The following is a 1,128,255-nucleotide window of genomic DNA, read 5'->3' as shown; positions in this document are numbered from 1 at the left end:
ACTCTACAGGGTATTGGTGAGGCCACACCTAGAGTACTGCGTACAGTTTTGGAAGGATAGACTTGCACTGAAGGCTGTTCAGAGAAGGTTCACTGGGTTGATTCCAGAGATGAGGGGGTTGACTTATGAAGATAGTTTGAGTAGGTTGGGCCTATACTAATTAGAATTCAGAAGAATGAGAGGTGATCTTTTCAAAACATATAAGATAATGAGGGGGCTTGACAAGGTGGATGCAGAGAGGATATTTCCACTCATAGGGGAAATTAAAACTAGGGGGCATAGTCTCAGAATAAGGGGCCGCCCATTTAAAACAGATGAGAAGGAATTTCTTCTCTGAGGGTTGTAAATCTGTGGAAGTCTCTGCCCCAGAGAGCTTTGGAGGCTGGGTCATTGAATATATTTAAGGCGGAGATAGACAGATTTTTGAGCGATAAGGAGTGAAGAGTTATGGGGAGTGGGCAGGGAAGTGGAGCTGAGTCCATGATCAGATTAGCCATTATCTTATTAAATGGCGGAGCAGGTTCGAGGGGCCAAATGGCCTACTCCTGTTCCTATTTCTTATATTCTTATGAGGGAGGGAGAGGGAGGGGGGGTGGGAGGGAGAGGGAGGGGGGGTGGGAGGGAGAGGGAGGGGGGGTGGGAGGGAGAGGGAGGGGGGTGGGAGGGAGAGGGAGGGGGGTGGGAGGGAGAGGGAGGGGGGGTGGGAGGGAGGGGGGGTGGGAGGGAGGGGGTGGGGGGTGGGAGGGAGGGGGTGGGGGGGTGGGAGGGAGGGGGTGGGGGGGGTGGGAGGGTGGGTGGGGGGGGGTGGGAGGGTGGGAGGGAGGGGGTGGGGGGGGTGGGAGGGTGGGAGGGAGGGGGTGGGGGGGGTGGGAGGGTGGGAGGGAGGGGGTGGGGGGGGGTGGGGGGGTGGGAGGGAGGGGGTGGGGGGGTGGGAGGGAGGGGGTGGGGGGGTGGGAGGGAGGGAAGGAGGGGGTGGGAGGGAGGGTGGGAGGGAGGGTGGGAGGGGGTGGGAAGGAGGGGGTGGGAAGGAGGGGGTGGGAAGGAGGGGGTGGGAAGGAGGGGTGGGAGGGTGGGGGGGGGGTGGGAGGGTGGGGGGGGGGTGGGAGGGTGGGAGGGTGGGGGGGGGTGGGAGGGGGTGGGAGGGAGGGAGGGGGTGGGAGGGAGGGAGGGAGGGAGGGGGTGGGAGGGAGGGAGGGGGTGGGGGGGTGGGAGGGAGGGAGGGGGTGGGGGGGTGGGAGGGAGGGAGGGGGTGGGGGGGTGGGAGGGAGGGAGGGGGTGGGGGGTGGGAGGGAGGGAGGGGGTGGGGGGGTGGGAGGGAAGGAGGGGGTGGGAGGGAAGGAGGGGGTGGGAGGGAAGGAGGGGGTGGGAGGGAAGGAGGGGGTGGGAGGGAAGGAGGGGGTGGGAGGGAAGGAGGGAGGGGGAGGGAAGGAGGGAGGGGAGGGAAGGAGGGAAGGGGAGAGGGAAAGGGGAGAGGGAAAGAGGGAGAGAGGGAGGGAGGGAAGGAGGGAAGGAGGGAGAAGGAGGGAGGGGGAGGGAAGGAGGGAAGGAGGGAGGGGGAGGGAAGGAGGGAGGGGGAGGGAAGGAGGGAGGGGAGGGAAGGAGGGAGGGGGAGGGAAGGAGGGAGGGGAGGGAAGGAGGGAAGGGGAGAGGAAAGGGGAGAGGGAAAGAGGGAGGGAGGGAGAGAGGGAGGGAGGGAGAGAGGGAGGGAGGGAGGGAGGGAGGGGGAGGGGAGGGAAGGAGGAGAAGGAGGGAGGGGGAGGGAAGGAGGGAGAAGGAGGGAGGGGAGGGAAGGAGGGAGAAGGAGGGAGGGAGGGAAGGAGGGAAGGAGGAGGGGGAGGGAAGGAGGGGGGGGAGGGAAGGAGGGGGGGGAGGGAAGGAGGGAGGGGGAGGGAAGGAGGGAAGGGGAGAGAGGAAAGGGGAGAGGGAAAGAGGGAGGGAGAGAGAGGGAGGGAGGGAGAGAGGGAGGGAGGGGAGGGAGGGAGAGGGAGGGAAGGAGGGAGAAGGAGGGAGGGGGAGGGAAGGAGGGAGAAGGAGGGAGGGGGAGGGAAGGAGGGAGGAAGGAGGGAGGGAGGGAAGGGGAGAGGAGGGGGGGGAAGGAGGGTGGGGAGGGAAGGAGGGAGGGGGAGGGAAGGAGGGAGGGGGAGGGAAGGAGGGAGGGGGAGGGAAGGAGGGAGGGGAGGGAGGGGAGAGGGAGGGGGGAGGGGGCCCTGAGTTGCACAGTGGCCGGTACCTGTGCGCTGGTTTTACCTGCTGTACCGTGTGGTTATGGGATTCATTCATCTCTTTCACCACAAACTTGTCCCCATCCGCAGAGAGGCGGACTTTAATAACGCAGGGACATTTCATCTTGTTGGTTCTGAAAAACACAACAAGCAGCATGGTGTAAGCAGAGTGAGGCGAGAGCTGCTGCGATCTCGCGCGCCATCCCAGAGAGAGGTTGTTACATTCGCGTTTACGGTCAGCATACAGTGTAAAACCGGGTTACAACACACAGCGCGCAGGGACTGTTGGGGTGATTGTTTGCAACTCAAGCATGCTCACACACGCAAGTTTATTCTGTGGTTTATTCCCCACCGCCCCCATCTCTCCTAAAGGTGCCACGACTCTCGCTGGAGCACGGGGCATGGGGTCCACAAGTGCCCAGGGCCCTGCAAAGTGCCCATGTCGCATGTAATCCAGGACAACACGTGTCGGCAGCCTATGGGGAGGGCACCATGGACAAATCCCAACGTGCGTGTGCACGTTTCGCGTGCTAGCCAGCAGGAGTGAAAGAAGACTTGCATTTATATAGCGCCTTTCACCGCCTCAGGGTGTCCCAAAGCGCTTTGCGACCAACTCCTTTTTTTTTTGGAAGTGTGGTCACTGTTGTAATGTAGGAAACAAAGCAGCCAATTTGTACACAGAAAGCTCCCACAAACAGCAATGTGACAGCGACCGGATTATCTGTTTTCACTGAGGGTGATTGAGGTTTAAATAGTGGCCAGGACACCGGGGATGCATCCTCAGCTCATTTAAAGAGTGCCATGGGATCTTTTACAGCCAGCCGAGAGCGCAGACAGGGCCTGGGATTTATCCCAAAGACGGCACCTCCGACAGTGCAGCGCTCCCCTCAGTATTGCCCTGGGGTATCAGCCTGGATTTTCTGCTCATGTCTCTGGAGTGGGACTTAACACACCGAGGCGTATGCCCTGCCCACTGAGACAGGGCTAACCTGGCATGGAACTTTTATTCGGTGTCCTCCTCCTCCTCCATGGCTGGGGAGGGGGTGGGGGCGGGATTACAGCGCCTCTTCCTGGGAATAAAACAGCACAAAAGGAGGCCTTTCGGCCCCTCGCACCTGTGCCGGCTCTTGGGTAGAGTTTATCCAGTTGATCCCACCTCCCCCTGCTCGTTCCCCATAGCCCTGCAAATTTTTTCCCCTTCTTGATCCAATTCACTTCGGAATGTCCCTATTGAATCTGCTTCCATTGCCCTTCCAGGCAAGGCAGGCACATCCTCACCTCTGGATCGGCCTCCTCCCGGCCCCTTTGGTCCGGAACAACTTGCCGCCGTGAATGCAGGCGTAGTCGATCTCGGCGAACTTCAGCGCGTCGTTCATGGGGCGTTTGGGCGCCCGCCGCCTCTGCGCGTCAATCGTCCGCGAGTGCCTGGTCCACATCTGCACCGCAAAGTCCCGCTGGTACCGCCGGTACTCCCGGTGCAGCTCGCTGTACGACGAGAACTCGGCACCCACTCGAAACCCCGTCGCCTGGGACATGACCGCCCCGGCCCTCGGGAGGACACGTCAGACTGCGGCTGACCGCAGAGCCGGCAACTGCGGATAACCAGACCAAGCACCGGGTCAGACAAGGTATAGGGAGCCGGGGGGCATCTTAAACACTTTCTCAAGGTCGTGGTATCAGGGCACTTAGAAAACCATCATACGATTAGGCAGGATCAACATGGCTTTACGAAAGGGAAATCGTGTTTATAGAATCATAGAAATTTGCAGCACGGAAGGAGCCCATTTCGGCCCATCGTGTCCACGCCGTCCGACCAACAGCCATCCAGCCTAATCCCACTTTCCAGCTCTAGGTCCGTAGCCCTTTATGTTATGGCACTTTAAGTGCACATCCAAGTACTTCTTAAATGTGGTGAGGGTTCCTGCTTCTACCACCCTTTCAGGCAGTGACTTTCAGACCCCCATCACCCTCTGAAGACATTTCCCCTCATATCTCCTCTAAACCTCCCCCCAATTACTTTAAATCTATGCGCCCTGGTTGTTGACCCCTCTGCCAAGGGAAACAGGTCCTTCCGATCCACTCTATCCAGGTCCTTGTACACCTCAATCAGGTCTCCCTTCAGCCTCCTCTGTTCCAAAGAAAACAGACCGAGCCTATCCAATCTTTCCTCATCGCCAAAATTCTCCAGTCCAGGCAACATTCTTGTAAATCTCCTCTGCACCCTTTCCAGTGCAATCACATCTTTCCTGTAATGTGGTGACCAGAACTGCACGCAGTACTCCAGCTGCGGCCTAACCAGTGTTTTATACAGTTCAAGCATAACCTCCTTGCTCTTGTATTCCACGCATCGACTATTAAAGACAAGTATTCCATATGCCTTTTTTAGCACCTTATCTACCTGGCCTGCTACCTTCAGGGATCTGTGGACCTGCACTTCAAGGTCCCTTTGTTCCTCTACACTTTTCAGAGTCCTACCATTTAATGTATATTCCCTTGCCTTGTTAGCCCTCCACAAATGCATTGCCTCACACTTCTCTGGATTGAATTCCATTTGCCACTGTTCTGCCCACCTGACCAGTTGATTGATATCTTCCTGCAGTCCGCAGCTTTCTTCTTCATTGTCAACCACACAACCGATTTTAGTGTCATCTGCAAACTTCTTAATCATACCCCCAACATTGTGGTATATATCAAGTCATTGATATCTACCATAAAAGCAAGGGACAAAGCACTGAGCCCTGCGGAACCCCACTGGAAACAGTCTTCCAGTCATAAAAACACCCATCAACCATTACCCTTTGCTTCCTGCCTTCGAGCCAATTTTGGATTCAAATTGCCACTTTGCCCTGGGTCCCATGGGCTATTACTTTTGCGACCAGTCTGCCATGTGGGGCCTTATCAAAAGCTTTGCTAAAATCCCTATACACTACATCATACACCCTTATTGACCCTCCTGGTTATCTCCTCGAAAAATTCAATCAAGTTAATCAGACACAACCTTCTCTTGACAAATCCATGCCGACTGTCCTTGATTAATCCGTGGCCCTGAAATCCCGGCCTCGCTGGGTCCGTACAGAATGCGTACGGTCCCAGCGAGGCCTTGCAAAAGCCTGTTTTCGGCATGCAATGCGCATGTGCCGAAAACCAGCTTTTCCGATCTATCATGATATCTCTTGACAGATCTTCTGCATTCCCACAGGAAGGACATTTGCCCATCTCCTGCCCAGCGAATGTCCTTCAGACTCTTACTCCTGGTAAAAGCAGGCACATAGCCTACTTTTACCAGCATAAGAGTTTTAAAACATATAAAAATAAAAGTTAAGTACACATTTCTATGTTAAAAACCCTGTTCACTAAGGTAAGTTTATTTTAAACCCTATTAAAACACTTTTTTAAAAAAAAATCCAAAAAATCTTATTTTTTTCTAAAACTTTTAATTAACTTTAATTTCAATTAATTTTAAACATGTGAGATGTTGTTTTTATTTATTATGTTGTGTTTAGGTGTTTTAGGGTTTTTTCTCATTGATAGTAATGGGAACTCGTAAAATCGGAGTTCCCAATACTAGCAATGAGAATACTGTACTGTGATTGGTGGTCCAGTCCCACGTGACTCCAGCTTCTCTGTCCGTATCTCCAAGACGTGACGCGCTGTGAAGCGCGGATAAGGAAGGTCTCCGACCGGAATCCAAGGCGTCTCCGGGACCACCAGGTACTTTCGCAAAAAAAATTCGGGTCGGAGGTGTTCGTCCGAAGGAAGCCCCCAACTGGAATTTTAGCCCCCATATCTTTCCAAATGAAGATTTCTCCTGTTCCTCAGGATTTTTTCCAAAATTTTCCCACCACCGAGGTTAGCCTGACTGGCCTGTAATTACTCGGTCTATCCCTTTCTCCCTTTTTAAACAAAGGTACAACATTAGCAGTCCTCCAGTCGTCTGACACCACGCCTGTAGCCAGAGTGGATTGGAAAATGATGATCCTCTGCTATTTCCTCTTTTGCTTCTCTTAACAGATTTCCTTTATGGTCTCTAATAGGCCCCACTCTTTCTCTAGTTGTCCTCTTGCTCTTAATGTATTTATGAAACATCTTTGGGTTTTCCCTGATTTTACTTGCCAACATTCTTTCATGCTCTCTCTTTGCTTTCCTGATATCTTTTTTAATTGCAACCCTGCACTTCTTATACTCCTCGAGAGTTTCTGCAGTGTTGAGTTCTCGGTATCTGTCATAAGCTTCCTTTTTTTCTTTATCTTACCCTGTATGTCCCTTGACATCCAGGGGCCTCTAGATTTGTTCAACAAATGTATTAAGAGTTTTTCTGTGGATGTAACTAGCAGGGTAGATAGAGGGGAACCAGTGGATGTGGTATATTTGGATTTCCAAAAGGCATTCGATAAGGTGCCACATAAAAGGTTATTACACAAGATAAGGGCTCATGGGATTGGAGATAAAGTATTAGCATGGATAGTGGATTGGTTAATGGTCAGCAAGCAGAGAGTAGGGAAAAACGGGTCTTTTTCAGGTTGGCAGGCTGTAACTAATGGGATGCCGCAAAGATCAGTACTGGGGCCTCAGCTATTTACAATATATATTAATGACCTAGATGAAGGGACTGAGTGTAATGTATCCAAGTTTGCTGATGATACAAACATAGGTGGGACAATCAGCTGTGAGGAGAACACAAAACGTCTGCAAAGGGATATAGATAGACTAAGTGATTCAGCAGTAAAGTGTCAAATGGAGTATAATGTAGGGAAATGTGAGGTTATTCACTTTGATAGGAAGAATAAAAAAAATACTTTTTTTTTTTAAATGGTGAGAAACTTTTAAATGTTGGTGTAGAGAGAGATGTGGATGTCCTTGTGCAAGAAACATAGAAAGCTAACATGCAGGTACAGCAAGCAATAAGGAAGACAAATGGCATGTTGTCCTTTATTGCAAGGGGGTTGGAGTATAAGAGAAAGGACAATTGTATAGGGCCTTGGCGAGACCACACCTGGAGTACTATGCACAGTTTTGGTCTCCTTATCTTGCCTTGGAGGCGGTTCACCAGATTAATTCCTGGGATGAGAGGGCTGTCTTATGATGAGAGATTGCGTAGATTGGGCCTATGCTCTCTGGAGTTTAGAAGAATGAGAGGTGATCTCATTGAAACATACAAGATTCTGAAGACAGGGTAGATGCTGGAGTGTCTAAAACTAGGGGGCACAGTTTCAGGATAAGGGGTCGGCCATAGATGAGGAGGAATTTCTTCACTCAGACGGTTGTGAATCTTTGGAATTCTCTGACCCATAGGGCTGTGGATGCTGAGTCTCTGAATATATTCAAGGCCGAGATGGATAGATTTTTGGGAGTCTAGTGGAATCAAGGGATATGGAGATCGGGCGGGAAAGTGGAGTTGAGGTCAATGACGGATTGAATGGCGGAGCAGGCTCGAGGGGCCGTATGGCCTACTCCTGCTCCTATTTCTTATGTTCTTAAATACAAGGAGCGGGACATGAGGGTATGGATCAGAACGTGGCTGGAGGTCAGACAAGGGTGGCAGGTTTGGAGTCCCAGCCCAAACTGACCATGATCCAACATTGTTCGCTGTTCCCAGCAGGACAGTTTGTGTATATTTGCTCCTGGACGTGTTCGTGCCTCCGTTTATTGGCCCATCCCCATCACCCCGAGGTCATTCAGAGTCAACTCCGCAGTGTGGGACATTTCGGCCAGACCGGGTATGGGCTGCTAGTGTCGCCCCCTCCCTGAAAGAATGCGGTGAACCAGTTGGGTGGTTACGACAATCTGGCAACTATCACACGAGTAGCACTGCGGGATTCAACTTGTCGTGGTGGCATGTGAACTCCTGGTCTGTGGATGGCTCATCCAGCCCCATCACCATGAGGCTGTCAATCCCAGCTGACCAGAGGTGGGTTTCCTGCCTGATCTTTATGCCCTGCCCAGCTAAGAGATGCTGACCCCCGCCCCCACACCACACCTCGGGCACAGACTTAGGGTGGTCAACCCTCCAGAATTGGTCTGGTGTCTCTTTGAATTGAGCAAAACCCCGGGAGAAAAATTATTGGGGCATTTAAAAATGGTGCATTTTTAGGAGGGGGGGTCTAAATCAAGTTACCTTATCGAAGCAGCAGCTGAAAGCAGGTAAGGATGGTTGAGGCGGGGTCTGGTCAGGTACTCGGTGTCCTCACCAGGACTTCGCAGGAGCTGTTAACACCAAGGAACGTTAGGAGTGAGACTTCTGGTCAAAAAGAGTGAGAGTTATCACAGATGCATTTACATACATTCATCTGGGCAACATTTATGTCAAATTACAGAGTTTACAACACAGGAACAGGCCTTTCAGCCCAACTGGTCTACGCCACTGTTTATGCTCCTCACGAGCCTCCTCTCACCCCTCTTCATCTACCCCTATCCGCATAACCCTCTATTGCTTTCTCTTCCCCCATGTGTTTATCTAGCCTCCCCTTAAATCAATCCATACTAGTCGCCTTAACCACTCCCCGCGGTAGCGAGTTACACACCCTCACTACTCTCTGGGTAAAGACATTTTTCCTGAATTCCCCAATGGATTTATTGGTGACTATCTTATATTGATGGGCCCTAGTTTTGGTCTCCCCACCACAGCGCCCCCCCCCACCTCCCAACAAGTGGGCACATCTTTTGATTGAAGAGTGAGGTACATCCAAACAAGTGGCATTATTACAGCAAAATGACCGAGTGAGGCTGCAAAGGCCAGAGATTGCAATGTCAGGTTGGGGCCTGAGAAAGTTCCATTCTTAGCCCAGTTGTGAAAGGCACTAGTAGTCTATATATAGATTCTATCTTTGGGAGACTTCGAGATATTTTAAGCCAGGCAACACTGGAGTGCAGTACGGGTAGAATTAGATTGAATTTACAATGCAGAAACAGGCCATTCTAGCCAACTGGTCTGTGCCAGTGCTTATACTTCACACAGGCCGCCTCCCACTTACTTCATCGGACCTCATCAGCATATCCTTCTATTCCTTTCCCCCTCTCATGTTCACTTAGCTTCCCCTGCTAGGTGCAGGACTGCAACTGGTGATGTTAGTAGTTGGGGCAATCTGAGATGATTAATTTGAGTGCCATGTAAAGAAGCAGGTTGGTTCAGTTGGAAGTGTTCGTCTGGTATAGAATCATCGAATCTCGGAACACAGAAAAGGGCCATTCGGCCCATCATGCCTGTGCCAGCTCTGTGAAAGAGCTGTCCAATTAATCTCACTCCCCAGAACCCTGCAGACAAGTCCTCTTCAAGTACATGTCCAATTGCCTTTTGAAAGTTCCTATGGAATCAGATTCCACCACCCATTCAGGTAGTGCGTTCCAGCAACCCTGTGTGAAATCATTTCTCCTCATTTTCCCTCTAGTTCTTTTGTCAGTGACTTTAAGTCAATGACCTGTGGTTACCGAGCCACTTGCCAGAGCAAGGCGTTTCATCCTACTTGCTCTCTCAAAACCCCTCATCATTTAAAATATGCCGACTAGGTCTCCCATTAACCTTCTGTGCTCGGAGCAGAACAACCTCAATTTCTCCAATCTCGCCATACAACTGAAGTCCCTCCTCCCTGATATCATCCTGCAAACCTCCTCTGTACCCTCTCCAAGCCTTGCCATCTTTCCTGAAGTGCAGTGCCCAGAAATGGACACAATACTCCAGTTGAGGTCTAACGTACATTGGCACGAATTTGCTAAATAAGAACTAGTTACGACACTGGACCCCGGCACTTACAGATAAAACAATACTGGAGCTGATCAGCCTAAGTGCAGCTTACTCAACAATTTACATTTATATAGTGCCTTTATCGTAGTAAAACGACCCAAGATGCTTCACAAGAGCCATTCTCAAACAAAATTTGACACCGAGCCACATAAGGAGATATCAGGCCAGCGACCAAAAGCTTGGACAAAGAGGCAGGTTTTAAGGAGCATCTTAAAGGTGGAAAGAGAGACAGAGAGGTTTAGGGAGGGAATTCCAACACTTAGAGCTTTGGCGTCTAAAGGCATGGTGGGGCCACGTGGAGATGCACAAGAGGCTAGAATTGGAGGAGCGCAGATATCTCGGAGGGTTGTAGGGCTGGCTTAGATATTGACATTTGAATTGTTTTGCTACGACCATAACGAAAAAAGTAGGGCTAGTTTAGGTTACAGAGATAGGGAGGGGCAAGGTCATGAACACAAGGATGAGAATTTTAAAATCGAGCTGTTGTCAATACAGCTGAGAGAGCACAGGGATGATGGGTGTAGGACTTGGTGCGAGTTACGACATGGGCAGCAGAGTTTTGGATGAGCTGAAGTTTATGGAAGAAGGAATGTGGGACGCCAGGCAGGAGAACATTGGAATCGGATCATAGAAGGATACAACACAGGAAGCCTTTCGACCCAGTGTGCCGGCTCTTTGATGGAGCTTTTCTATTAGTTCCACTCCCCTGCTCTATCCCCATAGCCTCTTCAATATTTTCCCTTCAAGTTTTTATCCAATACTCTTTTGAATGTTATTACTGAATCTGTTCCCACTACCATTTCAGGCCGAAAATTCCCGATCACAACTCACTGCGTAACATTTTTCAGCTCATGTTGCCTCTGGTTCTTTTGCTAATCACCTTAAATCTGTGTCCTCTGGTTACCGACCCTTCTGCCACTGGGAACAGTTTCTCCTTATTTGCACTGTCAAAACCCATCATGATTTCAAACACCTCAATCAAATCTCCTTTTAACCCTCTCTGCTCTAAGTACAACAACCCCAGCTTCTCCAGTCTATCCACATAACTTAAGACCCTAGTTCCTGGTAACCATTCCAGTAAATCTCTTCTGCACCCTCTCTAAGGCCTTGATAACCTAAAGTGTGGTGCCCAGAGCTGAACACAATAATCCCACTGAGGCCCAACCAGTATTCTGTAAAGATTTTGCACAACTTCCTCGCTGTTGTACTCTATTCTTCAATGAATAAAGCCAAGGACCCGATGTTTTTTTTTAAACTTTTCAACTTGTCCTGCTACCTTCAAAGATTTGTGTGCACACATACTAGCCGAGACTAGAGGCAACAATGGCATAGGTGAGGCTTTCAGCAGCAGATAAGCTAAGGTAGGGGTGGAGACGGGCGATGTTACGGAGGTGGAAATAGGCTGTCTTGGGATTGGGGTGGGGTGGGGGGAATTCTGCTGGATTGGGAGGAAAAGATCCTGGAGCAACCCGCTTGTTCCAATGCTCTTGGTCTCCGCAATGCTCTAATTCTGATCTCTTGCGCATCCCCAATTTAATAGCACCAACATTGGCGGCCGTGCCTTCAGCTGCCTAGGTCCCAAGTTCTGGAATTCCCTCCCTAAACCTGTCCATCTCTCTCTCCTCCTTTAAGACACTCCTTGGAACCTGCATCTTTGAGCAAGCTTTTGGTCCCACGTCCTAATTCTTAGCTCGGTGTCACATTTTGTTTGATAACGCCTTGGGACGTTTTACTATGGTAAAGGCGTGATAAAGAATGCAAACCGATGTCAGATTGCAGGGGATGGTGGATCACTGCGTTTTCCTGGATGGCGGCGGAATGTCTTGGGCTGGGGGTGGTATGAGGTCTCTGGGGACGGGGGGAAGGAGACACTGTCTGGGACTAGTGGGGGTGGGGGGTGGGGTTGGTCAGTCTAGGGGGCTGAGGGGAAATCTCTGGGACATGGCGCAGGGGGTGACGAATCTCCGGGACTGGGAGAGGGGGTAATCTCCGGGATCTGGGGGAGCGGGGAATCTCCGGGATCGGGGGGAGGGGATAATCTCCGGTATCGGGGGGAGGGGATAATTTCCCAGACGGTGAGAGGGGGTTAATCTCCAGGATCTGGGGGAGCGGGGAATCCCCAGGATCTGGGGGAGCGGGGAATCTCCGGGATCGGGGGGAGGGAGGGGATAATCTCCGGGATCGGGGGGAGGGAGGGGATAATCTCCGGGATCGGGGGGAGGGACGGGATAATCTCCGGGATCGGGGGGGGGAGGGAGGGGATAATCTCCGGGATCGGGAAGAGGGGATAATCTCCGGGATCGGGGATAATCTCCGGGATCGGGGGGGAGGGGATAATCTCCGGGACGGTGAGAGGGGGTTAATCTCCAAGATCTGGAGGAGCGGGGAATCTCCAGGATCTGGGGGAGCGGGGAATCTCCAGGATCTGGGGGAGCGGGGAATCTGCGGGATCGGGGGAGACGGGTTAATTTCCCGGACCGGGGGAGGGGGGAATCTCTTAGATCGGGGGAAATCTGCGAGATTGGGGGGAATCTCCGGGATCGGGAAGTCTCTGGGATCGGGCGAAATCTCCGGGATCGCGGGGGAAATGTCAGGGAATCTCCGGGATGGCGGGAGCGGGCCCAGCGCTTTGTGTGAGTTGCGGGCCCGGGCCCGTGAGATGATGGCGGGCGGGCATGGCCCGGATGTGCGCGGCCACCTACCGTGCGACTCTATCTGTCTGTCGCTGCTGTGTGCCGGCCGGAATGCCGGGGTGCCGGGCGGCCTGGCGGGGCGGCCCAGGACCGGGGCAGGGACAAGAGCAGGCGCGCAGGCCGGGCTCGGGGGACGGGACTGACCAGCCGCGCTCTCGCGCTCTCCGACGACAGCCTCGCCCGCGCGGCCGGATCCGCACATGCGCACTGATGCCGTCCGCCCGCCCGACCACAGGGCCTATTCCCCGGCCGCACGGCATGCTGGGCGATCCGATCGCCATTGCTCCCCTCCGCGGTTCGGTAGCGTCATCACCCGCATGCGCAGAGCTACAGCACGCATTGACACGCAGCCACAGCGCTACCTTCATCATCTATTGACACCCGGCCAGACCAAACATAGCTGACCAAACGCTTGCTCAAAGACTTGAGTTTCAAGGCGTGTGTTAAAGGAGGAAAGAATTGCAGTTGCATTTTTAGAAATATAAATTGCGCCTATCACGACCACCGGACATTCCTGAGCGCTTTGCAGCCAATTAAGTGCTTTTTTTTTGAAGTGCAGTCACTGTTGTGATATAGGGAATGCGGCAGTCAATTTGCGTACAGCAAACTCCCACAAGCAGCAATGTGATAAGAAATAGGAGCAGGAATAGACCATTCGGCCCTTCGAACCTGAACTGCACCTCTGTCAGTGATAATGGCCAGATAATCTGTTTTAATGATGTTGATTGAGGGATAATTGTTGGCAAAGACACTAGGGTTAACTCACCTGCTCTTCAAAATATTGCCATGGATCTTTTATACCCACCTGAGAGGGCAGACGGTGTCTCGGTTTAACAGCTCAACCAAAAGCCGGCACCTCCCATAGTGCAGCACTCCCTCAGCACTGCACTGGAGTGTCTAGATTTATGTGCTCAAGCACCTGGAGTGGGATTTGAGTACAAAAGGCAGAAAGGTTTAGGGATAGAATTCCAGAGCTTAGAACATAAGACTTACATGTCTTTCACAACCACCGGACGTCTCAAAGCACATTACAGCCAATGAAGTACTTTTGGAGTGTAGTCACTGTTGTAATGTGAGAAGTGGGGCAGCCAATTTATGCACAGCAATATGATAATGACCAGATAATGTTTTTGTTATGTTGATCGAGGGATAAATATTGTCCAGGACACTGGGGATAACTTCCCTCCTCTTCTTCAATAGAGTGCCATGGTATCTTTTACGTCCACCTGAGAGGGCAGATGGTGTCTCGGTTTAACGTCACATCCAAAAGATGGCACCTCCGACAGTGCAGCACCCCTTCAGCACTGCACTGGAGTGTCAGCCTGGATTTATGTGCTCACGTCTCTGGAGTGGGACTTGAACCCACAATCTTCTGACTTAGGGACGAGTGTGCCTACCAACTGGGCCACAGCTGACAAGTATTTATCCAATTCCTATTTTGAAAGTTACTATTGAATCTGCTTCCACCACTCTTTCAGGACGTGCAATCCAGATCACTAAAAACTCGTGCCGTAAAAAAATTCTCCTCATCTCCCCCCTGTTTCATATGTCAATTATCTTAAATCTGTGTGCTCTGGTTACTGATGCACCTGCCACTGGAACAGATTCTCCTTATTTACTCTGACAAAATCCCTTATGATTTTGAACACCTCTATTAAATCTCCCCTTAACCTTCTCTGCTCTAAGGAAAAGAAGCCCAGCTTCTCCAGTCTCTCCACAAAACTGAAGTCCCTCATAACTTGATGTCCCTGTAGGCTATCTTTAAGTTTAAATTTAGATAGAAATTACTTTTAGATTTATTAAAATGGGGAACTACAGGCCAGTTAGCCAGACATCAGTCATCGGGAAAATGCTGGAATCAGGGCACTTAGATAATCATAATATGATTACGCAGAGTTAACATGGTTTTATGAAAGGAAAATCGTCTTTCACAAATTTATTAGAGTTTTTGAGAATGTAACTAGCAGGGTAGATAAAAGGGAACCAGTAGATGTCGTATATTTGTATTTCCAAAAGGCATTCGATAAGGTGCCACATAACAGGTTATTGCACAAGATTGGGGATCATGGGATTGGAGATAATGTATTAGAATGGTTAGAGGATTGGTTAATGGACAGAAAACAGAGAGTAGGGATAAATGGGCCATTTCAGGTTGGCAGGCTGTAACTCGTGGGTGCCGCAAGAATCAGTGCTGGGGTTTCAGCAATATTAATGACCTAGATGAAAGGACTGAGTGTAATGTATCCAAAGCTAGGTGAGGAGAGAACAAAGCGTCTGCAAAGGGATATAGATAGACTAAGTGAGTGGGCAGTAAGATGGCAGATGAAATATAATGTAGGGAAATGTGAGGTTATTCACTTTGGTAGGAAGACTAGAAGAACAGAATATTTTTTAAATGGTGAGAAACTTTTAAATATTGGTGTTCAGAGAGATTTGGGTGTCCCTGTACAAAAAACACTGAAAGCTAGCATGCAGGTACAGCAAGCATTAAGGAAGGCAAATGGCACATTGTCCTTTATTGCAATGGGGTTGGAATATAAGAGTAAGGAAGCCTTGCTACAGTTGTACAGGACCTTGGTGAGACCACACCTGGAGTACTGTGCGCAGTTTTAATCTCCTTATCTAAGGAAGGATATACTTGCCTTGGAGTCGGTGCAACAAAGGTTCACTAGATTGATTCCTGGGATAAGAGGGCTGTTTTATAATGAGAATTTGTGTAGAATGGGCCAATACTCTCTGGAGTTCAGAAGAATGAGAGGTGATCTCATTGAAACATACAAGATTCTGAAGGGAATTGACAGGGTAGATGCTGAGAGGTTGTTTCCCCTGGCTGGAGTGTCGAGAACTAGGGGGTACAGTCTCAGGATAAGCAGTCAGCCATTTAAGTCAGAGTTGAGGAGGAATTTCTTCACTCAGAGGGTAGTGAATCTTTAGAATTCTCTGCCCCAGAGGGCTGTGGATGCTGAGTCTCTGAGTATATTCAAGGCTGAGATAGATACATTTTTTGGAGTCTGGGGTATTCAAGGGATATGATCGGGTGGGAAAGTGGCGTTGAGGTCGATGATCAGCCATGATCTTATTGAATAGCGGAGCAGGCTCGAGAGGCCATATGGCCTACTCCTGCTCCTATTTATGTTTCTTATGTTCTTATACCCCTTCTGACCTTCCCCTCTTTGACCCAGAACAATCAGTCCTCAGCAAAGGCCTGAGCTTCATCCCCTTACGCCTCCACCTGAATGAATTTCGAGCTCGGCATGATGCTGAGCTCCTTTTCCGCCGCCTTTGCCCCCATGCCCATTTCTTCAGCCAGGAGTCTTCGCCCCGCACAGCTGAACCTTCCTCCCATTTTCAGAATTTTTGCACTACATGGACCCCTCCCTCTGGCCTCTTACCCTCTCTAGATCTTTTCATTGCAAACTGCCGGCATGACTTCGGCCATCATAATTTCTCTGCTCCCCTCACTCACTCCAACCTACCTCCCACTGAACATGCAACACTCCGCTCGCTCAGATCCAACCCCAACATTGTCATTAAACCTAATGACAAGGGTGGTGCTGTTGTTGTTTGGCGATCTGAGCTCTGCTTTGCGGAGGCTGATCGGCAACTTTCTGATACTAGCTCCTACCTCCCACGGACCGTGACCCCACTACCGAACATCAAGCCATCATTTCCGAGACCGTCACTGACCTCATCTCCTCTGGAAATCTTCCCTCCACGGCCTCCAATCTCATAATTCCCCAACTCCGCACAGCCTGCTTCTACCTCCTTTGCAAGATCCACAAACAGGCTTTGCCCTGGTAGACCCATCGCTTCAACCTGTTCTTGCCCCACAGAACTTATTTCTTCCTATCTCGACTATTTTTCTCCCCTTGTCCACTCTCTTTCCACCGACATACTCGACTCTCCGATGCCCTCTGTCACTTTAACAGTTTCCATTTACCTGGCTCCAACCATCTCCTTGGACGTCCAATCCCTCTACACTTCTATCCCCCACCACGACAGCCTGAGGGCACTCCACTTCTTCCTTGAGGAGAGGCCCAACCAGTCCCCATCAATCACCACCCTTCTCTGCCTGGCTGAAATTGTTCTCACATTGAACACACCCCACTTCTCCTTTAACTCCACTCACTTTCTCCAAATTAAAGGTGTTGCTAAGGGAACCCGCATGGGCCCTAGCTATGCCTGCCTTTTCGTGGGATATGTGGAACATTATTTGTTCCAGTCCTACGCAGGTCCCCTCCCTCACCTCTTTTTCTGGTACATTGATGACTGTATCAGTGTCATTTCCTGCTCTTGCCCTGAACTTGAAAATTTCATTCACTTTGCATCTAATTTCTACCCTTCCCTCACATTCACATGGTCCATCTCTGACTCTTCCCTTCCCTTCCTTGACTTCTCTGTCTCCGTTTCTGGGAATAAGCTGTTGACCAATATCTAGTATAAGCCCACTGACTCCCACAGCTACCTGACCTATATTTCTCCCACCCCACTTTCTGAAAGGACTCCATTCCATTCTTCCAGTTTCTCCATTACATCTGCTCTGACGATGCCACCTTCTACTTCCGATATGTCTTCATTTATTCTCCATCAAGGATTCCCCTCCACCATGGTTGACATGGCACTCGACCGTTCCCGTCCCATTTCCCACACCTCTGCTCTCAACCCTTCCCCTCCCTCCCAGAACCATGGCAGGGTTCCCCTTGTCCTCATCTTTCGCCCCACCAGCCTCCACATTAAACGGATCATCCTCCGCCATCTCTAGCGTGATGCCACCACTAAACACATCTTCCCCTCCCCTCTTTGCATTCCAAGTTCCCTTCGGGACATCCTGGTCCACTCTTCAATCTCCCCCAGAACCCTCTCCCCTTCCTACGGCACCTTCCCAGCAAGCACAAGGGATGCAACACCTGCCCTTTTACCTCCTCCCTTCCCGCTGTCCAGGGCCCCAAACACTCCTTCCAGGTGAAACAGCAATTTACTTGTACTTCTTTCAATTTAGTATATTGTATTCACTGCTCATGATGCAGTCTCCTCTACATTGGGGAGACTAAACTCAGATTGGGCGACCGCTTTGCGAAGCACCTCCGTTCAGTCTGTAAGCATGACCCCGAGCTTCCGGTCACCTGTCACTTTAATTCCTCGCTCCACTCTGACCTCAACCTTCTACACTGTTCCAATGAAGCTCAACGCAAGCTCGAGGAACAGTACCTCATCTTTATATTAGGCACCTTACAGCCTTCCAGACTCAACATTGTATTCAACAATTTCAGACCATAACCATTGTTCCCATCTTTTCGAACGGCAGCTGTTGCTGATGATTCTGCTATCCCATTTACATCTCCTCTAGACCTGTCTTTTGTTTTTTAACTTGTCCCATTACCATCTCCTTTTGCCTTGCCCCATCATCCCTTTTGTCATTTAATCTCTCCTGCCTCCCACCCTATCACAGACCTTCCCTTTTGTTCTTTCCTCCCCTCCCTGCTTTCCCTGCCTCTGTACTTGTTTATAAACTATTACATCTCTAACTTTTTCCAGTTCTGACGAGGGTCGAGCTGAAATGTTAACTCTGTTTCTCTGTCCACAGATGCTGCCTGACCTGCTGAGTGTTTCCAGCATTTTCTGTTCTTATACTGAACCATTTGCAAGTTTCATTAGTGTACAGTTTATGAGTAATGCAAATATTATTTTCGTGTTAAAAACTTTTTGTGCCCGCGAAAAGCTCCATTCGAAGACCCGCCTCTGACGGACGCAATCGGCAGAAACTCGCCAGGCTCATTATTCCTATCTGGGGGCGTGACCAGTTTTGTGGGCGGAGCCGACTTCGGGCAAAATCACTTTTAAATTAGCGTTACGGATCGAGGAAACTTATTTACGTTTGACATAACTCACCGTGAGTTTTCACAAGCTTTTGCGCTGGTTCGGCTAATTTCGGCACGAGTGCATTGCTAAAACAAGCAGAAACTATTCCTTTCAATTTGTTTTCTCTAACAAAAAACTACAGGCAGAACCCTTGACTTTATAAACCAAAAAGTGATTTATTAAAGAGCAGAAAAATATCGCATTAGAATTAAACAATATCTGCAATTGATGCACGATTTAGATTTGTTTTAACACAAAGAAATCCGTTTGACTCCCAAAACGTGTTCCCTTATCTGAAAACAAAGGCCTATCCCAGACTCATCCCTAATGGCTCAGACTTGCTGAGACCTTGTAAATATCTCGGTGGCCCCGGGTTATGGAGATCTTCAGCTGGTCTGGGGGCCAGGTTATGGAAGTTCCTGTGGTGATCTGATCTTGTTACAACCACGAGGTGTAACTCAGCGACCCCGCGTTGCTTCAGCCTGTCTGGAGCCAGTTTTACCCATTGATATAACACTGTTGTATATTTTATGTATTTTTGTACTGCTAGCCCCTGGGTGTATGTGAACAGTGCAGTGTGACTCCAGGATCTCGTTACTCCAGTTTGCTGATGGTGAACAGCACTGCTGGAATGTGTAACACGGACCCCGGATTCACAAAGAGCAGCAAGGCCTCTCCCGGGGGAATGACCAGGAGTGAAGAGTTCCAGATTGGAGAACTAGTGCGAGCGGCCAGGAGCTCACGTTGGGATCGCTTCACCCTGCACGTTAACACACTTCCCAGTCCCTGATCACAGCCCAAGATCTCGGCGCAAGGAACACTTACAATTCACCAGCCCAACACTCAACCCCACCATTTACTGCCAAGCCCCTTTCCCAGTGCTGGTTACTGCTGTGTCTCACAGTTACTGTGTGAGATGGGCAATATTCGCCCAGCAGTGGGCACATTGGGGGGAACTTAAGCCCCAAAATGGATGGGCTTGAAACGGGTGAGATGTGAAAATTTAAAGAACTCAAAGCTGCCCACGCTGTTTTAAAGGAGGCAGGAATGGTGGGCGGGCAAACCACCCTCTCCCAGGCGGCTAAAGGGAGATGAGGGCAGCTTGGTGGGAGTGCCTTTTCAGCATTGCTGGTAGAGCAGGAGGGGGGGAATGCTTCGCTGCATCCAATCACAGCACGCACCGCGCCCCCTTCCCCCCCCCCCCATGATCAGATTCTCTGGGGTCCGAGATCAGACCCCCCCTCCCCCCTACCGCGATCATGCCCCCCTCCCTCCCCATGCTCCCACTAACCCAGTACAGGCACCCACCCCCCCCCGCAATGCTGCCACTAACCCAGTACAGCTCCTCCCCCATGCTCCCACTAACCCAGTACAGTCCCAGCCCCCCCATGCTCCCACTAACCCAGTACAGGCTCCCCCACCCCCCATGCTCCCACTAACCCAGTATAGGCTCCCCCACATGCTCCACTAACCCAGTAGAGGCTCCCCCACGGCCCCTCCCCCCATGCTCCCACTAACCAAGTACAGGCCCTCCCTCCTCCCACCCCCACTAACCCAGTACAGCTTCCCCCACCCTTTCCCGTTCCGGAGGGGGCCACAACCCAGGAACGCTCCCCGCCCGACAGGGGGCCAAGCCTGTCTGTCAGACCTGCTCCCAGGCGGGGAACCTGCTGGAAATAAAAGACCGGCTGTGAATTTAAATCTGCACAGTGACCAGTGCTCCTCCCCCGACCCCCGTTCACAAAACCAGCTCCAGTCACCACCGGTCCATTCTCTCCGCTCACACATCAGATTAGGAATCTACAGCTCGAAATGCCGCAGTTTAAGAGGAGCAACATTTTTATCCTCATCGCACAATGCAGGATGGAAATAAGGAAGGACTTTCTCAGTGAATGTGTCAGTGAAAGTGTAGAGATTGGACATATCATCAGCATTGTAAAAGCTCACCTGTCCTCCCTCATAGTCCAGGTAAACTCCGATGGTCCTGGGCTTCACACTCGGGGTCAGTGGGACACCTGGGCTGTCAGCAGCTTCATATTCATTCCCATTTCTCAGACGCACAGCCCAGTATCCATCTTCAGGCCTCAGTGTTATCGCTCCCTTCCTATTGGCTGACTCTCTGGCCACACCCAAACTCCATCCAGACTTGTCCCTGACCCCCACCTCCCAGTAGTGTTTCCCTGATGTAAATCCCTGTGACCCCAGGACACTAACAACAACATCAAATCTCTCCGGGTTATCAGGAAGCTGTAATCCTCTGCCACCATGTGTTACACTGGTCCGGTCCTCAGACAGGATGAGCCCACAATGCGCTGTGTTTGGGTCCAGGGTCAGTGAGGCTGGGACTGGGGAAATAAAAACAACATCATGTTCAATATTTTAGACAGGAAGGTGGATGGACACACGATAATATCTGATGTCTGTATAACTGGACTCTGCAGCCAGTCCATAATTTCTGTGTAAGTAAATACTGCAGACTGGGTACAGTGTACAGTGAGATATATTCCCAGAATGCAGTATGTACAGTGAACAGTTATTACAGGGGCCCAGTCTGATCACTGTCCAGTGAGTCCTGGGTCAGAGAGGAACACAATCAGCCCAGGGTCCCAGTCTGATCACTGCCCAATCTAAGGTCCCACATAAAGAACGGCCCCTTGAGTGAGGTCCCAGAGGCTGCTGCCCCAGTGACCTGTACACAGCAACAGGCAGCACCTTCAGGAGAGGAGACAGAGAGCAGGAAACTACAGAAAGTAGACACAAAGCTGGAGTTTCTTACCTGGAGAGATGATCTGTTTCATTTCCTTCCACACTGCGTAGAGTAACGGGCCTCGAAATGCTGCGTATTTCAGACTAGCCGACACCAGTATCTCCTCATCCTCACCTCTCTCTGCACCTTCACCGTCCTCACCTTTGTCCAGGTATCTGTTTGAATGGGATTGATTTATTCACTCACTGCTGGATACAAACTGATCACAGTGTCAGACCGTGTGTGGGTTTAGATACATAGAAACATAGAAACATAGAAAATAGGTGCAGGAGTCAGCCATCCCGCCCTTCGAGCCTGCACCACCATTCAATAAGATCATGGCTGATCATTCACCTCAGTACCCTTTTCCTGCTTTCTCTCTATACCATTTGATCCCTTTAGCCATAAGGGCCATATCTAACTCCCTCTTGAATATATCCAACGAACTGGCATCAACAACTCTCTGCGGTAGGGAATTCCACAGGTTAACAACTCTCTGAGTGAAGAAGTTTCTCCTCATCTCAGTCTTAAATGGCTTACCACTTATCCTTAGACTGTGACGCCTGGTTCTGGACTTCCCCAACATCGGGAACATTCTTCCTGCATCTAACATGTCAAGTCCCGTTAGAATTTTATATGTTTCTATGAGAACCCCTCTCATCCTTCTAAACTTCAGTGAATAAAGGACAGTTGATCCAGTCTCTCCTCATATGTCAGTCCTGCCATCCCGGGAATCAGTCTGGTGAACCTTCGCTGCACTCCCTCAATAGCAAGAATGTCCTTCCTCAGATTAGGAGACCAAAAATGAACACAATATTCCAGGTGAGGCCTCACCAAGGCCCTGTACAACTACAGTAAGACCTCCCTGCTCCTATACTCAAATCCCCTAGCTATGAAGGCCAACATACCATTTGCCTTCTTCACCGCCTGCTGTACCTGCATGCCGACTTTCAATGACTGATGTACCATGACACCCAGGTCTCATTGCGCCTCCCCTTTTCCTAATTTGCCATCATTCAGATTATCTTCTGCCTTCGTGTTTCTGCCCCCAAAGTGGATAACCTCACATTTATCCACATGACACTGCATCTGCCATGCATTTGCCCACTCACCTCACCTGTCCCAGTCACCCTGCAGCCTCTTAGTGTCCTCCTCACAGCTCACACCGCCACCCAGTTTAGTGTCATTTGCAAACTTGGAGATATTACACTCAATTCCTTCATCCAAATCATTAGTGTATATTGTAAATAACTGGGGACCCAGCACTAAGCCCTGCGGCACCCCACTAGTCACTGCCTGCCATTCTGAAAAGGACCTGTTTATCCAGACTCTCTGCTTCCTGTCTGCCAACCAGTTCTCTATCCACGTTAGTACATTATCCCCAATACCATGTGCTTTAATTTTGCACACCAATCTCCTATGAAGGACCTTGTCAAAATCTTTTTGAAAGTCCAAAATACACCACATCTACTGGTTCTCCCTTGTCCACTCTACTAGTTACATCCTCAAAAAATTCCACAAGATTTGTCAAACATGATTTCCCTTTCATAAATCCATGCTGACTTGGACCGATCCTGTCACTGCTTTCCAAATGCGCTGTTATTTCATCTTTAATAATTGATTCCAACATTTTCCCCACTACTGATGTCAGGCTATAATTCCCCATTTTCTCTCTCTCTCCTTTTTTAAAAAGTGGTGTTACATTAGCTACCCTCCAGTCCATAGGAACTGATCCAGAGTCAATAGACTGTTGGAAAATGATCACCAATGCATCCACTATTTCTAGGGCCACTTCCTTAAGTACTCCGGGATGCAGACGATCAGGCCCCGGGGATTTATCGGCCTTCAATCCCATCAATTTCCCTAACACAATTTCTCGCCTAATAAGGATATCCTTCAGTTCCTCCTTCTCACTAGACCCTCGGTCCCCTAGTACTTCCGGAAGGTTATTTGTGTCTTCCTTCCGAAAGACAGATCCAAAGTATTTGTTCAACTGGTCTGCCATTTCTTTGTTCCCCATTATAAATTCATCTGAATCTGACTGCAAGGGACCTACGTTTGTCTTCACTAATCTTTTTCTCTTCACATATATATAGAAGCTTTTGCAGTCAGTTTTTATGTTCCCGGCAAGCTTCTTCTCGTACTCTATTTTCCCCCTCTTTATCCTCCTCTGCTGAATTCTAAATTTCTCCCAATCCTCAGGTTTGCTGCTTCTTCTGGCCAATTGATATGCCTCTTCCTTGGATGTAATACTATCTTTAATTTCCCTTGTTAGCCACAGTTGAGCCACCTTCCCCATTTTATTTTTACTCCAGACAGGGATGTACAATTGTTGAACTTCATCCATGTGATCTTTAAATGTTTGCCATTGTCTATCCACTGTCACCCTTTAAGTATCATTTTCCAGTCTATTCTAGCCAATTTACATCTCATACCATCGAAGTTACTTTTCCTTAAGTTCAGGACTGTAGTCTCTGAATTAACCGCATCACTCTCCATCTTTATAAAGACTTCTACCATATTATGGTCACTCTTCTCCAATGGGCCTCGCACAACAAGATTGCTAATTAGTCCTTTCTCATTACACATCACCCAGTCGAGGATAGCCAGCCCTCAAATTGGTTCCTCGACATATTGGTCTAGAAAACCATCCCTAATACACTCCAGGAAATCCTCCTCCATTGTATTGCTACCAGTTTGGTTAGCCCAATCTATATGTAGATTCAAGTCGCCCACAATAACTGCTGTCCCTTTATTGCACGCTCCCTAATTTCTTGTTTGATGCTGTCCCCAACCTCACTACTACTGTTTGGTGGTCCGGGCACAAATCCCACTAGCTTTTTCTGCCTTTTGGTATTCCGCAGCTCCACCCATACAGATGCCACATCATCCAAGCTAATGTCCTTCCTTACTATTGCGTTAATTTCTTCTTTAACCAGCAACGCTACCCACCTCCTTTTCCTTTCTGTCTATCCTTCCTGAATGTTGAATACCCCTAAATGTTGAGTTCCCAGCCTTGGTCACCCTGGAGCCATGTCTCTGTGATGCCAATTATATCATATTCATTAATTGCTGCCTGTGCAATTAATTCGTCCACCTTATTATGAGTACTCCTCGCATTGAGGCACAGAGCCTTCAGGCTTGTCTTTTTAACACACTTTGCTGTAATGTGGCCCTTTTTGATTTTTGTTCTGGGTTTCTCTGCCCTCCACTTTTACTTTTCTTCTTTCTATCTTTTGCTTCTGCCTATATTTTACTTCCCTCTGTCTCCCTACATAGGTTCCCATCCCCCTGCCATATTAGTTTAACTCCTCCCCAACAGCACAAGCAAACACTCCCCCTCGGACATTGGTTCCGATCCTGCCCAGGTGCAGACCGTCTGGTTTGTACTGGTCCCACCTCCCCCAGAACCGGATTCAATGTCCCAGAAATTTGAATCCCTCCCTTCTGCACCACTGCTCAAGCCACGTATTCATTTGGATTGAATACTCACCTTTCTCTCAATCCTTTCAGCTCCTGCAGGACAGAGAATCAGAAACATTTTAATAAATACAGGGTGCTGTTTAGATTGTCCTGTTTAATGATGTGTAATCAGTGGTTTCAGTAAAATGTGAAGGGATCTGGGTGGAGTCTTCACTGATGGGCCCCAGTGATGTGATACCACGTCAATTACCCTCGGAATACACTCCACAGGGTTTCCTCTGCTGCTGATCACTGTGAAGGTTCACTGATCCTGTCCAACATGTCACTGCTCCCAGGACCAGCATCCATAGACTGAACCCCAACATGCCACTGCTCTCAGGGCCAGCACCCATGGACTGAACCCCAACATGCCACTGCTCCCAGAACCAGCACCTATGGACTGAACCCCAACATGTCACTGCTCTCAGGGCCAGCACCCATGGACTGAACCCCAACATGTCACTGCTCTCAGGGCCAGCACCCATGGACTGAACCCCACCCCAACATTTCACTGTTCTCAGGGCCAGCACCCATGGACTGAACCCCAACAAGTCACTGCTCCCAGGGTCAGCACCCATGAATTGAACCCAGGCCTGTCACTCATTTAAGGACAGGAGGGAAGGGAAGAAATCTGAGCGGAGAAAACGTTTAACCCGAACAAAGAAACTTCAGTAACCTTTCGGAGATATTCAGATGGTGAGTCATTTGATGATACATTGCTAGGTGCTGGTAGGCACTGTTTGGTGGCCTGTAATAACAGTGTAAGGGTTAGATTGACAGGACAAGGACAAGATCAATATCTCTCCCTCACTCAGGCTTTCAGCACCAGGTCCTGGGAAACACAGAGGGATTTCCGGCAGTGATGGTCTGTAACCCTGGCAACATCAGTAAACACAGCTCTGAGTTATACAGCACAGTCAAACTGGGGGAAGCCGAGGCTGGGAACCTGTATTTAAAGACATTGGTCGAGTTCTCAGTGTCAGTGAAGTATCTATTTCAGTGACGAGTGGACTGTCCTCTCTGCTCTTTACTAACATTGAAAACATGAAGGGAACCAGCAAGAGGTTTAATAAGTTTTCCTCACTCGGGTTCCAGTTATACTGCAGCCAGTGTGAGGGCCTGACAGTGTGGGGCAGTCTCCTTGACACTCAGAGCTCAATCCTGACTGATACCTGTTAATCCTCAGTTATACCGCACATTGTGCACTGTTGTGGTGGGGTTTGAGCCCTATTATAAAGTGCTGTTTACACTTACATCAACAGTTTGGGGATTGGGTTATAAAGGGTCACCTTGAGAAAAGAGATACTGTCTTGCTGCTCGATGTCTGCACAAAGGTTCAGTATGTTCTCCTCAAGTGATGTCAGTTCCTCTTCAATTCTTTCCAAGCTCTTCTCCATTGGGCACAGATCTTCCTCCTTTTGTCTCCTCAGCTCTTCGATTAAATGTTTCTCTTTGTCTTCAAGTTATCGATGGATTTTGGCAAATTGTGTGGAGATGTCTTGCTCCAGGGATCCTGTGAGTTCCTAAGATGGCGAGAGAGATTATTTAACCAGCGTGTTGTTAAAGGGTGACAGTGTTTAAAGGTAAAAGGTAATACTCACATCCAGCTCTGAAATCTTCCCCTCTTGCTGCCGTTTTAATTCACTTTTACTTTTCCTTTCACCCTCCATGGAATCCAAGGCCGATTTCAGCTGGTCCTAAAAATGGAATCAGATCTCACCATAACCTATTGCAATGTCTGCTGTTTATTCCCAAACTGTGAGGAGAGGTGTCAGGGAACGTTGCCTGTGTCACTAGTGTGTAACTCTGTGTTTACAAAAGGCAGAGTGAAAAGTACTCAATCAGATAAGGCACAGCTTCAAACCAACAACTGGTTTATGGTACATTAAATATATTAATGGGAATGATCGGGTCGACAGAGAGAAGATGTTTCCACCTGTGGGGGAGTCCAAAACTTGGGGCCATCAATATAAGACAATTACTAATAAATCCTATAGGGAATTCAGGAGAACCTTCTTTACCCAGAGACTGGTTATGTTCCTGTGAAACCTGTTTATCCAGAGTCTGGTTATGTTCCTGTGAAACCTGTTTACCCAGAGACTGGTTATGTTCCTGTGAAACCTGTTTACCCAGAGACTGGTTATGTTCCTGTGAAACCTATTTACCCAGAGACTGGTTATGTTCCTGTGAAACCTGTTTACCCAGAGTCTGGTTATGTTCCTGTGAAACCTGTTTACCCAGAGACTGGTTATGTTCCTGTGAAACCTGTTTACCCAGAGACTGGTTATGTTCCTGTGGAACCTGTTTACCCAGAGACTGGTTATGTTACAGTCGAATGGCCTGTTCCTGTGTTGTAGAATCTGTGCAATTCTATACAGATTTCATAGAAACATAGAAAATAGTGCAGGAGTAGGCCATTCGGCCCTTCGAGCCTGCACCGCCATTCAATATGATCATAGCTGATCATGCATTTCAGTACCCCATTCCTGCCTTATCTCTATATCGTTTGATCCCTTCAGCCGTGAGGGCCACATCTAACTCTCTTTTGAATATATCTAACGAACTGGCAACAACAACTTTCTGTGGTAGAGAATTCCACATGCCTACAACTTTGAGTGAAGTTTCTCCTCATCTCGGTCCTAAATGGCTTACTCCTTACCCTTAGACTGTGACCCCTGGTTCTGGAATTTCCCCAACATCAGAACATTCTTACTGCATCCAACCTGTCCAATCCCGTCAGAATTTTACATGTTTCTATGAGATCCCCTCTCATTCTTCGAAATTCCATTGAATACAAGCCTAGTTGATTCAGTCTTTCTTCATATGTCAGTCCTGTCATCCTGAGAATCAGTCTGGTGAACCTTCGCTGCACTCCCTCAATAACAGGAATGTCCTTCCTCAGATTAGGAGACCAAAACCGTACACAATATTCAAGGTGTGGCCTTACCAAGGCCCTGTACAACGGTAGTAAGACCTCCCTGCTCCTATACTCTAATCCTCTTGCTATGCAGGCCCAACACGCCATTTGCCTTCTTCACCGCCTGCTGCACCTGTATGCCAACCTTCAATGACTGATGTATCATGACATCCAGGTCTCGTTGCACCTCCCCCTTTACCAATCTGTCACCAATAATCAGCTCTCCTGTTTTTACCACCAAGGTGGATAACTTCACATTTATCCACATTATACCGCATCTGCCAAGTATTTGCCCACTCACCTAACCTGTCCAAGTCACCCTGCAGCCTCTTAGCATCCTCCTCACAGCTCACACTGCCACCCAGCTTAGTGTCATCTGTAAACATGGAGATATTACATTCAATTTGTTCATCTAAAATCATTAATGTATATCGTAAATAGCTGAGGTCCCAGCACTGAACCTTGCGGTACCCCACTAGTAACTGCCTGTCATTTTGAAAAGGACCCATTTATTCCTACTCTCGGCTTTCTGTCTGCCAACCAGTTCTCTATCCACATCAGTACATTACCCCCAATACCACATGCTTTAATTTTGCACACTAATCTCTTATGTGGGACCTTGTCAAAAGCCTTTTGAAAGTCTAAATACACCACAGCCACTGGCTCCCCTTTGTCCACTCTACTAGTTACATCCTCAAAAAATTCTAGAAGATTTGTCAAGCATGATTTCCTTTTCATAAATCCATGCTGACTTGGACCGATCCGGTCACTGCTTTCCAAATGCGCTGCTATTACATCTTTAATAATTGATTCCAACATTTTCCCCACTACCGATGGCAGGCTGACCGGTCTATAATTCCATGTTTGCTCTCTCCCTCCTTTTTGCAAAAGTGAGGTTACATTAGCTACCCTCCAGTCCATAGAAACTGATCCAGACTCTATAGAATGTTGGAAAAAGACCACCAATGCATCCACTATTTCTAGGGCCACTTCCTTAAGTACTTTGGGATGCAGATTATCAGGCCCTGGGGATTTATTGGCCTTAAATTTCCCTAACACAATTTGCTGACTAATAAGGATTTCCTTTAGCTCCACCTTCTCGCTAGACCCTCATTCCCCTACTATTTCCGGAAAGTTATTTGTGGCTTCCTTAGTGAAGACAGATCGAAGTATTTGTTCAATTGGTCTGCCTTTTCTTTGTTCCCTATTAAAAATTCATCTGATTCTGAATGGAAGGGACACACATTTGTCTTCACTAATCTTTTTCTTTTCACGTATCTGTAGAAACTTTTGCAGTCAGTTTTTATGTTCCCTGCAAGCTTACTCTCATATTCTATTTTCTCCCTCCTAATTAAACCCTTTGTCCTCCTCTGCTGAATTCTAAATTTCTCCCAGTCCTCAGATTTGCTGCTTTTTTTGGCCAATTTATATGCCTCTTCCTTGGATTTAACACAATCCCTAATTTCCCTTCTAAGCCATGGTTGAGCCACCTTCCCCATTTTATTTTTACACCAGACAGGGATGTACAATTGTTGAAGTTCATCCATGTGATCTTTAAATGTCTGCCATTGCCTATCCACCGTCAACCCCTACCCTTTAAGTATCATTCGCCAGTCTTTCCTAGCCAATTCACGTCTCATACCGTCGAAGTTAGCTTTCTTTAAGTTCAGGACTCTAGTCTTACATTGAGAACATTCTGTTTCCTCGCTCCTCAGTTATTAAATATCAATATGGAACATTCTTTGAACACTGGCTCACTCTCTCTAGCTAAGCTCTTGAAACTAGCCGATCCAGAATTTTAATCCATGGACAGCTTCTCACTGCTGATTATTTTTCCCCAAAAATATACTTTATTCATATAAAATTTTCACAATACATTGGAAAATAGTTCACTACCTTGCAGTCAGCAATTCCATACACTACATTTGGATGCTGACAGCAGTTCCATACAATGCACTAGCGTGCATTTCATTTCAAGGTACAGTTTAATACAATCCGTAAATCATGTTACATGCAGGACTGTGCAAATAAGGGTATTACATGGAGCAGATGAGAACAGGTTTACATTACATTCCAGGATACATTTCAATACCGATCACGAATCACGTGTGAGAACACAGCTCACTCTCTGTGTCTGTGAGAGAGAGAGAGAGAGAGAGAGAGAGAGAGAGAGAGAGAGACTTATTTGTCACCAGCCTTAAGTCTATGAGATGGGGAGTTCTGCCCACTGAACTACCAATCAACTATGACCCTGAGTGGAACCTGACCCTATGATGCAGCATCAGCAGGCTTTTATGTGTCGGTTTTAGCTAAGCCTCCTGCAAGGCCAATGGAATGGGATGGCACCTGAACCCTCAGGTATTGCAAGAACTGATCTTCTCACAATGGCACGCAATGTTTCACATTGTACATAGTGACCATCCCATTGAACAGTTAATTATCATTTTAAGTGAATGTGGTTGCAAATAATTCATGGCTGTTGATTTGTTGTGAAGAAAAACAAAGTGTTGCAACCATGGAAGTTAATCCCTTATAAACTGAATCAAACATGGTAGTAGAAATATCTGTTCAAAAGTTAGTTGATGCAACATCAGCACAAAGCAAATGAAGAAGTGTCACTGTGGGAGTACCTTCACCACACGGACTGCAGTGGTTCAAGGTGGTGTCCCACTACCATCTTCTCAAGGGCAATTAGGGATGGGCATTAAATGATGGCCTTGCCAATGATGCCCAAATCCCATGAATGAATGAAAACAAAATAAAATAAAAAGGAGTGACATTTCTGATTGCAACAGAACAAGCAGACCGAAAATGATCTCCCGCATCCAATTTCAGGAGGTAGCTTTACCGTCTCCAGATCTAGTACAGACACTGTTCCCGATCCAACTCCCCACCCTTTCACACACACTGTACCCCATTCAACTCACCACGCTTTCACACACACACTGTTCGTCATTATTCGTACTCTCTCTTTTCTGTCCTTTAACCAATCCTCAATCCATCCTCGTATATTACCCCCAATCCCGTAAGACCTAATTTTGTTTAATAACCTCTTGTGTGGCACCTTATTGAATTCCTTCTGAAAATCCAAATACGTCACATCCACTGGTTCCCTCTTTTCAATTCTAATAGTTACAAACTCAAAAATCATGATTTCCCTTTCAATTTCTTCTTCTTAGACAGTCCCTTGTATCAAGGATGACTTGATTCCACACTAAAAAGGGATGAGTTCACAGGTGTTTCAATGAAGTACCTGATATTCCAGGTCCCGAACCAGATATTGCAGGGTGGAAGATGCCTGTGTGTGGATTTTTTTTAACATGTGGATGGCTGTTGCACACCAGCCACCACATGGGCTTGGTCCCGTGGCAAGGATTAACCAAGATGACTGGAAACCTGCTCTGTTGCACGGACCTAATGTGCACACATATTGCAGTGTGGGCTGGCCCGTGCTGCCCCAGGGCCCTTGCCTCTGCTGGGCCCCGAACTCACGCCTCTCTTGGGCCCCGATCACGTTGCTCCACGATCACTCGCCGCCCCTGCGCCCCGACCTCACCGCGCCTGCTGTATCTGTTCACGCTCCAAACACTTTCATAAATCCGTGTTGCCACATCCTTAATAATAGATTCTGGCATTTTCACTACAACTGATGCCAGGCTAACTGGTCTGTAGTTCACTGTTTTCTCTCTCCCTCCTTTCTTAAATAGCGGGGCTCCATTAGCTGCCTTCCAATCTGCGGGAACCGTTCTAGAATCTGTGGAATTTTGTGAGATGACAACCAATGCATCCACTATCTCTATAGCCACCTATTCCAAAACCCTAGGATGTAGGCCATCAGGTCCAGGGGTGTATGTGCAACTGTTACAATATAGGCTAACATTCTTGCTGCGCAACCTACATTATCCCTCCAGGCCACTTTGCTGTACTCCCTTCCTGTGTGTCCCTGCATTTGGTTTAGAAAATATGGTCACCCGACTCTAAAAGCGCTATTTAAATACAAGTTATTGTTGTGACCTGTCTCTCTCTGCGACAGATTTTCAACTTGCTACTCGGGTGTAAAACTGATGTTACGGTGTGACCTCTCTGTAGAACCCTATCAGCATATCCTTCTACTCCTTTCACCCTCACACTCTCACCTCCAGCTCCTCCTAAAACCAGCTGCTGCCACAGGTGAAAGGTCAATGTGGGGTCACTCTGCCACCATTCACCTCCCGATCACAACACTGAGATCTGGAATTCAGTGGGCATTAGTCTGAACCCACATCGCTCGCTGTGTGACACTGCATTTTGGTATAACAGAGAAAGAGGGGGTAGCTTTCCAACGTGCCACCGGGCATGAAGCTGACATTACAGATTTTCATTTCCAATTGATCTGAATGGAATGAACATCGGCCAGGTTCTACAAAGGTGTCAAAGAGTAACATCAGTTTTACACCCGAGCAGCAAGTTGAAAATCTATTGCAGAGAGAGATGAGTTACAACAACTTGCATTTAAATAGCGCCTTTGGCGTACGATGACCATATTTTCTAAAGCGAATTCAGGGACATACAGGGTTAGAGCACAGCAAAGTGGACAGGATGGAAAATGTAGGTTACGCAGCAAGAATGTTTAACAGCCTATATTTTAACAGTTACACACACACACAAACAAATACAAAACGGTGCATACAATTACCGCGGATGTGAGGTCAGGCTATTGAAGCACAGTCAGAGCCCATGTATCAATAACACAATCACTGTTCAGGAAGGTCAGTTTTTGTACCACTGTCTACACTACTGCAGACTCCTGCTGACACCTGTCCTTCCGTCTCTGCCGCTCCCGAGCATCACCCACCTTTGTTCTCAAAATTAAACACGTCCGATATTACTGGAATCATTGGATGACCAATCAGCTTTCGGGGGGTCGGGGCAGTGGGGTGATGACGAAATCAGCCCCCGGACCAATCGTCTCGCGACTGCCTGCGATTCAAACTGGTTCATTCCATCGCGAATGAAGAGTGGGAGGGGTAAACCTGACACTGAGCCACATAAGGAGACATTAGGAAAGGTGGCCAAAAGCTTGGTCATAGAGGTAGGTTTTGAGGAGCATCTTAAAGGAGGAGAGAGAGGTAACGAGACCGGAGAGATTTAGGGAGGGAAGTCCAGAACTAAGGGTCTCGGCAGTTGAAGGGCCGACTGGCAATGATGGAGCGATTGAAATTGGGGATGGTCAAGCGGCCAGAATTGGAGAAATGTAGAGACATGGAAGGGTTGTAGCCTGGGGATCGAGAACCTCACCGCCTTCTTAGGAACTTTAACCACTTTATTAATTTTCTTATTTGAGCTCTGTTTGGAATTAGTTTATTTATGTTGTTGTATGTTTAACAACAGCATTGAAGAGGGAAAGAGATACTTGGAGCATCTTCTTCTGTCAAAGCTGCAATGAGACTTGAAAGTATTTAACGATTTTTAATGAACGTTTCACAAAAAATGAGTGTTAAAAACAGTTTTATTCCCCCCAAGCTTCGAATATGATTTTGGAAGACATAGAAACACAAATCAATGTTCCCCTCATCTAAACAAGTTTTGAAGTCTAAACACTTTTAAAGCAGGTCTGAAATGCTTAAAACACTTTAAAATTGAAATGTCTCTATCTGATTTTGAACGATTGAGTGAAGTGAACAGCTTTACACAAACATTCAATCATTGTGGTGGGGGGTGGGGGAGGATTTGTAGGAGTTATTATTTTTTAAATCAATAAAAAGTATGTATCATTAAGACATTTAGTAAGAGAATGAAAAGAGAAAAACAGAAACCACAACCTGCAAATGAGCGATGTTTGTGACGTGTTAACACATTATTATGTAGTTCTTTTACATCCCTGTCATTTCTGACAAGTAATTTTTTAGTTAAGAGTCTGTACAAGACAACAACAACAAATTGTATTTATATGGTACCTTTTAACGTAGTAAAATGTTCCAGGGTGCTTCACAGGAGTGTTTTAAGATAAAACAAATACATTTGACAGTGAGCCACATAAGAAGAAATTACAGCAGATGAACAAAAGCTTGGTGAAAGAGGTAGGTTTTAAGGTACATCTTAAAAGAGGATAGAGAGGTGGAGAGGTGTTGGCAGGTTGTTCCAGAGCTTGGGGCCCAGACAGCTGAAGGCACAGGCACCAATGGTTGAGCAGTTATATAAATCAGGGATGCTCAAGAGGGCAGAATTTGAGGAGCGCAGATATCTCATGGGGTTGTGAGGCTGAAGGAGATTACAGAGATAGGGAGGGGCAAAGCTATGAGGGATTTATAAACAAGGATGAGAATTTTGAAATTGAGGCATTGCTTAACTGGGAGTCAATGTAGGTGGGTGAGCACAAGGGTGATTGGGACTTGGTGAGAGTTAGGACAGGGGCTGCTGAGTTTTGAATGACCTTAAGTTTATGTATGGTAGAATGTGGGAGGCCAGCCAGGAGTCCATTGGAGTAGTCAAGTCTATAGATAACAAAGGCATGGATGAGGGTTTCAGCAGTAGATATGCTGAGGCAGGGGCGGAGACGGACAATGTTACGGAGGTGGAAATTGGTGGTTTTAGTTATGCCGCGGATGTGTGATTGGAAGCTCATTTCAGGGTCAAATAAGACACCAAGGTTGCGAACAGTCTGGTTCATCCTCAGACAGAAGTTGGGGAGAGGGATGAAGTCGGTGGCTAGGGAATGCAGCTTGTGGCGGGGACCAAAGACAATGGCTTCAGTCTTCCCAATATTTAATTGGAGAAAAATTCTGCTCACTCAGTACTGAATGTTGGACAAGCAGTCTGACAATGTAGAGGCCATGGAGGGGTCGAGAGATGTGGTAGTGAGGTAGAGCTGGGTGTCATCAGCGTACATGTGGAAACTGACGCCATGTTTGCAGATGACGAACGAAAAGCTTTTAATTAATTCTACCTTAAACAAACTTGCAGAATGGGCATGTAAATGACAAATTAAATTCAATATTGAACAGTGTGAGGTGGTGCACTTTGGTAAGACGAATAAGGAGGCTACCTAATCCCTGGAAAATCAGAGTCTAAATAGAGTAAAAGTGCAAAGGGATCGAGGAGCACACATTCACAAATCATTAAAAGTAGCAATGCAGGTTAGACAAACCATAAAAGCACTGGTGTTCATTTCTAGAGGAATACAATTCAACAGCAGAGTAGTTATGTTAAACGTGTGTAGAATCTTGTCTGTGTCATGATGTGAGACAGTGGGGTGGCAATATGGCATTACTGTAAATATGCTTTTAAGTGGATGCTGTTGTTGTTATAAAATTTGCTCACGGACAAAAAGGTCGCGCTCAAGGAGTTCGTGGCCCGCTCAGTACAAAAAAAAGTTAGAGGGAATATTGGTTGTCGGGCTGTCGGGAGTTTCAGAGATGGTGGTGGTAGGGGGGCGGTGAAGCCATGGAGGGATTTGAACACACGGATGAGAATTTAAAGTTCGAGGTGTTGCCGGACCAGTCAATGTAGTCAAGGACTGAGCATCCCTCAGCTCTCTGTCAGTGTGGGGCTATAGGCTGTGCTGTGTCCCACCTATAATGAAGGACACCTCACTGAAAGCTACATTACAATACAGCCAGAGTGGCCAAAACTCCAGGAATTGATACATCTCCAGGACAGGACTGCGAGCAAACCCGGGAGAAAAATCATTGGGGCATTAAAAATGGTGCGTTTGTTTCATTTTCTCTGAACACTTGTTCATTAGTTATAAAAATATTGGCGATGGGGAAAAGGCTATTTGACTGAGACAAGATTCATCGAACCAGGTAATGAAGAGTCTGTTCACTTTCCCATTGGTTCGGAAGGCGGTGCGTGTGAGGATGGACATGTCCGGCGACCAATGGCGGGAGCCTGGGGGCGGGGCGGTTACAGATGAGAAGTCATGTGATGAAACCTCCAGGAATTGTCCAACCAGAGTTGGCAACTATAACAGTAGTGCAAATACAGTCTGTAATGGGGAAAGTGTTACTGGGAGCTGCATTATACAGCAGTGTAAATACAGCCTGTAACACACTAGTCCACACACTATTAACTGGTCTTATCTCAGATTCTTCGTTGTCAAATGTCGGTGTTGAGCTGAAAGGGAGCAAACAGGAAGTCTGACCAAAAGTTGTTCATTAACTTCAAACAGCCCAATAAACACGGTGAGCGATGGAGACGGGGAACTCACTGTGTCTCCTTACCTTGTACTTTAGAACTGCCTTCCGGAGCGGCAGGAACCTGTGGTCTGAATGTGCAGGAGATTCTGCACAACTGCCGCACATCAGAATCTCATCCTCTTCACAGAACAGCACCAGCTTCTCCCCGTGTCCCTCACAGTCAGACCGCTCCTTCTCCAGCTTCAGCTCCAGCTGCCGAGCTTTCTCGGAGAGATTGGCCAACACCCTGTTACTGGTGTAGCTTCTCTGCGAGCGAATCACCCGACATTCTGGGCAGGATACGGCCTGAGCCCGGTGTTCCCAATACTTCTGGATACAGGATTTACAGAAGTTGTGCTCACAGTCCAGGCGCACCGGCTCCACAAACAGAGACAGGCAGATGGAGCAGGTTAAATCCTCCGACAGGGTGAAGACCTGTTTACTGACGGCCATCTCAGTCGCTGTTCCTTATTCTGTGCCTCACTTTACTTTCAGTTTCATTTCCCTCGGGTTATTGTGAACTCATTTCATAATCTGCCCTCTTAAACGGTCACTGTTATCAGGCACACTGACTGGCAAATCTTCATTTCTTTGAATGTCAAACATATAAAACACAAAGGCACCAACATTCTTGGGCCTGGGGATTGAGGATTGAGGATCGAAGTCTGGGGGGAGGGCTGCAATTTGGACTGGGACCCCGGCTGTGACATAACCTTAAAATCAGAGCCAGGCCATTCAGGAGAGAAGTTAGAAAACACTTCTTCACACAAATGATGGGAGAAGTGTGGAACTCTCTCCCACAAACAGCAGTAGATGCTAGCTCAATTGGTAATGAATAATTTTAATTGCAAGATTGATAGATTATTGCTAGACAAGGGTATAGAAACATAGAAAATAGGTGCAGGAGTAGGTCACTCAGCCCTTCTAGCCTGCACCGCCATTCAATGAGTTCATGGCTGAACATGAAACTTCAGTACCCCCTTCCTGCTTTCTCGCCATAACCCTTGATCCCCCGAGTAGTAAGGACTTCATCTAACTCCCTTTTGAATATATTTAGTGAATTGGCCTCAACTACTTTCTGTGGTAGAGAATTCCACAGGTTCACCACTCTCTGGGTGAAGAAGTTTCTCCTCATCTCGGTCCTAAATGGCTTACCCCTTATCCTCAGACTGTGACCCCTGGTTCTGGACTTCCCCAACATTGGGAACATTCTTTCTGCATCTAACCTGTCTAAACCCGTCAGAATTTTAAACGTTTCTATGAGGTCCCCTCTCATTCTTCTGAACTCCAGTGAATACAAGCCCAGTTGATCCAATCTTTCTTGATAGGTCAGTCCCGCCATCCCGGGAATCAGTCTGGTGAACCTTCGCTGCACTCCCTCAATAGCAAGAATGTCCTTCCTCAAGTTAGGAGACCAAAACTGTACACAATACTCCAGGTGTGGCCTCACCAAGGCCCTGTACAACTGTAGCAACACCTCCCTGCCCCTGTATTCAAATCCCCTCGCTATGAAGGCCAACATGCCATTTGCTTTCTTAACCGCCTGCTGTACCTGCATGCTAACCTTCAATGACTGATGTACCATGACACCCAGGTCTCGTTGCACCTTCCCTTTTCCTAATCTGTCACCATTCAGATAATAGTCTGTCTCTCTGTTTTTACCACCAAAGTGGATAACCTCACATTTATCCACATTATACTTCATCTGCCATGCATTTGCCCACTCACCTAACCTATCCAAGTCACTCTGCAGCCTAATAGCATCCTCCTCGCAGCTCACACTGCCACCCAACTTAGTATCATCCGCAAATTTGGAGATACTGCATTTAATCCCCTCGTATGAAAGGATATGGAGCCAATGCAAGTGGATTGAGTTAAGATACAGATCAGCCATGATCTGAATGAATGACGGAGCAGGCTCGAGGGGTTGAATGGCCGACTCCTATTCCTATCTCCCTCAAAGACTTGGGGAATGACATCTGCCCACTCCCCTGCCAGAAATCCCACCAGTTCCACCTTTACTGCAGCCCGGGGAAAGTACACCTGCAGGGAGTGGGCGGACATTGTTATACTCTTCACTCCCAGGATATGGGCCTCGCTGGCATTTATTGCTAATCCAGAATTGACCGTGAGAACATAGAATGGTTACAGCACAGTACGTGCCGGCTCTCTGCAAGAACACTTCAGCCTGCAGCGCGTTCCACTCTTCCGACCTTTCTCCGTAGCCTACTATTTTTTTTCCTCCAGATATTTATCCAATTCTCTTTTGAAAGCCATGATCGATTCTCCTTCCACCACCCTTTCAGGTAGTGCATTCAGATCTGAATAACTTGCTGCAAAAAGGTGGTTTTTCTCAATCGCCTTTGGTTCTTCTGCCAAACACCTTAACCCTGTGACCTCTGGTGCTCGAACCTTCCGCCAATGGGAACAGTTTCTCTCTACCGACCCTGTCTACACCCCTCATGATATTTAACACCTCTATCACATCTTCACCCAACCTTCTCTGGTTGTGGTGGTGATGGACCTTCTTGATCTGTTACTGTCTGGGTGGTAAACCTGCTCCCACAATGCAGAAATTTCCTCCAACTAAATATTGGGAAGACCGATGCCACTGTCTTCGGTCCCCACCACAAACTCCGTTCCCTAGTCAGCAACTCCATCCCTCTCCCTGCCAACGTTCTGAGGCTGAACCAGATTGTTCGCAACCTTCAGGTCATATTTCACCCTCAGATGAGCTTTCAACTACATATCTACACCATCACTAAGACCGCTATTTCCACCTCCATTCGTGCCTCAGCTTATCTGCTGCTGAAACCCTCATCTATGCCCCTAGACTTCACTATTCCAACACATATCTGGCTGGCCTCCCACTTTCTACCCTCCGTAAACTTGAGGTCATCCAAAACTCTGCTGCCCCATGTCCTAACTCGCACCAAGTCCCACCCACCCATCATCCCTGTGCTCGCTGACTTACATTGTTGAAACTACTTAATTAAAAAATTCTGATCCTTGTCTCCATATCCCTCCATGGCCTCGCCCCTCCCTCTCTGTAAACTCTTTCAGCCCCACAACCCCCCGAGATCTCTACGCTCCACTAATTCTGCCCTCTTGAGCATCCCTGATTATAATCGCTGAAACACTGGTGACCATGCCTTCTGTTGCCTGGGCCCGAAGGCTCTGGAACTCCCTGCCTAAACCACTCGGCCTCTCTACCTCTCTTTCCTTCTTCAAGACACTCCTTAAAACCTACCTCTTTGATCAAGCTTTTGGTCACCTGTGCTAATTTCTCCGAATGCGAGCTCAGTGTCAAATTTTTAAAATGTCATAATACTCCTGTGAAGCGCCTCGGGACGTTTGACTACATTATAGGTGCTATATAAATACAAGTTGCTGTTGTTGTAAACGATGGCACTGTTGCTAGGGGCTGCATTAAACTCCGACAGTGAGTCATCCTGACACAGCGCCACCTGGTGGGGGGAGGGAGGGAGAAGTGAGTGATAAGCGCACTGAGCCCCCGGGGACCCCCTCACGGTGACAACCGTCCCCACACGGGAAGCCCCCGCTGCAGGGTGGCGAGCAGACCGGGAAACAGAGTGGGCGGGTATCCACCTTTACCGGGAGACAGAGCGGGCGAGTATCCACCTTTACCGGGAGACAGAGCGGGTGAATGCCCACCTTTACCGGGAGACAGAGCGAGCGAGTGCCCACCTTTACCGGGAGACAGAGCGAGCGAGTGCCCACCTTTACCGGGAGACAGGGCAGGCAAGTGCCCATCTTTACCAGGAGACAGGGCGGGTGAGTATCCACCTTTACCGGGAGACAGGGCGGGCGAGTATCCACCTTTACCGGGAGAAAGGGCGGGCGAGTATCCACCTTTACCGGGAGATAGGGCGGGTGAGTATCCACCTTTACCGGGAGACAGGGCGGGCGAGTATCCACCTTTACCGGGAGACAGGGCGGGTGAGTATCCACCTTTACCGGGAGACAGGGCGGGCGAGTATCCACCTTTACCGGGAGACAGGGCGGGCGAGTATCCACCTTTACCGGAAGACAGAGTGGGCGGGTGTCCACCTTTACCGGGAGACAGGACGGGCGAGTGTCCACCTTTACCGGGAGACAGGGCGGGCGAGTATCCACCTTTACCGGGAGACAGGGCGGGCGAGTGTCCACCTTTACCGGGAGACAGAGTGGGCGAATGCCCACCTTTACCGGGAGACAGGGCGGGCGAATGCCCACCTTTACTGGGAGACAGAGTGGGCGAGTATCCACCTTTACCAGGAGACAGGGCGGGCGGGTGCCCACCTTTACCGGGAGACAGGACGGGCGAGTGTCCACCTTTACCGGGAGACAGGACGGGCGAGTGTCCACCTTTACCGGGAGACAGGGCGGGCGAGTATCCACCTTTACCGGGAGACAGAGCGGGCGAGTATCCACCTTTACCGGGAGACAGGACGGGCGAGTGTCCACCTTTACCGGAAGACAGGGCGGGTGAGTATCCACCTTTACCGGGAGACAGAGCGGGCGAGTATCCACCTTTACTGGGAGACAGGGCGGGTGAGTATCCACCTTTACCGGGAGACAGGGCGGGCGAGTATCCACCTTTACCGGGAGACAGGGCGGGCGAGTATCCACCTTTACCGGGAGACAGAGCGGGCGAGTGTCCACCTTTACCGGGACCCTGCGTCCCACCTACTCCATGTATAATGGGATTATCACTGGCACCCTGTGTCCCACCTAGTCCGTGTATAATGGGATTAACACTGGACCCTGTTTCACACCCCTACTCTCTGTATAATGGGATTATCACTGGGACCCTGTGTCCCAACTACTCCGTGTATAATGGGATTATCACTGGGACCGTGTGTCCCACCTACTCCGTGTATAATGGGATTATCACTGGGGCCCTGTGTCCCAGCTACTGCTTGTATAATGGGATTATCACTGGGACCCTGTGTCCCACCTACTGCATGTATAACGGGATTATCACTGGGATCGTGTGTCCCACCTACTCCGTGTATAATGGGATCATCACTGGAATTGTGTGTCCCACCTACTGCTTGTATAATGGGATTATCACTGGGACCCTGTGTCCCACCTACTCCGTGTATAATGGGATTATCACTGGGATCGTGTGTCCCACCTCATCCGTGTATAATGGAATTATCACTGGGACCCTGTGTCCCACCTACTCCATATATAATGGGATTATCACTAGGAACCTGTGTCCCACCTACTCCATGTATAATGGTATTAACACTGGGAACTTTTGTCCCACATACTCCATGTATAATGGGATTATCACTTGGGCCGTGTGTCCCATCTACTCTGTATACAGTGGGATTAACACTGGGACCCTGTGTCGTACCTACTCCATGTATAATAGGGTTATCACTGGGACACTGTGTCCCACCTACTCGGTGTATAATGGGATTATCACTGGGACTCTTTGTCCCACCTACTCCGTGTATAATGGGATTATCACTGGGACCCTGTGTCCCCCCTACTCCATGTATAATGGGATTAGCACTGGGACCCTGTGTCCCACCTATGCCGTGCATAATTGGATTAACACTGGGACTCACTGTCCCACCTATTCCGTGTATAATGGGAATAACACTGGGACCCTGTGTCCCCCCTACTCTGTGTATAATGGAATTATCACTGGGGCGCTTTGTCCCACCGACTCCGTGTGTAATTGGATTAACACTGGGACTCACTGTCCCACCTATTCCGTGTATAATGGGAATAACACTGGGACCCTGTGTCCCCCCTACTCTGTGTATAATGGAATTATCACTGGGGCGCTTTGTCCCACCGACTCCGTGTGTAATGGGATTAAAACTGGGACACTCTGTCCCACCTATTCCGTGTATAAGGGGATTAATATTGGTACCCTGTGTCCCACCTACTCCATGTATAATGAGATTAACACTGGGCCCCTGTGTCCCAACTATTACGTGTATATGGGATTATCGCAAGGACCCTGTGTAACACATACTCCGTGTATAATGGGATTAACACTGGGCCCCTGTGTCCCAACTATTACGTGTATAATGGGATTATCGCTAGGACCCTGTATAACACATACTCCGTGTATAATGGGATTAACACTGGGACCGTAAGTCCCACCCCTACTCTGTGTATAATGGGATTATCACTGGAATTGTGTGTCCCACCTACTCCGTGTATAATGGAGTTATCACAGGGACCCTGTGTCCCACCTAGTCCGTGTAAAATGGGATTATCACTGGGACACTGTGTCCCACCTACTCTGTGTATAATGGGATTATCACTGGGATCGTGTGTCCCACATACATCGTGCATAATGGGATTAACACTGGGATACCTGTGTCCCAAATACTCAGTGTATAATGGGATTATCACTGGGACCATGTGTACCACATCCTCCATGTATAATGGGATTAACAATGGGACCATGTGTCCCACCTACTCCGTGTATCATGGGATTAACACTGGGACCCTGCTTCCCACCTACTCTGTGTAAAATGGAATTATCACTGGGACCGTGTGTCACCCCTAGTCCATGTATAATGGGATCATCACTGGGATTGTGTGTCCCAGCTACTCTGTGTATAATGGGATTGTCACTGGGATTGTGTGTCCAGCTACTCTGTGTACCGTGGGATTAACACTGGGACCGTGTGTCCCACCTACTCCATGTATAATGGGATTATCACTGGGAATGTGTGTACCACCTACGCCGTGTATACTGGGAGTAACACTGCACCCTGAGTCCAACCTACTCGGTGTATAATGGGATTATCACTGGGACTCTGTGTCCCACCTACTCCATGTATACTGGGAATAACACTGGACCCTATGTCCCAGCTACTCCATGTATAATGGGATTATCACTGGGACCCTGTGTCCCACATACACCGTGCATAATGGGATTAACACTGGGACCCTGTGTCCCAACTACTCCATGGATAATGGGATTAACACTGGGACCCAGTGTCCCACATATTCCATGTAGAATGGCATTAGCACTGGGTCTCTGTGTCCCACCTACGCCGTGTATAATGGGATTATCACTGGGGCCGCGTGTCCCATCTACTCTGTATACAGTGTAATTAACACTGGGACCCTGTGTCCCACCTACTCCATGTATAATGGGATTATCACTGGGACCCTGTGTGCCACCTACTCCATGTACAATGGGATTATCACTGGGACCCTGTGTCCCACCTACTCCATGTATAATGGGATTATCACTGGGACCCTGTGTGCCACCTACTCCATGTATAATGGAATTATCACTGGGACCCTGTGTCCCAACTACTCCATGGATAATGGGATTATCACTGGGACCCAGTGTCGCACATACTCCATGTATAATGGGATTAACACTGGGACTCTGTGTCCCACCTACTCCGTGTATAATGGGATTATCACTGGGACCCTGTGTCCCACATACTCCGTGTATCATGGGATTAACACTGGGACCCTGCTTCCCACCTACTCTGCGTAAAATGGAATTATCACTGGGACCGTGTGTCATACCTAGTCCGTGTATAATGGGATCATCACTGGGATTGTGTGTCCAGCTACTCTGTGTACCGTGGGATTAACACTGGGACCGTGTGTCCCACGTACTCCATGTATAATGGGATTATCACTGGGAACGTGTGTACCACCTACGCCGTGTATACTGGGAGTAACACTGCACCCTGAGTCCCACCTACTCCGTGTATAATGGGATTATCACTGGGACTCTGTGTCCCACCCACTCCATGTATACTGGGAATAACACTGGACCCTATGTCCCAGCTACTCCATGTATAATGGGATTATCACTGGGACCCTGTGTCCCACATACACCGTGCATAATGGGATTAACATTGGGACCCTGTGTCCCAACTACTCCATGGATAATAGGATAAACACTGGGATCCAGTGTCCCACATACTCCATGTAGAATGGGATTAACACTGGGACTCTGTGTCCCACCTACTCCGTGTATAATGGGATTATCACTGGGGCCGTGTGTCCCATCTACTCTGTATACAGTGTAATTAACACTGGGACCCTGTGTCCCACCTACTCCATGTATAATGGAATTATCACTGGGACCGTGTGTACCACCTACTCTATGTATACTGGGAATAACACTGGGACCCTGTGTCCCAGCTATTCCATGTATAATGGGATTAACACTGGGACCCAGAGTCCCACATACTCCATGTATAATGGGATTAACACTGGCAAACTGTGTCCCACCAACTCCGTGTATAATGGGATTATCACTGGGACGCTGTGTCCCACCTACTCCTTGTATAATGGGATTATCACTGGGACCCTGTGTCCCAGCTACTCCGTGTAAAATGGCATTAATACTGGGACCCTGTGTCCCAACTACTCCGTGTATAATAGGATTAACACATGCGACCCTGTGTCCCAACTACTCCCTGTATAATGAGGTTATCAGTGGGACAGTGTGTCCCACCTACTTAGTGTACAATGGGATTAACATTGGGACCCTGTGTTCCATCTACTCCGAATATAATGGGATTATCACTGGGACCCTGTGTCCCACCTACTCCGTGTATAATGGGATTATCACTGGGACCCAGTGTCCCACATACTCCATGTATAATGGGATGAATATTGGGACCCTGTGTCCCAGCTACTCCATTTATAATGGGATTATCACTGGGACCCTGTGTCTCACATACACCGTGCATAATAGGATTAACACTGGGACCCTGTGTCCCAACTACTCCATGTATAATGGGATTAACACTGGAACCCTGTGTCACACTTACTCTGTGTATAATGGGATTATCACTGGGACCGTGTGTCCCATCTGCTCCATGTATAATGGGATTATCACTGTGACTGTGTGTCCCAACTACTCCATGTATAATGGGATTAACACTGGGAAGCTGGGTCGCACCTACTCCATGTATAATGGGATTATCACTGGGACCGTGTGTTCCACCTTGTCCGTGTATAATGGGATTAACACTGGAGACTGTGTCGCAACACTACTCTGTATAGAATGGGAATAACACTGGGACCCTGTGTCCCACCTACTCCGTGTATAATTGGATTAACACTGGGAACCTGTGTCCCACATACTCTGTGTATAATGGGATTATTACTGGGAGGCTGTGTCCCACATACTCCATGTATAGTGGGATTAACACTGGACCCTGTGTACCACCTACGCTGTGTACAATGGGTTATTACTGGGCTCATTTTTCCCACCTAGTCTGTGCATAATGGGATTAACACTGGAGCCTGTGTCCCAACACGACTCTGTGTATAAGGGGAATAACACTGGGACCCTGTGTCCTACCTACTCCGTGTATAATGGGATTAACACTGGGACCATATGTCACATCTACGCCGTGTATAATGGGATTATCACTGGGGCCATATGTCCCACCTACTCCATGTAGAATGAGATTAACACAGGGACGCTGTGTCGCATATACTACATGTAAAATGGGATTAACATTGGGATGCTGTGTCCCACATACTCCATGTAGAGTGGGATTAACACTGTACCCCGTGTCCCACCTACGCTGTGTACAATGTGATTATCTCTGGGCTCATGTTTCCCACCTAGTCTGTGCATAATGGGATTAACACTGGAGCCTGTGTCCCAACACGACTCTGTGTAGAATGGAATTATCACTGGGACCGTGTGTCCCACCTACTCCGTGTATAATGGGATTATCACTGGTACGCTGTGTCGCACATGCTACATGTATAATGGGATTAACACTGGACCCTGTGTCCCACCTACTCCTTCTTTAATGGGATTAACACTGGGACCGTGTGTCCCAACTACTCCTTGTATAATGGGATTAACACTGGGACCGTATGTCACATCTACTCCGTGTATAATGGGATTAACACTGGAGCCTGTGTCCCAACCCTACTCTGTGTATAAGGGGAATAACACTGGGACCCTGTGTCCCACCTACTCCGTGTATAATTGGAATACCACTGGGACCCTGTGTCCCACCTACTCCGTGCATAATGGGATTATCACTGGGACCGTATGTCCCACCTACTCCATGTATAATGAGATTAACACAGGGACGCTGTGTCGCATATACTACATGTAAAATGGGATTAACATTGGGACGCTGTGTCCCACATACTCCATGTTGAGTGGGATTAACACTGTACCCCGTGTCCCACCTACGCTGTGTACAATGTGATTATCTCTGGGCTCATGATTCCCACCTAGTCTGTGCATGATGGGATTAACATTGGAGCCTGTGTCCTAACACTACTCTGTGAAGAATGGAATTATCACTGGGACCGTGTGTCCCACCTACTCCGTGTATAATGGGAATAACACTGGGACCCTGAGTCCCACCTACTCCTTGTTTAATGGGATTATCACTGGGACTCTGTGTCCCACCTACTCCATGTATAATGGGATTAACACTGGGCGCTTTGTCGCACATACTACATGTATAATGGAATTAACATTGGACCCTGTGTCCCACCTACTCTGTGTATAATGGGATCAACACTGCGACCCTGTGTCCCACCTACTCCGTGTATAATGGGATTATCACTGGGACCCTGTGTCCCACCTACTCCATGTATAATGGGATCAACACTGCGACCCTGTGTCCCACCTACTCCGTGTATAAGGGGATTATCACTGGGACCCTGTGTCCCACCTACTCCATGTATAATGGGATTATCACTGGGAACCTGTGTCCCACCTACTCCATGTATAATGGGATTATCACTGGGACCGTGCGTCCCACCTACTCCGTGGATAATGGGATTAACACTGGAGCCTGTGTCCCAACCCTACTCTGTGTATAAGGGGAATAACACTGGGACCCTGTGTCCCACCTACTCCGTGTATAATGGGGTTATCACTGGGACCGTGCGTCCCACCTACTCCATGTATAATGGGATTAACACTGGAGCCTGTATCCCAACCCTACTCTGTGTATAAGGGGAATAACACTGGGACCTTGTGTCCCACCTACTCCGTGTATAATGGGATTATCACTGGGACCCTGTGTCCCACCTACTCCATGAATAATGGGATCAACACTGCGACCCTGTGTCCCACCTACTCCGTGTATAAGGGGATTATCACTGGGACCCTGTGTCCCACCTACTCCATGTATAATGGGATTATCACTGGGACCCTGTGTCCCACCTACTCCATGTATAATGGGATTAACACTGCGACCCTGTGTCCCACCTACTCCGTGTATAATGGGATTATCACTGGGACCCTGTGTCCCACCTACTCCATGTATAATGGGATTAAGACTGGGACCCTGTGTCCCACCTACTCTGTGTATAATGGGATTATCACTGGGACCCTGTGTCCCACCTACTCCATGTATAATGGGGTTATCACTGGGAGCCTGTGTCCCACCTATTCCGTGTATAATGGGAAAACAGGGACGCTGTGTCGCACATACGACATGTAAAATGGAATTAACATTGGGACGCTGTGTCCCACATACTTCATGTAGAGTGGGATTAACACTGGACCCTGTGCCCTACCTACTCTGTGTATAATGGGATTAACACTGGGAACCTGTGTCCCACATACTCCATGTAAAATGGGATTATCACTTGGGCCGTGTGTCCCATCTACTCTGTATGCAGTGGGATTAACACTGGGACCCTGTGTCCCAACTACTCCATGTATAATGGGATTATCACTGGGACCATGTGTCCCATCCACTCTGTGCATAATGGGATTATCAATAGGACCCTGTGTCCCAACTACTCCATGTATAATTGGTTTATCACTGCGACCGTTTGTCCCACCTACTCCGTGTATAATGGGATTATCACTGGGATCGTGTGTCCCACGTGCACTTTGTATAATGGGATTATCACTGGGATTGTGTGTCCAACATACTCTGTGTATAATGGGATTATCACTGGGACCCTGTTTCCCATCTACTCCGTGTATAATGGGATTAACACTGGGACCCTGTGTCCCACTTACTCCGCGTATAATGAGATTATCACTGGGACCGTGAGTCCCACCTACTCTGTATACAATCGATTTACACTGGCATCCTGTGTCCCGAAACTCCGTGTATAATGAGATTATCACTGGGATGCTGTGTCCCACCTTTAACATGTATAATGGGATTAACAATGGGACCCTGTGTCCCAACTATTCCGTGTATAATGTGATTATCACTGGAACTCTCTGTCCCGCCTGCTCTGTGTATAATAGGATTATCACTGGGAGCCTGTGCCCCACCTACTGCGTGTATAACGGGATTATCACTGGGACCCTGTGACACACATACTCCATGTATAATGGGATGAACATTGGACTCTGTGTCCCACCTACTCTGTGTACAATGGAATTATCACTGGGACTCTGTGCCCCACCTACTCCATGTATAATGGGATTATCACTGGGACCCTGTGTCCCACCTATTCCGTGTATAATGGGATAACAGGGACGCTGTGTCGCACATACGACATGTAAAATGGAATTAACATTGGGACGCTGTGTCCCACATACTTCATGTGGAGTGGGATTAACACTGGACCCTGTGCCCTACCTACTCTGTGTATAATGGGATTAACACTGGGAACCTGTGTCCCACATACTCCATGTAAAATGGGATTATCACTTGGGCTGTGTGTCCCATCTACCCTGTATGCAGTGGGATTAACACTGGGACCCTGTGTCCCAACTACTCCATGTATATGGGATTATCACTGGGACCATGTGTCCCATCCACTCCGTGCATAATGGGATTATCACTAGGACCCTGTGTCCCAACTACTCCATGTATAATTGGTTTATCACTGCGACCGTTTGTCCCACCTACTCCGTGTATAATGGGATTATCACTGGGATCGTGTGTCCCACGTGCACTTTGTATAATGGGATTATCACTGGGATTGTGTGTCCAACCTACTCTGTGTATAATGGGATTATCACTGGGACCCTGTTTCCCATCTACTCCGTGTATAATGGGATTAACACTGGGACCCTGTGTCCCACTTACTCCGCGTATAATGAGATTATCACTGGGACCGTGAGTCCCACCTACTCTGTATACAATCGATTTACACTGGCATCCTGTGTCCCGAAACTCCGTGTATAATGAGATTATCACTGGGATGTTGTGTCCCACCTTTAACATGTATAATGGGATTAACAATGGGACCCTGTGTCCCAACTATTCCGTGTATAATGGGATTATCACTGGGACCCTCTGTCCCGCCTGCTCCGTGTATAATAGGATTATCACTGGGTCTCTGTGCCCCACCTACTCCATGTATAATGGGATTATCACTGGGACCCTGTGTCCCACCTACTCCATGTATAATGGGATTAACACTGCGACCCTGTGTCCCACCTACTCCGTGTATAATAGGATTATCACTGGGACACTGTGTCCCACCTACTCTGTGTATAATTGGGTTATCAATGGGACCCTGTGTCCCACCTATTGCTTGTATAATGGGATTATCACTGGGATCCTGTGTCCCACCTACTCCGTGTATAATTGGATTATCACTGGGACTCTGTGTCCCACTTACTCCATGTATAATGGGATTATCACTGGGACCCTGTGTCTCACCGACTTCGTGTATAATGGGATTAACACTGCGGCACTCTGTCCCACCTACTCCGTGTATAATGGGATTATTACTGGGACACTGTATTCCACCTACTCCGTATATAATGGGATTATCGTGGCAACCGTGAGTCCCATCTACTCTGTATATAATGGGATTAACACTGGGACCCTGTGTCCCATCTACTCCGTGTTTTATGGGATTAACACTGGGACCCTGTGTCCCATCTATACCGTGTTTTATGGGATTAACACTGGGACCCTGTGTCCCAACTGCTCCTTGTATAATGGGATTAACACTGGGACACTCTGTCCCACCTATTCCGTGTATAATGGGATATCACTGGGCCTGTGTGTCCCACCTACTCCGTGTATAATGGGATTAACATTGGGACCCCGCATCCCACCTACTCCGTGTATAATGGGATCATCACTTGGACACTCTGTCCCACCTACTCCATGTATAATAGAATTATCACTAGGACCCTGTGTCCCACCTACTCGGTATATAATGGGATTAACACTGGGACTCTGTGTCCCACATACTCCATGTATAATGGGATTAACACTGGAACCCTGTGTCTCACCTACTCTGTGTTTGATGGGATTATCACTGGGACCGTGTGTCCCATCTACACCGTGTGAAATGGGATTATCACTGCTATCGTGTGTCCCATCTACTCCATGTATAATGCGATCATCACTGGGACTGTGTGTCCCACCTACTCCGTGTAGAATGGGATTATCACTGGGATCGTGTGTCCCACCTACTCTATGTATAATGGGATTAAAACTGGGACCCTGTGCCCCACCTACTCCGTGTATAATGGGATTATCACTGGGACAGTGTGTCACACCTACTCCATGTATAATGGGATTAACACTGGGACCTTGTCTCCCATCTACTCCGTTTATAATGGGGTTATCACTGGGACAGTGTGTCACACCTACTGCGTGTATAATGGGATTATCACTGGTACCCTGTGTCCCACCTGCTCCGTGTATAATGCGATTATCACTGGGACCCTGTGTCCCAAATACTCCATGTTTAATGTGATTATCACTGGGATCGTGTGTCCCACCTACTCCGTGTAAAATGGGATCATCACTGGGATTGCGTGTCCCACCTACTCCGTATATAATGGGATTAATACTGGAACCCTGTGTCCCACCTACTCTGTGTATAATGTGATTATCACTGGGACACTCTGTCCCACCTACTCCGTGTATAATGGGATTATCGCTGGGACCCTGTGTAACACATACTCTGTGTATAATGGGATTAACACTGGGACCCTGTTTCCCACCTACTCTGTGTATAATGGGATTATCATTGGGAATGTGTGTCCCACCTACTCCGTGTATTATGGGATTAACACTGAAACCCTGTGTCCCACCTACTCTGTGTATAATGTGATTATCACTGGCACACTCTGTCCCACCTACTCCGTGTATAATGGGATCATCACTGGGATAGTGTGTCGCAGCTATTTTGTGTATAATAGGATTAACAATGGGACCCTGCGTCCCACCTACTCCGTGTGTAATGGGATAATCACCGGGACTCTGTGTCCCACCTACTCCATGTATAATGTGATTAACACTGGGACCCCGTGTCCCTACTTCTCCGTGTTTAATGGGATTGTCACTGGGACCGTGTGTCCCATCTACTATGTGTATACTGGGAGTAACACTGGACCCTGTGTCCCAGCTGCTCCATGTATAATGGGATTATCACTGAGACCCTGTGTCCCACCGATTCTGTGTATAATGGGATTAACACTGGGACCCAGTGTCCCACATACTCCATGTATAATGGGATGAATACTGGGACACTTTGTCCCACCTACTCGATGTATAATGGGATTATCACTGGGAATCTGTGTCCCACCTACTCTGTGTATAATAGCATTATCACTGGGATCCTGTGTGCCACCTACTCCGTGAATAATGGGATTATCACTGGAACCCTGTGTCCCTCCTACTCCGTGTATAATGAGATTATCACTGGGACACTATGTTCCATTTACTCCATATATAATGGGAATATCACCGCGACCATGAGTCCCACCTACTCTGTGTATAATGGGATTATCACTGGGATCGTATGTCCCACCTACTCTGTGTATAATGGGATTAACAATGGGACGCTGTGTCCCACATACTCCACGTATAATGGGATTAACACTGGACTCTGTGTTCCACCTACGCTGTGTACAATGGGATTATCACTGGGCTCATGTTTCCCACCTAGTCCGTGTATAATTGGATTAACACTGGAGCTTGTGTCCCAACACGACTGTGTATAATGTAATTATCACTGGGATCGTGTGTCCCACCTCATCCGTGTATAATGGAATTATCACTGGGACCCTGTGTCCCACCTACTCCATGTATAATGGTATTAACACTGGGAACCTTTGTCCCACATACTCCATGTATAATGGGATTATCACTTGGGCCGTGTGTCCCATCTACTCTGTATACAGTGGGATTAACACTGGGACCCTGTGTCGTACCTACTCCATGTATAATAGGGTTATCACTGGGACACTGTGTCCCACCTACTCGGTGTATAATGGGATTATCACTGGGACCCTGTGTCCCGCATACACCGTATATAATGGGATTAACACTGGGACCCTGTGTCCCACCTATTCCATGTATAATGGGATTATCACTTGGGCCGTGTGTCCCATCTACTCTGTATACAGTGGGATTAACACTGGGACTCTGTGTCCCACCTACTCCGTGTATAATGGAATTATCACTGGGACTGTGTGTCCCACCTACTCCGTCTATCATGGGATTATTACTGGGACCCTGTGAACCATCTACTCCATGTATAATGGGATTAACACTGGGACCCTGTGTCCCACCTACGCCGTGTATAATGGGATTAACACTGGGACCCTGTGTCCCACCTACTCCATGTATAATGGGATTAACACTGGGACCCTGTGTCCCACCTACTCCGTGTATAATGGGATTAACACTGGGACCCTGTGTCCCACCTACTCCATGTATAATGGGATTATCACTGGGACCCTTTGTCACACCGATGCCATGTAGAATGGGATTAACACTGGGATCCTCTGTCCCACTTACTCCGTGTATAATGGAATTATCCCTGGGACCCTGTGTCCCACCTACTCCGTGTATAATGGGATTATCACTGGGACCCTGTGTCCCACCTACTCGGTATATAATGGGATTAACACTGGGACTCTCTGTCCCACCTATTCCGTGTGTATTGGGATTAACACTGGGACCCTCTGTCCCCGCTACTCCATGTATAATGGAATTATCACTGCGACCTTTGTCCCACCTACTCCGTGTAAAATGGGATTAAAACTGGGACACTATGTCCCACCTATTCCGTCAATAAGGGGATTAAGACTGGTACCCTGTGTCCCACCTACTCGGTGTATGATGGGATTATCACGAGAACTCTGTTTCCCATCTACTCCATATATAATGGGATTAACACTGGGCCCCTGTGTCCCAACTATTCCGTGTATAATGGGTTTATCGCTGGGACCCTGTTTTCCACCTACTCCGAATATAATGGGATTATCACTGGACCCGATGTCACACCCCTACTCTCTGTATAATGGGATTATCTCTGGGACCCTGTCTCCCAACTACTCCATGTATAATGGGATTATCACTGGGACCGTGTATCCCACCTACATCGTGTATAATGGGATTATCACTGAAACCCTGTGTCCCACCTACTGCTTGTATAATGGGATTATCACTGGGACCCTGCGTCCCACCTACTCCATGTATAATGGGATTATCACTGGCACCCTGTGTCCCACCTAGTCCGTGTATAATGGGATTAACACTGGACCCTGTTTCACACCCCTACTCTCTGTATAATGGGATTATCACTGGGACCCTGTGTCCCAACTACTCCGTGTATAATGGGATTATCACTGGGACCGTGTGTCCCACCTACTCCGTGTATAATGGGATTATCACTGGGGCCCTGTGTCCCAGCTACTGCTTGTATAATGGGATTATCACTGGGACCCTGTGTCCCACCTACTGCATGTATAACGGGATTATCACTGGGATCGTGTGTCCCACCTACTCCGTGTATAATGGGATCATCACTGGAATTGTGTGTCCCACCTACTGCTTGTATAATGGGATTATCACTGGGACCCTGTGTCCCACCTACTCCGTGTATAATGGGATTATCACTGGGATCGTGTGTCCCACCTCATCCGTGTATAATGGAATTATCACTGGGACCCTGTGTCCCACCTACTCCATATATAATGGGATTATCACTAGGAACCTGTGTCCCACCTACTCCATGTATAATGGTATTAACACTGGGAACCTTTGTCCCACATACTCCATGTATAATGGGATTATCACTTGGGCCGTGTGTCCCATCTACTCTGTATACAGTGGGATTAACACTGGGACCCTGTGTCGTACCTACTCCATGTATAATAGGGTTATCACTGGGACACTGTGTCCCACCTACTCGGTGTATAATGGGATTATCACTGGGACTCTTTGTCCCACCTACTCCGTGTATAATGGGATTATCACTGGGACCCTGTGTCCCCCCTACTCCATGTATAATGGGATTAGCACTGGGACCCTGTGTCCCACCTATGCCGTGCATAATTGGATTAACACTGGGACTCACTGTCCCACCTATTCCGTGTATAATGGGAATAACACTGGGACCCTGTGTCCCCCCTACTCTGTGTATAATGGAATTATCACTGGGGCGCTTTGTCCCACCGACTCCGTGTGTAATTGGATTAACACTGGGACTCACTGTCCCACCTATTCCGTGTATAATGGGAATAACACTGGGACCCTGTGTCCCCCCTACTCTGTGTATAATGGAATTATCACTGGGGCGCTTTGTCCCACCGACTCCGTGTGTAATGGGATTAAAACTGGGACACTCTGTCCCACCTATTCCGTGTATAAGGGGATTAATATTGGTACCCTGTGTCCCACCTACTCCATGTATAATGAGATTAACACTGGGCCCCTGTGTCCCAACTATTACGTGTATATGGGATTATCGCAAGGACCCTGTGTAACACATACTCCGTGTATAATGGGATTAACACTGGGCCCCTGTGTCCCAACTATTACGTGTATAATGGGATTATCGCTAGGACCCTGTATAACACATACTCCGTGTATAATGGGATAAACACTGGGACCGTAAGTCCCACCCCTACTCTGTGTATAATGGGATTATCACTGGAATTGTGTGTCCCACCTACTCCGTGTATAATGGAGTTATCACAGGGACCCTATGTCCCACCTAGTCCGTGTAAAATGGGATTATCACTGGGACACTGTGTCCCACCTACTCTGTGTATAATGGGATTATCACTGGGATCGTGTGTCCCACATACATCGTGCATAATGGGATTAACACTGGGATACCTGTGTCCCAAATACTCAGTGTATAATGGGATTATCACTGGGACCATGTGTACCACATCCTCCATGTATAATGGGATTAACAATGGGACCATGTGTCCCACCTACTCCGTGTATCATGGGATTAACACTGGGACCCTGCTTCCCACCTACTCTGTGTAAAATGGAATTATCACTGGGACCGTGTGTCATACCTAGTCCATGTATAATGGGATCATCACTGGGATTGTGTGTCCCAGCTACTCTGTGTATAATGGGATTGTCACTGGGATTGTGTGTCCAGCTACTCTGTGTACCGTGGGATTAACACTGGGACCGTGTGTCCCACCTACTCCATGTATAATGGGATTATCACTGGGAATGTGTGTACCACCTACGCCGTGTATACTGGGAGTAACACTGCACCCTGAGTCCAACCTACTCGGTGTATAATGGGATTATCACTGGGACCCTGTGTGCCACCTACTCCATGTACAATGGGATTATCACTGGGACCCTGTGTCCCACCTACTCCATGTATAATGGGATTATCACTGGGACCCTGTGTGCCACCTACTCCATGTATAATGGAATTATCACTGGGACCCTGTGTCCCAACTACTCCATGGATAATGGGATTATCACTGGGACCCAGTGTCGCACATACTCCATGTATAATGGGATTAACACTGGGACTCTGTGTCCCACCTACTCCGTGTATAATGGGATTATCACTGGGACCCTGTGTCCCACATACTCCGTGTATCATGGGATTAACACTGGGACCCTGCTTCCCACCTACTCTGCGTAAAATGGAATTATCACTGGGACCGTGTGTCATACCTAGTCCGTGTATAATGGGATCATCACTGGGATTGTGTGTCCAGCTACTCTGTGTACCGTGGGATTAACACTGGGACCGTGTGTCCCACGTACTCCATGTATAATGGGATTATCACTGGGAACGTGTGTACCACCTACGCCGTGTATACTGGGAGTAACACTGCACCCTGAGTCCCACCTACTCCGTGTATAATGGGATTATCACTGGGACTCTGTGTCCCACCCACTCCATGTATACTGGGAATAACACTGGACCCTATGTCCCAGCTACTCCATGTATAATGGGATTATCACTGGGACCCTGTGTCCCACATACACCGTGCATAATGGGATTAACATTGGGACCCTGTGTCCCAACTACTCCATGGATAATAGGATAAACACTGGGACCCAGTGTCCCACATACTCCATGTAGAATGGGATTAACACTGGGACTCTGTGTCCCACCTACTCCGTGTATAATGGGATTATCACTGGGGCCGTGTGTCCCATCTACTCTGTATACAGTGTAATTAACACTGGGACCCTGTGTCCCACCTACTCCATGTATAATGGAATTATCACTGGGACCGTGTGTACCACCTACTCTATGTATACTGGGAATAACACTGGGACCCTGTGTCGCAGCTATTCCATGTATAATGGGATTAACACTGGGACCCAGAGTCCCACATACTCCATGTATAATGGGATTAACACTGGCAAACTGTGTCCCACCAACTCCGTGTATAATGGGATTATCACTGGGACGCTGTGTCCCACCTACTCCTTGTATAATGGGATTATCACTGGGACCCTGTGTCCCAGCTACTCCGTGTAAAATGGCATTAATACTGGGACCCTGTGTCCCAACTACTCCGTGTATAATAGGATTAACACATGCGACCCTGTGTCCCAACTACTCCCTGTATAATGAGGTTATCAGTGGGACAGTGTGTCCCACCTACTTAGTGTACAATGGGATTAACATTGGGACCCTGTGTTCCATCTACTCCGAATATAATGGGATTATCACTGGGACCCTGTGTCCCACCTACTCCGTGTATAATGGGTTTATCACTGGGACCCAGTGTCCCACATACTCCATGTATAATGGGATGAATACTGGGACCCTGTGTCCCAGCTACTCCATTTATAATGGGATTATCACTGGGACCCTGTGTCTCACATACACCGTGCATAATAGGATTAACACTGGGACCCTGTGTCCCAACTACTCCATGTATAATGGGATTAACACTGGAACCCTGTGTCACACTTACTCTGTGTATAATGGGATTATCACTGGGACCGTGTGTCCCATCTGCTCCATGTATAATGGGATTATCACTGTGACTGTGTGTCCCAACTACTCCATGTATAATGGGATTAACACTGGGAAGCTGGGTCGCACCTACTCCATGTATAATGGGATTATCACTGGGACCGTGTGTTCCACCTTCTCCGTGTATAATGGGATTAACACTGGAGACTGTGTCGCAACACTACTCTGTATAGAATGGGAATAACACTGGGACCCTGTGTCCCACCTACTCCGTGTATAATTGGATTAACACTGGGAACCTGTGTCCCACATACTCTGTGTATAATGGGATTATTACTGGGAGGCTGTGTCCCACATACTCCATGTATAGTGGGATTAACACTGGACCCTGTGTACCACCTACGCTGTGTACAATGGGATTATTACTGGGCTCATTTTTCCCACCTAGTCTGTGCATAATGGGATTAACACTGGAGCCTGTGTCCCAACACGACTCTGTGTATAAGGGGAATAACACTGGGACCCTGTGTCCCACCTACTCCGTGTATAATGGGATTAACACTGGGACCGTATGTCACATCTACTCCGTGTATAATGGGATTAACACTGGAGCCTGTGTCCCAACCCTACTCTGTGTATAAGGGGAATAACACTGGGACCCTGTGTCCCACCTACTCCGTGTATAATTGGAATACCACTGGGACCCTGTGTCCCACCTACTCCGTGCTTAATGGGATTATCACTGGGACCATATGTCCCACCTACTCCATGTATAATGAGATTAACACAGGGACGCTGTGTCGCATATACTACATGTAAAATGGGATTAACATTGGGATGCTGTGTCCCACATACTCCATGTAGAGTGGGATTAACACTGTACCCCGTGTCCCACCTACGCTGTGTACAATGTGATTATCTCTGGGCTCATGTTTCCCACCTAGTCTGTGCATAATGGGATTAACACTGGAGCCTGTGTCCCAACACGACTCTGTGTAGAATGGAATTATCACTGGGACCGTGTGTCCCACCTACTCCGTGTATAATGGGATTATCACTGGTACGCTGTGTCGCACATGCTACATGTATAATGGGATTAACACTGGACCCTGTGTCCCACCTACTCCTTGTATAATGGGATTAACACTGGGACCGTGTGTCCCAACTACTCCTTGTATAATGGGATTAACACTGGGACCGTATGTCACATCTACTCCGTGTATAATGGGATTAACACTGGAGCCTGTGTCCCAACCCTACTCTGTGTATAAGGGGAATAACACTGGGACCCTGTGTCCCACCTACTCCGTGTATAATTGGAATACCACTGGGACCCTGTGTCCCACCTACTCCGTGCATAATGGGATTATCACTGGGACCGTATGTCCCACCTACTCCATGTATAATGAGATTAACACAGGGACGCTGTGTCGCATATACTACATGTAAAATGGGATTAACATTGGGACGCTGTGTCCCACATACTCCATGTTGAGTGGGATTAACACTGTACCCCGTGTCCCACCTACGCTGTGTACAATGTGATTATCTCTGGGCTCATGATTCCCACCTAGTCTGTGCATGATGGGATTAACACTGGAGCCTGTGTCCTAACACTACTCTGTGAAGAATGGAATTATCACTGGGACCGTGTGTCCCACCTACTCCGTGTATAATGGGAATAACACTGGGACCCTGAGTCCCACCTACTCCTTGTTTAATGGGATTATCACTGGGACTCTGTGTCCCACCTACTCCATGTATAATGGGATTAACACTGGGCGCTTTGTCGCACATACTACATGTATAATGGAATTAACATTGGACCCTGTGTCCCACCTACTCTGTGTATAATGGGATTATCACTGGGACCGTGCGTCCCACCTACTCCATGTATAATGGGATTAACACTGGAGCCTGTTTCCCAACCCTACTCTGTGTATAAGGGGAATAACACTGGGACCCTGTGTCCCACCTACTCCGTGTATAATGGGATTATCACTGGGACCCTGTGTCCCACCTACTCCATGTATAATGGGATCAACACTGCGACCCTGTGTCCCACCTACTCCGTGTATAAGGGGATTATCACTGGGACTCTGTGTCCCACCTACTCCATGTATAATGGGATTATCACTGGGAACCTGTGTCCCACCTACTCCATGTATAATGGGATTATCACTGGGACCGTGCGTCCCACCTACTCCGTGGATAATGGGATTAACACTGGAGCCTGTGTCCCAACCCTACTCTGTGTATAAGGGGAATAACACTGGGACCCTGTGTCCCACCTACTCCGTGTATAATGGGATTATCACTGGGACCGTGCGTCCCACCTACTCCATGTATAATGGGATTAACACTGGAGCCTGTATCCCAACCCTACTCTGTGTATAAGGGGAATAACACTGGGACCTTGTGTCCCACCTACTCCGTGTATAATGGGATTATCACTGGGACCCTGTGTCCCACCTACTCCATGAATAATGGGATCAACACTGCGACCCTGTGTCCCACCTACTCCGTGTATAAGGGGATTATCACTGGGACCCTGTGTCCCACCTACTCCATGTATAATGGGATTATCACTGGGACCCTGTGTCCCACCTACTCCATGTATAATGGGATTAACACTGCGACCCTGTGTCCCACCTACTCCGTGTATAATGGGATTATCACTGGGACCCTGTGTCCCACCTACTCCATGTATAATGGGATTAAGACTGGGACCCTCTGTCCCACCTACTCTGTGTATAATGGGATTATCACTGGGACCCTGTGTCCCACCTACTCCATGTATAATGGGGTTATCACTGGGAGCCTGTGTCCCACCTATTCCGTGTATAATGGGAAAACAGGGACGCTGTGTCGCACATACGACATGTAAAATGGAATTAACATTGGGACGCTGTGTCCCACATACTTCATGTAGAGTGGGATTAACACTGGACCCTGTGCCCTACCTACTCTGTGTATAATGGGATTAACACTGGGAACCTGTGTCCCACATACTCCATGTAAAATGGGATTATCACTTGGGCCGTGTGTCCCATCTACTCTGTATGCAGTGGGATTAACACTGGGACCCTGTGTCCCAACTACTCCATGTATAATGGGATTATCACTGGGACCATGTGTCCCATCCACTCTGTGCATAATGGGATTATCAATAGGACCCTGTGTCCCAACTACTCCATGTATAATTGGTTTATCACTGCGACCGTTTGTCCCACCTACTCCGTGTATAATGGGATTATCACTGGGATCGTGTGTCCCACGTGCACTTTGTATAATGGGATTATCACTGGGATTGTGTGTCCAACATACTCTGTGTATAATGGGATTATCACTGGGACCCTGTTTCCCATCTACTCCGTGTATAATGGGATTAACACTGGGACCCTGTGTCCCACTTACTCCGCGTATAATGAGATTATCACTGGGACCGTGAGTCCCACCTACTCTGTATACAATCGATTTACACTGGCATCCTGTGTCCCGAAACTCCGTGTATAATGAGATTATCACTGGGATGCTGTGTCCCACCTTTAACATGTATAATGGGATTAACAATGGGACCCTGTGTCCCAACTATTCCGTGTATATGTGATTATCACTGGGACTCTCTGTCCCGCCTGCTCTGTGTATAATAGGATTATCACTGGGAGCCTGTGCCCCACCTACTGCGTGTATAACGGGATTATCACTGGGACCCTGTGACACACATACTCCATGTATAATGGGATGAACATTGGACTCTGTGTCCCACCTACTCTGTGTACAATGGAATTATCACTGGGACTCTGTGCCCCACCTACTCCATGTATAATGGGATTATCACTGGGACCCTGTGTCCCACCTATTCCGTGTATAATGGGATAACAGGGACGCTGTGTCGCACATACGACATGTAAAATGGAATTAACATTGGGACGCTGTGTCCCACATACTTCATGTGGAGTGGGATTAACACTGGACCCTGTGCCCTACCTACTCTGTGTATAATGGGATTAACACTGGGAACCTGTGTCCCACATACTCCATGTAAAATGGGATTATCACTTGGGCTGTGTGTCCCATCTACTCTGTATGCAGTGGGATTAACACTGGGACCCTGTGTCCCAACTACTCCATGTATATGGGATTATCACTGGGACCATGTGTCCCATCCACTCCGTGCATAATGGGATTATCACTAGGACCCTGTGTCCCAACTACTCCATGTATAATTGGTTTATCACTGCGACCGTTTGTCCCACCTACTCCGTGTATAATGGGATTATCACTGGGATCGTGTGTCCCACGTGCACTTTGTATAATGGGATTATCACTGGGATTGTGTGTCCAACCTACTCTGTGTATAATGGGATTATCACTGGGACCCTGTTTCCCATCCACTCCGTGTATAATGGGATTAACACTGGGACCCTGTGTCCCACTTACTCCGCGTATAATGAGATTATCACTGGGACCGTGAGTCCCACCTACTCTGGAAACAATCGATTTACACTGGCATCCTGTGTCCCGAAACTCCGTGTATAATGAGATTATCACTGGGATGTTGTGTCCCACCTTTAACATGTATAATGGGATTAACAATGGGACCCTGTGTCCCAACTATTCCGTGTATAATGGGATTATCACTGGGACCCTCTGTCCCGCCTGCTCCGTGTATAATAGGATTATCACTGGGTCTCTGTGCCCCACCTACTCCATGTATAATGGGATTATCACTGGGACCCTGTGTCCCACCTACTCCATGTATAATGGGATTAACACTGCGACCCTGTGTCCCACCTACTCCGTGTATAATGGGATTATCACTGGGACCCTGTGTCCCACCTACTCCATGTATAATGGGGTTATCACTGGGACCCTGTGTCCCACCTACTCCATGTATAATGGGATTAACACTGGGACCCTGTGTCCCACCTACTCCATGTATAATGGGGTTATCACTGGGAGCCTGTGTCCCACCTATTCCGTGTATAATGGGATAACAGGGACGCTGTGTCGCACATACGACATGTAAAATGGAATTAACATTGGGACGCTGTGTCCCACATACTTCATGTAGAGTGGGATTAACACTGGACCCTGTGCCCTACCTACTCTGTGTATAATGGGATTAACACTGGGAACCTGTGTCCCACATACTCCATGTAAAATGGGATTATCACTTGGGCTGTGTGTCCCATCTACTCTGTATGCAGTGGGATTAACACTGGGACCCTGTGTCCCAACTACTCCATGTATATGGGATTATCACTGGGACCATGTGTCCCATCCACTCCGTGCATAATGGGATTATCACTAGGACCCTGTGTCCCAACTACTCCATGTATAATTGGTTTATCACTGCGACCGTTTGTCCCACCTACTCCGTGTATAATGGGATTATCACTGGGATCGTGTGTCCCACGTGCACTTTGTATAATGGGATTATCACTGGGATTGTGTGTCCAACCTACTCTGTGTATAATGGGATTAACACTGGGACCCTGTGTCCCACTTACTCCGCGTATAATGAGATTATCACTGGGACCGTGAGTCCCACCTACTCTGTATACAATCGATTTACACTGGCATCCTGTGTCCCGAAACTCCGTGTATAATGAGATTATCACTGGGATGCTGTGTCCCACCTTTAACATGTATAATGGGATTAACAATGGGACCCTGTGTCCCAACTATTCCGTGTATAATGGGATTATCACTGGGACCCTCTGTCCCGCCTGCACCGTGTATAATAGGATTATCACTGGGTCTCTGTGCCCCACCTACTCCATGTATAATGGGATTAACACTGCGGCCCTGTGTCCCACCTACTCCGTGTATAATGGGATTATCACTGGGACCCTGTGTCCCACCTACTCCATGTATAATGGGGTTATCACTGGGACCCTATGTCCCACCTACTCCATGTATAATGGGATTAACACTGGGACCCTGTGTCCCACCTACTCTATGTATAATGGGATTATCACTGGGACCCTGTGTCCCACCTACTCCATGTATAATGGGATTAACACTGCGACCCTGTGTCCCACCTTCTCCGTGTATAATGGGATTATCACTGGGACCCTGTGTCCCACCTACTCCATGTATAATGGGATTATCACTGGGACCCTATGTCCCACCTACTCCATGTAAAATGGGATTAACACTGGGACCCTGTGTCCCACCTACTCTGTGTATAATGGGATTATCACTGGGACCCTGTGTCCCACCTACTCCATGTATAATGGGGTTATCACTGGGAGCCTGTGTCCCACCTATTCCGTGTATAATGGGATAACAGGGACGCTGTGTCGCACATACGACATGTAAAATGGAATTAACATTGGGACGCTGTGTCCCACATACTTCATGTAGAGTGGGATTAACACTGGACCCTGTGCCCTACCTACTCTGTGTATAATGGGATTAACACTGGGAAACTGTGTCCCACATACTCCATGTAAAATGGGATTATCACTTGGGCCGTGTGTCCCATCTACTCTGTATGCAGTGGGTTTAACACTGGGACCCTGTGTCCCAACTACTCCATGTATAATGGGATTATCACTGGGACCATGTGTCCCATCCACTCTGTGCATAATGGGATTATCACTAGGACCCTGTGTCCCAACTACTCCATGTATAATTGGTTTATCACTGCGACCGTTTGTCCCACCTACTCCGTGTATAATGGGATTATCACTGGGATCGTGTGTCCCACGTGCACTTTGTATAATGGGATTATCACTGGGATTGTGTGTCCAACCTACTCTGTGTATAATGGGATTAACACTGGGACCCTGTGTCCCACTTACTCCGCGTATAATGAGATTATCACTGGGATCGTGAGTCCCACCTACTCTGCATACAATCGATTTACACTGGCATCCTGTGTCCCGAAACTCCGTGTAAATGAGATTATCACTGGGATGCTGTGTCCCACCTTTAACATGTATAATGGGATTAACAATGGGACCCTGTGTCCCAACTATTCCGTGTATAATGTGATTATCACTGGGACCCTCTGTCCCGCCTGCTCCGTGTATAATAGGATTATCACTGGGAGCCTGTGCCCCACCTACTGCGTGTATAACGAGATTATCACTGGGACCCTGTGTCCCACATACTCCATGTATAATGGGATTAACATTGGACTCTGTGTCCCACCTACTCTGTGTACAATGGAATTATCACTGGGACTCTGTGCCACACCTGCTCCATGTATAATGGGATTATCACTGGTACCCTGTGGCCCACCTACTCCGTGTATAATGGGATTATCACTGGGGCTGTGTGTCCCATCTACTCTGTATACAGTGGGATTAACACTGGGAACCTGTGTCCCACCTACTCCATGTATAATGGAATTATCACTGGGACCGTGTGTACCACCTACTCTACGTATACTGGGAATAATACTGGACCCTGTGTCCCAGCTATTCCATGTATAATGGGATTAATACTGGGACCCAGAGTCCCACATACTCCATGTATAATGGGATTAACACTGGCAAACTGTGTCCCACCAACTCCGTGTATAATGGGATTATCACTGGGACGCTGTGTCCCACCTACTCCTTGTATAATGGGATTATCACTGGGACCCTGTGTCCCAGCTACCCGTGTAAAATGGCATTAATACTGGGACCCTGTGTCCCAACTACTCCGTGTATAATAGGATTAACACATGCGACCCTGTGTCCCAACTACTCCCTGTATAATGAGGTTATCAGTGGGACAGTGTGTCCCACCTACTGTGTGTACAATGGGATTAACAATGGGACCCTGTGTTCCATCGACTCCGAATATAATGGGATTATCACTGGGACCCTGTGTCCCACCTACTCCTTATATAATGGGATTATGACTGGGACCCTGTGTCCCACCTACTCCATGTATAATGGGATTATCACTGGGACCGTGTCTCCCACCTACTCTGTGTATAATGGGATTATCACTGGGACCCAGTGTCCCACATACTCCATGTATAATGGGATGAATACTGGGACCCTGTGTCCCAGCTACTCCATTTATAATGGGATTATCACTGGGACCCTGTGTCCCACATACACCGTGCATAATAGGATTAACACTGGGACCCTGTGTCCCAACTACTCCATGTATAATGGGATTAACACTGGAACCCTGTGTCACACCTACTCTGTGTATAATAGGATTATCACTGGGACCGTGTGTCCCATCTGCTCCATGTATAATGGGATTATCACTGGGACCATGTGTCCCACCTACTCCGTGTATAATGGCATTAACACTGGGACACTGTGTCTCACCTACTCCGTGTATAATGGGATTAACACTGGGACACTGTGTCCCACCTACTCTGTGTATAATGGGATTATCACTGGGATCCTGTGTCCCACCTACTCCATGTATAATGGGATTAACACTGTGACTGTGTGTCCCAACTACTCCATGTATAATGGGATTAACACTGGGAAGCTGGGTCGCACCTACTCCATGTATAATGGGATTATCACTGGGACCGTGTGTTCCACCTTGTCCGTGTATAATGGGATTAACACTGGAGACTGTGTCGCAACACTACTCTGTATAGAATGGGAATAACAGTGGGACCCTGTGTCCCACCTACTCCGTGTATAATTGGATTAACACTGGGAACCTGTGTCCCACATACTCTGTGTATAATGGGATTATTACTGGGAGGCTGTGTCCCACATACTCCATGTATAGTGGGATTAACACTGGACCCTGTGTACCACCTACGCTGTGTACAATGGGATTATTACTGGGCTCATTTTTCCCACCTAGTCTGTGCATAATGGGATTAACACTGGAGCCTGTGTCCCAACACGACTCTGTGTATAAGGGGAATTACACTGGGACCCTGTGTCCCACCTACTCCGTGTATAATGGGATTAACACTGGGACCTTTTGTCACATCTACTCCGTGTATAATGGGATTAACACTGGAGCCTGTGTCCCAACCCTACTCTGTGTATAAGGGGAATAACACTGGGACCCTGTGTCCCACCTACTCCGTGTATAATTGGAATACCACTGGGACCCTGTGTCCCACCTACTCCGTGCTTAATGGGATTATCACTGGGACCATATGTCCCACCTACTCCATGTATAATGAGATTAACACAGGGACGCTGTGTCGCATATACTACATGTAAAATGGGATTAACATTGGGATGCTGTGTCCCACATACTCCATGTAGAGTGGGATTAACACTGTATCCCGTGTCCCACCTACGCTGTGTACAATGTGATTATCTCTGGGCTCATGTTTCCCACCTAGTCTGTGCATAATGGGATTAACACTGGAGCCTGTGTCACAACACGACTCTGTGTAGAATGGAATTATCACTGGGAACGTGTGTCCCACCTACTCCGTGTATAATGGGATTATCACTGGTACGCTGTGTCGCACATGCTACATGTATAATGGGATTAACACTGGACCCTGTGTCCCACCTGCTCCTTGTATAATGGGATTAACACTGGAGCCTGTGTCCCAACCCTACTCTGTGTATAAGGGGAATAACACTGGGACCCTGTGTCCCACCTACTCCGTGTATAATTGGAATACCACTGGGACCCTGTGTCCCACCTACTCCGTGCATAATGGGATTAACACAGGGACGCTGTGTCGCATATACTACATGTAAAATGGGATTAACATTGGGACGCTGTGTCCCACATACTCCATGTTGAGTGGGATTAACACTGTACCCCGTGTCCCACCTACGCTGTGTACAATGTGATTATCTCTGGGCTCATGATTCCCAGCTAGTCTGTGCATGATGGGATTAACACTGGAGCCTGTGTCCTAACACTACTCTGTGAAGAATGGAATTATCACTGGGACCGTGCGTCCCACCTACTCCGTGTATAATGGGAATAACACTGGGACCCTGAGTCCCACCTACTCCTTGTTTAATGGGATTATCACTGGGACTCTGTGTCCCACCTACTCCATGTATAATGGGATTAACACTGGGCGCTTTGTCGCACATACTACATGTATAATGGAATTAACATTGAACCCTGTGTCCCACCTACTCTGTGTATAATGGGATTATCACTGGGACCGTGCGTCCCACCTACTCCATGTATAATGGGATTAACACTGGAGCCTGTATCCCACCTACTCCATGTATAATGGGATTATCACTGGGAACCTGTGTCCCACCTACTCCATGTATAATGGGATCAACACTGCGACCCTGTGTCCCACCTACTCCGTGTATAAGGGGATTATCACTGGGACCCTGTGTCCCACCTACTCCATGTATAATGGGATTATCACTGGGAACCTGTGTCCCACCTACTCCATGTATAATGGGATTATCACTGGGACCGTGCGTCCCACCTACTCCGTGGATAATGGGATTAACACTGGAGCCTGTGTCCCAACCCTACTCTGTGTATAAGGGGAATAACACTGGACCCTGTGTCCCACCTACTCCGTGCATAATGGGGTTATCACTGGGACCGTGCGTCCCACCTACTCCATGTATAATGGGATTAACACTGGAGCCTGTATCCCAACCCTACTCTGTGTATAAGGGGAATAACACTGGGACCTTGTGTCCCACCTACTCCGTGTATAATGGGATTATCACTGGGACCCTGTGTCCCACCTACTCCATGAATAATGGGATCAACACTGCGACCCTGTGTCCCACCTACTCCGTGTATAAGGGGATTATCACTGGGACTCTGTGTCCCACCTACTCCATGTATAATGGGATTATCACTGGGACCCTGTGTCCCACCTACTCCATGTATAATGGGATTAACACTGCGACCCTGTGTCCCACCTACTCCGTGTATAATGGGATTATCACTGGGACCCTGTGTCCCACCTACTCCATGTATAATGGGATTAAGACTGGGACCCTGTGTCCCACCTACTCCGTGTATAATGGGATTATCACTGGGACCCTGTGTCCCACCTACTCCATGTATAATGGGATTATCACTGGGAACCTGTGTCCCACCTACTCCATGTATAATGGGATTATCACTGGGACCGTGCGTCCCACCTACTCCGTGGATAATGGGATTAACACTGGAGCCTGTGTCCCAACCCTACTCTGTGTATAAGGGGAATAACACTGGGACCCTGTGTCCCACCTACTCCGTGTATAATGGGGTTATCACTGGGACCGTGCGTCCCACCTACTCCATGTATAATGGGATTAACACTGGAGCCTGTATCCCAACCCTACTCTGTGTATAAGGGGAATAACACTGGGACCTTGTGTCCCACCTACTCCGTGTATAATGGGATTATCACTGGGACCCTGTGTCCCACCTACTCCATGAATAATGGGATCAACACTGCGACCCTGTGTCCCACCTACTCCGTGTATAAGGGGATTATCACTGGGACCCTGTGTCCCACCTACTCCATGTATAATGGGATTATCACTGGGACCCTGTGTCCCACCTACTCCATGTATAATGGGATTAACACTGCGACCCTGTGTCCCACCTACTCCGTGTATAATGGGATTATCACTGGGACCCTGTGTCCCACCTACTCCATGTATAATGGGATTAAGACTGGGACCCTGTGTCCCACCTACTCCGTGTATAATGGGATTATCACTGGGACCCTGTGTCCCACCTACTCCATGTATAATGGGATTAAGACTGGGACCCTGTGTCCCACCTACTCTGTGTATAATGGGATTATCACTGGGACCCTGTGTCCCACCTACTCCATGTATAATGGGGTTATCACTGGGAGCCTGTGTCCCACCTATTCCGTGTATAATGGGAAAACAGGGACGCTGTGTCGCACATACGACATGTAAAATGGAATTAACATTGGGACGCTGTGTCCCACATACTTCATGTAGAGTGGGATTAACACTGGACCCTGTGCCCTACCTACTCTGTGTATAATGGGATTAACACTGGGAACCTGTGTCCCACATACTCCATGTAAAATGGGATTATCACTTGGGCCGTGTGTCCCATCTACTCTGTATGCAGTGGGATTAACACTGGGACCCTGTGTCCCAACTACTCCATGTATAATGGGATTATCACTGGGACCATGTGTCCCATCCACTCTGTGCATAATGGGATTATCAATAGGACCCTGTGTCCCAACTACTCCATGTATAATTGGTTTATCACTGCGACCGTTTGTCCCACCTACTCCGTGTATAATGGGATTATCACTGGGATCGTGTGTCCCACGTGCACTTTGTATAATGGGATTATCACTGGGATTGTGTGTCCAACATACTCTGTGTATAATGGGATTATCACTGGGACCCTGTTTCCCATCTACTCCGTGTATAATGGGATTAACACTGGGACCCTGTGTCCCACTTACTCCGCGTATAATGAGATTATCACTGGGACCGTGAGTCCCACCTACTCTGTATACAATCGATTTACACTGGCATCCTGTGTCCCGAAACTCCGTGTATAATGAGATTATCACTGGGATGCTGTGTCCCACCTTTAACATGTATAATGGGATTAACAATGGGACCCTGTGTCCCAACTATTCCGTGTATAATGTGATTATCACTGGGACTCTCTGTCCCGCCTGCTCTGTGTATAATAGGATTATCACTGGGAGCCTGTGCCCCACCTACTGCGTGTATAACGGGATTATCACTGGGACCCTGTGACACACATACTCCATGTATAATGGGATGAACATTGGACTCTGTGTCCCACCTACTCTGTGTACAATGGAATTATCACTGGGACTCTGTGCCCCACCTACTCCATGTATAATGGGATTATCACTGGGACCCTGTGTCCCACCTATTCCGTGTATAATGGGATAACAGGGACGCTGTGTCGCACATACGACATGTAAAATGGAATTAACATTGGGACGCTGTGTCCCACATACTTCATGTGGAGTGGGATTAACACTGGACCCTGTGCCCTACCTACTCTGTGTATAATGGGATTAACACTGGGAACCTGTGTCCCACATACTCCATGTAAAATGGGATTATCACTTGGGCTGTGTGTCCCATCTACTCTGTATGCAGTGGGATTAACACTGGGACCCTGTGTCCCAACTACTCCATGTATATGGGATTATCACTGGGACCATGTGTCCCATCCACTCCGTGCATAATGGGATTATCACTAGGACCCTGTGTCCCAACTACTCCATGTATAATTGGTTTATCACTGCGACCGTTTGTCCCACCTACTCCGTGTATAATGGGATTATCACTGGGATCGTGTGTCCCACGTGCACTTTGTATAATGGGATTATCACTGGGATTGTGTGTCCAACCTACTCTGTGTATAATGGGATTATCACTGGGACCCTGTTTCCCATCCACTCCGTGTATAATGGGATTAACACTGGGACCCTGTGTCCCACTTACTCCGCGTATAATGAGATTATCACTGGGACCGTGAGTCCCACCTACTCTGTATACAATCGATTTACACTGGCATCCTGTGTCCCGAAACTCCGTGTATAATGAGATTATCACTGGGATGTTGTGTCCCACCTTTAACATGTATAATGGAATTAACAATGGGACCCTGTGTCCCAACTATTCCGTGTATAATGGGATTATCACTGGGACCCTCTGTCCCGCCTGCTCCGTGTATAATAGGATTATCACTGGGTCTCTGTGCCCCACCTACTCCATGTATAATGGGATTATCACTGGGACCCTGTGTCCCACCTACTCCATGTATAATGGGATTAACACTGCGACCCTGTGTCCCACCTACTCCGTGTATAATGGGATTATCACTGGGACCCTGTGTCCCACCTACTCCATGTATAATGGGGTTATCACTGGGACCCTGTGTCCCACCTACTCCATGTATAATGGGATTAACACTGGGACCCTGTGTCCCACCTACTCCATGTATAATGGGGTTATCACTGGGAGCCTGTGTCCCACCTATTCCGTGTATAATGGGATAACAGGGACGCTGTGTCGCACATACGACATGTAAAATGGAATTAACATTGGGACGCTGTGTCCCACATACTTCATGTAGAGTGGGATTAACACTGGACCCTGTGCCCTACCTACTCTGTGTATAATGGGATTAACACTGGGAACCTGTGTCCCACATACTCCATGTAAAATGGGATTATCACTTGGGCTGTGTGTCCCATCTACTCTGTATGCAGTGGGATTAACACTGGGACCCTGTGTCCCAACTACTCCATGTATATGGGATTATCACTGGGACCATGTGTCCCATCCACTCCGTGCATAATGGGATTATCACTAGGACCCTGTGTCCCAACTACTCCATGTATAATTGGTTTATCACTGCGACCGTTTGTCCCACCTACTCCGTGTATAATGGGATTATCACTGGGATCGTGTGTCCCACGTGCACTTTGTATAATGGGATTATCACTGGGATTGTGTGTCCAACCTACTCTGTGTATAATGGGATTAACACTGGGACCCTGTGTCCCACTTACTCCGCGTATAATGAGATTATCACTGGGACCGTGAGTCCCACCTACTCTGTATACAATCGATTTACACTGGCATCCTGTGTCCCGAAACTCCGTGTATAATGAGATTATCACTGGGATGCTGTGTCCCACCTTTAACATGTATAATGGGATTAACAATGGGACCCTGTGTCCCAACTATTCCGTGTATAATGGGATTATCACTGGGACCCTCTGTCCCGCCTGCTCCGTGTATAATAGGATTATCACTGGGTCTCTGTGCCCCACCGACTCCATGTATAATGGGATTAACACTGCGGCCCTGTGTCCCACCTACTCCGTGTATAATGGGATTATCACTGGGACCCTGTGTCCCACCTACTCCATGTATAATGGGGTTATCACTGGGACCCTATGTCCCACCTACTCCATGTATAATGGGATTAACACTGGGACCCTGTGTCCCACCTACTCTGTGTATAATGGGATTATCACTGGGACCCTGTGTCCCACCTACTCCATGTATAATGGGATTAACACTGCGACCCTGTGTCCCACCTTCTCCGTGTATAATGGGATTATCACTGGGACCCTGTGTCCCACCTACTCCATGTATAATGGGGTTATCACTGGGACCCTATGTCCCACCTACTCCATGTATAATGGGATTAACACTGGGACCCTGTGTCCCACCTACTCTGTGTATAATGGGATTATCACTGGGACCCTGTGTCCCACCTACTCCATGTATAATGGGGTTATCACTGGGAGCCTGTGTCCCACCTATTCCGTGTATAATGGGATAACAGGGACGCTGTGTCGCACATACGACATGTAAAATGGAATTAACATTGGGACGCTGTGTCCCACATACTTCATGTAGAGTGGGATTAACACTGGACCCTGTGCCCTACCTACTCTGTGTATAATGGGATTAACACTGGGAACCTGTGTCCCACATACTCCATGTAAAATGGGATTATCACTTGGGCCGTGTGTCCCATCTACTCTGTATGCAGTGGGTTTAACACTGGGACCCTGTGTCCCAACTACTCCATGTATAATGGGATTATCACTGGGACCATGTGTCCCATCCACTCTGTGCATAATGGGATTATCACTAGGACGCTGTGTCCCAACTACTCCATGTATAATTGGTTTATCACTGCGACCGTTTGTCCCACCTACTCCGTGTATAATGGGATTATCACTGGGATCGTGTGTCCCACGTGCACTTTGTATAATGGGATTATCACTGGGATTGTGTGTCCAACCTACTCTGTGTATAATGGGATTAACACTGGGACCCTGTGTCCCACTTACTCCGCGTATAATGAGATTATCACTGGGATCGTGAGTCCCACCTACTCTGCATACAATCGATTTACACTGGCATCCTGTGTCCCGAAACTCCGTGTATAATGAGATTATCACTGGGATGCTGTGTCCCACCTTTAACATGTATAATGGGATTAACAATGGGACCCTGTGTCCCAACTATTCCGTGTATAATGTGATTATCACTGGGACCCTCTGTCCCGCCTGCTCCGTGTATAATAGGATTATCACTGGGAGCCTGTGCCCCACCTACTGCGTGTATAACGAGATTATCACTGGGACCCTGTGTCCCACATACTCCATGTATAATGGGATTAACATTGGACTCTGTGTCCCACCTACTCTGTGCACAATGGAATTATCACTGGGACTCTGTGCCACACCTGCTCCATGTATAATGGGATTATCACTGGTACCCTGTGGCCCACCTACTCCGTGTATAATGGGATTATCACTGGGGCTGTGTGTCCCATCTACTCTGTATACAGTGGGATTAACACTGGGAACCTGTGTCCCACCTACTCCATGTATAATGGAATTATCACTGGGACCGTGTGTACCACCTACTCTACGTATACTGGGAATAATACTGGACCCTGTGTCCCAGCTATTCCATGTATAATGGGATTAATACTGGGACCCAGAGTCCCACATACTCCATGTATAATGGGATTAACACTGGCAAACTGTGTCCCACCAACTCCGTGTATAATGGGATTATCACTGGGACGCTGTGTCCCACCTACTCCTTGTATAATGGGATTATCACTGGGACCCTGTGTCCCAGCTACCCGTGTAAAATGGCATTAATACTGGGACCCTGTGTCCCAACTACTCCGTGTATAATAGGATTAACACATGCGACCCTGTGTCCCAACTACTCCCTGTATAATGAGGTTATCAGTGGGACAGTGTGTCCCACCTACTGTGTGTACAATGGGATTAACAATGGGACCCTGTGTTCCATCGACTCCGAATATAATGGGATTATCACTGGGACCCTGTGTCCCACCTACTCCTTATATAATGGGATTATGACTGGGACCCTGTGTCCCACCTACTCCATGTATAATGGGATTATCACTGGGACCGTGTCTCCCACCTACTCTGTGTATAATGGGATTATCACTGGGACCCAGTGTCCCACATACTCCATGTATAATGGGATGAATACTGGGACCCTGTGTCCCAGCTACTCCATTTATAATGGGATTATCACTGGGACCCTGTGTCCCACATACACCGTGCATAATAGGATTAACACTGGGACCCTGTGTCCCAACTACTCCATGTATAATGGGATTAACACTGGAACCCTGTGTCACACCTACTCTGTGTATAATAGGATTATCACTGGGACCGTGTGTCCCATCTGCTCCATGTATAATGGGATTATCACTGGGACCATGTGTCCCACCTACTCCGTGTATAATGGCATTAACACTGGGACACTGTGTCTCACCTACTCCGTGTATAATGGGATTAACACTGGGACACTGTGTCCCACCTACTCTGTGTATAATGGGATTATCACTGGGATCCTGTGTCCCACCTACTCCATGTATAATGGGATTAACACTGTGACTGTGTGTCCCAACTACTCCATGTATAATGGGATTAACACTGGGAAGCTGGGTCGCACCTACTCCATGTATAATGGGATTATCACTGGGACCGTGTGTTCCACCTTGTCCGTGTATAATGGGATTAACACTGGAGACTGTGTCGCAACACTACTCTGTATAGAATGGGAATAACAGTGGGACCCTGTGTCCCACCTACTCCGTGTATAATTGGATTAACACTGGGAACCTGTGTCCCACATACTCTGTGTATAATGGGATTATTACTGGGAGGCTGTGTCCCACATACTCCATGTATAGTGGGATTAACACTGGACCCTGTGTACCACCTACGCTGTGTACAATGGGATTATTACTGGGCTCATTTTTCCCACCTAGTCTGTGCATAATGGGATTAACACTGGAGCCTGTGTCCCAACACGACTCTGTGTATAAGGGGAATTACACTGGGACCCTGTGTCCCACCTACTCCGTGTATAATGGGATTAACACTGGGACCTTTTGTCACATCTACTCCGTGTATAATGGGATTAACACTGGAGCCTGTGTCCCAACCCTACTCTGTGTATAAGGGGAATAACACTGGGACCCTGTGTCCCACCTACTCCGTGTATAATTGGAATACCACTGGGACCCTGTGTCCCACCTACTCCGTGCTTAATGGGATTATCACTGGGACCATATGTCCCACCTACTCCATGTATAATGAGATTAACACAGGGACGCTGTGTCGCATATACTACATGTAAAATGGGATTAACATTGGGATGCTGTGTCCCACATACTCCATGTAGAGTGGGATTAACACTGTACCCCGTGTCCCACCTACGCTGTGTACAATGTGATTATCTCTGGGCTCATGTTTCCCACCTAGTCTGTGCATAATGGGATTAACACTGGAGCCTGTGTCACAACACGACTCTGTGTAGAATGGAATTATCACTGGGAACGTGTGTCCCACCTACTCCGTGTATAATGGGATTATCACTGGTACGCTGTGTCGCACATGCTACATGTATAATGGGATTAACACTGGACCCTGTGTCCCACCTGCTCCTTGTATAATGGGATTAACACTGGAGCCTGTGTCCCAACCCTACTCTGTGTATAAGGGGAATAACACTGGGACCCTGTGTCCCACCTACTCCGTGTATAATTGGAATACCACTGGGACCCTGTGTCCCACCTACTCCGTGCATAATGGGATTATCACTGGGACCGTATGTCCCACCTACTCCATGTATAATGAGATTAACACAGGGACGCTGTGTCGCATATACTACATGTAAAATGGGATTAACATTGGGACGCTGTGTCCCACATACTCCATGTTGAGTGGGATTAACACTGTACCCCGTGTCCCACCTACGCTGTGTACAATGTGATTATCTCTGGGCTCATGATTCCCAGCTAGTCTGTGCATGATGGGATTAACACTGGAGCCTGTGTCCTAACACTACTCTGTGAAGAATGGAATTATCACTGGGACCGTGTGTCCCACCTACTCCGTGTATAATGGGAATAACACTGGGACCCTGAGTCCCACCTACTCCTTGTTTAATGGGATTATCACTGGGACTCTGTGTCCCACCTACTCCATGTATAATGGGATTAACACTGGGCGCTTTGTCGCACATACTACATGTATAATGGAATTAACATTGGACCCTGTGTCCCACCTACTCTGTGTATAATGGGATTATCACTGGGACCGTGCGTCCCACCTACTCCATGTATAATGGGATTAACACTGGAGCCTGTATCCCAACCCTACTCTGTGTATAAGGGGAATAACACTGGGACCCTGTGTCCCACCTACTCCGTGTATAATGGGATTATCACTGGGACCCTGTGTCCCACCTACTCCATGTATAATGGGATCAACACTGCGACCCTGTGTCCCACCTACTCCGTGTATAAGGGGATTATCACTGGGACCCTGTGTCCCACCTACTCCATGTATAATGGGATTATCACTGGGAACCTGTGTCCCACCTACTCCATGTATAATGGGATTATCACTGGGACCGTGCGTCCCACCTACTCCGTGGATAATGGGATTAACACTGGAGCCTGTGTCCCAACCCTACTCTGTGTATAAGGGGAATAACACTGGGACCCTGTGTCCCACCTACTCCGTGTATAATGGGGTTATCACTGGGACCGTGCGTCCCACCTACTCCATGTATAATGGGATTAACACTGGAGCCTGTATCCCAACCCTACTCTGTGTATAAGGGGAATAACACTGGGACCTTGTGTCCCACCTACTCCGTGTATAATGGGATTATCACTGGGACCCTGTGTCCCACCTACTCCATGAATAATGGGATCAACACTGCGACCCTGTGTCCCACCTACTCCGTGTATAAGGGGATTATCACTGGGACCCTGTGTCCCACCTACTCCATGTATAATGGGATTATCACTGGGACCCTGTGTCCCACCTACTCCATGTATAATGGGATTAACACTGCGACCCTGTGTCCCACCTACTCCGTGCATAATAGGATTAACACTGGGACCCTGTGTCCCAACTACTCCATGTATAATGGGATTAACACTGGAACCCTGTGTCACACCTACTCCATGAATAATGGGATCAACACTGCGACCCTGTGTCCCACCTACTCCGTGTATAAGGGGATTATCACTGGGACCCTGTGTCCCACCTACTCCATGTATAATGGGATTATCACTGGGACCCTGTGTCCCACCTACTCCATGTATAATGGGATTAACACTGCGACCCTGTGTCCCACCTACTCCGTGCATAATAGGATTAACACTGGGACCCTGTGTCCCAACTACTCCATGTATAATGGGATTAACACTGGAACCCTGTGTCACACCTACTCTGTGTATAATGGGATTATCACTGGGACCGTGTGTCCCACCTACTCCGTGCATAATGGGATTATCACTGGGACCGTATGTCCCACCTACTCCATGTATAATGAGATTAACACAGGGACGCTGTGTCGCATATACTACATGTAAAATGGGATTAACATTGGGACGCTGTGTCCCACATACTCCATGTTGAGTGGGATTAACACTTTACCCCGTGTCCCACCTACGCTGTGTACAATGTGATTATCTCTGGGCTCATGTTTCCCACCTCGTCTGTGCATGATGGGATTAACACTGGAGCCTGTGTCCTAACACTACTCTGTGTAGAATGGAATTACCACTGGGACCGTGTGTCCCACCTACTCCGTGTATAATGGGAATAACACTGGGACCCTGAGTCCCACCTACTCCTTGTTTAATGGGATTATCACTGGGACTCTGTGTCCCACCTACTCCATGTATAATGGGATTAACACAGGGCGCTTTGTCGCACATACTACATGTATAATGGGATTAACATTGGAACCTGTGTCCCACCTACTCTGTGTATAATGGGATTATCACTGGGACCGTGCGTCCGACCTACTCCATGTATAATGGGATTAACACTGGAGCCTGTATCCCAACCCTACTCTGTGTATAAGGGGAATAACACTGGGACCCTGTGTCCCACCTACTCCGTGTATAATGGGATTATCACTGGGACCCTGTGTCCCACCTACTCCATGTATAATGGGATCAACACAGCGACCCTGTGTCCCACCTACAATGTGTATAAGGGGATTATCACTGGGACCCTGTGTCCCACCTACTCCATGTATAATGGGATTATCACTGGGACCCTGTGTCCCACCTACTCCATGTATAATGGGATTAACACTGGGACCCTGTGTGTCCCACCTACTCTGTGTATAATGGGATTATCACTGGGACCCTGTGTCCCACCTACTCCATGTATAATGAGATTATCACTGGGACCGTGCGTCCCACCTACTCCGTGGATAATGGGATTAACACTGGAGCCTGTGTCCCAACCCTACTCTGTGTATAAGGGGAATAACACTGGGACCCTGTGTCCCACCTACTCCGTGTATAATGGGATTATCACTGGGACCCTGTGTCCCACCTACTCCATGTATAATGGGATTAACACTGCGACCCTGTGTCCCACCTACTCTGTGTATAAGGGGATTAACACTGGGACCCTGTGTCCCAACTACTCCATGTATAATGGGATTATCACTGGGACCATGTGTCCCATCCACTCCGTGCATAATGGGATTATCACTAGGACCCTGTGTCCCAACTACTCCATGTATAATTGGTTTATCACTGCGACCGTTTATCCCACCTACTCCGTGTATAATGGGATTATCACTGGGATCGTGTGTCCCACGTGCACTTTGTATAATGGGATTAACACTGGGACCCTGTTTCCCATCTACTCCGTGTATAATGGGATTAACACTGGGACCCTGTGTCCCACTTACTCCGCGTATAATGAGATTATCACTGGGATCGTGAGTCCCACCTACTCTGCATACAATCGATTTACACTGGCATCCTGTGTCCCGAAACTCCGTGTATAATGAGATTATCACTGGGATGCTGTGTCCCACCTTTAACATGTATAATGGGATTAACAATGGGACCCTGTGTCCCAACTATTCCGTGTATAATGGGATTATCACTGGGACCCTCTGTCCCGCCTGCTCCGTGTATAATAGGATTATCACTGGGAGCCTGTGCCCCACCTACTGCGTGTATAACGGGATTATCACTGGGACCCTGTGTCCCACCTACTCTGTGTACAATGGAATTATCACTGGGACTCTGTGCCCCACATACTCCATGTATAATGGGATTAACATTGGACTCTGTGTCCCACCTACTCTGTGTACAATGGAATTATCACTGGGACTCTGTGCCCCACCTACTCCATGTATAATGGGATTATCACTGGTACCCTGTGGCCCACCTACTCCATGCATAAAGAGATTATCACTGGGACCCAATGCCCCACCTACTCCGTGTATAATGGGATTATCACTGGGATGCTATGTCCCACCTTTAACATGTATAATGGGATTAACAATGGGACCCTGTGTCCCAACTATTCCGTGTATAACGGGATTATCACTGGGACCCTCTGTCCCGCCTACTCCGTGTATAATAGGATTATCACTGGGAGCCTGTGCCCCACCTACTGCGTGTATAACGGGATTATCTCTGGGACCCTGTGTCCCACATACTCCATGTATAATGGGATTAACATTGGACTCTTTGTCCCACCTACTCTGTGTACAATGGAATTATCACTGGGACTCTGTGCCCCACCTACTCCATGTATAATGTGATTATCACTGGTACCCTGTGGCCCACCTACTCCGTGTATAATGGGATTATCACTGAGGCTGTGTGTCCCATCTACTCTGTATACAGTGGGATTAACACTGGGAACCTGTGTCCCACCTACTCCATGTATAATGGAATTATCACTGGGACCGTGTGTACCACCTACTCTATGTATACTGGGAATAACACTGGACCCTGTGTCCCAGCTATTCCATGTATAATGGGATTAACACTGGGACCCAGAGTCCCACATACTCCATGTATAATGGGATTAACACTGGCAAACTGTGTCCCACCAACTCCGTGTATAATGGGATTATCACTGGGACGCTGTGTCCCACCTACTCCTTGTATAATGGGATTATCACTGGGACCCTGTGTCCCAGCTACTCCGTGTAAAATTGCATTAATACTGGGACCCTGTGTCCCAACTACTCCGTGTATAATAGGATTAACACATGCGACCCTGTGTCCCAACTACTCCCTGTATAATGAGGTTATCAGTGGGACAGTGTGTCCCACCTACTGTGTGTACAATGGGATTAACAATGGGACCCTGTGTCCCACCTACTCCTTATATAATGGGATTATGACTGGGACCCTGTGTCCCACCTACTCCTTATATAATGGGATTATGACTGGGACCCTGAGTCCCACCTACTCCTTGTTTAATGGGATTATCACTGGGACTCTGTGTCCCACCTACTCCATGTATAATGGGATTAACACAGGGCGCTTTGTCGCACATACTACATGTATAATGGGATTAACATTGGACCCTGTGTCCCACCTACTCTGTGTACAATGGGATTATCACTGGGACCGTGCGTCCCACCTACTCCATGTATAATGGGATTAACACTGGAGCCTGTATCCCAACCCTACTCTGTGTATAAGGGGAATAACACTGGGACCCTGTGTCCCACCTACTCCGTGTATAATGGGATTATCACTGGGACCCTGTGTCCCACCTACTCCATGTATAATGGGATCAACACTGCGACCCTGTGTCCCACCTACAATGTGTATAAGGGGATTATCACTGGGACCCTGTGTCCCACCTACTCCATGTATAATGGGATTATCACTGGGACCCTGTGTCCCACCTACTCCATGTATAATGGGATTAACACTGGGACCCTGTGTGTCCCACCTACTCTGTGTATAATGGGATTATCACTGCGACCCTGTGTCCCACCTACTCCGTGTATAAGGGGATTATCACTGGGACCCTGTGTCCCACCTACTCCATGTATAATGGGATTATCACTGGGAACCTGTGTCCCACCTACTCCATGTATAATGGGATTATCACTGGGACCGTGCGTCCCACCTACTCCGTGGATAATGGGATTAACACTGGAGCCTGTGTCCCAACCCTACTCTGTGTATAAGGGGAATAACACTGGGACCCTGTGTCCCACCTACTCCGTGTATAATGGGGTTATCACTGGGACCGTGCGTCCCACCTACTCCATGTATAATGGGATTAACACTGGAGCCTGTATCCCAACCCTACTCTGTGTATAAGGGGAATAACACTGGGACCTTGTGTCCCACCTACTCCGTGTATAATGGGATTATCACTGGGACCCTGTGTCCCACCTACTCCATGAATAATGGGATCAACACTGCGACCCTGTGTCCCACCTACTCCGTGTATAAGGGGATTATCACTGGGACCCTGTGTCCCACCTACTCCATGTATAATGGGATTATCACTGGGACCCTGTGTCCCACCTACTCCATGTATAATGGGATTAACACTGCGACCCTGTGTCCCACCTACTCCGTGTATAATGGGATTATCACTGGGACCCTGTGTCCCACCTACTCCATGTATAATGGGATTAAGACTGGGACCCTGTGTCCCACCTACTCCGTGTATAATGGGATTATCACTGGGACCCTGTGTCCCACCTACTCCATGTATAATGGGATTAAGACTGGGACCCTGTGTCCCACCTACTCTGTGTATAATGGGATTATCACTGGGACCCTGTGTCCCACCTACTCCATGTATAATGGGGTTATCACTGGGAGCCTGTGTCCCACCTATTCCGTGTATAATGGGAAAACAGGGACGCTGTGTCGCACATACGACATGTAAAATGGAATTAACATTGGGACGCTGTGTCCCACATACTTCATGTAGAGTGGGATTAACACTGGACCCTGTGCCCTACCTACTCTGTGTATAATGGGATTAACACTGGGAACCTGTGTCCCACATACTCCATGTAAAATGGGATTATCACTTGGGCCGTGTGTCCCATCTACTCTGTATGCAGTGGGATTAACACTGGGACCCTGTGTCCCAACTACTCCATGTATAATGGGATTATCACTGGGACCATGTGTCCCATCCACTCTGTGCATAATGGGATTATCAATAGGACCCTGTGTCCCAACTACTCCATGTATAATTGGTTTATCACTGCGACCGTTTGTCCCACCTACTCCGTGTATAATGGGATTATCACTGGGATCGTGTGTCCCACGTGCACTTTGTATAATGGGATTATCACTGGGATTGTGTGTCCAACATACTCTGTGTATAATGGGATTATCACTGGGACCCTGTTTCCCATCTACTCCGTGTATAATGGGATTAACACTGGGACCCTGTGTCCCACTTACTCCGCGTATAATGAGATTATCACTGGGACCGTGAGTCCCACCTACTCTGTATACAATCGATTTACACTGGCATCCTGTGTCCCGAAACTCCGTGTATAATGAGATTATCACTGGGATGCTGTGTCCCACCTTTAACATGTATAATGGGATTAACAATGGGACCCTGTGTCCCAACTATTCCGTGTATAATGTGATTATCACTGGGACTCTCTGTCCCGCCTGTTCTGTGTATAATAGGATTATCACTGGGAGCCTGTGCCCCACCTACTGCGTGTATAACGGGATTATCACTGGGACCCTGTGACACACATACTCCATGTATAATGGGATGAACATTGGACTCTGTGTCCCACCTACTCTGTGTACAATGGAATTATCACTGGGACTCTGTGCCCCACCTACTCCATGTATAATGGGATTATCACTGGGACCCTGTGTCCCACCTATTCCGTGTATAATGGGATAACAGGGACGCTGTGTCGCACATACGACATGTAAAATGGAATTAACATTGGGACGCTGTGTCCCACATACTTCATGTGGAGTGGGATTAACACTGGACCCTGTGCCCTACCTACTCTGTGTATAATGGGATTAACACTGGGAACCTGTGTCCCACATACTCCATGTAAAATGGGATTATCACTTGGGCCGTGTGTCCCATCTACTCTGTATGCAGTGGGTTTAACACTGGGACCCTGTGTCCCACTTACTCCGCGTATAATGAGATTATCACTGGGACCGTGAGTCCCACCTACTCTGTATACAATCGATTTACACTGGCATCCTGTGTCCCGAAACTCCGTGTATAATGAGATTATCACTGGGATGCTGTGTCCCACCTTTAACATGTATAATGGGATTAACAATGGGACCCTGTGTCCCAACTATTCCGTGTATAATGTGATTATCACTGGGACTCTCTGTCCCGCCTGCTCTGTGTATAATAGGATTATCACTGGGAGCCTGTGCCCCACCTACTGCGTGTATAACGGGATTATCACTGGGACCCTGTGACACACATACTCCATGTATAATGGGATGAACATTGGACTCTGTGTCCCACCTACTCTGTGTACAATGGAATTATCACTGGGACTCTGTGCCCCACCTACTCCATGTATAATGGGATTATCACTGGGACCCTGTGTCCCACCTATTCCGTGTATAATGGGATAACAGGGACGCTGTGTCGCACATACGACATGTAAAATGGAATTAACATTGGGACGCTGTGTCCCACATACTTCATGTGGAGTGGGATTAACACTGGACCCTGTGCCCTACCTACTCTGTGTATAATGGGATTAACACTGGGAACCTGTGTCCCACATACTCCATGTAAAATGGGATTATCACTTGGGCTGTGTGTCCCATCTACTCTGTATGCAGTGGGATTAACACTGGGACCCTGTGTCCCAACTACTCCATGTATATGGGATTATCACTGGGACCATGTGTCCCATCCACTCCGTGCATAATGGGATTATCACTAGGACCCTGTGTCCCAACTACTCCATGTATAATTGGTTTATCACTGCGACCGTTTGTCCCACCTACTCCGTGTATAATGGGATTATCACTGGGATCGTGTGTCCCACGTGCACTTTGTATAATGGGATTATCACTGGGATTGTGTGTCCAACCTACTCTGTGTATAATGGGATTATCACTGGGACCCTGTTTCCCATCTACTCCGTGTATAATGGGATTAACACTGGGACCCTGTGTCCCACTTACTCCGCGTATAATGAGATTATCACTGGGACCGTGAGTCCCACCTACTCTGTATACAATCGATTTACACTGGCATCCTGTGTCCCGAAACTCCGTGTATAATGAGATTATCACTGGGATGTTGTGTCCCACCTTTAACATGTATAATGGGATTAACAATGGGACCCTGTGTCCCAACTATTCCGTGTATAATGGGATTATCACTGGGACCCTCTGTCCCGCCTGCTCCGTGTATAATAGGATTATCACTGGGTCTCTGTGCCCCACCTACTCCATGTATAATGGGATTAACACTGCGACCCTGTGTCCCACCTACTCCGTGTATAATGGGATTATCACTGGGACCCTGTGTCCCACCTACTCCATGTATAATGGGGTTATCACTGGGACCCTGTGTCCCACCTACTCCATGTATAATGGGATTAACACTGGGACCCTGTGTCCCACCTACTCCATGTATAATGGGGTTATCACTGGGAGCCTGTGTCCCACCTATTCCGTGTATAATGGGATAACAGGGACGCTGTGTCGCACATACGACATGTAAAATGGAATTAACATTGGGACGCTGTGTCCCACATACTTCATGTAGAGTGGGATTAACACTGGACCCTGTGCCCTACCTACTCTGTGTATAATGGGATTAACACTGGGAACCTGTGTCCCACATACTCCATGTAAAATGGGATTATCACTTGGGCTGTGTGTCCCATCTACTCTGTATGCAGTGGGATTAACACTGGGACCCTGTGTCCCAACTACTCCATGTATATGGGATTATCACTGGGACCATGTGTCCCATCCACTCCGTGCATAATGGGATTATCACTAGGACCCTGTGTCCCAACTACTCCATGTATAATTGGTTTATCACTGCGACCGTTTGTCCCACCTACTCCGTGTATAATGGGATTATCACTGGGATCGTGTGTCCCACGTGCACTTTGTATAATGGGATTATCACTGGGATTGTGTGTCCAACCTACTCTGTGTATAATGGGATTAACACTGGGACCCTGTGTCCCACTTACTCCGCGTATAATGAGATTATCACTGGGACCGTGAGTCCCACCTACTCTGTATACAATCGATTTACACTGGCATCCTGTGTCCCGAAACTCCGTGTATAATGAGATTATCACTGGGATGCTGTGTCCCACCTTTAACATGTATAATGGGATTAACAATGGGACCCTGTGTCCCAACTATTCCGTGTATAATGGGATTATCACTGGGACCCTCTGTCCCGCCTGCTCCGTGTATAATGGGGTTATCACTGGGACCCTATGTCCCACCTACTCCATGTATAATGGGATTAACACTGGGACCCTGTGTCCCACCTACTCTGTGTATAATGGGATTATCACTGGGACCCTGTGTCCCACCTACTCCATGTATAATGGGATTAACACTGCGACCCTGTGTCCCACCTTCTCCGTGTATAATGGGATTATCACTGGGACCCTGTGTCCCACCTACTCCATGTATAATGGGGTTATCACTGGGACCCTATGTCCCACCTACTCCATGTATAATGGGATTAACACTGGGACCCTGTGTCCCACCTACTCTGTGTATAATGGGATTATCACTGGGACCCTGTGTCCCACCTACTCCATGTATAATGGGGTTATCACTGGGAGCCTGTGTCCCACCTATTCCGTGTATAATGGGATAACAGGGACGCTGTGTCGCACATACGACATGTAAAATGGAATTAACATTGGGACGCTGTGTCCCACATACTTCATGTAGAGTGGGATTAACACTGGACCCTGTGCCCTACCTACTCTGTGTATAATGGGATTAACACTGGGAACCTGTGTCCCACATACTCCATGTAAAATGGGATTATCACTTGGGCCGTGTGTCCCATCTACTCTGTATGCAGTGGGTTTAACACTGGGACCCTGTGTCCCAACTACTCCATGTATAATGGGATTATCACTGGGACTATGTGTCCCATCCACTCTGTGCATAATGGGATTATCACTAGGACCCTGTGTCCCAACTACTCCATGTATAATTGGTTTATCACTGCGACCGTTTGTCCCACCTACTCCGTGTATAATGGGATTATCACTGGGATCGTGTGTCCCACGTGCACTTTGTATAATGAGATTATCACTGGGATCGTGAGTCCCACCTACTCTGCATACAATCGATTTACACTGGCATCCTGTGTCCCGAAACTCCGTGTATAATGAGATTATCACTGGGATGCTGTGTCCCACCTTTAACATGTATAATGGGATTAACAATGGGACCCTGTGTCCCAACTATTCCGTGTATAATGTGATTATCACTGGGACCCTCTGTCCCGCCTGCTCCGTGTATAATAGGATTATCACTGGGAGCCTGTGCCCCACCTACTGCGTGTATAACGAGATTATCACTGGGACCCTGTGTCCCACATACTCCATGTATAATGGGATTAACATTGGACTCTGTGTCCCACCTACTCTGTGTACAATGGAATTATCACTGGGACTCTGTGCCACACCTGCTCCATGTATAATGGGATTATCACTGGTACCCTGTGGCCCACCTACTCCGTGTATAATGGGATTATCACTGGGGCTGTGTGTCCCATCTACTCTGTATACAGTGGGATTAACACTGGGAACCTGTGTCCCACCTACTCCATGTATAATGGAATTATCACTGGGACCGTGTGTACCACCTACTCTACGTATACTGGGAATAATACTGGACCCTGTGTCCCAGCTATTCCATGTATAATGGGATTAATACTGGGACCCAGAGTCCCACATACTCCATGTATAATGGGATTAACACTGGCAAACTGTGTCCCACCAACTCCGTGTATAATGGGATTATCACTGGGACGCTGTGTCCCACCTACTCCTTGTATAATGGGATTATCACTGGGACCCTGTGTCCCAGCTACCCGTGTAAAATGGCATTAATACTGGGACCCTGTGTCCCAACTACTCCGTGTATAATAGGATTAACACATGCGACCCTGTGTCCCAACTACTCCCTGTTATCAGTGGGACAGTGTGTCCCACCTACTGTGTGTACAATGGGATTAACAATGGGACCCTGTGTTCCATCGACTCCGAATATAATGGGATTATCACTGGGACCCTGTGTCCCACCTACTCCTTATATAATGGGATTATGACTGGGACCCTGTGTCCCACCTACTCCATGTATAATGGGATTATCACTGGGACCGTGTCTCGCACCTACTCTGTGTATAATGGGATGAATACTGGGACCCTGTGTCCCAGCTACTCCATTTATAATGGGATTATCACTGGGACCCTGTGTCCCACATACACCGTGCATAATAGGATTAACACTGGGACCCTGTGTCCCAACTACTCCATGTATAATGGGATTAACACTGGAACCCTGTGTCACACCTACTCTGTGTATAATAGGATTATCACTGGGACCGTGTGTCCCATCTGCTCCATGTATAATGGGATTATCACTGGGACCATGTGTCCCACCTACTCCGTGTATAATGGCATTAACACTGGGACACTGTGTCTCACCTACTCCGTGTATAATGGGATTAACACTGGGACACTGTGTCCCACCTACTCTGTGTATAATGGGATTATCACTGGGATCCTGTGTCCCACCTACTCCATGTATAATGGGATTAACACTGTGACTGTGTGTCCCAACTACTCCATGTATAATGGGATTAACACTGGGAAGCTGGGTCGCACCTACTCCATGTATAATGGGATTATCACTGGGACCGTGTGTTCCACCTTGTCCGTGTATAATGGGATTAACACTGGAGACTGTGTCGCAACACTACTCTGTATAGAATGGGAATAACAGTGGGACCCTGTGTCCCACCTACTCCGTGTATAATTGGATTAACACTGGGAACCTGTGTCCCACATACTCTGTGTATAATGGGATTATTACTGGGAGGCTGTGTCCCACATACTCCATGTATAGTGGGATTAACACTGGACCCTGTGTACCACCTACGCTGTGTACAATGGGATTATTACTGGGCTCATTTTTCCCACCTAGTCTGTGCATAATGGGATTAACACTGGAGCCTGTGTCCCAACACGACTCTGTGTATAAGGGGAATTACACTGGGACCCTGTGTCCCACCTACTCCGTGTATAATGGGATTAACACTGGGACCTTTTGTCACATCTACTCCGTGTATAATGGGATTAACACTGGAGCCTGTGTCCCAACCCTACTCTGTGTATAAGGGGAATAACACTGGGACCCTGTGTCCCACCTACTCCGTGTATAATTGGAATACCACTGGGACCCTGTGTCCCACCTACTCCGTGCTTAATGGGATTATCACTGGGACCATATGTCCCACCTACTCCATGTATAATGAGATTAACACAGGGACGCTGTGTCGCATATACTACATGTAAAATGGGATTAACATTGGGATGCTGTGTCCCACATACTCCATGTAGAGTGGGATTAACACTGTATCCCGTGTCCCACCTACGCTGTGTACAATGTGATTATCTCTGGGCTCATGTTTCCCACCTAGTCTGTGCATAATGGGATTAACACTGGAGCCTGTGTCACAACACGACTCTGTGTAGAATGGAATTATCACTGGGAACGTGTGTCCCACCTACTCCGTGTATAATGGGATTATCACTGGTACGCTGTGTCGCACATGCTACATGTATAATGGGATTAACACTGGACCCTGTGTCCCACCTGCTCCTTGTATAATGGGATTAACACTGGAGCCTGTGTCCCAACCCTACTCTGTGTATAAGGGGAATAACACTGGGACCCTGTGTCCCACCTACTCCGTGTATAATTGGAATACCACTGGGACCCTGTGTCCCACCTACTCCGTGCATAATGGGATTATCACTGGGACCGTATGTCCCACCTACTCCATGTATAATGAGATTAACACAGGGACGCTGTGTCGCATATACTACATGTAAAATGGGATTAACATTGGGACGCTGTGTCCCACATACTCCATGTTGAGTGGGATTAACACTGTACCCCGTGTCCCACCTACGCTGTGTACAATGTGATTATCTCTGGGCTCATGATTCCCAGCTAGTCTGTGCATGATGGGATTAACACTGGAGCCTGTGTCCTAACACTACTCTGTGAAGAATGGAATTATCACTGGGACCGTGTGTCCCACCTACTCCGTGTATAATGGGAATAACACTGGGACCCTGAGTCCCACCTACTCCTTGTTTAATGGGATTATCACTGGGACTCTGTGTCCCACCTACTCCATGTATAATGGGATTAACACTGGGCGCTTTGTCGCACATACTACATGTATAATGGAATTAACATTGGACCCTGTGTCCCACCTACTCTGTGTATAATGGGATTATCACTGGGACCGTGCGTCCCACCTACTCCATGTATAATGGGATTAACACTGGAGCCTGTATCCCAACCCTACTCTGTGTATAAGGGGAATAACACTGGGACCCTGTGTCCCACCTACTCCGTGTATAATGGGATTATCACTGGGACCCTGTGTCCCACCTACTCCATGTATAATGGGATCAACACTGCGACCCTGTGTCCCACCTACTCCGTGTATAAGGGGATTATCACTGGGACCCTGTGTCCCACCTACTCCATGTATAATGGGATTATCACTGGGAACCTGTGTCCCACCTACTCCATGTATAATGGGATTATCACTGGGACCGTGCGTCCCACCTACTCCGTGGATAATGGGATTAACACTGGAGCCTGTGTCCCAACCCTACTCTGTGTATAAGGGGAATAACACTGGGACCCTGTGTCCCACCTACTCCGTGTATAATGGGGTTATCACTGGGACCGTGCGTCCCACCTACTCCATGTATAATGGGATTAACACTGGAGCCTGTATCCCAACCCTACTCTGTGTATAAGGGGAATAACACTGGGACCTTGTGTCCCACCTACTCCGTGTATAATGGGATTATCACTGGGACCCTGTGTCCCACCTACTCCATGAATAATGGGATCAACACTGCGACCCTGTGTCCCACCTACTCCGTGTATAAGGGGATTATCACTGGGACCCTGTGTCCCACCTACTCCATGTATAATGGGATTATCACTGGGACCCTGTGTCCCACCTACTCCATGTATAATGGGATTAACACTGCGACCCTGTGTCCCACCTACTCCGTGTATAATGGGATTATCACTGGGACCCTGTGTCCCACCTACTCCATGTATAATGGGATTAAGACTGGGACCCTGTGTCCCACCTACTCTGTGTATAATGGGATTATCACTGGGACCCTGTGTCCCACCTACTCCATGTATAATGGGGTTATCACTGGGAGCCTGTGTCCCACCTATTCCGTGTATAATGGGAAAACAGGGACGCTGTGTCGCACATACGACATGTAAAATGGAATTAACATTGGGACGCTGTGTCCCACATACTTCATGTAGAGTGGGATTAACACTGGACCCTGTGCCCTACCTACTCTGTGTAGAATGGGATTAACACTGGGAACCTGTGTCCCACATACTCCATGTAAAATGGGATTATCACTTGGGCCGTGTGTCCCATCTACTCTGTATGCAGTGGGATTAACACTGGGACCCTGTGTCCCAACTACTCCATGTATAATGGGATTATCACTGGGACCATGTGTCCCATCCACTCTGTGCATAATGGGATTATCAATAGGACCCTGTGTCCCAACTACTCCATGTATAATTGGTTTATCACTGCGACCGTTTGTCCCACCTACTCCGTGTATAATGGGATTATCACTGGGATCGTGTGTCCCACGTGCACTTTGTATAATGGGATTATCACTGGGATTGTGTGTCCAACATACTCTGTGTATAATGGGATTATCACTGGGACCCTGTTTCCCATCTACTCCGTGTATAATGGGATTAACACTGGGACCCTGTGTCCCACTTACTCCGCGTATAATGAGATTATCACTGGGACCGTGAGTCCCACCTACTCTGTATACAATCGATTTACACTGGCATCCTGTGTCCCGAAACTCCGTGTATAATGAGATTATCACTGGGATGCTGTGTCCCACCTTTAACATGTATAATGGGATTAACAATGGGACCCTGTGTCCCAACTATTCCGTGTATAATGTGATTATCACTGGGACTCTCTGTCCCGCCTGCTCTGTGTATAATAGGATTATCACTGGGAGCCTGTGCCCCACCTACTGCGTGTATAACGGGATTATCACTGGGACCCTGTGACACACATACTCCATGTATAATGGGATGAACATTGGACTCTGTGTCCCACCTACTCTGTGTACAATGGAATTATCACTGGGACTCTGTGCCCCACCTACTCCATGTATAATGGGATTATCACTGGGACCCTGTGTCCCACCTATTCCGTGTATAATGGGATAACAGGGACGCTGTGTCGCACATACGACATGTAAAATGGAATTAACATTGGGACGCTGTGTCCCACATACTTCATGTGGAGTGGGATTAACACTGGACCCTGTGCCCTACCTACTCTGTGTATAATGGGATTAACACTGGGAACCTGTGTCCCACATACTCCATGTAAAATGGGATTATCACTTGGGCCGTGTGTCCCATCTACTCTGTATGCAGTGGGTTTAACACTGGGACCCTGTGTCCCACTTACTCCGCGTATAATGAGATTATCACTGGGACCGTGAGTCCCACCTACTCTGTATACAATCGATTTACACTGGCATCCTGTGTCCCGAAACTCCGTGTATAATGAGATTATCACTGGGATGCTGTGTCCCACCTTTAACATGTATAATGGGATTAACAATGGGACCCTGTGTCCCAACTATTCCGTGTATAATGTGATTATCACTGGGACTCTCTGTCCCGCCTGCTCTGTGTATAATAGGATTATCACTGGGAGCCTGTGCCCCACCTACTGCGTGTATAACGGGATTATCACTGGGACCCTGTGACACACATACTCCATGTATAATGGGATGAACATTGGACTCTGTGTCCCACCTACTCTGTGTACAATGGAATTATCACTGGGACTCTGTGCCCCACCTACTCCATGTATAATGGGATTATCACTGGGACCCTGTGTCCCACCTATTCCGTGTATAATGGGATAACAGGGACGCTGTGTCGCACATACGACATGTAAAATGGAATTAACATTGGGACGCTGTGTCCCACATACTTCATGTGGAGTGGGATTAACACTGGACCCTGTGCCCTACCTACTCTGTGTATAATGGGATTAACACTGGGAACCTGTGTCCCACATACTCCATGTAAAATGGGATTATCACTTGGGCTGTGTGTCCCATCTACTCTGTATGCAGTGGGATTAACACTGGGACCCTGTGTCCCAACTACTCCATGTATATGGGATTATCACTGGGACCATGTGTCCCATCCACTCCGTGCATAATGGGATTATCACTAGGACCCTGTGTCCCAACTACTCCATGTATAATTGGTTTATCACTGCGACCGTTTGTCCCACCTACTCCGTGTATAATGGGATTATCACTGGGATCGTGTGTCCCACGTGCACTTTGTATAATGGGATTATCACTGGGATTGTGTGTCCAACCTACTCTGTGTATAATGGGATTATCACTGGGACCCTGTTTCCCATCTACTCCGTGTATAATGGGATTAACACTGGGACCCTGTGTCCCACTTACTCCGCGTATAATGAGATTATCACTGGGACCGTGAGTCCCACCTACTCTGTATACAATCGATTTACACTGGCATCCTGTGTCCCGAAACTCCGTGTATAATGAGATTATCACTGGGATGTTGTGTCCCACCTTTAACATGTATAATGGGATTAACAATGGGACCCTGTGTCCCAACTATTCCGTGTATAATGGGATTATCACTGGGACCCTCTGTCCCGCCTGCTCCGTGTATAATAGGATTATCACTGGGTCTCTGTGCCCCACCTACTCCATGTATAATGGGATTAACACTGCGACCCTGTGTCCCACCTACTCCGTGCATAATAGGATTAACACTGGGACCCTGTGTCCCAACTACTCCATGTATAATGGGATTAACACTGGAACCCTGTGTCACACCTACTCTGTGTATAATGGGATTATCACTGGGACCGTGTGTCCCACCTACTCCGTGCATAATGGGATTATCACTGGGACCGTATGTCCCACCTACTCCATGTATAATGAGATTAACACAGGGACGCTGTGTCGCATATACTACATGTAAAATGGGATTAACATTGGGACGCTGTGTCCCACATACTCCATGTTGAGTGGGATTAACACTTTACCCCGTGTCCCACCTACGCTGTGTACAATGTGATTATCTCTGGGCTCATGTTTCCCACCTCGTCTGTGCATGATGGGATTAACACTGGAGCCTGTGTCCTAACACTACTCTGTGTAGAATGGAATTACCACTGGGACCGTGTGTCCCACCTACTCCGTGTATAATGGGAATAACACTGGGACCCTGAGTCCCACCTACTCCTTGTTTAATGGGATTATCACTGGGACTCTGTGTCCCACCTACTCCATGTATAATGGGATTAACACAGGGCGCTTTGTCGCACATACTACATGTATAATGGGATTAACATTGGAACCTGTGTCCCACCTACTCTGTGTATAATGGGATTATCACTGGGACCGTGCGTCCGACCTACTCCATGTATAATGGGATTAACACTGGAGCCTGTATCCCAACCCTACTCTGTGTATAAGGGGAATAACACTGGGACCCTGTGTCCCACCTACTCCGTGTATAATGGGATTATCACTGGGACCCTGTGTCCCACCTACTCCATGTATAATGGGATCAACACAGCGACCCTGTGTCCCACCTACAATGTGTATAAGGGGATTATCACTGGGACCCTGTGTCCCACCTACTCCATGTATAATGGGATTATCACTGGGACCCTGTGTCCCACCTACTCCATGTATAATGGGATTAACACTGGGACCCTGTGTGTCCCACCTACTCTGTGTATAATGGGATTATCACTGGGACCCTGTGTCCCACCTACTCCATGTATAATGAGATTATCACTGGGACCGTGCGTCCCACCTACTCCGTGGATAATGGGATTAACACTGGAGCCTGTGTCCCAACCCTACTCTGTGTATAAGGGGAATAACACTGGGACCCTGTGTCCCACCTACTCCGTGTATAATGGGATTATCACTGGGACCCTGTGTCCCACCTACTCCATGTATAATGGGATTAACACTGCGACCCTGTGTCCCACCTACTCTGTGTATAAGGGGATTAACACTGGGACCCTGTGTCCCAACTACTCCATGTATAATGGGATTATCACTGGGACCATGTGTCCCATCCACTCCGTGCATAATGGGATTATCACTAGGACCCTGTGTCCCAACTACTCCATGTATAATTGGTTTATCACTGCGACCGTTTATCCCACCTACTCCGTGTATAATGGGATTATCACTGGGATCGTGTGTCCCACGTGCACTTTGTATAATGGGATTAACACTGGGACCCTGTTTCCCATCTACTCCGTGTATAATGGGATTAACACTGGGACCCTGTGTCCCACTTACTCCGCGTATAATGAGATTATCACTGGGATCGTGAGTCCCACCTACTCTGCATACAATCGATTTACACTGGCATCCTGTGTCCCGAAACTCCGTGTATAATGAGATTATCACTGGGATGCTGTGTCCCACCTTTAACATGTATAATGGGATTAACAATGGGACCCTGTGTCCCAACTATTCCGTGTATAATGGGATTATCACTGGGACCCTCTGTCCCGCCTGCTCCGTGTATAATAGGATTATCACTGGGAGCCTGTGCCCCACCTACTGCGTGTATAACGGGATTATCACTGGGACCCTGTGTCCCACCTACTCTGTGTACAATGGAATTATCACTGGGACTCTGTGCCCCACATACTCCATGTATAATGGGATTAACATTGGACTCTGTGTCCCACCTACTCTGTGTACAATGGAATTATCACTGGGACTCTGTGCCCCACCTACTCCATGTATAATGGGATTATCACTGGTACCCTGTGGCCCACCTACTCCATGCATAAAGAGATTATCACTGGGACCCAATGCCCCACCTACTCCGTGTATAATGGGATTATCACTGGGATGCTATGTCCCACCTTTAACATGTATAATGGGATTAACAATGGGACCCTGTGTCCCAACTATTCCGTGTATAACGGGATTATCACTGGGACCCTCTGTCCCGCCTACTCCGTGTATAATAGGATTATCACTGGGAGCCTGTGCCCCACCTACTGCGTGTATAACGGGATTATCTCTGGGACCCTGTGTCCCACATACTCCATGTATAATGGGATTAACATTGGACTCTTTGTCCCACCTACTCTGTGTACAATGGAATTATCACTGGGACTCTGTGCCCCACCTACTCCATGTATAATGTGATTATCACTGGTACCCTGTGGCCCACCTACTCCGTGTATAATGGGATTATCACTGAGGCTGTGTGTCCCATCTACTCTGTATACAGTGGGATTAACACTGGGAACCTGTGTCCCACCTACTCCATGTATAATGGAATTATCACTGGGACCGTGTGTACCACCTACTCTATGTATACTGGGAATAACACTGGACCCTGTGTCCCAGCTATTCCATGTATAATGGGATTAACACTGGGACCCAGAGTCCCACATACTCCATGTATAATGGGATTAACACTGGCAAACTGTGTCCCACCAACTCCGTGTATAATGGGATTATCACTGGGACGCTGTGTCCCACCTACTCCTTGTATAATGGGATTATCACTGGGACCCTGTGTCCCAGCTACTCCGTGTAAAATTGCATTAATACTGGGACCCTGTGTCCCAACTACTCCGTGTATAATAGGATTAACACATGCGACCCTGTGTCCCAACTACTCCCTGTATAATGAGGTTATCAGTGGGACAGTGTGTCCCACCTACTGTGTGTACAATGGGATTAACAATGGGACCCTGTGTCCCACCTACTCCTTATATAATGGGATTATGACTGGGACCCTGTGTCCCACCTACTCCTTATATAATGGGATTATGACTGGGACCCTGAGTCCCACCTACTCCTTGTTTAATGGGATTATCACTGGGACTCTGTGTCCCACCTACTCCATGTATAATGGGATTAACACAGGGCGCTTTGTCGCACATACTACATGTATAATGGGATTAACATTGGACCCTGTGTCCCACCTACTCTGTGTACAATGGGATTATCACTGGGACCGTGCGTCCCACCTACTCCATGTATAATGGGATTAACACTGGAGCCTGTATCCCAACCCTACTCTGTGTATAAGGGGAATAACACTGGGACCCTGTGTCCCACCTACTCCGTGTATAATGGGATTATCACTGGGACCCTGTGTCCCACCTACTCCATGTATAATGGGATCAACACTGCGACCCTGTGTCCCACCTACAATGTGTATAAGGGGATTATCACTGGGACCCTGTGTCCCACCTACTCCATGTATAATGGGATTATCACTGGGACCCTGTGTCCCACCTACTCCATGTATAATGGGATTAACACTGGGACCCTGTGTGTCCCACCTACTCTGTGTATAATGGGATTATCACTGGGACCCTGTGTCCCACCTACTCCATGTATAATGGGATTATCACTGGGACCGTGCGTCCCACCTACTCCGTGGATAATGGGATTAACACTGGAGCCTGTGTCCCAACCCTACTCTGTGTATAAGGGGAATAACACTGGGACCCTGTGTCCCACCTACTCCGTGTATAATGGGATTATCACTGGGACCCTGTGTCCCACCTACTCCATGTATAATGGGATTAACACTGCGACCCTGTGTCCCACCTACTCTGTGTATAAGGGGATTAACACTGGGACCCTGTGTCCCAACTACTCCATGTATAATGGGATTATCACTGGGACCATGTGTCCCATCCACTCCGTGCATAATGGGATTATCACTAGGACCCTGTGTCCCAACTACTCCATGTATAATTGGTTTATCACTGCGACCGTTTGTCCCACCTACTCCGTGTATAATGGGATTATCACTGGGATCATGTGTCCCACGTGCACTTTGTATAATGGGATTAACACTGGGACCCTGTTTCCCATCTACTCCGTGTATAATGGGATTAACACTGGGACCCTGTGTCCCACTTACTCCGCGTATAATGAGATTATCACTGGGATCGTGAGTCCCACCTACTCTGCATACAATCGATTTACACTGGCATCCTGTGTCCCGAAACTCCGTGTATAATGAGATTATCACTGGGATGCTGTGTCCCACCTTTAACATGTATAATGGGATTAACAATGGGACCCTGTGTCCCAACTATTCCGTGTATAATGGGATTATCACTGGGACCCTCTGTCCCGCCTGCTCCGTGTATAATAGGTTTATCACTGGGAGCCTGTGCCCCACCTACTGCGTGTATAACGGGATTATCACTGGGACCCTGTGTCCCAACTACTCCATGTATAATTGGTTTATCACTGCGACCGTTTGTCCCACCTACTCCGTGTATAATGGGATTATCACTGGGATCGTGTGTCCCACGTGCACTTTGTATAATGGGATTAACACTGGGACCCTGTTTCCCATCTACTCCGTGTATAATGGGATTAACACTGGGACCCTGTGTCCCACTTACTCCGCGTATAATGAGATTATCACTGGGATCGTGAGTCCCACCTACTCTGCATACAATCGATTTACACTGGCATCCTGTGTCCCGAAACTCCGTGTATAATGAGATTATCACTGGGATGCTGTGTCCCACCTTTAACATGTATAATGGGATTAACAATGGGACCCTGTGTCCCAACTATTCCGTGTATAATGGGATTATCACTGGGACCCTCTGTCCCGCCTGCTCCGTGTATAATAGGATTATCACTGGGAGCCTGTGCCCCACCTACTGCGTGTATAACGGGATTATCACTGGGACCCTGTGTCCCACATACTGCATGTATAATGGGATTAACATTGGACTCTGTGTCCCACCTACTCTGTGTACAATGGAATTATCACTGGGACTCTGTGCCCCACCTACTCCATGTATAATGGGATTATCACTGGTACCCTGTGGCCCACCTACTCCATGCATAAAGAGATTATCACTGGGACCCAATGCCCCACCTACTCCGTGTATAATGGGATTATCACTGGGATGCTATGTCCCACCTTTAACATGTATAATGGGATTAACAATGGGACCCTGTGTCCCAACTATTCCGTGTATAACGGGATTATCACTGGGACCCTCTGTCCCGCCTACTCCGTGTATAATAGGATTATCACTGGGAGCCTGTGCCCCACCTACTGCGTGTATAACGGGATTATCTCTGGGACCCTGTGTCCCACATACTCCATGTATAATGGGATTAACATTGGACTCTTTGTCCCACCTACTCTGTGTACAATGGAATTATCACTGGGACTCTGTGCCCCACCTACTCCATGTATAATGTGATTATCACTGGTACCCTGTGGCCCACCTACTCCGTGTATAATGAGATTATCACTGAGGCTGTGTGTCCCATCTACTCTGTATACAGTGGGATTAACACTGGGAACCTGTGTCCCACCTACTCCATGTATAATGGAATTATCACTGGGACCGTGTGTACCACCTACTCTATGTATACTGGGAATAACACTGGACCCTGTGTCCCAGCTATTCCATGTATAATGGGATTAACACTGGGACCCAGAGTCCCACATACTCCATGTATAATGGGATTAACACTGGCAAACTGTGTCCCACCAACTCCGTGTATAATGGGATTATCACTGGGACGCTGTGTCCCACCTACTCCTTGTATAATGTGATTATCACTGGTACCCTGTGGCCCACCTACTCCGTGTATAATGGGATTATCACTGAGGCTGTGTGTCCCATCTACTCTGTATACAGTGGGATTAACACTGGGAACCTGTGTCCCACCTACTCCATGTATAATGGAATTATCACTGGGTCCGTGTGTACCACCTACTCTATGTATACTGGGAATAACACTGGACCCTGTGTCCCAGCTATTCCATGTATAATGGGATTAACACTGGGACCCAGAGTTCCACATACTCCATGTATAATGGGATTAACACTGGCAAACTGTGTCCCACCAACTCCGTGTATAATGGGATTATCACTGGGACCGTGTCTCCCACCTACTCCGTGTATAATGGGATTATCACTGGGACCCAGTGTCTCACATACTCCATGTATAATGGGATGAATACTGGGACCCTGTGTCCCAGCTACTCCATTTATAATGGGATTATCACTGGGACCCTGTGTCCCACATACACCGTGCATAATAGGATTAACACTGGGACCCTGTGTCCCAACTACTCCATGTATAATGGGATTAACACTGGAACCCTGTGTCACACCTACTCTGTGTATAATGGGATTATCACTGGGACCGTGTGTCCCATCTGCTCCATGTATAATGGGATTATCACTGGGACCATGTGTCCCACCTACTCCGTGTATAATGGCATTAGCACTGGGACACTGTGTCTCAACTACTCCGTGTATAATGGGATTAACACTGGGACACTGTGTCCCACCTACTCTGTGTATAATGGGATTATCACTGGGACCCTGTGTCCCACCTACTCCATGTATAATGGGATTAACACTGTGACTGTGTGTCCCAACTACTCCATGTATAATGGGATTAACACTGGGAATCTGGGTCGCACCTACTCCATGTATAATGGGATTATCACTGGAACTGTGTGTCCCACCTACTCCGTGTATAATGGGATTATCACTGGTACGCTGTGTCGCACATGCTACATGTATAATGGGATTAACACTGGACCCTGTGTCCCACCTACTCCTTGTATAATGGGATTAACACTGGGACCGTGTGTCCCACCTACTCCTTGTATAATGGGATTAACACTGGGACCGTATGTCACATCTACTCCGTGTATAATGGGATTAACACTGGAGCCTGTGTCCCAACCCTACTCTGTGTATAAGGGGAATAACACTGGGACCCTGTGTCTCACCTACTCCGTGTATAATGGGATTATCACTGGGACCGTATGTCCCACCTACTCCATGTATAATGAGATTAACACAGGGATGCTGTGTCGCATATACTACATGTAAAATGGGATTAACATTGGGACGCTGTGTCCCACATACTCCATGTTGAGTGGGATTAACACTGTACCCCGTGTCCCACATACGCTGTGTACAATGGGATTATCTCTGGGCTCATGATTCCCACCTAGTCTGTGCATGATGGGATTAACACTGGAGCCTGTGTCCTAACACTACTCTGTGAAGAATGGAATTATCACTGGGACCGTGTGTCCCACCTACTCCGTGTATAATGGGAATAACACTGGGACCCTGAGTCCCACCTACTCCTTGTTTAATGGGATTATCACTGGGACTCTGTGTCCCACCTACTCCATGTATAATGGGATTAACACTGGGCGCTTTGTCGCACATACTACATGTATAATGGGATTAACATTGGACCCTGTGTCCCACCTACTCTGTGTATAATGGGATTATCACTGGGACCGTGCGTCCCACCTACTCCATGTATAATGGGATTAACACTGGAGCCTGTATCCCAACCCTACTCTGTGTATAAGGGGAATAACACTGGGACCCTGTGTCCCACCTACTCCGTGTATAATGGGATTATCACTGGGACCCTGTGTCCCACCTACTCCATGTATAATGGGATTAACACTGCGACCCTGTGTCCCACCTACTCCGTGTATAATGGGATTATCACTTGGACCCTGTGTCCCACCTACTCCGTGTATAATGGGATTATCACTGGGATCGTGTGTCCCACGTGCACTTTGTATAATGGGATTATCACTGGGATTGTGTGTCCAACCTACTCTGTGTATAATGGGATTATCACTGGGACCCTGTTTCCCATCTACTCCGTGTATAATGGGATTAACACTGGGACCCTGTGTCCCACTTACTCCGCGTATAATGAGATTATCACTGGGACCGTGAGTCCCACCTACTCTGCATACAATCGATTTACACTGGCATCCTGTGTCCCGAAACTCCGTGTATAATGAGATTATCACTGGGATGCTGTGTCCCACCTTTAACATGTATAATGGGATTAACAATGGGACCCTGTGTCCCAACTATTCCGTGTATAATGTGATTATCACTGGGACCCTCTGTCCCGCCTGCTCCGTGTATAATAGGATTATCACTGGGAGCCTGTGCCCCACCTACTGCGTGTATAACGGGATTATCACTGGGACCCTGTGCCCCACATACTCCATGTATAATGGGATTAACATTGGACTCTGTGTCCCACCTACTCTGTGTACAATGGAATTATCACTGGGACTCTGTGCCCCACCTACTCCATGTATAATGGGATTATCACTGGGACCCTGTGTCCCACCTACTCCATGTATAATGGGATTAACACTGGGACCCTGTGTCCCACCTACTCTGTGTATAATGGGATTATCACTGGGACCCTGTGTCCCACCTACTCCATGTATAATGGGGTTATCACTGGGAGCCTGTGTCCCACCTATTCCGTGTATAATGGGATAACAGGGACGCTGTGTCGCACATACGACATGTAAAATGGAATTAACATTGGGACGCTGTGTCCCACATACTTCATGTAGAGTGGGATTAACACTGGACCCTGTGCCCTACCTACTCTGTGTATAATGGGATTAACACTGGGAACCTGTGTCCCACATACTCCATGTAAAATGGGATTATCACTTGGGCCGTGTGTCCCATCTACTCTGTATGCAGTGGGATTAACACTGGGACCCTGTGTCCCAACGACTCCATGTATAATGGGATTATCACTGGGACCATGTGTCCCATCCACTCCGTGCATAATGGGATTATCACTAGGACCCTGTGTCCCAACTACTCCATGTATAATTGGTTTATCACTGCGACCGTTTTGTCCCACCTACTCCGTGTATAATGGGATTATCACTGGGATCGTGTGTCCCACGTGCACTTTGTATAATGGGATTATCACTGGGATTGTGTGTCCAACCTACTCTGTGTATAATGGGATTATCACTGGGACCCTGTTTCCCATCTACTCCATGTATAATGGGATTAACACTGGGACCCTGTGTCCCACTTACTCCGCTTATAATGAGATTATCACTGGGACCGTGAGTCCCACCTACTCTGTATACAATCGATTTACACTGGCATCCTGTGTCCCGAAACTCCGTGTATAATGAGATTATCACTGGGATGCTGTGTCCCACCTTTAACATGTATAATGGGATTAACAATGGGACCCTGTGTCCCAACTATTCCGTGTATAATGTGATTATCACTGGGACCCTCTGTCCCGCCTGCTCCGTGTATAATAGGATTATCACTGGGACTCTGTGCCCCACATACTCCATGTATAATGGGATTATCACTGGGACCCTGTGTCCCACCTACTCCATGTACAATGGGATTAACACTGCGACCCTGTGTCCCACCTACTCCGTGTATAATGGGATTATCACTCGGACCCTGTGTCCCACCTACTCCATGTATAATGGGATTAACACTGGGACCCTGTGTCCCACCTACTCTGTGTATAATGGGATTATCATTGGGACCCTGTGTCCCACCTACTCCATGTATAATGGGGTTATCACTGGGAGCCTGTGTCCTACCTATTCCGTGTATAATGGGATAACAGGGACGCTGTGTCGCACATACGACATGTAAAATGGAATTAACATTGGGACGCTGTGTCCCACATACTTCATGTAGAGTGGGATTAACACTGGACCCTGTGCCCTACCTACTCTGTGTATAATGGGATTAACACTGGGAACCTGTGTCCCACATACTCCATGTAAAATGGGATTATCACTTGGGCCGTGTGTCCCATCTACTCTGTATGCAGTGGGATTAACACTGGGACCCTGTGTCCCAACTACTCCATGTATAATGGGATTATCACTGGGACCATGAGTCCCATCCACTCCGTGCATAATGGGATTATCACTAGGACCCTGTGTCCCAACTACTCCATGTATAATTGGTTTATCACTGCGACCGTTTGTCCCACCTACTCCGTGTATAATGGGATTATCACTGGGATCGTGTGTCCCACGTGCACTTTGTATAATGGGATTATCACTGGGATTGTGTGTCCAACCTACTCTGTGTATAATGGGATTATCACTGGGACCCTGTTTCCCATCTACTCCGTGTATAATGGGATTAACACTGGGACCCTGTGTCCCACTTACTCCGCGTATAATGAGATTACCACTGGGACCGTGAGTCCCACCTAGTCTGCATACAATCGATTTACACTGGCATCCTGTGTCCCGAAACTCCGTGTATAATGAGATTATCACTGGGATGCTGTGTCCCACCTTTAACATGTATAATGGGATTAACAATGGGACCCTGTGTCCCAACTATTCCGTGTATAATGGGATTATCACTGGGACCCTCTGTCCCGCCTGCTCTGTGTATAATAGGATTATCACTGGGAGCCTGTGCCCCACCTACTGCGTGTATAACGGGATTATCACTGGGACCCTGTGTCCCACATACTCCATGTATAATGGGATTAACATTGGACTCTGTGTCCCACCTACTCTGTGTACAATGGAATTATCACTGGGACTCTGTGCCCCACCTACTCCATGTATAATGGGATTATCACTGGTACCCTGTGGCCCACCTACTCCATGCATAAAGAGATTATCACTGGGACCCAATGCCCCACCTACTCCGTGTATAATGGGATTATCACTGGGATGCTATGTCCCACCTTTAACATGTATAATGGGATTAACAATGGGACCCTGTGTCCCAACTATTCCGTGTATAATGGGATTATCACTGGGACCCTCTGTCCCGCCTACTCCGTGTATAATAGGATTATCACTGGGAGTCTGTGCCCCACCTACTGCGTGTATAACGGGATTATCTCTGGGACCCTGTGTCCCACATACTCCATGTATAATGGGATTAACATTGGACTCTTTGTCCCACCTACTCTGTGTACAATGGAATTATCACTGGGACTCTGTGCCCCACCTACTCCATGTATAATGGGATTATCACTGGTACCCTGTGGCCCACCTACTCCGTGTATAATGGGATTATCACTGGGACCGTGTGTCCCACCTACACCGTCTATAATGGGATTATCACTCGGACCCTCTGTCCCACCTACTCTGTGTATAATGGGATTAACACTGGGACCCTGTGTCCCACATAGTCCGTGTATAATGGGATTAACACTGGAGCCTGTGTCCCACTCCAACTCTGCGTATAATGTGATTATCACTGGGACCATGTGTCCCACCTACTCCGTGTATAATGGGATTATCACTGGGACCCTGTGAACCACCTACTCCGTGTATAATGGGATTATCACTGGGAACCTGTGACCCACGTAATCCATGTATAATGGGTTTATCACTGGGGCCCCATATCCTCTCCATCACCAATACTGCATATTTCCACCTCTAACATCGCTCTTCTCCACCCTGCCATAACCCTCTGCTGGTGAAACAGTCATTTTTGCTTTGTTCCCTCAAAACTCTCCTGGATACCCTACCATCCTCAACCCTCCATCCAATACTGTCCCTATTCTAACCTACACCAACTCCCATTCACCAATCACCCCTGTGTTCGCTGACCTATATTGCCTGCCGGTCCATTAACATCTCGATTTTAAAATTCTGATTCTCGTATTCAAATCCTTCCAAGACCTCGCCCCTCCCTATCCCTGTGAACTGCTCCAGCCCTACAACCCTCCAAGTTCTCAGCACTCCTCCAATTGTGGCCTCTTGCAAGTATGCCATTTTGTTCAACCCACCATTGGTGGCCGTGCCTTTAGCTGCCGAGGCCCAAGCTCTGGAATTCCCTCCCTAAACCTTTGCATCTCACTCGTCTCTACCTTGCTCTGCTCCTTTAAGACACTCCTTAAAAACAAGCTTAGTCATCTGTCCTAATATCCTTATATGGCTCTGTGCCAAATTCTGTCTGATAATGCCCTTTGAAGTGCCTTGCGACGTTTTACCGCATTAAAGATGCTTTATAAATACAAGTTTGTTTTTGCACCCTGCTCACTCTCCTTTGCGTTAACTAGCCTCTTGTCCTCCCTTAATCTCTCCCTCCCTGTAAACTCCCCGACCCATATCCCATCAACCTTACCATCTCTCCTGGCCTCACTACTCCCATCGTGTCAATCGCAGATAATGCCATCGCTGATCACTTCCTCGTGTCGCTCTCCTCCCACACCGTCTTTCCAACCCCCAATCCCTATCTCCTTCTGGGTCCGCCTCTGGAAAAAACTCTCTCCCGACTCTCTTACAACCGCACACATCAGCTCCCAACTATCCAGCCTTTGGCCCTCCAATCACCATGACATCTCTGCAGCTATCGATCTGCTCAATCACACCCTCAACACCACTGTTGATGCCCTCGTCACTGTTAGAACAATTACACTTTCTCAATCTGGCTGTTCCCCCTGTTACAGCCTTGATCTTCGCTCCATCAAGACCAAGGGATATAGGCTTGAACGGATATGGCGCACAACTGGTTTAGCCATTCACTGCCAGATCTGGGTGGACCACATAAAGCACTATCCGGGTCCTGCTCTCATCTGGGAAAATTGCTCACTATTCCAGAATGTAAAGATAAACACCGGCTTCTATTCTCCACTGCTAACTGTCTTTTTAAACCCCTCTCCCCAGTCTCCACCCTCACCTCCGATAATAATTATGAGGAGCTCATGGACTTCCTTGTCTCTAAGATTCGTTCGGCTGCCTCTGCCTCTTCCCTTCTTTCCCTTAGCCCACCGGGACAAACTTCCTCGCAGGAAGCCCCCTGCCCTAACCCTGACCTCACATCTTTCTCCAGTTTCTCTCCAATCTCCGTTCATGACCTTTCCAAGCTCATCCTGTCCATGACACCCACTTCCTGCTCCCTTGACTCTGTTCCTACCAAACTGCTGACCACCAAGCTTCCTTTTCTGACTTCCATGTTAGCTGAAATTGTTAACAGTTCACTCTCCTCAGGTACTGTCCCCCTCTCATCACCCCTCGTCTCGAAAAACCAAACCCCCATCCTTCCAACCTCCCTGTTCTCTCCCAAATCCGTGCCCATCTTTCCCGCAATTCCACAGTGTCAGCTGTGGCTCCATGGGTAGCACACTCACCTCTGACTCAGAAGGTTGTGGGTTCAAGTCCTACTCCAGGAACTTGAGCACATAAATCTAGGCTGACACTCCAGTGCAATGTTGAGGGAGCGCTGCACTGTCAGAGGTGCCGTCTTTCAGCTGAGACGTTAAACCGAGGCACCATCTGCCCTCTCAGGTGGATGTAAAAGATCCCACGGCAAAATTGCGAAGAAGAGCAGGGGAATTATCCCGGGTGTCCTAGCCAATATTTATTTATCAACATAACCAAAAACAACAGATGATCTGGTCATTATCACATTGCTGTTTGTGGGAGCTTGCTGTGCGCAAGTTGGCTGCCGCATTTCCCACATTACACCAGTGATTACACTCCAAAAGTATTTCATTGGCTGTGTTTTGAGACGTCCGGTGATGGTGAAAGGCGCTAAATAAATGAGTCTTTCTCCTTTCATGTTTGAATCCCTCCAAGCCGGTATCCGCGCCTGCCACAGGACCGAAACGGCTCTCATCAAGGTCACAAATGACATCATTTGTGAATGTGACAGAGATAAACTATCCCTCCTCGTCCTTTTTGACTTGTCTGCAGCTTTAACACGGTTGACCAGTCTATTCATCTCCAACGCCTCTCCACTGTCGTCCAGCTTGGTGGGTTCTCATCTACATGTTGTCCTTTGGCGACATCATCTGGAAATACAGCGTTAGTTTCTACATTTTTGCAGATGACCCCCATCTCCACCTCACAACCACTTCTCTCGACCTCTCCATGGTCTCTAAATTGTTAGACTGCATGTCCAACATCCAGTTCTGGATGAGCAGAAATTTTCTTCAATTGAATATTGGAAAGACTGAAGCCATTGTTTTCAGTCCCTGTCACAATCTCCGTTTTCTAGACGCTGACACCATCCCTCTCCTCAAATCCTACGTGAGGCTGAACCAGACTGTTCTCAACCTTGGTGTCATATTTGATCCTGAAATTAGCTTTCGGCCACATATCCCCATCATAACTAAGACCGCCTATTTCCACCTCTGTAACATCGCCTGTCTCCGCCCTGCCTCAGCTCATCCACTACTGAAACCCTCATCCATGCCTTTGTTACCTCTAGACTTGACTTTTCCAACGCACTCCTGGCTGGCCTACCACATTCTACCCTATGCAAACTAGAGGTGATCCAAAACTCGCCGGCCCGTGTCCTAACTTGCACCAAGTCCTGCTCACCCATCACCCCTGTGCTCGCTGACCTACCATGGTCCATGGCACCGTGAGTGGCTCTGTTGTACAGGAGGGCAGGAAAAGGAGTGGGAGAGCTATAGTGGTAGGGGATTCTATTGTAAGGGGAATAGATAGACGTTTCTGCGGTGGCAATCGAGATTCCAGGATGGTATGTTGCCTTCCTGGTGCAAGGGTCAAGGATGTCTCTGAGCGGTTGCAGGACACTTTGAAGGGGGAGGGTGAATAGCCAGTTGTCATGGTGCATATAGGTACCAACGATATAGGTAAAAAAACAGGATGCGGTCTCACAAGCTGAATTTAGGGAGCTAGGAGTTAAATTAAAAATTAGGACCTCAAAGGTTGTAATCTCAAGACTGCTACCAGTGCCACGTGCTAGTCAGAGGAAATTAACGCAATAGTAAGGAAGGACATTAGCTTGGATGATGTGGAATCTGTATGGGTGGAGCTGTGGAATACCAAAGGGCAGAAAACGCTAGTGGGAGTTGTGTACAGACCACCAAACAGTAGTAGTGAGGTTGGGGACAGCATCAAAGAAGAAATTAGGGATGCGTGCAATAAAGGTACAGCACTTATCATGGGTGACTTTAATCTGCATATAGATTGGGCTAACCAAACTGGTAACAATACGGTGGAGGAGGATTTCTTGGAATGTATTAGGGATGGTTTTCTGGACCAATATGTCAAGGAACCAACGAGAGGGCTGGCCATCCTAGACTGGGTGATGTGTAATGGAAAAGGACTAATTAGCAATCTTGTTGTGCGAGGCCCCTTGGGGAAGAGTGACCATAATATGGTAGAATTTTTTTATTAAGATGGAGAGTGACACAGTTAATTCTGAGACTAGGGTCCTGAACTTGAGGAAAGGTAACTTCGATGGTATGAGACATGAATTTGTTAGAATAGACTGACAAATGATACTTAAAAGGTTGACGGTGAATAGGCAATGGCAGACATTTAAAGATCACATGGATGAACTTCAACAATTGTAGATCCCTGTCTCGAGTAAAAATAAAACAGCTCAACCGTGGCTAACAAGTGAAATTAAGGATGGTGTTAAATGCAAGGAAGAGGCATATCAATTGGCCAGAAAAAGCAGCAAACCGGAGGACTGGGAGAAATTTAGAATTCAGCAGAGGACAAGGGGGTTAATTAAGAGGGGGAAAATAGAGTATGAGAGGAAGCTTGCCCGGAACATAAAAACTGACTGCAAAAGCTTCTATATATATGTGAAGAGAAAAAGATTAGTGAAGACAAATGTCCCTTGCAGTCAGATTCAGGTGAATTTATAATGGGGAACAAAGAAATGGCAGACCAGTTGAACAAATACTTTGGTTCTGTCTTCACAAAGGAAGACACAAATAACCTTCTGGAAGTACTAGGGGACCGAGGGTCTAGTGAGAAGGAGGAACTGAAGGAAATCCTTATTAGGCAGGAAATTGTGTAAGGGAAATTGATGGGATTGAAGGCGCATAAATCCCCGGGGCCTGATAGTCTGCATCCCAGAGTACTTAAGGAAGTGGCCCTGGAAATAGCAGATGTATTGGTGATCATTTTCCAACAGTCTATCGAATCTGGATCAGTTCCTATGGACTGGAGAGTAGCTAATGTAACACCACTTTTTTAAAAAGGAGGAAGAAAACAGGTAACTATAGACCAGTTAGCCTGACATCGGTAGTGGGGAAAATTTTGGAATCAATTATTAAAGATGAAACAACAGCGCATTTGGAAAGCAGTGACAGGTTTGGTCCAAGTCAGCATAGATTTATGAAAGGGAAATCATGCTTGACAAATCTTCTGGAATGTTTTGAGGGTGTAACTAGTAGAGTGGACAAGGAAGAACCAGTGGATGTGGTGTATTTGGACTTTCAAAAGGCTTTTGATAAGGTCCCACACAAGAGATTGGTGTGCAAAATTAAAGCACATGGTATTGGGGGTAATATATTGACGTGGATAGAGAACTGGTTGGCAGACAGGAAGCAGAGATTCGGAATAAACGGGTCCTTTTCAGAATGGTAGGCAGTGACCAGTGGGGTGCCGCAGGGTTCAGTGCTGGGACCCCAGCTATTTAAAATATACATAAATGATTTGGATGAAGGAATTGAGTGTAATATCTCCAAGTTTGCAGATGACACTAAACTGGCTGGCTGTGTGAACTATGAGGAGGACGCTAAAAAGCTGCAGGGTGACTTGGACAGGTTAGGTGAGTGGGCAAATGCATGGCAGATGCAGTATAATGAGGATAAATGTGAGGTTATCCACTTTGGGGGAAAAAACACGAAGGCAGAGTATTATCTGAATGGCGGCAGATTAGGAAAAGGGGAGGTGCAACGAGACCTGGGTGTCATGGTTCATCAGTCATTGAAAGCTGGCATGCAGGTACAGCAGGCAGTGAAGCAGACAAATGGTATGTTGGCCTTCATAGCTAGGGGATTTGAGTGTAGGAGCAGGGAGGTCTTACTGCAGTTGTACAGGGCCTTGGTGAGGTCTCACTGGAATATTGTGTTCAGTGTTAGTCTCCTAATCTGAGGAAGGACGTTCTTGCTATTGAGGGCGTGCAGCGAAGGTTCACCAAACTGATTCCCGGGATGGCTGGATTGACATATGAGGAGAGACTGGATCAACTGGGCCTTTATTCACTGGAGTTTAGAAGGATGAGAGGGGATCTCATAGAAATATATCAAATTCTGACGGGACTGGACAGAAGTTGGGGAAGTCCAGAACTAGGGAACACAGTCTAAGGATAAGGGGTAAACCATTTAGCATAGAGATGAGGAGAAACTTAGTTGGTAACTTGTGGAATTCCCTACTGCAGAGAGTTGTTGATGCCAGTTCGTTAGATATATTCAAGAGGGAATTAGATATGGCCCTTACAGCTAAAGGGATCAAGGGGTATGGAGAGAAAGCAGCAAAAGGGTACTGAGGTGAATGATCAGCCATGATCATATTCAATGCAGGCTCGAAGGGCTGAATGCACCTATTTTCTATGTTTCTATGTTACACTGACTTCCAGTTCAGCAACGCCTCGATTTCTAAATGCTCATCCTTATTTTCAAATCCCTCCCTATCTCTGTAATCTCCGCCGGCCCAATAATCTCTCTGGATCTTGGTGCTCCTCCAATTCTGGACTTTTAAGCATCCCCGATTCTAAATGCGCCACCATTGGTGGTTATGCCTTCAGCTGCTTGGATCCGAAGCTCTGGAATTCCCTCCCTAAATCTCTCTGCCTCTCTACTTCTCGTTCCTCCTTTTAGACTCTCCTTAAAACCTACCTCTTCGACCAAGCTTTTCATCATCTGCCCTAATATCTTCTTATCCGGCTTGGTGTCAATTTATTTTTATAAAAGCTCATGTGAAGTGCCTTGAGCTGTTTTACTATATTAAAAGGTGCTAAATGACTATAAGTTGCTGTTGTCTAGATTTTATAAATTTGTTTAAATTGCTACTTATAGGCAGGACAGAATTGATAGTGCAGTTTAATAAAAATGGAGCTTTCTATTTGGGTTCATCCTGGTATTGCGCCACCTAGCGGTGGGAGGAGTGAGGTTGCAATCAGTGCAATCGAGTGGAAACTCCAAGCCTTTATATAAAACTTAGTGCATCTTTTCGCTGATAAGAAAGCCCAGGCATAAACCATGACTTTATAAGGAAGAGAGTAATTTATTATATAGCAGAAAAATACATTTAATTCTAACAATATCTACAATTGTTGCATGATTTAGAATTGCTTCAACGGCACGAAGAAAACCTTCAAACTCCCAAAATGCATTCGCCGATCTGAAATCAAAGGTCTATCCCAGACTAATCCCTAATGGAATTTTTACGTGTACTCCTGGTTGGCTCAGACTTGCTAAATATCTCTGTGTCCCTGGGTTGTGGTGTGGTACCTAGTCTGGGGCCAGGTTATGGAGATCTTCAGCTGGTCTGGAGCCAGGTTATGCAAGTTCCTGTGGAGATTTGTTCTTGTTACAACCACGAAGTGTAACTCAGCAACCCCGCGTTGCTTCAGCCCTTCTGGAGCCAGTTTTACACATTGATATAACACTGTTGTATATTTTATGTATTTTTGTACTGCTAGCCCCTGGGTGTGTGTGAACAGTGCAGTGTGACTCCGGGATCCCATTACTCTGGTTTGCTGACGGTGAACGGCACTGCTGGAATGTGTAACATGGACCCCGGATTCATAAAGCAGCAAGGCCTCTCCCGGGGGAATGACCAGGAGTGAAGAGTTCCAAATTGGAGAACTGGTGCGAGCGGCCAGGAGCTCACGTTGGGACCTCTTCACCCTGCACAGTAACAGCCCAAGAGCTGTGAGATGTGAACATTTAAAGAACTCAAAGCTGCCCACGCTGTTTTAAATGAGGCGGGAATGGTGGCCGGGCAAACCACCCTCTCCCAGGTGGCTGCAAACCTGGCGGCTAAAGGGAGGTGAGGGCAGCTTGGTGGGAACACCTTTCCAGCACTGCTGGTGGAGCAGGAGGGGCGGGAATGCTTCGCTGCACCCGATCACAGCACACACAGCGCCCCCCCCCACCACCAAGATCAGACCCCCACCCTACCGCAATCACCGCCCCCCATGTTCCATGCTCCCTCCCAGTGACCACCACCCACCCCCATGCTCCCACTAACCCAGTACAGGCCCTCCCCCCCCCATGCTCCCACTAACCCAGTACAGGCCCTCCCTCCTCCCACCCCCACTAAAGCTCCCCCCGCCCTTTCCCATTCCGGAGGGGGCCACAACCCAGGAACGCTCCCCGCCCGACAGGGGGCCAAGCCTGTCCGTCAGACCTGCTCCCAGGCAGGGAACCTGCTGGAAATAAAAGACACGCTGTGAATTTAAATCTGCACAGTGACCAGTGCTCCTCCCCCGACCCCCGCTCACAAAACCAGCTCCAGTCACCACCGGCCCATTCTCTCCGCTCACACATCAGATTAGGAACTTATGGCTCGAAATGCCGCAGTTTAAGAGGAGCAGCATTTTTACCCTCATTATACGATCCAAGATATAAAACAGGAAAGAGTTTCTCAGTGAATGTGTCAGTAAAAGTGTAGAGATTGGACATATCATCAGCGTTGTAAAAGGTCACCTGTCCTCCCTCATAGTCCAGGTAAACTCCGATGGTCCTGGGCTTCACACTCGGGGTCAGTGGGACACATGGGCTGTCAGCGGCTCTATATTGATTCCCATTTTTCAGACACAAAGTCCAGTATCCATGTTCAGGCCTTGCTGTTATACTTCCCTTCCTATTGGCTGACTCTCTGACCACACCCAAACTCGACTCAGTCTTGTCCCCGACCTCCACCTCCCAGTAGTGCTTCCCTGATGTGAATCCCTCAGACCCCAGGACACAATAACACCCATCGAATCTCTCCAGGTTATTAGGAAGCTGTAATTTTCTGTTACTGATTCTCACACTGGTCCGGTCCCCAGACAGGATGAGCGAACAATGTGCTGTGTTTGGGTCCAGGGTCAGTGAGGCTGGGACTGGGGAAATAAAAACAACAAGATGTTCAATATTTTAGACAGAGGAAGGTGGACGGACACAGGTTAATATCTGGTGTCTGTATAACTGGACTCGGCAACCAGACCATAATTTCTGTATCAGTAAATACTGCAGACTGGGTACAGTGTACAGTGAGATATATTCCCAGACTGCAGTATGTACAGTGAACAGATATTACAGACTGGGTACAGTGTACAGTCAGATATATTCCCACTGCAGTATGAACAGATATTACAGGGTCCCAGTCTGATCACTGTCCAGTGAGTCCTGGGTCAGAGAGGAACACAATCAGCCCAGGGTCCCAGTCTAATCACTGCCCAATCTAAGGTCCCACATAAAGAACGGCCCCTTGAGTGAGGCCCCAGAGGCTGCTGCCCCAGTGACCTGTACCCAGCAACAGGCAGCACCTTCAGGAGAGGGGGCAGAGAGCAGGAAACTACAGAAAGTGGACACAAAGCTGGGGAGTTTCTGACCTGGCGAGATGATCTGTTTCATTTCCTTCCACACTGCGTAGAGTAATGGGCCTCGAAATGCTGCGTATTTCAGACTAGCCGACACCAGTATCTCCTCATCTTCACCTTTCTCTGCACCTTCACCATCCTCACCTTTGTCCAGGTACCTGTTTGAATGAGATTGATTTATTCACTCACTGCTGGATACAAACTGATCACAGTGTCAGACCGTGTGTGGGTTTGGATTGGATACTCACCTTTCTCTCAATCCTTTCAGTTCCTGCAGGACAGAGAATCAGAAACATTTTAATAAATACAGGGTGCTGTTTAGATTGTCCTGTTTAATGATGTGTAATCAGTGGTTTCAGTAAAATATGAAGGGATCTGGGGGGAGTTTTCACTGACGGGCCCCAGTGATGTGATACGACATCAGTTAACCCCGGAATACACTCCACAGGGTTTCCTCTGCTGCTGAAGACTTTGAAGTTTCATTGATCCTGTCCAACATGTCACTGCTCCCAGGGCCAGCACCCACGGACTGAACCCCAACATGTCACTGTTCTCAAGAGAGCACCAATGGGCCTGTCACTCATTAAGGACAGGAGGGGAGGGGAGGGGAGAAATCTGAGAGGAGACAACCTTTAACTTGAACAAAGAAACTTCTGTAACCTATAGGGGATATTCAGATGGCGAGTCGATTGATATATTGCTCGATGCTGTTCGGCCTGTAATAACAGTGTAATGGTTAGATTGACAGGGCAAGAACAAGATCAATATCTCTCACTCACTCAGGTTCTCAGAACCAGGGCCCGGGAAACAGAGGGATTTCCGGCAGCGATGGTCTGTAAGCCTGGTAGCTCTGAGTTATACTGCTGACTGCACAACACAGTCAAACTAGGTGAAGCCGAGCACCTCTATTTAGGTACATTGGTTGAATTCTCAGTGTCAGTGAAGTATCTATTTCAGTGAAGAGTGGACTGTCCTCTCCACTCTTTACTAACATTGAAAACATGAAGGGGACCAGCAAGAGGTTTAATAAATTTTCCTCACTCGGGTTCCAGTTATACTGCAGCCAGTGTGAGGGCCTGACAGTGTGGGACAGTCTCCTCGACACTCAGAGCTCAATCCTGACTGATACCTGTTGGTCCTCAGTTATACCGCATATTGTGCACTGTTGTGGTGTGGTTTTGAGCCCTATTATAAAGTGCTGTTTACACTTACACCAACAGCTTGGGGATTGGGTTACAAAGGGTCACCTTGAGAAAAGAGATACTGTCTTGCTGCTCGATGTCTGCACAAAGGTTCAGTATGTTCTCCTCAAGTGATGTCAGTTCCTCTTCAATTCTTTCCAAGCTCTTCTCCATTGGGCGCAGATCTTCCTCCTTTTGTCTCCTCAGCTCTTCGATTAAATGTTTCTCTTTGTCTTCAAGATATCGATGGATTTTGGCAAATTGTGTGGCGATGTCTTGCTCCAGGGATTCTGTGAGTTCCTAAGATGGAGAGAGAGATCATTTAACCAGCGTGTTTTTAAAGGGTGACAGTGTTTAAAGGTAACAGCAGTAATACTCACATCCAGCTCTGAAATCTTCTCCTCCTACTGCCGTTTTAATTCACTTTTACTTTTCCTTTCACCCTCCATGGAATCCAAGGCCGATTTCAGCTGGTCCTAAAAATGGAATCAGATCTCACCATAACCCATTGCAATGTCTGCTGTTTATTCCCAAACTGTGAGGAGAGGTGTCAGGGATCGTTGTCTGTGTCACTAGTGTGTAACTCTGTTTACAAAAGGCAGAGTGAAAAGTACTCAATCAGACTAGGCACAGCTTCAAACCAACAACTGGTTTATGGTACATTAAATATATCAATGGGAATGATCGGGTCGACATAGAGAAGATGTTTTCACCTGTGGGGGAGTCCAAAACTAGGGGCCATCAATATAAGACAGTTACTAATAAATTCAATAGGGAATTCAGGAGAAACCTGTTTACCCAGAGACTGGTTGTGTTCCTGTGAAACCTGTTTACCCAGAGCCTGGTTATGTTACAGTCGAATGGCATGTTCTGTGCTGTAGACTCTAATTCTATACAGATTTCTCAGTGAGTACAATCAGTTTCCTTGCTCCTCAGTTATGAAATACAATCAATATGGAACACGCTTTGAACACTGGCTCACCTTCTCTAGCTAAGCTCTTGAAACTAGCTGATCCAGAATTTTAATCCATGGACAGTTTCTCACTGCTGATGTGAGAACACAGCTCACTCACTGTGTTTGGGAGAGTGAGAGAGACTTATTTGTCACCAGCCTTAAGTCTACGAGATGGGGAGTTCCAGCTACTGAACTATCAATGTTATGACCCTGAGTGGAACCTGACCCTTTGATGCAGCATCAGCAGGCTTTTATATGTCGGTTTTAGCTAAGTCCCCTGCTGGGCCAATGGAATGGGATGGCACCTGAACCCTTGGGTATTGCACAAACTGATCTTCTCGCAATGGCATGCAATGTGTTTTACGTTGTACCTAGTGACCCTCCCACTGAACAGTTAATTATCATTTTAAGTGACTGGTTGCAAATAATTCATGGTTGTTGGCTTATTGTGAAGAAAAACAAAGTGTTTGCAACCATGGAAGTTAATCCCTTATGAACTGAATCAAACATGGTAGTAGAAATATCTGTTCAAAAGTTAGTTGAAGCAACATCAGCACAAAGCAAATGAAGAAGTGTCACTGTGGGAGTACCTTCACGACACGGACTGCAGTGGTTCAAGGTGGTGTCCCACTACCATCTTCTCAAGGGCAATTAGGGATGGGCATTGAATGCTGGCCCACATCACATGAATGAATGAATACAAAATAAAAAGGTGTGACATTTCTGATTTTAACAGACCAACCAGACTGAAAATTTCTTGAACATTCTCCCACATCCAAGTTCAGGAGGTAGCTTTACTGTCTCCAGATCTAGTGCAGAGACACTGTTCCTGATCCAACTCCCCACCCTTTCACACACACTGTACCCCATTCAACTCCCCACCCTTTCAGACACACACTGTACCCCATTCAACTCACCACGCTTTCACACACACACTGTATGCCATTATTCATACTCTCTATTTTCTGTCCGTTAGCCAATCCTCAATCCATCCTAGTATATTTCCCTCAATCCAGTAAGCCCTAATTTTGTTTAATAACCTCTTGTGTGGCACCTTATCGAATGCCTTCTGAAAATCCAAATACGCCACATCCACTGGTTCCTCCTTTTCAATTCTAATAGTTACAACCTCAAAAAACATGATCTCCCTTTCAATTTATTTTTCTTAGACGGTCTCTCGTATTGAGAATGACTTGCTTCTACACTAAAAAGGGATGAGTTCACAGGTGTTTCAATGAGGGACCTGTTATTCCAGGTCCCGAACCAGATATTGCAGGGTGGAAGATGTCTGTGCGTGGATTATTTTAACGTGTGGTGGCCGTTGCACACCAGCCACCACATGGGCTTGACAGAGCTAGGTCTTGGTCCAGCGGCAAGGATTACCCAAGAGGACTGGAGACCAGCTCACATTTGCACACACACACACAAACAAACAAATACAAAACAACAGTGCATACAATTACCGCAGATGTGAGGTCAGGCTATTGAAACGCAGTCAGAGCCCATGTATAAATAACACAATCACTGTTCAGGAAGGTCAGTTTTTGTACCCACTGTCTACACTACTGCAGACTCCTGCTGACACCTGTCCTTCCGTTTCTGCCGCTCCCGAGCATCACCCACCTTTGTTCTCAAAATTAAACACGTCCTATATTACTGGAATCATTGGATGACCAATCAGCTTCCGGGGGGTGGGGGGGTGGGGGCAGTGGGGTGATGACGAAATCAGCCCCCTGACTAATCGGCTCGCGACTGCCTGTGATTCAAACTGGTTCATTCCATCGCGAAGGAAGAGTGGGAAGGGTAAACCTGACACTGAGCCACATAAGGAGATATTAGGAAAGGCGAGCAAAATCTTGGTCATAGAGGTAGGTTTTGAAGAGCATCTTTAAAGGAGAGAGAGAGGTAGCGAGGCCGGACAGGTTGAGGGAGGGAAGTCCAGAGCTAAGGGCCTCGGCAGTTGAAGGGCCGACTAGCAATGATGGTGCGATTGAAATCGGGGATGGTCAAGAAGCCAGAATTGGAGGAATGTAGAGTCTGGGGATAGAGAACCTCACCGCCTTCTTAGGAACTTTAACCACTTTATTCACTTTCTTATTTGAGCTCTGTTTTGAATTAGTTTATTTTTTTGTTGTATGTTCAACAACAGCATTGAAGAGGGAAAGTGATACTTGGAGCAACTTCTTCTGTCAAAGCTGCAACGATCGTTTCACAATAAATGAGCATTCAAAACTTAGGGGAACAAAAATGTTTTTAACATGATCTTGGAAGAAACAGAAACTCAAATCAATCTTCCCCTCATCTAAACAAGTTTCAACCAGGTCTTGAAGGCCAAACGCTTTTAAAGAGGTTCTGAAATACTTAAAACATTTGAAAATTGAAATACCTCAAAATCTGATTTTGAATGTATTGTGTTCCTAACACAGATGAGGCCGCACACAGGGAGGTTAAAGTAACAGTGACCTCAGTCTTTAATAAAAACACTCCAGAGTGAGGAACAGGCCTTAGGGGGGCCGGCTTATATACACAGTTCCCAAGGTATGCTGGGATCCCTTGGGACTTCAGGGGATGAGCTCCCTGGTGGCGGAACATGCTTTACAGATACACAACATCACTCCACCTGCCAAAGTCAAAGTGAAAACTATTTACAAGGTGAGGCAGTCGGGAGCCTTTCTTTCCCTGGTGGACCGCCTCGGTACAAATGTCTGTTCTGGTGTGTTGGCTGTGCCCTCGCTGGGCTGGCGTGTTGTTGGCCCTGCAGGGCCGCTAGGTGAGCCTGGCCTTGCTGGGCTGTTGGGCGTGATGGGTTTGATTTCCTGGTCCGGCGTGGTGTCGTTGATCCTTTGGGTGTGTGTTGTGGGCTCGAAAAAGGTGGTGTCTGCTGTGGGTTGTTCAGGGCAGTCTGTGAACCGCAGCCTCGTTTGGTCCAGGTGCTTTCTGCAAATTTGTCCATTGTCTAGTTTGACTACAAACACCCTGCTCCCTTCTTTAGCTATCATCGTGCCCGCGATTCACTTGGGACCATGTCCATAGTTTAGCACATAGACAGGGTCATTCAGATCAATTTCCCGTGACACAGTGGCGCCATCATCGTTTAAATTTTGTTGCTGCCGCCTGTTCTCTACCTGATCGTGCAGGTTGGGATGAACCAGCGAGAGTCTGGTTTTAAGTGTCCTTTTCATGAGTAGCTCAGCTGGGGGCACCCGTGAGTGAGTGGGGTCTCGTGCGGTAGCTGAACAGTACTCGGGACAGGCGGGTTTGGAGTGAGCCTTCTGTGACTCGTTTAAGGCTCTGTTTGATGGTTTGTACTGCCCGCTCTGCCAGCCCATTGGAGGCTGGTTTAAACGGGGCTGAGGTGACATGTTTAATCCTATTGTGGGTCATGAATTCTTTAAATTCGGCACTGGTGAAACAAAACATGGCCCGTTGTCACTGACCATTATGTCAGGCAGGCTGTAGGTGGCAAACATGGCCCTCAGGCTTTCAGTGGTGGCAGTGGTGCTGCTTCCCGACATTATTTCACATTCAATTCATTTTGAAAAACCATCCACCACCACCAGGAACATTTTACCGAGAAATAGGCCCGCATAGTCGACATGGATCCTCGACCATGGTCTGGAGGGCCAGGACCACAAACTTAGTGGTGCCTCTCTGGGCACGTTGCTCAACTGAGCACATACGCTGCATTGCCGTACACAGGACTCGAAGTCAGAGTCAATACCGGGCCACCACACGTGGGATCTGGCTATCGCTTTCATCATTACTATACCCGTTTGTGTGCTGTGGAGATCCAAGATGAACGTCTCCCTGCCCTTTTTTGGTAGCACTACGCAGTTACCCCACAACAGGCAGTCTGCCTGAATGGACAGCACGTCCTTTCGCCGCTGGAACGGCTGGATAGGCTCTTGCATTTCAACGGGGATGCTGGCCCAGCTCCCATGCAGTACATAGTTTTTTTACTCGGGACAGCAGAGGATCTTGGCTGGTCCAAGTCCTAATCTGGCAGGCCGTGACAGGTGATTTATCATTTTCAAACGCTTCCATGACCATCAACAAGTCTGCGGGCTGCGCCACCATCAACAAGTTTGCAGGCTGCGCCATTTCCACCCCCATGGTGGGCAATGGTAGCCAACTGAGAGCATCCGCACAGTTCTCAGTGCCTGACCTGTGGTGGATGGTGTAGTTATACGCTGATAGCGCGAGTGCCCATCTTTGTACGCGGGCTGAGGCATTAGTATTTATCCCCTTGTTTTCAGCCAACAGAGATATGAGAGGCCTATGATCGGTTTCCAGCTCAAATTTGAGGCCAAACAGGTACTGATGCAGTTTCTTTACCCCGAACACACACGCTAATGCCTCTTTCTCAATCATGCTATCAGCCCTTTGGGCCTTAGACAAGCTCCTGGAAGCAGAGGCAACAGGTTGCAACTTCCCCGCAACGTTAGCTTGTTGTAATACACACCTGACTCCATATGACGACGCATCACATGCTAGCACAAGTCTTTTACACGGGTTATACAATACAAGCAGCTTGTTGGAGCATAAAATGTTTCTGGCTTTCTCAAAAGCAATTACTTGCCATTTTCCCCATACCCAGTTCTCACCTTTGCGCAATAACACATGTAGGGGCTCTAAAAGGGTGCTTAACCCCGGTAGGAAGTTACCAAAATAGTTGGAGTCCCAGGAACGACCGCAGCTCCATGACGTTCTGTGGCCTGGGCGCGTTCCCGATAGCCTCTGTCTTGGCGTCTATGGGCCGAATGCCGTCCGCCGCGATCTTTCTCCCCAAAAACTCCACTTCTGTTGCCATGCAGACGCCCTTCGACCTCTTCAGCCGCAGCCCTACGCGATCGAGTCCTCCAGGGTTTGTAGGTGCTCGGCGGTATCCCAACCCGTGACCAATATGTCGTCCTGAAAGACCACCGTGTGTGGTACCGACTTGAGTAGGCTCTCCATGTTTCTCTGGAAGATCGCTGCAGCCGACCGAATTCCAAACGGGCATCTGTTGTATATGAACAGTCCCTTGTGCGTGTTGATGCAGGTGAGGCCCTTCAAAGACTCCTCCAGCTCCTGCGTCATGTAGGCCGAAGTCAGGTCGAGTTTGGTGAGCGTCTTGCCTCCTGCCAGCGTCGCAAATAGGTCGTCTGCCTTAGGTAACGGGTATTGGTCCTGTAGCGAGAAACGATTAATAGTTACTTTATAATCGCCACAAACCCTGACCGTGCCATCACTTTTGAGTACTGGAACAATCGGGCTGGCCCACTCATTGAATTCCACTGGGGAGATGATGCCCTCGCGTTGCAGCCTGTCCAGCTCGATTTCCACTCTCTCCCTCATCATGTGAGGTACCGCTCGTGCCTTGTGGTGAATGGATCATGCCTCTGGGACCAAGTGGATCCGCACCTTCGCCCTGGAAAAGTTTCCAATGCCTGGCTCAAAATGGGAAGGAAAGTTGTTAAGAACCTGGGTACATGAGGTGTCATCAACATGTGATAGCACTCGGATGTCGTCCCAGTTCCAGCGGATTTTGCCCAGCCAGCTCCTTCCAAGCAGTGTGGGGCCATCGCCTGGGACAATCCAGAGTGGCAGTTCGTGCATCGTGCCCTCGTAGGTGACCTTGACCATAGCGCTGCCTAGGACAGCGATAAGCTCTTTGGTGTACGTTCTCAGTTTTGTGTGGATGGGGCTCAGGGCTGGTCTGAATGCCTTGTTGCACCACAGTCTCTCAAACATCTTTTTACTCATGATGGATTGGCTAGCGCCAGTGTCCAGTTCCATGGCTACAGGTAAGTCATTCAATTTTACGTTTAGCATTATAAGTGGACATTTCGTTGAAAATGTGTGCACCCAATGTACTTCAGCATCTGCCTCCTCTCTCTGAGGCTCGAAATTGCTTTGATCCACCATGGACTGATCTTCCCTACCACGTGGTGGTTAGCAGGTTTTGCAGAGCTTGCAGCTCGTTTGCATGCTTGTTGGAGGTGCCCCATTGTTCCACAGTTCTTGCAAACATACCCTTTGAAGCGGCATGAATAGGCTGAATGGAAGCCTCCACAACGCCAACAAGGTGTGAATTGCCTTGCATTCATCCTTTGTTGGGGACTCAGTCATCTGGGTCACCTGAGGCCTGCTGGCAGTTGCAGACTCGTGGATTCTGGCCTGTATATTTCTGCTCGCAAACACAGTTCCAGTTAATTTATGAACATTGCTAGCACTTGTGTGCTGAGAGATTTATTTGGTGTTATCACTGGTGGACATAAACGCCTGTGCTATCGCAATGGTCAATGTTTCTACAGTCAAAAGTTTTCATAGGATGGTCTCATAGCCAGTGCCCAGTACAAAAAAGTCTCTGAGCATTTGCTCCAGGTAGCCATCAAACTCACATTGTCTTGCAAGTCGCCTTAGCTCAGCGAAGTAGCTCGCCACTTCCTGACCTTTAGATCACTGGCACGTGTAGAATCGATACCTCACCATCAGCATGCTCTCCCTCGGGTTAAGATGCTCCCGAACCAGTGTACACAGCTCCTCGTACGACTTATCTGTGTGCTTCACCGGAGCCAGAAGATTCTTCATGAGGCTGTAGGTCGATGCCTCGCAGACCGTGTGGAGGACCGCTCTCCTTTTTGCAGCGCTTCCTTCTCCGTCCAGCTCGTTGGCTACAAAGTACTGGTCTAGCCATTCGACATAGGCTTCCCAGTCCTCACCTTCCGAGAAGTTCTCTAGGATGCCCACAGTTTGCTGCATCTTTGCGTTGGATTCATATTCTCGTCGCCAGTTATTGTGTTCCTAACACAGGGATGTTAAAGTAACAGTGACCTCAGTCTTTAATAAGACACTCCAGAATGAGGAACAGGCCTTAGCGGCCGGCTTATATACACTGCTCCCAAGGGCTGCTGGGATACCTTGGGACTTAAGAGGATGAGCTCCCTGGTGGTGGAACATGGGAGTGCATGCTTTACAGATACACAACAGAATGATTGAGTGAAGTGAGCAGCTTTACACAAACATGCAACCATTGTGTTGAGGAGGATTGGGGGGGGGGGGGCGGGAGGATTTGTACAAGTTACCTTGTACTTTTTAAATATATATCATTAAGACGTTTAGGAAGGGAACCAAAAAAGGGGAAAAGCACAAAGCATAACCCTGCAACTGAGTGATGTTGGTGAAATGTTAATGCATTATGTAGTTCTTTTATATCCGTAATTTCTGACAAGTAATTTATTAAATAGAGTTTGAGACGACGAACTAAAAGCTTTTAATTAATTCTACCATAAACAAACTTGCAGAATGGGCATGTAATTAAATGACGAATTAATTTCAATATAGATAAGTGTGAGATGTGCATTTTGGTAAGACGATTAAAGAGGCTACCTAATCCTTGGAAAATTAGAGTCTAAATGGAGTAGAGGTGCAAAGGGATCTAGGAGCACACATTCACAAATCATTAAAAGTAGCAACGCAGGTTAAACAAGCCATAAAAGCACTGGTGTTCATTTCTAGAGGAATACAATTCAACAGCAGAGTAGTTATGTTAAACGTGTGTAGAATCTTGTCTGTGTCATGATGTGAGACAGTGGGGTGGCAATATGGCATTACTGTAAATATGCTTTTAAGTGGATGCTGTTGTTATAAAATTTGCTCACGGACAAAAAGGTCGCGCTCAAGGAGTTCGTGGCCCGCTCAGTACAAAAAAAAGTTAGAGGGAATATTGGTTGTCGGGCTGTCGGGAGTTTCAGAGATGGTAGGGGGGCGGTGAAGCCATGGAGGGATTTGAACACAGGGATGAGAATTTAAAGTTCGAGGTGTTGCCGGACCAGTCAATGTAGTCAAGGACTGAGCATCCCTCAGCTCTCTGTCAGTGTGGGGCTACAGGCTGTGCTGTGTCCCACCTATAATGAAGGACACCTCACTGAAAGCTACATTACACTACAGCCAGAGTGGCCAAAACTCCAGGAATTGATACATCTCCAGGACAGGACTGCGAGCAAACCCGGGAGAAAAATCATTGGGGCATTAAAAATGGTGCGTTTGTTTCATTTTCTCTGAACACTTTTGTTCATTAGTTATAAAAATATTGTCGATGGGGGAAAAGGCTGTTTGACTTAGACAAGATTCATCCAACCAGGTAATGAAGAGTCTGTTCACTTTCCCATTGACTCGGAAGGCGGTGTGAGGATGGACATGTCCGGCGACCAATGGCGGGAGCCTGGGGGCGGGGCGTTTACAGGTGGGAGGTCATGTGATGAAACCTCCAGGAAACTCTTTTTGGAGTTCACCTGCAAAAACATAAAACATGTATCCGTGCCACCCGACCTGGATGACACACACAAGACATTTACAAGGCCCCTTTTTTATTTATTTTTTTTGTGTTTTTTTTTTTGGGGCACTAAAATCAAATTTTTCCTTTTTCCAGTGCCCCCTATAAAAGGAGAGGGGGACACTAAAAGCACCGGCAATTAAAACAAATTAAACTTTAAAACGTAAAATCAAATTAAAATTTGGTTGCCGGGCGTGATGATGCACTCCAATCCCTCCGGTGCCCACCTCTCGCGGAAGGCCGCGAGCGTACCGGTGGACACCGCGTGCTCCATCTCCAAGGACACCCTGGATCGGATGTAAGAGCGGAAGAGAGGCAGGCAGTCAGGTTGAACGACCCCCTCGACCGCCCGCTGCCTGGACCGGCTGATGGCACCCTTGGCCGTGCCCAGGAGCAGTCCTACGAGGAGGCCCTCGGACCTACCCGCTCCCCTCCGCACAGGGTGCCCAAAGATCAGGAGAGTGGGACTGAAGTGCAGCCAGAATTTCAGGAGCAGCCCCTTCAAATAGTGGAACAGGGGCTGCAACCTTGTGCATTCAATAAAAACATGGAACACGGACTCCTCCAGACCGCAGAAATTGCAGGCGGCCTGGGAGTCCGTGAACCGGCTTAAAAATTTGTTGCACGGCACTGCTCCGTGCACCACCCTCCAGGCCAAGTCCCCGATGAATAGTGGGAGGACCCCTGCGTAGAGTGCCCTCCATCGGGGACCCCCGCCTCCTCCGGACGGCAAGATGGTACGCCATGGCGTGTCCGGACGGCCGGCGAGGATGGCAAAGTTGAGGGTGTGCAGGAGCAGCCCGTACAGGAAACCCCTCCGCGCGGAACTGAAAGGCACGGAGGGGATTTCCCCGAGGCGGCTCAAGTTGTGAGGCGCCGGCCCCCGAGGGAGGTTCCGGGGTTTGGCGCCGATGAGGAATTCCGTCCGGACGGGGGTCAGTTCGGACGGGATCTCCCCACGTGCTTGAGCCTCCTCGATACACCTAACGGAGTCAGGGCCCAGAGCTGTTTTTAGCGACTCGATGGCATCGGCCGCGCGGCGGACGTTGGCAGAATTTAGGCGCCGCGCCAGCGTGACTGGCGCCATCCAGCCCGCTCCTCCGCCATCGAGCAGGTCCCTGACCCTGGTCACCTCACCAGCCACAGCCCTCTCTTCCGACCGCCACATGAAGCCTCGGCCGTGGAGGTACGGATTCCCGAGCAGCGGCTCCTGCAGGACGGCCGCCACTCCAGCCGGCGGAGAGCTGCGCTTGGTGGAGACTTTGTTCCAGACCCTGATGAGTTCCCTGTAAAAGACAGGCAGCTCCCGGAGGGCGGTCCTGGCACCCCCCAAGTTCACAAACAGGAGCTGCGTGTCATAATTGAGGTCGAGCTGCTGGCGGAAGAAATACCTCGCCAGAGCACACCACCTAGGAGGGGGCTCGACGTAAAGGTATCTCTGCAGGGTCTGAAGACGGAAAGTCGCGAGCTGGGCGCTGACGCACACCAACGACTGACCGCCCTCCTCAAGCGGGAGACTCAAGACCGCGACAGAGACCCAGTGCTTCCTGTTGTTCCAGAAGAAGTCCACCAGCTTCTTCTGTATCTTGGCGACAAACGCAGGGGGAGGGGTCAAAGTGACCAGCCGGTACCACAGCATTGCGGCCACCAGCTGGTTTATGACTAGCGCTCGACCCCTGTAGGACAGCACTCGGAGCAGTCCTGTCCAGCGCCCTAGGCGAGCGGCGACCTTGGCCTCCAGCTCCTGCCAGTTCGCCGGCCAGGCTTCCTCGTCGGGGCTAAGGTAGACTCCCAGATAGAGGAGATGGGTCGTGCTCCAGGCAAAAGGCCTGAGCTCCTCCGGCAGGGAGTCCACCCGCCACTGACCCACCAGGAGTCCGGAACATTTCTCCCAGTTGATCCTGGCGGAGGACGCGGCCGAGTAAATCTCCTGGCACTCACGCATCCTCCGCAGGTCAGCGGGATCCTCTACCGCGAGGAGCACGTCATCGGCGTAAGCCGAGAGGCCATGGAGGGATTTGAACACAGGGATGAGAATTTAAAGTTCGAGGTGTTGCCGGACCAGTCAATGTAGTCAAGGACTGAGCATCCCTCAGCTCTCTGTCAGTGTGGGGCTACAGGCTGTGCTGTGTCCCACCTATAATGAAGGACACCTCACTGAAAGCTACATTACACTACAGCCAGAGTGGCCAAAACTCCAGGAATTGATACATCTCCAGGACAGGACTGCGAGCAAACCCGGGAGAAAAATCATTGGGGCATTAAAAATGGTGCGTTTGTTTCATTTTCTCTGAACACTTTTGTTCATTAGTTATAAAAATATTGTCGATGGGGGAAAAGGCTGTTTGACTTAGACAAGATTCATCCAACCAGGTAATGAAGAGTCTGTTCACTTTCCCATTGACTCGGAAGGCGGTGTGAGGATGGACATGTCCGGCGACCAATGGCGGGAGCCTGGGGGCGGGGCGTTTACAGGTGGGAGGTCATGTGATGAAACCTCCAGGAATTGTCCAACCAGAGTTGGCAGCTGTAACTACAGCAGCAGTGTAAATACAGTCTGTAATGGAGAAAGTGTTACTGGGAGCTGCATTATACAGCAGTGCAAATACAGTCTGTAATGGGGAAAGTGTTACTGGGCGCTGCATTATACAGCAGTGTAAATACAGTCTGTAATGGAGAAAGTGTTACTGGGAGCTGCATTATACAGCAGTGTAAATACAGTCTGTAATGGGGAAAGTGTTACTGGAAGCTGCATTATACAGCAGTGTAAATACAGTCTGTAATGGGGAAAGTATTACTGGAAGCTGCATTATACAGCAGTGTAAATACAGTCTGTAATGGGGAAAGTATTACTGGAAGCTGCATTATACAGCAGTGTAACACACTAGTCCACACACCAACACTATTAACTGGTCTTATCTCAGATTCTTCGCTGTCAAATTTCAGTGTTGAGCTGAAAGTGAGCAAACAGAAGGTCTGACCAAAAGTTTTTCATTAACTTCAAACGGCCCAATAAACACGGTGAGCGATGGAGACGGGTAACTCACTGTGTCTCCTTACCTTGTACTTCAGAACTGCCTTCCGGAGCGGCAGGAACCTGTGGTCTGAATGTGCAGGAGATTCTGCACAACTGCCGCACATCAGAATCTCATCCTCCTCACAGAACATTACCAGCTTCTCCCCGTGTCCCTCACAGTCAGACCGCTCCTTCTCCCCGTGTCCCTCACAGTCAGACCGCTCCTTCTCCGTGTCCCGGTTCACCTCCCCGTGTCCCTCACAGTCAGACCGCTCCTTCTCCGTGTCCCGGTTCACCTCCCCGTGTCCCTCACAGTCAGACCGCTCCTTCTCCAGCTTCAGGTCCAGCTCCAGCTGCCGAGCTTTCTCGGAGAGATTGGCCAACACCCTGTTACTGATGTAGCTTCTCTGCGAGCGAATCTCTCGACATTCTGGGCAGGACACGGCCTGATCCCGGTGTTCCCAATACTTCTGGATACAGGATTTACAGAAATTGTGCTCACAGTCCAGGCGCACCGGCTCCACAAACAGAGACAGGCAGATGGAGCAGGTTAAATCCTCCGACAGGGTGAAGACCTGTTTACTGACGGCCATCTCAGTCGCTGTTCCTTATTCTGCGCCTCACTTTACTTTCAGTTTCATTTCCCTCGGGTTATTGTGAACTCATTTCACAATCTGTCCTCTTAAACGGTCACTGTTATCAGGCACACTGACTGGCAAATCTTCATTTCTTTGAATGTCAAACATATAAAACACAAAGGCACCAACATTCTTGGGCCTGGGGATGGTGGATTGAGGATCGAAGTCTGGGGGTAGGGCTGGAATTTGGACTGGGACCCCGGCTGTGACATAACCTTAAAATCAGAGCCAGGCCATTCAGGAGAGAAGTTAGAAAACACTTCTTCACACAAAGGATGGGAGAAGTGTGGAACTCTCTCCCACAAACAGCATTAGATGCTAGCTCAATTGGTAATGAATAATTTTAATTGTGAGATTGATAGATTATTGCTAGACAAGGGTATGAAAGGATATGGAGCCAAGACAAGTGGATTGAGTTAAGATACAGATCAGCCAAGATCTCACTGAATGTCGGAACTGGCTCGAGGGGTTGAATGGCCGACTCCTATTCCTATCTCCCTCAAAGACTTGAGGAATGACATCTGCCCACTCCCCTGCCAGAATCCCACCAGTTCCACCTTTACTGCAGCCCGGGGAAAGTACACCTGCAGGGAGTGGGCAGACATTGTTATACTCTTCATTCCCAGGATATGAGCCACGCTGGCATTTATTGCTGATCCAGAATTGACCGTGAGAATCATAGAATGGTTACAGCACAGTACGTGCCGACTCTCTGCAAGAACACTTCAGCCTGCAGCTGGTTCCTTTCTCCGTAGCCCTGCAAATGTTTTTCTTTCAGGTATTTATCCAATTCTCTTTTGAAAGGCATCACCACCCTTTCAGGTAGTGCGTTCCAGATCTGAATAACTTGCTGCAAAAAGGTTTTTCTCAAGTCGCCTTTGGTTCTTCTGCCAAACACCTTCAACCTGTGTCCTCTGGTTCTTGACACGTCCGCCAATGGGAACAGTTTCTCTCTACCTACCCTGTCTACACCCCTCATGATTTTGAACACCTCTATCAAATCTTATCTTAACCTTCTCTGATTGTGATCATGGTGGGCCTTGTTCTTGTCTGTGTCACAAATGTGCTCCCACAATGCAGAAATTTCCTCCAACTAAATATTGGGAAGATCGAAGCCAAAGTCTTCGGTCCCTGCCACAAACTCCGTTTCCTAGCTAGCTACTCCATCCCTCTCCCTGGCAATGATCTGAGGCTGAACCAGATTGTTCGCAACCTTCGGGTCATATTTCACCCTCAGATGAACTTCTGACTCCATATCTGCACCATCACCGTCATGTTTGTAGTCACCAGATAGCGTCATTGTTGAAGGCCACTGAGCAGCATGCACATGGTGCTGCTCAGGTATAAAAGGCCAGCCATTTTGAGAGTCAGGCACTTTGGGCCTAAATAAAGCAGAGCCAAGGTTGTATCTTGCTTATTAAACAGTACTCAGTTTGAACCTTTATTGCAGACATAACATTTGGTGATGAGAATACAAGAACCTTTGTTTGCAAAATGAGCACGATTAGATTTTTAGAGCGATTCGTGGAGGGAGAAGATTGGGCAGACTTTGTGAGCCGTTTGAACCAGCACTTCGTGGCCAACAAAATGAAGGGGGTCGACGATGCAGATCGGCACCGGGCCGTGTTCCTCACTGTGTGCGGTTCAAAGATCTACTGTCTGATAAAGAATCTACTCCTGCCTAGTGATCCAACAGAGAAAACGTACGAGGAGTTGTATACATTGGTACGGGAGCACCTCAAGCCAGACGATGGCATCATCATCTCGAGATACAGGTTTTATACACACGTTCAATCGGAGGGCCAGAGAGCAGCAGAATTCGTTGCTGACCTAAGACGTCTAGCGGGACCGTGCTGGCAGACATGCTGTGGGACTTCTTTGTTATCGGTATCAAGTGATCCTGCGCAAACTTCTGGTGGTGGAGGAGTTGGATTTAAAAAGGGCCATCCAGATCGCTCAATCATGTATGATGACGGACAGGAGTCTAAAGCAAATAGCGTGAAGAACCGAACCTCGGCAAGTACTGTAAATGCGATTGGTTCGGCAGAGTGGCACATGGCAGGGCCTATCCGGCTGCGTTCGTAAAACCTGTGGCTGCCCAAAGTCCGCCAGCGGGAATGTATCCGACTTCTCCGTCTTGGCGTTGTGGGGAAATCATCGGCATCAACTGTGCCGATTTAAGCAATATAGTTGCAAAGACTGTCTGAGAGTGCGGCATCTCCAGCGCAAGTGTCCGCAGATGAGCAAGTGAGCTGCGACACACCACGTGGAGGATGAGAGTCAGACTAGCGCGGATCCGGATACACAATCCGATTTGCCAGAGATTGAGTAGACTGAGATAGATTGAGTAGACTGGGTCTTTACTCGGAGTTCAGAAGGATGAGGGGTGATCTTATAAAAACATTTAAAATAATGAAAGGGATAGACAAGATAGAGGCAGAGAGGTTGTTTCCACTGGTCGGGGAGACTAGAACTAGGGGGCACAGCCTCAAAATACGTGTGAGCCAATTTAAAACTGAGTTGAGAAGGAATTTCTTCTCCCAGAGGGTTGTGAATCTGTGGAATTCTCTGCCCAAGGAAGCAGTTGAGGCTAGCTCATTGAATGTATTCAAGTCACAGATAGATAGATTTTTAACCAATAAGCGAATTAAGGGTTACGGGGAGCGGGCGGGTAAGTGGAGCTGAGTCCACGGCCAGATCAGCCATGATCTTGTTGAATGGCGGAGCAGGCTCGAGGGGCTAGATGGCCTACTCCTGTTCCTAATTCTTATGTTCTTATAGGAGGAAGTGTATGGACCGTACTCCTTCATAACCAAGAGTAAACCAATTTTGATTAATGTGAAGTTTAACAGGATACTGGTATCGATGGAACTGGACATGGGAGCGAGTCAATCGATCATGAAGGAGAGGGCATTTTATAAGCTGTGGGATACTAAGACTGTGAGGCCCAGGCTGAGCCCTGTTAACGCCAAGCTGCGCACGTACACCAAAGAACTGATAAAGGTGATTGGCAGTGCACAAATTAATGTGTTGTACAACGGTGCAGTTCATGAGTTACCGCTGTGGATTGTTCCAGGCAATGGCCCAATGTTGCTCGGCAGGAGCGGGTTGGAGAAAATCAGATGCGACTAGAACAACATAAAGGCATTGTCATCGGAGGGAGATACATGTGCCCAAGTATTGAGCAAGTTCCCCTCACTGTTCGAACCGGGTATCGGCAATTTCACGGGAGCCAAGGTGCAGATCCACGTGGACTCAGATGCAAGACCTGTCCATCATAAAGCTCAGGCAGTTCCGTATATGATGAGGGAGAAAGTCGAAATTGAACTTGACAGACTCCAGCGTGAAGGGATCATATCACCGGTCGAATTTAACGAATGGGTCAGCTCCATTGTTCCTGTGCTGAAAAGTGATGGCACAGTCAGAATCTGTGGAGACTACAAGGCTACGATCAACAGGGTTTCGAAACAAGATCAGTACCCATTACCGAAAGCTGATGACTTGTTTGTGATGCTAACCAGAGGGAAGTCATTCACAAAACCGGACTTGACATCGGCCTACATGACATAGGAGTTGGTTGAGATGTTGAAGAGACTTACGTGTATTAACACACACAAAGGACTGTTTATTTACCACAAGTTCCCTTTCGGAATTCGCTCGGCTGCAGTAATATTCCAGAGAAATATAGAAAGTCTACTAAAGTACATTCCCAGAACCGTCGTGTTCCAAGATGATATCCTGATCACCGGTCGTGACTCCAAGGAACATCTGAACAACCTGGAAGAGGGTCTACTGCATTTGGATAGAGTGGTCTCGGACTGACACGCTCGAAGTGCGTCTTCATGGCACTGGAGGTCGAATTCCTCGGGAGGAAAATCGCCGCTGATGGCATCAGATCTATTGATGTGAAAACCAAGGCCATCAGGAATGTACCCAAGCTGCAGAACATAACGGAGCTGCGTTCGTTCCTGGATCTACTCAACTACTTTGGTAACGTCCTACCTAAATTGAGCACCTGACTAGAACCACTACACATGCTATTGAGAAAAGGCAACAACTGGGTGTGGGACGCATTGCAAGACAGAGCCTTCGAGAAAGCCACCAATCTGCTTTGCTCGAACAAGCTGCTGGTACATTATGACCCATGTAAACGTTTAGCTTTGGCCTGTGACGCATCGTCATATGGAATTGGTTGCGTACTCCAACAAGCCAATGAGTCGGGGAAACTTCAACCTGTCGCGTATGCATCCAAAAGTTTGTCTAAAGTGGAAAGAGCCTACAGCATGGTAGAAAAAGAAGCTTTTGCGTGTGTGTACAGTGTTAAAAAGATGCATCAGTACATGTTCGGTCTGAGGTTCGAATTAGAGACTGATCACAAGCTGCTCATTTCATTGTTTTCTGAGAGCAAAGGTATCAATACCAACGCTTCATCCCGCATCCAAAGGTGGGCGCTGACATTATCTGCCTGTGATTATGTCACTCACCACAGACCTGGCACTGAGAATTGTGTTGATGCTTTGAGCCGGTTGCTGTTGCCTACACCGGAGGTGGAAACGCCACAACTGGCAGATCTAATGTTAATCATGGATGCTTTTGAGATTGAAGGAACCCCAGTCACGGCTCAACAAGTTAAGACCTGGACCAGCCAGGACCCGATTTTATCGTTTATCGGTGGTAAAGGGTTGCATTCTCAAAGGGGATTGGTCTGCCATACCTAAGCAACTGTGCGAGGAGGCCAAACCGTACATTCGTCGCAAGGACAAACTGTCTATTCAAGCAGATTGCATATTGTGGGGCAATCGTGTTGTAATGCCCAAGAAAGAGAGAGAGAAGTTTGTGCGTGAGTTAAACAGCACATATCCAGGTATAGTGATGATGAAGGCCATCGCTAGGTCCCATGTATGGTGGGCAGGGATTGATTCTGAGCTGGAAGCATGCGTGCATCAGTGCAGCACTTGCATGCAGCTCAGCAAAGCACTAACGGTATCGCCGCTGAGTCTGTGGTCATGGCCATCCAAACCTTGGTCCAGGATCCATGTAGATTTTGCAGGTCCCTTTCTGGGCAAGATGTTTTTAGTGGTGGTGGACGCTTATTTGAAGTGGATAGAATGCATGTCATGTCATCCAGCATGTCCACGGCAACCATAGAGAATCTCAATGTCATGTTCGCGACACATGGTCTGCCTGACAGTGGTGAGCGACAATGGGTCGTGCTTCACCAGTCAGGAGTTTCAGGAGTTTGTAAAACTTAATGGCAGAAAATATGTAAGGTCAGCACCGTTCAAGCCTGCGTCCAATGGGCAAGCAGAATGTGCAGTACAAATTATCAAGTAAAGCGAGAGTGACCCAAGAGTCACTGCAGACTCACTTGTCTTGCATACTGCTGAGTTACAGGACAAGCCCCCACACACTCACAGGGGCCTCGCCTGCTGAACTCATGATGAAAAGGAGTCTTAAGACCAAGCTATCTCTGGTACACCCGGATTTAAATAATCATGTTGAATACAAAAGACAAAGTCAACAAGGGTACCACGATCGCGCAACTGTGTCACGCGAGATTTCTGTTAATGATCCTGTATATGTGTTGAATTATAGTCAGGGTCCCAAATGGAATTGCTGGTACGGTCATGGCCAAGGAGGGCAACAGAGTATTTGTTATTAAGCTCAAGAATGGGATAACTTGCAGGAAACACATGGATCAGACAAAGCTGAGTTACATAGATGAGCCAGAGCAGTCGGATGAAGAAACCGTCGGCGACCAACCAACCCAGCAGCAGTCTTCAGAGGGCTCAAGGGTCATCAGTGAACCCGGAATTTCCATCACGGACTTGTTCAATAAAAATGGACTTGCAATTCCTGACATGGCCACTGCCACCCCCAACAAGTCAGCCATCCAGCCACCAGCCACAACAGACCCCGTACGCTCACCCAAGGCTGGAACCGAACTGAGACGGTCAACCCGGGAGCGCAAAGCACCGGACCATCTCAACCTGTGAAAGACAGTGATAAGATCTCAGAGGGGGGTATTGTCATGTATGTACATGCTGTTTGTACCCACCAGATGGCGTCATTGTTGGAGGCCACTGAGCAGCACGCACATGATGCTGCTGAGGTATAAAAGGCCAGCCATTTTGAGAGTCAGGCACTTTGGGCCTAAATAAAGCAGAGCCAAGTTTGTACCTTGCTTAGTTAAACAGTACTCAGTTTGAACCTTTATTGTATACTTAACAATCACTATGACCGCCTATTTCCATCTCCGTTCCTAGCTCAGTTCATCTGCTGCTGAAACCCTCATCCATGCCTCAAGACTTGACTATTCCAACGTACTCATGGCCAGTCACCCACGTTCTATGCACCGTAAACTTGAGGTTATCCGAAACTCTGCTGCCTGTTCCTAGCTCGCACCGTCCCGTTTACCCATCACCCCTTGGCTGACTGAACCACACTGGCGCCTGGTTAAAACTTCTTGATTTTAAAATTCTTGTTTTCAAATCCCTTCATGGCCTCACCCCTCCCTATCTCTGTAATCTTCTCCTGCCCCATAACCCCCCAAGATATCTGCACTCGTCTAATTCTGCCCTCTTAAGCATCCCTGATTATAATCGTTCAACCAGGCCCCATGCTCTGGAATACTCTGCCTAGAATCATAGAAGTTTACAGCATGGAAGGAGGCCATTTCGGCCCATCGTGTCCTTGCCGGCCATCAAGAGGCTATCCAGCCTAATCCCACTTTCCAGGTCTAGGTCTGTAACCCTGCAGTTTACGGCACTTCAGGTGCACATTCAAATACGTTTTAAATGGGGTGAGGGTTTCTGCCTCTACCACTCTTTCAAGCAGTGAGTTTCAAACCCCCATAACCCTCTGGGTGAAGAAACGTCCCCTCAAATCCCCTTGAAACCTTCTACCAATTACTTTAAATTTATACCCCTTGGTTGTTGACCCCTCTGCTAAGGGAAATAGACACTTTCAATCGCTATATCTAGGCCCCTGATAATAATATACATCTCAATGAGGTCTCCCCCAGCCTTCTCTGTTCCAATGAAAACAAATCCAGTCTATTTAATCTGTCCTTATAGCTTAGATTCTCCACTCCCGGCAACATCCTCCTAAATCTCCACTGTACCCTCTCCATGCAATCATGTCCTTCCTGTAATGCGGTGACCAGAGCTGCATGCAGCACTCCAGCTGTGGCCTAACCAGTGTTTTATACAGTTCAAGCATAACCCCGCTGCTCTTGTATTCTGTGCCTCGGCTAATAAAGGCAAGCATTCCGTATGCCTTCTTAACCACCTTATCTACCTGGCCTGCTACTTTCAGGGATCTGTGGACATGCACTCCCTTTGTTCCTCTACATTTCTCAGTATCATTTAATGTTTACTCCCTATCCTTGTTGGCCCTCCCCAAATGCATTACCTCACACTTCTCTGCATTAAATTCCATTTGCCACTGTTCTGCTCACCTGACCAGTTGTTTGATATCTTCCTGCAATCCGGAGCTTTCTTCTTCATTATCAACCACACAGCTGATTTTAGTATTATCTGCAAGCTTCTTAATCATACCCCCTATATTCAAGTCTAGATCATTGATGTATATCACAAAAAGCAAGGGACCTAGTACTGAGCCCTGCGGAACCCCACTGGAAACATCCTTCCAGTCGCAAAAACACCCATCAACCATTACCCTTCGCTTCCTGCCTCTGACTCAATTTTGGATCCAACTTGCCACTTTGCCCTCGATCCCATGGGCTTTTACTTTTGTGACCAGCCTGCCATGTGGGGCCTTATCAAAAGCTTTGCTAAAATCTACATACACTACATCATATGCACTGCCCTCTTCGAAAAATTGAATCAAGTTAGTCAGACACGACCTACCCTTAACAAATCCATGCTGACTGCCCTTGATTAATCCGTGTCTTTCTTAGTGAAGATTTATCCTGTCTTTTAGGATTTTTTCGAATAATTTTGCCACCACTGAGGTTAGGCTGATTGGCCTTTAATTAATCGGTCTATCCCTTTCTCCCTTCTTAATCAATACCACATTGGCCTAAACCTCTCTTCCTCTTTTTCCTCCTTTGAGACGCTCCTTAAAATCTACCACTTTGACCAAGCTTTTGTCCTCATTTCTCCTTATGTGGCTCGGTGTCAATTTTCTGTCTCAGAGCACTCCTGTGAAGCGCATTGGGACATTTTACTACGTTAAAGGCACTATATAAATTCCAGCTATTGCTATAATTGTTGCTCGCTCCACATTGGCGGCAATGACTTCAGCTGCCGAGGCCCCAAGCTCTGGAATTCCCTCCCTAAACATCTCGGCCTCTCTAGTCTCTAACTCGCTCTGCTCCTTTCAAACACTCCTTTGGTCATCTGTCCTAATAGCTCCTTCTGTAGCTCTGAGCCACATTCTGTCTGTTAACGCTCCTGTGAAGCGCCTTGGGACGTTTACTGTGTTAAAGGTGTTTTATAAATACAATGCTGTTGTGTGTATTGTTGGTAACATGGTGAGAGGATAAGCAGAGTGCAAGTGTTTTCTGATGGGTGAGTGCTTTCCTCCCTTGGTTACTGACTGATGGTAAATGTGTGCTCAGTAAATATCCATGTGTGAACTGCAAATATCCATGTGTGAACTGCATTCCCCTGGATTGTGCCTCAGGCGATGTCTAATACAATTAGTGCCTGGGGACAAACCAGTGTGGCCGGAGTAACACCGGGTCAGTAATTTCTATTGGCCGACACTGTCCCACCTGAGCCCACAGAGTGAGTGTCTGTGATTGGACCATCCAGGCACAGCGCCACCGAGCGGCGGGAGGGTGCTTTGCAGCTCGCAGAATTATAACGGGAGTCATCCTGACACAGCGCCACCGAGCGGGGGGAGGGCGCCTTGCAGCTCGCAGCTTTATAATGGGAGTTCCTCCAATGGTCCTGGCCTGCAGCGTACGGTGGCCCGGAAATCGGCGTAATCCCGGCCTGCAAGACTATCAGCAGGCTGGGGCCACTGCAGGGAGCAGCGCGTGCTGTTGCAGGAGGGCGACGGCTGCCATGCCAGGTCGCTGATTGCAGTGCGGGCAGGCACAGCAGGAGGGGCGAAGGAGTGACAAGGGTTTGTAGAGGGAAGTGACCGGGACCCAGGAGAGGCGCGGGCCCTGGGGCAGCACGGGCCAGCCCACACTGCGATATGTGTGTGCGCTCGGTCTGTGCAGCAGAGCTGGTCTCCAGTTAGTCTTGGGTAATCCTTGCCACTGGACCAAGACCTCGCTCTGTCAAGCCCGTGTAGTGGCTGATATGGAGGTATAGCAAGTGATCAGGAAGGCCAATGGAATCTTGGCCTTTATTGCAAAGGGGATGGAGTATAAAAGCAGGGAAGTCTTGCTACAGTTATACAGAGTATTGGTGAGGCCACAGCTGGAATACTGTGTGCAGTTTTGGTTTCCATATTTACGAAAGGATATACTTGCTTTGTGAGGCAGTTCAGAGAAGGTTCACTAGGTTGATTCCGGAGATGAGGGGTTTGACTCATTGGAATTCAGAAGAATGAGATGATCAAATTGAACCATATAAGATTATGAAGGGCTTTACAAGGTGGATGTAGAGAGGATGTTTCCACTGATGGGGGAGACTAGAACTAGAGGGCATAATCTTAGTGATACGTCCTTACTACACAGTATAAATGCACACGAGGCCCATGCTTGAGAGAAGGTCAGTCTGTGACCTGTCCTTTATTCCTTAGCACTCAAGTGATGAAGGTGTAAAGCTTCCCCTTTTATACCTGAAGGTCCAGGTTAGGAGTGTCTCCCACCTAGTGGTCAGTGTTCTCACGGTGTACAACTTAGGTCAGTTTATATATGGATTACAATGCTGGTTGAATACATGACATCACCTCCCCCCCCCAAAGTCTTATTGGGATCACAGGTTGAGTCTCTGGTGATTTACGCTCTCTTGTAGAGCGCCTGAGTTGGGGCTCCGGTTGTTGGGCGCTGGCCTGGGTGTCTGCTGTTTGCAGTGCCTCAGGCCTGTCTGGACTGCCCACAGTGACTGGGCTCTCCTCCCTTTGGTTCTGGTGTTCGGTCACCTGTGGTGGAGCGAACTCTATATCGTATTCTTCCTCTGCTTCTTCTATGGGGTTGCTGAACCTCCTTTTTGTTTGATCCACATGTTTGCAGCAGATTTGTCCATTGGTAAGTTTAACTACCAGAATCCTATTTCCCTCTTTGGCAACCACAGTGCCTGTGAGCCATTTGGGCCCTGCAGCGTAGTTGAGGACAAAAACAGGATCATTTACATCAATACATCACGCCCTCACATTCCTGTCATGGTAGTGATATTGTGACGGGCACCTGCTCTCGACAATTTCTTTCATGGTGGGGTGTATAAGGGATAATCGGGTTTTGAGTGTCCTTTTCATTAGTAGCTCTGGGGGTGGAACCCCTGTGAGCGAGTGTGGTCGGGATCTATAGGCCAACAGGAGGCGTGATAAGCGGGTTTGTAGGGAACCCCCTTGGAATCTGAGCATCCCCTGTTTGATTATCTGCATTGCTCGTTCTGCCTGGCCGTTTGAGGCCGGCTTGAACGGTGCCGTTCTAACATGGTTAATTCCATTGCCTGCCACGAAGTCCTGGAATTCAGTGCTTGTGAAGCACGGGCCATTGTCGCTGACCAAGATGTCCGGTAGACCGTGGGCGGCGAACATTGCCCGTAGACTTTCTACCGTGGCAGAGGATGTGCTTGAATTTAAAATGTCACACTCGATCCATTTGGAGTAGGCGTCTACTACAACCAAAAACATTTTCCCCATGAAAGGACCTGCGTAGTCCACATGGATGCGTGACCAAGGCTTGGCGGGCCATGGCCAGGGGCTAAGGGGGGCTTCCCTGGGCGCATGGCCCAGCTGGGCACACGTGGTGCACCTGCGAACACAAAGTTCCAGATCTGCGTCTATCCCTGGCCACCAAACGTGTGACCTGGCAATTGCCTTCATCATGACAATGCCCGGGTGCCCATTGTGGAGTTCTCTGATGAACACCTCTCTGCTCATCTGGGGCATGACTACGTGGTTTCCCCACAGTAGGCAATCAGCCTGAATCGAGAGCTCATCCTTGCGCCTGTGAAATGGTTTAAATTTCTCAGGGCATGCCCTGTATGTGGCTGCCCAGTCCCCATTCAGGACACATTTCTTGACTAGAGAAAATAGCGGGTCTCTATTTGTCCAGACTTTAATCTGACGGGCTGTCACGGGTGAGCCTTCGCTTCCGAAAGCTTCAACAGCCATGACCATCTCAGCACCATGCTCGGTAGCCCCCTCAGTGGTGGCTAGTGGGAGCCTGCTGAGTGCATCGGCGCAGTTTTCGGTGCCCGGTCTGTGCCGAATTGCGTAGTCATAGGCAGCTAATGTGAGTGCCCACCTCTGCATGCGGGCCGATGCGTTTGCATTTATGGCCTTGTTGTCGGCCAAAAGGGACGTTAGGGGTTTATGATCTGTCTCCAGCTCAAATTTCCTGCCAAACAGGTACTGGTGCATTTTCTTTACCGCATATATACATGCGAGCGCCTCCTTTTCTACCATCCCGTAGCCCCTTTCTGCCTGGGACAGACTCCTGGAGGCATAAACTACCAGCTGTAACTGACCCTTGGCATTGACATGCTGCAACACACACCCGACACCATAGGACGACGCATTGCACGTTAACACAAGTTTCTTACATGGGTCATATAGCGTTAACAAATTGTTGGAACATAAAAAATTGCATGCTCTATTAAAAGCCCTTTCCTGGCTGTCCCCCCCAGACCCATTCGCGACCTTTGCGTAGGAGCACGTGTAGCGGCTCTAGCAGCGTGCTCAATTTGGGAAGAAAGTTACCAAAATAGTTCAGGAGCCCCAGGAACGAACGCAGCTCCGTCGTGTTACGGGGTCTGGGTGCTCTCTGGATCGCTTCCGTCTTGGATGCAGTAGGGCTGATCCCGTCTGCTGCTACCCTCATCCCCAGGAATTCTACCTCTGGAGCTAGGAAGACACACTTCGCCTTTTTCAGTCGCAGACCTACCCGGTCCAGTCTGCGTAGCACCTCCTCCAGGTTGTGGAGGTGTTCTTCAGTATCGTAACCCGTAATGAGGATGTCGTCCTGAAAAACCACTGTCCCTGGAATCGACTTGAGGAGGCTTTCCATATTTCGTTGGAAGATCGCGGCGGCCGAGCGAATCCCGAACGGACATCTGTTGTACTCAAACAACACCTTGTGTGTCGTGATGGTGGTCAGCTTCTTCGACTCACTCGCCAGCTCCTGGGTCATGTAAGCTGAGGTCAGGTCCAATTTTGAAAAAAGTTTGCCACCGGATAGCGTCGCAAAGAGGTCCTCCGCTCTCGGTAGCGGGTACTGGTCTTGGAGTGACACCCGATGGATGGTGGCCTTGTAATCGCCACATATCCTGACCGACCCATCTGCCTTGAGCACCGGCACAATCGGGCTCGCCCAGTCACTGAATTCGACTGGCGAGATGATGCCTTCCCTCAACAAGCGGTCCAATTCGCTTTCTATCTTTTCCCGCATCACGTACGGCACCGCTCTGGCCTTGTGGTGTACTGGTCTGGCATCCGGGTTTATGTGAATCACTACCTTGGCCCCCAATGAAAGTGCCAATGCCAGGTTGAAATAATGAGTCAAATTTGTCCAGGACCTGTGAGCATGATACTCGCTCCACAGAGGAAATTGCATTGATATCGCCCCATTTCCAGTTCATGACAGCAAGCCAACTCCTCCCCAGTAGTGCGGGACCGTCCCCTGGGACAATCCAGAGTGGCAACCTGTTCTCCGAATCTTTGTGGGTCACGACTACCGTGGCGCTGCCTAGCACCGGAATGATCTGCTTTGTGTAAGTCTGTAGCTGTACGTCAATCGGCGATAATTTTGATCTCCTGGCCTTGGATGCCCACAACTTTTCGAACTGTTTGATACCCATCAGGGACTGGCTGGCACCTGTGTCTAACTCCATTGATATTGGGATGCCATTGAGGAGCACTTTCATCATTATCGGTGGTGTCCTGGTGTATGAACTGTATACGTGCTCCACATGAACTCGCTGAACTTCAGCTTCCAGCGATTTCCCCCAGTGTCCATTTCTGCAATTTCTGCAGGTATTTTGCTCATCTCTGCAAACTCTGGCTGAATGTATGCCTCCACGCCTCCAGCATGAGCTGCTGTTTGAAACAAAAGGTCCCTTGCCAGTCGATTGTCCCTGACTGCCTCTGTTATTGTCCTTGAGTGCACCATTAACAGGTGTTGATGGCCCTATTACTGGCCGCATTGTCCCTTGCAATGGCGTGAATCGCTGTTCAGCTTGCCATTGTCTCTGTCGAACTCCCCCTCTGGGTTCGACTACATGTTGGGGCATGCCTGACTGCCCTTGTCTGCCTGGAGAACTGTGTGCTGCTTTAACAATGTTGAATCTCTGTCCCAACCATTCCTTAACACAGTACCTCTTGTCTGTTCTGCTAGTGGCCATGCTCGCGTGGTTTAAATCCCAGTTTCTTGTCGCCATTGATACGTCCTTACTACACAGTATAAATGCACACGAGGCCCATGCTTGAGAGAAGGTCAGTCTGTGACCTGTCCTTTATTCCTTAGCACTCAAGTGATGAACGTGGGTGGAGCTTCCCCTTTTATACCTGAAGGTCCAGGTTAGGAGTGTCTCCCACCTAGTGGTCAGTGTTCTCACGGTGTACAACTTCGGTCAGTTTATACATGGATTACAATGCTAGTTGAATACATGACACTTAGAATAAGGGGCCGCCCATTTAAAACAGAGATGAGGAGAAATTTCTTCTCTCAGAGGGTTGTACATCTGTGGAATTTGCTGCCTCAGAGAGCTGTGGAAGCTGGGACATTCAGTTTCTTAAACGGTAAGGAAATAAGGGGTTATGGGGAACGGGCAGGGAAGTGGACCTGAGTCCATGATCAGATCAGCCATGATCTTATAAAATGGCGGAGCAGGCTCGAGGGGCCGTATGGACTTCTCCTGCTCCTATTTCTTATGTTCTTAAGGTCTGAAATTGGTGAACTTGATGTTGAGTCCAGAAGGCTGTAAAGTGCCTATTGGAAAGATGAGGTGCTGTTCCTTGAGCTTCAGTGGAACAGTGAAGGACGTCAAGGACAGAGAGATCAGAGTGGGAGTGGAGCGGAGAATTAAAGTGACAGGTGACCGGAAGCTCAGGGTCACGCTTACGGACTGAACGAAGGTGCTCAGCAAAGCAGTCTCCCAATGTGCTTGTGGCCTCCACAGTGTAGAGGAGACCACATCGTGAGCAGCGAATACAGTCTACTAAATTGACAGAAGTACAAGTAAATCACTGTTTCACCTGGAAGGAGTATTTGGAGCCCTGGACAGTAGGAATGGAGTAGGTAAAAGGGCAGGTGTTGCATCAGGAAGGTGCCATGGGGAAGGAAGGGGCTGTTAGGGGTGATTGAGGAGTAGACCAGGGTGTCTCTGAGGGAGCAGTCCCTTTGAAATGCTGAAAGGGGAGGGGAAAGGAACATGTGTTCGGTGATGGGATCACGCTGGAGGTGACAGAAATGGCAGAGGACGATCTCTTGAACGAGGAGGCTGCTGGGGTGAAAGGTGAAGACCAGGGGAACCCTATCGTAGTTCTGGGAAGGATGGGATGGAGTGAGAGCAGTAGTGCGGGAAACAGAACAGACACGGTCGAAGGCCATGTCAACCACGGTTGAAGCGAATCCTCTGTTGGGAAAAATGGAGGACATATCGGCAGCACTAGTATGGAAGGTGACATCATCTGAACAGATGCGATGGAGATGGAGAAACTGGGAGAATGGAATGGAGTCCTTACAGGAAGCGGGGTGGGAGAAAATGTAGTCCAGATAGCTGCGGGAGTTAGTGGGCTTATAGTGAATACCCGCCCTCCTATATGGCTCATAGATGTGGGCCATATGCAGTAGACACCTCAAATCACTGGAGAAATACCACCAAGATGTCTCCGCAAGATCCTGCAAATCCCCAGGGAGGATGGACGCACCTACGTCAGTGTTCTCGATCAGGCCAACATCCCCAGCATCAAAGCACTGACCACACTCGAGAAGCTCCGTTGGGCGGGCCACATCGTCCACATGCCCGACACAAGACTCCCAAAGCAAGTGCTCTACTTGGAACTCCTACACGGCAAGCGATCCCCAGATGGGCAGAAGAAATATTTCAAGGACACCCTGAAAGCCTCCTTGATACCAACACCTAGGAATCCCTGGCCCAAGCCCGCCCTAAGTGGAGGAAGAGCATCCGGGAGGGCGCTGAGCACCTCAAGTCTCGTCACCGAGAGCATGCAGAAAACAAGCGCAGGCAGCGGAAGGAGCGTGTGGCAAACCAGACTCTCTGCCCACGCTTTCCTTCAACGACTGCCTGACCCATCTGCGACAGAGATTGTAATTCCCGTATTGGACTGTACAGTCACCTGAGAACTCACTTTTAGATTGGAAGCAAGTCTTCCTCGATTTTGAGGGACTACCTATGATGATGATGAGTGAATGTTTGTCAATAGCCTATCCACAGAAATGGAATGATAAGGAGAAGTTGTTTAATGTGAGAATAAGTTCAACCAGGCAGAGGAGGATGGTGGTGGATGGGGATTGGTTAGGCCTCTGTTCAAAGAAGAAGCCAAGCGCCCTCAGGCCGTCCTGATGGGGTATGGAAGTGTAGAGGGATTGGACATCCAGTGAAAAGGAGACGGGCCAGCAAACTGGAAACTGTCAAATTGGCGGAGGGCATCGGAAGAGTCGCGGATGTGGGTGGGAAGAGACTGGACAAGTGGAAAAAATAAAGTTGAGATAGGAAGAAATCAGATCCGTGGAGCAATAACAGGCTGAAATGATGAGTCTACCAGGGCAGTCCTGTTTGTGGATCTTGGGAAGGAGGTAGAAGCGGGCTGTGCAGGGCTGGGGATCTATAAGGTTGGCAGGCATGGAGGGAAGATCTGCAGAGGAGATGAGGTCAGTGACGGTCTGGGAAATGATGGCCTGATGTTCGGTAGTGGGGTCAGGGGGAGATAGGAGCTGGTGTCAGAAAGTTGGCGTTCAGTCTCCGCAAGGCAGAGCTTGGTTCGCCAAACAACAACAGCACCACCCTTGTCAGTAGGTTTAATGACAATGTTAGGATTGGATCTGAATGAGTGGAGTGCTGCAAGTTCAGAGGGAGGTTGGAGTGAGTGAGGGGAGCAGAGAAATTGAGACAGCCGATGTCATGCCGGCAGTTTGCAATGAAATGATCTAGAGAGGGTAAGAGGACAGAAGGAGGGGTCCAGGTAGAGCGAGAATTCTGGAAATGGGAGGAAGGTTCAGCTGTGCAGGGCGAAGATTCCTGGCTGAAGAAGTGGGCACGGAGAAGGCGACGCAAAAACAGCTCAGTGTTGTGCCGACAAATTATAAATTTATTTAAATTGCTACTTAAAAGCCAACTCAAAATTGATAGTGCAGTTTAATAAAAATGCAGCTTTCTAGTTGGGTTCATCCTGGTATAGCGCCACCTAGCGGTGGGAGGAGTGAGGTTGCAATCGAGCGGAAACTCCAGGCCTTTATATAAAACCTAATGGCTCTTTTCACTAATAAGAAAGTCCAGGCATAAACTATGACTTTATAAGGAAAAGAGTAATTTATTATCCAGCAGAAAAATACCACGTTAGAATTAAACAATATCTACAATCGCTGCACGACTTCGAATTGCTTCAACGACATGAAGAAAACCTTCAAACTCCCAAAATGCATTCGCCGATCTGAAAACAAAGGCCAATCCCAGACTAGTCTCTAACGGAAGTTTTACGTGTACTCCTGGTTGGCTCAGATTTACTGAGACCTTCAAAATATTTTGGTGGCGGCGGGTTGTGGTGTAGCACCTGGTCTGGGGCCAGGTTATGGAGATCTTCAGCTGGTCTGGGGCCAGGTTATGGAGACCTTCAGCTGGTCTGGGGCCAGGTTATGGAGATCTTCAGCTGGTCGGAGGCCAGGTTATGGAGATCGTCAGCTGGTCTGGAGCCAGGTTATGGAGATCGTCAGCTGGTCTGGGGCCAGGTTATGGAGATCGTCAGCTGGTCCAGAGCCAGTTTTATCCATTGAAATAAAACTGTTGTATATTTTATGTATTTTTGTACTGCTAGCCCCTGGGTGTGTGTGAACAGTGCAGTGTGACTCCGGGATCCCGTTACTCTGGTTTGCTGATGGTGAACAGCACTGCTGGAATGTGTAATACAGACCCCGGATTCACAAAGAGCAGCAGGGCCTCTCCCAGGGGAATGACCAGGAGTGAAGAATTCCAGATTGGAGAGCTGGTGCGAGTGGCCAGGAGCTTATGTTGGGATCTTTCCACCCTGCACAGTAACACATGTCCCAGTCCCTGATCACAGCCCAAGAGCTCAGCACAAGGAACACTTACAATTCACCAGCCCAACACTCAACCCCACCATTTATTGCCAAGCCCCTTTCCCAGTGCTGGTTACTGCTGTGTCTCGAAGTTACTGTGTGAGATGGGCAATATTCACCCAGCAGTGGGCACATTGGCCCTGATAGTCATTGGGGCAGGGTTTAGGACTGGGGGCAAGTAGTTATGGTCGGGAAGCCCAGATAGAGTTTTATCGCCAATGCATGCATGTTGTTTTTTAACAGATTCCCCACTGGGAAGCCAGGCTGATTGACAGGTTTGTCTCCTTGTTGGACAAGGAAGTTCTCCAGAAAAGGCCGCAGAAAGGATCAGGTAGGTTTGGTGGTTGTTGGAGGCAGAGACGGCGGTGGGGGAGGGGGTTGTTGGTAGTGTGGTTTTGGCGTGTCGGGGAGATCGCGGGTGGCGGTCAGATCGGAGGGAGGTTGGAGATTGGTGGGAGATCGGTGATTGGGAAAGATTGGGAATCGGTGATCGGGGGGGGGGGGGGCGGTCGGTGATGGGGAGAGATTGTGGGTCGGTTATGGGGAGAGATTGTGGGTCGGTGATTGCAATGGATTGGGGGTCGGTGATGGGGAGAGATTGGGGGTCGGTGATGGGAAGGGATTGGGGGTCGGTGATGGGAAGAGATTGGGGGTCGGTGATGGGGAGAGATTGTGGGTCGGTGATTGCAATGGATTGGGGGTCGGTGATGGGGAGAGATTGGGGGTCGGTGATGGGAAGGGATTGGGGGTCGGTGATGGGAAGGGATTGGGGGTCGGTGATGGGAAGAGATTGGGGGTCGGTGATGGGGAGAGATTGGGGGTCGGTGATGGGGAGGGATTGGGGGTCGGTGATGGGGAGAGATTGGGGGTCGGTGATGGGGAGAGATTGTGGGTCGGTGATTGCAATGGATTGGGGGTCGGTGATGGGGAGAGATTGGGGGTCGGTGATGGGAAGGGATTGGGGGTCGGTGATGGGAAGAGATTGGGGGTCGGTGATGGGGAGAGATTGTGGGTCGGTGATTGCAATGGATTGGGGGTCGGTGATGGGGAGAGATTGGGGGTCGGTGATGGGAAGGGATTGGGGGTCGGTGATGGGAAGGGATTGGGGGTCGGTGATGGGAAGAGATTGGGGGTCGGTGATGGGGAGAGATTGGGGGTCGGTGATGGGGAGGGATTGGGGGTTGGTGATGGGGAGAGATTGGGGGTCGGTGATGGGGAGAGATTGGGGGTCGGTGAACGGGGGAGGGTGATGGGGGGTGAAGTCGGGGGAGATTGTGTGTCGGGGGGGCTGCTGTTTACAGGTTAGCTTGCTGGGCCTGGATGAAACATTCCTGCTCCTCATGGCCCACAAGCAGTGCTGTAGAGGCACGTCCCTGATGGGACCGGCCCCTCTCATCTGTTTTTACCTGGCGGGTTATCCGAGGCCTGAAAACCTGGCCAACGTGGGTTCAAAGTAAAAACACCATAAAATATAAGCTCGCAGCAGCCTTAAAAAGTTTAATCGACCGACCTGCCTCCTGGGTACGGATTGGTCGATCGCTCCTCGACCTGCCTCCTGGGAGCGGGCTGGGTTCCTGTTTCACATTTTTAACATTTTAACTTAGCGCCCGAACAAACTGATCACATTGATGTTCACTGACTTAACAGAGAAATTGGTCAACGGCTTTAAAATGGGTGTCCTCCCGGCACAGCGCCACCTAGCGGTGGGAGGGCGCACTGCAGACCGGCGGTCCTGGCAGCTTTCTAATGGGAGTCATCCCGACACAGCGCCACCGAGCGGTGGGAGGAGTGAAGTTGCCGATTGATGAGCGCATCAGCTGCCTCCGAAAGGTGTGGCCACTCCGGAGAGCTTTGTGAACACAGGTTCACTCCACAGTACAAAGGACCTTCACAGTGTAAAGCAGCACATTCTATGATAGTCTGTACCAGGGGAAACAAGACTGTCCAGACCGGCGGGGGATCCCAAGGTGACGCTTGTCTAAGGGTTAGAACTGTAGAAGCCTTGGTGAGACCACACTGGGAGTACAATGTGCAGTTTTGGTCTCGTCTTCCAGGGAGTGCAACTAAAGCTCACTCGACTGATTCCTGGGATGTGGAGATTGTCTTTTGAGGAGAGATTGGATATATTCGCTGGAGTTTTGAAGAATGAGAGGTAATCTCATTGGAACATATAAAATTCTTAAGGGCATAACAAGGTAGATGCTCAGAGGATGTTTCCCCTGGCTGGGGAGCCTAGAACGAGGGTGAAATTTAGGTACGTTGTGCCTTGTGTTAGCGCCCACAGGGGATGCAAATGAGTTTTTGCCCGGCCGTGGCAAAAACAGTGCCTCCCACTAAATTGGGCAGGGGCTTTGCTGTGGCGCTAACAGGTAGTGCCTGCTTGGCTGCGCACGGCGATCATGACGTTATCACAGTGTGCAGCGCCCTGTTAACGCCGCGGAAGCTAAACTTGGTTATGCTCCGTCTTGCTGCCTGGCACTGACAACGATCGCTTCAGCTATTGAGTTTCGGTCAGGAGTTGGCTGGTAGAGTGCTATTAAAGGCGCCATCTTTCCAAACATTTTTAGACCGCCATTACTGTTTGCAGCTCACTACCACATAGACAGACAGGCTGTTTGACAGATTTCAGTGATTTCCAGTTGAAGTAATATTTTGGCTGTTAAACATTCCTGTCTTTCATTGAGGACGGATTTGAAATCACATTTATATCGTTTCATGGGGGCTGTGTTGGCACTTGTCATCGTCGGAGGCAACCTGGGTAGAGAGAAAGTCAGCAAAATGCAGCCAAAGGAAGGAGGCCCAACAGGGCTGTCAACAGGAGCCTTACCCTCTGGGTATTCCGGCAGCAGTTCTCCTGCATCAATTTCACTGAGAAACAGTGTGATTGGAGGCTGCGTTCTGTAAGGATGTGGTCACAGAGCTCTGCCATCTCCTGCAACCAGACCTGGAGCCTCATGTTGAGGACGGCTCTCTCAGTGGCAGTCAAGGTCAACATCACACTCAATTTCTATGCCAACGGATCCTTCCAGTGTGCAACAGGAGGCATCTCCAACATCTCCCAGTTTGCAATCCATTGCTTCATCCGTGAGGTCACAAATGCTCTGTACAGAAGGCGAAGGGACTAAATACATTTCCTCCCCATGACCAGAGAGAAGCAGGTGGAGTGTGCATGTGGCTTTATCAGGATAGCCCATGGTGCGGGGTGCGATTGACTGCACCCACGTCGCTTTGCGGGCACTGCATCACAAGCTTGAGGTATTCTGTAACTCCAAAGTTCCCAATCACAATGTGCAGTTGGTGTGCGAACAGATACACACAGAATCCTCTCTGTCAATGCCCACAGCCACGATACATTCGTCCTGCGCCAGACCAGCGTGCCACCTCTCTTCCAGTCACAACATCAAGTTGGCGACTGGCTGGTCAGAGACAAGGGTTATCTGTTTTCCACTTGGCTCATGACTCCCCACCGCAACCCCAACACTCCTGCTGGAGCACACTGCTGTGACACCGTGAGATCCCCGGTCGACTGTGGTGGACCCAGCAGTGATGGCAGCGGTTAGAACACGCGTGGCGTCCAGCTGAGATTGCATGAGCGCAGTTTGAGACTTGATGCTAGCAGTCATTGATTGTGGCATCGAGCTGAGACTGCACGAGAGCATTGTCTGCATTACAGCACAAATATGTTGTGTTGCTTCTGCCTGTGCTGCAATGGAAGCTGTCACATCGCCCATGACACGCGTCATGAGATCTGGATCCACATGGTCTCTCTGGGAGTGTACCATTGGCTGCACACTGGAAATGATGGGCTCCATAGTTTGCACAGAGCTCTGTGCAATGATGGATGTGGACTCCTCCATGCTCCTTACCGTAGTGGAGAGGCTCTCTGACACCCTTGCCATTGCACCTATCATGTCGGTGTGCATGGCCATCACCCTTCTTACGAATGCCTTGCCATCGAGATCCTCATCTGAGTCCTGTGCAGCAGAACTCGCACGCAAACTCTCCCTCCAGAGAGCTGGCTGCCGAGGTACCCTTTTCCCTTGACCTTGCTGCAGCCCGCTAGACCCCAGTGCATCATCCAGTGCAGACCCGTGTGCTAAGCTAAGCTCGAAGGGCCGCATAGTGGCAGTATCTGAGCTGGTGCCTGCGGGTGAAAGATGCAATGACACAGTGCTTGGGTCCTCCTCTTCTCCCTCCGCAGTTTCTTGGAGGTGCTCAGGTACAGGCTGCAGATCTGCTTGCTGATTATCTGAAATGGCACAAGATTCACGTTAAGGTGAGGGAAGGGGGACAGGAATGGAGCAAGAAGGGCTGACAGGATCAGGAGCTGGAAAGTGATAAAGCATTTTGGTGTGACAGGGAAGTGAGATTAGAAAAGGAGAGGGCATAAAGATACTGTTGTTGCCCCCAGCGGGTTTGACATCACCACAGGTCACGCGCCCACGACCTGCGGGCCAATGAGCCGCAGAACTTGCTCCTTCAGGTCAGACAGCTCCTGCAGTTGAGGTTCACCCCCGCCAGTCCTCTGCTGCTCCCTCCTGTGTTGTGCCATCTTGACCTGCAAAAGAAATAAACTTGTAAGAGTCAGAGTCCAGCTATGTATGTGGGAGATATGCCTGCTGTCACTAAATAGCTGTGATTGTAGGTAAGGTGTGAGATGAGGATGTGAGTCTGAATAGCTGTATATGTTTGGTGGGTGGGTGGGTGGGGGAAGTGGTGGTTTGTTCAGCGTGGACAGAGGTTCAGAGGTTGATAGGTGTGGAAGCATATACTCACCCTGTCCAACTGACTGAGGTCATTGAACTTCTTCCGTCACTGTGTCAGGGTTTGATCGAGTACAGTGCTGGCCGACTCCTCCTCAGCCACTTATCTCCACATCGCCCTGAATACCTGTGACAATGGCCTCCTTCCAGATGCGGGGAACAGCGTATCCCTCCTTTCATCCACTGGCCCCACCAATGCCTCCAATACCACATCATTGAATCACCTTGCCCTCTCCCTTGCAGCAGGATTTCTGGCAGCCATCCCAGAAAGATGGTTCATTAGCTCACAGCTCACCCTCAAATGTAGCACTGCTGAAAATGAGCAGGTGCAGCTTGATATAACCTTCCCTTTTAAGAGCTGGAATCAGCCAATGTGAAGGATTGAAGGATGAGTGCTGAATACAAGTCTCCTGAAATTGGGTAGGGCTCTGCAATTAGCGCCCCAGAGGTCATTAACGTCTCATTTACTGCCCCACTTCCTTCCTGGGGCGCAAGAGCCCAGTTTAGCAGAAATAAGCAATCATTTGCATCTGGCTTGAACTTTTCAAACTTCTAAAAGTTATCGCCCCAAACTAAATTTCGCTCCCAGTCAGAATAAAGGGTCAGCCATTTAGGACTGAGATGAGGAGAAATGTATTCACTTTAAGCGTTATGAATCTTTGGAATTCTCGGAACGTGGAGTTGAGATCGATGATCAACCCTGAGCTCATTGAATGGTGGAGCAGGCTCGAAGGGCTGAACAGCCTATTCCTGCTCCTAATTTTGATGTTCTTATGCTCTGATCACTGTGCACTATTTAAGGGCAAAAGGCACAATGTGATGTTATTCTTTAATTTGAGGGAAAAGCTCTTGATCCCCATACAATTGAAATGTTATATTTAACTTAGTGGCTCATCTTGCTAATTAGAAACTCCAGGCATAAATCATAGGCTTGTAAAGGACAGTGTAATTTATTATATAGCAGAAAAATACTGCATTAGAATTAAACAATTTGATGCACAATTTAGAATTGCTTTGATGACACTAATAATACTTCTGACTCCCAAAATGAGTTCCCTTATGTGAAAACAAAGGTCTATCCCAGACTAATCCCTTAACTAATCTGCACATGGTTGGTGAAGTCTTGCTGAGCCCTCTAAATATCTCGGTGCCTATGGGTAGTGGTGATGTAAACATAGAAACATAGAAAATAGGTGCAGGAGTCGGCCCTTCGAGCCTTCACCGCCATTCAATAAGATCATGGCTGATCAATCCCTCAGTACCCTTTTCCTGCTTTCTCTCCATACCCTTTGATCTCTTTAGCTTTAAGGGCCATATCTAATGCCCTCTTGAATATATCCAATGAACTGGCATCAACAACTCTCTGCGGCAGGGAATTCCTCAGGTAAAAAACTCTTGAGTGAAGAAGTTTCTCCTCGTCTCAGTCCTAAATGGCCTACCCCCTATCGTAAGACTATGTCCCTTGGTTCTGGACTTCTCCAACATCGGGAACATTCTTCCCGCATCTAACCTGTCCAATACCATCAGAATCTTATACGTTTCTATGAGATCCCCTCTCATCCTTCTAAACTCCAGTCAATAAAGGCCCAGTTGATCCAGTCTCTCCTCCATATGTCAGTCCAGCCATCCCTGGAATCAGTCTGGTGAACCTTCGCTGCACTCCCTCAATAGCAAGAACGTCCTTCCTCAGATTGGGAGACCAACACTGAACACACTATTATTCCAGGTGAGGCCTCACCAAAGCCCTGTACAACTGCAGTAAGACCTCCTTGCTCCTATACTCAAATCCCCTAGCTATTAAGGCCAACATACCATTTGCCTTTTTCACCACCTGCTGTACCTGCAATGCCAACTTTCAATGACTGATGAACCATGACACCCAGGTCTCGTTGCACCTCCCCTTTTCCTAATCTGCCGCCATTCAGATAATATTCTGCCTTCATTTTGCCCCCAAAATGGATAACCTCACATTTATCTACATTATACTGCATCTGCCATGCATTTGCCCACTCGCCTAACCTGTCCAAGTTACCCTGCAGCGCCTCAGCGCTTTCCTCACAGCTCACACTGCCACCCAGTTTAGTGTCATCTGCAAACCTGGAGATATTACACTCAATTCCTGCATCTAAATCGTTAATGTATATTGTAAAGAGCTGGGGTCCCAGCACTGAGCCCTGCGGCACTCCACTAGTGACGGCCTGCCATTCTGAAAAGGACTTGTTAATCCAGACTCTCTGCTTCCTGTCTGCCAACGAGTTCTCTATCCACGTCAATACATTACCCCCAATACCATGTGCTTTGATTTTGCATACCAATCTCTTGTGTGGAACCTTGTCAAAAGCCTTTTGAAAGTCCAAATACACCACATCCACTGGTTCTCCCTTGTCCACTCTACTAGTTACATCCTCAAAAAATTTCAGAAGATTCGTCAAGCATGACTTCCCTTTCATAAATCCATGCTGACTTGGACCGGTCCTGTCACTGCTTTCCAAATGAGCTGCTATTTCATCCTTAATGATTGATTCCAACATTTTTCCCACTACTGATGTCAGAATAACCGGTCTATAATTACCCGTTTTCTCTCTCCCTCCTTTTTTAAAAAGTGGTGTTACATTAGCTACCTTCCAGTCCATAGGAACTGATCCAGAGTCGATAGACTGTTGGAAAATGATCACCAATGCATCCACTTTTTCTATGGCCACTTCCTTAAGTACTCTGGGATGCAGACTATCAGGCCCTGGGGATTTATCGGCCTTCAATCCTATCAATTTCCCTAACACAATTTCCCGCCTAATAAGGATATCCTTCAGTTCCTCCTTCTCGCTAGACCCACTATCCCCTAATATATTCAGAAGGTTATTTGTGTCTTTTGTGAAGACAGAACCGAAATAGTTGTTCAATTGGTCTGCCATTTCTTTGTTCCCCATTATAAATTCGCCTGAATCTGATTGCAAGGGACCTACGTTTGTCTTTACTAATCTTTTTCTCTTCACATATTTATAGAAGCTTTTGCAGTCAGTTTTTATGTTCCCTGCAAGCTTCCTCTCGTACTCTATTTTCCCCCTCATAATTAAACCCTTGGTCCTCCTCTGTTTAATTCTAAATTTCTCCCAGTCCTCAGGTTTGTTGCTTTTTCTAGCCAATTTATATACCTTGGTTTTAACACTATCTTTAATTTCCCTTGTTAGCCACGGTTGAGCCCGTTTTATTTTTACTCCAGATAGGGATGTACAATTGCTGAAGTTCATCCATGTGATCTTTAAATGTTTGCCATTGCTTATCCAGCGTCAACCCTTTAAGTGTCTTTTGCCAGTCTATTCTAGCCAATTCACGCTTCATACCGTCGAAGTTACCTTTCCTTAAGTTCAGGACCCTAGTTTCCGAATTAACTGTCACTCTCCATCTTAATAAAGAATTCTACCATATTATGTTCACTCTTCCCCAAGGTGCCTCGCACAAGATTGCTAATTAATCCCTTCTCATTACACATCACCCAGTCTACGATGGCCAGCTCTCTGGTTGGTTCCTCGACATATTGGTCTCGAAAACCATCCTTAATACACTCCAGGAAATCCTCCTCCACCGCATTGCTACCAGTTTGGTTAGCCCAATCAATATGTAGATTAAAGTCGCCCATGATAACTGCTGTACCTTTATTGCACACATCCCTTATTTCTTCTTTGATGCTGTCCCCAACCTCACTACTACTGTTTGATGGCCTGTACACATCACCCACTAGCGTTTTCTGCCCTTTGGTATTCCGCAGCTCCACCCATACCTATTCCACATCATCCAAGCTAATGTCCCTCCTTACTACTGCATTAATTTCCTCTTTAACCAGGATATTGAGTTCCCAGCCTTGGTCACCCTGGAGCCATGTCTCCGTGATGCCAATTACATCATATCCGTAAACTGCTATCTGCGCAGTTAATTCGTCCACCTTATTCCGAATAATCCTCGCATTGAGGCACAGAGCCTTCAGACTGGTCTTTTTAACACACTTTGCCCCTTTAGAGTTTTGCTGTAATGTGGCCTTTTTTGTTCTTTGCCTTGGATTTCTCTGCCCTCCACTTTTACTATTCTCCTTTCTAGCTTTTGCTTCTGCCTCCATTTTATTTCCCTCTGTCTCCCTGCATAGGTTCCCATCCCCCGCCATGTTAGTTTAGCTCCTCCGCAATAGCACTAGCAAACACTCCCCCTAGGACATTGGTTTCGGTCCTGCCCAGGTGCAGACCTTCCGGTTTGTACTGGTCCCACCTCCCCCAGAACAGGTTCTAATGTCCCAGGAATTTGAATTCCTCCCTGCTGCACCATTCCTCAAGCCACGTATTCATCTGAGCTATCCTGCGATTCCTACTCTGACTAGCACGTGGCACTGGTAGCAATCCCGAGATTACTACTTTTGAGGTCCTACCTTTTAATTTAACTCCTAGCTCCCTAAATTTGTCTCGTAGGACCTCTTCCCATTTTTTACCTATATCGTTGGTACCTATGTGTACCACAACTGGCTGTTCACCCTCCCTTTTCAGAATGTCCTGCACCCGCTCCGAGACATCCTTGACCCTTGCACCAGGGAGGCAACATACCATCCTGGAGTCTCGGTTGCGGCCACAGAAACGCCTATCTATTCCCCTTACAATCGAATCCCCTATCACTATAGCTCTCCCACTCTTTTTCCCGCCCTCCTGTGCAGCAGAGCCACCCACGGTACCATGAACTTGGTTGCTGCTGCTCTTCCCTGATGAGTCATCCCCTCAACAGTACCCAAAGTGGTGTATCTGTTTTGCAGGGGGATGACTGCAGGGCACCCCTGCACTAACTTCTTTGCACTGCTCTTCCTGTTGGTCACCCATCCCCTATCCTGGCTGTGTACCTTTAACCTGCGGTAAGACCAACACTCTACATGTGCTAGTCACATCATTCTCAGCATCGTGAATGCTCCAGAGTGAATTCACCTGCAGCTCCAGTGCCGCAATGCAGTCCGTCAGGAGCTGGAGGCGGATACACTTCCCACACACGTCGTAGTCAAGGACACTGGAAGCGTCCCTGACTTCCCACATTGTACAGGAGGAGCATAACACGTGTCCGAGCTCTCCTGCCATGTCTTAACCGTTAGATTAACTTAATTTGGCAACAACAATGCTAAAGGTTACTTACTGATAAAGAAAAGAGAAAGAAAAGCTACTTACCTATCACTTACCCCCTTGGCTGTGACGTCACCTTTCGATTTCTTTCTACTTTTTTGCCTTCTCTCCCTGCTGCAGCTGCACCCGCTGCCTCTCCAAATCCCGCCGCTCCGACGCACCTCGAACTCTCCGAACTGCTGGGCCTTTTATAGGCCGCCGCCGCTCCGAATCCCGCTGCTCTGACCCACTGATCGTGATTGTATATATATTTTTACTAATTCTAGGCACTGGGTGTGTGTGACTCTGGGATCCCGTTACTCCGGTTTGCTGATGGTGAACAGCACTGCTGGAATGTGTAACATGGACCCCGGATTCACAAAGGGCAGCAGGGCCTCTCCCGGGGGAATGGCCAGGAGTGAAGAGTTCCAGATTGGAGAGCTGGTGCAAGTGACCAGGAGCTCACATTGGGACCTCTTCACCCTGCAGAGTAACACACATCCCAGTCCCTGATCACAGCCCAAGAGCTCAGCGCAAGGAACACTTACAATTCACCAGCCCAATACTCTCAACCCCACCATTTATTGCCAAGCCCCTTTCCCAGTGCTGGTTCCTGCTGTGGCTTGAAGTTACTGTGTGAGATGGGCAATATTTGCCCAGCAGTGGGCACATTTGCCCTGATAGTTACTGGGGTAGGGTTTAGGACTTGGGGGCAAGGAGTTATTGTCGGGAAGCTCGGATAGAGTTTTATCTCCAATGCACGCGTGTTGTTTTTTAACAGATTCTCCGCCGGGAAGCCAGGCTGATTGACAGGTTTGTCTTCTTGTTGGACAGGAAAATTGTCCAGAAAAGGATCAGGTAAGTTTGATGGTTGTTGGTCGTGATCGCGGTGGGGGAGGGGGTGTTGGGGGCAGAGATCGCGGTGGGGGAGGGGGTGTTGGGGGCAGAGTCGGTGGGGGAGGGAGTGTTGGGGGCAGAGATCGCGGTGGGGGAGGGGGTGTTGCAGGCAGTGATCGCGGTGGGGGAGGGGGTTTGTTGGCAGAGATCGCGGTGGGGGAGGGGGTGTTGGAGGCAGAGATCGCGGTGGGGGAGGGGGTGTTGGGGGTATTGCTCACGGTGGGAGAGGGTCTGTTGGTGTTGGTATGTTCAGAATAAATCCACAGGACTATATCACAAGCTCAAACTGTTATGACCTTGGTCTCTTTATTCAGACTCGAGTGGAGAAGCAGCATGGTGAATCACCTTTTATACCTGCTTGCCCCAGGGTGCACAGGTGATCCTTAGGTCTCCCACAGGTGTGCCCCCTAGTGGCAAGTCTTACATTTTGGTGAGGTTTACATACATACATAACATAACTCCTCCCCCCCCACCCCCGCAAAGTCTTATATGCAAGTTATTTGCAAGTTGAGGCGATTTGGCGCCCACGTCCTTGGGTCAATCACCTGGGTTGAACTGACGTGGTTGACTGCGAGGTTGATCGTGTTAGTGGGTCGCTGGGGCCAGGTCCTTTCACAGTGGTTCCTGGTTATCTGTAGTTCGCAGTTTGGTCTTGTCCAACTGCTTCACTCGTTAGCCTGGTACATGGTTTTACAATCAACCACTCCGTTTTCATCACATACACTCCATTCCCCCGCCTTAGCTAATGCGGTGGTAGTGGTCCAACTGGGGCCCTGAACTTGGTCGACATCACTTATTCTGATATCGCATGGAGGGCCGTGCGATCTTGGTGCATTCTCTGCTGATGGCACGCGGAAGGCTCGGTTCTGAGTGATCATTGCCCCACAGCCTCTCGAATGCCTTCTGGCTCATAACTGATTGACTCCCCCGTGTCTGGTTCCATGGAGACTGGGGGGCTGTTAAGTTCAACTTTTAACATTATCGGAGGGCTTTTGGTGGTGAAGGTGTGTATCCCATATACTTCCTCTTCATCCTCAGGTTGAGTTGCCTCTCCTGCCCGTTCATCGTCGTCCTCTCCTGACTGCCACGTGGTGAGTCAGAGATTGTTTGCACATTTGCTGGAGGTGCCCCATTGTTCCACAGCCCTTGCACACATAAGGCTTAAATCGACATTGATGAGCTCTATGGCTGACCCGCAGCGCCAACATAGTGCTAATGGATATGCATTCACGCCCCACAGCAGACTCTGAGTCATTCTAGGCCTAGGTCTGGCCTCTGCAGTCGTGTGGGCCCTGCCCTGCACTGTTCTACCTGCTGAAAACATTATTTTATGCACAGTATTTGTCGATGAGCTTCGATTCTGTGAAGATATCTGTTTCGTGTTATCGCTCGTGGATATGAAGGCTTTGGCTATCGTGATGGTCTTGCTCAGATCTAGGGATTCTGCAGACAGCAGTTTGCGAAGAATGACCTCGTGGCCAATTCCAAGCAGGAAAATGTCCCGCAACATTTCCCCCAAGGATCCTGCAAATTCGCACTGTCCCGCAAAGCGTCTTAGGTCGGCGACAAAACTCGCCATGTTCTGGCCCTTGAAGCGATGGTGTGTGTAAAAGCGATACCTGGCCATCAAGATGCTCTCCTTTGGCTTGAGGTGTTCCCTAACCAGCGGACACAGCTCTGTGGAAGACTTATCTGTTGGTTTGACCGGTGCCAGCAAATTTTTGAGGACGTCATATATCGAAGACCCACACACGGTTAGCAGAATCGCCCTGCGCTTGATCGCTGTCTCAGCCTTGTCCAATTCGTTGGCCACGAAGTACTGGTCGAGGCGCTCAACGAAGGCTTCCCAATCATCACCCTCAACAAATCTCTCAAGAATACTAACGGCAGCCATTACTGCGTGAAAGTTCGTGATCCGTTACTCGTCGCCAATTTGTTAATGTTCAGAATAAATCCACAGGACTGTGTTGCAAGCTCAACCTGTTGTGACCTTGGTCGTCTCTTTATTCAGACTCCAGAGTGGAGAAGCAGCATGGTGAATCACCCTTTATACCTGCTTGCCCCAGGGTGCACAGGAGAGATTGGGGGTTCGGTGATGGGGGAGAGATTGGGGGTTCGGTGATCACAGGGCAGGGGGTCGGTGATGGGGAGAGGTTGGGGGTCGGTGAATGGGAGAGGGTGATGGGGGGGCGAAGTCGGGGGAGATTGTGTGTCGGAGGGGGCTACTGTTTACAGGTTAGCTTGCTGGACCTGGATGAAACACTCCTGCTCCTCCTGGCCCACAAGCAGTGCTGTAAAGGCACACCCCTGATGGGACCGGCCCCTCTCACCTCCTTTTACCTGCCGGGTTACCCGAGGCCTGGAAACCCGGCCAGCATGGGTTCAAAATAGAAACACCATAAAATAGAAACTCGCAGCCTCCTTAAAAAGTTTAATCGACCGACCTGCCTCCTGGGTGTGGATTGGTCGCTCGCCCCTTGTCCCACCTGCTGACAGCGGATTGGTCGATCGCCCCTCGACCTTCCTCCTGGGAGCGGGCTAGGTTCCTGTTTCACATTTTTAACATTTTAACTTCCCGCCCGAACCAACTGGTCACATTGATGTTTACTGATTTAACAGAGAAATTGTTCAATGGCTTTAAAAAGGAAGTCCTCCTGGCACAGCGGCACAGCAGCAGAGCAGCAGCAGCAGCAGCATCATCATCATCATCATAGGCAGTCCCTCGGGATGGAGGAAGACTTGTTTCCACTCTTAGCATGAGTTCTTAGGTGGATGTACAGTCCAATACGAGAATCACAGTTTCTGTCACAGGTGGGATAGATAGTCCTTGAGGGAAAGGGTGGGCAGGGAGCCTGGTTTGCCGCACGCTCCTTCCGCTGTCTGCGCTAGATTTCTGCATGCTCTCGGCGACGATACTCGAGGAGCTCAGCGCCCTCCCGAATGCACTTCCTCCACTTAGGGTGGTCTATGGCCAAGGACTCCCAGCTGTCAGTGGGGATGTCGCACTTTATCAGGGAGACTTTGAGGGTGTCCTTGTAACGTTTCCTCTGCCCGCCTTTGGCTCGTTTGCCAAAGAACATGGCCTCGCTTTTGCTGCGATTAACCTTCGCCCCCGAGGCTAATTCAAACTGGTCGCAGATTGTGAGCCCTCTAATGCCCGAGCGGTGGGAGGGCACACTGCAGCCCAGCGGTCGCGGAAGCTTTAAAATGGGAGTCATCCTGGCACATCGCCACCAAGCAGCCGGGAGGTAATCAACGGGTGGGAAACTGAAAGCTTTCCGATCAGTACTGGAGTCAGGCAAGGCTGTCCTCTCTCCTCTGTCTTGTTTGTGTGTTGTCTCGAACCCTTTGCTGAGTCCATCAGGAAGGATGCGGGCATTAGAGGGGTGACAATCCCAGGCGCTCAGGTCAGGACCTCTCTGTACATGGATGACGTCACCGTCTTTTGCTCGGATCCGCAGTCGGTACGTGGATTGCTCACAATCTGCGACCAGTTTGAACTGGCCTCGGGGGCGATGGTTAATCGCAGCAAAAGCGAGGCCATGTTCTTTGGAAGCTGGGCCGACCGATCCTTTATTCCCTTCACCATTAAGTCAGGTTACCTGAAGGTGTTGGGAATATGGTTCGGAGTGGATGGGGCATGTGCCAAAAACTGGAAGGAGCGTATCGCTAAAGCCAAACACAAACTGGGATGGTGGAAGCTGCGCTCACTCTCCATTGCAGGAAAGAACCTGGTCATCAGGAGTGAGGTGCTCTCGGTGCTGTTTTACCTGGCACAGGTCTGGCCCATACTCCTGTGCCAATGCAGTCACCTGAGCCGTCTTCCATTTCGCCTGGAGATTGAAAATGGACCATGTCCGCAGAGACACGATGTACAAATCTCTGGACAAGGGAGGAAAGGACATTCCAAACGTGGCCCTCATCCTGACGGCCACTTTTGAGTGCGGCTGCATCAAGCTGTGCATCGACCCTTCATATGCAAACACCAAGCGTCACTACGTGCTGAGTTTCTACCTGTCCCCGGTGTTGCGAAGGATGGGTCTGGCCATGCTGCCGCGGAACACTCCAACCAGTTGGACCATGCCTGTCCACCTGTCCTTCGTGGAAAAGTTTTTCCAAGAAAAACCCCTTCGACCACAAGGCCATAAAGCAGTGGTCAGCACGTAAGGTCCTGGGCGCCCTACGAAAGAAGGAGAGGGTGGACCCTGTCGGGTGGTTCCCCGAGCAGACTGTCGAACTCGTTTGGCAGAACGTCTCATCGCCAGAGCTTTCACACAAGCACCAAGACGTAGCTTGGTTGGCGGTGAGAAGGGCTCTATCCTTCAGATCCTTCATGCACAGCCGGGGTTTCAGAGACACGGCACTCTGCCCCCGAGTCGGCTGTGGTGCGGACGAGACCGTCATCCATCTCCTTCGGGATTGCCCCTTTGCAAGGCAGGTCTGGATGGAGATGCAGTGGTTGCTGACAAGGTTCATCCCAAGCAGCTCCGTAACACTACTCTGTGCTCTGCGGACTGTTCCCAGGGACACACACAGAGACAGACATCACCTGCTGCTGGAGGGCCATCAACTCTGGTCTTCCTGAAACTTGCTGGTCGTCCAGAGCAAGGAGATGTCCATGGCTGAGTGTTGCAGACTGGCGGAATCCCAGGTCCAGGAATACGTGCTGAGGGACGCACTAAAGATTAGTGCAGTCGCCGCAAAGGCACGGTGGGGAAGAGCCACAGTTTAAGGCCTTCCACCACGGTAAACCCAGGGGATGGAATCAGACCCTCCCTCGGGCTGTACTTGTTAATCTGCTTGTATACATAGAGCACCATGTACTAAAAAACACCTGTGTTGTGCCATGTATAATGAAAGTCTCTGCACTGTTTAGTAACTTGTAAAGAAATGTAAATGTATTCTCATCCGTTCCGTGCACTGCATTCATCTGCATAGTGCTCCATGTAACGTGATTTGTGATCGGTATTGAAATCTATCCTGGAATGTAATGTAAACCTGTTCTTATTTGCTCCATGTAATACCCTTATTTACACAGTACTACATGTAACGTGATTTACGGATTGTACTAAACTGTACTTGAAATGAAATGCATGCTAGTGCATTGTATGGAACTGCTGTCAGCATCCAAATGAGTTGTATGCAATTGCTGGCCGCAAGGTACTGAACTATTTTCCAATGTATTGTGAAAATTTAATGTGAATAAAGTATATTTTGGAAAAAAAAAGGAGTGAGGTTGCCGAGCAATGAACGTACCAGTTGCCTCAGACAGGTATGACCATTCCGGAGAGCTTTGTGAACACCGGCTCCCTCCACAGTATAAAGGACCCTCACAGTGTAAAGCAGCACATTCTATGATAGTCTGTACCAGGATAAACAAGATTGTCCAGACCAATGGGGGATCCCAAGGTGACGCTTGTCTAAGGGTTAGAACTGTAGAAGCCTTGGTGAGACCACACCAGGAGTACAATGTGTAGTTTTGGTCTCGCCTTCGAGGGAGTGCAACTAAAGCTCACTCGACTGATTCCTGGGATGTGGAAATTGTCCTCTGAGGAGAGATTGACTATATTCGCTGCAGTTTTGAAGAATGAGAGGTAATCTCACTGGAAGATATAACATTTTTAAGGGGCATAACAAGGTAGATGCTCAGAGGATGGTTCCCCTGGCTGGGGAGCCTAGAACGAGGGTGAAATTCAGGTATGTTGTGCCTTGTGTTAGCGCCCACAGGAGACGCAAATGAATTTTTGCCCAGCCATGGCAAAAACAGCGCCTCCCACTAAATTGGGCGGGAACTTTGCTGCGGCGCTAACAGGTAGTGCCTGCTTGGCTGCGCACGGTGATCATGACGTCATCGCTGTGTGCAGTGTCCTGTTACCGTCACGGAAGCTAAACTTGTCGCGCTCCGTCTTACCGCCTGGCACTGACGACGACCACTTCAGCTATTGAGTTTCAGTCAGGAGTCGGCTGGTAGAGCGCTATCTTTCCAAAAAATTTTAGACCGCCATTACTGTTTGCAGCTCACTACCACATAGACAGACAGGCTGTTTGACAGATTTCAGCAATTTCCAGTTGAAGTAATATTCTGGCTGTTAAACATTCCTGTCTTTCATTGAGGACAGATTTGAAATTACATTTATATAGTTTCATGGGGGCTGTGTTGGCACTTGTCATCGTCTGAGGCAACTTCGGTAGAAAGGCAGCAAAATGCAGCCAAAGGAAGGAGGCCCAACAGGGCTGTCAACAGGAGCCTTACCCTCTGGGTATTCCGGTAGCAGTTCTCCTGCATCAATTTCACTGAGAAACAGTGTGATTGGAGGCTGCATTCCGAAAGGATGTGGTTACAGAGCTCTGCCATCTCCTGCAACCAGACCTGGAGCCTCATGTTGAGGACGGCTCTCTCAGTGGCAGTCAAGGTCACCATCACACTCAATTTCTATGCCAACGGATCCTTCCAGTGTGCAACAGGAGGCATCTCCAACATCTCTCAGTTTGCAATCCATTGCTTCATCCACCAGGTCACAGATGCTCTGTACAGAAGGAGAAGGACTAAATACATTTCCTCCCCATGACCAGAGAGAAGCAGCTGGAGCATGCATGTAACTTTATCAGGATAGCCCATGGTGTGGGATGCGATTGACTAACTGCAACCACGTCGCTTTGCGGGCACCGCATCACAATCCTGAAATATTCTGTAACCCCAAAGGTTCCCAATCACAATGTGCAGTTGGTGTGTGAACAGACACACACAGAATCCTCACTGTCAATGCTCACAGCCACGATACATTTGTCCTGTGCCAGACCGGTGTGCCACCTCTCCTCCAGCCACCACATCAAGTTGGCGACTGGCTGGTCAGAGACAAGAGCTATCCATTTTCCACTTAGCTCATGACTCCCCTCCGCAACCCCAACACTCCTGCTGGAGCACAGATTGGTGGCCTGCTGTGACACCGTGAGATCCCCGGTCGACTGTGGTGGACCCAGCAGTGATGGAGCGGTTAGAGCACGCGTGGCGTCCAGTTAAGATTGCATGAGCGCAGTTTGAGACTTGATGCCAGCAGTCATTGATTGTGGCATTGAGCTGAGACTGCATGAGAACAGTCTGAGCTTCGATGACACCAACCATTGTCTGCATTACAGCACGAATATGTTGTGTTGCTTCCGCCTGTGCTGCAATGGAAGCTGCCACATCGCCTATGACACGCGTCATGAGATCTGGATCCACACGGTCTCTCTGGGAGTGTACCATTGGCTGCACACTGGAAATGATGGGCTTCATAGTATGCACAGAGCTCTGTGTAATGATGGATGTGGACTCCTCTATGCTCCTTACCATAGTGGAGAGGCTCTCGGACACCCTTGCCATTGCACCTATCATGTCGGAGTGCATAGCCATCACCCTTGTGAACACCTTGCCATCGAGATCCTGATCTGAGTCCTGTGCAGCAGAACTCGCACGCAAACTCTCCCTCCAGAGAACTGGCTGCCGAGGTACCCTTTCCCCTTGACCTTGCTGCAGCCCGCTAGACCCCAGTGCATCATCCAGTGCAGACCCGTGTGCTAAGCTAAGCTCGAAGGGCTGCGTAGTGGCAGTATCTGAGCTGGTGCCTGCGGGTGAAAGATGCAATGACACAGTGCTTGGGTCCTCCTCTTCTCCCTCCGCAGTTTCTTGGAGGTGCTCAGGTACAGGCTGCAGATCTGCTTGCTGATTATCTGAAATGGCACAAGATTCGCGTTAAGGTGAGGGAAGGGGGACAGGAATGGAGCAAGGAAGGACTGACAGGATCAGGAGCTGGAAAGTGATAAAGCATTTTGGTGTGACAGGGAAGTAAGATTAGAAACAGAGAGGGCATAAAGATACTGTTGTTGCCCCCAGCAGGTTCGACATCACCACAGGTCACGCGCCCACTACCTGCGGGCCAATGAGCCGCAGAACTTGCTCCTCCAGGTCAGACAGCTCCTGCAGTTGAGGTTCACCTCCGCCAGTCCTCTGCTGCTCCCTCCTGTGTTGTGCCATCATGATCTGCAAAAGAAACCAACTTGTAAGAGTCCGAGTCCAGCTATGTATGTGGGAGATATGCCTGCTGTCACTAAATAGCTGTGATTGTAGGTAAGGTGTGAGATGAGGATGTGAGTCTGAGTAGCTGTATATGTTTGGTGGATGTGGGAAGTGGTGGTTTGCTCAGCGTGGACAGTGGTTCAGAGGTTGGTATGTAGGAGGTGTGGAAGCATATACTCACCTTGTCCAACTGACTGAGGTCGTTGAACTTCTTCTGTCACTGTGTCATGGTTCGATCGAGTACAGTGCTGGCCGACTCCTCCTCAGCCACTTATCTCCACATCGCCCTGCAGTCCTGTGGCAATGGCCTCCTTCCAGATGCGGGGAACAGCGTATCCCTCCTTTCATCCACTGCCCTCACCAATGCCTCCAATACCACATCATTGAATCGCCTTGCTCTCTCCCTTGCAGCAGGATTTCTGGCAGCCATCCCAGAAAGATGGTTCATTAGCTCACAGCTCACCCTCAAGTGCAGCACTGCTGAAAATGAGCAGGTGCAGCTTGATATAACCTTCCCTTTTAAGAGCTGGAATCAGCCAATGTGAAGGATTGAAGGATGAGTGCTGAATACAAGTCTCCTGAAATTGGGTAAGGCTCTGCAATTAGTGGCCCACTAACACCTCATTTACTGCACCCCCCCGCCCCTGCTTCCTTCCTGGGGCGCTAAAGCCCAATTTAGCAGAAGTAAACAATCATTTGCATGTGGCTTGAACTTTTCAAACTTTTAAAAGTTACCGCTCCAAACTGAATTTTGCTCCTAGTCTCAGAATAAGGGGTCAGCCATTTAGGACTGAGATGAGGAGAAATGTATTCACTTAAAGCGTTATGAATCTTTGGAATTCCCGGGGAACGTGGAGTTGAGATCGATGATCAGCCCTGAGCTTATTGAATGGTGGAGCAGGTTCGAAGGTCTGAACGGTCTATTCCTGCTCCGAATTCTTATGTACTTATGCTCTGATCACTGTGCACTATTTAAGGGTAAAAGGCACAATGTGATGTTATTCTTTAATTTGAGGGAAAAGCTCTTGATCCCCACACACTTGAAATGTTATATTTAACAATGGTTCTTCTTGCTAATTAGAAACTCCAGGAATAAACCATAGGCTTGTAAAGAAAAGAGTAATTTATTATATAGCAGAAAAATCTGCATTAGAATTAAACAATATCTACAATTGATGCACAATTTAGAATTGTTTAACGATAAAAATACTTCTGACTCCCAAAATGAGTTCCCTTATGTGAAAAAAAGATGTAGCCCAGACTAATCCCAGACGAAAGTTTATGTCTACACATGGTTGGCGAAGTCTTGCTGAGCCCTCTAAATATCTCAGTACCTACGGGTCGTGGTGATGTAGATCTTCAACTGATCGTGATTGTATATATTTTTACTAATTCTAGCCGCTGCGTGTGTGTGTGAACAGTGCAGTGTGACTCCAGGATACTGTTAGTCCGGTTTGCTGATGGAGAACAGCACTGCTGGAATGTGTAACACGGACCCTGGATTCACAAAGAGCAGCAGGGTCTCTCCCGGGGGAATGGCCAGGAGTGAAGAGTTCCAGATTGGAGAGCTGGTGTGAGCGGCCAGGAGCTCACATTGGGACCTCTTCACCCTGCTCAGTAATACAGGTCCCAATCCCTGATCACAGCCCAAGAGCTCTGTGCAAGGAACACTTACAATTCACCAGCCCAACACTCTCAGCCCCACCATTTATTGCCAAGCCCCTTTCCCAGTGCTGGTTCCTGCTGTATCTCAAAGTTACTGTGTGAGATGGGCAATATTTGCCCAGCAGTGGACACATTCTCTCTGCACTCTGACAGATCAGTTTAGGAACCTATGGCTCGAAATACCGCAGTTTAAGAGGAGCAGCATTTTTACCCTCATCGCACAATCCAGGAGAGAAATAAGGAAAGAGTTTCTCCATGAATGTGTCAGTGAAAGTGTAGAGGTTGGACATAGCATCAGCGTTGTAAATGGCCACCTGTCCAAGTAAACTGCGATGGTCCTGGGCTTCAAGCTCGGGGTCAGGGGGACAAATCGGCTGTCAGCATTAATGTATTAACTCCAATTGCTCAGATACACAATCCAGTATTGACGTTTGGACCCCAATATTACCGGTGCCTTCCTATTGGCTGACACTCTGACCACACCCAATGCCCACTCAGTCTTGTCCCTGACCCCCACCTCCCAGTAGTGTTTCCCTCATGTCAATCCCTGTGATCCCAGGACACAATAACACGTATCGAATCTCTCCGGGTTATCAGGAAGCTGTAATTCTCTGTCACTGAGCCTCACACTGGTCCGATCTTCAGACAGGATGAGCTCACAATGTGCTGTGTTTGGGTCCAGGGTCAGTGAGGCTGGGACTGGGGAAATAAAAATAACAATGTTAAATATTTTAGACGGAGGAAGGTGGACGGACACAGGTTAGTATCTGGTGTCTATAAAACTGGACTCGGCAACCAGTCCATAATTTCTGTATCAGTAAATACTACAGACTGTTTACAGTGTACAGTCAGATATATTCTCAGACTGCAGTATGTACCGTGAACAGATATTACAGACTGGTTACAGTGTACAGTGAGATATATTCCCAGACTGCAGTATGTACAGTGAACAGATATTACAGACTGGGTACAGTGTACAGTGAGATATATTCCCAGACTGCAGTATGTACAGTGAACAGATATTACAGACTGGGTACAGTGTACAGTCAGATATATTCCCACTGCAGTATGTACAGTGAACAGATATTACAGGGGCCCAGTCTGATCACTGTCCAGTGAGTCCTGGGTCAGAGAGGAATACAATCAGCCCAGGGTCCCAGTCTGATCACTGCCCAATCTACGGTCCCACATAAAGAACGGCCCCTTGAGTGAGGTCCCAGAGGCTGCTGTGCCAGTGACCTGTACCCAGCAACAGGCAGCACCTTCAGGAGAAGGGACAGAGAGCAGGAAACTACAGAAAGTGGACACAAAGCTGGGGAGTTTCTTACCTGGAGAGATGATCTGTTTCATTTCCTTCCACACTGTGTAGAGTAACGGGCCTCGAAATGCTGTGTATTTCAGACTAGCCGACACCAGTATCTCCTCATCTTCTCCTCTCTCGGCACTTTCACCGTCCTCACCTTTGTCTAGGTACCTGTTTGAATGGGATTGATTTATTCACTCACTGCTGGATACAAACTGTGATCACAGTGTCAGACCGTGTGTGGGTTTGGATTGGATACTCACCTTTCAATCCTTTCAGTTCCTGCAGGACAGAGAATCAAAAACATTTGAATAAGTACAGGGTGCTGTTTAGATTGTCTTGTTTAATGATGTGTAATCAGTGGTTTCAGTAAAATGTGAAGGGATCTGGGTGGAGTTTTCACCGACGGGCCCCACTGATGTGATACCACGTCAGTTATACCCGGAATACACTTCACAGGGTTTCCTCTGCTGCTGAAGACTTTGAAGATTCACTGATCAGTTCTTGTTATTTCCGGTCTGTATTTACCCAGTAACTCAGAGCTTGTCTGGTCTGTGCGGCCCTGAGCTGGGGGCAGTGATGTTACACCTAACCTCAGTATCCCCTCGACAGGGGAACAACAGCCAGGTACCGGCTACTGGACACTTCCAGGCAGCTCTGGGCCAACATACACCTGTGTACACATCAGACGAGAACAGGATTAGGCTCATTGTGATGCCTACACAGTCAAATAGCCTCCTTCTGCTCACTGGAAAGAACATGGGTGGTATACATGGGACTGAACCCCAACATGTCACTGCTCCCAGGGCCAGCACCCATGGACCGAACCCCAACATGTTGCTGCTCTCAGGGCCAGCACCCATGGACTGAACCCCAACATGTCACTGCTCCCAGGGCCAGCGCCCATGGACCGAACCCCAACATGTTACTGCTCTCAGGGCCAGCACCCATGGACTGAACCCCAACATCTCACTGCTCCTAGGATGGAAGTGAAGGGGAGAAAACGAAGGGGCCAACAGCACAAACCCTCAATGAGGAAATCTCAGTAAGCTGTAGGAGATATTCAGATGATGAGTTCACAGGATATTTACAGGCGAGGGAAGCCATTCGGCCCGTCATTTCCTCCATCTAGACAGACTAACGGTGCCCCACCCCCACACTGCGGCATCGAATCGGTTCCTGTCCTACTGCTGCCCATTAGCTCATTCCATGTGTTTATCACTGTTGTGTGAGATAAACTTCCTGATATCACTTGTAAAATGGCATTTCCTAGTTTTCCTTGTCCCACTGCAACTATTAAAGTATGATTTGGATTTGCCTTCTCCATACTGTTTACTCTCCCTTCTACCTTATACAGGTTTAACATAACTTCCCTGCTTCTCAATCCTTCCCTCTATTCAAGGTGGGTTCTGACCAGAACAACTGTGCGGTGTGATCACAACTTCCTCTGCCCTCTATGTGTGTGTGTGTGTGAATCCATTAACGGAAGAGAAAATTGTGCGAATGTAAAGTGAGCTGCCGATTGTCTCGCCCGTTTCACACTGCCGCCCGAGAGGAATTTCTCCCCTTGTGTGTGTGGAACGGCCTGACAACCTTCTGCCCTACGGTCTGTCTCCGCTCTGCTCCGCTCTGCCCTACGGTCTGTCTCCGCTCTGCTTTCCTCCCAGCCCTCCCCCCACCTCTCTAGTCTGAATGGTTTCCCATTGCTGCCTCAATGTTCCTCCAAAATCTCTTTGCCCCTCCTTGGTTTGGGTGGAGCCCATTACTTCTCTCCCACTCCTTTTCTGGACCTTTCACTCGGGTTCCAGTTATACTGCGGCCAGTGTGAGGGCCTGACAGTGTGGGACAGTCTCCTCGACACTCAGAGCTCAATCCTGACTGATACCTGTTGGTCCTCAGTTATACTGCACATTGTGCATTGTTGTTGTGGGTTTGAGCCCTATTATAAAGTGTGGTTTACACTTACATCAACAGTTTGGGGATTGGGTTATAAAAGGTGACCTTGAGAAAAGAGATACTGTCTTGCTGCTCGATGTCTGCACAAAGGTTCAGTATGTTCTCCTCAAGTGATGTCAGTTCCTCTTCAATTCTTTCCAAGTTCTTCTCCATTGGGCGCAGATCTTCCTCCTTTTGTCTCCTCAGCTCTTCGATCAAATGTTTCGCTTTGTCTTCAAGATATCGATGGATTTTGGCAAATTGTGTGGAGATGTCTTGCTCCAGGGATCCTGTTTGTTCCTAAGATGGAGAGAGAGATCATTTAACCAGCGTGTTGTTAAAGGGTGACAGTGTTTAAAGGTAACAGCAGTAATACTCACATTCAGCTCTGAAATCTTCCCCTCCTGCTGCCGTTTTAATTCACTTTTACTTTTCCTTTCACTCTCCATGGAATCCAAGGCCGATTTCAGCTGGTCCTAAAAATGGAATCAGATCTCACCATAACCCATTGCAATGTCTGCTGTTTATTCCCAAACTGTGAGGAGAGGTGTCAGGGAACGTTGCCTGTGTCACTAGTGTGTAACTCTGTGTTTACAAAAAGGCAGAGTGAAAAGTACTTAATCAGACCAGGCACAGCTTCAAACCAACAGCTGGTTTATGGTACATTAAATAGATCAATGGGAATGATCGGGTCGACAGAGAGAAGATGTTTCCACCTGTGGGGGATTCCAAAACTAGGGGCCATCAATATAAGACAATTACTAATAAATCCTATAGGGAATTCAGGAGAAACTTCTTTACCCAGAGACTGGTTATGTTCCTGTGAAATCTGTTTACCCAGAGACTGGTTATATTTCACATTCCTGTGAAACCTGTTTACCCAGAGACTGGTTATGTTCCTGTGAAACCTGTTTACCCAGAGACTGGTTATGTTCCTGTGAAACCTGTTTACCCAGAGACTGGTTATGTTCCTGTGACACCTGTTTACCCAAAGACTGGTTATGTTCCTGTGAAACCTGTTTACCCAGATACTGATTATGTTCTTGTTAAACCTGTTTACCCAGAGACTGGTTGTGTTCCTGTGAAACCTATTTACCCAGAGACTGGTTATGTTCCTGTGAAACCTGTTTACCCAGAGGATGGTTATGTTCCTGTGAAACCTGTTTACCCAGAGGATGGTTATGTTCCTGTGAAACCTGTTTACCCAGAGGATGGTTATGTTCCTGTTAAACCTGTTTACCCAGAGCCTGGTTATGTTACAGTTGAATGGCCTGTTCCTATGCTGTAGACTCTGTGTAATTCTATACAGATTTCTCAGTGAGTACAATCAGTTTCCTCGCTCCTCAGTTATGAAATCCAATCAATATGGAACACGCTTTGAACACTGGCTCACCTTCTCTAGCTAAGCTCTTGAAACTAGCCGATCCAGAATTTTAATCCATGGACAGTTTCTCACTGCTGATGTGAGAACACAGCTCACTCACTGTGTTGGGGAGAGTGAGAGAGACTTATTTGTCACCAGCCTTAAGTCTATGAGATGGGGAGTTCTAGCTACTGAACTATCAATCAACGTTATGACCCTGAGTGGAAGCTGACCCTTTGATGCAGCATCAGCAGGCTTTTATATGTCGGTTTTAGCTAAGCCTCCTGCTGGGCCAATGGAATGGGTTGGCACTTGAACCCTCAGGTATTGCACAAACTGATCTTCTCAGAATGGCATGCAATGTTTTACATTGTACAAAGTGACCGTCCCATTGAACAGTTAATTATCATTTTAATTGACTATGGTTGTGAATAATGCACGTATACTGGCTTATTGTTAAAAATATCTTGGGAGTTGGTCCCTTGTAAACAGATTCTAACATTGCAGAAATATATGTTCAAAAACAGATCAAACCACATCAGCACAAACCAAATAGCTGTAATGGCATTTGTATTTTCAACAGACCAACAACCACAACAACAACTCATAATTATATCAGTGTAACTATTTGTATTGCACTTTTTTTGACAGACATGACAACACTGTATCCCATCTAACGCCCCACCCTTTCACACACACACTGTACCCCATCCAACTCCCCACCCTTTCACACACACACTGTACCCCATTCAACTCCTCACCCTTTCACAAACACACTGTACCCCATCCAACTCCCCACCCTTTCATACACACACTGTGCCCCATCCAACTCCCCACCCTTTCATACACACACTGTACCCCATCCAACTCCCCACCCTTTCATACACATACTGTACCCCATCCAACTCCCCACCCTTTCATACACACACAGTGTCCCATCCAACTCCTCAGCCTTTCACACACACACTGTGCCCCATGCAACTCCCCACCCTTTCATACATACACTGTACCCCATCCAACTCCTCACCCTTTCATACACACACTATACCCCATCCAACTCCCCACCCTTTCATACACACACTATACCCCATCCAACTCCTAATCCTACCACACACATTGTACCCCATCCAACTCCCCACCCTTTCACACACACACTGTACCCATCCAACTCCCCACCCTTTCATACACACACTGTGTCCCATGCAACTCCCCACCCTTTCACACACACACTATACCCCATCCAACTCCTAATCCTTCCACATGCATTGTACCCCATCCAACTCCTAATCCTTTCACACACACTGTACCCCATCCAACTCCACAATCTTTCACACAGATACTGTTCCCCATTCAACTTCCCACCCTTTCACACAAACACTGTACCCCATTCAACTCCTCACCCTTTCACACACACACTGTACTCTATCCAACCCCCCACCCTTTCACACAAACACTGTACCCCATCCAACTCCCCACCCTTTCACACAAATACTGTACCCCATCCAACTCCCCACCCTTTCATACACACACACTATACCCCATCCAACTCCCCACCCTTTCACACAAACACTATACCCCATCCAACTCCCCACCCTTTCACACACACACTGTATCCATCCAACTCCCCAACCTTTCACACACACACTGTATCCATCCAACTCCCCATCCTTTCATACACACACACTGTATCCCATCCAACTCCCCACCCTTTCACACACACACTGTACCCATCCAACTCCCCACCCTTTCATACACACACTATACCCCATCCAACTCCTAATCCTTCCACACGCACTGTACCCCATCCAACTCCCCACCCTTTCACACACACACTGTACCCATCCAACTCCCCACCCTTTCATACACACACTATACCCCATCCAACTCCTAATCCTTCCACACGCACTGTACCCCATCCAACTCCCCACCCTTTCACACACACACTGTACCCATCCAACTCCCCACCCTTTCATACACACACTGTGTCCCATGCAACTCCCCATCCTTTCACACACACACTGTACCCCATCAAACTCCCCACCCTTTCACACACACTGTATCCCATCCAACTCCTAATCCTTCCACACGCACTGTACCCCATCCAACTCCCCACCCTATCAAACTCCACACCCTTTCATGCACACACTATACCCTATCAAACTCCACATCCTTTCATACACACACTGTACCCCATCCAACCCCCCACCCTTTCACACACACACTGTACCCCATCCAACTCCCCAACCTTTCACACAGATATTTTTCCCCATTCAACTCCCCAACCTTTCACACACACTGTATCCATCCAACTCCCCACCCTTTCATACACACACACTGTATCCCATCCAACTCCCCACCCTTTCACAGACACTGTACCCATCCAACTCCTCACTCTTTCATACATACACTGTACCCCATCCAACTCCTAATCCTTCCACACGCACTGTACCCCATCCAACTCCTCACCCTTTCATACACACAGTGTCCCATCCAACTCCTCACCCTTTCATACACACAGTGTCCCATCCAACTCCTCAGCCTTTCACACACACACACTGTGCCCCATGCAACTCCCCACCCTTTCACACACACACTGTACCCCATCCAACTCCCCACCCTTTCACACACACACTATACCCCATCCAACTTCCCACCCTTTCACACAAACACTGTACCCATCCAACTCCCCACCCTTTCATACACACACACTATACCCCATCCAACTCCCCACCCTTTCATACACAGATACTGTTCCCCATTCAACTTCCCACCCTTTCACACAAACACTATACCCCATCCAACTCCCCACCCTTTCACACACACACTATACCCCATCCAACTTCCCACCCTTTCACACAAACACTGTACCCCATCCAACTCCCCACCCTTTCATACACACACACTATACCCCATCCAACTCCCCACCCTTTCATACACAGATACTGTTCCCCATTCAACTTCCCACCCTTTCACACACACACTGTACCCTATCCAACTCCTCACCCTTTAACAGAAACACTCTCTCCCTTCCAACCTTTGCATGCACTCTTCCTCTCTCCCACCATCAGTCCATGCTGGTTCTCATTGAGGATTGTCCAGGATACGGCTGCGTGCAAACCCGGGAGAAAAATCATTGGGGCATTAAAAAATTGTGTTTGTTTTTCATTTTCTCTGAACACTCTTGTTTTTTGTGATAAAAATATTGGCGATGGAGAAAAGGCTGTTTGAATGATCTTGACGGTCAATCAATCAGGTAATGAAGAGTTGTTTGCTTTCCAATTGGCTGGGAAGGTGGTGCTTCACGGTAGAAGACACTAAAAGCATCCCAATAATAATAGATAATCAAGCTGCTCTATGGAGGGAGGAATTTAAAACAATCATTATCATTAGAGGAAAAGTACTGGGTAAACTAATGGGGCTGAAGGCGGATAAGTCACCTGGACCTGATGGACTGCATCCTAGAGTCTTAAAAGAAGTGGCTGCAGAGATAGTGGTTACGGGGAGCAGGCGGGTAAGTGGAGCTGAGTCCACGGCCAGATCAGCCATGATCTTGTTGAATGGCGGAGCAGGCTCGAGGGGCTAGATGGCCTACTCCTGTTCCTAATTCTTATGTTCTTATATGCATTGGTTGAATCTTCCAAAATTCTCTGGATTCTGGAGAGGTCCCAGCGGATTGGAAAACCGCAGATGTAACACCCCTATTTAAGACAGGACGGAGACAGAAAGCAGGAAACTATAGACCAGTTAGCCTAACATCTAGAATCCATTAGTAAGGAAGTAGTAGCGGGACATTTAGAAAATTAAAATACAATCAAGCAGAGTCAGTATGGTTTTATGAAAGGGAAATCATGTTTGACAAATTTACCAGAGTTTTTTTGAGGATGTAATGAGCAGGGTGGATAAAGGGGAACCAGTAGATGTGGTGTATTCGGATTTTCAGAAGGCATTCGATAAGGTGCCACATAAAAGGTTCCTGCATAAGATAAGAGCTCACAGGGTTGGGGGTAATATATTAGCATGGATAGAGGATTGGCTAACTAACAGAAAGCAGAGAGTCGGGATAAATGGGTCAATTTCAGGTTGGCAAACTGTAACTAGTGGGTTGCCACAGGGATCAGTGTTGGGGCTTCAATTATTTACAATCTATATTAATGACGTGGATGACAGGAGTGAGGGTACAGTAGCCAAATTTGCTGATGATACAAACATAGGTCAGAAAGCAAGTTGGGCAGAGGAAACAGAGAAGCTGCAAAGGGATAAGAACATAAGAAATAGAAGCACAAGTAGGCCATACGGCCCCTCGAGCCTACTCCGCCATTTAATACGATCATGGCTGGTCCGATCATGGACTTAGGTCCACTTCCCTGCCCGCTCCCCATAATCCCTTATTCCCTTATCGTTTAAGAAACTGTCTATTTCTGTCTTAAACTTATTCAATGTCCCAGCTTCCAAGCTCTCCGAGGCAGCGAATTCCACACATTTACAACCCTCTGAGAGAAGAAATTTCTCCTCATCTCAGTTTTAAATGGACAGCCCCTTATTTTAAGATTATGCCCTCAGTTCTAGTCTCCCCTATCAGTGGAAACATCCTCTCTGCATCCACCTTGTCAAGCCCCCTCATAATCTTATACGTTTTGATAAGATCACCTCTCATTTTTCTGAATTCCAATGAGTAGAGACCCAACCTACTCAACCTTTCCTCATAAGTCAACCCCCTCATCCCCGGAATCAACCTAGTGAATCTTCTCTGAACTGCCTCCAAAGCAAGTATATCCTTTCATAAATATGGAAACCAAAACTGCACGCAGTATTCCAGATGTGGCCTCACCAATACCCTGTATAACTGTAGCTAGACTTCCCTGCTTTTATACTCCATCCCCTTTGCAATAAAGGCTAAGATTCCATTGGCCTTGCTGATCACTTGCTGTACCTGCATACTACCCGTTAGGCTAAGTGAGTGGGCAAAAATTTGGCAGATGGAGTATAATTTGGGAAAATGTGAGGTTATCCACTTTGGTAGAAAGAATAATAAAGCAAATTATTACTTAAATGGAGAGAGACTACAAATGCTGAGTACATAGAGATCTGGGGGTCCTTGTACATATGGAATATTGGCCTTTATTGCAATGAGGATGGAATATAAAAGTGGGGAATTCATGCTACAGCTGTACAGGGTATTGGTGAGACCACACCTGGAGTACTGCGTACAGTCTTGGTCTCCTTATTTAAGGAGGGATATAGTTGCATTGGAGCTAGTTCAGAGAAGGTTCACTAAGTAGATTCCTGAGATGAAGGGGTTCTCTTATGAAGAAAGGTTGGGCCTATACTCATTAGAGTTTAGAAGAATGAGAGATGATCTTATTGAAACATATAAGATTCTGAGGGGCTTGACAGGGTAGATGCAGAGAGGATGTTTCCCCTCGTGGGGAATCTAGAACTAGGGGACATAGTTTCAGAATAAGGGGTCGCCCAATTAAGATGGAGCTGAGGAGGAATTTATTCTCTGAGGGTCGTGCATCTTTGGAATTCTCTACCCCAGAGATGTGTGGAGGCTGAGTCAGTGAATATATTCAAGGCTGACATAGACAGATTCTTGAACTATCAATTATAGCCTGTAATGGGGAAAGTGTTACTGGGAGCTGCATTATACAGCAGTGTAAATACAGTCTGTAATGGGGAAAGTGTTACTGGGAGCTGCATTATACAGCAGTGTAAATACAGTCTGTAATGGGAAAAGTGTTACTGGGAGCTGCATTATACAGCAGTGTAAATACAGTCTGTAATGGGGAAAGTGTTACTGGGAGCTGCATTATACAGCAGTGTAAATACAGTCTGTAATGGGGAAAGTGTTACTGGGAGCTGCATTATACAGCAGTGTAAATACAGTCTGTAATAGGGAAAGTGTTACTGGGAGCTGCATTATACAACAGTGTAAATAGTCTGTAATGGGGAAAGTGTTACTGGGAGCTGCATTATAGAGCAGTGTAAATACAACCTGTAATGGGGAAAGTGTTACTGGGAACTGCATTATACAGCAGTGTAAATACAGCCTGTAATGGGGAAAGTGTTACTGGGAGCTGCATTATACAGCAGTGTAAATACAGCCTGTAACACACTAATCCACACACTATTAACTGGTCTTAACACAGATGCTTCACTATTAAATGTCAGTGTTTAGCTGAAAGTGAGCAAACAGGTCAACTGCTTGGAAGGCTACCAAGCTTACCATTGCACCACCACCACACAACTGAAAGTAGCTCTTGATCAACAGCACAGTAATCCTGCAGACTGATCTGAAGCAGTTTTTTTTCCTTCTGATGCAACTCTTCAGATTTGATGAAATGTAACATCACATGTAAAGCAAGATGGACAGATAAAAGAAAGCATCGAAGGAACCAGATACAAATTTCAATCATATGTTCACAATTAAATCAATTCCAGCTTCACACAATGTATGTAAAGTGTCAATTGAGGATTCCATTAACACTCTTCCCATTTTGACTGCCTCTGCCCTCACAGGGAGTAATTCTCCAGAACTGAAGTGGAAAAGACTCACTGATTTTGTTAAAGCCTTTGAAACTTTGCTGCTTGACGTCCAGGGCTGTTGTGTATGTATAACATAAGTATATACCCTGTACATTCAATGTGCAGTCATATAAGACTACTGGATGTATCTTCACACTGCATACACTATGCTTGTACCACTGTATACACTATGCTTGCAACTGGTGGAGACCTAGGGGTCACCTGTATACTACAGGTAACCAGGTATAAAAGGGAGCTCACCTCACGCAACAGCTGCAATAAATAGACTAAGGTCATCACTGTTCAAGTATAATACCTTACCCCGTAGAGTCATAACTAAAGTGCTTACAGACACAATAACTGGCGACGAGATTATGAATTTCCACGTGAAAAATGGCTAACCTTGGCAACTTTCAACAATTTGCCAATGGGGGAAGATTGGGAGGCCTTTGTGGAACACTTTTTCATTGTGAGCGACCTGGCGGGAGGCACACTGACCTCGCTGGCTGATAAGCACAGAGCTATCCTGCTCAGCAGTTGTGGGCCCACCTATGGCCTCGTCAAGGACTTGCTAGCCCCAGAGAAGACAACAACCAAAACATATGCGAGCTCGTAACGATGATACAGGAATAGCTCAAACCTAAAGAGAGCATCCTCACAGCCAGACACTGGTTCTACACACACACCGGCGGCCCGAAGGCCAAGAAATCGCAAAATATGCTGCAGACCTCAGACGATTGGCTGCAGCATGTGATTTTGGCGACCATCTCACCGAAGCGCTGCGGGACATGTTCGTTACTGGAATCGGCCACGAGGGCCTTCTCCACAGGCTGCTTTATGCGGACACCACGGTCACCCTGCAGAAGGCAATTAACATGAGCTAGGCGTTCATGGCCTCGGCCTGCGATTCCAAGCGGATGACTCACCCCCAGGACCCTAACCCGGCAAGTACTGTGAACCGACTGGGGCCTTTTAGAGGCAAGGCTGCTGCAAGCAGTCTCTCTCAGGGTAGAGAGAACAGAACCCAGAGTCCCGCAACCCTGAGTCCGCCACATGGGGCCAACCAGCTAACCCCATGTTGGTGCTGTGGAGGAAATCACAGGGCCCACCAGTGCTACAAAGACTATAGTTGCAAAGCTGTAACACAAAGGGCCACCTCCAGCGAATGTACAAGAGAAATTTTACTCACCGAGTCACTGAAGAGTTGGACGATCATCCGGACTCCAGCGATGATGAAGAGAGCAGCTGAGCCCCACAAAGAAGTGTACGAAGTGTTTACCTGCTCCACTGAGAGCTCTCTGTTGAAAATGGAAGTTGAAATCAACGGTGTTCCAGTCACGATGGAGGGGGACATAGGGGCGAGCCAATCGCTGATGAATCAGGTGGCCTTTGAGAAACTCTGGGACAATCCAATCGAATGACCTAAAATTATCCCGATCCAGGTGATGCTGCTCATCGACACAAACGACACCATCCCAGTCATTGGCAGCGTGGATGTACAAATGTTCCATGGCGGTGCGATGCACAAGTTACCTTTGTGGATTGTTGCTGGTGATGGTCCAATGCTGCTAGGAAGAAGATGGATGAAACAAATCCGTTGGAGCTGGGAAAACCTCCAGGCCCCGGCGATCAACGTCCTACGCGGCCCCAAATTTGAATCCAGCACAACACCTGAAAAACGAACCGCACAACTCGACTGCGTGGAGACGACAGACTGCCAACGGAGAGATGGCTGCAGCTAATGTTGGAACTGGGGACTTTGGATGGAGGATTGCTGTTGCAGGCTGTAACGATGGTAAACTTACGACCATACAAGTATTTGTGAAACTTCTTGACCCAAAAATTAATGCCAAAGCTTCCCTTTCAATTTGCGTATAATTTCTCTCACTGGCACTGAGAGTGCGTGAAGCAAAAGCAATTGGTCTCTCCTCCCCACTACTCAATACATGAGAGATTACTGCCCCAACTCCATACGGAGAGGCATCACATGCTAGTTTAATCTCCTTAGATATGTCATCGTGGACTAACATGGTGCTCTCTACCAATTTGTTTTTACACTCCTTGAATGCTGTATCGCATTCTTTTGACCACTTCCACTGGACCTGTTTTTTCAAAAGTTCATTCAGTGGATGTAATACTGTAGCCAAATTTGGTAGGAACTTCCCATAATAGTTCAAAAGACCCAAGAATGAACGACGTTCAGTGACATTCCTGGGAGTGGGTACATTTCTAATTGCATCCAATTTTTCCTTGGTCGGATGTAAACCATCTTTGTCTACTCTGTACCCCAAGTACTCCACTGAGTTTTTAAATAACTCACACTTATGAGCAGACACTCGTACTCTGTGCTTCTCTAGCTGTTTGAGGACTTCATTCAATATCTTATTCTGAAGTTGCCTATTTGGTGCTGAAATTAGTATGTCATCTAAATAACATACTACCCCTTCAATACCTTGCAAAATCTGGTTCATCACCCCTTGGAATATGGCAGGGGCGGAAGACACTCCAAACGGTAGCCTATTAAATTGATAAAAACCTAGATGAATGTTTATAGTCAAACATGACTTGGACTCCTCATCTAGTTCAAGCTGTAAGTAGGCATTCGTAAGTTCCAGTTTTGAGAAGATCTGACCACCGCTCAGTGTTGTGAACAAATCTTCTATATTAGGCAATGTATTGGGGACATTACCCTCTGGAACCTGGTTTATGGTTACCTTATAATCACCACACAATCTTGCTTTACCATCAGACTTAGGTACAACAACAATGGGTGTAGCCCGATTACATCGATCTATCTTACAAATAATGTTCAGTTTCTAGTCTTTTGAGTTCTTGCTCAACTTTCTCTTTGAGTGCATATGGTACGGAACGTGGCTTGTAGTAAACCGATCTAGCGTCCTTCTGTACCCTAACACTCGCCTTGAATTGGACTGCCCGTTTTGCAGAACACCTTCGAATACTGCTTGATAACCTCATCCGTTGATGAAAATCTCGCTTCCACAGAGAAGATCTTATTCCAATCCAGCCTCAGTGAGCTTAACCAATTTCTTCCTAGTAAAGCAGTCTTGTCTCCTTTCACTATTATTAGAGGCAAGTTCTGAAATTGATCTTTATATTTCACCGGTACGGTGATACAGCCTACTACAGGAATTTTCTCTCCCGAGTAGCCTCGCAGCTCTATCTTGGATTTCTCCAGTTCGAAATCACGCAATTTGTCGCGGTGCAGTGACTCCGGTACTACACTCATGGAGGCACCCGTGTCAATTTCCATTGGTATCTTGAATCCCGCAACATCGATGTGGATTTTAATACTTTCCGAATCGCTGTCCGTTAACCTCGTGCTCCTGATGACGTGAAATTCTAATATCTCCTCATCCTGTTGTTGTTCTTCCAAGCCATACAGTCTCTTTGGATTACTACTCATAGCTTTGAATGCTGGACTCATAGCTTTAAAAGCTGGTTTATCCTTCAGTCGGCATGCCTTTGCAATATGCCCAGTCTTTCTGCAGAAGAAACACTCTGCCTTCACGTATGGACAACTTTTAGCAATGTGTTGTCCCAGGCACCTATAGCACGACTTCGACGCTCTGGTAGAATTTCCAGTTTCTGAGACTTTCGGCCCTGGCCGTCTTTTACTTTGAACCTGCAAGTGATTTACCTCGGTTGACTAATGACCGTAATCATTATTTAATTCTCGTGAATATTATTCGGCCATGCTGATTGACCTCGCTGTCTGACAAGCAATCTCAAAAGTCAAGTCATCCGTCGTCAATAACTTCCTTCTGATCGCATCATTTTTCACCCCACAAACAAAACAATCCTGTAATGCTCCGTTTTGAAAGTTCCCAAAATTACAGTGCGTCGATAGCTTTTTTAATGCTATGATGTAATCACTGATACTTCCATCAGTCTTTTGATTCCGTATCCCGAAACGATAGCTTTCAGCAATTTCTAATGTTTGGGGTTATAGTGCTGCTCCAGCTTCATTAAAATCTCTTTAAGCGTTATGTCCTTTGGTTCGTCAGGCGCAAGCAGATTTACAAGGGTTTCGTACAATGTCAGACCTGCCACGGATAAGAAAATCGCTTTCTTCCGTTCCAACACAGCCTGGTTCTGGACTGCATTGTCTGGAACTTCGATTATGTTATTTGCAGTGAAATACATTTCTAGCCGATCCACTTATGCTTTAAAATGTTCCTGGTCATGTCTATATTCACCCAAATCGACGATTACACCTGCCATATTTAAACTCGAGCTGTTCTCACCGAGTGCTGTCGTTTACCTCGGATTTTGTAGCTTTGTTTTCCAAAGACAGAAACTTCCAAAGTATTCTGTCGGCTGGCTGAATCCTTCACCAACAAAATTTAAGCTTTATACATCCGAAAAATCTCCATCCTCAGTCGCCAACTGTGATATCTTCACAGAGCACACACACACAGCTCTTAACATGGAGGCTGCTTGGTCCGGAAGCTGCCTATCTGTTTATTATTACTCTTCAGATGCAGTACACAATACGTCACATCCACAGTATGGAGCTACAAGCATTACAAGCTTACAGCACTTACAGACATCACACCAGCCATCCTTGGAATCAGTCTGGTGAACCTTCGCTGCACTCCCTCAATAGCAAGAACGTCCTTCCTCAGACTAGGAGACCAAAACTGAACACAATATTCCAGGTGAGGCCTCACTAAGGCCCTGTACAACTGCAGTAAGACCTCCCTGCTCTATTCAAATCCCCTGGCTATGAAGGCCAACATACCATTTGCCTTCTTCACCGCCTGCTGTACCTGCGTGCCCAATTTCAGCGACTGATGAACCATGACACACAGGTCTCGTTGCACCTCCCCTTTTCCTAATCTGCCGCCATTCATGTTCCGCTCTGCTCAAATTTAACCTTAGCAGTAGGTTAGATGCCGGGAGGTACATCTTTTCAGAGTCATCGATCTCAGGAACATGTTGCCAGGACCTGCACTGAGTGGGAATAGGCTGCAAGTGTTGCAAAGGGAGCTGGCCGATATCTTGAGTTATAGAAGGTGGCTGGGGTTAACAGGCCACAGGTGTCTCCTGCGCCTTCCTCGATTCCCTGCGGGGGACGGAGCGGAATTTCCCAGAGATTTTGTTTCCTTACCTAAGAAAGGATATACTTGCCATAGAGGGAGTGCAGCGAAGGTTCACCAGACTGATTCCTGGGATGGCAGGACTGTCGTATGAGGAGAGATTGGGTCGACTAGGCCTGTATTCACTAGAGTTTAGAAGAATGAGAGGGGATTTCATTGAAACGTATAAAATTCGACTGGGTTGGATAGACTGGATGTGGGGAGGATGTTTCCCCTGGCTGGGAAGTTTAGAGCAAGGGGTCACAGTCTCAGGATACGGGGTAAGAAATTTAGGATCGAGATGAGGAGAAATGTTTTCACTCAGAGGGTGGTGAACCTGTGGAATTCTCTACCACAGAAGGCTGTGGAGGCCAAGTCAGTGAATATATTTAAGAGGGAGATAGATAGATTTCTAGAAACAAAAGGCATCAAGGAGTATGGGGAAAAAGCAGGAATATGGTGTTGAGATAGAGGATCAGCCATGATTATATTGAATGGAGGTGCAGACTCAAATGACTGAATGGCCTACTACTGCTCCTATTTTCTATGTTTCTATGTTTCCTAATTGGCCGACAGTTTTTTCCTCTTTTTACTTTGCCTCTCCCAGGAGATTGTTCGATTATCGGAGGGAAAGGGAGCTGATGGATTCACCGTGCCAAGACGGTATTTCTGTCTGACAGTACTGAGGGGGCGCTGCACTGCTGGAGGGGCAGTACTGAGGGAGCGCTGCACTATCGGAGGGGCAGCACTGAGGGAGCGCTACACTGTTGGAGGGCCAGTACTGAGGCAGCGCTGCACTGCAGGAGGGGCAGTACTGAGGGAGCGCTGCACTGTCGGAGGGACAGTACTGAGGGAGCGCCACATGGTCGGAGGGGCAGTACTGAGGGAGCGCCACATGGTCGGAGGGGCAGTACTGAGGGAGCGCCACATGGTCGGAGGGGCAGTACTGAGGGAGCGCCACATGGTCGGAGGGGCAGTACTGAGGGAGTGCTGGAGTGTCGAAGATGCCTTCTTTTAGATGCAACATTAATTCGAGGCCCCGTCGAACGTACCAAGGATTGCTCCCAGTTTCATGACACAGTTCAATGCACACCAACAAAAGCAGATGAACAAATCATTCATCTCATTGCTATTTGCTGTGCACTAAATGCCTGCCGTGCTGCTCCCAGGAAGGGACAATCGCCAGCTAATTCCAAGTCAGTTATTGGGTGTGAGGTGATGCGGGCCGTTTCTGAGAGACACACAAAGCTCCGTATCGATACAAATCCCTTCCTACTGTCACAGGGTCGCTGCACCGTCTGTCAGGTCACTTACTCGAGGCACCCTGGCGCTGGCGGTAAAATATCTCGGCGTTTCCTTTGACCAGGCCGTGGAAGCCCGCCATTGTGATAGCCATGGCGTCCCAGTGATCCCTCTGGAAGGAGTTGGCCATCCACCGCTGTCTGGGCACAGTCCGCTGCAACGTGCTGTCGAAATACGCGATCTGATAGTCATCCAGCATCACCACCAAACTGTACTCGGGCAGCTCGGCCCAGCCATGGTTCAGGAGGTAGTAAAATGCCAGGATGTGATAATCTGCTAGATCACAAACAGAAACCTGTCTCAAAAATGCCGCAGATTGTAAAGTAACTCAAAGTGGAATTAGCAGTGGTTGATGCTAAAACTGATTCGAACATAAGAATTAGGAGCAGGAGTAGGTCATACGGCCCTCGAGCCTGCTCCGCCATTCAATAAGATCATGGTTGATCTTCGACCTCAACTCAACTGTCCCTCCCACGTCCCTTGATTCTCCGAGTGCCCAAGAATCTATCGATCTCTGTCTTGAATATACTCATCGACTGACCATCCACAACCCTCTAGGGTAGAGAATTACAAAGATCACAGTTGGAACATTGTGTCCAATGTTGGACACCGTTTGTTCAGAGGGATGTCAGGGTCATGGAGAAGGTGTGGAAGAGATTTTCTCGGGTGATCCCCAGGTGTGAGCGGGTTATGTTATGACGACAGACTGGGATTATTTTCACTGGAACAGAGAAGGTCGAGGGGAGCTGATAGAGGGCTCCAAACTCTCAGGGTTTGGTCAAGTAAAGAGAATCAACACTTCTCACTGTTTGGTGAGTCAGTAACCGGAGGGCATAAATTTATCATCATCACCACAGGAGCAAAGGGAGTGATTTGGAGCAGTTATTTATAATGGAGAGGGATGTTGGGATATGGAACCCCTTCCTAGCCTTCCCTTTCCCTTTTCCCTCTCCCCTTTAGCCTTCCCTCCCCCCCCTTACCCCTTTTCCCTGTTCCGTCCCCTTTCTCCTTTCCCTTCCACCTGTCGCCTTCCCCTTCCCCTTCTATTCCCCTGCCCTGTCCCATTCCTTCATTACCCCTCCCGTTCCCATTCCTCTCCCTTTCCTTTCCCTTCCCTGTCCCATTCCCATTCCTTCATTTCCCTTTCCTTTCCCATTCCTCTCCCTTTCCCTTCCCTTCTGAGGTACAGCTCTAATACTTCACACCGAAATGCCTATTCTTTGTGTGCGCGCCTTGACAATAATTGTCAGTCCATTAAAAAAACTGCTCTGATCAAAGACTTTACAAACATATCTGTAACATAACTTCTGACAGTGACCCCTCCCCTGTACAGGGATTATCCTTACCATGAATCGCTCACACACACCCAAGGCAATGAAGTACTCCAGGCCCAGTGATCGTTCAACATTATCTTGTGATACTCCCAGTCTCGGGGGTCCCCTCAAATACTGTCAACAGATAGAAGCCGTTTGAATTGCTTACCAGAGGAGACTGTGGGCACACAGTAAACATTCAGTAAAGTAACGGGACACTGATTAACCAGGAGAGAAGCTGCTGTAACAGGAATTTAATCTCTTGTGCTTTTCAACACCACTCTGCCTGAAGCTACTTATTGGTGCTCAGCTGCAGCAGATCTGGTAACCCGATCCAGTGAGACTGAAAGGACTTGTTCTGGTCACTGGTTACCAGGGAGCGGAGTCTGCAGTCTGCCTATAACAGCAGGGGGTCACACTGAGGCCCAGCCCTTTATTAACACTAAACCATCGCCCCTATTTACACCTTCAGTATTTCAATGGGATATTTTAGTGGAGTAACTATTTATACTAAGTCTCCCGAAGCATGCCCAGAAGCGAGTGTTGGGAAAAATATAACCAACTCCGCTCCCCACACAACCCAACGCAATTCCCATGAACCCTTTTCTGCGCATGCGTCCTCCGCTCCCATTCCCCCACCGCACCCCTCTCCCGGACGCCCGATTTGACATCAGGACTTGCCCCGATCCAACACCACGTTGCCTCTGATCCATCCCGCAGCAGCCCCAGTCCGGAGCAGCCGAACACATCCTCCACGCATCCGCCAAGACCCCGAGCCCCCTGCAGCCCAAGCCCCCCGCCCCGAGACCCCCGCAGCCCCGGGACCTCCGCAGCCCCGAGCCTCCCGCAGCCCCGGGACCCCCGAGCCCTCCGCTGAGCCCACCGCAGCCCCGGGACCCCCGAGCCCCCCGCAGCCCCGGGACCCCCGCAGCCCCGAGCTCTGATGCCCCCCACAGCCCCGGGACCCCCGCAGCTCCGAGCCCCCCGCAGCCCCGGGATCCCCGAGCCCCCCGCAGCCCCGGGACCCCCTGAGCCCCGGGACCCCTGGGACCCCCGAGCCCCCCGGGACCCCGGGACCCCCGCAGCCCCGAGCTCTGAGCCCCGGAACCCCCGCAGCCCCGAGCCCCCCCCACAGCCCCGTGTTCTGAGCCCCCCTCAGCCCCGAGCTCTGAGCCCCGAGCCCCCCGCAGCCCCGCAGCCCCCCACAGCCCCGAGCTCTGAGCCCCGGAACCCCCGCAGCCCCGAGTCCCCCACAGCCCTGAGTTCTGAGCCCCCGCAGCCCCGAGCTCTGAGCCCCGGAACCCCCGCAGCCCCGAGCCCCCCTCAGCCCCGAGCTCTGAGCCCCCCGCAGCCCCGGGACCTCCGCTGCCCCGACCCTCCAACCGTGCCCCGAGCTCCTGGCTGGGCTGTTTTGGGGCGGCTGGGGGGGGGCGGACAGAGAGCCTGTTTGGGGTGCAGGGGAGTGAGAGAGCCTGCTGGTGTTGGGGGGGGCGGTAGTGGGGGGAGTAGTGGGGGGAGAGAGAGAGCCTGTTTTCGAGGGAGGGGGCGGCGGGGGGAGAGAGAGCCTGTTTGGGGGGGTGGGGAGAGAGAGCGAGCCTGGTTGGGGGAGGAGAGAGAAAGGGAGCCTGTTTGCTGGGGTGGTGGGGGTGAGGGGGGTGAGAGAGAGAGAGAGAGAGAGAGAGAGAACCTGTTTGGGGCGGGGGTAGAGAGAGAGAGCCTGTTGTGGCGGGGGTAGAGAGAGAGAGAGAGAGAGCCTGTTTGGGGGGGGTAGAGAGAGAGAGAGAACCTGTTTCGGGGGGGGGGGGGCGGAAGTGCCTGTTTGGGGGGGTGAGAAGAGAGAGAGAGAGAGAGAGCCTGTTTGGCGGGGTGGGGGATGGAGAGAGCTGTTTGGGGGTGGGGTGTTGGAGAGAGCTTGTTTGACCGGGGTGGGGGGGGCGGGGAGAGAGAGAGAGAGAGAGAGAGCGCCTGTTTGAGGGGGGTTTAGAGAGAACCTGTTTGAGGGGGGTGTAGAGAGAGCCTGGTTTGGGGGGGCGGGGGCGGAGAGAGAGAGAGAGAGAGAGAGAGAGAGCATGGTTTGGGGTGGGGGGGTGCGAGAGAGAGCCTGATTGGGGTCGGGGGGGAAGTGAGAGAGAGCCTGTTTGGCGTGGGGGCCGGGGGTGAGACAAGGGGGGGGTTGGAGAGAGAGAGAGAGAGCTTGTTTTGGGGGGGGGGGTGGAGAGAGAGAGAGCCTGTTTGGGGGGGGGTCAGAGAGAGAGGAGAGAGAGAGAGCTAGAGAGAGAGCTTGTTTTGGTGGGGTGGGGTTGGAGAGAGAGAGAGAACCTGTTTTGGGGGGGCGGGGGAAGAGAGAGAGAGAGAGCCTGTTTGGGAGGGGATGGAGAGAGCTGTTGGGGGGGGCGGGGAGATAGAGCCTGTTGCGGGGGGGGGTGGAGAGAAGATGGAGAGAGCCTGTTTGCGGGGAGAGAGAGAGAGAGAGAGAGAGAGACTGTTTGGGGCGAGGGGGGAGGGAAAGAACCTGTTTGAAGGGGGAGAGAGAGAGAGAGAGAGAGAGAGAGCCTGGTTGGAGGGGTGGGAGAGGGGGGCGACGCAAGAGAGAGAGCCTGGTTGTGGGAAAAGCGAGAGAGAGTGAGATACTGTTTGCGGGGGGCGGGGGGAGGGAGAGAACATGTTGGGGGGGTAGAGAGAGCCTGGTTGCGGGGGGGGAGGTGCGGGGGGATGGAGACAGCCTGTTTGCGGGAGCGGGGAGCGGGGGGAGAAAGAGAGAGAGAGACAGAGTCTGTTTTGGGCGGGGGGGGGGGGGGAAGCGAGAACCTGAAGGGGGAGAGAGAGAGAAAGAGAGAGAGCCTGGTTGGAGGGGTGGGGGAGTGGGGTGACGGGAGAGAGAGAGAGCCTGGTTGGAGGGGTGGGGGAAGTGGAGTGACGGGAGAGAGAGAGAGCCTGGTTGCGGGAAGAGCGAGAGAGAGAGCGTGTTTGGGGTGGGGGGTTGGTGGAGATAGACGGGGTGTGGGTGTAAAGGGGGTTGGAAGAGTGTGATTTGTCTTTCCTGAGTTCCTTCTCATCCACCGCCCCCCCCCCGCACCCACACCCCGTCTATCACCACTCCCCCCGCTAACTGACCCCGCTCAAACAGGCTCTCTCTCACCCCCCCACCCAAGAGGCTCTCTCTCGCTCCCCCCCGAAACAGGCTCTCACTCTTTCCCCCCCCCCGCCCCCCAAACAGGCTCTCTCTCTCCGCGCCCCCCCCCCGCCTCAAACAGGCTCTCTTTCTAACTCCCCGCCCCCCCTCCCCACCAAACAGGCTCTCTCTCACCCCCCCACCCAAGAGGCTCTCTCTCGCTCCCCCCCGAAACAGGCTCTCACTCTGTCCCCCCCCCCGCCCCCCAAACAGGCTCTCTCTCTCCGCGCCCCCCTCCCCCGCCTCAAACAGGCTCTCTTTCTAACTCCCCGCCCCCCTCCCCACCAAACAGGCTCTCTCTCTCCCTGCAACCAGGCTCATTCTCCCCGCACTCCCGCCCCCCCAAACCAGGCTCTCTCTCTCTCCCTCTCTCTCTCTACCCCCCCCCCCCAAACCAGGCGCTCTCTCTCTCTCTCTCTCTCTGCACCCCTCCCCCCCCAAACCAGGCTCTCTCTCTCTCCCTCTCTCTCTCTCTGCCACCCCCCCCCAAACCAGGCTCTCTCTCTCTCTCTCTCTCTCTCTCTCTCTCTGCACCCCCCCCCCCAAACCAGGCTCTCTCTCCCCCACCCTCCCTCAAGCAGGCTCTCTCTCCCCCCACCTCCAAACAGTCTCTCTCTCTCTCTCTCTCCCTTGCAAACAGGCTCTCTCCATCTCATCCACCCCCCCCAAACAGGCTCTATCTCGCCGCCCCCCCTAAACAGCTCTCTCCATCCCCCCCCCCAAACAGGCTCTCTCTCTTCTCCACCCCCCCCAAACAGACTCTCTCGTCCACCTTCCCCCCCCCTCCACAACAGTCTCTCTCTCTCTCTCTCTCTCTCTCTTCCCCCCTCCCCCCCCCCAAACCAGGCTCTCTCTCTCTCTCTCTCTCTCTCTCTCTACCCCACCCTCCCTCGGGTGATCCCCAGGTGTGAGCGGGTTGTGTTATGAGGACAGACTGGGATTATTTTCACTGGAACAGAGAAGGTCGAGGGGAGCTGATAGAGGGCTCCAAACTCTCAGGGTTTGGTCAAGTAGAGAATCAACACTTCTCATTGTTTGGTGAGTCAGTAACCGGAGGGCATAAATTTATCATCCACAGGAGCAAAGGGAGCGATTTGGAGCAGTTATTTATAATGGAGAGGGATGTTGGGATATGGAAGCTGGGAAGCAGCCCACATTGGAAAATTCCTCATCCTGATTCTCCTAGCACAGCTTGATGCAGTGGCATCTTCCGATATACCAATTTATTCTAATTCAGTCACACCAACAACACAGTCAGTATTATTGCCTGTGGCACCAGCTGAAGTATTGAAGAGTCAGCAGCTAATTCTCCCCAATAATGGGACACAGAGTTCACTCCGGCCTTGCCTCACTCAGAGACTGTAATTAACGGGCAGTGTTTGCTCAGAAATAAAAGTCATTCTTGGGCCTGAGCAGCACATTGGACAGTGCCAAAGTCCACGGTGTTTCTGTGAGGTGAAGGTGGGGCCGGGGGGCAGGGTTAGAATCTGCTTCCACCTCAGTGTCACCCTGCTGAAGTAGCACAATACGGTTTGGAAACAATTTACATTCATATAGCGCCTTTCACGACCTCAGGACGTCCCAAAGCTTCGCAGTCAATGAAGTACTTTTGAAGTTTAGTCACTGGCCTAATGTAGGAAACATCATTCATTATGTGAAGTACTGGAGCTGAAAGGGTTAACATATGAGGACAAGTTGCATAGACTGGGTTTGTTTTCCCTTAAGTATCGTAGATTAAGGGGCGCTGACATTCAGATTATTGAAGGATTTGATTGGGTGGATGGAGAGAAAGTATTTCCTCTGGTGGGTGGAGTCCACAACAAGGGGACATCCTCTTAAAATTAGAGTCAGGCTGTGTAATGTATTTGCTTCATGTGTTCTTTGCTTAAGAATTCATGGCAACACATAGCTATTAAGAACTAGTTGGTTTATTAGCAAAGGTTTAACAATCACACTACACATTACCAGTTCAACTATTTTAGTTGTGCACTTTAAAAGGCCTGAGCTCCTCCGGCAGGGAGTCCATCTGCCACTGACCCACCAGGAGTCCGAAACATTTCTCCCAGTTGATCCTGGCGGAGGATGCAGCCGAGTAAATCTCCTGGCACTCACGCATCCTCCGCACGTCAACGGGATCCTCAACCATGAGGAGCACGTCATCGGCGTAAGCCGAGAGGACGACCTCCACGCCCGGCCCTTGCAGAGCCAGTCCCGTCAACCTCGTCCGCAAGAGGCACAGGAAAGGCTCCACGGAGACGGCATATAACTGGCCGGACATGGGGCATTCCTGGCGCACCTCCAAAGACCCGTTAAACTTAATCAGACACTCCATGGCAACGTACAAAAATCGGATCCAGGAGATGAAATGCGTCCCGAACCCGAAAGCGCACACAGAGTACCGAACAGATATTTGTGACCACTCTGTTGAACGCTTTCTCCTGGTCTCGGGAAAGGAAGGCGATCGACAGACCAGCCTCCTGGGAATGGTGGACCAGGTCCCGGACCAGATGGATGTTGTCGTGGATTGTCCGGCCCTGGGCCGTGTAGGACTGGTCGGGGTGGATCATGCGGTCCAGCATGGTGCCAAGGTGAGCAGACATCACCCTGGCAAAAACGTTGTAATCCGTGCTGAGGAGGGAGGCCGGGCGCCAGTTCTTAAGTAGGCGGAGATTGCCCTTCTTAGCAGAAGGATGATGACTGCCCTGCGCCAAGAGAGGGGCATCTCCCCGGTCACCAGACTTTCCTCCAGGACCCGCACGTAGTCGCCCCACAAGACGTCCCAGAATGCCCTGTGGAACTCCACGGTCAGCCCGTCCAGCCCCAGGGGCTTTTCCCTCGAGAGCTGGTTGAGGGCACCGGGCAGCTCCGCCGGGCTTAGCCGAACATCAAGATTTTCGGCGCCCTCCGGACCGACCTTTGGCAAGTCCTCCCACAAAACTCTACGCGCTTCCTCGCTGGAATGATCTGGAGAGAACAGAGCCCCGTAATAGTCTCGGGCTCTGTTACTGATGCCCTCCGGATCCGAGACCAGTGATCCGTCATCAGCCAGCAGCGTCAAGAACTGCTTACGGACCCCCCGTCTGTTTTCCAGCGAGAAGAAGACCCCGAGGACAATGCAGTCGCCGACATCGACGGAGCCTAGAAGAGTGGACACTTCTTCGAAGAAGCGCACTTGCTGCGGGCCGGGCTGGGGGGCGTACATGTTCACTAAATAGAGGGGCACGTCCCCCAGGTGAACCTTGACATGGAGCAAGCAGCCTGGTACAGGCTTCTCGACCCGCAAGATCTCCAGCTGAAAATGTGAGGCCAGCAAGAAGTGCAATGAGGTGGTTCATGTGGACTTATCCTTGCCATTCCAAGAGCCACATGGCCTCGTCTCCTGGAATGGTGTGAGTTTCTTGCAGGAAGCACGCCACATATTTCCCCTCCCACAGGAGCGAAAAATTGTTACATTTACGGCGTGTCTCTCTGCTGTCATTGATGTTGAGGCTGGCTATGGTTATCTTCATGTCAAGAGCATAGTGCAACCTCGAACTTAAACTATCTGTCAGGGGGTGGGCGGAGTCGTTTGATGACCTCCACTCCCTCAGCAGCCCAGCGAGGAACGTTCTGAGCCAGCGCAGCTCAAGGGTTTCTGGTTTTGATAGAGTCCTGCCTGCGCCCATGGTTTTGACGGCGACGCGGACGGACCTGATGAGCAGCGCCAACTCGGATCATTTGTCCAGGGCCAGATGGGCTCTATTGTGGCAACCCGGGCATTGCGCCAAAAAGTCCCGGGAGTTCCTTGGCAGGAATGAGGGGGGACTTAGCGGCGGGCATGAGGAGGTCCACCACCTCACTGGTGATGGACTCCAGATCTTCTCCCATGCCCTCCACTGAGTCTCTGTTCCCCTCCAGGAGGTCGCCACCAGCAGCCGGTTCGTCGACCACATGGGGCACAGCAAACGGCCCGGCCGCACCATCCGGCCCTACTTCTGCCCCGATCCCACCCCAGGATCGTCGGCAGACGAACCCTCTCCCCGGGCTCTTTTTCTTGGGATGCCGGGTCGGGAAGCGGCAGTGGACGGGGGTCCCCCTTCGCCCCAGGCACCAGGGAACATGGAGAAACCTGGCCGAAAAATAGCTCCAGTTCCTCCAAGTCCCCCGGCTCCAAAGTTAGGGATGAAGATTGGGATTCCTCACCCTCCCAGCCACCACCCTCCAGCCCAGCAGGTCGATGTTCATGAAATTTATTATGTTGTTCTTTTTGTTTTTCTGCCAGGTCGAGCAGATCCCGGGGATGTTGGTTATTGGCTGGGCGGGCTCAGGTTCGGCCTTTTCGGCCTCACCCACCTCAGTCCCTGGGACGCTCGACCCGGCGGCGACACATTCTTCTGGTGGCTCCGCGCCCCGTGCAACAGGCAGATCTTCTTCCCTATCCCCGGGAGGCAGAGGCTGGGCAGCCTCGGCTGTCTCACCCTCCCCAGAGACAGATTACCCTCCTCGCCTTCGGCGCGGTTTGGGAGCGCTGGTGGGGGGACGCAGGACATGGCGCGGGCACTGACTCATCCACGGAGGTATGTTGTTCCTCCTCTGCTTCATTGGAGTGGTGCCTCCTTTTTTGTCTGTGGGGGCGTGGAGGCAGGAAGACCTCCATGTCTGCCGAGGCCCCCGGCTCCGTTCCCCCCTTTGATTTGTCTTTCCCGCGCCCAATCCCGACCGCGGGTGGTAAGCTCTCCGAGGTAGTGGTCAAGGGCTCAGGATACCCCGCGCTCGCAGGTGAAAGGGATTGGCTGAGTACAGTGATGGGGCTGTCTGGCCCACTGAGGCGACACGCCTGAAGGGGTCTCGTTTTGCGCCGCACCTTCTTTCCAACCGGACGCACTCACTCCGCCCCGCCAGAGGCCGCGAAGACAAAGGCCTCCGACACTGCCCGTGCACCTACGGCTCCCGGCACGCGGATGGGACTAGGGGGAGGAGTGGCAGCGGTGCCAACCTTGGCCGCTTTGGCTGTTTTAGCGGCCTTGGAGGCGGAGCAGTTCTTACGAACATGCCCCACCTCCCTACAGGCGTGGCACTGCACGCCGTCCGACGTCCAGAAGACGCAGTAGGCAGTCCCCTCGTGGACCACACTAAAACTTCTCTCCGTTATCTCCTCCCGTGCCAGCTGAACAAAAAGCTGGCTGCTGAAGGAGAACACATGATGGAGGCTGGCCTCCCCTAGGCCGAGCGATATGGGGTTTATCGCCGACCTTACCTCCCCCAGTTGATGTAGGTGGTGGAGGAAGAGCTCACCGGGAACAAAGGGCGGGACGTTGGAGAGGATAACCCTCTGCACGGTGGCCTCAAGAGGGTCCACTGGCAGGAATGTCCCGCCCACCGTGAGCCCCTTTACAAGGGCCAGGGATACCGCCCACTCCGACCCCAGGAGGAACACAGCCTTGCCGGACATCTTGGAGGCGGCGACAATGGCCAAGGGGCCGACTACCCCAGCCATTGCCCTCACGCACTCCTCAATGCTCATGTTGGGGTGAGTGTCGCTCTTGACCCCATGTTTTCTAGTTATTAATTTAAATGGTGGCCGGGCAGCAGGGGACGCCGTGGCTGCGGACACCATGCGCGCATAAGTTTTTGCTGGTCCTGCCACCGGCGGAGATGGACTCGCCACTACATGGTCCCTTTAAGGGCGACACTCACCCCAGAGTCACAGGCCTGAAAGATCTTGATTGGCCTCGTTAATGAGCAGAGGGAGCTCTTAATGAGGCACATCTCTGCCTAACTTTTGACAATTGGGGAGGGGCCCATTTCCCTCTGCTCAGTAGTTGCTTTTTTAAATACATATATTTTAAAAGAGGCTCTCAGAGAGAGAGAGAGAGAGACAGAGAGACAGAGAGTAGGGAGATAGAGAAGGGGGGGGTGGGAAAGAGGGAAGCTGTGGTCAGCACTCCTCACAGCATTGGGTGGCTGCTTGCAGGGGGTGCACTCCCCGGATCACAAACAAAGTCTCTATAATCTTCTGGCGGGGGGAGAAGATGTCTTCACCCGGGATGACTGGAACCACCCAGGCACAGTCATTCCAAACAATGTGAAGTAGGTAATTGGGAAAGACACTGCATCCGGGTAGTTCCAGCCAACCCGGGCCAGGCAGTGGGGGAGGGGTGTTTCCAGTGGTGAGTGGGGCCTAGATGTTCGCTAGAAACCCACACATTTGCACGCACAGCCACCCCCTGCCACAATGTTCTTATTAATCTTCTTTCCTCCCCCCACCGATTAAGCAAAGTCTTTTTTGGGGAGTGCACCAAAATACACCCACCTGTTGATGTTGGCAATGACTCTCCCTCCTTCCACACAGCCGGTGAGTAGTCAAATGGCAGCTGTTCCTTCCCCCTCTCAAACTCTGCAGCAGTAACAGGAGTTTGGCAGCTCTCCCTCCTCTCCCCGCTCCAGGCAGCAGGCCTCCTCCTTCTCCTCCCAGACGCTGACAGTCTCTCTGTAGATGTACCTAGAAGGCTGCTTTTATTCCTCCTCCTCCTCTCACAGGGTCCTGGGTTCACTCTCACTCTCACTGTAGTTGTAGCAGTATTAGCAAAGGTTTGCACTGCACATTACCAGTTCATCCAGCAGGCTCACGACCACCTGCCTCATCATGGATCCCCTGTACCCAACTGGCTGGGGTTTTATTGAGTCTTGTGAACATCACGTGACGGGCTAACCTGTGAGCATACTCCCAGGTGCATACATTACAGGCTGTTCAGGGGTGTAGCCAGGAAGCATATCTTCACACAAAGGGTCGTGGAATTCTGGAACTCTCTCCCACAAAATGCTTTTGGGGCTGGGGGTCAACTGAAAATTTCAAAACTTAAAAAAAATATTCATTCATGGGATTTGGGCATCATCGGCAAGACCAGCATTTATTGCACATCCTTAATAGCCCTTGAGTAAGTGGCAGTGAGCCGTCTTCTGGACCCGTTCCAGTCCGTGAGGTGAAGATACTACCACAGTGCTGTTGGGGAGGGAGTTCCAGGATTTTCACCCAGGGACGATGAAGGAATGGCGATATATTTCCAAGTCAGGATGGTGTGTGACCCGGAGGGGAACTTGCAGGTGGTGGTGTTCCCATGCACCTGCTGTCCTTCTCATTCTAGTCATTCTAGGTGGTAGAGGTCACGTGTTTGGGAGGTGCTGTCGAAGAAACCTTGGTGAATTGCTGCAATGCATCTTGTAGATGGTACACACTGCAGCTATGGTACATCGGTGGTGAAGGGAGAGAATGTTTAGGGTAGTTTATGGGGTGCCAATCAAGTGGGTTGCTTTGTCCTTAATGGTACCGAGCTTCTTGATTGTTTTCGGAGCTGCGCTCATACAGGCAAATGGAGAATATTGCATCACACTCCTGACTTGTGGAAAGACTTTGGGGAGTCAGCATGTGAGTCACTCACCACAGAATGCCCAGCCTCTGACCCGCTCTTGTAGCCACAGTATTTATGTGGCTGGTCCAGTTAAGTTTCTGGTCAATGGTGACTGCCGGACAGAAGAGGAGGACGAGACAAGTTGTGCAGGAGTCTCCTGAGTCCATCTCACTCCCCAATTGGTACTCTGTTCTGAGTACCGGTGAGGGCGATGGTGCCTCTGGGGAGTGCAGCCAGAGCCAAATCCACGGCACCACGGGTGGCTCAGCTGCACAGGGCGGGGAGGTAGAAGAATGAAAGAGCTATAGAGGTAGGGGATTCAATAGTCAGGGGAGCAGGCAGGCGTTTCTGCGGCTGCAGACAGACTCCAGGATGATATGTTGCCTCCCTGGTGCCAGGGTCAAGGATGTCACCGAGCAGCTGCAGGGCATTCTGGGGGGAGAGGGTGAACCAAGAAATAGCAGGGGTTTGTAAAAAGGGAACAGCAATTTTAACCTCCATATTGATTGGATAAATTAAATTGGTCATGGTAGCCTTGAGGAAGAGTTCATAAAGTGCATAAGGGACGGGTTCCTTGAGCAGTATGTAACGGAACCAACCAGGGGGCAGGCTATCTTAGCTCTGGTCCTGCGTAATGAGACAGGATTAATAACCAATCTCCAAGTAAAGGATCCCCTTTGAATCATAGCATAGTTGAATTTCAAATCCAGATGTAGGGTGAGAAAGTTGAATCTCAAACCAGCGAATTAAGCTTAAATATAGGAGACTACAAAGGTATGAGGGGAGAATTGTCTAAAGTGGACTGGGAAAATAGATTAAAGTGTAGGACGGTTGATGAACAGTGGCGTACATTTAAGGAGATATTTCATAACTTTCAAGAAAAATTTATTCCAGTGAGGTGAAAAAAGTGTAAAAGAAAAGATAGCCATCCAAGGCTAACTAAAGAAATAAAGGATGGTATCTAATTAAAAACAAGGGCATACAATGTGCACAAAACTAGTGGGAGGACAGAAGATTGGGAAGCTTTTAAAAGCCAGCAAAGAATGACTAAAAAAATGATTAAGAAAATGAAGTTAGACTCTGAAAGTAAACTAGCACAAAATATAAAAACAGATAGCAAGAGTTTCTCCAGGAACATGGAGATGGCAGAAACTCTGAACAAATATTTTGTATCAGTCTTTACAGTAGAGGATCGTCAAGGGCCGAAAGGGGGGGAGGAACTTAACACAATCACAATCACGAAGCAAGTAGAACTCAGTAAGATAATGGAACTAAAGGCAGATAAATCCCCTGGACCTGATGGCTTGCATTCTAGGGTGTTAAGAAAAGTAGAGGCAGGGATAGTAGATGCATTGGCTGTAATTTACCAAAGTTCCCTGGATTCTGGGGTGGTCCCAGCAGATTGGAAAGCTGCAAATGTAACGCCCCTATTTAAAAAAGGAGGCAGACAAAAAGCAGGAAACTATAGACCAGTTAGCCTAACATCTGTGGTTGGGAAAATGTTGGAGTCCATTATTAAAGAAGTAGTAGCAGGACATTTGGAAAAGCATAATTCGGTCAGGCAGAGTCAGCATGGATTTATGAAGGGGAAGTCATGTTTGACAAATTTGCTGGAATTCTTTGAGGATGTAACGGACAGGGTGGATAAAGGGGAATCAGTGGATGTGGTGTATTTGGACTTCCAGAAGGCATTTGACAAGGTGTCACATAAAATGTTACTGCACAAGATAAAAGTTCACGGGGTTGGGGGTAATATATTAGCATGGATAGAGGATTGGCTAAATAACGGAGAACAGGGAGTCGAGATAAATGGTTCATTCTCGGGTTGGCAATCAGTAACTAGTGGGGTGCCGCAGGGATCAATGCTGGGAACCCAACTATTTACAATCTATATTAACGAATTGGATAAAAGGGACTGAGTGTAACGTAACCAAGTTTGCTGATGATACAAAGATAGGAGGAAGAGCAATGTGTGAGGAGGACACAAAAAACATGCAAGAGGCTAAGTGAGCAGGGAAAAATTTGGCAGATGGAGTCAAATGTTGTGAAGTGTGAGGTTATGCACTTTGGCAGAAAAAAATCAAAGAGCAAGTTATGATTTAAATGGAGAAAAATTGCAAAGTGCTGCAGTACAGCAGGACCTGGGGGTCTTGATGCATGAAACACAAAAGGTTGGTATGCAGGTACAGCAAGTGACCAGAAAAGCCAATGGAATCTTCAGCTTTATTGCAAAGGGGATGGAGTATAAAAGCAGGGAAGTCTTGCTACAGTTATACAGGGTATTGGTGAGGCCACACCTGGAATACTGTGTACAGTTTTGCTTTCCATATTTAAGAAAGGATATACTTGCTTTGGAAGCAGTTCAGAGAAGGTTCACGAGGTTGATTCCGGAGATGAAGGGGCTGACTTCTGAGGAAAGGTTGAGTAGGTTGGGCCTATACTCATTGGAATTCAGAAGTATGAGAGGTGATCTTATCGAAACATAGAAGATTATGAGAGGGTTTGACAAGATGGATGAGAGAGGATGTTTCCACTGATAGGGGAGACTAGAATTAGGGAGCATAATCTTAGAATAAGGGGCCGCCCATTTAAAACTGAGAGGAGGAGGAATTTCTTCTCTCAAAGTGTTGTAAATCTGTGGAATTCGCTGCCTCAGAGAACTGTGGAAGCTGGGTCATTGAATAAATTTAAGACAGAGATAGACAGTTTCTTAACCGATAAGGGAATAAGGGGTTATGGGGAGCGGACAGGGAAAGGGAAGTGGACCTGAGTCGATGATTGGATCAGCCATGACCGTATTAAATGGCAGAGCAGGCTCGAGGTGCTGTATGGCCTACTCCTGCTCCTATTTCTTACGTTCTAATGTTAATCGTGGAGTATTCGGCGATGGTAATGCCTTTGAATGTCAAGGGCAGGTGGCTAAATTCTCTCTTGTTTGAGATGGTTATTGCCTGACACTTGCATGCTGTGAATATTACTTACCACTTATCAGTCCAAGCCTGAATGTTGTCCAGTTCTTGCTGCATGCGGGTATGGACTGTTTTGTTATCTGAGGAGTTGCGAATGGAACTGAACACTGCAATCATCAGCGAACATCCCCATTTCTGACCTTATGATGGAGAGTAGGTCATTGGTGAAGCAGCTGAAGATGGTTTGACCTAGGACAGTGCCCTGAGGAACTCCTGCAGCAAGGTGCTGGGGCTGAGATGATTGGCCTCCAACAACCACAACCATCTTCACTTGTGCTAACTCCAGCCAGCGAATAGTTTCCCCCTGATTCCCATTGACGTCAATTTTACTAAAGCTCCTTGGTGCCACACTCGGTCAAATGTTGCTTGTTGTCGAAGGCAGTGTCTTTCACCTCGCCATTAGAATCCAGCTCTTTTGTCCATGTTTGGACCAAGGCAGTAATGAGATCTGGAGCCAAGTGGCTCTGGCGGAACCCAAACTAAGCATTGGTGAGCAGGTTATTGGTGAGTAAGTACCGCTTAATAGCACTGTTGATGACACCTTCCATCACTTTGCTGATGATTGAGAGTAGGCTGATGGGGCGGTAATTGGACGGATTGGATTTGTTCTGGTTTTGGTGAACAGGCAATACTTGGGCTATTTTCCATTTTGTTGGGTAGATGCCAGTATTGTAGCTGTACTGGAACAGCTTGACTAGTGGTGTCATGGTACATCAGTCATTGAAGGTTGGCATGCAGGTACAGCAGGCGGTTAAGAAAGCAAATGGCATGCTGGCCTTCATAGCGAGGGCATTTGAGTACAGGGGCAGGGAGGTGTTACTACAGTTGTACAGTGCCTTGGTGAGGCCACACCTGGAGTATTGTGTATAGTTTTGGTCTCCTAACTTGAGGACGGACATTCTTGCTATTGAGGGAGTGCAATGAAGGTTCACCAGACTGATTCCCGGGATGGCAGGACTGTCCTATCAAGAAAGACTGGATCAACTGGGCTTGTATTCACTGGAGTTCAGAAGAATGAGAGGGGATCTCATAGAAACATTTAAAATTCTGACAGGTTTAGACAGGTTAGATGCAGGAAGAATGTTCCCAATGTTGGGGAAGTCCAGAACCATGGGTCACAGTCTAAGGATAAGGGGTAAGCCATTTAGGACCGAGATGAGGAGAAACTTCTTCACCCAGAGAGTGGTGAACCTGTGGAATTCTCTACCACAGAAAGTTGTTGAGGCCAATTCACTAAATATATTCAAAAAGGAGTTAGATGTAGTCCTTACTACTGGGGGGATCAAGGGGTATGGCGAGAAAGCAGGAATGGGGTACTGAAGTTGCATGTTCAGCCATGAACCCATTGAATGGCGGTGCAGGCTCGAAGGGCCGAATGGCCTGCTCCTGCACCTATTTTCTATGTTTCTATTCAGCTAGTTCTGGAACACAAGTCTTCAGCACTACAGCCGGGATGTTGTCAGTGCCCAAAGCCTTTGCTGTATCCAATGCGCTAAGCCGTTTCTTGATATCACATGGAATAAACCGAATTGGATGAAGACTGATTTCTGTTTTGATCTGCTAGATCTTTTCTGAATCTATCCCATTTAGCATGGTGGTAGTGCCACATACCGCAATGGAGGGTGATCTCAGTGTGAAGATGGGACTTCATCTCCAAAAAGACTGCAGTGGTCACTCTTGTCAATACTGTCATGGGCAAATTCATCTGCGACAGGTAGATTGCTGAGGACGAGGTTTTTCCCTCGTGTTGGTTCTCTCACCACCTGCTTCAGGCCCAGTCTGGCAGCTATATAACTTCAGGACTCAGCCAGCTCGGTCAGCAGTGGTGCTCTTTGTGATGGACATTGAAGTCCCCCACCCAGAGTACAATCTGTGCCCTTGCTACCCTCAGTGCTTCTTCCAAGTGGTGTTCAACATGGAGAAATACTGATTCATCATCTGAGGACAGGTGGTAGGTGGTAACCAGCAGGAGATTTCCTTGCCCATGTTTGACCTGATGCCATGAGACTTCAAGGGGTCTGGAGCCGATGATAAGCATTCCCAGGGCTACTCCCTCCCGACTGTATATCATTGTGCCGCCATCTCTGGTGGGTCTGTCCTGCCAGTGGGACAGGACATACCCAGGGATGGGGATGTAAGAGTTTGTGAAATTGGCTGAAAGATTTGATTCTGTGAGTATGACTATGTCAGATTGTTGCTTGAGTGTCAGCTAGTGGCTCAGTGGGTAACAATCTCACTCTGAGTCAAAAGGTGGGTTCAAGTCCAACTCCAGGGACTTGAGCACACAAATATAGGTTGCACAGGAGGGCAGGAAAAAGAGTGGGAGAGCAATAGTGATAGGGGATTCAATTGTAAGGGGAATAGATAGGCGTTTCTGCGGCCGCAACCGAGACTCCAGGATGGTATGTTGCCTCCCTGGTGCAAGGGTCAAGGATGTCTCGGAGCGGGTGCAGGACATTCTGAAAAGGGAGGGAGAACAGCCATTTATTGTGGTGCACATTGGTACCAACGACATAGGTAAAAAAAAGGGATGAGGTCCTATGAGACGAATTTAAGGAGCTAAAAGCTAAATTAAAAAGTAGGACCTCAAAAGTAGTAATCTCGGGATTGCTACCAGTGTCACGTGCTAGTCAGAGTAGGAACCACAGAATAGCGCAGATGAATACGTGGCTTGAGCAGTGGTGCAGCAGGGAGGGATTCAAATTCCTGGGGCATTGGAACTGGTTCTGGGGGAGGTGGGACCAGTACAAACCGGACGGTCTGCACCTAGGCAGGATCGGAATCAATGTCCTAGGGGGAGTGTTTGCTCGTGCTGTTAGGGAGGAGTTAAACTAATATGGCAGGGGGATGGGAACCAATGCAGGGAGACAGAAGGAAACAAAATGGAGACAGAAGCAAAAGAAAGAAAGGAGATGAGTAAAAGTGGATGGCAGCGAAACCCAAGGCAAAAAACAAAAAGGGCCACTGTACAGCAAAATTCTAAAGAGTCAAAGTGTAATAAAAAGGCAAGCCTGAAAGCTCGGTGCCTCAATGCGAGGAGTATTCGGAGCCCAGGAGAGGGCTCTGAGCGAGTTATAGTAGGTGAGAGCACAGATGAACAGGACCCCAAGAAAGAATGCAAAAGGCAGGAGGCAACAGAGCAGAGTAGCACTGGGGTAAGTGTAAACTACAAGGTGATAGGAAGGGACAATATGTATGAATATAAAGGGGCTGCAGGAGGGGTCAAAACTAAAAATTATGGTTTAAAAACTAGTATTAAAACACTCAACCAAAACGCACGCAGCATTCGAAATAAAGTAAATGAGTTGATGGCAAAAATCATTACAAATGGGTATGATTTGGTGGCCATTACAGAAACGTGGTTGCAGGGTGGCCAAGACTGGGAATTAAACATACAGAGGTATCTGACAATTCGGAAGGATAGACAAGAAGGGAAAGGAGGTGGGGTAGCTCTGTTAATAAAGGATGATATCAGGGAAGTTATGAGAGGTGACATTGGCTCTAATGAACAAAATGTTGAATCATTGTGGGTGGAGATTAGAGATAGTAAGGGGAAAAAGTCACTGGTTGGCGTAGTTTATAGGCCCCCAAATAATAACTTCATGGTGGGGCAGACAATAATCAAGGGAATAATGGAGGCATGTAAAAAAGGAACGGCAGTAATCATGGGGGATTTTAACCTACATAACGATTGGTCAAATCATATCGCACGGGGTAGCCTGGAAGAGGAATTCATAGAATGCATACGGGATTGTTTCTTAGAACAGTATGTTACAGAACCTTCAAGGGAGCAAGCTATCTTAGATCTGGTCCTGTGTAATGAGACAGGAATAATAAACGATCTCCTAGTAAAAGATCCTCTCGGAATGAGTGATCACAGTATGGTTGAATTTGTAATGCAGATTGAGGGTGAGGAAGTAGTGTCTCAAACGAGCGTACTATGCTTAAACAAAGGGGACTACAGTGGGATGAGGGCAGAGTTGGCTGAAGTAGACTGGGAACACAGACTAAACAGTGGCACAATTGAGGAACAGTGGAGGACTTTTAAGGAGCTCTTTCATAGCGCTCAACAAAAATATATTCCAGTGAAAAAAAAGGGCGGTAAGAGAAGGAATAACCAGCCGTGGATAACCAAGGAAATAAAGGAGAGTATCAAATTAAAAACCAATGCGTATAAGGTGGCCAAGGTTAGTGGGAAACTAGAAGATTGGGAAAATTTTAAATGACAGCAAAGAATGACTAAGAAAGCAATAAAGAAAGGAAAGATAGATTACGAAAGTAAACTTGCGCAAAACATAAAAACAAATAATAAAAGCTTTTACCGATATATAAAACGGAAGAGAGTGACTGAAGTAAATGTTGGTCCCTTAGAAGATGAGAAGGGGGATTTAATAATGGGAAATGTGGAAATGGCTGAGACCTTAACAATTATTTTGCTTCGGTCTTCACAGTGGAAGACACAAAAACCATGCCAAAAATTGCTGGTCACGGGAATGTGAGAAGGGAGGACCTTGAGACAATCACTATCACTAGGGAGGTAGTGCTGGACAGGCTAATGGGACTCAAGGTAGACAAGTCCCCTGGTCCTGATGAAATGCATCCCAGGGTATTAAAAAAGATGTCGGAAGTTATAGCAGATGCATTCGTTCTAATCTACCAAAATTCTCTGGATTCTGGTGAGGTATCAGTGGATTGGAAAGCAGCTAATGTAACGCCTCTGTTTAAAAAAGGGGGCAGACAAAAGGCAGGTAACTATAGGCCGGTTAGTTTAACATCTGCAGTGGGGAAAATGCTTGAAGCTATCAGTAAGGAAGAAATAGCGGGACATCTAGATAGGAATAGTGCGATCAAGCAGACGCAACATGGATTCATGAAGGGGAAATCATGTTTAACTAATTTACTGGAATTCTTTGAGGATATAATAAGCATGGTGGATAGAGGTGTACCGATGGATGTGATGTTTTTAGATTTCTAAAAGACATTCGATAAGATGCCACACAAAAGTTTACTGCAGAAGATAAAGGTACGCGGAGTCAGAGGAAATGTATTAGCATGGATCGAGAATTGGCTGGCTAACAGAAAGCAGAGAGTCGGGATAAATGGGTCCTTTTCGGGTTGGAAATCGGTGGTTAGTGGTGTGCCACAGGGATCGGCGCTGGGACCACAACTGTTTACAATATACATAGATGACCTGGAAGAGGGGACAGAGTGTAGTGCAACCAAATTTGCAGATGACACAAAAATTAGTGGGAAAGCGGGTTGTGTAGAGGACACAGAGAGGCTGCAAAGAGATTTAGATAGGTTAAGCGAATGGGCTAAGGTTTGGCAGATGGAATACAATGTCGGAAAGTGTGAGGTCATCCACCTTGGAAAAAAAAACAGTAAAAGGGAATATTATTTGAATGGGGAGAAATTACAACATGCTGCGGTGCAGAGGGACCTGGGGGTCCTTGTGCATGAATCCCAAAAAGTTAGTTTGCAGGTGCAGCAGGTAATCAGGAAGGCGAATGGAATGTTGGCCTTCATTGCGAGAGGGATGGAGTACAAAAGCAGGGAGGTCCTGCTGCAAATGTACAGGGTATTCGTGAGGCCGCACCTGGAGTACTGCGTGCAGTTTTGGTCACCTTACTTAAGGAAGGATATACTAGCTTTGGAGGGGGTACAGAGACGATTCACTTGGCTGATTCCGGAGATGAGGGGGTTACCTTATGATGATAGATTGAGTAGACTGGGTCTTTACTCGGAGTTTAGAAGGATGAGGGGTGATCTTATAGAAACATTTAAAATAATGAAAGGGATAGACAAGATAGAGGCAGAGAGGTTGTTTCCACTGGTCGGGGAGACTAGAACTAGGGGGCACAGCCTCAAAATATGGGGGAGCCAATTTAAAACCGAGTTGAGAAGGAATTTCTTCTCCCAGAGGGTTGTGAATCTGTGGAATTCTCTGCCCAAGGAAGCAGTTGAGGCTAGCTCATTGAATGTATTCAAATCACAGATAGATAGATTTTTAACCAATAAGGGAATTAAGGGTTATGGGGAGTGGGTGGGTAAGTGGAACTGAGTCCACGGCCAGATCAGCCATAATCTTTTTGAATGGCGGAGCAGGCTCGAGGGGCGAGATGGCCAACTCCTGTTCCTAATTCTTATGTTCTTATGTTCTTACGTATGTTCTGACAGTCAAGTCCAGTGCAGTGCTGAGGGAGTGGCTGCACTATTGGAGGTGCTGTCTTTTGGATCAGTCGTAAACCTGCCCTCTCAGGTGGACGTAAAAGATCCTATGGCACTATTTCGAAGAAGAGCAGGGGAGGTATCCTCAGTGTTCTGGTCAATATTTATTGCTCAACATATCAACATAAGAAAAAACAGATTATTTGGTCATTATCACGTTGCTGTTTATGGGAGCTTGCTGTGTGCAAATTGGCTGCCACGTTTCCCACATTACATCAAAAATTACTTCATTTAGTGTTAAGCGTTGTGAGCCATCCGGCGGTCGTGAAAGGCGCTATATAAATGTAAGTCTTTCTTTCTTAGCCTGTGGGACAGCTCTCCCAATTTTGACACAAGTCCCCAGATGTTGGCGAGGAGACTTTGCAGGGTCGACTGGGCGGGGTGTCCGTTGTCCTGTACGGATCCGGTGCCGAGGTCGATGCTGGGTGGTCCATCCAGTTTTATTATTATTATTGTTTTTCCCAGCGCCATGATACAACTGAGTGGCATTTAGGAGTCAACCACACCTGGCCCGGAGGGTGAGGGGAAAGGAGAGTTAGATCCTTTTGAAAGATCCAAAGAGGTTCAATCTTTTTGAAATTGATAATAATTCAAAATGTTTTTACAAATATAGATCTGGAGATGTTGCATTGCAAACAATACAGGAGGGGAAACTGTTTTGTGAAATAGACATGAAGTCTTGTGTGTGATTTCGCCCCCTGGGCTGTTTCCCTGCGGTAAAGGCGCTGCATCAATGCAAGTTGTTGTTGTTGGTGGGCGGGGCTTCCTCCACTGTCTTTTCTCCCGCGCTCCCAGCGGCTCCTGGCAGTTGATTGGCCGCCCTGGTGAGGTGAGAGGTCAGCAGGCGGTGAGCGCGGGCCGGCGGTTGGTGCTCGCGCCGCCCCCTCCCTGTCCTCGCGGCTCCCGCTCTGTTTCCAGGCTCCCCGGGGCCCGCGAGCGGCTCCCGCTCTGTTTCCAGGCTCCCCCCTCTCTCACCCCGGGACCCGCGAGCGGCTCCCGCTCTGTTTCCAGGCTCCCCCCTCTCTCACGGGTCCCCGGCATTTCACCAGTTTCAGGTAAAGCGGAACATTTTCAGTTTCCATCCGAACAATTGTTTCTTCTCCGCCTGATGTTGCTGCAGACATTCCCACTGGTTGTCTGTCAGTCCTTGCTCACATTGTCGGTCCCCGGCCCCTTGTCCCTCAGTAACTGGTCCATTGACGCTGGGTCTCGGCCCCCGGCCCCTTGACCCTCAGTAACTGGTCCATTGACGCTGGGTCTCAGCCCCCGGCCCCTTGACCCTCAGTAACTGGTCCATTGACGCTGGGTCTCGGCCCCCGGCCCCTTGACCCTCAGTAACTGGTCCATTGACGCTGGGTCTCAGCCCCCGGCCTCCTGACCCTCAGTAACTGGTCCATTGACGCTGGGTCTCAGCCCTCGGCCCCTTGACCCTCAGTAACTGGTCCATTGACGCTGGGTCTCAGCCCTCGGCCCCTTGACCCTCAGTAACTGGTCCATTGACGCTGGGTCTCGGCCCCTGCCCCTTGACCCTCAGTAACTGGTCCATTGACGCTGGGTCTCGGCCCCCGGCCCCTTGACCCTCAGTAACTGGGTCTCAGCCCTCGGCCCCTTGACCCTCAGTAACTGGTCCATTGACGCTGGGTCTCAGCCCTCGGCCCCTTGACCCGCAGTAACTGGTCCATTGACGCTGGGTCTCGGCCCCTGCCCCTTGACCCTCAGTAACTGGTCCATTGACGCTGGGTCTCAGCCCCCGGCCCCCTGACCCTCAGTAACTGGTCCATTGACGCTGGGTCTCGGCCCCTGCCCCTTGACCCTCAGTAACTGGTCCATTGACGCTGGGTCTCAGCCCTCGGCCCCTTGACCCGCAGTAACTGGTCCATTGACGCTGGGTCTCGGCCCCTGCCCCTTGACCCTCAGTAACTGGTCCATTGACGCTGGGTCTCAGCCCCCGGCCCCCTGACCCTCAGTAACTGGTCCATTGACGCTGGGTCTCGGCCCCTGCCCCTTGACCCTCAGTAACTGGTCCATTGACGCTGGGTCTCAGCCCTCGGCCCCTTGACCCGCAGTAACTGGTCCATTGACGCTGGGTCTCGGCCCCTGCCCCTTGACCCTCAGTAACTGGTCCATTGACGCTGGGTGGGTCTCAGCCCTCGGCCCCTTGACCCTCAGTAACTGGTCCATTGACGCTGGGTCTCGGCCCCCGGCCCCTTGACCCTCAGTAACTGGTCCATTGACGCTGGGTCTCAGCCCTCGGCCCCTTGACCCTCAGTAACTGGTCCATTGACGCTGGGTCTCAGCCCTCGGCCCCTTGACCCTCAGTAACTGGTCCATTGACGCTGGGTCTCGGCCCCCGGCGCCTTGACCCTCAGTAACTGGTCCATTGACGCTGGGTCTCAGACCCCGGCCCCCTGACCCTCAGTAACTGGTCCATTGACGCTGGGTCTCGGCCCCTGCCCCTTGACCCTCAGTAACTGGTCCATTGACGCTGGGTGGGTCTCAGCCCTCGGCCCCTTGACCCTCAGTAACTGGTCCATTGACGCTGGGTCTCGGCCCCCGGCCCCTTGACCCTCAGTAACTGGTCCATTGACACTGGGTCTCAGCCCTCGGCCCCCTGACCCTCAGTAACTGGTCCATTGACGCTGGGTCTCGGCCCCTGCCCCTTGACCCTCAGTAACTGGTCCATTGACGCTGGGTCTCGGCCCCCGGCCCCTTGACCCTCAGTAACTGGTCCATTGACGCTGGGTCTCAGCCCCCGGCCCCTTGATCCTCAGTAACTGGTCCATTGACGCTGGGTCTCGGCCCCCGGCTCCTTGACCCTCAGTAACTGGTCCATTGACGCTGGGTCTTGGCCCCGGCCCCTTGACCCTCAGTAACTGGTCCATTGACGCTGGGTCTCGGCCCCCGGCCCCTTGACCCTCAGTAACTGTTCCATTGACACTGGGTCTCAGCCCCCGGCCCCCTGACCCTCAGTAACTGGTCCATTGACGCTGGGTCTCAGCCCCCGGCCCCCGGCCCCTTGACCCTCAGTAACTGGTCCATTGACGCTGGGTCTCGGCCCCCGGCCCCTTGACCCTCAGTAACTGTTCCATTGACACTGGGTCTCAGCCCCCGGCCCCCTGACCCTCAGTAACTGGTCCATTGACGCTGGGTCTCAGCCCCCGGCCCCCGGCCCCTTGACCCTCAGTAACTGGTCCATTGACGCTGGGTCTCGGCCCCTGGCCCCTTGACCCTCAGTAACTGGTCCATTGACGCTGGGTCTCGGCCCCCGGCCCCTTGTCTCTCATTCCCCAGTTGCCCAGGCACTTAATTTATTTCCTTATTTCTCTTGTCTGGGTTTGATGGGATGTGAGAAGCTATTGAGTGAATTGTGTTCGGTTTGGGAGCTGAATCAAAGACCGCTGGAGACCCTCGGACCATCCACCGCCCTCCTCCCTATCACCGCCCACAACTCTGACAGACGGCGGGCTGTCCTTCTCCAGTCTGGGCCATCTTCGAGAAATCCCATCACAGTCAGCAGCAGCCCAGGGAGGGATGGCAGGTTCCCTTCCCTGAGGGACATCAGGTAGTATTTAAGGCAAAGATTCACAAGGCTGATACCAGAACAGCGAGGTAATATCCACCAGAAAACACTGACCAGGCTGGAGCTCTTTTTGATAGAAAAGAGAAGACTGAGGGGTGACCTGATAGAGAGGTATTTAAGATTATGAGAGGGTTCAATACGGCAGACTTAGAGAAAATGTTTCCACATGTGGGGAGAGTCCAAAACTAGAGTCCATAAATATAAAGAAAGAACTGGCATTTATATAGCGCCTTTACCAACCAAACATCCCAAAGCACTTCACAGCTAATAACTTACTTTCTTTTTGAAGTGTTTTCACTGCTGTAATGTAGGAACTAATAATATAAGATAGTCACTTGGGAATTTAGGAGAAATTCCTTTACCCAGAGAGTGGAGAGAATTTGGAACTCGCTCCCACAAGAGTGGTTGAGGAGAATAGCATAGATACATTTAAGGGGAAGCTAGATAAACTCACGAGGGAGAAAGGAATAGAAGGATATGTCAATGGGTTTAGATGTAGACGGGTGGGAGGAGGGTCGTGTGGAGCATAAACACCAACACGGACCAGTTGGGCCGAATGGCCTGTGTTTGTGCCGTACATTGTATGTGAGCCGGCAGATATCTCGAATGTTGTTACTTGTGCAGCCCACCAGATTTATTCAGCTCAATTACACAACTTGTCATGGTGGGATTTGAACTCGTAACCTCTGGGTTACTAGTCCTGGACCAGAACCGGTTCCTTTCTGTACCTTGGGGGGGCGGGGGGGGGTGGACATCGGAGAGGCCTCCACTATCACAACATGCAAATCCTTTCAAACCAGTGCGGTGCTTTCAAATTCTGACCTGTGCCAGATTGATCCAGTGGAGTGTGAAGGATGATCCTTTATTAGAATCATACAGCGTAGAAGGAGGCCTTTGGCCCATCATGCCTCTGCCGGCTCTTTGAGTTATTCAATTAGTCCCACTCCCCCTATTCTGTCCCCAGAGCCCTGCAAATATTTCCTCTTCAAATAGTTATCCAATTTCCTTTTGAAAGTTACTATTGAATCTGCTTCCACCGTCCTTTCAGGCAACGCATTCCAGATCACAGCAACTTGCTGTGTAGAAACATTTTCCTCCATCTCCTCCTCTGGTTCTTTTGTCAATTACCTTAAATCTGTGTCCTTTAGTTACCGACCCTCCTGCCATTGGAAACAGTTTCTCTCGATCTACTCTATCAAAGCCTCCAGAAAGCTGAAGGGCAGCTCTTGATTTATCTGTTCTCCCTTCGCTCCTTGCATTGTGTTCCTTGGAAATATTTCAGAGAACCTAAACTGCGGTGGGCAGTTTTGGAGTGGGTATTGGGCACTGTGTGTCTCCAGTGCCACCAGCCTTCTGCCCCTCTCCCGATGGTGCTGGGGAATGGGTTCCACCAGCGTCAAATGCCATTTGGCTGGTCAACCCAAGAGACCCCTTTGTGGCTCACCCTATTGGCCCAAAGGTTGATCATGGGGACTGGTTGCAGGGCTCCAAGTCAAGGAATCCCATCTCTGGGCGCAAGTTACGAGGGTGGTGGCAAAATTTATTTCCCCAGGTATCCTCCAGAGATCTAGCGAGTATTGAGAAGGAGGGCTGGAATGTTTGTCGGTACTGAACAGGTTGCTGCCTTGATAATCTGTCTCGGTGAACAATCTCTGAATGTAATTGTAGACTGAATCGAGCGGCCTGAGTGGTCCCAGGTTGTTCATGAACAGGTCAGGATTTGCATCAGCTGAACAAAGGCTCGCTGTCTCACACACACAAGGAAACAAATCAACTCCAATCCCAAAACCAAATATTCAAATTCACTCATACCCCTCTGACACATTTCAGTATCATTCCCAGCTCCGCTCACTGGCTCCCCACACTCTCCCCTCGCAGTCAGGAGATTTCACATAATAATCCAGGCCCACACCCCCGGTGCCAATACTGAGGGAGCGCTGCACTGTCGGAGGTAGCTGTGTATACTCTAGGTCTTAAACTCCATAATCCAGGCACCCCCGCACCCCCTTCGGGTGCCAATATTGAGAGAGCGCTGCACTGTCAGAGGTAGTTATGTATACTTGAGGTCTAAAACTCCATAATCCAGCATCCCGCCCCCCGGGTGCCAATGCTGTGGGAGCGCTGTACTGTCGGAGGTAGTTGTATGTACTCTAGGACTTGAGCTCCATATTCCAGGCCCACACACTCCAGTGCCAATGCTGAAGGAGCGCTGCACTGTCAGAGGTAGATGTATATACTCTAGGACTTGAGCTCCATAATTCAGGCTGGCACTCCCAGTGCCAGTAATGAGGGAATGTTGTAATAGAAAGGGGCGTGATGGAGTGTGGCATGATAGAGAGGGCCGTGATGGACCATGACGTGATATAGAACTGCATGATGGAGCTCAGAGTGACGATTAATGGCATGACCAAAAGCGGCGTGAAGGAGTGCGGTGTGAGCATTATTATGCAGAGCAGGGGTTAGTATTATTGGGCAGGGTTTAGTGTTATTGGACAGGGATTAATGTTATTGGGCAGGGATTAGTGTTATCGGACAGAGTTTAGTGTTATCGGGCAGGAGTTAGTATTATTGGGCAGGGTTTAGTGTTATTGGACAGGGTTTAGTATTATCGGGCAGGGGTTAGTATCGGGCAGGGTTTAGTGTTATCGGGCAAGGTTTAGTGTTATTGGACAGGGGTTAGTGTTATTGGGCAGGGTTTAGTGTTATCGGACAGGATTTAGTGTTATTGGACAGGGGTTAGTGTTATCGGGCAAGGTTTAGTGTTATCGGACAGGGTTTAGTGTTATCGGGCAGGAGTTAGTATTATTGGGCAGGGTTTAGTGTTATTGGACAGGGTTTAGTATTATCGGGCAGGGGTTAGTATCGGGCAGGGTTTAGTGTTAACGGGCAAGGTTTAGTGTTATTGGGCAGGGTTTAGTGTTATTGGGCAGGGTTTAGTGTTATCGGGCAGGGTTTCGTAGCATTCTGCAGGGTTAAGTATTATATGTGTTTGATGGGACAATGTAGAGGGAGCGTTACTGTGTATCTAGTCTGTGCTCCATCTACCTTGGTAATACCTGGACTGGGATTGGCTTGGGCAGCTTTGTGACATAATTCCTGGCTGCTCTTGTGATTGGCTTAAGGCCGGCTTTTTCCAACATAATAGTTGAAATTAAAACATTTAAAAAATCTGTATAATAAGGTAAGGTTATTTTTAGCACCTTTAAAACATTTAAATTTATTTTTCAAAAAAATCAAATTTTTGTTTTATTTAATTAAATGGCATTTTAATTAATTTTAAATGAGCAATGTTTTTTTTATTTGATGTGTGCATGTATTTTTGGGGTATTCCCATTCATACTTATGTTGTTTCTGTACATATGGAGTCCCCCTGAGCAGGAATGGGGATCCCTTTCTTTCATTGGTTGGGCCAGCCCACGTGATCCCAGCGGTGCTTGCGAACCACATGGACCCCTGGGATATGTGGGCCTCGACTGGTGTGTACCTGGAGAGGCCCAGGAGCAGAAGTCTCCGTGGATCCAGAACCATCAGGGAGGTCCTAGTTTTTTTGCCGGTCGTAGACATCCGCCCATGGGAAGCCTCCGACCGCAAATTCAGGCCCATTGTATTTACACGAGGGAGAGTGTAATTATAGGAACAAGAGTAGACCACGTAGCCCTCGAGCATGTTGGGCCATTCAGTGAGATCATGGCTGATCTGTGACCTAACTCCATGTACCCACCTTTGCCCCATATCCTTAATACCATTGGTTAACAAAAATCTATCAATCTCAGATTTAAAATTAACAATTGACCTTGCATCAATTACCGTTAGCAGAAGAGAGTTCCAAACTTCTACCACCCTTTGCGTGTCGAAGTGTTTGCTAACTTCGCTCCTTAAAGGCCGGTCTCTAATTTTTAGATTGTTCCCCCAGAACATGATGGATATCCCGATCCTGGAGCGATTGAGCCCAGTTTGATACTTGACCTTCTTGTCGGCGTGAACAATTCACAAACAAAGTGGGTCGGTGTGAAGAGTGCAGGTCAGTTCGGTTATACCCTGTAACATGCGCAAATAAGAGGACTGCCCAGGTTGTGACTAGGATGCAATGCTTATGAAGAGAAAACAATTGTCAGGACAAGGCTAGCATAAGCAACGGGTCAACGGGGTACATGTACCCCATGAGATAAGGCAGTGGATATCACAGTAGAGAAGCATGAGATGTCTTAATGGAATGGGTATGTGGGGTCCGGAGAAAGCAGGCAGGGTGTCTGAGTCAGTGCCTTTTAACAGCGCGAAGGCATCTTGCCTGGCTGCAGTCTACTGTTAGAAATCAGGGATGTCTAAAAATGTATCAAACTGTTATGAATGTAATAAATTGATATGTATGCTTTGTTTAAATAGTTGTTTTGAACTGGAGATGAATTGTCTATTGAAGATGCTTAGAAATGCTAATGTCTTTGTACTCTGCTGTGATGTTATAGTATTGTGCACTATGACAACCATTAACTGTGGTTTTCAGGCATTTTGCTATGTCGTAAAAACTAGTTGAGGTGACAAAGCTCTGGTTTGGGCCTCATAGTTCAAAGGACTAGGCTTTGTATTGAGGGAATAGGGAAAAGACAGATGAAACATTTTCCAGAGGAAGAAATCCTGCTTAGTATCAAGTTGTTTGTGTACACTTGACTTGTGTCCTGAACGCGAAACTAATTAATAATTGTAGGCATAATTTTTTGACACGAAGAACTGGAACTAGCAAGATTTTTACTTGGTAAGTATTCAAGCAGAGTTGAAGATCTGATCTTAAATTCTCAATGACTGGGAAAAGCATTTGAACCATGCTGCCCGCTACTTTTCCTGTGGATTTTAGGATGGTTTAATGCTTCCAGTGGATTGATGAAAACTGCTGCAATCAACTTAATGTAAGGAAAGATCAAGACACAGTTTAAACAATCATGGGCATGATTTGCCCAATCAAGGGCATAGGAGTTCTGCTAAATTTCCACTTCAATAGATCGAGGCTACTCAGCTTTAATTTGAATTAAAGGGCCATTTTTTTAAACCGTTCAGACACTTGGGTGTGGAAATTCGATGGGGGCTAATTAGGGTGCAAATGGTGGCAGGACGGTAAGTTTTGCTGCAGGAAATGGTTTGCGTCTGCAGCCGAAAAATTCATCAGCTGGGCCCTAAGTGTGGAGCGGAGCGTTAAAGGAGGCGTTCCATACCTCTTTTAGGGCGCTGGGAAGGCTGAGCAACTGAAAATCCCCAGCTAAAGAGCCAGCCTCGGAGCGCCTAAAAAGAGGCTTCCCTGGGGAATAAACAAACGGCCAGAAAAACACAAAAACCATTCCCAATACCTTGCTCACCCCACATAAACATAAATCACAACAATTAAAAATAAAACATACAATCGCAGTTACCTCAGGTAGTCATTCCTTCCCTTACTGCCGCCGGTATAGTTGGGACCGTCCGCTTTCCCAGGCAGTCCCACTGTGGCAAGCAACAAGTCGCTACGGGTCCCCCAGAAAACAGATTTAATAACAGTGTCACAACCCGGGACGTTGCACACCGGCTCGCCTCTCCCGGGCGGTACTACTCCGCTACCCTGAAAAACCAGCAGCCAATGTCCCGGCGATTTCAGCTGCTCTGGGGCATGAACAGAAGCGGCAACGGACCGAATTTCCAGCGCAAAGTTTTTTTTAATTGTCTGTTGCTAGTTTCACAAAGGTGAGTACTGGTATCATTACTATCTAAAGCAACCGCAACACAGGTACAATATATAACTATAGGCAACTCTCGATTATCCGGGTCCCTCAGGGATTGGGCTCTGCCGGGTAAACGATTTCTCCGTTAGAGCAAGTTGACATTACAGTTAATGCTTACAGTACTGCAGGTGTGCTCTAACCAATAGCTGTAGCATATCTTCTAATCCTTGAATTCTAGTCCTCTAGATCTAAAGACCATTAGGCTTGTTGATTACTTCCTGTAACTGTTCATGGCATTTTAATGAATTATGAGAGGCAGTGTACCTGTGTGTGAGCAGCAGGAGCTGAGGCAAGGCAGAGCACTTAAAATCAGTGCGGCAAGTGCAGGCTCGACAGAGGCAGTGGACCTGCGTGTGAGCAGCAGCAGGAGCTGAGGCAAGGCAGAGCGCTTAAAAGCGAGGATTAACAGGCAGCATTCGAAAGGAACATCAGAGTTTCAAAGTGACGTCACACACACGGAATTTTAAATGCCGTTACAACAGTTTCCCGTTGCATCCGTGTGCGGATAATCGAGAGTTGCCTGTACAAGTAAAGGAGTTCCAAAATTGGAAGATTTTTAGAGAAAAAGCACCTAAGTTGCATCCTCAAGAAATGCAAATCTGATAAAATATTTTGTATCCTTCATGTAAGACTGTGCAAGGCAATCGTTTTTTTATTTGCTCATTGGATGTGGGCATTGCTAGCAAGGCCAGCATTTATTACCCATCCGTAATTGCCCTTGAGAAGGTGATGATGAGCTGCCTTCTTGAACCGCTGCAGTCCATGTGATGAAACTTCTCCACAGTGCTGTTAGGCCAGGAGTTGAGAAATATAAAATATAAATAAAGAAAAGTCTTGCATTTATACAGCGCCTTTCATGACCTCGGGATGTCCTAAAGTGCTTTACAGCCAATGAAGTACTTTTGAAATGTAGTAACTCTGTTGTAATGTAGGAAACATGGCAGCTCCACAAAGAGTAACGTGATAATGATTGGATAATCTGTTTTTTTAAGTGATTTTGGTTGAGGGATAAACATTGCTGAGAACCCTGGGGATAACTCCCTTGGTTTTCTTTGAATAGTGCCATGGGATCATTTACATCCACCTGAGAGGGCAGACGAGGCCGCGGTTTAACGTCTCATCCGAAAGACGGCATCTCTTGACAGTGGAGGTGAGTGTGCTACCAACTGAACCTCGGCTGACACAATTTGTTTGTGCATCTCAGTAAAATGAAAGTATATTTTATTACATGTACCATGCACATACACAGGATATACCAATGTATTTAATGTGTGTGTATATAAATGTTGCACATTATTTCAGGTTGAATTCCAAAATTATTATTTTTTGATGGGTGTTGGAAGGAAGAAAATAGGAATACAGAAGTTGAGAATCAAGAGCTGTACAAAATAGTAGAAGTACCTTTTGTGCAGAGGGAGCTCATTCTAGCAGCACACAAGCACCCAACACACCAAAGATAGTCTATTTGTTCAAATTATATCCAATCCATGACACACCTGCTGTGCAGCTATTCAATGGGGATCTTGAACATCTGATTCACTTGGATCTTACTTTGAGTATAGAAGGTTGAGGGGTGTTTGTTTCAGATGATTTAAGGAGTTGATAGGGTAGATAGAGATAAACTATTTCCTCTGGTGGGGGAGTCTAGGACAAGAGGGCATTACCTCAAATATAGAGCTCAGCCATTAAGGGGTGAAGTCAGGAAGCACTTCTTCACCCAAAGAGTAGTAGAAATCTGGAACTCTTTCCCTCAAAAAGCTGTTGAGGCTGAGGGTAAATTGAAAATTTCAAAACTGAGATTGACAGATTTGTGTTAGGCAATGTTATTAAAGGTTACAAAACCAAAGGTTAAGGTGCAGATTAGCTATGATCTAATTAAATGGGGCAGAACAGTCTTGAGGGGCTGAATGGCCGACTCTTGTTCATATGTTCAATTCAACCGGTAAGGAAGGATATTGATGGCGAGGGAATAGAGTTAGAACAGGAGTCTAAAAAGATGGTTAAACATAAAGTGAGAGAAAATCCTTTTTAACATTAGTTAAACTGCTTGTACAGCAATGCACACAGTATCCGTAATAAAACAGGGGAGCTGGAGACAATCATGCATTGCGAGGAACTAGATATAATAGGTATTACTGAGACATGGCTATGGAGAAATCAGGACTAGAAATTAAACATTGCAGGGTATAACATGTTTAGAAACAATAAAGAAGAGAAAATGGGAGGTGGAGTAGCTGTACTTATTAGTGATAAAATAATGTCTGTAGAAAAATGTGATGCATCTATCAGCAAGACAAAAATAGAATCCATATGGATAGAGATAAAAGATAATAAAGAATCAATCACACCAATAGATGTAATCGACAGACCACCTAATAGTGGAAGGGAGGTGGAGGAAGAAATATGCAGAAAAATTAGGGAAGTGAGTAAGAAACATAGAATAATAATCATGGGGGATTTCAACTACCCTGATATTAATTGGACAGAAGAGGTAGGTAAAGGGGATAAGGGAATGGAGTTCCTACAATGTGTACAGGAGTCCTTTCTAACACAGTATTTAAAACGCCTAACAAGGGAGGATTCGCTTTTGGATCTCGTAATGGGGAATGAACCAGAGCAGATAAGAGAAGTAAAAGTAGAGGAACTTTTAGGCAATAGTGACCATAATATAATGGACGCGACTGCTGCCAGCGACATTAAATCGTTGCACATGCGCAGTTCCAATGGTCTCTTGGTTGTTCTTGCCGGACTTCGTAGTCAGCAATCATTTTGATAGGATGGAAATTGTGTTCGTTTTGCTGGTCACTAGAATAATTCACAGTTCTGCTTCTCAAATGTGGCCTCAGTCCCCAAAGGTTCAGGAAAGGACAGTTCATAAAATTCTAATGCGTGTAAAATGCTCATGACCATGATTTGATTCGATGTAAATATTTGGACACGAAGACGTTGCAGGTTGAACGGCGAAGTTGAGCATGCACCCTGTTTAGGTGATAGGAAAGATCTTTACAAAAAAGGCTGTAATTATCCTGCTACTTGTGTGTTTATAAATCAAATTGCTAATGGAAAAGTGTTGCGCGTTTTTAATTTTATTTGTATTTCTTGAAAATAAAATGATTTCCAACAAGAGAAAACAATGCTAGCGTTGGCATTCATGCAGACCTCCGTTCATTGTGAAGGTTATTTTTAAAATTTGGGATCTGACAGTTATGCGCAGAATACTTCTGTGCAGCTTCTGGTTAGTTGGCAGGTGTCACTCCGAACTATAATACGCTTTAAGATGATAATTGAGTAGGACATCAGTACGTTGAAAACCAGGGTAATAGATTGGAGAAAAGCTGATTTTGAGGGGCTGAGAATAGAACTTGGGAAAATAAAATGGGTAACAATATTGTAAAACAACGATGTAGAACAGCAATGGGAAACATTGAAATGGTGTTCAGCAGAGTGCAGGAACAATATATTCTATTAAAAGGAAAAAACAAACTAAACACTAAAGAGACTCCATGGATGAATAAAGCCATAAAGCAGCAATTGAGGGTAAGGAAAGAGGCATACATGAAGTATATCATCATCATCATAGGCGGTCCCTCGAACGAGGATGACTTGCTTCCACACCAAAAGGGTTGAGTTCACAGATGTTTCAATGGAGGACCCGATATTCCAGTCCTGAACTCGAGGTATGGAAGATGCCTGTGTGTGGATCTTTTTAACATGTGGTGACCGTTGCGCATCAGCCACCACACGGGCTTCACAGAGCTAAGCCTTTATCCAATGGCAAGGGTAAACCAGGACAACTGGAGACCTGCTCTGCTGCACGGACCTAGTGCGCACATATATCGCAGTGTGGGCTGGCCCGTGCTGCCCTTGGGTCCTCGGCTCTTCTGGACCCCGCACCCTCATTTGCTGCACCTCCGCCACAATCTCTCACCATTCCTCCGCCACGATCTCTCACCGTTCCTCCGCCACAAACATTCGCCGCACCTCCGCCACGATCTCTCACCGTTCCTCCGCCATGATTTCTCGCCACTGATCTCTCACCGTTCCTCTGCCATGATCTCTCGCCGCTCCTCTGCCACGCTCTCTCCCCGCTCCTCCACCACAAAACATTCACTGCACTTTCGCCGCAATCTCTCACCGCACCTCCGCACCAAACATTTGCCGCAACTCCGCCACGATCTCTCACCGCTCATCTCTTGTCACATCTCAGCCACGATCTCTCACTGCTCCTCCACCTCAATCATTCGCCGCACCTCCGCCACGATCTCTTGCCACTCATCTGCCCTGACCTTCCCGCTCCTCCGCTGTTCCTGGGCCTTGATGATGTCACCCAGTCGCCCACCTTGAAGTCGTCGCACACTTGGGACGACTCGCGCTGGAAGCTGTAGTGAGTGGTATGCCCACGATGTTATAGGGCCCGCGCTCCAGCTCTTTTATCCTCCCGACCTGCGGTGGTGTCCTCTCGCAGGTCGGGGTGGCCCACATCCACTGTCTAGCACGGTCACTATATCTCAATCAGGACAGCTGTTGAAGAAACTTTGGCGAGTTGCTGCAGTGCATCCTGTCGATAGGGCGCACTGCAGTCACAGTATGTAGACAGCAGGGGAGCGCATGATAAGAAAGAATATGAAGAGATTAGGAGAGAAGTCAAAAAAACAATTCGGAAGGCAAAGAGCAACAATGTAATTAAATTATCACGGAACATAAAACCAAATAGTAAAATATTTTAAAGGCACATCAATAAAAAAGGAATGTTGGGATGGGAATAGGACCATTAAGGGATAGACAGGATAATACCACGGGTAACGATAGAGAAATGGCAGTAATATTAAATAATGAGTACATTACTAATAAGAATATTAGTAATGAGACAAGTGCATTTAAAATAAAAAGAGGGGTATATTAAATAAACTAATCAAAATTAAAAAGGATAAAATCCCTGGTCCGGATGGATTTCATCCGCGCATTTGAAAAGAATCTAGGCAAGAGATAGCAGAGGCCTCACCACAAATGTAATAATTCGTTCGAAAAAGTTGTGGTGCCAGAGGATTAGCGGATAGCTAACATAATACCGATATTTAAGAAGGGTGATAGAACATGTCCAGGAAGTTATAGACCAGTCAGCTTAGCATTGGTGGTAGGAAAAATAATGGAATCCCTACTAAAGGGAAACCAAAAATATAGTAATAAATAGTCAGCATGGATTTCAAAAGGGAAAGTCCTGCTTGACCAACCTCATTGAATTTTTTGAAGAGGTAACAGAGAAAGCAGACAATGGTAATGCAGTAGATGTAATTTATCTAGATATTTAAAAGGCTTTCGATAAGGTAACCCATAATAGAGAATGCAGAGTCAGGGGACAAGTAACAGAATGGATAACTAGCTGGCTTCAAGACAGAAAGCAGAGAGTCGGGGTATTCACAGTAGCTGAAGTTGGGTAGTGGTGTTCCACAAGGACCAGTGCTGGGTCCACTTGTTCACAATGTATATTAACGATTTAGACTTCGGATTCAAAAACATAATTTCTAAATCTTTGGATGGCACCAAATTGGTGGTGGAAGATAGTCAATACTGAGGAGGATAGCAACAAATTACAGGAGCACGTTAATAAACTTGCAGAATGGGCAAATAATTGGCACATGAAGCAGATAAATGTGAAGTATTACATTTTGGTAGGAAGAATAGGGAGGTCACTTTTTCCAAGGGTATACCTATTAGGAAAGGATGGGTTTGAGGGGTGATCTAAGAGAGGTTTTTAAAATTATGAAAGGTTTTGACAGAGTGGATGGGAAGTGAATGGGCTCAAGTTTCGAGGTGTGCCTAGAACGGCGCAGCCCCGACACCCACGCTTGATTTCCGCGCTCAAAAGTGCGTCAAAAACTTACGGAGGAATTCTCGGCCTCGCAGCAGCTTCCTTGCAGCTCGGTGCGGCGTGCAGAGATCAGCGGGGGACGGGGCCAAAGCGTCGCGCTGATTTTGAGACTGCAGGGGGGCAGGGCTAGCTCAGAGCAGAAGATGTCGTGTCGGCAGCCTTGTGCGTGTGCGTTGGAGCGTGCGCGCACGCGCAGTGAGACAAACATTGACACTCAGCCATTTTTAAAGGTACGTGAGGAAAAGTGCTGATTTGTTTTGTGGAGCTGTGGAAAGGCTTGGTATTGAATCTTGGTGATTTTTTTTTGCCTGAAGGACTGCTTTTAGCAGCACTGTTGAAGAAATCACCTGCTGAAATCAGTGAGTGCTGCTTTTTGCTGCTAAACTTCCAGAACAAGTGCTGCATAGGTGCATGCAAAATAAGGACTGTGTGTTTTGAAAAATCAGTGTCAATTCAATACAGCAATGGAACAACGTCCACCAAGAACAAAGAATTTCTTGCATGAGGAAGCGGAGATATTAGTTAACGTCATTGAGCAGAGTTGGCAGGAGCTGGATATCAGCAACAGAGGTCCCATAAAAGTGCCACCCAAAGAAATGAAGAAACGCTGGAACCAAGTTGCTGAAGATTACTGCACAGTGGTGCATACCATTAGATTTGGAAGCCAGTGTAAAAAGAAATGGCACGACCTTGGTCAAGTGTAAATAATATTTTCATTTTTTAATGGAATCGTAATTGTAAATGTGACTATCTGTATGTCCCACCCTACAGAAAGACGCACTCTGTAAAAAGTTATATTTTAATCTTTGCAGAAGAAATTGGCCCACAACAAAAGGGAAACAACCTGAACAGGAGGAGGCCCGCCAAATCTGCATCCACTGACACCCTTGGAACAGAGGGAAGCTGCCATGATGAGTCATACACAGAGAAAAGCAATCAGTACAGCACAAGCTGGGCCCACACACGAGGAGGACGGTAAGTCCTGAAAATGCATCGTGGCCCTTCAAATCAACCTGCTGCCTGGCCTGCTATGTGCGAGAGTACTCATGCCACCCATCCTGCCCCCTCCTCTGCTGCTAAACATTTGACTGTTCTGTTCTATTTTGCAGAAGATGATGATGATGATGCCAACCCTGAAGATCCAGAACAAGAACCAGAAGAACCAGATGTGGACGATCCAGACTGGCTGCAGGCGGCGATGATTGAGACCTTCCAAATTAATATTTATGAGCCCACATTAATGGGCATCAGAGTTTCAATCCCTTACATAGGTTCTGGTTCCACCTTCCATGGTTTTGATTCCGGCGTTGCAGGTCCCAGTGGTGCTGGTGATATAATGGAGCAGTTTACACCCATTCACCCACCATCCCAGCCCACGGCTCACACTCGAGTGGTGCCGTTTGGAACACCGAGTGTCCCACCGTCCCCGCCCGCGGCTCCCAGTGTAGTGGTGCTGCGAGGCAGACCCAGGCAGAGGAAAAGGAGATTGGAGACACGCTCTCCTGAGATGCAGCGTGCAACAGATGCGGCTCAGGTTGTGGCATTGGGTATGGAGACCAATGAGCTTTCCCAATCACTCGTGGGCAGCATCAGTGCAGTGGGTGAAGAGGTGACGGTCCTGACGGGAGAAATAGCAGTAATGACACGGGAAATGAGGGAGGGAATGTCCGAGGGAGTGCAATCGACGGCACAGGCCGTCAAGGAGGGCATGCAAGCGACGGCACAGGCCCTCATGGAGATAGCTGCTGTAAGGGGTGGTTTGCAGGGGGTCAGCTTTCCCTTCTGACCTTATATGAGCGGTTCCGAATCGCTCCCACACCCTTGGTTCTAGACACTGGAATTATGAAGGGACTGTGACAGACTTGGACAGACAATCGGTTTCAAGGTAGGAAGCAGGTATGGCTTTATTGTGTTTAAAAAGAAGTAAAAGGCACACCATTAATAACACACACACAGACCAATACACACTGAAGGGTACAACACATTGTCAAATTACAGCCTGTGGGGAAAAGAATACAGCTTAAACTCTAAATGGGGTAAAAGGAGAATGCAGATACATTTACACAAGTTATCCCAGCCTCCCCCCTCCCAGTTCCCCTAACTAACTAAGTTATAGCTCTGAGGGTTCAGGGGCCATGCTCACCAATCCCTTTAGACAGTTGCTGGTGAATCACGGTTTCGGGGTTTGCTGCACTTGGCCTTCGGGCCATACCCTGGACGGAGGAGAGGACTTCGGACTGCGTAGACTGCGGTTGGGGTGCGTCCGTTGATGCAGTAAGTTGCGTTTTGGATATATTTGATAAGTACCCACTTTCTTTGGTTTTAGTTAGTCCTTTTAGGTAATTTCTCACCCGTTGGCCGTTCAGAAGTAGATTGTAGAGTGGAAATAAATGTCGATTCTTCGGTTTTTGCTGAGTTGGTTTTGGGTGGTCATTTCGCTGGTTGTGGTAGCCCGTTTTTGTCAATTTGGTTGCTGACAACCTTCCATTTCATGGGCCTCGTGCTCAGTCGGTCCTTGGCGATTTCTTGTAGGTTCCTTCACGATTCCATTTCTTCAATCCTGCTGCTTGTGTCTGTGTCTGTGTTCGAGTCTGTGCGAGTTCCAGTCTCTGTGTTCTGCTAGCCTTGAGTTCTGCTAGTTTTCCTGTGTTCTGCTAGTCTTTCCTTGTAAAACTGGGGGATAGATATATCCCCCAAAAAAGGCTCCGTTATCTCCCATCAAATCTCTTGGGCTCTGTTTAAACTGTCTGTCCATTGATTTTCAAATGTCTCCTTTGTCAGCAGTAACTCGATTAGGGTGTGAGAATGTGCTATCACTGGTTTTGCATTGTTTTACGATTGTCCAGTTTTACTGACCATGATTTCCATTGTGCTTGATTGGGTAATTCGATTATCTCTTAGGGGGCGAATAGTTCCCCCAGACAGTCTGGGATCTTAATACACGAATTTGGCCCCACCTTCTGTATTTGGTAACTCCTTTTCGCAGCCAAAATGTTGTAGAATCTTAAAATTGATATGCTCCTTCCCATAGATGTTTAGGGGATCTCAAGGTTCTGTAATTTAGGTCCATTTTGAATTCCCTTTCCTATGAGTCCAAACACTGGGGGGGGGGGGGGGGGGGGGCGGTCTCCATGAATGCATCCCCTTTTATCCCCCGCAGGATTCGTCTGCCCCTTTAAACTCATTTTAAAAGCCCTGAAAGGGATTCTTCTCCTCTGTAGGGGAAAGGTACCTGGAATGTTTCTGTAGATTAAGTCCTTACTACTAGGGGAATCAAGGGGTATGGTGAGAAAGCAGGAATGGGGTACTGAAGTTGCATGTTCAGCCATGAACTCATTGAATGGTGGTGCAGGCTAGAAGGGCCAAATGGCCTACTCCTGCACCTATTTTCTATGATTCTATGTTTCTAATCTTTGCGAGATATTGGTAAATTCTATATTTCCCCCTGTGATACCATATCACTTATGGTATCATTCTTCGAGGTGAGCAAAGTTCCTGACTCTCAAGAGATAACCTTCCCCGTAAATTAGCTAAACTAATACCCAAAATGCATTACACTTATGCAACATCACCATAGATGCACACTTTTCCCTTTACAGGTACAAACTTTTTACATTTACACCGTCCCAGCTTGGAGGGGGTTCAATCACTACAATTGTATTTCAGCACAGTTACATTTCATTTCAGTTACATTATATCCACTAGCATATAGGCAACGTACAACCACATTACAGAAGGAAAAAAACATAGATTAAAATTAAACAACATCAATTGGTCTCCTGAGGTTTATCCATCACCTGGTAATGTCTGGATCCTGCCCTTGAGAACTGCTCTCAGGCTGGCTGACACACAAGACAAACTCAAAATAATCAGCTAAACATTACTGCAACATTAACCTAAATTCTAAACTAAACCTTAAAATGTAAAATGGTGCCGTCAGCTGCCTTAAACTAAAATTAGAGCTATGTACAACCACCACCTGTCTTCGGGTGGCCTGGTTAGTCCCTGTCAGGCCCATGCCTTGTGCGGCCTGATAGCTGCCTGGATGCTAGGAGACCCTTGTCTCTGGGGCAGCTCATTGCTACTGCTCCTGTGAGACCCTCACTGCTGGAGGCAGCTGGCTGGGGGTCCCTACTCTGAGCGGCCTCTGTGCTTCTGACCTTCGGCCTTTCCTGTCGGGCTGCCCTTCTCCTAGGGTAGAATCGCTGAGGCTCAGATGCCGGTGACCACGGTATCTTTGTCCGTGTTGTACGGAGGGTCCTTCTCAGGGATTGGGTTACTGGGGTTGTGTCCGAATCCCAGAAGATGGGTGGGATAGCCCCTCCAGTACTGCAATTCACTGCCCCTATAGGCACGGTTTCTGAGCCTGCCACATTCCCTGTGGGCCCTCCACCGTCGGGGGCGGCCAACGGAGGGTCCCTGTCCTGAGGACGGTTCACCCCTCCCGGCTGCCCTCTGTGCTTGGCTGACCCTGGGTTGTACAGCTTGCACTGGTTGATGTGGAACCACTTAGTACGGCGGGGCAGCTTTATGGCATAGACCATTGGGCTTGCCTTGTCCACAATGCTGTATGGCCCCATATATAATGCTTCAAAAACCACGACCCGAGCATAGTTTCTCACCATGACCTGGTCCCCTATCTCCCATTCGTGGTGTTTGCTGGGTTCTAGCAGCAATCGGTTACTCTGATGCTGTCTGCCCATGTTACTAGCAGCCTGCCAGTGAACCTGTTTGAGGTGTTCAAGCAGGTTCCTGACAAACCGGTCGGTCCTGGTTCACCTCTCTGAGCTGACCTTCTGTGAGCACCGGGGCTAGGACATGGGTGGGGGTCCGCATGATCCGGCCAGTCATGAGCTCGTATGGGGAATACCCGGTGCTCTTTGACTGGCTGGCTCGGATCCCCATTAGGACTAACGGTCAGACCTCCATCCACTTTTGGGGTGAGTCTCCCGTTTCCTTCCGCAGCCTTTCTTTAATTGTGCGGTTTTAAATGCTCCACAATATCAGATGACTGTGGATTGTGGGCAACGTGCCATTTCCCCTTAATGCCGAGCACCTGCCCGGTGAAATGGCTCCCATGGTCCGACTCCACATACTGTGGGAGTTCCCACCGGGAGAACACTTCCCTCACTAGAATCTTAGCTGTCCCTAGTGCCGTGGCTGTTCAGCAGGGGAAGGATTCAACCCATTTTGAGAACACGTCCACCAGGACTAGGCAGTATTTGTAGCCTCCCTGGGCAGTGGGTAGGGGCCCGATGTAGTCAATTTGAATTGACTGCCATGGTCCCTCTACCCTCCTGACGTGTCCTAGGGACACCTTCCTTTTCTGGGGGTCAGGGTTGTTCGCAGCACACACCAGGCAGTTCGCACAGAACTCGTGGACATCCTCCCTGAGTCCCGGCCACCATCCTGCCTGTTCCACCCGTTGCCAGGTGGTCTCAGGCCCGGGGTGTCCCGCTCCTGTACCCTCATGGGCCAGTTTTAGGAATTCCCTCTGGTGCTGCTGCAGCACGACCTATTGTCCCTCTTTAAACAGCATGCCTTCCTTAATGGTAATGGCTGCTGTGCTGTACGGACCTTCTACTCTCCTCTAGCTAGCGCGTTCAGGACAGCTTTCAGGACTGGGTCCTGTAGCTGAACTGTATTTAAGTCCGGGGCCAAAGCTATCCCTGTACTCTCTGCTGCCCTGTTCTTATTCTTGACCGCTGCTATGCGGCCGGTGTCATAGGGGTCTCAGAACTTTCCCGTGCGGGCACCTTCTTTGGCCAGTTTGTCAGCCTCTTGGTTTCCCTCTGCACGGGGTTCGGTTTTTGAATGGGCCTTCACCTTATGTATGTAGACCTTTCCCTCTTCCCTCACCGCTGTCATGATTTTCTCCAGCAGGGGCTTGATTGCCAGGGGTCTTCCGTCAACGGACATGTATCCGCGATGGGACCAGATAGCCAGGTACTCCGTACATAGAAACATAGAAACATAGAAAATAGGTGCAGGAGTAGGCCATTTAGCCCTTCTCGCCTGCACCGCCATTCAATGAGTTCATGGCTGAACATGCAACTTCAGTTCCCCCTTCCTGCTTTCTCGCCATACCCCTTGATCCCCCTAGTAGTAAGGACTTCATCTAATTCCCTTTTGAATATATTTAGTGAATTGGCCTCAACTACTTTCTGTGGTAGAGAATTCCTCAGGTTCACCACTCTCTGGGTGAAGAAGTTCCTCCTCATCTCGGTCCTAAATGGCTTACCCCTTATCCTTAGACTGTGACCCCTGGTTCTGGACTTCCCCAACATTGGGAACATTCTTCCTGCATCTAACCTGTCTAAACCGTCAGAATTTTAAACGTTTCTATGAGGTCCCCTCTCATTCTTCTGAACTCCAGTGAATACAAGCCCAGTTGATCCAGTCTTTCTTGATAGGTCAGTCCCACCATCCCGGGAATCAGTCTGTTGAATCTTCACTGCACTCCCTCAATAGCAAGAATGTTCTTCCTCAAGTTAGGAGACCAAAACTGTACGCAATACTCCAGGTGTGGCCTCACCAAGGCCCTGTACAACTGTAGCAACACCTCCCTGCCCCTGTACTCAAATCCCCTCGCTATGAAGGCCAACATGCCATTTGCTTTCTTAACCGCCTGCTGTACCTGCATGCCAACCTTCAATGACTGATGTACCATGACACCCAGGTCTCGTTGCACCTCCCCTTTTCCTAATCTGTCACCATTCAGATAATAGTCTGTCTCTCTGTTTTTACCACCAAAATAGATAACCTCACATTTATCCACATTATACTTCATCTGCCATGCATTTGCCCACTCACCTAACCTATCCAAGTCACTCTGCAGCCTCATAGCATCCTCCTCGCAGCTCACACTGCCACCCAACTTAGTGTCATCCGCAAATTTGGAGATCTACATTTAATCCCTTCGTCTAAATCATTAATGTACAATGTAAACAGCTAGGGCCCCAGCACAGAACCTTGCGGTACCCCACTAGTCACTGCCTGCCATTCTGAAAAGTACATGAATTGCAGGTGAACATACTGTCCGAGCAAATCGTGTATGGAGTAGGGAATTCCTCGGGGTGGGTCACCACGTACATTACGGCGGACAGTTCAGCATGCTGGGTGCTCATGGTGCTGGGGAATTTGATTGCCAGGGCAATACCTGCCCTTGGGTCATAGACTCAGCACCCAGTGAGTCGTTCGCCAGCAGATACCGTGCTGGACCCGTCCACGTAGATGTCCCGGCCTGTAGGGTGTAACCCTGCCCGAAGGCCGTTTACCTCCCATACCCCTTCTATGGAGCACCTGTGGGCTTTCCCTGAATAGATTAGGTTGGCTGCGAGCCTTGGCTCGCGGGGGCCTTCTACTCTGAGGTCCATCTGGGAGAGGACCAGGGTCCAGCGAGCAATGCAGGCACTGCTCACTGTCCCGTCCTTAATCCTCCCATCTAGGAGCATCTGAGTAGGTGTGTGGTGGGTTAGGAGTGTTAGAGGAGACCCTCCCGTGAAGATCAAGGATCTTTTCACTGCCCAATGTGTGGCTAGGAGGTGTCTCTCACAGTTGGAGTACCCCTTCTCCACATCTGTGAGGATCCTGGAGGAGTAAACCACCGGTCTCAGCTGGCCGTGCCGTTCTTGAAGCAGCACTGAGCTCAAACTGTCCCCGCTGGCTGCCACCTCCAGGAAAAACTCCTTTCCTACATCTATCGCTCCTAAGGCTGGCGCGGTCTGCAAGTCCTTCTTGAGCTGATTAAATGCTGCCTCGCAACCCTCATCCCAGTCCCACTCTACACTCTTGTGTAGGAGCCTGAGTAGAGGGGCTGCGGTGGCTGCATAATCCTCAATAAAGTCTCTGCAGTACCCGGTGAGCCCTAGAAAGGATCTTACCCCTGTCACTGTGTTGGGGGCTGGTAACTCCTGTACTGCCTCCCTTCTAGCCTTGTCTATGGCCCTTTCCCCAGCGCGCACAGTCAGCCCCAGGAATTTGACTTGCTTCTGGCCGATCTGTGCCTTCTTGGGGTTTACTTTAAACCCTTCTTCTTTTAGCAGCTCCAGCAGCTCAGCCAGCAGTGGGCCATGCTCCTCCCCCTGATCGGTGAACGGGAGCAGGTCATCCACATACTGCACCAACTGCTGGGGTCTGCTAAAGCCCTTTAAACAGTTCGCCAAACATTGGTGAAAAATGCTGGGCCTATTGTGGAAGCCTTGGGGAAGACAGTTCCACGTGCATTGTTGGCCCTTAAAGGTAAAGGCGAACTTGTACTGGTCCTCCCATTTTAAAGGAATGGACCAGAACCCATTTGAAATGTCCAGCACCGTGAAAGTGGTCGCAGATGCTGGAATACTCCCTATGAGATCCGCTACGGCTGCTACAGTGGGTGCACAGGCAGGGATATTCTTATTTAGTACTCGATAGTCCACGGTGGCCCTTCATGCGTTGTTCGGTTTCTTAACCGGCCACAGTGGAGAGTTCACATGGGTTGCTATCCGTCTTAACACCCCTTGCTCTACTAGTGATCCCAGCGCCATTGTCAGGTCTGCCTCTGCCTCCCTGGGGAAGTTATATTGCTTTTGTGGTCTGGTCATGGGTCCCCTTTTATACTAACTTCCACCCCCGTTACCCTACCACAGTCATGTTTGTGGGTGGCAAATGCTGCAAGGTGTGCCCGTACATATGCCTGGTACTCCACTGGGGTGTTACTGACCAGTAATTCCAAGTCATAACCCTCCTTTGGCTTCACGGTACACAATGTTCCCTTTCTGGGATCACCGCCACCTCACCTTCCCTGTCAGTCACTATGGCTCCCCATAGACAGTGGTTCCTGAGATCCACTAGGATATGGTGGCTATTGATAAAAGCAGCTCCCAGGATCCCTTTTCCCTTCTGCTCCCATTTCATCAGGACACACTTCCATTTGGTTTTGAGTGTCCCTAACTGAATGGTGAGCGGGATGGAAAACGAACCAGTTTGCTCATTGCCTGTGAACCCCACTAGACTGTACGGGACCCCGTTCGATAGAGGTGAGGTAGCTGGGTTATCTGCATATACAAGGGTGCTGGAAGCACCAGTATCTAGCAGGTAGGTCCCTTTCACTTTCTTCACCTCCATCGTAACGCACGGTCTCTTCCAGGCATCGTACACAGGCTGCGCTGGCTCTAGTCATGCATCTGGGTGGGTTGGAGCAGAGGGCTTTACCATACCGGCTACTGCACCAGTTGCGATAGCTACTGCTCCCTGTCCGTTTATGAGTGTCTGTAGGGCGGCTACGAGTGTCTCATATGAGCCGGGTGTTCCTGCCCCGGCCTTATGGGCTGGGGCTGAAGTGGCCTTTCCCTTAGTCTCTTTCCATGGGTTCCTATAGTCCTTCCTCAAGTGCCTACTTTTTCCACACCCAAAACACTCGTCCCACCTTCCTGATGCCACCCTCTCTTGCCTTGGCTGGGTTTAATCTCATGGACCCTCCCTTTAGAGGAGGGTTCATCTGTCCCTCTACCGTTCCGGTAAGCCAGTGTCAACTGTCTGACCACTGTCTCCTCGGTGGTTCTGGGATCTCTTGGATCGAACCAGACCTGGGCTTTTGCCTTTACTCCAGGTAAGCTGTTTGCCACCAGGCTGCGGAGCCAGTGAGCCAGCTCGTTAGGGTTCAGGTGGGCCCGGTCAAGAACCGCACTACAGGCCCTTTTGGCGAAAGCCTGTGGAGTCTCCCCATAGAGCTGCACTGTTTTCTCCACTCGGGAGAAAGGACACCCGTCATTTATACCCATGGCCTCTAGAACCTCCTTAACCGCAGCGTACGTGTTTCGCCCCTTGCTGCTGTCTGCAGAGAGGGAATGGCACAGTTTGGTGTCTAGCGAGAAGAGCAACAGCTTAGCCTGCTCTGAATCATCGCACCCGTTAATATCCCCTGTGTGTTCCACTTCCAGGAAGTGTACCGAGGGTTCCCCCTGTTGGATGAGCTTACTTAGGTAGCCTATCATAGCCCTCGGTTTTTGGGTGACGTGGGGGACTACGAAGTTGCTTTCTAGGGGTCCTGCTGCCCCATTGGCATCAGGCGGGCCAAACTTATGCTGCCGGACTGGGTGCATTGGCCCTGGTTCCGGCCCTTCTTGTATTGGCTTGCCCTCTTCCCCCTGCTGCCAAGCCGAGTTAAAACTCGGGGCTGTCGGTGTTGGTAGTTTGCCTGCCCCACACTCTGGCTGACACCTATGCTGCCCCGGGCCATTCCTGGGAGCTGCAGGCGGTGACTGAGGGGTTTCTCCTTGCCCAACCAGGTGTTCCTGGGCTAAACCCGGGCTTAACAGGCACACCATGCCTTTAGCCCGGGATAGAGCAAGGTTCAAGCTTTGGATCTGCTGCTGGCAAGGGCTGTGGTCTCCTGCCTCAAATTCCCTGGTACTGGCTACCTTATAGGCTACCTGAATGTCTCTCACCCTCTTTAACTTGCTTGGCGAGGCAGGAATTCTCTTCCCGCAATGCCAGTTCGCTATTCTTGGCTTCAATAATCTGACACTGTAAAAGGTCCAGTTGGGTTCTGTACCTTTCTTTAGTGAGCTCTCTACTTTCCTTTAATTGTCCCACCTCTGTCCACAGCCTTTCCCCGACTGTGGCCCTTGCGCTGGACCTCTCCTCTGCCTGTCTCAATACTCCCTTTAATTTCTCATTCTCCTCATCTAGAAGCCGGATCTGTTGCTGAAGGCAAATTAGCCAAATGGCCTTCTCTATCGACCTTTTATGGTCCTTGCTGTCGGTCCATTGAGCTGCAGCATCTTCTGGACACTCAGCATACAATAGATCGAGTACCCACTCCTTAGCCACATTTACCCTCTTCAACACATACGAGGAAATCCCCTCTTCCATTTTGCTTTGTTTCCTGAAACCAGTCTCTCTCTTATCATGTCCCTTATACCAGTGTTCCATCTGGGTCGCCATTGTGTAAGGGGTGGTTTGCAGGGGGTCAGCTTTCCCTTCTGACCTTATATGAGCGGTTCCGAATCGCTCCCACAACCTTGGTTCAAGACATTGGAATTATGAAGGGACTGTGACAGACTTGGACAGACAATCGGTTTAAAGGTAGGAAGCAGGTATGGCTTTATTGTGTTTAAAAAGAAGTAAAAGGCACACCTTTAATAACACACACACAGACCAATACACACTGAAGGGTACAACACATTGAATAAATTGTCAAATTACAGCCTGTGGGGAAAAGAATACAGCTTAAATTCTAAATGGGGTAAAAGGAGAATGCAGATACATTTACACAAGTTATCCCAGCCTCCCCCCTCCCAATTCCCCTAACTAACTAAGTTAGAGCTCTGAGGGTTCAGGGGCCATGCTCACCAATCCCTTTAGACAGTTGCCGGTGAATCACGGTTTCGGGGTTCGCTGCACTTGACCTTCTAGGCGAGCCATACCCCGGACGGAGGAGAGGACTTCGGACTGTGTAATCTGCAGTTAGGGTGCGTCCGTTGATGCGCTAAGTTGCGTTTTGGATATATGGGATAAGTACCCACTTTCTTTGGTTTTAGTTAGTCCTTTTAGGTAATTTCTCACCCGTTGGCCGTTCAGAAGTAGATTGTAGAGTGGAAATAAATGTCGATCCTTCGGTTTTTGCTGAGTTGGTTTTGGGTGGTCATTTCGCTGGTTGTGGTGGCCCGGGTTTGTCAATTTGGTTGCTGACAACCTTCCATTTCGTGGGCCTCATGCTCAGTTGGTCCTTGACGATTTCTTGTCGGTTCCTTCACGATTCCATTTCTTCACTCGGCTGCTTGTGTCTGTGTCTGTGTTCGAGTCTGTGCGAGTTCCAGTCTCTGTGTTCTGCTAGCCTTGAGTTCTGCTAGTTTTCCTGTGTTCTGCTAGTCTTTCCTTGTAAAACTGGGGGATAGATATATCCCCAAAAAAAGGCTCCGTTATCTCCCATCAAATCTCTTGGGCTCTGTTTAAACTGTCTGTCCATTGATTTTCAAATGTCTCCTTTGTCAGCAGTAACTCGATTAGGGTGTGAGAATGTGCTATCACTGGTTTTGCATTGTTTTAGGATTGTCCAGTTTCCTGACCATGATTTCCATTGTGCTTGATTGGGTAATTCGATTATCTCTTAGGGGGCGAATAGTTCCCCCAGACAGTCTGGGATCCTTAATACATGAATTTGGCCCCACCTTCTGTATTTGGTAACTCCTTTTCGCAGCCAAAATGTTGTAGAATCTTAAAATTGATATGCTCCTTTCCATAGATGTTTAGGGGATCTCAAGGTTCTATCATTTAGGTCCATTTTGAATTCCCTTTCCTATGAGTCCAAACACTGCGGGGGGGGGTCTCCATGAATGCATCCCCTTTTATCCCCCGCAAGCTTCGTCTGCCCCTTTAAACTCATTTTAAAAGCCCAGAAAGGGATTCTTCTCCTCTGTAGGGGAAAGGTACCTGGAATCTTCAAATGACACCCCCATGAAGAAGTGAACATTCACCGAGATATGGATGAGAGATGGTTGCAGCCTTTCTTTGCTGCTTTTGTTCTTGTTCTTGATGTAACTGTAGTAACGTTTTTCAAATTGAAATTGTTTTGTAAGTTTTGTAACTTTACAACTTTTTAAGTGATCTTTTCATGTAAATGTTCTCACGTAACTTATTTAATGTTGCACCTAAAAAGTGATCTTGAAGTTTAAGTGATCTTAAGAGTGTAAGATTTTTCACATTGAAATTATTTTGTAACTTTTGTAACTTTACAAGTTTATAAGTGATCTTAAAGTTTTTAAGTGATCTTAAAGAGTCATATTAAAAAGTAAAGTTTGATACAACAAATATTTTATTACACTAACGTTAACTTTTCAATAAAATATTTTTTCATTAAAACTGAATCATGTTCCATTAACACAACACAACATAGGAACAACTCCAAAAAATAAACATGTCCATGCGGAACAGTTGTTGCTGAGCCCTCAGGCATCAGTAATTGAAGCGTTCACGGGTGAGTCGCTGGCGCAGGGCTCGAGCAATCATTAAAGGAGCACGATGGACCGCCCTCCTCCGACCTCGTGCTCCAGCATCAGGCACTTGCATGCTTTCCACCCCCCTTCCCTTTCTCCTCCCCCCCTTCCCCTTCTCTTCCCCCCTTCCCCTTCTCCTCCCCCTTCCCCTTCTCCTCCCCTTCCCCGTCTCCTCCCCCCCTTCCCCTTCTCCTCCCCCCCTTCCCCTTCTCCTCCTCCCCACCCCTTCTCCTCCTCCTCCCCCCTTCTCCTCCTCTCCCCCTTCTCCTCCTCCTCCCCCCCTTCTCTCCCCACCTCCCCTTCCCTCCCTCCCCCTCTGCCTTCCTCCCTCCCCTCTCCCTGCCCCCCCTCTCCATCTACTCCCCCTCCCCTCACTGTCAGAAACACAGACACTGACAGACAGAGAGTGAGAGACACACACAGGTAGACAGACAGATAGAAACACTGACACAGACACACAGGTGGGGGGGGGGAGGGGCGGGGGGCGTGGGGGCATCCCAGCACGCTGTTGGAGGGCTCCCGGTGCTGCAGTCAGTAAGTAGAAAATGTTTTATTTATTGATTTAAAAAAAAAAATTTTTCTTACTAATTTTTTTGGATTGATTTATTGGTTGATTTATTGATGTTTTTAATCATTTATTATTGATGATGGCTCTTTATTTGTAAAACTGAAGTGTTTAATGTTTGTAAACTTCCCTTTAAACTCCCCCCCCCCCCCCCCCCGCCCATTCCATACGCCTGATTTTCTAAAGTGCAGACAAGGTTTTTTCGAGCGTACAAAAATCTTCACTTACTCCATTCTAAGTTAGTTTGGAGTAAGTTTTCACTGCCGAAACTTTGAAAACAGGCGTAAGTGGCCGAACACGCCCCCTTTTGAAAAAAAATTCTGTTCCAAAGTGAAACTGTTCTAACTGACTAGAACTGGAGCAAACTAAATGCCGAGAATTTGAATTTCTAAGATACTCCGTTCTACACCAGTTGCTCCAAAAAATCAGGAGCAAATGAGGCCGAAACTTGGGCCCCGTGTAACTACGTCTCTGTAATGGCTATCAGATCATACCCATTTGTATCTATTTGTGTCATCAATTCATCTATTTTGTTATGAATGCTGCGTGCATTCAGATAAAGAGCTTCTAAATTTGTTTTTTTACAATTTTTTCCTGCTTTGACCTCACGTTCTGCTTCACCTTTATGTTTATACATTCTGTCCCTTCCTGTCACGCTCTGGTTTTCATTTCCTCCAGTGCTACCCTGCTCTATTGCCTTCTCCTTATTCTTTAACTTTTTACATTTTTGCTCACCTGGATTCCTGCCCCCTGCCCCCCCGCCCTTGGCAGTAATTAGTTTAAAACCCTCTCTACAGTCTTAGTTATTTGATCCGCCAGGACCCTAGTCCCTGCACGGTCGAAGTGGAGCCCATCCGAACGGAACAGCTCCCTCTTACCCCAGTACTGGTGCCAGTGTCCCACGAACCAAAACCTATTTCTCCCACACCAGTCTTTGAGCCACGTGTTTAACTCTCTGATCTTATTTACCCTATGCAAATTTGCTTGTGGCCCAGGTAGTAATCCAGAGATTATTACCTTTGTGGTTCTGCTTTTTAATTTGGCCCCTAGCTGCTCATAATCCCTCAGCAGAACCTCTTTATTTGTCCTACTTATGTTGTTGGTGTTATGTATTGATGTGTGTATCGTCCTGGTACCTTAAATGCATAATAAGCACAATGGTACACCACAGAGGGCGCTGTGGTGGGAGACCTGAAAGTACCTGCAAGAGGCAGTATAAAAGGCTGACCACCACACCTGGGACTCACTCTGGAGCTGTTCAATAAAGGACCAAGGTCACAGCAGTTAGATCAACACCAGACCTTGTGGAGTCAGTGATTTGTGTGCTACATACATCACATTGGCGACAAGGAAGCGGACAAATTCCACGCAACCATGGCGACTCTGGGCTCGCTAAAGGATTTTACCGTGGGCAATGATTGGGAGGCCTTTACAGAAAGGCTCGAGTACTACTTCACAGCAAACGGTCTGACGGAGGACACGAACGCACTGAGAGAGAAGCGTAAGGCAATATTGCTCTCCAGTTGTGGCGATGAGGTTTACTGTCTCGCCGGGATTTGCTGGCACCCGGGAGCGCCAGGGACAAGTCATACGAGGAGCTGACTGAACTCATTCATGACCAGTTGAAACCGAAGGAGAACATCCTCACGGCCAGATACAAATTTTACCATCACTGCAGACTTGAGGGCCAGGATATCACCAAATATGCTGCGGACTTCACGAGACTCGCGGCGCCGTGTGATTTTGGCGCACACCTTGACGAGGCGTTACGGGACATTTTCGTTATGGGGATTGGCCATGAGGGCCTCCTTCACACGGAACCCACAGTCACTCTGACAAAGGCCATCACCATCAGCCGGGCATATATGACCTCGATATGCAGCACCAAACAAATGATCCACACAGTCTTGAACCCGGCAGGCACTGTCCACAGGATAGTGCCCACCATGGACAAAACTGCAGAACTGCAGAGAGCATGGACCTCAGGGTCCTGGAACTCAGAGTCCGCTGAGCGGAGCCAATCAAGCAGCACCATGCTGGCGCTGTGGAGGAAGCCATGGGGCTCACCGGTGCAGGTTTGCGGGGTATACGTGCAATACCTGCCACACAAAAGGCCACCTTCAGTGTATGTGTAAAAGAAATCGGACTCACCATGTGGCTGAGGAGATGGGGGATGATCCACTGTTCTGCGAGGAGCAGGCAGGAGAAGATGAGGTGTTGGGACTGTACACGTGTACCGATGATTCGCCCCCGGTGATAAGGGAAGTAAAAATCAATGGAGTCCCTGTGAGCATGGAAGTGGATACGGGATCAGGTCCATCGTTGATGAGTCAGAGAACTTTTGATCAACTGTGGATTAACCCAGCTGTACGACCCAAACTGGTCCCGGTCATAGTGAAGCTGCATACCTACACCAGGGAACTGATACCTGTTCTAGGCAGAGCGATGGTGCAGGTATCCCACGGGGACGAGATGCACGGTTTACCTTTGTGGGTCGTTGCAGGCGACGGGCCGACGCTCCTCAGCCGGAGGTGGATGGGGATGGTCCGTGGGAGCTGGGAAGACTTCATCACTCCACAGGCTGCTGCTCCCCGGGGTGCCCCGTGTCCCCAGAGAGCAGCGCCGACCGAGCTGGAGCTGCAGCCTCAATCCACCCACAGGCAAGCCCCAGGCCCGGACCTTACACAGAGATCCTGCAGCCTCAGCCCCCACAGACAAGCCCCAGGCCCGGACCTCACACAGAGATCCTGCAGCCTCAGTCCCCACAGGCAAGCAGCCCTGCAGAGAGGGGCCTAGTGAGGGGGGGGGGGTGAGCCGGCAGGATGCGAGGGGTCCAGGATGGCCGGCGGATCAGAGGGGCCCACGCAGAGGGAGAGTCGGGCGGCGGTAGCAGCTGGAGGTCGGCGGCCACGACGGCCGCAGAGGAGGCCGCTACGGAGGCTGCAGGGGAGGCGGCAAGTCAGGTGGCAGCGGAGAGCAGTGGTGGCTGCAGCGGCGGAGGGCATCCGGAGCGGCGGAGAGCAAGATGGCGGCGACCTCGTGTACAGAGCAGCAGATCATCAAAGATGGCGGCGCCCAAGGAAAAGCCTCGTGGAATCCAAGATGGCGCCTTCAAAAGGAAATGCACCCGGGAGTCTTAAAAGGGCCTTACCATGTGGTGGTCCCCACAAAGTGACTTTTGTAAGGCAAGAGCGAGTCTAAAATGAGCTATGTTAATGTGAGATGACGGATTTATAATAAGAATTAATATTTTAATGCTGAATGGTCACTGTGTTTGTATAAAATAATGGATATGAAGTACAATTAATGATAAGAGCTAATAAGGAAATCGAGGATCCGTTACCATGTCACTGCACCTCACCCAGAGGAGCTGGGATTTAATAACTATTTAATGTAACTGCTCAGTGTACCCGCAACCCGTTGACGCAACATCTGTACCAGATAACATGTACCATACAAACGCACTGTCTATGCATACCTGCCCTCCGTTGGACAAACAAGGCCGAGATCCCCGGCAACGGCTTCGGGACTGGGGGGGGAGTGAGATGTTATGTATCGATGTGCGTATCATCCTGCATCCTGGGGGGGGGGGGGGAAGTGAGATGTTTTGTATTGATGTTTGACAAATCTTCTGGAATTTTTTGAGGATGTTTCCAGTAGAGTGGACAAGGGAGAACCAGTTGATGTGGTATATTTGGACTTTCAGAAGGCTTTCGACAAGGTCCCACACAAGAGATTAATGTGCAAAGTTAAAGCACATGGGATTGGGGGTAGTGTGCTGACGTGGATTGAGAACTGGTTGGCAGACAGGAAGCAAAGAGTAGGAGTAAATGGGTACTTTTCAGAATGGCAGGCAGTGACTAGTGGGGTACCGCAAGGTTCTGTGCTGGGGCCCCAGCTGTTTACATTGTACATTAATGATTTAGACGAGGGGATTAAATGTAGTATCTCCAAATTTGCGGATGACACTAAGTTGGGTGGCAGTGTGAGCTGCGAGGAGGATGCTATGAGGCTGCAGAGTGACTTGGATAGGTTAGGTGAGTGGGCAAATGCATGGCAGATGAAGTATAATGTGGATAAATGTGAGGTTATCCATTTTGGTGGTAAAAACAGAGAGACAGACTATTATCTGAATGGTGACAGATTAGGAAAAGGGGAGGTGCAACGTGACCTGGGTGTCATGGTACATCAGTCATTGAAGGTTGGCATGCAGGTACAGCAGGCGGTTAAGAAAGCAAATGGCATGTTGGCCTTCATAGCAAGGGGATTTGAGTACAGGGGCAGGGAGCTTTTGCTACAGTTGCACAGGGCCTTGGTGAGGCCACACCTGGAGTATTGTGTACAGTTTTGGTCTCCTAACTTGAGGAAGGACATTCTTGATATTGAGGGAGTGCAGCAAAGGTTCACCAGACTGATTCCCGGGATGGCGGGACTAACCTATCAAGAAAGACTGGATCAACTGGGCTTGTATTCACTGGAGTTCAGAAGAATGAGAGGGGACCTCAGAGAAACGTTTACAATTCTGATGGGTTCAGACATGTTAGATGCAGGAAGAATGTTCCCAATGTTGGGGAAGTCCAGAACCAGGGGTCACAGTCTAAGGATAAGGGGTAAGCCATTTAGGACCCAGATGAGGAGGAACTTCTTCACCCAGAGAGTGGTGAACCTGTGGAATTCTCTACCACAGAAAGTTGTTGAGGCCAATTCATTAAATATATTCAAAAAGGAGTTAGATAAAGTCCTTACTACTAGGGGGATCAAGGGGTATGGCGAGAAAGCAGGAATGGGGTACTGAAGTTGCATGTTCAGCCATGAACTCATTGAATGGCGGTGCAGGCTAGAAGGGCCGAATGGCCTACTCCTGCACATATTTTCTATGTTTCTATGTTTCTATGTGTGTATCTTCCTGGTACCTTAAATGTATAATAAGCACAATGGTACACCACAGAGGGCACTGTGGTGGGAGACCTGAAAGAACCTGCAAGAGGCGGTATAAAAGGCTGACCACCACACCTGAGAGTCACTCTGGAGCTGTTCAATAAAGGACCAAGGTCACAGCAGTTCGATCAACACCAGACCGTGTGGAGTCAGTGATTTGTGTGCTACATACATCACAGTTGGTACTCACATGGACCACACAACTGTATCTTCCCCCTCCCACTCCAGGTTCCTCTCCAGCCCAGAGGAGATGTCCTTAACCCTGGCACCAGGTTGGCAACACTGCCTTCCGGACTCATGCTCTCAGCTGCAGAGAACAGTACGTATCCCTCCAATGATACTGTCCCATTCCACTGCAAAGTTTCTTTTTATTCTGTCTAACCTGTGCTATATCTGACCTGGGATTGTTATGTGGGGCAGTGCAGAGGGAGCTTTATTCTTATTCTATCCTGAGCTATTCCTGACCTGGGATTGTTTGACGGGACAGTGTAAGAGCTTTCCTGTGTATCCAACCTGTGCTCTACCGACCCTGGTGATACCTCGACTGGGATTGGCTTAGGCTGCTTTGTGACATCATTCCTGGCTGCTGTTGTGATTGGACTAAGGCCTGCTATTTCCAGCCTAATAGTTGAAATGAACATAAAAACATTTTTTTTCAATCATTAAACATTAAAAAACCTGTACAATAAGGTGAGGTTGTTTTTAGTACCTTTAAAACATTAAAATTTGTTATTCAAAAAAAAAAATCAAATTTTTGTTAAATATATAATTAAATGGCATTTTAACTAATTTTAAATATGTAATGTTTTTTAATTTGATGTGTGCATGTATTTTGGGGGTATTCCCATTCATACTTATGGTGTTTCTGTACATACGGAATCCCCTGAGCAGGAATTAGGATCCATTTCTTTCATTGGTTGTGCCAGCCCACGTGATCCCAGGGGTGCTTGCGAACCACATGCATCCCTGGGATACGTGAGCCTTGACCAGCGTGTAGCCGGAGAGGCGAGACATTTGCCCACTGAAAGCCTCCAACCGCAAATTCAGGCCCATTGTATTTACACAAGTGAGAGTGTAATTATAGGAACACAGGAATAAGAGTAGGCACTTAGAACCCTCGAGCCTTTGAGATCATGGCTGATCTGTGACTTAACTCCATGTACCCACCTTTGCCCCATATTCCTCAATACCATTGGTTAACAAAAATCTATCAATCTCAGATTTAAAATTAACAATTGACCTCGCATCAATTGTCATTTACAGAAGAGAGTTCCAAACTTCTACCACTCTTTGCGTGTAGAAGTGTTTGCTAACTTCGCTCCTTAAAGGCCGGTCTCTCATTTTTAGATTGTTCCCCCAGAACACGAGGGATATCCCGATCCTGGAGCGATTGAGCCCAGTTTGAAACTTGACCTTCTTGTAGGCGTGGACAATCCACAAACAAAGTGGGCCAGTGTGAAGAGTGCAGGTCAGTTCGGTTGTACCCTGTAACATGTGCAATTAAGAGGACTGCCCAGGTTGTGACTAGGACGCAATGCTTACGAGGAGAAAATTCTTGTTCTACTGATGTCAGGGCAAGGCTAGCATAAGCAACAGGTCAACGGGGTACCTGTACCCCATGAGGTAAGGCAGTGTATATCTCAGTAGAGAAGCATAAGACGTCGGAATGGAATGGGCATGTGTAAACAATAAAGAAGGGAAAATGGGAGGTGAAGTAGCTGTACATATTAGTGATAAAATAATGGTAGTAGAAAAAAGTGATGCAGCTATCAGCAAGACAGAAATAGAATCCATATGGATAGAGATAAAAGATAATAAAGGATCAATCACAACAATAGGTGTAGTCTACAGACCACCTAATAGTGGAAGGGAGGTGGAGGAAGGAATATGCAGAAAAATTGGGGAAATGAGTAAAAAACATAGAATAATAATCATGGGGACTTTCAACTACCCCGATATTAATTGGACAGAAGAGGTAGGTAAAGGGGATAAGGGAATGGAGTTCCTACAATGTGTACAGGACTTCTTTCTAACCCAATATGTAAAAAGCCCAGCAAGGGAGGATTCGCTATTGGACCTAGTAATGAGAAATGAACCAGAGCAGATAAGAGAAGTAAAAGTAGGGGAACTTCCAGGCAATAGTGACCATAATATAATGGACGCGATGACTGCCAACAACATATAATCATTGCGCATGCGCAGTTCCAATGGTCTCTTGGTTGTTCTTACCGGATTTCGTAGTCAGCAATTATTTTGATCGGATGGAAATTAGTTTTGCTGGTCATTAGAATAATTCACAGTCCTGTTCCTCAAATGTGGCCACAGTCCCCAAAAGTTTAGGAAAGGACAGTAACTGTTCATAAAATCATAATGCTTGTAAAATGCTAATGACCATGATTCAATGTAAGTATTTGGACACGAAGATGTCGCAGGTTTAATGGCGAAGTTGTGCATGCACCCTGCCTAGATGATAGGAAAGATCTATTAAAAAACGCTGTGAACATTATCCTGCTAGTTGTGTGTTAATAAATCAAATTGCTAATGGGAGAATGTTGTGTGTTTTAAATTTTACTTTCATTTATTTCCAATAAAATTATTTCCAACAAGGGAAAAAAATGCTAGAGTTGGCATTTACGCAGACCTCCGTCTGCTGTGAATGTTACTATTTAAAATTTGTGATCTGACAGTTATGTGCAGAATGCTTCTGTGCAGCTTCCGGTTCACTGGCAGGAGTCACTCCGAACTATAATACGCTTTAAGATGATAATTGAGTAGGACATAAGTATGGTCGAAACCAGGGTAATAGATTGGAGAAAAACTGATTACACGGGACTGAGAATAGAACTTGGGAAAATAAAATGGGTAACGATATTGTCAAACAATGATGTAGAACAGCAATGGGAAACAGGCATTACTGCAGATATTTAAGAATTCATTAGAAAAAGTTGTCCCAGAGGACTAGCGGATAGCTAACGTAATACCTATATATAAGAAGGGGGATAGAACATGTCCAGGGAGTTATGGACCAGTCAGCTTAGCATTGGTGGTAGGAAAAATAATGGAATCCCTACCAAAGGAGAAAATTGAAGAACATCTAGAAACCAAAAATATAGTAATGAATAGTCAGCAGGGATTTCAAAAGGAAACGTTCTGCTGGACCAACCTCATTGAATTTTTTGAAGAGGCAACAGAGAGAGTAGACAATGGTAATGCAGTAGATGTATTTTATCTAGATTTTCAAAAGGCCTTCGATAAGGTACCGCATAATAGACTGGTGAACAAGGTCAGAGAATGCAGAGTCAGGGGACAAGTAGCAGAATGGATAACTAGCTGGCTTCAAGGCCAAAATCAGAGAGTAGGGGTAAAAGGTCACTATTTACAGTAGCTGAAGGTGGGTAGTGGTGGTCCACAAGGATCAGTGCTGGGTCCACTGTTGTTCACAATTTATATTAATGATTTAGACTTAGGATTCAAAACACAATTTCTAAATTTTTGGTGGTGGAAGATAGTCAATGCTGAGGTAGACTGCAACAATTACACTGAGCAGAATGGGCATATAATTGGCAAATGAAGTTGAACACAGATACATGTGAGGTATTACATTTTGGTAGGAAGAATAGGGAGGTCACTTATTACTTGGAGGGTTCAAGTCTAGGTGGGGTAGATGAACAAAGGGATCTTGGAATACAAAAACAAATCACTAAAAGTTGCAACACAGGTTAGCAAGGCCATAAAAAAGCAAACCAAGCACTTGGGTTTATTTCTAGAGCTATCGGTTACAAAAGTAGGGAAGTTGTGCTAAATCTCTGTCAACTCTTCCTTAGACCACACTTAGAGTACTGCGTACAGTTCTGGTCACCATATTATAAAAGATATATAGAGGCACTGGAGAGGGTGCAGGGAAGATTTGCAAGGATGATACCAGAAATGCGAGGGTATACATATCAGGAAAGGATGGGTCTCTTTTCTCTTGGTGGTGGGGGGGGGGGGCGGGGGGGGGGGGGAAGGCTGAGGTGTGAACTACAAGAGGTCTTTAAAATTATGAAAGGTTGTGATGGAGTGGATGCAGAGAGAATGTTTCCGCTTGATGGGAAGGGCTGTCAATATAAGATTGTCATCAAGATATCAAACAGGGAATTCGGAGGAAATTTCTGAACCCAAAGAATGATGTGAATGTGGAACTCGCTACCACAGGGAGTGGTTGAAGCGAATAGTATTTAAGGGGAGGCTAGACATGTATATGAGGGAGAAGGGAATGGAGGGTTATACTGATAGATTTAGATGAGGAAAGACGGGAGGAGGCTCGAGTGGAACATAAATGCCGGCATGGACTGGTTGGGCTGAATGGCCTATTTCTGTGCCATATATCCTGTGTAATCCTATGTAATTCTTCTTTTCTCCCACCAGTTTATTTTTATTCAATTGTGTTTTACTAACATTCAAAGTTTCCCTTTTGCTGTGTGAGATAATTTTGACCTTGTTTCTCACTCCTGGATCTCTGGTTCTCCCTTCCCTATTCTACATCCTCCCGCTCTCCCTCCCCCCCCCACCCACTCCCGACCCCCCCGCCCCCTCCCTCCCCCGCTCTCTGCATCTAAGCCGTGCTATACCTGACTTGGGAGTGTTTGGTGGGAGAATGTAGAGGGAGCTTTGCTCTACATCTAACACATGCTGTACCTGACCTGAGTGTGTTTGGTGTGACAGTGCAGGGGGATATTTACACTATACTTAACCTGTGTGATACCTGACTTGGGAATCTTTGATGGGTCAGTGTAGAGGGAGCTATGCTCTGTATGTAACCCGTGCTATACCTACAATCGAATTGTCTGATGGGAGAGTGTAGAGGGAGCTCTGCTCTGTATCTAACCTGTGCTGTAGCTGTCCTGGGATTGTTTAATGGCTAGCTGCAGAGGGAGCTTTACCCTTTATCTGACCCGTGCTGCAGCTGCCCTGGGACTGTTCGGTACGACAGTGAAGAGGGTTATTTACACTATATCTAAATCATGCGATACAAGACCTGAGAGTGTTTGATGAGTCATTGTAACCCGTGCTTTACCTGCCCTTGGATTGTTTGACGGGACCGTGTAGAGCAGGGTTGGGCAATTATTTGGCCTGGAGGGCCACATAACAAGTTTAGGTGAGCTGTTGAGGGCCGCCCACCAATGTTCCCCCTAAGGTGCATGGCCACACGGTCGTGCACCAATCGCGTGGTCCCACGCAGGCCGCTCCTCAGCTTCTGCCGCTGGAAGAGATATTGCGCGTGTGCAGCTGCATAGTGGCTGGTCTCACAGCAAATTTAAAAGGACCGCGCGTGAAACAAGATTAGAGGGAACATTGCACAAACATAAACATTGCATAAACATAAATTCAGATAGTAGTCAGATGTTATCTTAAATACACAACATGTTACTGGTTAGAAATTAATCCAAGATAAAAGTTGAAAATGTTGTGGTATCTTCTGGTCTCTGCAAATCAGTGCTGTGAAATAGAACTGTGCCCTATTTAGAGCCTGTGTCAGCATCAATTCCCCACCTCAGTCATCCTTATTTCTCTCTGCAAAGATTACTGATGCCATCCCACTTGGTGCCAGATGAGAACTCCCCTGCCGTCGTACTCTGGGGATCGGGAGGGAAAGCGCCGGTCACTTTCTTCAGTAAAAGAGTCATGAAGATGAGCAGCCATGACGCCATTCTAAATCGGATAGGGCATGTTCGACTCCACAGTGCATTCTGGGCATGGGTGTCCACCATTGGGGCCCAGAATCGCGGAAAAGATCCTTTTAAATCTAGCTGGGAAGAATCGCTTTTGCGAATTATTAATTGAATGAAGTATTGCTATGTTATTTCCTCGGCTGCAGTTCTCTGACCCATAAGAAGTGAAAGTGGATAAACGAATGTGCAGCTCGAGCTCCAGGTCACGTTCTATTTCTGTCCTGTCCAGCGGGGTGAATAGAATGACTTGGCGGGCCAGATATGGCCCGTGGGCCGTATTTTGCCCACCACTGGTGTAGAATCTGGCAGTCGGCAGAGATGTTCCCTAGCATGTTCATGAGGCCCTCTCTGTGTTGCGTCGCTTTCGTCGGCTGGTCTTGACATTCGAAGCCCAGTTAAGATGCCCCTACTTGTAGGAATTGTAAAAATAGTTCTTGTTTTCATTATTGGTTGCAATCTATTCGCATAGATTGTCAACATTACCAGCTAGAGCTATTCTGCAAAGATAGTTGTGCTGTGTTGAGGGAAGTGCTTCTTTCTTGTGTAGAAAAATATTCCACTTGCTTATTTGTTTTGCCTGATGTTGTAGCTAAGCTGCATGGACATTTGGCAAAATATTTGTGCAGCTAAGCTTTGGATACTGATTTCAGGTGCAAAATATGCAAATTCAAACAACTTTCATTTGGAAACCACAATCATTCGGCAGATGGTGCAAGTTCTTTTTCGCTGGTGTTTCGCTCATGCAATCACTTGTAATTCCTAAGAGGGAGAAACACATGTCTGAATGGTGATTTGAAAATGAGCATGTTATTCGAGCGCATTGTATATATTGGCCGTGAACTCGGGCGTGTACGAGGTGCGCAAACACCCGTGGGGTCCCTGCAACTTCTGGGTTAAGGTATGCGAAGCGCATGCGCTTAAACCCGGAACTTGCGATCCGTCAAGAATACTCTCGATGGATCGCATGCCTCCGGAAGTAAAGGGCCTCCGCGGAAGGAGAGTTGGGCTATTTGTCCAACTCCTGCCCAGTGAATGTACTTCAAATTCTTATGACTGATAAAGACAGGCGTAGAGCCGGCCTTCATCAGTGTAAGACTTTTAAAGCACAGAATAACACATTTTTTTCAATAATTTAAACATTTAACATCCTGTAGGTAAGTTTACAAATAAGGTAAGTTTACTTTCAGACCCTTTAAAATATGTAAATTTATTTTTCAAAAAATTACATTTTTGTTCTAAATAATTAATTAAACTCCATTCTGATCAATATGTGATGTTTTTCTTCAATTTATCCTAAGTGCTTCTGTGTTTTTGGGGGTATTCCCATTTGTTCATCTGGTGATTGGAACCACCAGAAGTATGAATGGGGATCCCCCTACTCTGATAGGTTGGGCCAGCCCATGTGATCCTTGGGCACTTGTGAAGCGCTTAAGTCCCTGGGATACGACTGTCTGTCCCAGCTGTGACAGAGAATAATTCCCATATTGGACTGTTCAGTCACCTAAGAACTCACTTTTAGGGGCCAAGTTTCGGCCTGAGTTGCTCCTGTTTTTTTGGAGCAACTGGTTTAGAATGGACTATCTTAGAAATTTGAATTCTCGGTATTTAGTTTGCTCCAGTTCTAGTCAGTTAGAATAGTTTCACTTTGGAACAGAATTTTTTTTCAAAAGGGGGCGTGTCCGGCCACTTACGCCTGTTTTCAAAGTTTCGGCAGTGAAAACTTACTCCAAACTAACTTAGAATGGAGTAAGTGAAGATTTTTGTATGTTTGACAAAACCTTGTCTACACTTTAGAAAATCAGGCGTAGGTTACAAATTAGGCGTAGGGAATGGGGGGGGGGGGGGGGTTTAAAGGGAAGTTTACAAACATTAAACACTTCAGTTTTACAAATAAAGAGCCATCATCAATAATAAATGATAAATACATCAATAAATCAACCAATAAATCAATCAAAAAAAATTAATAAAAAAATAATTTAAAAAAAATCAATAAATAAAACATTTTCTACTTACCGACTGCAGCACCGGGAGTCCTCCAACAGCGTGCTGGGACTGCCCCCGCAGTGTGTCTCTGTCAGTGTCTCTATCTCTCTGTCTGTGTGTGTGTCTCTCACTCTCTGTCTGTCAGTGTCTGTGTTTCTGACAGCGAGGGGAGGGGGAGAAGGGGGGTGGGTGGGGAGAAGGGGGGGTGGGTGGGGGGGAGGGGGAAGAAGGGGGTGGGGGAGGGGGAAAAGGGGGTGGAGGAGGGGGGTGGGGGGGAGGAGGAGGGTGGGGTGGAAGGAGGAGAGGAGGGGCGAGGAGAAGGGGGGAGGAGAAGGAGGAGAAGGGGGAGAAGGGGGGGTGGGAGGAGGAGAGGAGGGGCGAGTAGAAGGGAGAATTGGGGGAGGGGGAGAAGGGAGAGAGGAGGGAGGGAGGGAGGGAGGGAAGGAGAGAGAAGGGAGGGAAGGAGAGAGAGGAGGGAGGGAAGGAGAGAGGAGCGAGGGAGGGAGTGAGGAGGGAGGAGGGGGAGAGAGGAGGGAGGAGGGGGAGGGAGGAGGGGGAGAGAGGAGGGAGGGGAGGGGGGGAGAGAGGAGGGAGGGGAGGGAGAGAGGAGGGAGGGGAGGCGGGGGGAGGGAGAGAAGGAGGCTGAACGTCCGGGCCCAAGACTTTGGGCTGGATTTACAGGTAGGTGGCATCGGGTCTCGAGGGGGGGAGAGTCGCGGAGGTCCGGGGGGGGGGGGAGAGAGAGTCAGAGGAGGGAGTTGCGGAGGTCGGGGTGGGGGGGGAGAGAGAGAGTCGCGGAGGTCCGGTGGGGTGGGCGCAGAGGTCGGGTCGGGGGGTGGGGAGCGGAGGTCGGGTCGCCGGGGGGAGGGGGAAAGCAGAGGTTGGGTCGCCGGGGCGGGGGGGAGAGCGGGGGTCCCGTTGGGTCCGGTCGGCTGGGAGGAGCCTTATCCGCGCAGCCCCAGTGAGGCCATTCGGCCAGGGCTAGGGGCTGCGTGCTTCGGGCCCCTCCCACAGTTTTGGGCGCCTGGAGCTGCTGCACATGCGTGCCCACTGTAGAGGACCTGGCTCTGCCCCCGACAGCTCGTGCTGCGCCGCGCCCAGCTCCAGAGGATCTGCAGGGAGCCGGAGAATAGGAGAGTTTTTTTTCGGCGCACTTTGTGGCACGAAAAACGGGCGTCCAGGTCCGGGCTGCACTGTTTTAGACGCGGCCCGAAACCTGGGCCCTTAGAGTGGAAACAAGTCTTCCTCAATTTCGAGGGACTGCCTATGATGGTGGGATATATGGGCCTCTACACAGGGCTTTACATAGAGGCCCAGGACCAGATGTCTCCAAAACTCCGGGAACAACAGGTACCTTCGTAGAAATATTTGCATTCGGAGGCTTTTGACCCCAAATTCTGGACCATTACATCTCATATGCTGCCACTGCATTCTGACCGAAATTTGAAATAATTACCTCTAATGCTTTTTCTTTTACCTTGAACTTGCAAAACGGTGACAATTACAACCCTTAATGTCCATTCAATCTCATCGAACATTTTCTCTGTGTAGTAGGTGTCCAGCTCTTGGTTCGTAGCCCTGTGGATTACGGCACTTTAAGTGCACAACCAAGTACTTTCTAAATATGGTGAGGGTTTCTGCCTCTACCACCCTTTCAGGCAGTGAGTTCCAGACACCACCACCCTCTGGGTGAAAAAAATTCACCTCAAATCCCCTCCAAAACTCCTACCAATTACTTTAAATCTATGCCCCCTGGTTGTTCACCCCTCTGCTGAGGGAAATAGGTCCTTCCTATCCTCTCTGTCCAGGCTCCTCATAATTTTGTACTCCTCAATATGGTCTCCCCTCAGCCTCCTCTATTCCAAGGAAAACAATCCCAGCCTATCCAACCTTTCCTCATCGCTAAAATTCTCCAATCCTGGCAACATCTTGGTAAATCTCCACTGTACCCTCTATAGCGCAATCACTTCCTTCATGTAATGTGGTGACCAGAACTGCATGCAGTACTCTAGCTGTGGTCTAATTGATTCCTATTCATTTCGTACAAATGGAATCCCCATAAGTATGAATGGGGATTCCCTTTTATTGGTTGGGCCGGCCCATGTGTTCCCAGGGGCGCTTGCGAACTGCCTGTTCCTCTGGGATATGTTGGCCTAGGAGCGTGAATCTCGGAATGTGCCAGACCCACCTGGTAAATTTGTGGATTTTTATAATCCGTCTCCGACCACAATTTCTACCCCAATAGGTACTAAAATGCATACTTCATGTAACACGATTGGATACTTACTGTTGGGTGTGAACTGGATGGTGGGTGCATAGGAGTTTCTGAAACAAATTAGTGAATGTCTATAATTAGATTCTTTTTTATGTTGTATCAACATTGAATAAAGCAGAACCTTAGACGGTGTCAGCTGTGGCTCAGTGGGTAGCACCCTCGCCTTTGACTCAGAAGGTTGTGGGTTCAAGTCCCACTCCAGGAACTTGAACACTTGAATCTTGGCTGTCATTCCCAGTGCAGTGCTGAGGGAGTGCTGCAATGCTGAGGGAGCATTGCATTGTCAGAGGGGCAGTGCTGAGGGAGTGCTGCTGTGTCAGAGAGATAGTACTGAGGGAGTGCTGCATTGTCGAAGGTGCCATCTTTCGGATGAGATGTTAAACTGAGGCCCCGTTTTCCCTCTCAGGTGGACATAAAAGATCCCATGGCACTATTTTGAAGAAGAGCAGGGGAGTTCTCCCCGGTGTCCTGGCCAATATTTATTCCTCAATCAACATAATCAAAAAAAATCAGATTATCTGGTCATTATCACATTGCTGTTTGTGGGAGCTCACTGTGCACAAGTTGGCTGCTGCGTTTCCCACATTACAACAGTGACCACACTCCAAAAGTACTTCATGTTCTGAAAAGCACTTTGAGATATCCAGTATTCATGAACGGCGCTATATAAATGGAAGTCTTTCTTTCTTTTTTTATATACTAATTTTAACAAAGTAGGTCCCCTTTAATGTGAAATTGTATCCACAGACAAAGATATTCTATTCATGGCTGGTAAAACAATATGATTTTATATTAAATAGAGCTGTCCCAATAGTCCAAATCCTCTGCTCGTTCCCTATAACGCTGCATTTTCCTTTCATTTTCAACTGAATAACCAATTCCTTTTTGAATGTTACTATCTTGAATCTGCTTGCACAACCCTTTCAGGAAATGCATTACAGATGATAATAACTAGCTGTGTAAAGAAAAACAAATCTCCTCATCTTTATTTGGTTGTTTTGCTAATTATCTTAAATAATTGTTTCATAGGAACATAAGAAATAGGAGCTGGAGCCGGCCATTTGGCCCCTCGAGCCTGCTCCGTCATTCAGTAAGATCATGGCTGATCTGATCTTGGCCGCAACTCCACTTCCCTGCCCGCTCCCCATAACCCTTGATCCCCCTATACTTCAAGAATCTATCTATGTCCACTTTAAATATATTTAATGACTCAGCCTCCACAGCTCTCTGGGGCAGAAAATTCCAAAGATTCACGACCTTCTGTGAGAAGAAATTCCTCCTCATAGAACAGAGACCTAGAAATTTACAGCATTGAAGGAGGCCATTTGGCCCATCGTGGCCATAACTCTGTCTTAAATTGGCGACCCCTTATTCTGAAACTAAGACCTCTAGTTTTAGATTTCCACAGAGGGGGAAATATCCTCTCTGCATCTACCTTGTCGAGCCCCCTCAGAATCTTATATGTTTCAATAAGTTCACCTCTCAGTCTTCTGAACTCCAATGATTACAGGCCCAACCTGCTCAATCTTTCCTCACAAGACAACCTCTTCATCCCAGGAATCAACCTCGTGAACCTTCTCTGAATGGCCTCCAATGCAAGTATATCCCTCTTTAAATAAGTCCAAAACTGTACGCAGTACTCTGGGTGTGGCCTCACCAATACCCTGATCAGCTGTAGTAGGACTTCCCTACTTTTGTACTCCATCCCCCTTGCAATAAAGGTCAACATTCCATTTGCCTTCCTGATTACTTTTATCAGATGCTTTTGTCTAATGGCAGCATTCCAGTTTCCGTGTCAGAAGGTGGTGGGTTGTAACAGCAGTCCGGACCGTCCCACTGAATGGAGAGTGAAGCTCCGGTTTTGACCATTGGCTTGAAGTCCAGTGGGACACACTCGACTGATGTGTGTATCCCCCCCCCGTCCCAAATTGTATGAGCTGTTGAAAGCCATAAACCCTCCCAATCCTGTTGGAATTACAACCCAATCAACTGGTATGAAAACGGTTACAGATCGTTAGAATCATTACAGATATAGAAGTAGCATTGTTAATCAACTTGTGAATCCTTTCTTCCTTCCATTGGGGAGGGGCAACAAGGCAAGGGAATACACAATAAATGGCACGACATTGTAGAGGAACAGTGAGACCTTGGAGTGCATGTCCTGAGATCCTTAAAGGTAGCAGGCCAGGTCGATAAGGTGGTTAAAAAGGCATACGGAATGCTTTCTTTTATTAGTCGAGGCATAGAATACAAGAGCAGGGAGGTTATGTTTGAACTGTATAAAGCACTGGTTAGGCCACAGCTAGAGTACTGCGTACAGTTCTGGTCACCACATTACAGGAAAGTTGTGATTGCACTCGAGAGGGTAAAGAGGAGATTTACGAGGATGTTGCCAGAAATGAAAAACTTTAGCTATGAGGAATGATTGGGTAGGCTGGGGTTGTTTTGTTTGGAACAGAGGAGGCTGAGGGGAGATTTAATTGAAGTGTATAAAATTATGAGGGGCCGAGATAGAATGTATAGGAAGTGCCTATCAACAACCAGGGGACATAGATTTAAAGTAATTGGTAGGAGGTTTAGAGGGGATTTGAGGGGAAATGTCTTCACCCAGAGGGTGGTGGGGGTCTGGAACTCACTGCCTGAAAGGGTGGTAGAGACAGAAACCCTCACCACATTTAAAAAGTACTTGGATATGCACGTGAAGAGCCGTATCCTACAGGGCTATGGACCAAGAGCTGGAAAGTAGGATTAGGCTGGATAGCTTTTGCTCGGCCGGCGTGGACACTATGGGCCGAAATGGCCGCCTTTCGTGCTGTAAATTTCTATGGCTCTATGAAGGCAGGAATGTGAAGTTACAAACACAGCAACAATAATGTACTTAGGGAGGTATTGAAGATTTTTTGGTACTTACTCTTTTTAGACAGACACACGCCCAGTATCGCACTAATCAGGATAAGTAGTATGAACGCTGTACAACTCAAACTTATTGCCAAAACTAGACTGCAAGCTGGAAAAAAGACATTTTATATTTTACCATTTAGAAGAATTAACATAATAATGATAGCAAGCAGCTTTTGAATGTATATGTAGTTGGCTATTTAACATGATTCATTATATTTTAAGGGGAAGCTTGATAAACACATGAGGGAGAACCGAATAGCAGCTCATCCGCTGCTGAAGCCCTCATCCATGTCTTTGTTACCTCTAGACTTGACTCCTGGCCAGCCTCCCACATTCTATCCTACGTGAATTAGAGGTGATCCAAAACTCGGCTGCCCGTGCCCTAACTCACACCAAGTCCTGCTCACCCATCATCCCTGTGCTTGCTGATCGACATTGGCTCCTGGCTAAGCAGCGTCTCAATTTCAAAATTCTCATCTTTGTTTACAAATCCCTCCATGGCCTCCCCCTCCCTATCTCTGTAATCACCTCCAGCCCCACAACCCCCCCCGAGCTGTCTGCGCTCCTCTAATTCTGCCCTCTTGAGCATCCCTGATTATAATTGTGCCTTCTGTTGCCGAGGCCCCTGAACTCTCTCCCTAAACCTCTCCGTCTCTCCACCTCTCTTTCCTCCTTCAAGACCCTCCTTAAAACCTACCTCTTTTGCGCTAATTTCCAATTATGTGGCTCGGTGTCAAATATTTTATCTTATAATACTCCTGTGAAGCACCTTGAGATTTTTCGCTACATTAAATGCGCTATATAAAGAACATAAGAACAAAGCATAAGAATTAGGAGCAAGAGTCGGCCATTTGACCCCTCGAGCCTGCTCTACCATTCAATATCATGGCTGATCTTCTTCCTCAACTCCACTTTCCTGCACTATCCCCATATTCCTTGAATCCCTTAACATCCAAAAATCTATCGATCTCTGTTTTGAATATACTCAACGACTGATCCTCCACAGCTCTCTGGGGTAGAGAATTCGTGAGATTCACCACTCTCTGAGTGAAGAAATTTCTCCTCATCGCAGTCCTAAATGGCCGACCCCTTATTCTGAGACTGTGACCTCTGGTTGTATACTCCTCTGCCAGAGGAAACATCCTCCCTGCACTACCCTGTCAAGTCCTGTAAGAATGTTTCAATGAGATCACCTCTCATTCTTCTAAACACTAGAGAATATAGGCCTAGTCTGCTCACTCTCTCCTCATAGGACTATCCCTCCATTCCAGGAATCAGTCTGGTAACCGTTGTTGCACTCCCTCAATGGAAAGTACATCCTTCCTTAGGTAAGGAGACCAAAACTGTACACAATACTCCAGGTGCAGTCTCACCAGGGCCCTTTTTAATCTTTACTCTTGTACTCAAGTCCTCTTGCAATAAAGACCGACCATCTGCTTTCTTAATTGCTTGCTATATCTGCATGTTAACTTTCAGTGATTCGTGTACAAGGACACCCAGGTCCCTCTGAACATCAACATTTCCCAATCTCTCACCATTTAAAAAATACTCTGCTTTTCTATTTTTCCTCCAAAGTGGATAACTTCACAAGTTGTTGTTGTTGTTGTTATACTGAGGGTGAGATGAAGAGGGGTGGGAGAAGGTTCATGTGGACCACAAACACCAACATGAACCAGTTGAGTCAATGGCCGTTTTCCATGCTGCATATTCTATGTAACTCTATGTAATGTATGTAAATCTGCAGTTTTTATATAAAACCAGAAGTACAATATATGTTAAAAACTCCTCATTGTACTTACTAGAACCCGTTTGAGAAGCTTTAGTCATGGATTCTACACGACCTGTAATAGAAAAGTGAGAATATTTTAAATTATCTTATTGAAAACAAATGGCACACGTTTTTTTCATTTGATCCTGGGATATTGGCGTCGCTGGCAAGGCCAGCATTTATTGCCCATCCCATAATCGCCCTCGAGAAGGTGGTGGTGAGCCGCCTCGTACAACTGAGTGGTTCGCTCGGTCATTTCAGGTGGCAGTTACCAGTCAGCCACATTGCTGTGGGTGTGGAGTCACATATCGGCCAGACCAGGTAAGGGCGGCAGATTTCCTTCCACAAAGGGCATTAGTGAACCAGATGGGTTTTTACTACAATCCGGTATTTACATGCTCACCATTACTGAACCGAACTTTTCATTCCACATTTCTTTAATTAACTGAATTTAAATTCCCCAGCTGCCATGGTGGGATTTGAACTCTTGTCCGATGTAGTCCAGGTCTTTGGATTATTAGTCCAGTAGCACAACCACAAAGCTACCGTTCCAATGTAGGGGACAGTAGCAGTCAGATTGTATACAGAGATATGGAGCACAAAATCAAGGAAGTTTATGATGAACCTTTCTAAAACAATGATTCAGGATCCACTGGAGTATTGTGTCCAATTCTGGGCACCGCACTTTAGGAAGGATGTGAAAGTTTTAGAGCGGCTGCAGAGAATATTTATGATGTCCTGGGGGTAACATTTGTTAATGCAGTTCGGGAGTGTTTAAACTAATATGGCAGGGGGATGGGAACCTATGCAGCGAGGCAGGGCGAAGTAATATGGAGTCAGAAACAGATAGTAGAAAGGTAAAAAGCAACAGTGGAAGGCCGAGTAAACAAAGGCAAGAAACAACAAGGGCCACACTACATCATACATTAAAAAAACAAGCCTGAAGGCTTTGTGTCTTAATGCAAGGAGTATCCGTAATAAGGTGGATGAATTCACTGTGCAAATAGATGTTAACAGATATGTTGTGATTGGGATTACAGAGACGTGGCTCCAGGATGATCAGGGCTGGGAACTCAACATCCAAGGGTATTCAACATTCAGGAAGGATAGAATAAAAGGAAAAGGAGGTGGGGGAGCATTGCTGGTTAAAGAGGAGATTAATGCAATAGTTAGGAAGGACATTAGCTTGGATGATGTGGAATCTATATGGGTAGAGCTGCAGAACACCAAAGGGCAAAAAACGTCAGTGGGAGTTGTGTACAGACCTCCAAACAGTAGCAGTGATGTTAGGGAGGGCATCAAACAGGAAATTAGGGGTGCATGCAGTAAAGATGCAGCAGTTATCATGGGTGACTTTAATATGCATATAGATTGGGCTAACCAAACTGGAAGCAATACGGTGGAGGAGGATTTCCTGGATTGCCTAAGGGATGGTTTTCTAGACCAATATGTCGAGGAACCAACTAGGGGGGGTGTTGTGTAATGAGAGAGGATTAATTAGTAATCTCGTTGTGCGAGGCCTCTTGGGGAAGAGTGACCATAATATGGTGGAATTCCACATTAGGATGGAGAATGAAACAGTTAATTCAGAGACCATGGTCCAGAACTTAAAGAAGGGTAACTTTGAAGGTATGAGGCGTGAATTGGCTAGGATAGATTGGCGAATGATACTTAAGGGGTTGACAGTGGATGGGCAATGGCAGACATTTAGAGACCGCATGGATGAACTACAACAATTGTACATGCCTGTCTGGCGTAAAAATAAAAAAGGGAAGGTGGCTCAACCGTGGCTATCAAGGGAAATCAGGGATAGTATTAAAGCCAAGGAAGTGGCATACAAATTGGCCAGAAATAGCAACGAACCCGGGGACTGGGAGAAATTTAGAACTCAGGGTTTGATTAGGGCAGGGAAAATAGAGTACGAGAGGAAGCTTGCAGGGAACATTAAATGGACTTCAAAAGCTTCTATAGATATGTAAAGAGAAAAAGGTTAGTAATGACAAAGGTAGGTCCCCTGCAGTCAGAATTAGGGGAAGTCATAATGGGGAACAAAGAAATGGCAGACCAATTGAACAAGTACTTTGGTTTGGTATTCACTAAGGAGGACACAAACAACCTTCCAGATATAAAAGGGGTCAGAGTGTCTCGTAAGAAGGAGGAACTGAGGGAAATCCTCATTAGTCGGGAAATTGTGTTGGGGAAATTGATGGGATTGAAGGCCGATAAATCCCCTTGGCCTGATGGACTGCATCCCAGAGTACTTAAGGAGGTGGCCTTGGAAATAGCGGATGCATTGACAGTCATTTTCCAACATTCCATAGACTCTGGAGTGGAGGGTAGCCAATGTTACCCCACTTTTTACAAAAGGAGGGAGAGAGAAAACAGGGAATTATAGACCGGTCAGCCTGACATCGATAGTGGGTAAAATGATGGAATCAATTATTAAGGATGTCATAGCAGCGCATTTAGAAAGAGGTGACATGATAGGTCCAAGTCAGCATGGATTTGTGAAAGGGAGATCATGCTTGACAAATCTTCTGGAATTTTTTGAGGATGTTTCCAGTAGAGTGGACAAGGGAGAACCAGTTGATGTGTATTTGGACTTTCAGAAGACTTTCGACAAGGTCCCACACAAGAGATTAATGTGCAAAGTTAAAGCACACGGGATTGGGGATAGTGTGCTGGTGTGGATTGAGAACTGGTTGTCAGACAGGAAGCAAAGAGTAGGAGTAAATAGGTACTTTTCAGAATGGCAGGCAGTGACTAGTGGGGTACTGCAAGGTTCTGTGCTGGGGCCCCAGCTGTTTACATTGTACATTAATGATTTAGACGAAGGGATTAAATGTAGTATCTCCAAATTTGCGGAGGACACTACGTTGGGTGGCAGTGTGAGCTGCGAGGAGGATGCTATGAGGCTGCAGAGTGACTTGGAGAGGTTCGGTGAGTGGGCAAATGCATGGCAGATGAAGTATAATGTGGATAAATGTGAGGCTCTCCACTTTGGTGGTAAAAACAGAGAGACAGACTATTATCTGAATGGTGACAGATTAGGAAAAGGGGAGGTGCAACGAGACCTGGGTGTCATGGTCTATCAGTCATTGAAGGTTGGCATGCAGCTACAGCATAAGAAAGCAAATGGCATGTTGGCCTTCATAGCGAAGGGATTTGAGTACAGGGGCAGGGAGGTGTTACTACAGTTGTACAGGGCCTTGGTGAGGCCACACCTGGAGTATTGTGTACAGTTTTGGTCTCCTAACTTGAGGAAGGACATTCTTGCTATTGAGGGAGTGCAGCGAAGGTTCACCAGACTGATTCCCGGGATGGCGAGACTGACATATCAAGAAAAACTGGATCAACTGGGCTTGTATTCACTGGAGTTCAGAAAAATGAGAGGGGATCTCATAGAAACGTTTAAAATTCTGACGGGTTTAGACAGGTTAGATGCAGGAAGAATGTTCCCAATGTTGGGGAAGTCCAGAACCAGGGGTCACAGTCTAAGGATAAAGGGTAAGCCATTTAGGACCGAGATGAGGAGAAACTTCTTCAACCAGAGAGTGGTGAATCTGTAGAATTTTTTACCACAGAAAGTTGTTGAGGCTAATTCACTAAATATATGCAAAAAGGAGTTAGATGTAGTCCTTACTACTCGGGGGATCAAGGGGTATGGCGAGAAAGCAGGAATGGGGTACTGAAGTTGCATGTTCAGCCATGAACTCATTGAATGGCGGTGCAGGCTCGAAGGGCCGAATGGCCTACTCCTGCACCTATTTTCTATGTTTCTATGTTTCTATGAGAATAGTTCCAGGTCTGAGAGACTTCCGTTACGTGGAGAGACTGGAGAAGCTGGGGTTGTTCTTCTTGGAGTAGAGAAGGTTGAGAAGCGATTTGATAGAGGTGTACAAAATCCTGAGGGGTGTAGACAGAGTAGATAGAGAGAAACTGTTCCCATTGGCGGAAGGGTGGAGAACCAGAGGACACAGATTTAAGGTGATTGGCAAAAGAACCAAAGGCGACTTGAGGAAAACGATTTTACGCAGCGAGTGGTTAGGATCAGGAAAGCGCTGTCTGAGAGGGTGGTGGAGGCAGACTCAATTGTGGCTTTCAAAAGAGAGTTGGATAAATACCTGAAGGAAAAGAAAAATGCCGGGTTACGGCGAAAGGGGGAGGGGGGAGTGGGACTAGCTGATGTGCTCTTGCAGAGAGCCGGCACAGGCTCGATGGGCCGAATGGTTTCCTTCTGTGCTGTAACCATTCTGTGATTCTATCCATCATCTTCCAAGACAATCACAAATTTTATAAAATACCATAAAATCCTGCTCTACCATTTTGTTTTGAAATATGTTCCATTTTCGCTGCTAGCCAAAGGTAATGCAATTGGTGAGGACTAAGAAGGCAAAGGAATAAACTTTAAATGGTACAACACTGGAGAGAAATGATGAGACCTTGGAGTGCAGGTCCTCAGATCATTGAAGGTGGCAGGCCAGGTAGATAAGGTGGTTAAGATGTCATATGGAATACTTGCCTTTACTCATCGAGGCATAGAATACAAGAGCAGGAATTGAACTGTATAAAACACTGGTTAGGCCGCAGCTAGAGTACAGGTGCAGCACCTAAAATCCAGAACCCTCGGACTGAGGCTGTTCCGGATTCTGGGATTTTCCGGATATTCGATTTGTTTTCTGACGTCACGAATCCGGAAATACCCGAGCCCAAGTCCGGGTCTTTCCAGATTTCGGAACGTCAGAAAGGGGAGGGAGGTGGGAGGACTCCCATCGAAGAGATGTTTGGGCACTCCGGCCATGCCGAGGTTGTTGTCGTCGGGCAGGACCCCGCCGAGGTTGTCAGCGGGCCCCCGCCGAGGAGGTGTTCGGTCGGGCCCCGCCGAGGAGGTGTTCGGGCGGTCTGGCCCCGTCAAGAAGGTGTTCGATCAGGCCCCGCCGAGGAGGTGTTCGGTCGGGCCTTGCCGAGGAGGTGTTCGGTTGGACAGGCCTCGCCGAGGAGGTGTTCGGGCGGTCTGGCCCCGTCAAGAAGGTGTTCGGGCGGACGGGCCCCACCTAGGAGGTGTTCGGTCGGGCACCGCCGAGGAGGTGTTCGGTCGGGCACCGCCGAGGAGGTGTTCGGTCGGGTACCGTCGAGGAGGTGTTCGGTCGGGCACCGCCGAGGAGGTGTTCGGTCGGGTACCGTCGAGGAGGTGTTCGGTCGGGCACCGCCGAGGAGGTGTTCGGTCGGGTACCGTCGAGGAGGTGTTCGGTCGGGCACCACCGAGGAGGTGTTCGGTCGGGTACCGTCGAGGAGGTGTTCGGTCGGACACCACCGAGGAGGTGTTCGGGTGGACTGGCGAGAAGGCCCCAAGGGAAGGGCAGTGGCGGTGAGGTGAGCGGTGGCAGGGTTATTGGGTCCGGATTCCAGAACATTTTATGGATTCCGGACGACCCTGCCACCGATCGGTCCAGATTCTGGAACATTTTGGATTCCGGAACTCCGGATTCTCGATCCTGCACCTGTACTGTGTGCAGTTCTGGTCACCACATTACAGGAAAGATGTGATTGCACTGGAAAGGGTGCAGAGGAGATTTACAAGAATGTTGCCAGGACTGGAGAATGTTGGCTATGAGGAAAGATTGGAGATGCTGGGTCTGTTTACTTTGGTACAGAGGAGGCTGAGGGGAGACCTGATTGAGGTGTATAATGTTATGAGGGGCCTGGATAGAGTGAATAGAAAGGACCTGTTTCCCTTGGCATAGGGGTCAACAACCAGGGGGTATAGAATTAAATTGGTTGGAGCTTTAGAGGGGATTTGAGGGGAAATGTCTTCACTAAGTGGATGGTGGAGGTCTGGAACTCACTGCCTGAAAGGGTGGTAGAGGCAGGAACCCTCAGCACATTTTAAAAAGTACTTGGATGTGCACTTAAAGTGCCGTAACCTACAGGGCAACGGACCAAGAGCTGGAAAGTGGGATTAGGCTGGATGGTTCTTGGTCGGCCAGTGCGGACACGATGGGCCGAAATGGCCTCCTTGCGTGCTGTAAATTTCTATGGTTCTATACATCACCCAGTGAAACACATCACCTCCCATTGAACTCACCAATCACAGTCACTTCCATCAAATTACTTCTGGCTGAGTAGGCCAGTACACCGTTCACTTCTATGAGGCATTGGCATGTGTAGTTCCCCACGTCGCAAACACTAATGTTTACAACAGAAATGGTGACGTTGCTCCGTCCGACTGCCAGGTGGTGGTTCATGTATTGATCGTCACTATTGTCGTAGAAGAAACACTGTTGCTGGGTGGCAGCAGTACATGTCATGCTGAGATTCCCGCCTTCGATAACCTCAGCTGACGATGGATGGAGAGTACTTAAAGGGGCCTTCACGTCTGGTGTAAAACAATGTCAATAAACTCAATTAGAACTTGTTAGGAAAGTATGAATATTTGGTTTCAATGAAAATAAAGATGTACATTTGTATGGCGCCTTTCACAACCACCGGACGCCCCAAAGCACTTTACAGCCAATTAAGTAGTTTTGAAGTGTACCGACTGTTTTATTGTAGGAAACACGGCAGCCAATTTGCGCACAGCAAGCTCCCACAAACCGCAACATGATAATGAAAAGAAAGAAAGACTTGGATTTATATGGCGCCTTTCATGACCACCGGATGCCCCAAAGTGCTTTACAGCCAACAAAATAATTTTTGAACTGAAGTCACTGTTGTAGGAAAAGTGAAAGCCAATTTGCGCACAGCAAGCTCCCAGAACAAGCAATGTGATAATGACCAGATAATCTGTTTCTGTTATGTTTATTGAGGGATAAAAATTGGCCCTTGGACACCGGGGATAACACCCCTGGTCTTCTTCGAAATTATGCCATGGGATCTTTTGCCTAAGAGAGTAGCCAGGGCTTCAGTTTAACGTCTCATCCAAAAGGCAGCTCCTCCAACAGTGCAGCACTCCCTCGGAATGTCAGCCTAGATTTTTGTGCTTAAGTCTCATGGAGTGGGACTTGAACCCACAACCCTTCTGATTCAGAGGCAAGTGTGCTGCCCACTGAGCCACTGGCTGACATTGCAGTTCCTGAGTTATGTAAGGTTAGTGTTAATAGGTGAGGCCATGCAGGGATTTCAAAACAGGGATGAGAATTTTGAAATCGAGGCGTTGCTTAACTGGGAGCCAGTGCAGGTCAGCAAGCACAGGGGTGATGGGTGAGTGGGACTTGGTGCGAGTTAGGACACGGGCAGCTGAGTTTTGGATGACCTCCAGTTTATGTAGGGTAGACTGTGGGAGGCCAGTGAGGTGTGCGTTGGAATAGTCAAGTCTAGAGGTAACAAAGGCATGGATCAATGTTTCAGCAGCGGATGAGCTGAGGCAGGGGCGGAGACGGGTGATGTTACGGAGGTGGAAATAGGCGATCTTAGTAATGTTGCAGATATGTGGTCGAAAGCTAATTTCAGGGTCAAATATGAACAGTCTGGTTCAGCCTCAAACAGAAGTTGGGGAGAGGGATGGAGTCAGTGTCTAGGAAATGGAGTTTGAAAATAATGGCTTTGGTCTTCCCAATATTCAATTGGAGAAAATTTCTGCTCATCCAGAACTGGATGTCGGACAAGCAGTCTGACAATTTAGAGATCTTGGCGGGGTTGAGAGAAGTGGTAGTGAGGTAGAGCTGTGTGTTGTCAGCGTATATGTGGAACCTGATGCTGTGTTTCCAGATGATTCTATTGCAGTTGAACTTCATTGGAGTTTAGAAGAATGAGAGGTGATCTTATTGATCCATATAAGCTTCTGAGGGGGCTCAACAAGGTAGATGCAGAGAGGGTGTTTCCCCTAGTGGGGGAATATAGAACTAGGGGGCATCGTTTCAGAATAAGGGGCCACCCATTTAGAACTGAGATGAGGAGGAATTTCTTCTCTGAGAGTTGTAAATCTATGGAATTCTCTGCCCCAGAGAGCTGTGGAGGCTGGGTCATTGAATATAGTTAAGGTGCAGATTGACAGATTTTTGAACGATAAGGGAGTCTAGGTTATTAGGAGTGGGCAGGGAAGTGGAGCTGAGCCCATGATCATATCTGCCATGGTCTTATTGAATGGCGGAGCAGGCTCGAGGGGCCAGGTGGCCGACTCCTGCTCCTATTTCTTATGAACTGAAAGTAGAATGTTGACGCAGAGTGTCCGCTGTACTGACGGTATCATGCTTGAGTGCGGAGATAACGCAGCACTTTGGGCCTTCCTACTCACCAAGTACCGTTAATCGGATGGCATCACTGGGCTTCGATCTTACCCGCCTGGGTGACAGCTGATCGCAGATACATCGGTAATTTCCACCACTTTCCCGATTCACATTGGCCATGGTGAACACCGCTTTCTCCGTGGACTCGGAGGTAACATTGTAAATCATCCTACGATCCCTGTACAAGTAAATGCACCTGCGACCTTCGACCTGCACTTTGCAGCTGATGCTGACGACCCCGCCTTGGAGCGCCATGCCGGAAACGGGGTCAAAGGTCATAGTGGGCTTCGGAACATGGCCTGAAAATGCAAGGAATTCAATGACTCGGTTATCCTGCGCTGGAGGGAAAAGGGCTTCAAACGCACTTCAGAGCGCGTGTTAAGAATGCCGTCACTTTTGCGGCCGTAAATCATGGCCTCTCGGAGCGCATATGATCTGCACAACGCCCAAAGATGCCCCGGGTTTAGGGACGCGAGGCGCTTACACCTGAACCCAGCACTTGCGATCTTCAACATTTCTTTTGACAGATCCACCGCATACGAATGTGAAGGGCCTCCATGGGCGAAGAGTTGGGCTAAATGTCCTTCAGAATCTTATGCCTGGTAAACCAGGTGTAAGGCCTGCTTCTACAAGCGTAAGGGTTTTAAAAGATAGAAAAATTAAATGTTATCACTAATTTTTATATTAAAAACCTTGTCCACTAAGGTATGTTTATTTTTAACCCTATTAAAGTATATGAAAAAAATAAAAACATTTCTGAAACATTGAATTCAATTTCAATTAATTTTAAACATGAGAAATGTTTTTTAATTGATGAATTGTGTTTCTGTGTTTTGGGGATATTCTCATTGATAGTAATGGGAGCTCTGTACAAACGGAACTCACCATTATTATCAATGAGAATACTGCATGTTCTTTGGTGTTCCAGGCTCACGTGCTCCCAGTGATGCCCATACACTCCCAGGATGCATGGGCCCATACGCTGGGCTGAGCATCTAATCCTCGGACCACAAATCTTCATTGGTCTCCTTATTTAAGGAGGGATATACTTGCATTGGAGGCAGTTCAGAGAAGGTTCACCAGGTTGATACCTGAGATGAGGGGTTGTCTTATGAAGAAAGGTTGAGCAGGTTGGGCCTGTACTCATTGGAGTTTATAAGAATGAGAGGTGATCTTATTGAAATGTATAAGATCTGAGGGGGCTTGACAGGGTAGATGCAGAGAGGATGTTTCCCCTCGTGGGAGATTCTAGAACTAGGGGGCATCATTTTTAGAATAAGGGGTCGTCCATTTAAGACGGAGATGAGGAGGAATTTCTTCTCTGAGGGTTGTAAAATCTTTGGAATTCTCTGCCCCAGAGAGCTGTGGAGGCTGGGTCATTGAATATATTTAAGGTGGAAATAGACAGAATTTTGAATGATAAGGGAGTCAAGGGTTATGGGGAGCGGGCAGGGAAGTGGAGTTGAGGCCAAGATCAGATCAGCCATGATCTTATTGAATGGTGGAACAGGCTCGAGGGGCCAAATGGCCGACTCCTGCTCCTATTTCTTATGTTCTTATGTTCCTCCGGGACCACCAGGTACTTTCGTAAAAATAAATTCAGTCAGAGACCTCCCGTGGGAAGCCTCCAACCACAATTTCTGGCCCATACGTTTGTTGCAGTTTAAATAATTTTTTTAAAAATTTGTAATATTTATTTAAGCTCTTACGCTGTTAAAAGAAGTTCTTACATCTGCTTTTACCAGACATAAGAGTTTCATGGGCATTCGCTGGGCAATATTTGGGCAAATAGCCCAACTCTCCAACAGCCAATATCCCTTTTCTGGGGATGTGGTGCATCTGTCTAGCTGGAACTTGACAGATCGCAGGTTCCGGGTTTTCGTGCATGTGCAGTGCTCGCGGGATTGCCGGAACTTGTGAGGCACTTATAGACAGTTACGCCTAAGGGGTCATAGGACCCGCAAAATTCGAGCCTATAAAATTAGTTTAGGTTATTCTTTGCCCCTTTAAGAAGTTGTAATTTATTTTTCAAAAAGTTACATTTTTGTTTTAAGAGTTTAATTAAATTGTATTCTAATTAATTTTGAACATGTAATGATTTATTTTTATTTAACTGCTGTATAATTGTGATTTATAAAGAAAAATATACTTGCATTTATATAGCGCCTTTTAGAAGATCCCATGGCCACTATTTCGAAGAAGAGCAGGGGAGTTCTCCCCGGTGTCCTGGCCAATATATATCCTTCACATTAAATGGTAGGATACTGAGCTGTGTAGAGGAACAAAGGGACCTTCGAGTGCATATCCACAGATCCCTGAAAGTAGCAGGCCACGTAAATAAGGTGGTTAAGAAGGAATTCGGAATACTAGCCTTTATTAGTCGAGGCATAGAATACAAGAGCAGGGGGGGTTATGTTTGAACTGTATAAAACACTGGTTAGGCCACAGCTGGAGTACTGCGTGCAGTTCTGGTCACCGCATTACAGGAAGGACGTGATTGCATTGGAGAGGGTACAGAGGAGATTTCCAAGGATGTTGCCGGGAGTGGAGAATCTAAGCTATGAGGACAGATTAGATAAGCTGTATTTGTTTTCATTGGAACAGAGGAGGCTGAGGGGAGACCTCATTGAGGTGTATAAAATTATGAGGGGCCTAGATATAGTGGATAGAAAGGGCCTATTTCCCTTAGCAGAGGAGTCAACAACCAGACAGTGTAAATTTAAAGTCATTGGTAGAAAGTTTAGAGGGGATTTGAGGGGAAATTTCTTCACGCAGAGGGTTGTAGGGATCTGGAACTCACTGCTTGAAAGGGTGGTAGAGGCAGGAACCTGAAGTGCCGTAACCGAGAGGATTACGGACCTAGGGCTGGAAAGTGGGATTAGGCTAGATAGCCTCTTATTGACCGGCATGGACACGATGGGCTGAAATGGCCTCCTTCTGTGCTGTAAACTTCTATGATTGTATGATTCAACCACCATCACATAAAAACAGACTGTGTGGTCATTATCACATTGATGTTATAGGAGCTTGCTCTGTGCAATTTGGCTGCTGCTTAGATTACAACAGTGACTACACTCCAAAAGGTACTTCAGTGGCTGTAAAGCGCTTTGTGACATCTGGTAGTCGTAAAAGTTGTGATATAAATGCAAGTCTCTCTTTCTTTCAAAATCCAGGACAATATATTGATAAGCAAAAGCCTTTACAGGTTACAATTGCATTGGAGTCAACAGATTATACTATAAGTTTTTAAGCTGTTAAAACCCAAATTTGTGCCACAGTAATTAGCAGATGCTGAAATGTACTCACCAATTACAGCTACTCTAATGGGATCACTGGGTGGGGATTCACTCCAAGTTCCATTGGGTGCCTTTGTCTGATATCTACACTGATAGATATCTTCATCACTGTACCGCACATTCGTCAGGTAAAAGGTGACTGCATATCTCCCTGGTTTGGCATCTTTTTCTCTAATTAATTCCGTATAACTGGTCCGTAATAAAGAAAATCGAAGGGCTGGGCGCTGTGTACCATCTCTGCAGGTTATAGTTACATTGGCTCCTGGAGAGACTTCGCCAGATGCTGGGACAAGCGAGATCGTTGGCTTCTGTAGCCCTTGAATAAATTGAAACAAAACAAAAAATGTACTTTGCTTTGCGGAATATCTCCGTTCAGTTCGTTAGCGTGACCCCGAGCTTCTGGTCACCTGTCACTTTAATTCCCCGCTCTGCTCCCACTCTGACCTCTCCGTCCTCGGACTCCTACACTGTTCCAAAGAAGCTCAATGCAATCTCATGCACCTCATCTTTCGTTTAGGCTCTTTACAGTCTTCTGGACTCAGCATCGAGTTCAGTAATTTCAGACCAGAACCTCGGCCCCTATTTTTATCAGTTTTTTTTCTATTTCCCACGGCAGCTGGTGATGATTCCGCCATTCACGTCCTTAACTTGTTCCATTACCATCTCATTTTTGCCCATCATCCCTTTTGTCTCTCTAATCTCTCCTGCCTCCCACCCTAGCACCGACCTTCCCTTTTGTTCTTACCACCCCTCCCCCTTTCACTGCCCCTGCACTTCCTTAGGAATCTGCAAAGGGATGTAGATAGATTAAGTGAGTGAGCAGAAATTTGGCTGAGGGAGAATAATGTGGGAGAATGTGAGGTTATCCACTTTGGTAGGAAAAATAAAAAAGCAAATTATTTAAATGGGGAGAGATTATAAAATACTGAGGTACAAAGCGGTCTGGGGGTCCTTGCACAAGAAATACTAAAGGTTAACATGCAGGTACAGCAAGTAATCAGGAAGGCAAATGGAATGTTGGTCCTTATTGCCAGGGGAATAGAGTATAAAAGCAGAGAAGTCCTGAACTGTCGAGGGTGTTGGTGAGACCACACCTGGAGCACTGCATACAGTTTTGGTCTCAGTATTTAAGAAGGGATATATTTGCATTGGAGGCAGTTCAGAGAAGGTTCACAAGGTTGATTCCTGGGATGAAGGGGTTGTCTTATGAAGAAAGGAGTTTAGAAGAATGAACATTGGAGTTTAGAAGAATGAGGGGTGATCTTATCGAAACGTATAAGATTCTGAGGGGGCTTAACAGGGTAGATGCAGAGAGGATGTTTCCTCTCGTGGGAGATTCTGAAACTAGGGGGTATAGTTTCAGAATAAGAGGTCGCCCATTTAAAACGGAAATGAGGAGGAATTTCTTCTCTCGGAGGGTCATGAATCTTTAGAATTCTCTACCCCAGAGAGCTGTGGATGCTGGGTCATTGAATATATTTAAGGTGGAGATAGACAGATTTTTGAATGATAAGGGAGTCAAGGGTTATGGGGAGCGGGCAGGGAAGTGGAGTTGAGGCCAAAATCAGATCAGCCACGATCTTATTGAATGGCGGCGCAGGCTCGAGGGGCCAAATGGCCGACTCCTGCTCCCATTTCTTATGTTTGTTCTTATGTTTTTATTACAACAGTGACTACAATCCAACATTACTTCATTGGCTGTAAAGCGCTTTGAGACATCTGGTGTTTGTGAAAGGCACTATATAAATGCAAGTCTTTTTTTTTCCATATCATCCCCTTTGTCTCTCAATCACTCCTGCCTCCCACCCTATCACAGACCTTCCCTTTTGTTCTATCCTCCCCGTCCCCTTTCACTGCTCCTGCACTTCCTCAAGAATCTATTACATCTCAAACTTTTTCCAGTTCTGATGAAGGGTCACAGACCTGAAACGTTAACTCTGTTTCTCTCTCCACTGATGCTGCCTGACCTGCTGAGTACTTCCTGAACTTTCTGCTTTTATTTCAGATTTCCAGCATCCGCAGTATTTTGCTTTTGTTAAGAAAATGTGTAATTTTGCACATAATGGCTGGAATCTTCCCAGCTTTGCGAGTGCGGCTTTGGAAGCGGGTCCACTGTGAGAATGGCCGTGATTGATCACGGGGCAGAAGTCCGCTCTGAACCCGCCTCCGTGTCAGGTTCTCAACTGTCGGGTCTGCCTGAAAATCGCAGACCCCCACACCAAGCGGCGGGTCAGTCAATTAAGATGCTTAAAAGGTCATTTATAGGTATTTAAAAGGATTTTACCAAGTGCTAACCCTTGTGTGTTGTTAGTTGGTATGACTGGACAAGGATGAAGGTGAGTGTGAGGGGTGGAGAGTGAGATGGGGAGGTGTTAATGTAAATAGAGAGACAGAGGGATGGGTGGAGGTGCAAGGTAAGTTGATGTGATTAATGTTGTGCCGGAGTAGGGTAGGGAAGGCAGAGTGATAGGGGTATGGTGAGTGGCACAGCGCAATGAACAAAAGAACATAAGAAATAGAAGCAGAAGTCGGCCATTTGGCCCCTCGAGCCTGCTCCCCCATTCAATAAGATCATGGCTGATCTGACCTTGGCCTAACTGCACTTCCCTGCCCGCTCCCCATGACCCTTGACTCCTTTATCGTTCAAAAATCTGTGTCTCCAACTTAAATATATTCAATGACCCAGCCTCCACAATATTGGCGAACTTGCGGCCAATTACTCTGAACTTAACAAAATGGGGTCATACCCTTTACCAGTTTAAAGAATTAAGCCGCCCCCTTTGCTAAACTACGGCGCAGAGGAATGATGGTGTGAAATTTCAATTGGAGTTGGGACAATGAGATGCGCTTATCAAAGATGGGTATGTTCTCATTGGAAAAGACAAGGTTTGAGAGAGAATCTGATTGCTAATTTTAGAATTTGAAAAGCACTCGATAATGTAATCCATGACACGGTTTCACTTTGTCCATAATTGAGATGAGGAGAAACTTCTTCACAGAGGGTGGTGAATCTTTAGAATTCTCTACCCCAGAGGGCTGTGGAGGCTCAGTCATTGACTATATTCAAGCCAGAGATCGATAGATTGTTGGATATTTAGGGAATCAAGGGATACGGGGATCGGGCGGGAATGTGCAGTTGAGGTCGAAGATCAGCCATGATCTTATTGAATGGTGGAGTAAGCTCGAGGGGCCGAATGGCCTACTCCTGCGCCTAATTCTTATGTTCTTAAAACTGGATAATGTCATCTACGATTTGGAAAAGGATTTACCCTTCACAATGATTGTCACAGTGTCACTCCAGGACGAATTAAATGAAAATCCATCTTCTGATAGATACTGGCATGCATACATTCCTTCGTCAGTGTGCTGTATGCTCGTAAACGAGAAATCAACAAAATAATATCCATCCGGCGCTCCTTGTCGTTGGGTAGCTTGTGCGTTGCCAATTTTATGTAACAGAAATGTACTTCCTGGATAGTTAATAGGTGCCATACATGTAATGGTTACATCATCACCTATAATGACCTCACCAGAATATGGTTCTAAAATGATATCTGGCTTGTCGATATCTGTAATAATAATAACACAAATTATTAAAACGCACATTCTTATAGGAACATAAGAACAGGAGGAGGCCCATTCAGCCCCTCGAGCCTGTTACACAGGAACAGGAGGAGGCCCATTCAGCCCCTCGAGCCTGTTACACAGGAACAGGAGGAGGCCCATTCAGCCCCTCAAGCCTGTTACACAGGAACAGGAGGAGGCCCATTCAGTCCCTCGAGCCTGTTACACAGGAACAGGAGGAGGCTCATTCAGTCCCTCGAGCCTATTACACAGGAACAGGAGGAGGCCCATTTAACTCCTCAAGCCTGCTCCACACCTTCAATGTAATCATAGATGATCTGCGAACTCCTTTTGCACTATATCCCTTAATCCTCTTGGTTCACAAAAAATTAGCAATCTCCGACTTTAAATTAACAATTGAGCTAGCACCAATTGCCATGTGTGGAAGAGGGTTCCAAGCGTCTACTGCCCTTTGTGTGTCGAAGTGTTTCCTAATTTCACTCCTGAAAGGTCTGGTTCTAATATTTAGACAATAAGAACTTAAGAACATAGGAAGCTATGGCTCAGTGGGTAGCACCTCGCCTGTGTCAGAAGGTTGTGGGTTCAAGTCCCACTCCACGGACTTGAGCCCATAAATCTAGGCTGACACTCCATGCAATACTGGGGGACTACTGCACTGTTGGAGGGGCAGTGCTGAGGAAGTGTTGCACTGTCGGAGGTGCTGTCTTTTGGAGGAGACGTTAAACCAAGGCCCATTTCCTCTCTCATGTGGACGTAAAAGATCCCATGGCATGATTACGAAGACGAGCAGGGGGGTTATCCCCGGTGTCCTGGCTAATATTTATTCCTCAATCAACATAACAAAGACAGATTATCTGATCATTATCACATTGCTGTTTGTGGCAGCTTGCTATGCGTAGATTGGCAGTAAAGCACTTTGAGATGTGGGGTGGTCCTGAAAGGTGCTATATAAATGCACATCCTCACAGCTCCCTATATCTGTAACCTCCTCCAGCCCCAAACCCCACCGAGATGTCTGCGCTCCTTCAATTCTGGCCTCTTGAGCAAGCCCGATATCCATTGCTCCACCATTGGTGGCCGTGCCTTCAGCTGCCTGGGGCCCTAAACCTTGGAATTCCCTCCTTAAACCTCTCTGTCTCTTGCTCCTCCTTTAAGATACTCCTTTAAACCTACCAAGTGTAATATCTCTTTTTGTGGCTCTATGTCAATTATATTTTGTTCTGTAATCGCTCCTGTGAAGCGCCTTGAGGGGTTTTACTGTGTTAAAGGCGCTATATAAATGCAGGTTGTTGATGTTGTAGTAGTAGATTTCACAGCCTTACAACTTTCGTGATTACTTCCCGAAATACAATTCAACTAAGTGATCCACCTGACCCATTACAGACCAACCATGCACTGTCACAACATTCTAAACAGTGCCATATATGTTTGCCGACATGTGATGTATTTCCAATCAAGCTACAAAATATACTGGCATTTCTATAGCATGATTCACAACCACCGGACGTCCGAAAACGCTTTATCGCCAATGATGTACTTTTGGAGTGTAGTCGCTGTTGTAATGTAGGGAAATGCGGCAGCCAACTTGCGCACAGCAAGCTCTCACAAACAGCAATATATTAATGCCCAAATAATCTGTGTTTCTTTGGAAGGTTGAGTGAGGGATACGTATTGATGAGGACACTGCAGAGAATTCCACTGCACTTCTTCAAAACAGTGCCATCAAAGAATATCTACTGAAGTCACTTAATTAAAGAAAGACGTGTGTTTATATAGCGCCTTTCATGACCTCAGGACGTCTCAAAGCACTTTACAGCTACTGAAGTAGTTTTTTTGATGTGTACTCACTGTCATAATACAGGAAACCCGGCAGCCAATTTGCATACAGCAAGCTCCCACAAACCGCAATGTGATAATGACCAGATGATCTGTTTTAGTGATGTCGATTGAGGGATAAATATTGGCCCCTGGACACCGGGGAGAACTCCCCACTTGCCATGGGATCTTTTATGTCCTCTTGAGAGAGCAGATGGGGTCTCGGTTTTAACGTCTCACCTGAAAGAAGGCACCTCCGACAGTGCAGCGCTCCCTCAGTACTGCCCTCCGACAGTGCAGCACTTCCTCAGCACTGCCCCTCCGACAGTGCGTCGCTCCCTCAGTACCGCCCCTCCGACAGTGCAGCACTCCCTCAGCACTGCCCCTCCGACAGTGCGTCGCTCCCTCAGTACCGCCCCTCCGACAGTGCAGCACTCCCTTGGTACTGCCCCTCTGACAGTGCGGCACTTCCTCAGTACTGCCCCTCCGACAGTTCAGCACTCCCTCAGTGCTACCCCTCCGACAGTGCAGTGCTCCCTCAGTACTGCCCCTCCAACAGTGCGGCACTCCCTCAGTACTGCCCTTCCGACAGTTCAGCGCTCCCTCAGCACTGGCTTCCGACAGTGCGGCACTCCCTCAGCACTGCCCTCCCGACAGTTCAGTGCTCCCTCAGCACTGCCTTCCGACAGTGCGGCACTCCCTCAGCACTGCCCTCCCGACAGTGCAGTGCTCCCTCAGTACTGCCCCCCGACAGTACGGCACTCCGAGTGCTGCCCCTCTGACAGTGCGGCGCTTTCTCAGCACTGCCCATCGACAGTGCAGCGGAGCCCAGTACTGCCCCTGCGACAGTGCAGCACTCCCTCAGCACTGCAGTGGAGTGCCAGCCTAGATTTATGTTCTCAAGAGCGTGGAGTGGGAGCTCACTACCTACTGACTCCGAGGCGAGGGTGGTACCCACTGAACCACAGCTGACACTAATATTACTGTACGTTATTATACTTGTAAGCATTAAGCACTGTAATGATTATGGAGACTTACCTTGAGCTGCCTTGTATTCTATGAAAAACCCTGAAATGAATTTTTGGAAAAAGACAAAATCAGGAATAAATTTTAACTACAATAATCAAAACATGCATATAATTAACAAATTTCGCAAACAGCAATCTGTCAGGACCCCTAAAAGTGTCACTCGTGATAACACTTTACTGCTGAGATAGTCGGTTGTGGTTCGTGCCCCACCCAGAGACTTGAGCACTGTGGGCCCAGAATTCCACACAGACGATTTTGTGCGCAGTTGTAGAGGTACGTCTGGATTTTTAATGGCCCGACTGCGTCAAAAAAAAAAGGTTCCTTACTTGGCTCAGTGTCCAATTTTTTTTTGCATTATGATGCTCAGCTGTCAGCTGTGGCTCAGTGGGTAGTACCCTCGCCTCTGAGTCAGATGGTTGTGGGTTCCAGTCCTACTCCAGGCACTTGAGCACATAAATATAGGCTGACACTCCCAGTGCAGTGCTGAGGGAGCACTGCACTGTTGGAGGGGCAGTACTGAGGGAGCACTGCACTGTTGGAAGGGCGTTACTGAGGGAGTGCTACACTGTCGGAGGGGCAGTACTGAGGGAGTGCTGTACTGTTGGAGGGACAGTACTGAGGGAGGTGCTGCATTGTCGGAGGGGCAGTACTGAGGGAGCACCGCACTGTTGGAAGGGCATTACTGAGGGAGTGCTACACTGTCGGAGGGGCTGTACTGAGGGAGCACTGCACAGTCGGAGGGGCAGTACTGAGGGAGCACTGCACTGTCGGAGGGGCAGTAGTGAGGGAGCGCTGCATTGTCGGAGGTGCTGTCTTTTAGATGAGACGTTAAAACGAGGTCCGGTCTGTCCTATCAAGTGGGCGTAAAAGATCCCAAGGCACTATTTCGAAGAAGAGCAGGGGAGTCACCCCTGGTGTCCTGGGGCCAATATTTGTCCCTCAATCAACATAACAAAAACAGTTTATCTGGTTATTATCATATTGCTGTTTGTGGGAGCTTACTGTGCGCAGATTGGCTGCCGTGTTTCCCACATTACAACAGTGACTACATTCCAAAAATACTTCATTGGCTGTAAAGTGCTTTGCGATGTCCGGTAGTTGTGAAAGACGCTACATAAATGCAAGTCTTTATTTTCCTGTGAAGCGCCTTTAGAGGTTTACTACGTTAAAGGCGCTATACTAATAAAAGGTGTTGTTGTTGTTGTCCTATTTCAGTGATTCACGTTAGTATTAAGTCACAGTCATTAAGGTATGGTTCCAAGTATTGGAGGAGGAATGGAAAACAGGAGATATTGTGTCTGCCGCAAGTTATGGCCGCCACTTATAAACACCACTCAATGTGCATTAACAGTGAAATACATTGGGCCTGAATACGCGGTCTTTACATTGGGCCTGAATACGCGGTCTCTACATTGGGCCTGAATACGCGGTCTCTACATTGGGCCTGAATACGCGGTCTCTGCGGGCGCGTACAATGTGCGCACTAACTCGTAAAGGCCCCGCAAGCTCTGGGTTTAGGTATGTGAAGCACAAATGGCCGACTCCTGCTCCTATTTCTTATGTAATCCAATTCATGACATTGGAGCCTAAGTTAAACGTTTCTGCTACAACTGGACAGGGCAGTTCCTTCTCTGAACTGCCTCCGATGCAAGTACATCCTTCCTTAAATAAGGAGACCAAAACTGCATGCAGTACTCCAGATGTGGTATCACCAATACTCTGTAGAGTTGTCACAGGACTTCTCTGCTTTTATACTCTATCCCTCTTGCAATAAAGGCCAACATTCCATTTGCCTTCCTGATTACTTGCTGTACCTGTATACTCACTTTTTGCATTTCATGCACGAGGACCCCCGCTGTACGCACACAGCAGCGGCAAGGCAAGTACTCACCCAGTACAAGTAGGATGACCGCTGACAGCATCTTGCCCACAGAGTGTGAAGGTGGGAAAGTGAGGAGAGCCGAGGTTCAGTGCTTGTCAGTTCAGGAACACAATTAAAGTGTCGCAGCCCTGTGAAACATAACGGAAGCTTGTGGTGAGAAATGTATGGGCGGGACATTCAGATTTGGTCAGCCCTTCGCACAAACAGGATGCCTGTGAGTCAGTCGGTGAGGCAGAAAGAGGAACGATATTGCATGACAAAAGAGTCACATTGTCAGCCAGAATTGAAAACTAAATAAGTACGTGTCACTGACATGGAGTGCAATCCATAATGAACCAACCTGGAGCTATTTTGATTTTATTCATGCACGGGATGTGGGTGGCGCTGGCAAGGCCAGCACTTATTGCCCATCCCTAATCATCCCTCGAGAAGGTGGTGGTGAGCCGCTGTCTTAAACTGCTGCAATCCCGTGTGGTGAAGGTGTTCCCACAGTGCTGTTAGGGAGGGAGTTCCAGGATTATGTCCCAGCCGCTGACTTGAACTGCTGCAGTCCGTGTGGTGAAGGTGTTCCCACAGTGCTGTTAGGGGGGGAGTTCCAGGATTATGTCCCAGCCGCTGACTTGAACCACTGCAGTCCTTGTGGTGAAGGTGTTCCCACAGTGCTGTTAGGGAGGGAGTTCCAGGATTATATCCCAGCTGCCACCTTGAACCACTGCAGTCCAATGTGGCGAAGGTGTTCCCACAGTGCTGTTAGGGAGGGAGTTCCAGGATTATATCCCAGCCGACGTTGCTGTGGGTCTGGAGTCATCTACAGGCCTAGATCGGGTAAGGGCGGCAGATTTCCTTCCCTAAAAGACATAAAGAAAGAATGTCGTACATTTCTACAGCGCCGTTCACGACCACCGGACGTCTCAAAACGCATCACAGTCAATGAAGTAATTGTTGGAGTGTGCTCACTGTTGTAATGTGGGAAACGCGGCAACTAATTTGTGCACAGCAAGCTCCTTCAAACAGCAATGTGATAATTGTCATGTATTTAACCACAATGTAACACCACTGTATTACTGTATAGAGTCAACCTAGATGCACACCTTGACCACGAGGGTTGAACTTGTGGGAGGCACTCCTTACCTGATCACCCAGGTATATAAAGGGAGGTCCCACGCAGGGTCATCATCAGTGGAGTCCTGTAAATAAAGAGTTAAGGTCACAGAGTGACCTTGTCCCCAGAATGTGCCTCGTGTGGTTTCATGCTGGAGAGTAAGGACTTTACATTGGCGATGAGAAATGGGAATTCACCACCCATAAGAATCGCCACCAGTAGCACAGAGGAACGGTACTATGTTGGGGAAGACTGGGACAATTTTGTCGAGAGGCTCCAACAAAGCTTCGTTACGAAAGAATAGCTGGGGGATGGAGCAGCTGACAAGCGAAGGGTTCATCTTTTGACCAGCTGCAGACCAAAGACTTATGTGCTCATGAAGGATTTACTAACATCCGAAAAGCTGGTGGACAAAACCTTTGAAGCACTTAGTAAATTGATCAGGGAGCACCTCAAACCGACGAATAGTATACATATGGCCCGACACAGATTCTACACCCACCGACGGCGTGAAGGACAAAGCATACCGGACTTCGTAGCGGACCTCCAGCGTTTGGCCAGCCTCTAAGTTCACAGTCACCTGCAGGAGGGAGATACTAAGGGACTTCTTTTTCGAGGGCATCAGTCATGCGGGAATTTTCCGCAAATTAATTGAGACCCAGGATCTGACCTTGGAAGCAGCGGCGCTGATGGCTCAAACTTTAATGGCGGGGGAGGAAGAGATGAAAATAATATACGCGCGCAATTCTGCCTCTAACGCGGCGATGGATCAGGGAGTCAACATCATCAATGCGACTCAGAGCCCCGCAGGCAGGCAGGGGCAGTCCCACACCTCCCAGGCAGCAATAGACCCCAGAGTATGACTTCAACAGAGACAATGGCAGGCTGAACGGACATTCACGCTGTTATGTATTGTCCATGTACACTAAATGTACAGTTACAATGGTGCGCCACAAGGGGCACTGTGATGGGAGACCTGAAAGTACCTGCGAGACAGAGTATAAAAGGCTGCCCAGCACACCTGAGGGGCACTCTGGAGTTACACAATAAAGGACCAAGGTCACAGCAGTTACTACAACACCAGACTGTGTGGAGTCAGTGATTTGAGTGCTACATACATCACAAATTGGCGACGAGAATACGGACGAGTTCTTCACGCAACCATGGCTACTTTGGGCACGCTAAAGGATTTCACAGAGGGTAATGACAGGGATGCCTTTATGGAAAGGCTCAACTACTATTTTATAGCAAACGACCTGACAGGGAACACGAACGGACTGATAGAGAAGTGTAAGGCGATATTGCTGTCCAGTTGTGGCGATGAGGTTTACCGTCTCGTCAGGGATTTTCTGGCAGCCACGAGCGCCAAGGACAAGTCATATGAACAGCTGATTGAACTCATTCATAACCAACTGAAACCGAAGGAGAGCATCCTCACGGCCAGGCACAAATTCTACCACCACTGCAGACCTGAGGGCCAGGATGTCACAAAATATGCTGCAGACATCAGGAGACTTGCAGCTCCATGCGATTTTGGCACACACGTTAACGAGGTGTTGCGAGACGTCTCTGTTATGGGGATTGGCCATGAGGGCCTCCTTCACAAGCTGCTAGCTACTGAACTTACCGTCAGACTGCAGCAAGCCATCAACATCAGCCAGGCATTTATGACCTCGACTTGCAGCACCAAGCAGATGATCCACACAGTCTCGAACCCGGCAGGTACTATTCACAGGATAGCGCCCACCACGGACAAAACTGCAGAACGTGGCTCTGCCCAGGGCAGAGAGCACGGACCTCAGGGTCCTGGAACTCAGAATCCGCCAAGGGGGGCTAATCGAGTAGCACCATGCTGCCGCTGCGGAGGAAACCATGGGGCTCACTGGTGCAGGTTTGCGGAGTATACGCGAAATACCTGCCACACGAAAGGCCACCTTCATAGAAACATAGAAACATAGAAAATAGGTGCAGGAACAGGCCATTCGGCCCTTCTAGCCTGCACCACCATTCAATGAGTTCATGGCTGAACATGCAACTTCAGTACCCCATTCCTGCTTTCTCACCATACCCCTTGATCCCCTTAGTAGTAAGGACTACATCTAACTCCTTTTTGAATATATTTAGTGAATTGGCCTCAACAACTTTCTGTGGTAGAGAATTCCACAGGTTCACCACTCTCTGGGTGAAGAAGTTCCTCCTCATCTCGGTCCTAAATGGCTTACCCCTTATCCTTAGACTGTGTCCCCTGGTTCTGGACTTCCCCAACATTGGGAACATTCTTCCTGCATCTAACCTGTCTAAACCCATTAGAATTTTAAACGTTTCTATGAGGTCCCCTCTCATTCTTCTGAACTCCAGTGGATACAAGCCCAGTTGATCCAGTCTTTCTTGATAGGTCCCACCATCCCGGGAATCAGTCTGGTGAACCTTCGCTGCACTCCCTCAATAGCAAGAATATCCTTCCTCAGGTTAGGAGACCAAAACTGTACACAATACTCCAGGTGTGGCCTCACCAATGCCCTGTACAACTGTAGCAACACCTCCCTGCCCCTGTACTCAAATCCCCTCGTTATGAAGGCCAACATGCCATTTGCTTTCTTAACCGCCTGCTGTACCTGCATGCCAACCTTCAATGACTGATGCACCATGACACCCAGGTCTCGTTGCACCTCCCCTTTTCCTAATCTGTCACCATTCAGATAATAGTCTGTCTCTCTGTTTTTACCACCAAAGTGGATAACCTCACATTTATCCACATTATACTTCATCTGCCATGCATTTGCCCACTCACCTAACCTGTTCAAGTCGCTCTGCAGCCTCATAGCATCCTCCTCGCAGCTCACACTGCCACCTAACTTAGTGTCATCCGCAAATTTGGAGATACTACATTTAATCCCCTCGTCTAAATCATTAATGTACAGTGTAGACAGCTGGGGCCCCAGCACAGAACCTTGCGGTACCCCACTAGTCACCGCCTGCCATTCTGAAAAGTACCCATTTACTCCTACTCTTTGCTTTCTGTCTGACAACCAGTTCTCAATCCATGTCGGCACACTACCCCCAATCCCATGTGCTTTAACTTTGTACATTAATCTCTTGTGTGGGACCTTGTCGAAAGCCTTCTGAAAGTCCAAATATACCACATCAACTGGTTCTCCCTTGTCCACTCGACTGGAAACATCCTCAAAAAATTCTAGAAGATTTGTCAAGCATGATTTCCCTTTCACAAATCCATGCTGACTTGGACCTATCATGTCACCTCTTTCCAAATGCGCTGCTATGACATCCTTAATAATTGATTCCATCATCTTACCCACTACCGATGTCAGGCTGGCCGGTCCATAATTCCCTGTTTTCTCTCTCCCTCCTTTTTTAAAAAGTGGGGTTACATTGGCTACCCTCCACTCGATAGGAACTGATCCAGAGTCAATGGAATGTTGGAAAATGACTGTCAATGCATCCGCTATTTCCAAGGCCACCTCCTTAAGTACTCTGGGATGCAGTCCATCAGGCCCTGGGGATTTATCGGCCTTCAATCCCATTAATTTCCCCAACACAATTTCCTGACTAATAAGGATTTCCCTCAGTTCCTCCTCCTTACTAGACCCTCTGACCCCTCTTATATCCGGAAGGTTGTTAATGTCCTCCTTAGTGAATACCGAACCAAAATACTTGTTTAATTGGTCTGCCATTTCTTTGTTCCCCGTTATGACTTCCCCTGATTCTGACTGCAGGGGACCTACATTTGTTTTTACTAACCTTTTTCTCTTTACATATCTATAGAAACTTTTGCAATCCGTCTTAATGTTCCCTGCAAGCTTCTTCTCGTACTCCATTTTCCCTGCCCTAATCAAACCCTTTGTCCTCCTCTGCTGAGTTCTAAATTTCTCCCAGTCTCCGGGTTCACTGCTATTTCTGGCCAATTTGTATGCCACTTCCTTGGCTTTAATACTATCCCTGATTTCCCTTGATAGCCACGGTTGAGCCACCTTCCCTTTTTTATTTTTACGACAGACTGGAATGTACAATTGTTGTAGTTCATCCATGCAGTCTCTAAATGTCTGCCATTGCCCATCCACAGTCAACCCCTTAAGTATCATTCGCCAATCAATCCTTCAGCGTATGTGCAAAAGAAACACGACTCACCGTGTGGCTGAGGAGATGGTAGATAATCTGCTATCCAGCGAGGAGCATTGTGGTTTGGCTCGATGGGTATCCCAGCCCCAGGTAGAAGATGATGATGCGTTTGGACTGTATACGTGTACCGACGATTCGGCCCCAGTGATTATGGAAGTCAAGATGAACAGAGTCCCAGTGAGTATGGAAGTGGACACGGGGTCGGGTCAGTCGCTGATGAGTCAGGAAACTTTTGATAAACTGTGGATCAACCTAGCTGCACGACCCAAGCTGGTCCCGGTCACGGCGAAGCTGCACACCTACACCAAGAAACTGATACTTGTTCTTGGCAGAGCGGATGTGCAGGTATCTCACGGTGGCGAGAGGCACGGTTTACCTTTGTGGATCAGTGCAGGCGATGGGCCGACGCTACTCGGCAGGAGATGGATGGGGAAGGTCTGTGGGAGCTGGGAAGACTTCATTCCTCCACAGACCGCTGTCCCCCATGTTCACAGGCAGAGCAGGCCTCCACCTTCAGATCGGATGGCAGCGAAGGAAGCGTGTGTGGGGTTGGGCAGAGCAGCGGTGGCCGTCGACTCTCCCACAAAGTCTGAGAGTGAGAAAGAGGCGCTGGAACCAGCAGCAGCGCCGACCGAGCTGGAGAAGAGAGAAGGGCTTCGACAGGCTGCTCCAGCAGGCACCGTCGGCCCACAGGCAGAGGCGGCCGTTCGCGGGGCTTGCAGCGGGAGGATCGGTGAATCAGCAGTTTCGGGAGTGGGACTCACTCAGCGACGTCGTGAGGGCCGGTGCTCCGAGGAGTGGGGCTCGTCCAGGATCAGCTGCGGCAGTGAGGAGGTCGGCTCCGGAGGGCGTGTGTGTGCGTGGCGGCTCCCGGGCAAAAGGTCAGCTGCGTGGGGTGCTCCGGAGGATGCGGCGGTGCGGGGGCCGGTGCGTTGCGGCTCCCGGGTGCGTTCAGAGTGTGGCAGCTTTCGAGAGAGAGAGAGGGAGAGCAGGCAGCAGCACCGCGAGTTCAAGATGGCGGCAAGCCTCGTGGCAGCAGAGTTCTGCAGCGAGAGGTAGGCAGGCACCAGCACAGCACCTAAAATGGCGGCGCCCAGTAGAAACCTCGTGGGAAAAACAAAATGGCATCTTAAAAGGGAAATGTACCCGTGAGTCTTAAAGGGGCCTTACACTGTTGGCGGTCCCCACAAAGAAACTTTTGTAAGGACAAGAGTTAATAGTTTGGTGCTAAAATGATCACTGTGATTAAAATTATTGATATGATTGGTGAAAAGAGTTACTATCACAATGCATAGTTAAAAGGGTTAATGGATCTGTGACTAACATGACTAATGGATTAATGTGATTTCTGATTTTATGTGATTTATGCAATTGTTCAGCGGCTGCAGACAACTCGCAAAGGCAACTATTTTCTGAGAACAGAGGCAACACACTAGATGTGATACCCTGTCTCAGCGCAGCCCATTAACTCGGGCAAAAAGGAGCAGTATGCCGCCAACATACCTCACCCAGTGGAGCTTGGATTTAATAACTGTTCAGTGTACCTGCAATCTTTTGATATAACTCTTCAACGCATTTATATGTATCATACAAATGTACTGACTATGTGTACCTGCTTTCTACTGGAGATTATGTTTGTGTACTTGTATCACCCATGTAAGGATTGCAAATACCACATGCTTGCAGCGGATCGCAAGCATAATCTCTACATGGCGGGGAAGAGGGAAGTGGATGGTCATGGTCTCACACTCACAAATCAACCAGGATGAACAAGGCCGAGGTTACCGGCAATTTGCTTTTCGAACTTGGGGGGGGGGGATGCGGGGGTGGGTGTGGGAGGGGAGTGAGATGTTATGTATTGTCCATGTACATTAAATGTATAGTTACAATAGTGCGCCACAAGGGGCACTGTAGTGGGAGACCCGAAAGTACCTGCGAGACAGAGTATAAAAGGCTGCCCACCACACCTGAGGGGCACTCTGGAATTACACAATAAAGGACCAAGGTCACAGCAGTTACTATAACACCAGACTGTGTGGAGTCAGTGATTTGAGTGCTACATACATGACACACACCATCACAGTGGACAATGCGGCCCAGGATGGGGCCATTGACACCCACTAATAGGGTACTTAAGAGCCCTAGGGACAGTCAGCGTGAAATGCCTGGCCATAGTCCCTTTGTCCCCAACAATGGAAACTTTAACCCATACTGCAGGTGTGGGGGGAAACATTCAGCTAAATTTTCCAGACTTCAACAGTTTGTCTGCAGGAACTGCAATCTCAGTGGCCACTTAGCTCGAATGTGCAGAAAGCCTGCAACCAGACTAATATATGAGGTGGATGGACCAGAAGAGGGTTCTTTGAGGCAGGATGACTCTTGGGGCAAATCGATGGACACCGAGGTTCAGCGGGTCCATGCGGTGAATATTCACAGTTCATTCATCAAAACGCCACCAATGATGATGAGGGTTTTATTAAACGGTATCCCAGTACGCATGGAGCTGGATACTGGGGCCAGCCAGTCACTCATGGGCATTCAGCAATTTGAGAAGCTATGGCCACTTAAAGCCAGTAGACCCAAATTAGCTCGTATTGAGACACAATTACAGACCTACACTAAAGAAATCATTCCGGTGCTAGGCAGGGAAATGTTGGCTGTCACACACAATGGGTTAATGAATTAGCTGCTGTTCTGGATTGTCCTGGGCAATGGTCCCGCACTGTTGAGGAGGAGCTGGTTAGCTGAGATGAACTGGAAATGGGGGGATGTTCACGCAATATCATCTGTGGAGCGATGTTCGTGCTCACAAGTCCTACAACAATTCAATTCACTATTCCAACCTGGCATCGGGACTTTCAAAGGTACTAAAGTAGTGATACACATCACCCCGGATGCCAGGCCAGTGCACCACAAAGCCAGAGCGGTGCCGTATGTGATGCGGGAAAAAATCACGAGCAAATTGGACCGGCTGTTGAGAGAGGGCATCATCTCACCTGTTCAATTCAGCGACTGGGCGAGCCCCATTGTTCCCGTCCTAAAAGCAGATGGCTCTGTCAGGATCTGTGGCGACTACAAGGCCACCATCAATCGGGTGTCCCTACAAGATCAATACCCACTCCTAAGAGCAGAGGACCTCTTCGCCAAGCTGGCAGACGGCAAGCTGCTCACCAAGTCGGACCTCACTTCAGCCTATATGACCCAGGAACTGGCCGACGAATCTAAACTACTAACCACCATCACCACGCACAAGGGCCTGTTCGTTTATAACAGGTGCCCGTTTGGCATTCGATCAGCGGCCGCGATTTTTTAACAAAACATGGAAAGTCTGCTTAAATCCATTCCTGGAATGATCATATTCCAGGACGATATCCTCATCACTGGTCGAGACACCGAGGAACACCTCCACAACCTGGGTCGGCCTGCGACTCAAGAAGTCTAAATGTGTGTTCTTAGCTCCTGAGGTTGAGTTTCTGGGCAGGAGGGTTGCTGCAGATGGGATTCGGCCCACCGAATCCAAAACAGAGGCGATTCGACGAGCACCCAGGCCCTGCAACACATCGGAGTTGCGTTCATTCCTGGGACTGTTGAACTATTTTGGGAACTTTCTGCCGAACTTGAGAACGTTGTTGGAGCTGCTACACGTGCTCCTGCGTAAGGGTTGTGATTGATTTTGGGGGGACTGTCAGGAGCGGGCTTTTGATCAGGCGCGAAACCTACTTTGTTCAAACGAGTTGTTGACCCTGTACGACCCCTGTTAAAAATTGCTTCTGACATGTGTTGCATCGTCCTATGGGGTTGGGTGCGTATTGCAGCAGGGCAATGCTGAGGGTCAACTACAACCTGTGGCTTATGCCTCCAGGTCGCTCTCTCAAGCAGAACGGGGATAGGGGATGGTCGAGAAGGAAGTGCTTGCATGTATCTATGGTGTAAAAAAAATGCATCAGTACCTCTTCAGTAGGAAGTTTGAATTAGAGACGGACCACAAGCCATTAACATCCCTGTTGTCAGACAGCAAGGCTGTCAATGCCAACGCTTCAGCTCGCCTACAGCGATGGGCTCTCACGCTGGCTGCTTATGACTACTCCATCCGGCACAGGCCCGACACTGAAAATTGCGCTGATGCGCTCAGCAGACTTCCTCTGGCCACCACTGAGGGGGCAGCGGAGCAAAGCGCTGAGATAGTCATGGCCGTCGATGCCTTTGACAGCGCAGGCTCCCCCATCACAGCCCGCCAGATCAAAATCTGGACAAATAGAGATCCCCTCCTATCCCTGATTAAGAAATGTGTCCTGACTGGGGATTGAGTGCCCACAGACGGAGTATGCCCTGAGGAGGTCACACCGTTCCACAGATGGATGGATGAGCTCTCCATCTAAGCTGACTGCCTACTATGGGGCAGCCGGGTAGTTATGCCCCAGAAGGTCAGGGAGGCATTCATCAGGGAACTCCACAGCGAGCACCCAGGCATTGTGCTGATGAAGGCCATTGCCCGGTCACATATTTGGTGGCCTGGAATTGATTCAGACCTGGAACACTGTGTTCGCAGGTGCACGATGTGTGCCCAGCTGGGTAATGCCCCCAGGGAGGCCCTGCTCAGCCCGTGGCCCTGGCCCACCAGGCCATGGACATGTATTCATGTTGACTACGCGGGCCCGTTCATGGGAACGATGGCAATGGCATCAACCACGTCAGGACTGCACCGTTCAAGCCGGCCTCTAATGGCCAGGCGGAACATGCAGTCCAAATCATTAAGCAAGGTATGCTCAGAATTCAAGGACCCTCCTGACAATGCCGCCTATCGCGCCTCCTGCTGGCCTATAGATCCCGACCGCACTCGCTCACGGGAGTCCCGCCTGCAGAGCTACTAATGAAACGGACACTCAAAACTCGGTTGTCCCTCATTCACCCGGTCCTGACCACCTGAAAGACTAAACATATGATCCTAATAAGACTTTGGGGAAGGAGGTGATGTCATGTATGTAACCACAATGTAACACCACTGTATTACTGTATACACTCAACCTAGATGCACACCTTGACCACCAGGGGTGAACTTGTGGGAGACACTCCTTACCTGATCACCCAGGTATATAAAGGGAGGTCCCACGCAGGGTCATCATCAGTGGAGTCCTGTAAATAAAGAGTTAAGGTCACAGAGTGACCTTGTCCCCAGAATGTGCCTCGTGTGATTTCATGCTGTAGAGTAAGGACTTTACAATAATGACAGCTAATCTGTTTTGTTATGTTGATTCAGCGATAAATATTGGCCAGGACACTGGGGATAACTCCCCTGCTCTTGTTTGAAATAGTGCCATGGGATCATTTACATCCACTTGAGAGAGCAGATAGGGCCTCGGTTTGACATCTCATCTGATAGATAGTAAATGTGACAGTGCAATGCTCTCTTGGTACTGCCCCTCCGATAGTGTAGCACTCCCTCGGCAGTGCCCCTCTGACAGTGCAGCGCTCCCTCAGCACTGGCCCTCCGAAACTGCAGCGCTCCCTCAGTACTGCCCCTCCGCCACTGCAGCGCTCCCTCAGCATTGCCCCTCCGCCACTGCAGCGCTCCCTCAGCACTGCCCCTCCATCACTGCAGCGCTCCCTCAGCACTGCCCCTCCGACAGTGAGGCGCTCCCTCAGCACTGCTCTTCCGACAGTGCAGCGCTCCCTCAGTACTGCCCCTCCGTCAGTGCAACACTCACTCAGCACTGCCCTTCCGACAGTGCAGCGCTCCCTCAGCACTGCCCCTCTGACAGTGCAGCGCTCCCTCAGTACAGCCCTCTGACAGCTCTCTGGGGTGGAGAATTTCCAAAGATTCATGACCCTCTGATCGAAGAAATAGCTCCTCATCTCCGTCTTAAATGGGTGATCCCTTATTCTGAAACTAGGCCCCCCAGTTCTAGATTCCACCACGAGTGGGAAATATCCTCTCTGCATCTACCCTGTCGAGCCCCCTCAGAATCTTACATGTTTCAATAAGATCACCTCTCATTCTTCTAAACTCCAGTGAGTACAGGCCCAACCTGCTCAACCTTTCTTCATAAGAGAACCCCTTCGTCTCAGGAATGAACCTCGTGAACCTTCTCTGAACTGCCTCCAATGCAAGTATATCCCTCCTTAAATAAGGAGACCAAAACTGTACGCAGTATTCCTGGTGTGGTCTCACCAACGCCCTGTACAGTTGTATCAGGACTTCTCTGCTTTTATGCTCCATGCCCCTTGCAATAAAAGCCAACATTCCATATGAAGGTGTCAGGACCCCTGAATATCAGGCGGTGGGTTTAACGTGAGGCCTCTACGACACTGCCTGTTTGGTCCCACGGGCCGAGAGGAATTTCTAGGCCTAAATATCAATGCGGACCGATAGCTCCTTACACTGTGAATAAGGTCATCAGCTCAATGTGGGATAACGTCATGTTTATCAGGCGGAGAGTAATCCGCAATCAATGCGGAGTTCTTTACAGCACAGAAACAGGCCATTCGGCCGGACAGGTCTACGCCGCTGTTTATGCTGCACACGTGCCTCATACCAAGTTAACACATCCCACCCTACCAACATATCCTACTAGTCCTTCCTCTCTCATGTAAAGAAAAACTTGCATTTATATAGCGCCTTTCACAACCACCAGATTTCCCAAAGTGCTTTACAGCCAATGAAGTACTTTTTGGAGTGTAGTCACTGTTGTAATGTAGGAAACGCGGCAGCCAATTTGCGCACAGCAAGCTCCCACAGGCAGCAACATGATAATGACCAGATAAGCTGTTTCTGTACGATAACATAGTGGTTCTGTTGCTGGACCAGTAATCCAGAGGTGTGGACTATTAATCCCGAGACGTGAGTTCAAATTCCACCACGGTAGCTGGGGAATCTAAATTCACGTTAGTTAAATAAATCTGGAATTAAAAAGTTTGTGTGACCATGAAACAACTGGATTGTGGTAAAAACCCAACTGTTCACTAATGTCCTTTCAAGAAGTTAATCTGCCGTCCTTAACCGGTCTGGGCCTTTATGTGACTCCAGACCCACAGCAATGTGGTAGACTCTTAACTTGAAATGGCCCAACAAATCGCTCAGTTGTACCGAACCGCCATATCTTGCTAATCCTTCCTCCCTCATGTACTCATCTAGCGGCCCAGCAAATCCAACTCTGAAATCCGCCTCACGTCCACCATGTGGTAGTGCGTTGTTCCACATACACAACACTCTCTGAGAAAACGGGCCAGAAATTGTGGTCGGAGGCTTCCTGCGGGCGGATGTCTCGAACTGAAATGCTTTTTACGAAAGTACCTGGTGGTCCTGGAGGAACAAAGATTTGCGCTCCGAGGTCTATACACGCAATCCACGCATCCCGGAATCATACGGGCATCCTGGGATCATGTGGACCTGGACCACCAAAGAACATGGAGTATTCACATTGATAGTAATAGTGAGTTCCGTTTGAATAGAGCTCCCATTACTATCAATGGGAATACCCCACAAAAACGCAGAAACACAACACATCAATTAAAAAAACATCTCACCTATGAAAATTAATTTAAATTGAATTAAATTAAATGTGTTAGGAAAATATTTATTATTTTGAAAATGTTTAAGAAATGTTTTAACAGATTTAAACAGATGAGACATTAAACCGAAGCCCCATCTGCTCTCTCAGGTGATGTAAAAGATCCCATGGCACTGTTTCGAAGAAGAGCAGGGGAGTTATTCTCTGTGTCCTGGCCAATAATTATCCCTCAATCAACAACAAAAAAACAGATGATCTGGTCATTATCACATTGCTGTTTGTGGGAGCTTGCTGTGCGCTAATTGATTGCCACATTTCCCACATCACAACAGTGACTGCACTCCAAAAAGTACTTCATTGGCTGGAAAGCGCTGTGAGGTGTCCGGTGGTCATGAAAGGCACTAAGTAAATCCAAGTCTTTCTTTCTTTAAAAATAAACTTGCCTTAATGGACAGCGTCTTTAATATAAAAATTTGTGATAAAATTTGATTCTTCTATCTTTTAAAACTCTTACGCTGGTAAAATCAGGCCCTATACTTGCTATTACCAGGCGTAAAAGTTCGAAGGACATTCACTGGGCAAGAGTTGGGCAAATAGCATTTCTCCTGAGGATGCGTTGGAACTGTCAAAAGAAATTTTGACAGATCGCAAGTGCTGGATTTCGGCACATGCACTTTGCGCGTCGAAACGTGGAATCTGCGAGGGCTCTTCGGGCATGAGGTCACATCGTACGCACCCAGAGAGGCCACAATATCTGGGCCAATAAGCTTCTCCTGAATTCCTTAGTCGATTGATTAACATCTACCTTATATTTGTGATCCCTCAGTTTAGCATAACTTCCTGGATTGTGTACTCTATGCCTCTATTTATAAAGCCCAGGATCCCGTATGCTTTATTAACTGCTTCGTTACCTTGTCCTGCCACCTTTCTCTGTAGTGACAACCAATCCTTTGGAGCTTTCTGCATGGAGTCTGCAAGGGATCCCAGCATCCCTTGGGAGCACTGTATATAATTCGGCCCCTAAGGCCTTTTCCTAACTCTGGAGTGTCTTATTAAAGACTGAGGTCACTGTTACTTTAATCTCCCTGTGTGCAGCCTCATCTGTGTTAGGAACACAATAACTGGCGACGAGAATACGAATCCAATGCAAAGATGCAGCAAACTGTGGGCATCCTGGAGAAGTTCTCGGAGGATGAAGACTGCGAAGCCTATGTCGAACGGCTAGACCAGTACTTTGTAGCCAATGAGCTGGACGGAGAAGGAAGCGCTGCAAAAAGGAGAGTGGTCCTCATCACAGTCTGCGGGGCACCGACCTACAGCCTCATGAAGAATCTTCTGGCTCTGGTGAAACCCACAGATAAGTCGTATCAGTAGCTGTGTACACTGGTTCAGGAGCATCTTAACCTGAGGGAGAGCATGCTGATGGCTAGGTATCGGTTCGATATGTGCCAGCGATCTGTAGGTCTTGAAGTGGCGAGCTACATTGCCGAGCTAAGGCAACTTGCAGGACAATGTGAGTTTGATGGCTACCTGGAGCAAATGCTCAGAGACTTTTTTGTACTGGGCATTGGCCATCCTATGAAAACCTTTGACTGTAGAGACACTGACCCTCAGTAAGGCCATTGTGATAGCACAGGCGTTTATGTCCACCAGTGATAACACCAAACAAATCTCTCAGCACACAATTGCTAGCAATGTTCATAAATTAACTGGAACGGTGTTTGCGAGCAGAAATGTACAGGGCAGAAACCTTGAGTCTGCAACTGCCAGCAGGCCTTTAGTGACCCAGATGACTCAGAGTCCCCAACAAAAGATGAATGCAAGGCATTCACACCTTGTTTGGCGTTGTGGAGGCTTCCATTCAGCCTATTCATGCCGCTTCAAAGGGTATGTTTGCAAGAACTGTGGAACAATGGGGCACCTCCAACAAGCTTGCAAATGAGTTGCAAGCTCTGCAAACCTGCTAACCACCACGTGGCAGAGGAAGATCGGTCCATGGTGGATCAAAGCAATTTCGAGCCTCAGAGAGAGGAGGCAGATGCTGAAGTACATGGGGTGCACATATTTTCGACGAAATGTCCAGCTGTAATGCAAAACGTAAAATTGAATGGCTTACCCGTAGCCATGGAACTGGACACTGGTGCTAGCTAATCTATCATGAGTAAAAAGATGTTTGAGAGACTGTGGTGCAACAAGGCATTCAGACCAGCCCTGAGCCCCATCCACACGAAACTGAGAACATACACCAAAGAGCTTATCACTGTCCTGGGCTGCGCCATGGTCAAGGTCACCTATGATGTGATTGGGATTACGGATACATGGCTCCAGGATGATCAGGGCTGGGAACTCAACATCCAGGGGTATTCAACATTCAGGAAGGATAGAATAAAAGGAAAAGGAGGTGGGGTAGCATTGCTGGTTAAGGAGGAGATTAAGGCAATAGTTAGGAAGGACATTAGCTTGGATGATGTGGAATCTATATGGGTAGAGCTGCAGAACACCAAAGGGCAAAAAACGTTAGTGGGAGTTGTGTATAGACCTCCAAACAGTAGTAGTGATGTTCGGGAGGGCATCAAACAAGAAATTAGGGGTGCATGCAATAAAGGTGCAGCAGTTATAATGGGTGACTTTAATATGCACATAGATTGGGCTAACCAAACTGGAAGCAATACGGTGGAGGAGGATTCCCTGGAGTGCATAAGGGATGGTTTTTTAGACCAATATGTCGAGGAACCAACTAGGGGGGAGGCCATCTTAGACTGGGTGTTATGTAATGAGAGAGGATTAATTAGCAATCTCATTGTGCGAGGCCCCTTGGGGAAGAGTGACCATAATATGGTGGAATTCTGCATTAGGATGGAGAATGAAACAGTTAATTCAGAGACCATGGTCCAGAACTTAAAGAAGGCTAACTTTGAAGGTATGAGGCGTGAATTGGCTGGGATGGATTGGCGAATGATACTTAAGGGGTTGACTGTGGATGGGCAATGGCAGACATTTAGAGACCGCATGGATGAACTACAACAATTGTACATTCCTGTCTGGCATAAAAATAAAAAAGGGAAGGTGGCTCAACCGTGGCTATCAAGGGAAATCAGGGATAGTATTAAAGCCAAGGAAGTGGCATACAAATTGGCCAGAAATAGCAGCGAATCTGGGGACTGGGAGAAATTTAGAACTCAGCAGAGGAGGACAAAGGGTTTGATTAGGGCAGGGAAAATGGAGTATGAGAAGAAGCTTGCAGGGAACATTAAGACGGATTGCAAAACTTTCTATAGATATGTAAAGAGAAAAAGGTTAGTAAAAACAAACGTAGGTACCCTGCAGTCAGAATCAGGGGAAGTCATAACGGGGAACAAAGAAATGGCGGACCAATTGAACAAGTACTTTGGTTCGGTATTCACTAAGGAGGACACAAACAACCTTCCGGTTATAAAAGGGGTCGGGGGGTCTAGTAAGGAGGAGGAACTGAGGGAAATCCTTATTAGCCGGGAAATTGTGTTGGGGAAATTGATGGGATTGAAGGCCGATAAATCCCCAGGGCCTGATGGACTGCATCCCAGAGTACTTAAGGAGGTGGTCTTGGAAATAGTGGATGCATTGATAGTCATTTTCCAACATTCCATTGACTCTGGATCAGTTCCTATAGAGTGGAGGGTAGCCAATGTAACCCCACTTTTTAAAAAAGGAGGGAGAGAGAAAACAGGGAATTATAGACCGGTCAGCCTGACATCGGTAGTGGGTAAAATGATGGAATCAATTATTAAGGATGTCATAGCAGTGCATTTGGAAAGAGGTGACATGATAGGTCCAAGTCAGCATGGATTTGTGAAAGGGAAATCATGCTTGACAAATCTTCTGGAATTTTTTGAGGATGTTTCCAGTAGAGTGGACAAGGGAGAACCAGTTGATGTGGTATATTTGGACTTTCAGAAGGCTTTCGACAAGGTCCCACACAAGAGATTAATGTACAAAGTTAAAGCACATGGGATTGGGGGTAGTGTGCCGACATGGATTGAGAACTGATTGTCAGACAGAAAGCAAAGAGTAGGAGTAAATGGGTACTTTTCAGAATGGCAGGCAGTGACTAGTGGGGTACCGCAAGGTTCTGTGCTGGGGCCCCAGCTGTTTACACTGTACATTAATGATTTAGATGAGGGGATTAAATGTAGTATCTCCAAATTTGCAGATGACACTAAGTTGGGTGGCAGTGTGAGCTGCGAGGAGGATGCTGTTATACTGCAGAGCGACTTGGATAGGTTCGGTGAGTGGGCAAATGCATGGCAGATGAAGTATAATGTGGATAAATGTGAGGTTATCCACTTTGGTGGTAAAAACAGAGAGACAGACTATTATCTGAATGGTGACAGATTAGGAAAAGGGGAGGTGCAAAGAGACCTGGGTGTCATGGTAGATCAGTCATTGAAGGTTGGCATGCAGGTGCAGCAAGCGGTTAAGAAAGCAAATGGCATGTTGGCCTTCATAGCAAGGGGATTTGAGTATAGGGGCAGGGAGGTGTTGCTACAGTTGTACAGGGCATTGGTGAGGCCACACCTGGAGTATTGTGTACAGTTTTGGTCTCCTAACCTGAGGAAGGACATTCTTGCTATTAAGGGAGTGCAGCGAAGGTTCACCAGACTGATTCCCGGGATGGCGGGACTGACCTATCAAGAAAGACTGGATCAACTGGGCTTGTATTCACTGGAGTTCAGAAGAATGAGAGGGGACCTCATAGAAACATTTAAAATTCTGACGGGGTTAGACAGGTTAGATGCAGGAAGAATGTTCCCAATGTTGGGGAAGTCCAGAACCAGAGGTCACAGTCTAAGGATAAGGGGTAAGCCATTTAGGACCGAGATGCGGAGGAACTTCTTCACCCAGAGAGTGGTGAACCTGTGGAATTCTCTACCACAGAAAGTTGTTGAGGCCAATTCACTAAATATATTCAAAAAGGAGTTAGATGAGGTCCTTACTACTAGGGGGATCAAGGGGTATGGCGAGAAAGCAGGAATGGGGTACTGAAGTTGAATGTTCAGCCATGAACTCATTGAATGGCGGTGCAGGCTAGAAGGGCCGAATGGCCTACTCCTGCACCTATTTTCTATGTTTCTATGTTTCTAGGACACGGTGCACGAACTGCCACTCTGGATATCCTGGGCGATGGCCCCACACTGCTTGGAAGTTGCTGGCTGGGCAAAATCCGCTGGAACTGGAATGACATCCGAGCGCTATCACATGTCGATGAGGCCTCATGTACCCAGGTTCTTAAAAAATTTCCTTCCATTTTTGAGCCAGGCATTGGAAACTTTTCCGGGGCGAAGGTGCGGATCCACTTGGTCCCAGAGGCACGACCCATTCATCACAAGGCACGAGCGGTACTTCACATGATGAGGGACAGAGTGGAAATCGAGCTGGACAGGCTGTAACGCGAGGGCATCATCTCCCCAGTGGAATTCAGCGAGTGGGCCAGCCCGATTGTTCCAGTACTCAAAAGTGATGGCACGGTCAGGATTTGCGGTGATTATAAAATGACTATTAATCGTTTCTCGCTACAGGACCAATATCCGCTACCTAAGGCAGACGACCTATTTGCGACGGCAGGAGGCAAGACGTTCACCAAGCTTGACCTGACTTCAGCCTCCATGATGTAGGAGCTGGAGGAGTCTTCAAAGGGCCTCACCTGCATCAACACGCATAAGGGACTATTCATCTACAACAGATGCCCGTTTGGAATTTGGTCGGCTGCAGCGATCTTCCAGAGAAACATGGAGAGCCTACTCAAGTCGGTACCACACACGGTGGTCTTTCAGGACGACATATTGGTCACGGGTCGGGACACCGCCGAGCTGGAGGAGGTCCTCCAGCGACTGGATCACATAGGGCTGCGGCTGAAGAGGTCGAAATGCATCTTCATGACAACAGAAGTGGAGTTTTTGGGGAGAAAGATTGCGGCGGACTGCATTCGGCCCATAGACGCCAAGACAGAGGCTATCAGGAATGCGCCCAGGCCACAGAATGTCACAGAGCTGCGGTCGTTCATGGGACTCCTCAACTATTTTGGTAACTTCCTTCCGGGGTTAAGCACCCTCTTAGAGCCCCTGCATGTGTTATTGCGCAAAGGTGAGAACTGGGTATGGGGAAAAAACCAAGTAATTGCTTTTGAGAAAGCCATAAACATTTTATGCTCCAACAAGCTGCTTGTATTGTATAATCCATGAAAAGACTGTGCTAGCATGTGACGCGTCGTCGTACGGAGTCGGTGCGTATTACAACAAGCTAACATTGCGGGGAAGTTGCAACCTGTCGCCTATGCTTCCAGGAGCTTGTCTTAGGCCGAGAGGGCCAACAGCATGATTGAGAAAGAGGCATTAGCGTGTGTGTTCGGTGTAAAGAAAATGCATCAGTACCTGTTTGGCCTCAAATTTGAGCTGGAAACCGATCACAAGCCCCTCATATCCCTGTTCACTGAAAACAAGAGGATAAATACTAATGCCTCAGCCCGCATACAAAGGTGGGCACTTGCGCTATCAGCGTATAACTATACCATCCACCACAGGCCAGGGACCGAGAAGTATGCGGATGCTCTCAGTCGGCTACCATTGCCCACCAGGTGGTGGAAATGGCGCAGCCTGCAAACTTGTTGATGGTGGCGCAGCCTGCAGAATTATTGATGGTCATGGAAGCGTTTGAAAATGATAAATCACCTGTCACGGCTCGCCAGATTAGGACTTGGACCAGCCAAGATTTTCTGCTATCCCTAGTAAAAAATTGTGCACTGCATGGGAGTTGGGCCAGCATCCCCATTGAAATGCAAGAGCTAATCAAGCCGTTCCAGCGGCGAACCTGTCCATTCAGGCAGACTGCCTGTTGTGGGGTAACTGCGTAATGCTACCAAAAAAGGGCAGGGAGACGTTCATCTCAGATCTCCATAGCACACACCCAGGTATAGTAATGATGAAAGTGATAGCCCGATCCCACGTGTGGTGGCCCGGTATCGATTCTGACTTAGAGTCCTGTGTACGGCAATGCAGCGTATTTGCTCAGTTGAGCAACGCGCCCAGAGAGGCACCACTAAGTTTGTGGTCCTGGCCCTCCAGACCATGGTCGAGGATCCATGTCGACTATGCGGCCCGTTTCTCGGTAAAATATTCCAAGTGGTGATGGATGCTTTTTCAAAATGGATTGAATATGAAATAATGTCGGGAAGCACTGCCACCGCCACCATTGAAAGCCTGAGGGCCATGTTTGCCACCCGCAGCCTGCCTGACATACTGGTCAGTGACAATGGGCCATGTTTCACCAGTGCCAAATTTAAAGAATTCATGACCCGCAATGGGATCAAACATGTCACCTCGGCCCCATTTAAACCAGCCTCCAATGGGCAGGCAGAGCGGGCAGTATAAACCATCAAACAGAGCCTTAAACGAGTTACAGAAGGCTCACTCCAAACCCGCCTGTCCCGAGTACTGCTCAGCTACCGCACGAGACCCCACTCGCTCACAGGGATGCCCCCGGCTGAGCTACTCATGAAAAGGACACTTAAAACCAGACTCACGCTGGTTCACCCCAACCTGCATGATCAGGTAGCGAGCAGGCGGCAGCAACAAAATGTAAATGATGGTCGCGTCACTGTGTCACGGGAAATTGATCTGAATGACCCTGTGTATGTGCTAAACTATGGACATGGTCCCAAGTGGATCGCGGGCAAGGTGATAGCTAAAGAAGGGAGTAGGGTGTTTGTAGTCAAACTAGACAATGGACAAATTTGCAGAAAGCACCTGGACCAAACGAGGCTGTGGTTCACAGACTGCCCTGAACAACCCACAGCAGACACCACCTTTTTCGAGCCCACAACACACATCCAAAGGACACCATGCCGGACCAGGAAATCGAAGCCATCACGCTGAACAGCCCAGCAAGGCCAGGCTCACCCAGCAGCCCTGCAGGGCCAACAACACACCAGCCCAGCGAGGGCACAGCCAACACACCAGAACAGACATTTGTACTAAGGCGGTCCACCAGGGAAAGAAAGGCTCCCAACCGCCTCACCTTGTAAATAGTTTTCACTTTGATTTTGGCGGGGAGTGATGTTGTGTATCTGTAAAGCATGCACTCCCATGTTCTGCCACCAGAGAGCTCATCCCCTGAAGTCCCAAGGGATCCCAGCATCTGCAATTTTTCGAATTGTTGAATTTGACAATATGTTATTACATAGGATTACATCGGTATACGGCACGGAAACAGGCCAATCGGCCCAACCAGTCCATGCCGGCGTCTTTGCTCCACTCGAGCCTTCACCCGTCTTTCCTCATCTAAACCTATCAGCATAACACTCTATTCCCTTCTCTCTCATATGCTTGTCTAGCATCCCTTAAATGAATCTGTACCAGTGTACTAGTTGCTCCAACCACTCCCTGTGGTAGCGAGTTCCACATTCTCACCACTCTCTGAATTCCCTATTGGATTTCTTGGTGACTATCTTATATTGATGGTCTCTAGTTTTGCTCTTCCCCACAAGTCGAAACATTCTCTCTGCATCTTCTGTTATCAAAACCTTTCATAATTTTAAAGACCTATTAAGTCACCCCTCAGACTTCTTTTTTCAATAGTAAAGAGACCCAGCCTGTTCATCCTTTCCTGATATGTATACCCACTTGTCAGCGCGGTGGCCCCGACCTGCGAGGGAACATCTGCGGCAGGTCGGGGCCTTAAAAGGAGTGTACCACTCCAGGCAGCAGCACGAGCTAGTCCGGGGGGACGACGTAGCGAAGAGAGCGACTGGATTGGACGTCACCAAGGTCCAGGTCGCTGATTGGAGCGTGGGCAGGTACAGCAGGAGCAGCGAGGTTGGGGCGAAGGAGCAGCGAGGTCGGGACGAAGGAGAGGTGTGAGTTCGGGGCCCAGAAGTGGCGAGGGCCCAGGAGCAGCACGGGGCAGCCCACATTGCAATATGTGTGCGCACTAGGTCTGTGCAGCAGAACTGGTCTCCAGTCATCTTGGTTAATCCTTGCCACCGGAGCAAGACCTCGCTCTGTCAAGCCCGTGTGGTGGCTGATGTGCAATGGCCGCCACATGTTAAAAAAATCCACACACAGGCATCTTCCACCCTTCAACATGGAGTTCGGGACCTGGAATATTAGGTCCTTTATTGAAACACCTGTGAACTCATCGAACTCTTCCCTTTTTGGCGTGGATGCAAGTCATCCTCGATTCGAGGGACTGCCTAAGACGAAGACTCTTGACAATTGTCATTTGATACGTGTTCCATTCTGCTGTGATACAGAAGCAGTTAGAGATAAAAATAGGAACAGAGGTGGTTTTAATGACGGAAATTTTGTCTGTCTGAGTTGCAGCTATATCCCACCCACATCCTGTCTGTCAGCAAGTAACTGGACACAGTGTCAGTCCAATATAGCTAATGCAGAAACAGAAATTAAACTACTATTTTATATTTTATCAACAACAGCAACTTGTATTTATATAGCGCCTTTAACGTAGTGAAACGTCCCGAGGCCCTTCACAGGAATATTATAAGATTTAAAAAATTTGACACTGAGCCACATAAGGAGAAATTAGGGCAGGTGACCATAGGATTGGTCGAAGAGGTAGGTTTTAACGAGCGTCTTGAAGGAGGAAAGAAAGGTAGAGAGGTGGAGAGGTTTAGGCAGGGAGTTCCAGAGCTTGGGGCCCAAGCAGCGCAAGGTACGGCCACCGATGGTTGAGCGACTATAATCAGGGATGCTCAAGAGGGCAGAATTTGAGGAGTGCAGACATCTCGGGGGTGGGGGGGGCGGCGGTTGTAGGGCTGGAGGAGGTTACAGAGATAAGGAAGGGGCGAGGGGTCATGAAGGGATTTGAACAGGAGGATGAGAATTGTAGGGGCGTGAGGAGGTTACAGAGATAAGGAAGGGGGGAGGGGCTATGGAGGGATTTGAACAGGAGGATGAGAATTGTAGGGGCGTGAGGAGGTTATAGATAGGGAGGGGGCGAGGGGCCATGGAGGGATTTGAACAGGAGAATGAGAATTGTAGGGGCGTGAGGAGGTTATAGATAGGGAGGGGGTGCGGGCCCATGGAGGGATTTGAACAGGAGAATGAGAATTGTAGGGGCGTGAGGAGGTTATAGATAGGGAGGGGGCGAGGGCCCATGGAGGGATTTGAACAGGAGAATGAGAATTGTAGGGGCGTGAGGAGGTTATAGAGATAGGGAGGGGGCGCGGGCCATGGAGGGATTCGAAAACCAGGATGAGAATTTTGAAATCGAGGTGCTGCTTATCGAATTAAAACTAGTAATTTTTTTGCAGGGCATATTTTTCCTTTCAAGACGCGGGCTGGATTTTCGGTCCATTGCCGTCCCTGTTAGCGCCCCGGAGGGTCGGCAATGGCGGTGAAAATCATTCCTGAGCGGGTGGGCAGCTTCCAGCACCCCGCCGGGACATTGAGTGCCGGGTTTAGTGGTGGTGGGGAGCAGTGCTGCCTGGGAGAGGTGAGCCGGTGTGTCGGGTTGAGTGGGAGCGGGGAGCAGCACTGCCCGGGAAAGGTGAGCCGGTGTGCCGGCTTTAGTGGGGGCGGAGAGCAGTACTGCCCGGGAGAGGTGAGCCGGTGTGCCGGGTTTAGTGGAGGCAGGGAGCAGTACTGCCCGGGAGAGGCGAGCCGGTGTGCCGGGTGTGGGGGCGGGGAGCAGTACTGCCCGGGAGAGGTGAGCCGGTGTGTCGGGTTTAGTGGGGGAAGGAGCAGTACTGCCCGGGAGAGGTGAGCCGGTGTGCTGGGTTTAGTGGGGGCGGAGAGCAATATTGCCCGGGAGAGGTGAGCCGGTGTGCCGGGTTTAGTGGGGGAAGGAGCAGTACTGCCCGGGAGAGGTGAGCCGGTGTGCTGGGTTTAGTGGGGGCGGAGAGCAGTAATGCCCGGGAGAGGTGAGCCAGTGTGTCGGGTGCGGGGACAGGGAGCAGTACTGCCTGGGAGAGGTGAGCCGGTGTGCCGGGTGCGGGGACAGGGAGCAGCACTGCCCGGGAGAGGTGAGCCAGGGTACAGCGTCCCAGGTTGTGACACCGGCTCGATATTTGGTCCGTGCCCGATCCATCGCGCCCCGCAGCGCACCCTGCTGGGACCGCCTGTGAAAGCGGGAGGTCCGAGCTGTAGTGGCCGCAGTGAGGGAAGGAATGTCGACCTCTGGTCAGTGTGAGTGTTCTTTATATTTTTATTTTTGGGACTCAGGTGGATGAGGCATCAGTGAGGTATTGGGAATGTTTTTGGTGGGTTTTGCTGATTTTCTTTTGTTCCACCGAAGCCTCTCTGAAGGTGCTCCGAGGCCGGCTCTTTACTTGGGGATTTTCCCATGCTCAGCCGGCCTAGCGCCCTAAGAGAGATGTGGACCGCCTCCCTTCGCGCTCCGCCCCACACTCAGGGCCCACCTGGTGAACTTTGCGGCTGCAAACACAAACCTTTTCCCAGCGCAGAATTTCTCATAAGTTTATGGGGATTCTGTTCATAAATGGAGTCCACATAAGCTTATGAGGAATCCTCCTTTCTAATTGGTTGGCCTGATACACGTGTTAATTCACGCTTCTGAACCTCCTGCGACCCTGGGATCACTGAGCCTTTACACAGACGTTTGTCTATAGGCCCAGGACCCGTTCCGGAGACACCAGGTACTTTCGGATTTTGTTTTCGGGTCGGAGGCGTATTCTTCTGGTGTGCCTCTGACCACAAATAAACGACACCTTTGAAACCAATATTTGCAGAGCTAACAACCAGGCCACTGACATTCAGCACTTGTTATATTACATGCTCTTTCCTCCCCTGTTTAATAAAATAACTTGCCTTCCCTGTGAAACTTTCAAGCACTTGCATTGGAGGCAGTTCAGAGAAGGTCCACTACGTTAATTCCTGGATTGTTGGCCTTTATTGCAAGGGGTGTGGAATATAAAAGTAGGGAAGTCCTGCTACAACTGTACAGGGTGTTGGTGAGACCACACCTGGAGTACTGTGTACAGTTTTGGTCTCCTTATTTAAGGAAGGATATACTTGCATTGGAGGCAGTTCAGAGAAGGTCCATGAGGTTGATTCTGGAGATGAAGGGGTTGTCTTATGAAGAAAGGTTGAGCAGGTTGGGCCTACACTCATTGGAGTTTAGAAGAATGAGAGGTGATCTTTTGAAACATAAGATTCTGAGGGGGCTTGACAGGGTAGATGTAGAGAGGATGTCTCCCCTCGTGGGGGAATCTAGAACTGTGGGGCATAATCTCAGAATAAGGGGCCGCCCAATTAAGACGGAGGTGAGGAGGAATTTCTTCTCTCAGAGGGTCATGAATCTGTGGAATTCTCTGCCCCAGAGAGCTGTGGAGGCTGAGTCATTGAATATATTTAAGGTGGAGATAGACAGATTTTGAATGATAAGAGAGTCAAGTGTTGTGGGCAGTGGGCAGGAAAGTGGAGCTGAGTCCATGATCAGATCGGCCATAATCTTATTGAATGGCGGAGCAGGCTCGAGAAGCCAAATGACCGACTCCTGCTCCTATTTATTTTATTCTTATTGTTCCGCCCGGGATAACGACTGAATTGCACCTCATGAAATATAGTTTTGTTGAACTAAGTGTCAGGGTCACTGCAAAACTTCTTAGCTATTGCCGACTGCATACTTGGCATACTGCCAGTCTCCTTTCTCACACAGCTCAGACATTCAAATCACCAGGGCTGCCTGTGACAGGAGGAAATTTATTCCAGTACCGATGCTGAGTAAAAAATAAATGAAGATTTGCATTAAACGAGGTTCTGGTCATGTTTCTCTGAAACGCCTCAATATACTTTACATCGAGTAGATCTTAAATCGTACTGACACTTGTTGCATTGCGGGTTAGACACGGATGTGGTCGTAGATCTGGCTTGATATCCTTTGTGTTCCGCTTGAATGCATGCAATGAAAGTTGTGTTCCTCTTGATTCAGCAGAGCTTATTCGGAAGTCTTCATCAAAATACTGAACACAGTTCTGGTCTCCTTATCTAAGGAAAGACATACTTGCCTTGGAGGGAGTGCAACGAAGGTTCACTGGACCAGTTCCTGGAATGAGCAGAGATTGAGTAGACTAAATAAGAAAGAAAAACTTGGATTTATATAGCGCCGTTCACGACCACCGGATGTACCAAAGCACTTTACAGCCACTGAAGTACTTTTGGAGTATGGTCACTGTTGTAATATGGGAAACACAACAGCTAATTTTCGCACAGCAAGCTCCCACAAACAGCAATGTGATAATGACCAGATAATCTGTTTTAGTGATGTTGGTTGAGGGATAAATATTGGCCCCAGGACACTGGGAAGAACTGCCCTGCTCTTTTTCCAATAGTGGCCGTGGGATCTTTTACGTCCACCTGACAGAGCAGACGGGGCCTCAGTTTAACGTCTCATCCGAAAGGCGGCACCTCCGACAGTGCAATGCTCCCTCAGTACTGCCCCTCCGACAGTGCAGCGGAGGCTCCCTCAGTACTGCCCCTCTGACAGTGCGGCCGGCGCTCCCTCAGTACTGCCCCTCCGACAGTACAGCGGAGGCTCCCTCAGCACTGCCCCTCCAACAATGCGACACTCCCTCAGTACTGCCCCTCCAACAGTGCGGCCCTCTCTCAGCACTGCCCCTCCAACAGTGCGCACTCCCTCAGCACTGCACTGGGAGTGTCAGCCGAGATTTTTGTGCTCAAGTCCCTGGAGTGGAACTTGAACCCACAACCTTCTGACTCAGGCTTGTTTGCTACCCACTGAGCCATGAGTTGACACTGTGACACTGACATTAAGATGAATAACAAGTGCTGGAGATTGCTCTTTGGGGTAAGTAGTTCCTTGCTTGGTTTGAATCGGCCTGTGAGATTGACTGACACCTTCATTGACCAATTAGTTCATGGACCCAGTGCTGGCCAGATATCAGGGACATTCTGCACACTCACAGAGATCAGCACAAGAGCCCAAAACATCCTCATCAGAGGAGCTGATCCTGGAAAGGTGCAACACTAACTCTGACGGTCCATGAGCACCCCCTAGCTATCAGCCCCTGAATGCTCTCACTGCGCATGGTTTTCCTGTGGTTGCTGCTGGAATAGTTTTCAGTTTCTCTCTGATTTCCCCTCTTGACCTCTCCACGCTCACCTTGTCCATGAGACCCACTTCCTGCTCCATGAACCCTATTCTCACTAAACTGCTGACCACCCAACTAACTTTTCTGGCTCCCATGTTCGCTGACATTGTTAACGGTTCTCTCTCCTCGGGTACTGTTCCCGTCTCCTTCAAATCTGCTGTCATCACCCCTCTCCTCAAAAAAACAACCCTTGGCCGCACTGTGCTTGCTAGCTATCACCCTATCTCCCACCTCCCTTTCCTGTCCAAAGTCCACGAACAAGTTCTCTCCTCCCAAATCCATGATCATCTTTCCCGCAACTCCATGTTTGAATCCCTTCAATCTGGTTTCCGCCCCTGTCACAGTACTGAAACTGCTCTCATCAAAGTCACAACTGACATCCTTTGTGACTGTGACAAAGGCAAACTATCCCTCCTCGTCCTTCTGGACCTGTCTGCAGCCTTTGACACGGTTGACCACTCTATCCTTCTCAACGCCTCTCCACCATCGTCCAGCTCGGTGGGACTGCACTCGCCTGGTTCCATTCTTATCGATCTAATTGTAGCCAGATAATCACCCGCAATGGCTCCTCTTCCCACTCCTACATCGTTACCTCCTTGGCCCCTTCCTATGTCTCATCTATATGCTGCCCCTTGGTGATATCATGCGATATCATGAAGTCAGTTTCCACATGTACGCTGACAACACCCAGCCATAATTTCTTCTAACGTGGTCGGTGTCTAATTTACCTATTTTGGCTCATTACACTGCTGTAAGCACGTTGGGACGTTTTACTATGTTAAAGGCACTATATAAATAAAAGTTGTAGTTGTTGTTGGAATAGTGCGGGTGCGTGACATCAAACTTAAGAAATGTTCCACCTTTGACCTCTTCCAATTTTTTATTTCAGCTCATCAGAGATGATCAGGACTGCCCTTCAGATGACATGTAGTTCCTGACAGCATATTAGCAGGACTATACAAGAGACACGAGAGTGATGCTGAAGAGGTAGGACATGTTCAGCTACAATCTTCAATGTCCATCTTGCTCATGTTTCTAAAGGCACCAACGTTGCCCGTGGTCAATTCTTCCTCCATCAGCATCAGAACGTCTCTTTACAAAATCCTGCTTCAAAAATCAACCACCCAGATCTTTGTATACTGTAGTGTTCTGTATTCGCTGCTCACGATGTGGTCTCCTCTACATTGCGGAGACCAAACACAGATTGGGTGAGCACTTTGCCGAACACCTCCGTTCCATCTGTAAGTGTGACCCTGAGCTTCCGGTCACCTGTCACTTTAATTCCCTGCTCCACTCCCACTCCGACCACTCCGTCCTCGGCCTCTTGCATGGTTCCAATGAAACTTAACGCAATCTCGAGGAACATTACCTCATATTTCGTTTAGGCACTTTACAGCCTTCTGGACTCAACATCAAGTTCACCAATTTCAGACCAGAACCTCTGCCCATGTTTCCCTCCATTTCCTCCCTTTTTTTACAAGCCTCCCTTTTTATTTATTTATTTATTCTCTGTTTCCCATGGCAGCTGGTAATTATTCTGCCATTCACACCCTCTCTAGACTCATCTTTTGTTTCTTAACTTGTGACATTACTATCTCATTTCTGCCCATCATCCCTTTTGTTTCTCAAATCTCTCCTGCCTCCCTCCCTATCACAGACCTTTTGTTCTTTCCTCCCCACTTTCACTGCCCCTGCACTTGCTTAAGAATCTGTTACACCTTTGTACCCTCTCTGGTGCAATCACATCTTTCCTGTAATGTGGTGACCAGAACTGCACGCATTACTCTAGCTGTGGCCGAACTAATGTTTTGAGTTTTGGCCATAGAAATAGGGAGAAGGGCAGAAAAGCACAGTTTAATATTAAAGTAATTTCAGTGAATCTAACTGCCTGAAAGGGTGGTAGAGGCAGAAACTCTCATCACATTTAAAAAGTACTTGGATGTGCACTTAAAGTGCCGTAACCTACAGGGCTATGGACCAAGAGCTGGAAAGTGAGATTAGGCTGGGTAGATCTTTATTGGCCGGCGGGGACACGATGGGCTGAGTGGCCTTCTTCTGTGCCGCAAACATCTCTGATTTTATGAGTGCTGCCTGCCTGCGATCTGCTTTGGCCGAGACAATGGATCATCTCATCCCCATTCAAGAATGGTGGGTGTTCTAAGAGAGTTGCAATCCCAACTTCAAGTGTAACTTGGTATTGAGAAATAACCAGAAACATATCACCACAGGGCATTCTTTTTATTTATTTACAGTCGTGAATATCAGTAACTATACAATACAGCACGTGCTATACTTTGTCCCATTTCTATTTTCATACTAAATTGAAAAAGATACACGTATGAAAATGTTGAGTAGCCTCCAAATTCGTCAAAACCCTCTCATGAAAAATGCACCACACTATACAAGAACATAAGACATAGGAGCAGGAGTAGGCCATACGGCCTCTCGAGCCTGCTCCGCCATTTAATAAGATGAAGGAAGGGAGTGAGGGAGGTCGACTTGCATTTATATAGCGCCTTTCATGACCACCAGACATCTCAAACTGCTTTACAGGCAATGAGGTACTTTTGGACTGTAGGCACTGTTGTAATGTAGGAAAAGCATCAGCCAATTTGCGCACAGCAAGCTCCCACAAACAGCAATGTAATAATGATAATCTGTTTTTCTGTTATGTTTATTCAGGGGTAAATATTGGCCAAGACACTGGGGATAATTTTCCTGCTCTTCTTCGAAATAGTGTTATGGGATCTTTTACGTCCACTTGAGAGAGCAGACGGTGCCTCGGTTTAACGTCTCATCTGAAAGATGACACCTCCAACAGTGCAGCGGTCCCTCAGCACTGCACTGGAGTGTCAGCCTAGATTTATTTTGTGCTCAAGTCCCTGGAGAGGGACTTGAACCCACAACCTTCTGAAAGGGTTGCCCTATGAGGAGAGATTGAGTAGATTAGGCCTATGCTCTCAGGTGTTTAGAAGAATGAGAGGAGATCTCATTGAAACATACAGGGCAGCAGGCGCATGGGAATGTCATAACCTGCAAGTTTTCCTCCAAGTCAGGCACCATCCCAACTTGGAAATATATTGGCCGTTCCTTCATCATCGCTGGATCAAAAATCATGGAACTCACTCCCAAACAGCACTGTGGGAATACCTTCACCACACAGGACTGCAGCGGCTCAAGAAGGCGGCTCACCACCACCTTCTCAAGGGCGATTAGGGATGGGCAATAAATGCTGGCCTTGGCAGTGACGCCCACATCCCGGATTGAATAATAAAAAAGAAAAGATTCTGAGGGTGATTGACAGGGTAGATGCTGAGAGATTGTTTCCCATGGCTGGAAGGTGTAGAACCAGGGGTCGCAGACTCAGAATAAGGGGTCAGCCATTGAGGACTGAGATGAGGAGGAATTTCTTCACTCAGGGTGGCGTATCTTTGGAATTCTCAACCACAGAGGGCTGTGGAGGCTCAGACATTTATATTCAAGGCTGAGATAGATAGATTTTTGGACTCTAGGGGAATTGTGGGATATGGAGATCAGGCAAGGAAAGTGGAGTTGAGGTCGAAGATCAGCCATGATCTTATTGAATGGCGGAGCAGGATGGAGGGACCAAATGGCCGACTCCTGCTCCCATTTCTTACATTGTTATGACAGGAATTTGGCAAACAATAATTAAAAAGAAGACAGCTTTGAATACCATGAAATCTGCAGACCATGGAGAACAGACACAGCCCCGATTCTAACCCCCTCCGCCTGGCGGGAACATGGCAACCTTTCGGTCGTACCCGCGCTTTACATCCCAATCTATTTCAAATGGTGAGTAAAATCGGAGGGAGGGCGTCTGTGGAAATGTATTTTTATCTAAGCTGATACCATACGGTATTTGTGTGCTTTTTGATTAAAATGGAGTCCTGGCCCTTCCAGAACTTTCTGCATTTTAGCAGCCAGCTTGCATAAACAGCTAAACCTGCTGTTAGATGGCTGATGGCCATCAGACAGCTAGGAGACAAGTCATGCTGAGACAAGTAACCCCCCATGGTGCTCTCCTATTGTCTACACTACAGGAGTTCCATGTCACCCCACCCTTATCTTCTAGCCATTATCTCTCTTTCCTTTACCTCATCCATTTGAAGCAAACAGGTAAACTGACCAGGAAATTGGATAATCCTGACACAATACAAGACAGGTGATAGCCCATTACCTATGACTCATGGAGTAATGGCCGTTTGGCTTTCTGATAACCCTGACAAAAGGAAATATCTTGACACCATTAACTCTTTATCTGTATTCACTGACTGTGAGACAGAGCAATACACAGGGAGAGGCCAGAACTTGGGTTTTACTGTATAAATATCTTGTGAAGCTGTACCATTGCGGAGGTGTTCATTTAGCCCTTGACTGAGTGAAACCTACCGCTTGCGAGCAAGTAAATTAAAAGGGAAACTTCCATCGGAGCTGTAAGTGTCGGAGTCATTCTTTTCAGAGGTCGAGATTTCGACAGTTATTGGAGGTTCCACCGAGATGCATACTCTCTGTCCTGTGAGTAAAACGGATACAGGCATAGTGCCTCTCCAGTGAAAGGCTTCGGTGGCCAAACAAGGTGAGCCTTTGCTCACAAGAGGTTTCTTCACTGTTGAATCGCAGATGTAATCTGTTGTCCACAGCTGAGGTACTGCATCTACAAGACTCGGCATTTAAAAGTTAAAGGTATTTTTTTTATAACCATTTCTTTCTCAGCTCGCCAGCAGAAGAGAACAGGTTCTGGAAAAAATCTCGAGACAGCCCGGGGAAGGTTTCAGTAGGTAAGGGAGCGCTAGTCGATCGAAAAGGGTTCCAGGTTCTTATGTGATAAGATTTTTATTGTTTTTAATTCGGAAGGGGTTCTTATGTGATAAGACTATTAAAAAAAAAGCGCTAATCGATCGAAGGTTCTTATGTGATAAGATTTTTATTGTTTTTAATTCGGAAGGGGTTCTTATGTGATAAGACTATTAAAAAAAAGAGCGCAATCGATCAAAGAGTTTGGGTACGGAACCTTAAGTTTTATCAGCTGTTATTAGGATAAGTTAAGGACTCGGTCTGTAGTGGCGTACAACGCAGACTGAGAATTTGTTTAGAGGTTATGATTTGTGTACTCACGGGAATATTTTTTTTTGTCCTTGTATTACTGTTGTGTGCAATACCTTTGTGAGTCATTGCCATTAGAGAAACGGGAAGAGTCACTAGGGAAAATTGTGATTCGGGAAAAAAAAAACACAAGGATTGATTAAGAAAAGAAACAGTAACTGATTGATCAACTACGGTTGGTTCGTGCCAACATATCTCACACACCCAGACTGAGCCCGAATTAAGAGCCTTTTCAGGCCACGTAACGGCCAGGAGAAGTGGGCGTAGAGAACTCGGTTGGCCGAAAGGATTGTGAGATCCGAAACTGTGGAAAATCTTAAATCATCCAGAATAGGTGCCGGAGCAAGTTAAAACACCACAAAAGGCACACCAGCCTATGTCATGCTCCAGAATTGTGGTCAGTCTTCAATTGACCAAAGAAACAAAAACCAGTAAAGTGGACTAAGGGTGAAAACAGGCCATTTCCACCCGATGGTTCATTTAATTTAGAGAGAACAACGTGTCTAGAGGAATGTCTTATAAACAGAGATCCAGGTTAAAAAAAAAAAGGAAAGTAATAGAAAAGGCCTGGGTTCCGATTCTTCAAGCCCATGTAAAATTAACAGAGGAAGTAAATCAAATGAAAATAAAAGAGAACCTGATAGTGACTTATGAAAAAAAAATGAAGCTAGTAAAAGAAAAAGCTTTATTGAATGGAGAGAGACTTGTGAATGTCTTGTCTTTGAATAAGAGTGCGTGAATGTCTTGTCTTTGAATGAGAGTGCTTCTGTCTTTTTTCCTTGTGTCTGGAAACCTGTTTGGAAAAGTTGTGGAGCTGCCTGTTTGTTTTAGCTCCACCCACTTTTTCAAACAAAGTGAAGTTTTTTAACCCTTCATAGTGTTGTCCTGTATGTGGGAAGTTTAAGACATTTTAAGTTAGAAGCGCAGGTGTGGATTTATTCGGATGAGAGGTTACGGAGCTAGGAAATGCACAAAGGATAGGTTTGTTGAGACATGGTCCCGGTGGTTAAAAGTTGTAATGCCTTTTTTTTTTAAAAAGCCTTTGTGGGTCTCTCGAGGTGCAGGCTGGGGGAGTACACTCTCATTGTCCTTGGTGTAAAATCTTGGTACAAAAGCTTCTAACTCAGTAGGAGGATTTTTTTAGATAAAGAGTGGCAGTACAATAATTGAATTGGGATTTTGAGATATTTCAGGTGATCTCCTTGATCAACATTTTGAGTGTATTGGAAAAATCTTGGGTTTGGAGGCCTTTTAATAAGATTAGAAAACAAGTACTTTACATTCTGTGATCTGTGAATCACTATAAGCATAAATGAGAAGTCCGTGTAACACACAGATTTGTCCAGTTCAGAAGCCCACACAAATGGAGGTTTGTCCATGACCTACGAGCTGTGAATGAATCTACTATATTCTCACAATGCTTAAAGGATGTGGAATGAAGTATCCCGGAATGCTTTCCAGAACCTTAAGCAGTCCCTCACTTCAGCACCAGCCTTGGGATTACCAGATTACACTAAGCTATTCAACTTATTTGTGCATCACAAGTCGGGTTTTGCACAATCTGTTTTGACTCAGTTACATGGGGACAGGCAGCGACCGGTAGCATATTTCAGTACCCAACTAGACCCAGTGGCACGCGGACTACCAGGATGTCTTCCTTCGTTGGCAGCAGCTTATTATGCTATACAACAGGCTCAGACAATAACTCTAAATCATCAGACCATTTTGTATATCCCACACTCTGTTGAGATTTTACTTACTAAATGTGCCACCCAACACCTAACCTCCGCAAGAACCACTAAATACGAGGTCGAACTGTTATCAAATCCGAACCTTGTCATCAAAAGATGTACTACCTTAAATCCAGCCACTCTACTCCCCACGGAAGACGACGGCGAACCCCATTCATGTGAAATGGTAACCGAATTAGTGACTAAACCACGTATCAATCTAACAGATGTACCAATGTGTAACCCTGATTTAGTGTACTATGTTGACGGATCAGCCTTACGAAATGATAGGGGCCAACCTAGAGCGGCTTATGCAATTGTAACTCAGTTTAATGTTGTCGAAACAGCCTCTCTTCCAGACTCCTTTTCAGCCCAACAAGCCGAATTGTTTGCGTTAACTCGAGCCTGTATTCTAGCTGAAGGACACACAGTTAATATCTACACTGACTCCAGGTATGCTTTTGGGGTATCACATGACTATGGACAAATTTGGAAGATTCGCGGGTACCTGACTTCTTCAGGAACCCCTATCAAAAATGCAGAACAAGTGGAAAATCTCCTGCGAGCCATTCAATGCCCCTTAAAACTTGCCATTATCAAATGCCAGGCACATACAGGCCAGTCGAATGAGGTGGCACTTGGGAATGCCAGAGCTGATAATGCAGCTAAGTCAGCAGCTCTGTCAAAAGGGGGGATGCAGGTGTCATTGTTCCCACTAAGGAAAAATAATTGCTCAGACCCGCCACCCACTATTAATGACGTGCTGGCCTTTCAGACACAGGCCAGTACGGAGGAGGTGGTGACCTGGACGAAGGATCAATGTTATAAAAATCCAGAAGGAATATGGGTTCACCATGACGGCCGCGTGGTGGCCCCTAGATCCTTACTTCCATGGATTGCCCGATGTGTTCATACATTCACACATGCAGGCAAAGGGGGATTGGCAGATTATATTTTGGCAACTTGGTATGCACCAGGTATTTCGGCAATTGCAAAACAAATCTGTGAAAATTGTGTTACCTGTCAGACAATGAATCCGGGTAAGACGGAAAAAGTAGAATCTGCCTCCCACCCAAATCCAGTCGGGCCTTTTGTACATTTACAAATGGATTTTATTGAATTACCTATGTGTATGGGATTCAAGTATGTATTAGTTATTGTAGATGTGTTCTCTAGATGGATTGAAGCCTTTCCATGTAAAAAGGCCGATGCCACTACTGTTGCTAAATGTTTGTTAAAAGAAATTGTACCGCGCTTCGGAATTCCTGCTAAGCTTTCTAGTGATAACGGGTCACATTTCACGGGAACTGTTATAAGAGAAATGTGTAAAGCTTTACAGATTAATCAACGTTTTCATTGCAGTTATCATCCACAATCAGCTGGACTTGTTGAAAGATATAATGGAATGCTTAAAAATAAGCTGGCAAAACTATGCAATGACACTGGACTGAAATGGACAGAACTGCTGCCCTTAGCTTTGATGGTAATGCGATCTGCAACCAACAGAACAACAGGCCTGTCACCACATGAGATAGTTATGGGACGTCCCCAACGACTACCTTTTACAGCACCATTTACTGCAAAACAGATGGACATCCACAAAATGGAGGAAAATATGTTGAATTATTGTATTGCACTAACCAAATGTATTTCCAGCTTTCATTCACAGGTAAAGGAAGCCCAAGTCAAGCCAGCGGAAGGGAAGTGTCATAACCTGGAGCCAGGAGAATTCGTTTACATCAAGATTTTTAAAAGGAAAAGCAGTCTACAGCCAAGATTCGAAGGACCATACCAGGTCTTGCTGGCGACCAATACTGCAATCAAGGTAAAGGAAAGACCAACATGGATCCACGCATCCCATTGCAAACGGGCACCCGACCAGGAGGAAGGGACGAAGGAATCAGAGGAACAGAAAAAGGAAGACTGAATAAAGAACTGTATGGACTATGGGGACTGATGGTGCTGGGCTTGACAGGGTTTTACTTCACATTATTGATTACACCAGGGGTACAGACCCACCACCGAAGGGAATTGCACGTAAACGTATTTATGGCACTGAGTCATAGGTATGCTCAAGATAGAAACTTGTCGAGTTGTTGGATATGTTCCCATGTACCTGTCCACTCCAAGGGGGTATTCCCCTGAGATCTGTCCCCTTTAATGAATCAGAAATGGTAGAATGGTTGACAGTGCAAAACAGGACAAAACTAACTAAGGGGCCAGAAACGAAGGAGCAAACAGAATGGAGGTCGGCAGGGTATAAACTTACAGTCTTCCAGGGATGGTACCAGCCCAATTATGATAATAACCATCAGCCTCCCTTCCTAAGCATTACTCCCAGAATAAGAAATCCTGAGGGTATAATATGCCTAGTGAGTAATGAGACAAAAGGACCAGAAATGGGACGCAGCAAGTGTTCCCAAATGATTAAATGGCAAGCCACAACTAATCCCACTGAGAGAAAGATAGCAACCGTTGGCTGGACAACGGTCCATAACAAAGCCCCAGGTGAAGGGTGGGAAGGTGAGACCACTCGAGTAGGGACAGTGCGAAAGGACCAGGAGCTGACGTCCTATAATTGCACCTACTTTATTTGTGGCCATAAAGCCTACCCATGGTTACCAGCCAACTGGACAGGGTCCTGTTACTTAGGATATGTGGTACCCCTTATCAGATCAGTAAGGACTCTAAGGGAGGCCTATGGAAGCCACAGATTTAAACGGGATTTAACGTGGCTAAACGGAATATTCAATGTAATGGTGCCACCCTATGGAATAGCATCGACCGAATGGCAGTTACGGGAACTAGCTAACTTAGTAGAATCAGTAGCCAATGCAACTTCCCAAGCCTTTGAAGGGATAAATGACGAAATGGTAGCTATTCGAACAGTGGCTCACCAAAATCGTATGGCCTTAGATTATCTCCTAGCCAAGGAGGGAGGGACATGCGCATTAATAGGTGAAGAATGCTGTACATATATCCCAGATAAATCAGAAGATATCGGCAGTCTAGCTGAAAACATCAGGAAAAAGGTAATAGAGTATAAACAGACAGTTGGCCAGGACGGTATCACCTTGTGGGGTTGGGCATCAGGATGGTTGGGAGCCCTGGGGAAATCTGTGGTACAGGGTTTGATCATATTCCTGCTGATAGTCTTCGCCCTGTATCTATTATTTGTCGTCATTAAGTGTTGCTGTGCCAGGGTTGGAGAAACTATGTTACCTACCGAGACCACGGCTAGAGTTATGGTCGCAACAACTGCTGAAGGCTCTTGTGTAGAAATGGAAATGGAGAGACTGTACAAGATCAGAATGGATTGAGTTGTCCTTGTGAAGGACAAAATGGGGGAATGTGGAAATGTATTTTTATCTAAGCTGATACCATACGGTATTTGTGTGCCTTTTGATTAAAATGGAGTCCTGGCCCTTCCAGAACTTTCTACATTTTAGCAGCCAGCTTGCATAAACAGCTAAACCTGCTGTTAGATGGCTGATGGCCATCAGACAGCTAGGAGACAAGTCATGCTGAGACAAGTAACCCCCCATGGTGCTCTCCTATTGTCTACACTACAGGAGTTCCATGTCACCCCACCCTTATCTTCTAGCCATTATCTCTCTTTCCTTTACCTCATCCATTTGAAGCAAACAGGTAAACTGACCAGGAAATTGGATAATCCTGACACAATACAAGACAGGTGATAGCCCATTACCTATGACTCATGGAGTAATGGCCGTTTGGCTTTCTGATAACCCTGACAAAAGGAAATATCTTGACACCATTAACTCTTTATCTGTATTCACTGACTGTGAGACAGAGCAATACACAGGGAGAGGCCAGAACTTGGGTTTTACTGTATAAATATCTTGTGAAGCTGTACCATTGCGGAGGTGTTCATTTAGCCCTTGACTGAGTGAAACCTACCCCTTGCGAGCAAGTAAATTAAAAGGGAAACTTCCATCGGAGCTGTAAGTGTCGGAGTCATTCTTTTCGGAGGTCGAGATTTCGACACGTCCCAGACACATCCGCCCAGCAGATCGATTAGAATCATGGCCAAGGGGACTTTGTTAATTGTCAACATCAATGGTGCGAGAGAGGAACAACAGGGTTCTGCAGAAAGCTGGGAAATAAGGCATGCTAGGGCCCAGAGTTCTTTCGTGAAAGTGTTCTCCTGACATGAACATACTGGGTGACTTTACCACTCCAGCAAATTGATACGGTAATAAGCTCTATTTTATAGTGGCATAAAGGGATGATTGTTCTCTCGTCAAAGGCCTACTTGACTCTGTGTTTAAATCCGTCAGACTGATCGTTTCATATGTATGTCCAAGCTGGAAGATAAATACAAATTATTTCAGTTAGGTAAAACTATACTATTGCGATGAGTCACCTCGTTCTTTTTGCTGGTTGTGGTTTCTTCACATAAAACCTGTTGTGTCAAGATGAAGAAATTCGCAGATGATACAAAGATTGTCCATGTGGTTGACAGTGAGGAGGAAAGCTGAGGAGGAAAGCTGTAGACTGCAGGAAGATATCGATCAGGTGGGCAGAAAAGTGGCAAATTGAATTGAATCCGGAGAAGTGTGAGGTAATGCATTTGTGTAGGGGCAACAAGGCAAGGGAATACACAATAAATGGGAGGATACTGAGAAGTGTAGAGGAACAAAGGGACCTTGGAGTGCAGGTCCACAGATCCATGAAGGTAGCAGGCCAGGTAGATAAGGTGGTTAAGAAGACATACGGAATACTTGCCTTTATTAGCTGAGGCATGGAATACAAGAGCAGGGAGGTTATGCTTGAACTGAATAAAACACTAGTTAGGTCACAGCTAGAGTACTGCGTGCAGTTCTGCTCACCACATTACTGGAAAGATGTGATTGCATTAGAAAGGGTGCAGAGGAGATTTACGAGGATGTTGCCAGGACTGGAAAACTTTACCTATGAAGAATGATTGGATAGGCTGGGGTTGTTTTCCTTGGAACAAGGAGGCTGAGGGGAGATTTAATTCAGGTATATAAAATTATGAGGGGCCTGGATGGAGTGGATAGGAAGGACCTATTTCCCTTAGCAGAGGGGTCAATAACCAGGAAGCATAGATTTAAAGTAATTGGGGGGAGATTTAGAGGGAATTTGAGGAAACATTTATTCACCCAGAGGGTAGTGGGGGTCTGGAACTCATGGCCTGAAAGGGTGGTAGAGGCAGAAACCCTCACCACATTTAAAAAGTACTTGGATGTGCACTTGAAGAGCCGTAACCTACAGGGCTATGGACATAGTGCTGGAAGGCGGGATCAGGATGGATGGCTCTTTGTCGGCCGGCGCGGACACGATGGGCCAAATGGCCTCCTTGATTGTCTTTTTTCTATGATTCTATGGCGTATCTCTCGCTCGTTCCTGAATGGATTCAAATGAAACAGTCGATGGCCACATGCAGCAAGACCTGGACGACATACAGGCTTGGGCTGATAAGTAGCAAGTAACATTCATGCCACACAAGTGCCAGGCAATATCCATCTCCAAAAAGTGAGAGTCTAACCACCGCCTCTTGACATTCAACGGCATTACCATCGCCGAATCCCCCACCATCAACATTGTGGGGATCAGCATTGACCATAAACTTAACTGGGCCAGCCACATAAATACTTGTGGCTACAAGAGCGGGTCAGAGGCTGGGTATTCTGCGGTGAGTGTCTCTCCTCCTGACTCCCCAAAGCCTTTCCACCATCTACAAGGCACAAGTCAGGAGTGTGATGGAATACTCTCCACTTGCCTGGATGTGTGCAGCTGCAACAACACTCAAGAAGCTCGACACCATCCAGGACAAAGCAGCCGCTTGATCAGCATGTCATCCATCACCTTGAACATTCACTCTCTCCATCACCGATGTACCGTGGCTGCAGTGTGTACCATCTACAAGATGCACTGCAGCAACTCGCCAAGGCTTCTTCGGCATCACCTCCCAAACCCGCGATGTCTACCACCTAGAAGGACAAGGGCAGCAGGCGCATGGGAACACCATCACTTGCAAGTTCCCCTCCAAGTCACACACCATCCTGACTTGAAAATATATCATCGTTCCTTCATTGTCGCTGGTTCAAAATCCTGGAACTCCCTCCCTGACAGCATTGTGAGAGCACCTCAACCACACAGGACTGCAGCAGTTCAAGAAGGCGGATCACCTCCACCTTCTCAAGGGCAATTAGGGATGGGCAATAAATGCCGGCCTTGCCAACGACGCCCACATCCCAGGAATGAATAAAAAAATACACCAGTATAACTTTGAGAAACCCCTTCAAGAACTGTCGGGTGACAATTACTCTCATTGATAATAGAGGGAGGGGATTCCTTTAATTAGCTACCTGACAACAACAACAACAACTTTATTTATATAGCACCTTTAACATAGTGAAACATCCCAAGGTGCTCCACAGGAGTATTATGCGACAAAAAAAATTGACACCGAGACACATAAGGAAAAATTAGGGCAGGTGACCAAAAGCTTGGTCAAAGAGGTAGGTTTTAAGAAGCAGCTTGAAGGAGGAAAGAGAGGCGGAGAGGTTTAGGCAGGGAGTTCAGAGCTTGGGGCCCAGGCAACAGAAGGCACAGCCACCAATGGTCATAGGAATAGCCATTCAGCCCCTCGAGCCTGTTCCCCCATTCAATGAGATTGTGACTGATCTGCGACCTAGCTCCATCTCCCCGCCTTCGGCCCATATAATAAGAACATAAGAACATAAGAAATAGGAGCAGGAGTAGGCTACACGGCCCCTCGAACCTGCTCCGCCATTCAATTAGATCATGGCTGATCTGATCATGGACTCAGCTCCACTTCCCTGCCCGCTCCCCATAAACCCTTATCCCCTTATCGTTTAAGAAACTGTCTATTCCTGCCTTAAATTTAGTCAATGTCCCAGCTTCCACAGCTCTCTGAGGCAGCAAATTCCACAGATTTACAACCCGCTGAGAGAACAAATTTCTCCTCATCTCAGTTTTAAATGGGCGCCCCTTATTCTAAGATCATGTCCTCCAGTTCTAGTCTTCCCCCATCAGTGGAAACATCCTCTCTGCATCCATCTTGTCAAGCCCCCTCATTATCTTATACCTTTCGATAAGACCACCTCTCATTCTTCTGAATTCCAATGAGTAGAGGCCCAACCTACTCAATCTTTCCTCATAAGTCAACTCCCTCATCCCCGGAATCAACCTAGTGAACCTTCCCTGAACTGACTCCAAAGCAAGTATATCCTTTTGTAAATATGGAAACCAAAACTGCACGCAGTATTCCAGGTGTGGCCTCATCAATATCCTGTATAGTTGTAGCAAGACTTCCCTGATTTTATACTCCATCCCCTTTGTAATAAAGGCCAAGATTCCATTGGCCTTCTTGATCACTTGCTGTACCTGCATACTATCCTTTTGTGTTTCATGCACAAGTACCCCCAGGTCCCGCTGTACTGCAGCACTTTGCAATCTTTCTCCATTTAAATACAATCTTGCTCTTTGATTTTTTCTGCCAAAGTGCATGACCTCACACTTCACAACATTATACTCCATCTGCCAAATTTTTGCCCATTCACTTAGCCTGCCTATGTCCTTGTGCAGATTGTTTGTGTCCTCCTCACACATTGCTTTTCCTCCCATCTTTGTATCGTCAATACCCTCAATACCTTTGGTTAACAGGAAGCTATCAATCTCCAATTTAAAATTAACAATTGACTTAGCAAAAATTGCCATTTGCAGAAGAGAGTTCCAAACTTACCACCCGGTGGGCCCAAGTTTCGGGCCGCGCCTAGAACGGCGCAGCCCCGACCTGGACGCCCGTTTTTCGCGCCCGAAAGTGCGCCTAAAAATACCTGCAGATTCTCCGGCTCCCTGCAGGTCCTTTGCAGCTCAGCGCAATGCAGCACGAGCTATGGGGGGCGGAGCCAGGTCCCTGCGCTGAAATCAGTGCTGGGACCTCTGCACAGGCACGCTACAGTGGGCGCACATGTACAGTAGCTCCAGGCACCCGAAACTGTGTGGGAGGGGCCCGAAGCACGCAGCCCCTAGCCCTAGCCGAATGGGCTCACTGGGGCTGCGAGGATCAGGCTGCACCTCCCTCGTCCAGCTCCTGCTCTGGCTCCAGCTGGCTCTCTCAAACCCCACCCCAGCTCCCGCGCCGCTCCCCCCCCCGGACACCCCGCCACAAGCTCCCGCTAGGACCGCCCCCCCAGCTCCCGCTCCGCTCCTCCCCGGACCTTCCCCCCCAGCTCCCATTCCGACCCTCCCCCCAGCTCCCGCTCCGCTCCCCGGCCCCCAGCTCCCGCTCTGACAACCCTCCCAGCTCCCGTTCCGACCACCCCCCCCGCTCCGACGACCCCCCCGCTCCCGCTCCGACGACCCCCCTGACCCCGCTCCCGCTCCGACAAACACCCCCCCCGGCTCCTGCTCCGACGACCCCCCCACCAATCCCACTCCGATGACCGCTCCCGCTCCCGCTCCCGCTCCCGCTCCGACGACCCCCCAACTCCCACGACCCTCCCCCCCGCCAGCTCCCTCGACCCTTCCCCCCCCCCCCCCACCAGCTCCCGCTTCCCCTGGCCACCTACCTTAAACTCCTTCGGCGGGGCCTGCCTGCCCGGCATCTTGCTGGGGGCAGGCCCCGCCCGAAGTCTTGGGCCCGGCTTCTTCACGTCAGCCAGGCCCGTTCAGCCTCCTCCCTCCCTCCCTCCCTCTCCTCTCCCTCCCTCCCTCCTTCTCCCCCTCCCTCTCCTCTCCCCCCTCCCTCCCTCTCCTCTCCTCTCCTCCCCCTCCTCTCCCCCCCTCCCTCTCTCTCCTCTCCCCCCCTCCCTCCCTCTCCTCTCCCCCCCTTCCCTCCCTCTCCTCTCCCTCCCTTCCCTCCCTCTCCTCTCCTCTCCAGCCCCCCCTCCCTCTCCTCTCCCCGCCCCCTCCCTCCATCTCCTCTCCTCCCCCCTCCCTCTCCTCTCCTCTCCTCTCCTCCCCACTCCCTCCCTCTCCTTTCCTCTCCCTCTCCTCCCCCCCCTCCTCCTCCCCCTCCCCTCGCTGGCAGAAACACAGACACTGACGGACAGAGAGTGAGAGAGAGACACACAGACAGACAGAGAGAGAGAGACACACTGGGGTGGCCCCGTCCCAGCACACTGTTGGGGGGCTCCTGGTGCTGCAGTCAGTGAGTAGAACATTTTTTATTTTTGGTTTTTTAAATGTTTTTTATTATTTATTAATTTATTAATAATTGATTTATTGGTTGATTTATTGATGTATTTATCATTTATTATTGATGATGGCTCTTTATTGGTAAAACTGAAGTGTTTAATGTTTGTAAACTTCCCTTTAAACCCCCCGCACCCCCCCCACACCCCGTTCCCGACGCCTGATTTGTAACCTACGCCTGATTTTCTAAGTGTAGGCAAGGTTTTTCTGAGCGTACAAAAGTCTACACTTACTCCGTTCTAAGTTAGTTTGGAGTAAGTTTTTGCTGCCTAAACTTTCAAAACAGGTGTAAGTGGCCGGACACGCCCCGTTTCGAAAAAAATCTGTTCCAAAATGAAACTGTTCTAACTGACTAGAACTGGAGCAAACTAAATGCCGAGAATTGCAATTTCTAAGATACTCCATTCTAAACCAGTTGCTCCAAAAAAACAGGAGCAACTCAGGCCAAAACTTACCACCCTTTGTGTGTAGAAGTGTTTCCTAATTTCACTCCTATACAAATACAAGACGCTATATAAATACAAGTTGTTGTTGTTTTTGAAAGATCTGGCTCTAATTTTTAGACTATGTCCCTTGTCTTAGAATCCTCAACCAGCAGAAATAGTTTCTCTCTATCTACCCTATCTGTTCCCCTTAATATCCTGAAAACTTGCATCAGATCCCCCCTTAATCTTCTAAATTATAGGGAATACAACCCTAATTTGTGTCATCTCTCCTCATAATTTAACCTTTGAAGACTGTGTATCATTCTGGTAGACCCACACTGCACACCCTCCAAGGCCAATATATCCTTCCTAAGGTGGGGTGCCCAGAACTGCTCACAGTGCTCCAGGTGTGGTCTAACCAGGGATTTGTACAGCTGCAGCATAACTTCTATCTCCTTGTACTCTAGTGCTCTAGGTATAAAAGCTAGCATCCCATTAGCCTTTTTCATTATTTTCTGTACCTGTCCATGACATTTTAATGATCTGTGAACCTGAACCCCCAGGTCCCTTTGGACCTCCACCTATCACCATTTAGAAAGTACCATGTTCTATCCTTTTTAGTTCCAAAGTGGATGACCCCACAATTGCCTGCATTGAACTGCATTTGCCACAGTTTTGCCCATTCACTTAATCTTCGCTATCCCTTTGTAATTTTATGCTTTAATGGTAAGATTAGAATTACCCTGAATCTTTTTTCTTTTTTTTTTGCTTCCAAAGTTGAATTTTGGTTAAATGTTCCAAAGAAAATGATGATGCAATTGAATTGATCTGTTGCCCATCAGTGCCCGCACATTTTGCTTACATGATTGGCTCCTGAAATTGCGGCCTCTCTGGGTGCGTACGATGTGTGCCCGAAGAGGTCCTAGACGTGCGATGCACATGCGCCTTGACCTGATGGTTGTGATCTGTTGAAATGTCTTTTGATTGATCGCATGCATCCCCAGGAGAAGGGCCTTCGAAGACAGAGATTTGGGCTATTTGCCCAACACCTGCCCAGCGAATGTACTTTAAACTATGCCTGGTAACAGCAGGCATAAGGCCTGCTTCTACCAGCGGAAGAGTTTTAAAACATAGAGAAAATAAATGTTATGACTTATTTTTATATTAAAAACCCTGTCTATGGACTGAAAATTGGCCATGACTTGTTCCGCTTTTTTTTGAGAAAGTTGGTTGTTCTGGCGTAAGTTAAAAATCCCCACTTTCCCTAATAAACTTGCTCCAGAGTAACTTAGTTCCGATTTTTTTAGTTTAGTTTTGTTTTTTTCAAAAGGGGCGTTACCAGCCACTTACGCCAGTTCTGGCCATTTATGCAACTTTGATCAGCGAAAACTTACTCCAAATCGACTTAGGCCAGCGTATGTGGCCACTTCAGAAAACCCTTGCGGAGAGTTAAGAAATCATGCAGGTAAGTAAGTAAGGACCTGCATCCAAAGCACCAAGCACCAAACCTTGCAAAGAAAAGTTGAAATAATTCTATAACAAATAGAGAACTGAAATAAATAATGCAATAACAAATAAAGAAATCAAGTAAATCCGACCTTAAACTTTAAAGTCAGCCCGGGAAGGCAGCGGGCCGGCCTGTGCAGGAGGCTACTCGGCCTGGGAAAGGGGCGGCTGCAAATCAACCACGGGGTTACTCTCTGAAGATCGGACTCACTATAGCCGAGGTGCTTTTTCAGTGGGACAAGGGCTGAAGGAAGTCTGCACTATGGCGTTTCCAAAAAGGGTCGAATTCTTGCTCACTAACCAATACTGAATCATTAGGAATAAATTCTGTTGCAGACACCACATTGTGCTCAAAATGATCTCCCGTATCGAAGCATTGGGTATCAAATTCTTTATAGAGAAAGAGAAACATAGAAAATAGATGCAGGAGTAGGCCATTCGGCCCTTCGAGCCTGCGCCACCATTCAATATGATCATGGCTGATCATGCAACTTCAGTAGCCCATTCCTGCTTTCTCTTCATACCCCTTGATCCCTTTAGCCGTAAGGGCCACATCTAACTCCCTTTTGAATATATTTAACGAACTGGTCTCAACAACTTTTTATTTACGAGAGAATTCCACAGGTTCACAATTCTCTGAGTGAAGAAGTTTCTCTTCATCTTGGTCCTAAATGGCTTACCCCTTATCCTTTGACTGTGACCCCTGGTTCTGGACTTCCCCAACATCTGGAACATTCTTCCTGCATCTAACCTGTCCAGTCAGAATTTTATATGTTTATATGAGATCCCCTTTCATTCTTCTAATTTCCAGTGAATATAAGCCTAGTCGATCCAGTCTTTCTTCATATGTCAGTCCTGGGAATCAGTTTGGTGAACCTTCGCTGCACTCCCTCAATCGCAAGAATGTCCTTCCTCAGATTAGGAGACCAAAACTGCACACAATATTCCAGGTGTGGCCTCACCAAGGCCCTGTACAAGACCTCCCTGCTCCTATACTCAAATCCCTTAGCTATGAAGGCGAACATGCCATTTGCCTTCTTCACCGCCTGCTGTACCTGCATGCCAACTTTCAATAACTGATGAACCATGACACCCAGGTCTCATTGCACCACCCCTTTTCCTAATTATTTCACCATTCAGATAATATTTTGCCTTCCTGTTTTTGCCACCAAAGTGGATAACCTCACATTTATCTACATTATACTGCATTTGCCCACTCACCTAACCTGTCCAAGTCACGCTGCAGGCTCTTAGCAGCATCCTCACAGCCACCCAGCTTAGTGTCATCTGCAAACTTGGAGATATTATATTCAATTCCTTCATCCAAACCATTCATGTATATTTATCCAATTGAACTATGGACAACTGTGAAACAGTCTTTTCGATTTCTGCTGAAAGATCTGGGATCTCTATACTTTCCTCTGCAAGAAGGCAGTGGGCCGGCCTGTGCGGGTGGACACTCAGCCTGGGATAGCAGCGGGCCGGCCTGTGCGGGTGGACACTCAGCCTGGGATAGCAGTGGGCCGGCCTGTGCGGGAGGCCACTCGGCCTGGGATAGCAGTGGGCTGGCCTGTGCGGGAGGCCACTCGGCCCGGATAGGGGCAGCACGCACGCAGAGATGCTGGGGGCGAGGAGCTACTGCGCATGTGTGCACACTCCAATACGCATGTGGAGAGCTGCCAACACTGTTTTTGGCGCAGGACTGTCGCTCCGTCGCCCCACTTAACTAACCATACTGCGCCAAGACCCTTTGGTTCTGTCTTCACGAAGGACGACACAAATAACCTTCCGGAAGTACTAGGGGACTGAGGGTCTAGTGAGAAGGAGGAACTGAAGGATATCCTTATCAGGCGGGAAATTGTGTTAGGGAAATTGATGGGATTGAAGGCCGATAAATCCCCAGGGCCTGATAGTCTACATCCCAGAGTACTTAAGAAAGTGGTCATAGAAATAGTGGATGCATTGGTGATAATTTTCCAACAGTCTATCGACTCTGGATCAGTTCCTATGAACTGGAGGGTAGCTAATGTAACACCACTTTTTAAAAAAGGAGGGAGAGAGAAAGCGGGTAATTATAGACCGGTTAGCCTGACATCAGTAGTGGCGAAAATGTTGGAATCAATTATTAAGGATAAAATAGCAGCGCATTTGGAAAGCAGTGGCAGGATCGGTCCAAGTCAGCATGGATTTATGAAAGGGAAATCATGCTTGACGAATCTTTTGGAATTTTTTGAGGATGTAACTAGCAGAGTGGACAAGGGAGAACCAGTGGATGTGGTGTATTTGGACTTTGAAAAGGCTTTTGACAAGGTCCCGCACAAGAGATTGGTGTGCAAAATCAAAGCACATGGTATTGGGGGTAATGTACTGACGTGGATAGAGAACTGGTTGGCAGACAGGAAGCAGAGAGTCGAGATAAACGGGTCCTTTTCAGAATGTCAGGCAGTGACTAATGGAGTGCCGCAGGGCTCAGTGCTGGGACCCCAGCTCTTTACAATATACATTAACAATTTAGATGAAGGAATTGAGTGTAATATCTCCAAGTTTGCGGATGACACTAAACTGGGTGGCAATGTGAGCTGTGAGGGTGATGCTAAGAGGCTGCAAGGTGACTTGGACAGGTTAGGTGAGTGGGCAAATGCATGGCAGATGCAGTATAATGTAGATAAATGTGAGGTTATCCACTTTGGGTGCAAAAACATGAAGGCAGAATGTTATCTGAATGGCGGCAGATTAGGAAAAGGGGAGGTGCAACGAGACCTGGGTGTCATGGTTCATCAGTCATTGAAAGTTGGCATGCAGGTACAGCAGGCGATGAAAAAGGTAAATGGTATGTTGGCCTTCTTAGCTGGGGGATTTGAGTATAGGAGCAGGGAGGTCTTACTGCAGTTGTACAGGGCCTTAGTGAGGTCTCACCTGGAATATTGTGTGCTGTTTTGGTCTCCTAATCTGAAGAAGGACGTTCTTGCTGTTGAGGGAGTGCAGCAAAGGTTCACCAGACTGATTCCTGGGATGGACATATGAGGAGAGACTGGACCAACTGGGCCTTTATACACTGGAGTTTAGAAGGATGAGAGGGGATCTCATAGAATCATATAAAATGCTGACGGGACTAGACAGGTTAGATGTAGGAAGAATGTTCCTGATCTTGGGGAAGTCCAGAACCAGGGGGCACAGTCTAAGGATAAGGGGTAAGCCATTTAGGATTGAGATGAGGAGAAACTTCTTCAAATCAGAGAATTATTATCCTGTGGAATTCCCTATCGCAGAGAGTTGTTGATGCCAATTGATTGGATATATTCAAGATATGGCCCTTATGGCTAAAGGGATCAAGGGGTATGGAGAGAAAGCAGGAAAGGGGTACTGAGGGAATGATCAGCCATGATCTTATTGAATGGTGGTGCAGGCTCGAAGGGCCGAATGGCCTATCCCTGCACCTATTTTCTATGTTTTCTATGTTTCTATGACCCGGGACACACAGCAGAGCGGCCAAAGTGGGAGCATATTTTTCCGGAGCCCTTTTCATCCTACAAAAACGGCGCAACGCTGGTGCGTGCGCTGGAAAATGTCGGGGGCTAATTTTGAGCTCTATGAAGGTAAGTTTATTTTTAACGCTATTAAAAGATATTTTTTTAAATTTCAAAATGTTTTTTATCTAAAATATTTAATTTACAACAACAACTTTTATTGATACAGCGCCTTGAATGTAGTAAAATGTCCCAAGGTGCTTCACAGCAGTGTTACATGACAAAAGAGATAAAATTTGACATCGAGCCACATAAGAAGAAGTAACAGCAGATGACCAAAATCTTGGTTAAAGAGGTCGGTTTTAAGGAGTGTCTTAAACAAAGAAAGAGAGGTAGCGAGGTGGAGAGGTTTAGGCAGGGAGTTCCAGAGCTTGGGGCCCAGGCAACAGAAGGCATGGTCACCAATGGTTGAGCGATTATAATTAGGGATGCTCAAGAGGGCAGAATTTGAGGATCACAGACAGCTTGTGGGGTTTTGGTGCTGGAGGAGATTACAGAGATAGGGAGGGGCGAGGGCCATGGAGGGATTTGTAAACAATGATGAGGAGTTTGAAATCGAGGCGTTGTTTAACCGGGAGCCAATATAGGTCAGCGAGCACATGGGTGACGGGTGAGCGGGACGTGGAGCGAGTGAAGTGTTTTTTAAATTTATGTTTGTGTTTTATTTGATTTTAGGGGGATTCCCACTGATAGTAAGTGCAGAGTCTCCCATTACTATGAATGAGAATACTACATTGTGATTGGTGGTCCAGGCCCATGTGATCCCAGGATGCCCGTACGCTCCAAGAATACGTGGGCCTCTGCGCTGGGCTGCGCATCTAGGCCTCGGAGGGCAAGTCTTCGTTCCTTCGGGACCACCAGGTACTTTCATAAAATCTTACTTGGTTGGAGACATCCGCGTGCGGGAAGCATCCGACCGCAATCTTTAGCCCAGTACATGCTAAATAAAGTATTGTGCAGATTTATAATCTTACATTGTTCCGGATTGTGCTGCAATTCCTGCTGACGACTGCATCTGCAAAATACATACAAGTAAAATATATATGTCGAGATACAATTGTAAGAATATTTAAAGGCTCTTAGTGTGTAGTCGGAGGCGTATCCCCGGAGTAATTAGGAAAGCAAATGGTATGTTGGCCTTTATTACAAAAGGATTTGAGTATAATAGTAAAGACGTCTTACTGCAATTATATCGGGCCCTGGTGAGACCGCACCTGGAGTACTGTGTACAGTTTTGGTCTCCTTACCCAACGAAGGATATAGTTGCCATAGAGGGAGTGCAACGAAGATTCACCAGACTGATTCCTGGGATGGGGGGATTGTCCTATGAGGAGAGATTGAACAGACTAGGCCTATATTCTCTAGAGTTTAAAAGAATTGAGAACTGGTTGTCAGACAGGAAACAAAGAGTAGGAGTAAATGGGTACTTTTCAGAATGGCAGGCAGTGACTAGTGGGGTACCGCAAGGTTCTGTGCTGGGGCCCCAGCTGTTTACATGTACATTAATGATTTAGACGAGGGGATTAAATGTAGTATCTCCAAATTTGCAGATGACACTAAGTTGGGTGGCAGTGTGAGCTGCGAGGAGGATGCTATGAGGCTGCAGAATGACTTGGATAGGTTAGGTGAGTGGGCAAATGCATGGCAGATGAAGTATAATGTGGATAAATGTGAGGTTATCCACTTTGGTGGTAAAAACAGAGAGACAGACTATTATCTGAATGGTGACAGATTAGGAAAAGGGGAGGTGCAAAGAGACCTGGGTGTCATGGTACATCAGTCATTGAAGGTTGGCATGCAGGTACAGCAGGCGGTTAAGAAAGCAAATGGCATGTTGGCCTTCATAGCGAGGGGATTTGAGTACAGGGGCAGGGACGTGTTGCTACAGTTGTACAGGGCCTTGGTGAGGCCACACCTGGAGTATTGTGTACAGTTTTGGTCTCCTAACCTGAGGAAGGACATTCTTGCTATTGAGGGAGTGCAGCGTAGGTTCACCAGACTAATTCCCGGGATGGCGGGACTGACCTATCAAGAAAGACTGGATCAACTGGGCTTGTATTCACTGGAGTTCAGAAGAATGAGAGGGGACCTCATAGAAACGTTTAAGATTCTGAAGGGGTTAGACAGGTTGGATGCAGGAAGAATGTTCCCAATGTTGGGGAAGTCCAGAACCAGGGGACACAGTCTAAGGATAAGGGGTAAGCCATTTAGGACCGAGATGAGGAGGAACTTCTTCACCCAGAGAGTGGTGAACCTGTGGAATTCTCTGCCACAGAAAGTTGTTGAGGCCAATTCACTAAATATATTCAAAAAGGAGTTAGATGTAGTCCTTACTAGTAGGGGGATCAAGGGGTATGGCGAGAAAGCAGGAATGTGGTACTGAAGTTGCATGTTCAGTCATGAACTCATTGAATGGCGGTGCAGGCTAGAAGGGCCGAATGGCCTACTCCTGCACCTATTTTCTATGTTTCTATGTCTATGTTTCTAATGAGAGGTGATCTCATTGAAACATACCGGGGTCACAATTTCAGAATCAGGGCTTGGCCATTTAGGACTGAGATGAGGAGAAACTTCTTTACTTGGAGGGTGGTAAATCTTTGGCATTCTCTATCATATGGGGTCGGTTGTGTGCTCCAGCAAGCCAATGTATCAGGCAAACTCCAACCAGTTGCATACGTGTCCAGAATTTTGTCTAAGGCTGAAAGAGCCGATAGTATGGTCGAGAAAGAAGCTTTAGCATGGGAATATGGGGTTAGGAAAATGCACCAATACATGTTTGGGCTTTGGTTTGAGCTTGAAACAGACCACAAGCCACTCATTTAATTGTTTTCTCAGATGGGCACTGACATTATCCGCTTATGATTATGTCATCCGCCACAGACCAGGCACTGAAAATTCTGCTGTTGCGCTTAGCCGGCTACAACCGGAATGGAAATGCCGCAGCTCACAGACTTTCTGCTGGTCATGGATGCCTTCGAGAGTGAGGGGTCACCTGTCACGGCTCGGCAAATTAGGATCTGGACCAGCCAGGATCCTGTACTGTCAAGCGTAAAAAAGGTGTGTCCTAAATGGAAATTGGTCTGCCATTCCTAGGGAAATGCAGGATGAAATTAAGCCTTATATCTGCTGCAAAGATGAATTATCTATTCAGTCTGATTGTCTGTTATGGAGTAATCATGTTATGCCAAAAAAAGGCAGGGAAACTTTTGTGCGAGATTTACACAGTACCCACCCAGGTGTTGTCATGATGAAAGCCATTGCCAGGTCTCACGTTTGGTGGCCCGGTATTGACTCGGACTTGGAGTCATGCATGCATCAGTGCAACACTTGCATGCAACAGAGTAATGCACCTGTGGAGGCTCCGCTGAGTATGTGGTCATGGCCATCCAAACCGTGGTCAAGGATCCACATTAACTTTGCCGGCCCCTTTCTCGGCAAAATATTTTTAGGGGTAGTGGATGCTTACTCCAAATAGATTGAATGTGTAATCATGTCATCCAGCACGTCCACAGCCACCATTGAAAGCCTCCGGGCCATGTTCGCCACCCATGGCCTGCCCGACATCCTTGTCAGCGACAATGGACCGTGTTTCACCAGTTTGGAGTTTCACGAGTTTATGACCCGTAATGGCATCAAGCATGTCAGCTCTGTCCTTTTCAAACCCGCGTCTAACGGTCAAGCGGAGCGGGTTGTCCAAACTATTAAGCAGAACCTAAAACGCGTGACTCACGGCTCCCTACAGACCTGCTTGTCCCGCATTCTGCTCAGTTACCGGACGAGACCCCACTCGCTCTCCGGGGTCCCTCCTGCCGAGCTGTTAATGAAGAGAGGCCTTAAAACCAGGCTCTCCCTTGTACACCCGGATCTCAATGATCACGTTAAAACCAGAAGGCAACGGCAGCAATGGTACCACGATCGCGCAGCCGTATCACGTGACATTGCTGTTCATGACCCTGTGTTTGTCCTGAATTATGGTCATGGTCCAAAGTGGGTTGCTGGCACGGTTTTGGCCAAGGAGGGGAACAGAGTGTTTGTAGTCAAACTGTTAAATGGCCAAACGTGCAAGAGGCACATTGATCAAACCAAATTCACAGACAACCCAGAACAAATTGAAGATGACATCATCATCGACCAACCAACACACATCCAACCATCAGTTGACCCTTGTGTCATTCACAAAGATGAACCTACCATCCCTGACAGTCCTGTCAGACCGACTGCTCCGCAATGCAGCAAGGATCCTACTAACTCACCCAAGCTTGGGTTCGAACTGAGAAGATCAACCAGGGAGCGGAAGGCCCCGGACCATCTCAACTTGTAAATACAACCTGTACCAAGGACTTTGGGGGGAATGATGTTATGTACGTTAACTGGGTTTTACCTGCCACTGGAGGGCACGACTGTCGTAATCCTAATGGTCACTGGCAGACACGTGCAAGCCGTGTATATAATGTTGGCAGCCATGTTGAATCCTCACTTTGAGAATAAATAAACTGGAGTAAGGTCATGCCTGAACTAACTCACCGTACTTAGCCTCGTGGAGTTATTCGATACTTAACAATATGTGCACAAATCATTGAAGGTGGCAGGGCAGGTTGAGAAAGCAGTTAAGAAAGCATATGGGATCCTGGGCTTCATAAATAGAGGCATAGAGAACAAAAGCAAGGATGTTATGATGAAGCTTTATAAAAAACTGGTTTGGCCTCAACTGGTGCACCAGACGTTAGGAAGGATGTGAAGGCCTTAGCGAGGGTGCAGAAATTATTTACAAGAATGGTTTCAGGGATGAGGGACTTCAGTTATGTGGATAGACTGGAGAAGCTGGGGTTGTTCTTCTAAGAGCAGTGAAGGTTAAGGGGAGATTGACCAGAAAGGTACCAGGGATGAGAGCCTTCAGTGACGTGGATAGACTAGAAAAGCTGGGGCTGTTCTTCTAAGAGCAGAGAAGATTGAGAGGAGATTTGATAGAGATGTTCAAAATCATGAGAGGCCTGGACAGAGTAGATAGAGAGAAAGTGTTCCCATTGGCAGAAGGGTCGAGAACCAGCGGATATAGATTTAAGGTGATTGGTCGAAGAACCAAAGGCGACATGAGGAAAAACCTTTTTATGTAGCGAGTGGTTAGGATCTGGAATGCACGGCCTGAAAGGGTGGTGGAGGCAAACTCAATCATGGCTTTCAAAAGGGAATTGGATAAGTATCAGAAGGAAAAAGATTGCAGGGCTACGGGGAAAGGGCGGGGTAGTGGGACTAGCTGAAGTGCTTTTGCAGAGAGCCAGGACGGGCTCGACGGGCTGAATGGCCTCCTTCCGTGCTGTAACTGTTCTATGATTCTATATTAAAACAGTTGAACAGTTACTAACAGATAGGTGTTGTATCCTGGCTATCTTGTTCCAAAGTTAAAGACTGTTCCCTGGAATGGGAAAATATATAATTTTAATTTGAATCGTAAAATGTATTTGTTCTCAGCTCACCTTTAATAACTGTGTATGTACTGCACTTTAGCTTAGGTGAGAGAATGGCACACAAGAACATAAGAACATAAGAATTAGGAGCAGGAGTTGGCCATTGAGCCTGCTCCGCCATTCAATGAGATCATGGCTGATCATCTACCTCAACACCATATTCCCTTATTCCATAATTCCCTTAATATTGAAAAATCTATCAATCTCGGCCTTGAACATACTCAAAGACTGAGCCTCCACAGCCCTTTGGGGCAGAGAATTCCAAAGATTCACAGCCCTCTGAGTGAAGAAATTCCTCCTCATCTCAGCAACTAAATGGCTGACCCCTTATCCTGAGACTGTGCCCCTGGTTCTAGACACTCCAGCCAGGGGAAAACACCCTCTCAGTATCTACCCTGTCAATCCCCCTCAGAATCCTGTATGTTTCAATGAGTTCACCTCTCATTATTCTAAACTCCAGAGAGTATAGGCCCATTCCACACAATCTCACATCATTAGACAGCCCTCTCATCCCAGGAAACAATCTAGTGAACCTTCGTTGCACCGTCTCCAAGGCATGCAGAAACCCGGCACTTGTGGGGAAACTAATGAGTATAATCCATAAAATCTGGGCCCTTATAATGCACACATGGTAACAGTCTTCAAAGAGGTATTTAATATTAAACATTTTAGCTTGAAATTAACATAGATTAGAATTTGCAAAATTACATTTATTGCAACAAATGTGAAATGTGATACATAACTCACCTTCCCCTCACTGCGTTGGTTGGTTCCTACCATAGGAAGAAACAAAAGACAGACGTTAGCAAAGTTTTAAAAAGTATGTTACAAGCACATCTTTTCACATATTGAGAAAGCTAGACTGTCAGAAGGAAATAAAAGAAAGACTTGCATTTATATAGCGCCTTTCACGACTATCGGACATCTCAAAGCACTTCACAGTCAATGAAGTATATTTTGAAGCATAGTCGCTGTTGTAATGTAGGAAACGTGGCAGAAAATTTGCACACAGCAAGCTTCCACAAACAGCAATGTGATAATGACCATATACACTGTTTTTGTTATGATGATTGAGGGATAAATATTGGCCCCAGGAAACCGGGGAGAACTCCTCCTGCTCTTCTTTGAAATAATTCCCATGGGATCTTTTACGTCCACTTGAGAGAGCAGTCGGGGCCTCGGTTTAACATCTCATCTGAAAGACGGCACCTCTGACAGTGCAGCGCTCCCTCAGTACCGCCCCTCCAACTGTGCGGCACTCCCTCAGTACTGCCCCTCCGACAGTGCGGCACTCCCTCAGTACCGCCCCTCCAACTGTGCGGCACTCCCTCAGTACCACCCCTCCGACATTGCGGCGCTCCATCAGTACTGCTCCTCCGACAGTGCGGCACTCCCTCAGTACCGCCCCTCCAACTGTGCGGCACTCCCTCAGTACCACCCCTCCGACATTGCGGCGCTCCATCAGTACTGCTCCTCCGACAGTGCGGCACTCCCTCAGTACTGCCCCTCTGACAGTGCAGCGCTCCCTCAGCACTGCACTCGGAGTGTCAGCTTAGATTTTTGTGCTACAAGTCTCTGTAGTGGGGCTTGGACCCACAGGCTTCTGATTCAGAGGCGAGAGTGCTACCCACTGAGCCACGGCTGACACTGGATCATACAATTTTGTACAATAATGCAATTTAACAACTACATCTTTCTAAATGTGCTTATCAAATAATCTTCTCACTTATTGCCATTAAAAGGTCGATTACCTCTGTTAGTGATCACCGGACCACATGCCAAAAGAACAATAAGCAGAAAGAGAAGCAGCGCCGATATCACAGCAATCATCAATTGCTCGATATGTTGATCTGAAAGATAACAACAGGAACAAATGCAGTCGTATTATGTGCGCTCTTATAGTGCAAATTCAAACCCTTGGCTGAAAATTGTCAAACAAACAGGTACAAACTCAAACGTACACAGGCACACAACCATTAAGATACGTCCATGGTAACCGTTGCAAAATGCTGTGGATTACATTCAAATCAATGTTGGGACCATTGCGTAGAAGAAGTCCTCAACAAATTATGATCGAGATGGAACTAATAATTATAAGCACATTTGTGAATGGAAAAGGGAGGAGAGAGAGAAGGAAGAGAGGAGAGAGAGAGAGAGAGAAGAGACCAGAGAGAGAGAGAGAGAGAGGAGACCAGAGAAAGAGAGGTGAGAGAGAAAGGAGAGAGACAGAGAGAGAGGAGAGGGGAGTGGGGAAGGCGGGAAGAGAGGAGAGCGAATGAGGGAAGACAGAAGACGGAGAGGAGAGAGGGAAGAGAACAGAGAGAGAAGAGAGGGGAAGAGAGGAGAGAGAGGGAAGAGAGGAGAGTGAGTGATGGAACATAGAGAGGAGAGAGAGAGTGCGAAGAGAATAGAGAGAGGGAAGAAGGGAAAGAGAAAGGGATGAGAGGAGAAAGGGAAAAGAGGAGAGCGAGTTAGAGAAGAGAGAAGAGAGGAGAGCAAGTGAGGGAAGATAGACAGGTGAGAAGAGAGGAGAATAGAGAGAGGTAAGAAAGGAAAGAGAAAGGGATGAGAGGAGAGGGAGAAGAGAATAGAGCGAGAGAGGAGAGAGAGAAGCGAATAGGGAGAGAGAGAGAGAGGAGAGCAGCGAGAAGAGAGAGAGAGGAGAGAGAATAGAGGAGAGAGATGGAGGAGAAAAGAGCGAGGAGAGAGAGGGAAGAGAGGATAAAGGAGTGAGAATAGAGGAGCGAGGAGAGAGAGAGGAGAGAGAGAGGGAAGAGAGGAGTGAGAATAGAGGAGGAAGGGAGGAGAGCAAGAGAAGCGAGGAGTGAGAGCAGAGGAAAGAGCGAAGGGAGGAGAGAGAAAGGAGAGGAGTGAGAACAGAAGAGAGAGCAGTGGGGAGAGAGAGCCGAGGGAGAAGTAACAGAGTAGAGAGGGAAGAGAGCAAGGCCCCCATTCTATCCATTGCATTTGGTGTTACGCAAATGGAAGCTGTTACATTCTTCCTGCAAGTTGATGTATCGCTAAAACAAACCATGCTGCAGTAGCAATCGATGTTCACATTCTGACCATTACCATTGTATAAAGGGCCGAAACCCAGGATACTCCAATAAACAATAACATAGCCTCAATAGAAGGAATATTATTGGTCAATAGTTCCTACAATTCATACACAATGGGATTAGTTCTAACACCGGTGAGATCCTCGTTACCTGATGCTCCGAGTCCCTGAGGATCACTTGTGTCTGAATCTATCCATCGCCCGGACATCTCGATTTGGTACCGACATGTATAATACGCTGTGTCGAGTTTTGAATGAGGAACCGTGATACTCATCGTGGCAGAGGTTTGACCCTCTGTAACCTCAGACATATTCTGCTGGTTTTCAGGATGTGTGTACCAATAGAATTTCATGATAGGGTAGGCTTCGGGAGCTGTACAGTTAACAGTGATATTCAGTCCCTTCTCAGTAACGGATCCTTGTGTCTCCACCAAAACTTTGGGTTTTAAGGGACGTTCTAGGGAAAAAAACGTCAAGCAAAATATTAAATTCAATACATAAGCTATATCAGGATGGAAATTCAGTCACGGCTCTGTTGTGGCGTTATCTCGGGAGCCGAGCATCAACAAGGGCAGGCGTCGATGACCAAGACCAACACCGCCTTTAGTGTGCCAGTGCAGCCTTCGGTCACCTGAGGTAGAGGGTGTTTGAAGACCAGGAGCTCAAACCCGGCACCAAGCTCATGGTCTACTGAGCAGTAGTGGTACCCACCCTCCAATATGCTTCAGAGACATGGACTATGTACAACAGGCACCTCAAAACACTGGAGAAATACCACCAACGCCGTCTCTGCAAGATCCTGAAAATCCAGCATCGAAGCACTGACCACGCTCGATCAGCTCCGATGGATGGGCCATATCGTTCGCATGCCTGACACTAGATTCCCAAAACAAGCGCTCTACTCGGAGCTTCAACATAGCAAGCGAGCTCCAGGTGGACAGAGCAAACGTTTCAAGGACACTTTCAAAGCCTCCTTGAAAAAGTGCAACATCCCCACCGGCACATGGGAATCCCTGGATCAAGACCGTTCAAAGTGGAGGAGAAGCATCCGGGAGGGCACCGAACACCTCGAGTCTCTTCACCCTTTCCCCGTAGTTCTGCAAATTTTGTTTCTTTAGGTACTTATCCAATGCCCCTTTGAAAGTCACGATTGAGTCTGTCTACACCACCCTCTCCAGCACTGCATTCCAGATCCTAACCACTCGCTGAGTAAAAAGGTTTTTCCTCATGTCACCTTTGGACCTTCTGCTGATCCACCTTACATCTGTGTCCACTGGTTCTCGACCCTTCCGCAATGGGAACAGTTGCTCTCTATCTACTCTGTCCAGGCCCTCTCGTGATTTTGAAAGCCTTTATCAAATCTCCTCTCAAACTTCTCTGCTCCAAGGAGGACAACCCCAGCTTCTCCAGTCTCTCCACATCACTAAAGTACCTCATCCCTGGTACCATTCTGGTCAATCTTTTCTGCACCGTCTCTAAGGCCTTCACACCCTTCCTGAAGTGCGATGCCCAGAATTGGACACAATACTCCAGTTGGGCTTTGAACCAGACTGAAGTATCGAGACTGAACTAACAAATGCAAGCACATTAGTAAATGTCAAGATTGAACTGTTGTTTGAATTGTTGCCATCAAGAATTATTCAGTTACATATAATGACATTAGTAGCTCGATAGGATGATACTATAAATGAGAAAATCTCTCAGGCAAGATTAATAACCAGTGGTTCCTTGGCTGAGAAAAGAGAAGGCTGAGAGGTGACCTAATAGAGACTTCTTTCAAATTAGGAATGGATTTGATAGGGTGGTTCTAGAGAAGATGTTTCCACCAGTGGGTGAGTTAAAAAACAGGGTCATACATATACAGGGTCATACATATCAGATAGTCATTAATAAATCCAACAGGGAATTCAGGAGAAACTTCTTTACCCAGAGAGTGGTGAGAATGTGGAACTTGCTCCCACAGGAGGTGGTTGAGCGAATAGCACAGATGCATTTAAGGGGAGGCTAGACAAGTAAATAAGAGTAAGGAGTAGAGCTTATGCTGATAGGTTGAGATGAAGTATGGTGAGAGAAGCGTGGGGGAGGAGCATAAACGCCAGCATAGACCAATTGGGACTAAAGGCCTCCTTCTGTGCTGTAATGTCTATGTAGTTGTGTCAGCTGTGGCTCAGAGGTTAGCACACTCACCTCTGAGTCAAGGTTGTGGGTTCAAGTCCCACTCCAGGCACATAAAAAAAAATCTAAGTTAATACTCCCAGTGCAGTACTGAGGGAGCGCGGCACTGTCAGAGGGGGAGTACTGAGGGAGCGCCGCACTGTTGGAGGGGCAGTACTGAGGAAGTGCCACACTGTCGGAGGGGCAGTACTGAGGGAGTGCCACACTGTCGGAGGGGCAGTACTGAGGGAGCGCTACACTGTTGGAGGGGCAGTACTGAGGGAGCGCCGCACTGGCGGAGGGGCAGTACTGAGGGAGTGCTGCACTGTTGGAGGTGCTATCTTTCGGATTGAACGTTAAACCAAGCCTCCGTCTGTTCTCTCAGGTGAACGAAAAAGATCCCAGGGCACTATTTTGAAGAAGAGCAGGGGAGTTATCCTCGAGAGGGTGCCAGGCTGCCTGTTGCAGTTGGCCGACAAAAAACACAAAATATGGCGGCAGCGGCAGTGGGTCCTCCCCTTTAAGGAAAGTCGCACTGCCATTGCAGAAGGCCACAGCCTCACTGGACCACCAGGAAAAAGCTTGTTTTGGCACCCGCCGGGCAGGCGGAAGATTGTCCGAGGGGAATGTCGGGGGGGTAGATCGGCAGTGCGCACGATGAATACGCGCAGACCACGGATCGACAGCAGCGGAGCGGTAAGCGGGGGATCGGGGCACCGCCAGGAAAACTCGCGAGGGCAATTGGGCCAGCAGCGGACATTCCATCAAAAGTTTGCAGCCACTTCACTCCGCAGCGTGGACGCCGATTTACTGTGGTAATAGGCCTGAAGTAGATGGGCAATTTCAGCCCCAAACTGACCCACAGACGAGAGTGCGACTCACTGAGCCACGGCTAACACTGTTGTTATAATTCAACTGGAGAAAAATTACAAAGTGCTACAGTACAGAGGGATTTGGGGACCCTTGTGCATGAAACACAAAAAGTTAATGTACATGTACAGCAAGTAATCAGGAAGGGTATTGGTAAAGCCACACCTGGAGTACTGAGTACAGTTTTGGTCTCCGCATTAGAGGTTGTTCAGAGAAGGTTCACTAGGTTGATTCCGGAGATGAGGGGGCTGACTTATGAAGATAGGTTGAGTAGGTTGGATCTGTACTCATTGGAGTTCAGAAGAATGAGAGGTGATCATATTGAAACATATAAGATAATGAGGGGGTTTGACAAGCTGGAGGCAGAGAGGATATTTCCACTCATCGGGGAAACTAAAACTTGGGGACATAGTCTCAGAATAAGGGGCTGCCCATTTATAACTGAGATGAGGAGGAATTTCTTCTCTCAGGGTTGTAAATCTGTGGAATTCTCTGCCCCAGAGAGCTGTGGAGGCTGGGTCATTGAATATATTTAAGGTGGAGATAGACAGATTTTTGAAAGATAAGGGAATAAAGGGTTATGGGGAGCGGGCAGGGAAGTGGAACTGAGTCCATGACCGGATCAGCCATGATCTTATTAAGTGGCAGAGCAGGCTCAAGGGGCCAGTTGGTCTACCCCTGCTCCGATTTAGAAACATAGAAACATAGAAAATAGGTGCAGGAGTAGGCCATTCAGCCCTTCTAGCCTGCACCGCCATTCAATGAGTTCATGGCTGAACATGCAACTTCAGTAGCCCATTCCTATAGAAACATAGAAAATAGATTTCTGATGTTCTTATGTTCTTATGAAGGATCGGGTTATGAGGCATTGAAAATAAAAATCGCTTATAATTGGTTTTGCAAACAAAATGTGATATACCCGAGGAAAGGAATGAGGTTTGGAAAAGGCCTGTCTTTACCCACAATAAACAGTAACATCCACCCACCTATCACAGTCCGTGTCACAGGATCACTTGTGTCAGAATTGATCAGTCGGGCGGAGACCACAGTATGATACATGCACTGCCAATTTTCCACCGTCGGATTGATTTCCTCTGTGAGAGTAAATGTCACTGAATGATTTCCTTTCACAGTAATGGGTGTTGTCACTGGAGTTGCCTTGTTGCCTTTGTACAGATGAAATGTATTGTGCGAGAATTGAAGCGGGGCTTTGCAAGTCAATAACAACAATTCTCCAAGTACAAATATTGTAAAGTTGGGACTCAGGAAAATCTCCGGCTTTGCTGGACGTTCTGTAACAAGATGCGAGTTACACTTATCATTAATAGACAGACCCATAATAATACATAAGAAATAGGAGCAGGAGTAGGCCATTTGGCCTCTCGAGCCTGCTGCGTCATTCAATAAGATCATGGCTGATCTGATCATGGACTCAGCTCCACTTCCCCGTCCATTCCCCATAACCCTTGACTCTCTTATCATTCAAAAATATGTCTATCTCCCCGTTAAATATATTCAATGACCCAGCCTCCACAGCTCTCTGCGGTAGAGAATTCCATAGATTTACAACCCTCTGAGAGAAGAAATTCTTCCTCATCTCAGTTATAAATGGGCAACCCCTTATTCTGAAACTCTGCTCCCTAGTTCTAGATTCTCCCACAAGGGGAAACATCCTCTCTACATCTACCCTGTCAAGCCCCCTCAGAATCTTATGTTTCAATATGATCACCTCTCAGTCGTCTAAACTCCATTGAGTATCGGCCCAAACTGCTCAACCTTTCTTCATAAGACAATCCCTTCAACCTCGTGAACCTTCTCTGAACTGCCTCTAATGCAAGTATATCTCTCCTTAAATAAGTCGACCAAAACTGTACGCAGTACTCCAGGTGTGGTCTCACCAATACCCTGCACAGTTTTAGCAGGACTTCCCTACTTTTATACTCCATCCCCCTTGCAATAAAGGCCAACATTCCATTTGCCTTCCTAATTAATTGCTGTAACTGCACGCTAACTTTTTGTGTTTCATATAAAAGGATCCCCAAATTCCTCTGTACCTCAGCATTTCGTAATCTCTCCCCATTTAAATAATAATTTGCTTTTTTATTTTTCTTACTAAAATGGATAACCTCACATTTTCCCACATTATACTCCATTTGCCAAATGTTTGCCCAATCACTGAGCCTATCTATATCCCTTTGCAGATTCTTTGCATCCTCCTCACAACTTGCTTTCCCACCTTTCTTTGTATAATCAGCAAACACGGCTACACTACACTCGGTCCCTTCATCCAAGTCATTAATATAGATTGTAAATAGTTGAGGCCCCGGCACTGATCCCTGCGGCAGTTAGTTTGCAAACCTGACCATGAATCTCCTCATCTATATGCAATGTAAATCACTGGATCTGTTTCTTTGGAGCAAATTTCATGTTGAATATTAATTTAATCAAGAACATAGGAACAAGAGTAGGCCATCGAGCCTGTTCCGCCATGCAGTGAGATCATGGCCAATCTGTGACCTAACTCCATATACCCGCCTTTGCCCCATATCCTTCAATACTTTTGGTTAACAGAAATTTATCAGTCTCCAATTTAAAATTAACCATTGATCTAGAATCAATTGCCATTTGCGGAAGAGAGTTCCAAACTTCTACCACCCTTTGTGTGTAGAAGTGTTTCCTAATTTCACTTCTGAGATGCCTGGCTCTAATTTTTAGACTATGCCCCTAGTCCTAGAATCCTCAACCAGCGTAAATATTTTCTCTCTATCTACCCTATCTGTTCCCCTTAACATCTTGTAAACTACGACTAGATCGCCGTTTCACCTTCTAATTTCCAGGGAATACAACCCTCGTTTCTGTAATCTCTGAATTGGACACAATACTCCAGTTGAGGCCGAACCAGTATTTTATAAAGGTTCCTCATAACTTCCTTGCTTTTGTACTCTATGCCTTTTTTCATGAAACCCAGGATCCCGTAAGCTTTTTTAACTGCTTTCTCAAACTTTTCTGTCTTACTTTCTTTCTTTCTTTCTCTCCCTCTTTCTTTCCTTCTCTCTTTCTCTCTTGCCATTTTTCTTTCCTTCTTTCCCTCACTCTCTCTCTCTCTTTCTATTTGTATATGACAGATTATATGATTCGTAGGCTGACAGTTATTTCACTGTATCTTATGACTGATGTCTCAAGACAAAATATCAGAATATTAATTTAACACAGTGTGGGACTTACCGATTACAGACACGTGCACAGTTACACTGTGCTCAGAGTCTAAGACCCGCCCTGATATCTCCGTTTGATAGGCACACCAGTAGTCTTCTGACGCATTGGCTGTAAGTCAGTAACTAACAGAATTGTTCCCAGTGTAATTATTCCTTTGCTCAACCAACGGACTATTCGAGCCTTTGTACAAATAAAACTGACTGGTCAAATACTGAACGCCAGCCACACAGGTGATGTTGAAGTTCTCGTCTCTCAGAAATACATTTACAGACTCATGTAGCCTAATTTCCAGCTGTTTTAGTCGATCTGCTCAAAAAAATAACAACAACTTGCATTTATATAGTGCCTTTAACGTAGTAAAATGACCCAAGACGCTTCGCTGGAGTGTTATAAAACAAAAAATAAATTTGACACTGAGCCACAGGAAGTACTGCGTGCAGTTCAGGTCTACCAATTTACAGGAAAGATGTGATCGCACTTGGAGAGGGTACAGAGGAGATTTACCAGGATGTTGCCTGGACTGGAGAATTTTAGCTCTGAGGAAAGAATGGAGATGCTGGGTTTGTTTTCTTTGGAACAGAGGAGGCTGAGGGGAGACCTGATTGAGGTGTACAAAATGATAAGGGGCCTAGATAGAGTGGATGGGAAGGACCAATTTCCTTTAGTAGCGGGGTCAACAACATAGATTGAAAGTAATTGGTAGGAGGTTTAGAGGGGAGTTGAGGGGAAATGTCTTCACCCAGAGGGTGTTGGGGGTCTGAAATTCACTGCCTGAAAGGGTGGCATTTAAAAAGTACTTGGATGTGCAATTGAAGTGCCGTAACCTACAGGGCTATGGACCAAGAGATGGAAAGTGGGATTAGGCTGGATGGCTCTTTGTCATCCAACGTAACATGATGGGCCGAAATGGCCTCCTTCCGTGCTGTAAGTTTCTATGTGGCTATGATAAGAAGAAATTAAGGCAGTTGACCAAAAGCTTGGTCAAAGAGATAGATTTTGAGGAGTGTCTTAAAGGAGGAGAGGTAGAGAGGCAGAAAGGTTTAGGGAGGGAGTTCCAGAACTTGGGGCCCAGGCAACTGAAGGAATGGCCACTGATGATGATGGGGCCATTATAATGAAGCGGGCGGAATTAGAGGAGTGCAGACATCTCGGGGGGGTGGGGAGAATTGTAGGGGCTTGAGGAGATTACAGAGATAGGGAGGGGGCAAGAGTTCATGGAGGAATTTGAACAGGAGGATGAGAATTGTAGGGTTGGAGGAGGTTACAGAGATAGGAAGGGGGCAAGAGGTCATGGAGGGATTTGAACAGGAGGATGAGAATTGTAGGGTTGGAGGAGGTTACAGAGATAGGGAGGGGGCAAGGGGTCATGGAGGGATTTGAACAGGAGGATGAGAATTGTAGGGCTGGAGGAGGTTACAGAGATAGGGAGGGGGTGAGGGGCCATGGAGGGATTTGAAAACAAGGATGAGAATTTTGAAATCGAGGCACTGTCGGACGGGGAGGCAGTGTCGGTCAGCGAGCACAGGTGTGTTGGGTGAGCGGGATTGGTGCGATTTAGGACTCGGGCAGCTGAGACAAAGAAACAACGAAACACTATAAAACTGAGATGCATTGACCTTGGAAACAAGCAATTTAGGTTGCCAGCAAGTTTCAGGCCAACTATAATTTCATGGAATACAGCAGATGTTTGAATTACCTATTACAGTCACGTTGATTGCTTCACTGTGCTCTGAGTAAGTCCACTGTGCTGAAATATTGATCCCACAGACGCAAGTGTAATAGTCCGTCACATTGACTGCAATTTCGAAGGTGACACGTTGGATGTCCGTCTCGGCGTAAGTGAAGGAACTCAGCATTTCCTCCCCAATGTTGTACAAGTAAAAACCCAGAGATGAAGACTGAAAATCTACGGCACAAGTAACATTCACGAATTCCCCTTTCAATAATAGCTGTTGATTGCCAAAAATGATTGGCTTCCTGGGCTGATCTGTGTGGGTAAAGAAAGACTTGCATTTATATAGCGCCTTTCACGACCATTGCGCGTCTCAAAGCCCTTTACAGCCAATGAAATACTTTTGGAGTGCAGTCACTGTTGTAATGTGGGAAACGCGGCAGCCAATTTGCGCACAGCAAGTTCCCACAAACAGCAATATGACAATGACCAGATAATCTGTTTTTGCTACGTTGATTGAGGGATAAATATTGGCCGCAGGACACCGGTGAGAACTCCCCCGCTCTTCTTCGAAATAATGCCTTGGATCTTTTATGTCCATCTGAGAGGGCAGACGGAGGCATCGGTTTAATGTCTCATCCGAAAGACGGCACCTCCGACAGTGCAGTGCTCCCTCAGTACTGGCACCGGGGTGTGTGGGCCTGGATTATGGGGCTCCAGTCCTAGAGTAAATACATCTACCTCTGACAGTGCAGCACTCTCTCAGTACTGGCACTGGGGAGTGTGAGCCTGGATTATGGGGCTCCAGTCCTAGAGTATATACATCTACCTCTGACAGTGCAGCACTCCCTCAGTTCTGGCACTGGGGAGTGTGAGCCTGGATTATGGGGCTCCAGTCCTGGAGTATATACCTAAACCTCCGACAGTGCAGCACTCCCTCAGTACTGCACTGGAGTGTCAGCCTAGATTTATGTGCTCGAGTCCCTGGAGTGGGATCTGAACCCACAACGTTCTGACTCAGAGGCGAGAGTGCTACCCACTGAGCCACAGCTGACACTGACAGGTGGGTGGGGGGAGAATAAATGCAATTTTGAGATGAATTTACACCGTTGGATGGAAAAAATGCAACTTGAAATGTAAAGAAAACCCGACACAGTGTGAATATTGATTGACTGCTGCCACTTACCTATTACAGTTATATTGATCCTGTCACTGTGCTCTGAGTTCCGCCATTTTCCCAATACTAATATTCCACAAACGCAAGTATAATAACTTGAAGCTCTGGGAGCAATTTCAAATGTGGCAGAACGGTAACGGCCGTTACTGCGAACTGATTGATTGCCAATTTCCTCACCGTTTCTATACAAGTGCAGCCTAACGCAGGAATATTTACAACTCACTGCACAGGTAACCTTGGCACCTTCTCCATTAACAAACACTAGCAAAGGGCTTCTCAGCAAGATTGACGGAGTCTTAGGGTGAGCTGAAAAAATGCAGGCAAAACCCCGTGGAGAAACACACAATAAAATGAGTCAATGTAACAATTGTCGGTTTGTTAGCAGTATTAGTATTGTCTTTTTAGCACTTCTAGGGTTAAACAACAACAACAACTTTTAATTATATAGCACCTTTAACGTAGTAAAACATCCCAAGGCGCTTCACAGCAATGTTATAAGACAAGACAGATAAATTTGACACTGAGCCACGGAAGAAGAAATTAGTGCAGGTGACCAAAAGCTTGGTGAAAGAGGTAGTTTTTAAGGAGCGTCTTGAAGATGGAAAGAGAGGTGGAGAGGTTTCGGGAGATTATTCCAGAGCTTGGGGCCTAGGCAACAGAAGGCACGGCCACGAATGGTTGAGCGATTATAATCAGGTATGCTCAAGAGGGCAGAATTTGAGGAGTGCAGGCATCTCGGGGGGTTGTGGGGCTGGCGGAGATTACGGAGATAGGGAGGGGGCGAGGGAAATGGAGGGATTTGTAAACAAGGATGAAAATTTTGAAATTGAGGCGTTGCTTAACCGGGAGCCAATGTAGGTCAGCGGGCACAGGGGGTGATGGGTGAGCGGGACTTAGTGTGAGTTAGGACATGGGCAGCCGAGTTTTGGGTGACCTCAAGTTTACGTAGGGTAGACTGTGGGTGGCCAGCATGGAGTGTGTTGGAGTCATCAAGACTGGAGGTAACAAAGGCATGGATGAGGGTTTCAGCAGCAGATGAGGTGCAGCAAGGGTGGAGACGGGTGATGTTACGGAGGTGGAAATAGACGGTTTTAGTTATGCTGTGGATATGTGGCCGGAAGCTCATTTCAGGGTCAAATATGACACCGAGGTTGCAAACAGTCTGGTTTAACCTCAGATAAAGGTAATCAGTATTACAGATTGTGGATACAAGAACAGGTAAAATGGAAACAATTTTCAAAGATTTGCAGTTGTTAAAAAGCTGTGAAAATGCAACTATATGAGAGCCTTAACCGATGGTAGAGTGCTTGCAATCAGCAAGTGTATTTGGACGTCTGTGTTAAAAGTGTAGTGGGCAGAGGTGATGTATGGTAGCATTATACTTTCATAGGTACTGAATGATATTGTTATACAGGGGTTGTTGTTTCTGACACACATCCACAAATCACACATACAAAGTCACACACTCCTGCTGCAAAACACAAACATACACACACACAAATACACAAACATATACAAACACACACACGTATTCAAACACACACATACATATAGCAAATCACAAATACACACATATACAAACACACAAACAAACATACCAAACCACATCTATAGCAAACACACACACACACACAGACGCACACACACATATACATACACAAACACACACACACACAAATACACACACATAGAAAAACACACACACACACACACATGGAAACACACAAACAAACATACCAAAACACATCTGCAGCAAACACAAGCACACACCCACACACATAAACACACATACCAAAAGACAAACCAACACACACACGCCAACACAGGCATAGATTTAGTGTGTGTGTGTGTAAGTCTGTCAGAGCACAACCATATTCTTCACAATAACATTCTTTTTTTTTGCTTTTTATTAAAAACCAAAGAGGTGAGAAATGTTGTTCCTGTGATATTGATGGCACTTAAGAAAGAAAGACTTGCATTTATGTAGCTCCTTTCATGACTACCGGACATCTCAAAGCGCTTCTAAAAGGAATTTCATGACAGATTTAAAAACGTGTTTCTTAACACAAAGTGGGACTAGTCATCACACTAGGCGAGTGGGTGTATATAATCTCTGGATTCAATTATGGGATCTGCGGAAGCATGTGCTCAATGGAAAGGCAGGATACCTATATTTGTATTTGTTTTATATATATGACCTCCGCCATGCATCATATAGCGCTTCGTTTTAAAATGACTGTTCGAAATATTGGAGCAGCATTCGAAAATTATATTCATAAGATCATAACATAAGAAATAGGAGCAGGAGTCGGGTATTTGGTCCATGGAGCCTGCTCCACCATTCAGTAAGATCATGGCTGATCATTAACTTCAACTCCACTTTCCCGCCTGCTCACCATATCCCTTTATTCCCCGAGACTCCAAAAATCTATCGATCTCTGGGGCAGAGAATTCCAAAGATTCACCACCCTCTGAGTGAAGAAATTCCTCCTTATCTCAGTCCTAAATGGCTGACTCCTTATCCTGAGACTGTGTCCCCTGGTACTTGACTCTCCAGCCAGGGGAAAAAATCTCTCAGCATCTACCCTGTCAATCACAATCAGAATTTGCATATTTACGAAAGGATATACTTGCTTTGGAGGCAGTTCAGAGAAGGTTCACTAGGTTGATTCCGGGGATGAGGAGGTTGACTTATGAGGAAAGGTTGAGGAGGTTGGGCCTCTACTCATTGGAATTCAGAAGAATGAGAGGTGATCTTATCGAAATGTATAAGATTATGAGTGGGCTTGACAAGCAGAGAGGATGTTTCCACTGATGGGGGGAGACTAGAACTAGAGGGCATGATCTTAGAATAAGGAGCCGCCCATTTAAAACAGAGATGAGGAGAAATTTCTTCTGTCAGAGGGTTGTAAATCTGTGTAATTCGCTGCCTTACAGAGCTGTGGAAGCTGGGACATTGAATAGACAATTTCTTAAATGATAAGGGGATAAGGGGTTATGGGGAGCGGGCAGGGAAGCAGAGCTGAGTCCATGATCAGATCAGCCATGATCTTATTGAATGGCGGAGCAGGCTTGAGGGGCCGTATGGCCCACTCCTGTTCCTATTTCTTATGTTCTTATGTTCTTAATTTTGTATGTTTCAATGAGATCACTTCTCATTGTTCTAAACAGAGTATAGGCCCATTCTACACAATCTCTCATCATAAGACAACCCTCTTATCCCAGGAATCAATCTCCATTGCACCCTCTCCAAGGCAAGTATATCCTTCCTCAGATAAGGAGACCAAAATTGTGCACAGTATTCCAGGTGTGGTCTCACCAAGGCCCTGTACAATTGTAGCAAGACTTCCTTACGCTTCATGTGAAATTCACCTGACCCACTTTTTAAGTGCGACATTAAACCCGTTAAAATTAACACGAATTAGAATATAAAACAGAGGAATCATAGAATCATAGACTGGTACAGCACAGAAGGAGGCCATTTGGCCCATCGAGTCTGCGCCGGCTCTTTCGATGAGCAACCCAGTCAGTCCCACTCCCCCCGCTCTTTCCCCAAAGCACTGCAATGCTTTCTCCCTCAAGTATTTTTAAGATTTCTCTTTGAAGGCTCCTATTGAATCTGTCTCCACCACTGTATCAGGCAGCACGTTTCAAATCCTTACCACTCACTACGTAAAAATGTTTTTCCCCATTGTCGCTTCTGGTTCTTTTGCCAATCAACTTAAATCTGTGCCCTCTGGTTATCGACCCTTCAGCCATTACTCAAACTAAAACCTTCATGATTTTGACTACCTCTATCAAATCTCCTCTTCCCCATCTTTGTTCGAAGGAGAACAACCCCATCTCTAGTCTATCAACATAATTGTAATACATCCTGGAAAATCTCTTCTGTATCCTCTCCAAAGCCTTATGGTCCTTCCTAAAGTGCAGTGCCCAGAATTGGACACAACACTCCAGTTGAGGCCGAGCCAGTGTTTTATACAGGTTTATCATAACTTCCTGCCTTTTGTACTCTATGCCTCTTTTTGTAAAGCCCAGGATCCCGTATGCTTTATCAACTGCGTTGCTAACCTTCAAAGATTTGTGCACAAGCACCCCCTGAGCTCTCTCTGATCTTGAACCCCCTATAAAAACGTACGAGGTTTGTCCTGTTAATGAGTGGGGAGGTGTGGGGAAATAATCCAGGGTTTCTATTCTGAAGTGCCTCAAACTTCAGCGAATTGTTTTATAATTTGAGTCTCAAAAGGATCCCACAATTTCTAAGCAATTTGCCTTTATGCCCTTTACGATTATGCAAAACACACAACCATTCACTTACCCATAACGGTAACATTCACAGGATCACTGAGCTGTGATGTTACCGATTTTCCAGATTCAGATACCGAGTAGTCACAGGTGAAATATTCAGTTACATTCGCTTGAATTTCGAAGGAGGCAGAACATTGTTTACCCAGGGATCCAATCCTTTCGAGATACATTTTTTCACTTTTCTGCACAGATAAATCCATGCACCCGAGCAGGTAGAATTAATGGTGCAGATAACACTGATATTTTCGCCTTGAATGATTCCTTCCAACCAGGGCGATTCTTGGCTTCCTGTGATCTTCAGGGATACATCAAAATGTGTGCTTTAAAGTCATAGATATATCAATGAGGCAATATATTAAATTTAAGTTGGGTTTATTTTTAAACCTCTGCCATTTCCGCCACCTCCAGCGTGATCCCACCACCAATCACATCTTCCCCTCCCCTCCCCTCTCAGCATTCCGAATGGACTGCTCCCTCCACAATACCCTGGTCAATTCCGCAGTCACCCCCAGCACCCCCTCCCCTTCCCACGGCACCTTTCCGTGCAAGCACAGGAGATGCAACACCTGCCCTTTTACCTCTTCCCTTCCCATTATCCAGGGCCCCAAATACTCCTTCCAGGTGTAACAGCGATTTACTTGTACTTCTTTCAATTTATTATACTGTATTTGCTGCTCACAATGTAGTCTCCTCTACATTGGGGAGACCAAGCATGGATTGGGTGACCGCTTTGCGGAGCACCTCCGTTCAGTCCGTAAGTGTGACCCTGAGCTTCCGGTCGCCTGTCACTTTAATTTTCCACTCCATTCTCACTCTGACCTCTCTGTCCTCGGTCTCCTACACTGTCCCAACGAAGCTCAATGTAAGCTTGAGAAACAGCACCTCATCTTTCGTTTAGGCACTTTACAGCCTCTGGACTCAACATCGAGTTCAACAATTTCAGAGCGTAACCACTCCGACCTTTGGTTTTTAGCAGGCCAGGTAGATAAGGTGGTTAAGAAGGCATATGGAATACTTGCCTTTATTAGTCGAGGCATGGAATACAAGAGCAAGGACGTTATGCTTGAACTGTATAAAACACTGGTTAGGCCGCAGCACCGCGTGCAGTTCTGGTAACCACATTACAGGAAAGATGTGATTGCACTGGAAAGGGTGCAGAGGAGGTTTACCAGAATGTTGCCAGGACTGGAGAATGTTGGCTATGAGGAAAGATTGGAGATGCTGGGTCTGTTTACTTTGGAACAGAGAAGGCTGAGGAGAGAGTTGATTGAGGTGTATAACGTTATGAGGGGCCTGGATAGAGTGGATAGGAAGGACCTGTTTCGCTTGACAGAGGGGTCAACAACCAGAGGGTATAGATTTAAAGTAATTGGGGAAGAATTAGAGGGGATATAAGGAGAAATTTCTTCACCCATTGGGTGGTGGGAGTCTGGAACTCACTGCCTGAAAGGGTGGTAGAGGCAGAAACCCTCATCACATTTAAAAAGTACTTGGATGCGCACTTGAAGAGACGTAACCTACAGGGCTATGGACCAAGAGTTGGAAAGTGGGATTAGGCTGAATAGCTCTTGGTCGGCCGGCGTGGACACGATGGGCCGAAATGGCCTGTAAGTTTCTATGATTCTGTGATTCTCTCTCTCTGTTTCCCATGGCAGCTGTTAATCATTCTGCCATTCACACCCTATCTAGACTAACCTTTTTCTAACTTCTGCCATTGCCATCTCAAGTCGGCCCATCATCCCTTTTGTGTCTCAAATCTCTCCTATTACAGACCTTCCCTTTTGTTCTTTCTTCCCCTCCCCCTTTCAGTGCTCCTGAAGAATCTGTTCTTGAGGTCATCTAAAACTCGGCAGCCCATGTCCTCACTGACACCAAGTCCCGCTCACCCATCACTCCTGTGCTCGCTGACCTACATTGGTTCCCAGTTAAACAACGCCTCGATTTCAAAATTCTCATCCTTGTTTACAAATCCCTCCATGACCCTTGACCCTCCCTATCTCTGTAATCTATTTCAGCCTCACAGCCCCATAAGATGTCTGCACTCCTCAAATTCTGCTCTCTTGGGCATCCCTCATTATAACTGCTCAACCATCGGTGGCTGTGCCTTCAGCTGTTTGGGCCCTAAGCTCTGGAACTCCCTGCCTAAATCTCTCTGCCTCTCTACATCTCTTTCCCCCTTCAAGACGCTCTTTAAAACCCACCTCTTTGACCAAGCTTTTGGTCACCTGCCCTAATTTCTTCTCCTGTGGCTCGGTGTTGAATTTTTAACTGTTTGTCTGTAACACTCCTGTGAAGCCCCTTGGGACGTTTTACTACGTTAAAGGCGCTATATAAATAAAAGTTGTTATTGTTTTGTCTTTTCTGGGCAAAAAACGTTCTAACTCGGTGTATCCTGTTCTAAAATTAGAGAAGAGCATTCACCATGTTTCTGGTTACATGAGAACATAAGAATTAACAGCAGGAGTCGGCCATTCGGCTCCTCGAGCCTGCTGCACCATTCAGTGAGACCATGGCTTCGACCTCAACTCCACTTTCCCACCCGATCTCTTGAATCCCCGAGAGTCCAAAAATCTATCTCTCTCAGCCTTGAACATATTCAGAGAATCAGCATCCACAGCTCTCTGGGGCAGAGAACTTCAAAGGTTCACAACCCACTGAGTGAAGAAATTTCTCCTCATCTCGGTCTTAATTGGCCGACCCCCTTATCCTGAGACTGCGATGCCTAGTTCTAGACACTCCATCCGGGGAAACAATCTCTCAGCATCCACCCTGTCAATCCCCTTCAGAATCTTGTAATCCAGAGGTCTGGAGTAATGATTCGGAGACGTGAGTTCAGATCCCACCACGGCAGCTGGGGAATTTAAATTCAGTTAATTAAATAAATCTGGAATAAAAAGTGAGTATCAATAATGGTGACCATGAAACTACCAGATTGTCGTTAAAAACCCATCTGGTTCACTAATGTCCTATAGGGAAGGAAATCTGCTGTCCTTACTCGGTCTGGCCTATATGTGACTCCAGACACACAGCAGTCGGGTTGACTCTTAACTGCCCTTTGCGGTTCAAGAAGGTGTCTCACCACCACCTTCTCAAGTTGCAATTAGGGATGGGCCATAAATGCTGGCCTTGCCAGTGATGCCCACATCCCGGTAATTAATTTTTAAAAATCCAGAAAATCACCATCATAGCAACAGAGTTACTGTGACATGTCTCCACCAGATGAAAAGTTTCCTTACTGACCTTTTGAAAGAACGAGGTAATTCCCAATGAGTAGAGCTAAAATTAAAATAGTTGTAATAATGTTAATGATAGCACCAACCAAAATAGTCATCACAATAATTTCCATGCCAATCATAACAAGTACATATTTACATGTAATAAAATATTATTATTAATAAATAATAATAATTAGAAGAATGTATGACTGTACAAAAATGCAACATTATCATTAAAACTTCGAGAAGGTGCTTATATTAATGGAGATGTTATTGTTACCTCTGGACTTGACGATTCCAATGCACTCCTGGTTGGCCTCCCACATTCTACCCTCGATAAACTAGAGGTGAACCAACACTCGGCTGCCCATGTCCTAACTCGGACCAAGTCCCATTCACCCATCACCTCCTGTGCCCGCTGACCTCAGCAAAGCCTCGATTTCAAAATTCTCATCCCTGTTTTCAAATCCCGCTGTGGCCCTTCAGCCCTCCCGATCTCTGTAATCTCCTCCAGCCCCACAACCCCCCGAGATCTCTGCGCTCCTCTAATTCCACCCTCTTGAGCATCTCTGGTTTTAATGCTCAACCATTGGTGGCCGTGCCTTCTGTTGCCTAGACCCCAGGCTCTGGAACTCCCTGCCTAAACCTCTCCGCCTCTCTACCTCTCCTTCCTCCTTCAAGACGATGCTTAAAACCTACATCTTTGACTGAGCATTTGGTCACCTGCCCTAATTTCTACTTATGTGGTCTGGTGTCAATTTTTTAAATCTCATAACACTGCTGTGAAGCGCCTTGGGCCATTTCGCTACGTTAAAGGCGCGATATAAATATATAATTTGTTGTTGACAGCAATTATTTTAACCACCAGGGAAAATACGAAACCATTGCACAATACAATCAATTGTATGATTGCTGTTACAATTCCTGACTTACATGTTTACTAGAAGCTGTTGTTGCATTGCTTACCAAAAAAGATGTAATATTTGCTTAAATCCATCTTTAGCAGGAATTCCTATTGAAAAACAAGGAAGGAAGGAAGAATGAGGAAAGTCATTATCAACTAAATTATAGAATTTTAAATGTGGGGCAGAAACAATTGAGTACAAGAGTAAAGACGTCTTACTGCAATTATATAGGGCCCTGGTGAGACCGCCCCTGGAGTATTGTGTACAGTTTTGGTCTCCTTACCTAAGGATGGATATACTTGCCATAGGGGGAGTGGAACGAAGATTCACCAGACTGATTCCTGGGATGGAGGGATTGTCCTATGAGGAGAGATTGAGTAGACCAGACCTATATTCTCTAGAGTTTAGAAAAATGAGAGGTGATCGAATTGAAACATATAACATTCTTACAGGGCTTGACAGGATAGCTGCAGGGAGGATGTTTCCTCTGGCCGGGGAGTCGAGAACCAGGAGTCACAGTCTCAGGATAAAGGGTCGCCCATTTCGGACTGAGATGAGGAGAAACTTCTTCACTCAGAGGGTGGTGAATCTTTGCAATGCTCTATCCCAGAGTGCTGTGGAGGCTCAGTCATTGAGCACATTCAAGACAGAGATCGATAGATTTTTGAATATTAATGGAATCAAGGGATATGGGGACAGTGCAGGAAAGTGGAGTTGAGGTAGAAGATCAGCTATGATCTCATTGAATGATGGAGCAGGCTCGAGGGGCCGAATGGCCTACTGATGCTCCTAATTCTTATGTTCCTATGTTCTATGAACAGACAGACCTGGATGTGCACATACAAAGATTGTTGATGGTGGCAGGCGTTGATGAGGCTATTCTAGAAGAATACAAGATCCTTGGCTTTATAAATATAGGCATAGCATACAAAAACGAGCAGGTTATGATAAACATTTATAACTCGCCGGTTAGGCAACAGCTGCAGTATTGTGTCCAGTTCTGGACATCACTGGGAAACGCGGCAGCAAGCTCCCGCAAATAGCAATGTGATAATGACCAGATAATCTGTTTGTGTTATGTTGATTGAGGGATAACTATTGGCCTCAGGACATCGGGGAGAATTCCCCTGCTCTGCTTTGAAATAGTGTTTTCTAGACCAACCTATCAGTACAGATGTGGCCCCGATATAATAATAATCATCTTAACACTAACGATAACACCGATGACCATAATATCAATAACAATTGTACCTATAACTCCTGACTCTATTTCAGCCACAATAAATACATTGTTATTATCATGGTCAAACTATAATCAACACACTGATCTACACCTCCATCTGAAAATGATTCACACTGATTCGAGATTATAGCAGAGCTTTGTTTATATAGCGCTCAATGATTTACTAACTTTGTATTCTCTGGCTGCAAGTCTTCATTCACTGAATGTTCCATGCATACTGCCATCTGCATGTGTTAGCAAAATAAAAGGCATGTAGCTGAACAGGTAAAAACCACCACTTGAGGTGGACTCAAATAATCACCTATCTGACATCAGACACGGAGATTCAGTCAATCTGCACATGGGACCGTTAGGCTCAACAATGTCCAATTAAGGCAATGTGCTGGACTGGGAATTGATGCTTAACTACCAACAAGATAAGAACATAAGAAATAGGAGCAGGAGTCAGCCATTTGGCCACTCGAGCCTGCTCCGCCATTCAATAAGTTCATGGCTGATCTGATCTTGGCCTCAACTCCATTGCCCTGCCCGCTCCCCATAACCCTTGACTCCCTTATCGTTCAGAAATCTGTCCATCTCCACCATAAATATATTCAGTGACCCAGCCTCCACAGCTCTGTAGCGTAGAGAATTCCACAGATTCACGATCCTCTGAGGAGAGAAATTCCTCCTCATTTCCGTTTTAAATGGGCGACCCCTTATTCTGAATCTATGCCCCCTAGTTCTAGATTCCCCCATGAGGGGAAATATCTTCTCTGCATCTACCCTATCAAGCCCCCTCAGAATTTTATATGTTTCAATAAGATCACCTCTCATTCTTCTAAACTCCAATGAGTATCGGTCCAAGCTGCTCAACCTTTTTTCATAAGACAACCCCTTCATCTCAGGAATCAACCTTGTGAACCTTCTTTGAATTGCCTCCAATGCAAGTGTGTCCTTCCTTAAATAAGGAGACCAAAACTGTGCACAGTACTCCAGGTGTGGTCTCACCAATACCCTGTACAATTGTAGCAGGATTTCCCTGATTTTATACTCCATCCCCCTTGCAATAAAGGCCAACATTCCATTTGCCTTCCTAATTATTTGCTGTATCTGCATGCTAACCTTTGATGTATCTATGTACCTATGAAGTTAAACAGCTAAATCAGAAATCCTGAAAAGTCTTGCATATTCAGCAATCTAATCGTATTTGTCTCCTTGAGTTATATACGATGCTCAGAGGGAACTGGGTGTCTCCGTGCATGAATCACTGAAACTTAACATGAACGGTTTATTTCTAGAGGGATTGAATTGAAAAGTATGAAACTTATGCTAAACCTGTATCGAACCTTGGTTAGACCACAGTTGGAGCACTGCGTACAGTTCTGGTCACCATATTATAAAAAGGATATAGAGACACTGGAGAGGGTGCAGAGAAGATTGACAAGGATGACAGCAGAAATGTGAGGGTATACATATCAGGAAAGGATGAACAGGCTGTGTCTCGTTTCTCATGAATAAAGATGGCTGAGGGGTGACCTAATAGAGATCTTTAAAATGATTAAAGGTTTTGATAGAGTGGATACAGAAAGAATGTCTCCACATGTGGGAAAGAGCATAACTAGAGGCCTTCAGCAAGAAATCAAATCGGGAATTTAGAAGAAACTTCTTTACCCAAAGAGTGGTGAGAATGTGGAACTCGTTACCACAGGGAGGGGTTGAGATGAACAGTATAGATGCATTTAAGGGGAGGCTAGATAGGCATATGAGGCAGAAGGGAATAGAGGGTTATGATGATATATTTAGGTGAGGGAAGATGGGAGCAGGCGCAAGTGGAGTATAAACGCTGCCATGGAGTGGTTGGGCTGAATGCTGTATCTCTGATGTAATCCAATGTAAAGTTACTGCAAGCAATTAGGAAAGCAAATGGTATGATGGCCTTTATTACAAGAGGGTTTAAGTATCAGAGTAAAGACATTAACCTGCAATTATATAGGGTCCAGGTAAGACCGCACCTAGAGTATTGTATACAATTTTGGTCTCCTTACCTCAGGAAGGATATACTTGCCATAGAGGGAGTGCAACGAAGGTTCACCAGACTGATTCCTGGTATGGGGGGATTGTCCTATGAGGGGAGATTGAGCAGCCTAGGCCTATATTGTCTCGAGTTTAGAATAATGAGAGGTGATCTCATTGAAACATACAACATTCTTTCAGGGCTTGATGGGCTAGATGCAGGGAGGATGTTTCCCCTGGCTGAGGAGTCTGGAACCAGGGGTCACAGTCTCAGAATAAGGGGTCAGCCATTTAGGACTGAGATGAGGAGAAATTTCTTCACTCAGAGGGTGGTGAATCTTTGGAATCCTCTACCCTAGAGAGCTGTGGAGGCTCTGTCGTTGAGTATATTCAAGACAGAGATCGATAGGTTTTTGAATATTAAGGGAATCAAAAGATATGGGTACAGTGCAGGAAAGTGGAGTTGAGGTCGAAGATCAGCCATGATCTCATTGAATGGCGGAGCGGCTCGAGGGGCCGAATGGCCTACTCCTGCTCCTAATTCTGTCTTATGTTCTTATAAATAAATATGAGACTGAATTAAACACTGAGCCTCGCCATCTTGTCGCCCCTAATTTTATAACGTAGAGCATTCAGAAGATGTTACTTTCCGCATCACACACACAACGGAGTGACCATTTTTATAAGCTTCGGCATTCAGATAAGCACGTAGCAGAAACTAGACTTTATTTGCTGAAAGATTCCATTGGTCGGACATTAGAGAGATGGCCGAGTCCAAACATACACTTGGGACCAGTTCAGATATCACGTAACTGTGTTGGACTGAAATTGTGCAGAATGTCTTTGACAGGTAGTTGTGGTTTCGTGGACTGCAATTATTTCAATCCTCAAATGAGGAGAGGGGGAACCATAGACTCAACAACAACAACAACTTGTATTTATATAGCGCCTTTAACGTAGTGAAACGTCCCAAGGCGCTTCACAGGAGTATTACGAGATAATCCAAATCTCGGCTGCCCCGTCTCCTAACTCGCACCAAGTCCCGATCACCCATCACCCCTTATGCTCGCTGACCTATATTGGCTCCCAGTTAAGCAACACCTCGATTTCAAAATTCTCATCCTTGTTTACAAATCCCTCCATGGCCCTTGCCCCCTCCTTATCTCCCTATCTCTGTAATCTCCTCCAGCCCTACAATTCACATCCTTCTGTCCAAATCCCTCCATGGCCCTTGCCCCTCCCTATCTCTGTAATCTCCTCCAGCCCCTACAATTCACAGCCTTCCGTCCAAATCCCTCCATGGCCCTCGCTCTATCCTATTTCTGTAGCCTCTTCCAACCCTACAATTATCACCCTCCTCTTCAAATCCCTCCATGGCTCTCGCCCCCTCCTGTCTCTGTAACCTCCTCTAGCCCCTACAATTCTCATCCTCTTGTTCAAATCCCTCCATGATCCTCGCCTTCCTCCCTATCTCTGTAAACTCCTCCAGCCCTTCAATTCTCATCTTCCTGTTCAAATCCCTCCATGGCCCTCGCCTCTCCCAATCCCTGTAATTTCCTACAGCCCCACAAAACCCGAGACATCTGCGCTGCTCAAATTCTGCCTTCTTGAACATCCCACATTATAATAGCTCAACCATCGGTGGCCCCAAGCTCTGGAACTCCCTCCCTAAACCTCTCCACCTCTCTACCTCTCTTTCCTCCTTTAAGATGCTTCTTAAAACCTACCTCTTTAACCAAGCTTTTGGTCATCTGTATAATTTCTTTGTGTCTCGTTGTCAAATTTATCTGTTTGGCAGTAACCCTGCAGTGAAGCACTTTGAGACGTTTTACTACATTAAAGGCACTATATAAATAAAAGTTATTATAACAAATTTGACAGCGAGCCGCATAAGTAGAAATTAGCGCAGGCGACCAAAAGCTTGAAAGAGGAAAGAGAGGTAGAAAGGGAGAGAGGTTTAGGGAGGGAATTCCAGAGCTTAGGGCCCAGGCAGCTGAAGGCCACCGATGGATGGGCGATGAAAGTCAGGGATGCTCAAGAGGGATGAATTTGAGAAGCGCAGCTATCTCGGGGTGGGGGGAATTGTGGGGCTGTGGGAGATTACACAGATAGGGAGCGGCAAAGGGCCATGGAGGGATTTGAAAAAAAGGATGAGAATTTTGAAATCGAGGCGTTGTTTAATTGGGAGCTGAAGTAGGCCAGCGAGCACAGAGGTGATGGGTAAGTGGGACTTGGTGCGAGTTAGGACACGGGGCAGCCGAGGTTTGGATCACCTCGAGTTCCCATTGGGTAGAATGTGGAACGATGGAGTATGGGGGAGTAAATCTGCCCCGAGCTGGGTTTGAGCCGGTCAATTCCAATTGTCGATTTCTTTACGCCGGCCTCGGCACCAAGTTGGCTTCTTTGAGTAAAAAAAATGTTTGTTATGGCAATAGAGCGATCGCTCCGACGCTTCACAACATTCCTCCCCTTTACTGGCTCAGTGGGTAGCACACTCACCACTGAGACAGAAGGTTGTGGGTTCACGTCCCACTCCAGGGACTTGAGCACCTAAATCTAGGCTGACTCTCCAAGTGCAGTACTGATGGAGCGCTGCTAGAGGGGCACTACTGAGAGAGTGCTGCACTATCGGAGGGTCAGTACAGAGGGAATGCTGCTGTCGGAGGGGCTGTACTGTGGGAGTGCTGCACTGTCGGAGGGTCAGTACTGAGGAAACATCGCACTGTCGGAAGGGCAGTACAGAGGGAATGCTGCACTGTCAGAGGGGCTGTACTGTGGGAGTGCTGCACTGTCGGAGGGGCAATACTGAGGGAGTGCTGCACTGTCGGAGGGTCAGTACTGAGGAAACATCGCACTGTCGGAGGGGCAGTACTGAGGAAACATCGCACTGTCGGAGGGCCAGTACTGAGGGAGTACTGCACTGTTGGAGGAGCAGTACTGAGGTAGCACTGCAATGTCGGAAGGTCAGTACCGAGGGAGCACTGCTCTATTGGAGGGTCAGTACCGAGGGAGCACTGCACTGTCGGAGGGTCAGTACCGAGGGAGCACTGCACTGTCGAGGCCCCGTCTGCTCTCTCAGGTGGATGTTAAAGATCCCATGGCACTATTTCAAAGAAGAGCAGGGGAGTTATCCCTGGTGTCCTGGGGCCAATATTTATCCCTCAATCAACATCACTAAAACAGATTATCTGGTCATTATCACATTGCTGTTTGTGGGAGCTTGCTGTGCGCAAGTTGGCTGCCACGTTTCCCACATTGCAACAGTAACTACACTCCAAAAGTACTTCATTGGTTGCAAAGCACATTGAGAGTCCCGGTGGTCGTGAAAGGCGTTATCTAAATGCAAGTCTTTCTTTCTTTATAATAATAATCATCATTAAAGAAATAACGTGCCGAAAGAAATAATAGCCTTTCACCACCACTGGATGTCTCAAAGCGCTTTATAGCCAATGAAGTACTTTTGGAGTGCAGTTACTGTTGTAATGTGGGAAACGCGGCAGCCAATTTGCACACAGAAATCTTCCACAAACAAGAATGTGATAATGAGCGGATAATCTCTTTTAGTGATGTTTATTGATGGATAAATATTGGCCCCAGGACACCGGAAATAACTCCCCTGCTCTTCATACAATAGTGCTACAGGGTTTTTATTTAGACCAACCTGAGAGTGCAGACGTGGCTCCGATATAATAATGGTCATCTTAATATTAACAATAATACCGATGACCATAATATCAATAATAATTGTAACCACTGTCTGTTTCAGCCACCATAAAGACATTGTTATTAACATGGTCAAACTATAATCAACACACTGGTCTACAGCTCCATCAGAAAATGATTCACACTGATTCTAGATCGTAGCAGAGCTTAGTTTATATAGCGCTCAATGATTTACTCACTTGGTATTCTCTGGCTGCAAGTCTTCATTCACTGAATGTCCCGTGTACGCTATCGTCTACATGTGTTAGCAAAACAAAAGGCATGTCGCTGAACAGGTAAAAACCGACCACTTGAGGTGGACTCAAATAGTCACCTATCTGACATCAGACACATAGATTCAGTCAATCTGCACATGGGGCCGTTAGGCTCAGCAATGTCCAATTAAGACAATGTGCTGGACTGGGGATTGATGCTTAACCACCAACTAGATAAGAACATAAGAAATAGGAGCAGGAGTCAGCCATTTGGCCATTCGAGCTTGCTGCGACATTTAATAAAATCATGGTTTATCTGATCTTCGCCTCAACTCCTCTTCCCTGCCCGTTCCCCATAACCCTTGACTATCTAATCGTTCAGAAATCTGTCTATCTCCACCTTAAATATATTCAATAACCCAGCTCTCTGGGGCAGAGAATTCCACAGATTCACAACCCTCTGAAAGAAAAAATTCCTCCTCATCTCCGTCTTAAATGGGCGACTCCTTATTCTGAAACTATGCCCGCTAGTTCTAGATTCCCCCACGAGGGAAACATCCTCTCTGCATCTACCCTGTCGAGCCCCCTCAGAATCTTATGTAATTCAATAAGATCACCTCTCATTCTTCTAAACTCCAATGAGTATATGCCCAACCTGCTCAACCTTTCTTCATAAGACAACCCCTTCATCTCAGGGATCTTGTGAACCTTCTCCGAACTGCTTCCAAAGCAAGTATAACCCTCCTTAAATAAGGAGACCAAAACTATACGCAGCACTCCAGGTATGGTCTCACCAACACCCTGTACAGTTGCAGCAGGACTTCCCTGCTTTTATACTCCATCCCCCTTGCAATAAAGACCTTTCTAATTATTTGCTGTATCTGCATGCTATCTTTTTGATGTAACTATGTACCTATAAGGTTAAACAGCTCAATCAGAACTCCAGAAAAGACTTGCATATTCAGCAATCTTGGTCTCTTTGAGTTATATATGATGCTCAGAGGGACCTCGGTGTCCGCGTACACAAATCACTGAAAGTTAACATCAAGGGTTTATTTCTAAAGGGATAGAACTGAAAAGTATGGGAAATTATGCTAAACCTGTATCGAACCTTGATTAGACCACAGTTGTACTGCGCACAGTTCTGATCGTCATATTATAAAAAGGATATAGAGGCACTGGAGAGGGTGCAGAGAAGATTTACAAGGGTGATACCAGAAATGCGAGGGTATACATATCAGGAAAGGATGAACAGGCTGGGTGTCATATTTCTTGAATAAAGAAGGCTGAGGCTTGACCTAATAGAGGTCTTTAAAATGATGAAAGGTTTTGATAGAGTGGATACAGAGAGAGTGTTTCCATATGTGGGGAATAGCATCGCTAGAGGCAATCAATATAAGATAGCTACCAACAAATCCAATAGGGAATTCAGAAGAATTTCTTTACCCAGACAGTGGTGAGAATGTGGAACTCGCTACCACAGGGAGGGGTTGAGGTGAATAGTATCGATGCATTTAAGGGTAGGCTAGACAAGCATATGAGGGAGAAGGGAATTGAGGGTTACACTGATATATTTAGATGAGGAAAGACGGGAGGAGGCTCGAGTGGAGCATAAACTCATGACCCATAACGGGATCAAACATGTCACTTCTGCCCCGTTTAAACCAGCGTCCAATGGTCAGGTTAACGCAAACCATCAAGCAAGGCTTGAAGAGGGTAACTTAAGGCTCACTGCAGACTCGCCTATCCCGAGTCCTGCTTAGCTACCGCATGAGACCCCACTCACTCACTGGGATCCCACCTGCTGAACTGCTCATGAAAAGAGCACTGAAGACAAGGCTCTCGTTTGTTCACCCTGATCTACATGAACAGGGAGAGAGCAGGCGGCTTCAACAAAGTGCACACCATGATAGCGCAAATGTGTCTCGCGAGATTGAAATCAATGATCCTGTATTTGTATTAAATTATGGACAAAGTCCCAAGTGGCTTTCCGGCATTGTCGTGGCCAAAGAGGGGAACAGGGTGTTTCGGGTCAAACTTTCAAATGGACTCATTCACCGGAAACACTTGGACCAAATCAAATTCAGATTTACGGACTATCCGGAGCATCTTGGACCCCATCTTTTTTGATCGCCCAACATACACACCAATGGCAATCGGCATCACGGTTAACCACGAAGCAGAATCGATCATCCACAGCAGCCCTGCAGGGCCCAACACACCAGGCAGCCCAGCAAGGCCAGCTGCACAGCAGCCCAGCGAGGGCCTAACAAATGATTCAACAACACCAGCTTTCACACCGAGCCAATCAGCCAGGGCAAGAAGGGTCCCAGATTTACTCACATTGTAAATAGTTACACTATTGACTTTGGTCGGGGGGGTCGGGGGGGGGGGGGAATGTTGTAATATATGTGGACTTGTATTTACTCTGTATAGCCACCAGAGGGCTCATTCCCCAGAGTCCCAAGGGGTCCCATAATCCCTTGGGAGCACAGGTACTGAAGAAGGCTTCACAGGTTGGAAAGGCACTCTGGAGACCTGCAATAAAAGACTAAGGTCACACTTTACTTTGAGCTCACAGTGTTCAGTCTGACTCTTTCTCCATACACAACAGAAACATAGAAACATAGAAATTAGGTGCAGGATCAGACCATTCGGCCCTTCAAGCCTGCACCGCCATTCAATAAGATCATGGCTGATCATTCAACCTCAGTACCCCTTTCCTGCTTTCTCTCCATACCCCTTGATCCCTTAGGCCGTAAGGGCCATACCTCACTCCGTTTTGAATATATCTAACGAACTGGCCTCAACAACTTTCTGCTGTAGAGAATTCCACAGGTTAACCACTCTCTGAGTGAAGAAGTTTCTCCTCATCTCGGTCCTAAATGGCTTACCCCTTATTCTGAGACTGTGCCCCCTGGTTCTGGAACTCCCCAGCAACGGGAACATTCTTCCTGCATCTAACCTGTCCAATCCCGTCAGAATTTTATATGTTTCCATGAGATCCCCTCTCATTCTTCTAAACTCCAGTGGATACAAGCCAAGTTGATTCAGTCTCTCCTCACATGTCAGTCCTGCCATCCCGGGAATCAATCTGGTGAACCTTTGCTGTACTCCCTCAATAGCAAGAACGTCCTTCCTCAGATTAGGGGACCACAACTGAACATAATATTCCAAGTGTGGCCTCACCAAGGCTCTGTACAACTGCAGTAAGACCTCTCTGCTCTGACACTCAAATCCTCTAGCTATGAAGGCCAACATGCCATTTGACTTTTTCACCACCTGCTGTACCTGCATGCCAAGCTTCAATGACTGATGTACAATGACACCCAGGTCTCTTTGCACCTCCCCTTTTCCTAATCTGTCACCATTCAGATAATATTCTGTCTTCCTGTTTTTGCCACCAAAGTGGATAACCTCACATTTATCCACATTATATTGCATCTGCCATGCATTTGCCCACTCACCTAACCTGTCCAAGTCACCCTGCAGTCTCTTAGCATCCTGCTCACAGCTCATACCGCCACCCAGCTTAGTGCCATCTGCAAACTTGGAGATATTACATTCAATTCCTTCATCTAAATCATTGAAGTATATTGTAAATAACTGGGGTCCCAGCACTGAACCCTGCAGCACAGCACTGGTCACTGCCTGCCATTCTGAAAAGGACCCGTTTATTCCGACTCTCTGCTTCCTGTCTGCCAACCAATTCTCTATCCACATCAATGCATTACCACCAATACCATGTGCTTTAATTTTGCACACTAATCTCTTGTGTGGGACCTTGTCAAAAGCCTTTTGAAATCCAAATACACCACATCCACTGGTTCTCCCTTGTCCACTCTACTAGTTACATCCTCAAAGAATTCTAGAAGATTTGTCAAGCATGATTTCCCTTTCATATATCCATGCTGACTTGGACCGATCCTGTTACTGCTTTCCAAATGCACTGCTATTTCATCTTTAATTATTGATTCCAATATTTTCCCCACCACTGATGTCAGGCTAACCGGTCTTTAATTCCCCATTTTCTCTCTCCCTCCTTTTTTAAAAAGTGGTGCTACATTAGCTACCCTCCAGTCCATAGGAACTGATCCAGAATCAATAGAATGTTGGAAAATGATCACCAATGCATCCACTATTTCTAGGGCCACTTCCTTAAGTACTCTGGGATGCAGCCTATCAGGCCCTGGGGATTTATCGGCTTTCAATCCCATCAATTTCCCCAACACAATTTCCTGACTAATAATGATTTCCTTCAGTTCCTCCTTTTCGCTCGACCCTTGAACCCCTAGTATTTCTGGAAGGCTATTTGTGTCTTCCTTAGTGAAGACAGATCCAATGTATTTGTTCAATTGGTCTGCCATTTCTTTGTTCCCCATTATAAATTCACTTGATTCTGTCTGCAAAGGACCTACGTTGGCCTTCACTAATCTTTTTCTCTTCACATATCTATAGAAGCTTTTGCAGTCAGTTTTTATGTTCTCTGCAAGCTTCCTCTCATACTTTATTTTCCCCCTCCTAATTAGACCCTTTGTCGTCCTCTCTGAATTCCATATTTCTCCCAGTCCTCAGGTTTGCTGCTTTTTCTCGCCAATTTATATGCCTCTTCCTTGGATTTAACACGATCCCTAATTTCCCTTGTTAGCCCCGGTTGAGCTACCTTCACCTTTTTATTTTTACTCCAGACAGGGATGTACAATTGTTGAAGTTCATCCATTTAATCTATAAATGTCTGCCATTGCCTATCCACTGTCAACCCTTTAAGTATCATTTGCCAGTCTATCCTAGCCAATTTAAATCTCATACCATCGAAGTTACCTTTCCTTAAGTTCAGGACCCTAGTCTCTGAATTAACTGTGTCACTCTCCACCTTAATAAAGAATTTTACCATATTATGGTCACTCTTCCCCAGGGGGCCTTGCACAACATGATTGCTAATTAGTCCTCTCTAATTACACAACACCCAGTCTAGGATGGCCAGCTCTCTAGTTGGTTCCTCGACATATTGGTCGAGAAAGCCATCGCTAATACATTCCAGGAAATCCTCCTCCACCACATTGCTACCAACTTGGTTAACCCAATCTATATGTAGATTAAAGTCACCCATGATAACTGCTGTACCTTTATTGCACGCATCCCTAATTTCTTGTTTGATGCCATCCCCAACCTCACTACTACTGTTTGGTGATCTGTACACAACTCCCACTAGCATTTTCTGCCCTTTGGTATTCCGCAGCTCCACCCATACAGATTCCACATCATCCAAGCCTCCTTGGAAAAAATGTAACATCCCCACCGACTCTTGGGAATCCCCGGCCCATGACCGCTCAAAGTCAAGGGGAAGCATCCGGGAAGGCGCCGAACAACTCGAGTCTCTTCTCCAGGAGCGTGTGGGAGACAAGCGTAAACTACAGAAGGAGCGCATGACAACCCAAGCACCCCACCCTCTCGTCCCTCCAGCCACCACATGCCCCACCTGTGACAGAGTCTGTAGGTCCCACATTGGCCACATCAGTCACCTGTGAACTCATGTTAGTGTGGAAGCAAGTCATCTTCGACCCCAAGGGATGCCTAAGAGAAGAGAGAAGTCAGATTGTCTTAGCGAAGAAGCAACACAACGATAATTTTTAAATGCCTCTTGTTGATTCCTTTAACGTGAGACGGGGAATACGACATTGTAATTGATTGCAGTTCGATTAGTTATAAACACAACGTATACAAAATGAATTAGATAAATTAAAAAACAACACCTTTAGTGACTAGTTAAACATCTGCATAGCTTTAGCGGTAATAATTAGGTCGATGGTGATGACGAAATACTGTGGCTTAAAACAAGGCAAGGTACGATACTGAAAAGTGTAGAGGAACAAAGGGACCTTGGAGTGCAGATCCACAGATCCCTGAAGGTAGCAGGCCAGGTGAATAAGGTGGTTAAGAAGGCATATGGAATACTTGACTTTATTAGTCGAGGCATGGAATACAAGAGCAAGGAGGTTATGCTTGAGCTGTATAAAACACTGGTTAGGCCACAGTTGGAGTACTGTGTGCAGTTCTGGTCACCACATTACAGGAAAGATGTGATTGCACTGGAAAGGGTGCAGAGGGGATTTACAAGAATGTTGCCTGGACTGGAGAATGTTGGCTATGAGGAAAGATTGGAGATGCTGGGTCTGTTTACTTTGGAACAGAGAAGGCTGAGAAGAGACCTTATTGAGGTGTATAAAATTATGAGGGGCCTGGACAGAATGGATAGGAAGGACCTATTTCCCTTAGCAGAGTGGTCAACGACCAGGAGACATCGATTTAAAGTAATTGGTAGAAGGTTTAGAGGGGATATGAGGGGAAATGTCTTCACCGAGAGGGTGGTGGGGGTCTGGAACTCACTGTCTGAAAGGATGGTGGCGGCAGAAACACACACCACATTTAAAATGTACTTGTATGTGCACTTGAAGTGCTGTAACCTACATGGCTATGGACCAAGAGCTGGAAAGTGGGATTAGCTCTTTGTCAGCCGAAGCGGACACAATGGACCAAAATGGCATCCTTCCGTGCTGTAAATTTATATGGTTCTATGATACCGTCCATCGTGCATTCCCGGGGGTGATGTGTTTCTTTTGCATCCAACGAGGTTCACCGTGTTAGCGCTCCACACCTCCCCATTGTCACATTCATCCATATTCAGGGGTCTCTCAGTTCAAGGCAACAGGGTTTCCCACAGATTGATTGGCGTTTAATGCATAGTAAATCCAAGGAATATTTTAGCCACTATATATTACACACAAGCAATCTGGGTTTGCAGAAACCCTTTCCTGGGTAAAGAAAGCAAATAGTCTTATTTTTGAAAAGGAAATCTTATCCAAACGTTGCTGGTGAAGATAACGATGCCAATTCTGTTCTTCTTGTCCGCTTGGTTGAAAAGGCACTTGCAAATATTGTCAAGGATCTGAAACCGTTGGCGTCTCCTATAGACGTATCTTCATCCATGCATTCACTCCGGTCTGGGTCCTCCTGATTGGTAATGAGCGGCTGTCGGGTAGGAACTCTGCTCCCTGTCAAACGGCAATATGTTACAAGTACGTCATAGAATTGTGTGAGGGCCAATCTTCAACAGTGATCAATAAACCGAATATATTGAGCTATTTGACATCATGGGCTCCTTTGTACAGGAGTGGTGAGACCACACCTGGAGCACTGCGTACAGTTTTGGTCTCCTTATTTAAGGAGGGATATAGTTGCATTGGAGGCAATTCAAAGAAGGTTCACGAGGTTGCTTCCTGAGATGAAGGGATTGTCTTATGAAGAAAGGTTGAGCAGGTTGGGCCTGTAGTCATTGGAGTTTATAAGAGATAGAGGTGATCTTATTGAAAAGTATAATATTCTGAGGGGTCTTGACAGCGTAGAAGCTGAGAGGATGTTTCCCCTCAGGGGAATCTAGAACTACGGGGCATAGTTTCAGAATAAGGGGTCGCACAGTTAAGATGGAAATTAGGGGAAATTTCTTCTCTCAGAGGGTTGTGTATCTTTGGAATTCTCTACCCCAGAGAGCTGTGGAGGCTGGGTCATTGAATGTATTTAAGGTGGAGACGGACAGATTTTTGAAAGATAAGGGAGTCAAGGTGTTACACTCATAATAAATGGTGAGACTGAGTACTGTGTATAATGAGCAAGTGTGACCTTAGCTCCTTTATTAAGGTTCCAGAGTGCAGGTAACTCGTGGGTGACCTGCTCGTATACCGTGGGCCCTCTGGTGGTCAGGTGTAATGCAAGTTACAAAGGGTTAAATATATAACACAAGGGTTATGGGAGGGGGCGGGGAATTGGAGCTGAGTCCAAGATCAGATCAACCATGATCTTATTGAATGGCGGAGCAGGCTTCAGGGGCAAAATAGCCTACTCCTGCTCCTATTTCTTATGTTCTTTGCTTTTGTCTCGTGCATTTTTCTTGAATGGTTCCATCGAATAACGCGCTAGACGTTGAGACAGTATCAGCTGTGGCTCAGTGGATAACACATTCTGGCCCCTAAGTCAGAATGTTGTGGGTTCAAGTCCCACTCCAGGGAATTGAGCACAAAAGAAATCTAGGTTGTCACTCCAGTGCTGTGCTGAGAAAGTGCTGCACTGTCGGAGGGTCAGTACTGAGGGAGCACTGCAGTGTCGGAGGGGCAACATTGAGGGAGCACCGCACTGTCGGAGGGGCAGTACTGAGGGAGCGCCGCAATGTCAGATGGGCAGCACTGAGGGAGCGCCGCCCATGTTGGAGGGGCAGTACTAAGGGAACGCTGCACGGTCTGAGGGGCAGTACTGAGGGAGCGCTACACTGTCGGAGGTACCTTCTTTCGGATGAGACATTAAGCCGAGGTCCCGTCAGCTCTCTCAAGTGGACCTAAACGATCCCACGGCACTGTTTCAGAGAAGAGCAGGGGAGTTCTCCCTGCTGAATCCTGCGAGAGTTGGTATCAGCGTCACGTGCGGACGAAATGCCGTTAACGCCCAGTTAGCGCTGCCCAGGGGCGCTATCAGGTGGCACAAAAGAGACGAATTTCTCACCCAAGTCTACAAACCCTCCCACTTTGACTACAATACCGCTGATAAGTAACGAGTGCAGGAAACCATCGCCAATACTGGAAAATGTGGTCAGAAATATTTAGGGAATGGCGGAATCGCTTTCCGATTGACATGTACTGAGGTATAACTAGGGAAGTACATATTTGCCATTGAGGGAGTGCAACAAAGATGCACCAGACTGATTCCTAGGATGAGGAGATTGTCCTATGTGGAGAGAGTGAGCAGACTAGGCCTATATTCTCTCGAGTTTAGAAGAATGAGAGGTGGTCTTATTGAAATACACAAAATTGTTACAGGGCTTGACCAGGTAGATGCAGGGAGGATGTTTCCCCCTGGCTGGGGAGTCTAGAACCAGGGGTCACAGTCTCAGAATAAGGGGTCGGCCATTTAGGACTGAGATGAGGAGAAACTTCTTCACTCAGCGGGTGGTGAATCTTTGGAATTCTCTACCCCAGAGAGCTGTGGAGACTCAGTCGTTGAGTATATTCAAGACTGAGATCGATGGATTTTTGGATATTAAGGGAATCAAGGGATATGGGGATCATCCAGGAAAGTGGAGTTGAGTTACAAGATCAGCTATGATCTCATGGGCAGGTACAGCAGGAGCGATGAGGTCGGGGCGAAGCAGCGGTGAGAGATTGTAGAGCGACGTGATCGGGGCCCAGGAGAGGCGTGAGTTCGGAGCCCAGAAGAGGCGAGGGCCCAGGGGCAGCACGGGCCAGCCCACACTGTGATATGTGTGCGCACTGGGTTCGTGCAGCAGAACTGGTCTCTAGTAATCTTGGTTAACCCTTGCAAGATCTAGCTCTGTCAAACCCGTGTGGTGGCTGGAGTGCAACGGCCACCTCACGTTAAAAAAATCCACGCATAGGCATCTTCCACCCTTCACGATGTAATTTGGGACCTGGAATATTAGTTCCTTCATTGAAACACCTGTGAACTCATCCCTTTTTGGCATGGAAGCAAGTCATCCTCGGTACGAGAGACCGCGAAGATGAAGAGAAGAAGAATAAGAATGGCAGAGCAGGCTCGAAGGGCCGAATGGCCTGCTTCTGCTCCTAATTCTTATGTTTTTATGTTCTTATAACTGATGTGCCAACAGCATGTTACTCTGAAAACATTAATGGAGCGGGTGGAGATTTTGAACTTGCCGCACTGGCACAAAACTGGCGTTCCTGATCGTCCGCTCGTTACACAAAGCGCCCGGTTCTCAGGCCCATTAATGCCTAGCCGGATGATCCACACAGTTACTCTTATGCCTGAGGACGGAAGTTAAAAATCCGCCCCTTTCTAACTTGAGTTGGTGGTCACCCATTTCGCTCCTTACCTTTCCTCTCCCAGCAGTATCCGGATTTCCTGTAGTGATTCACGACAAAGAATCGAATCACCAGGAAAAGTAACGCTGCCGCGCAAAGCCCAATAATTCCTTTCCTGTTCAAAGATCCTGGGAAGTAAGGTTGGAGAAACAACAGTTACATTTCCATATTTGAGCTCCATGATATAACTACAGGGACAACACTTCAAATCCGGCAACCTCGGTCCGGGTCCGGGACCGGGACTGTGCCGGTTTTTGGATTTCACCGGATTTCGGACAAGAAAATCAATAAAATTAATCGCCTGTCTTAGCTTTATTTATGTGGTGACCAGAACTGTGTGCAGTTCTGGTCACCACATTACAGAAAAGATGTGATTGCACTGGAGAGGGTACAGAGGAGATTTACGAGGATGTTGCCGGGAGTGGAGAATTTTAGTTATGAGGAAAGATTGGATAGATTGGGGCTGTTCCAGAGGAAGCTGAGAGGAGACCTTATTGAGGTGTATAAAATTATGAGGATCCTGGATAGAGTGGATAGGAAGGACCTGTTTCCCTTGGCAGAGGGGTCAACGACCGAGGGGCATATATTTAAAGTAATTGGTAGGAGGTTTAGAGGGAATTTGAAGGGAAATTTCTTCACCCAGTAGGTAGTGGGGGTCTGGAACTCACTGCCTGAAATGGTGGTAGAGGCAGAAACCCTCATCACATTTAAAAAGAACTTGAAGTGCCATAACCAACAGGGCTACGGACCAAGAGCTGGAAAGTGGGATTAGGCTGGATAGCCTCTTGTTGGCCGGCATGGACATGATGGGCTGAAATGGCCTCCTTCTGTGCTGTAAATTTCTATGATTCTATGATTGTGTTTGAATGGATAAGAGACACAAGGAATACTTGGGCGGTCTGGGTCGAGGGTCATTTGGCAAGGCACGGACTGATCGCACACCAGTTAAAGCACAGCGGCAAAGCCGATATCGAGTCCGGTCCGCCGGTTTTTACACAATAATTCCGGATTTCATTTTACTGAATATCAAATGGGATTTTCTCAAAAATGTCCGGTTTCCGGACAATTCCGAATTTTGGACAGTTGGATTTGAGACGTTGTACCTGTACACTAAAACATATTATGGTGATTCTTATTCCCTAGGGAAAACGGGATTGGTTTGAATAAAAGTAGGCAACTAAGCAAATAAATCAGTGAATAAAGACCGAAGGAACTTCTTTCCTTCACATTTTATTTCGGTGAGTATATGTTAGTATCAAAAGCCAACCTTTTCAACATATCTTGGTTTGGAAATAGGCAAACAACTGGATTGCAAATAGATAGATCAATTGCATGCATAATCGAACGACAGACAGACAGATATTGATTGATTGATATTGATGGAGAGAGAGGGAGAGCGCGAGATAGATAGAGAGTAAAATAGAGAAATGGATAGAGATAGACATAGAGTGTTAGAACATACGAACATAAGAAATAGGAGCAGGAGTAGGCCATACGGCCCCTCGAGCCTGCTCCGCCATTTAATACGATCATGGCTGATACGATCATTGTCTCAGGTCCACTTCCCTGCCCGCTCCCCATAACCCCTTATTTCCTTATCAGTTAAGAAACTGTCTATCTCTGTCTTAAATTTATTCAATGACCTGCTTCCACAGCTGAGGCAGTGAATTCCACAGATTTACAATCCTCTGAGAGAAGAAATTCCTCCTCATCTCAATTTTAAATGGGCAGCCCCTTGTTCTAATATTATGCCCCCTCGCTTCATTCTCCCCTATCAGTGGAAACATCCTCTCTGCATCCACCTTGGCAAGTCCCCTCATAATCTTATACGTTTCGATACGATCACCTCTCATTCTTTGGAATTCCAATGAGTAGAGGCCCAACCTGCTCAACCTTTCCTCAGAAGTCAATCCCCTCATCTCCAGAATCAACCTAGTGAACATTCTCTGAACTGCCTCCAAAGCAAGTATATCCTTTCTTAAATATGGAAACCAAAACTGCACGCAGTATTCTAGGTGTGGCCTCACCAACACCCTGTATAACTGTAGCAAGACTTTCCTGCTTTTATACTCCATCCCCTTTGCAATATAGGCCAAGATTCCATTGGCCTTCCTGGTCACTTGCTGTACCTGCGTACTAACCTTTTATGTTTCATGCACAAGTACTCCCAGGTCCCACTGTACTACAGCACTTTGCAATTTTTCTCCATTTAAATAATAACTTGCTCTTTGATTTTTTCTGCCAAAGTGCATGACCTCATACTTTCCAACATTCTACTCCATCTATCAAATTTTTGTCCACTCACTTAGCCTGTCTATGTCCTTTTGCAGGTTTTTTGTGTGCGCCTCACACATTGCTTTTCCTCCGATCTTTGTATCGTCAGCAAGCTTTGTATGGTCAAATCACGGGGTAGCCTTGAGGAGGAATTCATAGAATGCATATGGGATTGTTTCTTAGAACAGTATGTTACAGAACCTACAAGGGAGCAAGCTATCTTAGATCTGGTGCTGTGTAATGAGACAGGAATAATAAACGATCTCCTTGTAAAAGATCCTCTCGGAATGAGTGATCACAGTATGGTTGAATTTGTAATACAGATTGAGGGTGAGGAAGTAGTGTCTCAAATGAGCGTACTATGCTTAAACAAAGGGGACTACAGTGGGATGAGGGCAGAGTTGGCTAAAGTAGACTGGGAACACAGACTAAACGGTGGCACAATTGAGGAACAGTGGAGGACTTTTAAGGAGCTCTTTCATAGTGCTCAACAAAAATATATTCCAGTGAAAAAGAAGGGCGGTAAGAGAAGGGATAACCAGCCGTGGATAACCAAGGATATAAAGGAGAGTATCAAATTAAAAACCAATGCGTATAAGGTGGCAAAGGTTAGTGGGAAACTAGAAGATTGGGAAAATTTTAAACGACAGCAACGAATGACTAAGAAAGCAATAAAGAAGGGGAAGATATATTACAAATGTAAACTTGCGCAAAACATAAAAACAGATAGTAAAAGCTTTTACCGATATATAAAATGGAAAAGAGTGACTAAAGTAAATGTTGGTCCCTTAGAAGATGAGAAAGGGGATTTAATAATGGGAAATGTGGAAATGACTGAGACCTTAAACAATTATTTTGCTTTGATCTTCACAGTGGAAGACATAAAAACCATGCCAAAAATTGCTGGTCATGGGAATGTGGGAAGGGAGGACCTTGAGACAATCACTATCACTAGGGGGGTAGTCTGGACAGGCTAATGGGACTCAAGGCAGACAAGTCCTCTGGTCCTGATGAAATACATCCCAACGCATTAAAAGAGATGGCGGAAGTTATAGCAGATGCATTCGTTATAATCTACCAAAATTCTCTGGATTCTGGAGAGGTACTAGCGGATTGAAAAGCAGCTAATGTAACGCCTCTGTTTAAAAACGGGGGCAGACAAAAGGCAGGTAACTATAGGCCGGTTAGTTTAACATCTGCAGTGGGGAAAATGCTTGAAGCTATCATTGAGGAAGAAATAGCGGGACATCTAGATAGGAATAGTGCAATCAAACAGACGCAACATGGATTCATGAAGGGGAAATCATGTTTAACTAATTTACTGGAATTCTTTGAGGATACAACGAGCATGGTGGATAGAGGTGTACCGATGGATGTGGTGTATTTATATTTCCAAAAGGCATTCGATAGGTGCCACACAAAAGGTTACTGGAGAATATAAAGGTACGCGGATTCAGAGGAAATGTATTAGCACGGATTGAGAATTGGCTGGCTAACAGAAGGCAGAGAGTCGGGATAAATGGGTACTTTTTGGGTTGGAAATCGGTGGTTGGGGTGCGCCACAGGGATCGGTGCTGGGACCACAACTGTTTACAATATACATAGATGACCTGGAAGAGGGGACAGAGTGTAGTGTAACAAAATTTGCAGATGACACAAAGATTAGTGGGAAAGCGGGTTGTGTAGAGGACACAGAGAGGCTGCAAAGAGATTTAGATAGGTTAAGCGAATGGGCTAAGGTTTGGCAGATGGAATACAATGTCGGAAAATGTGAGGTCATCCACCTTGGGGAAAAAAAACAGTAAAAGGGAATATTATTTGAATAGGGAGAAATTACAACATGCTGCAGTGCAGAGGGACCTGGGGGTCCTTGTGCATGAAACTCTTTTGGAGTTTATCTGCAGAACAAAAACATTAATCGGTGCCACCCGCCCTGGATGACACACCAGACATTTACAAGGCCCTCTTTTTTTTTTTTTTGGGGCACTAAATCCCAAAAAGCTCGTTTGCAGGTGCAGCAGGTAATCAGGAAGGCGAATGGCATATTGGCCTTCTTTGCGAGAGGGATGGAGTACAAAAGCAGGGAGGCCCTGCTGCAACTGTACAGGGTATTGGTGAGGCCGTACCTGGAGTACTGCGTGCAGTTTTGGTCACCTTATTTAAGGAAGGATATACTAGCTTTGGAAGGGGTACAGAGGTGATTCACTAGGCTGATTCCGGAGATGAGGGGGTTACCTTACGATGATAGATTGAGTAGACTGGGTCTTTACTCGTTGGAGTTCAGAAGGATGAGGGGTGATGTTATAGAAACATTTAAAATAATGAAGGAGATAGACAGGATAGGGGCAGAGAGGTTGTTTCCACTGGTTGGAGAGACTAGAACTAGGGGGCACAGCCTCAAAATACGGGGGAGCCAATTTAAAACCGAGTTGAGAAGGAATTTCTTCTCCCAGAGGGTTGTGAATCTGTGGAATTCTCTGCCCAAGGAAGCAGTTGAGGCTAGCTCATTGAATATATTCAAATCACAGATAGATAGATTTTTAACCAATAAGGGAATTAAGAGTTATGGGGAGCGGGCGGGTAAGTGGAGCTGAGTCCACGGCCAGATCAGCCGTGATCTTGTTGGGTGGCGGAGCAGGCTCGAGGGGCTAGATGGCCTACTCCTGTTCCTAATTCTTATGTTCTTATGTTCTTATTAATGTTGGGGAAGTCCAGAACCAGGGGTCATAGTCTAAGGCTAAGGGTTAAGCCATTTAGGACCAAGATGAGGAGAAACTTCTTCACCCAGAGAGTGGTGAACCTGTGGAATTCTCTACCACAGAAAGTTGTTAAGGCCAATTCACTAAATATATTCAAAAAAGAGTTAGATGTCATCCTTACTACTAGGGGGATCAAGAGGTATGGCGAGAAAGCAGGAATGGAGTACTGAAGTTGCATGTTCAGCCATGAACTCATTGAATGGCGGTGCAGGCTCGAAGGACCGAATGGCCTACTCCTGCACCTATTTTTTATGTTTCTATGTTTCTATAAGCTTGGCTACTTACACTCGGTCCATTCTTCCAAGTCATTAATATAGATTGTAAATAGTTGAGATCCCAGCACTGATCCCTGCGGTACCCCACTTGTTACTGATTGCCAACCCGAGAATTAACCATTTAGCCCGACTCTCTGTTTTTTGTTAATTAGCCAATCCTCTATCCATGCTAATATATTACCCCCAACTCCATGTGCTTTTATCTTGTGCAGTAATCTTTTATGTGGCACCTTGTCAAATGCCTTCTGGAAGTCGAAATACACCACATCCACTGGTTCCCCTTTATCCACCTTCTTTGTTACATGCTCAAAGAATTCCAACAAATTTGCCAAACATGACTTCCCCTTAATAAATCCACGCTGACTCTGCCTGACTGATTTATGTTTTTCCAAATGTCCTGCTACTGCTTCTTTAATAATGGACTCCAACATTTTCCCAACCACAGATGTTCGGCTAACTGGTCTATAGCTTTTTGTCTTCCTCATTTTTTAAATAGGGGTATTACATTTGCAGCTTTCCAATCTGCTGGAACCTCCCCAGAATCCAGGAAATGTTGGTAAATTACAACCAATGCATACACTATCCCTATCGCTACTTCTCTTAAGAACCTAGGATGCAAGCCATCAGGTCCAGGGGATTTATCTGCCTTTAGTCCCATTATCTTACTGAGTACTGTTATGTATGCAATAAAGGTTCAAACTGAGTACTGTTTAACTAAGCAAGGTACAACCTTGCTTCTGCTTTATTTTGGCCCAAAGTGCCTGACTCACAAAATGGCTGGCCTTTTATACCAAAGTAGCACCATGTACGTGCTGCTCAGTGGCCTCCAACAATGACACCATCTGGTGGCTACAAACAGCATGTACATATATGACAATACCCTCCTCTGAGAACTTATCACAGTCTTCCACAGGTTGAGATGATCCGGTGCTTTACGCTCCTGGGTTGACCATCTCAGTTCGATTCTGGCCTTGGGTGAATGTGCGGAATCTGTTGTGGCTGGTGGCTGGATGGCTGACTTGTTGGGGGTGGCAGTGGCCTTGTCAGGAATTGCAAGTCCATTTTTATTGAACAAGTCCGTGATGGAAATTCCGGGTTCACTGATGACCATTGAGTCCACTGAAGGCTGCTGCTGGGTTGGTTGGTCGTAGACGGTTTCTTCATCCGACTACTCTGGCTTGTCTATGTGCCTCAGCTTTGTTTGATCCATGTGTTTCCTGCAATTGTGACCATTCTTGAGCTTAATAACAAATACTCTGTTGCCCTCCTTGGCCATGACCCGTGCCAGTGATACATTTGGGACCCTGGCCATAATTCAACACATATACAAGATCATTAACAGAAATCTCACGTGACAAAGTTGCGCGATTGTGGTACCCTTGTTGACTCTGTCTTCTGTATTCAACATGATTACTTAAATCCGGGTGTACAAGAGTTAGCTTGGTCTTAAGACCTCTTTTCATCATGAGTTCAGTAGGCGAGACTCCTGTGAGTGTGTGGGGTCTTGTCCTGTAACTCAGCAGTATGCAAGACAAGCGGGTCTGCAGTGACCCTTGGGTTACTCTCCTCATGCTTGACAACCCAAGCACTTCAACAAAGCGGCACTTAAACCAACGTCCTTTCAACCACGGTCTGTCCAACCTGCGACAGAGACTGGAGCTCCTGCATTGGACTTATCATCTGAGAACTCATTTTTAATGTGGAAGCAAGTCATCTTCGACTGCGAGTATATCCTTCCTTAAATAAGGAGACCAAAACTGTACGCAGTACTCTAGGTGTGGTCTCACCAATGCCCTATACAGTTGTAGCAGGACTAACGTACTTTAATACTCCATTGCCCTGTAGCTGCATGCTAAATTTGTACGGCACAATGGGCCCAAGTTTCCACATGATTTGCGCCTGATTTTTAGGAGCAACTAGTGGAGAACGGATTATCTTAGAATTCGCAATTCTCCACATTTTTTTTTCTGCAGTTCGAGTCAGGTAGAACAGTTCTACTTTGGAACAGAATTTTTTCTTCAAAAGGGGGCATGTCCGGTCACTGACGCCTGATTTGAAAGTTTCCACAGTGAAAACGTACTCCAAACTAAAGTAGAATGGAGCAAGTGAAGATTTTTGTAGAACTGAAAAAACCTGTTCTACACATTAAAAAATCAGGCGCAGGTTACAAATCAGGCGTCCAGAACGAGGTGGGGGGAGCGGGGGGGAAGGGAACTCATTTTTAAATTCGACAATCAATCTTTATTTATACTTATACAAATATTATACAAATAAATCTAACCTGAATAAACATTTATAAGCAAAGAAAAGATTAAATAAACCATCTTCCTAACTGTGTGAAAGTGCTTCAGCCAGGGAGAATGGTGCAGCAAGCCTCACAAACGAGGGAGCCGACCGAACACGGGCGGGGGCGGAGGAGGGAGCCGACCGAACGCGGGGGGGGGGGGGGGGAAGAGGAGGAGGAGGGAGCCAACCGAACGCGGAGGGAGGGAGCCGACCGAACGCGGGCCGGGTGGGGGAGGGAGCCGACTGGACGCGGGCCGGCCGGGGGGGGGGAGGAGGGAGCCTACCGAACGCGGAAGGGGGTGGGGGGAGGGAAGGGAGCCTACCGAACGCGGGGGAGGGAAGGGAGCCGACCGAACGCGGGGAGGGAAGGGAAGGGAGCCGATGAACGGGGGAGGGAAGGGAAGGGAGCCGATGAACGCGGGAGGGAGGGAGCCTACCGAACGCGGGGGAGGGAAGGGAGCCGACCGAACGCGGGTGGGGGGGGGGGGAAAGAGAATGGAGCCGTTCCAGACGGCTGGCGGGAAAGAGAGAAGGCTGCAGGAAGCCTCAGAAATTGAGGAGCCATTTCCTGACGGCAAAAGCGGGAGGTCGTCGGGAAACGGCTGCCTCAACTTTCTGAGGCTTCCTGCAGCCTTCTCACTGCTACAAGAAGCCTCAGTGCTGATGGCAATGTACTTTTATTAAAAAATGTTAAAAAAAACTAAACAGCTACAAAGAACTACAAAAATGGCCGAGTGCCAATGTTTTTTTCACACTGAGCATGCGCGAATGCTCCAACGCGCACGTGCAGCGTTGCCAGCTGGAAAAAAACGAATTTAAATAGTACCCGCCCCCTCCCACTTACAAAATCGGCGCAAGTGTAGGCTCCGCCCCCCTGGGCGCCGCGCCAGGCGGACAAGGAGCTGCAGAACGCTCCAGAATCGCTCGTTTTTTTTTCCGGCGCCGTTTTAGGCGCGAAAAACGGGCGCCCAGCTCGGAGGGGCGCCCGTTTTTTATCATGTGGAAACTTGGGCCCTATGTACCCAGAATAATTGAACATTGTTTCAAAGATGCAGACGGAACTGCGTTTGAGTTTGAAATTTCTGAAATATCGCTGTGGGCCTCAACTGTGACTGTACTTGCATTGGGGCACTTGGCGTTGAATGTATCCATTGGTCTCCCACTAAGTACACGTAGTGACATTTGTAAAATCCTTGATCATTGTCACCAATGTCCTCGATAATCAATGTTGCAGAAACATCTTCGGGATTCAGCTCCTGGCGCGCGATAGGTAAACATCGTTCCTGAGAAATTCCAGCCATTTGCTCGTGTTGTGACTTCAAGGACAGGGACTCCCCTCTTAAAAACACGTCTTAGTCAGGATGCAGACACAGTCTTGGCTTTGGACCTGGGATGAGCAGAAATGGTTTTAATATTTTTTATTAATAATAAATCGTCATAGATTATATATTTGACTTGACTATTCCAACGGACTCCTGGCCCGCCTCCCGCATTCTACCCTACACAAACTAGAGGTCATCCAAAGCCCAGCTGCCCCATGGCCTAACTCGCACCGTCCCGCACACACATCACCCCCTGCACTCGCTGACCTACATTGGCTCCCGGTCCGGCAACACCTTGATTTCAAAATTCTCATCCTCGTTTTCAAATCCCTCCATGGCCCTCGCCCCCTCCCTATCTCTGTAACCTCCTCCAACCCTACAATTCTCATCCTCCTGTTCAAATCCCTCCATGGCCCTCGGCTCCTCACTGTCTTTGTAACCTCCTCCAGCCCCTACAATTCTCATCCTCTTGTTCAAATCCCTCCATGGCCCTCGCCCCCTCCTTACTTCTGTAACCTCCTCCAGTCCCTACAATTCTCATCCTCCTGTTCAAATCCCTCCATGGCCCTCTCCCCCTCCCTATCTCTGTAACCTCCTCCTGCCCCTACAATTCTCATCGTCCTGTTCAAATCCCTCCATGGCCCTCGCCCCCTCCCTATCTCTGTAACCTCCTCCAGCCCTACAATTCTCATTCACCTGTTCAAATCCCTCCATGGCCCTCGGTCCCTCACTGTCTCTGTAACCTCCTCCAGCCCTACAATTCTCATCCTCCTGTTCAAATCCCTCCAAGGCCCTCGGCCCCTCACTGTCTCTGTAACCTCCTCCAGCCCCTACAATTCCTATCCGCCGGTTCAAATCCCTCCATGGCCCTCGCCCCCTCCCTATCTCTGTAACCTCCTCCAGCCCTACAATTCTCATCGTCCTGTTCAAATCCCTCCATGGCCCTCTCCCCCTCCCTATCTCTGTAACCTCCTCCAGCCCTACAATTCTCATCCTTCTGTTCAAATCCCTGCTCGTCCCACTCTATCTTGTAATCTCCAGTGCCACAACCCCTCTGAGATATCTGCACTCTTCTAATTCTGCCATCTTGAGCATCCCTGATTATAATCGCTCAACCATTGGTGGCCATGCCTTTCTTTGCCTAGGCCCGAAGCTCTGGAACTCCCTCTCTAAATCTCTCGGCCTCTCAGCTCAGCTTCTGCCTTTAAGACGATCCTTAAAACCTACCTCTTTGACCAAGCTTTTGATCATCTGCCTTAAGATCGGTGTCAAATTTTGTTTGACACTACTCCTGTGAAGCAGCTTGGAACATTTTACTACGTTAAGGGCGCTATAGAAACACACATTGTTGGTTTGAACTCATGGCTGCTCAAGTTGAACACATTTCCTTTAGGAGTGGGAGTGAATGGGTTCATGACGAGAGTCAAGTCCACAGTGCCAACAGTTACAGTGCTGGACAAACACACGATGTCCCATGTCACGTGTTTGCTCTTTAACCCCATTGTTCTTCGAGATCACGTGACTCTTTTCCTGTAGACTTTCAACTTTCTGCCACGTGGGGTAGTTGATGCAAACAGCAAAGTTACATTTAAGGGAAGGTGAGAGAAGTACATGAGAAAGGATTCGAAGGATATGCTGATAGAGTTAGATGGTGTAGGGTGGGAGGAGGTCCATGTGGATCATGTAAATCCAGTCCCACATTGACTCCGAACTTCCCTCTGAAGTGGCAGATCAAACCACACTGTTGTACCTAAAGCGCTGTAGAGGAAAATAAATAACTGTACATGATGGAACACACAGCTGCGACACGCATCGAAGCAAGACCCAGCCCAGTCAGACCCTGCAAAGGCCTCCTCACTACCTGATGCCAAAGAGCTGTCTCAAAACATAGTCAGGTACCAGTCCGACATAGTGATAATGTGAGAATCACACCTTCAGCCAAAGTCCCAGATTCCCCTGTATGAGCTGGACCATAGGTCACACACAGATTACACTGAAGTGTCTTAGGGTTTATAGGCCGTTTTGTTAAGGAGCTGCAGTTCAAATACATTCAAATACAACACATAACAGGATAGATAAAGTCGACATACAACCATGACATGCATCTGGTACCAGTTCCGATCGGACTGATGGCTGACGAGAGTGAACAGCTCTTTGGCTTACGGTCTTTCTTCCTCTCTTCTAGAGCAGCCAAGAGTGTTAGCGAAGGTCAGCATGGTTCCGCCATGGGAAGAGTGTTAGACCATTCTCACTCTTGGAAGCTCTTCCCTCCACTGCCTGTGTTAAAGGTTCTTGACATCTATATGTTATTCTCTTTTTAGGTGTGGGCCTGGGGTAGAATATGGACAGGAGTATCCAACCTGTAAGGGTTCTTCGTAAACCAAGGTGTTCAGCGGTGTGCAAATTCTTTGTCTCGTCTTTCAGATGGAAACCCTCCCCATGAGATCGTTCTTTTGCTCATCTCTTATTTGTAACATCGGTTACCTTCTCTTGGACACTCTGTTCCTATCAAGCCTCCTTGCTCAATCCTCTTACCAGGCCCAATCATGCCTACATGAAGACCAGTTTCTGCCTTATGTCTCTTTTAAACGACCTCATGTATTTGTGAAACTCCTTATCTGACATGATTAGACATCTTCTGTGTCATCAGCTTATCCTGGTTGCTGAGCTAGGCAGACCCATTTCTTTTATAACATCATTATTTGATTACAAAGTCACAATTTCTTCCAGTTCACAATTTCATAAACTCCCTCACAATCCTTGATTATGCCCTGTCCCAGCAACAGGCAAACATGCCAGAGATGGGGGCCACAGTTGTGGGAAGTGGCCCTGGGAGTCATCAACAATGTCTTCAGCCCCATGGACTTTCATGACTTCAGGTCAAACATAGGAAAGGAAATAATCTGCTGATTGCCCCCGACCGCCCTCCATTTGCTGATGGATCAATACTGCTCCATGTTAAACCCATTTAGAGCAAGCTCTGGGGGGGAGCAAGGACAGTGAAAGTACTCTGGCTGGGGGGGTTTTGATTGTCCATTAGCAAGAGTGGCCCATTGTTACATCACTGACCGAGCTGGCCCAGTCTGTACACAGCTGCCAGTGAGAGAAGCAACACAAGGATAGAGGTGACTTGATCACCTCCTCACCAATATCCCTGACACACATGCACCAATCCATCAGCTTATTAGTGCGGGGAACAACCTCACAGTTCCCGTGGAGATCAATTCCCCCTTCACACTTAGGACACCGTCCAATGTGCCGTGACGCCCTATCACCATTCTGAAGGGGATAGGTTAACAACTGATCTCTCAGCTGGGATGCAGGCATCCATGAGGTGTTTCAGCACAAAGGTTACCTTCTGGCCCGCCATATCCCTCTGTCCTCCAACACCCTCAAACTGGATGATCAAAGCTGGTTTAATAACGAATGTCGAAGTGTGTGCGGCGAGCAGCGTTAGGCGTACCTGAACATGAGGTTACAACCAAGGGAGGCTACCACACAGGACTATATTCACACTAAACAATGGAAGCAGCATGCTTTAAACGGAGCCAAGCAGAGAAGTCCTGCTACAACTGTGCAGGGTATTGGTGAGGCCACACCTGGAGTATTGCGTACAGTTCTAGTCTCCGCATTTAAGGAAGGATTGATATACTTGCATTGGAGGCTGTTCAGAAAAGGTTCACTAGGTTGATTCTGGAGATGAGGGGGTTGACTTATGAGGATAGGTTGAATAGGTTGGGCCAATACACATTGGAGTTCAGAAGAATGAGATGTGATCTTACTGAAACTTATAAGCTAATGAGGGGCTTGACAAGGTGGATGCAGAGAAGATATTTCCACTCATAGGGGAAACTAAAACTCAGGGACATAGTCTCAGAATTGGGGGCCACCCATTTAAAACTGAGATGAGGAGAAATTTTCTTCTCTCAGAGGATTGTACGTCTGTGGAATTCTCTGCCCCAGAGGGCTGTGGAGGCTGGGTCATTGAATATATTTAAGGCAGAGATCGACAGATTTTTGAGTGATAAGGGTTATGGGAAGCAAGCAGGGAAGTGGAGCTGAGTCCATGATCAGATCAGCCATGAATTTATTGAATGTCGGAGCACGCTTGAGGGGCCAAATGGCCTACTCCTGCTCCTATGTCTTATGTTCTTAACCCACATCCAACGGAGCAGGGCAAAGATTTTTAGCCCTCCAGCATCCAGTTCTGAATGGTGAGGGGCCATTGAGGAACTAAGGTAAGAGGAGGCTCCATGAACATTTCATACTCAGTAATGGTGGAGGCCAGCATGTGAATAGAGAAGACAAGGCTGGTGTCCACAATGATCTTCATCTGGAAATACTGAGTGAATGAACCTTGTTGAACCCTCCTGAGGTCCCCACCATTACACTTACCAGTCCACAGCCAATTCGATTCACTCCAAGGGTCAGCAAGGAACAGCTGATTGTACTCGACACATAAAAGGCTCATCCCGACTGTAGTGTTGAATATCCCGACTTTATCGCTAAATACCACGACTTTATCGCTGAATATTCCAACTTTATCGCTGAACACCACAATTTTATCGCTGAATGTCACGACTTTATCGCTAAATACCACGACTTTATCCGACTGCCATGACATCCAGGTTGATAAGTCAGTGCAATGAGTAATATATTAACCGCTCTCATCCCGTTGGCAGCTCGGCTGTTAATGTGACTGGAATAACTTGTCCGAACTGCTATAGATGGGATATCATTTGATTCTTGTGAATTGCATGCACCTTTATTTTGGTAATGACACGGATAGAAGCCAATGGATTAACTCTGTACACTGGGAAGGACATTCTAAATATAATTCGGGAGTGGAAAAGTTAAATTGCAGAAAAAAAACGTTTTTTAAATGGTGGCAAGTCTGCAGTAGCATCATCCAAACTGTTTAACCGCACTGACCACACGATGTCCTTTCTGGAACGATTGAGTGCATGTCTGTGGCCTCACCGGCCGGATAACTCCACCCACAGCAGGATGTTAAACAGAACTGTGATAAGGTTGGAATCTGCAACTGGGGAAGTGGTGAGAGGCCGGTTACCCAGGAGGGAATTTATCAAACTGTGATCTTTACTTTTCATGCTCCTTGTGTCTGGAGATGTAACCCTTCCATGGACCATCCCACCTAACATTGTGAATATTGACGGTTATTACGCTCTGCAAGCAGAAGGTGGCCCTCGAACTGCAGTGTACCACCTCCTGATGTGATTCGCAATGTAACCTCAGCTTAATCATGATCCCTGCTCATTAACCGTGAGCTTTCTAGCAGTTTGCTCAGCCTCAGTTCAGTCTACTGGCAACATTGTGATTCCAGAATGTGTTTCAAGGGGGAATGGAACAGAAAAGCTACAGGAATCGGAGGCGAGAGAATCATTTATTGAGGGGCAGCGGCCTGGAGGGAGGAGAAGGACATTGAAGGACAGGAACGGTAAGCTGTAACTTGATAGAAGATGTTGCATAGGATTACATAGGATATATGGCACAGAAACAGGCCATTCAGTCCAACCAGTCCATGACAGTGTTTATGCTCCACTCGAGCCTCCCGTTTTTCCTCCTCTAAATCTATCTGCATAACCCTCCATTCCCTTCTCCCTCATATACTTATCCAGCTCCCCTTAAATGCAGCTGTACTATTTGCTTCAACCATACCCTGTGGTAGTGAGTTCCACATTTTCACCACTCTCTGGGTAAAGAATTCTCTTTTGCATTTCTTGGTGACTATCTTATATTGATGGCCTCTAGTTATGCTCTTCCCCACAAGTGGAAACGTAGGGGCCAAGTTTCGGCCTGAGTTGCTCCTGTTTTTTTGGAGCAACTGGTTTAGAATGGAGTATCTTAGAAATTGCAATTCTCGGCATTTAGCTTGCTCCAGTTCTAGTCAGTTAGAACAGTTTCAGTTTGGAACAGATTTTTTTTTCCAAAAGTCCGGCCACTTACGCCCATTTTGAAAGTTTAGGCAGTGAAAACATACTCCAAACTAACTTAGAATGGAGTAAGTGTAGATTTTAGTACGCTCAGAAAAACCTTGCCGACACTTAGAAACTCAGATGTAGGTTACAAATCAGGCAAAGGGAATGGCGGGGGGGGGGGGGGCAGGTTTAAAGGGAAGCTTACAAACATTAAACACTTCAGTTTTACAAATAAAGAGCCATCATCAATAATAAATGATAAATACATCAATAAATCAACCAATAAATCAATCAAAAAAATATTAATAAAAAAAAATTTAAAAACCAATAAATAAAACATTTTCTACTTACCGACTGCAGCACCGGGAATCCTCCAACAGCGTGCTGAGACAGCCCCCCCCCCAGTGTGTCTCTGTCAGTGTGTGTCTCTCTCACTCTGTCTGTCAGTGTCTGTGTTTCTGACAGCGAGGGGAGGGGGAGGGGGAGGGGGAGAAGTGGGGGGGGAGCGGAGGTCGGGTTGGGTCGGGGGGGGCGCGGAGGTCGGGGGGGAAAGCGGAGGTCGGCTCAGGTCGGGGGGGAGGGGGAGCGGAGGTCGGGGAGCGGGAGAGCGGAGGTCGGGTCGGGTCGGGGGGTGGAGGGGGGAGCGGAGGTCGGGTCTGGTCGGGGGGAGCGGAGGTCGAGGGGGGAAGAGCGGAGATCGGGTCGGGTCGGGGGGGAGGGGGGAGCGTAGGTCGGGTCTGGGGGGAGTGGAGGTCAGGGGGAGGAGAGCGGAGGTCGGGTCGGGTCGGGGGGGTGAGGAGGGAGCGGAGGTCGGATCGGGTCGGGGGGGTGAGGGGGGAGTGGAGGTCGGGTCTGGTCGGGTGGGGAGCAGAGGTCGGGTCGCTGGGGGGAGCGGAGGTCGGCTTGCCGAGGGGGGTGGGGGGAGCGGAGGTCGGGTCGCTGGGGGGCGGAGCGCGGAGGTCGGGGGGGGGGGAGCGGAGGTCGGGTCGCCGGGGGGGCGGGAAGCGGAGGTTGGGTCGCCGGGGGGGCGGAGGTCGGGTCACCGGTGGGGGCGGGGTGGTGGTGGGGGAGCAGAGGTCGGGTCGCCGGGGGGGCGGGGAGCGGAGGTCGGGTCGCCGGGGGGGGCGGGGAGTGGAGGTCGGGTCGCCAGGGGGGGCGGGGGGGCGGAGGTCGGGTCACCGGTGGGGGGGGGGTGGTGGTGGGGGAGCAGAGGTCGGGTCGCCGGGGGGGCGGGAAGCGGAGGTCGGGTCGCCGGGGGGGCGGAGGTCGGGTCACCGGTGGGGGCGGGGTGGTGGTGGGGGAGCAGAGGTCGGGTCGCCGGGGGGGCGGGGAGCGGAGGTCGGGTCGCCGGGGGGGGCGGGGAGTGGAGGTCGGGTCGCCGGGGGGGGCGGGGGGGCGGAGGTCGGGTCACCGGTGGGGGCGGGGTGGTGGTGGGGGAGCAGAGGTCGGGTCGCCGGGGGGGCGGGGAGCGGAGGTCGGGTCGCCGGGGGGGGGGCGGGGAGTGGAGGTCGGGTCGCCGGGGGGGGCGGAGGTCGGGTCACCGGTGGGGGGGGGGGTGGTGGTGGGGGAGCGGAGGTCGGGTCGCTGGGGGGGCGGAGAGTGGAGGTCGGGTCGCCGGGGGGGGGGCGGGGAGTGGAGGTCGGGTCGCCGGGGGGGGCGGAGGTCGGGTCACCGGTGGGGGGGGTGGTGGTGGTGGGGGAGTGGAGGTCGGGTCGCCGGGGGGGGGGCAGAGGTCGGGTCACCGGTGGGCGGGGGGGAAGCGGAGGTTGGGTCGCCGTGGGGGCGGGGAGTGGAGGTCGGGTCGCCGGGGGGGGCGGGGAGTGGAGGTCGGGTCACCGGTGGGCGGGGGGCGGGGGGGGAAGCGGAGGTTGGGTCGCCGGGGGGGGTGGGGGGGTGGGTGGAGGTCGGGTCACTGGTCGGGGGCGGGAGGCGGTGGGGGAGCGGAGGTCAGGTCGCCGGGGTGGGCGGGGAGCGGAGGTCGGGTCACCGGGGCGGGGGAAGCGGAGGTCGGGTCACCGGTGGGGGGATGGGTGGCGACGGTGGGGGAGCGGAGGTCGGGTCACCTGGTGAGGTGGGGAGGCAGAGGTCGGGTCCGGTCCGGGGGGCGGGAGTCAAGTCAGGTCAGGTGGGAGGTGAGCCTTATCCACGCAGCCCCAGTGAGGCCATTCGGCCAGGGCTAGAGGCTGCGTGCTTCGGGCCCCTCGCACAGTTTTGGGTGCCTGGAGCTACATGCGCACCCACTGTAGCGCGCATGTGCAGAGGTCCCAGCACTGTTTTCAGCGCAGGGACCTGGCTCCGCTCCCCCACAGCTCGTGCTGCACCGCGCCCAGCTCCAGAGGACCTGGAGGGAGCCGGAGAATAGGTGATTTTTTTTTAGGCGCACTTCGTGGCGCGAAAAACGGGCGTCCAGGGCGCGGCCCTAAACTTGGGCCCATCCTCTCTGTGTCCACGCTAACAAAACCTTTCATAATTTAAAAGACCTTTCTTAGGTCCCCCCTCAGCCTTCATTTTTCAAGAGGAAGGAAATCCAGCCTGAACATTTCTGTCATCTTTCAACATGCCAACATGGCTTTTATAGTGAAGCGGATGTTATGAAGTGCTCCAATATCAGTCACTCATATTCTTATTTAAGTTAGTTGTAGTACAAAATCGGCTCACGTGCATTTTAAAAATTACCCATTCATGGAATCTGATTGTGTTTTGTTTGAATAAAGGCTCTGATAGTCTGAACATCTTTCTGACAGTGCGTTTATACAGTCTGTGCCTATCAGAGTTTGACACTGCCGCATACCCCCTCCCGCCAGGCTGCAGCCCCCACACCCCCACCAGTATGGCGCTCTGTTTTTACTTAGCCTAGTGTTTTCTTGAGTACAGTCACATTGAATCTGTTTCAGCTGTTTTCTGTTTCGCTTGAAGTTGCTTCTTTTGAGTTTTCTGCAACTTTCGAAGTGTGCAGCTCCAGAGGACGCCATTCAGATCTGTCTCTCTCTCTCTCTCTCTCTGTCTCTCTCTCTCTGTTGCTCTCTGTCTTTCTGTCTCTCTCTGCCACTTTCTGTCTCTGTCTCCGTATCTCTCTCGGTGTCTGACTCTGTCTCTCTCTCGCTGTCTCTCTCTGAGTCTCAATCTCTTTCTCTCTCTCTCTGTCTCTCTCCTTTTCTGTCCCTCATTTTCTCGGTTTCTCTGTCTCTCTCCCAATCTCTCTCTCTCTCAGTCTCTGTCTCTCTCTTCTGGCTGTTTGCTGCAGAAATCCAGATTCCTGCCCTTTCCCCACAGCCCTGAAACAACGCAAATAAACTGCTTGCGGTTGTTGCTGATGCTGCTACTGTATCCATGTCGATTCGTTACTTGCACAGTTCTGGGCGCTAATGATCCATTTCTCACATTTTACTATGGAGGCAGTGGCAGAGTGGATATGGTCTCAGGGTCAGATAGTAGAGCTGAAGGTTTATTGTTGCACACTGGAGGGAAGTGTGTAGTGATGTTCTCCATGGGTCGGTTATTGAGACCACTGCTCTTTTTGCGATATATTAACCACCCCTCTCCCTACACCCCTCTCCTTACCCCGCTCTCCCTAAAACCCCTCTCCCTACCCCGCTCTCCCTAAAACCCCTTTCCTTACCCCACTCTCCCTAAAACCCCTCTCCCTTAACCCCTCTCCCTTCGCCCTTTCCTTTCCCCCGTCTCCTTTAGCCCTTCTCCGTAACCCTCCCCCACTCCCTACCCCTCTCTCCCTACACCTGTCTCCCTATCCGCCTTTCCCTACCTCCGCTCTCCCTGTCCACGCTCTCCCTGCCCCCGCTCTCCCTGTCCCCGCTCTCCCTGCCCCCGTTCTCCCTGCCCCCGCTCTCCCTGCCCCCGCTCTCCCTACCCCGCTCTCCTTACCCCCTCTCCCTACCCCCATCTCCCTAACCCCATCTCCGTACTCCCCTCTACCTTCCCCTCCCTAACCCCGTCTCCCTCTCCCCCTCTCCCTACCCCTTTCTCTCTACTCCCCTCTCTCCCTTACCCCTTCTGCCTACCCCCCTCTCCTTACAACCACCTTCCTACCCCACTCCCCCTTAACCCCTCTCCCTTCCCCCTCTCCCTTAGCCCTTCTCCCTACCCTCCTCGCTCTAACCCTCCTTGCACTAACCCACTCACTCTACCTCCTCGCTCTACCTCCTCGCTCTACCTCCTCGCACTACCCCCACTCCCTACCCCCTCTCCCTACCCACCCTCTCCCTACCCCTCTCTCCCTACCTCCGCTCTCCCTACCCCCTCTCCCTACCCCCTCTCCCTACACTCCTCTCCCTACCCTCGCTTTCCCTACCCCGCTCTCCGTATCCCCTCTCCCTACACCCCCTCTCCCTACCCCGCCTCCCTACCCCGCTCTCCGTATCCCCTCTCCCTACACCCCCTCTCCCTACCCCGCTCTCCCTACCCTGCTCTCCCTGCCCCCACTCTCCCTATCCCGCTCTCCCTACCCCTGCTCTCTCTACCCCGCTCTCCCTATCCCGCTCTCCCCAGCCCCGCTCTCCCTACCCCGCTCTCCCTATCCCGTTCTCCCTACCCCCGCTCTCCCTACCTCGCTCTCCCGATCCCACTCTCCCTACCCCGCTTTCTTGATCCCGCTCTCCCTATCCCCGCTCTCCCTACCCCGCTCTCCCTATACCCCGCTCTCCCTACCCCGCTCTCCCTACCCCACTCTCCCTACCGCCACTCTCCCTGCCCCCGCTCTCCCTGCCCCCGTTCTCACTACCCCGCTCTCCCTATCCCGCTCTCCCTACCCCGTTTTCTCTACCCCACTCTCCATACTCCGCTCTCCCTACTCACTCTCCCTATCCCCTCTCCCTACCCCCTCTCTGCCTTCTCCCCTCTCCCTTCCCCCCTTTCCCTTTCCCCCCTCTCCCTTTACCCCTCTCCCTTGACTTGACTTACTAATATATACTCCCTTTCATGACCACCGGATGTCTCAAACCACTTTACAGCCAATGAACTTTTGGAGTGTAGTCACTGTTGTAATGTAGGAATCACGGCAGCCAATTTGTGCACAAGCAAGCTCCCACACACAGCAATGTGAGAATAACCAGATAATCTGTTTTTTTTATGTTGATTGAGGGTTACCAGGGATAACTCCCCTGCTCTTCTTCAAAATAGTCGGGATAACTCCCCTGCTCTTCTTCAAAATAGTGCCATGGGATCTTTTACGTCCATTTGATAAAGCAGATGGGACCTCAGTTTAATGTCTCATCCAAAAGACGGCACCTCCGACAGTGCTACGCTCCCTTAGTACTGCACTGGAGTGTCAGCCTAGATTTTTCAGGCTCAATTGGCAAGAAGCTGAGAGAGTGGGGCTTGGCTGGATTAGATTTGTCCTACATTTTGTGAATAGAATATATCTGGGCAAGCAGCCACATTGGCGGACAGTAGAATTGGAACAGATTCATTATGGAAGTGGCTACTTCTGGTTCACAGGTCTTCATTACTGCCGATGGTCGTTGGTCTTTCACCTCTCCCTCACTCTCATGTTCAAATCTTTCTCTTTCACCTCACTGTCTCCTCATTTGTGTCTACGTGCTCTTTCACATCTACCCCTGTCTTTCCCTTCTGTTTTAGTCTTTTTCCATCTACCTATCCCTCTTCCTTCCCTTCTGTATCCTATTTTCTCATTACTCCTCATAGTTGACTTTGTAAACGGCTCCACTGAGTCCCTTACACTTATCCCCTTCTCCTTTTGACTGAGAATTCCTCTCCTTTCAAATCCTGTTTTTCTTTTCCCTTATCATGCTGTGCTCTCTCCACCCTTTTGTCCTGTTTGAGTCTGTGGATAGATTTTCGTTTTCACTTCATGGGGGTAATTGACTTCAGCGGAAGGCAAAACCGGGTGAGGAATATAATCTGCGTAAGATGCGATATTGCTTGTTTTACACCATCGGTGATGTAAAAATTACCCCTCTGGATTGCAGTTTGCATAACAGATAGTCTGACCCGTATACAACCCACCCTATGTCTATTACTTCCCTAAACACTTCCACCACTTGAAGAAGAATGACATGTAAATTGCTTGAAATAAGTAGTGAAAATGAAGGACTAGCTTAAAGGTGGCCACGAAAATGGAATCAATGGTTAAACTGAATGTGGGGAAATCAAAACCACTTTAAGCCATGAAGATGTGTATTTAAACAGAACGTTCCTCAATAGTGATAGAGCCAGCAGCAAGAACATATTTCGAGAGATGGCTTGTTAGTAGGATATCAACATATCATTTCTTGTTTGGTCCTGAGTGGGAGCTTTATTGGAGAACGATTGAGAAGTTAGGGAAGCAGTACTACACTCTGGCTTGCCTAGACTTTCAGGCCTAATTAACTGAGAACTCTTCAAGATCACTTACATGGCTGTTAGAATTGATTGACGGCAAAAAAGTGAACCTTTCGGACATGTGCTCAATTGAATGGAAAGGGTTTTCTTTGAACTAATATAAGAAGGTGTATGTCACACCCCTCAGCAAATTCTCTTTGTTTTCTTTAATCTTTAGTAGTAATCTTCACCTGCCATATGTAGAAGGGACCTTTACAAGCCCAAAGTTATATCCACCACAGAGAGCAGCAGGTTATAGGAGATACATTGTGCGGTTATATAGCCAGCTCGAGGCGGAGGAAAGGGTGTCACTGAAATGTTTATGTTTGCTGTTATCTGGGTGGGTGTGATTTAAGGCAGTGAGCTCAGATACCGTCACGTGTGTAAAGTGGATTCATCTGGGTCAGGAAACCCGAGAGGAATGGAGAGCGACTGTACCGAGAGAGGTTCATCGTTCGACAACCAACAGCCGGTTTGTCGTCTACAGGTGAGCATTATTTCCTGAACACTGTTAGCCGTCTGGGCATAGGGCCAGAAATTGCACAGCGCCAGCTTTCCAGTGTGAACTGATACAGAGAGCTAGATCTTCACTTTGTTCCAACAACAATAACTTTATTTATATAGCGCCTTTAACGTAGTAAACCATCCCAAGGCACTTCACAAGAGCTTTATCAGACAAATTTTGACACTGAGTCACATCAGGCGATTTTAGGACAGATGACTAAAAGCTTGGTCAAATAGACATGTTTTAAGGAATGTCGTAAAGGAGGAAAGAGAGGTAAGGAGGTGGAGAGGTTTAGAGAGAATTACAGAGCTTGGGGCAAAGGCAGCTGAAGGCAAAGCCACCGATGGTGGAGCGATTAAAATCAGGGATGTTCAAAAGGTCAGAATTGGAGGAGTGCAGAGATTTTGGAGGGTTGTAGGGCTGGAGAATGTTACAGAGGTCGGTAGGGGCAAAAGAATTGAGGTGTTGCTGGACCAGGAGCCAATGTAGGTCAACAAGTACAGGGGTATTGGGTGAACGGGACTTGGTTTCAGTTACAAAATGTGCAGCAGATTGTGGATCAGCTCAAGTTTATAGAATGTGGAAAGGGCTGGCTGACCAGGAGAGCATTCGAATATTCAAATCTAGAGGTAACAAAGGCAATGATACAGGTTTAAGCAGCAGATGAGCTGAGGCAGGGGTGGAGTCGAGCGATGTTACAGAAGTGGGAGTAGGTGGTGTCGGTGATGGAGCCGATATGTGGTCGGATGCTCATTGCAGGGTCTGTCGAAATCTCGATTCTCAATTTAACTCTCAATATAAGACTCTGACACAAACAGCTCCGGTACATGTTCCTTTACTTGCTGCAAGGAAAAGCCTCTCTCAGTAAAAGGATGAGCGAAGACTTCTACAGTGGTACAAAATCACAATATCTTTATGCAGAAGAACAAACAAGCTTGGTTCCATCACATGTATCAGTTCTGCCCTTGCGGTCAGCAAATACAGATAAGGAGTTCTTTAATCACTTAATTCACATTACATCCTTGTTTTAGTTCTGTACATATCTATACAACCTTTATCTAGTACTTCTAAGGTTTAGCATAGCAACAGTAGTACAAGGGAGTATAATTCTAACAGGACATTCTTTCTGTTAGGGAGGGTAAATTCAAGGTTCCCTCGCTCACACAGATGGCTCCTGCTTTTCTTAATTTAGTCAGCTATCAGTCAAGGTTAGTATGTTTATGCAGAAGCAGGCTGTCTGCTGCAGGGGCTTCTGGGAGAACCGAGACTCCATTTTGTTTTATTACAAAAGGGTACATTTAACAGGAAATGTAACTTCTAAAAATAAATTTCCACAGGTCAAATATAACACTGAGGTTGCGGATGGTCTCAGATAGTGCCCACAGAAAGGGAGAGGTGGCTAGGGAACAGAGGTTGTGGAGGCGATTGCAGACAATGCCTTCGATCTTCCCAATATTTAGTTGGAGGAAGTTTCTGCTCATCCAGTACTGAATGTCGGACAAGCAGCGTGACGAATGGGAGACAGTGGAGGGGTCAAGTGAGCTGGGTGTGGTCAGTGTACATGTGGAACCTGACGGGCTGCTAACATGTTTTACACTATCACACAAAGTCATAGTTACCCACAGGGAGTGATACCTGCACCAGAGCAGGTGGTGCCGAGGACCGATCCAACTCAGGTATCGGGCCTCAATCAAATTAGGCCGGCGATCTCCAGACTCCTGCTGTACTTCCAGGGGGCTGATCGGCGAAGTAGATATCAATTTCGATTGGCTGAGGGGGCGGGGCGAATGATAACGGCAATGGCCTTAGGGACTGCTCATGTGGAAAGAACAATCCTGCTCCTGGTTCTCCAGGAAGTGTATTTATTAAATTAAAAATATATCACTTACCTCACTGGGACCCCTGGTGGTACCAGGGGCTGCTGGAATATCCAAAATGTGCAGGTCCAATGCCTGCCCCACACATCGCAATCGAATTTGGAAAAGGGGTCCTTTAACAGGGGTTAGACCCCTAACTTGTATATCCAAGGGCTTATGACGGGTGCAAACAGGTACCAATTTCTAGCCCATATAGTGGGCTCAAGTTTGGGCCTGAGTTGCTCCTATTTTTTTAGAGCAACTAGTTTAGAATGGAGCATCTTAGAAATTGCAATTCTTGGCATTTAGTTTGGTCCAGTTCGAGTGAGTTAGAACAGTTTCATTTTGGAACAGTTTTTTTTTTCAAAAGGGGAGCGTGTCCAGCCACTTATGCCTGTTTTCCAAGTTTAGGCAGCGAAAACTTACTCCAAACTAACTTAGAATGGAGTAAGTGTAGATTTTTTTCCGCTCAGAAAAACCTTACCAACACTTTAGAAATGAGGCGAAGGGAACAAGAGATGGGGGGAGAGGGGAAGGGAAGTTTACAAGCATTAAACACTTCACTTTTACAAATAAAGAGCCATCATCAATAATAAATGATAAATAAATCAATAAATAAATAAATCAACCAATAACTCAATCAAAAAAATAAAAAATAAAAATAATAATAAAAAATCAAGCAATAAATAAAAAACTTAGTTTCTACTCACCTACTGCAGTACTGGGAGCCCTCCAACAGCACGCTGGGACGGGCCCCCCCAGGAGATGCCGGTCAGGTGGGCCCCGCCGGCACCACTTTGGGTGGGGCCCGCACCCAGCAGATGATCACCGCCCAAGACTTCGAGTGGGTGCCGCCGACATCACTTTGGGTGGGGCCCGCACCCAGTGAGATGCCGGGTGGACGGGCCCTGCTGCCGCCGACAAGCCGACGCCCGCACCCCGAAGATGCCGGGCCGCCACCGAGGACTTCGGACGGGGCCCGCCCCCAGTGAAATGCCGGACAGGTGGGTCCCGCCGCCAATGGCAACGCCGCCACCAGTTTGGGCAACGCCCGCACCCAGAAGATGCCGGGCTGCCGCCGAGGACTTTGGGCGGGGCCCGCCCCCAGCGAGATGCTGGATGGGTGGGCCCCGCTGCCGACGAGGTAAGGGCTGTCAGGCCACTCGGCCCGGGATAGGGGCCACGTCCCTTCGGCCAGGGATAGGGTCGTCCCCCGGAGACAGGAAGCACTGGGAGGGCCAGGAGCTACTGTGCATGTGCAGCCTCCACTGCGTACGCGTGCAGCTGCCGGCACTGTTTTTGGTGCAGGGCTGCACCACGCTGAGCTGGAAATGGGCCGACAGATATTGGAGAATCGCGAGGTAAGTATTCGGTGCAATTTCTGTTCTACAAATTAGGCGGACCTCTCCGATGTGTGCCGTTCTAGCGGGGGTCTGAAACTTGAGCCCAAGATAACTAATATATTCAACAGACTGTTTATCTATTGCAGGTAGCTTTTTTCCTACCGAAGGAGTTAACCCTGTTCTATTCTCAAAAATTTGCAGTAGTCACTAATCTGAGTCATTATTTGATAAACCGCGGCTCAGTTAATGCTGAATTTCGGTGATACTCTGAATCGCCTTTATAAGCTGCTTTTCATTTCGCTAAGTAACAGTATTAAATTCTCAGACTGAAAGTGCTAGTGACTTAGGGTCCAAGTTTCGGGTGGAGTTGCTCCTAGTTTTTTGGAGCAACTAGTTTAGTTTGGAGTATGTTAGAAATTGCAATTCTCGGATATTAGTTTGCTCCAATTCTAGTGAGTTAGTTTAGGTTGGCTTGAGGTAAGGTACTTTTTTTTCAAAAGGGGGTGTGTCCAGCCACTCAGGCCTGTTTTGCAAGTTTCGGCAGTGAAAACTTACGACAAACTAACTTAGGATGGAGTAAGTGTCCACTTTTGTAAGTTCTGAAAAACCTGACCAAGAGTTAAGTTTAGTGCAGGCACAGCCAGAGACGAGGGGTGGGAAGCATTAAACACAAAGGACACATCAACATCACAACAGCGGGGGGTAAGAGTAGTTAGAGGATTTTCCAAAAACACCTTCACAACAACATTAAAGAAGCAAAGTACATTTAAAGCGCTAAGCACTAAACAAAGCAGTACATTTAAAGCACCAAGCACTAAACGAAGCACAGAAAGTAATAAGCAATTAATTAATAAAAAATAGAAGGAACCCTGCATCGAAAGCACCAAGACCAAAGTAATAAGTAATCAATCAATAAAAAATAGAAGTCCTACCTTTATGCGAAGGGAAGGTGTCTCTGTCAGTGTCTCTCACTGTAGTGTCTCTCTCTCTCTGTATCTGACAGTGAGGGGTGCGGGGGGGGGGGGCGGTGGTGTGTGTCTGTGTGTGTGTATGTGTGGGAGTGGGGGGGGTGTGGCAGGAATGGGGGGTGTGTGTGTGGGGGGGGATGTGGGGGGGTGGGGGAGAGGCTGGAAGGAGGCACCGCTGCTCTCTCTTCCGGCCCTTCGATCATTGAGTGCCCCCCAACGCACGCTCCTCCATCCCTGTTGCCACGCTCCCCCTCCCCCCCCGGTTGCCCCCCCCCCCCATCAGGTTGCCACACTCCCCCCACTCCCCACCCCGGTTGCCACGCTTCCCCCCCCTGGTTGCCACGCTCCCGCCCCCCCCCCGCTCCGGTGCCCACGCCCCCCCCTCCCGGTACACATGCCCCCCCCGGTACCCACGCCCCCCCCCCCCACCGGTACCCACGCCACCCCCCCCCCCCCCGTACCCACGCCCCCCCCCCCCCGGTACACACGCGCACCCCCCCCCCCGGTACCGACGCCCCCCCCTCCCCGGTATCCACGCACCCCCCCTCCGCTACCCACGTCCCCCCCTCCGCTACCCACGTCCCCCCTCTTCCCGGTACCCACGCTCCCCCGAGCCATTACGCAGGCGCAAATGCTCCAACGCGCCTGCGCAACGCTGCCGGCACTGAGAAGAAGGCATGATCCCTTGCCCTGCCCTCCTGCAGGCAGGCTCCTCCCCAGGGAGACTACGCCACACCACGCCATGGTCCAGGAGGACCGGAGAATTGCTGCTGAATATTCCATCGCACCTTCGAGCCCAGGCAGTTCACCTAAGTCTCGGAGGTGCGCCGTTTTCACCAGATGCCGAAATTTGGGCCCAATGTTTCTAACTATTTGTATCTACTATCTATTTGTATAATCAAGGGGTAAGTTTAAATAGTGATCGTTGTTATTTTGAAGTCAATAAAGACTTGTCAGTGGATTTTACTTTCTGGCTCTGCCTTGATGAGTTGGCCCTCAGTAACCTGTGCATATCCTAACTGTGGGTTGGAAAGTTGCACTCGTATTATGTCGAGCAGCACAGAAACAGGCCAACTGGTCTATGCTGGTGTTTGTGCTCCACACGAGCCTCCCCCCAACTTACTTCATCTAATCCTATCAACATATCATTCTCTTACTTTCTCCCTCATGTATTATATAGCTTCCCCTTAAATACCTCGATACTGTTCACCTCAACCAATCCTTGTGGTAATGAGTACCACATTCTCAGCACTCTCCTAATAAAGAATTTCCTCCAGAATTCCTTATTGGATTTACAAGAGGCAACATATTCTCTATGTCTAACCTGTAGAAGCCCTTCCTACTTGTAAAGACTTCTATTAAGTTACCCCTCGGCCTTCTCTTTTATAGAGAATAGAGCCCCAGCCTGTTCAGTCTTCCCTGATAGTTGCACCATCTCAGTTCTGATAGCATCGTCGTAATTATTTTTTGCTCTTTCGGCAATGACTCTACAGCCTTTGTAACATTGTTTATGTGGTCTAACCAAGGTTCTAAATATGTTGATCATAACTTCTCTTTTTTTTCTCGAAAAGTGACCCCAGTCCAATTTTTACAGTTTCTATGGCTTTGTTAACCTGAGTTGCTACTTATAATGATTTGAAAAGCTGTATTTTTAGATCTGTTTGGGCCTCTACCCCAATTAGACTTTTATTCTCCCAGAATATCTGACCTTATTGCTCCGATCAAAATGCACCCACTGACAATTAACTATATTGGAATTAATTGGCCTTTTACAAGCACATTCCGCAATATTGTTAACTTCTTCTTGTATTGTTTCGCAGTCTGGAGGGGCTGTATGGCCTACTCGTGCTCATATTTATTCTTAACGATACATCCCAATATGGTGTCATCCACAGATTTTGCTATTGTACTTCCTATTCCCCAGTCAATCTGATATAGAATGGTCAGCCGTTTCACACTCGGCCTGATTTTCCTTTCCATTGACTTCATATATCTCTATGATCATGTTTATTCTTTGGGTGCCCATTCTTGTTCCCTGCCCCCACTGATCAGTGTTTCAGCAGGCAATTCTCAACCATCTCAGTGCTGCCCCCTGCCGCTAAATGGTGGGTCCATTGTTACATTCCTGCTCCTGGTGAGTTGCTTTTAACATCCTGAGGTAAATGTCCCTCACAGGACGACTTTCCTGTTCTGTACTGTTTGGCCTATTCTCAGCCAAACCCGCTTCCCAACTCCCATCAGTCGATATTTGTGCCCATTATCATCATTTCCGTTTGATTTTCACTGTTGGATACCAAAGATCAGGCGACCCTTGTCTGAAAATTGTTCCATTGTGCAAAATCCACCACTCAGGCAGGAACCGTTGTTGCAGGAATGCACTAAAAGGAGGACACGCAAAAGTGGGTGGTGCTTTTGGGAATTGCCATTTGCATCTTGAAATGGAGACTGATCATTGTAGAGTTTTCCATGAGAAAGGTATGAATTGCAATTCGACCCAATAACTGGGCCTGACTTTTGGCTCTGAGGCTGAAAACTGAGTCTAAAGCTCCTTATAGATGCTGCATCCATCATAATATTCAGCCAACTCCCTTCCATGATCCTTTTCCATCTGTCCCGAATCCCGCTTCCCTATGTCCCCTTCCCACAACACCCTCTGCTTCTCCCTCTTTCCTTCCCCATATCCTCACTTTCCCCAACTCACAAGCTCTGCTCATCAGCCTCGCATTCCTTCATCAGCTTCCCCCAACTCACCCATTACTTCTCTCCATTTTTTGTCTCCCGTTCTGACTGAACTCTGTGATCAGAAAATGCTGATCCTAAAACAGGGATGTTCAAAGGAAGCTCAGGAATTTCAGAAAATTGGTAACCCTTGGTTGACGAGGTCATAATTTGAAGATAGCAGTTGGGTAGCATATTTATCAGGGCTTGTTGAGTTCCTTTGTTGGTGAACATTGAGACAATATGGGAGTAAACCAACCACTTGACGGTTACATAAACTTGCGTCAAAGTTCACATTTATTCATTACAATCCATGAACAATTGTCTGTTTAAAATGACAGACACTAACTAGGTGACCTGCGGCAGTCCGTATCACTCAGATTACTCAAGGCTCAAATGGAGGACATTTATTTCAGACTCACGGTATAAAAGATGATGCTTTGATACAAAAATATGGGTAAATGTGCAGAGAGCAGCAACACATTAAAAGACCCAGTGAACTCAGACTGAGAAATCAGACAAAGGTTAGATACACTGGGGTAAATTTTGTCTCTGGCGTACCTCAAAATGGCGGACAGCGAATATGTAGCCTGTATTACACCTGCCCGATTTTCTTTGGCAGTGAAATTAATTTCAGCACTATGGTTTTAGAAGAAATTAGGGGTAAGTTTAACTAAAATCACTGCACAATATGGTGATAGCAATGCCAATTTTAAACTTAGCCCCTCCTGTCGCAAATGGTTCAGGTTGATCGCCTGTTCTACACCCCATCTAATTTTACGCTCCAAGGTTTCCAATACAAATACAGATATCAGAATTGATAATATAACATAAAAATAAGAGCATAATGCAGGACGTTATAACTGGGATTGAATCATATCTACGTATCTTGGTACATTAAGCCTCCAAAGCTCTGCTTCACTTGTGGAATGCAAATATTAACCCCAGGGGATTCCTTTATTATTCGTTCCTGGGATGTCGGCCTCGATGGTAAGGCCAGCATTTATTACCCATCCCTAATTCCCCTGAGAAGCTGGTGGTGAGCTACCTTCTTGAACCACTGCAGTCCGTGTAATGAATGTACTCCCTCAGTGCTCTTAGGGAGGAGTTCTAGGATTTTGAGCGATGATGTAAGGAACAAGTCAGGATGGAGCGTAACTTGGAGGGGAAATTGTAGGTGGTGGTGTTCCCATGTGCTTCTAGGTGTTAGAGATCATGGTGCTGTTGAAGAAGCCTTGGTGAGTTGCTGCAGTGCATCTTGTAGATGATACACATTGTAGCCACGGTGCACTGGTGGTGGAGAGAGTGAACGATTAAGGTGATGGATAGGGTGCCAATCAAGTGGGCTGCTTTGACCTGGATGGTGTCGAGCTTCTTGTGTGTTGTTGGAGCTGCACTCATCCAGGCAAGAGGAGAGTACTCCTGACTTCTGCCTTGTAGATGGTGGGAAGGCTTTAGAGAATCAGTAGGTGAAACACTAGCGGCAGAATACACAATTTCTGACCTGCTCTTGTAGCTACAGGATTTATGTGGCTGGCCCAGTTCAGTTTCTGGTCAATGGTGATCCCCAGAATGTTGATGGTTGGGGATTCGGCGATGGTAATGCCGTTGAATATCATGGGAAGGTGGTTAGAATTCCCTTTGTTGAAGAATAGTTATTGCCTGGCGCTTGTGTGGCGCATTTGTTACTTGCCACTCATCAGCCCAAGCCTGAATGTTGTCCAGGTCCGGCTGCATGTGGGCATGGACTGCTTCATTATCTGAGGAGTTGCAAATGGCACTGAACATTGTGCAATCATCAGCGAACACTCCTCACTTCTGACTTTAGATGGAGGGAAGATAATTGATGAAGTATCTGAAGCGGGTTGGGCCGAGAACACTGCCACGAGGAACTCCTGCAGTGATGTCCTGAGGCTGAGATGATTGACCTCCAACAACCACATCTTCCTTTGTGCCAGACAGTACTCCAGCCTGTGGAGTCCGATTGAATTCAGTTTTACTTGGCTCCACAATGCCAAACCCGGTTCACGTTTGAAGCAAAGCTGTAATGAAGGAGTGGTTCTCGCCTCCTTGATATTCTAGATTACATTTGTGATCAGCTTTAGCTTTACGTAATGTGTCAAGCTAACAGATTGAGTGTGATCTGATAAGGCGTTCAAAATGATGAATAATTTGGATCAGATATATCAGCTAACTTATTTCCACTTGTAACTAAAGGGCATCAATTTCAGACCATCACCAAGAAAAAAGTGTGCAAGGTTTAGATTTGTTTTATCTATCTTGTAAATTAGTGGCATTCTCCTTGATGTTGTAAAGTGGCCGAGTAAAATTATACCAAGCATTGTTTTAGCTTTAATCCCCAAACAGATTTATTGACCATTCATAGAACAAGAGAACAGCATCAATAATTTAACACATATTTACAACAGCTGCATCATGTATTGGTAAATAATAATTTGCTTCTACATCTTGTTAAAATTTACTGTAATTAATGCTTTTACGCAGTGATACCTTTCATATTTTCTCGTCAAATGTGGTAGTTATCAGTCTCAAAGGAAGATTTTTAAATGCCCTGACAGAGAGAGCTAGATTTCCCTGTCTATGTACTACTGGATTGCCTCAGAACAGTGAGTACAGTGAAACTGGGGAAAAGGAGCACAAGCCCAGAATGAATACTCCCGAATTTCTGCCTATTGAATTAAATGGGCAACAAATTGGTCAGGATCCCTTCTGGGCGTTTACTCTCTCTGTCCATCCTGCTGTATTCATGGTGCCTAGATGATTTTTTATTGAAGCCCAGAGACACAATAGCAGGCTATTCTAGAAACGATCCAGAGCAATTTACTTGGATTTGAAAAGTGCCAACATTAATTCCCGGACACTTCATGAATTAATAAATCTCTGTTAAAATTGAAACACCAGCCAAGCAGCCACAACCCTCAACAAGTCACACAGCATGTATGTATTTGAACTGAGCTCACCAGCGGCAGGTCGGGGTCATAAAAGGTGAGCGGCTCTGGGAGCAGCATGGAGGCCACTGCAAGGTACGGTGCGAGCTGATGCAGGAGGGCGATGGCAACGAAGAGGATGACTGGATTGGACATCACCAAGGTCCAGGTTGGTGATTGGAGGATGGGCAGGCACAATAGGAGCAGCAAGGTTGGGGTGCAGGTGTGGTGAGTGACCATGGAGTGATGTGATCAGGGTCCAGGAGAGATGTGAGTTTGGGGCCCAGAAGAGGCGTGGGCCCAGTGACATCATGGGCCAGCCCACACTGCAATATGTGTGCGCACTAGGTCCATGCAGCAGAGCTGGTGTCCATTTGGCTTGGTTAATCCTTGCCACTGGACCAAGACCTAGCTCTGTCAAGCCCATGTGATGGCCGATGTGCAACGGCCACCACACGTTAAAAAATGCACGCGCAGGCATCTTCCACCCTTCAGGATGTAGTTCAGGTCCTGGAATATTAGGTTCTTCATTGAAACACCTGTGATCTCATCCCTTTTTGGCGTAGAAGCAAGTCATCCTCGATACGAGGAACCACCTATGAAGATGATTTGAACTGATTGAATTTCCTTAAAGAAACTTCCCTGAGAACAACTGAACAATCCTAACAACAGTGTATTCAGAAAAGGTGGGACATGATTTGTGCGAGTGAAGGGGATTTTAAATACTTGTGTAACAGAACAGAATTAAAGAAGTTGACACCAATTTAAGCTTAAATTTTCCTTCCAGGCAATGTTTAAATCTGTCCAAACCTGCACTGGAGGTTTTGTAAATAGCCTGACCATTGGGAATTTGAAGAGCATAATAGCTAAATTTTCATCATTACCACCAGGTCATTAAACATTAATTGAAATAAATCAGGAAGATCAGGTTGCTGGTAAGCAGTTAATGATAATTGCCCCAAAATTGCGGTCGGAGGTTTCCTGCGGGTGGACGCCTCCGACCAAAATATTTTTTTTGAAAGTACCTGGTGGTCGGGGAGGAACGTGTACTTACCGTCCGAGGCCTAGATTCACATATGGGCCCACGCATCACAGGAACGTAAACACAACCAGGGATTACCTGGGCCTGGACCACCAATCAACATGGTGTGTTCTCATTGATAATAATTGATGTTCCTGATTTATTTCAATGAATGTTTAAAAGGCAGGTAGTAAAGATGAACATTTTGCCATTATGTTTCTCAAATTTCCAATGGTCAGCCTATTTCCAAATACAAACATCGGAAGGAGCGTACGACAAATCAAGCATCCCATCCACCCGTTCCTTCAACCACCACCTGCCCCACCTGCGACACAGTCTGTAGATCCCACATTGGTCTCATCAGTTACCTTAGAACTTATATTAGTGTGGAAGCAAGCCATCCTCGACTCTGGGGGACTGCCGAAGAAGAAGAAGAAGGAATGGGAGCTCCGATTGTACAGAGTTCCCGTTACTATTTATGAGAATAGCCCCCGCCCCCGCAAAACATAGGAACACATGCCTATGAATAAAACAAAAACATCTCACATATTTAAAATTAAGTGACATTGAATTTAATTAAATGTTTTAGAAAAAAAGTATTTTTCAGATTTTTTAATAATTTTTCATAGGGCTAAAGATAAACTTACCTTAAGGGACAGGGTATTTAATATAAAAATTCGTGATAACATTTAATTTTTCGATGTTTTAAAACTCTTACGCTGGTAAAAGTAGGCTATACTCCTTCCTCTATCAAGCATCAGAGTTTGAAGGTCATTCGGTGGGCAGGAGTTGGGCAAATAGCCCAAATCTCTACGTACAAATGTCCTTTTCCCGGGGATGCGTGCGATCTGTCAAAAGACATTTTGACTGATCACAAATGCCGGTTCTCGGCACATGCACATTGCGCGCCGAGAACTGGAACTTGCGAGGCCTCTTCGGGTGCCTGCGCACATCGTACGCACCCGGAGAGGCCGTAATTTACGGCCCTACGCCATGAATTTGGTAACCACAGGAACCAGACACTCTAATGGGTGAAAATAACGATTTGAAAACATGTTTCCTCACCCTATCCTTTCACCTTCCTGAATGGGTTCAGGGTCAGTGATTGACGATTACTGTCCCATGTCACACTCTGTTGGCCAATCTTCAGGTTGAGTCTTTCCTGTGAGTGCTGGCCGGCCATTGTAAGGAGGCCTATTGCAACCCCTCTACTGCTGTTCCTACTGAGACCTGATAACTCAGCTCAGACCAGGGATGGAAGCTGGGACCCTCCTGGTCTGTGTAAAGGAGAATTACCACTTTGGTGATCTGAGCACTGCCCAGGAGCACAGATTGTAAAACCACACCATCAACTCATGATTCTCCATCCACTATTTTATGAAAATCACAGCCTGGGAAGCCAAAGCACGAATTTCCAATGTGGCAGCTGAGGTTCTGGGCCCAGTGTGTTGTGTCAGTAAATTAGCCCGGAGGTGTTTGTAAGGTGGTTGGTTGAAAATAAAGTCAGTGAGAAAAATTTATTATTTTTGAAGATGAATCATTTCATTATGTTTCTCGTAAATGTCTCAAATGCATCAAGTACAATTATTTGGACGTAGTGAGTACTGTTTTATAGACGGTTATCCTGTACACTGTGGGACCTCACAAAAAGCCTGGGCAGCTGTAGGGTTGAGTTAATAGACATCAGGTAAAGGGGAGAAAGGAAGGCCAGGTTTCCTGCTCCTACCTTTACAGAGTGTCTCTGTACATCTGATGAGGTGTGATTGACCTGCACTGGCCTCCTGCCTCTTAATATCTAATTGAAACTAAAGTCTATATTTTGCCCTTGTGTAGTTGTGGCCACACTGAATGTTGGCAGATTAGAGAGATGTGGGGTTAGATTACTATATCTGACTGTTCATTGACAGAGCCTGAATCTTCCATCTTTAGTATTGAATGGTATGTGTTGAGGTGGGTATTTTTCTGTGGAGGACAATCACCGACAGGCGGCAGCATTTAAACTGTCATAATTCAGCAGTGCCGGCTTTAAGCCCCACAGACAGTTCTGTTACAGGTACTGAGAACCAGCTCTGGGCAGTTGTTGGGACATGGAGAGACTTGGAAGGAACAACACCCATATTTTTTACAATCAGATTAGGAAAAGGAGGGTGGACAAGAGCAATTTGGGGCACTTGACAAAATTAATGTCAGCAAAATAACAGTAATGAAGAAAATAATGGAACTAAAGAGTGACAAATCCCAAAGACAGATTGTTTCAATCGCAGGGGGTTAAAGGAAATAGGTGAGAACATTGCAGATGTGCTAACTATAATCTTCCAACATTCTCTCCATTTCACAACCACTCCTTTAGATTGGAAAATTGCGCATGTCACTCCGCTCTTTAAGAAAGTTGAGAGAGGGAAACCAAAGAATTAGTCCAACATCTAGAATTGGAAAATTACTAGAATCTCTAATTAAGGATAGAGTGACTGTTAGCGCGAATGTTTTCCTGGAAGAATCACTCGACATTCTGGGTCGGTTCCAACGCCAAAACGCCCTTTATTACGCCAGCGGGGAGAGAGCCTCTGGTCCAACTCCAGGCACTCCACTCCACCGAACAAAGAAATTCATCGATATTTATATGTTTTACAATAGTTCAATACAATTACTCAGCCCATGTCGGCTGGACACAATCCAATCATAACAATTACAAATCGATTCCACTGGGCCAATGGAATTGGCCCCCAGGCACCAGGGGACTGCGTGATCATTTCATGTTTTAGCTGGGGCTTATTCATAGCCTCGTGATATTCTCCAGACCCCCTTATCTCTACTGTCCTTGGGTTCTGCTTGCGCCTAACCTCCTTATCCTTACATAGTCACAGGAATTTCTTTGTTCAGTATTCTGCTAGGACATCTTGTCTGTGGTTTGTTGATTAAGGACGTTCTGCTGAGCTCGCCCTTTCCAGTGTTCCTGAACACGGAACTGCAGTGTCATCAGCTACCCAAAAATGTAGTCAAGCTAACTGTTAGCTGAATTCCCCTAGTGCTTTGCGGAATCCCTGGCAGCCATTTTATATCTGGCTACCATTTTACACATACATACATGCATACATATATTCAGCAGGTGCCTTTGCCTTTGAAAGTGCCCTACAACAATCCCCCCTTTCGGTAAGGGACTAATCCTAGTCCACTTTAACCGACAACATAATTTGTTACTCTATTTATATTTTTATGTACCACCCGGTACTTCCTGCCTCAACGTGCTGGCCAGTCACGTGATTTCAGAAGTCCCGGTTGCTTAGATCAAATTGATATGGTTCAGAATCCCCTGTCCCTCTGCTGGACAAGTCTCTTTATTTACTTAGGCCCTTGTTCTGATACTCCTTTGTCGCGCATAATGCCTGCAGGATCGACAGGCCATGACTCTCCATGTTAGTGCTAACACCAGCTGTATCCCTACCAGTATGTGTGATTATATTCCAATCCAGGGGTGGATGTTTATGTTCATCCCCCAGTCCCAGACCCTCCTCCACCAACTCTGGTTTTGTAGCTCTTGGTCGGTATCCTTCTCCAGTATTTCAATCTTTGTCTGCAGTTGGTGGTAGAGTCTGACAGACTGGCCTACTCTGAGTCTTAGTTCCCTTAATACTTCAACTAAATGTGGGATAGGGGCCTGCTCTGGCTCATCATAATCCTGCAGGTGATCGTGGAGCTGATCGATGGCGTTTATGATTTTGGTACCTCAGCGTCTAACCTGGACAATGTGGGCTTGTCCTATTGTGACGGGTCATAGTGGTGTGAAGCAAAAGCTTGGTTGCGAGATCTGGCATTGTAAGCCATTGTACCGATATGAATGTGCCGTGGTAGAGACACAGTATTTCCCTTTGCCCCTGTAACCTGCTCTGACAAAATGTGTGGGGGCAGGTACTATTTCCAATACACATCCATCGGTTGGATTAAATCCACACTCATCTAGTTCTCCCTGTCCCACCGTGTGAGGGCACATCGTAATGTCACCCGTCTGCTTGCATCCCGTCAGGGGGATCCCATAGCGTGTGTTGTCTCTGTGGATAGCAGAGGCTGCGGTCAGATAGTAATGGAGGGAGGTGTTTTCCCGTATGATCCCGATATTCTCCAGTTGATAGAGGGGAAACGGTCCTGAGTCTTGTGTGACTATAGGTATCATCAGGGCTATTCCCACTTCGGCAGCTTTGCCCATTAGGCAGTTTGGGATCACTGGGTATACTCTGGTTAGTCCCTTCAGAGTGCAATTATCCAGTGTCCCCTTCAGTTTGGCCAACTGAGCCAGATGTGGGCTGTCTATCCAGTCTGGCAACTCCCCCCTTTGGATCTGATCGAGGTTGTGCCGTATCTGTCCCACCATCCATAGGCCATAAGCGTGACAGAGTTGCCCCTGTCTAAGTTTTCCGGTATCTTCTCTCTCTCTCTCGATAAGGTGATTGATTGTTTTTGCGTGAGCTTCCAGGACCGAGATGCCATCCAATTGAATTTCGGTACCCTCTCTTCCTAGTTCGGCTTGATCTTCCTGATTCCACCCTGCCCATTCTAATAATCCCTTCATCACCCTTTTAAGCTGCTCCACCCTTTCATTTAGCCCTTGTATGTCCAGTGAGTTTACTATGGAGGTTCCGGCATTAAAACTGGTTGCAACATCATTAACTATTTCCCTCTTAGTCCTATGAACTGGCTCCTGTCCTCGGAATCTACTGGCACCCATGGCATCGGCAGCCTGTTGCATTACAACATGACTTAATACATTATACATTTTTCTTGTCTGCTCTGTACAATATTCCGGCATCTGTCTACCTGAGATATTGATCAGGACAGGCACAATTTCATGCTTAACATTATCATACAATAGTTCACCCTCGTTGGACAGCACGATCACATTTTCCGGTCCCCTTGTAATTGTTGGACATGGCAATTCCATGAGCAGTGTGGTGGTTCTTATGGGGCGCGGTGTCGGAGGGGGTGAGAAGCATACATACAACGATATTGCGGCAGCCTCTACCTCCTCATAGTATCCACACAACCCCACCTCCTTTTTGTGGGTGACTAACGATTGTGGCTGGGCAGGAGGCGTGCAAATTATTCCAAAGGTACATTCATCGGGCCCCCCGGCCTCCCTTCGTCTAATGCAACTGCTCCTTGTACCCGTGGACCATTGCACACATACTCTATTCTTATCCGGATTCACTTGCAGCCACGCGTTAAAATAAGTTCTGTCCTTGCTCCAGTCCTTGGCTGTTGGAATGCCTATTCAGTCAGTCAAAGTAAACAAAACCCCATAGTTCATGTAGTTGTGTCTTTCCTGCGTGTGCTGTATCTCTCGTCGTCCGTCTGTATTATCCAGTGCTTGCGTGTGCCTTAAGGTTCCCAGTATCATGAGTCTCCAGAGTCGAAGTCACCACTGCGGTCCCACCTCGGTGAGTATTTTATCTGCAAATTTTAAACAGATAGCCTGGTCGTCACCAGGTGTTAGGTTCTAGTCTACTTGTGTCGCGGTCACTCTGTGGAATCAGAGGCAAGGGTTAAGTTAACCATATTCTTTATAGTCGTACCATCTCTAGCACTTCATGTCCCTGTCTGGGCTGCCGTCAATTTTGCATTTGAGCCTGCTGTGCTTGAGCCTGCACGATGACCCATCTAAATATTATCCAAACTGCAATCAACACCAATGCCACCACTATTCCTCCAAACATCGCAGTCTTCTTTACTGTTAGGTTGGGTTTGTGGCCTACACCTACCCACCGTGGGGTACATTGGCTCGATTGCCATAGGTGATGGTGCTATGACTGCGCACTGCACTATCCGTCTGGTCCCGTTTTTAAAAATCTCTTCCAGCCTATTTATCTTTGCTTTTAACTCTTGACCAGCTAGTTTGTTTTATTTTTATTCTGACTACCCCACCATTTCCTCTGTCTGTCAGGTGAGTCTTCTTTATTTTATTAAGAAATTCAAATTAGTAAGGTCCAGTATAAAACAGCTGTCAATGGAAAGGGTTAACTCCTTTACAGGTTTGTAAGAAGGCCTGATGTCATGACGTGACTTTGCATAATCATCCAAATCTTTGTGCCTTCAAAACTTGCTTAGAAATTAGGAATCTGTTAAAACAGCAGAAATCATTAGTAAAGTGGTCATAATAAAACTCTTCTCATTGCGAAAGACAGCATTTTAGATTAAACTCCAATTTTTTCCTTAACTTCTAATTCAAGTACTTGCCAAAGATTTTTTTTTGATTTAAAACGAGACCACACATTTTTAATAGCTATTTTGTTTACTGAAATCCAATTTTCATACATGCCAACATTTCGGGGGGTTTTTATGGCCCCGTTCACTGGGCAAATCTTGTGTTTTATTTCTCTCTTGACACAAAATCTAAACTCCCGTGCCAGTTCCATTTTCTATAAGAATTTTAAAATTCAGTAAGATTTTCTAATTCCCAGTTTTTTCTTTCTGTGCTGAGTTCGCATAGCTTAGATCTTTTCTCCTCATTATTTTCAAAACGCTCCTGCTTGTTTAGACTGTTCGGGACTTTTCTTGATAAACAACGTCCATTTTGGAAATCTTTTCAAACTGCAGTGAAACTTTCTCGTAATTTAAAATCATTATCAATGTAGAGTGTCTTTTACCTCCTCCAATTTTTTTTTTCCAATTCAACCAATATGTTTTTCACAGTCAATATCAACTAGTATTTAGTAAGTTATGTCTTTTTCCATCACAAACACCTTTTTTTTTAAGAGATCAGATTTAACTTTTTGTTTTAAATGTATCGCATTTTGTTTTGCCTTTTCTTAACAGTGGTACTTGAAACCTTCACAACAAAATTAACTCTTCACTGTTCCCATACAAATTTCTGCTCTCCTTTTGTAGAATTTGTATTTATTGTTGGATTACAAAATGTCAAATATGGTAATACTGTTTTTTTTTGCCAAACTTCTATTTAGAAGCTGATCAAAAACTCTAATCTTTTGCTCTGTAATTTCAATTTTGTGGTACTATATCTCATAAATTACATCTTTTTTAAGCTTCAGCTTCTGACACAGTATGTGTACTTTTATTAAAAAGGCTTCCAAACCCAAGATTTTCCAATACAGCCAAAATGTTTATCAATGAGAATCACCTGAAATATCTCAAAATCCCAATTCAAATATTGTACTGCCAATCTGTTATTTAAAAATCTCTTTACTGAGCTAGAAGCTTTTGTGTCAAGGTTTTACACAAAGGAAAAATGGGAGCGTACTTCCCCAGCCTGCAGCCTCGAGACGCCCACACAGGCTTCTTTTTTTTAAAAGGCATTACAGCTTCCCTTCTCTATTCTTTATCTCATTCCTAGACAGACATTCACAAAAGTCTCCTTTCATTCAACAAAGTTTATTGTTTAGCTGGCTCTATTCTTGGACCCATACTTCACTTAAAATAATCACTATCAGGTTTTTTATTTATTTCTTACATATTGATTAACTTCCTCTGTTAATTTTACGTAGGCTCAAAGAATCAAGACCACGGCTTTCTCATCGTTATCTTTCTTTTCCTTCTCCCACCATTCTGGCTGATTTGCTGGCGGGTCCTGGGGGTCCCATCCAGACTTAATCATCTTCTCAACTAGTTTCTTTTGTTTTTCCGCCAGGTGGCAGATAAGGGACCCTTCTGATCCCCACTCGAGGTTACTTGCTTTATTGGCCATTCCTGGGTAGGACTAGAACCGTTAGGAATCTACTCTCAGAGGTCTGCTTTCTACCTAGCGTAAGTTGTAGTAGACCGCCTCCTGGCTACTGTCAGATCACATGTTCTGCTATTACACAAACTTATACAATTCTTAAAATGCGTTTAAGCAATTCCCGCAGTGCCCTACGACTCCTTAATGACTACCTACCACCGTTTTGTCTGTTGGTCCGACCCTGTTCACAGGTTTGGTTCGTTGGTCGTTGTGCACCGCCTGGTCCCCGGGGTATATTTTCAAATCACACTACTGGGTCCGGGAAGTGTCGCTCGGTATCACGATCCCACGGTCTAAGTGTGTTCTCTATGCCTACTTAGTTCCTGGCCGTTATGTGGGACAAAAGTCCTCTTAATTCAGGCTCAGGCTAGGCGTTTGAGATATTAGACCGTCTCCTCGTGTCGATCAACCGGCATCCACCTTCCACACCCTTTATAATTAACATTTTTTTATACTCACCCGGGTTTTTCCAAGGGCGTCCAGCGACTCTGGGAAATCCTGCCGACTACGCCACTGTTAGCGCAAATGTTTTTCTGGAAGAATCACTCGACATTCTGGGTCGGTTCCAATGCCAAAACAGCCTTTATTATGCCGGCGGGGAGAGAGCCTCTGGTCCAACTCCAGGCACTCCACTCCACCGAACAAAGAAATTCATCGATATTTATATGTTTTATAATAGTTCATTACAATTACTCAGCCCATGTTGGCTGGACACAATCCAATCATAACAATTACAAATCGATTCCACTGGGCCAATGGAATTGGCCCCCAGGCACCAGGGGACTGCGTGATCATTTCATGTTTTAGCTGGGGCTTATTCATAGCCTCGTGATATTCTCCAGACCCCCTTATCTCTACTGTCCTTGGGTTCTGCTTGCGCCTAACCTCCTTATCCTTACACAGTCACAGGAATTTCTTTGTTCAGTATTCTGCTAGGACATCTTGTCTGTGGTTTGTTGATTAAGGACGTTCTGCTGAGCTCGCCCTTTCCAGTGTTCCTGAACACGGAACTGCAGTGTCATCAGCTACCCAAAAATGTAGTCAAGCTAACTGTTAGCTGAATTCCCCTAGTGCTTTGCGGAATCGCTGGCAGCCATTTTATATCTGGCTACCATTTTACACATACATACATGCATACATATATTCAGCAGGTGCCATTGCCTTTGAAAGTGCCCTACAACAGTGACTGAACACGTTGAAAATGTTCAGCTGATTAGAGAGCCAACATGGATTTTTATAGGTTAATTCATGCCTGGCCAACTTGATAGAATCTTTTGCAGGATGTTATTTATATGGACTTCTCGAAGGCATTTGATAAAATCCATGATAAGAGACTGTTAGCTAAACTTGAAGATCATGGAATTGAAGGTAAATTATTGACCTGTTTCGGAAATTGGCTGAGCAGTGGGATTGGGATAATGGACAGATACTATAATAGGCAGGATGTGACGAGTGGTGTCCTGAAAGGATCTGTGTTTTAGCCTTATCTTCATGATATTTATTAATGACTGAGATAATGGGACAGGAAGCCACATATCCAAGTTTTCTGATGATACAAAGATAGGTGGCATTGCAAGCAGCATAGATGGAAGCATAAAATTAGAAAGAGATAGTAATACATTAAGTGAATGGGCAGAACTGGCAAATGGATTTCAATGTAGGCAAATGTGAGTTCATTCACTTTAGAATTAAAAAGGATGGACCAGAGTACTTTCTAAATAGTGAAAAGCTAGCAACAGTGGAGGTCCAAACAGACTTGGGGTCTATGTGCATAGAGCATTAACATCATTAAACAGGTGCAGAAAATAATTTCAAAGGCTAATGGAATGTAGGCTTTACATGTAGAGGATTGGAATACACGGGGAGAGAAGTTATGCTGCAGCTGTACACAGCCCTGGTTAGACAACATCTGGAGTACTGTGACAACATTTGGACACCGTTGGAAGGATATATTGGCCTGGATGAGTGCAGCATAAATTTACCAGACTGGTACTTGGACTCCAAGGGTTAATTTACGAGGAGAGATTACACAAACTAAGGTTGTATTCCATGGAATTTACACGGTTAAGAGGTGGTTTGATCGAAGTTTTCAGGATAGTAAGGGAAACTGATAGGGTAGATGGAGTTAATTTCTGCTGGTTTTGGGCATCGAGGACAAGGGGGCATATTAGAAAAATTAAAGCCAGGCCATTCAGGACTGAAGTTAGGAATCACTTCCACACACACACAGTGGTAGATGTTTGGAACTCTCTTCTGCAAAGGGCAATTGATGCTAGATCAATTGTTAATTTTAAATCTAAGATTGATAGCTTTTTGTTAACCAAACGTATTAAGGGATATGTGGCAAAGACGGATATATGGAGTTAGGCCACAGAACTGCCAGGATACGGAAGAACAGGGTCAAGGGGCTAAATGGCCTGCTCCTGTTCCGACGTTCCTATGGGGAGTCATGGTCTAAATTTAGTGCTGTTAATTTGATTTAATTAACTTAATTATCTGAGCAAAGGGATATTTAATCACATTCTTTAACACATCTCTGAACTTAGTCTGGGCCACTGCATAAATAACCGTGTTGATGCAGGAACTCAAACGCTGGAGCATATAACCACTGTGTTCCATGATGGTAAAAGGATCTGCGTAATCTGTTCTGAACAATTGAGTATCTGTAATTTGTACACATATTTCATGGAGGAAAGTTACCATCCATAACAGGATAAAGCTGCCTGATATTGCAAGCAGTAACATGATGGATTTCCGTCGGTTCTCCATCTCTGGATCATTGTGACTCTCACCTGTCTTACTCCCTCGGAGTCCTCTCCTGACTCTACTGGCCTGCACAATGTGCCTGATGGTCAGAGCATTGAGCAGTGCAATCAACACAAATGGGGCGAATGGGGTTAAAATTACGTGAAGCCAGTAGTAAGCCACCCAAATGGGCAAGGTGTAGAAGGTAGATTTTACAACACAGAACCATTGTATGTTACCAATTATTTCACCAAAACCGTTTACAAAGTAATGTGGAATGTTTAGTAAAAGGCTCAGCCCACACACCGTTGTTATAATCACAGCCGCAGTTTTCTCGGTGCAATATTTAACTCTCAGCTTCTGGTAACAAATGGCGATGAATCGATCAAAGGTGAAGGCGACGGTTAACCAGACAGAACAATCAATGGCAGCAAATGCCAGGCTGATACTGAGACTGCAGATGAGAGTATAGTTCAGAAATGAATGTGGGAAATAAATCCCTTTAATTTCGAACAGAAAGACATCAAATATCAGGACCAGTAGATCTGCTGCTGCCATGGCCACCAGGTAACGAGAGATACATATGGAGAGACCACACTTTCCCCGGGAGAGAATCACAATTGTGAATAAATTCGCTGCAATAACAGTGGGATAAATAAATTAATCATTGCAGGCATAACACAATAGCTGGCAGGGTCACTTCATGCTCTCTCTCTGAATCACTATGTATTTCTATACCTGTCACTGATTTTGACCATCCCTCTCTTCACAATCTGTATTTTGACTGCCTCTCTCTCTCTCGCCATGTCTCTGTTTGTTAATGTGATGCCGTAATCATCTGTCTCTGTCTCTCTATCTCTCACTTTAGCCTGGATTTTCCGATTAGGATATTTAAACCAGAATATCTATGGGGGAGGGGTTAATCAACAGGCATTAACCAGAAGCATCGCTTACCACCCAGGTCTCCTCACCAGCAAAGCTTGAGCTGCAGATTGGGACAGGTTTGGGAGCACACTACTAAGGATCGACACGGATATAGTCGCAGCATCATCAGCAACCGCAAGCAGTTTATTTGCCTTCTTTCAGGGCTATGGGGATGAGTGCTGGCATCGGAAAACGGGTATCATTCAAATAAAAGGGATGGGAACATTAAAGGGGAGTGTCATATTATGGGGAGAAACATTCTGAGATACTTTGGAGAGTCTCAGAAGGCATCTCCACCCATTTTCCATCTTGGCCAGGGTGAAGGAGTGGAGGACTCAGAAGAAACAGGCAACTATGTAAATAATGGAAGGCCGAGGTGCAGACATATGTTAGCAAACCTTGAGATGTGGCAATTCGGAGAAAACAGTAAATAAGTTAATAAAGCACAGTTACATTTACTGTACATATTTTAATGGATTCCCAGGATGTGGGCATCACTGGCATTATTGCCCATCCCTAGTTGCCCTTAGTGACTTGCAAGATGGCTTCAGAGGGCATTTGGTGTGGGAATTGAGTCACATATAGGCCAGATGGTTAAGGACGGCAGGCTTCTTACATAAGAACATAAGAAATAGGAGCAGGAGTAGGCCACCGGACCCCTCGAGCCTGTTCCACCATTTAATAAGCTCATGGTTGATCTGATCATGGACTCATCTCCACTTCCCTGCCCACTCACCATAGTACTTTATTCCTTTATTGCTCAAAAATCTGTCCATCTCTACCTTAAATATATTCAGTGACCCAGCCTCCACAGTTCTCTGGGGCAGAGAATTCCATAGATTCACAACCCTCTGAGAGAAGAAATTGATCCTCATCTCAGTTTTAAATGGGCGGCCCCTTATTGTGAGACTCTGTCCCCTAGTTTTAATTTCCCCTATGAGTGGAAATATCCTCTCTGCATCCATCTTGTCGAGCCCCTCTCATTATCTTATATGTTTCGATAAGATCACCTCTCATTCTTCTGAACTCCAATGAGTATAGGCCCAACCTACTCAAACTATCGTCATAAGTCAACCCCCTCATCTCCGGAATCAGCCGAGTGAACCTTCACTGCACAGCCTCCAATGCAAGTATATCCTTCCTTAAATACGGAGACCAAAACTGCACACAGTACTCAAGGTGTGGCCTCACCAAACCTTGTACAGTAGTAGCAGGACTTCTTTGCTTTTATACTCTATTCCCCCTTGTAAAATATATTAGTGAATCAGTTGGCTCTTTATAACAACCCGATAGATACGTGGTCAGTATATTACTGCTAAGTTTATTTTTATTTCCAGGTGTTATTTAAACTGAATTCAAATTCTCAAACAGTCACTGTGGGTTTGAACACACGTTTTGTCAGGGATTATTAGTCCCTGTCTCTGGATTCCTCGTCCAGGAGCAAAACCAAACTCCTTTGAAGCAAGTGAAAAAATAATCCAGCAAAGTTCCACAGAAACTGTCAGTTGGCTAGCACCGGTTTTACAGCTGGTGATCAGAGTGAAGTTTAACCTCTGTCTCTGACTTTCTTTCTCTGCGTCTTTTTAAATCTATTTCTCTAATTCTGACTCTGTCGCTCTCTATCCCTCTCCCTGTCTTGTTTCTCTATTTCTGACTGTCACTCTCTATCTTTCTCCCTGTCTGTTTCTCTATTTCTGACTGTCACTCTCTATCTCTCTACCTGCCTGTTTTTCTATTTTTGACTCTGTCGCTCTCTAACTCTCTCCTTGTCTGTTTCTGTATTTCTGACTCTGTCACTCTCTAACTCTCTCCCTGCCTGTTTCTCTATTTCTGACTGTCGCTCTCTACCCTTCTCTCCCTGCCCGTTTCTCTATTTCTGACTGTCACTCTCTATCTCTCTACCTGCCTGTTTTTCTATTTCTGACTCTGTCACTCTCTAACTCTCTCCCTGCCTGTTTCTCTATTTCTGACTGTGACTCTCTATCTCTCTACCTGACTTTTTGGGTGACATCGGTTTTGGAACCAGTTTTCTATCGCGCCTGATTTTTTAAATTTAATTTCAATGGGAAAGGAAATTGGGCACAGAGTAAAACGGGCTTGGAATCGCGGTGAGCCCATCTCATGCTGCTGCCGAAGTCCAGTTTCACCACCAGTACTGCAACTGTAATGAAAGTTGTTAATATTATCGGTGCTGGAACTCCAGAGACAATTATAATGTCTCAGAAATTTCTGTGAGATTATTGCATTAAGGTTTCAGTAGAAACTGATGACATTTAATTGATCTCAGTAATTATGGGCTGTGCAACAACCTCGTGAAAACAAACAGGTCAGAGAATCCACAAGAGCAGTGATACAGCTAAACACCGAGTGACATTGACAACTGATGGTAATGACTTACCAGGAACACCAAACACTGCGAGGATAGGGTAATAAACCGCTTCAATCTGGGCAAAGATTGGTCGATCCATCTGTTCAGTGACACAGTGCTGTGCTGCAGGCACGAGCTCAGTCTGACAGTAAGGTGAAGCCGCTTCAATCCAACCATTATTTATATCTGAGAGAAATCTCAAGTGAGACCATTAGCTTACACAATGATTGACATTACTTATGATCTTTTAAACAAACAGGCCTTTTACTCTAATGATTCTTGTCCATTGGGAGGGTGGAACTTCAGATCAGTGAAACACTTCGATGAACTTTAACCTATTTGCCCAATATTCCTGTGAATTTACAGAGCTGTTAACTCCTTAACGCACATGGGAATGTCAAGGTAAATCTACTCCTTGTATTGCCTCAAGTAACTCCATTAAATTTGTCAGACAGCACTTGGCTTTTTACAGATTAATGTGTGTCCTTAATTAATCCCGTTTTTTTCAGGGTTGGGTCAATGTTATTCTATTTTATGGCACCAGAATCCGTCACATAGCCCATCTAATCGATCCCTCCCCTCCTCGTGTATCCCTTCAATCCTTCTATCGCATACCTCGATTAAAAAAAACACGGCAGAATATTTGTTTCCCTTTATCTCTATCACTCAATCTTCTTCCAGAATATTATTCCACGTTCTCTCTTTAAGGAACTCCAGCCATTGATTATTCTTTTGTTTTTTTACTGGTTTCTAAATACCCTTACTATTTAACTTGATGTTCCTCGCCAAACTTTCTTCAGATTTCTTGTTACCATTTCTAATCTTTTTCACTTCCTGCCTGTATTTTATAAATTCAATTACATTTCATTTTCCATTAGAATTGTGGCAGGTTATTTTAACTCCCATTGTAATTTTTATTTATTTACACATTCTAGGAATGCCAGTTTATGATGAGCTACCTTTAGTTGTGGGAATATGACGACGCTGTATATTAATATGCCCCTGTTTGAATGATTCCCACTGACTCTGCACTGCCTTTTTTCAAGCAGTATCTAATTGAAACTATTCCCTTACTATTCCCTTAAGGGAAACCCAGTTCTGTATCATTCTCTTTGACTGCTCTCCAGTTGTAACATAGCATTTAGATAAATCTTCCTCTTCTGCATGCACAGCACAGGACCATCTGCACGACTACTTCTTGGAATCTTTAAACCTTGTTATTTACACCTCCTTCACTTCTGCTTTCTTTGAATCTTTACTCTCTTCTCATTAAATGCTATTTTTTCACCCTTCACATCTGTTGCCTCGCTACCAGTATCTATTTCTCCTCGTCATCTATCCCTCTGTGGCCCTTCTCTCAATTATATCTCTCTCTATAGATACAGATATCCAGGCTTACAAATAACAAACCATACTCAACATCTTCTATGAAGGAAATCCTCTCCTGTTAGCCATATATATTGATATGAACAAGTGGAACATTGTGTCCGTGTTGGGAGAATGGGGCAGATGAGGAATATAAATGTGCTCTCCTGCCAACACAATTTTTCTCTGCTAAGTGTCTCCAGAAATGTACCATAACGTCAACTTTCTAAGCAGGGTCAGCCTCCTACAACTCCACCACTGTTTCTCTGAAGGTCAGCTCTGGGGTATTGACGACCGGAGCTGGGCTCTCTGTAAAATTATTGGTTGTGAGTGCTGTGATCCCTTGTTCAATTGCTCTTCCCAAAACACTCCGAACAGAGCACCAACAGCCCTGTCTATATCGTGTCTCTATTTGTCAAGAGCTATGCACCTCACAGTAGGTAAAAGTTGGTGTGGATTGGTCTTCGCATGGTACCATGGACCATGCGCTAGGATCTGTTATTATTATTAGTGACGTGGTATCAGGGGCACTTATAAAATCATAATATGATTGGTCAGACTCAAGATGGAGTTATGAAAGGGAAATCGTGCTTGACAAATCTGTTAGAGTTTTTTTGAGGTTGTTAGAGAGAGAGCACATGGGAAATGTTATTCAGAGGGACATGAGTGTCCTTGTACACGAATTACAGTAGGTTAACATGCAGATACAGCAAGCAATTAGGAAAGCAAGTGGTATGTTGGCCTTTATTTCAAATGGATTGATGTATAAGTGTAAAGAAGATTTAGTAGACTAGGCCTATATTCCCTGGAGTTTAAAAGAATGAGTGTTGATCTCATTGAAACATTTAAAATGTTTAAAGGACTTGACAGGGTTTGACTCCCTGACTGGGGAGTCTAGAATCAGGGGCCACAGGCTCAGAATAAGAGGTCGACCATTTAGGACTGAGATAAGGAGACATTATTTTACTCAAAGGGTTGTGAATTTTTGGAATTCTCTACCACAGAGTGCTGTGGATGCTCAATCGTTGAGTATATTCAAGACAGAGATCGATCATTTTTTGGGAATCAAGGTCAATGGGGAGAGGTTGGGAAAGTAGAGTTGAGGTAGTAGAGCAGCCATGATCTTATTGACTGGCGGAGCAGGAGACCAAGGGCCGAATGCTCTACTCCTGCTCTTATTTCGTATGTTCTTATGATCTTATATCCCACAGGTGGCACTCACTATAAGCAACTATAAGACGAGGTAGAATATGACTTAACCAACATGAACATGGGTGCACAATTCCCATCATGATATTATACCAACGAATTAATATTTGTAACATCGTACAAGATTATTTAATAATCTGTCTCTTCGTGTCATTCGGTTGATAGTGTCAATGTTCTTTTATTTATGTCGCTCTGGTAAGTCCCTTCTCCTTGATTTTTGGTCCTGCTTCCTTCAATTTTGTATCTCTCTTTCCTCCTTCGTCTCCTGCTCCAATCTCTATCTCTGTTCCTTCATCGTCTGTCTCCTTTTTGACTTACGAATGTAAGTACATAAGAAATAGGAGCCTGCGTAAATAAATCTCCTCCTCTCCCCTCCAGATCTTTTGTCAATGATTTTGAATTTATGACCTCTGATTATTGACCCATTCGCCAGAAAGGATATTTTTTTTCTCTATTCTATCAAAATCTCTCATCGTCTGGAAAAAAATTATTTTTACGTCACCTCTTAACCTTCTCTGTTCCAAGGAAAACAGTCCTAACTTTTCCAACTTCTCCTCATAACTGAATTCCTTCTTCCCTGGTAACATCCTGGTAAACCTCCTCTGAACCATTTCTAAGTTCTTTTCATCTTTCTTGAAATACGGTGCCAATAATTATCGACAATAATCCTGCTGAGCAGTAACCAGTGATTTATAACATTCCAGCATGATCTCTTTGCTTTTATATTCTATCCTCTATTTATAAACCCAAGTAACCCACATGCTCATTAACCACGTTATCAACTTGTTCATTAGATTTATTCCCTGGAACAAATCTGTTAGATCTCTTAATTTCCAATGAAATACGAACTCCGATTGTAGTTTTAATGTCTCTTTATTTTTGGCAGCAGTAAGAAGCTCTTGGCTTTAAGCCAGGTCTTTGTCCTTCTGAGACCACATGGTCAAAATGGCTGTACTTATACCTGGATCAATTTACGGAAAAGAACTCGCCTTCTTTGACCTTAATGGCTCAATTAATAGTCTTTTAACCTTTTAATTGGCTCGCTACTCAAAGTCCTAAAATGTCAAGTTGATTGATGACTTAATGTAACATGCTCCCACTCACGTAGCATCTCTGACTTGATGTCTGTGAATTTTCACAGCCTGTCTAAATGCAGCCTGTCTGAATTCTCTATCAAAATTTAATGAACCTTTCTTGTGCCTGCTCTAAAGCAGGTATATCCTTCCTTAGGGTAAGGAGACCAAACTGCGCACAGTAATCCAGGTGTGGTCTCGCCAAAGCTCTATAGAATTGCAGCAAGACCTCCTTACTCTTAAACTGCAACCCCCTTTCAATAAAGGCTAACTACCCAGATGGATGTGTATGCTCAGTGATGAGAATATCCAAGACTTATGGCTTCCTTTTTTCTGATTAATGTTGGTCTCGGTCCCTCATCTCTATTATTTTTCTCTTCACCTCGTATTTAATTGTCTCAGCAAATGGACAAAACTGATCAGGCTGCATTTATTGCCAATGGCTTTTTGCCCTTTTAACATGATGGTAGACAAGGTCCTAAAGAGATCAAGTCCTTGTGGTGATCATTTCTACAATGCCGTTAGGTAGGGAATTTCAAGGGAAATGCCACAGCAGTGATGGAGAAATTGTTAAGTTTGTCCATTTTATGAACGTTTGTGTCCTGGAGGGGGGACTGGGAGGCAACAGTCTTCCAATATAATTGCTACACTGCTCCTTCTCAGCAGTGGAGGACGCAAGGGAAGGAGGGTTGCCATAGTCAAGTAACCTTGGCATTTTGCTAGAGTGCAGAGAATTGTATAGGCTGTATCTGCAATGCATCCCTGATGGAGGAGGTAGACATCGTGTCCAGTGGCATGGGGGCCCATCAAGTGACCGGCTCTGTCCTGAATGTTGGCAAGCTTCTTGAGCACTGTTGCGGTGACACACTTCCAGGTGAGTAATGAGTATTCCACATCACTCTTAACTTGAGGCATGTTAATGATGAAGAGGCGTTGAGGGGTCAGAAACTGAGTGATTTATCGCAATGTTTACAGCTGCTGCCCTGATCTAGTATCCACAGTGATGGAAAGTCTGATTGAGTGCAGTTTCTGGTCGATGGTGACCCCCAAAGTGTAGGTGGTGGGGCACACGACAGTGGTGGTACATTTGATGTTCAGGAGGAGGTGTTTGGGCTTTCTCTTGTTTGAGATGTTGAATAATTGCCACTTTTGTGCTGTGAATTTTACCAGCTACTTTTGAACCCATAGCTGGATGGCATCCAATCTTACTATTGGCAAACCTAGGCGGCACCATTATCAAAGTATATTTACAATGGAGCTAAACACTGTGGAACCAGCACCACAGTGAACAGCACCACACTGACCTTATGATGGAGGGAAGGTCATCAATGAGGTAGCGGTTGAATGGTTGGGCCAAGGACGCTACATTGAGAAACTCGTGCAGTGATGTCCTGCCTTCAACAATGACAGCCATCTTTCTTTATGTCAGATGTTCCCTTTGATTCATGTTGATCACATTCTCTCTCCATCTCCTCAGTTGAATGCTGGGTTGTTTTTGAGAATACCTACCCTCACCTCTCTTCTGGGATTCAGTTCCTGCTTGTATCAAGGCTGCGACAAGGTCTGGAGGCCAATGATACTGGCGTCGAAGATTTGTTATGAGGTGGTCTTTGAAGGCAGCATTGATGGCTCATTCCATTATTTGACTGCTACTTAGGAACAAAGGAAAATAAGAACAGGAGTAGACCATTCACCCCTCAAGCTCATTCTGCCATTCAGTGAGGTAATTGGTGATCCATATTCTAACTTAATTTACCTCTGTATCCATTAATAATCCTGGCTGGCAAAAATCTATCATCTCAGATTTTAGATCATGATTGGGAAAAAGCTGATAGTGTTAATTTGTTGGGTTGTCTTAGGTCTGTCCTGTTATTTGCAGATAGGACATACCTCGGCTATCTTCCACATTAGAAGCTGAATCCTATTTCCATAGTTTGATTGGAACAGCATGACGAGGGGATCAGCTTTTACTAGTGCACAGGCCTTCAGCACTGCTGCTGGGATGTCTCTTCTTCAAGTTCGTCATTACTTCTTGTTTGCACCGAATGAATGTTCTACCACATGTTTGTATACTGATTTTACACTATTACAAATTGTACTCTGTAGTATTTGTACCAAATAACTACTCTACGATGTTGTGCAATCTTCAGCTGGCATGCATTGAAGGTACCTTTACAAGCCCAAAATTCTATCCACACAGAGCAGGAGGTAAAAGCGTCACATTGTGTGGCATTGGTGATCTGGGAAGGTGTGATTTTAGCCAGGGAGCTCCGATACCACCACTCGTACGTAATGTGGATTTAACCCTGGTAGGGAACTGAGAGGAAAGGGTGAGGACTCATCGAGAGAGGTTCATCACGAGGTGATTTATATCCGCCATTTCTGTCCAAGAACAGTTGAGCTTCCAACTCAAACACTTGACTAGAGGATAAGGTTTTATAATTCTGGGACATTGCGAATTCTCGCACAATGGGGCACATGTTCCACAGTGCCGGCTTTCTACCATCGACTGGGGATATGGAGCGATCACTGCTCCAAAGCACGTGGTCCTGAGGCTCGATCGAAATTTGGCCTCGGGCCTCATTTAAATGAGACCAGCGATCTCCAGTCATCTTTTGTGTCCCCCGGCAGCTCACCGGGGAATCGATGATCAATTTCGAGCAGCAGTGACGCCAGCACAGGCCCTCGGGTAGGTTCGGGGAGCGGCGAGAGGACTGGGAGAGGGAAGTGATGGGGAGCGGGGGACAGCAACTGTATTGGGGGCCACTGTGGAGCCGCGAGGAGTACTCTTGCTGCTTCTGGCTCTCCAGGAAGGGATTTTAAAATGAAACTATATTTTTTGCCTCTGCTTGGTTGCCCGGGGCCGCTGAGGAATCCTGGCTCAGTAATTTGTAAAATGTGGCAATTTGACAGGTGTTAGGCCCCTAATTTACATATTTAATGGTGCAAAATGGGGGCAACATATTCCAATTCCTACCCCAGAGATTCTAATTGTTATATATTTAACCCTTTGTAACCTGCATGACACCTGACCACCAGAGGGCCCACCTGTTGGAGTGCCAAAGGATCCCTTGGGAACACAGTATATAAGCAGGTCACCCATGAGGCACCTGCACTCTGGAATCTTATTAAAGGAGCTAAGATCACACTTGCTCATTGTACGTTTTATTATGAGTGTATCAATTGGTGACGACGTAACGAACACCTGCATCCTGGAGAAGTTCTCAGAAGGGGACGATTGGGAGGCCTTCATGGAGAGACTCGACTAATACTTCGTGGTCAGCGAGCTGGAAGGGGACGAGAACGCTACCAAATGAAGGGCAATCCTCCTAACTGTCTGTGGGGCAACAACCTATGACCTCATGAAGAATCTCCTGGCCTCGGCAAAACCAACAGAGAAATCCTACGAAGAATTGTGTACGCTGGTCCGGGAGCACGTAATTCCTCAGGAAAGCATTTTGATGGCGAGATATCGGTTCTACACGTGTCAACAATCGGAGGGCCAGGAAGTGGCGAGCTACGTCGCCGAACTAAGGCGCCTCGCAGGACATTGTGAGTTTGAGGGATTCCTGGAACAAATGCTCAGAGACTTTTTTGGACTGGGCATTGGACATGAGACAATCCTTCGCAAACTGTTGACTGTAGAAGCTCTGAATCTAAGTAAAGCCATAATGATAGCCCAGGCATTTATGTCCACCAGCGACAGCACCAAGCAGATTTCACAGAAGAAATAAATTTCAGCCAGTACTATGCATGAAGTAACGTCGGTCTCGAGCAGAAATATACATGGCAGAATGTACACACCAACTGCTGCGGCCCAACCTCACATAACCCAGAGTCCGCCATCAATTGTTAATCCGAGGCAGTTAACACCTTGTTTGCACTGCGGAGGAGATCATTGGCCCCATCAATGCCGCTTTAAGCACTATGCGTGCAATGGTTGCAGAACAATGGGACACCTCCAACGAATGTACAGGTGAGCTGCAAACCCTGCAAACCACCACGTTGCAGAGGAAGATCGATCTACTGTGGATCAGGCTGAATTGGAGACTCGTACTGAGGAGGCTCGTACGGGGTACACACATTCACTTTGAAATGTCCACCAATAATGTTGAAAGTTGAACTGAACAGTATTCCAGTAGCTATGGAGCTGGATACGGGGGCATATCAGTCTCTAATGAGTAAAAAGGCCTTCGTCAGGCTGTGGGGAAAAAAGGCACACAGGCCCAAGCACAGCCCCATTTACACCAAACTAAGGACTTACATCTAGGAGCTAATCCCTGTAATTGGCAGTGCAGAAGTCAAAGTCTCCTATGACGGATTAGTACACGAACTCCTGCTGTGGATTGTACCAGGGGATGGCCCCATGTTGTTTGGCAGAAGCTAGCTGGGAAAAATCTGCTGGAACTGGGACGACATCCGAGCACTTTCATCCGTAGATGACGCCTCATGTACCCAGGTTCTGAGTACATGAACTCAGCAAGTTCCTATCGCTGTTCGAGCCAGGCATTGGAAGTTTCTCGGGGGTGAAGGTGCAGATCCATTTTGTTCCCGGTACACGACCCATCCACCACAAGGATCGGGCAGTACCGTACATGATGCGTGAAAAAGTGGAAATTGAGCTGGACAGGCTGCAACGTGAAGGCATAATTGCGCCGGTGGAATTCAACGACTGGGCCAGTCCGATTGTCCCGGTACTTAAGGAGGATGGCACGGTTAGAATTTGTGGGGACTATAAAGTAATGATTAACTGTTTTTCGCTGCAGGACCAGTACCCGTTACCCAAGGCAGACGACCTATTTGCGATCCTGGCTGGAGGGAAGACATTCACCAAGCTGGAGGAGTCTTCGAAAGGCCTCACCTGCATCAACACGCACTAAGGTCTGTTTATCTACAACCGTTGCCCTTTCGGGATTTGGTTGGCCGCGGCGATCTTCCAGCGAAACATGGAGCACCTGCTAAAGTCGGTTCCTTGCACAGTGGTCTTCCAGGACGACACATTGGTTACAGGTCGGGACACCATGGAGCACTTGAAGAATCTGGAGGAGGTTCTTAGTCGGTTGGATCGCGTGGGGCTCAGGTTGAAGTGCTCGAAGTGTGTTTTCCTGACGCAGGACGTCGAGTTCTTGGGAAGAAGAATTGCAGCAGACGGCATCAGACCCACCGATGTCAAGATGGAGGCCATCAAGAATGCGCCGAGACCACAGAACATGACAGAGCTGCGGTCGTTCCTGGGACTCCTTAATTATTTCGGTAATTTCCTACCTGGGTTAAGCACCCTGCTAGAACCCCTACATGTGCTGCTGCGCAAGGGAGACGACTGGGTATGGGGGAATTCACAAGAGGATGCCTTTAAGAAAACCAGAAATCTGTTGTTTTCTAACAAACTGCTTGTCCTGTACAGCCCTTGTAAATGATTAGTGTTTGCTTGCGATGCGTCGTCATACGGGGTCGGGTGTGTGTTACAACAGGCAAACGAATCGGGAATTTTGCAACTGATCACTTATGCGTCCAGGAGTTTGTCCAAGGCTGAAAGGGCCTACAGCATGATGGAAAAGAGGCTCTGGCGTGCGTCTATGGGTTAAAAAAAAATGCACCAGTACTTATTTGGCCTCCTGTTTGAGCTAGAAACTGACCACAAGCCGCTCATATCACTGTTCTCTGAGAGCAAAGGGATTAATACCAATGTTTCTGCCCACATCCAAAGATGGGCGCTCCGCTGCCGGCAGACAACTATATAATGCGCCACAGACCAGGCACAGAGAACTGCGCAGATGCTCTCAGTCAGCTCCCACCACCGAGGTGGAAATGGCTCAGCCAGTGGACTTGCTCATGGTTATGGAGGCATTCGAGAATGAGAAGTCCCCCGTTACAGCCTGCCAGATCAGGACCTGGACCAGCCAGGATCCTTTACTGTCCTTGGTAAAAATCTCTGCCCTCCATGGGAGCTGGTCCAGTGTCCCAGTGGAGATGCAGGGGGCGATTAAGCCGTTCCACAGATGTAAAGACGAGTTGTCCTGCAGGCGGACTGTCTATTGTGGGACAATCGCGTGGTCTTGCCCAAGAAAAGCAGTGACTCGTACATATGTGAACTGCACAGCGCCCACCCAGGCATCGTAATGATGAAAGCCATAGCCAGATTCCATGTGTGGTGGCCCGGCATCGACTCAGATTTAGAGTCATGCGTGCACCAGTGCAAAACTTGCTCTCAGCTGAGCAATACACCCAGAGAGGCACCGCTAAGTTTGTGGTCATGGTCCTCAAAACCGTGGTTGAGAATCCATGTAGACTATGCGGGCCCATTTCTAGGCAAAATGTTCTTGGTTGTCGTGGGCGCTTACTCAAAATGGATTGAATGTGCAATAATGTCTGTAAGCACGTCCACGGCCACCATTTAAAGCCTATGAGCCATGTTTGCCATGCACGGCTTGCCTGATGTCCTAGCCAGCGACAATGGGCTGTGCTTCACCAGTGTCAAATTCATGACCCGCAACGGGATCAAACATGTCACATCTGTTCCATTCAAGCCCGCATCCAAAGGCTAGGCAGAACGAGCAGTTCAGACCATCAAGCAAAGATTGAAACATGTGTCAGAAGGCTCCCTGCAGACCCGGTTGTCCCGAGTGCTGCTCAGCTACCGCACCAGACCCCACACACTCACCGGGGTTCCCCCAGCTGAGCTGCTCATGAAAAGGGCGTTTAAAACAAGGTCCATCCTGATCTCCATGATCATGTGGAGGGCAAGTGGTATCAACAAAGTGTGTACTATGACCGCGCACATTTGTCACGCAATATTGAGATCAATGATCCTGGTTTGTGCTCAATTATGGACTTGGTCCCAAATAGCTCACTGGCACGGTCACAGCCAAAGAGGGGAGTAGGGTGTTTCAGGTCAAATTAGCCAATGGACAAACGTACAGAAAACATTTGGACCAAATCAAATTGCGGTTCACCAACAGCGACGAACAACCCGAAGAGGACACCACCAACTTTGACCCTCCAACACACACACACAAGTGGCAACTGACATCATGTGACCACGAAACCGAACTCATCATCCCCAGCAGCCTGTCAAGTCCGGCTGACCAACAGCCCAGTGAAGAACTGACCAACCCAACCACACCCGCATTTGTACCGAGATGATCGACAAGGGAGCGTAAAGCCCCAGATCATCTCACCTTGCAAATAAGTATACTGTTGACTTCATGGGGGAGTGATGTTATGTATTTAACCCTTTGTAATCTGCATGGCACCTGACCACCAGAGAGCCCACCTGTTGGAGTCCCAAGGGATCCCAGCATCCCTTGGGAGCACAGTAGATAAGCAGGCCACCTGCACTCTGGAACCTTATTAAAGGTGCTAAGGTCACACTTGCTCATTGTACAGAGTACTCAGTTTCACGCTTTATTATGAGTGTATCACCAATATATTCAATAGAGTGCATATATAATGCTGTCAGCATTTTTTTAAATCTAAGGGTTAATCCCAAATGTATCTGAGCAATTTGCAGTACTGTCAGTGCTAATCTGAGCTATCATATAATTAGCGATCAATTAATGCTGAATTTCCGATACTGTGAACTGCCTAAGAAACCGTTGTTATTCTTTTGGTAAAGTAGCGCTTTCTATTAAACCTTACGACTCAAATTGCTGGTGACCTTGATTACAACTATTTATATGTACTAATTACGTGTATACTCAATGTTTAAATGTAAGTTTAAGTAGTGATTGTTCGTGACTTTAAAGTCAATAAAGGGGATGATTTAAAATGGCTTCTACTTTGATGTATCCTGTGGGTATCTTAACTGAGGGTTGGGAAGGTGAACTCATATTCAATCTGATAGCGAATAGTCAGACCGTTTTACACTCCACCTAATATACTTTTCCGTTGACTTCATCTGTATATGATCATTGTTCACTTGGGGTCCAATCCTGGTCCATTCCCCCTGCTGATCGGAACCTAGCATTCACTTCTCAGCTGTGCCTGTCGTGTTCAATGCCAGTCCACCATTGGCCCGTTGTCGCAGTCCTGCTGCCAGTTTATTCCATTTCATTGTTAATGCCCGAAGGTAAGTGTCCCTCACAAGTCACCCTTTCTCGGCTGTACAATGTGCCACTTTCCACGCAGATGGGTGAATGGGGCTCGGTGAGAGTTCGGATGCCGGCAGCAGAGTTATGGATGACTTCAAGGTTACAGAGGGTGGAAGATGGGAGGCCGGTCGGGCGTGCATTGGAATATTCAAGTCCTGAGGGAACAAAGGCATGGATGTGGGTTTCAGCAGCAGATGAGTTGAGGCAGGGGCGGAGTCGTATATTGTTATGGAGGTGGAATTAGGTGGTGGTAGTGATGCCGAGGATATGTGGCTGGAAGCTCATCTCAGAGTCATATGTGACCCCTAGGTTTCAAACAGTTTGGTTCAGCCTCAGACAGTTGCCAAGGAGAGGGGTTGAGTTGATGGCTAGGGAACAGGCAAAGTATATACTTCAGTTTCAGTTGAATATTAACTGGCAAGAGGCTTATTCATATCAGTCAGAAATCATGATGTTCACAGATGTTTAGTTCTAGCAGGACACCTAAACTTTAATTGATTAAATAAATAAAACAAGTTTGGGTATGGAAGGTATTGCAGAAGATGTGCCACAACTGCAGCATGTGGGAGTTTGAGGGGAGCACTGCAATCCCAGACAACCACATCTGCTGTAAGTGTCTGCATCTTGAGAAACTCCAGCTCAGAGTTGTTGAGCTGGAATCTGAGGTGCAGACATTGTGGTGCATCATTGTAAGATATCCCAGAAGGACTTTGGTTTCAAATGATTTGAGGGTGACCCGTATTGGAGACTGTAATTTAAATTTATTCAGCACAAGCAAGACTTAATAAAAACTTAAGAAATAGGAGCAGGAATAGGACATTCGGCTTCTTGAGCTGGCTCTGTCATTCATTAAGATCATGGTTGAAATTTTACCTCAACTCCACTTTCCTGCACTATCCCCATATCCCTTGATTCCCTTAATATCCAAAAATCTATCGATCTCTGTCTTGAATGTACTCAACGACTGAGCCTCCACAGCTATCTGGGGTAGAAAATTCCAAATATTCACCAAGTCTCAGTCCTAAATGACTGACCTTTATTCTGAGACTGTGACCCCTGGTTCTGGACTCCCCAGCCAGGGGAAGCATCCTCCCTGCAGTTACCCTGTAAGAATTCTTTATGTTTCAAATGAGAGCACCTCTCATTCTTCTCAATTCTAGAGAATATAGTTAACTCAATCTCTTCTCATAGGACAGTCCCCCATCCCAGAAATCAGTCGATTGAACCTTTGTTGGAATCCCTCTATGGCAAGTATATCCTTCCTTAGGTAAGGAGACCAAATCTATGCACAATACTCCAGATATGGACTCACCAGGGCCCTATATAATTGTAGTATACTCAAAACATCTTGTAATAAAGGCCAACATACCATTTGCTTTCTTAATTTCTTGCTGTACCTGCATGTTAACCTCCAGTGATTTGTATGCAAGGACACCCAGGTCCCTCTGAAGACCAACATTTCCCAATCTCTCACCATTTAAAAAATAATCTGCTTTTCTATTTTTCCTACCAAAGTGGATAACTTCACATTTCTCCGCATTATATTCCATTTTCCATGTTCTTGCCCACTCACTTAGCCTATCTATGTCCTCTTGAAGCCTCTTGGCATCCTCTCTCAACTTACATTCGCACCAGCTTTGAATCATCAGCAAACTTGGATATATTACATTTGGTCCCTCGTCCAAATCACTGATATAGATTGTGAATAGCTGGGACCCAAGCATCGATCTTTGTGGTACCACACTAGTTACAGTCTGCCAATCCGAAAATGATCTGTTTATTGCTACTTTCTGTTTTCTGTCTGTTAACCAATCCTCAACCATGCTTGTACATTACCCCCAATTCCATGAGCCTTAATTTTATTTAATATCTTCTTGTGTGGCACCTTATCAAATGTCTTCTGAAAATCCAAATACATCACATCCACTGGTTCGCCCTTATCGATTCTGCTAGTTACAACCTCTAAAAACTGTAATAGATTTGTCAACATGATTTCCTTTTCATAAATCCATGTTGACTCTGCCCAATCCTATTATTGCTTTCTAAGTGCCCTGTAAGCATGTCCTTAAACATAGATTCTAGTAACACATTACAGTATTCGAGCAGCCGTTGAAAGAGTATAATTGAGACTTATATTACCAGTAATATCTTACATCATCTGTTTTTGCCTACCAAGAATCATCTCTGGGGTAGTTATGGCAATACAAAAATAATATGTCTCCATAGGTTGAGACACAGCCCCTGCAGTGGGCCTTTGTTTCTTTAATGCAATGCCGATGTTAAAAAAATTCCAGCACAATGGTAACTGCATCTAACCTTGGTTCCCAGGTTAACTGCAATCTATTATATGTATAACTTTTATATTTAATTCTTATACAAAATTATAAAATATATTACTGATGATTATATAACTAATGATAGTTATGTTTTTAATAATTTATCTAACATGTAATTCATAGGAATCTTATGGTCCCTGCCTCTTATATCAGTCTCTGAAATTCCATTCATTCTCTCAGCTTTTCTCACTGACTGACCATTGCTTTGCTAACAAGGCTTTTTGGAGTCTGCATTTTTAATGTTTGGTCAAGCAGGACTCTTCCTTACATTTTAAAATCTAACCGGGTCTACCCAAGGCATATTTCATTAGTTTAAAAGCATGATTATTCAAGCATCAGGGTGCATTCTCTTAGTTACATAATACAGTTTAATCTATAACGAATAATGCTTATTTAATTCCCTCTTAGCTAGTGGGAATCTTAAATGGAGAATTCTCAGGATTCTTGCATTACAGAAGGAGAGATTTACCTGGACACTTTGATCTATGAGGCAGTAACACCCCTTAGGTTAGGTAGTGGTACAGATGTGGTTAGTGGTCAGGGACAGAAGCGTGTGATAGCCAGGCAGGCAGGTGCAGTGCAGGAGAAGCCCCAGCCTTTGCCCTTATCCAACAGGTATAAGGTTCTTGCAGTCGGTGTGCATGATAAGCAAACTGAACACAACCCAATGGTACAAGAGAGTATTCAAGCAGGGGAGTGAAACAGAATGTGGTAGTGGTAGGGGTCAGTACATTCAGGGGGATAGATACTATTCTCTGCTGCTGCGAATGGGAGTTCTGATGGTTAGGTTGCCTGCCTAGTGCCAGGGTTAAGGAAGAACTTGGAGTGGGAGGGGAATGATCCAGTTGTCGTGGTCCAGGTATGAACCAATGACATATATAGAACTAGGAATTAGGTTCTTCTGATGGATTTTGAGGAGAAAGGGTCCAAATTAAGCAGCTGGACCTCAAAGGTAATAATCTCTGAATGACTACCTGAGCCACGAGCAAATTGGCATTGGGTCAAACAGATAACAGAGTTGAATGAGTGGCTCAAAGAGTGGTGTGGGGTACAGGAGGGTCTATAGATGGGGCACTGGCACCAGTACTGGGGAAAGAGGGAGCTGTTCTGTTGGAATGGGCTCCACTTAAATAGGGATGGGATCAGTGTCCTGGCGTATCAAATAACTAGGGCTGTAGATTGGATTTAAACAAACAATTGGGGAGGCTTCAGTTGAGGGAAATTTTATGAATCTAAAATAAAACGTCAAAGCCATAGGGCAGTGTAGCAAATTGGGTATAAATAAGCGGAGGGTGACAGGAAGGAACTGAGAGCTTAACAAGCAAGGAAAACCCAAAGATGTTTTATAAATACATTAAAAGCAAGAGGATAAATAGAAAAAAAGTGGGGCCTGTTCGAGACCAAAAGGGTAATGTGTGTGTGTATGGAGGCCGAAGACATGGGTATGGTTCTGACTGAATACTTTGCGTCTGTTTTCATAAAAGAGAGGGGCGATGCAGACAATGCAATCAGGGAGGAGGGGTGTGAAATATTAGATGAAATAAATATAGTGAGAGAGGAAGTATTAATGGGCTTAGCAGCTTTGAAAGTGGATAAATCCCCAGGCCTGGACGAAATGTATCCCAAGCTGTTGAGAGGCAAAGGAGGAAATAGCAGAGGGTCTGACGATCATTTTCCAATCCTCTCTGGCTACAGGTGTGGTGCCAGAGGACTGGAGGACTGCTAATGTTGTACAGTTATTTAAAATGGGAGAAAGGATTAGACCGAGTAATTACAGGCCAGTCAGCCTAACCTCGGTGGTGGGAAAATTATTGGACGAAGTTCTGAGGGACAGGATAAACCTTAATTTAGAAAGACACGGATTAATCAAGGACAGTCATCATGAATTTATTAAGGAAAAATCATGTCTGACTAACTTGATTGAATTTTTTGAAGAGGTAACACGGAGGCTTGATGAGGGTAGTGTGTTTGGTGTAGTGCATATGGATTTTAGCAAGGCTTTTGATAAGGTCCCACATGGCAGACTGGTCACGAAAGTAAAAGCACTTGGGTTCGAGGGCAAAGCAGCAAGTTGGATCCAAAATTGGCTCAGAGGCAGGAAGCAAAGGGTAATGGTTGATGGGTGTTTTTGTGACTGGAAGGATGTTTCCAGCGGGATTCCGCAAGGCTCAGTACTAGGTCCCTTGCTTTTTGTGGTATATATCAATGATCTAGACTTGAATATAGGGGGTATGATTAAGAAGTTTGCAGATGATACTAAAATCGGCTGTGTGGTTGATAATGAAGAAGAAATCTGTGGACTGCAGGAAGATATCAATGTACTGGTCAGGTGGGCAGAATAGTGACAAATTAAATTTAATCAGGAGAAGTGTGAGGTAATGCATTTGGGGAGGGCTAACAAGGAAAGGGAATACACATTAAATGGTGGGATACTGAGAAGTGTTGAGGAACAAAGGGACCTGGGAGTGCAGATCCACAGATCCCTGAAGGTAGCAGGCCAGGTAGATAAGGTGATTAAGGCGGCATGCGAAATGCTTGCCTTTATTAGTCGAGGCATAAAATACAAGAGCAGGGAGGTTATGCTTCAACTCTATAAAACACTAGTAAGACCACAAAAATTGAATAGGCTGGGTTTGTTTTACTTGGAGGCTGAGGTGTGACCATATTGAAGTATATAAAATTATGAGGGGCCAAGATAGAGTGGTTAGGAAGGACCTATTTCCCTTGGCAGATGGGTCAACAACCAGGGGTCATCAATTTAAAGTAATTGGTAAGAGGGTTAGAAGAGATATGAGGGGAAATGTCTTCACCCAGAGGTCTGGAACTCACTGCCTGAAAGGGTGATAGAGTCAGAAACCCTCACCAATTTTAAGGGATGCTGTAATCTGGGATGAGGTTGGATAGCTGTTTGTCAGCTGGCACTGACACGATGGGCCGAAATGGTCTCCTTCCATGCCGTAAATTTCTACGATTCTTTCAATAGTGCATCAGTGGTTAAAGTCAAATAAGGGAAAGATTGTGAAAAGTTAAAATCAAAGGCTCTTTATTTGAATGCACAAAGCATTCATAACTATTTAGATGAATTAATGGCGCAGCTGAAGATAAATGGGGTTGACCCAATAGTCATTAAAGAGATGTGGTTGCATGATGACCAAGATTGGGAAATAAATAATCCAGGGTAATTGACCCTTCGAAAAGACAAACTAAATGAAAAACGAAGAGTTGGTAGCTCTGATAATAAATGATGTCATAAGGACAGTAATGAGGAAGGATCTTGATCCAGAAGGCCAAGAATTAGAATCAGTACAGGTGGAGATAAGAAATAACAAGGGGCAGAAAAGGCTGGTGGGATTTGTTTGTAGGCCCCTTAACAGTAGCTGTACTGCTACGAAAGAGCTTGTAAAAAAGGCAATGCAACAATCGCAGGGGACTTTAGTTTTCATATAAAATGGAAAAATCAAATTGGCAAAAATAGTTTGGAGGACAAGTTCATGGAATGTATTCGAGACAGTTTCCTAGAACAACACATTGTAGATCCAACTAGGCTATTTTAGACCAAGTATTGTGTAATGAGAAGGGGTTAATTAGTAATCTCATTGTACGGGATGCTCTGGGGAAGAGTGATCATAATATGATTAATTTCAAGTTGAATTCGAGAGTGAAGTACTTAAGTTTGAAACTAGATGCTTAAACTTAAATAAAGCCAATTACATAGGCATGAGGGTTAGTTTGCTAAGATACACTCGGAAATTAGATTAAAAGTTATGACGTAAGATAAGCAATGACGAACATTTAAAGAAATGTTTCCTAATTCTCAACGAATATACTTTCGATTGATCAATAATAACATCTCCATGTTAAATGTGATCCATCCGTGGCTAACTAAAGAGATTAAGGATAGTATTAGATAAAAATCAGCGGCTTATAATGTTGTCAAGTGAGTAGTAAGCCTGAGCATTGCGAGAGTTTTAGAAATCCACAAACAATGACCAGTATATTGTTAAAGAGGGAGTGTCGAGGAAATTTCTAAGTTAAATTAGCTCAGGCGGAGGCTTTCAGAGTCGCGCTTCGAGAGAATTTTATTTTACAAACGAGATATCTCGGAGAGCTTGCTCAGTCCGCACCGAGGCAAATACTCTGAGTTTTACAAGCAAACCCGCTCTATCTTTATACAGTCAGAACAGGAACTTTATCTAAAACACACCACACATGAACATTAATCATACATTCTGTGAGTTCAAAGGACATTCCGGGAGGCACACTTTATCTGTCCTTGCATAGTTTCTCCCTATCCGTATCCTGATAAGCAGGGTATCTGGAAACTCATACACATACCAGATAGTCATGTATTTACAACATTCTTTGTTTCAAGGCAGAGAAGTGTGGTTGTTTTTTCTAGCTCCACTAATTCTACAAAATCAGCAAAAAGTGAACTTAACCCTTTCCTTTAAAATAGGACATAGATCGTTTTCTTCCACAATTCCCTCCTTGTTGATCTTCTACTAGATCAACACAGTGTTTTATATTTTCCTTCTATGCGACTTAACCTTCCTTTCACGAACACACTTTTCCTTTCTACTTGGGATACCAGGCCCATTACTTGACTAATTAATTTTTTCAACTTTATCCACATTCCACAAATGATTATTAACAATATAAGCATAACCACATCTAAGATTACTATGGGGTGTATGACAAGCTTCAGTACTGCTGAAGCTTTTGGGGACCATCCGAAAAAGACATCCCACCAGTGGTGTACTGTCAAAGAGGTGACTTCATCTGCGATTCTTACTAGTTGCCCCTTCTTGTAACTCATTTCGACTCTAAATTGGTGGATGTTTCTGCCTCGTTTTGACAGAGCTTCCTCAATTTCCTTGTCATTACGTATCAAATTGTGCAGTCTGGTCAAATTAATTACAGGGGGTAAGGGTTCAATCTTGTGCACAGACAGATATTTTTCTACATTTTGCCATTGCCCAAAGGTATAAGTTCTTTTTTCTTCTGGGTCACACAGGGTGTAGACTCCTCTCACGCATTTATTAATGGGGGGCCTATACAAAATTCCATCTAGATAGACAGGTTTATTTCCGGTCACACAGACCTCATTCTGTCCTATTTCTGTAATATCAGTGTCATTCTGGGTACCAAAAGTTCTGTCCAAACAACTGGGGCATTACTTGGAACTGACACCAAATTTCTTTTCTCGTCTTATTTACTATTTCCATAGTTATGTTACATCCTTTTGAATCACAACTGGTATATCTTTCTTGGGGTTTCATGGTTAAATTAAGAAGCTTATCCTTCTGATTGATTTTCAGCAACCTTTCCCATGTGTCAGCATGGAAGGATAATATTTTCCTTTCTAGCTCGGCTCTCAACAACTGTCTGATCATTTCTTTAAACATACAATGGGTGTACCTGTTTCTTCAAGTAATTCTTCTCCCAGTCTGACTTTCTTTACTGCTAAAATGATCAGAATGCCCAATGTCCGCCTATAGTTTTTCCAAGCGTCCCGCCTCATCTTCCCTTTTCTGTTTACTTCTATAACACTCTTGAACGAATTTGTTACAATAACAACACGCAAGCACGATAGTAACAGTAACCCAAATAATAAAGGCCCAAACTGGCATACAAATGAGTTCTGACATTCGTCCCTGGACTTTTGGTAACTATAGATACTTTTAAGTTCAAAATACACAATGAGTGAACACAAAATAAGAGCAGGTACAGTTCTTCAGCGAGAAGATGGCTGTTTTCTTAGTCGGGCAACCGTAGCTCGTCCTGGATCAATGCCTTTTCTTTCGGCTGTAATTCGCCGGGGAAATAATATTTACAGTGGGTTGCATGCACCCAGTTCGGGTGCTTTTCCAACTTCAAAGTGGTTCATGTTGTGAGAATTATCTTTCCACCTAGGAGAAAAGGATTCTTTATTTAATGTTTTTACTAACACTTGATCTCCAGGCCTGAAAGGGTGCATATTTCCTTCCGACGGGGGCACCTGTGTCTGCTTTATTTGTTCGTGCAGACTCCTCGCTTTTTCACACATGGCTTGAGCATACTTTAGTGATTTTTCATCATTCCAAATTAATGCTATTTTTTCAGCCACCAGTGGTGGTTTTACGCTGGTAGGCATTGGTCTTCCCAACAAGGCTTCATGTGGTGTCAAACCAGTGTTTCGGTTTTTTTGGTTTCTAATTGTATACAGTACCAATGGTAAGGCATCTGGCCACTTTAGTCCTGTCTCCTGACATACCTTGGTGAGGGTAGATTTTATTATCCCATTTACTCTCTCTACCATTCCCGAGGACTGTGGTTGATATGGTATATGTAACTTCCACTGGAAACCTAATGCTTCCGCAAGATTTTGCACTATTTTTCCTGTGAAGTGTGTTCTCCTGTCACTGTTGATTCCCATAGGTATCCCATATCTTGGTACTATTTCTTTAAATAGAATTTTTACTACTGTTCAGGCATCGTCTCTCCTAGTGGCGTATGCTTCTACCCACCTTGTGAACATATCTACCATGACTAATAGGTACTTAAGACCTGATACTGGAGGCATGTGGACAAAATCAATTTTCAAAGGGCATATTTGGTTGGGGTAGATGATCATATTCAGCAGGTGTTTTACCTCTGTTATTTTGTTGACAAATTTGGCATGTTCTAGCAACTTTTTCAATTACTACTGTTATTCCTGGTGCATACCACTGTGCATTAATAGCATGTATCATCCCTCCTTTGCCCATGTGAGCCTGACCGTGTGCTAGGCGAGACAGGGGCAAAAATAGAGACCTAGGGCAAACAGTTCGCCCATCAGGGTGACACCAAATGTTGTTTTTGAGAAAACCACCTTGGTGTTCCCAAGTCCTTCTTTCTTGTACAGTAACTTGTTGTTGGACTGTTTTAAGTTGTTGGATGTCTAGTATATGTGGAGGGGAGACTGCGACTGCCTGAAGGCAATCGACTTGCACCGAAGCGGCCCGTTTGGCTGCTTCTTCAGCCCTCCTATTTCCTACTGATACCTCATCCTCACCGGTTGTGTGAGCTGCACATTTGATAACGGCTACCTTACTTGGCAACTGAATGGCGTCTAATAGAGTAAGCACCAGTTGAGAGTGCTTAATATGCTTTCCACCAGAGGTGATAAAGCCTCTGTTTTTCCACAGTTGTCCAAAATCATGGACCACACCGAATGCATATCTAGAATCAGTATAGATATTAGCAGTTTGATCTTTAGCTATTATACAAGCTCTAGTGAGGGCAAACAATTTAGCAGCCTGAGCTGAGGTTCGGGGAGGCAAGACAAATGCTTCAACAGTTTCGTGGGGATTTACAATAGCATCGCCTGCCAAAAGAAAATCATCCGACGGCCTATGTGATGATCCATCCGTATAGAGAATAAGATCTGGATTGTCCATGGGCTCTGTGAGCAAATCTGGTCTTGGTAAGATGGTTATTTCCACCGTTAACAGACAATCATGCTGATCTGGATCCTCTACTTCTTTAGTAGGAAGAAAGGTGGCTGGGTTTACTACCGGTGCGCGCCGAAAGGTATAGTTAGGGTGTGACAGCAGTAATACTTCATAACCTGTTCTTCGAGACGCTGTAAAGTGTTGTGTGGCAGCTGAATTCAAAAGTAACAACATAGCATGGGCTGTAATGACAGTACATGGATAGTCCAAAACAATAGGTACCGACTTCTCCACCATCACCGCAGTAGCAGCTACAGCACGTAGACATGCTGGCATTCCCCTTACTACTGGAGGCAACAAAACCGAATAATAAGCCACTGGTCTATTTCCCCCACCATGTTCTTGGGTTAGTACTGCTGTTGCAAATCCTTCTTTCTCATTCACATACATCTGAAAAGGTTTTCCATAATTCGGAAGTCCCAACGCATTAGTGATGGCTTTCTTTAACTGTTTAAATGCCTCCTCTCTCTCTGGGGTCCACTTCACCTTGGGTGGGGCATCATTTAGGGCAGCTGATCTTAGGACCGCATCCCATTCTCGATAATCAGGGATCCATTGTCTACAGTACCCAACCATCCCCAAAAATGACAAGATATCCTTCTTTGTCTTCGGTGTGGTGGCACTTTGTATTGTCTGAATTCTTTCTGGTCCTAGCTGCCTCTGCCCTTGAGATATGTGAAAACCCAGGTACTGGACTTGAGTCTGACAAAATTGTAACTTTTGTAACGACACTCGGTGCCCTCTTTCACATAGGTGCTGTAACAGTTTCAGGGAATCTTGCATGCACCTGTATCCATGGCTAGAAGCCACAAGCAAATCGTCCGCATACTGCAACAGCACAGACTGGTCCGATAATGAACAGTCTTCGAGGTCTCTTTTTACTGCTGCTGCATATACTGCGGGGCTTTCGGTGTATCCTTGGGGCAACCTGGTCCATGTGTACTGCTGTTTCTTGTAGGTGAAAGCAAACAGATACTGACTCTCTTGATTTAATGGGATGGAGAAAAAGGCTGAACACAGATCTACCACAGTAAAGACAATTGCTGTTGGTGGGATAGCAGATAGTATAATGTTGGTGTCCGGTACCACAGGGGTGATAGGGACTACTATCTTATTAATAGCTCTCAGATCTTGCACAAATCTGCACTCATTCGGCCTATTAACCTTTGGTATGGGCAATATCGGAGTGTTACACGGGCTCTGTGTCTTTTCTAGAACTCCTTGTTCCAACAATGCAGAAATGACTGGCTCTATCCCATCTTCTGCCTCTGGAGGCAGTCTGAACTGCCTAATGCTTGGTAACACGGCGTTCTTTATCAATTGTACCCGATGGGGTACTGCAGAATGTACTTGCCCAACATGATTCTTATGTTTTGCCCAAAGTTCAGAAGATACTTGATTCAATGCCATTGGAAGCTTAGGGCTTGGCTGTCCAGGGGATTGCTGTTTTTCAAAAGTGGAGGCATGACTTTTACTTTTCCACTGGAGAATCCCCCTGGTGCGGGTGATAAATTCTATCTGAACATTCTGCAATTCTATTACTGCCCAAGGTTGATAGCCTTGTTGCTGTTTTTCCTTTTCTATTTCTACAATCATCGGACCCATATCTTTGGGTTTCGCTGGCGGTTTTACAGCCAATGTCAGATGGGGTGTCGAGTTCTCTTCTCTAAACCGCTGCTGCTGTAAGGGTGTCAAATCCATGGCTACCCCCAATCCTTCTGGTCCAAATTAAATGCGGGCGTAGCTTCTACTATTTCTTCTCTATTTAAAAAGGATTGTACCAAACACTGGTAAGTTTCAGCTTTTTGTCGAGTGTACCAAGCTGTACAGTGAAGCTGAACTGCCTCAAAGCTTGTCAAAATTATATACATCAATTCTTCAGTATTAGAGTCAATTTTAGCTTTTAGATTTTGTATAACTTCATGTATCAAGGGGGAATAGAAGTAGCCATTCAATTGCCAACAATAGAGGGTAGCCTTTTCTTTGTTATCTTCCCTTTTCTCCCCTTCAATCCCATTAAAGAACTGATGGATTTTATTTGGGGGGAGCTCCATGAACATCCCTTCCTTTGTGCAATAAATTGTGGCTCCTAGTTTGCACAAAGTCTGTCTTCCTAATAAAGGGAGAGGTGTTGTTTTAGAGACTATCAAAGTCTCATTATTCACTTGTTGTCTTTATAGGTGAACAGTCCCTCCCTATCCATATTGGCCAGTACTGTAATTGTCGCTTTCCAACCTTTTCCTTGCCAGTCCAAAACCTTTATCTTGTCTGTTCTGGCTTGTTGTGGCAACATATAATTTAACAAGGTTTGCACTGCCAAAGGTTCATTTTGATCCATAGGTATTCCTGCATGTTTGTCCCAACTATTTTTCCATCTGCCTGCAAAATCTATCATTGATTATTCTGCTTTCTGCAAGCAGCGGGTGACTTCCCCTATATCCCCATGCTTTTTAGCCCCTTGCAGAATTGCGTTCTTTCCTCGGTTTTTCAGCCAATGGGTTAATGACTCATTGCTGTCATTCAGCAAGTCATCATTAATTCTCCAGTCTCCATTTTCCCCTGGTGGGATGGGGAACATATCTTTTACTCCCTGCCAGGAAGATCCATTGGCCGCTTGCAATAATAGTTTAACATCTCCTGGGAGCGGATTGTAAATTGTACACGTTTGCTCAAGCCAGTTGTGAAATGCTACCGGTTTCTTTACCAGATTTGGGGCGGCTGAGATCATATCTCTGGCTTCTCCAGGGGACCAAGGTTTCAGAACTGCCGTAGTTCCTATCATTACCCTAGGATTTTGGTGGACGGTAGAGTCGGCTGCTTCTTTTGCCGTTTGTCGCCTTGTTTGGTGAGGACCTCTTTTCCCTGTGTCCTGGTTTGCTACCCCTCCCTCTACTGTTTCGGCTTCCCCTGATCCTGATGCTCCCGGATCTCCTCCACCGGCTCCTCCATTAGATGGCTGATCCGGAGGGGCTGCTAGTTCCCTCGGAACTTGATTTCTATGGGCAGCGATTATTTCTATAATTTCCTGCCAACTATCTTGTTTTTGGGGTTCTATGCGGGGATAGAGTCCTACTGCTGGTGCTGAGGGGATAGGAAGGCCCGGAGGACTGTAAGAGGGAGGTTTTTCATTTTCTCTTCTTTCCTTTTCTTCTGATTTAATCTTAGGGGGTTGGTGCCTCTTAGCAACCTCTGTCCATTTTTTAAAAGTTTTCCATCAAAGATAACTTAAAACTTCCTCCATATGGCCAATCCCCATCAGACCAACCGTACAAATCGCTGCTAAACATTACCGCATATCTGTCATTTCCTGTTTCCTTAATTACAGTGTCCGCCGGCGAGCCGGGTGGCACAATGGGATCTCCTACCTTCTCTCGTTGCTTTACTACCTTACGGATTCTTTTCTCGGTCTTAGGATGTACTTTCATTCTTTCAGTCAAGAGATCGTCTTTCTTTCCTTTTCTAGGAGCTGGGTGCGAGCGCCCTGCTCGACATGAGCCATTTCCCATTCTTCCGGGTGCAACGTCTCGCGATCTTTTCTGAAATGAGAGTTAGGACAATCCTACAAAATATACAGTAATTTACAAAGTGCTCACCGGTGTTCTCTTTTCCGCTCAGCTCGGGGTCTCCTTTTGCCTTTTTGTTATTTTAGCTTCTTTGCGGTAGCTACCTTAAATGCCTCACCCCCCAGGGGATCTCGGCGGCTCGTCCCCCTTTTAGCTGGGACGGCCTAGGCACGTTCCCCCTTTCAGCTAGGAAGGTCCTTAAAATTCCTCTTTTCTCTTTAAAAGTTAAATTTAGTTCTTTTGGATCTCGTTTTTTAGAGATCCTGTCTGACTACGCCAGAATCTGTCGAGGAAATTTCTAAGTTAAATTAACTCAGGCGGAGGCTTTCAGAGTCGCGCTTCGAGAGAATTTTATTTTACAAACGAGATATCTCGGAGAGCTTGCTCAGTCCGCACCGAGGCAAATACTCTGAGTTTTACAAGCAAACCCGCTCTATCTTTATACAGTCAGAACAGGAACTTTATCGAAAACACACCACACATGAACATTAATCATACATTCTGTGAGTTCAAAGGACATTTCGGGAGGCACACTTTATCTGTCCTTGCATAGTTTCTTCCTATCCGTATCCTGATAAGCAGGGTATCTGGAAACTCATACACATACCAGATAGTCATGTATTTACAACATTCTTTGTTTCAAGGCAGAGAAGTGTGGGTGTTTTTTCTAGCTCCACTAATTCTACAAAATCAGCAAAAAGTGAACTTAACCCTTTCCTTTAAAATAGGACATAGATCGTTTTCTTCCACAGGGAGAAAATAGAATATGAGAATAAACTAGCAAGAAATATACAAACCGATTTTAACAGCTTCTAAAAGTATGTAAAAATGAAGAGAATACTTAGAGGCAGGGACAGGAAACAACATAATAGGGAATAATGTTGGCAGGGATGTTAAACACATGTTTGTATCTATCTTAACAGTAGAAGATACAAAAGCATACCAGAGATAGTGAGGAACCAAGGGTCTAATGTGAGTGAGGAACTTAAAGTGATTAATATTAGTGAAGAAAAAGTACTGGAGAAATTAATGGGACTGAGCTCAAAAATGGCTTGGACCTGGTGGCCTACATTATAGAGTGCTAAAAGAGGTGGCTGAAGTGGATGCATTGTCCCATTACCATCAGTTGGTGAGAGGCGGGAGCAGCGTCGGAGCGGCCTATAAAAGGCCCAGCGGGAGCTCGAGAGTCAGCGGCAGTTGGTGAGAGGCGGGAGCAGCGTCGGAGCGGCCTATAAAAGGCGTACCGGTGCAGCTACAGGGGGAGAGAAAGCAAAAAAGAAGTAGAAAGGAATCAAAAGGTGACGTCACAGCCAATGGGGTAAGTGATTGGCTGGTGATTGGTGAGTAGCTTTTCTTTTTATTTTCTTTTTCTTTTTATATCAGTAAGTAAACGGTAACATTGTTATTACCAATTTAAGGGTATCTAAGGGTTAAGGCATGGCAGGAGAGCTCGGTCACGTGATATGCTCCTCCTGTGCCATGTGGGAACTCAGGGACGCTTCCGGTGTCCCTGACGACTACGTGTGTAAGAAGTGTATCTGCCTCCATCTCCTGATGGACCGCGTTGTGGAATTAGAGCTGAGGGTGGATTCACTCTGGAGCATCCACGATGCTGAGAATGACATAAGTTGCATGTGTAGTGAGTTGATCTTACCGCATGAGAAGGATCCACAGCCAGCTAGGAAATGGAAGACCAGCAGGAAGAGTAGTACAAAGAAGGTAGTGCAGGGGTCCCATCTGGTCATCCCCCTGCAAAACAGATACACTGTTTTGAGTGCTGTTGAGGGAGATGACTCATTAGGGGAGAGCAACAGCAGCCAAGTTCATGGCACCATGGCTGGCTCTGTTGTACAGGAGGGCATAAAAAAGAGTGGGAGAGCGTTAGTGATAGGGGATTCAATCATAAGGGGAATAGATAGGCGTTTCTGCGGCCGCAATCGAGACTCCAGGATGGTATGTTGCCTCCCTGGTGCAAGGGTCAAGGATGTCTCTGAGCGAGTGCAGGACATTCTGAAAAGGGAGGGAGAACAGCCAGTTGTCGTGGTGCACATTGGTAACAACGACATAGGTAAAAAAAGGGATAAGGTCCTACGAGACGAATTTAAGGAGCTAGGAGTTAAATTAAAAAGTAGAACCTCAAAAGTAGTAATCTCGGGATTGCTACCAGTGCCACGTGCAAGTCAGAGTAGGAATCGCAGGATAGCACAGATGAATACGTGGCTTGAGCAGTGGTGCAGCAGGGAGGGATTCAAATTCGTGGGACATTGGAACAGGTTCTGGGGGAGGTGGGACCAGTACAAACCGGACGGTCTGCACTTGGGCAGGAACGGAACTAATGTCCTCGGGGGAGTGTTTGCTAGTGCTGTTGGTGAGGAGTTAAACTAATATGGCAGGGGGATGGGAACCAATACAGGGAGACAGAGGGAAACAAAAAGGAGACAAAAACAAAAGACAGAAAAGAGATGAGTAAAAGTGGAGGGCAGAGAAACCAAAGGCAAGTAACAAAAAGGGCCACTGAATATAAAAGGGCTGCAGGAGGGGTAAAAACTAAAAATCATGGTTTAAAAACTAGGATGAAAACACTCTAACTAATTGCACGCAGCATTAGAAATAACGTAAATGAGTTGACGGCGCAAATCATTACAAATGGGTATGATTTGGTGGCCATTACAGAGACATGGTTGCAAGGTGGCCAGGACTGGGAATTAAACGGACAGGGGTATCTGATGATTCGGAAAGATAGGCAGGAAGGGAAGGGAGGCAGGGTAGCTCTGTTAATAAGGGATGATATCAGGGCAGTTGTGAGGGATGATATTGGCTCCAATGAACAAATTGTTGAATCATTGTGGGTGGAGATTAGAGATAGTAAGGGGAAAAAGTCACTGGTCGGCGTAGTTTATAGGCCCCCAAATAATAACTTCAAGGTGGGGCGGGCAATAATCAAGGGAATAATGGAGGCACATGAAAAAGGAACGGCAGTAGTTATGGGGGATTTTAACCGACATATCGATTGGTCAAATCAAATCGCAGGGGGTAGCCTGGAGGAGGAATTCATAGAATGCATACGGGATTGTTTCTTAGAACAGTATGTAACAGAGCCTACAAGGGAGCAAGCCATTTTGGATCTGGTCCTGTGTAACGAGACAGGAAAAATAAACGATCTCCTCGTCAAAGATCCTCTCGGAATGAGTGATCACAATATGGTTGAATTTGTAATACAGATTGAGGATGAGGAAGTTGTGTCAGAAACGAGCGTACTATGCTTAAACAAAGGGGACTACAGTGGGATGAGGGAAGAGTTGGCTAAAGTAGACTGGAAACAAGGACTAAACCGTGGCACAATTGAGGAACAGTGGAGGACTTTTAAGGAGCTCTTTCATAATGCGCAACAAAAATATATTCCAGTGAAAAAGAAGGGCGGCAAGAGAAGAGATAACCAGCCGTGGATAACCAAGGAAATAAAGGAAAGTTTCAAATCAAAGACCAATGCGTATAAGATGGCCAAGGTTAGTGGGAAACTAGAGGATTGGGAAGATTTTAAGCAACAGCAAAGAATGACTAAAAAAGCAATAAAGAAAGGGAAGATAGATTACGAAGGTAAACTTGCGCAAAACATAAAAACAGATAGTAAAAGCTTTTACAGATATATAAAATGGAAAAGAGTGACTAAAGTAAATGTTGGTCCCTTAGACGATGAAAAGGGGGATTTAATAATGGGAAATATGGAAATAGCTGAGACCTTAAACAATTATTTTGCTTCGGTCTTCACAGTGGAAGACACAAAAACCATGCCAAAAATTGCTGGTCAGAGGAATGTGGGAAGGGAGGACCTTGAGATGATCACTATCACTAGGGAGGTAGTGCTGGACAGACTAATGGGACTGAAGGTAGACAAGTCCCCTGGTCCTGATGAAATGCATCCCAGGGTATTAAAAGAGATGGCGGAAGTTATAGCAGATGCATTTGTTATAATTTACCAAAATTCTCTGGACTCTGGGGAGGTACCAGCGGATTGGAGAGCAGCTAATGTAACGCCTCTGTTTATAAAAGGGGGCAGGCAAAAGGCAGGTAACTATAGGCCGGTTAGTTTAACATCTGTAGTGGGAAAAATGCTTGAAACTATCATGAAGGAAGAAATAGCGGGACATCTGGATAGGAATAGTGCAATCAAGCAGACACAGCATGGATTCATGAAAAGAAAGTCATGTTTAACTAACTTACTGGAATTCTTTGAGGATATAACGAGCATGGTGGATAGAGGTGTACCGATGGATGTGGTGTATTTAGATTTCCAAAAGGCATTCGATAAGGTGCCACACAAAAGGTTACTGCAGAAGATAAAGGTACGCGGAGTCAGAGGAAATGTATTAGCATGGATAGAGAATTGGCTGGCGAACCAGAAAGCAGAGAGTCGGGATAAATGGGTCCTTTTCCGGTTGGAAATCAGTGGTTAGCGGTGTGCCACAGGGATCAGTGCTGGGACCACAACTGTTTACAATATACATAGATGACCTAGAAGAGGGGACAGAGTGTAGTGCAACAAAATTTGCAGATGACACTAAGATTAGTGGGAAAGCGGGTTGTGTAGAGGACTCAGAGAGGCTGCAAGGAGATTTGGATAGGTTAAGCGAATGGGCTAAGGTTTGGCAGATGGAATACAATGTCGGAAAGTGTGAGGTCATCCACCTTGGGAAAAAAAACAGTAAAAGGGAATATTATTTGAATGGGGAGAAATTACAACATGCCGTGGTGCAGAGGGACCTGGGGGTCCTTGTGCATGAATCCCAAAAGGTTAGTTTGCAGGTGCAGCAGGTAATCAGGAAGGCAAATGGAATGTTGGCCTTCATTGCGAGAGGGATGGAGTACAAAAGCAGGGAGGTGTTGCTGCAACTGTATCAGGTATTGGTAAGGCTTCATCTGGAGTACTGCGTGCAGTTTTGGTCACCTTACTTAAGGAAGGATATACTAGCTTTGGAAGGGGTACAGAGACGATTCACTAGGCTGATTCGAGAAATGAGGGGGCTACCTTATGATGATAGATTGAGTAGACTGGGTCTTTACTCCTTGGAGTTCAGAAGGATGAGGGGTGATCTTATAGAAACATTTAAAATCATGAAAGGGATAGACAAGATAGAGGCAGAGAGGTTGTTTCCATTGGTGGGGGAGACTGGAACTAGGGGGCACAGCCTCAAAATACGGAGGAGCCAATTTAAAACCGAGTTGAGAAAGAATTTCTTCTCCCAGAGGGTTGTGAATCTGTGGAATTCTCTGCCCAAGGAAGCAGTTGAGGCTGGCTCATTGAATGTTTTCAAGTCAAAGATAGATAGATTTTTAAGCAATAAGGGAATTAAGGGTTACGGGGAGAGGGCGGGTAAGTGGAGCTGAGTCCACGACCAGATCAGCTATGATCTTATTGAATGGCAGAGCAGGCTCGAGGAGCTAGATGGCCTACTCCTGTTCCTAATTCTTATGTTCTTATGTTCTTATCACCTTTTGCCTTGCAGCTTGATTCATTTAATCATTCCTGCCTTCCTCCCTTTCACAGATCTTCTCTTTTGTTCTTTCCTCCCATCCCAATCGCCCTGCCTTTGTACTTGTTACACCTATACTATTTCTAACTCTTCCAGTTCTATCAAAAGGTCATGGACTTGAAGCTTCAACTCTGTTTTGCTCTCTACGGGCATTGCTGAGTGTTTGCAGCATTTCCTGTTTTTATTTCACATTTGCAGCATTTTGTGTTTGTATTCATGAATGCATTGGTTGTGATCTTTCAGGATTCCCTAGTTTCTGGAACGGTCCGAATGGATTGGAAGTTAGCAAATGTAACATTGTTATTCAATAAAGGAGGGAGAAAGAAAACAGGGATTTATGAAAGGGAAATCAAGTTTGACAAATCTTTTGAGCTTTTTGAGGATGTAACTAGCAGGATAGATAAACGAGAACCAATGGATGTAGTGTATTTAGATTTTGATATGGCATTCTATAAGGTGCCACACGAAAGGGTGTTCCTGAAGATACGGACTAATTAGCATATATAGTGGATTGGTTAAATGACAGAAAACAGAAAGTAGGAATAAACAGGTCATTTTCCGGTTGACAGACTGTTACTGGTGGATTGCCGCAAGGATCAGTGCTGGAGCCTCAGCTATTTACAATCGATATGAATGACTTGGATGAAGACACCATATGTAATGTATCCAAGTCTGCTGATGATACAAAGCTAGGTGGGACAGAAAGCTGTGAGGAGAACACAAATAATTTTCAAAAAGATATAGACAGACTAAGAGATATAGACAGATCTAGAAAGCAAATCTGTAAGACAGATGAAACAGGGCTTAGTGTGCAGTAAGCAAGGAGGTCTTTGTTATGTCTTGAGTAAAGAGTCAGACTCGATGTTGCAAGCTCCCAGTAAGGTGTGACCACAGTCCTTTATTACAGATCTCAGAGTGCCTCTCCAGCCTGTGAGGCCTCCTTATATACAGGTGCTCCCAAGGGATTGTGGGCTTCCTTGGGACTCCAGGGGATAAACCCTCTGGTGTTTAGACATGGTATTTACAGGTTTACATACATAACAGTCTTCCTGTGCTGAATGGTATATACTTTAATGCAAGGAGTACAGCGAAAAGACGGATGAGCTAAGAGCACAGGTAGACACTTGGGAGTATGACATTATAGCCATTACAAAAACATGGCTGAAAGAGTGGCAGGTTTGGCAGATCAATATTCCTGGCTACAGGATTTTTAGACAAGATAGGGAGGGGGGTAAAAAGGGGAGAGGGGTTGCGGTAGAAACTATTACAGCGGTGAGGAGGGATGATATATTAGAGGGATCATCAAATGAGGCCATATGGGTCAAATTGAAAAATAAAAAAGGTGCTATCACACTGCTGGACATGTGATATAGACCCCCCAAACAGTGGGAGGGAGATAGAGGATCAAATATGTAGGCAAATTGCTGTGAAGTCTAAAAACCATGGAGATCGGAATGCTCAGGTAGTAATCGTAGGGGATTTTAACTATCCAAATATTGATTGGGACAAATTTAGTGTGAAGGGTATCGAGGGTGTGGAATTCTTGAGATGTATTCAAGAGAATTTTTTTAGTCAGTATGTAGTACGCCCAACACGAGAGGGGGCAGTCTTGGATTTAGTTTTGGGGAATGAAGCTGGGCAGGTTGAAGGGGTATTAGTGGGGGAGCACTTGGGTGCCAGTGACCATAATTCAGTCAGATTCAAGTTGGTTATGGATAATGACAAGAATAGGCCTGGAAAAAAAATTCCGAATTGCGGAAAAGCTAATTTTGCTAAGTTAAGGAATGATTTGGCCATAGTGGACTGGAAACAGCTACTTGTGGGTAAATCAGTGTCGGAACAGTGGGAGGCATTCAAGGAGGAGATCCGGACTGCTCAGGCCAAATATGTGCCCTTAAAGAAAAAGGCTGGGAAAAATAATTCTAGAGCCCCTTGGATGTCTAGGAACTTACAGGGGAGGATTAAGAAAAAAAGGGACGCTTATGTCATATATCAACAGCTAAATACTTTAGAATTTTTAGAGGAATATAGAAAGTTGAGGCAAAATTAAAAAGGATATTAGGACTGCTAAGAGCATGAGAAATTCTTGGTCAGTAAAATTAAAGAAAACCCTAAGATGTTCCATGAATATATTAAGAATAAGAAGGTAACTAAAGAAAGAGTAGGACGTATTAGAGATCATGAGGGTAATCTTTGTGTGGAGGCGGAAGATGTTGGTAGGATCCTTAACGAATACTTTGCATCTGTTTTCACAAAGGAAAGAGGTAATGCAGATACTGTTATAGAGGAGGAGTGTGATATTCTGGATGAAATAAATATAGTGAGAGAGGAAGTATTGAGGGGGTTAGCCGCTTTGAAAGTAGATAAGTCCCCAGGCCCGGATTAAATGCATCCCAGGTTGTTGAGCGAAGTAAAAGAGGAAATAGCAGAGGCCATCAATTTCCAGTCCTCTTTGGATATGGGCATGGTGCCGGAGGATTGGAGGACTGCTAATGTAGTACTTTTGTTTAAGAAGAGAAAAAGGGATAGGCCGAGTAATTACAGGCCTGTCAGCCTAACCTCAATGGTGGGAAAACTATTGGAAAGAATCCTGAAAGACAGGATAAATCTGCATTTGGATAGGCAAGGATTAATTAGGGACAGTCAGCACGGATATGTTAAGGGAAGATCGAGTTTGACTAACCTGATTGAATTTTTTGAGGAGGTAACCAAAAGGGTCGATGAGGATAGTGCGTACGATGTAGTATATATGGACTTTAGCAAGGCTTTTGATCAGGGCCGGCATGGTAGACTGGTCATGAAGGTTAAAGCCCATGGGATCCAGGGCAAAGTGGCAAGTTGGATCCAAAATTGGCTCGGAGGTAGGAAGCAATGGGTAATGATTGATGGATGTTTTTGTGACTGGAAGCATGTTTCCAGTGGGGTACCGTAGGGCTCAGTATTGGGTCCCTTGCTTTTTGTGGTGTATATCAATGATTTAGATTTGAATATATGGAGTATGATTACGAAGTTTGCAGACGACACTAAAATTGGCTGTGTGGTTGACAATGAAAAGGAAAGTCATGGGTTGCTGGGGGATATCAATCTACTGGTCAGGTGGACAGAGCAGTGGCAAATGGAATTTAATTCAGAGAAGTGTGAGGCGATGCATTTTGGAAAGGCTAATAAGGAAAGGGTATACACATTAAGCGGTAGGCCACTTAATAGTGTAGATGAACAAAGGGACCTTGGACTGCTTGTCCACGATCCCTGAAAGTAGCAGGCCAGGTGGATAAGGTGGTTAAGAAGACATACGGAATGCTTGCCTTTATTGGCCGAGGCATAGAATATAAGAGCAGGAAGGTTCTGCTTAAATTGTACAATACTTTGGTTAGGCCACAGCTGGAGTACTGCGTGCAGTTCTAGTCGCCATATTATAGGAAGGAGGTGATTGCACTAGAGAGGGTGCAGAGAAGATTTTCTAGGATGCTGCCTGGAATGAAGAATCTTAGTTATGAGGACAGATTGGGTAGGCTGGGTTTGTTCTCATTGGAACAGAGGAGGTTGAGAGGAGACCTCATTGAGGTGTACAAAATATTGAGGGGCCTGGACATAGTGGATAGTAAGGGTCTATTGCTATTGGTGGAGGGGTCTATTACAAGGGGACATAGTTTTAAGGTGGTTGGTGGAAGATTTAGAGGGGATTTGAGGGGGGCTTCTTTACACAGAGGGTTGTGGGCATCTGGAATTCGCTGCCTGGAAGCGTGGTGGATGCAGAAACCCTCACCACTTTTAAGAGATGGTTGGATGGGCACTTGAAGGCCGTAACCTGCAGGGTTATGGATCTAGAGCTGGTAATTGGGATTAGCATGGATGACCTTTTGTCGGACGGCGCAGCTATAATGGTAAGTACTGCAGGCAATCGAATACAGCCAGGCTGATCTCCTTGACTAGTTTCGATCACCTGGATGGGTCGGAGAGGAATTTTCCCAGATTTCTTTCTCCCTAAATTGACCTGGGTTTTTATCTGGTTTTTGCCTCTCCCAGGTGATCACATGGCTCCGGAGTGTAGATTTTTCAGTATAAGGGGTGTTGCAGTTGTATGAGGCGGACTGGTTCGGCTGGGTGCTCTTTGCCTTTCCGTCATTGTTCATAGATTTATATGGGCTGCTGATCAAGGGCCGTGCGGCTCTTTGTTGGCAGGCGCGGACACAATGGGCCGAAATGGCCTCCTTCTGCGCTGTAAATTTCTATGTTTCTAAGTGAGAGGCCAATAAGTGCCAGATGGAGTACCGTGTGGGGAAATGTGGGGTTATTTACTGTGGTAGGATGAATAGAAAACCACAATATTTTTCAAATGGTGAGAAACTATTAAATGTTTGTGTTCAGAGGATTTGGCTGTCCTTGAACACGAAGCATAGAAATTTAACATGCAGGCGCAACAAGCAATTATGGAGGAAAATGGTATTTTATTCCAAGGGAGTTGGAGTTCAAGTGAAGATTTGCTGCAATTTTACAGTGCTTTGGTGAGACCACACCCAGAGCACTGTGCACAGTTTTCGTCTCCGTATCTAAGGAAGGATCTAGTTGAGGGGATGCAACAAAAGTTCACTAGATTGATTCCTGGGATGAAAGGGCTGTCCTATTAGGCGAGGTTGTGTAGAATGGGGCTATATGCATCGTGGGAAAACAGTATACAAGTGGTACACTTTCCAAAACTGGAGATGAACAGAGAGAACTCGGTGTCCATATGAAAAAAGTCCTGAGAAGTGACACAAGTTGATAAGTTGGTTAAAAAGCAGAAGGTTCACTAGCTTTATTTCAAGGGGGGATGGGGTCATGAGCCACGTCAGCAGCGGATAGCAAGTTTTGCCCAGTGTCCAGCCTTTGACTTGCCATGGTGGGTCAAAACCATCTGGCACAGAGGACTGTCGCAGAATGAAGGAATCATGACTACTCCCAGGATAACGGACATTTATCTGCATGAAGCGAGGCCTACGGTCGCATACCAACTGCACACTGAAGGAGCGGAATCCCGCTCTGTTCAACAAAAGGGCCAAGTTCACATGAGGTGCATGCAAGGCACTGTGCGTGCAGTCAATGGCGCCCTGCACCAGGGAGAATGCTGTAATCAGTGCAAATCCCCGTGCTCTTTCCATCTACAGTAAACTCTCATTTACCCGGATTGTTTGGGGATTCGGCAACTCCGGGTAAACGAATTTTCCGATAGGGCGAGTTTACATTTTAAAGTTAATCTTTGAAGATGATAGAACCACCCACGAAATATTTTATATCTCATATCGTATAGATCTTGATTCGCTCTTTCCGATGAGCTATTCAGATTGAAAATCGATTCATAACTTTTCAAAATATAAAACAAATAGTTGACAAGTGCTAAATTTATAAGATCGAATAAATAAAATTAAGATTTAGTTCGTTATTTGAACGTGAACGTAATAAAATAAATGAAAATTGATTCATCACTTTTCGAAATTAAAAATAAATGTCTAATACATGAAACAAAATATTTTATTCATGTTGTATTTTATTCTGTTAAATTTGCTTATTCTGCCATTGCTGCTTCTTCAATTGCTACTTCTGCCAATGTTTCTTCGTCTGCAGATGCTCCTTTTTCTGCATTGACATTTGAGATTGATTTTTAAAATAGCGATCTTGTATCTGCTTGTTTCAATGAATTCATTTTCTTCTGAATTAAAATGTTGTGGATGATATGAATTTGCAGAACCTTGTGAGAAGTACAATGAGAATTCTCCTAACAATAAACAACATATTTCACTGCTTTTTCAGCACGTGTCCAAGTCTTTTTTTGTTTTTCTTCAATTTCACTGTCTGAATCGCTCATCTCTTCGTCAGATTTGTCTTTATTGGTGACTATGGCGATAAGTTCCTCGTCAGTATAAGTTTGTGTTACATCTGTTTCGATGTCAACATCTATCCATTTAGCAATGTCATCTTCTGCTAAGGATTTAAGTGCGTTTGTTTCATGTGCACTGCTGACAATCTCCATGATTTCTTTTACAGCCTGTTTTTTATTAGCCCGAACATGAAAACCTCCAAATTCGCCCGTCACATCCAGCTGGTGAATGCTGTGGTGATGCTTAAAACGTGTGAGCCAGCCTTATCAAAAAATGCACTCTTCAGTTAAATTCATTTTCATCTTGAAGTCCTTGGCCTTTGCTGTAATCATTGGCCCTGAAATTGCCACATCTTCAGACCGTTTCAAAGAAAACCATTTGTAAAGCACTTGGTCTAGTTTGTCGAGCTTATGATTTTGCAAATTCTTGTGGGTCATCACCTTCGCGGAAGATTCAGAAGCAGCGGTGAAACTTTCTAAATCTTTCTTTTGCTTCTTGATATCATAAATTGTTGATGATTCAACTTCATAATCGTCCATCAAAGTATGCACACTACTGCCAGCTTCAGACTTCTTTATAATTTCGATTTTCTGCTGAATGTTCAATACTTTTCATTTCCTAATGCTGCATTTGCTTTTAGTGCTATCAGAAGGCATTTTAAATTGTTTGATTTCAGGGTGTTTTGAACAAATACACTCGACAGACTGATGCGTTGCAATGAACTGCTTTCAATGTGTGTGACAGTTGAAAAGTGAGCAAGAAGTCCACGTCTGCATCAATTTATGTGTAATTGAGCAACCTGTCCACATTTGCGATAGTTGAAGTGAGCGAGATAGTCACGTGTGTGAATCTCGCAATATTTTAAATTCCATTACGGCAGGTTTTCCGTTATATTCGTATCCGGGTTAATGAGAGTTTACTGTACTTGGCTCTGACAAGAGGGAATTAAATTAATCTGTCTGTTTTTGTATAGAGAACCTCACCGACATCATTTATGCAGCAGTGAACTGCAAACTGCGAGAGTTGTTTATATCAACAGCGGCGGTCTGAAAGGAGCAAAATGCATAAATGTTCAGAATCACAGTCACATTGTCATCACATTGACAGCCACAGGCGATGCGGTCCTTGTCCTGCAAATTCCGTTACAAAGATGCCTGCCAGAACTGCACCACGCATCTCAGATGGTATTTTTATAAAAATTAGTGGAGTGCCTAAAAAACGGTGCTGCAGAGCGGAATGTCTCCCCTATTGTAGGCTGCTTCAGAGAGCTCAGCAATATTGGTCAATCTAAAGTCTGCAGATGAATGGATTTCCTGGTGAACAACACTCCAAATATTAGTTTCTTAATGGCAGGTGTTAATGAAGTCCAGAGTGTTATTGAATGTTGCCCCACATGTTCCTTCCCGCAATGCTAGAGTTTGCACGATGCACAAAGTTATCGATCTGTTAACTTGTCTCAGTAGAATAATTCAGGTTCTGCGGGCATAACAGACAACAAACTGCTCACCGATGCTCAGTTGTGATTCCGTCAGGACCATTCGGTTCCAGACCTCATTACAGCTTTCGTCTAAACATGGACAATAGACTGAATTACAGAGGTGAGGTGCCCACTCCCCATAACCCTTTACTCCCTTATTGCTCAAAAATCTGTCTATCTCCACCTTAAATATATTCACTGACCCAGCCTCCACAGCTCTCTGGGGCAGAGAATTACATAGATTTGCAACACTCAGAGAAAAAATTTCTCCTTATCTCAGTTTTAAATGGATGGCCCCTTATTCTGAGACTATGTCCCCTAGTTTTAGTTTCCCCTATGAGTGGAAGTATCCTCTTTGCATCCACCTTGTCGAGCCCTCTTATTATCTTAAGTTTCAATAATATCACATCTCAATTCTTTCTGAACTCCAATCTGTATAGGCCCAACCTACTCAACCTATTCTCATAAGTCAACCCCTTCATCTCCAGAATCAACCTAGTGAACCTTCTCTGAACAGCCTCCAATGCAAGTATATCCTTCCTTAAATACGGGGACCAAAACTGTACACAGTACTCCAGTGTGGCCTCCCCAATACCCTGTACAGTTGTAGCAGGACTTCTCTGCTTTTATACTCGATCCCCCTTGTAATAAAGGCCAACATTCCAATTGCCTTCCTGATTACTTGCTGTACCTGCACACCAATTTTTTGTGTTTCATGCACAAGGACCCCCAAGTACTGCAGCACTTTACAATGTTTCTCCATTTAAATTATAATTTGCTTTTCTATTTTTTATGCCAGAGTGGAAAACCGAACATTTCCCCACATTATACTCCATCTGCCAAATTTTTGCTCTCTCACTTAGCCAATCTATTTCCCTTTGCAGATTGTTTGTATCATCCTCACAATTTGCTTTCGCACCCATCTTTGTATCATCAGCAAACTTCTCCATATTACTTGCTTTCACCATTGATCAATTTGTGGCCATTTGTTGTCAGAAATTCAGAACAAAATATTGCACCAAAAAAAACTGCGGCTGTGGTGTTAGCAGTGGTGTGTTCCTGGAGTCTTTTAAGCAGTGTTCCAATTTACTTTATATATGAAGCTCGGGAAATAATTGACAATGTACCACGGTGCTGCTATGTAAAATCAAGCTTCTATATCTCACCCGTATGGGTAGCATTTTTGTGGTTGGAAACCATTTTAACCCCATTTGCATCTTTTGTGTTGGTCGTGCTGCTCAATGCCCTGACCATCAGACACATTGTACTGGCCAATAGAGTGAGCAGGGGACTTGGAGCAAACAACAAGATTCAGAATCACACTGATACTGAGACAGAGAAGCAAAGGAAATCGATGATTTTACTACTCACCATATCTGGTAGTTTCATAGTTTTATGGTTGGTAACATTCATATATATATATTATATGTGTACAATTCACAGGTACTCAATTTTTAGAAGCGAACTCTCATGACACCTTCAGCATTATTGAACAAGTATGCACTTAGCAATTTGAGTTGCTGCACAAATACCTTTTTTTATGCAGTGAGCTAGAGGAAATTCAGAGATGAGCTGAAGAATGTGATTAAGCATCTCCTGGCTCCAATAACGGGTTTATTTAATCAATGGCTTCACTGAATGAAAATACAACAGGAATGATTTTAACATTAGGAATTAATACCAGAGGAGCGATATGGAATTGAACATCCATCATGTGTCCGGCCTGATATTATCTTCTATTAAATTAAATGGAACGGGAAATGCGTAAGTGGATATAAGAGGCGGCTAATTGGATAGATTATACCACTGCCCGAAGTTAAAATTACCCTCAGTTACATCTCTCTGACTGCAAACGAATCACTTCAATAGAAATGACATGTCCACACAGGAATCTCCCGTCGATTTGCTCACACTCACTGGAATTATATCGAGCCGAGTTTCTGGTGTCTGCGCTCGCCAGACTGATTTTCTGGTCAATTAAAACGAACGAATGAGGCAGAGGGTTGCTGAAAGTACTCAAACTGCAAACCCCGGCCATGCTATTTTAGAATTACAGAGTGACTATGCTCTGTAAGTTGTAATTGAGTCGTGTCAGGTCTACTGATTGAAGGTAATTGAATAAATGTTTTAATTACATAATATCTTGGTCCTTTGCTGCTGCTTAGGCAAATAATTTACTGATTCTGTCCCTTTTTAGTTGGAAATGGAATAGAAACATAGAAAATAGGTGCAGGAGTAGGCCATTTGGCCCTTTGAGACTGCACCACCATTCAATAAGATCATGGCTGATCATTCACCTCAGTACCCCTTTCCTGCTTTCTCTCCATAATCACTTGATCCCTTTAGCCATAAGGACCATATCTAACTCCAGCCGTAAGGGCCATATCTAACTCCCTCTTCAATATATCCAATGAACTGGCATCAACAACTCTCTGTGGTAGGGAATTCCACAAGTTAACAACTCTCTGAGTGATGAAGTTTCTCCTCATTGCAGTCCTAAATGGCTTACACCTTATCCTTAGACTATGTCCCCTGGTTTTGGACTTCCACAACATCGGGAACATTCTTCTTGCATCTAACCTGTCCAGTCCTGTCAGAATTTTATGTTTCTATGAAATCCCCTCTCATCCTTCTAAACTCCAGTGAATACAGGCCCAGTCGATCCAATCTCTCCTCATATGCCAGTCCTGCCATCCCGAGAATCAGTCTGGTGAACCTTCGTTGCACTCCCTCAATAGCAAGAATGTCCTTCCTCAGATTAGGTGACTAAAACTGAACATAATATTCCAAGTGAGGCCTCACTAAGGCCCTGTACAACTGCAGTAAAACCTCCCTGCTCCTATACTCAAATCCCCTAACTATGAAGGCCAACATACCATTTGCCGCCTTCACTGCCTGCTGTACCTGCATGCCAACTTTCAATGACTGATGTACCATGACACCCAGGTCTCATTGCACCTCCCCTTTTCCTAATCTGCTGTCATTCAGATAATATTCTGCCCTCGTGTTTTTACCACCGAAGTGGATAACCTCACATTTATCCACATTATACTGCATCTGCCATTCGTTTGCCCACTCACCTAACCTGTCCAAATCACCCTTCAGCCTTTTAGTATTCTCCTCACAGCTCACACCACCACCCAGCTTAGTGTCATCTGCAACTTGGAGATATTACATTCTGAAAAGGAACTGTTTATTCCGACTCTCTGCTTCCTGTCTGCCAACCAATTCTCTATCCACGTCAATACATTACCCCCAATACCATGTGCTTTAATTTTGCACACCAATCTCTTGTGTGGGACCTTGTCAAAAGCCTTTTGAAAGTACAGATACACCACATCCACCAGTTCTCCCTTGTCCACTCTACTAGTTATATCCTCAAAAAATTCTAGAAGATTTGTCAAGCAGGATTTCTCTTTCATAAATCCATGCTGACTTGGACCGATCCCGTCACTGCTTTCCAAATGTGCTGCTATTTCATGTTTAATAATTGATTCCAACATTTTCCCCACTACTGATGCCAGGCTAACCGGTCTATAATTACCCGCCTTCTCTCTCCCTCCTTTTTTAAAAAGTGGTGTTACATTAGCTACCCTCCAGTCCATAGGAACTGATCCAGAGTTGATAGACTATCGGAAAATGATCACCAATGCATCCACTATTTCTAGGGCTACTTCCTTAAGTACTCTGGCTTGCAGACTATCGGGCCCCGGGGATTTATTGGCCTTCAATCCCATCAATTTCCCTAACACAATTTCCGCCGAATAAGGATTTCCTTCAGTTCCTCCTTCTCACTAGACCCTTGGTCCTTTAGTATTTCAGGAAGGTTATTTGTGTGTTGCTTCGTGAAGACAGAACCAAAGCATTTGTTTAATTGGTCCGCCATTTCTTTGTTCCCCATTATAAATCTGTTGTCTTACTTCTCATTAAATTTTATTGAGTTTCGATCTTAATTCACCCATATAAAAGCAAAATACTGCCGATGCTGGAATCTAAAATTTAAAAAAAATGCTGGAAATCTTAGCAGGTCAGGCAGCATCTGTGGAGAAAGAAACAGAGTTAATGTTTCAGGGCTGTGACCCTTGGTTAGAACTCTGATGACGAAGGGTCATTGACCTGAAACGTTAGCTCTGTTTCTCTCTACAGATGCTGCCTGACCTGGTGAGATTTCCAGCATTTGCTGTTTTAATTCACCCATACCTGTATATGGCCTGTAGCACAGATTAAAGTGATTGAGAGGAGATAAAGGGTGAAGGATTGTGTCTGCCACTTGGCGATAATGTGGGAGTGGCGTGCGATGAGTGGGGGTGGGAGTTGTGACCTTGTGCTCTATTGGAAGAGAGGAATCCATACGATTACCATTGGTGCCAGTCTCGAATATCCCGGAGCTGGTGTGGGAGTCCTGCGGCTCACCTGCAGACCTATGAGCTTAGATTCTGCCCAGTGGAGGGAGAGTTCTGACATTTCGTAATGATTTTTGATTTAGAAGACTGAGAGTAAGGATCCAGGATTAACTGGCAGCAGTATAGCTGTAGGTGTGCTGAGGTGTTCCAATTGGCTAGTAGAGCTAAAGTTACTGTGTACCTGCAAATTGTACCAGATTTCAGAAAAGCAAACTTCTCCAAAATGGCAGATGACTTGCAACAGATAAATTGGCTAACACTCCTCGGTGGTGATTATAATTGGAAAGTTTTTAAGACTGAGATTAAAAATGTGAAAACAAGCACGTACCCAAAATCAAAAGATGGTAATGTAGTGAGAAAATGTCAAGGTGGCTGACTGGGTAAAAAGACAAATAAGATGTAAACAGAAATGTTTCTATAAATTAAAGAAATTTAACACTCAAATAAATAGGGCTGAATACAAAGAACAACTGAGCAAAACAAAGGCTGCTATTAGATCAGCAAAAAGGCAGATGGAAAAATGATTATAGTTAACTGGCAGTAATGGGAAGAGCTTTTTTAGTTGTGTAAAGAGTCAGAGAACTATCAAAGACTGTATTGGGCCACTGAAGGATGTTCAGGACAGGTGACAAAGCATTCACTAGGTATGGTGGAAATATTAAATGAGTACTTTGCATCAGTCCTCAACCTTGAAGATGATGCTCGAATATTAGAATTTAATAATACTAGTTTTATCTGTAATAATATAAATAAGCATATTGTTTTAGAAAGAATCAAGAATAGATAGAGCAGCAGAGTCGGATGATATCCACCCGAGGGTCCTGCGGGAGATGGGACATGTGCTGAGCGAGCCCCTGGCCTGTGCTCACTGCACTCTGGAATGGTTCCTACAGATTGGAAGGAGGCTAATGTAGTCCCCATTTTTTTAAAAAGATGACAAGGCAGACCCAGGTAAATAAAGGCCCATTGCTTTAACATCAGCAATAGGTAAGATGCTTGAAAGAATCATAAGGGATGCAATATATGAATACGTGGATAGGAGGGACATATCAGGGACACCTAACATGGCTTCATAAAAAAAGAGGTCATGTCTCACCAATCTAAGTGTATGTTTTGAAAAAGTTACAAAGTTGGTGGATGAGTGAAGCCCAGTGGACATTGTCCACTTAGATTTCCAAAAAGCCGTTGACAAGGTACCGCACAAGAGACGTCTCTATAGGATCAGAACCTCTGGTAATAGTGGAAACATATTGAGCTGTGTTCAGAACTGGCTGGCAGGACACAGGCAAAGAGTAGTTATAGATGGATTTGGATTTGTTTGGTGTCTTGCAGGGATCAGTGTTGGGACAGTTGCTTTTTGCTATTTTTATTAATGACATGGATTCAGGGGGTGGCAGCATAATTTGAAAATCTGCAGATGATACCAAGATTTGTGTGAGTGATGGAACTGTAGAAGAGGCTCATCTGATTCAGGCAGATCTTACTGTGTTGGGCTCAAGACTGGGGTATGATGTATAACTTAGATAAGTGCAGTGTTACGCATGTGGGCAGGGAAAATGCTCAACATTCATACACCCTCCAGGGAAAGGTATTAAAGATGCTGGAGATAGAAAGGCTGGCTAACAGAAAGCAGAGAGTCGGGATAAATGGGTCCTTTTTGGGTTGGAAATCGGTGGTTAGTGGTGTGCCACAGGGATCGGTGCTGGGACCACAACTGTTTACAATATACAGAGATGACCTGAAAGAGGGGACAGAGTGTAGTGTAACAAAATTTGCAGATGACACAAAGATTAGTGGGAAAGCGGGTTGTGTAGAGGACACAGAGAGGCTGCAAAGAGATTTAGATAGGTTAAGCGAATGGGCTGAGGTTTGGCAAATGGAATACAGTGTCGGAAAATGTGAGGTCATCCACCTTGGGGGAAAAAAACAGTAAAAGGGAATATTATTTCAATGGTGCGAAGTTACAACATACTGCGGTGCAGAGGGACCTGGGAGTCCTTGTGCATGAATCCTAAAAAGTTAGTTTGCAGATGCAGCAGGTAATCAGGAAGGCGAATGGAATGTTGGCCTTCATTGCGAGAGGGATGGAGTACAGAAGCAGGGAGGTCCTGCTGCAACTGTACAGGGTATTGGTGAGGCCGCACCTGGAGTACTGCGTGCAGTTTTGGTCACCTTACTTAAGAAAGGATATACTAGCTTTGGAGGGGGTACAGAGATGATTCACTAGGCTGATTCTGGAGATGACCTTATGATGATAGATTGAGTAGACTGGGTCTTTACTCGTTGGAGTTCAGAAGGATGAGGGGTGATCTTATAGAAACATTTCAAATAATGAAAGGGATAAACAAGATAGAGGCAGAGAGGTTGTTTCCACTCGTCGGGGAGACCAGAACTCGGGGCACAGCCTCAAAATACGGGGGAGACAATTTAAAACAGAGTTGAGAAGGAATTTCTTCTCCCAGAGGGCTGTGAATCTGTGGAATTCCCTGCCCAAGGAAGCAGTTGAGGCTAGTTCATTAAATGTATTCAAATCACAGATAGATAGATTTTTAACCAATAAGGGAATTAAGGGTTATGGGGAGCGGGCGGGTAAGTGGAGCTGAGTCCATGGCCAGATGAGCCATGATCTTATTGAATGGTGGAGCAGGCTCGAGGGGCTAGATGGCCTACTCCTGTTCCTAATTCTTATGTTCTTATGTTCTAGAAAGAGATTTGGGCATTCTAGTGCGTACATCCTTAAAGGTGCACGTGCAATGCTCTGCAGCGATAGCGAGAGCAAATAGCGTGTTGGGGTATATCCATAAGACAATTGAGTATAAGATGAGGCGTACTGTCTTGTTCTTGTACAAGACCGTAGTCAGGCCACATTTGGAATACAGTTTTGGTCTCCTCACACCGTGCATGATATTGACACTCTGGAAAGGGGGCAGAAGAGGGCCACTAATATAATTCCAAGTCTAAACCATCTTAGTTATCATGTTAGGTTAAAAGAGTTGGGACTCCTTACCTTAGAGCAGCATAGACTTAGAGGGGATATGATTGCAACATAGAAACATAGAAAATAGGTACAGGAGCAGGCCATTCAGCCCTTTGAGTCTGCACCACCATTCAATATGATCATGGCTGATCATGCAACTTCAGTACCCCATTCCTGCTTTCTCTCCATACCCCTTGATCCCTTTAGCCGTAAGGGCCACATCTAACTCCCTCCTTTAGAATATATCTAACGAACTGGCATCAACAACTTTCCGTGGTAGAGAATTCCACAGCTTCACAATTCTCTGAGTGAAGAAGTTTCTGTGACTGTGACCCCTGGTTCAGGAGTTCCCCAACATCGGGAACATTCTTCCTGCATCTAACCTGTCCAATCCCGTCAGAATTTTATATGTTTCTATGAGATCCCCTCTCATTCGTCTAAATTGCAGTGAATATAAGCCGAGTCGATCCAGTCTTTCCTCATATGTCAGTCCTGCCATCCTGGAAATCAGTCTGGTGAACCTTCGCTGCACTCCCTCAATAGAATGTCCTTCCTCAGATTAGGAGACCAAAACTGAACACAATATTCAAGGTGTGGCCTCACAAAGGCCCTGTACAACTGCAGTAAGACCGCTCTGCTCCTACACTCAAATCCTCTCGCTATGAAGGCCAAAATGCCATTTGCCTTCTTCACTGCCTGCTGTATCTGCATGCCAACTTTCAATGACTGATGTATCATGACACCCAGATCTCGTTGCACCTCCCCTTTTCCTAATCTGTCACCATTCAGATAATATTCTGCCTTCCTGTCTTTGCAACCAAAGTGGATAACCTCACATTATCTACATTATACTGCATCTCATGCATTTGCCCACTCACCTAACTTGTCCATGTCACCCTGCAGCCTCTTAGCATCCTCCTCAAGCTCACACAGCCACCCAGCTTAGTGTCACCTGCAAATTTGGAGATATTACGTTCAAATCCTTCGTCCAAATCATTAATGTATATTGTAAATAGCTGGGGTCCCAGCACTGAACCTTGCGGTACCTTATTAGTCACTGCCTGTCATTCTGAAAAGGACCCATTTATTCCTACACTTTGCTTCCTGTCTGCCAACCAGTTCTCTATCCACATCAATACATTACCCCCAATACCATGTGCTTTAATTTTGCACACTAATCTCTTGTGTGGGACCTTGTCAAAAGCCTTTTGAAAGTTCAAATACAACACATCCACTGGTTCTCGCTTGTCCACACTACTAGTTACATCCTCAAAAAATTCTAGAATATTTGGCAAGCATGATTTCCCTTTCATAAATCCATGCTGACTCGGACCGATCCTCTCACTGCTTTCCAAATGCGCTGCTATTACATCTTTAATAATTGATTCCAACATTTTCCCCACTACCGATGTCAGGCTAACAGTCTATAATTCCCTGTTTTCTGTCTTCCTCCTTTTTTAAAAAGTGGTGTTACATTAGCTACCCTCCAATCCATAGGAACTGAACCAGAATCTATAGAATGTTGGAAAATATCTACCAATGCATCCACTGTTTTTAGGGCACTTCCTTAAATACTCTGGGATGCAGACTATCAGGCCATGGAGATTTATCGGCCTTCAATCCCATCAATTTCCCTAACACAATTTCCTGACGAATAAGGATTTCCTTCAGTTCCTCCTTCTCGCTAGACCCTCGCCCCCCCCTAGTATTTCCGGAAGGTTATTTGTGTCTTCCTTAGTGTCATGTATTCAACCAGCATTGTAACCCATGTACAAACTGACCTAAGTTGTACACCGTGTGAACACTGACCACTAGGTGGGAGACACTCCTAACCTGGACCTTCAGGTGTAAAAGGGGAAGCTCCATCCACCTTCATCACTTGAGTGCCAAGGAATAAAGGACAGGTCACAGACTGACCTTCGCTCAAGCATGGGCCTCGTGTGCATTTATACTGTGTAGTAAGGACGTATCAATGGCGACAAGAAACTAGGATTTAAACCACGTGAGCATGGCCACTAGCAGAACAGACGAGAGCTACTGTGTTAAGGAATGGTTGGGACAGAGATTCAACATTGTTAAAGCAGCACACAGTTCTCCAGGCAGACAAGGGCAGTCAGGCATGCCCCAACATGTAGTCGAACCCAGAGGGGGAGTTCGACAGAGACAATGGTAAGCTGAACAGCGATTCACGCCATTGCAAGGGACAATGCGGCCAGTAATGGGGCCATCAACACCTGTTAATGGTGCACTCAAGGACAATAACAGGGGCAGTCAGGAATGATCGACTGGCAAGGGACCTTTTGTTTCAAACCGCAACTCATGCTGGAGCCGTGGAGGCACACATTCAGCCGGAGTTTGCAGAGATGAGCAAAATACCTGCAGAAATTGCAGAAATGGACACTGGGGGAAATCGCTGGAAGCGGAAGTTCAGCGAGTTCATGGGGAGCACGTATACAGTTCATACACCAGGACGCCACCGATAATGATGAAAGTGCTCCTCAATGGCATCCCAGTATCAATGGAGTTAGACATGGGTGCCAGCCAGTCCCTGATGGGTATCAAACAGTTCGAAAAGTTGTGGCCATCCAAGGCCAGGAGGCCAAAATTATCGCCGATTGACGCACAGCTACGGACTTACACAAAGCAGATCATTCCGGTGCTAGGCAGCGCCACGGTAGTCGTGACCCACAAAGATTCGGAGAACAGGTTGCCACTCTGGATTGTCCCAGGGGACGGTCCTGCACTACTGGGGAGGAGTTGGCTTGCTGTCATGAACTGGAAATGGGGCGATGTCAATGCAATTTCCTCTGTGGAGCGAGTATCATGCTCACAGGTCCTGGACAAATTTGACTCATTATTTCAACCCGGCATTGGCACTTTCATGGGAGCCAAGGTAGTGATTCACATAAACCCGGACACCAGACCAGTACACCACAAGGCCAGAGCGGTGCAGTACGTGATGCGGGAAAAAATAGAAGGCAAATTGGACCGCCTGTTGAGGGAAGGCATCATCTCGCCAGTCGAATTCAGTGACTGGGCGAGCCCGATTGTGCTGCTGCTCAAGGCGGATGGGTCGGTCAGGATATGTGGCGATTACAAGGCCACCAGCAATCGAGTGTCACTCCGAGAGCGGAGGACCTCTTTGCGACGCTATCCGGTGGCAAACTTTTTTCAAAATTGGACCTGACCTCAGCTTACATGACCCAGGAGCTGGCGAGTGAGTCGAAGAAGCTGACCACCATCACGACACACAAGGGGTTGTTTGAGTACAACAGATGTCCGTTCGGGATTCGCTCGGCCGCCGCGATCTTCCAACGAAATATGGAAAGCCTCCTCAAGTCGATTCCAGGGACGGTGGTTTTTCAGGACGACATCCTCATTACGGGTTACGATACTGAAGAACACCTCCACAACCTGGAGGAGGTGCTACGCAGACTGGACCGGGTAGGTCTGCGACTGAAAAAGGTGAAGTGCGTCTTCCTAGCTCCAGAGGTAGAATTCCTGGGGATGAGGGTAGCAGCAGACGGGATCAGCCCTACTGCATCCAAGACGGAAGCGATCCAGAGAGCACCCAGACCCCGTAACACGACGGAGCTGCGTTCGTTCCTGGGGCTCCTGAACTATTTTGGTAACTTTCTTCCCAAATTGAGCACGCTGCTAGAGCCGCTACATGTGCTCCTACGCAAAGGTCGTGAATGGGTCTGGGGGGACAGCCAGGAAAGGGCTTTTAATAGGGCATGCAATTTGTTATGTTCCAACAATCTGTTAACGCTATATGACCCATGTAAGAAACTTGTGTTAACGTCAGATCCGTCGTCCTATGCTGTCGGGTGTGTGTTGCAGCATGCCAATGCCAAGGGTCAGTTACAACCGGTAGCTTATGCCTCCAGGAGTCTGTCCCAAGCAGAAAGGGGCTACGGGATGGTAGAAAAGGAGGCGCTCGCATGTGTATATGCGGTAAAGAAAATGCACCAATACCTGTTTGGCAGGAAATTTGAGCTGGAGACAGATCACAAACCCCTAACGTCCCTTTTGGCCGACAACAAGGCCATAAATGCAAACGCATCGGCCCGCATACAGAGGTGGGCACTCACGTTAGCTGCCTATGACTATACAATTCGGCACAGACCGGGCACCGAAAACTGCGCCGATGCACTCAGCAGGCTCCCACTAGCCACCACTGAGGGGGCTACCGAGCATGGTGCTGAGATGGTCATGGCTGTTGAAGCTTTCGGAAGCAAAGGCTCACCCGTGACAGCCCGTCAGATTAAAGTTTGGACAAATAGAGACCCGCTATTGTCTCTAGTCAAGAAATGTGTCCTGAATGGTGACTGGGCAGCCACGTACAGGGCATGCCCTGAGAAATTTAAACCATTTCACAGGTGCAAGGATGAGCTCTCGATTCAGGCTGATTGCCTACTGTGGGGAAACCGCGTAGTCATGCCCCAGATGGGCAGAAAGGTGTTCATCAGAGAACTCCACAATAGGCACCCAGGCATTGTCACGATGAAGGCAATTGCCAGGTCACACGTTTGGTGGCCAGGGATAGACGCAGATCTGTAACTTTTTGTTCACAGGCGCAACACGTGTGCCCAGCTGGGCCATGCGCCCAGGGAAGCCCCCCTCAGCCCCTGGCCATGGCCCGCCAAGCCTTGGTCATGCATCCATGTGGACTACGCAGGTCCTTTCATGGGGAAAATGTTTTTGGTTGTAGTAGACGCCTACTCCAAATGGAGATTGAGTGTGACATTTTAAATTCAAGTACATCCTCTGCCACGATAGAAAGTCTACGGGCAATGTTCGCCGCCCACGGTCTACCGGACATCTTGGTCAGCGACAATGGCCCGTGCTTCACAAGCACTGAATTCCAGGATTTCATGGCAGGCAATGGAGCATGTTAGAACGGCACCATTCAAGCCGGCCTCAAACGGCCAGGCAGAACGAGCAGTGCAGATAATCAAACAGGGGATGCTCAGAATCCAAGGGGGTTCCCTACAAACCCGCTTATCACGCCTCCTGTTGGCCTATAGATCCCGACCACACTCGCTCACATGGGTTCCAGCTGCAGAGCTACTAATGAAAAGGATGCACAAAACCCGCTTATCCCTTATACACCCCACCATGAAAGAAATTGTCGAGAGCAGGCGCCAGTCACTATATCACTACCATGACAGGAATGCGAGGGCGCGATGTATTGATGTAAATGATCCTGTTTTTGTCCTCAACTACTCTGCAGGGCCCAAATGGCTCGCAGGCACTGTGGTTGCCAAAGAGGGAAATAGGATTCTGATAGTTAAACTTACCAATGGACAAATCTGCCGCAAACATGTGGATCAAACAAAAAGGAGGTTCAGCAACCCCATAGAAGAAGCAGAGGAAGAACACGATATAGAGTTCACTCCACCACAGGTGACCGAACACCGGAACCAAACGGAGGAGAGCCCAGTCACTGTGGGCAGTCCGGACAGGCCTGAGGCACTGCAAACAGCAGACACTCAGACCAGCGCCCAACAACCGGAGCCCCAACTCAGGCGCTCTACAAGGGAGTGTAAACCACCAGAGAGACGCAACCTGTGATCCCAATAAGACTTTGGGGGGGGAAGTGATGTCATGTATTCAACCAGCATTGTAACCCATGTATAAACTGACCTAAGTTGTACACCGTGTGAACACTGACCACTACGTGGGAGACACTCCTAACCTGGACCTTCAGGTGTAAAAGGGGAAGCTCCACCCACCTTCATCACTTGAGTGCTAAGGAATAAAGGACAGGTCACAGACTAACCTTCTCTCAAGCATGGGCCTCGTGTGTATTTATACTGTGTAGTAAGGACGTATCACTTAGTGAAGACAGAACCAAAGTATTTGTTCAATTGGTCTGCCATTTCTTTGTTCCCCATTATACTTTCACCTGATTCTGACTGCAAGGGACCTACATTCGTCTTCACTAATCTTTTACTCTTCACATATCTATAGAAGCTTTTGCAGTCAGTTTTTATGAGGTTTATGATAATGAAGCGAATAGACAATGTTCCAGCTGATAGTTTATTTCAATTAAATAGGTTGGACAGGACTAGGGGGCACACATTTAAGTTGTAGAAGGTTAGATTTAGGTTAAATGTCAGGAGGTGGTTCTTTTTACAGAGTATAGTTGGACCTCTGGAACAAGCTGCCGTTTCATGTGTTGGATGCAGACTCACTGAATTCCTTCAAGCAAAAGCTGGATTTGTTTCTGACTGGTGGAGTTCACCTCTTACAGAAGGTAGGTACTGCAGGAAATTTAATGGTCAGAGTGATCTACTGGACTAGTTTTGATTGCTTAGATGGGTCGGAGAGGAATTTCAAGGAATTTTCCCCCAAAATGGGCCTGGGTTTTTTATCTGTTTATTTGCCTCTCCCATGAGATCACATGATTTTGGGTGGGGTGGAGTGTACATGTTGTGATACACAAGATATCGCAATTGTGTGGGACAGGCTCGATGGACCAGATGATCTGACAGCACTTCAGTGGTTGGCCATGAATGAGAAATGAGCTGGAATACTGCGTGCAATTTTGGTTTCCATATTTACAAAAGGATATACTTGCTTTGGAGACAGTTCAGAGAAGGTTCACTAGGTTGATTCCGGGGATGAGAGAGTTGACTTATGAGGAAAGGTTGAAAGGTTGAGTAGGTTGGGCCTCTACTCATTGGAATTCAGAAGAATGAGAGGGGACCTTATCGAAACGTATAAGATTATTAGGGAGCTTGATAAGGTGGATGCAGAGAGGATCTTTCCACTGATGGGGGAGACTAGAACTAGGGCATAATCTTAGAATAAGGAGCCGCCCATTTAAAACAGAGATGAGGAGAAATTTCTTCTGAGGGTTGTAAATCTGTGGAATTCGCTGTCTCAGAGAGCTGTGGAAGCTGGGACATTGAATAAACTTAAGACAGAAATAGACATTTTCTTAAACGATAAGGGGTTATGGGGAGTGGGCGGGGAAGTGGAGCTTTTCCATGATCAGATCAGCCATGATTATTCAATGGTGGAGCAGGCTCGAGGGGCCATATGGCCGACTCCTGTTCCTATTTCTTATGTTCTTATGTTATCGGAAATCTCTCTGTCGATTCTGAAGTCAGGGATTGCTCATTACTTGTTTGATAAGAAAGTAATTTTCCTGACTTGAAGAAAAATGATTGCTTTAAAAGACAAATATTGGATTATTACATAACCGCTCAATGTCCCATTTTAGTTCAAAGATTCTATCGAATAATTTTTAAAATAACATCCTGTTTTCTACAGATGACATATTAATATTGGGCTGTAGAAGGCTGTACTTTCCCAGCAAAAAAATACAACATAAATTAACAAAAGTTTGTTTCGAAAGTTTGTGAAACTTATAAACAAAAGAAATATAAAGAACACACTGAGCAAATGCTTCATTCATAGATTTGATTCTGAGCCAGTTAGTTTTTCTTCCATAATAATAGAAGTTGAAATGAACTTCTTGGTGAATTGATTTCAAAAGAATACTTTGATTAATTTAGTTTCCACGTAATTTAAAAAACAATGAATTTGTTGCATGGGGGGAAATACAATTCAACATATTTAACGAATTATCATCATCATAGACAGTCCCTCGGAATCAAAGAAGACTTGCATCCACTCTTAAAATGAGATCTTAGGTGGTTGAACAGTCCAATACGAGAGCCATACTCCCTGTCACAGGTGGGACAGATAGTCGTTGAGGGTAAGGGAGGATGGGACAGATTTGCCGCACGCTCTTTCCGCTGTCTGCGCTTGATTTCTGCATGCTCTCACCGATGAGATTTGAGGTACTCAGCGCACACCCGAATGCGCTCCCTCCACTTAAGGCGGTCTTTGGTCAAGGACTCCCAGGTGTAGGTAGCGATTTTGCACTTTATCAGGGAGGTTTTGAGAGTGTCCTTGTGATGATTCCTCTGCCCACCTTTGGCTCGTTTGCCGTGAAGGAGTTCTGAGTAGAGCGTTTGTTTTGGGAGTATCATGTGTGGCATGCGGACAATGTGGCCTGCCCAGCGGAACATAAGAAGATAAGAATTAGGAACAGGTGTAGACCATCTAGCTCCTCGAGCCTGCCATGGACTCAGCTCCACTTACCCGCCCGCTCCCCATAACCCTTAATTCCCTTATTGGTTAAAAATCTATCTATCTGTGATTTGAATACATTCAATGAGCTAGCCTCAGCTGCTTCCTTGGGCAGAGAATTCCACAGATTCACAACCATTCTGGGCGAAGAAATTCCTTCTCAACTCGGTTTTAAATTGGCTCCCCCGTATTTTGAGGCTGTGCCCCCTAGTTCTAGTCTCCCCGACCAGTGGAAACAACCTCTCTGCCTCTATCTTGTCTATCCCTTTCATTATTTGAAATGTTTCTATAAGATCACCCCTCATCCTTCTGAACTCCAACGAGTAAAGACCCAGTTAACTCAATCTATCATCATAAGGTAACCCTCTCATCTCTGGCATCAGCCTAGTGAATCGTCTCTGTACCCCCTCCAAAGCTAGTATTTACTTCCTTAAGTAAGGTGACCAAAACTGCATGCAGTACTCCAGGTGCGGCCTCACCAATATCCTGTACAGTTGCAGCAGGACCTCCCTGCTTTTGTACTCCATCCCTCTCGCAATGAAGGCCAACATTCATTTGCCTTCCTGATTACTTGATGCACCTGCAAACTAACTTTTTAGGATTCATGCACAAGGACCCCCAGGTCCCTCTGCACCGCAGTATGTTGTAATTTCTCCCCATTCAAATAATATTCCCTTTTCCTGTTTTTTTTCCCAAGGTGGATCACCTCACATTTTACGACATTGTATTCCATCTGCCAAACCTTAGTCCATTCGCTTAACCTATCTAAATCTCTTTGCAGCCTCTCTGTGTCCTCTACACAACCTGCTTTCCCACTAATCTTTGTGTCATCTGCAAATTTTGTTACACTACACTCTGTCCCCTCTTTCAGGTCATCTCTGTATATTGTAAACAGTTGTGGTCCCAGCACCGATCCCTGTGGCACACCACTAACCACCGATTTCCAACCTGAAAAGGACCCATTTATCCCGACTCTCTGCTTTCTGTTTGCCAGCCAATTCTCGATCCATGCTAATACATTTCCTCTGACTCCGCGTACCTTTATCTTCTGCAGTAACTTTTTGTGTGGCATGTTATCGAATGCCTTTTGGAAATCTAAATACAGCACATCCATCGGTACACCTCTATCCACCATGTTCGTTATATCCTCAAAGAATTCCAGTAAATTAGGTAAACATGATTTCCCCTTCATGAATCCATGTTGCGTCTGCTTGATTCCACTATTCCTATCTAGATGTCTCGCTATTTCTTCCTTAATGATAGCTTCAAGCATTTTCCCCACTACAGATGTTAAACTAACCAGCCTACAGTTACCTGCCTTTTGTCTGCCCCCTTTTTTAAACAGAGGCGTTACATTAGCTGCTTTCCAATCCGCTGGTATCTCCCCAAAGTCGAGAGAATTTTGGTAGATTATAAAGAATGCATCTGCTATAATTTCCGCCATCTCTTTTAATACCATGGGATGCATTTCATCAGGACCAGGGGACTTGTCTACCTTGAGTCCCATTAGCCTGTCCAGCACTATCCCCCTACTGTTAGTGATTGTCTCAAGGTCCTCCCTTCCCACATTCCCGTGACCAGCAATTTTTGGCATGGTTTTTGTGTCTTCCACTGTGAAGACCGAAGCAAAATAATTGTTTAAGGTCTCAGCCATTTCCACATTTCCCATTATTAAATATCCCTTCTCATCTTCGAAGGAACCAACATTTACTTTAGTCACTCTCTCCCATTTTATATATCGGTAAAAGCTTTTACGATCTGTTTTTATGTTTTGCGCAAGTTTACTTTCGTAAACTATCTTTCCTTTCTTTATTGCTTTCTTAGTCATTCTTTGCTGTCGTTTAAAATTTTCCCAATCTTCTAGTTTCCCACTAACCTTGGCCACCTTATACGCATCGGTTTTTAATTTGATACTCTCCTTTATTTCCTTGGTTATCCACGGATGGTTATCCCTTCTCTTACCGCCCTTCTTTTTCACTGGAATATATTTTTGTTGAGCACTATGAAAGAGCTCCTTAAAAGTCCTCCACTGTTCCTCAATTGTGCCACCGTTTAGTCTGTGTTCCTAGTCTACTTTAGCCAACTCTACCCTCAATCCAATGTATTCCCCTTTGTTTAAGCATAGTACGCTCGTTTGAGACACTACTTCCTCACCCTCAATCTGTATTATAAATTCAACCATACTGTGATCACTCATTCCGAGAGGATCTTTTACTAGGAGATCATTTATTATTCCTGACTCATTAAACAGGACCAGATCTAAGATAGCTTGCTCCCTTGTAGGTTCTGTAACATACTGTTCTGAGAAACAATCCCGTATGCATTCTATGAATTCCTCCTCCAGGCTACCCCGTGCGATTTGATTTGACCAATCGATATGTAGGTTAAAATCCCCCATGATTACTACCGTTCCTTTTTCACATGCCTCCATTATTCCCTTGATTATTGTCTGCCCCACCATGAAGTTATTATTTGGGGGCCTATAAACTACGCCCACCAGTGACTTTTTCCTCTTAATATCTCTAATCTCCACCCACAATGATTCAACATTTTGTTCATTAGAGCCAATATCATCTCTCACAACTGCCCTGATATCATCCTTTATTAACAGAGCTACCCCATCTCCTTTCCCTTCTTGTCTATCCTTCCAAATTGTCAGATACCCAGTCACGTTTCTGTAATGGCCACCAAATCATACCCATTGTAATGATTTGTGCCGTCAACTCATTTACTTTATTTCGAATGCTGCATGCGTTTAGGTAGAGTGTTTTAATACTAGTTTTTAAACCATGATTTTTAGTTTTGACCCCTCCTGCAGCCCCCTTATATTCATACATATTGTCCCTTCCTATCACCTTGTGGTTTAACCTTACCCCAGTCCTACTCTACTCTGTTGCCTCCTGCCTTTTGCATTCTTTCTTTAGGTCCTGTTCATCTGAGCTCTCACCCACCCTAACTAGCTCAGAGCCCTCTCCTGGGTTCCGAATACTCCTATCATTGAGGCACAGAGCTTTCAGGCTTGCCTTTTTATTACACTTGGACCCTTTAGAATTTTGCTGTACAGTGGCCCTTTTTGTTTTTTGCCTTGGTTTTCTCTGCCCTCCACTTTTCCTCATCTCCGTTCTGTCTTTTACTTCTGTCTCCATTTTGTTTCCCTCTGTCTCCCTGCATTGGTTCCCATCCCCCTGCCATATTAGGTTAACTCCTCCCCAACAGCACTAGCAAACACTCCCCCTAGGACATTGGTTCCGTTCCTGCCGAGGTGCAGACCGTCCGGTTTGTCCTGGTTCCACCTCCCCCAGAACCGGTTCCAATGCCCCAGGAATTTGAATCCCTCCCTGCTGCACCACTGCTCAAGCCACATATTCATCTGAGCTATCCTGTAATTCCTACTCTGACGAGCATGTGGCGCTGGTAGCAATCCCGTGATTACTACTTTTGAGGTCCTACTTTTTAATTTAGCTCCTAGCTACTTAAATTCGTCTCTTAGGACCTCATCCCGTTTTTTACTTATATCATTGGTACCTATATGCACCACGACAACTGGCTGTTCACCCTCCCTTTTCAGAGTTTCCTGCACCCGCTCCGAGACATCCTTGACCCTTGCACCAGGGAGGCAACATACCATCCTGGAGTCTCGGTTGCGGCCACAGAAATGCCTATCTATTCCCCTTACAATCGAATCTCCTCTCACTATTGCTCTCCCACTCTTTTTCCTGCCCTCCTGTGCAGCAGAGCCCACCACGGTGCCATGAACCTGGCTGCTGCTGCTCTCCCCTGATGAGTCATCCCCCTCAACAGTACCCAAAGCGGTGTATCTGTTTTGCAGGGAGATGACCGCAGGGGATCCCTGCACTACCTTCCTCGCACTGCTCTTCCTGTTGGTCTTCCATTCCTTATCTGGCTGTGTACCCTTTACTTGCGGTTAGACCAACTCGCTAAAAATGCTATTCACGTCATTCTCAGCATCGTGGATGCTCCAGAGTGAATCCACCCTCAGCTCCAGTGCCGCAACGCGGTCCGTCAGGAGCTGGAGGCAGACACACTTCCCGCACACGTAGTTGTCAGGGATACCGGAAGCGTCCCTGAGTTCCCACATAGTACAGGAGGAGCATGTCCGAGCTGTCCTGCCATGACTTAACGCCTAGATTAACTTAATTTGGCAACAACAATGCAAAATGTTACTTACTGAAATAGAAAATAAAAAGAAAGACTACTCATCAATCGCCAGCCAATCACTTACCCGCTTGGCTGTGACGTCACCTTTCGATTTCTTTTAATTTTTTGCCTTCTGTCCCCGCTGCAGCTGCACCGGTATGCCTCTCTCAACTGGTCAAACTGCCCGACTCCCACTGGCCTTTATAGGCCTCTCGACGACCCCGGACTCGCGCTGCTCCAAGCTCCCGCCTCCTCGACCGGAACTGGTCAAGTGTGGTCAGTGCTTCAATGCTGGGCATGTTGGCCTGGTCGAGGATGCTAATGTTGGTGCGCCTGTCCTCCCAGGGAATTTGTAGGATCTTGTGGAGACATCGTTGGTGTTATTTCAACAGCGACTTGAGGTGTCTACTGTACATGGTCCATGTCTCTGAGCCATACAGGAGGGCAGGTATTACAAAAGCCCTGTAGAGCATGAGCTTGGTGGTACATTTGAGGGCCTGGTCTTCGAACACTTTTCCTCAGGCGGCCGAAGGCTGCACTGGCGCACTGGGAGTGGTGTTAAATCTCATCATCAATGTCTGCTCTTGTTGATAAGAGGATCACGAGGTTGGGAAATGGTCCACGTTGTCCAGGGCCACGCCATGGATCTTGATGACTGGGGGGCAGTGCTGTGCAGCGAGGACAGGCTGGTGGAGGACCTTTGTCTTACGGATGTTTAGCGTAAGGCCCATGCTTTCGTATGCCTCAGTAAATACGTTGACTATGTCGTGGAGTTCAGCTTCTGTATGTGCGCAGACGCAGGCATCGTCCGCGTACTGTAGGTTGAGGTTGGGGTGGTCTTGGCCCTGGCCTGACCCGCCAGCGGGTAAACTGACAGATGGGTCAAACTGCCGCTTCACACCCGCTCGATATTATGTTCCATGGGGGGTGAGCACTCACTTTGAGTACCCTGAGGTTGTGAAAGATGCCAGAGAAATTTGAGTTTTGCTGTCTTTCTTTTTTCCTTCTTTCTCTCTTCCATTCCTTATTTCTCTCTTTCTTTATTCTCTCTTACTTTTATCTTGTTACTTCCTCTCTTCCATTCTTTCTTTCTTTTTTCTTTCTTTTTTTCCTGTTGCTGACTGTTAGCTACAAAGTTATCAATGTGACTGACTGAGCCACCAGGCTGCTCTCCCTGTATGTGCCATTAAACACTGAGCAGATGGACCTCACCTTCCAGAGCTGCTGTTCCCAGTGACAACACCCATTGGAATCCCCCGGTCCAGATGACACTGCGTGGTATGTGCCACATACACAATGGCCCAGGTTCCCACATTGAGGGACAGAAATGGGGAGAAAATCCGAGTTAACGTGTCGGGTGCGATCCCTTCATCAGAAAAACAAATGGAAAAAACAACCATTTATAATGCTGCAGCCTCCATTTCATTACACCGTTACCTATAGACTGGAAGAATCTCGAAGGTGAACGAAATTAACTGATGAAAATCACAGCTGAGCGTCAACGCCTGAAAAATAGAGCTAGAAATTCAGTAGTGACCCAATTGGGGGGTTTCATTTCGAAAATGTGAAAAAGTAGCGGCAGGTGCTAATCATTCTCTCCTCCAGCGATATTCCGTTGTAATGCTCCAAGAGGGAATTTGTGCACTAAATCAAGCGCTAACTGTAGTGTATGTCGGCACCTTTATTAATGACTCCACAAGGCGGGGTATGATACTTAAACTGTGTGGACCTGTAGTCCTTTATTTGCAGCTCCTGAGTGAGGACAACAAGCTGTGAGTTCCTTTTTATACTGGGCTACCTGCAGAGTAGGTAACCCTTAGGTCTCCTGCAGCAGCACCCTCTGGTGTACAGGTAAGGTGTGAACAGTGTAAGAGTACATTCAGTGTTGCATAACAGTGTTACAGACATCACACAGTAAACAGGCATGCATACGCAACAACACTTCCCCCCCTAAACATTTTTCATATCCTTTTGTCATGCCCAGGGGAGGTGATCAGTGGTGGGCTATGGGAGATTGTGGTGAGGGTTGTGTGGTTGCCAGGTGTGACCCCTGTGCTTGAGGCTGGCCTTGTACATTTCCCCTCCCTCACACACAGACCATGTGGGTGTCACTGTTGTGGGATCCCTCAGGGGGGGTAGCCACGGCAGCAGTGAGTGGTGTGTACCCCATGTGATGTGGGTAATTATGGGCAGGGCCACAAGACTGGGTGGACTCCTTGTCCACCATTGTTGTGGGGTGGTGGGCAGGTCCACAAGACTGGGTGGGCTCCTTGTCCACCAATTGGAATGAGGGTCAGGTCATCCCAGGGTTCGCCCGGGAAGCTGGAGGGTATTGGCATGTTCCTGGTGTTGGCCCTGGTGGCCAGGGGTTGTAGGGCTGGTCTGGTGCAGATTGCCATTGGTGGTGGCTGGGCTGCCCATTGACCACTGTCCAGTAGTGGCTGTGCTCCTACTGGCTGTGCATTTGTCCTGCAAGGGGCATCACATTCTCTCTCATTATTGTTATGCATAATAAACTTGTTCGTGACCTTACTGACACCTGCATTCATCTCATTGGTCACATTTGTTAAACCAGCATCACAATTCATGGTTACATTGCATACATTTTCATACTTGCACCCTTTAATTGCACCTTTAGCTTTAAAGTCCATATATTCAAATAGTTGAAATTTCCCCTTTAAATTTTTTTGGTTACCGGTCTCCTTTAAGAGGAGCCTTCAAATCCGATTGGCCGTGCAGTGTCACGTGATGCTCCTCCAATGCTCCTCGTGGTTTGGCCGTGGTCACTTTGATTTTAGGTTCTGCTGCTTGTGGTGCGGTAGCCATCTTCTGGCCCTGCTGCAGGTAGGCTATGGTGGTCTTTTCTTCCACAGGTTCGATCCTGGATGTTGGGAATCCATTTCGTTCATCGATGTTCACCTCTTAGAGCCCTGCCTCGGCCTGGAAAGTGGAGTTTGGATCCTCGGTCTCGGAGATTTCGCCGGGGTGCTATGGAGTTGTCGCCGCGCCGTCGAGCTGGACAGTGGAACCTCCGGATGCAGCGATGGATCCATGTTCAAGGTCAATTGGCGGGATTCATCCAAAGTTCTTCAAAGGTCGCTTGGCTCATCACAGACTGGATCGCCCCTGTGTCGCTCTCCATAGAAACTGGGACCCCGTCGACGTCTGCTTTCATCGTCCACGGAGAACTTTCGGTGGAGCAGACATGAGTTCCATACTCTTCTCCCAGGGGTTGAGCAATTGCCCCTTCATCTGTGACGGAGCCCCGGTGATCAGCCAACTCTTCAAAGACGTGGTGAGTAAAGCTTTTTCTGCACATCCTTTGAAGGTGCCTTTTCTCTTTGCATGCATAGTCTTTTTAGCGGCACTGGTGGGCCCTGTGGTTTCCTCCACAGCGCTGGCACAGGGCTAGCTGGTTTGCCCCATCTGGCAGACTCAGGGTTGTGGGACTCGGGGCAGCGTTTCTGCTCTTAGAAGTTTCAGTGCGGTGCACTGCTCTCGTCGGTTTAGAGTCCCTTAGTGCTTCATTTAGGTGGTCGCCAAAGTCACACGGTGCAGCCAGTCTCCTTGAGTGTTCCAATCTTTCTACAAAAGCGTCCCAATCTTTCCCATCGGTAAATTGCTGAAAGATGCTGAGATTCAACATGCTGAGCTTGTGGTTCGTGACCTCGTATTCCTGTCGCCAGTTGTAGTGTATGTAGGCACCTGTAGTAATGATTCCATGAGGCAGGGTATGATACTTAAACTGTGTGGACCTGTAGTCCTTTATTTGCAGCTCCTGAGTGAGGACAACAAGCTGTGAGTTCCTTTTTATACTGGGTTACCTGCAATGTGCAGGTAACACTTAGGTCTCCAGCAGCAGCACCATCTGGTGTACAGGTAAGGTGTGTACAGTGTAAGGGTGCATTCAGTGTAGCATAACAGTGTTACAGACATCACACAGTAAACAGGCATGCATACACAACACTAACCACTTCTCTTAGGGTGCTAAAACCCGAGAGCAGGGCAGCAGTGGCTGAGCGCTGAACAATTTTGAGTGCTTCCCTCACTGAAAGGGAAGAGCCAATCATGCTGCACAAGCTAGTTGTCGGTAGTTTTGTTTTGCAAGGCGACATGTGCGACTGCTATTACAGCCCCAAACACAAAGTGGAGGGCTTGGAAATTTTGCATCAGTGAAACATGAAAAACTTTGCGCAGGCACCAGAGTGGTGCAAATAATAAAGTTTGCGCTAGCTGAAAACCGTTCGCTTTAATTACCACTCCCCAAGTGGCCAGCCGGGTACACAATGCCTCCTCTTGTTAGCGTTGTCGGAGAGAGGCGATACAGCAGGAGGTGAGAGTCAGTTTTATATCTGGGGTGATCACGGGGCGCTGCGCACTTTATGACGTCACGATCTGCGAGGCACGCGAGGCCCAGGTGCTATGAGTTAGCGCCAGTGCTAAACCATCACTGAATTTCACGGGCATCGCAGCATTCACCGCGCCCCTTCGTTAACTCCTTAGCACCCCTTTAGCTCCCCCCCGCCCCCCATTCCCCGCACTTACGGGAGGTACTACCCTACCAAACTTCTAGCTCTAAATAATATTTAAACAGCTAATTAACTCCATGGCCTGCAGAATGCCATCATGCAATGAAAACCCACTAATAGGAAGGCGGCTACTCACAAGTGACGGAGCGTGTGACATCACAGAAACCCATAAAGCATCCAATCAGCAGCATCCATAGTAAAACATGGCGGCTCTGCCCAAACGGTGGTGTCGGCCAGCAAACCGCTATCTTTTACCGGATTTTATTTTTTAAATAACTTTTAACTTCTCAGCCAGTTTGGAATGAATTTCGATCGAAGTTTGAAATTTCACGAAAAATAAATGGTCACCATCGGGATTGAGGAAGCCAGCGCTGTCAATCAGATTGAGCGATTGCTTTGCTGACCACCTCCATTCAGTCTGCAGGATTGACCCTGGGCTTCCAGTCGCTAGCCACCTTAATACTGCATCCCTCTCCCACTCTGACCTCTCTGTCCTCGGCCTCCTAAACCGTTCCAATGAAGCTCAATGGAAGCTCGAGGAACAGCACCTCATCTTTCAATTAGGTTCTATACAGCCTTCCAGACTCAACATTGAGTTCAATAATCTCAGACCATAACCACTGCTCCCATTGTTTGAGACAGCAGGTGCTGGTAATGTTGCTGCTGTTACCATTCACAGCTCTGCGAGTCCCATCTTTTGTTTCTTTACTTGTCCCTTTACCATCCCGTCCTCCGTCATCGAATTACAGTACGCAGACTATGTTTGTGTTTGCACAAACTTAGAGGTCGAACTCCAAACTATTGTCAACACCTTTACTAAAGCCTACAAGTGTATGGGCCTTACACTAGACATCCGTAAGACAAACTTTCTCTAGCAACCTGCCCCTGCTATTTAGTACTGTCCCCCGATGACGGGGGCTTGGACAAGAACATAAGAACATAAGAATTAGGAACAGGAGTAGGCCATCTAGCCCCTCGAGCCTGCTCCGCCATTCAACAACATCATGGCTGATCTGGCCGTGGACTCAGCTCCACTGACCCGCCCGCTCCCCATAATCCTTAATTCCCTTATTGGTTAAAAATCTATCTATCTGTGATTTGAATACATTCAATGAGCTAGCCTCAACTGCTTCCCTGGGCAGAGAATTCCACAAATTCACAACCTTCTGGGAGAAGAAATTCCTTCTCAATTCGGTTTTAAATTGGCTCCCCCGTATTTTGAGGCTGTGCCCCCTAGTTCTAGTCTCCCCGACCAGTGGAAAAAACCTCTCTGCCTCTATCTTGACTATCCCTTTCATTATTTTAAATGTTTCTATAAGATCACCCCTCATCCTTCTGAACTCCAACGAGTAAAGACCCAGTCTACTCAATCTATCATCATAAGGTAAACCCCTCATCTCCGGATTCAGCCTAGTGAATCGTCTCTGTACCCCCTCCAAAGCTAGTATATCCTTCCTTAAATAAGATGACCAAAACTGCACGCAGTACTCCAGGTGCAGCCTCACCAATACCCTATACAGTTGCAGCAGGACCTTCCTGCTTCTATACTGCATCCCTCTCGCAATGAAGGCCAACATTCATTCGCCTTCCTGATTACCTGCTGCAACTGCAAACTAACTTTTTGGGATTCATGCACAAGGACCCCCAGGTCCCTCTGCACCGCAGCATGTTGTAATTTCTCCCCATTCAAATAATATTCCCTTTTACTGGTTTTTATTCCAAAGTGGATGACCTCACATTTTCCGACACTGTATTCCATCTGCCAAACCTTAGCCCATTCGCTTAACTAATCCAAATCTCTTTGCAGCCTCTCTGTGTCCTCTACACAACCCGCTTTCCCACTAATCTTTGTGTCATCTGCAAATTTTGTTACACTACAATCTGTCCCCACTTCCTGGTCATCTATGTATATTGTAAACAGTTGTGGTCTCAGCACCGATCCCTGTGGCACACCACTAACCACCAATTTCCAACCCGAAAAGAACCCATTTATCCCGACTCTCTGCTTTCTGTTAGCCAGCCAATTCTCAATCCATGCTAATACATTTCCTCTGACTCCGCGTACCTTTATCTTCTGCAGTAACCTTTTGTGTGGCACCTTATTGAATGCCTTTTGGAAATCTAAATACAACACATCCACCGGTACACCTCGATCCACCATGCTCGTTATATCCTCAAAGAATTCCAGTAAATTAGTTAAACATGATTTCCCCTTCATGAATCCATAGACAATTTTCCTTACATCGGGAGCCTACTATCAACAAGGGCAGACATCGATGACAAAGACCAACACTGCCTTCAGTGTGCCAGTGCAACCTTCAGTCACCTGAGGAAGAGAGTGTTTGAAGACCAGGACCACCCGATGCCAAGCTCTCATGGTTTACATACCCGCCCTCCTATATGCTTTAGAGACTAGGACTATGTACAGCATGCACCTCAAAGCCCTGGAGAAGAAGCATCGACACTGCCTCCGCAAGCTCCTGCAAATCCATTGGCAGGATAGGCGTACCAACATCAGTGTTCTCGCTCAGGCCAATATCCCCCAGCATTGAACACACTCGATCAGCTCCAATGGACGGGCCACATCATCTGTATGCCCGATACTAGACTTTCAAAACAAGCGCTCTACTCAGAGCACAGACAAGGCAAGCTAGTCCAAGTGGGCAGAGGAAACGCTTAAAGGACACCCTGAAAGGCTCTTGAAAAAGTGCAACTTCCCCACCACATCTGGGAATCCCTGGCCCAAGACCACTCAAAGTGGAGGAGAAGCATCCGGGAAGGCGCCAAACACCTTGAGTCTCTTCACCAGGAGCAAGCTGAAACCAAGCGCAAATAGTGTAAGGAGTACATGACAACCCAAGCACCCCACCCACCCATCCGTCCCTTCAACCACTGTTTGCCCTACCTGTGACAGAGTTGTAGGTCCCACATTAGACTCATCAGTCACCTGAGAACTCATATCGGTGTGGAAGCAAGTCATCCTCGACTCCAAGGGACTGCCTAAGTGACAAAGAGATAATCTGTTTTAGTGATGTTGGTTGAGGGATAAATATTGGCCAGGACACCGGGGATAACTCTCCTGCTCTTCTTCAAAATCTTGCCATGAGATCTTTTACATCCAGCTAAGAGGGCAGACAGGGCCTCGGTTTAACGACTCATATCAGTATCTCTGACAATGCAGCACTTGCTCAGTACTGCACTGCAATGTCACCCTAGGTTTTGTTATGCACAAGTTCCAGGAGTGGGACTTGAACCCACAATCTTTTAACCCAGTGAAGTTGGTGCTACCAACTGAGCCACGGCTAATGCACTATGAAGTGCCACATAATAGGCTTGTCAGAAAGTTGAAGCCCATGCAGTGAGAGGGACAGTGGCAACATGAATATTAAATTTACAAAGTGACAGGAAACAGAGAGTCGTGGTAAATGGTTGTATTTCGGACTGGAGAAAAGGTACATCCTGGTATTCCCCAGTGGTCGGTAGTAGGACCACTGCTTTTCTTGATAAAATTTAAGCGACTTGGACTTGGGTGGACAGGGCACGATTTGAACATTTTCAGAGGAGCCAGAGCTTGGAAGTATAGTTAACAGTGAGGAAGATAGTGGTAGAGATCAAGAGGTCATAGACAGGCTGGTGGAATGAGCAGGCAGGTGGGAGATGAAATTTAATGCAGAAAAGTGCGAAGTGATACATTGTGGTAGGAAGAACGAGGAGAAGCAATGTAACCTACAGGGTATAATTCTAAAGGGGTTCCATGAACAGAGAGACCTGAGGGTATGTTGTTTATGCAATAACTCAATAGACTGAATACTGTAAACTCTGAACAGGTACAAACCTGACTCTACTTTATTAGGGCCCAAAGTGATTACATTACAAGATGGCTGGCCTTTTATACCTGGGTGCCACACTCGTGCGCACAGCCCAATGACCTCCGACAGTGACGCCACCTGGTCATGTATGTAAGCCCAAGCATACATACATGACAATATCCCCCTTTAAGATATTAGTAACGGTCTTTTTACAAATTGAGATAGTCCGGGGCTTTCCACTCCCGAGTTAAATGTCTCAGTTCAACTCCAGCCTTGGGCAAGCATTCTGAGCCTGTTATGACTGGAGGCTGGGTAGCTGAGCTGATGGGAGTGGCAATGACCACGTCAGGGATTGAAAGTCCAGATTCATTGACCATGTCAGTGATTGAAAAGTCCAGATTCATTGATGACAGCGGAGTCCTCTGATGACTGAGGGTAGGTTGATTGTGTCTTCCTCAGACTGTTCCAGTTTACCTGTGTGCTGCAGCTTTATCTGATCGACATGTTTCCTGCATATCTGCCCATTTTTGAGCTTAACGATAAATACTCTGTTACCCTCCTTGGCCATAACAGTACCGGCGATCCATTTTGGACCTTGACCATAATTCAGTACATACACAGGATCATTGATAGAAATGTCGTGTGACACAGTAGCGCGATCATGATATCCTTGCTGACTTTGACGTCTGTATTCGACATGATTATTCAAGTCAGGGTGGACAAGAGAGAGCCTGGTCTTGAGACCTCTATTCATCAATAGGTCAGCAGCGGAGACCCCGGTAAGCATATGGGGTTTTGTCCTGTAACTAAGCAATATGCGTGACAAGCGAGTTTGCAGTGAACCTTGAGTTACATGTTTCATACTCTGCTTGATGGTTTGGACCACATTCTCGGATTGTCCATTGTATGCCGGTTTAAATGGTGCTGACCTCATATGTTTGATACCATTGAGTTTCATGAACTCTAGAAATTCTATACTGGTGAACCAAGATCTGTTGTCGCTTACAACGATGTCAGGCAGACCATGCATAACAAACATGACACAAAGTCTCTCAATGGTAGCTGTGGATGTGCTGGATGACATGATTGTACACTCTATCTACTTGGAATATGCATCCACCACAACTAAGAACGTATTTCACAGGAAGGGACCTGCAAAGCCGATGTGGATCCTGGACCATGGTTTAGATGGCCACGATCACAGACTCAGCGGCGATTCCGCTGGTGCTTTACTAAGCTGCATGCAAGTGTTGCACTGATGCACACATGATTCCAGATCAGAGTCAATTCCAGGCCACCATATATGAGATCTGGCAATGGCTTTCATCATGACAATACCGGGATGCGTGCTATGTAGATCATGCACAAATTTCTCTCTGCCTTTCTTGGGCATAACAACATGAGTATACAATCTGATTGAATGGATAGTTTGTCTTTGCGATGGATGTAAGATTTGGTCGCCTCACACATTTGCTTTGGTATGGCAGACCAATCACCACTAAGGATACAACGTTTCACAACCGATAACATCGGGACCTGGCTGGTCCAGGTCTTAACTTGTTGGGACGTGACAGGGGTTACTTCACTTTCGAAAGCATCCATGACTAACAGTAGGTCTGCCGGTTGTGGCGTTTCCACCTCCAGTGTGGGCAACGGTAGACGGCTCAATGTATCGGCACAATTCTCAGTGCCGGGTCGATGGCGAATGACATAATCATAGGCAGATAATGTCAGCACCCACCTCTGGATGCGGGACGATGCATTGGTACTGATACCTCTGTTTTCCGAAAACAATTAAATGAGTGGCTTGTGATCTGTTACCAGTTCAAACCGAAGATCAAACTGGTACTGATGCATCTTTTTAACCCCATACACACAGGCTAGTGCTTCTTTCTCTATCATGCTGTAGGCTCTTTCCACCTTTGACAAACTTTTTGAAGCATATGCAACAGATTGTAAATTGCCCGACTCATTAGCTTGTTGGAGCAGCAACCAACTCCATATGATGAAGTATCACAGGCCAATAGTAGACACTTACATGGATCATAATGTACCAGCAGCTCGTTAGAGCAAAGTAGATTAGTAGCTTTCTCAAAAGCTCTCTCTTGAGACGCACCCCAAACCCAGTTGTTGCCTTTTCTTAGCAGCATGTGCAGTGGCTTTAATAAGGTGCTCAATCTAGGTAAGAAATTACCGAAGTAGTTGAGTAGACCAAGGAATGAACGCAGCTCCGTCACATTCTGAGGCTTGGGTGCATTGTTGATGGCCTTGGTTTTCGAGTCCGTGTGCCTGATACCGTCAGTAGCAATTTTCCTCCCCAGGAATTCGACCTCTGGTGCCATGAAGACGCACTTCGAGCATTTCAGTCTGAGTCCCACTTTGTCCAGATGATGTAGAACCTCTTCCAGATTGTTCAGATGTTCAGCAGAGTCACGACCTGTGACCAGTTTGTCATCTTGGAGCATGATGGTTCTGGGGATGGACTTCAGTAGACTCTCCATGTTCCTCTGAAATATAGCTGCAGCTGAGCGAATTCCAAATGGGCACCTGTTGCAGATAAACATTAGGATGGAGAATGAAACAGTTAATTCAGAGACCATGGTCCAGAACTTAAAGAAGGGTAACTTTGAAGGTATGAGGCGCGAATTGGCTAGGATCAATTGGCGAATGATACTTAAGGGGTTGACAGTGGATGGGCAATGGCAGATATTTAGAGACCGCATGGATGAACTACAACAATTGTACATCCCTGTCTGGCGTAAAAATAAAAAAAGGGAAGTTGGCTCAACCGTGGCTATCAAGGGAAATCAGGAATAGTATTAAAGCCAAAGAAGTGGCATACAAATTGGCCAGAAATAGCAGCGAAGCCAGGGACTGGGAGAAATTTAGAACTCAGCAGAGGAGGACAAAGGGTTTGATTAGGGCAGGAAAAATAGAGTAAGAGAGGAAGCTTGCAGGGAACATTAAGACGGACTGCAAAAGCTTCTATAGATATGTAAAGAGAAAAAGGTTAGTAAAGACAAATGTAAGTCCCCTGCAGTTAGAATCAGGGGAAGTCATAACTGGGAACAAAGAAATGGCAGACCAATTGAACAAGTACTTTGGTTCGGTGTTCACTAAGGAGGACACAAACAACCTTCCGGATATAAAAGGGGTCAGAGGGTCTAGTAAGAAGAAGGAACTGAGGGAAATCCTTATTAGTCAGGAAATTGTGTTGGGGAAATTGATGGGATTGAAGGCCGATAAATCCTCAGGGCCTGATGGTCTGCATCCCAGAGTACTTAAGGAGGTGGCCTTGGAAATAGCGGATGCATTGACAGTAATTTTCCAACATTCCATAGACTCTGGATCAGTTCCCATGGAGTGGAGGGTAGCCAATGTAACCCCACTTTTTAAAAAAGGAGGGAGAGAGAAAACAGGGAATTATAGACCGGTCAGCCTGACATCGGTAGTGGGTAAAATGATGGAATCAATTATTAAGGATGTCATAGCAGCGCATTTGGAAAGAGGTGACATGATAGGTCCAAGTCAGCATGGATTTGTGAAAGGGAAATCATGCTTGATAAATCTTTTGGAATTTTTTGAGAAATTTTCCAGTGGAGTGGACAAGGGAGAACCAGTTGATGTGGTGTATTTGGACTTTCAGAAGGCTTTCGACAAGGTCCCACACAAGAGATTAATGTGCAAAGTTAAAGCACATGGGAGTGTGCTGATGTGGATTGAGAACTGGTTGGCAGATAGGAAGCAGAGAGTAGGAGTAAATGGGTACTTTTCAGAATGGCAGGCAGTGACTAGTGGGGTACCGCAAGGTTCTGTGCTGAGGCCCCAGCTGTTTACATTGTACATTAATGATTTAGACGAGGGGATTAAATGTAGTATCTCCAAATTTGCGGATGACACTAAGTTGGGTGGCAGTGTGAGCTGCGAGGAGGATGCTATGAGGCTGCAGAGTGATTTGGATAGGTTAGGTGAGTGGGCAAATGCATGGTAGGTGAAGTATAATGTGGATAAATGTGAGGTTATCCACTTTGGTGGTAAAAACAGAGAGACAGAGTATTATCTGAATGATGACAGATTAGGAAAAGGGCAGGTGCAATGAGACCTGGGTGTCATGGTACATCAGTGATTGAAGGTTAGCATGCAGGTACAGCAGGTGGTTAAGAACGCAAATGGCATGTTGACCTTCATAGCGAGGGGATTTGAGTACAGGTGCAGGGAGGTGTTACTACAGTTGTACAGGGCCTTGGTGAGGCCACACCTGGAATATTGTGTACAGTTTTGGTCTCCTAACTTGAGGAAGGACATTCTTGTTATTGAGGGCGTGCAGCGAAGGTTCACCAGACTGATTCCCGGGATGGCGGGACTGACATATCAAGAAAGACTGGATCAACTGGGCTTGTATTCACTGGAGTTCAGAAGAATGAAAGTGGATCTCATAGAAACATTTAAAATTCTGACGGGTTTAGACAGGTTAGATGCAGGAAGAATGTTCCCAATGTTGGGGAAGTCCAGAACCAGGGGTCACAGTCTAAAGATAAGGGGTAAGCCATTTAGGACCAAGATGAGGAGAAACTTCTTCACCCAGAGAGTGGTGAACCTGTGGAATTCTCTACCACAGATGTTGTTGAGGCCAATTCACTAAATATATCAAAAAGGAGTTAGATGTAGTCCTTACTACTAGGGGGATCAAGGGGTATGGTGAGAAAGCAGGAATGGGGTACTGAAGTCGCATGTTCAGCCATGAACTCATTGAATGGCAGTGCAGGCTCGAAGGGCCGAATGGCCGACTCCTGCACCTATTTTCTATGTTTCTATGTTTCTATGTCCTTTGAGTGTTGAGGCACATAAGTTTCTATGATGTGTCGACCAGTTTCTGTGTCATGTAGGCCGACGTTGCATCCAGTTTTGTGAACGACTTCCCTTGGCTAGCGTTGCAAACAGATCATCAGCCTTCAGTAATGTGTATTGATCCTGTTTTGAAACGCGGTTGATCATAACCTTGTCGTCTCCACAAATCCTGACAGTGCCATCACTTTTCAACACAGGAACAATGGGACAGGCCCATTCGTTAAATTTGACCGGTGCTATGATCCCTTCACGCTGGAGTCTGTCCAGTTCGATTTCGACCTTCTCCCTCATCATGTACGGAACTGCCCGAGCTTTATGATGGATGGGTCTTGCATCCAAGTCCACTTGGATATGCACCTTGGCTCCCTTGAAATTGCCGATTTCTGGTTCAATCAGCAATTGAGCACATGGAGTATCCTCCTCCGACGACAACGCTTTGATCTCATTCCAATTCCATTTGTTTTTTTCTAACCGGTATAAGGGATGGTTTTCTACACCAATATGTTGAAGAACCAACTAGAGAACAGGCCATACTTGACTGGGTCTTGTGTAATGAGAGAGGATTAATTAGCAATCTTGTCGTGCGAGGCCCCTTGGGGAAGAGTGACCATAATATGGTAGAATTCTTTATTAAGATGGAGAGTGACACAGTTAATTCAGAGACTAGAGTCCTGAACTTAAAAGAAAGAAAACTTCAATAGTATGAGATGTGAATTGGCTAGGATAGATTGGCGAATGATACTTAAAGGGTTGACAGTAGATAGGCAATGGGAGACATTTAAAGATCACATGGATGAACTACAACAATTGTACATCTCTGGTGTAAAAATAAAATGGGGAAGATGGCTCAACCGTGGCTAACAAAGGGAATTCGGGATAGTGTTAAATCCAAGGAAGAGGTATATAAATTGGTCAGAAAAATCAGCAAACCTGAGGACTGGGAGAAATTTAGAATTTAGCAGAGGAGGACTAAGGGTTTAATTAGGAGGGGAAAATAGAGTATGAATGTAAACTTGCAGGGAACATAAAAACTGACTGCAAAAGCTTTTATAGATATGTGAAGAGAAAAAGATTAGTGAAGACTAATGTAGGTCCCTTGCAGACAGAATCAGGTGAATTCATAATGGGGAACAAGAAACTGGCGGACCAATTAAACAAATATTTTGGTTCTGTCTTCACTGAGGAAGACACGAATAACCACCCAAAAATACTAGGGGACCGAGGGTCTAGCGAGAAGGAGGAACTGAGGGAAATCCTTATTAGTCAATATATGGTGTTAGGGAAATTGATGGGATTGAAGGCCAATAAATCCCCAGGGCCTGATAGTCTGCATCCCAGAAAATTTAAGGGAGTGGCCCCAGAAATAGTAGATGCATTGGTGATCATTTTCCAACACTCCATGCACTTTGGATCAGTTCCTATGGATTGGAGGGTAGCTAATGTAACCCCACTTTTTTAAAAAAAAGGAGGGAGAGAGAAAACCGGGAATTATAGACTGGTTAGCCTGACATCGGTAGTGGGGAAAATGCTGGAATCAATTATTAAAGATGTAATAACAGCGCATTTGGAAAGCAGTGACAGGATCGGTCCAAGTCAGCATGGATTTATGAAAGGGAAATCATGCTTGACAAATCTAGAATTTTTTGAGGATGTAACTAGTAGAGTGGACAAGGGAGAACCAGTGGATGTGGTGTATTTGGACTTTCAAAAGGCTTTTGACAAGGTCCCACACAAGAGATTGGTATGTAAAAATAAGGAACATGGGATTGGGGGTAATGTATTGACGTGGATAGAGAACTGGTTGGCAGGCAGGAAGCAAAGAGTGGGGATAAATGGGTCCTTTTCAGAATGGCAGGCAGTGACTCGTGGTGTACCACAAAGTTCAGTGCTGGTACCCCAGCTATTTACAATATATAGTAATGATTTAGATGAAGGAATTTAGCGTAATATCTCCAAATTTGCAGATGACACTAAACTGGGTGGCAGTGTGAGCTGTGAGGAGGATACTAAGAGGCTGCAGGGTGACTTGGACAGATTAGGTGAATGGGCAAATGCATGGCAGATGCAGTATAATGTGGATAAGTGTGAGGTTATCCACTTTGGTGGCAAAAACAGGAAGGCAGATTATTATCTGAATGGTGACAGATTAGTAAAAGAGGAGCTGCAACGAGACCTGGGTGTCATGGTACATCAGTCATTGAAAGTAGGGATGCAGGTACAGCCGGCAGTAAAGAAAGCAAGTGGCATGTTGACCTTCATAGTAAGATAATTTGAGTATAGGAGCAGGGAGGTCTTGCTGCAGTTGTACGGGGCCTTGGTGAGACCACACCTTGAGTATTGTGTGCAGTTTTGGTCTCCTAATGATAGGAAGGGCATTGTTGCGAATGAGGGAATGCAGAGAAGGTTCACCAGACTGATTCCTGGGCTGGCAGGACAGACATATGAACAAAGACTGGTTCAACTAGGCTTATAGTCACTGGAATTGAGAAGAATGAGAGGAGATCTCACAGAAGCATATAAAATTCTGACGGGATTGGACAGGTTAGATGCAGGAAGAATGTTCCCGATGTTGGGGAAGGCCTGAACCAAAGGTCACAGTCTAAGGATAAAGGGGAAGCCATCGAGGACTGAGATGAGTCGAAACCTTTTCACCCAGAGAATTGTGAACCTATGGAATTCTCTACCATAGAAAGTTGTTGAGTACAGTTTGTTGGATATATTCAAAAGGGAGTTGTATGTGGCCCTTACGGCTAAAGGGATCAGCGGGTATGGGGAGAAGGCAGGAGTGGGGTACTGAAGTTGCATGATCAGCCATGATCATATTGAATGGTGGTTCAGGCTCAAAGGACTGAATGGCCTGCTCCTGCACCTGTTTTCTATGTTGCTATGTTCCTGCCGAACAGTGTTGGACCATTGCCTGGAGTAATCCATAACGGTAAATCGTGAACCGCACCATCATACAGCACCTTGATTACTGCACTGCCAATCACCGTTATGAGTTCTTTAGTGTATGTACGCAACTTGGCATTGACTGGACTCAGCTTAGGCCTCACAGTGTTAGTATCCCACAGCCTGTCGAATGTCCTCTGCCACATTATTGATTGACTCGCACCCATGTCCAATTCCATCGATACCTGAACACCATTAAGTTATACATTAATCATTATCGGTTGGATCTTTGTTAGGAACGGATACAATCCATACACTTCCTCCTCTGGTATCTCGGATTGCATATTCAGATCCGTGCTAGCCTAGTCATCATTCTCCACGCTTGCTCAGTTGCGGACACGTGCGCTGGAGATGCTCCACTCTCAAACAGCCTTTACAAATATACTGTTTAAAACGGCACCGATGATGCCGATCATTTCCCCCACAACACCAACACGGTGATAGCAGATTCATTCCCGTCGGCGGACTTTGAGCAGCCACATGTTTCACATATTCATTCGGGTGGGCCCTGCCATATGCAGCTCTGCCAAACGATGATACTATCTTGTTTGCAGTACTTGCCAAGTTCCGACTTTTCAGTGATATCTGCTTTAAGCTTTTGTCCATCGTTATGCATGATTGGGCTATCATGATGGCCTTGCACAAATCCGGCATCTCTGCCGCCAGTAGCTGATGTCGATTACAAAGATGTCCCGCAGCATGTCTGCAACGCAGTTTCGAAGTTACATGGTCCAGCTAAACGTCTTAGGTTGGCAACAAATTCCGATACATCCTGACCCTGAGAACGAACATACGTGTAGAATCCATATCTTGAGATTATGATGACTTCATCTGGTTTGAGATGGTCACGTACCAGAGCACACAATGTTTCATAGTCCTTGTCCATTGGACTTAAGGGCGAGAGGAGATTCTTTGAGTCCATAGATTTTCGGACCGCAAACCGTGAGGAGGACTGCCCAGCGCCGAACTGCGTCTGCCTCTTTCTCCATTTTGTTGGCCACAACGTACTGGTTCAAGCGGGCTACAAAGTCTGCCCAACCTTCCCCCTCCACGAATCGCTCCATAATTACAATTGTGCTCATTTTTTCATGCGAAGGTTCTTGTTACCTCGTCGCCAAATGATGTGTATACAAAGGCCTTTGACACTGTCAACCGTGAGGGCTTATGGAGTGTCCCTACTCCATTTTGGATGCCCAAAAAAGTTTGTCAACATCCTTTGCCTGCTCCACGACCACATGCAGGCTATGATCCTTACCAGCGGATCCATTACAGACTCATTGCCCATTTGGACCGGGGTCAAAGAGGGCTGCATCATCGCTCCCACCCTCTTGTTAATCTTCCTCGCTGCCATGCTCTACCGCACTGGCAACAAGCTCCCCCCTGGAGTGGAACTAAACTACAGAACCAGTGGGAAGCTGTTTATCCTACGCCATCTCCAGGCCAGGTCCAAGATCACCCCAATCTCTGTGGTTGAACTGCAGTACGTGGACAATGCCTGCATCTGTGCACATTCTGAGGCTGAACTCCAGGATAAAGTCGATGTTTTCACCGGGGCATATGAAAGCATGGGCCTTACGTTTAACATCCGTAAGACAAAGGTCCTGCACCAGCCTGTCCTCGCCGCACAGCACTGCCCCCAGTCATCAAGATCCACAGCGCGGCCCTGGGCAACGTAGCCCACTTCCCATACCTCAGGAGCCTCTTGTCAACAAAGGCAGACATTGATGCGGAAATTCAACATCGCCTCCAGTGCAGCCTTTGGCCCCCTGAGGAAAAGAGTGTTCAAAGATCAGGCCCTCAAACCTACCACCAAGTTCATGGTCGACAGGGCTGTAGTAATACCAACCCTTCTGTATGGATCAGAGGCATGGACAATGTACAGAAGACACATCAAGTCGCTGGAAATATATCACCAATGATGTCTCCGCAAGATCCTGCAAATACCCTGAGAGGACAGACGCACCAACATCAGTGTCCTTGCCCAGGCTAACATCCCCAGCATTGAAGCACTAACCACACTCGATCAACTTAGCTGCGCAGGCCACTTAGTTTGCGTGCCAGACACGAGACTCCCTGAGCAATTGCTCTATGCAGAGCTCCTTCATGGCAAACGAGCCAAAGGTGGGCAGCGGAAACATTACAGGAACACCCTCAAAGACTCCCTGGTGAAGTGCGACATCACCACTGACACCTGGGAGAACCTGGCCGAAGACCGCCCTAGTTGGAGAAAGTGCATCCGGGAGGATGTTGAGCTCTTTGAATCTCAATGCTGCAAGCGTGAAGAGGTCAGGCGCAGGCAGCGGAAGGAGTGTGTGATAAATCAGTGCCACCCCGCCCCCTCTCCCCGACGATATCTGTCCCACCTGTAACAGGGTCTGTGGTTCTCATGTTGGACTGTTCAGTCACCAAAGAACTCACTTTAGGAGGGGAAGCAAGTCTTCCTCGATTCAGAGGGGCTGCCTATGATGATGATGTACGCAATAACTCAATAGACTGAATTCTGTAAACTCAGATCAAGTACAAACCTTGCTACTTTATTCGGGCCCAAAGTGATTACATTCCAAGATGACTGGCCTATTATACCTGGGCTACACACACATGCGCACAGCTCAATGACCGCCGACAGTGGCGCCCCCTGGTGGCTAAAAAAACCAAGCATACGTACATGACAGAGTATATGTGCACAAATCGTTGAAGGTGGCAGGGCAGGTTGAGGAAGTAGTTATGAAAGAGTACGGGATCCTGGGCACATAAATGGAGGCAACGAGTACAAAACCAAGGCAGTAATGATGAACCTTATCAAACACTGGTTTGGTTTCAACTGGATTATTGTGTCAAATTCTGGGCACTGCACTTGAGGAAGGATGTGACGACCTCAGAGGGAGTGCAGAAAAGATATACGAGAATGATTCTAGGGATGAGGAACTTCAGTTAAGTGGATAGACGAGATAAGCTGAGGTTGTTTTCCTTAGAGCAGAGATGGTTGAGAGGAAATTTGACACAGGTGTTCAAAATCATGAGGAGTCAAGACAGAGTTGATAGAGAGAAACGTTTCCATTGGCGCAATGGTCAAGAACCAAAGCACAAAGACTTATGTTTGTCAAAAGAACCAAAGGCGACATGAGGAAAAACTTTATTATGTAGTGAGTATTTAGGATAGGGAATGCACTGACTGAAAGGGTGGTGGAGGCAGACTCAATCATGGCTTTCAAAAGGAAATTGGCTAAGTACCTGAAGGGAAACTAAAATACAAGTTTACAGGGAAAGGGCAGGGGAGTGGAACTTGCTGAAGTGCTCTTGTAGAGAGCCGGAACGGGCTCATCAGGCCGCGTGGCCTCTTTATGTGCTGTAACTATTCTATGATTCTATCCCAAGATCCTGCCATATGTGACATATCTAGAGGCCATTCTGGGCCTTCAGGTGACCTTATCAACAGATCGGGGTGGGGGACGGGAGAGTGGGTCTGGAGATCATTGCTCATCTCCCCCTGCATATGTCCTATATCTCTGGTAATGGCCAGGATATCAAATACTTTGTTCAGTACAGGCAAGGACACAAGAATTTCTAAGATAAAAGTTAGCAGTTAACTATTCTTTACTAAATTGTGCTGAATTTCACTAGAATATACATCAATATCAGATTGTATGAAGGTGATTTATGTTACTCATTGGTGCATTCACATAGCTTTCCCTAACCTCTTTGGATTGATTCCAATTCAGCTATTATCACTTAAGAATAAAAAAAATAAGGGATTGGGAGCTGAAAGGAAGGGAGATTCTTCTAAGACTTGATTCACGTCAAACTTAAAAATTCCAACCCGTAATCCATTTTAAAACCTTTGAATTTATGTTAGTATACAAAGGAAAACACAAGTGAATAGAAGCCAGCTTGGATTCCAGAGACCATGCATAGCCGATTGCACCGTGGACTCTTAGTCACCCATTTAATATCCTGAGGGAAACGTATACATTAAAATATGCAGTCCGTATACAGCCCATTATAAATATCCTGTGAATACGGAAAATATAAAGTAATTGATTTTTAAAAATCCTGACTGAATTACCACACACAGCTCCAGAACCCCTAGCATGGCTCTTTTCCAGCAGTTTTCCTTTTCGGAATGGGAAATTGGTCGGAGTTTGGCGGCAACTGTGAACATCTCAAAAATAAAAGAACCCGGTCAGAGCAGTGAAACTTAATGCTGCAACACCGCTCCTTGCCACCAGAGGGCGCTTTACTAACCATGGCTCACTGAGGGTCTCCTGTGGCAGAAAAGCTGTACTACAGCAACACTCTGCATTCCTTGTTGGAATAATTTCCCAATATAATTGCACTGATCAGATGATGGGTGCAGATGAAGAAAGCACTTGAACCATTTGCTTTCTTTCCTCCAAAATATGAACCTATTGTCTTCCCAATACAGCATCTAGATATGGATTAAATAAGTCCAGTGTCCCGGCCTCAATTCCCTTCCATGGTAACCCATCCCAGATGTTGCTGATCCCACATCCTAAACTTGCCTTTCACAAACTAGCATAATTTAAAAGTTTAATGTTGTGCTGACATGCTCTGTATGTTCAGCGTCTTGTACATTAACATATTTATATATTAACTCACATATTTCCCCCAACCTGTGACATTTGCTGTTTGAAGATCAGGTCTTAAATTCTTAATACCAATGAATCACCGCCTGCACCAACATTTTTCCAATGAACATTATTTGTTAACTCTGTGAAGTCATCTTTATGTCACATAACTAATCTCAGTAATCCTGCACCATCAACACTTGTGTGTCCTGAAAAACATGGTCCCCTGTTTCAAAACAAAAATAAAATGAGATAATCCATTGTGGTTCTTCTTGTGAGCCCAAGAGCTTAATTCTTTAAGTCTTAATTCCTTTCTCAATGTGAGAAACTTAAAAGTTAATAATGCCCAAAATGTGTTTACTTTCAGCAATGCAAGAGTATGTTGCAAGGTGAATTAACAACAGCGGTCAGTGGAAGGGGTTAAATTATTTGCCTTTAAAAGAAAACATACCCAAACATCATCAAGCAGCATCAGATTGCATCACACACATTCACAATAGCATTCAAGTAAATTAAAACAACTTTATGAACTGAAAAAGATCCAAAATCCATGTTAGTTTTTTTTTCAAAATATTTGTACCTTTTAAAATGTGCAAAATATCTTAACAAACGTTTTTCATCCTTAGGAATTGAAAATCTGTTAAAACAGCAGAAATCATTAATACGGTCACGATTAACTCTAATCACTGTTATACAATGCTGCAGTATATTCAGACTCTGAACACACTGTGATACAATGCTCCAATACATTCTAACTCTGTACACTATGTGATACAATGCTCCAGTACGTTCTAACTCTATACACTGTGATACAATGCTCCAGTACATTCTAACTCTAAACACTGTGTGATACAATGCTCCAGTACATTCTAACTCTAAACACTGTGTGATACAATGATCCAGTACATTCTAACTCTATACACTGTGTGATACAATGCTCCAGTACATTGAACTCTGAACACTGTGATACAATGCTCCAGTACATTCTAACTCTATGTACTGTGATACAATGCTCCAGTACATTCTAACTCTATGTACTGTGATACAATGCTCCAGTACATTCTAACTCTATACACTGTGTGATACAATGCTCCAGTACATTCTAACTCTAAACACTGTGTGATACAATGATCCAGTACATTCTAACTCTATACACTGTGTGATACAATGCTCCAGTACATTCTAACTCTGAACACTGTGTGATACAATGCTCCAGTACATTTAACTCTGAACACTGTGTGATACAATGCTCCAGTACATTCTAACTCTATACACTGTGTGATACAATGATCCAGTACATTCTAACTCTATACATTGTGATACAATGCTCCAGTACATTCTAACTCTATACACTGTGTGATGCAATATTCCAGTACATTCGAACAGTATACAATGTGTGATACAATGCTCCAGTACATTCTAACTTTAAACACTGTGTGATGCAATGCTCCAGTACATTCTAACTCTGAACACTGTGTGATACAATGCTCCAGTACATTTAACTCTGAACACTGTGTGATACAATGCTCCAGTACATTCTAACAGAATACACTGTGATACAATGCTCCAGTGCATTCTAACTCTGAACACTGTGTGATACAATGCTCCAGTACATTCTAACTCTGAACACTGTGTGATACAATGCTCCAGTACATTCTAACTCTATGCACTGTGTGATACAATGCTCCAGCACATTCTAACTCTATACACTGTGTGATACAATGCCCCAGTACATTTTAACTCTATACACTGTGTGATACAATGCTCCAGTACATTCTAACAGTATACACTGTGTGATACAATGCTCCAGTACATTCTAACTCTATGCACTGTGTTACAATGCTCCAGTACATTCTAACAGTATACACTGTGTGATACAATGCTCCAGTACATTCGAACTCTGAACACTGTGTATTAAAATGCGCCAGTACATTCTAACAGTATACACTGTATGATACAATGCTCCAGTACATTCTAACTCTGAACACTGTGTGATAAAATGCTCCAGTACATTCTAACAGTATACACTGTGTGATATAATGCTCCAGTACATTCTAACAGTATACAGTGTGTGATACAATGCTCCAGTACATTGAACTCAGAACACTGTGATACAATGCTCCAGTACATTCTAACTCTATGCACTGTGATACAATGCTCCAGTACATTCTAACGCTATACACTGTGTGATACAATGCTTCAGTACATTCTAACTCTATACACTGTGTGATACAATGCTCCAGTACATTCTAACAGTATACACTGTGTGATACAATGCTCCAGTACATTCTAACATCATACACTGTGTGATACAATGATCCAGTACATTCTAACTCTAAACACTGTGTGATACAATGATCCAGTACATTCTAACTCTGAATACTGTGTGATACAATGTTCCAGTACATTCTAACTCTATACACTGTGATACAATGCTCCAGTACATTCTAACAGTATACACTGTGTGATACAATGCTCCAGTACATTCTAACTCTAAACACTGTGTGATACAATGCTCCAGTACATTCTAACTCTGAACACTGTGTGATACAATGCTCCAGTACATTCTAACTCTGAACACTGTGTGATACAATGCTCCAGTACATTCTAACTCTATGCACTGTGTGATACAATGCCTCAGTACATTTTAACTCTATACACTGTGTGATACAAGCTCCAGTACATTCTAACTCTAACCACTGTGATACAATGTTCCATTATATTCTAACTCTATACACTGTGATACAATGCTGCAGTATATTCTAACTCTAAACACTGTGATACACTGCTCCAGTACCTTCTAACTCTATGCACTGTGTTACAATGCTCCAGTACATTCTAACAGTATACACTGTGTGATACAATGCTCCAGTACATTCTAACTCTGAACACTGTGTGATAAAATGCTCCAGTACATTCTAACAGTATACACTGTGACACAATGCTCCAGTACATTCTAACTCTGAACACTGTGTGATAAAATGCACCAGTACATTCTAACAGTATAAACTGTGTGATACAATGCTCCAGTGCATTCTAACTCTAAACACTGTGATACAATGCTCCAGTACATTCTAACTCTGAACACTGTGTGATACAATGCTCCAGTACATTCTAACTCTATGCACTGTGATACAATGCTCCAGTACATTCTAACTCTGAACACTGTGTGATACAATGCTCCAGTACATTCTAACTCTATACACTGTGATACAATGCTCCAGTACATTCTAACTCTATACACTATGTGATACAATGCTTGAGTACATTCTAACTCTAAACACTGTGTGATACAATGCTCCAGTACATTCTAACTCTGAACACTGTGATACAATGCTCCAGTACATTCTAACTCTGAACACTGTCATACAATGCTCCAGTACATTCTAACTCTGAACACTATATGATACAATGCTCCAGTACATTCTAACTCTAAACACTGTGATACAATGCTCCAGTACATTCTAACTCTGAACACTATATGATACAATGCTCTAGTACATTCTAACTCTATGCACTGTGTGATACAATGCTCCAGTACATTCTAACTCGATACACTGTGATACAATGCTGCAGTACATTCTAACTCTAAACACTGTGATACAATGCTCCAGTACATTCTAACTCTGAACACTGTGATACAATGCTCCAGTACATTCTAACTCTGAACACTGTGATACAATGCTCCAGTACATTCTAACTCTGAACACTGTGATACAATGCTCTCGTACATTCTAACTCTATACACTGATACAATGCTCCAGTACATTCTATCTGCCACATGACTCCGGATTGCTGCCACATAGTAGATCGTTTAATAATTTCCTTGTCTTTTTTTTCATCACGTTATCTGACAAGAGTCAATCACAAGACCAATGGGTGCTGTCAGTTTGCTAACAGCTATCACATTACAATGCAACCAAGGTGGTTAAACACGCAGAATCACCTCAATTGACCACATTTGTAGAAAACCCAATGCACATCAATTAAACTTACATTCGCTCCTTATCCACTTCATATAATTAAGCATTTAAGAACTTCAAAACATGCCCTTTTTTTTTAATGTTAGACCCATGTCTGGAATTAGAGATCTCTACATAATTTACAATAACCAGAATTTCACCATGGCCAAAAAAATTGTGGTTTTCACACTTTAATACATTAGTTAACCTCAATAATTTTAATTTAATTCAGACCAATATCTTAAACTAAACAAAATACAGAACAGATAAAATTATCCAAATAGCACGTGTCAGGAGGAATAAATGCCATACATGACACATGCACCATCTTTCATATCCTGGGTTTGCAACAAGTGGTAACTGACCCACCACAGTTTCACACTGCACCAGATGTCCCTGTTCATTGAAGCCAATGGAAAGGGATGCCGAGCTGGGTGTGTAAAGGGTGACCAATAAGCCAGTTCTACACCCCTGAAGATGAATTTCACTCATTTATCTCTCTTGTTTATTCTGTACTTTGCCATTGCATAAATAGAGCAAGGATACAATGGGGATAATTTTTATCTTCACTGCCAGGCAGTATCGTAAACAGACTGCACATGTATTATATGATTAACATGCTTGTATTTTATTCAGTTCAATGTTGTATTTTGATGTGTATTTGTGTAATAATTACCCCGTAGTAACAGTTCACATCAGCACATCTGGGATTGCAAGACATCTCGGGACATGTGTTACAATCACTGCCCGGGTATCACACTGTCAGTCTGGAACGGCTGCCCGTATAGAACCCAAACAATATTCACTGCCATTCAAATGATCTGCATATTTCTGTACTGAATTTACACCTAATGAATGTGTCTCTTGCAGGATTTTATGCTCATTGTATCAAAGGCAGAGATTGACATATTCCCATCAACATAAGCTTGTTATTGTAAAATATTAATATAAAATAAAGAGCACGCTATGCCATCATTTCAGCGGTCATTTTACTTTCGATCTCCTCCCTCCAATATTCCATATTTCCAACTATTTTTCTGCTGCTGAACTCTCTTTAGCTTCAGCAGCTCGCTCTGTTTTAAAAATGTGATCACTGTGTCAGCTTTCTTTGCCAATCTGATTACATCCTCCAAGATCAAAATCCACCAATTTAACGGAGCAACAATCGGTGCTGAGTTAAATCGAAGCGGGTTGTCACAGTAACAATGGATGTGAATGATCACAAGTATGTTTTCAACAGGCTCAATGTAACCACCTGAGAGCAAATTCTATCACAATAACAGCATTTTAACACCACAACCCACGGTCCGTACCCCTCCCCTATAATGGCACGATAGGAAATCATAAAATGTGACATCTAACGAGCAATGCGTTTTGAGCCGTAGTCTTTCCGAGGGACATAACCACAATCATCATAAAGTTAAGAGTACGAATAATTACAGACCAGACTCGCGGCAAAACCATCAGGTTACTGGAGGTTGTGTGAAACAAACAGCTGTATGCTGTCATTCAGAGGTGGAACTTGATACCAGAAACAGCACTTTCAGCTGATAGATTTTATTAAGGATAACCAGATAAAGTAAGGGGTAAAAATAAACAAAAACAACTTTACATGAATAAAATAAAGTGAAAAATATGAACTGCAGCAGTAACAAGCAATGGAAGTAGACTAAGCAGAATGAAATAACCAGGTTCATTTTCAATATTGGAGCTCAAAGGCACACGGAATTTAATCTGGCGAGGACGGTCGAGTAACAGAGAAAGAACATTTATTGACCAGCGCTGATAATCAGATTCAAAATGAAAAAAGAAATAAGGCAGACTTGGATTTATAAAGCGCCTTTCAAAACCACCGGAGGTCTCAAAGCGCTTTACAGCCAATGAAATACTTTTGGAGTGTAGTCCCTGTTGTAATGTAGGAAACGCGGCAGCCAACTAGTGCATAGCAAGCTCCCATAAACAGCAATGTGATAATGACCAGATAATCTGTGTTTTTGTTACGTTGATTGAGGGATAATATTGGCCAGGACAATTGGGTTCCAAACATTTGCCTGTCAACATAGTAGCAATGGGAAAATAACAACAAGAAGAAGCCATTCAGCCCTTGAGCGTGTGCACCATTCAATCAGATCATGGCTGATTTGTATCTTAACTCTACCTCCCCGCCTCAGTTCCATAACTTTTAATAACCTGACCAACATAAATCTATCCATCTCATGTTTGAACTGATTAATTGATCCCCAGCCACAACAGCTTTTTGTGGCGAGCGTTCCAGATTTCCACCACCCTTTTTGTTAAAAAGCGCTTGCTGACATGATCCCTGAATGTCCTTACTCTTTCTCTGTGTGAATTAGCCGCTTTGTTCTGAATTCTCCTGCAAGAGGCAATAGTTTCTCTCTATATTCATTAACTTTGCTTCTAATTTCCACCCCTCCCTCGCTTTCACACGGTCCATGTCTGAATCTTCCCTTCCCTTCCTCGACGTCTCTATCTCCATTTGTATGACCAATATCTACTATAAGCCCACTGACTCCCACAACTAACTTGAGTACAGTTCCTTTCACCGCACTTCCTGTAAGTCCTCTATTTCATTCTCGCTGTTTCTCCATCTCTGTTGCATCTGTTCTGATAATACCATGATCCTTTTTCCTCAGCGGGTGGTGAATCTGTGGAATTTTTTACCACAGAAGGCTGTGGAGGCCGATTCACTGAATATATTTAAGAAGGAGATAGAAAGATTTCTAGACCCAAAGGGCATCAAGGAGCATGGGGAAAAAGCTGAAATATTGCATTGAGATAGAGGATCAGCCATGATCATATTGAATAGTGGTGCAGGCTTGAAGGCCCGAATGGTCGACTCCTGCTCCTATTTTCTATGTTTCTATGACACCTTTCAAGTTCAAGGGGAGGTGTTTGGCCTCTCTCTTATTTGATATGGTGATTGCCTGACACTTTTGTGGTGCGAATGTTACATTCCACTTGTGAACCAATAGCTGGATGTTCTCAACTCCTACTCTATTCTGACGTAGGTTACTTCGTTATCGAAGTATCTTTACAATGGAGCTGGACACAAGAATCATCACAGAACAGCCCCACTCCTGATCTAATATTAGAGGGAAGGTTACTGATGAAGCATCTGATGATATTTGGACCAAGTGCACCTGATTGAGAAACTCCTGCAGTAATGTCTTGCCTTTGACAGAGACAGCTATCTCCCTTTATGTCACATATGAATCCAGCCAGTTTCCTCTTTCCAAAGGCTTTTCCTTTGATTCTAATGGACCTCAGTTTTTCTCAGACTCCTCAGTGTTGTACTCAATTGAATGCTGCCTTGATTGTCAGAACAGTCACTCTCACCTCTTTTCTGGGATTTGCCTCTAAGGTCCATATTCATATCAAGGCTGGGGGAAGATCAGGTGTCCAATGATACTGGCGGAATCCGAATTGACGGATGGTGATGAGATTATTGGTTATTAGCTTTCATGATGGCAGTATTGATGATTCCTCCCATAAACTGATTAATGATTGAAAGAAAGAATGAAAGACTTGGATTTATATCGCACCTCTCATGACCACCGGAGGTCACAAAGGGCTTTACAGCCAATGACCTTTTGGAGTGTTGTCACTGTTGTACTGTTAGCAACATGGCAGCCAATTTTTGCAGAACAAGCTCCCACACACAGCAATGTGATAATGACCAGATAATCTGTTTTTGTTATGTTGATTGAGGGACACCGGGGATAACTCCGCTGCTCTTCTTCAAAATAGTGCCATGAGATCTTTTACATCCATTTGAGAGAGAAGATGGGACCTCGGTTTAATGTCTCTTCCGAAAGGCAGCACCGACGACAGTGACGTATTCACTCAGTACTGCACTGGAGTGTCAGCCTTGATTATTCGTGCTCAATTGGCAAGAAGCTGAGAGAGTGGTGCTGGGCTGGATTAGATTTGTCCTACATTTTGTGAATAGAATATATCTGGGCAAACATCCACATTGGCAGACAGTAGAATTGGAAGAGATTGATTATGGAAGTGGCTACTTCTGGTTCACAGGTCTTCATTACTGCCTCTCCCTCACTCACATGTCCAACTCTTTCTTTCTATCTTTTACCTCATTGCCTCCTCATTTTTGCTTCCGTGCTGTTTCACATCTACCCCTGTCTTTCCCTTCTGTTTTAGTCTTTTTCCATCTACTTATCCCTCTTCCTTCCCTTCTGTCTCCTATTTTCTCATTACTCCTCATAGTTGACTTTGCAAAATGGGCTTCACTTAGTCCCTTACACTTATCCCCTTCTCCTTTTGACTGAGAATTCCTCGTCTATCAAATCCTGTTTTTCTTTTCTCTTATCACGCTGTGTTCTCTCTGACCTTTTGTGACTGGGGTAGATTATCGTTTTCACTGCATGGGGGTAATTGACTTCAGCAGAAAGCAAAACCAGGTGAAGAGTATAATGTGTGGAAGATGCGATATTGCTTGTTTAACACCATCGGCGATGTGAAAATTACTCCTCTGGACTGCAGTTTGTATTGCAGATAGTATGGCCTGTATACAACCCACCACATGTCTATTACCTCCCTAAACCCTTCCACCACTTGATGGAAAATGACATGTAAATTGCCTGAAATATGTAGTAAAGATGGAGGAACAGCTTAAAGGTGGCCATGAAAATGGAATCAGTGGTTAAACTGAATGTGGGGAAATCGAAACCAATTTAAACCATGAAGATGTGTATTTGAACAGAACGTTCCTCAATAGTAATAGAACCAACAGCAAGAACATATTTCAAGCGATGGCTTGTTAGTAGGATATCAACATATCATTTCTTGTCTGGGCCTGAGTGGGAGCTTTATTGGAGAACGATTGAGAAGTTAGGGGACAAGTACTACACTTTGGCTTGCTTAGGTTTTCAGGCCTAATTAACTGAGAAGTCTTCAAGAACACTTACATGGCTGTTAGAATTGATTGGTGGCAAAAGAGTGAACCTTTCGGACACATGTGCTCAATTGAATGGAAAGAGTTTTATTTTAATTAATATAAATAGGATGCATTTCACACCTCTCAACTAATTCTCTTTGTTTCTTTTAATCTTTAGCAGTAATCTTCACTTGCCATATGTACAGGTACCTTCACAAGTCCTAAATTATATCCACCACAGAGAGCAGCAGGTTATAGGAGTTACATTGTGCGGTTATATAGCCAGCTCGAGGCGGAGGTAAGGGTGTCACTGAAATGTTTAAGTTTGCTGCTATCTGGGTGGGTGTGATTTAAGGCAGTGAGCTCAGATACTGTCACTTGTGTAAAGTGGATTCATCTGGGTCAGGGAATCCCAGAGGAATGGATAGCGACTGTACCGAGGGAGGTACATCGTTCGACAATCTACATCCAGTTTGTCATCTGAGAATAGGTGAGCAGTCAGCTTAACCACTCGACTCTAAGAATAAGGTTGTATTATTTCCTGAACGCTGAATGTCTGGGCACAGGGCCAGAAATTGCACAGCGCCAGCTTTCCAGTGTGAACTGATACAGAGGGCTAGATCTTCACTTTGTCCCAACAACAATAAGAACAACAAATTGCATTTATATAGCACCTTTAACGTAGTAAACCATCCCAAGGCACTTCACAAGAGCTTTATCAGACAATTTGACACCGAGTCACATTTTTGTACAGATGACTAAAACTTGATCACATAAATATGCTTTAAGAAGTGTTGTAAAGGAGGGAAGAGAGGTAAGGAGGTGGAAAGGTTTAGGGAGAGTAGTACAAACCTTACGGCACAGTCAGCCGAAGGCACAACCACCTATTGTGCAGCAATTAAAGTCGTGGATGTTGAAGAGGGCAGAATTGGAGGAGTGCAGAGATTTTGGAGGGTTGTAGGGCTGGAGGATGTTACAGAGATAGGGAAGGGCAAAAGCCATGAAGGGATTTGAAAACAAGGATGATAATTTTAGAATTGAGGTGTTGCTGGACCAGGAGCCAATGTAGGTCAGCGAGTACAGGGCTATTGGATGAATGGGACTTGGTGCGAGTTACAAAATGAGCAGTAGATTCTGGATCAGCTCAAGTTTATCGAGGGTGGAAATGGCTGGCCGACTAGGAGAGCATTCAAATATTTAAATCTAGAGGTAACAAAGGCAATGATGCAGGTTTAAGCAGCTGATGAGCTGAGGCAGGGGCGGAGTTGAGCGAAGTTACGGAAGTGGGAGTAGGTGGTGTCGGTGATGGAGACGATTTTTGGACGTATGCTCATCACGGGGTCAAAAATAACACTGAGGTTGTAAATGGTCTCAGATACTGCCCATGGAGAGGGAGAAGGATAGAGTGGGTAGCTACGGAAAAGAGGTGGTAGAGTGGACTGAAGACGAATGGCTTTAATCTTCCCAATATTTAGTTGGAGGAAGTTTCTGCTCATCCAGTACTGGATATCGGACAGCGTGACGAATGGGAGACAGTGGAGGGGTCGAGTGAGGTGGGTGTGGTCAGTGTACATTTGGAACCTGACGGGCTGCTAACATGTTGTACACTATCACACAAAGTCATAGTTACCCACAGGGAGTGATCCTGCACCAGAGCAGGTGGTGCCGAGGACCGATCCAACTCGGGTATCGGGCCTCAATCAAATTAGGCCGGCGATCTCCAGATTCCTGCTGCACATCCAGGGTGCTGATCGGTGAAGTAGATGTCAATTTCGATTGGCTGAGAGGGAGTGGTCATCCGGGGCGGGGCCGAAAATGAATGGCAATGGTCTTGGGGACTGTTCACGTGGGAAGAACAATCCTGCTCCTGGCTCTCCAGGAAGTGTTTTTATTTAATTAAAATATATATTACATACCTCACTGGTGGCCCCAGGGGCTGTTGGAATTTCCAAAATGTGCAGGTCCAATGCCTGCCTTGCAATCGAATTTAGAAAAGGGGTCCTTTAACAGGGGTTAGACCCTTAATTTATATATTCAAGGGCTTAAAACGGGTGTAACACATACCAATTTCTAGCCCATATAATATAACTAATATATTTAACAGATTAGTTATCTATTGCAGTTAGCTTTTTGCCTACCTAAGTAGTTAATCCTATTTTATTCTCACAAATTTGCAGTAGTCATTGATCTGAGTCATTATTTGATAAACCGCGACCCAGTTAATGCTGAATTTCGGTGATACTCTGAATCGCCTTTATAAGCTACTTTTCATTTCGTTAAGTAACATTATTAAATTCTCAGACTGAAAGTGCTGGTGACAATGTTTACAACTATTTCTATCTACTATCTATTTGTATAATAAAGGGTAAGTTTAAAAAGTGATCGTTGATATTTTAAAGTCAATAAAGACTTGTTAGTGGATTTTACTTTCTGGCTTCTGCCTTGATGAGTTGGCCCTCAGTAACCTGTGCATATCCTAACTGTGGGTTGGCAAGTTGCACTGGTATTACGTAGAGCTGCACAGAAACAGGCCAATGAGCATCCCCCCAACTTACTTCATCTAATCCTATCAACATATCATTCTTTTCCTTTCTCCCTCATGTATTATAAAGCGTTTCCTTAAATACCTTGATACTGTTCACCTCAACCACTCCTTGTGGTAGTGAGTACCACATTCTCAGCACTCTCCTAATAAAGAATTTCCTCCAGAATTCCTTATTGGATTTACAAGAGGAAACATATTCTCTATGTCTAACCTGTAGAAGACCTTCCTAATTGTAACGACTTCTATTAAGTTACCCCTCGGCCTTCTCTTTTCTAGAGAACAGAGCCCCAGCCTGTTCAGTCTTCCCTGATAGTTGCACCATCTCAGTTTTGATAGCATCATTGTAATTTTTTTTTGCTCTTTCTGCAGTGACTCTACAGCCTTTGTAACATTGTTTGTGTGGGCTAACCAAGGTTCTAAATATGTTGATCATAACTTCTCTCTTTTTCTCTAAAAGTGATCCCAGTCCATTTATTACAGTTTTTGTGGCTTCGTTAACATGAGTTGCTACTTGTAATGATTTGAAAAGCTTCATCCTTCGATCCGTTTGGGCCTCTTTCCCATTTAGACTATGGGACCTTCTTATTGCTCCAATCCAAATGCACCCACTGACATTTAACTATATTGGAATTAATTGGCCTTTTACAAGCACATTCCGCAAAATTGTTAATGTCTTCTTTTATTGAGTCGCAGTCTGGAGGAGCCGTATGGCCTACTACTGCTCATATTTATTATTAACTATACATACCAATTTGTTATCATCCACAGATTTTGCTATTGTATTTCTTATTCCCCAGTCAATCTGATAGAGAATGGTCAGCCGTTTCACACTCGGTCTGATTTTCTCTATAATGATGTTTATTCTTTGGATGTCCATTCCTGTTCCTTGCCCCCGCTGATCAGTGTTTCAGCAGGAAATTCGCAACCATCTCAGTGCTGCCCCCTGCTGGTAAACAGTGGATCCATTGTTACATTCCTGCTCCTGGTGAGTTTTTAATAACCTGAGGTAAATGTTCCTCACAGGACACCCTTTCTGGACTGTAGTGTTTGGCCTATTCTCAGCCGAACCGCTTCCCAACCTCCATCAGTCGATAATTGTGCCCATTATCATCATTTCCATTTGATCTTCACTGTTGGATACCCACAGATCAGGTGACCCTTGTCTGAAAATTGTCTCATTGAACAAAATCCACCACTCAGGCAGTAACCTCTGCTGCAGCAATGCACTAAAAGGAGGACACGCAGAAGTGGTTGGTGCTGTTGGGAATTGCCATTTGCATCTGGAAATGGAGACTGGTCATGGTAGAGTTTCCCATGAGAAAGGTATGAATTGCAAGTCGACCCAATAACTGGGCCTGATTTTTGGTTCTGAAGCTTAAAACTGAGGCTAAAGCTCCTTATAGATGCTGCATTCATCATAACATCCAGCCAACTCCCTTCCCTGATCCTTTTCCATCTGTCCCGAATCCTGCTTTCCTGTGTCCCCTTCTCGCACCACCCTCTGCTTCTCCCTCTTTCCTTCACCATATCTTCGCTTTCCCCAACTCACAAGCTCTGCTCATCAGCCTCGCATTCCTTCATCAGCGCTTCCCCCAACTCGCCCATTACTTCTCACCCTTTTTTGTCTCCCGTTCTGACTGAACTCTGTGAACAGAAAACTCTGATGTTAAAACAGGGATGTTCAAATGAAGCTCAGGAATTTCAGAGGATTTGTAAAGGAAGACTTAGATTTAAATAGCACCTTTCATGACCACCGGACATCTCAAAGTGCTTTACAGCCAATTAAGTACTTTTGGAATGTAGTCACTGTTGTAATGTAGGTAAAGCTTCGTTGACAAAGTAATAATTTGAACATAGCAGTTGGGTGGTATATTTTTCAGGGCTTGTTGAGTTTCTTTGTTGTTGAACAATATGGGACAAAATCAGCCAGTTGATGGTTAGATAAACTTGCTTCAAAGTTCACATTTATTCATTACAATCCATGAACAATTGTCTGTTCAAAATGACAGACACTAACTAGGTGATCTGCGGCAGTCCGTAACACTCAGATTACTCAAGGATCAAATGGAGGACATTTATTTCGGACTCACAGTATAAAAGATGATGCTTTGACACACAAATGTGGGTAAATGTGCAGAGAGCAGCAGCACAGTAAAACACCCGGAGAATTCAGACTGAGAAATCAGACAAAAGTTGTATACATGGGGGAGAAATTTGACTCTGACGTACCTCAAAATGGGCGATAGCCAATCTGTAGCCTCTATTACACTCGCACAGTTTTCTTTGGCAGTGAAATCAATTTCACCACCGTAGTTCTCAGAATAAACTAGGGGGTAATTTTAACTAAAATCACCAAACAAAACGGTGATAGCAACACTTAGCACCTGTCGTGAATGGAGTGGGTTCGGGCCGATCACCTGTTTTACACTCCAAGGTTTCCAATATAAACATAAATATCAGAATTTATAATAGAATATAAAAATAAGAGCATAAAGCAGGGCTATAAACCTGGCATGGAATCATATCTACGTACCCTGGGTCCATCAATCCTCCGAAGCTCTGCTTCACTTGCAGAATGCTCTTGGTCTTGACTCTGCAAGTATTAGCCTCTGGGGACTTTTTTTTATTAGTTCCTGAGGTGTGGGGGTTGCTGGTGGTGGAGGGAGTGAATATTTAAGGTGGTGGATGAGGTGCCGATCAAGCGGGTTGCTTTGTCCTGGATGGTGTCCAGCTTCTTGTGCTTTTGGAGCTGCACACATCCAGGCATGTGGAGAGTATGCCAGCACACTCTTGAGCCTTGTAGATGGTGGAAAGGCTTTGGGGAGTCAAGAAGTGAGAGACACTTGCCACGTTTCAGGAAGCGGTCACCCCGCAGCTTAAAAATGTGCAGGCAGAGGGGAAGTGGGTGACCACCAGGTGCAGTAAGAATACTGGGCAGGTAGTGCAGAGTCCCCCCGTGAGTCCATTTCGCTTTCCAACCGATATTCTCTTCTGAGTATCGGTGAGGGCGATGGTGCCTCTGGGGACTGCAGCAAGAGCCAATTCCAAGGCACCACGAGTAGCTCAGCTACACAGGGGGGAGGGACAAAAATAAAAGAGCTCTAGTGATAGGGGATTCTATAGTTAGGGGAACAGACAGGGGTTTCTGCGGCCATAGATGTGACTCCAGAATGGTATGGTGCCTCCTTGGTGCCAGGGTCAAGGATGTCACAGAGCGGCCGCAGGGCATTCTGGGGGGAGAGGGTAAACAGCTCGAGGTCGTGCTCTATATCGGGAAAAACGATATAGGTAAAAAGAGGGATGAGGTTCTACAGGCAGAATTCAGGGTACTAGGAAGAAAATTAAAGGGTAGAACCTCAAAGTTAGTAATCTCCGGGTTACTACCGTTGCCACGTGTTAATCAGTACAAGAATAGAAGGATAGAGAGGATGAACACGTGGGTGGTGAGTTGGTGTAGGAGGGAGGGCTTTAAATTCTTGAAGCATTGGGACCGTTTCTGGGGGAGATGGGACCTGTACAAACCAAATGGTTTGCACCTCGACAGTGCTGAGACCAATATCTTCGCGGGCGTTTTGCTAGTGCTGTTGGTGAGAGTTTAAACTAGCTTGGCGGGAGGTTGGGAACCGGATAACGAATTCAATAGGGAAGGAAGTAAAGCAGAAAGTGGATAGCAAGAAATCAGAAAGTGAATCTGCAAGACAGAGGAAACAAGGGTTAGTAAGTAGTAATCAAGGAGGTCTTCATGTGCTAAATGCTATATACTTTAATGCAAGGAGTATAGCGAATAAGGCGGATGAGCTAAGAGCATAGATAGGCACTTGGGTGTATGACGTTATAGCCATTACGGAAACATGGCTGAAAGAGGGGCAGGTTATGCAGATCAATATTCCTGGCTACAGGATTTTTAGACAAGACAGAGAGGGGGGTAAAACGTGGGGGGGGGGGGGCATCGCAGTACTGATTAAAGAAACTATTACAGCGGTGAGTAGGGATGATATGTCAGAGGGATCATCAAATGAGGCCATAAGGGTCGAATTGAAAAATAAAAAAGGGGCGATCACACTGCTGGGCGTGTATTATAGACCCCCAAACAGTGGGAGGGAGATAGAGGAGCAAATATGTAGGCAAATTGCTGTGAAGTCCAAAAACCATAGGATAGTAAGAGTAGGGGATTTTAACCATCCAAATATTGATTGGGACAAATATAGTGTGAAGGGTATAGAGGGTGTGGAATTCTTGTAATGCATTCAAGAGAACTTTTTTAGTCAGTATGTAGTAAGCCCAACACAAGAGGGGCGGTTTTGGATTTAGTTTTGGGGAATGAAGCTGGGCAGGTTGAAGGGGTATTAGTGGAGAGCACTTGGGTGCCAGTGACCATAATTCAGTCAGATTCACGTTGGTTATGGATAAGGACAAGGATAGGCCTGAAATAAAAGTCCCGTATTGGGGAAAAGCTAATTTTGCTAAGTTAAGGAGTGATTTGGCTACACTGGACTGGAAGCAGCTACTTGTGGGTAAATCAGTGACATAACAGTGGGAGGCATTCAAGGAGGAGATCCGGAGGGCTCAGGCTAAACATGTGCCCTGAAAGAAAAATGGTGGGAACAATAATTGTTGAGGCCCCTGTATGTCCAGGGGAGGATAAAGAAAAACAGGGACGCTTATGCCCTATCCCAACGGCTAAATACTATAGACTCCTTAGAGGACTATAAAAAGTTAAGAGGCAAAATTAAAAAGGATATTAGGAATGCTAAAAGAGAGCACGAACAATTGTTGGCTAGTAAAATGAAGAAAAACCCTAAGATGTTTTATAAATATATTAAGAGTAAGAGGGTAACTAAAGAAATGGTAGGACCAATTCGAGACCATGAGGGTAATCTTTGTTTGGAGGCAGAAGATGTTGAGATGGTTCTTAACGAATACTTTGCATCTGTTTTCACAAAGGAAAGGGACGTTGCAGATACTGCTATAGAGGAGGAGCGTCATATTCTGGAATGGGATGCACTTTCCATTAGTAATAAAAGGGAGAAAAAGGAAGCTATCTCCAAAGATGGCATATGTGGTAAACACATTAAGGTAATCAAGATACAGCAGAAGCGGCAAGGTCGGGGCGAAGGAGCGGTGAGAGACTGTAGAGGGACGTGATCGGGGCCCAGGAGAGGTGTGAGTTCGGGGCCAGGGGCCCAGGGACAGCACTGGCCAGCCGACACTGCGATATGTGTGCACACTAGGGCCGTGCAGCAGAGCAGGTTTCCAGTCGTCTTCGATGATTCTTGCCACTGGACCAAGACCTAGCTCTGTCCAGCCCGTGAGGTGGCTGATGTGCAACGGCCACCACACATTAAAAAAATCCATGCACAGGCATCTTCCACCCTTCAGCATGCAGTTCTGGACCTGGAATATTATCCTTTTTTGGCGTGGAAGCAAATCATTCTCGCTTCGAGGGACTGCCTAGGATGATGATGATGATGATGATATTCTGGACGAAATAAATATAGTGAGAGACGAATTATTAAGTAGTTTAGCAGCTTTGAAAGCAGATAAGTCCCCAGGCCGGGATGTGATGCACCCCAGGCTGTTGAACAAAGTAAAAGAGGAAATAGCAGAGGCCTTGACCATCATTGTCCAGTCCTTTTGGATTTGGGCATGGTGCCGGAGGATTGGAGGATTGCTAATGTAGTACCCTTGTTTAGGAAGGGAGAAAGGGATAGGCCGAGTAATTACAGGCCGGTCAGCCTAACCTCAGTGGTGGGAAAATTATTGGAAAAAGTCCTGAAAGACAGGATAAATCTACATTTGGAAAGGCAAAGATTAATTAGCATCAGTCAGCATGGATTTGTTCAGGGCAGATCGAGTTTGACTAATCTGATTGAATTTTTTGAGGAGATAACCAAGAGGGTCAATGAGGGTAGTGCGTATGCTGTAGTATATATGGACTTTAGCAAAGCTTTTGATAAGGTCCCACATGGTAGACTGGTCACCAAGGTTAAAGCCCTGAGGATCCAGTGCAAAGTGGCAACTTGGATCCAAACTTGGCTTCGAGGTAGGAAGCAAAGGGTAATGCTTGATGGATGCTTTTGTTACTGGAAGTGTTATGTATGTAACTCTAGGCAACCTGTATCATATTGCCACCAGAGGGCCTACCTTTTGGAGTCCCAAGGGATCCCAGCATCCCTTGGGAGCATTGTATATAAGCAGGCCTCCCATGCTGTACCAGCACTCTGGAGTTTAAATAAAAGAGCTAAGGTCACACCTACTCACTGTCTACAGTACTCAGTTGCATTACTTTATTATGAGCATAACAATTGGCGACGAGATCATGACCAACCACGTGAAAATGCAAAGAACTGTTGGTATTCTGGAGAAATTCTCAGAAGGGGACGATTCGGAGGCCTTCGTGGAGCGACTCGACCAATACTTCGTGGCCAACGAGCTGGAAGGGGATGAGAACGCTGCCAAACGAAGGGCGATCCTCCTTACCGTCTGTGGGGCAACAACCTATGGCCTCATGAAGAATCTTCTAGCTCCAGTGAAACCAACAACCAAATCCTATGAAGAACTGTGTACGCTGGTTCGAGAGCACCGAAATCCGAAGAAAAACGTTTTGATAGCAAGGTATTGATTCTACACGTGTCAACGGTCTGAAGACCAGGAAGTGGCGAGCTATGTCGCCGAACTGAGGCGCCTTGCAGGACATTGTGAATCGATGGATTCCTGGAGCAAATGCTAAGAGACTTTTTTGTGCTTAGCATTGGCCATGAGGTTATCCTTCGCAAACTATTGACTGTTGAAACACTGAATCTGAGCAAAGCCATAATGATAGCCCAGGCATTTATGTCCACCAGCGATAACACCAAACAAATTTCGCAGCATAAAGAGGTTTCGGCTAGTACTGTACACAAAGTAACATCGTTTTCAGGCAGGAATGCATATGGCAGTATGTACACGCCAGCAGCTGCACGACTTCAGATGACCCAGAGTCCACCATCAATCATTAATGTGAGGCAGGTAACACCTTGTTGGCGCTGCGGAGGTGATCATCAAGCCCATCAATGCCGCTTCAAACACTATTTGTGCAAAGACTGTGGAACAATGAGACACCTCCAGCAAATATGCAAATCTGCAAACCCTGCAAACCACCATGTTGCAGAGGATGATCGATAAATGGTGGATCAGGCTGAACAAGAGTCTCGAACTGAGGAGGCAGGAGTGTACGGGGTACACACCTTCACCACGAAATATCCACCGATCATGTTGAAAGTTGAACTGAACGGAATTACAGGATCCATGGAACTGGACACGTGTGTGAGTCAGTCTATTATGAGCAAAAAGGCCTTCGACAGGCTGTGGTACAACAAGGTACACAGGCCTAAGCTTAGCCCCATTCATACCAAGCTAAGAACTCACACCAAAGAGCTGATTCCTGTTATTGGCAGCGCTGAAGTAAAAGTCTCTTATGATGGAGCAGTGCACAATTTCCCACTATGGATTGCACCAGGAGATGGCCTCACACTGTTCAGCAGAAGCTGGCTCGGAAAAATCCACAGGAATTGGGATGACATCCGAGCGCTCTCGTCCGTCAACGACGCCTCATGTGCCCTGGTTCTGAACAAGTTCCCGCCGCTGTTTGAGCCAGGCATTGGAAGTTTCTCGGGGGCGAAGGTGCAGATCCACTTGGTTCCTGGTACATGACACCAACCACCACAAGGCCCGGGTGGTGCCATATATGATGCAAGAGAAAGTGGAAATTGAGCTGGACAGGCTGCAGCGAGAAGGCATCATCGTGCAGGTAGAGTTCAACGAGTGGGTCAGTCTGATTGTTCCGGTTCTCAAAGGCGACGGCACGGTCAGAATTTGTGGGGACTATAAAGTAACAATTAACCATTTTTCGCTACAGGACCAGTACCTGCTACCCAAGGCAGGCAACCTATTTGTGACCCTGGCTGGAGGAAAGATGTTCACCAAGTTGGACCTGACCTTGGCCTACATGACGCAAGAGCTGGAGGAATTGTTGAAAGGCCTCACCTGCATCAACACACACAAAGATCTGTTCATCTACAATAGATGCCCATTTGGGATTCGATCGGCCACGGCAATTTTCCAAAGGAACATGGAGAGCCTGCTAAAGTCGGTTCCGTGCACCATGGTTTTCCAGTACGACATACTGGTCACAGGTCGGGACACCATCGAACACTTGCAGAAGGTGGAAGAGGTTCTAAGTCAGCTAGATCGCGTGGGACTCAGGTTGAAATGCTCAAAGTGTGTTTTCCTGGCACCAGTGGTTGAGTTCTTAGGGAGAAATATCGCGGCAGATGGCATCAGACCCACCACGCCAAGTCGGAAGCCATCAAGAACACTCCGAGAACACAGAATGTGATGGAGCTGTGGTTGTTTCTGGGACTCCTCAACTATTTTCTTAATTTCCTACCCGGGTTAAGCACCTTGCAAGAACCCCTACACGTGCTACTCTGCAAGGGAGATGACTGGGGGAAATCACAAGAGGCTGCTTTTAAGAAAGCCAGAAATCTGTTATGTTCCAACAAACTGCTTGTTCTGTATAATCCATGTAAATGATTAGTGCTAGCTTATGATGCAACTTCATACAGGGTCTGGTGTGTGTTACAACAAACTAATGAATCGAGAACATTGCAACCGGTCGCCTCTGCATCCAGGAGTTTGTCCAAGACCGAAAGGGCTTACAGCATGATTGAAAAAGAAGCTCTGGCATGCGTTTATCGGGTGAAAAAAATGCACCAGTATCTGTTTGGTCTCAAGTTTGAGCTAGAAACAGATCATAAGCCGCTCAGAATGCTATTCTCAGAGAGAAAAGGGATTAACTGCAATGCCTCTGCCTGCATCCAAAGATAGGTGCTCACGCTGTCTGCATACAACTATGTAATCCACCACAGACCAGGCACAGAGAACTGCGTTGATGCTCGCAGTCGGCTACCATTGCCCACCACCGGGGTGGAAATAGCACAGCCTGCAGACATGCTCTTGGTGATAGATGCATTTGAAAACAAAAAGTCACCATTACGGGCCACCAGATCAGGACCTGGACCAGCCAGGATCCTTTACTGTCCCTGGTAAAAAAAACTGTGTCCTCCATGAGAGCTGGTCCAACATCCCAGCGGAGATGCATGAAGAGATCAAGCCGTTCCAGCGGCGCAAAGACGAAATGTCCATACAGGTGGATTGTCTTTTGTGGGGTAATCACGTGGTTTTGCCGAAGAAAGGCAGGGAAACGTTCATACACGACCAACACAGTACCCACCCAGGCATAGTAATGATGAAAGCTATAGCCAGATCCCATGTGTGGTGGCCTGGCATTGAATCAGACCTAGAGTCATGCATGCACCAATACAATACTTACTCTCAGCTGAGCAATGCACCCAGGGAGGCACCGCTAAGTTTGTGGTCATGGCCCTCCAAACCGTGGTCTAGGATCCACGTTGACTTTGCAGGCCCATTTCTAGCAAAATGTTTTTGGTTGTTGTGGATGCTTATTCAAAATCGATTGAATGTGTAGTAATGTCTGTACACAAGTCCACTGCCACCATCGAAAGCCCACCAGCCATGTTTGCCATGCACGCCCTGCCTGATGTCCTTGTCAGTGACAATGGGCCGTGCTTCACCAGTGCTGAATTCAAGGAATTCATGACCCACAATGAGATCAAGCATGTCACATCTGCCCCGTTCAAACCTGCATCCAACGGCCAGGCAGAACGGCAGTCCAACCATCAAGCAAAGCTTGAAACGTGTGCTGGAAGGCTACTTGCCTGTCCCGGGTCCTGCTCAGCTACCGCACAAGACCCCACTCACTCACCGGGGTTCACCCAGCCAAGCTGCTCATGAAAAGGGCGCTCAAAACAAGGCTCTCTCTTGTCCACCCTGATCTCCATGATTATGTCGAGGGCAGGCGGCATCAACAAAGCATGTACCATGATCGCGCAAACTTGTCACGCGATATTGAAATCGATGACCCTGTATTTGTACTCAACTATGGACATGGTCTCAAATGGCTTGCTGGCACTGTCATAGCCAAAGAAGGGAGTAGGGTGTTTCAGGTCAAATTTGCCAATGGACTAACGTGCAGAAAGCATTTGGAGCAAACAAAATTGCGATTCACAAACAGCCACAAGCAACCGAAGAGGACACCACCAACTTCGACCCTCAAACACACACACAAATGGCAACCGACAGCATGGTTGACCACAAATCTGAACTGACCATCCCCAGCAGACCAGCAAGGCCAGATGCCCAGCAGCCCAGTGAAGAACCAACTAACTCACCCACACCTGCATTTGTCCCGAGACGAAGGACAATGGAGCGAAAGGCCCCAGATTGTCCCACGCTGTAAATAAATGTACTGTTGACTTTGGGAGGGAGTGATGTTATGTATGTAACCCTTGGCAACCTGTACCATACCGCCACCAGAGGGCTTACCTGCTGGAGTCTCAAGGGATCCCAGCATCCCTTGGCAGCATTGTATATAAGCAGGCCTCCCAAGCTGTACCAGCACTCTGGAGTTTAAATAAAGGAGCAAAGATCACACTTACTCACTGTCTTCAGTATTAAGTTGCATTATTTTATTATAAGCATAACAGTAAGAATGTTTCCAGTGGGATTCTGCAGGTCTCAGTTCTGGACCCCTTTGCTTTTTGTGGTATATATCAACGATTTAGATTGGAATATAGAGATTATGATAAAGAAGTTTGCAGGCGACACGAAAGTTGGCTGTGTGGTTGATAATGAAGAGGAATGTCATGGGCTGCAGGAGGATATCAATCGACTGGTTAGGTGGGCAGAGCAGTGGCAAATGGAATTTAATTCAGAGAAGTGTGAGATAATGCACTTTGGGATGGCTAATAAGGAAAGGGTATACACATTAAGCGGTAGGCCACTCAGTGTTGTAGATGAACAAAGGAACCTGTGACTGCTTGTCCACAGAACTCTTTTTGGGAGGAAACTGAAACATTAAATCGTGCCGCCCCCCCCCGATATCTGGGGGAAGCACCAAACATTTACAAGGCCCCTTTTTTTTTGTGTTTTTGTTTTTTTTTAGTTTTTTTTGGGGGCACGAAAATCATATTTTTTTCTCCAAGTGCCCCCTATAAAAGGGGAGGGGGACACTAAAAACACCGGCAATTAAAACAAATTAAACTTTAAAACATAAAATCAAATTAAAATTTGGTTGCCGGGGGTGACGATGCACTCCAGTCCCTCCGGTCCCCACCTCTCGCGGAAGGCCGCGAGCGTACCGGTGGACACCGCGTGCTCCATCTCCAAGGACACCCTGGACCGGATGTACGTGCGGAAGAGAGGCAGGCAGTCAGGCTGAACGACCCCCTCGACCGCCCGCTGCCTGGACCGGCTGATGGCACCCTTGGCCGTGCCCAGGAGCAGTCCTGCGAGGAGGCCCTCGGACCTACCCGCTCCCCTCCATTCCCAAAGATCAGGAGTGTGGGACTGAAGTGCAGCCAGAACTTCAGGAGCAGCCCCTTTAAATAATAAAACAGGGGCTGCAACCTCGTGCGTTCGGTAAAAACATGGAACACGCAATCTTCCAGACCGCAGAAATTGCAGGCGGCCTGGGAGCCCGTGAACCGGCTTAAAAATTTATTGCACGGCACTGCTCCGTGCACCACCCTCCAGGCCAAGTCCCCAATAAATAGTGGGAGGACTCCCGCGTAGAGTGCCCTCCATTGGGGACCCCCACCTCCTCTGGACGGCAAGATGGTACGCCATGGCGTGTCCGGACGGCAGGTGAGGATGGCAAAGTTGAGAGTGTGCAGGAGCAGCCCGTACAGGAAACCCCTCCGCGCGGAACTGAAAGGCACGGAGGGGATTTCCCCGAGGCGGCTCAAGTTGTGATGCGCCGGCTCCCGAGGGAGGTTCCGGGGTTTGGCGCCGATGAGGAATTCCGTCCAGACGGGCGTCAGTTCGGACGGGATCTCCCCACGTGCTTGAGCCTCCTCGATGCACCGAATGAGTCAGGGCCCAGAGCTGTTTTTAGTGACTCGATGGCATCGGCCGCGCGGCGGACGTCAGCCGTATTTAGGCGCCGTGACAGTGTATCTAGCGCCATCCAGCCCGCTCCTCCGCCATCGAGCAGGTCCCTGACCCTGGTCAACTCACCAGCCACGGCCCTCTCATCCGACCGCCACCTAAAACCTCGGTCGTGGAGGTACGGATTCCCGAGCAGCGGCTCCTGCAGGACAGCCGCCACTCCAGCTTTTGGAAAGCTGCGCTTGGTGGAGACTTTGTTCCAGACCCTGATGAGTTCCTTGTAAAAGACAGGCAGCTCCTGGAAGGCAGTCTTGACACCCCCTGAGCTCACAAACAGGAGCTGCATGTCGTAGTTGAGGCCGTGCTGCTGGCGGAAGAAATATGTCGCCAGAGAACGGCACCTCCGAGGGACCTCGACGTAAAGGTATCTCTGCAGGGTCTGAAGACAGGAAGTCGCAAGCTGGGTGCTGATGCACACCAACGACTGACTGCCCTCCCCAAGCGGGAGACTCAAGACCGCGGCAGAGACCAGTGCTTCCTGTTGTTCCAGAAGAAGTCCACCAGCTTCTTCTGTATCTTGGTGACAAACGCAGGGGAAGGGGTCAAAGTGACCAGCCGGTACCACAGCATGGCGGCCACCAGCTGGTTTATGACTAGCACTCGACCCCTGTAGGACAGCACTCAGAGCAGTCCTGTCCAGCGCCCTCTGTGATATTGGTCAAGGGCTCGGGCACAGGCTCAGGGCACCCCATGCTCGCCGGTGACAGGGTTGGGCTGAGCACAGTGATCAGACTGTCTGGTGCACTGAGGGGACCCGCCTCGAGATGTTTCGCCTTCCTCCGTGCCTTCTTTCCGGTCGGACGCTCTCTCTCCCCCCGCCAGAGGCCGTGAATACAAAGGCCTCCGACGATGCCCGCGCACCTACGGCTCCCGGTATGCGGACGCAACTAGGGGGAGGGGTGGCGGCAGCACCAGCCTTGGCCGTCTTCGGTGGATTGGCGGCCTTGGAGGCAGGGCTGTTCTTGCGAACGTGCCCCACCTCCCTACAGGCATGGCACCACACGCCGTCCGATGTCCAGAAGACGCGGTAGGCAGTCCCCTCGTGCACCACATTAAATGATCCCTACGTCATCTCCTCCCGCGCCAGCCGATCAAAGAGCTGGCGGCGGAAGGAGAACATGTGGCGCAGGCTGTTCTCCCTGAGGCCGAGCGGTATGGGGTTAATCCCTGACCTTACCTCCCCCAGTTGGTGTAGGTGAGGGAGGAGGAGCTCAGCGGGAACAAAGGGCTGGACGTTTGAAAGGATGACCCTCTACACGGTGGCCTTGATAGGGTCCACCGGCAGGAACGTCCCGCCCACCATGAGACCCTTTTCAAGGGCCAGGGACACCGCCCGCTCCGACCCCAGGAAGAACACCGCCTTCCCAGACATTTTGGAGGCTGCGACGATGGCCGAGGGGCCGACTACCCTAGCCATCGCCCGCATGCACTCCTCAATGCTCATTGTGGGGTGAGTGTAGCTCTTGACCCCGTGTTTCTTTGTTATTAGTCTGAAAGGTGGCAGGGCAGCAGGAGGCGCAGGAGGCGCCGTGGATGTGCACGCCGCCTGTGCATATGTCTTTGCTGGTCCCGCCACTGGTGTGGATGGGGTCGCCATCATGGGGTCCCTTTAAGAGCTACACCCACCCCAAAGTCACAGGCCTTAATGGTCTTAAATGGCCTCGTTGGTTTTTGAACAGAGGGAGCTCTGAAAGAGGCACACCTCTCTCCTAGTTGATGATTGGGGAGGGGCCTTGCTCCCTCTGCTCAGTTGTCTTAATTGTTTTTTTTCCAATTCAGAGAAAGGGGCTCTCCGAGAGAGAGGGGAGAGACAGAGAGAGTGACAGAGTGAGAGTGAAGGGGTGGGAAAGAGGGAAGCTGCGAGGGCAGGTCTCCCCTCACAGCGATGGGTGGGTGTTTCTTGGGGTGCACCCCCCAGATGGCAGAAAACACAGTCTTTGTAGATGGTCTTCGGGTGTGGGGAGAAGATGTCTTCAACTGGGGTAGCTGGAGCCACCCAGGCACACACTCCCAACGATGTTAAATACGGTAATTAATCAGTCTTCAGCCAGGTAGCTCCAGCTATCCCAGGCTAGGCAATGGGGGAGGGGTGCTTCAGTGGTGTGTGAGGCCTCGTTATTTAGCAAGACCCCCACACACACTTCCACACACACACACCCCCTGCGATGTTCCGTCCCTCAAAATGGTCTTCTTTCCTCCCCCCACCGATACAACAAAGTCTTTCGGGGAATGCACCAAAATACACCCACCTTTGGTTGATGAAGTTTCTCCCTCCTTCCACACTGGATAGTTGTTGTTCTTTCTCCCCCTCTCTCCAACTCTCTGTAGATGTATTAAAGGTGGTTGAATTTTCAGCTCTCCTCCTCTCCCTCTGGATGAATTGGATTGAAGTAAGCCCCTTCCTCCTCTTCCTGGGCTGTTCCACAGGTCTCACAAAAGGCTTTCCAGACAGGAGCAACAGCAGGGAGTTCCTTCTCTCACCACAGCATAGCTCCAACTGAATAGGCCACACCTCCAATTGCTCCACCATTGGTCCACAGAACTCTTTTTGAGAGGAAACTAAAACATTAAATCGTGGCCCCCCGATCTGGGGGATGCACCCAACATTTACAAGGCCCTTCTTTTGTGTGTTTTTGTTTTTTTTAAAGTTTTTTTTTGGGCACTATAATCATATTTTTTTCTCCAAGTGCCCCCTATAAAAGGGGAGGGGGACACTAAAAACAACAGCAATTAAAACAAATTAAACTTTAAAACTTAAAATCAAATTAAAATTTTGTTGCCGGGGGTGATGATGCACTACAGTCCCTCCGGTGCCCACCTATCGCGGAAATCCGCGACCGTACCAGTGGACACCGCGTGCTCCATCTCCAAGGACACCCTGGCGCGGATGTACGCACGGAAGAGAGGCAGGCAGTCAGGCTGAATGACTCCCTCGACCGCCCGCTGCCTGGACCGGCTGATGGCACCCTTGGCCGTGCCCAGGAGCAGTCCTATGAGGAGGCCCTCGGACCTACCCGCTCCCCTCCGCACAGGGTGCCCTAAGATCAGGAGTGTGAGACTGAAGTGCAGCCATAATTTCAGGAGCAGCCCCTTTAAATAATAAATCAGGGGCTGCAACCTTGTGCATTCGACAAAAACATGGAACACGGACACTTCCAGACCGCAGAAATTGCAGGCGGCCTGGGAGCCCGTGAACCGGCTTAAAAATTTATTGCACGGCACTGATCCGTGCACCACCCTCCAGGCCAAGTCCCCGATAAATACTGGATGGACTCCCGTGTAGAGTGCCCTCCATCGGGGACCCCCGCCTCCTCCAGATGGCAAGATGGTACGCCATGGCGTGTCCGGACGGCAGGCGAGGATGGCAAAATTGAGGGTGTGCAGGAGCAGCCCGTACAGGAAACCCCTCCGCGCGGAACTGAAAGGCACGGAAGGGATTTCCCCGAGGTGGCTCAAGTTGTGAGGCGCCGGCTCTCGAGGGAGGTTCCGGGGTTTGGCGATGATGAGGAATTCCGTCCGGATGGGGGTCAGTTCGGACGGGATCTCCCCACGTGCTTGAGCCTCCTCAATGCACCTAACGGAGTCAGGGCCCAGAGCTGTTTTTAGCGACTCAATGGCATCGGCCACACGGCGGACATCAGCCGTATTTAGGCGCCGTGACAGTGTATCTGGCACCATCCAGCCCGCTCCTCAGCCATCAAGCAGGTCCCTGACCCTGGTCACCTCACCAGCCACAGCCCTCTCGTCCGACCGCCACCTACAACCTCGGTCGTGGAGGTACGGATTCCCGAGCAGCGGCTCCTGCAGGACAGCCGCCACTCCAGCCGGTGGAGAGCTGCGCTTGATGGAGACGTTGTTCCAGACCCTGGTGAGTTCCTTGTAAAAGACAGGCAGCTCCCGGAGGGCGGTCCTGACGGCCCCCAAGCTCACAAACAGGAGCTGTGTGTCGTAGTTGAGGCCGTGCTGCTGGCGGAAGAAATACGTCGCCAGAGCACGCCACCTCGGAGGGGGCTCGACGTAAAGGTATCTCTGCAGTGTCTGAAGACGGAAAGTCGCGAGCTCGGTGCTGACGCACACCAACGACTGACCGCCCTCCCCAAGCGGGAGCCTCAAGACCGCGGCAGAGACCCAGTGCTTCCTGTTGTTCCAGAAGAAGTCCACCAGCTTCTTCTGTATCTTGGTGACAAACGCAGGGGGAAGGGTCAAATTGACCAGCCGGTACCACAACATGGCGGCCACCAGCTGGTTTATGACTAGCGCTCGACCCCTGTAGGACAGCACTCGGAGCAGTCCTGTCCAGCGCCCTCTGTGATATTGGTCAAGGGCTCGGGCACAGGCTCAGGCAGGACGATGACTGCCCTGCGCCAAGAGAGGGGCATTATCCCGGTCGCCAGACTTTCCCCCAGGACCCGCGCGTTGTCGCCCCCCAGGACCTCCCAGAACACCCTGTGGAATTCCACGGTCAGCCCGTCCAGCCCCGGGGCTTTTCCCCTCGAGAGCCGGGCGAGGGCGCCGGTCAGCTCCGCCAGGCTTAGCGGAGCTTCCAGATTTTCGGCACCCTCCGGGCTGACCTTCGGCAGGTCCTCCCACAAAACTCTACGCGCTTCCTCGCTGGACGGCTCCGGAGAGAACAGAGCCCCGTAATATTCACGGGCCCTGTTGTTAATGCCCTTCGGATCCGAGACGAGAGAGCCATCATCAGCCAGCAGCGTCAAGAGTTGCTTATGGACACTCTGTCTTTTTTCCAGCGAGTAGAAGACGGGGGAGCCGCGGTCCAGATCCCGCAGGAACCGGATCCGCGACCTCACGAACGCGCCTCGGGACCCGACGAGCTGCAAGTCTTTCAGCACGGCCTTCTTCCCTTCGTACACCATCCGCAGGGCCGGGTCCTCGACGACTTGACCGAGACGGGACTCCAGGTCAAGCACAGCTTTTTCTAGGTGCCCGACCCTGGCCGCCCGCCTCTTGGACGACCCCCTCGCGTACTCTTGACAGAAGACGCGGACGTGAGCCTTGCCCACGTCCCACCATAGCCTCAAGGAGGGGAAGCCCCCCTGCTTCCTTCTTCAGTCGGCCCAGAAATGACGGAACGAGTCCTGGAACCGCACGTCCTCCAGCAGCTGGTTGTTAAAATGCCAGTACGCGGGCCACGTCCTCGTGCGGAGCGAAGCGAGCTCCGCCCACACCAGGTGGTGGTCCGAACACGGCACCGGTCATATGGAGGCCGCCGGGACGCAGGAAACGTACGCCCGAGACACATAAAGGCGGTCGACTCTGGACCATCCTACTCCAGGCCTCACCCAAGTAAAGGCGCTGGAGTCGGGATGGAGATTTCGCCAGACGTCCACCAAGTCGAAGGACCCGACCAGGTCCCTCAACTTCTCCATCGCTGTCATGCTTTGCGGGGCACCGGAGCGGTCCCTCGCCTCGAGGGTGCAGTTAAAATCACCCCCGAGGACAATGCAGTCGCCGACATCGACGGAGCCAAGAAGAGTGGACACCTCTTTGAAGAAGCGCGTTTGCTGCGGGCCGGGCTGAGGGGCGTACACGTTCACGAGATGGAGCGGCACGTCCCCCAGGCAAACCGTTACGTGCAGCAAGCGGCCTGGCACGGGCTCCTCGACCCCCAAGATCTCCGGCTGAAAATGCGGGGCCAACAAGATGGCCACCCCACTAGAAGTGATAGTGAGGTGGCTCATGCGGAGCTCTCCTTGCCATTCCAGGAGCCACGTAGCTTCGTCTCCCGGAACGGTGTGGGTTTCTTGCAGGAAGCACACCGCATATTTCCCCTCCCGCAGGAACGAAAAATTGTTAAATCTACGGTGTGCCTCTCTGCTGCCGTTGATGTTGAGGCTGGCTATGGTTATCTTCATGACAAAAGCATAGTGCAACCTCTACCTAACCTATTGTGGGGGGGGGTGTGGAGTCGTTTGTTGACCTCCACTCCTTCAGCAGCCCAGCGAGGAACCTTTTGAGCCGGCGCAGCTCAAGGCCTTGCGCCTTTGATAAGGTCCCGCCCGCGGCCATGGTTTTAGTGGCGGCGCGGATGGACGCGACGATCAGCCCCGGCTCGGACCATCTTTCGAGGGCCAGATGGGCTCTGTTGCGGCGACCCTGGCTCTGAAACAAAATGTCCCGGAGTTCCTTAGCAGGAATGAGGGGGGACTCAGCGGCGGGCACGAGGAAATCCACCGCCTCACTGGCGATGGACTCGAGATCTTCTCCCTCGTCCCCCACTAAGTCCCCGTCCCCCTCCGGGAGGTCGCCGCCAGCAGCCAGCCCGTCGACCGCACGAGGTACGGCAAACGGCCCGGCCGCTCCATCCGACCCTGGCTCTGCCCCGATCCCACCCCCAGGATCGTCGGCAGAGGAGTCCCCACTGGGCTCTTTTAAAAGTGGTGCTGGATCAGGAAGCGACAGCGGAAGGGGTTCCTCCTCCGCCCCAGGAACCGGGGAACACGGAGAGACCTGGTCAAAGTAATGTTCCAGGTCCTCCAAGTACCTCAGCTCCAAAGTAGGGGGCGAGGGTTGTTGTTCTTCCCCCTCCCCACCGCCACCCCCTGGCCCAGCGTGTACAGAATCGTTACAATTATTCATAATTTCTGTTTCTTCCGGGTCGAGCGACTCCCGGGGGAAGTTGGTTAATAGCTGGGTGGGCTCAGGTTCGGCCTTTTCGGCCCCGCCCGCCTCAGTCCCCGGGACGCTCGACCCGGCGGCAATGCATTCCTCCGCTGGCCCCACGCCCCCCACGACAGGCAGATCTTCCACGCCATCCCTGGGAGGCAGAGGCTGGGCAGCCTCGACTGTCTCACCCTCCCCGGGGACCGATTCCTCCTGCCTACGGCGCAGTTTGGGAGCGCTGGTGGGGGACACGGGACACGTGGCGGGCACTGACTCCTCCGCGGAGTGATGTTGTTCCCCCTCCGCCTCATTGGAGCGGCGCCTCCTTTTGTTCCTGGGGGGGCGCGGAGGCAGGGAGACCTCCATGTCTGCTAAGGCCTCCCGCTCCATCTCCCATTTTTCTTTTCTTGCCCGCGCCTGAGCCCCTCTGTGATATTGGTCAAGGGCTCGGGCACGGGCTCAGGGCATCCCGCGCTCGCCGGTGACAGGGTTGGGCTGAGCGCGGTGTTCAAGCTGTCTGGCGCACTGAGGGGACCCGCCTCGAGATGTTTCGCCTTCCTCCGCGCCTTCCTTCCGATCGGACGCTCTCCCTCCCCCCCGCCGGAGGCCGTGAAAACAAAGGCCCCCAACGATGCCCGCGCACCCACAGCTCCCGGCACGCGGACGCAACTAGGGGGAGGGGCGGCGGCGGCGCCAGCCTTGGCCGCCTTCGGGGTTTGGCGGATTTGGAGACGGGGCAGTTCTTGCGACAAAGAGCTGGCGGCGGAAGGAGAACACATGGCGCAGGCTGTTCTCCCTGAGGCCAAGCGGTATGGGGTTGATCCCCGACCTTACCTCCCCCAGTTGGTGTAGGTGAGGGAGGAGGATCTCAGCGGGAACAAAGGGCGGGAATTTTGAAATGACGACCCTCTGCGCGGTGGCCTCAAGAGGGTCCACCGGCAGGAATGTCCTGCCCACCGTGAGCCACTTTTCGAGGGCCAGGGTCACCGCCCGCTCCGACCCCAGGAAGAACACGACCATCCCAGACATCTTGGAGGCTGCGACAATGGCCGAGGGGCCGACTACCCCAGCCATCGCCCGCACGCACTCCTCAATGCTCATTGTGGGGTGAGTGTAGCTCTTGACCCCGTGTTTTTTTGTTATCAGTCTGAATGGTGGCAGGGCAGCAGGAGGCGCAGGAGGCGCCGTGGATGTGGACGCCGCCTGCGCATATGTCCTAGCTGGCCCTGCCACTGGCGTGGATGGGGTCGCCATCACGGGGTCCCTTTAAGGGCTACACCCACCCCAAAGTCACAGGCCTTAATGGTCTTTAATTGGCCTCGTTGGTGTTTTGAGCAGAGGGAGCTCTAAACGAGGCACACCTCTCCCCTAGTTCACAAATGTGGAGGGGCCTTGCTCCCTCTGCTCAGTTGTCTTAATTGTTTTATAATTAGGAGGAAAGGGCTCTCAGAGAGAGAGGGGAGAGACAGAGAGAGAGAGCGAAAGAGAGCGGGGGGTGGGAAAGAGGGAAGCTGCAAGGGCAGGTCTCCCCTCACAGCGATGGGTGGGTGTTTCTTGGGGTGCACACCCCAGATGGCAAAAAAAACACAGTCTTTGTAGAATAGTCTTCGGGTGGGGGGAGAAGATGTCTTCACCTGGGGTAGCTGGAGCCACCCAGGCACACACTCCCAACGATGTTTAGTAGGGTGATTAGTACGACTTCAGCCAGGTAGCTCCAGGTATCCCAGGCTAGGCAATGGGGGAGGGGTGCTTCAGTGGTGTGTGGGGCCTAGCTGTAAGCAAGACCCCCACACACACTTCCACACACACACACACCCGGTCTTCTTTCCTCCCCCCACCGATACAACAAAGTCTTTCGGGGAATGCACCAAAACACACCCACCTGTCGAAGATTGTCGAAATGGCTCTCCCTCCTTCCACACTGGATGGTGTTTTCTCAGGATGTACTTTTCCCCCTCTCTCCAACTCTCTGTAGCAGTAATAAAGTTGATACATTTTTCTGCTCTCCTCCTCTCCCTCTGGATGTTGAACTGCAGTAAGCCAGCCCTTTCCTCCTCTTCCTGGGCTGGTCTCAGGGCTCACTCTCGGCCTCCCAGACAGGAGCTTCAGCAGGGAGTTCCTTCTCTCACAGCAGCACAGCTCCAACTGAATAGGCCACGCCTCCAAAGCTCCACCATAGGTCCACAGATTCCTGAATGTAGCAGGTCAGGTGGATAAGATGGTTAAGAAGGCACACGGAATGCTCGCCTTTATTGGCCGAGGCATAGAATATAAGAGCAGGGAAGTTACGCTTAAATAGTATAATACTTTGGTTAGGCCACAGTTGAGTACTGCGTGAAGTTCTGCTCGCCGTATTATAGGAAGGACGTGATTGGACTAGAGAGGGTGCAGAGGAGATTTACTAGGATGCTGCCTGGAATGGAGAATCTTAGTTATGAAGACAGATTGGATAGGCTGGGTTTGTTCTCATTGGAACAAAGGAGGTTGAGAGGAGACCTCATTGAGGTGTGCAAAATATTGAGGTGCCTGGACATAGTGTATAGTAAGGGCATTTTTCCTTTGGTGGAGGGGTCTATTTCGAGGGGACAAAGTTTTAAGGTGGTTGCTGGAAGGATTAGAGGGGATTTAAGGGTGGCGGGGGGATTCTTTACACAGAGGGTTGTGGGGATCTTGAACTCACTGCCTGGAAGTGTGGTGGATGCAGAAACACTCACCAATTTTAAGTGATGGTTGGTTGGGCACTTAAAGTGCCGTAACCTACAGGGTTACGGGCCTAGAGCTGGTAATTGGGATTAGAATGGATAACCTCTTGTTGGCCAGCACAGATATAATGGTAAGTACAACAGGGAATCGAATACGACCAGAGTGATCTCCTGGACGAGTTTCGATCACCTGGATGGGTCGGAGAGGAATTTTCCCAGAGATTTTTTTCCCTAAGTTGGCCTGGATTTTTATCAGGTTTGTGCCTCTCCCAGGAGATCGCATGCTTCCCGTTGGGGTGGAGTGTAGAATATTTTAGTTGAAGGGGTGGCGCAGTTGTGTGGGGCAGACTGCTTTGACTGGGTGCTCTTTACATTTCTGCCAGTGTTCATTATTCATCGGTTTATATGTAACCTTCAGGGCTGCTGACCGAGGGCTCTTTGTTGGCTGGCGCGGACATGGTGGGTCAAAATAGCCTCCTTCTGCGCTGAAAATTTGTATGGTTCTATGAATACCCAGCCTCTAACCTGCTCTTGTAGCCACAGTATTTATGTGGTATTCCAGTTATGTTTCTGGTTAATGGTGACCCCCAGGATGTTGATGGTGGGGTATTCGGCGATGCTAGTGCCGTTGAATGTCAAGGTCAGTGGTTAGACTATATCTTATTGGAGATAGTTATTACCTGACAGCTGTGTGGTGCGAATGTTACTTACCACTTATCAACCCAAACCTGAATGTTGTCCAGGTCTTGCTGCATGCGGGCATAGACTGCTCCATTATCTGAGGAGTTGCGAATGGAACTGAACATTGTGCAATCATCAGCAAACACCCCCACTTCTGACCTTATGATGGAGGGACGGTGATTGATGAAGCAGCTGAAGATGTTTGGGCTGTAGAACACTGCCCTGACGAACTCCTGCAGTGATGTCCTGGGACTGAGATGATCGACCTCCAACAACCACAACCATCTTGTTGTGTGCTAGGTATGACTCCAACCAGTGGAGAGTTTTCCCCCTGATTCCCATTGACTGAAGCGTTACAGAGGATCCTTGATGCCACACTTGGTCAAATGCTGCCTTGATGTTAAGGGCAGTCACTCGAACCTCAAGTCTAGGATTCAGCTCCTTTGTCCACGTTTGGACCAAGGCTGTAATGAGGTTTGGAGCCGAAGGGTTCTTGCCGACTTGATATTCTAAATTATATTTGTGATCATCCTTAGATTTACATATAATGTGTTAAGGTAGCAGATTGAGTGGTGATCTGATAAAGGAGTTCAAAATACTGAAGAATTTGGATCAGATATATCAAAAAAACATAATTCCACTTCTTGGCTAACTTAAGACCATCTCCAAAAGAAAAGAGTGCGAGGTTTAGATCTGTTTTATCTATCCTGTAATAGTGGGATCCTTCTTGTTGTTGTAAAGTGACCAAGTAAAACTACACCAAGCACCAGGCATTGTTTTAGCTTTAATCCCCAAACAGATTTAATAACCATTAATTGAACTAGAGAAGAGCAGCAGTAATTTAACACATATTTACAGCATCGTGTTGTAGAAAATAATAATTCACTTGTACGTCCTGTGGTAAAACTGTACTGTAATTCATATTTTTATGCAGTGATACCTTTAATATTTTCTCAAATGTGGTAGTTATCAGTCTCAATGGAACATTTTTAAATGACCAGACAGAGAAAGCTAATTTTCCCTGTCCATGTACCCGAGCTATTGGATTGCTTCAAAACAGTGAGTGCAGGGAAATTGGTGAAGGAGGAGCACAAGCCCCTAATGAACATACTCGAATATCTGACCATTGATTTAAATGGGCACCAAATTGGGCAGGAACCCTCCTGGGCATTTACCCCTCTCTGTCTATCCCCCTGTATTCACGGTTCCCAGGTGATTTAAATAAAAACACAGACACAGGAGTAGGTAATTCTGCCCACCATATTCTCTAGAAACGACCCAGAGTAATTTGCTTTGATTTCAAAAGGGCCGACATTAATTCCCTGAAGCTTCATGAATTAATAAATCTCTTTTAAAATTGAATCACCAGCCAAGCAGCCGCAACCCTGAGCAATTCACACAGCATGTATGTATTTGAACTGATTGGATCTCCTCAAACAAACTTCCCTGAGAAGAACTGAACAACCCTAGCAACAGTGTGTTCAGAAAACGTGGGACATGATTTATGCGAGAGAAGCAGATTTTAAACACATGTGCAACAGGACTGAATGAAAGAAGTTGACAGCAAGGTAAATTGCAGAACATGATGCTTACATTTCCTTACAGGCAACGTTTGAATCTGTCCAAACTGGAGGTTGTGTAAATAGCCTAACCATTGGGAATTTGAGAAACATAATGGCTAAATGTTCGCCTTTACTGCCTGGGCATTCAACATTCATTGAAATAAATTAGGACGATCAGGTGGGTTGTGTAAAGGGAACAGCACTGGGGTAATTTACTGAAACAACAACCAGGCCCAGAATCTCAGCCGCCACATTAGAAATTCGTGCTTTAGCTTCCCAGGCTTAAAATAGTGGATGGAGAATCATGAGTTGATGGTGTGGTTTTACACTCTGTGCTCCTGTGCAGTGCTCAGATCACCAAAGTGGTAATTCTCCTTTAAACAGACCAGGAGTGTCCCAGGTTCTATCCCTGGTCTGAGCTGAATTATCAGGTCTCAGTAGGAACAGCAGTAGAGGGGCTGCAACAGGCCTCCTTACGATGGCCGGCCAGCACTCACAGGAAAGGCTCAACCTGAAGATTGGCCAGCACAGTGTGACATGGGACAGTCATCGTCAATCACTGACCCTGAACCCATTCAGGGAGCTGAAAGGATAGGGTGAGGAAACATGTTTTCAAATCGTTATTTTCACCCATTAGAATGTCTGGTTACTGCGGTGACTAGAATTCATGGCCACAATATCTGACTGCTAATTGACAGACCCTGTAACGATCATCTTTAATATTGAACGGTATGTGATGAGGTGGGTATTTTTCTGTGGAGGACATTTACTGAAAGATGCCAGCATTTAAACTGTCATAATTCACAAGTTACAGCTTTAAGCCCCACAGCCAGTTCTGTTACACATACTGAGAACCAGCTGTGTGCAGTTATTGGGACCGGGGAAATTGGAAGGAACAACACACATATTTTACAATTACATTAGGAAAAGGAGGCTGGTCAGGAGCAATTTGGGGCCCTTGACAACTGATAACAGTGATATTGGGGCTGAATTCACGGCCCCTATGGGTGCGTATGAGGTGCACACACGCCCATAGGGTTCCCGCAAGTTTCGGGTTTAGGCATCCATTGCACATGCACCTAAACCCGGAACTTGTGACCTGTCAACAATCCTCTCCACAGATCATACAGAAACGGGCATTTGCTGGAGGAGATTTGGGATATTTGCCCAACTCCTGTCCATCGAACGCCTGTGAAATTCTTACGCCTGTAAGACTTTTAAAGGAGAGAAAAATACTTTTTTTTCAATAATTTAAACATTTAAAAACCTGTGAGAGAAGGTAAGTTTATTTTTAGACCATTTAAAATATGTACATTTATTTATTAAAAAATTAAATTTATCTTTTAAATAGATAACTAAATTCCAGTTTGATTAATTGTAAATATGTGATATATTAATTTATTGTAAGTGTTTGTGTATTTTTGCAGTATTCTCATTCATACTTGTGGTAATCCCGTACATACTGAACTCACCACAAGTATGAATGGAAACACCCCAACTTTGATTGGTTGGGCAAGCCCACGGGGATGCTTGCAGAACGCCTGTGTCCCTGGGATCCGTGGACCTCTACACAGGCCTATGCCTCGAGGCCCAACACCGCAAATCACTGAATCTCCAGAACCAGCAGTTAAGTTTGTACATTGTTTTCAGATCTGAGGCTGATGCCCACAGAAAACCTCTGACCCCAATTTCTGCACCATTGCAAATGAAAATAAGGAAATAGTGGACATGTTGAATAATTATGTCAGTTTGCTATTTAAGAAAGTTGAGAGAGGGAAACCAAAGAATTAGGCTAACATCCGGTGTTGGAAAATTACAAGAGTCTATAACTAATGATTGAGTGACTGAACACTTTGAAAATCCTTCTGGCGAGTGGGTCAATAACCAGAGGTCATAGATGCTGATCAGAGAGAGCCAGCATGGCTTTGTAAAAGTTAAGTCAGGCCTGACCAACTTGACTGATGTTTTTGCACATGTGGGATTGAACAGAGAAATGTCTATGCATGTTATTTATACGCAGTAACCATTTGTACTACGTCTCCTTTCTGCGCATGCATCACCATCTAGAGTTGGGACATATGTCACCGACTCCGCCACCCGCCACTCCCCAGCGCAGCCCCTACTAATCCTTTTCTGCGCATGCATCAAACACCACATTGCCTCCAATTCATCCAGCAGCAGCCCCGAGGCCCGAGCAGCCGAACATATTGCTGAGCTCCCATAGCACCAAGCCCCGAACGGGCTGCGTTCCCCGAGCCTCCCTGAGCTCCGAGCCGGCACGGAGCGGGCCCGAGCCTCCCGCAGCGCCGAGGAGAGTGAGGGGCAGGCGGGGACAGCGACAAGCAGGGACAGAGAACTATGGGGGGCATGGTGGAGAGAGAGCTTGGCAGGGGAGAGAGAGTGCGACAGCCTGGGGGGTGCGGCCAGACAGAGAGAGAGAGAGCTTGGTGGGGGCGGGGTGGTAAGGAGAGAGAGCGTTGCGGGGGGCAGAGAGGCAGAGCCTGGGGGTGGGGGGGGGTGGAGAGAGGGCCTGGGAGGTGGGAGCAGAGAGAGAGAGAGCTTGGAGGGTGGGGAGAGAGAGCGAGCTTGGGGAGGGGTGTTGAGCAGAGACAGATAGAGAGAGCGTGGGGAGGGGGCAGAGAGAAAGAGAGAGAGAGAGCTTGTGGGGGGCAGACAGACAGAGACTGGGTGGGAGAGAGAGCCTGGAGGTGGGGGCAGAGAGAGAGAGAGAGCGAGAGAGAGAGCTTGGGGAGGTGCGGTGAAAAGAGAGAGCTTGGCGGGGAGCAGAGAGGTAGATCCTGGGGGTGGCCGGGTGGGGGTGGGGTGGGGGGAGAGCCTGGGAGGTGGGAGCCGATAGAGAGAGGGCTTGGACGGTGGGGAGAGAGAGAGAGAGAGAGATTGGGGAGGGGTGTTGGCCAGAGAGAGACAGAGTGAGCATGGAGAGGGGGCGGGGGCGGCAGGGAGAGAGAGACAGAGAGAGAGAGAGCTTGTGGGGTGGGGAGAGCTTGGAGGAAGAGAGAGAGATAGGCTGTGGGGGGAGAAAGAGCTGGAGGGCAGCAAAGCGAGAGAGAGCGAGCTTGGGCGGGGGGCAGGGAGACAGAGCCTGTGTGGGGAGGGAGAGTGTCTGAGAGGCGGTGGTGGGGGGCAGACAGAGAGCCTGCGGGGTGGGGGGAGAGCTTGGGTGGAGGTAAGAGAGTCACAGCCTTGGGAGGGAGAGTGAGCCTGGGGGTGGGGCTAGAGAGGGAGAGAGCTGGGGGAGGGAAGCAGAGAGAGAGAGAGCTTGGGGAGAGGGAGAGAGAGGGCTTGGGGAGGGCAGAAAGAAAGAGGGCTTGCGTGTTGAGGGGGGGGGGGTAGAGGGAGAGAGAGAGAGAGAGCTTGGGAGGAGAAAGCAAAACAGCTTGGGGTGGGAGGCAGAAAGACAGAGAGCTTGGGGAGCGCGTGACACAAGAGAGAGAGAGCCTGAGGGGGGGAGAGAGAGCTTGGGCGTGGGGTGTGGGGTGGGGGGCGGGAAGAGAGAGCTTGGGGAGCGCAGAGAGTGAGAGCTTGGGGGGAGAGAGAGCTTGCGGGATGGGAAGAGAGAGCTTGGGGAGGGCAGAGAGAGAGAGAGTGGGGGGAGAGAGAGCTTTGGGGTGGGGGGTGGAGAGAGACAGAACTTGGGGGTGGGTGGGCTGGTGGATTGGATGGGAGAGAGGGAACTCAGAAAAGATAAATCACGTTCTTCCAAACATCTGGCACGTGCAAGCTCAGTGCATGTGTTTCAAGGGACATCATCGGGATGGATGAAATCCAGAAGTCACGACACTCTCACTATTCACTTCATACGCAATAAGCATCTATGGGGAGTGGCGGTAAGGTTATGCACTTGGGTCAGTGTCTTCAGATGTCTGAGGGATTGCTAGGGTAAGGGTCTTCAGCTGGCGGAGGGATGCACTTATGTTGGGGTAATGGACTTCAGCTGTGGGAGGCAGAACATGTGCTGTGGTAAGGGTCTTCAGCTGGGGGAGGGTTGCCCTTGTGCTGGGGTAAGGGACTTTGGCTGGAACCGGTGGCATTTGGAGAGATTTAGCCTCTGTGGCTTCTGAAGTCAAATGAATTGAATTACAAATTGGAAATTCACTGAGAACTTGTGCTGGGCAGTGCCAGTTACACATTCCAGAGGAACTTCAGGGTGTGGCTTATCCTCCAAGGGGACCAATCAGAGAAACGGCTGCATTTCAGTTCATACAAATAGACACATTCTTATTTATATGGACTTCCAGAAGGCATTTGATGAAGTCCCTGATAAGAGACTGTTAGTTAAACTTGAAGCTCATGGAAATAAATGCAAATTATTGACCTGGTTATGAAATTGGCTGAGCAGTGGAAGAAAGAGTAGGGATAACGGGCAGATAATCTAATAGGCAGGATGTGACTCGTGTTGCCCCGCAAGGATCTGTGTTTGATCCTTATCTATTCATCATATTTATTAACGACTTAGGCAATGGGATAGGAAGCCACATATCCAAGTTAATTGACAATATAATGCCAAAGATAGGTGGCATTATAAGCAGTGTAGATGGAAGCATAAAATTAGAAAGAGATAGTAATACATTAAGTGAATGGGCAAAACTGTGGCAAATGGATTTCAACGTAGGCAAATGTGAGTTAATTCACTTTGGAATTAAAAAGGATGGAACGGAATACATTCTAAATAGAGAAAAGCTAGCAACAGTGAGGTCCAAGCAGACTTGGGGTCCATGTGCATAGTGTTATATATGTAAACTTGTATATACTTTGTACAGCCACCAGAGTGCCCATCCCCTGGAGTACCAAGGCATCCCACAATCCCTTGGGAGCACAGGTACGTAAGGAGGCCTCACATGCTGGAGAGGCACATTGGAGACCTGCAATAAAAGACTAAGGTCACAGTTTACTTTGAGTTCACTATATCCAGTCAGACTCTTTATTCCTCCATAACAACTGGCGATGAGATACTGATGACAAACCCAACAGTGCAGAGAACTGTGGCCATCCTGGAGAAATTCTCGGGGGGAGATGATTGGGAAAACTTCATGGAGCGACTCAACTAATACTTCGTGACCAACGAGCATGAAGGAGAAGTGATCGCTGCCAAATGAAGGGTGATTCTCCTCACCGTCTGCGGGGCACCAATGTATAGCCTCATGAAAAATCTGCTTGCTCCAGTGAAACCCACAGAGAAATCATACAATGATTTGTGCACGCTGGTCCGGGAGCATCTGAACCCAGGAAAGTGTTCTGATGGCAACGTGCCGGTTCTACGCCCTCCTTCTGAAGGCCAGGAAGTGGCGAGCTATGTTGCCAAGCTAAGACACCTTGCAGGACATTGCGAATTTGAAGGACATTTGTAGCACATCCTCAGAGACTTTTTCGTATGTGGCATTGGCCATGAAATGATGCTTTGCAAACCTTTCACTGTAGAGACCCCAACCTTGAGTAAGGCCATAGCGATAGCCCAGGCGTTCATTGCCACCAGTGACAATACTTAGCAAGTCTCTCAGCACATGAGTGCTGCTACAAGTATTGTGAACTAAGTTATGTTGTTTACAAATGACAACATACAGGGCAGGCCCCACATGCCTGCAGCTGCACATCCGCAGATGTCTCAGAGTCCACCATCAAGGGTGATGAATGCAAGGCCATTAACATCTTGTCGGCGCTGCGGGGGTGATCATCGTTTCGATTAATGTCACTTCAAAGGGCGCGTTTTCAAGGGCTGTGGAATAATAGGACACCTCTAATGTATGTGCAGGCAAGCTGCAAATCCTGGTAATCCTGCAAACCACCATGTTGCAGAGGAGGACAGATGCACAGCAGATCACGATGAACCAGAGCCGCAAACCGAGGAGGCAGAGATATATGGGGTGCACACGTTTACCATAAAGTGTCCCCCGATAATGATGAATTTTGAACTAAATGGACTCCTGATGTCAATGGAGCTGGACACGGGTGTGAGCCAGTCCATTATGAGCAAAAAGACTTTCGAAAAATTGTGGTGCAGCAAGGCCTCAAGGCAAGTCTTGAATCCAATTCGCACAAAACTGAGAACTTACACAAAGGAACTGATTCGCGTAATCAGCAGTGCTACTGTAAAGGTCTCCTACTATAGAGCAATGCACAAGCTACCACACTGGGTGGTGCCGGGCGATGGTCCCATACTGCACGGCAGGAGCTGGCTGGGAAAGATACGCTGGAACTGGGACGATGTCCGAGTGCTCTCGTCCGTTGATAACACTTCGTGTGCCCAGGTCTTAAACAATTTCGCTTCACTGTTCGAACCAGACACCGGGAAGTTCCAAGGAGCAAAGGTGCAGATTCACCTAATTCCGGGGGCGCGACCCATCCATCACAAGGTGAGAGCAGTACCATACATGATGAGAGAAAGGGTTGAGATCGAGCTAGATCAGCTGCAACAAGAGGGCACCATTTTGCCGATCGACTTCAATGAGTGGGCCAGTCCGATCGTTTAGTCCTTAAGGGAAATGGCACGGTCAGAATCTGTGGTGATTACAAAGTAACTATCAATCGTTTCTCCCTGCAGGATCAATACTCACTACCAAAGGCCTTTTTGCTATGCTGTCGGGAGGAAAGACGTTCACCAAGCTGGACTTGACCTCGGCCTTAATAACACAGGAGCTGGAGGAATCATCGAAGGCCCTCACCTGCATCAACACGCGCAAAGGTCTCTTCATATATAACAGATGCCCGTTTGGAATTCGATCAGCAGTGGCGATATTCCAGAGAAAGATGGAAAGCTTACTGAAATTGGTCCCACGCATGGTGGTCTTCCATCAAGACGACATCTTGGTTACAGGTCGGAACACAGTCGAGCATCTGCAGAACCTGGAGGAGGCTCTTAGTTGACTCAATCGTGTGCGGCTCAGGTTAAAACGCTCGAAGTGCATTTTCCTGGCACCTGAGGTGGAGTTCCTGGGGAGGAGAATCATTGCGGACGGCATCAGGCCCACCGATTCAAAGACGGAGGCAATCGAGAATGCACTGACGCCGCAGAACATGACGGAACTGCAGTCATTTCTAGGACTCCTGAACTAGTTTGGTAATTTTTACCGCATCTCAGCACACTGTTAGAATCACTGCTTGCTTTATTGCGTAAAGGAGATGAATGGGTATGGGGCAAAAGCCATGAAAATGCCTTTGTAAAAGCGAGAAAATTGTTATGCTCAAACAAATTGCTTGTGTTGTATGATCCATGTAAGCGTTTGGTACTAGCATGTGATGAGTCGTCGTATGGCGTCGGGTGTGTATTGCAACATGCTAATGATTTTGGGAAATCCAGAAATCTGTCTAAGGCTGAGAGAGCCCACAGCATGATTGAAAAAGAAGCGTTAGCGAGTTTCTGTGGGGTAAGGAAAATGCATCAATATCTGTTTGGCCTAAAATTTGAATTGGAAACTGACTATAAGCCACTAATATCCCTGTTTTCCGAGAGTAAGGGAACAAATACTAATGCATCGACCCGCATCCAGAGATGGGTGCTCATGCTGTCCGCATACAACTGTGCCATCTGCCACAGGCCAGGCACAGAAAACTCTCAGTATGCTGCCATTGCCCACCACGGGGGTGGAAATGGTGCAGCCTGCAGATTTAGTCATGGTTATGGAAGCATTTGAGAGTGAGCAATCACCCGTCACAGCCCGACAGATTAGAACCTGGACGAGCCAGGACACCTTACTGTCCCTAGTTAAAAGCTGTGTGCTTGACGGGAGCTGGTCCAGTGTCCCAGTGGAAATGCAGGAAGAGATAAAGTCGTACCAGCGGCGCAAATGTGAAATGTCAATATAGGCAGACTACCTTCTGTGGGGCAATCAACTAATGGTCCCCAAGAAGGGCAGAGAAACCGTCATCAATGACCTCGACAGTACCCGCCCAGGCATTGTAATGATGAAAGCGATAGCCAGATCCCACTGTGGTGGCCCGGTATCGATGCAGACTTAGAGTCCTGCGTGCACAGACGTAACACATGCTCGCAGTTAAGCAATGCACCCAGGGAGGCGCCACTAAGTTTATGGTCTTGGTCCTTCAATCTGTGGTCTCGGGTCCATGTTGACTATGCAGGCCCGTTCTTGGGTAAAATGTTCCTTGTGCTTGTAGATGCTTACTCCGAATGGATTGAATGTGAAATAATGTCGGCAAGCAAGTCTGCTGCCGCCACTGAAAGCCTGCGAGCCATGTTTGCCATGCATGGACTACCCGATGTCCTTGTGAGCGACAGCAGGTGATGTTTTACTATTGCCGAGTTCAAAGAATTCTTGACCGTAACGGGATCAAACATGTCACATCTGCCCCGTTCAAACCAGCATTCAATGGTCAGGCAGAGAGTCATAGTGAAAACTATCAAGCAGGGCTTGAAGAGGGTAACTGAAGGCTCACTGCAGACTCGCCTATCCCGAGCCCTGCTTAGCTACCGCATGAGACCCCACTCACTCAGTGGGATCCCATCTGCTGAACTGCTCATGAAAAGGGCACTTAAGACAAGGCTCTCGTTAGTTCACCCTGATCTACATGGGCAGGTAGAGAGCAGGCGGCTTCATCAAAGTACATATCATGATACTGAAAATGTGCCACAAGAAATTGAAATCAATGATCCTGTATTTGTATTTGAATTATGGGCAAGATCCCAAGTGGCTTCCCGGCTCTATTGTGGCCAAAGCGGGAAGCAGGGTGTTTTGGGTCAAACTTTCAAATGGACTAATTCACCGGAAATACTTGGACCAAATCAAACTCAGATTCACGGACTATCCTGAGCAACCCAATTTGGACCCTACCTTCTTTGACCCCCCAACATACACACCAATGGCAACCGACTCCGCGGTTGGCCACAAAGCAGAACCCATCTTCTGCTGGGCTGCTGCGAGGCCAGCTGCACAGCAGCCCAGCGCGGGCCCAACAGATGATTCACCAATACCAGCATTCGCACCGAGATGATCAACCAAGGAAAGATTGATTCACCTTGTAAATAGTTACACTGTTGACTTGCGGGGGCGGGTGTTGTTAAAGATGTGAATTTGTATATACATTATACAGCCACAAGAGAACTCATCGCCTGGAGTCCCAAGGGATCCCATAATCCCTTGGGAGTACAGGTACTTAAGGAGGCCTCACAGGCAGGAAAGGCACTCTGGAGACCTGAAATAAAAGAATAAGTTCACACTTTACTTTGAGCTCACAGTATCTAGTCAGACTCTTTATTCATACATAACATATAGATCATTAACATCATTAAATAGGTGCAGGAAATAATTTAAAAGTTTAATGCAATGTAAGCCTTTATATGTCAAGGATTGGAATACACGGGAATAGAAGTTATGCTGCAACTGCACATAGCCCTGGTTAGACAACACCTGGACTCCTGTGACAACTTCTGGGCACCACATCGGCGGATATATTGGCCTTGGACTACTGCAGCATAAATTTACCAGAATGTTAGTTGGACTCCAGGGGTTAAATTACGAGGAGAGATCATTCAAACTAAGGTTGTATTCCCCGGAATTTACATGGTAGAGAGGTGGTTTGATCGAAACATAGACACATAGAAAATAGGTGCAGGCGTAGGCCATTCGGCCCTTCGAGCTTGCACCACCATTCAATAAGATCATGGCTGATCATTCCCTCAGTACCCTTTTCCTGCTTTCTCTCCATATCCCTTGATCCCCTTAGCGGTAAGGGCCATATCTAAATCCCTCTTGAATATATTCAATGAACTGGCATCAACAACTCTCTGCGGCAGGGAATTCCATAGGTTAACAACTCTCTGAGTGAAGAAGTTTCTCCTCATCTCAGTCCGAAATGGCCTAGCCATCCTAAGCCTATATCCCCTAGTTCTGGACTTCCCCAACATCGGGAACATTCTTCCCGCATCTAACATGTCCAGTCCCGTCAGAATCTTATACGTTTCTATGAGATCACCTCTCATCCTTCTAAACTCCAGTGAATAAAGGCCCAGTTGATCCAGTCTCTCCTCATATGACAGATCACACATCCCTTGAATCAGTCTGGTGAACCTTTGCTGCACTCCCTCAATAGCAAGAACGTCCTTCCTCAGATTAGGAGACCAAAACTGAACACAATATTCCAGGTGAGGCCTCACTAAGGCCCTGTACAACTGCAGTAAGACCTCCCTGCTCATATACTCAAATCCCCTAGCTATGAAGGCCAACATACCATTTGCCTTCTTCACCATCTGCTGTAACTGCATGCCCACTTTCAGTGACTGACGAACAATGACACCTAGGTCTCATTGCACCTCCCCTTTTCCTAATCTGCCGCCATTCAGATAATATTCTGCCTTCGTGTTTTTGTCCCCAAAATGGCTAACCTCATAGTTATCAACATTATACTGCATCTGCCATTCATTTGGCCACTCACCTAACCTGTCCAAGTCACCCTGCAGCTTCTTAGCGTCCACTTCACAGCTCACACCGCCACCCAGTTTCGTGTCATCCGCAAACTTGGAATATTACAGTCAATTCCTTCATCTAAACCGTTAATGTACATTGTAAAGAGCTGAGGTCCCAGCACTGAGCCCTGTGCCACTCCACTAGTCACTGCCTGCCATTCTGAAAAGGATCCGTTTATCCCGACTCTCTGCTTCCTGTCTGCCAACAGTTCTCTATCCATGTCAGTACATTATCCCCAATACCATGCGCTTTGATTTTGTACACCAATCTCTTGTGCGGGACCTTGTCAAAAGCCTTTTGAAAGTCCAAATACACCATATCCACTGGTTCTCCCTTGTCCACTCTGCTAGTTACATCCTCAAAAAATTCCAGAAGATTCATCAAGCATGATTTCCATTTCAGAAATCCATGCTGACTTGGTCTGATACTGTCACTGCTTTCCAAATGCGCTGCTATTTCATCATTAATGATTGAATCCAACATTTTCCCCACGACTGATGTCAGGCTAACTCGTCTATAATTACCCGTTTTCTCTCTACCTCCTTTTTTAAAAAGTGGTGTTACATTTGCTACTCCCCAGTGCATAGGAACTGATGCAGAGTCGATACACTGTTGAAAAATGATCACCAATGCATCCACTATTTCTAGGGTCACTTCCTTAAATACTCTGGGATGCAGACTATCAGGCCCCGGGGATTTATCGGCCTTCAATCCCATCAATTTCCCGAACACAATTTCCTGCCTAATAAGGATATCCTTCAGTTCCTCCTTCTCACTAGACCCACTGTCCCCTAGTACATTCGGAAGGTTATTTGTCTCTTCCTTCGTGAAGACAGAACCGAAGTATTTGTTCAATTCGTCTGCCATTTCTTTGTTCCCCATTATAAATTCACCTGAATCCGACTGCAAGGGACCTACGTTTGTCTTCACTAATCTTTTTCTCTTCATATATTGAAAGAAACTTTTGCAGTCAGTTTTTATGTTCCCTGCAAGCTTCCTCTCATACTCTATTTTCCCCCTCTTAATTAAAGCCTTGGTCCACCTCTGTTAAATTCTAAATTTCTCCCAGCCCTCAGGTTTGGTGCTTTTTCGAGCCAATTTACATGTCTCTAACTTGGCTTTAACACTATCCTTAATCTCCCTTGTTAGCCATGCTTGAGTCACCTTCCCCGTTTTATTTTTTACTCCAGACAGGGATGTACAATTGCTGAAGTTCATCCATGTGATCTTTAAATGTTTGCCATTGCCTATCCACTGTCAACCCTTTAAGCATCTTTTGCCAGTCTGTTGCAGCCAATTCACGCCTCATACAGTCGAAGTTACTTTTCCTAAAGTTCAGGACCCTAGTTTCCGAATTAACTGTGTCACTCTCCATCTGAATAAAGAATTCCAACATATTATGGTCACTCCTCCCCACGGGGCCTGGCACAACAAGATTGCTAATTAGTCCCTTCTCATTACACATCACCCAGTCTAGGATGGCCAGCTCTCTCGTTGGTTCCTCGACATATTGGTCGAGAAAACCATCCCTAATACACTCCAGGAAATCCTCCTCCACCGCATTGCTACCAGTTTGGTTAGCCCAATCAATATGTAGATTAAAGTCGCCCATGATAACTGCTGTATCTTTAGTGCACACATCCCTTATTTCTTGTTTGATGCTCTCCCAAACCTCACTACTACTGTTGGTGGTCTGTACACAACTCCCACTAAAGTTTTCAGCCCTTTGGAATTCCGCAGCTCCACCCATACCGATTCCACATCATCCAGGCTAATGTCCCTCCTTACTATTGCCTTAATTTCCTCTTTAACCAGCAACGCCACCCCACCTCCTTTTCCTCTCTGCCTATCCTTCCTAAATGTTGAATACCCTTGGATGTTGAGTTCCCAGCCTTGGTCACCCTGGAGTCATGTCTCCTTGATGCCAATTACATCAAATCCGTTAACTGCTGTCTGCGCAGTTATTTCGTCCACCTCATTCCGAATACTCATCGCATTGAGGCACAGAGCCTTCAGACTTGTCTTTTTAACACACTTTTCCCTTTTAGAATTTTTCTGTAAAGTGGCCCTTTTTGTTTTTTTCCTTGGGTTTCTCTGCCCTCCACTTTTACTATTCTCCTTTCTATCTTATGCTTCTGCCTCCATTTTATTTCCCTCTGTCTCCCTGCATAGGTTCCCATCGCCTTGCCATGTTAATTTAACTCCTCCCCAACAGCACTCGCAAACACTCCCCCGAGGATATTGGTTCCGGTCCTACTCAGGTGCAAACCGTCCGGTTTCTATGGTCTCACCTCTCCCGTGACTGGTTCCAATGTCCCTGGAATTTGAATCCCTTGAAGTTTTCAAGATATTAAGGGGAACTAATAGGGTAGATGGAGTTAATTTCCGCTGGTTTGGGCAGTTGAGTTCTCTGGGGCATAGTAGAAAAATGAAATCGAGGCCATTCAGGACTGAAGTTTGGAACCACTTCCACACACTGAGTGGTAGATGTTTGGAACTCTCTTCTGGAAAGGGCAATTGATGCGAGGTCAATTGTTAATTTTAGTTCTGAGATTGATAGCTTTTTGTTACCCAAAGGTATTAAGGGATATATGGCAAAGGTGGGAAGATGGAGTTCGGCCACAAGTCAGCCCGGATATGGCAGAACAGGGTCAAGGGGCTAAATGGCCTGCTCCTGTTCCTATGTTCCTATGGGGAGTCATGGTTTAAATTTCGTGCTAATTTGATTTAATTAACTTAATTATCTGAGCAAAGGGATATTTAATCACATTCTTTAATGCATCTCTGAACTTAGTCTGGGCCACTGCATAAATTATCATGTTGGTGCAGGAACTCAAACTCTGGAGCATGTATCCACTGTGTTCCATGATGGTAAAAGGATCTGCGTAATCTGTTTGTAAAATGTGACTGGCTGTAATTTGAACACAAATTTCATAGAGGGAATTTACCATCCATAACAGGATAAAGCTGCCTGAAATTGTGAGCAGTGAAATAATGGATTTCCTTCGGTTCTCCATCTCTGGATCATTGTGACTCTCACCCTTCTTGCTCCCGCGGAGTCTTCTCCTGATTCTACTGGCCTGTACAATGTGCCTGATGGTCAGAGCATTGAGCAGTGCAATCAACACAAATGGATTGAATGGGGTTAAAATAACACGAAACCAGAAGTAAGCCACCCAAATGGGCAAGGTGTAGGAGGCAGATTTTACAACACAGAACCATTGTATGTCATCAATTATTTCACCAGCTTCATTTGTAAAGTAAATTGGAATGTTTAGTAACAGGCTCAGTCCACACACTGTTGTTATAATCACAGCCGCAGTTTTCTTGGTGCAATATTTGACTCTCAGCTTCTGGTAACAAATGGCGATGAATCGATCAGAGTTAAAGGCGACGGTTAACCAGACAGAAGACTCAATGGCAGCAAATTCCAGGCTGATATTGAGACTGCAGATGAGAGTATAGTTCACGAATGAATGTGGGAAATAAACCCCTTTAATTTCAAACAGAATTACATCAAATATCAGGACCAGTAGATCTGCTGCTGCCATGGCCTCCAAGTAACGAGTGATACATGCGGAGAGACCGCACTTTCCCCGGGAGAGAATCACAATTGTGAATAAATTCGCTGCAATAAAGAATGGGATAAATAAATTAATCATTGCTGTTGTGAGAAGTTTGGCATTCGCGTTACCAGCGGGACAAGGGTTAAAGTGCTGGTTCCTGCACCGACCCATAAGGACGTAAAAGGCCTCTCTTTGGCCTTGCATATTCCAGTACCAAGGCTCTAGAAGTTATTAATTAAATATGTACCAGACATTAGATAATATTCCGACAGGATACGATGAGAGAACCTAAACAGACATTGATAAGACCTTACGAAGAGGCTCGAGGGAGTCTCACGGGCACCAAGGAGAATCAACAAATTCTAACCTAATGAGGTCATCCTAGTTAAGGTCTAAAAGTTGCCTTGAGATCTTGGCCTGTGAATCCAAAATATTACTAGTAAGATAACCCAATTAGAGATCGAGGGTGGTCGTACCGGGGGGGCGAAGGGATCTATGAAATGTATAAATGATGTACAATTTTGCTATTCAGAGAGCATCTCCACTCACAGGCGGATGTGATGAGAGGTGTTCCCGGACGTTCGTAATTAAAGATTGTTATACCTTTCCATCCATCTCTGTCTGCTAACTTCGAGAGTTGCTATTCGGGTTGGGGCGAGCATCGACCCGCTATATCAGGGGGCCACTCGTGGGAGGAGAAGCTTTCCCATTTTCCCCCTACACAGTCAACAAAATGGCCGGCAAGTAATGACAGTTTATCAAATTCCAGCATATATTTTCTACCAGTCAACTCAGTTTCTCTCTTCGACTCTCTATGTATTTTGTCAGCTGTCACTGATTCTGAGCATCCCTCTGTTGTCCTCACATCTGCGTTTCTCCATCTCTCTCTGTATGTCTCAGTTTGTTTCTGTGTCGCTCTATTCATATCTACCCTCTCTCTCTCTCTGTTGCCGGGACTTTTCTGTTAGGTTATTTTCAATGCGAATGTCTATGGGGGAGGGTTTAATGTACAGCATTAACCAGAAGCATGCTATTCACCCCCACGTGCACTCACTAGCATAGTTTGGGCTGCAGATTTGGACGGGTTTGGAGCACATTAGTGCTGGCATCGGAAAACGGGTGTCATTCAAATAAAAAGGATGGGAAGATTAAAGGGGCGTGTCAGAATAAGGGGAGAAATATTCTGAGATTATTTGACGAATCTCAAAAGGCAGCGCTATCCATCTTGGCCAGGCTGCAGGATTGGGAGGACTCAGAAGAAATAGGCAACTATGTAAATAACGCAAGCTCGACGTCCAGACATAAGGTGACAAACCTTGAGAAGTGACAATCGGGAGAAAACAGTAAATAAGTGAATACAGTGAACATTGACGGCACATATTTTAATTGATACCCAAGTTGTGGGTATCACTGGAAATCGGGCATTATTGCCCATGCTAGTTGCCCTTAGTGACTTGCTAGACCACTCCAGAGGGCAGTTGATGTGAGACTTGAGTCATGTATAGACCAGATGGTTAAGGATGGCAGGTTTCTTCTGTGAAAGACATTAGTGAATTAGTTGGCTCTTTATGACAACCCGATAGATACTGCTAAGTTTATTTTTATTTCCAGATATGCATTAACTGAATTCAAATTCTCAAACAGCCAAGGTGGGTTTGAACTCACATCAAACCCAAAGTTCTTTGAAGCAAATGGAAAAATAATCCAGCGAGGTTCCATAGAAGCTGTCAGTTCGCCAGCATTGGTTTTACACCTGGCGATCAAAGTGAAGTTTAACCCTCTGTCTCTCTCACTTTCTATGTCTATCTCTTTTTTAATGTCTTTCTCTATTTCTGACTCTGACTCTCTCCCGGCCCATTTCCCTTTTTCTGACTGTCACTATCTCTCTCCCTTTCTGTTTCTCTATTTCTGACTGTCGCTCTCTAACTCTCTCCCTGCCTGTTTCTCTATTTCTGACTCTGTCACTCTCAATTTCTCTCCCTGCCTGTTTCTCTTTTTCTGATTCTGGGTGAAATCGGATTTGGACGCTCGAGCAAAACTGGCGAATGTAAATTGTCACCAGTTTTCTACCGAGCTTGATATTCTTTTCAATTTATTCAATGGGAAAGGAAATTGGGTGCGGAGTAAAATGGGCTCGGATTCGCTGTGACTCCACAGGCTGCTGCCGAAGACCAGTTTTACCCCCAGTACTGCAACTGCAATGAAAGTTGTTAATATTATCGGTGCTGAATTGCCAGAGACAATTATAATGTCCTGGGAATTTCTGTTAGATTATTGAATTAAGGTTTCAGTAGAAACTGATGACAGTTAATTGATCTCAGTAATTATGGGCTGTGCAAACAACCCCGTGAAAACAAACAGATCAGAGAATCCACAAGAGCAGCGATACAGCTAAACACCGAGTGACATTGGCAACTGATGGTAATGACTCACCAGGAACACCAAACACTGCAAGGATAGGGTAATAAACCGCTTCAATCTGGGCAAGGATAGGTCGATCCATCTGTTCCAGTGACACAGTGCCGTGCTCAGCATAACAACAAGGTGAAGCCACTTCAATCCAACCATTATTTATATCTGGGGAAAATCTCAAGTGAGACCATTAGTTTGCACAATGACTGACATTACTTATGGTCATTTAAACAAACATATATTTTACTCTAATGATTCCTGTCCAATGGGAGGGTGGAACTTCTGATCAGTGAAACACTCCAATGAACCTATTCGCCCAATATTTCTGTCAGCGCTGAATTTACCGAGGTGTTAACCCCTTAACGCACACAGGAATGTCAAGGTAAATCGGATACTTGTATTGCCTGAACCAACTCCATTAAATTTGTCAGACAGCACTTGGCTTTTTACAGATTTTACAGTGTGTCCTTAATTAATCCTCTATTTTCAAGGTTGGGTCAATTTTATTCTGTTTTATGCCACCAGAATCTGTCACATGGCCTATCTAATTGATCCCTCTCCTCCCCGTGTATCCCTTCAATCCCTCTATCGCATTACTTGGTAAAAAAAAAACACGGCAGAATATTTGTTTCTCTTCATCTCTATCGCTAGATCTTCTTCCAGAATATTATTCCACATTCTCTCTTTAATATTCTCTGCCCTTTGATTATTATTTTGCCTTTCATCCATTTCTAAATACATTCACTATTTAATTTGATGTTCCTCACCAGACTTTCTTTAGACTTCTTATTACCATTTCTAATCATTTTCACTTGCTGCCTGTATTTTATAAATTCAGTTACATTTCACTTTCCTTTAGAATTGTGGTGGGCTCTTTTAATTCTCATTGCAATCTTTATTTATCTACGCATTAGAAGAATACCAGTTTATAATGAGCTAGCTTTACTTGTGCGAATATGTCGAGGCTGTACATGAATACACCACTGTTTGAATTATTCCCACTGTCTCTGCATTGCCTTTTTTTTTTACACATTATCTACTTGAAGCTATCCTTCCACAGTTCTGTATTTTTATCTTTGACTGCTCTCCAGTTTTACCATAGCATCAAACTATATCTTCCTATTCTGCATGCACAGCACGAGGACCATCTACATGAGTACTCCTTGCAATTTTTAAACCCTGTTATTTACACTTCCTTGACTTCTGTTTTCTTTGAATCATTCCTCTCTTCTCATTAACAGGTACTTTTTCGCCTTTCACATCTGTTGCCTCACTACCAATAAGCCTTTCTCCTTATCATCTATCCCTCTGTGGTCCTTCTCTCAATTACTACGCCAGCTCTTATACATGGCCTTCTTCGACCTTACAAAGACGTCTGACACTATCAACCACGAGGGTCTATGGACTGTCCTCCTCCATTTTGGATGCCCCCAAAAGTTTTTCACCATCCTCCACCTGCTCCACCACGACATGCAGGCCGTGATCCTTACCAATGGATCCATCAGAGAACCAATCCACATCCGGATCAGAGTCAAACAGGGCTGCATCATCGCTCCAACACTCTTCTCAATCTTTCTCGCCAACATGCTCCACCTCACAGTCAACAAGCTCCCCGCTGGAATGGAACTAAACTATCGAACCAGTGCGAACCTGTTCAACCTGCGCCGTCTCCAGGCCAGATCCAATAACACCCCAACCTCTGTCATCAAGATACAGTACGCAGATACCCTCTGCATCTGCAAACATATAGAGGCTGCACTCCAGGACATAGTCGATGTATTTACTGAGGCATATAAAAGCATAGGCCTTACGCCAGACATCTGTAAGGCAAAGGTCCTCCACCAGCCTGTCCTCACCGCACAGCCCACCAGTCATCAAGATTCATGCCGCGGCCCTGGACAGCATGGGCCACTTCCCGTATCTCGGGAGCCTCCTATCAACAAGAGCAGACATTGACGATGAGATTCAACACCGCCTGCAGTGCGCCAGTGCAACATTCGGCCACTGAGGAAAAGAGTGTTTGAAGACCAGGCCCTCAAAACTGCCATCAAGCTCGGGTCTATTGGGTTATAGTAATACCTGCCCTCCTGTATGGCTCAGAGACATGGACCATGTACAGTAGACACCTCAAATTGCTGGAGAAATATCACCAATGATGTCTCCGCAAGATCCTTCAAATCCCCTGGGAGGACAGGTGCACCAACATCAGCGTCTTCATTCAGGCTAACATCCCCAGTATTGAAGCACTGACCACGCTCGATCAGCTCCGCTGGGCAGGCTACATAGTCTGCATGCCAGACACGAGAATCCCAAAGCAAGTGCTCTACTCGGAGCTCCTTCACAGCAAACAAGCCAAAGGTTGGCAGCAGAAATGCTACAAGGACACTCTCAAAGCCTCCCTGAATTGCAACATCCCCATTGACACCTGGAACTCCCTGGCCCAAGACCGCCCTAAGTGGAGGAAGTGCATCCGAGAGGGTGCTGAGCACCTCGAGTCTCAATGCCGAGAGCATGAAGAAATGAAGCGCAGACAGCGGAAAGAGCTTGCGGCAAACCAGTCCCACCTACCCCTTCCCTCAATGACTATCTGTCCCATCTGTGACAGAGTCTGTGGCTCTCATATTGGACTGTTCAGCCACCAAATAACTCACTTCAGGAGTGGAAGCAAGTCTTCCTCGATTCCGTGGGACTGCCTTTGACGATGATGATGATATATATCTTTCTAGATACAGATATCTAGGCTTACAAATAACAAACTATACTCAACATCTTCTATGAAGAACATAAGAACATAAGAAATAGGAACAGGAGTAGGCCATGCGGCCCCTCGAGCCCACTCCGCCATTCTATAATATCATGGTTGATCTGATCATAGACTCAGCTCCCCATAACCCCTTATCCTCTTATCGTTTAATAAACTGTTTATTTCTGTCTTAAATGTATTCAATGTCCCAGCTTCCACAACTGTCTGAGGCAGCGATTTCCACAGATTTACAACCCTCTGAGAGACAACATTTCTCCTCATCTCTGTTTTGAATGGACGGCCCCCTATTCTAAGATCATGTCCTCTAGTTCTAGTCTCCCCCATCAGTGGAAACATACTCTCTGTATCCACCTTGTCAAGCCCCCTCATAATCTTATACGTTTCAATAAGATCACCTCTCATTCTTCTGAATTCCAATGAGTAGAGACCCAACCTCTCCTTTGTTAGCCACACATATTGAAATTAACAAGTGGAACACTATGTCCGTGTTGAGAATGGGACACAAATGTACTCTCCTGTCGCCTACACAATTTTTGTTTGCTAGTGTCCCCAGAAATGTGCCATAACTTTAACTTTCAAGAACGGTCAGCCTCCTTCAGCTCCAATACTGTTTCTCTGCAGGTCAGCTCTGGGGTATTGACAACTAGAGCTGGGCTCTCTGTAAAATTATTGGTTGTGAGTGTTGTGGTCCCTTGTTTAATTCCTCTTTCCAAAAGATTTTGAACAGAGCACCTCGGGCACTGTCTAGATCTTTACTTTATTTGTCAAAAGCTATGCACCTCACAGTAGATAAAAGATGGTATGGATTTGACTTCCCTAGGTAAAAGGAACCATGTGCTAGGATCTATTATTATTAGTGATGTTGAATAACTGCCACTTTTGTGCTGTGAATTTTACCAGCTACTTTTGAACCCATAGCTGGATGGCATCCAATCTTACTATTGGCTGACCTAGGCGGCATCATTGTCAAAGTATATTTACAATGGAGCTAAACACTGTGGAACCATCAGTGAACAGCACCACACTGACCTTATGATGGAGGGAAGATTATCAATGAGGCAGCGGTGAATGGTTTGGCCAAGGACGTCACACTGAGAAACTGGTGTAGTGATGTCCTGCCTTCAACAACGACAGCCATCTTTCTTTATGTCAGGTATTAAACATCTAGTGAAGGATTTTCCCTTTAATTCATATTGATCACATCCTCTCTCGGTCTCTTCAGTGAAGTACTCCGTTGAATGCTGCGTTGTTTTTGAGTACCCTCACCTCTCTTCTGGGATTTAGTTCCTGCTTGTATCAAGGCTGCGACAAGGTATGGAGGCCAATGATACTGGCGGAACCTGAACTGAGCGTCGATGATCTGTTCTGAGGTGATCTTTGAAGGCAGCATTGATTGGCCATTCCATGATTTGACTGCTACTTAGGAACAAAGGAAAATAAGAACATGAGTAGACCATTTACCCCTCAAGCCCGTTCTGCCATTGACTTAGGTAATCGGTGCTCCATATTCTAACTTAATCTACCCACATTGGCTCCATGTCCCTTATTAAACATGGCTAGCAAAAATGTATCGATCTCAGTTTAAAATCAGGAATGCAGCTAATCATCATCATCATCATAGACAGTCCCTCGGAGTCAAGGATGACTTGCTTCAATACTAAAACTGAGTTTACAGGTGACTGAAGAGTCCAATCCGGGACCTACACTCTGTCACAGGTGGGGCAGACAGCGGTTGATTGTATGGGTGGGTGGATGGGGAGCGTGGGTTGCCGTGCGCTCCTTCCGCTGTTTATGCTTTACTTCTGCTTGCTCTTGGTGAAGAGACTCGAAGTGTTCAGCACCTTCCCTGATGCTTTTCATGCACTTTCGGCAGTCTTGGGCCAGGGATTCCCAGGTATCAGTGGGAATGTTACATTTTTTCAAGGAGGCTTTGCGGGTGCACTTGAAGCGTTTCCTCTGCCTACCTGGGGCTCGATTGCCGTGTCAGAGCTCCGAGTAGATCACCTGTTTTGGGAGTCTCTTGTCAGGCATGCAGACAATGTGGCCCGTCGATAGAGCTGATCTGCGTGGTCAGTGCTTTGATGCTGGGGATGTTGGCCTGAGCAACAACACTGACGTTGGTGCGCCTATCCTGCCATGGATTTGCAGGAGCTTGCCGAGGCAGCGTTGGTTGTATTTCTATTTTGAGTTGTCTGCTGTACATAGTCCATGTCTCTGAGCCATATAGGAGGGTGGGTATCATCACTGCTCTGTCATGAGCTTGGTGCTGGGTTTGAGGTCCTGGTCTTCAAACACTCTCTTCCTCAGGCAACCGAAGGCTGCACTGGCAACTGAAAGTGTTGTTGAACCTCGTCGTTGATGTCTGCGCTTGTTGACAGTAGGCGCCAAGGTATGGAAAATGGTGCATGTTGTACAAGGCCTCGTCGTGGATTTTGATAACCGGGGGGCAATGCAGTGTGGCGGAGACAGACTGGTAGAGGACCTTTATCTTATGGATAGTTAGTGTAAGACCCGTGCTCTCATACGCCTTGGTAAAGGTGTTGATGATGGCTTGGAGTTCAGCCTCCGAGTGTCCGCAGATGGAAGCATCATCTGCATACTGTAATTCGATGATCGAGGATGTGACGACCTCGGATCTGGCCTGGAGGTGGTGGAGGTTGAACAGGTTCCCGTTTGTCCTGTAATTTAGCTCCACTCCAGCAGGGAGCTTGCTGAGGGTGAGATGGATCATTACAGCAATGAAAATCGAGACGACACAGCCTTGCTTGACACTGGTCCGAACATGGAATGGGTCTGTGATGGATCCATTGATCAGGATCATGGCTTGTATGTCATCGTGAAACAGGCGGAGGATGATGACAAACTTTTGAGGGCAGCCGAATCTGAGGAGGATGCTCCATAGTCCATCATGGTTGACAGAGTCGAAGGCCTTTGTGAGGTCAAAGAAGGCCATGTACAAGGGTTGGTGCTGTTCCCTGCATTTCTCTTGTATCTGCCGCGTAGTGAAGATCATGTCCACTGTACCCCTTAGTGGGCAGAAGGTGTTTGCGGAGGATTCTTGCGATGACTTTGCCGGTGGTCGACAGCAGGGAGATTCCTCTGCAGTGATCGTGGTCCAATTTTTCACTTTTCTTGAAGATGGCCATGATTACAGCGTCTCTGAGTTCTCCTGGCATGATCTCCTCCTTCCACCTAAGAGAGATGAGGTCATGGATCCACACCAGTAGTGCTTCTCCGCCATGTTTCAGTGGTTCGGCGAGGATTGCATCTGCTCCTGATGACTTGTTGTTCTTCAGTTGTCTGATGGCCTTTTCAACCTCGTGCGGGGCTGAGGTTGTGCTGAGATAGTGGTGGGTGGCATGCTGTGGCATGGAGTCGAGGACACTCACGTCAAAGACACAGTCTCGGTTATGGAGATCCTTGACATGCTCCTTTCATTGGGCACTGACTGTATCTCTGTCCTTGATGAACACCTCTCCATTCTTGGCCAGCAATGGGGCAGGGCCTTGGGTGCTTGGGCCGTAGGTCGTCTTGACTGCACTGAAGAATCCTCGCCTGTTATGGTTGTTGGCTAGCTGCTGGATTTCTTGAGCTTTCTGCACACACCATCTGTTCTTTAGGTCATGGGTTTTCTGTTGGACCTCGGCCTTCAGACGTCTGTACAGCTGAATTTTTGCCCTCGAGTTGTGTTGCTGCTTCCAGTCCAAGAATGTCTTGTGCTTGTGGCACTTTAGCTGCTGGATTTCCTGTTCGCTGTCGTCAAACCAGTGTTTCCTGGTCCAGTCTCTCTTTGCAGGAGCTATTTCTGAAAGCTTGAGGACAGACCAGACACTGAGGACACTCTGGGTCTCTGGGAGTTGTCAGGTTGGTAGCGAGGCATTGGATAAATAGGACTTGCTTAGTGGGATCCTTGTGTGCTCTGGCTTGATTTTCCTGTAGCATTGTTTTTGTTGCCGTCACTGTTTTGCGGCAATGTTGATGATGATGTCAGAGCGAATTAGGTGGTTGTCTGTCCAGCAGTCATCAACTCCTGTCATGGCACAGATGATGTGCACGTCTTTGTGGTCCCTCACTCAGACGATGACATAGTCTAGCAGATGCCAGTCCTTGGAGCGATGTTTTATATTTATCCTTCTGCCAGAACAGGGTATTGGTTATGATGTGACCGTGTTCTAAACATTTCGCCATGAGGGGGATGCTATTGGAGTCGGCTTTCCCAACCCCCTCTCTGCCAATCACAGAGGTCAGTGTGCTTTCTAACTCTGGTGTTGAAGTCGCGAAGGAGGATCAGCTTGTCGCCCGTAGGGACTTGGGACAGGAATCATCGGAGGCTGGAGTATAATTCGTCTTTGGTCTCGTCTGTCGCTTCTAGTGTTGGGGCGTATGCAATGGTTCTGGGCTGGGGTGGGCTGACGGCTCATGAGGCATTCATTTATCCTGCAAGGGGAGTCTCTGAGACGGCACACCAGCTCTCTTTTTACGGCGCAGCCTACCCCTCAGATGCAGCGTTCTACTTATGGTTTACCTTTCCAGAAGTTGGTGTAGCTACCAGCTTGTTCTTTGAGCTGGCCTGCCCTTGCCCACTGGGTCTTGCTTAGGGCACCAATCTCTATGTTGAAGCACTTGAGTTCCTGGGAAATCATCGCGATGCAGCATCTGTCGCTGTTGGGATTGTCCATAAAGGTCCTGATTTTACAGGTCCCAAACTTTATCTTGTAGTGTGGAGGATACCTCTGCATGAATTCTTTTACGTGGGGTGGCCGTTGCACACCAGCTTCCACACGGGCTTGACAGAGCAAGGTCTTGGACAAGTGGCACGGGGATCCAAAATGACTGGAGACCAGCTCTGCTGCACAGACCGAGTTCACACGCATACTTCTACTGTCCTCCTTGCTCCTTTCCACAGGAACTCTCTCGTTGAGATTCATTGTCGTCCTCGCTGTTGGTCCATGCTGTAACTTTCCTGGGCCACTACTTGGCCTCGAACTCGCCCTTCCTGGGCTTCTGATCTCCGCTCTGGGTCCCCACCTCCGACCTTCGCTCTGAGTCCTGTCCTCCAACACCTCCTGACCCCGATCTCCGTCACCTCCTGGCCCAAACCTCCGTCGCTTCCTGCCCCCGACTTCCGTCACCTCCGGGCCCAAACCTCCATCGCCTCCTGCCCCCGACCTCCATCACCTCCTGGCCCCGACCTCCGACACCTCCTGGCCTCGACCTCCGACACCTCCTGGCCCCCAACCCCTCCGCTGGGCTCTGCCTCATTCCATGACACTCCAGTGAGGTCGCTGTAGTCGCACTTTTCTCTTTTGTCGCCCTCTGTGGAAGGCTCGCGCTGCTCCCTGCAGTGGCTGCTCCTCCTGCTCCTCTGTTCCCACCCAGGTCGGCGCGGGTCAGCACCACTCTGTGTCCTGAGACACTGGTCTTTTACCCCGGTGTTACTGCTACTCCAGCTCTTCTGTTCCCACCCAGGTCGGCTCGGGTCAGTACCACTCTGTGTCCTGGGGCACTGGTCTTTTACCCCCGGGTGTTGGTGCTCCTCTGTTCCCACCCGGGTCGGCTCGGGTCAGCACCGCTCTGTGTCCTGGGGCACTGGTCTTTTACCCCGGTGTTACTGCTACTCCAGCTCTTCTGTTCACACCCGGGTCGGCACGGGTCGGTACCGCTCTGTGTCCTGGGACACTGGTTTTTTACCCCCGCTGTTGGTGCTCTTCTGTTCACACCCGGGTCGGCTCGGGTCAGCACCGATTGATGTAGCTAATGATTGTGAAGAAGCTGATAGAGTTGTAATTTTTTGGGTTGGGTTAGATCTGTCCTGTTGTTTACAGATGGGACATACCTCGGCTATCTTCCACATTGGCAGCTGATTGCTATTTCCATAATTTGATTGGAACAGTTTGACGAGGGGATCAGCTGTTACTGGTGCACAGGCCTTCAGCACTGCTGCTGGGATGTCTTTCACCTTCAATTTATGCGTGTCACTTCTTCAACTTAGTCATTACTTCTTGGTGGCTTGCTCCTACACACCTTTAATTGCATCTAATCAATGTTCTACCTCATGTTTGCATGCTGATTTTACACTATTACAAATTGTACTCTGTAGCATTTGTGCGAATTTGTACCGAATAAGTGCACGCTCTGTACGACTTTATGAAATGGTTGTGCTTGAATTCACCATTTGTGTCACTTGTACTGATTTTACACTTAATGAATGCAACATTTGTATGATTTTTGTGCTGATTTTATGCCTATAACTAAATTCTGCGTTTAATTTTTTGCTGTCTTTACACTTAATGAATGCATTCACTGTATTTTTTCCAACGTAATCTCTATGAATGAACTCCTGAAATGTTTTTTTATTGATTTCACATGTAATGAATTGCCCCGTGCATCATTTAGAAGTAATTCAAATCGAAACTTGTAGACTTTGAATTATTTGATACACAGTTGTAAGATTTGATAAGCACAGTACTTGTGTGGTTTTGTACAGATGTTACACTGAATAGATTAATCACTTGTGTTATTTTGAATTAATTTTTTGCCAAATCAATGAATTCCATGCACGAATTCTGATGTGGTGAACTGGAGGGTCTGCAGCTGGCTTAAGGGGCTAACAGGATAGTAGAATTGTTTAATGTGCTGATGTGACGAGGACCTGTGATTATTCCATCAGTGTATGTCAGAATGACCCTTTAATGGATGCTGTAGCTATGTCAATAACAAGCCATTTTTAAGTTAAAAATGTTAAAACTGCAGGCTTCAGCAGTTTAGAACAAAGGACAATAAGTTGAACTTATGACTTCAGATATGGTGTTTGAAGAACCACAGAAAGTGAGATGTAAAGGCCTTGAAAGTGAAACATTTGAGATAACGGAAAGCATCTTTCAAAGCCTACGTGCTAGACTCTGTTCTAGTTATGGAAGAGACATGGGCGTAGACATTAACCTTTCACATGGGCAGGGCCAATTGTTGAGCAACTGTCAGTCAGAGACATATATGGATGTTTCATATCTTTGTAAATTGTCGAGCTTGTGCTTCCGCCAAATCATGTATAAAATCTGATGTAATTGTTCAATTGGAGAGAGTCTTTGCTTTGCTAAAGTTCTCTCTCCTGCATGCTTGTAATAAAGTTTCTCACATGATAGCCTACCCATGAAGCCAGATGGTTTCTTTCCACAGCAATTGGCATAGTCGGCAGGATCCGCTGATAGTACCGAAAAAAGGGCACCGCTCCAGGACCAACAGTAAATAAGAACATAAGAACATAAGAATTAGGAACAGGAGTGGGCCATCGAGCCCCTCGAGCCTGCTCCGCCATTCAACAAGATCGTGGCTGATCTGACCGTGGACTCAGCTCCACTTACCCGCCCGCTCCCCGTAACCCTTAATTCCCTTATTGGTTAAAAATCTATCTATCTGTGACTTGAATACATTCAATGAGATAGCCTCAACTGCTTCCTTGGGCAGAGAATTCCACAGATTCACAACCCTCTGGGAGAAGAAATTCCTTCCCAACTCGGTTTTAAATTGGCTCCCGCGTATTTTGAGGCTGTGCCCCCTAGTTCTAGTCTCCCTGACCAGTGGAAACAACCTCTCTGCCTCTATCTTGTCTATCCCTTTCATTATTTGAAATGTTTCTACAAGATCCCCCCTCATCCTTCTGAACTCCAATGAGTAAAGACCCAGTCTACTCAATCTATCATCATAAGGTAACCCCCCTCATCTCCGGAATCAGCCTAGTGAATCGTCTCTGTACCCCCTCCAAAGCTAGTATATCCTTCCTTAAGTAAGGTGACCAAAACTGAACGCAGTACTCCAGGTGCGGCCTCACCAATACCCTATATAGTTGCAGAAGGACCTCCCTGCTTTTGTACTCCATCCCTCTCACAATGAAGGCCAACATTCCATTCGCTTCCTGATTACCTGCTGCACCTCCAAACTAACTTTTTGGGATTCATGCACAAGGACCCCCAGGTCCCTCTGCACCGCAGCATGTTGTAATTTCTCCCCACTCAAATAATATTCCCTTTTACTGTTTTTTTTCCCCAAGGTGGATGACCTAGAAACATAGAAACATAGAAACATAGAAAATAGGTGCAGGAGCAGGCCATTCAGCCCTTCTAGCCTGCACCGCCATTCAATGAGTTCATGACTGAACATGAAACTTCAGTACCCCTTACTGCTTTCTCGCCATACCCCTTGATCCCCCGAGTAGTAAGGACTTCATCGAACTCCCTTTTGAATATATTTAGTGAATTGGCCTCAACAACATTCTGTGGTAGAGAATTCCACAGGTTCACCACTCTCTGGGTGAAGAAGTTTCTCCTCATCTCGGTCCTAAATGTCTTACCCCTTATCCTTAGACTGTGACCCCTGGTTCTGGACTTCCCCAATATTGGGAACATTCTTCCTGCATCTAACCTGTCTAAACCCGTCAGAATTTTAAACGTTTCTATGAGGTCCCCTCTCATTCTTCTGAACTCCAGTGAATACAATCCCAGTTGATCCAGTCTTTCTTGATAGGTCAGTCCCACCATCCCGGGAATCAGTCTGGTGAATCTTCGCTGCACTCCCTCAATAGCAAGAATGTCCTTCCTCAAGTTAGGAGACCAAAACTGTGCACAATACTCCAGGTGTGGCCTCACCAAGGCCCTGTACAATTGTAGCAACACCTCCCTGCCCCTGTACTCAAATCCCCTCGCTATGAAGGCCACATGCCATTTGCTTTCTTAACCGCATGCTGTACCTGCATGCCAACCTTCAATGACTGATGTACCATGATACCCAGGTCTCGTTGCACCTTCCCTTTTCCTAATCTGTCACCATTCAGATAATAGTCTGTCTCTCTGTTTTTACCACCAAAGTGGATAACCTCACATTTATCCACATTATACTTCATCTGCCATTCATTTTCCCACTCACCTAACCTATCCAAGTCACTCTGCAGCCTCATAGCATCCTCCTCGCAGCTCACACTGCCACCCAACTTAGTGTCATCCGCAAATTTGGAGATACTACATTTAATCCCCTCGTCTAAATCATTAATGTACAATGTAAACAGCTGGGGCCCCAGCACAGAACCTTGCGGTACCCCACTAGTCACCGCCTGCCATTCTAAAAAGTATCCATTTACTCCTACTCTTTGCTTCCTGTCTGACAACCAGTTCTCAATCCACGTCAGCACACTACCCCCAATCCCATGTGCTTTAACTTTGCACATTAATCTCTTGTGTGGGACCTTGTCGAAAGCCTTCTGACATTGTATTCTATCTGCCAAACCTTAACACATTCGCTTAACCTATCTAAATCTCTTCGCAGCCTCTCTGTGTCCTCTCCACAGCCCGCTGTCCCACTACTCTTTGTTTCATCTGCAAATTTTGTTACACTACACTCTGTCCCCTCTTCCAGGTCATCTATGTATATTGTAAACAGTTGTGGTCCCAGCACCAATCCCTGTGGCACACCAGTAACCACCGATTTCCAACCCGAAAAGGACCCATTTATCCCGACTCTCTGCTTTCTGTTAGCCAGACAATTCTCTATCCATGCTAATACATTTCCTCTGACTCTGCGTATCTTTATCTTCTGCAGTAACCTTTTGTGTGGCACCTTATCGAATGCCTTGTGTGGTCCTGTGTAATGAGACAGGAATAATAAACGACATCCTAGTAAAAGATCCTCTCGGAATGAGTTAGGGCGAGTATATTAATTTATACCAGCCTATAGTTAGGTCTGTGAACACGGAGTGGTCCCTCGTACTGTCAGGGTTTCACAAACTAAACGGAGTCATGGTGACTGTCATAGGAGAAATAAGGAGCAACGTTGTGATACCGATGGTCGGGGGATCGGGGAGGGAGCTCAAAGGGTTTCTCTCTGGGGAGAGGAGATCCTCGTGATTTTTAATCAAGTTTCACTGACAGTGGGGCGGGGGGGAACCGGTCGGTGGGATCTCAAAGCGTGTCTCTCTGGGGATACGAGATCCTACGATTTAACTTTATGTTTCACCGAAGGTTGGGGGGAACCGAGGAAGGGAGCTCAAAGGGTGTCTCTCTGGTGATAGAAGATCCTCACGATTTAAAAGTTTGCAAGTTTTCAGTATGAAAGTGTGTCTTTTTGTGTGGAAATTATCTAGACTGCGTATCTTAAAGAATTTTTCATTTGTCTGAAAGCCTGTCTTTTAAAGAAAAACTGTATATTTGTTTGAGCTCCGTCCACCTTTTCGGACAGAGAGCAGAATTTTTTTTAACCCTTTTGTCATGGATGTGCGAATTTTTGCGCAAGTTTGGATAAATTGAGTTTTAAAATTGTGTACCTAGACTGAATTTCATTTTAATTCAAAAATGCAGGTGTGGATTTATTTTGATTATGAGTTCTGGAGCTAAGAAATTCACAAAGGGCGGTTTGTTTTACAAAAGAATAACGTCAGCCTTGAAGTTACAGTTGAGATATTTGAAACCTTTTCAGGGCTCTTATCTTGAATTGCAGGTTTGAACCAGGTTTTATCAACCCCAGAAATATCCCGATAGCAATATGAAAATGGCCAGGTCTGTTTTCGTGATGTTGGCTGAGGGAAAGTCGGGTCCTCTGGGATCTGTAATGGAGTATATGTTAAATAAATATGACGAAGTAATAACCAGAATGGAAAACAAAGGCTGGGATCCTGAATGGACTCCCGACCAGCAGAAAGAATGGTGGAGTAAGGAAAGTAAAAATAAGGAGGTGAAAGATACAATTGTTGTTTGTCATGTCCACCTGAAAATCAGTAAGATCGGAGCCACACGGGAGATGGAAAAAGAGGAGTTAGTGGGACAGTTAAAAAGGGCAAAGAAGATAGACGTCAAATGTGACGCTGTAATGAAGACAAGGTAATTGCAAAGTGGAAAGAATGATTGGAATGATTTTGAGCGGCAGTCAGCAAAATGGGAGCACCATGATGAAGAACCGCCAGTTTATGAGGCAAATAGAAAATGTTAAGGCTGCCCCAATTGAAAACCGGCGTGGTCAGATCCAAGACTCAAACGAGCAGAACCAATGGATGCTTATAACAACCATTCATAGACCCTTTACATCAGCGGAAAACCAACTAAATTTAGCAAATCTCCCGGTCCTTAGAGTGGCCCATGGCAACCCTGAATTTTGGCGGAGATTGGAGGAAATTATAGACATATACCAAATGCACTTTGTCTTCCCAAGGACATGTATGCCCTTTGGGTGCCCAAGGACTATATGAGAGACTTGTATCCCGAATGTTCGGGGTGGAACTTGGACAGAAGCACAGGATCAAATTAACAAACAAAAATATCACATTTTTAAGGGAGAATTACAGGTACGTTTAGGGGCGGGCCACAGTAATTGGGGAGCATTATGGATGTTATGCAGAACAATGATGAGACCGCTACAGAATATGCAGAAAGGACGTTTAAGGCGTACGACGAATTTTTGGGGTTTGCTAATTCCCAGGAGGGATGGTGTGGTATTCGTCAAAATGTTAAAGGAGGAATTGAGCCCTGCAATCAAGAAATTTTAGAAATGGGAAATCTGATTGGGAATACATATGCTGCAGTGGTGGGTTGGGCCAGCGAGGTAGGTGGAAAGAAAGAGAAAAATCTCTCCAGGAGAGCAGCCACTATAACGGCTGCTACTGGAGGAAGAAAAGGCGATTGTTTTCACTGCAGGAAGCCGGGCCATATGGCACGGGAATGTCCATCTGGAAGAGGTAAAACAGTGCGGAGAAAGAGAAGGTTCACGGTGGAATGTGATAACTGCGGGAAAGTGGGACACACTAAACAATGTTATGCGGGGGAAGCCAAGGACAGGTTCCCTGGCAGCAGACATCTGCACCCTCAATAACTATCTCAGATCAGATCCTGAAGATAATTAAACTGGCCTCTAAGGTCGATAAGTAGGTCGCCTCGGCCCCCTCAGGTGGCTCAGGCGACGCCCAAATGTACACCACAGCATTGTCAGGTGGCCGGCAGTGTGAGATGTTGGTGGATACAGCTGTGGCTGTATTGATAACCGACCAACCTTTACCAATTACTCGTAAGACAAGGTACATAACTGGGGTAGGAGGCAAATCAGTTAAGACAAGGAGTGAATCATAATTGTTGGAATTGGAAGGAATTCTAATACTGGTTCACTTCTGGGTATATCCGACAAACGAGGGAACAATACCGGGGATTGATATACTACGAGAAGTGGGAGCTATAATTGACCCAGGGCGGGGGATGTCTTGTGGCGTACTAGCTGAGAACCAGAAAGCACAGTCACGGACCGAGAGCTGTGGCCCAACATATCGCCTGGGTGGCTTGCGCCACCCCTATCACCCGGTACTGGATGGCTGAGGGCATCTTTGGGCTTGTGTGTTTCCAATTTCCAGAGGTATGGGCTCGGCACAGCAGGATTGAGCCAGCGTCAATATGACACCCGTCGTGGTCGAGCGGGAAACACACAAACCACATAAACAATATCCTATTAAACCAGAGGCAAGATCAGCGGTTCAGGCAATAGGTCAGGAATTACTGAAGGAAGGTATATTAAAAAAGACCACTTCAAGAACAATTTCCCCAGTATGGCTGGTTAGGAAACCAGATGACTCTTGGCATCTTACGATAGATTATACAGCGCTAAATAAATGCATCCCGAGACTGCACCCAATTGTAGCGAGCCGGGCCACAATTTTCAATGGTTTAACCCCAGAACATAATTGTTTTACAGTATTAGATGTCTCCAATGGATGTTGGAGCTTGCGTTCACTGTGGCAGACCAGCAGTATACATAGACTCGGCTGCTGCAGAGATTCCACAGTATTCCTGTTATATTCCATCAAGCAATGGCCCAAGCCTTGGGTCAGTGTGAACTTGACCCTGTACGGGAGCACATTGCTTCAGCACATAACGGCAAAATAATTTGGAGCAGGAATCGGCCACTTGACCCCTCGAGCCTGCTACTCAATTTAATAAGACCATTGCTGATCTGATCTTGGGCTCAGTTCCACTTCCCTGCCCGCTCCCCATAACCCTTCACTCCCTTATCGCTCAAATATTTGCTTATCTCCACCTTAAATATATTCAATGACCGTGCCTCCACTGCTTTCTGGGGCAGAGAATTCCTCAGATTTACGATTCTGAGGGGAAATTCCTCCACATCACAATTACCCCTTATTCTTAGACTATGCCCCGTTTAAGTTCTTAATGATGATACCAGAAGTGCACAAGAATGGGACGTATCCAGGGGGATATAAATTTGAATGTCTGGGAGTGGTCAGAGATAAGTTGGTTTACCGAGTAGGGACACGTGGGTATACATACCAGGCACCAATAATACCCTCCTTATAACATGGGCGAGTGCTGCACCGAATCGCAGCATCACATAGTGTGCAACGGCAATACCCTGAAACCTATCGATAATAACTCTGCAGTGGTGGTAACAGTCGAACCTCTAGAAGGTGTTCCAGGGCAGTTGAAGCATCTCCAACCCAGTGATATCTAATGTCTGACAAAACGAATTACCTCCACGGAGGATTGATATGTGTCAATAATTATACTTTCTCAGATTCTTCACCTTGGGAGACTTCCACCTGGAGGGTAGCGCCCTCACCGGCCCGGTCTTTAGCCCATGGTGGGATGATGAGCTGGATGTGGATGACACACCAGAGAAGGTCACTCGGGCAGCGGTAGAGAAGGCCCTGATCACAACAATGAAATACATCCGTCAAAATCGGCAGATCATCGCTAGGAGACGAGTTCAGCTCCAGTTGGCCAAAGGAATGGCCAAGGCAGTGGAGGACTCCGCAATAGATAGGTTGAAATTGCACCGTCGATCAGGTCGAATTCAGTATAATTGGTGGGAGATATGGAGAATGGCAGCCGCCGTTGCCTCAGTGCTGGTCCTGATTATCAGTCTATGCATCTGTTGCTACCAACGACTGACGGTGTCACGAGCGGTGCAGACGGTAATGATGTCAAACAAGGGGTATACCCCAGTGTCGCAAAGCCCCAAATACTCCTTCCAGGTGAAACACGATTTACTTGTACTTCATTCAATTTAATATACTGTATTCGCGGCTGACGATGTGGTCTCCTCTACATTGGGGATACCAAGTGTAGATTGGGTGACTGCTTTGCGGAACACCTCCATTCAGTCTGCAAGTGTGACCCTGAGCTTCCGGTCACCTGTCACTTTAATTCTTCGCTCCATTCCCACTCTGACAGCTCCTTCCTTGGTCGCCTTAACTGTTCCAACAAAGCTCAACAAAAACTCGAGGAACAGCACCTCATCTTTCGTTTAGGCACTTTACAGCCTTCTCGACTCAACATCGAGTTCAAAAATTTCAGAGCGTAACATTGCGAATTAGTCCCTTCTCATTACACATCACCAAGTCTAGGATGGTCAGCTCTCTCGTTGGTTCCTCGACATATTGGTTAAGAAAACCATCCCTAATACACTCCAGGAAATCCTCCACTGCTACCAGTTTGGTTAGCCCAATCAATATGTAAATTAAAGTCGCCCATGATAACTGCTGTACCTTTATTGCACACATTCCTTATTTCTTGTTTGATGCTGTCCCCAACCTTACTACTACTGTTTGGTGGCCTGTACACAACTCCCACCAGCGTTTTCTGCCCTTTGGTATTCCGTAGCTCCACCCATACCGATTCCACATCATTCAAACCAATGTCCTTCCTTATTATTGCATTAATTTCCTCTTTATCCAGCAACGCCAGCCCGCCTTCTTTTCCTTTCTGTCTATCCTTCCTAAATGTTGAATATCCTTGGAAGTTAAGTTCCCAGCCTTGGTCACCCTGCATCCATGTTTCCGTGATGCCAACTACATCATATCCATTAACTGCTATCCGTGCAGTTAATTCGTCCACCTTATTCCCAATACTCCTCACATTGAGGCACAGAACCTTCAGACCTATCTTTTTAAACGCACTTTTCCCCTTTAGAATTTTGCTGTAATGTGGCCCTTTTTGTTCTTTGCCTTGGGTTTCTCTGCCCTCCACTTTTACGATTCTCCTTTCTATCTTTTGCCTCTGTCTCCCTTTTATTTCCCTCTGCCTCCCTGCATAGGTTCCCATCCCCCTGCCATATTAGTTTAACTTCTCCCCAACAGCACTAGCAAACACTCCCTCTAGGACATTGGTTCCGGTCCTGCCCAGGTGCAGACCGTCCTGTTTGTACTGGTCCCACCTCCCCCAGAACCGGTTCCAATGTCGCAGGAATTTGAATCCTTCCCTTCTGCACCACTCCTCAAGCCACGTATTCACCTGAGCTATCCTGCGATACCTACTCTGACTAACATGTGGCACTGGTAGCAATCCTGAGGTTACTACTTTTGAGGTCCTACTTTTTAATTTAGCTCCTAGCTCCCTAAATTCTCGTAGGGCCTCATCCCGTTTTTTACCTATATCATTGGTACCTACATGCACCACGACAACTGGCTGTTCACCCTCCCTTTTCAGAATGTCCTGCACCGGCTCCAAAACAACCTTCACCATTGCACCAGGGAGGCAACATCCCATCCTGGAGTCTCGGTTGTGGCCGCAGAAACGCCTATCTATTCCCCTTACAATTGAATCCCCTATCACTATCGCTCTCTCACTCTTTTTCCTGCCTTCCTGTGCAGCAGAGCCACTCACGGCGCTATGAACTTGGCTGCTGCTGCCTTCCCCTGATGAGTCATCCCACTCAACAGTACCCAAAGCGGTGTATCTGTTTTGCAGGGGGATGATCGCACTACATTCCTTGCTCTGCTCTTCCTGTTGGTCACCCATTCCCTATCTGGCTGTGTACCCTATACTTGCGGTGTGACCAGATCACTAAACATGCTATTCACATCATTCTCAGCATCGTGGATGCTCCAGAGTTCATCCACCCGCAGCTCCAGTGCCGCAATGCGGTCCGTCAGGATCTGCAAGCGGAAGCACTTCCCGCACACATAGTCACCAGGGACACTGGCAGCGTCCCTGAGTTCCCACATAGTACAGGAGGAGCCTAACACGTGTCCTAGCTCTCCTGCCATAATTTAACCCTTAGATTAACCTAATTGGGCAACAACAATGTTAACAGGTTACTTACTGATAAAGAAAGAAAAAGAAAAACTACTTACCAATCACTTATCCCCTTGGCTGTGACGTAACATTTTGATTTCTTTCTATTTCTTTCTTGCTTTCACACCCTGCTGCAGCTGCACAAGCACGCCTCCTCCGACGTGTTGGGCCATTTTATAGGCCTCAGCGACGCACCTCCCGAGCCTCTCCACGCATCTGGAACTCCCGAGCCTCCTCCAATGCGTTGGGCCATTTTATAGGCCTCAATGACGCACCTCCCGAGCCTCTCCATGCACCTGGAACTCCCGCGCCTCCTCCAACGCGTTGGGCCTTTTTCTAGGCCTCAGTGACGCACCTGCCGAGCCTCTCCATGCACCTGGAACTCATGAGCCTCCTCTGATGCATTGGGCCTTTTTATAGGCCTCAGCGACGCACCTCCCGACTCTCTCCATGCACCTGGAACTTCCGAGCCTCCTCTGATGCATTGGGCCTTTTAAGAGGCCTCAGCGACGCACCTCCCGAGCCTCTCCACGCACCTGGAACTCACGACTCCTTCGATGCGTTGGGCCTTTTTATAGGCCTCAGCGATGCACCTGTAGGAGTTCAGGACTTCTAGAAACGACCACAGCTCTGTTACGTTCTGTGGCCATGGTGAATTCTCGATTGCCTCCGTCTTCAAATCGGTGGGCCTGATATCATCCACCGCGATACTCCTCCCTAGAAACTCCACTTCAGGCACCAGCAAAATGCACTTCGAGCGTTTTAACCTGAGCCCCATGCGGTTGAGTCGACTAAGAACCTCCTCCAGGTTCTGCAGATGCTCGACTGTGTCCCGAGATATCATCCTGGAGGACCACCCTGCACGTGACCAACTTTAGTGAGCTTTCCATGTTTCTCTGGAATATCGCCAAGGCTGATTGAATTCCAAATGGGCATCTGTTATAAATGAAGCGTCCTTTGTGCGTGTTGATGCAGGTGAAGCCCTTCGATGATTCCTCCTGCTCCTGCGTCATGTAGGCCGAGGTCAAGTCCAGCTTCGTGAACGTCTTTCCTCCAGCCAGCATAGCGAAAAGGTCATCGGCCTTTGGTAGTGGGTATTGAGCCCGCAGAGAGAAATGATTGATAGTTACTTTGTAGCACAACAGGTGCAATCTCCCTTGAGGACTGGAAGGATTGGACTGGCCCACTCATTGAATTTGATCGGTGAAATGATGCCCTCTCTTTGCAGCCAGTCTAGCTCGATCTCTACCCTTTCTCTCATCATGTACGGTACTGCTCTTGCGTTGTGATGGATGGGTCGCTCCCCTGGAATTAGATGGATCTGCACTTTTGTTCCTTGGAACTTCCCGATGCCTGGTTCAAACAGCGAAGGAAACTTGTTTAAGACCTGGTCACACGAAGTGTCGTCAGCAGATGAGAGTGCTCGGACGACATCCCATTTCCAGTGTATCTTTCCCAGCCAGCTCCTGCTGAGCAGAATGGGACCATCGCCTGGTACCACCCAGAATGGTAGCTTGTGCACTACTCCATTGTAGGAGACCTTTACAGTAGCACTGCCGATTACGGGAATCAATTCCTTTGTGTAAGTTCTTAGTTTCATTCGAATTGGCGTCAAGTCTGGCCTTGAGGCCTTGCTGCACCACAATTTTTCGAACGTCGTTTTGCTCATAATGTACTTGCTCGTGCCCGTGTCCAGCTCCATTGACATCGGGCATCCAGTTATTTCAACCTTCAGCTTTATTGGGGGACACTTTGTGGTAAATGTGTGCACCCCATATACTTCTGCCTACTCAGTCTGAGGCTTTGGTTCATCGTGATCCGCTGTGGATCTGCCCTCCTCTGCAACATGGTAGTTTGCAGGATTAACATGATTTGCAGCACGCCTGCACATACGTTGTAGGTGTCCCATTGTTCCATAGCCTTTGCAAACGTACCCTTTGAACTGGCATGAATGGAAATGATGATCACCCCCACAGCGCCAACAAGATGTTAATGGCCTTGCATTCATCACACTTGATGGTGGACTCTGAGACATCTGCAGACGTGCAGCTGCAGGCAATTGGCACCTGCCATGTACGTTGCAATTTGAAAACAACATCACTTTGTTCACAGTACTTGTAGCAGCACTCGTGTGCTGAGAGATTTGCTTAGTATTGTTACTGGTGGCAATGGACGCCTGGGCTATCACTATGACCTTACACAAGATTGGGGTCTCGACAGTCAAAAGTTTGTGAAGTATCATTTCATGGCCAATGCCAAGTGCGAAAAAGTCTCTGAGCATGTGCTCCAAATGTCCCTCAAATTCGCAATGTCCTGCAAGGTGTCTTAACTCAGCGACATAACTCACCACTTCCTGGCCTTCAGAGCTTTTGCAGTTGTAGATCCAGTACCTCGGCATCAGAATGCTTTCCTTCGGGTTCACATGCTCCTGGACCAGTGTGCATAAATCATCGTATGATTTCGCTGTGGGTTTCGCTAGAGCAAGCAGATTTTCCATGAGGCCATATGTTGGTGCCCGGCAGTCACCCTTCCTTTGGCAGCGTTCGCTTCTCATTCCAGCTCATTGGCCACGAAGTCTTGGTCGAGTCACTCCACGAAGGTTTTCCAATCATCTCCCTCCGAGAATTTCTCCAGGATGTTCTCTGCATCATTGGGTTCGTCATCTGTATCTCGTCACCAGTTGTTCTGTATGAAGAAAGAGTCTGACTGGATACTGGGAGCTCAAAGTAAAGTGTGACTTTAGTCTTTTATTGCAGGTCTCCGGAGTGCCTCTGCAGCCTGTGAGGCCTCCTTAAGTACCTATGCTCCCAAGGGATTGTGGGATCCCTTGGGATTCCAGGGGATGATCCCTCTGGTGAATGTACAAGGTATATACAGGTCTACATATACAACAGTACCAGTATGTGTGTGGTCACCCAAGCTAGGGCTCACCAAGTCCTGGATGGAGAACAGACCTCCTCGACCACTGGACAAGGCATCAGCCCCCTCAGCCTCAGGCAGTGGTGGGGATTTTGAAGCTTACACATCTGGAACTAGAAGGGGACGACCTCAAGCATGTCCTACTGCATGTGTGCTCCTCAATTAAAACAAAAATGGATTTGGACATTCTGGTGGATGGTGCGATAGAGGATATTGAGGTAATACTATGTCAAACACTATGGCAGGTGGAAATCAACATTCACCACCTCCTAGCTAACACCAATCAGGGCCCTACCAACAGCCTAAATGTCTTCATACATAAACTCCATGACTTCTGCCAGCGCCGCAGGGGTGGTGGAGGGAACTACTTCAACTACGTTCAAACTCTCTTTTTTTAATGGCCCATAATGCATTGGGTATTTACATCTCAAAAAACAACCCCAGTGACAAGTACGCATCCAAGCCAGGACTGCTTGGGACCAGCCCCCTGACAATATTCCCCAGAACACCCACTAAAGTTAAAGTAGCAGCCGCCTGTATTGTATGGGGTTAATCACATAGCGTTAACTATGATATTTAGTCATTCATAGGGTGTCTCTACTCCCATGCCCCGTAGAATGTTGTTGCTATTTCAAGAGAGAGAGAGGGAAGCGACCTTGGGACGCACACCAACTTGTTATGGGATAGTCCGTGGCTCGAGGACTCATGCTTTGTGGACAAGCACCTGGGGCCTTACAGATTAGGAGTTGGCCATAAGCCACATGCACCCATGTTTTGTCAAACAGCTGTTAAGGTTTTGGAAAGTCAAAACTCGACCCTGACTGAAGTGGTCCACACTGCACAAGAGCGGGCGGACAAGGTCAATGAACAATCAGAAGCTTTAATATGCCGCCTGACGACAGGACAAAATAAGAGGAAAGCCAGACGGCGGAAAGTACAGATAGATTGGTCCAAGGTACGTGCATTGGTAGCTGGACCCATTTGGGATCCTGCTCGTTGGGACGGAAACATCTGGTACTCCTCTGGCTCAGAATATGAGTGGACAGATGGAGAGGGCGGGGGGAACGGGAGGAAATTAAAAACCCTCCCCCAACGCTCTGGGCACAGAAGCTAGACCCCTTATGACAAATAAGATGAAACAGTAAGATGGGGAACAGCCGGTAACCACTAGAGGAGTGCGTGACTTCACCACTAGTGAGTTACAAGAAATAAGGTCTGGATTTCACCAAAAACCCGGGGAATCATTGTCAGAACGGCTAACCCGGATTTGGGACCAGGGAGCATCAGGCATAATACTTAACCCCGAAGAGTTAACAAAAATGGGGACACTGACTACGGACCACCATATCACAGCAGTGCTACGGAATGTCCAGAGCACAGGTTCGCTAGGGGACATGGTTACTATAAGGGTCCGACAAAAATATCCCTCTGCCATTGATTGGGAATGGGAGGTAAAACCTTGGAATACTATGGCGGAGGGTGCAATACAGTTGCCAACATGGCAACACAGGGTGGATTATATCACCAACCATATGGGGGGCCAGATCAGGAGCTCTTTATGGCAGGAATGTGGAGCAGGCTGATGAAGAGTGGCCCTCCTATGATGAGGGGTTGCTACTCGCATTATTGGGACCAGCCCAAGGGCAGCGGGTGAGAGACGCTTGCCTATTGTTAGGACAGTTAGAGGATGCAGAAGATAGTGTGCGAGAGTTGAGAACTGCTAATGTAGAGGGGGATCGGGACCAGCGACAAGGTCCAGGGTCAGGAAAGACAAAAAAAAAGAATTACGCGGAGGGACATGTTCGCAGCTTTACTGAAGGCAGAGGTCCCCAAGGGAAAAATTGATGGAATCCCAACAGGAGCGATGTATTCTATGTGGAAGCAACACTGTGTCCCGGGAATAGAGAAGGGTGAAAGGAGGGAGGTAAGGGAGACTAAGTTGGATAGCGATAAGCCTGCGGATGCGGAGAAACCACCTCCCGCTAGCCTATATCCCAATGTCGAAGAGCTGTGGAAGGCTAGTAACCCCCTCGACTAGGGGTGTGGCCGGGATCCGGGAGTACCCCCCGTTAGAACCACATCAACCCAAGCTCCCGGGGACCTAAGGCCAGACATTCCAATTATGATACATTGGCGGGGCGAGGGGGAACATATAAAGAGATGTTGCTTTACTAGATCCAGGGGCAGAAGTTACTATTATCTATGGAAATCCTAGGAAACACACAGGGAAACGTATGATGATTAATGGGTTCGGAGGGGCGGAAACGCCCGCTGTCCGAACAACTATCAGAATGGTGTTGGGAAATGGGCCTCCGCGCTGGGTAACGGTCTTAATATCGGTAGTAAAGGAACATATTATTGGATTGGACCTTTTAAAGGGAACCACACACAACACATCGTTTGGCCGATTCTCATTTGGGATACGGGCGATCACTGTGATTGCAGGGGAAGCAAAGTGGGAACCAGTGGTAATACCATGGCCATCGTGTATAGTGACATTGAAACAGTACCGAATACCTGGGGGACTCAAAGAAATAGGGGAAACCATACAAGGGCTCTTGGACACGGATATCATTAGACATGCGGTGTCCCCCTACAAAAGCCCTGTTTGGCCTGTGCAGAAACCCGACAAAAGTTGGAGGATGACGGTGGACTACCGACAATTGAACAAATTTGCCCCTCCGCTGCCAACCGCTGTCCCAGATGTAGTAACTATAACAAAGCGGCTGTCTGAAGAAGGTGCAGAGTGGTACGCGGTAATCGACCTGGCCAATGCCTTTTTCTCCATTCAAATAGCGGAAGAATCCCAGGACCAGTTTGCATTCACTTGGGAAGGGAGGCAATACACGTTTAAATGCCTCCCTCAGGGTTACCTACATAGCCTTACCCTATGCCACGGATTGGTGGCTCGGGACCTGGATATGTGCACATTGACTCCTAATGTCTCACTGGCACACTACATCGATGATGTACTAATAAGGGGTCCCACCGAGACAGTGGTGTCAGAAGCCCTAGCTACTTAAGTCCAACACATACGAGACAGGGGCTGGGAGATAAATCCGAAGAAGGTGCAGGGCCCTAGCCAGATTGTCCAGTTTCTGAGGATCCAATGGTCTCGGGGAGAGCGCATCATACCCGAGCCTGTGAAGAATAAAATTCAAGAAATGGCACCCCACGAATAAATCTGAGACACAGCGGTTCGTGGGACTATTGGGTCACTGGAGGAGACACATACCTCACCTCACAATGTTATTAACACCACTGTATGCCCGAACACGAAAAAAGGCCCACTTCGAGTGGGAAAAGGAACAACAGGTGGCTTTTGAGCAGCCAAAGAAGCCGTAGCTCAAGTTTTACCCCGAGCCCCGCAAGTGCCTGGACAGCCTTTTGAGCTACAGGTATCCGTTACCAATGATACTGCGGTATGGAGATTGTGGCAGGTGCAACATGGCATTCGGATACCGTGAGGGTTCTGGTCTAGATAATTGACAGATGCTGTTACTCGTTACACTCCATTTGAGAAACAATTATTAGCATGTTATTGGGCCCTAACAGAAACCGAAGGACAGACAGGGGACGACAAAGTCAGCTTAAGACCAGACCGACCCATATTATCCTGGGTTCTCTCAGAAAATGAGACACACATGGTTGGGCGAGCGCAGCAAAGCTCCATAGTGCGCTGGAAATGGTATATAGCAGACAGAGCAAGTAAAGGAAAAGAAGGAATCACCCGACTACATGAGTATGCGGCTGAATACCCACAAACAGCTGAGAGTCAACTTACGCAGTCAGCTGTCAGTTTAACCCAGGAGACACCAATCTCATGGGGCGTGTCTTTTGAACAGTTAACACCTGAAGAACGTAGCCATGCCTGGTTCACAGATGGCTCAGCGGTCTGGCGAAACGGCCTTCGGCGATGGCGTGCCGCTGCCTTCAATCCAAAAACCCAGACAATTGTGCATGATGAGGGCGTGGGAGGCTCCAGCCAGCTAGCAGAACTAGCAGCTGTAGTCCTTGCGTTGGAAGAGGAACAGCAACAGTTCACATATATACTGACTCATGCGCAGTAGACAATGGCATGGCGAGCTGAATACGAAACTGGCAAGAGCATAACTGCCAACTAACTGGGAAAGACTTGTGGGAAAAGCACCTATGGGAACAAATATGCTTCAAAGCCCAGAAGATGAAAATAACTGTATATCATGTGGACGCTCACATGAAAAACACTTCAAAGACCTCTGAATATAATAACACCGTTGATAATATAGCCCGGGTACGGGCTGTCAAAGAGGCGGAAGAGGATGAATATGGCATAGGCAAGTGGGCCCACCACATATCTGGACATTTGGGTATTCAGCGTACGATACAATGGGCACGAAATAAGGGGTTACATTTGACGACGGACGGTGTTAAATAGATCATAAACACCTGTGGAATTTGTCAAAAGGTGAAGCATTTTCCCCTACAACAACCCGGTGCCCATATTAAGAGAGGGACTCAACCAGCACAAATATGGCAAGTTGATTATGTGGGACCTTTACCATTGCAACAACGGTTCCAATATTTGCTCACTGCTGTTGATACCTATTCTGGACTTTTGATAGCTTATCTAGTGACTAAAGCAAATCAACAAAGTACGATTAAAGGACTGGAGAATCTAATCACATACTACGGTGAGCCAGCAGAAGTACAGTCCGATAATGGGTCGCACGCCACAGGTCAAACAATGCAACAGTGGGCGGAAGACAATGGGATCTATTGGATGTTCCACACACCTTACTATCCGCAAGCTGCAGGGTTGATAGAACGCATGAATGGACTACTTAAGCAACAGATTAAAATATTAGCTCCCACTAACACATTGCAAGGGTGGTTAAAGGTCTTACCGCAAGCAGTGTGCAATCTGAATCACTGACCATTGCGGGGGACACACCCATAAGCCACATGTTAGGCAAAGTTAGTGTCCCTACTATTGAAAAAGAAAATCAGACTCAGGACACAGTTTGTGAAGGAGGAAAAGTGTGGGTGCAGTACCCCCAGAAACCCTTACAAGCAGGGGAAATCTTAGCGAAAGGAGAAGGAAACACTTATTGGGTGCTCCTGACTGGTCAAGATATTCCTCTCTGTGTTGACAAGGGTAAATTGACTAAGCGGGGCTGAATTAATATACTTATGTTTCCTCCCACAGGAATTCTACCCAAAATGGCGACTTACCAACTCATGCTGGCCAGTCTCTGTGTCTCGTTGTCTGTGACTGTGCTACTTCCATCCTCAAACACAGCATGGGATGGCCGTATAGGGTGGCGGTTAGCTAACACTGATCGTACGTAAGACAATTTTACCTGTCCTTCCGGGCAAGCCTGCACTATAGGACACTGAAGCGTCACTTGTGACGCATGCGGGTACTGGGGAGGCCCAGGACAGGTGCTATTAACAGTAAGCACGGGGGCCAGCATCACGTTATCAATCAAGTGGCAAAAAGATATGACAATGATATGCAATGTGCACCCCAATGTGTCGTTACTGCACAACGTCACGTGGTTAAGGAGTTGGGCCCGCAGCGTTACATCAAGCAATGACACTATGTCAGGCGAAATTAAGTTAAATGCGTCTCTATGGTATGGATGTACAAATGCCTCCGTAATCAGTGGTAGGGGGATTATGGGCCACTCTCGGTCAATGCGTGTAGTTAAGCATTCGAAGAGTCCCATGGATCATTTGCAACGACTACACTCTACATGTACACCTGTGCTTACATCCCCACCAATATTAAATCTTACACTACAAGTCCGGTATGCAGACAAACTGTCTGACACTTGTAATATAACAACAATTAAAGCAAATCTGAAAACGTTAGTGAGACAAAGGCGTGATATTTTAGCCACAATATTAGGAGGTGTAGGAACAGGAATAGGAACATTAAACTCTATGGATAACGAGAATTTACAAAACAAAATACAAAAGGTAGGGAGACTCACTCGAGATGCAATTCGATTGCGAAATGCATGGGACAGAGGTCTCACAGAACAGATGTTTTTTAGTTGGTTGTCGGATGTAGTGCGGTGGGAACACATAGATAAAGCTACTCAAGAGATAGCGAGTGTCACCGGGCGACAACATGAATTAGGTCATCACACACAATGCATGTTTGAAGAAGTAACCCGGCAACTATTAAAGGCCGAGTTACAACGTATTGCCATGTCAGGGCATGCAGATAGTTGGAGCAAAATATTCCACTTCGGCAGTAGAAATCTAGGGGTAAAACCTGATATGCAACATACACATTGTGATGACCAGGGATGTAACTTTACTATGAGAATAGTCAATATCACAAAAAACAACATTTGGTGCCAGTTTATAGTACTTCCCCACCTGTATGACCAGAATCTGTGGGTACCCGAGTTCAAGGGTGGATGGATTGATAACATAAGAACATAAGAATTAGGAACAGGAGTAGGCCATCTAGCCCCTCGAGCCTGCTCCGCCATTCAATAAGATCATGGCTGATCTGGCCGTGGACTCAGCTCCACTAACCCGCCTGCTCCCCGTAACCCTTAATTCCCTTATTGGATAAAATGCTAGCAGTCGAACTCACCAAGCTCAAGATTGTCAAATCTGGCCTTTCGATATGGTGTGTCCTTTGCACACACCTGTGTTTGAACCATGCTCCCTATAGCATACAGCAGGAACATGTATTTGGACACTTGTACCATACAATGATACAATTTTACATGAAATCGGACAGAATCATATTTGTATTACGAGTGTCTATCCCATTGATCTTGACGGCACCCGTAAAGATCCTCCTCTAAATGCTTGCTTTAAAGATGTGTATAGCATATATGACATTCATTCGAAAAGGTCATATCGATTGGGACAATGGAAAAATATTGTGCGCCATCGCACCGTCCCAGGCATTACTAACCTTCCTCCCACTGTAGACCTAACTCGTTTAGCTCAACTTCTAAAAGATAATCAAAAGGTCACTGACGAATTGAGCAAACGAGGGTGTACTCTTCATACTCTGCAAGTTGCTATGAGTTACAGCGAAGGCGCCTTGGTCAGAGTTGCGACAACGGTCACCGACCTTATGGTACACCATTGGTGGGACATCTTTCACGGATGGTCCCCAAAAACATCTGCCGCTTTGAAGCTGTTAATACATCCCATCGTTGTTTTACTCGTCACGTTATTACTGCAATTACTGCTTGTATGTATTCTTTGGTGTAGATTGCGGGCGTTGCTTGGGCATACTCAACATGTAACTGATGCATTACGCCTTCAACTTGATTATATTACTTAGAATGTCTAAGTATCAAGGGTGGATTGTATTGTATGGGGTTAATCACATAGCGTTAATTATGATATTTAGTCATTCATAGGGTGTCTCTACTCCCATGCCCCGTAGAATGTTGTTGCTATTTCGAGAGAGAGAGAGGGAAGCGACCTTGGGATGCACACCAGCTTGTTATGAGACAGTCCGCGGCTTGAGGTCTCATGCTTTGTGGACAAGCACCTGGGGCCTTATAGATTAGGAGCTGGCCATAAGCCATATGCACCCATGTTTTGTCCAATAGTATGTTTATTTGATAGTATAAAGGTACAGCACTGTCCCATAGCTCTTTGAACTTCACCTTGGACCATGATTCGCGAGCGGTGCCGGGACCAGCAATGCTCCAGATCAGCCTTCGCTTGTGGTGTTCCCGATGTGCGGAAGGCCGTGAGCATTGTTACATCTTATCATACTTTTCTTTTCTTTGTAAACTGTATTATTAATGTTTATTTTCTCTCAGTAAACGGTGTTTTATTCTTTACTTCATTTGTCTTGTCTCTTATTTAACATTCATCCTGATCCCGAACCTGGATCTATTACTTTTGATCCAAAACACCGCCGAAGGCCGGCTGTCTAACCAAAACCCCCGGGCCAGACAAAGGTGTCCCGGTGTGTTGCTATGTCTGTAATCGCCTAGGCCGTTATGCCCGTCAATCCCACAACCTCTCAGGATGAACTGACCCAGACTCAGTTGAACAGCAGCTAGAGAGAATGGAGGCAGCTATAGGGGCCATGCAAATCGGGGTTATGACCGGTTGCCACGGTGCATCAGCAACCCAAGCTGACGGCCTCACTTCCACCTCCACTGTTACTCTTGTCGGCCTCTCAGGGGCAGGTAACTTCTCTCTAATACCGTGATGGTGGTAGTCTGCACTGTTGATCCTGGAGGCCATCATCAATTATTGTTAGTCAACTCCTTCGTCACCATCATTCATGATCCCGACCCTAAAAAGGGCATGCCTCAACTTTTATTAGGTTTTAACAATTCATTGCAGATAACTATCCAAGGATCCCTTCTCTTGCAGCTGAAGCAGGGTATTGTTTGCAAAGGCAAATTTACGATGAACTCCCCAGTTTGGATGATTCGAAAATTGGATCACAACCGGATGCCGATTGACTATCACAAACTCAACTCATTCACCTCCACGTGTGCCCCGTTGGTTCGGGAGACCCCCACCCTATTCTTCCAGATTCCTAGTGGCAGTAATCAGTAAAAAAGCGGCATTCAGTAGAAAACATCAGAAATTGAAAATTGGGTTATGCGGAAAGCAGGAAATAGTTACGATGAAATAAAGGAGAAAAGGAAATACCATGTCTCTTTTCTGCCGTTCCACAGTTTTTTTTGTTTTCCGTATGAATGTTAATGTCTTTTTACAAAGTGTGTCGTTAATTCGTCCACCTTATTCCCAATACTCCTCGCATTGAGGCACAGAACCTTCAGACCTATCTTTTTAAACACACTTTTCCCCTTTAGAATTTTGCTGTAATGTGGCCCTTTTTGTTCTTTGCCTTGGGTTTCTCTGCCCTCCACTTTTACGATTCTCCTTTATATCTTTTGCCTCTGTCTCCCTTTTATTTCCCTCTGCCGCCCTGCATAGGTTCCCATCCCCCTGCCATATTAGTTTAACTTCTCCCCAACAGCACTAGCAAACACTCCCTCTAGGACATTGGTTCTGGTCCTGCCCAGGTGCAGACCGTCCTGTTTGTACTGGTCCCACCTCCCCCAGAACCGGTTCTAATGTCGCAGGAATTTGAATCCTTCCCTTCTGCACCACTCCTCAAGCCACGTATTCACCCGAGCTATCCTGCGATACCTACTCTGACTAACATGTGGCACTGGTAGCAATCCCGAGGTTACTACTTTTGAGGTCCTACTTTTTAATTTAGCTCCTAGCTCCCTAAATTCTCGTAGGGCCTCATCCCGTTTTTTACCTATATCATTGGTACCTATATGCACCACGACAACTGGCTGTTCACCCTCCCTTTTCAGAATGTCCTGCACCCGCTCCAAAACATCCTTCACCATTGCACCAGGGAGGCAACATCCCATCCTGGAGTCTCGGTTGTGGCCGCAGAAACGCCTATCTATTCCCCTTACAATTGAATCCCCTATCACTATCGCTCTCTCACTCTTTTTCCTGCCTTCCTGTGCAGCAGAGCCACTCACGGCGCTATGAACTTGGCTGCTGCTGCCTTCCCCTGATGAGTCATCCAACTCAACATTACCCAAAGCGGTGTATCTGTTTTGCAGGGGGATGATCGCACTACATTCCTTGCTCTGCTCTTCCTGTTGGTCACTCATTCCCTATCTGGCTGTGTACCCTATACTTGCGGTGTGACCAGATCACTAAACATGCTATTCACATCATTCTCAGCATCGTGGATGCTCCAGAGTTCATCCACCCGCAGCTCCAGTGCCGCAATGCGGTCAGTCAGGATCTGCAGGTGGATGCACTTCCCGCACACGTAGTCGCCAGGGACACCGGCAGCGTCCCTGAGTTCCCACATAGTACAGGAGGAGAATAACACGTGTCCTAGCTCTCCTGCCATAACTTAACCCTTAGATTAACCTAATTGGGCAACAACAATGTTAACAGGTTACTTACTGATAAAGAAAGAAAAAGAAAAACTACTTACCAATCACTTATCCCCTTGGCTGTGACTTAACATTTCGATTTCTTTCTTGCTTTCGCACCCTGCTGCAGCTGCACAAGCACGCCTCCTCCGACGTGTTGGGCCATTTTATAGGCCTCAGCGACACACCTCCCGAGCCTCTCCATGCACCTGGAACTCCCGCGCCTCCTGCGACGCGTTGGGCCTTTTTCTAGGCCTCAGTGACGCACCTGCCGAGCCTCTCCACGCATCTGGAACTCCCGCGCCTCCTCCAACGCGTTGGGCCTTTTTCTAGGCCTCAGTGACGCACCTGCCGAGCCTCTCCACGCACCTGGAACTCACGACTCCTTCGATGCGTTGGGCCTTTTTATAGGCCTCAGCGATGCACCTGTAGGAGTTCAGGACTTCTAGAAACGACCACAGCTCTGTTACGTTCTGTGGCCATGGTGAATTCTCGATTGCCTCCGTCTTCAAATCGGTGGGCCTGATATCATCCACCGCGATACTCCTCCCCAGGAACTCCACTTCAGGCACCAACAAAATGCACTTCGAGCGTTCTAACCTGAGCCCCATGCGGTTGAGTCGACTAAGAACCTCCTCCAGGTTCTGCAGATGCTCGACTGTGTCCCGAGATGTCGTCCTGGAGGACCACCCTGCGCGTGACCAACTTCAGTGAGCTTTCCATGTTTCTCTGGAATATCGCCGCGGCTGATTGAATTCCAAATGGGCATCTGTTATAAATGAAGCGTCCTTTGTGCGTGTTGATGCAGGTGAAGCCCTTCGATGATTCCTCCTGCTCCTGCGTCATGTAGGCCGAGGTCAAGTCTAGCTTCGTGAACGTCTTTCCTCCCGCCAGCATAGCGAAAAAGTCATCGGCCTTTGGTAGTGGGTATTGAGCCCGCAGAGAGAAATGATTGATAGTTACTTTGTAAACACAACATATTCTGATTGTGCAATCTCCCTTGAGGACTGGAAGGATTGGACTGGCCCACTCATTGAATTTGATCGGTGAAATGATGCCCTCTCTTTGCAGCCAGTCTAGCTCGATCTCTACCCTTTCTCTCATCATGTACGGTACTGCTCTTGCGTTGTGATGGATGGGTCGCTCCCCTGGAATTAGATGGATCTGCACTTTTGTTCCTTGGAACTTCCCGATGCCTGGTTCAAACAGCGAAGGAAACTTGTTTAAGACCTGGTCACACGAAGTGTCGTCAGCAGACCAGAGTGCTCGGACGACATCCCAGTTCCAGTGTATCTTTCCCAGCCAGCTCCTGCTGAGCAGAATGGGACCATCTGCTGGTACCACCCAGAATGGTAGCTTGTGCACTACTCCATTGTAGGAGACCTTTACAGTAACACTGCCGATTACGGGAATCAATTCCTTTGTGTAAGTTCTTAGTTTCGTTCGAATTGGAGTCAAGTCTGGCCTTGAGGCCTTGCTGCACCACAATTTTTTGAACGTCGTTTTGCTCATAATGTACTGGCTCGTGCCCGTGTCCAGCTCCATTGACATCGGGCGTCCAGTTATTTCAACCTTCAGCTTTATTGGGGGACACTTTGTGGTAAATGTGTGCACCCCATATACCTCTACCTACTCAGTCTGAGGCTCTGGTTCATCGTGATCTGCTGTGGATCTGCCCTCCTCTGCAACATGGTGGTTTGCAGGATTAACATGATTTGCAGCTCACCTGCACATACGTTGTAGGTGTCCCATTGTTCCATAGCCCTTGCAAACGTACCCTTTGAAGTGGCATGAATGGAAATGATGATCACCCCCACAGCGCCAACAAGATGTTAATGGCCTTGCATTCATCACACTTGATGGTGGACTCTGAGACATCTGCAGACGTGCAGCTGCAGGCATTTGGCACCTGCCATGTACGTTGCAATTTGAAAACAACATCACTTTGTTCACAGTACTTGTAGCAGCACTCGTGTGCTGAGAGATTTGCTTAGTATTATTACTGGTGGCAATGGACGCCTGGGCTATCACTATGACCTTACACAAGATTGGGGTCTCGACAGTCAAAAGTTTGTGAAGTATCATTTCATGGCCAATGCCAAGTGCGAAAAAGTCTCTGAGCATGTGCTCCAAATGTCCCTCAAATTCGCAATGTCCTGCAAGGTGTCTTAACTCAGCGACATAACTCACCACTTCCTGGCCTTCAGAGCTTTTGTAGTTGTAGAACCAGTACCTCGGCATCAGAATGCTTTCCTTCGGGTTCACATGCTCCTGGACCAGTGTGCATAAATCATCGTATGATTTCGCTGTGGGTTTCGCTAGAGCAAGCAGATTTTCCATGAGGCCATATGTTGGTGCCCGGCAGTCACCCTTCCTTTGGCAGCGTTCGCTTCTCATTCCAGCTCATTGGCCACGAAGTCTTGGTCGAGTCACTCCACGAAGGTTTTCCAATCATCTCCCTCCGAGAATTTCTCCAGGATGTTCTCTGCATCATTGGGTTCATCATCTGTATCTCGTCACCAGTTGTTCTGTATGAAGAAAGAGTCTGACTGGATACTGGGAGCTCAAAGTAAAGTGTGACTTTAGTCTTTTATTGCAGGTCTCCGGAGTGCCTCTGCAGCCTGTGAGGCCTCCTTAAGTACCTATGCTCCCAAGGGATTGTGGGATCTCTTGGGATTCCAGGGGATGATCCCTCTGGTGGATGTACAAGGTATATACAGGTCTACATATACAACAGTACCAGTATGTGTGTGGTCACCCAAGCTAGGGCTCACCAAGTCCTGGATGGAGAACAGACCTCCTCGACCACTGGACAAGGCATCAGCCCCCTCAGCCTCAGGCAGTGGTGGGGATTTTGAAGCTTACACATCTGGAACTAGAAGGGGACGACCTCAAGCATGTCCTACTGCATGTGTGCTCCTCAATTAAAAAAAAATGGATTTGGACATTCTGGTGGATGATGCGATAGAGGATATTGAGGTAATACTATGTCAAACACTATGGCAGGTGGAAATCAACATTCACCACCTCCTAGCTAACACCAACCAGGGCCCTACCAACAGCCTAAATGTCTTCATACATAAACTCCATGACTTCTGCCAGCGCCGCAGGGGTGGTGGAGGGAACTACTTCAACTACGTTCAATCTCTCTTTTTTAATGGCCAATAATGCATTGGGTATTTACATCTCAAAAAACAACCCCAGGGACAAGTACGCATCCAAGCCAGGACTGCTTTGGACCAGCCCCCTGACAATATTCCCCAGAAAACCCACTAAAGTTAAAGTAGCAGCCGCCTGTATTGTATGGGGTTAATCACATAGCGTTAACTATGATATTTAGTCATTCATAGGGTGTCTCTACTCCCATGCCCCGTAGAATGTTGTTGCTATTTCAAGAGAGAGAGAGGGAAGCGACCTTGGGACGCACACCAACTTGTTATGGGACAGTCCGTGGCTCGAGGACTCATGCTTTGTGGACAAGCACCTGGGGCCTTACAGATTAGGAGTTGGCCATAAGCCACATGCACCCATGTGTTGTCCAATAGTATGTTAATTTGATAGTATAAAGGTACAGCACTGTCCCGTAGCTCTTGGAACTTCACCTTGGACCGTGATTCGCGAGCGGTGCCGGGACCCCCAATGCTCCAGACCAGCCGTCGCTTGTGGATTTCCCGACGGGCAGAAGGCCGTGAGCGTTGTTGCATCTTATCATACTTCCCTTTTCTTTGTAAACTGTATTATTAATGTTTCTTTTCTCTCAGTAAACGGTGTTTTATTTTGTACTTCATTTGTCTTGTCTCTTATTTAACATTCATCCATGGGTCTATTACTTTCGATCGAAAATATTTTGGCGTCACGAACAGGATCTGGTAAAATGTTTAAGAGAAAAGACAAGAAGCAGTCTCCTCCTGCAGGAGAGAATTATAGAATATCAGGGTGGAGCACGAGGGATGAGGGTTTTGGCTCTCTTGCCAAGGTGCTAGCCCGGTTTGGACCCCCGCAACATGGGGATACGCAGTTATCGGAACAGAGCAAAGATCGAACCATACCCCACGCGGTACTGTCTCACCTGGAGGAAGCAGGCTTCCCACAGGAGAAAAATAGTTCTCCACAAATGGGGTGGATTTTGTTGATAGCCTTAAGGGCGATGTGTAAACAACTTAAGGAAAGTGAGGCAGAAAACCGACAGTTAAAAACAGCTGTTAAGGTTTTGAAAAGTCAAAACTCGACCCTGACTGAAGTGGTCCACACTGCACAAGAGCGGGCGGACAAGGTCAATGAACAATCAGAAGCTTTAATATGCCGCCTGACGACAGGACAAAATAAGAGGAAAGCCAGACGGCGGAAAGTACAGATAGATCGGTCCAAGGTACGTGCATTGGTAGCTGGACCCATTTGGGATCCTGCTCGTTGGGACGGAAACATCTGGTACTCCTCTGGCTCAGAATATGAGTGGACAGATGGAGAGGGCGGGGGGAACGGGAGGAAATTAAAAACCCTCCCCCTACGCTCTGGGCACAGAAGCTAGACCCCTTATGACAACTAAGACGAAATAGTAAGATGGGGAACAGCCGGTAACCACTAGAGGAGTGCGTGACTTCACCACTAGTGAGTTACAAGAAATAAGGTCTGGATTTCACCAAAAACCCGGGGAATCATTGTCAGAACGGCTAACCCGGATTTGGGACCAGGGAGCATCAGGCATAATACTTAACCCCGAAGAGTTAACAAAAATGGGGACACTGACTACGGACCACCATATCACAGCAGTGCTACGGAATGTCCAGAGCACAGGTTCGCTAGGGGACATGGTTACTATAGGGGTCCGGCAAAAATATCCCTCTGCCATTGATTGGGAATGGGAGGTAAAACCTTGGAATACTATGGCGGAGGGTGCGATACAGTTGCCAACATGGCAACACAGGGTGGATTATATTACCAACCATATGGGGGGCCAGATCAGGAGCTCTTTATGGCAGGAATGTGGAGCAGGCTGATGAAGAGTGGCCCTCCTATGATGAGGGGTTGCTACTCGCATTATTGGGACCAGCCCAAGGGCAGCGGGTGGGAGACGCTTGCCTATTGTTAGGACAGTTAGAGGATGCAGAAGATAGTGTGCGAGAGTTGAGAACTGCTAATGTAGAGGGGGATCGGGACCAGCAACAAGGTCCAGGGTCAGGAAAGACAAAAAAAAAGAATTACGCGGAGGGACATGTTCGCAGCTTTACTGAAGGCAGAGGTCCCCAAGGGAAAAATTGATGGAATCCCAACAGGAGCGATGTATTCTATGTGGAAGCAACACTGCGTCCCGGGAATAGAGAAGGGTGAAAGGAGGGAGGTAAGGGAGACTAAGTTGGATAGCGATAAGCCTGCGGATGCGGAGAAACCACCTCCCGCTAGCCTATATCCCAATGTCGAAGAGCTGTGGAAGGCTAATAACCCCCTCGACTAGGGGTGTGGCCGGGATCCGGGAGTACCCCCCGTTAGAACCACATCAACCCAAGCTCCCGGGGACCTAAGGCCACACATTCCAATTACGATACATTGGCGGGGCGAGAGGGAACATATAAAGAGATGTTGCTTTACTAGATCCAGGGGCAGAAGTTACTATTATCTATGGAAATCCTCGGAAACACACAGGGAAACGTATGATGATTAATGGGTTCGGAGGGGCGGAAATGCCCGCTGTCCGAACAACTATCAGAATGGTGTTGGGAAATGGGCCTCCGCGCTGGGTAACGGTCTTAATATCGGTAGTAAAGGAACATATTATTGGGATGGACCTTTTAAAGGGAACCACACACAACACATCGTTTGGCCGATTCTCATTTGGGATACGGGCAATCACTGTGATTGCAGGGGAAGCAAAGTGGGAACCAGTGGTAATACCATGGCCATCGTGTATAGTGACATTGAAACAGTACCGAATACCTGGGGGACTCAAAGAAATAGGGGAAACCATACAAGGGCTCTTGGACACGGATATCATTAGACATGCGGTGTCCCCCTACAAAAGCCCTGTTTGGCCTGTGCAGAAACCCGACAAAAGTTGGAGGATGACGGTGGACTACCGACAATTGAACAAATTTGCCCTTCCGCTGGCAACCGCTGTCCCAGATGTAGTAACTATAACAAAGCGGCTGTCTGAAGAAGGTGCAGAGTGGTACGCGGTAATCGACCTGGCCAATGCCTTTTTCTCCATTCCAATAGCGGAAGAATCCCAGGACCAGTTTGCATTCACTTGGGAAGGGAGGCAATACACGTTTAAATGCCTCCCTCAGGGTTACCTACATAGCCTTACCCTATGCCACGGATTGGTGGCTCGGGACCTGGATATGTGCACATTGACTCCGAATGTCTCACTGGCACACTACATCGATGATGTACTAATAAGGGGTCCCACCGAGGCAGTGGTGTCAGAAGCCCTAGCTACTTAAGTCCAACATATGCGAGACAGGGGCTGGGAGATAAATCCGAAGAAGGTGCAGGGCCCTAGCCAGATTGTCCAGTTTCTGGGGATCCAATGGTCTCGGGGAGAGCGCATCATACCCGAGCCTGTGAAGAATAAAATTCAAGAAATGGCACCCCACGAATAAATCTGAGACACAGCGGTTCGTGGGACTATTGGGTTACTGGAGGAGACACATACCTCACCTCACAATGTTATTAACACCACTGTATGCCGTAACACGAAAAAAGGCCCACTTCGAGTGGGGAAAGGAACAGCAGGTGGCTTTTGAGCAGCCAAAGAAGCCGTAGCTCAAGTTTTACCCCTAGCCCCGCGAGTGCCTGGACAGCCTTTTGAGCTACAGGTATCCGTTACCAATGATACTGCGGTATGGAGATTGTGGCAGATGCAACATGGCATTCGGATACCGTGAGGGTTCTGGTCTAGATAATTGACAGATGCTGTTACTCGTTACACTCCATTTGAGAAACAATTATTAGCATGTTATTGGGCCCTAACAGAAACCGAAGGACAGACAGGGGACGACAAAGTCAGCTTAAGACCAGACCGACCCATATTATCCTGGGTTCTCTCAGAAAATGAGACACACAAGGTCGGGCGAGCGCAGCAAAGCTCCATAGTGCGCTGGAAATGGTATATAGCAGACAGAGCAAGTAAAGGAAAAGAAGGAATCACCCGACTACATGGTCATGTGGCTGAATACCCACAAACAGCTGAGAGTCAACTTACGCAGTCAGCTGTCAGTTTAACCCAGGAGTCACCGATCTCATGGGGCGTGTCTTTTGAACAGTTAACACCTGAAGAGTGTAGCCATGCCTGGTTCACAGATGGCTCAGCGGTCTGGCGAAACGGTGTTCGGCGATGGCGTGCCGCTGCCTTCAATCCAAAAACCCAGACAATTGTGCATGATGAGGGCGTGGGAGGCTCCAGCCAGCTAGCAGAACTAGCAGCTGTAGTCCTTGCGTTGGAAGAGGAACAGCAACAAGTACACATATATACTGACTCATGGGCAGTAGACAATGGCATGGCGAGCTGAATACGAAACTGGCAAGAGCATAACTGCCAACTAACTGGGAAAGACTTGTGGGAAAAGCACCTATGGGAACAAATATGCTTCAAAGCCCAGAAGATGAAAATAACTGTATATCATGTGGACGCTCACATGAAAAACACTTCAAAGACCTCTGAATATAATAACACCGTTGATAATATAGCCCGGGTACGGGCTGTCAAAGAGGCGGAAGAGGATGAATATGGCATAGGCAAGTGGGCCCACCACATATCTGGACATTTGGGTATTCAGCGTACGATACAATGGGCACGAAATAAGGGGTTACATTTGACGACGGACGGTGTTAAATAGATCATAAACACCTGTGGAATTTGTCAAAAGGTGAAGCATTTTCCTCTGCAACGACAACCCGGTGCCCATATTAAGAGAGGGACTCAACCAGCACAAATATGGCAAGTTGATTATGTGGGACCTTTACCATTGCAACAACGGTTCCAATATTTGCTCACTGCTGTTGATACCTATTCTGGACTTTTGATAGCTTATCTAGTGACTAAAGCGAATCAACAAAGTACGATTAAAGGACTGGAGAATCTAATCACATACTACGGTGAGCCAGCAGAAGTACAGTCCGATAATGGGTCGCACGCCACAGGTCAAACAATGCAACAGTGGGCGGAAGACAATGGGATCTATTGGATGTTCCACACACCTTACTATCCGCAAGCTGCAGGGTTGATAGAACGCATGAATGGACTACTTAAGCAACAGATTAAAATATTAGCTCCCACTAACACATTGCAAGGGTGGTTAAAGGTCTTACCGCAAGCAGTGTGCAATCTGAATCACTGACCATTGCGGGGGACACACCCATAAGCCACATGTTAGGCAAAGTTAGTGTCCCTACTATTGAAAAAGAAAATCAGACTCAGGACACAGTTTGTGAAGGAGGAAAAGTGTGGGTGTAGTACCCCCAGAAACCCTTACAAGCAGGGGAAATCTTAGCGAAAGGAGAAGGAAACACTTATTGGGTGCTCCTGACTGGTCAAGATATTCCTCTCTGTGTTGACAAGGGTAAATTGACTAAGCGGGGCTGAATTAATATACTTATGTTTCCTCCCACAGGAATTCTACCCAAAATGGCGACTTACCAACTCGTGCTGGACAGTCTCTGTGTCTCGTTGTCTGTGACTGTGCTACTTCCATCCTCAAACACAGCATGGGATGGCCGTATAGGGTGGCGGTTAGCTAACACTGATCGTACGTAAGACAATTTTACCTGTCCTTCCGGGCAAGCCTGCACTATAGGACACTGAAGCGTCACTTGTGACGCATGCGGGTACTGGGGAGGCCCAGGACAGGTGCTATTAACAGTAAGCACGGGGGCCAGCATCACGTTATCAATCAAGTGGCAAAAAGATATGACAATGATATGCAATGTGCACCCCAATGTGTCGTTACTGCACAACGTCACGTGGTTAAAGAGTTGGGCCCGCAGCGTTACATCAAGCAATGACACTATGTCAGGCGAAATTAAGTTAAATGCGTCTCTATGGTATGGATGTACAAATGCCTCCGTAATCAGTGGTAGGGGGATTATGGGCCACTCTCGGTCAATGCGTGTAGTTAAGCATTCGAAGAGTCCCATGGATCATTTGCAACGACTACACTCTACATGTACACCTGTGCTTACATCCCCACCAATATTAAATCTTACACTACAAGTCCGGTATGCAGACAAACTGTCTGACACTTGTAATATAACAACAATTAAAGCAAATCTGAAAACGTTAGTGAGACAAAGGCGTGATATTTTAGCCACAATATTAGGAGGCGTAGGAACAGGAATAGGAACATTAAACTCTATGAATAACGAGAATTTACAAAACAAAATACAAAAGGTAGGGAGACTCACTCGAGATGCAATTCGATTGCGAAATGCATGGGACAGAGGTCTCACAGAACAGATGTTTTTTAGTTGGTTGTCGGACGTAGTGCGGTGGGAACACATAGATAAAACTACTCAAGAGATAGGGAGTGTCACCGGGCGACAACATGAATTAGGTCATCACACACAATGCATGTTTGAAGAAGTAACCCGGCAACTATTAAAGGCCGAGTTACAACGTATTGCCATGTCAGGGCATGCAGATAGTTGGAGCAAAATATTCCACTTCGGCAGTAGAAATCTAGGGGTAAAACCTGATATGCAACATACACATTGTGATGACCAGGGATGTAACTTTACTATAAGAATAGTCAATATCACAAAAAACAACATTTGGTGCCAGTTTATAGTACTTCCCCACCTGTATGACCAGAATCTGTGGGTACCCGAGTTCAAGGGTGGATGGATTGATAACATAAGAACATAAGAATTAGGAACAGGAGTAGGCCATCTAGCCCCTCGAGCCTGCTCTGCCATTCAATAAGATCATGGCTGATCTGGCCGTGGACTCAGCACCACTAACCCGCCCGCTCCCCGTAACCCTTAATTCCCTTATTGGATAAAATGCTAGCAGTCGAACTCACCAAGCTCAAGATTGTCAAATCTGGCCTTTCGATATGGTGTGTCCTTTGCACACACCTGTGTTTGAACCATGCTCCCTATAGCATACAGCAGGAACATGTATTTGGACACTTGTACCATACAATGATACAATTTTACATGAAATCGGACAGAATCATATTTGTATTACTAGTGTCTATCCCATTGATCTTGACGGCGCCCGTAAAGATCCTCCTCTAAATGCTTGCTTTAAAGATGTGTATAGCATATATGACATTCATTCGAAAAGGTCATATCGATTGGGACAATGGAAAAATATTGTGCGCCATCGCACCGTCCTAGGCATTACTAACCTTCCTCCCACTGTAGACCTAACTCGTTTAGCTCAACTTCTAAAAGATAATCAAAAGGTCACTGACGAATTGAGCAAACGAGGGTGTACTCTTCATACTCTGCAAGTTGCTATGAGATACAGCGAAGGCGCCTTGGTCAGAGTTGCGACAACGGTCACCGACCTTATGGTACACCATTGGTGGGACATCTTTCACGGATGGTCCCCAAAAACATCTGCCGCTTTGAAACTGTTAATACATCCCATCGTTGTTTTACTCGTCACGTTATTACTGCAATTACTGCTTGTATGTATTCTTTGGTGTAGATTGCGGGCGTTGCTTGGGCATACTCAACATGTAACTGATGCATTAAGCCTTAAACTTGATTATATTACTTAGAATGTCTAAGTATCAAGGGTGGATTGTATTATATGGGGTTAATCACATAGCGTTAATTATGATATTTAGTCATTCATAGCGTGTCTCTACTCCCATGCCCCGTAGAATGTTGTTGCTATTTCGAGAGAGAGAGAGGGAAGCGACCTTGGGACGCACACCAGCTTGTTATGAGACAGTCCGCGGCTTGAGGTCTCATGCTTTGTGGACAAGCACCTGGGGCCTTACAGATTAGGAGCTGGCCATAAGCCATATGCACCCATGTTTTGTCCAATAGTATGTTTATTTGATAGTATAAAGGTACAGCACTCTCCCATAGCTCTTTGAACTTCACCTTGGACCGTGATTCGCGAGCGGTGCCGGGACCCCCAATGCTCCAGATCAGCCGTCGCTTGTGGTGTTCCCGATGTGCGGAAGGCCATGAGCGTTGTTACATCTTATCATACTTCTCTTTTCTTTGTAAACTGTATTATTAATGTTTATTTTCTCTCAGTAAACGGTGTTTTATTCTTTACTTCATTTGTCTTGTCTCTTATTTAACATTCATCCTGATCCCGAACCTGGGTCTATTACTTTTGATCCAAAACACCGCCGAAGGCCGGCTGTCTAACCAAAACCCCCGGGCCAGACAAAGGTGTCCCGGTGTGTTGCTATGTCTGTAATCGCCTAGGCCGTTATGCCCGTCAATCCCACAACCTCTCAGGACGAACTGACCCAGACTCAGTTGAACAGCAGATAGAGAGAATGGAGGCAGCTATAGGGGCCATGCAAATCGGCCTGGGGTTATGACCGGTTGCCACGGTGCATCAGCAACCCAAGCTGACGGCCTCACTTCCACCTCCACTGTTACTCTTGTCGGCCTCTCAGGGGCAGGTAACTTCTCTCTAATACCGTGATGGTGGTAGTCTGCAATGTTGATCCTGGAGGCCATCATCAATTATTGTTAGTCAACTCCTTCGTCACCATCATTCATGATCCCGACCCTAAAAAGGGCATGCCTCAACTTTTATTGGGTTTTGACAATTCATTGCAGATAACTATCCAAGGATCCCTTCCCTTGGAGCTGAAGCAGGGTATTGTTTGCAAAGGCAAATTTACGATGAACTCCCCAGTTTGGATGATTCGAAAATTGGATCACTACCGGATGACTATTGACTATCACAAACTCAACTCATTCACCTCCACGTGTGCCCCGTTGGTTCGGGAGACCCCCACCCTACTCTTCCAGATTCCTAGTGGCAGTAATCAGTAAAGAAGCGGCATTCAGTAGAAAACATCAGAAATTGAAAATTGGGTTATGCGGAAAGCAGGAAATAGTTACGATGAAATAAAGGAGAAAAGGAAATACCATGTCTCTTTTCTGCCGTTCCACAGTTTTTTCTGTTTTCCGTATGAATGTTAATGTCTTTTTACAAAGTGTGTATGAATGTTTAAAAAGTTACAACATTCCTTTTGACTGAATGTCTCTCTTTAAAAAAATGTGTCTGATAAGTTTGTTTTAGCTTCCCCCAGTTCTCCGTGCACAAAGCTAAACGCCGTTTAACACTTTGTAATTTTGTCTTGGTTTGGAAGTTCTCAGAACGTGTGTAAATATTTAAGTTAAGCTGGTGGAAAAAGTGAGAAAAACAAAAGAAAATGTATGTTTAACAAGAGAGTAAGTTTTAGTCTAAGATTTACCCTTTGCATCGCAGTTGCTATAGCAATTTCCAAAGCAGTTTATCTTGATTTGTTTAAATATGTAAACTAATTTTTCTCCATGTTAGTCCATTTCAAAGGCATCTGAAGAAAGAACAAAGAGAAATATGATGTAATTTACTGGATTTTTGTAATCTAAAACTATTATCTTCCCCGAAGAGAATGTTTTATTTAAAGTTATTAATGATGGGGCAGCAAGTGATCCAGCAGTTTTAAGAATTTAAGAACTTAACAGCAGATATCGGCAGACATAACTTGTTCAAGAAGGACATTTTGATACATGTTTTCTATCTTAAATATTTTATTAGACAATAAAGTTACTGCAGCATTCATGAATGATATGGAATGGTAATTAATTGGATGTCCCACTTACAATGCAGATAGATACAGGAAAATTACATGCAGGAAAATTACATTAACAAATGGAATTGTCCTAGCTTTCTAGTGAAAGTCAGAAAAGTGTAATTATGGATAGTAAATTGATCGTTTTTTATTGGAGACATTTGTGTCCTTGCCTATGTACCTTCTAATAAAACATAATTGATAGCCTGACCATTACTGAAGACATCGGGACCATGCACTGGGAGATCTCCAGATGACTACAATCTTTTGATGATAACCTGAAAGCTCTAGAATAGCTAGTGGCACGTGGTGCATGATAGTGAGATTATAAGTGTGTAATTGTGATTTGTTATATATGAAGCAAGTACCATCCGGAAATGAATGGTGAATTTGCACTGAAGAAAGTTTAATTGTATTCGTTCATAGGATGTGGGCATCACTGTCAAGGCCAGCATTTATTGCCCATCCCTAATTGCCCTTGAGAAGGTGGTGGTGAGCAGCAGTTTTGAACCGCTGCAGTCCGTGTGGTGGCGGTGCTCCCACAGTGCTGTAAGGGAGGGAGTTCCAGGATATTGACTGAACGTCAATGAAGGAATGGCGACATACTTCCAAGTCAGGATTGTGCGTGACTTGCAGGGGAAATTGTAGGCAATTAAATGGCGCCAAACCATCCCCACCCCCGTTACCCTCTCCCACCTTGTCCATTCCCCTTGGTACGGTCCTCATCTCCGCTCACTTAAGTTCAAGTGACGCAAATCTGAATAGATTTGGCGTACATTTGGCTTAGGAATTCACCACCAGATCTGGCTGATAAAGCATTATCGGGTCCTGCTCTCGACTGCCAAAACTGCTCACTATTCCAGCACCATTCTGGAATGGAAAGATAACCCTTGCTTCAATGCTCTACTGCTAACCGTCTTCTTAAACCGTTAACCACTGTTTCCTCCACCCTCACCTCCAACAACAAATGCATGGAGATCATGGACTTCTTGTCTCTAAGACTGAGACCATCCAACCAGCTGACTCAACCACTTCCCTCCCTTCCTTTATCCGACAGGATCAAACCTCTTCTAAGGTTCCCCCTTGCTCTAGCCATGAATTCACATTTTTGTCTGTTTTTTCTCCGTTCTCCACTCATGACCTTGCTGCACTCATCTTGTCCATGAGAGACCTTTCCTGCTTTCGCGACCCTACTTCCACGAAACTGGTGATCACCCAATGTCCTTTTCTGGCTCCCATGTTAGCGGTTCTCTCTCCTCAGGTATTGTCCCCCTCACCTTCAAATCTGCTCTCATCACGCCTCTCCTCAAAAAACAACCCGTGACCCCGCTGTGTTTGCAAACTACCACCCCATCTCCAACCTCCCTTTCCTCTTCAATGTCGTTGAATGTGTTGTCACCTCAAAAGTCCATGTCCATCTTTCTTGGAACTCCATGATTGAATCCCTCCAATCATTTTACCACCCCAACCCCCGTCTTAGTAACTAAAAGGCACAACTTACATCTTTTGTGACTGTGACAAAAATTACGTATCCCTCCTCATCCTTCTTGACTTGTCTGCAGCCTTTGACATGGTTGACCACTCCATCGTCCTCCAACACTTCTCAACCGTCGTCCACCTGGGTGGTACTACACTCGCCTGGTTCCATTTTTATCTGAATAATCATAGCCAGTGAATTTCCTGCAAGGGTGTCTCTTCTCACTCCCTCATTGTTCATCCTGGAGTCCCCCAACGATCGATCCTTGGACCCCTCCTATTTATTATCTCAGTGCTGCCCCTTGGCGACATCTTCAGAAAGCCAATGCCCGGCTCTACCTCACCAACCCGTCGCCCAACCCCTGCACGTTCTCTCAATTGTCAGACTGGTTGTCCGAGATCCAGTACATGATGAGCAGTAATTACCTCCAGTTTAATATTGGGAAGACCGAAGCCATTGTTTTCAGTCCCTGATGAAAACTGCATTTCTGAGTCACTGACACCATTGCTCTACCTGGCAACGGTCTGAAGCTGAACCACACTGTACATTAGAAAACTAAATCGTGCCAGATAACATGCATACAGCTAATGTTATACCTATATTTAAATAGAATAAGTCCAGTGATCAATATACGAGATATCTTGACATCGTTGCGAAAACACATAATTGGAATGATGTGATAGTCTTATTGAATTATTTGAAGAAGTCACAGAATGGTGAACAAGGATATTGTTGCAGATATAATATATTTAGATTTTAAAATGGCCTTCGATAACGTACTGCATACTGGACTCAACATTAAGATCAGAGTTTGTGGAGTCAAGGGACAAGGAGCAGAATGGATATCAAACTTGCTACTGTCCAGAAAACAAAGAGTAAGGGTTCAGGGTAGCTGCTCACACTGGCAAAAGGCGGTAAGTGATGTTCCACAAGGATTGGTTGTGGGACCACTGTTGTTCACAATTTGCTGAAACGATTTCAGACTCGGGAATCAGAAGTATAATTAAAAACTTACAGACGTCACAAAATCGGGGGCTATCACTAATATTATGTATTTCTACCACGAACTACAAAAGGACATCAATAATCCTACAGAATGGATTTATAATTGGACAATGACATGCAATATAGATATGTGTGAGGTTTTACATTTTGGTAAGAGGAATAAGAAACCCAAATACTATTGGAAAAAAAGTCTAAATGGGGAAAAGTTGCAAAGGTACCGAGGGATACAGTTACACAAATCACTAAAAAGAGTGACAAGTTTGGGTAAGGCCATAAAAACATAAACAAAACATTAGGTTTTATTTGAAGAGGAATAAAATGCTAAAACAGAGAATATATGTTAAAATCCATCGATCCTTGGTTAGCCCACACTTAGAATACTGCACACAGTTGTGATCTCCATATTGTAAAAAGAGAATGTATGGAGGCACTGGAGAAGGCAGAATAAATAAGATTTACAAGAATGATGCCAGAACGGAGAAGTTATACTTATCAGGAAAGGCTGAACATTCTGTGATCATATATCGAGAAAAGAGAAGGCTGGGGGGAAATAGTTTGTCTCTATCCACTGTACAGAATCCTTTAACCATCCTAAATCGGTTTAGGCATTCATCCAATATTTCTCTCTTAAAGCGGTCATTTGCTAACTTGCTGTTAAAGTTCAAAACTTTTTGTTTCGCAGTACATATGATAAATCGCTAAACTGCAAAGAGACAACAGGTATAGAATTTTATCTGGTTAGGCAACAGAGGTTAGTTTGTGTGTGACGGCAGAGCAAGGCAGGGAATGGTAGCGCGGGTCAGGTCCAGAATGTCAGCCACTGAAGGTCAGGGAAAGCACCTGCGAACTGCAGTGTGGGTCATGTGGGACACGACTATGGCCTCCCGGCCTCTGATAAAGAAAAGCACCTACAGCCAGATCAGGTATATTGGCGGGATAAGGGCGAATCTGGAGGTGAGGACATGTCAGAATTTCTAGCATGTAAGATTTGGAGCAGAGGTCACACACAGATTACCCAAAGGGTCTTAGACGTTGTACGGCGATTTACTACGGTGCAGCAGTTATAAGCGAATTCAGATACAACACGCGATGAAGATATATAGAATAGACATACAACCCGTGACAGATGAGAATGATCTACGGCCCTGATTCGGAACGGACGGACGTTGAGGCTGAACGGTGGTCTCGGAGCAGATCCCGAGCTGGTGGAGGTGTTAGTCCGAAGCCAGCATGAGGTCTACCTTGAGGAAACTCTCTCCTCAGTCTGCCTGTTCCTCTCTCTCGGTTACCAGTTTTTATAACTTGTTTCGGTGGGATGGTGGAATACTTGCAACAATCATTTTTACCCGTTCCATGGTCCAATTACAGGGGAGTGAGTATCTCTGACAGCTCTCTCCTATCCTCATGAGGTTATGTTTCCTTATCTCTGCTCTAAATATTTTGTTGTTCTTCTGTAGGGAGTTTGTTAATCATACAGCTTCTTGCTACCTCCGTTATCAGTTTAATCATGTCTGCTGGAAGGCCGGTAATTCGTGTCCTGACCTCGTATCGACCTTGGCTCTCTGCTTCTGCTGAGCAGGCATCATTACTTCATTTATATAATCATTATTTATTTCGTAATTCGCAATTTCTTCAGTTTCGTGATTTCTTACAGGCAGTATATTATACTCTACTGCTGAATCCTGCCTGCTGAATGTATTTACATCGCAAACCCATCGTCAGTTGCAGGCCGTTTCTTATTCGCACTGACACAAAGTGATGGTGTAAATCTAAACTGAGAATGCAACTTTCATCTGCAATGATACACAGTCAGATTTACTGGAGGGTGTTGTCTCACCCTGATAACGTTAGATACTCAACCAAGTGTAAAACCAGAATAGTATGAAATCTGTTTTACAAGCTTCAGTGGCGATTACTTGCATCCTTTGAACCTTCCAAACCACAATCCGAACTCCAGCTCCTGAATTCAGACTGCACTCACTGCTCTGCAACATGCACAAGGTGTTTGCAAGGCTTTGGACTATAACGTGTTTTTTGCATTTTTCGGGGCGCAGGCAGCAGATAGGCGTGTGGCCCAAAACCAACAGGATGCCGGCAAATGTCACGTGTGTAGGTGCTCAAATGTTAGTCCCGAGGCCGGGTCAGGAAACAATTGAACCAGCGCGGTTATAAGTTGGCAGGTGCTGTGCAGCCGGGAAGAGCATTCCTTCTCCTCCTGGATCCACAATAATGTTTAAAAGGCACATTTGTGCCGAGGCCCTGAGCTCTGTAATTCGGTCTCTAAACCGAACCACCTCTCCACCTCCCACTCTCCCCTTTAAGACACTCCTTAAAACCTATCTGTTTAAACATGCTTTTGGCCGCCTGTGCTAATGTTTCGTTGTCTGGCTTGGTGTGAAATATTGTAGATAATCGCTCCTGTGTAGCGCCTTGGGACGTTTTACTACGTTTAAAGCGCTATAGACACGCACGTTGTTGTTGTTGTTGTTGCTGACGGTATCTGCGTAGACCGCAGCGGCGGATGAATGAACATTAGCAGAAAAAGCCCAGAGCCTGCTCCTCACATTGCTTCCAATTTAGTGCAGGGGTCTTGAAATAGACGTTAGGCCTGCATTTATATATGTACCGGGCCAAACACCTGTTTTAGGCCGGCGCACTGGGAACCTGCTGAGCAGCTGACTATGAAATTACAGCAGTGCCTCTAATTCTGGCGCTGATTGGACGCAGGACATGGCTCTCTGAAATTGACCTTCCTTGCACATGGAAAACGGACACGAGGACCAATTTCTAGCTCTTGTTGTTTTTTCAACTAATTTGGAGAATGTTTAACTGTTGGCAACAATATTAAACAGGCGATATCGGATCGGCTGCACATCATTCACTCTCCTGATTTTCCATACCATGGAAGTAAATCGACAGGAAACTCGGGCGAGGTGTATAAGTGGGTGTCTGATGTCACATTATTGCAAAAGGGTAAATTATCCCCCTTGTTTTTCTGTCCTATTGTTATGGGAGCAGGACTTATACTGCTCCAAAAGGCTTGAGTAAATGTAATATTGAGACCAGGATTACTCATCCATTTGAATCAAAGATACTTTTATTCGCAGACGAGTTCAAGTGGAAACAATTCTTGAAATAAACTTTAACATCCCAGTGAAGATGTTCTCAGAGCGACCTATAAACTTTCAGTTTCTTCAAGAAATAACAATTTATTGAATCAATCTTCACCTGAAATAAACGAAAAATACCACTGCAGCGAAATTCATTTGTTTTCAAGGGTCTACGGGTAAGGACATTTCTAAAGTGACATTTACATTGGACCATTGGTGTCGATGCGAGTCACTGATGCGAAGCTGGCATTGTCCCTCCGAGTCTGGTCTCAACTGTAATTTTAACCTGACCCGCCCATCAGGAAACTGACCGAATCGGGCGCAGCGCTGGATTTCACCATTCATATTTAGAAACACTCATCAATAAAGTCAGCTGAGAGTAATCTCGAGCAAGTTGTAAAGCCGGTTTTCCACCCGCTGCCGTGGACTACCCACCAACGAGGCAGCTTAAAATTGAACCATTTCTGCAAAAGCCTCCCTCCAAACCCAGTTCCTATGGACAAGGCACGGAGCGCAAATCCTGCACTGTGTCACTTCTGCTCCTCAAGATCCTCTGACGCGTTGAATAAGAGGGAAGGGATACTATGAAGAGATTTACACCACTGATAACGTTCTGTGTAGAGGAATATTTTGCGAACACAACCTTTGGGGAAGAGATTGGACTTTGGCAGTTAACGAAACTGGCCGATCGTGAATGGCAGGTGATACAGGCGCCAAATTTCTGTGAAAGGAAAATCTGGCACAATGTAAAAGGGGGCCAGATTCTTTATCGTCCCTTCTGAGAAGAGCAACATTCTGAACCTACAGTGTAACTGTTCGCGGTATATTTACACTTGCACGGTGTGAATGATGAGTGATGGAGCTGATAAACAGCCCAGTATCGATCCTGACTTCCTGTTGATTGAAAATCTAGCCTTTATTGTGCAATTTGCTCTGTTTTGTGAAGGTACAATTATGAACCAATGTGGGTTCTAGTCAGCTATGTAACAAACTTGTTCACATCAATGTTTCGTTAAATTACTAATTAGAGTGAAGGGACTTTTAACCGTGTTCATTAACTCCTCTCTGTATTTAGTCTGGGCCACTGCGTAAATAAAGGTGTTGGTGCAGGAACTGAGCCGCTGAAGCAGATAGCTTGTTTTGTCCATAATGGTAAAAGGGTCGGTGTAATCTGTCTGAAAAAACTCTGAATCTGTCATTTGTATACACATGTAATATATAAGAGTGAACATCCACAACAATACAAAATTACCAGATATGGCGAGCAGTAAGATGATCGACTTCCTTCGATTCCTCATCTCGGGATCATTGTGATTCTCACCATTGCTGCCTTGCATTCTCCTGCGGATAATATTAGCTGCTAAAATATGTCTGATGGTCAAAGCATTGAGGAGGAAAATCAAAACAAATGGAGCAAATGGGGTTAAAATGCTGTCTAACCAGAGAAAAGCCATCCAGGCGGGAGAGGTATAGAAGCTGTACTGAACAGTACAGAACCACCAGGTATTGCCAATTATTTCCAGGGGTTCATATATAAAATAAATTGGAACATTTTCTAAAAAGCTCAGTCCACAAACTGTCAGTATAACGATAGCTGCAATTCTTTCAGTACAATATTTAGTTCTCAAATTCCGGCAACAAATGGCTACAAAGCGATCAAAGGTGAAAGTCACTGTGAACCAGACTGAGCAATCAATGATACAATAAATCAGGGAGAGATGGAATGTGCAGAGGGAAGTATAGTTCAGGAATGAATATGGGAAATAAATATTGTTGATCGCATACAGTATTACGTCAAATATCATGACCAGGAGATCCGCGATTGCCATGGCGATCAGATAGCGAGTGATGCATTTGGACAGACCGCACTTTCCTCGGGAGAGAATCACAATCGTCAATAAATTAGCTGCAAGAGTGAAAAATAAGCGAAAGTGACTGATTGTAGGTGTAAGACTGGGATGAGCAGCGTGTGTAAAATCGCATTGATTTGCCTAATCCTGTTGCTCTCGCTCAATCCTTGCTTTTTTCCCCCACAGTGTTTAAATGGGAAAATCCTTGCAACACGATGACAGTAATGTCACACACTGTCTAATTTATTCCAGGAATTAGTTCAAGAAAATAAACAAACTGATGTTGGATGAAGTGTCTCCAGATTGCATCAGTTTATATCCACACAATTGCAAAGATCATCACCACCAATTCAGAGAACGAACTTTGGGGTATAATGTTAACTGTGGGGATAGTTTGAAATAGGCGAAAGTGGATCTGTGGTCCGTAATCCAACTCGACGATATTTCATTTCACTGACTTCACGAGTGTTTACTCTATCGCTTTGTCATGGACCAGTTTCCTTTATTACAAATAATCTGATTGATATTGCTCTGTAATCTAATGATGTGAGGAGTCACAGTGTAATAATCAGTCTGCTCAGATTGAAAAGCACATTGGGGTACATTTTACCTTTTCGCCATTATGTAAAATTGATATGAAATGAAGTTATCCACCCTTCATACACTGCTTCCCATTTTCATTCCATTGGAGTCAATGGAATTGGAATCTGGCGAGCACACAATGGGCAGTCAATTGCATATTGCCCATTTTGTTGTCATTGCCCAAAGTTGACATAACCCTCATTGAAACCACTTCCAGCATGCTACTCAATGTACGCTTTTCTTGCAAACTCGGACTGGGTAATCAATGTAGCCTTGCCAGCGTCACCCACATCCCAGCAACAAAATAAACAAATGGGTCTCTCGTTAGATGTTAATGGCCTACCTGACGCACATTTCACAACACTCAGAATTAAACCCGGGTTGGTCTCCTGGCTGGATGATATTGGAGGAGTGAGACTTTGGTGGTAAACACTTTCACTGGCACTCTGAACACAGTGCCTCATGGGCACCCAATGTTGGGGGATTACTGTTGTACCGGGACTGTTCCATACACGGATAGTGCCACAGGTCATGAACGAGCATCTCCTCATTTTATGGATGAGGCTTTGGATTAATGTTAACTTAATTTGCCGAGTGGGAAACTGAACCAACCACTTTTTCACCTCACCCTGTTGTGCTCCCATAAACTTTACTGGGGGTGAATTTTCACTTTTGCTGCCCGGCAGAAACCGCTTGTGGCAATCAGCTGTGTGTTTTACACGGCACTGGACTTTCATTTTCAATGAATTCAACATAAGCAAAGGTCGAGAGAATTGTAAAATCTGCGGCCAATAATCTACTTACTGATTTCCGTTCATAGCTAAAAGCAGAAATCCACCCAATGGAAACTGAAATCAGACAGGGTGTAATATTAACTTTGAGCAATGGTGTAACCCCGGGGATATCCAATTCACCTCCCATTATACACCTCGTCCGATTCCCTATTCCATTGACTTTAATGGAACAATAACTATAATTACTGACTGCGTGAGCACATCGGAACAGAAATAGATATTGGAGCAGATTTGGACTTCGTGCGATGATGTAAAACGGGTGATAGCGAATCGGCAGCGTGATTTGCATCTCCCCGATTATTTATTTAACTGAAGTTAATGGAAATAAAATCCAGGAGAGATGTAAAACAGATGGCTCATTCCCTATCACCCACTTTACACCATAGCACAAAGTCAAGATCGACCCCAATGTTGCTGGACAACAAGAGCATTAATACAATTAATCATCACTAAGGGGAATAATAATTGACCAGAATCACTTACCAGGAACACCAATCGCTGCAAGAATCGGGTAGAAAATTGCTTCTATCTGCACAATTATTGGCCATCCCATTTTCAAGAAGCGGTGATCTTGCCTGCTCCTCTAATTAAGAAGTAGATGAAATGGCTTCATACCAATTACTGTTTTATACCTGACTGAGAGCCCACGGGGTAATCAGGTTACCCAATTATTCACATTCGTCACAGTCATTGAAAAAACAGATTAGGAAGCTGTTCTAAACACCAGAGAGGGCGGGACTGTTTCATATTCACAGGTTACAGCAGCATAGCAAGAATTTTAAAGTCTAGAATTTGACATTGATTTATTTAGAAAGCAAAATATTTTAGTGAGTGTGTTTCTGAAGTATTGGTGTGGATCTTTCCTGGATAGGTCTCACAAGCAAACTATGTCTCACATTTTCAATGATGTACTGAATAGTTTGATAAAATAAATGTGCCTATTGATGCTAGATTATCCCTACCTTCGTTTTATCGAAGTACTTGTCTTTTCTTCTTCTAAAAGGAGGGTAGGAAAAAGAGTGGGAGAGCGATAGTGATAGGGGATTCAATTGTGAGGGTAATAGATAGGCATTTCTGCGGCTGCAACCGAGACTCCAGGATGGTATGTTGCCTCCCTGGTGCAAGGGTCAAGGATGTCTCGGAGCGGGTGCAGGACATTCTAAAAAGGGAGGGAGAACAGACAGTTGTCGTGGTGCACATTGGTACCAAGGACATAGGTAAAAAAAAGGGATGAGGTCCGACAAAACTAATTTAAGGAGCTAGGAGCTAAATTAAAAAGTAGGGCCTCAAACGTAGTAATTGCTACCAGTGCCACGTGCTAGTCAGGGTAGGAATTGCAGGATAGCGCAGATGAATATGTGGCTTGAGCAGTGGTGCAGCAGGGAGGGATTCAAATTCCTGGATCATTGGAACCGGTTCTGGGGGAGGTGGGACCAGTAGAAACTGGACGGTCTGCACCTGGGCAGGACCGGAACCAATGTCCGAGAGGGAGTGTTTGCTAGTGCTGTTGGGGAGGAGTTAAACTAATATGGCAGGGGGATGGGAACCAATGCAGGGAGACAGAGGGAAACAAAAAGGAGACAAAAGCAAAAGACAGAAAGGAGATGAGGAAAAGTGGAGTGCAGAGAAACCCAAGGCAAAGAACAAAAAGGGCCACTGTACAGCAAAATTCTAAAAGGACAAAGGGTGTTAAAAAAACAAGGCTGAAGGCTTTGTGTCTTAATGCAAGGAGTATCCGTAATAAGGTGGATGAATTAACAGTGCAAATAGGTGATAACAAATATGATGTGATCAGGATTACGGAGACGTGGCTCCAGGATGATCAGGGCTGGGAACTCAACATCCAGGGATATTCAACATTCAGGAAGGATAGAATAACAGGAAAAGGAGGTGGGGTAGCATTGCTGGTTAAAGAGGAGATTAACGCAACAGTTAGGAAGGACATTAGCTTGGATGATGTGGAATCTATATGGGTAGTGCTGCAGAACACCAAAGGGCAACAAACGTTAGTGGGAGTTGTGTACAGACCTCCAAACAGTAGTAGTGATGTTGGGGAGGGCATCAAACAGGAAATTAGGGGTGCATGCAATAAAGGTGCAACAGTTATAATGGGTGATTTTAATATTCACATAGATTGGGCTAGCCAAACTGGAAGCAATACGGTGGAGGAGGATTTCCTGGAGTGCATAACGGATGGTTTTCTAGACCAATATGTCGAGGAACCAACTAGGGGGGAGGCCATCTTAGACTGGGCGTTGTGTAATGAGAGAGGATTAATTAGCAATCTCGTTGTGCGAGGCCCCTTGGGGAAGAGTGACCATAATATGGTTGAATTCTGCATTAGGATGGAGAATGAAACAGTTAATTCAGACACCATGGTCCAGAACTTAAAGAAGGGTAATTTTGAAGGTATGAGGCGTGAATTGGCTTGGATAGATTGGCGAATGATACTTAAGGGGTTGACTGTGGATGGGCAATGGCAGACATTTAGGGACCGCATGGATGAAATACAACAATTGTACATTCCTGTCTGGCGTAAAAATAAAAAAGGGAAGGTGGCTCAACCGTGGCTATCAAGGGAAATCAGGGATAGTATTAAAGCCAAGGAAGTGGCATACAAATTGGCCAGAAATAGCAGCGAACTCGGGGACTGGGAGAAATTTAGAACTCAGCAGAGGAGGACAAAGGGTTTGATTAGGGCAGGGAAAATGGAGTACGAGAAGAAGCTTGCAGGGAACATTAAGGCGGATTGCGAAGGTTTCTATAGATACGTAAAGAGAAAAAGGTTAGTAAAGACAAATGTAGGTCCCCTGCAGTCAGAATCAGGGGAAGTCATAACGAGGAACAAAGAAATGGCAGACCAATTGAACAAGTACTTTGGTTCGGTATTCACTAAGGAGGACACAAACAACCTTCCGGATATAAAAGGGGTCAGAGGGTCTAGTAAGGAGGAGGAACTGAGGGAAATCGTTATTAGTCGGGAAATTGTGTTGGGGAAATTAATGGAATTGTAGGCCGATAAATCCCTAGGGCCTGATGGACTGCATCCCAGAGTACTTAAGGAGGTGGCCTTGGAAATAGCGGATGCATTGACAGTCATTTTCCAACATTCCATTGACTCTGGATCAGTTGCTATCGAGTGGAGGATAGCCAATGTAACCCCACTTTTTAAAAAAGGAGGGTGAAAAAAAACAGGGAATTATAGACCAGTCAGCCTGACCTCAATAGTGGGTAAAATGATGGAATCAATTATTAAGGATGTCATAGCAGCGCATTTGGAAAGAGGTGATATGATAGGTCCAAGTCAGCATGGATTTGTGAAAGGGAAATCATGCTTGACAAATCTTCTGGAATTTTTTGAGGATGTTTCCAGTAGAGTGGACAAGGGAGAACCAGTTGATGTGGTATATTTGGACTTTCAGAAGGCTTTCGACAAGGTCCCACACAAGAGATTAATGTGCAAAGTTAAAGCACATGGGAGGGGGTAGTGTGCTGACGTGGATTGAGAACTGGTTGTCAGACAGGAAGCAAAGAGTAGGAGTAAATGGGTATTTTCAGAATGGCAGGCAGTGACTAGTGGGATACCGCAAGGTTCTGTGCTGGGGCCTCAGCTGTTTACACCGTACATTAATGATTTAGACGAGGGGATTAAATGTAGTATCTCCAAATTTGCGGATGACACTAAGTTGGGTGGCAGTGTGAGCTGCGAGGAGGATGCTAGGAGGCTGCAGAGTGACTTGGATAGGTTAGGTGAGTGGGCAAATGCATGGCACTGAAGTATAATGTGGATAAATGTGAGGTTATCCACTTTGATGGTAAAAAGAGAGAGACACAATATTATCTGACTGGTGACAGATTAGGAAAAGGAGTGGTGCAACGAGACCTGGGTGTCATGGTACATCAGTCATTGAAAGTTGGCATGCAGGTACAGCAGGCGGTTAAGAAAGCAAATGGCATGTTGGCCTTCATAGCGAGGGGATTTGAGTACAGAGGCAGGGAGGTGTTGCTACAGTTGTACAGGGCCTTGGTGAAGCCACACCTGGAGTATTGTGTACAGTTTTGGTCTCCTAACTTGAGGAAGGACATTCTTGCTATTGAGGGAGTGCAGCGAAGGTTCACCAGACTGATTTCCGGGATGGTGGGACTGACCTATCAAGAAAGATTGGATCAACTGGGCTTGTATTCACTGGAGTTCAGACGAATGAGAGGGGACCTCATAGAAACGTTTAAAATTCTGACGGGTTTAGACAGGTTAGATGCAGGAAGAATGTTCCCAATGTTGGGGAAGTTCAGAACCAGGGGTCACAGTCTAAGGATAAGGGGCAAGCCATTTAGGACCGAGATGAGGAGAAACTTCTTCACCCAGAGAGTGGTGAACCTGTGGAATTCTCTACCACAGAAAGTTGTTGAGGCCAATTCACTAAATATATTCAAAAGGGAGTTAAATGAAGTCCTTACTACTAGGGGGATTAAAGGGTATGGCGAGAAAGCAGGAAGGGGGTACTAAAGTTGCATGTTCAGCCATGAACTCATTGAATGGTGGTGCACGCTAGAAGGGCCGAATGGCCTACTCCTGCACCTATTTTTCTATGTTTCTATGTTTCTATGTTTCAAATTTGCTCCACAGTGTTTAAGCACCATGGGGTACCATGGACATAATTTTACCAACAGTTCTCCGTCAGAGTTAAGGAGTAGAGTTGTCTGTTGGGAATGGCAAGTGTAAAATCTTGCATGAAACATAGAAACATAGAAAATAGGTGCAGGAGTAGGCCATTCGGCCCTTCTAGCCTGCACCGCCATTCAATGAGTTCATGGCTGAACATTCAACTTCAGTACCCCATTCCTGCTTTCTCGCCATACCCCTTGATCCCCCTAGCAGTAAGGACCTCATCTAACTCCTTTTTGAATATATTTAGTGAATTGGCCTCAACAACTTTCTGTGGTAGAGAATTCCACAGGTTCACCACTCTCTGGGTGAAGAAGTTCCTCCGCATCTCGGTCCTAAATGGCTTACCCCTTATCCTTAGACTGTGAACCCTGGTTCTGGACTTCCCCAACATTGGGAACATTCTTCCTGCATCTAACCTGTCTAACCCCGTCAGAATTTTATATGTTTCTTTGAGGTCCCCTCTCATTCTTCTGAACTCCAGTGAATACAAGCCCAGTTGATCCAGTCTTTCTTGATAGGTCAGTCCCGCCATCCCGGGAATCAGTCTGGTGAACCTTCGCTGCACTCCCTCAATAGCAAGAATGTCCTTCCTCAGGTTAGGAGACCAAAACTGTACACAATACTCCAGGTGTGGCCTCACCAATGCCCTGTACAACTGTAGCAACACCTCCCTGCCCCTGTACTCAAATCCCCTTGCTATGAAGGCCAACATGCCATTTGCTTTCTTAACCGCCTGCTGCACCTGCATGCCAACCTTCAATGACTGATGTACCATGACACCCAGGTCTCTTTGCACCTCCCCTTTTCCTAATCTGTCACCATTCAGATAATAGTCTGTCTCTCTGTTTTTACCACCAAAGTGGATAACCTCACATTTATCCACATTATACTTCATCTGCCATGCATTTGCCCACTCACCTAACCTATCCAAGTCGCTCTGCAGCCTCACAGCATCCTCCTCGCAGCTCACACTGCCACCCAACTTAGTGTCATCCGCAAATTTGGAGATACTACATTTAATCCCCTCATCTCAATCATTAATGTACAGTGTAAACAGCTGGGGCCCCAGCACAGAACCTTGCGGTACCCCACTAGTCACTGCCTGCCATTCTGAAAAGTACCCATTTACTCCTACTCTTTGCTTCCTGTCTGACAACCAGTTCTCAATCCATGTCAGTACACTACCCCCAATCCCATGTGCTCTAACTTTGCACATCAATCTCTTGTGTGGGACCTTGTCGAACGCCTTCTGAAAGTCCAAATATACCACATCAACTGGTTCTCCCTTATCCACTCTACAGGAAACATCCTCAAAAAATTCCAGAAGATTTGTCAAGCATGATTTCCCTTTCACAAATCCATGCTGACTTGGACCTATCATGTCACCTCTTTCCAAATGCACTGCTATGACATCCTTAATAATTGATTCCATCATTTTACCCACTACCGATGTCAGGCTGACCGGTCTATAATTCCCTGTTTTCTCTCTCCCTCCTTTTTTAAAAAGTGGGGTTACATTGGCTACCCTCCACTCCATAGGAACTGATCCAGAGTCAATGGAATGTTGGAAAATGACTGTCAACGCATCCACTATTTCCAAGGCCACCTCCTTAAGTACTCTGGGATGCAGTCCATCAGGCCCTGGGGATTTATCGGCCTTCAATCCCATCAATTTCCCCAACACAATTTCCCGGCTAATAAGGATTTCCCTCAGTTCCTCCTCCTTACTAGACCCCCCGACCCCTTTTATAACCGGAAGGTTGTTCGTGTCCTCCTTCGTGAATACCGAACCAAAGTACTTGTTCAATTGGTCCGCCATTTCTTTGTTCCCCGTTATGACTTCCCCTGATTCTGACTGCAGGGGACCTACGTTTGTCTTTACTAACCTTTTTCTCTTTACATATCTATAGAAACTTTTGCAATCCGTCTTAATGTTCCCTGCAAGCTTCTTCTCATACTCCATTTTCCCTGCCCTAATCAAACCCTTTGTCCTCCTCTGCTGAGTTCTAAATTTCTCCCAGTCCCCAGGTTCGCTGCTATTTCTGGCCAATTTGTATGCCACTTCCTTGGCTTTAATACTATCCCTGATTTCCCTTGATAGCCACGGTTGAGCCACCTTCCCTTTTTTATTTCTATGCCAGACAGGAATGTACAATTGTTGTAGTTCATCCATGCGGTCTCTAAATGTCTGCCATTGCCCATCCACAGTCAACCCCTTAAGTATCATTCGCCAATCCATCTCAGCCAATTCACGCCTCATACCTTCAAAGTTAGCCTTCTTTAAGTTCTGGACCATGGTCTCTGAATTAACTGTTTCATTCTCCATCCTAATGCAGAATTCCACCATATTATGGTCACTCTTCCCCAAGGGGCCTCGCACAACGAGATTGCTAATTAATCCTTTCTCATTACATAACACCCAGTCTAAGATGGCCTCCCCCCTAGTTGGTTCCTCGACATATTGGTCTAAAAAACCATCCCTTATGCACTCCAGAAAATCCTCCTCCACCGTATTGCTTCCAGTTTGGTTAGCCCAATCTATGTGCATATTAAAGTCACCCATTATAACTGCTGCACCTTTATTGCACGCACCCCTAATTTCCTGTTTGATGCCCTCCCCAACATCACTACTACTGTTTGGAGGTCTGTACACAACTCCCACTAACGTTTTTTGCCCTTTGCTGTTCTGCAGCTCTACCCATATAGATTCCACATCATCCAAGCTAATGTCCTTCCTAACTATTGCCTTAATCTCCTCCTTAACCAGCAATGCTACCCCACCTCCTTTTCCTTTTATTCTATCCTTCCTGAATGTTGAATACCCCTGGATGTTGAGTTCCCAGCCCTGCTCATCCTGGAGCCACGTCTCCGTAATCCCAATCACATCATATTTGTTAACATCTATTTGCACAGTTAATTCATCCACCTTATTGCGGATACTCCTTGCATTAAGACACAAAGCCTTTAGGCTTGTTTTTTTAACACCCTCTGTCCTTTTAGAATTTTGCTGTACAATGGCCCTTTTTGTTCTTTGCCTTGGGTTTCTCTGCCCTCCACTTTTCCTCATCTCCTTTCTGTCTTTTGTTTTTGCCTCCTTTTTGTTTCCCTCTATCTCCCTGCATTGGTTCCCATCCTGAACTATGCCTGACTTTATCTCCATTAAAATGAATTATGGAATATTGCGGCAACATTCCCGAATTATCACGAGCGCTGCCTGTGGACGAAATGCCCGTGATCTGAAGACAAGACTATTACACTGATTGGGGTGCAATGCTTCTTGAGCATTAGGGCAATACAGCTGCTAACAATTCAGCAGCGCAATTTATACTCCAGCTGATTTTATTTTCTATTGATTTCGGTGGGAATTCAAATGGAGCCGAGTGTAAACTGGGCTGGCGATTCGTGGTCACCAGTGTTGCATATTACCTCCTACAAATGCTAGCGCCCGTGTTCCACTTGTGGCTGGAAACTGCGAGGGTTAAAGGCGGGAGGTTAAATGCATTAGAAGAACATTTGGATGTTCTATTGCTGTCCATGTAGCTCATGCAACTGAGTGAGCTGTTCTTACACATATCTATAGCACTGAATGGAAGGAGGCTCCAATATTACTACAGCAAGCTACAGAGACCTCTTGGAAGCTGCATCCTGCCCTGAATCATCTTTCGCTGGACAGTCGGCTCAGTACATATAACGCCCCGTACTAGGAACTTGGAATTAGAGACTTGACGGACTATCAACTCGCTCTGGAGCGCAGGAAAGGTGGTATGCCGCTCTGATTTAACATAGAAACATAGAAAATAGGTGCACGATTAGGCCATTCGGCCCTTCGAGCCTGCACCACCATTCAATATGATCACGCTGATCATGCAACTTCAGCATCCCATTCCTGCTTTTGCTCCATACACCTTTATCCCTTTAGCTGTAAGGGCTACGTCTAACCCCCTTTTGAATATATCTAACGAACTGGCCTCAACAACTTAAAGTAGTAACTTTCTGGTGCACTTAAAGTTTCGGCCCCAGAAAGTTACCATCCTCAATCCGGGCACAGGGCAATTTCGCCCCCTTCGGGAGCTAGGCACTCTAGATCACCATTTTTCAGTTCTTGATATGTGAGCAATACGGGTAAAGCTGCAAATAATGACCAGCCCTGGGATTATTGATAATGTGCTAATTCTTGGACCTCTGAAATCCATGGTGGTGTGCCCACACTGGGCTGTAGTCGGGAGATTTGGAATGGCCAGATACGTCCATATCAGTGTAGTGTCTGGCTTGGAGCGGAACATGAGGTTGATGGTTTCAACAACATTAATCTATTAGAACAAAGGAACATGTGTATTAGGAGCAGGAGTTAGACATACGAGCACTCAAACCTGCTCCCCCATGCAATAAGATCATCGTTGATGTTCAACCTCAATTCCACTGTCTAGTCCAATCCCAAGATTCCTTGTTTCCCCTAGAGTTAAAAATGTATCTATCTGAGCCTTGAATATACCCAACTAATCATCATACACAGCAAATTGGGGCAGAGAATTCTAAACAATCACAACCCTCTTAGTGAAGCAATTTCTCATTTCAGTCTTAAATGGCCGACCCCTCATCCTGAGCATGTGCCAATAGTTTTACCTGTCAATCCCACTCAGAATTGTATATGTTTCAATGGGATCAGCTCTCATTCTTCTAAACTCCAGACAGTATATGCACAATCTACTCAATCTCTCATTAAAGGACAATCACCTCATTCCATCATTCAATCTAGTGAACATTTGTTGCACCACCTCTAAGGCACATTGTATCCTTCCTCAGATAAGGCCCCCAAAACTGTGCACCATACTCCAGGTGTGGTCTTATCAAATCCGTGTACAATTGTAGCAAGACATCCTTACTCTTTTACTCCAACCACCTTGCAAGAAAGGGCAACATCCATTTGCCTTCCTGTTAGCTTCCTGTACCTGCATGCTAACTTTATGTGTTTCCTGTACGAGGACCCCTAAATTTCATTGAACACCAACATTTACTAGTTTCTCACCATTTAAAAATTACTCTTTGTTCCTGTTCTTCCCACCAAAGTAAATCATCTCACATTTCCCCACATTGTACTACATATGTCACCGTATTGCCCATTTAACTAACCTGTCTGAATTCCTTTCAAGGCTCATTGTGTCCACTTCACAGCTTACTTCCCCACCGAGCTTTGTATTGTTAACATGGGCGTTGTGAAGTTAGGTTAGGCCAAGGGATATTGTACTTATCTCGTGTCCAACCGAAACATTACAGAGACCTCTTGTCCCAGGGGTTCATATTCAACAGCAGTGCAGTCCAAACTTCCCAAATATTAAAACAAAATAATGCGAATGCGGGAATCTGAAATGGAAACAGATAATGCTGGAAATCTCAGCGGGTCAGGCAGCATCTGTGGAGGGAAAGTAGAGTTAATATTTAGGGTCGACCCGAAACGTTAACTCTGCTTTCTCTCCACAGATGCTGCCTGACTCGCTGATATTTCCAGCATGTTCTATTTTTATTCCCAAATATTAACTTATTTTGGAAATTCAACCATCTTCGATATCTCGGTCTCATCAATATCTGCGGTAACTTAAGATACTACTCCAAATCTGGTTGCGTTGAGCGATATTGGAAGCAGGGGCCAGTGCTGTGACTTCCACTTGCCTTCAGATAATACGAACAAACGAACAATGACGGACAGGTGAAACTCTCTGGTACATTTAGACTTTCCCACGCGATTGTGCTACCTCTTGTATCACAATATATACACTAAACAAACCACGGGATCTCCTGCGACAGGCGAAAAATAACAGATTGAGAACCCAGCCCAATTTGCGAGAAATAATTTGGGCAATTCCTCTCCGACCCATTTACGTGATCGGAGCTAGGTCCGGAGATTTCTCTGACCCTGAATTCCCTGAAGTGCCTGCCTTTTTTAAAGAGGTGATATCCGCTTCAACCAGAAACAGCTCCAGTTCATTTCGGTCCTTATTCTCATTCACAACTGGACAAATTGAATTCACATAATATTATTAGGCAGTAAAAATATACAGCAGCTGACTTGTTGGTTTCAGTGTTAGTTTGCTAATATTGAGAATTATATTTCAGTATTCAATCCATAACGACAATAAAATATAATTAAATCTCCCGTGCAATATGGAGATAACTGAATTGTTTTAGCTTCTATCATTACAGCCCGGTAGCCCAGATTTTAACCTACCCGGTGTGGCAGAAATCGGACGGGCCGCCCGATTTTGCTTTCCAAAGCCTCTGTCCGCCTGCAGCTCACGCCCTGGAATGGCCTCCCACAATCCCTTCATGGTGTCTAATTCACCATTCTCTTTTAGTTCTCCGTAAAATCCACCATATCGATTAAGCTTTTAGACTATCCTCCGAATATCTCGTTCTGTGGCTTCTGGTTGTTATTTTTATTTAGGCCTCTGTAATGTATCTTGGACATTTTATGATGTTACTGCCGCTATGTAAATGCAAGTTGTTTCTGTCCAGAGACATGTTCTCTTTTCTCCAGTGAGGATGCAGTATGGCACACAAATACGCAAATAATAAAGTGTATTAGCGATTTGTACTGCAGCTGAAGGCAATCCTGCTTTGTATGTGTGGTGTGATTGACTCAATTGCAACAAATGCATTATAATGCAGGGAGTAATTTAACTTTAGGTGATGGTGTAAAATGGACGATCTCGAAATGTTCGCCCTTCATAGGTCCGCCCACTTTCCCCTTCCATTGACTTCAATGGAAATTAAAATTGAACGAGATTTATAATTGATGACTAGCTTCATATCATCATTTTTACACCAAGACATTTCTGGATGTCAAGGCATCCAACTCCTCCCAATGTCCATCATTTATTTCCTTATCAGATTTAATGAGGAAGCTAATAGTTGTTGCATTGTTTTAAATTACTTCTGTACTCTTATAGCTATTGCAAAAGTGAGGTAATCAAGCTCCATTCGTTGTGAAGACTGTGGATTTCGTCACATAATGTTATGGAATGCAAGACACGGGGGAGAGAGCTGCAGGATGGAATGTGTGGGTCAAGCCATGGAGCATTGTCACTTGAGGTAACAATGGTTGAGATTGGAAAACATGTGTGCCTTCACAGATAATGTTTGAAAATAGTCCTTATACATTTCCAAGTAAAAATGGTTTTGCCTAGATTCAGTTCAGATGAAATTTAGTTGACAATAATTATTTATTGGATTGGATAAATCCTATCTCTGAGTTTAACTGCATCTTTGTTCGAAATTTATTTTATATTCAATTTATTGCAGCACGTTTTATAAATCTACATGATACATTATAATAAATACACAAGAGTTAAATACAAATTAATGGAGAGTCCTGCCGATTTACAACTTTACAGTTACAGGATGAAGTCTTGCTTTAAACTTATTCGAACACTTTCAAATCACTGCTTCTTTAAAATGTGTTCCAGCAAGTCTGAAGCTGCTGTTGTGAGAGCTGATTCCAAACTGAAGATTCCCTCTCAAAGCTTGCGCAGCCTAGAATGAATTAACCACTTACTTCTATTTTCTCGAGTAATTAAGCTTGAATATTTACAATCGACATTTCGCTTAGTTGCAATACTGAATATAAAGGCAACATACTTTATTGAATGTTTCGTAATTTCAGGACTTAAGCTCAGGCTTTTTAAATGCTAGATTTACTTGTTTTCGGCAGGCATCAGATGAATAGTATCAAAGATCACAGTCTTTTGAGAAGGTGGAGCAAGTATTGACCTATCAAACGAGCGGTAATAACCAATCCAGTTCCCTATCTCAGCTTCCAAGACAGAGTGCTCAAGACGGGAGCCATGAGATATACCTCCAAATATAACTGCATACATTCCTGTCTCTGTTGTAAAACCACCAAGCCTGGGCATCATTTGTTTAAACCAAGCAAAATGGAATGATATGTATTGCTTTCAAGCAACCGGAATGGTACAATTATACATTAAAGGGTTCCTATTTAAGGATGGGATAATCACATTTTTGTATAACAAAACAGTCCAGTCTAGGTAGTTCCTGTACTGTGTCGTACATGAAGCAAGCTTGGAACAGAAGAGGCATTATTTTCCATGCCACGTGAGCTTTGAACGTGTGCACACGATTTATAATGCAGCACCTATGTTCAGCTTTATTGGATATAATTTATTTAATTTTAATGAGTCATTACCTATTTAATTGGCTTAATAATTGAAACCAGGGCAATTTAATCATATGCTTCAATGCATCTCTGAATTTCCACTGGGACACTGATAAACAAACCTGTCTGTACAGGAACTCTAATTCGAATCAGAATATCCAGTTTCTTCCATAATGGTGAGAAGGTCAGAATAATTGTTATCTTAATATAAATTGCACATTTATGTAATATAGGAAAATATACCTCCATAAAAAATTAAAGCTACAAGAGGTGGACAGAAGTAAATGGTAAGATTTTCTTCGGTTCTCCTTCTCTGTATCAATGTGATTCTTACCACTGTTGTTTCCTCTTCCACTCCTCCTCATTTTATTGCCCCGTACAGCGTGTCTAATGGTCAGAACATTGAGCAATACAATCAATACAAATGGAACCAACAAGAATAAAATGGTGATCAACAACAAAAATGCTCCCATGTGGGAACGCTATAGAAGACTGATTTTGCATGGGCAATGCCACCGAACTCATCATAATGGTCTGCTAGCTATCGTTTGCACTTTAAAGGAAATGATTACAAAGATTATCGGAGGTTTTTCCTTGCTGAGCACCTGAAACTATATTCACAGGAAGTAACTCATTAGAAGGAATTACTTTTCATCTTTACCAAGGAGGCAGGTGAAAAAATTTTGTTTCCGGATATCTTTCAGTTCACCAATCGTGCTAAACACAGGAAATACAAAGCCAATGTGTTCTTATTCAGCCTCTACTGGTTACCCTTCAAACAGATGCTCTGGTCATTACAGGAGATAAGCGATACATGAAATGGAGATTTAAACCGCCAACAAATGGCCAATTGGGTGAATGATCATTTACGGACGGAAACAGGACCCGCCACCCTTTTTATACCCACATATTTTAGTTTTCATTGAAGTCGAGGAACAGGAAATGGGACAGAATGTAAACCGGGTAGCCAATTAACTTTTGTCTGTGTTTCATTTCCACCTAAGATAAATTCATCCAAATCAAGTCCTTGGGGTAATTTAACTGCTAGGGACAGAGTAAAATGGGGGACATCGAATTATCGCCCATTACACATGACGCCCGATTTTGAATTTCTGTGAAGTGGATAGAATACAAATCAGCTGTGATGCCTAATAAGATTTCAATTCATTATCGTCCATTTTACACTGACACCAATGGAAACTTAGCTCTTCGGGATAAGCCCGTGTGTCATCAGCTGTAGAATGTTATTCCCGCATTCTCGCATCTTAAAGCCTCCTCGTAGGACTGCTCCTGGGCACGGCCAAGGGTGCCATCAGCCGGTCCAGGCAGCGGGCGGTCGAGGGGGTCGTTCAACCTGACTGCCTGCCTCTCTTCCGCTCTTACATCCGGTCCAGGGTGTCCTTGGAGATGGAGCACGCGGTGTCCACCGGTACGCTCGCGGCCTTCCGCGAGTGGTGGGCACCGGAGGGACTGGAGTGCATCATCACGCCCGGCAACCAAATTTTAATTTGATTTTACGTTTTAAAGTTAATTTGTTTTAATTGCCGGTGCTTTTAGTGTCCCCTTCCCTTTTATAGGGGGCACTGGGGAAAAATTGTGATTTTAGTGCCCCAAAAAAAAAAACAAAAAAAAAAAGAAAAAACACAAAAAAAAAAACAAAAAAGGGGGGAAAAAAAGGGCCTTGTAAATGTCTGGAGTGTCACCCAGGTCGGGTGGCACAGTTTAATGTTTATGTTTTGCAGGTAGACTCTAAAAGAGTTTCTCGCATCTTAATAGAAGTGATAAAATAATTACTAACGTCCAATGAAATTATTGCCGCAACTGTGCCTTTGTTCCCATTTAAATGTGATATTTTAATATTTAATTAATTTTAACCCACCACTCCCTGTGGTGAAGTGACATGGTCGGACCGGCCGCCCCATTATCCTCCATTATACTCAGGTGGGGCGCGAAACAGGCGGTCGGTCAACCCTTCAGTTCCCAAATGGGCAGTTCAGTTTAAAAGCTGTTGAAATGTTTTTGTACCCTGTGTATAATTCATTCATTTATTTCACATTACGTTGAAACAAAATCAATGTAAAAACATTTCTGAAGTTAATTGATCAGAAAGATATTTTGAAGTTATTTTATTAGGTAAGAAAGATAATCTGGCTCAGGGTAAATTCCCTGCCCAAAGCACTCACGCCCTCTCTTGCTTACATTATTCAGTTTATTTATATTACGTCGATTGTCTGCATAATTCTTAAAACATTCTTTAATAAGAACATAAGAAATAGGAACAGGAGTAGGCCATAGGGTCCCTCAAGCCTGCTCCGCCATTTATTACGATCATGGCTGATCCGATCATGGACTCAGGACCACTTCCCTGCCAGCTCCCCATAACCCCTTATTCCCTGTCTATCTCTGTCTTAAATTTATTCAATGGCCCAGCTTCCACAGCTCTCTGAAGCAGCAAAACTGTCGATCTCTGTTAATAAATGTTTTCGATTGAAACTTTCAAATACAATGATATGTTGAGCAATTATATATTTATTCAATATTTGTCTTGTTAAGCAGTCATTTGTTGTTAATGTCATAAAAACTCGCCATTTTCAAATGAGCAATGAGAATCGCTGACTTCAGAATCTATAGAGAGATTTCCCAGTCAGTTAATTTCACAACATGGCCAACAACCGAAGAGCTGCCAGATTCTGGGATCCTCCCACTCCCACCCATGGGCTCAGACACTTCCTCCTCCTTCCCCCCCGCCAGAAATCACATTCCAATCCCTAGTTCTACCAGACTGTATGTTCTGCCTCTGCGGTGCTGCCAAAGGAAAGGATTCCCCAGGGGCTGATTCTCAAAATACCCAATTCCCAGTGCGGTTTAATCCCAAGCCCCTCCCCTACTGCCATCACTCAGTGTTAATTAACCCCAGACCCGCTGCTGCAGTGCTGCATAACCCGCGGCAGGTACTTTGTGCTTCAGAATCTCTGCACAACTGCTGCCATTTAATCCTGGACCCTTGATCTGATTCACTATATCTAAATATCATGTCCCAACATTACTGAACGCCAGAATGCTGCCATCATTGGTCAGAGTATAAGCTCACCCATTGCCCCACGATCTGAATAGCAGGGGAAGCCCAGAATGTCATGCAAAAAAAATAACTTACTCATCTTCAATCAGGGGCCGAGACAGTATTGGATTGCGTCTGATTAAGAATATCCCTTCTGTAGCTCCAAATAGCACGGCCGAGCTTTTCAATTTGAGCGCGCTCGACTTCTCATCTCCATTTATTCAATTTGATTGATAATAAAACCAGATTGGCGAACGCGGAAATACGGAGCTCCGGGGCACATGCTTCCACTGATTGTGAGTAATTCGATGGGAGATTCCTGTGTGAACGTCTTTTCTATTGAAATGCTTCTCTTATAGTTGGGGGATGGAAGTGATTAATTTTAACTTTGGGCGATAGAGTAATATCAATGATCGCGATTTCGCTCCCTTGGTGCACCGCGCCTGATTGTACTTTCTATTGAAGTCAATAGAAGGGGAAATTGGGCGGGGCGCATAATGGACTTGCCAATTCCAGAGGGCCTCTTTTTCACTGTTTCCCAAAGTTAAAATTCCTATTGCTTTTTAAGAATTCGGTGAAGCTATTTAACTTAGTTAATGAATCCATTAATTGAGCCAGGAGGCGATTAATCATCTTCTTCAGATCATCTTTGAACGTACGCAATAACATTGACCAACCAGAACCAGATACTAATATTTGGCACCGAAAGGAAATTACACAATTATCTACAAATAACACAAAGTCACCAGTATACTGTTTAATCTAAAACTTCAGAACAAATTGTGCTGCCCGACCAGGTATACATGAGGAATATGTTGGAAACTTTGATGTTTCTAATTGTTATTTAATTGCTGGTGGTAATTAACGTCTGCACATCACCCACATCAAAACAAGCAAATATTATTACACAGACAACAGGAGTAGTGACACAGTGAAATACTGTTAAAGGTGAATATTAACTAAATATAAGCGCCTTATTCTGAACAACAACTTTGGCAAGAATACGGCATTATATAATTTATATCTGTATGATTATTACTGGCTGTCTTATTTTCAGAGCGAAGCGACACACTCTGTCAGTGTTATAGACGTACAGATAGTCTGCTTTCAAAATGGTATCCGATTAAGACCTGAGAGAAAGCTCAACAGATGAAAGAGCAAGTGCACATTAAGTATCAGTTAAAGTTATTTGGAAAAACTGATTAAGCCGGGCCGTATTTCCTACTATTGATCAGGGAGCAAGACATTTCACATTCAGAAATAAAACTCAAGAATATTACTTTGATCATATTTTAAAATAAAATAGTTTGAAATCTGCACTCCCAAAGTAAAGGTGCAGATTCCTGAAGTTGAGGTCATAAGAACATAAGAAATAGGAGCAGGAGTAGGCCATTTGGTCCCTTGAGCCAATCCTCCATTTAATAAGATCTTGGTGATCTGTATTGGACTCAGCGCCACTTCCCTGCCGCTGCCCATAACCCTTTATTGCCTTATCGCTCAATAATCTGTCTATCTCCGCTTTAATATATTAAGTGACCCAGCCTTCACAGCTCTCTGGGGCAGATAATTCCATAGATTTACAACCCTCTGAGAGAAGAAATCCCTCCTCATCTAAGTTTTAAATGGGCGGCTCCTTATTCTGAGACTGTGACTCCTAGTTTTAATTTCCCCTATGAGTGGAAATATCCTTTTTGCATCCACCTTGTCGAGTCCCCTCATTACCTTTATATGTTTCGAAAAGATCACTTCTCATTCTTCTGAACTCCAATTTGTATAGGCCTTGACTACTCAATTTATCTTCATAAGTCAACTCGCTCATCTCCAGAAACAACCTAGTGAACCTTCTCTGAAAAACCTCCAATTCAAGTATATTCTTCATTAAATACAGAGACCAAAACTGTATGCAGTGCTCTAGGTCTGGCCTCACCAATACCTTGTACAGCTGTAGCAGGACTTCTCTGTTTTTATACTCTATCCCCCTTGTAATAAAGGCCAACATTCCATTTGCCTTCCTGATTATTTGCTGCACCTGCATGCTAGCTTTTTGTGTTTCATACACAAGGACTCCCAGGTTGCTCTGTGCTGCAGCACTTTGCAATTTTTCTCCATTTAAATTACAATGCGTTTTTCTATTATTTCTGCCAACGTGGATAACCGCACATTTTCCCACATTATACTCCATCAGCCAATGTTTTGTCCACTCACTTAGCCTGTCTATATCCCTTTGCAGATTTTTTGTGTCCTCCTCACAATTTGCTTTCCAACTCCATCTTTGTATCATCAAGAAACTTGCTTACATTACACTAGGATCCTTCATCCAAGTCATTAATATACATTATTAATAGCTGAGGCCCCAGCACCAATCCCTGCAGCATCCCACAAGTTACCGTTTGCCACTAATGGTTCATGGAAGGCATTTGATGAAATAACTGTGCATATTAGTGGTAGATAAGCACCACCGACATTTTAGGTGCATCATAATTCTTCTTTGTTAGTTTGCATTCAATATAATATCAGTATAAGGAGGTTTTGTGTTTCAAGTCAAATCAAACAGCCTTCACAGATCAACACAGAAAGTGATGTAGTCTGTTGGATACACCTGAGCAGCCCCGCAAATATGCTGAGATGTTGGATTTCAGCATCAACAGGCGTGGGAGGAGAGGAGGGGATACAGGGTCTGATCTGAGATGCACCGAGTGTGAGAAAGATAAATGTGGCTAACCATCTCAGTAGTCGTTTGGAAGGCGATGAGAATTTATGACCGTCAAATTCTAAGCAGCTGGAGGGAAGAAAGTAGACTTCACGCCGGCTGTATAGCCAGAATTTGGCCCAGACCCCGGTTGCACCCTCGAGTCAATGGCAATTCGTCCTGCCTGAGCCGAGTTATTTTAGAAATATGGCACATTCCCCTAAAGAGCGTCATCATTTTGGATATTTCAACATTTGATCAACTATGAAGAAAGTGATGGGATTACGATTCTCACAGCACCAGTTGGTGGAATTGGAAGGAGGTTTTGTGCGCGGTGGCGGAAAGAGCTCCCAGATTTGAATACGAGAGTTAGATGGTGCACTTTGTGATACTTGACTGCTATTTACATACACTTTCCAAACGTCCTCTCCGAACTTGTTCCCGAAAGCTACATCCCCAGTTGGAACTGAGTTGGCTGATCCCACGTATGGCAGCGATTTCAGCCATTACAATTCGTCTCAGCACGCTTTGATTATTTTGGGAAATCTTCTCTGTTTCTCTCTCTATGAACTAATAATAGCGGTCCCTCATTAAGTGTGCATGTTGTAAAAGATTGGTGGGATGTTTGCTGTGATTCTCTAATAAAACGACATTTCTTTCCGATTTAATTTGCAGGACTTGCAATGGCAAGGAGAATATAACTTATATATAGATTGACCAAAATGCATCATTTTGTCATTTTGAGAATTCCATTGATGACATGCCATTGATGACAGTAACTGTACAATGTGACAGACTGAGCATCACAATGTTTATTTGCTTTTGCTTGTGCCTTTATTATGAAACAAATTAAGGGGGAAATGATGTTTAGTGAAGAGAACAACCTAGTTGTAAAGTGAATGCATATGGACTGAGAATCAACGTAGTTGGAGGATATAAGCTCTCTAATTGTGGGAAAATGAAGGCAACTTTTAGAGGATGGAGTCAATACATTTAACTTTGCCTCACTCGCTAGGGGTCAGTTTACCTCCCATTTTCTTGACTTCACCGTAATTTCTGCAGCTGGAATAATTTCCACTGTAACAGCACATCTCAGTTTTAACTTGTATTTAATGCTGACTGGAGATCTGAAATCTGGAATTACACTGGAGTACATAGAATACTCAGCACAGAAATATGCCATTCGGTTCCACCAGTACATACCAACATTCATGTTTTATTCGCACCACCTCTACTTCCTCATCTACGTCTATCAGCATAGCCCTCTATGCGGTTCTGAAAAATTCTTATTTGTTTTTTTCCGATACCACATCACCTGTCTTAAACTCTCCGGAAAAAATAGAATACCCCGAGCATCTTTTATCTTCTACAAAATTACATCTAACATTAGGAACATATGGCAGCTTCCATTTCCTTTAGAGATTCCTGTGTGTATATATCAATTGAACAACTGCTGCCCACTTTCGATTGATGCAATTATATTTTAGTTCTGTGGATCATTTAACTTGTTTGATTAAATTAATAATGGGAGCCAGGGGATGCATAATCACAATCTTCAATTCCTCTCTGAACTTGCTCTGGGACACTGCATAAATAAACGTGTTTGTGCAAGCACTCAAACAACTCAGCATATACCCAGATTGTTCCGCAATTGTGAAAGAGTTGTTAGCATTTGCTTCCATAAATTGAGTATCTGTAAATTGCACACATATGTAAACTATAAGGTGTACCATCCATAACAGTATAAAATTGCCAGATATAGCGAACAGTAAAATGATGGATTTCCTTCGGTTCTCCATCTCTGGATCAGTGTGATTCTCACCACTGTTGTTTGCTCGGAGACCCCTCCTCACTCTATTGACCAGTACAATGTGCCTGATGGTCAGGGCATTGAGCAGCACGATCAGGAAAAATGGGGCAAATGGTGTTAGAATGGAACCACAAGAATGCTATCCATATGGGTGAGGTGTAGCAGCTTGATTTTACATAGCAGGACCATGGTATGTTGCCTATTATTTTCCGAGGTTCAAATACAAAGTAAACTGGAACATTTTCTAAAACGCTTAAGAAACACACGACTGCTATCACCACAGCTGCAGTTTTTTCAGTGCAATATTTTGTTCGCAAAGTTTGGTAACAAATAGCGACAAATCGATCAAAGGTAAAAACCACCGTTAGCCAGACAGAGCAATCAATGAAAGAATAACACAGGGCAAGATTGAGACTACAAATCGGAGTGTAGTTCAGGAATGAATTTGGGAAATAAGCATAAGTTAATCTCATACAGAATTATATCAAATATCAGGACCATTAGATCAGCCGCTGCCATGGCCACCAGGTAACGGGTGATGCATTTGGAGAGACCACACTTTCCATGGGAGAGAATGACGATTGTTACCAAATTAGCTGCAAAAAAGAGGAAATTAAATTACTAAATCCCCTTAATGTGAGAGGATAAACAGTCGAGATTTCTTTATATGAAATTCATGGGACGTTTTCTTATCACTCAAATTTGTCCCTCTTAATTTCTCCTAATCTATCAGAAGATCCTAATAATCCTGAAAAGATATATATCCTTATGGATACAGGTTGCTAACTTATTCTGAGTTACTTCAGAAGAGAAAAACGCTGCAGAAAAACATGCTTGGATTTTCAACTTTCCACCGGACCTAAAATGGGCTTTTCTTACGGAATCCGCCCGGTTTTCATTTCCATTCACTACTACAGAAAGGAATGTCCCGATAGGTGCACAACGTGTGGCTGATTTGATTACCCCTGTCCCTGCTTACATATCATGGGGTAGTTTTCCATTTATCCTTCCTAATGTAATCCGGCGTTGCGGATTCACTAACAGATAATAGCGAGCAGACAAAACCCTATCGCCAGTTTTAAGCCAAACTTCAGGTGAAAATGTACCCCAGTATCTCCTCATCACTCTAAGTGGAGGGAGAACATCCGGGAGGGTGCTGAGTATCTCGAGTCTCGTCGCTGAGAGTATGCAGAAAACAAGCACAGGCAGTGGATGGAGCGTGCAGCAAACCAGTCCCACCCACCCTTTCCTCCAACCACCGTCTATCTTACCTGCGACAGATACTGCAATTTCCGTATTTGACAGTTCAGCCACCTAAGAACTCACTTTTACAGTGGAAGCAAGTCTTCCTCGATTTCGAGGGACTGCCTATGATGATAATGGTTACAAATATCCTCAATAATCAGGCAATGTATGTTTCAGTGTGATGGCACCATTGTGACTGCAATATTCTATCATTCAGTCTTCTGGAAGTACGTACACATTCCTACCAGTTGTCCTTCCCGTTTTTTTCTTCAGCAAATAACCAGCGAATAAAGATTTCTCAGTGTCCGCTTTATGTGCACATGGATGACATTTCTTCATGGTTTGTGCCGGAACTATGTACCGCCCGAATCGCTTACAGCAAAGTCGGCAGTTAAATGATGGGAGATACATGGGGCCTGAGCATGGACACAGGGAATTTTATGATATATTAGTTACTAGTCGAAACGTGGACGCTGGTTCGCTTCAGATGCAAACATTTAAGGCCAATTTGAAATTTAGTTTATTAATAATATAAAATAGCTATTGATATCAAGCAGGGCTCAGGAAATCATGACTATGCTGTGCAAGTAAGCACAGGATTTCCGGGCAAATGCACAGGCCGCCCGTTATCTGCCCGCTCGATGTCCCAGTTTCGTAGAACAATGGAGCTGAATCTCGGGAGTGGCGTATAACAGGCAGCCCGTACATTCCGCCCAAGAATGTTTACCCACAGATATGTGCTGCTCCTCCTTAAATAATTTCTCAGCATTTCTCCCAGATGTATTTCGAGCTTTTTATTTTAATCAAAGTGTAAATATTGTCCTTATTTTCGATATAAAATCTGTTCTTTGATGTCCAGCCTTAGCCGAAAAATGTAAAAACCAGCAGCTCTTGTCTCAGATCCAAATCACTGCCAGGAGTGGAAATTTAAAGTGTTGATACTGCAGATTGTAGAAACATAGATTTGGAAATCCCCGTGACTATACGGACAACCTATCTAGTTATTATCTCACAATAGATCTATTCCCTGTGTTGCGCTTGATGTATAAAACTTTCCTCCCGTTTTCATAAGTAACAAACTTGAAAATAATCTACCAACAGATGGATAAAGGTTTAGTATTGCGTTGAATTATTTATTTCTTGGGCTATCAAACGGGAAGAAAGAACCAGCAGCAAAGAGGGAACTTTTCACCTTTACCCGATAATATGAAGAACTGGCTACCTGCCCATTCTAAATCCTGCCTGACTTTCATCGCTTGTTGAAGGTGCAAAGGACCCTTGCGTCAGTGGTGCTGTGTCTGCAACTACACTATTGAATACAAGTATTGGGGAGGGATCGGCAGATCTCCTGTGGCAAACTCAACCCTTTACACTGTTCTTCCCGGATTGCAAAGATATTTTGTCGAAGTTGTGGTGGGATTTCAGGAGCAGGCCACTGGAAATTCTATTGGAGTCACAATACTTCGAACATGCATAGGAAACTTGGGACTGATTGTAGTCTTTATTGCCTGGCATTAAACATCAGCCGATCTGTGGGGTAACGATTCATTTTGGGCAATGGCGCTGAACATAAGGTAATGCATCGGCCGCATGTTATATGCCTCACGTGATAGTCAATTTTATTGAAGTCAATGGAACTGAAGATCAGACAATGAGTGAGAGGCAGCCACGATAGTGCTGTTGTACCGCTGTGTGTAGAAAGGAAAATGTGTCAGCTGTGATCGCAGGTGTTATCCGAACCCTCCCGAATTTCTTCCATTGAAAATAATGGAAGACAATCTGCAACAGATCCTCCGCGGATGATTTGGCTTTGTGCTTTGTCCCGGTGATGCAGAACACCCCGGAGGTAAAGACTCAAATGTATCCCACGGTTACCGGAGAAATCACATGCATTTAGAATTACAACAATGCAGCAGCAGTTGGACGCGCTTTATTCGCACTTGTCCCATTTTGCTTTGCAGCCTCAGCACTCTAACTGACTCTAGCTAGAAGCAAGATAATATATCGCACAGGTTCTGAATCAAGCGCCTCAAGTTGCTTTATCAGCTCCATTACCGAATAGTCGCAAGTGATCAATGACCAGGCCTGACACAAACATATAGTGGCCACTGCGCCCACGGTTTTCCATGGCCAGTAGCAGTGACAAAAGCTCATTGCTACTTTCCCAACTCGGAGAATTAGTGGCTGTAGACAGGAACTTGGCCTCTGAGAGTGGTCTAAAACTGGCGATAGCAAATTGGCGGCCTATTTTATAAAAATTACATTTCGATTGAATTCCCCGGCACCACTCCACGCTCCACAAATGTGAGGCAAAATGATGAGGTGTTGAAGACAAAATTGTTACCATACAAAGAAACACAGAAAATAGGTGCAGGAGTAGGCCATTCGGCCCTTCGAGCCTGAACCACCATTCGATAAGATCATGGCTGATCATTCCCTCAGTACCCCTTTCCTGCTTTCTCTCCATATCCCTTGATCCCCTTGGCCGTAAAGGCTATATCTAACTCCCTCTTGAATATATCCAATGAACTGGCATCAACAACTCTCTGCGGCAGGAAATTCCACAGGTTAACAACTCTCTGAGTGAAGATGTTTCTCCTCATCTTAGTCCTACATGGCCTGCCCCTTATCCGAAGACTGTGTCCCCTGGTTCTGGACTTCCCCAACATCGGGAACAATCTACCCACATCTAACCTGTTCCATCATGTCAAATCCTGTATGTTTCTATGAGATCCCCTCCCATCCTTCTAAACTCCAATGTATAAAGGCCCAATTGGTCCAGTCTCTCCTCATATGTCAGTCAAGCCATCCCTGGAATCAGTCTTGTGAACCTTCGCTGCATTCCCTCAATAGCAAGACCATCCTTCCTCAGATTAGGAGAGCAAAACTGAACACAATATTCCAGGTGAGGCCACACCAAGGCCTTGTACAACTGCAGTAAGACCTCCCTGCTCCTATACTCAAATCCCCTAGCTATGAAGGCCAACATACCATTTGCCTTCTTTACAGCCTGTTGTACCTGTATGCCAACTTTCAATGACTGATGAACCATGACACCCAGGTCTCGTTGCACCTCCCCTTTCCTAATCTGCCGCCATTCAGATAATATTCTGTCTTCGCGTTTTTGCCCCCAAAGTGGATAACCTCACATTTATCCACATTATACTGCATCTGTCATGCATTTGCCCACTCACCTAACCTGTTTAATTCACCCTGCAGCCTCTTAGCGTCCCCCTCACAGTTCACACGGTCATCCAGTGTAATGTCATCTGCAATGTTGGAGATATTACACTCAATTCCTTCATCCAAATCATTGATGTATATTGTAAAAAGCTGCGATCCCAGCCCTGAGGCACTCCACTAGTCACTGCCTGCCATTCTGAAAAGGATCCATTTGTCCCGACTCTCTGCTTCCTGTCTGCCAACCAGTTCTCTATCCACATCAGTATATTGCCCCCAATACCATGTGCTTTGATTTTGCACACCAATCTCTTGTGTGGGACCTTGTCAAAAGCCTTTTCAAAGTCCAAATACACCACATTCACTGGTTCTCCCCTGTCCACTCCACTAGTTGCATCCTCAAAAAATTCCAAAAGGTTTTTCAAGCATGATTTCCCTTTCATAAATCCATGCTGACTTGGACCGATCCTGTCTCTGCTTTCCAAATGCGCAGCTATTTCATCCTTAGTAATTGATTCCAACATTTTCCCCACCACTGATGTCAGGCTAACCTGTCTATAATTACCCACTTTCTCTCTCCCTCCCTTTTTAAAAAGTGGTGTTACATTAGCTACCCTCCAGTCCATAGGAACTGATCCCGAGTCGATAGAGTGTTGGAAAATGATCACCAATGCATCCACGATTTCTAGGGCCACTTCCTTAAGTACTCTAGGATGCAGACTATCAGGCCCCGGGGATTTATCGGCCTTCAATCCCATCAATTTCCCTAAGGCAATGTCACGCTTAATATAGATATCCTTCAGGTCCTCCTTCTCACTAGATCCTCGGTCGCCTGGTACTTCCAGAAGGTTTTTTGTGTCTTCCTTAGTGAAGACAGAACCAAAGTATTTGTTCAATTGGTCTGCCATTTCTTTGTTCCCCATTATAAATTCACTTGAATCCGACTGCAAGGGACCTACCTTTGTCTTCACTAATCTTTCTCTCTTCACATAGCTATAGAAGCTTTTGCAGTCAGTTTTTATGTTCCCGGCAAGCTTCTTCTTGTACTCTATTTCCCCCCTCTTAATTAAACTCTTTGTCCTCCTCTGCTGAATTCTAAATTTCTCCCAGTCCTCAGGTTTGCTGCTTTTTCTGGCCAATTTATATGCCTCTTCCTTGGATTTAACACTATCCTTAATTTCCCTTGTTAGCCACGGTTGAGCCACCTTCCCCGTTTTATTTTTACTCCAGACAGGGATGTACAATTGCTGAAGTACATCCATGTGATCTTTAAATATTTGCCATTGCCTATCCACCATCAACCCTTTAAGTATCATTAGTCTATAGATACGTTGTAAATACACCAACAACTTCGAGTTTCATCAAAAGAGGGTTTTGGATGCAAGGCATGCCATATGTAAGTGGTAAAATTGTTCATCGCCGGTTGCTCAAAATAAGCTCAGAGTGAACAGGCAGTTTGCTTCACAATGCGCCTGATTTTTCGTCGGAAACCAATATCAGTCCGGGTGTAAAATGAGCGGGCCATTCCCTCCGAGCCCATCTCATGCAGCTGAGGAAAACCAATTTTTTCGCCTGAGGTTCGGCTTCCAGCCTTGTTTACACGCTGCTGGCCAGCTGCAAGTGCCAGATAGAAGCCAGGAGCAACAACCGACTGGGAAGTGCGGGAAACCATTCGGCTCCGATGCTAATCTGCCAATGGGCATGATACTATCCCAGCAATGCGCCAGAGTGTTTTTGTGGGGCACGGACAGATATCATCAGTTTCTCCTGGGTTCACAAATATGCAACAGAAAATGTCCTTTGTTTTTTCTAGATCAGCCTCCGGAAATGCCTTTAAGATTTGTTGGTTTGGCTACTCGATCCGATACTAATACTTGTCCCAGAAACAAAAATGTAGGACTGTCTATCAAGGCTGAAACATTCCCACTAATTTACTGAACTTAAATAGTCAGATTAAATTGTGATTCTTCTCGGACTGTTACATTAACAATATGACAGAAACTTGGAGCCACTTGATTTACTTCTTTGATGCTGGTAATCAGTCTCCGCAAAGAAAACATGTAACACACAGATAATATCATTACACAGTGACACAGTGAAGCACTGTTAAAGATGAGTGCTAGCTCATTATAAGCGGCTTACCAGGAAGACCAACTATTGCAAGAATAGGATAGTAAATGTTTGCTATCTGTATGATTATCGGCTTTTCCATTTTCTGAAAGAAGCGAAGTTGCCAGTTAGTGTTGCAAACATGCAGACTCCTGCTTTCAAACTCAGGTCTTATTTATACCTGAGAGAAACCTCAAGTGACACATGAACATTACACAATGCCTGGCATTAGTTACAGTCATTTGAACAAACAGATTAAAGCGAGTTTCATGCACTGCTACTAATCAGGGATACTTTGCAACGGTATTGTCAGTTGGAAAAATAAGTAGTCAAAAATATGATTGTCATTATATGTTCTAAACAAAGAAAATCGGCATCTCCATTCCTGGAAAAATGGTATAAGATTCCTGAACCTGAGGATTGGTGCGAGGCAATTGATGGAATAAATAGGCGCAATTGTGATTATTACTTTTCTCGAGATCTTAATTACATCAAAAATGTTCTCTATCTTTTTTAAGTTATGCTATATATAACAAATATTAAGAACTTCAATACTACAGATGTGATCTAAGAGCATTCAGATACAACCAGAAAGTGATATAGTCAGTTGTATACAACTGAGCAACCCCACATATATGTGGAAATGTTGGATTTCTGGAGGGTTGAAGAGTCTTTGCGACTAACTATCTTATTGTTGTAAAAATCAATCTGGTATACGAATGTCCTTCAGGGAAAGAAATCTGCCCACCTTACCTGGCATGGCTGATATCTGACTACAGACCCACAGCAATGTGGTTGACGCTTCGCTGTCCTCTGAAATGGAATGGCAAGCCACCATGTCCTGGTGATGTCCTGTCGCACCAGCAGGATAGACATAAAATAGGTGATGACACAGTGGCATACAACTTGTTCGGAGTGGCCCTTGCAGTACTCAACATTAACTCAGCAGAACATTATAACATAAGAATTAGGAGCAGGAGTAGGCAATTTGGCCACTCGAGGCTGCTCCATTCAATAAGATCATGGCTGATCTTCTACCTCAACTCCACTTTCCTGCACTTTCGCTATATCCCTTGATTCCCTTAATATGCAAACATGTATCGATCTCTGTCTTGAAAATATTCAAAAACTGAGCCACCACAGCCCTCTGGGGTAGATAATTCCAAAGATTCACCATCTTCTGAGTGAAGTAGTTTCTCCTCATCTCAGTCCTAAATGGCCGGTCCCTTATTCTGAGACTATGACCCCTGGTTCTCGACAGTCCAGCCAGAGGAAACATCCTCCCTGTGTCTACCCAGTCAAGCCATGTAAGAACGTTGTATGTGTCAATGAGAGTATCTCTCATACTTCTAAACTCTAGAGTATATAGGATTAGTTAATGCAATCTCTCTTCACGTGATAATCTGCCCATTGCAGGAATTATTCTGGTGATCCTTCACTGCAATCCCTCAATGACAAGTATATCCTTCTTTAGGTAAGTAGATTCCCATGTGGCCTCAAGGTTTCAGGTCAAGCATGGATAAGGAACCGACCTGCTGATTATTACCTCCTGCCCTCCATCAGCTGAAGAATTAATACTTCTTCATGTTAAACACTACTTGGAAGAAGCACTGAGGGTAGCAAGTGCACATTATTCACTTTGGATGGGGAACTTCAATGTCCATCACCAAGAGTGGCTCGGTAGCATCACTACTAACAGAGCTAGCCGAGTACTGAATGTACTGGCTGGCAGACTGGGCTTGCGGCATGTGGTGACTGTACCAACATAAGGGAAAAACCTTCTTCATGTCGTCTTCATCAATCTATGTGTCACAGATGCATTTTTTCATGAGAGTATTGGTAGGAGTGACCACCGCACAGCCCTTGTGGAGACAAAGTTCCATCTTCACACTGGGGGCAACCTCTGTTGTGTTGTGTAGCAATACCAACATCATTGTGATAGATCCAGAAATGATCAAACTTCTAAAAACTGAGCATTGTGGGCCTTCAATAGCAGCATTGTATTCCACGACAATCTGTAACCTCATAGAACAATAGAAACATAGAAAATATGCGCAGGAGCAGGCCATTCGGCCCTTCCATCCTGCACGACCATTCAATATGACCAAGGCTGATCATGCAACTTCAGTACCCCACTCCTACCTTCTCTCCATACCCACTGATCCATTTGGCCATAAGGGCCACAGCTAACTCCCTTTTGAATATATCCAACGAATTAGACTCATCAACTTTCTGTGCTAGAGAATTCCATAGCTTCACAATTCTCTGTGTGAAAACGTTTCTCCTCATCATGGTCCTATATGGCTTATCCTTGGACTGTGACTCCTGGTTCTGGACTTCCACAACATCGGAAATATTCTTCCTGCAAAGAATCTATCCACTCCCATTAGAATTGTATATGCTTCTATGAGATCCCCTGTCATTCTTCTAACTTCCAGTGAATAGAAGCCTAGTCGATCCAGTCTTTCTTCATATGTCAGTCCTGCCTTCCCGGGAATCAGTCTGGTGAATCTTCGCTGCACTCTCTCAATAGCTAGAATGTCCTTCCTCAGATTAGGAGAACAAAACTGAACACAATATGCAAGGTTTGGCCTCAGCAAGGCCCTGTACAACTGCAGTAAGGCCTCCTTGCTCCTATACTCAAATCCTCTCGTTATGAACGGCAACATGCCATTTGCCTTCTACACTGCCTGCTGTACATGCATGCCAACTTTCAATGACTGATTCATTGAAACCCAGGTCTCATTGCACCTACCGTTTTCCTAATCTGTCACTATTCAGATAGTTGTAGAGGCCTACAAAAGACCAGCGGGGAGTCCGGGGACCAGCGTGGTGAGTTGGGAGGCGGAGCAGCATCGGAGAAGCCTACAAAAGACCAGCGTGGAGTCTGGGGACCAGCGTGGTGAGTCGAGAAGCAGAGCAGCATCAGAGAGGCGCGCTGGTGCAGCTGCAGCAGGGAGGCAAAAAAGAACCAGAAAGATATCAAAGGGGGACATCACAGCCAAGGGGGTAAGTGATTGCTGGTGATTGGTGAGTAGTTTTCCTTTTTATTGATCAGTAAGTAACCTTTTAGCATTGTTGTTGCCAAATTAAGTTAATGGCAGGAGAGCTCGGGCACATGTAATGCTCCTCCTGTGCTATGTGGCAAGTCAGGGACACTTCCGGTGTCCCTGACGACTACATGTGCGGGAAATGTAACCATTAGCAGTACCTGACAGACCGCGTTGCGGCACTGGAGCTGCGGGTGGATTACTCTGTAGCATCCACGATGCTAAAAATGACGTGAATAGCACATTTATTGAGTTGGTCTTACCGCAGGTAAAGGTTACATGGACAGATAGGGAATGGGTGACCAACAGGAAGAGCGGTGGAAGGAAGATAATGCAGGGGTTCCCTGCGGTCATCGCCCTGAAAAAACAGATACACAGCTTTGGGTAATGTTGAGGGGGATGACTCATCAGGGGAGAGCAACAGCAGCCAAGTTCATGGCACCGTGGATGGCTCTGCTGGACCGGAGGGCAGTAAAAAGAGTGGGAGAGCTATCGTGGTAGGGGATTCTATTGTAAGGGGAATAGATAGGCGTTTCTGAGGCCGCAACCAAGACTCCAGGATGGTATTTTGCCTCCCTGGTGCAAGGGTCAAAGATGTCTCGGAGCGGGAGCAGGACATTTTGAAGAGGGACGGCGAACAGCCAGTTGTCGTGGTGCATATAGCTACCAACAATATAGGTAAAAACGGGATGAGGTCCGACAAGATGAATTTAGAGAGCTCGGAGCTAAATATAAAAGTAGGACCTCAAAAGTAGTAATCTCAGGATTGCTACCAGTGCCATGTGGTAGTCAGAGTAGGAATCGCAGGAGAGCTCAGATGAATACATGGCTTGAGGAGTGGTGCAGAAGGGAGGGATTCAAATTCCTGGGACATTGGAACTGGTTCTGGAGGAGGTGGGACCAGCACAAACCGGACGGTCTGCACCTGGGCAGGACTGGAACCAATGTCCTAGGGGGAGTGCTTGCTAGTGTTGTCGGGGAGGGGTTAAACTAATATGACAGGGGGATGGGAACCTATGTAGGGAGACAGAGCGAAGTAGAATGGGGGCAGAAGCAAAAGATAGAAAGATGAAAAGTAAAAGTAGAGGGCAGAGAAACCCAAGGAAAAAAGCAAAAAGGGCCACATTAGAGAAAAATTCTAAAGGGGCAAAGTGTGTTAAAAAGACAAGCCTGAAGGCTCTGTGCCTCAATGCGAGAAGTATTCGGAATAAGGTGGAAGAATTAACTGTGCAGATAGCAGTTAACAGATATGATGTAATTGGCATCAAGGAGACATGGCTCCAGGGTGACCAAGGCTGGGAACTTAACATCCAGGTGTATTCAACATTTAGGAAGGATAGGCAGAAAGCAAAAGGAGGTGGGGTGGCGTTGCTGGTTAAAGAGGAAATTAATGCAATAGTAAGGAAGGACATGAGCTTGGATGACGTGGAATCGATATGGGTGGAGCTACGGAATACCAAAGGGCAGAAAACGCTAGTGGGAGTTTTGTACAGACCACCAAACAGAAGTAGTGAGGTTGGGGACAGCATCAAACAAGAAATTAGGGATGCATGCAATATCTGCACATGCACAGCTGTTATCATAGGCGACTAAATCTGCATATTGATTGGGTTAACCAAACTGGTAACAATGCGGTGGAGGAGGATTTCCTGGAACGTATTAGGGATGGTTTTCTATACCAATATGTCGAAGAACCAACTAGAGGGCTGGCCATCCTAGACTGGGTGATGTGTAATGAGAAAGGACTAATTAGCAATCTTGTTGTGCGAGGCCCCTTGGGGAAGAGTGACCATAATATGGTAGAATTGTTTATTAAGATGGAGTGTGGCACAGTTAATTCAGAGACTAGGGTCCTGAATTTAAGGAAAGGTAATTTCTATGGTATGAGACGTGAATTGGCTAGAATAGACTGGCGAATGATACTTAAAGGGTTGACGGTGGATAGGCAATGGCAAACATTTAAAGATTACATAGATGTACTTCAACAATTGTACATCCCTGTCTCGAGTAAAAATAAAATGGGGAAGGTGGCTCAACCATGGCTAACAAGAGAAATTAAGGATAGTGTTAAATCCAAGGAAGAGGCATATTAAATTGGCCAGAAAAAGCAGCAAACCTGAGGACTGGGAGAATTTTGTAATACAGCAGAGGAGGACAAAGTGTTTAATTAGGTTGGGGAAAATAGAGTTTGAGAGGAAGCTTGCTGGGAACATAAAAACTGACTGCAAAAGCTTCTATAGATAAGTGAAGAGAAAAGGATTAGTGAAAACAAACGTAAGCCCCTTGCAGTCAGATTCAGGTGAAATTATAATGGGGAACAAAGAAATGGCGGAGCAGTTAAACAAATACTTTGGTTCTGTCTTCACGAAGGAAGACACAAATAACCTTCCGGAAATACTAGGGAACCGTGGGTCTCGTGAGAAGGAGGAACTGAAGGAAATCCTTATTAGGCGGGAAATTGTGTTAGGCAAATTGATGGGATTGAAGGTCGATAAGTCCCCATGGCCTGATAGTCTGCATCCTCGAGTACTTAAGAACGTCGACCTGGAAATAATGGATGAATTGGTGATCATTTTCCAACAGTCTATCGACTCTGGATCAGTTCCTATGGGCTGGAGGGTAGCTAATGTAACATCAGTTTTTAAGAAAGGAGCGAGAGCGAAACGGGTAATTATAGACTGGTTAGCCTGACATCAGTAGTGGGGAAAATATTGGAATCAATTATTAAAGATGGAATAGCAGCACATTTGTAAAGCAGTGACGGGATTGGTCCAAGTCAGCATGGATTTATGAAATGGAAATCCTGCACGACAAATCTTCTACAATTTTTTGATGATGTAACTGGTAGAGTGCACAAGGGAGAACCAGTGGATGTGGTGTATTTGGATTTTCAAAAGGCTTTTGACAAGGTCCCACACGAGAGATTGGTGTGCAAAATTAAAGCACATGGTGTTGGGGCTAATGTACTGACATAGATAGAGAACTGGTTGGCAGACAGGAAGCAGAGAGTCGGGATAAACGGGTCCTTTTCAGAATGGCAGGCAGTGTCTAGTGGGATACTGCAGGGCTCAGTGCTGGGACCACAGCTATTTACAATATACATTAATGACAAGGATGAGGGAATTGATGTGTAACATCTCCAAATTTGCAGATGACACTAAGCTGGGTGGCAGTGTGAGCTGTGAGGAGGACGCTAAATGGCTGCAGGGTGACTTGGACAGGTTAGGTGAGTGGGCTACGCATGGCAGATGCAGTGTAATGTGGATAAATGTGAGCGTTTCCACTTTTTTGGCAAAAACACAAAGGCAGAATATTATTTGAATGGCGGCAGATTAGGAAAAATGGAGATGCAACGAGAATTTGGTGACATGCTACATCAGTCATTGAAAGTTGGCATGCAGGTTCAGCAGGCGGTGAAGAAGGCAAATGCTCTGTTGGCCTTCATAGCTAGGGGATTTGAGTATAGGAGTAGGGAGGTCTTACTGCAGTTGTACAGGGCCTTAGTTAGGCCTCACCTGGAATATTGTGTCCAGTTTTGGTCTCATAATCTGAGGAAGGACATTCTTGCTATTGAGGGAGTGCAGCGAAGGTTCACCAGATTGATTCCCGGGATGGCAGGACTGACATATGAGGAGAGACTGGATCGACTGGGCCTGTATTCACTGGGGTTTAGAAGGATGAGAGGGGATCTCATAGAAACATATAAAATTCTGACGGGACTGGACAGGTTAGATGCAGGAAGAATGTTCCCGATGTTTGGGAAGTCCAGAACCAGGGGACATAGTCTAAGGATAAGGGGTTAGCCATTTAGGACCGAGATGAGGAGAAACCGCTTCACCCAGAGAGTTGTTAACCTGTGAAATTCCCTACTGCAGAGAGTTGTAGATGACAGTTCATTGGTCATATTCAAGAGGAAGTTAGATATGGCCCTTACGGCTAAAGAGATCAAGGGGCATGGAGAGAAAGCAGGAAAGGGGTACTGTGGTGAATGAACAGCCATAATCTTAGTGAGTGGTGATGCAGGCTCGAAGGGCCGAATGGCCTACTCCTGCACCTATTTTCTATATTTCTATGATTCTATAGTCTGCCTTCCTATTTTTGCCACCAAACTGGATAACCTCACATTTATTTACATTATACTGCATCTGCCAATCATTTGCCCACTCACTTTACCTGTCCAAGTCACCCTGCAGCCTCTGAGCATCCTCCTCATAGTTCCCACTGCCACCCAGCTTAGTGTCATCTGGAAACTTGGAGATATTACATTCAATTCCTTCGTGTAAATCATTAATGTATATTGTAAATAGCTGGGGTCCCAGCACTGAAACTTGCGGTACCCCATTAGTCACTGCCTGCCATTCTGAAAAGAACCCGTTTATTCCTACTCTTTGCTTCCTGTCTGCCAACCAGTTCTCTATCCACATCAATACATTACCCCCAATACCATGTGCTTTAATTTTGCACACTAATCTATCGTGTGGTACCTTGTCAAAAGCCTTTTGAAAGTCCAAATACACCACCTCCACCGGTTCTCCCTTGTCCACTCTACTCTACATCCTTAAGCAATTCTAGAAGATTTGTGAATAATGATTTCCCTTTCATAAATCGATGCCTACTTGGACCGATCCTGTCGCTGCTTCTCAAATGAGCTGCTGTTACATCTTTATTCATTGATTCCAACATTTTACCCACTACCGATGTCAGACTAACTGGTCTATAATTCTGGTTTCTTTCTTCCTTCTTTTTAAAAAGTGGGGTTACATTAGCTACCCTCCAATCCAAAGGTACTCTATGGAATGTTGGAAAATGACCACCAATGCATCCACTATTTCTAGGGCCACTTCTTTAAGTACTCTCGGAGGCAGACTATCAGGCCCTGGGGATTTATCGGCCTTCAATCTGATCAATTTTTCTCACACCATTTCCTGACTAATAAGGATTTCCCTCAGTTCCCTCAGTTCCTCCTTCTCGCTCGACCCTCGGTCCACTATTATTTTTGGGAGGTTATTTGTGTCTTCCTTAGTGAAGACAACCAAATTATTTGTTCAATTGGTCTGCCATGTCCTTGTTCACAATTATGAAGTCACTTGATTCTGACTGCAAGGGACCTACTTCAGTCTTCACTAATCTTTTTCTCTTCACATATCTCTAAAAGCTTTAGCAATCAGTTTTTATGTTTCCTGCAAGCTTAGTCCCATAATTTATTTCCCCCCTCCTAATTAAACCCTTAGTCCTCCTCTGCTGAATTTGAAATTGCTCTCAGTCCTCAGGTTTGCTGCTTTTTCTGGCCAATTTATATGCCTCTTCCTTGGATTTAACACTATCCCTAATTTTCCTTGTTCGCCACGGTTGAGCCACCTTCCCCATTTTATTTTTACACCAGAGCGGGAAGTACAATTGTTGTAGTTCATCCATGTGATCTTTTAATGTCTGCCATTGCCTATTACCTGCAACACTTTAAGTATCATTCGCCAGTCTATCCTAGCCAACTCACGTCTCATACCATCGAAGTTACCTTTCTTTAAGTTCAGGACCCTAGTCTCTGAATTAACTGTCACTCTCCATCTGAATGAAGAATTCTACCATATTATGGTCACTCTTCCCCAAGGGGCCTCGCATGACAAGATTGCGAATCAATCCTCTGATTACACACAGTCTAGGATGGCCTGCTCTCGAGTTGGTTCCTCGAAATATTTTTCCAGAAAATCATCCCTTCTACACGCCAGGAAATCCTCCTCCACAGTATTGCTACCAGTTTGATTAGCCCAATCTCTATGTAGATTAAAGTCACCCATGATAACTGCTGTACCTTTATTGCACGCATCCCTAATGTCCTGCTTGATGCCATCCCCAACCTCACGACTATTGTTTGATGGTCTGTACACAACTCCCACGATCGTTTTCTGCTCTTTGGTGTTTCGCAGCTCTACCCATATAGATTCCACATCATCCAAGCTAATGTCGTTCCTTACTATTGCGTTAATCTCCTCTTTAACCAGAAACGCTACCCCACCTCCTTTTCCTTCCTGTCTATCCTTCCTGAATATTGAATACCACTGGATATTGAGTTCGCAGCCTAGGTCATCCTGCAGCCATGTCTCTGTAATCCTAATTACATCATATCCGTTAACAGCTATCTGCGCAGTTAATTCATCCACTTTATTACGAATGCTCCTCGCCTTGAGACTCAGAGCCTTCAGGCTTGTTTTTTTAACACTTTGTCCTTTTGGAATTATGTTATAATGTGGCCCTTTTTGATGTTTGCCCTTGATTTCTGTGCCCTCCACTATTACTTTTATCCTTCCTACCTTTTGCTTCTGCCCCATTTTTACCTTCCTCTGCCTCCCTGCATAAATTCCCATCACCCTGCCATGCTAGTTGAAAGCCTCCCCGGGCTGGCCTATCCCTCACTCTACAATTAACATCAATCCAGGAGACCAACCCTAGTTTAATGAGGAATATAGGAGAGCATGCCATGAGCAGCACTAAATATTTGATGACAAACTGTGTAAGCTGCAACACTGACTGCATGCCTGCTAAATAGTGGAAGCAAGCATGCTATACACAGAGCTTAGCGATCCCACAATCAATGGATCACATCAATGTGCTGCAGGTGCTGCATGTCCAGTTGTGATTGGTGGTTGGCAGGTAAAGTTAGGTTGAGTAGATTGGGCCTATACACATTGGCGTTCAGAAGAATGAGAGGTTATCGTATCGAAATATATAAAACAGAGGGGGCTCGACAAGGTGGATGTAGAGAGGATATTTTCACTAATAGCAGAAACTAAAACTAGGGGACATAGTCTCAGATTAAGGGGCCGCCCATTTAAAACGGAGATGCGAAAGAATTTCTTCTCTCAGAGGGTTGTAAATCTACAGAAGTCTCTGCCCCAGAGAGCTGCGGAGGCTGGTCATTGAATATATTTAAGGCAGAGATAGACAGATTTTTGAGCGATAAGGGAATGAACGGTTATAGGGAGTGAGCAGGGAAGGGGAGCGGGCAGGGAAGTGGAGCTGAGTCTCTGATCAGATCAGCGATTATCTTGTTAAAATGGCAGAGCAGGCTCGAGGGGCCAAGTGGCCTACTCCTGCTCCTATTACTTATGTTCTTAAACAAATATGGATATCCCCACCCTCACTGATGGTGGAGTCCAGAAAGCCAGTGCAAAGTACAAGGCTCAAGCATTTGGAACCATCTTCAGCCAGAATTGCCTAATGGGTGATCCATATCTGCCTCCTCCTAAGTCCCTACCATTACAGAAGCCATTCTTCAGCCAACTCGATTCACTCCACGTGATATCAAGAAATGACTGAGCGCACTGAATACAGCAAAGTCTACAGGCCCAGACAACATCCCGCTATCCTGCTGAAGATGTGCGCTAGAACTAGCCGTGCCTATAGCCAAGCTGTTCCAGTACAACACTGGCATGTACACGACAAGATGGCAAACTGATCAGGTATGTTTTGTCTTCAAAAAGCAGGACAAATCAATGTAGCCAATTACCACCCCATCAGTCACTCTCAATCATTAGCAAAATGATGGAAGGTTTGTTAGAAAGCACTATCAAGTGGCAATAACTCACCAATAAACAGCTCATCCATGCTCAGTTTGGGTTCCACCGGACCATTTAGCTGCAAACATTATTACAACCTTGGTCCAAACATGGAAAAAAAGCGGAGTTCCAGAGGTGAGGTGAATGACTGCCATTGACATCACGGCAGCATTTGACCGAGTGTGGCTTCAAGGAGTCCCTGGTAAAATTAAAGTCAAAATATATCAGGTGGAAAATCTCCACTGGCTGCAGTCATACCTAACACAAAATGAGATTGTTGTGGTTGTTAGAGGTCAAGCATCCCAACCTAGGACATCTTCAGCTGCCTCAACAATCACCTTCCCTCCATCATAAGGTCGGAAGTGTGGATGTTCGCTGATGGTTGCATAGCGTTCACTTCCATTCACAACTCCTCAGATAAAGAAGCAGTGCATTCCCGCATGCAGCAAGACCTCTACCTCTACAGGGACTTTTACCAAGAGAAGGACAAGGGCATCAGCCGTATGGAGACACCATCACCTCCACGTTCCCTCCAAGTCACACACTATCCTGACTTGGAAATATATTGCCATTCCTTCATCATCGCTAGGTCAAAATCCTTGAACTCCCTCCCTCACAGCACTATGGGAGTACCTTCACCACGTGGAATGAGACGGGTGAAGAAGATGGATCAGCACCACATTCTCCATGGCTATTAGGCATGGACAATAAATGCTGGCCTTGCCAGCGAGGCCCACATCCCAGGACCGAAAACAAATAAGGGCCTGGAATGATTAATCTGTCGCCTGCAGAGTGCAGGACCGAAACGGTCGGGAATGTGATGCAATCAACGGTCAATCTGTTAAAATCGGTGGCTGGAGGTTGCAGCCTGGGACCTTCAAGGAACCGGTTCCTGGCACATAATAAGTGGAAGGACAGAGAATTTGGTCAGAGAAGGCTGAAGACCAGGTTAGGGGAATCCCAACGCTTCCTTGTGAATTTGTTCCCCTATTGATACACAGGTAAGAGAAACTTTTAGATGCCTCGATAGCCTGTCATTAAGAATCTGCTACAACACAGATATTTTCTACATATTACACAATGCAGAAATCACCCCAATGAGTCCAAAGAGGTCATGGATGATGCCCTAAGAAATGAGGATCAGTCGGATGATGACACAGATCCAGAGGGCAAGTAGGAGCCTGGTGAGACGGGTTGGAGGCTGGTCATGCCCAGAGGCCACCTGATCTCAATTGGAACAACTTCAGCTGAATAATGTCTAAACATTAAGCATGAACAGTCCTAACATTACAATGTCCCCTATTACAACAGATTCTTCTCAATCGCATTCACATTGGTGACTTTGTAGCTCAAGCACCATGTCGAAAAACCCATGTTATTTATCCGTAACATTGGATCACTCTTACTAATCAGTCATAATATATCATTTCAGTGATAGCAATACTTTTGTACAACAAATTTAATTTTCTTATTTCCTACGCATCCCATTTTGGTGACCACGCTCTTCATTATTTAATGTCCATCATCCTGCTGTTCTGGAAAGTTTGCTCAGTGGCAGCAAGTTCAGAAGTGAATAGTCGCCATTATGAAAGGCATTTCGGACATTATCTCCCATCCTTCACCCTCCATAAACTGGAACTCACCCAGAACTCTGCTGCCCACATGCCAAACGCAGCAAGTCACGATCGGCCATTACCCTGTACTTGGTGACCAACATTGGCTCCTGGTCCAACAACAAATCAATTTCAACACTCTCATCCTTGTCTTCAAAGCCCTCCGTGGCCTCCCTCTCCCTGACTATCTCTGCACACTCCCCCAGCCATAAAACCCTCCGCGATCTCTGTTCTCCACCAACTCTCGATTCTTGCCCATCCCCAATTTTATTTGCTCCAATTTATCGGCCATCTTGCAGCTGCTGAGGCAGTAAGTTCTGGGCGTCAAACTCTCTCTCCCTCCTTCCGAAAGGCGCTGCTTACCACTTTTCCCTTACATGCCCTGTTGTCTCCTTATGTGGCTCGGTGTCATTCGTTGTCTGATGATCGCTCCTGTGAAGTGCCTTGGGAAGTTTTACTATATTAAACGTTCGATTAAAATGCAAGTTGTTGTAGTTGTTGTACATGTACAGGCTAACATCTCCAGCATGGAAGCACTGACCACACTTGATCAGCTCTGCTGGGCAGGCCACATAGTTTGCATGCCAGACACGAGACTCCCAAAGCAAATGGTCTATTCGGAACTCCTTCACGGCAAACAAGCCAAAGTTCGGCAACAGAAACGTTACAAGGACACCCTCAAAGCCTACCTGATAAAGTGCGGCATCCTCACTGACATCTGGGAGTCCCTGGCCAAAGACCGCCGTAAATGGAGGAAGTGCATTCGGGAGGTTGCTGAGCACCTCGAGTCTCAACGCCAAGAACATGCAGAAATCAAGCACAGGCAGTGGTAAAAGTGTGTGGCAAACCAGTCCCACCCACACCTCAATGACTATCTGTCCCACCTGCGACAGAGTCAGTGGCTCTCATATTGGACTGTTCAGCCACCAAAGAACTCACTTCAGGAGTGGAAGCAAGTTCCTCGATTCCGAGAGACTGCCTATGATGATGACAGGAGTGAACACTGTAACACATAGGGTTCGTACAGTATGAGGCAGGAGTGAATCGTTCTCTTGTAACCCTTGTGTGTTGTAGATATACAGGAACTGAGACTGAGATACTCACAGGCTGCACAGCAAAGAAAGAGAGATACAGAGGGAGGTTTTGTTTAAATGACAGGACAGTGATTTTGACTGAGGTGTGGGCAGCAATTTAGTGCTAACACAGCACAGGGACCTTCATTATTTTCTCACTCAGACATCTGTCTCGGGCGGTGGTGCACCATGGGCCGTATCGGATCATCCACCAGTTATACGCAGCAACTGATGTTTAATTCCATTGACTCTAATAGAATAGTGGCAGATATAACAGGCAGTTGTTGCGAGACAGCCCAATGTGCATTATCGCCCGCGACGAGTTTCTGACGCTCAATATCTCTCACTCACTGAGTGGGGATTTCCATTCTCACTCAGTTAGATTCTCTCTCTCCTTATATATGTGGTTTCATTAATCAATTTCATCTCCAACTTTCTCTTCCACTGGTTGTCCCTCTGTCTCCCTCATTCACCTTCTCTGCCTCTCTTGCTCTCTGTTTCCATTTTTCTCTCCTCTCGTTTCTGTCGACATCTGTCCCTGCCTTCGCTTCTCTTACCCTCACTCTCCTTATGTTGTTTCTTATCTCTCTGTCTCTATGTCTATCGCACTGTCTGTTTCACTTTCTTCGCTCACTCTCGTTCATGTTTCACTCTCTCTCTCATTTTCTGTTACTCATCTCGTAGTTTGTGAGTGGTGCTCAGTTTGGTAGTGTTAGCGTTAGTGTTTTCTTAGAAGAATCACTCAACACTCAGGGTCGGTTCCAATGCTGAAGCAGCTTTTATTACGCTCAGCGGGGAGGAAACAAACAGGACCGTATCCAGGTTTCTCTCCACAGAACAAAGAGTTACATGTACCTTTATATGTTTTACAACAGTTACAAAACAGCTTACTGCAGTAACACAGCTCATCACGGCTGGACACAAGCCAATCACAACGATTATAGATTACATATAGGTTCTTTAATCCAATAGAATTCTCCTAGTAACCAGGGAACCATTGTCAATTTGGGTTGATCGATGACTTTATATGTTCTCTCCCTAGTTCTTTCATCTGGGAGAAATAATTGGTTTGTAGCCTGGTTTACAGCAAATGGTTTCCCTCTTATCTTTCTTCCTGGGGAATTAATTGGTTTATGGCCTTGTTCACAGGAGATGGCTTCCTTCTTATCTCTGCCTTCCCAGGCATTCCTACAGTGGGCCTCACAGGGTTATTGCTTGGTCAGTGAACGTTCAACAGTTCACAGCTTGACTACCTGGTTTCCCATCATGCCTGGGCAGCCATTTTATGTGTGTGTCCATTTAAGCTTATGTGAGTTTTAAATATCCAGCAGGTGCCTAATGCCTAAGTCTATATATATCTACTCTCTACAACAATTCCCCCCTTTCGGTAAAGGGACTAGTCCTAGTCCCCTTTTAACCGACCGTACTGCCTTTATCTGATATTTGTGCACTGCCCGGTACTCCTTGCCTCAACGTGCTGGCCAGTCACGCGGTTTCAGGAGTCCCGGTTGCTTAGATCAAATTAACAAAGGCTAGCTCCTCCCGTCCCCTTATCAAACAGGCTTGTTTAATATCCAGGGAACGGTGATTGGTCCGTTTCCGCCGTTTGTGGCGCCTGCATACCTGGCAGGCCATCACGCCCCATGTTATTGCTAAGATTAATTGTATCCCGACCAGTGTGTGTGAAATAATTCGGATCCATGGGTGGATGTTCACATTTATTCCCCAGTCCCAGACTTTTCTCCACCAACTCTGACTTTGTAAGTCTACCTCGGTATCTTCTTCCAGTTCTTTGATTTTAGTTTGTATCTGGTGATAGAGTTTTACGGATTGCCCCACTCTGAGCCTTAACTCCCGTAATACCTCGGTTAGATGTGGGATAGGGACCTGCTCTGGCTCGTCATAATCCTGCAAATGATCATGGAGCTGATCAGTTACTTCAATAACTTCGGACTTCCGGCGCCTAACCTGGGTGAAATGTGCTTGCCCGATCCCGACAGGTCGTAGTGGTGTGAAGCAAAAGTTGGGCTGCGGTATAGGGCACTGTAGGTCATTATACTGGTATGAACGCTCTGTGGTAGAGACGCAGTATCTTCCCCTCCCTCCGTAGCCCGCCCTCGCGAAGTGCATGTGTGCGGGCACTATTATTAGTACACACCCGTCGGTTCGGTTAAACCCGCACTCGTCTAGTTCCCCTCGGCCCACCGGGTGAGGGCATACTGTGATTTCCCCCCTTTGCTTGCAATCTGCTAGGGAAATCCCGGTAAGTATGTTGTTTCGACGAACGGCAGAGGTGGTGGTTAGGTAGTAGCGTATGGAGACATTTTCCCGTATTACTCCGATATTCTCTAGTTGGTATAAGGGGAACGGCCCTGAGTCCGGCGTTGCTATAGGGATCAACAGGACTATCCCTATCCCGGTAGTCCTACCCATCTGGCAATCTAGAATTGCGGGGTATACTCGGGTCAGTCCCTTCAGAGTACAATTATCCAGTGTCCCCCTTTGGTTCGCCAACTGAGCTAAATGTGAACTGTCTATCCAATCGGGTACTTCCCCGCGTTGGATCTGGTCGAGGTTGTGGCGGATCTGTCCCACCATCCACAGACCATAAGCATGACAGAGTTGCCCCTGTCTTTGCTTTATTGTATCTTCTTGTTCTCTATCAATGAGGTGATTGATGGTTTTAGCGTGAGCTTCCAGGACTGAGATGCCATCCAACTGGATTTCGACACCCTCCTTTCCTAGGTTGGCCTGGTCTTCCTGGTTTTGCTCCACCCTCTCCAATAACCCCTTCATCACCCCTTTAAGCTGTTCTACCCTCTCATTTAGCCCTTGTATGTCTATCGAGTTAACTACGGAGGTTCCTGTATTGAAAACGGTAGCAACATCATTTACTATTTCCCTCTTCACCCTGGGTGCTAACCCCTGTCCCCGGAACTTACTGGCACCCATTGCATCGGCAGCCTGCTGCATTACAACTTTACTTAATACATTGTACATCTTCCTTGACTGTTCGGTACAATATTCCGGCATCTGGATGCCTGAAATATTGATCAGAACAGGCACAAATTCATGTTTAACATTATCATACAACAGTTCCCCCTCGTTGTACATTACAATCCCATTTTCTGGTCCCTTAGTAGTTATTGCTGGGATTGTCCCGGAGGCGCGCAAATTATGCCGAAAGTGCATTCATCGGGCCCTTTGACATCCCTCCGTTTAATGCAGCTGCTCCTTATACCCGTGGAGCACTGTACACATACCCGGTCCTTATTAGGATTCACTTGTAACCATGCATTAAAATAAGTTCTGTCCTTGCTCCAATCCTTAGTCGCTGGAACACATATTCCGTCCGTCAAATTGAACAACACTCCATAGTTCATGTAATTGTTTATTTCCAGCGTGCTCTGCTGTCCGTCGGTGTTGCCCAGGGTACGTGCATGTCGCAGGGCTATCCATATTACGAGTAGCGTCGTCCGTATTCCCATCTCGGTACGTATTATCTGTAATTTTAAACAGACGGCCTGGTCGTCACCAGGGGTTAAAGTTTTTTTTTCCTATGAGTGTCCCGGTCACCCTGCAAAATCAGAAGCACAGGGTTACAATTGAATCATTTCGAATTGAATCTGTGGGGCGTTCGCCCGTGTCTTTACCCACTTAAATATTACCCAAACTCCTATTAACATTAAAGCTAAAGCTATTCCTCCGAACACCCCTTCCGAAAGGGTGTCTAACCACTCCTGGTACTTTACAGCATACCATTCCGTCTCGTCTAGGCGTATCACCCTTGGTTCGGCCATTATTCTTTTGGGTTATACCTTTTTAGTTGTGACCAGTGCTTCCACCGGCCTTTCCCTTTCATGTCGACACATGCACACGTGTCGCTTGTCAAAATGATGTCATACGGTCCGGTCCACCTCGGGGCAAACCCCGTCCTGCCTGGAGTGACCTGTACTAATACTTTGTCGCCTACCTGTGGGAGGGATGCGCGGCCTTCCCGTTGTTTTGGGTCTCCAAGTCCCGTAGGGCCTGTTGCTCTACCACCTCTTTCCTTAGTTCCTTTAGCTGTGAATCTAATTGTTTTACATATTGTTTAATCCGATCTCGTAGAGGCCCCATTTCCTCCCCCCCTGTTATGATCCCTTCAGGAAGTCTCATGGCCCTTCCTGTCATTAATTCAAAGGGGGTCAGTCCTGTGGTTCGGTTAGGGGTAGCCCTAAGTCTCATTAATATGCAGGGCAAAATATCTACCCATCCCTTCCCGGTCTCTGTTATAGCTTTGGCAATTGCTGTCTTAAGGGTACGGTTCATTCGCTCCACCATTCCTGAGCTCTGGGGGTGGTCCGGGATGTGGAACCGTTGTCGGATTCCAAGCAGACCGCATGCCCGCTTCATGACCTGTCCTGTGAAGTGCGTCCCCTGGTCCGAGTCAATTTGAAGGGGCACTTTCCACCGTGGGATTATGTCGAATGCGATAATCTGCGCTACCGTGGATGCTCCGCAATCCCGGGTGGGAAAAACCTCAACCCACCTGGTAAACTGATCTACAATAACCAGGCAGTATTTCTTTCCCCGACTGGTGGGTAGGGGTCCTGTGAAATCAATTTGTAGATTCTCCCACGGGCCCCTGGGACGTGTCTGATGTGCCATTCTGACCTTTACGGGTCTGCCTGGATTATGCTGTGCACATACTATACAGCGCTGGCAATGTTTGGCTACGTCTCGCCCTACCCCGGCCCACCACCAGTCTTTGAGCAGACGGCTCAGCATTCCGTCTCGCCCAGTGTGGTCCGGCTCATGGTGTAGCCGGAGTAGTTCGGTCTGGATTGAAGACGGGGCGACTGCTTGTAATCCCTTCCTCCATACCCCGTCCTCCCCAATGCTGGCCCCCTTGCTTTCCCATTGTGACCGTTCCTCCGAGCTACTTTCTTCCTGTATCTTACGGACACTTAGCTCTCCTGGTCCTATCACGGCCACTTTAATTATCTGGGGCTCATCTTCTTCTGCCGCGCTCCTAGCTGCTTGATCTGCCAGCATGTTTCCCCGTTGTTCCCTGGTCTCTACCTTTTGATGTGCCTTGATCTTTATTACTGCTGCCGTCGTAGGCCTTTTAACGGCTTCGACCAGCTCCCGAACTATATTCTCGTGTTTAATGTGTCCCCCCCCCGAGGTTATATATCCACGTCTACTCCACGCTATCATATAATCGTGTACTACCCCGAATGCATACCGGCTGTCAGTATAAACATTTACACGCTTCCCCTCTGCCCATTTGAGGGCTTCGGTCAGCGCTACCAACTCCGCCACTTGGGCGGACACTGTTCCTTCCAGTGCCCCTCGCAGGAGGGTGACACCATCCTGATCTACCACGCCCCACCCGGTGCGGAATCTTCCGTCGACATATCGTCGGGACCCATCAACGTAAAGGGTTAAATCGGGGTCCCTCAGAGGTTCGTCGGCTATTCCCCCTTCTGTTCCTTCGTCTATCTCAGTCTTGCAGCTATGGGGTTCACCTTCGGTTACTATTCCCTCCGCGGGATTAAAGCCTATATCTCTAATTATTTGTATGGACTGATCTTTGGGTAATAGTACTGCCTCCCAGGTAGCTCGTCGCGCATCTGACACTGTTTTTAACCTCCCGGTATTTAGCAATTCCACTATGGTGTGCTTCGTGTGTAAAATTATCTGCCCCGACATTGTGACTGGTTCGCATATCCTGGCAGCCCAAGCGGCACAATCGAGGGCAGCCACACACCGATGGAGTCCCTTCACTACCGGGGACTCTTGTGTTGAGTAATACGCTACTGGTCTCATTACCCCCCCTTTCTCCTGGGTTATGATGGCGCTATAAAAACCTCCATCGAGATCGTAATGTACATGGAACGGCTTTGTCATATCCGGTAGCTTCAGCGCTGGGGCTGCCACCAATTCGGCTTTTAATTTCCCATAGGCTTCCTCTTGCTCCGATCCCCAGTCTACCTGCTCTGTTCCTGGTTTTCCTCCCTTCACTAGTCGCTGAATGGGTTCGGCTATGTTCGCAAATTGAGGAATGAAATTCCTGCAATAGTTGAACAAACCCATCACCCGCCGCACTGCCCGGACTGTAGTTGGTCGGGGCATATCAACGATGGCTGTCTTTCGGTCTGTCGGAAGAGTCTTTTTTTTTTTTTTTTTTTTTTTTCCCTGACTGATATCGTGTCCCAGATGTCGAACCGTGGCTTGTCCGATCTGCGCCTTTTTTTTTGGATTTATTTTAAACCCTGCCTTATCTAGAGTCCTTAGGACCATGGCTACGGCCCCTAAATGCTCTCGGTCACTTGATGAGGCTATTAGGATGTCGTCCACGTACTGAAGGATTGTACTATTATACGGGGTTAGGTTACATGATTCCAAAGCGTTACTCATGACTCGGTGGAAAATGTTCGGGCTGTTATGGAATCCCTGAGGGAGTCGGGTCCATGTGTATTGTCTATCTCTGGATGTAAATGCGAATCTCTCCTGAGACTCCGGGTCCAGCGGGATTGACCAAAATCCGTTAGCGATATCTAAGACGGTGAAAATCCTATGTTCCGGATTCAGACCGTTGAAGATAGTCGCTGGGCTGGCCACAATCGGGTGTTCCCTGGATGTAACTTTATTCAGGGCTGTGTAATCTATCGTTAGTCGGTAGCTTTCATCCGGCTTTTTAACTGGCCACATCGGGGAGTTTGTGACTGACACGGTCTGTCGTAGTATGCCCTGTTCTACCAGGGCTTGTATTATCCCCTCAGTGGCCCGCATGGCCTCTGGTTTAATAGGGTACTGCTTGTGGGGAGGGTGTACCGGTCCCGTGACCTTCTCCGGTGTCATGTCCACAAGTCCGCAGTCCTGTTTGCTTTTTGCCCAAACTCCCGGGATAGCCTGACACAGTAATCCCAACATCCCGTCCTTAGACCAGTCTCTCTTCAGAGTATCCGTTTTACCTAATGTGGCTATGTTCTTTACTAGTGCCCATTTCCTGGCCACTTTATCCTTATACCCTTTCGTACCTTTCCAGGTTACCCGTTTTCGCTGCGCATCCACTATTGTTCCTAATTCGCGGAGTAGGTCCATCCCTAGTATAGTTCCCTCTGAGTTTTTTTTCTATTAAGAAATCCAAATTAATAATGTTCAGTATAAAACGGCTGTCAATGGAAAGGGTTAACTCCTTTCCAGGTTTGTAAGAAGACCTGATGTCATTACGTGACTTCACGTAATCATCTGAAAAAAAAAAAGTCTTTGTGCCTTCAAAACTGGCTTCGAAATTAGAAATCCGTTAAAAACAGCATAAATCATTAGAGTAAATTCCAATGTTTTCTTAACTTCTAATTCAAGTACTTGCCAAAGAATTATTTTTTTTTTTAATTGTTTTAAAACAAGACCACACATACAATAGCGATTTTGTTTACTGAAATTCAATTCTGTTTTTTTTTTATTTCTCTCTTTCTCCTCGTTATCTTCAAAACCCTCCTGCTTGTTTAGACTGTTCGGGACATTTTTGATAAACACTGTCCATTTTAGAAATCTTTTCAAACTGCATTGAAACTTTTGAAAATTCGAATCCATGTAGAGTGTTTTTTACTTATTCCAATTATTTTTTTTTTCTCTTCTAATTAAACCAATATCTTTTTCACAGCAAACATCAACTAGTATCTTTATTTAAAACTTTTTTTTTAGAAGCTCTTTTTTTTTAAAGCATTCTTTATCTCATTCCGAGACTAAATTTATGTCTTTCAACCCAATCAATCATTGCATGTTTTCTTTCGGCAAGTAAGTGAGCATGTCAAATAAATATTTTGCTCAACAAACCTATTCTTTATTTGTTTATTCTCCTAGCTCCGTAACTTATCATCCGAATAAATCCACACCTGCGTTTCTAACTTAAATGTCTTAAAACTTCCCACATACAGGACAACATTACAAAGGGTTTAAAAAAAAAGACTTTCACTCTGTTTCTAAAATAAACAGACACTTGCATTCCTCTTCCAACCAGGCTTTCGGAACATGAAAACATAAAACAAAAATTCATTCTGCAGTCAAAAATCACACAGACACTTCTCACTCAACGATCAGACATTTACAACAGTCTCTCTTCTTGTTTTGGCCGGCTCTATTTTTGGATCCATGACCTTTCAGGGAATTCGTAGTTTTATCTAAATAATTCCTCACATAACTAATTCCTGAGGATTCCACCCTGCTTTAATCATTTTTTCAATTAGCTTCTTTTGTTTTTCCGCCAGGTGGCGGGTAAGCGACCCTTCTGGTCCCCACTCGAGTTTACTTGTTTTCATGGCCATTCCTGGGTAGGACTGGTATCGTTAGGAATCTACTCTCAGCGGTCCGCTTTCTTTCTAGCGCGACTTGTAGTAAACTGTCTCTTGGCTACTGTCAGGTCACAAGTTCTGCTGTTACACAAACTTATACAATTCTTAAAAACGCGTTTAAGCAATTCCCGCAGTGCTCTACGTATCCTTAACGACTACCTACCACCGCTCAGCCCGTTGGTCCGACCCTGTTCACAGGTTTGGATTCCGTTAGCCGCTGTACACTGCTTGGTTCTATCCCGGGGTATTTCAAATTACACTACTGGGTCCGGAAGATGTCTCTCGGTATCACGATCCCACGGTCTAAGTGTGTTCCCTACGCCTACTTGGTTCCTGGCCGTCACGTGGGACAAAAGTCCTCTTAATTCAGGCTCAGGCTAGGCGTTTGAGATATTAGACCGTCTCCTCATGTCGATCAACCAGCTTCCACCTTCCGCACCCTTTATACTTGTTTTTTATACTCACCCGGGTTTTTTCCAAGGGCGTCCAGCGACTCCGGGAAATCCCGTCGACTACGCCATTGTTAGCGTTAGTGTTTTCTTAGAAGAATCACTCAACACTCAGGGTCGGTTCCAATGCTGAAGCAGCTTTTATTACGCTCAGCGGGGAGGAAACAAACAGGACCGTATCCAGGTTTCTCTCCACAGAACAAAGAGTTACATGTACCTTTATATGTTTTACAACAGTTACAAAACAGCTTACTGCAGTTACACAGCTCATCACGGCTGGACACAAGCCAATCACAACGATTATAGATTACATATAGGTTCTTTAATCCAATAGAATTCTCCTCGTATCCAGGGAACCATTGTCAATTTGGGTTGATCGATGACTTTATATGTTCTCTCCCTAGTTCTTTCATCTGGGAGAAATAATTGGTTTGTAGCCTGGTTTACAGCAAATGGTTTCCCTCTTATCTTTCTTCCTGGGGAATTAATTGGTTTATGGCCTTGTTCACAGGAGATGGCTTCCTTCTTATCTCTGCCTTCCCAGGCATTCCTACAGTGGGCCTCACAGGGTTATTGCTCGGTCAGTGAACGTTCAACAGTTCACAGCTTGACTACCTGGTTTCCCATCATGCCTGGGCAGCCATTTTATGTGTGTGTCCATTTAAGCTTATGTGAGTTTTAAATATCCAGCAGGTGCCTAATGCCTAAGTCTATATATATCTACTCTCTACAACAGTAGTGATGGGCTTGTTCGATGGAGATGGGCCAGTTTGAGTGTGATGTGTCAGTTTCAGGGCGATGTGTCAGGTTTATGGTGATGGGGCTGTTTAAGGCTGATAGGGCAGTTTAGATTTGATGAGACAGTTTGGAGTTTATGGGCTAGTTTCAGGATGTTGTCATTTGGATTAATGGTTCACTTGGAAGGTATTGGGTCAGTTTGAAGTGATGCACTAGTTTGTTGGTGGTTGTCTTGGTTAATCCTTGCCATTGGACCAAGACCTAGCTCTGTCAAGCCCATATCGTGGATGGCAAGCAACGGCCACCACACGTTTACAAAATCCATGCAGTCATCTTCCCCCAGTCGATATGCAGTTCGGGACCTGGAATATTTGGTCCTTCATTGAAAAACCTGTGAACTCATCCCTTTTTGGTGGAAGTAAGTCATCCTCAATACTATGGACCACCTAAGAAGAAGAATAAGGTTGGTCAGTTCAGAATGATGGGCTAATTGATGGTGATGGCCATTTTGTGAGTGATGGTTCAGTTAGGAGTGATTGCTCATTTGGGGTAATCGGTGACTGTCATACTGATTGTTCAGTTTGGGGGTGACGGGTAAGATTCGGCTGAGAGGTCAGTTTGGGGTGATGGGTCAGTTTAGGGTGATGAACAGTTTTGCTTTGTGGGTCAGTTTTGGGCGAAGGGTCAGTTTGGAGTGCTGAAAGAGTTTGGGGTAATGTGTCAGTTTGGGGCGTTGGGTCAGTTTTAGGTGAGAGGCTAGGTTGGGATGAGGGGTTAATTTCGGGGATGTGTCTGTTTGGGGTGAGGGGTCTGTTTATGGTGATCTGTTAGATTCTTGGAGAAGGATCAGCTTGAGTGATGGGTGATTTTGGGGTGATGGGTCAGTTTGGGAGTGATATGTTATTTTTGGCATTATGGTTTAATTTGGGATTGTTGGGCCCATTTGGGAGTGATGGGTCATTTTCAGAATGATGGTATGTTTGTGAATGCTGATCAGTTTGGGATGATGTGTCAGTTTAGGATGATAGGTCACTTTGGGAGTGATGGGTTAGTTTGTGATTGTTGTGTCAGTTTGTGAGTGATGGGTTAGTTTGCAAATGATGAGTCAGTCTCGTTGTGGAGCTCAGTTTCAGAGTGATGGGTCTTTGAGGAATAATGGGTAAGTTTGAGAGTGCTGGTCAGTTTGGGATGATATATCAGTTTGGGATGATAGGTCAGTTTGAATGACTTCTGTTACATTTAGAGGGATGGCATTTGGGAGCAATTATAACTTTGGGCGATTTTGTATAATGCTCCATATCAAATTTGTCACCCTTTATAAACCACACCTGATTTTCTCTCCCATTTAAGTCAATGGAAGGGGAAATCGGGTGGGCGCATCATGGATCTGTTTCAGTATTTGGTTCTTTTTCAGTATTTTCCAAAGTTAAAATTTCCATTTTCTAAATTCACTGGATCTATTTAACTTAATCAATGATACGTTATTCTAGTCAGGGGAAGCTTAATCCTATTCTTCAGCTCATCTCTGAATTTACTCTGGGAAACCGCGTCAATAAAATTGTTTCTGCAGCAAATCAAAGGCATAAGAATATATCCAGATGGTGAATTGGTCGCTTAATTTGCTTCTAAAAGTTGAGTAAAAGTAAATTGGACACATACATACGATTCGAATGTTACCATCGATAAAAGTATAAAATTGACTGTTATGCTGAGGAATAAAAGTCAATTTTCTTTGACTTTCCCTCACTCGACCAATGTGATTCTCACTGTTGTCTTTTGCTCTGAATGCCCTCCTCATTTTGCCTGATGAGCAGAGTATTTGGCAGTAAAATCAAAATCAATGGATCCAATGGGGTTAAAATAGTTTCCAATCACAATGTGCTACCATATTGTTAGGGTATAGAGGCTTGATTTTACGTAGCAAGACCATGTTACTTCATAAAGTATTTCATGAGTTTCATATACAAAATAGATTAGAACAGATTCTAAAACGCACATGCAACACCCTGCTGCTCTAACCACAACCACAGTGTATTCAGTGCAATATATATTTTGCAGATGGAGTATAATGTGGGAAAATGTGAGGTTATCCACTTTGCAGGAAAAATAAAAAAGCAAATTATTATTTAAATGGAAAGATATTGCAAAATGCTGTAATACAAAGGGATCCGGGAGTCCGTGTGCATGAAACACAAAAAGTTAGCATGCAGGTACAGCAATTAATTAGGAAGGTAAATGAAATTGCCTTTATTATAAGGGGGATGGAGTGTAAAAGCATGGATGTCCTGTTACAACTGTACAAAGTATTGCTAAAAACCACACTTAGAATACAGCGTACACTTTTTTTCTCCTTATTTAAGGAAGATTATATTTGCATTGGAGGCAGTTCAGAGAAGGTTCAATAGGTTGATTCCTGAGGTGAAACTGTTGACTTATGAAGAAAGGTTGAGCATGTTGTGCCTATACTCATTGGAGTTTAGAAGAATGAGAGGTGACCTTATTGAAACATACAAGATACTGAGGGGGGCTTGATAACGTAGACGCAGAGAGGATGTTCCCCTCATGGCAGAATCTAGAAATAGGAGGAATAGTTTCAGAATAAGAGTTTGCAATTTAGAACTTAGATGAGGAGGAGTTCCTTCTCTCAGAGTGTCATGAATCTGTGGAATTCTTTGCTCCAGAAAGCTGTGGAGGCTGAGTCATTGAATAAATTTAAGGTGGAGATATACAGCTTTTTGAACGATAAGGGCATGACGGATTATGGGGAGCGGGAAGGGATGTGGAACTGAGCCCAAGAGGAGATCAGCCATGATCTTATTAAATGGCGGAGCAGGCTCGAGGGGCCAAGTGGCCTACTCCTGCTCCTATTTCATATGTTCTTCTGTTCTTATATTGTTGGCAACATTGGGCAAAAATGGACACAACTCGATCAAAGATGAATGTGACAATTAACTAGAGAGAACAAAGGAAATTAGTAAATATTAGGCTGAGACAGCGAATGGGAGCTGAATTAAAGGTTGAATATGGACAACAAACATCTTGAATCTCATATACTATTACATCAGATATCAGGAGCAGTAGATCCACCGCAGCCATTGTCACCAGGTAACGGGTCATGCACTTGGAGAGGGTGTAACCTCTGCAGGATAGAATCACAATAATCCCCAAATTAGCTGCAAAGAGGTGCAATTAAAATGACTAACACTCCTTATCTTCAGATGATGATCAGTGGACAGGTATTTTGATGCAAATTCCTGCAGCATTTAACTTGTCTCTCCAAAGCCTCTGTGGCCTAATTTTAACCTAACTGACAGGGCCAGAATCCCACAGAATTGCTGGAACACTAGTTTTACACCACACCCAATATTACTCTCCAGTGGGATCATCATGTCCTGTTTCAACTATTTAAAACAAATAGGGCTGAAAGTTCCAGCCTTGCCGGGTCGGTGTGAAGTGCGCACGGACCCGCCGATGCCTCACAAAAGCCGGATCTTGGGCACAATGGGCATGCACCAAGAACCATCTTTTCCATTCTGTCAAGATTTCTCCAGACAGATCCTCCACATCCCTGGGAGAAGGACATCCGCGTGGGAGAAATTAGCCTATTTGCGCAACTCATGCCCAGCAAATGCCCTTCAAACTTTTATGCCTGTAAAAGCAGGCACAAATCTTAGTTTTATCAGCATAAGACTTGTAAAACATAGAAAAATTAAATCAAAACACTCATGTTTGCATGAAAAACCATTAAGATAAATTCATTTTTAACCAGATTAAAACATATTAAAAAAATTCGAAAAAATATTTTTTCTCTCTAAAACATTGAATTACATTTAATTTCAATTTATTTTAAAAATGGAAGGTGTTTTATTGCTTTATTATGCTGTGTTTCGGAGTTTTAGGCGATTATTCTCATTGATGTAATGGTGAATTATACAAACGGAGTTGCCATTTTTATCAATGAGAATACTGCATAGGGATTGGTGGTCCAGGCCCACGTGACTCCAGCACGTCCATCCATATCTGAAAGATACCTCCACGTGTGCTGCACAGTGAATCTCGGCCTAGGACAACCAGGTACTTTCGGAAATGGTTCGGTAGCCTCCAACTGCAATTTCCCCCCCCCCCCCCCCTACATATTTCAAACTGCCTTTAAACCCAGAACTGATAAATTAGTTCCAATTTATAATTTGCACAGTCAGGGTTTGATGTGTGATGCAGTATTTTTCTTGCGTTCAGTTTTCTAGAATAACAATAATTAAAAAACGATCTGCCAAAACGTTGACTAAAGTCTATAATTGATTTACATCATTATTGTCATGTCTTACTAAAGCCGAAGAAAACAGAAGCAGCAGAGATTTTATCTCCAGCGATACTTTACTGGGTAGAATTTCGAGGTTAGAGGTTCTTCCAATCAGCGGGCAGTAACTTGGGCCAATTAGACCATCTTTCCCGGCTGATCTGGACAACTTAACCCAAAGGATAGTGCCGACTTTTCAATATATTAACCAACCAGAAACAAGCTGTGATGCGAACATTTGGCTCCAGTTGAAAATTAGACGTCTATCTAAAAAGAGACAAAATCCACACTAAACTGTTTTAATTTAAAACATCAGAACAAATTATGCTGTCCATCTGGTTATTACATGTGGAACATGTTGGAAACTTTGAGTTTTCTCATTGTTACTTATTTGCTGGTGATGATTAATGTTTGCACATCAACCACATCAAAGCAAGCAGATAATTTTATTACACCATCAGCAGAAGCAGTGATACAATGAAATACTGCTAAAGATAAAGATTACCTGAATATAAGCGTCATATTCTGAACACCAATTTTGTCAAGAATAGGATTGTATATGTTTTCTATCTGTGTGAATAGTACTGGTTATCATATTTTTTTGAGCGAAATGATGCTGACTGTCAGTGATATGAACACACAGATATTATTGCTTACAAAATGAGGTCCAATTTGGACCAGAGAGAAACCCCGTGTGATAAAAGGATTATATCATTGGCAACAGTTAAAGGCTTTTGAACAAACAGATTAAGCTTGCTCTCACTTATCACGGAGCAGGACATTTCACATTCAATCAAAAAATAATTGGAGAATATTTGGTAATGTTGTGAAATATATATATTTTACAATAAACGTATGGACTCCTGAAGCTGTGATCATTCAATTATAGGTTCATAGATTGCATTTGATGCAATAAATGTGTGCAGTAGATGTACATTAGCATCATATACAAGTAAAGTGCATCGTCATTTTTCCTTTTTAAATTATATTCTACATGATAAGGTAGCTCCGTGGTTCACGTGAGACCGAAGACTGTTCACAGATCCACACAGAAAGTGATATAGTCAGTTGTATACAGCTGAGCAGTGCCGTGGATATGCTGAGATGTTGGATTTCAGCATCAACATGCGTTGGGTGGAGGGGAAGGAGACAGGGTCTGGATTGACATATACTGAATGTTAGAATGATAAATTTGGATAAACATCTCAGTAGGGTTTGGAAGAGCTATGGGAGTTTATGGATGACTTAATCGAAGGAGTTGGAGGGTATAAGGGAGACCTCACGCCGCCTGTGCAGCAGAAATTTGGAACGGGATCCGGTTACACTCCTCGGGTCAATGGCAAGTGCCCCTGACTCAAACCGAGTTATTTTAGAATTACGACATATTCCGCGAATGACCGTAATATTTTCGGATATTTTACCATTGGTCAAGGATGAATTTTGGTGTGATTTATATTAAATTGATGATGGACATTCAGATTGTTCCCCAAAGAGATTACGATTCTCACAGCACCAGATGATAGGATTGAGGGGGTGTTGGGCGGGTGGTGGGAAGAGCTGCCAGTTTTGTATATGAAAGTTAGATTGTCCAAATTGTGCGACTTGAAAGCTATTTTCATAAACTTTCCAAACGTCCTGTACAAACCAGTTCTGGAAAGTTGCATAACCAGTTGAAACTGATGTCGCTGATCCCAGTCCGGGCAGTGATTTCAGCAACTACAACTCGTCTCAGCTCCATTAGATTATTTTGGGGAATCTTCTCTGCTTTTCTCTGTGAATTGATTTTAGCGCCTCATCATAAAGTGTGCATGTTGAAAAATTTGGTGTGAGTCTGTAACAAAATGTGTGTTTTCTTTTTAATTTGCATGGTTTGATATAGGAAGGAAAATTAAAGTTAAAATGCAGGCACAGCAAGCAATTAATAAAGTAAGTGGTATGTTGGCCTTTATTACAAGAGGATTTGAGTACAAGAGTAAATATGTCTTACTGCAATTATATAGGGCCCGGTGAGACCGCACCTGGAGTTTCATTGATCGCATTGAAAGGCGGAGTAGGCTCGAGGGACCGAAACGCCTACTCCTGCATTTAATTCTTGTGTTCTTATGTTAAATATGGCTTATATATAGATTGACCAAACTGTCATTCTGAGAATTCCATTCTGGCCATGCCAGCGATGGTATTAACTCTGCAGACCTGTCAGGCTGTGCAAAAGAAACATCAAATCTGATGGGGTTTCTTTGCTTTTTTGTGCATTTGTTTTGAAATTAATTAACAGGAAAATTATGTTTTTCTATTCTTTCTACCAAAGTGATTAACCTCACAGTTCCCTACATTATGCTCCATCTGCCACCGTAATTCCCACTCACTTAGTCTATCCCTTTGCAGACATGTTGTGTGCTCCTCACAGCTTACTGCCCCACCTAGCTTTGTATCATCAGCAAATGTGGATACATTACATTCCGTACCTTCATTTTAGTCATTAATATAAATTGTAAATATTTGAGTCCCGAGCACGTATTCTTGCGGCACCCCACTAGTTACAGCCTACCAACCTGAAAAAGGCCCGTTTATTCCCATGCTGTTTTCTGTCCTCTCACCAATCTATTATCCATGTTAAACATTACCTCCAATCCCATGATCCCTCAACTTGTGTAATTATATGGCACTTTATCGAGTTCCTTTTGGAAATCCAAATAGAATATATCTACTGGTTTCCCTTTCTCTACTAGTTACTTCCTCAAAATGCTCTAATAAATTTGTCGAACACGATTTTCCTTTCAGAAAACCATGTTGACTCTGCCAATCATGTTATAATTTTCTCAGTGCCCTGATGCCATTTCCTTAACAATGGAATCCAGCATTTTCCCGACGACTGATGTCAGACTAACTAGCCTATTTTCACTCTCCCTCCTTTCTTGAATAGCGGAGTTACATTTGCCATCATCCAATCTGCTGGGACCATTACAGATTGTAGGGAAGTTTGAAAGATCAATACCAATGCATCCACTATCTCTGCAACCACGCTTTTAGAACCTTAGGATGTAGACTGTCAGGTGCTGGGATTTTGTCGGGTTTTAATCCCATTAGTTTATCTATTACCTTTTCTCTACTAATGTTAATTACGTTAAATTCCTCACCCTCACCCTTGATTCCCCAGCATTTTAGGTATGTTTTTTGTGTCTTATACTGTGAAGACAGATATAAAATATTTGTTCAACGTTTCTGCCATTTCCTTATTCCCCATAAAGATTAGTGGGAAAGCGAGTTGTGTAGAGGACACAGCGAAGCTGTAAAGAGATTTGGATAGGTTAAGCGAATGGGCTAAGGTTTGGCAGATGGAATACAATGTCGGAAAGTGTGAGGTCATCCACCTTGTGAAAAAAAACAGTAAAAGGGAATATTATTTGAATGGGGTGCAGAGGGACCTGGGGGTCCTTGTGCATGAATCCCCAAAAGTTAGTTTGCAGGTGCAGCAGGTAATCAGGAAGGCGAATGGAATGTTGGCCTTCATTGCGAGAGGGATGGAGTAAAAGCAGGGGATCCTGTTGCAACTGTATAGGGTATTGGTAAGGCCGCAGCTGGAGTACTGCATGCAGTTTTGGTCACCTTACTTAAGGAAGGATATACCGGCTTTGGAGGGGGTACAGAGACGATTCACTAGGCTGATTCCGGAGATGAGGGGGTTAACTTATGATGATAGATTGAGTAGACTGGGTCTTTACTCGTTGGAGTTCAGAGGGATTAGGCGTGATCTTATAGAAACATTTAAAATCATGAAAGGGATAGACAAGATAGAGGCAGAGAGGTTGTTTCCACTGGTAAGGAAGACTCGAACTAGGGGGGCACAGCCTCAAAATATGGGGGAGCCAATTTAAAACCGAGTTGAGAAGGAATTTCTTCTCCCAGAGGGTTGTGAATCTGTGGAATTCTCTGCCCAAGGAAGCAGTTGAGGCTAGCTCATTGAATTTATTCAAGTCACAGATAGATAGATTTTTAACCAATAAGGGAATTAATGGTTACGGGGAGAGGGCGGGTAAGTGGAGCTGAGTCCACGGCCAGATCAGCCATGATCTTATTGAATGGCGGAGCAGGCTCGAGGGGCTAGATGGCCTACTCCTGTTCCTAAGTCTTATGTTCTTATGTAATTTCTCATGTCTCAGCCTCTAAAGGACCAATGTTTAGTTTTGCTACTTTCTGCCTTTTTACGTATTTATACAAGCTCCTGCAATTTGTTTTTTATATTCTTGCTAGTTTTCTTTCAGAGTCCAATTTTTCCCTTTGTATCAATTGTTTGGTCATCCTTTGCTGGTTTCTGAAACTCTCCAAATCTCAGGTTTACTACTATTCTTCGCAACATTATCAGCATATTATTTCAATCTAATGCTACCTTTAACTTGTTTAGTTAGCCATGGATGGATTACTTTTCTTCTGGAGTTTTTGTTTCTCAATAGAATATATTTTTGTTGACAATTATGAAATATTTCTTTAAATGCTAGCCACTGCTGCCATACGTTTTAATCTATTTTTCCAATCTACCTTAGCGAACTCGCCATTCATACATATTGGCCTTGAAATCCCAGCCTCCCTGAGTCCGTATGGAGTGCACACGGACCCAAGAGGGCATTGCAAAAGCTGTTTTTCAGTGTACAATGTGCATGCACTGAAAACTGGCTTTTGCGATCTGTCAAGTTTGTGGCTTGACAGATCCTCCACCTCTCAGGGTGAAGGACATTCCCACAGAAGAGGTTTGGCTATTTGCCCATCTCTTGCCCTGTGACTGTCCTCAAAACACTTGTGCCTGGTAAAAGCAGGTGCATAGCCTTTCAGCAGTGTACAAGTTTTAAAACATACAAAAACATATAAAACTAAAATTTAAAAACCACATTTTAATGTTAAAAACCCTGCCCAATAAGGAAAGTTTATTTTAAACCATAATTAAAACTTTTTTAAAAATTCAGCAAATATTCATTTTTACAAAAACATTTCTATCAACTTTAATTTCTATAATGTATTTATGTGAGGTGTTTGGGGGGTGTTTCTCTTCATAGTAATAGGAGTTTCAGAATTACGAAACTCCTCTTACTATGAATGAGAAAATACTTTACCGTGATTGGGTGTACCGGCCCTCGTAACTGCAACGGACTTCCAGATGTGCACGTGCTCTGTTGTGCAAGAAGAGGAGGCTTCAGAATCAGGATCTCTGGTGCACACAGCAGGAAAAGGTTTGTATCTATCTTTTTCGCCATTTTCTGGTGAGCGCCCGCGGGAAGCAGAGGACCGGGATTGAATTGGCTTTATTTAAGTTTAAGACACTAGTTGCGGATTTAGGCAAGTTACTTTTAAACGCAACGTGAAATTCTATCGTATTATGATCACTCTGCCCCAGAAGGTCCTTTGCTATGAGATTGCTAATTAACACTGTCTCATTTTACAATACAAGATCTAAAACAGCCTGTTCCCTACTGGGTTCCATGAAGTATTGCCCTCGGAATCTGTCCCGAGTGCACTGCATGAACTCATCCTCCAGACGACCTTTGCCAATTTGATTTGTCCACTCTATATGAAGATTAAAGCCTCCCACGATTATTGCATTACCTTTGTTACAAGCTCCTACTATTTCCTGTTTAATATTCTGTCCAATGGTAGAGCTACTTTTAGCAGGCCTATATATTACTCCCACCAGTGTTTTTTGCCCCTTGTTATACCTTATCTCCACCCATGCAGATTCAACTTCCCGATCTTCCGACCGAGATCCTTTCTCTCGACTGTCCCTTTGTCATCCTTTGTTATTATGGCTAAACCTTCTCCTTTAACATTTTGCCTGTCTTTTCGAAGCGTCAAGTACCCTGGAACATCGAGGTCAAAACCTTGGACATCTTGCAATTAAGTCTTTGTAATGGCTTTGAGATGAAACCCATTTATGTATACTTGTACTACTCATGAAAGATAGTGCAGGGATCCCCTGTGGTCATCCTCCTGCAAAACAGATACACCGCTTTGAGTACTGTTGGGGGGGTGACTCATCAGGGGAGGGCAGCAGCAGCTAAGTTCATGGCACCGTGGCTGGCTCTGCTGCACAGGAGGGCAGGAAAAAGATTGGGAGCGCGATAGTGATAGGGGATTCGATGGTGAGGGGAATAGATAGGCGTTTCTGCGGCCGCAACCGAGACTCCAGGATGGTATGTTGCCTCCCTGGTGCAAGGGTCAAGGATGTCTCGGAGCGGGTGCAGGACATTCTGAAATGGGAGGGAGAACAGCCAGTTGTCGTGGTGCACATTGGTACCAACGACATAGGTAAAAAAAGGGATGAGGTCCTACGAAAAGAATTTAAGGAGCTAGGAGCTAAATTAAAAAGTAGGACCTCAAAAGTAGAAATCTCAGGATTGCTACCAGTGCCACGTGCTAGTCAGAGTAGGAATCGCAGGATAGAGCAGATGAATACGTGGCTTGAGCAGTGGTGCAGCAGGGAGGGATTCAAATTCCTGGGGCAATGGAACCAGTTCTGGGGGAGGTGGGACCAGTACAAACCGGACGGTCTGCACCTGGGCAGGACCGGAACCAATGTCCTAGGGGGAGTGTTTACTAGTGCTGTTGGGGAGGAGTTAAACTAATATGGCAGGGGGATGGGAACCTATGCAGGGAGACAGAGGGAGACAAAAAGGAGGCAAAAGCAAAAGACAGAAAGGAGATGAAGAAAAGTGGAGGGCAGAGAAACCCAAGGCAAAGAACAAAAAGCGCCATTGTACAGCAAAATTCTAAAAGGACAAAGGGTGTTAAAAAAACAAGCCTGAAAGCTTTGTGTCTTAATGCAAGGAGTATCCGCAATAAGGTGGATGAATTAACCTTGCAAATAGATGTTAACAAATATGATGTGATTGGGATTACGGAGACATGGCTCCAGGATGATCAGGGCTGGGAACTCAACATCCAGGGGCATTCAACATTCAGGAAGGATAGGATAAAAGGAAAAGGTGGTGGGGTAGCATTGCTGGTTAAAGAGGAGATTAATGCAATAGTTTGGAAAGACATTAGCTTGGATGATGTGGAATCTATATGGGTAGAGCTGCAGAACACTAAAGGGCAAAAAACGTTAGTGGGAGTTGTGTACAGACCTCCAAACAGTAGTAGTGATGTTGGGGAGGGCATCAAACAGGAAATTAGGAGTGCATGCAATAAAGGTGCAGCAGTAAAAATGGGTGACTTTAATATGCACATAGATTGGGCTAGCCAAACTGGAAGCAATACGGTGGAGGAGGATTTCCTGGAGTGCATAAGGGATGGTTTTCTAGACCAATATGTCGAGGATCCAACTAGGGGGGAGGCCATTTTAGACTGGGTGTTGTGTAATGAGAGAGGATTAATTAGCAATCTCATTGTGCGAGGCCCCTTGGAGAAGAGTGACCATAATATGGTGGAATTCTGCATTAGGATGGAGAATGAAACAGTTAATTCAGAAACCATGGTCCAGAACTTGAAGAAGGGTAACTTTGAAGTTATGAGGCGTGAATTGGCTGAGATAGATTGGCGAATGATACTTAAGGGGTTGACTGTGGATGGGCAATGGCAGACATTTAGAGACCGCATGGATGAATTACAACAATTGTACATTCCTGTCTGGCGTAAAAATAAAAAAGGGAAGGTGGCTCAACGGTGGTTATCCAGGGAAATCAGGGATAGTATTAAATCCAAGGAAGTGGCATACCAATTGGCCAGAAATAGCAGCGAACCTGGGGACTGGGAGAAATTTAGAACTCAGCAGAGGAGGACAAAGGGTTTGATTAGGGCAGGGAAAATGGAGTACGAGAAGAAGCTTGCAGGGAACATTAAGGCGGATTGCAAAAGTTTCGATAGGTATGTAAAGAGAAAAAGGTTAGGAAAGACAAACGTAGGTCCCCTGCAGTCAGAATCAGGGGAAGTCATAACGGGGAACAAAGAAATGGCGGACCAATTGAACAAGTACTTTGGTTCGGTATTCACGAAGGAGGACACGAACAACCTTCCGGTTATAAAAGGGGTCGGGGGGTCTAGTAAGGAGGAGGAACTGAGGGAAATCCTTATTAGCCGGGAAATTGTGTTGGGGAAATTGATGGGATTGAAGGCCGATGAATCCCCAGGGCCTGATGGACTGCATCCCAGAGTATTTAAGGAGGTGGCCTTGGAAATAGCGGATGCATTGACAGTCATTTTCCAACATTCCATTGACTCTGGATCAGTTCCTATCGAGTGGAGGGTAGCCAATGTAACCCCACTTTTTAAAAAAGGAGGGAGAGAGAAAGCAGGGAATTATAGACCGGTCAGCCTGACCTCAGTAGTGGGTAAAATGATGGAATCAATTATTAAGGATGTCATAGCATTTGGAAAATGGTGACATGATAGGTCCAAGTCAGCATGGATTTGTGAAAGGGAAATCATGCTTGACAAATCTTCTGGAATTTTTTGAGGATGTTTCCAGTAAAGTGGACAAAGGAGAACCAGTTGATGTGGTATATTTGGACTTTCAGAAGACTTTCGACAAGGTCCCACACAGGAGATTAATGTGCAAAGTTAGAGCACATGGGATTGGGGGTAGTGTGCTGACGTGGATTGAGAACTGGTTGTCAGACAGGAAGCAAAGAGTAGGAGTAAATGGGTACTTTTCGGAATGGCAGGCAGTGACTAGTGGGGTACGGCAGGGTTCTGTGCTGGGGCCCCAGCTGTTTACATTGTACATTAATGATTTAGACGAGGGGATTAAACTTAGTATCTCCAAATTTGCGGATGACACTAAGTTGGGTGGCAGTGTGAGCTGCGAGGAGGATGCTTTGAGGTTGCAGAGTGACTTGGATAGGTTAGGTGAGTGGGCAAATGCGTGGCAGATGAAGTATAATGTGGATAAATGTGAGGTTATCCACTTTGGTGGTAAAAACAGAGAGACAGACTATTATCTGAATGGTGACAGATTAGGAAAAGGGGAGGTGCAACGAGACCTGGGTGTCACGGTACATCAGTCACTGAAGGTTGGCATGCAGGTGCAGCAGGCGGTTAAGAAAGCAAATAGCATGTTGGCCTTCATAGCGAGGGGATTTGAGTACAGGGGCAGGGAGGTGTTGCTACAGTTGTACAGGGCCTTGGTGAGGCCACACCTGGAGTATTGTGTACAGTTTTGGTCTCCTAACTTGAGGAAGGACATTCTTGCTATTGAGGGAGTGCAGCAAAGATTCACCAGACTGATTCCCGGGATGGTGGGACTGACCTATCAAGAAAGACTGGATCAACTGGGCTTGTATTCACTGGAGTTCAGAAGAGTGAGAGGGGACCTCATAGAAACGTTTAAAATTTTGACGGGTTTGGACAGGTTGGATGCAGGAAGAATGTTCCCAATGTTGGGGAAGTCCAGAACCAGGGGTCACAGTCTAAGGATAAGGGGTAAGCCATTTAGGACCGAGATGAGGAGAAACTTCTTCACCCAGAGAGTGGTGAACCTGTGGAATTCTCTACCACAGAAAGTAGTTGAGGCCAATTCACTAAATATATTCAAAAGGGAGTTAGATGAAGTCCTTACTACTCTGGGGACCAAGGGGTATGGCGAGAAAGCAGGAAGTGGGTACTGAAGTTTCATGTTCAGCCATGAACTGATTGAATGGCGGTGCAGGCTAGAAGGGCTGAATGGCCTGCTCCTGCACCTATTTTCTATGTTTCTGTGTTTCTAATTCATGTATCTTGTTACGAATCCTTAGCGCATTCAAATAATGAGCCTTTAATTAAATATTTCTACCATCATTCCCTGCTTTGACTTTCTTCTCTGTTGCATTGCTAGCATTAAACTCTCTGTACCTCCCTGTCACATTCTTTGTATTTTTACCCAAATCGCGACACTGCTCTATTGCATTGACCTTTCTCTTTAGATATCTGTATTTCCCCTCACCTAACCCGCTTCCCGGGTCAGCTGAGGCTGCTTCTTCACTGCACCTTGGTCCACATACCTTCGTGACTCGCAGTCACACCCTCCTGTCCCTAATCATTGATTAACTGTAAAGTACTATTGAACCTCAAATGTGTGACTGCCTCCTGGAGCAAAGTGTCCAGGTAACTTTTCACCTCCTGGAAGCATTGCTTTCTCTAAAGCTCGTACTCCAGCTCCACAATGACAAGCAAAATTATACACAGTGCTCGAAGTCTGGTCGAATCAACGTTCTGTACACGTTCAGCATACTTGCTCTATTTTCAATTCTATCCCCTAGATATAACCGCTTGGTTTGCTTTTGGTTTGCTTTCGTTATGGCCTAGTTAACCTGTGTTGCAACTCTTCGTGATTTGTGTATTTATACTCCCTAAGCCCTTTGCTCCTCTACCCCGTTAGATTCGTATTTTACAAGTAATATGTAACCTCCTAATTCTTATAACTAAATGTGATAGCTCACACATATGTGTTGCAATTAATTTGCCAATTCTGCAAATTAATTAATGTCTTCTTCAAAAAAGGAGGCAGACAAAAAGCAGGAAACTATAGACCAGTTCGCCTAACCTCTGTGGTTGGGAAAATGTTGGAGTACATTATTAAAGGAACAATAGCAGGACATTTGGTAAAAGCTAAATTTGGTCAGGCAGAGTCAGCATGGGTTTATGAAGGGGAAGTCATATTTGACAAATTTGCTGGAATTCTTTGAGAATGTAACGAACAGGGTGGATAAACGGGAACCAGTGGATGTGGCGTATTTGGACTTCCAGAAGGCAATTGACAAGGTGCCAAATAAAAGGTTACTGAACAAGATAAAAGTTCATGGGGTTGGGGGTAATATATTAGCATGGATAGAAGATTGGCTAACTAACAGAAAACAGAGAGTAGGAATAAATGGTTCATTCTCTGGTTGTCAATCAGTAACAAGTGGGGTGCCGCAGGGATCAGTGCTGGGACCCCAACTATTTACAGTCTATATTAACGATTTGGTAGAAGGGACTGAGTGTAACGTAGCCAAGTTTGCTGATGATACAAAGATATAAGGAAAAGCAATGTGTGAGGAGGACATAAAAAATCTGCAAAAAGACATGGACTGTCTAAGTTGTTGTTGATAATGTTGAAAAGTGTGAGGTCATGCACTTTGGCAAAAAAAAATCAAAGAGTAAGTTATTATTTAAATGGAGAAAGATTGTAAAGTGCTGCAGTACAGCAGGACCTGGAGGAGCTTGTGCATGAAACACAGAAGTATAGTATGCAGGTATAGCAAGTGATCAGGAAGGCCAATGGAATCTTAGCCTTTATTGCAAAGGGAAAGGAGTATAAAAGCAGGGAAGTCCTGCTGCAGCTGTACAGGGTATTGGTGAGGCCACACCTGGAATACTGCGTGCAGTTTTGGTTTACATATTTACAAAAGGATATACTTGCTGTGGAGGCAGTTCAGAGAAGTTCACTAGGTTGATTCTGGAGATGAGGGGGTTGACCTATGAGGAAAGGTTAAGTAGGTTGGGCCTTTACTCATTGGAATTCAGAAGAATGAGAGGTGATCTTATCGAAACGTATAAGTTTATGAGGGGCTTGACAAGGTGGATGCAGAGAGGATTTTTCCACTGAAAGGGGAGACTAGAACTAGACAGCATGATCTTAAAATAATGGGCCACCTATTTCAAACTGAGATGAGGAGAAATTTCTTCTCTCAGAGGGTTGTAAATCTATGGAATTCGCTGCCTCAGAGAGCTGTGGAAGTTGGGACATTGAATAAATTTAGGTCAGAAATAAAAAGTTTCTTAAACGATAAGGGGTTATGGGGAGCGGACAGGGAAGTGGACTTGAGTCCAGGATCAGATCAGACATGATCTTATTAAATGGTGGAGCAGGCTCGAGGGGCCATATGATCTACTCCTGCTCCTATTTCTGATGTTCTTATGTTTACCTAATTTATTGCACTTCCCCTCAGTATTCCCTAACCTCTCCTCCAACTTGGTGTTCTCCACAAATTTAGAAATTATTTTGATTCCAAAATCTTAATATAAATTTTGAACAAAATTTGTAATTTTTCCACTTGGGAACAAAATGGCAGGTTAGGCAGGACCTATTCAATGAAAGAATGGATCGCCCACGGGAACAATTACAGCATTAATCATGATGGGAATAGATGGCTGCTTAACAGATAACTACATGTGTTACTGACAGGAGTAGGGTTGAGGGATATGATCGGAAACCGGTGTTAGGTTTCGATGAGAAAAATCGTTTATATCCGGGGGTATGTTTGTCCAATCGATTTTATTTAGGATATGCAAAATTGTTATGTGTTTACTCAGTTCAGACATCGCCTGTCTTACAATATCAGCAAAAGTTAATATTAGCCCAAATACCTTTGATTTCCTACAATATGACGTCTAATATGGGGCACAGATGGCAGTTTCGATTTCCTTTAGAGATTCCTGTTTGTAGATGCCAAATGAACAACTTCTGGTCGCTTCCGATGGATGTAGTTCCATTTTTTTTCTGTGAGGCCATTTAACTTATTTAACTAAATTATACATGAGAGCCAGGGGTCGCTCCATTATGTTCTTTAATTCCTCTCTGAATTTGCTCTGGGACACTGCATAAATAAACGTGTTTGCGCAAGCACTCAAACACCTCAGCATATATCCGGAGTGTTCCGCAATGGTGAAAGAGTCATTGTAATCTGCTTCCATTAATTGTGTATCTGTAAATTGCACACAAATCAAAACTATGAAAAATAACATCCATAATGGAATACAATTTCAGATATAGCGAGAAGTAAAATTATGGATTTCCTTCGGTTCTCCATCTCGGGGTCAGTGTGATTCTGAACCTTCTTGTTTCCTTGGAGACCGCTCCTCACTCTACTGGCCAGTACAATGTGCCTGATGGTCAGGGCATTGAGCAGCATGATCAACAGAAATGGTGCAACTGGGGATAAAATGGTTTCGAACCACAAGAATGCTACCCATATGCGTAAGGTGTAGAAGCTGGATTTTACATAGCAGGACCAAGGTCTATTGTCAATTATTTCCCGAGATTCAAATGCAAAGTAGATTGGAGCATTTTCTAAAATGCTTAAGAAACACACCACTGCTATCACCACAGCTGCAGTTTTTTTGTGCAATATTTTGTTCGCAAATTTTGGTAACAAATAGCAACAAATCGGTCAAAGGTGAAAGACACCGTTAGCCAGACAAGGCAATCAATGAAATCAAAAAACAGGGCGAGTTTGAGATTACATATCGGAGTAAAGGTCAGGAATGAATATGGAAAATAAGCATCTTTAATCTCAATCAGAATGACTTCAAATATCAGGACCATTCGATCAGCTACTGCCATGGCCACCAGATAATGTGTGATGCATTTGGAGAGACCACACTTTCCATGTGAGAGAATGATGATTGTCACCAAATTAGCTGCAGAAAAGAGGAAATTAAATGACTAACTCTCCTTACTCTGACAGGATGATCAGTCGACAGTTCTTTGTTTGAAATTCATCGAATATTTTCTTATCACTCAAATCTCTCTTTTTGTTTCTCCCAATCTAGCGGATAAGCCTAGTAGTTCTGAAAAAGATAAATTTCTTTGTGAATACACGCCTCTAACCTATTCTGAGTTGCTTTCGAACAGAAAATGATGCTGCAATGACTGACATGGTTGGATCGTCAACTTTCCATCGGACCGAAAATGGGCATTTCTAACTGACGCGTGTAATCGAATTCGGCAGATTTTCATTTCCATTTAGTTCAGCAGAAAGGAATGTCTGGTTCGGTGCAAAAAAAGCTAACAGGGCGGCTCATTTGCTTATCCCTGTCCATCCATATACATCGTGGGGTAGCTTTCGATCTGTCCTTCCTGGTATAAACCGGCATTGCGGATGCACTATCAGGTAATAGCGGGCGGACGAAATACCGTCGCCAGTTTTATGCCAAACTTCAGATCATCATTTCAGTTATGATCAATTATGATGCATTGTAAGTTTCAATGTGATAACACGTTTCTGAATGCAATATTGCAGCAGAAATCCCGGCCTCCCCGGTTCTCAACGGCGTGTGTACGGACCTGGGAAGGTATCGCAAATGCCGGTTTTCCAATCTGTCACTCTCTGGCTTGACAGATCCAACACATCTCGGCAGCCAGGATATTCGCATGGGCAAGATTGCGGTATTTACCTATCTCTTGCCAACGAATGTCCTGAAATCTCTTGTGCCTGGTAACAGCAGGCACATAGCCTACTTTTTACCAGCATAAGAGTTTTAATACATACAAAAACATGTAAAAATAAAAGTTAAAAAACACATGTTTATGTTAAAAACCCTGCCCACTAAGGTAAGTTTATTTTAAACCTAATTGTAAAACATTTTTAAAAATCGGAAAAATTTATATTTTTCCAACAGTTATTAACTTTAATTTCAATTAATTTCAATTACATGAGGTGTATTTTTTATTTTTTATTATGCTGTTTAGTGTATTTGTTTTTTACTTTTCATGAATAGCAATGAGAACTCGTAGATATGGAGTTCACATTGCTATTAATGAGAAACCTGCGGAATACCTTACCTGATTGGTTGTGCAGTCACACATGCACCTTCGACATTAGCACCTGGAAGATGCCCTGCAGTGAAGCGCCTGCGGGACCACCAGGTAAATTCGTAAAAATTCTCCGGTCAGAGGCTTTCATTTGAAAGTAGCCTCTGATCGGATTTTCGGGGCCATTATATTGTTTAGTCTTGTGAAAATTCTTACCCAATGTTCTCCCCGTGCTTTTCCTCAGCAAATAGCCAGCAAAGGAAGATTTCTTAGTGATACATTGTTTCATGTTCACAATATAAAGAAAATCATTTCATCTTGGATTTCGTCCAAATTACGTGTCGCCCGAATTGCATACATCAAAGTAACCGGTTAAAGCCTGAGTGATACGTGGGACCTGAGAATGGGCAGAGGTAATTTTATGATATGTAAGTTATTATTAGAAATGTGGACGCTGGTTTTCCTCAGAGCAATCATTTCAAGCGTATTTGAGATTTAGTTTATTAATAACGTGCAATAGCGATTAATATCAAACAGAGCTTTGGAAATATTGACTGTGCTTTGCAAACAGGACCAGGATTGTCTTGGGTGGCAATGCGCAGGCCGCCCGTTTTCTGCCCACTTGATGTCCAATTTCTTAGACCAATGGAGCTGAATATCGGGAGGGCGTATAACAGGCATTGCACGCAAGAATTCACCCCTACCCCCGCCACCCCAGATAGCTGCTGCTACATGAGTAGCCGTCATTAAATAATTTTTTAGCATTTCTCCTAGATGTATTTCAATCTGTGCATTTGAATCCAAGTATCAAAATTATCCTCCATTTGACGACATAAAAACGGTTCTTTGGCGTTCTGGCGTAACTGAATAATATAAAAAACAATAGTTGTTGTCTCAGATTGAAATCTCTGTCAGAATTGCAATCTCAAGTTTGGGAAGTGTAGCTTGTAGCAAAATAGAATTAGAAATTCCTATGACTATATAATTACCATATCTCAATTTATTTATTCCCGATTTTGCACTTGATGGATGACTCTATATTTCCCCTTCCTTCAGTTTTCGTAAATAACAATTTATAACATTCTACCAACAGATAGGTTAATGTTTATTATTGATTTGAACTATTTTTCTTTTGGTTTATCAAACGACAAGAAAGGACCAGCAAAGAGGATCATTTCACCTTTACCACATGGATGATATTTGGGCTAGAAATGAAAATCGGAGGCGCAACTCTCGAGTACACCTGCAATCTGTAAAATAATTACCAATGTACTTGCTGGCAACCAGGCTGTGAACACTTGCGGCTTCAGGCCCCGAGGTACAAGGCAGTCTAATTACCTGCGGATCCCAGAGACACAGGCGGTGCAGAACCGTACACTGTCATAAACACCGCAAATTCAGGGACAATTATTCTAGGCACTCTATTTCTACCATGCATAGAAAACTTGGGATAGATTGTGGTCTCTATCACCTAAGCATTAAATATCAGCCGAATCTGTGGTAGAAATTGGTTTTGGGCAGTAGCGCTGAACAGGAGGTAGGCATCGGCCGTCTATTATCTGCCTCGCTTGCGATTGAGTTCTACTGAAGTCAATGAACTTGAACACCAGATGGGGAGTGAGAGGCAGACACGGTGGTGCCATTCTACCCCATTGTGTAGAAAGGAAAATCTGGTAGCTGTGACCACAAGTATCAACGGAACCGCCTGAATTTTTCCACTGATAATAATGGAGGACATCCGCTCTTTTTAAGGAAGCCTATCCTCCACGGAGGATTTGGCTTTTTGTATTTGGCCGAGGTTATGCAGAACACAGCTGTAAAGACTGAAATCTATCCAATGGTTACCAGAAAACTCACCACTTGGATTATAATCACAACCGCGCAGCAATAGCTGGATGCGTTTTAGTAGCACGTGTCTCATTTTGCTTTGTGGCTTCAGAACACCAAATAATTCTAACTAAAAGCAACAGAGTATATCGCACAGTTTCAGAATCAAGCGCTTCAGGTTGCTCTAAAAGTTCTATTACCGAGTAGTTGCCTGAGATTAATGATCTCGCCTGGCAACAACATTTACACCCATGGATTTCCATAGTCTGTGGCAGTGATAGAACTCATTGCTCCAGTCACAACTCGGAAAATTAGGGCGGGAAATTGATATTGGGCAGTGACTTAAAAATGGTGATAGTGAACTGGCGGTCTATTTTACCCAAATTACATTTGCATTGACTTACCTCGCACTACCCTTCGCTCCACCAAGATGCTGCCAAATAACCAGGTGGTGAAGACCAAAATCTACACTCTATGCTAGAATTACAGAATAAATGCACCAAAAACTTCGAATTGCAAAAAAAAAATGGTTCTCTCAACAAGAAATGCCAGTTGAGGCTCGGCTTTCAGACTTGTTGACACGCTGCTGGACAGCTGCATGCACCAGAAGGGCGCCCGGAGCCGCTCCGTGTAGGGAAAGGTGGGGATCTGATGCTAATCTGGCAGCCGGTTAGGTCTGTGGTCAGGTTGCAATCCCATGGAGTCTACAATACTGCAATTGTGATCCAGAGTGTATAAGAAATAGGAACAGGAGTAGGCCATACGGCCCCTCGAGCCTGCTCCGCCATTCAATAGGATCATGGCTGATCTGATCATGGATTCAGCTCCACTTCCCTGCCCGCTCCCCATAACCCCTTATCCCCTTATCTTTTAAGAAACTGTTTATTTCCATCTCTTTCTGTATTTGTGGGCCTGGGGCAACACTTCTGTTAATCCTGGCTTCACAAAAATCTATTTGAAAATTTTCTTTGTCTTTTCTTGAACAGTCTCCAGGAATCGCTTTAAGGACTGTTGGTTTGGCTAATCCATCCGATACTAATACTTGTCCCAGATACAGAACTACAAGAATGATTATCAAGGCCGAGACATATTCAAAAAATTGTTGAAATGAAATAGTCTTTGTAAACAGTATCAGAGAAACTTGGAGATTTTTTCAGTTATTTCTCTGCAAATCAAACACATTAAAACAACTCGGTAATATCATTACAGCGACAGCAGGAACAGTGACACAGTGAAGCAATGTTAAAGATGAGCATTAACTGGTTATTAGCGGCTTACCAGGAAGACCAACTATTGCAAGAATCGGATAGTAAATGTTTTCTATCTGTATGATTACCGACTGTTCCATATTGGGAGAGAAGCGACGTTGCCTGTAACAGTTATGGAGAGGCAGATCTTTGCACTGCAAAGAAGCTCAGTTATAGCTAAGAGGACCCTCAAGTGACACATGAGCATTAAACAATGATTGGCATCAGTTACAGTCAGTTGAACAAACAGATTAAGGTGAGTCATATTCACTGTTACTTATCAGAGATATTTTACAATGAGTTTGCCCATTAAAAGAATTAGGATTTTAGAATATTATTGCCATCATACGTTCCAAAGACAATATTGAAACATCTCCATTACTGCAGTCATGGTACACGGCTCCTGAAGCTTAGGATATTTATTTATAGATTCGTGCAAGGATTTGATGGAACAAATGCGCATATTTTGATAGATTAGCTCTCTCTAGATCTTAGTAACATCAAGAATGTACTCTGCCTTCTTTAACCTGTACTATATATAATTTATATTAAAGGAGCTCACTATCACAGGTAATATCGAAGAGCATTCAGATACAGACATAAGGTGATATAATCTGTGACAGATGATCCGCATCTCTGAAGTGAGGACATTTGCATGGGCAAGCTTGTGGTATTTACTCCGATCTTGCCCAGCAAATGTCCTCAAAATTCTTGCGTGTGAAAAAGCAGGCGCATAGCTGGAGTTTGACAGATCGGAAAAGCCGGTTTCAGCGCATGCGCATTGTGCGCTGAAAAACGGCTTTTCCGATGTCTTCCCGGGTCTGAAACTTCGTACATCCCGGACAGGCAGCAGATCTTGTGCGGATGTAAAAGAGGGATTAGAGTTAGAACAGCAGTATAACCATTCGAATATCATTTGAGTAAACCCTCTAAAATGCTTAGCCTAGTTGGTCGTGAAATTTCATTAAATAATTCCATTGTTCTCATGGCAGTGATGACGTTAACTGTGAATACGTGTCAGTCTGTGTAAAAATAAACATCAGATCATTTTTATGAGTTTTTATTGGTCTTTGTCCACGGCCTTGTTTGGAAATTCACCAAGCAGAAATGTAACCAGTTGTGCTTTGCCGAGGACTATCTATTTGGAGTGTTGATACACATGGATTAACAATCTGTGGATTTCATGTCTCTGATTGGGGAATGATTAATCTATGTTTTATGAGAAGGAGCCAAAATATATAGACATTTAAACAATGCTTCACAAACTGTAATATTTGTCTAAATCCCATATTGTTGATTTGAAAGGATTCACTATATACATCTCGTCTCAGGATTTCTTGCCTTTCGTTCTGACTGGAGATCTGTAATGCTGGTCACAAACACCAGATCAAGTAATGTTCGGGCCAGAGCAGAAGCGGAAACTACAGCTCTTATAGACTTTATTTTTAGTCAAGGAAGGGAGAGTGAGTGGCGCGAGTATTTGGGAGAAACAGTGGGCAAGCTGTGTCGATTTTAATGGCCGGGTATAATTAGTCAGCCGTCCGCCATGTTACGTCCCGCAAACTGCCGGAAAGTCAGTGACAAGCTGCTACCGGGCCGGTAAAACCATGTGGCAGGAGGGGACAGCTTCAGACCTTCAAGGGACCGCTTCCGAGCACAAGGACATCACAGTCTCCTACAGCAAAGAGATCTGTTGCATGTTACACAACGCTGCAAACACCCCAGTGATTCCGAAAAGGTGCTGGATGATGCCCCAAGAAATCAGGGTCAGTAGACTGATGTCACAGAGCCAGAGTAGAAGGCAGAGCTTGGGGAACTATCCTGGGCTCCTGGTCATGTACAGAGGCGACAACAGCTGATTAGGAACAACTTCATTGGCATAATTTCCAAGGCCTAAGCATTAACAGTCCTAACATTATAGTGACCCAATGGCAACAGTTTGATCTGAATCACATTCTCACTGGTGACCCTTTAGCACCAGCACCAAGTTGGAAGCCCATGGTATTTCTCCCTGACATTGGACCAATCTCACTAATCAGCAGCAACAAATCATTTCAGATTCCGTCCTTCTATGGTTCACAACTACACGTTTCCAGTAAGCAAGGGACAGTTGGTGGTAGAGTATACAGAACAGAATTGATTGATGTTCAGCAATGATCAGCCTAACTGTATAGAGAGAGCAGCTTTTCGGTTTCTGTATCTTTCGAGCTCTTCGAAGAACTACTGAAAACCTGCTCCTTTACGCACCATATTTTGCCTACGTCACATTTGCATGTCATAGATAGGACCTCATGATGATTTTATTCTCAAATCCTTCAAAGACAGTCTCTTCATTTAAACAGTTGTAGTGGCTTATTCAAAATCTATTACCCGCAATGAAGACGTCCTGCAATTGTTATTAATCTCATTGAAGTGCAGGCTTTATTAACTGTTATCTTTGTGTACTAGAGCGAATGGATACTTCTGTCAATGTTTACTACCCTAGCCCCTAAAGTTATACTTTAATCATTCATGGCTGACATCATTACTGTCACCTAATTCCTTACACAAGCAATTCACGTAGCAGGGGGCTAACTCTGCATTCCTCAGACGATACATCAAAAGTATCCTGTTTATTTTGAAAGGACTGTTGCTCCAAGATAGAGAGAAGTTCGACTTTAACACTGAACTCCCCAAGATATCCAACATACATCTCGCCAGGATGTCCAGTATTCATAATACTTTTGTAAAACAAATATTTTTTTACTTCCACTGTGCCAGGCTTTGGTAACTACACCGGTCATTTTTTAATGTCCCTCATCTTACTTGTCCGTATAGTTCCTTCAGTGGTGGTAGCTTCAGAGTGGGATGGCTGATGCCTTGCGGCAAGAGCCTCCTGTAACTGAAATGGACTTTGTCTCATCGCAGCTGTGAGCCATGAGAGATCAGCTGGTGATTGGAACTCCAATGTCAAAGCAAAGTCTGGAAAGTGAGGACGAGAATAGGGTAAGATGGGAAAAAGTAGATAAAAAGGTGAGAAACCCGGTGACAATGGTCAAGGTATTGCACCAATAGCCTCTGAATGCGATAGTACATTAGCTAACAGGTTGCTGGCAGGTTGCTGGGAGGGTGTCAAATTGAAAACAAAGGCATAAAATGTGGCCAAGACTAGTGCGAGGTCAGAGGATTGGGAAATTTTTAAAAGCCAGCAGAGAACGACTAAAAGAATGATTAAGAAAACGAAGATGGATTATGAAAGAAAACTAGTACGAAATATAAAAACAGATAGTAAGAGTTTCTACAGGTACATAAAAAAGAAAAGAGTGGCGAAAGTAAATGTTGATCCTCTGGAGGATGAGACTGGGGAATTAATAATGGTGAACAGGGAAATGGCAGAGACATTGAACATATATTTTGTATCAGTCTTCATGGTAGAAAACACTAAAAACATCCCAATAGTGGACAATCAAGGGGCTATAGATAGGGAGGAACTTAATACAATATCTATCAATAATGAAGTAGTACTAGGTAAAATAATGGGACGAAAGGCAGACACGTCCCCTGGACCTGATGCCTTATATCCTAGAGTCTTAAGAGAAGTGGCTGCAGCGATTGTTGATGCATTGGTTGTAATCTACCAAAATTCCCTATATTCTGGGGCAGTCCCAGCAGATTGGAAACATAATGCCCCTATTTGAAAAAGGAGGCAGACAACAAGCAGGAAACTATAGACCAGTTAGCCTAACATCTGTCATTGGGAAAATGTTGTAGTCCATTATTAAGGAAGCAGCAGCAGAACATTGGGAAAAACATGATTCAATCAAGCAGAGTCAGCATGGTTTTCTAAAAGTGAAATCATGTTTGACAAATTTGCTGGAGTTCTTTGAAGATGTAACGAGCAGGGTGGATAAGGGGGACCTAGTGGATGTGGTGGATTCGAATTTCCAAAAGGCATTCGATAAGGTGCAAAATGAGAGATTACTGCACAAGATAAAAGCTCACGGAGCTGGGGGTAACATTTTAGCATGGATAGAGGATTGGCTAACTAACAGAAAACAGAAAGTCGGAATAAATGGGTAAATTTCTGGTTGACAAACAGTGACTACTGGGGTGCCGCAGGGATCAGTGCTGGTTCCTCAACTATTTACCATCTATATTAATGACTTGGATGAAGGGACCGAGTGTAATGTCTCCAGGTTTGCTGAAGATACAAAGATGGGTGGGAAAGCAAATTATGAGGAGGATACAACAAATCTGCAAAGGGTTATAGACAGGCTAAATGAGTGGGCAAAAAATTGGCAGCTGGAGTATAATGTGGGGGAATGTGAATTTATCCACTTTGGCAAAAATAATGGAAAAGAAAATTGTAATTTAAATGGAGAAAAATTGCAAAGTGCAAATTGGGGGTCCTTGGTGCATGAAACACAAAAAGTTACTTTGCAGGTACAGTAAGTAATCAGGAAAGCAAATGGAATGTTGGCCTTTATTGCAAGGGGCATAGGGTATAAAAGCAGAGAAGTCCTGTTACAACTGTACAGGGTATTGGTGAATCCACACCTGGAGTACTGCGTGCAGTTTTGGTCTCCGTATTTAAGGAAGGATATACTTGCATTGGAGACTGTTCAGAGAAGATTCACGAGGTTGATTCCGGAGATGAGGGGGTTGACTTATGAAGGTAGGTTGGGCCTAAACTCATTGGAGTTCAGAAGATGAGAGGTGATCTTATTGAAACATATAAGATAATGACGTGGCTCGACAAGGTGGATGCAGAGAAGATATTTCCACTCATAGGGGAAACTAAAACTCGGGGACATAGTCTTAGAATAAGGGGTTGCCCAATTAAAACTGAGATGAGGATACATTTTTTCTCTCACAGGGTTATAAATCTATGAAATTCTCTGCCCCAGAGAGCTGTGGATGTGTAGGTTCAGCCATCTTAATTACAGAGTTCAAACTTGTGAGACAAAAAAAAAAACAGATACAGACTCAGGATGTTTCTTTTTCTCACCGTTCTCCAGGTGGTTAACGTTACCAAAATAATCAAAGGAACTACGAGCAATTTATGATATCATGAAGTGCACAAATATTCCTTAATTATTAGCCTGCTCCAAACCAATTCCTATTATATTTTTTAACAGTTAAGACGTGCCTCTCCTCTAAATGATTAAAAGAAACAAAGACACTCTCACCAGACCTTGGTCAGTGATTCCATGATTCCCTAAGTAACTGATCAGCTTACCAATCTCTTGACTGCAGCAGCAGCCGAGAGACTTTGCACTGTAATTATATTTAGAAACTTGGCTCTATGCTACTGCATACATGTTCCAAACTATCCAGAATATCAAAATGGTCTGCAGCTTGTCATTCTTTAATGTTATATTCCAGCTCAATGTTACTTCTCAATCAGTGGGACAGTTACTTAGGAAGGGTTTGTTCCCTTAGAGTCTTATCGATCCCTGGGACAGTGAACTCAATTGTCTGTATTTCTTAAAGTTCAAGAAAAAGGTCTCTTGGCCTGCAATATATACTGGGTTACAAGGATTTAGTCAATGTGTAGGTTCAGCCATCTTAAACGCAGAAAATTGTTTATTCTTACAGCCCCTTAAAATTATTTGCAATGTATAATGGGCAGAGTATAAATCAGGAAATTAGAGGCATATATATCATGGGTGACTTTAACCTACAAATAGACTGGTCAAACCAAATTTGCATTAATAGTATGGAGAACGAATTCATGAATGTACACAAGATGGTTTTCTACATCAGTATGTTGAGGAACCAACTAGGGAACAGGTTATTAAAGATCTGGTCTTGTGCAATGAGACAGGGTTAATTAATAATTGTTGTAAAGTGACCATAATATCATAGAATTTTACAATGAGGTTGAAATTGATTTAGTTCAGTACGAATCTAGGGTCTTGAATCTAAACAGACCAAACTATGTCGGTATGAGGGGCGAGTTGTCTAAGGTAGATTGTGAAATTACATTAAACAGTGTGATGACAGAAAAACAATGGCTAGTATTTAAATAATGAATACATAAATTACAACAAAAAATAGTATTAGATTAAATGAAGTGGCCTATAATTTTGCCAAAAAGAGTAGTACGCCTGACGATTGGGTGGAATTTAGAATTCAGGAAAGGAGAACCAAGAAATTGATAAGGAAATAGAAAAAAATAATGAGGGTAAATTGGCACGTGACACGAAAACAGATTGTAGACGTTATATAGTTATGAAATTAAATGTGGGATCAGAAGAGGCCGAGAGAGGAGAAATTATAATGGGCAATAAGGAAATGGCAGAGATATTAAAGAAGCACGTTCTATCTGTCTTTACGGTAAAAGACACAAAACAATTCTGGAAATAATAGGGAACCAAGAGTTTGGAGAGAATGAAGAACTTAAAGAATTCAATATATGTAAAGACGTAGTACTGGAAAAATTAATCGGTCTACGTGGTGACAAATTCCCTGGACCTGACAACCTGCATCCTCGTGTTTTAAAATAACTAGTTGCAGAGCTAGTGGGTGCATCGATATTAATGTTCCAGAATTCCCAATATTTTAGAACAGTCCCCTTTTATTGGAAAGCAGCAAACATAACCCCGCTAGTTAAGAAAGGATGAGGAATAAATGGGGAAATCTAGGCCAGTTAGCCTGATATCAGTAGTAGAAAAAAATAATAGAATCGATTATTAGGGACGTGGCAACAGTATAATTAGAAAATTGTAATATGATGAGGCAGAGTCAACACGGTTTTATGAAAGGGAAATAGTGTTTTACAAATCTGATAGAGATTTTTGAAGATGTAACTTGTAGGGTGGATAAGGGAGACCAGTGGATGTCGTGCATTTGGATTTTGAAAAAGCATTCAGTAAGGTGCCACACAAAAGCTTATTACACAAAAAGTGGATTTTTGGGATGGGGGCTATATATTAGCATGGATTGATGATTGGTTAATGGACAGAAAACAGATAGTATGAATAAACAGGACATTTTCGGGTTGGCAGGCTATAACTAGCTTTTTACAATCTATATTAATGACTTCGAGGTTATTCAAGACCGAGATCAAACTTTTTCCCATAATTTGGAATCATTACGGAGTCTCCCACCTGACACTCAAAGGGACGTACTTACTTGTTAAAAATTCTTTTGACTTGTCTTTTTGACTTCCCCAGTATCGTGCTACAAATCGATTAATTTGATCGGTTTAATCTACCACTTGTTCCAGCCACTTGGAACTACGTGGCGTTATTGTCAGGGGACTCATCCCTGTAAGTGTTCACTGGCCTTGCGTTCTCATGAGCCTCCCCGTCATGACCTGATATGGGGAAACCCCTGTTGTTTCATGAGATGTGGACCTCATTGCCATAAAGCACATTGACAGCATGTTAGCCCATTGAGTGTGGTGGTCCGTGCACAATTTTTACATGTTAACTTGAGGGTCCTGTTCCCCCTTTCGACCCTCTGAACAACTGGGGGTGGTGAGCAATATGTAATTTGTGTTTTATCCCCAACATTTCCTGCAGGTGGGTAAACATTTTACCGGTAAAGTCGAAACCTTGATCAAAGTCCACTTGTACTACAAAGCACATGATTTAATCGTGTTTTGGCTGTCATGATTGCAGTGTTGGAGTGGCTGTGGATTGCTTTGATCATTTGGAGAATTGATCCATCACCACTAGGGCATGCTGAAAATTGTCTTGCGCCTGTGAAATGGCCCCATGAAGTCTATCGGGAGGTGAGTCCATGGCCCTTGATGTGGGGGTGCGCTTTGAAGCAAGGCTCGGTTAGTGCACGCAGAAGGATTGTGCTGTAGGTATGGTAGGCATCGTGCCACATATTGGTCGATTTTTTTCCCTCATGGAAGGCTACCGAGTTGTGAATGCTACATTATAGAAGGTTACCAAGGCCAAATAGTGCTCTGCTGTGGGGTGGGAGTGAAAGAAGGTGAGCAGTTCCTGACCCACCTCTGGTAGAACATACACAACCGGGCAGGTTTTTGGCTTTAATTTAAGCATCAGCAACTGCTCCACTGATTGAGGGGCAGTGACTAGTATGGTATTGGGAGCCCAGGCTGTTGGCTGAGGAAGGGTTCTGCCTTCCTCGTACCAGTCATTTACAATGGCATATAGCCAGTATATCTGCTGTAGAGATGTTAAATCTAGGTGATCTCTTGGGGAGGCCTTGCTGACAGCAATGCGGGGTTCAGCAACTATATCCTCATAGTTTCATAGACTCATAGAAAATCAGAGCAGTAGTAGGCCATTCAGCCCTTCGAGTCTACACCGCCTTTCAATATGATCATATCTGATCCTCTACCTCAACACCATATTCCCGCTTTTTCCCCGTACCCCTTATTGTCTTTTGTTTCTAGAAAACTATCTATCTCCCTCTTAAATATATTCAGTGACTTGGCATCCACAGCCTTCTGTTTATCGATGTTACACTGCATCGGCCATGTGTTTGCCCACTCATTCAACCTATCTAAATCGCCTTGCAGCATCTTTGCATCCTCCTCACAACTCACAACCCCACCTAGTTTTGTGTTGTCAGCAAACTTTGAAATATTACATTTGGTTTCCTCCTCCAAATCATTTGTGAATAGCTGGGGCCCAAGCACTGATCCCTGTGGTACCCCACTAGTCACTGCCTGCCACCCCAAAAAAGACCCGTTTATTCTTACTCTCAGTTTCCTGTCCGTTAACCAATTTTCAATTCATGCCAATACATTACCCCCAATCCTGTGTGTTTAATTTTGCACACTAATCTCCTATGTGGGACTTTATCAAAGGCCTTCTGAAAATCCAAATACACTACATCCACTGGTTCTTCCTTATCTATTCTATCAGTTGCATCCTCAAAAGCTCCAGTAGGTTTGTCAAACATGATTTTCCTTTCATAAATCCATGTTGACTTTGTTTAATCCTGTTGATATTATCTAAGTGTGCCGTTATCACATCCTCTTTAATAGACTCTAGCATTTTTCCTATTACTGACGTTAGGCTAACCATTCTGTAATTCCCTGCTTTCTCTCTCCCTCCTTTTTTAAATAGTGGGGTTACATTTGCCAACTTCCAATCTGCCAATCTCCAATCAATATTCTCCATCTCCCCATCAATCACAGCCTCTTTGGCTGCTCTGTGTGCTCTGGAATTTCCCTCACTATGTGGACCTCCTTTTCTATGGGCTGCTACCTTTCCATTGAAGCAGGGCTGTGATCGCTGTTTTAGTTATGAGCAGAGCAGGTGTAACCAGGTCCCATGGAGCAGGGCCTTACCGTCTATTGTATGACAGTCATTTTTGTGGTATAGGGGCCAGGAGAGCATGGTTTTTATAGCATAGGCACTATCAGACCAAATATTCAAGGGTCTATCTGAGGTTCCATTCACAGCGGTTAGATGTGTGCCGATTTCTGCATATTTTGGAAATTGTCGGTTGCATCTTTGCTGGATATCTCTCTCTGGCAATACCACAGCACACCTGGTGTTGGGGGGATCACTCGATGTGATGTGACGACTAATATATAGACATCTGGGGCTCCCTGTATGGGCATTTTCTGCACAGGATAGGTCTCAAAGTTAATTGAGGGTAACCAGCATTCACGCAGGTCCCACTCTTACATCAGAAATTACAGCAGCAATGTGGTGGGTTTGGAAATGATATCAATGTCTCTTTCCATGAATTCCAATGTCCATTTGCTGAGCCGCTGTGAAGAAACTAACGAATCTCCAGGTTTCATCTGTCGGCTCAGAGGTGTGTGACCTCTGTGCAGGATTATCGGTTGTGGCCCTGCAATAAAGGTAACATAGAAACATAGAAACATGGAAAATAGGTGCAGGAACAGACCATTCGGCCCCTCAAGCCTGCAGCACCATTCAATAAGATCATGGCTGATCATTCAACCTCAGTACCCCTTTCCTGCTTTCTCTCCATACCCCTTGAACCGTTTGGCCGTAAGGGCCATATCTAACTCCCTTTTGAATATATTTAACGAACTGGCATCAACAACTTTCTGCGGTAGAGAATTCCACAGGTTAACCACTCTCTGAGTGAAGAGGTTTCTCCTCATCTCGGTCCTAAATGGCTTATCCCTTATTCTTAGCCTGTGACACTGGTTCTGGAACTCCCGAGCAACGGGAACATTCTTCCTCCTTCTAACCTGTCCAATCCCGTCAGAATTTTATATGTTTCTATGAGATCCCCTCTCATTCTTCTAAAATGATGTACCGCCCAGCAGACGGCCAGCAGGCGGCGTACGCATGCAGTATACGTTGTTTCTGCCCGCTGCAGGATTCGAGCCGCATATGCAATGGGCTGTAGTCGATTAGCTCTCGTTTGGCAATGAGGCTTTGTTCTGTGGCTCCGACCTCCAAACAGGCGGAATCAGATATGCGACCTGTATCACTACAGTTTTTAAGTTAGTCATGGACTGGGTGTGAGCATCAGTCCATACCGGGTGTATGTCATCACGCTGCAGTTTTATCAAATCACGCAGGGGCTTGCGCACTCTGCAAAGCCTGGGATAAAGTTACTTTGGTACCTCATCAAACCCAAGAATGATCGTAGGGATGTTTTGGAAGTGGGTAATGGCAGTCGCTATAATATCTCCATCTTCTGAGAGTCAGGGGATGATCTCTCTGGAGAAGTGAACACTCCTAGAAAGGTGACCCATTCTTTTACCAATTGAGTCTCATGGGGATTCACCTTTCGTCCCGCTTGAGCCAACATTGTCAACAGTTTGTGCAAAATGGACAGATGCTCCTCCATGCTGTCAGTTGGCAGCAGTAGTTTGTCTACATACTGTCGCAAGCAGGTAGCACGGGAAAAGTATTTTATGATTGTAGCCATTCTGTTGTGAAAGATCGTGGGGGCATTGTGGAACACCTGAGGCGGGCATGTCCAGGTGTTTTTCTGGTCCTCAAATCTGAATTTGTACGGGTCTTCCCTTTTAACAGGGATACTCCAGCATCCATTGGTGATGTCGAGGGTGAAGAAGTACTTGAAATGAGCAGGAATTTGAGATAATATGGCGAGAGCTCATCTTACGACCAGTGAGTAGGCTGGCATTACAAAACTTAACTTTCTGATATCAATAGTCAGTCGGCAGCTGCTATCAGGCTTTTTAACTGACCATGTGGGTGAATTGGTCGTGAAAGTGCCTTTCCAAACAACACCCTGCTCGGGATTTTATGGTGTCTCGTATGTAAGGGTGACTCTCTCTTGGGGTGGGGTAACGTATAGTGAATGGGTGGTGAGGGGGGGCGGCAGCCCTCAATAGTTTCTTCATCTGACATTTTTCTACAATCGTGCATTCATGTGACGAACACCGTTAGCTTTGACACAGCTTCATTTTCGCTCCTCGGAGGGTCATATTCAGATGGCTTTTTAATATTAAAACCGAGTGAGCATCAGAAATTTCTATCACTCTTGCATTATTTCTTAATCCCATCCAAACAAAATCCTGATCATAATTTATTACCGTGTCATACTGATCCAGCATATCAGCCCCTAAAATTCCCCCTCCATCGGGGGTGGTCATCAGCATCGGCGCTGGGACCTTACAAGTGAGAACTCCCAACTGAACTTCAGAGGCCTTCCTTACATACGTGGTACTTGTATCACCATTAAACCATTTAAGGACCATACAACCCTTGCCCGCCACTGCATGGCATTCAGGGTATGCGGTGTGGAAGATGGTAATGACTGATCCTGTATTGATAAGCATAATCTGCTGTCTGCCCCCTTTTAAGACATCAAGGACGACTGTTCTCCCGCTACCATCACATCAGAACTGCACTTCCGACCAATCTTTGGGCACCGCACCCCGTCATAAGGAGGTTCCTTGGAGGGGTCCGTCCAATGGGTGTGCTTCGACGATTGCGTGCACCGGTAAATAATTTTGCATCCCCGTGGCTATTTGGACTTTCATGAGAGTTATCAACTTGTCCAATCGTTGGTCCATCCCAGAGGACTTGGATTGGTCCTTCTTTAGAAGGGTAACTAACTGAGCCAATTGTTGTTCCATTCCAGAGGATTTGGGTTCGTCCCTCGGGAGGTACCTATGCGTTGCATCATGGTCCGGTGCCCGTCTGGGTCTGCTCCAGTCTTTTGCTAGACGAAATTGCTTTTTACAATTAAAGCTCTGTCCCCTAAAGAGGTAATCCCTACATCCTTCCACCGCTGGCACTGGTTTCTTTGCAGTAGGTGGCGACTTCACCTTTAACTGATCTTTTACCATCTCCCAGGCTCTTTGAGCGCTGGTCTCTATATCTATCCACTGATTGGCGGGCCTTACGGCTTCGCCCTGGGTAGTTTTACATAAAGAGTGGAGTGGGTCAGGAACATCGATTTAAATTGTACCTGATTCTGGGTTCGTTCATTGATATCGTACAGATGATTACTAAAGGCTCTCGGGGTCACATCTGGGCGCTGTTTGGTCTGACTAAGCATAGCCACTAAGTTTGAGTTTCAGATCCCGAAATGCTTTCGGATCTTGGTCATTTCTGCATTGGTCACTGCGCCATAGAAACAGAAAATAGGAGCAGTAGTAGGCCATTCGGCCCTTCGAGTCTGCACCGCAATTCAATATGATCATGGCTGATCCTCTATCTCAACACCATAGTCCCGCTTTTTCTCCATACCCCTTGTCTTTTGTTTCTAGAAATTATCTATCTCCCTCTTAAATATATTCAGTGACTTGGCCTCCACAGCTTTCTGTGATAGAAAATTCCACTGGTTCACCACCCTCTGAGTGAAAACATTTTTCCTCATTTCGGTCCGAAATTTCCTACCCCGCATCCTGAAACTGTGACCCCTTGTTTTAGACTCCCTAGTCAGGGGAAACATCCTCCCTGCATCCAGTCTATGCAACCCAGTCAGAATTTTATATGTTTCATTGAGATCCCCTCTCATTCTTCTAAACTCTAGTGAATACAGCTCAAGTCGATCCAATCTTTCCTCATACGACAGTCCTGCCATCCAAGGAATCAGTCTGGTGAACCTTCGCTGCACTCCCTCTATGGCAAGTATATCCTTTCTTAGGTAAGGAGACCAAAACTGCAACAGTACTCCAGGTGCAGTCTCACCAAGGCGCTATATAATTGTAGTAAGACATCCTGTACTCAAATCCTCTTGCAATTAAGGCCAACATACCATTTGCCTTCCTAACTGCTTGCTGCACCTGCATGTTTGCTTTCAATGACTAGTGTACAAGGACACCCAGGTCCCTCTGTACAGCGACACTTCCCAAGCTATCACCATTATGCTGAAGGATTGGGTCAGGAAGATTATTTTTTTAGGGAAGTGGAGCAGGCCAACAGGAGGACTTCTGTTAAGTCTCGCTTCTCTAACTCGGGGTGACCCCTCCTGAATTCTACCCACCTCCTATTAACTCCCAGTGGGTCATCCCCATCATTAATGGACCCCAACTCGTGGCTACATGCCGTGGCATCAGCACCAGATATGGGCCGCAAGCCGGTATGGTTACTGGTGATGTGACCATGCACATTATGCCATAAGGAAGTGGTTACTACTGTCTCCAAGGTATCCCATCATTCACCACCATCCTGGGGATTATACTGACTGCCTTCCTCCTCCCAATCCATCACCTGCTTGTCCCCTTCTGTTGTCTCTGTTATGGCTCCCCGTGTTACTGTGGATACTGGGGCCTGCTGCTGCCCTAACTTACTCTTTAGCCTCACTATCTCTACTTGGCACCAGGAGTGGTCTGCCTCCCTATGTGGCCTTTAATTGCTTCACTTAATGCTCCCCTAATATCTTCTAACTCCTGCCAGAGCCTCAAGCTTTCCAATTTAGAGATTGTTTAGCTGCAATCTGCTTTCATTTGACTCAGTGATGGCTGCTCCAGCATTTAAATTTGAGAGGCTTTGTTGCTGTGGCAACGAAGCTGCCTGTTCGGCACCTCTTTCTAATTGCCGAATACTGTGGCTTAATTGATTGATTTCTTGCCTCGACTGTTGGATTTCTCCTTCTTTTAACTTTTCTAACAAGCTGTATGCCTCTTCTCTCTGTTCTTTTATACTTTGAATCTCTTACTTGTAATTCTTTAAAATCTTGTATTTCTTCCCTTAAATTTTGATATATTTTGCATCCTGCCACATGAGTTCCTACTCTCTCTGAGCACAGTAATGTACCCCGAATGGCAAGAGACCGTTTGCCCGTTTGGACCTTAGCTTTCCATCTTCAAGTCTCTCCTGGATGAATTCCACGAGCTTCCCAAAGGACACATGTTGACTCTTACAGATACATGTGCCCATAACTTTTGTAAGTCCCCGAGGGACATCTTTTCATATATTTTCGCATGGTAGGCTGCAGCTACATCTTTGGCTGGCTTTTTGTACATCATTGATCCCTTCATCCTGTGTCTTTGAATTTAACGACTGGTGGTTCCCTCTTAAGCACATCCAACTACCGAAACGATTGCTTCTGACACAAATCTCCAGATCCGTTTAACAGTTTATAGTTTTGAACTTTGCAACACGGGTTAGAATCGCAACTCCTGAGATTTCCGATTGATTAAGAGAATAATTAAAAGCTCCATCGCCAGATCCCGGAGGAGCCTCCAATTTTGTAAAATTTCCAAACCTCTCTGGTATTAAATTTACAGCAAGAACAATTCTTTTAAAACCATTTGGAATAATTTTATTAAACACACACACATGCACGTAGCCTATCAGACAAACAGCAGTCGACGAGTATTCTATGGGCTCTACATAATTATAACAGGTAAGGTAATGAGTTACAGATTTAGAGAGACATATACTTCCATTTGAGTCAAGCAACTAACATGATCTTCTTTCTTGCTTCTGGTTCAGTAGACGGAGGTTTCCTGCTTTGCTGTGTGGTTGTCGAAGAAGAGCAAAAAAGGGAGAGAGAAGCTCTGGGCTTGATTTTCATACGGACCATTGTCTCTCAGAAAGCCCAGGATTGGGTTGTGGATCCAGAGCATTCTTCATTGGCTTTCCTTACACATGTGACTGTAGAAATTGGAGCCATTCCTTGATTAGGTTAATTGTTTTCCAATTAACACCTTTTCTGGTTTGGTGAATTTCGAAGCCACGCTCCTTTTGTTCCTGAAGCTCTGCCCAGCCTGAGAAGACATGAACTTGGAGGTATCCATCTTGTCTCTTCAAAGCACAACTTCTCTGTAATCTGCACTTTTTAAATATCATCATCATCATCATAGGTAGTCCCTCGGAATCAAGGAACACTTATTTCCACTCCTGAAGTGAGTTCTTTGGTGGCTGAATGGTCCAATATGAGAGCCACAGGCTGTCACAGGTGGCACAGATAGTCGTTGTTGAAAGGTTGGGTGGGACCGGTTTGTCGCACACTCTTTCCGCTGCCTGCGCTTGATTTCTGCATGCTCTCAGCATTGAGACTCGAGGTGCTCAGCGCCCTCTCGATGCACTTCCTCCACTTAGGAGTCCCTGGCCAAATATCACCCTAGGTGTCAGTGGGGATGTCACACTTTATCAGGGAGGCTTTGACACCGAGACTACCAAAGCAAGTGTCTACTCGGAGCTCCTTCAGAGCAAACGAGCCAAAGGTGGGCAGCAGAAACGTTACAAGGGCACCCTCAAAGCCTCCCTGATAAATGGCGACATCCCCACTGACACCTGGGAGTCCCTGGCCAAAGACATTTATACATACACACTGAATCAATTTGTGCATTAATATACATTTTTATTCTTATACCTGGGATTGTGCCCCCTAGTTCTAGACACTAGCCAGGGGAAACAATTTCTCAGCATCTACCATGTCAATCCCTGCAGTATCTTGTATGTTTCAATGAGATCATCTCTCATTCTTCTAAACTCCAGAGAATGTAGGCCCAATCTACATAATCTCTCATCATAAGACAGCCCTCTCATCCCAGCAATCAATCTAGTGAACCTCCATTGCACCGCCTCCAAAGCAAGTATATCCTTCCTTAGACAATGAGACCAAAACTTTGCACAGTACTCCAGGTGTGGTCTCACCAATGCCCTGTACAATTGTAGCAAGACTTCCTTACTCTTATACTCCAACCCCCTTGCAATAAAGAACAACATGCCCATTTTCCTTCCTTACTGCTTGCTGTATCTCATGCGAGCTTTCTTTGTTTCTGGCAGAAGGACACTCAAATCACTCTGAACACCAACATTTAAAAGTTTCTCGCCATTTTATAAATATTCTGTTTTTTATTCTTCCTACAAAATGTATAACTTCACATTTCCCTACATTATACTCCATCTACTACTTAACTGCTCAATCACTTAGTCTATGTATATTCATTTGCAGACGCTGTGTTCTCCTCACAGCTTACTGTACTATTCTCGCTTTGTAACATCAGCAAACTTGGATACTTTGCACTCGATCCCCTCGTCTAGATCATCAATATAGGTTGTAAATACTTGTGACCCAGTGCTGAAGCTTGTGGCACCCCACTAGTTACAGCCTGCCAACCTGAAAAAGACCCGTTTATCCCTACTCTCTGTTTTCTGTCCGTTAACTTATCCTCTATCCATGCAAACACATTACCTCCAATCCCATGATCCCTTATCTCATGTAATAACATTTTATGTGGCACCTTATCGATTGCCCTTTGAAATCCAGCCTGTCTGTAATCACACCCACTGGTTCACCTTTATCTACCCTAGTTACATCCTCAAAAAGCTAAGAAATTTGTTAAACACGATTTCCGTTTCATAAAACCAAGTTGACTCTGCCTAATCATGTTATGATTTTCTAAGTGCACTGGTACTACTTCCTTAATGGATTCCTGCATCTTCCTGACGACTGATGTCAGGCTAACTAGCCTGTAGTTACCTCTTTTCTCTCTTTCCTCCTTTCTTGAACAGCAGTGTTATATGTGCTACCTTCCAATCCACTGGGACCGATCTAGATTCTAGGGAATTTTAAATGATTAACAGCAATGCATCCACTATCTCTGTAGCCACCTCTTTTAGAGCCCGAGCAAGTATACCGTCAGCTCCAGGGGATTTGTTGTCTTTTAGTCCCATTAGTTTCACTTGCACTTTTTCTCTACTTATATGAATTACATTAAGTACCTCACCCTCATTAGATACTTGGTTCCCCAGCATTTAGGTATGTTTTTTGCATCTTCTACTTTGATGACAGATACGAAATATTTGTTTAATGTTTCTACCATTTCCTTATTCCCCATAATAATTTCTCCTGCCTCAGCCTCGAAGGGACCAATGTTTACTTTTGCTACTCTCTTCCTTTTTACATATTTGTAGAAGCTCTTACAGTCTGTTTGGATATTTCTTGCTCGTTTTCTTTCATATTCTAATTGTTCCCTTTTTATCAATGTTTTGGTCATCCTTTGCTGGTTTCTGAAACTCTCCTAATCCGCTTTTTACTAGTCTTTGCAACATTGAAGGTTCTTCTTTCAATCTAATGCTATCCCTAACTTATTTAGTTAGCCAAAGATTTATCAACTTTCCCATGTTTCTGAACAGAATGTATTTTTGTTGAGAATTATGAAATATTTATTTAAATACTAGCCATAGCTTTAATTTATGTTTCCAATCTACCTTAGCCAAAACGCCCTTTATAGCTCTGCAATTGGCTTTATTTATGTTTAATACTCTAGTTTCAGACTACAGCACTTTCAGGCAAAAGGACCGGTTGCTAACGGCCAGGGGACCGGTGACTGAGGGCCAGGGGACCGGTGACCGAGGGCCAATGAGACCGGTGACTGAGGGACAACGGGACTGGTGACTGAGGGCCAGGGGACCGGTGACTGAGGGCCAACGGGACCGGTGACTGAGGGCCAACGGGACCGGTGACTGAGGGCCAATGCCAACGGGACCGGTGACTGAGGGCCAACGGGACCGGTGTCTGAGGGTCAGGGGACCGGTGACTGAGGGCCAACGGGACCGGTGACTGACGGTCAGGGGACCGGTGACTTAGGGCCAACAGGACCGGTGATTGAGGGCCAACGGGACCGGTGACTGAGGGCCAACGGGACCGCTGACTGAGGGCCAATGAATCCAGTGACTGAGGGTCAGGGGACCGGTGACTGAGGGCCAACGGGACCGGTGACTGAGGGCAAACGGGACCGGTGACTGAGGGCCAGGGGACCGGTGACTGAGGGCCAACAGGACCGGTGACTGAGGGCCAGGGGACCGGTGACTGAGGGCCAACGGGACTGGTGACTGAGGACCAGGGGACCGGTGACTGAGGGTCAGGGGACCGGTGATTGAGGGTCAGGGTCCGGTGACGGAGGGCCAGGGGACCGGTGACTGAGGGCCAACGGGACCGGTGACTGAGGGTCAACGGGACCGATGACTGAGGGCCAACGGGACCGGTGACTGAGGGTCAGGGGACCGGTGACTGAGGGTCAGGGGACCAGTGACTGAGGGTCAGGGGACCGGTGACTGAGGGCCAGGCGACCGGTGACTGATGGCCAACGGGACCGGTGACTGAGGGCCAACGGGACTGGTGACTGAGGGTCAGGGGACCGGTGACTGAGGGTCAGGGGACCAGTGACTGAGTGTCAGGGGATCGGTGACTGAGGGCCAGGGGACCGGTGACTGAGGGCCAACGGGACCGGTGACTGAGGGCCAACGGGACCGGTGACTGAGGGCCAGGGGACCGGTGACTGAGGGTCAGGGGACGAGTGACTGAGGGTCAAGATACTGCTGGTTGAGCGCCAAGATCTTTTGGCTGAGTGACCCAGGGATTGGTTACTGAGGCCCACGGTAGTGTTGGCTGAATTCAACAGGACCAGTTACTGAGGGCCAAGGGACTCGATTGTCTGGCCTTGTTGTTGTGATGTCACTGGCCTGGCCGAAGGTGATGACCATCCTGAATTTCCAGAACAAGAGCTTCAGATCACTAGGAGCCCCTTCCCCCTCGACCACTTTGGTGAATTTAAAGAATTTAAATAGAAATTTATGAAGTGCCTTAAAGAGAGTAAGTTTAACATTTCTGTGTGGCGAGAGCAATCAAAGGAATACCTGGGATGCAGATTGGACAGGCAGCTGATGACAAAAGACCCTCTGGAGAAACTAGCTGGCAAAGATCAGCTCGCAAAAAGGCAGCAGGAACACAGAATCAGACGAAATAGGGGCACAGGACACTGCATCGACAAACTAAAGACGATATCATTGATGGACATATTTTCATACCGAATCTGTATATATTGTGAAGTAAGTTAAGTTGCTGTCTAATAAATGTGGAATAATTACTTTAAAAACAGACTGGAAGATAAAGGAAAAGGGGCTGGTGGCTGAGAGCCAAGTGTTGATTGTTGAAGGCGAGGGACCGGAGGCTGAGGGCGGAGGGACCATTTGCTCAGTACCAATTGTTGGTTGTTAGGGGCCGAGGGGAGCGGTGGTCGAAGGTCGCGGCAGCGGTGGTCAAGGGCAGCGGGAATGGTGGCTGAGGGCAAAGGAACTGTTTGCTCAGTGCCAGTTGTTGGTTATTAAGGGCCAAAATAACGGTTGCTGAGGGCCGAGGGACCGGTTGCTCAGTGCCAATTGTTGGTTGCTGAGGGCTGAGGGAGCGGTGGCTGAGGGCAAAGTGATGGGATGCTAAGGTCCAAGGGACCAGTTGCTGAGGGATAAGGGATGGTGGCTTGGGGCGAAGGGACCTGTTGCTAAGGCCCAAGTTGCTAAGGGCCAAGGGACCACCGGTTGCTAAAGGCCAAGGGACCACCGGTTGCAAAGGGCTAAGGGACCACTGGTTGCTATGGGCCAAGGAACCACCGGTTGCTAAGGGCCAAGGGACAAGCGGTTGCTTAGGGCCAAGGCAGCGGTTGCTAAGGGGCAAGTGTCCGGTTACTGAGGGCCATGAGACAGGTTGCTGAGTGCCAAGTGTTGCTTTTAAGGGCGTAGAGTTCGTTGCTAAGGGACTGGTTCTTAAAGGCTGAGGGACCGGTTTCTGAGGACCAAGGGCCTGTTGCTGAGGGCCAAGTTGCTACAGGCCAAGTGGTCGGTGTCTAATGGCCAAGGGACCGGTTGCTAAGGGCCAAGCGACCAGTGTGTGAGAGCCAAGGGACTGGTGACTGAGACACAACAACAACTTACATTTATATAGTGCATTTAAAGTAATAAAGTGCCCACAGCACTTCACAGGAACATTATCAAAATAATTTACACTGAGACATATCACATGATGTTATTGCAGATGACTAAAAGTTTGGTAAAATAGGCAGGTTTTAAGGAGCATCTTAAAGGAGGATAGAAAAGTAGAGGTAGAGAGATTTAGAGAAGAACTCCACAGCTGAGGACCCAGAAAGCTGAATGCAAGGCTGCCAACAGTGGAGCAAATAAATCAGGGATGTTCAAGAGGCCAGAATCGGCGGAGAGCAGAGATCTCGGCGATTATAGGGCTGCAGGTGATTACAGGCATAGGTAGGGCTAGCCCATGGAGGAATTTTAGAACAAGGATTTTAAAATTGTGGCATTGCTTAACTGGGCGTCAATGTAAGTCAGCGAGCACAAGGGACTGGTCACTGACAGACAAGAAATTGGCACCGGCAGTGCCGGCCTGGATTATAGGCTCAAGTACTAGCGTGTAGACATCTACCTCCAACAGTGCCGCACTCCTTCAGTTCTGGCACCAGGAGTGTGGACCTCGCTCATTGGGCTCAAGTCCTAGAGTACATATATCTACCTCCAACAGTACTGCCACACCAGGAGTCTCAGCCTGCATTACGAGCTCAACTCCTAGAGTATAGACATCTACCTCCAACAGTATAGCGTTCCCTCCATCGGTAGTGTGGGCCTGGATTATCCAATGGAACCTCCTGAGTCAGAGGGGCAAGACTGGGGAACCAGTGAGTGGAGCTGGGAATGTTACTGAAATGTGTCAGAGGAGTGAGAGTGAATTTGAATATTTAGTTATGGATTTGATTTTTTTTCTTGTGCATGTGGGACAGTGAGCCTTTGTTGAGTTGATGCAAATCTTGACCTGTTGATGAGCAACCTGGGACCATAACCCAGGCCACTTGATTAATTCAGAGATTGTTCAACGGCACAGGTAAACAAGGGAGAAACCATTTCAGTACTGATTGTCATGTATTCAACTCTCATTGTAACCCATGTTTCAACTGACCTACGTTGTACACAGTGAGAACATTGACCACTAGGTGGTGAACTTGTGGGTGACACTCCTAACCTGGACTTTCAGGTATAAAAGGGGAAGCTCCACCCACCTTCATCATTTCAGTGCTGGCTAATAAAGGTAACTGGTCACAGTGACCTTCTCTCAAGTATGGGCCTCGTGTGCATTTATACTGTATAGTAAGGACATATCATTGGCGACGAGAAACTGGGATTTAAACCACGCGAGCATGGCCACTAGCAGCACAGACGAGAGGTACTGTGTTGGTGATGATTGGGACGATTTTATTGAGAGACTACAGCAAAGTTTCGTCACTAAGGAATGGTTGGGACAGGATTCGGCCGACAAACGCAGGGCTCATCTCCTGACGGTTTGTGGATCCAGGATGTACTCCCTGATGAAGGTCCTTCTAGCGCCAGAGAAGCTGGCGGACAAGACTTTGGAAGAGCTCAGTAAGTTGATCGGGGAACACTTTAAACCAGTGAGCAGCATGCACATGGCGAGACACCGGTTTTACATGCACTGGCGGCGAGAAGGGCAAAGCGTTCCAGACTTCGTGGCAGACCTCCGGTGACTGGCGAGCCTATGTAAGTTCCCAGATGCATGCAGAGCGGAGATGCTGTGAGACTTTTTATTGAGGGCATCGACAACGTTGGGGTTTTCAGGAAACTGATTGAGACCAAAAATTTGACCCTGGAAACGGCGGCTTTGATGGCCCAGACATTTATCTCAGGAGAGGAAGAGATCAGCAAGATGTTTGACAACAATCTTGGCTTAAATGCAGCAAATAGACAGATAGTCAATATTGTTAACGTGGCGCACAGTTCTCCTGGCAGACAGGGGCAAGCGGACATGCCCAAGCATGTAGTCAAACCCAAAGGGGGAATTCAACAGAGACAATGGCTAGCTGAATGGCGATTCATGCCATCGCAAGGGACAATGCGGCCAGTAATTGGGGCCATCAACACCTGTCAATGGTGCGCTTAAGGACAGTAACAGAGACAGTCAGAGACGGACCTTTTGTTCCCAACAATGGGTCAAGTTGGAGGTGTGGAGGCAAACACCCAGCCACAGCTTGCAGGTATCAGCAATATATCTGCACAAATTGCAATGTCAGCGGTCACTTGCCGCTTATGTGCAGGAAGCCTGCAGCCAGGTTGATGTACGAGTAGGACGGGCCCGATGTAAGCCCTAGAAGGCCAAATGAACATTGGATGAAATCGCTGGAAGCTGAAGTTCAGCGAGTTCATGTGAAGCACATATACAGTTCATACAGCAGGACGCCACCGATAATGATGAAAGTGCTCCTCAATGGCATCCCAGTATCAATGGAGCTAGACATGGGGGCCAGCCAGTCCCTGATGAGTATCAAATAGTTCGACAAGTTGTGGGCGTCCAAGACCAGGAGGCCAAAATTATTGCCGATTGACGTACAGCTACGGACATATACAAAGGAGATCATTCCGGTGCTAGGCAGCGCCACGATAGTCGTGACCCACAAAGATTCGGAGAACTGATTGCCACTCTGGATTGTCCCAGGGGATAGTCCTGCACTACTAGGGAGGAGTTGGCTTGCTGTCATGAACTGGAAATGGGGTGATGTCAATGCAGTTTCTTCTGTGGAGCGAATATCATGCTCACAGGTCCTGGACAAATTTGACTCATTATTTCAACCCAGCATTGGAACTTTCATGGGGACCAAAGTAGTGATTCACATAAACCCGGACACTAGGCCAGTACACCACAAGGTCAGAGCGGTGCCATACGTGATGCGGGAAAAGATAGAAGGCAAATTGGACCACCTGCTGAGGGAAGGCATCATCTCGCCAGTCGAATTCAGTGATTTGGCGAGCCCGATTGTGTCGGTGCTCAAGGCGGATGGGTCGGTCAGGTTATGTGGTGATTACAAGGCCACCATCAATCGGGTGTCACTCCAAGACCAGTACCCGCTACCGAGAGCGGAGGACCTCTTTGCGACGCTATCCGGTAGCAAACGTTTTTCAAAATTAGGTCTGACGTCAGCTTACATGACATCAACATTCTCAATTCAAGCACATCCTCTGCCACGGTAGAAAGTCTACAGGCAATGTTCGCCGCCCATGGTCTACCGGACGTCTTGGTCAGCGACAATGGCCCGTGCTTTACAAGCATTGAATTCCAGGACTTCATGGCAGGAAATGGTATTAACCATGTCAGAACAGCACCGTTCAAGCCCGCCTCAAACGCCAGGCAGAATAAGCAGTGCAGATAATCAAACAGTGGATGCTCAGAATCTAAGGGGGGTTCCCTACAAAGCCGCTTATCATGCCTCCTGTTGGCGAATAGATCCCGACCACACTCACTCACAGGGGTCCCACCCGCAGAGCTGCTAATGAAAAGGACATTCAAAACCAGATTATCCCTTATACATCCCACCATGAAAGAAATTGTTGAGAGCAGGCGCCAGTCACGATGTGACTACCATGACGGGAATGCGAGGGCGCGATGTATTGATGTCAATGACCCTGTCTTTGTCCTCAACTACGCTGCATAGCCTAAATGGCTCGCAGGCACTGTGATTGCCAAAGAGGGGAATAGGATTCCGGTAGTTAAACTTACCAATGGACAAATCTGCCGCAAACAGTGGATCAAACATAAAGGAGGTTTAGCAACCTCATAGAAGAAGCAGAGGAAGAACACGATGTAGAGTTCACTCCATCACAGGTGACCGAACACCGGAACCACGTGGAGGAGAGCCCAGTCACTGTGGGCAGTTCAGACAGGCCTGAGGCACCACAAACAGCAGACACTCAGGCCAGCGCCCAACAACCGGAGCCCCAACTCAGGCGCTCTACAAGGGAGCATAAACTACTAGAGAGATTTAACCTGTGATCCCAATAATACTTTGGGGGGGGAGGTGATGTCTTGTATTCAACTGTCATTGCAACCCATGTATAAACTGACCTAAGTTGTACACCGTGAGAACATTGACCACAATGGGCGAACTTGTGGGAGACACTCCTAACCTGGACTTTCAGGTATAAAAGGGGAAGCTCCACCCACCTTCATCACTTCAGTGCTGACTAATAAAGGTTACTGGTCACAAAGTGACCTTCTCTCAAGTATGGGCCTCGTGTACATTTATACTGTATAGTAAGGACATATCACTGATATTCATTTTAGCCCTCCTCCTCAATACTCGCTAGATCACGAGAGGATACCTGGGGAACTAAATTCTGCTACCATCCTAATAAGTTGCGCCCTAAAATGTAAATCCATGTCCTGGAGCTCTGCAACAGGTTCCCAGGATCAACCTTTGGACCAATAGCGTGACCAGAAATGGGCCAGATCAATTGACTTGCCAAAGAGCGCTGGACGCTGGTGGAACCCATTCCTCAGCAGCATGGGGCGAGGGGCAGGAGAAGACTGGTGGCATTGGTGCCCAATGCTCACTCCACAACTGCCAACCACAGTTTGGGTTCTCTGAAGCATTACCGAGGAATAGTGCAGCGGATCAAAAGAACGCTGATAAATCAAGAGATTACATTCAGCTTTCTAGAGGTTTTGATAGAGTTGATTGGGAGAAACTGTTTCCAGAGGATGCAGATTTTAGGTCATTTGCAAAAGAAGCAGAGCGGAAGATGAAGAGAACTATTTTCACACAGTGAATTGTTGTATTCTGCAATGCATTCCATGAAAGAACGGTGGAAGAGATTCAATATTAACTTCCAAAAGGAAATTGGATTAATACTTGAAGGGGAATTATTTGCAGGTCTCTGGGGTAAGAGCAGGGGGAGTGGGGTTAGTTGTTTAGCTCCTTCAAAGATCCAGCATAGACCCAATGGGATGAATAGACTCCTCCTGGTCTGTGAGATTCTAATAAAGGATCATCCTTCACAATCCACTGGGTGCATCTAACACCGGGCAGTGTTTGAAGGCACCCCAACCCTGTCTGACAGGATTTGCAGTGTTGTGATAGTGGAGGCCTCTCCGATGGCCCCCGCAAGTACAGGAAGGAACTGACTCTGGTCCAGGACTAGTAACCCAGAAGGTGCGAGCTCAAATCCCACCCTGGCAAGTTGTATAATTGAGCTGAATAAATCTGGTGGGCTGTACAAGCAACAACATTCGAGATATCTGCTCAAATACAATGTACGGCACAAAAACAGGCCATTCGGCTCAACAGGTCCGTGCTGGTGTATATGCTCCTCACAAGTATCCTTCCACTCCTCTTCATCTAAACCCATCAAGATATCCTTCTATTGATTCCGCCTTCGTGTGTTTATCTAGCTTGCCCTTAAGTCCATCTATGCTATTTGACTCAACCACTCCTTGTGGTAATAAGTTCCACATTCTCACCATTCAATGGGTAAAGAAATTTCTCTTGAATTCCCTATTGGCTTAATTAGTGACTATCTTAAATTAATAATTTCTACATTACAACAGTGTCGACACTTCAGAAATAAAGTATGTCATTGGTTGTAAATGGCTTTGGGGTGTTGCGATATTGTGAAGGGTGTTAGATAAATGCAAATCCTTTCTTTATATTTATGGCCTCTAGTTTTGGACTCTCCCCGCTTGTCGAAACACCTTCTCTACGTCTGCCCTATTGAACAACTTCATAATTATAAAAAGCTCTAACAGGTCGACACTGACTCTTCTCTTTTCTAGAGAAAAGCCACAGACTCTTCACGCTTTCCTATTGGATATAACCTTGCAGTTTTGGGATCATCCTTGTGAAACTTTGCCTAAAAACTAACTGAGGTGTTTTCGGGAAGGGAACCTGCCGTCCTCCATGGTCTGTTGCTGACTGTGATGGGATTTCTCGTAGATGGCCCAGACTGGAGAAGGACAGCCCGCTGACTGTCAGAGTTATAGGCGGTGATGGGGAGGAGGGCGGTGCCTGGTCCCTGGATCTCCAACGGTCTTTGATTCGGTTCAGAAGGGACACAATTCACACAACAGGATCCCACTTCCCATCCTGCCTGGGTAAGAGGAATCACAAAGTTAATGAAGCGCCTGGCCATCAGTGGCCAAGGGCCCAGGGAGCGGCTGCCGAGGAAGTGGTTGCTAAAGGCCGAGGGACTCCTCACAGTCAAGTGCCTCAAATCGGCAGCCCGGGAAATGGCGGTGGTTCAGGCACACCAGAAGCCGGTCCGTGGTCGCCCGGCCCTCGGCCCATCATCATCACCTGGCCATCACACACTCACCTGGGGGGAGCCTGGAAAAAGAGCGGGAGCAGCACGCGGACCAGGCACCAATTGAACGCGGGTAGATCCAGCATGCCACGCAACAACATGACGCAGGGAGGATGCTGTACGTGCAACGTTACTGGTAGGGCCGGGAGGACAGGCAGCGGGCGGGATGAGCACCAACTGCCGGCCCGCGCTCACCACCTGCTGACCTCTCACCTCACCAGGGCGGCCAATCAACTGCTGGGAGCGCGGGAGAAAAGACAATGGAGGAAGCCCCGCCCACCAACAACAACAACTTGCATTGATGCAGCGCCTTTACCGCAGGGAAACAGCCCAGGGGGCGAAATCAGACACAGGACTTCATGTCTATTTCCCAAAACAGTTTTCCCCTCCTGTATTGTTTGCAATGCATCATCTCCAGATCTGCTTTTTTTAATTTACATTATCAATTTGAAAAAGATTGAACCTCTTTGGATGTTTCACGAAGATCTAACTCTCCTTTCCCTTCACGCACCGGCACAGGTGACCCCTGTCTGACTCTCAGTTGTATCACGCTGCCGGGAAAAACAACAATAATAATAAATCGGATGGACCACCATTCACGTCTCCACTTTATTGGTTTCCCTCAAAACTTGTCTCCATTTCACAGCCTCCCGGTCCTCGGTTGTCCATCGTCCAGCTCTGATATCAACCCAGCCCGGCCGCTTCACTGACCCCTGACCCTCACTGACCCAGCCCCGCCCTCACTGACCCTCACTGACCCAGCACCCCCCTCACTAAACTCTGACTCTCACTGACCCAGCCCCACCCTCACTGACCCAGCCCTCCCCTCACTGACCGTCACTGACCCAGCACTCCCCCTCACTAAACTCTGACCCTCACTTACCCAGCCCCACCCTCACTGACCCTCACTGACCCAGCCCCAACCGCCCCGAATTGACCCGGCCGCCCACCTCACTGACCCGGCCCCCTGCTCACTGACCCACCCCCCCTCACTGACCCAGACCCCACTCACAGACTCGGCCCCCCCTCACTGACCCGGTCCCCCCCTCATTGACCCAGCCACCCCCTCACTGACTAGGCCGCCCCCTCACTGACCTGCCCCCCCTCACTGATCCAGCAGCGCCCCCCCCTCCCTGACCCGGCCCCCCCCTCGATGACTCAGCTCCCCCCCTCACTGACCCGGCCCAACCCTCACTTACCCGCCCCCCCTCACTGACCCAGCCACCTCTCACAGACTCGGCCACCCCTCACTGACCCAGCGCCCTCACAGACTCAGCCCCCCCTCACTGACCCAGCGCCCCCCTCACTGACCCGGCCCCCCCTCACAGACTTGGCCCCCCCCTCACTGACCCGGCCCCCCTCACTGACCCGGCCCACCCCTCACTGACGCCAGCCCCCCCCCTCACTGACCCGGCCCCCTCCTCACTGACGTCGGCCCCCCCCTCACTGACCCGGCCCCCCCCTAACTGACCCGCCCCCCGCTCGCTGACCCGGCCCCCCCCTCGCTGACACTGCCACCCCCCTCGCTGACTCTCACTGACCCAGCCCGCACCTCCCTCGCTGACCCTCATTGACCCAGCCCCAGAGCCGCCATCTTCCCCGACTCCTTCACACTGGGAGTGGGATTCGTTCTGAAAGGAGATTTCTTGCATGAAATCCCTGGGGAATCTGATGGAAATGCCACAGGTCTCCGTTAACTCCTCATGGAATTCATACATCAATGGCAGGACCTTTCATATTCAGAGGCACACTCCAACCTTCCTTTCCTCTCCAAGGTCCTGGAACATGTTGTCATCTCCCGAATCCATGCCCATCTTTCCCACAACTCCCTCATTGATCCTCTTCAATCAGGCTTCCACGGTTGCCACATATCCAACACATCCCTAAACACTCACAAATAACTTATCGCTGTGACCGTAATACATTATCCCTCCTTGACCTTTCTGGAGCCTTTAACAAGGTCAACCACACCATCCCCCTTCAACGCCTCTCATCATTGTCCATCTCAGCGGGACTGCACTCACTTGGTTCCATTCTTACCTGTACAGTTCACACCAGCGAAACTCCTGCAATGGCTTCTCTATTGGCGCTCACCGATGCCTCTGGAGGCCCCCAAGGATTTATCCATAGACCCGTCTCTTCCTCATTTGCTGCCCCTCAGCGACATCATCCGCTGACATGGAGTCATGTTCCACATGTATGCTGACGATGCCCAGCTCTACCTCGCCACCACCTCCCTCCACCGTCTCTATTGTCAGACTGCTTGTCCCACATCCAGTCCTGGATGACTCACAATTCCTTCCAGTTAAACACTGGGAACATTCAGTCTGTTTGAGACCAATATTCATCAGGCTTCATCCTCTTTGCCTGAAGTATGGCAGGGTGGGACACCCAGCATGACCTGCTATTTGCTCGGTCCAAAATTCCAGGAAGATTGTCATCATTACAAGAGGAGAGAGTGCCCGTGCCATTGATGTCTCTCCCTGTTGTCCACCAATAGTGGCCAGAAATATCGGAATACAATCTTTGTTCTCCTTCGTGGTGGTGGGCGGGTGTGGGGAGGCTGTCCATTTCGGCTGAAGGTTTAACAATTTAACATTGCTGGAATGTTATCTGTGGCCCTTCCCTAACGGCTCTGCCACTCATTACAATTCAGTAACCAGCAGTAGATCCCCAAATCCATCTTAGTCCAGGACAAAGCAGTCCACTTGGTCGATACCTATCCACTACATAAGACATCTACACCGTCCACCACCGTGGCTGCATTGTGTACTATCCACAGGATGCACTGCCGTAACTCACCAAGGATCCTTTCACAGCACCTTCCAAACCCACAACCTCCACCACCAAGAAGGACAAGAGCAGCAGGTGAATGGGAACACCACCACATTCACCTTCCCCTCCCAATCACACACCATCCTGACTTGGACATATATAACTGTTCGTTCATTGTCGCTGGGTCAAAGTCTTGGTACACCTTAACTAACCACACTGTGGGAGCACCTTCACCTCACGGACTGCAGTGGTTCAAGAAGGCAGCTCACTACCATCTTCTCAATGGCAACTAGCAATGGGCAGTAAATGCCAGCCTTGCCAGCGATGCCAGATCCCGGGAATGAATTTTAAAAATGTACACCCGCTTCTGTTAATGTCCAACTGTTAGTCAATCTCCGTTCTTCTCTTGTTCACAACCACACGCTTTGAATAGGCACGAGACACTTGATGGTGTATACGGAACAGACATGATTCATATACAGCACAGGTGATCGGCCTCACAGTCCAGAGAGTGTGGCTTTTGGTTTCTGTATCTTTCGCGCTCTCCCACTAACTGTTGAAACCATTCTCCTTTATCCACCTTAGTTTGCTACCTCAAAAGTTACATGTCACAGATAAGACCTCATGATGTAACTATTCCCGAATCGAGGAAAACAGCCCTTTCATAAACAGTCATAGAGGTTTACCTCAAAGATACTTCCGTCAAACAAGACTTATTGACTCAATTGTTCTCCAATCCTTTGAGGATTATTATTACCCGCTTATCTTTCTATTATCTATGCTGGTGTCAATGGACCCTCTGCATATGTTTAGTACACTAACCATTAAAGTTACACTGTAATCGCTCATGGATGATGTCGTTCCCGTCACTTATTCCCTTTCACAAGCATTTCTCGTCGATAATACTCAGAGACTAAAAGTACAAGATACGCCAGGCTTTTATCTTGTGTATCTTGGAAAGGCAGTAGTTCCAAAATAAAAGGAACTTTGATTATTAACCCTTTAAATCTCCATGATGTCCAACATACAATTCTCCAGGATATTCGCTCAATCCCTGCAGGTGTACTTTCCCGGGCTGCAGTAAAGGTGGAACTGGTTGGATTTCTGGCAGGGGAGGGGTGGAGATGACATTCTATACGTCTTTGAGGGATATCACCATGGAAGGGTTCAAATTCCAACCCTCCCCTCAGAGTTGTACCCTCAATCGAGGGTATGGTAGCATAGTGGTTATGTTACTGGACTAGTAATCCAGAGCCTGGTGTTATAATCTGGGGACATTAAGCACATCCCACCACAACAGCTGGGCAATTTAAATTCAGTTAATTACATTTTAAACATCTGCAATGTAAAGCAATGTTGACCATGAAACTAGCGGATAGTGGTAAAAACACATCTGGCTCACAAATGTCTTGCTGCCCTTACTGGTCTGGCCTACATGTTACTCCAAACCCACAGCAATGTGGTTGATTCTGAACTGACCTCTATGGCCTCGCAAGTCACTCAGTTGCATAAGGTGGCTCACCATCACCTTCTCAAGGGTGATTAGGGATGGGAAATAAATGCTGGTCCTACAAACGACATCCACATCCCATGATCGAATACATTTTTCAAACATCCACCACCCCAGGCCCAAGAATGTTGGAGCCTTTGTGTTTTATGTGTTGGACATGCAAAGAAATGAAGATTTGCAAGACAATTTACCTGATGACAGTGTCCGTTTCAGAGGACAGATTGTGAAATGAGTTCACAATAAACTGAGGGAAATGAAACTGAAAGTAAAGTGTCATGTATCTCACATTACTGTATAAAAATGTATTTTACCATGCTATACATGACTGTAACTAGATATGACCTGTAACCACAAGCATACTTTACCACCAGGGGTGCACTTGCAGGAGACACTGCATACCTGTCCCACACAGGTATATAAAGGCAGGTCTCAGGCAAGTGTGGCACTCGAGAGCTGTGAAATAAAGGTGCAGGTCCAGAGTGACCTTGACTTCAGCATGTGCCTCGTATAAGTCTGTACTGCAGGGTCAGAACTTTACAGTGGCGACGAGTTACGGGATCACAGAATCCACAGAATGGCGACCAAACTCAGATGAGAAATACAATGCTGGAGACAATTGGGAGGACTTTATAGAAAGGCTCCAGCAAAGCTTTGTAACCAAAGACTGGTTGGGCGACGATAAGGCAGACAAGAGAAGAGCCCATCTCTTGACCAGCTGTGGCTCGAAAACATACGCCTTAATGAAGGACCTGCTTCACCCGAGAAACCAGCAAGTACGTCGTTTGAAGAGTTGAGCACACTGGTGAGAGACCACCTGAAACCAGCGAGCAGCCTACACATTGCCAGACACAGGTTCTACAACTACAGACGCTGTGTCGGCCAGAGCATACCCGACTTTGTGGCGGAACTTCGGAGGCTGGCTAGTTTATGTGATTTCTCCGATGAACTAAGGAGAGAAGTACTGAGAGACTTTATTATTGAAGGAATAGGCCACGCAGGCATATTTCGAAAACTGATAGAGATCAAGAACTTAACACTAGAGGCAGCAGCACTGGTCGCACAGACATCCTTGGCAGGAGAAGAAGAAACGAGGTTGATCTACACTGCGGGTACGACAACCATCGAAACATCGGAACAAGGGGTTCAAAGCGTGAAACAAGCCGCTACCCCTACACACATACAAAGGCAGGAGAGCAGGACCTCAACAGCAGGCAGTGGTGCCAGAAGCCATCAAGGGCCACCTGAACGACCGATCACACCTCATCAACCCACAATGCGAGCAATCAACTACAGACTGAGAGAAGCTCAAGAGAGACCAGCCAGACGCAGCTCATCCTTCAGAAACAATGGAAGCGGTCTGTGCTGGAGATGTGGGGGAAGGCACTCAACAAGGGGGTGTCGATTTCAAAATGCTGTTTGCAGAAACTGCAACTATACAGGGCATCTGGCTCGCATGTGCAGAAAAACAGCAGCTCGGCTGGTATACAAATTGGAAGGGTCGGAAAGCGGACCAGAAGACGGTGGGGACAGTGCCCGGGACTCCGAGGTACAGCAGGTCAACACGATCAATGTCCACTGTTCTTAAAACAAGACGCCTCCAATAATGATGAGGGTCCTACTCAACAGGACACCCGTCAACATGGAACTGGACACAGGTGTTAGTCAATCTCTCATGAGCGTCCAACAATTTGATCAGCTGTGACCGCACAAAAGCAACAGACCAAAACTCACAAGGATCGACATCAAACTAAGGACCTACACCAAAGAAATCATCCCAGTCCTTGGCAGCGCCATGCTCTCAGTCACACACAAAGGGACAGTGAACCGACTTCCCCTTTGGATTGTTCCCGGAGATCTCCCAGCACTGTTGGGGAGAAGCTGGCTGGCAAAACTAAATTTGAAATGGGATGGTGTTCATGCCATGTCGTCAGAGGAACAGACCTCCTGCTCAACAGATCTAAGTCATTTTGCACATCTCTTTCAGCCAGGGGTGGGCACCTTCAAAGGGGCTAAAGTTAAAATCTACATCACACAGGATGCCAGACTGGTCCATCACAAGGCTAGAGCTGTGCCTTATGTGGTGACGGAAAAGATTGAACATGAACTGGACCGGCTTCTGCAGGAAGGCATTAGCTCACCCGTGGAATTTAGCGACTGGGCAAGTCCCATCGTCCCCATCATGAAGCCTGATGGATCCGTACGAATCTGTGGGGATTACAGATCTACCATAAACAGAGTCTTCCTATAGGACCAATACCCGCTGTCCAGAGCGGAGGACCTATTTGCCAAGTTAGCTGGAGGAAATCTTTTCTTGAAACTAGATCTCACATCTGCGAATATGACGCAAGAACTGACCGAAGAGTCTAAGCTATTCACCACCATCAACACCCATCGAGGCTTTTTTATGTACAATCGATGACCATTCGGCATCAGGTCGGCAGCTGCTATATTCCAGTGCAACATGGAGAGTCTGCTCAAGTCCATCTCCGGGACGGTTGTGTGTCAAGATGACATACTCATCACGGGCAGGGACACTGACTCCCATCTCCGCAATTTGGAGGATGTACTAAGTCGATTGTATCGGGTAGGCCTAAGATTTAAGAAATCCAAGTGTCTGTTTCTCGCGCCCGATGAAGAATTTTTGGGCAGAAGTATTTCCGCTGATGGAATCCGTCCAACAGAATCCAAAACCGAAGCAATTCGTCTGGCACCCAGGCCCCGGAATGTCTCGGAACTGCGCGCCTTTCTCGGGCTACTCAATTACTTTGGGAACTTTATGCAGAACTTGAGCATGCTGCTGGAGCCTCTCCACATGCTACTCAGAAAGGGGTGCAATTGGTTTTGGGGGGACGCCCAAGAATGCGCCTTCAATAAGGCATGCAAGCTTCTATGTTCCAACAGTGTTTTAGCCTTTTTTGACCCAGGTAAAAAGCTAGTTCTTACACGTGATGCGTCAGCGTACGGGGTCGGGTGCGTTTTACAGCATGTCAATGATGCAGGTAAATTACAACCCATTGCTTATGCCTCCAGGTCACTTTCGCGGGCGGAGCGCTGGTACGGTATGGTTGAGAAGGAGGCGCTCACGTGCGTTTATGGTGTCAAAAAGATGCACCAATACCTTTTCGGGGCCAAGTTCGCGTTAGAAACCAACCACAAACCCCTCACGTCCTTGCTATCCGAGTGCAAGGCAATAAACGCCAACGCCTCAGCGCGCATTCAGCGGTGGGCACTCATGCTGGCATCTTACGACTACACCATAAGGCACAGACCAGGCACAGACAACTGTGCCGACGCACTAAGCAGCCTACCCGTGGTGACCACAGAAGGGTCCGACGAACAGGACTGTGAGATGGTCACGGCAATCGATGCCTTCGAATCCACAGATTCGCCCATGACGGCTCACCAAATCAGAGCCTGGACGACCAGCGACCCCACGTTATCCTTAGTCAAAAGATATGTTTTAACTGGTGACTGGGCAGAGGCTCGCGATGCCTGCCCCGAGGAGATCAAACCTTTCCATAGGCGCATGCATGAACTATCACTACAGGTAGTCATGCCCTTGCGAGGCAGAGAGGCGTTTGTCCGGGAGCTCCACCGCGAGCACCCGGGCATCATCCTTATGAAGGCCATAACCAGATCCCACGTCTGGTGGCTTGGCATTGACGCGGACTGGAACTCTGCATCCGGCAGTGCACCATTTGTGCCCAACTCAGTAATGACCCCAGGATGGCCCCGCTAAGCTCCTGGCCCTGGCCAACCAAACCGTGGTCACAGGTGCATGTCGACTATACGGCCCATTCATGGGCAAAATGCTCCTCGTAGTCATCGATGCATTTTCAAAGTGGATCGAGTGCACCATTTTAAACTCGAGCACCACCTCCATCACTGTGGAGAGCGTTAGAACCATGTTTGCAACGCACGGAATACCTGACATATTGGTCAGTGATAATGCTCCGTGCTTAACCAGCGCAGAATTTCAAGATTTTATAGTTGACCATGGCATAAATCACGTTAAGACGGCACCGTTAAAGCCGACCTCCAATGGCCAGGCGGAGCGAGCAGTGCAAATCGTTAAATAAGGCTCGCTAAAAATCCAAGGTCCCACGCTGCAGAGCCGCCTGTCGTGACTGCTGCTGACATACAGATCTCGTCTGCATTCGTTGACTGGGGTTCCCCCCCCGCGCAACTATTGATGAAATGGACCTTAAAGACTAGGCTCTTGTTAATCCTCCCAGACATGCATGAAATTGTTGAGGCAAAGCGCCAGGAGCTAACTGAGTACCATGAACGAAATTCGAGGGGGAGGTGGAATGAGATAGGGGACAAAGTGTTTGTGCTAAACTATGGCAGGGGTCCCAAATGGCTTGCAGGAATAGTAACAGGCAAGGAAGGAAACAGGCTACTGGTGGTACAAATGGACAATGGCCAAACCTGCCGGAGGCATGTAGACCAAGTCAAAAGTAGATTTACCAACAACACTGCTGAACCAGAAGCAGACTACAATGTAGAACTCAAACCACACTTGGTGGACAGACAGAAGGAACAACCTGAGGAAAGGGCAGTCTCAACAGACAGCCCAGGCGAGATAACAGCAATCATACTGAACGAAACAGACAGCCCTGGCGAGATACCAGCAATCACACCGAAAGAAAAACAGGTACCAAGGCAAACAACTGAACCACAACTAAGACGCTCCACGCGAGAGTGTAGACCACCTGAGAGACTGAATCTATAAAGACAATAAGACCTTGGGGGAGGGTGATGTCATGTATCTCACACTACTGTATATAACTGTATCTCACCATGCTATACATGACTGTAACTGGATATGACCTGTAACCACAAGCATACTTTATCACCAGGGGTGCACTTGCAGGAGACACTGCATACCTGTCCCAAACAGGTATAAAGAGGCAGGTCTCAGGCAGGTGTGGCACTCGAGAGCTGTGTAATAAAGGTGCAGGTCCAGAGTGACCTTGCCTTCAGCATGTGCCTCGTGTAAGTCTGTACTGCAGGGTCAGGACTTTACATAAAGTGAGGCACAGATTAAGGAGCAGCGACTGTGATGGCCGTCAGTAAACAGGTCTTCACCCTGACTGGGGATTTAACCTGCTCCATCTGCCTGTCTCTGTTTATGGAGTCAGTGCACCTGGACTGTGAGCACAACTTCTGTAAATCCTGTATCCAGAAGTGTTGGGAACACCGGGATCAGGCCGTGTCCTGCCCAGAATGTCAGCTGGCTCTCCCCTGGAGAAGCTACACCAGTAACAGAGTGTTGGCCAATCTCTCCGAGAAAGCGCGGCAGCTGGAGCTGGACCCGAAGCTGGAGAAGGAGCGGTCTGAGTGTGAGGGACACGGGGAGAAGCTGGTAATGTTCTGTGAGGAGAATGAGATAGACATGTGCCGGTTGTGTAGTTTCACCTGCACATTCAAACCACAGGTTCCTGCCGGTCCGGGATGCAGAGAGACGTTAAAAGGTGCGGAGACACAGGACGGGATGTTCTCCAACTCTTACCCTGGGGGTGTGGTGGAGTGTGAAGCACGGGATAGAGGGAGTGGAGAGCCGAGAATCAATTTCGTTACATTGTTTAAATAAAACTACAGGGAAAGAGATTCATTACAATCTTTACTTTAAATAACTACAGGGAATCAGTTTTATTGCAATATTTAAGTCATATATAACTATATGGAAATCATATTCCTGGGCGGGTGCTCACACCATTCCCGGTATTCCCAGGGTCCCCTCACCCTTTGGGAGACAGACATTTCCCTCCCAGCCTCAGGAATCTCAGGGATTCCCTCTGTAGCTCACTCTCTCTCTCTCTTTTGTACACACACCCTCGCAGTTTAAAACATACCCAATATAAACTTTACCTGAAAGCTTTTGAAATGTGTTCTCTCGCTATCCTTCAATTTATTTGGAAAAACAGCTGATCAAAAACTGCTAGAAGCTGCAGAAAATATTCCATCCATTTACCTGACTGAGCGGGATTGATGCTCGATATGAAATTGAGTTCACTGATGTTACGTATGGAGAAAGAGTCAGACTCAGCACTGTGAGCTCAAAGTAGAGTGTGACCTTAGTCTTTTATTGCAGGTCTCCAGAGTGCCTCTCCAAACTGTGAAGCCTCCTTAAATATCTGTGCTCCCAAGGGATTATGGGATCCCTTGGGACTCCAGGGGATGAGCCTCTGGTGGCTGTACAGAGTAAATACAAGTATACATATATAACAACTGCATTGCTCAGACCACACAATCTGCGTTCAGCAAACAGAATCAAAGCTCCGGGCAAAAATATCAACTCCAAGCCCAGGCTTCAGGGAGAGGCTGAGGCCTTGAAATAAAAACTTTAATGAAGGCATTTAAAGACAAGATGGATATATTTATTTATGTTATTGCTTTTTTTTAATTGTTTTAAAATTCATTTTGGAAAATAGAAATTTCAATTAGAGGGCAGCTGAACATTTTATCAGCAAGCATTTTGAGTGATTTGCGGGAATAATATATCCAGCAGCATGTAGTGCTTTAACATGAAGCAGTGCCAGGCCACTGTTTAGATTAACATTGGAAGTCCTACTAAAGTGCCACCAAGTGGCACGTTCAGTCATGGCAGTAAGTTTGGACATTTTAAATATTGGAACTATTTTTCTTGGAGTTTTCGATGGTTGCATGTTCAGTAAATGATTCAGGAGAACTTTTTAGCCAGTATGTAACAAGCCCAACATGGGACAGAACGGTTCCGGACTTGGTTTTCGGAAATGAAGCTGGCAGGTGGAAGGGGTATCAGTGGGAGAGCATTTTGGTGCTAGTGATCATAATTCAGTTAGATTTATGGTAGTTATGCAAAAGGACAAAAATAGACTAGGAATAAAAGTTCTCAATTGGGAAAAAGCAAATTTTGCTAAGCTGAGATAGGATTTAGCCAAAGTGGAGTGGACATGGCTACTTCAAGGTAAATCAGTGTTAGAGCAATGGGAGGCATTCAAGGATGAGATCCTGAGTTTTCAGAACAAGTATGTTCCCTTAAAGAAAAAGGGTGGGACTAACAAACATAGAGTCCTCTCGATGTCAAGGGGCATACAGGGTAGGATAAAGAAAACTAGGAAGGCTTATGACAGATACGCAGTCTGCAGAAACTCTAAACGAGAATAGAAATACAGAAGTAAAATTAAAAAGGATATTTGGAAAGCAAAGAGAGAGCAAGGAAAAATGTTGGCAAGTATAATCAAGGAAAACTCAAATATGTTTAATAAAGTCATTAAGAGCAAGAGAATAACTAAAGAACGAGTAGGACCTATTAGAGACCATAAAGGTAATCTGTGTGTAGAGGCAGAAGACATGGATAGGGTTCTTAATGAACATTTTGCGTCTGTTTTCACAAAAGAGAGGGCGATGCAGACATTGCCATCAGGGAGGAGGAGTGTGAAATATTAAATGAAATAAACATAGTTAGAGAGGAAGTATTAGGAAGCTTAGTAGCTTTGAAAGTGAATAAATTCCCAGGCCCCGATGAAATGTATCCCAGGCTGTTAAGCTAAGCAAAACAGGAAATAGCAGAGGCTCTGACTATCATTTTCCAATCCTCTCTGGCTACAGGTGAGGTGCCAGAGAAATTGAGGACTGATAGGTTGTACCTTTTGTTTAAAAAGGTTGAAAGAGATAGACAGAGTAATTGCAGGTCAGTCAGCCTAACCTCAGTGTTGGGAAAATTATTGGAAAAAATTCTGAAGGACAGGTAAATCTTCATTTATAAAGACATGGGAAGGTCGTGTCTAACTAACTTAATTGAAATTTTTGAGGAGGTAACAAGGGGGGTCAATGAGGGGAGTGCCTTTAATGTTGTGTATATGGATTTTAGCAAGGCTTTTGATAAGGTCCCACATAGCAGACTAGTCAAGAAGTAAAAGCCCATGACATCCAGGGAAAAGTGGCCAGTTGGATCCAAAATTGGCTAAGAGGCAGGCAGCAAAGGCTAATTGTTGATGGTGTTTTTGTGACTGGAAGGCTGTTTCCAGTGGGGTTCTGCAGGGCTTAGTACTGGGTCCCTTGCTTTGTCTTCTATATATCAATGATTTAGATTTGAATGTAGGCGTCATGATTAAGAAGTTTGCAGATGATATTAAAATCGGCTGTGTGGTTGATAATGGAGAAGAAAGCTGTAGAATTCAGGGAGATATCAGTGAACTGGTCAGATAGGCAAAACAGTGGCAAATGGAATTAAACCCTGAGAAGTGTGAAGTAATGCATTTGAGGAGGGCTAACAAGGCAAGCGAATATACATTAAAAGGTAGGACAATCGGAAGTGTAGAGGAACAAAGAGACCTAGGAGTGCAGGTCCACAGATACCTGAAGGTAGCAGGCCAGGTAGATAAGGTGGTTAAGAAGGCGTACAGAATACTTGTCTTTAAGAGCCGAGGCATATAATACAAGAGCAGGGAGTTTATGCTTGAAGTGTATGAAACACTAATTAGGTCACAGCTAGAGTACTGCGTGCAGTTGTAGTAACCACATTACAGGAAAGATGTGATTGCACTCGAGAGGGTACAGAGGAGATTTATGAGGATGTTGCCTGGACTGCAGAATTTTAGCTCTGAGAAAAGATTGGATAGGCTGGCTTTGTTTTCTTTGGAAGAGAGGAGGCTGAGGTGAGATCTTATTGACCCGCATAAAATTATGAGGGGCCTAGAGACAGTGGATAGAAAGGACCTATTTCTCTTAGCTGTGGGGTCAATAACCATGGGGCATAGATTTAAAGTAATCGGTAGGAGGTTTAGAGAAGATTTGAGGGGAAATGTCTTCATCCAGAGGGTGGTGGGGGTGTGGAACTCACTGCCTGAAAGGATGGTAGAGGCAGAAACTCTCACCACATTTAAAAAGTGCTTGGATGTGCACTTGAAGGGCCATAACCTAGAGGGCTACAGACCAAATCTGGAAAGTGGGATTAAGCTAGATAGCTCTTTGTCGATCGGCGCAGATACAATGGGCTGAAATGGCCTCCTTCCGTGCTGTAAATTTCTATGATGCTATGGTTCACAGTCCTGGCAGTAAGTGTGGACATTGTAAACATTGGAATTCCCACAGGAACTATTTCTCGAGGAGTTTTCAATGGACTTTGTGACCCACATAAATAATTTAATAGACAATATAAAAACTAGTGTCTGGTTAAAACCTGAACACCTCTCCCCGCAGTTTGGGAATAAACAGCAGACATTGCAATGGGTTATGGTGAGATCTGATTCCATTTTTAGGACCAGCTGAAATCAGCCTTGGTTTCCATGGAGGATGAAAGGAAAAGTAAAAGTGAATTAAAACGGCAGAAGGAGGGGAAGATTTCAGAGCTGGATGTGAGTATTACCTTTTACCTTTAAACACGGCCATCCTTTAACAACATGCTGATTAAATGATCTCTCTCGCCATCTTAGGAACTCACAGGATCCCTGGAGCAAGACATCTCCACACAATTTGCCAAAATCCATCGATATCTTGAAGACAAAGAGAAACATTTGATCGAAGAGCTGAGGAGACAAAAGGAGGAAGACCTGAGCACAATGGAGAAGAACTTGGAAAGAATTGAGGAGGAACTGACTTCACTTGAGGAGAACATACTGAACCCTTGTGCAGACATCGAGCAACAAGACAGTATCTCCTTTCTCAAGGTGACCTTTTATAACCCAATCCCCAAGCTGTTGGTGTAACTGTAAACAGCACTTTATAATAGGGCTCAAACCCACCCCAACAGTGTACAATGTGCGGTATAACTGAGGACCAACAGGTATCAGTCAGGATTGCGCTCTGAGTGTCGAGGAGACTGTCCCACACTGTCTGGCCTTCACACTGGCTGCAGTATAACTGGAACCCGAGTGGGGAAACTTATTAAACCTCTTACTGGTCCCCTTCATGTTTTCAATGTTAGTAAACAGCTGAGCGGAGAGTCCACACTTCACTGAAATAAGCACTTCACTGACACTGAGAACTCGCCCAACATATTTAAATACAGATCCCAGCCCTCGGCTTTCCCCAGTTTGACTGTGCTGTATAACTCAGAGCTGTGTTTACTGATGTTACCAGGGTTACAGACCATCACTACCGGAAATCCCTCTGCGTTTCCCAGGACCTGGTTCTGAGAGCCTGAGTGAGGGAGCGATATTGATCTTGTCCTTGTCTTGTCAATCTAACCCTTACACTGTTATTACAGGCCAACCAGTGCCTACCAGCACCTAGCAATGTATCATCAAATGACTCACCATCCGAATATCTCCTATGGATTACAGAAGTTTCTTTGTTCAAGTTAAAGGTTGTCTCCTCTCAGATCTATTTCCTTCCCTCCTGTCATTAAATGAGTGACAGGATGGGGTTCAGTCCCATGGGTGCTGGCCCTGAGCGCAGTCACATGTTGGGGTTCAGTCCATGGGTTCTAGCCCTGAGAGCAGTGACATGTTGGGGTTCAGTCCATGGGTGCTGGCCCTGAGAGCAATGACATGTTGGGGTTCAGTCCATGGGTGCTGGCCCTGGGAGCAGTGAAATGTTAGGGTTCAGTCCATGGGTGCTGTCCCTGAGAGCAGTGACATGTTAGGGTTCAGACCATGGGTGCTGGCCCTGAGTGCAGTGACATGTTGGGGTTCAGTCCATGGGCGCTCTCCCTGAGAGCAGTGACAGGCTGGAGTTCAGTCCATGGGTGCTGGCCCTGGGAGTAGTGACATGTGGGGGTTCAGTTCCATGGGTGCTCTCCCTGAGAGCAGTGACATGTTGGGGTTCAGTCCATCGGTGTTCTCCCTGAGAGCAGTGAAATGTTGTGGTTCAGTCCATGGGTGCTGGCCCTGAGAGCAGTGACATGTTGCGGTTCAGTCCCATGGATACTACTCGTTCTTTTCGCAAACAATGTGTGATAGGAGGCTATTTGACTGTGTGGGCATCACAATGAGCCTAATCCTGTTCTTGTCTGAAGTGTACATAGGTGCATGTTGGCCCAGAGCTGCCTGGAAGTGTCCAGGAGCAGGTACCTGGCTGTTGTCCCCCTGTCGAGGGGATGCTGAGGTTAGGTGTAACATCACTGCTCCCAGCTCAGGGCCGCACAGACCAGAGACAAGCTCTGAGTTACTGGGTAAATACAGACCGAAAATAACAGAAACTGATCAGTGAACCTTCAAAGTCTTCAGCAGCAGAGGAAACCCTGTGGAGTGTATTCCGGGGGTAACTGACCTGGTATCACGTCACTGGGGCCTGTCAGTGAAAACTCCACTCAGAACCCTTCACATTTTACTAAAAGCAATGATTATACATCATCATATTTGCCAAATTTGCTGGAGATTTTGAGGTTGAAACAAGCAGGGTAGATATAGTGGGAGCCAGAGGATGTCGTTTATTTGGATTTACAAAATGTATTCCATAAGGTTCCACGGAAGAGGTTATTGCACAAAATTAGGGTTCTCTGAATTGGAAATAATATATTAGCATGGATTGACAAACATTGTGGACTGGGTGCCATGTCCAGTTATAGGAAGAAAATCTTACATTTATGTAGCACCGTTTACGACCACCGGATGTCCCACAATGCATTACAGCCAATGAAGTATATTTTGAAGTGTAATCACCGCTGTAATGCAGAAAACATGACAACCAATTTGCACCCAGCAAGCTCCCACAAACATCAATGTGTTAACGATCAGATGATCTGTGTTTAGTGATGTTGATTGAGAGATAAATATTGGTCAGGACACCAGGGATAACATCCATGCTCTTTGAAATAGTGCTATGGGATCTTTAACATGTACCTGAAAGGGAAGACTTTTAATGCCTCATCGGAAAGATGGCACCTCCAACAGTGCAGAACATCCTCAGCACTGCACTGGAGTCAGCCGACATGCTGATGTTGAAGTCTCTGGACTGGGATTTGAACACACAATCTTCTGACTCAAAAGCAAAAGTGCTATTTACTGAGCCACTGGCTGACACAGCTATCAGCTATTAACCTGTGTCCATCTACCTTCCTCTGTTACAATATTTATTGTGATGTCATTTCCCCAGTCCCAGCCACACTGACCCTGGATCCAAACACAGTGCATTGTAATCTCATCCTGTCTGAGGACCGGACCAGTGTGAGAGACAGTGACAGAAAATTATTGCTTCTTGATAACCCGGAGAGATTCGATACTGTTGTCTGTGTCCTGGGGTCACAGGGATTCACATCTGGGAAAGACTTCTGGGAGGTGGAGGTCGGGGACAAGACTGGATGGACTTTGGGTGTGGCCAGAGAGTCAGCCAATAGGAAGGGAAAGTTAACACTGCGGCCGAAACATGGACATTGGGCTGTGCGTTTGAGCAATGGGAATGAATATCGAGTTGTTAAAAGCCCATTTGTCCCACTGACACTGAGTGTGAAGCCCAGGAGTTTACCTGGACTATGAGGGAGGACAGGTGAGCTTTTACAATGCTGATGATATGGCCAATCTCTGCATTTTCACTGACACATTCACAGAGAAACTGTTTCCTTATTTTAACCATGGATTGTGCGATGAGGGTAAAAATGCTGCTCCTCTTAAACTGCGTCATTTCGATCCACAGGTTCCTAAACTGATGTCTGAATGTGGAGAGAATGTGTCCACTGCTGGACGAATATTGCACAACTCACACAGTAATTTCGTGACACAACACGAAACAGCAGTGAGAAAGGGGCTTGGCAATAAATGGGAAGGGTGGGGCGGGTTGTGAGTGTTGGACTGGTGAATTGTAAGTGTATGTCAAACTCTGTGCAGTCCGTAATATCGGTTCACTGTACATACTGGAGTCTGGGAATATATCTAACTGTACACTGTACCCAGTCTGTAATATATGTTCACTGTACATACTAGAGTCTGGGAATATATCTCACTGTACACTGTACCCAGTCGGTAATATCTGTTCACTGTACATACTGCAGTCTGGGAATATATCTAACTGTACACCGTACCCAGTCTGTAATATCTGTTCACTGTGCATACTGGAGTCTGAGAATATATCTATGTACACTGTACCCAGTCTGTAATATCTGTTCACTGTGCATACTGCAGTCTGGGAATATATCTAACTGTACACTGAACCCAGTGTGTAATATCTGTTCACTGTACCTACTAGAGTCTGGGAATATATTTAACTGTACGCTGTACCCAGTCTGTAATATCTGTTCATGTACATACTGCAGTCTGGGTATATATCAAACTTTACACTGTATCCAGTCTGTAATATCTGTTCACTGTACATAATGCAGTCTGGGACTATATCACACTGTACACTGTACCCAGTCTCTAATATCTGTTCACTGTACATACTGCAGTCTGGGAATATATCTAACTGGACACTCTACCCAGTCTGTAATATCTGTTCACTGTACCTACTGGAGTCTGGGAATATATCTAACTGTACACTGTATCCAGTCTGTAATATCTGTTCCCTGTACAAAATGCAGTATGGGAATATATCTAACTGTACACTGTACCCAGTCTATAATATCTGTTCACTGTACATACTGCAGTCTGGGAATATATCTAACTGTACACTGTACCCAGTCTGTAATATCGGTTCACTGTACATACTGGAGTCTGCAAATATATCTAACTGTACACTGTACCCAGTCTGTAATATCTGTTCACTGTACATACTGCAGTCTGGGAATATATCTAACTGTACACTGTACCCAGTCTTTAATATCTGTTCACTGTACCTACTGGAGTCTGGGAATATATCTAACTGTACACTGTATCCAGTCTGTAATATCTGTTCACTGTACATACTGCAGTATGGGAATATATCTAACTATACACTGTACCCAGTCCGTAATATCGGTTCACTGGACATACTGCAGTCTGGGAATATATCTAACTGTACACTGTATCCAGTCTGTAATATCTGTTCACTGTACATACTGGAGTCTGGGAATATATCTAACTGTACACTGTACCCAGTCTGTAATATCTGTTCACTGTGCATACCGGAGTCTGCGAATATATCTAACTGTACACTGTACCCAGTCTGTAATATCTGTTCACTGTACCTACTGGAGTCGAGGAATATATCACACTGTACACTGTAGGCAATCTGTAATATCTGTTCACTGTAGATACTGGACTCATGGAATATATCTAACTGTATACTGTACCCAGTCTGTAATATCTGTTCACTGTACATACTGCAGTCTGGGAATATATCTAACTGTACACGGTACCCAGTCTGTAATATCTGTTCACTGTACATATTGCAGACTGATAATATATCTCACTGTACACTGTAACCAGTCTGTAATATCTGTTCACTGTACATAATGCATTCTGGGAATATATCACACTGTACACTGTACCCAGTCTGTAATATCTGTTCACTGTACCTACTGGAGTCTGTGAATATATCTAACTGTACACTGTACCCAGTCTGTAATATCTGTTCACTGTACATACTGCAGTCTGGGAATATATCTAACTGTACACTGTACTCAGTGTGTAATATCTGTTCAGTGTACATACGGGAGTCTGGGAATGTTGGTTTGACACATGCGTTAAGCTGCCTTATCCCCATTATAACCATTACTCTCTCTCAGCCTGATTGTTCCCCTGGTATGGCCCTCATCTCTGCTCACTTAAGTTTAAGCGATGCACACTCGAATGTCTATGGCGACAATTGGTTGAACAATTCATCACCGGATCTGACTGGACCAGATAAAGCACTATCGGGTCGTGCTCTCCTTTACTAAAGCTGCCCACTATTCCAGGATCATCCTTGAATGCAACATGCGCCCTGGCTTCTCTTCTCCACTGCAATCCATAAACCCTTCTCCCCTGCCCCCTCCATGCTCACCTCCAACAACAAGTGCCATTTGGCACTAAGATTGTGACCATCGAATCCTCTGCTGTTTCCCTCCCTTCCCCTAGCCTACTGGGCCAAACCTCCTATAATCTTCCCCACTGCCCTAGCCCTGGACATGTATCTTTCTCCAGTTTTTCTCCTATTGCCCCTCATGCCCTCTCTGAGCTCATCTTGTCTGTGCCAGCTATTTACAATATACATTAATGATTTAGATGAAGGAATTGAGTGTAATATCTCCAAGTTTGCAGATGACACTAAACTGGGTGGCGGTGTGAGCTGTGAAGAGGAAGCTAAGAGGCTGCAGGGTGACTTGGACAGGTTAGGTGAGGGGCAAACGCATGGCAGATTCAGTATAATGTGGATAAATGTGAGTTTATCCACTTTGGGGGCAAAAACACGAAGGCAGAATATTTTCTGAATGGTGGCAGATTAGGAGAAGTGGAGGTGCAACGAGACCTGGGTATCATGATTCATCAGTCATTGAAAGCTGGCATGCACGTACAGCAGGTGGTGAAGAAGGCAAATGGTATGTTGTCCTTCATAGCTAGGGGTTTTGAGTATAGGAGCAGGGAGGTCTTACTGCAGTTGTACAGGGCCTTGGTGAGGCCTCATCTGGAATATTGTGTTCAGTTTTGGTCTCCTTGTCTGAGGAAGGACATTCTTGCTATTGAGGGAGTGCAGCGAAAGTTCACCAGACTGGTTCCCGGGATGGCTGGACTGACATATAAGGAGAGACTGGGCTTTTATTCACTGGAGTTCAGAAGGATGAGAGGGAATCTAATAGAAATATATAAAATTCTGATGGGACTGGACAGGTTTGATGCAGGAAGAGTGTTCCCGATGTTGGGGAATCCAGAATCAGGTGACACAGTATAAGGATAAGAGGTAAGCCATTTAGGACTGAGATGAGGAGAAACTTCTACACTCAGAGAGTTGTTAAGCTGTGAAATTCTCTACCGCAGAGAGTTGTTGATGCCAGTTCGTTGGATATATTCATGAGGGAGTTAGATATGGCCCTTATGGCTAAAGAGATCAAGGGGTATTGGGAGAAAGCAGGAAAGGGGTACTGAGGTGAATGATCAGCCATGATCTTATTGAATGGTGGTGCCGGCTCGACGGGCCGAATGGCCTGCTCCTGCACCTATTTTCTATGTGAGAGCCACCTCCTGCTCCCTCTACGCTATTCCCAACAAACTGCTGACCACCCAACGTCCATTCCTGGACTCCATGTCAGTTGATGCAATTAAAAGTTCCCTCTCAGATATTGTCCCCCTCTCCCACAAATATGGTATCATCATGGCTTTCCTAAGATCAAAGAACGCTTGACCCCTCTGTCCTTGCAAACTACCGCCCCATCTCATTTCTCTTTTTCCTCTCTAAAGTCATTGAATGTGCTGTCACCTACCAAATCTGTGCCCATCTATTCCACAACTCCCTGTTTGAATCCTTCCAATTTTTTTCTGCACCGCCATAACACCAAAACGGTTCTCATCAAAGTTACAAATTACATCCTATGTGACTGGTAAACAATCTCTCCTCAGCCTTCTCGGCCTGGCTGAGGAGAGAGAGTTTACCACAGTCACAGACACGTTGGATGTTATTTGTGACTTTGATGAGAGCTGTGTTGGTGCTGTGGAGGGGAGGAAACCGGATTGGAGGGATTCAAATAGGTTCCTGCTGGTCGAAGATGCGGTGAGAAAGTACAAGGCAAAGAGGCAGAAGTGTCTTAGACCCCACTGATTGTTTGTGATATTATGGTTCTTTCGAAGTGGTGTCATTTCTAGTTCTATTTACTCTGCTTTTACTCAGGAGAATAGGGGATTGGGACAAATTGCTTAGCTCCACCAAAAGGCCAGCATAAGCACAATGGGCGGAATGGCCTCCTTCTGTGCTGTATTGTTCTATCATTCTATTCTCTGATTCTAAGACTAATTTCCCAGTAGTGACGGGATTTAATATATGGGAACTGAGAGTGTGGCAAGTTGCTGTGATTGCTGTACTTTCGAACTCATTACATAAACGATTTGGACTCTGCAATCATAAGTACAATTTTCAAACTTGCGGAAGTCATTAAATTGGAGGGTTTAATTAAAACTGAGGCAGACAGACAAAATGCAAGAAGAGATTAATACATTTGCAGAATTGCAGATATTTGTCAAATTAACTTCAATATAAGTTTCAATATGACAACATAAAAAGAGGTCATTTCTTATAAATCTAACAGTATTTTTTGAAGAAATTATGAAGATAGTGGGTGAGGGAAGCCCAGATATTTAAAAAAAGTAACTGGTGGTCCCGGAGTTTCGATGACTTGAGGTCCAGGGCTCTATGCATAGGCCAGCCCAGAGGTACAAGTATCCCAGGAGCGTAAGGGCTTCGTAATCATCTCTGGGATCACGTGGGCCGGCGCAACCTATCAGCTTAGGGGATCTCCATTCATGTAGTAATTCCGTCTGTACGGAGCTGCCATATGTATGAATGGGAATATCTAAAAAACACACAGACGCACTAAATAAATAAAAAAACACATTACATATTTTATATTATTTAAAATGCAATTTAAATATTTTGTACAAAACATTTTTTTGAAAATTTTGTTTATATGTTTTAACAGGGCAAAAATTAAACTTACCTTAATTGACAGAGTTTTTAATATATAAATGAGTGACAACATTTTATTTTTCTATTTCTTAAACCTGTTATGCTGGTAAAAGCAGGCCTTATGCCTTCCTATTCGCATAGATAAACCTGGAACTTGTGCGTAAAGTCTTTGATGTTAATGGGCTAGATTGAGAACTGGCTGGCAGGACTGCTTCAGGTGTATCTTAATATGTTGGGAGGTTGGGCTCATTGCTGGCAAATGATGTTTAATTTGGATAAGTGCAGTGTTATAGATGTGGTCAGGGAGAGTGCTCAGCATTCATACACCCTTCAGAGAAAGCATTAAACAAGGTTGAGAAGGAAAGAGATCTGGGCATTCTGGTGCATAGAGCTCTAAAAATACATGAGCAATGCCGCGAAGTGATAGCTGGAGCAAATAAAGTGTTGGGATGCATTCATAGGACAATTGACTATAAGACGAGCCATACTATATTTTGTCCTCATACAAGACTGTGGCCAGGCCTCGCCTGGAACGCTGTATCCATTTTTGGTCTCCTCACACAGTGGGTCAAATTGAAGCTTTGGAAAAGGTGCAGATTAGGGCCACTGGACTAATTCCAAGTCTAAAGCACTTAGTTATCAAGATACGCTAAAGGAGTTGGGACTTTACATTTTACAGGAATGTAGACTTAAAGCTGATCTGATTGAGGTTTCGATGAGGATGAAGGGAATAGACTGTATTCCAGTTGACAGTTTATTTCAATTAAATAGGTGAGAGAGGAGTAGGGTTCACAAATTTAAGTTGTGAAAGGCCAGATCTGGGTTGGATGTCAGGAGATGGGTCTTTCCCAGAGAATAGTGGACCTCTTGAATAGACTCATGCACTGGACGTCGATTCACTAAATTCCTTCAAGTTAAAGCTGGACCTGTTTCTGGTTGGGGCCGACAATATCTCTTGCAAAAGGCAGGTATTTCAGGGAATTGATGACAGTGTGATCTGGACCAGTTTCCATCATTTAGATAGGATGGAGAGCAATTTTCCCAGATTTTCCCCCCAAATCTGCCTGGATTTGTATCTGTTTCTTTGCCTCTCCCAGGATATCACATGGTTTTGGCTGGTGTGGGGCGTGTATACACAAGGTGCTGCAATAGTGTGGGACAGGCGAATGTGGATTTTTGCAAGGCGTTTGATAAGGTCCTACATGGAAGACTGATCATGAAAGTAAAAGCTCATGGGATCCAGGACAAAGTGGCAAGTTGGATCCAAAATTGGCTTGGGGCAGGAAGCAAATGGTAATAGTTGATGGGTGTTTTTGTGACAGGAAGGTTGTTTCCAGTGGGGTTCTGCAGCGCTCATTACTAGATACTTTTTTGTGGTGTATATCAATGATTTAGACTTGAATGTAGGGGATATGATTAAGAAGTTTGCAGATAATGCTAAAATTCGGCTGAATGGTTGATAATGAAGAAGAAAGCTGTAGACTGGAGGAAGATTTCAATGAACAGGTCACGTGGGCAGAACAGTGGCAAATGGAATTCAATGTGGAGAAGTCTGAGGCAATGCATTTTGAGAGGTCTAAAAAGGCAAGGGAATACAAATTAAATGGTAGGACAATGAGAGGTGTAGAGGAACAAAGGGACTTTGGCCTGCCTGTTCACAGATCCCTGAAGATAACAGGCCAGGTGAGATAAGGTGGTTAAGAAGGCATATGGAATACTTGCCTTTATTAGCTGATGCACAGAATACAAAAGCAGGGATGTTATGCTTGAACATTATACAACACTAGTTATGCCACAGCTAGAGTACTGTGTGCAGTTCTGGTCACCACATTACAGGAAACGAGCGATTGCACTCGAGAGGGTACAGAGGAGATTTACAAGGATGTTTGCTGGACTGGATAATTTTAGTCATGCGGAAAGATTGGATTGGATGGGTTTGTTCTCTTTGCGACAGAGGAGGGTAAGGGGAGACCTTATTGAGATGTATAACATTATGAGTAGGCTAGATAAAGTGGATAGGAATGACCCATTTCCCTTAGCAAGGGATCAACAACCAGGGGGCATAGATTTAAAGAAAGTGGTAGGAGATTTAGAAGGAATTTGAGGGGACATTTCTTTACCTAGAGGGTTGTGGGGGTTTGGAACTCACTGCCTGCAAGTGTGGTAGAGGCAGAAACACTCACCACATTTAAAAAGTACTTGGATGTGCATCAGAACTGCCATAACCTACAGGGCTACAGACCAAGAGCTGGACAGTAGGATTAGGCTGGATAGCTCTTTGTTGGCCGGCGCGGACATGATGGCCTCCTTCCATGCTGTAAATTTCTACGATTCTATGATTTCATGGGTGCCGGTTATGCTCCCCTCCAGATATACAGTCTATTGAAGTCAATGGAGCTCAATGTCAGACGCAATGTTTACATTGATGTGATATCCCCCGTGTTGCACTAATGCCCAAGTCGGAGTTCAACCCCATTGTGTTCACAATAATGCAGTGAAGTGATTTTCTCGTACCCACTACATGCGCAGGGTTTGAATGCTCCTGAGGATGATGGGGTGAGATTAGACACTGGGACGGATACAGTACAACTGGTATTGGATTGTTTGCCTGTTATAATTCAATGGAACCGAATATCAGGCGTTTGGTATAATGGGCTGGAAACATTTCATTTGTTTCAGTCCCAAGCCAAGTCTAATTTCACTCCCGCAGGATATAGGGAAAAAGAACACTTAGCATGTCAGACACTGTGGGGTAGAAATTAATCCTATGCGATAGCACAGATCACACGGTAAGGCGTGGTATAGGTGCAGCCCAATATCCTGTCCCATTGCACTCAATGGAATTGACCTTCAGGCAGGAGGTATAATGGTAGGTCGATCCAATGGTGCCTACTGCCCAGAGCCAGTTTCCACCCCAAGGTGAATTGTGAAATAGGGATTCCTCAATTGCTCTCAAAGGGCGGTAACTCAGATTCTGCTGTATCAGGTTGGCTGCCCGTTTTTGGATGTGCCCAATATTCCATTCCATTGACTTAGTTACAACTGAATATTGGACTGGAGTATAATGGCAGTCGTTGTGGCACCGCTCAGTTTGTGCAAAAACCAAGAGGATTTTTTACCCCAATGGAATTGAATACCAGACAGTGGATATAAGTGGTGGCCAATCAGATACCGCCCATTCGGCACTATCCCCACGCATGTGAATGAAAGCGATTTATTTATGACTGATAAGTGGCAGTTATGGTTAAATGAGGATGACCTATGTGTACGATGCAATTATGCAGTGATATTTAATAGCCTCTGTTCATACTAGTTTGTGTGAAGCTTTTAAAATTGTTAGTTTTATTTCTTCCAAGTTCCAGCACCACTGAATTTCGACACAAACACAGCGTCTCCTCGGCTCATCCTGTCTGAGGACCAGGCCAACGTAAAACTCAGTGACAGCTAAGAATGGCTTCTGAATAATAATCCAGGGAGTTTCGGTATAAGTCACAGTGTGCTGGGATCAGAGGGATTCACAGCAGGGAAACACTACTGCGAGATGGAGGTAGATAAGTTTGTGTGGATTGTGGGTGCGGCCACAGAGTCAGCCAATAGGAAGGGAGAGATCAGTCCTCTCGCTGAAAATGGATATTGGACTCTGTCATTGACAAATGGAGGCGAGTGTGATGCCGACGAGATTCTTGCGTTGAGCGTGAAACCCAGGACCATCGGAGTTTACCTGGATTATGAGGATGGTCAGGTGTCATTTTACAATGCTGATGATTTGTCTCATCTCTCTACTTACATTGACACATTCACAGAGAAACTCCTTTCTTATTTCTCTCCTTATGTGAACGATGGTTACACAAATGCTAAGCCTCTTAAATTGCACCATTTAACATTATAAATCCTTAAACTTTTGAAGTGACAGCCAGAGAAGAGCAATAATTTTGATCTCACCATGGTGTACATTATATTGCATGCACCTTCTAACAAACTACAGCAGAAAAACAGAACTGTGAACATGTAGTGAGCGTGCTCTTCTGAGCAAGATTGACACAAATTGAAACCCCATTTAAAGAAAGGGAACGGTATTTGTATCTTTGTCTATCAGTAAGGACAGGGTTAACCATACTGTCCTGCGGTCTGTTAGCATTATACTCCTATTGATTTCTCATTATGTTCTAGTAATAGTTACCTGTAGCTTTTGCCTGTTAAGTGAGGAAGTTAAAATTAATTTATATCCAGTTTAGACTGACCTGTTGGATTGAGACTGATCTTTAATGCAATGATCAGTTTAGGCAATAAACTTTATTAAAAGACATGTATTTCAGAGAGTTTCAATCATTTGATAACATGTTAGTTCTGCAGAAGGAAATATCGTTGAACACATCATTCTTTTTTTAGAAGCGGGAGATTGGTATGGAATGGCAGAGATTTATAATTAGAACTTTCACTTGGTAAAATAGAAACAACAGTGAAACTATTGATAAAAATGTAGGGGAGTTGTACTGGTCTACAGAAAACGAATTTATGAAAACTTCACTGATCAGGGATAACGGAAGAGGCTCATTAACATTCATTTTATATCGAGTTGTATTGGGCAATGCAGAAAGATGTAGGATGTTACGTAGAACAAATAAGTAGAAAAGGTATAAAAAGGTACTTGGATTTCAAACATCTGCAGCCTGTGTACTGGAAGGGTATCGCCTTTGAATCCCCAACTAAAGTCGCAAGGTTCTGTTGTACTGGCTGTAAGTGTCTGTTTAATTACTGTATGCTTAATCATTCTGTGACAGCTGACATTAAATGTTACGAAACCTATTGATTTGAGAATAAATTATAAGTTCGAACACAAACACTTCCCCATCTTCTAACATCAGAATAATCAGTTAAAGATTGTGTCATGTATCTCACACTACTGTACATAGCTGTATCTTACCATGCTATACATGACTGTAACTAGAGATGACCTGTAACCACGAGCTTACCTTACCACCAGGGGTGCACTTGCAGGAGACACTGGATACCTGTCCCTGATAGATATAAAAGGACAGGTCTCAGGCAAGTGTGGCATTCGAGAGCTGTATAATGAAGGTGCAGGTCCTGAGTGACCTTGACTTCAGTATGTGCCTCATGTGAATCTGTACTGCAGGGACAGGACTTTACAGTGGCGACGAGTTATGGGATTACAGAATCCACAGAATGGCGACCAATGGCTCAGATGAAAAATACAATGCTGGAGATAATTGGAAGGACTTTATAGAAAGGCTCCAGCAAAGCTTCGTAACCAAAGACTGGTTAGGCGACGATAAGGCAGACAAGAGAAAAGCCCATCTCTTGACCAGCTGTGGCTCGAAAACATACGCCTTAATGAAGGATCTGCTGGCACCCGAGAAACCAGCAAGCAAGTCGTTTGAAGAGTTAAGCACAATGGTGAGAGACCACCTGAAGCCAGCGAGCAGCCTACACATGGCCAGACACAGGTTCTACAACTGCAGACAGTGTGGGCAAGAGCATACCCGACTTTGTGGCGAAACTTCGGAGGTTGGCTAGCTTATGTGAGTTCTCCAATGAAGTAAGGAGAGAAGTACTGAGAGACTTTTTTATTGAGGGAATAGGCCATGCAGTCATATTCCAAAAGCTCATAGAGACCAAGAACTTGACCCTAGAGGCAGCAGCATTCGTTGCATAGACATTCTTGGCAGGAGAAGAAGAAACGAGGTTGATCTACACTGCTGGTTTGACAACTAACGAAACATCGGAACAAGGGGTTCACAGCGTGAAACAAGCCGCTACCCCCACACACAGACAAAGGCAGGAGAGCAGGCCCTCAACAGCAGGCAGTGGCGACAGAAGCCATCAAGGGCCACATGAACGGCCGTTCACACCTCATCAACCCACAATGCGAGCAATCAACTACAAACTGAGAGAAGCTCAAGAGAGATCAGCTAGACGCAGCTCATCCTTTGAAAACAATGGAAGCGGTCTGTGCTGGAGATGTGGGGGAAGGCAGTCAACAAGGGGGTGTCGATTTCAGCATGCTGTCTGCAGAAACTGCGACTATACAGGGCATCTGGCCCGCATGTGCAGAAAAACGGCAGCTCGGCTGGTATACGAATCGGAAGGGCGGAAAGTGGACCAGAAGACGGTGGGGACAGTACCCGGGACACCGAGGTACAGCAGGTCAACACGATCAATGGCCACTGCTCTTACAACAAGATGCTTCTAATAATGATGACGGTCCTACTCAACGGGATACCCATCAACATGGATCTGGATACGGGAGCGAGTCAATCTCTCATGAGCGCTCAACAATTTGAACAGCTGTGGCCGCACAAAAGAGACAAACCAAAGCTCACAAGGGTCGACACCAAACTAAGGACCTATACTAAAGAAATCGTCCCAGTCCTTGGCAGTGCCATGCTCTCAGTCACACACAAAGGGACAGTGAACCGACTTCCCCTGTGGATTGTCCCCGGAGATCTCCCAGCACTGCTGGGGAGAAGCTGGCTGGAAAAACTAAATTGGAAATGGGATGATGTTCACGCCATGTCGTCAGAGGAATGGACCTCCTGCTCAACAGTTCTAAGTTGATTTGCACATCTCTTTCAGCCAGGTGTGGGCACCTTCAAAGGGGCTAAAGTCAAAATCTGCATCACACAGGATGCTACACTGGTCCATCACAAGGCTAGAGCTGTGCCTTATGTGATGAGGGAAAAGATTGAACATCAACTGGACAGGCTTCTGCGGGAAGGCATTATCTCACCCATGGAATTTAGTGACTGGGCAAGTCCCATCGTCCCAGTCATGAAACCTGATGGATCCGTACGAATCTGTGGGGACTACAAATCTACCATAAACAGAGTCTCCCTACAGGACCAATACCCGCTGCCCAGAGTGGATGATTTATTTGCCACATTGGCTGGAGAAAAACTTTTCTCAAAACTAGAGCTCACATCTGCGTATATGATGCAAAAATTGACCGATGAGTCTCAGCTACTCACCACCATCGATACACATCGAGGCCTTTTCATGTACAATCGATGCCCATTCGGCATCAGGTCGGTAACTGCTATATTCCAGTGCAACATGGAGAGTCTGATCAAGTCCATCCCGGGGACGGTTGTATTTCAATACGACAAACTTATCACGGGCAGGGACACCGACTCCCATCTCTGCAATTTGGAGGAAATACTAAAGCAGTTGGATCAGGAAGGCCGAAGAGTTAAGAAATCCAAGTGCCTGTTTCTCACGCCCGAGGTTGAATTTTTGGGCAGAAGGATTGCCGCTGATGGAATCCACCCAATAGAATCCAAAACCGAAGCAATTCACCTGGCACCCAGGCCCCGGAATGTTTCAGAGCTGCGCGCCTTTCTCGGGCTACTCAATTACTTTGGGAACTTTATAAAGAACTTAAGCACGCTGCTGGAGTCTCTCCACATTCTACTCAGAAAGGGGTGCGATTGGTTTTGGGGGGACGCCCAGGAACGCGACTTCAATAATGCACGCAATCTTCTGTGTTCCAACAGTGTTTTGGCTTTCTTTGATCCAGGTAAAATGTTAGTTCATGATGCATCAGCGTACAGGGTCAGGTACGTTTTACAACATGTCAATAGGGTGGATAAATTACAACCCATAGCTTATGCCTCAAGGTCACTATCGCGGGCGGAGCGTGGGTACGGAATGGTGGAGAAGGAGGTGCTCGCGTGCGTATACGATGTCAAAAAGATGCACCAATACCTGTTCGACGCCAAGTTTGCATTAGAAACCGACCACAGGCCCCTCATGTCCCTACTATCTGAGAGCAAGGCAATAAATACCAACGCCTCGGCACGCATTCAACGCTGGGCACTCATGCTGGACTCTTACGATTACACCATAAGACACAGACCAGGCATAGACAACTGTGCTGACGCACTTAGCAGGCTACTCCTGGTGACCACGGAAGGGTCTGACGAACAGAACTGTGAGATAGTCATGGCAATCAATGCCTTTGACTCCACAGGTTCGCCCATGACGGCTCGCCAAATCAGAGCCTGGACGACCCCACATTATCCCTAGTAAAAAGATGTGTCTTAACTGGTGACTGGGCAGAGACTCGTGATGCCTGCTCCGAGGAAATCAAACCTTTCCATAGGCGCACGCATGAGCTGTCACTACAAGCAGACTGCCTGATGTGGGGCAGCCGAGTAGTTATGCCTCTGCGAGGCAGAGAGGCATTTGTCCGGGAGCTCCACCGTGAGCACCCAGGGGTCGTTCTCATGAAGGCCATAGCCAGATGCCACGTCTGGTGGCCTGGTATTGACATGGACTTGGAGCTCTGTGTCCAACGGTGCACCATTTGTGCCCAACTCAGTAATGCCCCCAGGGAGGTCCCCCTGAGCCCCTGGCCCTGGCCCACCAAACCGTGTTCGCGGGTGCATGTAGACTATGTGGGCCCATTCATGGGCAAAATGTTTCTCATAGTTGTAGATGCATTTTCAAAGTGGATCGAATGCACCATTTTAAACTCGATCATCACCTCCACCACTGTGGAGAGCCTTGGATCCATGTTAGCGATGCATGGCATTCCTGACATATTGGTCAGTGATAATGGTCCGTGCTTCACCAGCGCAGAATTCCAAGATTTTATGAGTGCCCACGGCATAAATCACGTTAGCACGGCACCGTTCAAGCCAGTCTCCACCAGCCAGGCGGAGCGAGCAGTGCAGATCATTAAACAAGGCATGCTCAAAATCCAATGTCCCACGCTGCAGGGCCACCTGTCGCGAATGCTGCTGGCATACAGATCTCGTCCGCATTCATTGACTGGAGTTCCCCCCGCGCAACTATTGATGAAACTGACCTTATGGACAAGGCTCTCATTAATCCTCCCAGACATGCATGAAATCGTTGAGGCAAAGCGCCGTAAACTAACCGAGTACCATGACCTAAATTCGAGGGGGAGGTGGAATGAGATAGGGGACAAAGTGCTTGTGCTAAACTATGGCAGGGGTCTCAAATGGCTTGCAGGGACAGTAACAGGCAAGGAAGGAACAAGGCTACTGGTGGTACAAATGGACAATGGCCAAAGCTGCCGGAGGCATGTAGACCAAGTCAAAAGTAGATTTACCAACAACACCGCTGAACCAGAAGCAGACTACAATGTGGAGCTCGGACCACACCTGATGGACAGACAGAGGGAACAACCTGAGGAAAGTGCAATCCCACAGACAGCCCAGGCAAGACACCAACAATCATACTGAACGAAACAAACAGCCCAGGCAAGATACCAGCAATCACATCGAAAGAACAATAGGCACCAAGGGAAACAACTAAACCACAACTAAGACGCTCCATGCGAGAGCATAGACTACCTGAGAGACTGAACCTATAAAGACAATAAGACCTTGGGGGAGGGTGATGTCATGTATCTCACACTACTGTACGTAACTGTATCTTACCATGCTATACATGACTGTAACTAGAGATGACCTGTAACCACTAGCTTACCTTACCACCAGGGGTGCACTTGCAGGAGACATTGGATACCTGTCCCAGACAGGTATATAAGGACAGGTCTCAGGCAAGTGTGGCATTCGAGAGCTGTGTAATGAAGGTGCAGGTCCTGAGTGACCTTGACTTCAGTCTGTGCCTCGTGTGAATCTGTACTGCAGGGACAGGACTTTACAGATTTTGGCCCACACAATTCCTCTCGGGTGATGGTGCAAACCGGGCAGTAGTGAATTGGCCACCTGTTATAGGCAGCGCCTGATATTCAGTTACAACGCAGTCAATGGGATTGAATATCAGGTACAGCATATAACGGGCGGTCAATCTGATACTAGCCGCTTTTTACCACCGTCCTGATGAATTTCTAGACCAATGTTTGTCATTACACAGTGAAGCTCATAACCTATCAATGATCATTGTAATCCTTATTTTATCCAATCTGTCTGACAATATGACCATCTCTATCAATAATGTGGGGATCATCGTTATCTGTATTTAGTCTATCATCACAAATGGGGGAAATGTTGCTGGATAAGCGACAAATGTTGCTGGACAAGAGACATCTCCGGAACGCAAGGAGCAGAGTTTGTCTCACTTTCCTTGACAGAAGGGTGTGGGAAGAAGTGCCGATGGTATCGTGCTAGCAACCCAAAGTTTGTGGAATTGAATCCCATCAGGGAAAAACGCTACAACTGAATTTAATAATATCTGTCAATTTGTGGCCAATGCCAGAAATTCACTCTGGTAAGGATTAAAGTACAAAAACTCAACTGCTTCATAAATGTCCTCGAGGAAAGGGAACCTACCACTAGAGGGACTGTGCCACATGGAACTCCAGTCCCACGCTACAAACTTTACGTGTTTATGTCCGAAGAACAACTAGGGATTTTGACAGAAACTCCAAAATACTTCCATATCACCAAGGACCTTGACTCGATAAGTCCGGACAAACTCTCACAGATAAACACACTTGCTTCAAATATACAGGTGTGCACGCACAGTCAGACATAAACACGGGTCACACACAGACCCACACTCAGAGAAATGCCCACAAAAAATTAAAAACATACAATATTGCTAAAAGTGCGTATTTTCCAATATCGACACACAAATACCTAAGCACCACATTTCAATCATGCACAATTTAAAGTGCATGCGTTTTCCCTCAGCTGAAACTGGCCCAAGCGTACAAAGCCCCTCTGGTGTGTACACACAAAACCACAATTATAGTATATTCTTGTTCAGAAGAAATTGGACTTTGCATTAACATCATATGTGTTATGTGTGCATGCCTACAATGTTATGATGTACTGTAACACTGAATGTACCTTCACCCTGTATACACCTTACCTGTACACCAGGGGGTGCTGCTGCTGGAGACCTAAGGGTCACCTGTACACTGCAGGTAACCGAGTATAAAAGGGAGCTTACCGCTTAGTGTCCTCACTCTAGGAGCTGCAATAAAGGACTACAGTCTACACAGTTTAATGACCATACCCCTGCCTCGTGGAGTCATTAAAAAGGTGCCGACATACACAATAATATGCAGGCGAGGAGATTCCTGTCAACAATAAATCCCAACAAAGGCTGTGAGAGATACCCACTGGTTGCTAATTTCGTAGGCTGAGCATTTATATTTTTGCTGTAAGTAGCAATGAATCGAAATATTCCTGCTACAAACAGCGTTTTCAACAGGCAGGGGCAATAAGAGAAACTCTCTCCCACCTCTCACCACAGTGATAGGATTCCAAGCTGTTTGGAATCGTTTGTAATGACCATCCGATACAGGCACCACTGATCTTCGAAGCTCCTGCCTTAAGAAGTTCACTTTAAACTTGGAAAACACACACTTGTGTGTATCTGGGTTTGTAGTGATCTCCAAATCAGGTCCTGTGATAATTCTGGATATTCTAGTCCCCGATCTTTCCTTTGCCTCTGCTCAAAAGAACTAATCCAGTGTGTGATCTTGTAAAAGTTATATGGTATAGATGTGCACAGAATGCGGCTCACAACGAGAGATAACATAATGCGGGAGAAAGGAAACATTCACACGATGGAAAGATGCAGAAGGTGTGGACGATGACAGAGATCTAACGGTTCAATAACAGCAATCCCTGAAAGTACAAGTGCCGGTAAATAAAGCCATAAAAATGCAAATAGCATTGTGGATTTTACAAAAAGGACTATCACCCATCTGTCCGTCAATCTCAACTGCAGATACAAGTTGTGAATCGTCTGGTCCATAATGCACAGTATCACTGGGAGTCCCCGGGTCCATAATATGCTGTATCTCTGGGAATCTCCGGGTCCATAATGCACAGTATCACTGGGAATGTCCTGGTCCATAATGCAAAGTATCACTGGGAATATCCTGGTCCGTAATGCACAGTATCACTGGGAATATCCTGGTCCATAAGAACATAAGAAATAGGAGCAGAAGTTGGCCTTATGTCCTCTCGAGCCTGCTCCGCTATTCAATACAATCATGGCTGATCCGATTATGGACTCAGGTCCACTTCCCTGCCCGCTCCCCATAACCCCTTATTCCCTTATCGGTTCAGAAACTGTCTATCTCTGTCTTAAAGTTATTCAATGATCCAGCTTCCACCTCTCTTATTTTTTAAATAGGTGCGTTAGATTTGCAGTTTTTCAATCTGTGGCACCTTTCCAGACTCACGGAAATTTTGGTAGATTGCAACCAGTGCATCCACTATCTCTGAAGCCACTGCTTTTAAGACACTAGGATGTAGGCCATCATTCGATCCCAATCTGGCAATGGCATGATTTTAAAAATTGTATCCTCGTGTTGAAATCCATTGATAGGTTCGCCATTCCCCTATCTATGTAACCTCCGCTCTGCGCTCCTCCAATTCTGGCCTCTCGCAGATCCTGGATTTTAATCACTCCATCAATTGTGGATGTGAATTCTCTGCCCCTCCACATCTCTCTCCTCCTTTATGATAATAATTAAAATCTAACTTTAAACAAGCTTTTGGTCAACTGTCCTAATATCTCTTTTTGTGTCTTGGTGTCAAATGTTGCTTTATAATCTCTCCTGTGAAGCTCCTCAGATGTGTTCCTATGTTAAAGGCGCTATTTAAATGCAAGTTGTTGTTTCTGTTGTTCATTCCCTATTCTGACTTCTCTTGGGGCCATTTACTGAGCTGAATGTGCCGACCTTTGTTTCTGTGACCAGGCAGAAATGTCAGGGCTCAGTGCAGATTTTCACAATCTCCTCTGGCCTCATCGCCAATCTGCATTGTAACATTCTGCACATTCACCCATATTTCTCTTGAGATAACTTTGTCTTAGACAGTGGGATAGAAATTGTAATTGGGCATTTGCACCAAACAGGTGGTAATGTATCGCGCGCCTGTAATACACACCGCCCAATATTCATTTCCATTCACTTTGATTGAAGGGAAAATCAACTGGGGCATATTACAGGGCACCCATTTCGCGCTACAACTGAATAGAGTTTCTAACCCTGAACTCGACATTCACAAATTCAGCAGCGACGCTCTGCTTTATCACATTAATAAGCCCCATATTGGTCTTCACTCATATTTGTTTTTAATATCTGAAGCACATCCCATTGGAGGGAAACTGTGCAGTATGGACTCGGAGATTCCCGGTGATACTGCACATTATGGACCAGGACATTCCAAGTGATTCTGCACATTATGGACCAGGAGATTCCCAGTGATACTGTGCATTATGGACCAGGACATTCCCAGTGATACTGCACATTATGGACACGGAGATTCCCAGTGATACTGTGCACTATAGACCAGGATATTCCCAGTAATCCTGCACATTATGGACCAGGACATTCCCAGTGATACTGCACATTATGGACCCGGAGATTCCCAGTGATACTGTGCATTATGAATCAAGATATTCCCAGTGATGCTGTGCGTTATGCACCAGGATATTCCCAGTGATGCTGCACATTATGGACTCGGAGATTCCCAGTGATACTGTGCATTATGGACCAGGACATTCCCAGTAATCCTGCACATTATGGACCAGGACATTCCCAGTGATACTGTACATTATGGACGAGGATATTCCCAGTGATACTAGACATTATGGACCAGAATATTCCCAGTGATACTGCACATTATGCACCAGGATATTCCCAGTGATACTGCACATTATGGACCAGGAGATTCCCAGTGATACTGCACATTATGGACCCAGAGATTCTCAGTGATACTGTGCATTATGGACTAGGAGATTTCCAGTGATACTGCGCAGTATGGACCATGACATTCCCAGTGACCCTGCACATTACGAACCAGTACATTCCCAGTGATACTGTGCATTATGGACCATGACATTCCCAGTGATACTGCTCATTATGGACTCGGAGATTCCCAATGATACTGTGCATTATGGGCTCGGAGAATCCCAGTGATACTCTGCATTATGGACCAGGACATTCCCAGTGAGACTGTGCATTATGGACCAGGATATTCCAAGTGATACTGTGCATTATGGACCAGGGCATTCCCAGTGATACTGTGCATTATGTATGAGGACATTCCAGTGATACTGTGCATTATGGACCAGGACATTCCCAGTGATACTGCTCATTATGAACCAGAACATTCCCAGTAATCCTGCACATTATGGACCCGGAGATTCCCAGTGATACTGTGCATTAGGGACCCGGATATTCCCAGTTATACTGTGCATTATGGACCAGGACATTCCCAGTCATATTGCACATTAATGGACCCGAAGAATCCCAGTGATACTGTGTATTATAGACCAGGGTATTGCCAGTGATACTATGAATTATGGACCCTGATATTCCCAGTTACACTGTGCATTATGGAAAAGGACATTCCCAGTGATACAGCACATTAATGGACCCGGAAATGCCCAGTGATACTGTGCATTAGGAACAGAACATTCCCAGTGATACTGTACATTATGGACGAGGATATTCCCAGTGATACTACACATTATGGACCAGGACATTCCCACTGAAAACTGCACATTATGGACGAGGATATTCCCAGTGATACTGCACATTATGGTCCAGAATATTCCCAGTGATACTGCACATTATGGACCAGGATATTCCCAGTGATACTACACATTATGGACCAGGACATTCCCAGTGATACTGTGCATTATGGACCAGGAGATTCCCAGTGATACTGCGCATTATGGACCCAGAGATTCTCAGTGAAACTGTGCATTATGGACCAGGATATTCCCAGTGATACTGCACATTATGGACCAGGACATTCCCAGTGATACTGCACATTATGGACCCAGAGATTCCCAGTGATACTGCACATTAATGGACCCGGAGATTCCCAGTGATACTGTGCATTAGGAGAAGGACATTCCCAGTGATACTGTACATTATGGACGAGGATATTCCCAGTGATACTACACATTATGGACCAGAATATTCCCAGTGATACTGCACATTATGCACCAGGATATTCCCAGTGACACTGCACATTATGGACCCAGAGATTCTCAGTGATACTGTGCATTATGGACCAGAACATTCCCAGTAATCCTGCACATTATGGACCCGGAGATTCCCAGTGATACTGTGCATTATAGACCCGGATATTCCCAGTTATACTGTGCATTATAGACCAGGACATTGCCAGTGATACTGTGCATTATGGACCCTGATATTCACAGTTATACTGTGCATTATGGAAAAGGACATCCCAGTGATACTGCACATTAATGGACCCGGAGATTCCCAGTGATACTGTGCATTAGGAGAAGGACATTCCCAGTGATACTGTACATTATGGACGAGGATATTCCCAGTGATACTAGACATTATGGACCAGAATATTCCCAGTGATACTGCACATTATGCACCAGGATATTCCCAGTGATACTGCACATTATGGACCCAGAGATTCTCAGTGATACTGTGAATTATGGAGCAGGAGATTCCCAGTGATACTGCGCAGTATTGACCATGACATTCCCAGTGACCCTGCACATTACGAACCAGGACATTCCCAGTGATACTGTGCATTATGGACAAGGACATTCCCAGTGATACTGCTCATTATGGACTCGGAGATTCCCAATGATACTGTGCATTATGGGCTCGGAGAATCCCAGTGATACTGTGCATTATGGACCAGGACATTCCCAGTGAGACTGTGCATTATGGACCAGGATATTCCAAGTGATACTGTGCATTATGGACCAGGGCATTCCCAGTGATACTGTGCATTATGTATGAGGACATTCCAGTGATACTGTGCATTATGGACCAGGACATTCCCAGTGATACTGCTCATTATGAACCAGAACATTCCCAGTAATCCTGCACATTATGGACCCGGAGATTCCCAGTGATACTGTGCATTAGGGACCCGGATATTCCCAGTTATACTGTGCATTATGGACCAGGACATTCCCAGTCATATTGCACATTAATGGACCCGAAGAATCCCAGTGATACTGTGTATTATAGACCAGGGTATTGCCAGTGATACTATGAATTATGGACCCTGATATTCCCAGTTACACTGTGCATTATGGAAAAGGACATTCCCAGTGATACAGCACATTAATGGACCCGGAAATGCCCAGTGATACTGTGCATTAGGAACAGAACATTCCCAGTGATACTGTACATTATGGACGAGGATATTCCCAGTGATACTACACATTATGGACCAGGACATTCCCACTGAAAACTGCACATTATGGACGAGGATATTCCCAGTGATACTGCACATTATGGTCCAGAATATTCCCAGTGATACTGCACATTATGGACCAGGATATTCCCAGTGATACTACACATTATGGACCAGGACATTCCCAGTGATACTGTGCATTATGGACCAGGAGATTCCCAGTGATACTGCGCATTATGGACCCAGAGATTCTCAGTGAAACTGTGCATTATGGACCAGGATATTCCCAGTGATACTGCACATTATGGACCAGGACATTCCCAGTGATACTGCACATTATGGACCCAGAGATTCTCAGTGATACTGTGCATTATGGACCAGGACATTCCCAGTGATACTGCGCAGTATGGACCATGTCATTCCCAGTGACCCTGCACATTACGAACCAGGACATTCCCAGTGATACTGTGCATTATGGACCAGGACATTCCCAGTGATACTGCTCATTATGGACTCGGAGATTCCCAATGATACTGTGCATTATGGGCTCGGAGAATCCCAGTGATACTGTGCATTATGGACAAGGACATTCCCAGTGAGACTGTGCATTATGGACCAAGATATTCCAAGTGATACTGTGCATTTTGGACCAGGGCATTCCCAGTGATACTGTGCATTATGGATGAGGACATTCCAGTGATACTGTGCATTATGGACCAGGACATTCCCAGTGATACTGCTCATTATGGACAAGAACATTCCCAGTAATGCTGCACATTATGGACCCGGAGATTCCCAGTGATACTGTGCATTATGGACCCGGATATTCCCAGTTATACTGCGCATTATGGACCAGGACATTCCCAGTCATACTGCACATTAATGGACCCGGAGATTCCCAGTGGTACTGTGTATTATACACCTGGGTATTGCCAGTGATACTGTTAATTATGGACCCGGATATTCCCAGTTATACTGTGCTTTATGGAAAAGGACATTCCCAGTGATACTGCACATTAATGGAACCGGAGATTCCCAGTGATACTGTGCATTAGGACCAGGACATTCCCAGTGATACTGTACATTGTGGACCAGGATATTCCCAGTGATACTGCACATTATGGACCAGGACATTCCCAGTGATACTGCACATTATGGACCCAGAGATTCTCAGTGATACTGTGCATTATGGACCAGGAGATTCCCAGTGATACTGCGCAGTATGGAACATGTCATTCCCAGTGACCCTGCACATTACGAACCAGGACATTCCCAGTGATACTGTGCATTATGGACCAGGACATTCCCAGTGATACTGCTCATTATGGACTCGGAGATTCCCAATGATACTGTGCATTATGGGCTCGGAGAATCCCAGTGATACTGTGCATTATGGACAAGGACATTCCCAGTGAGACTGTGCATTATGGACCAAGATATTCCAAGTGATACTGTGCATTTTGGACCAGGGCATTCCCAGTGATACTGTGCATTATGGATGAGGACATTCCAGTGATACTGTGCATTATGGACCAGGACATTCCCAGTGATACTGCTCATTATGGACTAGAACATTCCCAGTAATCCTGCACATTATGGACCCGGAGATTCCCAGTGATACTGTGCATTATGGACCCGGATATTCCCAGTTATACTGTGCATTATGGACCAGGACATTCCCAGTCATATTGCACATTAATGGACCCGGAGAATCCCAATGATACTGTGTATTATAGACCAGGGTATTGCCAGTGATACTGTGCATTATGGACCCTGATATTCCCAGTTATACTGTGCATTATGGAAAAGGACATTCCCAGTGATACTGTACATTATGGACGAGGATATTGCCAGTGATACTACACATTATGGACCAGAATATTCCCAGTGATACTGCACAGTATGGACCAGGATATTCCCAGTGATATTACACATTATGGACCAGGACATTCCCAGTGATACTGCACATTATGGACCCAGACATTCTCAGTGATACTCTGCATTATGGACCAGGAGATTCCCAGTGATACTGCGCATTCTGGATCATGACATTCCCAGTGACCCTGCACATTACGAACCAGGACATTCCCAGAGATACTGTGCATTATGGACCAGGACATTCCCAGTGATACTGATCATTATGGACTCGGAGATTCCCAATGATACTGTGCATTATGGGCTCGGAGAGTCCCAGTGATACTGTGCATTATGGACCAGGACATTCCCAGTGAGACTGTGCATTATGGACCAGGATATTGCAAGTGATACTGTGCATTATGGACCAGGGCATTCCCAGTCATACTGCACATTATGGACCCGGAGATTCCCTGTGATCTTGCACATTATGGACTTGGAGATTCCCAGTAATACTTTGCATTATGGACCTGGACAATCCCAGTGATCCTGCACATTATAGAACAGGACATTCCCAGTGATAATGCACATAATGGACCAGGAGATTCCCAGAGATACTGTGCATTATGGACTCGGAAATTGCCAGTGATACTGTGCATTATGGACCAGGACATTCCCAGTAATACTGTGCATTATGGACGAGGACAACCCAGTAATCCTGCACATTATGGACCAGGACATTCCCAGTGATCCTGCACATTATGGACTCGGAGATTCCCAATGATGCTCTGCATTATGGACTGGGAGATTCCCAGTGATACTGCACATTATGGACCAGGATATTCCCAGTGATGCTGCACATTATGGACCAGGACATTCCCAGTGATGCTGCACATTATGGACCAGGGCATTCCCAGTGATACTATGCATTATGGACCCGGACATTCCCGGTGATACTGTGCATTATAGACGGGAGATTCTCAGTGATACTGTGCATTATGGACCAGCAGATTCCCAGTGAAACTGCACACTATGGACCAGGACATTCCCAGTGACACTGCACATTATGGAAGAGGAGATTCCCAGTGATACTGTGCATTATAGACGGGAGATTCCCAGTAATACTGTGCATTATGGACCAGCAGATTCCCAGTGAAACTGCTAACTATGGACCAAGACATTCCCAGTGATACTGCACATTATGGACCCGGAGTTTCCCAGTGCAACTGTGCATTATAGACGAAGAGATTCCCAGTGATACTGCACATTATGGCCCAGGAAATTCTCAGTGCTTCTGCACATTATAGACCAGGAGATTCGTAGTGATACTGTGCATTATGGACTCGGAGATTCCCAGTGATACTGTGCATTTTAACCAGGATTTTCCCAGTGATACTGCACATTATGGACCAGGACATTCCCAGTGATACTGAACATTATGGACCAGGACATCCCCAGTGATACTGCACATTATGGAGCAGGACATTCACAGTGATACTGCACTTAATGGACCCGGAGATTCCCAGTGATACTGTGCGTTATGGACCAGGATATTCCCAGTGATGCTGCACATTATAGACTCGGAGATTTCCAGTGCAACTGTGCATTATAGACGAAGAGATTCCCAGTGATACTGCACATTATGGACCAGGAAATTCCCAGTGCTTCTGCACATTATGGACCAGGAGATTCGCAGTGATACTGTGCATTATGGACTCGGAGATTCCCAGTGATACTGTGCATTTTGACCAGGATTTTCCCAGTGATACTGCACATTATGGACCAGGACATTCCCAGTGATACTGAACATTATGGACCAGGACATCCCCAGTGATACTGCACATTATGGAGCAGGACATTCACAGTGATACTGCACTTAATGGACCCGGAGATTCCCAGTGATACTGTGCGTTATGGACCAGGATATTCCCAGTGATGCTGCACATTATAGACTCGGAGATTTCCAGTGCAACTGTGCATTATAGACGAAGAGATTCCCAGTGATACTGCACATTATGGACCAGGAAATTCCCAGTGCTTCTGCACATTATGGACCAGGAGATTCGCAGTGATACTGTGCATTATGGACTCGGAGATTCCCAGTGATACTGTGCATTTTGACCAGGATTTTCCCAGTGATACTGCACATTATGGACCAGGACATTCCCAGTGATACTGAACATTATGGACCAGGACATCCCCAGTGATACTGCACATTATGGAGCAGGACATTCACAGTGATACTGCACTTAATGGACCCGGAGATTCCCAGTGATACTGTGCGTTATGGACCAGGATATTCCCAGTGATGCTGCACATTATAGACTCGGAGATTTCCAGTGATTCTGTGCATTATGGACCCGGAGATTCCCAGTGATACTGCACATTATGGACCCGGAGATTCCCTGTGATCTTGCACATTATGGACTTGGAGATTCCCAGTAATACTTTGCATTATGGACCTGGACAATCCCAGTGATCCTGCACATTATAGAACAGGACATTCCCAGTGATAGTGCACATAATGGACCAGGAGATTCCCAGAGATACTGTGCATTATGGACTCGGAAATTGCCAGTGATACTGTGCATTATGGACCAGGACATTCCCAGTAATACTGTGCATTATGGACGAGGACAACCCAGTAATCCTGCACATTATGGACCAGGACATTCCCAGTGATCCTGCACATTATGGACTCGGAGATTCCAAATGATACTGTGCAGTATGGACTGGGAGATTTCCAGTGATACTGCACATTATGGACCAGGATATTCCCAGTGATGCTGCACATTATGGACCAGGACATTCCCAGTGATGCTGCACATTATGGACCAGGGCATTCCCAGTGATACTATGCATTATGGACCCGGACATTCCCAGTGATACTGTGCATTATAGACGCGAGATTCCCAGTGATACTGTGCATTATGGACCAGCAGATTCCCAGTGAAACTGCACACTATGGACCAGGACATTCCCAGTGACACTGCACATTATGGAAGAGGAGATTCCCAGTGATACTGTGCATTATAGACGGGAGATTCCCAGTAATACTGTGCATTATGGACCAGCAGTTTCCCAGTGAAACTGCTAACTATGGACCAAGACATTCCCAGTGATACTGCACATTATGGACCCGGAGTTTCCCAGTGCAACTGTGCATTATAGACGAAGAGATTCCCAGTGATACTGCACATTATGGCCCAGGAAATTCCCAGTGCTTCTGCACATTATAGACCAGGAGATTCGCAGTGGTACTGTGCATTATGGACCAGGACATTCCTAGTGATACTACAAATTATGGACCAGGACATTCCCAGTGATCCTGCACATTATGGACCAGGACATTCCCAGTGATATTATGCATTATGGACCAGGACATTCCCAGTGATGCTGCACATTATGGATCAGGACATTCCCAGTGATACTATGCATTATGGACCCGGACATTCCCAGTGATACTGTGCATTATGGACTCGGAGATTCCCAGTGATACTGTGCGTTATGGACCGGGACATTCCCAATGATACTGTGCATTATAGACGGGAGATGCCAGTGATACTTTGCATTGTGGACCAGGAGATTCCCAGTGATACTGCACACTATGGAGCGGGAGGATCCCAGTGAAACAGCACGTTATGGACCCGGAGATTCGCAGTGATGCTGTGCATTATGTACTGCGACATTCTCAGTGATACTGCACATTATGGTCCATGACATTCCCAGTGATACTGTGCATTATGGACCAGGACATTCCCAGTGATACTGCACATTATGGACTCGGAGATTCCCAGTGATACGGCACATTATGGACTCGGAGATTCCCAGTGATGCTGCACATAATGGACTCGGAGATTCCCAGTGATACTGTGTATTATTCACCAGGACATTCCCAGTGATTCTGTGCATTTTGGCCCAGGACATTCCTACTGATACTGCGCATTATGGACTCGGAGTTTCCCAGTGATACTTTGCGTTATTGACCAGGATATTCCCAGTGATGCTGCACATTATGGACCCGGAGATTCCCAGCGATACTCTGCATTATGGACCAGTATATTCCCAGTGATGCTGCACATTATGGACCAGGACATTCCAAATGATACTGCACATTATGGACCAAGTCATTACCAGTGATACTGTGCATTATGGACCAGGATATTCCCAGTAATGCTGTGCATTATGGACTCGGAGACTCCCAGTGATACTGTGCATTATGGACCAGGACATTCCCAGTGCTACTGTGCATTATGGACCAGGGCATTCCCAGTGATACTGTGCATTATGGACCAGGACATTCCCAGTGATACTGCACACTATGGACCAGGACATTCCCAGTGATACTGTGCATTATGGACCAGGACATTCCCAGTGATACTGTGCATTATGGACCAGGACAATCCCAGTGATCCTGCACATTATGGACCCGGAGATCCCAGTGATACTGTTTATTATGGACCAGGACATTCGCAGTAATACTGTGCATTATAGACCAGGACAATCCCAGTGATCCTGCACATTATGGACCCGGAGATCCCAGTGATACTGTTTATTATGGACCAGGACATTCCCAGTGATACTGTGCATTATGGACCAGGACATTCCCAGTGATACTGTGCAATATTGATCAGGATATTCCCAGTGATTCTGCACATTATGGTCCAGAATAATCCCAGTGATTCTGTGAATTATGGATCAGGACATTCCCAGTGATACTACACATTATGGACCAGGATATTCCATTTATACTGCACATTATGGATTCACAGTTTCCCAGTGATACTGCACATTATGGACCGACCAGGACATTCCCAGTGATACTGCACATTATGGACTCGGAGATTCCCATTGATACTGCACATTATGCACTCGGAGATTCCGAGTAATACTGCACATTATGGACCAGGACATTCCCAGTGATACTGTGCATTATGGATCAGGATACTCCCAGTGATATTGAACATTATGCACCAGGATATTCCCAGTGATACTGCACATTATGGACCAGGATATTCCCAGAGATACTGTGCATTATGGACCAGGATATTCCCAGTGATACTGTACATGATGGAACAGGACATTCCCAGTGATACTGCACATGATGGACTTGGAGATTCCCAGTGATACTGTGCATTATGGACCATGACATTCCCAGTAATACTGCACATTATGGATTCTGAAATTCCCAGTGATAATGTGCATTAAGGACCAGGGCATTCCCAGTGATACTGTGCATTATGGATCAGGATACTCACAGTGATACTGCACATTATGGACCAGGATATTCCCAGTGATACTGCAAATTATGCACCAGGAAATTCCCAGAGCTACTGTGCATTATGGATCCGGATATTCCCAGTGATATTGCACCTTATGGGCCAGGATATTCCCAGTGATCCTGCACATTATGGACCTGGACATTCCCAGTGATACTGCACATTATGGTCCCGGAAATTCCCAGTGATCCTGCACATTATGGACCAGGACATTCCCAGTGATACTATGCATTATTTAACTGGACATTCCCAGCGATACTCTGCATTATGAACCAGGACATTCCCAGTGATCCTGCACATTATGGAGCAGGACATTCCCAGTGATACTGCACATTATGGACCATGACATACCCAGTGATACTGTGCATTATGGACCAGGACAATCCCAGTGATTCTGTGCATTATGGACCCGGAGATTCCGAGTGATACTGCACATTATGGACCAAGACATTCCCAATGATACTGCACATTAAGAACCAGGACATTCCCAGTGATACTGTGCATTATGGACTCGGAGATTCCCAGTGATACTGTGCATTTTGACCAGGACGTTCCCAGTGATACTGCACATTATGAACCAGGACATTCCCAGTGATACTGAACATTATGGACCAGGACATCCCCAGTGATATTGCACATTATGGAGCAGGACATTCCCAGTGATACTGCACTTTATGGACCCGGAGATTCCAGTGATACTGTGCGTTATGGACCAGGATATTCCCAGTGATGCTGCAAATTATGGACTTGGAGATTCCCAGTGATACTCTGCATTATGGACCATGATATTCCCAGTCCTGCTGCACATTATGGACCAGGACATTCCCAGTGATACTGCACATTATGGACGAGGAAATTCCCTGATACTGTACATTATGGACTCGGAGATTTCCAGTGATACTGTGCATTATGGACTCGGAGATTCCCAGTAATACTTTGCATTATGGACCAGGACAATCCCAGTGATCCTGCACATTATGGAACAGGATATTCCCAGTGATACTGCACATAATGGACCCGGAGATTCCCAATAATACTGTGCATTATGGACTCGGAAATTGCCAGTGATACTGTGCATTATTGACCAGGACATTCCCAGTAATACTGTGCATTATGGACGAGGACAACCCAGTAATCCTGCACATTATGGACCAGGACATTTCCAGTTATCCTGCACATTATGGACTCGGAGATTGCCAATGATACTCTGCATTATGGACTGGGAGATTCCCAGTGATACTGCACATTATGGACCAGGATATTCCCAGTGATGCTGCACAGTATGGACCAGGACATTCCCAGTGATGCTGCACATTATGGACCAGGGCATTCCCAGTGATACTATGCATTATGGACTCGGAGATTCCCAGTAATACTTTGCATTATGGACCAGGACAATCCCAGTGATCCTGCACATTATGGAACAGGACATTCCCAGTGATACTGCACATAATGGACCCGGAGATTCCCAATAATACTGTGCATTATGGACTCGGAAATTGCCAGTGATACTGTGCATTATGGACCAGGACATTCCCAGTAATACTGTGCATTATGGACGAGGACAACCCAGTAATCCTGCACATTATGGACCAGGACATTCCCAGTGATCCTGCACATTATGGACTAGGAGATTCCCAATGATACTGCACATTATGGACCAGGATATTCCCAGTGATGCTGCACATTATGGACCAGGACATTTCCAGTGATGCTGCACATTATGGACCAGGGCATTCCCAGTGATACTATGCATTATGGACCCGGACATTCCCAGTGATACTGTGCATTATGGACTCAGAGATTCTCAGTGATACTGTACGTTATGGACCAGGACATTCCAGTGATACTGTGCATTATAGACGGGAGATTCCCAGTGATACTGTGCATTATGGACCAGCAGATTCCCAGTGAAACTGCACACTATGGACCAGGACATTCCCAGTGATGCTGCACATTATGGACCAGGGCATTCCCAGTGATACTATGCATTATGGACCCGGACATTCCCAGTGATACTGTGCATTATAGACGCGAGATTCCCAGTGATACTGTGCATTATGGACCAGCAGATTCCCAGTGAAACTGCACACTATGGACCAGGACATTCCCAGTGACACTGCACATTATGGAAGAGGAGATTCCCAGTGATACTGTGCATTATAGACGGGAGATTCCCAGTGATACTGTGCATTATGGACCAGCAGATTCCCAGTGAAACTGCACACTATGGACCAGGACATTCCCAGTGACACTGCACATTATGGAAGAGGAGATTCCCAGTGATACTGTGCATTATAGACGGAAGATTCCCAGTGATACTGTGCATTATGGACCAGCAGATTCCCAGTGAAACTGCTAACTATGGACCAAGACATTCCCAGTGATACTGCACATTATGGACCCGGAGTTTCCCAGTGCAACTGTGCATTATAGACGAAGAGATCCCCAGTGATACTGCACATTATGGACCAGGAAATTCCCAGTGCTTCTGCACATTATAGACCAGGAGATTCGCAGTGGTACTGTGCATTATGGACCAGGACATTCCTAGTGATACTACAAATTATGGACCAGGACATTCCCAGTGATCCTGCACATTATGGACCAGGACATTCCCAGTTATATTATGCATTATGGACCAGGACATTCCCAGTGATGCTGCACATTATGGATCAGGACATTCCCAGTGATACTATGCATTATGGACCCGGACATTCCCAGTGATACTTTGCATTATGGACTCGGAGATTCCCAGTGATACTGTGCGTTATGGACCGGGACATTCCCAATGATACTGTGCATTATAGACGGGAGATGCCAGTGATACTGTGCATTGTGGACCAGGAGATTCCCAGTGATACTGCACACTATGGAGCGGGAGGATCCCAGTGAAACAGCACATTATGGACCCGGAGATTCGCAGTGATGCTGTGCATTATGTACTGCGACATTCTCAGTGATACTGCACATTATGGTCCATGACATTCCCAGTAATACTGTGCATTATGGACCAGGACATTCCCAGTGATACTGCACATTATGGACTCGGAGATTCCCAGTGATATGGCACATTATGGACTCGGAGATTCCCAGTGATGCTGCACATTATGGACTCGGAGATTCCCAGTGATACTGTGTATTATGCACCAGGACATTCCCAGTGATTCTGTGCATTTTGGTCCAGGACATTCCTACTGATACTGCACATTATGGACTCGGAGATTCCCAGTGATACTTTGCGTTATTGACCAGGATATTCCCAGTGATGCTGCACATTATGGACCTGGAGATTCCCAGTGATACTCTGCATTATGAACCAGGATATTCCCAGTGATGCTGCACATTATGGACCAGGACATTCCGAATGATACTGCACATTATGGACCAAGACATTACCAGTGATACTGTGCATTATGGACCAGGATATTCCCAGTAATGCTGTGCATTATGGACTCGGAGACTCCCAGTGATACTGTGCATTATGGACCAGGACATTCCCAGTGCTACTGTGCATTATGGACCAGGGCATTCCCAGTGATACTGTGCATTATGGACCAGGACAATCCCAGTGATCCTGCACATTATGGACCCGGAGATCCCAGTGATACTGTTTATTATGGACCAAGACATTCGCAGTGATACTGTGCATTACAGACCAGGACAATCCCAGTGATCCTGCACATTATGGACCCCGAGATCCCAGTGATACTGTTTATTATGGACCAGGACATTCCCAGTGATACTGTGCATTATGGACCAGGACATTCCCAGTGATACTGTGCAATATTGATCAGGATATTCCCAGTGATTCTGCACATTATGGTCCAGAATAATCCCAGTGATTCTGTGAATTATGGATCAGGACATTCCCAGTGATACTACACATTATGGACCAGGATATTCCATTTATACTGCACATTATGGATTCACAGTTTCCCAGTGATACTGCACATTATGGACCGACCAGGACATTCCCAGTGATACTGCACATTATGGACTCGGAGATTCCCATTGATACTGCACATTATGCACTTGGAGATTCCGAGTAATACTGCACATTATGGACCAGGACATTCCCAGTGATACTGTGCATTATGGATCAGGATACTCCCAGTGATATTGCACATTATGCACCAGGATATTCCCAGTGATACTGCACATTATGGACCAGGATATTCCCAGAGATACTGTGCATTATGGACCAGGATATTCCCAGTGATACTGTACATGATGGAACAGGACATTCCCAGTGATACTGCACATGATGGACTTGGAGATTCCCAGTGATACTGTGCATTATGGACCATGACATTCCCAGTAATACTGCACATTATGGATTCTGAAATTCCCAGTGATAATGTGCATTAAGGACCAGGGCATTCCCAGTGATACTGTGCATTATGGATCAGGATACTCACAGTGATACTGCACATTATGGCCCAGGATATTCCCAGTGATACTGCAAATTATGCATCAGGAAATTCCCAGAGCTACTGTGCATTATGGATCCGGATATTCCCAGTGATATTGCACCTTATGGGCCAGGATATTCCCAGTGATCCTGCACATTATGGACCTGGACATTCCCAGTGATACTGCACATTATGGTCCCGGAGATTCCCAGTGATCCTGCACATTATGGACCAGGACATTCCCAGTGATACTATGCATTATGTAACTGGACATTCCCAGTGATACTCTGCGTTATGAACCAGGACATTCCCAGTGATCCTGCACATTATGGACCAGGACATTCCCAGTGATACTGCACATTATGGACCAGGAGATTCCCAGTGATACTGTGCATTATAGACGGGAGATTCCCAGTGATACTATGCATTATGGACCAGGAGATTCCCAGTGATACTGCACATTATGGACCTGGACATTCCCAGTGATACTGCACATTATGGTCCCGGAGATTTCCAGTGATCCTGCACATTATGGACCAGGACATTCCCAGTGATACTATGCATTATGGTACTGGACATTCCCAGTGATACTCTGCGTTATGGACCAGGACATTCCCAGTGATCCTGCACATTATGCACCAGGACATTCCCAGTGATACTGCACATTATGGACCAGGAGAGTCCCAGTGATACTGTGCATTATAGTCGGTAGATGCCAGTGATACTGTGCATTGTGGACCAGGAGATTCCCAGTGATACTGCACACTATGGACCCGGAGGATCACAGTGAAACAGCACATTATGGACCCGGAGATTTGCAGTGATGCTGTGCATTATGTACTGCGACATTCTCAGTGATACTGCACATTATGGACCATGACATTCCCAGTGATATTGTGCATTATGGACCAGGACATTCGCAGTGATACTGCACATTATGGACTCGGAGATTCCCAGTGATACGATACATTATGGACTCGGAGATTTCCAGTGATGCTGCACATTATGGACTCGAGATTCCCAGTGATACTGTGTATTATGCACCAGGACATTCCCAGTGATTCTGTGCATTTTGGCCCAGGACATTCCTACTGATACTGCACATTATGGACTCGGAGATTCCCAGTGATACTGTGTATTATGCACCAGGACATTCCCAGTGATACTGTGCATTATGGACCAGGATATTCCCAATGATGCTGTGCATTATGGACTCGGAGACTCCCAGTGATACTGTGCATTATGGACCAGGACATTCCCAGTGATACTGTGCATTATGGACCAGGGCATTCCCAATGATACTGTGCATTATGGACCAGGACATTACCAGTGATACTCCACACTATGGACCAGGACATTCCCAGTGATATTGTGCATTATGGACCAGGACATTCTAAGTGATACTGTGCATTATGGACCAGGACAATCCCAGTGATCCTGCACATTATGGACCCGGAGATCCCAGTGCTACTGTTTCTTATGGACCAGGACATTCGCAGTGATACTGTGCATTACAGACCAGGACAATCCCAGTGATCCTGCACATTATTGACCCGGAGATCCCAGTGATACTGTTTATTATGGACCAGCACATTCCCAGTGATACTGTGCATTCTGGACCAGGAGATTCCCAGTGATACAGTGCAATATTGATCAGGATATTCCCAGTGATACTGCTCATTATGGACCAGAACATTCCCAGTAATCCTGCACATTATGGACCCGGAGATTCCCAGTGATACTGTGCATTAAGGACCCGGATATTCCCAGTTAAACTGTGCATTATGGACCAGGACATTCCCAGTTATATTGCACATTAATGGACCCGGAGAATCCCAGTTATACTGTGTATTATAGACCAGGATATTGCCAGTGATACTGTGCATTATGGACCCTGATATTCCCAGTTATACTGTGCATTATGGAAAAGGACATTCCCAGTGATACAACACATTAATGGACCCGGAAATTCCCAGTGATACTGTGCATTAGGACCAGGACATTCCCAGTGATACTGTACATTATGGACAAGGATATTCCCAGTGATACTACACATTATGGACCGGGACATTCCCAGTGACACTGCACATTATGGACGAGGATATTCCCAGTGATACTGCACATTATGGACCAGAATATTCCCAGTGATACTGTGCATTATGGACCAGGAGATTCCCAGTGATACTGCGCATTATGGACCCAGAGATTCTCAGTGAAACTGTGCATTATGGACCAGGATGTTCCACAGTGATACTGCGCATTATGGACCAGAACATTCCCAGTAATCCTGCACATTATGGACCCGGAGATTCCCAGTGATACTGTGCATTATAGACCCGGATATTCCCAGTTATACTGTGCATTATAGACCAGGACATTCCCAGTCATACTGCACTTTAATGGACCCGGAGAATCCCAGTGACACTGTGTATTATAGACCAGGGTATTGCCAGTGATACTGTGCATTATGGACCCTGATATTCACAGTTATACTGTGCATTATGGAAAAGGACATCCCAGTGATACTGCATATTAATGGACCCGGAGATTCCCAGTGAAACTGTGCATTAGGAGAAGGACATTCCCAGTGATACTGCGCAGTATGGACCATGACATTCCCAGTGACCCTGCACATTACGAACCAGGACATTCCCAGTGATACTGTGCATTATGGACCAGGACATTCCCAGTGATACTGCTCATTAAGGACTCGGAGATTCCCAATGATACTGTGCATTATGGGCTCGGAGAATCCCAGTGATACTGTGCATTATGGACCAGGACATTCCCAGTGAGACTGTGCATTATGGACCAGGATATTCCAAGTGATACTGTGCATTATGGACCAGGGCATTCCCAGTGATACTGTGCATTATGGATGAGGACATTCCAGTGATACTGTGCATTATGGACCAGGACATTCCCACTGATGCTGCTCATTATGGACGAGAACATTTCCAGTAAACCTGCACATTATGGACCCGGAGATTCCCAGTGATACTGTGCATTATGGACCCGGATATTCCCAGTTATACTGTGCATTATAGACCAGGGTATTGCCAGTGATACTGTGCATTATGGACCCTGACATTCCCAGTTATACTGTGCATTATGGAAAAGGACATTCCCAGTGAGACAGCACATTAATGGACCTGGAAATTCCCAGTGATACTGTGCATTAGGACCAGGACATTCCCAGTGATACTGTACATTATGGACGAGGATATTCCCAGTGATACTACACATTATGGACCAGAATATTCCCAGTGATACTGCACATTATGGACCAGGATATTCCCAGTGATATTACACATTATGGAGCAGGAAATTCCCAGTGATACTGCACATGATGGACCCAGAGATTCTCAGTGATACTGTACATTATGGACCAGGAGATTCCCAGTGATACTGCGCATTCTGGATCATGACATTCCCAGTGACCCTGCACATTATGAACCAGGACATTCCCAGAGATACTGTGCATTATGGACCAGGACATTCCCAGTGATACTGCTCATAATGGACTCGGAGATTCCCAATGATACTGTGCATTATGGGCTCGGAGAGTCCTAGTGATACTGTGCATTATGGACCAGGACATTCCCAGTGAGAATGTGCATTATGTACCAGGATATTCCAAGTGATACTGTGCATTATGGACTAGGGCATTTCCAGTGATACTGTGCATTATGGATGAGTAAATTCCAGTGATACTGTGCATTATGGACCAGGACATTCCAAGTGATACTGCTCATTATGGACCAGAACATTCTCAGTAATCCTGCACATTATGGGCCCGGTGATTCCCAGTGATACTGTGCATTATGGACCCGGATATTCCCAGTTATACTGTGCATTATGGACCAGGACATTCCCAGTCATACTGCACATTAATGGACCCGGAGATTCCCAGTGATACTGTGTATTATAGACCAGGGTATTCCCAGTGATACTGTGCATTATGGACCCGGATATTCCCAGTGATACTGTGCATTAGGACCAGGACATTCCCAGTGATACTACACATTATGGACGAGGATATTCCCAGTGATACTGCACATTATGGACCAGAATATTCCCAGTGATACTGCACATTATGGACCAGGATATTCCCAGTGATACTACACATTATGGACCAGGACATTACCAGTGATACTGTGCATTATGGACCAGGAGATTCCCAGTGATACTGCGCATTATGGACCCCGAGATTCTCAGTGAAACTGTGCATTATGGACCAGGATGTTCCCAGTGATACTGCGCATTATGGACCAGAACATTCCCAGTAATCCTGCACATTATGGACCCGGAGATTCCCAGTGATACTGTGCATTATAGACCCGGATATTCCCAGTTATACTGTGCTTTATAGACCAGGACATTGCCAGTGATACTGTGCATTATGGACCCTGATATTCACAGTTATACTGTGCATTATGGAAAAGGACATCCCAGTGATACTGCACATTAATGGACCCGGAGATTCCCAGTGATACTGTGCATTAGGAGAAGGACATTCCCAGTGATACTGTACATTATGGACGAGGATATTCCCAGTGATACTACACATTATGGACCAGAATATTCCCAGTGATACTGCACATTATGCACCAGGATATTCCCAGTGATACTGCACATTATGGACCCAGAGATTCTCAGTGATACTGTGCATTATGGACCAGAACATTCCCAGTAATCCTGCACATTATGGACCCGGAGATTCCCAGTGATACTGTGCATTATAGACCCGGATATTCCCAGTTATACTGTGCATTATAGACCAGGACATTGCCAGTGATACTGTGCATTATGGACCCTGATATTCACAGTTATACTGTGCATTATGGAAAAGGACATCCCAGTGATACTGCACATTAATGGACCCGGAGATTCCCAGTGATACTGTGCATTAGGAGAAGGACATTCCCAGTGATACTGTACATTATGGACGAGGATATTCCCAGTGATACTAGACATTATGGACCAGAATATTCCCAGTGATACTGCACATTATGCACCAGGATATTCCCAGTGATACTGCACATTATGGACCCAGAGATTCTCAGTGATACTGTGAATTATGGAGCAGGAGATTCCCAGTGATACTGCGCAGTATTGACCATGACATTCCCAGTGACCCTGCACATTACGAACCAGGACATTCCCAGTGATACTGTGCATTATGGACAAGGACATTCCCAGTGATACTGCTCATTATGGACTCGGAGATTCCCAATGATACTGTGCATTATGGGCTCGGAGAATCCCAGTGATACTGTGCATTATGGACCAGGACATTCCCAGTGAGACTGTGCATTATGGACCAGGATATTCCAAGTGATACTGTGCATTATGGACCAGGGCATTCCCAGTGATACTGTGCATTATGGATGAGGACATTCCAGTGATACTGTGCATTATGGACCAGGACATTCCCAGTGATACTGCTCATTATGGACCAGAACATTCCCAGTAATCCTGCACATTATGGACCAGATTATTCCCAGTGATACTGTGCATTATGGACCAGGAGATTCCCATTGATACTGCGCATTATGGACCCAGAGATTCTCAGTGAAACTGTGCATTATGGACCAGGATGTTCCACAGTGATACTGCGCATTATGAACCAGAACATTCCCAGTAATCCTAAGGAACAACCATACGTATGAATGGTAATCCCCCTGCCAAAACATATAAACACAAAATAACAAAAAAAATCACATGTCAAAATAATGCAAATTGAATGTAATTAATTATTTAAAACAACATTTTTTTTAACGAAAAATTTTACTTATTTTCAAGGGTCTAAAAATAAACTTACCTTATTCAACAGGATTTGCAATGTTTACATTATGTTTTTAATAACTTTCCCAGTATTTAAAAATTTTACACTGATTAGAGCAGGCTTTAAACCTGCTTTTTTCAGTCATACTACTTTGAAGGACATTCGCTGGGCAGGTGTTCGGCAAATAGCCCAAATCTCTGCCTGCGAAGGTCCTTTAATTTTGCAAGCATGCAATCAGTCAACAGAATTTTTGACAGATCACAAGTGCCGGGTTTAGGGGCCTGTGACCCGCAGGGTCCTAAACCTGGAACTTAAGTGGACACCACGGGCACATGCGTCCCTCCTATGCGCCTGTGGGGAGGGTGACAATCAGTGATTTTAATCTGTCTGATTGGGGAACAATTAAAGCATCTTTTATTGGAAAGAGCAAGTATATATACATATTAAATACAATGCCTCATAAACTCTGAACTCTGCCAACGTTCCACCTTATTGAATCCAAGCGATATGCTATTCCCTGAGGATCTTCCACTACACACATCCTGTGTGAGGTTTTTCATGACTTTTGTTCTGACTACAGATCTGAAATGATGGACACAAATGATAGAGAAAGTAATGGTTGGGCCAAAGCAGAAGTGGAAAATGACATCTCTCGGAGGCTGTATTTTAACTCCAGGGAGGGAAGGTTAGTGGCGCGCATGCCTGGGAGTGTCAGTCGGCAGACTCTACTGGTTTTCACAGTACGGTAGCATCGTAGCTATGTTGGTGGAATAGTAATCAAGATGTGTGGACTAATGATCGGGAGATATCAGGTCAAAACCCATCACGGCAGCTGGGGAATTTAAATTCAGTTAATTAAATAAATCTGGAATAAAAGCTTGTGTCACTAACGGTGACTATTACACTATCTTATTGTCGTACAAACCCATCTGCTATACTAATGTCCTTTCGGGAAGGAAATCTGCTGGCCTTACCTGATAAGGCCTATATGTGACTCCAGACCCACAGCAATGTAATTGACACTTAGCTGCCCTCCGAAATGGACTACTAAGCTCTATATCCTGGTGATGTCCTGTCGAACTGGTAGGACAGACCCAACAGAGGGGCAGCACACTAGTAAATGGCCTGGTGGGAGGGACCCTTTCAATAGTCAACATTGACTCCAGAACCCATGAAGTCTCAGGCATCAGGTTAAGCATGGACAAGGAAAGCTCCTGCTGATTATTACCTCCCACCCTCTATGAGCAAATGAATAAATGTTGAACAGCACTTGGAAGAAGCACTGAGGCTAGCAAGTGCACAGAATGTACTTTGGGTGGGGTACTTCAATGTCCATCATAAGAGTGATTCAGTAGCAGCACTATTGACCAAGCTGTTCGAGTCCTGAAGGTACTTCCTGCCGGTCTGGGCTGCGGCATGTGGTGACTGTACAAACATAAGGTAAAAACCTACTTGACCTCGTCTTCAGCAATCTACCTGTCGTAGGTGCATCTGTTTATAATAACATAGAAACATAAAAAATAGGTGCAGGAGTAGACCATTCGGCCCTTCGAGCCTGCACCGCCATTCAATAAGATCATGGCTGATCATTCCCTCAGTACCCCATTCCTGCTTTCTCTCCATACCCCTTGATTCCCTTAGCCGTAAGGACCTATCTAACTCGCTCTTGAATATATCCAATGAACTGGCATCAACAACTCTCTGCAGCAGGGAATTCCACAGGTTAACAACTCTCTGAGTAAAGAAGTTTCACCTCATCTCAGTCCTAAGTGGCCTACACCTTATCCTAAGGCCATGCGCTTGGTTCTCGACTTCCCCAACATCGGGAACATTCTTCCAGTCCCGTCAGAATATTATACGTTTCTATGAGATCCCCTCTCATCCTTCTAAACGACACTGAATAAAGGCCCAGTTGATCCAGTCTCTCATCAACTGACAGTCCAGCCATCCCTGGAATCAGTCTGGTGAACCTTCGCTGCACTCCATCAATAGCAAGAACGTCCTTCCCGAAATTATGAGACCAAAACTGAACACAATATTCCAGGTGAGGCCTCACGAAGGCCCTGTACAACTGCAGTAAGACCTCCCCGCTCCAATACTCAAATCCCCAAGCTATGAAGGCCAAGATACCATTTGCCTTCTTCACCGCCTGGTGTACCTGCATACCCACTTTCAGTGACTGATGAACCATGCCACCAGGTCTCGCTGCACCTCCCCTTTTCCTAATCTGCCACCATTCAGATAATATTCTGCCTTAGAGTTTTTGCCCCCAAAATGGATAACCTCACAGTTATCCACATTATACTGCATCTGCCATGCATATTCCCACTCACCTAACCTGTCCAAGTCATCCTGCAGCCTCTTAGCGTCCTCCTCACAGCTCACACCGCCACTCAGTTTAGTATCATCCACAAACTTGGAGATATTACACTCAATTCCTTCATCCAAATCATTAATGTATATTGTAAAGAGCTGAAGATCCCAGCACTGAGCCCTACGGCACTCCACTAGTCACTGCCTGCCATTCTGAAAAGGACCCGTTTATCCCGATTTTCTGCTTCCTGTCTGTCAAGCAGTTCTTTATCCACGTCAGTACATTACTCCCAATACCATGCGCTTTGATTTTGCACACTAATCTCTTGTGCGGGACCATTCCTAAAGCCTTTTGAAAGTCCAAATACACCACATCCACTGGTTCTTCCTTGTCCACTCTGCTAGTTACATGCTCAAAAAATTACAGAAGATTCGTCAAGTATGATTTCCCTTTCATAAATCCATGCTGACTTGGTCCGATCCTGTCACTGCTTTCCAATTGAGCTGCTATTTCATCCCTAATTATTGATTCCAACATTTTCCCCACTACTGATGTCAGGCTAACTGGTCTATTTTCTCTCTCCCTCCTTTTTTAAAAAGTGGTGTTACATTAGCTACACTCCGATCCATAGGAACTGCTCCAGAGCCGATAGACTGTTGGAAAATGATTTCTAGGGCCACTTACTTCAGTACTCTGGGATGCAGACTATCAAGCCCCGGGGATTTATCAGCCTTCAATCCCATCATTTCTCTAACACAATTTCCCTCCTAATGAGGATATCATTCAGTTCCTCCTTCTCACTAGACCCATTAAACAGGAAATTAGGGGTGCATGCAATAAAGCTACAGCAGTTATCACGGGTGACTTTAATATGCATATAGATTGGGCTAACCAAACTGGAAGCAATACGGTGGAAGAGGATTTCCTGGAGTGCATAAGGGATGGTTTTCTAGACCAATATGTCGAGGAATCAACTAGGGGGGAGACCATCCTAGACTGGGTGTTGTGTAATGAGAGAGGATTAATTAACAATCTCGTTGTGCGAGGCCCCTTGGGGAAGAGTGACCATAATATGGTGGAATTCAACATTAGGATGGAGAATTAAACAGTTAATTCAGAGACCATGGTCCAGAACTTAAAGATGGGTAACTTTGAAGGTATGAGGTGTGAATTGGCTAGGATAGATTGGCGAATTATACTTAAGGGGTTGACAGTGGAAGGGCAATGGCAGACATTTAGAGACCGCATGGATGAACTACAACAATTGTACATCTCTGTCAGGTGTAAAAATAAAAGAGGGAAGGTGGCTCAACCTTGGCTATAAAGGGAAATCAGGGATAGTATTAAAGGCAAGGAAGTGGCATACAAATTAGCCAGAAATAGCAGCGAACCCGGGGACTGGGAGAAATTTAGAACTCAGCAGAGGAGGACAAAGGGTTTGATCAGGGCAGGGAAAATAGAGTACGAGAGGAAGCTTGCAGGGAACATTAAGACAGACTGCAAAAGCTTCTATAGATATGTAAAGAGAAAAAGGTTAGTAAAGACAAACGTAGGTCCCCTGCAGTCAAAATCAGGAGAAGTCATAACGGGCAACAAAGAAATGGCAGACCAACTGAACAAGTACTTTGGTTCGGTTTTCATTAAGGACGACACAAGCAACTTTTCGGATATAAAAGGGGTCAGAGGGTGTTGTAAGAAGGGGGAACTGAGGGAAATCCTTATAAGTCGGGAAATCGTGTTGGGGAAATTGATGGGATTGAAGGCCGATAAATCTCTAGGACCTGATGGACTACATCCCAGAGTACTTAAGGAGGTGGCCTTGGAAATAGCGGATGCATTGACAAGTCATTTTCCAATATTCCATAGACTCTGGATCAGTTCCTATCGAGTGGAGGGTAGTCAATGTAACCCCACTTTTAAAAAAAGAAGGGTGAGAGAAAAAAGGGAATTATAGACCGGTCAGCCTGTCATCGGTAGTGGGTAAAATGATGGAACCAATTATTAAGGATGTCATAGCAGTGCATCTGGAAAATGGTGACATGATAGGTCCAAGTCAGCATGGATTTGTGAAACAGAAATCATGCTTGACAAATCTTCTGGAATTTTTTCAGGATATTTCCAGTAGAGTGGACAAGGGAGAACCAGTTCATGTGTTGTATTTGGACTTTCAGAAGGCTTTCGACAAGGTTCCACACAAGAGATTAATGTGCAAAGTTAAAGCACATGGGATTGGGGGTAGTGTGCTGACATGGATTGAGAACTGGTTGTCAGACAAGAATCAAAGAGTAGGAGTAAATGAGTACTTTTTAGAATGGCAGGCAGTGACTAGTGGGTTCTGCAAGGTTCTGTGCTGCGGCCCCAGCTGTTTACATTGTGCATTAATGATTTAGACGAGGGGATTAAATGTAGTATCCCTAAATTTGCGGATGACACTAAGTTCGGTGGCAGTGTGAGCTGCGAGGAGGATGCTATGAGGCTACAGAGTGACTTGGATAGGTTAGGTGAGTGGGCAAATGCATGGCAGATGAAGTATAATGTGGATAAATGTGAGGTTATCCACTTTGGTGGTAAACACAGAGAGACAGACTATTATCTGAATGGTGACAGATTATGAAAAGTGGACGTGCAACGAGACCTGGGTGTCATGGTACATCAGTCATTGAAGGCTGGCATGCAGGTACAGCAGGCGATTAAGAAAGCAAATGGCATGTTGGCCTTCATAGCGAGGGGATTTGAGTGCAGGGGCAGGGAGGTGTTACTACAGTTGTACAGGGCCTTGGTGAGGCCACACCTGGAATATTGTGTACAGTTTTGGTCACCTAACTTGAGGAAGGACATTCTTGGTCTTGAGCGAGTGCAGCGAATGTTCACCAGACTGATTCCCGGGATGGCGGGACTGATATATCAAGAAAGACTGGATCAACTGGGCTTGTATTCACTCAAGTTCAGAAGAATGAGAGCGCATCTGATAGAAACGTTACAATTCTGACGGGTTTAGACAGGTTAGATGCAGGAAGAATGTTCCCAATGTTGTGGGAATCTAGAACCATGGGTCACAGTCTCAGGATAAGGGGTAAGCCATTTAGGACCGAGATGCGGAGAAACTTCTTCACCCAGAGAGTGGTGAACCTGTGGAATTCTCTACCACAGAAAGTTGTTGAGGCCGATTCACTAAATATTTTCAAAAAGGAGTTACGTGTAGTCCTTACTACCAGGGGGATCAAGGGGTATGGTGAGAAAGCATGAATGGGGTACTGAAGTTGCATGTTCAGCCATGAACTCATTGAATGGTGGTGCAGGCTCGAATGGCCGAATGGCCTACTCCTGCACCTATTTTCTATGTTTCTATGTTTCTATGACCCACTGTCCCCCAGTACATTTGGAAGGTTATTTGTGTCTTCCTTCGTGAAGTCAAAACTGAAGTATTTGTTCAATTGGTCTGCCATTTCTTTGTTCCCCATTATAAATTCACCTGAATCCGACTGCAAGGGACCTACGTTTGTCTTCACTAATCTTTTTCTCTTCACATACTTATAGAAGCTTTTGCAGTCAGTTTTTATGTTCCCTGCAAGCTTCCACTCGTAATCTATTTTCCCCCTCTTAATTAAACCCTTCGTCCTCCTCTGTTGAGTTCTAAATTTCACCTAATCTTCAGGTCAATTTATATGCCTCTTCCTTGGCTTTAACACTATCCTTAATTTCCCTTGATAGCCATGGTTGAGCGACATTCCCCGTTTTATTTTTACTCCAGACGGGGATGTACAATTGCTGAATTTCCTCCATGTGATCTTTAAATGTTTGCCATTGCTTAGCCACCATCAACCCTTTAAGTATCCTTTGCCAGTCTACTCTAGCCAATTCACGCCTCATACCGTCGAAGTTACCTTTCCTTAAGTTCAAGACCATAGTTTCCGAATTAACTGTGTCACTCTCCATCTTAATAAAGAATTCTACCATATTATGGTCACTCTTCCCTAAGGGGCCTCGGACAACAAGATCGTTAATTACTCCCTTCTCATTATACATCACCCAGTCCAGGTTGGCCAGCTCTCTAGTTGGTTCCTAGATATATTGGTCTAGAAAACCATTCCTAATACACTCCAGGAAATCATCCTCCATCGCATTGCTACCAGTTTGGTTAGCCCAATCAATATGTAGATTAAAGTCGCCCATGATAACTGCTGTACCTTTATTGCACACATCCCTTATTTCTTGCTTGATGCTGTCCCCAACCTCACTACTACTGATTGGTGGTCTGTACACAATTCCCACAAATTGTGTACAGACCTTTGGAATTCTGCCCTTTGGAATTCTGCAGCTCCACCCATACCGATTCCACATCATCCAGGCTAATGTCCCTCATTACTATTGCATTAATTTCCTCTTTAACCAGCAATGCCACCCCGCCTCCTTTTCCTCTCTGGCTATCCTTCCTAAATGTTGAGTACCGCTGGATGTTGAGTTCCAAGCCTGGAGCCTTGTCTCAGTGATGCCAATTACATCATATCCGTTAACTGCTGTCTGCGCAGTCTTTTTAACACACTTTGCTGCTTTAGAATTTTTCTGTAATGTGGCCCTTTTTGTTTTTTGCCAGGTTTCTCTGCCCTCCTCTTTTAATATTCTCCTTTCTATCTTTTGCTTCTTCCTCCATGTTATTTCCCTCTGTCTCCCTGCATAGGTTCCCAATCCGCCTGCCATGTTAGTTTAACTCCTCCCCAACAGCACGAGCAAACACTCCCCCTAGGTCATTGGTTCCAGTCCTGCCCAGGTGCAGACCGTCTGGTTTGTACTGGTCCCACCTCCCCCAGAACTGGTTCCAATGTCCCAGGAATTTGAATCCCTCCCTCTTGCACCACTCCTCAAGCCACGTATTCATCTGAGCTATCCTGCGATTCCTACTCTGACTAGCACGTGGCATTGGTAGCAATCCTGAGATCACTAATTCTGAGGTCCTACTTTTTAATTCAGCTCCTAGCTCCCTCAATTCGTCTCGTAGGACCTCATCCCATTTTTTACCTATATCGTTGGTTCCTATATGCAACAAAACAACTGCCTGTTTACCCTCCCTTTTCAGAATGTCCTGCACCCGCTCCGAGAAATCCTTGACCCTTGCACCAGGGAGGCAACATACCATCCTGGAGTCTCGGTTTGGGCCGCAGAAACGCCTATTTATTCCGCTTACAATCGAATCCCCTGTCACTATAGCTCTCCCACACTTTTTCCTGCCCTCCTGTGCGGCAGAGCCTCCCATGGTGCCATGAACTTGGCTGCTGCTGCTCGCCCCGGATGAGTCATCCCCCTCAACAGTACCCAAAGTGGTGTATCTGTTTTGCAGGGGGATGATCGCAGGGAACCCCTGCACTACCTTCCTTGCACTGATCTTCCTGCTGGTCACCCATTTACTATCTGGCTGTGGACCCTTAACCTGCAGTGAGACCACGTGCTATTCACGTCATTCTCAGCACCGTGGATGTTCCAGAGTTCATCCACCCGCAGTTCCAGGGCCGCAATGCGGTCCGTCAGGAGCTGGAGGCAGATGCACTTCCCACACCCGTAGTCATCAGGGACACCGGATGCGTCTCTGACTTTCCACATGGTGCAGTAGGAGCATAACACGTGTCCATGCTGTCCTGCCATGACTTAACCCTTAGATATACTTAATTTGGCAACAATAATGCTAAATGTTACTTAATATTAGAGAAAAGAAAAAAGAAAAGCTATTTACCAATCATCAGCCAATCACTTACCCCTTTGGCTGTGACGTCACCTTTCGATTTCCTTCTAATTCTTTTTTGCCTTCTCTCCCTGCTGCAGCTGCACAAGTCGCGCCTCTCTCCGAACTCACCAAACTGGGCCTTTTTTTCAGCCTCCCCACGCTGCCTCATCGACGCTGCTCGATCTCCCACTACCTCTCTCCGAACTCACCACACTGAACCTTTTTATAGGCCTCCCCACGCTGCCTCACCAATGCTGCTCGATCTCCCGCTGCCTTTCGCCGAACTCACAATGCTGGGCCTTTTTATAGGCCTCCCCACACTGCCTCATTGACGCTGCTCGATCTCCCACTACGTCTCTCCGAACTCACCACACTGGGCCTTTTTATAGGCCTCCCCACGCTGCCTCATCGACGCTTCTCGATCTCCCACTACCTCTCTCCGAACTCACCATGCTGGGCCTTTTTATCGTCCTCCCCACGCAGCCTCTCCGACGCTGCTCGATCTCCCGCTGCCTTTCTCCGAACTCACCACACTGGGCCTTTTTAGACGCCTTCCCACGCTGCCTCACCAACGCTGCTCGATATCCTGCTGCAAACCTGGCTACGTTATACTCAATCCCTTCTTCCAAGTCATTAATATAGATTGTAAATAGTTGGGGTCCCAGCACTGATCCCTGCGGCAGCCCACTAGTTACTGGTTGCCAACCAAAGAATGAACCACTTATCCCGATTCTCTGTTCTCTGTTAGTTAGCCAATCCTCTATCCATGAGACTATATTACCCACAACCCCGTGAACTTTTATCTTGTGCAAGAACCTTTTATGAGGCACCTTGTCAAATGCCTTCTGGAAGTCCAAATACACCACATCCACTGGTTCCCCTTTATCCACCCTGTTCATCACATCCTCAAAGAACTCCAACAAATTTGTCAAACATGGCTTCCCCTTCATAAATCTGTGATGACTCTGCCTGACCGAATTTTACTTTTCCAAACATCCTGCTATTTCTTCTTTCATAATGGACTCCAACATTTTCGCAAGCACAGATGTGAGGCTAACTAGTCTATAGTTTCCTACTTTTTGTCTGCCTACACTATTGGTAGCACTGATCATTGCACTGTACTTGTGGAGATGAAATCCCGTCTTCATGCTACAGGCACCCTTCTTCTTATTGTGTGGCACCACCATTTTGCTAAATGGGCTAGAACGAGAATAGATTTAGCTGCTAAAACTGGGCACCCATCGCACTGTGGGCCATCAGCAACGGCAGAATTGTATTCTACCACAATCTGCAAACTCATGACCCGGCATATCCCTCACTGTACAATCAAGCCAGGCGACCAACCCTGGTTCAATGAGGAATATAGGCGAGCACACCAGGAGCAGCACTAGGCCCACCAAAAACTAGTTGCCAAACTTTGGAAGCTGCAACACAGATTGCATGGATGCTGAGCAGCGGAAGTAATACGCTACAGACAGGGCTTAGCAATCTTGCAATCAATGGATCAGAGCAAAGTTCTGTAGTACTTCACATCCAGTCGTGAATGGTGGTGCACAGCTAAACAACCATGAATATCCCCCATCTGCCACGGTGGTAGAGTCCAGCTCGTGAGTACAAAGGCCAAGGCTGAAGCATTTGCAACCATCTTCAGCCAGAATTGCTGAGTGGATAATCCATATCGGCCTCCTCCTAAGATCACGGAAGCCTGTGTTCAGCCAATTCGATTCACTCCATGTGATATCAACAAATGGCTGAGCGCATTGCATATAGCAATGTCTACTGGTCCCGACAACATCTCGCTATCCTGCTGAAGACTTAGGCTCTAGAACTAGCTATGCATCTAGCCAAGCTCTTCAGGTACTGCTACAAAACTGGCATCTACCCAGCAATGTGGAAAACTGACCAGGTATATCCTGTTTTCAAAAGGCAGGACAATCCAACCTGGCCAATTATTCCCCATCAGTCTACTCTCAATCATCAGCAAAAAATGGAAGGTTTCGTCGAAAGTACTATCAATTGGCACTAACTCATGAGTAAACAGCTCACCCATGCTCATTTTCGGTTTCACCCGGACCATTCAGCTCCAAAAATTATTACAGCCTTGGACCAAACATGGACAACAGAGCTGAATTCCAGAGGTGAGGTGAGAGTGAATTCCCTTAACATCAAGACAGCATTTTACCGAGTGTGGCATCAAGGATTCCTTGTAATACTAAACTCAATAGGAATCACGTGAAAAATTCCCCACGGGCTGCAGTCACATCTTGCACAAAAGGAATTGGTTGTGTTTGTTGGAAGTCAATCATCTTAACCCCACGAGATCGTCAGCTGCCTCACCAATCACCTTTCCACCATCATAAAGTCAGAAGTATGGATGGTTGCACAGGGTTCCGTTCCATTCGCAACTCCTCAGATAATGACACAGTCCATGCACACAAGCAACAAGACCTGGAGACATTCAGGCTTGGGCTGATAAGTGGATAATTGACAAGTAAATTTCACGCTACACAAGTGCCACACAATGACTATCTCTGACTAGAGAGAGTCTAACCACACCCCTTGACATTCAACAGCATTACCAGCGCCGAATTTTCACTCATACAGGGGGGTCACCATAAAATTTACTGGACCAGCCATGTATATACTGTGGCTACAAGAGCAGGTCAGGGTCTGGGTATTCTGCAGCGAATCACCTCCTGACAACCAAAAGCCCTTCCACCATCTGCAAGGCACAAGTCAGGAATGTGAATGAATACTCTTCACTTGACTGGAAGAGTGCAGCTCCAACAACACTCAAGAAGTGCAACGCCATCCAGATCAAAGCATTCCATTTGATTGGCACCCTATCCACCATCTTCAACATTCATTCCCTCCAATACCGGCACACTGTGGCTGCAGTGTGTACCATCTACAAAATGTAATGCAGCAGCTCGCCAAGGCTTCCTTTACAGCATCTCCACAACCCGGATCTCTACCAACTGGAAGAACAAAGGCAGTAGCCACATGGAAACACCATCACCTCCAAGTTCTACTCCAAGTCACACAGCTTCCTGACATGGAAATACATCACTGTTTCTTCATCATTCGTGCTTCACAATCCTGGAAATCCCTCTCCAAAAGCACTGTATGAGTACCTTCACCATGCGGACTGCAGTGCAACAAGAAGGTGGTTCACCAGAACTTTGTCAAGAGCAATTAGGGATGGGAAATAAACGCCCACATCCCAGCATCCAAACAAATGCCAGCCTGGAAAGATTAGCCTGCCGCACGCTGAGTTCCCGACAGAAACGGCCGGCAAGTCAATGCATGCTGCTGCCAACCCATTTAAATTGGCGGCAGGAGGGTTGCAGCCTGGGACCTTCAAGGAACCGGTTCCTGGTAGAAGGTAGGTGGATGGATGAAGAACGTGCTCAGAGCCGGGGGAAACCAGGCAGGGGAATCCCAAAGCTTCTTTGTGTGACTTAAAGTGAATATGTCCCCTACTGATGCACAGGGAAGAGAAGCTTTCAGATGCCTGGATAGCCTGCCGTGCAGGTCATTCAGAATCTCGTCCAACACAGAGTTTTTCTACATATTACACAATGCAGAAATCACCCAATGTGTCCAACGAGATTATGGATGATGCCCGAAGAAACGAGGATCAATACGCTGATTACACAGAGTCAGAGGGCAAGTTGGAGCCTGATGAGAAAGCCTGGAGGCCCGGTCATGCACAGAGGCGGCAGCATCTCATTAGGAACAACTTCAGCTGAATAATGTCTAAATGAATCGGCACTAACTCACAGCACTAAGCATGAACAGTCCTAATATGACAACGTCCCCCATGACAACAGTTTCTTCTCAATCACATTCTCACTGGTAACTCTGTAGCCAAAGCACCATGTCAGAACCCATGTTATTTCTCCATAACACTGAATCACTCTTACTAATCAGTGACAACAAATAATTTCAGTGATAACCATACTTTTGTACAGCAAATATTATTGTCTTACTACCTCCGCGTCCCCCTCTGGTGACCATATTCTTCATTGTTTCATGTCCATCAGCCTGCTGTTCTGTATAGTTCCCTCTGTGGTTCAGAAGTGGATATTCTCCGTTATGAAAGCCATTAATGACATTGGCCGGCCTCCCATCAACCACCCTGCATAAAGTAGAACTCACCCAGAACTCTTCTGCCCATATGCCGATTCGCACCAAGTCACGGTCACCCATCACCCTGTGCTTGGTGACCTACATTGGCTCCCGGTTTGAGAATGCATCAATCTCAAAACTCTCATCCTTGTTTTCAAAAACCTACATGGCCTCCCTGTCTATTTCTGTGAACACCTCCAGCCCTAAATCCCTCGAAGATCTCTGCATTCCACCAAGTCTGGGCACTTACCAATCCACGATTTTCTTTGCACTATCGGCTATTCTGCAGCAGCCTAGGCCCTAAGTTCTGAAATTCTATCCTAAACCTCTGATGTCAAGTGAAGCCAGATATGAACAAACAAACAAGATTTTTTCAGATCCGCATTGAGGATTCTTCTGACAGACTTCGATGAGGAAGGATGAAAGGATGCGTGATTGGAGCATTAATGATGGCATGGATTGGTTGGACCGAATAGCCTATTCCTGTGCTGAGTATTCTATGTGATTCTATGTCAAACCAGAGTCATATTTTCCCTTCCTATTTCAAATCATGCAAATTATAGCAGAAAAAATATCTCGTTTTGTTACTGAATCAGAGCAAACAAATCCCATCAAATTTTCCCAACATATACATTTTAGGAATAATTGCGAATATCAATTAGGAGAGGGAAGCAGAGAAGATTTCCCAAAATAATCGAAGGGAGCTGAGACAGATTGTTATGCCTGAAATTGCTGCCCTGACTGGGGTCAGCGACCTCAGTTCCATCTGAGGGTGTAGATTTCGGGAACAAGTTTGGAAAGGAATTTTGTAATGTTTATGAAAATAGCATTCAAGTGGCACAAAGTGGACAATCTAACTTTCATATTCAAATCTAGCAGCTCTTCTCTCCATCCGCCCAACACCCTCTCCCAATCCCGGCAACAGCTGCTGTGAGAATCGTAAATCCTTTGGGAACAATCTGAATGTACATCATCATTTTAATATGATCCACACCAAAGTTCATCGTTTTCCAAATGATGCAATATCGAAAAAGGTGACGGTCATTAGGGGACTGTGCCATATTTCTAAAATAACTTGGCTTCAGGCAGGGCTACTTCCCATTGACCGGAGGGGTGTTACGGGGTCCTGCTCCAAATTACAGCTACACAGTCGGCGTGAAGTCGATTGTTTGCCCTCCAACTCCTTGAAATTTGACGAACATGAACTCCCATAGCCCTTCCGAACGGTTACTGAGATGGTTATCCACATTTATCTTCCCCGCACCCGGTATATATCAGGCCAGAACCTGTCTCCTTCCCCTCCACCCACAGCCTTTTGATGCTGAAATCCAATATCTCACCGAACAGCGGGGCAGCTCAGCTTTATACAACTTTCTGTGTGTATCTGTGAATGCTCTTCGATCTAACGTGCACCACCGAGCCTCCTTAAATTGATATTACAAAAAATATAAATTAACAAAGACAAAATATGATGCAGCTAAAATAGAGGTTGGGCTTATCTACTGCTATTTTGCACTTATTTCTAATGCAATCTGTGAACCTATAATGGATTGAACTCAGCTTCCTTTAGGAGTGCAGATTTCAAAATATTTTATTTAAAACTTTGATCATAATGATATTCTTGTTTAATTTTTGAATGTGAAATGTCCTGCTCCATAATTAGTAGGAGCAAATCTGGCTCGTCTGAATCTGTTTGTTCAAATGACTTTAACTGGTACTGAGCTTGAGCTTTTTCTCAGATTTTAATAGGACCTCATTTTGAAAGCAGACTATCTTGTGTCCATAAAACTGAAACACAGTGTTGCTTCGCACCGAAAACAGGACAGCCAGTAATAACAGATAGAAAGCATATACTGTCCTGTTCTTGCAAACGTTGGAGTTCCGAATAAGCCGCTTATGTTCAGTTAATATATATCTTCAGCAGCATTGACTGCCTCACTACCCCTGCTGTTGGTGTAATGATATTATTTGCTTGTTTTGATGTGGTTGATGTTCAGACATTAATTACCACTAACAAATAAATAACAATTAGAAAACTCAAAGTTTCTGATATATTCCTAATGTAATAACCGGACAGGCAGCACAATTTATTCTGAAACTTTAAATTTAACGGTTTAGTGGGGATTTCAATGCATTTGTAGATAGTCTTGTAATTTTATTTCAGAGCCAAATATTAGCATCGCAGCTTGGTTCTGGTTGGGTAATATAATTTAGTAAGTTCAGGGATGATTTGAAGAATACGAATATCCGACCCCTGGCTCAAATAAATGATTCGCCGAATGTCAAAAAAGCACAATGATTAATTTAACTTTGGGAAATAGTACAAAAGACGCCTTATGGAATTGCACGTCCATTATGCGTCCCGCCCAATTTTCCCTTCCATTGATTTCAATGGAAAGAGCAATCAGGCGCGGTATACAAAGGGAGCGAATTCGGTATCGTTCGTTTTACACAATCGCCCAAAGTTAAAATTAATCAATTCCATCCCTCGACTATAAGAGATGTACTTCAATAGAAATGATATGTACACACACGAATCTCCCGTTGAATTGCTCACACTCAGTGGAAGCATGTGCCTGGAGCTTTGTTTTTCCGAATTCGCCAGTCTGGTTTCCTCTTCAATTAAATTGAATAAATGGGGAAGAGAAGTCGGGAGCGCTCACATTGAAAACCCCGGCCGTGCTACTTGGAGCTACAAATGGGGTATTCTCAATAAGAACTAATTCAATACTGTCACGGCCCCTGATTTAAGATGAGTGAGTAAGTTATTTTCTATTACATGATATTCTGGGCTTCCCCTGCTATTCAGATCCGTAGGGCAATGGGTGAGCTTAGACACTGGCCAATGATGGCAGCGATCTGATATTCAGTAATGCTGGGACACGATATTTAGGTATAGTGATTCGGATCTCGGGTCCAGGATTAAATGGCAGCAGTTGTGCAGTAGGTGTGCTGAGATTCTGAAGAACAAAGTACTTGCCGCGGTTCTGCAGCGCTGCAGCAGCGGGTCTGAGGTGAATTAACACTGAGTGATGGGAGGTGGGGGGGTTCGGTTTAGGCTGCACTGGGATTTGGGTATTGCGAGAATCAGCCCATGGTGAAGCCTTTCCTTTGGCAGCACCGCAGAGGCAGAACATACAGTCTGGTAGTAATCTGGACTGGAATGTGATTTCTGGCAGGGGGAGGAGGAGGAAGTATCTGAGCCCATGGGTGGGAGTGGCAGGACCCCATAATCTGGCAGCTCTTCCGTTGTTGGCCATAATGTGAAATGAACTGACTCGGGAATCTCTCTGTATATTCTGAAGTCAGTGATTATCATTGCTTCTTTGAAAATGACGAGTTATTATGATTTTACAACAAATAACTGCTTAAACAGACAAATATTGGATAAATACATCATCGCTCAACGTCTCATTTGATTTCAAAGATTCAATCGAAACCCTTTATTAACATTCGGTAATGTTTTCAGAACTGGACAGACAATCATCATGTAACAATAATAACCTGAACAATGTAAGCAACAGAGGGCGCGAGTGATTTAGACAGGGAGTATTCCCTGAGCCCGCTATCATTCTTACCAAATGGAATAAGCTGAAAATATCTTCCTGATCAATTAACTTAAAAAATGTCTCCAATTGATTTAATTTCAACGTAATGTGAAATAAATGAATTAGTTATACACAGGGTTAAATACACATCAACAGATTTTAAACTGAGCCGCCTGGCTGGAAACTGACGGATTGACCGACCGCCTGTTTCCCGCCCCACCTGAGTATAATGGAATATAATGGGGCGGCCAATCCCACCCGTCACTCCACCACTGGGCGTGTTGGGTTAAAACTAATTAAATAATGAAATATCAAATCTGAATGGGGATAACGGCACAACTGGTGCAAACACTCCATTGGACGTTATTAATTATTTTATCATTTCTACTATTAATGCGAGAATCTGGGAATACAATGCAACAGCTGATGACACACGGGCTTATCCCGAAGAGCTAAGTTGACATTAGTATCAGTGTAAAATGGACGGTATTGAATTGACATCCCATTAGGCGTCACAACTGATTTGTATTCCATCCACTTGAAATAAATTCAAAATCGGCCTTCGTGTGCAATGGCCGACTTATTCAATATCCCCCATTTTACTCTGTCACCAGAAATTAAAATTACCCCAGGTCTTGATTGGGTGAATTTCTCTTAGGTGAAAGTGAAACACAGACAAAAGATAATTGCCTACCCGGGTTACATTCTGCCCCCTCCATTTCCTGTTCCATGACTTCAATGCAAACTAATGTCTGTGGGTATAAAAGGGATCTGTTTCCGCCCATAAATGGTCATTCACCCAATTGACCATTTGTTGGAGGTTTAATTCTCCATTTCATTTATCGCTTATCTCCTATAATAACCAGAGTATCTGTTTGAAGTGTAACCAGTGTTGCCTGAATAAGAACACATTGGCTTTGTTTTTTCAGTGTTCAGCACGATTGGTGAACTGAAAGACATCCGGAAACAAAAATGTTTCACCTGCCTCCTCGGTCAAGATAAGAGGTAATTCCTTAAAAGGAGTCACTGCCTGTGAATGTAATTTCAGGTGTTCAGCAAGGAAAAACCTTCGATAATCTTTGTAACAATTCCCTTTAATGTGCCAAAGATTACTAACAGACCATTATTATGAGTTCGGTGGTACTGCCATGCAAACAAATCTTCTGTGGCGTTCCCACATTGGGAGCATTTTTGCTGTTGGACACCATGTTTTCCTTGTTGGTTCGATTTGTTTTGATTTTATTGCTCAATGTTCTGACCATTAGACGAGCTGTACTGGGCAATAGAATGAGAAGGACTCTCCGTGGGAACAACAATGGTGAGAATCACATTGATACAGTGATGGAGAACCGAAGAAAATCTATCACTTTCCTTTTGTCCACCTCTTGTAGCTTTATATTTTTATGGAGGGACAATTTCCTATATTAAATAAATCTGCAATTTATATTAAGATAACAATTCTGACCTTCTCACCATTATGGAAAACACTGGATATTACGATTCGAATTAGAGTTTCTGCACAGACAGGTTTGTTTAACAGTGTCCCAGTAGAAATTCAGAGACGCATTGAAGACTAAGATTAATTACCCTTGATTGCAATTATTAAGCCAATTAAATAGGTAATGACTTCATAGAATTAAATAAATTATATCCATCCAAGCTGAACATAGGTGGTGCAGTATAAATAGTGTGCACACGCTCAAAGCTCACGTGGCATGGAAAATAATGCTTCCTCTGTTCCAAGCCTGCTTCATGCACGACCTTCCTAGAGTGGATTGTTTTGTAATACAAAAATGTGATTATCCCATCCTTAGATGAAAACCCGATAAAATGTAATTGTACAATTTTGGTTGCTTGACAGCAATACATATCATTCCATTTTACTTTTTGAAACAAATGATGCCCAGGCTTGGTGGTTTTACAACAGAGACAGGAATGTGCGCAGTTATATTTGGAGGCATATCGCATGGCTCCCGTCTCGAGCACTCTATCTTGGAAACTGTGATAGGGAACTGAATTGGTTATTACCGCACCTTTGACAGATCAATACTTGCTCTACCTTCTCAAAAGACTGTGATCTTTGATGCTATTCATCTGATATCTGCCAAAAACAAGTAAATCTAGCATTAAAAATGCCTGAGGCAGTCAGCTTGAGTCCTGAGAATACAAAACATTAAATAAAGTAGGTTGTCTTTATATTCAGTATTGCAACTAAGCAAAATGTCGATTGTAAATCTTCAAGCTTAATTATTTCAGATAATGTAGGTAAGTGGTCAATTCATTCTAGGCTGCGCAAGCTTTGAGAGGGAACTTTCAGGATGGGATCAGCTTTCACAACACCAGCTTCAGGCTTGCTGGAACAAATTTTAAAGAAGTAGTGATTTGAAAGTGTTCGAATAAGTTTAAAGCACGACTTCATCCTGTAACTGTAAAGTTGTAAATCGGCAGGGCTCTCCATTAATTTGTATTTAACTCTTGTGTATTTATTATAACGTACCATGTAGATTTATAAAACGTGCTGCAATAACTTTCTAACAAAGATGCAGTTAAAGTCATAGATATGATTTATCCAATCCAATAAATAATTGTTGTCAATAAATTTCAGCTGAAATGAATCTAGTCTAAACCATTTTTACTGGGAAATATATAAGAACAATTTTCAAACATTTTCTGTGAAGTCACAAACCACAAGTGACAATGCTACGTGGCTTGGCCCACACATTCCATCCTACAGCTCCCTCCCCCGTGCCTTGCATTTCATAACATTATGTGACAAAATCCCCTGAGCCACATTATTCGCAATGAATGGAGTTTGATTTTAAGCAGCTTAGTTGATTACCTCATTTTTGCAATAGCTCTAAGGGAACAGAAATAATTTTAAAGAACTCAACAACTATTCACATGCTTTACATTTAGCTTCCTCATTAAATCTAATAAGGAAATAAATTATGGACATTGGGAGCAGTTGGATGCCTTGACATCCAGAAATGTCTTGTTGTAAAAAGGATGATTATGAAGTTAGTCACCGATTATAAACCTCGCTCAATTTTCTTTTCCATTGAAGTCAATGGAAGGGGAAAGTGGGCGGGCCGATGAAGGGCGAACAATTCTATATCGTCCATTTTACACTATCACCCAGAAGTTAAATGACTCCCTGCATGTTGGCCTTGATAGCGAGGGGATTTGAGTACAGGGGCAGGGAGGTGTTGCTACAATTGTACAGGGCCTTGGTGAGGCCACACCTGGAGTATTGTGTACAGTTTTGGTCTCCTAACTTGAGGAAGGACATTCTTGCTATTGAGGGAGTGCAGCGAAGGTTCACCAGACTGATTCCCGGGATGGCGGGACTGACCTATCAAGAAAGACTGGATCAACTGGGCTTGTATTCACTGGAGTTCAGAAGAATGAGAGGGGACCTCATAGAAACGTTTAAAATTCTGATGGGTTTAGACAGGTTAGATGCAGAAAGAATGTTCCCAATGTTGGGGCAGTCCAGAACCAGGGGTCACAGTCTAGGGATAAGGGGTAAGCCATTTAGGACCGAGATGAGGAGAAACTTCTTCACCCAGAGAGTGGTGAACCTGTGGAATTCTCTACCACAGAAAGCTGTGGAGGCCAATTCACTAAATATATTCAAAAGGGAGTTAGATATAGTCCTTACTGCTAGGGGCATCAAGGGGTATGGCGAGAAAGCAGGAATGGGGTACTGAAGTTCCATGTTCAGCCATGAACTCATTGAATGGCGGTTCAGGCTTGAAGGGCCGAATGGCCTATTCTGCTCCTATTTTCTATGTTTCTTTGTTTCTATAATGCATTTGTTGGCATTTGACTTAATGACACAGCACATATAAAGGAGGCCTTCAGCTGCAGTACAAATTGATAATTCAGTTTATTCTTTGCTTATTTGTGTGCCATTTTGCTTCCTCATTGGAGAAAAGAGAATATTTCTCTGGACAGCAACAACTTTCATTTACATAGCAGCTTTAAAGTAGATAAAATGTCCAAGATACATTACAGAGGCCTAATTAAAAATAATAACCAGGAGCCGCAGAGGGCGATATTCGGAAGATAGTCTAAAAGTTCAGTGATGTGGTGGGTTTTAAGAAGGGTTTTAAAGAAGGAGAGGGAATTACAGAGAATGAAGGGATTGAGGGAGGTCATTCCAGGGCATGGGCTGCAGGTAGTCTGAGGCACTGGGAAATAAAATTGGGCGGGGTGCAAAACGGGTGGCCCATCCGATTTCTGCCGCAGCGGGTAGGTTAAAATCTGGGCTATCAGGCTTTAATGATACAAGCAAAACAATTACTTCCATTTTACACGGGAGCTTTAACTATAATTTATTTTGGTTATAGATTGAATACTGAAATATAATTCTCAATATTGGCAAACTAACACTGAAACCTACAAGTCAGCTGCTGGATATTTTTATAGCCTAATAATAATATTATGTGAACCCACTTTGTCCAGTTGTGAATGAGAATAAGGACTGAAATGAACTGGAGCTGTTTCTGGTTGAAGCGGATATCACCTCTTAAAAAAGGCAGGTACTTCAGGGAATTCAGTGTCAGAGGAATCTCCGGACCTCGTTCCGGTCACGTAAATAGGTCGGAGAGGAATTGCCCAAATTATTGCTTGCAAATTGGCCTGGGACCTCAATCTGTTTTTTTCGCCTGTCGCAGGAGATCACATGTTTTGTCTTGTGTATATATCATCATACAAGAGGCCTCACAATCATGTGGGAAAGTCTAAATGGACCAGAGGGTTTCACTTGCCCGTCATTTTCGTTTGTTCCTATTATCTGAAAGAAAGTGGAAGTCCACTGCTTCCAATATAGCTCAACGCAACCAGATTTGCAGTAGCATCCTTAAGTTACCGGAGACATTGATGAGACCGAAATATCGAAGATGGTAGAATTTACAAAGCAAGGTAATATTTTGGAATAAAAACAGAAAATACTGGAAATCTCAGCGGGTCAGGCAGCATCTGTGGAGAGAAAGCCGAGTTAATGTTTCAGGTCGACCCGAAGTACTAACTCTACTTTCTCTCCACAGGTGCTATCTGATCCGCTGAGATTTCCAGAATTTTCTGTTTTTATACCAGATTACAGCATCCACAATATTTTGCTTAAAAATTTGGGAAGTTTGGACTGCACTGCTATTGAATATGAACCCCTGGGTCAAGAGTTCTCCGTAATGTTTCGGTTGGACATTGAGGCAAGTACAATATCCCTTGGCCTAACCTACCTTCACAGCACCCATGTCACCAATACAATGCTCGCTGGGGAAGTAGTTTGTGAAGAGCCTTTAAAGGGATTTAGACAGGTTAATTAAATGGGCAATAAGATGGAAGATGTAGTACAATGTGGGGAAATGTGAGATGATTTACTTTGGTAGGAAGAACAGTAAAACAGAGTAATTGTTAAATGGTGAGCGACTAGTAAATGTTGGTGTTCAGTGAAATTTAGGGGTCCTCATACAGAAAACACAAAGTTAGGAGGCAGATACAGGAAGCAAACAGGAAGGCAAATGAGATGTTGTCCTTTTTTGCAAGGTGGTTGGAGTAAGGATGCCTTGCTACAATTGTACAGGGATTTGGTAAGACCACACCTGGAGTATGGTGCACAGTTTTGGGGGCCTTATCTGAGGAAGGATACATGTGCCTTAGAGGTGGTGCAACAAAGGTTCACTAGATTGAATGCTGGAATGAGGTGATTGTCCGAAAATGAGAGATTGAGTAGATTGGGCATATAGTCTCTGGGGTTTAGAAGAATGAGAGGTGATCCCATTGAAACATATACAATTCTGAGTGGGATTGACAGTGTAAACTCATGGCACATGATCAGGATGAGGGGTCGGCCATTTAAGACTGAAATGAGAAATTAATCCACTACGAGAGTTGTGATTGTTTGGAATTCTCTGCCCCAATTTGCTGTGTATGATGATTAGTTGAGCATTTTCAAGGCTCAGATAGACATATTTTTAACTCGAGGAGACCCAAGGAATCTTGGGATTCGACTCGAGAGTGGAGTTCAGGTTGAACATCAGTGACGATCTTATTGCATGGGGAAGCAGGTTTGAGTGCTCGTATGTCCTACTTCTGCTCCTAATACATATGTTTTTATGTTCTAATAGATACAATGTTGTTGAAACCATCAACCTCATGTCCCGCTCCAAGCCAGACACTATACTGATATAGATATATCTGACCATTCCAAAACTCCCGACTACACCCCAGTGTGGGCACGCCATCACCATGGATTTCAGAGGTCCAAGAATCAGCATATTACCAATAATCCCAGGGCTGATCATTATTTGCAGCTTTTCCCGTATTGCTCACATATCAAGAACTGAAAAATGATGATCTGGAGCGCCTATCTCTCTAAGTGGGCGAAATTGCCCTACGCCCCGATTGAGGGTGGAAAATTTCTGGGGCCGAGACGTTAAGCGTCCGGCGCAGACGTCCCACCCCCACCACGGAAATGGCCTCAATTGCATTCAACAAGTGGAGCGCAATCTCGCTCGCTCCAATTCCTTTGAGGATGGTAACCGGGGCCTGCAAGGGCGTTGTAGGAAGTGGTACGTGATGCTCCGCGGAGTGATGACGTGTTTCAAAGCCCCTCCCCTTAGATTAAAGCGGGCACACTGCAAGGCCTCTGCTGGCCTCCAGTAAGACACCAGGGCAATGTGTGAACGGGCCTGAAGCCCGACACCCAAGACAGCGTGGCGCTGCACATTGACGGCCCAAATCACACTAAAGCTGCCATTGCTGAGCCGGCTCGAGAGAAGGCCTACAATAAAGGGCGCTGCCGCCATCCCTTTAACTATCGTCCTGAGAGAGGAAATCGGCCAGCTTCGCGATCACCTGCCTCGCCGCCCATGGTGATGATTCCTTGGGAGGTTCCACGGCCGCCCGGGTCAAACCACGGGCCGCGGCTGTGCCATAGCAGCGCCTCCGTCAGCTCCCAGGCAATTTCTCAGTTGGCGGTAGTGCCCCTCCCCCAAGTGAAAAGTGGTTATAAAAAGAGACAATTTCGCCCCCAAACACTTCAGTCTTTCACCTAGCGTTACTAAGCCCCCATCGAAAAGAATACACTGGAACTGTAGAAATCAATGCGGCATAACACCTTTCCTGTGCTCCAGAGCTAGTGATAATCCGTCAGAACTCTAATTCCAAGTTCCTAGCACCGGGCTTTACATGTACTGAGCCGACTGTCCAGTGAAAGATGTTTCAGGGCAGGATGCAGTTTCCAAGAGGTCTCTCTAGCTTGCTGGAGTAATATTGGGGTCTCCCTCCATTCAGTGCAATAGATATGTATAATAACAGCTCACTCAGTTGTATGGGCTGCATGGACAGCAATAAACCATCCAAATATTCTTCTAATGCATTTAACTCTCCACCTTTAACCCCCGCAGTTTCCAACTACAAGTGGAACACGGGCGCTAGCATTTGTAGGAGGCAATATGCTACACTGGTGACCATGAATCGGCAGCCCGTTTTACACTCGGCTCCATTTTAATTCCCACCGAAATCAATGGAAAATAAAATCAGGCGGAGTATAAGTTGCGGTGCTGAATTGCTAGCAGCTGTATTGCCCGACCGCTCAAGAAGTATTGCACCCCAGTCAGTGTAATAGACTTGTCTTCAGATCACGGGCATTTCATTCGCAGGCAGCGCTCGTGAGAATTCGGGCACGTTGCCGCAATATTCGATACATTCATTTTAATGGAGATAAAATCAAGCATCGATCATGCAGGATTTTACACTAGGCATTCCCAACAGAAAGCTCCACTCCTTAATTCTGTTGGTAAAATTATTTCCATCGTACCTCATGGTGCTTAAACACTGTGGAGCAAATTGGAAGAAGAAAAGACAAGTACTTAGATAAAACAAAAATAGCGATGATCCAGCATCAATAAGCACACCTATCTCATCAAATAATTCAGTACATCATTGAAAATGTGAGACATGTTTTGCTTGTGAGTCCGGTCCAGGAAGGATCCACACCAATACTGCAGAAACACACTCACTAAAATATTTTGCTTTCTAATTAAATCAATGTCAAATTCTAGACTTTAAAATTCCTGTTACGCTGCTGGAACCTGTGACTGTGAAGAAGACCCCCACCGGTACCCTCTCTGGTGATTGGAGGAGGGGCAGCTTCCTAACCTGTTTGTACAATGACTGTGACTAATGTCAGTAATTGGGTAACCTGATTGCCCCGTGGGCTCTCAGTCAGGTATAAAACAGTGATTGCTGTGAAGCCATTGCATTGACTTCTCAATCAGATCAACCAGCAAGATCACCGCTCCTTGGAAATGGGATGGCCAATAATTGTGCAGATAGAAGCAATTTTCTACTCAATACTTGCAGCGATTGGTGTTCCTGGTAAGTCATTCTGATCAATTGTTATTCCCCTTACTGATGGTTAACTGTATTAATGTTTTTTGTCGTCCAGCAACATTGGGGTAGATCATGACTTTGTGCTATGGTGTAAAGTGGGTGATAGGGAATGAGCCATCTGCTTTACATCTCTCCAGGATTTTATTTCCACTGACTTTAGTTGAATAAATAATCGGGGGAGGTGCAAATCACGCTGCTGATTCGCTATCACCCGTGTTACATCATCGCACTAAGTCAAAATCTACCTCAATGTCTATTTCTGTTCCGATGTGTTCATGCAGTCAGTAATTACAGCTATCGTTCCATTAAAATCAATGGAATAGGGAATCGGACGAGGTGTATAATGGGAGGTGAATCGGATATCCCCCGGGTTACACCATTGCTCAAATTTAATATTACACCCTGTCTGATTTCAGTTTCCATTGTGTGGATTTCTGCTTTTAGTTATGAACGGAAATCAGTAAGTAGATTATTGGCCGCAGATTTTACAATTCTCTCGACCTTTGCTTACATTGAATTTATTGAAAATGAAAGTCCAGTGCCGTGTAAAACATGCGGCTGATTGCCATAAGCCGGTTTCTGCCGGGCAGCAAAAGTGAAAATTCACCCCCAGTGAAGTTTATTGGAGCAAAATAGGGTGAGGTGCAAAACTGGTCGATTCAGTTTCGCACTCGGCAAATTAATTTAACATTAACCCAAAGCCTCATCCACAAAATGAGGACATGCTGGTTCGTGACCTGTGGCACTATCCGTGGATGGAATAGTCCCGGTACAACAATAAGCCCCCAACACTGGGTGCACATGAGGTACTGTGGTCACAGTGACAGTGAAAGTGTTTACCACCAATGTCTCACTCCTCCAATATTATCCAGGAAGGAGACCATCCCAGGTTTAATGATGAGTGTTGAGAAATGTGCGTCAGATACGCCATTAACAGCTAATGAGAGACACGTTTGTTTACTTTGTTGCTGGCAAGGCTACATTTATTACCCAGTTCGAGTTTGCACGAAAAGCGCCTATTGAGTAGCATGTTGGAAGTGGTTTCAATGAGGGTTATGTCAACTTTGGGCATTAGCAACAAAATGGGCAATATCCAATTGACCGCCCATTTTGTGCTCGCCGGATTCCCCTTCCATTGACTCCAATGGATGAACAATGGAAGCGGTGTATGAAGGGTGGATAACTTCATATCATCAATTTTACATAATGGCCCAAAGGTAAAATGAACCCCAATGTGTTTGTTAATGCGAACAGACTGATTATTACACTGTGAATCCTCACATCATTAGGTTACAGAGCAGTATCAATCAGATTATTTGTCATAAAGGAAACTGGTCCACGACAATTTGATAGAGTAAACACTCGTGAAATTAGTGAAATGAAATATCGTCGAGTTCGATAACGGACCACCGATCCGCTTTCGCCTGTTTCACACTATCACCACAGTGAACATTATCCCCCAATGTCTGTTCTCTCAATCGGTGGTGATGATCTTTGCAACTGTGTGGATATTAACTGATGCAATCTGGAGAAAATCACCTTCATACCACAGTTTATTGTTTCCTTGAACTAATTCCCAGAATAAGTTAGACATAAATTATTGTAATCGCGTTGCAGGATTTTCCCGTTTAAACACTGTGGAAAAAGCAAGTATTGAGCGACAGCAACAGAATTAGACAAATCGGTGTGATTTTACACACGTTGCTCATCCCAGTCTTACACGTACAGTCTGTCACTTTCGCTTCTTTTGATTTGCAGCTAATTTATTGACGACTGTGATTCTCTCCCGGGGAATGTGCGGTCTTTCCAATTGCATCACTCACTATCTGATCGCCATGGCAATCGCGGATCTCCTGGTCATGATGTTTGATGTGATACTGTATGCGATCAATGATATTTATTTCCCATATTCATTCCTGAACTATACTTCCGTCTGCAGAATCAATCTCTCTCTGATTTATTGTGTCATTGATTGGTCAGTCTGGTTCACAGTGACTTTCACCTTTGATCGCTTTGTAGCCATTTGTTGCCGGAATTTGAGAACGAAATATTGTACCGAAAGAACCGCAGCTATCATTATACTGACAGTTTGTGGACTGAGCTTTTTTGAAAATGTTCCAATTTATTTTATATATGAACCCCGGGAAATAATTGACAATACCTGGTGGTTCTGTACCGTTCAGTCCAGCTTCTTTTCCTCTCCCGCCTGGATGGCCCATCTCTGGTTGGACAGCATTTTAACCCCATTTGCTCCATTTGTTTTGATTTTCCTCCTCAATGCTTTGACCGTCTGACATATTTTAGCAGCTAATATTATCCGCAGGAGGATGCAAGGCATCAATGGTGAAAATCACAATGATCCTGAGATGAGGAATCGAAGGAAGTCGATCATCTTACTGCTTGCCATATCTGGTAATTTTGTATTGCTGTGGATGTTAACTCTTATATATTACATGTGTATACAAATGACAGAATCAGAGTTTTTGCAGTCAGATTACACCGGCCCTTTAACCATCATGGAAAAAACAAGCTATCTGCTTCAACGGCTCAGTTCCTGCACCAACACCTTTATTTACGCAGTGGCCCAGACTAAATACAGAGAGGAGTTAATTAACACGGTTAAAAGTCCCTCACTCTAGTAATTAATGTAATGAAAGATTGATGCGAACAAGTTGTTACATAGCTGACTAGAACTCACAATGGTTCACAATTGTACCTTTACAAAACAGAGCAAATTGCACAATAAAGGCTAGATTTTCAATCGAAAGGAAGTCAGGTTCGATACTGGGCGGTTTATCAGCTCCGTCACTCATCACTCACACCATGCAAGTGTAAATATACCGCGAGCAGTTACATTGTAGACTCAGTTGGTGAGAGGGGAGCGGCCCAGCGGGAGATCGAGAGCCAGCGGCAGTTGGTGAGAGGGGAGCGGCCTATAAAAGACCCAGCGGGAGATCGAGAGCCAGTCGCAGTTGGTGAGAGGGGAGCGACCTATAAAAGACGTACCGGTGCAGCTACAGCGGGAGAGAAAGCAAAATAGAAGTAGAAAGTAATCAAAAAGTGACGTCACAGCCAATGGGGTAAGTGATTGGCTGGTGATTGGTGAATAGCTTTTCTTTTCTTTTTTATATCAGTAAGTGAACTGTAACATTGTTATTATCAATTTAAGGGTATCTAAGGTTAAGACATGGCAGGAGAGCTCGGCCATGTGATATGCTCCTCCTGTACCATGTGGGAACTCGGGGACACTTCCGGCGTCCCTGGGCGCTACGTGTGTAGGAAGTGTATCCGCCTCGAGCTCTTGACGGTCCGCGTTGCAGAATTGGAGCTGAGGGTGGATTCACTCTGGAGCATCCACGATGCTGAGAATGACGTGAGTATCACGTGTAGTGAGTTGGTCTTACCGCAGGAGAAGGGTCCACAGCCAGATAGGGAATGGAAGACCAGCAGGAAGAGCAGTGCAAGAAAGATAGTGCAGGGGTCCCCTGTGGTCATCCCCCTGCAAAACAGATACACTGCTTTGAGTACTGTTGGGGAGGATGACTCATCAGGGGAGGGCAGCAGCAGCCAAGTTCATGGCACCGTAGGTGGCTCTGCTGCAAAGGAGGGCAGGAAAAAGAGTGGGAGCGCGACAGTGATAGGGGATTCGATGGTGAGGGGAATAGATAGGCATTTCTGCGGACGCAACCGAGACTCCAGGATGGTATGTTGCCTCCCTGGTGCAAGGGTCAAGGATGTCTCGGAGCGGGTGCAGGACATTCTGAAATGGGAGGGAGAACAGCCAGTTGTCGTGGTGCACATTGGTACCAACGACATAGGTAAAAAAAGGGATGAGGTCCTACGAAAAGAATTTAAGGAGCTAGGAGCTAAATTAAAAAGTAGGACCTCAAAAGTAGTAATCTCGGGATTGCTACCAGTGCCACGTGCTAGTCAGAGTAGGAATCGCAGGATAGCGCAGATGAATACATGGCTTGAACAGTGGTGCAGCAGGGAGGGATTCAAATTCTTGGGGCATTGGAACCGGTTCTGGGGGAGGTGGGACCAGTACAAACCGGACGGTCTGCACCTGGGCAGGTCCGGAACCAATGTCCTAGGGGGAGTGTTTGCTAGTGCTGTTGGGGAGGAGTTAAACTAATATTGCAGGGGGATGGGAACCTATACAGGGAGACAGAGGGAGACAAAAAGGAGGCAAAAGCAAAAGACAGAAAGGAGATGAGGAAAAGTGGAGGGCAGAGAAACCCAAGGCAAAGAACAAAAAGGGCCACTGTACAGCAAAATTCTAAAAGGACAAAGGGCGTTAAAAAAGCAAGCCTGAAGGCTTTGTGTCTTAATGCAAGGAGTATCCGCAATAAGGTGGATGAATTAACTGTGCAAATAGATGTTAACAAATATGATGTGATTGGGATTACGGAGACGTGGCTCCAGGATGATCAGGGCTGGGAACTCAACATCCAGGGGTATTCAACATTCAGGAAGGATAGAATAAAAGGAAAAGGAGGTGGGGTAGCATTGCTGGTTAAAGAGGAGATTAATGCAATAGTTAGGAAAGACATTAGCTTGGATGATGTGGAATCTATATGGGTAGAGCTGCAGAACACTAAAGGGCAAAAATCGTAAGTGGGAGTTGTGTACAGACCTCCAAACAGTAGTAGTGATGTTGGGGAGGGCATCAAACAGGAAATTAGGAGTGCATGCAATAAAGGTGCAGCAGTTATAATGGGTGACTTTAATATGCACATAGATTGGGCTAGCCAAACTGGAAGCAATACGGTGGAGGAGGATTTCCTTGAATGCATAAGGGATGGTTTTCTAGACCAATATGTCGAGGAACCAACTAGGGGGGAGGCCATCTTAGACTGGGTGTTGTGTAATGAGAGAGGATTAATTAGCAATCTCATTGTGCGAGGCCCCTTGGGGAAGAGTGACCATAATATGGTGGAATTCTGCATTAGGATGGAGAATGAAACAGTTAATTCAGAGACCATGGTCCAGAACTTAAAGAAGGGTAACTTTGAAGGTATGAGGCATGAATTGGCTAAGATAGATTGGCTAATGATACTTAAGGGGTTGATTGTGGATGGGCAATGGCAGACATTTAGAGAATGCATGGATGAATTACAACAATTGTACATTCCTGTCTGGCGTAAAAATAAAAAAGGGAAGGTGGCTCAACCGTGGCTATCTAGGGAAATCAGGGATAGTATTAAAGCCAAGGAAATGGCATACAAATTGGCCAGAAATAGCAGCGAACCTGGGGACTGGGAGAAATTTAGAACTCAGCAGAGGAGGACAAAGGGTTTGATTAGGGCAGGGAAAATGGAGTACGAGAAGAAGCTTGCAGGGAACATTAAGGCGGATTGCAAAAGTTTCTATAGGTATGTAAAGAGAAAAAGGTTAGTAAAGACAAACGTAGGTCCCCTGCAGTCAGAATCAGGGGAAGTCATAACGGGGAACAAAGAAATGGCAGACCAATTGAACAAGTACTTTGGTTCAGTATTCACTAAGGAGGACACAAACAACCTTCCGGATATAAAAGTGGTCAGAGGGTCTATTAAGGAGGAGGAACTGAGGGAAATCTTTATTAGTCGGGAAATTGTGTTGGGGAAATTGATGGGATTGAAGGCCGATAAATCCCCAGGGCCTGATGGACTGCATCCCAGAGTACTTAAGGAGGTGGCCTTGGAAATAGCGGATGCATTGACAGTCATTTTCCAACATTCCATTGACTCTGGATCAGTTCCTATCGAGTGGAGGGTAGCCAATGTAACCCCACTTTTTAAAAAAGGAGGGAGAGAGAAAGCAGGGAATTATAGACCGGTCAGCCTGACCTCAGTAGTGGGTAAAATGATGGAATCAATTATTAAGGATGTCATAGCAGCGCATTTGGAAAATGGTGACATGATAGGTTCAAGTCAGCATGGATTTGTGAAAGGGAGATCATGCTTGACAAATCTTCTGGAATTTTTTGAGGATGTTTCCAATAAAGTGGACAAAGGAGTACCAGTTGATGTGGTATATTTGGACTTTCAGAAGGCTTTCGACAAGGTCCCACACAGGAGATTAATGTGCAAAGTTAAAGCACATGGGATTGGGGGTAGTGTGCTGACGTGGATTGAGAACTGGTTGTCAGACAGGAAGCAAAGAGTAGGAGTAAATGGGTACTTTTCGGAATGGCAGGCAGTGACTAGTGGGGTACCGCAGGGTTCTTTGCTGGGGCCCCAGCTGTTTACATTGTACATTAATGATTTAGACGAGGGGATTAAATGTAGTATCTCCAAATTTGCGGATGACACTAAGTTGGGTGGCAGTGTGAGCTGCGAGGAGGATGCTATGAGGCTACAGAGTGCCTTGGATAGGTTAGGTGAGTGGGCAAATGCGTGGCAGATGAAGTATAATGTGGATAAATGTGAGGTTATCCACTTTGGTGGTAAAAACAGAGAGACAGACTATTATCTGAATGGTGACAGATTAGGAAAAGGGAAGGTGCAACGAGACCTGGGTGTCATGGTACATCAGTCATTGAAGGTTGGCATGCAGGTACAGCAGGCGGTTAAGAAAGCAAATGGCATGTTGGCCTTCATAGCGAGGGGATTTGAGTACAGGGGCAGGGAGGTGTTGCTACAGTTGTACAGGGCCTTGGTGAGGCCACACCTGGAGTATTATGTACAGTTTTGGTCTCCTAACTTGAGGAAGGACATACTTGCTATTGAGGGAGTGCAGCGAAGATTCACCAGACTGATTCCCGGGATGGTGGGACTGACCTATCAAGAAAGACTGGATCAACTGGGCTTGTATTCACTGGAGTTCAGAAGAGTGAGAGGGGACCTCATAGAAACGTTTAAAATTCTGACAGGTTTGGACAGGTTGGATGCAGGAAGAATGTTCCCAATGTTGGGGAAGTCCAGAACCAGGGGTCACAGTCTAAGGATAAGGGGTAAGCCATTTAGGACCGAGATAAGGAGAAACTTCTTCACCCAGAGAGTGGTGAACCTGTGGAATTCTCTACCACAGGAAGTAGTTGAGGCCAATTCACTAAATATATTCAAAAGGGAGTTAGATGAAGTCCTTACTACTCGGGGGATCAAGGGGTATGGCGTGAAAGCAGGAAGTGGGTACTGAAGTTTCATGTTCAGCCATGAACTCGTTGAATGGCAGTGCAGGCTAGAAGGGCTGAATGGCCTGCTCCTGCACCTATTTTCTATGTTTCTATGTTTCTAGAATGTTACTCTTCTCAGATAAAAAATCTGCACCTCTTTTACATTGTGCCAGATTTTCCTTTTCACGGAAATTGGGCGCCTGTATCACCTGCCATTCACTTTCGCCTGTTTCCGTTTACTGGCAAAGTCCAATCTCTTCCCCAAAGGTTGTGTTCGCAAAATATTCCTCTGCACATAACTTTATGGCGATGTAAATCTCTTCATAGTATCCCTTTCCTCTCATTCAACACGTCAGAAGCTCTTGAGGAGCAGAAGTGACAGTGCGGGATTTGCACTCTGTGCCTTGTCCAATGGAACTGGGTTGCGACGAAGGCTTTTGCAGAGACGGCTGAAGTTTAACATTCCTCATTGGCGGATAGCCCACGGCATCGGGTGGAACACCGGGTTTACAACCCACTCGAGATTGCTCTCAGCTGACTTTATTGGTGAATGTTTCTAAATATGAGTGGTGAAAACCAGCCTTGCACCCGATTCGGTCAGTTTTCTGACGGGCGGGTCAGTTTAAAATTACATATGAGCCCAGACTCGGAGGGGCAATGCCAGCTTCGCATTAGTGTCTCGCATCGACACCAAAGGTCTAATGTAAATGTTACTTTAGAAATGTCCTTACCCGTAGAACTTTAAGAACAAACGCATTTCCGCGCAGTGGTATTTTTCGTTTATTTCAGCTAAGATTTATTCAGAAAATTGTTATTTCTTTCAGCAGCAATGAAAGTTTAATGGTCGCTCTGGGAACATCTTCACTGGGATATTTCAGCTCATGTCAAGATTTGTTTCCACTTCAACTCATCGGGGAGGAAAAGTAGTTTTCATTCAGATCGATAAGAAATCCTGGTTTCAATATTACATTTACACAAGCCTTTAGGAGCAGTAAATGTCCTGCCCCCATAACAACAGGACAGAAAAGCAAGGGGGATAATTTACCCTTTTGACAATAATGTACAACTGGTGATATCGTACTCCCGCTTATACACCTCGCCCGAGTTTCCTGTCGATTTACTTCCATGGTATGCAAAATCTGACGAGTGAATGGTATGCAGCCGATCCGATATCGCCTGTTTAATATTGTTGACAACAGTTAAACATTCTCCAAATTAGTTGAGAAAATAACAAGAAAGAGCTAGAAATTGGTCCTCCATGTGCAAGGAAGGTCAATTTCAGAGAGCCATGTCCTGCGTCCAATCAGCGCCAGAATTAGAGGCACTGCTGTAATTGCATAGTCAGCTGCTCAGGCGCCCAGTGCGCCGGCCTAAAACAAGCGTTAGGCCCGGTACAGAGATAAATGCAGGCCTAATATCTGTTTCAGGACCCCTGCACTAAATTGGAAGCAATGTGAGGAGCAGGCTCTGGGCTTTCTCTGCCAATGTTCATTCATCAATCGCTGCGGCCTACGCAGATACCGTCAACAACAACAACAACTTGGTTGTCTATAGCGCTTTAAACGTACTAAAATGTCACAAGGCGCTACACAGAAGCAATTATCTACAATATTTCACGCCAAGCCAGATTATGAAATATTAGCACAGGCTGCCAAAAGCATGTTTAAAGAGGTAGGTTTTAAGGAGCCTCTTAAAGGGGAGATCGAGAGGTGGAGAAGTGGTGAGGTTTAAAGAACGAATTCCAGAGATTTGGGCCTCGGCACAAATGTGCCTTTTAAACATTTCCTGAGGATCCTGGAGGAGAAAGAATGCTCTTCCTGGCTGCACAGCACCTGCCAACTTATAATAGCGCTGGTTCAGTTGTTTCCTGACCCGCCCGAGCAGGACGAACATTAGGGCACCTACACACGTGACATATGCCGGCAACTCCTTGGTTTTGGGCCACGCGTCTGTCTGCTGTCTGCGCCCCGAAACATGCAAAAAACAAGTTATAGTCCAAAGCCTTGCAAAGAGCTTGTGCGTGTTGCAGAGCAGTGAGTGCAGTCTGAATTCAGGAGCTGGAGTTCGGATTGTGGGTTTGGAGGTTCAAACGATGCAAGTGATCGCCACTGAAGCTTAAAAACAGATTTCATACTATTCTGGTTCTACACTTGTAGAGTATCTAACGTTATCAGGGTGAGGCAAATCACTCCAGTAAATCTGACTTTGTGTCATTGTAGATGAAAGGTCCACTATCAATCTGGATTTACACCGTCACTTTGTGTCAGTGCGAATCAGGAACGACGTGCAACTGACGATGGGTTTGCGGTGTAAATACATTGAGCAGGCAGGATTCAGCAGGGGGAGAATAGTACACTGCCTGTAAGAAATCATGAATCTGAACAAATTGTGAAATATAAATGAAATAATGATTATATAAATGAAGTAATGATGCCTGCTCAACAGAAACAGAGAACCAAGGTTGATACGAGGTCAGGGCACGAATTACCGGCCTTCCAGCAGACATGATTAAATTGATAACGGAGATAGCAAGAAGCCGAAGGATTAACAAACTCCCTATAGAAGAAAACAAGATATTTAGAACAGAGATAAAGAAAAAATTAACTCATGAGGATGGGAGGGAGCTGTCAGAGATAATCACTCCCTGGAATTGGACCATGGAATGGGTAAAAATGATTTATATACCATTATTCCACCATCCCACCGAAACAAGGTACAATAACTGATAACCGAGAGAGAGGAACAGTCAGACAGAGGAGAGTTTCCTCGAGGTAGACCTCATGCTGGCTTCGGACTAACACCTCCACCAGCTCGGGATCTGCTCCGAGACCACCGTTCTCCCTCAACGTCCGTCCGTTCCGTTCCAGGGCCGGAGATCATTCTCATCTCTCACGGGTTGTATGTCTATTCTATCTATCTTCATCGCGTGTTGCACCTGAATTTGCTTATAACTGCTGCTGCTTAATACAATGCGTTGCAACTTCCAAGCCCCTTTGGGTAATCTGTGTGTGACCTCTGTTCCAAATCTTACATGCTGGAATTTCTGACATATCCTCACTTCCAGATTCGCCCTTATCCCGCCGATATACCTGATCTGGCTGTAGGTGCTTTTCTTTATCAGAGGCCGGGAGGCCATAGTCGTGTCCCACATGACCCACATTGCAGTTCGCAGGTGCTTTCCCTGACCTTAAGTGGCTGACATTCTGGACCTAACCTGCCTTGCCTCGCTGTACCGTCACACACAAACTAACCACTGTTGCCAAACCAAATACAATTCTACACCTATTGTCTCTTTGCAGTTTAGCGATTTATCATATGTACTGCGAAAATAAAAAAACATGGTTTTCCACTTTAAGAGCAAGTTAGCAAATGACTGCTTTAACAGAAATATTGGATGAATGCATGGTTAAAGGATTCTGTACAGTAGATATAGACAAACTATTTCCCCCCAGCCTTCTCTTTTCTCGATATATGATCACAGAATGCTCAGCCTTTCCCGGTAAGTATAACTTCTCCATTCCGGTATTATTCTTGTAAATCTTTATTTGTTGTGCCTTCTCCAGTGCCTCCATACATCCTTTTTTACAATATGGAGACCACAACTGTGTTCAGTATTCTAAGTGTGGTCTAACCAAGGATCAATGGATTTTAAAATATATTCTCTATTTTAGCATTTTATTCCTCTTCAAATAAAACCCAATGTTTGGTTTATGTTTTTATGGCCTTACCCACACTTGTCACTCTTTTTAGTGATTTTTGTATCTTTACCCCTAGGTACCTTTGCACCTTTTCCACATTTAGACTTTTCTTTCAATCAGTATTTGGCCTTCTTATTCCTCTTACCAAAATGTAACACCTGACCCATATCTATATTCAATTTCATTTTCCAATTTTACATCCGTTCTGCGGGATTATTGATGTCCTCTTGTAGTTTGTGGTAGAAATATACAATATTAATGATAGCCCCCGATTTGGTGACGTCCGGAAGTTTTTAATTATACTTCTGATTCCCGAGTCCGAAATCCTTTAAGTAAATTGTGAACAGCAGTGGTCCCACAACCAATCCTTGTAGAACGGAATATCACTTACTGCATTTTGCCAGTGAGCAGTGACCCTGAACCCTTATTTTGTTTTCTGGACAGCAGTCAGCTTGATATCCATTCTGCTCCTTGTCCCTTGACTCCACAAGCTCTGATCATCATGGTGAATCCAGTATGCAGTACGTTATCGAAGGCCATTTTAAATACAAATATATTACATCTACAACAATATCCTTGTTCATCATTCTGTGACTTCTTCAAATAATTCAATAAGGCTATTACATCTTTCCAATTATGTGTCTTAGCATCGATGTCAAGATATCTGGTCTATTGATCCCTGGACTTGTTCTATTTAAATGTAGGTATAATATTAGCTGTATGCATGTTATCTGGCATGATATAGTCTTCTAATGTATACTGTGGTTCAGCCTCAGACCGTTGCCAGGGAGAGCGATGATGTCAGTGACTCAGGAACGCAGTTTCCAGCAGGGACCAAAAAACAAGGTCTCTGGTCTTACCAATATTTAGCTAGAGGGAATTCCTGCTCATCCAGTACTGGATCTCGGACAACCAGTCTGACAATTGAGAGAATGTGCGGGGGTCGAGAGAGGTGGGGCTGAGGTAGAGCCGGGTGTCATCAGCTTACATGTGGAAAATGATGCTTGGATTTCAGATGATGTCGCCAAGGGGCAGCATGTAGATTATAAATAGGAGGGATCCAAGGACAGATCATTGGGGGACTCCAGAAGTAACAATGAGGGAGCGGGAAGACGCGCCCTTGCAGGAAATTAACTGGCTACGGTTAGACAGATAAGCATGGAACCAGGCGAGTGCAGTGGCACCCAGATGGACGGTGGTGGAGAGAGGTGTTGGAGAATGATGGAGTGGTCAACCATGTCAAAGGTTGCAGACAAGCCACGAAGGACGAGGAAGGATACGTTAGCTTTGTCACAGTCACTGTGAGGGGGGTTGGGGTGGTAAAATGATTGGAGGGATTCAATCATGGAGATCCAAGAAAGATGGGCCCGGACTTTTGAGGTGACAACACCGTCAATGACTTTGAAGAGGAAAGGAAGGTTGGAGAAGGGGTGGTAGCTTGCAAGCACCGCGGGATCACGGGTTGTTTTTTGAGGAGAGGCGTGATGAGAGCAGATTTGAAGGTGAGGGGGACAGTACCTGAGGAGAGAGAACCGTTAACAATGTCAGCTAACATGGGAGCCAGAAAAAGACGATGGGTATTCAGCAGTTTCATAGGAATATGGTCGAGAAAGCAGGAAAGGGTTCTCATGGACAAGATGAGTGCAGCGATATCATGAGGGGAGATCGGAGAGAAACCAGAGACAAATGTGAATTCAGGGCCAATGCAAGGGGGATCCTTAGAGGAGGTTTGATCCTGTGGGATAGAGGAAGGAAGGGAAGTCGTTGAGTCAGCTGATTGGTTGGTCTCAGTCTTAGAGACAAAGAAGTCCATGATCTCCATGCATTTGTTGTTGGAGGCGAGGGTAGAGGACACAGTGGAGAGGGGTTTAAGAAGACAGTTAACAGTAGAGCATCGAAGGTAGGGTTATCTTTCCATTCCAGAATGGTGTTGGAATCGTGAGCAGTTTTGGCAGTCGAGAGCAGGACCCGATAATGCTTTATCAGACAGATCTGGTGGTGAATTGCTAAGCCAATTTTCTGCTAAATCTATTCAGTTTGCATCACCTAGACTTAAGTGAGTGGAGATGAGGGCCTTACCGAGGGGAACGGGCAGCGTGGGAGAGGTTAACGGCGGTGGGGATGGTTTGGTGCCATTTAATTGTCTCCAATTTCCCCTGCAAGTCACACACAATCCTGACTTGGAAGTATGTTGCCATTCCTTCATCGATGTTGACTATCCTGGAACTCACTCACTTACAGCACTGTGGGAATACCATGACCACACGGACTGCAGCGGTTCATGACGGCGGCTCACCACTACCATCTCAAAGGCAATTAGGGATGGGAAATAAATGCTGGCCTTGACAGCGACGCCCACACCCTATGAACGAATAAAATTAATCTTTCTTCAGTGCAAATTCACCATGCATTTCCGGATGGTACTTGCTCATATGTAACAAATCACAATTATACACATAACCTGACTATCATGCACCACATGCCACCCAATACTAGCTATTCTTGAGCTTTCAGGTTATCATCAAAAGATTGTAGTCATCTGGAGATCTCCTAGTGCATGGTCCCGATGTTTTGGGTAGTGGTCAGGCTGTCAATTAAGTTTTATTCGAAGGTACATAGGCAAGGACATATATGTCTCCAATAAAAAACTATCCATTTATTATCCATAATTAGATTTTTATGACTTTCACTGGAAAGCTAGGACAATTCCATTTGTTAATGTAATTTTCCAGTATTTATTTACATTGTAAGTGGGGGATCCCATTAATTACCATTCCACCTCATTCATGAACCTTTCAGGAATTTTATTGTCTAATACAATATTTAAGATAGAAAGCATAGATCAATATTTCACGCTTGATCAAGATATGTCAGCCAATGTCTGCTGTTAAGTTCTTAAATTTTTAAAACTGCTGGATCACTTGCTGCGCCATCATTAAGAACTTTAAATAAAACATTCTCATTGGGGAAGATAATAGTTTTAGATGACAAAAATCCACTAAATTACATCATATTCCTCTTTGTTCTTTCTTCAGATGCCTTTGAAATGACTAAAAGAAAATTAGTAAAATGGAGAAAAATTAGTTTACACATTTAAACAAATCAAGACAAACTGCTTTGGAAATTGCTATAGCAACTGCGACGCAAAGGTTAAATCTTAGATTGAAACTTACTCTCTTGTTTTTTTCACTTTTTCCACCAGCTTAACTTAAATATTTACACACATTCTTAGAACCTCCAAACCAAGACAAGATTACAAAGTGTTAAATGGCTTTTAGCTCTGTGCACGGAGAACTGGGGGAAGCTGAAACAAACATGTCAGACATTTTTTCAAAGAGAGACATTCAGACAAAAGGAATGCTGTAACGTTTTAAACATTCATGCATGCTTTGTAAAAATACATTAACATTCATACAGAAAACAAAAAAAACTGTAAAACGGCAGAAAAGAGACATGGTATTTCCTTTTCTCCTTTATTTCATCGTAACTATTTCCTGCTTTCCCCATAACCCAATTTTCAATTTCTGATGTTTTCTGCTGAATCCCACTTTTTTACAGATTACTGCCACTGGGAATCTGGGAGAGTAGGGTGGGGGTCTCCCGAACCAACGGAGCACACGCGGAGGTGACTGAGTATAGTTTGTGATAGTCAATAGCCATTCGGTAGTGATCCAATTTTCTAACATCCAAACTGGGGAGTTCGTGGTAAATTTGCCTTTGTGACCAATACACTGCTTCAGCTCCAAGGGAAGGGATCGTTGTATAGTTATCTGCATTGAAATGTCAAATCACAATAAAAGTTGGGGCATGCCCTTTGTAGGGTCGGGATCGGATTCAGGAATGATGGTGATGAAGGAGCAGGAGTTGACTAACAATAATTGTTGACGGCTTCCAGGATCAGCAGCGCATACTACCACCATCATGGTATTAGAGAGGAGAAGTTATCTCCCCGTGAAAGGCCTGCAGGAGTTACAGGGGAAATGGAAGTAGAGCCGTTGGCTTGGGTTACTGATGCACCGCGGCAACTGGCTGTATCCCCAGGCCGATTTGCATAGCCCCTAAAGCTACCTCCTTTCTCTCTAGCTGCTGTTCGACCGAGTCGGGGTCTGGTCGTCCTGAGGGGTTGTGGCATTGACGGGCATAGCGGCCCAGGTGATTAAAGACATAGCAGCACACCGGGACACCTTTGTCTGGCCCGGGGGCTTTGGTCAGACAGCGGGCCTTCAGCGGCTGCTACTTTAACTTTAGTGGGTGTTCTCGGGAATATTGTTATGGGTCTGGTCCCAAGCAGTTCTGGCACGGATCCGTACTTGTCCCCAGGGTTTGTCTTTTGAGATGTAAACACCCAATGCATTATGGATCAATGGTTGAAGGCCATTCAAAAAGAGAGTTTGAACGTTGGTGAAGTAGTTCCCTCCACCACCGCTGCTGAGCTGGCAGATGTCATGGAGTTGATGTGTGAAGGCATTCGGGCTGTTGGTAGGACCCTGGTTGATGTTATGTCGGAGCTGGTGAATGTTGATTTCCACCTCCCATAGTGTTTGGCATAGTTCAACCTCAATATCCTCTATCGCGCCATCCACCAGAATGTCCAAATCCATTTCTGTTTTAATTGAGGAACACACATGCAGGAGTATAGGCTTGAGGTCGTCCCCTTCAAGTTTCGGATGTGTGAGCTTCTTAATCCCCCAGCACTGCCTGAGGCTGATGCATTGTCCAGTTTAGCTTGAGGCGCACCGACCTCAACCATGGTTATGGTAGTGATTTATACCTCGTTACTCGTGTTCGAGGTTTGTTCCCCGACTATGTCTCGGTCAGCCTTGCTCTTGGGCTCACTCGTTGTCTTAGCTCGGGTGACCATATGTACACCGGTACCACCTCAACTGCCTTACCTTCCTTGTGCGGTGTAGGTGAAGCAGAGGGAGAAGAGGGAGCTGGGTTCTCAGCTATATTGTCCCAGAAAGGGCTGAAATATTTCCGTTTGATTTGGGAGACAGTAGCCACCACTGCCCCCTGTTGCCTGAAGCTGTTCGATTGTTGCTAAGCACACTGGTCTGCTTTTTTGGAGGCAAAGGTTTAATTCCCTTAAAGCGCCCCTTTCATCTTCTAACCTCACCCAACCTGGTATAATCTGCCTGTAGTCCAAAACTTTGTTCCAGTACTTGGTTTAGTTATTTTCATCATGGACCTTTCTTTCCCAGCGTATCTGATTGTGAAGGACAGAAATGATTTCCTGCCAATCGTTGCTACCTTTTTTTCAGCTTGTCCATCTCTTCTTTTAAATCATTGTTTTCTTATTTAATTGAGCATCGCAAAATTGTGCTCCATAAGCTAACATATCTCGACCTTCTTTCAGCTTAAGTTTGCTTTCCTGGATAACCTCAGAGACTCTTTGAAAAATGTAATCATAATTCCCCTAACTATATTCTCGGATTTTTAGATGGTCCTTTGTTGCAGACACGTCAGATTTTTCTGTCAGACTGTATATTAATGTTGCCAGTAATAGGCAAGCGCCACTGTGTTTCTGGTTTTACTTATTTATCATGCTCTCTTTGTCTTTCAGAGAGACCCCTACCCAGGTTTAGCGATGATCACGTGCATGTGACCAGGTCTCACCAGTCCTCGAACCGGAAGCTGACAACTCCCAACTCTGTGATTCCATTTCTGACAGCACTGTAAGATTTGGATCACAGGTCCCACACAGAATATCCAAAGGTCTTAGAAGTTGTAAGGCGTGTTATTAGGGAGTGGCAATTATAATGAAAATCAGATACAACATGTGATGAAGATAGATATAGTAGACATCATCATCTTCGGCAGCCCTTCGGATCGAGGAAGGTTTACTTCCACTCTTAAAATGAGTCCTTAGCTTGCTGAATAATTTTATATGAGAGCCACAGTCCCTGTCACAGGTGGGACAGATAGTCGTTGAGGATAAGGGAGGGTGGGACAGATTTGCCGCATGCTCTTTCCACTGCCTGCGCTTGATTTCTGCATGCTCTCGGTGACGAGACTCGAGGTCTTCAGCACCCTCGCAGATGCACTTCCTCCACTTAAGGCGGTCTTTGGCCAGGAACTCCCAGGTGTCAGTGGGGATGTTGCACTTTATCAGGGAAGCTTTGAGGGTGTCCTTGTTACGTTTCTTCTGCACCTCTTTGGTTCGTTTGCCGTGAAGGCGTTCCAAGTACAGCGCTTGCTTTGGGAGTCTCGTGTCTGGCATGCGGCCAATGTTGCCTGCCCAGCGGAGCTGATCAAGGGTGGTCAATGCTTCAATACTGGGGATATTGGCCTGGTCGAGGATGCTAATGTTGGTGCATCTGTCTTCCCAGGTGATTTGCAGGATCTTGCGGAGACATCGGTGGTGGTATTTCTCCAGCGAATTGAGGTATCTAGTGTACATGGTCAATGCCTCTGGACCATACATGAGAGTGGGTATTATTACAGTCCTGTAGACCATGAGCTTGGTGGCATATTTGAGGGCCTGGTTTTCGAACACCCTTTCCCTCACGTGGCCGAAGGCTGCACTGGTGCAATGTCTGCTCTTGTTGATAAGAAACTCCCCAGTTATGGGAAATGGTCCACGTTGTCCAGGGCCGCACCGTGGATGTTGATGGCTGGGGGGCAGTGCTGTGCGGCGAGGACAGGCTGGTGGAGGACCTTTGTCTTACGGATGTTTAGCATAAGGCCCATGCTTCCCTACACCTCAGTAAATACGTCAACTATGTCCTGGAGTTCAGCTTCTTTATGTGCGCAGACGCAGGTGTCTTCCGAGTACTGTAGATCGGCAACAGAGGTTGGAGTGGTCTTGGACCTAGCCTGGAGTCGGCAAAGGTTGAACAGCTTTCCAGTGGTTCTGTACTTTGGTTCCACTCCAGCGGGGAGATTGTTGACTGTGAGGTGGAGCATGGCAGCGAGGAAGATTGAGAAGAGGATTGGGGCGATGACGCAGCCCTGTTTGACCCCGGTCCGGACGTGGATTGCGTCTGTAATGGATCCGTTGGTAAGGATCACGGCCTGCATATCATCGTGGAGCAGGCAGAGGATGTTGAACGTTTGGGCGCATCCGAAACGGAGGAGGACACTCCATAGACCCTCGCAGTTGACAGTGTCAAAGGCCTTTGTAAGGTCGATGAAGGCCATGTTCCTTGTATTTTTCCTGCAGCTGTTGCATTGCAAAAATCATTTCTGTTGTGCTCCATAGGGGACAAAATCTGCACTATGAATCTGGGAGGTGCTCCTCAGCCACAGGAGAAATCCACAGTCACTCCAGGAGGAGCGTCTCGGCCACAACCCATGACAGACGAAAATGATCTATGTAGCCGGTACAGAACGGACAAATGTTGAGAGGCAGAGCAGTGGTTTTGGAGCAGAACCCGAGCTGGTGGAGGTTCGTACGAAGCCAACAAGAGGTCCCTCTTGAGTAAACTGTTTCATCAGTCTGCCTGTTTCTTGCTCTCGGTTGACAATTTTGATAATTTGTTTCAGAGGGTCCGTTGCTGTCATGCATCAAACATTTTTACCCATACCATGGTCCAATTACAGGGGAGTGACTACCTCTGAAAGTTCCCTCCCATCCTCAAGAAGTCAACATTTTCCTTCTCTCTGTTCTAAATGCCTTGTTGTTCATCTATAGACAGTTTGCATATCCTACAGCTTCTTGCTACCTTCGTTATCAGTCTAGTCATGTCTGCTGGAAAGCCCGTTGTTTGTGTTCTGACCTCGAACGAAACTTTGCTCTCCATGTCTGCTGAGCTGGCAAAATACTTCTTTTATAAATACATTATTTCGTTAATAATTCGCAATTTCTTCAGATACATGCTTTAGTCTACATATAGACTGGGCAAACCAAATATGCAGTAATAGTGTAGAGGACGAATTAATGGAATGCATACACGATGGTTTCCAGATCAGTATGTTGAGCAACCAACAGGCTATTTCAGATTTTGTATTGTGCAATGGCAAAAGGTTAATTAATAACCTTGTAGTAAAGGGGCATTTAGGGATGAATGAACATAATATGATAGAATTTTTTATTGAGTTTGAAAGTGATTTAGTTAAATCCGAAACTAAAGTCTTAAGTCTAAAGAAAGCAAACTACATAGGTATGAGGGGCGAGTAGGCTACAGTAGATTGGGAACTACATTAAAAGGGATACAAGCAATGGCTAGTATTTAAAGAATTAATATATAATTTACAAAAAACATACATTCTTTTAAGGCACCAAAAACCGCACAGGAATGGAGGTCCAACTGTGGCTACCAAGATTAGTTAAAGATAGTATTATATCAAAGGGAGAGGCTTATAATTTTGCCAAAATGAGCAGTAAGCCTGAGGATTGGAGGATGTTAGAATTCAGCAAAGGAGTACCAAGAAATTGATCAAGGAAGGAAAAAGAGAATATGAGAGTAAACTTGCGAGAGACATAAAAACAGATGGTAAAGACTTCTATAGGTATGCAAAAAAAAAGAAAAAATCAACAAAAGTAAATGTAGGTTCCTTACAGGCTCAGACAGAAGAAATTAAAATGAGGAATGAGGAAATGGCAGGGAAATTAAACAAATACTTTGTGTCTGTCTTCATGGAAGAAGACATGAACAACCCCCCAGGAATAGTCGAGAAGCAAGGGTCGAGCGAGAATGAGGAACAGAAAGAAATTAGAATTAGTAAAAAAATAGTACTGGAGAAATAAATGTGACTGAAAGATGATAAATCCCCTGGATCTGAAGGCCTACATCCTCGGGATTTGAAAGAGGCGGCAATACAGATAGGGGATGCAGTGGTTGTCATCTTCCAAAATTCAATACATTCTAGAACGGTCCCCGCAGATTAGAAGTTATCTAATGTTACCCCGCTATTTAAGAAAGGAGGGGGAGAGAAAACGTGGAATTAAAGACCAGTTACATTGACATCAGTCATAGGGAAACTGCTGGAATCTATTATTAAGGACACGGTAACAGGGCACTTAGATTACAATAATAGCATTGGGCAGAGTTAACATGGATTTACGAAAGGGAAATCATGTTTGTCAAATATGTTGGTTGTAACTAGTAGAATAGGTACGGTGGAACCAATGGACGTGGTGTATTTGGATTTTCAGAAGGCATTCAATAATGTGCCAGACAAGAGGTTATTAAACATAATTAGGGCTCGTGGGATTGGGGGTAATATACTAGCATAGTTTGACGATTGGTTAATGGACAGAAAAGAGAGAGTAGGAATAACAGGTAATTTTCAGGATGACATGCTGTAAATAGTGGGGAACCGCAAGCATCGCTGCTTGGGCCCCAGCTATTCGCAATCTGTATCAATGATGTGGATGAAGGGACCAAATGTAATATATTCAAATTTGCTGATTGTACAACGCTGGGTAGGAAATAAGTTGTAAGGATGATGCAAAGAGGCTTCAAGTCGATATATACAGGTTAAGTGAATGGGCACGAACAACACAAATGGAATATAATGTAGAGAAATGTGAAGTCATCGGCTTTGGTCGGAGAAATAGAAAAGCAGAGTCTTTTTTAAATGTTGACAGATTAGGAAATGTTCTGCGGGACCTGGGTGTCCTTGTACAAGAATCACTGAAAGTGAACATGCAGGAACAGCAAGCAATTAAGAAAGCAAATGGTTTGTTAACCTTTATTACAAGAGGATTTCAGTATAATAAGTAAAGACATATTATTGCAATTATATCATCATCATCGGCAGTCCCTCGAAATCGAGGAAGAATTACTTCCACTCTAAAAGTGAGTTCTTAGGTGACTGAACAGTGCAATACGGGAATTACAGTCTCTGTCACAGGTGGGACAGACAGTCATTGTAGGAAAGGATGGGTGAGAAGTCTGGATTGCCGCACGCTCCTTCCGCTGCCTGCGTTCGATTTCCACATGCTCTCGGTGACGAGACTCGAGGTGCTCTGTGCCCTCCCAGTTGCTCCTCCTCCACTTTGGGCGGTCTTTGGCCAAGGACTCCCAGGTGTCGGTGGGGAATTTGTATTTTATCAAGGAGGATATTTGAGGGTGTCCTTGAAATGTTTTTGCTGCCCACCTGGGGTTTGCTTGCCATGTAGGAGCTCCGAGTAGAGCGCTTGCTTGGGGAGTCTTGTGTCAGGAATGCAAACAATGTGGCCCATACAAAGGAGCTGGTCGAGTGTGGTCAGCGCTTCGATGCTGGAGATGTTGGCCTGATCGAGAATGCTAATGTTGGCGTATCTGTCCTGATTTGCAGGGTCTTGCTGAGACATCATTCGTGGTATTTCAACAGCGACTTGACGTGTCTCCTGTATACGGTCCACGTCTCTGAGCCATACAGGAGGGCAGGCATCACTATAGCCTTGTAGACCATGACCTTGGTGCCAGATTTGAGGGCATGATTTCGAACATTCTCTTCCTCAGGCAGCCGAAAGCTTCGCTGGTGCACTGTAGATGGTGTTGAACCTCGCCGTTGATGTTGGCCCTTGCTGATAATGTGCTCCCAAGGTATGGAAAGTGGTCCATCTTGTCCAACCCGTTTATCTTGATGACTGGGGGGGCAGTGCTGTGTGGCAGTATCAGGTTGGTGGAGGACATTTTCTTAGAGATTTTAATTTTAAGGAACAGGCTTTCGTACAGCCCAGTGAAGCTGTTGACAATGATATGGAGTTCAGTCTCTGAATATGTCAGATGCAAGCGGCATCTGCATACTTTAGCTCGACAACCAAGGTTGGGACGGTCTTGGATCTGGCCTGGAGATGCCGAAAGTTGAACAGGTTCCCACTGGTTCTGTAGTTTAGATCCACTCCAGCTCCATTCAATATGATGCCACTCAAGAGATTATTAAACAAAATTAGGGCTCATGGGATTGGGGGTAATAAACGAGCATGATGAGACCGCACCTGAAGTATGATGTACTGTTTTGATACCCTTACCTAATTAAGGATCTACTTACCACAGAGGAGTACAATGGTGGTTCACAAGACTGATTAAAGGGATGCAGGCATTGTCTTATGAGGAGAGATCGAGTATACTCGGCCTGTATTTTCCAGAGTTTAGAAGAATGAGAGGTGATCTCATTGAAACATACATTATTCTTATAGGGCTTCACAGGATTCTGGAAAGAAACCACCCAGAGATATGGGTAGGATTTGATGTGGGAAATTTTTTTAGCTAAAAATGGCCAAGCTTCCCATCATGCCTTGAGATTACAATGGCTTGTTACGAACATAGCTACAGCATCCATTAAAAGGTCATTCTTACTTACACGTGCTGGAATAATCAGTGGTTCTCATCACATCAGCAAATTAAGCAATGCTACTATCCTATTAGCCCCTTAAGCCAGCTCCAGACCCTCGAAGTCGCCATGTCAGCCCCTCCTGTTACCCCCCGCACAGCACCCGCGATCAGACCTTGTCTGATTCAGGTAGGACACACCTAACCCCAAAACTCTACGTGAGATTGTCTCGGGATCCAACTGGACTCCCACGGGTATCGAATTCATAACTTTCAAGTTTTTCTTGCAGCTTCACCGATGCCCTGTTGACATTGACTGGACCTGAAACCATATATTGGACAGAGCTATATGACATACGGATTCATTGGTACCTCCTTCTCTGGGTGCGGTTCTGTGACTATTGGCACTGGGGTAAAAACAGAAAATGCTGGATATCTCAGCCTCTGAGGAGAGGAAGCAATGTTAACATTTCGGGTCGATGACCCTTCGTCAGAACTGGTGAGTGTTCGGAAAGAACATATTCTTAACAAGCACTGAAAGGGCGGAAGGAGGAGGGGTAGGGCGAAGAAAGAACAAAATGGTAGGTCTGTGATAGGTTGGAAGACAGGAGAGATTAGAGAGGCAAAATGGATGATCGTCCAAATCTAATTGGCAATGCCAGGAGTTGGAAAAACATGAGTCAAGATCGGATGTGAATAGCGGGTAATGACTAGCTGCCATTGGAGACTAGGAGAAAAAAAGAAAGAAACAGACCCTGAGGTGAGGGGGGGAGGGGCAGCGGCGGGGGGAGGAAAGGGAGCCAAAGATTGTCAGCAGTTAAGCTCTGACATTTTTGAACTCGATGTTGAGTCCAGAAGCCTGTAAAGTGCCCAAACGAAAGCTGAGATGCTGTTCCTCGAGCTTGCGTTGAGCTTTGTTGGAACAGTGAAAGAGACCGAGTACAGAGAGGTCAGAGTGGGAATGGAGTGGAGAATTAAAGTGACAGGTGACCGGAAGCTCAGGGTCACACTTGCAGACTGAAGGAGGTGATCTACATTCAGTCACCAATCTACATTTGGTCTCCCCAATGTAAAGCCCGCATCGTGAGCAGCGAATACAGTATACTAATTGAATAAATTACAAGTAAATCGCTGTTTCATCTGGAAGGAGTATTTGAGGCCCTGGGACACTGGGCGGACCTTTTGTTTGAAATCATTACCGTCTGCTCTGCTCGTGACACCGTTAGTCGTTGGTAGCAACAGATGCACAGACTGATAACCAGGACAAGCATAGAGGCGGTGGTGGCTGCCATTCTCCATATCTCCCACCAATTATACTGCATTTGGCCTGATTGGTGGTGCAATTTAGACCTGTCGGTGGTGGAGTCCTCCACTGCCTGGGCCGTTCCTTTGGCCAACTGTACCTGAACCTGTCCCCTAGCGATGAGCTACCGACTTTGACGGATGTATCACATTGTTGTGGTCATGGCCTTCTCTACCGCTGCCCGAACGACCTTCTCTGGTGTGTCATCCACATCCAGCTCATCATCCCACCATGGGCTAAAGACAGGGCCTGTGAGGGCTCTATCTGCCAGGTGGAAGTCTCCCAAGGTGAAGGAGTCTGAGATTTGGAGACAGAAAGTCTAATTATTCACACATATCAATCCTCCATGGAGGTAGTTCATTTTGTCAGACAGAAGACACCACTGGATCGGGAATGGTTGTACTGCCCCAGAAGCACCTTCTGGAGGCTTGACTGTTACTACCACTCGCCCGTGGTCATAAGGAGGCTATTAATGCTGCCTGGTACAGTATACCCACGTGTCCCTACTCCGTGATCCTTCTTGTCTCTGACCACTCCCAGAGATTCAAATTTATATCCCCCTGGATACCTCCCATTCTTGTGTGTTTGTGGTATCATCATTAAGAAATTAAACTGAGTATAGTCTAAGAATAACGGTTAACTGTAATGAGGTGGAATTTCTCCTCTCAGAGAGTCCTAAATCTGTGGAATTCTCTGCCTCGGCGAGCTGTGGAGGCTGGGTCATTGAACATATTTAATATGGAGATGGACAAATGTTAGAGTGACAATGGAGTAAAAGGTTATGGGGAGCAGGCAGGAAGTTGGAACAGAGCTCAAGATCAGATCAGCCATGGCGCAGCAGGCTCGAGGGGTCAAATGACCTACTCCTGCTCAATATTATTTTCCTCTTATGTACTGAAGCACTGTACTCCCGTACGGGGTCAAGTTCACGCCGGCCAAGGCTTCGATCATTGCTTGCTGGAAGAGAGCGGGACTATTTGTAATCCCTGTGGCAGCCGAGTCCAAGTATACTGCTGCTCTGCCACGGTGAACACAAACTCACTTTGTGAATCCGGAGCCAAGGGCAGGCTCCAAAATCCATTGGAGACATCCAATACCGTAAAAATGTTATGTTCTGGGGTAAAACCATTGAAAATTGTGGTTCGGTTCGCTACAATTGGGTGCAGTGTCGGGATGCATTTATTTAGCGCTGTATAATCTATCGTAAGGTGCCAAGAGTCATCTGGTGTCGTAACCGGCCATATTGGGGAGTTTGTTGTTGAAGTGGTCTCTTTTAATATACCTTCCTTCAGTAATTCGTGAACTATTGCCTGCACAGCTGATCTTGCCTCTGGTTTAACAGGAAGTTGTTTATGTGGTTTGTGGGTTTCCCACTCGACCACGACGGGTGTTATATTGACCATCCTCCAATGTGCCGAGCCCATACCTCAGGAAATTGGGAACACACAAGCCCAAAGACACCCTGAGCTGTCCAGTACCGGGTCATAGGGGTGGCCACCCAAGAGGGTATGTTCGGCTACAGCTCTCGGTCCGTGACTGTGCTCTCTGGTTCTCGGCCAGCTGGCCACACAACCTCTCCCCGCCTTGGGTCAATTATAGCTCCAGCTTCTCGTAATACATCAATCCCCAATACTGTTCCCTCGTTTGTCGGACATACCCAGAAGTGGACCAGTATTAGCATTCCTTCCAATTCCAACAATTGTAACTCACTCCTTCTTGCCTTAACTGATTTGCCTCCTACCCCAGTTATGTATATTGTCTTATTAGTAGTTGGTAAAGGTTCATCGGTTATCAATACAGCCACAGCTGTATCCACCAATATCTCACACTGTTGGCCACCCAGCAATGCTGTGGTGTATATCCGGGGGCCACCTGAGCCGCCTGTGGGGACCGAGCCGACCTATTTATAGACCATAAAGGTCAGGTTAATTCTCTCCAAGATCTGATCTGCTGTGAGGATAATTATTGAAGATGCAGATGATGCTGTCCCTGTCTGATGCCAGTGAGCCTGTCCTTCGCTCCTCCTGCCCTTCACGTAACATTGTTATTTAGTGTGACCCACTTTCCCGCAGTTATCACATTCCATCGTGGACATTCCCTTTCTCCACATTGTTTTATCTCTTCCATGCGGACATTCCGTTGCCATGTGGCCCGGCTTCCCACAGTTAAAACAATCGCCTTTTGCTCCTCCAGTAGCGGCCGTTATAGTGCCTGATCTCCTAGAGGGCTTTTTTTCTTTCTTTCTATCTCCCTCGCTGGCCCAACCCACCACCGCAGTATACATATCCCCGAACGGAATTCCCATTTCTAAAATTTCTGAATGTGCAGAGCTCAATCCCTCCTTTAACATTTTTAAGAATACCACATCGTCCCTCCCGGGATTTAGCAATCCCTAAAATTCCTCATACGCCTTAAACTTCCGTTCTGCCTATTTTTTGGCGGTCTCATCAATCTTCTGCAAAACACCCATGATGCTCCCCCAATTACTCTGGCCCGCCCCTAAACGTGCCTCTAATTCTCCTTTAAAAACTTGATATTTTTGTTTGTCAATTTGGTCCTGTGATTCTGTCCAAGTTCCACCCCGGACATTCGGGACATAATCTCCCAAACACTCCTAGGGCACTTTGTCTTCCCTCGGACATGTGTGTCCTTTGGATGCATTTGGTACATATCTAAATTTCCTCCAATCTCGCTAAAATTCAGGGTTATCATGGGCCACTCTAAGAACCTGGAGATTTGCTAAAATTAATTGCTTTTCCCCTGGTGTAAAGGGTTTATGAATGGTTGTTATTAGCATCCGTGGGTTTTGCTCATTTGAGTCTTGGATCTGATTCCGGCGGCTTTCAATTGGGGCTGTCTTAACCCGTTCTGTTGTCGTGACAAATTCATCTAATAATGGATGCAGTCCTTCACTTTTTGCCTCATAAACCAGCGGTACGTCGTCATGGTGTTCCAATTTTGCTGACTGCCGCTCTAAATCATTCCAATCAACCTCATCTCTATCATTGTTTCCACTTTGTACTGACCTTGTCTTCATTACAGCGGCACACTTGGCGCCTACCTTTTTAACTATTTCACTATCTCCTCTTTATCCTTCTCCCGTGTAGCTAACTGCACCACTATCTCCTCTTTATCCCTCTCCCGTGTAGCTAACTGTCCCACTATCTCCTCTTTATCCTTCTCCCGTGTAACTAACTGTCCCACTATCTCCTCTTTATCCTTCTCCCGTATAACTAACTGTCCCACTGTCTCCTCTTTATCCTTCTCCCGTGTAGCTAACTGTCCCACCATCTCCTCTTTGTCCTTCTCCCGTGTAGCTAACTGTCCCACTATCTCCTCTTTGTCCTTCACCCGTGTGGCTCCGATCTTACTCATTTTCAGGTGGACATGACAATGAACCGCAATATCTTTTCCCTCCTTATTTTTACTTGCCTTACTCCACCATTCTTTCTGCCGGTCAGGAGTCCATTCAGGATCCCAGCCTTCGTTTTCCATTCTCGTTATTACTTTGTCATGTTTATTGCACAAATATTCCGTTACGGATCTCTGAGGACCTGACTTTCCCTCAGGCAACAGCACTAAAACAGACCCGGCCATTATCATATTGCTATCTGGATATTTCTGAGGTTTGTAAACCTGGTTTAAATCTGCACTTCAAATTAAGAGCCCTGAAAATGGTTTCACTATCTCAACCGTAACTTCAAAGCTGATGTTTATCTTCTGTAAACAAGCTGTCCTTTGTGCTTTTCATAGCTCCATAACTCATCATGAAAATAAATCTACGCCTGCATTTCTAACTTCAAATGTAATTCAATTCTTGGTCTATAATGTACATTTTAAAACTCAATTTATCCAAACTTTCGTAAAAATTCCCACCTCCATGACAATAAGGTTAAAAAAGCTTTCTGCTTTCTGTCCGAAAAGGTGGGCGGAACTAAAACAAGCACACTAAGTCCTTCTTCAAATGACGGACTTCCAGACAAATGAAAAAGTCTTCAAGATAAATAGTCAGGAAAATTACCACCCAAAAAGACAAACTTTGACACAAACTGAAAAATTTCAAACTTTTAAAAGCGAGGATCTCCTATCTCCAGAGAGAAACCCGTATAGATCCCTTCCCCAGTCCAGCCCAACAGTCATGAAATGTAATTATAAATCGCGAGGATCTCCTATCCCCAGAGAGGCACCCTTTCAGCTACCTCCCCCGGTTCCCTGACCTTCGGCGACGCAACATTGCGGCTTATATTTCCGATGACAGTCACCAGGACTCCATTTAGTTCGAGATCCCCGCTAGTCCGAGGGACCACTCAATGCCCACAGACATAACTATTGGGTGGTATAAATTAATGTACTCACCCTATTTGTCTGTTGTTCCCGGAACGGTGCTGTTTTCGGTACTACCAGCAGATCCTGCCGATTACGCCAAGTTATTGTGGAAAGAAACCACCCAGCGTCATGGGTAGCTATAATGTGAGAATCTTTATTACAAGCATGCAGGCAAGTGAACTTTAGTGAAGCAAAGACTCTCTCTGATCGAACAGTTATGTCAGATTTTATACGTGATTGGGCGCAAGCGGAAGTTTGACAATTTACAAAGCTAAGAAACATTCATATATTACTGTGACTGGCAGCTGCTCAAACATTGGTTCTGCCCATGCCATCATAGGTGGTCCTCCGAAGTCGGATGACTTGCTTCCACATGAGTTCACAGATGATTCAATGAAAGACGCAATGTTCCAGTCCTGACCTCCAGTTGAGGGGGTGAAAGATGCCTGTGCGTGGATTTTTTTTAACATGTGGTGACTGTTGCACATCAGCCTCCACACGGGCTTGACAGAGCTAGGACTTTATCCAGTGACAAGGGTTAACCAGGGCGACTGGAGACCTGCTCTGTTGCATGGACCTAGTGCGCACACATGTTTCAGTGTGGGCAGGCCCCTGCTGCCCCTGGGCCCTAGGCTATTCTGTGCCCCGAACCCCGATTTTCTGCATCTCTACCATGATCTCTATTTCATAATGGCAGGCAGTGACTAATGGGGTACCGCAAGTTGCAGTGCTGGGACCCCAGCTATTTACAATATATATTAATGATTTAGACGAAGAAATTGAATGTAATATCTCCAAGTTTGCAGATGACACAAAGCTGGGTGGGAGTGTGAGCTGTGAGGAAGATACTAAGCGGCTGCAGGGGGAATTGAGCAGGATAGGTCAGTGGGCAAATGCATGGCAGATGCAGTATAATGTGATAAATGTGAGATTATCTACTTTGTTTGGCAGCTTATTATCTGAATGGTGTCAGATTAGTAAAAGTGGAGGGGCAACGAGACCTGGGAGTCATGGTACATCAGTCATTGAAAGTAGGCAGGCAGGTACAGCAGGCAGCAAAGAAAGCAAATGGCATATTGGCCTTCCAAGCATGAGGATTTGAGTATAGGAGCAGGGCGGTCTTGCTGCAGTTGTACAGGACATTGGTGAGACCACACCTTGAGTATTGTGTGTAATTTTGGTCTCCTAATCTGAGGAAGGACATTCTTGCTCTTGAGGGAGTGCAGCGAAAGTTCACCAGACTGATTCCTGGGATGGCAGGACTGACATATGAAGAGAGACTGGATCAACTGGGTTTATTTTCACTGGAATTTAGAAGAATGAGAGGGGAACTCATAGTTGCAGATAAAATTCTGACGGTATTGGACAGGTTAGATGCAGGAAGAATGTTCCCGATGTTGGGAAAGTCCAGAACCAGGGGTCACAGTCTAAGGATTAGGGCTAAGCCATACAGGACCGAGATGAGGAGAAAAAAATTTCTCTGAGAATTATGAACCTATGAAATTCTCTACCACAGAAAGTTGTGTCCAGTTCGTTGGATATCTTCAAAAGGGAGTTAGGTGTGGCCCTTACAGCTAAAGGGATCAGGGGGTATGGACAGAAGGCAGGAGTGCGGTACTGAAGTTGCATGATCAGCCATGATGATATTGAATGGTGGTGCAGGCTCGAAGGGCTGAATGGCCTGCTCCTGCACCTATTTTCTATGTTTCTATGTTTCTATGTTACACCTCTCCCTCTCCTCCTTTATGACGCCACTTTAAACCTACCTGTTTGACCATGCTTTTGATGCCCTGTCCCAATATTGTTTTACCTGGCTTGGTGTCAAATGTTGCCTGACAGTCGCTCAGTGTAGCGCCTTGGGATGTTTTACTGATTTAAACTCGCTGTAGAAAAGTAAGTTGTTGTTGTTGTTGATGTCTAGGCCACTGCGACAGATGAAGGATCACCAGCAGAGAAAGTCCAGAGCCTGCTCCTTACTTTGTGTCCAATTTAGTGCAGGGGTCCTGAAACAGACGTTCGGCCTGCATTTACATATATACCAGGCCTCCCGCCTGTTTTAGGCCGGCTCACTGGATGCCTGAGCAGCCGACTATGAAAATACAACAGTGCCGCTAACTCTGGTGCTGATTGGATGCAGGACATGTCTGTCTGAAATTGGCTTTCCTTGTGCTTGTAAAACGGACAAGAGCTCCAAGTTTTACCACATGCTTTTTATTTTCTTCACTAATTTATGGAATTTTCAACTGTTTGCAATAGTATTAAATAGGCGATATCGGATCGGCAGCACATCATTCACAATCCCGCTTTTCCGTTCCACGGAAGACAGTCGACATGAAAATCAGGTGAGGTTTATAATGGGGTGTCTAATATCATCAGTTTTACTTGATTGTCAACAGTGAAAATAATTCGTCTTGCATTTCTGTCCTGCGGGACACATACTGCTACTAAAGGCTTGTCTCAATTTAATATTGAGACGAGGATTACTCATTCGCCTGAATCTAAAATACTTTTACTCCCAGATGAGGTGAAGCGGAAAGAAATCTTGACATAAGCTAAACTATCCCAGAGAAGGTGTTCTCAGAGCGACCATTACATTTTCATTGCTGGTTCAAGAAATAACAATTTACTGAATAAATCTTCACCTGAAAGAAACAAAAAATAAGAATGCGGCGAAATGCCTTTGTTTTTCAGGGTCGACAGGAAAGGGAATTTCTAAAGCGACATTTACCATGGATCTTTGGGGTCGATGCGAGTCACTGATGTGAAATTGGGAGTGTCCCTCAGAGTCTGGGCTTCACCTTGAAACGCCAATTGGGAAACTGCTCTAATTTGGCGCAATGTAGGTTTCACGCCTCATTTAAAACAAACCTCTCCATTAAAGTAAACAGAGAGTAATGCCTAGCGGGTTGTAAACCCGATATTCCACCGATTCCGTGACCTACCCACCAGGCGAGGCACATTAAAATTGACCCGCGTTTGCAAAAGCGTCCGTCCCAACCCAGCTTCGTCAGGCAACGCACGGAGTGCAAACCCCGCACTGTGTCACTCCTGTTCCTCAATAGTTTCTGACGTGTTCAATGAGAGGAAATTGATACTATGAAGAGATTTATACCGCTGATAAAGTTTTGTGTCGAGGAATATTTTGCAAACACAAACTTGGGGAAGAGATTGAACTTTGCCAGTAAACCGAAACGGGCGGAAGTGAATGACAGGTGATACAGGCATCCAATTTCCGTGAAATCTGGCATGGTGCGAAAGACGTACAGATTGTCTATCGCCCCTTCTGAGAAGCACTACATTCTGAGTCTACATTGTGAATCCTCGGGGTAGATTTACACTTCCACCGGGGGGCTGATGTGTGTTGGAGCTCTTCACTCGCCCAGTATCGAACGGGATTTCTTTTCAATTAAAAATCTACTTGTTATTGTGCAATTTGCTCCGTTTTGTGAAGATAAGATTGTGAACCAATGTGGGTTCTAGTCAGCCATGACACTATTCACTGTATCTAGGCCCCTCATAATTTTATTCACCTCAATGAGGTCTCCCCTCAACCTCTGTTGCAAGGAAAACAAATCCAGCCTGTCCAATCAGCCCTCATAGCTAAGATTCTCCATTCCCGGCAACACCCTCGTAAATCTCCTCTGTACCCTCTCACATCAATATTTCCTTAAGTTAATAATTAGAGTGAAAGGACTTTTAACCGAGTTCATTAACTCCTCTCAGTATTTAGTCTGGGGCACTGCATAAATAAAGGTGTTGGTGCAGGTACTGAGCCACTGAAGCAGATATCATGTTTTTTCCATAATGGTGAAAGGATCGGTGTAATCCGTCTGCAAAAACTCCGAGACTGTCATTTGTATACAGATGTAACATATAAGAGCTAGGGTCCACAACATTACAAAAGTACCAGATGTGATGATCAGTTAGTTCATACAATCATTGAAGAGTACAGCATGGAAGCAGGCCATTTCGGCCTATCGTGTCCATGCTGGCGAACAAGAGGCTATCCAGCCTAGGCCCACATTCCAGCTATAGGTCCATAGCCCTGCAGGTTATAGCATTTCAAGTGCCCATCCATGTAATTTTTAAATGTGGTGAGGGTTTCTGCCTCTACGACACTTTCAGGCAGGGAGTTCCAGACCCCAACAATCCTATGCATGAAGAAATTTCCTCCTAACCGCCCCCCCCACCAAACTTCTACCAATTACTTTAAATGTATGCCCCCTTGTTGTTGACCCCTCTGTAAAGGAAATAGGCCCCATCTATTCACTTTATCTAGGCCCCTTATAATTTAATACACCGCAATGAGGTTTCCCCTCAGCCTGCTCTGTTCCAAGGAAAACAAACACAGCCAATTCAATCTGCCCTCATAGCTAAGATTCTCCAGTCTCGACAACATCCTTATAAATCTCGTCTGTACCCTCTCCAGTACAATCACGTCCTTCCTGCAAAGCGGTGACTAGAACTGCATGCAGTTTTGAGCTGTGGCCTAACCAGTGTTTTATACAGTTCAAGCATAGCCCCCCTGCTCTTATATTCTATGCCTCGACTAATAAAGGCAAGCATTCCTCTGCCTTCGTCACCACCTTGGCCTGGAAATTGCGGTCAGAGGCATCCTGCGGGCAATTGCCTGCGACCTGAAACATTTCTACAAACTTACCTGGTGGTCCGGAAGGAGACTGCAATTCCATTGGGGAGGCCTTCTCTTCCCGTGCTGCGAAGCAAGCTCCGGTCCATATCTCATTGTTATTAATGAGAAAAAAACAAATGCACTAATAAAAAATAAAAAACAGAACTCATAATTAAAATTAAGTGAAGTTAAAGTTAATAAATGCCTTAGAAAAAAACAATATTTTTCCGATTTTTAAAAAAGTTTTGTAATTCGGTTTAAAAATAAACTTCCCTTAGTGGGCAGAGTTTTTAACAATAAAATGTGTTTATTTATTTAAATGTTATGTGTATGTTTTTAAACACTTACACCTGTAGGGTATGTGCCTGCTTTTTTAGGCGCAAGGTGTTTGAGGACATTTGCTGAGGAGGATATGAGTAAATACCGCAATCTTGCCCAAGCAAATGTCCTCGCTCCCGAGATGCAGATCATCTGTCAAGCTCCAGCTTGACAGATCGGAAAAGCCAGTTTTCAGCACATGAGCATGGTGCACTGAAAACCGGCTTTTCCGATATCTTCCCAGGTCCTTAGAAACTTTGTACGGGCCCAGGGAGGCCGCAATTTCTGGGCCAGTATCTACCTGGCCTACTACCTTCAGCAATCTATGGACATGCATTCCAATGTTCCTTTGTTTCTCTACACTTCTCAGTGTCCTGCCATTTAATGTTTATTCCCGTTCCTTGTTCGCCCGCCCCAAATGCATTACCTCACACTTCTCTGGATTAAATTCCATTTGCCATTGTCCTGCCCACCTGACCAGTTGAATGATATCTTCCTGCAGTCCGCAGCTTTCTTCTTCAGTATCAATTACACAGCCGATTTTAGTATCAACTGCAAACTTCTTAATATAGCCCCTATATTCATCTAGATCATTGATGTTTACCAAAAAAGCGGAACCCCGCTGGAAACAGCCTTCCAGTCACAAAAACACCCATCAACCATTACTCTTTGCTTCCTGCCTCTGATCCAATGTTGGATCCAACTTATCACTTTGCCCTGGATCCCATGGGCTTATATTTTCGTGACTAGTCTGCCATGTGGGCTTATCCAAAGCTTTGCTGAAATCCATATACACTACATCATATGCACTGCCCATCGACCCTCCTGGTTAGATTTTCAAAAAATTCAATCAAGTTAGTCAGACACGAACTTCCCTGATTAAATCCTTGCTGACTGTCCCTGATTAATCCGTGTCTTTATGAATATTCATCCTATCCTATCTTCAGGATTTTTTCCATTAATTTTCCCACCACACCTGAATCCAGAGAGCATTGGAAAATGATTGCCAAAACCTCTGCTATTTCATATTTTGCTTCGCTTAACAGCCTGGGATACATTTCATCTAGGCCTTGGGACTTATCCGCATTCAAAGCTGCCTAACCCCTTAATATCTCATCTCAAACTGTGTTTATTTCATTTAATATTTCCCATTCCACCTCGATAGCAGTGTCTGCATCACCCCTCTCTTCTGTGAAAACATACGCAATGTATTCATTTAGAACCATACCCACATCTTCTGCCTCCACACACAGATTACACTCATGGTCTCTAATAGGTCCTACCCTTTCTTTAGTTCTCCTCTTTCTCGTAATGTATTTATAAAACATCTTTGGTTTTTCCTTGAGTTTACTTGCCAAGAATTGTTCATGATCTCTCTTTGCTTAACCCCAATATCATTTTTAATTTCATCCCTGGAATTTGTAATGTCCTCTAGAGATTCTGCTATATAAAGCCCTCGGTATAGAAACATAGAAATCTACAGTGCAGAAGGAGGACATTTCGGCCCATCGTGTCCATGCCGCACGAAAAAGAGCCACATGGAGCTCGGTCAGCAGTTCTGAAGGTTACATATCAACCTATGAACAATGAACAATGGCGGACAGGTACAACGCACCCAGCCCAACCATTTACCCTCACACAACTACGACACCGCTTGCACCAAAGCATTCAACACTCCACCCCAACCGGAGCCATGTGATCACCTGGGAGAGGCAAAAAAGATAAAAACCACGCCAATTGCGGAAAAGAAATCTGGGAAAATTCCTCTCTGCCCCATCCAGGCCATGAAAACTAGTCCAGGAGATCACCTTGACCATATTCGATTCCATGCAGAACTTACCATCCTATCTGTGTCAGCCAACAAGAGGTTATCCAGTCCAGTCCCACTTACCAGCTCTAGGTCCATAACCCTGCAAGTTACGACACTTTAAGTGCCCATCCAAGCAGCTTTTAATTGTGGTGAGGCTTTCTGCTTCCACCACCCTCTCAGGTAGTGAGTTCCAGACCTTCACAACCCTCTGCTTGAAGAAGCCTTCCCTCAAATCCCCTCTGAACCCACCATCAATCACCTTAAACTATGCACGCTGGTAATTGACCCCTGCACCAAAGAAAATAGGCCCTGGCTATCCACTATATCCAGGCCCCTTAAAATTATGTACACCTCAATGAGGTCTCCTCTCAATCTCCTCTGTTCCAATGAGAAAAAACCCAGACTATCCAATCTCTCCTCAGCTAAGATTCTCCATTCCAGGCAGCATTCTAGTACATCTCCTCTGCACCATCTCTAGTGCAATCATGTCCTTCCTATAATACGGCGACCAGAACTGCACGCAGTACACCAGTTGTGGCCTAACCAGAATATTATACAATTTAAATATAACCTCCCTGCTCTTGTATTATTTGCCTCAGCCAATAATGGCAAGCATTCCGTGTGCCTTCTTAACTACCTTATACATCTGGTCTGCTACTTTCAGGAATCTGTGGACAAGCACTCAAAGGTCCCTCTGTTCATCTATCCTTCCAAATGCCCTACTGTTTAATGTGTATACCCTTTCCTTGTTAGCCCTCCCAGAGTGCATTACCTCAAACTTCTCTGAATTAAATTCCATTTACCATTACTCTGCCCACCTCACCAGTAGATTGTTATCCTCCTGAATCCAGGACTTTCCTCTTCATTATCAACCACACAGCCAATTTTAGTGTCATCTGCAAACTTCTTAATTCAAATTTAGATAATTGATATATACCACAAAAAGCAAGGGACCCAGTAGTGAGCCCTGCGGAACCCAATTGGAAATTTTCTTGCATTCATAAAAACATCCATCGACCATTACAATTTGCTTCCTACCTCTAAGCCAATTTTGGAACCAACGGTCCACTTTGCCCTGGATTCCATGGGCTTTAAGCTTTGTGACCAATCTACCATGTAGGCCCGTATCAAAAGCTTTGCTAAAGTCCATGTACACTACATTATATGCACGACCCTCATCGACTCTCCTGGTTATCTCCTCAAAAATTTCAATCAGATTAGTCAAACACGACCTTCCTTTTACAAATCCGTGCTGACTGTCCCTAATTAATCAACTTTTCCAAATGTAGATTTATCCTGTCTTTCAGGATTTTTTCCAATACTTTTCCCACCACTGAAGTTAGGCTGACAGACCTGTAATTACTCAGCATATCTATTGCTCCCTTCTTATCAAGGGAACCACGTTAGCAGTCCTCCAGTCCTCTGGCACCATGCCCCTATGCAAAGAGGACTGGTAAATGATGGTCAATGCCTCTGCTATCTGTCATAAGCTTCCCTTTTTTTCTTTATCGTACACTGTATGATCCTAGACATCCAGGGGCTCTAGTATTAGTCCCACCCTTTTTCATTAAGAGCATATATTTGGCCTGAACCCTCCGGATCTCCTCCTTGAGTGCCTTCAACTGCTCTGAGAGATAGATGATCGACTTCCTTCGATTCCTCATCTCCGGAACATTGTGATTCTCACCATTGCTGCCTTGCATTCTCCTGTGGAGAATATTAGCTGCTAAAATATGTCTGATGTTCAAAACATTGAGGAGGAAAATCGAAACAAATGGAGCAAATGGGGTTAAAATGCTGTCCAACCAGTGATATGCCATCCAGGCGGGAGAGGTATAGAAGCTGGACTGAACAGTACAGAACCACCAGGTATTATCAATTATTTCCCGGGGTTCATATCTAAAATAAATGGGAACATTTTCTAAAAAGCTCAGTCCACAAACTGTCAGTGTAACGATAGCTGCGGTTCCTTCGGTACAATATTTAGTTCTCAAATTCCGGCAACAAATGGCTGCAAAGCGATCAAAGGTGAAAGTCACTGTGAACCAGAGTGAGCAATCAATCACACAATACATCAGAGAGAGATTGATTCTGCAGACAGAAGTATAGTTCAGGAATGACTGTGGGAAATAAATATCGTTGATCACATACAGTATCACGTCAAATATCATGACCAGGAGATCCGCGATTGCCATGGCGATCAAATAGCGAATGATGAATTTGGAGAGACCTAACTTTCCCCGGGAGAGAATTACAATCGTTGATAAATTAGTTGCAAGAGAAAAGAAGCGAAAGTGACTGACTGTAGGTGTAAGACTGGGATGAGCAGCGTGTGTAAAATCACACCAATTTTTCTGTTGCTGTCGCTCAATCCTTGCTTTTTTCACAGTGTTTAAACGGGAAAATCCTGGCAACGCGATTACAGTGTCTAATTTATGATGGCAATTAGTTCAAGGAAACAATAAACTGAGGTGGCATGAAGTGATTTTCTCCAGATTGCATCAGTTTATATCCACACAGTTGCAAAGATCGTCACCGCTGATTCAGAGAACACACATAGGTGGTTAATGTTAGTGTGGCGATAGTGTGAAACAGGCCAAAGCGGATCCGTGATCTGTTATACAGCTCTCCCGATATTTCATAAATCTGTCTTCACCACTGTTCACTCTATCACGTTGTAGACTTGATGCCTTTACTACAAATAGTCTGATTGATAAGGCTCTGTAATCTAATCATGTGAGGATTCACAGTGTAATAATCAGTCTGCTCGCATTAACAAGCACATTGGGGTTCATTTTACCTTTGGGCCATTGTGTAAAATGGATGCTATCAAATTATCCATCCTTTATACACCGTTGCCCATTGTCCATCCACTGAAGTCAATGGTCGGGGAATCGGTCGAGCGCAAAATGGGCGGTCAATTCGACTTTGCCCATTTTTTAGCGAATGCCCAAAGTTGAAACAACCCTGATTGAAATCACTGCCCATAGCTGCTTTTTGGGGAAACTAGTACTGGGTAATACATGTGTTCTTGCCAGCGTCACCCACATCCCAGGAACAAAGTAACACATTTGTCTTTCATCAAATGTGGATGGTGTTCCTGATGCACATTTCTCAAAACTCAGCATTAAACACGTGTTGGCCTCCTGGCTGGATGGTGATGGAGGATTGCGGGATATGCCAAACCGTGAGGTTAGAGACTGTGGTGGTAAACAATTTCACTGCTAATTTGATCACAGAGCATCGTGGACACCCAGAGAAGGAATGTTACTGTTGCACCGAACAGGGGTGGTGCCACAGGTCACGATGGAGTATCTCTTCATTTTGTAGACGAGACTTTGGGTTAATATTAATTTGCATTGTTGGAAGTGAACAGACCAGTGTTGCACCCCAGCCGATTGTACTTCTCATAGACTTCACTCGGAGTGAATTTTCAGCTTTACTTCCGGGAAGAAACCGGCTTTTAGTGATCAGCCGCCTGTTTTACACAGCCCTGGACTTTCTTTTCCTTTGATTTCAATGTAAACGAAAATCGCGTGAGTTTTAAAAGATCGCTAGCTACAGTCTGTTTTCATAGCTAAAAGCAAAAATCCACGCAATGTATACTGAAGTCAGACAGGGTGAAATATTAGCTTTGAGCAATGCTGTAAACCAGGGGATATCCAACTCACCTCCCATTATACACCCCGTCCAAACCCCCCTTTTCATTGGCTTTAATGGAACGATAATTGTAATTACTGACTGCGTGAACACATCGGAACAGAAATAGATATTGTTGCAGATTTTGACTTGCTGTGATGGTGTAAAATGGGTGATAGCGAATCGGCAGCAGGTTTTGCATTTCTCCCAATTCTTAATTCAATTGAAGTCAATAGAAATAAAAATGAGGTGAGATGTGAAGCAGACGGCTCATTCCTTATCACCCACTTTCCTCCATCGCACAAATTCTAGAACCACCTCAATGTGCTGGTTCTTGGACTTCTGAAATCCATGGTGATGGTGTGCCCACATTGGGGTGTAGTAGATCCCTTGATTCCTTAAAGGCACAGATACACACAGGAAGTGATCTAGTCAGTTGCATACAGCTGAGTAGCCCCGGGCATATGCTGAGATGTTGGATTTCAGCAACAACAGGTGCTGGGAGGAGAGGATGGAAACCGGGTTTGGCCTGATATATACCAAGTGCGAGGAAGATAAATGTGTATAAACATCTCAGTTGGCGTTGGGAAGGGCTATGGGAAATTATGGGCGTCAAATTCTAAGGATTTGGAAGGCAAAAGGGAATCTTCCCGCCCGCTGTGCAGCCGGAATTTGAAGCGGGACCCGGTAACACCCCTCGGGTCAATGGCAAGTAGCCTTGCCTGAAGCCGAGTGATTTTAGAAATATGGAACATTCCCCTAATGCTCATCACCTTTTTGGATATTTCACCATTTGGTCAACGATGAATGTTGCTGTGATTTATATTAAAATTATGATGTACATTCAGATTGGTTCCCAAAGGGATTGCGATTCTCACAGCAGCAGGCACTGGGGTTGCGAGGGGGTGTTTGGCGAATGGCGGGAAGAGCTCACAGTTTTGAAAAGAAAAGTTAGATTGTCCACTTTTTGTAACTAGAATTCTATTTAAATAAACTTTCCAAACGTGTTCCCGAAATTTACAATGCCAGTTGGAAGTGAGGTAGCTGATCCCAGTGAGGGCAGCGATTTCAGCCATTACAATTCGTCTCAGCTCCCTTCCATTATTTTTGGAAATCTTCTCCGCTTCTCTCTTTGAAATGATATTAGCGGCCCCTCATAAAATGATTTTTACAGTGCGACAGCTGCAGGAAAAATGCAGCGAGCAGCGCCAGCCCTTATACATGGCCTTCTTCGACCTTACAAAGGTCTTTGACATTGGCAACCGCGAGGGTCTATGGAGGTCCTCCTCTATTTCGGATGCCCCTAAAATGTTGTCACCATCCTCTGCCCGCTCCACAACGACATGCAGGCCGTGATCCTTACCAATGGATCCATCACAGTCCCAATCCACGTCCGGACCAGGGTCAAACAGGCTGCGTCATCGCCCCAACCCTCTTCTCAATCTTCCTCGCTGCCATGCTCCACCTCACAGTCCACAAGCTCCCCGGTGGAGTGGAACTAAACTACAGAACCAGTGGGAACTTGTTTAACCTTCTCTGTCTCCAGGCTGGGTCCAAGTCCACCACAGGCTTTGTCATCGAGCTACAATACGTGGACGGTACCTATGTCTGCACCCATAGAGAGGCTGAACTCCAAGTCTTAGTCAACTTATTTACTGAGGCATATGAAAGGTGGGCCCTACACTAAAAATCCATAATACACAAGTCCTCCACCAGCCTGTCCTTGCCGCACCGCACTGCCCCCCAGTCATCAAGATACAGCCCGAGCTGGACAACATGGACCATTTCCCATACCTGCGGAGCCTCTTATCGGCAAGTGCAGACATTGACAACGAGATTCAACACCACCTCCAGTGCGCCAGTGCAGCCTTCGGCCACCTGAGGAAAAGAGTGTTCGAAGACCAGGCCTTCAAATCTGCCACCAAGCTGGTCTACAGGGTTGTAGTAATAACCGTCCTCCTGTATGGCTCAGAGACATGGACCATGTCCAGTAGATACCTCAAGTCGCTGGAGAAATATCGGCAACAATGTCTCTGCAAGATCCTGCAAATCGCCTGGGAGGACAGACACAGCAACGTTAGCGTCCTCGACCAGGCCGACATCCCCAGCATTGAAGCACTGATGACACTTGATTAGCTCCGCTGGGCAGGCCAGGCACGAGACTCCCAAAGCAGAAGCTCGACTTGGAACACCTTCACGGGAAATGAGCCAAAGGTGGGCAGAGGAAATGTTACAAGGATACCCTCAAAGCCTCCCTGCAAAAGTGCAACATCCCCACTGACACCTGGGAGTCCCGAGCCAAAGACTGCCCTAAGTGGAGGAAGTGCATCTGGGAGGGGGCTAAGCACCTCAAGACACATCGCCGAGAGCATGCAGAAACCAAGCACAGGCAGCGGAACGAGCTTGCGGCAAACCAGTCCCACCCACCCTTTCCCTCAACGTCTATCTGTCCCACCTGTGACAGTGACTGTGGATCTCCTGTTGGATTGTTCAGCCAGCTCAGGACTCACTTTTAGAGTGGAAGCACGTCTTCCTCGATTCCGAGGGATTGCCTATGATGATGATAAATTGTACATGTTGGGAAATATTCATGGAATTTGCTTGCTGTGATGCTGTAACAAAATTAAAATGTTTGAGTTTTACGTTGCATGTTTTCAAATAGGAAGGGAAAATATGATTATATATTAACCAAACTGCATCGTTGCTAGAATTCTATTGTTGCTATTATGAAAAATCGCCACGCCAGGGATGATATTTACTGTGCAGACCTGACAGTCTGTGCAAGAAGAATATTGAATCTGATGGGATTGCTTTGCTTTTTTGTGCCTTAGTTGGAAAAAAAATGATGTTTAGTGAAGAGAACAGCCTAGTTTTAAAGCGAATGGATATGGACTAAGACCCGATGTAGTCGGCTAATTTAATCTCTCTAGTTGTTGATCAAAGAAGGCAACTTTAGTGGAAGGAACCCAGATATGTAAACCAATATATTGCCTCACAAGCAATGGAGTCAGTCCACATCTCGTTTTGTTGACTTTAAGTTAATTTCCATTGTGAGTTCACTTCTTAGTTTTGCCTTATCTTTAATGCTGACTTGAGATCTGAACTCCGGGTTTACATAGAATTACATAAAATATACAGCACAGAAATCGTCCATTCGGTCGAAGCAGTCCATGCCGGCGTTTCGGCTCCAGTCAAAACTCCTCTCATCCTTCCTGATATCGGTCTATCAGCAAAACCCTCCATACCTTTCTCCCTCATATGCTTATCTAGATTTCCCTTAAATGCCTCCATATTATTCGCCTCTCACTCTATCAAAACCTTTCCTAATTTCAAAGCCCTCCGTTAGCAAACACAAGTCGAAGGAGACCCAGCCTGTTCATCATTTCCTGATATGAATAACTTCACAGTTCTTGTATCATCCTTGCATTTATTTGCACACTCTCCAGTGCTGCTATATTCTTTTTTAAGATATGATGACCAAAGATGTGCAGAGTACTCCAAGTGTTGTCTAATCAAGGTTCCATACAAGTTTAGCATAACGTTCCCTTGTTTTCAAATCTATCCCGCTAAAAATAAACCAGAGTACTTGGTTTGCTTTTATTATGGCAGTAAGGTCCTGCCTCACAACAGTTAGTGATTTGTGTATTTATACTCCCAGAACCTTTGCTCAACTACCCCATTTAGATTCTTATTTTCCAAGCAATATTTCACTTCCTAATTTTTCTTACCTAAATGTGAAATCTCACACTTATCTGTTAAAATTAATTTGGCAATTAAATGCCCGAAACACATTTATGATGTTTTCTTGTAATTTGTTGCAGTCTCTCTCAGCAGTTACTATCTCCTCCCAGAATGTGTTCTCGTCCGCAAATTTAGAAATTGAGCTTTTGATTCTAAAGTCCAAATCGTTAATATAAATTATGAGCAAACGTTGTATATTCATAGCTTGGGGAAAAAATGGTAGTTCAGTCAGGACCTTATCACTGAAAGAATAAAATGCACAGGGGATTATTTACAGAATTAATCAGTTGCGGGGAACAGTTGGCTGTTTCAACAGATAGCTACATGTGTTACTGACGGGAGTGGGGCTTGAGGGATAACGAAACTGCTGTAGAGTTTAGATCAATTGAAAGCAACAAATATATTTGTAGAATTGATTTTATTTCTGATCTGAAAAATTGTTTTGTATTTGTTCAGGTCCGATATCGCATGTCTTACAATGTCGCAAAAGTTAATAATACCCAAGCATCTTTGATCTTCGACAATATGACATCTAATATGGGGACCCGATGACAACTCATTTGCTTTTGGAGATTCCTGTTTGCTGCTATCAATTGAACAACTTCTCCTCGTTTACGATGGATGTAATTACATTTTAATTCTGTGAAGCAATTTAACTCATTTCAGTAAATTAGCAATGAGAGCCATGGGACGCTTAATCACATTCTTCAATTGCTCTCTGAATTTGCTCTGGGACACTGCATAAATAAACGTGTTAGTGCAAGTACTCAAACATCTCAGCATGTATCCAGATAGTTCTGCAATGGTGAAAGAGTCGCTGTAATCTACTTCTAAAAATTGAGTACTTGTAAATTGCACACATATGAAAACTATCAAAATTACCATCCATAACAATATAAAACTGCCAGATATAGCGAGCAGTAAAATGATCGATTTCCTTCGGTTCTCCATTTCTGGATCACTGTGATTCTGAACCTTGATGTTTCCTCGAAGTCCCGTCCTCACTCTATTGGTCAATACAATGTGCCTGATGGTCAGGGCATTCAGCAGCATGATCAACACAAATGGAGCAAATGGGGTTAAAATTGTATCCAACCACAAAAATGCTACCCATATGGGTAAGGTGTAGAAACTTGATTTTACATAGCAGGACCATGGTACATTGTCAGTTATTTCCCGTGGTTCATATACAAAGTAGATTGGAATATTTTCTAATATGCTTAATGAGCACACCACTGCTATCACCACAACCGCAGTTTTTTAGGTGCAATATTTTGTTCACAACGTTTGGTAGCAAATAGCGACACATCGATCAAATGTGAAAGCCACCTTTAGACAGACAGAGCAATCAATGGAAACAAAAAGTAAGGCGAGATTGAGACTACAAATTGGAGTATAATTCAGGAATGAATATGGAAAATAAGAATCTTTCATCTCATACAGAATCACTTCAAATATTAGGACAATTAGATCAGCCGCTGCCATGGCCACCAGGTAACGGGTGATGCATTTGGAGAGACCGCACTTTCCACGGGAGAGAATGACGATTGTCACCAAATTAGCTGCAAAAAAGAAGAAATCAAATTACTAACATTCCCTAACGTCACAGGATGATCAGTCGAGATAAATGTGTATGAAATTCATGGAAAGGTTTCTTATCACTCAAATCTCTCTCTCTTTATTTCTCCCAATCGATCAGATGATACTAGTAATTCTTCGAAGATACATTTATTCATGCGTACACATCGCTAACTTATTCTGAGTTACTTCAAAGGAACAAAATGTTGCAGTGAATGGTTTGATTTTCAACTTTCTACCGGGCCAACAATGGGCTTTTCCGACTGGCGGCCACAATTGAATCCACCTGAGTTTCATTTCCTTTCACTTCAACATAAAGGAATGTCCAGCTAGGTGCAACACGGGCGGCTGATTTGCTTATCCCTGTCCCTCCAGACACATCATGGTGAAGCTTTCCATCTGTCCTTCCTGGTGTAAACCGGCGTTGCGGAGCGACTGACAGACAATATCGGATGGCCAAACCTTTATCGCCAGTTTTAAGCCAAACTTCAGGTTGAAAATTTACCCAATTTGTGTCTGCTTATTGCAAATATCCTCAATAATCATGCAATGTCGGTTTCAGGGCGATAGCACGATTCTGATTGTAATATTCAATCGTTCAATCTTTGGGGAGCAGGTTCCAATTCCAACCAGGTGTCCTTCCCGTGCTTTTCCTCAGCAAATGACCAGAAAATAAAGCTTTCTCAGTGACACATTGCTTCATATGCACAATATAATAAGAAACATTTTATTATGGATTGTGTCCCAACTATATGTCACCTGAATCTCTTACATCAAAGCAATCAGTTAAATGACGAGCGATATATGAGTCTGAGCATGGGCAGAGGGAATTTTATGATATATCCGATATTATTAGAAATGTGGATACTGGTTTGCCTCAGATGAAAACATTTAAAGCGCATTTGTAATTTAGTTTATTAATATTGTATAATAGCTATTAATACAAATCGCGCTCCGGAAATAATAACTATGCTGTGTAAATAAACGCAGGATCGCCGAGGGGGTAATGCAGGGGCCGCCCATTATCTGCCCGTTCGATGTCCATTTCCTTAGACCAATGGAGCTGAATATTGGGAGGGGTATATAACAGGCCATTCCGCCCAAGGATGTCTACCCCCAGATAGATGCTGCTACTTGAGATGACCGTCTTAAAGAATTTCTCAACATTCCTCCCAGATGTATTTTGAGCTGTGTATTTTAATCAAAGTGTGAATATTGTCCACCATGTACGACGTATAAACTGTTTTTTAGCGTCTCGTCTTAGCCGAATAATGTAAAAGCCAATAGCTCTTGTCTCAGACCCAAATCACTAATAGGAGCGGATATTTAAGCTTTTGGAACTGCACCTTGTAGAAACATAGAGCAGGAAATTTGTCTGACAATAGGGACAACCCATATAATTACCATCTCATAATAGATCGATTCCCTGTTTTGCGCCTGATGTATGAACTAACTTCAGTAACAAACAATGTTTGAAAAAAATCTACCGACAGATGAATTCACGTTTATTATTGCTTTGAATTATTTATTTCTTCGGTTAACAAATGGGGAGAAAGAACAAGCAGCAAAGAGGAAACTTTTCACCTTTAACACACGGATAATAATGTAAAGAACAGGCACCTTGCCCATTGTAAACCCCACGTGACCTTCATTGCATTGTTGGAGGTGGAATTGACCAGGGCATCAGGGATGTAATGTGTGCAGCAACATTATTGAATACAATTACTGGGGAGTGATCAGCAGATCTCCTCTGATAACCTTAACCCTTTACATTGTTTCTCCCGGATTACAATGATATTTTTTCGAGGCTGTGGTGGGATTTTAGAGCAGACCAGTGGACATTCTATTGGAGTCACTCTATTTCTACCATACACAGAAACTTGGGATAGATTGTAGTCTTCATCGCCTGGGCATTAAACATCAGCCCGCTCTGTGGGATAGAAATTGGTTTTGGGCAGTAGCGCTGAACAGGATGGTATCGCATCGACCGCCTGTTATACCCTTCGCTTGATATTGAGTTCTATTAAAATCAATGGAACTCAATATGGAAGGGTGTGAGATGCATACACGATAGATAATGAGGGAGCTCGACAAGGTGGACGCAGAAAGGATATTTGCACTCATAGGGGAAACTAAAACTAGGGGACATAGTCTGAGAATAAGGGGTCACCCATTTAAAACCGAGATGAGGAGACATTTTTTCTCTCAGAGGGTTGTAAATCTATGGAATTCTCTGCCCCAGAGAGCTGTGGAGGCTGGGTCATTGAATATATTTAAGGCGGAGATAGTCAGATTTTTGAGTGATAAGGGAGAAAAGGGTTGTGGCGAGCGGGCAGGGAGGTGGAGCTGAATCCATGATCAGTCATGGTCTTATTGAATGGGGGAGCAGGCTCGAGGGGCCAAATAGCCTACTCATGCTCCTATTTATTATATTATTATGTTCGTATGTTCTGCTAGCACCAGTCTACCCCTGTATATAAGATGGCGAATGTGTTAGCTGTGGCCACAAATTTTATCAGAAATCGCCCGAATTTCATCCATTGGTAGTAATGGAGGACAATCCACTGTTTTTAGGGAAACATGTCCTCCACAGAGGATTTGGCATTTTGTGCTTAGCACAGACAATGCAGAACACCCCGGATGTAAAGACTAAAATCTATCCCATGGTTACCAGAGAAATCACCACTCGCATTTAGAATTACAACAATGCAGCAACAGCTGGACGCGCTTTAGTATCACTTATCTCGTTTTGTTTTGCAGCCTGAGAACTGACTCCAGCTTAAAGTAACACACTATATCACAGTTTCAGAATCAAGCGCTTCAGGTTCTCCATATGCTCTATTACGGAATAGTTGCCAGCAATCAATGACTTCGCCTGACACAAACATATAGTGGCCATTGCACCCACGGGTTTCTATGGCCAGTAGCAGCGATAGAAACTCATTGCTGCCGTCCCAACTCGGAAAATTAGTGGCCATGGACACAAATTATATTTAGATTGATTTCCCCCGCACCAGTCCGCGCTTTGCAATTGTGACTCAAAATGACGAGGTGTTGTCGACCAAAATGTATACCATAGTCTATAGTTATGTTATAAATACACCAACAACTTCGAGTTTCGTCCTAAGAGGTTTCTGCATGCAAGGCATGCCAGATGTAAGTGGTGAAATTGTTCTTCACCAGTAGCGCAAAATAAACTCATAGCGAATAGACGGTGTGCTTCACAATGCGCGGATTTCTCTCAAAGAAAACCAACATCAGACTGGGTGTAAAATGAGCGGCCCATTCCCTCCGAGTCCGTCTCGCGCTGCTGATGAAGACCAATTTCAGCGCCTGAGTTTCAGTTTCCAGCCTTGTTTACCCGCTGCTGGCTAGCTGCATGCGGCAGAAAGGCGCCCTGAGCTGCTGCCGGTTGGGAAGTGCGGGGAACCATTCGGCTCCGATGCTAATCTGCTAATGGGCGGGTTGCAATCCCAAGGAGGCGACAATACGCGAGCAGTGTGACGGAGTGTTTTGTGGGGCACGGAAGGATATCTTCAGTTTCTTCTGGGTTCACAAATATACAACAGAAAATGTCCTTTGTCTTTTCTTGAGCAGCCTCCTGAAATCCCTTTAACAATTGCTGGTTTGGCAACTGGATCTGATACTAATACTTGTCTTAGACACAAAACTACAAGAATGTCCTTTAAGACCGGGACATATCTACTGAATTGCTGAATTTAAGTGGTCAGAGTAAATTGTGCTTCTACTGAGGTTGTTACATTAAAAATATGACAGAAACTTGCAGTCATTTGGTTTACTTCTATGATGCCGATAATCAGTTTCTGCAAATCAAACACATCAAAACAAACAGGTAATATCATTACACGATGGCAGGAACAGTGACACAGTGAAGCACTGTTAAAAATGAGCATTAACTGATTGTAAGAGGCTTACCAGGAAGACCAACTATTGCAAGAATTGGATAGTAAATCTTTTCTATCTGTATGATTATTGTCCTTTCCATTGTGTGAGAAAAACGAAGTTGCCAGTTTGTGTTGAAAAACTTCTGTTTTCAAATTCAGGTCTTATTTCTATCTTAGAGAAACCTCAAGTGACACATGGACATTACACAATAATTTTCATTAGTTACTGTCATTTGAACAAACAAATTAAGGCGAGTCATATTCACCCCTACTCATCAGGGATATTTTGCAATGATATTCTCCATTGACAGAGTAAGGAGTCAAGAATATTAATGTCATCATACGTTCCAAACAAACTATTTCGACATCTGCTTTCCCATAGCAATGGTACAAGACTCTTGAAACTGACGATATTTATTTATAGTTTAATGCGAGGCATTTGATGGAATAAATGTACATCATTATGATGGATTAGCTGTCTCTAGATCCTAGTTACATCAAGAATATTCGCTATCTTCTTTAATTTATGCTATATTTAATTTATATTAAGCACCTCAATGCTACAGGTGAGATCGAAGAGCATTCAGATACACAAAGAAAGTGATATAGTCAGTTGTATACTGCTCAGCAGTCCACAGTTATGCAGAAACTTTTAGTTTCTGAAAGTGTGCAGAGGTAAAAGAGGGATTAACAGTTAGATCGACATGTGTCCCCTCGAATGTCATTTGAATAATCCCTCTGAAATGCTTAGCCACACATGATCATGAAATTTCATTCAATTCCATTGTTCCCATAGTAATGACGACATGAACTGTGCAGACCACAGTCATATAATTGTGGTATATTCTCTGCTACATCACAAGCACACCTGCTGGTACTCTACTTGTAACAAAACGATTTGATGAGTCAGAAATAATCGAATCATTCCAACATTCAACTTCTTCCACATCTGTCGGTAAAATATGATCAATGTGAACAAACCTAACCTGTCCATGGTCAAGCATTTTGACCAAATGTGTGCGAGGACCACATATCTTCACCACTCTTCCTGATAATCACTTTAATCATTTATGGTGACAGTGTAATATATCACTCCACCTAGTGGACGACTGATCCACCTAGTGGACTACTGTGGTAATGCAGCCATTGCTGTAAATAAATAAAGGCATCAGATAGGTTCCTGTGTTAAGAGCTATCTTGAATTCTTTGTGTTTGTGATGTCATAGAGAATATTCCGCATTGGGGACCCTCACTGAAACTTTTGTTGGCAGATGAATCCAGTCAAACAGCAGAGAGACTAGAGAGGTCATTTGTGTTGCAGAACAGCTAAAAATCCGTTTCAACCTGACCGAGAGGCTTGAAATGTTTTTCACTGCAAATAGTACCATCGAAGCCCCCAATGATGAAAACAGTAATCAGGTGATTTTAGAAAGTAAACGGGCTATTTTCCTGACTGAAGCATGCCCAGAGGTGTATGAAACTCTGAAAAATGTGATTGTTCCCATCAAGGCAAAGGACACATCACTTATGGTAATTTTAAGCAAGTTAGAACAGCACGACAGACCTGAGCCTCTGGAAATTGCTGAAAGTTATCATTTTGTAATATGAGATCAGTGAACCAGCGAGAGTATCAGTGAGTACATTGTAGCATTAAAAGAGCTATGCATTCACTATCATTTCCGAAACTTTCAGGACCGAGCTTTGCATGGCCGCTATGTTTTTGGGGTGAAAAATGAAGCAAACAGATGAAAGTTGTTGACAACTTCTAACTTGACTTTTAATTTAGCTTGTCAGACAGCCATGTCAATGGATATGGCTGACCAATATTCCCGAGAATTTTGTACCATTTCCAGTCGTAAGACAACCGAGGTGAATCGCCTGCAGGTTAAAAATAAAATGCAGTTGGACCCCAAGGCCTCAGCACCTGGCCAAGATAAACATACATTGAAATGATGCCATGGTCAACACATTGCTCAAAGTTGTCTGTATGTGAAGGCAGAATGTTTCTTCTGCAGGAAAACTGGGCATCTTGCCAAGACATGCCAACTGACCAACTTTCAAGGCGATAAGAAGAAATCCCCAGAGAGTACATAGCATGAAAGAAAAGCAATACGAGGAGGTGGTTTTGGAGATACACGTCATCAGGACCACGAAGGTATCTCAAAGTGATTCACAAAGTATCATCATCCAAACAGACATTGCAGGAACCAAAATATCCATGGAAATCGACACTGGTGCATCCATGAGTGTAGTACCGGAATCACTATATCTCGACAAATTGCGTGATTTCCCATTGGAACTGAGGCTACTCAGGAAAGAACATTCCTGTGGTAGGACGTGTCACAGTACCGGTGAAATACAAGGATTAATTTCCCAGCTTACCTCTCTTCATGGTGGCAGGAGACAAGCCTGCCTTGCTAAGTAGAAATTGGTTTGGATCACTGAAGCTGGATTGGAATACGATGTTTCATGTTGAGACGAGATTTGCATCGAAGGATGATGTTATCAAGAAGTATCCAAAGGTGTTCTGTGAAACAGGCAATCCGATCCAAGGCTTCAAGGCGAGTGTCAGAGTACAGAAGGATGCTAGACAAGTTTACTGCAAGCCACATCTTGTACCATATACACTCAAGGAGAAAGTTGAGCAAGAACTCAAAAGACTAGTGACTGAGAACCTTATCTCGAAGATAGATCGATGTGATTGGGATACATTCATTGTTGTTGTACCTAAGTCAGAAGGTAAGGTATGGTTGTATGATGATTATAAAGTAACCATAAACCAAGTTCTAGACGGTAATCTCCCCAATACATTGCCAAATGTAGAAGAAGTGTTCACAATGCTAACAGTTGGACAGATTTCTCAAAGTTAGATCTTACAAATGCCTACTATAACTTGAACTAGACGAGGAGTCCAAGTCATGCTTGACGATAAATACTCATCTAGGCCTATAACAATTTAATAGGCTACCATTTGGAGTGTCTTCCGCCCAGCCATATTCCAAGGCACGATGAACAGATTTTGCAAGGCATTGAAGAGGTAGTGTGTTATTTAGATGATATAATCATTTCAGTACCAAACAGGCAAATCCATAATAACATGTTGAATGAAATGTTCAAACAGCTGGAAAAGCACAGAGTGCGATTCACTTGCGAGCAGTGAGAGTTATTTCAAAACTCGGTGGAATACTTAGGGCACACAATAGACAAAGATGGTTTACATCCAACCAAGCGTAGAGGCCCCAACCTGTGAGAGACCATCAGCGGCAAGTCCGGGCCATAACAGGATCGGCGAGCAGCGGCCATGGGCAGCGTGCTCCTTTCAAGGAAATATTGGATCCAAATCCAAAGAAACGGCAGTTGTCGTTGGACCACAAATTGGTTAATTTTCTAATTACTTATTGTAATACTCCTCATCCAACGACTGATAGAACACCAGCAGAGTTGTTTCTCAAATGGCAGCCACGAATTAGGTTCTCGTTGTTTAGCCAGACTTGGCACAGTCCGTGGAAGAGAAACAATTAAGACAGAAAGTGAATCATGATAGAGGTAGAGTAAGAGGGAGAAGTGTGAAATTAAATCAGAAGGTGAGAGTGAAGAATCATCACCATAAATGGTTAAAGTGCTTACCAGGAGGAGTGGTGAAGGTATGTGGCCCTGTCATTTGAATAAATCTTCTAAATGCTTAGTCGCACATGACCATGAAATGTCATTGAATTCCATTATATCCATAGTAATGACGACATTAACTATATAATAGTTATAATATTAATGGGGTTTTCTTTGTATTTGTCCATGCCTTTGTTTGAAAATTAATGCAGCAAAAAAGTAACCAGTTGTGTGTTGAAGAGGACAGCCTGGTTGGAATGTTACTGCACATGGGCCCAGATTTTGAGATTGGGGGCTTCCGACCTGAAAAATTTCTGCAAATCTACCTGGTAGTCCTGGAGGTTTGCATACTTCGAGTCCTAGCGCTCTATGTAAAGGTCTTCATAGAAGCACACGTATCCCAGGATCATAAGGGTTCCGTACTCATCAATGGGATCATGTGGGCCTGCTCAAGCTACCAGAGTAGGGGTATTCCCATTCAGACTTTTGGTGATTCCGTATATAAGGAACAACCATAAGTATGAATGGTAATCCCCCCCCCCACCCCGCAAAACATATAAACACAAAATAACAAAAAAAGATCACATATGTCAAATTAATGCAAATTGAATGCAATTAATTATTTGAAACAACATTTTTTATTTTTTTACGAATAAATTTACTTATTTTCAAGGGTCTAAAAATAAACTTACCTGATTCAACAGGATTTGCAATGTTTACGTTATGTTTTTAATATCTTTCCCAGTATTGAAAAATTTTACACTGATAAGAGCAGGCCTTACACCTGCTTTTTTCAGTCATACAACTTTGAAGGACATTCACTGGGCAGCTGTTCGGCAAATAGCCCAAATCTCTGCCCACGAAGGTCCTTTAATTTCGCAAGCGTGCGATCAGTCAACAGAATTTTTGACAGATCACAAGTGCCGGGTTTAGGGACCTGTGCCCCGCAGGGTCTTAAACCTGGAACTTAAGTGGACACCACGGGCACATGCGTCCCTCCTATGCACCTGTGGGGAGGGTGACAATCAGTGATTTTAATCTGTCTGATTGGGGAACAATTAATGCATCTTTTATTGAAAAGAGCAAGTATATACAGATATTAAATACAATGCCTCATAAACTCTGAACTCTACCAACGTTCCACCTTATTGAATCCAAGAGATTTGCTGTTCCCTGAGGATCTTCCACTACACACATCCTGTGTGAGGTTTTTCATGACTTTTGTTCTGACTACAGATCTGAAATGATGGACACAAACGATAGAGAAAGTAATGGTTGGGCCAAAGCAGAAGTGGAAAATGGCATCTCTCGGAGGCTCTATTTTAACTCCAGATAATTCTGTTCATGGTGCACATGCATGGGAGCGTCAGTCGGCAGGCTTCACTGGTTTTAACAGTACAGTAACATCGTAGCTATGTTGCTGGAATAGTAATCAAGATGTGTGATCGGGAGATGTAAGATCTAAACCCATCACGGCAGCTGCAGAATTTAAATTCAGTTAATTAAATAAATCTGGAATAAAAGCTTGTGTCAGTAATGGTGACCATTACACTATCTTATTGTCATAAAAACCCATCTGCTACACTAATGACCTTTAGGGAAGGAAATCTGCCGGCCTTACCTGGCAAGGCCTATATGTGACTCCAGACCCACAGCAATTGACGCTTAGCCGCCCTCCAAAATGGACAACTAAGCCACGATATCCTGGTGATGTCCGGTCGCACTGTTAGGACAGACCCAACAGAGGCGGCGGCACACTAGTAAACGGCCTGGTGGGAGTGACCCTTGCAATACTCAACATTGACTCCAGAACCCATGAAGTCTCAGGCATTAGATTAAGCATGGGCAAGGAAAGCTCCTGCTGATTATTACCTCCCGCCCCCTATGATCTAATGAATAAATGTTGAACACCACTTGGAAGAAGCACTGAGGCTAGCAAGTGCACAGAATGTACTTTGGGTGGGGTACTTCAATGTCCATCATAAAAGTGATTCAGTAGCAGCACTATTGACCAAGCTGTTCGAGTCCTGAAGGTATTTGCTGCCAGTCTGGGCCTGCGGCATGTGGTGACTGTACAAACATGAGGGAAAAACCTACTTGACCTCGTCTTCATCAATCTACCTGTAGTAAGTGCATCGGTTCATAATAACATAGAACATAAGACATAGGAACATGGGTAGATTATATGGCCCCTCGAGCCTGCTCCGCCATTCAATAATATCATGGCTGATCTGATCATGGACTCAGCTCCCCACCCGCTGCCCATAACCCCTTATCCCCTTATTGTTTAAGAAACTGTCTATTTATGTCTTAAATGTATTCAATGTCCCAGCTTCCACTGCTCTGAGGCAGCGAATTCCACAGATTGACAACCCTCTGAGAGAAGGAATTTCTCCTCATCTCTGTTTTAAATGGGCGGCCCCTTATTCTAAGATTATGCCCCCTAGTTATAGTCTCCCCCATCAGTAGAAACATATTCTCTGCATCCACCTTGTCAAGCCCCCTCACAATCTTATACGTTTCGATAAGATCACCTCTCACTCTTCTGAATTCCAGTGAGTAGAGGCCCAACCTACTCAGCCTTTCCTCATAAGTCAACCCCAGAATCAACCTAGTGAACCTTCTCGGAACTGCCTCCAAAGCAAGTATATCCTTTTGTAAATAGAGAAACCAAAACTGCATGATGTATTCCATGTGTGGCCTCACCAATACCTTGTATAGCTGTAGCAAGACTTCCCTGCTTTTATATCCATTCCCTTTGCAATAAAGGCCAAGATACCATTGGCCTTCCTGATCACTTGCTGTACTTGTTCCTTTTGTGTTTCATGCATAAGTACCCCCAGGTCCTGCTGTACTACAGCACTTTGTAATATTTCTCCATTTAAATAATAACTTGCTCTTTGATTGTTTTCTGCCAAAGTGCATGACTTCACACTTTCCAACATTGTACTCCATCTGCCACATTTTTGCCCACTTAGCTAGCCTGTCTCTATCCTATTGCAGGTATTTTGTGTCCTCCTCACACATTGCTTTTCCTCCCATCTTTGTATCATCAGCAAACTTGGCTACGTTACACTCCGTCCCATCTTACAAGTCGTTAAATAGATTGTAAATAGTTGGGGTCCCAGCACTGATCCCTGTGGCAGCCCACTAGTTACTGGTTGCCAACCAAAGAATGAACCATTTGTCCGATTCTCTGTTCTCTGTTAGTTAGCCAATCCTTCATTCATGCTAATATGTTACCTCCAATCCCGTGAACTTTTATCTTGCGCAGTAACCTTTTATGTGGCACCTTGTCAAATGCCTTCTGGAAGACCAAATACACCACATCCACTGGTTCCCCTTTATCCATCCTGTTCATTACATCCTCAAAGAACTCAAGCAAATTTGTGAAAGATGACTTCCCCTTTTCAATCTGTGCTGACTCTGCCTGACCGAATTTTACTTTTACAAATGTCCTGCTACTGCTTCTTTAATAATGGTGTCAGTAGGGATGCTGAACTTTATCAGGGACACTTTGAGGGTGCCCTTTTAGCATTTCTGCTGCCCACCTTTGGCTCATTTGCCATGAAGGAGCTCCGAGTAGAGTACTTGCTTTGGGAGTCTCGTGTCTGGCATGCGGGCTATGTGGCCTACCCAGCGGAGCTGATCGAGTGTGGTCAGTGCTTCAATGCTGGGGATGTTAGCCTGAATGAGGATGGTGATATTGGTGCGCCTGTCCTCCCAAGCAATTTGTAGGATTTTGCGGAGACATCATTGGTGGTATTTCTCCAGCAACTTGAGATGTCTACTGTACATGGTCCATGTCTCTGAGCCATATAGGAGGGCAGGAATTACTACAGCTCTGTAGACCATGAGCTCGGTGGATGTTTTTAGGGCCTGGCCTTAAGATACTCCTTTCCTCAGGCGACCGAAGGCTGCACTGGTGCACTGGAGGCAGTGTTGGATCTCGTCATCGATGCCTGCTCTTGTTGATAGGAGGCTCCCGAGATATGGGAAGTGGTCCACGGTGTCCAGGGGCACGCCATGGATCTTGATGACTGGCGGGCAGTGCTGTGCGGTGAGGACAGGATGGTGGAGGACCTTTGTCTTACGGATGTTTAGCGTAAGGCCCATGCTTTCGTACGCCTCAGCAAGTATGTCGACTGTGTCCTGTAGTGCAGCTTCTGTATGTCCGCGTACTGTAACTCGACGACAGAGGTTGGGCTGGTATTGGATCTGGCCTGGAGATGTACAATAACATAACAACATTAATAAATATTATCTTCACAAAAGAGAGGGATTCTGCAGCCATTAGAGGACTGTGAAATATTAGATGAGATAAACATGGATAGAGAGGAAGTATTAAGACGTTTAGCTTCTTTGCCGCAATGAAACATATCACAGGCTGTAAGAATAAACGTGTGCATTAATAATAACATTGAATCAGAGTGTATACATAAACGTCGAAAGTACAGGTTACACAGACAGGCTGCAGTTTGAACTCAAAAGCACAAAACATATTATCAAGTTCAAGCCTCTTGTGGACGGTGCTTAAGGAACAAACCGAGCTTGTCTTCAGGGTAAACAAACCTATCAAAACTAAAAGGAGTTCATTGGAAAACTATGAACCTAATCAAGGAACTGCTCAAATTCCTCCAGACAGTCACATGTGTGAGGAAAGCCAATGAGGAATGCTCTGGAACTAAGGACCAATCCTGGGGCTTTACCAACTTATGTCGAGAGACAAGGTACCTTATGTGAATAAAAAGACTAGCACAAAGCCTGCTCTCTCTTTTCGCTCTTTCTGATGATCATCCACGCGGCACTTCTGGCTGAAGATCGCTGCAAATGCTTCAGCCTTGTCTTTTGCACTCACATGCTGGGTCCGCCGTTATTGAGGATTTGGATAATCATGTAGACTGCTCCTCCCGTTAGTTGTTTAATGGTCCACCACCATTCACAACTGGATGTGGCAGGACAGCAGAGCTTTGAGCCGATCCGTTGATTGTGGGATTGTTTAGCTGTGTTTAGAGCATGCAGCTTTTGCTGTTTAGCATGCATGTAGTCTGTGTTGCAGCTGACACAATTTGGCACCTCATTTATAGGTACAACTGGTACTGTTTCTGGCATAGTTTTCTGCACTCTTCTTTGAACCAGAGTTGGCCCATGGCATGGTGGTAATTGTAGAGTGATGGATATGCCGGGCCATGAGGTTACAGTTTGTGGTTGAGCACAATTATGCTGCTGCTGTGAAGCCCACGGTGCCTCATTTGTGCCCAGTTTTTAGCTGGTAGATCTGTTCTGTATCTACCCCATTTATTACATTGGTAGTGCCACACAGCACAAGGAAGGGGGTCCTCAGTGTGAAGATAGGACTTGGTCTCCACAAGTACTGTGTGGTGATCACTCCTTCCAATAATGTCATGAAAAGATGCATCTGTGACAGGTAGATCGGGGAGGATGAAGTCAACTAGGTTTTTCCCTCGTGTTGGTACTCACACCACCTGTCGCCTCCCAGGCTGGCATCTATGTCTCGGCCAGTAATGGTGCTACCCAGCCAGTCTTGGTGATGGGCATTGAAGTCCCCCTAGGCAAAGTACATTCTGTGCATTTACAACCCTCACCGCTTCTTCCATGTGGTGTTCAATATGGAGGAGTACTGATTCATCAGCTAAGGGAGGGCAGGAGCTATTAATCAGCTTGAGGTTTCATCGGTTATGCTTAACATGGGGTCCAGAGTCAATGCTGAGTCCTGCAAGGGCCACTCCCACACGGCTGAGTAACACGTTGCTGCCACTTCTGCTGGGTCTGTTCTGTCGGTACGACAGGACATCACCAGGAAATAATGGCTTGCTAGTACATTTCAGAGTACAGCTAAGCAAAACCATATTGCTGTGGGTGTCGAGCCACATATAGACCATAACAGATAATGTCTGCAGATTTTATTCCTTAAAGTACATTATTGAACCAGATGTGTTTTTCTGACAATAAAGTAGTTTCATGTTGCCATTACTGCTGCAAGCTTTTATTCCAGATTTATTTAATTAACTGCATTTAAATTCCCCAGCTGCCACGGTGGGTTTTGACCTCACGTCCCTCGATCATTACACGAGGGATCTGAATTACTATTCCAGTAACATAACCACAATGCTACCATACCATAAAATTTGCGAAGACTGCCAACTGACGCTGCTCGACAGGCATGCCACTCATGTTCCCTCTCTGGATTTAAAACAGAGTCTACAGGGATGCCATTTTCCGCATTTGCACTGGCCCAACCATTATTTTCTCTTCCATTTGTGTCCAGCATTTCAAATCTACAGTCAGAACGAAAGTCATGAAAAACCTGAGATGTGATGCGTGTAGTGAATCACTTGAATTCAACAATGTGGAAAATTGACGGAGTTCAGAATTGATGAGGCATTGTTTTAATGCTTTTAAATGGTTGCCCCTTCCAATAAGAGATGCTTTAATTCTTCACCAAGCAGACAGATTAAAATCACCGAATGTCAATTCATGTGTATTCACGTTCCAACCAGACTGTCCTCCTCAACACACAAATGGTTACTTTTCCGCTTAATTAATTTTCAAACAAAGGCGACAAATACAAACAATACCCCATAAATATTACATGATGAATATCTCTACACATACTGATGACGGGCAGAGAAGTGGAGCTGAATCCATGACCAGATCAGCCATGATCTTATTGAATGGCGGAGCAGACTCGAAGGGCCCAATGGCCTACTCCTTCTCCTATTTCTTATGTGCTTATGATCAGCACATTTAACGTCATTACTGCTATGGAATAAGGGAATTTAAAATAAATGTCATGATCATGTACAGTTAAGCATTGTAGAAGGTTTATTGATTCGCTGGGGACAAATATCGTTTAGCTCCGCGCAAGGTCTCTTAATACTTCCAAAAATCTTAACCCGCTGTAGGGCTGGTCAGCGGTATACAACTCACTATATCACTTTCTGTGTATATTTGAATGCTCTTCGATCTCACCTGTAGCATTGAGGCCCTTAATATAAGTTATATTTTGTTATATATTACAGGGGCTGACCTGAGGGGAAACAGCAGCAGAGCAGGAGCAGAGCGGGAGCTATAAAGGAGGAGAGCCCCAGGACAAAGCATGCCGTTAGTTGGAGCTGACCTGAGGGGAAACAGCAGCAGAGCAGGAGCTATAAAGGCGGAGAGCCCCAGAGCACCGACCGCAGGAGCCAGCCACTGCAGGGAGCAGTGCGAGCCAGTTTAAGAGTGTTACGAAGGCAAAGCGGTGACAAACCAGACGTCACGGCAACCCAGGATCCCAGGTAGCGGATTGGTTGGCATCTCTTGGTGTGAGATCGAGCCCAGCGGCGGGGTCAGTGCCAAGAACAGATCAGAGGAAAGCGGCAGGTCGGAGTACAGCGAGTGATCAGAGGGCAGTGGGAGCCCAGAGGATTGAGGACAGCGGGAGTTCGGAGGACAGCGGGAGCCCAGATGTCGGAGGTCAGCGGCAGGTCGGAGGACAGCATGAGCCCAGAGGTCAGAAGGAAGCGGGAGGTCTGAAGACAGTGGGAGCCCAGAGGTCGGAGGACAGCGGGAGGTCGGAGGAAAGCGAGAGTTCGGAGGGCAGCAGGAGTCAGAGGACAGCGAAAGCCCGGCGGGCAGTGGGAGGCCCGGAGGTTGGAGACCCAGAGGTTGGAAACGGTGAGCAGTGGGGTCGGCCCAGGAGTGGTGCAGCGCAGACCAGCAGCGGATCGTGGCCCAGGAGCTCAGCTGACAGTAGGAGTATGCGTGTGTGTATGAACTAGGCCTGTACAGCAGAGCCTGGTCTCCAGTCATCTTGGATCACCTTGCCATTGGACCAAGATCATGCTCTGTCAAGCACGTGTGGTAGCTGGTGTACATCGCCCATCCCACAGTAAAATCATTCATGCACTGCCATTTTCCACACGTTATAATGAAGTTCGGAATGTGGAATGTCAGGATCCTCATAGACAATCCTAACAGCAACAGACTGGAAAGCCACACCACTATCATTGCCTGGAACTTGGGCGGTTCGACATTGACATCATTGCCTAAGCGAGACCCGGTGGGCAGGGGAAGGCCAGCACAAAGAACAAGGTGGTGGCTACACCTTCTGGAAAGGCAAATCAGAAGAAGAACGCTGCCTCCATGGGGTTGGCTTCGCCATATAAAACGAGCTAGTGGGCCATCTCAGAGCCTCCCAGAATGCCTCACGACTCCTCAGCTCATCCTAGCCCGGAACCAGTGCACTACAGTCTTCAGCGCATACGCTCCACCACTGGAAGCTGCAGACAAGACCAAAGAGGAATTCTACTCCAGCCTCGAACAATGCCTGTACCGAGTTCCAACAGGCAACATGCTGATCCTCCTTGGCGATGCCAGAGTTGGAAAGGACACTGATCTCTGGGGAGGTGTGATTGGTAGAGAGAGGGTAGGGAAAGCCAACTCCAACGACATCATCCTTCTGAAAAATGCCAAGAATATGGCCTCATCATAATCAATACCCTGTTCCAACAGAACGACAAATACAAAATATCATGACAACACCCTCGCTCTCAGCACTGGCATCAGCTAGATTACATCATCGTCTGTGTGAGGGACCACAAAGACGTACACATCACATGCACCATAACATCAGCTGACGATTCCTGGACAGATCACCGCCTAATTTGCTCTGATGTTACCATCAACTTTGCCCCAAAACAGAGACGGCAACAGAAACAATGCGGCAGGAAAATCTACGTTGGAGCACTCAAAGATCCTGCTAAGAAAGCCATATTCTTCTAGTGCCTCGCTACCAACCTGATGACTCCCAGTGACCCAGAGATGCAGAGTGTCCACAGCGCCGAGTCTAACCTCGACGCTACCAGAATTAGCACCTGCGAAGTGACACTCAGTCATTCGACCAGGAAACACCAAGACTGGTTTGACGAGAACAACCAGATCCAGGACTTAACATGCAGCAAGTGCAAGGCATTCTTGGACTGGAAGCAACAACACAACACGAGGGCAAGAAAGCAGCTCTACAGATGTCTTGAAAACCGAGGTCCAACAGAAAGCCCGTGACCTAATGAACAGATGGTGGGTGGAGAAAGCTCAAGAAATCCAGCAGCTAGCCGAAAGCCATGACATGCGAGGATTCTTCAGCGCAGTCAATACGACCTATGGCCCAAACAGCCAAGGCCCGACCCCACTACTAGCCAAGAATGGAGCGGTGGTGATGAAGGACTGAGAGTCAGTCAGTGCCTGATTGAAGGAGCACTTCAAGGATCTCCTCAACCGAGAATCTGTCTTCGATGTGATTGTCCTCGATTCTATCCCACAGCATTCCACCTGCCACCATCTCAGCACAACCACAAAGTTGAAAAGGCCATCCGACAACTGGAGAACATCAAGTCATCAGTAGCAGACGGAATCCCCACTGAAGCAGTAGAACATGGTGGAAAAGCACCAGTGGCGTGAATCCGTGACCTCATCTCTCTTATCTGGGAGGAGGAGATCATGCTAGGAGATTTCAGAGACGCTGTAATCATGTCCATCTTCAAGAAAGCTGAGAAGTCCGACTGCGGTAACGACAGCAGAATCTCCCTGTTGTCGACCACTGGGATAGTCATCACATGAATCCTCTTGAATCGTCTTCTTCCTGCAGCTGAAGAGCTCTTCCCAGAGTCGCAATGCGGATTCCGCCCACTAAGGGGCACAATGGACATGATCTTCACCACACGGCAGATACAAGAGAAATGCAGGGAACAGCTCCAACCCTTGCACATTGCCTTCTTTGACCTCACAGAAGCCTTTGATACTCAACCGTGAGGTATTATGGAGTGCCCTTCTCGGATTCAGCTGTTCTCAAAGGTTTGTCACCATCCTCCACCTGCTCCACGATGCTCCAGACCAATAAATCCATCACAGACCCATTCACATTCGGACCGGGGTTAAGCAGGGTTGTGTCATCACACCAATGCTTTTCTCGATCTTCCTTGCTGCAATGCTCCATCTCACCCTCAGCAAGCTCCCCGCTGGAGTGGGGCTAAATTACAGGGCAAACAGGAATCTGTACAGCCTCCACTGCCTCCAGGCCACATCCAAAGTCATCCCATCGTCCATCATCGAATTACAGTTTGGAGATGACGTTTCTGCGGCCGCAACCGAGACTCCAGGATAGTGTGTTGCCTCCCTGGTGCAAGGGTCAAGGATGTCTCTGAGCGGGTGCAGGACATTCTGAAATGGGAGGGAGAACAGTCAGTTGTCGTGGTGTACATTGGTACCAACGACATAGGTAAAAAAAGGGATGAGGTCCTACGAAACGAATTTAAGGAGTTAGGAGCTAAATTAAAAAGTAGGACCACAAAAGTAGTAATCTCGGGATTGCTACCAGTGCCACGTGCTAGTCAGAGTAGGAATCGCAGGATAGCGCAGATGAATATGTGGCTTGAGCAGTGGTGCAGCAGGGAGGGATTCAAATTCCTGGGGCATTGGAACCGGTTCTGGGGGAGGTGGGACCAGTACAAACCGGATGGTCTACACCTGGGCAGGACCGGAACCAATGTCCTCGGGGGAGTGTTTGCTAGTGCTGTTGGGGAGGAGTTAAACTAATATGGCAGGGGGATGGGAACCAATGCAGGGAGACAGAGGGAGACAAAAAGGAGGCAAAAGCAAAAGACAGAAAGGAGATGAGGAAAAGTGGAGGGCAGAGAAACCCAAGGCAAAGTACAAAAAGGGCCACTATACAGCAAAATTCTAAAAGGACAAAGGGTGTTAAAAAAACAAGCCTGAAGGCTTTGTGTCTTAATGCAAGGAGTATCCGCAATAAGGTGGATGAATTAACTGTGCAAATAGATGTTAACAAATATGATGTGATTGGGATTACGGAGACGTGGCTCCAGGATGATCAGGGCTGGGAACTCAACATCCAGGTGTATTCAACATTCAGGAAGGATAGAATAAAAGGAAAAGGAGGTGTGGTAGCATTGCTGGTTAAAGAGGAGATCAATGCAATAGTTAGGAAAGACATTAGCTTGGATGATGTGGAATCTATATGGGTAGAGCTGCAGAACACCAAAGGGCAAAAATCGTTAGTCGGAGTTGTGTACAGACCTCCAAACAGTCGTAGTGATGCTGGGGAGGGCATCAAACAGGAAATTAGGGGTGCATGCAATAAAGGTGCAGCAGTTATAATGGGTGACTTTAATATGCACATAGATTGGGCTAGCCAAACTGGAAGCAATACGGTGGAGGAGGATTTCCTGGAGTGCATAAGGGATGGTTTTCTACACCAATATGTCGAGGAACCAACTAGGGGGAGGCCATCTTAGACTGGGTGTTGTGTAATGAGAGAGGATTAATTAGCAATCTCATTGTGCGGGGCCCCTTGGGGAAGAGTGACCATAATATGGTGGAATTCTGCATTAGGATGGAGAATGAAACAGTAAATTCAGAGACCATGGTCCAGAACTTAAAGAAGGGTAACTTTGAAGGTATGAGGCATGAATTGGCTAGGATAGATTGGCGAATGATACTTAAGGGATTGACTGTGGATGGGCAATGGCAGACATTTAGAGACCGCATGGATAAATTACAACAATTGTACATTCCTGTCTGGCGTAAAAATAAAAAAGGGAAGGTGGCTCAACCGTGGCTATCAAGGGAAATCAGGGATAGTATTAAAGCCAAGGAAGTGGCATACAAATTGGCCAGAAATAGCAGCGAACCTGGGGACTGGGAGAAATTTAGAACTCAGCAGAGGAGGACAAAGGGTTTGATTAGGGCAGGGAAAATGGAGTACGAGAAGAAACTTGCAGGGAACATTAAGGCGGATTTCAAAAGTTTCTATAGGTATGTAAAGAGAAAAAGTTTATTAAAGACAAACGTAGGTCCCCTGCAGTCAGAATCAGGGGAAGTCATAACGGGGAACAAAGAAATGGCAGACCAATTGAACAAGTACTTTGGTTCAGTATTCACTAAGGAGGACACAAACAATCTTCCCGATATAAAAGGGGTCAGAGGGTCTAGTAAGGAGGAGGAACTGAGGGAAATCTTTATTAGTCAGGAAATTGTGTTGGGGAAATTGATGGGATTGAAGGCCGATAAATCTCCAGGGCCTGATGGACTGCATCCCAGAGTACTTAAGGAGGTGGCCTTGGAAATAGCGGATGTATTGACAGTCATTTTCCAACATTCCATTGACTCTGGATCAGTTCCTATCGAGTGGAGGGTAGCCAATGTAACCCCACTTTTTAAAAAAGGAGGGAGAGAGAAAACAGGGAATTATAGACCGGTCAGCCTGACCTCAGTAGTGGGTAAAATGATGGAATCAATTATTAAGGATGTCATAGCAGCGCATTTGGAAAATGGTGACATGATAGTTCCAAGTTAGCATGGATTTGTGAAAGGGAAATCATGCTTGACAAATCTTCTGGAATTTTTTGAGGATGTTTCCGGTAATGTGGACAAAGGAGAACCAGTTGATGTGGTATATTTGGACTTTCAGAAGGCTTTCGACAAGATCCCACACAAGAGATTAATGTGCAAAGTTAAAGCACATGAGATTGGGGGTAGTGTGCTGACGTGGATTGAGAACTGGTTGTCAGACAGGAAGCAAAGAGTAGGAGTAAATGGGTACTTTTCAGAATGGCAGGCAGTGACTAGTGAGGTACTGCAAGGTTCTGTGCTGGGGCCCCAGCTGTTTCCATTGTACATTAATGATTTCGACCAGGGGATTAAATGTAGTATCTCCAAATTTGCGGATGACACTAAGTTGGGTGGCAGTGTGAGCTGCGAGGAGGATGCTATGAGACTGCAGAGTGACTTGGATAGGTTAGGTGAGTGGGCAAATGCATGGCAGATGAAATATAATGTGGATAAATGTGAGGTTATCCACTTTGGTGGTAAAAACAGAGAGACAGACTATTATCTGAATGGTGACAGATTAGGAAAAGGGAAGGTGCAACGAGACCTGGGTGCCATGGTACATCAGTCATTGAAGGTTGGCATGCAGGTACAGCAGGCGGTTAAGAAAGCAAATGGCATGTTGGCCTTCATAGCGAGGGGATTTGAGTACAGAGGCAGGGAGGTGTTCCTACCATTGTACAGGGCCTTGGTGAGGCCACACCTGGAGTATTGTGTACAGTTTTGGTCTCCTAACTTGAGGAAGGACATTCTTGCTATTGAGGGAGTGCAGCGAAGATTCACCAGACTGATTCCCGGGATGGTGGGACTGACCTATCAGGAAAGACTGGATCAACTGGGCTTGTATTCACTGGAGTTAGAAGAATGAGAGGGGACCTCATAGAAACGTTTAAAATTCTGATGGGTTTAGACAGATTAGATGCAGGAAGAATGTTCCCAATGTTGGGGAAGTTCAGAACCAGGGGTCACAGTCTAAGGATAAGGGGTAAGCCATTGGGGACCGAGATGAGGAGAAACTTCTTCACCCAGAGAGTGGTGAACCTGTGGAATTCTCTACCACAGAAAGTAGTTGAGGCCAATTCACTAAATATATTCAAAATGGAGTTAGATGAAGTCCTTACTACTCGGGGGATCAAGGGGTATGGCGAGAAAGCAGGAAGGGTGTACTGAAGTTTCATGTTCAGCCATGAACTCATTGAATGGTGGTGCAGGCTAGAAGGACTGAATGGCCTGCTCCTGCACCTATTTTCTATGTTTTCCATGTTTTCTATGACGCTTGCGTCTGCGCACACTCGGAGGCCGAACTCCAAGCCAGTGTCAACAACTTCACTGAGGTGTACGAAAGCATTGGGCCTGACATGAAACATCCGTAAGAGAAAGGTCATTTACCAAGCTGCCCCCACCACACAGCACTGCCACCCGGTTTTGAAAATCCACAATGAGGCCTTGGACAACGTAGACCATTTTCCATACCTTGGGGCCATACTGTCAACAAGGGCAGACATCGACAATGAGGTCCAACACTGCCTTCTGTGTGCCTGTTGAGTCTTTGTCACCTTAGGAAGAGAATGTTTGAAGACCAGGACCTCAAACCCGGCACCAAGCTCATCGTCTACAGAGCAGTGGTGATACCCACCCTCCTATATGGCTCAGACACATGGACTATGTAGAGCAGGCATCTCAAAACACTGGAGAAGTACCACAAATGCTGCCTCTGCAAGATCCTGCAAATCCTGCAGGATAGGCACACCAACGTCAGTGTTCTCACTCAGGCCAACATCCCCAGCATCGAAACACTGACTACATTTGATTAGCTCATTGGACAGGCCAGATAGTCCCCATGCCTGACAAGAGACTCCCAAAACAAGTGCTCTACTCGGAGCTCCAACACCGCAAGCGAGTGCCAGGTGTGCAGCGGAAATGTTTCAAGGACACCCTCAAAGCCTCTCTGAAAAAATGTAACATTCCCACCGACACCTGGGAATCCCTGGCCCAACATCTCCCAAAATGGTGGAAAAGCACCCAAGAAGGCGCTGAACAGGACGAGTCTCTTCGCCGAGAGTAAGCTGAAGCCAAGCATCAACAGCGGAAGGAGTGCACAGCATCACAGGCACCGGACCACTCGTTCCTTTAACCACCATCTGCCCCACCTGTGACAGAGACTGTAGGTCCCACATTGGACTCTTGAGGCACCTGAGAACTCATTTTTAGTGCGGAAGCAAGTCATCCTCGATTCCGAGGGAGTACCTATGATGATATAATATAGATTAAAGATAGAGAAAATTATTGATGTAACTAAGATGTAAATAAAGCTATTCCATCATAATTGAGCCCAATAGTTCCATCAAATACCTCGCATGAATCTATAAATAAATATCCCCAGCTTCAGGAGTCGTGTACCATGACTGTAGGAATGGAGATGTCGCAATATTTTGTTTTGAACGTATGATGAAAGTAATTTTCTCGAATCCTTAATCTTTCAATGGACAATACCATTGCAAAATATCCATGATCAGTATGAGTGAATAAGACTCCTTTTAATCTGTTTGTTCAAGTGACTGTAAACAATCCCAATTATTGTGCAATGCTCATGTGTCACCAGGTTTCCCTTAGGTATAAATACGAGCTTATTTTGAAAGCAGAATTTCTGCCTGTCCACAGCACTAACTGGCAATATCGCTTCTCTCCGAATATGGGACAGCCGGTAATCAATCAAATAGAAAACATTTACTATCCGATTCTTGCAATAGTTGGTCTTCCTGGTAAGCCGCTTATACTCAGTTAATGCTCACCTTTACTGTGCTTCCCTGTGTCACTGCTCCTGCTGGCGGTGTAATGATATGATCTGTTTGTATTTGATGTGTTTTATTTGCAGACTATAATTACCGGCATCAAAGAAACAACTCAAATGGCTCCAAGGTTCTGTCATATTGTTAATGTAACAACCTGAGAGGAAGCTCCATTTGCTCTGACTATTTAAATTCAGCTATTTAGTGGAGATGCCTTGGCTGTGATAGACATTCTTGTAGTTCTGTTGCTAGGTCAATTATTTGTATCGGATGGGGTGGCCAAAACAGCAATTATTAAATGGATTCCCTGAGATTGTTCAAGAAAATGAAAAGGAATGTATTGTTATATATTGTGAATCCAGGAGAAATAGAAGAGATTCTCCCGCACTCACAACATCGAGCTCAACAACTTCAGACTACAGCCTCTTCCCCTACTTTTTCACAAGGGAGCTGTTAATGTGTTTGCCATTGCCATTTATACCTCTTCTAGACTCATCTTTTGTTTCATTACTTGTTCCATTAGCATTTCCTTTTGCTTTGTACCAGCATACCTTTTGTCATTTATACTCCCTTGCCTTGCACACTATCACAAACCTTTCCTTTTATTCTTTCCCGGCCCCTACACTTGTTTAAAATCTGTTACATCTCCAATTTCTCCAGTTGTGACAAAGACCTGAAACGTTCACTCTGTTTATCTGCCCACAGATGCTGCCTGACCTGTTGAGTATTCCCAGAATATTCTGCTTTTATTTCAGATTCCAGCATCTGCCGTATTTTGCGATTGAAAATTAATTTCGTTACTGGTCCTATCGGCCCGTTCGATGAAACAAGAGTTAAATAGTTCAAATCAATAACACACTTTTATCCTCTGTTGGGAGTTTATTTAAACGTTAATTATTTACGAAAACGAGGGCAAAGTGAAGAACGTGTCACACATCAAGCACAGATTGACGGGAGATAAACTGGGATATGATCATTAACTAGGATGTCCGGACCGCCACAGGGATTTCCAATACTATGTTTGTACAAGCTGCAGTGTCCAAAGCTTACGTTTCCAGTCTTGGCAGAGATTTGGATTGAAACAAAAGCCATTCCTTTTTACAATATTCATCTCAGGCTGGACGCCAAAGAACCGTTTTATATAATTAAATGGGGAACAATAATTATTCTCTGGAAGCGTCGTCGACCTGAAACATTAATTCTGTTTCTCTCTCCCCAGAACCTGCCTGACCTGCTGAGTATTTCAAGCATATTCTGCAATTATTTCAGATTTTCTACATCCAGAGTGTTTTGCTTCTGACAACAATTGCACTTGGATTTCAATACACAACCTAAAATATATTCAGGATAATTGTTGAGAGAATATTTAAGAAGGGTTACTCATGCAGCAACAGCTATCTGGGGGTAGACATTCTTGGGCGGAATGTTATCCGCCCCTCCCGACAGTCAGCTCTATTGGTCTAAGTAACTTGACATCGAGTGGGCAGGCAACGGGCATTACCACCCAAGACAATCCTGGTCATGTGAGAAAAGCACAGTCATTCCTTCCAGAGCCCCTCTCCCCGCTTGATGTACATAACCATTGCACGTTATTATTCAACTAAATTTGAAATGCGCTTTAAATGTTTGCATCTGAAGTAAACCAGCGTCCACATTTCCAATAATAACGGATATATCTCCAAAGCTCCCTCTGCCCATGCTCAGGCCTCACGCAACACCGTCATTATGCGTCTACTTTGAAGTAAACAATTCTGGCCGTACATAGTTGTGGCACAATGCAAACAGCATTGTTTGTCATTATATTGTCCACATGAAACAATGTATCACTGAGCAATCTACCTTGATTGGTCATTTGCTGAAGATAAGCATGGCAAGGACACCATGTTGAAATTTTCACCTGCCTCCAGAAGATTAAACGATAGGATATGGCAAGCAGAATACTGTTATCACGCTGAGTCCTACAATGCATCATAATTGGGGATATTTGCAATGAGGGCACACGAGGAAATGAAAAACAGGCGGATTCACTTGCGGCCACCAGTCGGAAAACCCCATTTTTGGTCCGCTGGAAAGTTAAAAATCCAACCATGTCAGTCACTGCAGCATTCTTTTCTTCTGAAATAACTAAAAATAGGTTAGCGATGTGTATCCATAAAGAAATGCAAGTTTTCTGAATTATTAGGCTTCTCCGCCAAATTGGGAAAAATAGAGAGAGATTTGAGTGATAAAAAAACGTCCATGAATTTTATTCAAATAATTATCGACTGATCATCATCTCAGAGTAACGAGAGCTAGTAATTTAATGTTCACTTTTTTGCAGCTAATTTGGTGACAATCGTCATTCTCTCCCGTGGAAAGTGCGGTCTCTCCAAATGCATCACCCGTTACCTAATGGCCATGGCAGCGGCTGATCTAATGGTCCTGATTAATGAAGTGATTCTGTATGAGATTAACGATGCTTATTTCCCAAATTCATTCCTAAACTATACTCCGATTTGAAGTCTCAATCTCACCCTGTGTTATTCTTTCATTGACTGCTCTGTCTGGCTAACGGTGGCTTTCACCTTTGATCGATTTATCGCTATTTGTAACCAAACGTTGCGAACAAAATATTGTACTGAAAAAACTGCAGCTGTGGTCATAGCAGTGGTGTGTTTCTTCAGTGTTTTAGAAAATGCTCCAATCTACTTTGTATTTGAACCTCGGAAAATAATTGACAATGTGCCATGGTCCTGCCATGTAAAATCAAGCTTCTACACCTCACCCTTATGGCTAGCGTATTTGTGGTTTGAAACAATTTTAACCCCATTTGCCCCGTTTCTTTTGATCCTGCTGCTCAATGCCCTGACCAGCAGGCACATTGTACTGGCCAATAGAGTGAGGAGGGGTCTCCAAGCAAACAACAATGTTCAGAATCACACTGATCCAGAGATGGAGAACCGAAGGAAATCCATAATTTTATTGTTCACGTTATCTTACAATTTTATACTATTATGGATGGTAAGTTTTATAGTGTTTATATGTGTGCAATTTACAGATACTCAATTTATGAAAGCAAATTCTAAAGATTCCTTCACCATTGCGGAACAATTCGGGTATATGCTGAGGTGTTTGAGTTCTTGCACAAACACGTTTATTTATGCAGTGTCCCAGAGCAAGTTCAGAGAGGAATTGAAGAACGTGATCAGGCATCCACTGGCTTTCATTACTAATTTAATGAAAAACGTTAAACGATCCACAAACTAAAGTGGAACTACATCCATTGGAAACGGGCAGTAATTGTTCAACTAACATCTACAAATAGGAATCTCTAAAGGAAATGGAAGCTGCCATCTGTTCCCAAAATTAGATATCATATTCTAGGTGATAAAATATGTTTGGGATATTATTAACTTTTGCCGATAGTTTAAGACAAGTGATGCCACATAGGAACAAACAAATAAGATATTTTCAGATCCGCACGGCAGATTCTTCTGATAGACTTAGATGAGGAAGGATGAGAGGAGGCGTGAATGGCGCATTAATGCCAGCGTGGACAGGTTGGAGCTAATAGCCTATTCCTGTGCTGAGTGTTCTATGTGATTCTATGTCAAACCAGAGTCATATTTTCCCTTCCTGTTTCAAATCATGCAAATTATAACACAAAACAATCTCGTTTTGTTACTGAACCACAGCAAACAAATCCCATCAAACGTTCCCAACATACACATTTTAGGAATGGTCGATAATATCAATTCGGAGAGGGAAGCAGAGAACATTTCTCAAAATAATCGAAGGGAGCTGAGACAGATTGTAATGCCTGAAATTGCTGCCCTGACTGGTATCAGCGACCTCAGTTCCATCTGAGGGTGTAGATTTCGGGAACAAGTTTGGAAAGGAATTTTGTAATGTTTATGAAAATGGCATTCAAGTTGTACAAAGTGGACAATCTAACTTTCAGATTCAAAACTGCTAGCTCTTCCCGGGATCAGCCCAACACCCTCTCCCAATCCCAGCAACAGCTACTGTGAGAATCGTAAACACTTTGGGAACAATTTGAATGTACATCATCATTTTAATATGATCCACACCAAAATTCATCTTTGACCAAATGATGAAATGTCCAAAAAGGTGACAGCAATAGGGGACTGTGCCATATTTCTAAAATAACTTGGCTTCAGGCAGGGCTACTTCCCATTGACCGGAGGGGTGTTACAGAGTCCCGCTTCAAATTACGGCTACACAGTCGGCGTGAAGTCTATTGTTTGCCCTCCAACTCCTTAAAATTTGACGACCATGAACTCCCATAGCCCTTCCGAACGTTTCCTGAGATGGTTATCCACATTTATTTTCCCCGCACCCGGTATATATCAGGCCAGAGCCTGTCTCCTTCCCCTCCGCCCACAGCCTGTTGATCTGAAATTCAACGTCTCAGCATAACAGCGGGGCAGCTCAGCTTTATACAACTTTCTGTGTGTATCTGTCAACGCTCTTCGATCTAACGTGCACCACGGAGCCTCCTTATTTTGATATAATAAAAAATATAAATTAACAAAGACAAAGTATGATGCACCTTAAATAGAGGTTGTGCTTATCTGCGGCTAATGTGCAGTTATTTCTAATGCAATCTGTGAACCTATAATGGAACGAACTCAGCTTCCTTTAGGAATGCAGATTTTAAAATATTTTATTTAAAAATTTGATCATAATGATATTCTTAAGTTTAATTTTTGAACGTGAAATGTCCTGCTCCATAATTAGTAGGAGCAAATATGGCTCGTCTTAATCTGTTTGTTCAAATGACTTTAACTGGTACTGAGCTTGAGCTTTTTCTCAGATCTTAACAGGACCTCATCTTGAAAGCAGAATATCTCGTGTCCCTGAAATTGAAACACAGTGTTGCTTCGCTCTGAAAATAGGACAGCCAGTAATAACAGATAGAAAGCATATACTGTCCTGTTCTTGCAAAAGTTGGAGTTCCGAATAAGCCACTTATATTCAGTTAATATATATCTTCAGTAGTATTGACTGCCTCACTACCCCTGCTGTCGGTGTAATAATATTATTTGTTTGTTTTGATGTGGTTGATGTGCAGACATTAATTACCACCAGCAAATAAATAACAATGAGAAAACTAAAAGTTTCCGACATATTCCTAATGTAATAACCGGACAGGCAGCACAATTTATTCTGAACCTTTCAATTAAACGGTTTAGTGGGGATTTCGATGCATTTGTAGACATTCTTGTAATTTTATTTCGGAGCAAAATATTAGCATCGCAGCTTGGTTCTGATTGGTTAATATAATTTAGTAAGTTCAGGGATAATTTGAAGAATACGAATAACCGACCCCTGGCTCAAATAACGGATTCGCCGAATTTTAAAAAAAGCACAATGGTACATTTAACTTTGGGAAATAGTACAAAAGACGCCTGATGGAATTGCACGTCCATTATGCGTCTCGCCCAATTTTCCCTTCCATTGACTTGAATGGAAAGAGCAATCAGGCGCGGTACACAAAGGGAGCGAATACGGTTTCGTTCGTTTTACACAATCGCCCAAAGTTAAAATTAATCAATTCCATCCCCCAACTATAAGAGATGTACTTCGATAGAAATGATATGTACACACAGGAATCTCCCGTCGAATTGCTCACACTCAGTGAAGCATGTGCCCGGAGCTTTGCTTTTCCGAGTTCGCCAGTCTGGTTTCCACTTCACTTATATTGAATAAATGAGCAAGAGAAGTCGGGAGCGCTCACATTGAAAACCCCGGCAGTGCCATTTGGAGCCACAAATGGGGTATTCTCAATAAGAACCAATTCAATACTGTCATGGCCCCTGATTTAAGATGAGTATGTTATTTTCTATTACATGACATTCTGGGCTTCCCTGCTATTCAAATCCGTCGGGCAATGGGTGAGTTTAGACACTGGCCGATGATGGCAGCGCTCTGACGTTCAGTAATGCTGGGACACGATAGTTAGATATAATGAATCGGTTCTCGGGTCCAGGATTAAATGGCAGCAGTTGTGCAGTAGGTGTGCTGAGATTCTGAAGCACAAAGTACTTGGCCGCGGGTTCTGCAGCGTTGCAACAGCGGGTCTGAGGTGAATTAACACTGAGTGATGGGAGGTGGAGGGTTCGGTTTAGGCCGCACTGGGAATTGGGTATTGCGAGAATCAGCCCCTGGTGAAGCTTTTTCTTTGGCAGCACCGCAGAGGCAGAACATACAGTCTGGTAGTAATCGGGACTGGAATGTGATTTCTGGCGGGGGAGAGGAGGAGGAAGTCTCTGAGCCCATGGGTGGGAGTGGGAGGATCCCAGGATCTGGCAGCTCTTCGGTTGTTGGCCATGATGTGAAATGAACTGACTCGGAAATCTCTCTGTAGATTCTGAAGTCAGCGATTATCATTGCTTCTTTGAAAATGACGAGTTGTTATGACTTTAACAACAAATAGCTGCTTAAACAGACAAATATTGGATAATTACATCATCGCTCAACGGCTCATTTGATTTCAAAGATTCAATCGAAACCCTTTATTAACGTTAGATAATGTTTTAAGAAATGTACAGACAATCATCATGTAACAATAATAAACTGAACAATGTAAGTAACAGAGGGCGCGAGTGTTTTCGACAGAGATTATTCCCTGAGCCCGCTGTCATTGTGAACGAATAGAATAAGCTGAAAATATCTCCCTGATCAATTAACTTCAAAAATGTTTCCAATTGATTTCATTTCAATGTAACGTGAAATAAATGAATTAGTTATACACAGGGTTAAATACACTTCAACAGATTTTAAACTGAGCCGCCTGGCTGGAAACTGACGGATTGACCCACCGCCTGGTTTCCCTCCCCACCTGAGTAAAATGGAGTATAATGGGGCGTGTCGTGGAAAAATATTTCCGAGACTGTATAATATATAAAGAGAGGTTTATTAAATCGGAGACAAAGCTTTGGGAGAAGTGTTAAAGACCCCTGTCTTTGAACCAGCTTCTCAAATTGATATCTCCAGTGAGGTTCTTTTATCTTACAAATTACGTTACTTTACATCACATGCTGTAGCACTAGTCCTTAATTCTAATCATCACATTACAAGGTTTGCAAAGCTTTTCATCCAAGGCTGAGTTCTTGATATAAACCAGCCTGCATTGTGACAGGGCATTATATACAAGGGCAGGCCCTTTTGGCACCAGTATAGACAAACATACTCAGCACTTATCTCTCCAGTCATTCATTATCTCATTTTCCTATCTCCATAACTCAAGGCCAGCATACCTTGAAGTCTAACTGTGTTTTTTTTATATAAAGCATAATGCATCAGTATTGTCCCTTACAAAGTTCTTGAAGGGGAAAATAAAAACAAATGTTTGGTCCCATATACTAGTCAAGTATATGTCCAAAAATCCGCTCCAATAATATTCCCCCTTTTTGTCCTGGAGGATGTTCACGAAATCCAGATGACCACAATGATAGTATCATATATTCGTCCTTTGGGATATGTTACTTCCCTGATGTTCCATATGTCCACCTTGCCTGTAGCTCTAGGCTACCCTTCAAAGATAGTGGTCGGTGTCAACGTCGTCTGTTTCTTCATCCTTGGTGTCATCAGGTATTTCCATCAGGTGTGCTTCTTTTTCTTCGGCGTTTACACTGGCTACTGGCATCAGTCGAGCCATCATAACTTTACAGCAGATATTAAAACACCTGTTAATCAGACAGCAAGTAATTATTATTATAACCAGAATAATTACTGCATGCATAAGATAGGACTGCCAGGATCCCCCTAACAGCCAGTCAAACCAGCCAGATCCTCCTGCTGTCGTGGATAACTTCTTTACCTCCCTTCTTATGTGATCAGCGAGGTTGGTTATGTTTTCTGAATTATCGGGAATGTAAGTGCAACATTCAGCTCCAATTCTGGCACATGTGCCCCCACTTTATGCTAGTATCTAGGGCCATTCAGTTCTGGAGTACTATTGTGCGTATGGCTACCATTTCAGCCGTTATGCCTTCTATTGCTTCAGCAGTGTCGTTAACTATCTGTTCCAGTACCCTCTCTAGGTTACGTAATTCATCCATGGTGCGTCCTATCCCGAATGGGAGCATCATGACCCCAAATAGCCTCTCTACCGGGGTAAGATCTCGTCTTAGTCGACCTGGTGTCTGTACTTCTGCTAAAGTACGTACCCGTCTGACAAAAGGGGACCACATATCCCAAATAACAGGACCCCCTCCAGTCCTGTGGAAACCAGGGGTAGGCATTATGCTCGCACACAAAATAAGTGCCATTGTATGCTGTTAGATTCGATCCCAATTTCTCTCTCAGCCCCCGTCGTCACCTAATCTTAGGGTCCCAGTCCTGGCTACTTGTCTGATTCTTCAAACCCTCTATTTCAAAGAACCCCTGGTTTGTTGTTTCGCTGGCTATTATGTTCCACCTGGTGAAGTTAATGATCCTGCTACAAAACCTGTTTCCTCACCAGTCAGGTTTCGAGTGAAACAAATGTCAGCGGTGGGCCTTCCAACTCCTGAGGTGTTGGTCAAAACCAGGAACGGAGGTCATACCGACCTATTGTATTCCGGCTGGTACCATCCGTGAAATGAATCCAAAAGGTAACCCCCCCGATCTCCACGTTTCTTTATCCCCACTCTGGTTCCAAGTATCATTTACTTCCCCTGTACCATTTTGTCACATTACCCACTCTGCTACTTCCGAAATGTTAAGGGAGATTGACCTCAAAGGGATGCCTCATTTGCTATGTATGGCGATGTGCGAACATACCCAGCAACTGGAAAAGTTCTCATTTTGCGCATAAACATAAGACATGTACAAAAAGGTATTCACATGTAACTCTCGTTTCGGTCCAGCTAGCAGGCTGGACCTAACACGAACTATGATAATCGCACCGATCGCAATATATAGTTTAATCATCTTATTACTCTATAATTAACAAATGGTCAAAGGCAAAATGGCTTGCTTGAAGAATCTCTCGCTGTCAATCTGTAAATAGACAAACAACAACAACTAATATGTGTGCTAAACGGCTGGTTCAAAAACCTTAAGCTGGGTCCAATGCTTCCATTGTCCATTCCCTTTAACATCAATGCAGGCACTAGTGTCCCTGCTGATTATAACCTCATACGGTCCTATGCATTTTTGGGGCAAACCCTGGTTTTCCCGGGAGGACCCTTACCATAACGCGACTTCCTGCTAACGGGACTTCAGGGAGCTTTGTAAGCTCTGCTTCTGCGTCTCTTTCTTCCTGATTGTCCCTAACTAATTTACGCATCCCTTTTCATTGAGTACTTAGTTCCAAAACATACCATTTTATTTTGTCTTTTAATGGGTCTACATCGCCCCCCCCCCCCCTGTTATGATGTTCTCTGGTAATTGCATCGCACTTCCTGTCATTAGTTCATAAGGGGTTAATCCAGTTGTCCGTTTTGTCGTGGCTCTTAACTTCATCAATATAATGGGTAATACTTCTGACCACGTTTTTCCTGATGTTTGCATGGCCTTTGCCAGGGCGTTCTTAAGGGTACGGTTCATGCGCTCTAACATCCCAGAACTCTGCGGGTCGTAGGGGATGTGGAATTTTTGTTTTATGCCCATCAGCTGGCATGTTGTTTTTACAATTTTTTTTTCGGTGAAGTGGGTGCGTTGGTCAGAATATCCTTGCCACTGTTGAGGCAGTGCAATCACGTGTGGGGAAAGCTTCCACCCACCGGGTAAATTGATCTATAATCACTCGGCAATATCTTTTCCATAGGATGGGGGCAAAGGACCTGTGAAATCCATTTGTACGTGTTCCCATGGCCCCCGTGGACGGGGCTGGTGTCCCATTTTAATTTTAATGGGCCTGCCTGGATTATATTGTGCGCACGTAATGCATCGATGGCAATATTTGCCAATATCTCTCCCCATCCCTTTCCACCACCAATCTCTCCCAAGACTTCCGGTCATGGCCTCTCATCCTGAATGAGACAGGCCATGATGCAACTCCAATAAGGTATTCTGTATGCATTCAGGTGCCATTACCTTGACGTTTCGTCTCCAAACGTTATCCTTCCCTTGCGTTGCGCCCTGCTTTGTCCACATACCTATTTCCTCCTCAGAAGTGTCCTGGTGTAGTTTCTCAATACTTATCTGTTGGTCTCGGGCCCCAGCGGCACTGACTGAGGCTTCCTCACACTCTTCCTGTTCTAATGCCTTCTGTGCAGCTACATCTGCAGCTTTATTCCCTGGTGACTCAGCCAATCTGGAGTGGTTCGGTCCGGCTCCCTCCTGTGGATTTAATTTTAATAACCGCTACCTGTTTTGGTTTATTACTGGCTGCTAAAAGAGCTTCTATCGTGTACTACCCCGAATGCATATCTACTGTCCGTATAGATATTAACAATCTTATTTTCCGATAATTCCAGTGCCCGGGTGAGGGCTACTAGTTCTGCCACTTGAGCTGACAACCCCCCATTAATGCACCCTGATTCAACTGTCTCTAGATCCTGGTTAACTACGGCCCATCCGGTACGAGGTAGTCCCTCTACGTATTTTCGTGAGCTGTCCACAAACAAGATTTGTTCTGCAGTTTGAAGGGGGGCGTCTTTTATTCTATCCTCTTCCATATCCTCACATACCTCTTCGCAAAAGTGGGATTCCCCCTCACCCATCATACCTTCTGCGGGGTTGTTTCCTACATCCCTAATTATGGTTACCACTTTGTTGGGTGTTAAGAGGACTGCTTCCCACTTTGCCCGTCTCATATTAGATACGGGTTCTCAGTTTTCCTGTGTTTAACATATCTACCAATGTGTGTTTAGTGTGGAGAATGATGTTTCATCACCACATGCTCGCTTAATTTTTACCGCCCAAGCTGCGCAATCTAGCGTGGCTATACATCTGGATACCCCAGTCACCACCGAGCTTTCGGTGGTAGAGTAATAGGCTATAGGTCTCCTTTTATCCCAGTGATCTTGGGTGACCACGGCCATATAGAACCCACCTTCATTGTTACAGTGGATGTGGAAATCCTTACCCATATCAGGCAGTCCCAATCCAGGTGCGGAGACTAGTTCTGACTTGAGTTTACTATACGCCTGTTCTTGTTCAGGGCCCCACTCCCTCACGATTCTTGCATACGTAAAATTTCATGGGTATATATAAATTATCAATTTCCACCAATTGGGTGGTGCTCAGGTAGGCCAGTGTGGGCCATCCATCTATTCCGTTTATCAGAGCCTTCTTGTCGGTGACGGGAAGGGGCATATTGGTAATGGATATTGAGGCTCCCGTGTCTACTAGCATCTCACACTCTCGGCCCCCTACTAGTGCAGACACATATATCCTTCCCTCCTTTTTACTTTGTACAGGGGCCGCCGGACATCACCGGGTGGCTTTTTACACCTGGCACTTCTGGATTTCCTGTTCTGACAGGGTCCTTGCCTTATTAGGATAACCATTTTTACCATTGCATGTCGCCTACAGGTGCCCTTTCTTACCACAATACGTACATTACTTTGCACTGCCTTTCCCTTTGCATTCCCTGGCAAAATGGCCCGGTTTTCCACAATTATGGCAAGTCCCCCTTTTCTGCCCTCCTCCTGTTCCCGTGGCAGATAATTTTTCCTGCTTTATCTTTTTCTTTTCTAAACTGCTAAAGCTTACTGTTTTAGCCTTTTTCAAAAGTCCCTTTTACACCTTCACAGATAGCTCACCACTCGCCCAAGAGTTTGACCTGATCCCTGAAGGTATTTCTAAATTTAAAATTATTTTTTTTTACTGAGCTAGAAGCTTTCATGTCAAGGTTTACACAAAGGAAAATGGGAGCATTTTAAAAGGCATTCTTTATCTCATTCCTAGACTAAATGTGTGTCTTTCAACCCAATTGCATGTTTTCTTTCGACAAGTAAGTGAGCGTGTCAAATAAATTCTTATTTTTTTACTACCGGGACCATGTATTTTTTTTATCTTTTACTCAACAAACCTATCCTTTGTGCATTTCCTAGCTCCGTAACTTATCATCTGAATATATCCACACATTCGTTTCTAACTTAAAATGTAATACCATAAGGTTTACAGTTTCTTAAACTTCCCACATACAGGACAATACTACGAAGGGTTAAAAAAAAATTTCACTCAGTTTGGAAAGAATGGGTGGAGCTAAAACAGGCAGGCAACTCCACACCTTCCCAAGCAGGCTTTCATTCATTCCACAGTCAAAATTACTCGAGTACTCTCTTCATTCAAAATAGACACTCACAAAAGTCTCTCTTCATTCAGCAAAGTTTTTGTATGGATCCATATGTCACTTAAGATAGTCACTATCAGCTTTATTATGGCATTATGTAATTACGCAAGTTACAATTAATGATAGGAATTAATTAATGACCCGGGCAGCCCGCGTTTTACATTCCCTTCCTTACCTTCCATGTTCGCCAGTCTCAAATGTTTCCCTTTGTTTCTGTAATACTCACGGCCACGACTACTCTGTGGAGACCATTTGTCTTCGCAACAAAGCTAGCATGTTTCCTTACCACCGGAGTTTTCGGCTCTTGGTTGGAATGATCAGTTCCCTTCTGCATCGACCTTATTTACTAAAGGGACAACTTCTCAAATTGGTATCTCCAGTGAGGTTCTTTTATCTTACAAATTATGTCACTTTACATCACATGCTGTAGCACTAGTCCTTAAGTCTAATCATCGCATTACAAGTTTTGCAAAGCTTTTCATCCAAGGCTGAGTTCTTGATATAAACCAGCCTCCATTGTGACAGGGCATTATATACAAGGGCAGGCCCTTTTGGCACCAGTATAGACAAACATACTCAGCACTTATCTCTCCAGTCATTCATTATCTCACTTTCCTATCTCCATAACTCAAGGCCAGCATACCTTGAAGTCTAACTGTGTTTTTTTATATAAAGCATAATGCATCAGTATTGTCCCTTACAAAATGCATTAAAGGGGAAAATAAAAACAAATGTTTGGTCCCGTATACTAGTCAAGTATATGTCCAAAAATCCGCTCAAACAGGGCGGCCGGTCCCACCCCTCATTCCACCACTGGGCGTGTTGGGTTAAAACTAATTAAATAATGAAATATCAAATCTGAATGGGACCAAAGGCACAGCTGGTGCAATCACTCCATTGAACGTTATTAATGATTTTATAATTTCAAATCTAATGCGAGAATGTGGGACTACAATGCCACAGCTGATGACACACGGGCTTATCCCAAAGAGCTAAGTTGACATTAGTGTCAGTGTAAAATGGATGGTGTTGAATTGACATCCCATTAGGCGTCACAACTGAGTTGTATTCCATCCACTTGAAATAAATTCAAAATCAGCCGTCGTGTGTAATGGGCGAGTTATTCGATATTCCCCATTTTACTCTGTCACCTGAAGTTAAAATTACCCCCAGATCTTGATTGGGTGAATTTCTCTTCGGTGGAAGTGAAACACAAACAAAAGATAATTGCCTACCCGGGTTACATTCTGCCCCCTCCATTTCTTGTTCCTTGACTTCAGTGAAAACTAATGTCTGTGGGTATAAAAGGGTCCTGTCTCCACCCGTAAATGGTCATTCATTCAATTGACCATTTGTTGGAGATTTAATTCTCCATTTCATTTATCGCTTATCTCCTATAATAACCAGAGTATCTGTTTGAAGTGTAACCAGTGTTGCCTGAATAAGAACACATTGGCTTTGTTTTTTCAGTGTTCAGCACGATTGGTGAACTGAAAGACATCTGGAAACAAAAATGTTTCACCTGCCTCCTAGGTCAAGATAAGAGGTAATTCCTTAAAAGGAGTTACTGCCTGTGAATGTAATTTCAGGTGTTCAGCAAGGAAAAACCTTCGATGACCTTTGTAACAATTCCCTTTAATGTGCCAAAGATTACTAGCAGACCATTATTATGAGTTAGGTGGTACTGCCATGCAAAATCAATCTTCTATGGCGTTCCCACATTGGGAGCATTTTTGTTGTTGGACACCATTTTATCCCTGTTGGTTCCATTTGTTTTGATTTTATTGCTCAATGTTCTGACCATTAGACTAGCTGTACTAGGCAATAGAATGAGAAGGAGTCTCCGTGGGAACAACAATGGTGAGAATCACATTGATACAGAGAAGGAGAACCGAAGAAAATCTATCAGTTTCCTTTGTCCACCTCTTGTAGCTTTATACTTTTATGGAGGGACATTTTCCTATATTACATAAATGTGCAATTTATATTAAGATAACAATTATTCTGACCTTCTCAACATTATGAAAAAAAATGAATATGACGATTCGAATTCAAGTTCCTGCACAGACAGGTTTGTTTATCAGTGTCCCAGTGGAAATTCAGAGACGCATTGAAGGCGATGATTAATTACCCTTGATTGCAATTATTAAGTCAATTACATAGGTAATGACTTCATAGAATTAAATAAATTATATCCATCCAAGCTGAACATAGGTGCTGCAGTATAAATAGTGTGCACACGTTCAAAGCTTATGTGGCATGGAAAATAATGCTTCCTCTCTTCCAAGCTTGCTTCATGCACGACGCAGTACAGGAACTACAAAGACTGGACTCTTTTGTTGTACATAAATGTGTTTATCCCATCCTTAAATGTGAACCCTATAATGTATAATTGTACCATTTCGGTTGCTTGACAGCAATACATATCATTCCATTTTGCTTTTTGAAACAACTGATGCCCAGGCTTGGTGGTTTTACAACAGAGACAGGAATTTGCGCAGTTATATTTGGAGGCATATCGCATGACAGCACTCTGTCTTAGAAGCTGAGATAGGGAACTGAATTGATTATCACCGCGCCTTTGATAGATCAATATTTGCTCTACCTTCTCAAAAAACTGTGATCTTTGATGCTATTCGTCTGACCTCTGCCGGAAACAAATAAATCTAGCATTAAAAATGCCTGAGGCAGTCAGCTTGAGTCCTGAGAATACACAACATTCAATAAAGTATGTTGTCTTTATATTCAATCTTGCAACTAAGCAAAATGTCGATTGTAAATATTCAAGCTTCATTATTTCAGAAAATAGAGGTAAGTGGCCAATTCATTCTAGGCTGCGCAAGCTTTGAGAGGGAACTTTGAGGATGCAATCAGCTTCCACAACAGCGGCTGCAGGCTTGCTGGAACAAATTTTAAATAAGTAGTGATTTGAAAGTGTTCGAATAAGTTTAAAGCAAGACTTCATCCTTTAACTGTAAAGTTGTAAATCGGCAGGACTCTCCATTAATTTGTATTTAACTCTTGTGTATTTATTATAACGTACCATGTAGATTTATAAAACGTGCTGCAATAAATTTCGAACAAAGATGCAGTTAAAGTCATCGATATGATTTATCCAATCCAATAAATAATTGTTATCAATAAATTTCAGCTGAAATGAATCTAGTCTAAACCATTTTTACTGAGAAATGTACAAGGACAATTTCCAAACATTTTCTGTGAAGTCACAAACGTTTCCCAATCTCTACCATTGTTACCTCAAGTGACAATGCTACGTGGCTTGACCCACACGTTACATCCTACAACTCCCTCCCCCGTGCCTTGCATTTCATAACATTATGTGACAAAATCCCCAGTGCCGCATTATTCGCAATTAATGGAGTTTGATTTTAAGCTGCTTAGTTGATTACTTCATTTTTGCAATGGCTGTAAGGGAACAGAAATAATTTTAAAGAACTCAACATCTATTCACATGTTTTACTTTTAGCTTCCTCATTAAATCTAATAAGGAAATAAATGATGGACATTGGGAGCAGTTGGATGCCTTGACATCCAGAAATGTCTTGGTGTAAAAAGGATGATTATGAAGTTAGTCACCGATTATAAACCTCGCTCAATTTTCCTTCCCATTGAAGTCAATGGAAGAGGAAAGTGGGCGGGCTGATGAAGGGCAAACATTCGATATCGTCCATTTTACACTATCACCCAGAAGTTAAATGACTCCCTGCATTGTAATGCATTTGTTGGCATTTGACTTAATGACACAGCACATATAAAGGAGGCCTTCAGCTGCAGTACAAATTGATAATTCAGTTTATTCTTTGCTTATTTGTATGCCATTTTGCTTCCTCATTTGGAGAAAAGAGACTGTGTCTCTGGACAGCAACAACTTTCATTTACATAGCAGCTTTAAATTAGATAAAATGTCCAAGATACATTATGGAGGCCTCATTGAAAATAATACCCAGGAGCCGCAGAGGGCGATATTCGGAAGATAGTCTAAAAGCTTCATCGATGTGTTGGGTTTCACGGACACTTTTAAAGAAGGAGAGGGAATTAGACAGAATGATGGGATTGAGGGAGGCATTCCAGGGCATGGGCTGCAAGTAGTCTGAGGCACTGGAAAGTAAATTTGGGCGGGGTACAAATCGGGCGGACCATCTGATTTCTGCCACACCGGGTAGGTTAAAATCTGGGCTATCAGGCTTTAATGATACAAGCAAAACAATTACTTCCATTTTGCATGGGAGCTTTAACTATCATTTAGTTTGGTTATAGATTGAATACTGAAATATAATTCTCAATATTAGCAAACTAACACTGAAACCTACAAGTCAGCTGCTGGATATTTTTACAGCCTAATAATAATATTATGTGAACTTACTTTGTCCAGTTGTGAATGAGAATAAGGACTGAAATGAACTGGAGCTGTTTCTGGTTGAAGCGGATATCACCTCTTAAAAAAGGCAGGTACTTCAGGGAATTCAGGGTCAGAGAAATCTCCGGACCTAGTTCCGATCACGTAAATGGGTCGGAGAGGAATTGCCCAAATTATTTCTTGCAAATTGGCCTGGGTCCACAATTTGTTTTTTTTCGCCTGTCGCAGGAGATCATATGGTTTGTCTTGTGTATATATTATCATACAAGAGGTATTACAATCGTGTGAGAAAGTCTAAATGGACCAGAGGGTTTCACCTGCCCGTCATTGTTCATTTGTTCGTATTATCTGAAAGAAAGTGGAAGTCCCCTGCTTCCAATATAGCTCAACGCAACCAGATTTGGAGTAGTATCCTTAAGTTACCAGAGACATTGATAACACCGAGATATCGAAGATGGTTGAATTTACAAAGCAAGGTAATATTTTGGAATAAAAACAGAAAATGCTGGAAATCTCAGCGGGTCAGGCAACATCTGTGGAGGGAAAGCAGAGTTAATGTTGAGGGTCGACCCGAAATATTAACTCTACTTTCTCTCCACAAATGCTGTCTGACCCGCTGAGATTTCCAGCATTTTCTGTTTTTATTCCAGATTCCAGCATCCACAATATTTTGCTTTAAAATTTGGGAAGTTTGGACTGCACTGCTATTGAATATCAACCCCTGGGACAAGAGTTCTCCGTAATGTTTCGGTTGCACATTGAGGCAAGTACAATATCCCTTGGCCTAACCTAGCTTCACAGCGCCCATGTCACCAATACAAAGCTCGGTGAGGAAGTAGGTTGTGAAGAGCCTTTAAAGGGATTTAGACAGGTTAATTAAATGGGCAATAAGATGGAAGATGTTGCACAATGTGGGGAAATGTGAGATGATTTACTTTGGTAGGAAGAACAGTAAAACAGGGTAATTGTTAAATGGTGAGCGACTAGTAAATGTTGGTGTTCAGTGAAATTTAGAGGTCCTCGTACAGAAAACACATAAAGTTATCATGCAGGTACAGAAAGCAAACAGGAAGGCAAATGGGATGTTGTCCTTTCTTGCAAGACAGTTGGAGTAAAAGAGTAAGGATGTCTTGCTACAATTGTACACGGATTTGGTAAGACCACACCTGGTGTATGGTGCACAGTTTTGGGGGCCTTATCTGAGGAAAGATACATGTGCCTTAGAGGTGGTGCAACAAAGGTTCACTAGATTGAATGCTGGAAGGAGGTGATTGTCCTATAATGAGAGATTGAGTAGATTGGGCATAGAGTCTCTGGAGTTTACAAGAATGAGAGGTGATCCCATTGAAACATACACAATTCTGAGTGGGATTGACATTGTAAACTCATGGCACATGATCAGGATGAGGGGTCGGCCATTTAAGACTGAAATGAGAAATTGCTTCACTAAGAGGGTTGTGATTGTGTGGAATTCTCTGCCCCAATTTGCTGTGTATGATGATAAGTTGAGTATATTCAAGGCTCAGATAGATACATTTTTAACACGAGGGGAACCAAGGAATCTTGGGATTGGACTAGAGAGTGGAGTTCAGGTTGAACATCAGCGATGATCTTATTGCATCGGGGAGCAGGCTTGAGTGCCCGTATGTCCTAATTCTGCTCCTAATACATATGTTGTTATGTTCTAATAGTTTCAATGTTGTTGAAACCATCAACCTCATGTTCCGCTCCAAGCCAGACACTATACTGATATAGACATATCTGACCATTCCAAATCTCCCGACTACACCCCAGTGTGGGCACACTATCACCATGGATTTCAGAGGTCCAACAATTAGCACATTATCAATAATCCCAGAGCTGATCATTATTTGCAGCTTTACCCGTATTGCTCACATATCAAGAACTGAAAAATGATGATCTGGAGCGCCTATCTCTCTAAGTGGGCGAAATTGCCCTGCGTCCCGATTGAGGGTGGTAACTTTCTGGGACAGAGACATTAAGCGCCCGGCACAGAAGTCCCACCCCCACCGCGGAAATGGCCTCAATTGCATTCAAACAAGCGGAACGCAATCTCGCGTTCCAATTCCTTTGAGGATGGTAACCGGGGCCTGCAGGGACATTGAAGGAAGTGGTACGTGATGTTCCGCGGAGTGATGACGTGTTTCAAAGCCCCTCCCCTTAGATTAAAGGGGCGGGCCTCTGGGCACACTGCAAAGCCACTGCTGGCCTCCAGTAAGACACCAGGGCAATGTGTGAACGGGCCTGAAGCCCGACACCCAAGACAGCGTGGCGCTGCACGTTGACGGCCCAAACCACACTAAAGCCGCCATCGCTGAGCCATCCCAAGAGAAGGCCTACAATAAAGGACGCTGTCGCCCTCCCTTTAACTATCGTCCTGAGAGAGGAAATCGGCCAGCTTCGCGATCGCCTGCCTCGCCGCCCACGGTGATGATTCCTTCGCTGGTTCCACGGCCGCCCGGGTGCAAACCACGGGCCGCGGCTGTGCCATGGCAGCGCCTCCGTCAGCTCCCAGGCAATTTCTCAGTTAGCGGTAGTGCCCCTCCCCCAAGTGAAAAGTGGTTCTAAAAAGAGACAATTTCACCCCCAAACACTTCAGACTTTCACCTAGCATTAGTAAGCCCCCATCGAAAAGAATACACTGGAACTGTAGCAATCAATGCGGCATAACACCTTTCCTGCACTCCAGAGCTAGTGATAGGAACTTGGAATTGGGGACCTGATGGACTAACACTGGGCTTTAGATGTACTGAGCTGACTGTCCAGCGAAAGATGTTTCAGGGCAGTATACAGCTTCCGAGAGGTCTCTGTAGCTTGCTGGAGTAATATTGGGGTCTCCCTCCATTCAGTGCTATAGATATGTATAAGAACAGCTCACTCAGTTGTATGGGCTGCATGGACAGCAATAAACCATCCAAATGTTCTTCTAATGCATTTAACTCTCCACCTTTAACCCCCGCAGTTTCCAACTACAAGTGGAACACGGACGCTAGCAATTGTAGGAGGCAATATGCAACACTGGTGATCATGAATCGCCAGCCCGTTTTGCACTTGGCTCCATTTGAATTCCCACCGAAATCAATGAAAAATAAAATCAGGCGGAGTATAAATTGCGCTGCTGAATTGCTAGCAGCTGCATTGCCCTACCGCTCAAGAAGTATTGCACCCCAGTCAGTGGAATAAACTTGTCTTCAGATCACGGCATTTCGTTCACAGGCAGCGCTCCTGATAATTCGGGAACGTTGCCGCAATATTCTATACATTCATTTTAATGCAGATAAAATCAGGAATCGGTCATGCAGGATTTTACACTAGGCATTCCCAACAGACAGCTCTGCTCCTTAATTCTGATGGAGAACTGTTGGTAAAATCATTTCCATCATACCTCATGGTGCTTAAACACTGTGGAGCAAATTGGAAGAAGAAAAGACAAGTACTTAGATAAAACAAAGATAGTGATAATCCAGCATCAATAAGCACACGTATTTCATCAAATTATTCAGTACATCATTGAAAATGTGAGACATGTTGTGCTTGTGAGTCCTGTCCAGGAAGGATCCACGCCAATACTGCAGAAACACACTCACTAAAATATTTTGCTTTCTAATTAAATCAATGTCAAATTCTAGACTTTAAAATTCTTGTTATGCTGCTGGAACCTGTGACTGTGAAGAAGACCCCCACCCACCATCCTTTCTGGTGATTGGAGGAGGGGCAGCTTCCTAACCTGTTTGTTCAATGACTATGACTAATGTCAGTAATAGGGTAACCTGATTGCCCCGTGGGCTCTCAGTCAGGTGTAAAACAGTGATTGCTGTGAAGCCATTTCATCGACTTCTCAATCAGATCAACCAGCAAGATTATCGCTCCTTGAAAATGGGATGGCCAATAATTGTGCAGATAGAAGCAATTTTCTACTCGATTCTTGCAGCGATTGGTGTTCCTGGTCAGTCATTCTGATCAATTGTTATTCCCCTTACTGATGGTTAACTGTATTAATGCTCTTGTTGTCCAGCAACATTGGGGTAGATCTTGACTTTGTGCAATGATGTAAAGTGGGTGATAGGGTATGAGCCATCTGCTTTACATCTCTCCTGGATTTTATTTCCACTGACTTCAGTTGAATAAATAATCGGGGGAGATGCAAATCACGCTGCCGATTCGCTATCACCCGTTTTACATCATCGCACTAAGTCAAAATCTGCCTCAATCTCTATTTCTGTTCCGATGTGTTCACGCAGTCAGTAATTACAGCTATCATTCCATTAAAGTCAATGGAATAGGGAATCGGACGAGGTGTATAATGGGAGGTGAATTGGATATCCCCCGGGTTACACCATTGCTCAAAGTTAATATTACACCCTGTCTGATTTCAGTTTCCATTGGGTGGATTTATGCTTTTCGTTATGAACGGAAATAAGTAAGTAGATTACTGGCCGCAGATTTTACAATTCTCTCGACCTTTGTTTACATTGAATTCATTGAAAATGAAAGTCCAGTACCGTGTAAAACATGCGGCTGATTGCCACAATCTGGTTTCTGCCGGGCAGCAAAAGTGAAAATTCACCCCCAGTGAAGTTTATGGGAGCACAATAGGGTGAGGTGCAAACGGTCGGTTCAGTTTCCCACTCGGCAAATTAAGTTAACATAGAAACATAGAAAATAGGTACAGGAGTAGGCCATTCGGCCCTTCGAACCTGCACCGCCATTCAATAAGATCATGGCTGATCCTTCCCTCAGTATTCCTTTCTTGCTTTCTCTCCTTACCCCTTGATCCCCTTAGTCATAAGGTCCACATCTAACTCCCTCTTGAATATATCCAATGAACTGACATCAACAACTCTGCAGCAGGAATTCCACAGGTTAACAACTCTCTGAGTGAAGAAGTTTCTCCTCATCTCAGTCCTAAATAGCCTGTCACTTATCCTAAGACTGTGTCCCCTGGTTCTGGACTTCCCCAACATCGGGAACATTCTTCTCACATCTAACCTGTCCAGTCCCATCAGAATCTTACACGTTTCTATGAGATCCCCTCTCATCCTTCTAAACGCCAGTGTATAAAGGCCCAGTTGATCCAGTCTCTCCTCATATGTCAGTCCAGCCATCCCTGGAATCAGTCTGGTGAACCTTCGCTGCACTCCCTCAATAGCAAGAATGTCCTTCCTCAGATTAGGAGACCAAAACTGAACACAATATTCCAGGTGAGGCCTCACCAAGGCCCTGTACAACTGCAGTAAGACTTCCCTGCTCCTATACTCAAATCCCCTTGCTATGAAGGCCAACATACCATTTGCCTTCTTCACCGCCTGCTGTACCTGTATGCCAACTTTCAATAACTAATGAACCATGACACCCAGGTCTCGCTGCGCCACCCCTTTTCCAATCAGATTATATTGTGCCTTCGTGTTTTTTGCTCCCAAAGTGGATAACCTCACATTTATCCACATTATACTGCATCTGCCATGTATTTGCCCACTCACCTAACCTGTCCAAGTCACCCTGCAGCCTCTTAGCGTCCTCCTCACAGCTCGCACCGCAACCCAGTTTCGTGTCATCTGCAAACGTGGAGATATTACACTCAATTCCATCATTTAAATCATTAATATATATTGTAAAGAGCTGGGGTCCCAGCACTGAGCCCTGCGGCACTCCGTTCGTCACTGCCTACCATTCTGAAAAGGATCCGTTTATACTGACTCTCTGCGTCCTGTCTGCCAACCAGTTCTCTATCCATGTCAGTACATTACCCCCAATACCATGTGCTTTGATTTTGTACAGCAATCTCTTGTGCGGGAACTTGTCGAAAGCCTTTTGAAAGTCCAAATACATCACATCCACTGGTTCTCCCTTGTCCACTCTACTAGTTACATCCTCAAATAATTCCAGAAGATTTGTCAAGCATGATTTCCCTTTCATAATTCCATTCTGACTTGGACCAATCCTATCTCTGCTTTCCAAATGCGCTGCTATTTCATCCTTAATGATTGATTCCAACTTTTTCTCCACTACTGATGTCAGGCTAACCTAACTATAATTACCGTTTTCTCACTCCCTCCTTTTTTAAAAAGTGGTGTTACATTAGCAAGCCTCCAGTCCATCGGAACTGATCCAGAGTCGATAGATTGTTGGAAAATGATCACCAACGCATCCACTATTTCTAGGGCCACTTCCTAAGTACTCTTGGATGTAGACTATCAGGCCCTGGGGATTTATCGGCCTTCAATCCTATCAATTTCCTAACACAATTTCCCACCTAATAATGATATCCTTCAGTTCCTCCTTCTCACTAGACCCTCGGTCCCCAAGTTAATCTGGAAGGTTACTTGTGTATTCCTTCATGAAGACAGAACCAAAGAATTGTTCAATTGGTCTGCCATTTCTTTATTTCCCATTATAAATTCACCCGAATTGGACTGCAAGGGGCCTACGTTTGCCTTCACCAATCTTTTTCTTTTCACATATCTATAAAAGCTTTTGCAGTCAGTTTTTATGTTCCCGGTAAGCTTCCTCTCGTACTCTATTTTCCCCCTATTAATTAAACTCTTTGTCCTCCTCTGCTGAATTCTAAATTTCTCCCAGTCCTCAGGTTTGCTGCTTTTTTCCCCTAATTTATGTGCCTCTTCCTTGGATCTAACACTATCCTTAATTTCCATTGTTAGCCACGATTGAGCCACCTTCCCTGTTTTATTTTTACTCCAGACAGGGATGTACGATTGTTACATCGAAACTTGAAACATAGAAAATAGGTGCAGGAGCAGGCCATTCAGCCCTTCGAGCCTGCACCGCCATTCAATGAGTTCATGGCTGAACATGAAACTTCAGTACCCCCTTCCTGCTTTCTCGCCATAACCCTTGATCCCCCGAGTAGTAAGGACTTCATCCAACTCCCTTTTGAATATATTTAGTGAATTGGCCTCAACTACTTTCTGTGGTAGAGAATTCCACAGGTTCACCACTCTCTGGGTGAAGAAGTTTCTCCTCATCTCGGTCCTAAATGGCTTACCCCTTATCCTCAGACTGTGACCCCTGGTTCTAGACTTCCCCAACATTGGGAACATTCTTCCTGCATCTAACCTGTATAAATCTGTCAGAATTTTAAACGTTTCTATGAGGTCCCCTCTCATTCGTCTGAACTCCAGTGAATACAAGCCCAGTTGATCCAGTCTTTCTTGATAGGTCAGTCCCGCCATCCCGGGAATCAGTCTGGTGAATCTTCGCTGCACTCCCTCAATAGCAAGAATGTCCTTCCTCAAGTTAGGAGAACAAAACCATACACAATACTCCAGGTGTGGCCTCACCAAGGCCCTGTACAACTGTAGCAACACCTCCCTGCCCCTGTATTCAAATCCCCTCGCTATGAAGGCCAACATGCCATTTGCTTTCTTAACCGCCTGCTGTACCTGCATGCTAACCTTCAATGACTGATGTACCATGACACCCAGATCTCGTTGCACCTTCCCTTTTCCTAATCTGTCACCATTCAGATAATAGTCTGTCTCTCTGTTTTTACCAGCAAAGTGGATAACCTCACTTTATCCACATTATATTTCATCTGCCATGCATTTGCCCACTCACGTAACCTATCCAAGTCACTCTGCAGCCTAATAGCATCCTCCTCGCAGCTCACACTGCCACCCAACTTAGTGTCATCCGCAAATTTGGAGATACTGCATTTAATCCCCTCGTCTAAATCATTAATGTACAATGTAAACAGCTGGGGCCCCAGCACAGAACCTTGCGGCACCCCACTAGTCACTGCCTGCCATTCTGAAAAGTACCCATTTACTCCTACTCTTTGCTTCCTGTCTGACAACCAGTTCTCAATCCACGTCAGCACACTACCCCCAATCCCATGTGCTTTAACTTTGCACATTAATCTCTTGTGTGGGACCTTGTCGAAAGCCTTCTGAAAGTCCAAATATACCACATCAACTGGTTCTCCTTTGTCCACTTTACTGGAAACATCCTCAAAAAATTCCAGAAGATTTATCAAGCATGATTTCCCTTTCACAAATCCATGCTGACTTGGACCTATCATGTCACCATTTTCCAGATGCACTGCTATGACATCCTTAATAATTGATTCCATCATTTTACCCACTACTGAGGTCAGGCTGACCGGTCTATAATTCCCTGTTTTCTCTCTCCCTCCTTTTTTAAAAAGTGGGGTTACATTGGCTACCCTCCACTCCATAGGAACTGATCCAGAGTCAATGGAATGTTGGAAAATGACTGTCAATGCATCCGCTATTTCCAAGGCCACCTCCTTAAGTACTCTGGGATGCAGTCCATCAGGCCCTGGGGATTTATCGGCCTCCAATCCCATCAATTACACCAACACAATTTCCCGACTAATAAAGATTTCCCTCAGTTCCCCCTCCTTACTAGACCCTCTGACCCCTTTTATATCTGGAAGGTTGTTTGTATCCTCCTTAGTGAATACCGAACCAAAGTACTTGTTCAATTGGTCTGCCATTTCTTTGTTCCCCGTTATGACTTCCCCTGATTCTGACTGCAGGGGACCTACGTTTGTCTTTACTAACCTTTTTCTCTTTACATACCTATAGAAACTTTTGCAATCCGCCTTAATGTTCCCTGCAAGCTTCTTCTCGTACTCCATTTTCCCTGCCCTAATCAAACCCTTTGTCCTCCTCTGCTGAGTTCTAAATTTCTCCCAGTCCCCAGGTTCGCTGCTATATCTGGCCAATTTGTATGCCACTTCCTTGGCTTTAATACTATCCCTGATTTCCCTTGATAGCCACGGTTGAGCCACCTTCCCTTTTTTATTTCTATGCCAGACAGGAATGTACAATTGTTGTAATTCATCCATGCGGTCTCTAAATGTCTGCCATTGCCCATCCACAGTCAACCCCCTAAGTATTATTCGCCAATCTATCCTATCCAATTCACGCCTCATACCTTCAAAGTTACCCTTCTTTAAGTTCTGGACCATGGTCTCTGAATTTACTGTTTCATTCTCCATCCTAATGCAGAATTCCACCATATTATGGTCACTCTTCCCCAAGGGGCCTCGCACAATGAGATTGCTAATTAATCCTCTCTCATTACACAACACCCAGTCTAAGATGGCCTCCCCGCTAGTTGGTTCCTCAACATATTGGTCTAGAAAACCATCCCTTATGCACTCCAGGAAATCCTTCTCCACCGTATTGTTTCCAGTTTGGCTAGCCCAATCTATGTGCATATTAAAGTCACCCATTATAACTGCTACACCTTTATTGCATGCACCCCTAATTTCCTGTTTGATGCCCTCCCCAACATCCCTATTACTGTTTGGAGGTCTGTACACAACTCCTACTAACGTTTTTTGCCCTTTGGTGTTCTGCAGCTCTACCCATATAGATTCCACATCATCCAAGCTAATGTCTTTCCTAACTATTGCATTAATCTCCTCTTTAACCAGCAATGCTACCCCACCTCCTTTTCCTTTTATTCTATCCTTCCTGAATGTTGAATACCCCTGAATGTTGAGTTCCCAGCCCTGATCATCCTGGAGCCACGTCTCCGTAATCCCAATCACATCATATTTGTTAACATCTATTTGCACAATTAATTCATCCACCTTATTGCGGATACTCCTTGCATTAAGACACAAAGCCTTCAGGCTTGTTTTTTAACACCCTTTGTCCTTTTAGAATTTTGCTGTACAGTGGCCCTTTTTGTTCTTTGCCTTGGGTTTCTCTGACCTCCACTTTTCCTCATCTCCTTTCTGTCTTTTGCTTTTGCCTCCTTTTTGTTTCCCTCTGTCTCCTTGCATTGTTGAAGTTCATCCATATGATCTTTAAACGTTTGCCATTGTCTATCCACTGTCCAGCCAATTCGCGCCTCATACCGTCAAAGTTACCTTTCCTTAAGTTCAGGACCATAGTTGCTGAATTAACTTTGTCACTCTCCATCTTAATAAAGAATTCTACCATATTATGGTTACTCTTCTCCAAGGGGCCTCGCACAACAAATTGCTAATTAGTCCCTTCTCATTACACATCACCCAGTCTAGGATGGCCAGCTCTCTGGTTGGTTCCTCGACATATTGGTCTAGAAAACCATCCCGAATGCACTCCAGGAAATCCTCGTCCACCGCATTGCTACCGGTTAGGTTAGCCCAATCAATATGTAGATTAAAGTCGCCCATGATTACTGCTGTACCTTTATTGCACAGATCCCTTATTTCTTGTCCCCAACCTGACTACTACTATTTGGTGGCCTGTACACAACTCCCACTAGCGTTTTCTGCCCTTTGGCATTCAGTAGCTCCACCCATACCAATTCCACATCATCCAAGCTAATGTCCTTCCTTACAATTGCCTTAATTTCCTCTTTAACCAGCAACGGCACCCCACCTCCTTTTCCTTTCTGTCTATCCTTCCTAAATGCTGAATACCCTTGGATGTTGAGCTCCCAGCCTTGGTCACCTTGGAACCATGTTTCCGTCATGCCAATCAAATCGTATCCGTTAACTGTGATCTGCACAGATAATTCGTCCACCTTGTTCCGAATACTCCTCGCATTGAGGCACAGAGCCTTCAGGCCTGTCTTAAAACACTTTGCCCCTTTAGACATTTGCTGTAATGTGGCCCTTTTTGTTTTTTGTCTTGGGTTTCTCTGCCCTCCTATTTTACTATTCTCATTTCTATCTTTTGCTCTTTTGCTTCTGACTGCATTTTACTTCCCTCTGTCTCCCTGCATGGGTTCCCATCCCCCTGCCATATTAGTTTAACTCCTCCCAACAGCACTAGCAAACACTGCCCCTCGGACATTGGTTCTGGTCCTGCTCAGGTGCAGACCATCCGGTTTGTACTGGTCCCACCTCCCCCAGAACCGGTTCCACTGCCACAGGAATTTGAATCCCTCCCTTCTGCACCACTGCTCAAGCCACGTATTCATCTGAGCTATCCTGCGATTCCTACTCTGACTAGCACGTGGCACTGGCAGCAATCCTGAGATTACTACTTTTGAGGTCCTACTTTTTAATTTAACTCCTAGTTCCCTAAATTCGTCTCGTAGGACCTCATCCTATTTTTTACCTATGCCGTTGGTACCTATATGTACAATGACAACTGGCTGTTCACGCTCCCTTTTTAGAATGTCCTGCACCCGCTCCGAGACATCCTTGACCCCTGCACCAGGGAGGCAACATACCATCCTGGAGTCTATGTTGCAGCCGCAGAAATGACTATCTATTCCCCTTACAATCGAACCTCATATCACTATAGCTCTCCCACTCTTTTTCCTGCCCTACTGTGCAGCAGAGCCGTCCATGGTGCCATGAGCTTGGCTGCTGCTGCCCTCCCCTTATGAATCATCCCTATCAACAGTACCCAAAGCGGTCTATCTGTTTCGCAGGGGGATGACAGCAGGGAACCCCTGCACTACTGTCCTTGCACTGCTCTTCCTGTTGGTCTTCCATTACCTATATGGCTGTGTAACCTTTACCTGCGGTAAGACCAACTCGCTAAATGTGCTATTCCCATCATTCTCAGCAAAATGGATGCTCCAGAGTGAATCCACCCGCAGCTCCAGGCCCGCAATGCGGTCCGTCAGGAGCTGGAGGCGGATACACTTCCCGCACACGTAGTCGTCAGGGACACCGGAAACATCCCTGAGTTCCCACATAGTACAGGAGGAAAATTAACCCAAAGCCTCATCTACAAAATGGGAAGATGCTGATTCATGACCTGTGGCACTATCCATGTATGGAACAGTCCCGTTACAACAGTAAGCCCCCAACACTGGGTGCCCATGAGGCACTGTGGTCAGAGTGCCAGTGAAATTGTTTACCACCAATGTCTCACTCCTCCAATATCATCCAGGCAGGAGACCATCCCGGGTAGCCAACCGTGGCTATCTAGGGAAATCAGGGATAGTATTAAAGCCAAGGAAGTGGCATACAAATTGGCCAGAAATAGCAGCGAACCTGGGGACTGGGAGAAATTTAGAACTCAGCAGAGGAGGACAAAGGGTTTGATTAGGACAGGGAAAATGGAGTACGAGAAGAAGCTTGCAGGGAACATTAAGGCGGATTGCAAAAGTTTCTATAGGTATGTAAAGAGAAAAAGGTTGGTGAAGACAAACGTAGGTCCCCTGCAGTCAGAATCAGGGGAAGTCATAACGGGGAACAAAGAAATGGCAGACCAATTGAACAAGTACTTTGGTTCGGTATTCACTAAGGAGGATACAAACAACCTTCCGGATATAAAAGGGGTCAGAGGGTCTAGTAAGGAGGGGGAACTGAGGGAAATCTTTATTAGTCGGGAAATTGTGTTGGGAAAATTGATGGGATTGAAGGCCGATAAATCCCCAGGGCCAGATGGACTGCATCCCAGAGTACTTAAGGAGGTGGCCTTGGAAATAGCGGATGCATTGACAGTCATTTTCCAACATTCCATTGACTCTGGATCAGTTCCTATGGAGTGGAGGGTAGCCAATGTAACCCCACTTTTTAAAAAAGGAGGGAGAGAGAAAACAGGGAATTATAGACCGGTCAGCCTGACCTCAGTAGTGGGTAAAATGATGGAATCAATTATTAAGGATGTCATAGCAGTGCATCTGGAAAATGGTGACATGATAGGTCCAAGTCAGCATGGATTTGTGAAAGGGAAATCATGCTTGACAAATCTTCTGCAATTTTTTGAGGATGTTTCCAGTAAAGTGGACAAAGGAGAACCAGTTGATGTGGTATATTTGGACTTTCAGAAGGCTTTCGACAAGGTCCCACACAAGAGATTAATGTGCAAAGTTAAAGCACATGGGATTGGGGGTAGTGTGCTGACGTGGATTGAGAACTGGTTGTCAGACAGGAAGCAAAGAGTAGGAGTAAACGGGTACTTTTCAGAATGGCAGGCAGTGACTAGTGGAGTGCCGCAAGGTTCTGTGCTGGGGCCCCAGCTGTTTACATTGTACATTAATGATTTAGACGAGGGGATTAAATGCAGTATCTCCAAATTTGCGGATGATACTAAGTTGGGTGGCAGTGTGAGCTGCGAGGAGGATGCTATTAGGCTGCAGAGTGACTTGGATTGGTTAGGTGAGTGGGCAAATGCATGGCAGATGAAGTATAATGTGGATAAATGTGAGGTTATCCACTTTGGTGGTAAAAACAGAGAGACAGACTATTATCTGAATGGTGACAGATTAGGAAAAGGGAAGGTGCAACAAGACCTGGGTGTCATGGTACATCAGTCATTGAAGGTTGGCATGCAGGTACAGCAGGCGGTTAAGAAAGCAAATGGCATGTTGGCCTTCATAGCGAGGGGATTTGAATACAGGGGCAGGGAGGTGTTGCTACAGTTGTACAGGGCCTTGGTGAGGCCACATCTGGAGTATTGTGTACAGTTTTGGTCTCCTAACTTGAGGAAGGACATTCTTGCTATTGAGGGAGTGCAGCGAAGGTTCACCAGACTGATTCCCGGGATGGCGGGACTGACCTATCAAGAAAGATTGGATCAACTGGGCTTGTATTCACTGGAGTTCAGAAGAATGAGAGGGGACCTCATAGAAACGTTTAAAATTCTGACGGGTTTAGACAGGTTAGATGCAGAAAGAATGTTCCCAATGTTGGGGAAGTCCAGAACCAGGGGTCACAGTCTGAGGATAAGGGGTAAGCCATTTAGGACCGAGATGAGGAGAAACTTCTTCAGCCAGAGAGTGGTGAACCTGTGGAATTCTCTACCACAGAAAGTAGTTGAGGCCAATTCACTAAATATATTCAAAAGGGAGTTAGATGAAGTCCTTACTACTCGGGGGATCAAGGGTTATGGTGAGAAAGCAGGAAGGGGGTACTGAAGTTTCATGTTCAGCCATGAACTCATTGAATGGCGGTGCAGGCTAGAAGGGCTGAATGGCCTGCTCCTGCACCTATTTTCTATGTTTCTATGTTTCTATGTTTAATGCTGAGTGTTGAGAAATGTGTATCAGGTACGCCATTAACATCTAACAGAGACCCATTTGTTTACTTTGTTGCTGGGATGTGGGTGACACTTGCAAGGCTACATTTATTACCTAGTCCGAGTTTTCACGAAAAGCGCCTATTGAGTAGCATGCAGGAATTGGTTTCAATGAGGGTTATGTCAACTTTGTGCATGAAAAAAGCAACAAAACGGGCAATACCCAATTGACCGCCCATTGTGTGTTCGCCGGATTCCCCTTCCATTGACTCCAATGGATGGACAATGGGAAGCGGTGTATGAAGGGTGGATAACTTCATATCATCAATTTTACATAATGGCCCAAATGTAAAATGAACCCGAATGTGCTTGTTACTGGGAACAGACTGATTATTACAATGTATCCTCACAGCATTAGATTACAGAGCAGTATCAATCAAATTATTTGTATTAAAGGAAACTGGCCCACGGCAATGCGATAGAGTAAACACTCGTGAAGTCAGTGAAATGAAATATCGTCGAGTTCGATAACGGACCACGGATCCGCTTTTTCCTGTTTCACACTATCACCACAGTTAACATTATCCCCCAATGTGTGTTCTCTCAATCGGTGGAGATGATCTCTGTAACTGTGTGGATGTAAAGTGATGCAATCTGGAAACAATCACTTCATACCACAGTTTATTGTTTCCTTGAACTAATTCCCAGAATAAATTAGATTTAAATTACTATAATCGCGTTGCAGGATTTGCCCGTTTAAACATTGAAAAAAGCAAGGATTGAGCGACAGCAACAGAAATAGACAAATCGGTGTGATTTTACACACGCTGCTCATCCCAGGCTTACACCTACAGTCAGTCACTTTCGCTTCTTTTCTCTTGCAGCTAATTTATTGATGATTGTGATTCTCTCCCGGGGAAAGTGCGGTCTCTACAAATGCATCACTTACTATCTGGTCGCCATGGCAATCGCGGATCTCCTGGTCATGATATTTGACGTGATACTGTATGTGATCAACGATATTTATTTCCCATATTCATTCCTGAACTATACTTCCGTCTGCAGAATCAATCTCTCTCTGATTTATTGTGTCATTGATTGCTCAGTCTGGTTTCAACTTTCATCTTTGATCGCTTTGTAGCCATTTGTTGCCGGAATTTGAGAACTAAATATTGTACCGAAAGAACAGCAGCTATCGTTATACTGACAGTTTGTGGACTGAGCTTTTTAGAAAATGTTCCAATTTATTTTATATATGAACCCCGGGAAATAATTGACAATACCTGGTGGTTCTGTACTGTTCAGTCCAGCTTCTATACCTCTCCCGCCTGGATGGCCCATCTCTGGTTAGACAGATTTAAACCCCATTTGCTCCATTTGTTTTGATTTTCCTCCTCAATGCTTTGACCATCAGACATATTTTAGCAGCTAATATTATCGGCAGGAGAATGCAAGGCATCAATGGTGAGAATCACAATGATCCCGAGATGAGGAATCGAAGGAAGTCGATCATCTTACTGCTCGCCATATCTGGTAATTTTGTATTGCTGTGGATGTTAACTCTTATATATTACATTTGTACACAAATGACAGATTCAGAGTTTTTGCAGTTAGATCACACCGACCCTTTCACCACCATGGAAAAAACAAGCTATCTGCTTCAACGGCTCAGTTCCTGCACCAACACCTTTATTTACGCAGTGACCCAGACTAAATACAGAGAGGAGTTAATTAACACGGTTAAAAGTCCCTTCACTCTAATAATTAATGTAATGAAAGATTGATGCGAACAAGTTGTTACATAGCTGACTAGAACCCACATTGGTTCACAATTGTACCTTTATAAAACAGAGAAAATTGCGCAATAAAGACTAGATTTTCAATCGAAAGGAAGTCAGCTTCGATACTGGGCGGTTTATCAGCTCCATCACTCATCACTCACACCATGCAAGTGTAAATATACCGCGAGCAGTTACACTGCAGGCTCAGAATATTGCTCCTCAGAAAGGATGATAAAGAATCTGCACCTCTATTACATTGTGCCAGATTTTCCTTTTCACGGAAATTGGGCGCCTGTATCACCTGCCATTCACTATCGCACGTTTCCGTTTACTGGCAAAGTCCAAACTCTTCCCCAAAGGTTGTGTTCACAAAATATTCCTCTGCACAGAACTTTATGGCGGTGTAAATCTCTTCATAGTATTCCTTCCCTCTCATTCAACACGTCAGAAGCTCTTGAGGAGCAGAAGTGACAGTGCGGGATTTGCGCTCTGTGCCTTGTCCAATGGAACTCGGTTGGGACGAAGGCTTTTGCAGATACGGCTGAATTTTAATATTCCTCGTTGGCAGATAGCCCACGGCATCGGGTGGAACACCGGGTTTACAACCCACTCGAGATTACTCTCAGCTGAATTTATTGGTGAGTGTTTCTAAATATGAATGGTGAAAACCAGCCTTGCACCCGATTGACCAGTTTCCTGACGGGCGGGTCAGGTTAAAATTACAGTTGAGCCCAGCAGGGTGGTCTTACTGCAGTTGTACAGAGCCTAAGTGAGGCCTCACCTGGAATATTGTGTTCAGTTTTGGTCTCCTAATCTGAGCAAGGACGTTCTTGCTGTTGAGGGAGTGCAGCGAAGGTTCACCATACTGATTCCATGGATTGCTGGACTGTCATATGAGGAGAGACTGGATCAACTGGGCCTTTATTCACTGGAGTTTAGAAGCATGAGAGGGGTTCTCGTAGAAACGTATAAGATTCTGATGGGACTGGACAGGTTAGATGCGGGAAGAATGTTCCCGATGTTGTGGATGTCCAGATACACTGGACATAGTCTTAGGATAAGGGATAGGCCATTTAGGACTGAGAAGAGGTGAAACTTCTTCATTCAGAGAGTTGTTAACCTATGGAATTCCCTGCCGCAGAGAGTTGTTGATGCCAGTTCATTGGATATATTCAAGAGGGAGTTAGATATGGCCCTTACCGCTAAGGGGATCAAGGGATATGGAGAGAAAGCAGGAAAGGGGTACTGAGGGAATGATCAGCCATGATCTTATTGAATGGTGGTGCAGGCTCGAAGGGCCGAATGAGCTACTCCTGCACCTAATTTCTTTGTTTCTATGATACAATGATGAGAGGAAAAGCAATGTTTGAGTAGGACACAAAGCAACTGCCAAACGACAGAGATAGGGTAAGTGATTAGGCAAAAATGTGGCAGATGGAATATAATGTTGGAAAGTGTGAGGTCATGCACTTTGGCAGAAAAAAAATCAAAGAGCAAGTTATTATTTAAATGGAGAAAGATTGCAAAGTGCTGCGGAACAGCAGGACCTGGGTGTACCTGTGCATCAAACACAAAAGGAACAGGTACAGCAAGTGATCAGGAAGGCCAATGGTATCTTGGCCTTTATTGCAAAGGGGATGGAGTATAAAAGCAGGGAAGTCTTGCTACAGCTATACAAGGTATTGGTGAGGCCACACCTGGAATACAGCATGCAGTTTTGGTTTCCATATTTACGAAAGGATATACTTGCTTTGGAAGCAGTTCTGAGAAGGTTCACTAGGTTGATTCTGGGGATGAGGGGGTTGACTTATGAGGAAAGGTTGAGTCGGTTGGGCCTCTGCTCGTTAGAATTCAGAAGAACGAGAGGTGATCTTATCGAAAAGTATAAGATTATGAGGAGGTTTGACAAGGTGGATGCAGAGAATATGTTTCCACTGATGGGGGAGACTAGAACTAGGGGGCATAATCTTAGAATAAAGGGCCGCCCATTTTAACAGTGATGAAGAGATATTTTTTCTCTCAGAGCATTGTAAATCTGTGGAATTTGCTGCCTCAGAGAGCTGTGGAAGCTGGGACATTGAATAAATTTAAGACATAAATAAACAGTTTCTTAAACAATAACGGGATAAGGCGTTATGGGGAGTGGGTGGGGAGCTGAGTCCATGATCAGATCAGCCATGATCTTATTGAATGGCAGAGCAGGCTCGAGGGGCCGTATGGCTCCTGTTCCTATTTCTTATGTTATTATGAACAGATGCACCTACGACAGGTATTTTGATGAAGACGAGGTCAAGTAGGTTTTTCTCTCATGTTTGCACAGTCACCACATGCCGCAGGCCTAGACTGGCAGCAAGTACCTTCAGGACTCGAACAGCTGGGTCAATAGTGCTGCTACTTAATCACTCTTATGGTGGTTATTGAAGTACCCCACTCAAAGTACATTCTGTGCACTTGCTAGCCTCAGTGCTTCTTCCAAGTGGTGTTCAACATTTATTCATTAGCTCATACAGGGCGGGAGGTAATAATCAGCAGGAGCTTTCCTTGCCCATGCTTAACCTGATGCCTGAGATTTCATGGGTTCTGGAGTCAAATGTTGAATATTGCAAGGGTCACTCCCACCAGTCTGTATACTAGTATGCCGCCGCTCTGTTGGGTCTGTCCTACCAGTGCGACAGGACATCACCAGGATATGGTGGCTTCGTAGTCCATTTCGGAGGGCAGCTAAGCGTCATTCACATTGCTGTGGGTCTGGAGTCACATATCGGCCTTGCCAGGTAAGGCCGGCAGATTTCTTTCCCGAAAGGACATTAGTGTAGCAGATGGGTTTGTATGACAATAAGATAGTGTAATGGTCACCGTTACTGACACAAACTTTTATTCCAGATTTATTTAATTAACTGAATTTAAATTCCCCAGCTGCCGTGATGGGTTTTGACCTTACATCTCCCGATCATTAGTCCACACATCTTGATTACTATTCCAGCAACATAGCTACAATGCTACCATACTGTTAAAACCAGTGAAGCCTGCCGACTGACGCTCCCAGGCATGCGCGCCACTAACCTTCCATCCCTGGAGTTAAAATGGAGCCTCCGAGAGATGTCATTTTCCACTTCTGCTCTGGCCCAACCAATACTTTCTCTATCGTTTGTGTCCATCATTTCGGATCTGTAGTCAGAACAAAAGTCATGAAAAACCTCACACAGGATGTCTGTAGTGGAAGATCATCAGGGAACAGCAAATGGCTTGGATTCAATAAGGTGGAACGTTGGTAGAGTTCAGAGTTTATGAGGCATTGTGTTTAATATCTATATATACTTGCTCTTTCCAATAAAATATGCTTTAATTGTTCCCCAATCAGACAGATTAAAATCATTGATTGTCACACTCCCCAAAGGCACATAGGAGGGACGCATGTGCCCGTGGTGTCCACTTAAGTTCCAGGTTTAGGACCCTGCGGGGCACAGGCCCCTAAACCCGGCACTTGTGATCTGTCAAAAATTCTGTTGACTGATCGCATGCTTGCGAAATTAAAGGAACTTCGCGGGCAGAGATTTGGGCTATTTGCCGAACACCTGCCCAGCGAATGTCTTTCAAAGTTGTATGACTGAAAAAAGCAAGTGTAAGTCCTGCTCTTATCAGTGTAAAATTTTTAAATACTGGGAAAGACATTAAAACATAATGTAAACATTGCAAATCCTGTTGAATAAGGTAAGTTTATTTTTAGACCCTTGAAATTAAGTACATTTATTCGTAAAAAAATAAAAATAAAAAATGTTGTTTTAAATATTTAATTACATTCCATTTGCATTAATTTGGCATATGTGATTTATTTTGTTATTTTGTGTTTATATGTTTTGGCAGGGGGATCACCATTCATACTTATGGTTGTTCCTTATATACGGAATCACCAAACGTATGAATGGGAATACCCCTACTCTGGTAGCTTGAGCAGGCCCACGTGATCCCATTGATGAGTACGGAACCCTTATGATCCTGGGATACGTGTGCTTCTATGAAGACCTTTACATGGAGCGCCAGGACCAGAAGTATCCAAACATCCAGGATTACCAGGTAGATTTGCAGAAATGTTTCAGGTCGGAAGCCCCCAATCTCAAAATCTGGGCCCATGTGTAGTAACATTCCAACCAGGCTGTCCTCTTCAACACACAACTGGTTAACTTTCTGCTGCATTAATTTTCAAATAAAGGCATGGACAAATACAAAGAAAACCCCATTGAGATTAAAACTATTATATAGTTAATATCGTCATTACTATGGATATAATGGAATTGAATGAAATTTCATGGTCATGTGGGACTAAGCATTTAGAGGATATATTCAAATGATAGGGACACATATCTTCACCACTCTTCCTGGTAAGCACTTTAACCATTTATGGTGATGGTTCTTCACTCTCACCTTCTGATTTAATTTCACATTTCTCCCTCTTACTCTACCTCTATCATGATTCACTTTCTGTCTGAATTGTTTCTCTTCCACGGACTGTGCCAAGTCTGGCTAAACAACGAGAACCTAATTCGTGGCTGTCATTTGAGAAACAACTCTGCTGGTGTTCCATCAGTAGTTGTATGAGGAGTATTGCGATAAGTAATTAGATAATTAGCCAATTTGTGGTCCAACGACAACTGCTGTTTCTTTGGATTTGGATCCAATATTTCCTTGATAAGAGCACGTTTTACCATTTGTACTATGCGCTCTGCTGCACCATTTAAAGCAGGGTGATACGGTGGAACGTTGATATGTTTCACACCATTTCTGCTCGTGAACTATGCAAATTCTTCTGAACAAAATTGTGCTCCATTATCAGACATAATTTCCTCTGGGAGGCCATATGAAGAAAATAATCTTCACAAATTGTCTAGTGTTTTACTTGTTGTTATCTTCCGCATCAGAAAAACGTCTATTCACTTCGAATGGCTATCAATCACAATGAACAATTGCTGTCCTTCTAGTTCAGCAAACTCGACATGTAACCTTTGCCACACCCGGGGAGGCCCTTTCCAAGGCTGTAATGATAATGGTGGTGGTTTCTTGCTTACCGATTGACATGTTATACACTGACTAACGATGTATTCTATATCTTTATCTAGACCTGGCCATCATAAGTAATTGGGTGCGAAACTCTTGGTCAAGCACATTTCCAGGTGGTGGCCATGAAGATCTCCTTATAAGTTAGACCTGGGATAACTACGCTTATACCCCACATGATGCAATCTTTATCCACGGACAATTTATTTCTACGAGCGAAGTATGGATGAAAATCTTTCTTTGTTACCTAGTTTGGCCAGCCATTTGCTATGTAATTATACACCTTTGACATAACTGGGTCACATTTGGTTGCTCTACTAATCTCTTCAGCTGTGACTGGCAGTTCATCAATGTATAAAGAATAGAACATCTCTTCCCTATTCGGGTAACTTGTGATGGGAATGGCAACCTAGACAGAGGATCAGCATTATTGTGATCAGCTGATGTTGTGTACTCAATGTCATACGTATTTGCTGACAAAATCGAAGCCCATCTCTGCACTTTGGCTGCAGCTAAGGTTGGAACTGGGGGCCTTGGATGGAGGATTGTTGTCACAGGCTTATGGTCTGTAACAATAGTAAACTTACGACCATACAAGTATTTATGGAACATCTTGGCCTCCAAAATTAATGACAAAGCTTCCCTTTTGATCTGCGCATAATTGCACTCGCTGGCACTGAGAGTGCATGAAACAAAAACAATTTGTCTCTCTTCCCCACTGTGTAGTACATGAGAGATCACTGTCCCAACTCCATATAGAGAAGGTATCACATGCTAGCTTGATTTTGTTAGATACGTCATGGTGCTCTCTACCACCTGGCTGCAACACTCCTTGAATGCTGTGTTGCATTCTTATGACCACTTCCACTGGACCTGTTTTTTCAACAGCTCACTGAAGCCAAATTTGGTAGGAATTTCCCATATAAGTTCAAAAGACCCCAAAATGATCGAAGTTCAGTGACATTCTTGGCAGTGGGTGCATTTTTATTGCATCCAGCTTTCCATTGGTTAGATGTCATCATCATTGGTGGTTTCTCGAAACGAGGATGCTTCCATGCCAAAAACAGATGAGTTCACAGGTGTTCCAATGAAGGACCGGAATTACATCCTCAAGGGTGAAAGATGCCTGTTTGTGGATTTTTTTTTAAATGTGGTGACCGTTGCACACCAGCCACCACACGGGCTTGACATAACAAGGTCTTGGTCCAGTGCCAAGGATTACCCAAGATGATTGGAGACCAGCTCTGCTGCACGGACCTTGTGCACACACATATCGCAGTGTGGGCTGGCCCGTGCTGTCCCTGGGCCCTCGCCTCTTTTGGCCCTCGAACACATGCCTCCCCTGGACCCCGATCACGTCCCTCCACAGTCTCTCACTGCTACTTTGCCCCGACCTCGCTGCTCCTGCAGCACCTCCCCACACCCCAATGACCAACCTGGACCTTGATGATGTCACTCCTCACTGCTGTTGCCCTCCTGCACCAGCATGTGATGCTCCCTGGAGTGGTATGTCTCCACGCTGCCCATGGCTGCTGCTCGCCGCTCCTGTTATGGCCCCGACCTGCCGCTGATGGTCTCTCATAGGTCGGGGCCTCCACACTGCCCATGGCCGCCGCTCGCTGCTCCTGTTATGGCCCTGACCTGCCGCTGATGGTCTCTCACAGGTCGGGGCCTCCACGCTTGGTTGGATGTAAACCATCTTTGTCTACTGTGTGACCTGAGTATTCCACTGAGTTTTGAAATAACTCTCACTTGCGAGCAGTGAATTGCACTCTGTGCTTTTCTCGCTGTTTGAACATTTCATTCAACATGTTATTATGGATTTGCCTGTTTGGTACTGAAATGATTATATCATCTAAATAACACACGACCTCTTCAATGCCTTGCAAAATCTGTTCATCACGCCTTGGAATATGGCGGGGCGGAAGACACTCTAAATGGTAGCCCATTAAGTTGTTATATGCCTAGATGAGTATTTATAGTCAAGCATGACTTGGGCTCCTCATCTAGTTCAAGTTGTAAGTAAGCATTTGTAAGATCTAACTTTGAGAAATCTGTCCAACTGTTAGCACTGTAAACAAATCTTTTACATTTGGCAATGTATTGGGGAGATTACCCTCTAGAACTTGGTTTATGGTTACTTTATAATCATCATTCACCTTCTCACTTAGGTACAACAATGGATACAGTCCAATCACATCGATCTATAGAAACATAGAAACATAGAAAATAGGTGCAGGAGAAGGCCATTCGGCACTTCTAGCCTGCACCGCCATTCAATGAGTTCATGGTTGAACATGCAACTTCAGTACCCCCTTCCTGCTTTCTCGCCATACCCCTTGATCCCCCGAGTAGTAAGGACTTCATCTAACTCCCTTTTAAGTATATTTAGTGAATTGGCCTCAACAACTTTCTGTGGTAGAGAATTCCACAGGTTCACCACTCTCTGGGTGAAGACGTTTCTCCTCATCTCGGTCCTAAATGGCTTACCCCTCATCCTTAGACTGTGACCCCTGATTCTGGACTTCCCCAACATTGGGAACATTCTTCCTGCATCTAACCTGTCTAAACCCGTCAGAAATTTAAACATTTCTATGATGTCCCCTCTCATTCTTCTGAACTCCAGTGAATACAAGCCCAGTTGATCCAGTCGTTCTTGATAGGTCAGTCCCACCATCCCAGGAATCAGTCTGGTGAACCTTCGCTGCACTCCCTCAATAGCAAGAATGTCCTTCCTCAGGTTAGGAGACCCAAAACTGTACACAATACTCCAGGTGTGGCCTCACCAAGGCCCTGTACTACTGTAGCAACACCTCCCTGCCCCTGTACTCAAATCCCCTCGCTATGAAGGCCAACATGCCATTTGCTTTCTTAACCGCTTGCTGTATCTGCATGCCAACATTCAAGGACTGATGTACCATGACACCCAGGTCTCATTGCACCTCCCCTTTTCCTAATCTGTCACCATTCAGATAATAGTCTGTCTCTCTGTTTTTACCACCAACGTGGATAACCTCACATTTATCCACATTATACTTCATCTGCCATGCATTTGCCGACTCACCTAACCTATCCAAGTCACTCTGCAGCCTCACAGCATCCTCCTCGCAGCTCACACTGCCACCCAACTTAGTGTCATCCGTAAATGTGGAGATACTACATTTAATCTCCTCGTCTAAATCATTAATGTACAATGTAACCAGCTGGGGCCCCAGCACAGAACCTTGCGGTACCCCACTAGTCACTGCCTGCCATTCTGAAAAGTACCCATTTACTCCTACTCTTTGCTTCCTGTCTGACAATCACGTCAGCATATTACCCCCAATCCCATGTGCTTTAACTTTTCATATTAATCTCTTGTGTGGGACCTTGTCGAAAGCCTTCCGAAAGTCCAAATATACCACATCAACTAGTTCTCCCTTGTCCACTCTACTGGAAGCATCCTCAAAAAATTCCAGAAGATTTGTCAAGCATGATTTCTCTTTCACAAATCCATGCTGACTTGGACCTATCATGTCACCTCTTTCCAAATGCGCTGCTATGACATCCTTAATAATTGATTCCATCATTTTACCCACTACCGATATAATTCCCTGTTTTCTCTCTCCCTCCTTTTTTAAAAAGTGGGGTTACATTGGCTACCCTCCACTCGATAGGAACTGATCCAGAGTCAATGGAATGTTGGAAAATGACTGTCAATGCATCCGCTTTTTCAAAGGCCACCTCCCTAAGTACTCTGGGATGCAGTCTATCAGGCCCTGGGGATTTATTGGCCTTCATTTCCATCAATTTCCCCAACACAATTTCCTGACTAATAAGGATTTCCCTCAGTTCCTCCTCCTTGCTCGACCCTCTTACCCCTTTTATATCCAGAAGGTTGTTTGTGTCCTCCTTCGTGAATACCGAACCAAAGTACTTGTTCAATTGGTCTGCCATTTCTTTGTTCCCCGTTATGACTTCCCCTGATTCTGACTGCAGGGGACCTACGTTTGTCTTTACTAACCTTTTTCTCTTTACATATCTATAGAAACTCTTGCAATCCGTCTTAATGTTCCCTGCAAGCTTCTTCTCGTACTCCATTTTCCCTGCCCTAAACAAACCCTTTGTCCTCCTCTGCTGAGTTCTAAATTTCTCCCAGTCCCCGGGTTCGCTGCTATTTCTGGCCAATTTGTATGCCATTTCCTTGGCTTTAATACTATGCCTGATTTCCCTTGATAGCCACAGTTGAGCCACCTTCCCTTTTTTATTTTTACGCCAGACAGGAATGTACAATTGTTGTAGTTTATCCATGCAGTCTCTAAATGTCTGCCATTGCCCATCCACAGTCAACCCCTTAAGTATCATTCGCCAATCTATCCTAGCCATTATCTTCGAGATAATGTTCTCAGTCACTAATCTTTTGAGTTCTTGCTTAACTTTCTCCTTGAGTGCATATGGTACAAGACGTGGCTTGCAGTAAACTTGTCTAGTGTCCTTCTGTCCTCTGACACTCGCCTTGAAGCCTTGATTGGATTGTCTATTTTGCAGAACACCTTTAGATACTTCTTCATGACATCAGCCATCGATGCAAATCTTGTCTCAAAGTGAAAAATCGTATTCCAATCTAGCTTCAGTGATCCCAACCAATTTCTACCGAGCAAGGCAGGCTTGTTTCCTGCCACAATAAAGAGAAGCAAGCTGGGAAATTAATCCTTGTATTTCACCAGTACTGTGTCACATCCTACCACAGGAATGTTCTTTCCTGCGGAGCCTCGCAGCTCTACCTTGCATTTCTCCAATGGGAAATTACACAATTTGTCGAGATATAATGTTTCCGGTACTATGCTCATGGATGCACCAGTGTCGATTTCCATGGGAATTTCAGTTCCTGCAATGTCTATTTGAATGACGCTAATTCGTGAATCGCTGTGAGATACCTTTGTGGTCCTGATGATGTATATCTCCAAAACCTCCTCCTCGTATTGCTTTTCTTCCATGCTAAGTATTCTCTGGGGATTACTTCTCATAGAAACATAGAAACATAGAAAATAGGTGCAGGAGTAGGCCATTCGGCCCTTCTAGCCTGCACCGCCATTCAATGAGTTCATGGTTGAACATGCAACTTCAGTACCCCATTCCTGCTTTATCGCCATATTCCTTGATCCCCCGAGTAGTAAGGACTTCATCTAACTCCCTTTTGAATATATTTAGTGAATTGGCCTCAACTACTTTCTGAGGTAGAGAAAATTCCACAGGTTCACCACTCTCTGGGTGAAGAAGTTTCTCCTCATCTCGGTCCTAAATGGCTTACCCCTTATCCTTAGACTGTGACCCCTGGTTCTGGACTTCCCCAACATTGGGAACATTCTTCTTGCATCTAACCTGTCTGAACCCGTCAGAATTTTAAACGTTTCTATGAGGTCCCCTCTCATTCTTCTGAACTCTCGTGAATACAAGCCCAGTTGATCCAGTATTTCTTGATAGGTCAGTCCCACCATCCCGGGAATCAGTCTGGTGAATCTTTGCTGCACTCCCTCAATAGCAAGAATGTCCTTCCTCAAGTTAGGAGACCAAAACTGTACACAATACGCCAGGTGTGGCCTCACCAAGGCCCTATACAACTGTAGCAACACCTCCCTGCCCCTGTACTCAAATCCCCTCGCTATGAAGGCCAACATGCCATTTGCTTTCTTAACCGCCTGCTGTACCTGCATGCCAACCTTCAATGACTGATGTACCATGACACCCAGGTATCGTTGCATCTCCCCTTTTCCTAATCTGTCACCATTCAGATAATAGTCTGTCTCTCTGTTTTTACCACCAAAGTGGATAACCTCACATTTATCCACATTATACTTCATCTGCCATGCATTTGCCCACTCACCTAACCTATCCAAGTCACTCTGCAGCCTCATAGCATCCTCCTCGCAGCTCACACTGCCACCCAACTGACATGGCTGTCTGACAAGCTAAATCAAAAGTCAAGTTAGAAGTTGTCAACAACTTTCGTCTGTTTGCTACATTTTTCACCCCAAAAGCAAAGCGGCCATGCAAAGCTCGGTCCTGAAAGTTTCAGAAATGATAGTGAATTCATAGCTCCTTTAATGCTACAACATACTCATTGATGCTCTCGCTGGTTCACTGATCTCATATTACAAAATGATAACTTTGAGCAATTTCCAGGGGCTCAGGACTGTCATGCTGTTCTAACTTGCTTAAAATTACCATAAGTGATGTGTCCTTTGCCTTGACGGGAACAAACACATTTTTCAGAGTTTCATACACCTCTGGGCATGCTTCAGTCAGGAAAATAGCCCGTTTACTTTCTAAAATCACCTGATTACTGTTTTCATCATCGGGGGCTTCGATGGTACTATTTGCAGTGAAAAACATTTCGAGCTTCTCGGTCACGTTGAAACGGATTTTTAGCTGTTCTGCAACACAAATGACCTCTCTAGTCTCTCTGCTGCTTGACTAGATTCATCCGCCAACAAAAATTTCAGTGAGGGTCGCCAATGCGGAATATTCTCTACGACATCACAAACACACAGAATTCAAGATAGCTCTTAACACAGGAACCTATCTGATGCCTTTATTTATTTACAGCAATGGCTGCATTACCACAGTAGTCCACTAGGTGGATCAGTCGTCCAATCGGTGGAGTGATATATTACACTGTCACCATAAATGATTACAGTGGTTATCAGGAAGAGTGGTGAAGATATGTGGTCCTCGCACACATTTGGTCAAAATGCTTGATCATGGACAGGTTAGGTTTGTTCACATTGATCATATTTTACCTACAGATGTGGAAGGAGTTGAATGTTGGAATGTTTCGATTATTTCTGACTCATCAAATCGTTTTGTTACAAGTAGAGTACCAGCAGGTGTGCTTGTGATGTAGCAGAGAATATACCACAATTATATGACTGTGGTCTGCACAGTTCATGTCGTCATTACTATGGGAACAATGGAATTGAATGAAATTTCATGATCATGTGTGGTTAAGCGTTTCAGAGGGATTATTCAATGACATTCGAGGGGAAACATGTCGATCTAACTGTTAATCTCTCTTTTACCTCGGCACACTTTCAGAAACTAACATTTCTGCATATCTGTGGCCTGCTGAGCTGTATACAACTGACTGTATCACTTTCTTTGTGTATCTGAATGCTCTTCGATCTCACCTGCAGCATTGAGGTGCTTAATATAAATTAAATATAGCATAAATTAAAGAAGATAGAGAATATTCTTGATGTAACTAGGATCGAGAGAAAGCTATTCCATCATAATGATGTACATTTATTCTATCAAATGCCTCGCATTAAACTATAAATAAATAGCCTCAGCTTCAAGAGTCTTATACCATTGTTATGGGAAAGCAGATGTCGAAATAGTTTGTTTGGAACGTATGATGACATTAATATTCTTGACTCCTTCCTCTTTCAACGGAGAATAGCATTGCAAAATATCCCTGATGAGTAGGGGTGAATATGACTCGCCTTAATTTGTTTGTTCAAATGACAGTAACTAATGAGAATTATTGTGTAATGTCCATGTGTCACTTGAGGTTTCTCTAAGATATAAATAAGACCTGAATTTGAAAGCAGAAGTTTTTCAACACAAACTGGCAACTTCGTTTTTCTCACACAATGGAAAGGCCGATAATCATACAGATAGAAAACATTTACTATCCGATTCTTGCAATAGTTGGTCTTCCTGGTAAGCCTCTTAGAATCAGTTAATGCTCATCTTTAACAGTGCTTCACTGTGTCACTGTTCCTGCTGTCGTGTAATGATATTACCTGTTTGTTTTGATGTGTTTGATTTGCAGAAACTGATTATCGGGATCAGAGAAGTAAACCAAATGACTCCAAGATTCTGTCATATTTTTAATGTAACAACCTCAGTAGAAGCACAATTTACTCTGACCACTTAAATTCAGCAATTCAGTAGATATGTCTCGGACTTAAAGGACAGTCTTGTAGTTTTGTGTCTGAGACAAGTATTAGAATCGGATCCAGTTGCCAAACCAGCAATTGTTAAAGGGATTTCAGGAGGCTGCTCAAGAAAAGACAAAGGAAATGTTCTGTTGTATATTTGTGAACCGAGAAGAAACTGAAGATATCCTTCCGTGCCCAACAAAACACTCCGGCGCGCTGCAGGCATATTGTCGCCTCCTTGGGATTGCAACCCGCCCATTAGCAGATTAGCATCGGAGCCGAATGGTTCCCCGCACTTCCCAACCGGCAGCAGCTCCGGGCGCCTTTCTGCCGCATGCAGCTAGCAAGCAGCGGGTAAACAAGGCTGGAAACTGAAACTCAGGCGCTGAAATTAGTCTTCATCAGCAGCGCGAGACGGACTCGGAGGGAATGGGCCGCTCATTTTACACCCGGTCTGATGTTGGTTTTCTTTGAGAGAAATCCGCGCATTGTGAAGCACACTGTCTATTCGCTATGAGTTTATTTTGCGTTACTGGCGAAGAACAATTTCACCACTTACATCTGGCATGCCTTGCATGCAGAAACCTCTTAGGACGAAACTCGAAATTGTTGGTGTATTTATAACATAACTATAGACTATGGTATACATTTTGGTCGACAACACCTCGTCATTTTGAGTCACAATTGTAAAGCGCGGACTGGTGCGGGGGAAATCAATCTAAATATAATTTGTGTCCATGGCCACTAATTTTCCGAGTTGGGACAGCAGCAATGAGTTTCTATCGCTGCTACTGGCCATGGAAACCCGTGGGTGCAATGGCCACTATATGTTTGTGTTAGGCGAAGTCATTGATTGCTGGCAACTATTCGGTAATAGAGCTTTATGGAGAACCTGAAGCGCTTGATTCTGAAACTGTGATATATTGTGTTACTTTAAGCTGGAGTCAGTTCTGAGGCTGCAAAACAAAACGAGATAAGTGATACTAAAGCGCGTCCAGCTGTTGCTGCATTGTTGTAATTCTAAATGCGAGTGGTGATTTCTCTGGTAACCATGGGATAGATTTTAGTCTTTACATCCGGGGTGTTCTACATCGTCTGGGCTAAGCACAAAATGCCAAATCCTCTGCGGAGGACATGTTTCCCTAAAAACAGCGAATTGTCCTCCATTACTACCAATGGACGAAATTCGGGCGATTTCTGATAATACTTGTGGCCACAGCTAACACATTTGCCTTCTTATCTACAGGGGTAGAGTGGTGCTAGCAGAAGATAAGAAGATAATGATAAAAGAAATAGGAGCAGGAGTAGGCTATTTGACCCCTCGAGCCTGCTCCGCCATTCAATAAAGTCATGACTGATCATGGATTCAGCTCCACCTCCTGCCCGCTCCCCACAACCCTTTACTCCCTTATCGCTCAAAAATCTGACTATCTCCGCCTTAAATATATTCAATGACCCAACTTCCACAGCTCTCTGGGGCAGAGAATTCCATAGATTTATAACCCTCTGAGAGAAGAAATATCTCCTCATCTCGGTTTTAAATGGGTCACCCCTTATTCTAAGACTATGTCCCCTAGTTTTAGTTTCCCATATGAGTGCAAATATCCTTTCTGCATCCACCTTGTCGAGCCTCCTCATTATCTATCGTGTATGCCTCTCACACCCTTCGATATTCAGTTCCATTGATTTTAATAGAACTCAATATCAAGCGAGGGATATAACAGGCGACCGATGCAATACCATCCTGTTGAACGCTACTGCCCAAAACCAATTTCTATCCCACAGAGCGGGCTGATGTTTAATGCCCAGGCGATGAAGACTACAATCTATCCCACGTTTCTGTGTATGGTAGAAATAGAGTGACTCCAATAGAATGTCCACTGGTCTGCTCTAAAGTCCCACCACAGCCTCGAAAAAATATCATTGTAATCCGGGAGAAACAGTGTAAAGGGTTAAGGTTATCAGAGGAGATCTGCCGATCCCTCCCCAGTAATTGTATTCAATAATGTTGCTGCACACACTACATCCCTGATGCCCTGGTCACTTCCACCTCCAACAATGCGATGAAGGTCATGTGGGGTTTACAATGGGCAAGGCGCCTGTTTCTTACATTATCATCCGTGTGTTAAAGGTGAGAAGTTCCCTCTTTGCTGCTTGTTCTTTCTCCCCGTTTGCTAACCTAAGAAATAAATAATTCAAAGCAATACTAAAAGTTAATTCATCTGTCGGTAGATTTTTTTTTAAACATTGTTTGTTACTGAAGTTAGTTCATACATCAGGCATAAAACAGGAAATAGATCTATTGTGAGATGGTAATTATATGGGTTGTCCATATTGTCAGAGAGATTTCCTGCTCTATGTTTCTACAAGGTGCAGTTCCAAAAGCTTAAATATCCGCTCCTATGAGTGATTTGGGTCTGAGACAAGAGCTTTTGATTTTTACATTATTCGGCTAAGACTTGACGCTAAAGAACAGTTTATTTGCCGTAAATGGTGGACAATATTTACACTTTGATTAAAATACACAGCTCGAAATACATCTGGGAGGAATGTTGAGAAATTCTTTAAGACGGTCATCTCAAGTAGCAGCAGGTATCTGGGGGTAGACATCCTTGGGCGGAATGGCCTGTTATATACCCTTCCCAATATTCAGCTCCATTGGTCTAAGGAAATGGACATCGAGCGGGCAGATAATGGGCGGCCCCCGCATTACCCCCTTGGCGATCCTGCGTTCATTTACACAGCATAGTTATTATTTCCGGAGCGCGATTTGTATTAATAGCTATTGTACAATATTAATAAACTAAATTACAAATGCGCTTTTAAGATTTGCATCTGAGGCAAACCAGTGTCCACATTTCTAATAATATCAGATATATCATCAAATTCCCTCTGTCCATGCTCAGACTCACATATCGCTCGTCATTTAACTGGTTGCTTTGATGTAAGATGTTCGGGTGACATATAGTTGGGACACAATCCATAATAAAACATTTCTTATTATATTGTGCATATGAAGCAATGTGTCACTGAGAAAGCTTTATTTTCTGGTCATTTGCTGAGGAAAAGCACGGGAAGGACACCTGGTAGGAATTGGAACCTGCTCCCCAAAGATTGAACGATTGAATATTACAATCAGAATCGTGCTGTTGCACTGAAACCTACATTGCATGATTATTGAGGATATTTGCAATAAGCAGATACTGGGGTAAAGTTTCAACCTGAAGTTTCGCTTAAAACTGGCGATCAGGGTTTGGCCATCCGATATTGTCTGTCAGTCGCTCCGCAATGCCGGTTTACACCAGGAAGGACAGATGGAAAGCTTCACCATGATGTGTCTGGAGGGACAGGGATAAGCAAATCAGCCGCCCGTGTTGCACCTAGCTGGACATTCCTTTATGTTGAAGTGAAAGAAAATGAAACTCAGGTGGATTCAATTGTGGCCGCCAGTTGGAAAAGCTCATTGTTGGCCCGGTAGAAAGTTGAAAATCAAACCATTCACTGCAGCATTTTGTTCCTTTGAAGCAACTCAGAATATGTTAGCGACGTGTATGCCTGAATAAATGTATCTTCTAAGAATTACTAGTATCATCTGATCGATTGGGAGAAATAAAGAGAGAGAGATTTGAGTGATAAGAAATCTTTCCATGAATTTTATACAGATTTTTCTCGACCGATCATCCTGTCAGGTTAGGGAGCATTAGTAATTTGATTTCCTCTTTTTTGCAGCTAATTTGGTGGCAATCATCATTCTCTCCCGTGGAAAGTGCGGTCTCTCCAAATGCATCATCCGTTACCTGGTGGCCATGGCAGCGGCTGATCTAATGGTCCTAATATTTGAAGTGATTCTGTATGAGATTAAAGATTCTTATTTTCCATATTCATTCCTGAACTATACTCCAATTTGTAGTCTCAATCTCGCCTTACTTTTTGTTTCCATTGATTGCTCTGTCTGGCTAACGGTGGCTTTCACATTTGATCGATGTGTCGCTGTTTGTTACCAAACGTTGCGAACAAAATATTGCACTGAAAAAACTGTGGCTGTGGTGATAGCAGTGGTGTGTTCATTAAGCATATTAGAAAATATTCCAATCTACTTTGTATATGAACCACGGGAAATAATTGACAATGTACCATGGTCCTGCTATGTAAAATCAAGTTTCTACACCTTACCCATATGGGTAGCATTTTTGTGGTTGGAAACCATTTTAACCCCATTTGCTCCATTTGTGTTGATCATGCTGCTGAATGCCCTGACCATCAGGCACATTGTATTGGCCAATAGAGTGAGGACAGGACTCCGAGGAAACATCAAGGTTCAGAATCACAGTGATCCAGAAATGGAGAACCGAAGGAAATCGATCATTTTACTGCTCGCTATATCTGGCAGTTTTATATTGTTATGGATGGTAATTTTTATAGTTTTCATATGTGTGCAATTTACAAGTACTCAATTTTTAGAAGTAGATTACAGTGACTCTTTCACCATTGCAGAACTATCTGGATACATGCTGAGGTGTTTGAGTTCTTGCACTAACACGTTTATTTATGCAGTGTCCCAGAGCAAATTCAGAGAGCAATTGAAGAATGTGATTAAGCGTCCCCTGGCTCTCATTGCTAATTTACTGAAATGAGTTAAATTGCTTCACAGAATTAAAATGTAATTACATCCATCGTAAATGAGGAGAAGTTGTTCAATTGATAGCAGCAAACAGGAATCTCCAAAAGCAAATGGGGCTATCATCAGGTCCCCATATTAGATGTCATATTGTCGAAGATCAAAGATGCTTGGGTATTATTAACTTTTGCGACATTGTAAGACATGCGATATCGGACCTGAACAAATACAAAACAATTTTTCAGATCCGAAATAAAATCAATTCTACAAATATATTTATTGCTTTCAATTGATCTAAACTCTACAGCGGTTTCGTTATCCCTCAAGCTCCACTCCCGTCAGTAACACATGTAGTTATCTGTTGAAACAGCCGGCTGTTCCCCACAACTGATTAGTTCTGTAAATAATCCCCTGTGCATTTTATTCTTTCAGTGTTAAGGTCCTGACTGAACTGCCATTTTTTCCCCAAGCTATGAATATACAACGTTTGCTCATAATTTATATGAACGATTTAGATTTTGGAATCAAAAGCTCAATTTCTAAATTTGCGGACGACAACGCATTCTGTGAGGAGATAGTAACTGCTGAGAGAGACTGCAACAAATTACAAGAACACATCATAAATGTGTAGCGGTCATTTAATTGCCAAATTAATTTTAACAGATAAGTGTGAGATTTCACATTTGGGTAAGAAAAATTAGGAGGTGAAATATTGCTTGGAAAATAAGAATATAAATGGGGTAGTTGAACAAAGGGGTCTGGGAGTATAAATGCACAAATCACTAAAAGTTGTGCGGCAGGACAATACTGCCATAATAAAAGCAAACCAAGCACTCTGGTTTATTTTTAGCGGGATAGAATTGAAAACAAGGGGAAGTTATGCTAAACTTGTATGGAACCTTGATTAGACAAGACTTGGAGTACTCTGCACATCTTTGGTCATCATATCTTAAAAAAGAATATAGCAGCACTGGAGAGTGTGCAAAAAAATACAAGGATAATACAAGAACTGCGAAGTTATTCACATCAGGAAATGATGAACAGGCTGGGTCTCCTTCTACTTGTGTTTGCGAACAGAGGGCTTTGAAATTAGGAAAGGTTTTGATCGAGTGAGAGGCGAATAATATGGAGGCATTTAAGGGAAATCTAGATAAGCATATGAGGGAGAAAGGTATGGAGGGTTTCGCTGATAGACCTATATCAGGAAGAATGAGAGGAGTTTTGACTGGAGCCGAAACGCCAGCATGGATTACTTCGACCGAATGGACGATTTCTGTGCTGTATATTTTATGTAATTCTGTGTAAACCCGGAGTTCAGATCTCAAGTCAGCATTAAAGATAAGGCAAAACTAAGAAGTGAAGTCACAATGGAAATTAACTTAAAGTCAACAAAACGGGATGTGGACTGACTCCATTGCTTGTGAGGCAATATATTGGTCTACATATCTGGGTTCCTTCCACTAAAGTTGCCTTCTTTGATCTGCAACTGGAGAGATGAAATTAGCCGACTACATCGGGTCTCAGTCCATATCCATTCACTTTAAAACTAGGCTGTTCTCTTCACTAAACATCATTTTTTCCAACTAAGGCATAAAAATGCAAAGAAATCCCATCAGATTTGATGTTTCTTCTTGCACAGACTATCAGGTCTGCACAGTAAATATCATCACTGGCGTGGCGATTTTTCATAATAGCAACAATAGAATTCTAGCAATGATGCAGTTTGGTTAATATATAATCATATTTTCCCTTCCTATTTGAAAACATGCAATGTAAAACTCAAAAAAAAAATAATTTTGTTACAGCATCACAGCAAACAAATTACGTGAATCTTTCCCAACATGCACAATTTATCATCATCATAGGCAATCCCTCGGAATCGAGGAAGACGTGCTTCAACTCTAAAAGTGAGTCCTCAGCTGGCTGAACAATCCAACAGGAGATCCACAGTCACTGTCACAGGTGGGACAGATAGACGTTGAGGGAAAGGGTGGGTGGGACTGGTTTGCCGCAAGCTCTTTCCGCTGCCTGCGCTTGGTTTCTGCATGCACTCTGTGATGAGTCTTGAGGTGCTCAGCCCCCTCCCAGCTGCACTTCCTCCACTTAGGGCAGTCTTTGGCCAGGGACTCCTAGGTGTCAGTGGAGATGTTGCACTTTTGCAGGGAGGCTTTGAGGGTGTCCTTGTAATGTTTCCTCTGTCCACCTTTGGCTCATTTGCCATGAAGGAGTTCCGAGTACAGCGTTTGCTTTGGAAGTCTCGTGTCTGGCCTGTCCAGCGGAGCTAATCAAGTGTCGTCAGTGCTTCAATGCTGGGGATGTTGGCCTGGTCGAGGACGCTAACGTTGCTGTGTCTGTCCTCCCAGGGGATTTGCAGAATCTTGCAGAGACATCGCTGGCGATACTTCTCCAGCGACTTGAGGTTTCTACTATACATGGTCCATGTCTCTGAGCCATACAGGTGGACGGTTATTACTACAGCCCTGTAGACCAGCTTGGTGGCAGATTTGAGGGCCTGGTCTTCGAACACTTTTTTCCTCAGTGGCCAAAGGCTGCACTGGCACACTGGAGGCGGTGTTGAATCTCGTTGTCAATGTCTGTACTTGCTGATAAGAGGCTCCGCAGGTATGGGAAATGGGCCATGTTGTCCAGCTCAGGCTGTAGATCTTGATGATTGGGGGGCAGTGCTGTGCGGCAAGGACAGGCTGGTGGAGGACCTGTGTATTACGGATTTTTAGTGTAAGGCCCATCTTTCGTATGCCTCAGTAAATAAGTTGACTGTGACTTGGAGTTCAGCCTCTCTATGTGTGCAGACAGAGGTGCCGTCCACGTACTGTAGCTCGATGACAAAGTCTGGGGTGGACTTGGACCCGACCTGGAGACAGTGAAGGTTAAACATTGTTCCCACTGGTTCTGTAGTTTAGTTTCACTCCACCGGGGAGCTTGTTGACTGTGAGGTGGAGCATGGCAGCGAGGCAAATTGAGAAGAAGGTTGGGGTGATGAGGCAGCCCTGTTTCACCCCGGTCCGGATGTGGATTGGGTCTGCGATGGATCCATTGGTAAGGATCACGGCCTGCATGTCATCGTGGAGCAGGCAGAGGATGGTGACAAAATGTTCGGGGCATCCGAAATGGAGGAGGACCTCCATAGACCCTCGCGGTTGACAATGTCAAAGACCTTTGTAAGGTCGAAGAAGGCCATAAGGGCTGGCGCTGCTCGCTGCATTTTTCCTGCAGCTGTCGCACTGTAAAAATCATTTTATGAGGGGCCGCTAATATCATTTCAAAGAGAGAAGCGGAGAAGATTTCCAAAAATAATGGAAGGGAGCTGAGACAATTGTAATGGCTGAAATCGCTGCCCTCACTGGGATCAGCGATCTCACTTCCAGTTGGCATTGTTAATTTCGGGAACACGTTTGGAAAGTTTATTTAAATAGCATTCTAGTAACACAAAGTGGACAATCTAACTTTTCTCTTCAAAACTGTGAGCTCTTCCCGCCATCCGCCAAACACCCCCTCACAACCCCAGTGTCTGCTGCTGTGAGAATCGCAATCCCTTTGGAAAACAATCTGAATGTACATCATAATTTTAATATAAATCGCAGTAAAATTCATCGTTGACCAAATGGTGAAATATCCAAAAAGGTGATGAGCATTAGGGGCATGTTCCATATTTCTAAAATAACTCGGCTTCAGGCAGGGCGATGTGCCATTGATCCGACGGGTGTTACCGGGTCCCGCTCCAAATTCTGGCAACACAACCGGCAGGAAGATTCCCTTTTGCCTTCCAAATCCTTAGAATTTGATGGCCATAATTTCCCATAGCCCTTCCCAACGCCAACTGAGATGTTTGTACACATTTATCTTCCTCGCACTTGGTATATATCAGGCCAATCCCGTTTTCCATCCTCTCCTTCCAGCGCCTGTTGTTGCTGAAATCCAACATCTCAGCATATGCCCGGGGCTGCTCAGCTGTATACTACTGACTAGATCACTTCCTGTGTGTATCTGTGCCTTTCAGGAATCAAGGGATCTGGGAATTGGACTAGACAGTGGAGTTGAGGTTGAAAATCAGCGTCAGCCCTACTCGTGCTCCTAATACATTTGTTCTTATGTTCTAATAGATTCAATTTTGTTGGAAACCAACAACATCACGTTCTACAGAAAGTCTGACACTATTCTGATGTGGACATATCTGACCATTCCAGAATTCCCTACTATACCCCAGTGTGGGCACACCATCACCATGGATTTCAGAGGTCCAAGAACCAGCACATTGAGGTGGTTCTCAAATTTGTGTGATGGAGGAAAGTGGGTGATAAGGAATGAGCCGTCTGCTTTACATCTCTCCTGGTTTTTATTTCTATTGACTTCAATTGAATTAAGAATTGGGAGAAATGCAAAACCTGCTGCCGATTTGCTATCACCCGTTTTACACCATCACAGCAAGTCAAAATCTGCAACAATATCCATTTCTGTTCCGATGTGTTCACGCAGTCAGTAATTACAATTATCATTCCATTAAAGCCAATGATAAGGGGGAATCGGACGGGGTGTATAATAGGTGAGTTGGATATCCCCCGGTTTACAGCATTGCTCAAAGCTAATATTACACCCAGTCTGACTTCAGTTTACATTGCGTGGATTTTTGCTTTTAGTTATGAAAACAGACCGTAGTATTCTTTTAAAACTCACTTGACTTTCGTTTACATTGAAATCAAAGGAAAAGAAAGTCCAGGGCTGTGTAAACAGGCGGCTGATCACTAAAAGCCGGTTTCTGTCCGGCAGCAAAACTGAAAATTCACTCCCAGTGAAGTCTATGAGAAGTACAATCGCCTGGGGTGCAACACTGGTCTGTTCACTTCCAACAATGCAAATTAATATTTACCCAAAGTCTCGTCTACAAAATGAAGAGATACTCCATCGTGACCTGTGGCACCACCCCTGTTCGGTACATTCCTACTCTGGGTGTCCACGAGGCTCGGTGGTCAAATTAGCAGTGAAGTTGTTTACCACCACAGTATATAACCTCACAGTTCGTCATATCCCGCAATCCTCCATCACCATCCAGCCAGGAGGCCAACACGTGTTTAATGCTGAGTTTTGAGAAATGTGCATCAGGAACACCATCCGCATTTGATGAAAAACAAATGTGTTACTTTGTTCCTGGGATGTGGGTGACGCTGGCAAGAACACATGTATTACCCAGTCCTCGTTTCCCCAAAAAGCAGTTATGGGCAGTGATTTCAATCAGGGTTGTTTCAACTTTGGGCATTCGCTAAAAAATGGGCAAAGTTGAATTGACCGCCCATTTTGCGCTCGCCCGATTCCCCGACCATTGACTCCAGTGGATGGACAATGAGCAACGGTGTATAAAGGATGGATAATTTGACAGCATCCATTTTACACAATGGCCCAAAGTTAAAATGAACCCCAATGTGCGTGTTAATGCGAGCAGACTGATTATTACACTGTGAATCCTCACATGATTAGATTACAGAGCCTTATCAATCAGACTATTTGTAGTAAAGGCATCAAGTCTACGACAACGCGATAGAGTGAACAGTGGTGAAGACAGATTTATGAAATATCGGGAGAGCTGTATAACAGATCACGGATCCGCTTTGGCCTGTTTCACACTATCGGCACACTAACATTAACCACCTATGTGTTCTCTGAATCGGTGGTGACGATCTTTGCAACTGTGTGGATATAAACTGATGCATCTGGAGAAAATCACTTCATGCCACCTCAGTTTATTGTTTCCTTGAACTAAATACCATAAATTAGACAGTGTGTCCCCATACTGTAATCGCGTTGCCAGGATTTTCCCGTTTAAACACTGTGAAAAAAGCGAGGATTGAGCGACAGCAACGGAAATAGACAAATCGGTGTGATTCTACACACGCTGCTCATCCCAGTCTTACATCTACAGTCAGTCACTTTCACTTATTTTCTCTTGCAGCTAATTTATTGACGATTGTGATTCTCTCCCGGGGAAAGTTAGGTCTCTCCAAATTCATCACTCGCTATCTGATCGCCATGGCAATCGCGGATCTCCTGGTCATGATATTTGACGTGATACTGTATGCGATCAATTATATTTATTTCCCATATTCATTCCTGAACTATACTTCCAGCTGCAGAATCAATCTCTCTCTGATTCATTGTGTCATTGACTGCTCTGTCTGGTTCACAGTGACTTTCAACTTTGATCGCTTTGTAGCCATTTGTTGCCGGAATTTGAGAATTAAATATTGGACCGAAATAACTGCAGCTGTCGTTGTACTGACAGTTTGTGGACTGAGCTTTTTAGAAAATGTTCCCATTTATTTTATATATGAACCCCGGGAAATAATTCACAATACCTGGTGGTTCTGTACTTTTCAGTTCAGCTTCTATACCTCTCCTGCCTGGATGGCCTATCACCGGTTGGACAGCATTTTAACCCCATTTGCTCCATTTGTTTTGGTTTTTCTCCTCAATGTTTTGAACATCAGACATGTTTTAGCAGCTGTTATTCTGCGCGGGATAATGCAAGGCAGCAATGGTGAGAATCACAATGTTCCGGAGATGAGGAATGGAAGGAAGTCGATCATCTATCTCTCAGAGCAGCTGAAGGCATTCAAGGAGGAGATCCGGAGGGTTCAGGCCAAATATGTGCCGTTGAAGAAAAAGGGTGGGACTAAGACTAGAGCCCTCTGGATGTCTAGGATCATACAGGGTAACATAAAGAAAAAAAAGGGAAGCTTACGACAGATAACAGAGGCCTTGAACATCATTTACCAGTCCTCTTTGCATATGGGCATGGTGCCAGAGGATTGGAGGACTGCTAACGTGGTACCCTTGATAAGAAGGGAGCAAGGGATATGCCGAGTAATTATAGGCCTGTCAGCCTAACTTCAGTGTGGGAAAAGTATTGGAAAAAATCCTGAAAGACAGGATAAATCCACATTTGGAAAGGTAAGGATTAATTAGGAACAGTTAGCACGGATTTGTTAAAGGAAGATCGTGTTTGACTAATCTGATTGAATTTTTTGAGGAGGTAACCAGGAGAGTCGATGACGGTCGTGCATATAATGTAGTGTACATGGACTTTAGCAAAGCTTTTGATAAGGTCCTGCATGGTAGACTGGTCACAAAGGTTAAAGCCCATGGGATCCAGGGCAAAGTGGATAATTGGTTCCAAAATTGGCTTAGAGGTAGGAAGCAAATTGTAATGGTTGATGGATGCTTTTATGAATGCAAGAATATTTCCAATTGGGTTCCGCAGGGCTCAGTACTGGGTCCCTTGCTTTTTGTGGTACATATCAATTATCTAAATTTGAATATAGGGAGTATGATTAAGAAGTTTGCAGATGACACTGAAATTGGCTGTGTGGTTGATAATGAAGAGGAAAGTCCTGGACTTCAGGAGGATAGTAATCTACTGGTGAGGTGGGCAGAGTAATGGCAAATGGAATTTAATTTGGAGAAGTTTGAGGTAATGCACTCTGGGAGGGCTAACAAGGAAAGGATATACACACTAAACAGTAGGGCATTTGGAAGGATAGATGAATAGAGGGACCTTGGAGTGCTTGTCCACAGATCCCTGAAAGTAGCAGATCAGGTGGATAAGGTAGTTAAAAAGACACATGGAATGCTTGCCATTATTGGCTGAGGCAAATAATACAAGAGCAGGAGGTTATGTTTAAATTGTATAATATTCTGGTTAGGCCACAACTGGTGTACTGTGTGAAGTTCTGGTCGCCGTATTATAGGAAGGACATGATTGCACTAGAGAGGGTGCAGAGGAGATTTACTAGAATGCTGGCCGGAATGGAGAATCTTAGCTATGAGGAGAGATTGGATAGTCTGGGTTTTTTCTCATTGGAACAGAGGAGATTGAGAGGAGACCTCATTGAGGTGTACAAAATTTTAAGGGGCCTGGATATAGTGGATAGCCGCGGCCTATTTCCTTTGGTGCAGGGGTCAATTACGAGCATGCATAGTTTAAGGTGATTGATGGTGGGTTCAGAGGGGATTTGAGGGAAGGCTTCTTCAAGCAGAGGGTTGTGAAGGTCTGGAACTCACTACCTGAGAGGGTGGTGGATGCAGAAAGCCTCACCACAATTAAAAGCTGCTTGGATGGGCACTTAAAGTGCCGTAACATGCAGGGTTATGGACCTGGAGCTGGAAAGTGGGACTGGACTGGATAACCTCTTGTTGGCTGGCACAGATACGATGGTAAGTACTGCATTGAATCGAATATGGTCAAGGTGATTTCCTGGACTAGTTTTCATCGCCTGGATGGGGCGGAGAGGAATTTTCCCAGATTTCTTTCCGCAATTGGCGTGGTTTTAATCTTTTTTGCCTCTCCCAGGTGATCACATGGCTCCGGTTGGGGTGGAGTGTTGAATGCTTTGGTGCAAGCAGTGTCGTAGTTGTGTGGGGCTAACTGGTTGGGCTGGGTGCGTTGTACCTGTCCGCCATTGTTCATTGTTCATAGGTTTATATGTAACCTTCAGAACTGCTGTCCGAGGGCCATGTGGCTCTTTGTCAGGCGGCATGGACATGATGGGCCAAAATGTCCTCCTTCTGCACTGTAGATTTCTATGATTCTATACCGAGGGCTTTATATAGCAGAATCTCTAGAGGACTTTTCACTTTCCAGGGATGAAATAAAAATTGATGTTGGGGTTAAGCAAAGAGAGATCATGAACAATTCTTGGCAAGTAAACTCAAGGAAAACCCAAAGATGTTTTATAAATACATTACGAGCAAGAGGATAACTAAAGAAAGGGTGGGATCTATTAGAGACGATGAGTGTAATCTGTGTGTGGAGGCAGAAGATGTCGGTATGGTTCTCAATGAATACTTTGCGTATGTTTTCACAAAAGAGAGGGGTGATACAGACACTGCTATCGAGGTGGAGTGTGAAATATTAAATGAAATAAACAAAGTTTGAGACGAGATATTAAGGGGTTAGGCAGCTTTGAATGTGGATAACCCAGGCCTAGATGAAATGTATCCCAGGCTGTTAAGCGAAGCAAAATATGAAATAGCAGAGGTTTTGGCAATCATTTTACAATGCTCTTTGGATTCAGGTGTGGTGGGAAAATTAATGGAAAAAATCCTGAAGATAGGATAGGATGAATATTCAAAAAGACACGGATTAGTCACGGACAGTCAGCAAGGATTTGTTCAGTGAAGTTCGTGTCTGACTAACTTGATTGAATTTTTTGAGAAGCTAAACAGGAGGGTCGATGGGCAGTGCATATGATGCAGTGTATATGGATTTCAACAAAGCTTTGGATAAGTTCCCACATGGCAGACAAGTCACGAAAGTATAAGCCCATGGGATCCAGGGCAAAGTGGTAAGTTGGATCCAAAATTGGATCAAAGGCAGGAAGCAAAGAGTAATGGTTGATGGGTGTTTTTGTGACTGGAAGGCTGTTTCCAGCGGGGTTCCGCAAGGTTCAGTACTAGGTCCCTTGCTTTTTTTGGTAAACATCAATGATCTAGATGAATATAGGGGCTCTATTAAGAAGTTTGCAGATGATACTAAAATCGGCTGTGTAATTGATAATGAAGAAGAAAGCGGCAGACTGCAGGAAGATATCAATTAACTGGTCAGGTGGGCAGGACAATGGCAAATGGAATTTAATCCAGAGAAGTGTGAGGTAATGCATTTCGGGCGGGTTAACAAGGAACGGGAATAAACATTAAATGGCAGGATACTGAGAAGTGTAGTGAAACAAAGGACATTGAAATGCATGTCCATAGATCGCTGAAGGTAGTCGGCCAGGTAGATACTGGCCCAGGAATTGCGGCCTCCCTGGGCCCGTACAAAGTTTCTAAGGACCTGGGAAGATATCAGAAAAGCCAGTTTTCAGCACACCATGCTCATGTGCTGACAACTGGCTATGCCGATCTGTCAAGCTGGAGCTTGACAGATGATCTGCATCTCGGGAGCGAGGACATGTGCTCGGGCAAGATTGCGGTATTTACCCATATCTTGCTCAGCAAATGTCCTCAAAAATCTTGCGCCTGAAAAAGCAGGCACATAACCTACAGGTGTAAGTGTTTAAAAACATACACTTAAAATTTAAATAAATAAACACATTTTATTGTTAAAAACTCTGCCCACTAAGGGAAGTTTATTTTTAACCCGAATTTCAAAGCTTTTTTAAAAATCGGAAAAATATTGTTTTGTTCTTAGGCATTTATTAACTTTAATTTCAATTAATTTTAATTATGAGTTCTGTTTTTTATGTTTTATTAGTGTGTTTGTTTTTTTATTAATAGCAATGAGAACTCTTAGATACAGACGGGAGCGCGCTTCACAGCACGGGAAGAGAAGGCATCCCCAATGGAATCGCAGTCTCCTTCCAGACCAGCAGTAAGTTCGTAGAAATGTTTCAGGTCGGAGGCAATAGCTCGCAGGATGCCTCCGACCGCAATTTCCAGGCCAAGGTGGTGACGAAGGTGTACGGAATGCTTGCCTTTATTAGCAGAGGCATAGAATATAAGAGCAGGGGGGTTATGCTTGAACTGTATAAAACACTGGTTACGCCACAGCTGGAGAACTGCGTGCAGTTCTAGTCACTGCATTGCAGGAAGGACGATATTGCACTGGAGAGGGTACAGACGAGATTTACAATTGATGTTAACAAATATAATGTGATTGGGATTACAGAGACGTGGCTCCAGGATGATCAGGACTGGGAACTCAACATCCAGGGGTATTTAACATTCAGGAAGGATAGGATAGACTGGGTGTTGTGTAATGAGAGAGGATTAATTAGCAATCTCATTGTGCGAGGCCCCTTGGGGAAGAGTGACCATAATATGGTGGAATTCTGCATTAGGATGGAGAATGAAACAGTAAATTCAGAGACCATGGTCCAGAACTTAAAGAAGGGTAACTTTGAAGGTATGAGGCATGAATTGGCTAGGATAGATTGGCGAATGATACTTAAGGGGTTGACTGTGGATGGGCAATGGCAGACATTTAGAGACCGCATGGATGAATTACAACAATTGTACATTCCTGTCTGGCGTAAAAATAAAAAAGGGAAGGTGGCTCAACCGTGGCTATCTAGGGAATTCAGGGATAGTATTAAATCCAAGGAAGTGGCATACAAATTGGCCAGAAATAGCAGCGAACCTGGGGATTGGGAGAAATTTAGAACTCAGCAGAGGAGGACAAAGGGTTTGATTAGGGCAGGGAAAATGGAGTACGAGAAGAAGCTTGCAGGGAACATTAAGACGGATTGCAAAAGTTTCCATAGATATGCAAAGAGAAAAAGGTTAGTAAAGACAAACGTAGGTCCCCTGCAGTCAGAATCAGGGGAAGTCATAACGGGGAACAAAGAAATGGCAGACCAATTGAACAAGTAATTTGGTTCGGTATTCACTAAGGAGGACACAAACAACCTTCCGGATATAAAAGGGGTCAGAGTGTCTAGTAAGGAAGAGAAACTGAGGGAAATCCTTATTAGTTGGGAAATTGTGTTGGGGAAATTGATGGAATTGAAGGCCGATAAATCCCCAGGGCCTGATGGACTGCATCCCAGAGTACTTAAGGAGGTGGCCTTGAAAATAGCGGATGCATTGACAGTCATTTTCCAACATTCCATTGACTCTGGATCAGTTCCTATCGAGTGGAGGGTAGCCAATGTAATCCCACTTTTTAAAAAAGGAGGGAGAGAGAAAACAGGGAATTATAGACCGGTCAGCCTGACCTCAGTAGTGGGTAAAATGATGGAATCAATTATTAAGGATGTCATAGCAGCGCATTTGGAAAGAGGTGACATGATCGGTCCAAGTCAGCATGGATTTGTGAAAGGGAAATCATGCTTGACAAATCTTCTGGAATTTTTTGAGGATGTTTCCAGTAGAGTGGACAAGGGAGAACCAGTTGATGTGGTATATTTAGACTTTCAGAAGGCTTTCGACAAAGTCCCACACAAGAGATTAATGTACAAAGTTAAAGGACATGGGATTGGGGGTAGTGTACTGACATAGATTGAGAACTGGTTGTCAGACAGGAAACAAAGAGTAGGAGTAAATGGGTACTTTTCAGAATGGCAGGCAGTGACTAGTGGGGTACCGCAAGGTTCTGTGCTGGGGCCCCAGCTGTTTACACTGTACATTAATGATTTAGACAAGGCGATTAAATGTAGTATCTCCAAATTTGCGGATGACACTAAGTTGGGTGGCAGTGTGAGCTGCGAGGAGGATGCTATGAGGCTGCAGAGTGACTTGGATAGGTTAGGTGAGTGGGCAAATGCATGGCAGATGAAGTATAATATGAATAAATGTGAGGTTATCCACTTTGGTGGTAAAAACAGAGAGACAGACTATTATCTGAATGGTGACAGATTAGGAAAAGGCGAGGTGCAACGAGACCTGGGTGTCATGGTACATCAGTCATTGGAGGTTGGCATACAGGTACAGCAGGCGGTTAAGAAAGAAAAAGGCATGTTGGCCTTCATAGCGAGGGGATTTGAGTACAGGGGCAGGGAGGTGTTACTACAGTTGTACAGGGCCTTGGTGAGGCCATACCTGGAGTATTGCGTACAGTTTTGGTCTCCTAACCTGAGGAAGGACATTCTTGCTATTGAGGGAGTGCAGCGAAGGTTCACCAGAATGATTCCCGGGATGGTGGGATGACCTATCAAGAAAGACTGGATCAACTGCGCTTGTATTCACTGGAGTTCAGAAGAATGAGAGGGGACCTCATAGAAACGTTTAAAATTCTGACGGGTTTAGACAGGTTAGATGCAGGAAGAAAGTTCCCAATGTTGGGAAGTCCAAAACCAGGGGTCACAGTCTAAGGATAAGTGGTAAGCCATTTAGGACCGAGACGAGGAGGAACTTCTTCACCCAGAGAGTGGTGAACCTGTGGAATTCTGTCCCTCAGAAAGTTGTTCAGGCCAATTCACTAAATATATTCAAAAAGGAGTTAGATGAAGTCCTTACTACTAGGGGGATCAAGGGTTATGACGAGAAAGCAGGAATGCGGTACGGGAAGTTGCATGTTCAGCCATGAACTCATTGAATGGCGGTGCAGGCTAGAAGGGCCGAATGGCCTACTCCTGCAAATATTTTCTATGTTTCTATGTTACAAGGATGTTGTCGAGACTGGAGAATCTTAGCTATGAGGGCAGATTGAATAGGCTGTGTTTGTTTTCCTTGGATCAGAGGAGGCTGAGGGGAGACCTCATTGAGGTGTATCAAATTATGAGGGGCCTAGATATAGTGGATAGATGAGACCTATTTCCTTCACAGAGGGGTCAACAACAAGGGGTCATAAATTTAAAATAATTGGTAGAGGTTTGGTGGGGGGGGGGGGCGACGGTTAAGAGGAAATTTTTCATGCACAGGATTGTTGGGGTCTGGAACTCACTGCCTGAAAGTGTCGTAGAGGCAGAAACCCTTACCACATTTAAAAATTACATGGATGGGCACTTGAAATGCTATAACCTGCAGGGCTATGGACCTACAGTTGGAATGTAGGACTAGGCTGGATAGTCTCTTGTTCGCCAGCATGGACACGATAGGCCGAAATGGCCTGCTTCCATGCTGTAAACTTCAATGATTGTATGAACTAACTGATCATCACTCTGGTACTTTTGTAATGTCGTGGACCCTAGCTCTTAAATATTACATCTGTGTACAAATGACCGTCTTGGATTTTTTGCAGACGGATTACACAGATCCTTTCACCATTATGGAAAAAACATGATATCTGCCTCAGCGGCTCAGTACCTGCACCAACACCTTTATTGATGCAGTGCCCCAGACTAAATACAAAGAGGAGTTAATGAACTCGGTTAAAAGTCCCTTCACTCTAATTATTAACTGAATGAAATATTGATGTGAGAGGGTACAGAGGAGATTTACGAGGATGTTGCCGGGTCTGGAGAACCTTAGCTATGCGGACTGATTGGACAGGCTGGATTTGTTTTCCTTGCAACAGAGATTGAGGGGAGACCTCATTGAGGTGTATACAATTATGAGGGGCCTAGATACAGTGAATAGTTTCATGGCTGACTAGAACCCACATTGGTTCACAATCTTATTTTCACAAAAGGGAGCAAATTGCACAATAACGGGTTGATTTTTAATTGAAAAGAAATCCCGTTCGATACTGGGCGAGTGATCAGCTCCAACACACATCAGCCCCCCGGTGGAAGTGTGGATCTACCCCGAGGATTCACAATGTAGACTCAGAATGTCTTGCTTCTCAGAAGGGGCGAAAGACAATCTGTACGTCTTTCGCACCATGCCAGATTTCACGGAAATTGGACGCCTGTATCACCTGTCATTCACTATCGCCCGTTTCGAGTTACTGGCAAAGTTCAATCTCGTCCCCAAGTTTGTGTTCGCAAAATATTCCACGACACAAAACTTTATCAGCGGTGTAAATCTCTTCATAGTATCAATTTCCTCTCATTGAACACGTCAGAAGCTATTGAGGAACAGGAGTGACACAGTGTGGGGTTTGCACTCCGTGCGTTGCCCGACGAAGCTGGGTTGGGACAGACGCTTTTGCAGACACGGGACAATTTTAATGTGCCTCGCCTGGTGGGTAGGTCACGGAATCGGTGGAATATCGGGTTTATAACCCGCTTGGTATTACTCTCAGTTTACTTTAATGGAGAGGTTTGTTTTAAATAAGGCGTGAAACCTACATTGCGCCCGATTAGAGCAGTTTCCCGATGGGCGTGTCAGGGTGAAGCCCAGACTCTGAGGGGCACTCCCAATTTCGCATCAGGGACTCGCATCGACCCCAAAGATCCGTGGTAAATGTCGCTTTAGAAATTCCCTTTCCTGTGGACCCTTAAAAACAAAGGCATTTCGCCGCATTCTTATTTTTTGTTTCTTTCAGGTGAAGTTTTATTCATTAAATTGTTATTTCCTGAACCAGCAATGAAAATGTAATGGTCGCTCTGAGAACACCTTCTCTGGGATAGTTCAGCTTATGTCAAGATTTCTTTCCACTTCACCTCATCTGGGAGTAAAAGTATTTTTGATTCAGGCGAATGATTAATCCTCGTCTCAATATTAAATTGAGACAAGCCTTTAGCAGCAGTATGTGTCCCGCAGGGCAGAAATGCAAAACGAATTATTTTCACTGTTGACAATAATGTAAAACTGATGATATTAGACAGCCCATTATAAACCTCGCCCGATTTTCATGTTGACTGTCTTCCATGGAACGGAAAAGCGCGATTGTGAATAATGTGCTGCCGATCCGATATCGCCTATTTAATACTATTGCAAACAGTTAAAAATTCCACAAATTAGTGAAGAAAATAAAAAGCATGTGGTAAAAATTGGAGCTCGTGTCCGTTTTACAAGCACAAGGAATGCCAATTTCAGAGAGACATGTCCTGCGTCCAATCAGCAACAGAGTTAGCGGCACTGCCGTATTTTCATAGTCAGCTGCTCAGGCATCCAGTGCGCCGGCCTAAAACAGGCGGGAGGCCTGGTACATATGTAGATGCAGGCTGAACGTCTGTTTCAGGACCCCTGCACTAAATTGGACACAATGTCAGGAGCAGGCTCTGGACTTTCTCTGCGGGTGATCCTTCATCGGTCGCAGCGACCTCGGCGTCAACAACAACAACAACAACTTACATTTCTACAGCGAGTTTAAATCAGTAAAACATCCCAAGGCGCTACACAGGAGCGACTGTCAGACAACATTTGACACCAAGCTGGGAAACAAAATATTGGGACAGGGCACCAAAAGCATGGTCAACAGGTAGGTTTTTAGGGGAGTCATAAAGGAGGAGAGGGAGAGGTGTAACATAGAAATATAGAAACATAGAAAATAGGTGCAGGAGCAGGCCATTCGGCCCTTTGAGCCTGCACCACCATTCAATATGATCATGGCTGATCATGCAACTTCAGTACCCCATTCCTGCCTTCTCTCCATACCCCCTGATCCCTTTAGCTGTAAGGGCCACACCTAACTCCCTTTTGAAGATATCCACCGAACTGGACACAACAACTTTCTGTGGTAGAGAATTCCATAGGTTCACAATTCTCAGAGAAAACTTTCTCCTCATCTCTGTCCTGTATGGCTTAGCCCTAATCCTTAGACTGTGTCCCCTGGTTCTGGACTTCCCCAACATCGGGAACATTCTTCCTGCATCTAACCTGTCCAATCCCGTCAGAATTGTACATGCTTCTATGCGATCCCCTCTCATTCTTCTAAATTCCAGTGAATATAAACCTAGTCGATCCAGTCTTTCTTCATATTTCAGTCCTGCCATCCCGGGAATCAGTCTGGTGAACCTGCGTTGCGCTCCCTCAATAGCAAGAATGTCCTTCCTTAGAATAGGAGACCAAAATTGCACACAATACTCAAGGTGTGGTCTCACCAATGCCTTGTACAACTGCAGCAAAACCTCCCTGCTCCTATACTCAAATCCTCACGCTCGGAAGGCCAACATGCCATTTGCTTTCTTTACTACCTGCTGTACCTGCCTGCCTACTTTCAATGACTGATGTACCATGACACCCAGGTCTCGTTGCCCTTCCCTTTTTACTAATCTGTCACCATTCAGATAATAAGCTGCCAAACAAAGTGGATAATCTCATATCTATTCACATTATACTGTATCTGCCATGCATTTGCCCACTGACCTATCCTGTCCAAGTCTCCTGCAGCCTCTTAGCATCCTCCTCACAGCTCACACTCCCACCCAGCTTTGTGTCATCTGCAAACTTGGAGATATTAACCTAAATTCCTTCGTCTAAATCATTAATATATAATGTAAATAGCTGGGGTCCCAGCACTGCACCTTGCGGTACCCCACTAGTCACTGCCTGCTATTCTGAAAAGGAGATCATGGCGGAGATGCGGCGAATGGGGCTTTGGGGCACGGAATAGCCTAGGGCCCAGGGGTAGCACGGGCCTGCCCACACTAAAACGTATGTGCACACTAAGTCCATGCAGCAGAGCAGGTCTCCAGTCATCCTGGTTAACCTTTATCACTGGATAAAGTCCTAGCTCTGTCAAGCCCGTATGGTGGCTGATGTGCAACAGTCACCACACGTTAAAAAAAATCCACGCACAGGCATCTTTCACCCCCTCAACTGGTGTTCAGGACTGGAACATTGCGTCTTTCATTGAATCATCTGTGAACTCATGTGGAAGCAAGTCATCCTACTTCGAGGGACCACCTATGATAGCATGGGCAGAGCCAATGTTTGAGCAGCTGTCAGTCACAGTAATATATGGATGTTTCTTAACTTTGTAAATTGTCGCTTCTGCTTGTGCCCAATCACGTATAAAATCTGATGTAACTGTTCGATCAGAGAGAGTCTTTGCTTCGCTAAAGTTCTCTCGACTGCATGCTTATAATAAAGTTTCTCACATCATAGCCTACCCATGACTCTGGGTGGTTTCTTTCCACAACAACTTGGTGTAATCGGCAGGATCTGCTGGTAGTACCGAAAACAGAGCACCGTTCTGGGACCAACAGACAAATAGGGTGAGTACATTAATTTATACCACCCAATAGTTATGACTGTGGGCACGGAGTGGTCCCTCGGACTAGTGGGGATCTCAAACGAAATGGAGTCCTGGTGACTGTCATAGGAGATATAAGCTGCAATGTTGCATCGCCGAAGGTCGGGCGACTGGGGGAGGAAGTTCAAAGGGTGCCTCTCTGGGGATAGGAGATCCTCGGGATTTATAATTAAATTTCACTGACTGTTGGGCTGGACTGGGGGAGGGAGCTCAAAGGGTTTCTCTCTGGGGATAGGAGATCCTCGCTTTTAAAAGTTTGAAAGTTTTCAGTTTGTATGAAAGTTTGTCTTTTTGGGTGGTGATTTTTCTGACTGTTTATCTTAAAGACTTTTTCATTTGTCTGAAAGTCCGTCTTTTAAACAAAGACTTTGTGTGCTTGTTTTTACTCTGCCCACCTTTTCGGACAAAAAGCAGAAAGCTTTCTTAACATTAGTGTCATGGAGGTGTGAATTTTTACGAAAGTGTGGATAAATTAGTTTTAAAATGTACATTGTGAGCCAAGAAGTGAATTACATTTGAAGTTAGAAATGCAGGTGTGCATTTATTTTCATGATGAGTTATGGAGCTATGAAGTGCACAAAGGACGGCTTGTTTGCAAAAGATAAACGTCAGCCTTGAAGTTATGGTTGATATATTTGAAACCATTTTCAGGGCTCTTAAATTGAAGCGTAGGTTTAAACCAGGTTTACAAACCTCAGAAATGTCCTGATAGCAATATGATAATGGCCAGGTCTGTTTTAGTGGTGTTGCCTGAGGGAAAGTCAAGTCCTCAGGCGTCCGGAACAGAGTATCTGTTAAATAACATGACAAAGTAATAACGAGAATGGAAAACAAAAGCTGGGATCCTGAATGGACTCCCAACCGGCAGAAAGAATGGTGGAGTAAGGAAAGTAAAAATAAGGAGGGAAAAGATATAGTGGTTCATTGTCATGTCCACCTGAAAATGAGTAAGATCAGAGCCACACAGGTGAAGGACAAAGAGGAGATAGTGGGACAGTTAGCTACACTGGAGAAGGATAAAGAGGAGATAGTGGGACAGTTAGTTACACGGGAGAAGGATAAAGAGGAGATAGTGGGACAGTTAGTTACACGGGAGAAGGATAAAGCGGAGATAGTGGGACAGTTAGTTACACGGGAGAACGATAAAGAGGAGATAGTGGGACAGTTAGTTACACGGGAGAAGGATAAAGCGGAGATAGTGGGACAGTTAGTTACACTGGAGAAGGATAAAGAGGAGATAGTGGAACAGTTAGTTACACGGGAGAAGGATAAAGAGGAGATAGTGGGACAGTTAGCTACACGGGAGAAGGATAAAGCGGAGATTGTGGGAGAGTTAGTTACACGGGAGAAGGATAAAGCGGAGATAGTGGGAGAGTTAGCTACACGGGAGAACGATAAAGAGGAGATAGTGGAACAGTTAGTTACACGGGAGAAGGATAAAGAGGAGATAGTGGGACAGTTAGTTACATGGGAGAAGGATAAAGAGGAGATAGTGGGACAGTTAGTTACATGGGAGAAGGATGAAGAGGAGATAGTGGGACAGTTAGTTGCATGGGAGAAGGATAAAGAGGAGATAGTGGGACAGTTAGTTACATGGGAGAAGGATGAAGAGGAGATAGTGGGACAGTTAGTTGCATGGGAGAAGGATAAAGAGGAGATAGTGGGACAGTTAGTTACATGGGAGAAGGATAAAGAGGAGATAGTGGGACAGTTAGTTGCATGGGAGAAGGATAAAGAGGAGATAGTGGGACAGTTAGTTGCATGGGAGAAGGATAAAGAGGAGATAGTGGGACAGTTAGTTACATGGGAGAAGGATGAAGAGGAGATAGTGGGACAGTTAGTTACACAGGAGAAGGATAAAGAGGAGACAGTGAAATAGTTAAAAAGGGTAAAGAAGGTAGGCGCCAAGTGCACCGCTGTAATGAAGACAAGGTCAGTACAAAGTGGAAACAATGATAGAGATGAGGTTGATTGGAATGATTTAGAGCGGCAGGCAGCAAAATTGGAACACCATGACGACGTACCGCTGGTTTATGAGGCAAAAAGTGAAGGTCTGTATCCATCATTAGATGAATTTATCATGACAACAGAAAGGGTTAAGGCTGCCCCAATTGAAACCAGGCGCAGTCAGGTCCAAGACTCAAACGGGCAAAACCCACGGGTGCGTATAACAATCATTCATAGATCCTTTACACCAGGGGAAAAGAAAGTAATTTTAGCAAATCTCCAGGTTCTTAGAGTGGCCCATGGCAACCCTGAATTTTGGTGGAGATTGGAGGAAATTATAGGCATATACCAAATGCATCCAAAGGACATGCATGTCCTAGGGAAGGCGAAGTGCCCGAGGAATGTTTGGGAGACTTATATCCCGAATGTTTGGGGTGGAACTTGGACAGAATCACAGGACCAAATTAACAAACAAAAATATCAAGTTTCTAAGGGAGAATTACAGGCACGTTTAGGGGCGGGCCAGAGTAATTGGGGGAACTTCATGGATGATATGCAGAAGATTGATGAGACCGCTACAGAATAGGCAGAATGGAAGTTTAAGGCGTATGAGGAATTTTCGGGATTGTCAAATCCCGGGAGGGACGATGTGATATTCTTAAAAATGTTAAAGAAGGGATTGAGCCCTGCACATTAAGAAATTTTAGAAATTGGAATTCCCTTCGGGGATATGTATACTGCGGTGGTTTGGTGGGCCAGCGAGGTAGATAGAAAGGCAGAGAAAACGCCCTCAAGGAAACCAGGCATTATAATGGCCGCTACTGGAGGAGGAAAAGGCAATTGTTTTTGTAAGGTCCTGACCCTGCAGTACAGACTCACAGGAGACACATGCTGAAGTCAAGGTCACTCAGGACCTGCACCTTTATTTCACAGCTTTCGAATGACACACTTGCCTGAGACCAGTCTTTATATACCTGTGTGGAACATATATGCAGTGGCTCCTGCAAGTGCACCCCTGGTGGTAAGGTATGCTTGTGGTTACAGGTCATGATTAGTTAGTCATGTATAGCATGGTAAGATACAGTTATGTACAGTGATGTTAGATACATGACATCACCCTCCCCCAAGGTCTTATTGTCTTTATAGATTCAGTCTCTCAGGTGGTCTACACTCTCGAGTGGAGCGTCTTAGTTGTGGTTTAGTTGTTTGCCTTGGTGCCTGTTTTCTTTCGGTGTGATTGTTGGTATCTTGCCTGTGCTGTCTGTTTCGTTCTGTATGATTGTTGGTATCTCGCCTCGGCTGTCTGTTGAGATAGCCCTTTCCTCAGGTTGATCCCTCTGTCTGTCCACTAGGTATGGTGTGAGTTCCACATTGTAGTCTGCCTCTGGTTCTGCAATGTTGTTGGTTAATCTACTTTTTACTTGTTCTACATGTCTCCGGCAGGCTTAGCCATTGTCCATTTGTACCACCAGTAGCTTGCTTCCTTCCTTACCTGTTACTGTCCCTGCAAGCCATTTGGGACCCCTACCATAGATTAGCACAAACACTTTGTCCCCTATCTCATTCCACCTCCCCCTCGAATTTTGGTCACGGTATTCAGTTAGCTTACGGCGCTTTGCCTCAACGATTTCATGCATGTCTGGGAGAATTAACGAGAGCCTTGTCTTTAAGGTCCATTTCATCAATAGTTGTGCGGGGGGGAACCCCAGAAAATGAATGCAGACGAGATCTGCATGCCAGCAGCAGTCACGGCAGGCAGCCCTGCAGCGTGGGACCTTGGATTTTAAGCATGCCTTGTTTAATGATTTGCACTGCTCTCTCCGCCTGGCCATTGGAGGCTGGCTTGAACTGTGCCGTGTTAACATGATTTATGCCGTGGTCAACCGTGGAATTCTGTGCTGGTGAAGCACGGACCATTATCACTGACCAATATGTCAGGAATTCTGTACATTGCAAACATGGTTTCGAGGCTCTCCACAGTGGTGGAGGTGGTGCTCAAGTTTAAAATGGTGCCTTCGATCCACTTTGAAATTGCATCTACGTCTACGAGGGACATTTTGCCCATGAATGGGCCCGCATAGTCTACGTGCACCCGCGACCACGGTTTGGTGGTTCAGGGCCACGGGCTCAGGGGGGCCTCCTTGGGTGTATTACTGAGTTGGGCACAAATGGTGCACCGTCGGACGCAGAGCTCCAAGTCCGCGTCAATGCCAGGCCACCAGACGTGGGATCTGGCTATGGCCTTCATGAGAACAATCCCCGGGTGCTCGTGGTGGAGCTCCCGGACAAATGCCTCTCTGCCTTGCAGAGGCATAACTACTCGGCGGCCCCACATCAGGCAGTCTGCCTGTAGTGATAGTTCATGCATGCGCCTATGGAAAGGTTTGATCTCCTCGGGGTAGGCATCGCGAGCCTCTGCCCAGTCACTGGTTAAGAGACATCGTTTGACTAATGATAACGTGGGGTCGCTGGTTGTCCAGGCTCTGATTTGGCTTGCCATCATGGGTGAACCTGTGGACTCAAAGGCAATGATTGCCATGAATATCTCACAATCCTGTTCGTCAGACCCTTCTGTGGTTGCCAAGGGTTGCCTGCTAAGCGCTTTGGCACAGTTGTCTATGCCTGGTCTATGCCTTATTGTGTAGCTGTAAGTTGCCAGAATGGGTGCCCACCGTTGAATGCGCACCGAGGCGTTGGCATTTATTGTATTGCTCTCAGATAGCAGGGATGTGAGGGGCTTGTGGTCGGTTTCTAATGCAAACCTGGCACGGAAAAGGTATTGGTGCATCTTTTTGACACCATACATGCATGCAAGCGCCTCCTTCTCCACCATACCGTACCCGCGCTCCACCCGCGAAAGTGACCTGGAGACATAAGCTATAGGTTGTAATTTACCTGCACCATTGACATGCTGTAAAACACACCAGACCCCAAAAGCTGATGCATCACATGTAAGAACTAGCTTTTTACCTGAATCAAAAAAAGCCAAAACACTGTTGGAACATAGAAGGTTGCATGCCTTATTGAAGGCGCGTTCCTGGGCGTCCTCACAAAACCAATCGCTCCCTTTTCGGAGTAGCACGTGGAGAGGCTCCAGCAGCATGCTCAAGTTCTGCATAAAGTTCCCAAAGTAATTGAGTAGCCCGAGAAAGGCGCGCAGTTCCGAGACATTCAGGGGCCTGGGTGCCAGACGAGTTGCTTTGGTTTTGGATTCTGTTGGGCGGATTCCATCAGCGGTATCCTTCTGCCCAAAAATTCACCCTCGGGCACGAGAAACAGACACTTGGATTTCTTATATCTTAGGCCTACCCGATCCAACTGCTTTAGTACTTCCTCCAAATTGCGGAGATGGGAGTCGGTATCCCTGCCCGTGATAAGTATGTCGTCTTGAAACACAACCGTCCCCGGGATGGACTTGAGCAGACTCTCCATGTTGCGCTGGAATATAGCAGCTGCTGACCTGATGCTGAAGGGGCATCGATTGTACATGAAAAGGCCTCGATGTGTGTTGATGGTGGTGAGTAGCTTAGACTTTTCGGTCAGTTCTTGCGTCATGTACGCAGATGTGAGGTCTAGTTTCTAGAAAATTTATCCTCCAGCCAATGTGGCAAATAGGTCCTCCACCCTGGGCAGCGGGTATTGGTCCTGTAGGGAGACTCTGTTTATAGTAGATTCATAATCCCGACAGATTCGTACGGATCCATCAGGCTTCATGACTGGGACGATGGGACTTGCCCAGTTGTTAAATTCCACGGTGAGATAATGCCTTCCCGCAGAAGCCTGTCCAGTTGATGTTCAATCTTTTCCCTCATCACATAGGGCACAGCTCTAGCCTTGTGATGGACCGGTCTAGCATCCTGTGTGATGTAGATTTTTACTTCAGCCCCTTTGAAGGTGCCCACACCTGGCTGAAAGAGATGTTCAAATCGACTTAGAACTGTTGAGCAGGAGGTCCGTTCCTCTGATGACATGGTGTGAACATCATCCCATTTCCAATTTAGTTTTGCCAGCCAGCTTCTCCCCAGCAGTGCTGGGAGATCAACGTGAATGATCCACAGGGGAAGTCGGTTCACTGTCCCTTTGTATGCGACTGAGAGCATGGCTCTGCCAAGGACTGGGACGATTTCTTTGGTATAGGTTCTTAGTTAGGTGTCGACCCTTGTGATTTTTGGTCTGTCGCTTTTGTGCGGACACAGCTGTTCAAATTGATGAGCGCTCATGAGAGGTTAACTCGCTCCCGTATCCATATCCATGTTGACGGGTATCCCGTTGAGTAGGACCCTCATCATTATTGGAGGCGTCTTGTTGTAAGAACAGTGTCCATTGATCGTGTTGACCCGCTGTACCTTGGTGTCCCGGGCACTGTCCCCACCGTCTTCTGGTCCGCTTTCCGACCCCTCCGATTCGTATACCAGCCGAGCCGCTGTTTTTCTGCACATGTGGGCCAGATGCCCTCTATAGTTGCAGTTTCTGCAAACGGCATGCTGAAATGAACACCCCCTTGATGAGTGCCTTCCCCTACATCTCCAGTACAAACCACTTCCATTGTTTCCAAAAGATGAGCTGCGTCTGGCTGATCTCTCTTGAGCTTGTCTCAGTTTGTAGTTGATTGCTCGCATTGTGGGTTGATGAGGTGTGAACGGCCATTCATGTGGCCCTTGATGGCTTCTGGCGCCACTGCCTGCTGTTGAGGGCCTGCTCTCCTGCCTTTGTCTGTGTGTGGGGGTAGCGGCTTGTTTCACAGTGTGAACCCCTTGTTCCGATGTTTCGTTAGTTGTCGTACCCGCAGTGTAGATCAACCTCATTTCTTCCTCTCCTGCCAAGAATGTCTGTGCAACCAGTGCTGCTGCCTCTGGGGTCAAGTTCTTGGTCTCTATGAGCTTTCAGAAATTGCCTGCGTGTCCTATTCCTTCAATAAAAAAGTCTCTCAGTACTTCTCTCCTTAGTTCATCAGAGAATTCACATAAACTAGCCAGCCTCCGAAGTTCCGCCACAAAGTCAGGTATGCTCTGGCCCACACAGCGTCTGTAGTTGTAGAACCTGTGTCTGGCCATGTGTAGGCTGCTCGCTGGCTTTAGGTGGTCTCTTACCAGTGTGCTCAACACTTCAAACGACTTGCTTGCTGGTTTCTCGGGTGCCAGTAGGTCGTTAATTAAGGTGTATGTTTTTGAGCTACAGCTGGTCAAGGGATGGGCTCTTCTCTTGTCTGCCTTATTGTTGCCTAACCAGTCTTTGGTTACAAAGCTTTGCTGGAGCCTTTCTCTGAAGTCCTCCCAATTATCTCCAGCATTGTATTTTTCATCTGAGCCGTTGGTCGCCATTCTGTGGATTCTGTGATCCCGTAACTCGTCGCCACTGTAAGCTCCTGACCCTGCAGTACTGACTCACACAAGACACATGCTGAAGTCAAGGTCACTCAGGACCTGCACCTTTATTTCACAACTCTCGAATGCCACACTTGCCTGAGACCTGTCTTTATACACCTGTGTGTAATCGATATGCAGTGTCTCCTGCAAGTGCACCCCTGGTGGTAAGGTATGCTTGTGGTTACAGGTCATGATTAGTTACAGTCATGTATAGCATGGTATGATACAGTTATGTACAGTAATGTGAGATACATGACAGTTTTAACTGTGAGAAGTCGGGCCACATGGCACGGGAATGTCCGCATGGAAGAGGTAAAACAGAGTGGAGTCAGGGAAGGTCCACGGTGGAATGTGATAACTGCGGGAAAGTGGATCACACTAAACAACATTGTTACGTGAAGGTCGAGGGAAGCCACGGACAGGCCCCTCTGGCATCAGACAGGGACAGCATCATCTGTATCTTCAATAATTATCCTCACACCAGATCAGATCTTGGAGAGAATTAACCTGTCCTCTAAGGTCGATAAATAGTTCGCCTCGGTCCCCACAGGCGGCTCAGACGACCCCCGTATCTACACCACAGCATTTCTGGTTGGTCAGCAGTATGAGATATTGGTGGATACAGCTATGGCTGTTTTGATAACCGATGAACCTTTACCAACTACTAATAAGACAATGTACATAATTGTGGTAGGAGGCAAATCAGTTAAGGCAAGAAGGAGTGAGTTATAATTGTTGGAATTGGAAGAAATGCTAATACCCATCCACTTTTGGATATGTCCGACAAACGAGGGAACAATCTCGGGGATTGACCTATTTAGAGAAGCGGGAGCTATAATTGACCCAAGGCGGGGAGAGGTTGTGTGGCGGACTGGCCGAGAACCAGAAAGCACAGTCACAGACCGAGAGCTGTAGCCGAACATACCGCCTGGGTGGCTTCCACCACCCCTATGACCCGGTAGTGGACAGCTCAGGGTGTCTTTGGGCTTGTGTGTTACCAATTTCCAGAGGTATGAGGCTCGGCACAAATAGGATTGGGGGAGGGTCAATGTGACACCTGTCGTGGTCGAGGGGAAACCCCACAAACTATTTAAACAATATCCTATTAAACCAGAGGCAAGATCAGCTGTGCAGGCAATAGTTCAGGAATTACTGAAGGAAGGTATATTAAAAAAGACCACTTCAACAACAAACTCCCCAGTATGGCCGGTTAGGAAACCAGATGACTCTTGGCACCTTACGATAGATTATACAGTGCTAAATAAATGCATCCCGAGACTGCACCCAATTGTAGCGAGCCAGGCCACAATTTGCAATGGTTTAACCCCAGAACATAACATTTTTACGGTATTGGATGTCTCCAATGGATTTTGGAGCCTACCCTTGGCTCCGGAGTCACAAAGTGAGTTTGTGTTCACCATGGCAGAACAGCAGTATACTTGGACTCGGCTGCCACAGGGATTACAAATAGTCCCGCTATATTCCAGCAAGCAATGATCGAAGCCTTGGCCGGCGTGAACTTGACCCCGTACGGGAGTACAGTGCTTCAGTACATAAGAGCAAAATAATTTTGAGCAGCAGTAGGTCATTTGACCCCTCGAGCCTGCTGAGCCATGGCTGATCTGATCTTGGGCTCTGTTCCAATTTCCTGCCTGCTCCCCATAACCTTTTAGTCCCTTGTCACTCTAATATTTGTCCATCTCCATATTAAATATGTTTAATGACCCAGTCTCCACAGCTCGACGAGGCAGAGAATTCCACAGATTTACAACTCTCTGAGAGGGGAAATTCCACCTCATCACAGTTACCCCTTATTCTTAGACTATACTCAGTTTAAGTTCTTAATGATGATACCACAAGAATGGGACGTATCCAGGGGGATATAAATTTGAATCTCTGGGAGTGGTCAGAGACAAGTTGGTTTACCGAGTAGGGACACGTGGGTATACTGCACCAGGCAGCATTAATAGCCTCCTTATGACCACGGGCGAGTGGTGGTAACAGTCAAGCCTCTAGAAGGTGCATCCAGGGCAGTACAACCATCTCCGATCCAGTGGTGTCTTCTGTCTGTGACAAAAATAACTACCTCCACGGAGGATTGATATGTGTGAATAATTATACTTTCTGTCTCCAAATCTCAGACTCCTTCACCTTGGGAGACTTCCAACTGGCAGGTAGAGCTCTCACAGGCCCTGTCTTTAGTCCATGGTGGGATGATGAGCTGGATGTGGATGACACACCAGAGAAGGTCACTCGGGCAGCGGTAGAGAAGGCCCTAATCACAACAATGAGATACATCTGTCAAAGTCGGTAGCTCATCGCTAGGGGACAGATTCAGGGACAGTTGGCCAAAGGAACGGTCAAGGCAGTGGAGGACTCCACCACCGACAGGTCTAAATTGCACCACCAATCAGGCCAAATGCAGTACAATTGGGTGGGAGATATGGAGAATGGCAGCCGCCATCGCCTCTGTGCTCGTCCTGGTTATCAGTCTGTGCATCTGTTGCTATCAAAGACTGAGAGTGTCACGAGTGGTGCAGACGTAATGATTTCAAACAAAAGGTACGCCCAGTGTCCCAGGGCCTCAAATACTCCTTTCAGGTGAAACAGTGATTTACTTGTAATTTATTCAATTTAGTATACTGTATTCGCTGCTCACGATGCGGTCTTTACATTGGGGAGACCAAAAGTAGATTGGTGACTGCATGTAGATCACCTCCTTCAGTCTGCAAGTGTGACCCTGAGCTTCCGGTCACCTGTCACTTTAATTCTCCACTCCACTCCCACTCTGACCTCTCTGTACTCGGTCTCCTTCACTGTTCCAACAAAGCTCAGCGCAAGCTCGAGGAACAGCATCTCAGCTTTCGTTTCGGCACTTCACAGCCTTCTGGACTCAACATCGTGTTCAAAAATGGCAGAGTTTAACTGCTGACAATCTTTTCCTCCCTTTCGTCCCCCCACCCCCCACACCCCCCACCCACCCTCACCTCAGAGCCTGTTTCTTTTTTATCCTCGTCTCTAATGGCAGCTGGTCATTACCTGCTATTCACATCCGATCTTGACTAATGTTTTTCTAACTCCTGGCATTGCAATTGGATTTGGGCCATCATCCATTTTGCCTCTCCAATCTCTGCTGTCTTCCAACCTATCACAGACCTACCATTTAGTTCTTTCTTCGCCCCACCCCTCCCCCTCCCGCCCTTTCAGTGCTTGTTAAGAATATGTTCTTTCCGAACACTCACCAGTTCTGACGAAGGGTCATTGACCCGAAATGTTAACTCTGCTTCCTCTCCACAGAGGCTGAGATATCCAGCATTCTCTGTTTTTACCCCAGTGTCCATAGTCACAAACCGCACCCAGTGAAGGAGGTACCAATTAATCCGTATGTCATATAGCTCTGTCCTATATATGGTTTCAGGCCCAGTAAATGTCACCAGGGCATCGGTAAAGTTGTAAGAAAAACTTGAAAGTTATAAATTCGATACCCGCGGGAGTCCAGTTGGATCCCTGGACAATCTCACGGGTAGAGTTTCGGGGCTACGTGTGTCCTACCTGAATCAGACATGGTCTGATCGCGGGGGCTGGGTGCGGGGTAACAGGAGGGGCTGACGTGGCGACTTCAAGGGTCTGGAGCTGGCTTAAGGGGCTAATAGGATAGTAGTGTTGCTTAATTTGCTGATGTGATGAAAACCACTGATTATTCCAGCACGTGTAAGTAAGAATGACACTTTAATGGATGCTGTAGCTATGTTTGTAACAAGCCATTGTAATCTCAAGGCATGATGGGAAGCTTGGCCATTTGTAGCTAAGAAATGTTCTCACATCACATCCTACCCATATCTCCGGGTGGTTTCTTTCCACAACACCTGTGAAGCCCTGTAAGAATATTGTATGTTTCAATGAGATCACCTCTCATTCTTCTAAACTCTGGAAAATACAGGCCTAGTATACTCAATCTCTCCTCATAAGACAATGCCCTCATCCCCGTAATCAGTATTGTGAACCACCATTGTACTCCTCTATGGTAAGTATATCCTTAAATAGGTAAGGGTATCAAAACAGTACATAATACTTCAGGTGCGGTCTCATCATGCTAGTTTATTGCCCCCAATCCGATGAGCCCTAATTTTGTTTAATAATCTCTTGAGTGGCATCATATTGAATGGAGCTGGAGTGGAACTAAACTGCAAAACCAGTGGGAACCTGTTCAACCTTCGGCGTCTCCAGGCCAGATCCAAGACCGTCCCAACCTCTGTTGTCGAGCTACAGTACGCAGATGACGCTTGCGTCTGACATATTCAGGGACTGAACTCCAAATCATAGTCAACAGCTTCACTGAACTATACGAAAGCCTGGTCCTTACACTAAAGATCTGTAAGACAAAGGTCCTCCACCAACCTGATCCTGCCACACAGTACTGCCCCCCAGTCATCAAGATAAATGGGTTGGACAAGGTGGACCACTTTCTGTACCTTGGGAGCATATTATCAGCAAGGGCCCACATCAACGACGAGGTTCATCATCATCTACAGTGCACCAGCGCAGCTTTCGGCTGCCTGAGGAAGAGAATGTTCGAAATCATGCCCTCAAATCTGGTACCAAGGTCATGGTCTACAGGGCTATAGTGATATCCACCCTCCTGTATGACTCAGAGACATGGACCATATACAGGAGACACCTCAAGTCGCTGGAGAAACACCACGAACGATGTCTCCGCAAGATCCTGAAAATCAGGACAGATATGCCAACGTTAGGATTCTTGATCAAGCCAACATCTCCAGCATCGAAGGACTGACCACACTCGACCAGCTCCTTTGTGTGGGCCACATTGTTTTGCATGCCTGACACAAGACTCCCGAAGCAAGCGCTCTACTCGGAGCTCCTACATGGCAAGCGAGCCCCAGGTGGGCAGCGGAAACATTTCAAGGACACCCTCAAATATCCTCCTTGAAAAAATACAATATCCCCACCGACACCTGGGAGTCCTTGGCCAAAGACCGCCCTAATTGGAGGAGGAGCATCCGGGAGAGCACTGAGCACCTTGAGTCTCGTCACCGAGAGCATGCAGAAATCGAATGCAGGCAGCGGAAGGAGCATGCGGCAATCCAGTCTTCTCACCTACCCTTTCCTTCAATGTCTGTCTGTCCCACCTGTGACAGAGCCTGTAATTCCCGCATTGAACTGTTCAGTTACCCAGGAACTCACTTTTAGAGTGGAAGCAATTCTTCCTCGATTTCGAGGGACTGCCGATGATGATGATATAATTGCAATAATATGTCTTTACTTATTACACTGAAATCCTCTTGTAATAAAGGCTAACATACCATTTGCTTTCTTAATTGCTTGCTGTTCCTGCATGTTCACTTTCAGTGATTCCTGTACAAGGACACCCAGGTCCCGCAGAACAACAACATTTCCCAATCTCTCAACATTTAAAAAAGACTCTGCTTTTCTATTTCTCCTCCAAAGCCGATTACTTCACATTTCTCGACATTATATTCCATTTGCCATGTTCGTGCCCATTCACTTAACCTGTCTATATCGAGTTGAAGCCTCTTTGCATCCTCCTTACAACTTATTTCCTACAGAGCGTTGTACAATCAGCAAATTTGAATATATTACATTTGGTCCCTTCATCCAAAGCATTGATACAGATTGCCAATAGCTGGGGCCCAAGCAGCGATGCTTGCGGTTCCCCACTAGTTACAGCATGTCATCCTGAAAATTACCCGTTATTCCTCCTCTCTGTTTTCTGTCCATTAACCAATCCTCAAACTATGCAAGAATATTACCCGCAATCCCACGAGTCCTAATTATGTTTAATAACCTCTTGTCTGGCACATTATTGAATGCCTTCTGAAAATCCAAATACACCACATCCACTGGTTCCACCGTACCTATTCTACTAGTTACAACCAACATATTTGACAAACATGATTTCCCTTTCGTAAATTCATGTTAACTCTGCCCAATGCTATTATTGTAATCTAAGTGCCCTGTTACCATCTCCTTAATAATAGATTCCAGCAGTTTCCCTATGACTGATGTCAATCTAACTGGTCTTTAATTCCTCGTTTTCTCTCCCCCTTCTTAAATAGCGGGGTAACATTAGATAACTTCTAATCTACGGGAACCGTTCTAGAATGTATTGCATTTTGGAAGATGACAACCACTGCATCCCCTATCTGTATCGCCACCTATTTCAAATCCCGAGGATGTAGGCCTTCAGATCCAGGGGATTTATTATCTTTCAGTCACATTTATTTCTCCAGGACTATTTTTTGACAAATTCTAATTTCTTTCTGTTCCTTATTTTCGCTAGACTCTTGCTTCTCGACTATTCCTGGGAGGTTGTTCATGTCTTCCCTTGTGAAGACAGACACAAAGTATTTGTTTAATTTCCCTGCCATTTCCTCATTCCTCATTTTAATTTCTCCTGTCTGAGCCTGTAAGGGACCTACATTTACTTTCATTGATCTTTTCATTTTTTTTTGCATACCCTTAGAAGCCTTTACCATATGTTTTTATGTCTCTCGCAAGTTTACTCTCATATTCTCTTTTTCCTTCCTTGATCAATTTCTTGGTCCTGCTTTGCTGAATTCTAACATCCTCCGAATCCTCAGGCTTACTGCTCAGTTTGGCAACTTTATAAGTCTCTCCCTTTGATATAATATTATCTTTAACGAATCTTGTTAGCCACGGTTGGACCCCTGTTCCTGTGCGGTTTTTGGTGCCTTAAAAGAACGTATGTTTTTTTAAATTATATATTAATTCTTTAAATACTAGCCATTGCTTGTATCCCTTTTAATGTAGTTCCCAATCTACTGTAGCCTACTCGCCCCTCATACCTATGTAGTTTGCTTTCTTTAGACTTAAGACTTCAGTTTCGGATTTAACTAAATCACTTTCAAACTCAATAAAAAATTCGATCATATTATGGTCGTTCATACCTAAATGCCCCTTTATTACAAGGTTATTAATTAACCCTTTGTCATTGCACAATATGAAATCTGAAATAGCCTGTTCCCTCTTTGGTTGCTCAACATACTGATCTGGAAACCATCGTGTATACATTCCATGAATTCGTCCTCTACACTATTACAGCATATTTGGTTTGCCCAGTCTATATGTAGACTAAATCATGTATCTGAAGAAATTGCAAATTATTAACGAAATAATGTATTTATAAAAAAAGTATTTTGCCAGCTCAGCAGACACAGAGAGCGACGTTTCGTTCGAGGTCAGAACACAAACAACAGGCTTTCCAGCAGACATGACTAGACTGATGACGGAGGTAGCAAGAAGCTGTAGGATATGCAAACTGTATATAGATGAACAACAAGGCATTTAGAACAAAGATAAGGAAATGTTGACTTCTTGAGGATGGGAGGGATCTTTCAGAGGTAGTCACTCCCATGTAATTGGACCATGGAATGGGTAAAAATGATTGATGCACGACATCAACGGACCCTCTGAAACTGTCAACTGAGAGCAAGAAACAGGCAGACTGAGGAAACAGTTTCCTCAAGGTGGACCTCTTGTTGGCTTCGGACTAACCTCCACCAGCTCGGGATCTGCTCCGAAACCACTGCTCTGCCTCAACATCTACCCGTTCTGTGCCGGGTACATAGATCATTCTCGTCTGTCATGGGTTGTGGCCGAGAAGCTCCTCCCAGAGTCACTGAGGATTTCCCCTGTGGCCGAGGAGCTCCTCCCGTATTCACAGTGCAGATTTTGTCCCCTACGGAGCACAACGCAAATGATTTTTGCAGCGTGAGAGCTGCAGGAAAAATGCAGGGAACATGGCCTTCATCGACCTTACAAAGACCTTTGGCACTGTCAACTGCGAGGGTCTATGGAGTCTCCTCCTCCGTTTCGGATGCGCCCAAATGTTCAACATCCTCTGCCTGCTCCACGATGACATGCAGGCCGTGATCCTTACCAACTGATCCATTACAGACCCAATCCACGTCTGGACCGGGGTCAAACAGGGCTGCATCATCACCCCAACCCTCTTATCAATCTTCCTTGCTGCCATACTCCAGCTCACAGTCAACAATCTCCCCGCTGGATTGGAACTAAAGTACAGAATCAGTGGGAGCTGTTCAACCTTTGCCGACTCCAGGCCAGGTCCAAGACCACTCCAATCTCTGTCGTCAAACTACATTACGCGGATGACACCTGCGTCTGCGCACATAAAGTGGCTGAACTACATGATATAGTTGATGTATTTACAGAGGCGTACAAAAGAATGGGCCTTATGCTAAACATCCGTAAGACAAAGGTCCTCCACCAGTCTGTCCTTGCCACACAGCACTGCCCCTCAGCCATCAAGATCCATGGTGCGGCCCTGGACAATGTGGACCATTTACCATACCTGGGGAGCTTCTTATCAACAAGAGCAGACATTGATGACGAGATTCAACACCGCCTCCAGTGCACCAGTGCAGCCTTCGGCCGCCTGAGGGAAAGATTGTTTGAAGACCAGGCCCTCAAATCTGCCACCAAGCTCATGGTCTACAGGACTGTAATAATACCCACCCTCATGTATGGTCCAGAGACATGGACCATGTACACTAGACACCTCAATTCGCTGGAGAGAAATACCACCACTGATGTCTTCGCAAGATCCTGCAAATCACCTGGTAGGACAGATGCACCAACATTAGTGTCCTCGACCAGGCCAATATCCCCAGCATTGAAGCACTGACCACCCTTGATCAGCTCCGCTGGGCAGGCCACATTGGCCACATGCCAGACACAAGACTCCCAAAGCAAGCGCTCCACTTGGAATGCCTTCACGGCAAACAAGCCAAAGATGCACAGAGGACACGTGACAAGGACACCCTCAAAGCCTACCTGATAAAGTGCAACATCTCCACTGACTCCTGGGAGTCCCTGGCCAAAGACCACCCTAAGTGGAGGAAGTGCATCCGGGTGGGCACTGATCTCCTCGAGTCTCGTCGCCAAGAGAATGCAGAAATCAAGTGTAGGCAGTGGAAAGAGCATGCAGCAAATCTGTCCCACCCTCCCTTATCCTCAATGACTATCTGTCCCACCTGTGACAGGGACTGTGGCTCTCATATCGGACTGTTCAGCAACCTGAGGACTCATTTTAAGAGTGGAAGTAAGCCTTCCTTGATCCGATGGACTGCCTAAGATGAAGTTGTCTACTATATCTATCTTCATCGCATGTTGTATCTGATTTTGATCATAACTGCCGCTCCCTAATAAAACGCCTTACAACTTCTAAGACCCTTGTATATTCTGTGTGGGACCTGTGATCCAAATCTTGCAGTGCTGTCAGAAGTGGGGTCACAGAGTTGGGAGTTGTCAGCTTACGATTCGAGGACTGGGGAGACTTGGTCACATGCACGTGATCATCGCCAAGCCTGGGTAGGGGTCTCTCTGAAAGAAGACAAAGAGAGCGTGATAAATAGATAAAACCAGAAACACAATGGCGTTGGCCTATCACTGGGAACATTAATATAGAGTCTGACAGAAAAATCTGCAGCAAAGGACCATCTAAAAATCCGAGAATATAGTTAGGGGAATTATGATTACATTCTTCAAAGAGTCTCTGAGGTTATCCAGGAAAGCAAACTTAAGCTGAAAGAAGGCCGAGACATGTTAGCTTATGGAGCACAATTGTGCGATGCTCAATTAAATAAGAAAACAATGATTTAAAAGAAGAGATGGACAAGCTGAAAAAAAGGTAGCAACGATTGGCACGAAATCATTTCTGTTCTTCACAATCAGATACGCTGGGAAAGAAAGGCCCATTGCGAAAATAACTAAACCAAGTACTGGAACAAAATTTTGGAACTACAGGCAGATTATACCAAGTTGGGTGAGGTTAGAAGATGAAAGGGGCGCTTTAAGGGAATTATACCTTCGCCTCCCCAAAAGCAGACCACTCTCTGTGCTTAGCAAAACCGAACAGCTTCAGGCATAAATCAGTGGTGGCTGCTGTCTCCCAAATCAAACGGAAATATTTCGGCCCTTTCTGGGACAATATAGCTGAGAACCCTGCTCCCTCTTCTCCCCCTGCTCCACCTCCACCACACAAGGAAGGTAAGGCAGGTGAGGTGGTACCAGTGTACGTATGGTCACCCGAGCTAAGGCAGTGAGTGAGCCCAAGAGCCAGGCTGACCGAGACCTGGTCGGGGAACAAACCTCGAACACGAGTAACGAGGTATAAACCACGACCATAACCATGGTTGAGGTCGGTGCACCTCAAGCTAAACTGGACAATGCATCAGCCTCAGGCAGTGGTGGGAGATTTAGAAGCTTACACATCCGGAACTAGAAGGGGATGACCTCAAGCCCATACTCCTGCATATGTGTTCCTCAATTAAAACAGAAATGGATTTGGACATTCTGGTGGATGGCGCAATAGAAGATATTGAGGTAGAACTATGTCAACCACTATGGGAGGTGGAAATCAACATTCACCAGTTCCTAGATAACATCAATCATGGCCCTACCAACAGCCCGAATGCCTTCATACATAAACTCCATGACATCTGCCAGCTCAGCAACGGTGGTGGAGGGAACTACTTCACCTACGTTCAAACTCTCTTTTTGAGTGGCCTCCAACCATTGATCCATAATGCATTGGGCGTTTACATCTCAAAAGACAACCCCTGAGGACAAGTATGGATCCATGCCAGAACTGCTTGTGACCAGACCCATAACAATATTCCCGAGAACACCCACTAAAGTTAAAGTAGCAGCCGCTGAAGGGCCACTGTCGAAACAAAATCACCGGGCCAGACAAAGGTGCCCCGTTGTGCTGCTATGTCTTTAATCACCTAGGCCGCTATGCCCATCAATGCCACAACCCCTCAGGACGACCAGACCACGACTCGGTCGAACAGCGGCTGGAGAGAAAGGAGGCAGCTTTAGGGGCTATGCAAATTGGCCTGGGGATACGACTGGTTGCTGCGGTGCATCAGCAACCCAAGCCGACGGCTCTGCTTCCACTTCTCCTGTAACTCCTGCAGGCCTTTCAGCGGGAGATAACTTCTCCTCTCTAATACCGTGATGGTGGTAGTCTGCACTGTTGATCCTGGAAGCCGCCAACAATTATTGTTGGTCAACTCCTGCTCCTTCGTCACCATCATTCCTGAATCCGACCCTGATCCTACAAAGGGCATGCCCCACCTTTGATTGTGATTTGACATTTCAATGAAGATAACTATGCAAGGATCCCTTCCCTTGGAGCTGAAACAGGGTATTGGTCGCAAAGGCAAATTTACCACGAACTCCCCAGTTGCGATGGTTAGAAAATTGGATCACTACCAGATGGCTATTAACTATTGCAAACTATATTCACTCACCTCCGCGTGTGCCCCGTTGGTCGTGAGACCCCCACCCTACTCTCTCAGATTCCCAGTGGCAGTAATCTGTAAAAAAGTGGGATTCAGCAGAAAACATCAGAAATTGAAAATTGGGTTATGGGGAAAGCAGGAAATAATTACGATGAAATAAAGGAGAAAAGGAAATACTATGTCTCTTTTCTGCCGTTCTACAGTTTTTTTGTTTTCCGTATGAATGTTAATGTATTTTTACAAAGTATGTATGAATGTTTAAAAAGTTACAGCATTCCTTTTGTCTGAATGTCTCTTTAAAAAAATGTGTCTGACATGTTTGTTTCAGCTTCCCCCAGTTCTCCGTGCACAGAGCTAAAAGCCATTTAACACTTTGTAATCTTGTCTTGGTTTGGAGGTTCTGAGAATGTGTGTAAATATTTAAGTTAAGCTGGTGGAAAAAGTGAAAAAAACAAGAGAGTAAGTTTCAATCTAAGATTTAACCTTTGCGTTGCAGTTGCTGTCGCAATTTCCAAAGCAGTTTGTCTTGATTTGTTGAAATGTGTAAACTAATTTTTCTCCATTTTACTCAATATTTTTTTAGTCATTTCAAAGGCATCTGAAGAAAGAACAAAGAGGAATATAATGTAATTGAGTGGATTTTTGTAATCTAAAACTATTATCTTCCCCGATGAGAATGTTTTATTTAAAGTTCTTAATGATGGTGCAGCAAGTGATCCAGCAGTTTTAAGAATTTAAGAACTTAACAGCAATCATTGGCTGACTTATCTTGATCAAGCGGGAAATTTTGATTTATGTTTTCTATCTTAAATATTGTATCAGACAATAAAGTTCCTGAATGAGGTGGAATGGTAATTAATGGGATGCCCCACTTACAATGTAAATAGATACTGGAAAATTACATTAACAAATGGAATTGTCCTAGCTTTCTAGTGAAAGTCAGAAAAGTCTAATTATGGATAGTAAATGGATAGTTTTTTATTGGAGACATTTGTGTCCTTGCCTATGTACCTTCCAATAAAACTTAATTGACAGTCTGAACACGACCCAAGGCATTGGGACATGCACTGGGAGATCTCCAGATGACTCCAATCTTTTGATGATAACCTGAAAGCCCAAGAATAGTTAGTATTGGGTGGCACGTGGTGCATGATAATCAGGTTATGTGTATAATTGTGATTTGTTACATATGAGCAAGTACCATCCGGAAATGCATGGTAAATTTGCACTGAAGAAAGTTTAATTTTATTCGTTCATAGGGTGTGGGCGTCGCTGTCAAGGCCAGCATTTATTGCCCATCCCTAATTGCCTTTGAGAAGGTAGTGGTGAGCCGCCGTCTTGAACCGGTGCAGTCCGTGTGGTGATGGTACTCCCATAGTGCTGTGCTGTAAGTGAGGGAGTTCCAGGATATATAGTCAACGTCGATGAAGGAATGGCGACATACTCCCAAGTCAGGATTGTGTGTCACTTGCAGGGGAAATTGGAGACAATTAAATGGAACCAAACCATCCCCACCGCCGTTAACCTCTCCCACGCTGCCCGTTCCCCTTGGTACGGCTCTCATCTCCGCTCACTGAAGTCCAAGTGACGCAAACCTGAATAGATTTAGCAGAAAATTGGCTTAGCAATTCGCCAGCAGATCTGGCTGATAAAGCATTATCGAGTCCTGCCCTTGACTGCCAAATCTGCTCACTATTCCATCACCATTCTGGATTGGAAAGATAACCCTGGCTTCTATGCTCTACTGCTAACTGTCTTCTTCAACTCCTCTCCACTGTCTCCTCCACCCTCGCCTCCAACAACAAATGCGTAGAGATCATGGACTTCTTTGTCTCTGAGACTGAGGCCATTCAATCAGCTGACTCAACGACTTCCCTTCCTTCCTCTATCCCACAGTGTCAAACCTCCTCTAAGGATTTCCTTTGCCCTAGCCCTGAATTCACATTTGTCTCTGGTTTCTCTCCGACCTCCCCTCATGACCTTGCTAAACTCATCTTGTCTATGAGAGCCCTTTCCTGCTTTCTCGACCCTATTCCCATGAAACTGAAGACCACCCAACATCTTTTTCTGGCTCCCATGTTAGCTGACATTGTTATTTGTTTTCTCTCCTCAAGTACTGTCCCCCTCACCTTCAAATCTGCTCTCATCACGCCTCTCCTCAAAAAACAACCCGTGACCCCGCTGTGCCTGCAAGCTACCGCCCCTTCTCCAACTTCCCTTTCCTCTTCAATGTCATTGACGGTGTTGTCACCTCAAAAGTCCGTGCCCATCTTTCTTGGAACTCCATGATTGAATCCCTCCAATCATTTTACCACCCCAACCCCCCTCAAAGTGGCTGTGATAAAGGTAACATATACCTCCTCGTCCTTCTTGACTTGTCTGCAACCTTTGACTTGGTTGACCACCCCATCATCCTCCAACGCCTCTCTCCACCACCGTCCATCTGGGTGCCACTGCACTCGCCTGGTTCCATGCTTATCTGTCTAATCATAGCCAGTGAATTTCCTGCAATGGCGTCTCTTCCTGCTCCCTCATTGTTACTTCTGGAGTCCCCCAATAATCTATCCTTGGATCCCTCCTATTTATAATCTACATGCTGCCCCTTGGCAACATTTACTACATGTAAGCTGACGACTCCCGGCTCTACCTCAGCCCCACCTCTCTCGACCCCCGCACATTCTCTCAATTGTCAGACTGATTGTCCGAGATCCAGTACTGGATGAGCAGGAATTACCTCCAGCTAAATACTGGTAAGACCGAAGACGTTGTTTTTGGTCCCTGCTGGAAACTGCGTTCCTGAGTCACTGACATCATCGCTCTCCCTGACAGCAGTCTGAGGCTGAACCACAGTGTACATTAGAAGGCTATATCTTGCCAGATAACATGCATACCGATAATATTATACCTACATTTAAATAGAACAAGTCCAGGGATCAATAGACCAGATATCTTGACATCGATGCTAAGACACATAATTGGAAAGATGTAATAGCCTTATTGAATTATTTGAAGCAGTCACAGAATGTTGAACAAGGATATTGTTGTACATGTAATATATTTGGATTTTAAAATGGCCTTCGATAAGATACTGCATACTGGACTCACCATTAAGATCAGAGCTTGTGGAGTCAAGGGACAAGGAGCAGAATGGATATTAAGCTGGCTACTGTCCAGAAAACAAAATAAGGGTTCAGGGTGATTGCTCACTGGCAAAAGGCGGTAAGTGATGTTCCGTTCCACAAGGATTGGTTGTGGGACCACTGTTGTTCACAATTTACTTAAAGGATTTTGGAGTCGGGAATCAGAAGTATAATTAAAACTTCCGGACGCCACCAAATCGGTGGCTATAATTAATATTGTAGATTTCTACCACGAACTGCAAGAGGACATCAATAATCCCACAGAATGGATGTAAAATTGGAAAATGAAATTGAATATAGATATGTGTCAGGTGTTACATTTTGGTAAGAGGAATAAGAAGGCCAAATACTGATTGAAAAAAAAGTCTCAATGGGGAAAAGGTGCAAAGCTACCTCGGGGTACAGATACACAAATCACTAAAAAGAGCGACAAGCGTGGGTAAGGCCATAAAAACATAAACCAAACATTGGGTTTTATTTGAAGAGGAATGAAATGCTGAAACAGAGAATATATGTTAAAATCCATCGAAACTTGTTTAGACCACACTTAGAATACTGCATACATGTTGTGGTCTCCATATTGTAAAAAAGGATGTATAGAGGCACTGGAGAAGGCAGAGAAAATAAAATTTACAAGAATGATACCGGAATGGAGAAGTTATACTTACCAGGAAAAGCTGAGCATTCTGTGATCATATATCGAGAAAAGAGAAGGCTGGGGGGGGAATAGGTTGCCCCTATCTACTGTACCGAATCCTTTAACCATCCTTTATGCATTCATCCAATATTTCTCTCTTAAAGTGGTCATTTGCTAACTTGCTGTTAAAGTTGAAAACTTTTTTTATTTTCGCAATGCATATGATAAATCGCTAAACTGCAAAGAGACAGCATGTGTAGAATTGTATCTGGTTAGGCAACAGAGGTTAGTTTGTGTATGACGGTACAACGAGGCAGGGAATGGCAGCGTGGGTCAGGTCCAGAATGTCAGCCACTTAAGGTCAGGGAAAGCACCTGCGAACTGCAGTGTGGGTTATGTGGGACACGACTACGGTCTCCCGGCCTCTGATAAAGAAAAGCACCGACACTCAGATCAGGTATATTGGCGGGATAAGTGCGAATCTGGAAGTGAGGACATGTCAGAAATTCCAGCATGTAAGATTTGGAACAGAGGTCACACACAGATTACCCAAAGGGTCTTACAAGTTGTAAGGCGTTTTATTAAACAGTAGCAGTTATAAGTAAGTTCAGATACAACATGCGATGAAGATAGATAGACCCGTGACAGATGAAAATGTTCTCCGGCCCTGGAATGGAACGGATGGACATTGAGTACGAACGGTGGTCTCGGAGCAGATCCCGAGCTGGTGGAGGTGTTACTCCGAAGCCAGCATGCGGTCTACCTTGAGGAAACCTCTTCTCAGTCTGCCTGTTTCTCTCTCTCGGTTGCTAGTTTTTATACCTTGTTTCGGTGGGGTGGTGGAATACCGTGCAACAATCATTTTTACGCATTCCATTGTCCAATTACAGGGGACTTAGTATCTCTGACAGCTCTCTCCCACCCTCATGAGGTTAATTTTTTTCCTTATCTCTGTTTCTAAATATCTTGTTGTTCTTCTGTAGAAAGAATGTTAATCCCACAGCTTCTTGCAATCTCTGTTATCAGTTTAATCATGTCTGCTGGAAGGCTGGTAATTCGTGGCCTGACCTCGTATCAACCTTGGCTCTCTGCTTCTGCTGAGCAGGCATCATTACTTCATTTATATAATCATTATTTCATTTATATTTCACAATTTCTTCATATTCATGATTTCTTACAGGCAGTATACTATTCTCTCCCTGCTGAATCCTGCCAGCCGAATGTGTTTACACCGCAAACCCATCGTCAGTTGCAGGCCGTTCCTTATTCGCACTGACACAAAGTGATGGTGTAAATCTAAACTGATAATGGACCTTTCATCTACAGTGACACAATCAGATTTACTGGAGGGAGTTGTCTCACCCTGATAACGTTAGATACCCGACCAAGTGTAAACCAGAATAGTATGAAATCTGTTTTTAAGCTTCAGTGGCGATCACTTGCGTTCTTTGAACATCCCAAACCACAATCCGAACTCCAGCTCCTGAATTAAGACTGCACTCACTGCTCTGCAACATGCACACGTTTTTTGCAAGGCATTGGACTATAATTTGTTTTTTTGTATGTTTCGGGGCGCAGACAGCAGACAGACGCATGGCCCAAAACCAACGAGCTGCCGGCCCATGTCACGTGTGTAGGTGCCCTCATGTTAGTCCTGAGAGGGCAGGTCAGGAAACAACTGAACCAGCGCGGTTATAAGTTGGCAGGTGCTGTGCAGCTGGGAAGAGCATTCCTTTTCCTCCTGGATCCACAGGAAATGTTTAAAAGGCACATTTGTACCAAGGCCCTGAGCTCTGAAATTCACACTCTAAACCTCACCACCTCTCCACCTCTCGCTCGCCCCTTCAAGAGGCTCCTTAAAACTTCTCTCTTAGACATGCTTTTGGCCACCTGTGCTAATATTTCGTTATCTGGCTTGGTGTGAAATATTGTTGATAATTTTTTTAATTTTTTTTTATTTTTATTTATTTATTTTTTTTAAATTTTTCGTTGCCAATCTTTCCAATTCTTTGTCAAATCACAAACGCCAGAGGTCACCTTGCACACATCAAGGATCACTCTGCGCCAATGCTCTTAGCTAAAAGGCCGGGAGCCACTGCACCATTCCTGGAAGTACTGCAATACCAGGTTCGTGCCATGGAGGTGGATGGGTCAGGCCCCCCACACACCTCCGTGGAGGTGGATGGGACAAGCCACACCACCCACCTCCTATTTCCAAAAATATTGTTGATAATTGCTCCTGTGTAGTGCCTTGGGATGTTTTACTACGTTTAAAGCGCTGTAGAAATGCAAGTTGTTGTTGTTGACGATATTTGCGTAGGTCGCGGCGGCCGATGAATGAACATTAGCAGAGAAAGCCCAGAGCCTGCTCCTCACATTGCTTCCAATTTTGTGCAAGGGTCCTGAAACAGACGTTAGGCCTGCATTTATATATGTACCGGGCCTAACGGCCGATGAATGAACATTAGCAGAGAAAGCCCAGAGCCTGCTCCTCACATTGCTTCCAATTTTGTGCAAGGGTCCTGAAACAGACGTTAGGCCTGCATTTATATATGTACCGGGCCTAACGCCTGTTTTAGGCCGGCGCACTGGGCGCCTGAGCAGCTGACTATGCAATTACAGCAGTGCCTCTAATTCTGGCGCTGATAGGACGCAGGACGTGGCTCTCTGAAATTGACCTTCCTTACACATGGAAAACGGTCACGAGGACCAATTTCTAGCTCTTGTTATTTTCTCAACGAATTTGGAGAATGTTTAACTGTTGGCAACAATATTAAACATGCGATATCGGATCGGCTGCATACCATTCACTCGCCCGATTTTCCATAGCATGGAAGTAAATCGACAAGAAACTCTGGCGAGGTGTATACGTGGGTGTCCGATATCAGCAGTTGTACATTATTGTCAAAAGGGTAAATTATCCCCCTTGCTTTTCTGTCCTGTTGTTATGGGAGCAGGACATATCCTGCTCCTAAAGGCTTGCGTAAATGTAGTATTGATACCAGGATTACTTATCGATCTGAATGAAAACTACATTTCCTCCCCGAAGAGTTGAAGTGGAAACAAATCTTGACATGAGCTGAAATATCCCAGTGAAGATGTTCTCAGAGCAACCATGAAACTTTCATTGCTGCTTAAAGAAATAACAATTTTCTGAATAAATCTTAGCTGAAATAAACGAAAAATACCACTGCGCAGAAATGCGTTTGTTTTTAAAGTTCTACGGGTAAGGACATTTCTAAAGTAACATTTACATTGGACCTTTGGTGTCGATGCGAGACACTGATGCGAAGCTGGCATTGCCCCTCCGAGTCTGGGCTCAAATGTAATTTTAACCTGACCCGCCCATCAGGAAACTGACCGAATCGGGTGCAAGGCTGGTCTTCACCATTCACATTTAGAAACACTCAGCAATAAAGTCAGCTGAGAGTAATCTCCAGTGGGTTGTAAACCCGGTGTTCCACCCGATGCCATGGGCTATCCGCCAACGAGGAATATTAAAATTCAGCCGTCTCTGCAAAAGCCTTCGTCCCAACCCAGTTCCATTGGACAAGGCACGGAGCGCAAATCCCACACTGTCACTTCTGCTCCTCAAGAGATTCTGACGTGTTGAACGAGAGGGAATGGATACTATGAAGAGATTTACACTGCAAAAAAGTTATGTATAGAGGAATATTTTGTGAACACAACCTTTGGGGAAGAGATTGGACTTTGCCAGTAAACGGAAACGGGCCGATAGTGAATGGCAGGTGATACAGCGCCCAATTTCCCTGAAAAGGAAAATCTGGCACAGTGTAAAAGAGGTGCAGATTCTTTATCGTCCCTTCTGAGGAGCAACATTCTGAGCCTACAGTGTAACTGCTCGCGGTATATTTACACTTGCATGCTGTGAGTGATGAGTGACGGAACTGATAAACCGCCCAGTATTGAACCTGACTTCCTTTCGATTGAAAATCTAGCCTTATTTTGCAATTTGCTCTGTTTTGCAAAGATACAACTGTGAACCAATGTCGGTTCTAATCAGCTATCTAACCAACTTGTTCGCATCAATGTTTCATTAAATTAATTATGAGAGTGAAGGGACTTTTAACCGTGTCCATTAACTCCTCTCTGTATTTAGTCTGGGCCACTGCATAAATAAAGGTGTTGGTGCAGGAACTGAGCCGTTGAAGCAAATAGCTTGTTTTTTCCATGATGGTGAAAGGGTCGGTGTAATCTGACTGCAAAATCTCTGAATCTGTCATTTGTATACAAATGTAATATATAAGAGTTAACATCCACAGCAATACAAAATTACCAGATATGGCGAGCAGTAAGATGATCGACTTCCTTCGATTCCTCATCTCGGGATCATTGTGATTCTCACCATCGATGCCTTTCATTCTCCTGCGGATAATATTAGCTGCTAAAATATGTCTGATGGTCAAAGCATTGAGAAGGAAAATCAAAACAAATGGAGCAAATGGGGTTAAAATGCTGTCCAACCAGAGATAGGCCATCCAGGCGGGAGAGGTATAGAAGCTGGACTGAACAGTACAGAACCACCAGGGATTGTCAATTATTTCCCGGGGTTCATATATAAAATAAATTGGAACATTTTCTAAAAAGCTCAGTCCACAAACTGTCAGTATAACGATAGCTGCGCTTTTTTCGGTACAATATTTAGTTCTCAAATTCCGGCAACAAATGGCTACAAAGCGATCAAAGGTGAAAGTCACTGTGAACCAGACAGAGCAGTCAATGACACAATAAATCAGGGAGAGATGGATTCTGCAGACGGAAGTATAGTTCAGGAATGAATATGGGAAATAAATATCATTGATCGCATACAGTATCACGTCAAATATCATGACCAGGAGATCCGCGATTGCCATGGCGATCAGATATCGAGTGATGCATTTTGAGAGACCGCACTTTCCCCGGGAGAGAATCACAATCGTCAATAAATTAGCTGCAAGAGAAAAGAAGCGAAAGTGACTGACTGTAGGTGTAAGCCTGGGATGATCAGCGTGTGTAAAATCACACCGATTTGTCTATTTCTGTTGCTATCACTCAATCATTGCTTTTTTTCCCCACAGTGTTTAAACGGGCAAATCCTGGCAACGCGATTACAGTAATTTATGTCTAATTTATTCTGGGAATTAGTTCAAGGAAACAATAAACTGTGGTATGAAGTGATTGTCTCCAAATTCCGACACAGTTATATCGACACAGTTGCAAAGATCATCACCACCGATTGAGAGAACACACATTGGGGGATAATGTTAACTGTGGCGATAGTGTGAAACAGGCGAAAGCGGATCCGTGGTCCGTTATCGAACTCGACGATATTTTATTTCACTGACTTCACGAGTGTTTACTCTATCGCATTGTCGTGGACCAGTTTCCTTTATTACAAATAATCTGATTGATACTGCTCTGTAATCTAATACTGTGTGGATTAAAAGTATAATAATCAGTCTGCTCGCATTAACAAACACATTGGGGTTCATTTTACCATTGGGCCATTATGTAAAATTGATGATATGAAGTTATCCACCCTTCATACACCGCTTCCCATTGTCCATCCATTGGAGTCAATGGAAGGGGAATCCAGCGACACATAATGGGCGGTCAATTGAATATTGCCCATTTTGTTGCTAATGCCCAAAGTTGACATAACCTTCATTGAAACTACTTCCAGCATACTACTCAATAGGCGCTTTCCTGGAAACTCGGACTTGGTATTACATGTAGCCTTGGCAGCGTCGCCCACATCCCAGCAACAAAGTAAACAAACGTGAAACTCATTAGATGTTAATGGCGTATCTGATGCACATTTTTCAACACTCAGCATTAAACCCGGGATGGTCTCCTGGCTGGATGAGTGAGACTTTGGTGGTAAACACTTTCACTGGCAATCTGACCACAGTGCCTCATGGGCACCCAGTGTTGGGGACTTACTTTTGTACCGGGACTGTTCCATGCACAGATAGTGCCACAGTTCACGAACCAGTGTTTCCTTATTTTGTGGATGAGGCTTTGGGTTAATGTTAACTTAATTTGCCGAGTGGGAAACTGAACCGACCAGTTTTGCACCTCACCCTATTGTGCTCCCATAAACATCACTGCGGCTGAATTTTCACTTTTGCTGCGCGGCAGAAACCAGCTTGTGACAATCAGCCACGTGTTTTACACGGCATTGGATTTTCATTTTCAATTAATTCAATGTAAGCAAAGGTCGAGAGAATTGTAAAATCTGCGGCTAATAATCTACTTACTGATTTCCGTTCATAACTAAAAGCAGAAATCCACCCAATGGAAACTGAAATCAGACAGGGTGTAATATTAACTTTGAGCAATGGTGTAACCCGTGGGATATCAAATTCACCTCCAATTGTACACCTCGTCCGATTCCCAATTCCATTGACTTTAATGGAACGATAACTGCAATTACTAACTGCGAACACATTGGACAGAAATAGATATTGAGGCAGATTTTGACTTCGTGCGATGATGTAAAACGGGTGATGACGAATCGGCAGCGTGATTTGCACCTCCCCCGATTATTTATTCAACTGAAGTCAGTGGAAATAAATTCCAGGAGAGATGTAAAGCAGATGGCTCATTCCCTATCACCCACTTTACACCATAGCACAAAGTCATGATCTACCCTAATGTTGCTGGACAACAAGAGAATTAATACAGTTAACCATCAGTAAGGGAATAACAACTGATCAGAATGACTTACCAGGAACACCAATCGCTGCAAGAATCGGGTAGAAAATAGCTTCTATCTGCACAATTATTGGCCATCCCATTTTCAAGGAGCGGTGATCTTGCTGGCTCGTCTAATTAAGAAGTAGATGCAATGGCTTCACAGCAACCACTGTTTTATACCTGACCGAGAGTCCACGGGGTAATCAGGTTGCCCAATTACTGACATTAGTCACAGTCATTGAACAAACAGGTTAGGAAGCGGCCCCTCCTCAAATCACCAGAGAGGGGGTACTGTTTCTCATTCACCAGCAGCATAGCAACAATTTTAAAGTCGAAAATGTAACATTGATTTATTTAGAAAGTAAAATATTTTAGGACGTGTCTTTCTGCAGTAATGGTGTGGATCTTTCCTGCACATGACTCAGTTGTCAGACTGGTTGTCCGCGATCCAGTACTGGTTGAGCAGGAATTACCTCCAGCTATATATTGGGAAAACCGACGGCATTGTTTACAGTCCCTGCTGCAAACTGCGTTCCCGAGTCACTGACTCCATCGCACTCGCCGGCAACTGTCTGAGGCTGAACCACATTGTACAATAGAAAAGTATTTTTTCCAATTTGTTCCACAGTGTTTAAGCACCATGAGGTACATCGGGGATAATTTTACCAACAGTTCTCACTCAGAATTAAAGAGTAGAGCTGTCTGTTGGGAATGCCTAGTGTAAAATCGTGCATGAACTATGCCTGATTTTATCTCCATTAAAATGAATGTGTAGAATATTGCGGCAACGTGCCAGAATTATCAGGAGCGTTGCCTGCGAACGAAATACCCGTGATCTGAAGACAAGTCGGGCAATACAGGTGCTAGCAATTCAGCAGCGCAATTTATACTTCACCTGATTTTATTTTCCATTCATTTCGATGGGAATTAAAATGGAGCCGAGTGTAATACGGGCTGGCGATTCATGGTCACCAGTGTTGCATATTGCCTCCTACAAATGCTAGCGCCCGTGTTCCACTTGTGGTTGGAAACGGCGAATGTTAAAGATGGAGAGTTAAATGCATTAGAAGAACAGTTGTATGATTTATTGCTGTCCATGCAGTCCATACAACTGAGTGAGCTGTTCTTCTACATGTCTATAGCATTGAATGGAGGGAGGCCCCAATATTACTGCAGCAAGCTACAGAGACCTCTTGGAAGCTGCATCCTGCCCTGAAACATCATTCGCTGCACAGTTGGCTCAGTACATATAAAGCCTGGTGCTCAGAACTTGGAACTAGGGACTTGACAGACTATCACTCGCTCTGGAGCACATAAAGGTGCAATGCCGCTCTAATTTCTACAGCTCCAATGTATTCTTTTCGAAGGGTGCTTAGTAACGCTAGTTGAAAGTCTCAAGTGTTTGCGGCTGAAATTGTCTCTTTTTGTAGCACAAGACACTTTTCCCCTGGGGGTGGGGGCACTACCGGCAACTGAGAAATTGCCTGGGAGCTGGCGGAGGTGCCGCCATGGCACAGCCACGCCCCACGGTTTGCACCCGGGCCGCCGTAGAAGCAGCGAAGGAATCATCACCGTGGGCGGCAAGGCAGGCAATAGCGAAGCTGGCCGATTTCCTCTCTCAGGACGATAGTTAAAGAGACGGCGGCAGCGCCCTTTTCTGTAGGCCGTCTCTTGGGCCAGCTCAACGATGGTAGCATTAATGTGATTTGGGCCGTCAACCTGTAGCCCAGCACGCTGTTTTGGGTGTAGGGCTTCAGGCCGTTCTCACATTGCCCTGTTGTCTTACTGGAGGCCAGCAGAGGTCTTGCAGAGTGCCCAGCGGCCCTCCCTTTTAATCTAAGAGGAGGGTCTTTGAAACACGTCATCACTCCGCGGAGCATCCATGTACCACTTCCTACAACGACCTTGGAGCACACCGGTTACCAGCCCCAAAGGAATTGGAGCGCGAGATTGCGCTCCGCTTGTTTGCGTGCAATTGAGGACATTTCCACGGTGGGGGCGAGACATCTACGCCAGGCACTTAAAGTCTTGGCCCCATAAAGTTAACACCCCCGATCGGGGCACAGGCAATTTCGCCCCCTTAGAGAGATAGGCGCTCCAGATCATCATTTTTCAGTTCTTGACATATGAGCAATACGGGTAAAGCTGCAAATAATGATCAGCTCTGGGGTTATTGATAATGTGCTAATTCTTGGACCTCTGAAATCCATGGTGATGGTGTGCCTACACTGGGATGTAGTCGCGAGATTTGGAATGATCAGATATGTCCATATCAGTATAGTGTCTGGCTTGGAGCGGAACATGAGGTTGATGGTTTCAACAACATTGAATCTATTAGAACAGAACAACATATGTATTAGGAGCAGGAGTAGGACACACGACCCTTCAAACCGACTCCACCATGCAATAAGATCATCACTGATGTTCAACCTGAACTCCACTTCCTACTCCAATCCCAAAATTCCTTGCTTCGCTTAGAGTTAAAAATATGTCTATCTGAGCCGTGAATATACCCAACTAATCACCATACAGCTGTGGAATACCAAAGGGCAAAAAACGCTTGAGGGAGTTGTGTACAGACCACCAAAAGGGAGTAGTGAGGTTGGGGATGGCATCGAACAAGAAATTAGGGATGCGTGCAATAAACGTACAGCAGTTATCATGGGCGACTTTAATCTACATATAGATTGGGCTAACCAAGCTGGTAGAAATGAGGTGGCGGAAGATTTCCTGGTGTGTATTAGGGATGGCTTTCTAGACCAATATATCGAGGCACCAACGCGAGAGCTGGCCATCCTAGAATGGCTGTTGTGTAATGAGAGAGGACTAATTAGCAATCTTGTTGCACAAGACCCGCTGGGGAAGAGTGTCCATAATATGGTAGAATTCTTTATTAAGATGGAGAGTGACAGTGTTAATTCAGAGACTAGGGTCGTGAACTTAAGGAAAGGTAACTTCAATGGTATGAGACGAGAATTGGCTAGGATAGACTGTCAAATGATCCTTAAAGGGCTGACAGTGGATCGGCAATGGCAGATATTTATAAATTATATGGGTGAACTTCAACAATTGTATATCCCTGTCTGGAGTAAAAATAAAAAAGGAAAGGTATCTCAACCGTGGCTAACAAGGGAAATTAAGGATCGTGTTAAATGCAAGGAAGAGGCATATAAATTGGCCAGAAAATGCAGCAAAATGAGGACTGGGAGAAATTTCCAATTCAGCATAGGAGGACAAAGCGTCTAATTAGGAGGGGGAAAATAAAGTATGAGCGGAAGTTTGCAGCGAACATACAAACTGACTGCAAAAACATCTATAGATATGTGAAGAGAAAAAGATTATTGAAGACCAATGTAGGTCCTTTGCAGTCAGAATCAGGTGAATTTATAATGGGGAACAAAGAAATGGCAGACCAATTGAACAAGTATTTTGGATCTGTCTTCACTAAGGAAGACACAAATAACCTTCCGGAAATACTAGCGGTTCGAGGGTCTAGCGAAAAGGAGGAACTGAAGGAAATCCTTATTAATCAAGAAATTGTGTTCGGGAAATTGATGGGATTGAAGCCCAATACATCCCCAGGGCCTGATAGGCTGCATCCCAGAGTACTTAAGGAAGTGGCCCTAGAAATAGTGAATGCATTGGTGATCATTTTCCAATATTCTATTGACTCTGGATCAGTTCCTATGTAACACCACTTTTTTTAAAAGTAGGGAGAAGAGAAAACAAGGAATTATAGACTGGTTAGCCTGACATCGGTGGTGGGGAAAATGTTGGAATCAATTATTTAAGATGAAATAGCAGTGCATTTGGAAAGCAGTGACAGGATCGGTCCAAGTCAGCAGGAATTTATGAAAGGGAAATCATGCTTGACAAATCCTCCAGAATTTTTTGATTTTGTAACTAGTAGAGTGCACAAGGGAGAACCAGTGGAGGTGGTGTATTTGGATTTTCAAAAGGCTTTTCACAAGGTCCCACACAAGAGATTAGTGTGCAAAATTAAAGCACATCGTATTGGGGGTAATGTATTGACGTGGATAGAGAACTGGTTGGCAGACAGGAATCAGAGAATCAGAATAAACGGGTCTTTTTCAGAATGGCAGGCAGTGACCAGTGGGGAGCCGCTGGGTTCAGTGCTGCGACTCCAGCTATTTACAATATACATCAATGATTTAGATGAATGAATTGAATGTAATATCTCCAAGTTTGCAGATAACTCTAAGCTGGGTGGAGGTGTGAGCTGTGACAAGGATGCTAAGAGGCTGCAGAGTGAATTGCACAGGTTAGGTGAGTGGGCAAATCATGTCAGATGCAGTATAATGTGGATAAATGTGAGGTTATCCACTTTGGTGGCAAAAACAGGAAGACAGAATATTACCTGAATGGTGACAGATTCGGAAAAGAGGAGGTGCAACGAGATCTGGGTGTCATGGTACATCAGTCATTGAAGTTTGGCACGCAGGTACAGTAGGCGGTGAAGAAGGCAAATGACATGTTGGCCTTCATAGCTAGATGATTTGAATATAGGAGCAGGGAAGTCCTTCTGTAGTTGTACAGAGCCTTGGTGAGGCCACACCTGGAATATTGCGTTCAGTTTTGGTCTCCTAATCTGAGGAAGGACGTTCTTGCTATTGAGGGAGTACAGTGAACGTTCACCAGATTAATTTCCAGGATGGCAGAAATGACATATGAGGAGATCAACTGGGCTTGTATCCACTGGAATTTAGAAGAATAAGAGGGGATCTCATAGAAACATATACAATTCTGATGGGATTGGACAGCTTAGAGGCAGGAAGAATGTTCCCATTGCTGGGGAGTTCCAGAACCAGGGGTCACAGACTAAGAATAAGGGGTGAGCCATTTAGCCCCGAGATGAGGAGAAACTTCTTCACTCAGAGAGTGGTTAACCTGTGGAATTCTCTCCCGCAGAAAGTTGTTGAGGCCAGTTCGTTAGATATATTCAAAAGGGAGTTAGATATGGCCCTTACGGCCAAAGGGATCAAGGGGTATGGAGAGAAAGCAGGAAATCGGTACTGAGGTTGAATGATCAGACATGATATTGAATGGTGGTGCAGGCTCGAAGAGCCGTATGGCCTACTCCTGCATCTAATTTCTATGTTTCTATGTTTCTATGTTTCTATATACAGTAAATTGGGGCGGAGAATTCGAAACAATCACAACCCTCTTAGTGAAGCAATTCTTCATCTCAGTCTTAAATGGCCGACCCCTCATCCTGAGCATGTGCCATGACTTTAACACTGTCAATCCCAATCAGAATTGTATATGTTTCAATGGATTCACCTCTCATTCTTCTAAACTCCAGAGAGTATATGCCCAATCTACTCAATCTCTCATTACAGGACAACCACCTCATTCCAGCAGTCAATCTAATGAACCTTTATTTCACTACGATAAGGCACATGTATCCTTCCTCAGATAAGGCGACCAAAACTGTGCACGATACTCCAGGTGTGGCCTTACCAAACCCCTGTACTATTGGAGCAAGACATTCTTAATCTTTTACTCCAGCCACCTTGCAAGAAAGGTCAACATTCCATTTGCCTTCCTGTATCTGCATGCTAACTTTATGTATTTACATAGAAACATAGAAACATAGATAATAGGTGCAGAAGAAGGCCATTCCACCCTTCGAGCCTGCACCACCATTCAATAAGATCATGGCTGATCATTCTCTCAGTACCCCTTTCCTGCTTTCTCTCAATACCCCTTGATACCTTTAGCCGTAAGGGCTATATCTAACTCCCTCTTGAATATATCCAATAAACTGTCATCAACAACTCTCTGCAGTAGGGAATTCCACAGGTTGGCAACACTCTGAATGAAGAAGTTTCTCCCCATCGCAGTTCTAAATGGCCTACCCCTCATCCAAGACTGTGTCCCCTGGTTCTGGACTTCCCCAACATCAGGAACTTTCTTCCTGCATCTAACCTGTCCAATCCCGTCAGAATCTTATATGGTTCTATGAGATCCCCTCTCATCCTTCTAAACTCCAATGTATAAAGGCCCAGTTGATCCAGTCTCTCCTCATATGTCAGGCCAGCCATCCCGGGAATCAGTCTGCTGAACCATCGCTGCACTCCCTCAATAGCAAGAACGTCCTGACTCAGATTAGCTCGAGGACCCCTAAATTTCACTGAACACCAACGTTTACTAGTTGCGCACCATTTAAAAATTACTCTGTTTTACTGTTCTTCCTACCAAAGTAAATAGTCTCACATTTCCCCACATTTTACTTCATCTGTCACCTTATTGCCCATTTAATTCATCTGTCTAAATCCCTTTAATTGCTCTTCGCACCTCACTTCCCCACCGAGCTTTGTATTGTGGACATGGGCGCTGTGAAGGTAGGTTAGGCCAAGGGATATTGTACTTGGCTCAATGTCCAACAGAAACCTTATGGAGACCTCTTGACCCAGGGGTTCATATTCAATAGCAGTGCAGTTCAAACTTCCCAAATATTAAAGCAAAATATTGTGGATGCTGGAATCTGGAATAAAAACAGGAAATGCTGGAAATCTCAGCGGGTCAGGTAGCATCTGGGGAGAGAAGTACAGTTAGTATTTAGGGTTACCCCGAAACATTAATTCTGCTTTCTCTCCATAGATGCTGCCTGACCCGCTGAGATTTACAGCATTTTCTGTTTTTATTCCCAAATATTACCTTGCTTTGGAAATTCAACCATCTTCGATATCTCGGTCTCATCAATGTCTCCGGTAACTTAAGATACTACTCCAAATCGGGTTGCGTTGAGCGATATTGGAAGCACGGGGCTGTGTGACTTCCACTTTCCTTCAGATAACACGAACAAACGAACAATGACGGGCAGGTGAAACCCTCTGGTACTTTTAGACTTTTCCATACGACTGTGGTACTTCTTGCATGAAAAAAGATACACAAAACAAACCATGTGATCTCCTGCGACAGGCGAAAGAACAGACTGAGAACCCAGACCAATTTTGCGAGAAATAACTTGGGCAATTCCTCTGCGACCCATTTACGTGATCGGAACTCGATCCGGAGATTTCTCTCTGACCCTGAATTCCCTGCAGTACCTGCCTTTTTTAAGAGGTGATATATGCTTCAACTAGAAACAGCCACTGTTCATTGCAGTCCTTATTCTCATTCACAACTGGACAAAGTGAGTTCAGGTAATATTATTATTAGACTGTAAAAATATACAGCAGCAGACTTGTTGGTTTCAGTGTTAGTTTGCTAATATTGAGAATTATATTTCAGTATTCAATCCATAACCATAATAAATGATAGTTAAAGCTCCCGTGTAATATGGAAGTAAATAAATTGTTTTAGCTTGCATCATTAGAGCCCGGTAGTCCAGATTTTAACCTACCCCATGTGGCAGAAATCGGATGGGTCGCCCGATTTGCACCCCGCCCGATGTAATTTTCCAATGCCTGAGACAGCCTGCAGCCCATGCCCTGGAATGGCCTCCCTCAATCCCTTCATTCTTTCTAAATAATTAAGCTTGCATATTTACAATCAACATTTTGCTTAGTTGCAATACTGAATATAAAGACAACATACTTTATTGAATATTTTGTATTTTCAGGACTTAAGCTGACTGCCTCAGGCGTTTTTAATGCTAGATTTACTTGTTTTCGGCAGATATCAGACGAATAGCATCAAAGATCACAGTCTTTTGAGAAGGTAGAGCAAATATTGATCTATCAAAGGCGCGGTAATAACCAATTCAGTTCCCTATCTCAGCTTCCAAGACGGGAGGCATGAGATATACCTTCAAATAGAACTGCGCGTATCCCTGTCTCTGTTGTAATTCCACCAAGCCTGGGCATCATTTGTTAAAAAAGCAAAATGGAATGACATGTATTGCTGTCAAGCAACCAGAATGATACAATTATACGTTATAGGATTCCCATTTAAGGATGGAATAATCACATTTTTGTACAACAAAAGAGTCCAGTCTAGGTAGTTCCTGTACTGCGTCGTGCATGAAGCAAGCTTGGAACAGAGGAAGCATTATTTTCCATGCCACATGAGCTTTGAGCGTGTGCACACTATTTATACTGCAGCATCTATATTCAGCTTGGATGGATATAATTTATTTAATTCTATGAAGTCATTACCTCTTTAATTGGCTTAATAATTGCAACCAAGGATAATTAATCATAGTCTTCAATGCGTCTCTGAATTTCCACTGAGACACTGATAAACAAACCTGTCTGTGCAGGAACTCTAATTCAAATCGTAATATCCCGTTTTTTCCATAATGGTGAGAGGATCAGAATAATTGTTATCTTAATATAAATTGCACATTTATGTAATATAGGAAAATGTCCCTCCATAAATGTGGACAGAAGTAAACGGATAGATTTTCTTCAGTTCTGTATCAATGTGATTCTCACCATTGTTGTTCCCTCGGAAACTCCTTCTCATTCTATTGTCCAGTGCAACGTATCTAATGGTCAGAATATTGAGCAATAAAATCAAAACAAATGGAACCAACAGGGATAAAATGGTGTCCAACAACAAAAATGCTTCCAATGTGGGAATGCCATAGAAGATTGATTTTGCATGGCAGTACCACCTAACTCATAATAATGGTCTGCTAGTAATCTTTGGCACTTTAAAGGGATTGTTACAAAGATTATCGAAGGTTTTTCCTTACTGAACCCCTGAAATTACGTTCACAGGAATTAGTTCCTTTTAAGGAATTACTTCTCATCTTGACCTATGAGGCAGGTGAGGCATTTTAGTTTCCGGATATCTTTCAGTTCACCAATTGTGCAAAACACAGGAAAAACAAAGCCAATGTGTCCTTATTCAGGCAACACTGGTTACAGTTCAAACAGATACTCTGGTTATTTAGGAGATTAGCGAGGAATGAAATGGAGAATTAAACCTCCAACAAATGGTCAATTAGGTGAATGACCATTTACGGGCGGAAACAGGACCCTTTTATACCCACAGACATTAGTTTTCATTGAAGTCAAGGAACAGGAAATGGGGCAGAATATAAATCGGGTAGCCAATTATCTTTTGTCTCTGTTTCACTTCCATCGAAGAGAAATTCACCCAATCAAGCCCTTGGGGTAATTTTAACTTCTGGTGACAGAGTAAAATGGGGGATATCGAATTAGTCGCCCATTACACACAACACCCGATTTTGAATTTATTTCAAGTGGAAGGAATACAAATCAGTTGTAATGTCTAATGGGATGTCAATTCAATACCGTCCATTTTACACTGACACTAATGTTAACATAGCTCTTCAGGATAAGCCCGTGTGTCAGCAACTGTGGCATTGTATTCCCACATTCTCGCATTATAGTAGAAATTATAAAATCATTAATAACGACCAATTGAGTGATTGCACCAGCTGTGCCTTTGGTCCAATTCAGATTTGATATTTCATTCTTTAATAAGTTTTAACCCAACACGCCCAGTGGTGGAATGACGGGATGGGACCGGCCGCCCCATTATACTCCATTATACTCAGGGGGGGCAGGAAACAGGCGGTCGATCAATCCGTCAGTTTCCAGCCAGACGGCTCAGTTTAAAATCTTTTGAAGTGTATTTAACCCTGTGTATAACTAATTCATTTATTTCACATTACTTTTAAATGAACTCAATTGGAAACATTTTTGAAGTTAATTGATCAGGAAGATATTTTCAACACATTCTTTTCGGTAAAAATGATAGCGGGCTCAGGGAATACTCCATGTCTAAAGCACTCGCGTCTTCTTTGCTTACATTGTTCAGTTTATTATTGTTACATGATGATTGTCTGTACAGTTCTTAAAATATTATCTAATGCTAATAAAGGGTTTCGATTGATACTTTGAAATCAAATGAGACTTTGAGCGATGATGTATTTGTACAATATTTGTCTGTTTAAGCAGTTATTTGTTGTTGAAGTCATAACAACTCGTCATTTTCAAAGAAGCAATGATACGGTGCGGCTCGAAGGGGCGATTGGCCTACTCCTGCACCTATTTTCTATGTTTTCTATCTTTCCAATCGCTGACTTCAGAATCGACAGAGAGATTTCCGAGTCAGTTCATTTCACATCATGGCCAACAACCGAACAGCTGCCAAATCCTGGAGTCCTCCCACTCCCACCCATGGGCTCAGAGACTTCCTCCTCCTCCCCCCACCAGAAATCACATTCCAGTCCCGATTACAACAGACTGTATGTTCTGCCTCTGCGGTGCTGCCAAAGGAAAGGCTTCACCAGGGGCTGATTCTCGCAATACCCAATTCCCAGTGCGGCCTAAACCGAACCCCCCCACCTCCCATCACTCAGTGTTAATTCACCTCAGACCCGCTGCTGCAACGCTGCAGAACCCGCGGCAAGTACTTTGTGCTTCAGAATCTCAGCACACCTACTGCACAACTGCTGCCATTTAATCCTGGACCCGAGATCCGATTCTCTCGACCTAAATATCGTGTCCCGGCATTACTGAACGTCAGAACGCTGCCATCATTGGCCAGTGTCTAAGCTCACCCATTGCCCTACGGATCTGAATAGCAGGGGAAGCCCAGAATGTCATGTAATAAAAAATAACTTACTCACTCATCAGGGGCCGTGCCAGTATTGAATTAGTTCTTATTGAGAATACCCCATTTGTAGCTCCAAATAGCACGGCCAGGGTTTTCAATGTGAGCGATCCCGACTTCTCTTCCCCATTTATTCAATTTAATTGAAGAGGAAACCAGCCTGGCGAATTCGGAAAAACGAATCTCCGGCTTCCACTGAGTGTGAGTAATTCGACGGGCGATTCCTGTGTGTACATATCATTTCTATTGAAGTGCATCTCTTATAGTCGAGGGATGGAATTGATTAATTTTAACTTTGGGCGATTGTGTAAAATGAACGATACCGAATTCGCTCCCTTTGTGTACCGCGCCTGATTGCTCTTTCCATTGAAATCAATGGAAGGGAAAATTGGGCGGGACGCATAATGGACGTGCAATTCCATAAGGCGCCTTTTGTACTATTTCCCAAAGTTAATGTACCATTTTGCTTTTTTAAAATTCGGCGAATCCTTTATTTATGCCAGGCGTCGACTATTCGTAATTCTTCAACTCATCCCTGAACTTACGAAATTATATTAACCAACCAGAACCAAGCTGCGATGCTAATATTTGGCTCCGAAATAAAATTACAAGACTATCTACAAATGCATCGAAATCCCCACTAAACCGTTTAATTTAAAGTTTCAGAATAAATTGTGCTGCCTGACCGGTTATTACATTAGGAATATGTCGGAAACTTTTAGTTTTCTAATTGTTATTTATTTGCTGCTGGTAATTAATGTCTGCACATCAATCACATCAAAACAAGCAAATAATATTATTACACCGACAGCAGGGGTAGTGAGGCAGTCAATACTGCTGAAGATATATATTAACTGAATATAAGCGGCTTATTCGGAACTCCAACTTTTGCAAGAACAGGACAGTATATACTTTCTATCTGTTATTACTGGCTGTCCTGTTTTCGGAGCGAAGCAACACTGTGTTTCAGTTTTAGGGACACAAGATATTCTGCTTTCAAAATGAGGTCCTATTAAGATCTGAGAAAAAGCTCAAGCTCAGTACCAGTTAAAGTCATTTGAACAAACAGATTAAGACGAGCCAATTTGCTCCTACTAATTATGGAGCAGGACATTTCACGTTCAAAAATCAAACTTAAGATATATCATTATGATGAAATTTTAAAATAAAATATTTTGAAATCTGCACTCCTAAAGGAAGCTGAGTTCATTCCGTTATAGGTTCACAGATTGCCTTAGAAATAACTGCATATTAGCCGTAGATGAGAACAACCTCTATTTTAGGTTCATCATATTTTTGTTTGTTAATTTATATTTTTTATAATATCAATATAAGGAGGCTCCGTGGTGCACATTAGATCGAAGAGCGTTCACAGATACACACAGAAAGTTGTATAAAACTGAGCTGCCCCGCTGTTATGGTGAGATGTTGGATTTCAGATCAACAGGCTGTGGGCGGAGGGGAAGGAGACAGGCTCTGTTCTGATATATACCGGGTGTGGGGAAGATAAATGTGGATAACCATCTCAGTAGCCGTTCGGAAGGGCTATGTGAGTTCATGTTCATCAAATTTTAAGGAGTTGGAGGGCAAACAATCGACTTCACGCCGATCGCGTAGCTGTAATTGGAGCAGGACCCTGTAACACCCCTCCGGTCAATGGGAAGTAGCCCTGCCTGAAGCCAAGTTGTTTTAGAAATTGGGCACAGTCCCCTAATGACCATCACATTTTTGGATATTTCACCATTTGTTCAACGATGAATTTTGGTGTGGCTTATATTAAAATGATGATGTACTTTCAGATTGTTCCCAAAGGATTTACGATTCTCACAGCAGCTGTTGCTGGGATTGGGAGAGGGTGTTGGTCGGATGGCGGGAAGAGCTGCTAGATTTGAATATGAAAGTTAGATTGTCCACTTTGTGCAACTTGAATGCTATTTTCATAAACATTATAAAATTCCTTTCCAAACTTGTTCCCGAAATCTACACCCTCAGATGGAACCGAGGTTGCTGATCCCAGTCAGGGCAGCAATTTCAGGCATTACATTCTGTCTCAGCTCCCTTCGATTATTTTGGGAAATGTTCTCTGCTTCCCTCTCCGAATTGATATTAGCGACCATTCCTAAAATGTGTATGTTGGGAACGTTTGATGGGATTTGTTTGCTGTGATTCAGTCACAAAACGAGATTTTATTGTGTTATAATTTGCATGATTTGAAATAGGAAGGGAAAATATGACTCTGGTTTGATATAGAATCACATAGAACACTCAGCATAGAAATAGGCCATTCGGTGCAACCAATCCACGCCGGCATTAATGCTCCACTCACACCTCCTCTCATCCTTCCTCATCAAAGTCTATCAGCAGAATCCGTTGTGCACATCTGAAAAAATCTTATTTGTTTGTTCATATGTGGCATCACTTGTCTTAAACTATCGGCAAAAGTTAATAATATCCCAAGCATATTTTATCACCTACAATATGACATGTAATATTGGGAACAGGTGGCAGCTTCCATTTCCTTTAGAGATTCCTGTTTGTAGATGTTAGTTGAACAATTTCTGCCTGTTTCCAATGGATGTAGTTCCACTTTAGTTTGTGGATCATTTAACTTTTTTGATTTAATTAGTAATGAAAGTCAGTGGATGCCTGATCACATTCTTCAATTCCTCTCTGAACTTACTCTGGGACACTGCATAAATAAACGTGTTTGTGCAAGAACTCAAACACCTCAGCATATACCCAGATTGTTCCGCAATGGTGAAAGAGTCTTTATAATTTGCTTTCATAAATTGAGTATCTGTAAATTGCACACATATAAACACGATAAAACTTACCATCCATAATAGTATAAAATTGTAAGATAACAGTAAGATCATGGATTTCCTTCGGTTCTCCATCTCTGGATCAGTGTGATTCTGAACATTGTTGTTTGCTTGGAGACCCCTCCTCACTCTATTGGCCAGTACAATGTGCCTGATGGTCAGGGCATTGAGCAGCAGGATCAAAACAAACGGGGCAAATGGGGTTAAAATTGACTCCAACCACAAATACGTTACCCATAAGGGTGAGGTGTAGAAGCTTGATTTTACATAGCAGAACCATGGCACATTGTTAGTTATTTTCCGAGGTTCAAATACAAAGTAGATTGGAACATTTTCTAAAACACTGAAGAAACACACCACTGCTATCACCACAGCTGCAGTTTTTTCGGTGCAATATTTTGTTCGCAATGTTTGGTTACAAATAGCGATAAATCGATCAAAGGTGAAAGCCACTGTTAGCCAGACAGAGCAGTCAATGAAAGAATAACACAGGGTGAGATTGAGACTACAAATCGGAGTGTAGCTCAGAAATGAATTTGGGAAATAAGCATCGTTAATCTCATACAGAATCACTTCATTAATCAGGACCATTAGATCAGCCGCTGCCATGGCCACCAGGTAACGGGTGATGCATTTGGAGAGACCGCACTTTCTACGGGAGAGAATGACGATTGTCACCAAATTAACTGCAAAAAAGTGAACATTAAATTACTAGCTCTCGTTACTCTGAGAGGATGATCAGTCAATAATTATTGGAATAAAAATAATGGAAAGTTTTTTTATTACTCAAATCTCTCTTTATTTTTCCCAAACTGGCGGAGAAGCCTAATAATTCAGAAAACTTGCATTTCTTTATGGATACATATCGCTAACCTATTTTTAGTTACTTCAGAAGAAAAGAATGCTGCAGTGACCGACATAATTGGATTTTTAACTTTCCAGCAGACCAAAAATCGGCTTTTCTGATTGGTGGCCGCAATTGAATCCGCCTGATTTTCATTTCCTCGTGTGTCCTCATTCCTAATATTCCCAATTATGATGCATTGTAGGACTCAGTATTCTGCTTGATATATTCTATCGCTTAATCTTCTGGAGGCAGGTGAAAATTCCAACATGGTGTCCTTGCCGTGTTTGTCTTCAGCAAATGACCAATCAAGGTAGATTGATCAGTGATACATTGTTTCATGTGGACAATATAATGACAAACAATGCTTTTTGCATTGTGCCACAACCATGCACCGCCAGAATTGTTTCGTTCAAAGTAGCCGCATAATGATGATGGAGCGTGGGTCCTGAGCGTGGGCAGAGGGAATTTTGGAGATATATACGTTATTATTGGAAATGTGGAGGCCGGTTTGCGTCAGATGCAAACATTTAAAGCGCATGTCAAATTTAGTTGAATAATAACGTGCAATGGTTATGTACATCAAACGGGGAGCGGGACTCTGGAAGGAATGACTGTGCTTTTCTCACATGACCAGGATTGTCTTGGGTGGTAATGCCCGTTGTCTGCCCACTCGATGTCAAGTTACTTAGACCAATGGAGCTGACTGTCGGGAGGGGCGTATAACAGGCAGCCCCTGCCATTCCGCCCAAGAATATCCACCCCCAGATAGCTGCTGCTGCATGAGTAACCCTTCTTAAATATTTTCTCAACAATTATCTTAAATACATTTTATGCTGTGTATTGGGATCCAAGTGCAATTATTGTCAGAAGCAAAACACTCTGGATGTAGAAAATCTGAAATAATTGCAGAATATGCTTGAAATACTCAGCAGGCCAGGCAGGTTCTGGGGAGAGAGAAACAGAATTAATGTTTCAGGTCGACGACGCTTCGAGAGAATAATTATTGTTCCCCATTTAATTATATAAAATGGTTCTTTGGCGTCCAGCCTGAGATGAATATTGCAAAAAGCAATGGCTTTTGTCTCAGGTCCCAATCTCTGCCAAGATTGGAAACATAAGTTTTGGGCACTGCAGCTTGTACAAACATAGTATTGGAAATCCCTGTGGCGGTCCGGACATCCTGGTTCATGATCATATCCCAGTTTATCTCCCGTCAATCTGTCCTTGATGTGTGACACGTTCTTCACTTTGCCCCCGTTTTTGTAAATACTTAACGTTTAAATAAACTCCCAACAGAGGATAAAAGTGTATTATTGATTGAAGTATTTAACTCTTGTTTTATCGGACGGGCCGATAGGACCAGCAACGAAATTAATTTTCAATAGCAAAATACGGCAGATGCTGGAATCTGAAATAAAAACAGATAATTCTGGGAATACTCAACAGGTCAGGCAGCATCTGTGGGCAGATAAACAGAGTTAACAATTCAGGTCTGTGACCTTTGTCACAACTGGAGAAATTGGAGATGTAACAGGTTTTAAACAAGTGTAGGGGCCGGGAAAGGGGGCGCCGAGGAAAGAACAAAAGGAATAGTCTGTGATAGTGTGCAAGGAAAGGGAGATTAAATGACAAAAAGTATGCTAGTACAAAGCAAAAGGAGGTGCTAATGGAACAAGTAATGAAACAAAAGATGAGTCTAGAAGAGGTATAAATGGGAATGGCAAACACATTAACAGCTCCCTTGTGAAAATGTAGGGGGAGAGGCTGTAGTCTGAAGTTGTTGAGCTCGATGTTGTGAGCGCCAGAGAATCTCTTCTATTTCTCCTGGATTCACAATATATAACAATACATTCCTTTCCCTTTTTTTGAACAACCTCCGGAAATCCATTCAATAATTGTTGTTTTGGCTACTCCATTCGATACAAATAATTGTCCCAGCAACAGAACTACAAGAATGTCTTTCATGGCCAAAGCATCTCCACTAAATGGCTGAACTTAAATAGTCAGAGTAAGTGGAGCTTCCTCTCAGGTTGTTACATTAACAATATGACTGAACCTTGGAGCCATTTTGAGTTGTTTCTTTGATGCCGGTAATTATAGTCTGCAAATAAAACACATCAACACAAACAGATCATATCATTATAGCACCAGCAGGAGCAGTGACACAGGGAAACACTGTTAAAGATGAGCATTAACTGATTATAAGCGGCTTACCAGGAAGACCAACTATTGCAAGAATCGGATAGTAAATGTTTTCTATCTGTATGATTACCGGCTGTCCCATATTCGGAGAGAAGCGATGTTGCCAGTTAATGCTGTGGACAGATAGAAACTCTGCTTTCAAAATAAGCTTGTATTTATACCTGAGGGAAACCTGGTAACACATGAGCATTGCACAATAATTGGGATTGTTTACAGTCACTTGAACAAACAGATTAAAACGAGTCTTATTCACTCATACTGATCATGGGTATTTTGAAATGATATTGTGCATTGAAAGATTAAGGACTCGAAAACATTACTTTTATCATATGGTCAAAACAAAATATTGCGACATCTCCATTCCTACAGTTATGGTTCATGACTCCTGAAGCTGAGGATATTTATTTATAGATTCATGCGAGGCATTTGATGGAACAATTGTGCATAATTGTGATGGAATAGCTTTCCTTAGATCTTAGTTACGTCAATAATGTTTTCTATCTTCTTTCATCTAAACTATATCATCCTAAGCAGTACCTCGGAGTCGAGGATGACTTGCATCCACACCAAAAATGAGTTCTCAATTGCCTCAAGAGTCCAATGTGGGACCTACAGTCTCTGTCACAGGTGGGGCAGATGGTGGTTGAAGGAACGGGTGGGTTGGGTACCTCGGTTGCTGTGCACTCTTTCTATTTTCGACGCTTTGTTCAGCTTACTCTTGGTGAAGAGACTCGTGGTGTTCAGCGCCTTTGTCGATGCTTTTTCACCACTTTGGGCAGTCTTGGGCCAGGGATTCCCAGGTGTTGGTCGGGATGTTACATTTTTTTAGGGAGGCTTTGAGGGTGCCCTTGAAGCATTTCTGCTGCCCACCTGGCGCTCGCTTGTCACGGAGCTCCGAGTAGAGCACTTGTTTTGGGAGTCTCTTGTCAGGCATGGAGGCTATGTGGCCTGTCCAATGAGCTGATCGAACGTAATCAGTGCTTCAATGCTGGGGATGTTAGCCTGAGTGAGAACACTGACGTTGGTGCGCCTATCCTGCCAATGGATTTGCAGGATCTTGCGGAGGCTGCATTGGTGGTACTTCTCCGTGCCTGCTGTACATAGTCCATGTGTCTGAGCCATATAGGAGGGCGGGTATCACCACTGCTCTGTAGACGATGCACTTGGTGCCGGGTTTGAGGACCTGGTCTTCAAACATTCTCTTCCTCAGGCGATGAAGGCCCAACTGGCACACAGTCGTTGATGTCTGCCCTTATTGACAGTAGGCTCTCAAGGTATGGGAAATGGTCCTCGTTGTCCAAGGCCTCTTCGTGTATTTTTATAACGGGGGGTGGGGAATGCAGTGCTGTGTGGTGGGGACAGGTTGGTAGAGGACCTTTGTCTTATGGATGTTTAATGTAAGGCCCATGCTCTCATACACCTCAGTGACGTTGTTGATGATGGCTTGGAATTTGGCCTCCAAGCGTCGTGTGCATATTCTAATTTGATGATGGACGATGGGACGAATTTGGATCTGACCTGGAGGCGGCGGAGGCTGAACAGATTAATGTTTGTCCTGTAATTTAGCTCCACTCGAGCGGGGAGCTTGCTGAGCGTGAGATGGAGCATTGCAGCAAGGAAGATCGAGAAAAGCGTTGGTGCGATGACACAACCCTGCTTGACCGCAGTCCAAATATGAAATGGATCTGTGATGGATCCATTGGTCAGGATCACGGCGTGTATGTCATCGTGGAGCAGATGGAGTATGGTGACAAACTTTTGAGGGCAGCTGAATCTGATAAGGACACTCCATAATCCCTCACAGTTGAGTGTCAAAAACTTTTGTGAGATCAAAGAAGGCCATGAGCAAGGGTTGGTGCTGTTCCCTGCATTTCTCTTGTATCTGCCGCTTGGTGCAGATCATGTCCATTGTGCCCCTTAGTGGGCAGAATCCGCATTGTGACTCTGGGAAGAGCTCTTCAGCCACAGGAACAAGGCGATTCAGGAGGATTATTGCTATGACTTTCCCGGTGGTCGACAGTAGGGAGATTCCTCTGTAGTTACCGTAGTCGGACCTGTCACCTTTCTTGAAGATGGGCACGATTACAGTGCCTCTGATATCTCCTGGCATAATCTCCTCCTTCCAGATAAGAGAGATGAGGTCATGGATCCACACCAGTAGTGCTTCTCTGCCATTTTTCAGTGCTTCGGCGGGGATTCCATCTGCTCCTGATGACTTGATGTTTTTCAGTTGTCGGATGGCCTTTTCAACCTCGTGGTTGAGCTGAGATGGTGGCAGGTAGCATGCTATGGATTAGAATCGAGGACACTCACGTCGAAGGCAGAGTCTCGGTTGAGGACATCCTCGAAGTGCTCATTCCAGCACTGACTAACTCTCAGTCCTTCATGAGCATTTCTCCATTCTTTTCCAGTAGTGGGGTAGGGCTTTGGGTGCTTGGGCCGTAGGTCGTCTTGACTGCGCTGACGAATCCTGACATGTCATGGTTGTCAGCTTGCTGCTGGATTTCTTGAGTTTCTCCGTCCACCATTTGTTCTTTAGGTTGTGGATTTTCTGTTGGACCTTGGTCTTCAGACATCTGTAGAGCTGCTTTCTTGCCCTCGTGTTGTGTTGCTGCTTCCAGTCCAACAATGCCTTGCGCTTGCGGCATGTTAAATCCTGGATCTCCTGGTTGTTCTCGTCAAACCAGTCTTGGTGTTTTCTGGTCGACTGACTGAGTGTCACTTCATATGTGCTAATTCTGGAAGCCTTGACGTTAGATCAGGTGCTGTAGATACACTGCATCTCTGGGAGTCATCAGGTTGGTAGTGAGGCACTGGCAGAATATGGCTTTCTTAGCAGGATCTGTGAGTGCTCCGTCATTGATGTTCCTGCAGCATTTTCCTGTGGTATTGTTTCATTGCAGTCGATGTTTTGGGGCAATGTTGATGGTAACAACAGAGTGAATTAGGCGGTGGTCTGTCCAGCAGTCTTCAGCTCCTGTTATGGCGCATGTGATGTGCACATCTTTGTGGTCCCTCGCACAGATGATGATGTAATCTGACAGATGCCAGTGCTTAGAGCGAGGGTGTTGCCATAATGCTTTATATTTGTCCTTCTGATGGAACAGGGTTTTGATTATGACGAGGCCATGTTATAGGCATTTCGTCAGGAGGAGGTTGCCATTGGAGTTGGCTTTCCCTACCCCCTCTCTGCCGATCATTCCTCCACAGAGGTTAGTGTCCTTTCCAACCCTGGCGTTGAAGTCACCAAGGAGGATCAGCTTCTCACACATTGGGACTTGGGACAGGGATTGTTCGAGGCTGGAGTAGAATTCCTTTTTCGTCTCATCTGTAGCTTCCAGTGTTGTGGCGTATGTGCTGAGGACTGTAGTGCACTGGTTCCAGGCTAGGGTGAGCTGAGGAGTCACGAGGCATTCTGGGAGTCTCTGAATGGACCACTAGCTCGATTTTTACAGTGAAGCTAACCCCATAGTGGCAACGTTCTTCTTATGGTTTGCCTTTCCAGACGAAGATGTAGCCACCACCTTGTTCTTTGAGCTGTTCTTCCCCTGCTCACCGGTTCCCATTAAGGGCAGCGATGTCAATGTCGAAGCACCCAAGTTCACAGGCAATGCCAGCAGTGCAGCATTACGGTCTTTTGCAGTTAGAATTGCCCATGAGGGTCCTGACGTTCCAGGTCCTGAACTTCATTTTAAAGTGTGGAAGATGCCTGTGCATGAATTATTTTAACATGCGGTGGCCGTTGCACACCAGCTACCACACACTGGACTGAGCACGGTCTTGTTTCAGTGGCAATATGATCCAACGTGACTGGAGACATTGCACTGCTGTACAGGCCTAGTTCATACACACACGCATACTCCTACTGTCAGCTGAGCTGCTTCTGGGTCACGACCCCGCTGCTGGTCTACACTGTGCCGTTCCTGGGCCACGACCCGATTGCTGACCGCTTCCGACCTCTGGGCCTCCAACCTCCAGGCCATCCCCTGCCCTCCAATCTCTGGGCTTTCGCTGGCCTCCGACCTCCTGCTGCCTCCGACCTCGCTTTCCTCCGACCTCCCACTGTCCTTCGACCTCTGGGCTCCCACTGTCTTCCGACCTCCCGCTGCCCTCCGATCTCTGGGCTCCCACTGTCTTCCGACCTCCCGCTGCCCTCCGATCTCTGTGTTCTCGCTATCCTTCAACCTCCCGCTGTCCTCTGACCTCCCCCTGTTCTCCGACCACCCGCTGTCCGAAGACCTCCCACTGTCCTCCATCCTCCGCGCTCCCCCTGTCCTCCGACCACCCGCTGTCCGAAGACCTCGCACTGTCCTCCATCCTCCGCGCTCCCCCTGTCCTTTGACCTCCCGCTGTCGTCCGACCTCCCGCTGTCCTACATCCTCGGGCTCCCACTGTCCTCCGACCTCCTGCTGTCCTACATCCTCCGACCTCTCACTGTCCTCCGACCACCCGCTGTTCTCCATCCTCCGGGCTTCCCCTGTCCTCCGACCTCTCATTGTCCTCCGACCTCCCACTATCCTCTGCTCTCCTGCTGTCCTCCGACCTCCCACTGTCCTCCGACCTCCCACTGTCCTCCGACTTCTCACTATCCTCCATCCTCCGGGCTTCCCCTGTCCTCCGACCTCCCACTGTCCTCCGACCTCCCGCTGTCTTACATCCTCGGGCTCCCACTGTCCTCCGACCACCCGCTGTCCTCCAACCATCTGCTGTCCTCCGATCTCCTGCTATCCCCCGACCTCCCGTTGGCCTCCGACCTCTCACTGTCCTCCGACCTCCCACTATCCTCCGACCACCCACTGTCCTCCGACCTCTCACTGTCCTCTTACCTCCCGCTGTCTTACATCCTCAGGCTCCCACTGTCCTCCGACCACCCGCTGTCCTCCAACCACCTGCTGTCCTCCGATCTCCTGCTGTCCTCCGATCTCTCACTGTCCTCCGACCTCCCGTTGCCCTCCGACCTCTCACTGTCCTCCGACCTCCCACTATCCTCCGACCACCCGCTGTCCTCCGACCTCTCACTGTCCTCTGACCTCCCACTGTCCTCCGACCTCCCGCTGTCCTCCAACCTCCCGCTGTCCTCTGACCTCCCACTGTACTCCGACCTCCTGCTGTCCTCCGACCTCCCACTGTCCTCCGACCTCTCACTGCCCTCCGACCTCCCGTTGCCCTCCGACCTCTCACTGTCCTCCTACCACCCGCTGTCCTCCGACCTCCACTGTCCTCCGACCTCCCGCTGTTCTCCGTCCTCCGGGCTCCCCCTGTCCTCCGACCACCCACTGTCCTCCGACCTCCCGCTGTCCTCTGACCTCCCGCTGTCCTCCATCCTTTGGGCTTCCACTGTCCTCCGACCTCCCGCTGTTGGTGCGCTGGGGCTCTCCTCCTTTATAGCTCCCGCTCAGCTCCTGCTCCGCTGCTGTTTCCCCTCAGGTCGGCTCCTGCCGATGGCACGCTGGGTCCTGGGGCTCTCCTTCTTTATAGCTCCCACTCTGCTGCTGTTTGCACCGGTCAGCTCCTGTAATTATATAACTATATATAACATATTAAGGGCCTCAGTGCAACAGATGAGAGCGAAGAGCATTCAGATACACACAGAAAGTGATACAGTGAGTTGTATACAGCTGATCAGCCCCACAGAAAATCAGCAAGTTAAGATTTCTGGAAGTATTAACAGACCTTGCGCAGAGCTGAAAGAGGGATTAACAGTTAGATGGACATTTGTCCCCTCGAATGAATAAACCCTCTACAACGCTTAGCCGCATATGATCATGATATTTCTTTTAAATTCTATTATACCATAGTAGTAATGACGTTAACTTTGCAGATCATAAGAACATAAGAACATAAGAAATAGGAGCAGGAGCAGGCCATTTGGCCCCTCGAGCCTGCTCCGCCATTCAATAAGATCATGGCTGATCTCGTCATGGATTCAGCTGCACTTCCCTGTCCGTCATCAGTAAGTATAAAAATATGCATCATGTAATATTTATAGGGAATTCTATGTATTTGTGCGGGCCTTTGTTTGAAACTTAATTGAGCAGAAAAGTAACCATTTTTGTGTTGAGGAGCAGAGTCTGGTTGGAATGTGAATACACATGAATTGACATTCGGTGATTTTAATCTGCCTGTTTGGTGAACAGTTATAGCAACTCTTATTGAAAGGGGCAACTATTTAAAGACATCAAAACAATGCCTCATAAATTCTGAACTCTGCCAACATTCCATTTTGTTGAATTCAAGGGATTCACTGTTTGCTGAAGATATTCGACTGCACACATCACATCTCAGGTTTTTCATGGTTTTCGTTCTGACTGTAGATCTGAAATGCTGGACACAAACGGAAGAGAAAGAAATGGTTGGGCCAGTGCAGAAGCGGAAAATATCATCTCTTGTAGACTCTGTTTTAAATCCAGGGAGGGAAAGTGAGTGGCACGAGTGTCTAGGAGCGTCAGTAGGCAGTCTTCGCAAATTTTATGGTATGGTAGCATCGTGGTTATGTTACTGGAATAGTAATTCAGATCCCTGGTCTAATGATCGAGGGATGTGAGGTCAAAACCCACCATGGCAGCTGGGGAATTTAAATGCAGTTAATTAAATAAATCTGGAATAAAAGCTTGTATCAGTAATGGCGACCATGAAAGTATCTTCTCGTCAGAAAAACACATCTGGTTCAATAATGTCCTTTCGGGAATAAAATCTGCTGACATTACCTGTTATGGCCTATATGTGTCTCCAGACCCACAACAATGTGGTTTTTGCTTAGCTGTACTCTGAAATGGTCTAGAAAGCGACCACTTCCTGGTGATGTCCTGTCACACCGACAGAAGAGACCCACCAGAGGTGGCGGCAAAGTGTTACTCAGCCATGTGGGAGTGGCCCTTGTGGGACTCGCATTGACTCTGGACCCCATGAAGAGAAAGCAGGAATGGGCTACTGAAGTTGCATGATCAGTCATGATCATATTGAATGGTGGTGCCGGCTCGAAGGGCTACTCCTGCACCTATTTTCTATGTTTCTATGTTTCTAAGACGTATGGCTTCATGTTAAGCATGACCAATGAAACCTCAAGCTGATTAATAGTTCCTGCCCTTTTTGCTGATGAATCAGTACTCCTCCATGTTAAACACCACTTGGAAGAAGCAGTGAGGGTTAGAAACATAGAAACATAGAAAAATAGGTGCAGGAGTAGGCCATTCAGCCCTTCGAGCCTGCACCGCCATTCAATAAGATCATGGCTGATCATTCCTTCAGTACCCCTTTCCTGCTTTCTCTCAATACACCTTGATCCCCTTAACCGTAAGAGCCATATCTAACTCCCTCTTGAATACATCCAGTGAACTGGCATCAACAACTCTCTGCGGTGGAGAATTCTACAGCTTAACAACTCTCTGAGTGAAGAAGTTTCTCCTCATCTCAGTCCTAAATGGCCTACCCCTTATCCTAAGACTATGTCTCCTGTTTCTGGACTTCCCCTCAATCGGGAACATTTTTCTCGCATCTAACCTGTCTAGTCCTGTCAGAATCTTATATGTTTCTGTGAGATCCCCTCTCATCCTTCTAAACTCCAGTGAATAAAGGCCCAGTTGATCCAGTCTCTCCTCATATGACAGCCCAGCCATCCCTGGAATCAGTCTGGTGAACCTTCACTGCACTCCCTCAATAGCAAGAACGTCCTTTCTCAGACTAGGAGACCAAAACTGAACACAATATTCCAGGTGAGGCCTCACTAAGGCCCTGTACAACTGCAGTAAGACCTCCCTGCTTAGATACTCAAATCACCTAGCTATGAAGGCCAACATACCATTTGCCTTCTTTACCGCCTGCTGTACCGACATGCCCACTTTCAGTGACTGGTGAACCATGTCATCCAGGTCTCATTGCGCCTCCCCTTTTCCTAGTCTGGCGCCATTCAGATAATATTCTGCCTTCGTGTTTTTGCCCCCAAAATGGATAACCTCACATTTATCCACATTATGCTGCAGCTGCCATGAATTTGCCCACTCACCTAGCCTGTCCAAGTCGCCCTGCAGCCTCTTAACATCCTCCTCACAACTCACACCACCACCCAGTTTAGTGTCATCTGCAAACTTGGAGATATTACACTCTATTCCTTCATCCAAATGGTTAATGTATATTGTAAAGAGCTGGGGTCTCAGCACTGAGCCCTGTGGCACTCCACTAGTCACTGCCTGCCATTCTGAAAAGGACCCGTTTATTCCGACTCTCTGCTTCCTGTCTGCCAACCAGTTCCCTATCCACGTCAGTATATTTCCCCCAATACCATGTGCTTTGATTTTGCACACCAATCTCTTGTGCGGCACCTTGTAAAAAGCCTTCTGAAAGTCCAAATACACCACATCCACTGGTTTTCCCTTGTCCACTCTGGTAGTTACATCCTCATAAAATTCCAGAAGATTCGTCAAGCATGATTTCCCTTTCATAAATCCATGCTGACTTGATCTGATCTTGTCACCGCTATCCAAATGCGCTGCTATTTCGTCCTTCATGATCGATTCCAATATTTTCCCCACTACTGATGTCAAGCTAACCAGTCTAAAATTACCGGTTTTCTCTCTCCCTCCTTTTTAAAAAATTTGTGTTACATTAGCTACCCTCCAGTCCATGGGGACTGATCCAGAGTCGATAGACTGTTGGTAAATGATCACCATTGCATCCACTATTTCTAGGGTCACTTCCTTGAGCACTCTGGGATGCAGACTATCAGACCCCGGGGATTTATCGGCCTTCAATCCCATCAATTTCCCGAACACAATTTCCCGCCTAATAAGGATATCCTTAGTTCCTCCTTCTCACGAGAGCCACTGTCCCCTTGTACCTTTGGAAGGTTATTTGTATCTTCCTTCGTGAAGACAGAAGCGAAGTATTGGTTCAATTGGTCTGCTATTTCTTTGTTCCCCATTATAATTTCACTTGAATCCGACTGCAAGGGACCTGCTTTTGTCTTGACTAATCTTTTTCCTTTCACATATTTATAGACGCTTTGGCAGTCAGTTTTTATATTCCCTGCAAGCTTCCTCTCGTACTCTATTTTCTCCCTCTTAATTAAACCCTTAGTCCTCCTCTGTTGAATACTAAATTTCTCCCAGTCCTCAGGTTTGTTACTTTTTCTAGCCAATTTATATGCCTCTTCCTTGGCTTTAACACTATAAATAATTAAATTTGTTAGCCATGGTTGAGCCACCTTCCCAGTTCTATTTTTACTCCAAACAGTGATGTACATTTGCTGAAGTTCATCCATGTGATTTTTAAATGTTTGCCATTGCTTATCCACTGTCAACCCTTTTAGTTTCGTTTGCCAGTCTATTCTACCCAATTCACGCCTCATACCGTCGAAGTTACCATTCCTGGCCAAGGTTAGTGGGAAACTAGAGGATTGGGAAGATTTTAAGCAACAGCAAAGAATGACTAAAAAAGCAATAAAGAAAGGGAAGATAGATTACGAAGGTAAACTTGCGCAAAACATAAAAACAGATAGTAAAAGCTTTTACAGATATATAAAACGGACAAGAGTGACTAAAGTAAATGTTGGTCCCTTAGAAGATGAAAACGGGGATTTAATAATGGGAAATGTGGAAATGGCTGAGACCTTAAACAATTATTTTGCTTCGGTGTTCACAGTGGAAGACACAAAAACCATGCCAAAAATTGCTGGTCATAGGAATGTGGGAAGGGAGGACCTTGAGGTGATCACGCTCACTAGGGACGTAGTGCTGGACAGACAAATGGGATTGAAGGTAGACAAGTCCCCTGGTCCTGATGAAATGCATCCCAGGGTATTAAAAGAGATGGCGGAAGTTATAGCAGATGTATTTGTTATAATCTACGAAATTCTCTGGACTCTGGGGAGGTACCAGCGGATTGGAGAGCAGCTACTGTAACACCTCTGTTTAAAAAAAGGGGCAGGCAAAAGGCAGGTAACTATAGGCCGGTTAGTTTAACATCTGTAGTGGGGAAAATGCTTGAAACTATCATTACGGAAGAAATAGCGGGACATCTGGATAGGAATAGTGCAATCAAGCAGACGCAGCATGGATTCATGAAAGGGAAATCATGTTCAACTAACTTACTGGAATTTTTGAGGATATAACGAGCATGGTGGATAGAGGTGTACCGATGGATGTGGTGTATTTAGATTTCCAAAAGGCATTCGATAAGGTGCCACTCAAAAGGTTACTGCAGAAGATAAAGGTACGCGGAGTCAGAGGAAATGTATTAGCATGGATAGAGAATTGGCTGGCGAACAGAAAGCAGAGAGTCGGGGTAAATGGGTCCTTTTCCGGTTGGAAATCAGTGGTTAGTGGTGTGCCACAGGGATCAGTGCTGGGACCACAACTGTTTACAATATACATAGATGATCTAGAGGAGGGAACAGAGTGTAGTGCAACAAAATTTGCAGATGACACTAAGATTAGTGGGAAAGCGGGTTGTGTAGAGGACTCAGAGAGGCTACAAGGAGATTTGGATAGGTTAAGCGAATGGGCTAGGGTTTGGCAGATGGAATACAATGTCGGAAAGTGTGAGGTCATCCACCTTGGGAAAAAAAACAGTAAAAGGGAATATTATTTGAATGGGGAGAAATTACAACATGTTGTGGTGCAGAGGGACCTGGGGGTCCTTGTGCATGAATCCCAAAAGGTTGGTTTGCAGGTGCAGCAGGTGATCAGGAAGGCAAATGGAATGTTGGCCTTCATTGCGAAAGGGATGGAGTACAAAAGCAGGGAGGTGTTGCTGCAACTGTATAACGTATTGGTAAGGCCGCACCTGGAGAACTGCGTGCAGTTTTGGTCACCTTACTTAAGGAAGGATATACTAGCTTTGGAAGGGGTACAGAGATGATTCACTCGGCTGATTCGAGAAATGAGGGGGTTACCTTATGATGATAGATTGAGTGGACTGGGTCTTTACTCTTTGGAGTTCAGAAGGACGAGGGGTGATCTTATAGAAACATTTAAAATCATGAAAGGGATAGACAAGATAGAGGCAGAGAGGTTGTTTCCATTGGTGGGGGAGACTAGAACTAGGGGGCACAGCCTCAAAATACGGAGGAGCCAATTTAAAACTGAGTTGAGAAAGAATTTCTTCTCCCAGAGGGTTGTGAATCTGTGGAATTCTCTGCCCAAGGAAGCAGTTGAGGCTGGCTCATTGAATGTTTTCCAGTCAAAGATAGATAGATTTTTAAGCAATAAGGGAATTAAGGGTTACGGGGTGAGGGCGGGTAAGTGGAGCTGAGTCCACGACCAGATCAGCCATGATCTTATTGAATGGCGGAGCAGGCTTGAGGGGCTAGATGGCCTACTCCTGTTCCTAATTCTTATATTCTTATGTTCTTATGTTCTTAAGTTCAGGACCCTAGTTTCCGAATTAACTTTGTCGCTCTCCATCTTAATAAGGAATTCTACCATATTATGGTCACTTTCCCCCAAGGGGCCTCACATAACAAGATTGCTAATTAGTCCCTTCTCATTACACAATAACCAGTCTAGGATGGCCAGCTCCCTGGTTGGTTCCTCGACATATTGGTCTAGAAAATCATCCCTAATACACTCCAGGAAATCCTCCTCCACTGCAGTACTACCAGTTTGGTTAGCCCAATCAATGTATAGATTAAAGTCGCCGATGATTACTGCTTTACCTTTATTGCACACATCCCTTATTTCTTGTTTGATGCTGTCCCCAATCTCACTACTACTATTTGGTGGTCTATACACAACACCCACTCGCGTTTTCTGCCTTTTGGAATTCCACAGCTCCACCATACCGATTCCACAGCATCTAGGCTAATATCCTTCCTTACAATTGCATTGATTTCATCTTTAACCAGCAACGCCACCCCGCATCCCTTTCCTTTCTGTCTATCCTTCCTAAATGCTGAATGTTGAGTTCCCAGCCTTGGTCATCCTGGAGCCATGTCTCCGTGATGCCATTCACATCATACCCGTTAACTGCTATCTGCACACTTAATTTGTCCACCTTATTCTGAATACTCCTCGCATTGAGGCACAGAGGCTTCAGACTTGTCTTTTTAACACACTTTAATCCTTTAGAATTATGCTGTAAAGTGGCTCTCTTTGTTTTTTGCCTTGGGTTTCTCTGCCCTCCACTTTTACTATTATCCTTTCTATATTTTGCTTCTGACTCCATTTTATTCCCCCCTGTCTCCCTGCATAAGTTCCCATCCCCCTGACAAATGAGTTTAACTCCTCCCAAACAGCACAAGCAAACAGTCCTCCAAGGACATTAGTTCTGGTCCTGCCCAGGCGCAGGCCATCCGGTTTGTACTGGTCCCACCTCTCCCAGAACCGGTTACAGTGTCCCAGGAATTTGAATCCCTCCCTGCTGCACCACTGCACAAGCCACATATTCATCTGAGCTATCCTGCGATTCCTACTCTGACTAGCGCGTGGCACTGGTAGCAATTCTGAGATGACTACTTTTGAGGTCCTACTTTTTAATTTAACTCCTAGCTCCCTAAATTCGCCTCGTACGACCTCATCCCATTTTTTACCTATATCGTTGGTACCTATATGCACCACAACTGACTGTTCACCCTTCCTTTCCAGAATGTCCTGCACCCGCTCCGAGAAATCCTTGACCCTTGCACAAGGGAGGCAACATACTATCCTGGAGTCTTGGTTGCGGCCGCAGAAACGCCTATCTATTCCCCTTACAATCGAATCCCCTATCACTATTGCTCTCCCACTCTTTTTCCTGCCCTCCTGTGCAGCAGAGCCACCCACGGTGCCATGAACCCGGCAGCTGCTGCTCTCCCCTGATGAGTTATCCCCCTCACCATTTACCCAAAGTAGTGTATCTGTTTTGCAGGGGGATGACCACAGTGGACCCCTGCACTACCTTTCTTGCACTGCTCTTACTGTTGGTCTTCCATTCCCTATCTGGCTGTGTACCCTTTACCTGCGGTAAGACCAACTCACTAAATGTGCTATTCACATCATTCTCAGCATCGTGCATGCTCCAGAGTGAATGCACAGAATGTACTTTGCGTAGGGGGACATTAATGCCCATCACCAAGATTGGCTGAGTAGCACCATTACTGGCCGAGATATAGATGCCAGCCTGGGAGGCGACAGGTGGTGTGAGTACCAACATGAGGGAAAAATCTAGTTGACCTCGTCCTCACCAATCAACCTTTCACAGATGCATCTTTTCATGACAGTATTGGAAGGAGTGACCACCACACAGTACTTGTGGAGACCAAGTCCTGTCTTCACACTGAGGACACCCTTCCTTGTGCTGTGAGGCACTACCAATTGATAAATGGGATAGTTACAGAACAGATCTACCAGCTAAAAACTGGGCACAAATGAGGCACCGTGGGATTAAAGCAGCAGCAGAATTGTGCTCAACCATAAACTGTAACCTCATGGCCCGGCATATCCATCACTCTACAATTACCACCATGCCATGGGCCAACCATGGTTCAAAGAAGAGTGCAGAAGGCTATGCCAGAAGCAGCACCGGTCGTACCTATAAATGAGGTGCCAAATTGTGTCAGCTGCAACATAGACTACATGCATGCTAAAAGCGAAAGCAGCATGCTTTAAACAGAGCTATGCAATCCCACAATCAATGGATCAGCTCAAAGCTCTGCTGTTCTGCCACATCCAGTTGTGAATGGTGATGAATCATTAAACAACTAATGGGAGGGGGAGTCTCCATGATTATCCACATCCTCAATAATGGCGGACCCAGCATGTGAGTGCAAAAGACAAGGCTGAAGCATTTGCAGCGATCTTCAGCCAGAAGTGCCATGTGGATGATCATCAGAAAGAGCGAAAAGAGAGAGCAGGCTTTGTGCTAGCCTTTTTATTCACATAAGATACATTGTCTCTCAACATAAGTTGATAAAGCCCCAGGATTGGTTCTTAGTTCCAGGGCATTCTTCATTGGCTTTCCTCAAACATGTGACTGTCTGGAAGAATTTGAGCCGTTCCTTGATTAGGTTCATAGTTTTCCAAATAACTCCTTTTAGTTTAGATGGGTTTGTTTACCCTGAAGGACAAGCTCCTTTTGTTCCTTAAGCACAGCCCACAAGAGGCGTGAACTTGATAATATGTTTTGTGTTTTTGAGTTCAAAACGCAGCCTGTCTGTGTAAGCTGCACTTTTGACATTTATGTATACACTCTGAATCGATGTTATTATTAATATACACGTTTATTCTTGCAGCCTGGGATACATTTCATCCTGGCTGGGCGATTTATCTACTTTCAAAGAAGCTAAACATCTTAATACTTCCTCTCTGTTCATGCTTATCTCATCTAATATTCCACAGCCCTCTAATGGCTGATAAACCCCACTCTTTTGTGAAGATAGTATTGATTAATATTGTTATGTTGTGCCTGACTCGCTGAGTATTTCCAGGTCTGATCAATTACCAACATTGGCTGGAGTTTACTGAGCTAACAAATAATTCACTGTAAACTACACAGACCTCTGCAGGTCAAGGTGAAAATACTTATCCGTAATGTTTAAAATATTTCATAAACATATTGGCCTCTAAATTCCAGGACATTGGACGATGGCAGGAGGATACAAGTTAGGGACCTGGAGTGGGAGGAATTCAGGAAGCTAGGAAGAAAATTAAAGGAAAGGACCTCAACGGTAGTAATCTCCGGGTTACTACCGGCACCATGTGCTAATGAGTACCAGAATATTAGGAGAGAGAGGATGAATATATGGCTGCAGAGTTGGTGTAGGAGGGAGGGCATTAAATTCTTGAGGCATTGGAAGTGCTTCTGGGGGAGATAGGACCTGTAAAAACCTGATGGGTTACACCTCAACAGCGCCGGGACCAATCGTCTCACGGGTGATTTGCTAGTGTTGTTGGGGAGAATTTAAAGTAGCTTGGCTGGGGGATGGGAACATGAGAACAAATTCAATAGGGAAGGAAGTAACGCAGAAATTGGATTGCAAGAATCTAGAAAGCGAATCTGTAAGACAGAGGAAACAAGGCTTAGTATATAGTAAGCAAGGAGGTCTTCCTGTGCTAAATGATACATACTTTAATACAAGGAGTACAGCAAATAAGGCGGAAAGCTAAGAGCACAGTAGATACTTGGGATTATGACATTATAGCCATTACAGAAACTTGGCTGAAAGAGGGACTAGTTTGGCAGATAAATATTCCTGGTTACAAGATTTTGAGACAAGACAGAGAGGGGGATAAAAAGGGGGTTGGCGGGGTGGGGGCGGGGGACGTCATGGTACTGATTAAATACACTATTACAGCGGTGAGGAGGGATGATATGTCAGAGGGATCATCAAATGAGGCCATATGGGTCGAATTGAAAAATAAAAAAGGGGTGATCACATTGCTGGACGTGTATTATAGACCCCCAAACAGTGGGAGGGAGATAGAGGAGTAAATATGTAGGCAAATTGCTGTGAAGTCCAAAAACCATAGGGTAGTAATAGTAGGGGATTTTAACTATCCAAATATTGATTGGGAAAAATATAGTGTGAAGGGTATAGAGGGTGCAGAATTTTTGAAATGCATTCAAGAGAAATTTATTAATCAGTATGTAGCAAGCCCAACACGAGAGAGGCGTTTTTGGATTTAGTTTTGGGGAATGAAGCTGGGCAGGTTGAGGGGTATTAGTGGGAGAGCACTTGGGTGCCAGTGACGAAAATGCAGTCAGATTCAAATTGGTTATGGCTAAGGACAAGGATAAATCTGTAATAAAAGTCCCGAATTGGGAAAAGTTAATTTTGCTAAATTAAGTAGTGTTTTGGCTACAGTGGACTGGAAAAAGATACTTGTGGGTAAATCAGTGTGGAACAGTGGGAAACATTCAAGGAGGCGATCTGGTAGGCTCAGGCCAAATATGTGCCCTGAATGAAAAAGTGTGGGAATAAGAATTCTGGTTGTCGAGGGACTTACAGTGGAGGATAAAGCAAAACGGGACGCTTATTCATATGCCAATGGCTAAATACTATATAATCTTTAGAGGAATATAGAAAGTTAAGAAGCAAAATTTAAAGTAATATTAGGAATGCTAAGACAGAGCATGAAAAATTCCTGGCTAGTAAAATTAAGGAAAACCCTAAGATGTTCAATAAATATATTAAGAGTACGAGGGTAACTAAAGAAACGGAAGGGCCTATTAGAGACCATGAGTGTAATCTTTGTGTGGAGGTAGAAGATATTGGTAGGACTTTTAACAAATACTTTGCATCTCTTTTCACAAAGGAAATGGGCAATACAGATACTGCTATCGAGGAGAAGTGTGATATTCTGGATGAAATAAATATAGTGAGAGAGGAAGTATTAAGGGTTTTAGCAGCTTTGAAAGTAGATAAATCCCCAGGCCCGGATGAAATGCATCTCAAGCTGTTGAATTAGGTAAAAGAGGAAATAGCAGAGGCTTTGACCATTATTTTCAAGTCCTCTTTGGATTTGGGCATGGAGCCAGAGGATTGGAGGACTGCTAATGTAGTACCCTTGTTTAAGAAGGGAGAAAGGGACAGGCCGAGTAATTACAGGCCTGTCAACCTAACCTCAGTGGTGGGAAAATTTTTGGAAAAAATCCCGAAAGACAGGATAAATCTACATTTGGAAAGGCAAGGATGAATTAGGGACAGTCAGCACAGTTTTGTAAATGGAAGGTCGTGTTTGACTGAACTTTTTTGAGGAGCTAACCAAGAGGGTCGGTGAGGCTCGTGCATATGATGTTGTGCATATGGATTTTAGCAAAGCTTTTGATAAGGTCCCACATGGTAGACTGGTCACGAAGGTTAAAGCCAATGGGATTCATGGCAAAGTGGCAAGTTGGATCCAAAATTGGCTTCGAGGTAGGAAGCAAAGGGTAATGGTTGATGAATATTTTTGTGATTGGACGGATGTTTCCAGTTGGATTCCGCAGAGCTCAGTACTGGGTCCCTTGCTTTTTTGTCATACATATCAACGATTTAGGTTTGAAAATATGGAGTATGATCAAGAAGTTTGCAGACGACACTAAACCTGGTTGTGTGGTTGATAATAAAGAAGAAAGTCATGGGCTGAAGGAGGATATCAATCTACTGGTCAGGTGGGCAGAGTAGTGGCAAATGGAATTTAACTCAGAGAAGTGTGAGGTAATGCACTTTAGGAGGGCTAATAAGGAAAGCGTATACACATGAAGTGGTAGGCCCCTTAATAGTATAGATGAACAAAGGGACCTTGGCGTGCTTGTCCACAGATCCCGGAAAATAGCAGGCAAGGTGGATAAGATGGTTAAGAAGGCATACAGAATGCTTGCCTTTAATGGCCGAGGCATAAAATATAAGAGCAGGGCGGTTATGCTTAAATTGTATAATACTTTGGTTAGGCCCCAGCTGGAGTACTGCCTGCCGTATTATGGGAAGGACGTGATTGCGCTAGAGAAGGTGCAGAGAAGACTTACTAGGATGCTGCCTGGAATGGAGAATCTTAGTTATGAGTACAGGTTGGATAGGCTGGGTTTGTTCTCATTGGACAGTGGAGGTTGACCTTCAGGGCTGCTGACTGAGGGCCGTGCGGCTCTTTGTCGGACACGATGGGCCAAAATGGCCTCCTTCTGTGCTGTAAATTTTTATGTGTCCTCTATGTTTCTAATTGGAGAATAAGAGAGTTTTTCCAAGCGGTAGCCATTTTTTATATTGTTAAATTCCGATGGAAGGGCCGGTGCAAGAAGCATCGATTGATGTAACGTGACTTAAAGAGATGGGACCGATTGGGATGGAAAATCCTGCACCAGGACATTAATTCCATCCCGCAAATTCCATGGAGCGTGGATTTTCAGGACTAATGTCAACTTCCTGAAGGGAATCAATGGCAGACTGATCGTTTGAAATTGTACGCTGTCTCCCCAGAAACTGCCAACATTCCACTTTAATTTTATTTTTTATCAAACATCTCCCCTCCTCCTAGGCAGCGAAAGCACGACAAGGTAACGGTCCTGGGCTTTTGTGTGACAGATGCATAGAGAAACATACTTTGTGCAAACATATATCCACTTTGTGTACATTACATTATCCCGAGGATGTCACCGCTGGGTCAGACTGGCAGCCAGAAATGTCACCCACCAGATGTTCAGCGGCGGAGCAGAACATGAGTAACCTCGAGCCTAAACGTTTAACTTAACAGTCAAGCAGTATAAATCGGGCTCCTGGTTCTCACTGGCCACGCCTATCACGTCCCACCAAGTTTGCCTGAGCTCCTTGTTACACCTGAACGACAATGAGGAAGGGAAACTCTCTCGCACAGGATCTGCTTCACCGGGGCTGTTCCGTCCTCTACATGGACACCTGTAACTAATAGTCATCCTCCACAGTTAAGTCCCTGGCTCATTCTAGTCAAACGTCATCTAATGAGCTAACCATGGACATATCAAAAAGCTGAGAGCACCATTGTTCAGCACGGCCAGCAATTTAAGTCCTTTCTCACTGAGTAGCAATGTGAGAATGTCATAGCTCATCAATCTTGCTGCAATTCTACACTGGCTAAATAACAGGAGAAGATCGAAAGTACATGTGTGGTCAGCAGGATTCTGCTTCTTCTATGAGACCGCATCGGGTCTGTTGTCACCTTTTCACCTGCCTTACATAAGAACATAAGAACATAAGAAATAGGAACAGCAATAGGCCATATGGCCCCTCGAGCCTGCTCCGCCATTCAATAAGATCATGGCTGATCTGATCATGGACTCAGCTCCACTTCCCTGCCCGTTCCCCATAGCCCCTTATTCCCTTATCATTCAAGGAACTGTCTATTTCTGTCTTACATTTATTCAATGTCGCAGCTTCCACAGCTCTCTGAGGCAGAAAATTCCACAGATGTACAAACCTCTGAGAGAAGAAACTTCTCCTCATCTCAGTTTTAAATGGGCGACCACTTATTCTAAGATTATGCCCTCTAGTTCGTGTCTCCCCTATCAGTAGAAACATCCTCTCTGCATCCACTTTTTCAAGCCCCCTCACAATCTTATACGTTTTGATAAGATTGTCTTTCATTCGTCTGAATTCCAATGAGTTGAGCCTCAACCTACTCATCCATTCCTCACAAGTCAACACCTTCATCCTAGGAATCTGAACTGCCTCCAAAGCAAGTATACCCTTTCGTAAATATGGAAACCAAAACTGCATGCCGTACTCCAGGTGTGGCCTCACCAAAACCTTGCATAGCTGCAGCAATACTTCACTGCTTTTATACTCCATCCCCTTTGCAATAAAAGCCATGATACCATTGGCCTTCCTATTCATCTGCTGTACGTGCATACTATCGTTTTGTGTTTCATGTACAAGTACCCCCAGGTCCCGCTGTACTGCAGCACTTTGCAATCTTTCTCCATTTAAATAATAGCTGGTTTTTGATTTTTTTTCTGACAAAGTGCATGACCTCACACTTTCCAACATTATATTCCACCTGCCAAATTTTTGCCCACTCACTTAGTCTGTCTATGTCCTTTTGCAGATTTTTTGTGCCCTGCTCACACGTTCCTGTTCCTCCCATCTTTATATTGTCAGCAAACTTGGCTACGTTACACTCAGTCGTTTCTTCCAAGTCGTTAATATATATTGTAAATAGTTGGGGTCCCAGCACTGATCCCTGCGGCACCCGACTATTTACTGGTTGCCAACCACAGCATGAACCAATTATCCTGACTCTCTGTTCTATGTTCGTTAGCCATTCCTCTATCCATGCTAAAATGTTACACCCAACCCCGTGAAATGTTATCTTGTACAGTAACATTTTATGTGGCTGCTTGTCAAATGCCTTCTGGAAGTCCAAATACACCATACCCATTGGTTCCACTTTATCCACCCTGTTCGTTACATCCTCAAAGAACTCCCGCAAATTTGTCAAACATTACTTCCCCTTCATAAATCCATGTTGACTCTGCTTGACCGAATTTTCCTTATCCAAATGTTCTGCTACTGCTTCTTTAATAATGGACTCCAACATTTTCCCAACCACAGATGTTAGGCTAACTGGTCTATAGTTTTCTGCTTTCTGTCTGCCTCCTTTTTTAAATGCCTTGTCTTCACTCAAGCTAACTCAAAGCATCCTCTATGAAACAGTAAATGTACTGGTGCTTGCAATCTTCGGTGAGTGCGACTCATAGCAGTACATTCTCGTCTTCTCCGCTTTTGTGTTAATCTGCCCCCTCCCCTCCCCAAATACTCCCGCACCCCCTCACGTGGAAACTGCTAGATTTTTATTCCTATGGTTTCAATGGAATGAAGAGCAGATGGCTTCTACAATGTACAACTGGTAAGTTAGACTACTGTTTGGACTATGAAGACCCAAATTGTTGTATCTCCTTTTCTAAATCCAAAGCAACAGAATTTATGGTAAACATTAGAATTGTGCCTTTGGCCTTTTTGTGCTGCCACAGCATCTATGTGATTGATCCAGGTGAGGGTCCAGCCAATGGTGACTACAGGATGTTGATGGAGGGTGATTGGGTGATGGTAATGCCATTGCATGTCAATGGAAAGTGCTTAGAAACTCTTTGTTGGACACAGTCATTGTCATGCATTTTATGGCATGAATTATATTGTCCATTGGCAGCACGCAGATGGATGTTGTCCAAATTTTGCTGCTTGCATTCATGAGCTGTTTCATTAAATGCGGAATACTGAATGGCACAGAACAGTGTGTGACAAGCCAGACTTCTGACCTGAGGGCAGGAATATCATTTATGAAGCAGCTGAAAATAGTGTGGTCGACATGATAAAAAACGACAAAAATGCATGTAAAGATAATGTTTATAATTCTTGATTTCACTTTTTCTGAAACCCCACCTGTGAAACTACCCCTCTTCTCCCATAAAAGTCAGCTAATGTGAAACTACAGCCCTGTGAAACGCCCCCCCCCGCCCCACCCGTGAACTTACTGCCTTAGAAACTCTCTGCCCGCCCCACCCCCATGCAATTTTTGTTCCATCTATTCCTTGCAAACCAAAAATGGCCATCAATTCTCATGGAACATGGGACCACATTTTGCATTCACCAATGAATAAGCAACGCTAGCAATTGTACTTGCCCATAGACATTCTAAAGGCGTCTCAACTGGAATTTCCTGGACAACATCCAGGCTTGAGCTGATAAGTGGCAAGTAATGTTCATGCCACAAAAGATCCACGCAATGATCATCTCCAACTAGGAGAGACTTTCCATCTTCCCTTGACATTCGATAGCATGTCCATCACCGAATCACCACCATCAACATCCTGCGGGTCACCATTGACCAGACTTAACTGGACCAGCTACAAAAATACGTTGGCTACAAGAGCAGATCAGAGGCTGGGTACTCTGCAATGTGTGAGTAGCCTTCTGACTCCCCAAATCCTTTCCACCATCTAAAAGGCACAAGGCAGGGGTGTAATGGACTATTCTTCACTTGCCTAAATGAGTGCAGCACCAACAACACCCAAGAAGCTCTGCACCACTCAGGATGAAGAAGCCTGCTTGATTTGTAATCCATACCTCAGATTAAAACATTTTCTCCCTCCATTACTTCTTCGACAGCACCTCTCAAACACGAGACCTCTACTACCTAGAAGGACCAGGGCAGCTGGCACATTGAAACAACATCACCTGCAAGTTCCCCTGCAAATCACAAATGATCCTGACTTGGAAATATATCGCCATTCCTTCATCATCGCTGGGTCAAAGTCCTGTAACTCCTTCCCTAACAGCACTGCAGGAGAACCTTCACCTTATGGACTGTAGCAGTTCAAGATGTTGACACACCACCACCTTCTGAAGGGCAATTAGGGATGGGCAATGAATGCTGGCCTGACCAGACACATCCACACCCCTTTAACAAATAAAATATATCATCCAGGGAGCAATCCTAATATCTTCAGTAGTGCATGAGCTAAGCTTTTTTTCCCCATATGATAACTCCTTGTGATCTTCAGTCGTCTCGTCAGGTGAGCTTGTAGAACAAATTTGTCCTGGTGCCAGAAATTAATGAGTTGGAGTGATCAAATTGCATTGTGTGTAATCGAAATGGATGCTGCAATTTAAAGTGCATACCTGACGACATTGAAATAGAGCTCTCTAGTGGACTACTCCACATGGTGGATTACTGATGTAATAACAGTACCAACCATATGCTGTGCACAGTTCTTATGTTCGTGCATTAGCTGTGTCTCCAGATATCACAGATTAGCGGTGATTATGCTATTTTTGAATTCCTAGTTGAAAATGTTGTTGGTGGATAAGCCTGCCAACCGTTGGAGAGATTGTTGGAAGCTCTTAGTTTTGCCGAAAAGCTTAAACAGCGAAGTAAATTTCAATCACACGTGGCTGACCTATCGATGTTGCCAGAGTCGAGATGGCCGCGCCTATGGGAATAATAGGGCGCTTGCGTGAGTTCCAATACAACCGACATATTTTTGGAGCGTATGTGGAGTGGCTAGAAATGCTTTTCACCGTGAATAGTGTCATTTAAGTCCCCGATGCTGATCTTAAATAAAGGTGATTACAAAGGTATGAGGGCAGAGTTGACTAAAGTGGGCCGGGAAAATAGATTAAGTTGTCATCTAATAATCCGTTAATAATCAATGGCAGACATTTAAGGAGATATTTCATAACTTTCAAAAACTATATATTCCAGGGAAAAGGAAATACTTCAAGAGAAGGGAATGCCATCCCTTCGGCTGCAACTAAGTCTGGAACTGAGGACTTTGGATGGAGGATTGCTGTCAGGGGCTTATGATCAGCAACTATTTTAAAATAAGTTAATCTCTTTTGTTTGTGTAGATCATGCAAATTATGTACAATGATTCATTTGTTATGATTAACTTCTTCTATAAACAGGAAGATGTGTAATAGAGCCTCTAGTGGACTTCTCCACCTAGTGGACTATGGATGTAACGACAATAAAATCATGCACTATGCACAGTTCTTATTCAGCAGCCATGTTAGTGCAAGTATGTGTATTATCAGTGTCTCAAGAGATCACAGACTTAAATCGTTCCCGTCCTTATTTACACATCCTTCCATTTCCTTGCCCCTCCCTGTCTCTGTAATCTTTTTCAGCTTCACAACACCACGAGATGTCTGCGCTCATCAAATTATGCCCTCTTGAGCATCCATGATTATAACTGCTCAACCATTGGTCGCCATGCCTTAAGCTGCCTGGGCCCTTAGCTCTGGAACTCCCTCCCTAAACCTCTCAGCCTCTCTACCTCCATTTATTCCTTTAACACCCTCCTTAAAATCTACCTCTTTAACTAAGCTTTTGATGATCTGTAGTTATTTCTTCTTATGGTTCGGTATAAAATGTATTTGTTTTGGCTTATATTGGGACGTTTTACTACATTAAGGGTGGTATATAAAAAACGTTGTTGTTGTTGTCAATCATTAAAGTGGGGAAACCGTGACGACAATTTAGTATCTCAGCAAATGAAGATTTCTGGTTAGTGAGCTGAAAGTTGCATTTAGATGAGTGTGAAGAGATCTCCCTCCAGCTTTTATTATTTTCAGAGCAGATGAAAAAAAGCAGTTAGGTGTATATCTGTGTAATGTGCATCCTGTGCACCGCCGATACAGTGCCAGCAATCCATGTCCCACCACGAGCTCTTTTGACAATCCCTCCAGCTTTTTGTTAGATTTGGCAGCAGCTATGCAAGTGAAATAACTGATGATAATTGATTAAAGTGTTTATACAGGTCATATCTGAATACCTACCGTTCTACTAATTACAATGTTCTGTATTTTGTGGACCACACGTCTGGTACAGTATACCGATCATTTTGCCGAGGTATGGAGCGGGCTGAATCCCAGGCAATGTGCAGATGCCCTACAAGACAGTGTGAAATATTTTGACATTACATTAGGCCATAACACTCTATCACTGAGAAACTTAACTCTCGCTGCACATTTATAGGGGTTAAACATCAGGATACAACCCTGCTCGCGGTTTGATTGTGCATGCTTAAAAAACAGGATTGAATATTAAGTGGTGATTATTATTATTACAATATTATACATTTAAATGCTAAGTCATGAATGTTATATGCATAACAGGCACAGTAACACCTGTACATCGGTTTATATTATCATTGATGTAATTTATAAATCTGTATGGGTGGTTCTATAACATCGGTGTGTTGCCTCGTTCGTGTCTAAAGTTGCATATAAAATTACATGCCAAAAGATTGGATTAAACTCTCGAATGTATTCACTTTCACAACAAGATATAGTTTTCCTTTTCACCTTGCACCTTTAATACAAACATTCATCTCGCTCAATTTCCCATCTCAGTAAAGATCAATTGATAGAATAAGAGATCTTCATACTCGAGCAGACTGAATAAGTGCAAAGATTGATCAAGGGAGTTAAAATATGCTTTTACTTTACAAAACAATTGTTGGCCACTTTTAATATTAATATTGATAGCCATATGTAGAGAGAGAACGCTAAAAGTGAGACTGAGCACAGTGGTACAGAGAGACACCAACAGAGAGAGACTGATGAAGGTGAGAATCGTAGTGATAAAGGTGAGACTGAGTACAGTGAGTAGTACATATGTATCTCAATATCAGCTCCTTTACATCGAAAGTGGAAAATGGGTAAAAGGGACGCTTTACTCCTGACTGGTATAGTACTGTCCTTGAATTTGTACTCCCCTACACCTCCCGGTTTATATTGCTGCTCATTTATACTCCACTCTCAAATTATTCTACTTCCTGTGCAACACCTCCCCAGTGAAATTGCCCCACTGTGAAATTCCCCCTGTGTAACTACCCTTATGAATCCCCCTGCCTTGAAACTCCCTGCCTTGTGAAACACCCACAACAACGAAATCCCCTCCTGTGAAAATCTAACTGTAAAAAAATCCGCTGATATCGCACTGTGAAATTCCCCACCCCGCCAATAAAACTCATCGCTGTGAAACCAGCCCTCTTTCCAACCAACATTCTCTTCTGAGCACCGTTAGGGTGATGGTACCTCTGGGGAGTGCAGCCAGAGCCAATACAGGGCACCACGAGTGGTGCAACTACACAGAGGGGCGGGGGGGGCGGTGTGGGGCGGCAAAGAATAAAATCGCTGTACTGAAAGGGGATTCAATAGTCAGGGGAGCAGACAGGCGTATCTGCGGCCATAGACGTCACTCCAGGATGGTATGGTGACTCTCTGGTACCAGGGTCAAGGATGTCACAGAGCAGATGCATGGCATTCTGGGGTAAGAAGGTAAACAGCTAGCGGTCGAGGTCCATATCGGCATCAACAACATTGGTAGAAAGAGGGATGAGGTCCTGCAGGCAGAATGTAGTAATCTCCGGGTTGCTACAGGTATCAAGTTCTAATGAGTATAAGAATAGAATGATAGGGAGAAAAAACGCGTGACTGGAGAGTTTGTGTAGGAGGGAGGGCTTTAAATTCCTAAGGCACTGTGACCACTTCTGGGGGAGATGGGACCTGTACAAACCAGATGTGTTGCACCTCAACAGCGCCGGGACCAATATCCTTGTGGGGAGTTTTGCTAGTGCTGTTGAGGAGAGTTTAAACTAGCTTGGCAGGGGAATGGGAACCAGAGAACAAATTCAATAGGGAAGGAAGTAAAACTGAAATTGGAAAGCAAGAAATTATAAAGTAAATCTCTAAGACAGAGCAAACAAGGTAAGTAGTAATCAAGGAGGTCTTCCTATGCTGAATGTTATATACTTTAATGCAAGGAGTATAGCGAATGAGGCGGATGGTCTAAGAGCACAGGTAAACACTTGGGAGTATGACATTATAGCCATTACAGTGACATGGCTGAAAGAGGGGCAAATTTGGCAGCTCAATATTCCTGGTTACTGGATTTTTAGGCGTGACAGAGAGGGGGTTAAAGGGGGGGGGTCGAAGTATTGATTAAAGAAACGATTACAGTATTGAGGAGGGATGATATATTAGAGGAATCATCAAATGAGGCCATATGGGTCGAATTGAACAATAAAAAAGGGGTGATCTCATTGCTGGGCGTGTATTATAGATCCCCAAACAGTGGGAGGGAGATAGCGGAGAACATATGTAGGCAAATCTCTGTAAAGTCCAAAAACCATAGGGCAGTAATAGTAGGGGATTTTAACTATCCTAATATTGATTGGGACAAATTAAGTGTGAAGGGTATAAAGGGTGCGGAATTTTGAAAATGCATTCAAGAGAACTTTTTAAATCAAGCCCAACATGAGAGGGGCAGTTTTGGATTTAGTTTTGGTGAATAAATCTGGGCAGGTGGAAGGGATATTAGTGGGAGAGCACGTGTGTGACAGTGATCACAATTCAGTCAGATTCAAGTTAGTTACGGATAAGGATAAGGATAGACCAGCAATAAAAGTCCCAAATTGGTGAAATGCTAACTTTGCTAAGTTGAGGAGTGATTTGGCTACAGTGACTGGAAACAGCTACTTGCAGGTAAATCAATGTAGGAACAGTAGGAGGCATTCAAGGAGGAGATCTGGAGGACTCAGCCCAAACATGTGCCCTAAAAGAAAAAGGGTGGGAATAAAAATTCTAGAGCCCCCTGGATGTCTAGGGACTTACAGGGAAGGATAAAGAAAAAAAAAAGAATGCTTGTGTCGTGTATCGACGTCTAACTACTGTGGAATATTTGGAGGAATATGGAAAGTTCAGAGGTAAATTTAAAAAGGATATTAGAAATGCTAAGAGAGAGCATAAAAAATTATTGGCAAGTAAAATTAAGGAAAACCCAAAGATGTTCTGTAAATATATTAAAGCAAGAGGATAACTAAAGAAAGGGTAGGGCCTATTCGAGACCATGAGGGTAATCGTTGTGTGGAGGCGGAAGATGACGGGACGGCTCTTAATGAATACTTTGCGTCTCTTTTCACAAAGGAAAGGGGCATTGCAGATACTGATATTGAGGAGGAGTGTGACATTCTGGATGAAATAATCATAGTTGGAGGGGAGGTATTAAGGGGTTTAGCAGCTTTGAAAGTAGATAACTCCCAGGCCCGGATGAAATGCGTCCCAGTCTGTTGAGCGATGCAAAAGAGGAAATAGCAGAGGTCCTGACCATCATTTTCCAGTCCTCTTTGGGCATGGTGCTGGAGGATTGGAGGACTGTTAATGAAGTATGCTTGTTTAGGAAGGGAGAAAGGGATAGGCCGAGTAATTACAGGCCTGTCAGCCTAACCTGAGTGGTGGGAAAATTATTGAAAAAAATACTGAAAAACAGGATGAGTCTACATTTAGAAAGGCAAGGATTAATTAGGGAGAGTCAGCACAGATGTTTCAAGGGAAGATCGTTTTTGACTAGCCTGATTGAATTTTTTGAGGAAGTAACCAGGAGGAACGACGAGGGTAGTGCATACGATGTACTGTATATGGACTTTAGCAAAGCTTTTATAAGGTCCCACATGGTAGACTGGTTACGAAGGTTCAAGCCCATGGGATGCAGGGCAAAGTAGCAAGTTGCATCCAAAATTGGCTTAGCGGTAGGAAGCAAAGGGTAATGGTTGATGAATGTTTTTGTGATTGGAAGGATGTTGCCAATGGGCTTCCACAGGGCTCAGTATTGAGTCCCTTGCTTTTGTAGTATTACATAAATGATCTAGATTTGAATATAGGTAATATGATTAAGAAGTTTGCAGCTGATAATAAATTTGGCTGTGCGGTTGATAATGAAGAGGAAAGTCATGGACTGCAGGAGGATATCAATCTTCTGGTCAGGTGGGCAGAACAGTGGCAAATGTAATTTAATTCGGGGAAGTGTGAAGTCATGCACTTGGGGAGGGGTAATATATTAAACAGTCGGCCATTTAAAAGTGTAGATGAACAAAGGGACCTTCAAGTGATTGTCCACAGATACTTGAAAGTAGCCGATGACGTGCTCCTCGCGGTAGAGGTTCCCGCTGACCTGCGGAGGATGCGTGAGTGCCAGGAGATTTACTCGGCCGCATCCTCCGCCAGAATCAACTGGGAGAAATGTTCCGGACTCCTGGTGGGTCAGTGGCGGGTGGACTCCCTGCCGGAGGAGCTCAGGCCTTTTGCCTGGAGCACGACCCATCTCCTCTATCTGGGAGTCTACCTTAGCCCCAACGAGGAAGCCTGGCCGGCAAACTGGCAGGAGCTGGAGGCCAAGGTCACCGCTCGCCTAGGGCGCTGGACAGGACTGCTCTGAGTGATTTCCTACAGGGGTCGAGCGCTAGTCATAAACCAGCTGGTGGCTGCCATGTTGTGGTACCGGCTGGTCACTTTGACCCCTCCCCCTGCGTTTGTCGCCAAGATACAGAAGAAGCTGGTGGACTTCTTCTGGAACAACAGGAAGCACTGGGTCTCTGCCGCGGTCTTGAGTCTCCCGCTTGGGGAGGGCGGTCAGTCGTTGGTGTGCGTCAGCGACCAGCTCGCGACTTTCCATCTTCAGACCCTGCAGAGAGACCTTCACGTCGAGCCCCCTCCTAGGTGGCGTGCTCTGGCGATGTATTTCTTCCGCCAGCAGCACGGCCTCAACTACGACACGCAGCTCCTGTTTGTGAGTGTGGGGGGCTTCAGGTCCGCCCTCCGGAGCTGCCTGTCTTTTACAAGGAATTTATCAGGGTCTGGAACAAAGTCTCCACCAAGCGCAGCTCTCCACCAGCTGGAGTGGCGGCCGTCCGGCAGGAGGCGCTGCTCGGGAATCCATAAACCTCCACGACCGAGGTTTTTTGTGGCGGTCGGACGAGAGGGCTGTGGCTGGTGAGGTGACCAGGGTCAGGGACCTGCTCGATGGCGGAGGAGTGGGCTGGATGGCGCCAGCCACGCTGGCGCGGCGCCTAAGTTCTGCCAACGTCCGCCACGCGGCCGATGCCATCGAGTCGCAAAATGAGCTCTGGGCCCCGACTCCGTTAGGTGCATCGAGGAGGCTCAAGCACGTGGGGAGATCCCGTCCGAACTGACCCCCGTCCGGACAGAATTCCAATCGGCGCCAAACCCCGGAACCTCCCTCGGGGGCCGGCGCCTCACAACTTGAGCCGCCTCGGGGAAATCCCCTCCGTGCATTTCAGTTCCGCGCGGAGGGGTTTCCTGTATGGGCTGCTCCTGCACACTCTCAACTTTGCCATCCTCGGCTGCCATCCGGACACGCCATGGCGTACCATCTTGCCGTCCGGAGGAGGCGGGGGTCCCCGATGGAGGGCACTCTACGCAGGGGTCCTCCCACTATTTGTCGGGGACTTGGCCTGGAGGGTGGTGCACGGAGCAGTGCCGTGCAATAAATTTTTAAGCCGGTTCACGGGCTCCCAGGCCGCCTGCAATTTCTGCGGTCTGGAAGAGTCCGTGTTCCATGTTTTTATTGAGTGCACGAGGTTGCAGCCCCTGTTTTGCTATTTAAAGGGGCTGCTCCTGAAATTCTGGCTGCACTTCAGTCCCACACTCCTGATCTTCGGGCACCTTGTGCGGAGGTGAGCGGGTAGGTTCGAGGGCCTCCTCATAGAACTGCTCCTGGGCACGGCCAAGGGGGCCATCAGCCGGTCCAGGCAGCGGGCGGTCGAGGGGGTCGTTCAGCCAGACTGCCTGCCTCTCTTCCGCACATACATCCGGTCCAAGGTGTCCCTGGAGATGCAGCATGCAGTGTCCACCGGTACGCTCGCGGCCTTCCGCGAGAGGTTGGCACTGGAGGGACTGGAGTGCATCATCACGCCCGGCAACCAAATTTTAATTTGATTTTATGTTTTTTAAGTGAATTTGTTTTAATTGCTAGTGCTTTTAGTCTGCCCCTCCCCTTTTTTAGGGGGCACTTGGAGAAAAAATATGTTTTTGTGCCAAAAGAAAACAACCCAAAAAATACCACAAAAAAATAAAAGGGCCTGTAAATGTTTGGTGTTTCCCCCAGATCGGGGGGGCACGGTTTAATGTTTTCTGTTTACTCCCAAAAAGAGTTTCATGCACAAGGACCAATGGTGGAGCTTTGGATGCGTGGCCTAATCAGTTGGAGCCTGGAGCAGTGAGAGAAGGAGCTACCTGCTTTTAATCCTGCCTGGAAGGCCTAGAGTGAGCCCTGAGACCAGCCGAGGAAGAGGAGGAAGGAAGGGGCTTCATTACAAACCATCTAGAGTGAGAGGAGGAGAGCTGCAAATTCAACCACTTTATTACTGCTACAGAGAGTTGGAGAGAGAGGGAAAAGACCACCATCCAGTAAGGAAAAGAACACCATCCAGTGTGGAAGGAGGGAAACTTCAACAACCAAAGGTGGGTGTGTTTTGGTGCATTCCCCCTAAAAGACTTTGTTGTATTGGTGGGAGGAGGAAAGAAGACCACTCGAGGGCCGGAACATCGCGGGGGGTGTGTGTGTGTGGAAGTGTGTGTGGGGGTCCTGCTTACAGCTAGGCCACACACACCACTGAAGCACCCCTCCCCCATTGCCTTGCCTGGGATAGCTGGAGCTACCTGGCTGAAGAGTATTTAAGTACCCTATTTAACATCGTGTGTGGGAGTGTGTGCCTGGGTGGCTCCAGCTATCCCAGGTGAAGACATCTTCTCCCCCTACCCGAAGACCATCCGCAAAGACTTTGTTTCTTTTTTTTCCATCATCTGGGGAGTGCACCCCAAGAAAAACACCCACCCATCGCTGTGAGGGGAGACCTGCCCTCGCAGCCTCCCTCTTTCCCAACCCCCCGTCTCGTTCTCTCTCTCTCTCTGCCTCTCCCCTCTCTCTCTGAGAGCCCCTTTCCTCCTTAACATTAAATTAAGGCAATTGAGCAGAGGGAGCAAGGCCCCTCCCCATTCGTTAATTAGGGGAGAGGTGTGCCCCATTAAGAGCTCCCTCTGCTCAAAACACAAACGAGGCCATTTAAAAACCTTTAAGGCCTATGACTTTGGGGTGGGTGCAGCCCTTAAAGGGACCCCGTGATGGCGACTCCATCCACGCCAGTGGCAGGGTCAGCAAAGACATATGCGCAGGCGGCGTCGACATCCACGGCACGTCATGCGCCTCCTGCTGCCCTGCCACCTTTCAGATTGATTACGAAAAAACACGGGGTCAGGAGCTACACTCATCCCACAATGAGTATCGAGGAGTGCGTGCGGGCGATGACTGGGGTAGTCGGCCCCTCGGCCATTGTCGCAGCCTCCAAGATGTCTGGGAAGGCTGTGTTCTTCCTGGGGTCGGAGCGGGCGGTGTCCCTGGCCCTTGAAAGGGGGCTCATGGTGGGCGGGACGTTCCTGCCGGTGGACCCTCTCGAGGCCACCGCGCAGAGGGTCATCATATCTAACGTCTCGCCCTTTGTTCCCGCTGAGCTCCTCCTCCCTCACCTACACCAACTGGGGGAGGTAAGGTCGGGGATCAACCCCATACCGCTTGGCCTCAGGGAGAACAGCCTGCGCCACATGTTCTCCTTCCGCCGCCAGCTCTTTGTCCGGCTGGCGCGGGAGGAGACGACGGAGGGTCATTTTAATGTGGTGCACGAGGGGACTGCCTACCGCGTCTTCTGGACGTCGGACGGCGTGCGGTGCCATGCCTGCAGGGAGGTGGGGCACGTTCGCAAGAACTTCCCCGCCTCCAAAGCCACCAAACCACCGAAGGCGGCCAAGGCTGGTGCCGCCGCCACCCCTCCCCCTAGTAGCGTCCGCGTGCCGGGAGCTGTGGGTGCGCGGGCATCGTCGGGGGCCTTTGTTTTCACGGCCTCCGGCGGGGGGGAGGGAGAGCGTCTGATCGGAAGGAAGGCACGGAAGAAGGCGAAACATCTGGAGGCGGGTCCCCTCGGTGTGCCAGACAATCTGTTTATCGCGCTCAGCCCAACCCCATCACCGGCGAGCGCGGGGTGCCCTGAGCCCGTGCCCGAGCCCTCGATCAATACCGCAGAGGGGTTCGGGCGCGGGCATGATAAGGAAAAGGGGGGAGTGGAGCGGGAGGCCTCGGCAGACATGGGGGTCTCCCTGCCGACGATCCTGGGGGTGGGATCGGGGCAGAGCCAGGGCCGGATGGAGCGGCAGGGCCGTTTGCCGTACCTCGTGCGGTCGACGGGCCGGCTGCTGGCGGCGACCTCCCGGGAGAGGACGGGGACTCGGTGGGGAACGCGGGAGAAGATCTAGAGTCCATCGCCAGTGAGGCGGTGGATCTGCTCGCGTCCGCCGCTGAGTCCCCCCTCATTCCTACAAAGGAACTCCGGGACTTTTTGGTGCAGTGCCGGGGTCGCCGCGACCAAGCCCGTCTGGCCCTGGAAAGATGGTCTGAGCCGGTGTTGCTCATCGCTTCCGTATGCGCCGCCGCTAAAACCATGGCTGCGGGCGGGCCCTTATCAAGGGCGCAAGGCCTTCAGCTGTGCCGGCTCAAAAGGTTCCTCGCTGGGCTGCTGAAGGAGTGGAGGTCAACAAACGACTCCACTCCCCCCCCCACAATAGGTTAGGTAGAGGTTGCACTGTGCTCTAGTCATGAAGATAACCATAGCCAGCCTCAACATCAACGGCTGCAGAGAGGCACGCCGTAGAGTTAACAATTTTTCGCTTCTGCGGGAGGGGAAATATGCGGTGTGCTTCCTGCAAGAAACCCACACCGTTCCGGGAGACGAAGCCACGTGGCTCCTGAAATGGCAAGGAGAGGTCCGCATGAGCCACCTCACCGCCACTTCTAGTGGGCTGGCCATCTTGCTGGCCCCGCATTTTCAGCCGGAGATCTTGGGGGTCGAGGAGCCCATGCCAGGCCGCTTACTGCACGTAACGGTTCACCTGGGGGACGTGCCGCTCCATCTCGTGAACGTGTACGCCCCTCAGCCCGGCCCGCAGCAAACGCGCTTCTTCAAAGAGGTGTCCGCTCTTCTTGGCTCCGTCGACGTCGGCGACTGCATTGTCCTCGGGGGGGATTTTAACTGCACCCTCGAGGTGAGGGACTGCTCCGGTGCCCTGCAGAGCATGACGGCGATGGAGAAGTTGAGCGACCTGGTCGGGTCCTTCGACGTGGTGGACGTCTGGCGAAATCTCCATCCCGACTCCAGCGCCTTTACTTGGGTGAGGCCTGGAGTAGGATGGTCCACAGACGACCGCCTTTACGTGTCTCGGGCGTACGTTTCCTGCGTCCCGGCGGCCTCCATGCGGCCGGTCACGTGTTCGGACCACCACCTGGTGTGGGCGGAGCTCGCTTCGCTCCGCGCGAGGACGGGGTCCGCGTACTGGCACTTTAACAACCGGCTGCTGGAGGATGTGCGGTTCCAGGACTCGTTCCGTCGTTTCTGTGCCGACTGGAGAAGGAAACAGGGGGGCTTCCCCTCCTTGAGGCTATGATGGGACGTGGGCAAGGCTCACGTCCGCGTCTTCTGTCAAGAGTACGCGAGGGGGTCGACCAAGAGGTGGGCGGCCAGGGTCGGGCGCCTAGAAAAAGAGGTGCTCGACCTGGAGTCCCGTCTCGGTCAAGTCGTCAGGGACCCGGCCCTGCGGACGGTGTACGAAGTACGCGCTGAAGGACCTGCAGCTCGTCGGGTCCCGAGGCGCATTTGTGAGGTCGCGGATCCGGTTCCTGCGGGATCTGGACCGCGGCTCCCCCTTCTTCTACTCGCTGGAAAAAAACAGGGTGTCCGTAAGCAGCTCTTGACACTGCTGGCCAACGATGGCTCTCTCGTCTCGGATCTGGAGGGCGTCAACAACGGGGCCCGTGAATATTACGGGGCCCTGTTCTCTCCGGAGCCGTCCAGCGAGGAAGCACGTAGCGTTTTGTGGGAGGACCTGCTGAAGGTCAGCCTGGAGGGCGCCGAAAATCTGGAAGCTCCGCTAAGCCTGGCGGAGCTGACCGGCGCCCTCGACCGGCTCTCGAGGGGAAAATCCCCGGGGCTGGACTGGCTGACCGTGGAGTTCCACAGGGCATTCTGGGACGTCCTGGGGGGCGACTGCGCGCGGGTCCTGGGGGAAAGTCTGGTGACCGGGGAGATGCCCCTCTCTTGGCGCAGGGCAGTCATCGTCCTGCTGCCTAAGAAGGGTGATGCCCGCCTCCTGAAGAACTGGCGCCCAGTCTCCCTCCTCAGCACAGACTACAAAATCTTCGCCAGGGCGATGTCTGCTCGCCTTGGCGCCGTGCTGGACCACATGATCCACCCCGACCAGTCCTACATGGTCCCGGGCCGGACAATCCACGATAACATCCATCTGGTCCGGGACCTCATCCATTACTCCCAGGAGGCTGGTCTGTCGGTCGCCTTCCTATCCCTCGACCAAGAGAAGGCATTCGACAGGGTGGATCACGACTATCTGTTCGGAACTCTGTGCGCTTTCGGGTTTGGGACGCATTTCGTCGCCCGGATCCGACTTTTATACGCCGCCGCGGAGTGTCTGATTAAGGTTAACGGGTCCTTGACGGCGCCCCTTCGCTTTGGGAGAGGGGTGTGCCAGGGATGCCCCATGTCCGGCCAGGTATATGCCATCTGTGTGGAGCCTTTCCTGTGCCTCCTGCGGACGAGGCTGACGGGACTGGCTCTGCAAGGGCCGGGTGTGGAGGTCATCCTCTCGGCTTACGCCAATGACGTGCTCCTCGCGGTAGAGGATCCCGCTGACCTGCGGAGGATGCGTGAGTGCCAGGAGATTTACTCGGCTGCATCCTCCGCCAGAATCAACTGGGAGAAATGTTCCGGACTCCTGGTGGGTCAATGGCAGGTGGACTCCCTGCCGGAGGAGCTTAAGCCTTTTGCCTGGAGCACGACCCATCTCCTCTATCTGGGAGTCTACCTTAGCCCCGACGAGAAAGCCTGGCCGGCGAACTGGCAGGAGCTGGAGGCCAAGGTCGCCGCTCGCCTAGGGCTCTGAACAGGACTGCTCCGAGTGCTGTCCTACAGGGGTCGAGCGCTAGTCATAAACCAGCTGGTGGCCGCCATGTTGTGATACCGGCTGGTCACTTTGACCACTCCCCCTACGTTTGTCACCAAGATACAGAAGAAGCTGGTCGACTTCTTCTGGAACAACAGGAAGCACTGGGTCTCTGCCGCAGTCTTGAGTCTCCCGCTTAGAGAGGGCGGTCAGTCGTTGGTATGCGTCAGCACCCAGCTCGCGACTTTCCTTCTTCAGACCCTGCAGAGATACCTTTACGTTGAGCCCCCTCCTAGGTGGCGTGCTCTGGCGATGTATTTCTTCCGCCAGCAGCACGGCCTCAACTACGACACGCAGCTCCTGTTTGTGAGTGTGGGGGGCGTCAGGACCGCCCTCCGGGAGCTGCCTGTCTTTTACAAGGAACTCATCAGGGTCTGGAACAAAGTCTCCACGAAGCGCAGCTCTCCACCGGCTGGAGTGGCGGCCGTCCTGCAGGAGCCGCTGCTCGGGAATCCGTACCTCCACGACCGAGGTTTTCGGTGGCGGTCGGACGAGAGGGCTGTGGCTGGTGAGGTGACCAGGGTCAGGGACCTGCTCGATGGCGGAGGAGCGGGCTGGATGGCGCCAGACACGCTGGTGCGGTGCCTAAATTCTGCCAACGTCCGCCACGCGGCCGATGCCATCGAGTCGCTAAAAAGAGCTCTGGGCCCTGACTCCGTTAGGTGCATCGAGGAGGCTCAAGCACGTGGGGAGATATCGTCCGAACTGACCCCTGTCCGGATGGAATTCCTCATCGGCGCCAAACCCCGGCACCTCCCCCGGGGGCCGGCACCTCACAACTTGAGCCGCCTCGGGGAAATCCCCTCCAGGCCTTTCAGTTCCGCGCGGAGGGGTTTCCTGTACGGGCTGCTCCTGCACACTCTCAACTTTGCCATCCTCGCCTGCCGTCCGGACACGCCATGGCGTACCATCTTGCCATCTGGAGGAGGCGAGGTTCCCCGATGGAGGGCACTCTACGCAGGGGTCCTCCCACTATTTATCAGGGACTTGGCCTGGAGGGTGGTGCACGGAGCAGTGCCGTGCAATAAATTATTAAGCCGGTTCACGGGCTCCCAGGCCGCCTGCAATTTCTGCGGCCTGGAAGAGTCTGTGTTCCATGTTTTTATTGAGTGCACGAGGTTGCAGCCCCTGTTTTGTTATTTAAAGGGGCTGCTCCTGAAATTATGGCTGCACTTCAGTCACACACTCCTGATCTTCGGGCACCCTGTGCGGAGGGGAGCGGGTCGGTCCGAGGGCCTCCTCGTAGGACTGCTCCTGGGCATGGCCAAGGGTGCCATCAGCCGGTCCAGGCAGTGGGCGGTCGAGAGGGTCGTTCAGCCAGACTGCCTGCCTCTCTTCCGCGCGTACATCCGGTCCAGTCTGTCCTTGGAGATGGAGCACGCGGTGTCCACCGGTACGCTCGCGGCCTTCCGCAAGAGGTGGGCACCGGAGGGACTGGAGTGCATCATCACGCCCGGCAACCAAATTTTAATTTGATTTTATGTTTTTTAAGTTCATTTGTTTTAATTGCCGGTGCTTTTAGTGTCCCCCTCCCCTTTTATAGGGGGCACTTGGAGAAAAAACTTGATTCTGTGCCCAAAAAAAACCAAAAAAAAAAAAGGGGCCTGTAAATGTTGGTGTTTCCCCCAGATCAGGGGGCACAGTTTAATGTTTTTTGTTTGCTCCTAAAAGAGTTTCATGCACAAGGACCCCCGTCCCTCTGCACCTCAGCATGTTGTAATTTCTCCCCATTCAAATAATATTCCCTTTTACTGTTTTTTTTTCCCAAAGTGGATGACCTCACACTTTCCAACATTGTATTCCATCTGCCAAACCTTAGCCCATTTGCTTAACCTATCCAAATCTCCTTGCAGCCTCTCTGAGTCCTCCACACAACCCGCTTTCCCACGAATCTTCGTGTCATCTGCAAATTTCATTGCACGGCACTCTGTCCCCTCTTCCAGGTCATCTATGTATATTGTAAACAGTTGTGTTCCCAGCACCGATCTCTGTGGCACACCACTAACCACCGATTTCCAACCCGAAAAGGACCCATTTATCCCGACTCTCTGCTTTCTGTTCGCCAGCCAATTTTCTATCCATGCTAATACATATCCTCTGACGCCGCATCTTCTGCAGTAACCTTTTGTTTGGCACCTTATCGAATGCCTTTTGGAAATCTAAATACACCACATCCATCGGTACACCTCTATCCACCATGCTCGTTATATTCTCAAAGAATTCCAGTAAATTAGTTAAACATGATTTCCCCTTCATGAATCCATGCTGCGTCTGCTTGATTGCACTCTTCCTATCAAGATGTCCCGCTATTTCTTCCTTAATGATAGTTTCAAGCATTTTCCCCACTACAGATGTTAAACTAACCGGCCTATAGTTACCTCCCTTTTGCCTGCCCCCTTTTTTAAACAGAGGCATTACATTAGCTGTTTTCCAATCCGATGGTACCTCCCCAGAGTCCAGAGAATTTTGGTAGATTATAACGAAGGCATCTGCTATAACTTCCGCCATCTCTTTTAATACCCTGGAATGCATTTCATCAGGACCAGGGGACTTGTCTACCTTGAGACCCATTAGCCTGTCCAGCACTACCCCCCTAGTGATAGTGATTGTCTCAAGGTCCTCCCTTCACACATATCTGCGGCCTGCAATTTTTGGCATGGTTTTTGTGTCTTCCACTGTGAACACCGAAGCAAAATAATTGTTTAAGATCTCAGCCATTTCCACATTTCCCATTATTAAATATCCCTTCTCATCTTCTAGGGGACCAACATTTACTTTAGTCACTCTTTTCCGTTTTGTATATCTGTAAAAGCTTTTACTATCTGTTTTTATGTTTTGCGCAAGTTTACTTTCGTAATCTGTCTTCATTTTCTTTATTGCTTTTTTCGTCATTCTTTGCTGTTGCTTAAAATTTTCCCAATCCTCTAGTTTCCCACTAACCTTAGCCACCTTATACGCATTGGTCTTTGATTTGATACTCTACTTTATTTCCTTAGTTATCCACGGCTGGTTATCCCTTCTCTTGCCACCCTTCTTTTTCACTGGAATATATTTTTGTTGCTAAGAGATGTGTTGCTAAGAGATGTGTTGCTAACAGTTACTCATAATCTTGTGACATGGTCCAGGCCCCCTTTATCTTACTGTCCTTGGGTGCTGTTCTTTGGGTAGTCTCCTTATCCTAGTCCTGCAACAGAGTCGTACTGTTCTGTCATGGACCAGGACGTCTCGTCTGGGGAACATCTGCAGAGCTGTCGTGTGTTTCTGCGTGAGAACACAGCCGTTATCAGTAACTTATATTGCGGTCTCTTTTCTGCTGGCTGACATCCCTTGGGGCTTTGCTAAACCACGAGCAGCCATCTTTATACATTTTACACACACATATTTAATACTACCATTAAATATTTCGCTCTAACATCGATGCTACAGGTGCCGCTGGCCAGGTGGGAAAATCGCTCTCTAACACTCCCCACTTTTGGTAAAGGGGCTAGTCCAAGCCCCCTGAAACCGACACTAATTTAACGTCATATGATTTATGTTTTTGTATCACCTGGTACTCCCTGCTTAAACGTGTTGGCCATTCATGCGATTTCAGGAGTCCCAGTTGCTTACATCAAGTTAATATAGTTCGAATCGCCCCTTTCGCCTGTCATACCGACTTTCTTGCTTATCTGAGCTTTGGTGCTAAACCTCCATTGTTGTGCATAATAGAAACATAGAAACATAGAAAATAGATGCAGGAGTAGGCCATTCGGCCCTTCGAGCGTGCACCGCCATTCAATAAAATCATGGCTGATCATTCCTTCAGTATCGCTTTCCTGCTTTCTCTCCATACCCCTTGATCCCCTTAACCATAAGGGCCATATCTAACTCCCTCTTGAATATACCCAATGAACTGGCAACAACCACTCTTTGTGGTAGGGAATTCCACAGGTCAACAACACTCTGAGTGAAGAAGTTTCTCCTCATCTCAGTCCTAAATGGCCTACCCCTTATCCTAAGACTATGTCCCCTGGTTCTGGACTTCCCCAACATCGAGAACATTCTTCCCATATCTAACCTGTCCAGTCCCGTCAGAATCTTATCTGTTTCTATGAATCCCCTCTCCTCCTTCTAAACTCGAGTGAATAAAGACCCAGTTGATCCAGTCTCTCCTCATATGACAGCCCAGCCATCCCTGGAATCAGTCTGGTGAACCTTTGCTGCACTCCCTCAATAGCAAGAACGTCCTTCCTCAGACTGTGAGACGAAAACTTAACACAATATTCCAGGTGAGGCCTCACTAAGGCCCTGTACAACTGCAGTGAGACCTGCCTGCTTCTATAGTCAAATCCCCGAGCTATGAAGGCCAACATACCATTTGCCTTCTTTACCGCCTGCTGTACCTGCATGCCCACTTTCAGTGACTGATGAACCATGACACTCAGGTCTCGTTGCACCTCCCCTTTTTCTAGTCTGTTACCATTCAGATAATATTCTGCCTTCGTGTTTTTGCCCCCAAAATGGATAACTTTACATTTATTCACATTATTCTGCATCTGCCATGTATCTGCCCACTCACCTAACCTGTCCAAGTCACCCTGCAGCCTCTTAGCATCCTCCTCACAGCTCACACCGCCACCAAGTTTAGTGTCATCCACAAAATTGGAGATATTACACTCTATTCCTTCATCCAAATCGTTAATGCATATTGTAAAGAGCTGGGGTCCCAGCACTGAGCCCTGTGGCACCCCACTAGTAACTGGCTGCCATTCTGAAAAGGACCCGTTTATCCCGACTCTCTGCTTCCTGTCTGCCAACCAGTTCTCTATCCATGTCAGTACATTACCCCCAATACCATGTGCTTTGATTTTGTGCACCAATCTCTTGTGCGGGACCTTGTCAAAAGCCTTTTGAAAGTCCAAATACACCACATCCACTGGTTCTCCCTTGTCCACTCTACTAGTTACATCCTCAAAAAATTCAAGAAGATTCATCAAGCATGATTTCCCTTTCATAAATCCATGCTGACTCGGTCCGATCCTGCCACTGCTTTCCAAATGGGCTGCTATTTCATCCTTAATGATTGATTCCAACATTTTCCCCACTACTGATGTCAGGCTAACCAGTCTATAATTACCCGCTGTCTCTCTCCCTCCTTTTTTAAAATGTGGCATTACATTAGCTACCCTCCAGTCCATAGGAACTGATCCAGAGTCGATAGATTGTTGGAAAATGATCACCAATGCAATCACTATTTCTAGGGCCACTTCCCTAAGTACTCTGGGATGCAGACTATCAGGACCCAGGGATTTATCGGGATAAATGGGGATTAATGTCTGCAAGACCGGCAAGTCATGCCACCCCATGTCAATGCTAAAACTAGCTATACTCCGACCAGTATGTGTGATATAATTAGAATCCATGGGTGGATGTTTACATTCATCCCCCAGTTCCAAACCCTTCTCCTCCAACTCTCATCCTGGAGCTCTGTATCGGTGTCTTTCTCCAGTATTTCAATCTTTGTCCGTAATTGGTGGTAGAGTTTAACAGACTGTCCGACTCTGAGTCTTAGTTCCCTTGGTACTTCTGCTAAATGGGGAATAGGGGCCTGTTCTGGCTCATCATAGTCCTGCAGGTGATCATGGAGCTGATCGGTGGCATCAATGATTTTGGTACCTCGCTGTCTAACTCGGATAATGCGGGCTTGCCCTATAGTAACGGGTCGTAGAGATGTAAAACAGAAGTTTGGTTGCAGGATCTGGCATTGCAAGCCATTATACTGATATGAGTGTTCCGTGCTGGGGACACAGTATCTCCCTTTGCCTCCGTACCCGGCCCGAGCAAAATGTGTAGGGGCAGGTACTATTTCCAAAACACATCCATCGGTTCGATTAAAACCACACTCATCTAACTCTCCCTGTCCCACCGGATGGGGGAACACTGTGATCTCGCCCCTTTGTTTGCATCCTGTCAGGGAGACGCCGTATAGCATGTTACCTCTACGGATAGCGGAGTCTGCAGTTAAGTAGTAATGGAGGGAGATGTTGTCCTGTACAACCCCAATATTCTCCAGTTGATAAAGGGGAAATGGACCTGAGTCTCGCGTGACTATCGGGATCATCAGGACAATCCCCACTCCCGCGGCTGTACCCATTTGGTAGTTTGGGATCGCTGGGTATACTCTGGTTAATCCTTTCAGAGTCCAGTTATCCAGTGTCCCCTCCAGCTTGGCTAGCTAAGATAGGTGTGAGCTGTCTATCCAGTCCAGTACCTCCCCCCTTTGTATCTGAACGAGGTTGTGTCGTATCTGTCCTACCATCCACAAACCGTAAGCATGACAGAGTTGCCCTTGTTGGAGCTTTCTGGCATCCTCCCTTTCTCTGTCAATTGGATGATTACTTGTTTTGGCATGTGTCTCGATTACTGAAATTCCATCTAAATGTATCTCCATGCCTTCCCTTCCTAAGTCGGCTTGGTCTTTCTGATTCTGCTCTGCCAGCTCTAACAGTTCCCTCATCACCTCTTTAAGTTTTCAACCTTTTCATTCAGCCCTTGTATATCCAGTGAGTTTACTATGGAGGTCCCGGTATTAAAGCCGGTAGCAGCATCATTAACTATTCCCTCTTATGCATATGTACCTGCTCTTGTCCTCGGAACCTACTGGCACCCATGACATCGGCAGCCTGCTGCATTATAACTTTACTTAATACGCTATACTTCTTCCTTGCCTGTTCTGTACAATACTCCGGCATTTGTATGCCTGAGATATTGATCAGAACAGGCACAATTTCATGCTTAACATTATCATATAATAGTTCACCTTCGTTAAGCAATACAATCCCATTCTGCGGTCCCATTGTGATTAACGGACATGGCAAGACTTTGGGTGAAGTGGAGGCCACTATGGAGCGCTGTGTCGAGGGTGGTGAGAAACAAACGTACAAAGACACGGCAGCTGCTCCCACCTCCTCAAAATATCCACAATTCCCACCCCTTTTCGGTACATGTCCGCCAGTTGGGGATAGGGTTTAACAGGGGTTGCGCAAATCATCTCGAAAGTACACTTATCAGGTCCCCGGGCCTCTTCCTTTCTGATCTAGTTGACCCTGGTATCTGTGGAGCAGTGTACACATACCGTATTCTTGCTCGAATGTACCTGCAGCCAGGCATTAAAATAAGTTCTGTCTTTGCTTCACTCTTTGGCTGCTGGGATGCATATCCCATCAGTTAAATTAAATACAATCCCATAGTTCGGGTAAATGTCCTGTGTTTGTTGTATTTCTCGGTTTCCATCCGAGTTATCTGATGCTTGTATGAGTATCGAGATCCCTAGCATCATGCTGCAGAGCTGAAGTGGCCACTGTGATTCCATCTCGGTGGGTGCTTTATATGAAAATTTTAAACAGATCCTGGTCGTCACCAGGTGTTAGGTTCTGGTCTACTCATTTTTTATCCATGCATGTCGAGGTCACTCTGTGAAATCGGAGATAAGGGTTAGGTTGGGTTTGTGGACGCCCCACCATGGGGTACATTGGCTCTATTGCCATAGGTGATGGTGCTATGGCTGCGCACTGCACTATCCGTCTGGTCCTGTTTTTTTAAAATCTCTTCCAGCTTATTATCCTAGCTTTTAACTCTTGAATGTGTTTTGTTTGAGTATCTATTTCTTTATTGTATCAGGCAAGTATTATTACATAGGCCAGTTCTATTTTATTTTTGTTTAGCCTGACTATCCCACCATTTCCTCTATCTGTCAGGTGAGTCTTTATTCTATTAAAAAATCCAAATGAATAATATCCAATATAAAACAGCTGTCAATGGAAAGGGTTAACTCCTTTACAGGTTTGTAAGAAGGCCTGATGTCATTACATGACTTCACGTAATCATCCGAAAAAAAAAATGTTAAGTCTTTGTGCCTTCAAAACTTGCTTAGACCTTCGGAATCTGTTAAAACAGCAGAAATCCTTAGTAAAGCCGTCATAATAAAAAATCTTCTCATCAGGAAAGACATCATTTTAGATTAAACTCCTATTTTTTTTAACTTCTAATTCAAGTACTTGCAAAAGATTTTTTTTAATTGATTTAAAATGAGACCACACATTTTTAATAGCTATTTTGTTTACTGAAGTTCAATTTTGTGTTTTTTTTACAGTCCCGTTCACTGTTTTATTTCTCTCTCAGCACAAAATCTAAACTTCTGTGCCAGTTCCATTTTCTATTTTAAAATCAGTAAGGTGTTCTAATTCCCAGTTTTTTTCTTTCAGTGCTGAGTTCGCATAGCTTAGATCTTTTCTCCTCGTTATTTTCAAAACCCTCCTGCTTGTTTAGACTGCTCGGGACTTTTCTTGATAAACAACGTATATTCTGGAAATCTTTTCAAACTGCAGTGAAACTTTCTCGTAATTTAAAATCATTATCAATGGAGAGTGTCTTTTACCTGTTCCAAAATTTTTTTTTCAATTAAACCAATATCGTTTTCACAGCCAATATCAACTAGTATTTAATAAGTTATGTCTTTTTCCATCGCAAACACTCTTTTTTTTCTTTCAGCACCTATTTAGTAGGTTGCATCTTTTTTTAGATCTCCTTTCTTCAAATTAGGTTTTGTATTTTACACAGATCTGTGTGGCTCTTTTTGGCCAGTGCACACACAATGGGCAGAAATGTCCTCCTTCTGCACTTCAGATTTCGATGTTTCTATGTTTCTGCGAAAATTCCCAGCATCTCTGAAGCGTCCCCTCATGAAACTGCGCACCATGAAAGATTCTCATGAAACTCCCCCAAAACTCATCCAACTGTGAAACTTCTCCCACCCCGTGGAACTCCTCACCGGTATGGAATTTCCACCCCTGTGATACACTTCCCCGTGAGAGAACCCCATGAAAGTCCTCTGCAGTGGAACTCTCTCCTATGAAACTTTACCCCCTGGTTAAAATCGGCCACACCGTGAAACACACCGCCCTTGTGCAACTCAACCCACGATAATCCACCTCTCTGTTACCCCCCACTCTGTGTGAAATTTCACCCTGTAAAACACACCCACTGGGAAACACCACCTGTGAAACTCCTCCCATGACTCTCCCACTTTGAAACCCCCAGGTGAAACTCTCCCCCATCCTGGTAAAACGCACCCCTACTATGAAAAACTCCGCCCTTCTGAAACCAAACTCGAGAAACTCTCTGCTACTTCTCGCCTCCAACCCCCACACCCATCCCCAATGTAAGATTGATCCCTGTGAAACTCCCCCTGTGACACTCCCCCCTATGAAACTCCACAGTAAAACTGCCGCACCCTGTATCATTGTACCTGTGAAATTCCCTCTGTGAAACTCCCCGCCCTGTGAAATTCCCCCTGTGAACCTCCCTCTGTGAAACTCCCCCTGTGAAACTCCCCACTGTGAAATTCCCCCTGTGAAACTCCCCCTGTGAAATTTCCCCTGTGAAACTCCTCCTTCGAAACTCCTCCCTGTGAAATTCCCAGCAAAATTGCCGCAGCCCGTATCATTGCACCTGGAAACTCCCTCTGTGAAACTCGCCATGTAAAACTTCCACAAATCCCGTGAGACACTCCCCCCATGAAAGATCCACATGTAAAGCCTTTCCTGTGGAACTCCCGGCTGACAAACTCGCCCACGTTAAAATCCATGCTCTTTAATCCCCACCTCTGTAAAACTCCCACGCTTGTGAAACTCCCCCCACCCCCCATGAAATCTCCACCCATTAAAACTCTGCACACGTACCATTATGAAACTCTCCTCTCCCAACACCATGATACCCGAGTTGTATTATAGTACATGAATGGAACTTGTTTCTCCACACCCCAATCCCAGCGGCAGAGCGTTCTCGCAGTGATCAGCAGTCGCGCAGCTGTGCAGAGAATTGTGAGGACTAGAAGTGGTCGGTTCAGGCCTGGGAACCGGGCAGTTTTGTTCTCTTGGGGTTAGGAGCATTCTCGAGATAGTCGTAAGCTGTGAACCAAATTGCATTATTTGCAAGTTATTTAATATAATATAGCAGTCAACGTATTAAAGATGAGGTCATTTGCATTCAGAATCAGCTGAATTTAGAATGGGGAGCAAAGAAATGGCAGACTAATTGAACAAATACTTTGGATCTGTCTTCACTAAGGAAGACACATACTAGGGGTTCGAGGATCTAGCGAAAAGGAGGAACTGAATGAAATCCTTATTAGTCAGGAAATTGTTTTAGGGAAATTGATGGGATTGAAGATCAATAAATCCCCAGGGCCTGATAGGCTGCATCCCAGAGTACTTAAGGAAGTGGCCCTAGAAATAGTGGATGCATTGGTGATAATTTTCCAACATTCTATTGACTCTGGATTAGTTCCTATGGACTGGAGGCTAGCTAATGTAACACCACTTTTTAAAAAAGGAGGGAGAGGGAAAATGCGGAATTATAGACCAGTTAGCCTGACATCGGTGGTGGGGAAAATGTTGGAATCAATTATTAAAGGTGAAATAGCAGCGCATTTGGAAAGCAGTGACTGGATCGGTCCAAGTCAGCACGGGTTTATGAAAGGGAAATCTTGGTTGACAAATCTAGAATTTTTTGAGGATGTAACTAGTAGAGTGGACAAGGGAGAACCAGTGGATGTGGTGTATTTGGACTTTCAGAAGGCTTTTGACAAGGTCCCACACAAGAGATTAGTGTGCAAAATTATTCACATGGTATTGGGGGTTATGTATTGACGTGGATAGAAAACTAGTTGGCAGACAGGAAGCAGAGAGTCGGAATAAAAGGGTCAGTTTCAGAATGGCAGGCAGTGACCAGTGGGTGCTGCAGGATTCAGTGCTGCGACCCTGGCTATTTACATTATACATCAATGATTTAGATGAAGGAATTGAGAGTAATATTTTCAAGTTTGCAGAATACACTAAGCTCGGTGACGGTGTGAGCTGTGAGGAGGATGCTAAGAGGCTGCAGAGTGACTTGGACAGATTAGGTGAATGGGAAAATGCATGGCAGGTGCAGTATAATGTGGATAAATTTGAGATTAACCACTTTGGTGGCAAAAACAGGAAGACAGAATATTACCTGAATGGTGACAGATTAGGAAAAGGGGTGGTGAAACGAGACCTGGGTGTCATGGTAAATCAGTCATTGAAGTTTGGCATGCAGGTAGTGAAGAAGGCAAACGGCGTGTTGGCCTTCATAGCTAGAGGATTTAAGTATAGGAGCAGGGAGGTCTTACTGCAGTTGTACAGAGCCTTGGTGAGGCCACATCTGGAATATTGTGTTCAGTTTTGGTCTCTTAAACTGAGGAAGGACGTTCTTGCTATTGAGGGAATACAGCGAAGGTTCACCAGATTGATTCCCAGGATGGCAGGACTGACATATGAGGAGAGACTGGATCAACTGTGCTTGTATCCACTGGAGTTCAGAAGAATGGGAGAGGATCTCATCGACACATATAAAATTATGACGGGATTGGACAGGTTAGAGGCAGGAAGACTGTTCCTGTTGCTGGGGAGTTCCAGGATCAGGGGTCACAGTCTAAGATTAAGGTGTGAGGCATTTAGGACCGAGATGAGGAGAAACTTCTTCACTCAGAGAGTGGTTAACCTGTGGAATTCTCTACTGCAGAAAGTTCTGGAGGCCAGTTCGTTAGATATATTCAAAAGGGTGTTAGATATGCCACTTACGGCCAAAGGGAATGGAGAGAAAGCAGGAAAGGGGTACTGAGGTTGAATGATGAGCCATGATCTTATTGAATGGCGGTGCAGGCTCGAAGGGCCGAATGGCCTTCTCCTGCATCTAATTTCTATGTATCTATGTAAAAACCACTCGGCCGTGAATCATGAGTGGAGTTATTGTTGCCTGAGTGACAACCCTTTATTGTAATGGCAACCACCAGAGAATCGACTGACAGACAACAAGATAGTGTCATAACTGATAAATAGATTTGAAAATAAGGAGGAGAATGATCTGAGGACCCATGTCTTTGGCGACATTTTACATACAGCGGATATACAGCTTATCAGAAAGTAACAGGTGCAGTGCCTATACATTTACATAGCTACAGATGTACCTCCGCGATTTTCTGTTAAGTTGCCCACTGACTGTGAGGTCCTGCTGTTGTTTCATGAATTATGTTGGCACTGTACTCACCGCCGATCCATTTGCCTCTTTCAGCACGCCTTTGCTCGGAGCAATTTTGTAAACATAGCCCCATGGGAGTGGTTTTACTATTCATCATTTGTTCAAGATACAGACAGAAAAATCTGGTAAGGAGGATCACAAGCTGATTTTCCACCAACTTTTCTATCCATTAACATTAATGTAATGGTTTCAGTATGGGGTGAGTAACCCCTGCCCTATCTCCCAAGTAATGCTTAATAAGGAGGTGTCAGCAACAAGATCTGTCCCACTGTTGCACCTGCACCGACTCAGTTCTACCATTCAGTGTAGCGTCAAGAGCACCAGTCGCTATAGAATTCTGTCTCTATTGGCCGGAACACACTTTGGTCAAGATTCTGACAAAGCTTGTTTAAGATAAACACAGCTCCCAATGTATTGTGACTGCATTTAAAGTAACAGCCCGAAAATAAAACTCGAGCAGATTAATTTTACACAACCTTAGTCAGATCCGTCTGAGACACTACGTTCAGTTCTTGGCATCACAACTCAGGAAGCAAGTGATGGCCTTGGAGGGCTACAGAATAGATTAATGTTAATGATACCGGGGGATAAAAGTTACATTTATGAGGACTGATTAAATAAACGTGGCTTGTATTCCGTTTAGTTTCAGTATTTAAAATGAAAATACGTTAATTCGGTAGTATAGCTCCAGAAGAACTGATTCCTCTGGTGGAGGAAATCCATCATCTTAAAATTTAAGCTCAGTCATTTAGGAGGGAAGTCAGGCAACACTTTTTCATGTGAAGGATTAAAAACATTTGGGCGTCTCCCCTCACAAGATGAAGGATGTTGGGTTAATTGAACCTGTCAAGAATACGATTAATACATTTTTGATAGGTTTAGTTTTCAACAAATGTGGATCAAAGACGGTTAAATGGACTTGAAGTACTGATCAGCCATGGTGGAAGTGAATGGTGGAACGGGCCCGAGAGTTAAGTGGCTGACTCCTCTTCCTATGTTCCTTTGTACTTCATTTGAATCCCAGGTATTAGTGGGAACTGTTGCAAAATGCAATCCCTGTGTATTCGGGGTCCTCTGCCAACCATATATTCAAGTAACTTAATTTTCAGTTTACTTATTGAAAATAATTTTCTGAAGCATACTGATTAAAGAGAGCGACGTGATGCGAGTGAGTTTAATTTTATGGAGGATGAAGGATGAGAGGCCGGCCCGGAGACGATTGCAATAGTCGAGTCAGGGAGTACCAAATCCACGGATAAGGGTTTTCAGCACCAGTTGAGTTGAGATAGGAGCTCGATATTACGGAGGTAGACGTGTGCAGTCTTGTTGACGGAGAGCTTATAGGGTCCGACGCTGAGCTCTGGGTCAATTAGAACACTAAGGTTGCGAACAATCTGCTTCAGCCAGTGTCCAGGGACGGGGGTTTGGGGCGTGGGCCAAAGGCAATGGCTTCAATATTTGCGAGCAGATGGATTTATTTGCCAAGACAAAGCTTGGGTGGATGATTAAATTGGAGAGTTCTATAAAAGAGCCAATATAGGCACGACATGCCCAATGGCCTCCCTCCGTGCTGTAAGATTCTACTATTCTATGATGCTACCTACTTTCCTCTGTTGGGTCGTCTAAAGAAACCTCCTATTAGCGAGATTCATTTATTATCTTTTATCTCAATCCATATGTATTCTGTTCCTAGTTTTCTATTAGTTGTGTCCCTTTTTCTAATTCGTTAATTTCATGACTAATTTATACAACTACTCCACCCCATCTTCCTTCTCCATCCTTTTTAAAAATATGTTCCAACCTGCAATATTTAATTGTCAGTCCCAGTCTTTATGTAGCCAATGTTCAGTTCTCCCTGCTGTACCTGATTCCTCGCTCCGAATTATTGTCTCCAGTTCGACCGTTTATCTTGGTGACTTGGTGTGAGTTAGCATACCGGCAGCAAGCTTATGAAGAGTGGAAGATAGAAGGCCTGCCAATGTTATGAATGCATTTCGTAACGGAGTCTATGACTGCCATCTTAGATGCTGTAGGAACAAGGCAGAGACCTTGTGCTCTGAGGGTGTCTACTAAATACTACTGTTTGGCCAACTATTCCTGAGGGCAGAAGCAGATCCATGGCACAGCATTTGTAGCGTGGCATGTGGTAAACATGCACATTGATGCCGTCTCTCAGATTAATGTTGCCACTCAACATTGCTTCAACTGCCTCAGAGATCGCCATGTGGGGGAATCATTTGTCAGGAGCAGGTTGACATTCCTTTGGCACTGGAGATACAGCTTTGGCTTTAGAGATACAGCCAACATTTGGTATCTCATGTTTCATAGCTGCCATGCGAGTGTATTCAAATGACATTTGAGTGGACAAATGCCCATCTATCTGTTAATCCCTCTTTTACCTCTGCGCAATGTCTGTTAATACTTCCATAATTTTAACATTTCTGCAAATCTGCAGGTCTGATCAGCTGTACACTAGTGACTGTATCACATGCTGTATGTATCTGTATGTTCTTCAATATAACATGTAGGATTGAGCTCACTTAATATATATTATATGTAGTATCAATTAAATAAGATAGCGAACATTCTTGCCCTAACTAAGATCTACAATAAAGCTAATCCATCACAAATATGTGCATTTGTTTCCGCAAATGCCTTGCAATTATCTGTAATTGTATATTCTCAAATTATGAAGTTTTGTAACATTATTATAGGAATGGAAGCGTTGAAATATTTTGTTTAGAACGTATGATATAAATAATATTCTTGACTTCTTACTCTTTCGACGGGCAAAATCATTGTCACATTTATCTGATCAGCAGCATTGAATATGACCCGCCTTAATCTGTCTGTTCAAATGACTGTAACTAATGCCGATCCTTATGCAATGCTCACGTGTCACGTGAGGTTTTTCTCAGGTTTAAATAAGAGCTTATTTTGAAAGCAGAAGTTCTGCGTATCCACAATATTAAAAGATGTCACTTCTTTCCGAATATGGAACAGCCATTAATTATACAGATAGAAAATATTTACTATCCGATTCTTACAATAGCTCGTCTTCCTGGTAAGCCGCTTACAATCAGTTAATTTTCATCTTTAACAGTGCTTCGCCGTGTCACTGTTCCTGCAATCGGTGTAATATTACCTGTTTGTTTCGATGTGTTTTATTTGAAGATTATAATTACCGGCATCAAAGAAACAACTCAAAAAGGCTCCCGGTTTCTGACATATTGTTAATGTAAATCTGACTATTTAAATTCAGCAATTTAGTGGGAATGCCTCAGGCCAGAGAGACAGGCTTGTAGTTTTGCGGCTGGGCCAAGTATTAGTATCGGATGGAGTAGCCAAACCAACAATTCTTAAAGGGATTTACAGAGGCTGCTCAAGAAAATGCAAAGGACATTTTCAAATATACGTTGATGACCGAGAAGAAAAAAAAGATCATCCCGTCCCAGAAAAACACCCTGGTGCATTGTTGACGCATGCAGTCTCCCTGGGATTGCATCCCGCCCGCAGACCTAACCGGCCGGCAGACCAACATCGGAGCCGAATGGTTTCCCGCACTTCCCACCTCGGAGCTGCTCCGGGCGGCCTTCTGGCGCTTGCAGCTGGCCAGCAGCGTGTAAACAAGGCTCAGATACTGAAAGTGGTCTTCCTCAGCTGCACGAGACGGGCTCGGAGGGAATGGGCCGTTCACTTTCCAGCCGGTCTGATGTTCATTTGCATTGAGGTCAATGAAGAGGGAAATCGGGCGCACTGTAAAACAGACTGCCTGTGCACTATGAACTGTTCACGCTACTGGCGAAGAACAATTTCACCCCTAAATCTGGCAAATCTTGTGTGCAGAACCAATTTTTCGTGCAACTCAAATTTCCCGGTGTATTGATAACATGACTCTGGACAATCGTACAGATTTCGGTCTTGACCACCTGGTCACACATAATCACTTTTGTGGTTCGCAGAGTGATGCCGGAGAAGTCAATGGAAATGTAATTTGGGTAAAATGAGCCGCAAATTCACTATCGCCAGTTTTATACCGCTGCCCAAGACCAATTTTTGAGCAAGGTCACTAATTTTCCAAGTTGAGACTCGAGCAATGAGTAGTATCACTGTTACAGACTATGGAAATCCATGGTATTATATGTTTGTGCCAGGCGATGTCATTGATCTCAGGCAAGTACTCGGTAACAGAGCTTAAAGAGCAACCTGAAGCGCTTGATTCTGAAACTGTGTGGTGTATTATATTGCTTTAAGTGGTGTCAGTTAGAATTGTGAGGCCGCAAAGCAAGATGAGATATGTGTTACTGAAGCATAAAATGCTGGAAGGACTCAACAGGTCAGGCAGCATCTGTGAAGAGAGAAACCAAGTTAACATTTCAGGTGATGACCTTTCGTCACACCTTTCTCGAAATGCTAGCGACCTAAGACGCTAATGCTTTTTATCACCCCACCGAGATGGCCTGACCTGCTGAGTATTTCCAGTATTTTCTGTTTTTATTCCAGACTTCCATCATCTGCAGTATTTTGCCTTTGTGCTGCTGAAATGCATCCAGCTACTGCTGCCTTGTTGTAATTCTAAATCCGAGTGGTGATTTCTCCGGTAAACATGTGATTGATTTTAATCTTTAAATCCGGAGTGTCCTGCATCGCCTGGGCCAAACACAAAAAGCCAAATCCGCGGAGGATATGTTTCCCTAAAAACAGCGGATTGTCCTCCATTAATATCAATGGAAGAAATTCGGGCGGTGCTGTTAACACCTGGGGTCATAGCTGCCAGATTTTACTTTCCACATACAGGGGCAGAGCTGTTCGCTCATGTCTGCCTCTCACTCCCCGTCTGATGTTCAGCTCCATTCACTTCAATAATAAAAACAATAACTTGTATTTATATAGCGCCTTTAATATAGTGAAATGTGCCAAGGCGCTTCACAGGAGTATTTTTGATTTTAAAAACTAAGATTGAACAGTGTACCAAAAGCTTGGTCAATGAGGGAGGTTTGAAGCAGCGTCTTGAAGGATGAAAGATTGGTAGAGAGGCCGAGAGGTGGAGATAAGAAATTAGGGTCTAGGCAACAGAAGGCACGTCCACCAATGGTTGGGCGATTATTATCAAAATTGCACAAGAGGCCGCAAATAGTGGTTGTGGGGCTGGAGTTTATTACAGACATAGGGAGGGGCGAGGCCTTGGAGAGACTTGAAAACAATGATGAGAATTTTGAAACCGAGGCGTTTCTTAACTGGAAGCCAATGTAAGTCAGCGAGCACAGGGGCGATGGGTGAGCAGGATTTGATGCGAGTTAGGACATAGGGAGCCGAGTTTTGGATCAGCTCTAGTTTACGTAGGGCAGATTGTGGCAGGCCAGCCAGGAGTGCGTTGGAATGGGCCAGTTCTGAAGAAACAAAGGCACGGATAAGGGCTTCTGAAGCAGATGAGCAGGGCAAGGGGCGGAGACAGCTGATGTTACCAAGGTGGAAATAGACGGTTTTAGTTCTGCTGCGGGTATGTGGTCGATAGCTCATTCTCGGGTTAAATATGACACCAAGGTTGCAGATAGTTTGGTTCAGCCTCAGACAGAACATGGGGAGAGGGATGGAGTCACTGGCTAGGGAATTAATTTTGTGGCAGGGACCGAAAACAATGGCTGTGGTCTTCCCGATATTCACTTGGCGAAAATTTCTGCTCAACCAGAACAAGATGTCGGACAAGTAGTGTGATAATTTGGAAAAAGGGGCGCGTTAGGGAAATGGTCGTGAAGTCGAGCTGGGTGTCATCAGCACACATGTGAAAACTGATGCTGTGTTTTCGGATGATGTCGCCAAGGGGTTATATGTAGATTAAAATATAAGGGGCCAAGTACAGATCCTTGGGGATACCAGAGTTAATGATACGAGAAGAGAAGCCATTGCAGGTGATGCTCGATCTGAGATTAGATCGATAAGAATGGAACCAGGTGAGTGCAGTCCAGCCCAGCTAGATGATAGTGGAGAGGCGTTGGAGAAGGATGGAATGGCAAACTGAGTCAAAGGCTGCAGCCAAGTCAAAGAGGATGAGGAGGGATAGTTTTCCGTTGTCACAGTCACCCATATGTTATTTGTGATGTAATGAGAGCCGTTTCGGTACTGTGGCAGGCGCAGAAACTGGATTGGATGGATCCAAACATGGAATTGTGGGAATAGTGGGCACAGATTTGCGAGACGAAAACAGGTTCAAGGACTGTGGAGAGGAAAGGGAGATGGGGCAGTAGTTTGCAAGGATGGAGGGGTCGAGGGTTGTTTGTTTGAGGAGAGGGTAATGAAGGAAGATTTGCTGGTGAGGAGGACAGTACTTGAGGAGAGAAAACCGTTAACAATGTCACCTAACATGGGAGACAGAAATGGAAGTTCGGTGGTCAGCAGTTTGGTGGGAATAGGTTCAAGGGAGCAGTAAATTGGTCTCGTGGACAAGATGAGCTTGGAGTGGTCAAGAGGGGAGAGCGATGAGAACCTGGAAAATGTTGTGAGGTCAGGGCTAGAGCAGGGGGAATCCTTAGCGGAGGTTTGGCCCGGTGGGCTAGGGGAAGAAAGGGAAGAGCAGAGGGGACCGAACGGATGGTCTCAATCTGAGAGACAAAGAAGTCTGCGAGTTACTTACACTTATTGTTGGAGGTGAGGATAGAGACTGGGGAGAGAAGTTCAAAAAGACAATCGCAGTGGAGAATAGAAGCCGAGGTTTATATTTACATTCCAGAATTATTTAAAATAGTGAGCAATTTTGGCAGATTAGGGCTGGATCCGATAATGCTTTTTGTGGTCCAGTCAGATCTATTGTCTGCCATGTCAAACAAGTTGTCCGCCATGTCATTTAAAGTCTGCTTCACTTTCACTTAAGGAGGCCAAGATCAGGCCTGTACAGCACGAATGGTGAGTGAGCATAATTGTTTAAACAGTGATTTCGACATCAAGGCTTGTAAGAAAGGTACAGCAATAATCAGGAGAATGTTAATCCTCAGATTAATTGGACAAATCAAATTGACCAAAGCAGCTTTGAGGAAGTGTCGATAGAGTGTATCCAGGACGGTTTCCTTGAAAAGTACAATGCAGAACCAACCAGGTAGCAGGCTATCTTGGATCTGGTACTGTGTATAATGAGATAGGATTAATAAATGATCCCACAGTAAAGGATCCTCTCGGAAAGAGTGATCATAGCATGGTTGAATTTCTAATTAAGTTTGAGGGTGAGAAAGCTAGGTTACAAACTAGTGTCTTGAATTAAATAAAGGTAATTACAAAGGTATGAAGACAGAGTTGGTTAACGTGAACTGGGAAAATATATTTCAGATTAAGACTGTAGAAACGCAATGGCAAACATTTAAGGAGATATTTCATAACTCTCAGCAAAGATTTATTCCAGTGAGAAGTAAAGATGCTCGGAGAAGGATGAACCATCCCCGGCTTACTAAGGAAGTAAAGGATGGAATCAACTTGAAAACAAAGGCATACAATGTTGCAAAGGACAGTGGAAGGCCAGAGGATTGGGGCATTTTTAGTAACCAGCAAGGGATGACTAAAAAAAATGATAAAGACAGAGAAGATAGCATATGTGTGTAAACTATCAAGACATGTAATAACAGACAGTAAGAGCTTCTACAGGTATGTAAAAAGGAAACGAGTTGCTAAAGTAAACTTTGGTCCCTTAGAGAATGGGACTGGAGAATTAATAATGGGGTTCAGGGAAATGGCAGAGACTTTGAACAAATGTTTTGTATCAGTCTTTACGATAGAAGAAACTCAGACCATCCCAATAACTGATAATCAAGGAATTATTGCGTGGTGGGTGGTGGGGGTGGTGGGGTGTGAACATAAAACATTCACGATCACTAGAGATAAAGTATCAGGCAAACTAATAGGAGTAAAACTGGACAAGTCCCCTGGAACTGATGGCATGCAACCTTGGGTCTTAAAAGGAGTGGCTGCACAGATAGTGGATGCATTGGTTGTAATCTACCAAAATTCCCTGAATTCTGGAGAGGTCCAAGCAGACTGGAAAGCTGCAAATGTATCACCTCTATTTAAGAAAAGAGTCAGACAGAAAGCAATAAACTAAAGACCATTTATTCTAACATCTGTCATTGGGAAAATGCAGGAGTCAATTAATAAGGAAGTAGTAGCAGGACGTTTAGAAAATCATAATGCAGTCAAGCAGAGTCATAGAAACATAGAAACATAGAAAATAGGTGCAGCAGCAGGCCATTCAGCCCTTCTAGCCTGCACCGCCATTCAATGAGTTCATGGCTGAACATGAAACTTCAGTACCCCCTTCCTGCTTTCTCGCCATAACCCTTGATCCCCCGAGTAGTAAGGACTTCATCTAACTCCCTTTTGAATATATTTAGTGAATTGGCCTCAACTACTTTCTGTGGTAGAGAATTCCACAGGTTCACCACTCTCTGGGTGAAGAAGTTTCTCCTCATCTCGGTCCTAAATGGCTTACCCCTTATCCTCAGACTGTGACCCCTGGTTCTGGACTTCCCCAACATTGGGAACATTCTTTCTGCATCTAACCTGTCTAAACCCGTCAGAATTTTAAACGTTTCTATGAGGTCCCCTCTCATTCTTCTGAACTCCAGTGAATACAAGCCCAGTTGATCCAATCTTTCTTGATAGGTCAGTCCCGCCATCCCGGGAATCAGTCTGGTGAACCTTCGCTGCACTCCCTCAATAGCAAGAATGTCCTTCCTCAAGTTAGGAGAACAAAACTGTACACAATACTCCAGGTGTGGCCTCACCAAGGCCCTGTACAACTGTAGCAACACCTCCCTGCCCCTGTATTCAAATCCCCTCGCTATGAAGGCCAACATGCCATTTGCTTTCTTAACCGCCTGCTGTACCTGCATGCTAACCTTCAATGACTGATGTACCATGACACCCAGGTCTCGTTGCACCTTCCCTTTTCCTAATCTGTCACCATTCAGATAATAGTCTGTCTCTCTGTTTTTACCACCAAAGTGGATAACCTCACATTTATCCACATTATACTTCATCTGCCATGCATTTGCCCACTCACCTAACCTATCCAAGTCACTCTGCAGCCTAATAGCATCCTCCTCGCAGCTCACACTGCCACCCAACTTAGTATCATCCGCAAATTTGGAGATACTGCATTTAATCCCCTCGTCTAAATCATTAATGTACAATGTAAACAGCTGGGGCCCCAGCACAGAACCTTGCGGCACTCCACTAGTCACTGCCTGCCATTCTGAAAAGTACCCGTTTACTCCTACTCTTTGCTTCCTGTCTGACAACCAGTTCTCAATCCACGTCAGCACACTACCCCCAATCCCATGTGCTTTAACTTTGCACATTAATCTCTTGTGTGGGACCTTGTCGAAAGCCTTCTGAAAGTCCAAATATACCACATCAACTGGTTCTCCTTTGTCCACTTTACTGGAAACATCCTCAAAAAATTCCAGAAGATTTGTCAAGCATGATTTCCCTTTCACAAATCCATGCTGACTTGGACCTATCATGTCACCATTTTCCAGATGCACTGCTATGACATCCTTAATAATTGATTCCATCATTTTACCCACTACTGAGGTCAGGCTGACCGGTCTATAATTCCCTGTTTTCTCTCTCCCTCCTTTTTTAAAAAGTGGGGTTACATTGGCTACCCTCCACTCCATAGGAACTGATCCAGAGTCAATGGAATGTTGGAAAATGACTGTCAATGCATCCGCTATTTCCAAGGCCACCTCCTTAAGTACTCTAGCATGCAGTCCATCAGGCCCTGGGGATTTATCGGCCTTCAATCCCATCAATTTCCCCAACACAATTTCCCGACTAATAAAGATTTCCCTCAGTTCCCCCTCCTTACTAGACCCTCTGACCCCTTTTATATCCGGAAGGTTGTTTGTATCCTCCTTAGTGAATACCGAACCAAAGTACTTGTTCAATTGGTCTGCCATTTCTTTGTTCCCCGTTATGACTTCCCCTGATTCTGACTGCAGGGGACCTACGTTTGTCTTCACCAACCTTTTTCTCTTTACATACCTATCGAAACTTTTGCAATCCGCCTTAATGTTCCCTGCAAGCTTCTTCTCGTACTCCATTTTCCCTGCCCTAATCAAACCCTTTGTCCTCCTCTGCTGAGTTCTAAATTTCTCCCAGTCCCCAGGTTCGCTGCTATTTCTGGCCAATTTGTATGCCACTTCCTTGGCTTTAATACTATCCCTGATTTCCCTAGATTGCCACGGTTGAGCCACCTTCCCTTTTTTATTTTTACGCCAGACAGGAATGTATAATTGTTGTAATTCATCCATGCGGTCTCTAAATGTCTGCCATTGCCCATCCACAGTCAACCCCCTAAGTATCATTCGCCAATCTATCCTAGCCAATTCACGCCTCATACCTTCAAAGTTACCCTTCTTTAAGTTCTGGACCATGGTCTCTGAAATTACTGTTTCATTCTCCATCCTAATGCAGAATTCCACCATATTATGGTCACTCTTCCCCAAGGGGCCTCGCACAATGAGATTGCTAATTAATCCTCTCTCATTACACAACACCCAGTCTAAGATGGCCTCCCCCCTAGTTGGTTCCTCAACATATTGGTCTAGAAAACCATCCCTTATGCACTCCAGGAAATCCTCCTCCACCGTATTGCTTCCAGTTTGGCTAGCCCAATCTATGTGCATATTAAAGTCACCCATTATAACTGCTACACCTTTATTGCATGCACCCCTAATTTCCTGTTTGATGCCCTCCCCAACATCCCTATTGCTGTTTGGAGGTCTGTACACAACTCCTACTAACGTTTTATGAAAGGGAACCCATGTTTGACAAATTTGCCGGAGTTCTTTGAGGTTGTAACGTACAGGGTGGGTAAAGGAGAACCAGTTGATGTTGTTCATTTGGATTTTCAGAAAGCATTCGATAAGTTGCCACACAAAATATTACTGCACACGATAAGTGCTCACAGGAGTGGGGACAATATATTAGTATTATTAGTGGATTGGCTAAATAACGGAAAACAGTGAGTCGGAATAAATGGATCATTTTCAGGTTGGCAAACTGCAACTAGTGGTGTGCCACAGGGATCAGTGCTGGCTTCTCAACTATTTACAATATATATTAATGACTTGGATGAAGGGACTGAGTGTAATGTAGCCATGTTTGCTGATGATACAATAATGGGTGGGAAAGGAAGTTGTGGGGAGGAAACTGCAATGGGATATAGACAGGCTAAGTGAGTAGGAAAACATTTGGCAGATGGAGGATAATGTGGGAAAAGGTGGGGTTATCCACTTTGACAGGAACAATAAAAGAATATATATTATTTAAATGCAGAGGAATTACAAAATGCTGCAGTACAGAGGGACCTGGGGCCCTTGTGCATGAAATACAAAGAGTTTGGATGCAAATACAGCAAGCAATCAGGAAGGCAAATGGAATGCTGGACTATATTGCAAGAGGGATGGAGTATAAAAGTAGAAAACTCCTACTACAACTGTACAGGGTATTGCTGAGGCCACACCTGGAGTATTGTGTGCAGTTTTGGTCTCCTGATTTAAAGAGGACTATACTTGCATTGGAGGCTGTTCAGGGAAGGCTCATTAGGTTTATTCTGGAGATGAGAGGGTTGAGTTATGAAGAAATGTTGAGCAGGTTGGGTCTATACTCATTGGAGTTTAGAAGAATGAGAGGTGATCTTATTGAAACATATAAGCTACTGAGAGGGCTCGACAACGTATATGCAGAGAGGATGTTTTCACTCGTGTGCTAATCTAAAACTAGGGGGCATAGTTTCAGTATAAGTGGCCACCCATTTAGAACTGAGATGAGGAGGAATTTCTTCTCTCAGAGGGTCGTAAATCTGTGGAATTCTCTGCCCCAAGGAGTTGCGTAGATTGGGTCATTGTATATATTTAAGGTGGAGATAAACAGATTTTTTGAGTGATAAGGGAGTGAAACGCTAAGTGGAATGGGCAAGGAAGTGCAGCTGAGCCCAAGATCAGATCAACCATGATTTATAAGATGATGCCACAGGATTGAGCGATCAAATGGCCTACACCTGCTCCTATTTCTTATGTTCTTATCAAAGGTGGTTGTTTGGTTGTGATTGAGCAGATCGCTAGCTGCAGAAATGTCATCGTGCAAGAAGGGCCACAGGCTGTACAATTGGGAGTTGATAAGTGCAGCTGTAAGAGAGTGGGGAGACAGTTTTCTCCAGCGGCGTGCAATGGAATAGGGTTGGGGAGAATTTGGCAGGCGGATGTAGGTGGAGAGCTGTAGTTTGAAAGGATAGAGGGGTCGAGGGTTGTTTTTTTAAGGGTAGTGGTGGTGACGGCAGATTTGAGGCAGATGGGGACAATATAGAACTCAATATCATGCGAGACGTATAACCGGCAGCCAATGCGCTTCCTCCTGTTCAGCGCTACTGCGCAAAACCAATTTCTAGATTCATCCTGTCTTTCATGAATTTTTTTCAATAATTTTCCCACCACTGAGGTTAGCCTGTTATTATTCGGCCTATCCCTTTCTCCCTTCTTAATCATGGGTACCACATTAGCAGTCCTCCAATCCTCCGGTACCATGCCCAAATCCAAAGAGGATGGAAAATGATGGTTAAGGCGTTTGTTATTTCCTCTTTTACTTATCTTAACAGCCTGGGATGCAGTTCATCTGGGCCTGGGGAATTATCTACTTTCAAAGCTGCTAAAACCCTTAATACTTCCTCCCTCACTATGTTTATTTCATTCAGAATATCACACTCCTCCTCGAAAGCAGTATCTGCATTGACCCTTTCCTTTGTGAAAACAGATGCAAAGTGTTCGTTAAGAACCCTACCAACATCTTCTTCCTCCACACAAAAATTACCCACATGGTCTCTAATAGGCCCTACCCTTTTTTTAGTTACCCTCTTACTCTTAATATATTTATAGAACATCTTTGGGTTTTGCTTAATTTTACCAGCCAGCAGTTTCTCGTGCTCTCTCTGAGAAATCCTGTTATACCCGAACATCAAATGAATTTCGAGCTTGGTACACGTCATTTTGGCAAGGAGTCTTAGCCCCTGCACAGTTAACCCTTTCTCCCGCATTCAGAATCCTCCTTCTACCTGGATCCCCCACTCTGCTCTCTAATCCTCTCTCGATCTTTTCATTGCCAATGACCGACGTGACATCAGTCGTCTCTACTTCGCTGCTCCACTCACTCCAACCTACCTCCATCTGAACTTGCAGCACTCTGTGTTCTCAGATCCAACCCTAACGTTGTCATTAAACTTGCTGACAAGGGTTATGCTGTTGTCATTTGGCGATCCGGCCTCTACCTTGCAGAGGCTGAACACCAAATCTCTGACACCTCCTCCTACCTTCCCCTGGAACATAACCCTACTACCGAACATTAATTGATAGTTCCCAAGAATAACCTCATCACCTTTGGAGATCTTGCCTCCACAGCTGCCAACCTCAGTCACCCAACCACGCAAAGCTCGCTTTCACCTCCTTCCCAAGATCCACCAGCATGACTGCCATGGTTTATCCATCGTTTCAGCCTGGTCTTGCCCTACAGAGGATATTTCTTCCTATCTCGAATCTGTTTTTCACCCCTTGTGCAGTCCCTTCCGCCTACTTTCACAACTCGTACGACGCCCTCCATCACTTTAACAGTTTCCAGATTCCTGGCCCCAATCATCTCCTTTTCTCTATGGACGTCCAATCCCTCTACACCACCATCCAACTCCAGGATGGCTTGAGGGTGCTACGCTGCTTCCTTGAACAGAGGCTCATCCTGTCCCCATCCACCACCATCTTCCTCTGCCTGGCTGAACTTATTCTCACATTGAAAAACTTCTCCTTTAACTCCACTGACTTCCTCCAAATTGAAGGAAAACTATGGGAACGTGCATGGGTCCTAGCTATGTGTGCGTTTTCATGGGATAGGTGGAACAATCTTTGTTCCAGTACTACTCGGGTCCCCTCCTTCACTTCTTTTTCAGTACATTTATGACTGTGTCCGGTGCCATTTCCTGCTCTCGCCCTGAACTAGAACATTTCATTCACGTTGCTTCCAATTTCCACACTTCCTTCACTTTCACCTGATCCATCTTTGACTCCAGTTTCCCCTTCCTCGACTTCTCTATCTCTATTTCTGGGGATAGGCTATTAACTAATAACCATTACAAGACCGCTGACTCCCACAGCTACCTGGACTAAACTTACTCCCACCCCGCTTGCTGTAAGGACTGCATTCTATTCTCCCAGTTTCACCAGCTCTGCTGCATCTGTTCTCACGATGCAAACTTCCATACTTCTACATGTTACACATCTTCCTTTTTCCTCAACCAAGCATTCCCCTCTATCGCAGTTGACATGGCCCTCGACCGCGTTCCATTCCATTTCCTGCATTTCATCTCTCACACCTTGCCCTCCCTCATAGAACTATGATAGGCTTCCCCTTGTCCTCACCTTTCACCCTACCAGCCTCGATATTCAATGAATCATCCTCCACCATTTCTGCAAGCTCTAGCAGGATCCCACCATCAAACACATCTTCCCCTTTCTGCACTCTTAGGCGACTGCTCCTTCCTTGACATGCGGGTCTACTCCTCAATCACACCGAACAATCATTATCCTTCTCATGGCACGTTCCCGTGCAAGAGCAGGAGATGCAACACCTCCGCTTTTGCCAGTCGGGGGCCACAAACACTCCATCCATGTGAAACAGAGATTTATTTTAATCCTTGTAATCTAATAGACTGTATTCGTTGGTCAGGATGTGGTCTTCTCTATATTTCAGAAACCAAACGCAGATTGCGTGACCAAATTGCGCAACACCTCTGTTCTGTCCGTAAGAGTGACCCCGAGCTTCTTGTCACCTGTCACTTTAATTCTCCACTCCACTCCCAGTCTGACCTCTCCGTCCTCGGCCTCCTATACTGTTCCAATGGAGCTTCAACGTAAGCTTGAAGAACAGCACCTCATCTTTGGTTTAGGCATGTTACAATCTTCTGTAACCAACATCGAGTTCAGCAGTATCAGACCATAACATCTGCATCTAAATGTTCAGGTGTCACGTGTTGATGATTCTGCCATTCCAATTTGCAGCATTTAACCTCTCTTGCCTTCCACTCTATCACAGACCGTCCCTTTTGTTTTTTGCTCCCCGACCCGCTTTCCCTGCATCTGCACCTGATTAAAATCTGTTCCATCGCTAACCTTTACCAGTTTTGATGAAAGATCACTGACCTGAAATTTGAAAAATAGTTTATCTCTGCACAGCTGCTCCTTGACCTGCTGAGTGTTTCCAGCATTTTCTGTTCTTATTTCAGATTCCAGCATCCACATTATTGTACTATTGAAAATTAAACTCTTTGCTGGTCCTATCAGCCCGTTCAGCAAATCAATAGATAAATAGTTCAAATCAATAATAGCCTTTAGTCCATCAGCTGTGAGTTTGTTAAAATGTGTATTATTTACGAGAACGGTAGGAAAGTGAAATACCAAGTCACACATCAAGAACAGACAGACGGCCGATAAACTGGAATATCATCATTGTACAGGATGTCCAGACAGTCACAGAGGTTTCCAATGCTGTGTTTCTGCAAGCAACAGAGCTCAAAGCTTACGTTTCCACTCTTGACAGAGATTTGGATCTGAGGCAAAATCCATTGCTTTTATCTCCCGGGGGAACTACATGCGGTCTCTTGAAATGCGTTACTATTTACCTGGTGGCTATGGCAGCTGCTGATCTACCGGTCCTGATATTTGACGTGGTGCTGTATCAGTTGAATTAAATTTATGTCCTGGATTCATTCCTGGATTACCTGCCGGTCTGCAGTCTGAATGTTTTCCTGATTTTTGCTTCTATTGAATGTTCTTTCTGGTTAACTGTTGCTTTCGCCACTTGTTGCCAAAAATGAGATTACATATTGCACAAAAGTTCTGTGGCGGTGGTTGTAGCAATGATATGGGGCTGAACATTCTGGAAAACATCCCCATTTACTTTATTTTTGAACCTTAGGTAGTCATTAACAACATACCGCGATTATGCGTGGTGAAATCCAGCCTCTTCACTGTACCTATATGGGTCACATTCTTATGGCTTGACACAGCTTTAATGCCTTTGATTCAATTTCGTTTGATCCTTATATTCAATGGTCTGGCCACCAGGCACATTCTGCTGACAAGTAGACTGCGAACGGGTCCCCGGAGCAGCAATAGTGACCCAGAAATGGACAACTGGTCATATCAGACAGTTTTATACTGTTATGGATGGTAACTTTTATTATTATGCATGTGTGAAAATGATGGATATTCAATATTTGCAGACAGATTACAGTAATTCTTTCACCGTCATGGAACGAACTGGATATATGCTGCAGGATTTGATTTCTTACGCAAATACCATTATTTATGCAGTGTCCCAGACTAAATTCAGAGCGGAGTTAAAGAATCTGATTAAATATCCCTTGGCTGCAATTACTAAGGTAGGGAACTAATTGAAGGGTCAGAGTCTAACCAGAACTGACTGCAGATAACTAAGAAAATAGCGAAACACTGCGGATACATCTGTGGAGAGAGAACCCTTTCGTCATCGACCTGAAACGTTAATATTGTTTCTCTCTCCATACAAGCTGCCTGACCCACTGATAATTTAAAGCATTTCCGGTTTTTATTACAAAGTATTGAGACTTGCTTCCACCTTAATTATGCAACATGGGCAGCAGTTGATGCACCGCCTGTTATTCGTTCAATACGATGCTATTTTCGGTCGAGTTTTATGGAGAGGAAAGTCGGGCGGGTATCACTGACCTGCCACCGCCAGTGTTGCGCCGCACCTGAAGGTGAATTTCTCCCCGGGCTGGTGGAACTTCCACGTCTGGCGGGATCTAGGTCAATGAAAGGACAATCGGGCGGTGGTTATAAACGGAAGCCGAAACAAAGAAGCCTGTTTTATGCCCACGCCGCTCTCTCTCAAATATTCCCTGAATCTATTTGTAGTTGTGAGACATTTCAACTTTCAACTTGACTCTCTGGAGAAGATTTTGATCTTACCGGTGGAGCCTGGAAAGGGCTTTGTGGATTGGCCACCAGTGATAAATCCGTCTTATTCTCATACCATTGTAATCCCAGCGTTAGCAGCAGAGGGATTACACTGGCCTCGCTCCCTTCAGTTACAAATGGAGAAGTGGGCTCGGGATTTGCTCGGACCGCTGTATTAGAAACATAGAAACATAGAAAATAGGTGCAGGAGTAGGCCATTCAGCCCTTCTAGCCTGCACCGCCATTCAATGAGTTCATGGCTGAACATGCCACTTCAGTACCCCCTTCCTGCTTTCTCGCCATACCCCTTGATCCCCCGAGTAGTAAGGACTTCATCTAACTCCCTTTTGAATATATTTAGTGAATTGGCCTCAACTACTTTCTGTGGTAGAGAATTCCACAGGTTCACCACTCTCTGGGTGAAGAAGTTTCTCCTCATCTCGGTCCTAAATGGCTTACCCCTTATCCTTAGACTGTGACCCCTGGTTGTGGACTTCCCCAACATTGGGAACATTCTTCCTGCATCTAACCTGTCTAAACCCGTCAGAATTTTAAACGTTTCTATGAGGTCCCCTCTCATTCTTCTGAACTCCAGTGAATACCAGTCCAGTTGATCCAGTCTTTCTTGATAGGTCAGTCCCACCATCCCGGGAATCAGTCTGGTGAATCTTCGCTGCACTCCCTCAATAGCAAGAATGTCCCTCCTCAAGTTAGTGGACCAAAACTGTACACAATACTCCAGGTGTGGCCTCACCAATGCCCTGTACAACTGTAGTAACACCTCCCTGCCCCTGTACTCAAATCCCCTCGCTATGAAGGCCAACATGCCATTTGCTTTCTTAACCGCCTACTCCTGCACCAATTTTCTATGTTTCTATGTTCCTAAACAGAGGCTGTGAATTCCTGATTTCAGCCTCCCATCAGGAATGGCGACCAGCGGGTGTTTTTCACTGGGACTGAGGGGAAATGGCAACTGAAAAATCCAACTTCTTGCAGTGTAGCTGTTCACAGAGCAGCATTTACAGAGGATTGGGGAACGGCCACTTTAAGGGCTGCACTGTGGGAGCTAATGGAGAGCGGGGGGAGAAGAACCCTGAAAAGAGTGTGAACAAATCACTTCATTGGCGATGCTGCAGGTGAAATGTGTGTGTGGACAGGAGCGGGCTCGACTGTGCTTCCAGACATTGAATAGTGTTTCCATAGTCACTGTTTCTGCTCACAAGGGGAAACTATTTACCTGAGGCCAATGTCAGAGTCAAGCCTTTGGGAAATAGGGGTAGAAGGAAAATGAAATCATGTTTGGGATAATAATTGTAACGATGTTAACAAAACTTATGTAAAGTCTCTGGCATGCCATTATTCCGTGGGGCAGTTCTGTAATACTTAAAGCGGAGTTTGTGCAATTCTAGATGTGATTTGACAATGTTGTTTCAATGTTAAGCAAGTCAGTAATATTTTAGTAAAGTAACTGAAACATAAGGCATGGGTGAAATGTTTATGCAAATCGCGTTGTTTCAGTAATAAAGCAATAGATTCACGATTATTATTTCAGCATGTTCCTGGATCCAACACAAGTCTGGCGTTTGACCCTCTCAGGTTCTAGTTAAACAACGTTGTAATCTATGAGTGAAATACAAATTTTAGACATTCCCGAGATGATGCGGCAGAGCACAGTGCAGAGAATGAAGTGACTTGTTAATGCTCTTTTCAGGGTTCTTCCCCCTGCTCTCCATTAGCTCCCACAGTGCAGCCCTTAAAGTGGCCATTCCCCAATCCTCTGTAAATGCTGCTCTGCGAACAGCTACACTGCAAGAAGTTGGATTTTTCAGTTACCATTTCCCCTCAGTCCCAGTGAAAAACACCTGCTTGTCGTCATTCCTGATGGGAGGCTGAAATCAGGAATTCACAGCCTCTGTTTAGGAACATAGAAACATAGAAAATTGGTGCAGGAGTAGACCTGGAGAGCCTGTATCACCATTCAATATGTTCATGACTGATCATGCAACTTCAGTACCCCATTCCTGCTTTCTCTCCATACCACTTGATCCCTTTAGCCATAAGTAAGGGCCACATCTAACTCCCTTTTGAATATATCTAACGAACTGGCCTCAACAACTTTCTGTGGTAGAGAATTGCACAGGTTCACAACTCTGTGAGTGAAGACGTGTTTCCTCATCTCCGTCCTAAATGGCTTACCCCTTATCCTTAGACTGTGACCCCTGGTTCTGGACATCCCCAAAATCGAAAACATTCTTCCTGTATCTAATCTGTCCAATGCCGTCAGAATTTTATGTTTCTATGAGATCCCCTCTCATTCTTCTAAACTCCAGTCGATCCAATCTTTCTTCACATGTCAGTCCTGCCATCCCAGGAACCAGTCTGGTGAACCTTCTCTGTATTCCCTCAATAGCATGAATGTCCTTCCTCAGATTCAAGGTGTGGCCTCACCAAGGCCCTGTACAACTGCAGTAAGACCCTGCTCCTATACTCAAATTCTCTCGCTGTGAAGGCCATTTGCTTTCTTCACTGCCTGCTGTACCTGCATGCCAACCTTCAATGACTGATGTACCATGACACCCAGGTCTCGTTGCACCTCCGTTTTTCCGAATCTGTCACTATTCAGATAATATTCTGCCTCCCTGTTTTTGCCAGCAAAGTGGATAACTTCACATTTATCCACATTATATTGCATCTGCCATGCATTTGTCCACTCACCTAACCTGTCCAAGTCACCCTGCAGCCGCTTAGCATCCTCCTCATAGCTAACACTGCCACCCAGCTTAGTGTCATCTGCAAACTTGGAGATATTACTTTCAATTCCTTCGTCCAAATCATTAATGTATATTGTAAATAGCTGGGGACCCAGCACTGAACTTTGTGGTACCCCACTAGTCCCTGCCTGCCATTCTGAAAAGGACCCGTTTATTTCTACTCTTTGCTTCCTGTCTGCCAACCAGCTCTCTATCCATGTCAATACATTACCCCAAATACCATGTGCTTTAATTTTGCACAATAATCTCTTGTGTGGGACCTTGTCAAAAGCCTTTTGAACGTCTAAATACACCACATCCACTGGTTCTCCATTGTCCACTTTACTAGTTACATCCTCAAAAAATCTAGAAGATTTGTCAAGCATGATTTCCCATTCATAAATCCACGCTGACTTGGAATAATCCTGCCACTGCTTTCCAAATGCCCTGCTATTATGTCGTTTATAATTGATTCCAACATTTCCCCCATAACCGATGTCAGGCTAACTGGTCTATTAGTCTCTGTTTTCTCACTCCCTCCATTTTTAAAATGTGGGATTAAATTAGCTACCATTCAATCCATGGGAACTGATCCCGAATGTATAAAATGTTGGAAAATGACCACAAATGCATCCACTATTTCTAGGGACACTTCCTTAAGTATTATGTGATGCAGACTATCAGGCCCTGGGGATTTATTGGCATTCAAGCCCATCAATTTCCCTAACACAATTTCCTGACGAAAAAGGATTTCTTTCAGTTCCTCCTTCTTGCTCGGCCCTCAGTCCCCTAGTATTTCCGGAAGGTTAATTGTGTCTTCCTTAGTGAAGTCAGGACCAAATTATTTGTTCAACTGGTCTGCCATTTCTCTGTTCTCTATTATAAATTCACCTGATTTAAAACTGATTTATTCGAATGACCAGCAGTTCACAAATACCAATCTCCTTTTACCAGCTAAATGCTCACAGTCCAACAAGGATCCAGTTTATTGGACATATTGGAGAGAAATAGATTCAAAGGCAGAATCTCGGTGAAAAAGTGCACCATCCTAACTAATACTGGGCTTTCCCTGAGTGCACTTGTCGCTGCTGTCGGGGAGTTCACACTGGCTCCAGGATTCCTGGGCTCGCAAGAAGGGAAATGGCTGGGGTTCTGATCCTGATGGCCATCCACTGACCCCTGCAAGAAAGGTCAGCTCTATGAACACGGGACTTCCGTGTCTAGTGTAACACACATGTGTGTGGCTCCTCAGACCAGGTACCCGAGGGCTGCCCGTTTCTGGGAACCAATAGTTGTCAGGAGAAAAAGGTATACAGAACAAGCAATATTACGAATTCAACATGCACGTTAATTTGACAGAGGTGCAGTCTTTCGGATCAGACCCTAAACCATCTCTCCTCTCAGGTGGATGTAAAAGATCCAATAGCACTAGTTCAAAGAAGTGTAAGGGGAGTTCCCTCTGTCCTGGCCAATATTTATCCCTCAATAGAAATCACTAAAACAGATTATCTGCCCATTACCACATTGCTGGTTGTGGCAGCTTGCAGTGCGCAAGTTGGCTGCCGCCTTTCCAAATTGCAATAGTGAATAAAGGATTCATTGTTGGATGTAAAGCTCTTTGAGACGCCCTGAGAGAAAGGCGCTACGTAAATGGACTTTTTTCTTTCTAACAGATCTTTGGCATTGAAATATAATCCTGGGGCAGACCAAAAGATTTTCAGCGAAGCCGCTGTGCAATACTTTTACAAATAAGAGTGCAACATTATTTCCTGGCCTTTCCTCTCGTTTACACCTCCACATACAGATTAAAATTGTAACCACAGTCAGCTATACTAGTACACACACGACAATCAGCCCCACCTGCTTGTCTTTCTCTATTTTTCCTTCTGAAAAATATCAGAAAGATCGTATAACTATATATGTAGCTTGACAGTTTTAAATATAATCAGTGGGAACCTATGGCCCTGCTCATGCTCAGTAGGATGATGCACTGTTTTAAATGTACGAGTTCCTACACCATATGGTGCTCAATGTATTATTTCACAAAGGTTGGCCCAGGTTCATTTAAAGTCACAAAGTTCACTTTTTGTGAATAACCAGAGGTTGTGGTCAACGAGAGGTGGGCAGGCTGTAAAGGTGACATGGGGGGCGGGGAGTTGCTGGAGAGAGAAGCAATGGCTGTGAAGAGTGAAGCGTGGTTTCCTGAGTGATCGGGGCTGGGCCAGCGATATGCTGGGAGGCCAATGGAAAGGGGTTGTGGGCGGGCTGCCCAGCGAGGCAGGTGGAAAGCAAGCTGTCCCCTCCCCCACAACCACCCCTGGATCGCTGGCTGAGGGGATCCAGGTAGGGAAGTGGCAGAGGCCTGTGTCTGCGGGTCTGGTGAAAGGGGCAACATGAGGGCTAAGTAGTGGCAGTTGAATCGATGATGCCCACTATACCAGCTCCCAGGGCTGGGGGATCGACCGTTCCAACAGGTACGTTTGATGGAAGGGGGCTCAAGTTGCAAGGTTGCAGCTCATGAGACTTGTAATTAACCAAATTATCGACAGTAAAGTTTACTTTTAAATCAAATTGTTAAATGCTGACCCCTTTTTTATCGATAGCAACAAAGCTCATATGTCAATTTCTCGACTTATTTTATGGGGTTTGGAAATGCAAGGAGGCCATGTGCAATTTGGTTCAGTCACTCATTTAATTGAACTCTTTCTGCTCTCTATCTCTGTATGTAGTGTTTGCTATTATTGATGGATTGTTCAGTGTTGCTGTCATCACCCCAGGGGACAGTCTCCCTGACAAGCTGCTGTGTTCAATATGACAGGAATATTGTTTCGCATCATACGGATCAAATTCAAGGCTTGTCGTTAGCTGATACGTCCATCTTCATTGGAAAATACTCCAGTAGGTTTCATCTCAGGGGCATGTTCTCAGATCACTCTTCTATTTATACATGACTCTTGAACAATCTTTTCCCACTGACTTTAGAGCAATCCAATTAGTCCCACTCCCCTGATCTTCTGAGTAAAAGTAGAGTAACGAGAACTAGAAATGGCTCCACTTCTAAAGAACCCTAACATCACAAACAGTGCATGGGGGTCTAAGACACTTCCGCCTCTTTACCTTGTACTTTCTCATCACATTCCTGACCAGCAGGAACCTGTGCTCAGAATGTGCTGGTGAATCTCTACAAATGACACAGATCAGAGTCCGATCATCCTCAGAACAGTTTCAGCTACTCATCGTGTTCCTCACAGTGAGACCGCTCCTTCTCTGGGTTCCAATTCAGCTCCAGCTGCCTAGCTTTCTCGGAGAGATTGGCCAACACCTCGGTATTTATTTAACATTTCCGGGGGAAAACTGCACGACATTCCAGGCAGGACAGGTCCTGCTCCTGGTTTTCCCAACATCGCTCGATATAGGATTTAAAGAAGTTGTGATCACAATCCAGTCGCACTGGCTCCACAAAGAGAGACAGGCAGATGGAGCAGGTAAAGTCCTCGAGCAGGTGAAGACCTCTTTATTGGCAGCCATTTCGACTCCACTCCCTCTTATCCTGGAATCTACACTTTCTCTTTCATGTCTTTAATTATTGCATACTAAATGGCAATTGACCAATAACAGGTCGTTGGTTTTTAGATTTGAAACACATGGAGCTGAAACTCATCATTTGACTGGAGCAGGAAATGGGAAAGCTGCTCCCGTCTATTAACACGATGGAGATGATGGAGTGCAAACTGCTCATTACCAAAGGACGGTGTTCCCATCACTCCACCAGTGTTCCATGAGATAATATTGAAATATAAATTCTGCTGTTTAGAACAACTTCAGATACACATTCGTTTGCACAATTATGACTTAAAATTGGTATCAGGAGAACAAACCGTTCCCTTTTCACCATTAATTTATTTAAACCAAAGTCAAATTAAACACAATAAGTTGTTCATAGAATGATACAGCTCAGACTTCAGGGGACTTCAATATCCATCACCAAGTGTGGCTCAGTAGCACCACTACTGACACATTTGTTTATAATTTATTCGTTCTGGGGATGTGGGTGCCGCTGGCAAGGCCAACATTTATTGCCCACCCCTAATTGCCTTTGAGACGGTGGAGTGAGCCACCTTCTTGAACCACTGCAGTCCATAAGGTGAAGGTATTTACGAGACCATTCAACCACATTGCTGTGGGTCTGGATTCACACATGACCAGGCTGGAAAGGATGGCAGAATTCCTTCCCGAAAGGACATTATGAACCAGTTGGATTTTTATGACATGGAGACTACGTGATGGTCATTCCTACCAATACTGTCACGGTTTTTTCAATTCCAGATTTATTTAAATTTACCCCGTTGCCGTGGTTGGCATTGAACTCATGTCTCTGCATTATTAGTCTATGCCTCTGGATTACTCGCAACATACATCAGTAACAAAAGCACTATGCTACCCCTGATCTGTATTATTGCTGAAGGAAAGAACTGCCAGGCTAGGCCTGCTGCAGGTGGTGAGAGAATTAACATGAGCGAAATAACTACTTGAACTCGTCTTCGCGAGCCCACTTGTCGCAGATGCATCTGCCCATGATACTGTTGATCGTCTTTGTGGAGACAAAGACCCATCTGCACACAGAGGGAACCCTCCATTGGGTTGTGTGGCAGTACCAAAGTGCTAAATGGGATAGATTCAGAACATTAATCGCAGCTCAAAACTAGGCATCAATGAGGCACTGTGGGCCATTTGCAACAGCAGGATTTTATTCCACCACAATCTGGAACCAGCATCTCCTCACTCTACCATTACCATCAAGCCAGGCGACCAACTCTGGTTCAAGAGCATGCCAAGAGCAGCACCAGGCTTGCCTGAAAATGAGATGCCAACCTGGTGAAGCTACAACACAGGAATACATGCATGATGAACGGCAGAATCAGCATGCTATAGAAAGAGTTAAGCAATCCCACAACTGATGCATCAGATCAAGGCTCTGCAATCCTGCCACATCTAGTCGTGACAATCCTGTTAATTAAACAACCAAAAAGAGGGAGAAGCTCCATGAATATCCCCATCCTCAATTCTGGCAGAGCTCAGCACGTGTGTGCAAAAGATAAGGTTTAAGCGTTTGCACTATCCTCAGCCAGAAGTGTTGAGTGATCCATATCGGTCACCTCCTGAGGTCGCTACCATCACAGATGCCAGACTTCAGCAAATTCGATTCACCGCATGTGACACCAAGAATGGCTGAGCGCACTGGATGCAACAAATTCTATGGACCCCGACAAGTTCCCAGGTGTCGTGCTGAAGACTTGCACTCCAGAATTAGCCACATCTCCAGCCAAGCTGTTCCAGTACAGCTAGAACACTGGCAGCTACTTGTCAAAGTCACACATATATGCCCCTTCCACAAAAAAGCAGGCCAATTACTGCCCCATCAGGCTACTCTCGATCATCAGCAATGTGATGGAAGTTGTCATCGACAGTGCTATTAAATGGCACTTACTCATCAATAACGTGCTCACCAATACTCTGTTTGTGCTCCACCAAGACAACTCAGTTCTAATACCTCATTACACCCTTGGTCCAAACGTGGACAAAGGAGCTGAATTTCAGCAGAGAGGTGAGAGTGATTGCCTTTGATATCAAAGCAGCATTTGACCAATTGGTACATCAAGCCCTGGCACAATTGCAGTCAATGGGCATCAGGGTAAAAATACTCCAGTGGCTGGAGTCATATCTAGTACAAAGGAAGATGCATGTGGTTGTTGGAGACCAATCATCTCAGCCCCGGGATGTCGCTGGAGGAGTTCTGCAGAGCAGTGTCCTAGGCCAAACCATCTTCAGCTGCGTCATCACTGACTTTCCCTCCATCATAAGGTCAGAAGTTGGAATGTTCGCTGATGATTGCACAACCTTAATTTCAATTCACAATTTGTCCTCTTTGGATCTGGGCATGGTGCCGGAGGATTGCAGGACTGCTAATGTAATACCCTTGTTTAAGAAGGGAGAAATGAATAGACCGAGTAATTACAGGCCTGTCAGCCTAACCTCAGTGGTGGGAAAATTATTGGAAATATCTTGAAAGATATGATAAATCTACATTTGGAAAGGCAAGGATTAATTAGGGACAGTAAGCACGGATTTGTTAAGGGAAGATCGTGTTTGACTAACCTGATTGAATTTTTTGAGGAGGTAACCAGGACGATCGATGAGGGTAGTGCATACAATGTCATATACATGGACTTTAGCAAGGCTCGAGATAATGTCCCAAATGGTAGACTGGTCATGAAGGATAAAGCCCATGCGAAACAGGGCAAAGTGGCAAGTTGGATCCAAAATTGGCTGGTAGGTAGGAAGCAAAGGATGTTTTGTGACTGGTCGGATGTTTCCAGTGGGGTTCCGCAGGGCTCAGTACGGGGTATCTTTGTTTTTGTGGTATAAATCAACGATTTAGATTTGAATATAGGGAATATGATTAAGAAGTTTGCAGACGAAACTAAAATTAGCTGTGTGGTTGATAATGAAGAGGAAAGTCATGAGCTGCAGGAAGATATCAATCTACTTGTCAGGTGGGCAGAGCAGTGGGAAATGGAATTTAATACAGAGAAGTGTGAGGTGATGCACTTTGGGAGGGCTAATAAGGAAAGGGAAAACACATTAAGCGGCAGACTACTTAATACTGGAGATGAACAAAGGGGCCTTGGAGTACTTGTCCACAGAACTCTTTTGGGAGGAAACTAAAACATTAATCCTGAAATCGTTTTCCCCGATCTGGGGGGCACACCAAACATTTACAAGGCCCCTTTTTTGGTGTATTTTTTTTGTTTTTTATTTGTGTTTTTGTTTCTTTTAAAGTTTTTTTTGGGCACTAAAATTATGTATATATTTTTTTCCCCAGGTGCCCCCATTAAAAGGGGAGGGGGACACTAAAATCACCGGCAATTAAAACAAATTAAAGTTTAAAACATAAAATCAAGTTAAAATTTGGTTGCCGGGCGTGATGATGCACTCCAGTCCCTCCGGTGCCCACCTCTCGCGGGAGGCCGCGAGCGTACCAGTGGACACTGCATGCTCCATCTCCAAGGACACCCTGGCACGGATGTACGCGCGGAAGAGAGGCAGGCAGTCAGGTTGAACGACCCCCTCGACCGCCCGCTGCCTGGACCGGCTGATGGCACTCTTGGCCATGCCCAGGAGCAGTCCTACGAGGAGACCCTCGGACCTACCCGCTCCCCTCCGCACAGGGTGCCCAAAGATCAGGAGAGTGGGACTGAAGTGCAGCCAGAATTTCAGGAGCAGCCCCTTTAAATAATAAAACAGGGGCTGCAACCTCGTGCATTCAATAAAAACATGGAACACGGACTCTTCCAGACCGCAGAAATTGCAGGCGGCCTGGGAGCCCGTGAATCTGCTGAAAAATTTATTGCACGGCACTGCTCCGTGCACCACCCTCCAGGCCAAGTCCCCGATAAATAGTGGGAGGACTCCCGCGTAGAGTGCCCTCCATCGGGGACCCCTACCTCCTCCGGACGGCAAGATGGTACGCCATGGCATGTCCGGATGGCAGGCGAGGATGGCAACGTTGAGAGTGTGCAGGAGCAGCCCGCACAGGAAACCCCTCCGCGCGGAACTGAAAGGCACGGAGGGGATTTCCTCGAGGTGGCTCAAGTTGTGAGGCGCCGGCTCCCGAGGGAGGTTCCGGGGTTTGGCGCCGATGAGGAATTCCGTCCGGACGGGGGTCAGTTCGGACGGGATTTCCCCACGTGCTTGAGCCTCCTCGATGCACCTTACGGAGTCGGGGCCCAGAGCTGTTTTTAGCGACTCGATGGCATCGGCCGCGCGGCGGACGTTGGCAGAATTTAGGCACCGCGCCAGCGTGTCTGGCGCCATCCAGCCCGCTCCTCCGCCATCGAGCAGGTCCCTGACCCTGGTCACCTCACCAACCACAGCCCTCTCGTCCGACGGCCACCTAAAACCTCGGTCGTGGAGGTACGGATTCCCGAGCAGCGGCTCCTGCAGGACGGCCGCCACTCCAGCCGGTGGAGAGCTGCGCTTGGTGGAGACTTTGTTCCAGACCCTGGTGAGTTCCTTGTAAAAGACAGGCAGCTCCAGGAAGGCGGTCCTGACGCTCCCCCAAGCTCACAAACAGGAGCTGCGTGTCATAGTTGAGGCCGTGCTGCTGGCGGAAGAAGTACGTCGCCAGAGCACGCCACCTAGGAGGGGGCTCGACGTAAAGGTATCTCTGCAGGGTCTGAAGACGGAAAGTCGCGAGCTGGGTGCTGACGCACACCAACGACTGACCGCCCTCCCCAAGTGGGAGACTCAAGACCGCGGCAGAGACCCAGTGCTTCCTGTTGTTCCAGAATAAGTCCACCAGCTTCTTCTGTATCTTGGTGACAAACGCAGGGGGAGGGGTCAAAGTGACCAGCAAGTACCACAACATGGCGGCCACCAGTTGGTTTATGACTAGCGCTCGGCCCCTGTCGGACAGCACTCAGAGCAGTCCTGTCCAGCGCCCTAGGCGAGCGGAGACCTTGGCTTCCAGCTCTTGCCAGTTCGCCGGCCAGGCTTCCTCGTCGGGGCCAAGGTAGACTCCCAGATAGAGGAGATGGGTCGTGCTCCAGGCAAAACGCCTGAGCTCCTCTGGCAGGGAGTCCACCCGCCACTGACTCACCAGGAGTCCGGAACATTCCTCCCAGTTGATCCTGGCGGAGGATGCGGCCGAGTAAATCTCCTGGCACTCACACATCCTCCGCAGGTCAGCGGGATCCTCTACCGCGAGGAGCACGTCATCGGCGTAAGCCAAGAGGACGACCTCCACGCCCGGCCCTTGCAGAGCCAGAGCCGTCAACCTCGTCCGCAAGAGGCGCAGGAAAGGCTCCACGCAGATGGCATATAACTGGCCAGACATGGGGCATCCCTGGCGCACCCCTCTCCCAAAGCGAAGGGGCGCCGTCAAGGACCCGTTAACCTTTATCAGACACTCCGCGGCGGTGTACAAAAGTCGGATCCGGGCGACGAAATGCGTCCCGAACCCGAAAAGCGCGCAGAGTTCTGAACAGATAGTCATGATCCACCCTGTCGAACGCCTTCTCTTGGTCGAGAGATAGGAAGGCGACCGACAGACGAGCAACCTGGGAATGATGGATGAGGTCCCGGACCAGATGGATGTTATCATGGATTGTCCGGCCCGGGACCGTGTAGGACTGGTTGGGGTGGATCATGTGGTCCAGCACGGCGCCAAGGCGAGCAGACATCGTCCTGGTGAAGATTTTGTAGTCCGTGCTGAGGAGGGAGACCGGGCGCCAGTACTTAAGGAGGTGGAGATCGCCCTTCTTATGCAGCAGGACGATGACTGCCCTGTGCCAAGAGAGGGGCATCTACCCGGTCGCCAGACCTTCCCCCAGGACCCGCGCATAGTCGCCCCCAGGACGTCCCAGAATTCCCTGTGGAACTCCACGGTCAGCCCGTCCAGCCCTGGGGCTTTTCCCCTCGAGAGCCGGTCGAGGGCGCCGGTCAGCTCCGCCAGGCTTAGCGGAGCTTCCAGATTTTCGGCGCCGTCCGGGCCGACCTTCGGCAGGTCCTCCCACAAAACTCTACGCGCTTCCTCGCTGGACGGCTCCGGAGAGAACAGAGCCTCGTAATATTCACGGGCCCTGTTGTTGATGCCCTCTGGATCCGAGACGAGAGAGCCGTCGTCGGCCAGCAGCATCAAGAGCTGCTTACGGACACTCTGTCTTTTTTACAGCGAGTAGAAGAAGGGGGAGCCGCGGTCGAGATCCTACAGGAACCGGATCCTCGACCTCACGAACGCGCCTCGGGACCCGATGAGCTGCAGGTCCTTCAGCGCGGCCTTCTTCGCTTCGTACACCATCCGCAGGGCCTGGTCCTCGATGACTTGACCGAGACGGGACTCCAGGTCGAGCACCTTTTTTTCTAGGCGCCTGAACCTGGCCGCCCGCCTCTTGGTCGACCCCCTCGCCTACTCCTGACAGAAGACGCAGACGTGAGCCTTGCCCATGTCCCACCATAGCCTCAATGAGGGGAAGCCCCCCTGCTTCCTTCACCAGTCAGCCCAGAAACGACGGAACGATTCCTGGAACCGCACGTCCTCCAGCAGCTGGTTGTTAAAATGCCAGTACGCAGACCCCGTCCTCGCGCGGAGTGAAGCGAGCTCCGCCCACCCCAGGTGGTGGTCCGAACACGGCACCGGCCGCATGGAGGCCGCCGGGACGCAGGAAACATATGCCCGAGACACGTAAAGGCGGTCAACTCTGGACCATCCTACTCCAGGCCTCACCCAAGTAAAGGCGCTGGAGTCGGGATGGAGATTTCGCCAGACACCCACCAAGTTGAAGGACACGACCAGGTCCCTCAACTTCTCCATCGCCGTCATGCTCTGTGGGGCACCGGTGCGGTCCCTCGCCACAAGGGTGCAGTTAAAATCCCCGTCGAGGACAATGCAGTCACCGACGTCGACGGAGCCAAGATGAGCGGACACTACTTCGAAGAAGCGCGTTTGCTGCGGGCCGGGCTGAGGGGCGTACATGTTCATGAGATGGAGCGGCACGTCCCCCAGGCAAACTGTGACATGCAGCAAGTGGCCTGGCATTGGCTCCTCGACCCCCAAGATCTCCGGCTGAAAATGCGGGGCTAACAAGATGGCCACCCCACAAGAAGTGGTAGTGAGGTGGCTCATGCGGACCTCTCCTTGCCATTCCAGGAGCCACGTGGCTTCGTCTCCCGGAACGGTGTGGGTTTCTTGCAGGAAGCACACCGCATATTTCCCCTCCCGCAGGAGCGAAAAATTGTCAAATCTACGGTGTGCCTCTCTGCTGCCGTTGATGTTGAGGCTGGCTATGGTTACCTTCATGACAAAAGCATAGTGCAACCTCTACCTAACCTATTGTGGGGGGGGGGAGTGGAGTCGTTTGTTGACCTCCACTCCTTCAGCAGCCCAGCGAGGAACTTTTTGAGCCGGTGCAGCTCCAGGCCTTGCGCCTTTGATAAGGGCCTGCCCACGGCCATGGTTTTAGCGGCGGCGCGGACGGACGCGATGAGCAGCCCCGGCTCGGACCATCTTTCCAGGGCCAGATGGGCTCAGTTGCGGCGACCCTGGCTCTGGACCAAAAAGTCCCGGAGTTCCTTTGCAGGAATGAGGGGGGACTCAGCAGCGGGCACCAGGAGATCCACCGCCTCACTGGCTATGGACTCGAGATCTTCTCCATCGTCCCCCTCCGAGTTCCCGTCCCCCTCCGGGAGGTCGCCGCCAGCAGCCGGCCCGTTGCCCGCACGAGGTACGGCAAACGGCCCGGCCGCTGCACCTGGCCCTGGCTCTGCCCCGATCCCACCCCCAGGATCGTCGGCATCGGAGTCCCCACTGGGCTCTTTTAAAATCGGTGCTGGGTAAGGAAGCTACAGTGGAAGGGGTTCCTCCTCCGCCCCAGGAGCCAGGGCACCTGGAGAGACCCGCCTAAATAAATTCTCCAGGTTCTCCAAGTACCCCAGCTCCAAAGTAGGGGGCGAGGGTTGTTGTTTTCCCCCTCCCCGCCGCCACCCCCTGGCCCAGCGTGTGGATGTTCTGTAAAATTATTAACATTTTCAGTTTCTGCCGAGTCGAGCAAATCCCGGGGGAATTTGGATAAAGGCTGGGCGGGCTCAGGTTCGGTCTTTTCGGCCTCGCCCACCTCAGACCCCGGGACGCTCGACCCAGCGGCTACGCATTCCTCCGCTGGCCCCACGCCCCCCACGACAGGCAGATCTTCCACGCCATCCCCGGGAGGCAGAGGCTGGGCAGCCTCGACTGTCTCTCCCTCCCCGGGGAAAGACTTCTCTCGCTACGGCGCAGTTTGGGGGCGCTGGAAGGTGACGCGGGACACGCGGCGGGCACCGACTCCTCTGCGGAGGGATGTTGTTCCCCCTCCGCCTCATTGGAGCGGTGCCTCCTTTTGTTCCTGGGGGTGCGCAGAGGCAGGGAGACCTCCATGTCTGCCGAGGCCTCCCGCTCCACTCCCCCCTTTTTCTTTTCTTGCCCACGCCTGAGCCCCTCTGTGATATTGGTCAAGGGCTCAGGCACGGGCTCAGGGCACCCCGCGCTCGCTGGTGTCAGGGTTGACTGAGCGCGGTGTTCAAGCTGTCTGGCGCACTGAGCGGACCCGCCTCGAGATGTTTCGCCTTCCTCCGCGCCTACTTTCCGATCGGACGTTCTCCATCCCCCCCGCCGGAGGCCGTGAAAACAAAGGCCCCTGACAATGCCCGCGCACCTACAGCTCCCGGCATGCGGACGCAAATGGGGGAGGGGTGGCCGCGGCGCCAGCCTTGGCCGTCTTCGGTGGTTTGGCGGCCTTGGAAGCGGGGCAGTTCTTGTGAACGTGCCCCACCTCCCTGCAGGCATGGCACCGCACGCCGTCCGACGTCCAAAAGATGTGGTAGGCAGTCCCCTCGTGCACCACATTAAAACTACCCTCCGTCATCTCCTCCCGCGCTAGCCGGACAAAGAGCTGGCGGCGGAAGGAGAAGACATGGCGCATGCTGTTCTCCCTGAGGCCGAGCGGTATGGGGTTGATCCCCGACCTTACCTCCCCCAGTTGGTGTAGGTGAGGGAGGAGGAGCCCAGCGGGAACAAAGGGCGGGACGTTAGAAATGATGACACTCTGCGCGGTGACCTCGAGATGGTCCACCGGCAGGAACGTCCCGCCCACTGTGAGCCCCTTTTTGAGGGCCAGGGACACCGCCTGCTCTGATCCCAGGAAGAATACAGCCTTCCCAGACATCTTGGAGGCCGGGACAATGGCCGAGGGGCCGACTACCCCAGCCATCGCCCGCAAGCACTCCTCAATGCTGATTGTGGGGTGAGTGTAGCTCTTGACCCCGTTTTTTTTTTTTGTTATAATTCTGAATGGTGGCAGGGCAGCAGGAGGCGCAGGAGGCGCCATGAATGTGGATGCCACCTGCGCGTACGTCTTAGCTGGCCCTACCACCGGTGTGGATGGGGTCGCCATCATGGGGTCCCTTTAAGGGCTACACCCACCCCAATGTCACAGGCCTTAATGGTCTTTAATTGGCCTCGTTGGTGTTTTGAGCAGAGGGAGCCCTTAATTGGGCACACCTCTCCCCTAGTTAACGAATGGGGAGGGGCGTTGCTCCCTCTGCTCAGTTGTCTTAATTTAACTTTAATTTAAGGAGGAAAGGGGCTCTCAGAGAGAGAGGGGAGAGACAGAGAGAGTGACAGAGAGAGAGAGCGAGGGGTGAGAAAGAGGGAAGCTGCGAGGGCAGGTCTCCCCTCACAGCGATGGGTGGGCGTTTTTCTGGGGTGCACTCCCCAGATGATGGAAAAAAAACAAGACACAGTCCTTGTAGATGGTCTTCGGGTGGGGGGAGAAGATGTCTTCTCCTGGGGCAGCTGGAGCCACCTTTGCACACACTCCCAACGATGTTAAATAGGGTGATTGGTAATACTTCAGCCAGGTAGCTCCAGCTATCCCAGGCTAGGCAATTGGGGAGGGGTGCTTCAGTGGTGTGTGGGGCCTAGCTGTAAGCAAGACCCCAACACACACTTCCAAAACACACACCCGCCGCGATGTTCTGGCCCTCGAATGGTCTTCTTTCCTCCCCCCACCAGTACAACAAAGTCTTTCGGGGAATGAACCAAAACACACCCACCTTTAGTTGATGAAGTTTCTCCCTCCTTCCACACTGGATAGTTGTTTATTTTTCCCCTCTCTCCAACTCTTTGTAGCAGTATTAAAGTTGTTGAGCTTTCGCTCTCCTCCTCTCCCTCTGGATGGATTGGAATGTAGAAAGCCCCTTCCTCCTCTTCCTGGGCTGGTCTCAGGGCTCACTCCAGGCTTTCGAGACAGGAGCAACAGCAGGGAGTTCCTTCTCTCACTGCAGCACAGCTCCAACTGAATAGGCCATGCCTCCAAAGCTCCACCATTGGTCCACAGAACTATTTTGGGAGGAAACTGAAACATTAATCCTTAAATCGTGACCCCCCGATCTGGGGGGCACACCAAACATATACAAGGCCCTTTTTTTTGTGTGTTTTTGGTTTTTTTTGAAGTTTTTTGGGGCACTAAATCCATAATTTTTTTTTCTCCAAGTGCCCCCTATAAAAGGGGAGGGGACACTAAAAAAACACCGTCAATTAAAACAAATTAAAGTTTAAAACATAAAATCAAATTAAAATTTGGTTGCCGGGCATGATGATGCACTCCAGTCCCTTCGGTGCCCACCTCTCGCGGAACGTCGCGAGCGTACCGGTGGACACCGCGTGCTCCATCTCCAAGGACACCCTGTTGCGGATGTACGCGCGGAAGAGAGGCAGACAGTCAGGTAGAACGACCACCTCGACCACCCGCTGCCTGGACTGGCTGATGGCACCCTTGGCTGTGCCCAAGAGCAGTCCTACGAGGAGGCCCTCGGACCTACCCGCTCCCCTCCGCACAGGGTGCCCAAAGATCAGGAGTGTGGGATTGAAGTGCAGCCAGAATTTTAGGAGCAGCCCCTTAAAATAATAAAACAGGGGCTGCAACCTCGTGCATTCAATAAAAACATGGAACACGGACTCTTCCAGACCGCAGAAATTGCAGGCGGCCTGGGAGCCCGTGAACCTGCTGAAAAATTTATTGCACAGCACTGCTCCGTGCACCACCCTCCAGGCCAAGTCCCCGATAAATAGTGGGAGGACTCCCGCATAGAGTGCCCTGCATTGGGGACCCCCGCCTCCTCCGGACGGCAAGATGGTACGCCATGGCGCGTCTGGATGGCAGGCGAGGATGGCAAAGTTGAGAGCGTGCAGGAGCAGCCCGTACAGGAAACCCCTCCGCGCGGAACTGAAAGGCACGGAGGGGATTTCCTTGAGGCGGCTCAAGTTGTGAGGTGCCGGCTCGCGAGGGAGGTTCCGGGGTTTGGCACCGATGAGGAATTCCGTCCGGATGGGGGTCACTTCAGACGGGATTTCCCCACGTGCTTGAGCCTCCTCGATGCACCAACGGAGTCGGGTCCCAGAGCTGTTTTTAGCGACTCGATGGCATCACCCGCGCGGCGGACGTTGGCAGAATTTAGGCACCGCGGCAGCGTGTCTGGCACCACCCAGCCCGCTCCTCCGCCATTGAGCAGGTCCCTGACGCTGGTCACCTCACCAACCACAGCTCTCTCGTCCGACCGCCACCTAAAACCTCGGTCGTGGAGGTACGGATTCCAGAGCAGCGCCTCCTGCAGGATGGCCGCCGCTCCAGCCGGTGGAGAGCTGCGCTTGGTGGAAACTTTGTTCCAGACCCTGGTGAGTTCCTTGTAAAAGACAGGCAGCTCCTGGAAGGCGGTCCTGACGCCCCCCAAGCTCACAAACAGGAGCTGCGTGTCATAGTTGAGGCCGTGCTGCTGGCAGAAGAAGTACGTCGCCAGAGCACGCCACCTGGGAGTGGGCTCGATGTAAAGGTATCTCTGCAGGGTCTGAAGACGGAAAGTCGCGAGCTGGGTGCTGACGCACACCAAAGACTGACTGCCCTCCCCAAGCGGGTGACTCAAGACTGCGGCAGAGACCCAGTGCTTCCTGTTGTTCCAGAAGAAGTCCACCAGGTTCTTCTGTATCTTGGTGACAAACGCAGGGGGAGGGGTCAAAGTGACCAGCCGGTACCACAACATGGCGGCCACCAGCTGGTTTATGACTAGCGCTTGACCCTTGTAGGATAGCACTCGGAGCAGTCCTGTTCAGAGCCCTCGGCGAGCGGCGACCTTGGCCTCCAGATCCTGCCAGTTCGCCGGCCAGGCTCCCTCATCGGGGCCAAGGTAGACTCCCAGATAGAGGAGATGGGTCATGCTCCAGGCAAAATGCCTGAGCTCATCCAGCAGGGAGTCCACCCGCCACTGACCCACCAGGATCCGAAACATTTCTCCCAGTTGATCCTGGCGGAGGATGCGGCCGAGTAAATCTCCTGGCACTCACGCATCCTCCGCAGGCCGCAGGTCAGCGGGATCCTCTAACGCGTGGAGCACATCATCGGCATAATCCGAGGGGACAACCTCCACGCCCGGCCCTTGTAGAGCCAGTCCCATCAACCTCGTCCGCAGGAGGCGCAGGAAAGGCTCCACGCAGATGGCATACAACTGGCCGGACATGGGGCATCCCTGGCGCACCCCTCTCCCAAAGCGAAGGGGCGTCATCAAGGACCCATTAACCTTAATCAGACACTCCGCGGCGGCGTACAAAAGTCGGATCCGGGCGACGAAATGCGTCCCGAACCCGAAAGCGCGCAGAGTTCCGAACAGATAGTCGTGATCCACCCTGTCGAACGCCTTCTCTTGGTCGAGAGAGAGGAAGGCGACCGACAGACCAGCCTCCTGGGAACAATGGATGAGGTCCCGGACCAGATGGATGTTATCGTGGATTGTCTATCTCGGGACCATGTAGGACTGGTCGGGGTGGATCATGTGGCACAGCACGGCGCCAAGGCGAGCAGACATCGCCCTGGTGAAGATTTTGTAGTCCGTGCTGAGGAGGGAGACCGGGCACCAGTTCTTAAGGAGGCAGAGATCGCCCTTCTTAGGCAGCAGGACGATGACTGCCATGCGCCAAGAGAAGGGCATCTCCCCGGTCGCAAGACTTTCCCGCAGGACCCGCGCGTAGTCGCCGCCCAGGACGTCCCAGAATGCCCTGTGGAACTCCACGGTCAGCCCATCCAGCCCCGGGGCTTTTCCCCTCGAGAGCCGGGCGAGGGCGCCGGTCAGCTCCGCCATGCTTTGCGGAGCTTCTAGATTTTCGGCGCCCTCCGGGCTGACCTTCGGCAGGTCCTCCCACAAAACTCTACGCACTTCCTCGCTGGACGGCTCCGGAGAGAACAGAGCCCCGTAATATTCACGGGCCCTGTTGTTGACGCCCTCCGGATCCGAGAGGAGAGAGCCGTCGTCGGCTAGCAGCGTCAAGAGCTGCTTTCGGACACTCTGTCTTTTTTCCAGCGAGTAGAAGAAGGGGGAGCCACGGTCCAGATCCCGCAGGAACCGGATCCGCGACCTCACGAACGCGCCTCGGGACCCGATGAGCTGCAGGTCCTTCAACGCGGCCTTCTTCGCTTCGTACATCATCCGCAGGACCGGGTCCCTGACGACTTGACCGAGACGGGACTCCAGGTCGAGCACCTCTTTTTCTAGGCGCCCGACCCTGGCCGCCCGCCTCTTGGACGACCCCCTTGCGTACTCCTGACAGAAGACGCGGACGTGAGCCTTGCCCACATCCCACCATAGCCTCAAGGAGGGGAAGCCCCCCTGCTTCCTTCTCCAGTCGGCCCAGAAATGACGGAACGAGTCCTGGAACCGCATGTCCTCCAGCAGCTGGTTGTTAAAATGCCAGTACATGGACCTCGTCCTCGCGCGGAGTGAAGCGAGCTCCGCCCACACCAGGTTGTGGGCCGAACAAGGCACCGGTCACATGGAGGCCGCCGGGACGCAGGAAACGTAGGCTTGAGGCACGTAAAGGCGGTCAACTCTGGACCATCCTACTGCAGGCCTCACCCAAGTAAAGGCGCTGGAGTCGGGATGGAGATTTCGCCAGACGTCCACCAAGTCGAAGGACGCGAACAGCTCCCTCAACTGCTCCATCACCGTCATGCTCTGCGGGGCACTGGAGCGGTCCCTCGCCTCGAGGGTGCAGTTAAAATCTCCCCCCAGGACAATGCAGTCGCCGACGTCGACGGAGCCAAGAAGAGCGAATACCTCTTCGAAGAAGCGCGTTTGCTGCGGTCCGGGCTGAGGGGCGTACACGTTGACGAGATGGAACGGCACGTCCCCCAGGTGAACCGTGACGTGCAGCAAGCGACCTGGCATGGGCTCCTCGACCCCCAAGACCTCCGGCTGAAAATGCGGGGCCAACAAGATGGCCACCCCACAAGAAGTGGTAGTGAGGTGGCTCATGCGGACCTCTCCTTGCCATTCCAGGAGCCACGTGGCTTCGTCTCCCGGAGCAGTGTGGATTTCTTTCAGGAAGCACACCGCATATTTCCCCTCCCGCAGGAGCGAAAAATTGTTAAATCTATGGTGTGCCTCTCTGCCGCCGTTGATGTTGAGGCTGGCAATGGTTATCTTCATAACAAAAGCATAGTGCAACCTCTACCTAACTTATTGTGGGGGGGGGGGGGGGAGTTGAGTCGTTTGTTGACCTCCACTCTTCAGCAGCCCAGCGAGGAACCTTTTGAGCCGGCGCAGCTCAAGGCCTTGCGCCTTTGATAAGGGCCTGCCCGTTGCCATGATTTTAGCGGCAGCGCGGACGGACGCGACGAGCAGCCCCGGCTCGGACCATCTTTCCAGGGCCAGATGGGCTCGGTTGCGGCGACCCTGGCTCTGGACCAAAAAGTCCCGGAGTTCCTTTGCAGGCATGAGGGGGGACTCAGCGGCGGGCACGAGGTGATCCATGGCCTCACTGGCGATGGACTCGAGATCTTCTCCCTCGTCCCCCACCGAGACCCCGTCCCCCTCCAGGAGGTCGCCGCCAGCAGCTGGCCCGTCGACCGCACGAGGTACAGCAAACGGCCCGGCCGCTCCATCCGGCCCTGGCTCTGCCCCAATCCCACCCCCTGGATCGTCGGCAGATGAGTCCCCACTGGGCTCTTTTAAAAGTGGTGCTGGGTCAGGAAGCGATCGCGGAAGGGGTTCCTCCTCCGCCCCAGGAACCGGGGAACACGGAGAGACCTGGCCAAAGTAATGTTCCAGGTTCTCCAAGTACCCCAGCTCCAAAGTAGGGAGCGAGGTTGTTGTTCTTCCCCCTCCCCGCCGCCACCCCCCAGACCAGCATGTACAGAATCGTTAAAATTGTTCATATTTTCCATTTCTTCCGGGCTGAGCGACACCCGGGGGAAGTTGATTAACAGCTGGGCCGGCTCAGGTTCGGCCTTTTCGGCACCGCCCGCCTCAGCCCCCATGACGCTCGACCCGGCGGCAACGCATTCCTCCGCTGGCCCCACGCTCCCCACGACAGGCAGATCTTCCACGCCATCCCCGGGAGGCAGAGACTGGGCAGCCTCGACTGTCTCACCCTCCCCGGGGACAGATTCCTCCTGCCTACGGCGCAGTTTGGGGGCGCTGGTTGGGGACGCGGGACATGCGGCGGGCACCGACTCCTCCGCGGAGGGATGTTGTTCCCCCTCCGCTTCATTGGAGCGGCGCCTCCTTTTGTTCCTGGAGGGGCGCGGAGGTAGGGAGACCTCCATGTCTGCCGAGGCCTCCCGCTCCACTCCCCCCTTTTTCTTATCTTGCCCGCGCCCGAACCCCTCTGCGGTACTGGTCAAGGGCTCGGGCACGGGCTCAGGGCACCCCACGCTCTCCGGTGACGGTTGTCTGGTGCACTGAGGGGACCTGCCTCGAGATGTTTCGCCTTCTTCTCCGCCTTCCTTCCGGTCGGACGCTCTCCCTCCCCCCCGCCGGAGGCCGTGAAAACAAAGGTCCCCGGCGATGCCCGCGCACCTACGGCTCCCGGCACGCGGACGCAACTAGGGGGAGGGGTGGCGGCGGCGCCAGCCTTGGCCGCCCTCGGTGGTTTGGCGGCCTTGGAGGCGGGGCAGTTCTTGCGAACGTGCCCCACCTCTCTACGGGCATGGCACCACACACCGTCCGACGTCCAGAAGACGTGGTAGGCAGTCCCCTCATGCACCACATTAAAATTGCCCTCTGTCGTCTCCTCCCGCGCCAGCCGGACAAAGAGCTGGCAGTGGAAGGAGAACACATGGCGCAGGCTGTTCTCTCTGAGGCCGAGCGGTATGGGGTTGATCCCCGACATTACCTCCCCCAGTTGGTGTAGGTGAGGGAGGAGGTGCTCAGTGGGAACACAGGATGGGACATTTGAAAGGATGACCATCTGCGTGGTGGCCTCGAGAGGGTCCACCGGCAGGAACGTCCCGCCCACCGTGAGCCCCTTTTCAAGGGCCAGGGACACCGCCCACTCCGACCCCAGGAAGAATACAGCCTTCCCAGGCATCTTGGAGGCTGCGACAATGGCCGAGGGGCCAACTACCCCAGCCATCGCCCGCACGCACTCCTCAATGCTCATTCTGGGGTGAGTGTAGCTCTTGACCCCGTGTTTCTTTGTTATTAGTCTGAATGGTGGCAGGGCGGCAGGAGGCACAGGAGGCGCCGTGCATGTGGACGCTGCCTGTGCATATGTCCTTGCTGGCCCTGCCACCGGCGTGGATGGGGTCGCCATCACGGGGTCCCTTTACGGGCCACACCCACCCCAAAGTCACAGGCCTTAATGGTCTTAAATGACCTCGTTGGTGTTTGAACAGAGGGAGCTCTAACAGAGGCACACCTCTCCCCTAGTTGACCATTGGGGAGGGGCCTTGCTCCCTCTGCTCAGTTGTCTTAATTGTCTTATTTCCAAATTCGGAGGAAAGGGCTCTCAGAGAGAGAGGGGAGAGACAGAGAGAGAGAGAAAGTGAGCGGGTGGTGGGAAAGAGGGAAGCTGCGAGGGCAGGTCTCCCCTCACAGCGATGGGTGGGTGTTTCTTGGGGTGCACTCCCCAGATGGCAAAAAACACAGTCTTTGTAGATGGTCTTCGGGTGGGGGGAGAAGATGTCTTCACCTGGGGTAGCTGGAGCCACCCAGGCACTCACTCCCAATGATGTTTAATAGGGTAATTAATGATTCTTCAGCCAGGTAGCTCCAGTTATCCCAGGCTAGGCAATGGGGGAGGGGTGCTTCAGTGGCGTGTGGGGCCTAGCTGTAAGCAAGACCCCCACACACACTTCCATACACACACACCCCCCGCGATGTTCCGGCCCTCGAGCAAGTCTTCTTTCCTCCCCCCACCGATACAACAAAGTTTTGCGGGGAATGCACCAAAACACACCCACCTGTCGAAGATGTAGAAATGGCTCTCCCTCCTTCCACACTGGATGGTGTTTTCTCAGGTTGTTGTTCTTTTCCTCCTCTCTCCAGCTCTCTGTAGTAGTAATAAGTTGATAAATTTTCTGCTCTCCTCCTCTCCCTCTGGACGTTGAATTGTAGTAAGCCAGCCCCCTCCTCCTCTTCCTGGGCTGGTTTCAGGGCTCACTCAAGGCCTTCCAGGCAGGAGCAAAACAGGGAGTTCCTTCTCTCACAGCAACACAGCTCCAACTGAATAGGCCACGCCTCCAAAGCTCCACCATTGGTCCACAGAACTCTATTTGGGAAAAAAATTAAAACATTAAATCATTAAATCGTGTCCCTCCGATCTGGGGGGCGCACCAAACATTTCCAAGACCCTTTTGTTTGTGTTTTTTTTGTATTTTTTTTTAGTTTTTTTTTAAAGTTTTTTTTTTTGGGCACTAAAATCATATTTTTTTCCTTCAAGCGCCCCCTATAAAAGGGGAGGGGGACACTAAAAACACCGGCAATTAAAACAAATTAAACTTTAAAACATAAAATCAAATTAAAATTTGGTTGCCAGGCGTGATGATGCACTCCGGAAAAGATGCGTCTCACTGTATTGGCCAGGCTGCACTGCAGCATCTATTCACAGGTGCGACCCAACTACTGACCAGCACGGGGGCTTTGACCTGCTCCGTTGCCGACCTGGGCCTGTTCACCCCTCTTCATCGGACCTGGTGATCCCAGGTTAACCGAGGACCACCATGTGGATACCCGTCTTAGTGTGGACACCCGATCGGCACAGGCGACAGCAGCCCAGAACTCCCGACCTTGAGCAAACCTGCAGCCTCAGCCTCCCAGCAGTGGGATCACAGGTGCGCGCCACTGCACCCGGCCCATTGGTCCACAGATCCCGGAAATTAGCAGCCCAGGTGGATAAGGTGGTTAAGAAGGCATGCGGGATGCTTGCATTTATTGGCCGCGGCATGGAATATAAGAGCAGGGAGGTTATGCTTAGATTGTATAATACTTTGGTTGGACCACAGCTGGAGCACTGCATGCAGTTCTGGTCGCTGTATTATAGGATGGACGTGATTGCACTGAAGATTTACCAGGATGCTGCCTGGAATGGAGAATCTTAGTTATGAGGACAGATTGGGTAGGCTGGGTTTGTTCTCATTGGAACAGAGGAGTTGGAGAGGAGACCTCATTGATGTGTACAAAATATTGAGGGGCCTGGACATAGTGGACAGTAAGGGCCTATTTCCATTGGTGGAGGGGTCTATTACGAGAGGGCATAGTTTTAAGGTGGTTGGTAGAATGTTTAGAGGGGATTTGAAGGGAGGGGCTTCTTTACACAGAGGGTTGTGGAGATATGGAATTCGCTGCCTGGAAGAGTGGTGGATGCAGAAAAACTCAGCACTTTTAAGAGATGGTTGGATGGGCACTTAAAGTGCAATCACCTGGTAACTGGGATTAGACTGGATGACCCTTTGTTGTTGGCGCATATATAATGGTAAGTACTGCAGGAAATAGAATACGGCCAGGGTGATCTCCTGGACTAGTTTCGATCACCTGGATGGGTTGGAAAGGAATTTTCCCAGATTTTTTCTCCCTAAATTTGCCTGGGTTTTTAATCTGGTTTTTGCCTCTCCCAGGAAGTCACATGACTCCGGTTGGGGGTGGAGTGTAGAATGTTTCAGTACAAGGGGTGTCGTAGTTGTGTTGGCGGGCTGGTTGGGCTGAGTGCTCTATGTCTTTCTGTCATTGTTCATAGCTTTATATGCAAACTTCAGGGCTGCTGACCAAGTGCCATGCTGCTTTTTGTTTGCCGGGGCAGACACAATGGCTGAAATGGCCTTATTCTGCGCTGTTAATATCTGTGCATCTATGTTTCTATGAAGCAATCAGTGACTGCATGCTAAAATACGTGGCCAGCAATCAGGTTTGTGCTGATAAGTGGCAAGTAACATTCACTTTCCAGGTGAGCGGCTCAGGGTGGGTTTACTGGCTGGGTGAGCAGTTCAAAGGGTGGGGTCCATCCTTCCGAGGTGAGGGTTGCACCTCACTTATAAGAGCAAAACAGATTTAAAGTGGGAAACCACATTCAGCGATGTTTAAAAGAGCCAGCAGATGATGGGTCAGCTGCATGTGCATGGTTGAGGCACAGACTAGGGGAGGGGCAAGGATTCATCAACATGAACTAGATGTAGCAGAAATGGGAAAATGTTTGTTCCTCATAAGGAACGGAAGTCTAAGGTGTGGGCACTGAGGATGTTCAATTGAGGTGAGAGGTCATTGAGGAGAAGGATCGGTCAGGGAAACGGCTGGGTTGGGACTATACCACGAGACTGAATCGCCAATAGTCCGAGCTGGAGGATGGGACAACAAGTTGGTATAATGTTTAGAAACATAGAAACATAGAACATAGGTGCAGGAGTAGACCATTCGGCCATTCGAGGCTGCACCACCATTCAATAAGACCATTGCTGATCATTCCCTCAGTACCCTTTTCCTGATTTCTCTCCATACCCCTTAATCCCCTTAGCTGTAAGGGCCATATCTAACTCCCTCTTGAATACATCCAATGAACTGGCATCAACAACTCTCTGCAGCAGGGAATTCCACAGATTAACAACTCTATGAGTGAAGAAGTTTCTCCTCATCTCAGTCCTAAATGGCCTACCCCTTATCCAAAGACTGTGTCCCCCAGTTCTGGACGTCCCCAACATCAGTAACAATCTACCTGCATCTAACCTGTCCTGTCCCATCAGAATCTTATATGTTTCTATGAGATCCCTCTCATTCTTCTAAACTCCAGTGAATACAGGCCCAGTCGATCCAGTCTCTCCTTATATGTCAGTCCAGCCATTCCGGGAATCAGTCTGGTGAACCTTCGCTGCACTCCCTCAATAGCAAGAACGTCCTTCCTCAGATTAGGAGACCAAAACTGAACACAATATTCCAGGCGAGGCCTCACCAAGGCCCTGTACAACTGCAGTAAGACCTCCCTGCTCCTATACTCAAATCCCCTTGCAATGAAGGCCATCATACCATTTGCCTTTTTCACCGCCTGCTGTACCTGTATGCCAACTTTCAATGACTGATGAACCATGACACCCAGGTCTCGTTGCACCTCCCGTTTTCCTAATCTGCCATCATTCAGATAATATTTTGTCTTCGCGTTTTTGCCCCCAAAGTGGATAACATCACATTTATCCACATTATACTGCATCTGCCATGCATTTACCCACTCACCTAACATGTCGAAGTCACCCTGCAGCCTCTTAACGTCCCCCTCACAGCTCACACCGCCACCCAGTTTAGTGTCATCTGCAAACTTGGAGATGTACACTCAACTCCTCATCCAAATCATTGATGTATATTGTAAGAACTACGGTCCCAGCACTGAGCCCTGCGGCACTCCACTAGTCACTGCCTGCCATTCTGACAGAACCCGTTTATTCCGACTCTCTGCTTCCTGTCTGCCAACCAGTTCTCTATCCACACCAGTATATTACCCCCAATACCATGTGCTTTGATTTTGCACACCAATCTCTTGTGTGGGATCTTGTGAAAAGCCTTTTGCAAGTCCAAATACACCACATTCACTGGTTCTCCCTTGTCCACTCTACTCGGTACATCCTCAAAAAATTCCAGAAGATTGTCAAGCATTGTCATAAATCCATGCTGACTTGGACCGATCCTGTCACTGCTTTCCAAATGCGCTGCTATTTCATCCTTAATAATTGATTCCAACATTTTCCCCACCACTGATGTCAGGCTAACCGCTTTCTCTCTCCCTCCCTTTTTAAAAAGTGGTTTTACATTAGCTACACTCCAGTTCATAGAAACTGATCCAGAGTCGATAGACTGTTGGAAAATGATCACCAATGCATCCACTATTTCTAGGGCCACTTCCTTAAGTACTCTGGGATGCAGACTATCAGGCCCAGGGGATTTATCGGCATTCAATCCCATCAATTTCCTTAACACAATTTCCTGCCTAATAAGGATATCCTTCAGTTCCTCCTTTTCACTCGACCCTCGGTCCCCTAGTACTTCCAGAAGGTTATTTGTGTCTTCCTTCGTGAAGACAGAACCAAAGTATTTGTTCAATTAGTCTGCTATTTCTTTATAAATTCATCTGAATCCGACTGCAAAGGACTACGTTTGTTTTCAATAATCTTTTTCTCTTCACATATCTATAGAAACATTTGCAGTCAGTTTTTATGTTCCCGGCAAGCTTCTTCTCATACTCTATTTTCCCCCTCTTAATGAAACCCTTTGTCCTCCTCTGCTGAATTCTAAATTTCTCCCAGTCCTCAGGTTTGCTGCTTTTTCTGGCCAATTTATATGTCTCTTCCTTAGATTTAACACTATCCTTAATTTCCCTTGTTAGTCACGGTTGAGCCACCTTCCCCGTTTTATTTTTACTCCAGACAGAAATGTACAGTTGCTGAAGTTCATCCATGTGATCTTTAAATGTTTGCCATTGCCTATCCACCGTCAACCCTTAAGAATCAGTTGCCAGTGCATTATAGCCAATTCACACCTCAAACCATCGACGTTACCTTTCCTTAAGGTCAGGACGTGGTTTCTGAATTAACTGTGCCACTCTCCATCCTAATAAAGAATTCTACCATGTTATAGTCACTCTTCGACAAGGGGTCTCACACAACAAGATTGCTAATTTGTCCTTTCTCATTGCACAGTCTAGGATGGCCAGTTCACTAGTTCGTTCCTCGACACATTGGTCTAGAAAACCCTTCCTAATACACTCCAGGAAATTCTCCTCCACCGCATTGCTACCAGTTTGGTTAGCCCATTAATATGTAGATTAAAGTCATGCATGATAACTGCTGTACCTTTATTGCATGCAGCCCTAATTTCTTGTTTGATGCTGTCCCCAAACTTACTACAACTGTTTGGTGGTCTGTACACATCTCCCACTAGCGTTTTCTGCACCTTGGTATTCCGTATCTCCACCCATACCAATTCCACATCATCCAAGTTACTGCCCTTTCTTAATATCTTTTACTAGGGTCTCTCTACCCTATCAGTTTACCTTTATATCGTGAATACTTTGATCAAATCCCTTAAACTTCGAAATGTTAGGGAATACAATCCTAGTTTGGGGAATCTCACGACAGTGTATTGATATTTAGGATGGATCCAGAGTGCACTCCCAATTTCAGGTCTCCTCCCAGACTTGCAATCCGCTTGGGATATGCATCATCCCGAGAATTTGGGGCACCCAAATGGCTTCAAAGACAAGACCACCACCGACTGGGCCAAGATGTTCCTCGACAGTGAGATTGCTGCCAATTTGTGTCACTTGGTTGCTGCGGTCCAACCAAGAGCCCCTTTCCACTGAACCAAAGGAAAATGCTGGGAAGTGAGTTTGAGTTGTACGTAAGTCACTCCCACCTCAACAACAACAGACAATTATATCGCACCTTTAAAGTGTTACAAGTACAAGCCCTTTACAGCGCAGAGCAACAGGTGGCAAACAATCACAGAGAGGGCAGGAGAGGTGACTGAAGGTCAAAAAGATCAGTGCCAAGGAGGTTATCAGAAAGGGGCTGACATGTAGCGAGCTGGAGGGTTTAGGGAGGGAGGTCCAGGGAGTGTCGCTGAGGAGACAGATGTTTCTGCCACAAATAGTGGGATAAAGTGAAGGAAGAATGCAATAAGTCAAGAGTCGGAGGATGAAGGGTGTGGGACAAGAGGCAACATTGGAGGAGTCCAGTGGGGATTCTTTTCTGCTTGTGCAGGTGTCCAGAACCCCAGAGTAGATAAACTTTAAATCAGAGTCAGGCCCTTTGGAGGGCGGTAGAACACACATCTTACCCAACGGGTGGTAGAAGTATGGAACTCTCTCCCATAAAAAGCTTTCGATGCGAGCTCAATTAATAATTGTAAATCTGAGATTGATAAATTTTGATGGCCACGGTATTAGGGATTTGGAGCCAAGTGGATTACTGGAGCTAGGATAAAGATCAGCCATCATCTCATTGACTCACTGAACAGGCTTTCGCTGCTAAATGGCCTACAACTGTTCAAATGTTTCAAAAATGACCCAAGGCGCTTCACAGCAGCAATTATGAAAAGAATTTGTCACCGCACCATGTAAGGAGATATCAGGAGACAAGAGCAAAAGCTTGGTCGAAGAGGTCAGTTTTAGGGAGCATCTTACAGGATGAGAGAAATGTAGAGAGGTGGAGACGTTCAGTGTGGGAATTCCAGAGCTTTAGTTCTACACACCTGAAGGCATGATCGCCAATGGTGGCACGATTAAAATTGCTGCTCTGAAAGGGGTCAGATTTGGAGGAATGCAGAGATCTCGGAAGTTTGAGGAGGTAACAGAGATCACCTTGAAACAGCGCGAGATCGGGAGGAGTGGCACACCTTGAAACAGGGAGATCGGAGGAGTGGCACACCGTGAAACAGCCAGCCCAACCAGGATCACATGACCTGGGAGGATACGAATTAAAAAGCATCAAAGTGTGACGTCACAGGAAAGCAGCTAAGTGATTGGTTGGTCAGTTTTTCTCGCCTTTATTGAACATTGCTTTAAATTAAAAGCTGGGATGAAAAACTAAACGTTCAGAAATTGAAAACGTAATTAATTAAATGCATTAAAGACAGCAGGGCAGGCGATGTTTTACTGCTGTTGCATGTGGGAGCTGGTTGACACCATTGATGTCCAAAGCGAGCACATTTGTAGTAGGTGTCTGCAGCTCGAGTGACTTCGGCTCCATGTTGATGAGCTGGAATCCGAGCTGCAAACAGTGCAACACATCAGGGATGGGGAGAGTTACCGGGACACGGTTTACCAGGAGGTAGTCACACCCTTTAGATTAATTAAATCAAATTTGGTCCGTGATCAGGCACAGGAGGATGTGACTAAGGGCGATGCAGGTATGGGGACCCAGGATGAAATGATGGAGGAGCCTCAGCTCTTGCTCTTGTCCAACAGGCACGAGATTCTCGCTTCCTATTTGGACGAGAGCAGGCACTGCAGGGAGCATGAGTTAACTGAGCAGAGCACAGTGCTACAGGAGGCCATTCAAGTGGGGGGAGTAAAAAGAAATTTTGTCGTGGTAGGGGAAAGTATCATCATGGAGAGAGATACTATTCTCTGCAGACGAGAGCTTGAGTCCCGAAGGCTGTGTTGCCTATCCGGTGCCACGGTTAAGGACATCTCCTCATGGGCTGGAGAGAAACTTGGAGATGTAGGGGGAAGACCCAGTGATCCACAAATTACCAATGTCAATGACATCGGTAAAACAAAGAAAGAGATTCTGCTGAGGGAGTATGAGCAGCTAGGGGCTAAATTAAAAAGCAGAACCACAATGTTAATGATCTCTGGATTGCCAACTGAGCCACGAGCAAATTTGCAAAGGATAAATTAGATAGAAACATAGAAACATAGAAAATAAGTGCAGGAGTAGGCCATTCGGCCCTTCGAGCCTGCACTACAATTCAATGAGTTCATGGCTGAACATGCAACTTCGGTACCCCATTCCTGCTTTCTCGCCATACCCCTTGATCCTCTTAGTAGTAAGGACTACATCTAACTCTTTTTTGAATATATTTAGTGAATTGGCCTCAACAACTTTCTGTGGCAGAGAATTCCACAGGTTCACCACTTTCTGGGTGAAGAGGTTTCTCCTTATCTCGGTCCTAAATGGCTTACCCCTTATCCTTAGACTGTGACCCCTGGTTCTGGACTTCCCCAACATTGGGAACATTCTTCCTGCATCTAACCTGTCTGAACCAAGCATAATTTTAAATGTTTCTATGAGATCCCCTCTCATTCTTCTGAACTCCAATTAATACAAACCCAGTTGATCCAGACTTTCTTGATATGTCGGTCCCGCCATCCCGGGAATCAGTCTGGTGAACCTTCGTTGCACTCACTCAATAGCAAGAATGTCCTTCCTCAAGTTAGGAGACCAAAACTGTACACAATACTCCAGGTGTGGCCTCACCAAGGCCCTGTACAACTGTAGTAACACCTCCCTGCCCCTGTACTCAAATCCCCTCGCTATGAAGGCCAGCATGCCATTTGCTTTCTTAACCGCCTGCTGTACCTGCATGCCAACCTTCAATGACTGATGTACCATGACACCCAGATCTCGTTGCACCTTCCCTTTTCCTAATCTGTCTCCATTCGGATAATAGTCTGTCTCTCTGTTTTTACCACCAAAGTGGATAACCTCACATTTATCCACATTATACTTCATCTGTCATGCATTTGCCCACTCACCTAACCTGTCCAAGTCACTCTGCAGCCTCATAGCATCCTCCTCGCAGCTCACTCTGCCACGCAACTTAGTGTCATCCGCAAATTTAGAGATACTACATTTAATCTCCTCGTCTAAATCATTAATGTACAATGTAAACAGGTGGGGCCCCAGCACAGAAACTTGCGGTACCCCACTAGTCACGACCTGCCATTCTGAAAAGTACCCATTTACTCCTACTCTTTGCTTCCTGTCTGCCAATCAGTTCTCAATCCACGTCAGCACACTACCCCCAATCCCATGTGCTTTAACTTTGCACATTAATCTCTTGTGTGGAACCTTGTCGAAAGCCTTCTGAAAGTCCAAATACACCACATCAACTGGTTCTCCCTTGTCCACTCTACTGGAAACATCCTCAAAAAATTCCAGAAGATTTGTCAAGCATGATTTCCCTTTCACAAATCCATGCTGACTTGGACCTATCATGTCACCTCTTTCCAAATGCGCTGCTATGACATCCTTAATAATTGATTCCATCATTTTACCCACTACCGATGTCAGGCTGACCGATCTATAATTCCCTGCTTTCTCTCGCTCTCCTTTTTTAAAAAGTGGGGTTACATTGGCTACCCTCCACTCGATAGGAACTGATCCAGAGTCAATGGAATGTTGGAGAATGACTGTCAATGCATCCGCTATTTCCAAGGCCACCTCCTTAAGTACTCTGGGATGCAGTCCATCAGGCCCTGGGGATTTATCGGCCTTCAATCCCATCAATTTCCCCAACACAATTTCCCGACTAATAAGGATTTCCCTCAGTTCCTTCTTCTTGCTCGACTCTCTGACCCCTTTTATATCCGGAAGGTTGTTTGTGTCCTCCTTAGCGAATACCGAACCAAAGTACTTGTTTAATTGATCTGCCATTTCTTTGTTCCCCGTTATGACTTCCCCTCATTCTGACTGCAGGGGACCTACATTTGTCTTTACTAACCTTTTTCTCTTTACATATCTATCGAAACTTTTGCAGCCCGTCTTAATGTTCCCTGCAAGCTTCCTCTCGTACTCTATTTTCCAGACACTAATCAAACCCTTTGTCTTCCTCTTCTGAGTTCTAAATTTCTTCCAGTCCCCAGGTTCACTGCTATTTCTGGCCAATTTGTATGCCACTTCCTTGGCTTTAATACTATCCCTGATTTCCCTTGATAGCCACGGTTGAGCTATTTCCCTTTTATATTTTTATGCCAGACAGGGATGTACAATTGTTGTAGTTCATCCATGCAGTCTCTAAATGTCTGCCATTGCCCATCCACAGTCAACCCCTTAAGGATCATTCGCCAATCTATCCTAGCCAATTCACGCCTCATATCTTCAAAGTTACCCTTCTTTAAGTTCTGGACCATGGTCTCTGAATTAACTGTTTCATTCTCCATCTTAATATAGAATTCCACCATATTATGGTCACTCTTAACCAAGGGGCCTCGCACAACGAGATTGCTAATTAATCCTCTCTCATTGCACAACTCCCAGTCTAAGATGGCCTCCCCCTAGTTGGTTCCTCGACATATTGGTCGAGAAAACCATCCCTTATGCACTCCAGGAAATCCTCCTCCACCGTATTGATTCCAGTTTGGTTAGCCCAATCTATATGCATATTAATGTCACCCATGATAACTGCTGCACCTTTATTGCATGCAACCCTAATTTCCTGTTTGATGCCCTCCCCAACATCACTACTACTGTTTGGAGGTCTGTGCACAACTTCCACTAACGTTTTTTGCCCTTTGGTGTTCTGCATTTCTACCCATATAGATTCCACATCATCCAAGCTAATGTCCTTCCTAACTATCGCATTAATCTCCTCTTTAACCAGCAATGCTACACCACCTCCTTTTCCTTTTATTCTATCCTTCCTGAATGTTGAATACCCATCAGAGAGAAGCCTCAAAGTCTGGTGTAGGAGACATGGCTTTCGATTTATAAGGGCACTGGCACATCTACTGTGGTAAGACGGAGCTGTTTCATTGGGATGGGCTTCACTTGAGCAATGCTGGGACTAGTGTTTTGGCGAATCGAATAACTCGGGCTGTAGAGAATGCTTTAAACTAAATAGTGGGGTGAAAAGTTCAGGTGAGCGGAAATTTAAAAAGTCAAAGAGCAAGGAGAAGGCAATATAGCAGTGTAGCACTGTAGGAAATTATGACCAGAGTGTGACAATAAATGACTGAATGTATAACAATAAGAGTGCATCCGAAGCAGGGAAAAATGGTAAAAAGACAAATTTAAAAGCTTTTTATCTGAATGCACGCAGTATTCATGGTCAAAGCATGGAAAATGGCAAAGAGACAAATTTGAATGCTCTTTAGCTGAATGTACGCAGCATTCGTAACAAGATGGAGGTGTTGACGGCACAAATAGCAATAAGTGGATTTGATCTGACAGACATTACAGAGACGTGTTTGCAAGGTGACCAAGGCTGGGATCAGAATATTCAGGGGTCTTTGATAATTCTGATAAATAGAAAGAAAGGAAAAGGAGGTGTGGTAAATCTGTGAATAAAGGATGAGATCAGTGCATTCGTGAGAAATGATATTGGTTCATAAAATCAAGATACATAATCAGCATCAGTGGAGATAATAAAAAATAAGGGGAGGAAGTCACTGGTGGGCATAGTCTATAGGCCCCTTAAAATTAGCTACACTGTTGGACGGAATAGAAATCATGAAATAATGGAGGCTTATAAGAAAGGTATGACAATAATCATGCGCGATTTTAATCTTCATATTGCGTGGAAAAATCAAATTGGCCAAGGTAGCCTTGAGGAAAATTTCAGAGTGTATCTGGGGTGGTTTCCTTGAACAGTATGTTGCGGAACCAACCAGGGAGCAGGCTATCTTGGAGCTGATTGTTATAGGACTGGATTAATAAATGATCTCATCGTAAAGGATCCACTAAGAAAGAGTGATCATAACATGGTTGAATTTCAAATTCAGTCAGAGGGTGAGAAAGTTGGATTTCAAACCAGTGTCCTGATCTTAAATAAAGACGATTACAAAGGTATGGAGGCAGAGTTGACTAAATAGCACAGAAAAATCGATTCAAGCATAAAAAGGTTGATAAGCAGTGGCAAACATTTAAAGAGATATTTCATAACACTCAACAAATAGATATTCCAGTGAGAAGAAAAGACTGTAAGAGAAGGGAGAACCATTCGTGGCTAACAACGAAGTAACGGGTGGTACCAAATTGAAAAAAATGGTATACATAGTATCTAAGATTAGTGAGAGGCTGCAGGATTGGAAATTAAAAAAAAACAGCAAAGGACGACTAAAAATATAATAAAGAGAGGGGAGATAGATTATAAGACTGAACTAGCAAGAAATATAAAAACAGATAGTAAGAGCTTCTGCATGTATATAAAAACGAAGAGATAAGCTAAAATAAACGTTATTCCCGAGATGATGAGACTGGGGAATTAAGAATGGGGACAGGGAAATGGCAGAGACTTTGAACAAATATTTTGTATCGGTCTTCAAGATAGAAGACACAGAAACATCCCTATAATGGATTACCGAGTGGTTATAGGGAAGGAGGAACTTAAAACAATCACTAAAGAAAAAGTACTTGGTAAAATAATGGGACTAAAGTTGGATAAGCCCCCTGGAGCTCACGGCTTGCATTCTAGGATCTTAAAAGAAGTGGTTGCAGAGAATGTGGATGCATTGGTTGTAATCTACCAAAATTCCCTGGATTCTTGAGAGGTCCCGAGAGGAAAACAGCGAATGTCACGCCCCTATTTAAAAAAGAAGGCAGACAGAAAGCAGGAAACTATGGACCAGTTAGCCTAAATTCTGTCGTTAGGAAAATGCTGGAGTCCATTATTAAGGAAGCAGTAGTAGGACATTTGGAAAAGAATAATACAGTCAAGCGGAGTTAGCATGGTTGTATGAAAGGGAAATCATGTTTGACAAATTTGCTGGAGTTTTTGAGAATGTAAGGAGCAGTGGGGACCAGTAGATATGGTGTATTTGGATTTCCAGAGGGCACTCGACAAGGTGCCACATAAAAGGTTACTGCACAAGATAAAAGCTCAGCGGGATTGGGATAATATATTAGCATGTATACCGGATTGGCTAACTAACAGAAAACAGAGAGCCGGGATAATTTGGTCAATTTCCGCTTGGCAAACGTTAACTGGTGGGTTGCCACAAGGATCGGTGCTGGGCCCTCAACTACTTATAATCTACATGAATGACTTGGATGAAGAGACCGAATGAAATGTAGCCAAGTTTTCTGATGATACAAAGATGCCAGGTACAGCAAGTTACTTGGAGCACACAGGCTGAGTGGGTAAACATTTGGGAGATGGAATATAATGTGGCATAGTATGATGATATCCACCTTGGCAGGAAAAATAAAAAAACACATTTTTATTTAAACTGAGAGAGATTACATAATGATGCAGTGCAGAGGGTCCTAGGGTTCTTGTGCATAAAACACAAAATGTTAGAATGCAAGTACAGCAAGTAATCAGGAAGGCAAATGGAATGTTGTCTTTTATTGCAAAAGCGATTGATTATAAAAGCATGCTACAACTGTACAGGGTATTGATGAAGCCACACTATGGCCCCAAGTTTCCACACATGACGAAAAAGGCGCACCTCAGAGCTGGGCGCCTGTTTTTGACGCCGAAAACGGCGCCGGAAAAAAAGTGCAGTATTCTTCAGCTCCTTGGAGCTTGATGTCTGCTTGGCGCGGCGCACAGGGGGCGGAGCCTACCACTTGCGCCAATTTTGTAAGAAGGAGGGGGTGGGTACAATTGAAATGAGGCTTCTTGGTGCCGGCAACCCTGCGTGTGCGCGTTGGAGCGTTCGCGCATGCGCAGTCTGAAGTCAACATTGGCACTCGGCCATTTTTAAAAGTGCTGCAGAAAAAGTGAAGATTTGTTTCTTGGACCCCTGCAAAGGCTTGTATTTTAATTTTCTTGATATTTCTGTGTGTGAGAGAGTGCTTTTAGCAGCACTGCTGAATAAATCACCTGCTGAAATCAGTGAGTTCAGCTTTTCACTGCTAAACTTGCAGAATCGGTGCCTGCAAATTAAGGATTGTGTGTTTGGAGAAATAAGAGTGCCAATTCAACTTTGCAATGGATCAACGTCCACCAAGAACAAAGAATTTCTTGCATGAGGAAGTGGAGATATTAGTCAACATAATTGAGCAGAGATGGCAGGAGCTAGATACCAGCAACAGAGGTTGCATAAAATTGCCACCAAAAGAAATGAAGAAACGCTGGAACCAAGTTGCAGAAGATTACTGCGCAGTGGTGCATACCAGGAGATCTGGAAGTCAGTGTAAAAAGAAATGGCACGACCTTGGTCAAGTAGTTAGTGTAAGTAATATTTCCCATTTTTAATTTAGTCGTAATTGTAACCTGGCTATCTGTATGTCCCACCTTGCAGACTTGACACAATCTGTAAAAAGTTATATTTTACTCTTTGCAGAAGAAATTGGCCCACAACAAAAGGGAGGCAACTCGGACAGGAGGAGGCGTGCCCAATCTGCATCCACTGACACCCTTGGAACAAAGGGTAGCTGCTATGATGAGTCGGACATGGAGTAAAGCAATCGGTACAGCACAAGCTGGGCCCGCACGCGAGGAAGAGGGTAAGTCCTGAAAATGCATCATGGCCCTTTAAATCAACCTGCTGCCTGGCCTGCTATGTGTGAGAGTACTCATGCCACCCACCCTGCCCCCTCCCTTGCTGTTAAGCATTTGACTATTCTGATGTATTTTGCAGAACATGAAGATGATGATGATGATGCTGCTGCTGCCAACCCTGAGGATCCTGAGGGTACAGAACAAGAACCAGTACAACCAGCTGCGGACGATCCAGACTGGATGATGGCAGCGATGACTGAAATGTCTGCAGGTGAGAGCTTCCAATTTAATGTTTATGAGCCCCCATCAAGGGGCATCAGAGTTTCAACCCCTAGCATAGGTCTTGGTTCCACCTTCCATGGTTTCGCTTCTGATGTTGTGGGTCCCAGTGGTGCTGCTGGTATAATGCAGCATTCTACAGTCAGCGCACTACCGTCCCAGCCTGCGCCTCCCTCTCGCATAGGTTCTGGTTCCACCTACTATGGTTTTGATTCCGACGCTTCGGGTCCTAGTGTTGCTGCTGATATCATGGAGCAGTTTACACCCATTCGTCCAACATCCCAGCCCACGGCTCGCACTCGAGTGCTGTCGTCTGGAACACCGAGTGTCCTACCGTTCCAGCCTGAGCCTCTCCCTCTAGTTCTGCCGTCTGCAACACAGAGCATCCCACCATTCCAGCCCGAGCCTCTCCCTCCAGTTCAGCCGTCTGGAACACAGAGCGTCCCACAGTCCCAGCCTGCATCTCCCTGTGTAGTGGTGCCACTTGCAACACCAAGCATCCCACCATCCATGCCCGCGCCTCGCAGTGTAGTGGTGCCACAAGGCAGACCCAGGCAGAGGAGAAGGAGATTGGAGACACGCTCTCCTGAGATGCAGCATGCAACAGATGTGACTCAGGTTGTGGCATTGGGTATGGATACCAATGAGCTTACCCGATCACTCATCGGTGGTGTCAATGCAGTAGGTGAAGAGTTGACGGTCCTGACAGGAGAAATAGCAGTAATGACACGGGAACTTAGGGAGGGAATGTCCGAGGGAGTGCAATCGATGGCTCAGGCCGTCAGGGAAGGCATGCAAATTACGGCACAGGCCATCAGGGAGGGCATGCAAGTGTCGGCACAGGCCGACAGGGAGGGCCTGGTTGAGGTAGCTGCTGCAATAAGGTCACACAGCCCAGCCAATCAAATGACACCCCCATGAGGAAGTGAACATTCACTGAGATATGGATGAGACATGGTTGCAGCCTTTCTTTGCTGCTTTTGTTCTTGTTCTTTATGTAGCTGTAGTAGCGTTTTTCAAATTGAAATTGTTTTGTAAGTTTTGTAACTTTACAACTTATAAGGGATCTTATGGTTTTCAATTGAACTTATAGTGTAAATGCTCTCACATTTTTTCGTATCTTATTTAATTTTGCACCTAAAAAGTGATCCTGAAGTTTAAGTGTTCTTCAGAGTGTAAGATTTTTCACAATGAAATTGTTTTGTAAGTTTTGTAACTTTACAACTTATAAGGGATCTTATGGTTTTTAAGTGATCTTATAGTGTAAATGCTCTCACATTTTTTTGTATCTTATTTAATTTCGCACCTAAAAAGTGATCCTGACGTTTAAGTGTTCTTCAGAGTGTAAGATTTTTCACAATGAAACTGTTTTGTAAGTTTTGTAACTTTACAGCATATAAGTGATCTCAGGGTTTTCAAGTGATCTTATAGTGTAAATGCTCTCACATTCTGTAAATTATTTAACTTTGCATCTAAAAAGTGATCTTGAAGTGTAAGTGATCTCAGAGTGTAAAGTTTTTCACATAGAAAGTGTTTTGTAACTTTTGTAACTTTACAAGTTTATAAGTGATCTTAAAGTTTTTAAGTGATCTTCAAGAGTCATATTAAAAAGTGTAGTTTGATACAACAAATATTTTATTAGAGTGACGTTAACTTTTCAATAAAATATTTTTTCATTAAAACTGTTTCATGTTCCATTAACACAACACAACGTAGGAACAACTGCAAAGAATAAACATGTCCATATGCAAAAGTGGTCGCAGAGCCTTCAGGCATCAGTAGTTGAAGCATTCACGGATGAGCTGCTGGCGCAAGTCTCGAGCAATCGTTAAAGGGGCACGATGGACGGCCCTCCTCCGACCTCGTGCTCCGGCATCAGGCACTTGCATGCTTTCCTGTTTGTCGTTATCATCCACATCCTGGTCTTCCATAATACTATCATCATGCACTGGACCCTCACGTCGGTCTTCGGGTTCCACTACCAGCTCCTGCTGCCTCATGATGGCTAAGTTATGAAGCATGCAGCACACAACAGTGAAGTGACCGACAATCTGAGGAGAGTATTGCAACTGTCCTCCGGAATGGTCCAGGCATCGGAATCGCTGTTTCAATATGCCAATGGTCCTCTCAATGATGCTGCGCGTCGCAATGTGCGCCATGTTGTATTGACGGTCAGCTTCTGTCCGTGTCACGCGTAGGGGCGTCATGAGCCAGGTGGTCAGGCCGTACCCTTTGTCTCCCAGTAGCCAGCTCTGCCCTTCTGGCTGCTGCTCAAACATGTCAGATAGAACGCTGTCGCATAGGATGAACGCATCTTGGGTGCTGCCAGGGTATCTCGCGTCGACTGACATGATGCGCTGCTTGTCGTCACACACGAGCTGCACATTGATAGAGTGGAAACCTTTCCTATTTCGGTACTGCTCAGATTCCTCCAAGGGTGCTCGCAAGGCTATGTGGGTACAATCAATGCAGCCCTGTACCTTTGGGAAGCCGGCAATCCTGAAGAAGCCCACAGCCCTCTGATGGATCGCTTGTGCGGTCATTGGGAAATTGATGAAGTCATTCCTTCGCGCATAAAGTGCAGCCGTGACCTGGTAAACGCAGGCATGTATTGCACGTTGAGAGATGGCACACACATCTCCAGTTGTAGCCTGAAACGATCCCGAGGCATAGAAAGAAAGTGCAGCTTTTACCTTCACTTCAACAGACAAGGCAGTTGTCCTTCTGCTTCTGGGCTGCAAATCTGCTCTCACCATATCACAGATCTCAGTGACAACTTCTCTGCGAAATCGCAGCCTTTTCACACAATCAGCCTCGCTCATGTCCAGGTACAAGCACCTGGTTCGATATTGTCGACGTGGGTAAGGTCTCCTGCCCATCAACCTACAGGCTATGACGTTCCTGGCGCGGTGAGCTCCAATCAATTCTCTCCTATGCAGTGAATTGATGGCAAACCATTGCATAATATATGGTGTTGACAATGCAGCACCCATTCTGCAAATTTAAATATAAAACTCTCGATGTGGCTGCCTCTCCCTGTCCAAATGGCCTCAGTCCCCCTCACAGCTCGAAGGCTGCTGCTGTATCTTTGGCTGCCGGCCAGCCACTGACGCCGCCCCTAAAGCGTGGCCGATTGGCCTCAAGAACCTTAATGAGCTGCGTGTGTCCTGCGTTGATTCTTCGGCTGCTGACCAGCCACTGACGCCGCTGCAATCCCATGGCCGAATGGCCTCAAGTCTGTCCGGGTGCTGCATCTTCGCGGGGAATGAAGGCCTGCCTCAAGCACCGCAGCTCAACTCTAAGGCTGCTTGCTGCCACTGCCGTCGAAACACTGACGCCACGCCGCTGCCTGAAAGGCCTGCCTGAAGCACTTTCAGACAGGTAGGAACATGGTTTATTTAATCTTTTCTTTGCTTATAAATTTTTATTCAGGTTGGAATTATTTGTATAATATTTGTATAAGTATAACTAAGGATTGATTATAGAATTTAATGACTTCGCTTCCCCCCCTCCCCCCCCACCTCCCCCCCCACCTCGTTCCCTACACCTAATTTATAACCTGCGCCTGATTTTTTAAAGTGTAGATAAGGTTTTTTCAAGCGTATAAAAATCTTCACTTACTCCATTCTAAGTTAGTTTGGAGTACGTTTTCACTGTGGAAACTTTGAAATCAGGCGTCAGTGGCCGGGCACACCCCATTTTGAAAAAAAAATTCTGTTCCAAAGTGAAACTGTTCTACCTGACTAGAACTGCAGAAAACTAAATGTGGAGAATTCCGATTTCTAAGATACTCCGTTCTACACAAGTTGCTCCTAAAAATCAGGAGCAAATCATGTGGAAACTTGGGGCCCTAGAGTGCTGCGTACAGTTTTGGTCTCCGTATTCAAGAAGGGATATGCTTGCATTTGAGGCAGTTCAGAGAAGTTACTCCAGGTTGATTCCTGAGATTAAGGGTTTGACTTATGAAGAAAGGTTGAGGAGGTTGAGCTTATACTCATTAGAGTTTAGAAGAATAAGAGATGATTTTATTGACACATGTAAGATACTGAGGGGGCTCGACAAGGTCGATTCAGAGAGGATGTTTCCACTTGTGGGGGAATCTAGAACTTGGCGACATAGTTTCAGAATCAGAAGTCGCCCATTTAGAACTGAGATGAGGAGGAATTTCTTCTCTCAGAGTCGTAAATCTGTGGAATTCTCTGCCCCAAAGAGCTGTGGTGGCTGGGTTATTGAATATATTTAAGGTGGATTTAGACAGATTTTTAATTGATAAACGAATGAAGGGTTATGGGGAGTGGGCAGGAAAGTGCAGCTGTACCCAAGGTCAGCTCAGCCATGATCTTATTAAATGGCAGAGCAGGCTCGAGGGGCCAAATGGCATACTCTTGCTCCAGTTCTTATGATCTTTACTTCTTAAGCTATAATGGCCACTGGCCATCTGCGCAACTCCTGCTAACTTCTCTTTTTCTATCACAGGAAAATATTAGATTCACGCAAAAGACGTTAGTGGGATTGTTGGTAATAGATTAGCATGGATAGAATATTTATTAATGGACCGAAAACAGAGAGTAGGAATAAACAGGTCATTTTTAATATGCCAGCCTGTAACGAGTGGGGTACCGCAAGGATCAGTACTTGCACCTCAGCTATTTACTGTCTATATTATTGACTTAGATGAAGGGAACGAGTGTAATGTATCGAAGTTTTCTGATAATACAAAGCTAGGGTACAAGTAAGCTGTGAAGAGGACACAATTAGGCTGCAAAGGTAAATATATATTTTAAGTGCCTAGTCAATAAGATGGTGGATGGAGTAAAGTGTTGGTAAATGTGAGGTTATTAACTTTAGTAGAAAGAACTGAAAAAACATAATATTTATAAATGGTGAGAAACTATAAAATGTTTTTGCTCGGATCGAATTCGGTGTCCTCATAAGGAAACACAGACAATTAGCATGAAGCTACAACAAGCAATTACGATGGCAAATGGCAAGCTGGCAGTTATTGCAAGGGATTTGGAGTACAAGAGTAAAGAAGTCTTACTATAATTGTAAATGGCTCGAGTGAGTCACACCTGGTGTACAGTGCACAGTTTTGGTCTCCTTATCTAAAGAAGGTTACCCTTGCCTTAGAGGCGATACAACAAATGTTCACTAAATTAATTCCTGGAATGACAGTGTTGTCCTACGAGGAGAGATTGAGTAGATTGGGCCTATGTTCTCTGGAGTATAGAAGAATGAAAGGTGATCTCCTCAAAACATAAGATTCTGAGAGGGATTTAAAGCATAGATGCTGAGAGGCTGGAGAGTGTACAACCAGGGAGGATCATCTCAGGATAAGGAGTTGGCCATTTAAGACTGAGATGAGGAGGAATATCATCACTAATAGGATTGTGAATCTTTGGCATTCTCTACCGCAAAGGGCTGTGGACGCTCAATCATTGAGTAAATTCAAGGCTGAGATGTATAGGCGTTTGGACTGTAGGCAACTCAAGAGATGTGGCGCTCGGGCAGGAAAGTGGAGCTCAAGTCGAAGATCAGCAGTGATCACCTTGAATGGCTGAGCAGGCTAGACGGTTCGTATGGCCCACACCTGCTCGTAATGTTTTGGTTCTTCTGATAAGGCTGAAGAAGACAGTCCTTATTCTTTCTTCATCCATCTCCAGTCATCTTTTTTTAACAATCACAGAAACACCAGTCCAGAAACAGTACCCGGCAGTGCGTAGTCTGTGATAGTGAGGGTAAATCTTCAAGCACCAATCATGAATAGAATTTTGGAGATGGAGATGGCACGTGAGTATCTGATCGCTGTCATCTGGAAGGGCAGCAGCTCCGTGAACTCATCTGAGAAGCCTACTGACTTTAAGGAAGGATTCTATCAGAGGATCAAATGCATGAAGGCGGCAGATGGGGAACTCCATTGGAGAAGGCCACCAACTACACTTGCGTTATCGTGGTCAATATTGAAAAGCAATGCAGTCAACTCTGCAGCATATGGAACTCCGCCATCAGAGTCATTATTATCACTTACGCCTTTTGTAAAAGAAACTATGGTGGTCGTCTGAATAGCTTTAGAGATCAGAGCACAGTGGTTGCACTCTCAGTGAGTCGACTAAATGATACTAATTTCACTGCAGGTGGAAGCAGATCCAAAGCCCTGAATATTTGGCCTGACAGGTGAAAACATGCAGGATGATGCTATATTTCAGTTTAGTACAGCCAGTCACCCATCCTTCGGTCGCTTCGGAGGCCACTACATTTGGGAATCATTCGAGAGGTGTAGGTTGACCTTACTTTGGCATTGAAGATGCAGATACCAGCTGATCTCTCATGATTCTGCCATAAGGCAAAGGCCACTTCCATTCCGGGTTGCTTTCACTCTTTCTGCAAGACGTCAACCATCCATCTCTGAACCTACTGCCACTGAGGGAACGGAACAGACAAGTAAGATGCCGGACATTAAATAGTAAGGAGTGAAGTCACCAAAGCCGGGCACAGTGGAAGTAAGAAAAATATAAATATCATAAAAAAGTGTTATTAATGTTCCACATCTTGGACAGATGTATGTTCGACATCTTGGGGAGTTAAGGGTTAATAGACGAAATTCTAGGTATCTTGTAGCAACAGGTGAACAGAAGGGTTTTGAAGTCACCAGCGAAGAATGCAAAGCTTTTTTTCTGATATGTAAATTGTTTGTGTAAGGAAATACGTGACAGTAATAACTACGTGTGATTAAAGTGTAACTTTCGGGAATAGGGTTAATAAACATAGAGCAATCTATTCGCTCGTGCAGAAATATAACAGTTAATAAAGCCTATTCTTGAAAGTGATTCACAACAGTTAGGTCAGGAAGTCCTTTTTGAGGGAAATAGCTTTGCAATAAGCAACTACAAATGTTTAAATGAGACACTGTCTTTAAAGGATTTGAGAATAGAAACATCATGCGGTCTTGTCTATGATACGCACATGTGATGTATGCAAACTGCGGTGTGTAAAGAAAGGAGCAGGTTTTCAGCAGTTTTTCGGAGAGCTCGAAAGAGGCAGAAAGCGAAAAGCTTCTCCCGCTGTATAAAGTTAGGCCGATCACTGTACATCAATAAAATGTGTTCCATACATCTACCATCAACTGCCTCTTGTTTATTTGAGACGTGCTGCTGTGAACCATACAAGGACAGAAGTGGAATGCTAACATTTACCACTGAAATGTGTTGTTGTGACTGATTACTGAGATTGGTCCAATATCAAGGAGAAATACCATGGATTTCTGACATGGTGCTGGAGCTAAAGGGTCATCAGTGAGAATGTGATTCAGATCAAACTGTTGTCATGGGGGTCACTATAATGTTAGGACTGTTAATGCTGACGATTTGGAATTTATTCAGGTGAAGTTGTTCCGAATCAGATGTTGTCACCTACCTGTACATGACCAGAATCCCAGACTTGTTCCCAAGCTCTGCCTTCTACTCTGGCTCTGTGACATCAGTCTACTGACACTGATTTCTTGTGGCATCATCTTGCACCTCTTCGGAATCACTGCAGTGTTTGCAGCATTGTGTAACATGCTCCAGGTCTCCAGGCTGTAGGAGATTGTGATGACCAGTCCCGCAGGCTAACCAGGCATGTGACATGTGCTCTGACCTGTGAATCAGTAGGAGCAAGAATTCACATCTGAGTCGCACCAGGAGTGCTCGCATTTCCACTAGCTTGGGCTGCTCCGTTCCCTGATCATGTCCTTCATCCATCCACTTACCTTGTGCTAGGAAGCGGTTCCTTGAAGTTCCAAAGCTGCACCCTGGTTTTACCAGCCGGGCAGCAGCTTGGCACCGACTTCCCCGCAGTTTTGGGGAGATAACCGGCAGACAGCTGACTAGTTATTCCCGGACGTCAAAATCGGCAGAGCCGTTCCGCTGCTACTCCCAAACACACGCGCCGCTCACTCTCCAACATTCCTTGGTCTGTCGTTTGTGTCAGAACATCAGTCAGAACTAAAGGCATGAAATTCTGAAACGTGATGTGTACAGTGTATAAAAACTGAAAGAATTGCATGTATATAGCGACTACCACGACCACCATACGTCCCTGCAGCCAATAAAGTACAGTCACTGTTGTAATTTAGAAAACGCACCAGCCAATATACGCACAGCAAGCTCCCACCAATGTGGTAAAGACCAGAGCTTAAGATAGTTTTAGTGATGATAAGTGGGGGATAAATATTGGCCAGGACACCGGAGAGATGTTTCGTGCTTTTCTTCGAAATTGTGCCATGGCATCATTTATGCCCACCCGGAATGGCAATGGGTGCCTCAGTTTAACGTCGCATGTGAAAGACGGCAGCTCCGATACGGTAGCGCTCCCTCAGCTCTGTGCTGGAGTGGCAGCATAGATTTTTGTGCTTTAATGTTTTTACATATTAGCTCCTTCCAATAAAAGCTAGTTTAATCGTTCTCCAATCAGATTCGTTACATCTATCGATTGTTAATCCATGTATATTAACATTGCAAATAGATTGTCTCTTCAAAATACAACTAGTTACATTTATGCTTCACGACTTTCCAAGCAAAGGCTTGGATAAAGACTATTATAACCCCATAAAAATTAAATTATGTTTATTTTTACACACACTGACAGGTATGCACAGTTAACGTCATCACTGCCATGAGAAAAATGGGGTTTTCTGAATGAAATTTCACCATCACGTATGGCTACGTGTTTTAGAGGGTTTACTCAAATGATATTCGGATGGTTAAACTGCCCATCTAACTGTTAATCCCTTTTTTCTTTACCTCCAGCAAGGGCTGTTAATACATCCAGCAATCTAACATTTCTGTACATCTGTGGGGCTGCTCAGCTGCATGTTCTTTGCGTATCTGTATTGTCTTCGATCTCACACATAGCATTGATGTATCTTAATATAAATTATCCATGTTATAAGTTATAAATGCTAGGGAAAATTCTTGATGTAACTATGATCTGGAGAAAGCGAATCCATCAAAATATGCGCCTTTGTTTCATCAAGTGCCTCGCATGAATCTATCAGTAAATATACTCCGCTTCAGCAGTCTTGCACCATGACTGCAGTAATGGAGATGTCAAAATATTTTGTTTATAATATATGATGATAATAATATGGTGGAGCCCTTACTCGTTTAATGGGCAAAATTATTGCAAAATAACTGACCAGTAGCAGAAATTATAACTCGTCCCTAATCTGTTTGTTCACATGATTGTAATTAATGAGAACTATTGTGTAATGCTCTTGTGTCACGAGAGTTTTATCTCAGATATAAATAAGAGCTTAGTTTGAAAGCAAACATTTGCCTGTTCAGAACATTTACAGGTAACGTCGCTTCTCTGCGAATATGGGACAGCTGGTAATCATACATATAGAAAACATTTACTATCTGATTCTTACAATAGTTGATCTTCCTGCTAAGCCGCTTATAATCAGTTAATGCTTGTCTTTAACAGTGCTTCACTGTGTCACTGTTGCTGCTGTCGGTGTTACGATATTAGCTGTTTGTTTTGATGTGTTTGATTTGCAGAGATGGAGTACTGGCATCAAAGAAATAACTCAAATGTCTCCAAGTTTCTGTGATTTTATTAATGTAACAACCTGAGTGGAAGCACATCTTATTCTGACTAAATAACTTCAGTAATTTATTGAGGATGTCTCGGCCTTGGTCGTCAGTCTTGTAGTTCTGTGTCTGGGGCAAGTATGAGTATCGATCGAGTAGCCAAACCAACAATTCTTAAAGGGATTCCCGCAGGCTGCTTAAGACAAGGCAAATGAACTTTGTTATATTTTTTGAACCCAGGAGAAACAAAAGATTGTACTGGAACCACATGTACACTCTGGTCCACTGTTGTTGTATTGTAGCCTTCCTGGGATTATTTCCCGCCCGCAGACTTAACAAGATGCCAGATTAGCATCGAAGCTGACTGGTTCCCACCTGGTGAGCTGGCCAGCAGCGTGTAAACAAGGCTGAAAGCCGGGCCTCATCTGGTATTTGTTGTGTGCACTTTTGTTGCAACTCAAGGTTTTCGCTGTATTTATACTTTAACTCGAGACTATAGTGTAGATTTTGGTCTTTACCACCTGGTCATTTGTAATCACATTGGTGGAGTGCAGAGTGGTGTGGATGAGTTAATCGAAATGTAATTTGGCTATAATGGGTAGCCAATTAGCGATCGCCAGATTTATGCCATTGCTGAAGACTAATTTCACGTCCATTTGGGCACTTATTTTCCGAGTTGGGACTGGAGCAATGAGTTTTCTCACTGTTACTGGCCATGGGAATCCCTGGGTATTTGTGTTGGTGTCAAGCCAGGTCATTCATCGCTGGCAACTACTCGGCAATAGAACTAATAGAGCAAACTGAAGTGCTCGATACTGTAACTGTGCGATAAATTATGTTGCTTTAAGTTGGAGTCAGTTAGTGTTCTGAGGCCGCAAAGCAAAATGGGACAAGTGCGGCTAAAGTGCGTCCAGCTGTAGTAATTTTAAATCCAAGGGGCCCAGCGTCGGCGGCAGTCGGGAGCAGCGTCAAGGAGGTCCGTTGGTGAGGCCTATAAAAGGCGTACTTGTGCAGCTACAGGGAGAAGGCAAAAAAGAAGTAGAAAGAAATAAAAAGGTGGCGTCACAGCCAAGAGGGTAAGTAATTGGCTGGTGATTGGTGAGTACTTTTTCTTTTTTCTCTTCTGTATCAGTGAGTAACTTTTAACATTGTTGTTGCCAATTTAAGTGTATCTAAGGGTTAAGTCATGGCAGGAGAGCTCAGTCGGGTGTTATGCTCCTCCTGTACCATGTGGGAACTCAGGGATGACTCCAGTGTCCCTGTCGACTATGTGTGCAGGAAGTGTATCCACCTCCAGCTGCTGACGGTCCGCGTTGCGGAGTTGGAGCTGAGGGTGGATTCACTCTGGAGCATCCACGATGCTGAGAATGACGTGAGTATCACGTGTAGCGAGTTGGTCGTACCGCAGGGAAAGGGTCCACAGCCAGATAGGGAATGGAAGACCAACAGGAAGAGCAGTGCAAGGAAGGTAGTGCAGGAGTCCCCTGTGGTCATCCCCCTGCAAAACAGATACACTGCTTTGGGTACTGTTGAGGGGGATGACTCATCAGGGGAGGGCAGCAGCAGCCAAGTTCATGGCACCGTGGCTGGCTCTGTTGCACAGGAGGGCAGAAAAGAGAGTGGGAGAGCGATAGTGATAGGGGATTCAATTGTAAAGGGAATAGATAGGCGTTTCTGCGGCCGCAACCGAGACTCCAGGATGGTATGTTGCTTCCCTGGTGCAAAGGTCAAGGATGTCTCGGAGCAGGTGCAGGACATTCTAAAAAGGGTGGGAGATCAGCCAGTTGTCGTGGTGCATAGAGGTACCAACGATATAGGTAAAAAAATGGATGAGGTCCTTCGAAATGAATTTAAGGAGCTAGGAGCTAAATTAAAAAGTAGGACCTCAAAAGTAGTAATCTTGGGATTGCTACCAGTGCCACGTGATAGTCAGAGTAGGAATCACAGGATAGCGCAGATGAATACGTGGCTTGAGCAGTGGTGCAGCAGGGAGGGATTCAAATTCCTGGGGCATTGGAACCGGTTCTGGGGGAGGTGGGACCAGTACAAACCGGACGGTCTGCACCTGGGCAGGACCGGAACCAATGTCCTAGGGGGAGTGTTTGCTAGTGCTGTTAGGGAGGATTTAAACTAATATGGCAGGGGGATGGGAACCAATGCAGGGAGACAGAGGGAAACAAAAAGGAGGCAAAAGCAAAAGACAGAAAGGAGATGAGGAAAAGTGGAGGGTAGAGAAACCCAAGGCAAAGAACAAAAAGGGCCACTGTACAGCAAAATTCTAAAAGGACAAAGGGTGTTAAAAAAACAAGCCTGAAGGCTTTGTGTCTTAATGCAAGGAGTATCCGCAATAAGGTAGATGAATTAACTGTGCAAATTGATGTTAACAAATATGATGTGATCGGGATTACGGAGACGTGGCTCCAGGATGATCAGGGCTGGGAACTCAACATCCAGGGGTATTCAACATTCAGGAAAGATAGAATAAAAGGAAAAGGAGGTGGGGTAGCATTGCTGGTTAAGGAGGAAATTAAGGCAATAGTTCGGAAGGACATTAGCTTGGATGATGTGGAATCTATATGGGTAGAGCTGCAGAATACCAAAGGGCAAAAAACGTTAGTGGGAGTTGTGTGCAGACCTCCAAACAGTAATAGGGATGTTGGGGAGGGCATCAAACAGGAAATTAGGGGTGCGTGCAATAAAGGTGTAGCAGTTATAATGGGTGACTTTAATATGCACATAGATTGGGTTAACCAAACTGGAAGCAATACGGTGGAGGAGGATTTCCTGGAGTGCATAAGGGATGTTTTTTTAGACCAATATGTCGAGGAACCAACTAGGGGGGAGGCCATCTTAGACTGGTGTTGTGTAATGAGAGAGGATTAATTAGCAATCTCATTGTGCGAGGCCCCTTGGGGAAGAGTGACCATAATATGGTGGAATTTTGCATTAGGATGGAGAATGAAACAGTTAATTCAGAGACCATGGTCCAGAACTTAAAGAAGGGTAACTTTGAAGGTATGAGGCGTGAATTGGCAAGGATAGATTGGCGAATGATACTGAAGGGGTTGACTGTGGATGGGCAATGACAGACATTTAGAGACCGCATGGATGAACTACAACAATTGTACATTCCTGTCTAGCGTAAAAATAAAAAAGGGAAGGTGGCTCAACCGTGGCTATCAAGGGAAATCAGGGATAATATTAAAGCCAAGGAAGTGGCATACAAATTGGCCAGAAATAGCAGCGAACCCGGGGACTGGGAGAAATTTAGAACTCAGCAGAGGAGGACAAAGGGTTTGATTAGGGCAGGGAAAATGGAGTACGAGAAGAAGCTTGCAGGGAACATTAAGACGGATTGCAAAAGTTTCTATAGATATGTAAAGAGTAAAAGGTTAGTAAAGACAAACGTAGGTCCCCTGCATTCAGAATCAGGGGAAGTCATAACGGGGAACAAAGAAATGGCGGACCAATTGAACAAGTACTTTGGTTCGGTATTCACTGAGGAGGATACAAACACACTTCCGGATATAAAAGGGGTCGGAGGGTCTAGTAAGGAGGAGGAACTGAGGGAAATCCTTATTAGTTGGGAAATTGTGTTGGGGAAATTGATGGGATTGAAGGCCGATAAATCCCCAGGACCTGATGGACTGCATCCCAGAGTACTTAAGGAAGTGGCCTTGGAAATAGTGGATGCATTGACAGTCATTTTCCAACATTCCATTGACTCTGGATCAGTTCCTATGGAGTGGAGGGTAGCCAATGTAACCCCACTTTTTTAAAAAGGAGGGAGAGAGAAAACAGGGAATTATTGACCGGTCAGCCTGACATCGGTAGTTGGTAAAATGATGGAATCAATTATTAAGGATGTCATAGCAGTGCACTTGGAAAGAGGTGATATGATAGGTCCAAGTCAGCATGGATTTGTGAAAGGGAAATCATGCTTAACAAATCTTCTGGAATTTTTTGAGGATGTTTCCAGTAGAGTGGACAAGGGAGAACCAGTTGATGTGGTATATTTGGACTTTCAGAAGGCTTTCGACAAGGTCCCACACAAGAGATTAATGTGCAAAGTTAAAGCACATGGGATTGGGGGTAGTGTGCTGACATGGATTGAGAACTGGTTGTCAGACAGGAAGCAAAGATTAGAGTAAATGGGGACTTTTCAGAATGGCAGGCAGTGACTAGTGGGGTACCGCAAGGTTCTGTGCTGGGGCCCCAGCTGTTTACACTGTACATTAATGATTTAGACGAGGAGATTAAATGTAGTATCTCCAAATTTGCAGATTACACTAAGTTGGATGGCAGTGTGAGCTGCGAGGAGGATGCTATGAGGCTGCAGATCAACTTGGATAGGTTAGGTGAGTGGGCAAATGCATGGCAGATGAAGTATAATGTGGATAAATGTGAGGTTATCCACTTTGGTGGTAAAAACAGAGAGACAGACTATTATCTGAATGGTGACAGATTAGGAAAAGGAGAGGTGCAAAGAGACCTGGGTGTCATGGTACATCAGTCATTGAAGGTTGGCATGCAGGTACAGCAGGTGGTTAAGAAAGCAAATGGCATGTTGGCCTTCATAGCGAGGGGATTTGAGTACAGGGTCAGGGAGGTGTTGCTACAGTTCTACAGGGCCTTGGTGAGGCCACACCTGTATTATTGTGTACAGTTTTGGTCTCCTTACCTGAGGAAGGACATTCTTGCTATTGATGGAGTGCAGTGAATGTTCACCAGACTGATTCCCGGGATGGCGGGACTGACCTATCAAGAAAGACTGGATCAACTGGGCTTGTATTCACTGGAGTTCAGAAGAATGAGAGGGGACCTCATAGAAATGTTTAAAATTCTGACGGGGTTAGACAGGTTAGATGCAGGAAGAATGTTCCCAATGTTGGGGAAGTCCAGAACCAGGGGTCACAGTCTAAGGATAAGGGGTAAGCCATTTAGGACCGAGATGAGGAGGAATTTCTTCACCCAGAGAGTGGTGAACCTGTGGAATTCTCTACCACAGAAAGTTGTTGAGGCCAATTCACTAACTTTATTCAAAAAGGAGTTAGATGAAGTCCTTACTACTAGGGGAATCAAGGGGTATGGTGAGAAAGCAGGAATGGGGTACTGAAGTTGCATGTTCAGCCATGAACTCATTGAATGGTGGTGCAGGCTAGAAGGGCCGAATGGCCTACTCCTGCACCTATTTTCTATTGTCTATTGTCTATTGTCTATTTCTCCTGTAATCATGTGATGGATTTTAGTCTTTACATCCGGGGTGTCCTGCACTGCCTTGGACCAAGCACAAAAAGCCAAATCCGCAGAGTATAGGCTTTCTTAAAAAATAGCAGATTGTTCTCAGCTACTATCTATGGAAGAAATTCGGGCAGGTTCTGTTAACACCTGCGGTCACAGCTGCCAGATTCCCCTTTCTACACACAGAGGTAGAACGGCGCTGTCGTGTCTGCTTCTCACTCCAACTGATGTTCCGTTCCATTTACTTTAATAGAATTTCAAGCCAGGCGTATAACAGACGGCCGGTGCATTACTTCCTGTTTAGCGCTACTTCCCAAAACCAGTTTCTACCCTGCAGTTTCATCCGATGTTTAATACCCAGGTGATTAAGACTACAATCTATCCCACTTTTCGTATGCACGGTAGAAGTAGAGTGACTCCAATAGAATTTCCACTGGTCTTCTCCCGATATCTCAACACAGCTGCGATAAAACATATTTGCAATCCGGGAGAAACAGCATAAATGGTTGAAGTTCCCTCAGGAGATCGGCCGATCCCTCCCCAGTAATTGTATTCAATAATGTTGGGGCAGACACAACACCGCTGATGCAGGGGTCATTTCCATGTTCAATAACGGGATGAAAGTCAGGCGGGGTTTACAATGTGCAAATCGCCGGTTCTTCATAATCTCATCCATGTGGTGACGGTGAACATTTTCCTCTTTGCTCGTCCTATTTGCTCGTTCGTTAAACCAAGAGATATATAGTTCAAATCAATAATAGTCTTTAATCCATCTCTTAGGAGTTTTTTTTAACGTTTATTATTTACAAAAACGGGAGGGAAGAGAAATCCCGCGTCACACATCGAGCGCAGACGGTCGGTCGATAAAGTGGGATATGATTATATGGGATGTCCGTTCAGTCACAAGGGTTTCCAATGCTATGTCTGTACTAATTACAGGACCCAAAGCTTACATTTCCACTCTTGAGAGATTTGGGTCCCAGACAAAACCTATTGCTTTTTACATTATTCTTCTCAGCTTGGACGCCAAAAAAACTTTTTATGCCGTCAAATGGGGGACAGTAATTATTTTGTGGAAAGGTTGTCAACAGGAAACGATAACTCTGTTTACCTCTCCAGAAAAGCTGTTGAGTATTTTTAGCATTATCTGGTCTTATTTCAGAATTCTGGCATCCCGAGTGTTTTGCTTACAACAATAATTATACCTGGATGCAAATGTTGGGCTTAAAATAAATTTACGATCAGTGTTGAGAAATTATTTTAGGAGATCTAAATATGTCGCAGCAGATATCTGGGGGCAAGTTCCTCCCGATATTCAGCTCCATTCGTCGAAGGAAGTGGACATCGAGCGGACACAGAACGGGAGGCCCGCGCATTACCACCCAAGTCAATCCTGGTTCTGTTTGAAAAGCACAGTCATTCTTTTCAGAGCCCCTCTTGATAATAACAGATATTGCACATTACGAATCAACAACATTTCAAATGGGCTTTAAATGTTTGTATCCGAGACAGGCCCGCATCCAAATTTCTAAAAGTAACAGCCACAGCAGACCACAGCATACGGCCAGTGTGATCCCGTGGACTAGTTTCGATCGTCTGGTTGGGTCGGAGAGGAATTTTTCCAGATTTTTTTTCCCAATTGGCCTGGGATTTTATCTGTTTTTTTGCCTCTCCCACGAGATCACCCGGCTCCGAGTGAGGAGAACTCTGCTGTGTGACATCACAGGGAAGGCAGGCAAGTGATTGGTAGTGATTGTGGGGTAAGTTTTACTTTTAAATTAACATGTAGCATATAACTAAATACTAAAAACTAACCTATGTTTAACTAATTTAATAAACTATGTAGGGTAAATACTTGATTAATGCTAAGCTAATTAAATAAATACTATAATGGGAAAACAGGAGACGTGTTGCTGCTGCAATATGTGGGAGCTTCTGGACGTTTTGTTCCAAGGCGATTACATCTGCGGTAAGTGTCTGCGGCTTGACGAACTTCAGCTCCGCGTGGAGGAGTTGGAGTCCGAGCTGCAGACATTGCGAGACATCAGGGAGAGAGAAAGTTGCCTGGAGCCTCAGTCCCTGCACTTGGAACCCTTGTGGACAAGTGTGCAGACTGCAGGATGGATGAGCAGACTGACCAAGTCACCGCAGTGCAGAAAGCCATTCAAGTGGGGGGAGTAAAGAGGCAGGTGGTTGTAGCAGGGGACAGTATAGTTAGGAGGATGGCTAGGGTGTTCTGCAGCTGAGAGCCTGCGTCCTGAAGGCTGTGTTGCCTACCTGGTGCCAGGGTAGAGGACATCTCCTCTGCGGTACAGAAGAACTTGGAGTGCAAGAGGGAGACTCCAGTTGTCGTGGTACATGTAGGTCCCAATGACATAGGTAAGTCTAAACAAGAGGCTCTGCTGAGAAAGTTTGAAAAACTAGGGACTAAATTGAAAAGCAGCACCACAAAGATAATAATCTCTGCATTATTACCTGAGCCATGAGCAAATAGGGTCAATAGAATGAGGGAGATAAATGCGTGGCTCAGAGGTTGGTGTGGGAGAAGTGGGTTTCGATTCGTGGGGCACTGGCACCAATACTTGGGAAATACAGAACTGTTCCGTGGGGACAGACCACACCTGAACTATGCTGGAACCAGAGTTCTAGCGAACCGAATAACTAGAAAGGTAGACAGGGCTTTAAACGAAATAAAGCGGGGGGGTGGGGGTGAGGAGAGGTTGCAGTGGAGAAAAATCTGGAATCCTAAAGAGAAAAGAAAAGGAAGCAATAAGCAATGCAGGAAAGTGATTAAGTTATGGATAACCAGATTATGTCAGGAAGGGCCAGGGCATACAAAGAAAAGAGTGCAATAACAAATATGGTCAAGGTAAGAAAAATAGTGATAAGACAAATAGGGCCATAGTACAAAATAATGTTAAGATGTCTAGTAATGTTAAAAAGACAAATTTAAAAGCATTGCATCTGAATGCATAAAGCATTTGTAATGAGGTTGCCGAATTAACAGCGCAAATAGATATAAACGGATGCAATATAGTTGTAATTAAGGGGACATGGTTGCAGGGTGACCAGGTTTGGGAACTGAATATCCAAGGATATTCGATATTTAGGAAGGTCAGGCAAAAAGGAAGAAACATAGAAACATAGAAACATAGAAAATAGGTGCAGGAATAGGCCATTCGGCCCTTCTAGCCTGCACCGCCATTCAATGAGTTCATGGCTGAACATGCAACTTCAGTACCCCCTTCCTGCTTTCTCGCCATACCCCTTGACACCCCTAATAGTAAGGACTTCATTTAACTTCATCTATGGGTGGTGTGGCGTTGTTGAAATCAGAACAATAGTGCGAAAGTCTATTGGCTAAGAAAATCAAGATGTAGAATCAGTCTGGGTGGAGCTAAGGAGCACCTACACCACTATTCAATGTGTTCATGGCAATCATGCACTTCAGTACCCCATTCTTGCTTTCTCTCCATACCCCTTGATTCCTTTAGCCATAAGGACCACATCTAAGTCCATTTTGAATAATCTAACGAACTGGCTTCAACAACTTTCTGTGGTAGAGAATTTCACATGCTCACAACTTTCTGAGTGAAGACGTTTCTCCTCATCTCGGTCCTAAATGGCTTACCCCTTATCCTTAGACTGTGACCCCTGGTTCTGGACTTCCCCAACATCGAGAACATTCTTCCTGCATCTAACCTGTCCAATTCTGTCAGAATGTAACATGTTTCGATGAGATCCCCTCTCATTCTTCTAAATTCCATTGAATATAAGCCTAGTCAATCCAATCTTTCTTCATATGTCAGTCCTGTCATCCCGGGAATCAGACTGGTGAACCTTCGCTGCACTCGCTCAATAGCAAGAATGTCCTTCCTCAGATTAGGAGACCAAACTGTACACAATAATACAGGTGTGGCCTCACCAAGGCCCTGTAGAACTGTAGCAACACCTCCCTGACCCTGTACTCAAATCCCCTCGCTATGAAGGCCAATATGCCATTTGCCTTCTTCACCGCCAGCTGTACCTGTATGCCAACTTTCAATGACTGATGTACCATGACACCCAGCTCTCGTTGCACCTCCAATTTTACTAATCTATCACCATTCAGATAATTATCTGCCTTCCTGTTTTTACCACCAAAATGGATAACATCACATTTATCTACATTATATCGCATCGGCCATGTATTTGCCCACTCACCTAACCTGTCCAAGTCACCCTGCAGCCTCTGAGCATTCTCGTAACAGCTCACACTGCCACCCAGCTTGGTGTCATCTGCAAACTTGGAGATATTACATTCAATTCCTTCGTCTAAATAATTAATGTATATTGTAAATAGCTGGGGTCCCAGCACTGAACCTTGCGGTACCCAACTAGTCACTGCCTGCTATTCTGTAAAGGACTCGTTATTCCTACTCTTGGCTTCCTGTCTGCCAATCAGTTCTCTATCCATGTGAGGACACTATCCCCCATACAATGTGCTTTAATTTTCCACAATAATCTTTTGTGTGGGGCCTTGTCAAAAGCTTTCTGAAAGTCCAAACACACCACATTTACTGGCTCCCCTTTGTCCACTCTGCGAGTTACATCCTTAAAAAATTCTAGAAGATTTGTCAAACATGATTTCCTTTCATAAATCCATGCTGACTTGGACCGATCCTGTCATTGCTTTCCAAATGCCCTGCTATTACATCTTTAATAATTGATTCCAACATTTTATCCACCACTGATGTCAGGCTGACCGGTCTATAATTCCCTGTTTTCTCTCTTCTGCCTTTTTTAAAAAGTGCGGTTACATTAGCTACCCTCCAGTCCATAGGAATTGATCCAGAATCTATAGAATGTTGGAAAGTGACCACCAATGCATACAATAATTCTTCCTTCCTTAAGTACTCTGACATGCAGACTATCAGGCCCTGGAGATTTATCGGCCTTCAATTCTATCAATTTTCCAAACACAATTTGCTGACTAATAAGGATTTCCTTTAGTTCCTCCTTCTCACTAGACCCTTGGTCCCCTAGTATTTCCGGAAGGTTATTTGTGTCTTCATTAGTGAAGATGGAACCAAAGTATTTGTTCAATTCGTCTGTCATTTCTTTGTTCCCCATAATAAAAGCACCTGATTCTGAATGTAAGGGACCCACATTTGTCTTCACTAATATTTTTCTCTTCACGTATCTGTAGAATCTTTTGCAGTCAGTTTTTGTGTTCCCTGCAAGCTTACTCTCATGTTCTATTTTCCTCCGCCTAATTAAACCATTTGTCCTCCTCTGCTGAATCCTAAATTTCTCCCAATCCTCAGGATTGCTGCTTTTTTTGCCCATTTCTTATGCCTCTTCCTTGGATTTAACACTATCCCTAATTTCCCTTGGAAGCCACGGTTGAGCCACCTTCACCATTTTATTTTTACGCCAGGCAGGGATGTACAATCGTTGAAGTTCATCCATGTGATCTTTAAATATCTGCCAGTACCTATCCACCATCAACCCTTTAAGTATAATTCGTCAGTCTATCCTAGCTAATTCACGTCTCATACCTTCGATGTTACCTTTCTTTAAGTTCAGGACTCTAGTCTCTGAATTAACTGTGTCACTCTCCATCTTATTGAAGAATTCTACCATATTATGGTCTCTCTTCCCCAAGGGGCCTCGCTCAACAAGATTGCTAATTAATTCACTGTCATTACAGAACACCAGTCTAGGATGGCTCTCTAGTTGGTTCCTATACATATTGGTCTCAAAGACCGTCCCTTATACACTCCAGGAAATCCTCCTCCACCGTATTGCTGCCAGTTTGTTTAGCCCAATCTATATGTAGTCTAATGTCACCCAGGATAACTGCAGTAGGTTTGTTGCAAACATCCTTAATTTCCTGTTTAGTGTCTTTCCCAACCTCACTATGACTGTTTGGTGGTCTGTACACAACTGTCACTAGCATTTTCTGCCCCATGGTGTTCTGCAGCTCTACCCATACAGATTCCACCTCATCCACACTAATGTCATTCCTTACTATTGCGTTAATCTCCTCTTTAACCAGCAACGCTACTCCACCTCCTTTTCCTTTCAGTCTATCTTTCCTGCATATTGAATACCCTTGGATGTTGAGTTTCCAGCGTTGGTCACCCTGGAGCCATATCTTCATAATCCCAATTATATATCATATCAGTTAACAGCTATCTGCACAGTTAATTCATCCACCTTATTAGGAGTGCTCCTCGCATTGAGACTCAGAGCCTTAAGGCTTGTTTTTCTATCAATTTTTGTCCTTTTAGAATTATGTTGCAATTTGGCCCTTTTTAATTTTTGCCTTTGATTTTTCTGCCTTCCACTTCTACTTTTCTCCTTTGTACCTTTTGCTTCTGACCACATTTTACTTCCCTCTGTCTCCCTGCAGAGGTTCCCATCCCCCTGCCCTATTAGTTTACATCCTCCCCAACAGCACAAGCAAACACACCCCCAAGTACATCGGTTCTGGTCCTTCCCAGGTGCAGACCGTCCAGTTTGTACCGGTCCCACCTCCCCCAGAACCGGTTCCAATCTCCCAGGAATTTTAATCCTTCCTTCTAGGCAGTCAGAAATATAGGAACATATGCACACAGGGATGAGGAAGGACATCAGGGCTCTCACAAGGTAGCCTTACCCTCTGAGGTAATTTGGGAGAGCTGCTCCTATCTTCAAGTCAGCCAGGATCAGTATATTAGAAGGCACTGCATCACCAAGTTGTTGGTCACAGAACTCTGCTACCTCCTCCAAACAGATCTCCGCCTCGCACAAGGATGACCCAGAAACCTTTTACTTACCACATCCCCATCATACCATCCCTGTGTCATGCCATATCACAGCATCGTCCTGCTTCAGTCCTCAGGCTCCTTCTCCTTTTTTTTCACCTTGCCGAGGCAGCTGCACAGCCAACAATGTGGAGAATGTGGAGAATGAGATACTGCAGTTTAAATTAAACTCCAGTTAAAGTACTGGGAAAAGCCTGTGTACATGATGAGTTCAGTTCAGATTGCACACAATATTGGTTCTCCGTTGTATGTAACACCAATTAGCTGCTACTCTAAGATTTGAATTAGTGCTCCAATTATTTATTTGGAGCAGAGAGAATTAATTTTGTGTGCAATCTAAAGAATTAACACCTGGCGCTAATTCTCAAACATTGATACAACCCATTACTGGGCTGTAATGAATTTCTAGCCCTTCAATTTTTTTTGTTGCCATTATTCCCCATTTCCACCTTAATAGCTGATGCACTATTATAGTTAAACTCACTGTCTCTTCCTATAACAGTATACTTATCTTACCCAAATCGCTACACTGCTGTATGCCTTGACCTTTCTCTTTGGGATATCCTTATTAGGCGGGAAATTGTGTTGGGGAAATTGATGGGATTGAAGGCCGATAAATCCCTGGGGCCGGATTGTGTGCATCCCAGTGTACTTAAGGAAGTGACACGAGAAATAGTGGATGCATTGGTGATCATTTTCCAACAGTCTATCGACTCTGGATCAGTTCCTATGGACTGGAGGGTAGCTAATGTAACATCACTTTTTAAAAAAGGAGGGAGAGAAAACAGGTAATTATAGATTTGTTAGCTGGACATCAGTGGTGAGGAAAATGTTGGAATCAATTACTAAGGATGAAATAGCAGCGCATTTGGAAAGCAGTGACAGTATTGGTCCAAGTCAGCATGGATATATGAAAGGGAAACCATGCTTGACAAATCTTCTGGAATTTTTTGAGGATGTAACTAGTAGAGTGGTCAAGGGAGAACCAGTGGATGTGATGTATTTGGACTTTCAAAAGGGCTTTGACAAGGTCCCACAAGAGATTGGTATGCAAAATCAAAGCACATGGCATTGGAGGTAATGTACTGGTGTGGATAGAAAATTGGTTGGCAGACAGGAAGCAGAGAGTCGGGATAAATGGGTCCATTTCAGAATGGGAGGCAGTGACTAGTCGAGTACCGCAGGGCTCAGTGCTGGGACCCCAGCTCTTTACAATATACATTAATGATTTGGATTAAGGAATTGAGTGTAATATCTCCAAGTTTGCAGATGACACCAAACTGGGTGGCGGTGTGAGCTGTGGAGAGGACGCTAAAAGGCTGCAGGATGACTTGGACAGGTTAGGTGAGTGGGCAAATGCATGGCAGATGCAGTATAATGTGGATAAATGTGAGGTTATCCACTTTGGTGGCAAAAACACAAAGACAGAATATTATCTGAATGGTGGCAGATTAGGAAAAGGAGAGTTGCAACGAGACCTGGGTGTCATGGTTCATCAGTCATTGAAAGTTGGCATGCAGGTACTGCAGGCGGTGAAGAAGGCAAATGGCATGTTGGCCTTCATAGCTAGGGGATTTGAGTATAGGAGCAGGGAGGTCTTACTGCAGATGTACAGGGCCTTGGTGAGGCCTCACCTGAAATATTGTGTTCAGTTTTGGTCTCCTTATCTGAGGAAGGGCGTTCTTGCTATTGAGGGAGGCAACGAAGGTTCACCAGTTTGCTTCCAGGGATGGCTGGACTGACATATGAGGAGAGACTGGATCAACTGGGCCTTTATACACTGGAGTTTAGAAGGATCAGGGTATCTCATGGAAACATATAAAATTCTGACGGGACTGGAGAGGTTAGATGCAGGAAGAATGTTCCCGATGTTGGGGAAGTCCAGAACCAGTGGACACAGCCTTAGTATAAGGGGTTGGCCATTTAAGACTGAGATGAGGAGAAACGTCTTCACTCAGAGAGTTGTCAACCTGTGGAATTCCCTGCCGCAGAGAGTTGTTGATGCCAGTTCATTGGATATATTCAAGAGGCAGTTAGATATAGCCCTTACGGCTAAAGGGATCAAGGTGTATGGAGAGAAAGCAGGAAAGGGCTCCTGTGGGAACGATCAGCCATGATCTTATTGAATGGTGGTGCAGGCTCGAAGGGCCGAATGGCCTACTCCTGCACCTATTTTCTATGTTTCTATGTTTGCTAGTGCTGTTGGGGAGGATTTAAACTAATATGGCAGCGGGATGGGAACCAATGCAGGGAGACAGAGGGAAACAAAAAGGAGGCAAAAGCAAAAGACAGAAAGGAGATGAGGAAAAGTGGAGGGCAGAGAAACCCAAGGCAAAGAACAAAATGGGCCACTGTACAGCAAATTCTAAAAGGACAAAGGGTGTTAAAAAAACAAGCCTGAAGGCTTTGTGTCTTAATGCAAGGAGTATCCGCAATAAGGTGGATGAATTAATTGTGCAAATAGATGTTAACAAATATGATGTGATTGGGATTATGGAGATGTGGCTCCAGGATGATCAGGGCTGGGAACTCAACATTCAGGGGTATTCAACATTCAGGAAGGATAGAATAAAAGGAAAAGGAGGTGGGGTAGCATTGTTGGTTAAAGAGGAGATTAATGCAATAGTTAGGAAAGACATTAGCTTGGATGATGTGAAATCTATATGGGCAGAGCTGCAGAACACCAAAGGGCAAAAAACGTTAGTAGGAGTTGTGTACAGACCTCCAAACAGTAATAGGGATGTTGGGGAGGGCATCAAACAGGAAATTAGGGGTGCATGCAATAAAGGTGTAGCAGTTATAATGGGTGACTTTAATATGCACATAGATTGGGCTAGCCAAACTGGAAGCAATACGGTGGAGGAGGATTTCCTGGAGTGCATAAGGGATGGTTTTCTAGACCAATATGTTGAGGAACCAACTAGGGGGGAGGCCATCTTAGACTGGGTGTTGTGTAATGAGAGAGGATTAATTAGCAATCTCATTGTGCGAGGCCCCTTGGGGAAGAGTGACCATAATATGGTGGAATTCTGCATTAGGATGGAGAATGAAACAGTAAATTCAGAGACCATGGTCCAGAACTTAAAGAAGGGTAACTTTGAAGGTATGAGGCGTGAATTGGCTAGGATAGATTGGCGAATGATACTTAGGGGGTTGACTGTGGATGGGCAATGGCAGACATTTAGAGACCGCATGGATGAATTACAACAATTGTACATTCCTGTCTGGTGTAAAAATAAAAAAGGGAAGTTGGCTCAACCGTGGCTATCTAGGGAAATCAGGGATAGTATTAAAGCCAAGGAAGTGGCATACAAATTGCAGAAATAGCAGCGAACCTGGGGACTGGGAGAAATTTAGAACTCAGCAGAGGAGGACAAAGGGTTTGATTAGGGCAGGGAAAATGGAGTACGAGAAGAAGCTTGCAGGGAACATTAAGGCGGATTGCAAAAGTTTCTATCGGTATGTAAAGAGAAAAAGGTTAGTAAAGACAAATGTAGGTCCCCTGCAGTCAGAATCAGGGGAAGTCATAACGGGGAACAAAGAAATGGCAGACCAATTGAACAAGTACTTTGGTTCGGTATTCACTTAGGAGGATACAAACAACCTTCCGGATATAAAAGGGGTCAGAGGGTCTAGTAAGGAGGGGGAACTGAGGGAAATCTTTATTAGTTTGGAAATTGTGTTGGGGAAATTGATGGGATTGAAGGCCGATAAATCCCCAGGGCCTGATGGACTGCATCCCAGAGTACTTAAGGAGGTGGCCTTGGAAATAGCGGATGCATTGACAGTCATTTTCCAACATTCCATTGACTCTGGATCAGTTCCTATGGAGTGGAGGGTAGACAATGTAACCCCACTTTTTAAAAAAGGAGGGAGAGAGAAAACAGGGAATTATAGACCGGTCAGCCTGACCTCAGTAGTGGGTAAAATGATGGAATCAATTATTAAGGATGTCATAGCAGTGCATCTGGAAAATGGTGACATGATAGGTCCAAGTCAGCATGGATTTGTGAAAGGGAAATCATGCTTGACAAATCTTCTGGAATTTTTTGACGATGTTTCCAGTAAAGTGGACAAAGGAGAACCAGTTGATGTGGTATATTTGGACTTTCAGAAGGCTTTCGACAAGGTCCCACACAAGAGATTAATGTGCAAAGTTAAAGCACATGGGATTGGGGGTAGTGTGCTGACATGGATTGAGAAGTGGTTGTCAGACAGGAAGCAAAGAGTAGGAGTAAACGGGTACTTTTCAGAATGGCAGGCAGTGACTAGTGGGGTGCCGCAAGGTTCTGTGCTGGGGCCCCAGCAGTTTACATTATACATTAATGATTTAGACGAGGGGATTAAATGCAGTATCTCCAAATTTGCGGATGACACTAAGTTGGATGGCAGTGTGAGCTGCGAGGAGGATGCTATTAGGCTGCAGAGTGACTTGGATAGGTTAGGTGAGTGGGCAAATGCATGGCAGATGAAGTATAATGTGGATAAATGTGAGGTTATCCACTTTGGTGGTAAAAACAGAGAGACAGACTATTATCTGAATGGTGACAGATTAGGAAAAGGGAAGGTGCAACGAGACCTGGGTGTCATGGTACATCAGTCATTGAAGGTTAGCATGCAGATACAGCAGGCGGTTAAGAAATCAAATGGCATGTTGGCCTTCATATCGAGGGGATTTGAATACAGGGGCAGTGAGGTGTTGCTACAGTTGTACAGGGCCTTGGTGAGGCCACACATGGAGTATTGTGAACAGTTTTGGTCTCCTAACTTGAGGAAGGACATTCTTGCTATTGAGGGAGTGCAGCGAAGATTCACCAGACTGATTCCCGGGATGGTGGGACTGACCTATCAAGAAAGACTGGATCAACTGGGCTTGTATCCACTGGAGTTCAGAAGAATGAGAGGGGACCTCATAGAAACGTTTAAAATTCTGACGGGTTTAGACAGGTTAGATGCAGGAAGAATGTTCCCAATGTTGGGGAAGTCCAGAACCAGGGGTCACAGTCTGAGGATAAGGGGTAAGCCATTTAGGACCGAGATGAGGAGAAACTTCTTCACCCAGAGAGTGGTGAACCTGTGGAATTCTCTACCACAGAAAGTAGTTGAGGCCAATTCACTAAATATATTCAAAAGGGAGTTAGATGAAGTCCTTACTACTCGGGGGATCAAGGTTTATGGCGAGAAAGCAGGAAGGGGGTACTGAAGTTTCATGTTCAGCCATGAACTCATTGAATGGTGGTGCAGGCTAGAAGGGCTGAATGGCCTGCTCCTGCACCTATTTTCTATGTTTCTATGTTTCTAGACTTCTAAATTTGCCCTCACCTGACCACGCCCCTTTTACTTTAAAACAATTGGAGGCTGAGCTTGAATGGGACAAAGTTGCTATCATAATAACATTGTTATGTTGTTACAATAGATTGTCTGTACTGCAGCATCTGGGCGCTGCTGGTGGCTATTGAGTCCAACGTCAGTCATAAATGGAACAGATCTGTTGCATGGTATAGATATGCTAGCGTTATTACAGGTGAACCCATCCAGGCAACTGCAACAGTAACTACAACTTGCAGTGATAAATATCGCAAAGGCAGGTACTTCATAGGAGTGTTAGCAAAGTAAATTTGGCACCAAGCGACATAAGGAGATTTTAGGAAAGTTGACCAAAGCTTGGTCAAAGAGGCATGTTTTAAGGAGCATTAAAAAGGAGTAGAGAGAGGAAGAGAGGCAGAGAGGGGATGCCAGAGCTGAGGGTCTTGGCAGCTGAAGGCATGGCTGCCAATGATGGAGCAATTAAAATCAGGGGAAACACTAAAGGCCAGAATTGGGGGAGCGCAGAGATCTTAGAGGTTTGTAGCACTGGCTGAAGTTACAGAGATAGGGAGGTGCGAGACCATAGATGGATTGGAAAACCTTGATGAGAAATTTAAAATCTAGGCATTGATAGACCATGAGCTGATATAGGTCCACACACACATGGGTGTTGGGTGATGAGGACTTATTGCATGTTAGCATATGGGAAGCAAAGTTCTGGGTGAGCTGAAGTTTATGTAGGGTAGATTGTGGGAGGCCAGCCAGGAGTGTGTAGGAACAGTCAAGTCTCGAGCATGGATGAGGGTTTCAGGAGTGGATGAACTCAGACGAGGGAGGAGACGGGTGAAGTTACAGAGGTGGAAATAGGTGAAGTTAGTTATGGTGCAGATATGTGGTCAAAAGCTAATTTCTGTCGTCAAGTAGACACCAAGGTTGTGAACAGACTGGTTCAGCCTCGGACAGAAGTTGGGGAGAGGGATGGAGTCAGTGGCTTCGGTCTTGCAAAATATTCCTGCTCATCCAGATCTGCATGCTGGACATGCATTCTGACAATTTCGAGAAGGTGGGTGGGTCGAGAGAAATGGTAGTCAGTTACAGCTGGGTGTCAGCAACATACATGTGGTAACTCTCGCTATGTTTCTGGATGATTTCGCCTCCAGGCCTCACTGTAGTCTGGTGGAAGCTGCTACATTAGTTCATAAATTCATGTGGTAAACATCCACTGTGGTTGGGCCCAAAATGGGAGCAAAGGAATTCCTGCCAATTCTACACACGCTTGACGTTGTTATTTGATTCACATCAATGGAAAGGAAAACCGGGCGACGTGAATAACTAACGGCCGATTCGCTGCCGTTGATTTTGAGTCCCCGTCAAAGTTGAATTTCACCTCGCCCATTTAGTGTTGTCTTTGCAGATGCTGTTCCGTAAATCTGCATGTTTTAGTTTAACTAATCCTCTTTTGTTACCTTTGGGCGCACATCTCCCCCAGACACGACAGCCTTCACTGATAGCTGCGGAATTAGAGACTTATGCGGAAGAGTAGCAAAAGGTAACTGACCTAATTGCAGTGGACCAAGTCCATTTTTATGATTTCGAATTTATTAAGGCTGGTGCCGTGTGATTTCACGATTTTAGCGTGACTTGTACATTTTGTGCCTTGTCTTCATTTATTGAGCGCCTCTAGATAATTGTTTGTAGGCTTCAACATGCAGAGGGCTGACATGCCCAATGTTCTCTTTAGTGAGGTGTTGGCCACTCTCCGGATTATCAATACCATGGTCAAGAATGAGCAACACTGGTATATATAGGCACTGTGAAAGGTCGGTTAGACCAAGGGATATTATACTTGCCTCAATGGCCAACCGAAACCTTACTGCGAGCTCTTGTTACAGGGGTTCATCTTCAACAGCAGTGCAGTCCAAACTTCCCAAATATTACCTTGCTTTGGAAATTCAACCATCTTCTATATCTTGGTCTCATCAGTGTCTCTGGTAACTGAAGATAAGAATCCAAACTTTCTTGTTGCATTGAGAAATATTGGAAGGTGGGGACAGTGCTGTCACTTCAACTTTCCTTCAGCTAATATGAACAAATGAACAATGCTGGTTCACTTCCAATTTCCTTCAGATAATATGAACAAACGAACAATGCTGGATAGGTAAAGACCATTGGGTCCATTTAAACTTTCCCACATCATTGTGTCTCACAAAAATAGATTCTCCACCCATCCCAAACAATATGATCTCCTGGGACACGCGAAAAAAAAACACGGGCCAACTTGGTAGAAATAATCTGGGAAAATCCTCTCCGCCCCACTCTGGTGATCAAAACCAGTTCCGTTGGTCACACTGACACTGCATTTCCTGAAGTACCTATCTTTTATAAGAGGTGATATCCACCCCAGCAGAACCAGAGCCACTTCCTTTGAGACCTTATTCTATTAAGCAACTGGATAACTTGAGTTTAGATAATATTATTAAGTTGTAAAATATACAGCAGCTGACTTGTTGGTTTCAGTGCTAATGTGCTAATGTCGTGAATTATATTCCAGTATTTAATCCATAACCACAACGAATAATAATTAAAGCTCCCGTGTAATATGGAGGTAACTGAATTGTTTTCGATTGTCTCATTACAGTCCGGCCGGCGGTAGCCCTGACTTTAGCCTACCAGCCGCGGCAGAAATCGAATGGGCCGCCCGATTTGCACCCCGATTTTACTTTCCAATGGCTCCGGCCGCCTACAGCCCATGCTCTGTAATGGCCTCCTTCAATCCCCTCATTCTCTCTACTTCACCCTCCTCCTTTAAAACCCTCCTTACAACCCACCACATCGATGAAGCGTTTAGACTATCCCCTGAATATCTTCTTCGGAGGTCCTGGTTGTTATTTTACTTTAAGCGTCTGTCAAGTGACTTGGATGTTTTATCTACTTTAAAGGCAAGTTGTTGCTGTCTTGAGACATATTGTAGCCATTGCAGAGATGTAGTTGCAACGTGACCAATGCTGGGTACTGAATATTTAGGTGTATTTCTCCATTTGGAAGAATAGGCAGAAAGGAAAAGGAGGTGAGGTAGCTCTATAAATAATGGATTAGATCAATGCAGTCATGAGAAATGATTTTGGCTCAGAAGATCAAGATGTAGAATCAGTTTGGGTGGAGACAAGAAATAATAAAGGAAAGAAGTCATTGGTGAGATTAATCGATAGGCCCCCTAACAGTATCTAAGCTGTATCATAGAGTATAAATCAAGAAATAATCGGCGCTTCTAAGAAAGGTATGGCAATAATCATGGGTGATTTTAATCTTCATAATGATTAGGTAAATCAAATTGGCAAATGTAGCCTTGAGGAAGATTTCATCGAGTGTATTCGGGATGGTTTCTTATCGCAATACGTTGAGAACCCAACCAGGGAGCAGACTATTTTAGATCTGGTAATGTTAATGAGTCTGGATTAATTAATGATATCAAATTAAATGATCCTCTTGGGACGAGTGATCATACCATGGTAGAATTATATTCTCGTTTTGAGGGTGAGAAAGCTGAGTCTCAAACAAGTGTACAAAACTTAAATAAAGGCAATTACAATGGTATGAAGGCAGAGGTGGATAAAGTGGACTGGGAAAATAGATTAAAGCGTTAAGATGGTAGAAGAGCAGTGGCAAACATTTAAGAAGTTATTTCAAAACTCTCAGCAAATATATATTCCATTGACAAAGAAAGATAAACCATCCGTAACTAACTAAGAAATTAACGCTGGTTTCAATTGAAAACAAAGGCATACAATGTTTGACAAGAATAATGCATTGCCACAGGATTGGGAAATTATTAGAAACCAGCAAGGGCAACTAAACAAAGAATAGAGAGAGGATAGTTTCTGAGAGTAAATTAGCAAGAAATATAAAAACAGACAGTAAGAGTTTCTACTTGTATAAACAAATGAAGAGAGTTTCAAAAATAAACTTTGGTCCCTTAGAGGATGAGACTGGGGAAGTAATAATGGGGAAACAGTTAAATGGCAGACTTTGAACACATATTTTGTTTCGGTCTTCACAGTAGGAGACACGAAAATAACAAAAATTGATAAGCAAGGGGCGACTGAGAGGGGGGAACGTAAAACAATCACTTTCACTAGAGAAAAGTACCAGGCAAACTAATGGGACTAGAGGTGGACAAGTTCACTGGACCTGATGGCCTGCATCATAGGGTCTTAAAAGAATTGGCTGCAGAGATAGTGGATGCATTGGTTGTAATCTAGCAACAATTCCTGGAATATGAAGATGTCCAAACTGATTGGAAAATCACAACATAACGCCCCTATTTAAGAAAGGAGCGACACAGAAAGCAGGAGATTATAGAACAGGTAGCCTTAAATCTGCAGTTGGGAAAATACTTGAATCCATTACTAAGGAAGTAGTAGTTGGACATTGAGAAAATCATAATACAGTCAAGCAGAATTAGCATGGTTTTATGAAAGGGAACTCATGTTTTAAAATTTTTCTGGAGGTCTTTGAGGGTGCAATGAGCAGGGTGGATAAAGGAAAACTAATAGATTTGGATTTCCAGAAGGAATTTGAATAAGATGACACATAAAAGATTACTGTACAAGATAAGAGCTCACGGGGTTGTGGGTAATACATTAGCATGGATAGAGGATTGGCTAACTAACAGAAAACAGAGAATTGGGAGAAATGTGTAATTTTCCATTTGGCAAACTGCAACTAGTGGGGTGCCACAGCGATCGGTGCTGGGGACTCAACTATTAACATTCTATATTAATGAATTGGATGAAGGGTCTGAGTGTATTGTAGCCAAATTTGCTGATGATACAAAGATAGGTGAAAGCAAGTTGTTAGGAGGATGCAAAAAATGGATATAAATAGGCTAAGTGTGTGGGTGAACAATTGGCAGATGGAGTATAATGTAGGAAAATATGAGCTTATCCACTTTGGTAGGAAAAAGAGAAAAGCAAATTATTATTTAAATGGAGAAAGATTACAAAATGCTGAGGTACAGAGGGATCTGGGAGTCCTTGTCCATGAAACCTAAAATGTTTGCATGCAGGTTCAGCAAGTAATTAGGAAGGCAAATGGACTGTTGGCCTTTATTGCAAGGGGGATGGAATGCTAAGTATGGAAGTTCCTCTACAACTATACAGGGCATTGGTTAGATTATACCTGGAGTACTGCGTACAGTTTTGTTCTCCTTATTTAAGAAAGGATATACATACATTGGAGGCAGTTCAGAGAAAGGTCATGAGGTTGATTCCTGAGATCAAGGGGTTGCCTTATGAAGAAATGTTGAGCAGGTTGGGCCAATACTCATTGGAATTTAGAAGAATGAGAGGTGAACCTTTTGAAACGTTGACGATTCTGAGGGGGCTTGACAGGGTAGATGCAGAGAGGATGTTTCACCTCGTGGAGGAATCTAGAACTGGGGGCATAATTTCAGAATAAGGGATCGCCCATTTAAAATGGAAATGAGGAGAAATTTCTTCTCTGAGAGTCGTGAATCTTTGGACTTCTCTACCCCAGAGAGCTGTGGAGGCTGGGTTATTGAATATAGTTAAGGAGGACATAGACAGATTTTTGAATGATAAGGGATTCAAGTATTATGGGGAGCGGGCAGGGAATTGGAGTTGAGGCCAAGATCAGATCAGCCATGATCTTATTGAATGTCAGAGCAGGGTCGAGAGACCAAATGGCCGACTCCTGCTCCTATTTCTTATGTTCTTATGTTCTTATTTACTAATCAATGTTGTCTTAGTTGCAATGCAGAATATAAAGACAACATACTTCCTTGGAGTTTTTGTAATTTCAGGACTCCTGTTGACTGCCTCACGTAATTTTATGTGAATGATTTACTTGTTTTTGGAAGATATCAGCTGAATAGCATCAAAGCTGACAGTACTGAGTGAAGGTGGCGCACGTATTAGCCTCTAAAAGGCGCGGTATTAATCAATTCAGTTCCCTGTCTCAGCTTCCAAAACAGAGTGCTTGAGGCGGGAGGCATGAGAGTTACTTCCAAATATAACTCATAGCACTCCTGTCTCTGCTGTAGAAACACTAAACCTGGACATCATTTGTTTACAAAAGCAATATTTTTTGTCAAGCTTCACAAAAGGATAAAATTATACATATAGGGTGCCCAATTAAGTACGGGATAATCAAATTTTAGTATAAAAAGCTGTCCAGTCTAGGTGGTTCCTGCACAACATTGGGCATGAAGTAAGATTGGAACATAGGAAACATTATTTTCCGTACAACCTGAGCTTTGAGCACATGTACACAATTTCTACTGCTGAACCTATGTCAGCTTGGATGGATATCATTTATTTAATTCTCTGAAGTCATTACCTATTTAATTGGCTTAATAATTGCAACAGGAGCCTATTAATCATATTCTTCAATGCATCTCTAATTCCCACTGGGACATTGATAAATAAACCTGTACGTGCAGGAACTCAAATTTCTAATCTTAATATCCAGCTTTGTCCATGCTGGTGAGAGGATAAGAATTATCTTTCTTTTAATATTGAGCGTCTGTAAATTGCATACTTCTGTAATATAGGACAATTATCTTCCATAAAAGTATTAAATTACAAGACAAGAAATAAAATGATAGATTTTCTTCAGTACTCCAGCTCTAAATCACTATGATTCTCACACTTCTTGTTTTCCCAGAGAACCCTCCTGATTCTATTGGCCAGTACAATGTATCTGTTGTTCAGATCATTGAGCAGTGAAATCAACACAAATGGAACAAATAGGGTTTACATGGTTTCCAACCAGAAAAATGCTGCCCATATGGGTATGGTCCAGTAACCTTATTTTACATAGTTGGACCAGCTTTTCACGGTCTGCAATTCCCAATTGGCAATTTAGACAAGATTGTCAGAGGCTGTCCTTGTCTGAAGGCCTGATATTCTGTTCACAGGAAGTAACTGATGAAAAGGACTTACTTCCTGTCTTGACCAAGGAGGCAGGTCAAATATTTGTGTTTTCAAATGTCTTTCAGGCAATCGTCACGAATACGATAAAACAAAGTCAATATCCTCATTACCCTGGCTTCCCTTTCAAACAAATGCTCTGGTCATTTCAAGATGTAAGCATTAAATGAAACGGAGCTTTAAATAAACTTAAGATACGGCCAGTTAAGTTACTTTTCATTTCGGACTGAAACCGAATCTTTTATACCCGCTGACTTTCGTTTGCATTGATGTCCATGAACAGAAAAGGGGAAAGAGAGAAAAAATTGCAGCCAATTGGCTATTATCTGTTTTCCACTACTGCCCAAGATTATTTCACCACTTTGGGCAATAATGAAAATGGAGGAAAACAAAGTAACCGCCCAGTATATTGAAGCTGGTAACGATAAACGCTGGCACTCATAATGAGAAGTCAATTCCATGCTGCCCGATTTACACTAACGCCAATGCTAACTTAGCACTTACATCATGAAAAGCCTGCATGTCAGCAATTATAGCTCGTTATTCTCACATTATTACATCATAGTGAGAATGGTAAAATAATTAATAAGTTCCAATGGAATGATTGCACCATCTGAGTATCTGCTCCGTGTCAAAATTGGTTAAAAATAAACTCCATTAAATTTAAATTCAAACGGCCAGCGGGGAACTGATAATATCGAATTGCCCGCCTCTTTACGTCCCACAGGAAGTAAAATTGGGTGCAATGTAAACAGGCGGTCGATCCAAACCATGTATCTCCCCCTGGCTGGCTGGTTAATTTACAATCTGTTGAATCATAGTTTCCCCTGTGTACATCTAATAATTGTATACAATTATTTTGAAACGAAATCAATGTAAAAACATTGTTGAAGTCAATTAATCATTCGAGGGCAAGAAAGATAATCTCGCTCGGAGACATTTCCCTGTTTAAAGCACTTGCTCCCTTGTTGTCTCCCTGATAGAGGTCTTCAAGATAATGAAAGGTTTTGATTGTGAAAGCGTAGAGATACTGTGTCCACTTGTGGTTGGGTTGGGGCTGATCCAAAACGATAGCTCATAAATATAAGGTAGTCATTAAAATTCCAATAGGGAATGCAGGAGAAACTTAATTATGCAAAGGTTAGTAAGAAAGTTGAGTGCGCCACCACCAGAAACAATTGAATCAGAGAGCATAGATGGGTTAAAGGGGAAACTGGATAAGCACAGGAGGGAGAAAATTACCAAACACATTGCTGTACATATAGAGCAGACCTGGTAAGGAAAGAAGCTATCATTCCAATAGGTCAACGCTGCTTTCGGTCAGTTTTAATGTTACCAGCATTTTAACTCCAGCGGTTTTTTTAATATAATAAATTAAGATTAAACTCACAAACTACCATAGTGCGACTTGAACTTGCATTCTCAGGATAATCACTTTCAGACCTCTGGATTACTACTCCATTAATGTAACCACTATGATACCATACCTACTGCTGCTAATACGCATCTGTGGCCTGCTGCTAAAGTTGGGGGACCTGTGTTACGAGCAACAGCCTGAAATTGTGAAATTGAGTAGACTAAGTCTATATTCCCTAGAGTTTAGAAGAATGAGAGATGATCCAATTGAAATGTACAAAAGTCTTAAGTGGATTGATGCAGTAAATGCTGGAGGGAAGCTTCCCTTTGCTGGGGAATCTAGAACTAAGGGTCACAGTCTCAGAATAAGGAGGCGGCTATTTGTGACTGAGAGCAGTAGAAATGACTTCACTCAAAGGGTTATCATAGAATCATAGAAATTTACAGCACAGAAAGAAGCCATTTTGGCCCACTGTGTCCCCGCCGGCCGACCAAGAACTATACAGCCTCATGTCACTTTCCAGCTTTTGGTCCATAGCCCTGTAGGTTACGGCACTTCAAGTGTACATCCGAGTACTTTTTAAATGCTTTGAGGGTTTCTGCCTCTACCACCCTTTCAGGCAGTGAGTTCCAGACCCACATCAAGAAATTTCCCCTCAAATCCCATCTAAACCTCCCCCCAATTACTTTAAAGTTATGCTCTCTGCTTGTTGACTCCTCTGCCAAGGGAAACAGGTCCTTCCAATCCACTCTATCCAAGCCACTCATAACTGTATACATCTCAATCAGGTCTCCCCTCAGCCTCCTCTGTTCCAAAGAAAACAGACTCAGCATCTCCAATCTTTCCTCATCGGCAAAATTTTCCAGTCCAGGCAACATTATTGTAAATCCCTGCTGCACCCTTTCCAGTGCAATGACATCTTTCCTATAATGAGGCGACCAGAACTGCACACAATCTGCAGCTGCGGCCTAACCAGTGTTCTACACAGTTTAAGCATAACGTCATTGTTCTTTTATTCCATGCCTCAACTACAAAGGGCAAAAATTCCCTATGCCTTCTTAGCCAAGTTATCTACCTGGCCTGCTACCTTCAGGGATTTGTGGACCTGCACTCCAAAGGATAAAATGGGAGATGAGGAAAGATTTAATTATGACATGACAAGCTTGCACAGAGAGTTTCCATACAAATGTAGATATCAAAACTTATCAGAAATATAGAAAGATGTACACAACGTAGGTCTTTACAATCGGGATTCAATGATGTCTGCATCCCCTGACCAATTAATCCCTCAGCTCTAACCAGGCTACATCCGAAGAACAAACTGGCGGGTAAAAATTCTTCTTTTGCTTCGTGTCAAGAGGATTGTGTCCTACATGCCACTATTTATACACCGCAACCGATATTCAGTTCCAGAGACTTCAATGGAAATGAAGTTGTCCAGAAAGTATAAGGAGGCCCACTATGCAACACCACTCATTTAGCGGTAACAAACTAGTCCGAATGTTAACCAATAGATTTATCTATCTGGGGTTGAAATTTATCACTTTTGTAGCCCGGTGTGTGACATTCCCAAGGAACTGGATATCAGGTGACCGATGTGCAACCACCTGATTTGCGGACCACCCCTCTGAAATTTGATCCCCATGAGTAATGTTATTGGAGATGGACTATTCTGCATTTCAGATTTTATCCACCGATATTCCTGCACTTTTCACACGAGGAGTTAAGACAACTGGTTGGGGAATGATTATTGTAAAAGTTCAAAATACTGAAGTGTTATGATGAGATACGCCAGGGAAATTATTTCCACTTTTTACCCAGCAGTTTACAAAAGGGGAAAAATATATTTTCATCATGAAAAGAATGAAGGGAATGGTTTAAAGATGTTATTTCCATCTTCTAAATCAGTGGTATCCTCTTTGTCTAGAAAAACAGCAGTGAAACACACCACAGGACATTGTTTTCAGTTTAATTCTAACTCAGATTTATGAAACATTAATAGAACAAGCAAACAGCAGCACTAAACAAAGATTTTAAGAGTAGTTGCCTCATGTTGTAAAAAGTAGATATTTGTTTAAATTGTTGTGTTAAAATTGCGCTGTAATTAAATTTCCTTATGCAGCGATACGTTACCTGTAAATGGTCAGACAATTGGGCAGGATCCTTTCTGGGCATGTTCCACCCTTTATCCTGTTTCCTGTATTCATGGTGCCCAGGTTATGCAAACAGTCTGCCCACTGTCCTCTATGGAAACCATCAGAGCAAATTTCTCTGATTTAATAACCGCATACATTAAAATCCACAAGTCGTCGTGAAGTTCGTGAGGAACTTCAGCTGCGGGTTGATGAGCAGCTTCAAACACTTCGATACAGCAGGGAGGGTGAGAGTTTTCTGGACGGCGTGCTCCAGGAAGCAGTCATACCCCTTAAATGGATAATCAAGGTGCTATAGTGGATAATCAAGGGGCTATATTGGATAATCAAGTTGCTGTAGAGGATACTCAAGGGGCTATACTATCACTAAAGAAGAATTGCTCGGTAAAATAATGGACTAAAGGCACACATCTCTGCTGGACTTGATGGCTTGCATCCGAGGGCCTTAAAAGAAGTGACGGCAGAGATAGTGGGTGCATTGGTGTAATCTACCAAATGTGGTAGGGAAACGTATCATTAGGGAGATAGACACTGTTCTCTGCAGCCAAGAGCGTGAGTCCCGAAGGCTGTGTTGCTTTTCTGATGCGAAGGTTAAGGACATCTCCTCTGGGCTGGGGAGCAACTTGGAGTGAGAGGGGAAAGATGTATTTGTCGTACTCCACGTATGTACCAATGACATAGAAATGACAAAGAAAGAGGTTCTGGTGAAGGAATATGAACAGCTAGGGGCTAAATTAAAAAGCAGAAGTACAAATAATCTCTGGATTACTACCTGAGCCACGAGCAGATTTGCAAAGGGTAATTAAGATCCGAGAGATGAACGCATCGCTCGAAGATTGCTGTGGGAGACATGGGTATCAATTCATAGGGCACTGGCGCCTATACTGGGCTGAGGGAGCTGTTCCATTGGGATGGTCTTCACTTGAACCAGGCTGGGGCCAGAGTCCTTGTGAATTGAATAAATGGGCTGTAGATAGGGCTTTAAACTAAATAGTCGGCGGGGGGCTGGGGGTTGGGAGGGGGAGGGTGGTGGAAGGGGATCCGATGAGCGGAAATGTAAGAAAAGAAAGGAGAAGCAAAAGTGCCAGGTAACAATAGGGGTCATGATAACCAGAGTGTGGCAGGAAGGGACAGAGCGTATACACATAAGACAAAATTAAAAGCTCTATATCTGAAACCACGCAGCATTCATAACAAAATAGATCAGTTGAAGGCACAAGTAGAAATAAATGGGTGTGATCTGATTGCGATTACAGAGACATGTTTGCAAGGTAACCAAGGATGCGTACTGAAAATTCAGGGGCATTTTCCATTTCGTAAGGATAGGCATAAAGGAAAAGGAGGTGGAATAACTCTGTTAATAAGGGATGAGATCAGTAGTGAGAAATGATTTTGGCTCAGAAGATCAAGATGTAGAATCAGTTTGTGTGAAGATAAGAAATAATAAGAATAGGAAGTCACTGGCAGGAATGGTCTGCATGCACCGAAATCTTAGACACACTGTCGGACAGATTATAAATCAAGAAATAATAGAGGCGTCTAAGAAAGGTACGGCAATAACCATGGGCAATTTTAATCTTCATATTGATGGGACAAATAAAATTGGCAAAGGTAGGCTGAAGGAAGAGTTCAAAGAGTGTATACGGGATGGTTTCTTGGAACAAAATGTTGTGGAATCAACCAGACAGCAGATTATTTTAGATCTGGGATTGTGTAATGAGTCTGGATTAATTAATGATCTCATAACGAAGGATCCTCTTGGGAAGTATAAGCATAACATGGTAGAATTTAAAATTCAGTTTGATGGTGCGAAAGCTAGTTCTCAAACTAATGTTCTGAACTTATATAAAGTTCATTAAAAAGGTATGAAATCAGAACTGGTTAAAGTGGACTGGGAAAATATAATAAAGGGTCAGAATATAGAAAAGCAGTCGCAAACATTTTAGAATATATTTCCTAACTCTCAGCAAAGATATATTCCAGTGAAAATCAAGATTCTAAGGGAAGGATGAACCATCCGTGGCTAACTAAGGAAGTAAAGGATGCTACCAAATTGAAAACAAAGGCATACAATATAGCAAAGAACAGTGGAAGGCCAGAGGATTGGGAATTTTTTTGAAACCAGCAAAGGACGAGTAAAAAAATGATAGAGAGAGAAAAGATAGCTTATGAGAGTAAACTAGCAAGACATATAAAAACAGACCATTAGAGCTTCTACAGGTATATAAAAAGGAAGTGAGCAGCTAATATAAACGTTAGAGGATGAGACTGAGGAAATAATAATGGGAATTAGAGGAATGGCGGAGACTTTGAAAAAGTATTTTGTATTGGGCTTAGTGAAGCCACTAAAAGCATCCCTATAATTGATAATCAAGGGGCTATTGGGGAGTAGGGGTGGGGGTACGGGGCTTGAAACAATTAATATCACTCGCGAAAAAGTACTAGGCTAACTAATGGGACTAAAGGTGTTCAATTCCCCTGGACCTGATGACCTGCATCTTAGGGTCTTAAAACAGGTGGCTGCAGAGATAGTGAATGCATTGGTTGTAATCTACCAAAATTCCCGGGAATATGGAGAGGTACCAGAGAACTGGAAAATCACAAAAGTAATGCCATTAGTCAAGAAATGAGGGGGACAGAAAGCACCAAATTATAGACCAGTTTGCCTAACATCTGCCAATGGAAAAATGCTGGAGTCCATCATTAAGGAAGTAGCAGCAGGACATTTAGAAAATCATAATGCAGTCAAGCAGAGTCAGCGTGGTTTTATGAAAGGGAAATCAGGTTTGACAAATTTGCTCAAGTTCTTTGAGAATGTAATGAGCAGGGTGGATAAAGAGAAACTAGTACATGTCTTGTATTTGGATTTTCAGAAAACATTGGATAAGGTGCCACATAAAATGTTACTGCACAAGATAAGAGTTCATGGGGTTGGGCGTAATAGATTAGCATTGAAAGAGGATTGGCTAACAAACAGAAAGCAGAGAGTCGGATAAATGGGCAATTTTCAGGTTGGTAAACTGTAACTAGTGGGCTGCCACACGGATCAGTGCTGGGGCCTCAACTATTTACAATTTATATTAATGACTTGGATGAAGGAACCGAGTGCAATATAGCCGAAATTGCTGATGATAAAAAGATAGGTGGGAAGCAAGTTGTAAAGAGGACACACAAAATCTACAAAGGGATATAGATAGCCCAAGTGAGTGGGCAAAAAATTGGCAGATGGAGTACAATGTGGTAAAATGTGAGGTTATCCACTTTGGTAGGAAAAATAGAAAAAGCAAATGATTATTAAATGGGGAGAGATTAGAAAATGCATTGGTACAGAAGGATCTGGGGGTCCTGGTACATGCAACACAAAAGGTTAGCATGCAGGAACAGCAAGTAATTAGGAAGGGAAATGGAATCTTGGCTTTTATTGCCAGGAGAATCGATTATAAAAGCAGAGAAGTCAAGCTACAACTGTACAGGGCGTTGGTAAGACCGCACCTGAAATCCTGCTTGCAGTTTTGGTCTCCTTATTTTAAGAAGGCTATCGTTGCATTGGAGGCTGTTCAGAGAATGTTCACTGAGTTGATTTCGGAGATGAAGGGGTTGTCATATGAAGAAAGGTTGAGCAGCTTGGGTTTGAATTTGGAAGACTCTTATTAAAAATATAAGATTCTGCGGAGGCTTGACAGGGTAGATGCAGAGAGGATGGTTCCCATCGTGGCGTAATGTAGAACTAGGGACCATAGTTTCAGAAAAAGGGGTGGTGCATTTAAAACGTAAATGAGGAGGAATTTCGTCTCTCAGAGGGTCGTGAATCTTTGGAATTCTCTACCTCAGAGAGCTGTGCAGGCTGGCTGATTGAATGTATTGAAGGTGGAGATAGACAGATTTTTGAAAGATAAGGGTGTCAAGCATTATAGGTAGTGGGTGGAGAAGTGTAGTAGAGGCCAGGATCACATCAGCCATGATGATCTTACTGAATGGCGGAGCAGGCTCAGGAGGCCAAATGGCCTACTCCTGCTCGTATTACTTATATTCTTATGTTCTGTTCTTATATTCTTAAAATTAACACGAACATTCCCCAAACTCTTAACATTAACACAAACACCCTCCCCGAACACCTTAACACAAATCTGCCCGACCCAACAACTGAGGGATAGTCTCCAAGGAAACAACAATGATGAGAATCATAGTGATTAAGAGATGGATAACCGAAGAAAATCTATCCTTTTACTTCTGTCCAATTCCTTGTAGTTTTGTACGTTTATGGAGGATAATTTTCCTATATTACACAAGTGTGCAAGTTACAGCTGCTCAATATTAAGAGAGAGATTATTCTGATCCTCCCACCATCATTGAAGAAACTGTATAATAAGATTTGATCTTTGAGTTCCTGCACAAACAGATTTATTTATCAGTGTACCAGTGGGAATTCAGAGATGCATTGAAGAATATGAGTAATCGTCCCTGGTTGCAATTATTAAGCCACTTAAATAGGTAATGACTTCAGAGAATTAAATACATTATATCCATCCAAGCTGAACATCGGTCCTGCAGCAGAAATAGTGTGCACGCGTTCAAAGCTCACGTGGCATGGGGAATAATGGTTCCTCTGGTCCAAGCTTACTTCATGCTTAACGTTGTCCACGAATTCCCTAAAGTGGACTCTTTTTCATACCGAAATTTGATTATCCCATCCTTAATAATATGTATAATTATATCCTTTTCCGGTGCTTGAAATAAAATAGATTTTGCATTTGTAAATAAATGACGCCCAGGTTTGGTGGTTTTACAGCAGAGACAGGAGTGCTCGCAATTACTATTAGAAGTAACTCTCATGTCTCCCACTTGAGCACTCTGTCTTGGAAGCCGAGAGAGGAACGTCATTGTTTACTCCCGCGAGTTTGAGAGGCTAATACTTGCTCCACCTTCTCACAATAATGTGAGCTTTGATGCTATTTCGCTGATATTTGCCTAAAACAAGTAAATCATTAGCATAAAAAACCTGAGCCAGTCAACTTGTGTCCTGAAATTACAAAAACTCCAATAAAGTCTATTGTCTTTATATTCAACATTGGAACTAAGCAAAATGTTGATTGTAAATATTCAAGCTTAATGACTTGCTTCTAGCCTGGGCAAACTTTGAGAGGAAACCTTCAGTTTGGAATCAGTTAATACAACAGCAGCTTCAGACTTGCTGGAAGAAATGTTAAGAAGCAGTGATTTTAAAGTTTTCGAGTAAGTTTAAAACAAGACATCATCCTGTAACAGCAAATTTGTAAATCTCCAGGACTCCCCATTATTGTTTTATGTAACTCCTATGTATTTATTGGTTGTATCACGTATCCTGTGGGTTTATAAAACCTGCTGTAATAAATTTGATATAAAATAAAACTCGAACAAAGATGCAGGAAAAGTCATAGTTATGATTTATCCAATGAAACATATATTTGTTGTCAAATACATGTGAGCCGAAGTAAGTCTAGACTAAACCATTTTTCTTGGAAATGGAAAAGAACAATTCTCCAATATTATTTGTGAAAGTATGGACGTTTCCCAATCTCTACCATTGGTACCTCAAGTGACAATACTACGTGGCTTGGCCCACACATTTCCTTCCTACAGCTTCCTCCCCCGTGCGTTGCATTTCATAACATTTTGTGACGAAATCCCCAGTGTCACATTCTTCTCAACGAATGTATTTTAAGCTGCTCAGTTGATCACCTCACTTTTAAAATGGATGTAAGAGTGCAGAAAGCATTTTAAAGAATGTAAATACTATTAACATGCTTTACTTTTAGCTAATAAGGAAAACACATGCTGAACATTAAGGAGGAGTTGAACATCTTGACATTCAGCAATGTGTTGGTGCGAAAATGATGATATGTTGTTATTCATCGATCATAGACCACACTCAATTTTCCTTTCCATTGAAGTCAATGGAAGGGTAAAGTGGGCGGGACTATGAAGGGCAAACAATTCGATATCATCCATTTTCCACCATTGGCCAAAGTTAAATTACGGCCTGCATTTTAATGCATACATTGGTATTTGTATTCATCACACCGCACAGATAAAGGAGAACTGCCTTCAGCTGCAGGACTATTGGATAATAAAAAAGGAATGTGCAGGATTTATATAGCACCTCTCACGACCACCGGGCATCTCAAACAGCTTTGCAGCCAACAAAGCACTTTTGAAATATAGTCACTGTTGTAATGTGGGAAACGCGGTAGCGAATTTGTGCACAGCAAACTCCCACAAACAGCAATATGATAATGAACAGATAATCTGTTTTGGTTATGTTGATTCAGCGATTAATATTGGCCCCAGGACACCGGGAGAACTCAGCTGTTCCTCTCCAAGGTAGTTCCATGGGATATTTTATGTAGCTCGGCCACGGTTAAAGTCTAATCTGAAAGACGACGCCTCTTACATTGCAGCGCTCCATCTGCACTGCACTGGAGTGCCAGCACAGGTACATGCGAAATAACAGATAAAAATCCTAAGCCTATTTGGGAGAAATATTCTGGGATCTTCCACTCCAACCGGGTTCCTTTGATTGCTCTGACACTGAATTTACTGACGTGCCTACCCTTTGTAAGAGATGATATCCGCCCCAACCAAAACAGCACCAGTCCATTTGAGTCCTTATGCTCATTCGCAAAGAGTAATACACGTTATTCTTTGCTTGTTTGTGTGACACACTGCATTATTATTTAAGAAAAGAGAATGGCCCTGAAATTCGGTTTTGGCCTTCCCACGGGCATTTTAGAGAAGAAATACACACCGACGTTAAGCTGCTGTCCACTTTCCAATGCTGAGACCTCTCCTGACTGCCAGTTACAGCGCGTGCACGTCGACGTGCACAGACCTACAGCTGGAGTCACATGGCTCTGGGCAGCCAATCGGGTGAAGTATCATAGTAATAGGAGTTCTGCAAGGTCCTAAAATCCTATTGCTGTGATTAAGATGGAGCCAGAACACAGCCTCAACACCCAAAACATAATAAAAAATAGAAAATAATTACAATACATTCATTTAAATTAAAGTTATTCATGTCTTAAAAATTTTTTCCCGATTTTTAAAAAAGTTTTGTAAAATAAACGTACCATTGTGGGGAGGGTTTATAATGATCAAATATGTTTTAATAACTTTATTTTTTTCATGTTTGTGTTTTTTTGAAACGCTTGCATCTGTAAAAAGGCTATGCACCTGCTTTTTCAGGCACAAGGTTTTTGACCACATTTTTAAGCAGAAATATCGGAAATTTCCACTTACAAATGTCCTCGCTCCCGAGATGCGGACATCTGTCAAGCCAGAAACTTGACAGATCGGAAATGTCGGTTTCCAGTGCATGCGCATTGCGCACTGGAAACCATCATTTCCAGTGCTTTCCTGGCTCCGTAGGAACTTCGTACGGACCAGTAGAGGCCGGAATTGTTGGCCCATATATCTCAGGGCACCAACAACTTGCCTTTACATAGCGCCTATAAAACAAGACCCTTGACAGAGGCTTAAAGAAATGCAGTAATCAGGAGCCACAGAAGGAGAAATTCAGAGCATGATCTAAAAGCTTCATCGACGTGGTAGGTTTTAAGGAGGGTTTTAAAGGAGAAGGTGGAAGTGGAGAGAATGAAGGGATTGAGGGAGGCCATTTCAGAGTGTGGGCTGAAGCAATGGAAAGTAAAATCAGCTGGGGTCCTAAATGGGCGGCCCATCCGATTTCTGTCACACTGGGGGTAGGTTAAATTTAGAATCATCGACCGATTCAATTACCTCCATATTGCACGGGAGCTTTAATTTTCATTTATTGTGGTTATGGATTATATACTGGAATATAATTCTCAACTTTAGCCAAGTAACACTGAAAGCAACAAGTCAGCTGCTCTTTATGTTACAGCTTGATAATAATATTATATGAACTAACTTTGTTCAGTTGTGAATGAGAATGTGGACTAAAATGTACTGGACATATTTCTGGTTCGGGCCAATATAACCTTTCACAACAGGTAGGTACTTCAGCAAATTCAGGGTCAGAGCGATGAACTGAACTAGTTTGTACCGCCTACATGGGTCAGAGAGGAACTTCCCAGGTTATTTCTCGCAAATTGTTTTCTTTCCGCATGTCCCAGGAGATCACATGGTTTGAAATGGGTACATAGTGTATATATTGTGATACACGAGGTATCACAATCATATGAGGCAGTCTAAATGGACCAGAGGGTTTTCACTTGTTCCTCATTGTTCATTTTTTCATATTATCTGAACGAAAGTGGAAGTCATGGCACTGTCCCCTGCTTCCACTATCTCTCAACGCAGTTTGAAGATTTTGATTCATGTCGTTAAGTTACTGGAGACATTGATGAGACCAATTTGTATCGAAGATGGTTGAACTTCCAAAGCACGGTAATATTTGGGAAGTTTGGACTGCACTGGTGTTGAAGATGAACTCCTGGAACAAGAGTTCTCTGTAATGTTTCGGTTGCACATTGAGGCAACTATAATAGCCCTTGGTCTAATCTACCGCTCACACCGCCCATATCAAGCAGTGGCTCTCAATCTTGCCCATCGTATGGAACGTCTAGAGAGTGGCCTGCACCTCACTAAAGAAAACATTAGGCATGTCAGCCCTCTGCTTGTTGTGGCCTACAAACAATCACCTGGAAGCACTCAGTAAATGGAGACCAGGCATATAACGTACAAGATATAAAACAGTGATTGCTGTGAAGCCATTGTATCGACTTCTCATTCAGACCAACCAGCAAGATCACTGTTCCTTGAAAATGGGATGGCCAAAAATTGTGCAGATAGAAGCAATTTTCTACCCCATTCTTGCAGTGATTGGTGTTCCTGGTAAGTCATTCTGATCAAGTGCGAGTTCCCCTTACTGATGGTTAATTGTATTATTGCTCTTGCAGTCTAGCAACATTGAGGTTGGTCTTGACTTTGAGTGATGGAGTAAAGCGGGTGATAGGGAATGTGCCATCTGCTTTACATCTCTCCTGGTTTTTATTTTCATTGACTTCAGTTGAATTAAAAATTGGGAGATGGAAATCCGGCTGCTGATTCGCTATCACCCGTTTTACACTATCGCACCACATAAAATCTGCCCCAATATCTATTTATGTTACCATATATATACACAGTCAGTAATTATAGCTCTCGTTCTATTAAAGTCAATGGAAGGGGGAATTAGACGAGGTGTATAATGGAAGGTGAATTGGATATCACCCAGTTTACACCATTGCTCAAAGTTAATATCACACCCTGTCTGATTTCAGTTTCCATTGGGTGGATTTCTGCTTTTTGTTACGAAAACAAACTGTAGCATATTGGCCGCTCATTTTACAATTCGCTCGATTTTCGGTTACATTGCAGTCAAAGGAAATTAATGTCCAGGGCTGTGTAAAACATATCGCTGATCACTAAAAGTTGTTTCTGCCCGGCAGTAAAAGTGAAAATTCACTCCTGGAGAAGTCTATCGGAAGTACAATCAGTGCAAAACTGGTCGTTTCAATTCCAACTCCGCAAATTATGTTAACATTTACCGAAAGTGACATCTGCAAAATGACCAGATGCCGCATCATGACCTGTGGCACTAACCCTGTACGGGGCCGGCTCTGTACAACAGTAACACTCCTACACTGGATGTCCATGATGAATTGTGGTCACAGTGCCAGTGAAATTGTTTGCCACCACAGTCGCTAACCTTATGGTATGGCATATCCCTCATACCTCCTTCACCATTCACTCAGGAGACCAACCAGGGTTTAATGCTGTGTGTTGAGAAACGTGTGTCAGGAACTCTATCAGCATCTGATGAGAAAAAGCGTGTTTACTTTAATGCTAGGAAGTTGATGACGCTGGCAAGACCACATTTATTACCCAGTCCTAGTTTCCCCGAAAATCAGCTATTGGGCAACATCTTGGCAGTGATTTCAATGAAGGTTTTTTCAACATCAATGAAAAAGTTGCAAAGTCGAATTGACTTCCAATTATGTGCTCGCCAGATTGCACTTCCATTGACTCCGGTGTATAATGGGTGGATAATTTGATAGGGTCCATGATCCAACATTATTATGAACCCAATGTGTTTTTTAATTCGAGCAGATGGATTATTACACTGTGAATCCTCACGTCGTTAGTTTACAGAGCATTATCAATCAGATTATTTGTAATAAAGGAAGCTGGTCCAGTACAATGCGAGAGAGTAAACACTGGTGAAGTCAGTGAAATGAAATATTGGGAGAGCTGCATATCAGACCACGGATCCACTTTCGCTTGTTTCGCACTATCGCCCCAGTTAAAATTATCGCAGTTTTCTCTGAATCGGTGGTGATGATCTTTACATCTAAGTGGATATAAACTGATGCAATCTGGAGACAAATACTTCATGCTACAACAGTTTATTGCTTCCTGAAATCATTCGCAGAATAAATTGGACAGTGTATGACCATCCTGTGACCATGCTGCCAGGATTTGCACTTTTTTACACACTGAAAAAAGCAAGGATTGAGCGACTATTACAGAAATACACAAATCGGTGTGCTTTTACATACGCTGATCATCCTGTCTTAGACCTATAATCATTCACTTTCCCTTATGTTTCATTCTTGCAGCTAATATATTGATGATTGTGATTCTCACCCGGGGAAAGTGCGGTCTCTCCAAATGCATCACTCGATATCTGATCGCCATGGCAATCGCAGACCTTTTGGTCATATATTTGATGTGATACTGTATGCGATCAACGATATTTATTTCCCATATTCATTCCTGAACTATACTTCCATCTGCAGAATCAATCTCTCTCTGATTTATTGTGTCATTGACTGTTAAGTCTGGCTTTGTAGCCATTGTTGCCATAATTTGAGAACTAAATATTGTACCAAAAGAACCGCAGCTATCGTTAAACTGACAGTTTGTGGACTGAGCTTTTTAGAAAATGTTCCAATTTATTTTATATATGAACCCCGGGAAATAATTGACAATACCTGGTGGTTCTGTACTGTTCAGTCCAGTTTCTATACCTCTCCCGCCTGGATGGCCGATCTCTGGTTAGACAGCATTTTAACTCCATTTGCTCCATTTGTTTTGATTTTTCTCCTCAATGCTTTGACCATCAGATATATTTTAGCAGCTAATATTATCCGCAGGAGAATGCAAGGCATCAATGGTGAGAATCACAATGATCCCGAGATGAGGAATCGAAGGAAGTCGATCATCTTACTGCTTGCCACATCGGTAATTTTGTATTGCTGTGGATGTTAACTCTTATATACAACATTTGTGTACAAATTGCAGATTCGCAGTTTTTACAGACAAATTTCACCGACCCGTTCACCATCATGGAAAAAGCAGGATATATGCTTCAACGGCTCATTTCCTGCACCAACACCTTTATTGATGCAGTGGTCCAGACTAAATACAGAGAGGAGTATATGAACACGGTTAAAAGTCCCTTCACTCTAATTATTAACTTAATGAAACATTGATGTGAAGAAGTTTGTTTCATGGCTGACTAGAACACACATTTGTTCACAATCTTACCTTCACAAGACAGAGCACATTGCAAAATAAAGGGCAGCTTTTTAAATGACAGAAATCCCATTCGATACTGGGCGGGTGATCAGCTCCATCACTCATCACCCACGCGTGAAAGTGTAAATCTACCCCGAGGACTCACATTGTAGACTCAGAATGTTGCTCTGCCCAGAAGGAAGGATAGATAATCTGCACCTCATTTACACCGTACCAGATTTTCATTTCCACATAAATTTGGCGCCTGTATCACCTGCCAGTCACGATCACCCGTTTCCGTTTACTGGCAAAGTTGAATCTCTTCGCCCAAGTTTGTGTTCACAAAATATTCCTGTACACTGACTTTTATCAGCGGTGTAAATCTCTGCATAGTATCTCTTTCCTCTCATTCAAGACGTCAGAAGCTCTTGGAGAACAGGAGTGACACAGTATGGGATGCGCACTCTGTACATATCCAATGGAACTGAGTTGGGACGAAGGCTTTTGCAGTCGGCTCAATGTTAACCTGTCTCACCTGGTGGGTAGTTCGCGGAATCGGTGTATCACCGTGTTTACAACTCACTTGATAGTACTCTCTGTTGATTTTAGTGTAGCTTAAATAGCTGTGCATAAAACCAGCATTGAGCCCGATTCGATCAGTTTATTGACGGACAGGTAATATTAAAATTGCAGTTGAGCCCAGATTCGGAGGGGCAATGCCAGGTTCGCCTCAGTGATTGGCATCGACGTGAAAGTTCCAATGTAAATGTAGCTTTAGAAATTCCCTTAGCCATAGACCCTGAAAAACAAATGCATTTCACCGCATTCTTCTTTTTCTTTTCTATCAGATGAACATTTATTCAGTAAATTGTTAATTATTGAACCAGCAGTGAAAGTTTAATGGGCGCACTGAGAACACCTTCACTGGGATATAACCACTTATTCCAAGATGTGTTGCTACTAAAAGCAATTTTGATTCAGGAAAAAGTAATCCTGGTCTCAATGTTACATTTGCTCAAGCCTTTCGGAGCAGTATGTGTCCTGCCCTGGTTAACAACAGGATAGAAAAGCAAGGGGGATCATTTTCACTGTTGACAATAATTGAAAACTGGTGATATCAGACACCCCGTATGCACATCGCCCGAGTTTGTGGTCGATTGACTTCCGTGGAATGGAAAATCGGGAGGGTGAATGATATGCAGCCAATCCAATGGCATCTGTTTAATATTATTACCAACAGTTAAACATTTCACAAATTACGGAGAAAATAACAAGAGGTAGAAATTGGACCTCGTGCCTGTTTTACAAGCAGAAAGAGGTACAATTTCAGAGAGGCACGTCCTGCATCAAATCCGGACCAGAGGTAGAGGCACTGCGGTGTTTGCATAGTCGACTCACCAGGCGCCTGGTCCGCCGGCCTAAAACAGGCGTGCAGGCCGATACATAAATAATTGCAGGCCTAATGTCAGTTTAAGGATCCATGCACCAAATTGGACGTAATGTGTAGATCAGTCTCTGCACTTTCACTACTGGTGATTCTTCCTAGGCCACTGCGGCCTAAGCAGATACCATGAAACACAATTTGCATTGCTGTTTCACTTTAACATTATAAAACTTCCCAAGCCGCTAAACAGGAGCAATTATCAGACAAAATTTGACTTCAAGGCATGTAACGAAATATTAATACAGTTGAACACAAGCATGCTGAAAGAGGTAGGTTTTAAGGAGCATCTTAAAGGAGGAGAGATTTGGAGAGGTGGAGAGGTTAGGGAGGCATTCCAGAGCTTAGGATATCGGCCAAATCATTGCAGTTGCTTTCTGACCCGCTCTCCCAGGACTAACATTAGGGCAGTTGCTCGCGAGCCTCTGAACACGTGATAGGTGCTGGCAGCCCGCCCGTTTAAGGTCGCGCGACTCTGTGCTCTCTGTGCCCAAAAACATGTAATAACCAATTTTTAATCCAAATCCTTGCAAGTAGCTTTTAGAATATTGCACAGTAGTGAGTGTAGCCTGAATGCATAGCTGTAGTTAGGATTGTGGTTTGGTAAGTTCAAAGGATGCAAGTGATCGCTACTGGAGCTTGCAAATACCTTTTTGGTTTTACACTTGGTAGAATATCTAACCCTATCAGGGTGGGGCAACTCCCTCGAGTAAATCTGGTTGTGTTTACCTTTAGATGAAATGACCAACATAAGTCTAGATTAACAACATCAATTTATGTCAGTGCGAGTAAGAAATGGCCTGCAACTGAAGAGGGTTTGCATTATAAATACATTCATCAGGTAGCATTCAGTCAGAAGAGAACAATATAATGCTTGTATGAAATCATGAATCCGGAGAAATTGCGATTTATAAAATAAATAATGATTTTATTGAAGAAGTACGTATGACAACTCAGCAGACACAGAGAGCCAAGGTCGTTATGAAGTCAGGACCCAAAGAACATGCCTTCCAGCAGACATAAAAAAACTGATAACGGAGGTAGCAGGAAGCTGTAGGATAAGCAAACTGTCTATAGAAGAACAACAAGACATGTAGAATAGATATCAGGACAAAGTTAACTTCATGAGGCTCGGAGAGGGCTGTCGGAGGTACTCACTCCCCTGTAATTGAACCAAGGAATGGGTAAAAATGACTGATGCAAGGTATCCACCGGCCCACCGAAACAACGTATAAAAACAGGCAGACTGAGGAGAGAGTTGTCTTAAGGCGGACCTCTTGTTGGCTTCGGCCTAACAACTCCAACAGCTCGGGATCCGTTCCAAGACCACCGTTCTGCCTTAACTTCCGTCCAATATATTCTGGGCCAAATAGCATTCTCATCTGTCATGGGTTGTATGTCTACTATATCGATCTTAATCGCGTATTGTATCTAATTATGCTTATAACTGCCGCTCCCTAATAAAACGCCTTACATCTTCTAAGACCCTTTAGGTAATCTGTGTGTGAACTGCGATGCAAAACTTACATGCTGTAATATTGACATGTCCTCGCTGTCAGATTCGTCAATATCCCCGTCGATATATCTGATCTGACTGTAGGTGATATTCTTCATCAAGGCCTGGCTGGTATTCCCGAGCTGGACCATCACCATGCTCCACATGGCTCACACTGCAGTTTGCAGGTGCATTCCCTGACCTTAACTGGTTGACATTCTGGACCTGACCCACGCTGCCATTCACTGCCTTGCCGTGCTGTCATACACAAACTAACCACTGTGGCCAAACCAGAAAAATTCGACCTTTTGCATTCTGTCCATCTACAAAATAAACCCAGTGCTGTATTTATATTTTTATGGCCTTACCAACTCTTGTCACTTTTTATAATGATTTGTGTATCTGTAGCCCTAGGTACCTGTGCACGCTTACCACATTTAGATTCTTAAGTTCCAAGCAGTATGTGGCCTCCTTATCCCTCTTACCAAAATGTAACACCTCACACTTACCTATATTGAATTTCTTTTTCCATTTTATGTCCATTCTGCAAGGTTATTGATGTCCTCGTGTAGTTCATCGCAGAATTACATATTATTAACGATAACACCGATTTGGTGTCGTCCGCAAATTTTGAAATTGTACTTCTGATTCCTGAGTCTGAAATAGTTTCTATAAATTGTGAGCAAATGTTGTCCCAGAACCAATCCTTGTGGAACACCACATCCCGCCTTTTGCCAGTGTGAGTCGCTACTCTGAACACTTATTCTTTGTATTCTGGACAGTAGCAAGTTTGATATCCATTCTCTTCATTGTCCCTTGACGACACATGCTCTGATCTTCATAGTGAGTCCAGTATGCAGTACCTTATTGAAGGCTTTTTTAAAATCCAAATATATTACAGCTACAACAATACCCTTGGCTAATAATACTGTGACTTCTTCAATTAATTCATATAAGGCTGTTTTCTATTACATATTTCAGCAAAAATTTGAATTATGCGTCTGATCTGGTCTATTGATCCTTGGACATGTTCTATTTAAATATAGGTCAAATATTCGGTGTTGCATGTCCTCTGGCTCGATTTCCTTTTCTAAAGAACAGTGTGGTTTAACCTCAGATAGTTGGCAGGGAGAGGAATAGAGTCAGTGATTCGAGAACGGAGTTTGCGGCAGGGGCCGAAAACAATGGCTTTGCTCTTCCCAGTATTTAGCTGGAGGTAGTTCCTGCTCAACCAGTACGGGATCTCGTACAAGCAGTCTGACAATTTAGTGAGAGTGCGGTGGTGGTGAGGTGGAGCTGGACATCGGCAGCATACATGTGAAAACTGAAGCTGTGTTTTCAGATGATGTCACTAAGGGGCAGCATGTAGATGAGAAAAATAGGAGAGGCCAAGGATAGATCCCTGGGGGGACTCCAGTGCAGGAGCGGGAAGGGAAGCCTTTGCAATAAATTTGTTGGCAATGACTAGAGAGATAAGAATGGAACCAGGCGAGTACAGTCCCAACCAGCTGCACAACAGTGCAGAGGCGTTGGAGGAGGATGGAGTGATCAATGGTGTCAAAGGCTGTAGACAAGTCCTGAAGGACGAGGAGGGATAAATATGTCATTTGTGACTTTGATTATTGTTGATTTGGTATCGTGACGGAGGGTGAGCTGGGGAAAAAATGATTGGAGCGATTCAAACATTGAGTTCCAGGAAAGATGGATACAGATTTTTCGGTGACAACACCTTCAACGACTTTGGAGAGCAAAGGGATGTTGGATATGGGGCAGTAGTTTGCAAGGATGGAAGGTTTGATTTTTTGAGGAGAGAGGTGATAACGGAAGATTTGAGGGAGAGGAGGACAGTACCTGAGGAGAGAGAACTGTTAACAATGTCAGTTAACATGGGAGCCAGAAAGGGATGTTGGGTGGTCAGCAGTTTGGTGGGGATAGGATCGAGAAAGCAGGAAAAGGCTCTCATGGACAAGATAAGTCCAGAGAGATCATGAGGGATGGTTCACAGTGGAGCATAGAAGCCGCGGGGGGTGGTGGGGGGGGGGGGCGGGGGTTCTTAGCATTTCAGAATGATGTTGGAATAGTGAGCAGTTTTGGGAGTCGAGAGCAGGACCCGATAATACGTTATCAGCCAGATCTGGTGGTGAATGGCTAAACTACTTGTCCGCCATATCCTTTCAGACTTGCGTCCCTTGGACTTAAGTGAGTGGGGATGAGGACTGCACCAGGGGAAACAGACAGGGTGACAGAGAGAGTAACAGGGCAGGTGAAGGTTTGGCATCATCTAATTCTCTCCAGTCACACACCATCCTGACTTGGAAAAGATATCATCATTCCTTGATCGTTGCTGGCTCAAAATCCTGGAACTCCCTCCCTGACAGCACTATGGGAGTACCTTCATCACACAGACTGCAGTGATACAAGAAGGCGGCTCACCACCATCTTCTCAAGGGCAATTAGGGATGGGTAATAATTGCTGGTCTTCACAGCAATGATCAAATCCCATGAACTAATAAAAAAATCATTCTTCTGGGCAAATGCGCCATTTATTTCCAGATGGTACTTGCTTCATACGTAACAAATCACCTTTGCTCACGGATATCTCAATATCTTGACACACGTGCCATCCAATACAAGCCATTCTTCGGCTTTCAGTTTATCTTATCAAAATATTGTAGTCATCTGGAGATCTGTTTCTAATCTCCCACGGCATCGTCCCAATTTTTGGGGTAGTGAGCAGTTTTCTTGAAAGGTACATAGGCAAGGACACAAAAGTGAAAGCAATACATTTACTATCCGTACGTACACTTTCATGACTTTCAATTGAAAGCTAGGACAATTCAATTTGGCAATGTAATTTTCCTGTTTCTACCTGCACTGTAAGTGGGGCGTCCCATTAATTACCTTTCTATCTCAGTCATAAGTCCTGGAGGAAATTTACTGTCCAATACAATATTAAAGATAGAAAACATAGATTAAATTTTGCCATTTGGTCAAGTTATTTCAGCCAATGTCTGCAGATAACTTCTTAAATTCTTAAAACTGCAGAATCTCTTGCTACGCCATCATTATTAACTTGAAATAAAACATCATGGGGCAGAAATTCCTCCGAGGGTGTTCCCGCGGGCAATTGCCTCCTCATTGGAGATTTTTTACGAATTTACCTGGTGGTCTAGGAGGCGCCACGATTTTCATTGAGGAGGCCTTCTCCCGCGCTGCAGAGGGTTCCCATGCAGGTTATGCAGTCACATGTGACTGCTCAGCCAATCAGGTAAGTATTTCACAGGTTCCCATTAATCGAACTGAGACTCGCGTATCGACGAGTTCTCAGTGCTATTAATTGGAACAAAACCAATCACACAAAATAATAAAAAATAAAAAACAGACCACACATATTTAAAATTAATTGAAATTAAAATTATATGTTTTATAAAAATAAAATATTTTCCAATTTTTAAAAAAGTTTTTAAAATTATGGTTAAAAATAAACTTACCGTAGTGGGAAGTGTTTTTAACAATAAACAATGTGTTTATAATTTTATTTTACAATTGTTTCTGTGTGTTTTAAAACACTTGTGCCTGTAAAAGTAGGCTATGCGCCTGCTTTTTGAGACACAAGATTTTTGAGGACATTTGCTGGACAAGATAAGGCTAAATAGCCCAATCCTGCCCATACAAATGTCCTTGCTCCCGATCTGTCATCTTCGCTCCCGATGTGGCTACGAACTGTCAAGCTACAGATCGGTAAAGCGGCTTTTCAGCGCATATGTATTGCGTGCTGAAAACGCCTTTTCTGATGCCTTCTCGGATCCGTAGAAACTTTGTATGGGCCTGAGACGTCGGAATTTCCACACCATTATCAGGGAGGACAGCATTTTTGGAAAACAAAATCCCAGTAAATTACAACATAGTTCTCTTTGTTCTTTCTTCATTAGCTTTTTCAAATGACTAAAAAAATACCGAATAAAAATGGAGAAAAATCAGTTTTCACATTTAAACAAATCAAAGCAAACTGTTTTGGAGATTGCTTTAGAAACTGCCACTCCAAGAACATAAGATCATAAGAAATAAGAGCAGGAGTAGGCCATTTGGCCTCTCGAGCCTGCTCCACCATTTAATAAGTTCATGGCTGATTTGATCATGGACACAGCTCCAGTTCCCTGCCCACTCCCCATAACCCTTTATTCCCTTACCATTCAAAAATCTGTTTATCTCCGCCTGAAATATATTCAATGACCCAGCCTCGACAGCTCTCTGGGGCAGAGAATCCCACAGATGTACAACCCACTGAAAGACGTAATTCCTCCGCATCTCAGTTTTAAATGGGCGACCCCTTATTCTGAGATTATGTCCTCTAGTTTTAGTTTCTCCTATGAGTAGAAATATCCTCTCTGCATCCATCTTGTCGAGCCCGCTAATTATCTTATATATTTCGAGAAGATCACCTCTCATTCTTCTAAACTCCAATGAGTATAGGCCCAAACTACTCAAACTATCTTCATACGTCAATCCCCTCATCTCTGGAATTAACCTAGTGAACCTTCTCTGAACAGCCTCCAATGCAAGTGTATCCTTCCTTAAATACGGAGATCAAAACTGCATGCAGTACTCCAGGTGTGGCCTCACCAATATGCTGTACAGTTGTAGCAGGATTTCTCTGCTTTTATACTCTATCCCCTTTGCAATAAAGGCCAATATTTCATTTGCCTTCCTGGTTACTTGCTGTACCTGCATGCTAATTTTTTGTGTTTCATACACAGGACCCCAGATCGCTCTGTACTGCAGTACTTTGCAATTTTTCTCCATTTAAATTATAATTTGCTTTTCTATTTTTTCTGCCAAAGTGGATAACCACACATTTTCCCACTTTATATTCCATCGGCCAAATTTTTGCCCACTCAGTTAGCTTGTCTATATCACTTTGCAGATTTTTTGTGCCCTCCTCACAATTTGCTTTCCAACCCATCTTTGTATCATCAGCAAACTTGGCTACAGTACACTCAGTCCCTTCATCCATGTCATTAATATAGATTGTAAATAATTGAGGATCCAGCACCAATCCCTGCGGCACCCCACAAATCACTGTTTGCCAACCGGAAATTGACCCATTTATCCCGATTCTCTGTTTTCTATAGATAGCCAATCCTCTATCCATGCTAATATATTACCCCAACCTCGTGAGCTTTTATCTTGTGCAGTAAGCTCTTATGTGGAACCTTACTGAATGCCTTCTGGAAATCCAAATACACCACATCCACTGGGACCATCCACCGGTCCCCCTTAAACAACATCCTGTCCTTAACGCTGATGTCCGCAGAGTCAAAGGGACCTTCTATTACCTACCCCTTCTCCCTACCTAGGAGGACGGCCTTGAGAATGGCGTCCTGTGCCTGTTTAAGGTCTGCAGCTAGAGCGATCCCTGGTATGCCTCCCCTGTCCCTGATCACTGCTACTGGGGCCGCTTTCCCCAGATTCCACAGCATTTCCTCTATAGCTCCAATTCGTCTGCCCTCTGCTTCCCCTCTCCACGGGGTTCTATCTTTGAATGGGCCTTTACCTTGTGGATGTAATAACCCCCTTCGTTGCCTCTAAGATTTAGTGGAGCAATCATATTGTGACCAGGGCTCTCCCGTTGGCTTATTTAAACGCTCGCCTTGTCCAGATCGCCAAATATTCAGTGCAAGGTTTGCACGTAAACATTGAATCAGAGCAAATGGTATATGGAGGGGGGAACTCTTCGGAGTGAGTTAGCACATAGTCCATGGCCGCCAGTTCAGCTGAATGCTCATGGTGCTGGCAAGTTTTATGACCTTCTTTACCTGAGCAGTCGGGTCATAAATCCCGCAACCTGTGAGCCGCTCCCCATTGGACAAGATACTGAAACGATCCATGTAGATGTCCCGGCCCGTCGGCTGTATCCGAGCTCTGAATCCCTCCTCCACATCCCATACCCCTTCACCTGTGCATGTGTGCACCTTCCCAGGATACAACATGTTTCCTGCAAGTTTCGGCTCAGTCAACCCCTGCACTCTAAGATTTACCTGTGAGAGCAGTAGAGTCTGCTCACTGTCCCGTCCTTAATCCGCCCATCCAAAAACATCTGGGTTGGAGTGTGATTCGTTAGGAGCACTAGCGGGGAGGATGCCGTGAAGTGCTGTGAGCGCTTGACAGCCCAATGTGTGGCTAAAAGGTGTCTTTCACAATTGGAGTATCCTCTCTCCACATCTGTGAGCACCCTGGCGAGTGCACCACGGGTCTCAGCTTGCCGTGTCGCTCCTGAATCAACACCGAGCTCAAGATGTGCCCACTGGCTGCTACCTCGAGAGAGAACTCTTCCCACTGGTTAATCACACCCAATGCTGGTGCCGTTTGGAGGTCCTTTTGAGCTCAGTGAATGCGGCCTGGCAGTTCGAATCCCACTCCCACTCAACTCCCTTGCAGAGAAGCCGATGTGAAGGGGCTGTTGTGGCTGCATATCCCTCGATGAAATCCCAGCGATGCCCTGTGAGCCGCAGAAAAGACCTCACCCCTGACACCATCTTGGGGGCTGGGAGTTCCTGTACTGCCTTTTGTCGGGCATCATCGATCGCCCTTTCACCTGGTCAGATGGTCAGCCCGAGAAATTTTACTTCCTTCTGACCGACCTGAGGATTCTTTTGGTTGAATTTGAAATGTGCATCCCTGAGTAACTTCAGCAGGTCGCTCAGCAGTGGCCCGTTCTCCTCTCTATCACTAGAGAACAAGAGAATGTCATCCACATACTGACGATCTGCTGGGGCCGAGTAACATTCTTCAGAGCATTAGCCATGCTCTAGTGGAAGATACCGGGGCTGTTATGAAACCCCTGGGGACGACACGTCCAAGTATATAGTTGGCCCTTAATGTATAAGCAAACTTATACTGCTCTTCCAGTCGAAGGGTAATCTACCTGAACCCGTTTGAAATATCCAGCACTGAAAACGTGGTTTCGGTGGCTGGAATATTTCCAATTAGGCCAGGTACAGCCGCAACTGAGGGCGCAGGCTGGGATATTATCGTTGAGGACCCGATAGTCCACAGTGGCTCTCCATGACCCATCGGGATTCTTGACCGGCCAAAGGGGACAGTTCACATGGGTGGCAATCGGCCTCAACACATCCTACATTACCAGGAAACCCAATGCCACAATGCCATCTCCATATCTGCCTCCGCTTCCCTGGGAAAACGATACTGTTTTTGGGGCCTAGACTTGGGATCCCCGTCTACTCTAACCTCTACCCCAGTCACCCGTCCACAGTCATGCTTGTGGATGGCGAAAGCATCTAACGTGTTCCGTACCTCTGTCTGGTACTGGAGCAGGGTGTTACTGACCAAAACCTCTAGGTCGTAACTACCCCGGGACTTCATGCTGCACACTATGGTTTTAACACTATCTCATCCCTCTTAACGGAATGCACCGCTCCCCACAAGCAGTGGTTCCTAAAATGTACAATGATCATATAGGCCAACATGAAGGCAGACCCAAGGAGTATCCACTCGGGCTGATCCCATTTCAGGAGAATGCACTCGCATTTAGTGGTCAGGGAATCTAGCTTAATGGCAAGTGGAGTAGACCTTACTCCCACCTGCTCATCCCCGGTGAACCCCATCAAATTGAAGGGGACTTTATTGGACCAAGCTGAATGGGCCGGGTTCTTGGAAAGGATCACCATGCGCGAGGCCCCGGTGTCCACTCGGTACTTGCGCGTGACAGATTCCACCCCCATCCACACACAGGGCCTGCTCCACTCATCGGAGTGCTCAGTATGACCTTGCTGTTTGCAGCATCAAGTCCACCGGTGTCCTTATCCATCACTGTATGGAGGGCAGCCACCAGGACCTCATATCCTGACTGCTGGCTGCTCTCCCTCGTGTCGGTGTTTGCAAACTTCTTCCCAGGAGCCCCTCCTCGGCCGGGTACCCCTTTCTGGGTTGGACACTCCCGCCTCCAATGCCCCATCTGTACACACTGAAAACAAGCTTTTGACACACTAGTGTGAGGCCCTTCCTGACGTCATTCCTTTCTTTTCCACTTACCAGCCTTCATCTCACTGACACAACACCGTTGCTTCGCCTCATCCTCACCCAGGGGCCTGAAAGCCATGGTGAGCTTTCTAAGCACTCCAGCCTCGGTGTTAGCGAGGTCCTTGGCATTGAACCAGGCATCGGCCTTGGCTCGAAAAACTGGGAGGCTTTTTGAAACAAGTAATTATGTTGTGGTTAATAATTACTGGCTGCGAAAAGTAATTATTTACTTAGTCCGTAATTATGGACCTCCCCCAGCAGTTGCGCTCGGTCCTGTCTGCCCACTATTGCCTAAGCGTAGATGGGCCAGAGCCTATCGGCAAAAGCAATTGGCACTTCTCCAGGCATCTGCAGGTATTCTCAACTAGGGAAAATGGGCTCCCCTGTGTATGGCCCATGGCTCGTAGGATTTTCTTCATGAACCGCACTATAGTGCCTCGTCCCACCTTAGAGGCAGCGGACAGGCTTTGGTAAAGTGTCCCTTCTAGGAAGAATAAAATAACATGCGATTCTGCATCATTACACTCGTTTAAGCCCCCTATCTGTTCTACCTTAGTGAAATGATTGTGGGGTCCCCTTTGATGCTAAGTTTTGCCAGTCCCTCCATCATCGTTTGGAGCTGTGGAGTCGTGAATGGGACCACGTTGTCATTTTGGAGCAGGACCTCATCAGCTTTGGGTGCCGGCAGACCATATCTCCGCTGCCGCAATGGAATCATGGGTCCCGGTTGCTCCCCGCTCACTGGTGGAGCTACTTCTTCCTGTACGGCTACCGGAACTTCTGCTTGGGGCCTATCCTCTTCCCGGTCTAACTGGGCTCCACCTGGTGCCATTAAGCACACCATGCATCTAGCCCCAGCCAAAGCCTTTTGTACCTTCCTGATCTTTTCCTCGCACTGATCGTGATTACAATCCTCAAAGCCCTTACTCCTAGTTATCCTGTAGGCGGTCTTCATGTCATTAAACTTGCTTTCCAGCCCTTTCGCTTTCACTGCTAGTCGGAAATGTTATTCGCTGAGGACTTGCTCATGGAACTTAACCTCGGTAACCTGGCATGCAAATATTCCCCAGCCGTCTAGGAGGGCTTTTCTACAGCCTTCCTTTCCTGCTTTCTATAGCTAATTCCTCCACCAACTGCCGACCCACTATACCCCATGTGTCTGATTCCCTTTCAAACTCCTTCAGCTTCCCCTGAAACCTCTTTACCTGCTTCTTTAACAGCTGAATCTTTTCCTCGTACTGATCATGAATACAATCCTCAAAACCTTTACTCCGAGCAAGCATATGAGCCAAACTGCCTTTTTCTTGGACTTCTTATGCTCCTTTCCCCCTGTCCACTCAGCTTCCCTAATCTGAGGACTGTCTGAGTGTAACATGACCAGCCCCACTGCTGGAACACATTAATTTTGGTGAACACGTAGGATGCGATGCTATCTTCCAAACCTGAACGAGCCACTTCAAACTTAAAGTGAATTGAACTATCCACACCCTCACGTCCTGCTGCAGTAGCCATTTCTGTAGGGTGTTTTGTGTGCTCTGTGTCTCTATGACTCTCCCTTCAGTAGAACCATGCTTTAAAACTCCCCGGTTTTGGTTGTTTCCCTTTGGATGGCAGGAGCTTTTGCCAATAGTTCCTGCTTAGCCCGTTGATTAGTGGGTAATCACAGAGAGAGAGAGAGAGAGAGACCAAGGTCAGATAGATCTTCTCCTATGCCCGATATGCAGCGTCAGCAGGGGATTACTGTGTAACCCCGGCCATGAGTGGATGGCACCCGGTTGGTCTTCCGGGAACCACAAGCCCCACAACCCCCAAGTTCAAACCCAAGGAGTTGCTATGGATAGATTATAATTCACTCAGACAAAACAAAACGGTTCAGGTTTTTCAAAGATCAATTCCTTTCATTACACTCACAAAACGACAACCCCTACTCCTCTCGCTTATGGCTTAAAGACGAGGTGACTGTGAACACCAGCTTAAAAGCTTAGACTAAATACCCACCCTGTCAGTTCCGCCGAACCAACGTCCTTCCCTAGAATCTAAGCCTAGATAATGGAAACCCTTCTAAATAAATCGCTCTCCCAGTTTGGCCAGAACCCACACTTGGGAGCCTCCTCACACATGCATGTGTTAGCCTGCGTCTTGGAAACCAGCAGTTCCTTAGCAGCCAAACACGCTGGTGGTTTTGGGGATTTCCAGAGGTATATGCTTTTTACCAGCCCTTATCTTTTCTTCATGTGGCCCCGTGTCCGTTCAACTCTAAAGACAAAACAATGCCTAACAGAGGCATGCAATGAGGCCTAGAGAGTTACGTTCAGGCAGTACAGCCAGGCTCCCACTTTGGGCATTCCTAGAGAGTTAACGAATGCGTAGCCATGCGGGAAACCCCATTCCAGATGGTAGATAAAAGTAAGCTACTGAATCCTCAAAGTTCAACATATTTTCCCCCATATTATACACAAAACTAGCTGGGCGATTCCTGGTTACCATGGTCACAGAGATGCTAGTTGGTTTTCTTGGTGACGTCTCTGTCCTGGATTGGTCAACTTGATGAAAACAATGGTAGGCCATTTTTGTAGATGAGCAGTTCTCAAAGTCCTAACTGTTTGTTGAGTTCCTGACTGCTCCTTTATTGAAAGAACCGAGAGGTGTTACATTTAGCCTGAAACCTCATTGTCTACCCAGACATGCCGGCTCCATGGACAGGAGTTTTTCCACAAATCACACAAAGTTCATGACGTCAGCTTTGAAACTGGTTCCATGGCAACCCAAAAGACAGACAGCTCCTGCTATACTTCACAGAAACCAAAAATCAGTCCTTTTAAAGTCCAAAAGCCCAAACTACATTTTGAAATGCAGCCCATGTGCATCTCCATTTTAAAAGGCTACAGATCCATTTTAAAAATCCAAAAACCCTGCCGGCCCATTCACACACTGATGTTGGCACCGGCCAAATCCTACACTCCCCATTTAAATAATAATTTGCTTTTTTATTCTTCCTACCAAAGTGGATAACCTCACATTTTCCCACATCGTACTCCATCTGCCAAATTTTTGCCCACACACTTAGCCTATCCCTTTGCAGAATATTTCCATCCTCCTCACAATGTGTTTTCCCATCTATCTTTGTATCATCAGCAAATTTGGCTACATTATACTCGTGCTCTTCATCCAAATCATTAATATTGATTGTAAATAGTTGAGACCCCAGCACTGATCCCTGTGGTTTCCCACTAGTTATAGTTGGGCAACTGGAAAAGGACCACGTTATCCTGACTCTCTGTTTTCTGTCAGTAAGCCAATCCTCTATCTATGCTAATATATTACCCTCTATCCCATGAGCTCTTATCTTGAGCAGTAACCTTATAGTACTTTATTGAATGCTTTTGGAAATCCAAATATACGACATTTAGCAGTTCTCCTTCATCCACCATGCTCTTTACATCCTCAAAGAACACCAGCAAATTTGTCAAACATGATTTCCCTTTCATAATACCATGCTGACTCTTCTTCATTGCATTATTATTTTCTAAATGTCCTGCTACTACTTCCTTAATACTGGAATCCAGCATCTTCCCAATGACAGATGTTAGACTAACTGATCTTTAGTGTCCTGCTTCCTCTCTGCTTCCTTTCTTCAATAGGGGCGTTACATTTCCTGTTTTCCAATCCGCTGAGACCTCTCCAGAATCAGGGAATTTTGGTAGATTACAACCAATCAATCCACTATCTCTGTAGCCATTTATTTTAAGACCCTACAATGCAGGCCATCAGGTCCAGGGCACTTGTCCACCTTTAATCCCATTAGTTTGCCTGGTACATTTTCTCTAGTGATAGTGGCTCTTTTAAGTCCCCCCCCAGACACAATAGCCCCTTGATTATCAATTTTTTGTATGATTTTAGTGTCTTCTACCATGAAGACCAATAGAAAATGTTTGTTCCAAGTCTCTGCCAATTCACTGTTTCCCATTATTAATTCCCCAGTCTCATCCTCTAAGGGACCAATGTTTACTTTAGCTTTAGAATATAGAATGGTCAACCGTTTCCCACGTGGCCTGATTTTCTTTCCACTGACTTCATATCTCTATGATCATTTTTATTGTTTGGATACGAATTCCTGTTCCCTGCCCTGTAGATCAGTGTTTCAGCAGGCAATTCCAACTAATCTTTGTGCTGTCCCCTGCCGGTAAGACATTGATCCATTGTTACATTACTGCTGCTGGTGGGTTGCTTTTAATAACCTGAGGTAAATGTTCCTCACAGTACACACGTTCCGGACTGTATTGTTTGGTCTATTCTCAGCCGAACTTGCTTCCAAACCCACATCAGTCGATATTTGTGCCGATTGTGCTCTCGCTGACCAAAATCGCTCAATATTCCAGAATCAGTCTGGAATGTAAAGATAAATTTCAGCTTCTATTCTCCACTGCTAACCATCATTTTAAACCTCCCCAGTCTTCACCCTTATCTCTGAAAATAAGTGTGAGAAGCTCATGGACTTCTTTGTCTCTAAGATTGAGATCATTTGTCCAGCTGCCTCTGCATATTCCCTGTCTTCCCCTTTCACACTGGGCCAAACTTCCTCGAAGGATCCCCCCTGCTCTAGCCGTGACCTCACATCCTTCTCCAGTTTCTCTCCAGTCTCCCCTCATGACCTTTCCGAATTCATCCTGTCCATGAGACCCACTTCCTGGTGCCTTGACCTTGTTCCCACCAAACTGCTGATCACTCAGCTGACTTTTCTGGCTCCCATTTTAGCTGACATTGTTCACGGTTGTCGTTCATCAATTACAGTCACGCTCTCCCCCAAATCTGCCGTCATCATGCCTCTCCTCAAAAAACAGCTGTCGACCACTCCGTCATTAAAACTACTGCCTCATCTCCAACCTTCCTTTCCTTTCCAAAGTCCTTCAACGTGTTGTCAGCTCCCAAATCCGCACCCATCTTTCCTAGAATTCCATGTTTGAATCCCTCCAATCCAGTTTCTGCGCCAACCACAGTATTCAAACGGCTCTCATCAAAGACACAAATGCCATCCTTTCTGACTATGACAAAGGCAAATTATCATTCCTCGTCCTTCTTTACCTGTCTGCAGCTTTTGACATGGTTGACCACTCCATCCATCTCCAACGCCTCTCCACTCTCGAGTAGGTGGATGGAACTGCACGCGCCTGGTTCCATTCTTATCTATCTAATATTTCCCAAAGAATCACCTGCAGCAGCTCCTCTTCCCACTCCCACATGGTTACCTCTGGTATCCCCAATAATCTATCCAACAACCCCGTCCTGTTTCTCATCGACAGGTTGCACCTTGGTGACATCATCCAAAAACACAGCATAAATTTCCACATGTATGCTGATGACACCCAGCTCTATCTCACTACCACATTTCTTGAGCCCTGCACAGACTCTAAATTTTCGGACTGTTTATCCGACATCCAATTCTGGATGAGCAGAAATTTTCTCCAAATTAATATTGGGAAGACTGAAGCCATTGTTCTCAGTTGCCGCCACAAACTCCATTCCCGAGCCACTGACTCCATCCCTCGCCCCAACTTCTGTCTGAGGCTGAACCAGACTGTTCATATTTGACCCTGAATTGAGCTCTCAACCACGTATCCGCAGCATAACCAAGAGCATCGATTTCCACCTCCGTAACCTTGGCCGCTTCCACCCTTGCCTCAGCTCATCCGCGTTTCTGGCTGAAACCATCATCCTGTCTTTATTACCTCTAGACTTGTCTATTCCAATGCACTCTTGGGTGGCCTCCTACATTCTACCCTACCTAAACTGAAGGTGATACAAACCTCGGCTGGAAGTGTCCTAACTCGCACCAAGTCCTGTTCACCCATCAACCCTGTGTTTGCTGACCTATATTGCCTTCTGGTTAAGCAATGCCTCATTTTAAAAAATTCTCAATCTTATTTTCAAATCCCTCCATGGTCTTGTCCCTCCCTATCTCTATAATCTCCTCCAGCCCCACAACCCACGAGATGTCTGCACCTCTCTAATTATGCTGTCATGAGCATACCTGATTATAATCACTCAAACATTGGTGGCTCTGCCTTGAGTTGCCTAGGCCCCAAGCTCTGGAACACCCTGCCTAAAACGCTCCACCTCCCTGCCTCTCTTTCCTCCTTCAAGACACTCCTGAAAAACATACGTTTTTGACCAACATTTTGGTCACCTACACTAATTTCTACTTCTGCGGCTCGGTGTCAAATTTTCATCGCATGGTACTCCTGTGAATGGGGTGTTTCACTACTTTAAAGGTGCTATATAAATACAAATTGTTGTAGTAGTACCTCTGTATCCCTTTGATCTTCTCCCCCTTTCAGTTTCTTTTTTTAGTTTAGGGGTTGTTTATATTTTCCCCACCAAACTCCATTTATTTGTGTTAAAGCTAATTTTTACTAACTGCCCAGTCTGCAAATTAGTTTAATATTGGTTGAATTGTATATTCCTTTCCATATATTGAATCCAATTTTACAAATTAGGTTGAAGCAAAATCAATGTAAAAACGTATTTTAAGTTAATTTTCCAGAAAGATAATTGCAACTTGCTCCATTATATCTATAATTGTCTGCCCTGGAGCCGGGACGGAGGAGAGGCTGGAAGCACGTGGTCCGGACTGAGAGACAGTTGCACCGACCAATGGGCGATCAGGGCCCGACAGGCCTCGCAGCCAATCAGGGTGGGGAGCGATGGGTCTGCTCCAATGAGGAGACCGCAGGGTCAATGGGCGCGGGCACGGGGGTAGCGCCTCCCCGGCTTTGCTGCAGAACCGAAAGGAGCTTGTGGCTTGAGAGTGAGAGAAAGAGAAATGCACGGAGAGAGGCGGAAGGGAATAAAGGGAGGGAATAGAGGGAGTGAGAGGGAGGGAGTGAAAGGGAGGGGAGAGAGCGAGGGAGAATTTTAGAGGGTGGGAGGAAGAACTGATGGAAGGAAAGGGATAGAGAGGGTGGGGAAGGAGAGGCAGTGCAAGTGAGAGAGAGGGTAGGAAGGGGTGAAAGAGAGACAGTGTTTGAGGGAGGGACAGGGAGAGTGGGAGGGGAAGGAGATTTAGAATGTGAGGTGGAGGGAGAGTGAGAGAGAGAGTCAGAGGGAAAGCGAGGGATGTAGAGAGAGGGAAGGAGCGAGTGGGAGGATGAGAGAGATCGAGAGGGAGAGAGGGCATGTGAGAGATAGTGGAGGGAAAGCGGGAGAGAGGTCAATGATTGTCTATACATCTGTACTTTTTAAAACAAACATTCATTCATTTACGTTGCGGTTTAGCCCCTTCTGCATTGCAATATTCACAAGCCAGCCGCATAAAATATTTTACAGTTTTAATTGCACCTTTGAAATAAAATGATGCCATGAGCGGTTATGAATTTATTCACCATTTGTCCGTTAAAGCAGTCAGTTGTTGTTAAAGTCTGTTATACTTTATTAATTTTCAAAGAACCGATGGGTAGTTGCTCACTTCAGTATCTACAGAAAGATTTCCGACAAAGCTAATTTCACAATCATGGCCATACACCGAAATGTTTTTAAATCCTGGGATCCTTCGACTCCCACCAATGGTGTCATAGACCTCGTACTACCCCACCAGAAGACAGAATCCACTCACTACTTCTGCAAGGCTCCGGTTCTACCACTACAGTACTGCCAACGACCAATTCTCCCAGTTCAGCTTAAAGCCAAGTACCCTGCCCCTGGTGTCCATTAACCTCAGACCCGTGACTGCAGCGCTGTAGAACCCGAGTCTATCATATTGTCATGTCACACCTCAGAACACTCACTCCATAGCTGCTGCCATTTAATCCTGGATCCATAATCTGATTTTTCAAAATCTAAATATCGTGTCCCAGCATTACTAAATGTCTGACCTCTGCCTCCTTTGGACAAAATCAAAGCTCACCCACTGCCCTGCAGGTGAGCCACAGGACTCCCACACCAGCTCTCTGATATTCCAGAACACCACCAATGTTACCAACATCTATCCCACCCTCCGAATCCTACCGAAGATCAAAACTAACCCCCACCCCCACCCCCACCATTATTGTTTAGTGATGGAGATGGTGCTTCATCGTGTTATCTCATCTCAAACACTTTATTGTGTGCTGGAGTTTGCAAACAGGTAAGACATGAATTCTGATCTTAGCTCACAATTTTTTTAAATGTAGAATAAGACCACGGATTCCATGTTCAACTACCAATGGACAGAATCAGTGAATCATTTGCCTGAATACAAGTAAAAAACAAGGATATAATGTAATTTAATTAGTAGCCATGAAAGTTTTATCGAGCTTATCGCCTCTGTAATTCTAAATTATCACGGCCGCGGTATTCAGACTCTGTGCTTTTGAACTAGCAAGTCCTGTCCCACATTTTGTCACTTTAACTGAAAATAAACACAGGCTGGCGAGCCCAGAAAGAGGAAGCACGGCCCATCTGCTTTCACTGAGTGTGAGCAGTTCTACGGGAAATTACTCTGTGCGCATTTCTGTTGAACCAATTTGGGTACATTTGGAGGTAATTTTAGTTTTGGATGATAGTATCAAATGGATTGTATAACATTTGCCGCCCATTATACATCATTTCCTTTCTCCTTTGCAGTTAAGACAACGCTGCCTGGCATGCAGGCAGTTCAATATCACATTATTTGCATTATTTCCCACAGTAAAAATGATTCCTGTTGTGTTCTAATTCAGTGAAGCCATTTAACTTTCTTAAATAAATATGTTATTAGGCCAAGTGGACGCTTAGTGATAAGTATCAGCTCAGCTCTGAATTTACTCTGGGACACTGCATATATAAAGGTGTTTGTGCAGGTACTCAACATGCTAAGCATATACCCGGATTGTTCCATAAGAGTGAAAGGGTCATTGTAATTCGCTTGTAGAAACTGAATATCATCAAATAGTAGAAATATATAAGATACGAATGTTACCATCCATAACAGTATAAAACTGGCAGATATAGCGAGCAATAAAAATATGGATTTCCTTCGGTTCTCGATCTCTGGATCACTGTGATTTTCAGCATTGTTGTTTGCTCGGAGTTCCCTTCTCACCCTATTGGCCAGTACAATGTGTCTGATGGTCAGAGCATTGAGCAGTAAAATGAACACAAATGGAGCAAGTGGAGTTAAAACTGTTTCCAACCACGAATATGTTACCCATATCGATGAGGTATAAAAACGTGATATTACACAGCAGGACCATGGTACATTGTCAATTATTTGCCGAGGTTCATATATAAAATAGATTGGAACACTTTCTAAGATGCTCAGCCCACTCACTACTGCTATAACCACAGCTGCAGTTTCTTTGGTGCAATACTTTGATCGAAACCGTTGGCAACAAATGGCCACAAATCGATCAAAGGTGAAAGCAACAGTTAACCAGACAGAACAATCAATTGATGCAAAACCCAAGGAGAGATTGAGACTGCAAATGGGAGTGTAGTTCAGAAATGAATATGGAAAATAAGCATCATTAATTTCATACAGAATTACAGTAAAGATCAGGACCAGTAGATCCGCCATTGCCATGGCAACCAGGTAACTGGTGATGCATTTGGAGAGACCACAGCTTCCACGGGAGAGAACGAGAATTGTCGCTAAATTAGCTGTAAAGAGGAGGAAGATGAAGTTACTGTCTCTCCTTATATTGAGAGGATGATCACTTACCAATTTATTGGAATGTAATTTCATGAATTTCTACTCTTGGCACCCAATTGTCACTCCAGGGTGAAAATCAATGCATTGAGTGCCATGCTCGTTTTACTTGCAATATTATTTTCCATTATCTTCAGTGGAGAGTAGAATCGGCATAGTGTTAAACCAGCGTTGTAGCTAATCCTCTCAGGTTACCGAAAGGCAGGTTAGGTTAACATTGCCCCACAGTGGGAGATTGATTGACTGGTGAGCTGAAAGGAGATTTTGGCCAAGTATCACTTGCTAACAGAACCCGCCGAATTTCCCTTTCTTTGATATTAATTGGCAGCAAAATCCATCGGATTATGCAAAGCTGGTGGTTCCTTTCCAGCAGTTTGTTCTATCCATCCAATGCAGCCATAAATAATAAAACCTCCCCCATAGCTACCGGTGTGATGATTACAAACTTTGCCTGACCTTGACTTTGGGAGTCAAGCAGCATTTTGACCTGTACTGTGCTGGCTCACACCATTAGCTGGCCTCAATATAATGCAGCATCCAATACCGTTCAGTATCATACTTGCAAGTGTTGCCCTGTGAGTGTAAACTTTCCGGGCAGTTGCCTACTTTTCGAGACCTCACCTTTGACCAAAACATAACAGTAACTGCGCCCATTGTTTATGGATTTCTAGTAATAGTGATAGCAATCGTTGAAAGTTAGTGGGAAACATACCTTGATGTGTATTTAAAAATGTTCAATGATATTAACTAACCAGAACCCAGGTGTGATACTAGTGTTTGGCTCAGACTGAAAACAACATAAAATAGTGGAAAATACTGTAAATCTTCAACAGGACAGACAGCATATATAGCGAGAGAAACATTGTTAACGTTTTAGATCGATGATATTTTATCAGAACTGGTCATTGACCTTAAACTTTAATTCTGTTTCCCCCTCCATATAAGCTACCTAGCCTGCTGAGGTTTCGATACTCCGCAGTATTTAACTTCTGAAAATTACAAGAATCTTTACAAAGGATGCATAATCTAACCAAAATTGTTTCCATTAATATTTCAGAAGAAATTGTGCAGTCCGTCACGTTATTACATTAAGAATATGTCAGAAAGTTAGAGTATTCTAATTATTATTTGTTTGATAGTGGTAATCAGAGTCTGCACATCAATCACATCAAAACAAACAAATATTATTAATACATCAATAGCAGGAACAGTGACACAGTGAAGCACTGTTTAAGGTGAATATTAACAGATTAAAAGCAGCTTACCAGGAACACCAACTATTGCAAGGATAGGATAGTAAATGTTTTCTATCTGTATGATTACTGGCTGCCCCATATTCGTAGAGAAGTGATGTTGCCAGGAGCTGTTATGAACAGGCTGATCTTTTGCTTTCGAAATAAGCTCTTCTTTATACCTGAGAGAAACCTCAAGTGACATATGAACATTACAAAATGATTGGCATTAGTTTCAGTCATTTGAACAAATAGGTTCAGCTGAGCCGTATTTACTGCTACTGATTAGAGAGTAAGATATTTTGCAATAACATTTCACGTTGGAAATTTTTAAAAAGAAAGATTTTGAGGTCTGCACTGGTAAATTAATGGTACGTACTCCTGAAGCTGACGGTACTCATTTATAGGTGTACATTAGTCATTTGATGAAATAAATGTACAAATTGTAGTGGATTAATGCCATGTAAATGTTCGATATATCATATTTCTTTCTGTTTTCATGTATACTCTGCATAATATCAATATAAGGAGGCTGTGCTGTGCACGTGAGTTTGAAGAGCATTCACAGAGAAACACAGAAAGTGATATAGTCAGTTGTATACAGCTCACAGCCCCGCAGTTATGCTGAGATGTTGGACTTCAGCATCAATAGGCATTGGGAGGAGAAGAAAGAGACAAGGTCTGGACTGATATTTAACGTGTGAACAAGATGAATGTAGATGCGGATCTCAATTTCCATTTGTAAGGGATGTGGGTGTTAGTGGCAATCAAATTTAAGGAATTTGATGGTGAAATGGAGACATCATGCTGGCTGTCGAGCCAGAATTTGGAGCAGGACATGGTTTATATATATATATATATGTATATATATCTCAGATTTTAAATTTCAATTGATCTAAATTCAACAGCTTTTTGGAGTAGAGAGTTTCCAATTTCTTCCACCATTTGTGTGAAGAGCTGTTTCTGCAAATCATCCCTGAACCATGGAACTCTCATTTTAAGGTTATGCCCCCCACCAGAGGAAATAGTTTCTCTCTATCTATCCTTTCAACTCCTTTATTTATCTTAAACACCTCAGATAGGTCACCTGTAATCTTCTACACTCAAGGGAATACAAACCTAGTATCTGCAATCTACCCTCATAATTAGCCCCGGCATTATTCTTGTGAATCTGTGCTGTACCCTACTCCAAGGCCACAAAATTCTTCCTCAGATTAGGTGCCCAGAACTGATCGCAGTACTCTAAATGGGGGCTGACCAAACTTTTATCTAACTGTAACACCACTTGCTCCCTGTGTATTCCGGCCCCCAAAGATAAAGCCAATATTCCATTAGGCGTTTTAAAAACAGAAGAGCATAAAAATCGGAAGCTGGAGTAGGCCATACGACCCCTCGAGTGTACTCCACCATTCAATAAGATCATGTCTGATCTTCTACCTCAACTCCAATTTCCTGCCCTATCCCCATATCCCTTAGTTCCTCTGGAGTTCTAAAAACTATCTATCTCAGCGTTGAATGCATTCAATGAATGAGCATCCACAACACTTTGGGGCAGAGAATTTGAAAGATTCACAACCCTCTGAGTGAAAAATTATTCCTCATCTTAGTCTTAAAAGGCCAGCCCCTTATCCTGACTCTATGGCCCATAGTTCGAGACTCTCCAGCCAAAGGAATCATTCTCTCAGCACCCACCCTATCAATCCCCCTAAGAATGTTAAATGTTTCAATTAGGTCACCACTCATTCTTCGAAACTCGATAGAGTATAGGCAAAATCTATTCAATCTCTCCTCATTGTACAATCCTGTCGTCCCAGGGATCAATTTAATACATATTTATTGCACTGCCTCTAAGACAAGTATATCCTTCCTTAAATAAGGAGACCAAAACTAGGCACAGTATTCCAGGTATGGACTCACCAGAGCCATGTCCAACTGTAGCAAGACTTCTTTCCTCTGGTACTCCAACCCTCCAGCAATTATGCATAGCATGCCATTTGCCTTCCTATTTGCTTGCTGCACATGCATGTTAACTCTCTATTTCTTGCACTAGGAAACCAAAATCTCTCTGAATACCAACATGTAATAGTTTCTCACCATTTAAAAAAGATTCTGTTTTTCTATTAGTTACCAAATTGAATAACCTCAAATTTCCTCAAATAATACTTCATCTGCCAACTTATATACTGTATCCACTGGTTCCCTTTTATCAACATGCCAGTTACATCCTCAAAAAACTCTAACAAATTTATTAAACATGATATTCCTTTCATATACCATGTTGACTCTTAATAATGGATTCTAGAATTTTCCTGACGATGATGTCAGGCTAGCTGACCTGTAGTTCCAGGTTTTCTCCTTCGCTCCATTCTTGAACAGCAAAGTTATATTTGCTACATCACAATCTGCAACAACCTTTCCTGAATCTAGGAAATTTTGAAAAATCACAACCAATACACCTCCTATCTCTGCAGCCACCTCTTCAAACCCTAGAATGTAGGCCATCAGGTCCAGGGGATTTGTAGGCTTTTAGTTCCATTAGTTTCTCACGTACTTTATATCTACTGATCATAGAATCATAGAATCATAGAAATCTACTGCACAGAAGGAGGTCATTTTGGACCATTGTGTCCGCCCGGCCTACTAAGAGATATCTAGCCTAATCCCACTTTCCAGCTCTTGATCCCTGTAGATTACGGCACTTTAAGTGTACATCATGATATTAATTACTTTAAATTTATCACTCTTAGTAGCCCCTTGGTTACCCACTAATTTTGGTATACATTTTGTGCCTTCTACTCTGAAGACAGTTACAAAATATTTATTTAAAGTCTTTCCCATTTCCTTGTTGCCCAATATAATTTCTCCTGCCTCAGCCTCTAAGGGACCAACCATTATTTTCTACTCTCTTCCGTTTTACATACGTGTAGAAGTTCTTATAGTCTGTTTAATTATTTCTTGCTGATTTGCTCTCATTATATTTTATCCCTTTTCATTTTTTGATCATTCTTTGCATTTTTCTAATCTTTACGCTTATTATTGCTCTTTGCAAAATTATATGCTTCTTTTTAAAAATCTAATATTATCTTGAACTTCTTTACTTTGCCGCTAATGGATCACTATTCCAGTGAAGATTTTTTATTTTTCAATGGAAAGTATATTCGTTGAGAATTTTGGAATATTTCTTTAAATAATAGCCACTGCTTATCTATTGTCATAACTTTCAATCTAATATTCCAAGCTACCTTAGCCAACTCACCTTTCATACCGACATGATTGGTTTTGTTTAAGTTTAAGACTCTAGTGTCGAACTTAAGAATGTCACTTTCAAACTCAATGTTAAATTATATCATATTATCATCACTCTTTCCTGGAGGGTCCTTTACTATTTAAGCACATCATTAAACAAAACAAGATCTATAATAGTCTGTTCCTTGGTTAGTTCTATGAAGTACTGTTCTAGAAATCTGTCTGGAATACATTCCATGAACTCCTCCTCCAGACTACCATTGATAATTTGATTTGACCAATCTATATGCAGATTAAATTCCCCCACGGTTATTGTATTACCTTTGTTGCAAGCTCCTATTATTTCTTTGTTAATACTCTGTTCAAAGGTGCAGCTGCTGTTAAGGGGTCTATAAGCTACACCTGCTGCTGTTTTCTGCCCCTTGTTATTTCTTATTGCACCAATTGACTGCCACATTTCCCACATTACAACCGTGACTACACACCAGAATTACTTCATTGGCTGTAAAGCGCGTTGAGATGTTCAGTGGTCGTGAAAGGCGCATATGAATACAAGTCTGTCTGTCTCTCTTTCTCTTTCTCTTTCTCTTTTTCTTTTTCTCTCTCTCTCTCGCTCTGTCTCTCTCTCTCCACCCGTACTGATTCTAGTTGCTGATCTACTGAACCAAGATCCTTTTTGATTATGTTTATTTTACCTGCCCACTAGCTTTAAGTAATTTCTGTACTTGTAACCCGAAATCTCTCTGCTCCTCCACAGCTTTCATCTGCTTACAATTTAGAACATATTCTGATATATATTTTATGTCCAAAGTGGATGCCCTCACACTTACCTTGGTTGAACATCATCTGCCACAGAATTTCTCACTCATTTAATGTATTAAATACCCATTGCAACCATCTTCTCCCATTTACACTATTTAGTGTCCCACCTTGGTGTCGGCAGCAAACATGAATATGTGGCTATTTGGCTCTATATTCCTTCATCGATGTCATTATAAATTTAGCGAAAAGCTGAAGCTCCAGTACAGTTCCCTGAACACACCACTAGTCACATCCTCCCATTCTGAGTACACACCCATTATCACTGCTCTATGCCTACTCTTCCCAACAGATTTCCTACCCATGTCAATGGGACCGCAAAATGACCTCAGATTCTAACACCGAATTGATATTAGCGACCCCTCATAAACTGACTATGTTGAGACAGTTGGACCAGACTTCATTGCCGTAAATCTATAACAAAGTAAGATTTGTTTTTCGTTTAATGATGCTTAATTTCAAATAATAAGGGCAAATTTGATTTAAAATTAGATTAACTAAATTGTACCATGATGGGAAGTCTATTGTTCCCGTGGCAGAGGTGACCTTAAATGTGCAGAGCTGTCAGGCTGTACAAAAGGAAATATCGAATTTGCAGGGAGTTTATTGGCTTTTCTCTGGGCGTTTGTTTGAAAATAAACCAAGAACAAAACACAGATGATTAGTGAAGTGAACAGCCCAGTTGAAAAGCCAGTGTGTATGGATTGACAAGTGATTGTGGGTAATTATTCAATCTTTCTGATTGTGGAATGATTAAGGCAACTTTTAGTGGAAGGTGCAATTATATATAGACATTAAAACATTCTCTCTCAAGCTATAAGGTTTGTCCGCCTCCCATTTATTTAACTTCAAGTTAATATCTGTAGCTGGATACATTTCCAGTCCCTCATCACAACTCAGGTTTGACTTGCATTTAAACCTGACTGGAAATATGGGCTCAGAAATTCCCTTTGACATCTTCCCGTGGGCAATTGCCTCCTCGCCAGAGAATTTTTATGAATCTACCTGGTGATCTAGGAGGCGCCATGGATTCTGGTGGGGAGGCCTTCTCTTCCCGCGTTGTGCAGCGTGCTCCCATCTGGAGGGTTCCCATGCAGAAGATGCAGTCACGTGTGACTGCTCAACCAATCAGGTAAGTATTTCACAGGTTCCAATTAATAGCACTGAGACTCGCGTATCTACGAGTTCTCAGTGCTATTAATGGGAACAAAACCAAACACACAAAATAATACAAAATAAAAAACAGACCACACATATTTAAAATTAATTGAAATTTAAGTTAATGGCATAGAAATTTCATTTTCTCCTTCCCTCAGGTGTTCAACTAGATTTTAGAGAAAAATGCACACCTACCTGAAGCTGCTGTGGCCGCTGGACTTTCCAATCCACAGGCCTCCTCTCCCTGCGCATCGCAGTGCGTGCACTTCAGGACGTGCGCAGGCCTGGTGCTGGAGTCACATGGCTCTGGGCAGCCAATCAGATATAGTATTTTCGCATACATATTAATAAGAGTTTCGTAATTCCGAAACTCCTATTACTATAAATGAGAAACCCTCCCAAATACCCAAAGCACGAATAAAAAATAGAAAATATACACTATATATTTAAGATTCATTTAAATTAAAGTTATTAAAGTCTTATAAAACAAATGTTCCCCGATTTTTAAAAAAGTTTTTTTAATTATGCCTTAAAATAAACTTACCGTTGTGTGGAGGGTTTCTTAACAACAAAATATGTTTTCATAACGTTATTTTTATTATGTTTGTGTGTTTTAAAATACTTGTTCCCGTAAAAGTAGGTGAAGTGCCTGCTTTTTCAGGCGCTAGATTTTTGAGGACATTTGCTGGGCAAGATATTTGTAAATATTGCAAACTTGCACGTACAAATGTCTTCGCTCCCGATCTGGCTATGATATGTCAAGCTCCACTTTGACAGATCAGAAAAGCCGGTTTTCAGCACATGCGCATTGTGCACTGATAACCGGCTTTTATGATGCCTTCCTGGGTCTGTAGAAACTTCGTACGGGCCTGGGGACGTTGGAATTTCTACCATATTATGTCTTATAAAAATAAAATATTTTCCCGATATTTAAAAAAAGTTTTTAAAATTATGGTTAAGAATAAACTTACCTTAATGGAGAGGGTTTTCAACAATAAAATTTGTGTTTATAATTCAATTTTATCGTGTTTTTGTATGATTTAAATCACATGCGCCTGTAAAAGCTGGCTATGCGCCTGCTTTTATCAAGCGCAAGATTTTTGAGGACATTTTCTGGGTAAATCCTGCAATCTTGCACAAGAAATGTCCTCGCTCCTGAGATGTCTATGATCTGTCAAGTTCCAGCTTGACAGATCAGAAAAGCCCGTTTTCATCTGATGCGCATTGCGCGCTGAAAACGGGTTTCCTGATGCCTTCCCGGGTCCGTAGAAACTTTGTATGGGCCTGGGACATCGGAATTTCTACCCCCATGGGTTGAGTAGAAATGTTCATTATCTAGCCTGGGTAAAGGCTGTGGAAGATTTTTTTTTCATTCCAAAATCGCTGTGGCTTATAAAACTGTACAATAAATTCTCCCATTGCAGGGTAGATTGCCCCAGTCGAGTAAATATCTGCTGGAATTAAAGTACATTATACAGCATCCTGTTGTGAGTTACCCTGTCGATATATTGTGATATATATCCACAGTGATTAAACTCTGACCATTAGATTTAGCCTGTGAATTCAACTGCCGGCCGTTACTTTACGTTTTACATATAATCATATAAAGTTGGTGGGCATCACACCTGATCTTTAGTGTTCGTTTCCAAAATTGGTGGTAATTACTGATCCTGCTTCACGCAAATTAGCAGAAGTAATGGGGCCAAAACAGAAGCAG

At 45.9% G+C, this 1,128,255-nt stretch overlaps 6 protein-coding genes, 1 long non-coding RNA gene and 6 pseudogenes across 7 annotated transcripts; 3 read left to right on the top strand and 10 right to left on the bottom strand.

Moving 5' to 3' along the window:
* Positions 1-20,280: 20,280 nt before the first annotated feature.
* On the bottom strand, positions 20,281-36,294 carry LOC139229849 (zinc-binding protein A33-like; annotated as a pseudogene).
* Positions 36,295-112,122: 75,828 nt separating this feature from the next.
* LOC139229848 (zinc-binding protein A33-like) lies at positions 112,123-127,274 on the bottom strand (annotated as a pseudogene).
* A 38,072-nt stretch (positions 127,275-165,346) lies between these two features.
* Positions 165,347-1,019,082, bottom strand: LOC139230222 (zinc-binding protein A33-like; annotated as a pseudogene).
* Positions 243,470-260,567, bottom strand: LOC139230594 (contactin-2-like). The gene is made up of 5 exons (XM_070862416.1): positions 260,321-260,567; positions 258,173-258,463; positions 252,119-252,160; positions 250,330-250,425; positions 243,470-243,919 (listed from the first exon to the last, which is right to left on the bottom strand). The coding sequence occupies exons 1-5, from the start codon at positions 260,565-260,567 to the stop codon at positions 243,828-243,830; spliced, it is 768 nt and encodes a 255-aa protein (XP_070718517.1). The 3' UTR covers positions 243,470-243,827.
* LOC139230592 (probable G-protein coupled receptor 139) lies at positions 406,132-446,345 on the bottom strand. Its single transcript, XM_070862415.1, has 3 exons — positions 446,165-446,345; positions 409,730-409,885; positions 406,132-407,042 (listed from the first exon to the last, which is right to left on the bottom strand). The coding sequence occupies exons 1-3, from the start codon at positions 446,343-446,345 to the stop codon at positions 406,132-406,134; spliced, it is 1,248 nt and encodes a 415-aa protein (XP_070718516.1).
* On the bottom strand, positions 582,135-583,631 carry LOC139230458 (uncharacterized). The gene is made up of 2 exons (XR_011587928.1): positions 583,548-583,631; positions 582,135-582,306 (listed from the first exon to the last, which is right to left on the bottom strand). It is a non-coding gene; the product is annotated as an uncharacterized lncRNA (long non-coding RNA).
* LOC139230457 (probable G-protein coupled receptor 139) lies at positions 659,077-667,466 on the bottom strand (annotated as a pseudogene).
* On the top strand, positions 699,929-715,744 carry LOC139230591 (zinc-binding protein A33-like; annotated as a pseudogene).
* Positions 812,285-817,211, bottom strand: LOC139230456 (probable G-protein coupled receptor 139). The gene is given in 2 exon segments (XM_070862284.1): positions 812,285-813,189; positions 817,142-817,211. Coding segments are annotated over 2 exon segments (975 nt in total).
* Positions 835,817-839,159, top strand: LOC139230590 (probable G-protein coupled receptor 139; annotated as a pseudogene).
* LOC139230454 (probable G-protein coupled receptor 139) lies at positions 880,913-885,837 on the top strand. Its single transcript, XM_070862283.1, has 2 exons — positions 880,913-880,982; positions 884,933-885,837. Exons 1-2 carry the CDS (start codon positions 880,913-880,915, stop codon positions 885,835-885,837), a joined length of 975 nt encoding a protein of 324 aa, XP_070718384.1.
* Positions 945,649-948,983, bottom strand: LOC139230589 (probable G-protein coupled receptor 139). Its single transcript, XM_070862414.1, has 2 exons — positions 948,914-948,983; positions 945,649-946,538 (listed from the first exon to the last, which is right to left on the bottom strand). The coding sequence occupies exons 1-2, from the start codon at positions 948,981-948,983 to the stop codon at positions 945,649-945,651; spliced, it is 960 nt and encodes a 319-aa protein (XP_070718515.1).
* Positions 1,019,083-1,119,111: 100,029 nt separating the features above from the next.
* LOC139230221 (probable G-protein coupled receptor 139) lies at positions 1,119,112-1,121,418 on the bottom strand. Its single transcript, XM_070862058.1, has 2 exons — positions 1,121,349-1,121,418; positions 1,119,112-1,120,034 (listed from the first exon to the last, which is right to left on the bottom strand). The coding sequence occupies exons 1-2, from the start codon at positions 1,121,416-1,121,418 to the stop codon at positions 1,119,112-1,119,114; spliced, it is 993 nt and encodes a 330-aa protein (XP_070718159.1).
* Between the last annotated feature and the right edge of the window lie 6,837 nt (positions 1,121,419-1,128,255).

This window comes from Pristiophorus japonicus, chromosome 19 (genome assembly GCF_044704955.1).
Source record: "Pristiophorus japonicus isolate sPriJap1 chromosome 19, sPriJap1.hap1, whole genome shotgun sequence".
Lineage (NCBI taxonomy): Eukaryota > Metazoa > Chordata > Chondrichthyes > Pristiophoridae > Pristiophorus > Pristiophorus japonicus.
This window is presented reverse-complemented; position numbering and strand designations above follow the sequence as displayed.

Coding starts and splice junctions, on each gene's coding strand:
- LOC139230594 (XM_070862416.1), bottom strand. CDS start 260,567: ATGGCGCTCCAAGGCGGGGTCGTCAGCATCAGCTGCAAAGTGCAGGTC. Junction 252,161..258,172: donor GATGGAAGTGACTGTGATTG/GTGAGTTCAATG, acceptor TTTCTATTACAG/GTCGTGTAGAATCCATGACT. Junction 250,426..252,118: donor AGCTTCTCAAACGGGTTCTA/GTAAGTACAATG, acceptor TCTTTTTTCCAG/CTTGCAGTCTAGTTTTGGCA.
- LOC139230592 (XM_070862415.1), bottom strand. CDS start 446,345: ATGGAGATTGTCAGCAGTGCACATGAAACAAACGCACTTAAATCCTTA. Junction 409,886..446,164: donor AGAGATGAGCGATTCAGACA/GTGAAATTGAAG, acceptor GATTTCTCTCAG/ATATAAATAATGGTTGGATT. Junction 407,043..409,729: donor CGCAGTGTTTGGTGTTCCTG/GTAAGTCATTAC, acceptor CTGTTATTGCAG/CGAATTTATTCACAATTGTG.
- LOC139230454 (XM_070862283.1), top strand. CDS start 880,913: ATGGAAAGGCCGATAATCATACAGATAGAAAACATTTACTATCCGATT. Junction 880,983..884,932: donor TGCAATAGTTGGTCTTCCTG/GTAAGCCTCTTA, acceptor TCTTTTTTGCAG/CTAATTTGGTGGCAATCATC.
- LOC139230589 (XM_070862414.1), bottom strand. CDS start 948,983: ATGGGACAGCCGGTAATCATACAGATAGAAAACATTTACTATCCGATT. Junction 946,539..948,913: donor TGCAATAGTTGGTCTTCCTG/GTAAGCCGCTTA, acceptor ACTTTTTTGCAG/TTAATTTGGTGACAATCGTC.
- LOC139230221 (XM_070862058.1), bottom strand. CDS start 1,121,418: ATGGGGCAGCCAGTAATCATACAGATAGAAAACATTTACTATCCTATC. Junction 1,120,035..1,121,348: donor TGCAATAGTTGGTGTTCCTG/GTAAGCTGCTTT, acceptor TCCTCTTTACAG/CTAATTTAGCGACAATTCTC.